Here is a 1,153,433-nt window from a genome sequence, read left to right as displayed (position 1 = left end):
GACTGTGGGGTGGTCCTGATGCTGTGTGACCTCCAGTGCTAGATCACAAAAGGCAGGCAACAAAGTTTTTGATTTGTTAGAATTCTAACTCTTATCTCTTTCAGGAGCCCTGTTTATATCTGACGGTCCTGAAGCCACCATGATGTAAGAAGCCCAAACTAACCTGTATGGGAAGACCACATGCACTGGCTCTGAGAATCCATGAAAAGAGGTACCCAGCCAACCCCCAACTGCTTTAACATCCCTCATCCATGCTCTGACAGCTCCAGCCAACATCTGCCTGAAATCACACGAGATATCCCCAAGCCAGAACCACCCAATCAAACGCTCCTCAAATTCCTGACCCACAGAAAGCATCAGAGACTGTAAATATATAGTATTGTTTTCAGCCACTAAATTTTGGAGTGATTTATTATAAAGCAATAGGAAATCAGAGCACCTACTGACCTGTTAATTTAATCAAGTAGCTTGTTAATTTGGTTAATGAGAAATATTGAACCAGTATGTAGAAAAAGATTATGAATAACGGGGATTTGATCAGAGACATCAGGTCACTTCTCTGACCTTTTATTAAAACCCTATCCTTCTTTACTTTTCTAATATTGCTATACTACTTCTCTGTGAGAAGAATAAGGATTCATTTTACAATTTTGTTTCCACAGTATTTTCTTCTCCCTCTTCAACCATATGAATTGTTTCATTCTTCAAGCCCCATCTCAAGTCCCTGGTCATCTTAGCCCTCTGGGACATTTCCAAACTTCTCTACCCTTCTGACAACAATTATTTGTTATTTAGAGTACACGTGTGTGTATGTGTTTCAATTCACATACCTTCATCAAATAGATTATAAATTCCTTAATGTCATAACATTTCAGTTTATAAACCTCTGCATCCCATTGAACTGTAGCATAGTGTTTTATAATATTCCATGATTAATTTATTGGATACACCATTTCGATAGCTGTGATATTGTGACATAATAAATGTATATTTGTCCTTTGTTCCCATTCCTGACACAGAGCTACTAAAACCCTTGGAATTTCCTGTGATGAGAGCCCTAAAGGTGTCTTTTGTTATGTTAATGAGATGACTTTCCCAAGGTTGAAAATACCCAAGGTTGGCGGATGGTTGCCAGTGGAGCCAACCATGTGTTTTGAGGGTTGACACATTCAGTCCTACTCACTGACTTCCTGAGACAAGAGAGAGAGGTCTGGAGGTTGAGTTCAGTCGCCACTAGCCAATGATTCAATCAAATCAATCAAGCCTCTGTATGGAAGTCTCCATAGAAAGCTAAAAGGACAGGGCCCAGAGAGCTTTGGGGTTGGTAAACACATGGAGGTACTAGGAGAGAAGGATAATCTGGAGAGTCGTCTCTTCCATCTGGCTGTTCTTGAGTTACGTCCTTTTATAACAAACCAGTAATCTAGCAGGTTAAAATGTTTCCCTAGGATCTGTGAGCCACTCCACCAAAATTAATTGAACCTCATGATGGGTTGTGAAAACCTCTGATCTACAGCTGGTAGGTCGGAAGCACAGGTGACAACCTGGACTCATGACTGGCATCTGAAGGGGGGAGGTTGCAGTCTTGTAGGACTGAACACTTAGCCTCTGAGATCTGACACTATCTCCAGGTAGTGTCAGAATTGAGTTGAGCTGTAGGACACCCAGATGGGGTTGGAGATTTGCTTGGTGGTACAGAAAAAAAACACACATCAGACTTGGTGTCAGAATCATAATCACCAATTGCTTTTTTCTAACATCATAATGGATGATCACCAGTCAACCTGATCCAGTCATTTGAAAAGACATATTTCTATGTATAAACCTATCGATTTATAAAGTCAGAGTAACACATTGAAAAGTCATAATTTAAGTGAGATTGTCATTTTGGTGAAAAGAAAATAATTGGTGTTTAAATAATTCCTGGGATTTTTTCCCTCATAAATATGCAAATCATTATAATGAAAGTAATCAGTAAAATTTACATGTATTGTCACAGTCTACTATACAACTGGTTAAGAAACTCAGTTTTGATATAATGAAAAAAAGATCCGATTAAGGATATAAACATATTTTCTCTTGTTAAAGGCTTCTATTACTAAAATAATTCTGATCATCAAAGATTTATCTCATTTGGGTTATGGATGACATGAAAATTAAAATTCAATGATAGATTCGGAGTTTGGGATTATACACACACTACTATATTTAAAATAGATAACCAACAAAGACCTACTGTATAGCACAGGGAACTCTGCTCAATATTCTGTAATAACCTAAGTGGGAAAAGAATTTGCAAAAGAATAGATACGTGTATATGTAAAACTGAATCACTTTGCTGTACAGCTGAAACTAACACAACATTTTTTATCAACTATGCTCCAATATAAAATAAAAATTTTTTTAAAAAGAAGAAAGAGGGACTTCCCTGGTGGCTCAGTGGTTAAGAATCCACCTGCTAATGCAAGGGACACGAGTTGGATCCCTGGTCTGGGAAGATCCCACATGCTGCAGAGCAACTAGGGCCGTGTGCCGCAACTACTGAGCCTGCGCTCTAGAGCCACGAGCCACAACTACTGAAGCCTGTGCACATAGAGCCTGTGCTCTGCAATAACAGAAGCCACCGCAACTAGAGAAAGCCCACGAGCAACAACGAAGACCCAATGCAGCCAAAAAATAAAATAAATAAACAAAATTGATAAAATAAAAAAGGCCTTTGTCAAAAAGAAAAAAAAAAGGAGAAAGAAGGAAAAAAAACCCAAAATTGTATTTGTAATATGTCCACAGGCTTATTTGCCATAAAATAAACTATCAAATTTCATCAAATAAATCTATCACAAAAAATTTAAGTTGGTTATTTTAATTTGAATCAATACACAAAATTCATACATTATTTTTTCATAATGACTTTCTTGACCAGTCAGGATAATCAAAGCAAGCATGCTGGATTTTACTGTTTAAGATATAGCTTCAAACCTGCATAATTAAATTTGAAAAAAAACAATCACGCAAACTGGTCATCTGCCAATCTGTAGACAAAAGCGGCCCGTGACTGCCTGAATTTTTTGCTTTTCAACCAGCTGATTTTGTATTGTTTGGTCCAATCTAAGACTGAGCCTCATAAAAGCAAGTTTGAAAAAGTCCTCAGCTGACATGCACAGACCTTGACTTGGTGACCAGGGAAGCAACAGCAGCCAGACAGGATGACCCACATTACTGGAGCCTCCTACACGGGACCCCTGACTGCATGGTGAGCTTGGAGTCATCCCAGAGGGTCAAAGACAACCCGAGCTCCAGATGGGGAGCCAAAGTCAGTGACCAGGGGTCTGAAAGGTTCTCAGGGCAAAGGCTTAGTCACCCTCAATGGCAACAGTTTAGGAGTCAAAAATAAAGCCTATGAGAAAAGAAAAATGAAGTTAGCAGTAATAGAAAGTTACAACAGTCCCACCAGTTTGGTCTTTTCTTCCACTGGAATCTATGTGATATTTCACTAGGTTGCTTATTATAGCTATTTATAGAGTCTGTTATAAAGAAATGCATGAGTTTACATGCATATAAATAAATACACAGCCATAATCACTTAAATAAATAAAAATTCAAACCAAGAACCAAAGAATTCATACTTTCGTCTCATGTTTGTATAGTCTTTCATTAACTGGGGTGTTGGCAATGATGTTGAAAAAGCCATATGACCACCCAGGACTAGAAATACAAATGCAAATTGGTCTTTTTCCTTTCAGTGAATTTGTCAAGTATCAGCTTGTAGTCACCAATCTCATCTTCTGCTCACCAAAGGTCTCTGAGTTGCACCCAGGGTCAAAACAGAGAAAAGTCATTATTCTTTATCAGTGCTCAGCAGATGGACCTAAGATGTGTAGATTGTCCTACAAGATCTGAAATGGTAGCTCATACTTTCCTAACACCTGTAAGTAGAAGTGTAACACTGCAAAGGTATCTGAATGGTTCACTGCTTACTTCCAGAAAAGGACGTCATCGAGCCCCTAGTCCAGATTAATTAAACTGGACCAAATTGAATTAAATTGAATTGCATCATATTGAGGACACCAACAAGAAATGGTGGACAACAGATCACTGTTGCCTATCAGCAAATAACTTCAGGTTGCGACATCAACATAGCATTATTACTCAAAACCAGCAGCAAAGCGACATTCCCAGGGTATAAGCAAAGCAACAGAAATATTGTCTAACCAAAACTATTTCACTTAAAAGTGTTTTAAATCCTACCATTAATGTATTAGTCAGAACCCTTTCACTTCCAAGTACCAAAAAACTTGATTCAGCCTAACCCAAGACCCAATCCCCATTTTCATCAAAAGCAGTGTAGACTATCAAATGTAAATTAGATAGCTAGTGGGAAGCAGCCGCATAGCACAGGGAGATCAGCTCTGTGCTTTGTGACCACCTAGAGGGGTGGGATAGGGAGGGTGGGAGAGAGGGTGATGCAAGAGGGAAGAGATATGGGAACATATGTATATGTATAACTGATTCACTTTGTTAAAAAGGAGAAACTAACACACTATTGTAAACCAGTTATACTCCAATAAAGATGTTTTAAAAAAATAAAAAAATTTAAAAAGCAGTGTAGAAATTGATGGGAAGCCCACTCATCTTGATTCATATACTCATCCCTGGCACTGAGGGGGAGAAGTGTGATTGCATATAAGGAAGGATTTTCTGAATAACGTATACATACAATGTGCACATACACACACACACACAATTTGAGCAGTCCAGATAAATCTAATTTCAGGTACAGCTAGATTGGCTTGACAGCACAGTGGCAGTGCTGTCTCTCCATCTCTTAGTACTTCTTGCTGTGTGCTGACTTTATTTTTCCCACTGCATAGATGCTTCTTACATGGGGCCAAAATGATTGCCTAGGTACTTCATTTTCACACTTACCTGTTTTAGCAACCCCAGCAGAAAGAACACTTCTCTCCCTCCGTCTCTACGTTGATTCCAAGAAAGAACTTTGAACTTAGTTGGCTCCATCACAGAAGCCTTGAGCTAATCTCTATTGCCAAGGAGATGATGCACAAATAATTAGCCCATTTGGCTCACATGCCTCTCCCTGGCATCAAGTGGCAGAAGTGTGCTTTCCCAAAAGGGGGGGGGGGTGAATATAAACACACACACACACACAGCATTTGTCTAGTACTATCAGTCCTTTATACCCTTGAAATAATTGTTGATCTTCTCCTTAGGTTTTTTAAGATAAAGCAAACAAACGCTACTGGTAAGGATATTATTCATTTGGGAATCCTTTGGTATGAATGAGTTTACTCAATATTTTAGCCTGGGTAGGGAATGAGGAAATATGACACCATTGGGCGCTAGTAATAGAAACCAATTAAAAGGCCAAGAATGGGGGCTGAGGGTGGGGCAGATTAGCAAAAGATGCCAAGGATGAACATTTTTGCAGTTTTGCCCATAGCAAAATTTTGCCGTTCAACTAGAGGAAGACAATTCAAAGAAGCAACTCTTAGCAATATAAACAATGAGTTGCAAACTTTTTCACCACCAAAATAAACAAAGAAGTGCTGAGACATGTAGATTAAGAATGCAAAGGAAAATGCTGAAACAGAAATGCTTAGAGGCTGTGTATGTGAGAACTTCTAAAATCCTATCCAGGTATTGAATCCTCCTGATTATTACAAAATTTCTTAGCTAATTTTTTTTTAACCTTTTCTCTCAAGTCTACCTGAAAATCACATTTAGAACCTAAGGGCAATTAATTTGTCCAATAAATGTAGCATGCAATAGTGACCAAGTAGTGACTACTTTTGAGTTCTCAAAACTCTTTCCTAGCAAGCAACTTACAAAGAAATAAATGTCAAGTCTACTGATGGTTCCTGGAATCATAGGCTCATGGAGTAGCTTCTGAGCAGGACTGCATTCAAACTATTTTTCCAAATTAGCTTTTATTTAACAACAAACTAAAAAATTCTCAAATGAAAGATTCTACAGCCTCTTCTAAATTCATAACTACAGAAGTAAATCAATGAGACGTAGTAAAGGAAAATAATAACTAACAATCACCGATACCACCTGGGTGGTTGATTGGGGCCAGCATGCACAGAATGTTCTGATGGAAAACTGGGGTTTTGAATGAGCCAGGCCTAATTTAAACCTCACTTCCACTGAATATTAGTTGTGCAATCTTAAGCAATATATTTAAATTATCTTTCAGTCCCAGCTGGTAAACGGGGTTAAAACCTTCCTCATAAGATTTGCATGAATAATAAATTTACTTTGATAACATGTAAAATAGTACCTGACATGTAATAGATGTTCATGAAAAGGAGTTGCACTATTGCCGATAAAATTGTCCCAAATGTCTCCCTGGGACTTCGGTGAGGTTTTGGTCAAGCCAGTAACAGTGGAGAAGCCATCATCATGTGTACCGACAAGACCAGGACCACAAAAGGGGGTATACAATTCCTTATCAGCAAATGTCAGGCCTAGATGGATAAGTTTTATCCTTAGGACTTGTAAAGAGTTTGGTTAAGTGAGTGATTCTTGTGAATTTCACTTACCACCAATGGCCTCCTGGTACAGAGTAGTTTTTTTAGACCACCCTCTGTGCTTTGAGAAAAATGGCTTCAGTGTGTGTGCTATGGAGCTCAACAAGCCTTAATCTCTTCCCCCCACAGCATTATCTAGACACCATAAATAACAAACTACTGCCAGAATATTTTAAGGACCCCTTAATATAATGCAGTTCTATTCAGCATAAAAGAGGGTGATTTAATGACAACTCAGATTAGGTAACACTTCTAATTACTTTACTGATCATGCAAAGCTTGGTTCCATTAACTAGCCCTACAACAATTATATCTCCCAGTCTAATAGCAGAGTGACAAGGAAGCATTTAAAACTAAAGACTTAGGATCTTATTTTTTAATGCATTCAGAATGGTGGACTCATGGCTCAGACAGCATTTCATTCCCTGTTACATAGCCCTGCCACTGAAGCCTAATATTTTTCAGGATCGTAAAACAAAACAAAACAAAGGGAGACCTTCAAGATGACGGAGGAGTAAGACGTGGAGATCACCTTCCTCCCCACAAATACATCAGAAATACATCTACATGTGGAACAACTCCTACAGAACACCTACTGAACGCCGGCAGAAGACCTCAGGCTTCCAAAAAGGCAAGAAACTCCCCACGTACCTGCATAGGGAAAAAAAAAAATGAAAAAAAGAGAGAGAAAAGAATAGGAATGGGACCTGCATCTCTGGAAGGGAGCTGTGAAGGAGGAAAGCTTCCACACACTCGAAGCCCATTCACTGGTGGAGATGGGGGGTGGACAGTGGGGGAAGCTTCAGATCCACGGAGGAGAGCACAGCAACAGGGGTGCAGAGGGCAAAGAGGAGAGATTCCTGCACAGAGGATCGGCGCCGACCAGCACTCACCAGTGCAAGAGGCTTGTCTGCTCACCTGCCAGGGTGGGTGGAGGCTGGGAGCTGAGGCTCGGGCTTTGTAGGTCAGATCCCAGGGAGAGGACTGGGATTGGTGGTGTGAACACAGCCTGAAGGGGGCTAGTGCACCATGGCTAGCCGAGAGGGAGTACGGGAAAAGTCTGGAGCTGCCGAAGAGGCAAGAGGCCATTGTTTCAGCGTGCGTGAGGAGAGGGTGCTCAGAGCACAGCCTAAACGAGCTCCAGAGACGGGCGGGAGCCGCGGCTATCAACACGGACACCAGAGACGGGCATGAAGTGCTAAGGATGCTTCTGCAGCTACCAAGGAGCCTGTGTGCGAGCACAGGTCACTATCCACACCTCCCCTCCTGGGAGCCTGTGCAGCCCGCCACTGCCAGTCCTGGGATCCAGGGACAACTTCCCCGGGAAAATGCACGGCACGCCTCAGGCTGGTGCAACATCACGCCAGCCTCTGCCATCACAGGCTTGCCCCGCATCCGTACCCCTCCCTCCTCCCAGCCTGAGTGAGCCAGAGCCCCCGAGTCAGCTGCTCCTTTAACCCCATCCTGTCTGGATGGGAACAGATGCCCTCAAGCGACCTACACGCAGAGGCAGGGCCAAATCCAAAGCTGAACCCCGGGAGCTGTGCGAACAAACAAGAGAAAGGGAAATCTCTCCCAGCAGCCTCAGAAGCAGCAGATTAAATCTCCACAGTCACCTTGATGTGCCTGCATCTGTGGAATAGCTGAATAGACAATGAATCATCCAAAATTGAGGCAGTGAACTTTAGGAGGGAGTGTAGACTTGGTGTTTGCTTTCTGCATCTAACTGGTTCTTGGCTTTAGGTTTATCTTACTTTAGTATTTAGAGTTTATTATCATTGGTAGATTTGTTTATTGATTTTGTTGCTCTCTTCCTCCTTTTTTTAAATATATATATATATTTTTTTCCTTTTTCTCTTTTTGTGTTTATGTGTATGCTTCTTTGTGTGATTTTGTCTGTATAGCTTTGCTTTTACCATTTGTCCTAGGGATCTGTCTTTTTTTTTTTTTTTTTTTTTTAGTATAGTTTTTAGCACTTGTTATCATTGGTGCATTTGTTTTTTGCTTTGGTTGCTCTCTTCTTTCCTTTTTTTCTTTTTTCTTTTACTTTTAAATTGTAAAAAATTATTTTTTAGTTTAATAATTTCATTTTATTTCAGTTTTTTCTTTCTTACGTTCTTTTTCTCTCCCTTTTCTTCTGAGCTGTGTGACTGACATGGTTCTGGTGCTCCAGCTGGGTGTCAGGCTGGTGCCTCTGAGGTGGGAGAGCTGAGTTCAGAACATTGGTCCACCAGAGACCTCCCGGCTCCATGTAATATCAAATGGCGAAAGCACTCGCACAGATCTCCATCTCAACACTAAGACCCAGCTCCACTCAATGACCAGCAAACTCCAGTGTTGGACACCTTATACCAAACAACTAGCAAGACAGGAACACAACCCCAACCATTAGCAGAGAGGCTGCCTAAAATCATAATAAAATCACAGACACCCCAAAACACACCACTGGATGCAGTCATACCCAACAGAAAGACAAGATCCAGCCTCGTCCACCACAACACAGGCACTAGTCGCCTCCACTAGGAAAACTACACAACCCACTGAACCAACTTTAGTCACTGTGGGCAGACACCGAAAACAATAGGAACTAGAAACCTGCAACCTGCAAAAAGGAGACCCCAGACACAGTAAGTGAAGCAAAATGAGAAGACAGAGAAACACAGCAGATGAAGGAGCAAGGTAAAAACCCACCAGACAAAACAAATGACGAGGAAATAAGCAGTCTACCTGAAAAAGTATGCAGAATAATGATAGTAAATATGATCCAAAATCTTGGAAATAGAATGGAGAAAATACAATAAACATTTAACAAAGACCTAGAAGAACTAAAGAGCAAACAAACAAAGATAAACAACACAATAAATGAAATTTAAAATTCTCTACAAGGAATTAATAGCAGAATAACTGAGGCAGAAGAATGGATAAGTGACCTGGAAAGTAAAATAGTGGAAATAACAACTTCAGAGCAAAATAAAGAAAAAAAAAAAAAATGAAAAGAACTTAGGACAGTCTCAGAGACCTCTGGGGCAACATTAAATGCACCAACATTCTAATTATAGGGGTCCCAGAAGAAGAAGAGAAAAAGAAAGGGTCTGAGAAATTTTTGAAGAGATTATAGATGAAAACTTCCCTAATATGGGGAAGGAAATAGTCAATCAAGTCCGGGAAACACAGAGAGTCCCATACAGGACAAATCCAAGGAGAAACAGGCCAAGAAACATATTAATCAACCTATCAAAAATTAAATACAAAGAAAAAATATTAAAAGCAGCAAGGGAAAAGCAACAAATAGCATACAAGGGAATCCCCATAAGGTTAACAGCTGATCTTTCAGCAAGGCAGAAGGGAGTGGCAGGACCTATTTAAAGTGATGAAGGAGAAAAACCTACAACCAAGATTACTCTACCCAGCAAGGATCTCATTCAGATTTGACGGAGAAATTAATACCTTACAGACAAGCTAAAGCTAATAGACTTCAGCACCACCAAACCAGCTTTACAACAAACACTAAAGGAACTTCTCTAGGCAAGAAACACAAGAGAAGGAAAAGACTACAATAATAAACCCAAAACAATCATGAAAATGGTAATAGGAGCATTCATATTGATAATTACCTTAAATGTAAATGGGTTAAATGCTCCAACCAAAAGACAGAGACTGGCTGAATGGATACAAAAACAATACCCATATATATGCTGTCTACAAGACACCCACTTCAGACCTAGGGACACATAGGGACTGAAAGTGAGGGGAGGGTAAAAGATATTCCATGCAAATGGAAATCAAAAGAAAGCTGGAGTAGCAATTCTCATATCAGACAAAGTAAACTTTAAAATAAAGACTATTACAAGAGACAAAGAAGGACACTACATAATGCTCAAGGGATTAATCCAAGAAAAAGATATAACAAGTGTAAATATTTATGCACCCAACATAGGAACACCTCAATACATAAGACAAATGCTAACAGCCATTAAAGGGAAAATCAACAGCAACACAATAATAGTAGGGGACTTTAACACCCACTTTCATCCATGGACAGATCATCCAAAATGAAAATAAATAAGGAAATACAAGCTTTAAATGATACATTAAACAAGATGGACTTAATTGATATTTATAGGACATTCCATCCAAAAACAACAGAATGCACTCTCTTCTCAAGAGCTCATGTAACATTCTCCAGGATAGATCATATCTTGGGTCACAAATCAAGCCTTGGTAAATTTAAGAAAATTGAAATTGTATCAGGTACCTTTTCCAACCACAACACTATGAGACTAGATATCAATTACAAGTAGAAATCTGTAAAAAATACAAACACGTGGAGGCTAAACAATACATTACTAAATGACCAAGAAGAAATCAAAGAGGAAATTTTAAAATACCTAGAAACAAATGACAATGAAAACACGATGACCCAAAACCTATGGGATGCAGCAAAAGAAGTTCTAAGAGGGAAGTTGATAGCAATATAATCCTACCTCAAGAAACAAGAAACAACTCAAATAAGCAACCTAACCTTACACCTAAAGCAATTAGAGGAAGAAGAACCAAAAAAAAAAAAAAAAAAAAAAAACCCAAAGTTAGCAGAAGGAAAGAAATAATAAAGGTCAGATCAGAAATAAATGATAAAGAAATGAAGGAAATGATAGCAAAGATCAATAAAACTAAAAGCTGGTTCTTGGGAAGGTAAACAAAATTGATAAGCCATTAGCCAGACTCATCAAGAAAAAAAGAGAGGACTCAAATCAATAGAATTAGAAACAAAAAAGGAGAAGTAACAATTGAGAGTGCAGAAATACAAAGGATCCTAGAGATTACTACAAGTAAGTATGTGCCAATAAATTGGACAACCTGGAAGAAATGGACAAATTCTTAGAAAAGCACAACCTTCTGAGACTGAACCAGGAAGAAATAGAAAATATAAATAGACCAGTCACAAGCACTGAAATTGAGACTGTGATTAAAAATCTTCCAAAAAACAAAAGCCCAGGACCACATGGCTTCACAGGCAAATTCTATCAAACATTCAGAGAAGAGCTAACAGCTATCCTTCTCAAACTCTTTCAAAATATAGCAGAGGGAGGAATACTCCCAAACTCATTCTATGAGGCCACGATCACCCTGATACCAAAACCAGATAAAGATGTCACAAAGAAATAAAACTACAGGCCAATAACACTGATGAACATAGATGCAAAAATCCTCAGTGAAATACTAGCAAAGAGAATCCAACAGCACATGAAAAGGATCACACACCATGATCAAGTGGGGTTTATCCCAGGAATGCAGGGAATCTTCAATATATGCAAATCAATCAATGTGATACACCATATTAACAAACTGAAGGAGACAAACCATATGATAATCTCAATAGATGCAGAAAAAACTTTTGACAAAATTCAACACCCATTTATGATAAAAACCCTCCAGAAAGTAGGCATAGAGGGAACTTATCTCAACATAATAAAGGCCATATATGACAAACCCAAAGCCAGCGTTGTTCGCAATGGTGAAAAAATGAAACCATTTCCACGAAGATCAGGAAAAAGACAAGGTTGTCCACCCTCACCACTATTATTCAACATAGCTTTGGAAGTTTTAGCCACAGCAATTAGAGAGAAAAAGGAATCCAACTGGGAAAAGAAGAAGTAAAGCTGTCACTGTTTGCAGATGACATGATACTATACATAGAGAATGCAAAAGATGCTACCAGAAAACTACTAGAGCTAATCAACGAATCTGATAAAGTAGCAGGATACAAAATTAATGCACAGAAATCTCTTGAATTCCTATACACTAATGATGAAAAATCTGAAAGAGAAATTAAGGAAACACTCCCATTTACCATTGCAACAAAAAGAATAAAATACCTAAGAATAAACCTACCTAAGGAGACAAAAGACCTGTATGCAGAAAACTTTAAGACACTGATGAAAGAAATTAAAGATGATACAAACAGATGGAGAGATAGACCATGTTCTTGGATTGGAAGAATCAACATTGTGAAAATGACTATACTGTCCAGAGAAATCTACAGGTTCAATGCAATCCCTATCAAACTACCCATGGCATATTTCACAGAACCAGAAGAAAAATTTCAAAATTTGTATGGAAACACAAAAGACCCTGAATAGCCAGAGCAATCCTGAGAAATAAAAACGGAGCTGGAGCTCCTGGAATTCAGACTATACTACAAAGCTACAGTAATCAAGACAATATGGTACTGGCACAAAAACAGAAATATAGATCAATGGAACAGGATAGAAAGCTCAGAGATAAACCCATGCACATATGGTCATCTTATCTTTGATAAAGGAGGCAAGAATATACAGTGGAGAAGAGACAGTCTTTCAATAAGTGGTGCTGGGAAAACTGGACAGATACATGTAAAAGAATGAAATTAGAACACTCCCTAACACCATACAAAAAAATAAACTCAAAATGGTTTAAAGACCTAAATATAAGGCCAGACACTATAAAACTCTTAGAGGAAGACATAGGCAGAACACTCTATGACATAAATCACAGTAAGATCCTTTTTGACCCACCTCCTAGAGAAATGGAAATAAAACCAAATGGGACCTAATGAAACTTAAAAGCATTTGCACAGCAAAAGCAACCATAAACAAGATGAAAAGACATGTCTCAGAATGGGAGAAAATATTTGCAAATGAAGCAACTGACCAAGGATTAATTTCCAAAATTTACAAGCAGCTCATGCAACTCAATATCAAAAAAACAAACAAACCAATCCAAAAATGGCCAGACAACCTAAGTAGACATTTCTCCAAAGAAGATATACCAATTGTCAACAAACACATGAAACAATGCTCAACATCACTAATAATTAGAGAAATGCAAATCAAAACCACAATGAGGTATCACCTCACACCAGTCACAATGGCCATCTTCAAAAAATCTACAAACAATAAATGCTGGAGAGGGTGTGGAGAAAAGGGAACCCTCTTGCACTGTTGGTGGGAATGTAAATTGATAAAGCCACTATGGAGAATAGTATGGGGGTTCCTTAAAAAACTAAAAATAGAACTACCATATGCCCCAGCAATCCCATTTCTCGGCATATACCCTAAGAAAACCATAATTCCAAAAGAGTCATGTACCACAATGTTCACTGCAGCTCTATTTACAATAGACAGGACATGGAAGCAACCTAGGTGTCCATCTGCAGATCAATGGATAAAGAAGATGTGGCACATATATACAATGGAATATTACTCAGCCATAAAAAGCAATGGAATTGAGTCATTTGTAGTGAGGTGGATGGACCTAGAGTCTGTCATACAGAGTGAAGTAAGTCAGAAAGAGAAAAACAAATACCGTAGGCTAACATGTATATATGGAATCTAAAACAAACAAACAAACAAAAGCTTCTGAATAACCTAGGGGCAGGACAGGAATAAAGACGCAGATGTAGAGGATGGACTTGAAGACACCGGGAGGGAGAAGGAGAAGCTGGGACGAAGTGAGAGAGTGGCATGGACATATATACACTGCCAAATGTAAAATAGATAGCTAGTGGGAAGCAGTCACATAGCACAGGGAGATGAGCTCGGTGCTTTGTGACCACCTAGAAGGATGGGAGAGGGAGAGTGGGAGGGAGAAGCAGGAGGGAGGAGATATGGTGATATATGTATATGTATAGCTGATTCACTTTGTTTTACAGCAGAAACTAACACACCATTGTAAAGCAATTATACCCTAATAACGATGTTAAAAACAAAAAGAAACAAATACACATAAGCAGACACCAACAAATAAAGTCTTCATTAATTTTGCCAACTCTTAGGGTCTAACCCATTTATCTCCTTTTCCTTCCATTGTCCCCTAAAACCCTTCTTTAAAGTATTTGTTTGATTTAATATGCAAAAGCAAAAGAGGCCTCCACACATACAGTTTCAATAGTGCAATTATGGAGAGTAGATTGTAACTACAGTGGTGAAGAAAGATCTTCAGCTTAAAGTTTCATGTCCTCAGTAATTTAGAATTCAAGAAAATAATGCTCAGGCAATTAGGCTTCTCTCCACTCCCATCCCCAAGTACAAGGTCAGTTTGACACTGAATGGTTAAATCATCCTTGGCAGAGTCTGAACTTGGCAGAAGCTCCATAATGAGAAATCCAGATGACTGGTATCATTTGTAATGTGAGTGCCCGGCACTTAATCTAGCACTGGTTTGTTTTTGTAAAGGAATAGCTATGGCTTAAAAGAAGTCATTAGGGATGTTTAAGATTTTAACTGCTTTGACATTAGATGTGGTCTTCACCTTTAATGGCACCTTTTAGCATTAAACTCTACACATAAATAAGCAGTGTAGCCTTCCTTTGTAAGTCAGTTCATTTCTGCTGCACAGAACTAAAAGGATTCCATCAGCTTCTTGCTCTGGCTATGAAAAATGTACAACTTTCTCTAAAGTATAGGCTGGATTTCACTGAGGAAAACAGAAAATCAAGCACTGAGGCTCACTCTATCCTACCTGGATTCTGGATTTTCAACAATTGCTTAAATGAAGCTGCAGAAAAAGTAGTTTTTCAAAAGGTTAAGATAAATATCAGATTGAGATTTCAGGACCCTCAAGCAATTTGTCTGCAGTGTCAATACACACACGAAAATAATATTGTCAAAGATCTCATAACCAGCCTTGATGTAATATATCATTGGGTTAACTCAGGCCCATATGATTAAAGATTGAGTTTTTATACACTCTCCTATACTCATTTGCATAAGCATTTGTCAGTTGAGGGAGGATAAGCAAACCAGCATTTTTTTTCCTGAGTTGATCATTATATGAAAATTCTCCAGTGAATTCAAAGAAAATATTACCTTAATCTTAATCCTCCAAACTTTCTCAAAAAGAAAGAGGGAAATAGAAGAAAAGATACAAGATGATATTTTGTAATGTATTAAGAATATTTCATAAATAGAATATAATTTTTGTAATGTATTAATGTATTTTGTAGTGTATTAAGAATATTTCATAAATATAATATATTTATATGTAATACATTAACAATATATCACAAATAGAATATAATTTTTGTTTTTCATTCTATTTTGGTCGCCAAAAAGTTTCTCAAAATATCAGGGAATCTTAGACTTAACTTTGCCACTTATAATGGAGGAAAAACTTCCTCCATCCTCTTGGACCCGGTCACTGAGGTCTGTAAATTAAACTCACAAGCAACAGATTAACAGGAGAAAATGTATGTTTCTTTACTGGTGTTAATATTTTTACATGCACATGACTTCACAGAAAAGAAGTGGAAACTCACAGAAGTAGTTAGACCTGGAAGTTTATATCCCATTTTAATAAAGTGTAATAAATTGTGGAGAAGTGACTAGACAAGTAGAAGAGGGTTTTGGGGGTTTCAGGAGCAGTAAATTGTGGAAAGGTAAATATATGGAGAAACTAATGGAAAATAAGAGTTATTTTAGTAAGGTTTATTTGTGTAGACTAATCTCAATGCTGATTTTCCATCTTCTCCTTGGCCATAAAACTCCTCTGGAGAGGGGATTTATGGCAGTCCTCATTTCCCAGAAGTTTCTGCTTTTAGTCATATAAGGGAAACTCCAATAAGCCTTCTTTATACATCAGCTGATTCTCAATTGCCTTCAGCTCAAAATAATCCATATGCCAAACTGACATATTTTGGGGTGGCATATTCCAATCCCCTTCACTACCAAATTCCTTGGGATATTTGTGAGTCAATTCATTTCTCCAGGATTCAGTTTCTACCACAGTGAGGTCAAGAAATTGGAGTAAATTTTCAAATTTTATTCTTTCTCTGATATTCTATGTTTTTTGTCTGTTTGTTTCTGTATACTCATTGTGGGTTTCATTTGCAAAGGCTGCATACTTAAGTTATAACCTATAAAACTATAATCACTCTTACCAGGAAAAAGAAATGCAAATCTGACACCAAACAGAGTGAATTGATAGTTTCCCTAAATTTACTTGTCTATTCAAAACTGTATTGAGTAGATGATATTGATAGAGACAGTAAGATGAATAAGAAAAATGCAGTCCATTTGGGAGATGAGACTACTTTACATGTTTTTTCATAGAAAAGATCTAGCAAAGGTAAATAGGATTCTGTTTGAAAGCAAGTTGAAAGATTAGAGGATTTCTCAGGATCCAATAGATTGATTCTAGTCACCCCGATATGCTGCTTTTCCCCACAGTTTACTGACATTTCTGGGGATGGTAACAAGTCAAACTGAGTCATACTTTTATCCATACCCAAGAACTGCATCCTATGATCAATTCCTACCCAATACCTCAGCTACTTTGACCTTGAACTACTTAATAATCCCAAATGGACCCAAGAGAGTCTCGCAAAAAGAATGTGTCTGTGGTGACTCTCCAGTTTCTTGTAGGCAGAATTATGGAAGAGAAAATGCCAGACTTAGCTTCAGGAGAGATAGGCAGATCCAAAGAAGCAGCTGAAGTGGGTACTTGGCAGGTTGCTTTGGCTTACTTTATCAAGAGCAATGAATTTGTAAAATGAGGACCAATGTGATTCTTCAACCAAAATATCAACTGAATCGAGGATGCTCTTTCATGAAAGAGCAAGGAAACTTATTTTCAAAGTACTGGCAACCCTTCAGAGAGGAAAAATTAGCTGTAATGTCCTGTTATACAGGCCTTCCCAGCTCTATTTATATTCCACAATGACAGAAAATGCATCTGTCTAGTGTTGGAAAGACACGACAGAACTTAATTATCTGAATCCCCTCTCCAGTGGTTGAATAAGAAGGGCGTATCCTCACATCACTACTCCCTGAACTCCAACCAAGACCTGGTCAGAAGGCAGTAGGTCTGTTTGGGGAGCCAACAGGAAGCTTTCCCCAACATGAGCCAGTTGGGCAGGGATGAAGCTTGCTTCAGCTGGAAGTCATTTGTACTTTTCCTCAGACTAATCAAAAGCAGTGGCTTGTGAGAGCACACCAAAGGTGATCTTGCTTACTCTGATCTGGAGTAGGTGGTGAAGTACAGCTGCTAAAATATTTAAGGGAAGTACCTGGAGTTGTCTGGCTTGCTTTGATGAAGATCAGGGTCAGAGAGAAAGAACTGCTCACAAAATGGAAAAATGAGAATTTGAGGTGTGGTACATTTACAAAAGGTCATCAGTGCTTTCCAAAATTCCACTAGGAAATTGGGTAAGGATGGGTTGGGACTCCACCAATCAGAAAATTTCCTTGCGTTACCTAGTCAAACAGGTTTCACCCAAATTGTGTCTACACAGCAAATAAATTGGGAGGAGGGGAAAAAAATGGAATCAGGCAACAGTTTTTCCAAGTACAAGCAGTAACATTGGATCATACAAAGTCTAAAAGTTACCAGATATTCAAAATAAGTAGCTGTTTGACAAAACACATTTCTCAAGGTATTTTGTGTGTGTTTGGAGTTGGGAGGGGAGTCCTTAATTTGCTGAATGTCTCTCAGGAAACAGTATCCTTCTTGAATGTGTTTGAGTTGTCACTTTGTAACTTGCTTTTTGCTCTTTCCCAGAGGTTGGTAGAAGTTGGCTTGTGATGACCCATCCCTAGAAATCCTATCTCTGGCGGTTCTAACAGCCCGACAACATGGAGATTTGCTCAGCCTTCTAAGGGAAGGTAACCTAATGCTGGTTTTTCCCATGAACAGAACGGGTGCTTTGGTCCGTAAAGTTTACCTGCAAAGTAGACATTTACATATGCTAGTAGGGCTTATCCCAGAGCAGACAGGTGACTAGTCTCAGCTATCAGCATCACCAGGAAGGGCAGAGGATTGCCCGTCAACAAAGATCACTAGCCTGGGAGGTAGAAGTGACTAAAAAAACACAGAATCATACATACAACCCCCACCACCACCACCTAGTCAAACATGTAGAATAGTAATCTTAAACTTATAGAAACCTTCACAAATTTTCAAGAAATTCTGCCGTCTATCATGCTGACTCAATACAATGTTCTCATTACTTTATATTTTTAAAAATTATAGGATATCATCTTTGTGCCAGATGTATGTGTTAGGGAAAATATACCTGCCATTGATGAGTTTGAGGAAGAAGAGTCAGATTCTCACTAAGTGTGAAGAATTCTGTAACTGAGAACAGTGAATAGAGGACGGTGGGATAAAAGAAGGTAGCCAGAGACATTATCGGAAAGAATCAAAGCTTTTACCTTTGTTCTTGCTCCAAATATCTCTTGCTCCAAATATCTCTGTGGTGCTTTCTAAAAAATATTGGTCTAATCCAGTGTTTGTGAGGCTAGGCTTTTGAGTATTATTCAGCCAGGCAGTGACAGGTGCCCTCTGAGCCCAGGCCCATGTCTCCTGGGTCCCTCCACTCTCCAATGTTCCAGGCCAAACTGTTCCTGGCAGAGAAGCCTGCGTCTGTCATGCATCACATTCTGAAACATGCAACATCCACCTGGGAATTTAGCAAGATGGGTTACCCTAGCCAAATTGCCAACATTGCTGCTGTGACTGGAAAAAGGAGGAGGAGGAAAGAGGAAGAGTAACAAGAAACAAGAGGCAGAGAAGGAGGAGGGGGAAGGGGAGGGGAGGGGGAGAAAGAGGAAGGAGGGCCAACGGGGGGAGGAAGAGGAAAAGGGAAAAGATGGAGGAGAAGAAAGAGGAGGGGAGGAGCAGAGAGAAAGAGGGAAATGTTGGAGGAGGAGGAGGAGGGAAACAAAACAAGACAACAGACCCTCGAATTAAAAAAAAAAAAAAAAAAAAAAAAAAAAGAGGCCCTGACTGACTTTCTGTGCTTGTTTGTTTCGCAAACAAGCACAGAAAGTAGGAAACTAAACAAGTAGGAAACTAAAAAACAAACCAACAAACAAAAAAGCAAAAAATAATGGAGGGGTGTATAATTCCAAGGGAAAAAAAGATAAACACAGTTTCTGCCTTCTGAAAGGTGACTGAATTACTTTCAGGATAGCTACTCAGGCTAGGGATGAAGCTTGCTTTTTCCACGGGAAAGCTACCTCCTATGCAATGAAAACACATAGACAACCTGAGGGCAAAACCCAAGGACCCCAAAGTGACCTGAATGCAGATTTTTTCAACCCAGAGAAATCCTGTTATCCTTTACCATGTAAATTGACCAATTTTTTGGTAGAGCAATCTTTTCAGACTTCATTTCCTCATGAAGAGAAATCTCCTCATCCCCCGGGAAACATATAAATCCAAGCTTGTGTTGCTAGCCACACAACAGGACAGCAAATTGAGAGACAAAGTGTTGGGGTAAGGAATAGCGACTTTATTCAGAAAACCAGAGGAACGAGAAGATGGTGGACTCGTGGCCCAAAGAACCATCTTCCCTGAGTTAGAATTCAGGCTTCTTTTATACTAAAAGGAGAGAGGGTGTGGTTAGCTGTTGCAAACTTCTTGGTGCCAGAATCCTTTGTTCTTGCAGCTGTCCACAAAGGTCAGGTCACAGTGTTCCTGTAAACCTCCACCAGGACAAATGTTATTCTCTGTTCTGCAACTTTTTATCTCTGTATGAATGGACTCTTAAAGGTCAGAGCCCTGAGAATAGGCTATCCTGTGTATTTCAGGCTATAGGTAGCATTCTTTTACAAAACATGCAGAGCCAGCATGACTAAGCACAGGCAACAGAGCAGGAAGGTAAGAGCTAAAGGAATAGATTCGATATGGAGCCAGCTTTGTTCTTCTCTGTTTCAGACTGTTTGCTGCCTATATTTTAAGACTAGTTTTTGTGCCATTGGATGTGTTTTTGTTATTGCATAAGAAATATTATTAAATAACACTATTTTACAGTCAGACATGTGTTTGTGATGCTAGAACATTAGGGTTATACTGCAAACAATTCTAGTAGCATTCCCTTGACTATAACTGAATGAGTGTTCATTTGGGCTTAAGTTTAGCTGACATGGTCTTTATTGAAGAGGAATTCACCTTCTACTGATCAGCTTCTGAGGTCTCTCATATACCCAGAAAACTGCTGAGTCTGGCCTTATGTGGTATCCTGCTTTTATTGGCCTACTCAGCTATGGGTACATAAAAGTTAAAGATGTCATGAAAATATAAGGGTTTTTTGTTTGTTTGTTTGTTTGTTTTTGGCTGCCCAATAACCATTATCAAGCCTGATTACCCTGATGTTTTGGTGAACACAGACAAAGACTTTTATGGGAAGCATGACACAAGTGAGGTCAGTGATCTTTTCACAAGATGGGTCTCTTTTGGCACATTTAAGCTCAAAACTATTTGGTTCAATTTTCAATATATTCGTTTGACTTGACTCTGTCCCACTAAAAATATATTAGGAATAGATCAGCTGATTTTTTGGCATCATAGTTCATATGTTCCCTCCAATCCTCCTGTAAAAAAAAAATTCTTTTGTTGAATGTCTCATTTTAAAAATCATTTGTGCAGTCTTCTGCGAGACATGGGCTTTGATTGGCATGCAATGCAAGCAAAAGCAGAAGTCTGGGTAAATGCTGTTGTGCAATAATACATATTTGTGTGTGTTTATGTATAAATGCCTGGTTACATACACATGAAATGTGTAAAACATTGAAGAACAAACTAACCCTTGGCACCTATGATTCAGAGCAAACTGAAAAATTTCCACTTCCCTAATTTCACTTGTCTATTCCTCTTAAGTCAAAATTTACTTTTATTCTCTGCAGGGGATCATAATTCATGGTCTGCAGTTTGTGTCTCAAGAATTTCTTGGGCACTTCAAGGGAATCATTTTGTTTGACCTTGATACCATGAAAGGGTTAATAATGAAAATAGAGTGGAATTTATTCATTTTCAATGAATGCACTGCTGGAGAGCACTTAGTTCTCTAGGCTAGAAATTATCTTTCCATGCATGGAAAGAAATGGGAATCCCCTCTACCAACCTCTCATCATCTGAGCATCTATATATCCTTGGGTAAAGGGAACAGAAGCTGGCTTCTTCAGTTAGCTACATCTCACCGTGGAGTAAGGGTCAGCAATAAGATTTATTATACAAGTACATGTTTTGCCAGGAAAACCCACTTTTAGTACTGTAGAAGTTAAGACCATTCTCAGAGGAATGTACGAGTTCCTACAACTCTGTGCCCTTTTCCTTTTCCATGGACCTACCATTGAAGGATAGATGATAGATAGATAGATAGATAGATAGATAGATAGATAGATAGATAGATAGATAGATACAAATGAAATCTAAAGATATGAATAGCTATATCACTAATGAACTTACATGCCACTGAAGGATATATACATACATATTTCTAGTTGGAAGTATGAAATAAGATCTGAAATATTTCAGAAACCTCCACCTACTCTTCCAGAATTCTCCTGTCTTGAGTGTGCCTTAAGGATTCTCCAAGATTTTTTTCCCTGGTCCTTTTTTCTTGTTGTTCTACATACTGTCCCTGGGCATTCTCATGGTCCAACCACCACCTATAGGCTAATGGATTATGAACATTTTTCTCTAGCTCTACCACATATTCTAATTATTTTCAATGTGTCCAGAAATGACCTCATTACCTCTTCTACCCTGGCAATTCCATTATCACCACTTTTCACCACTCCCTCAAGAGTTTTTTGGGCACTTCAAGGGAATAATTTTGTTTCACCTTGATACTATTAAAGCCTTCATAATGAAATACTATGAAATGAAATAGCCTATCATTAATCTTATCTACATTAGAAACCTCAGTGTCATCCTTGGTCTTTCCTCTATTAACCCCATTACATCAAATGTGTTTCCAAATCCTACTGACTAAGTCTCCCTCAAATGACTCTCAAATCTGGCTTCTCTTCATTCCCATTCTTACTGTCAGAATTCAACCTTAGTTTCCCACCTGGATAGTTATGCAGAGACTAGAGGAGTAAGACAGTGCTAGGGGTTGGGGGGAGGTGCCTAGGCATTGGAGTGAGGGTTTAAATCCTAACTTGGCTGTTACTAACTGGGTCATGTTGCTTGAGATATTTAATCTATCTACCCCTACACCTTCTCATGGAGTTCTATTTTTAAATTGAATTTAAGTTTTTATACTGCAGGTTCTTATTAGTTATCCATTTTATACATTTTAGTGTATACATGTCAATCCCAATCTCCCAATTCATCACACCACCACCAGCCCCGCAACTTTCCCCCCTTGGTGTACATACGTTTGTCCTCTGCATCTGTTGTAGTAGAGAAATATAATCTCATGGGGTTATTTTGAGCAATAAGTTCAATGTTTCTAACGCTCTTGGGGGTTTGCCTCTCATACAGCGAGCCTTCAATAAATGGCCACTCCTTACTAAAAGGTTGCTCTGTCATAAGTCCCTTCCTATTATAGCCCAAGGATGTATATTTTAAAAAATAAAGATATTGGTATCAGTCTCCTAATTTAAAACCCCTGCCCTTTCCCTACAGCAAGCTTTCTCAACCATGTCACCACTGACATTGTGGTCCAGATCATTCTTTGTTGTGGGGAGTGTCTGGTGCATGGAAGGATGTTTAGCAGCATCCCTGGCCTTACCCACTAGATGCCAGTAGGGCCTTCTCTGCTGTAACAACCTATGGTGTCTCCAGACATTGCCAAAGAGCTTCCGTCGGTGGGGGACAAAATCACCCCCAGATGAGAGCCACCAGCCTGAAGGACAAAGTCCAAATCATTTGCCTGACTTGTAAGACCCTTCACAAGCTGAACCAAGGCTCTCCTGCTACTTCATCCCATGCTCCTTTTCCTCCATTCACACCTCACCTGTCTCACAAGGCCAGGTCCTTTCACACGCCTTAGCCCTTCTTTGAGGATGTGTTCCCTCTCCTAAGATGCCCTCCCCCAACTTCTCCACCTAACACACTATTTTTCATTCCATACCAAACTTCGATTGTCACCTCTTCCCAGCGTCTCCTGGTCAGAGATACTTTGGCACCTGCTGATTTTATTTTATATGTTTTATCTTGCTCAGCACATGCTGTGTCTGTTCACCTGCCTATTTTACCTACCCTTAGTGTACCAGAAACTTCCAGAAAACAGAAATTATAATTTTTTTTGTCTCTCCACAGTTGATAATATGGCATCTAGCCCATCATAAGTGTTCAATAAGTACTTTAAAACAAATTTGAGGGCTTCCCTGGTGGCACAGTGGTTGAGAGTCTGCCTGCCGATGCAGGGGACGCGGGTTCGTGCCCCGGTCCGGGAAGATCCCACGTGCCGCGGAGCAGCTGGGCCCGTGAGCCATGGCCGCTGAGCCTGCGCGTCCGGAGCCTGTGCTCCGCAACGGGAGAGAACACAACAGTGAGAGGCCCGCGTACCGCAAAACAAAACAACCAAAAAAATTGACTCTTATATATCCTCCTAAGTACTGAGTCCTCTCTGGGTAGTAAGTACTTTATTCCACAAAGTGTTAAATTTCCCTTTACCCATTGAAATAATCTCATCTCAATTGTCATTTGGACAGAGCCCCTTGTGAAGCTAAACTAACAAACCAATCCACTCTTGAGCAGGAAATGTTAATGACAAAACAGATTCCCATCTCAGAAGCCCACTGCCAGGGCAGGAGACTGTGGTTACACACACAAACTCTACAGGCAGCTTTCCTGTGTCCAAATCTGTCTTTTGTCTTGGTGGGGATTTTTTAACTGGTAAAATGAGAATGTCGATGGCATTAACTTCAAAGTGTGATTTTGAGATTGAATGAGTTAATAAATCTAAAGCATATATAAGTATTTCATAAAAATTGGCTACGATTGTTAAATGTATACACTTATGTAAGATTCTGTTGAAATAATGCCTTTATTATCATGATAAGACACTTAGGGAAGTTTGGTGAAGGCAGGGTTATTAGGATCTATAAAATCATGCTGTAGAAACCACTCTTTGTGAGTCCTTGGGGCAGACTCACACCTATCATAGTACAAGTGCCAAGAAATAATGCCTCTGTTTCTTCCACACCCTCTTCATGTGTAGAAACAGATGTGAAATACATACGCCTATTTAAGTGCTGACTTGTCCTCACATTTTACACATTTGTCTATACATATAAAGAAAATACATATGTAAAGAAAATATGTATGAACCCACATGTGCATTTATAAGTATTGTTAAGTGCTAAATAGTTCTTTCCCTCCAGTGACATTTCAGGAAGAAATTGGCCTCTGGAAGTAGCTGCTGGGCAAGTTCAATGCCAGGCATCCCAGTGTTTAGAGGTGTTTTCTCTCTGAGCTCTGTAAGAGCAGCGGGTGTCTGCACTGGCCCAGGTTTACAAACAACTCCTTAGAATTAGCCTACAAAGCCTGAGGGTTTGTACAGGGTACATAAGTCAGACTGACTGATATGTGTCCTATTTCTACCATTTCTGTTCTGTTTCGGGGGGGGAAATCCTATTACCAAGGATATTTGGTATGCAACTTATTCCAACGCCCAGCTTATTCTAATTTTATTGTGTATTGTCACTGGAACTATCGCCCCCTACAATGTCTTTACTTCGTATATATCCTTTATTTTCTCCATCTTAGGAGAGTTTCAGTCTTTGTGTAGATACCTGAAAACTGTTGAGATGGACTTTAGTAGATCCAGAATTTTCAGTGGTCTCAGTGGCTGTGTTAGAAAGTCACGTGGTCAATGACATCAACTGCCATTCAATAAATTACATCATGTGACAGCTATAGGAAGCAGAATGCCCAACAGAACTGCTGAACTGGGAGTCAATACTTAGAGTCTGATTAGGCTCATACATATCTGTATCACCATATGCAAATGACTTTTCTTCCCTGGATCAGTTTTATCATTTTTCAAATGGGAATAATAATAATATCCACCCTCTCTTGGGGGGTTATTTTAAAAACCAAATAAGATAACATATGTAAAGCCTCTTGAGGTTTTAAAGTTTGAAATGTTAACGTGACTCTCAATTCTGAACAGCCTTGCAGCAGAAAAGTAAACCAGCTAAAATTTTATGTGATGTAATGTGCATCCTGCAGAAGTTCTCTCAACATATAAACATATTTACTATTTGCCTTGAGTGCTTCCACATGACAGACTCTATGCTAAGTCCTGGAGCCAGAAAGAAGGAAGACGTAAGCTGTCTTGAGGAGCTTAGAGTTTGGTAGGAAGAAGTACACACACAACAATGACCTTGAGCTGTGTTAGGAACTAAAATAGAGATAATGCAGAATATGTAACAGAAGCACAAAGAAAGGAGGGTCTGATATCCTGATTTGACCTGTCCTTAGCAGTACATGTTAACCCGTCTACAGATAACTCCACAAAGCTCAGTTTTACAGACTTTCTTGCATGAGAATATACACAAGTTTAGTTCAGTGTTCTGATGGACATTGTTTGCGAGCTATGCTTAACAGCCAATATGGATCACAGCAGAGTTCACATAACAGATTTTCAAAAACATTTACCCATTTAAAATCAATTTGGGTGACTCTACCTAGACTTCAGAGGTTTCAGATTTTAGATTTATTTACTGAACACTTACTATGTTCCAGGCACGGAACTGGATGTTTTCACTGCATTATCACGTTTAAAAGCTAAATAAAGATGGAGGTAGCTTTAATTTAATCCCATTATAAGCTTCTGTTCTCCATCATGAAACCATTTCTATATCCTGGCTCACAGCCCATACTCACACTACTTTGCTGGAATTCTGCTGAAGAAGAAATCTGTTCTAACCAAAATATTCCAAATAATTTAGCCGCAAGTCTGTGAATAAAAATACTATCTCTTTGAAAATGGATTTTTTAAAAGTAACTGGCTTTGAATACCCACAGGATATAGCTGTTCTTAATCATTTACATGCTAAAGTTTCCTCTTCATTTGTTCACCAAATTTGTAAATTGGAGGAGGGGATTTGTTGTTATATAAGTTTGCTAAGGCTGCCATAACAAAGTACCATAAATCAGTTCCATAAATAACGGAAATGTATTGACTCACAATTCTGGAAGCTAAAAGTTCAGGATCAAAGCGTCAGCAGGGTTGGTTCCTTCTGGAATCTGTGAGGAAGAATCTGTTCCATACCTCCCACCACAGCTTCTGGTGGTTTGCTGGCAACCATTGGGTTTCCTTAACTTATAGAATCATCACCTTGATCTCTGCCTTCATCTTCAAGTGTTCTCCCTATATATGTGTCTGCCTCCAAATTTCCTTTTTTTTTTTTTTTTAATAAGGGCACCAGTCACATTGGATTAGGACCCATCCTTATAACCTCATTTTAACTGATTACCTCTGTAAAGATGCTATCTCCAAATAAGGTCACATTCAGAGGTACTGGAGGTTAAGCCTTGAGCATACAAATTTTAAGCGAACACAATTCAATTTGTAAGAGTTAGTAAAGATGGTGCCTTCTAAATTGATCCTGGATAGGATTAAAGGTCTCTGGTCAACTCAAGATAGAGGTACATTAAAGACCTAAAAGGTGTTTCTTGGAAAGGTCTGATATTACTGAATTGCAAACTCCTGAAGAAAATGTAAATCACTGCCAATATCTTTTTGAGTTTCAATTTACTGATTTGATTAAAATTAGCTATGATCATTCAACTACCTTCACATCTAACAACTGTCTGATTAGTGATGGCAAATGGCAGCCAATCCCAAGGAACAATATCTACAGAGTCACAGAGAGTGTGTGTTTGTGTGTGTGTGTGTGTGTGTGTGTGACCTCACACACACACACATGCATGTGCATATGTAGATAACAAAACAAACTTTGAAAGTGCTTGTTAGCTTTTTAAAGAAAACCTATTACATTCAAATAAAGCTTTGCCAATGTGTCACCCAGTATTTATTTCTTCATTGACATCTTTTTTGTGTGATTTTAAGGAGGTCTTTTGCAAATGTAATGTGTGCCAAAAATTATATTTGGCTAACACTTAAAATAGATTCCACTGCAATTTCACATTTATTATCTTATTTTTTGCTAGCACTATGAGTTAGGGCCACAGGGTATTGTAATCTCCATTTAATAGGTGAAAAGGAAGGCCCAATAAAGATAAAAAGTGTGTCTACCATCACAGAATCTGTTGGGGGAGAAACCAGGACTCAAGCAAGGAATCTTGCCACTTGAAGCAAACAAAGCACAGCAGTAAACTTTCTGCGAGCTACAGATGTACACAAACACAAATGTTGTCACTGTGTTACATTACACAACTCTCACACTAAAATTGTTGCATTATCCATTTGGTTTCACTTTGGTTTTACTTCTTCCTTACTTCCTTCTTCCTTCTGATCTGGGTAATTAGGAGTGAGAAATAACCCAAACAGATATCGTGTTGAAGATTTTGATGAAAGAATTTCTCCCACATCAGAATGAATTAGTTTCACAACAATACAGCTCAGGGATGAGATTTAGTGGATTTTGCTTTCTTATGTAGAAAAAGACCTTTCTTAGTATATGAAGCTAATTTCCAGGGTAAGATAAGCTATGACAAATTAGGTTATAAATGTCCAAGGCCCATGTCAGTGGTTTTAACCACCCAAGAAGAAGAAACTCTGAATTGTGTTGCCTAGAAATCTGATGGCATTTGTGAAATGGAATTGATGTATAACAATTAAAAAAAAAGATCTGTGCCTTTATCATCTATTCACAACATGAGTGTGATTTCATTCACAGAGAGTCACAATCTCAATTTGTATCCAAAATTATTCACAAAGTTTATAATTACATATTTTACATACTCAATCCTAACTTCTCTCTTGTGTTCTCATCCACCAGGCAGACAAGGCACCAGTGTCCTGCCATTTGCTCACATGCTCCATCAAAATCCAAATTTAGCATCTTCTGTGTAAACCAACTTCCACTTATAACTGCATTTTTGAGAGATTTTCCATTGCTTTCTTGACACCCCCTGGCTTCGAAATGTTGTCATTTTTGACCTGTACTTCTTTCTTGACCCCTGCCTTCAAACAATGCCAGGCACCAGCAATTTGTTCTTTATGGTGGTTCTTCCTTTCCCCTGCACTGGGTAGGATCTTAGTTCAGGCTTGTGTCACCTGATTCCTCCAAGAGTATAATGGCCTCCTATCTGCTCCCCCTATGGGCTGGGCCTGTAGGAACAAGTCCTGACTTGTTCAAGATCCATCCAAAATCACACCTCCACCAACCTCTACGAGCTCTTCTCCCTGGACAGGAGGCCATATTCAGTTCTCCATTACTTATGAAGCCCATAGACTTGCTTTCTTTTCCATGATAAATAAGATGGGACAACCTTCTTATTAGGCACATTTTTTTTTATCAGCTTCCTCCAGCTCCATAAGAGATTATCAGTACAAACATGAGCATTTCTGAAGGTTAGAGCACTTGAGTCTATCTTAACTAACCTCACAGACCTGTTGCCTCCTGACTGCTTTCAAGTAACATCACCTCAAACTCATGGCGTTTCCATACACTTAGCAAAATCTCAGATCCCCCAAATGATATTTATAGCCTGGTTTGTTATTATAGCTTATTGTGGTTTAAAACAAAAGATTTTTCTGTTTACTTCTAGTTATGAAATTAATACCTTTTTTACAAATTTGGGAAACATAAAAGCAAAGCAAAAACATCTTTTAAAATCATTTATAACCACTGAAAATATTATGAATTTTTTTCTCTTCTCCCCCACAGAAGTGAGTCACTGCATTGTAAGTTTTTGGTTTTTTTTTTTCCTTGACTATATCTTAATCATTTTCCAATGCCATTAAGCTACCTTCATAGAATTCTGGTATATAAAATATATTATAATTTAATCGATTACTTCAATTAGTGGAAATGTAGTTTGTTTCTAAAATTCTGCCATTAGTAAAACACCTTTGATGAACATCCTCATAAATTTTGCACACAACTCTGAGAATAGCTGCTCACACAGCCTCACCAGCACTGAAAATAAAAAATAATTTTCAAATATCTTAACAGTTATTCAACAACCAAATAGAGTAAATGCTTTCATATTTATTGACAAATTGTATTTCTTTTCTGGATTATAAAATTATATAAGTTGCCCTTTCAATACAGCTATCACTTCTTACTTAGCTATAAAGAATGCTTACAGATTAAAGATATTATATTTTGACATGGAATGTTAAGATTCAAAATTCTCATGGGATTTAGCAATCAGGAGGTCATCTATGATTTTTTCACTGTTGTGGCCTCTCCCGTTGCGGAGCATAGGCTCCGGACGTGCAGGCTCAGAGGCCATGGCTCACGGGCCCAGCCACTCCGCGGCATGTGGGATCTTCCCGGAACAGGGCACGAACCCGTGTCCCCTGCATCAGCAGGCAGATTCTCAACCACTGCGCCACCAGGGAAGCCCCATCTATGATTTTTATAAAAATAATTTCAGTCGAGAGGTTGGTATGGGATCCAGGTTGCCAAATTTGAAGTATAAATGAAAGGTCAGGAATTAGACATCTGGTATTGAAATAAAGAGAGAAAAGAAAGAGAAGAATATTTGAGACAGAGACAGAATCTAGTGAAAGGAATTGGTCATGTGTTTGTTAGTTTGCATTTCAGAATATGGGAAGAAGATAAAAAATTAACTTATGGAATAGAATTCCAGAAGAATAGGGAGTATGTAAGATTGAGAATACAAGTAGAGAAAGAAAAATTTAGAAAGGATGAAAGTCTTTTAAAGATACCTGTAAATACAGATATTTGGAGATTATAGGGAGAAAATGAAGGACACAAATTTACCATTTTCTTCTCTAGGATATTGTCTGCTTTTCACTCACTGAGACAAGGATTAAAAAGAAAAGGGCCCTGATAAATGGCAAGATAATATCTGCCATTTGAGTAGCATAAGAAGCACTTTTCCTTTAGAGAGGTGGACAAAAGATTGTTTTTTATATCTTTTTCAAATACATAAGGGCTTTTGACTCTAAGGTAAAGATTTAAGATTAGTTGAAAGGGGCATTTTAAATATGTCTAAGAAGATTATCAGGGGAAAAGGCAGAAATGATTAAAATAATTAGAGATTTTAAAGATGAGTTTTTTCTTAAATTAGTATTTTAAAAGAGAATAATGAGTAGAAAGGCATGCCTATATCTCTTCATTAATATTTTCTACAGAAAAAGCACTTAAAACCACAAGATATAAAGTTTCATCTTTCAAAAGTAACAGCATTTCCTAAAAAATGCCTGCGAGAAAAAATTTTACCCTGAGTGCCAGACCAGAAAAAACTAGTCCTTAGGGTAACTATAGTAGCACAATTGTATTAGTTTTCTATTGCTGCTGTAACGAATTACCATGAACTTAGTGGCTTCAAATAACACACTCATTATCTTACCCTTCTGGAGGTCAGGAGTCCAAAATGGGTCTCACTGGACTAAAATCAGTGTCGGAAAAGTGGTGTTCTTTCTGGAGACTGTAGAGGGGGATCCATTTCATTGCCTTTTCCAGTTTCTAGTGACCATCTCCAAGGCCGGCTCTATAGTATCTTGAAATTTCTTCCTCATTCATTTTCCTGTCTCTTTCACTTATAAGGACTCTCATGACTATATTGGGTTCAATATATTCAGAAGACTGATACAAAAAGGTCCATGGGAAATGCTTTTACCACTGTTGTTTTTAGTTTATTATTCCCTCCCCCACTCACTTCATGAACTTTTATTATCGCCTATTGTATGTGTCACACTGTACCCAAAAGAATCTGTCTGTACCAAGCAGCAGGGTGGTAGGTAGAGAGATCCAAGTAATTTTTTTTTTTTTTTTTTTAGGTAGTGTGAGTAGGATGTATGTATGTTATCCATTTACATATGAAGGTTCCTGCTATTCTACCATTAGAAGTTCATTCTCTGAATCCTGAAGCTTTCCTATTCCGAGTGGACATAGAATAATATCACAGTGGGGGACTCAAAAGCTGAGGACAAGCCAGTCAGGAAAACCACCTAGATTAGGACAAAAGGAGCTATAAAACCATGTACAAAGAGAGCCAGAATCTAGAGAAAAAGCCTAAGCAAAGCTCAAAAGAAAAATCTACCAATTTGTTAGATATGATGGATGAATACAACATTGAAAACAGAATTCAGAACAACCATAATAATCATAACTAAAATTCATGGGTTCTTTCCTAGATAGTGGGCTAAATATTTTACAAGCATTATTTCAAGCAATTTTCATAAGGACATATGAGTTTGGCATACTATTATTATCCCCATTTTGCAGGTGAGGAAACCGAGGCTCAGATAGATTTAAGGCACAGAGTGTCAAAACCTGAATTTGAAATCAGAAATCAAAGTCAGTTCTGTCTGCCTCATGAGTCGGAGCTTGTAACCACCACGCCACGCTTCAGGAAGGTACAAGTGCAGAGAGGGTTAGGCAGTGTCGGGCAGGAGTGGGGGAATGGCTCCAGGATTGTGGCCAAAAGTGGGGCCTAACTGGTGAAGGTGACACATAATATGGATGAGGTGGCTCAAGATAAAGGCACAAGGTAGTGCTGGCTTCTTTGAAGACTCTTTGAACCTTCAAATTTTAGAATCATCTTTGAAGATTCTAAAATGCAAATACTCAGAGGATTCCCTAAGCTCTAACCAATTATTGGCTAACAGTTTAGCAGGAATGAGATAGTTAATTAGCAGAGTTTCGGTGGAAATAGTAATCATGGTAGATACCTAGCTATTTCTAGGAAGGTTCCTAGAAATGAAACCAGGACAAGAAGTGTCCAGTCACAAGGCCGAAGGACTCAGATTAGCAACCATGTTGCATTTGGTGTAAGTTGCCTCCCACAGGTAGGTGGTTATTAAATATGAAGAAAGGAAAGAGGAAAGCCAGAGGGGGAAAAGCTTGAGGATATGAGAGTACTCTTCTTCAACAAGTAAATTATTACAACTAGGGCTTCCCTGGTGGCGCAGTGGTTGAGAGTCCGGCTGCCGATGCAGGGGACGCGGGTTCGTGCCCCGGTCCGGGAGGATCCCACGTGCCGCGGAGCGGCTGGGCCCGTGAGCCATGGCTGCTGAGCCTGCGCGTCCGGAGCCTGTGCTCTGCAACGGGAGAGGCCGCAACAGTGAGGGGCCCGCGTGCCGCAAAAAAAATTATTACATTTAGATAGAATTAGGGATTCCATCTTTATGGAACTGGACACCATTATGGACCTTGAAGAAAGTGATGAATATGGCTCTGTGGGCAAAGAGTAGAAGACAGTGTCAGGTTGGAGAGCAAATGAGCAAAGGAACAAGGGCAAAGAGTAAAGAGTCACAAGTAGCTAGTTGTAACATCAGCTTCGCCAGGGTGAAGAAATAGTCGAGAGCTCCAGGAGGTGTCAACTATTGTGAAATGATGAATGCTGTGCTTCAGGGTTTAGACGGACCCACTGAAGGCTCTGATCTGGAGCCTGGTACCTCGAACACTGAAGGAGAAGGTGAGGCGGAGTGTAATTCATTCCAGGCTCATGAGTGTCAGCTGCCATTGTTTGTGTGTGTCAGGAAGAGGACATGGCTTGTTCTACCATGGACTTCTAGATGGGTTGTGGCATACGTCCTGATAGGGATCAGGGGCTGAGCGGCGTCCTCTTTACACAAAGGACTGCTCCCTTATCTGAGCTCCATCCCCACGACCACACGGTCTCTCCTGCCAGATGGAGTACATTTTTCACATAATGTACTTGGCAGTGGACGAAAATCTATTTTAAGCTGACTGTTCATTTTTCATAATGTGCAGTACAAAAGCATTGGTATAGCCCAATTTATTTATAAGTGGACTTAAGACACTTTAAAATACAATGAAACCTTTCGGCTGAATGCTGACTATTGGGAGTGGGGCTCCTGTATGGGGGAGCGAGGTTTGGTCTCTCTCTCTACCTATCTTCAAAATGTATAAAACAGGCAGGATTCAGATTGAAGTAGAACAGCCTTAGTGGGGTCCTAACCCACGGAATGGAGAGACCACACAGCAGAAGGATTGGAAGTTATTAGTGGGGATAGATGAGCCACTCTGTGGTTTAGGCTAAAACTGCTTTTCAAATGTTTTAAATTTGATAATATATATACATAGACAGACACATACACACATATATTTAAAAAGCCAATGTGTTTGCCAAAATGCTTCCCCTGCCTCCATTCTTCAACCCATATGGATTTTCAATATTTGTAACCCATACGTCTCTGATGTGTTCACACGAGGCCCTCTGAGGACTGGCTCATAAAAGATTGTCCTCCGAGGCAATTTCTATCCAAAACTTTTCTCTAAAAGTTGCCACTCGTTGCTCAAGCTCGCGCCCTAACCCTTTGCCCTGCTCTTCTCTGAGCAACGTGGAGTAAATGAAAAAACACGGATTTGGAAGTGAAACCTTCATGCACTCCTAATTCTCTCATTTAAGTAGTGTGACCCCGGCCAAGCCATATAACCTCTTTATGTTCTTTTTTTCTCACTCAGGGAGGCGGGAGGCGGGGAGTGAGGACACTCTAGTCTAGGGGTCCTTCTAGCTCTGAGTCTAAGACCCTGACGTCCCCAAACAACCAACTGGATTTCAGTGACTCCCAGGTTTGCTCCTAACGCAAAGCTGCCTTTTTACTAATGTAGGAAATTACTGAAGAAACCAAAACGGGTAAGGAGGCTTAGGTTCTAGTGAAGGGCAGCACTTAACTCTGGTTAATGAAGAACTTGTTTCTGGTTAATGAGAGGGACAGTAGAAGGAAAGAGCATTAACCAGTTGGCCAGTGAAAGGACAGGTGACTTAACCCTTCTCAGCTCAGCCTGTTTGAAATTGAAAGCAACAAGGAAGAAATGCCAGAGGAAGGAGGTCGGAAATAAACATGAACCCAATGATGTTTTTCACTTGGCTGCATTAGGGAAACCCTACACAGAGCAGGAGGTTTAGAAATGTGGAACTGAGAATTCCCGCTGCTGTGCAGCAGGCTGTCTAGTTAAGTGAGAGCAAGGGCAATGCCGGGGTTTAGACTCTGGACTATGATATCAGATAGGCTTAGGTTCAAATCCATTTACTTCTCTCCCTGCTAGCTAGAAGGACTTAGAATTTTAGCTAAGAATGCTTTGAAACCCAGAAAGTGGAGAAGGAAACAGGGAGGCCAGCTGCAATTCAGGAGATTTGTCTAAGGAATCCCCTGGGGAAGCCGGGGACTCTCTCTGCACTTCCTAAAGCTTCGGGGCTGGGGGACTGATCTCCCATGATTCCACCATGCTTCCCAGCATGCCTCGCGAAACCAGGCTGTAATGTGCATTTGGGTCAGACTTGAAGTCACAAAAAACAACATGCAAGAGAGGAGAAACGAAAAAGGAAGACCAGGTAATGCTGCTATTTCTCCTTGGTGACAGGGAAAGCAGAGGTTAAGGGCTCGTGTAATTAACATGAAATACACTTCTTTGTGAGCGCCCATAGCCAATCCTTTTCTGCTCTCTTCTCCAATCACTCTCCAACCACCAGCAGCCTGAGAGGTTGAGGACCCAGAAGAGGGAAAGGAGAATGGATAACTAGGTCCAGAGCAGATGTCTTGCTTCCCCGGGCTCTGTGAAGTCTGGAGATGCAGCAATTGTTTCATCTGCCATTTGTGGACTTCATGGACTGTGAAATGTCAAGAAGCCAAGTGCAAGGGTGTAGAGAATTGGTTTTGAATATGTGCCTGATAGTGGCTTGTATGCATTCCTCTATGAAGCTTCAGGAAAGAGGGATGAGGCGGGAGAGTGGCAAGAAGAAAATTTCTTGTGGGTCCTGGCTCCCCTTCCCTGCTGAAATCAAAAAAGTTCCGCTTTGATCGGCTTTAGGTGTTCTCCTAACATTGTATTTGGAGAAAAGATGCAGCTAATAATAATAATGTTCTCAGAAAACGCCCTGGGACTTGTGTCGGCTGACAGTCCTGAAGCAGTGCTCCGGAACGTCGGTTCCCCAGGCCGGGGCACGTAAAGAGAGCGCCTTCCACCAGTGCAGCTGAAGTGGAGTTGACTGTGGCAGAAGAGGCCCCAGCAGGCCGGGAGCTGCTGCAGGAGGCCGGTCCCAGCACAGTCCACAGGCCAGCCAAGGCTGAGAGGCAGAGTTACAAACGACAACTGCAGCGGAAAGATTTCTGTCAGTCTGCAAAGGGTTGAGGGTGAGCCTCCCAGAGGACGGGGAAAATAACTCAATTACTCACCACCGTCCACTGCTATGACTGATTTCTGCCTTCCTTTCTGATATTTAATTGATTATAAACTAACCAGAAATCCCAAAGGAGCCCTCAGCCTCTGCTGAGGTAGCCGTTTAGCTGGGACGTAGTCAAAATCTGAGGATTTTGTGGCTGAAATGTATAGCGAATGACCCGGGTCTGGCCAGCCGCGTGACGCACGACAGCATACATTGGGTGACTCATAGAAGTCAGGGATGGAAAAGACCTATTAGGTCATTTTTTCCATCTTCCAGCCATTGCAGGTTTCCTCTCTGCCAAGGTGGGATTATATTCAAATATTTGGTCCAGTCTAGTTTGAACTGATTCAAGTAATAGGGCTCCCACAACCTCTCCTGGGATCTTAATTCCACAGGATCATTGATCTCAATCTTCGGAAAATGTTCCTGAGGTTAGCTTTAAATTTTCCTTTGCTCAATTTCATCCCATTAATCCTGCTTATTACCCCGCAGGCCACCCTAAATAATATCCCTTCTTCTTTCTGTTGACATTCCTCCAATACTGGTAGGGAGACAGGGGAATACAAAAATGTCTTCTTGGCTTGGCTTCATGGGCCTAAGTATAAAATGAAGAATAGAAATGTTCTGAATAATAGCTTAAGATGTTGGGGAGACAATGTGTAGCTGATGAGAAAGCGTTTTCCAGATTGCCCGGGAATAGTTCAGACAATCAATGGCAGGTGTTTCTGAGTTTAACTTTACATTGTAAAAATTCTGAGTCAGAGAGTGGCAAGGGACACGGGCACGTGATCTGCCATACTGCCACCTAACATGGGTCATGGGCTATGTCCTCATAGCCTTTAGGGGAGATAATTCTTGATAATCCTCTGATTATTTTTCTCCAGAGGGCAGGGATCACTTCAAACAGCCAAAATCCACATGAGTTAAATTCTCACTGAGTCATGTCCCTTCCAGGGCACAGGGCTGAGCAAAGCTGATGAAGTCAGCCATTCTCAGTCTGTGGGGTCCCAGAATGGAGCCAGGGTTTTCAGGTGCTAGGGTGAGGCTTACTAAAAATAAAAATTGTTAGTTAGGGTTCATCTCAGACCAATTGTTAATCAGAATCTGAGGCCAAAGCTCAAACCTGTGCCCCCGGAGCGTTAACCACTGGACCACCAGGGAATTCCCTAGAAACCTACATTTTTAACGAGCTTAATAACATTTGAAGGGCACAGACCCTGGGGTAACTCTAATCCCATACGGTTTGAGAGCACCTAGGATGAAACTGAGAAAACTAAGCTGACGTCCAAAAAGCAAGAGTTTGGCTGGTGATGGGACAGAAATCAGGAGTCAGGGAGGAAGTTGGCTCAAGACTGAGAGCAGAGGAAGGAGGGTGAGCAGTTATTGTTAGAAACAAAAGTTCAGTGTCCACGGCCTGAATGTATCGGCTATCAGAGCATGGTGTGTGCACATGAAGTCAGACTAACTAGATCAAAGGTCTGGTTGGACCCAGTCTATCTGAACAACAGCTAGGTTAGAATTGCCAACTTTTTTAACTTGTCCTTTGCATGTTGTGCAAATTAATCGTACAGGAAACCTGTTTTATTGCACGTCACTTTATGGCGTTTCACAGACATTGAGTTTTTTACAAATTGAAGGTTTGTGGCGAGGCTATCAGCACCATTTTTCCAATAGCATTTGCTCACTTCATGGCTCTGTGTCACCTTTGGGTAATTCTTGCAATATTTCAAACTTTTTCATTATTATTATATTTGCTATGGTGAACTGTGATCAGTGATTTTTGATGTTACCTATTGTAATTGTTCTGGGAAGCCACAAACTGCACTTACATAAGGTAGCAAATTTAATCAATTGTTGAAATGACAACAATGGATTTGAAATATTACATTAACTCAGTTAGTAAGTTAGAGGCAGGGTTTGAGAAGATTGACTACTATTTACCCATAGTAGAAAGAAGTTCTACTATGGGTAAAACGCTATCAAACAGCATTGCCTGCTACAGAGAAATTGTTTGGGAATAAAGAGTCGATCTATGTGGCAAATGTCCTTGTTGTCTTGTTGTAAGAAATTTCCACAGCTACCCCTATCTTCATCAACCACAACCTTGATCAGTCAGCAGCCATCAACATCAAGGCAAGACCCTCTACCAGCAAAAAGATTACAACTTGCTAAAAGGTCAGAAGATTGTTAGCATTTTTTTAGCAATAAAGTATTTTTAAATTAAAATATATACTTGTTTTAGACATAATGCTATTGCACACTTAATAGATGACAGTATAGTACAAGCATAACTTTTATATGCACCGGAAAACCAAACTATTCATGTGACTCACTTTATTGTGATATTCACTTTATTGCAGTAGTCAGGAACCAAACTTGCTATATCTCCGACGTATGTCTGTATAAGGGAAACCCAGTGGTGAAAAGAAAAGGGAAGGAGAAAAATACTGGATTTCAAATTTCAAATTCACACACACATAATTTCATGGAGTTGGTCTGACTTTGGCTTTCAGTTATGATAAAGTAGTTTGCAGCACACCAATTTCAGCCCGGAAGAAGTGGAAAATCCAGATAAAATAGTTTTTATTTATTTATTTTTTGCTTGAGGTCCTTGGTGGGTTGCAAAGGCAAGCAAGATTTGGGGAATTAAGATCTTGGAGTCAAAGGAATCTGAGACAGATCAACTGATACTCTTTAAAGTGTTTTCCCCTACGGAGCATTTGCTGATTCTCAGTAGAGAAACAGAGGCAGAGAATTCAGGCAAAAGACTGCTGTTAGGAGACAGAGGAGCTGGCAATATCACTGGGCCAGAGAGACAAATATAGAGTTTGGGACTACCAAGGAAGCCAGCAATCGAGAAGCCAAAATCTAATGAGAAGGGAGACACAAAGGAATGGCATTCAGCGCTGTTTCCTCTTCAAGACATTTGCTGAATACTTATGCTGCTTTAAGCTATAGACTAAGTAGCTAAACAAATTAAAAACATAATAAAAAACAGAGTTTTCTAAAGTCACGTGGTAAAAATGAGACAAATATTGTACTCTAGGGCTTACCAAGAAAGAGAGACCTTAACAAGCACCCAGACTTTCAGTTGGGGACCCTGAAGGGCATTACTCTAGAAGCAGAGATAAAGTACAAATAACACTTTATGAAAACTGTAGCCCAGCCACAAACAGCTCACTCCCTGATTGGATCAAGGTCACCTACTGAATTTAACATGTCCACAATTAATCAAAAATAGCAGGGGCATATAGAATCAGTATTAAGAGAAAAGCATAAAATAAAAACAGATATACATATGATCCAATTTCTGGAGTTACCAAACATAGGTAAGATTGATAATTTCTTATGAGAACTGAAATCTAGATTTTTTAAAAAAAGAATGAAATGCAAATCTTAGCATCAAAAAATGCAATAATTGAAGTTAGTAGTGCAACATATGGGTTTAAAAGCAGTTGTGACACAGCAGAAGAGAGGATAAGTGACTGGAAGGTAGATCCACAGAAAATAAAATATCTAGATAGAAGCAGAAAACAAAAGGGATAAAAAATACAGAAAAGAAAATAAGAAACATACAGAAAACAGTAAATAGAGCTAAAAAACATAATATGAATCTGAGAAGGAAAGAAGAGAGAGGGTACATAAGAAGCCATAATAAAGGGAAAATGGTCACACAATTTCCAAAACTAAAGAAAGATATCAAATCACAGAATGAGGAAGTGCTATGAACACCATGCAAGACAAACACAAATAAAACCACATCTATGTACCATATAATAAAACTGATGGTAATGAACAAAAAAGAGGAAAATCTTTTTTGGGGAAGCAGTGTGAGGCCCAATTACAAACAAAAGGACAAGAATAAGACTGAGATGACTACAGCCTCTTTTGATTATGGGTCAAGTCTCACAATAGATCATTGCTAAGTTGGTTACCCTTTCTTTGGCCCTTCATTCCTTCCTGCATTTCTATGTAACCATCTGGACTCACTTTCTTCTACCTTAAGATGTCCCTTTAGTTTTTTTTATAGGGTGGGTCTACTAATGGGTAACTAATTCCCTCCATTTTTATTTTTCTGGAAATGTATTTTTTTACCTTTACTTTTGAAAAATAATTTCACAAGGTAAAGAATTTTGTTTCATTGTTACCTGGTTTCCATTATTTCTGTATTTCTGTCAGGAAGCCATCTGTCAGCTATACATACATGTATTTACAATAGTTGTATTAGAAATATAAAGACACAAAAGGATAAGGATAAGTGAATGGATAGAGAAAACATATCATGCCAACAGTAAACCAAAGAAGACTAAAATGACTAAACTAAGATTTTTGACATTAATATAAAAAGTATTAAGAAAGATAAAAGAAAAATTTTATAATGACATTCACAAGGATGATACAACAAATTTGTCAACTTAGATGAAATTTATCACAAATATATATAAAAGGCTATATACAAATATATATATATATTTGTGTGTGGGGGGGTGTGTGTCACAGCAAACAATTGGAAAATAAAATTAAAAAGCAATAGCATTTACAGTAATGCCCCCAAACATACTATTCTTAGACATAACTTTAACAAAAGACATGAAAACTCTCCTTACTGAAAATAACAGAACATTGCTAATAGAAATTAAAGACTTAAATAAATGGAGAGATATACCATGTTCATAGATTGGAACACTGAATATTGAAAAGGTATCACTTCTCCTCCAAATGTATTTATAGATGTAATGCAATCCTGTCAAAATTCTCATATTTTGTTTTGTAGAAATTGACAAAATTTTGCTAAAATTTGTATGAAAAGTGTTTTGCATAGCTAAAGCAATATTAAAAAAGAAGAAGAACAAATTTGAAGTAGTCATACTACTTGATTTCAGGGCTAACTATAAAGTTATAGTATACAAGAGAGCATGAGGGACTTCCCTGGTGGAGCAGTGGTTAAGAATCCACCTGCCAATGCAGGGGACACATGTTCGAGCCCTGGTCCGGGAATATCCCACATTCCGTGGATCCACTAAGCCTGTACACCACAACTACTGAGCCTGCATCCTGCAACTACTGAAGCCCACGAGCCTAGAGCCCATGCTCCACAACAAGAGAAGCCACTGCAGTGAGAAGCCCACACACCACAACGAAGAGTAACCCTGCTCGCCACAACCAGAGAAAGCCTGCGCATAGCAACAAAGACCCAAAGCAGCCAAAAATAAAATAAATAAATAAACTTATTTATTTTAAAAATAAAATAAAAGCCTTAAAAAAAACCCCAGCATGGTATTAACAAAAGCATAGGTATATACATCAAAGGCACAGAATGGATAATCCAGAAATATACCTATGCATACATGGTTAATTGATTTACAATGAAGGTATTAAAGTAATTCAATGGGGAGAGGAGCTAGGACAACTGGATATCCATATGCAGAAACACCCTACTTTGCACCATGCTCAAAATTGACTCAAAGTGAATCATAGCCCTAAAATAAAAGTTAAAACTATAAAACACTGGAATACATAGGAGAAAATCTTTGCAGACTTAGGGTAAACAAAGATTTCTTAGGACACAAACAATGGGCCAATCATAAGAGAAAAAAAAATTGATTATAAAGCTACAAGGAGGTACCACTATGTGCCCACTATAACAGCTAAAATCTTAAAGATTGACAATATCAAATTTGAGCAAAGATGTGAACCAAGTGGAAGTCTCATATCTTTCTGGGGGGCATAGAAAATGGTACAACCACTTTGAAAACAGTTTGACAGCTTCTTAAAGTTAAACACCATACACCTATAAATGACCCATCAATTCCACTTCTAGATGATTACCCAAGAGAAGTAAAACATATGTCCACCTGAATATGCACTATGTACATAAATTTTCCACATCAAAAATTTACATATGTTACTTAAAAACTGGAAACAAATGTCCAAAAAGAAAGTGGATACCACAAATTGTGGTATATTCATACAGTGAAATAATACCCAACAATAAAAAGAAATGAACCATTGACGTTTTCCAAAACATAGATGAGGTTCAAAAATATTAGGCTGTTAGAAAGTCAGACACAAAAGATTACACACTATATGATTCCATTTATTGGAAGTCCTGAAAGAGGAAAAATCTAATCTTAGATTAGAATCTAAATAGGATCAGTGGTTGCCTAGGGACAGCCACTAGTCAGTGTTACCTGAGAAGAGACAGAGGAAACTTTCTGAAGAAATGGAAATGCCTTATATCTTGATTGGGGTGGTGGTTACACTAGTGTAAAAGTGTCAAAACTCATAAAACTATGAACTTTAAAAGGCTGCATTTTACTGTATATAAATTATACCTGATTAAAGTTGATTAAAAATTAAAAAACTATTACACTTCAGTTTTTTTTTCTTATTCAAGCTGGTCTTCTCTTAAATCAGGTAAATATGTCTTTTTTTCCATTTTCCCTTGGCCTCCTGATTACCAAGGTCTTATTAATAATTCAACATTTACTCAGCACCCATATTTCAAGTACTCTTCTAGGCACTGGATCAACTTATTGAACAGAATGTACAAAACTCCCTACCTGGTGGAGCCTACAATTAACCACCAGGAAGGAGTTTCCTGCATATTATCCAGTCCTAGAAAATTATATTTCTTTTCATTACAAGCTCATGATTTCATTTTTGTAGGTGTCTTTATGTGGCTATACTTTACGAAGCTCCTCTGTGTTAAAGGTATAGATTCACCACGATAAGTTACTGATTAGGAGCAATTGTTATTGAAGCTCAAAATGAGTTTCTAATGCCTCAGTTTTCCCACTGTGAATGAGCAAGACATTAAAATGGAAACAATTCAAACTGGTTCTGCCAATCTTTCTCTGTAACCCTCTACAAACCACACAGCCTTCCTCAGAAGCTCATTCCAGACCAGTAGGTATTCATGTATGTCAACAAAAGATTAATCAGTCGATCTAAGAAGGAAATGGAAAATTTTATTTGAGCCAAATTTGACGATTGTAACCCGGGAAGAACATGTCAGAAAGCTCTGAGAACTGTTCTGCCCATATAGTCAAGACACAGTTTATATAGGTTTCTTGAGACAGAGAGCTGTACATCAAATGATGTGTTATTGATAGTTTACATAACCCAGATGGAAGTGCCATCTTGGTGGGTCATGTGACCCCTTAAAAGATCAAGAAGGAATGTTATCTTTTAACGAGTTAGCTTGATGTTAGGGGAATGTTTCTCTTTACGGTTGAGCAGGTATTTCTGCCAATGGGAGAGGCCTTGTCAATGCGTAATGCAGATACACAATGCACAGTGTGGAGAGAGAGGAGACCAAAGGGCAGAGAAGAATTTTTATGTTTAAATTTTTCTTGTCTTGCCATAAAATATGAATTTTATTTCACAGGTAGATGATATTATTCTATAGTAAATTGCCTTCTCCTCAAGTAGGTCATTACTGATGTCAAAAACTCGGCCTCTGTTCCCCAGTGCCAAATCAAGTCTCAGAGACAGAGTTTTGGGTGAAGTAGAAAAGAATAGCTTTTTTGCTTTGCCAGGCAAAGGGAGATACAGTGGGCTCATACCCCTCAAAAACTGTGTCCCTTGGGCTTCCCTGGTGGTGCAGTGGTTGAGAGTCCGCCTGCCCGATGCACGGGACACAGGTTCGTGCCCCGGTCCGGGAAGATCCCACGTGCCGTGGAGTGTCTGGGCCCGTGAGCCATGGCCGCTGAGCCTGCGCATCTGGAGCCCGTGCTCCGCAACGGGAGAGGCCACAACAGTGAGAGCAAAAAAAAAAAAACAACAACAAAAAAAGCCTTGTCCCAACCCGGGGGAATTTGGTGAGGAGTTTGATAACAATTGTTCAAGGGCAGGGTTGTTGATAAGGATCAGGGTGTGTGAAGGGCCTACAGTCCTTTAATCTGGCCTCAGGTGGTCTCCAAATGAGCTTCTCTGATTCCTTTAATCTGGTCTCAGGAGGTCTCTTGATAAGCTTCTCTTGTTCCTTGAATCTGGAATGAAGAATGCTAACATCTTCCATTTGTTGGGGGTTCTAGTTCTGTAAAGAGCTCAAAGATACTGTTATGTGTATCCCTTGAGGTGGAACCAGGACCTTGCCCCAAGGCTGCACTACTGTTTCTTGGCTGCTCCTCCTTTGTCTCTGCATCCCTTCCCTTCCCTGATTGGCAACTGTTTGAAAGGCTTCTGTGCCCAGGAACCCCACAGGGTCCTGCTGGGTTTCATTACAACAGGTGAGAAGGGGCTTTCTGATCCTTATGATGGCCTCTGCATTCTTGAGGTGTCCACAATTTGTATAGCATTAGTCTTGTTAGCTAATCCCAATCAAAACTCTGGTGTTCCTGGTACTGGAGGGACCCTCACACAGTCCTCACCCTTGTTCCCAATACCTGACTGTAGCTCCCATTTGCTTTTTGGCTTGGATGTTCCACCCATATTCCCTGCTCACAGAGGTTCTTCCAACTTACCTTGGGTCCTCCCTGGAGAACACACACTTTAGTTAATGCTCTCAGCCATTTTCTGTGCCCCTTGTTGGAAACTTCTGGATCTCTTTTACTCCTTGCCCAGTCCCTGGGGAACCTGGGTCAGGCCCAACCACCTAGTCATTTTTATCAAAAACTTCTATTCCAGTTGCCCCAAAACTGGGTTTTCCTCTTGGTGCGTGTCGAGCCAAGCACAACCAAGTCAAAGACTGGGAGAAGGATTTATCACTTGCAGCAAGTAAGGAAAACACCGGGATCTTTCCCAAAGCTGTGTCTCCCTGAATGGCAAAATTGGGGAAGTTTTAAGCTAAGGGTACATGCATATTCATGAAGGGGCTCGGGCAGTAGGCAGAGTCCAAGCTTTAGTTGATTGAAGTCAGGAAGGTCAGAAAAGGTCATGGCTCCAGTTGATCTGGTGGTTGAGCTCCTCAGGCTAATCTTTATATTGAAACAGAACTGGGAGCCTTTACAACTGATATGTTATCTTTGCTGTTGTTACTTCTCTTGCCTGATAACAATCATTTGTTCCTGCATTCTTTTGTTCCCTTAAGATAATTAATTACTGAGATTTGTTCAAGGGCAAGCATTGTGGCTAAGCTTAGATCACAAAATGGCTTAGGCCAAAACTGGCTTCTCTTATGTCAGGAAAGTCATACCTGGTTCTCTTTCTCTGGGGACCCCCTACCCTATGGGCTTACATTCCTGGAGCCATGCCAGCTGTGGGTGTCTCTCAGAGGGATACATCCTTTTAGGGTGAACTTGGGGATGGCCCTTGTCAAAGGAATTGTTCCTACCTCTCAGAGCCTCTCCGGTCCAAGTTTAGGTCACAAGATGGGATAAAAATAAAGACATGAATGCTTATAGGAAATAAACTAAATATCCAAGAAGGAAAAAAATATATCAACAGGTAATGTTGGATTTGCATCCTTTTTTCCCTCCCTTCCCCTCTCCTCCCCCCACACAGGCAAAGATGTAAAGCAGAGCTGAATATCTGAAAGTTAATGCAGCATATTGAATAGAACAAAAGAATCCATTCTAAAGAGCCATTTGGTAATACAATTTGTCAGACTCAGTATTTATTTGGAGGCAATATTATGTTCCAGGAATTAAACTAGGTGCTTTCCCACATATCATGTCTCAACAACCCATTGAGGTAGGAATGACCTTCCTCGCACCAAGGATAAGGAAACGGAGACTCATAGAGATTAAAAGCCTTGCTCGGAGCCACCAAATTCAATAAATGATCACATCGGACCTGAAACTCTGCCCTTCCTCCTGACTCTTAAGGATAATTGCCTCAACATTCTCTTTTGTCATGCTTCAAATAAGATGTTTATTATCGTTTAGGGGACAAAGACATTTTATAATTAATGGCATATTATTTTTCAGCCTCTGTTCATAGAATACTGTAACAATGTGTCTGTTTCTTGAAGAGGAAACGCCAAAAATAGCAAACTGAGGGTGCAGAACTCTTTAAGTAGGGGACTTATTTATCACATAAATGGAGCTGTCAAGGAGCTATCACACTACCCTTGTGAGTATCCCCGCAACCTTTGCTCCCTTCAACTTCCTGGCTCAAGCCCCACCCTCTGACAGGCAGCAGTGAGGAACCATTCCTGAATAGTCATCTAAAATAGTCATCCAAAAGGGCCAAAACCTCACTCTGGTCATGGCGGTGAGAAGTACCCAGCTTTTCCAGGAAGGAGATTGATGAAGGTAAAGTACAGCTCAGCTTGTAGTCTTGACGTTTGCAATGAGGGTGGGGTCTGTTAGTTGCTTGGATTGACTCTTCAGATGTAGGGGAAAGTTGACACCTGCTTGCAGAAGCTCCCTTCCACCTAAGAATGTTCTTGTCAACCTAGGGCCTGAGCCTAGGGAGGTATTGCTTGACCAAATCAGAGATTTCATAATGTTTTTATTTCTCTGGGAAAACAAGCCCCTTATAGCATGTAAGGCATTGTTTTCTTTGACATTTAAACTTCAATCACATACAAACAACTTGCTTAAAGGACTCTGTGGTGGCTGATTCCATAAAGGTTTACTAATGATTGATCCATCACAGATGTGTTTCTGAAGACTTTTTCCAGAAGTCAATTTCAGAGAAATCTGAATCATGGCAATTAAGTATTAAAGGAGCGTATTATTAAGGGAACTAGTGGTTATTTTATTAATAAAATAAAAACTATTTTCTTAAAGAAAGAAAGTTATATTGCACCTAATTCATCTTACTTGTAAATACAAATTTCTTGTATATACTGGACCATCTTAAAGTGAGGATAGCACAAATGATTGTCTGATACCAAAGTGAAAGCTCTACCGAAGTTCCTCTGGGGAGTCTTTGTCATGGCCCATTATGAATTTGACTTGGCCATTAACACAGAGATAGAAAATAGGGCTTCCCTGGTGGCGCAGTGGTTGAGAATCCGCCTGCGGATGCAGGAGACGCGGGTTCGTGCCCTGGTCCGGGAAGATCCCACATGCCGCGGAGCAACTAAGCCCGTGAGCCATGGCCGCGGAGCCTGCGCGTCCGGAGCCTGTGCTCCGCAACGGGAGAGGCCACAACAGTGAGAGGCCCGCATACCGCAAAAAAAAAAAAAAAAAAAAAAAAAGAGAGATAGAAAATAAACCCAAAAGCCAGAGCTGAACATTCATTCACACAGGACAAGAGAAGGCACAATGTTGAACACATATACTGAGACCTATCAATACCAACATTTTTCACTTACCAGTTTTTGAAAGGATGGGATTTCATCCTGGACTGGGTAAAGAGGAAGAGGCCAAGCCAAATTTTTTTCTCTGATGTAAATGTGTGGCTTCCAGGAATTCCAACAAGAGCCACCCTTATGACTCCAAAGTCAAAATCCACAACTCAGGGATTTCTGTGGACTCAAAGCCAGGTGAGAGCGGGCGTTTTCTAGGGAGGCAATTTCACTTTCCAGAAGTTGTTCAACTTTCGGAAGTCAAGACACCCACAGACACTGTTAGGGATATTGAGATTCTCCAGAAGACAAAGCAAGCTTCTCAAATTCAGGATTCATCCAATTACATCATTTGAAATGAATTCACCTTTTTCTTTTTTTTTTTTTTTTTTTTGCATTTTCCCACATCTTCTTTTGCTCAACCATCCAAGGATGCCAGAATGTTCAAGAATTTCTTCCAGGAAGGAAGATTCTTCCAGTCTCCCTCTTCTCTGGCCTGTAACCTGAAAGATAATTCTTTGTTCCGTGCCCCAACTGCCTACTTCTTACATTTCCCTGGAGGTGGTTGATTTCACCCTGGTGAGGTAAACAAATATGGCACTTAATTACATGGCCCATTCAGTGTGACATCATTTTCTGCAAATGGCTTACATTAAGATCCAAATCAGCCATCTGGAACATGCTCTCCTACAGGACCTCTCCTTCTATGCCAGATCTGGCCTGAACTTGAGAAACAAGATCAACTGTATGAGAACTATTTCAGCCCAGAGTTTCCTCTTCTCTGGAAAATTCAGGGAATTGGAGGCACCATTCCCCACTGACCCAATGCAGGAAATTATGATTGTCAATGATAGTGTAAACTCACAGACAGTGTCTGAACTGGGATTAACACACGCTAATGCATGATGGGCAAGTACAGCCTAAATTCCATAGCTGCAATTTATGCAAAGAAAGGGCCATTGAAGAGGGGAAAGACTGAGGGGTCTAGGCATCTGAGCAGTGTTTGAACTTTTCCTTTTAACTAGGATCTGTTTTTCTGAAAACCCAACTCTCTCAAATTAGTTGGGTCATTGTTCCTTGGGAGTTTTATTTCTCTATGGGCAGAATTTCTAACACACAGAATTACCTCTTTTCATCCCTAACTGTGATGCCTTCTGCTAATTGAAAGCTAGGCCTTGTGGTTTCCAGAACACTAATATGTGATGGTAAAACCTTTACCCATCATAAAGTATTTCATTGTTCAATGAAGATGTAAAATAATTAATTGGTTATTTGGCAGATAAGTTCAGCATTTGCAGGATCTGTTTTATAAGAAATTTTATTGATGAAAATGTGTCTAAAGCTCTAGCAATGCACTTGGCTTTAGCATCTGGCAGCAAGGAGACAAAATCTTAAAGCCAAAAACCTCCCCAGGGCACGAGGCAAAGTACAGCTTTGCATCTATATTCCTGCTGTAGGTCATTGGGGGTCTCCTTTTACAGACAATTGGCGAAAGTTTTCAGTGGCTGTTTTATGATCCATTTTGATTTTATATATGAGCAAATCTCACATTTCGGCTGTGAGACATACCCATGTTTTACCACGTTGCTCTTAAATGATTTTTCAAGAAGTTGTATTAACTCTTAAAATTGACAAGAATAAATACAGGCACCATGAATTTTTAAAGTTGACGTCATAGGCATCACAAGCTAACTTACTTATTGTTTGGGGCTGTTGGGTGTGTTGTTTTGGGACATAAAAAACATAAATGCTCAGATTCATCATCACGAATATACTTGGCTGTCCTGATGCTACCATTTTTAGGAAATTAAAGTGGGTCTGTATGACTCCAACCAAACCAGCAAAGTCCAATAATTGTCTCAAAAGAAAATCCTGGAAGCTGATCATTTACTGATGAGTGGACAGAAGACCCAAGCTGGTGTTTCAGCTGACACTAGATGGATGGCCAATGATGGCTTTCTTCATTTCTCACCCGCTCTGTACCATGTACAAAGCTGGCTCCCAGGGACACCACAGGAGCGCTCGTTTACTGAGTCCGTGCTTTCAATAAGCGCTGCGTTCTGTTTCAAACAGAACATCAAGAAAGGCCAAAAGGATATAGGCAAGCACTTGCTCCTTGAATGTTAGCCATTTGCTGTAACAATGCATGCTTATAATAAACCCTTCCAGATTAAAAATGTCTGTTGCCACCCTCAAATGTACTCCTCAAAATTAGCCTGATTCAGGGAAAGAGCAGCATTCTTTCAAAACTGCAAAGAAGGAGTTTACACATTTGTCTGACTAATGTCCCTTGTATTGTCACTGAGACCAGAAGAACAACAAAGAAACTAAGACAAATTTACTCTCAGGTGTAGTGTTGACATCTCTTTCTTGCTAACACAGCAGAGTTCTGAACATATCAATATTTCCATATAATTTATTCATTTCAAGAATTCATGGCTTGGCTTCAAGGAGTTGTCTTGAGACCAAAGCAATTTATTTAGAAATATTGAAAAATAATGACTGTCTTAGAAAATTCAAGAAAGTAAAAAAAATTCCAATTCCACTCCTGGGTGTTTATCCCCCCAAAATGAAAACACTAATTCAAAAATATATATGCATCCCAATGTTCACAGCAACATTATTTACAATAGCCAAGATATGGAAGCAATCTAAATGTCCATCCACAGATGAATGGTGAAAGAAGATGTGGAATAATTTATACAACGGAATACTACTTAGCCATAGGAAGAATGAAATAATGCCATTTGCAACAACATGGATGAACTTGGAGGGCATTATGCTAAGTGAAATAAGTCAGACAGACAAAGACCAAAACTGTGTGTTATCACTTATATGTGGAATCTAAAAAATACAACAAAGTAGTGAATATAACAACAAAAAAACAGACTCACAGATAGAGAACAAACTAGTGGCTCTCAGTAGGAAGAGAGAAGGGGGAGGGGCAAAATAGGAGTAGGGGGTTAAGAGGTGGAAACTATTATGTATAAAATAAATAAGCTACAAGGATATATTGTACAACAGAGAATATAGCCAGTATTTTATAACAACTATAAATGGAGTATAACCTTTAAAAATTGTGGGCTTCCCTGGTGGATCAGTGGTTGAGAGTCCGCCTGCCAATGCAGGGGACGCGGGTTCGTGCCTGGGTCCGGGAGGGTCCCACATGCTGCGGAGCGGCTAGGCCCGTGGGCCATGGCTGCTGAGCCTGTGCGTCCAGGCTCCACAACGGGAGAGGCCACAACAGTGAGAGGCCCGCGTACCGCCAAAAAAAAAAAAAAAATTGTGAATCACTATGTTGTACACCTATAATTTACATTATATTGTACATCAGCTATACCCCAATAAAATAAATAAATAAAAATGAAATGAAAAAATAAACTTAAAAGTCTCAGGAAAGTAAAAACTAATTAATAAGGAAAAATGTTACTATTTTTGTTCTTTTTCACAATATATAGTCTTTACATACTTACTGAGCACCTTATATAACACCAGAAGTAAGGATCTCTGCTCTTCCTGTTCTCACTGCTCAAATATTATCATCCTTCAGCTGCTCTCATACATGTAAATACACATAAGACTTACTGTCTTACACCTTGTAAAACTCTAGCATTGTTTGTGAACTTTGTACTCTCTTTATTAAGAATTTTATAAGCTTAAGATAATTGTCCTAAAGGATGAATCATACTGTATATTTAGGCTGATGGTGTGAAATAGTGAGATGGTGGGGCAAGGCTGTGGACCTGGGGAAGATCTATCAAATATGAGTGAATTTCCAGCCACACTCCAAAGAGTCTAAAGTATGTAACTAAATCTAAACATTGTACAAATGAATAAAGAAATTATTTGTTTTTAAGGTAGAATTTTGGTGGCAAAGGTAAAGGTCTTTTTTTTTTTTGGTTTTGGTTTTGGGCCAGATAAAGATAGATAGTTTTAACAAAGGAAAAGTTGGGGGGGGGACCTTTAATGAGTTGTATTAGTCAGGGTTCTCCATAGAAACAGAACCAACCAGATAAAGAGATATAATGAAGGAGATAGATGATAGAAAGATAGATGCTAGATAGATGACAGATAGATAGATAACAGACAATATCTCTATGTGTATGTGTATACACATACAAATATAAAATCGATCTGTCATCGATTTATCTATCTATGTATCTATCTACCTAAACTGATAGATATTTATCTCAAGGGAAGAGATTTATTTTAAGGAATTGACTCACACAATTATGGGGGCTGGCTAGTCTGCAATCCACATGAGCAGGCTGGGAAGCCGGAAACTCAAGCAGGATTTCCATGTTAGACTGTTGAAGCTGAATTTTTTCTCCAAAAGGCCTGTTTTTGCTTTTACAGCCTTCATCTGACTGGATGAGGCCAACCTACATTATGGGGGGTAGTCTCTTTACTTAGGGTCAACTAATTGTAAATGTTGACACATCTTAAAAATACCTTCACAACAACATCTAGACCAGTGTTTGACCAAACCCTTGGGCACCATAGCTTAAACAAATGGCACATAAAAATTAACCATCACAGGAGTATTAAGTGAGCTTTATAAATAAAGCTGAAGAAGAGGAAAGAAAGTGAAAGAAGTACAGAAAATCTCCTGGCCTTCTTCCACGATTAGAGTGACAAGATTCAAAGAAGTTAGTTAACGCTGCGGTAGCCAGTGACCCTGGTTTGGACCTTTGATGGGAATGGATCTGAGTTATAATTAAGGTTTTGCTCCAGGAAACACTTAGCCAAGAACTGGGGGTTCAGGAAATCACTCTTCTTATTTTCATCAATCTCAAAGACAGGTTCTCTTTCTGTAGTCCTTGCCCCTGAGAGAATTCTCCATGGTGTATTGATCGCCTCTGACCAAGGCGTTCCTCACTGCATCTGAGGGAGGCAGCAGCAGTGCTGTAGCTGTGCCCGGACCCACACACATTAATCATTTTAATGATGTGCATCCAGTCATCCTTGTCAAATCCGTGGTCAATCAACTTCAAAACTATCAGAACAAGGTATTGGATGGAGTCGATCTTACCGTGGTGAGTAAACAAACTTGATTTGTTCAGTTAGGAAAGCAGTTTGAAGTGTGCCCAGGCTTAGTCTTGGGCTAGTGAGGGTGTTTTCCTTTTAAACCACTCTTCATAGAGGACAACCTGTTTCCAAAAATTCAGGAGACGTGTGGGCAAAGTGACACCAGTTCCTGAACAAATTTCTGCACTGATTTTTCTATGAATAAAATATTGTAAGTTCAGATAACCTCTTTGGAGCATTTAAGGTACAGGAGGTGAGTCATAGAAAGAAACTCCTGAAGCCTCTGGATGTTGGCAAACATTTAAAAAAAAAAAAAACCCTCATTAATTAGTGGGAAAGTAAACTCGAAAAATCTGAGTTAGTATTATTTTGAAAAGAAATATCATTTATGACTTTCACGTTCTTTCCAGTACAATGACTTCAAAGTATTTTTTAATCCAGTTTTTTTGTGAATGTGTTATTTTTTTTAAATACATGAGAATATAATGAAGTCATGTGTGTGGAGAGTAAGCTGCTATAACAAAGCAAACTATTATAATGTAGTCACTTCATGTTTTGTTGGTGTTTGCTTATTAGCAAAAGAATGAATAGGAGAATTTCTACTAAAGCAATCTAAAGCAAATATTAACATCTTTAAAAGTGTGTGTGTTGTAGTACTCTCCTTTATGCATGTTGGATTGTACTACCTAATTAAAAATTAAATTAAAATTTTATATTAATTTTCCTCATGAGGAGGACAGCTTGGTGTTTTGAAGTTCTGGGATTTTATTCCTCAGGGAGCCCTTGATAGATGTTTTTTTAGTTGCATCAGGATAGAGCCCATCCTGTAAATATCTCCTACATTAGTCTGGGTTCTCCAGAGAAACAGAATGAATAGGATGTGTGTACATATATATAAAGTAAGAGATGTATTATAAGGAATTGGCTCACATAGATATGGAAGCTGAGAAGTCCCAAGTTCTGTAAATGACAAGTCTGAGATCCAGGAGAGCCAATGGTCTAAGTTCCAGCCCAAGTGCAGGAAAAGACTGACATCCCAGCTCAAAGAGAGTCAGGCAGAAAGAGTGCAATCTCCTCTATTCTGCTTTTCGTTCTATTCAGGTCTTCGATGGATTGAATGAAGTTCACCCGCCTTAGAGAGGGCAACCTGCTTTACTCCGTCCTACCCATTCAAATGGAGTCTCATCCAGAAACACGCTCAGAGACACATCCAGACTAGATTTAACGAAACATCTGGGCACCCAGCAGCCCAGTCAAGTTGACACATAAAATTAACCATCACATCTCCCTTACTACCACAAACAGACACGCACAAAACCTGGTAGTGGCTTACCGACTATTAGAGGATCTAGGCTTTAAACCAAAAGTTCGAATGTGATACGCTAAGTACTAAGATCGAAGCAGCATGAGATACACCTGATTCACACAGAAGGAACAACTACCTGGGGTGAGGTGAGAAAGGCGGGGTAAAGAGAAGCTTCTCAGAATAAATCCTGCCTAAGCTAAGGCTTGAGGAGGAAAATGGCTTCGTTTCAAAAAGATAGTAGTGGTGGGCTTCCGTGGTGGCGCAGTGGTTGAGAGTCCGCCTGCCGATGCAGGGGACACGGGTTCGTGCCCCGGTCCGGGAAGATCCCACATGCCGCGGAGCGGCTGGGCTCGTGAGCCATGGCCGCTGAGCCTGCGCGTCCGGAGCCTGTGCTCCTTAACAGGAGAGGCCACAAAAGTGAGAGGCCCGCATACCGCAAAAAAAAAAAAAAAAAAAAAAAAAAAAAAAAAAAAAAAAAGATAGTAGTGGGGTAGGAAGCGTAGAAAGAGAGAACACTCTAGACATGGATAAAAGCTTGCACAAATCAGAACATATCTCAACCTGAAAATTAAGGGAAGTGGCAAATCAAAAGAATACGGTGCTGGCGATGGTGCAGTATCTAGGGATACAGCTAGAGGACTAAGCAGGAACCAGATCAAGACAGGCTTTGTTAAACAGATTTAAAAGTCTGCATTTATTTTAATAGCCACCGAAAGCCACAGAAAAGCTTTTTAGCAGGGAAGTGACATGATCAGATTTATACTGTAGACAGATCACTCAGGCTAACCTGTGAAGCATGGATTCAAGGGGGGCACAGCCAGCAACTGTTTTAGCAATTAGGTGACATGGTGTAACTGAGAAAATGGAGAGAAGTGGTTGAATTCTAGCGATATTTAGATATTTAGGAGGTGAAATCAGCAGAACAGGATGATTGATTGAATGGGAGCGATGAGAAGGAAGCAGAATTCGCAGGAGATTAGAGTCTAATTGTGTCGTTGAATGTTCCTCAATTGCCTTTGTCGGGTTGTTTCCCACTAGTCGGTTTCGGGTTATGCATTTTCGGCAGGAAGATGACATAAGTGATCTGTGTGGTTCATCAAGAGACACGTGATCTCAGTTGGTCATTTTAGTGATGTTAACTTAAAGGCAGTGTTTGCCAAATTTCTCCAGTTTGAGGTACCTCTTTTAACCTTCTCATTAATACATAATCTGTGAAAAGTTGCTCTGAGACTAAGTATCTGACTACCCAACAAACTTAAATAGCCTTAGTATTGTTAGTATCCATTGATAATTCTTGCCCAAATCAATTATATTGATGATGGTTGCAAAATGCTAATTTTCTAATTCTGTCGTTCCTTCTAAATGTATTATCTGACAGACAATAGAATACAAACAAATGAACAAAAATATAAATAAAGCATCCTCTCCACTTTATTTACTTGTTTGAATTTTTCAATATCAACTCGGAGTTTTGATTATCTTATTCAATGGATTACATCTCATTACCGTGAGTAATCATTTTGATGCTCAGATTTTCCCCAAGTTAACTGGTGGATGCCCCTTTAAGCAGGTTTCAGTGACCTTTTCATATGGACCACTTTCTGATTTTCTCACATGAAAATGTGTTTCAGACTAATGTTTACTTTCCCTGCTTCAGACCTGGGACCAGCAATTTCCTTATTGAATCCTGTTTCCTTTATAAAGGAATAGCAGTATTTAGAAATCTGGATCTGAGTACTAGGTATGCTTAGCCATTTTTGACTGTGAGATGCTCAGCCTCTTTGAAAAAGTGTTTTTGAAAATGTATTGAGGGCTATGGAAAAGGTGCATGCTTCCAGTGAGAATCTGCATTGGCTTTTGTTTAAAAGTCTAGAGAGGTTAATCATAAACTCGGCAGGGGAATTCGCTTTTAGGGAAGACTCAGTTTCACTCTGTTTTAAATAAAATCAATTCTTGCAGGGAGAGCTTCAAAGCTCTCTGTGTACTACCTATGCCTCTTGGCAAAATTTCTGAGCCACTATTCTGGGCACTGGGTGGGATGGTAGCCAATTGTCTTGATAGCTTCCTCTCCTGTCATGTATCCTTGCAAATACAAGTAAACTGAGGTGAGGGCTTTTGGGACCCCAAGATTCTCCACTTGCCACCCCTGAGATAGAGCCTTCATCCTTTGAGTAGGGGCTGGGTGGAGGAAGAGAGCCCTCAACGCCACCAGAAATATAGTCTCCTCTTCTCAGTGTTGAGGGGAATGAGAAATGATAGCAACCTACTCTTCTTAGGAGGATATCATGCTTCTGGATTGGGAGCTGAGGGGAGAGAAAGCCCTGTATTTTTGGCCACATCTGCCCAGAGTGAAACTTCCATCAAGCTCAACTGGGAAAGGAAGAGAGAGACAGAGAGACATAGAGAGAGAGAGCAGGTCAGGATTCAAATGCCACAGACTCTTGCTGTTCTTCCTGAATTTAGCAGATTTTCTTGAATAAATGTTTCTTCATTTGCTGTATGTTTTTAGGACAATTGCCAGATACTTTTAAATGGTTGGGATATATATATATATATATATATATATATATATATATATATATATATATATTGGGCTTGCTGAAAAGTTCATTTGGTGTTTTCCATAAGATGGCTCTAGTAGAGCTTAGCTGTCTTTAACTTCATTCAAAACAATTTTGTTAGATTGTATTGTGACAGCTGTCATATCAGCGTGCATTTAAAAAAACTTATCAAAATTGGTGAATTTTTATGTAGTCATTTTAATATTGAAGATAGAAGAAAAAAAGCAACATTTTTGGCATATTACACTTTATTATTTCCAGAAAAGTAAACGCACAACTGAAATGCAAAAAAAGATTTGTGCAGTGTATGGAGAAGGTGCTGTGACCGATTGAACGTGTCAAAAGTGGTCTGCGAAGTTTTGTGCTAGAGATTTCTCGCTGGACGATGCTCCATGGTCGCGTAGACCAGTTGAAGTTGATAGCGATGAAATCAAGACATTAATTGAGAACAATCAATGTTATACCACATGGGAGATGGTCAACATACTCAAAATATCCATATCAAAAGCTGAAAATCATTTGTACCAGCTTGATTATGTGAATAGCTTTGATGTTTGGATTCCACATAAGTTAAGTGAAAAAAAACCTTCTTGGCTGTATTTCCGCATGTGATTCTCTACTTAACGTAATGAAAATGTTCCGTTTTTAAAACAAATTGTGATGGGCAATGAAAAGTGGATACTGTATAATAATGTGGAACGGAAGAGATCGTGGGGCAAGTGAAACGAACCACCACCAACCACACCAAAGGCCGGTCTTCATCCAAAGAAGGTAATACTGTGTATATGGTGGTGGGATTGGAAGGGAGTCCTCTATTATGAGTTCCTCCTGGAGAACCAAACGATTAATTCCAACAAGTACTGCTTCCGATTAGACCAACTGAAAGCAGCACTCAATGAAAAGCGTCCAGAATTAGTCAACAGAAAACGTATTAGCTTCCATCAGGATAACACAAGATCGCATGTTTCTTTGATGACCAGGCTAAAACTACTACAGCTTGGCTGGGAAGTTCTGATTCATCCATCATATTCACCAGACATTGCACCTTCGGATTGCTATTTATTTCAGTCTTTACAAAGTTCTCTTCATGGAAACAGTTTCAATTCCCTGGAAGACTGTAAAAGGCACCTGGAACAGTTCTTTGCTCAAAAAGATAAAAAGTTTTGGGAAAATGGAATTACGAAGTCACCTGAAAAATGGTAGAAGGTAGTGGAACAAAACGATGAATACATTTTTCAGTACAGATCTTGGTGAAAATGAAAAAGGTGTCTTTTATTTTTACTTAAAATCTGAAGGAACTTTTTGGCCAACCCAATATATATATATAGTTTTCACCAATTATGCTTGTTTCGTTGGAGAGTGGGTCCACAGATCTCCTTATGCTGCCATCCTTGAACTGGAGCTCCTATTTTCCTTTTAATTTTATTTTGTATGCTTGACATAGAAAGTCAAACATTTGTATAGAGCCAAATCTCATCTTTTCTTATTTCTTTTACTGCTTTTATGCTTGGAAATTCATCCCCAGCCAGAAATTTGACATATATTCACCTATTTTATGTTTTCCTAATATGACACCTAATTTTAGTACACCCAGAATTTATCTTAGTGTAAGATGCATGACTGCTATCCAAATTAACTTTTTTCCAAATCATAAATATCCTAACACAGTTTATTGAATAATCTATTACTCTCTCAATTTTTTATTACCTGTTTATGATTTTTTGAGTTATTACATATACTGTTGGTCTGTTATACTTTTGTATATACCATACTGTATGATAATATTTATTTTCATAATATATTTTAAAATCTAATGCCCTCATTATTCTGATTTTTTCAAAATTATCTTAGCAGCCAGATGAACTTTATTTGTTTTTATTAGAATATAGTTGATTTACAATGTTGTGTTAGTTTCAGGTGTACAGTAAAGTGAATCAGTTATACATAACATATATCCACTCTTTTTTTTAGATTCTCCCATATAGGCCATTACAGAGTATTGAGTAGAGTTCCCTGTGCTATACAGTAGGTTCTTATTAGTTACCTAATTTATATATAGTAGTGTGCTATTTTCCTAATTCATAAAATTCCAATACAGAAGGACATAACCCACAGATTAATTTGGAAAAGTCAACACTTTTGCAATATTATTGTTCCATAAAAGGATGTGATATATCTTTCCATTAACTTAAATCATCCTTTAAAGCTCCCAGAAAAGTTGAAATGTTCTTTCTAAAAAATTAGTATATTTATTGTTGAGGTTAGTCAAGTTTTTTTTTTTTAATTGCTGTGTTTTGTTTTGTTTTTTGTTCGCTAACATGAATAAAGTTTTTCCAACATGTTATACAATTATGTCTGTTATGCAGGAAACTGCCAATATTTGTAACTGTGTCCTATCTGTTCATTTTATGAACTCTTAATGAATTTAACAGCATTTCAATTAGTTCCCTTGGGACGTTGGGCAGTGAAGTCAAACTATCTACAAATAATAATTTTCTATCTTTCCTGCTGCCATCATCTTCAAGGACAAAATATAGTTGATTAGCATCTTATTTGCAATGTTGAGTATAGAACGGAGGTATTTTGCAGATACCTGAAATCCAAAATCCATTTATTTAAGAGTCAAAGAAATGTTAAGTGGTTTCATTGTTTGATTTATGGGGGCACTGGAATGTGGCCCCCAGCTTTCACGTGCAGATACAGACCCTCCTAACATGTCAAAGAGCAAGTCCTTTAAGCAGGGTTCCCTTCATACAGATGAAGAAGGCAGATGGAAATCATTGTTATGCAAATCTAATTTTTCAAAGCTTTGATGTGTGTTATCCAAATTGTCCAAGAATCTGCAACAAAAATGTAAGGTCAAACTGGCCTTCATGAGTCCCTTCCTTTTGCCAAAAACTGTGATGTTCTTGGGGTATAGAACTCAATTTAATATCAGCCAGAGTCAAACATAATTAGAAAGACAGATTCACTGGAAACAAAACATCAACTGTATTCCAGGATCAAGGATACCTATGTTAAATATCTGGTATTGAAGAATGAAGAGCCTTTCTTCATTCCTAGGGTTAGTATAACACCAGGCCAATGCACTTGTATCCTCTCTAGTCAGGCTTGAACCCCAGCTACCACTCACCCGCTGTGTGACCTTGAGCAATATACTCCTATTAGTTAACGTTGAGTTTAATTCTAACCCAAAGTATCAGTGGCATAAACTAGATAACTTTATTTCTCTCTCATCTCAAAGTCTGGACTTGGTACGGGAGTGATATGGCAGCTCAGCCTTACAATGACTCCAGGGACTACATTGCCATCCCTAGAATGTGGTCCTCCTCCTCATGGTTCAAGATGGCATCTAGGGCCTCAGACATCGTATCTGCCTTTACGACAGGATAGGGGGAAAAAAGCAAAGAAGAAAGAAGGCACAGGAAGAGTTTGATTGTCATTTAAGAAAGGTTCCCTGAACCTGCCACACAACACTTTCATTTATATCGTGGATGAAAAATGTCACCTGCCGTGTCAGTAAACAAAGGCTGTAGCCATCACGCCCACCGGCAGCCACTGCAGCCTCCCCCAGCTGTGCACCCTGAGGGGATCCAGGATGGAGAAAAGCAGGCTCCTGGCCCTTGATAGTCAAGGTGCAGATCAAAGGAATGATTTCAATAAGCCCAGACTCTTGCATCTTCCCATACACAGAAAAGCTCTAAATTCGTTAACTTGAGATGTCTGGTTTTCTTTAATTAACAGTAATCTTTTGATGGTCCTACTATCTGGTTTTTCTTGCAAAACTCTTATATATCCTGGCTCCTCCCTGACGTCCCTGGAGCAGTTCCTCAGAGCGATCTGAGAGGCTGTCTTCTGGGCTTAAGTCCTCAAAAATCCCGCCGAAGAAAACATAATTCTCACCTTCTAAGTTGCGCGTTTTTTCCAGTTGACAGTATCCCATTGACCAGAACATAGGCACGTGACAACACCTAAGTCCAAGGGAAGAAGCTGGAAGAACTGTCCTTATTTTAGGTGGCCAACTAAAGCTCCGAGATTCTATTCAGGAACGAGAATACCAATATCACCAATATTGGTAGACATCTACTTATTTTTACCATTATATTTTACTTCTGTTTTTCTCAATTTCCTTGTCTATAAAATGAGCATAAAAATAATAATTGCATAGTAGTATTATAAGGATTAATTTAGCTGAGGTCATATTTGTCTGATGCTTAACCTAATATCCTAGAAGGGAAGCATAAAATAAATTTTAGCTATAATTGCCAGGAAAAAAAAATCAGTAATAACCCTTATTGGTCTCTATTACAAATATAATGTTTCTTGTAATAGGTACAAAATATCTGAGGAACCATTGTGAATATGAGAACTTTACAGCTGAAGTGATGGCTGGTGTTGTTCAAACTCACAATTGCATACGGTGAGCAAACTAAAATCCAGAAAGGTAGAGCCATCTGCCTTTGGTCACAGGGATTTACCAAGTGAGAGGCAAACTGGATCCAGAACCCCAAGCCTCCTAACTTGCACCCCAAACCTCTTTATGCTTGATCCAGCTCCCTTTTCTTCCACTGGGTCAGATACTTGAGTGTAGCCCAAAACCCTGGAACCCCTTGAATATCAAATTTTCCCACTGAAATACTAAACACAACAAGGGGACTAGGAAATTCTGCATGTATAGCATACAATCAAACTGTTGATTAAGATATCTCTGTTGGGGGCAGGACAGGAATAAAGACACAGACGCAGAGAATGGACTTGAGGACACAGGGAGAGGGAAGGGTAAGCTGGGATGAAGTGAGAGAGTAGCACTGACATATATACACTACCAAATGTAAAATAGATAGCTAGTGGGAAGCAGCCACATAGCACAGGGAGATCAGCTTGGTGCTCAGTGACCACCTAGAGGGGTGAGATAGGGAGGGTGAGAGGGAGATGCAAGAGGGAGGAGATTTGGGGATGTAGTATATGTATAGCTGATTCACTTTGTTATACAGCAGAAACTAACACACCATTGTTAAGCAATTATACTCCAATAAAGATGTTTAAAAAAAAAGATTTTCCTGCTGTTTAATTACAACCTAAGAAGAGACAGTAATTAAATTTAACAGGTTTAAATGTTTTAATTTTTTTTAATTTTAAGATTTTTAAAAGCAGTATTAGGTTCACAACAAAATAGACAGGAAGGTACAGAAATTCCCTTTATACCACCTCCTCACACATGCATAGCCTTTATCAACATCATTCAGCAGAGTGGTACTTTATTTTTTTTTAACCAAGGATGAAACTACATTGGCACATCATAACCGCAACAGGTTTAAATCTTAAACTCCGTCCTATCTCCATAGGTTATGCATTCAGTCTCCACACTATTTCAGTAAAGAATAGAAGAAAAAAGCCAGTGTAATCAAGCTGAAACAGAGGGAAAGGGGCAGGGCACAACCTGTAAAAGAAGGACATAGCCCTTGGATATGACAAAAACTGGTCAGAATCAATTAGATCCAAGACTGCACATGATTCAACTTCCAGTAGACCTTGAGCCTCATTATATGTTTACTGTAATACATTAGCATATGCTAAATCACACACACACACACACACACACACACACACACACACACACACACACAGGTGCCATGACAGTTCAGAGGCTAACATAAAAGGTCCAAAAGTGGGCAGTGGCCCAATTCCTGGAAATCCCTGCCCCTGCCCCAAAATAGTTGGAATAATCCTCCTATCCATTAACCTATGAAATTACCCAGCCCATAAAAACGAACGACCCCTCCCCTCCATGTATTTCAGGGCCGCTCTTGCCTTTTGAGACAGACCTCACAGCATTCTGTCTAAGGAATGTGTATCTCTCTAAATAAATCTACTTCTTGCCTATCACTTTGTCTCTCACTGAATTCCTCCTGCGCTGAGACATAAACCTGAGCGTCATTAAGTCCTGAGACCAGGTATGTGATTTCAATTGAAAGACAGTGAGTTCAAGTCCCAAATCTGAGTTTTGTGGTTTCATCCCATCTGAGTTGCATGGTTTCAAAATCAAATGTATATTCGTTTGACTATTCATCTGTAGGAAAAAATGTTAGTTTTATTGTCCAAGAGACAGGGTTTTTAAATATAACAATTTTATTCAATCTAAAATATAATGATTAGAATTTAAGTTTTTATAAGAAATGTAATCCCTCTATAGACTCACAGGGCTAAATTCTCTCCTAAAAGAGGAATGAGCTTGCTGTGCCATTGAGGTCAGTTTGGATGAGAGACTCAAGTTTTCACTGGCTGCATCTCTCTGACAGAGAGGACGAAGGGCTCTTAGAATAGACAGACACACTCTGTCCTCGGGGACATTTAGGAATGATAGACATGAGGAAGAAGGCACTGGGGGAAGAAATCCTGCATCCTGATGACTTCATGACTGAGGATTTGCTTCTGGATCTTCTGTCTAGAGGAAACCACATTCTTCGTTTTACCATCCCATCCTTTTAACCCATCGATAGTTCTCTATTTCTTGCCAAATTGCATTTGAGATTTACCTTTTCCTGGAAGATTTCATTATTAAATGTAATAATAATAGTAGTAGTGGCAACAGCAGCTACCATTTACTGAAAGCTATTCTACTCCTGATATTCAGGCAGGTAAACGTACCTGCTTAATCCTCATAACATTCTATAAGTTTTATTATGATGCCCATTTAACAGATATGCAAATTGAGGCACAGGGAGAACAGATGACTCGTCCAATGTCAGCCAGCGGGTCATTGGCAGAATGGGAGTTCAAACCTGATTGATTCCAGATGCTCTTAATCACTATATTACATTATCTTCCATATACTCTTTCCTTTATTCTCCATTGTTCTTACCAATTGAGTGTACTTTCCTGGTATCATAATAATTTTCACTTGCTGATAATTTGCTCTATTTTAATGCATATTTTATTCCTCCTATTGATTATCTCTTCATGAATTTTTATCCAAGGGGAAAGACTTAATAGCACCTACTATAGTACATTGTTTTGCACACAGCAAATATTCAAAGTGCTTTGTTGAATGACCGACAAGCATCTGAAACATAATATTTCCCCTTTGAATTTTCTGCCTAAGGAGAACAGGAGAGAAATCTGTTTCCTTCATAAGAGGACATTTAGGAATTGTCTTTAGGTGACCTGCACTGCTTAGATTTCAGTGGTCCTAGAACCGGTCTTCACACTTAACAGCTAATGCTTTGATTCTTTCTCTTCCTTATACAGATATCCTCAATCGATGAAAGTACGTTTCTATCCAGGAAGTCAGTTCTTTGTTAATGTTGCTTCTCTGTAGCTCACACTGAAGAATTGCTGAACCTTTCAATCTTGCGTCCCATAATCACAAACATATAAACATATGTAATATACATATATATATACATATATACACACACATATGTATGTGTGTATGTGTATTTTAAAGAAATTTTATTTCTGAAAGATCAATAGCATTTTGTGGATAACAAGTCATTTGATAGTTTTGGAACATGAAAGAAAAAGTGAATTTAGAAATGTGTGTTCTATTGGGTTTTTTTTCTACAAGACTAAGAAGAGATTTCACAGAGGTATGTTATGCCAGAATGGTGCCCTTTTATCCATGGATACAGTGTCAAAAATACAATTCCAGGATTTTCATCAGCCCAGGCCCAGAGGAGATAGTACAAAGCGGTGTCCATTGGCTGTGAGGCAGCACATGACTGAAGCCTGTGAGCGCTCAGAGGGGATCCTGAGTCAGGGACCTGTGGGTGTCCCACTGGTTCCCTCACTGTGACCCTGTCCTGCCCTGTGATCATAGGTCAGCCTCTCGGCCTGTCCTCTGTGTTGTCAGCCTCCTCTTTCACAATGGTAACGTTCTTACTTCACCAATGGTAACGTTCTTACTTCACCATCCAGGACTGCTGTCCACAAACCCTTCTGTATATATAGTAAATGATCACAAGCAAAGGAATGGGTTCCAGTCCATAGAGAGCAGAACAGTGTTAACAAAACCTTAAAACTGCATTTCACAGAACAAACACACAAAAATATCTTTATCTACTACATCCTTGCAGCCTTACAGGTGCCAAGTACTAGACATCTGAAGACTTGCAGAGACTCCATAGGCAGCAAAGAAGAAAATCTAACTGTTCTAGAAACACAGGCCACAGCCTCCCTTGGCTGGAATCCTCCAAATCACAGAACTCCAGAGAAACTTGTGTTAGGACACAGAGAAAAAGTCTAAGACATAGCAGCACAGTGAATAAATTAACTCTGTTTTCAGTAGTATATCTTTCAGCTGTAAATCAGAACATACGATGGAAGCAGATGTTGCCTTAAAAAAAATAATCAGTCATGATTTGTAAATTTCTCAAAATTTTTTCAATGTCCACGGCACTCAATAAATGAAAATACTAAATAAATAAATGTTTAAAGATAATGATGATGATTGTCTAACAAACGTATTATTTGTCAGATATATATATTTAACATGCACATAAAGAGCTGTTCCATAAGGTATTTAAAAATCCTTAATATGTCTATGTGAACACAATTCCAAGCAACAGCTACTTTGTATCAACTAGGACTGGCCCAGAAAGCCATACTGGGACTGTTTTTCATGGACGAACTCCTGGATGGCTCTGGCCCAGAAAACCAGTTATTTTTCTCCAGATCAATGGTATTCTTGATGGAAAAATAAATATTTGCTCTCATTCTGTAGTTAGCCAGTTAATCTGAGCACTCTACAACTACCACTTATAACAGAATGCAGTGTTCAGTGAAGATTCTCATAGCTTTGTTAAAGAATGGAGGTCCACTAGGAAAGAGTAAAACATAAATTGAACCCAAAGATAGGGGAAAGCAGCAAAAATAAAGTGTGCAGAATACAAAAGCAAAGAAAGCAGAAAATCACAATGTTGTTAAATGCTTGGAATACATGTGAAATAAATGTAGTTTCCAGTTTATTCATATGGTGATGAAATACTTTTTAAAAAATCTCCCTATTATAAGTGAAAGGAGGAACAAGAAGGAACAACAGGCTAGATGACTCTCTGAAGAGGAGGATACAGGGAAACACAGAAGATAAATAAAATGGGACAGTAATTCTGTAGTTTATCAGAGTTGCAGTGAGGGCAGCAAAGCTCTATAAAAATATTCTTACAATGAAGGTGAGACACCCTGAAGGAACTGGAAAGCCCCATACCATACCCACAAACTGGTAACAGAAGGGGGCAAAGGGGGACAAAGAAAAAGAAAAAAATGTAGACTGTGGAGAGAATAAATTAATGAATAAATTAATGACTGAATTTAATAAATTAATGACTGAATCAGCTAATCAACCAGGTGGTCAGTTAGTGAGACACTGACCTAGCGAGTTCTAGCTGGAGAACCATCCTGTTTCTATATGATCAGTAACTGGCAGTCAAGGCTAAACCCATACTTGCAGAGAGTGCTCGTACCTGGTTATTGTGTTTGCTTTCACTGTTCCCATTTAGATAGTTGTTTATGCATTTTGTGTGACTGTGTTTTTTTTTTCTTTTTCATTTGCAGTCAATAAAAACATTACTGGTGGTTATGTAAAAACAAACAAAAAACTAAAACAAAACAGAAGCAGATCCAGATGTGCAGTAGGCACCAAAGTCCAACTGTAGTGGGTTTAAGAGAGGGTAGGGAAAGAGAAATTGGAAACCATAGCATAGAAAAATATTTTGAAGACTTTGCTTTGAGCTGAGCAGAGACTTAAGGTTAATGGGGAAAATGTTTTTATTTTTTTTAATGGAATAAAAAGTATGCTTTATTCTGTAAGGAAGATGCATTAGAGAGTGGGAAATAATGCAGGAAGGGAGGAGAATTGCTAAAACTATGACCTTGAGTTGGAAAGAGGGAGAGAGTTGTAGGGAGGGAGAGCTGGGTGCAGTTGAATATGGGAGCCCGTGAAAGGTCTGTTCTGATTGTTCCTGTTTTCTCCATGAAATAGTAAGTGAGGTCTGCAAGTGCAGAATAGGGAGGAGGTATTGCAGATTTGAAACAGAAGAAGGCACAAAATTGTTACCTAGAAGAGAGCAAGAGAGAATTTAGAATAGGGCAATATCGTATGATTGTCAAATGGCATTCCAGTTCCATGTAAGGTTCATGTTCTTGAATTTAACAGGCAACCAGTCAATAGGGATGTGCCATTTTCCTTGTCCTCATTTAATGGAGTAGGGGTGCAGGGTGTGCTTGGCAGAGTGTTATAATTAGCCAGGTTTGAGATTTTTGCCAAGTTGAGTACAATGAAGAAAGAGTAGGGCAAGGAAGTTGTTCGTGAACACAAGGGAGTGACTATAATCAACTGCCATGGAATCCAAGCTGGGGGAGGAGTAAAGTGTGAACATGAATGGAATGAAGGACAATGAAGAGGTAGCAGAAGCATGGTTTTAGGTGGATCAGTGGGGTTTGAGGATTGCTTGTGTTTGGGGACTGGAGGAAGTGAGCAGGAAAGATGAGAGGTGACAGTCTGAGAACTGGATACTAAAAATTGAAATTATGGAAGTGGTGCCAATTTTGGTAAGGAGAAGGTGTGGGGAGGAAGTGGCTGAGATAGGGGCAAGATTATTGATGGAGAGGATGCTAAAAATCTCAAGAAAAGGGTGTTGGAAAGATCATCTGTGTTGGTGGTTGAAATCCCCCCAAAGGAAGATGGTGGTATTGTTGGAGAGAGCAACAGTGATCTGGGACTTTACTATCCAAAGAGTGTTCCAGCAGCCACAGCATCACCTGGTTTCTTGTTGGTTATTTAGAATCTCACATCTGGAAATCTTACAGTTCAGTAAGATCCTCCTAGACAACCATGTGTTCATAGAAGTTGAGAAGCACTGAACTAAAAACTCAACATCTTTGTGAAATCAGGAGTAACCCAGGTGTTGAAAAAACTGAAACAAGGAGGGAGAGGTCTGCTGGGGGTAGAGTCTGATGACAGGGGATTCAAAGCTGGATGTTTTTAGGGAGGAGGGTTGGTGAATGGGCTGAAAACTTCAAGGAGGACAACCAGCCCACCTCCAAGATGAGAGAGAAGAACAGTCATTCCTTGAAAGAATGCCAGGGAGTTAGGGTCCTTGGAGGGACCTGGATTTCATTTAGAACAGGAAGATAAAATGAACATCTGGAGAAAAGGTTGAGTATCCTTGAAAATTCAAGAATAGGTTGAGTTTGCTGATTAGGGGCAGTGGGTTCCAGGGGGCACAGTGAAAGGGGTTCAGAAGTTGAGGAGATATTGGAGATGGTCTTATGGTGGTTACTGTATAGAATTAGAGGAGCACCTGCAGGTCTGGGGCTTACCATGGCGACTGACATAAACAGGGATAAAGGATGTAATGGCTTATTTCTGGTAGATTCCAGGCAGATAGTGATGGCACATGTGTCAGTGTTATAGGATAGAGAAATGTAGGTGTCCATGGGGACCCCTATTCACTTCTAATTATAAAGGTATGGAGGTAAAAAAAGGAAGCAATTCTACTTCTTTCAACCTTGAAATGGATAAATTAAGTTAAGTTTATGCAACAATGAAATATTACAGTGAAGTTAAATAAATGAGCCAGGGTAATGTGTTTTAACATAGCTAAAACTTGAACACATAATGTTGAGTGAAAGAAGTGCATTGTATAAAAGAATTTTGATATCAAACATTCAGTGTGATAACACTTTAAAAAATTTAAGTACAAAACACAAGAACGGATGTTGTTAATGAATGTATTTGTATATTTGTAAGGATATACTGAATATATACTTAAGAAACCCTGATGATGATCCACCAATTTTAGAAAACTGGTTACCTCTGGAACGTAAATAGGAATGGGTAAAGACAGAATTTTAGCAATATTTATAAGGCTTATTTAAAAATAAAACAGACCTGAAGCAAATATACAAAATATCGACATCTGTTCTATCTTAGTGCACACATGAATTTTGTTATAATTATTGGAAATGTTTTTCATTTTAAAATAATACACTAAAATGATAGATAATAGAAGAAGGATTATAATTCACCACTGAGCCTTGGAAGGTAGACACTAAGGTTCTTTAAAAATGATGACATGGCCATTTTAACAAGCCATCCCTTCTTTCTTTAAGTTGTAGCCCCAAAAACCCATCTCAACCCTGTCATGTCCTTCCCTTTTTCCCTCTTTCTGCAGAGGTGGAGGGCAGGATAAATGCATCCTATTTTCTAATGCTGAGCAATTTAGCTTTCACATCTGCTCTCTCTGTCTAGGGCTTTCCTGGGACATATTATTTTACAACGAAATGTTATCTTAATATGTAAATACAATTTTGTGTTACCTAGATAGTTTCTTCCCTGAGAAGGAATTTGATGCCTATTAAGTGGCAAAAAGAAGGAAATAAATATATTACCACAAAAATCACAAATTCACCTGCAAAAGCCAAAGTTTCCTTTCTTTGCAAACAAACATACTGATACAACTTCTTCCTTCTCACTCAATAGGGTATAAATTTTGAGCTTGTCTTCTGGTGGTGCTAATGATGATGAACTTGAGTTATATTTGAGAGACCCTGTGCTAGAATTAGTCATGACTGTGAGATTTGTTTCTTGCTCAATGCGGCACTCCATGGACTCATAAATCAGAAATCAAAAGTAACTGAATTCATCTGCCACTACGGGTATATATAGAGTATAGAGGATGAGCTGAGAGCCCTACATTTGCTGAGCAAACTCACCTATTTTGTCTTGCTCAAAGTGTCCTCAATTTATTAATCAACAGAAATCATGAAGATTGATCAACATGTCACAATGCAAAATTAACCACTTTAGGTAGAAAACATTTTTGTTTTCATCATAACCCAATGATCAAATTTCTTTTGTAAAACTGGTGAGCTTTATTTAAGCCCAGAATGCATGCAATATAACTGTTAAAACAACAAATGCAATTTTGAGCTATATGAATAGTGTCCAAATCAAGGGCAATATTATATGGAAGTATTTCCCAATCTTTCCATTATCATCCCCTAAGGAGCCTTTTTCAGACATATTTTCATGCCCCTTGTCACCTGCCCCTTGAAATTTTAATTCCATAGATATAGTGTATATCTCTTTTACATGTTGTGTGTATGTCTGGGCTTTATACATAAAAAGAGTAAGGTTTTTTGCCCTCCAAGAACAAGTTTTTGCCCCTTGGGGGTAGTATCTCTCCTGTTGAGAATGCCTGGATAGTAAGGCCTGCCACTATATTATTCTAAACTTACAAACATTTTAGAACCTGCCCTCTCTCCTTTCTTGTTTAATCCTCATTGCAACACAAATACATTAACATACACTAAGTAATACTACAAGTAAACGAGATCAATTAAGTATTTTCCACCCATCCTTCATTTACCGCTAGGAATTTGATCATTACTTTAAAAGCAGAATGTTTTTCATGCCCGGGCATCTGCATATCGACTTTCCTTTTGTTCCTTCTTTAGTCGACCACAGCGGTTCTCAAATTTTAATGAACAGTAGAATTTCTGTGCAAGATTGCACACACTGTATCATATGTACCCTCCATTATGAGTTAGTGAAGGGCTTTTTCAAGGGTAATTTTGGCTATACTCAATTTTCACCTTGCATGCAAATTTTATAACCCAACCATTATATAATTCCACACAATTCCATGCATTAGTCAGACCCTAGGCCAGTCTGAATTCAGTTCTGGGCACTGGTTTCAAGGAGAACAATGACAGACTAAATTATGCTTTTCTAGAAGATCACAACCATTGCATGAGAAAAATGGTTACGTTAACTGGGAACAGTTAGCCTGGGAAAAGAATGCTAAGGGAAGCCCTAATAACTGTCCTCAAATATTTGAATAACTATCAAGAAGGATTAAGCGTTAATATAAATGAGTTACAAGCTTAGATGCTGGTTTGAACCCTTTAACCTTGGGAAGAAGTGACCCATGACTTAATTTCCTTATCTAAAAAAAAAATATGGATATTAATAGCATTCACTTTATTATGTGGCCATGTTATGAGAAGATTAAATAAGTTAATATATTTATAAACTACTAAGAACAGTGGCTAGTAGTATTATGCACTATCCTAATGTGAGTTTGAGGAAACTGTTAACAGTTCTAAGATACAGATTCCTAGTTTTAGAAAGGTCTTCTTCACAATGTAATGAACACCCCTGGGCTGGAAATAATCAAGCAGAACCTGGCTGAGTATCTGTTGGTGATACTGGAAAGCAGAATAGATCAGAGGCTGGAGGGCTGGGCTAGATGATCTCTCAAGACCGTGTCAGGTCCAGGACTCGGGTGTCTGCAGAACCACCAAATTATTTCCAAGCTTAAGCTCCTTGACCATTTGGGCTGAAGGAAGTTGTTTGCAAAATTGACCCATAAACAAAATCCCACACAGCAGTAGCCTGAAAATCTTCCCTATGTGGTCGGTGATGTGTCTTCATTCCTGTTCAACCACAACGCCAAGCCCATTGGCTCCCTGAACTTTGGGGCCGAGTGAGCACGCCCCTTGGTCCTTACACTGAAAATTCTTTGTTAGTCACCCAGTGAGTGAATGATCGCCAGCTCCTGCTGAAAATATGTCCCAGCCTTAGATGGACTGTGTTTTCCTTGGTGCGAACAATGACTAGCCTTCATTGCTAAGAAAGGGACTGTATATCAAAATTCTTGTGATACAGCTACCCAAATCTCAATACAGCATGCTGAAAACTACAAACCCAACAGCTTTATTTTGAAATAGATACAGGGCTCCAAATAACTGGGGGCTGGCAATGAACTCTACTGAATTTGTAGAACTGATCTGTCCAGTCATCCATAAGTCACATATGTGCAGCCACAGACATAAATTTCATAAGTCCAGTTTGAGAAATATTAATCCAATGGTCTTTCGTAGTTTTTTTTGTTCTTTCACCTTTCTGTAGTACTTGACAATCCTTATTACCTCTTGCTTCAAAGTCTCTTTTCTCCGGACTCAGTGACTTGCAAATCTTCTTAGATGCTCAACTTTTTAAATGCATCCTGTTTGCTTTGTCTGTTTCCACCTCCCCTTACCCTTCTCTTGGTGTTGTCTTTAGGTCTCTGCTCTTTCCACTCTTCTCCTGGTGAACTTATCTCTTTTACTTAACCCCAAAATGTCCATCACTCTCAAGCTGTCTAAAAAACCTCCTTAGGGGACGATAACGACAAAAAGGTTGAGGAAAAACACAAAAGGCATCGCCTTTGATTTGGACACCATATTAATGCAGTTCAAAACTGCACTTGTTGTAGCAGCCGTATTGTATGCATTCTGGATTTAAATAAAATGCACCAGTTTTACAAAAGAAATTTGATTATTGGGTTAGGATGAAACAGATGTTTTCTTTTAACCGAACAGGGTTGATTTTGCATTGTAATATATCAATCTTCCTAAATGGTTGATGTGATTCTTCTGTTCATTGATCAATTGAGGGCACTCTTAGAACAGACCTCTGGCCCAGACATCAGTTGGAGAGTTTGACTCGCAGGCTGCCTCCGTGCTAAGGCTTCTCTCATGATCACAGTCAGATCTGTTTACAGATAATACTATTCCTGCTCAGTGCCCACAGCTTGACGACTCCTCTCTCCAGATTCAAATACCTATCTTTAACTCTTTTCTCCTCCTTCACGTGCATAGCTTCCCTACAACCAATGAGCCATAATGTACGAATGATTTTCCCCAAAACATCACTCCACTACCCTTTCCTTCATATTCACGTGTAAGCCTTCACAATCAAAGGTCTGGATTACAACAAAAGTTCATCTGTTCTCAATGCTTCTGGCCTTCCTCTCCACGCCAGCACATTAGCCTCCTAAAACACTAGTTTTCACCACTTCGTTAATTCTTCATCCAATAAGTATTTATTGAGCACCAACCCCCATGCCGGAAAGACACTCCAGAGTGGTAGCCGCACAAGAGGCACCCAATAAAGCTTTGTGGAAAATTTGTAAAACTCTCATATTTATTTAGATTTAGGGAATAACCTTTGAGCAACTTGACACTGCCGATTCTTCCTAGAGGGGCATTGAGTCAAATGATCTGGGTCCCAAACTTTCTTAGCACAATAGTGTAACATATTGAAAGACGTTCCTTCGGGGGGGACTGTGAGTGCCTCGCACAACCATATCAATGCTTCAATGGCCCTCTCCAGTTTGCCATGGCACAGAGGACAAAGTGCAGGGAATGTGAGAGGCATAAAGACGCTCTTATTCTTGTTATTGATTTGCCTAGCCCATACCTCCACGTGGGGCCAGACTTACAAATGAAAGAAGTATGGAGTTGTTTTTTCTTAAGGTTCATCAAAAAAGCCTTTGACGAAAAATCTCTCACCTTCTGGGCCAACCTCAGAGTGAAACTCCCAAGTTAGTCTTTGGAATTAAAACATCAAGAGCTCAGCGTAAAATGTCACTGGGGAAGTGACATATTAAAACCAGGGTTAACCTTTAATTCCTTACTACCAATTGAGCTGTGTTCAACAACATTTCAATTGTTTTATAGCCTTTCACACATCTTCTCTTCCTTTTCACTCCTGATGCTGTCACTCTCGGCCGGACCCCATCAAGGAGAGCATGCAGGTTTGGGCGGGTTGAACACTGCACATCTCCTGAGGCAACCATCGCCACAGACCACACAGAAGTCTGCCCTTCCCAACCAGCCTTTCCTCACTCCCATCCTATTAAAAAAAAAAAAAAAATTCACCTCTCTAGTACAATCTATATGGAGTAGAGTATAAACTATAAGGCCCTGCCTTTCCAAACAGAATTTCTATAACATAAAACATTGGTCCTCCCATGCCGTATAGTTCTATTTACTGTTCACCTACTGGCCTCACATTGAACATGGTGACACTTTATCACTCTGTTCTCCAACCAAAAACTGATCACTCTGTTCCTCCCATCAAAACGTTCTTTCCTTCTTCTCCTTTTCCAATTCATCACCATTCTCTAAGTGCTAGCCTAAATTCTGTCTTCCACGAACTCTTCCCAGACTATTCCACCTCAAATTTCTGAGCTCTTCCAACAAACATCTCTTCCTTTGTCATTTGTCCTTTGCAGAATTCATTTATGTACATATTTTCTTTTAAAGGGATTGTAAATTTCTCAATGACAGGGATAAGATCTAGTATTGTTTCTGTATCTTTCATTAAAAACCAGATAATGTTCATTTTTGAGAAAATACAGGAAGTTTATGCACTCATGAGCATCTTTCTCTGTGTATATGTATTATAATTTGATAAAAGATTTATTAAAACAGAACAATGCATACAATCAATGCATTGGCCAAGCCATTGGGAGAAATATGAAAGCACTGAACACAGAATAGGGAATATCCAATTGCAGGTGGGTGTGAGATGGATGAATTGACTATAGAAACTTCAAGAATATGAGTTGCTGTTGGGACAACAATATTACCTGAGCTGCTAAACTGGACAATTTAGATAGACCAGGGGAAGAATTTATTGGAAAAATATTTGTTGACTACCTAATAGGTACAGGTACTGGGCTAGGCCTTGAACAAGATGGCCATAATAAATTGCCCTCATGGAACTCACAAATGGGGCCTGTGACAATATATGTTCTAGAGTTTCATGGGCTCTTAATCAATGACCCTTTTTGAGGTTAGCCAAACCCTGCATTCAGACATTTGCGATCATCCCCAAGAAAGAAAGTTTAAGCCAGTTTCATAAATTTCTTAAGGGTTTAGACAAAAAATTGCAATCTCATGACATAAAGATCAAAAAGCAGCAACTTGATTGCAATTCAGAAAAGTTCAGAAAATTTATGAGCACCCAAAGAAACCATCAGTCTCCAAGGACAGCTTGAAGCGGCCAAGCATGGAAAAACCTGAGCTCTGATCTTAGTTCAGATTCAGACCAGCCATGAGACCATGGAAAAAGCACCCAATCTCTCTGAGCCACCTTTCTCTATATATAGAATGCAGAAACTGCACTAAACAATCTCAAAAACAACTTCTCCTTCTAATGTTCTGTGATTCTGTCATTGCTATGGGCTGGAATTTAATACAAGGCTTCTCTGTCTCAGATCCCAACTATTGGAAGTGAACGGGGAGCAAAAAGGTCCTCCTTGAAGATGAGATTTCCCAGGATGTCAGGGTTGAGTGCATCCACCAAGGGCAGAAGTCTGTTCTTTCTCCTCTATAATATGCATCACTCTATTGAGTTAGCAGCAAGAGCTTGAATAGCCAGAGGTAAGAATAAGTACACATCTTCTTTCTATAACCTCTTGCAGTGGTCCCAAGATGCCCCTCTGGCTAGAAGTCAATGAAGACCAAAAAGAGCTTATAGCACTCGTAGCATCCTTTAAGGTGTCTTCTTTGAGCCCTTAGCAGGAAAGACATACATGGCTTGGCACATCAACAAAGTTAAGAAGTACCAGTGTGTCTATCCTTGTGTCTGAGCCCTCACAAATGCCCATGTTTAGGGCTCTACAGGAACTCTGAGCCAAAGGAAAGCACATGGCCCAACAAGGCTCTAGGGAATGTCCCCATATAACTTTCCTGTATTTGAAAAACAGCAATGCAAAAATTGAAACTTCTCTTGAGTTGGCAGCAGAATTGTGGGAAAAGTTTTAGATGAAAGGAAAGTCAGTGAAGATTGGTCTTTTGGCTCTGCCTTTTCATAAAAGGCAAAAATGACTCTTCCCTTAATGAAGGATGGCTGGGGGAAGCTTAGAAGATTCACTGATTTGGTTTCATTCTAGTCGGCTTATCTAAACCAGAACCAAATGATCTAAGACTTCTGGGGTTATAAAATGGGACTGGAATTCTTGGGGCAGACATGTAAAATTTCCAAGGCTCCCTATTTCTTGTCATCCTTTCAGCAATGTGGTGCCAGCAAAAACCAGCTAATAGAATCTCATGATCCAAAATTAATTTGGAAAAAAAAATAACCAGCCAGAATTTTTTAACCTAAAAACAGGGTGGCAATTTAGGTTGGATTTACATTTTCGGCAAAGGTTCATGTCAGTCTTGCTTTTTTATTTGTGTATTCCCTCATGCCTAATTTTTTTGACAAGTACAATTTGTATATATTAAAGGCAATACAACACGATGTTTGGATATATGTATGTATTGTGAAATGACACATGCAATGAAACTAATTAATACATCCACCATCAAGTTGAATTTTACTGAGGACAGTTTTGGAGACCTGGGGCAGATCTTACCTGACTGATGGGCTCCAACAAAGCTGGGAGAGTCTTGGGGTCCCGTCAGTGCCCCTGGAGGGTCGCCCAGGTTTCAGTCTGAAAGTAGATAACTTCCTCCTTACATTCTTCTCTGGGAAGAGGGAGAAGAAACTTTAAAAAAAAGGGATATTTTTTAAAATAAAATTTAGTTTTTACTAATCTAGAGAGGGCTTAACTTCTACCATGGAGCCTTCCCTGATTCCAATCCACAATCTTCTCTAAACTATAACCTTTGTCAGAAATTTTACTTTTAAAATTGGTAATATAACTCGGTGTTCATGATAGACAGTCTAATAGAAACAAATCAATTTAAATTTGGGTTTAGTAGTATGAAGCTTAGATGGTTGAAATTCTTATGCAACTGACAAACAGTGCATGCATTACATTATGTTTACTATGATTTACATAACAGTGAAGTTCTTAACTTTAAAAGTATGTTATAATCATAATTTCTTAATTCAATTGTTAATGTTTTTAAATTACTAAAGAGAGGCATGGTTTTATTTTTGTATTTTGAAATAACAACAATTTAAAGCCAACAATTACAGTAATTTCCAATTTAGCTTTTTATAAAATATTTCAGCTCTAATAATATATGAAGGCATGAAAATTTGATAAAATTCTGATTTCTTATTTTGAAAAGCTTGCATGTGAAATAGTGTGATTTCTATTACCAAAAAAATACAGGTAAAAATGTAACTTTTTTTTTCTTGACACACATAGTAGATTTTTATCACATTAAAACAGCATTTAAGTTATATTTATTTAAATTAATCTTAAAGTAACCATCATGATTTACCTAATGACTGGTTCTTCTCTCATGCCGCAAAGGATGTTCTCATTATTTTTCTGTTTAGTCACTCTTGAGTAATGTAATGAATGTGCCCTGAAATGCTGGTTTAAAACCAATGTTTAATTCCCTTCTCATATATAGAAAGATACCCATGTCTGGTACTGGAAAATAGTAAGCTTAAAGGAATTATTCTCACCAGTGCCTAGATGCTGGCCATTTCCTCTATAATAATCCATAGCCGGGAAGTCAATTGTCCAACAGAATGTAAACAAATACCAGACCAGAGATCTTTACTTTTGTCTTTCAAGCAGTACAAATAGAATCTGTTCAGTAGACTCATCTTGAATCCCAAGAGTAAGGTGAAAAGGTAGGATAAGAAGAGCACCCATGACTGGAATGCCTGTTCCTATAGAAGGAGAGAGTGTTCTAGCCCTCACTGGTCCCTACACTTTACAGCAGAGATTCTTTTAAGCTTCTGAAGCTTAAACATCAAGACCTCCCACTTGCACGAGACTCTTTCAAGGCTGAGGAAGGTCTCTAACCCTGTGTTTCATATGGTCAAATATTTTTGTAAAATTTACAAAGCTAAGATATTTCATCTACTCTCTCTTCCCCTTATGTCAGGTGACTAGGAGGTAGTTATAGGCATTTTTGAGATCTTGAAAAGAAGAAATTGAGTTTGAGATCAATTTAGTTTGCTTCTAGTGAAATATATTTGTGAGGTTCCTGGACACTTCCATACCTAGTTAAATGATTGCTAGTCATGCTGGTATAGGAATAGCTTCCAAGAATATTCCTACTGGCCACATTAATAATTCACCCCCATGTTGTGACAAAAAGATGTAAGGCCACAATAGGAACACATTCTAATGCACTCAGCACAAAAAGTGTGTAGGCAGCAGAGAAGTAAGGTTTAAAATGTAAGGAATCCAAAACTCATCTATGGAAGCTTCTCCTAAATCTTACAAATCAAATAGGAAATAAACTTAATAAATATATTCCGAAATTTGGGAACAACTCTAAAAACTTACAACATTATGAATGAAAGGTGAATCGAAAAGAAACATCACTAAAATGTCATTATTAAAAATAATTTTGGATCAACCATGAAAGAGGAAAGAATGAATTACCTTTCTATGTCCAGCATAGAAAAAACATTACTAAACCATCATGTGAAAAGGCTATCAATGATTATGCAGCCAAAGATTAACTTAAATTAATGATTATTAGTTAATTTTAAAAATCGTGTTCTTTTAAAAAATTTTATTGTTATCTTTTCAAGTTTTAAAAAAATTTTTAATTTGCTGTAATTTTTCTCATTCTAAATAAACATTCGCATTCACACTAAAATTTTGTATTTCCGATTTTGCATTATTTTTCTTTAAGAGAATCCCTAGTATTTTATAACTTCCAGGTCCACAAAATCTGGATTCATGTCTGATTTCTGATCCATTGGAAAAGAGTTTGTGCAACTGTCTTCTGTTCCTTGACCCACTCTTATGGTCAGTGGCTTACTCAAGTTTCCTTCCCACTTCCTTAATATCTCAGTCCTATAGAACCTCACTCCCATCAGTCATAGCCAAAACTGAACTCATCATCTTTCTCCCCAAGCCTGCTCTTTCTTCTGTATTCTTTTAGGCGATGACATTACCATCCTTTGAGTCACCTTAAGTCATAAACATGAGAGGCATTCGCAATTCTTCATCTCATTGGCACTTATGTCTAATCAATGACCAAGCTCTGTTAATTTTCACTTCTGTGTTCTCTCCAGCCACTGCTTTTGCATGCATTTTCAATAACTATTACCTGAGATAACACATGTTTTCAACTGGTCAGCTGCAGTTCCTCCTCCACACTGGCTGCCAGGATAAACCAACGTAAGTAAATACGTTTTTACTCTTTCAAGGTGCCCTTTCAAATTCCAGATAAATTCCGAATTCCTCAGGATGGAATATAAGGTGTTCCATGTTATGAACCTGTCTACCCACAAGCCTCATCCTCAACCACTCCCTTATTCCCGCACTGGGACCCCTGCCTGTTGCCCTTTAGGCTGCTGCAACATTGAACTACACAAGCACACTCTTGTTTTGAACCTCCATGCCTTGATCATGCTTTGCCCTCTACCTGAAAGTTCTTCTACTCTCCCCCTAAGGTACTGTATCCATTCACCCCTCCTGATTCTACTGAGGCATCACTCCTCAGATCCTCCAAATGTGTGTAATCATTCCTTCTTCCACACTAACTTGAGACTTTCAGTCCAAAACTTTTGTATTTCATGCATTATTGTGATTATTTCTTCACATGCCTTCTTTCTCAGTAGACAACAAGATCTTTGAAGTCACTAAATATGTTTTATTCATCTTTATTTACCCAAATATCAGTTGATATTGACAGGAATCAATATACACCACCCCAAAATATGATACTTTGGCATAAGGATTTTTTTAAATATATATAAATTTATTTATTTTATTTATTTATTTTTGGCTACACTACGTCTTCGTAGCTGCGCAGTCTTTCTCAAGTTGCGGCGAGTGGGGGCTACTCTTCAATGCAGTGCACGGTCGTCTCACTGCAGTGGCTTCTTTTGTTGCAGAGCATGCGCTCTAGGCATGCAGGCTCAGTAGTTGTGGCACACAGGCTCAGTAGTTGTGGTGCACAGGCTTAGTTGCTCTGCGGCATGTGGGATCTTCTCGGACAAGGGCTCGAACCCGTGTCCCCTGCATTGGCAGGTGGATTCTTAGCCACCTTAACTGCGCCACCAGGGAAGCCAAAGGATTATTTTGAGCTAAAGATAATTAAGAAGCAGCAAATGTAGAAAGAGCTCTTCTGCCCTCCCTCTATCTGCGTAAAAGTAGGACAAAAATTTCCCTTTGTGAAGGTATTCCCCTTCCCCTCTCTGGAATAAGGAAGAGAAAAACTTTTCACTGGAGACAAAAAGGTCAGCACTGAGATGGGTCTGCACAAACAAACCTTACTAAAATAACACTTATCTTCCATTAGTTTCCCCTGTATATTTACCTTCCCACTATATACCACCTCTAGAAACTCAAAACCCTTTGTTAAAATGGTATATAAGCCCCCAGGTCTAACCTCCTCTGCAGGTATCCATTTGCTTTCTATGAAGGCCTTCATCACACAAAAATATTAAAATATTAGCATCAAACATGTATGCCTTTTCTCCTGTTAATCTTCCTTTTATAAGTTTAATTCACAAGCTCCAGTCACTGAAGATAAGAGGGTAGAGAAGAATTTTTTCCTCCCTAACAATATTAATTAAACTGCGGTGAGTTATGTAAGTAAGGTCAAGTGCATATTTCATTATGTGTAAATTATGGTTAAGCAGACCGTCTATGATCATGGATTAGAACAAATCTAATAGGCTCAAATCTGAGTGGAAACCTCATCCATAGCCCTGTTAACCTCACACTGAGCTAACCAAGCAAGGATCACTAATTATGAATGTAAATATGATTGGCTTCTGATCTAAAATCCAACACTGTACCACTCTGAACACAGATTACATAACCACATTACTTGCTGTAACACCTGAGTAACTTGCAAATAAACCTACAATTACTCCTAAAAAGGAGCCAGACTTCTATTAGCTCAGAAATTGCTATTATCACAGAAAAGGTGGAGGTCTTTTTCGTAACCTCAAGTTAGGAACTTCCTCAAACTCTTAGGGATTTAGAGGAGCTGACATTCATTTTGTAGATGGTTTTTCCTGAATATTAACAATCTCTGTTTACTTTAAAAGAAAATGTACTCCATATGTTCCAGAATCATTTGTACTAAAATCACCACATGGCAGTCATAAATAAATATCACATATACATATGTATAAACGTTTTTAGATGTGGAAGAGACTACTTTTGTCTTGAAAATGAGCAGTTCTCATTTTGATCTCTGAGAAGGAAAAAAGGAGCTGTGTGTTCTCTCCCTGTTTTGGCTACTCATTCTATATGTAATCTCAGCACTGGGAAGGTGTCCTCCCATTGAACTTGAGTCATTACAGCAAATCCTTCTGGGTACAGTCGAACCACAAGTTAATTTAGGAAAAAGGAGTTCAATCTTCTAGTCTCATGTCTTTAGCCCCTCTGACGACCAAGGGATCAAATCTTCTGTGCCCTAATTCAAGAGCAGGAACTATATATTTGGACCAAAAGTAATGAGTCTCTGATCTTCTGACTCTGCTGCTAGGTAATCATTTGACTTTGGAGAAGCAATCTGCTCTGAGATTCAGTTGGTTCAGTGATACAGGAATGACACAGCCTCTTCCACTTTGATCTTTTTAAAATGTAAGTTGAGAAAATAAATGTTCTTTTAAAATCACTGTTCCAATGAATTTCCATGTCCCTTGTATGGCTTCTACTACACTGTCATCATCACCATCTTCATCATCACCATCATCACCATCATCACCATCATCACTATCATCACCATCATCATCCTCAATGAGGCTTTGTGCATGGAATGCGAGCTCAAGGAAAGGCTAACAATTTAGCTTTCAGTAGGATGGTTTTGATACACAAGCAACAACATAAAGGCCCATATAGTTGTAGAAGAAAGACCCAGGAGACCCACCCCTCACACACAGGTACCACTGCCCCTGACCCGGACTAGTCTTCTTATCACTCAGTGCTGTAACCCTCAGCAGAGCATAAGTGGATCCAGCCTTCATGGAGTTTCATCTTTCTCCTACCTCATAGCATACCCTCATCCATTCATGCTAACCAAGCTGAAAGCTACTGGAGCCCTCTGTCTCTTTTGGTGCTGAGGGATAGAGCCAGACTGAGTTCTACATCAGTAAATTCTACTTGACATCTCCTAGGTTTTTCAAAGACACCAAAAATTCAACATCTCAAAAATGAACCCTTGATCGTCCCCCAAATTCTAGTCTTCCTCATGTTTTCCATGCCAGGAAATGTTACCACCATCCACCTCCTTAACAGCAAGACCCAACAGTTATATAGAGTTCCCTCCAAGTCAGCATCTATATCCAATCGCTAGATCCTGTTGTTTAATCCCCTTCATAACTCTTAAATATAGGATTTCCCCTGACATTTGCAGAGTCCAGAGAAATAGCTCCACATACCCTATGTCTAAATATTTAAAGGCTATGAATAAAATGAACAAGCCATTAGATGAGATAGCTCTATTTTCCTACCTTGACAAACATAGCTCCACAATGACCCAGAGAGAAGGGTTCAAATGAAAAATTCTTCATCTCCTTGGCTTTCCAATGTCCTTAATTAGTGACTCAGGAAGTGCTGGCCTGCATATCCCTTATCAACCCATCTCAGTTGCAAGGGATCTTGTGGACACATACGTGGGTACCCAGGTTTCATGTCTAAGCTCTATAAGCTTTTTTCACAACCTCAGCACATAGCTGTCCCTTGGCCACACTGGAGCCTAGGGCCATACACCCTGTATGTTCTGCACACCATTGGATAGGGGGAAACACTAGAAGGAGGTCAGAACAGTCCCTGGAAGCAGATGCAGGGTCTTTTGGGCCAAGGATTCCAGGACTCTATATAATAGAGTATGGTCTAGAAAGGGGTGGGCATGGCCTTTCGGTGGGTTGGCCCTGGAGGGAGAAGCATAGACAGAAACAGGCCAGAGCAAGGCCCTATAAAGTGAGAGGCCTTGGGCAGAACTCCCTTGCCCAAGCCTACGGATAATATTTCTCGATTCTCTCTTTCCCTCCCCTGCCACTATCTTAGGTTCTTGCCTAAACTACTTCAATAGCCTACTAGTTGATTACCTCTAAACATCAACTTTTGTCTCCCTTCAATCCATTCTCCATATTGTAGCCAAACTGATTTCATGTTTTAGTGATTCCAACATCTCTTGGCCTCAAGTCTTTTGTAAGTCTAATTAGTTACTCTTAAAGTTTAAATAAACTCTTTAACATGGTACCCCATGGTGTGGCATTGATCTCTTTCTCTACTCTGTTGGCCCTGGCGTCCTCTTAGTCCCTCATACTCATGTCCCTTCCACCACCCCTGTACAGAGAGAGACAAACATGTATACAGTTTTATTTTTTAGAGAATAGGGATCACTCGGCAAATAATCTTATAAAATCTATTTTTTCCCAATTAACACCACATCATTAAATATTCTTCTGAAATATCATTTTCCAATACCACAGTAGGCATTCTGTAACTTATTTAACCATTATAGGGTTGTTTTTGATTTTGTTATTTTGGACATTGTTGTCATGAACATTCTTATAACTAAGTGCTCACATCATTAATTCTTTAAGAAAATTCCTAAAATGTGATTGCTGATATATATATTGTTAACTTACCTTCCAGAAAAGCTGGATCGATTTACTTTCCCATCAGTGGTGTATAAGGGTCCCTATTTTCCTCCCTGGCCAAAATTCTTGGTTTCATTTTTTGTTAATTTTTGCCCTGTATAGGTTACAGATGGTATCTCAATTGTTTTAACTTTTCTGTATTACATGTGAGATTGAATTATTTCTCGTATTTTATCAGCTGTTTGTATTCTCTCTGACAAAATGAAATTTGAAAAATATAAAGTTCTACATTTGTTTCTGCAAAACTCAATAATATAATAGCAAAATGGGGAAACGGCTTGACAGCAGATTGCATGAAAAGGAAAATGAAAAAAATGCAAGGGGAATGTGATAGCTATCTTCAAATATTTGAACAGTTAGCATATAGAAAAGGAATCATGTTTAGTTTATATTTTTCCAAAAGGAAAAAGTAGGGCAGGCAGATGGAAAGTTCAGGTTGGCAGACTTGAGCTTATCTTAAGGAAGGACTTTTTAACTATCTCAGCTATCCAAAGATGGGGATGGATTGTTCCACATAGTAAGATCCTGCCACTAAAGGAGTTTAAGAGTATAAATAGTCAATTGTGGGAAAGTCATAGAAAGAAGGCCTTTCTGTACTGGGTTAAGTGGATGACTTTGAGTGTCTCTTCAAACACTATGAGTCTTTGCTTCTGTGAACATGGGCTCACAGTAATTTCTTTAAAATAAATGTATTACTATCCACTTATTTAATATCAACTACCATGTAAATAATAACAGAAATATCTTTTAAAAGACCATTTTTTTATATCATCTAGTGAAGAAATTGTGACAGTTTGGGTTTTGGGGTGGTTTGTTTTTTTTTTTTCTCATTTAAGTACAAAAACTTAAACTCAGATTTATGTAGATTTTCATCTACTTAACTTCGAATACATTTATAGTATATTATAAACAAGATTACTGGGGGTATTAAAATTTTAATCATTTTTTAAAACATGAACAGTTAATAATAGATGACCAGAAATTAAAAGAATTGTCTAGTTAGCAGACCTGCTAGAATTTGGGAGAACTTTGTTGGCATCTGATTTAAGTAACATATGCCATTAAAATTAATAAAACTATTTTTCATTAAACTAAACTATAGATTTTTTTCATTGAATTAGATGTGCCCCCAATAACGAGCTCAAAATTTCTAGTTATGGAGGGCTGGCTATATTTGAAATCTACAGGTAATAAGATCAAAATCATAAAACATTGTCATCTTTTATTTCATATGTTCCCTCCCCTTTCTTCTTTTGGTTCACCTGGTAAAGTAACACCTGTACTTCTTCCAATCTTTTTCAAGTTCTAAAGAAAGAGGGCATAGAACACATCTTATGCCATCCCAGAGGAGTATAATCATTCCACAAGGGCAGCCCTCTTGGCTGCATTCAGCTGTAGAAATCAGCCTTCAAAGTTGGTGTATAAGAGCAGGCATCACATTGCAGCGCACAGGGATTCCAAATCAATTAGATCTAAAGCTTTAATTCATCATAATACGGTAATAAGCTAGACATGCTGTGGTATGCATTAGCGCCCGACTCTTTCCAATATTCCACTATGGGTTTTTTGTATTTTTTTTTAAGCCCAGCTTGTTAAGTGATACCAGCCTACGGTGTGTTATATGATCTTGCTGATACTGCAGATAAAATATAACTGCTATTTATTTTGGTAATTTAATATGGTGGAAAGACTTTGAGAAAATCATGCTGTTCACATGCTATTTCAGGGTAACAGGGACCCACCCTGATCCAGAGAAATGAAGTTAAACTGGGCCTGGTGTTTTCCATTCTGTTTTGTAGCAACATGTTTCTGAGCTATGTTTAACCCCAAGAAAGCTGAAAATACTGACCAGGTCAGGGAAGAAAGCCCACAGATTGACTGTGATGTAAAAGTTAGTCCCACCTCTAGCATCAGTGAAGTCTATATTTTTGTCAAATCATTTATGGCTTTCCTACCCCCATTTCCAATTTAGGGAACTAACAGCTTCTTTTAGGAATGCCTTCTTTCTAAAATTATGTGGGGTGGGGGAAGGAGGAGTGGGAGAGACTGTATCTGACCTTCTTCATTTGGCTTATAGTGGAAGCACACCCAACCACTATCAAGAAATTTCAGGTGATAGAAAAATCTAGATGCACCCAGAAGACCTTTTCTATCTTGTCTGGCAGAGTCAATCTAGTGAATATAACTAAGAGTTCAGGAGTAAAAAGTGACAAAGAGCTAGACAAACAGGGCTATTTGAAGTTTTCCCCAAATGCTGTACTTTCCCACTTTCATGCCTTTGGATACATTATTCTCTTTGCCAGGAACGTCAGTCAAAATCTTTTGGGAGTGAGTTGGGGTGTTCCACTGGTTCTTATCTATGTAAAGAAAAGGGAGGTCATATCATAATCCCCAGGAGAAATTTCCAAATACACGTGCCTCTTTCCTCTATCCTACCTGCCCAGCCCCGTTGGAAACCCTGATTTATAAAGTACCAAGTAATTACTGACTGGGTTGATGTTTTTACACATTTGATGGAAAGAAAGGTAAGTGAAATACTGAATATTTTCAGTCATTCAAACTTACTTCTCGCTTCTTTCTTTTCCTCCGTCTACTTCTTTCCTGGTACCTTTAGAGGAATGCTGTATGTCAGGACCTCTACTGAAGACTGAAGATGGAGAAATAAATCAGACTTCATTTCTGTGGATCTCATGAAGATCTAATTAGGGAAACAAAAACACATATAAAGAGTTCATTCAGTGGGAAAAAAATATAGATACAGTGCTTGACTGGTATGGCCTAATTATGACTAGAGTGACATGTACTGGAAAAGCCAAAAGATCCAAACAGGAGGGGCTAGTGCAGGGATATGAACTTTTGTTAATATCTTTTGATGAGTGTATTGAACCCAAAACATGTAGGTCTTCTCAGAGTTCTTCCAGTGCTTTTTTTATTCTTTCTTAGTGTCCCAGCTGTGCCACGATGCCTCTCCCCTTCCTAATTTGGTTGGGATACCACCTCATGGAGCATGGGATCTGGCTTCCTGACAGGCTGCAAGGGGGTAGATGTCACAACCTAGAACTTCAGGAAAATTAACTCCCCAGAGGCTGAACCTTGACCAATGGGAAACAAGTGACCAGAGGAAACTCAGCACATAATTTCTCTCTTTGTTATCCTCTCCATGGATTTCTCTGAGGTGTGGTTCTCCTTGCAAACCTCCTGGGAAAGCAGAAATGTCTTTCCCAGGAGGTGAGTGAACACACTTGTTGAATAACCTACTATGTACCTTTGCTTCTTATAGTGAAGCAATGGCCAATGGAGTAACCCATCACATCACGTGGCTTCCCACCGTTCCTTGTCTTGGGTGCCTTTTCGCCACAATCTCACTGTCCTTGGTCCTCTGGACCACTGTTATCTGCCCTTTTCCTCAACTTCTTGACAATTTGTGCACAACCTAAATGACTTCTCAAATTATTCCCTTTGGAAATGCACAATAATCCAAACTTCTGTTTGAAGTTTTATTTATGCCTACTTAAACTTTATTCAATGTCTTTCTTAACGCCTTTCTACAATAGACACAAGCTAATTAGTTGGAAAGACATGTTTTCTCAACTTGAAGCAAATACCAGTAGTTCAAAGACAATAAATGTTTGAAGAAAATAAAGTGTTCAAATACAAACACCACCGCCTTCACCACCCCCATCCTGCCAGAATATCCACTCCAAAGGGGATATATGACTGGTTCACCACTCTATCCCCAAAACCTAGAAGACCTGCAGCACAATCAACATCTGTCAAATGAGTGAATGAGTGAATAAAGGTGCAGACATCTATTTAAAATTCAGGGTCAAGATCATGTCTCAAACCTAACCAAAACTTAGGGGTTCAGTGTAAACACTACCCTTCTAAGAAGACTTTCTTGAGCCCCATTCCATCCCTAAGCCACCCTCCATCCTTTGAATTCCCATAAAGTTTTATGTGCCCATCTATTACATTTATCACTTTCTACTTGGAAGCATATTTACGTTTGTACTTATATCTTTGAGCTCTACTTCATCTTCTAATTCTTTGGTGCACCTAGCCAAATTTTCATGTTGTTGAACAGGAAGTTTGTGTGTATAGATCATGGGTCATGAAACCAGTTCAAACTATTACCTTTGGAAATACCATAATTATCCCAATCAAAATAATGCACATAGACAATGGGAAATTAATCCTGGTAATACCGTCTAAGCAGCAGAACACATTTTTTCCTCATCCGCTCAGCAACAGCTTACTAAGTCATGTAATCTATCCCAGAGGTTTGAGGGGAGAAAAAATTACATCCATATCACATTTCCCCAGAGTAAGTGTCATAGGCATTCATCTGCTGATTTATCTTCCACCATGTACATACTTAAGACAAATTGCATTATTATTACTTATTAAAGGAAAACCCAGGATTTCCCCCTCATACATTTCTTCTGGTTGACCCCAAATTTGCTTTGAGTCCGTTGCCCTAACACTCACTTTGATTTTCCTCTAAATTTCTGGATCATAATTCAACCAAATCATTAGCAATTTTCTTTCCTTATTGCATGATTTCTGTCTGCCTCTGGGTGGCTTTATTTTAATTAGAAAAAAATAGAATGGAAAAGTTTCAATTGTAAATTGAACAGAGGCTCTGTTGGCAAATATGAGTTTGGCAGAAGAAAGGCCCATGGTCAGCTTAGCTGCACTTTATTGGCTCAAAAACAAGAACAATTTTGAAGGAAATTAGCATAGTTTTTTAAAGTGACAATTTTCTCCATCAGGTAGATTACACTATTTCCTGTTATTTTATGATACTGATATTTCACTTATACATTTTCTCCAGCTCCCATAAAATTTTCCATCTGGAGTATACTTTTCTAATCCCTTTGTAAGCCTCTGGATTCAGTTTCTCCTTGTCTTTCTTCATCTCTTTCTCTCTCTCTTTCTTGTCTTTTCTTTCTTTCTTTTCTTTTTCCTTTTTTTTTTTTTTTTTTTTTTTTTAAGTGTCAGTCTCCAGCAAACTTCATCAGATACCAGGGAACATAAGTTTGCATCTTAGCTAAGGAGCTTATCCACTCACAGAAATCTACCCATATAGCCCTGGAGGGCAGGGGGTGGGGGTAGAAATCAGAGTCAACTACTAAAGTTACCTTTGCCTGAAACCTTAGCTCATGTCTTGAACGGCTTACAACTAAAATCCTTGAAAATTAAGACTCCTAGGGATTCCGGCCGATAGACATTTTTCCACACAGGAGATGAAAGAGCAGGTACAGCTGGAGTTTCTTTCAAAGGGGAGGAACAGCAATTGGTTGTGGTAAAAAAGAAAAAGAAAGTAAATGTTCTTTAAAAGCTTAAATAGTACCAAGCAGATCTCTTTCTCCCCCTCTCTCCCAATGGAACAATAAAGTCTTCCCCGGCAAAGACCAGGCAGAGGAAAAGAAAGAGACAGAACAAAGGCTGAAGCATCGCGTGGATAAAGTTACAGACTGATAACCGCTCATGCAATGAGATTTTATTACTGATGGAACAAAATGGGAAATGTTTCTTTCTTTATGGACGTTGTTTCCTGTTTCTGGAAAACAGTGTGTTGTTTCTTTCATTCCCTCAACATGGCAGGTCAATTGGCTTCCCCTTGGTCATCTTTGTTTATTGGCCATGTGATGGTTTAACTTTTCCCCCACTGGACAGATCCTGGTCTGGGATCTGCGAGTTCAGTGCACACTCAGAGAGCACATGGAGAGGGCTCTTGAACCAGTGGGATAGAAATGTAAGTGATGCCCAAAAACCTCTCATGAGGAAGATACTGTGGTATTAAGGACCAGTAACATTGCTCTCTTCCTTCTCAGTGTTCTGGAGTCTAATTCCAGGGTGAGGATTCAGGCTGTCTGCTTCATTCTATAGGCAAAGATAATACAGAGAAGCTTAGACAATTATCTAGATAATTCATGCCAAAGAAAAACTATAGGGGAAACAAAACCTTCACTGTGTTTCCATTCAAAGCGTATCTTGATTGATCATCTATCAAAGTCAAAGTCAAAATACTGCCTGGCATCTTAAAGATGGGGTTCATATTTGCCGAGTGAATGAATGAATGAATGAGTGAATGAGAAAATTGCAGGTTCCCATTTCCCCCTCTACTTTGCCTAATCGATAGTACCTCAGCCCCTGAATTGAAATATTTTATATTGAACATATCTCCCCCAAATACTTTACGTAAAAGTCCCACAATTACCAGCCATTTAGTAACTCAGGGCCTAATTTTATGCCATTGCACTCTTGCAAAAGCAAAACCACATCTTGAAATTATGGTACTGGCCAAGGAATCATCCAGGCTTTGGTTGCAAAAACCATCAAAATTGAGTATTTTCTGGGGACTTAAATTATCTTTTGGAGAAAAATTTCAGATGGGAATTATCTGGAGAACGATTTACTACAAGGGGACCATAAGCACCATGTTAAAAACAGCTTTTAGGAAAACAGCATATTCATCTATGAAAATTCCAATAATGACATTCATTAATTGAAATTAACATTTTATCACTGCTCTGAACGGTGGTTATATTAGGAGTCTGATTTTTCCCATCTTTTCTTTCCCTATTTAGAAGTTAAATATTCTGGATTTTCAGTGCAAGAATAATGAATATAGGCAAAATCAGCAGATACACGAGGGAGGAACACGGGCCAGTTTTATTTCTTATGGCCCCTTCTAAGATGCTGCGTCACATCTGTTCTCCCTAATGCTTTCAGGAATTCTTATCCACACATCTCCCTTATTGCTCCAATTCGTCGACCTTTCACCTCCAAATGATGCATAAAGAGGGAAATGTTTTTTCCTCTCTTTGCATCCAAATTATCAAAGCAACACATCTGCTGACAGTGAGACGAGATAAATCCAACCATCAAGGAAAGGATAAGGTAAAAGCCAGGAGGAAAAAAATAGAAGAAAAATTCCCTTAGACTGCTTTTTCTCACTTAATTGAGTCATCTAAGGGATTTAGCTGGCCAAATAATTTTTAAGTGGAAGGGCTAATCATGCTTTTAGATAATGTCGGGGGGGAAAATCAAGAAGCTGGGTTTGTTTGTTTTCATTGTAGTAAAACATGCATAACATAAAATTGACTATCTTAACCATGTTTTAAGTGTGCAGCTCAATAGTGTTAAGTATAATCACATTGTTGTCCAACAGATGTCCAGAATTTTTTCATACTCATTAAACAACATCCCTCCTGCTAGCCCCCAGCAGCCCCCATTCTGCTTTCCGTTTCTATGAACTTGACCTCTCTACATACCTCATATAAGTGGAATCACACAGTATTTTCCAATGTGACTTGCTTATTTCACTGAGCGTAAGTGAACACTCAAGATTCATTCATGTTACGGCATATGTCAGAATCGTCTGCCTTCTCAGCCTAATATTCCATTGTATTTATATGTCCCATTTTGTTTGTTCATTTGTCCATCGGGAAGCTGTTTGTTTTCACTGACAGAGTTTTGCAAAGATGCTTTCTAATCTGTATTACCACATAGATTTATTGTCTCCTTCCCCTGAAATAAATGATATCTTTATATCAGAAAGGGAAAATGGGAAATGATGGCTTATGCTGTATTTCCCATAAGATGAACTTGCCTGACCCAATCAACACACAAATATTTTGACTTTTAAAAATTTAGATGTCCAGAGGATTATATTCTATCACCCATTTGATCTGAATAAAAAGTGGTTAGAATCTAAAGCTTTATTTGTAGGCCAAACTCAAGGTCCTTGCTTCTGGAAATTCAGGCTGTATGAGTACAGAGTTAGCTTTTGGATGTCAAGCCTTAAGGAAAATGTATCCTTTATAAGTATATTAACTCTGCCCTGGCCCACCTCAACATTGCTCAGAGTAAGTCCCTTATAAATGTACCCATTTATGGCAGCTAATATGCCTAAGAAAAGGCGCAATTTCTTTCTTTTTCATGAGTAATCTGTTACGCCAGTTACATCATAAGTGTGATAAGGGGCTTGGAGGTGGGAAGATCATGCATTTGGATTTAATACTTTTAGGGTTATCGGGTAAAATGTAGAATACCCAGTTAAATTTGAATGTTCAGGAATTGACGAAGAATGTTCTAGTGTAAGTGTGTTCTATGCAACATTCGGGACATACTCCTGCTAAAACGTTCTTTATTTGGTTATCTGAAATGCATATTTAACTGGGCATCTTCTATTTTCACTTGCTATATCTAACAGTCCTTGGCGATTCCCACCCTCATCTGTGGGAACCTGAACTTCGAGAGGCACGTATGGGAGACAATCAAATGAAGCGTAGTAACGCTAGGGGGCGCTGCAAGTAACTGAGAGCCAGGCCGCTGTCCCAGTTGGAGAAGATCTGTAACCCTTGGCTGGAAGCGGGCCTCCCCTCCCAGCCACCCTGCAAAGGACAAGGACAGTGAGGCAGTGAGGACCACGTGGGGACAAGCGTGACATGGGGGCGGTACAGCCATCAGAGCTACACCAGCTAACCCCAGCAGGGACAGGGCACAACACGCAGGCCAGGCCACTGGCAAGTGGGGGGCGCCCCCCAGCCCGCCCCCCAGGCCACCAGCCAGAGCTACAGAAGCAACAGCTATGGCTACGAGCACTTGATCAGACACTGGCCTCAACAACCATAATGAAAGAATTTCACTAGCGTCCAAGAAAGGACATCTGAGCCTCCCAGGTATCCTGCCAAAGAGGGGAGAGCAGATATTTGGGAACTAAGGTTCTAACAATTCCGGTCGTGGGGCCTTGTTTCAAAACCTCTGCTTAATCCCACTGTCTTGGCCCTTTTGTTGGCTACCTCACCTCCTGCACCACACACACACACACACACACACACACACACACACACACACACACACACATTCCCAGAATGAGGTTCTCAAAAGTCAAAGCTAACCAAGCTTCTCAAGAGCAGAAAATACATCCTCTGCCTCCACTAACTTCCCAAAGTAGCTGACCCCCTGTACTGCATTGCCCCCCTCATTCCCTTTCACTATGGAACCTCCACCAACTCAGACACTTCACCGCACTCCCCAGCCTTCCAGGTATAAAAGAGAAACCCTTCAAAGTTAAAGAGACATAAGTGATTCCAAAAAAGAATAAAACCCGTCAATGCCAAAACATACAATCCAGATAAGTCTTCATAAATGCTATAGTATCAGTCCTGAGCATGTTTTACCTTGAAGGCACTTCCCTTTCTGAATTCTTAAGAGAAATACGGGAATTGTAAGTAACGGTCTAAAAAGTCAATTGTCTCTTTGCAGCCTTTCTCGGGCTTCAAACTTCACTCACATTCTCTATTCAGGAAGCTTGAAAATCGGGTACTGAGAGTTTGAGAAGTCCTCCACCCACTACACGTGTCTTTCTTTAGAAAACACAAAATTCATTTGAAGTCAGAGTGAAACTTTTCTACAGGCTCTGAACATTCACCTGTTCTGAGTCTTTCTTATCAGAGAAAGAAAATATGAAAATAATCATCAGCTTGCCCAGTGACATGAGTCCCACGCTGGGTGTGAAAAAACTAGGGTTTGGTTTTATCCAACAGAGTAGAAATACTGGCTGGCTATTCTGAAGAGGATTGCTCGCAACACATTACTAAACTTTATTCTTCTTGGGAACAAAACCAGAAAGAGCGAATTAAATTGGGACTTAAAAAAATATTTTTGAAGCCTGATTCAAGTCTCCACTGAGAAGATCTAGCATGTAAGGTGGTTCGAGCAGAGCACAGTTGCCCTGGGATGATTTAAGTCCACGTCTATTTGAGATGACTGACCATATGATATGATTGAAAGGTTCTGGGAACTGTCTCTTAGGCTGGCTGGCGTTGTGTGCCCGGTGTTGCCAAATTTAATTAATAAAGACCTCTATGAAAATGCATAAGCAGATAGAAAACAAATTCACAAATATAGTACATCATTGGTAATTTGCAACTTTATTCAAAAAGACTACCAGAGCATAGATCTGTACAAAAGCAGGATACTCCTGGAAAAGTAAACCAAAGTCTACTGCCAGCATGCTAGGAATAGGTATTTTGTCTTTGCACGAGGCTTTATCGATTACAAAACAGTCTTGCATACATTTTCTCCGTTGATTCTCAGAATATGCGTGTGACGTGGATACTACTGTTCCTATTTTGTGTTTGAAGAAACCAAAGATCTTACCTTCCTCTCCGGGCTTGTTTCCCACCACATTTCTCTTAACCCTGCCTGTAATCTCCGCAAACCCCCAGCATCCTTCCTCACACTCTGTGTTCCCAGCAAACTGGAATTCTCTGAACGAGTGTCCTGCTAGCAGCTCTCCCGTTCCCCTGGCTAATAAGATACAATTCCTTATTGCGAAACACTCCTTCCTCAAACATTCATTTAACCTTTGAAATCTCAGCTTAAAGCATGAGAAAACTTTATCTAACCTCATAGGGCTACTTCTCTGCACTGCCACAGGCTCCTGCACGGCCCCTAAAACAGCACTTGATGCACTTGACTGTAACTACATGTTTAATTGTCTGTCTTCACTCAGTTTTCAATTCCGTGAACGCAGAACTCACGCCTAGCGCGAAAAAACAGTGCCCGGTGCAGGTGCTTAAAATATTTGTTACATGAACAAATGAAGTGACTTCCCCAGGATCAGGGAGAGGTGAAGGCCAGCCCTGCAACTAGCATCCAGTCTCTGAATCCAGTCAAGGGCCAGCTGTTCATGTGGTTGGACTGATTTATGTGTTTTCAAGATGAAAGAGAACAGTCACCAAGTCAGAGGATGTTCTGAATAACTAGGAGTATGAAGAGAACTCTCAGTAAATATTAATCAACCAAATGTTAAAATTTGCTCCACAGATCTTGGCTATATTGAGAAACTGTTCACAATCTACTGAAGTCAGACTCTTGACCTTATTTATACTAGTGGAAAATGGAGCTCCACCATGAGAAACACATCATGTTATTTATTTATTTTTTTAAAAGAAGTTTTTTAGCATCTCAAAGGAAGCCGCTTTACTGGTAAGGGAGAGAGAAGTTTGCACATCATGTAATTTAAATATTAACCATAATGTGCTTTAAAAAGCGTCAACCTGGAACTCTACCATCATCACCTACCTCAGTTAAGTAACTCTGGTTTAAACCCAAAGATGAGGCAGCTGACTCACACTCAACGTTCTCCACAATCTGAACATATGAGTTCATCCCTGAGCAAGGTGAAAAGTGTGTCTGATGTGGCCCCATCATTAAGGATTCAACCAAATGAGTCGGCATCCTTTACCAACAACAAACTCATCTTTCACTTGTGTATCTCTCTGTGATTTCTACATCATCTTTTAAAGTATTTATGTCTTTCTCGTTGGCTATCCCCTTGTGTTCAGCTACATTTGCATTCAAACCCTCATTCTCAACCGAATGTTCCTGACTGATTTCTTTTTTCCACCTTGGAACAGAAGCAAATTGACATATCAATACATCTGAAAGCTACTCCTCTCATTTCTTTTTTTGGGCAGTCCACTAAGTCATTGGCTTCACTGCTTTCCTTCACTGAAACAGCTGGTTGTTTCCCTTGATTACCCAAAGTGCAGAGCTATCTCACTCTGAGCAGATGAGCTAACATTCATTTTTGCAATTCAGAAACTAGGGCGTTGCTTATGATCACAAAATGTATAGGCTTGCAAATCAACTCAGCTCAACCGGAAGCAATCTTGAATGTTTCTTTCCAGTTCAAAACAGAAACTTCTAAAAAGATAATTTCATTACTTTTTTTCTCCGCGGCATGTGGGATCTTCCCGGACCGGGGCACGAACCTGTGTCCCCTGCATCGGCAGGCAGACTCTCGACCACTGCGCCACCAGGGAAGCCCAATTTCATTACTTTTAAGGGGACATTTAAGTCTTAGCTCTTCATATTTCCTTGGAAGGGAGGAAAATTCCATTTCGCTCCCAAAAAGGGAAAAATGAGGGAAATGGTTTTGTCCTTTCTATCTTTCATTCACTCCCTAAGAGCGAAAGGGTGAATTATCAGATTGGCAGGAAAGGACGGAGGAAGAGAATGTGCATCACCTAGCCCCTTCCAGCAGATTCAAGCATGCTTTCCATCTCTGCCCCTGCCAGGCACAGCCTGCCGTACTCTGTGCGGTCATAAATTGGTTCGACTTATGGAAAAGCAGTTAGGAAACCTGATTACAGCCTCTTCTTTAAGCCATGTTTTTCAATCTGCTATTTGCAATCCAAAAGCCAATATTCATTTATCTTATCTTATCCATTTGTCTATCTGGTTTAGAATATAGAGGAAGACAAGGGTAGGATTAATTACCAAGTCTCAGCAAGTATCTAATTCTCTATTTCCTCGCAGACCCCTTGACTGGTTACATTGCTTACATGTTGCTGCCACCAGGAAAAACGCAGGCATTTGTAATCTTACATACCATAGCATGAATCCTGCTGCTTACAAGATTTGTGACCTTGGGCTGAACCAATTAACTTCTCTTTGCCTCAATTCTCTCACGTCAAAACAGGACCAAAAATAGCCACTTCATTCTGTTTTTATCAGAATGTAATGAGTTAATTATATGCAGCTTATAGCACAGTGTCTGGCATGGAGAGGTCTTGGTTGGAATCCTAGCCTTGTCTCTTACAAATGTTAAGATGTTTCCTGAAAGTATCCATAAAGATAAAGCTAAGCAGATGATAGAGGATGTAATCTGTGTGAAGCCTGTAACGTTTATCTGAGAAGAGAGTGCATTATCTAAAATAAACAAGCGAATGTATATAGCAAAACAGAAACAAACTCACAGATATAGACAGCAAACCCGTAGGGAGAGGGAAGGGGAGGAGGGGCAAGATAGGGGTACAGGATTAAGAGATACAAACTACTATGTATAAAATAGATAAGCAACAAAGGTATATCATGTAACATGGGAAATTTTAGCCTTTATCTTGTAATAACCTTTAATGGAGTATAATCTGTAAAAATAGTTTCAGGTATACACTGTATACCTGAGACTGATATAACATTATAAATCAACTATACTTCAATTAAAAAAATAAGTAAATAGTAAATAGAAATAGAAATAGTAAATAGAAATAAGTAAAATAGAAAATAAGTAAATAAATAATAATATATTTATTTATAAATAAATAATAAAATAAGTAAATAGAAAATAATAATAAAATAAACATCTTAGGTGGTTTAGATTCACCAAATATCATTCACCTGTCCCCGTCTACGGGGAGCGGTGTGGTCTCTCCCCATAATACTGCTGAGAAAAGTGTGTGTAAGAAGCTCCTATTTACTGTAAGAAATAGCGCACAGTCACCCATTCCAGAGGTAACGGAGCAGAGAGCTGTGATCTGCCCTCCAAGCCAGCAGCAGAGTCTTCTGAAAACCTCACCAGGAAAGTCTCCGATTTTCAGCTCTCATGAGCAAATCCAAGTGGGTTAGATGCTGAGATAAAGAGCTCACGTTGGCTAAGTGGGGCCATTGTGTTTGAACAAACACCTTTGAAAAGTAGGGATAGTCTTTGAATTTTTTCTTCTCCTAGAAACTGAAACTAAGGGCTATTTCAGATTTCTTTATCCTGCCCTCTTGTGCAATTTCCTTTTCACTCTCAACTTCATTTTGCTCTACTTGTCATCACTTCATATTCTATGGATGGTATAAGCTCCCTTTTGTTCCTGCTATTTCAAGCTTCCTCCTTATCAGGGGGCTGATATGTGTTCCTTCCTTGCTCTATGGTCTCAGCATCAGGGTTGAAATCCCTAGACATGCTGGAGCCACACTGTTGAATCCCAGGAGAGCTGAAGGGGTTCCTTTACTTTCCTGAGGTGTTTGCAGTTTCTTCTCTGAGGTTCAAATGGTTAAATTTAAAAAAAATTTTTTTAAGATTTAGTTCATCTAACGGGGGCTCTCAGAACATTTTTATCCCGACAAAAAGTCTGGCTGAGGCTTGTTGCCCTGTTGCTTTCCATAACAAGAAAAATTGGCTTCAAAGGGAAGTTATGTGGAGTGTGTCTGTGCTGATTATTTTGATGCCACATGTCAAAGGGAAGTAATAACAGTTTTAGTATAAATTTGAACCCAGGGACAATCTTATCCACGTGTGGACGGGGTAGCTGCTTAAGGCACCTTAGTCTCCCTTACCTGCTTGTTGATGCCTGAAGTTACTTCTGTAGAGGAGAGAGCCTTTCAATCACCACATAGGGATGAGAATCAACGTGAGAATGCAACTGTTTAGTAAAGCGACATCTTGAATAAGAAGATGGTTCTCCACCTGGTCTGTTTCCACCTCAGGAACCTGAAGGACATGACACACACCCATATGGCTGTGGCTCTTGGTGGCGGTCATTCCCCCTAAGCTCAGGAGCAGAAGGTTTTAAGGATCACGGACACTAATTCCTTTTCAAAGCATAGGATTTGATAGAAAAGATAAGACACTGGGCGAAAGGAGCCTTAGGACGGAGAAGTCAAAAGTCAAGAGCACTGAAGAACAATTTGGAGGACTTCTTAACCTCGCCCATGGTTGGCCCTGTCAAGAGCCAAAAGCACAAACTCTTCTGCGCAGTGCTGCAGTGCTGCTAATGCAGAGTTGCTACACCATGGAGACTACCAGTTAGTACTTCCATATTGATTGTTCCAATCACCAATGTCCTGATATCTACTCTTAAGTGGGTCTGACAAAGCTTGACAGCTCCCCCTGCCTTCTCAGTTGCATAAGAAGCCCAGCAATCTCTGCAGGGCAGGTAGAGACCCATGGAAGCACGAGGCTTGATACAGAGTGGGTAGATACGAAGTTACGAAGATAGGAACCTAGTCACTGTTCATTAAGGAGTATTGTGTGTCCTATAACCAAGGGGGGATTTATGCCTGCTTAACTCTTATATCTTCTCTGTCAGGTATCAGTATTCTGTTTTTAAGAAGAAATTGAAACTTTGAGTCTTTAAATAACTTGATCACACAGCTGCTGACTCCAAAAGCCTTCAGTCTTTCTACAATATCATACTCTCTTCTTCCTTCATATCCTACAAAAATGTTCAAGACCCACAGGTAAATTTTCCAGCTAGTGGAAAGATGGACAATCCTAGCCCAGGTGCTTGGGTGGGTGCTTTTTCAGGGGTGACATATTTGGAAGCATTCCTGGGACTTCGAACTGGATGATAATCAAGTATATTAAGCATGACTCAGAGGTGAACTAATAAAAGTGCTCGCAAAACAGACCAAACAGCTTGCTCATTCCCACAGGCTTATGGAATGCAGATTGGGCCACCACTCTCTAGGCAAGAATTAGGGTCAGAATTTTGTAGATACACAAGATACCACTCCACCTGACAACCTCCCAAAGGAAAAGCTGGCTTTCCAGTATTGTCTTGGACAGTGATTCTTAAAGTGTGATCCTCAGAACAGCAGTAACAGCAGCCCCTGGGAACCTGTTAGAAATGCAAATCCTCCAGCCAAACCCAGACCTACTGAATCAAAAACTCTGAGGACAGAGCCGGGCAATCAGCGTTTTAACAAAAAGGCTTCCAGGTGATTCTAAGGCACGTAAAGTTTGAGAACCAATGACCTTTGCCTCCTGTATCTTGATAATTCTATCTTTCATTGGTCCAATTGCTCAGGTGAGTCACAAAGATTTCGTGATCCCCAGCTGTACCAGACTTGGTAGGACTGTAAAAGAATCTTCTCTACCCTCAAGGAGTTACATTCAGATATGGAGCAAATACCGAACAATTTGAGTTAGCACACAATACCATGATGCATCGTATAGTTCAGACTCCTGGAGAGAATCACGTGGCTTTTACATATGGCTAGCAGAGATCAGCCAATTATAATTCAGGTGAGCAGAGAAGAAGCATACTCAAACACCACTTCAAACAATGCAAGAGGTCTGCGGATTGCTAAACAACCACAGCAGCCAACGGCTGGTCTGATGTTAATCCCTTAGAAATGGGGTGGCTCTTGGAGAAAAGCATAAAGGACACGAAACTTAGAATCACAAACAGTTCCAGATTCTACCCATATTTGCCTTTGGCTAGAAACCAAAAGCTTGCGTGCTCAGCGTGGGAAGTACTTTTGGTCCTGCACCAAACCATACTTGTGCCTACAGATAGTGTTCTCCACATTAAAGGATTCCAATCTCAGGGTCCGGACAGATGACTATGCAAACCAGTCAGTGTAGTAGATAAGAGAGTTGTATTTTGGACTTGGCCAGCAGAAAGGATCAAGGTGTCACATTTGATCAACAGAGAACTGGCTGTCAAGTCACCGTTCATTGAGTGCCTTCTGTATAGAGAACACTTACTGGATTAGGAGGTATAAACAGTACCCACTTCTTAACTTTTGAGAAGTTAAAAAAATGTCATAGAAATGCCAAAAGACAACAAATAAACAATTAAAAAGCACAAAAGCAGAACCATGTAAATACAGACTGAGTGGTCTTCACTGAGCAGTTATGCAAGAAGTGACTAGACTCAGATACTGTTAGCAAAGGAAAATGCAACTCAAGTATGGAAAATTAACAGAGGATAAAGATCTAATTTTAAGAAAAGGAAAATAGGCTGGATGATGGTTAGAGACATGAGAGGAAGAGGATATAAAAAGATCAAGAGCCTCCTTTTGTTTGAGAGTGAAAACATAGACCATGTTGTAAGAAGGGATGGGAAAGGCCCTGGGAAGGTCAGTGGATAAGGGGCCTTGGGATCTGTTGCTAGTAAGTTAACTCTGATTCTTTAAAGTTTATGTTCAGAAGTCAACACTGAATTCTGGAAAGAATAATGCCATGATAGAAATCATACCTCAGGACATCTTCCTGTTTGTTGCATACTAGTGCTTAGAGCACGAGAGTTTCCATCTTGCTTTGTGGTTGTGAAGTCAGAGGCCAAGGAGAGAAGAAAAAAAGAAACATCATGGGGAACAATGGAAAGGGAGCCAGCACCCAGGGCTGGGTTATGTTTGCTCAACCCTGGTGCACAACAGAATCACAAATGTCTAACCCAAACCAATTCAGTTCCTATTTCTCCAAGCTGATGGACGAGACATTGGCACTTTTAAAAACCTCTTCCAGCCTTTCTAGTGTGCAGTCAGAGTTAAAAGTTACTAGTCTAGGAGTCTCGGATTTGAAATGTTTAGTTAGTTGGTTGCAAGTGCCTTCAAAATAGATTATCTGTAGGGAGGAAGAAACAAGGAAGTTTAGAGTACAAGACAGAAAGAAGGGGTTATTAACTTATGGGAATCCACAGAGAAAACAGACAAACCAACATGGAGATCTGGGGACCACTGCTTCCATGGTTTACAAGAATAAGGAGTGAGTCAAAGAAATGGGAGATCACGGGCTTCCCTGGTGGCGCAGTGGTTGAGAATCCGCCTGCCGATGCAGGAGACACGGGTTCGTGCCCTGGTCCGGGAAGATCCCACATGCCGCGGAGCAACTAAGCCCGTGAGCCATGGCCGCTAGGCCTGCGCGTCCGGAGCCTGTGCTCCGCAACGGGAGAGGCCACAACAGTGAGAGGCCCGCATACCGCAAAAAAAAAAAAAAAAAAAAAAAAAAAAAAAGAAATGGGAGATCAGGGAATGAAAATCAAAGGCAGAGGTGGACCCCCCAATCATGATATCCAATTACGTGACCTCTTATCACTACTGAAATTTGAATTTCTGCATCCCCTTCCTTCTCTCCCTTTCTATTGGACTTGATTTTCCCAAGTAGTATCTCAACTGTATCTGTAGACTTAGACTTTTCCCTGTAAAGTCTTCCCAAGAGAAAGAGTGATGCTTGCTTACCCTCTCGTCTCTGACCTCTAACTTGTAATGAGTATTCCCAGTGGTGCTTTCCTCAGTCTGTGCATTATTATATGCTGTCTCCTGCTTAAAATTAGTCTGTGCCTTACTGCATGGATAAATCAGGTACGGCTTACCTATAGTAACAAATCCAAGTATTGCAAACATCTAGGATAATTCATACCCACTAATGTTATTCGTTTTAATTGAACTAAGCAGAAAAAAACTGACTGGTCTGGATATCAATTAATATTACTGGTTTTTTTCTACCTCTCAGCATCAAAGTAAAATTTTCAAAATGTGAAAATCTCAAAAAGATAATCCCTAAAGTATTCATCTTTTAAATCCTGCCTAACTCAAATCATTCTTAGATAAATAAGTGGTAAGAGGAACAGATTACCATGATAGGTTTAGACTAATCATTTGCAGTGGGAAAAGTCAGCGAGTCAGCCACAATGATTCCTGTGACAGTCAGACTCTGGCAGGTCCTCACTGTCAAGGACCATGCTTGTTGCATTTCTCCAACATCACTTTCATTGACTTTATGAAACCCTTTGTATTTTGCAAAACTTGCAAAGTCATTCTGTGTGCACATGAAACTGTAAACAACTGATAATGAGAGAGAGACACTGTGAGATGGACAAGGATGGAACAGGAGTGACGGAGCCCAGGGTGGCTTCATGAGAGACTGGAGCATGGGTTTGCTACCTGGTCAGTGTGTTAGTGAATATTTGTATGTTGTGATTACTCTTGCTTCCCAGTCTTATGCTGTGACTTCTGAGACTCACACGATTCATCTTCTGAAGAAAATGTACTTACATTGCCCTATATGTTGTGGTGTTTGCATTTCTGAGTGTGTATTTCTTCGTTCTCTTGTTGATTTCATCAGACACATCTTTCTGTCATGACCTTTGTTTGTGTTTACTTCCTTGTTTGTTTTTAAAGTGAAACTTTGAAACACAGCTCTGCTCCAGTCACCTTCTGCCTTAAAACAGAAGATGACTTGAGCAGAGTCACCTTAAAACAGGGCTTTCCTGGTGGTGCAGTGGTTAGGAATCTGTCTGCCAAAGCAGTGGATACGGGTTCGAGCCCTGGTCTGGGAGATCTCAAATGTCGCGGAGCAACTAAGCCCATGCGCTACAACTACTGAGCCTGTGCTCTAGAGCCCGCGAGCCACAACTACTGAGCCCAACGTGCCACAAATACTAAAACCCATACACCAAGAGCCTGTGCTCCGCAACAAGAGAAGCCACCACAGTGAGAAGCCTGCACACTGCAACAAAGAGTAGCCCCCGCTCGCCGCAACTAGAGAGAAAAACCCGCGCGCAGCAATGAAGAGCCAATGCAGCCAAAAATTAATTAATTAATTAATTAATTAAAAAATAAAAGGTTTCCCACTGCTTTTCGGGTAAAGACCAAAATCCCTAATAAGGTCTTATGGAGACAGCTTAAGTGTCAACAGATGAATGGATAAAGAAATCATGGTATATACAGTTGTCCTTTGGTTTCCCTGGTGACTGGTTCCAGGACTCCTGGGGATACCAAATCCATGGTTGCTCAAATCTCTCATATAAAATGGTGTGCCACAATTGGCCCTCCGAATATACAGAAGAGAAATCCACAGATACAGAGAGCTGACTACATATACAATGGAATATTATTCAGCCATAAAAAAGAGGAAATCCTGCCATTTGCAACAAGGTGGATGGACCTTGAGGGAGTTATGCTAATAAGTCAGACAGAGAAAGACAGATACTGTATGATTTCACTTATATGTGGAGTCTAAACACAAAATAAGACCTCATAGGAAAAGAGATCAGATTTGTGGTTATAAGATGTGGGCAGTGGGGGGAATTAGAGGAAAATGGTCAAAAGGTACAAACTTCCAGCTGTAAGATAAATAAGTACTAGGGAGGTAATTTACAGCATGATAACTATAGTTAACACTGCTGTATGATATATATATATGTATATATATTATATATTCATATAAAATATCTTAGAAGAGTAAATTCTAAGATTTATCACAAAAAAAGAAAATTCTTTTTTTTCTTTTTATTGAATCTATATGATACGATGAATGCTAACTAAACTAACTGTGGTAATCATTTAACAATATATGTAAGTCAAGCCATTATGTTGTACACCTTAAACTTATACAGTGGTGTATGTCAATTCTATCTCAATAAAACTGGGGGGTGGGATCCCTAATAGGGTCTGTAAAACGTTGCAGAGTGGACCACCGTCTGCTTTGTTACATGCGCTACCTGGTTCTTTATATTCCAAAATTTTTTAAATGGTCCAGTAACAAGCTTGTTCACCTTATTGTATGATGTTTTCTTTTGTTCTCCCACATTTTCAAATGGAAGTTTCCTTATAGAGTAATAAAGCACCCTAAAGGAAAAAAATTAGTTCAATTCTTATATTTTTCCACATTTTAAAATAAAATTTTAAGAAAAAGTTCTCAAAAAGAAATTTTACATTAAAAAAGCATCCTCTAGGGCTTCCCTGGTGGCGCAGTGGTTGAGAATCCGCCTGCCGATGCAGGAGACACGGGTTCGTGCCCTGGTCCGGGAAGATCCCACATGCCGCGGAGCAACTAAGCCCGTGAGCCATGGCCGCGGAGCCTGTGCTCCGCAACGGGAGAGGCCACGACAGTGAGAGGCCCGCATACTGCAAAAAAAAAAAAAAAAAAAAAAAAAGCATCCTCTCAAAGAGTAGACTAGTTCTTGGGCAACCTATAAGTATTGCTATTTAAAATGTCACATTTTTCTTTGCTGAATATTTTTTAATGCCTCACCTCGTTTAACCTGTTATTCTCCCTTCCTTGCCATTTTTCCACTTTTCATTATCCCCTGCATTATTGAAACATGTTCTTAAAATTTTGTATAAGTGCTTGACCAAATCTACTAGGAATCACAAATAGATATTGTTAAATTTGAATTCTAAAGTCTGATCCTGAGTGACCTCTTTACTCTAAGCCAATTTTTTTCCAATTATGCCAGATTGGGAGAGGGGGCAATATTTGTTTCCTCTAATTACCGAGTAATGTATTCTTTATAGAAAATGGGCAAAGCCCGGAAATGTATTTTTAAAAACAAAAAACAGAAAAACAACCCAGAATCTTAACACTCAGAGATAATCACTGGTATCACTCTGACATCTGGGCCACCCTGTTTCACCGTGTCTTCCTGTCAGATCTTCTTCAAACAAACCAAGCAGCTCCTGTCTCTTTTGCCTTCCTTTATAGAAATGTCTTTTCCCAGAGAGACATATGTGTCCCTCCCTAAGTTCCTTCAGGTCTCTGTTTAAATATCCCCTTATCAGAGAGACCATCCCTAACTAGACCATCTTAAAACAGCACCCCGCTCTCACCACTACTCAGCACTCTCTGTCCTCTCTCCTGCTTTATTTGACTTCTGAGGACTTGGTACTCTCTGATGTGTGTGTATGTGTGTGTGCTTATTTATTAGTTAATGGTCTGGCTTCTCCAGAGAGTGGACGCTCTATGCGAGCAGGAACTTGGTTTTTGTCTACTGCCATTTTCATTGCATAGAACATAGTACCAGGCAAGTGGCCGGGTCTCCATAATATTTGTTAAATAAATAAGTAAGGGAATGAATAGATCTGTTGACATTTGTATCACAAGGACTTCTTTCAAAATGTGTTGATATTTCAGTTCTCCTTGACTGGTTTCAAACACACCTTGAAATTGGGGCTTGATTTGCTCAGCCTTCAGATTGAGGTGCTCCAATCTGCAAATGGGCCCACTTCCACACGGACTATTACAAATAGAGTTGACCTTTTGTACATATCTTAATGCAAAACATTCATTGTTCTATGCATCTCACTGTCAGAAGCAAGGTTCAGTAGCTTCACAACAGAAGGCATCAAAGTAATCAGCAATCAAACTGGCAGTACCCAAAGTCTGGAAGATTTGCCTCTGGGCCATCAAGGGTGATAGTTTCTTTTCTACTCTTTTCATTTCTTTTCCAGAACTCCGAGCGGCCCAGAGCTTTCATTCGTCCTGGTGCCCAATCCCAGCTCATAGCCACTTCATTTTAAAACTAATATTTAAAGCAAATATTCCCCACTAATAAAAATTATAATGATGATGATGTTGATGGTGATGATAGATGAAATTGCACTATTTATCTGACCATTTAAATCCCCTGATGGATGCAGCTTTTTCAGGCAGCAGCGCTGCAGAGCATCTCTTACAGCACAGTATGCCAGGTGCTAAGGGAAATAATAAAGGTCTGTGTTATAAAGTCATTACCTCGGCTGTGGCAAACACTCAATAAATATGTGTTGAGTGATTCATTATTGAGCTCTTTGGTTTCTGTATTCACACTCTGTTCAGTTCTTCTTCTGTTAATTTTTAGGCTAAATCCAAGGCATATTTTATAGTAACTTTTATTACAAACCAATGAACGTAACTATTGGCACAAATTAGGAATGAAAGAGAACCCAGATAATATAAGAAGTGTAGTAATATTTCATTTGAAAGCATAAAATAACTGGGAAACTGGTTCACTCTCACCAGAAAGAACCTTTTGGGGTGGCAGCCACCCAAGAGCGGTAAAAAGTTATCTGCTCCCCTTGTTCTGTCAAATTCTGTAATTCAGACTCAAATTATTTAGACCATGTGATAATTCAAACAAGCCTGAGTTGAATTGAATTCTTGCCCGACATATATTTTAATGAGTTTTGTGAAGAGACAAATGGTTTAAACAAGAGTTGAAGCGAATAGTTAACCTACTTAAGGGAACGTGGCAGACGGTGCTGGCTTCCTACCCAATGTGCATTCTTTTATTCCTCCTTACTAACAGAGCCCAGATTCTGTTTAGGGCAGCAGCTCAGCCCAGGAAAAGCACTCACTTTCCCAGAATCTTTGCAGCTCCATGTGGTGGTATTACCCGGCATGGGACAACAAAATAAAGTGGAAGGGGTTAAGGTTGATTTCCTACCAGAGTCAGCTGGCAGCTGTCTTGGTATCTTTTGCCCTCACCTCTTCTCCCTTTTTCTCAGTCTCGAAGGGAAATGCACTCCCTGGAGGTCAAAGGAGTCACCTTGCATCCATAAGGTTGAAAACCACATGCTCAGAATCGTGGGATAGGGAGCTAGAAAACGCCTGTGCTCTCGGTGGCTTCTTTGAGTGGCTACACCAGCCCTGAACTACCGCTTTAGCCCTAACTGAAGCCACCATACCTGGTTTCTGTTACATGCAGCCTAACGCAATCCTAACTGACGAAAAGAAACTTCCGAAAGCCCCATGAATGAGCAATTTGATACAGATACGACAGGTGCACCATCAACGATTTTTATTTTTTATCTGGTTGTATGTTTTAGCCTTTGCCACTCTATTAGCCTGGTTCCTATCACTACAATGCACTGTTCAATTTTGTGTCTTAAAAACAATGTATAATTTTGGGCTTCCCTGGTGGCGCAGTGGTTGAGAGTACACCTGCCGAAGCAGGGGACACGGGTTCGTGCCCCGGTCCAGGAAGATTTCACATGTCACGGAGCGGCTGGGCCCGTGAGCCATGGTCACTGAGCTTGCGCGTCCGGAGCCTGTGCTCCGCAATGGGAAAGGCCACAATAGTGAGAGGCCCGCATACCGAAAAAAATAAAATAAAATAAATAATGTATAATTTTAAAATGTTTCACTGACAAAGTCCACATTAGTATGATTGTAGAACTTTCATCTCGGAATTGAAGTATCCTTTTTTAGTTATCTGTTAAAATCTTTGATGCAGGCAACCGAAGAAAGAGGCATATATCTTAGTGTGTACGATTTCATAGTCAGAGAAACCAGGCTTGAGCCCTGCCTCCACCCCCTACAAGCTTTATGACCCTGGACACATTACTTAACCTCTCTTCTTTCTGTCTGCCATCCCATAAATCCTGTGCTACTACATTCATCCCAGGCTCTGCCACACCATGCTGAAATCACTAATTTACTTGCCTTTCTCCTTAACTGTACTGGGAACATTTTGAAATTAGGGACAGTGCTTTAATGACTCTCTTCTCCCAGTATCTAGCATTGTCCCTGCCACCTAGAAGGATATTCAATGAGGATTTGGTGAATGCATAAGTAAACTACTCTGAAACCATAACTGACCCAGCTTTCCAAATACATTTCCCTACAAAGGGAGTATAGAAAACATAGAGTTTGAAGATAGGAGAGGTAGCTGGCAAGTGGCTATCATAAGCAGTCAGAAGGAATATCCCACCAGAAAGTATTACACCAACCCAGTGTGGTAATGGCATCTCGAATGCAAAGGCAATGTGCCTTCTCGGTCTGTCTTTTACTGCTTCTTAGTGCAACACGTGGGAATTTCAGCAGCTACTCAATGGAATTCAAAGTCGGTTTGAAACAAAATTAGCCCCTGGACCTAGAGTCCATCACATTCCTTAGACTTGGCTCCCTTCCTCCCCATCTGTGGAGGACTCTCTGTACCCTGGACTGGATGGTGTGTAGGAGGATGGAAGCCCCTTCTGCACACATGTAACTGCACTGATAGCATAGTGGATCTGTGCTCTCTGTGCCCCTGGGTCTTCAGATGGGAGGTGGTGCAGGCGTCCTGGCCAAGTAAGCACATGGCTTCTCTGAAACAAGAATCCACGTGCCACCATGAGTCAGAGAATCCACAACACAGATGGAACACCCACTTTATTTAAAAACAAAACCCCAACCCCCTCCAGGAACTGTGCAGGGGAGAGCTCTCCGATCAATGATACCCAAGGTTGTGACTGAGAGCCTTTTATATCAGGCACTGTGCAAATCACGTCCCAGGTCCTATTTCATGGCACCCTTAGGAGATGGGTGCTGCTCGTATCTCCATTCACAGATGAGGAAACTGAGGCCGAGGAAGACGAAGCAATCTGTCGGAGATTGTTCAGCTAGAGAATGATGTAACCTTTGACCTGTGACTCCAAAGTTCGTGCCTTTAAAAGCATTCTGATAAACTACCTCAATGAGCTAATGTCGATTGGGAAACGTACTCCCCTATATGCATACACATATGCATATCCACTCATATATACACAGGTACTCACATACACTCACATATTCATGTACCCATGTTCATACACATGGACATACTCACACACTCACACACACACACACACACACACACACACACACACACACACACACACAGAGCAGTCAGCCTAGGGCTTCCCTTCACCTTCTTCCTTGCTCCACAGAAAGGCCCTCGGAATTCGTCATGGACTCTTCCTTACAGGAAATACAATCTGTTTAAAGTTTCTGCAAAGAGCCGAGGCCTAAAACCATGTTTCAGAACAGGGGGTCATGTTCCTATGTGGGGCTTTTGAAATGATCAGTTAGGATATCTTATTCTTGACCTCTTGAAAACACTTTTTGCTCCAAGGCAGTTACTTGTCTTTGGTTGGTTTTGTTAAAAGTCAAAAGAATGAATGCAGAGAACTGATCTTCTATTTCAGGCTTTAAGGAAAAAAATCCCATCTCATCTTGTGGGATTTTTTCCCCCATCTTTTTGATACAAAGAGAACTGACTCTTTTTGTTGCATGTGATGTCCCAAGAACGGTGAGAAGATCATCCTTAGAGAGCTTCTGTTTGAAGTGGTTCAATTATCAGATGAGTTGCATTCTCAATACAGTTTTCCAGGTTCTGAGATATTTTCCACTTTGTTTTCTTTCCCACAGCCAACACAAGGAAAATGGCCTGTGGGTCAGGTAATGTAAGCAACAGACCACGAGGTGATTGCCAAAAATGTAACTACCCCATTGGCTCCAAGGGAAAATATTCATTAAAGTGACACATGTTAATAGTATTGAATTCAAAACACTTGTTTGGACATCCAGATGTCGGAAAGTGCCATATCCTGATTAGCTGAAATACTCTCAGTTCTTTCAGATCTTCCTTCCTTATTTTGATTGCAAGTCGAGTTTCAGGGAAATTCTTTCCCACTACTGTCTACTGATCACACCGCTCAAGCATTTCAAAATCTCACTTGTTTCCTATAAGAAGAAATGGAAAGCACAACCACAAATATTTGTGTAAATGTCACCATGTATTATTGGAAGCTTTGTTCAGGCAGTTGGAGAATTATTGCGACAAGTTCCCCTAACTGGACTCCTCTCAAACACTTCCTACACGGAACACGCACACCCAGACACACCCACTAGCTCAGTCCATCTCTCTTTGGTTTTTCTAAAGTAATTATTTTCACTTCTTTTCCTTTCTATCTGCAGCCTTCTGATAGAAGGTATATGTTCATCACGAATACTTTCAAGCCAAGGGGAAGAGGTAAGGCCAGAGAGCTGATCTCTTCCACGAAGGCAGAAAACAAAATCCAGAGAAAGAGAGAAAAAAGCAGCCCTGGAAGATGGCCAGTTCAGCATCCCAGGCCATCATTCACCAAAAAGGCAGAGAAGAGTGAGGCAGCAAGATTCAGTTTTAACTCTTTCCTGGAATATGCTCTGAAGCGGCTGCCCAGAGTTTCATTTTTACTGAATTAGATCATAAATGGGACCCAGTTTGCTGTTCAGTCATTTGTCACCAAATAGCAAGAATGTGGTGTCCTAACATGGAAAGAATGTCATGCCCTAAACATTTATTTCTGGCCTCGTCTTTCCCAGCCTTGAGATCAAAACTTCAGCTGAAAGATAAGCATAGGTCATGGACCCCTTCCGCTCCCCACCCCTCACTTCCCCTGACGGATCGCACCCAGCTTGCCCAGCCTGGCACATCCGTCTCCTCCATATTTTCGCCTGGCTGGGGTTCCATGACCTTTAACCTGAGTTATGTTTATCCAAGAAGTCTCCCTCGCATTTTCTCACACCCATTCATCCCCCTGCTAGAATCAGGATGCCTCTTGCTGGTTTCCTTTGTCTTCCTGGTGTTTCTAGGAAAACGATTCTGTCTTTCATTAACTGAATAAATAGTGGTCATTTCTCCAAGTCTACCACTCATGCATAGCTCTTTCTATATGTGGTGTGTGTCTATTGGGAGTATATGTGGGAGTAAAGAGGGATCCAGTGGATTTTCCAAGCCTGCAGGTGCTGGACCGGATTGTCCTCGGGCAATGTTACAAAATGCTGGAATTGGCCTCACTTCCATAAGATCTGAGCAGGCAGGGTGATTCATCACATCAAAATTAACAGTTTCTGGTTCAATAGTCAAACGCTTTGGTCCCTGCAGAGTCCATTCTGTATCAAGGGGCGTGTACTTTCTTATAAAGAGAAAAATCTAGATTGGCAGTTTCTCCACATTCTTTTAATACTGTGTCTGTCTTTCCATGCCCAGTACTAGAATTTGCCACATGGTGATACAGAATTCAGTGAATTTATTTGATATAAGATTTTTTCCAAACTTAAAAAAAAAACAAACAAACCAGCGGGCAAAATCCTTAATGACAGAGAGGAAAATGTTGGCCAAGCATTTGGATCCAAAGCAAAGGGTTAATATTTTTATTTGCCTTCACATCTTAGTTGTGTGCATTGCTTTGCTCAAACTATTTGTGCAGATGTGTCACTTTATATAAGAGCCATGATACCCAAATATAGAAATGCCCTTAAAAGAGGTAGGTACAGGGCCTAGGATTCAACTGTCTAGGATCAAATCCCAGCTACACCTCTTAATAATAGTGTGCCTTTGGGCAAGTTATTGAACTTTCTAAACCTCAATTTCTGAAAAGCAGGGGATAATGATAGTACCTTACCTCCTAGGGTGACTGAAAGATTTCAATGAGATATTTCATATAAAGCTCTTAGCTTGGTACCTGGCACAAGAGAAAAGATTTATAAATGCTAATTACTATGAATGGTACTCTCTCTAGCAAATCCTATTTTAAGAAACCAATGGCAGCTTACTAGTCCATTCATTTATAACCTTCTAAGGAATCATTTTGTGAAGGAAAAACTGTTTTGCAACGTGAAAAATCATGCCCTCATTAATTGTGGCATACATATAGGTGGGGTCAGGGGGTAAAAGATACTTACATCAATTTCATTAACAAGTTTTTTTTTTACACACAAAGATATTTACACACAGAAACATATCTATGCCTATATTACATACATACATAAGTATGGTGTGTGTGTGTGTGTGTGTGTGTGTGTGTGTGTATATATATATTTCTTTTCCTTTCTCTGAATTAAATGTCAGCGCTCCACAAATTGGAGGAACTATTGAAGACACACACCAAGGTTTTCTTCTTCTCTAAGCATCTCAAGAGGAAAAAAATCACCGAATAACCAGCAGCTTCCTGTACTGCAGCACCCCAGACTCCTTTCCGAGAACAAGGTTTAATGACTTATATGTGTCATCAGCGTACTCTATCTACAATCTCAGTGTGTAACCGCCTCAGCAGACCTGGTCATCGCAAGCACAAGCCTCCTAAGGTTACCAGCAGGACTGGTGCAGAGTTCCAGCCTCCCCTGAATGCTCAGAACATCAGTGGTCACTTGTGTTGACTTGAACTGATTCACATAGACCGGGACTTACTTCCTTACTTCCTTATTCAATCCTTTGAGTAGCAGACCTTCAAAGGATTGAATGAGAGGCTCTCTCTCTCGTAGAGGCAGGAAAAACGAAACTAAGTGCTTTTACGCACTTTTAAGCTCCTGGGTCATGCAATGTCTCCACAAACATCTTAACACCCTCCATTTCTCGATTCCACTCTATTCTAATTAACTCCTATCAAACTGTGTTCTAGGTGGGAGATTTTCTCTTTTCAAAAAAGAAAAAAAAATGGAGAAACCAAAACAATAGAAAGAACAACATAATATTTCACCTGATATACCATTACCTCTTTGGCAAGATTATGGCTCAGCCATTCTGGATGATAAAGTTGCTATCCTGTTTGGGTCTTGCTTTTAATTTTTTTTAATCTTTATTTTATATTGGAGTAGAGTTGATTAACAATGTTGTGTTAGTTTCAGGTGTACAGCAAAGTGATTCAGATTTACATATACATGTATCTATTCTTTTTCAAATTGTTTTCCCATTTAGGTTATCACAGAATACTGAGCAGAGTTCCCTGTGCTATGTAGTAAGTCCCTGTTGGTTATCAATTTTAAATACATTAATGTGTATACGTCAGTCCCAAACTCCTAATTTATTGCTCTCTCCACCTTTAGTAACCATAAGTGTGTTTTTGAAGTCTGTGAGCCTGTTTCTGTTTTGTAAATAAGTTCATTTGTATCAGTTTGTAGATTCTGCACAGAAGTGATATCATATGGTATTTGTTTTTCTCTGTCTGACTTACTTCACTGAGTAATATTCCACTGAATATATGCACCACATCTTCTTTATCCATTCATCTGTCAATGGATATTTAGGTTGCTTCCATGACCTGGCTATTGTAAATAGTGCTGCTATGAACATAGGGGTGCATGTATATTTTTGAATTAGTGTTTTCTCTGGGTATATGCCCAGGAGTGGAATTGCTAGATTATATGGTAGCTCTATTTTTAATTTTTTAAGGAATGGGTCTTGCTTTTATTTTGTCATACTTTTAGCTTTTTGTTTGTTTGTTTAAACCTACAAAACTACAGCCACCATGTTGCTTCTCCTGTAACTTCCTCACACACCTAGTAATTCTCCTAACTTACCTGGGTCTAACTTTGACCACTCAGTTCACATTTTCTTATCAAAACATCTCCCCAAGAAACATTGCCCAAGATGAGATGGATAATAATTTTTAAAGTATTCATAAAGGACCTGTCATTGGGATTGAGGGGTGAAAATCAGTTTCAGTTGACATACATTATACATTCAAACTTGTGTAGATCCCGTCTCATCTGTGCGTGAGTATTTTGTCCAGGAACGACCCAAGTTGCCTTTAGGCAGGACTTGATGGGAGGATGATGAGAACGGTAGTAGTTATCCTCCACCCTCCAATTCAGCATCCACTTCAGCTTCAGGAGAAAGAGGAGAGGATGCAAGAGGAATGGAAAGGAAGGAGAAGGGAGAGGAAGATGGGAGGAGAAGTAGCTCTCTCATCTGTACTAACAAAGAAAATGAAAGATCCTGAAAGAACTGAAGCCCTGCCTACCTCCAATTTCAAATCCTATCCAAAGCAGTTCCCACCTGCACCCAAATCACCCACTTTGACTGAGTTACTGAGCACACTTACCCATTGCCTGATTTGGCCGACATTGGCTACGACAAAGAATGTTTCATTCCAAGCGTAAATTTGTTCATCCTTTGAATAAAATCGTTCTCATTCATTAAGTTCAGTAGGTTACAATCGCCTTCACGGTCTCTTTAGCTTTCCTTTCCATGGATGATGGCGGGGGGCGGGGTGGGGGGGGTTGTCTTTGAAATAACAATTAAAAGCCCTCAGGTCTTGTTATTTTGGCCCATAGCAACAGCAATCCCCTAGTTTGTTTAAGGGTGGGAAAGGCTTGAGAAAGAAGAAGAGAAAGTAGAAACCTGCTGGGCATTATTCTAATCTGGGTTCTCTGCTTGGCAGCAGGCACAGACCAGCTCCTGTTTTGAAGAGCAGTTCTCCCCAGGGTGCCAGGGAGAAGAATAGCAAGGCAGAGCAGGTGCTGGCCTTTCCCAGCTCACCATGCAGGAGAACTTTCATTTACTTTGGGGAGGAAAGTCAATGAGCCCGCAGTACCTCCAAACCAGGCTGAGGGTAGCAACCTGAGAAAAAGCTCTGAGAAACAGATTCATCTTGGTCTAGAGACTATAATGGCTGTTTAGACAGCGGGCTGGGCTGAGAAATGTCTTTCCCTCCCTCAGCCGACCTATACGTTTGGAGGCATGTCTACAAATGGATGACATCAAAGAGCAGAGATATGGACATGGAAATTGATATCCATCAATCACAATAGAGCAGACAATTAATGGCTCCACAGAGGGCCTGGTTCTCCTCCGTGCCACAAAGGAGCAACCTGCGGTGAAATCTTTCTCTAAGATGGGAGAAGAACCTCATTGCATGAAAAAGTAGTATGATGGTGTGGAATAATGTGGAAAGGGCACATGGAATGGGAATCAGGAGACTCGGAGCCTTGTCCTCACCTCAGAAGACACATGATCCAACTGTTGCAGGAAGGGGAACCCCTTCCAGGGCCCGGGAGTGGGCTCTTGTCTAACACTCGGAAATGAGTTGCATGAGGAGACACATGTGCTGACAAAGCAAAAGAATTTATTCCCCGGGTGGAGAGCAGCAGAGTAAGGGAACCCAGGAGGACTGCTCTGCCATGTGGCTCGCAGTCTCAGGGTTTATGGTGATGGGGTTAGTTTCCGGGTTGCCTCTGGTTAATCATCTTGCTTGGCCCATATTCGGTCTGACTTGGGGTCCTTCCTGGTGGTGTGTGCTTCTCTCAGCCAAGATGGATTCCAGCATGAAGGATTCTGGGAGGTTGGTAGGACATATTATGGGCTGACGTCTCCTCCTTCCTTTTGGCCTCTCCTAAATTCTTCCAGTTAGTTTTACAAGACATATTTTGGGCTGGCATCTCCTCCCCCCCCCCCTTTTTTTTTTAAATTATTTATTTATTTGTTTGCGCTGGGTCTTAGTTGCAGCAGCAGGTACCTTTAGTTGTGGCTTGAGAGTTCTGTAGTTGTGACATGCAAACTCTCGGTTGAGACATGCATGTGGGATCTAGTTCCATGGCCAGGGATCGAACCTGGGCCCCCTGCAATGGGAGTGCAGAGTCTTAACCACTGCGCCACCAGGGAAGCCCCTCCTCCTTCTTTTTGATTCCTCCCAAATTCTCTGGGTTAGTTTTTGGCCGTAGCACCGTGTTCCTTATCGGGACCTCCTGCTGCGAGAGAGCTCACACGAGTGGTTATTCGCCTGCCTGGCGAAGGCAGGCCGTTTTGGTCAACGGTTCCCTAAGACAACCTCAACAGGTCTCAGTTTTCTCATCAACAAAATATGAGGATTAGACTAAATTATCCCCAAGTCTCCTGCCATTGTGAAAGTCTGTGACTTATGAGATTTTATCAGATATTGGTCCCTTCCTGCAATGGGGCTGTGCTGTACTTCACACTTGTATGAACAGATGTGGGTCCAAATTCTCTGAAGTTTCTCTCCTTCATCGGTAGCAACAGTTAATGCAATAAAACAAGCTAACAAATGGAAAAGAAAATTTAATTAACTGCCATTAGTTAATACTGTTAGTCTGACTGAACTGTTCATGTTTTAACAAAATGATAGTCTGAGAGGAAAACATTAAGAATACCATATACATAAAATTGAACAGAATGCATTAAACAAATAAATCTCATATTTAATAGCATACAGAGGCAAAGAATTAGTAAAATGTAGAATAAGGGTGACAAGATTGCTAGTATTTGATATTAGACTTATGGGTAATGTGGAGAGAAGAAAGGTATAAATGAATTAGAAAACATCTAGAAAATCTTGCGTACAAAGAAGCTATTAATTAGCTGTAGTAACCATGAGGGGTACCTGGTATAAAACTCAGTTTTGTGGACTTAATACCTTCTTATTGATAACTATACCGTGGTTATACTATGATAGAGAATTAGAAAAAAAAAAATAGTCACTTTCCCTCCACCTGGGAAGCCAGGCCAAACTCATTGAGAGAGAAACCGTAGTGGTCTATTGGACTGCACAAAAATATAGGGTAGAAAGTTGCCCATTCGAAGCTCACCTCTTCTGACACCTGCCTTGTTCTCTGCTGCATCCCCAGAACTTATCACAATGCTGGCACACGGAGCAGACTCAGCAAAAATTATTGACTCCATTTGCACACTAAACAAGAATGCAATCACCCCTTAATTTTTTTCATCTTTATCAGTTATTCAAACACTATGAAGCAATCACTCCACTAGTTGCTGGCCACCAAATGTATTCTGAGCAGACGTGTTTCCTCTTTAGAGAGAGCTCACTCTAGCAAGGGAGATAGACATTAACCAGATAACCACATAAAAATGTAACATGTGGTTATCAATGACAATATATACCATAAAGGAAAAAGTAGAGCAATGAGAAGAGAGGCCCCAACTTGGTCCTGGTCAAGGGTGAGAAGGCCTGCTCCAGAAGCTTCCTAGGTCAATGACTTTGGACTAACATCTGAAAGAGGAGTAGCAGTCAATCAGGCAAAGATGGAGAAAGAGCCATTTAGACACAGGGAATAGCGTGAGGTAGAACAAAATTTCTTTTAGAAGAAATTATGAAAGAAAATCATGGTAGCCAGAGCACAGAAAGCGAGGAGAAGCAAGAGGAACTGGAGATGTTGTCAGCGACTGCATCCCGCAGATCCTTAGATGCCATATTAAGAATTACTATCTGAGGGGACTTCCCTGGTGGCGCAGTGGTTAAGAATTCGCCTGCCAATGCAGGGGACACAGGTTCGAGCTCTGGTCTGGGAACGTCCCACATGCCACAGAGCAACTGAGCCCGCACCTCACAACTACTGAAGCCCACGTGCCTAGAGCCCGTGCTCCACAACAAGAGAAGTCACCACAATGAGAAGCCCATGCACAGAAATGAAGAGTAGCCCCTGCTCGCCACAACTAGAGAAAGCTTCGCAGCAATGAAGACCCAATGCAGCCAAAAATAAATAAATAAAATAAATTTATAGGAAAAAAAAAAAAAGAATTACCATCTGGAAGAACCCATTACTGAGCAGATACTTGGTGTAGGGCACTCTTCTGTGAGCTGAGCATACCAAGAAGGTAAGGCTCAATCCTTCTCCTCAAACAAATAGAACTCTAGTTCATGAAAATAGGATTTGTTTTACATGATTTTTTTTTAAACAGAAGGTAACAAGTACTTTCTGCTAGGGACCAATAGGGTGGGTCCCAGACATTCAAAGAATGGAGCGTTCACTCGACTTGGGAAGTTGGGAGAGCTGGGAAGCCATCCCAGAAGAGGAAGACCTTGACCTGGCCAGTGAAAAGTGAGACCAATTCCATAGAGGTTCCAAGGATGAAGACCAGGGAGAGAAATGTGCAAAGATGCTTGGGGAGTCATCTGAAGATGCTTCTGACATGATCCACCTGATGGTGTAAAGTCAAATGAAGAGGAGCATCAGACAAATCATCATATAAACACCTACACAAAATGTCTGTGTGACTGATTTCAACTGACTTTTTCCTGAATTCCGTCAAAACAGAGAGTAGATGACACACACCAATATATTTGTTTTGAGTTCGTATCCCACAAAGATTAATTTAGCAACAACACAGTCTACATGTAAATTTTTCCATCTGCAACAGAAGGAAAATACATCTGCTCATAGCAACTTACCCAAGATTCAAGAGAATGAACCAGTGAAGGAAGGAAGTGTACTTAGTCACTTGTATCATATCCCTTGGGATAAAATCAATGCACATCCCTACACTTAACATATGTTGTTTGTCTTTGAAACCAGCTTTGGTAATTTTCTCACCACAATACCATGTTAATGAGTGTGTTTCTAGAAGATTTTAAGTACTTCACACACATTAACTTATTTTATCTTCACACCTACACTTTGTGGTTAGTTCTGGTGTTTTCTTCATTTCACAGTTGAGAAAACCACAGCGCAGAAACTTAACCCCGGCCACAGCTGATCAGGGCAGGAGTTGGGATCTGAACCCAGGACATCTGACTCTAGAGCTACACTCTTACCTTTACATTTTACTGCCTCCCTAATGTACATAAGCTGGGGTAGGCAACATTTTTCTAGAAAGGCAAGTAACATTTTCAGCTTTGCAGGCCATATACCACCTCTGTCTCTATTTTTCCACTATTGAAATGTGAAACCAGCCACAGATAATAGGTAAACAAGTGAGCACGGCTGGAGAGGGCTCATGGAAGGTTAGACCCAACCCTGACATAAGCCGTCATCTCAAATAAAAAGAGAATCATTTTTCGTATATGTACATAGTATGAAAGGGATTTTGCTTATTGGTGTTATTAGGCCTCATTTGTACTTATTCATTTATTTATTCAAAAAATCTGAGGCCATATTCTATGCTAGGCACTTTTTTAGATACTAAAGAGACATGAGTGAACCAGATAGCTTCTGTTCTCCTGGAGCTACATTCTGGTGGAAGAGACAGAAGACAATAAACAATAGAGGTATGCTAGATGTCTAATAGAATATCAGAAAAACAAAGCAGGACATGGGGATAAAGACAGACATTGCCTGGTACTGCAGAAAGCATGGTCAGGGAAAGTCTCCCTGATGGGGAGATGTGTGTAGAAGTGGTGCTTGAAATCTAGGGGTTGGGGGAGATCACCCAGAAAGTATGTACAGTTTGAGAAGATAAGAGGTCCAAGGACTGAGCCCTGCAGTATTCCAACATTTTGAAGGTAATAGGTGAAGTTTCCAGCAAATACTGAGAAGGGATGGCCAGTAGGGTCGGGAGAGCATGAGACAGTGATGTCAGGAAGCCAAGTTAGGGAGTGTTTCGAGAAAGAGAGTGAAACCAGCTGTGACAAATGCTGCTAACACTTACATGGAAGAGGTCTAAGAGGTGCCCGTCAGTTTGGGGGTGAGCATGTCCTTCGTGATTGACAAGAGCATTTTCAGAAGAGGGAAGAAAACCTGACTGGTGAAACTTCAAGAGCTAATGAAGGAAGGAAAGGAACATTGTGAATGGAAAAATTCCTGCTGGGAATTTTGCTCTAATGAAAAGAACTAGAACAGGGTGGATAACAGATGGTGTGGCACAGAGGAATGATGTTTATTTCTTAAGTAAGAAGACATAACACAATATGATTTCATATTAATAGAAATAATAGAGTAGAGAAAGAAAAATTGATGAAGTGAGACAAAGAATAAATATACCATGTTTGAAATTGACATCCATCTATAGAAGTGGCATTAGTACACTTTAGGTGCTATTTATAACGTTGATCTCCACCTGGACAAGGTACATTAGGTACAATTTAAGTATCATTCCCATGTAACAGCTCAGTGGATGAAACATAGAAGCAGGATTGATATCCAACCAATACCTCCCAGTACAAACATGGAGGTTGTCTGTGGTCACTATCTCTCCTGATTGTTGGATACAATTCCAGTTGTTAAATATTTTGATGATCATCCTTACTCAGAATTCTTCAGGAGAGTCATAACTTTTACACATAATCATTGTATACATAATCAAAATTTCCTAAGACTCTTTGCTATAGACTCTTTGTCTATACACATCAACAGCAAAACCATAAAAAACGCATTAGATTTAGAACACTAGGCATAGCTTAGTGATGTTCTGATTATTGGCTGCTTTTAGCTCAAACACGTCTCTCTCTCACTCTACTACATTTTGGGTAGTCATTCAGAGTGGCTGGGTGTGAGCATTTTTAGAAATCTTAGGTCACTCCAAGTGGGATGATATCTCATATGCAAACTGTGGTGTTTGTGGGTTTGCTTAACTAATCTCTGGGTGATGTAGGCGCAGAGCAAATAAGCTTTTGCCCATGAAAGGACTGACTGAGAGCCTGAACGTGCCTAGCCAGAGTGAGGATTTCTGCAGAGTTCATGATATTGGGCCTGCTGGAAGAGCAGCGTCACTCGCTGCATTCCTGAGATGCGCAAATGCCTTTGGAGGAAAGGTAACTTGTTTGAAGGAAATTCCAGAATCATTTTCAAATGCCCAGGTCTAGAGACAAAATCAAAAATTAATTAGACATGGGGCTTCCTTGGTGGCGCAGTGGTTGAGGGTCCGCCTGCCGATGCAGGGGACGCGGGTTCGTGCCCCGGTCCGGGAGGATCCCACGTGCCGCGGAGCGGCTGGGCCCGTGAGCCATGGCCGCTGAGCCTGCGCGTCCGGAGCCTGTGCTCCGCAACGGGAGAGGCCACGACAGTGAGAGGCCCGCGTACGGCATTAAAAAAAAAAAAAAAAAAATTAATTAGACAGCATCCTCATAATCCTGTGAAGAGCACATAAGGAATAATGCCAAACTTCCTTTAAGATGTCTTCCACTCAGCATTTTCTCATTTCATTTTATGCAACAGAACATAACAGATTGAGTGTAAGAAGTGGGGACATTGGAGTAGATTCCCGAGCTCTTTAAAGGCAGTCACCTTGACATTTGTGTATCCCACCAGATGGCACTAGGCAGGTGTTTGATGAATGGATGGATGGATGAATGAATGAATGAATGGATGGATTAGAAAACATACCTGAGGAATCATATGTGATCTCTCACACACTGATTCTGTGGTTTCTACCCCATGATTTACTCATCTTTCCCTTGTTTCTCAGACCTAAGTAATTGAAGTCCAATTTCTCAGGCCAGATTTAGTGAACAAAGCCTATAATTATATCCGAAATGTTTATAACCTACTACCAGAGATGTATTTGGGGTATTCTTATTGTGCTGCTGATTTTTTGTTTTGTTTCTTTTCCTTCTTTTTTAAAATAACAGATCTATACTTGCTTAGCCATCAGACCATTCATTCATTCAACACACTACTGTGATCTAGATCAGTGTCCTAAATGCAGGAGATACCAAGTGAAGGAAAGTGCCAGCCATCTCTGAACACATTGGCTGGAGAATGAGGCCATGACAAAGCATAGGGTTATTTTAGTAACAGCTCACTTCTTCCTCACCACCCTCTTTGATGTCGCTAACATTCGTCTTTGAATTATCCAGGTCAATTCATTGTCTGAATCCTGAATCCTACTTGTTCAACTTTGGAACTATCTCCTCTGTGCTCATCAGCAAAATAACTGACCAGGAGCTGTAGTATCATTATACAACTCTCATGAGGGCAAGACCCAAGGTTCCTTCATATTCTCCAGGCTTTACACTAAGGTGATAAATGCATGCTGTCTTGGAAAGATTTCTGGTCCGGGTTGCTCATAAAGTCAGGACCTCTCAAAATTTCAATTTCCTTGAATATAAAATAAAGTCATTGGAGCTAGTTGTCTTAAGAGCTTTTCTAAGATCCAGTGACTCTGATTATTTAATACTCAAGAAATGTTCATTACTCAGCTAGAAGGAATCTGGTACCTAAAAGTATATTCTGAAGGAAGTGTAGTTTAACAGTGAAATTTGACCTCTGAAGTACCCTGAAGAATCAGGGACAGGCTTTTAGATACAAATATCCACTTTAACACAATGACATAAATTTAGGAGCTCTTAAAGAGTAGCAACTAAATCAAAAGGAAACTTGCACCCAGTTTCCCAAGCCAGATACAAACAAGTACTTAAATCTGGTCAGAGACTTTTTGTTTTCATCTGATTTTCCTGTTCTGGGAAAGTCAAGGCAGAAAGTTGTAGCCAATGAGGCCTGGACTCAGAGCACAAAAACTTGCCCTTCTGGTCCTGCTCTAACAGAAAGGGCTGGTGACATCAGGTACCTCCCTGGCCCTCTTTTCTTCTCCATGAAATTAAACGGTCAAACCCAGTGACTGCAAAGATCCCACACAATTCTATCATAACCAGGTTTTATGAAGTCTGTCACATTAACATGTCTATGTACTTCAGAAAATATCCTAATATTTCAGGAGTCCTATACAACATCAGTTTAGCAACATCAGACACTCAATAACCCAGAAAACTGTCATTCTAATTTCAGCCTAAATTACAACAATCTCATATTTTCCTGTACTCAAGGAAAACAAGGAGGCGCAGATCAATTCATCTGGTAATTAAGCACCTATGTGTGCATGGAGGCCACTATATGGGACACAGATAAATATATCACAGACTCCTTGCGTGGGAAACATGAGAGGTATATACAAGATACACACGCTTCATTCATTTTTTTTACAATTCTTTGGGCCCAACAGTAACAGAGCCAGACACTTTCTGTTCCAGGCTAAAAAACTGAAATTGGTTTTGACAGACAGTGTTGTGGATATGCATCAGAGCAAGGCATGCCTTTGAGGAAAATAATTTGGCCGCTGCTATCAGTATGGTGTAAGTCGGAAAAGACAGATAAGAGGCAGAGATGAGAGGTTGTTGCCAGAGAATCCTTGAGGCATAAAGATGTTTATTACATAATTATTTATACTAAGTAGAAAGTAAAAAAATCACTGCAAGGACTAATCATAGAGGTAGGTCGGAATAGTCCATAATCATTCAAATACATTTGCCAGTGAAATTACCATGTTTGACACTCCAATGGTAGATATATATCATTATAAATTTGTCCTAACCCATAGAATGTACAATACTAACATTGAACCCCAATATAAACTATGGACTTCGTGTGATTATACTATGTCAAAGTAGGTGCATCAAATGTACCCAGTGTACCAGTCTGGTGGGAGATGTTGATAATAGGGGTGGCTGTGCATGTGTGGGTACAGGGGATCTACAGGAAACCTCTGTACCTTTGGCTCAGTTTTGCTATGAACCTAAAACTGCTCTAAAAATAATAAAGCCTATTAAAAAATACATTTGCCAGGAGTTTGTAATAACTTCAGGAAAATGCTTATTTTGTTAAGTTAAATGAAAAACGTTGTAAGGTAAAAAAAGATATAAGTATACATATATACCCATATATGTATGGATGGATATAAATATATGTATACCTCTAAAATACACATGGAACAATAGCTAAAATAAAGCACACATCTACTTCTAATTAGCGACGTTATAGGTGATATTTTTTCTGCTGTTCTCCTTATTTTCCATAATTTCTACAACGAGTATATAATGATATTATAATTAGCAAGAGATAATATTTTGCAAAGATGTTCAGGTAAGAGGTGATGATGACTTGTGCTCTAGTGTCAGCAATGGGAATGAAAAAGCAAGAACTCGGTGACATTATGTGGAAGATGCACTTTGGGCTCCAAAGACTCTTCAACTTCTTTCTCCATTTTGACCAATAACATCGATCGCCTCTGACACCAAACCTTTCCAGTTCCATGTGTGAGGAGCTATGTAGAGTCGTGTTCAAGAGTATCAGCCCTGGAGTCAGAGAGCTTGGGTTTGAGTTCTGTTCTGCCACGGACTAGCTTGGCGATCTTGGGCAAGCCGCTCTCTAAGCCTCAGTTTCCCCATCTTTAAAATGGAATTAATAATACCAAGTTCCTAAGACTGGTGAAAGGATTCAATGAGGTCATACATTTAACCATTTAGTAAACTACTTTACACTTAGCAAGGACTCAGTAGAGGCTAATTACTACTTTTATGACTATTGTTTGTCTTGTCCACCCTCTCAGTAAAGATCAAGAGGAAAGGGAGCTAAGAAGTGAGTTTCCTCAGCCTCTGGATCTTTGGAGATGCGGAGGCAGCAACAGGCACATGGAACCAGAAAAAAAACACTCCCCGGCAGAGTTGCATTTATGGGCACACACCACAACGGAAGCCTGTCCCCAACACGGATCCAATTACCCTCTTCTCTTCTTGGCCGGTGTCTTGACTGGACTTTGACTCTATCATGCCTCCTGAAACACGATGATCGTACCACTCCCCACCTCACCAAACCATCCTTCTCCATTATAAACGAACTGTGATTTCGGAGTCTATATACATAGTACTGGCCCGCAACCCTTGGACCCTGTTACCACTTAGCCTAGTTCCACAAGGTATTACTAGAATGTGTGATGCTTACCATGAAATGGCAGAGCCGCATCATTGCTTTAGAGAACTTCCGGAAGATGCCAAAAGGAAGCACAATGCCTTCCTCTTGGGACCATCTTGCGTGACAATGTGTGCTTCAGGAATTGAAATAGCAGCTTTGTTTACTGTAAACTAAAAACTCACCAAAAGGAAGTAGTGCCTTTGTACTGTGACTTTCTGTGACTTTTCTGGATCATGAAATATTCTTCATTACTCATGACTACAAAACAGAGGCATTTCTGTGGTGAGTGTTGAAGAATTATGCAGCTATCGTCCAAAATATATTATTAACCTTCATTTTCCCTAAGGGGCAAGTCCACTACTTTTCATCTGCTGTTTCCAATTCTTCTCTTTCACTATCTTATCTGTCCACCCTTGCTCCCCTCCACGTTAACATATATTGTAGAGACAGAAATACCACATATCCTATCAAATAAGATATCAAATAAGAACATAAATTCATGGAAAAGTGTTTAAACAAAGTCTCATATTTGTATATAAACCCAAGCAGGCAAATATTCAAACTTCATATAGCTTTATGGCTAAATGCTGATTCTCTAAGTCAATAGATAAAGAAACTTCTAGGTAGAGGAAACAGAAAACCTATTGCTACTGTATCAATGGTACAGCAGCAGAGAGACAGTTGTAGAGGCAAGAACAGAGTCCAGGAGCCCTCTCTGCTTATTCTATTTAATTATATCTCCACATTATCCCCTTCGGAGCAAAGACAACACCCAACCTTTCTTGGAAACCATCACATTTTTCAGGCTATGTTTCTTTTGAAGTTGTTCTGGAGACAATACATCATTAAAATTTGAGCCAAGGGACAGACACAATGTCTATCTGGTTGCTATTAGTGTATTGGAGATGCCAAATGAAGTGCTTCTTTCCAGTTAGCAATGAGAGGTGTTGATCAAACAATAGCCAGCCAACCTCAAAATTGGATGTACCCAGATGACCGCACTCAAGTATTAGAATTTGAGGGTCTGTGGGTAAAACTTGACTAAGTGTGGTATTGACCTTAAGATAGCCATAGAGGACTTACTGTGCTGAGTAGCCCTACATATGTATGACGGAAAATTCCTATATTGTGTTCATGGCATGCTAGAGACAGCACTCCACATGATGTTACCAAACTCAGGATCTAAAGCAACCTTGAGCCAATGCCCTAAACCATCAGAGTTCATGGTAATCTTTTTAGTTTTTATTTTTAAAAATTTTTATTGGAGTATAGTTGATTTACAATGTTGAGTTAGTTTCATGTATACATACATATATCCACTTTTTTTTAGATTCTTTTCCCATATAGGCCATTACAGAGTATTGAGTAGAGGTCCCTGTGCTATGCAGTAGGTCCTTATTAGTTATCAGAGTTCGTGGTAATCTATTGAATAATTCCTCTCACAGCCACTCTTGTGCTCCATTTCGTAAACTGGAGAATATACTCCAGGGATGAAAATATGGGAAAACATTCAGATATGAATTACTGAAATAACTACAAGGAAATCTCACTGCACACACACAAGTTATGTTGATATGGAAGAATATCTCCCCATCAGTCTGAGTAAACTATTACATAACAGCTAAGCTATAATAAAATCCTGATTCCAAATCAAATAAGTCTCCCAGACTTCTAAAATGAGTCACCAACAGCTTTATAAACATACAAAATACTTGACAAGGAAGTCTCTGATAATTTTTCAGTAATTATGTCTGCAAATTGTTCCTTGCTGACGTCACCATCAGAAATGGTTTCCCATAAGTTTGCATTGCCTCTTCACATCTGTTCATCAATCATTAATGCTTTGAATATTTCTATCATTATTAGGTAATTCACAGGGTTTACAGGATTCCACAGCACTCTTCTTGGTGGAATTTTTAATTAGTGGAATCAGTGTGATCAAAGCTGGTATAATCAGGGTCTCATGTTCCTTGCAGTGTTTTTTAGGGCAGCTTCACAATATTGACATACTTTTATCCTAAGATCAGATTTCACAAACAAAGATGACACAGCTTCTAAACATCTCAAAAGAATGCAAGGAAGAAAGAAAAGGGCAGGGTTGGAGGGGGGTCACTGAATTGACATATTTTGTGTTAAAAGACATTTCAAAACACTGGCGTCATCTCTCTTTGTGTTGGACGTGAGATTTAAAGTTCTGCTCTGACATGTGATTCACAAACCAGCCCTGAGCCAAATATGAGTGTCAGATACTGGGTTCCGCATACTGTATTGTCTGGCAGTGAAAACAGGAGAGAATCAGAGCTATGAAAAACAGCACTGCTGCTTTACAATAAAGAAAAAGCAGTCACAGCCTGGGCACATAGATTTATCCTGGGAAGGAGGGCAACGTGGCAGAAAATTTCAGTCTAAGACCCAGGAAAGTACTTGGGAACAAGAGGACTCCTTGGTCTAAACTAGGCCATTATAATGGATGTGACCCAGAATAAACTAAGTCCTTGATCTCTCTGTAACTGTACTCATCCAGTGATAAACACTGGCTCCCTGGAAGCCTGAGAAAGTACAATATTTAGAGGAGTTCAAAATGTGTCTAAATGGAATTTGGATTTCTCCCTAGATGACCTGTGTGGCTGGCATGCCAGAAACTTGCCACTGGAATGCCACTGGAATGAAGATAGTTGAACAAGCAAAGGAATAAGCACAGTACTTCCTGTTGAAAACAAAATTGCTCTCTTCATCAGGCCTCAAACCTTCAGTTTAATATTTAGAATAAATACATGGGAAAGATGTTTTCTATGGGAAAATGGAAGTTCTGAGGATAGGTTTTAGCTTAACACCAAAGAAAAGCTTTTTGTCATTAAAGTTATCCAACATAGTAATGGATTGACTAGCAAAGCAGTATTTCAGAACAAGAAGCACTCCAGGAGAAGTTGCACGTAAGTGTCATATAAGTGATTCATTCATTAACTAATTCATTTATGGCACAGTATTTATGGAGTGTCTCTGAAGCATAAAGTGCTGATAATGCAGAGATTAATAAGATGTAGCCCCTGACATCCAGGAGTTCACAGAAGAGTGGGCGAGCCACTCCCCAAAACAGAAAATTAAAACACAGTATAGTCAGTGATGAGCTGATAATATGACCCTGCTTTGGACCACACATAGGACCTAACTTTAGAAGGAGCTGGACAAATATATATCCTTCCACTGGGCCTCTGATGGGTTGCTTTTCTGTGCTTCTAAACAAACAAACATTTTGACCCATTGATCGTGTTACTGGAAAAACAACAACAACAAAAAAAGATGCCTAGCCCTTTAATTTAAAAAGAAGCAGCAAGTTGGAATAATAGGAGGAGATGAGTAGAACAAGCCGTGCTGCCAAAAAAAGTGAATCAGTAGGGGGAAAAGATAAAGGAAAAAGAAAGTAACATTAGCAAACCCTTGGAAATCAGGATTTCTACGCAAAAAGCTTGTTCTCTCTCTTCCTCTGATCCAAGAAGTAAATATTTTCTCCTCACTCTAATAACAAGACCCTTTGACTTCAGAAACTTGCACTGATAGGAAAATTCACACACAGACATACACACACACACACACTCACACATGCATACGGGCCTGTTTCAATAAGCTAACCGTAACAATGATTTAAAAGTTGAGTCTTATAACCTATGCCAGGAATGTTTGAAACTAATTTTCAGATCTAAAGAATAGAAAAAAATATTAACAGGAAAGAGAGAATGCTGAAAAAGAATGAAGACCAGCTACTTAATTTATACAAGATCCCTGGGATGAGGAAACCAAAAGATGAGAGCCATGAACTATTGCCAATTATTTTGAAGAGCTATGAGGGACATGAAAGGTGACAGAAGCCTGGAGAGAGAAAAACGTGGTTCTGGATCAGGCTCACCATGGGTTTGCTGAATTAAGCAAGAAGTATTAACTTATTTCCTGTTCTGACAGCTGAGAACTTGACTGTCTGGGAAGGACATTGGACAAGGTGAATCATGATGTCCTGGTGGGGATGATGAGGAAATGTGGACTGAAATGACCAGGTAGTTGGTGACTTTATAACTGTTCAAATGACTGTAACATATATGGGGTGACTATGGACAGCACTTAGCCTGGGAGGACGATTCTCACAGCAAGCCATAAATGCCCTGTCCAAGTTAACGCATTTATCACCAAATTAAATGACAATGCTGATAGTCAGCTGATTCCATAATTAGATAACATGAAACTGAGAGGGATACCTGATTAGTTAGTTGTGAGAATTCTGTTCCAAAAGAAGCTGGGTCGATCTGAAACGATGAGTCAAATAGCAAGGGGATAATAATTCTAAATAGAAAATTCTGTATCTGATCTAAAAAAATCCAATTTCAAAAATGGAGAAATGTGGTTTAAGAAGAGAAAACTTGAGAATAACCAGGGTTACATCATGATAATACTGTCACTACTGAAAGTCAATGTGAAATTTCAGTAGTATTCAAAGTAAGATTGAGATAGTCGAACAAGGACTAAGGGGAGAAATTGAAAATATGCAGGTAGGTGTCAGTGCAACACAGAGAAGAACTTTCTGATCCCTAGAGCTCTTAAAAAGTGTAATGGGTTTCTAGAGGAGGGTCAGAGGGTATTGAAGATAATTTTCCTTTGTGACTACGTACATCTGTGCTGTTCAATACAGTAGCCACGAACTACATGTGACTATTGAGTACTTGAAGTGTGGCTAGTCCAAATTAAGATGTGCTTTAATTGTAAAATATCCTGAATTTTCAAGACTTGGTATGAATGTAAAATATCTCATTAATAACTTTATAATGATTACATGTTGAAGGCATAATGTTTGGGACCTATTGAGTTAAAACAATATTAAAATTAATTTCACCTGTTTCTTTTTACTTTTTTAGTGTGATCATTAGGAAATTTAAAATTACATACATGGCTTTATTTTTAGCTCACAGTCTATTGCTAGTGGGCAGCACTGATGTATTAACAATGGCTGGACAACCATGTAGAGGGTGGAAGGAGTTTACACACTGCATAAGGACTGGGCCCCATCTCTAATCCCTTCAGACTCTGAATTTTATTCTGTAGGTTAAAGAACCACCAATAGAAACTGGAAAGTATTAAAACTTCACTGTTAAATTGCAAATGCTTTTTCTAGCAACAACCATCTGTTGACTTAAGAGTCCTGCTTAGGTTAAGACCATTTGTGGAAGAAGCTAAATAGCAGTGACTCATCACACAAGTGTCTTTGAATTCTTGGCATTTTCTAATGGGGCCATCACGTTGATCAACCGTCATGTTGATAACTGTAGTCATAGAATCTTAGACTAACAAATCATGATCTTTTAAAATGGGCCTTTATAATAATCATATTCAAGAATTTTCTCATTTTTATTTCCTACAACATCTTATAGATAGGATGCTTAGGAGTTTAAGTAAATAAATGAAATAAAGAACTTCAGAAAAGAGCAAAACAACTCAGGCTGGAGTCTTTACTCTGTGCGTTAAAGAAAATTGAGGGGAGTGAGTACAATCTATATTCATAAATTGCTGTATAACGGGTGCTCTTTGTGTTTCAAGACTGAACTGTTTATCTCCTTAACTAGACTATTATGACTTTGAAATCAGTATGCAAGTCCCTTCTATGAAGTGTGAGCTTTGTACAAGAGATCTGGGAGGCACCAGCTAGATGCTTGCTGCATGCAGAGATTACAGTAAGGCTCACTCTTTTGGAGAGACTAGTTCATTTTCAGACAGGAGTGGAATTTCCCGATAAGCCCAGGAAGCAATATAGAAATTGATTTGATTTCAGATCAGTATACATTCTAACCGCCAACTTCCTCCTCCCAGAATCAATAAGCCCTTCAAGGAGTTTTGAATCTAGCTAAGGAACTCATCGTCATGGATTACAGGATATTAGAGCTGGAAGAGCTGACCCTGAAACCTACAACTCCCGACTCCAGTCCTGACTTCTTAAAGTTCACCTGTTCTTACTACCTAAGCATCGTGTATGATTGTAAGGCCTTAGCATTTTAAGGTAGGAGAGTAGTGCTGGTTAGTTTCAGTGATAAACCTAGGCTTGAAATGCTCTGCTCTTCAGTGACCTTAATCACTGATGATCTAAAAATTCTGACAAAATTTTAGGATCCCAAAGCTCTGCAGAGACTGCTTATGTAATTGCTATTCATCTTGTTTTATAGGTACTTGGCTTAATAGGAAGCTAACGATGGGCATTTAAAAGTCAAATGACAAGAGTCATTAAGAATAACGAAGAAGGATGATGTAAAGGCATCTCCATTTCAGGCTGGAGAGAGCACAGGAATGTTCTACCTCCTGGATCATAGATAAAAATAGCTGCTGTCTACTGGTGCCAGGTACTTTACATGATTCTCTCATTGACTCCTCACGGCTACCATATGAGATGGGTGCCATGTTATTCCCTGTAATGCATGAGGAATCTAAGGCAAGGAGAGGTTTTGTTACTTGTCAGATATTACAGTCGGTCATGGGAGCTGGAACCGCATCCTACAGCTGACCTGATACCCAAGCCTGCTGTCTGCGCTGATTGGGGGTAGAGACTGCCCCTCCCACCAGGGAGCTGAGACCATCTCCGATGAGCCCCTGCTTGGGTCTTAGTAAACTGTGAAGAGTTGTTTCCTCTGAGAGAACAGGAGCGAGGGAAGGGGAGCTGTCAAGACACAGCTTGGACCCGCGGGGAACACTATGCCTAGAAAGTCCTCAATGATAAAGGATCTTTTGCTCCGAAGAAATGCAGAGACCTCATGGCTCTCCTCACTCAGTAAGGCAACTTAAAACAGACAGACAATCACCTAAAATTAGGGCTAAGATATATTAGCAGCACAATACCAGTAACAGTTTACACCCTAAACCCCAAAGGAAAGAGGTGAACCAATATCTCAGTTTTCCCATTGAAATTTTTCTATTCTGTACCCTTAATCATTACATTGTTCCAGTAGAAGTTTGTACGGACTAAAACCCCTTGTGGACTTGCTACCCTTGTTTATGACTGATCCAAATTCAGTCATAAAACGAAGGACTCTGGTCATAATCAGAGGGAAACAAAAATGCCTGTAAACTCATTACCAACAAACTATCGAGTCCTTATCCTGTAGCAATGTTGGGTCAGAAATGTTATCTTTGGATAAGAGAAACCAAGCAGAAAACGATGGAGGCATTGCTCTCAGAGACCAGCAGGAAGTGTTCCAGGAAGGTAGGATGACCCCTCGTGATATAAACAGGATGAAGGATGACAGAGGAAGAAGACAGGGCCAACACTGAGTCCTCTCAGAAGAAAGGTTGAGAAAGAATGTGACATAGCTAAAGGGACCAAAGAACAACAAGAACTGGGCTAAGGAAAGGTCAGGAGCAGAGAATCTCAGCCGTGCACTTCCCCTCACTTCAATATCTGACCACATGTAGAAGTAAACAACAGCTGGGAAAGAAGGGAAAGAAAAAGAAAGACACATTATTCAGGTGCTATGAAGTGTGAGGGCAAGTCGGATATGCAGGAAAGTGGCATCTGATGTCAACGAGAGGACAGCAGGTCAGTAGGAAGCCCTTCAAGCAAGAGGACAGCCAAGAGTCACGTTAGCAAACATCTGTAGACAGTTACAAAGCCAAAAGGATGTTGACTGTTTTGTGCGGAACCCAGTTGTAGGCACCACGAAGGGAAAAGTGCCAGAAAAAGAAGCAGAAGTGAAGGAAAGTCCAGGAGGATGAATGGCAAAAAGGCTGAAAGACCGGATGGTAGGAAGCAAAGAAAAATACACCCTGACTTTGAAGAGTTTATCTTTGCCCAGCCTTCACCACCTGGCTTATGGGCAACCAGCGGATAATTGGAGTCGTAAGAAATGCGAAGTTGTCTCCCGTGGCTAAATCAGCCAGTGGTTGAAAAGAGAGAAGGTGAGAGTGTGTGTTAGTCCACTCAAATTCATCTCCAGCAGCAAAATATTAACTCACATCACAGGGTCTAGAAGAGGACAATTTGGATATAGAATAGAAACTTTCTTGAAAAGCAGGGCAGTCAATGACAGGTACAATGCTAGTGACAGATATTAATTATCTAATTCAACTGAGTTAAAGGTTGTGTTTGCCCTCACCATTAAGGAAGAGCACTCGACCAATGAAGCCAGTTGGTAAAAGAAAAGTACACCTCGGAAAAAGGAAACAACTTCATATTTAATACTGTGTAAAGGGAATGGCCTCATTAAGTGTGCATCAAAATGATGCATAATCAGTACCATTATTATTTATTAATAACAGCGGTATGGAACCCAATTTCACAGTGGCTGAGGTCAGCCTCAAATGGGTGACTCACTCACATGGCTGATCTACATAAATAGCATGTGCTAAGATTACCATCTGGTATAACAATCTACATCACAAGACTCCACATTTCCTGTTACCCAGGGTAAGTAAATTTCAAGCATGAGGGAAAATTTTAGCAAGTTTCTCCAAGTACCTTTACTGAGAGACTAATGTGGCTTACACAGAGAGGAGGGGAAGGGAAATTATGAGGTAAAGGTTATTCTCTCTTTCATCTGTCCCCAACTTCCCCTTCCCAGGAGAAGAGAGACGCCACCTTTGCTCTTCTGGCTCCTATCATTTAGAAAATCAAATTTGCCTAATTAATCTCTAACAAAGGCACTCCAGACATACCTTGAGACAAATATTTGAAATGTTAAAAATGGGCAGTGCACATTTGAGAAATCTTTTTCCCTTCCTTTCTTTTCCTATTCTTTTTTCTTTTTTTTCTTTTTTCTGAAATGAAGATATTAACGTGTATCATGGACCTATGCAAGGGAAGCTGTAGCCCCCGAAGATGACTTTGGTATTTTGTATTTCCAATAAAGACATCCACATCTGAAATTGTGCTCAGACGAAACAAATTTTGATTCATTTTAAAGATTTTCCTAACCGTAAAGATGTTATTACTGCTATAGCTAGAACTGCATTGTTTTCTATCAGAGGCAAGTGAGGAAGCTCCTACTTTCACACCTACACACATGATGCCTCCTGGCGCATTATTATAATACCCATCTCTTTTTCTGAGAACCGCCTCCAGGGTCTACCAAGCACAGAAGCCCTCAGAGGGAGTTTTAGAGCTTGGGATAAGCCAACATCTCTCCTCCTGGTTTGATTCTTGAGATTCTCTTTTATTATTTAATTTTCTTTTTCTTTTTCTTCAGATTTTCACAAATTTGGAACTTCACAATTCAGATTATAAAATTCAGATTGTAATTCATCTAGGTAACAGAATTCTCTCCCTCTCTTTTTGCAATCTGTAAGAGGCATTGTGTTATACAAATTAAAAGTATAAACAGAGATTTAACATAACGAGGTGTAAAAGCAAACAAATAGTTTACAGCAACATTTGCTTGAGAGCAAGGACTGTGCTTGTTCTCAATAATAGAAATTCCTTTGCACAATACTTTATAGCAGGGATCAACAAGCTTTTTCTGTGCAAATCAGATAGTAAACATTTTAAGCCTTTGTGGGCCAAGAGGCAAAAGAGAGGATATTATGCTGGTGTTTATATAAAAAGAGAAGACAAATTTCCATAAAATCTTTATTGATGAAATTCAAAATGTAAAAATAATAATTGAGTGCAATACTATTGTAATTCAGACCTACTAACAGGAAAAAAGGAATTCTTGGGTGTGGAGAGTGGGAATATTTTTCATAGCTGGGGTCCAAAGTTAGCTAGCGGTCCCTATTAACAAATTGATACACACGTTCATTGGCACCATTCTTTGCTCACTGGCTCTGCAGAAGTAGGCCACAGACTGAATCTGACCTACAGTGTGCCAACCTCAGCTTAGATTCTTGGGTGCTTTTCTAGGAAAGTGCTCTCACATCTACTATTGTATTTGTGCTTCACAATAATTCTATGAGAAATCTAGTTTGATATGTTATCCCCATATTATGGATGAAGTTCCCAAAACTTCCACAAGTAAAGTGGCTTCCTGAGGGAATACATCTGGTAAATGCTGGAAGCAGGACTTAAACTTGTACCTCCTAACCTCTTACACATTCCAATTTAGGGCATATGCTAAGTCTTTGCTTCCTCTGATTTACCAAGGAAAATAGTCAAATTAAACTCTAATAATATCCCAAGATAACATTGATACTACCCAAAAGATTTTTGCAATCCCATTTTTGAGGCATCTATCAGAATATCTGCAATGGTGGTCCATCTCTTTCCTTAGACAATAGATTTGGCTTTTGCGAAGAGCCCCCAATCATTTGATGCCAAGTGTCATAACGTGAGCTCCATTCGAGACACAAAGTTTGGATATAATGTAATGAGACTTTTTCTCTGGATTGACCTCATAAAGCCAATTCTGAAGATAATGTCCAAGCAGAAACACCTACCTCTGCCTGAAAAAAGCAAAGGAATCTTCACTGGATAAATGAATAGCCTCCCAGTTGACCAATCTTCATACAATTTTAGAATTAGAAGGGACTTTTGTGATAGATTTTTTTCTAATTTTTCTTATTTACAGAAGATGAAGAAGGAAACTGACTCAGAAAGATTTATTTGAAGAATAGCATTTATTGGAATTGTAAAATCTGATATTTGGTTTTAAAACCCCTCTCTCAGAAGTAATGACAGTTGAATGAATTTCTCTCCAGTATACATCTTATAAATAAAACTAGATATTACAGTTTAGTGACATTAAACTAGCAAGAATAAGAGATCTGCCCTAAAATGACTGGGAGTTTTGGCCTTTTCAGGGCAAGTTACTGGTTCAGATAACTTCTCAAAATCTCTGCCAGTCCTCAAACCCCATAATACTATGGAAAATTATATTGAGTCAAAGTCAAGTTTTGTAGGTAGTAGTAACAATTAATTGAATACTTCCTGTATGCCTTGCAGAGTACTCAGCTCTTGGCTCATATAATCTTCACAACACTCCTGTATGGTAGTTAATATTATCCCCACGTTATAGATGAAGAAATTTGCTTAGAGAGATTTGCCTACTATTGTATTTATAGCTAGAGAAAGATATTGGATTCTAACCTAATCAGTTAGTTGGGGCTCAATCAGAGAAGCAAAATCACCGGGAGCCATATATACTTGACCTTACATGATTACAGGAACTGACTGAACCGTTTACATACAGCTGGGCCTGAAGTCAGAAGGGCAGGCTTTCAGGAAAGAAAAGATGGACATGGAGTAAGGGAGAGCAAGGACGAACTACATCCATGAGAATAAGCTGGAATCTATTCGGATGAACTGGAGCCAATGCTAGCCTCTCACTGCCTCCAAGACTCCCACTCCAATGATGCATATAACCTGCACAAGAGCCAGTGCATTTTGCCACAAAACTGCATGCAAACCTGTCAGGTTCTCACTTCCAGCTTAATGGAACCATTGCTATATCCACTCTCGTGGGGACTAAGACCTCTAGACCAGCAGAGCAGGGACAGGTAGCAAAAATTCCACTAGTTTATCACTAAGGATGATAATAAGAGAAGCCATTTGCATTTCCACCTCTTGATTCCTCGAATGTAAATCCTACCTATGGGAGAGAGTACCGTATATTACTCACTGGTTTAGAGAAGATAATGCATCTTGGAGGCTATTCCTTCAGTCTCCCATGCTGTGTACATGCGGTTGGCACTGTAACCAGTCTCAAAAGGTCATTCTACTCTTTTACTATCAGGCCACCTGCTTCAGAGTGGTAGGGAACCTAGTAAGACCAATGAGTTACATGAGTGTGAGCCCACTGCTGCACTTAATTTCTTGTGAAATGAGGTCCTCTGTCAAAAGCAATGTCGTATGGTGATCATGGCATCTGTAAGTCTGTAGAAGATAGTATTGGCAGAAGCACTGAAGGAAGTTAAGGCAAATCTACTTCCAGAGTAAATCCAATGAGAACAAAGTGCTGGTTCTGTCCCTTACATGATAGAATTGACCCAATGGAATCAACCTGCCACCAGGTGCCTGGTTAAGCCCATCAGGGAGTGGTGCCATATTGGGAGCTCATTGTCATTCTCTGCTGTTGGTAGGACATATCTTCAGCAGTGGCTGAAGCCAAAGCAGCCTTAGTGAAGAGGAGTTTGTGTTGTTGAGCCCATTCGTAACCTCCACCCATACTTCTCTGTCCACTTTGCTCATAGAGCCAACTGGGCAAGGATAGGGGTATCCACTGGTATCCATAAGACAGGCAATTTGTACACCTGATAATTGAGCCTTTTCTGTTTAGGTTGCCCTTTGATACATATTCTCAGAGGTCCACCCACAATCAGAGGATGCCTGATTGACACTCTTGTAGTTAATGACCTGTGACCAGTAACTTCCCAAGACCTCTTTGTCACTAATTTTCCAACTGAGCTCCTTCCAAGTTCCTGACCATCTAGGCAAACCAATAGCTATAGTCCATGAATTGTTGTATAACCATATCTCTTACCTTCTCTCTTTCTAAGCAAGTGTACTTGAACAACCAAGTACACTTCTAGAAGTTCTTTCCCTTACCACTGCCTTTAGGGCCACCCCAGAGTAGGGCTATAGGACTGTAACTGTCTACTTTGGGGTAGTGCCAGCATATTGCCGAAAACTATCCATAAACCAGACCTAAATGATTCCTTCCTCAGTCACCTGATAATAGGGAACCCCCATGGGGCCATATGTTTGTTCAAGAAGGAAAAAGGCATATAGCAGAAAGATGTCCCATGAGCATCAGTACATTTGCACATGCAACTTGCATTTGCCTTCAGGACCTGCTTTAAGCTAATCTCATTTATACTGCTTCCATCGAATAATGGAATGATTCTATGCACATACAACGTTATGACCCAAATATGTGTGTCTCCATAACCCATGACCTTAACTACTGTATGTACTGCTGTTAGAGTTCATAACAAACAAGAACCATTATATTTGGTACAGAAAGAAACGTCAGGTAACGATCGTTTATTTACAACATCACCGCAGACATTTATTATGTTAACGCTGATGATTTCCGATATAAAGCAGATATAATGGAAGAGCTAAACCCAAGCAACGCTGAGAAAATGATAATGGAGGATGCCTGATTTACACTCCTGGAGATAATGTTCTGTGACCAGTAACTATACAGGAGAAAAGATACCCGAAATTATATATAATTTAAATCCTAAATATCTTTTTAAGTAAATAGGTGCTTCTCAAACTTTTTCTGTTAATGATGCATTCCCATTGCAAAGGAACAAAGAATCCAACCTCTTCTTAACTCTTTAGTTTTCTTCTCAGGCTTTCTAAAATACAACATTATACAAACTAGGGTAATTACTAAAAAATATAACATTTTTCCACCACCAACCTTAAAATATTCTGCATCATATTTTGACAAATGTAATCAACCATACCTATCTGATATGCTTGATTGACCTTTTAAGAGGTTCTAATTTGATTCAGACCGATCTGATTCCTGAATCTCTGAAGAAGGAGAAAGTAAAAGCAAAGAGAAGCATTTCCTTTGTAGAGCATGAGGGAGAAAAAGAACTTATCTGAGGCAACAGAGTGCAGACAGGACATTGTAAAAGCACAGTTTTGATGTTAATGTTACTACTTCACCCATCATGGACCAAAGGAAGAGTCCATATAAGCTAAAACATGGTGCACCTATGAATAAAGGGATGTTAGGTATGTCGACATTTCACAAAGATGGAGTGATTTTCTTCCAAAGAGCTCTCCATGTATTGCCTTTACAGAGATTACAATATTAAAAGTAGAACGAGACACCCTTAGAAATTTGAGCAAGGATATTCCTTCTAGTCTTTGAGTGACTGACTCTCCCGGCTTCACAATGGTGGCTGAGGCCTGCAACTCTTTGCGTGACTACCTTGCTTTTGACACCCTGGGAATTCTCTAGTTTTTCCTGGGGTGATTGTCCCACCCTGTTACTCTTTGACATAAATGAGCAATGAAGTTGCAAATGCAGTCATTGTCAAGGCTTTAAAAAAATAAGGGAAGTGGTGACAAGGATAATCCAAGAACTACAGTTACTGTCAAATGCAAGGATAATCTAAGAATTGCAGTTAAGCCAAAGAGCATTAATTCTTGGCTTTGGAGTTGATCGTGAAATTTAGGAAGCCTTCTTGTTGAACTCTAACAAATACTAAAATGAGTCTATGCCCTGGGGATATCCACCAACTCCTAGTTCTGGGAGGCCAGCCTGCACTTCACATTTTTCTTCAGTTGAGGTCCAAAGTGGACAATCCACACAGATTAATGGAGGATTGATTTTAAATGCTGGGTTCTGAGAAATGCCAGTGATGTAAGGAAAGGGAAAAAGAGATGGGGCAAGAAGGAGACGTAAAGCACGTATCGGCAGGAGCACGGTGCCTCCAATCAGATCCGTACCTCTATCGCCTGTACTGAAGGAGATGCTTGCAACAGTCATGGGTCACAACACGAGCTCCTTTATTTCCACGGCAAATAGTATTTGAAAACGATGCTCCGTGCAATTAAGGTTTTTTGGGAGCTTCTTTTTTTCTTTTCACATATGGCAATATTTATCTTCAAAGTTTTCCTCTTTGGCTCACGGGCTCTTTTGTGAAGCAGCTGGTCTTGTGTAGCTTAATTGTGAGATGATATGTTGTGTGATTCAGTAGCATTGTTTATTTGTACAGTGGTTTGGTGGAATTTGTAAACTGCATAATATTGTTCTCGACTGTTTTCTTTTTATTAAGAAGCCACATTTTCTCCAGCATTCATGACCGGGTCTGTAATTAGGTGGAGGATTCAAGATATTTTCATCCCAACTTCCTCTGTTAATTAATGACATTAAACCAGAAACTCCTGCCTTTAACTGAAAAGATGGGAGCAGAACACGGAAAGAGAACTCGAGTGATGAATCAAGTTGAAATCCGTCTTTGTTTTGCATACAAGAGCTTGTTAACAATTACTCAGACGTAACTAATACAAGCTGCAAGTTGTGTCTAATTAGCCCTAGCTGTTCACAGGAAAATCAAGACAAATCGTGGAGTCTTTTAGAAAAGCTCCCTTTTGCTATTCTTCGTCTGTCCCTGAGAAACCCTCAATAAATTGTCCCAGTGACTTGTCACACGTTCTTTAATGATGAAATATTTCCAGTGCTGCCAGGCCTATAAAAAGTTCGAAGAGCAATTTTACTTTCCCATCTCGTTTGCTTCATTAAAAAGAAGCTGCATGTGGGGTTTGTTTGTTTGTTTGTTTTTCCAATAAGAATATTTCCAAATAAAGCATGAATGGAATTTTCAAGGGACTTTGGAAGTGAGAAAAGGATAATTCCCGGATCTGGGATGGGCTGTGAAACCTGACAGTGGTAAGATATGTTCAAGCCGAACAGAAAGGCTTGAGGCCGAATAGGGTGTCACAGGGGAAAACGGGTTAGAAGATCAGTCAAGCAGTTTCCAACATGGCGTTGCTTTGATAGATGAGTCACAGACCAGAGTCTGGCCCTTTGCCTTTTCAGTCCTATAACTGGACCTTATTGAGAATCTCAGATGTAGTCAGAATCTTGAGGAGAGATTCACACACTAAGTTCACAGGAGAGTAATGTATAAAGGCAAAGGTCAATTTACCAATTTTTTATGGGGGATATCCACGTCAGGGTGCTGAATGCTTGTCCCTCCCATCTAAGGCATCCTTTCCACGTACTGAGTAGCCAGGAAGATGGGTTATTCATCTGAATGTTGCTTGGTTGGAGTGGAACTGAAACCAATGGGTGGGGAATGCCTTGAGGATCATGTCATCTAAGCAAAGATTAAGGTTCAATGAAATTCCCATCATCTCACAGGGAGCAACACTCTACAGAGATCTCTGTGTCCCAAATGCAGTCACTTCAGTCCACTCAATAAGACTTAACATAAATCACTAATTCTTTTGCCCCTTTTCTTCTGTGCTGCATGTCTTTAAAGGTGTTAAGATTGTTAACCAATTATTGAATGGCTATTTCTGTGGATGCCAGAAGATACGTTGTCCACTTCCATTATATGCTTACTTAATGTCTTTGAATCTCTAAGAGCATCCATTTTTACCCCACCGCTAAGTTTCTTGGGGAACCCTTGCTTTCACTCCAATGTATCATCTTCAAACTTCAGGAGTCAATCGTTCACTGAAGATATATTTATTTATCAGGAGTGTATTGAATATAAGCTAAGTCCAGAGTGTTAAGTTGGGTACAGTTAAAGGCCCAAAAGGAAGAGGAGATAAACCCTGCCATCGGGAAACCTCAAATCCAATTAGGGAGATAAGCTATAGATCAATTCAGAAGAACAATGCCATGCAGAACACAGCCTAGTACCAAACACACAGTGGAGTTCAAAGAAGGGAGAAAATAGGGTGGTCCAGAGAAAGTTTAATGGAAGAAGTGGAATTTAGGAGGAAAATACGTAAATTCCATCTGATGGACTTTCTCAGTCTAGGCACTAATGACATTGCTATGAAGGCCTTTTCCATGCATTGTAGGATGCCTAGCAACATCCCTGTCCTCTATCCAACACACCAGTAATATCCCCTTCTGTGACAACCAAAAAAATCTCCAGACATTATCATATATCCCCTGCGGGGAGGGGGGGGGCAAAATCACCCCTGTTGGCACCCCTGGGGTGAAGTTAGCCAGTCATCTAAGTGAATTATTCAATTGACCCTTAGAGATGGGGGAACCAGTGCCCAGGAGAGAAGTTAGGGCTAAAGATTCAGAGTGGACAGCTAGGGCTTCCCTGATGGCGCAGTGGTTGAGAATCCGCCTGCCGATGCAGGGGACGCGGGTTCGTGCCCCGGCCTGGGAAGATCGCACATGCCGCGGAGCTGCTGGGCCCGTGAGCCATGGCCACTGAGCCTGCACGTCTGGAGCCTGTGCTCTGCAGCGGGAGAGGCCACAACAGTGAGAGGCCCGCCTACCACAAAAAAAAAAAAAAAAAACAGAGTGGACAGCTAGCATCACAACGGTGTGAATCTATAATATCGGGGAGGCAGGAAGAGCGGGGAGAAGCTAAAAGAAGAGGTAGGCCTGAGACTGGATAGAGCATAAAACATAACAAGAATTAGGAAATTTACTTTTTGCACTTAAACTGATATTTTGAAAACGCTTAAAACATTCCTGCCATTATTCTGAATTGGTGAGGGTTTTGTTGATATACGATTCTCCTTCGAAAAGACTCCAGCACTTTCCTGGTGGTGCAGTGGTTAAGAATCCGCCTGCTAATGCAGGGGACACGGGTTCGAGCCCTGATCCGGGAAGATCCCACGTGCTGCGGAGCAACTAAGCCCGTGCACCACAACTACTGACCCTGAGCTCTAGAGCCCCACGAGCCACAACTACTGAGCCCATGGGCCACAGCTACTGAAGCCTGCGCACCTAGAGCCCACGCTCTGCAACAAGAGAAGCCACCACAATGAGAAGCCCAGGCACCGCAGCAGAGTAGACCGCAACTAGAGAAAGCCCGCGCACAGCAACACAGACCAAACACGGCCAAAAATAAATATATTAAATAAATAAATTTATTTTTTAAATAAAGAAAAGACCCCATATAAAGGAGACGTTGGCTACGTACAACTAATTATCTCAGAAGACATCTAAATAACCTATAGGAACAAATATGATTATAGGCCTGACACCAGAACAAGATGTTTTTCAGGGCAGAGAGCTCCGTTTTCACTATATACAATTTTGCTTGAGAACTTGGCACCTAAACTGAGTGCCAGAATATATAATCATGACAGAACACATTTCAAAATGACACTCAGCATAAACAACGTCATCACAATCCATCATATAATCTCTTTCCAGGGCACTTTTTTCCAGGGCCGCACATGAACAGAAGTCTTCAGCATCATGAATAGCCACTAGTTTTCCCAAAATGCCTAATGTTCCAAGCCAGCTTGGAGTAAGAAATTGTTATCTCGGCCCAATTTGTGACTTTGCTGGGGACCGTGGAAGGGAATCAAGGAAAGATCTACTGGCAAAGGGGCACATGATACTATAGTAGACCTGCCAATATTCCATGTCGCTTTCAGTAGGCTCATTGTCTCCCAGATTCATTTTGTAATCATTCTAGCAGGAAGTAAGAAGGCCCAGTGAGTCATGTGGAAATACATCCTTAAAAAAAATAATTAAAAAAAATAAAAAAAAATAAAAAAAAAAAAAAAAAATATATATATATATATATATCCAACTTGTTCAGGTGTACACTGTTTTAAAATTGTGCTTGTTTTGAATTCACCAAAAAGCAGGTACTTTGGGGAAATACGGTTGGGCATTGGGCAGAAGGGATCCATTAGCCTAGAAGGTGGGGAACAGGAGCATAAAGGGACATGGGAGAGAGCAGTCCATTCAGAGAGGAACCTGGGATCTACCAGAAACCTTTACCAGCCTCGATGAGTTCATTTCAATTCTTTTTATCTCACTCTTCGCCTGGACTCCAGCGTGTCAGAAGCAGCAGTGCAGAAACAATGCTGATTCAGAAAGGCTGTTTGCCAGAAACAGAAAGACAGAAAGGATGCAGCGTGGAGTGGGCAATCTGGACATGGCAAAGCCTATTATCCTTGCACACAGGGGAAATCATCAGAATCTCTTGAATCCAAAAAATCAGAGTGGAAAGCAGCCTTAAAAAAATTTTTTTTTTTTTTTTTGAAGGGCTGACTTTCCTCTGATATCCCGAGTTTTCTGGTTAGGCTTCAACTGGAAATGCCACAGTGGGGTGACGGGGAGGAGGGCAGGGAAACTGTTCTCGCACAATTCCTCTTCCCCCTCCACTCTCAGATAAAAACGTTTCGAGGCAATGATTCTTTTAAGCTATACGCAAATGTTAAGGATAATTTTTATTTTGTCAAAACGCATTCATTCGTCTCTTCTTTTGAATCCTCTCCTTGCCCAGCCATTGCTATGAGCTTCCTTTAAAAAAAGAGGAAACCACTCATGTTATGACATACACTAGAATAGCTCCAAGTCCTATTCTTAGATTGATATATAAGGAATTTACTCACCACTCCCTTCAGGATTAAGGAGCATTAACCTTTGGAACACAGCCTCCATATGCATGTCAGGGTATTTTTAAGAATGGGAAAACCCAGGATACAGATAAACAACAAGGGTTCCAAAGGGGGCTATTTTTAGATCTGAGATTCTGAAGTATATAAAGCTACAGATACCAAAATGGTTCTCATCCTAGTGGACATGCCCCTCCCATCACCTCCACAGCCTGCTGTCCCCTTGCTCTGTTGCATTTGTGTGCACACACACATAAACACACACAAGCACACACACACACACACACACACACCCCTCAGACCCCTTCCTAAAATGCTACTGCCGCAATCCCTAATTTTGATCATAACCCAAACCATGATGGGGAGTAGAAATATTTAACTGTTTCCTGCAGATAAAAGACCATTCTTGCTGAGGCTTCCCCCTCAAAACTGTAATAAAAAAATGCCTGGGTTGTGGTAAGTGTGTCTATAAGCATTTGAATATTAGTGATTTCTCCAAACCACTCTTGAACTCTGTGGCTGTCATGGGAAAATGCTGTGGATGTTACCCTTCTTGCAGTTACTACCAAATACCAGTCTCTGAAAAATGGAAAAGGATGAAAAAAAGCCTCCTCACATGATACAGCATATCGAATCTGCAATGGAAAAGAACGTAATAACACTTGAAAGTTTACCACACTTGGGCTGATCTAGAGCAGTCTTTTGGGGTTCCACACAGGGCATGCAGAATTGCACACTTATTCCCGAGCTGTGAATCTTCTAAAATATGGAGTACCCTTTAACGGATCTTTGATTTTCCACTAATCTAGAACACATGGCATGCCCTAAAAGATGAATGGGATCTGAGGGTAATGGAACTGTTTGCTCTATCCTTTTGGAAAGAGCAGCAGCCGTATGGTTCTTGCACCTGGAGAGAATCAATTTCTCTAGCTGGTTTTACCCAAATTGTCTGAGTCTGTCTATGTTCCAGAGGAGTATCATTACGCTAATGATTCATAAAATCTTAGTCAACAGATACAGTATCTGAGATCTGTTTCAAAATAATCCAGTGACAGGAAGAGGAAAGTGAGAAGAGATGTAGACAAAACAGAGCTGAATAAAGGGTACAGGAGGGGGTTTATTCTACTATTCTTGCTACTTTTGTGCGTGTTTGAAATTTTCTACAATAAAAAGCTTTCTCAAGTTTTATGCAGTCATTCATTTATTTTCCATCTCAACTCTTTGAGTGACTCTTTCAAAAAAAGCACAGTTTCCCAGTTTAATTCACACAGTTAAAGCATACAGTCAGTAACCTACTTGCGGGGGGCATTATAAAACAATGTAAACAATAAGACAGTGAGGGCCCCAAATCCTGATTTCACTACTTACTAACAGAGAGCCTTCAGGGAAAATGTCTTAACCTCGCTGAACTCCGTAATTTTACTTTTAAAACTGAGGGCAATAATACCTACTTCATCAGAATTGTTGTGAAGTTCAAAAAAGTTAATATATCCAAAAGGGTCCTGACACTGTAGGTGATTACTACGTTAGTTTTATTTTTTCAGCAAAACCACTGATGGAATATCAAATGCTGAGTTTATTTCAAACTCCAAAGAAATAGGCCAAGTATTCGTTTAGGCATGTATTCGACTTACAAATATCAAGCAACTTTTGTGGGATTTGAACTGTGCTGGGCACAGCACAGAATAATATATGATCATTGCTTTAGAGGATTCTGTAGCCTAGTGGCAGGCAGAGGTATACATTTATATCACCAGTTGGGGAAAAGCCACAACAGGGGTAAATATGCAGAACTCTTGGAACCCTGGGCAGGACCTATGAACTCAGCCCAGAAGGGGTCATGGAGTGGTTAATCAAGCACTCAAATAGGGCATCCTACTGACCACTAAGCCCTGTTCCCCGGCCTCCCAGGGAATCCATCCAAGCTCTCAACCAATCCATTGCCTCTCCTGGCGATATCCTAGGTAACCAACCGACAGCCACGGAAACGGAGCATACACAGTGGAAGGAAACCAGAACAAATAACCTCTGGCATTTCCACTCGTTTCAGGACAGTGCATCTGAATTGTTAATAAACAGAGGACCGAACTGCTGGAAGGAATAGAGCAGATTGGAGGGTCCAGCTTGTGGGGCTGGGACGAGGCTTTGATAGGGGGAGATATAATGGGAACACGAGTATTTGAGAGGTTGTGAGGGGTCAGTGGCGGAGCCCCAAGGGCATCAGAAGGCAGTCTCACATGCAGGCTTTGCTTTTGGTCAGGGGACAAAGAAGACTTGAAAACTGAAAAGAGAGAAATAGCTGGGGTGGTGGTGCATAGAAAGAGGCAATGTCCAAATAACTCGCCCCCTCCTATTTTCTATTGGCACTATAAATACCACTCTAAAATGTTACCGTAACTTAATGTGTCTCTTTTAGGAAGCATTGGGTAGTGAGTCATTTTAAAACTATGCATGAGGCTGAACACACTGCTCAGATTCTGTGAAGCTTCTCAACTGGCTATTACTGGGTCTGGTTTGGAATCCCATTTCTGTGGTGAGGAAGGATATGAGCTATAGGTACAGACAAGGTCATCTTGGCTGCCAAGGTCTCAGCAACTACATTTATTCCCGTCTTGCCTGGGGGACTTCCAGGAGAAGGGGGGCTCATTAGAAACCTGGATGGCAGGGATCTGCTTTTAAAGGAGAATGTGGTGCTAATTTTAATGAATAAAATGTTTTCAGAACAAGACCCTTTGCAGATGACAGGAAATAGACAAAAGAGAAATAGACTGAAGGCTCAAAGCAAGGGACTCAGGGCGACTGGACCAAATCTCTTGGATCCCCTTTCCTCTGGGGTCGGTGCTGCCAGGCTGGCCAAGCCGCCATTTTGGCCACCTGCCTAAGGACACCCCACAGATATTCCTTTAGGCCTGGTCCCCTCCATCTCCTGGCTCTTCAGAAAGTCAGCAGCAAAAACCAAGGCCCACAACAGACAAGAATCCTAGCAAAATCATTGCATTACCTTATCAAGTGAGGGCCTGAGTTTGTATTTCATCCTCACCAAACTCTGTAAAGTAGGCAATGTTTACTAACATTGTTGTTAATATTATTTAATGATTTTGCCTTTTGAATAAAAATTATTTGTACCATAGTAATTCATGCTCACTACATGATGATTATAAGGCAAAAATAAAAAATAACTCAGAGAAAAGAGAACTATGATCCACCCCTTGGACATAAGAACTGCTAGCATTTGGATACATTTCTCTGCTGAATTACATGGAGCTTAAAGGAATAGACTTGGAGAGAGTTGTCTGCTTTTATATTAGTTCCTCCATTCGAGACCTATATGACTTTCTTTTTATTGAAGTATAGTTGCTGTATAATATTATATAAATTACAGGTGTACAATATAGTGATTCACAATTTTTAAAGGCTATACTCTAGTTATAGTTATTGTAAAATATTGGCTATATTCCCCATGTTGTACAATATGTCCTTGTAGCTTGTTTTATACCTAATAGTTTGTACCTCTTAACCCCCTACCCCTGTATTGCCCCTCCCCCCTTCCCTCTCCCCACTGGTAACAACTAGTTTGTTCTCTATATCTGTGAGTCTGATCTTTTTTGTTATATTCATTCATTTTTGAATTTTTAAAATCCCACATAAAAGTGATATCAAACAGTATTTGTCTTTCTCTGTCTGACTTATTTCACTTAGCATAATGCCCTCCAAGTCCATCCACATTGCTGCAAATGGCAAAATTTCATTCTTTTTTATGGCTGAGTAGTATTCCATTTTATACACATGCCATATCTTTTTTATCCGTTCACGTGTGGATGGACCCTTAGGTTGCTTCCATATTTGGCTGTTGTGAATAATGCTGCTATGAACATTGGGATGCGTGTATCTTCGAATTCGTGTTTTTGGTTTTTTTGAATATATACTCAGAAGTGGAATTGCTGGGCCACACAGTGACCTATGTGACTTTGGCCAATCTATTTAACCTCACATCAACCCACGTGCCTTATCTGGAAAATGGGGACTATAACAAAACCAATCTCATGACGTCATTGTAAAAACAAATCTCCAGAAAGATGTGTCACAGCAAAAAGAGAGAGAACAGACCAGAGCTCAGTAGCAGAGAGCAGGAGAGCAGAAGTGGGGGGAAATTATACCTGGCAACTTAAGCTAAGGAAGCTCCTATGATTGACTATAAAATTTAGCTCTGAGTTCACTGGCAGCCAGAATAAAAATAGGTAATTGATATTTTTGTATTTTGTATTTTGTATTTTGTATTCTCTCACAATCTCATGAAAGAAAGCTTCCTATTACATCCGGAAAGACATCTTCTATTAGCAGTTGACTCTAAGCGGAATTATCATATGGTCTTTTCTGTATGGGACTATAAAGAACATATTAGGGGCTATATTTTAAATATTTTCTAAAAACACAGATATTTCTCAGGCAACCACCTCTCATCTTCTCTTGAGGCTCTCCAAGTGGTTGATCATTTGCTTCTAGAACTGAATAATAATTGTAAAAACAAACATAAATCACCCACATACAACAGATTGCCCTTAATTTAATAGCTTCTACTTGCTGTATCTTAACTCCATGTGGCTTAATATAGTATTTCACTTTACAGCTAGAGATAATTCCTACTTACAGTCTTTCTTGATAGAGATGTGAAAGAACAAAATTCAACTGAGTAAATGTTACAGATCTTAATTGGCCTTATTCAGTGATTCATAAATCATACAGCATCCAACTGGGCAGCAGATAGAAAAGAGCTCCGAAGAGTTGTACAATTTGAGAGGGTTTTATAAACCAAAGTGAGCAGGAACAAGGACGTTATTTGGGGCAAAAGCAGACTGGTTACTGAAAGGTTACTTTCCTCATATGGAGTGAAGGGAAATCTTGGTGCCCTGTCAGGTAATTTGTGCCGACCAAGCAAACACTGATGGGTTGACCTACACCTTCCTTTACTGGGAGAGCTGAGTGTAGAAACTTAGCTAAGTTTTAGTTTGTTGACGTGGAGCTTCGCATGAGAGATTTCATCTTGAGCCCAGTAGAGAGAGTACATGAATTCATTCTCGTTGAGAAGAAAACATGAATTAAAAATAAGTGCCGACATAGTATGTTGATTATGGTATCAAAAACCAATAAGTTTTTACAAAGCTTGAGAAAATGAATGAGAAAGACAAGATGGCACCGAGTTTATTAAACATACTTGAGAATCATTGAAAGCTCCTCATAAGCTGTTTACATACCTCAAACTGACAACGGCTAAAAAGAGCTCTTCTGTGTCTTATCTATTCATCCTTAAGTCTCCCAAAGTCTCTATTACATAACGCTTTCTTTATCTTAGAGCCAGTGCTCTTCGACCCCTTGAAAACACGAATATTGCATTTTTAAGTGATTTCTCATATTTTGATTTTCTATTAACTCAAACAGCTCAATTAATACATTCCTACAATTTAAAGCAGCACGGATTGACGATAAAAATAGGTCAGTGATCAGAACCAGTCCTCTAGAGCTGTAGACATTTCCAAAACCAGCAGGCATCCTTTTTGAACAGCTAGTTTATTTTGCAAAAGATCGCAGAAACCTCAAGATAGCATTTTCTTTGTGTGAAAGAAAGATCTGAGTAAGAGTCGACAAGATTCGTATTTAGGAAATGACGTCACAACTTTACCAAGAGTGACGTTGGTTTACTTCGTCATTTGTGCACTTCCCAGCTTTTCTGATGGTGATCGGTGGTCCTGGGGTTGTCGGGGGGGAGCAGGGAGATACTTTTCATACCACCTGCAGTGTACCTCCATGGGGTGAGGGCCACTTTCAGGCTGACTGTGATGGCATTGGAGGTGACAAAGTGTAAAAACTACTCTACTCATCTGAAAGGGTCACAGAGCTTTGCATGTCTCAGGTGGGACATGTCCAAGCATTGCCTACCACTTTAGCAATATCCCCCTAAATGTCCCCAACACACCTAGCCTTGGGGATATTTAGGCAGGAGAAATGGTGAAATCGTAGAAAAACCCAGCATACAAACTGAGGAAGAAATTTCTGCTCTAAGGTTCCACGGCTGATTCCAACTGGTTTCCTTTATTGGTAAAGTTTTTCTTTGTGGGTTTTCTTTCTGGTCTACTGAGGGCTTGACCAATAGCCCATGGAATGTGTCAGCTCTAATTGCCTGTGTGGATTGGCACAAGTCATGCCTCAAAATTGGAATGTTGTCACATATAACATAGTCCTCCAAAGGGATAAATGTGGCCTGGAAAATGTTTTACCCAAACATTCATTAAAAGCAATTGTGTTCTGCTATGGTGAGGAGCACACGACCTTCCCAGAACCGCTGAGCCAATTCCCAGGATGCCGAAGGGGTTTAACACATGTCAGGGCACTGCTACCTCACCTGGCCCCTCAAAACAGATTTCCTCTTCCCTCCAAGGACAGGGACAATGACCCATTGCGCCCAGGGCGGGGGCGGGGGGATACCCTGGCACTGGAGTCAGGGCAGCTTTCCAAAAGAAGTGGGTAACTGGAGAGCTGTGAAGACAGGCAAGGGATCTACAGACCTGGGCTCGCTTTGGGGGTGAACCTCCTAATTGGTGAGCTCTTTACACAAGTGTTGCCTGATGGGCAGCTAATAGCTGTCAAGCGAGCCTCGTTGGAACAGGTCTGAAGAAAGCAAGGAAGTAGTCTTTGGGGGAGTTTTGCCATGAAGAAAGATGCCACGACGTAAGGACATAATGCAATTAGGGAGACAAAGAAAGGACACCAAAGTCTTGAGCACCTATTATGTGCCAGGCCACGTGCGTTGGCATTTTATCAATTTTCTCTCAGGACTCTTAAGGTCAAGCACTCACATTCTCCTGCAGGATGTGCTTTCTTTAGAAATAAATTGTGGCAACCTGGTTCCCGTGAACCAATTAAGTAGTAAATATTGGGTCACACAGACAAATCAGTTCTTTGCTTATCCACTCCATTTCCCTCTGCAACTGGCAGACAGGTGCTAGCAGAGGAAAACAGATGCTTGAACCAAATGCTATAATATAGTTGGGAAAGCATTCATTAATGCCAGAAGTCCAGATAATGTTCCTCTTGCCTCAGAAACAATCCTTATTAAAGGCACATAGACAGACACCAAAGCATTGCTGGAAAACAAAACAAAACACAAACCAAAAATTAGTTATGTTAGCTACCTATGATGAGTCAACTAGTTGACTGATTTAATTTTTGGAAAAATTAGCAAAATTGAGTTGCACTTTTTATCATGAGAGATTGAGTTGATTGGAGACCAATAGCAAAGCCAGAACTCTGTATTAGTTGGGGAGATCCAATAAAGAGCTGCCATCAAGGAGGGACTCTCGGGCTTCCCTGGTGGCACAGTGGTTGAGAGTCCGCCTGCCGATGCGGGGGACGCGGGTTCTTGCCCCGGTCCGGGAAGATCCCACATGCCCCGGAGTGGCTGGGCCCGTGAGCCATGGCCACTGAGCCTGCACGTCCAGAGCCTGTGCTCCGCAACAGGAGAGGCCACAACAGTGAGAGGCCAGCGTAACCTACCCCCCCACCAACAAAAAAAAAAAAAAAAAAGGAAGGACTCTACCAGAGACACTCTCAAGAAAGTTCCCATAGAAAACTCAGATCCACAGGAAATGTCTAGTTGAGATGGTGGATCACAGACCATCCCACTTGCCAAACTTCCATTTCAACCTCCTGCAGCCACCATCATGTGAAGAAACAATTCTCCTTTTTGTCCTGGGAAATGACAAACTGTGGTCTTCTAAACATTTCATGTTTGATATTTGACCTTTTCCCAAGAGACTCAACCCTATCATCACCACGCAATGGACTGGAGATAAAGATGCTTCTTTTTTTAGAGACAGGCAACGCTGCTTTTGGAGAGCTAGACAGAGCCACAAGCATCTCCTAACAGAGAATGGAGCTGAGACAATCAGATCCCTGGAGACGTGAGTGGGAATCAATTACCACATGACATTATCAATACTCACCTTCTCACTGATAGCTTTTCAAATATTTATAGTGTCTGGAAACTCTCTCATTGAACTGGTCCTATTTTTATGAACATTTTCTCATAAATTTATACCCAGTTGTTTAGACGGTACTGTTGATGATTGAACAATGCAGGAGTTAGGGGCATCAACCCTCCCCACAACCGAAAGTCCCCGTATAATATATATGGTTGATAGATAAAAAAAATAAATAACCAACCAGGACTGTATAGCACAGGGAACTATAGTCACTATTTTGTAATAACCTGTAAGGGAAAAGAATCTGAAAAAGAATAGATAGATATGTATGTGTAACTGAATCACTTGACTGTACACCTGAAACTAACAAAACATTGTAAATTAACTGCACTTCGATAAAACAAACAAAAAACTTTACATTTGGCCCTCCCCTATCAATGGATTCAGCCGACAGCAGATCAAATAGTACTGTAGTATTTACTAGTGAAAAAAAATCCACGCATAAACCCCTGTTGTTCAAGGGTCAACTGTAATTGACAAATGCTAGCTTGGGACTGCATCAGATTTCCTTAGAAGAGATTTTCTTTTTTTACTACAAAATCCCCTTTTCATCTCAAAAATGACCCGATTTAGTAGGCCTGGGATGCAGATAGGAATCTCTAATTTTTAAATCCCTCCAGATGACTCTGCTGTGTACCCTGGTTTGGGACCACTGAGGGTAGACATAGAGCCCATCCATAAGAGAATGTGAACTTTTCTCCACCCCGCAACTGTAGACTTTTTGAAATGTTTCACAAAGGAGACTGGGTAACAGAGTTTGGTCTAAATTGGCCCAAATCTTTCTCTATTATTGGCAGAAATATCTGGCCATTAGCTGGTGGGTGAAGCCCACTTTTTATACAGTTTATTATTCCCTTTAACTTCCCCAGGTATAATTATTCATTCTCCTTTGCACTTCTGATTTAAACTGTTAAGGGTTAAATTGGGTTCCTCCCAAAAGAAATATCGGAGTCCTAACTCCCAGAACCTCAGAATGTGACCTTATTTGGAGACAGGGTTTTTACAGCAGAAATTAAGTTGAAATGAAGTAATTAGGGTGGGCCCTAATCCAATATGACTGGTATCCTTGTTAAAAGGGGAAGTTGGGATGCAGAGATAGACATGTCTCTGAGGGAAGATGATGTGAGGAAACACAGGGAGAAGACAGCCATCCATAAACCAAAGAGAAAGGGCTGGAATAGATTCTTCCATCGCAATCTTCAGAAAGAACCAATCCTGCGGACACCTTGACTTTGAACTTCTAGCCTCCAGAGCTCTGAGACAATAAATTTACATTGTGACGCCACCCAGTTTGGAATGCTTTGCTTCAGCAGCCCTACTAAACTAATACATAAACATTAGTCAGTATTTAGTGGCCCAGCCTCTGTCTACCTTCCTAATAAACCTGCCTTTTGCCCTGTGTAACGATGTTTCCCCAGTGTAAGCAGCCTTGCAGGAAGGATAACTTCCTGTTGCTACACCCACCATGGAAGCCAAAGAAACCAGATTCTTCCTCTATAAACCCATGTTCTAAGCATAGGAGTTGGCACATGACCTCAGCTCAGACAACTGGATGCTTTCTTCTGGGACTTTCCATCTTGAGTTAGGGAGGCACAGACAGAGGAAGCATCAGGCCATTCTCATAGCCTCCACAGCAGCGGTGGTGGCTGGCTCAGCAGCGCCCCAATGGCAGTTCCTGCAATAGGAGGTTTGTTCCTCCTCCCTGTCTCTGGTCCCTCCAGGGTTTCCTTGATCCCTGCTAATCCTCAAGTCTGGTCTCCCTGAATCCTGTTGATTCTGTGAGCGTCATACAAATTTATCAATAGACAATCTTTTTTTTTAATTTTTAAAAAATTTTATTATTTATTTAGTTAGTTTTTTCTGTGTTGGGTCTTCGTGGCTGCGCACGGGCTTTCTCTAGCTGAGGTGAGCGGGGGCTACTCTTTGTTGTGGTGCATGGGCTTCTCACTGTCGTGGCTTCTCTTGTTGCAGAGCCCAGGCTCTAGGCACTCAGGCTTCAGTAGTTGTGACACGCGGGCTCAGTAGTTGTGGTATGCGGGCTCAGTAGTTGTGGCTCGTGGTCTCTAGAGCGCAGGCTCAGTAGTTGTGCGCACAGGCTGAGTTGCTCTGCAGCATGTGGGATGTTCCCAGACCAGGGCTCGAACCCGTGCCTCCTGCATTGGCAGGCGGATTCTTAACCACTGGGCCACCAGGGAAGTCCTAGACAATCTTTTTTGACCTACAATAAACCAATGTCATATGGTCTGACCTAATAATTTTACTAGACTTATTTTCTGTTGTTTGTTACTAAGAACCTTGGTACATTACCAATGTGCTTCACACATGTATTATTATAACCCACTAGTATCATTTCCATGTGTTTGTCTTCTCAAAACCACTATATTCCCAATACCTGTAGAGTGCCTATCACATCATGGGTGCTCAATAAATATTTGATAAATTAATTGCTTTTGACTTCTAGATTATATTTTACATATTTATATATCTGGCTCTATCAGAAGACTATGAAAACTTTGTGGCCAGAGACTGTGGATTTCTTCCCTCTGCATCTCCAGAAATTTATACAGATCCTTGTAATATTAAAAGTTGCTGAGTGACTGAACACACAAAGTTATTTTCTGAGAGAAAAGAGTCCATGCAGACCATCTAATTAAATTTTCTTATTTCACAAGGGCTCTTAGTTTAATTAGTAAAAGTCATGCAGCTAACTTCTTAATTACAAAGTCAAAAATAACCATGGTTTCAGTTATCATTGCTGTATAACCAATCACCGCAAATCAGTGGCTTAAAATAGCAATAATTATTTTTATTATTACCTTTTGTGGTTCTGGGCATTAATCGGACTTAGCTAAGAAATTCTTTTTTTTTTAAAGTTTATTTATTTACTTATTTTTGCTGTGCCAAGATGTGGAATCTAGTTCCCTGACCAGGGATCGAACCCGGTCGATCCCTTACCCACTGTACCATCAGGGAAGTCCCTTAGCTAAGCAACTCTTGCTTGAGGTTCTCTGTGAAGAATGTCAGTGGTTGCAACTGGAGCCCTTTGATGCCTTCTTAATCCACAAGTTGGACAGTTGATATATTGACTGTCAGCTGGGATCTTGGCTGAGGCTGTTGGCTGGAAACTTTTAATGTGGTCTCTCCATGTTGCTTGGGTTTCCTCACAGCATGGCAGCTGGTTTCCAAGAACAAGTAACCCAAGAGTACAAAGCAAAAGCTCTGCCTTTTATGACCTACCTTTGAATATAAAATAACAGCACTCCCACTGTAGTCCCAAGCCCAGGAAGATCCAAGGGGACAAGACGTAGACCCCACAAGTAATGGAAGGAGTATACGTTTCATGCTGTAAGATGGGCATGTGGGATGGGATAAACTGTGGCAGTCGCTTTTGAAAAATATTATATAATTTGCCAGAGTCTGCCCTCTGACTACAATAGATCATATCCTTCCCACATGCCCCATACACTTAACTCCTCCTTCCAAACCTCAATGTCCCATGCCATAAACTCGCAGTCCAGGATCTTGTTATCTAACTAAGATCTAGATATTGTGAGGCTTAGGTGAAATTCCTCAGGTGCATCACCCCAAGTACTGCTTCTCTTGATCTGGAGACAAATGAACTAAGTTTTTGCCCCTTCCATATGCCCAATATGGAGCAGAAAGAATATGTTTTATTTCCTCAAAGAAAATAAGAGTTTCACAAGTAAATAAGAAAGAGGAGGGCTTCCCTGGTGACACAGTGGTTGGGAGTCCGCCTGCCGACGCAGGGGACGTGGGTTCGTGCCCCGGTCCGGGAAGTTCCCACATGCCGCGGAGCAGCCGGGCCCGTGAGCCATGGCCGCTGAGCCTGTGCATCTGGAGCCTGTGCTCCACAATGGGAGAGGCCACAGCAGTGAGAGGCCCGCGTACAGAAAAAAAAAAAAAAAAAAAAAGAAAGAGGAGATTGGAGGCAACTTGATTAGGGTTTAGAAGATGAGAAGGAGACCAAAGTCCCGTAGCCTTGGTCATGTTTGAGGAGTATCCATGTCCCAGTTCCTTAGAGAGCAAGCCTCATAGGGCAGTCAAACATGGGACCTGAGCTGTGGAAAACAATGACTGAAGGAGGTGTTTGAAAGGATGAACCTAAGGCAGCATCAGAGAGTTTTATGAACTCAGCTAAAATCAAGAAAAACAGGCAAGAGTACCCAACCTCTCTGAGAAAGGCTCAGAAGTGAGAGGCTCAATCAACCAGAGGAGGCATGGGCATTAGAATGAGGAGAAGGCAAAGCACATCTTCCTGACAAGAGGGAGGCTACAGCAAGTCCTCTGACATTAGTGGCACATGAAGCAAGCACACATGGTGTGTTGGCCATGACATCAATCCTCACTGTTCCCCGCCCTGTCCTCCAACATAGGCTCCCATCTCACCTGGCTTCCCACTGGGTTTAGCCAGTGAAGACCTGAGTTGAACACTGAGGACAAGAGGAAGAAAGAAACTTGGGAACTTCTCTCTTTCTTTACCTCAGGCAACATTTCCAGCAAAGGTCATGTGTCCTTCAAGGCACCAGCCTCCTACAGACAGGGCCCCTCTGACACCAGCCCCTGGGCTCTGGAAACACCGCTTCTTCTCTCGTCCCTCTGGTTTGGGTGTGGTTACCAGCTCCTTATTGTTACTAATCTTAGGGTTGACTTGAAGTCCTCTATTTGGTTTCTCAGCCCTTCCATCACCTGGGTAACCAGCTCTATACATAAAATTCCTGCTTCAAACACTAGTGGTTTTTATTTTCCTGTTTAGACCCCATCTGATATGAAGCAGTGTCCAAGATCTGATGGGTTATGATATACCCCCAAGACCAGTGAAGAGAGAAAAGCATCACAGACCAAATATATACCTCCTTGACTACTGTATATAAAATAGATGACTAATAAAGACCTACTGTATTGCACAGGGAACTCTTCTCAACACTCTGTAATGACATATATGGGAAAAGAATTTTTAAAAGTGTGGATATATGTATACATACAACTGATTCACTTTTCTGTGCAGCAGAAACTAACACAACATTTTAAATCAACTATACTCCAATAAAAATCAATATATACATATACACATATAAATATATACATATACATCCCATAAGGTAAGGAAGACTCTCCTTGGGCCCACGTGCTACCCAAGCAACAGAGAAAAGAAAAAGGAGTGGGCAGAACAAATCCAAAACTGACTGAGTGGTGAGCCAAAAGAGACAGCTTTTAAACTGAAGTGACATAGTCATCTTGGCTTGGCAGGCTTAATTGTTCTGCTACCCTAATGAAACTAGAGGTTCAGAAGTCAAGTGGATTCAGTCATAGAAACATAAAAGTCCTTCTTGCATATCGAAATACCCAGTCTTAAAATGCCTATCCACCACGTGAAGGGTTTTAAATTTCTCTTCTATGCAATGGGAATGCACGGAAGGGATTCACACAGGGACTGACATATTTATCATTGCAGGAGAAAGATTCTCTTGCTAAACTGTGGAGATGTTATTGGAGGGAACAAGGTAAGAGGGAGAGAGATCTGTTAGTCTTTTCAGAACAGCATAAATTTAGAAGTCCAGAAGTGGCCTTCCTTAAATGTTTGAGCAATATCTGGTTGATATTGCTGGTTAAAGTTGAGGAGGACAACTTTATATACCCTCCGATAGAGTTTCCTATTGTCACCAAACTCAAGTTCAGCTGTTCCTCACTTGAAAACCAATACTTGAGAGACAGTGTTGATTGAAAAAGAAAGGATGCTTTATTCAGTAGGCTGGCAACCTGGGGAGAAGCCAGACTTGAGTCCTAAAGCCAGCTCTGAAGATTCTGCTTGACCATGAAAGATTTTGAAGGGAGAATCATTTGGGGAGGAGGTCAGAGTTATCTTCCACTGTGTGCAGATTTTCTCTTGATTGGCTGGTTGTGAGGTAATAGGGTGGTGTTCCAGGAATCAGGTGTTCAGCCTGAAGTTACCATCCTCCCCCCACTCCTCACCCCCGGGGGGAGGAGGGCCTTAGTTCCTGAAGAAGAACTCAAAGATATTGTTATGCATATCCCTTGAGGAGGAACCAGGACCTTGCTTTATGGCTGCACTATTGTTTCTTAACTGCTCCTCCTTTGTTTCTGCATCCCCTCCCTTCCCTGATTAGCAGCTGTTTTAATCTGCCCTTTGGAACCCAGGTAAGGTCAAGGAGGCTGAATGAAGCCCATTTCCTGTGAACAAGAAACGGGGGACACAGAAAAGATTTGTACCCAGGAGAGCCCCACAGGGTCCTTGCTCCATTTCACTAGAAGCCTACTCTCTCCAGAGACCTAAGACTCCTGAACACATTGAGGGTGAAATGACCTTCCAATATATGCAGTCGTGATTGGAGCCTTAGAATAGACACAAATTAATGCAGAACTTGCTTTAAGAGACTCTCAGGTTGAGGTGAGTGCTTTTGGAGATATTCTCACTTCTGTTACTGTGTTATTTCAGAAACCCGTTACAGTTACTCACACACTACATTTCTACAAATGTGTTCATCATGGTTTACTGTCTTGTGAAATACTTGATAACTACCAAATGTTGCAGAAGTTTTGATCTAGATCAGAGTATTTTAATCTCTGCAGCACTGACATTTTTTGGCTAGATAATTCTTTACAGAAGGAGACTGTCCTGTGTATTGTGGGATGTTTAGCTGCATCCCCTGCCTCTACCTCCTAGATGCCAACAGCACTTCCTGAGCTGTGACAACCAAACGTCTCCAGACTTTGTCAAATGTCCCACAGGGGAAGTGGGCTGAGGCAAAATAGCTCCTGGTTCAGAATCATTGGTTTAGATGGAACAAGTTAGCCATGGGAGATAAACCAAGATACACACACTTAGTAAGTTGTAGTGATGATTTTGTTGATGATGATATTGCCGGCAACAAAATGAATGATAAGTATAATTGGGTTCACTGTTTCTTTCACTCTAAACTGTGAGCCCCTGGGGTGCAGAACTAGTTACTGTTCACTGGTAAGAAGGATTATAGGTGGTGGAATAGACATCTGAAGCCCTCTTTGCTGAGCCTCCACCTGCAGAAGCAACATGGTTCCGGTCTTTCTTCGTCATGAAGAGCAGTTCAACAATTCCTTTGTGTGAACTGCAGCGTTGGTTTCTCTCTGGCACGGGGGTTATAGACCAGCCGCATCTCGGATTGGCAAACGAAAGGCTTTGCTCTAGTGGAGAAAGTATTGGGGGAAGCAGGGCTTCTTCCTTTTCCATTACCTCTAAAATCAGCCAAAGAAGTGGCTGCTGATTCTGCCTCCACCAGTGATGGTCAACCAAGTCTCAGTGCCCGCAGCAAGGAAGGTACAGTGAGAGAATGGGTTACAGCATCTTCTTTAGGGTTTCACTGGGGTGAAATCCCCCCCACACCCACCCAGAGCATCACTTCCTGAAGGCAGAGACTGAGACTGTTTTGTTCACTTTTGTGAACCTAGAACCTAAAACCTGAAACAAAATCTGTTACATAGGATATGTTCAGTAATTATTTGTTGAACGAATTATAGTGGAGAGATGTTTTATGCTCCCAGGTGCAATCAAAGAAAAACACACGAGGGCATCCGACCAATCAGAAAAAAGGAATTTACAAAGGACTTTGTAGATCACCTAATCTAACCCTTTTGTTTTATTGAAGGAGACACTGAAAATGATTTCTCTGCGTCCCAGATAGTGTCAGTGGCAGACTTGGGATAGTAATCCCATCTCATGCCTTTCTTTGATTTTTGCCATGAGCTGAGCTGTATAGTAGGGGCTGAGAATACAAGATAAAGGAGAACGGGTACAGAATAGGAAGTGTAGGATTGGGATGGCTCACGGTTCTGAGGGAGACCCCTGGGGGTCGATGTGACCATCCCAAACACCCAACACAGTGGGGGCAGGGACAGAGCACAAAGAACCACTTCTTCCAGTCACATCGTTTATGCAACCAGCTCCTTGGCTTTTCAAGACGCCTTTGAAAGACAATGGCACAGTGGGACTCTTCCTTTGAATCTTTTGCTTGAGCTTAAGCCGGTTGACCAGTTGTTTTATATTTCTCACTATATTTGCTTAGTTGCTTTGGTGTTTTATACAGACATCATGCTCTTGACTCAGTGGGCGACGCACGTAAAGTTAGTGCTCAGAATAACCCACTCCCTTTCCTGTCCCCCTCCTTGTGTCCCCTCCCCACTTCCCCTTCCATTGTGTCCTGAGTGTTCATTGGTCTCACTGCTCCAAATCCTGGAACAAGAGGAAATAAATAAAAATTGATCCTAGCACCCTTGGTTGGAATTGTTTCCTGCACTACACCCCTGAGGATATTAAAATAAAAAATTTAAAAATCTATCTATCTATCTACCTATTTATTTAATCTCTTCGGGTAAAATTCTACAGGAATAATTCCTCATGGTTGACTGTATTCAGGGGTTTGCCAGACGTCCCTGGCCCTCCTCTAGGTCTGCCACCTTCTCTCTGTGTTTCACCTTTGTAGGAATCTGAATGTAGCCAGTGGCTACACTGCTCACACCAGGATGTGAGCAAGGGGAAGACGTACACATGTGGTGATGTGAAATCTGATATTTCATGAAATGAAAAACGGCCACGTGATTGAAAGTTCTCCTCAGTTTTCTGTACTGTTTAACTTAATTTTGTTTCAAAGGAAGAAATTAGTGTTACACCCATGTTTGAGGACAAGCCAAGCTACATGACTTCACATTGCCTTCAGAGCTGGATGGGATTACATAAATTCTTTACTTGTTTGCTCCCAACATCCTGAGATTTGGGATTTTCTATATGAATCAGAATGGAGATTTGGGCCTGAGGAGAGGGTTTCCATCTCTAGAGCTGGCTAGACCTTTATGATGTCACCTGAGTCACACACCTGTGTTCTTTCAGTTGGGTTGGCATCTATGGGAGAGAAAATCCCACTTTGGGGGAAAAGCCTGAGAGATGGTACTGGGCCTTTTTGTGGACCACTAACTTCTTGCTTTGCTGTTTAATTATGTCTGTTCTCTTGGGCTGAATGATTTTCCTAGTTTTGATCACAGAGCACTGTCTCCTTCAGTACATTCTGTTCCTTTTACTAGGTCTCTGCCCAATTACAGGAACACACTCATCTCTTCTCCAAATAGCCATTACTCGCTGAAATAAAGAAACCACTACAAAGTGTTTCAGGGAAATAAAGACAAAATCACAATCATCACAACTGGGGAGGAGGGGCAGGGGACCAGAGAAATACTTTCCTTTAAAAAAAGTAATTGAAAAGCATTCTTTTTGCAACTTCAGGTGAAGTTATTCATATTTACTGACACAATTGCCTAATGTTTGTATTAGCAATGTCTCCAATCTCATAGGGTGTTTCAAAAGAGGTATAAAAATAACATCGCCTCTACTGCCTCTGACTCAGAATGTTAGAAAAACCAAGGTTATTTTTTCCTTTGTTCAGCACATAAGATGTGATTTAGTAGATTATCAATAAAGAGATGGGATACAGTTTTTGCTAGAATTACAAGCTGACCATCTGATAGTAACAAAGGCATGTGTTAGCTTAAGCCCAGAGGCCAGTTTGCAGTGAAGCTCTTAAAGCTCTGGAGGCCCAGATTCCCTAGGGCTCTGAATGTCATTTTGTATTTGTAATTTTGATTCTTTAAAACAAAAAACAAAACCTCCCTTATATAAGCTTCCGGAACACAAAGCCTGGATCCACCCTTCTAAGCCCTGTTAGTAAAGAGAGCACAGCTTATTTACAGATAGAAAAGCAGTGTCTTCTCAGGACCAGTGATTTGAAGGAGCACAGTGAATCTTCTGGCTTTTTTCCCCCCTTCAACACAGTAGAAAATGTTGTCACAGGTGCATAAACGAAGATGTCTATGGACTGAAAAGATTTGTAGGATAGTCCAGCTACCCTAGAAATAGGTTGTACGGTCTCAGTAGTGCTTTGCTGATAAGTAACCATAAATTTTATCAAGAGCTTTGCCAGTGGAGCTTGTAGAATGTTATGTATTTTCATTGCCACATCTGTCAATCAGCTCCAACTGTTAGGATGAACCCTAAAGAATTGGCAACTTTCCACAAATCATGACCTACAAGAACAATTTCGTAGAGTTTGACTCAGTATTGTTCAATCATAGGTTAATTACAAAAACAAAAGCTGGTAATACAAAAAAAACAAAACAAGAGCTGGAATCTAGGACTTCCTGCAGGGGGCGGGCTAAGGGAATGGTTTAGCCCTTAAACAGAACTGCTTTCGAATTCTACACCAGAGCTGTCTAACAGAAGTAGAAAGAACTTCTGGATCCACGTGTAAGGAGTTTAGGAGTCACCGCTCTGTCCTAACAACTAGTAACAAGCTGAAAAGACTGAAAAAAAATCAACAAATCTTCCTGGGTCTATAGAGAGGGGAGGACACAGGGCAAACCACTGTCCCCAAGGTTGAAGAGACGGATGGCAAAAGAGAGGTCATCACCACTTATCAGAGCAGAGACTTATAAGCAGAAACTGCTGTGGGTGATATGATTTACATAAAATTCAAGAACAAATTAATATTATATATTATTTGTGAATACATACATAGTAAAAATATAAGCAATACAGATATAAAGATAAAATCCAACTTCAAGATGGTCATCTGCACATGTACTTTTGTAACTTGCTTTTTTCATTCAACACCATATTTTTGAGATGTATGTATGTTGATACATTTAAATCTAATTCATTTTCTTTTAATTACTAGACAACATTTCATTGTATGAATGGACTACGCTTTATCCATCACATTACTGATAGACAGAAAAAAAAAAAAAAAAAGAAGAAAAAGAAAAAGAAAGAAACCACCGCAGGAACTAGTGCTGGGATAGGAAAACCTGAATGGTAATGTATGAATTGCTGTAGGCTCAGTGTGAACACCTCTGAGAGTTAAAAACTCTGGGGGGCCCACCCATAGCCTCCTCGAAACCCTACATACACACACAATATTGTCAGATTCACCTCCAGGAGATCCACCAGATTCCCACAGTAAATACCAGAGAAAAATCTAGGACTTCCTTCAGGGGATGGGGCAACAGAATCATTTTGCAATATACCAGAGCACTCTGTTCTTATCAAGCCCTCTGGGGAAACCAGTTAACCAGAGGCTAACCTGCTGGAGCATTATCAGACACTCATAAACTGCTGACCTTGAGGAAGGGAAATACCCAACTCTACAACGTACTAGCCATCCTGACCCAGCTAAGGAGGGAGAAGAAATCTGAGCACCTCTTGTGAATGTCACGGTCCAGAGGCCCAGGTTCACTGCAACACTGAGACCTTATCATAGACCTTATAGACTGCTTCCCCTCCCACTTCACCACCATATTTCTAAGGCCTATTTGTAGCAGTTCCTTTTACCCAGTACGTCATGTCCAGCTATAAGAAAAAATTACAAGGCATACCAAAAGGCAAAAAGCACAATTTGAAAGGACAGAGCAAGCATCAGAACCACACACGGCAGGGATGTTGGAATTACCAGACCTGGAATTGAAAACAACTGTGATTAATATGCTAAGGGTTCTAATAGACAAAGTAAACAGCATGCAAGAATAGATGGGCAATGCAAGCAGAGAGATGGGGAAACTCTAAGAAAGAACTGAAAAAACAATTCTGGAGCAATACAGTAGGGTAGGAAAACGAGCCCCATATGTACTTTAAAAATTTCTAGTAATTGTATTGAAAAAGTAAAAAAGAAACAGGTGAAGTAATTTCAATAATATACTTTAATCCCATATATTCAAAATAGTATTATTTAGACATGTAATCAATATAAAAAAGTAATGAGACATTAGATATTCTTTCTCTTTTATACTAAGTCTTCAAAATATGGTTTGGATATGACACCTTGGAATGTCTCAATTCAGATTCGCCATGTTTCAGTTGCTTGAAAGCCACACGTGGCAAGTAGCTAGTGTACTGAACAATGAAGTTCTTGACCTTCCTCTTATAAACCGGGTGACCTTGGCCATGTAATTTAACCATTCCGAATCTTCTCATTTCCCTGTAAAATGGAGTTCTATCAAAAAAGCCTACGACGTAGGGTGACATGTGAGGTTAAGTAGGATAACAGAGAACAGTAGCTGGTGGGTACTCAACAAACTGGGGTTCTCAGTATCATCTTAGAGAAAATGGGCCCGTCAACTAACCGCCTTGTCTCTGTTACCCTGAATTTCAGTCGATGGACTGGAAGCAAAGCTTCACCTGAACGTTTCCCCATGATTTTAAACAGTTTCTGGTCAGTCATGTAACCAAAGAGTTAAGGAATAGAGTGACAGAATATTCTCAGGAATAACTGATGGCCTGGTTCATTGATGAGATTAGGGTCTGGCGGTTACACATTCAATATCAAGAGGAAGGAGTGTGGCCCCTGGTTACAGTCTGAATAGACGTTAAAAAGCTGTTAAGACTACGATTTACTGACCATCATCTACAAGCCAAACACAAAAGTACTCTTCCCATGTCCATTTTTTTTTTCACATCTTTATTTGAGTATAACTGTTTTACAATAGTGTGTTAGTTTCTCCTTTACAACAAGGTGACTGAGTTATACATATACATATGTTCCCATATCTCTTCCCTCTTGCGTCTCCCTCCCTCCCACCCTCCCTATCCCACCCCTCTAGGTGGTCACAAAGCACAGAGGTGAACTCCCTGTGCTATGTGGCAGCTTCCCACTAGCCATCTAATTTACATTTGGTAGTGTGTATATGTCCCTGCCACTCTCTCACTTCGTCACCGCTTACCCTTCCCCCTCCCCATATCCTCAAGTCCATGCTCTAGTAGGTCTGTGTTTTATTCCCATCCTACCACTAATCTCTTCATGACATTATTTTTTCTTAGATTCCATATATATGTGTTAGCATACGGTATTTGTTTTTCTCCTTCTGACTTACTTCACTCTGTATGACAGACTCCAGGTCTATCCACCTAATTACAAATAACTCAATTTCGTTTCTTTTTATGGCTGAGTAATATTCCATTGTATATATGTGCCACATCTTCTTTATCCATTCATCTGTCGATGGACACTAACGTAGGTTGCTTCCATGTCCTGGCTATTGTAAATAGAGCTGCAATAAACATTTTGGTACATGACTCTTTTTGAATTATGGTTTTCTCATGTCCATTTACTTAACAACAGCAAGGGCACAAAAACAAACACACAAAGCCCCATAAAGCAGGTAAATCTCATCTTCATTTTAAAGATAAGGAATGGAGGCTCAGAGTGGCTGACAAATTTACCAAGTTGATAACAGCTCTTAGGTGACTCTTTTCATGACCCTATGATACCCTCTTATTCTCACACTTCAAATAAAGGTGGTGGGGGCTGGGGTGATAGGCCTGGTACTGGCCCTCTGCAGAGAAGCACGAACGAATTGTTTTTAAGTGAAACACTTAAGATGAAACACAGAGTGTAGAAAAGGGAACTGTCTTCTGTTCTACCTAGACGTTTGAATGGACGGTTTGTTTCTAGGTGATGTTTAGACAACAGGCACAAACTCGTTCTTTCATTAGATAAAGCAGGAAAGCCAGATGGAGCCACAACGACTTTTTTTATTACTCTGATTTATTGGAAGACTGGCAACTCACTTGCAAAGTCTGGTCTTGCAGGGAACAGCCAAGGAAGTTTGCGGGAATAGGGGTTTTTTGGTGCAGCGCTAGGGGAGAAATAGAGGAGTAGCTGGTCTCAAAGACCAACCCCCCAAAGCACATGGCTCTTGTTATATCTGGCTGGCTCAGCAAATATCCAAGTTAGGGGGCTACAGGGGATACTGTCTAGACCAGTTCTTTTGGCCCTGGGGTTGGCAGACCATAGGATTAGAAAGCCAAAGCATGGTCCAGACAACTCTCTGAATTTTTTTTCTGGTAGACAGTCAAGCTGGATGGAAACTAAATCTCCAACAATTACCAAATAGCAATAAACAAGGGAATAAAAAGACTGCACAGGACTTTCTTCAGGCCTTGATAGATATATCCTGGCTCTGGAACTCTAAAGCATGACATCTCTGGACTGAATCTCTCTGAGGAAAAAAAAAAAAAGCACGATCTTAAAGCTGGTATGACTTTTCTAGCTTGAGATCATGGTCCCTGAATCAGAAGTGTTCTCTAGTCTCCAGGATGATACCAGGACAGGAAAAACACATCGACATATAATTGAAATAATTTATTTACCACTAGAGCACCACAAAAACAGACATACATTGTGTTAAAATACAGCGTAATCAGTCATCAAAATACAAAACAGCTATTCTTATGTTCCATTAAAAAAAAATCATGCCAACCATAAAATCGTATTGCTGTTTATCACAGAAAAACTGCAGGCCAACCCCACCCACATACTAACATTTTCCCCACTCCCTCCCCTCTCATAGCAATATTTACTTATGGGAAATAAAGGCCTTATAAAATCCCCAAACTAAAAAAAAAAAAAAAAGATTCAAGAGATCTTAAAATAGAGCATTTAAAATATTATCAGTGCATTCATGAGGAAAGACAAAATAATACAAAACAAAATGTCATTCTATCTGAGAGGAAAATACCTGCAGAAATAAAAGTGATTTATGTAGAATGGATAGAAAAGTGGAAGAGAAAAAAAAAAATCAACACACTCAAATCTGGGATTGGGTTACTTCCAACCCAAGGGTTGTTTGGTATTGTGGCATCCTATCTCTTGCTTTTCCAGTTTTCAAACAAATCCAATTTGTCGTTTTAATAATGGTCAGGAAATTCCAAAAAAGAAGTACACTATATCAAACAACTAACTTCACTCTGGATTCACACCTCACTGTGCCGCTCTTTAGGTAAAACTGCAAATATTCCATTGACTTACTATTAATTGTTATCCTAAAGCTAAATAAGAGACAACTGACAAAGTGACATATCCTACAACCCCTGACATAAGGTTACCTCCTCTGCAAAAATGTGGCAAATCATGTATTGCTGCAAGGTAAATTCTAACCTCTGATTTGATAACTCTCATTCAGAGGAAAGAAAGGATTTTTTGATCATGGGAGAATTTGCCTAGTGCCTTTTCAACCTTCAAAGAACATCTATAAAAACCTTAACTTCAGTGAAATAAACTAAATGACTTATGCTGACCTGGGCTTTTTTCTTCCTTAAAAAAAAAAAAAAAAAAAATCAACTAAAATGTAAATCCTTCCATTTCTCCCTGAACACTAAAAACTCGATGAAAGAAAAAGGTGTTTCCTATGAGCTGTGTGCTCTTCTATAACAGTAGAATTCTGTGCAAATACTGATTAAACCAAGTTAGAGAAACCCTTCTTAACCCAGTCACCAAGATTCTGAGTTCCAGTCAGATCCTTACGCCCTTGCTAAAACTAAAACATTTCACCTCAATTATCTATGTATCTATAATCCCCAATTTCCCTAAAATAGAAGATTGTTAATGTCTGAACTGATTAGTAATGATGCTTAGAAAATGAAGGAAAACGATGTCTTTTTATAAAAGAAAAAAAAAGGACAAGTGGACTCAGGTAGCTTATGTCATAATAATGGACAATGCAAAAGCACAGGTGGAACAAATACTATCAAACATGTATTTGTAGTGCAAGTCAAAATACAGGGGGGCTTTACTCAAAAGTACTGGCCAGCTAAAGGAAACACACAATTCCGAACTATCATTAAAAAGCGCCCAAATTTAAGTAAGTCCAATCTAAATCAGAGTTGACATTATTACAGAACATTAAAAATATGGTAAAAATTTATACATTACACATAAAGTAGTTAATGTTTTGATTTCATCGTTTGCAAAAGAGATCTGCAGCTGTGTTTCCAATTATACTGGCTTCTATACCCATCTATTGTAGTAATATAGGTATGGTTACATACACCGAAATGAAGGAAAAATCTAGAGCATAGCTATACAGCAATACTTTAAGGTCTGAAGTTTGACCAGTACATATCAAAACATTTCAACATTTCACTGGTTGACTAAACTGACAAAGAACCATTTACAATTAAAAAGGAAAAAAAAAATTCTTACAGACTTATTCTGACCGAAAGTTTCCTTTATTAACAGGCTTTTCAGTTTTGAACCTTACAAGAAGCTTCCTCCGGCAGTTGGTAGAGAGCATGTGTTTGCAGGGTCTTTTCTTCATGCAGACTTGCTCGGTCATATAATATGTCACTTGCATTTTTCATCCCGTTAATATGACCTCTTTTTTTTTTGCTGGCTCGTTTGAGTTCAAGTTCCTTAAGCCATCCATGAGTTTCTGGCAAAGTATTTGGTCTCCACTTTATACACCTGTTATATTTTCCAAGGGCAATGAAATGTTCATTATATAGTAACACACAATAAATAACTCACTGTTAACTCTAAGAGTAAGAATGGGAAGGATGCCTATTGCATAGCAATACAGAAAAATCAAGTGAGGCGTGGGATAAAAACGTATGTACAGCAACTCCACTTAACGGGATTTTCCTGTTTTTTTTTTTTTTTTCTTTCACATAATTAACACTAACAAATTCTTCCAGTGTTTATTTTTTTTTCTCAAGAAAAAAGGTTTTGCTTCTTGTCTCTCTCACTTACAGAGTAGGTAAAATATAGAATAAAGCCTTCAACTTTTTTTTTTGTTTGTTTCAGATGCCAGTTTTAACAAACAGAACACAAACTTCCGAAGTGTTTGAACTAGTACCGCTTTTTCAAATTTTTTTTAAACACTGATGAAGCAAGGCTCTCTCGTGTTTTCTTGTTACAAACATTGCCTTTGTCACTATCATCATCATCATCATCATTATCATCATCACTGTGTGATTATCGTCTTGTCACTTTTCCAAGAATCTTAGCTGCATTTGCAAGACTTTACGATCATATTAGAAAGCTGTTCAATCTTGGGTGTTTTGCCGATGTAGTAGAGAATGGTGAGCGGTTCTAAATCCTGGGACACGCAGCAAGGGGAAGCAGATGCTTCTGGATTTATGGTATTATATAAGCTGAGAACCTGAAAGGACACAGGAGAAGAAAGAAAACATAGGAAAAGACCAAAAAAACCAGGCAATTATTTTTTAATAGAACCATCGCACATGGTTATCTTATCAGTCACAGCACTGAGTAGGCAATTTAGATTATTTGGGGCTTACACTTTCCTTTATTTATTCTCCAATTATAGTCAAATGGGTAGGTGTCCTGAGGAATCCCTGAATTCACCATTTTCCTACAGAATCCTTTTCTCATACATTGTAAACAAATACTTCTGTAAAAGTCAGATTAGACAAAATTGCTCATTCAACAGATTTTCCAGTTTTTCCAAGGAGTCTTTAGTTTTTTGTTTGTTTGTATTTATTTATTTATTATTTATTTATTTTTGCAGTACGTGGGCCTCTCACTGCTGTGGCCTCTCCCATTGCAGAGCACAGGCTCCGGACGCGCAGGCTCAGCGGCCATGGCTCACGGGCCCAGCCGTTTTGCGGCATGTGGGATCTTCCCGGACCGGGGCACGAACCCGTGTCCCCTGCGTCGGCAGGCGGACTCTCAACCACTGCGCCACCAGGGAAGCCCGACTCTTTAGTTTGATCACTACTTTGCTGTCCATACTTCCCAGGGCCTCAGAAAACTTGGTCCAAATACCAGACTTGGTATTCCGCCTTGTGTCTACACTTCTTTGTAACTGAAGTTGTTTCATGAGTAGTTTCAATCCCCACCTAGATGAAGAGTTCGCTTGAGGTCAGGGACTCTACACAACTCTTTTTTTTAACCTTATAGCCCTAGTGAGTCTTCTCTGGACAAAATCAAAACAAGACTCACATGCTAGGTGAAGAAATGAATACATGGATAAACAGGAGAATAGCATTTGTTATTAAAACTCTCATCAGAGCTTTAATCTACCCTTAGGTAGAGCAAAAGACACCTGTCTGCAGTGTGAAATCTTCCTAGGCTAAGTGTCTTCTCAGGCCAATTTAATGTCACCTAAATTTTCATTTAAAAAAAAAAGATCAAAGTCTTTTCATTTTTCATTGCTTCATAAATACAATCACGCTAAGAACGACCTCAGAAGTAATCTATATTCTTAATTATTCACTTTGTTACATTTTTCTTAAAATAATAATAATAATCAACCTTCCATTTAGCTTTCCATGTGGTAAATGGTAGTTGCTAAGTTGGAGGAGTGAATAGTCAGTCTTAGAATGAAAAGAAAGTTCTCTGGTTAGCGCTATACCTTTAACCCCATCCTATATCAAAGGGGTATGTGACTTCTACCAACGGAAGTATGGAGCTTCCCCAGTGATGATGAAGAGACATTTCCAAGGAGGCCATTAATGTGTTAATCAAACAGCGAGTGACCTTTTCCTCGAGATTCACTGCAATGTTTTCAGCCTAAGACAGAAGATCTGTTCAGCACAGCAACACTGACTACTTTATTTAGCTTCCTCTGGCTTTTGGGGTAACTGTCCAAACCACATATTTGTGACCATGACAGTGATTCTTCCTCTCTCCTTGAAAAACAAGCGTGGTCTCAGCCTTCACACACTCCCTCTGTGTATCAGGGAGGAGAATTATGTTTCTACTTGGCAACTGGGTCTTGCCCACATTACAGCTACTGTTGCCACAGCCCAGCTGAAGCAGCCTGGCCAAAGAGCTCAGACCAAGGGACAGGCATGAACAGGCTTCCCTCACGTGGCCAAGCACGTGGTCAGCCCAGAGAGCCAAAATCTCCAGGGTGTCAGGAAAACAGCTGAAGGAAGAGGGGCCGTATTTGTCAATTGAAAGTTTAGCATAGGTAAGCATTTATCAATAAACAGACTTCATGCTCCACCAACACAAGATTTTTTCAGCTGAATTCAAGAGGAATTTTACAATACAGATTATCTAAAATAATTGATATCCCCCAAACCCTTGAGTTCAGCTGAACGCATTAAGTGACCTTTTTGGCAGGAGATTCATTTTCCTATCCTGCAGTGAAGGCAATTTTTCTAGTGTTTCTTTAATAAGGAGATTTACAGAGGCATAACCCCAATGTGTAGCCACATTTCAGGAATTAAACTCTAAGACGAAGTGAACAAAGGCCTGGTTATAAAACAAGAAGGCCTGCGTTCCGAGCTCTGGTTTGTCACCAACTGTTTGCTCCTGGGCAACTCATCTACTTGATCCAGACTTTAATTTCTTTAAAAAAATGAAAGGTTTGAACAAGAGAGCCTATTATTTTTTTGTATTTTATTTTAATTATTTCATTTTATTCTATATTTTTATTGGAGTATAGTTGATTTACAATGTTGTGTTAGTTTCAGGTATACAGCAAGGTGATTCAGTTATGTGTGTGTGTGTGTGTGTGTGTGTGTGTGTGTGTGTGTGTGTGTGTATTCTTTTTCAGATTCTTTTCCCTTATACATTGTTACAAAATATTGAGTATAGTTCTCTGTGCTATACAGTAGGTCCTTGTTGTTTATTTATTTTACATATACTACTACAGGATGGGACAAGATAACTTATGAAGTCCTTTCCATCTCTAAAAATCCTACATGACTAGGCACCAGGAAGAAGCATTTGGACAAATATCATTACTACATAGAAAAAGTCTTTGCTAATCTGGACTGGGATCCCATGGCATCCAATCTAGGACCTGCCTTCTGAATTAGCCTTCATTCCTCATTAAAGTAACTTAATAAAATATTCAGATTCTCATTTACTTTGGGTTATATTCAAAAAGACTGGGAGATACTGATTTTCAAATCCCTGTTACATATATCATCTTTATGTTTTTCACGTCCACTCTCAAGTTGGACATTATTATTTCAAAAATAATTTTTATTACAGACATTCCTTTTTACTGATGAGAAAACTGAGGTTTAGAGAAGTTAAATGATTTTATAACTGTCATACACTAGTGAGTCACTCTGTCAAAGCAGCTACTGAAGTCCTCAATGCTCTTTCAAATATGACAGTCCCTGATGGAGGTGATAACGGATCCTTTTTGAGCTGGAGACCTGGGTCCCTGCACATCTTAACAGCACATGACACTAAGTGGTATATTGATCCTACCTATTTATGCTTACAGCTGTTAGAATATAAAACAAAGAAAAAATTAAACTGTCCTCAAGTTGCTTGTAATCTAATTGGGAAGGCCAGACCTACTGTCCTAACTCATCAGTGTCACTTTCTGAGTTCACCTACAGCTTACATTTTTTTCTCATCATTCAAAAGGGTGTCTCCAGCACCCATTTACGTGTGATGACAAAAGGGCACCAGGCTATTTAGAATTCATGTGGAAATATTATCAGCAGGTACATATTAGCAGCCCAAGAAAAGAAGAGACAAGTGAGGCCCGCACTTACCCTACTGTGCTGAGTGTCTGAGCTCCACAGATATGGGCACGCTCCAGCACAGAAGTTGGCATTGTACCCTTTAGGCTCATGTATCCATTTCCACCCAAGATCCCTCTTGAAATCAATGTAAAGTGGGCGTAGGCAACAATTATCCTGCACATTTCTGATAAAAGAAAGAGCAATGGAGATTTTAAAGCTGATTTCACCCCAGTCGCCCACCCCTCATCCCAAACCAGGAAAATGACTCGTTCATTTATTCAACAAATATGTATGAGCAAATACCACGGGCCAGGTTTTAATGGTTGAACTGCAATCTCAAGAGACTGTCATGATGAGGTGTGACGGTGATTCGCTGGACTCCCTTGCGAGTTCTATGCCCCGACCCGCTTATCTGTGACCTCAAAATTCAAACCCTTCCCTTGAATGATGAGATATAAGCAGAGACGTAGCAGACGGAGACCAAGCCCCTTCCAACCTACAGTGCACAGTTTTGCCCTCCAACCTCTACTGCCTTTTCAAATGCAAAATGGATGAAGTACAATAGGTATTTACAGAGAACAATCTAAGGCATTTTCCTTTGAGATGAAATCTTTTATTTCATTTCCTGTTCCTGGCTTAGGAATGAACCAGAGATCAAGAAACACGGAGTCTTGCTTAGAGCAACCACTGGCTCTGGCAACCAAAAAACACCCTTTTTCTTGTGAACTCAGACACTTTGAGCACTTTATCAGTGAGGACCCCTCACCACCCCGCAGCTCCTACCAGGCTTGCTAAGAAACCACAGAAAAGGGGAACTCCCTGGTGGTCCAGTGGTTAGGACTCCACGCCCCCAATGCAGGGGGCACGGGTTCAATCCCTGGTCAGGAAACTAAGATCCCCACAAGCCACTAAGGCCCCCGCAAGCTGCACCTGTGGCACGGCCAAAAGAAAAAAGAAAAAGAAAAAAAAATACAGAAGAACATTCACACTTTCCCTCCGTGAATTCATGTGGAAATGGGAGATAAATTTGTGTTACCCTCCTTTCTCATATTCTCTAGTAAAAGACACTACAAATAGCATCCTTCCTCTGTCTCTCTCATCACTGTTAACTGTGAAGCAGGTTTGACCATGGGTACCTTGTGGGGAGAGTGAAGGCTTCTACAGGTGGTGAGTCTCCCCAGTTAGGGACCCACCATCCTGCACCTCAAATAAACCTAACTTTGCTCTGGGGAGCAGACAGCTCCTTTTCTTCTTCAGCCCCAAAGTGCTTCGGAGGGATGGATCTGGGGAAAAAGTTCAGGGGGCTAGTTTTCTCCCTTCACAGTAGATTCATTGCTAAAGAACTGATGAATACAGCATAGAAATAACTGTTTAAACCTCTGGAAAGGATGATGTTACGAAATACGATGGCTCTACTTTTCTAGTCCTGGTTTTATGCAATAAGTTGCAGTTCAAGTCCATTTTTAGTAAAAAAAAAAAAAGGGGGGGGGGCAAAGGCAGTACAAAAGTTAAACAAACACAGTTACTTTTTGTTTTCTTTTTATTTCCTTTACCTAAAGCAATAGGCTGCATCCAAAGCACGCTTCTTCCGCCGGTTGGACTGTTGTGACTCAAGTCTGTAGGAGGGTAACAACATTAGCAGGAGATGTGGGGTCTTCCCACTGTTTTTTTTCCTAGTGGACTTTATTGTTTTCTGATCACCACTGGTATATGTGGAGGTGCCATCAATACCTTGAAAAAATGCATTCGGGTAATAAACATTTAGCTTCACCTTCATCAAATAGAATCAGCCATATTTTTTTTTTTCCTTTGTCTATTGTCACAAATAGCAGTGATGACCACACAGCGGCAGCTGGCTCACTCCCCAAGGCAATGGATAGGACTAGTGCAGGTGACAAGGAACACGGCTAAATGGGGCTCTTGTCAGAAGGCAGTTCAGTGTCCAAGGCAGGGCCTGTTGGTTATGAAAGTCACTACAGAAGAAGTCTTTGACCACTGATCCAAGGGCAATCTCCACTGTTTATTTTAGTCAGTCCTCAGTGTAGGCTGTGCTCAACCCCTCAACGACTGATGACACGGCCGTAGGACGTGTCACCCGCTGGGGTCCCCTCTCTTCCTAGGACTGCTCAAGTCAAAAGACTTCCCTGATGAACCTAAAACTGAGACTTACACTAAATTGCAGTGAATGAGGTTCAAGTGAAACAGAAGTCACCCACCCTTACCTAATGCTATTTGGGGAAGCTGTGAAGAAAGGGGTTTTGCATTGATTTTATGACGTCCTCAACACCTTCCTGATTCCATCGGAGATGGAGAAACCCGAGCTCCTCAGAGCGCACTCAGGAGACCGCCTGCTTAAGCATTTAATCTCCATACTCTAGAGAATGATGACTAGGTCCGAGACTGAAATAAATCTCTAGACCGCTGGGAGTATTCTTCCACGAGCAAGGCCCACTGGAGGCTTCTGCCAATGGATGGAGGTCCCAGGTGGGCTGAGTTAGGAAAGGGCCGTCAGCTCCCTCACCTGGTGGTGTGGAGCCCGTGCTGCACCCGCAATTGGTCCAGACTCCCCTCTCACCTCTCGTCCTCCAACGACTTGTTATCTAACATAAGACATGCCCTGAACCCTTGGCATCTCCTCATCCTCTTTTTTTTTTGTGTGTGTGTGTGATACGCGGGCCTCTCACTGCTGCGGCCTCTCCCGTTGCGGAGCACAGGCTCCGGCCGCGCAGGCCCAGCGGCCATGGCTCACGGGCCCAGCCGCTCCGCGGCACGTGGGATCTTCCCGGACCGGGGCACGAACCCGCGTCCCCCGCATCGGCAGGCGGACTCCCAACCGCTGCGCCACCAGGGAAGCCCTCCTCATCCTCTTTGACCTTTGGCTAATTCACTAAAAGGTGGGCAAGTCTAGGGGGGCAACTAAAGCCTTGTTATGTGTTTATAAACTATCATGAAAGTCTGATAAGGAAGCCACTTGGAATATTGGGCATCAGCTAGGAAAAGGGGTGTGTTCTGGTACAGGTCAGGTTAGTTACAGAGGCTGTGGTGGGAGAGGACGTCCTCTGTGAGAGACGGTGGTGGCTTCCCAACGCCGTTGGGTTTGGGGGGACGATCAATGGATGTCCTCGAATGCATGTGATCTTCTTCTATAATATTAGCATAGACGGAATGTAGGTTTGCTCAAGTGAAGAATAAAGGGCTGAAGAGGCTATTTAAGAGTCTGGAAGGTTGCTAAGTCTGTCCGTTAGTACTGCCAAGTCATCACGGGGCATCGAGCAGCGTAAACTGGGAAGGAATCCCTTTCTTCCAATCCTTTCTGCCGGTCGTATATCTTTCCCCAAACAAATGAAACTCCCCAGGCCTCACCCAGCAATCTCATTTTCACATGCAAACTGACCTCATCGCCCCCAGGAGATTATCAACAGAGGCCCTTCCCTCCCCCACCGTATACTCCCCAGTTTCAGTTTACCTGCAAATCGCGCTTCTAGTTCTTCACTTTTGTTGGGGATGATGTAATTATTCGACGGTACAAAGGTGCAGCAGGGACAGTGTAAACTTATCTTAAATCCCAGATTCCTGTCTGGAAAACATTAAGTCAAGGAGGTCATTTGTCTGTGCATCTAATACCCCTCAATCTGCAATCGACTTGCAATAACTTAGGATCACTGAACATCGAAGGAGGAGAACAGAGGGCGGTGGTCACCTTTATGGTGGAGCCATTCGTGCACAGCATCAGTGACATCGAAGGAGAGCCATTCGCCCTCTGCTCTGGTTTTCACGACTTTGCTGTCGATGTAGCGCTGGGTTGGAGATGTTAAATCTTTGGATTTGAGAATCTAGAGGAGGAGAGGGCAAGTGAAAAAAGCTCAGCTGGCATACTGACAGCGTGACTAAATCCAAACCGTTAACAGTATTCCAGTGCATTATCTAAATTTAGTCCCACTCCAGTCTATCCATGTATTGTCATCTCACTAGCATGTCCACATGCATAAAAACATAACACCAGGCCATCTGCCATGAAAAACAGAGCTACTAAATCAGCTGTGTGTTATGATAAAGGTGACAGGAACCATAAAGCCAAGTGTCTCAAAGAAAGTGACAGTAATTATTTTCCTCTGCTGACATAAGCTTTGCAAGATTTCAGCCATAAATTCTACGCTATTAAGTTAATGGTTTTGTTGTCCTGCTTCCCTGCTTATTTCATTTGGGGAGCTGGGATGTGGGCAGCGGCTGGAGGACGGGTCCAGGTCAGAGGATCCAGGCTCACCCTCACTCAGAAGGCTCTGAATTATAAATCTTCTTGTAATAGAGAGAGAAAGGTCCTAAGCTTGGTTCCTAGATCCACCGCCATTAACATATGTGGCACGTCTCAGCTTTTGAAGTAGGTCTCGAGCTGGGATTTTGACCCTCCCTGTGACTTGTCATGATTTATAAAGATATCCATATCCCGCAGACGAAGAACAAATTTGGCCAGGGGCAGTCTGGCACGGTGTGAAGGGGGAGTTTGAAAGGAAATCAGCCTGAACGCTGAGAATTTAGAAGGATGCATTTATTTCAGATAAGTTAAGAGTAACTGCAGTATGTTCTTAGGTTTCTATAGGAAGTGAACATTTTAGGTTGGATTTTTTTTTTAATTTTGTCTGTCTTTAAATGATACTGTTTTATGAACCCGTCAAACCACGACCCTAAGCCTCCAAGAACTATATTATCCCTACCCAAACCTGTATCCTGCCTTTCCTCAGTACTTACGGGCTCAAGCCCTGTTGTTTTATACTTCCTTTCCTGAGACGGAGTCTAACCGTTCTGTGGTCATTTCGTATATACATGTTTGGTCTCTCCAACAAGTTCATAAACCCTCCCAAGGCAAGGATCATGTCTTCAATTTGATATCATTTCAAAGCACAGCACTCGATTTAATCAATGTCTATTAAATGGCTACCTGCATATCTAGAAGACTGATTTATTCTCCTTTAAACCTTGTAAAAAAAAAAAAAAAGCATAATCTTCCTGCTGATTTTACAACGCACTTTCCTTCCATGTGTGCACATCATTTGTTTCAAGTAGTTTGACAACAAACGCTTCCTGGAACATCTGGCATTATAGTGGACTTTTTTTTTTTTTTTTTTTTTTTCCCTGTATTGAGTAAGTATAGAAAAGGGGAACAAAATCATACAATTGGACTTCGGGTGCCCTCATGAATTTTAGACCAACCCTACCCCACAAACCTGCCCCTAAGGTCCAGCAAAGCCCACGAGGGAAGAGAATCTAGAGGCAATCATGATGCTACCATAGGCAAGAGATGCCCTTTGTGAATCAATGACTTAAGGGCCGGGCACAGGAGCTCTGAGCTTGGAGCATACTATTGCATTTAATTTAGTCCTGAAAACATTCTTGTCAGGTAGATGAAGGAAAGTGAGACTCAGCGAGGTTAAGTAACTTGCCCAGAGCTTCACAGTGAATGAGTGAGTTCAAGCAACCCCAGGTCATTTTTCCTCCTTCAATGCTGGATTTTTGGAGACCAAAAGAGTTGCAGGAGTCAGGGCTGGATTACGGTCCACCCCACCCCTTCCCAGACACCAGAGAACACTCAACGACAAAGGCAAACATTTCTAATAAGCTTATAGTAAATGTTGGTACAAGATGAAAATATCCCACGTGGAATATCCCGTACACAGTTAATGCTGATAAAAACTTATAATTTTCCAGGTATAACCTAAGAGCAGTCAATCCTCTGGAAATGAAACCTTGCCTCGAAAACACTGCTAGTTGGGCAAATAAGACACCCCCTTATCCAATTCAGAATAAACAGTAAAATTCACCTAACACAGGATAACAATGGTGAAAGAACAGATGAGAAGTTGTTCCAGGCATTTCCATCTGCCTCGTTGACTGAAGACTAGTAACATTCCCCAAACTCACTTTTCTGTCTTTAAATTTCTTCCCCTACCTGCCTTTCTATAATGATGCATTATTTCATAATGCTTTGTGTATTTATTTGCTTTGCTCCTAAGTAGCATGGTGTATATCTTATTCATCTTCATATCCCTAACACACAGACACACTGTCTAGAATGGGACATTGCTTTCATTGTTGAATTAATTACATATGATAAATATATATCTATATCATACATCAAATATCTACAATAACTATGAGATACATGTGTATACATGTCATATCTTAAGACACCATATATACACACACATGCCTATATACATGTATGTATACACATGTACGTGTATACACAATCTCACTAAAAACACAGAACTTGGGGCTTCCCTGGTGGCGCAGTGTTTGAAAAAAAAACACAGAACTTTATTTATTTATTTATTTATTTTTTTGCGGTACGTGGGCCTCTCACTGTTGTGGCCTCTCCCTTTGCGGAGCACAGGCTCCGGACGCGCAGGCCAAGCGGCCATGGCTCACGGGCCCAGCCGCTCCGCGGCATGTGGGATCTTCCCGGACCGGGGCACGAACCCGTGTCTCCTGCATCGGCAGGCGGACTCTCAACCACTGCGCCACCAGGGAAGCCCCACAGAACTTTATTTTTAAAGTCGTGACCACATTGACCAAGTGGGCAGGAAAAAACACACACTGGCAAATCTATGGAAATTTTTCATCTCATACAGAAGAAGAAAATCTAGATTATCTGGCTTTAAAATCAGATGAAGGGGGAGCGAAGAGATTCTGAATTTTTTTTTTTTTCTTTTTAAATCTCCTTAGAAGATAAGTGCTTCCTCAGCCACAGAACACTGGTAGGTTCTGACACCGGACAGCTTCACACTCTCACACAGGTGAAAGGTCCTCCATATCTTTTTACTAGTTCAAGAACAGGCCAGTTGAAACCACCCAAGCAAGATAGCTAGTGAGCTACATAATTCTGAAACAGACAAGTGACTTTGGTCTTGTGGGTTTGTTGTCTTGAACTTTATGGCCAAGTAGTTCTTAAACCCACTTGTTGCAATTTAACTCTATTCTTTCTTATCCAGCCCTCAGTGGAAACAGGAAACAGCTGCTTTCCATCACTCATAGAATATCCCTCATATTCTTGGAGACTATTATTAAGTCCCCCTCAGCACGCTCAGTCTCCCTCTCTAAGCTAAATAAACCCAGTTCCTTTAGCCCATATTTAGAGGGGCAATTTCCCAAACCTTTAATCATTTGGGTCGCCAACAAGGATGGATGATGCTGTATAAAAGTACTCCTCCTACAGCTTGGTGATTTCATTTCAGAACTGCCTGGAAAACCTTCTAATCACATCCCAAAGTTGTTTCTCTCTCTTTTTTTTTAACATCTTTACTGGAGTATAATTGCTCTACAATGGTGTGTTAGTTTCTGCTTTACAACAAAGTGAATCAGTTATACATATACATATGTTCCCATATGTCTTCCCTCTTGCTCCTCCCTCCTTCCCACCCTCCCTATCCCACCCCTCTATCCCACTCACAAACCACCCAGCTGATCTCCCTGTGCCACGCGGCTGCTTCCCCACTAGCTATCCACCCTACGTTTGGTAGTGTATATATGTCCATGCCGCTCTCTCACTTCGTCCCAGCTTACCCTTCCCCCTCCCCATATCCTCAACTCTTGATCTTAACCTGAAAGGTATTTTCTTTCTAAGAATAGGCACGATCTCCCTATTCTTTGTTTATCTTCCGTTTATCACCCATGCTAAGTGAAGTTGTAAGGGAAGAAAATTAACCTACGGCTCTTATCGATTAGAACTTTCTTAAATTCAAGAGTTGATACAAACATGAGGACCTTGGTCAACTTCCCATGCTATTTTAGCCCTTGCTGTGTGCCCTTCTCCAGTCCCCCAACGACAAGTGTATTGAATGTTAACAGTCCTGAATGTGCGGCTGTTTTTTGTTTTTTTTTTCTAGAGCCACAGTCAGTCATTTCTAAATTCCTTTATATATCTTATCATGACAAAGGTAATGTAATTGAATGGTAAAAGCTCTCTTAACTGGCCTCCATTTGACTGGACAGATTAACCAATATTCTCCATTTGTTCTGTAATAGGAATTGGCTGATGCCCAGAGCACCCTGGGGCTTATTGCCCAAAAGCTACTCTCTAGTATGTTCCAAGGACTTCTGCTCTTAGCAGGTGAGTTGCATGCTTAGCAAGTATCAATTGTATATGTTTCTAAACCTGTTTATGATAGTTGGACTTGATATTGTATTTTGTTGACCACGCAGCATGCGGGATCTTAGCTCCCAGACCAGGGATCGAACCCGCGCCCCCCGCATTGGAAGTGTGGAGTCTTAACCACTGGACCACCGGGGAATCCACGACATTGTAATTATACAAGTTAATTAGATGGTCTAGGAACTGATGAAATATAGAACCAAACGTAAAGAGAGCTGTTGCTTCTGTGAGAAACAAGCTGTGAATGCCTTAGAAAGTCTTCATAAAGACAAGTTGCTTAAAAAAAAAATTGTTTTTGAAAAACAGTTTGGTGGGTCCTCAAAAAAGGTAAATATGAAATTACCATATGATCTAGCAATTCTACTGCTAGGTATATACCCAAAAGAATTGAAAATAGGGACTCAAACAGATACTTGTACACCAATGTTCATAGCAGCATTAATCACAATAGCTGAACGATGAAAACAACACAAGTGTCCATCAACAGATAAATGGATAAACAAAATGGAGTATATACACACAATAGAATATTATTCAGCCATGAAAAGTAATGAAATGCTGACATATTACAGCATGGATGAAGCTTGAAAACTTTATGCCAAGTAAAATAAGCCAGACACAAAAGGGCAAATATTGTACGATTTCACTTATAGGAGGTAACTAGAATAGGCAGATTCATGAAGGTATAAAGTAGAATTAGAGGTTACCAGGGGCTGGGGGTAGTGGTAATGGGGAGTTATTTTTTATGGGCACACAGTTTCCATTTAGGATAATGAAAAATTTCTGGAAATGGAGAGCAGTGATGATTGTACAACATCATAAATTTACTTGATGCTTCTGAATAGTATACTTTAAAAAATGGTTAAGGTAAATTTTATGTTATGTATATTTTACCACAATATATTTTTTTTCCTAATTTTAGATGTGGGAGTGATAACTATCAAAGAAGGAAATAATATGTTAAAAATCTAGAAGGATCCTGCACTCGGTTTGCTTAGCAATTGTCCTGAAACGTCTCTCTCTTCTTCAAAGAAACTAAAAACTAGAAAGTATTGATGATGCACTATGGATGTGGTTTAGGCGAAAAATAAGACATGGATTGACAATAGGCAGAGCCACCAGTCAATGAAAAGTCCTCGGTATTTTATTTTAAGAGTCAGCATTTAAATTGTGTTTGTGTGTTGTACACATATATACACATACATCTGTTTTAAATTAAAATGTAAAGTTTGCCCCCCAACTCACGTTTTTATAATTCCCTGCTTTAACTGACTTTTTTGGTCTTTAACAGAACCACAACTGTTACTGATTGAATTAGAAGAGAGCTTCTAATATATTAAAAATGAGATTTAGCTGTCTCTTGCTTAGCTACCACCCACAGCCATGCTTGAAGGGTACCTTCATTACGTTATAGATATATACACATTATCTGTAATATGTGTAAAATACCCACATATTGTCTGTAGCAAAGCTCTCAGTTCTTCCCTGAATTACAAAACTCCCTACACAAAAGGATCCATTCATCTGTCTGCCACTGGAAACCAGCCAATCAGGGAGTGGAGAGAGGCAAAAGTCTCTGCTGTTACCCAATAGTTCAGGGCCAAAAGAAAAAAAAAAAAAAAAAAAAAAAAGAAACAGAACTCTAGATGTAAAATTACAGCCAGAGGAGAGCTTAGTCTTAAAGGAATAATGCTATAAATCAACTCAGGATTTGGCTCAGACCTTGTGAAAGACACCTCTTCCATTCCTATGAGACATCGCAAAAAGCTACAAGAAAGCATTGGGGGTTCGATTTTACTTTCCATATTCAGACATCAGCAGATCTACAGAAGGACCCAGGGGCCCATTCAACCAGACTTCTAATGGAAAGAGAAATTTAACAATAGGGCTGTAGAGAAAAACTGACACCAGGTTAACAAGTGTGGGCCCATCTTGTTCCTTTTAAATGTTTTTAATGTACTTAATGTTTCAATATATTTCAGTGTTTAAAATGTTTGCAGTGGTGTGCACAGAGTGTCGAGGAAACGCTGAATTAAATGTTCACTCCGCTGGCTCTGAGCACCATTCCCTTAGATCTGCCTCATCTCACGCACTAACATCCGTGTCATGAAACACTGGTGTCAGAGAGGCACTTAGGGGCCGTCTGTCCAACCCAAAACAATTCATCCTCTAACAACTCTGGCTTTATCTGAAGACCTCTCATGACAGTGAACTTGCTACTTGTTGAGAAAGATCATCCCACTTTGGGCCAACTGGTAGGTTGAAATTTTTCTTTATCCTGGACTTAAACTTTCCATCAACTCATCTTAGTTAATAATAGTACCATTGCCTCATCTTCATTCAATGATGTTAGCTTTTCAAGAATGTGAAACATTTTCACATTTTTCAGTCTTCACAAAACCCTGTGAGGTAGACATCCTAGCCCTTATTATCTCAATACTACAGCAGGAGGAGAAGCCTGAAGGACTTACCTGGGTTACCAAAGCCCTGTAGGAAAAGCTTGGAAACATCTTGCCCCGTTCATACCAGTTGAGGGGGCTTTTTGAACATTGTACGTATTTTGCTCCCTGGAACAAGATGAAAAATTCTCTTTCTTCTCTATGTCAGCCCCCCCATCACAGGAGATGGCTTCCCCCACCTTCTTGCTTCAAGACAAGGTTTGTGGTGCTTTCCATCCTTGTCAAGTCCCTTTTCGATGTCCCTCTTAAAGTCAGGTCCTCAACAAATTCCAGGTACAATCTAGCAGAGTATGGCGAATACACAGAATACGCCAATTGGGGAGGGGGGAGCCTCATGCTTCCCTTGTTCTGCTCACTCTTTTCAATGCAAACTATTTATTTTTGGCAGGAGCCACATCACACCACTGATTCCAAACTTTTTGTAAAATAAAACCTTTGTTCTTACACAATTAAGTCAGATTTTCCGCCCCAAGTCCGTTCTTGGGAAGGACATGGAATAAAGACAAAGAAATGAAGGAAGGCAAAAAGAGAAGGAAGGTTGGTTTTTCTAACCAGTGGTTCTCCAACTTTAGTCTGCATTAGACACATCTGGAGGGCTTATTAAAACATCTATAGAGTTTCTGATTTAATAGGGATGAGGCTGGGGCACAAGAATTTACATTTCTAACTTGTTCCTAGGCGATGCACAAGCTGCTGGTCTAAGGGCCACTCAGAGAACTACTGTTCTAGTCTATATCGATGCAATTCATTTTTGAACCTAAATGGAAATTCCACATATATCTCCATTAACTTTGAACTTCTTATCTGAGCTGGGTTTTTAGCATTTTAGAATCTCTCTGAACCTTGTTTGCTCTTCAACATCTAAACTATCCTTGCCATAGTACCAACCACTGTGCATGCGATGTCTTTATCAGCTTGATGATAACAGTATTAAATTGTATAGAGCCAAAGCCATAACCTGGTGCTGTATCCAGTTACTTCTTTTCTGGTTGGCCTTGTTTTCTTTAATCAACACCCTGTCTTGTGTTGTATACAGCAGAACAAAGTAGAACTTCACTAGTGTACGTAAGGCGTGAGGCCCAGTTTAAGCCAGAGTCCTGCCCACCTCTGCCGATCCATTCCATACCCTCTGTGATTCCTTAGGTTTCTTTGAAGAACCCATGTTGCTTGCCAAGTGCCTTTGGAAATCATTAGTGTAGGGAAAAGTCTCATAGGCTTTGAAGTCAAGCAAACATAAACCATCACTTCCTTGGTATGATAATCTCTAGGTCCATCCATGTTGCTGCAAATGGCATTATTTCATTCTTTTTTTATGGCTGAGTAGTATTCCATTGTATATATGTACCACATCTTCTTTATCCATTCATCTGTCAGTGTTAACTTAGGTTGCTTCCGTGTCTTGGCTATTGTAAATAGTGCTGCTATGAATATTGAGGTGCATGTATCTTTTCCAATTAGAGTTTTCTCCATATATATGCCCAGGAGTGGGACTGCTGGGTCATATGGTAGCTCTATTTTTAGTTTTTTAAGGAACCTCCATACTATTCTCCATAGTGGCTGCACCAATTTACATTCCCACCAACAGTGTAAGAGGGTTCCCTTTTCTCCACACCCTCTCCAGCATTTGTTATTTGTAGACTTCTTGATGATGGCCATTCTGACTGCTGTGAGGTGATACCTCACTGTAGTTCTGATTTGCATTTCTCTAATAATTAGGGGGGTTGAGCATCTTTGCATGTGCACATGCCTGTCTTCTTAGGACACTGACCATATAGGATTAGAGGTCTACCCTACTCTGGTGTAACCTCATGTTAATTTAACTAATTACATCTGCAACGAGCCTGTTTCCAAATAAGGTCACGTTATGGGATGCTGAAGGTCAGGACATCCACATATCTTTTCTGAAGGGAAACAATTCAACCTAAAACAGTAGGTGTTCATGCATTACCGTGGGTTGTGTATGTTCTGATGCTTGATCTGACGGGGAAGTTCTTCAAAGCAAAAAACACTCCTTTCTTATTCTTCCAGAGTTTTTTCCACTGTAGTTTACACAGTCCATCCTTGGTAAATTCTCATTGACTAACAGACTTCATTAGAAAGACATATATGATCAAGTGACATACAAGCCCCTGAACAATCAGTCATTTACAGTGATAGAAACTACTTCTCAGAATTTTACAGACACACATGGACATACACCTCACAGAGACTTCATAGATAAACAGACGGACATCTATATCTATATATCCATATCTGTATCTATCTATCTATGATGACAAAGAATCACCTGACAATGTAAACAATTTTATACATATTTTACCCTTTCTACTTAACATATTTTGTTGTGGGAATGAAAATGATGAGAAAAAGCAAGAAAGTAGAATTTCCAAGTACTAGAAAGTGGGCTCTTAGAATCAGAACTGGGTAAACGGCTTCTCTTCCACTGAGGCATAGACATAGCCCTTTGTCCCTGTTTATTTGCAGCCTCCTTGAACAGCGCTGGGTCACCTCGGGCGTGTCTAACAAACTGACACACTGCATGATTATCCTTCGGAAAGTGGCCTAACAGACCCAGCTCTTATCCTACTTCTCCCATTACCACGTCCTGTAATTGCCGTGGCTCCTTTGCGACTGCCTCCCTCTAAGAGGTCGTAAGGAATGCATACTTCACAAGAGCTTCACAAGAGCCTGCATAGCACACACCTATGGAATACACATCAGCTTCAAAAGAAAGACTCACATTAAAAATACAGTCTCTTTGGAGCTGAGATATCTACATTATTATGTCCCGATATTAACTCTTTCTCGTTACAGTACAACGTAATGTACATTGGTATGTTTCTGTATGACACAGATCCACGTGCAGTAAAAGTATAGCATACAGAGGTCTTTAATGACCTTTATGGAAATGACACCAGCAAGCTACACGCACACACTCACACACACACACACACACACACACACACACACACAGGAAAGCCTCTCCTCTGTGATGAAAACTCCTCATAATTCCCTATTTTTTCCTTCACTTTTTTCATTCTCCACACACGGGCCTTTGTGCTGACTGCACATGTGCATAAACAAGCAAATGCATCTCTACAGGTCTGAGGGATGAAGGAGTCCTTTGTGCAAACGGAAGTCTCTGTGATGCTGCAGCTCCAACTCATTCACAAGAGCATCAGATATAAATCACACAGCAGAGAAAACGATTCAACCAGACACAAGTCACATCCGCACAGGCAAGGAAAGAGGCATGTGCCGTACAACAGTCAATGATGGAATCTGATGAGAAATGAAGTCAAGACCACAGGTCAGGTCAGTCCTTGGGACCAAACCACACAGCTCAGTCCTAAGGATGTTAATAATTACCCAGTTGTTTCCTACCTTTGGGGAAATGAAGAATGAGTATCCCCAACAAAACTTCAAGCTGCCGTATCTTCTGATTTTCTCATTTGATATTCCCTTCCAATTCTGCTCTGACTAAACACAGACACACACATACTTAGGGAACACACTCCCAAACCCCTTTTCCTTCTTCTGGCTCCCAACAACCCATATGACCCGTACTGTAATTCAAGTCCCTGCTTACCTTCAGCTGAGCCCTTTAATTTAGAGGGTGTGATTCTAAAGTAATGCATCTAAAAAAATAAAGAGCATGGTTTTTCTACCATGTTTATGGGTTATCCAAGAGTATCAGTTTCATTACTGTATTATATATATATGTATTTTTCCTACATAGTTATTATTCACTTAACCAGAAGTGGCTCTGAATAAGTAACAGAAAATGGGTAGCTATCAACATTTCTTTCTTCATTAATAGCTACAGAGGCATCTTTAAAACAAATGTAGCAGAATTTCCAAATCCAAATAACTGATGTTTCTCAAGAGTCCCCTGATGATGTTACATGCTTACTTCCACCATGTTCCCTGTACTTAACTCTTTTTTAAAAAAAAATTTTATTGGAGTGTAGTTGACTTATAATGTTGTGTTAGTTTCAGGTGTATAACAAAGTGACACAGTTATAAAGATATATAATCCTTGTACTTAAATCTTATTTTGAAATGCTTCTTCAGTGTATTCAAAGACACTTATTCAACGCCATCTATGCACCAGGTGCTGTTCTGGGAGATAATCTCTAGAGGTGGAGACAAGACCATAAATGAGATGAAGATGGAGAAGATCAAGTATAGCATGTGACAAGGGTCTGGAGGAGACATGTGGAGAACAGGGTCGGGAAGTGTTGGGAAGAAGGGACCTGAGATGTCGGACAGGTTGGCAAGGAAGGTCTCCGAGCAGGTGACATTCGAGGAAAGATCTGAAGGAATGAAGAGAGGGAGCCTTCTGGAAAATGGCAAAAAGCACCGCAGACAGCAGGAACAGCAGCCACAGGCTTTAGAAGGGGGTGAGCCCAGGGTGTCTGAGGAACAGCAAAGAGGCCAGGGATGGGGGAGCCCCCTGAGTGGGGCAAGTCACGGCTGGGGGGGCGAAGGAGCAATAGTCCAGGGAAAGTCTCAGAAGGCACAAGAAGGCCTGTAGCTCCTACGCGGAGTGAGGTAAGAAGCCACGACGGGGCTCTGACCAGGGCATCTGGCTCGGACCAACCTCTCGGCAGAGACCGCCCTCACTGCTGTGTTGCAAACGGCCTCGAAGGTGGCCAGGGTGCAGACAGCGAGACGGGGCCACTGCAAAAGCCCAAGCAAGAGGCAAGAACCCCTGGGACCAGGGCAGTAGCAGCAGAGATGGGAGAAGTGGTGGGATTTCGGTTCCATCTTTTAAAAATGGCCATTAAATAGGAAAATCAACTTAATTACTTTTTATGTTCCTCTTATTTAGAACTTTGGCAGTTTTAAAAAACCAATAGTACCTTTCAAAAAAAAATCCAGATTTGTCCCCGTTGAAGGAATTCTCAATTATGTATTTGTAGGCTGTGAACACAGTTCTAGAACCCCAAGTTCCCTCCTCCAAAATATTCTGATTACTGTTGCTATCAGGAAATAAACACATATCCTCCCTTGGAACAACTTTGGCCCTGGTGGAATTATCGAAAAGTTGACAGACGTTTACAAGATGGAAATAAAACTACTGAAATCAATCCAGGAAGCAGGTATCAAGCCTAATCGTGTGGTGGTGAGGCAGGGAGAGGTAGTTATGGGGCCGGGGATGAGGTAAAAAGACATCCCCACTGGGGTCCGTCACTCTGTGATGGTTTCTTCAAAAAGAAAAGCAGGGCACATCACAGCCCCCAACTCATCGCAGCTGCCCTTGGAGTTTTTATAAAGCAAACGCCCAGGATGCTAACATCGTGGCTGTTCCCATAATTCTGCTCTGCTCCACTGATCCCCGGAAATGGGTCAGTTGACACCTCATCCAATCAGAGATGAATGACCTCATCCAACAAGAGACCACGGACATCATCACGGAGTAGTTTCACAATCACAAACCCTCTCTAGGGGAAGTGTAAACCATGTTCTAGACGACCAGCAAAACGCTGGTGAAAATAATCCACTCCTGACGCGGCCAGCGTGCTGTGTTCTCCTCCCAGCAACTCATTAGACAAGAACTGTCAACCTCCAGTGCATGAAGAAAATCTGAGGCTCAGAGAGATGAGTGATTTGTAAGACCCGAAAGCTAGTAAATAAAAAAGGTGAAAGGTGAACGCAGGCCTGACTGGCTGCAATGTTTTTCTTCTTTCCTCCCCAGAGCTACTCACCAGCGATTGAATGAGACCACCACACACGGAGTGAGTTGAAAATATTATCTAAGGAAGGTCCTGAAGCTAACTTCTGGGGCAGCCACTGCAAACCCAGGACCCGCAGCACTAGGGGCTAAGGTGAGTTTTCATTACTAAGAGATTTGGAGCAGATCGTAAATTTAAGAGATTGTTTCTGATAAAAGTTCAAAGCCAATGCTTTGGAAACAATAATCATCATAATAATAGTAACCACTGAGTCGACTAATATTGTGCTAGGAGTTTCCATGCATGCTCTCCACGCCTTACAAAATCCTTGCCAAGTAGGTGCTTTTATCCACATTTTACTGATACAGAAATCATCTCGGTGATGTGACTTCCTCAGGCTCCCCAAGGGGGAAAGCCACACCTGGAACTCACACTAGCCCAACTCCAAACCCTGGACTCCTCCCACCAACGCAGGGCAACGCAGTCAACAGCATGGCCTTTGGGGCCGGACTGCCTGCGTTAGAATCCTGGCTCTGCCTCTTCCAAGATGTGTGGCCTGGGCAAGTTTCTCAACCTCTCTGTGCCTCAGTTTCCTCATTTGTAAAATGAAGATAATAATAGTAACCACCTCATAAGGTTATTATAACGATTAAATGAATCAATCTTTGTAACGCACTTAAAATAGTACCCAGCAGACAGTAAGCACTGCGTGGGTTAGCGATAATTCTCAACACGGTTACCGAGCCACGCTATGCAAAAGAACAGAGAATTATTAGTTACCACTGCACGATTATTAACATTTCTTTGAATACAGTGGGGAAGGACTACTGTTCACAGCATTTTGGGGGTCCTGTCTGCTCACAGCGTTCATAGGCTTTGGGTAATGTCATAACCTAATGCAAATGATAACTGTCCAATTTCCTTACGAGGCGAGCGTGTCATTCGATCAGTTTGCAAAAACCTGAGATTAACAGCCTTGTACAAACAAAGTGTTTATTATACCTCACGGCTTTTTTTAAAGTGGGTTACTATACCTCATGTGTCTCCAACGTGGCGCCAGGGTTAGTATTAAGGGGATCAGTATTAAGGGGATTGTACGTTGTAAAATTCTGGACAACAGGAGCTCAGTATACATTTTTTTTTTTTCAGTAGCACTTTTTGCAAGTCAAATTTAACAGACAGTCGGGTTTCTTGGCTGACCTCTTTATATTTTACACAGCCTTGGGCAATATGAGAAATGAAAGCTGAACTCTGTGTGTGTGCACGCGTGCACGTGTACAACGGCACATATATGCATGTGCGTGCACATGTGTCTGCGATTAGGAAAAGGTTAATTTTCATTAACCCCACTAGTGCTGTGGTCCCTGTAATGACAGGAACCTCACCCTTCATTTTGCAGCTTTAGAGTCCCTTAAAAAGCAGGCCAGGGCTCCCCTGGTGGCGCAGTGGTTAAGAATCCGCCTGCCAATGCAGGGGACACGGGTTCGAGCCCTGGTCCGGGAAGATCTCACATGCCGCGGAGCAACTAAGCCCGCGAGCCACAACTGCTGAGCCCGCGTGCCACAACTACTGAATCCCGTGTGCCTAGAGCCCGTGCTCTGCAACAAGAGAAGCCACCGCAATGAGAAGCCCACCTACCTCAACAAAGAGTGGCCCCTGCTCGCTGCAACTAGAGAAAGCCGCACACAGCAACAGAGACCCAGTGTAGTCAAAAATAAATAAATAAATAAATAATAAATAAAAAGCAGGCCAAGGCCATCTACCTTGAATTATCACTGTAAAGCCTTAGGGGTGTGCATCGCTTAAAATCTTTCACGGAGATGAGATACAATGTCCATTAAAAGTAGCTGGGGATTCGCTCCTCCCCACTAACATCTTTGTTTACTTATTTTGCTCTGTAAACATCAATCCACTCTTTCACCCTCAAATCTGAAAAATCATTTCATATGGACTATACAGCTTGAAGCCAAAGATAAATGGATATAAATGACTTAGGATTTAGCTGCTGTTTTGTATAGCCTTGCAAGGGATCTCTAAAGATGAGATTTCATCGCATTTGACAAACCCATTACTGTACAAATGCAAATCCAACTAGGCATTAAAATCCAAAGATTGGGAATTCCCTGGTGGTCCAGTGATTAGGACTCCACACTTCCATGGCAGGGGCACGGGTTTGATCCCTGGTCGAAGAACTAAGATCCACATGCTGCACAGCACGGCCAAAATAAATAAATACATCAACCAATCAATCCCAAGGATTAAAGAAAGAGGTCAGAAAAAGCAGGAGGACAGATTTTATTTTACTTTTGTTCATCACAGGTCTGATAGAGTATTCTGTAGAGGGGGGAGTTCCTTTGCTAAGGCAAAGGTGACTTCAACTGAAGCTGGATGTCCTACCTCTACAAAAATAAACACCACCATTGCCCCTCTTAAGGCCATGGTCGGGAAATCTAAGGTGCCTTGGAAATCCACCGAGCTTGTTTCATCCCAGCACTTTATCTTCTACTGATTAATAGGGAACTACCAGCAGACTGTATTCTACCAAGATCTGACACCAACATTTGTGGCCTCACACCAGCCCCATGTGAGAAGGTGACATTTTTCTCCTGATGTATGATGTACGAACCCAGTATATTTCATTGCCTCCCAGGGAGTTCTTTTGCATGGTTTTTTTTTAGTGGTCTCAAGCTAATAAATTCATCGAATGATAACCTGGCAACTGACTCTGGCAGGTAATTCTGTAGAGAGCTCTTCCTCTTGGAGGAATCAAAGACTTAGATGTCAAAATCTAAGAGATGATGAGGAAGGAAGGGAACTGCCCTAGGTTGACTGCTAACTCTCCTTCCGACAGTTATATACACTGTTTTATTTCAACCTTACAATAAACAGCAAGTGAACTGGAATTCTTAAAAAAAAACTTGGATCACAATGCCCATACCAGTGAACACTACATCATGCTGTCTCATTAAGGGTGACTAGTGAACGAGTGAATAAAAGAAAATGCTGTGCATAGCAATGAACCAGACCTGCTCCTATCTCAATCTGATGCATTCAGATATTCCTGCTATCAATATTGTTGGGCTCAAAGAAATCTCTTGAGTCAGGCACATGGTATATTGGAATTATCTGCCTGTCCACCCAAGGAGTCCAAACAAGATGGCAGACTGCCCCCAAATTCTCACAGCTCCCTTTCTGGAAGGAATGAGTTCTGAGGCATTCCTCTGGATTCTCCAAATTTGGTTCTACGAGTCCCTTGGGTATATCTCTATTAGTGGAAAGACGGTACTGTTGAGACACCGTTTACACGTCTGTTCCTCCACCCGACCCTGAGCAACTGGAAGGCAGAGTCTGAGCCTGATTTATCTCTAGATGGCTGGCACCAGTTCTGGTGCCAACGTTAGGAGGAGCTCACTTGGAATTTGCTAGCTACCACTCCATACAGTGGGTTAGTGTGGCAGATTAAAGACGGCTGCAACTTCTTTGACACTCCTCCCACCAAGAGTTGCGGTCTATTTCCTTTCCCTTTGAATCTGGGCTGGGCTGTAGGTCATTTGATCTATAGAATAAGGTGAAAATGATGCTCTGCTAGTTCTGGGCCTTGTTTTTAAGCCGACTGGCAGCTTCCGCCTTGGCCCCTTGGCCCCTTGAGCCTCATGTAAAAAGCCTGACTACTCTTCTGAGGAGACTGCGTGGATACGTCCTGAAACCATTTAGAGAGGAGGAGGGGCTCAGTCATCCCATCCAAGCTCCAAGCTTATGAGCAAACTCATCACAGATCCTCCAGACCAGACCAGCTGCTACCTGAACACCATCAAGTGGCCCCAGTCGAAGTCACATGGAGCAGAAGAACAGCCCAGCCAAGCCTTGCCCAAGCTTCTGACCCTTAAAAATCAATAAAATAATTGATATTTGAGGCGATGAAATTTGGGGGTAGTTTGTTATACAGTGACTAGGTCATCGAAACATTACAAAGGTACAAATCCTATTATCCTAGAGGTGGGAAAGTTTTCAATGAACAGTAAATAGACACACAGACAGAGAAAACAAACTTTTGGTTACCAAAGGGGAAAGGGGGTGGGGGAGGAATAAATCAGGAAGGGCACCCTTACGTAAGTTATTAATTTCTTGGTGCTTCATTTCATTGCTTGTGAAATTGGGGACTTAGCCCCCTCCAAGATGGCAGATACCCTTGCTCTTGTTGGTGATAGTCAGTTGAAGAAGATTCCCCTCTCCTATTTTTTTTCCCTCTCATAACTCCGGGCATGATTTTAATCATAAATACAAGCACAACTTAATCAGAGAAAGATGTATTCCATTTTCCAAATGGGCTGAGAGCTCTACTAAATATTAGTAGGTTCAAAAGCATTCCCAGAGCACTGCAGCTTTATCGGAGCATATTTCAATAAAGGCTGCCTTTGTCATAAATCTCTAAAAATATGGTAAGGGTCACCCCTATTTGGAAAAATTTTCCGTGTTCCTCTTTTTTGCCCTCTTTCCCTTCATATCGGAAGGCTTTATCCCTGTCGTATTTCCTCCGATACTGGTGTACATCTGAAGTCATACTATGATCACACCAGTATATGCTCTTTAGAACCTGTTCACACAACAGAAGTCAGAGGTAGCAGGAGGACAGTGAGGTTTTGTATTACCACCATTCATCACAGCTCTGACAGACCACTCTGCAGAGGGGAGAAGAGTGAGAATCGCCTTGCCAAACTAAACATGATTTCCACAGAAGCTCGGGTATCCTGACTCTCCCAGGCAGGGAGACATCAGCAGATGCACAGCCCTGGACAAAACTAACTCTGAACTCACTCCCGGAAATGCTAGCTTAGGTCTTTCTAGCCTGGGATTCGGACTCTAGAAAGGGGACCCATATACATTTTATGGGACAGAATGACCCCCAAAACTTGGGATATGCCTTACATCTGTGATTCCCAATGGAGACTGGAGAATGATCATATCTGAATCATGAGGGGAGCTTTTCGAAACCACGTCTGTCCAGAGGCAAATCTTTTCCTCTCCAGAGAAAATCAGAATCTCCAGGAAAGGGGCTGAGGACAGGCCTTGTAGAAGCTCCCCCAGGGCATTTAGAGGTGGGGAAGCACCTCCTTCACCCACATGTGAGCTCGCGCGCACGCGTACACACACACACACACACACACACACACACACACACACACACACTCCCCCTGCTTAAAATCGATGTCCCGAGGAATCCTAATAAATCATCCATACAATCATCTAAACACCCTGAAAACCTATTCCTAGTCATCCTATCTCACTTCCTCTAGGAAGCAGATTGTCAACCATGTGTCCAGTAATACAATAGTCAAAGGGAATCTAGAAACTTCAGAGGCTTTGTTCTTCTGAATAGTTGAGCTCTCCACATAGCTACAGATCTGCCCATTTAAGCACTGAGTATTTTATTTTTCAAAATAACATTTCAGCAATTTTGCATAGAAAACCCTCTAGTACTTTACGGCACGTGTTCAGTTACCTGAATATAATTTAGCCTCACCTGCCTAATGGAAAGCCGTTATTGTGAGCATCGATTTCTGTCCCGGGACTTGAAGAGGAAGTTTATCACTGAAGGCCACGAAGAGTTCCAAATGCATGGAAGGCAAGTGGCAAGTTGGAGAAGAACAAGCCAAAAATGGGACTCCAAATAAAAAGGCCACGAGCAGATGTCAGAATCCAGATAGGGTGCCACAGAGATAAAGATTGGGTTAGCTCCAAACAGGGTAAGATTTAGGAAAGCTGTCCATACAGGCACTGCATTCTGTGACTTGATCTTCTGGGCTGGCATTACCGCGGTGCACAGGCAAACTTCTCAAGCCTAAAGGGTCATCTCCTCCTGTCAGAGTGTCTTCCCCCAGCACTCCTTCTAATCCAGTGCTTCGAATTTCTTGTGGTCCCAGAGAGGACTAAAGGCTGCCTTTCCAGTGAGTCAGCTGTGTGTGTGTGCGCTGTGTCTTCTGTGAGGGCTGCTCAGGGATCTCTCTGACTTACTACCTGGACTTTGGCTGTGTTTCAGGAGGTTAGATTGCTGCATAGCTGAGCTCCAGATAGATAAGGAGATGTTATTCTTCCTTATTTTCCTCTAAAACTACCTCCTTCCTGGATCCCGTGTTCAGTGTCACTGAACAAGCCCAAGGTCATGTTCTCCATACGATGAGCTTCTGTTTTGGGCTGTATCTTTTCCAATTGGGGGGCTTTAATGGGAGCAGAGCCTGCTGCTTGTGTCATGGGGTGGCCAGTGCTGCAATAACCTCTGGGAAGGTACACATCCACTGAGGACTCACTGAGGTCCTGTAAATTACCAGCCTACAGGGACAGATCCCCTCCCGGAGATGACATGGCCTCTGGGAGGAAGACAAACTATCAGTAACCCGCTATCAGAGGCCACTCCTCGGACCAAGGTTAGGAGCCAAAGAATAATGGTGATTTAGCAGCTTCCGTTACAGGCAACAAAACCTAACAGAGCTTGCCTTCAATGAACTGAAGTCACGTCATTGAAACAGGGCCAGAGAGAACAATCTATCTGCACAGAGAGGCATGTACGAGAGACTTAATTGAAAAAGAAGAAAAAAAGAGGACAGGGCATCATGTTTTTGTTTTTATTTTTCAAATCACCTTGCAATATATCTCTGGCTACCTTTGATCAAGCTGCTTTTTCAGAGAACTCAGTCTTTGCTTTCCCTCCTAATACCGCTCCACCCTCTGGCCGGCCTAGTTTCTCTTATTTTTCTTCTATTCTGGCTGATATTGAGGCAAAGAGGTAGCGAAGGATTTGCTACAAACAGCAAATGTGGTGAGGAGTGAGTGCTTGAGAATCAGAGCTGGACCTGTATCCCTGCCCTGCCTCTTCCTAGCTGTGTGACCCTGGCCAAGTGACTTAATTTCTCTGTGACTCAGCATCTTTCTCTGTAAAAAGGAGAAAGAATCCAGTAGTAGAAAGAATATTTGGAATGAGTGAAGGTGGTCTAAAGCTACGAACTTCCAGTTGTAAGATGAATAAGTTCTGGGGATGTAACGTACAATATGGTGAAAATAGTTTGTAATAGTGTATTAAATATTTGAAATAAGAGAGTACATCTTAAAAGTTCTTACCACAAAGGGAAAAAAAATGTGACTATGTGAAGTGGTACATGATAACTAAACTTTTGTGGTGATCATTCTGCAATATATACATATATCAAAACCTCATTCAAGGATGTACACCTTGAACTAATACAATGTTATACATCTGTTATATGTCAATAAATGAAATAAAAAGATACCTCATCATGCAAACTTCACAGGAGAGCTGTGGATACAAATGTAGGCAATACTTATAAAGGGCTTAGCAGCGGGGCTGGTACACAGAAAGCCGACCCTGTCTGATACTCTTAGAATGCGCATTAAGATTTTAAGGTCTCCACGGAGAGGTCCCTGAGGATCTAAGCAAGAACTACTTCTCATGAACACACATGTAAACTGGTACTTGAAAACTGTTTTAACAACTTCAAACTCTTTCTCAGAGATTCCATGTACAATGCTTATTTGTGTGGGAATTTTTCCATTTTCCCAATAAATGCAAAGAAAAGTCTTATCCAGATTGCCAAAATTTCCAAATGTTTACAATCCAGGACAATTAGAGGTCTCCACATGCAGATGTCAATTCCTTTCTTTCCCTCAAGTAAGCACGCTTTCTAGTCATATTGTCTCACAGGCCTCCTCCTTAACATTGGGGTTCTCGGGTCTGTTCTTATTCAGTCTCCCTCTACATATCTTCCCTGGAGGGCAACACTCCGCCCTAGTCTCTCCTCACCTCCTGGCACTGAGTACCATCTCTTTGGTACCCTCAACAGGCCCCTTCAAAGGAGACCCTGTTTTGGTACAAGCGGCTCCTTCTGTCAAGAATGAGCATCCCTCATCCTGTTTTAACAGATACTTCTTGAGGCCCCATCCAAACGTCAAGTCCCTGGTGAAATCTTTCCAACTCTGCCCTCTACAGACACTGTTCGTATGACACTATGACATATTCACTATGACCTGATCTGCCTCCCCTGCCCAACTCAGGGCTTTCAGAGCAGTGCTTTCATGTGTATCAGATCCCCTAAAGATCTTGATAAAAATCTAGATTCTGATCTACATTCTGTGCATTCTGATTTGGTAGGTCTGGGCTGGGGCCTGAGATTCTGCATTTCTCCCAGCTCCTAGGTAATGCTGATGCTACTGCCCGATAACCCACGTGAGTAATAAGCTGTTAAGAACATCTTTCATATCTCAGTAACTTGGTATCATCATCATCACATCATCATCATCATATCATCACCATCACCATATCATCACCATCAGCAGCAGCACATCATAATCGTCATCATATCATCACCATATCATCATCATCATCATCATCATCATATCATCATCATATCATCACCATCAACATATCATCATCATCATCATCATCATCATATCATCATCACCACCATTATCATTATCATCATATCATCATCACCACCATATCATCATATCATCATCATCACCATCAACATATCATCATCATCATCATCATATAATCATCATCACCATCATCATCATCATCACCACCATCATCATCATCGCCGTATCACATCATCATCACCATATCATCATCATCATCATATCATCATCATCGCCATATCATCATCATCATCACCATATCATCACCATATCATCATCATATCATCATCATCGCCATATCATCATCATCACCACCATATCATCATCATCATGTCATCATCACCACCACCATCATCATCATCATCATCATATCATCATTACCACCATTGTCATCATGATCATCATATCATCATCATCATCATCATCACCACCATCATCATCTTTTGACACAGCTGCCTAGCAACTGTACTTAGGGAGATGAGATGTCAGGACTGCCTGAAATCATGGTGGACAGTGCTGAACAGAGGATGTGCATCTGGTGTGGGATGGACTAGAATGCGGGTAGAATCAGAGAGGAAAAGGAGGCAGGATGAGGTTAGTGAAGAGACAGCAGGTAGCAAAGAGAGGAAGAAAAGAGAGTGAAAAAGATGGAGAGAGAGACAACAGGAAGGAAGTGAGGAGGGAAGAAAAGGAGAAAGGGATGGCCATCGAATGAGAAAAGAAAGGTAGCTGACTTCCCTTCTTGGGCTGAGACTGGTCCTACATCATCTGACTTTACAGAGTAGGGGGTGGACTTCTCAACTTGAGCCCTGCCGAGGGTGGCCACTCTAGCCATTCATGCCCAGAGCTTCCCCCCTTCACTCTAAATGTTCTGCCTTCCTGAGAAAGTGAGGAATGAACTGTCACTGTGAGAGGAATAATAAATGAGGGTCTATGTCATGATTATGCATGTAGAAAAACGGTGTATCTCAGTTCAGAAAATCTCAGTCTGTAGGAAGTCCTTTATCCTAAGACTTCAAATTGATTGTCCATTCAAACAACCCAAACAAAAGTTACCTGATACAGTTCGATCCGTTGTTCAGGCACTCTGGCTTTCGGGTTCTGTAAACGAAAGACTCTGAACTCGGCCTTCACCAAATTGGAAGCATTCTTCTCCATGGCGGAGACGTCAAATCGGACAATTCTGAAGTAGGGTCTGTAGAAAGTGGGCGGGATGGCATCTGTAAAAAGTTAGGGCAATCATTCAAAATGATAAAAATCCATTGTTCTCTCACAAAAGAGCACGCAGCATGAGACAGTCTTAAGAAACCATACGGGAAATATCTACAGAATGATTTCATTTCCAATGGCCAATTTAATATCATTAACAATTGAACCAGAAAAAAAAATATAAACATCTGCATTTGGTTACAGGAGCAGCCGATTAATAGGGATTAACAAACCACTTCCAACTCCATTTGAGGCTATAAAAGTTAACCCTCTCCTTTGAAAGTTGACAGAGTGGTGGAAAACCCTAGACGGTTATAAATTGGAACAAGTTCATGACAGTGGATGCCTGGAGAGAGCCGTTGGACTTGCGTACACTTTCATCAGTTGTGCCAGGAAAAGAGCTCCTAATGGCAAGCAGTTTGCCCATGTATTCTTTTTCCTTGAAATTTTGGCACTCAAACACTCTGCTCTCTCCAGCTTCATGGACTGCATCTTTTTTGGCTTTGATAATTTGGTCTTTCACACACATAGGACCAAATACACCCTCTAGACAAGTTAGGGTGAGGACATTTGCATAAAAATACACAGATACTGGCTATACCAGTCCAGTCTTAAAATTCTTTATTCGGCATAAATGTCCATTGGTGGGAGGGAATCCTAGCTAATGAAGAGAAAAAAAAAGCAACCCAAATGCCTTCTGTTCTGAGCCATGAAAAATACAGAGATGCAGAAAGCCCACAGCAATTTCAAGTTCACGGGCTGCTAGAATTTTGCTGTTATTTTGTAGTAAACTGTCATTGCCTTTGAATATGCAACTTGAGGTTACCCCCAAACCAAAGCAAGTCCAAATTCTATCCCCAGACTTCATATACAACACCGATATATTAAGCACCTACACTGGGCAGACCACCTGTTACAGGTACGTTCCTACAGTAAAGGTAGAATAGGTATATTTCTACAATACTCTTCCAAAATCTCCTGCAAACTTACTTTCGTTATTCTGGAATGTTCCATCCAACTCTTGACGGCTCCATGATTTTCTACCCCCTCCTCAATTATGTCACTTCATTGCAACATAATCATTCATTTTTTTTATGGCTTCTTACAAACGTTTTTATTACTTCATTATTATGTTTGCTTATTTTGTTTCCCCATGAAATTTTAAGAATCTTGAGGACTAACCATATTTTCCAGGTCTTTATTTTTCCCCATCTACCTAGGACAGGGCTCTGCACACATGGAGCTCACCAAATACCCACTGTTTACGAAGCTGGTCATCAACAGGAGTCTTGAAAGACTCAGGCATCTGGCTATTGGCAAGACTAGCTTCTTATTAAATAAGTGAACCATCCTGCTGATCTTAAAATAGAAATAAATACCTTTTGTGATTTCCTGGGAAATCCACGCCCTGACAATTACACTGAAAAAAAAAAAAAATGCTAGGAACACACCAACATTTCCTCGTCTTAAGAGCTCTGAACTTTTTTCCCTCACAGAGGCTTTTCCCCATCCCTTTCCCATGTCCTGTGGCTGCTGGAAAGCAGCTCATGGAGAAGTGGTGAATTTCAAACCATGCTCTGCTCGATGACTGCTTCACAAAGGACTGTGTGAATTGAAGCTTTGTAGCTCAGAAGCCTCAGAAACAAAAACAAACAAGCAAGAAAACAAAACCCCCCAAATCTAAAGCACCCACGTTTCAGAGGAAAGAAGGTATTCATGCAGACACGGGGATGGTCCGCTGCATCACTACTGTGAAATACTTGGTGGACAGTATCAGGCAGACAAACATTCACCCAGCCAGAAAGGTTTGGGGAGCCCCTAGCTTAGCAATTTGCAAAGGTAGCTGCAGGAACAAACTGACCTTTCTCTCCGCTGGAACGTGCCCAGCCCAGGTGATTGGGCAGGCTTGCCCCATCCTGATCAGCTCGGCTGAAAACAGTCTGGGGGCCCAGGTAGAGAGGCCTGGGGAGGGCTGGGGCCAGGCCTCCTGGCTTCACACACTCTCTAGTTTGGCCAGAACCTTCCACAGGCCTAGTGGCTGCGTTCAAGTTCGCATGGCCTCCCCGTTAGACAGCAGAAGCGTCAAACATGCTTTGCAAGAGCATCCTGAAGGCGCAAAGCTACTTCAGTGCATTTCCTGCCATTAGCAAGAGTAAACATCTCACTGGTTTTCTCCCTCTTATTGGAACCCCCTTCAGGCCTGTGTTACTTCCACGGACACCCATCATTCACACCCGCCAGCGCCAACCGTATCCTTCCATCAAGTTTGTAAATAAGTGCTCTTGAGATTTATTTTTATTCTCTTTTGTGTTTATTAAACTTTGAACAATTTTTTTCCCTTTCTGGTCCTCTGCCCATAAACACACTTTCTTTTTATGGCCGCTTTGGACCAGGAGGTCAATTTTGTTTCTCCTTCTTCTAAGCAAATCATCCAATGATCCTGTCCTAGGCTTTTGAGCTTTGAAGGGGTGTTTGCAAATATTTACAGGAATCGCTTGATAGTTAAGTACGTTGTTCGGCTCTGCTCCCTATACCCTGGCAAACGGCCCTCCTCCCCTCTGGCCAGTATAACCATTTCGGCTGCTTCAACTGCCTGATCATACAAATTCACAGTTTTGGTTCTTTCTTTATAAGTCGAAGCATTTCACAGGAGGTGAAATGGCAGCTGAGCATTCCCCACCAGCACGTCAGCTTTGGTCTTGTGACCACAGTCAAGGGACCAGGCCAGCAGGACACAGCAGCTTTTCCCACACCCCTGCTCCAGCACCCGAGAGTGGGAGCTCACTGGATAAAGACTGCTAACTAAAGAACCCACTACCACTTCTAAGGGTCAGCCCCAGCTGTCCCTGGCTGCCCTCTGCTACGGGTCACCAGTCCCCTGCCTGGCTGAGGAACTTGAGCGACTTGCCAAATATCCTTACATTTGGGGGAAAAAATAAAAATCACAGCAAAGTGCTGGGGCCTAGCCTGTGACCCCGCCCTTACCTCATAAAGGCTTTTGGACGCCTGGTGCAAAGAGCTCAACGTGGCCCCCGCTACACGCAGCCTGGATGCTGAGGCTCGTTTCCTGGGCTCAGAGTGGCTGGGTAGGTAGTTCATGGCTTGGGCAGCCCTAATCCACCCATCCAGCCTTGGAGGGATGTAGCTTTTTTCTCCACCTTCTCCGAGAACTCATTTCCCCCTCTGGAATGGGACGTCTCTCTAAGGGCCTCTGGAATTCTGATCCAGCTCCTACCCCACTGCCAGGCCGCGGGGACTTGTGTTTGGCCTTTGCTAACTTGCCTCATCCTAGTTGGCACTCTCCTCTCGATGTCTGACCCACTTTTGTCGGTTCGATCAGATGCACCTTCCTCTAGCCCCGTGGACTGCAGGCCACCAGGCTTGCTCTGCTTCTCCCGTTCCCTGTGCCTTCCTCTCGTGGAAAAGCTTGCACATGGAAGATTCCAGAATGCCACCCAGTGAGTGGTATTCCCCTCCCCTCAACCCTGCCCACACATCCCTGCTAAATCCCACTTGGGGGGAACAGACAGAGGGAAAAAAAAAAGAAAAGGAGGAAATCTAGCTACTGATTTACAAAGTAATCATGTACAGGACACCTAAACCTGTGATAGCACAGGGTCCCGAGCTACTTTTATAAGCATTCTAGGTTGACTTGTCGTCTCTTTCAAATTACTGCTTAGCTCCTTTGTAAATCACCTTCTCCTTGTGTTAGCTAGCACCCTGCGGCCAGGAATCTTCACTTAGAGTTCTTGGGTTCCCCATGGCCCAGGGATGGCTTCATGGGCATGTGACCAGGGTGGTGGTACCGGGTCCCAAGGTCAGAAAAGCCTCACACTGGAGTTTGAGGCTCTGTGGTCACCATCTCGAGACCCTTAATCATTTCACCTTTGAATTTAGGCTTCGTACGTGAAGTCTGACGGGACGACGGAGCGCGTGCAGGGACATGGGGCCTCACTCGTGTGCTGGGCCACCCTCCCGCCACCTCCAGGCCTCCCCGGGACTGGAGCTCAGCCCCTTGGCCCTCGCGCCCAGAACAGTTGGCGTGAGGCACCCACACCTGAACATCTCCGGGCAGGGCACGGGGGCGGCTGTTTCAGCCGAGGCTGGCAGCATATTCAGAGGTAGCCCAGTGGGAGAAAGTAGCTAGTCCTTCCACAGTCACATACAGTTATAGGATCCGAACGCAGTGGGACCTTTAAGGCCACTTGAATTTTAACCCCAAATCAAAACGTCCTAGCTATGGGGCAGCAGGGACGTCAGTGGGCTTTTCTGAGCCTGTTTCTTCATCTATATGAGGAAGTAAATAATTCCCTGTCTCATATGTATTGACTCAGGTTGTCAGTTCACACAAGCCAGCAGACAGAGCATTCAAGCACTGGGTCTCGCACAAATTCCCCCTCAAAAAAGTCCCTTCCTATCCCCCTCTCCACCCTGCAACAAAGATGCTAAATGGTTCTTGGGCCTTCCTTGAATGTCCCACCGAGAGAGAACACTCTCCTACCACCTAACAATTAGAAGAGAAGGGGTAGAGAAGCAGCTAAGTGCCCTGGGACAGTTTATAAATGACTCTGAAACGCAAACCAGAGAAAGCTCTTACGACATCACCAACACGTGAGGAGCTCTTGCCAGAAGGTGCAGATGTGGAGCCTGAAAGAAACACCCCAAGGATGTCCAGAGCTCAGCCTTTAGGGAGGCAAGCCTTCGATCATCTATCCTGAATCTGGTAGCCTGTTGAGCCAGATGGCCGCCCAGCTCGCTTGCAGCTCTGCCATTTCATCGTTCTCATTTTGATATTCTCCATGGATGGAGCCTCCAAAATGGTATTTTTTCTCCCCTAAATTTTACATTAGATGACTGTCCCTCGCCACCTGCTTTAGAGTCACATGGGGGGCTTATGAATGGGCTTATTACCTGCCTCTATCCCAGACCTACTGTGTGAATCCCAGGTGATTCTGCTTTACGTCCAGATTTGATAACATCTGCCCTAGACAACGTCTAACCATAATGAACTTGGCCCGGCTTCCCTCCCCTTCAGTGTCACGAACTGGTTAGGGATGAACAAAATATGTCTATCCCACCATCCCCACCCTAAAAAAGAATGGCCTGGTCTCACTGCAGCCTCAGAATTTACTTCACAATCCCCTCCCATTTTCTAATAGTTTCATATGCTTCGTGTCTACCAAGAAGGTGTTTTTAATCCCCGTTTCCCAGATTCAGAAGTCAAGAGCAAGGAGAGTGAAATAACTCCTGGCTAAGGGCAAGGTGAAGCTGGCCTGTCAATCCAAAGCTCTGGCTTTTCACCACAATATCCTGCCTTCCGTGCAAAAGAGTCCCCCCCTGAGTCAGAGACGTGAATCCCACCCCAGGCAGAAAGACCGCAACACCCTCACTGGAGCATTGTTGCAAAAACGGGCACAAAGAAGTAGCTCCTGCATCACTAGCGATCTGTTTGACCTTGCAGTAAAGCTCCAGAAACGTGAACGCAAGGCCCAGTATTTTCACTGATACTCCTTAAAAGAATGGCTCTGGTTTGGAGAGATCTGGGGCTTGTTCATGCGGAAGTTCCCCCCGAGAGGTACTTTGCTAATACTAGGACTGCCCAGGATCCTTTGGACGCCCATACGAGATGTGCCTGGTGCCTCTATCCGCAGTAGCATCCGCTGGCTCTCAACCCCAAGCTCCTCAAGCAAACAGGACAAACTCTTCATTCCCCTTTCCAGAAATGACTGCACTCTCCCCACAGCTCTGCAGTGATTGGCGTGGACTTTTGACAGTGCTTAACGGGTGTAGTGGCCCCTCACTCCTGACATCCCCAGCTTTGAGGGAAGCAGTTTGGGGTTCATTCGACATTCCCCAGGGAGCAGCAAGACAAGCAACCCGCCACATGATTGGAGGGCAAGAAATGAACTGCTATTTGTATGTGCGCGGACACCGCCAGCAAGAAACCAAGACAATTGTGTTTGGGGGTTTTCTCAAATTTGTCTTGGCGCACGGGAGAGAGATTGGATTTCACTACCACATCCCAAACGCTGCTGACATTCAAGTCACAGCAATTTAACACAAAGTGACTGAGGAATAAACAGAGCATCACCAGTGGTTTCTGATGTTCTCCCCGGCCATCCCTCCTATTAAATGTAACCCAGCACCGGAGCCTCTGTGGTGGAAAGTGGGTGTCTCCGAGCAGGGGACAGACCTAATGTGCTGCTGGCAGTTGGGAGTCACTGTGTCAGCATCAGCTTATGTGACTTGGCCTTCATCTAACTGCTATCTGAGACTGTGCATGCTGTCAGCAGGACCGTTTTGGCCCCTGCTTACACAAAACCAAAAAAAAAAAAAAAGTAAAATCACAGAGATGCTGGCCCACAGTGGTTGGTTTTCTTAAACTATGACAGACACGGTGTTTCTAGTGTCTACTCCAAAGTTTCCATCACCTTCATAAAAACCTCACTTATGTGGAACACCTATTTTGTTTTGATTCTTCTATGTTTCTCATCGTGCTCGGGACTGTGTATGGAGAGGGCACCTGGACCCACTTTTGCAGGCAGGTGGACCACGAATTGGACATATTCCTTCGGAATGACGTCACAGTGGGAGGCTGTCCTCTTGGTCGGAGTAGGTGACTGAAGCCACTCTTCTCTGCCATTGTCTCACTCTTTAAAGCACATACAACTCTCTTGGTTTATTTATTTATTTTCCTCTCTCTCTCCTTATTTTCTCTCCTTCCTTTGCTCCATTTTCTTTCTCACTTTTCTTAATTCTCTTCAATCTGTGCTTCTTTTTCTCTAAAAAAAAAGTGGTGGGGGGGACTTCCCTGGTGGTGCAGTGGTAACGAATCCTCCTGTCAATGCAGGGGACATGGGTTCAAGCCCTGGTCTGGGAAGATCTCACATGCCACAGAGCAACTAAGCCTGTGCACCACAACTGCTTAGCCTGTGCTCTAGAGCCCATGAGCCACAACTACTGAGCCTTCGAGCCACAACTACTGAGCCCATGAGCCACAACTACTGAGGCCTGTGCACCTAGAGCTCCACAACAAGAGAAGCCACCACAATGAGAAGCCCGCGTACCACAAGGAAGAGTAGCCCCTGCTCGCCACAACTAGAGAAAGCCCACGCGCAGCAACAAAGACCCAACACAGCCAAAAATAAATAAATAAAACATTTTTACATGTTAAAAAAAAAGGGGGAAGGGGCAAAATCGCCATGATTTTGGTCCACTAATGGCCTTTAAAGAGGCCAATGACCTCATGACATATTTATCCACACAGCTATTCTAGAACCCAGCAATGGCTCTCAACAAGGTCAACAGAAAGAAGGCAATATGCATCGATTCCACTAACAACAAGTTAAACTTGGAAATGTAGGCTCTCGCCCTTAATCTCTTAATGGATGAGAAGCACCCTTTAGTTTTAATCTCTTTCTACAGATTGAGAAACGAGTAAAATCTTGCCAGATTTACACCAAACGTTGCCAGAATAAAGATGAAAATGTACCCCCTCGGACATTCTTGCTCACTGCTGCAGAGAGCCCTCTTAGCCCAGAACAGACCAATTTCAACATTCCCCTTTCCAGAAACTACTGCATGTTCCCTGCAGCTCCATGATGATTGGTGTGGACTGTTTGACATGCCTAATGGGTGTAGTGGCTCCTTATTAGCCTGAAAATCTTTCTCTAAGCTTTCTAAAATTATAGGAGTGGTGCACATATGCTTATTGCGTGTCTTGTACCGGGAGCTCGTCTCTGTGTTGTCTGTAAGCTTCTTGTTTGTGGCCTAACTTCTTTGTCAGGCAATCGCCTAATTACTTTGAGGCACTGTGCTGCTTTCCTGCTCTGCCCTGGAGCTCAACTAATAAGCAACAGGGCACACACCCTGCAAGGATTGCAAGCTATTTACCAACGTCACCAAGTGGGACAGGCTATTACTGCTAATGTATTAAATTCATGATGCGGGAGTGAGTAAATGTGAAGAGGAAGAGATGGTCTGGATTATCTAGTTTAAAAAGGAAAGCAAATACAGCTAACGTTCATTCTCTACGAAACTCTTCATTGCACTTAGAAATGAGAACACATAAAGGGTTTGCCTGGCACCCATTATGTGCTCTCTCAATGTTACTGGTATCGAATTCCTCTTACTGCAGTTTTCTCTACAAGACAAGACAAGACAGTCTCTCTCAGAACTCCTTCAGTGACGGAGAACTCAAACTTAGGCAGATGACCTACTGCAGTCTCTGACAGCCCCGACTGTACAGAGTTCTTCCCTATCTTGGGCTGAGATCTGCTTACCTACAAGGTCTGCCCGCTGGGTCTGGTTCTGCCACATAAGATGATTTACCCCCTTTCCACTTGACCCTACTCAGAAATTGTAAAGCTAAATCTCACATCTCCCTGCCCCCATCTCTTTTCTTTTCTAAGCTCCTATTTCCTTTTCTTATTTTTTGTGAGAGCCTTTTACCTTCGTGGATGGTCTCCTCTTTGCTCCAATTTTAAAATCAGACCCTTAAGTCTGAACATAATTCTCAAGGCAGAATAGAGTAGAACTATCACCTTCCTCATTGTAGAACTTATACTTTTATTGATACATCCCAACTGTGAATGATTCTCATTCATTCTCATTCTCTCTCTCCCTCCCGACTGCCCCACCCCCACATTCTCTCTCTTTTTAACCTTTGTACTCGTATCATATTTTCTATGTGTTTTGAATGCATAATAAATGAGAAGTCTTGGGTCTTTTCCACACAACCTGTTTTACAGATGTCATTATCTTATGTTTTATACCCTGAGGCTTTTTTGTGTGCAAATTTTACAATATACTTTGATCCAATATGTACTTATTTGATTTCACTCCTCATTTCAAATATGCTGAGATGGATTTGATGTCTGATTTGGTGAACCTGAGCATTCATTTGTTAAATAACATTGCAGAGGGTAGAGTCTTCAAATCAGAAATGTTCTTTATGCTGAATGTCAGTCCTGAACCTCAGCTAGAAAGATGGTAGGGAGTAAGAATTACTTGAAAGGAATTTTTAGTTATCAGATATCTTTATTAGCATTTCAGTAGATGGTCATTCAGTACCTTAAAAAGAATACTAGAGTTTCAAAAGATGGTGCTTTCTTAGGGTTAGTAGATGTATTCATTAAGGGTGTGGACTCTTCCTCCATCCTGTTTGTACTGGCAACACAGCTATGGGCAATTAAGATATGGGAATATACAGGAATTATAGGAATCCAGATGATCTGTGGCATGACTGAGTTCTGGAATGGAGCCACAGGTGTTACGCTTGTTTTAAGAATTCATGTTCATTTGGGTGCTAAGCAGCTTTCTGTTCAAGGTCGGGACACCACTTGTGAGAGGAGAAAAAACAGTCTTTAAAGTAAGAATCTCCACGGCAAAACTAGACCACAGCTAAGTACTTTGAAATGTTTGAGTGTATCTTATTTTTATTTAATTATCTGAGAGCACGCCCTACCCTTTAGTTTCAATCTCATGACTTTGGTGTATGACATGTACAAATTTTCCTCTGCTCTTAGGGCCACTGGGAGAGAAAACTGACTAAATATGAGCAGCCAGGACATCCAAAGAGTGAATCCAACTGGTCCCAAGTTACTTTACACCCCAGCAAAGGAAGAAGGCACTGTCATTTTTGAAAATGGAAGGAGAATTCTTAAGGAATAAAAAAAAAAAAAAAGAGTTTCTCCTCTTTGGGGAAGCTTCAGCTCAGTCTTACAGCTCTCTCTCTATTATCTTTTGAAGGCTTCAGAAGCCTTAGTGGCAGGGGTCAAAACTCAGGTGCTTTCTGAAGCTTTCCCCACTCTCTTTTCTCACTGGCGATTGTGTAGATGGCACAGGACAAATGCCTTTATTTAGTTACAAGCCAATGGCTCTCCTATGCTTCTTAAACAGCATTTACTAAGTCCCCTTTAAAGAAGAGATCTTTGAATAAGCCAGTACTTCTTAAATACGTTAGGGTGAAAGCAAATAGAACTCCCAGGGCACCATAGTGATATATATACACATGCATAATCAGAATAAAAAAAGCGGCAAACTACGATAGAGAGATGGAACCTTTCTACAACACCAGTGTGGGGTTTACCTTCATGTACTTGGGGAATACTGCAGGTATGCCCTAAAATCAGGGGAATAACTTTCACCAGGTTGGGGTGCGTCTGTTATGTCCTTGACACACCATATTCGGTTTCTTGTCATATTACATTGGTTTCATTAGACTGTTTTTAAAGCCTAGACAACACATCAGAAAGATTTCCCTATGTCAGAAAAGTGGGAAAATAGTCAGTTCCATAATCTCATCTGAATAAATTAATTGAGCTTTTGTGCGTTCAAGGGAAGGAAGGTTACCAATGAAGAACACTGTACAACAGAGCACCCATGAGACACGGTCCTGAGGACAGCTGCTGCCAGAGGAGGTTTGACAAGGGAAACGCGGTAACTCCTCTCAATTCCTTTCAAGGGCTCTTAGACACCCCAAGAATTCTCCTTAGCAGGGAGCAAGTCCTGTGGCTATCTGGCTATAGCACTGGGCTGGAGACCCCTGAGGGCCAGGAAGAGATCTGCGCACATCTATTTCACCCATCAGAGAGCTCCTTTTTAGACCCTCCTGACCGGGCCACCCATTGGACCGACACTTGTAGGAGCGACCCTGGGAATACTGGCTCTATGTTGGAGAGAGAAGCCTTTGTAAGTCTCACAAGTACAGGGGCTGAATCATTCATCGTCTCTCTCCCCAAGGCCTCCTAGTACATAGTAAGTGCTCAATAACTATCACAAAGGAAAAGAAGATTAATTCTTTTCTCAAACAGCTAAATCATACGATGAGGACCAGTGTAAACCACAAGTCCTGACATCTTCCTAGGATTTTAATGCCTCACAATGTACTTTCACATACATTACTTCATCTGAGCCTGGTAACTCCTAGGTAGTGTTATCTCCATTCTACTGTTGAGGAAACCATAGTTCAGAAGCCAAATGGTTTTATTTAAATGAGTCGGGGGACTTCTTAGTGCTAACCTCTGACACCAGGCTCGCGACCTGCCCTTCCTATAAGATATAAAGCAGCTGACACAGCAAGCAGCACAATCTCTTAGACTGTGCATTCTCAAGTGAAGCCTGGGAAGACCAATTCTGAGACCTTCGTGGTATTCCGACTTGAACAGATACAGCAACGCTAAAATAAACACTCTGTCTTTTCCACTGGCTCTGATGCTGTGGTGAGAGCGATTTTCATTGTTATTGTGAATAGCTATTCTAGTGCCAAGGGCAGAAGCATCTTCCTCTAAATGCCCAGCAGCCTGAGAGGGACGGCGCTTAGAAGGGACGGAGATGGAGAAGTGATTTATGCTCAGGCAGCTACCTTGGGGATCACGACATTCAGTGACCTTCCCTGGAACTGGTACTTTGGGAATGACGCCAAGAGAGATTCAAGAGAGAAGGAGGGAGCAGATTCCCCCATGTTTCAGCGGGAGACTAAGATGTCTTCAGGCCATCTCTTTCTTCCACGGTGGGTACGGGGGAGACTGGACCACAGGCAGCCACAGCAGTGGGCATAAGAAAGACTCAGAGGGACTTCCCGGGTGGTCAAGTGGTTAGGACTCCATGTTTCCACTGCAGGGGGCATGGGTTCGATCCCTGGTCGGGGAACTAAGATCCCACATGTTGCGTGGCTCAGCCAAAAATAAAAATTACAAAAGCAATTTAAAAAAAAAAAAAGAAGAAAGACTCAGAGTTGTTTTTTGATCATCAGCCTCAATGACAAAATCACTTTTTGGTGTATAAAGCGAGTCCACAATTGCCCAGAAGTTTACTGCACTTTAAAAATTTTCCCTCTGGATGTAGGGGATCAGCTGTGACCTCTCCTCCCTCAGGATGGCTTCACAGAAGTCATTCTGCCTTGAACAGGCAATCAGTGTAGCCCAAACACAGATGGACTTTTACAAACGCCAGCTGATCCTTTGCTTCCTTTTTTTTGAAACCAACTGATTATACATTAATTACTCCTTGTTCACAGTAAGAAGGAAGCTGAGGGAGGGGCTCTCAGAGGCAAATATGTGTTCTCCATAGCTCTACTATAATCATACACATGTCTAAGCTCATGTCCATGGCTCTGTGGGTGCCTGGGATCCTCTAACTACAGCTTCTAGTCTTGCGGAGGACAGAAACATGGTCTTGCTCTTGGTGGGCCTCCCAGGCTGCTTTGTTTCCATGAAGGGTAACACTGATGGGGTGAATGATGGGGGTTGGTGGTGCACACACAGACACACGAACTTCGCAGCATGTTCAGCAGCATAAGATATCTCAGAGAAGGATCCAAGAATCCAAAAAGCATTTTACAAGTCTAATATATAGACAGACAACACAGAGTCAGTCCTATTTCCCCAGCCTGCAATCAAACCAGCTTTTCTCAGAAGTCTAGTGTGAATGAAGGGAAGCGAAAAGTGCAAGTGGCAACAGGTCTTGGGTGGTGGCCATTTGGACTGTGGATGGATTTAAAATGTACATTTTAAATTTAAATTTCTGCTTTGCAAATAAGTTCATCTGTACCACTTTTCTAGATTCCATATATAAGTGATAATATACGATGTTTGTCTTTCTCTTTCTGACTTACTTCACTCTGTATGACAAGCTTTAGGTCCATCCACGTCTCTGCCAATGGCATTATTTCGTTTCTTTTTATGGCTGAGTAATATTCCATTGTATATATGTGTCACATCTTCTTTATCCATCCCTCTGTCGATGGACATTTAGGTTGCTTCCACGTCTTGGCTATCGTAAATAGCGCTGCTACTGTAAATAGTGCTGCAATGGACATCGGGGTGCATGCATCCTTTTGAATTATGGTTTTCTCCAGATATAGGCCCAGGAGTGGGATTGCTGGGTCATATGGTAGCTCTAGTTTTAGTTTTTTAAGGAACCTCCATACTGTTCTCCATAGTGGCTGTACCAAGTTACATTCCCACCAGCAGTGCAAGAGGGTTCCCTTTTCTCCACACTCTCTCCAGCATTTATTGTTTGTAGATTTTTTGATGATGGCCATTCCTACCAGCGTGAGGTGATACCTCACTGTCGTTTTGATTTGCAAAAGGAGTAGGTATATGTATCTGTATAACTGACTCACTTTGCTATACAGAACAAACTAATACAACATTGTAAAGCAACTATAATCAAAAAAAATTAGAAGATTAAAAAGGCAAAAAATAAAAAAATAAAATAAAATGCACAATATGGGAGGGGCTTGTCAGATGTGAGCCTGAAGAGGGCAGGGTGGTAAGATCTCTTGGTACATCTCACTATGGGGCATCAGTAACCTCTCCAGGACTCAGTTTCCCCGTGTCTAAAACGATGTTGGGCTTGGACTAGACTCTAAGGCTGGCAGAGTCACTGGCTACTCTTGAGGTTACGGGGATTCAAGATTAAGAAGCTTGGCCTGCCCTTTCTAGCAACACAGACACCGTGGTACAAAGCAAGCCCACTTCTATTCTCAGCCATCCTTTTCTCTCTCGTAAACTCTAACCTGTGAAAAGTCTTGACGATTTTCAAATAAAGAGACAACTTCAAGACGTATCTTGCTTCGCCCCCTGTGATCCCAACCTACATTTCTAACTTCACGGGCACGTCACCATCTCTGCTGCCGTGTCCCCTCCCCCCGACACCCACCACAGTGGACTCTGCCCGAAGCCCTAGAAGCACCATATGACTTCCAATCTCCAAACATGCCAAGTGCTGACATACCACCACGCCCATGCCACGTGAAGCCTTCACCTAGAAACCGCTTCTTTACATTTGGCAAATTCTACTCATTCTTGAAGGTCCAGCCCAGTTTCCCCGCTTATCAGAAGAATTTCCAGCTCTTGCAGGGCAGAAGCAATCTGTCCCTTCTTTGGGCCGGACAACACTTCACCTATTGTGTATGATAGCTCTCTCTTTAGATGTGTGCCTGACAGAGGACAGCCTGAGAGCAAAGACTCAGATTCATTTACCTTCAATGTGTGATACCAACTCTTGCCTCTAAGAATCGCTGTAAGGGTTAACTAAGGCAGTGACTATGAACACAGTGAGTGCTCAAGGAAGGTAAGCTTATATTATTAACAGACCACCGAGAGCAAAAGACGAAAGGCTGCACCTACTCTCAGAGTCCCGTGCCAGGAAGACTCTCCTAACCAGGAACAAAGAAAAGGTCACATATGTCCAAACAGCAGGGGTACCTGAAACCCTGTGGATGGCAGGAGTTTTCTCTGCCTTTAAGAGAATGCTATTTGTAGCAACATGAATAGACCTAGAGATTATCATACTAAGTGAAGGAAACCAGACAAAGACAAACATCACATGATATCCCTTATATGTGGAATCTAAAAAAAATGATACAAATGAACTTATTTACAAAACAGAAACAGACTCACAGACTTCGAACACAAACTTATGGTTATCAAAGGGGAAAGGTGGTCAGAGAGGGAGGGATAAATTAGGAGTTCGGGATGAACATATGCACACGAACTATATATAAAATAGATAATCAACAAGGACCTACTGTTTAGCACAGGGAACTCTACTCAATATTCTGCCATAACCTATATGGGAAAAGAATCTGAAAAAGAATGGATATATGTATATATAATATAAGCAAAAAATAATTTTGCTATATACCTGAAACTAACACAACATGGTAAATCAACTCTACTCCGATATAAAATAAAAATTAAATTACATTTTAAAAAATCAAATAAAATTGCAACACATTCCTGTCTCCCCCCCCCCCCAAAAAAAAAAAAAAAGCCTGCACCTACTCTCAGAGTCCTATGCCAGGAAGCCTCTCCAAACCAGGAACAAAAAGAAGGTCACATACGTCAAAATTGCAGGAGTATCTGAAACTCTGCGGATGGGAGACGTTTTCTCTGCCTTTATAGAGTCAAACAAACCAGCACAGTCTTTGGCTCTGCCTCTGTTCCTCAGTTTATATCTATCAACATCAGGAACCTATGGGCACACGTAAGCCCAATTCAACAGGACACGTCTGAGAAAACCACTCTGGGGTCACTAGATTTGTAGACCCACTGGCTCACTCACATAAAACCAGGTGTAAAAGGAGACTTCAAGGAATATTACTATTGAAAGTAGCCACACTTACAGGCAATTTACAACATGCTTTCTTGGATATAATCTCAGTTTTAACCTTAATGGCATCTCATGTATATGCGCTTGTACAATTGCTGTCTTATTGACAGTGTCTGCTATGAGCTAGATAATTTCCATCACCCACCACTTGTTGTACAAATGAACAGACTGAGATTAGAGCAGGCAAGCCACTCGTGCACACAGCCAGAACAGAGAAGTGGCTGGAAATCGCAAACCAGGTCTATCTGACCCCAAGTCCACAACCTTTCTACTGCTCCATGGCCCCTCTCTTCCCAACAAAGGCTCCTTCTGAAGTTCTTCAAAGACCAGTGGGTGGAAGGTTCCAGCCAAAGCTCAGTAAATGATGAGCCTTCGAAGTGTCAGAACCATACACAAAAGGAGTCAGGAACTTTCCTGGCAACAGCCAGAATCTTAGGACAAGATTCAAGGAGCGATAACAGAACCAGATGACCTTTGAAACGTGAACACCGGGACAACATGTGACACTGTGCTGAGGCTTATTAGACAAGTCTGGTTCTAGCCCTTTGAACCTTCAACTTTCCTCAAAGAGGAAAGATGGAGAAGGAACCAGATAGCACTGAGGGTTCAGAGGCTGAGCTTCTGAAAAGCCTCATTTAGGTTTTGAAGGCGAGATATGAGGTCTATGTTTCTGCCCCTCTCCTCGGCTCCTTATAAGTCAAGCATACGTTTTGTGTGTGATTTTCTAGCTCTTGATCCAATATTGTCTGTTGCAGCTAAGTGAGGAGGCTGGTCTTCGTCTTGACATGTGGTTGTGCTAGAACCCTTCTGTAAAAAACTCCCAAATCTCATGGTTAAAGGGATGAAGGGTTTACACACAGGACTATCACTTCTTGGTAAGAATTCCCATTTACCTCTGAAGCTGTGTTGTCTTGAACCTCTCTGTGCCTTGGGAGCTGGTGACCACTTTACAGGGCTCTGGTCAGGCTCAAATATGATGACGTATGCGAACGGGCTTTGTTAAATGCAAAGTGATTCATAAGGGCATAAGGTGGCATGACTGTATTTACACTTATTCTTTTTTAATATCTTTTAAAATTGAAGTATAATTGACCTACAATTTTATATTAGTCGCAGGTGTACAACATAGTGATTCAACATTTTTATACATTGCAAAATAATCACCATGATAAGTCTCATTACCACCTGTCACCATACAAAGTCATAATATAATTGACAATATTCCCTATGCTGTAAATTATATCCCATGACTTGTTTATTTTGTAGCTGGTAGTCTGTACCTCTTGGTCTTCCTCACCTATTTCACTCGTCTCCCCACCCTTCTCCCCTCTGGTGACCACCTGTTTCTTCTCTGAGTCAGTTTCTGATTTGTTGTTTGCTTATTTGTTTTGCTTTTTAGTGAAATCATATGGTATTTGTCTGTCTGACTTATTTCACTTAGCATAATACGCTATAGGTCCATCCATGTTGTGACAAATGGCAAAATTTCACTCTTTTGGTGGCCGAGTAACATTCCATTGTGTATATACCACATCATCTCTTCCTGTTCGTCTGTCAATAAACAACTAGGTTGCCCCCTTATCTTGGCTATTGTGAATAATGCTGCAATAAACACAGGGGTGCATATATTTTTTCAAATTAATGTTTTTGTTTTCCTCAGCTAAATACCCAGAAGTGAAGTTGCTGGATTATATAGTAGTTTTATTTTTAATTTTTTGAGGACTCTCCATACTGTTTTCTACACCGACTGCACCAATTTACATTCCCACCAACAGTGCACCAGGGTTCCCTTTTCTCCACATCCTCGTCTACACTTGTTATTTGCTGTCTTTTTGATGACAGCCATTCTGACGCTGTCACTGAAGAGGAATGTACTAGCCACACTTCCCCAGAGGTCACTCAAAGACAACAAGCATTGGCTGACACAAGCTCATCTCATCCCCCGGAAACAACTTTTGAGGTTGATCTCCGACTTTGCAGATAAGGACACTGAGGCTCAGAGTTAGTGATCAGAAAACACTGGTAAGTGGATCATCGAACCCAAATCCTGACTCCCAACAGGTGTTCTTTCCACTCATCACATAGCCTCAGACTTGGGAAGGGTCCATTCAGGTTACAGTGCACAAAATTTGAGCCACTCTCGGGGGGCTGTGAGATCACGGTGTCATCAGTCCAATGAGCCGTACCCGCCCGGGACCTCAAAGTGCACATGGGCAGCCTCCGAAGCACCTGTAGCCAACCCTCATCTGTTTCCCTGGCTTCCCTGAACCCCCTACAGGTCATCCTCCAAGCTGAGTTTTAACCAACAGATTTGAGTTTTGCCTTCTGTCCCTTTGTGGCCAGACCCTAGGCATATGAAGGACTGTCCACGGCCCCGAGCTTAAGGAAGAATGAGGTGAAGCAAATGCATGGTAAATCCAATGCCTGGAAAGTCTGCCTCTCAAAATGTAATATGCCAATAATAACAGCAGCAGCTCAGAGTCCTACCTGCATTATCTGATTTAAGCCTCACAAAGACTCGACAAGGTAGATACTCTTTTCATTCCCATTTTGCAGACGGGGAGACTGAGGCTTGGGAGGATTACATAATTTATCTAAGGTCACATAGCCAGTAAGTGGTGGCGCCAGAGTGAAAGTGACTTATCAATACAATGGACTACTTTTAGTACTTCACTTCATAAGGTAAGAGAAACCCATTTATACACAATCTTGTTTATAACACATAGTAGAGTATTTAACATACTTACTTTTCTCAGCTTGGCAAATAGACCACACACCTGCTAATGCCTTTTCCATGTCAAGTTATTCTGACTATTCCAACATACACAGCAAGTTAAACTATCTACGTGAAAAAGATGATAACTTCTAGCCCTATAAAATAATAAATGACAATACACTGTCACTAAAAATAAGACACATACCCAATGCATTCAAAACACTTATGCTACGTAATTCCTTTTCTTTTTATTTTTAATTTTTTAAAAATGAATCAAGATGTTCTGGAGGAGGAGGGGGGAAAAAACCCTGTGAATTACTTTATATTATTTAAATAAACCTTAAATAAACTTTCCCTATATCTCATCTCTACAGAACTGTCACCCCACCACAAAATCGCCATGCATGACAAATTGTGAGGCCAAAATGAAGGAAAGGGTGGAGGAAAGGCATTCTTGTGTCATTTCACAATTTTTGGGAGGCTCCAGAATGTGGTACATTTTGGTCAGTGTGTGTTTACGCTCTACCTTTTTAGGTTGGGAAATCCAAAGGCAACATTTCTTACTTGAAAATGTGTTTCATGGAAAGTTCTTCAGAGGTTTGTGGTTAATCTTGTTGCGATTTCTAACTCCTTGAAACCTTGAAACCTGACTCATAGGACATGTTACTAAATATGGCAAATCCTCTGACAGGTAGCTGTGTTAAAATTCTTTGGTAAAAAACTCCCAGACATCATGGTTAAAGGGATAAAGGGTTTATGCAGGGGCTGCCACTTCTTAGTAAGAATTCCTACCTCCTCTAAAGCCAATAGGAGCCTGTGTGACACTGAAAGCCTGTGACTCCCTCCCCACCCCCATGTCACCTGCTTTCCCATCAAACAGAAAAGGGACCTCTGAAGGTCCAAAGAGCAATCTTGTTACTGCATTTCAAAACATTCTTGTGTTTTTCTTAATGTAGATTCATATTTACAATAGATGATACACTTTTTTAAAAAGGCACATGCTTTCCCGCCTTGCAGCTTCAACTTTCCTAAAAGATCACTTACAAATCCTAGGAGGATTATACAGCCACAAAACAGCAGTTCGATACCCTGTCTAAATGTGGGTGCACCTGTGCTGCTAGGCTGCCCGTTGAACCCTCTGTTTAGATCATAAATCCAGCTCCACAGCTCTCCTGTAATATCCCAGGGCAGAATCCCCAAGTTTAAGGCTCTATCACATCGTTTTCTTTCCTCTTGATTGGGAATTGCCTTTCCTTTTGCATTTTATTTCTCCTTGAGACTTTTCCTAACCATGTAGTGTTTGATTAAAAAACCCAGTTAGGGGAGGGGGAAGGGTAAGCTGTGACAAAGTGAGAGAGTGTCATGAACATATATACACTACCAAACGTAAAATAGATAGCTAGTGGGAAGCAGCCGCATAGCACAGGGCGATCAGCTGGGTGCTTTGTGACCACCTAGAGGGGTGAGATAGGGAGGGTGGGAGGGAGGGAGACGCAAGAGGGAAGAGATATGGGAACATAGGTATATGTATAGCTGATTCACTTTGTTGTAAAGCAGAAACTAACACACCATTGTAAAGCAATTATACTCCAATAAAGATGTTAAAAAAAACCCACCCAGTTATTTCCAGGAAGACTCTAAAAACAATTTACAGTAGGCTTGTGTCATATGACAACCTCCTCGCCCCCCATAAATATTTATTTGCAAAAACTGAGATGAGGGATCAAAAGAGAAAGAGCACATCATAGCTCCATATACCACCAGAGCTTGGAAAGGAAAGCCCGTTAAAGACCTGTCTGTGCTCCTGAGGAAACTAGAGATGGTATTTGAAGATGATTGTAGCATTATATTGGGAGCAGGAGTTGGGAACTTTCATCCTCCTTTTTCTAACCCTGACTCCTTTCCCGATACACTGGCTGTTTCACTGCAGGCAAGTTACTCCCCTCTCTTCTGCTTCAAGATTGTGTCGAAGGTATATCTTTGTCAAAACTCATCAAGTTGCACACTTAAGATCTGTGCATTTTGCTGTATGTAAATAGTACATCCATTAAGAGTGGGGAGTGCTTGCCTCAGCAGAACATATACTAAAATTGGAATATGATACAGAGAAGATTAGCATGGTCCCTGTGCAAGGATGACACACAAATTCACAAAGCGTTCCGTATTTTTGGGTGCGAGAGGGTTGGATTAGGAGTTTGGGATTAGTAGATGCAAACTATTATACATGAAATGGATAAACAACAAGGTCCTACTGTACAGCACAGGGAACTATATTCAATATCCTGTAATAAACCATAATGGAAAAGAATATGAAAACGAATATATATGTATAACTGAATCACTTTGCTGTACACCAGAAACTAACACAACACTGTAAATCAACTATACTTCAATTAAAAAAACAAAAAAAAAATGAGGAAAATGAAAGAAATTAGAAGGATGAAAATGTATATAAATATTTAAAAAATAATATCATTATGTAAGGTCCTACAAAGAAATACTAGTCCCAGGCAGTTGTACAAAGGAATCTCACTAGACTTTTAGGAAACATATCATTCCAATCTATGCAAACTATCCCAGAGAAAGAAATGGGGAGATACCTCAACTCACTTACACAGGCAGTATAACCGAGATACCAAAACCGAATCAGAAAAGGGAATGTACAGACCCAATCCACTCATGGAACAAAACCCACTCAAGAAAATAACATAGCATAACCAAGGTCTGTTGTATTTATACCGCCCCCCCCCCCAAATAAAAAACCCAAGAAATTGAAATGATGGAAAATCATCCTTTGGATTCAGTTCCTGTGACCAAATGTCCAACACAGGACGCTGTGGCACTGTGAAGCCAGTGGAGAAAAACTCTGGACTTCCGCAGAGAAAAAAACCTGCCTACCTACTTCAATGTAGAAGTGAAACCAAGGGCTTAAAACTAGTCCCTTCATCGGTTTCGCGAGAGGCGGCGCCTCGGCGAATCAAGGGCCCGCCCCGAGTCTGGACGCGGATCTTGGAGCAACTTTCAATACGCTGGGGTGACCGTTCTTCCACTGACCACACTCACCAGAGAGCTTCATTTCACACCTTTGCTTTTATAATTTTCCACCTTTGGCTAAAAATACTGCTTTTGGGGGTGAGATTCAAGCAAAGCATCATCCCCCAAAGCAAAGGGGGCAGCAGCCAATAAGGGCTCTTGCAAGGTGCCCCCGGGCGAGCTGCCTCTTCCGTTTCTACCTCCAGCCTCATTGGAAGACAGCCCTGAGCACTTCGGGCGCGGCCAAGGGGCTGCTTCCAACGCTCTGGCTTCATTTTCACACGAACGCTCCACCAAAAAAAGAAAAATAACATTACAGCTGTGTCGAGGGTCCCGGTGGCAGCCGCCATCTGGGGAGGGCAGAAAGAACTAGAAGCAGTTTCCACCACCTCCTTTTCCTGACCTTGGGGATATTGTCACCATTTACTCGTCGGATGAAGTGATGATGAAAGTAAAGTATGGTTCATTACACATGTGCTGATCTGGCAACCGCTGATCTCTTCGACATGAAAATAATTCTCACCTGCTCCAGCCTACGACTGCCCCGCTGTGTGTGCATGGACACACACGCACACACACAGTAACAATATGTCATTTACTAGCTCTGTTTACTGACATACAGGGTTCAGTACAGACTGTCTGGAACTCGGCCTCCAGGCCCTTCTCGAAATTTAGGACCACAGAGAGCTGTTCTTGCCCAGAGTTTTAGGATGGGGTTTTGTTTGTAATCTTGGCGCTGTAACATGAGGAGATTTAAGGTTTGGGACTCAGCAGACCCAGATTCTGCTTTGGCTTTGCCACGTAAAAGCTGGCCCTGGGCACATCTCTTAACCTTTCTAGGCCTCAGTTTCCTCATCTGTAAAACGTGAGGGACACCTTCCTGGCAAGGAGGTTGGGAGGGTGAGCGGAAATGAGAATCAAGAGAGGCTACAGGGAACGATTCAGCCCCACTTGGCCACCGTCACCCTTTGATCTAAACCAGCTTTACTAAAGTAAAAGTAAAGATAGACCTTGGAACAGAGCTAGCTATGTGGCAATCCAGTTCATTCTCTAAACCGCACTTTGCCCCATCTCTAAAATGGGGACAAGACAGCATCTATCGCCTAGAGATGCGAGGATAAACTAGGACTGTGAAAGCAAAAGCTCTCAGCACTGTGAGTCCGATGGGTACCCCAACGTCGGAGCTTCTGTTATTTTTTCCTCGATTCCCAGTTGCCAGCAGAAGGGCTTGTTTCTGGCAGACCCCTGTTCGTCTTCCCAGCTCCCTGGTCATTCAGGGATACGTCTGCACACGGAGCTCCCTTCCCATCAGCCGCAGGCTCCCCAGCTCAGGGCAGCTCCGCTCTTCGTCTCCAGATCAAGCGAAAATCTGGTAAATATTACACTTACAAGGTAACAGGTCTGCAATGCTCGGTGTCCCAGGCGGAGCACAGTTGCTTCTTGGCACCCAGATACGCACAGGCTGCAGCACCGGGCCAGGCTACATTTGGCTGCTTTGTGGCATTCAAATAAAGATATCAAAAATCCTCCAGCTCTACAAACATTTGTACTGTTTGCTAATCAAAGGGGTTAGTTTAAGAAAGTCACCTGAAGAGAACTTGGCATGTTGACTGCTCTTCTCAGTTTAGACCCGAAGGAGCACTGCATAGTTTGTCATGTATAAATGGTTTCTATATTGTACGCCAGGTGGACTCTACTTTCGGAGTGCACTGCCTTTCCCCAAACAAACAGGCCTAAGCAGTTTTCATTCTGGACTTATGCCCCTAACCATTACACCACGTGGCTGCTTCTGTGTCACGTGATCAGCTCAAACTTCAATTCCCGGGAGCGGTAATAAGACTGTAGTAAATAGGGGGTGGGGTGGGGCGCCTGGGCTCTTCCACTTATCAGCTATTGATCTTGGGAGTGGTTTAATCTATCTCTGGGCCTTGGTTTCCTCCTACGTGAAATGGAAAAAAAATAATAATGCCTATCCATTATTGCCGGGATCAAATGAGCCAATGTCCCTAAATGCTTAGGAGGGTACCTGGGGGAGAAGAAGCACCACATCCGTGTAAGTGATAAATATTTTTATTGTAAATCTTATTCTTGTCATTGTTGCTATGGACCAAACACCAAGTGTGAATAAAAGAAACTAGAGGGGCTTCCCTGGTGGCGCAGTGGTTGAGAGTCCGCCTGCCGATGCAGGAGACACGGGTTCGTGCCCCGGTCCGGGAAGATCCCACATGCCGCGGAGCAACTAAGCCCGTGAGCCATGGCCACTGAGCCTGCGCGTCCGGAGCCTGCTGTGCTCCGCAACGGGAGAGGCCACAACAGTGAGAGGCCCGCGTACCGCAAAAAAAAAAAAAAAAAAAAAAGAAACTAGATACAGATCCTCAGCAAAGGGTAACTGGTTCCCCCATTAAGTAAAATAAGCGCAGTTAGACATATTGAGGCCCACCTTTCTATTAACTAGAAGCAAGTAGTGGAAAGTGGTAAAATTAGATTATATCACAAGCCAGTGACTTAAACTTTGGCCTTCACTGATTCGGAGGTCAGGACTGAACTTCCCTTGGTTAAGAACACAAAAAGGACACCGTTTTCAAGTGGCTTCATCCCACCCTCCAAACATCTAACCTCAGAACTTTTAAATAAAACCTCCTCCCAAATGGCAACTTGGAGAAAAAATATCAAAGCAGTCTTTGAGCGGGAACAAAGAAAGGGGCACCGTTTTCCTAAGAGTAAAGAAAACGGAGCACATTCTCTTGGTTTGCTTTGACAGTTAAAGGTGATCGGGAGGCCCGATTTCCCCTGTGGGCGATGGAAGGTCAAGGACTTGCGGGATGACAGCTCGAGTCTGCTGGCAGACACCCTTCTTGCTCCGCTGGCCCGGGAGCGCGCTGCTGCAGCAGGTAACGGCCAAGTCCAAACGGCAAGCAAGCGACAGCTGTCTCTGTCCTTTGCACACCTGTCTGGCTCCCACCCTCCTTTCCTCCCCTCCCCTCTGCCCTCCCTGTGCATTCACACCCCCTGCTGCTGCCTCAGGTCCCTTGTGCGTAAGAGCAAGAAGGGAAAAACACTGCGAGATACATAAGGAATTGAAACGAAGGAGGTTGATGGCCAGTGCGGACCTCAAAACTCACTTTACAGAGGATACAGGTGGAAGCCAGTGGCGTCAGGAAGAGAAAGGACAAGGTTTTTTACGCAGTAAGGCCTTCTGGGACCTCAGGCCACATCCTCTGGAGACATCTATTCCGTGGACCCATGACCCTGGGCAGAGTTCCTCTCTGGCCACAGTCACCCAAGGCACAGGACAGGACGGGGCTTCCCAGGGGTCAGGAGGGGGGCAAGCCAGACAACACGAGGGGCAGGTGACCCCGGCACAAGAGTGGGCCTTTCTGTTCTTTGTACTTGAAGAAGCGTAAGCCTCTCTCAAGACAGAGTCTGCGGGGGGCGGGGGAGGAAGCAGTAGACTGAATGAATCACAGTGCTGATGGGGGTGGGGGTGGTCGGGAGGGATGTCCTTGCGGTTAACCACATTTTACTGGGCTCTTTTATTGATTGCAGTTGTATTGAAAGAGACGTGACTCAGACATACCATTTCCGAAGCCACGTAAAGCACTGGGTTCTAATGGAAGCTCAATGTCTGAAAACGTCAAGAACTGTCCTCTGAAATGTGGAGAGCTTTGCTATCAACACAGACATCACTTGCTTCTGTCCTTTCACAGCTGAAGGAGATGCTGACTTTCCTATTTCCCTTTTCATACTGAGGCTCTGGCTCTTCGCTGCTCAGGTACACGTATCATTCTATGTACGATATGGATCGGATGTTTTAAAAAGTTGGTTTCGTCACCCAGTCACCTTGTCTCCGTGTTACCATTGGCCTTGGTTTGTAAATACCATTCAGCAACTTTTTTTTTTTTTTTTTTTTTTTTTTTGCGGTATGCGGGCCTCTCACTGTTGTGGCCTCTCCCGTTGCAGAGCACAGGCTCCGGACGCACAGGCTCAGCGGCCATGGCTCACGGGCTTAGTTGCTCCGCAGCACGTGGGATCCTCCCGGACCAGGGCACGAACCGGCGTCCCCTGCATCGGCAGGCGGATTCTCAACCACTGCGCCACCAGGGAAGCCCTCAGCAACTTTTTAATGGTTCTGCTTTGTGTAGGGCAGTGGGTGTTTCCATTTGTCTTCACAAATAGGCTATAAGCTACTTGAGGGCAGGGGTAATGGAAGAATAACAATAAAAAGAGGAAGAACAATGACAAAAGTAACACTACAAGTGTTGAGGGGCAAGCCATCTGCCACATAGCCGCCATGATTGTCCCGTTTTGGTGGAAGCTAAGAAACTGAGGCTTAAAGAGGGCCTGTAACCTATCCAATGTTACATAACTAGAAATAGGGCGCCTCCACTTACACCTACGTTATGTGATCCCAGTGCATTCCTCTGGGCTGTCTGTGCTGCCTCTTTTGGGGGCATCCACCCCTACTCTCCTCATTTTTATCCACCCCTGTGATTCAGGCAGCAAGCCCTTGAGGCAGTACATGCTCAGTGAATATTTATTGAATTAAATTGAATAAAACAGTATTTTCCACATCATTGTTTTCGGGGACAATCCAGGAAGGGATTAAAGTGAAATAACAACAAGCGAGAAAGATGTACCACTTAGTTGTAGAAATAGTTACTAACACACAGAGTTCTTTTAGGCAGGTTCTGAAAGTTTTGAGCCCTCCTGATAAGACAAAGCATATCATTCTGCCTTATTTACTTTTACCAATGTTTAAATGATATCTTCAGTATTATTTTCCTCTGAAAGAAGTTGGTACCACTTTTAATTTTTTCTTAGGCTTTAAAAAAATATATCACTTGCTTTTCTCAACGTATAACTTGATATTAAAAACATGGGTCGGAATTTCTGGTTTTCCTATAGTTCTCAGAATACAAAAGCAAGAAAAAGTCTTCACTGATCACCTTGAAATAAGTGAATGAATGAATGAGTGAATAAAAAATATATTCATTCCCTACCACATGCAAGGCATTTTTATGTGTTAATTTCTTTTTTTTTTTAAAGTACCATTAAGAAGCATTATTTTTAAAAATCAGTTCTCATTTTAGAGAAGAGAAAAATGAGGTTCAGAGATGGCAACTGACTTGCCCAATATTTCACAGTCAGGATTTTACCCAGGATTCTCCTTTATGCAAAAATCTGTATTTTCTGTCTATTATATCACAGACTAAGTGTCACCCTCAAGAGTCATCTTTGGCTCATGTATGAGTCACTTTCTTGGCTTATCAGTGGTAGGCTGGGATCAAAAAACCAAAGGTTGACATCCTCACAAAGTTGAAAGGAAGGGACCACCGTCTGTTATAACAAAGCAAAAGAAACAGAGAGGCCCATTATATGAACTCGTCTGTCTAGACAGATGACTAAACAGGGGTCCCCCCAGGGTTAGACTTAAATTTCCTCTGTTCAGCCTGTTGGATATTTAGCAAAAAAAAAAAAAAAAAAAAATGTTTAAAGGCTGTAGTACTAATCCAAGCCCTCCTACACTACCCAGAGAGTAGTTTAAAAGCTGTTTTGGTGCAGCCTGCATGTGTTAAAGTTTCAAGCAGAAATTGGATTGAAACAAGAACCCTAAAAATACTTGTGCTGTCTGGCTGAGGACCCAAGAACACAGGCCCAACTGCCCCACTATAACTCCAGGGACAGCAGTTCGAACTCACAGAGGGAGCAAGGGTTGATCCAGGTGTCCCCGTGGGACCACCCACAAGAAGAACGCATCAAATATAGGCTTGGCTTTCGTATGGGCTGGCAAGTAGCTTCACTCGTGTTCTTTCTGTGCCCCCGGGGACTCTGAATTTTTCCTAACTTATAACATGAAAAATGCTACTGACAGTAAAGAAGAAGTCAGTATCCCTTCATCCAGGCTGAGAGATATAAACAGAGGTTGGTGATAATACGATGTTTTAAATCCTATTAATATTGCTTTGCCTAGAGTACAAAAACTTTCCCCAGGTAGGAATTAGGAGTTGGTTAACAGACCAAGTGGCCCCGTGGAGAAACTGGGAGCAGACCAGTGGACTAAGACATCGCTCATTTCCCAAGAAGTCCTTAGCAATAATATGCAAGGTGCTATTTCTCTTATGGTCCATATTTGCAAAATTCACTCACTCCCACATTTAACAAATATTTATTGGCTGCCTTGATCTGCAACATTCCTTCATATGTATGAGGATACATACGAAGGCCTGGAACTGGAGATGGAATTTCTAGGGCCTTGGCCTGGAACCATTCTGATCTTTTAATAGGGATTAAAGGATTAATGCAGTAGTCTGAGCAAGAACTCAGATTTACTAGCCAAAAAAAAAAAAAAAAAGCCATAAAACAGTTGTTCCTATCTAGGGAGGAAAAAAAAAAAAGAAAAACACCAGGATTTTACACTGCACGGTCCAGTGATTATTCAGTGTGGACAAGAGAATCATAAAAGGATGCACCATATTTCATACACATTCATATAAGAAGCAACCATTTCCGTTCTTCAAACAGGGAACCCAGAGAATAAAGATGAGCTAAACTCAGAAGCCACTGCCTAATGCCAACACCTGTTTTCAAGCCCTTGGGTTCTGCTGCCTGCTTTGAATTTCCATAGGTTTTTAGGAGAAAAATACTGGATTTAAAAGGAAAAAAGAAAGCATCCAAACATATCTTTTTTCCTCTTTCAGAAAAGAATGATCTCTTTAAAATACAGATACATATTATTCTCATTCAGTGAATTCTCCTTTTCTGACACCTCATCCCATCACCCCAAATGTTCTTGTGTATACTTAAGTTTATCATCTTAGGGGAGCGATTAGTTGGAGCTTTGGAACCAGACAGACCAAGTTCAAGCTCTGGCTCTGCCACTTATTAGCTGTGTGACCATGGGGAAATTACATGATGTCTGTAAGTCTCGGTTTCCTTATCTGTAAAACTGAGACTAACAGTAGTGTTTATCTTATAGGGCTAATAGAGAAAGATTAGCGCGTTGCTGAACATTAAGTGTTCAATAACTAATGGCTATCGGTATCATTATTATTCATCTTATTATTACTAAAGCCAGAATCCACCCTTTTAATCTATCAACACCCCCAAGCAGGTATATGCCTTTTCTTCATGCAGAAGTTTGCTCATATTCGAACACGGATAGCTAGACAGAAAATCATAGTAGTAAAAGGTATGTAAACCCCCAAAACAGAGGTTCTCAAACCTGGCTGCACATTAGAATGCCCTGGGAAGCTTTTTAAAACTAAAGATGCCAGATCCCACCCCAGACCAACTGACTCAGAATTTCTGGAGGTGGACCTCGGCCTGAATGTATGTTAAATATCTCGCAGGTGATTCTCATGCACAGTGAGGTTGAGAATCCCAGCACTAGAACACCCAAGTAGAGACCACAGCCCTGAAGGTCAACGCTTCCAATAAAGGATCTGAGTGCTTTGATATCTGAAGCCCAAGTTCAAGTCTTTGCCATGGTCCCAGCATACCGGTGGGTGAGCTGGTCTCCGTGCTTCCCCTGTTTAGTTTCTGAAAGCCAGTCTGCTGTCTCCCTAGCAATAACACTTGAGTAAACCATCCCTGAAGCCACAGTGGCCGCAGTTCCCGCAGGGAGCTGCCCTCCCGCTCTCCTGCCTACACACAATGGACGAGGTAAGTAGCAGCCTTGAGAAAACAAGCAACGCAGACCAGGAAAACAGAGAAGCAACCCCTGCCGTGAAGGCGAACACATACGAATCAGCTCCGCTTCAGAGCAAAGATACAATCCAACCGAAGATTAGAAAAATGTGGTCTGACCGTTTGCATTTCACAAGGATCCAAAACCAATTTTAAAGTCCAGCCGGTGGACAAAGTTCACATTCAGCAAAACAGCTCCAGTGGTTGCATCATCCACACAACAGGGCGATTCAGAAATACAGATGTCCAGCCAGGGGCAAAACAATGCTTTCATTTTTTTCTGCTCTTTCCCACCGCTGACCCCAAGAGCAGGATGGAAAAGCTCAGCATCTGCTGCTACTAAGAATAGGCTGCGGAGATGACAATGAACTTGAAAGCACGGAGTTACCCAGCATGCTCGGGGGCTCTCGGAGGGGATGGATGGCTGCCCCTGGGCTGAGAGTGGTACAGAAGACGCCTCAAGCCAGGCGGGGTCATTCTCCGGTTTTCTCACTGGACACAGCAAGAAGGAGCCTGAATCTAAGGCATCGACCCGATAGGTCACTGTCAGGAGACTATGGTTCAGGTTAGACAGAATTCTAGGGAACCACATGGTACACGATGTTTAAATCAATTGGCATGGAACTCACACAAGAGAGATAAGAAACAGGAAAGTCATGGTCCCTCTAGCAAACAGTTATAGTCTCATGGAAACTTAGCCTGGATCCTTACTGTGAAGAACATTTACCAGATATTGCTGGGCATGTGAGGACCAGAGCGGCAACCTGAGACCCTAAGGCTAAGGGATCTGAGTACATGCTTCGGAGGTAAGCCTGAGCTTCCCTGACATACATAAATTTCACATAACACATCAGGACTTGCTTCCTAAACCTAGTACTACCACTGTGCCTCTGACACCAAATAAACGTGTCTCGGTTGGAGGAACAAGTCATACATAAAAATGGAGGAGAAGGACACTGATGTCTGTCTTACAAGGCCAACCTACTAATTATTCAGTAAATAGCCATTATAAGGCTCCTCATAATTCAACAGATAACGCGATGGTGTGGCTCCGGCCAAGCCATAGACAGTTTTTAACATGGGTGAAATCTTTGTCTTTGCCCAACTCCTCCACCTGCACTGTGGTACCATTTTGGTCAAAATGTCGTCTGTCCCTCTCGCCTGGGCCCATGGCCACATGGACCCTTTCTCGTGCCTCTCGTTGTCCTACTGAAATCAGGCTTGGCCAATGGCATGGGGTGGGGATAACTGTCAAATCTCCTGAGGTGCAGCCAGGAGGTGAGCATGCCCGGGTTCGATGCTGCCCCCTCAGCCTGTGTCCTGCAATGAAGATGTCATGGAGCAGAGCTACAGCCAACCCACAAATCCACAGTACATGAGTGAGGGATCAACCGTTGTGATATGCCTTTGAGATGAAGAAGAAAAGCTCTAGTGACTTTCAGCTTATAAAATAATGTTACAGTCCAGAGTCCCATTACCTAACAGCACATCATGGTGTAATGGATTTTATACACCATGGGTCCATTATGTCTCCTGAATGTAACCATTTTGAGTAACAAATACTTGATATAATGATCTTGCCCTGTTCTCCAGCCTCAGTATTTCAGAGCGGGTCTCCCGTAGGAATACATCCAATTTCTCAAAGACTACACTAAGTGCTTCTGCTGTCTCATGATTCATCAAGACGGTAGTCATGCGAGCTCACACAGGAAGAAAACGACATGAAATGGCAAATCTTCTCCTTTCAGAAAACTGAAGCAGCTTCCTAGGGCTACTGGATGACGGCCAAATGATCATCCGAAAGGCCATCTTTTCAAGCAGCCAATACCACCTTCCCCAAGAAGCCTTCCTTGACCTCTCTCAAGCAAGTTCAGCAATTCTTCTGACCTCTCAGACGCTTAGTAATAATCAGCCACAAGGTGCTAGCTTCTCGGTTTGGTTTGGTTGGTTTGGTCTGCCTGAGCTCCTCAGGAAGTTGTAGTTCTCCTGAAGTCAGGGACTATGCTCTATTCCTCCATCCAATGGCGACTTCACCCAGCACCTGCACGCACTATAGACTCGGTAGACATGTCTTATACAGATGAACGAAGGAGTCAAATCGACATCCCAGTGTAAAGTCTTGCTGTTCAAGACTTAACAATTAGAATTCAAAGTCTCATCCAAGAGAAATGCTTTTTGACTGATAAGGGACATAGTCTTACAAATCCCCTGGCTTATGACCTCATTTCAAAGTTTAGGCAAAGGCGCGAGGCACAGCTGGACAGGTCCAAAGACCCTTCCCAGCCCAACTTTTCACTTCGCACAGGGAGAGACAGTTTGTCATTCTCCGAGGCCAAGCGTGGTCACCTATGAGTTTGGTGCCTTGTGTCCCTGGTCACTGAGTCAAGGGTGGTCGTGCCTAGGCAGTACAGCAAGTACAGCCTCCAACAGTGGCCATTCTACACTTGTTAGCACAAGATGGGAGACCCAAGAGGTTATTTCCATACACAGAAGGGTGCAAAGATAGCTTCTTTCCCGAAAGGAAGGGGGTGGGTTCCAATAACTCAGGAGTATTCATTTAAAACAATAATAATTTTTAAAAAAACAACCAAAAACCATATTCTACATACAGAACCCACTTGTAGCCTGCTTATCCAATTATCTGCTAAAGAAAGAACTCAGCACAAGGGAAGTCTGGTTGAAGTTCGTGGTGCAGCTTCACCTAGAAATGCAGCTGTGAAGTGCCTTTCCCATGCATTGCCAAGTCCAACTCACTGGGCTGGGTATTCCTCCTTGGTCACATGTGCACTATTCTCAATTTAGCCACAGGAACCCCTTGGCTAGAACGACCCTTCTCCCCATTTTATGCAGAGGAAAAGCCACAGACTTTACAGTGGCCTCCAACGCCCTACCTGACCCATCATTAACTCTCTCATCTCATCTCCTAGGATATTTTTGATCATCCTTGAGTGTGGAAGGAACGGTATCCACTGCTTCCTCTGCCAGAAATGCTCTTCTCCACACTGTCTCAGGCTGTCCTATGCCCTCCTTCAAGTCTCTGCTTCCACGTCACCCTCTTAATGAGCCCTTCCACGCCCAGCCTACTTTAAATCTCAACTCACCTCCCCATTCCCCCAATGCTGCTCTATCGTATTGATCAAAGTCTATCATATTGATCAAATTCTACCATTCTTATCTCGTCTTTTGAACTAATTGTCTATCTTCTTTCTGCAAAGTGTGAAGCTCTCCGAGGGCAACGTTTTCTGCTGTTTTATTCACTGATGGCATCCCTAGTGCCTAGATGGAGGCCTATTACATAGCGGACAATGAACACTGTGGAGTGAAAGACAGTATCATAAGAATGTCTTGTCTTTACCTCTGTCTTCCCACGATCTCTGCATGCTTTTGACGTTTATCTTAAAACTCGATCTATATTTGTAGTGCATGTAGAGACCTTTTAATGGAAGGCTTGCTGGGAAGTAGAGTGAGTAGGACCAGTCATTCTCTTCCTACTTCAATAGAAAAATGCTTTTATCCCATTGTTTAAATCTGCAAAGTGATGAGTTCTTATAATATTAATATTTTAGACTTCATGTTTTCTAGTGGTTATTAAGCCTGACCAGTATAATCCCAGGGTGGCTACAAAGTAACCACTGTAGTTAATGCCTCTTCCTCTGGTGTTAGTTGACTGTTACATTTATCCTTCACCACACAACTAGCACACAACCTAGTTCTCAAACTGGTAGAAATAACAGAGAAATCATTTGGGGCACAAGGACACTTTCTGGGCATGTTTATAAAAAAAAAAAAAATTTTGTTTTTGGTTTAGTGATACAGACCACGTAGAAGAACTGGCTGCTTCTTTAGTTTGATGGTCAAAAACACTACATAATGTCCACACTGTATGGCTGGAATCAAAATACTGGATGGTTCCAAAACAACATCAAAATAACAGGAGGTCTAGGGTTGCACAAAGAAAATACCAAGTAATTTATCATTAACTTTTTCTTTTTAATATCTGGGTCAGATTTTCACCTGCTCGAATACCTCTGGTTTAAAAAAAAAAAAAAAACACTATTTGGAAAGAGAAAACTGAAGTTACTTGTGGCTGAGTTTGGCTGAGAGAGTAGAGTTTACATTCCATTGTTGGCGAGATCCTTACCCCATGGAATGTCTCAGAACAGGATTCAGGCCACGAAGAGGTCAGCAGTGCTTTGACCAAACACTACCTCAGCGAATTAAACATTATACATTGACTAAGACATTATCAATTATGCATCACTTACACATCACACATTAGTTTCGAAACTCCCCTTCCCAATCCACGCTTGAATGGAGGCATTCACTCCCGTACATAACATCCCCACTGGGCATCCACCCGCCGTGTGATCGCTTGCCTGCACATTCAGGGCCTCCTCTGTGGTGAATGGTGAGCAGGGCTTGTGTGTGAGAAGTGTAATTAACCACAGATCTACCTTGATAACCGTATGCATTTGGGGACATGGAGAGCACAGGGTGAAAACTCAGCCACGCTGTGGATTCAGGGTCTCACACTTGCAGGACCAGCTGATCAAACAGAGGCCCCACTGGATCTGCATCCTTCAAGCTGAAGGACTTCGAGTAAACACACCAGCAGAATGAGAGCATCCTCCCCTTAGTGAGGCCAGACCCACCTGTGCTGCCTCTTAAAGGTACAGACTCCTCAGGCCTGAGATAGGTCAGGTAATCTGCTTCTGATGACCCTTCGGGACATACAGATACAGGCCACACTTTGAGAAGCCCATCTTTAAATCCGAACCAAGCTAACAAAAAGCATCGCGCTCGGTAAATACTTGAAGAACGAAGCTGAATGTCCCTTCGTGACTTCGAACCCATTTATTCATAGAGAGACCATCTCGGCTGCTTATCTTCCGGATTCTTCTATCTCAGGAGACAAACCTTCAGGCAGGCTCACCTCATCCTAACCTACATTTTTGGGGAGAGTGAACTTAAAGGGAGAAAAATTACGCAGCAGCCACAGGGGCTGTGAGGGGCAAGGACCATTTCTTCCTCCAGGCGATTTGATGTAAAGCTAATGAAGCATCAGCGCTGCCAGCCCAAGCATGGGTGTCAGGACACATAGTGACAACTACACCCAGGTTAGAGACGGAGGGAGGAAAGCCAGAGGCGCCACCGGCCCCACTCTCCCTGCGGCCACTTCCAACATCTCCTTGGAATGGAGAGGCGGTTCACACAAGGTGACAGGGATGGCCCTCGAGCCGCTTGGCACGAGCCTGGCTCCACTTAACGAGTGTTCAGAATCACAGTCAGCATGGAGAAATTCACCCTGACCCTGGACGCCTGCCCCTTGGCATCCGCTCACTTACATTTTTACTCAATTACTATTTCTAAGAACAGAGACAAAAAAAAAAAAAAAAAAAAAAAAAAAATTGCGGAGCGCCACTGCTCAGCAGTCTTGAATGAAAGGTCTGGAAGGGTCCGCAGGGTTTCCTCCCAGGAGGGAAGCTGGGTGGGGAGGGAGAGGCTCCCACGTAGGGAATCTGTGCGTCTCTCTCCCCCATCGCAGCCACACCCTCCGACACACTCCTGATTTTCCCAGACTCAGGAGCGGCAGGGTGGGTTTCCAGTGTTTTTTCACCAAAGAAAGAGGGAAGCTTGTGGTCGATTAAATGACCGAAAATAACCCGGAGGGAGAAGGCGTGTCTGAGGCCAAGAACTAGGGGAGGCCTCTCCACTGGTTTCCTATGGGAAGAAAACATGAAAAGGAAATGAATCCAAAGTGGTAGGTATGAGAAATTATCAAATGAATGGGATGGGATTCCAAAGGGAAAGCAAAAAGAAGGGCAAAAAAATAAAAAAATCGAATCAAAGCAGTTTGGGGTCCGTGTGGTGGAGGGCACCAGGGCCAGACCTGAATTCAGATTTTGGCTCTGCCTCTTTGGCTAGCTCGATGACCAGAGACAAGGTATTCACCTCTCCAAGCCACAGTTTCCTGTGGGGAAAAATGGGGATGTAACACTGGCCCTCCCCACCTGCCCACACACGATGATGTGCCTTAAATACCAGGGACGTAGGGGGCAGTCAACAAATGTTTTCCTTCTCTCATCACTTTCCCTTGTCTTTTCCAAAAAGCTGGTGAGACCAAAAAAAAAAAAAAAAAAAAAAAATTCAGACAATTAACTCCTTGGTTTAGACAGTGAAATAAAATACACATTTAGAGATGGAAAACCAAATATAATCTGCCTCAAAAAAGGGAACTTTAAAAGCATGGATCAAGCCATTCACTCTTTTTATTCACATGGCAGCTTCTAGCCGCTCTGAGGCCTTCTGTACTAAAATAAATGTATATTCTCAATAGAATCAGTTTTTGTTTTTCTTTTTTTTTTTTTTTTAGGAAAGCCCAGCTTAGGCCACTGTAAATAAACTATTTCATTTCTTGATTCCTTGATTCCTAAGAAGCAAGGTTAGGCATGGTAAAGTTCATGGTAGGAAAACCCAGTGAGTCAGACATCTACTGGGGTAATAAAAACATTTCTCTTGTTCTCATTTGGGACCTCCACCTGCATTTAGAATCAACATAATCCATGCTTCCTCAGGGCCTCAAAAGTGCAGCGGGAACCAATGCCAGGGTGGCGAGTCCATTTCCTCCCTTCCTGAATGGATCAGGGTGCAACCTGGGCCAGAGTTCTTGAATGTCAGGATCATCTAAGACCTGTTCTTTGCTGTGGTCTCATGGCCCAGCATACAAGATGGCACTCAATCAAAGCTGGCTAAATTTATTAATTTTTCCAAATCAGAAAGGGGGGAGACCTCCGGCTTCGGTGGCCCCCAACCTAACACGTGGCCCTAGCTCCGAGGAGTCTGCACTTGTTCTGAGGGTCAGGGTGAAGTGGCAAGCTCCCAGGTTCAGTCAGCTGCAGCCTTGACCATGACCACGCATTCTCTCATGCAACCCACGGATGGCAACATAGAGGTCACAATGATCAGCATATGTTTCCCACAGGCCTCCCTCTAGAACTTCAAAGGAGAGAAAATCTCCTTCTTCCCTTTCAGTTCAGTACCAGAAACGTTAATTGAGCCATCGCTATGTGCCAGAAACAAGAACATAGATTCAAATAAGATACCAAAAAAAGGACCCTTGACATTCTGGCCATACCATTCAACCCTCTAGACAGTATCCTCCCAGGGTGTCAGGAGATCAATCGGTCAAATCACTCATTAACCCCTGGATCACACACATCTCGCAGACCCACAATCCATCCTTCCCCGTATTGCAATCAGGTGATCATATCACTTCAAAGCATTCATGAGTCTGTCTCGTAGAAACTCTGACTACAAAACTAGAGGCACCGTGTGACTATCCAGCTACAAGGCCGCACTTCAGAATTCTACTTTGCCTCTGACACGTTCCCCCCAGGAGACAAACGCTAAAGACGGGCCGGCTATCACTACGCCAAACGAGGTATATAAAGCAGACGAGTGTACTCACCAAGGTACCCACAAAGCACCTGGGACTGTCTGGAGCAGAAGCTGCCCACTGAGCCAGAGGGTGTTGTAACAACTGGGCAGACAGCTATAGGAGTTTTAAAAAGTACAGTCATTAGCTATTTTACTGAGCAGAAGCCTTGTACAGAGCTATACAAAGATTCAACACAGAAGAGGGACTCAATGAACGTACTTATCACTCCCCCAGAAATGGAAGGTCCCCCTACTCAGGGCCAGGGGACTAGGCAGGAGGGATCTTTGGGGGACCGTGGATTCTCGCCCCAGATCTTTCGGCACCCCTTAACCAGCAGTCAGGCTCCTGAATTCAGCGTTCCCTTTAAAACATTCTAGTGTTAAAATAGCGATGGACAATTTATATACGGAAATGGTAAGGTAAATACCTTGACTTACATTAAAGATGAATAAGAAAGGCCTAAGAATATACCTCTTTGACAAAAGACAGACTCCCTATTAAGAGTAAAACTCTGATTTTCATTTGGCTGGCCTCGATTTCAGTTTTCTTAAGACCCCCTGTCGTCATTTCTAACCCGCACGTGAAAACTCCTTCTCCAGTGATCAAAACTTCAAGTGTATATTGCTTTGGGGCTGCTTAGGTGCAGTTTAAAAATCTGGGGCTCCTTGGAATGCATTAAAATATCTTCCGTGATAGTTCTGACATCCTGAAATTCTGAACTTTGCCTTTTTTAAAGTAAAGGTAGCAACTAGATCTTGTACATTGCCCACCGTATTCTTATAAACGAAAATACCTCCACCGAAAAATACCCCCAGCTAAAAACATTGCTGAGTGTTCAAAGGCTAGCCTATCTGTGATAGAGTCAATAATAAATATCAGATTTTTGCATGAGAAGATGTAGATGGACACCCTGCTCTGTCATTAGTTTCCTGGGAGTCTCTGGACAAGTGCCTTGAGGCGCCCAAGCCTCTGCTGCTATAAAATGAAACTGACATCATGCTACCCCTGAGGGTTTTTGAAAGACTGAAATGAGATATTTAAAAGAAACTGAGAAATAAAAGGTGCTCAAGGGATGTAATAATATTAGTTATCTAACTTATTTGATAGATAAACCCCTGACGGCCTTCTAGGTCTGCATGAATATACCTCTTTCCCAGCTCCTTACACCAATTTAAAATCCATGCACCTTCCATTCACCTAGGGCATGTCTTCTAGAAGTAGCATGGCCACTATTTATACCTGACTTGAAAAGTTCTTTGGACAAAAGACAAAGGCCTTGTGGATTCCCTCCCACCCCATATGCACCCCACCCCACCCCACCCCCTTTTTTTTTTTTTGCCAGATTTGTACTTTTATCTCTCAATTTTAAAACAGACGAGGAAGACTTTTTCCATGCCCTGTAACTTAACCATCTCCAACATTCAGCCCACTAACAAGATCCCGGGGACCTATATTCACACTTGTGTGGATCGCACCTTCCAGTGAAAACCCTCTTTCATTGAGATGCTGCATCTGCATGGCCCGAATGGCCTGGAAGAGGAAGGCCCAACCCCCAGGTCTTGGTAACACGCTGCTATCACGTTGCCACCATATGCTGTTACCAGCTGACATCTGCTGACACATGTTCTCACCAATAAGCAACCATGTTGTTTAGTTTTAGAGCCCTCTCCACAGCCTCACAGAGAGAAAGTTCCCTCACATCGCCCGTCAGCAAAGCCAGGAAGCCACAGACTGGGTATGAACTGTTTGTCACAAGATCAGCAAGGCACGTCTATCTCTTTCAGATCTGACCTCTAAAAAGAGATGCTGAAAGTTATCCTCAATAAAAACCTCAGGGAAGGGAACCAGAGACAGGCAGGGTACGCAAAGCATCGCTTGGTTAGCAATGCTTTCTCTTCTGACTAGGGACCTGTGCATTTCTTGGGGGGGATTTCACTCCTTTTCCTGGGAAACAGCACCTTCTTCAGGCCAGTGGGTGTTGTGGTGCCAAAGAGGGATGCTTCTATTACCGGAATCCGGATCCCTGCAATCGCCCCAGGTCACCGGGGTCAAACGAAGTCTGTGGGGAAACAAGGCAAGCTAACTGTCCTCATTTGTCGTTTCCAACTTGCAGTCCTCAGCTATGCACCTTTGGTTTACTCTCTCCCCGCCATCAAGCTACAGTATTAAAATGCTTTCGTTCCTCCCCTTCCTTTTTCTGTTTGTTTGTTTTGTTGGCTTGTTTGTTTTTAAGCAGGGCCAAAGAACAGGCTGCTCTGGGGCTGATCCAGTGCCTCTGAAGTTAAGCCCATGAACTCGACGGAGAGATAAATGATGCGAATAGGGAGGATTGAGGCCAAAGAAAGTAACTGTTCGTTTTCGTAAAAATCAACTTTCAACATCTATGTGTTTGAAGTGGCACTGTGGTATGCATAAACTTTTTCAGATCAGTAAGGTTTGGCGTCCATGTGAAATGCTTTTTAAAAGATGAAACCCTATGAAAAATCTGAGACATGAATAGTCCTAGAGAAGAAAAATTTTTAGAATTACCTGGGCACTCAGTCATGAATAATGGGGTACTCGTATGGCTCACCTAAGTCATAAGAGAAAACCAGTCCTGGAGTTAAAATTTTGCATGGGTCATTTACAAAATAACTAAGAAACAATGGCGCTAACTATAAAAGTGCTGGGACTCATTCCTGCCTGTGATGACACAGCTAAGAAACAAAGCAACAAAACCCCGATACACAGTGTTTCTGGAGGGAGTTTCTGAACTACCTGCTTGGGAATCACCTGGCCTTCTCGTCCAGAGGCAGTTATCTGGAGCTCACCTTAAAACTACAGGATACTGGGCTCCCCTGGTGGCGCAGTGGTTGAGAGTCCGCCTGCCGACGCAGGGGACACGGGTTCGTGCCCTGGTCCGGGAGGATCCCACATGCCGCGGAGCGGCTGGGCCCGTGAGCCATGGCCGCTGAGCCTGCGCGTCCGGAGCCTGTGCTCCGCAACGGGAGAGGCCACAACAGTGAGAGGCCCGCGTACCGCAAAAAAAAAAAAAAAAAAAAAAAAAAAAAAAAAAAACTACAGGATACTAATCTTGGGAACTCCCTGGCGGTCCAGTGGTTAGGACTCCGCGCTCTCACCGCCGAGGGCCGGGGTTCAATCCCCCGGGTCGGGGAACTAAGATCCCGCAAGCAGCGCCAGCGGCCAAGAAACACAAAACAAACAAACAAAAACTACTGGATAAGAATCTGGATGGAGGGTGGCGGGCGAAGGTTTGGGAATCCGCACATAGCACTGCAGGTGATTCTTTTGCTTGGTAAAATTCAAGAAGCACTGGTATAGGCCTTTGTGACTTAGAGGTTAGAAAGGCCTTTTACAAAAAGCTCATCTGACCTCAAAACAACCCAACCAGGTGAATCACAGAGAAACCGTTCCCTCCTAAGTGCTGTCTGTTCTGAGTAACGGTTTTATGGAGCGTGAAAGCGTCTCTCAGTCAGAGAGAATGCCATTCTTAACGCACTGATAGCTTAAGCAGAATTAAATGTCATTAAAAATGCTGCGGTAAACTCCACATCAAATTAGTCCTGACCCTCAACCCGTCCCCAGCCCTCAACCCAAACATCCTCCAAGCAAGCATCTCTCTGATAACAGCAGTTCCGGAAGTGGGTACTGTCATTTCCTCCCAGCACTGGACGACAGTGAGTTTCTACTCCACTTAGAGAATTCCCAGCAAATGTTACTGAGAAAGGGCAAACCGTTGATCCTCGGTGTCTAATGATTCGGGGTCAGCTTGGCTCAAGACCCTCTTTCTAGAATCCTGATACAATTGCCGAAGAATAAATGAAATTAGACATGACCTTGTACACATAGTTCCATTACTGATGGTGGTGTTTTCTGACAGTGGAATTCTTCTGAAATATTTCTATCCACAAGACAAACCAGCACCTGCCACCTAACTCCATGGAGGAGAAAAGCAAAAGGTGAGTAGGTGAAACAGCCTTCGCTCAGGAGTGGGCTGGGTCACAGGTGTGCAGTGAACTCCACTAACACACTTCACGACCTAAGGTTTGATACTCCGGGGAGCTACACATGAATGGCTAAGTTGCTATTCAGATCAAAATGACTGTGTAAGAGGCGTATCTCAGGGTGAGAACTGCTGCCTTAGAACCTGAGGTGACAGCCATAATCCTCCTTTGGTTCTGCCCGGCTACTTCGGGGTAAAAGCTCCTACCTCTGTTTCTCTCTTCCTAACTTCCAGAGCCCCAGATGCTAATAAGGTGTGAACTTGGATGTAGAAACACTTCCCCAGCCAAAAACCCTGACAGACCTCCAAGTGGGTGGTTCCTTTACCAAATCATCCATCTTCTACAAAGAAATGTCCTCAGTCTGTGATTTTCCTTTTTTTTTTTTTCTCCTTCTAAAGCCGAATCAGAATAAGTCACCCACCTTCCCCCCTGCCTCCAGCCCCCATTTTGGCCTTTCTCAGCCAGCAACTGCGTTCTGAGTTTATTATAAAGCAAGAAGAAACAACTTCTGTGGCATGGTCATTAAGTTGTCAAAGCTGAGTGAAAATGAGATTAAGTCAATGGATAGGGAAATAAATGACCCTAGAAGAATAAAACCCCCCAGTGGAAGGAATGACAAAGTGACCGCTACATGTGGTCTAGAGAGGATAATCCCTGATGAACTTGGTCTAAGAAGTGTTGAATTCCCAAGACTGAAATGACTCCAAAACTTAAAAATTAAATTTCCCAGAAAATTCCCATTTATGGGCAATAATATATTTTAGCGCTCTTAAAATGCATGAAAAAATATGGTCTTCTCTTTTAGATAGTGCTTCCCGTGAGATCTGCAAAGACCGGTGGACTTCTTCTGATCGTTTCGATGTCTTTCTCAAAACCGAACTGTGCATTCTCGTTCACAAGCTGAAGTAACAAATAAGGATTCTTACAACAGCCTGAAGTTATGAATGAGCAGTTATTTGTGAACTAGCTTGTCAAGACAGATGTGGTATTTGTCAGTGTGGTGTGGGTTAGATGGCAAAAGCCAAACGAACGGAGCGCCAAGGTCAAAGTCACAACATTTTTCTTTTTCTTCCTTGAGACCCGAAAGATGCTACAGCACTTCCTGAAACAAACATCTCCAAAAAAGCAGCCTGACTCTCCAACAGCCGCCCCCTGACTCTCCTTTCAGAAACACCACGTCTCTCCCTCAGGAACTTCCTGCTTCCTAATTCCTGACATGGAGGCAGCGAGGAAGGCCCGAAGGGAGAGTGACAGTCTCTCTGTGGACAGAGATGTGTGCAACATGCCAGTGTGAGAGCAAACAGCTGCCTGGGGAGGTTGGAAATGCATTTGAACTATTTTCAGAAGGTCTGGGCTTTGTAACATCCAGAAAGCATTTTCCATTTGCTTTAAGTTCCTCAAGTTGTTGTGATTAAAGGAACATCTAAGCCCCACATTTTTGACTTATCAGGCAGAACCAAATCCAAGGGCTCAGTTTTGAGAATGAAGGGATGGGGGCTGGTCCACACAGAAGAGCTTTCTGGGCACCAGCAGGCTTTCCCTCCTTCTAACAGATGCTAAATCCAGTAAACTCGATTCCTCTTGGATGGCAACGTCTTCTCATACCAACGAAGTGGTTTTACTCGGTCGCCCCAGGAAAGCCAGGATGCTACCCCACGCAGAGAGCATTTTGCTCTGTTAACAGCTACCCTGGGCCTAGTACGGCCTCTCCTCTCTGACATCACCTCTTAAGTTTTCACTTCCTCCTCAAACCCTTTGTGGTGTATCGTCCACTACCCTCTCCCCTTCCTCCCGTCCATCCACCTCTGGGAGACTTCCACCCCCTAATGGCATTTTGCTGCTAAAGTCTGTTTTTAAATGAGTCGCCTGACAGCGAAGAAACTGCTGTGGCTGGTGTCTGGTCATGGAGATGCAGGGAGGTCCGAACGTCCTGGCTTCCTTCTCAACAGAGCCTCTCCCCAGGGGAGCGGGTGAGACAGGGGGCCCGGGAGGAGGGGCCGCGCCAGCCCAGAGGCACGTTGCCCACAAGGCCCTTCTGCACGTTAGTTTTTTCTGAGCAATACCCTCCCCCCATCCTTTGTTGGATTTCAGCCTTTAAGGCCCAGAAAGATAAAGAGGTGAGTGCTACGTGACTCACACGTGTACTCAGAGAGATCCGTTAAAATAACTTTATTTTTTCCCTAGAAATGTAAAGGCCCTTTTTAACAACTGGTAACAACTTGAGATGTCCAAAAAAAAAAAATCAAAACTGGATATTAATGCACTGAGTATGCACAGCAAGACACTCCAGCTGGGAGGAATCCATGATGCGGACCTCCTGCTTCGGGTGCCAGAGGTGCGATGACCAGTCAGAGGCTCTTAAAGTTCACTAAATGGAAACGTTTTCTTAGGGCAGATATCATGCTCCCACTTAATTTTTTTTTTTTTTTTTTTTTTTTTTTTTGCGGTACGCGGGCCTCTCACTGCTGTGGCCTCTCCCGTTGCGGAGCACAGGCTCCGGACGCGCAGGCTCAGCGGCCACGGCTCACGGGCCCAGCCGCTCCGCGGCACGTGGGATCTTCCCGGACCGGGGCACGAACCCGCGTCCCCCGCATCCGCAGGCGGACTCTCAACCACTGCGCCACCAGGGAATCCCGCTCCCACTTAATTTTATTTGCAATGTGCTTCTCGGACATAGCACTCTGCTACATGCACATGGACCGCTATTCTCCCAACCCACAAATATTTATGTGACTTCACTGATTTTACATATTTTCATACCCCTAAAATCCTGACGCCCTCTTAGAATCAATGGCACGTTACAATTAATTGGCAATGATATTTCTTTTTAAGTGGCAGATAAAAAAATGGTGCACTGTAAAATCGATAGCGTTTGAGATTCAGTGAATGATAGCTGCCGGGTAAAGCAAGTCTATGAAGTGCCAGAAGCAGCTGCACTTGGCCTTTCTTTGCACGTCATCATCCATCGTCTACAAGCCTAGGGAGCAGATATCGTCTTCTTCATCGTGACAAGTGAACAAACTGAGATCAGCTTAAGTGCAGGGGCTTGGACCTGGTCACCAAGCCAGTGATGGCAGAGTAAGATCTGAATTCAGCAGGAAGCAACTTAAATGTCAACGAGGCAGATTTTTTTTTTTTTTTTTTTTTTTTTTTAACGAGGCAGATTTAATAACTTGCACGGAGACAGCCAAGTTGCTAACCCAAACAAGACCACATTTTAACAACTGCCATTGGCCTGGAGTAGGACTTCTTGTCTTTGATGCTTCCCCTTCCCTTTCAGCCTCTGAGATTCCTCTGGTACAATTCCCTTTTATTTATTCTCTTTCTTTTACTTCTTGGCGCTGTCTGGCTCTCAAGTCTGTGCTCACTGTACAACACCATCCTGCCTTCCTCAATAAATTAATTTTCTGCGAGAGACAAGACGAATCACCTATCAATCAAATTGATAAAAATTTTGTGAAGAAAACGGTTGCAGTTCAAGATCAAGACCAGGAGACTTGAGAAATCACTATTTTTGTATCAGCCAAGTGCAGAGGTAAAAGTGGAAGAATGTGTTAGAGGCAAGAAGAGAGACCCGGGGTGGTAGGAAAGGCTTCAGAAGTATATTTCCTTCTGGAGGGAAAGAATGCAGAGCTTCTATGAATGTAATTCCTGCCAGGTGAGGACAGTCACCACCCTTTCATGCAGGGACTGCATCATTTTGCAAGAGGGCAGGAAAAGTCATGCTCTCCATTTCCTGGTCACTATTTGGGGCCTCTATTACTTGTGGTACCTAAAAGTCTGACTTCCAGTAAGACATCGCTGATAGAAATAGTTATAGCCATGTCCTCATACATCACAGGGAAAATACCAGTCTGGACCGTATAGGGTCACTTTTGAGTGTGAAATAAGTACACGCATGTAAAATGTTTAAAACTCGGTTTGGCACGTAGTATGTACCCGATGAGGGTTAGCTTTCATCATCATCATTATCGCCATCGTTTTCATTTTTATCTGCAAAACTGGAAACAGGAAATGAATGGTTCTGAGAAACCCGTGTTGCCTTCAGCACAGGGACAAGATCCATCAGGAACATTGTCCCCAGTAACGGAGGTGAGTAGATTTCTGTCTCTCCATATCTCCTGGTCCTCATGCTTTGAACTCTTGATCCTTCTGGTAACTCAATCTTAGCGTCTAAAGGGAAACGCTCAGTCCTTTATTAAGCATTGACTGAGCAAAAACAATGTACTGTACGAACATAGATAAGTCAGGGTGGGCTCCTGTTCTGAGGCAGTTTACAAACCGATGAAGAGGACAGGTCAGGACACAGCTAGATTTTACCTACAGCGAAAGAAAAGAGGCTGAGATAGAGATGAATGTCAGTATTGTGGGAGTGCAGAGGGAGAGCTACTTAAATCGGACAAAGAACATCAACAAAGGTTTCGGAAGGAGATGGTACTAACTAAACCTCGAAGGACATGTAGAGGTGTTAAAAGATGGATGTCTAAGTGGAAGAAATGACATAAGCAAAGGGCCGAAGGCACAGAAATAAAGGGCCCATTTGGGTAAAGGCAAAGAGGGTGATCTGGCTGGAGTGTAGTTTCCTTGGGGGGATTTAGTTGGGGGGCTGCTGAGCAAGGAGGAGGGGCCTGACCCTGAAAGGTCTTGGATATTATCTAAGACATCTGAGATCCTACCTATGAAGCCTAAATTCTCAAGGCCTCCCTATATGAGGATTAGATAGTGCTGCGCATGCTGGATTACCAGCCCTGCCAGTCTCTGTTCTCTTAGGTGGCAAAGGTCACCTAAGGACCAATCCGAATAAGCCAGGTAAACAGATCCACTGAGTGGAACTTACTAGGAAATGAATGAGATGTTGGTCCCGAGACATCCTGGGCTGGTGGGAGTGGTCCCCAGAGCATCACTTTTAATCATATTGGAATATCTCTAAAATATCTCCTTTTCATATCTCATAATCAATGGCACGTTATAGTCAATTGTCAGTGATATTTTTTTCTCTGTGGCACATAAAATAACAGTGTACCTTAAAATCAATGGTGTCTGAGAATCAATGGTTAATAGCTGGCTTGCAAAGAAGGTCTACTAAGTGCCAGAAGCAGAGCTCAGGACTTCTTTACACGGGTCATGTGGTCAGTCCTTTGCAACCCTAGGAAACCAGCATCTCCTTCACCTTTACAAGTGAAGGAACGGAGCCATGGTTGAATGAAGTTCACCACCCTACACACAGATATTCCAGAGGAGAGAAGAACAAGAAGGCAATTTAGAGCCTGTGGGGAAGTGGTCAAGGGGGCGTGCTGATGCAGAGTCAAGGCCACCAAGCCAATCCGGAAGCAAGGTGGTGGTCACAGAGCAGCGAAGTTCTAACCTATCAGAGGTTAGAAAAGAAACAAAACCAATGACAACCACCAAAACCCACTTGTGACTGCAGCATGAGGCGAATTTCTCCTAAACACAGGATGGAAACAAGCTTTTCAGTCTAAACAAACCCATCAGAGAATCCCTGGCATGTGATTAAATTGAAACTACCTGGAGAACATTGAATTCCTAGGTTAAAAAGTATCTTTGTTTAAAAAATATTAAAAATCCAAAGCACACCATATGGTTTCAAAATGACAATGGAAACGTTTGTTTATCTCAGCCTGAGGCACATTTCATCAAGCTGTTCAGAATCTGCAAAGTGGATCCACCCTTCAGCAGTCGGGCTGCCTAAGGAGATCGAGCACATCTGGCAAATCCACATCCTCTCTCCAGGATCCCTCAGGACCGGAAATGCTACATCAAGAGAGCTGACAGGGCTGTTTCCAGAGCTCTTCCCTGCAGGCTCTTTGCTCCCGGCTCACCTCAATACTGAACCTGTAAAGGGCTGGGGGTGGCGGCGGGGAGGGAGGAGTCCCCCCAGAATCTCCCCTCGGTGGTCAGCTTGTACATCTCTCCCAGGGCCAGGCTCTAACACTCTATTTTCACTAACCTTCTAAAAATGCAGCTTGAAGTGTGTTGTAATCGCTGGGCAAAGGCCTAGGAGTCAGTGACCTCCTTTGTTCTAACCCAGATTTGATATGGGATCAACAGTGAGTCATTAGCCCTTTTCTCACATCTCAGTTTTCTCTAGGAAACAGGATCTGTCATTCTTTCATATCTTTATATATGAAAGATGCTGGGACTGGGTTACATCAGCATCCCTTCACCAGGGAGAAGGCATCGTTCAAAAAGTGCAGCTCCTTGAGTAGACCCCAGGGGTCGCTGTGGAGACACAGAAGGCTCCCGGAGCCTCTGCCAGGTCAGCTGGTCCCCATCTACCCCTCCAGCTTCACAAAACCCAGCCTCCATCCAGTGGGGACTCCTCAGGAGAGGAGACCGGCCTCCCTTGGCAACAAAGACGGCCCAACTGCTTCAGTTACAACCAGTATATCTCTCTGAGGAGTCTTCCTAGACTTTGAATAGTAAAAGAAAGAAAAGAGAGAAAATCCTGGAAGAGAACGTAGCCTAAAGTTAAATGCGGCCACAAATAAGCACTAGAGTTAGTACAAGCAATGAGGCAATACAAGTGAGGGATTAAAGTTGGGTCTGCTGTGTATTAATAACTCAGTCATTGGGGAAGTCTAGGGAAGGGGTTCAAGTCTGTTTCTCTCTCTCTGTGTGTGTCCCTCTTTCTCACACATCCACAGAGAATCCCTCTCTCTCTCTCTCTCTCTCTCTCTCTCTCTCTCTGTGTGTGTGTGTGTGTGTGTGTGTGTGTGTCTCTCTCTCTCACACATCCACAGAGAATCTGAAAAATAAAATCCCTATCACTTTGCTGTATACCTGAAACTAACACAATATTGTAAATCAACTATAGTTCAATTTAAGAAACAGAAAAAAAATCCCTGAACATCAAGCGAAACTAGTACTATGTTCCAGCAACTGCTAATATTTTCCTTCATCGGACAATTGGCTGATACTCCAGCAATGTGTACACAGAAAGATATATCCATGAATAGAATGTTAAGTTGCATCCCCCCGAAACCATCGTGCTATTGGGTATTCTTTCTATCGTCCTCAATTTCACTTGGAAAATTACAGGGGAAATAGAAAAAGAGATTGCTTGGTATTAAATGTTTCGCATTTATGTGAAACAATTACAAAGGAAACCTCACCGTAATGTCTCAGGCTGTATATTTTAGTTTATCTAATTCAATACGATAGAATAAACCAACATGATTATTTGCTTCTTTCTGTTGCCGAGCTCGGAGATTCCGCTCTTCCTTAACATGAGCCGCTTATTTTCCTTGCAAGGAAAATCCACGATAATCCCTCACTTCTTTTTTCTCTGTCTTGACTAACATCACATTGCTGCTGACTGAAGTTACAGATGGGTGGAGTGACACCCTTACTTAAGCTAAATGAATGGGAACTTCTGATGCCTCTAATTTAGGCCCTTTAAGATCATAACAATAAAGTATACACCATACCAGAGAGTCAAATTCATAGTCCCACTTACTTAAGAAAACTTTCTGATTATCTTTCCATTCCATGTTAATGTCCTTTTGATGATAAAGATGTTTTACTTGCAGACGATTGCTTTGGAAATGGTACTACTAGCAGAATTCAGCAACTGCAGATAAATCCCAGGGTCACCGGGTTTCTCTACATGGGGATTACTGACATTTGGAGCTGGATAATTCTTTGATGTATGGGGGTGGCGGGTGGAAAAGGGACCTTTCCTGTGCATTCTAGAATGGTGAGCAACACCCCTGGCCCTTCCACTCCCAGTTATGACAACCCAAAATGTCTCCAGACATTGCCAAATATTCCCTGAGGGTGTGTGTGTGTGGGGGGGGAAGGGACAAAATCACCACAGTTAGAACCACAACACGTGCCTGATCTGTTACATGGAAAAGAGAGGGGAAAGAAAGAAAATAAAACTTTTTGTCACTTCCTTTTTTTTTTTGACTGTTGAAGGGTCTACATATTTTAATTGTTAATCATTTGGATTCTTAACTCTGTTATGCGGAATCACTCTTTCTAAATTTCTAAAGCCCTGTACAGTGTCTTTTGAATAGATGTGCTTGAAGTTCAAGTGGATTATCAAAAGTCCACTAATTCCCACTGGGTAAAGTATGGGTAAACCTTAGCATAACTCCACTTTGAGCCTTAAACTAACAGCATGTGAAAAGATCAATACAAATAAATTCAAAACTAATCAGATCCCTTCTTCAAATGTTGACACAGTATTATTTATATCCCATAAATACCTTCTTGACTAAAATTCATCCTAGGAGATTGGCACCTGGCCAGTTCTATTCATATTTACTGTATTTATATAGTACGCTGGGCCAAGGATAATATTTAAGACAAAATATGCCTGAAGGCATATATAACATCTCTTATATTTTTACGTTTAAAACTCCGCATTGCTAAAAACATTTCTTCTGAACTGTATAAAATGTCCTGCAAAGGGCTACCAACAATCTGTAATGATATATCGCTCACTGAGTAGAGCATATTTGTAATATTTGAGCTGAAGTCACTCCCTGAACGCTAATAAGTTGGTGGTAAAACATGAACCAGTGATCTTTCCCATGCCTTCATCTCTGGGGCTTGTGACCTGTTGCGGATTCCCTTCAAGAAATGACAGGCACACTTCCTCCCCACCATGGCTTCAGGGAGGACCGAGTTAAAAGTCAGGCGGAAAGGTCCTAAAGAGGTCCTTTTCCTAAAGGAAAGCTGGTATGAAAGCCAATGCTGTCCTCTCAGTTTGCCCTTTAAAAATATGGTGGAGTGATTTTATTTTTCTTTTCTTCCTTTTTTTTTTTTTTTGGAAGGGTTCACTATATTCCAGTATAACTAGAAAGTACTGGAAAATCAGTTAACCTACTTTCTATAAAATTATCCACAGTCCTAGCACAGTAGTATCAAATCTGCTATTAATAAGGCTTTCTGCTCCTAAGCTTCCTTTAAGGCTTTAAGAAGCCTGTACTCTTTGTAGGAAGACTGATCATTTACATTTTATCCTGCACTGATCAGAGGCTTTCATTTCTTTGGTAGCTGGGAGAGGAAACAGAAAGGAATCCACACACCCACCTGAAATGCCAACCTCTGAAATCCTAATAACTTGAGAATTTTTTCCAATTTGGTGATGATAATTTTGCATGAGATCACCTCAGTTCTTTAGACTGAAGAGTGCTTGAAAGACCAAAGAATGAACACCCTCTTGGGTAATCTGCTCTCTCCACGCCTATCTCCCAAAGGGATCAGACCTCCTCTCTCTGTTATGAAAGTGCCAGCAATTCATGAGAGCTGTTGCAGGTAAACATTGAAGGCTTGGCTTGTTCTGGTTCTACATAACATAACTGCTCGCCTGCCCAAATTCCAGTAGAATGGCTGCACGTGCTAGAGAAAGCAAACTGACTCAACTCCCTGTTGGGTCTCAGTGATTTTGGACTAATTACAATGAACTTTCTTTCCTAATTATCTCCTTGGCTCCACCCCAGGGAGAAAGCTTTCCTTCACTCCCCGGGGGGGAATCACCAGGGTGGAGTGTATTTATCACCATTGTTGTGGATGGTGACGTAATTACAATAATAAAATCATCCCGCTTGCCAGATCTCCTGCCTCAGCTCTGCTCTTAAACAAGAAGAGGTGATGCTGCAGCCAAACAGAGGTCTCCAGGAAGCCTGGGGTTGGATACTTCAGCTGACAATCTGAGCCCATCAAATACAAGTCATGGCAAGCCCCGGAACTACGACTTGTCAAACTAAATATAAATATTCAAAAAGAAAAGCACCACCCTGCAATTAGAACCTCTAGGATAAAATTACCAAGATGGCCATATTATCTCTGTAGGCAAGACACAGAGACGTTGTGAACGCAGCCAGGGAGTATATAGGGCATGGAAAGGGGAGGAGAGAGAGGGGCAACCAATGAAAAGTGTACGACTTGGGATTTGGAATAGGCAAATGTTGGAGCTCTTTTTTTTTTTTTTTCTTTTTCTTCTTCCTGGTATTTAACCCTCTCAGGTATCAATATATGCTTCTTCTTCTTTTCTTTTTTTAAAGAACTTGGAAATCATTCTAAGCTAACTGCCCTCTTCCCTTCCCCTCAAAGAACTCTTAACAATAAATCATTCACTCCCGTTGCTACTGTATGCCAGCTGGTTTTCAGGACACTGCCCTCAGAGAGGCCAGTTTAAAAAAAAAAAAAAAATCGGCTGTCTTCTACCCTGAGATTTAGGAATGCAACGAAGCGACTGCAGGAACCCAAGGAAAGGGCAAGGAACACCGGGCTCAAGAGTGAGAAAGATAAACGCATAAGAAAAAGGATCTGCTACACCGGCGATTTTAAGAAGGCGGGTTTGAGTGAATTGTGAAAAAAATAACGTGAAGGAAAAACCCTTTTAAACGTAGTCAGCAACGAAACTGTCCTTTCTACCATTCCAGGTGAAGTCAAAAGGGGACGTGGTTACAAGATCTCGCCTTGGGGGGCATGTAAACACCTCGTCGAGGCAGTAGATTCAAGAATTGTGGGGTTGGAGGTAGGTTTTTGGAGGGGTCTCCAGATCGGGTTTTGTCTTGGCGATGCTGACATTTTTCGGGGAGTTAGAGACAATAGGGAAGGCTTGGGGAATCAGCTGATAGGTCGGCACGGAAAGGGGCGCCTTCCGGAGAGGCTAGTTTTGAGCCACTTTTTTTTTTTTTTTTAACCCCTCGTGCACCAATTCGGCGGGCTTCAGGCCAATCGGAGCAAAGAAAACAAACCCACCAAGGTTTCCCGGTTTAACGCGGCCCCCGGGAGCGCCTCCAAGTTTGACAGAGGAGGGCTGACTCCTAGCCGGTGGCCGAGTCGAGAATTCCAGGGAAGAGAAAAAAAAAGAGAAAAACGCCTTATAAAAGACGGGGGCGTTGGGGGAAGGGAGAAATGGAGAAAATTAAAAGTCGCAGGTCCGCGTTTTAAAGCCTAACGTCCTCAAGCACACGACGGGTGGGTGGGACGGAGGACCGGAGCAGGGGAAGGAGCGAGCTGGGACCCGGAGAGGGCAGGGCGATCCCTGGAGTGGCTGCGGTTCTGGAAGCCTCGGGCAGCGCTACGCCCCGGGGAGTGGGAGCGGGGAGCGGTACTTACTTTCCGAGGGGAAGAAGGGCGGCATGTCTATTTTGTAAACCTCCTTGGCGTAGTACTCCTCGTCGCTCCGCTCGCGCTCGCAGGCGGCCGCCCTCCGGCTCGCCTTCTCCTGGAGCAAGTCCCTTGTGCTGTTGTAGATGGAAATCACCTCCGGGGGGACCTCCTCGGGTTCGGGGTAGTCTTCTGGGGGGCTGGTGAGTTTCAGCTTGCTCAGGATCTGTCCGCGGATCGCCTGGATCCTCTTGCGCATGAACTGGTCCATGTCGAGCGTGCTGCAGGTAGACAGGCTGAGCGCGACCGTGACCAGATGCAGGAGCAGAAAAGCGCTCAGCACACAGTAGTGCATTTTTTTTTTAAGGTGGAAAAAAATTTTTTTAAAAAAGTAAAAAAAAGTAAGAAAAAAAAGAAACCAACAACTCTGAAAGTACAGATCAGGTAGATTTTTTTTTTTTTAATGCGAAACTTTTGCAAACAATCGGGAGTCAATGTCCGAGAGAAAAAGCTATCTTGCTTGAATTCCTTTAAAAAGAAAAGGCAAGTCGTTCCCCAAGTGGAAATATTAATACACGACGGGCAAGGGGGAAGCTTCACTTGGGGGAGTCAGCAAAAGTTTTCTTGGAGCGACGAGATGGGGGGAAAAAAAAAAGAGACGAGTGGCTATTAGGCAGAAATAAATTTAGGAGGAGGAAACGGAGTTCAGTGTGTCAGTTTCGGGTGCGGAGTGGCGGATCCGAACTCGGCTCCTCCGGCCAGAAGGGAAGAGATGAAAAGGTCCCGGGGCTGGCAGCGGGCGCGCCGGCGGGAGGGCCGCGGGCAGCGCTGTCACGGGGGCGGCCGAGGCCGGCCGGCTCCAATTTATATATTTAAAGAAGGAGCGGCGCGGCCCTGCCTTCCACTGCGGCGCTGAGAGCAGGAGCCGCAGCAGCTCCGGAGCGGAGGGGCGCACACGTGTGTGAGTGTGTGTGTGAGTGTGTGCGCGCGCGCGCCCGTGTGCGCGCGCTGGGAGTGAGCCCGGCCCGCGGCGGGGAGGCGGGAGCGCTTCGCGCTGCGCCCGGGACTCGGCCGGCTCCGGCGGGGGCCGCGGAGGCCGCGGAGGGAGGCGGCGAGGATCCTGCTCCCGGAGGTGCGCGCGGGGGCCGACACCCCGGCCGGCGCGCCGACCCGCCCGGTCACTCCACGTTGCCGCCGCCGCCGCCGCTGGCGAACGCGTCCGGCCTCCAGCTCCCTCCTCTGCTCCTCCTTCTCCTCTCGCTCCAAACGCCAACCCGGCAACAGACGAGCGGCGGCCGCCGCCGTGGCTTTCGCCCCCCGCGGACCGCAGCGGCAGCGCCCGGACGCGCCGACAGGGGAGTTTTATTCCTAGGGGCTGCGAAGGGGTTCCCTTGGACTCCCACCCTTGCCCGCCCACTCCTGCTTTCTCTCCCGCTTGGGCTTTTTCGCTGAGGGCAGTAGGCACTTGGCAGCCTGCGGCAGATCCTCTCCTTTCTCTTTTCTGCAGCCAGGCAGCCCCTCGGTTTGCCCCCGAACGGCTCCCTAGACCGTTATCCTAGGTTCTCCATCCCTCTCGCCAGGCCTCCTTCACTCGCGCTCTCGCTCTTCCCTGTGTGTCTCTCTCTCTCTCTCTCTGCCTTCTCTCTCGGTCTCTCTGTATCTCTCCGGCTGCCTCTGCCTGCCTCTCTCTCTCTCCCTCTCTCTGGTCGGGAGCTTCTGGAGCTCCCCTCGGAGCGAACCTTCTGCTGCCAGCAGATAACATCACGATCCTGCCTGGGAGGAGAGATTTATAAGTTCTCTCTGAACCACGTGTTTGCCTTCAACAAAGTGACGTGCTAGGATTACAGTCAGAAGTCCTCTCGTTTACTTAGACCACGAGCTCTCCCTGAACCGTTGAGGGGGTGTGGAAATGAGGACGGCTGTGGCGAAGGGAGGGAGGAGGTGGAGTGTGCGCCCTGACAACAGTGATTTATGGTATTTACTTTATATAGTCATTTCGGACCCGTCTGGTGAAGGACATGCGATCAAGCCTCCCATTTTTACTTCGTGCGGCTCGCTCACAGCCTCCCAGTTGGGATCACTTGCTCTAGAATGGAAGTCTTCCCTCCTGTATTGTACACACACACACACACACACACACACACACACAAACACACACACTCTCTCTCTCTCTCTCTCTCTCTCTCTCTCTCTTATGCAAATGAGCATCAAACAGTTAGTTGACTCTGGGCCAGGCCAGCCCTGAGACAGGTCATCCAAGCTCCACCTCCTAGCTTTTTAGTGGCGTCATTTTCTGAGATTCCATAGCACCGTGCTGGTACCTCTATCCTAAAGCTTATTTCATTATGGTTTGTTGTTTACAGCCTAGTTCTGAATTTGACTGTGAACGGCTGAAAACAGAGCTCTCTCTTTTGCACCTGGAGAATGAATTATATTTATTTTACTGTTTGAATGAATGGCTATCTTCTTAATTTGCTGCCTAAGCCACTTCTTGCCATGGCTTTCTCTTCACCTTCCCCAGCTAGACTTTAGCAGTCAACTTCATTCTTTCCACAGCATATATCCAGGAAGCTGGGATTTTAAGTGTTTGATGTCGCTGTTATACACTACTCATAACTTGACATTTTCTATTTCAACCTAGTCCAAATTAGATAAATCCAAAAATAATTCTTGCCCCTGTTCACTTTTCCCTTTTTCTTTTCTTTTTACCTTTAGTTACTCAAAGTCAACATTTTCATTTCATCATGACGGTAGCGATACCGACTAGACGGTTGATTTAAACTGGAAACTGTTGAGTTTTCCCCCAAACTCAAAGCCACTATATCACTCCCTAGTTCAGATGTTCCTTTTAATATAGAAAGGTCACGAGGAACTTTCTCTAACTTTTGGAATTTACACTTTCCATGTGTATGGGGCCTATACCATTAGTAAACAGAGGGGTAAATAGTTACAATAACAGTAGCTAACACATATTACACTTAGTAATGTAAGGCAGATCGACAGATGTATATATGTGGTCATTTAATCTTCACAACAACTTTCTAAAGTAGGTATTATTATTATTATCCTCTCCATTTTGCAGATGAGGAGACTGGTACAGAGAGGTTAAGTACCTGGTTCAAGACCATAGCAAGAGGCAGAGCTGGATTTTGCAATCAGAATGTACTGTCTATGTGCTTATCCACTATGTATTTCTAAGAAGCACTGGTACCAGAATATGTCTGACACACAGGGATGGTGTGAAGTTAAGTTTGAGAGGTACTGTGTACTCTATTGCCTTCTTACAGATTCACAGTCTCCATCACGTTAAAGGCTCTGAGAATCTTACAGAAAATAAAACTGTTCAAGTCTTTTAACCCAGCGTATCCTGAACTCCCTTGAACATGGGATTTTCTTTTTCCTATGAAAACATATCAGAAAACTCTGGAATAAAGGAATTGTTCCCACCAACTGCTGAATAATTCTGAAAATTATGTGTAAATCAGCATTAGCACGTTCCTTTCCTGGGGGTCAATTTCAAATTGAAGCAACTTGAAAGCAGTTAGACAACCAGCTACAACTCCAATAGCCAAAGCAAAATATACTCAAGAGGTGCCGCTATGGCGCTAGTAGTTTCACCAAGATGTCATCCCTTTTGAGTTGAGTTTGAGAACTGCACTAATCTAGCTATACACAAAGGGGGAAAGTGACTGTTCCTACACGTGGGGCAATTATAGGACAAAAAGCAGGAGCTACTGAGTGAAGATGTGGCTTTGGAACGTGGCTGGTTACCTTAGGCACCGTGCCCCGCCAGGGACATAGGCTCAGCCTCCCCTCAAATTAAGGAGACTACCTTCTAGATATAAACACAAATGTACCTGAGGTTAAGTGGATTCAGATTAGAGTGTGGATAAGGCAGCAAAAGTCCATCTCCATCACTGCTAGGAAAGCAACCTAAGCCATAAATCCTTCTGACAACCCCCTTCCCAACATAAACACACACACTTTTGTCCACGGTATTTAGTTTGATGAACACGTACTGCTTTTACAACCCCTCAGACTTCTGGCCTGTTCATAAGAGGCTACTTTTAACTTCCCCCAAAGCCCAGGAAGCGAGGACGGGGAGGGGATGGTAAACTCTTCTGGTGTAGCTGAGGAGAGTGACCTGAGTGTAGCAGGAGAGGAGGCGCCCCTTTCTACCTCTCAGGTGAGCAATCCTTTGAAGATGCAACAGGTGAGACTTCAAGAGCCGTCCCTGTGGTTTACCAAAGCCATATGGTAAAAGGGGATTTCACCCATACAGACCATCCTGATTACCTCAAGGAGGCAGGTGAGCAGAGTGTAAAAGGGGCAGGTTCCAGACTCAAGGTTTCTTGGGTTCAAATATGCATCGCTTTCTGGCCTTGTGATCCTGGCTAAGTTACTCAGACACTTGTGTTAGTTTCTTCATCTATGAAATGGGCATAACACACAGTACCAACAAGTTAAGGTTACTGTGAGGATTAAATGACACAAGGTACCAAGAGAGTTTCTAACACAACCTGGCACTTAATATATGCCCATTAAATGTCAGCGACCATTCTTGTATCTTCTCACTTCTTCATTTCGGTCAGCTCTTTCTCCAACGTAAATAGAATGAAAAAGCCAGGATAGATGCTAATTAGAATTTGCTTCACGGTTATGCCTCCTAGCAGTTTCTGTAAGTTCATGCTCATTGTTATTTTAAACATTATGGTATTTTGCCCCTACTAATTGTAGGAAGAAAGGGCAAGAAGATACACCTTTGGTGAATAGAACTCTAAATGATTATCAAAATCCAGTTAAGTCCAAATTCCAGTTTAACACCCTAAAATGGAATTCTTTGTTTTCCAGATCAGTGGGAGAGGGTGCAGCTGTTTCCACCGCTAGCCCTTCTCTGCTCATTAATGGGTATATTCACTTAACTAATGTGCAAGTCCTACAAGAGCCTAAACAAATGCTTGATATCAAAACAACTTCTCATCCCTGTCCCGGAGTTTTACCCCTAAGGATCACAGACAAGAGTTTATAATGTAATAGGTCCTTCCTAAGTCTGGTGAAAGAAAAACTTCATTTGTAACAATTTTGAAAGCTTTCCACAATGGTTTCAAGCCTCAAAAACCAGGAGGTGGGGAAAAGAAATATACAGAGCTACTGTAATTGATTACACTTTACTCTCAATAGTTATACTTGATAAACGCAAAGTAACCCTTTAATGTGAAAATACACCAAAAGCCTTTTAAGTTCTTACTTGTAATTTTATCTTTGATACCACAATTCAAAAACAATGTTTGGTCCATAACACTTTTTGTCTCATGTTCTGTATGCATTTTAATGCAAGTTTCTGCTCTCAGAATAATGAAATGAAAACGTTTAGTGGTTTCCACAAGAAAAAATCATCCAAATATTGTTTCCATTCTGTATCTATAGGTTTATACAAGAAAGAAGTGATAAAGGACAAAGGACGGCACACTGGCAGGGAGGAAAAGGCTGAAAGAGAAGATCACAGGTGGTGAAAGATAAAGGGATGAACTCAGGAGACAGGGAACAGGGAAAAGCAGACGTATCAGTAGGTTGTGAGGTTTTAAAGTGATAAACTCCTCACACTTTGATGATACACTGTGGGAACACTGATCTTACCCTTTGGAATTGCGATTAGTTGATGGATTACTGCTGGTGGCTTTGGGGCCCTTCCACCTCTATATTTTCAGCTCCGTGAGATTTCCAACAGGGGGCAACCTCCAGAGGCCTGGATACTGTCACTGCCTACTGAAATCAGCCAGAGATTCTTCTGGTTTCTTACCCCCGGTGAAACTGAGCCACTAAAATAGCACTTGGTGACTGATATAAATAAAGAGCATTTAGTGACTGGTATAAATAAATGAACATTATGGGGACAGCTGTCCTACACTAAAATATGGAGACATGCTTGATACAATGCTAATGCTGATCAAAAGCAGCAGAACCTCTGCTCCTACTTCACTGACCCCACCAGCCCAGCAGTCCCCAGATACTTCACAAAGCAAGAGACTGGAATTAGGCTGCTGGGGAGAAAGGGAGATAGAGAAGTATGAACAAAGTAAAAATTCCAAGATGAGGAAGGAAAAGAAAAGGCAAACGATAAGAGAAAAACATAATGATGTTATAATTAAAATGAGCATGACAACATACAGTGGGGTTTTTATCTTTTTAAGATATATAGTCTTTAAATGAATTTGCCGTCATTTCAGTGGGCTTCATAGATTGTGGAAAATTCTGAATGTGTAAATTTCCATGAGCAAAGTTACCAACCTCTATTTCAGACAACCTTGCCTTTCTGCTGCCTCAATTATCCTGCAATTAAAAAATGAAAATAAAACAAAGACCAACAGGCAATAGCAATTGCCGATAAAGAGAAAACCTGGATGTAGTTTTTTTTTCATGTCAGAAGGAAAAACTAGTAAATCCATATTTTAAAAAGCAAAGCGTAAGTATACTTTTAATACGTATTTTAGAAAGAAAAGTTGTATCGGTAGTTATGATTTGTAGAAGTGGAGACTGAGGGCCACAAACTTTTCCTGATGTTTGTTTTAAGTCTCAGAAAAGAAAGTTAGTTCTTACATCTAGGGCGACCATACAATTTATCACACAAACCTGAGCCCTTCCAAGAGTGAAGAGGATGCTTTTCATCAATACACAGGACACCAGGGGTAAACCAGGACTGTCCCAGATTGTCACCCTAAAATGAAGCCACTTTCCAATCGGAATCTGTAACAATGCATCAATTAACCTTTTTCACCTTTTCTCAGTTCAGTATGATATATATTGCGTATTTCCAAGCCTTTTTTTTTCCTTGCCTATGCTACCGATTCTAATCATCACTATCAGAGCTATAATTGGAAAATACTTGTACGATTTTTAGCATTTATATAAACATGGACCACCCCCAAAATGAAGTTCCTGAGAGGTGCCTGGTCAAGATCCTTCTGAGCTCCGTGAAAGGCCATCCCCCACACAGACAGGAAGAAGAGGATGAAGATGCAGATGAGGATTAACAAGCATTTCATGCATTCTGGGTACAGCCAAATTCGTCTTTAAATTTTGGAAAGTGAACAATAGATCAAAGGATCTGAAAGGTAAAAATAAAGTGTCCTCTTCCCGTTTTAGTGTACAGAAAGAACAGAATGTTTCTGTCATTTGCTGCTTCCAGGTCACCTAATACTGACTTTTACATGTTGATCTTTCCTGTTTAGTAAACAGTGAAGGCTGCAACAAAACCAGGGACACCTGGGAAGTCAACGTCACCTACAGTTCTGGTTTCTTTTTAGATTATTTCAGTTATCTCTATGTGTCTTTTCAAGTACAAAGGCAGTATCTTTACAGTCAATATCAAATGGCAAGCTGTCTACCATAAACCAAAGAAACAAATCCATAAGTGGGCGTGTGCTATGACCCAAAAGAGACTTCAGCAATACAGAAAAATGATTTTGGCTACCTGGTTATTAGAGATAAGCTTTTGTTTTTTAAGAGGTCTTTGTTAATTAAGTTACTTCTGGTCACTAGACAACAGACTGTTGCAAGGTCAATCTGGTTATTTGACCAGTTATAACAGGTTAAATGGAATCGGTACCCCGGTTGTACTGATCGTTCAGAAACTAGTCCCTCGCCTGGTGTGAGGGCTGAAGGGGTATCGTTTAATTCAATGATAGCCTAAATCATGCCACCTAGAGGAGAAAAGTGGTATGTCCTACAGCTTCCTATTTGGAGGAAACTAACACACTCGATTTCCCTGGGTATTTTCATCACAGCCTATTAAAACAATGATACAATGTCATCTGGCTGTAAATTGTTTTAAACTGTAATTAACTTTTACCTCAAGAATATTTTCCATTGACTTTTTTTTCCCCCAGAGGAAAAATAAAGTGTTAGTTACTTGTTATCTCCTAGCCAATAACATTCTAAACTAAAATCTAGTCTTCATTTTTACAAAGCGTAATTTGAATATCTAAATTCTTAACAGCAAAAATGTCAGCACTTACACTTTTATGAGCCATCTAGTGTCATTAAGTACCGACCAGAGCTATGGGCAATATATTGTATCTTAGTATAAAAGGAGCTAGTCATGTTCCAATAGACAAAACCATTGGACACTACGCCAGTACTTAGTAGTAGTTCCATTTCTGCAGCATCAAGATAATTAAATAGCAAAGTTTTAATTATCAGATATACTCAAACAAGATCTATAATACATTCTCCAACAGTACACTGTATAATAAACTGACAGTGGCAGCCCAAATAAAGCCGGAGCTGACAAGCTACCTTTAAATTGCTAGTGCCAGGAAAATGTTCACCTTGTGATACGTGCCATCTTTCCCCACCTTCCACTGGCCGTAGGTTCGTGTCATGAGTAAATGAGACTAAAAAATGTAATATGCCTATTTATTTTTCCCAGAGCAAAGTGCAATTTCTAGAATCTCATTTTCTCGAAGACCTTAATAATTTCTAGAATGTCATTTTCTATACAACATTAGTATCATCTACAATGTGAGCAATCACTGTTGTGTTTAACAGCTCTATGACTGGAGCTTGGACTCAACTGTATTAATAACTGTGAACTTGGGCAAGTTATTGAAGCTATTGCCTGTTTCCTCAACTATACGTTGGGGACAATAACAGCACCTACTTCACAGGGTCATAGGAAGACTGACTGGATGAGTTAAGGGCATTATAAAATGTTAAATACTATCTGGCACACAATAATTACTGTATAAATGTTTGCTGTTCTTATGACTTGCTCTGGTCCAACTTATACTTGACTGGTTGATGGGCCGACCTTCATGCAGCCATCAATTGCACCTCTCCATGTCAACCCCTTGGAGTGTTCTATTAAGACAGTATTTAGTTTTGGTTCCGGAACAGCTGAAGTAGACAGTAAATATATTTTAATTTCTCATTAAAGGCCAGGATCTTGGTAATCAGTGTGAACTCGACTTTTCAGGCCGTCAAAAATTATTTTCTTAAAAAAAGAATGTATTATGTTCTTCTATTCATCTAATGAATTTTTGGCATTTGAAAATTTTACTTATGCTATCCATAATTTTTTAATCTTACATTTTCAGTCTACATGCAGTTCTTGACACGTGATTTCACCAGTCTTCACGCCATCATGTTAAATGGTAGAACAAAAGTGGAAGTACCACAGTTGACGTCTGTGTGTGTCCTCAAGTCACTGAACTTGCAGGTTGTCTAGAATTTGTTGTTATTAAAAATAATGCTATTATACTGTTCACACAGCATTTTCTGTAATTACGATCTTTTCCTGAGGAGGGTTTCTAGAAGTAGAATTACTGGGTGAACACAAATTTTACTATCTGCCAGACTTTAAACTTTTGTGGGAGGAACTCATTATCTAGAAGAGGAACGTTTATGATTACAGAGACCAGAAATGAATAACAAATCTACATGCACAGCATCTAAACCTCCAAATACATAATACTGTTTCCGGAGACCCTCCCTACTACATAGCAGGCACTGTGCTAGACAGACGCTGTGCACGCTTTGTTCCAATCCCTCCAAATACACACAAACATATCCCTGTGCATGAGGTACCTGCTAGCCTTAGAAAGTTTCAAGACGTTTTTGCAACGACACGTGGCTTACTGTGAGTCCAACTGAACTCTGAACTCAGTTCTGATTCCAAAATTTTGCCTTCTGTCATCTAACAACGAATACTGATATTTCTAAAAATATTCCATGTAAATATAACTTCATTTATCATTAAAAAGTGTACTTGGGAGTCCTCAAAAGGACCAAAATATGGCAGCTGTGTCATGCAACAGATATTCCTATCATTCCTACCATTTGTAGAGAGGGATAATGTCACCTTGAACCTTTTGGACTCTGAGCTTTTACTATTTATAATACGCTTAAGAGATCCCAGTGTTATGGTACAAAGACAAATATTATGCAGAAACAGCCCTGATGTTGCGCTTGGTACTACTCAGTATTTCAGGGTAACTGCTGTGCCTGGCTGCCTGGCTGATGTTTGGAGAGCTGATGTAAATCCCTTGTTTACGTCCATCCCACGGGAGGGGATCCATTTTTACCGAAGACTGAAGTCTGGCTCTGCGAGCACGCACAGGCAACTGTCTGGAAGCCTCAGGGTGAATCAACAGCTGCAAGGCCACCCACGCAAAGGCCACGGCTCTCAGCTGTCTCTCCATTCAGAGCCCCAGTTGGTCTCGACCCCGTACAAATTGGGTGTCGCTGCTTTGATGTTTATGAACCGATTGCATTAAAGATGCAGGGTGATGATTCTGGGGTTGGGGAAACTGTTCTTTATACAAATGTGGTCTCGCGCCTCATCATTTTAAACTGGCTCTAATAACGCTCACGGTGCTCTTCGCTTTCCGGGTTTTTTGGCCCAAATCTGCAACCTCCATTTGCTCTGGCAGGATGTCGAGTGTGTGCCGGGATAGATCGGAGCTGCTAGATACCTCGGGAGCCCTGCCACTCAAGGCGCTTCCTCAGGAAACCTCCAACAACGAGGCTCCCGACAGAAGTCCCCGGCGGCGCTGGAATTCACTGGCTTAGATGGCACCTGCTGTCTGCTGCTCTGACCGTTCTCAGCATGTCCCTTTCGTGCATCACAAACCCACTGTTTCACAGCACAGCACTGAGACTGAAAGTTTAGCGTGTTCATTCTGAAAGCTGCAGGTGATACTACTAAGAAAGCAAATGCTGTGTGTCATACACAGTGGCCTAACATGTTAAGGACAAGAGTTATACCTCAGGAAATAATTATAAAGCAACTTAATATCGCTTTTAAAAAATACAAATAATGAAAAAGACATCAACCATAATTTAGTCAATACAAATCACACCGGTATTTGTATATACTTAAATTGTATCAGTAAATGTCCACGGAACAATTCAAGATAGACTTATGATTCCAAAATTTACTGATATTTTATTAAGACTAAATATATGCTCTGTGACTTTATTCTCTTAGGGAGACAGACCACCACTAGCCACGTGCAGCTTTTAAAACTTGAAGTAATTAAGTAAAATGAAAAATCCAGCTTCTTTGTATCCCTAGCCACACTGGAGATGCTCCATAGCCACCTGTGCTACCATACTGGACAGTGGAGCTGTATTTCCATCATCAGAGAAAGTCCTACTGGACAGTAGTGGTGCAGAGACTACAATGATAAGGAATGAGGCCCACTTCTCTAACATACACCCTTGTTTAACTACTCGAATGAAAACCAACGAGCATTTGACAGAAAGCTAAATATATACTCTTGCTATGGTGGAGGGGTGGGTGAATGAGGTGAGAAGCGTTGGACCAGATGTTGCTAACAAAGCAAAATGAAACATATTTTGTAACTGTCTCTGAGGACAACTCTTCTGAGTACAGAAGTTTCATCACACACCTAGATAAATAGCCCTGAATCATAACTGCCTGAAAGTATGCTCAGTAGACCAGATGAAAACTATTAATGGGGTTCTAAGCTAGAAAACATCCTTTAGAGAAATCTAAAATTGTTCAAGAATTGTTGGACGACATCTCCAAACTACAAAATTCTGATTAGATTTATTACAACTCTTAGTATTTTGTTAACCATCCATCACTACTCTAAATGTCCTGTCACCTATCTCAGACACCATTTTACTTCCAAATCTGTTCACTGGTCCTCCTGATTGATATATTTAATCAAGTTCTGAAAAGCTCACACAGAGAAAAAATTTACCAGGAGGCCTACCTTTGCTGCAATAGTCAGTAAGATTCATCTATCCAGCTGGCCAAAATTCAGACTCCTGCTTTCTTGGGGAAGGAATGAGAGAGCTTTTCGTAGGCATGGAGGAGTTCTCTCTCCTTTTTCCAAAATTTGTTCTAACTGCCAATTCACCTCAAATAGTCTTCGTACTCATAATACCTGCAGGGCTCAACAGACTCACTACCTATCACAGATATACCGAGCGGAGACAAACATCAGTCATGTTGATCCTAATAGATAAATTTAAGGAAGGAGCAGTATGAACTCTGCTTCCTTCAACTGAAAACCGTTTCCAAATAAAAATGAACTTAACACTGACAGGGTACCGACAAATTAACCTCTTCCCACCCCTAGACAAGCTTCATTATTCTAGGACTCCTATTACTGTACAATTACTATACAATTCTGTTACAATAGTGTTTTAATGTACAACTTAGATTCCACTATAGTAGTTTTTTAAAAGGTTATCTTTTAACAAACATTCCAAATTGCCACACAATCCAAATCATACAGTGGGAACGTCCTGCAGGAAGTTGACTTTAAAAAGGAACAGGAGGGCTTCCCTGGTGGCGCAGTGGTTGAGAATCCGCCTGCCGATGCAGGGGACGCGGGTTCGGTGCCCCGGTCCGGGAAGATCCCACGTGCCGCGGAGCTGCTGGGCCCGTGAGCCATGGGCACTGAGCCTGCGCGTCCGGAGCCAGTGCTCCGCAATGGGAGAGGCCACAACACTGAGAGGCCCACGTACCGCAATAAATAAATAAATAGCATAAATAAATAAATAAATAAAAAGGAACAGATTTGACTTTCTGATTTCTTACAGGAGTAAAATGACCTCTTATTTTGCCATAAACAATTATCACTCAAATGATTCTAGTACAGTTCCTGGAACAGGTGCTCAATTAATGCCAGATAAATGCTTCACTAAACTTTCTAATTCTAGTAGGAAATCTAAAACAAAAATCAATGGTAGGGCTTCCCTGGCGGCGCAGTAGTTAAGAATCTGCCTGCCAATGCAGGGGACACGGGTTAGATCCCTGGTCCGGGGAAGATCCCACATGCCGCGGAGCAACTAAGCCCGTGGGTCACAACTACTGAGCCTGCGCTCTAGGGCCCACGTGCCAGAACTACTGAAGCCCGCGCACCGCACCAATGAGTAGCCCCCGCTCGCTGCAACTAGAGAGCCGGCGCACAGCAACGAAGACCCAACGCAGCCAAAAATAAAAAAACAAACAAAGAAATAATTTATCTTAAAAAGAGAATCAAATGGTAGCTAAAGTTATTTCACATCCAAGTTAAAAATGTACCATCTGTTATTTTATGCATTTGCTGTGGACTGGATTTTGGATCCCCGGCCTCCCACAATTCATATGTAGAAGCTCTGTTCCTAATATGATAATATTGGAGGCGGAGCCCTTTAGGAGGTGACCAGGTCATGAGGCCCTTATAAAAGAGACACTGAGAAAGATGACCTCTCTCTCCCTCAAGTAGACACAGCAAGCAGTCAGTTGTCTACAAACCAGGAGGAGGGTGATCATCAGACATCAAATCTGCCAGCACCTTGATCTTGGACTTCCCAGCCTCCAGAACCATGAAAATAAATGTTTGTTGTTTTTCCCACCTAGTCTATGGTATCTGGTATAATGTCCTGGACTAAGACACACACACACACACACACACACACGCGCGCGCACACGCACACTTCTTTAAGAAATTATAGATGTTAAAAAGTATCTGATTTTTCAAATGTATGTTTTAAAAGTGAAATTCACGTGGCACAAATATATCACTATACTAAGTGCAACAATGGTACTCTGTGCTCATTAAAAAAACAAAAAATAAAACTTCCATACCATTTCACTTATGACTCTTTTATATTATATAATTTTATATATTTATAAATATAATTAATATAATTTTATATTAATAAACATCTATAATAACATAAAATAAGTAAATCCATATAGGGAAGAAACACGTTATCCAAGAGATGTAATATCAACTTACTTATTTGACCTCCTCCTATCTCTTCTAAATACTTATGCTCTATGATGAGTCCTTTATCGGCATGCTCTCAGGCCTTACAATTCCTTACAAGATCCTCAGTTTGTCCATGTTTCTGTTCACACTTAAACCTTAGGATTTCTCTGCTGTTATAAGTTGACTGGGACATCTTTAGGTGTCTAGAAACTGCAATTAAATGGCTTTATGGTTAAGTTCTATATTTACACGTCCTAAAGACCAGCACAGGAGGAAAGATAAGTTTAGTTGGCAGCCACTGAATATTAAGTAAGTTCATATGTGCAAAACACAGTGACTGAAAAGCCTTAAGAGGTTCTCCAAAATTTAAACGTTCCCTTTCACCCACTTATTCATATTATAAAAGACAAAATATTTTAAAGGATTGGACTTACCCTCAAATAAATCTTCCAGAACTTCCTATGAAGTCATTTCAGGTTCTAAGTACTGAAAGCAAGCCTTTGAATTAGTCCATCCAAAGCATTTTCAAGATATATTTTTCAATGAGTAGAATAATACTTAATCTATGTAGAAGTCCAGGTAACTTGAAAATAAGTTCAGTATTCTAAGTTAAAGTACTAAACTACTGTAATGATTCTAAGTTATTGTCAGTCTATAACAGGTATTAATTTTGTGAGATTTCAATGCCTAAAAGCAAAAAATAAGCAATACTAAACTGTGCTAATCTAGACATCTGAATATCCAGACAGGGGAATAAGATAATACCTAGGTACTGGTTACCTGGTTACTATTTTCCATTGTTCTTTTTAAACAAACAAAAATAAAATCTTTTTATTACTCTATGACCCTAAATAGTTACCAAAAGTAAAATCCAAATATTGTTATATTTAGATAACTACGGGGGAGAGGGGCATAGTAACGCTGTTCTTTCTCTTTTCCCTCCTTAAAGAACTCAAAGGCAATATCAGAAGTTAGGTGCAGAATTATTTACCTGATTGATGTCAGAATTTAAATGCTGTGGCGCAGTGGTTAAGAATCCGCCTGCCAACAAAGGTTCAAGCCCTGGTCTGGGAAGATCCCACATGCCGCAGAACAACTAAGCCCGTGCGCCACAGCTACTGAGCCTGTGCTCTAGAGACCACGAGCCGCAACTACTGAAGCCTGCACGCCTAGAGCCCATGCTCCACAAAAGAGAAGCCACTGCAATGAGAAGCCCGCGCACCACAACAAAGAGTAGCCCCCGCTCGCCACAACTAGAGAAAGCCCAACGCAGCAACGAAGACCTAACGCAGCCAAAAATAAATAAATAAATAAATTTTTAAAATAAATAAATAAATAAATGTTGTAGGTAAAATATTTAGGGTAGAGATGACAGAGCTAGATTATTTAAAACATCCATCTAAAGATACAGAGTTTTTAAAATAATATGCTCATCCTTAGATTCATATATGGTGGTATTTTGCTTAAATATTTGATCGCCAATATGCAGAAATATTAATACATATAAAACATCCTATCTTTATGATAAAAATTATTTCATGTGATTTACATATGCTTTACACCTTCTAACATAAGTGATACATTTTTTTTTCTTATAGCAGCAACTCAATTTTATTTTGGAATAAAATGATTTCTGAAAGAAGAAAATCTGCCAATGTTCTCTTCCTTCCTTTCAGTTTGAAAATCTTGCTCAATTTTTCTAAATTTTCTAATTTCTAAATTTCTTGCTCTAAAACTAAGGACTATACGATGAGTTTATGTTAAAAAACAACTTTTTTTACTAAACAAGAAGTTATTTACCCATTTCTATCACCTGATGTCCTATTCAGAAGAATTTTTGCAAAGCTTTAGTATGATTCAGAAAGATTAATAGCAAAAAAAAAAAAGTAAAATCTTTAATTCTGAGAAGATAAAAGGTTTTAGGTGCTGCAAATTTGTTTTTCAAAATTATCTACGTGTGAGGTTGTACTGACATATTTATCTGTGTTAAGGTTTAATCATTTGATATCTTAGATGTATACCTTCCTTTAGGATAACAAATACCAGGCCATGGACTAATTTAACTTTGGTTACATAATACTTGTAACACTCAAATGGGTTTGCAAATATAAACATCTCTGCTCTAGCATAGTTTTGAGGGGAGGATTATCCTTCGATATATAACAGATGCAAGCATGTGCAATTTGGTAGTAGGAGGGAACTATTTTTACTATGGAAATATGGAGTAAGGGATGGACCCTTTTAAAAAAGAACAGATCACTTTTATTAAATAATTCCCCTACGAAGTTTGCATCTTAGGCCCAGTTCCACAGAAATTTTAGAATGATATTGAATAGCCCTGCTTTCTCTTCTCTTTTTGTTTAACACCTAGATTCTGAAAGTCATCCAATTTAATAATCTTTACGACAACTATAAGGAGTCAAGTCTCAAATCAGATGCAGTATCTGATGCAGACTATCTGTTGTCTAACTACCATTTCACTGGTCAGCCAGTCCATGAAAAAAGAATTTAAGCTAACTCAAATATTTAGGGAAAATAAGAGAAACTAGAACATGTCAAATATGCTTCCTAAGAAATTATGCCTCATTAAATAAGTTAAATATGAGAATTTCCACCTCAGTAAATCTCTCATACAAAAATAACCTAACACGTAAAATAAATCTAAGCCATTATTTATATGTATTACTTAGCATATAAAAGGAAATAATATAAAAGTAAAAATTTGATGTTTCTTATATCATAACTGCCAGTGTCTAAAAATAAAATCATCACCCCAAATCAGAAATGCTATAATTTAAAAATTTTGCTACATAGGTTTTTCTCAGTAGCTCACCAAAAAAAAAAAAAAAATACCAAGCCTTCCCCACAAAAAATATACATATATAGGTCTGTAAGTTAGAGGCTGAAAAATATTAACTTCAAGGAGTTCATTTTAATTATGAATTGATATTGCATTTCTACAACCCTTGGTGATACTTAAATAAAACACCAATATCCAAAAGCAATAGGTAAGCCTATAATGAACTTGGCAAAATGCATACCTCAAGTAGAAATATTTCTTTCTACAAACGTTCTAAAGAACAATGCTTAAAATTATACAAGGTTTGAAATATCATTTTAACCAAGTTTACATGAAAAAGAGAAACACCAAAGTTGATAATAGTGAAAGTCTTCTGGTTCTCTTACAAATGGTATCTTTATAATTCCCCAACTTTCAGATCATGAGTATTTTTCTAGGAAAAATAAAATGGAAACTGTGTTTCTTATATAGCTTTATATGTCAGAGTCACTTCCAGACCCCTGTCTGTTGTCATCTGGTCCATCACTTTCTTTGTCCCAGTCTTTCATGGATGCTCCCATCATGAAATTATCACGTAGGATAGACCATCCTGGGCCCTCTTCTGACTTTGCTTCAGTCTGTGGAAATTTATACAATCAAAATATTCAGAAGTCAATTTCATCATAAGGAAATTTTGAAATTCCAAGCTATAAAACAAACCTGTCAACACTTTTATAATACAAGTGAAATCAAGACAAATTATAGACTATGTATACACTATGATCATATGTGCACAAATATGTAGTACTATGTTAAAATATTTCAGCCTTATAAAAGAACCATGGAGCAGAATTAAACTTTTTTTTTTTTTTTTTTGCAGTGGGGGGTATAATAGAGTAAAATCTAGGTTTGGTATCAATTTTTAAAATCTTCTGACAATCAAAACAGACTTACAAAATATCATTTAACATTCAGTGATAACTTATTAGAAAATGTTTGGCAAATTATTTGAACACAAAGAGAAATTTCCCAAAGGTTTTTAACCCAAAATAAATTAAAGGCGAGAAAATGAAACTAACCTGATACTGTGCTAGGTTTTAATAGATGCTATCTCATTTAACATTTGATAAAAATTTGAAACAAATGTTATTTAGGTTATGATCTTACTGCCTGTCCAAATCATGGACTCAAAAGACTAATCACATGCTAAAACCATAAATATCTGAAACAGGCAATAAACATAATAGATAGTCAATTCATTTTGTTTATTCATAGGATTTATATAAAACTATGTAAGAGAGGCTAAGAATTACAGCCTCTTATTTCATGCTACAACAGTACCACCTTGTGGCATTAATTAAGTAATGCAGGATGCTGAACTCTAAACTGGTTTCTTTCCTTCATTCCACAAATATTTACTGAGAACTGCATATCAAATACCTTTCTTAGCGTTAGAAACAGAGTGATGAACAAAACAAAGTCCCTGTCTTCATGGAGCTAACACTCTGTGATTTTCTACTTATGCCATTCACAGAAATACACAATGTGGGAAAAATCTCTCCAAATATACAAGAACCCATTAGAAAATACTGTTACCTTATGGGAGCCATTAATCATATAAAAAGCAATTATTAAGGGAAAAGATGTTAAAGACATTTACTGGGTTAAGAGATTACTTATCTAATTCTGCTGAAGCTATCTTTTATTTTAAAAACTATAGTCCTGAAACAGTCATACCATTAAAAAAAAAAAAAAAAAAAAAAGGACACTTTTACAAACAGGAAAAATCTCCTATTGGCTTTCTCCTCAGGGGTTGTCCCTCAGTAGAACCCAAAGACTGGACAGCATATAAATGTGAGCAAAGATTTCAGAAATGACTTAGTGAATCAAACAGTGCACTTTGTACTATAATTTAACTGGCATAAAGAAACAAAAACATCTGTGCTAGGTTAAACCCAATAGTAAAACAGTTCCAATGCTTTTCACGGCGCACTGATAGAGAGTAATGAAGTAGAAAGGCAATTTATAACGCTGCTCACGGAGGATGCTAACACCTCCCCATCGCTCATCTCTACAGTGTCAAACCTACATTCCTAAAAATGATTTCTGCTCCTGTCAGATTAAATTACCTAACTGGATAAAAGGCCATTTTCCCTGATTCAGCTGAAGATTTCTTTGCCAATCTCCTCACCTTACTTAAGAGAGAGTTGCTCCCAATGAACAGAGATCCACTTAGAACCAATAACTGTAACACTTCTCCTGCCAAACTAATTATTCAAAGTTTTCAATTAAATTCTAAAAAGTGTATGCTTCCTGGTATAGGCATACACAAATTACTAACTAGTAAAGACAGCCTGACATTAATGTTTGTGTTTACACGTGAGTATGCACAACCTTAATGGTAAGGCTCCAGGTTTAAATAACTACACCCAACAGGCTATGAACACGTTACCGACCCAGAGCAGGCAGACCCCAGGTGACCGACCTCAATGCAGACTTGCTGCTACATGAGAGCTCACCCTGAGAGGCAGCTTCTGCCGCATCAGAGTTGCAGGCACCACAAGAAAGGAGGGAAGGAAGAAGGGGAGACGAGGACAAAACCTTAAACAGGCAGTTCAGAAAGAAAGACAGGAATGTAACAGTGGACCAAAGGAAGGATTCATTAATTAAAATGGTGAGACCTACTGTCTCGATCAAGATGATCAAGTAAACGTACGTTTTAGGCAAAGAGAGCAATCATAGCATAAATTCAAAGCTCTTCTCAATTGCCCAACTTGAAGAGAATGAAGTAAAGCTTTACTGGGGGTCTTGGTGGTGGCGCTCTGGTTTTCATGCGCTCATACAGTCTGCTTCAGTCAGGCTCCAAGCGTGGCCCTCACACCAGCATCGGCATCACTTGTTGGGAATTCACAATCTCAGGCCCGTAAATACAGAAACATTAAAACAAAACACCCCCAAACTTGGGCCCTGCTCTGGACCTACTGAATCAGGAACTCTGCTTTAATCTGTTTTAATAAGCCAACCTGCTTCTGGCGCTCATTAAAGCCTGAGGGCCACCAAATAAAAGGGCAGATACTTCTTAGTCTTCTTTCACTGTTCTAAGACTAAGTACACTTTACAGCTGACAGAAAAGATTTCAGATTTTGGAATCCAATGTCAGACACAGCACTGGATGCTTGACAGACCGCCATCATTCAAGCTACATTACAGTGGCATTTTTATACCACAAAGCAACAATATGGAGAAGAAAACTGACAACATAAAATTTAGTACTAACAAGTGTAGGTTAATATAGTTTAAAAACAGGTATTCTCTATAGTATCTCTCAAGATGGCAGCTCAAGAAAAAAACCATATCTCAAGATGACCCTTTACTCCACATGCTGAAGAAATATGCTGCAAGAAAAAAGGCAGGCGATCCGTGTTAAGGTGGCTGTTTAAACATAAACAACTAGTCCTGCTCAACTGCACAGCTTAAGCAACAACGGAAAAGTGACTGTTGTTTTAAAGACAATCCACAAGGACAAGATCCAAAGAGAAAAAACAGCAACAAAATTTTAGAAGGTAGAAGCAGACGGACTGGAAGAAACTGCCTTGGCAAAGCCAAGGAAGGTGAATCCTACAACTGCAACTGTCAGGCTGACAGCTAACCCAATTCACGCTGCAGAAGGTTCAGGGGAAAAAACCCAAACCTCGAAACGGGCAGTTTGGGGTACTTCTGGAAGTGAGGGTAGGAACAGAGGAACCAAAATAAAGAGAATTGGGTGAAAGTTATCTTAAGAAACAATCAGGTCTCTAGATCCGCTCCCCATTCCACACTCCCTTGGCAGAACACCTGAGGTTTAACCCCTGGAGAGGTTATGAGCTAGCACAGATGAAGGCATAGGTGCAGTAGCAAAACCAGGGGATTAAGTTACACACACACACACACACACACACACACACACACACACACACACACACACACACACACATATTCCACCTCCAACAATGAGTCCCAACCTTCTTCTCACCTTGGGTTCCCAAAATGCTGGTCAGCAGATCTTTCTTCTCCAGGCAGGAGATCAGGAATACTCTAGAAAATCTGCCCAGTTAATAATAAATAACCCACCGAGAGAAGCCTACATTAGAGCTCACATGTTAGGTGGACAATATCCACATACTCAGAGTTTCTAGTAACCTTTGTAGGATTATTTGTTCTAGTCATGAACAGACAACTAAGGTTTATCAGAAAGAAGACAGAGAATAACATAAACAAACACTTAAAAAGCAACTTGCTTGGGAGACTGGATTGACATATGTACACTAATATGTATAAAATAGATAACTAATAAGAACCTGCTGTATAAAAAATAAATAAAATAAAATTCAATAAATAAATGAAAAATAAAAAGCAACTTTTTATTTATTTATTATAAATAAATAAAATTTATTTATTATATTTAAAGGAAAAAGAAACTATTCAGGCAGACAGCAGAAGCAAGAAGAACTACAATCCTGCAGCCTGTGGAAAAAAATCCACATACACAGAAAGACAGACAAGATGAAAAGGCAGAGGGCTATGTACCAGATGAAGGAACAAGATAAAACCCCAGAAAAACAACTAAATGAATGAAGTGCAGATAGGCAACCTTCCAGAAAAAGAATTCAGGATAATGATAATGAAGATGATCCAGGACCTCAGAAAAAGAATGGAGGCAAAGAAAGATCAAGAAGATGCAAGAAATGTTTAACAAAGACCTAGAAGAATTAAAGAACAAACAAACAGAGATGAACAGTACAATAAATGAAATGAAAAATACACTAGAAGGAATCAACAGCAGAATAACTGAGGCAGAAGAACAGATAAGTGACCCAGAAGGCAGAATGGTGGAATTCACCGCTGCGGAACAGAATAAAGAAAAAGGAATGAAAAGAATTGAAGACAGCCTAAGAGACCTTGGGGACAACATTAAATGCAACAACATTCGCAATGCAGGGGTCCCAGAAGGAGAAGAGAGAGAGAAAGGACCAGAGAAAATATCTGAAGACATATTTCCCTAACATGGGAAAGGAAATAGCCACCCAAGTCCAGTAAGCGCAGAGAATCCCATACAAGATAAACCCAAGGAGAAACACACCGAGATACACAGTAATCAAACTGGCAAAAATTAAAGACAAAAGAAAAATTATTGAAAGCAGCAAGGGAAAAATGACAAATAACATACAAGGGAACTCCCATAAGGTTAACAGCTGATTTCTCAGCAGAAACTCTGCAAGCCAGAAGGGAGTGGCAGGACATATTTAAAGTGATGAAAGGGAAGAACCTACAACCAAGATTACTTTACCCGGCAAGCATCTCATTCAGATTTGATGGAGAAATCAAAAGCTTTACAGACAAGCAAAAGCTAAGAGAATTCAGCACCACCAAAACAGCTCTAAAACAAATGCTAAAGGAACTTCTGTAAGTGGGAAACACAAGAGAAGAAAAGGACCTACAAAAACAAACCCAAAACAACCGAGAAAACAGTAAAAGGAGCATACATATCGATAATTACCTTAAACATGAATGGCTTAAATGCTCCAACCAAAAGACACAGGCTCGCTGAATGGATACAGAAACAAGACCCATATATATGCTGTCTATGACAGACCCACTTCAGACCTAGGGACACATATAGACTGAAAGTGAGGGGATGGAAAAAGGTATTCCATGCAAACAGAAATCAAAAGAAAGCTGTAGTAGCAATACTCATACCAGATAAAACAGACTTTAAAATAAAGAATGTTATAAGAGACAAGGAAAGGACACTACATAATGATCAAGCGATCAATCCAAGAAGACATAACAATTATACATATGTATGCACCCAACATAGGAGCACCTCAATACATAAGGCAACTGCTAACAGCTATAAAAGAGGAAGTTGATAGTAACACAGTAATAGTGGGGGACTTCAACACCTCACTTACACCAATGGACAGATCATCCAAACAGAAAATTAATAAGGAAACACAAGCTTTAAATGACACAATAGACCAGATAGATTTAATTGATATTTATAGGATATTCCATCCAAAAACAGCAGACTACACTTTCTTCTCAAGTGCACATGGAACACTCTCCAGGACAGATCACATCTTGGGTCACAAATCAAGTCTCAGTAAATTTAAGAAAATTGAAATCATATCAAGCATCTTTTCTGACCACAATGCTATGAGATTAGAAATCAATTACAGGGAAAAAAAAATGTAAAAAACACAAACACATGGAGGCTAAACAATATGTTACTAAATAACCAAGAGATCACTGAAGAAATCAAAGAGGAAATCAAAAAATACCTAGAGACAAATGACAATGAAAACACGATGAACCAAAACCTATGGGATGCAGCAAAGGAAGTTCTAAGAGGGAAGTTTATAGCAATACAATCCTACCTCAAGAAACAACAAACATCTCAAATAAACAACTTAACCTTACACCTAAAGGAACTAGAGAAAGAAGAACAAACAAAACCCAAAGGTAGTAGAAGGAAAGAAATCGTAAAGATCAGAGCAGAAATAAATGAAACAGAAACAAAGAATAGCAAAAATCAATAAAACTAAAAGCTGGTTCTTTGAGAAGGTAAACAAAATCGACAAACCATTAGCCAGACTAATCAAGAAAAAGAGGGAGAGGACTCAAATCAATAAAATTAGAAATGAAAAAGGAGAAGTTGCAACAGATACCGTAGAAATGCAAAGCATCCTAAGAGACTACTACAAGCAACTCTATGCCAATAAAATGGACAACCTGGAAGAAATGGACAAACTTTTAGAAAGGTATAACCTTCCAAAACGGAACGAGGAAGAAACAGAAAATATGAACAGACCAATCACAAGTAGTGAAATTGAAACTGTGATTAAAAATCTTCCAAAAAACAAAAGTCCAGGACCAGATGGCTTCACAGGTAAATACTATCAAATATTTAGAGAAGAGCTAACACCATCCTTCTCAAACTCTTCCAAAAAACTGCAGAGAGGGCTCCCCTGGTGGCGCAGTGGTTGAGAGTCTGCCTGCCGATGCAGGGGACAAGGGTTCATGCCCCGGTCCGGGAAGATCCCACATGCCGCGTGGAGCGGCTGGGCCCGTGAGCCATGGCCGCTGAGCCTGCGCGTGCGGAGCCTGTGCTCCACAACGGGAGAGGCCACAACAGTGAGAGGCCCGCATACTGCAAAAAAAAAAAAAAGTTAAAATTGCAGAGGAAGGAACACTCCCAAACTCATTCTATGAGGCCACTATCACCCTGATTCCAAAACCAGACAAAGATACTACAAAAAGAGAAAATTACAGACCAATATCACTGATGAATATAGATACAAAACTCCTCAACAAAATAATAGCAAACAGAATCCAACAACACATTAAAAGGATCATACACCATGATCAAGTGGGATTTATCCCACGGATGCAAGGATTCTTCAATATACGCAAATCAATCAATGTGATAACCATATTAAGAAACTGAAGAAGAAAACCTGTATGATCATCTTAATAGATGCAGAAAAAGCTTCTGACGAAATTCAACACCCATTTATGATAAAAACTCTCCAGAAAGTGGGCATAGCGGGAACCTACCTCAACATAATGAAGGCCATATATGACAAACCCACAGCAAATCTCATTCTCAAAGGTGAAAAACTGAAAGCATTTCCTCTAGGATCAGGAACAAGACAAGGATGTCCACTCTCACCACTATTATTCAACATAGGTTTGGAAGTCCTAGCCATGGAAATCAGAGAAGAAAAAGAAATAAAAGGAATACAAATTGGAAAAGAAGAAGTAAAACTGTCACTGTTTGCAGATGACATGATACTATACATAGAGAATCCTAAAGAGGCCACCAGAAAACTACTAGTTAGTCAATGAATTTGGTAAAGTTGCAGGATACAAAATTAATGCACAGAAATCTCTTGCATTCCTATACACTAACAACAAAAGATCAGATACAGAAATTAAGGACACGATCCCATTTACCATTGCAACATAAAGAATAAAATACCTAGGAATAAACCTATCTAAGGAGGTAAAAGACCTGTACTCAAAAAACTATAAGACACTGCTGAAAGAAATTAAAGATGATATAAACAGATGGAGAGATACACCATGTTCTTGGATTGGAATAATCAATATTGTGAAAACGACTATACTACCCAAAGCAATCTACAGATTCAATGCAATCCCTATCAAATTACCAATGGCATTTTTTACAGAACTAGAACAAAAAATCTTAAAATTTGTATGGAGACACAAAAGACCCCGAATAGGCAAAGCAGTCTTGAGGGAAAAAAATGGAGCTGGGGGAATCAGATTCCCTGACTTCAGACTATACTACAAAGCTACAGTGATCAAGACAGTTATGGTACTGGCACAAAAACAGAAATATAGATCAATGGAACAGGATAGAAAGCCCAGAGATAAACCCACACACCTATGGTCAACTAATCTATGACAAAGGAGGCAAGGATATACAATGGAGAAAATACAGTCTCTTCAATAAGTGGTGCCGGGAAAACTGGACAGCTACATGTAAAAGAATGTAATTAGAACACTCCCTAACACCATACACAAAAATAAACTCGAAATGGATTAGAGACCTAAATGTAAGACCAGACACTATAAAACTCTCAGAGGAAAACATAAGAAGAACACTCTTGATATAAATCACAGCGTGATCTTTTTTGACCCACCTCCTACAGTAATGGAAATAAAAACAAAAATAAACAAATGGGACCTATTAAAAGCTTTTGCAAAGCAAAGGAAACTACAAACAAGACGAAAAGACAACCCTCAGAATGGGAGAAAATATTTGCAAATGAATCAACAGAGAAAGGATTAATCTCCAAAACATATAAACAGCTCATGCAGCTCAATATTAAAAAAAAACAAACAACCCAATACAAAAAGGGGCAGAATACCTAAATAGACATTTCTCCGAAGAAGACATACAGATGGCTAAGAAGCACGTGAAAACCTGCTCAACATCACTAATTATTAGAGAAATGCAAATCAAAACTACCATGAGGTACCACCTCACACCTGTTAGACTGGGCATCATCAGAAAATCTACAAACAACAAAATGATGGAGAAGGTGTGGAGAATAGGGAAGCCTCTTGCACTGTTGGTGGGAATGTAAATTGATACAACCGCTATGGAGAACTTTATGGAGGTTCCTTAAAAAACTAAAAATAGAACTACCATATGACCCAGTAACCCCACTACTGGGCATATACCCAGAGAAAACCATAATTCAAAAAGACACATGCACCCCAGTGTTCAGTGCAGCACTATTTACAATAGCCAAGTCATGGAAGCAAGCTAAATGCCCATCGACAGACAAATGGATAACAAAGATGTGGTACATATATACAATGGAATATTACTCAGCCATTAAAAGGAACAAAATTTAGTCATTTGTAGAGATGTGGATGGATCTAGAGTCTGTCATACAGAGTTAAGAAGTAAGTCAGAAAGAGAAAAACAAATATCGTATATTAACGCATATATGTGGAACCTAGAAAAATGGTACAGATGAACTGGTTTGTAGGGCAGAAATTGAGACACAGATGTAGAGAACAAACGTATGGACACCAAGGGGGGAAGTGGTGGTGGGGGAGGGGTGGTGGTGGGATGAATTGGGAGATTGCGATTGACATATACACACTAATATGTATAAAATAGATAACGAATAATCTGCTGTTTAAAAAAATAAATAAAATTAAATTTTAAAAAAGAATATACTGGATAAACTTTAGTCAGTTGCTTTTAGTGTCTTTTACAAAAACAAGAAGCTCTGGGGAAAACAAGATGATTCTGCTAAGACAAAATGCATGACAGGACAATACTGCCTGGGTGTGGTTTGGTTTTTAGTGCCTGGGGCATTGTCCATATTAATAGTATTTCTCATAATCCTCCTGATATGATCACGGGAGAAGAGTGGGAATTGAGCCTTTTCACTTATTTCTTAAAAAAAAAAAAGAAACTATTCAAATAAAGAAAATTTAGGGGAAAATACCATTAATATCCTTGAAGAGTTAGAAGATTATATTGTGTCCACAAAGCGAGAACGGTTACTATTTTAAAATAAACATTAAGAGAATAACGAAGAGTTTGAAATTTAAAACACGATGGCAGAAATAAAAAAATTATTATAAGGGTGAGAAGATAAAGTTAAGGAAATCACGCAGAAAAGAGTAAAAAGAAAAACGTAATGGAAAACAGAAGAAAAAGTAAGATAATCGGAGAACCAGTCCAAGAGGTTTAACATACAAATAACAGGTCTACAGACAGAGATATGCAAAAATGGAGAGGAGGAAAACTGATTAAATACATCAAGAAAATTTCCCGAAAGTGAAGGACACACATTTCCAGAGTGAAAGGAGCCCTCCTGAATGTCCAAAACACTAAAGAAAAAGTGAACCATAATCAAGGACACCATGTAAAATTTCAGAACAAAGGGGTGCTAAAAGAACGTGCTATAAGCTGCCAGAAAGCAAACAAGTAAATCACATACATACAGATGATCATGAATCAGAATAAGATTCAGATTTTCCTACAGCACCACTGGAAGCAAAAAAGCAATAGATGAATGCTTTCCAAATGCTAAAAGAAAAGAATTTCCAATTGAACATGTAATACCCAGATGCACTGTTATTCAAGTGTGAGGACAGAATAGAGGCACTTTCAGACACATGAGGTACCCAAAACTTTACTTCCAATTAAGTCTTTCTCGAGAAACTACTGAGAATGTCCTCCACAAAAAGGTGGAGTAAATCACGAAGAGAAGGACACAGGAAAGAAAAAAATAAGGACATCCAACGCAGGAAAGAGAAGGGCATGTCCAGGATGAGACTGAATGGAGACTCCAGCACGGTGACTACAGTCAGGCAGGGAGGAAAGCTTGCAGCAGTGACCTCAGGAAAGGCTGCTGAGAGCTGTCACCACCGGCCAACTGCCACAGTCCCATCATTTTAACTGGACAAAACCCCTAGAGGGGATGCTTTACCGAAACAGTGGGAGTAAACCAAGAAAGAAGACGACACAAGATCCAGGAAATAGGGAATCCAATACAGCAGACATTCCAAGTATCAGAAGAAATTTACATCCCAGGATGACAACTGTGAAGCGGCCCAAGAGAGCAATCAACCCAGAAAAAGGAAAATAGAGGATTCTAGGAGAGAATGTCTCCAAGAAAGTTTTTATAATAGATACATTACCTGAGGTAATTTGATTTTGAAAAGCTAAATAAATTGTGGAAGTTAAATATGAAAATCAAGGCAATTATTCATTTCAGGAAAAACAAATAGAAAGGAAACGTAAGTAAGGAATATTACAATCTTCAGCTGTAAATAATACTTGTACAGGCATAATAGTGTATGTTGAACGCTGAATTAGCAAAAAATTATAAACTAACTATATTGAAAGGACAGCCAGGAGGAAACAGACTGTGTAAGAGGAATGAAATATTTGCCTACAATAAGAGAAAGCCAATAGGTAACACCCCCAAATTGACAAATCAAAAGATCTGGCTCTGTGATAGCTGGGAATATGAGATGTGGAAGTGCCAGCAGAACTAGCCACAGGAGCCAGCTGTCCTGGTTCCCCAGGTTGCCCTGGGGTCAGAGCCGTGCAGCGTAGACAGAATGGGGCAGAAAACTGCTTCATTTGATAATGAACTTTTTGGCAAAATGTGGTCTTTTAAACTACATGCCTAAGTAAAAATTAATTTTAAAAGGGAAAAACAGGACAAGAAGGAGAAAACCAACTATTCTTCAATCATTTCCACAAATCCCAAGTTTTACAAGCCTCCTCCAACTCTTCCTAAAAAAAAAATCTCCCCCAAGAAACCTTTCTGGTTTTATTAACCATAATGATTCTGCTTTCCTTTCTAACTTATGTAATGAAAAAAGGAATTACACTATGAAGCTATTATGTGCCAGACACTTTACATAATATTCCCTTGCTTCTAATTCTCTTAAGTTTCCTAGACAGATGGCCATCGTCCTTCTCATCTTTAATAAGGAAACTAAGGGTCAAAGAAGTGAAGCAACTTATTTAAGTCAGAGTTAATAAACGGCTGAGTCAATACTTAAATTCAGATCCATTTGATTCCAAAGCCCAAGTTCTTTCCATAACACTACAACTGCTCTACAACTTAATCAATATGAACACAATATATTACTAAGTCATCTGTTATAACCTAAAAATTACACAGTAGAATGAGTACTAAAGTACACTGAAAACAACTGAATACACTTTCAGATCATTTCTATGAAAGTCAAAACTTGGGCAAATTACCTCACACAACAGATTTACATAATTTCAACTTACTGGATCTTTTCCATAAAGATGACTTAACCATTACGTAGAAAACGTCCTAAATGCTTGGAGCACCCACAAAGAAAAGGTGGATCAGAGATTAATATAAGAAGAGGAGAAAGCCTGAAGCAAACTCCAAATGGGTCATTTGTTGGTAAAATTTGCCTACGGTGATCCCTAGATAGATTTCATTAAATGTTAAGACATCATGAGAATTAAAGGCTTTTGTTTTATTTGTAAACTAGAAGTAGTGGCAATATGATGTATTATGTTTACAACAGGAATAAAAAACCAAGAGAGTTCTGGATTTGAATCACTGTTAACCACACAGACTACAACACTACAAATGAGAAAGTTAGATAGAGGTCCGAGACTTGAAAGAAATTAAATGTACTTCCCTGTCTTAACCTTGGTATAAATGTAATGTAAGAGACAACTTAACCATATTGCACATGTGAGGCACAGATATTTACCACCGTCAGATGGAAGTTGTTCTGACATCTAAGTCTGGATGTCTTGACATCTAAGACTGGATTGATAAAAATTTAGCAGCTTATGAAGTCTGTCAGGGTTACTGCAAGGCAGCAATGACTCAATGACCTAAAGCAACCTACAAGACAACTCTCTGTGCCTACATCAACTGAAAAATAAAACTGACTTAAATGCAAAAAACTTAATGAAAACCATATGACGCAAGGAAACAAAATAGTCCCCACCCTCACTGGCCTGGTTTTACACAAATATTTAATCAAGATCATACAGAAGCAGTCTGTGTTGATTTTGAAGATGAAGACAACCCTTAAAAATGTTAATCAGCTTCCATTTCAAGGTTCAAACATACACTGGCAGCTATTGAAAAGAAAACTGAAAACAGAGATTTGGAATTATTCATTAGTCTAATACCAAATAATTAAGAGCTTAACCTCATTTCAGTTTCGAAGGGGGAAAATTAAAGTCAAATCCTAAAAAAATAAACATTATAATCATATCTAAATTTAGCAATCAGCAATAGCTGATTTCATTGCTTTCCCTAAGAAGAACATTCTGTTTTCATTTTAATTTATTTTCACCTAAACTAAAAAAGGTTCATACCACTGGTTAAATTCATCTTAATACCTTTGTTGTTGCAAATTTTTGTAAGCTATTTACAACTGTAGTTAGTAATCTCCCCTACATTTGTGAAAGGAAAATCAAAATGGAGTCAGTATTGCTGAGAGAGCCCTCTAAAACACAGCCAAGGGGCCATTAAAGAAGTGTGACTTATGCACATCTCAGCCTGGATGGAATCTGACCCTTTGACCTGATGAAGCCATCCAGAACATCTACCAAAAATTCGTGACAGCATAGCCTATCTACTTATTGGACCCTACCCTAAAACAACTCATGATTTCTTAAGGACAGAAATATTTTCTGACTTCAGTCAGAGTCAATCACAATTCTCGTCGGGTGACTTTTAACAACCTCATGGCTCTTCATCTTTATGATGAAACTTTCTCTTCCCTGGAACACTCTTCTGGGATCACCCGAGTCTTCTGCATCTCCCAAACTGCAATTCTTTAGACCCCAAATAAACTCTTTTCTTATTTGCAGACTCCTGCTTCTTCTTTTTTTTTCTTTTTTTTTTTTTGGTTGACATATTAAATCCTATCTAAAAGTTCTGCCTGTGAAATGAAGAAGAGTATACTAGAAATCCCTTTATATAAAAAAATGTATTCTGGTAGAAATCAAAAGAAGTAAAATATAGCCCCAAATCTTTAGAATTTAAATAAGAGCACAAATGATTTTCTAATTGTGCAAGACACTGTAACATCCCTCTAAAGAACTGAAAATTCAGTCATACAGGACTGAAAATTTTCAATCTAGAATATACGAGAATTCCAATGAAGAACCTACTGATTCAAGTTTATATGAAAGATCCCATAACTAAACAAACTTTTCTCTGATTCTCAAAGAATTCTTAATAAGCAATTCCTACTTGTCTTTATCAATTTTTGCCTTCTCTATTCCTTCACAAGCTTGTTTAACTCTTTTACTAGGATGGTATTCCAGGCAACAAGCCCACTGGGCTTCATTTTTGTTAACGTTTTGTTTAGTTCCCAGATTCTTGTATAGTTTACAAATTCAAATGGGTAATTTCTAAGATCCAGGCAAACTAGAAAAGCATTTAATAAAGAGATCCCAGGAAAAAAGATCAAGATGCTGAAATCACGTCACCTTTAATTACAGCCCAAGCACGTATTAAATGTACAGAACTCTCTAAGAAAACCTAATTCTGCCTGGTTTTCCAATAATTCAGGCCTCATATTCCTGGAAAACAAGCTTTTTTGATGCATTTTTTTCCATCCACTATACTGTTTTTTGTTTTTATTTCATTTGCTGCCCTTCATTTTACTATGCACTTAACACTTATGTCCTTGTTCAAAGTGGTTCTATCTGGTTTCTTCTGTTCTAACTTGCTATCTACATACATCTAGCTCCACAAAATTAAGTCTTAGGAAACCTTCCTGCATACCTGATTTTCTTCATTGTTTATATTCTCTTAAGAATTGTTAAAAGTTGACTACACCGGGCTTCCCTGGTGGTGCAGTGGTTGAGAATCCGCCTGCCGATGCAGGGGACACGGGTTCGTGCCCCGGTCCGGGAAGATCCCACATGCCGCGGAGCGGCTGGGCCCGTGAGCCGTGGCTGCTGAGCCTGCGCGTCCGGCGCCTGCGCTCCGCAATGGGAGAGGCCACAACAGTGAGAGGCCCGCGTACCACAAAAAAAAAAAAAAAAAAAAAAAAAGTTGACTACACTGCCTAAAAAGACAAATAGAACATCTCAGGGAGCCTCTTGACCCAAGTGCTCTATACATTTTCATACTCAATTAGGATCATGAAATATTTAGAACACACTCTGCCAGTCAGTCTCTTAGAGCACATCCTTATTCTTATATCCACTAGATTACATAGTACATTAATGAGAATTCAGATGTATAAACAAATTAGCAGAGCTATGAATTTATCTAGAAAATAGACACCAATGTTTTAATATTACAACTCTGTTAAAAGCTTAAATGAATAAAAACATACATAAGCCCCTCCTCCACGTGAGGACGCAGCCAAGAAGACATGTCTACGAACCAGGAAGCGGGTCCTCACCAGACACCAAATCTGCCAGTGCCCTGATCTTGGACCCCCAGCCTCCAGAACTTTGAGAAATGAATGTCTGTTGTTTAGGCCACCTAGTCTGTGATAATCTATTATAGCAACTTGAATGGGCTAAGACAGCAAGTTACCCGACTATCTCCTCTTCTGAAATATGAGGGATGATAATAGTAAATACTCTCTCCCTCACATGTCAAATACACACACAGCCATAAAGGTCATTGATATAAATAAATGGCTGCTTTTGCCAACAAAAAACTCCTTGTCATTCTTTTAAATGTAATATGTGATTATTATCCCTCCATTCTTCTCCTTAATTTCTTGAAGTGCTCAACCACCAAGGCCCTTGCAGCAATGAAACGTACAGACTTCTTGCTAGTCCAACACTGCAGTTAAGTTTATGAGACGGGGTATCAACAAGGAAAAAATTTTTTAAAAAACATGGAAAAGTTCTTTGTAAAACCATGAAAAGCTATACAAACAAAACCAAGTTATATCTGGTAGATAATATGCATATACTATCAATCAATCTACTGAAGTCAGTCAACAAAAGATTTAAAAATAAATGGATTGTCTCACTAGAGTTCCTTGTACAATTGGGTGATTCCAAGTCTGGGACACAGGAAGTTCAGGGTTTGGTCTGGGACATCTTGTTATCCCAGAAAGCAAGAAGTACTCAAAGAAAAATGGGGTCATGTCAAAAGGGCACAAGAGCCAGTTTGCACTGGTTCCCATTACCTCATTTGTGAATTTAAGCATCAAAAAGCATAATGTTTGTAAAATATTGAATAAAAATTCTTATGTCCATGATACTAAACAAAAAGCAACAACAAAAGGCAGGAAGAGAGAAGGCTCTCTTGCCAGCACTGGAGATGACTGCTGACCCAACTCCTCACTCCAGAAAGCAGTAATTAAAGGGAAGGGAACATTAGCCCCCATCTTTAGGAAATGAAATTCATCCCTAGAAAAATAAATAAATAAATAATAAATGAGAAAATCACCATTCTGTAAACCCCAATGACATAACTGTTTTAGACAAGGATCATCACTTGATGCTAAAAGGCAAAGGAAAGATGGAGAAAGGTATACTTGCTCCTTCCAAAGTTATTCATCCCAGAAATGATAACTGTAGGGGGAAAATGCACTTTTAATAAGGGACTATTTATTACCACTTTAACCAAATAAAAAACTACCATCACTAACATGGATGTGATGCAATAATAAGTACAGAGCATCTAAGTATCACACCTATGAAATAGGCCAAAAGAGTTTAACCTAAATCCTAACCATTAGTACTAACTTCCAGCCTACTAAAAAAGGGGCATAGAGGAACAAGTTAAAAGATATCATGATAAAACCATCAGGCAAATTCAGAATCTGGATTCATTCTTCAAGACAACTGGTTTGTCTCTTTATATATTCTTCCTTAAAAAAAGTGGGATGGGGTGGGAGAGGACAAGGGACTGGTCAAGAAGAAAAGAGACCAGGATACAACCAAATGTACGGTGTGAACCTCGACTTGGATTCCAGTTCTCGAAGTTATAAAAGAATCCTTTGAATTCTGTGGTATGTGAATCACACGACAATAAACCTAATTTTTAAAAAAGAATCTCTGGGACAGTATAGGGACTACCTTCAAATAATCACCCCAAACAAACAAAAACTAGATGGAGAGAGGATAGGCAGACAGCTATAAAATAAACTCATGGACAAGTGCTAACAATTTTAGAAACTAGGTGACAGAAACACTGGTCTTTCACATGTTTTTCCTGTTTGAAAATTTTCTATAAAATAACTGAAAAAAAAAAAAGGATTCTAAAATTTCTACTAGGCAAACAATGATTAAATGATAACCAATAACTTTAAATTCCTTGATAAATGCATAGAAAGTCAATTCTAACAGTAAACCTATAAAGAATTTTCTTCTCTTTTCTTTCTTTCTTTTTCTTTTTGGCCACACTGCGTGGCTTCCGGGATCTTAGCTCCCCAATCAGGAATTGAACCCGGGCCCACAGCAGTGAAAGCACCGAGTCCTAACCACTGGACCACCAGAGAATTCCCCAAAGAATTTTCTAAATGAGTCTAATGAGTTTCATTAGACTGGTAGTGAAGTGTTTTACTATAATATTTTATCTTACTTCCTCCTTAACCAATTTTAAGGAATGAGATTTTAAAGTGGGTCATTCCCCAAGTGCCACTGCATAACCAGTGAAGGGGAGGTGAGACCCAGAACTCAGCAAGCTGCCTTGCTTACCACCTCTCTGTCTAGTCTGGGCAGGCAACACTGGGGCTCGCCAGGCAGCCCCCCTTCTTTCCAGCTCATCTAGGTGAGAGAATGGAGACAGTTTTCTGTTCTGCTTCTAAAAGAGTGCCTCACTATTTTAAGTACACAGGCACTAATGGCTGAAAGAGAGTGCAGAGCACAGCGCAGGGCAATACAGACTGGGTTTCCATCCAGAGTCTGCCGATTATTACCAGTGTGTCCTGAGGCAAGTCATTTAATCTGACTTTGGGTTTCTCATCTTTAAATGAGAGTTCTAGTATTTCTTAAAATGATAATTATATAAAAACACCTTCCATAGTACCTGGTGCAAAGCAAACAATAATAAGGCCCCTCCCAGCCCATTTACCCTGTCCCTACCACTAATGCCCTGAGTCACCATGTACACACAGAACCCCCGACTGAGGACATCTGTGATCTTCTCATGTTCTGCGCACTACTCACAACCTTGAGAGCGTTCAAATAGTAGGAAAGCACCCACTGAGAAACCAAGTCCCCCCTGCTAAGGAAAATCTTGTTAAGCTACACAGTTCAACCACAGCTTGAAGTGTGGGGTAAGAGAAAGTGGACACATTTCTAGGTCCTCAAAATCTAGTTTTATCATTTTGTGAGAAGTATGCATTAATAGGCCAGACACACCTAAAATGAGAGAGAACCTTCCAAATCTAAACACAATTTTTATTCAATTATTAGATAATTTTTGGACGATCCAGTAATTCAGCAGTAGTAACAACGGTTTCCTTTCAAACTAGCGTCCAACTTCAGATTCATCTTTAACTATTATCTGTTAGGAAAAAGTAAGAACTGACTATAAGAAACTCATTCTAATGACATGCTATTGCAAACATTTATATAGTGCTTAACTAGATGCCAAGCTTTCTAATTCTAAGCACTTTACATATACTAAATCACTTGACTCTCACAGTACCTCTGTGAGGTCCTTATAACTCCTAGAATGATTGTCTTGAACAGAGAAGTATCCTCGGTTTGGTGTGGGTAAGCAACCCATCTGCAGTAAGTGGCAGACCAAGTATTCTGAACCCAGGCGGTCTGGTTCTCTAGTCTGTGTGTAAAATAATTCTTTTGATTTTTAAAAATGCACCATAAGTGCAAACACATGGGTGTAAGACACACCTCGTGCAGGACAGTTTAAATTTAAAAAAAAAAAGAAAGAAAAAGAAAAAGAAAAGAAAGAAAGAAAAAGCCTCAACCTCACTGATGAAAATCCTATGCAGGCAGCCACTTCAGCCCCTTCAAACAGAACGTTTCTTCAAAGCAGGCCAGAAGATGTACAGCAGCACTATTCATTTTTATTTTCACAAACAGTAACTAAAGATTTCCACAGCAGCTCCGTAATTACATTTTTCACTTACACCCATATTTCCCCCACGTCCAATGCCGCATGCTGCCACGCTGCCAAACGTAAGTTCACTTTGATTAAAACTGCCGTTCAAATCAGAAACCACCCTATGTTAAATTAAACAGCATACTTTACAAGTGAGTACAAAGAGAAACTGGCTTTAGACTGTTCCCATCAACGGCAAAGTGTACAATCATGCTCATTCTTATTTCAAACGTGGAGTCTCTTTTGTCTAAACTCTAATCTATTTAGGCATTTTCAGTAAACAAACATTCAGCTGAATTATTTACAAAGTGAGCATTCCACACATTCCTGTTAGAGCCGCTTTTATGTGAGAATAAAACAGTGTTGCCCTGCAATGTCGGGGCAACTTAAGGACAGCATCTTTCTCCACCCCCTTGCCTGCCTTCCACACCCCCAACTCCTTTTAAAAGCTGAGGCCTGCAAATGGCCGGGGAACCACCTAGGAACCTGTGTGAGGAGTCCCTCCATTCCTACGCTTTCTCCCTTGGGAGGAGAATTCAGTAGGTCTGTGAATCAGCAGGAATGCACAATTTTAAAAGTACACAGCAATTCAGAGTCTAGGTCTAAGTTACCAAGATACCAAAGAAGCCAAGGTATTTCAAAAGAATTCCCACCACTAAACACCTAGCTGTGAAGAAATCACATGGTTGTCATTTATGAGAAATGTATGAGAAACAGAGGCCCCTAACTCATCTCTCTGTTTGACACTTAAAACACTCATGTCACAAAATCAGAAAAAAGTAAATACCTAGTCTCTTCCAGTAACTTTCCCCCTTGATTTTGATTGAAATTTGTTGTCCTGAAATCAGTAAGGAAATTACTTTCTAACAGAAACTAGCTAGCACTTTCTCTTACTACAAAATTATTATTGCGGTTTCGTTTTAACAAAAGCCCAAATTGATATACTGACAATTTCAAATAAATGAAAACATTGCAGAAAGTCTGTAATTCAAGAGTGTTAAGTAACATATAGTCAATGATCTCCTAACAGCAGCCAATATACTCTCCTTAGAGACTTAACAGATTTAAATTGCATCACCTTTGCTTCTGTGCCACCTTTAAGGTGCTTAAGTTCCAAGAAATCTGACTGAATTTTAGTCAACTTTTCAAGAAAAGAGCAAAAGGAATAATCACAACTTTGAAAGGTAAGGAAAAAAATTAGCAGCTCTAATTATTAAAATCTTGATTATTCAACATATTGGGAAAACATTACTCTAGATTGGTATGCGTTCTGAATGGGGGAAGGAAACAGTAAGTATCCCGTTGTGTGATATATACACACAACGGGATACTTACTACTCAGCAATAAAAGGAATACAGTATTCATGTAGTTCATATAAGTGAACCTCAAAACATTATGTGAAGTGAAAGAAGCTAGATGTAAAAGACGATATATTGTATTATTTCTTTTATATGAACTATCCATAAGTTTTAAGGATTAAAACTATTCTCTAATGAAAACTTTTCTTATCCAAAATATAAGTTTTTGTTGCTTCCTTAAACAGAGTGTCCAAAACACAATCTTATCTTTTTTTTTTTTTTTTTTTTTGCGGTACGCAGGCCTCTCACTGTCGTGGCCTCTCCCATTGCAGAGCACAGGCTCCGCACGCGCAGGCTCGGGGGCCCAGCCGCTCCGCGGCACGTGGGATCTTCCCGGACCGGGGCACGAACCGTGTCCCCCGCATCGGCAGGCGGACTCTCAACCACTGCGCCACCAGGGAAGCCCTACAATCTTATCTTAAAAAAAAAAAAAAAAAAAAATTCACTCAGGGTCAACATCAAGGAAGCAGCCAATGTGCCCTGCCACATGCTGGTACGTGGCTGGTACATTCAAGGCTGCATTTATTTGGTCCAAGGGAGGGATTTACAGATTCTGGATTAGAGAATTCCCTCCGAATAGGTGACAATTAATTCTTTAAACCTAGAAACGTTTACATCTCTAAAGTACACTATTCACCTTCCCCGACTGGGTGAACAGACTAACTGTCCCCCGCGTGTCCGGGACCCTGCAGAGACAGACAGACTCGTGAGCCCCTGCACTGAGCGGCCGCACACACACTGCTCTTCGGGCCACCCGTTCCCTTGGGTCAGGCTTCCCGCACTAACCCAGGGCCTCTGCCCCGCGCTTGACGTTTTTGACCTGATTTACTGTCATCTGTCTCATTTCTCACTACAACCTGGAGCAGACATTGCCTCCAAAAGTCTTTACCTCTCAGACACGTTCCACCTTGTACAGTCTTGCTTTGGTGAAAGCTGTCACCATTTCTGAATCTCCCAAGCTGTCGACCTCACGGTCACCCACAGCCCCCCCTCTTCTTTATCCCTCTGCATCAGGTGCGTCCCAGAGCCAGTCAGCCTCCGAGCTGCCTCTCCAATCTGGCTCCTCTTCTCTTCTCACCCCCACGCAACCTTAGCTCAGCCCCTTTGAGTTCTCCCCTCCTGCTCTGATGGCCACAATAGCCTCCCACTGGTTGGTCTTCTGACACTGGCTTTACATCCTCCAGCCTTCTTTTTCTTAAAAATAATCAAACCTGATCACATCACTTACCTGATGAAAAATTACAACTGGCCCCAAATGCCTAAAGGATAAAGTCCAAATTCCTTAACTGAAGGTAGGAGACTAAAAAATCTGATCCCAACTTACTCAGAATCCCCTTTTCTAGCTCCCCACCCATCAGCAAACACCCAATATTCCAAACCCTATGGAAGAAGAAAAGAGAAAAGAAAGAAAATTATAAAGAATGTGAAAAACTGGAAAACTTAGGCTTTTTTCCCTTACAGTAGTACAAAGATTGGCAGTTCTTTCCCTCCTAACCAACTAACTGCTTAAGTGTGCCTTGAAAAGAAGTAAAAATGAGATGCACTTTCTCTTTTTCCTTGAATTATTACTAGTGAAAATGTCTACTGATTATGGCTTCATTCTCTGATGCTTATTTCATTTAAGTGTTTTCAAAGACTGTCTCACTATAGGCTGGTTTCAGCAACACTGAACACTTGTTCCAATTTGTGACTTTCTTTATGAAATTCTTTAGCTTGAAGGTAAACACTTCAACCGAAGTATCACTCCCTGCTGCCTCCTTCCCTGTTATCATCTGAATTCACCATTATACAATGAAAAATGCTTCTTCAGTTACTCAGAGCACCTTTACCTACAGGCTAGGTCGGTTCAATGGATGAACTAGAGCCACCACTACATTTGCTTCCTGACATTTTAAAATCAAAGCTAAAGTTCTTATATTCTTCCAAAGTACATTCCTCTTGAGGGTCACATTTTCTATGAACCTTCTCACACCATAATTTTAATTTTTTTTTTAAATTTTAAATTTAAATTTTAAAACTTTCTAATTTCATGAGCTAACATCTGTACCACCTGGAACACATACTAAAACAATTTTTCAAATGGTTTCTCTTCTCGTTTCTATGTGAAATATTTGATGGACTGATTCATTCAAAGAACCAATCTCCACTGAATTTGGGGTAAAGACCCCAAATTTTTATTTTTTTGGCTAAGAATCACTCTTTTCTTAGGCTTTCTCACTTCCACTAACCATGTTCCCTTTCAGAGCCCTATCTCACAAAATATAAACAAAATAAAAAAATAAAAATAAACTAAGTCCCCTGTATTGATTTAACAAGATTTACTGTGACATGATATGATAGGGAATAGAGCAAACAATGGGCATAAAAGTGGATACTGGGTAGTGAACTCACCAGTAAGTGACATAACTTCTGCATATAAGCTTTACAATTAGAGGAACTTTTTAAAAAAGGAAAAAACAAAAAAACCCCAGAGTGTTAAATTTGTGAACGCCAAGGTGTAATGTGTTTACATTTATTAACGTGAGGTATATCCTCTGTACAAATGACCTGGCTTAACATGATGAAAGAGATACACAATTATTTATTAAGAAAAAAAAATTAAACCATACATATGTAACTGAAGAAACAGCTCAGTTTTTTGGAGATGAAAAATACTTAGAATAATAACTGCCCTAGGCACTAGAGTGGAGGCTTTTTCTGATTTACAAATATTAGCTGTTATTTCTTCTGAAACAAGTACCTTTTTGTCTTACTTCACAGTACCCAAGCTCAGCTCCAAGGAGTAAAGTACAGTAATTGGTGACTCAAATGTAATTTAATATATCAGTGTACATCTTTTAAAATACTTGTAAGTCATTTCAACATCTCTTTCCCTAAAAATGATCTTTAAAAAGCAATTACACCTTTTTTGCCCTAAGGAGGGCTTTCTAACATATGAGTTCCCAAGTACTTTGCTCTAGAAATAATGACTATCTACAACAAAATTAGGAAAGAAAAAGATTTTAAAATTCCTAAGGGCAACAGCATTATCCAAGTCAGCAGGATCAGAGGAGGAAAAATGTCTTGATAAAGAGCTAATGATATGAAAGGCAGTCTTTGGAATGTATCAAAAAGTACTCCAATCTAGGCACCAAAAGCCTTGAAGATCATGGTTTTAAATGAAATAAGCAGACTTTAAACAGCTGAAGTTGTAGCTCACAAAAACAGTAAATATAAAAACATAAAATGAAGTAAGTCAAATGTAGATGAATAGTGCACAAATACATATCACCCTTAACACAGACTTATAAATCACAGATATGACTTGTAAAGAAATGAATTAGTAGTTCTCGTTATCTATCAGATTACATAACAAAAATTGACTAGTCAGATTTTTTTAAAAGCATATACCCTCTTTTCTTATTTTCAAAGGAACAATGCTAAACACACATGTGCCAGAGCATGAATCTAAATATCTAAGGAATCTCAAAGGAAGAGAGATGATCACAACGACTGTTTCCAAAGAAGTTGCAAACCCACCGAAACAGAGGTGGATAGATCTGCTTCACGTGGACGTTTCCCTCTTTATATGGCTAGAATTTTAGGAAGTACGCCTATAATGTAGTTTTCAAACAATTCACTTCAAAACGTTAAAAATGTCAAAATTTAAAGGTTTACTGTTTGTGAAATACTTTATAATCAACTTAAGACTACCAGTAATTCCATTAAAGCAATAGGAAGCTACGATAGATGAACCTTTTTGCTTTTAAAATAAAAAGGAGGTCTTCCAATTAAACCCCAGACATGCATTTATCTGCAATTCTTACAGAAAGCCTACCAAAATTAAAATAAAGGTATAAAAGTTATAAACATACAAGGAAACAATACAGAAGGGAAAACAATAGGAGACACAATATGCCAACAAATTTTGGGGGGATGAAAACTAGATAGAGTAGCAGCAACCAATTAACAGAGAAAAATAAGCTGATGTTTAAGTGACAAACAGTGGATCCATGCTCAGGAGCTGGGGGCAGTGGGCGGAGGTAGGGGGAATGGGTGTGATAAAAACAGAAGAATGGCTGATAGTCCGTGTAAGAAGCAGTCATCAGACCGCTGGGTCCCCTCGCCAGTTGATGGAGGCAGGTCACTGACACTAACAGGGACAGTAGTTTACTCCCTGAAAATATGAAAACCAGAGAGGTCCTGGACTCTGGAACATGGGCTAACACAAAGAGCTTGGACTAGATACGTCTACATACTGAATGCTGGAGCCCCAAAGACTATTCCTACATTCTGCTCCAAGAATCCTGGCAGCAAGTTCTTACCCCATACATAGGCAGAGGATTATTAAGAGTCTTCTCTAGAAAAGATATATAAAGTTCCAGAAGAAAGTCCTATAGAGACTGACATTTGGACATTCCCCAAGAAAAGCACCAACCCTCTTGATTCTTCTACAGCTGAGCTCACCAACCAGTAACTCTGGGCTCACGCTGGGACGTTCAATCCATTCTCTAGTACTTTACTCTTAAATACGAACGGACGGTGAGGATCACCGTGTACTAAGGAAGGCCTCCAACTGGAAAGACTGAGGCCAGAACAAACAGCAAAAATGAGCTCAGAAGAGACTAAAACAACGCAGAGTAGAAGAAAAATTTAAGAGGCCTATAATTAATTCCCCAAAGAGAACAGACAGTGCATTCATGAAACAATAACAGGACCCCAAGAATAAAACAAAAGAACAGAAAGTGTTCTTCAAAATTAAAAAATATGAAGTCATATATTTTTAAAACTCAATTTAAGGGCTAGAAATCAAAGAACTTCCCCCAGAAAGGTGCCAGAGAGAGAAAATTAGAGGGAAAAAAGTTATGAAAATAAGAGGATCAATCCAGAAGATCTAACAACCAATTAACAGAAATTCCAGAAAGAGAACATAGAAAAAAAAAAGGCACAAAAACAATCAAAGATATTAAATCCAAGAAACCAAACAACGTGTCTAGAAGGGAGGAACGTGAACTTCTCACTGGGTTGAGAGAGCCACCACGGGTTCAGCACAAGGAGTGAACAAGCCGCCCAGGGCATTTCACTGCGAAGTTTCAGGAACAGCAGAGATAAAGAGACGACCCCAAAGGTTCCAAGGAGTAAAGAACCAGAAATCAAAACAGCACTGGGCCTCTCAATGGCAAAAAAAAGAAAAAGAAAATGAAACAGTAACTTCAAATTTCTGAGGGAAGATGATTTCTAACACACACACATCTATACTACATGAGTTTCCCATGTCCGCCATTATATCACTACCACCAACTGGGTGGCTTGAAACAACAGCCGTTTAGCGCGCCGCAGTTCGGGGTGTGGCCGGGCCCCCCTCCTGAGGGCCGTGAGAGAGAATCGCTCCCGTGGGCAGCCGGCACCCTGACCCGTGGCTGCCACTCCAGCCTCTGCCTCCGCTGTGACGCTGCCCCTTCTGCTTCTGCCTGGCAGATCTCCCACGTGTCTCTTACCAGGACACTGTCACCAGACTTAGGGCCCACGCAGATAATTCAGGATGATCTCTTCATCTCAGCATCCTTAACTTAATTACAACTGCAAAGACCCTTTTTCCAAATAAGGTACATCACAGCTTCCAGGTATCAGGACGTGGACTTATTTTGGGGGCCACCATTCAACCCACTACATATATCTAGCCAAAATACATCAATTAAAAATGAGGATACCCAAATCCGTTTCCAGAAAGCTACTGGTAAATGTAACCTCATCAAAATGAGGGAGAAAGCCAAGAGAAAATAAAACATTTAGTCCAAGAAACAGAGGCTACTGCACAGGGAAGAGGCAAAGGGAATTCCCAGGACAGTGATAAAGCAAAGTCGAAAATAGACAGTGCCCAGCAGGTACAAAACAGTCTGCATTGTAGCAGGGTGACCATGAAGAAAATAGTACTGAGAAGGGTTTTAAGAGTTCTTTTGAAGAGTGTAGCAAGCCTTTGGTGCATAAAATGAAGCAAATGTTAATTCCAGGAAAATAAAAACTGTAAGGAAATAAATAAAGAAAATAATATTATCATATATTACTTGGCTTAGCAGTGAACAATGTTTACATTGAATATTGATTTAGCCCAAAAGATGAATATACTATACTGGAAGGACCAAGTATGAGATGTATGAGGTCGAAGGAACGTTAAGAATGCCAATTCTTGGGCTTCCCTGGTGGCGCAGTGGTTGAGAGCCCGCCTGCCAATGCAGGGGACACGGGTTCGTGCCCCGGTCCGGGAAGATCCCACATGCCGCGTGGAGCGGCTGGGCCCGTGAGCCATGGCCGCTGAGCCTGTGCGTCCAGAGCCTGTGCTCCGCAACAGGAGAGGCCACAGCAGTGAGAGTCCCGCGTACCACAAAAAAAAAAAAAAAAAAAAAAAAAAAAAAAAAAAAAAAAAGAATGCTAATTCTTGACCTTCCATAAAAGATAATATCTAATATTGATAACGAAACAGTATAAATATTATTTAATATATGGAGGTAAACACTAGAAGAAAGATCTATTACCTTGGGGTGAAGGGACAAGACAAGGGGTAGAGGGGGATGGGGAAGGGTACTGGCTATTTTATATAGTCATAGCTCCTTTTTGGAGTGGTGTTCCTATTGCATTGAAAATAAAATTAAAAAAACAAAATTTAATGCAGCAAAAAAGAAAAGGTTCTGAGAAAAGTAACTTGTTCAGGGCCGTAACACAGCTAAGAAACGTTTGTCACAATGTCTCAAAGTTTCTAATATCTTGCAGGAGTATGGAAATTCTTGAAACAGGGTTCTTAAATTCCCAAGTCACGAGACTTCCTAAGGATTCAAAAACAGACAGACAAACAAATAAGCCAACCAACCACACACAATACCAAGAGCACCCCTGAGGTATACTGACAGTACTGGACCCGACCTCTATGTTGGATTGTTACCACTCTACCCAGCTTTGCTTAATATCACATGACTGGCTCTTGTTTGTTTTGAACTTCAATGTCACAACCGCCGGGTAAAGGGGCTGAAGATACGAAGGTCTTTCCAGATTGGTATCCTGACAGATAGCTGCCAGTGAAACCAGTTTATATGCGGCTGGACTCTAAAGATTTCACACTATTAGACATAAGAGATTAAAAGCCTGTGTTCTGAATACCATTATGCTCAGAAAAGAGACGACGATGAACAACCTCCCTAAGATCCCTTCTGTCAGATGCAGGAGAGAAGGAGCATTTATCAGGCAGATGTGCAGCAGCAGCGGTGCTACAGGACAAGGTGAAATACGAGAAAAGGGGGAGACCTTATTCTCTGCTTAATCAACGTCCTCCTTCATCCAGTCCATTAATATAGGACTCATTTCCGAATAGTGGTTTGGCACACCAAACCTATTCCCACCTTGGCCTTCCCTCCTCCTCTTCAACTGCCTTAAAAGTCCACCTATTTCAAGTAACCCACATAGACTTAACTGACCTATGTCCTAACTGAATAATATAGGTTACTTTGAAATTCTCCCCACAAATGGGAATAGCCACTTAATTTATAGTCTACTGTACCTGGTTTAATTGATGATAATAGTCTAGACATACTAGTTGAGAATGTGTATGTTGTCATGTTAATCTCGTTTACTTATTGACTTGAGATCATGTGTCTGTCTGAATTGTAAGCCTGTTAAAAGATACAAGGATAGCACCTGGTACAAATAGGTACTTTATGTTTTTCCATAAGTATAAAATCAAAATGAAAACAAACATTTTTAAAAGAAAAAAAAGTGTGCCAGGGTAGCACTGGTGTGGGATAGGTAGTTCTAGAAACAAATTACTTTTAAAGCAAAGCCACTTTGGTTTAAATCTCAAGGAATTTTTGACTTTGTCTCAGATTAATACCATGCCTGTGATCACTGAAGTAGAAAAAAAAGAAGGTTAAGGGCAAAAGAGCAAATGGTAACAAAGAAAATGCAATAATTCCACTGAAAGGAACCCTTCATGTATTTTCATAACTCATGAAAAAACTAATCCCAAAGCAAAAACATATGCTTCTATTAAAACTTACTTTGAAACCAACGAGGAAAAGGGAAAAAAAAGTCTTTCCTTTTCCATTGCCCCGTTAGCTCTTTCTCATCCAATGCTGCTGGATCTTTCTCCAGTTCTTACAGTAAAATATCATTACATCACAAGTGAGAACACAGTCTGTTAGACTTTTTAACTAAAAAGTACAAATCCCCAAACACAGTATTCATGTGTTCATAATTACTTCTGACAAACACTTTAAAAAGGCAGCACCAGTGAACACCACATTTACATAAATATACAAAATTTGAGTCCTTTGATATTCAAGAGATCAGCAGAGTATAAACAGCTTAGAAAACTTTTGTCAAAATTAGGTTAAATGGCCACTTAATCAAGGAACCTGAAAAATACTTCAACACAAGGCTCGCATGAAATTCCAAAATGCTCTTCTTGCCGGAGTTCCTATTATCTTCCCAAAATACAAACAAAAAACTTATGAAAGAAACTCTAGTTTCCTGATTGAAGTACTCTTTGTTGGCGATAGAAACCAAGCCATCAGATGCAACTATGTACTTTGCTGTAATTTAAAAACAAAACAAAACAAAACAAAACCCACAGCCCTTCCGAGAGTAAGCACATTTCAGAACCTTTCACCTGGTACAGTAAAAAGAAAGCTAGTGGGGTTCATAGGTCAAAGGGCTGGAGAAGCAGAGATTGATGCCAAAGATCATGAAAAGTATTTATGTTCTTCATCTCCCAAACAGCCAAGGATCATCAAAGCTGCCTCAGCACAAGGATGAATTCTCACCATATTTCCCCAAAGCTCCAATACTTCATTTTAGAAGTTACACCACCATCACAATTACCGCTGTGGGTAACAGTCTCAACTGAAGCTGTATCCCTCACTTAATCTTCTACAAAATGCACAAAACACAGGATTTCAGACAGGAGAGAGACTGCTTTGTCTCTGAAAAATTTACCTGAATCTACTGGTTCCTGAGTTCTAACAACATCTATAACTGGCAACTTCCATAATGAATAAGTCATCATGAAATTTAAGAATACAAACTTTTAAATTAGGCTGTGGGCATGTAGACATTTTTAAAAAATCTGAAAAAAACCCCCCAAAACCCTATAATTCTATAGTATGCTTTTTCACCTCAAAACTCTAAGGGCTGACATCTGATGCACTGAATCCTATCTAACGGTCTTACCTGTTTGGCTTTAGAGTTCTTCCCGGTCAAACTTTGCTCATTTGTGCTTCCATCCATCCCTCTGAGAACACTGATGAAATCTTTCTTGGAAACAGTTGATAGCAGCTTAGCACGCTTTCTAATAGAGCCTCCAGCTTCTTTAACCTTTTCATCAACGTTCTTTTGATGCTTTTGAACAGCATTAAATAACTGCACCACACCCCTATAGAACATAAATGACCAGAGCAATGTAGTTAAATAACAATTACACTAGAACACAAACTCTGAGGACAGAAACAATGTATTTTCACTGCCCAGAAAAGAGGCACTAATTTAACAGTCACTCAAGTGAAAAGCGTTGAATAAATCTGAAAAGTGAACATACATGTCAATGAATGAATATAAATTTCTGAATAGAGAATAAATATATGTGGATTGATTTGTGATTTTTTTTCAGCTTTAGTCTTTCTAAATCAACTTTTGTACAACTAGAAGAACTAAGAATCAGAACTAAGATGTTTTAACACAAACATCTACTTCTCAAAATATAAAGGCTTTACAGTGTAAATGGAAGGAGCACAGCCTTTACAGTTAGCTAGCTGTCTCATCATTTGATGCTAGGGAAGAATTTCTGGATCTAAATTTCATCTGTAAATGGGAAAAACAATACTCAAGAAGCTTAAAAAGTATTCAGCTATGTTATCTCCAACTCTTATAAGACTAATTTTAAAAAAATTTTTTGAAGTACTTTGTGCTACAGTTAAACTCACCGAAAGATAAACTCTGAAGATTAAGAACTGTTGTGTCCATTACAGTAGCCACGAGCCACAGGTAGCTAGTGAACACACAAAATATGGCCAGTATGAACTGCAATGTGCTCCAAGTTTAAAATACACGCTGGATTTTGAAGACTCAGTATGAAAGAGAGAATTTTACAATCTCTTTAATAATTGTTTTATATTGATTACATGCTGAAACAATAATTTGACTCTATCGAGTTAAATAAAATGTATTACTTAAATTAACTTCACCTCTTTCCTTTTAATTTTTTCAACGTGGCTATAAGAAAATTTTCAGTTACACACACGGATCACATTACATTTCTACTGGACAGCGTTGCTTTAGACCATCAACATCCCTTCCAGCTCTAAAATTCTATAACCTATTACTTTTCCTGCTCTACTCATCACTGAAAGAGGCAGTCCGCCACAGGCCCTGAGCACCCCTGCACGTTCTCGCTGGGTTCTCCAAGAACGCAAGGCCCTGGCTGCTCTTTACCCGGGCCATTTCTCAGGGTTCTGTTTGCAGCACGCAACCTTGAAAGATGAGGTAATGTCTCCCCCCGGACAAAGAGCAGGCTTGTTACCATTCACCATAAAAGCAACAGATTCCCAGGTACAGAGTCCCTCTCCTGTAACACAACCCACCACAGGCACAGGCATCCATCTAGGGCACCTGCGCTGCCCCCGTGGGACACAGGGAACCAGTGGGAATGTGAAGCTCTGGCTACTGCTTTTGCCGTGAGTAACAAAGTCCTTTGTCTCTGGCCCACGAGCCTCTTGTCTCCTGCCAGCATCGAAGAAACTTTACCAAGCTGGCTTATTTGTTTATAAGGAGGGTAAAATTCCATACCCTTCACAGCAGGGCTGGGACCAAAGTGAGGAGAGTGAGGTGCCCAGGGTATAAAATTTAAGGAGGCACTTATTCTCTGGCACTAATCCTGCACTCTTCTAAGCTCTGCATGGGTATTAATTATTTAATTCTCAGAGAAATCCTATAGGGTAGGTATAATATTCTCTCCTTTTTCTAAGGAAAAATAAACTGAGACAGAGAGAAAGTAAGTAAATGCCCAGGGACACCCAGCTGGCCAGTCAGTGTGCTGGGAGAGGTTAGCGGTCTGGCTCTGCTGCTTGCTCTCTTACCATCCAGCCTCGCTGTCTTGCTGTACAACACCCAGATGGATTGTTGTAGGCAAACAGGACATGCAAGGGAATTCCACGAACTGTAACTGCTATATTCTTTAAGGAGCAACCCCACTGTTACCTCCGCCGTGGAGCCTGCCGCAACTCCCCTACAGTCTCCCATCGTATGTTCCCAACACATCAGACGTACCTTTAGTTACAAAGAGACTAGAACTCCTATATATAAGTGGGCAAAGACCACGCAGCAGCCACCAGATTCTATTTATCTTTGAACACAGAGGGCAACAAATGAATGTTTCGTGGCAATGATAAAAAAAAATCCTGAGTGAAAGGACAGCACAAAGCTGCTATAATGTGTAATTTGTTATGTCATATAGTGCAAAATAACAAAAATAATCATCTAGTGCCATAATTTAAGACAAGCATCCTAAGGGAAATGCAGTAAGAGGTCTGATTATACTATTCTTGTGACTGTAAAGTACAAGATGATATGAAATAGGTTCATACCAAATATCCACTTAGCACGTTATATTCTTGCCTCATGAGACCTCCAAAATCTGTGGTTGAATCCAGCATTAAATAGGCAGGCTGAGATATAAATCACTTGGCTCTGAGAAGGCAGACCTTAAGAATCAAATCTAGTCAGAAATGGATCACTACACAGCTTTCGAGTACTTATTTTTGAAAGGGCAAGAACACAGTCTTACCTCGTTGCAATTCTCTGAAGATTTCTCTCTGTTTCTTTGTCTTTGACAACATCTGGCTTTACTCTGCACATCATTTCCCATTCCCGCTTCTTATCAAGCTGTGTTATAAATATTGTTATGTGAAAGAATATTAGGCATTTTTGAAAGTGCAGCATACTTTGATATGATACTCTGTGAAAGGACAAAGGTAATAAATCATTCTGGCTTCGTTTGTCATAGGGACTTTCAAAAACCCACACTTTCAGGGGTTCGGCTCAGGGAGCCTGTGGTTAGCACTCCGAGTGTCATGTGAGAGGCACCAAGTGAGCTGACGGCAGGCTCTCTGACAGCAGGGCCTGGAGAGCCGCCAGCGCAAAGAGCCAGGCAAGACAAGGCGGGCCGAGAGCCAGCCGCGCTCCCGCCCTCGCCAGATCCTCGCAGGGGAGCGTCACCGAGACCCCAAACTACCCTCTTCCGTAACCACAAGTTTAAATACCGCTCCTCTTTAGTTTTAGAAACTGGCTTCCTCAGCAGTCAGAACTATTAAGAATTTGTATCAGCTTTGAAAAGAACAGCGTCATATCCAGATATACCCTGTTTATACAGTGACTATTTTTCTTTTCTCTTATGGCACATCTGACCGATATCCTTGCCATATATGGCATATCGGTCACAAACTACAACAAATTGATTCTTTGCTATAATGCAGAAATAGAAAGGGATCAGGAGATAAGGAAATCCCCAGGACAACATAATCTAACTCAAAACTGTTTTCCGGCGGTATCCTGGTCTCAGGTACCTGATGTGACACATGGCTTCTCCAGGTCCCCTCCTTGGGCCAACCTATCATCAATATCAAATATACTGAATACGATGAACTAATCACCAAGAAGCTCATGAACATCAAATCCAGTAAGAGCCAGTGGAAAATAGTCTCCTTTTATCTTTTCCTTTTCTCCATTCATTTAATCTCTCATTTTGTATTAATAAAAACATCTGATCACGGTAAAACCAAATCTTTGCTCTTGCTGTCAAGATTACTCTGATTCCTTTTTAAAGGAGTAGATTCTTCCCCAAATCATGTAATTTATTTTAACTATCATGAAATTCATTATCAGACGATGCCCCAAATAAAAAAATCTTACTTTTAAAACAGTTGATTCTTAATTTCTATTGTACCCAGGGGATAACAGGCAGGCAGGATCCCAAAATATTTTTTTAACTTTGAAATGTACTTTTATACTTATGATTAGAAATAAGTAGCCAATATTCTGGAAACCAGTAATATTTTACATTAAAAAATGATGATAATTTACATAGACTCTACCCAGAAATATACACTGACTGTTTGTGGCTGCTGTGTTGTGTTTCTGGTATCCACACGCATGCTTTCATGCATTATGTGGACAGTACCATCTCTAGCACTCAAAGCTTTGGCCTAGAGCAGAGTTACAGACTTGTTTCTGTTGGCTTCAAAATGCTGTTCTCTCACTGGAACACTAGGACTACAGGTAATTAAGGATTAAAGCCTCTTCTAGCTTTTGCCAGATAAAAAACAAAGATTCAAATTTTCAGTTGAAAAGTTATCAGTACGATTTAGAGATAAAACTGATCTTAAATAAAGTACAATGAGAATATCGAATTAATAAAAGAGCACGTTGTTTCTAAGAGCAACACTTGAAAAGTTCCATCATTATATAGCCTCTTACAGAGAGCCAACCAGTATGAGGAACAAAGAAAACATTCATCTTGAAACAAGATAAGGGGATGGTGAACTTAAAAGGAAATAAATGCCATTGAAATCTATTTTTCTTTCATTTTTACCTATAACATAACTCTTGGAAATGAGTACTTTTATATTGTCAGTACTATTGTAGAAAGTTATTTTTCTCTCATTAAAAAATAATACCTATTTCAGTAACCAAATATTTTTAGACACAGTAATACCTCATCAGGGGATATAAAACCTTATTATTGTTTCTCTATCTCCTCTGTAATACACAACAGCAACCTTAAGTCCAACTTTTGGCCTTTCCCTTTCATTAGTAGGCGGCAATAGTCTAACTTCTTCCACCAGTGGTTTAACAAAAGGTACCAGGAACTCAAGTTTATCCAACAGTGAAATAGTTTGTTTTCAGAACTGCAACCAACCCCTGACAATGACATCATCAAAGATTTATACCACAAAACAGATTTTGAGCACAAAGTAACTAACATGATTCTATTAGTTCAGAATTAATAAAGTTAGTATCGGGATGGCTAAGTTGAATAAGATATTCAAACCCAGGAGTCATGGTCACATGTATAACTACTTGATTTTAAAAGGATACATTTTCTTGGCGTTTACATTTCTATTGCTTTGCTTAGATGAACAAAAAGTGAGCACGCTCAACGGAATGATTCAGACTACATTTCTGAACACAACCCTGGTTATGCGGCCTCACGTAAAACGCAAGTTACAAACTGTAATGTTAATTGGACAAACACTGCAGGGAACAATCTGGTGCAGATAAGAACTAGACAACCTAATCTACAGAACAACTGGTAGGACACACCTGTTTTCTTTTCTCTAGTCTCTCTTGCTTTAACTTCTCTTTTTCCTTTGCCAGCTCTTTGTTTTTGACCAGAATGGTGGGTTTACTTTTAGGAGTCTTCTTGTTAAGGACTTTAGCCATGGCATCTGCCCAGCCCACATTAGTTCCAACACTAGCTTCTATAGCATTTTCACTGCCATCGTCACAGGGCTCAGCTTCACCCTCACTGTCAGCTTCTACCGCTTCCTCACCAGAGGAAAAGCGATCCTTTTCCGATCCACAGCTTCCGATGGAACCTAAGAGTAGAAACAAATTAAACTTTAAAACCAGAGGCAGACTTTGGCAAGGCCATGGTAAGACCCCGGGGGCCCTTCCTAAGGCTAGCGGTTCTCCATCAGTCTCCATTCTTGCAAGAGGAGACTTTTCCGAGTCCCACAGCTGCAGTAATAGCGGAGAATGGCAGGACCCTCCATCCTACGGCCATCCTCCCCCAAAGACCTGGCCCAGCCATGTGGACGGGGAGGCCGCAGTGGCTTCAGCACCCAGGGCCCAGGAAATAGAAAAAAATCCAACAGCTCCACCACGTCTTGCCATCCGGGTGGTGACAGACGCTGACATGGTGCCAGGGCGGAGTGTGTTCAAACCGCCAGGCTTTGTGTCCTTAAACTACCTGAAGAGACTAATGAAGGTCACTTTAAAAACAAATAACTGGGCTTCCCTGGGGGCGCAGTGGTTGAGAGTCCGCCTGCCGATGCAGGGGACACGGGTTCGTGCCGCGGAGCGGCTGGGCCCGTGAGCCATGGCCGCTGAGCCTGCGCGTCCGGAGCCTGCGCTCCGCAACGGGAGAGGCCACAGCAGTGAGAGGCCCGCGTACCGCGATGAAGAGCGGCCCCCACTTGCCGCACTGGAGAAAGCCCTCGCACAGAAACGAAGACCCAGCACAGCCCAAATTAAATAAATAAATAATAATTAAAAATGCATATCTGCTTAAAAACAAACAAACAAATAACAACAAAAACTTTAATCTATCAAGAAAATGGTATAGTGCTCCCATGGCACAGAGGAGTCAGATTAAGTTCTCTGAGGGCTTTGGCCGAGATGTTTCAAATTCTGAATTTGTGTGCAGAAAAATCTAAAAACCAACTTCCTTTTATAGAATCTGCATATGACATTAACCAACTGGGGTGATTCAACATTTTTGAAAAATAATCTAATGAAGTGATACGTGCCCAGGGTTTGACTGCACTGCTGGGTGACTGAGTGAAAATATCAAGTTCTAGGTTGAGGATACAAATTCGTATACTGTTGAATCTTCTCATGCAGAACCACCAAAACAGGCGTATACAGGTTACCAGCAAACTATGTCATCATGTGAGAGTCAAATGGCTGGGATCAGGGGAGTGGCCTAAACAACAATCCAGCTGGTGACCTTTCTCAAAAATCATCTCGCCAAGAAGCTCTGGGTACTTTTACATTGTGCAGCCTATCTCAAATTCTGAAGCTCACTGTACTTTAACAACAAGAACACAAGCGCCGGCACAGTGTGTGGGTAACTATATGATCTAGAGCCTTCTGGAGAGCTTCTGTGTTGTTCTTCAGAAACCTATGGAACTATTTGGAAATACTTCAAAAGTAGTTTTCTATCAGCTCATGGCTACGATCAAAGTGAAAGGAACTGAACGCGTAGTCAGCTCTTCAATGCTGAGTGATCCTGACTTGAAGCCATGAATTAAGAGAACTGATGAAAAGACCTGACTTTTAGCTAGTCATCATTATGTTGGCTTTTTGGTATTACTTTTTTGCATAATACCTTTATTGTTTAATTGTTGAGAATTCATGAAATAAAAGGATAGAAAACTAAACATTTAACATATTGAAACTAAACTTGTAACATTAGAAAAAAGCAAATAAAAATATATAAAACAAAACATTTTATAAACATAAAAATGAGCCTAAAGCATAGTAAAAAATGAAGTATCTTCAAAAAATTAACAGAACAATACAAAACTAGAGTTGAACACAGAGAGCAAATACTTTATATTTTAAAATATAAAGTATGATCTTAAAAAGCATGATCTTAAAACAAAGTATGTTAATGGTATAAAAAAAAGCATGATCTTAAAACATAAAGTATGTTAATGGTATAAAAAAAAGCATGATCTTAAAACATAAAGTATGTTAATGGTATCAAAAAATATTAAAGGAAATGATAAAGAAGCAAGAATCACTAATAATTCTACTGCCCTAATGTGCTTCTTTTTCTTTTTTTTTTGGTACTCAGGCCTCTCACTGTTGTGGCCTCTCCCATTGTGGAGCACAGGCTCCGGACGCGCAGGCTCAGTGGCCATGGCTCACGGGCCCAGCCGCTCCGCGGCACGTGGGATCTTCCCGGACCGGGGCCCGAACCCGCGTCCCCTGCATCGGCAGGCGGACTCTCAACCACTGCGCCACCAGGGAAGCCCATGTGCTGCATATTTCTTAATAAAGAGAAAGAATTTTTTAAAGAGAAATTAATTTGCCACGTATTTAATTTGAAGCCTCCTCTGTATCCTATACGCTGGGCAAATTTAAGAAATCCGAGAACATAACAAGGATTTGATATGCAAATCTAAGGTGATATAAGAAATCTCACTGCCTGCAATATAAGAAAAAGTATCTAAATTTTGCCGAACAAAAGCTGAAAGCACTATCCTTCAATGAAAATCTGAGTTTCTGCTATATACCAGATTCCAGAGTCACATCATTTTTCCCCCAGAAGCATCTCCTAGGATCAGTGTTCCCTGGAAAGAAGGCTGAGAAACAAAGTTTGGAGAATGTAGTTAGCCGAAAAACATACATGTTAATATTGCATATGTTTATTCCTCAGCCAGAAGCACTAGACAGTCACTAATAACAAAATAAACAATTCTTTGAAAAGTACTTCTTCTAAGTAAGCATTTATCCGAATGTAAAGAGGCACAACAGCTTAAAAGTTTGTGTCAATGAAGAATCTCTGAGTGATTAAAAGCAGAAGTCTTTACTAGCTCCTGGTAAAATGTCAAAACTACAACACTGACATCTAGTGTTTTGTCCTGATGAATTCACACACAAATTGCAGCGAATTTCACAGTTTCACCTACTCTGTAAAGGCAGCCAAAGGCTTTATGGTTGTGTAAGCCACTCCAATTCTCCATTTCTAAACCCTGGCTATTTTTCTTTGGTGTGTTTCTTACGCAGCTTGAGTACCACAACACGCACGTTATGGACACAATAAATCCATGACGTTTTATGACACCATTTCATACAACCTGCACTTACCCCACCAATTAAAAAAAAAAATCCCAGAATAATTTACTGAAGTCATAGTTTTTATTTTATTATTTTTTTAAGAAGCTCTAGCTCAGAAGGTTTTAGTCATGCATTCACTGCCAATGGAAACGATGATATTTTACATATATTTAAAATGCCAATGTAATAAGGTCTTCCAGCATACTAAATAACAGGATTTACTTCTAGGATACCAAAGATAATCACTATGCAAATCAGAAAATAGAACTGGTCCTTAAAAATTTACTACAGCCTATGAGGATGAGATTTTTTGAATTGACCATGAACTGATATTTAAAAGAAGCTAAGTGGATGTAGATAAGCAAAACATTCCGTTGAAGTAGTGTGTGTTATTTTAAACATTAACTCTAATTCTGCATTCTATTTTAAAAATCTGGAAATTAAGGGAGGGCTACAAAGAATGCTTATTGGAAGTAATAACTCAAGGTTCCAACAGAACTTTCTGCATTCATGGAAATGTTCTATTATCAGAGCTGCCCACTAGCCACCAGCTACAAGAGCCTACTGAGTACTTCAAATGTGGCTAGTACAGCTGAGTCACTGAATTTTAACTTTATTTAATTTTAATTACTTTAAATTTAAAGTGACTAGTGGCTATCATATTGGACAGGGCAGGGTTAGACCTCTGAGATAATGAGGTAGACATAGGCATTTCTCCATCTCTTCCTGCCTTTTCCCCAAACTTCCACCAGCCTTTCAAACTTGCCATCTGTACCTGATCCCAGATATCTGGTTAGCTGCTGGCAGAAAAGTGAGCTATTTACCTTAGCCTTTGGAACTGGGATGAAGTTTTTAAAGAAGACTCGCAGTCCTTCAATATTTACCAAGTAATCGTGAATGAAGACGAAGGAAGGGGAATGTGAAAAATCAAATTCTCCTTGAAGAAGCCAAATGTTTAGTAGGATATATAAATCAGTTAAAACCAATTGTAAAATTTGGTTATACAATCTGTAAAATTTGTAAGTGTTCTTCTAAAAGAAAAACAACGAAGAAAAGGGTGATTGTTTAGGGGTATCTTTTACAAAGATGATTTCAAGTTGTTTCTTAAAAGTAAAGCAAGAGTTTGAATGACAAGAGAAGGAAAAAGGCCAAAGAAATAAGTTTCTACAATGAGGCCAACTGAAAGAGGCAGGGGGCAAGATCACTGAATCTAGAAACAAAAACATCCTAGATTTGAGTCAATGCTCTGTATTAAAATTAAAACGATTATTGTAATCATCATTATTATTGACATTCCAGGCAGAAGAAACCAACATGTCCAAAAGCATGGGAATGTTGAAGAAGATAAGATATTTATAAAATAACAAGAAGTTCACACTGGCTGAAACTGGAGATTTGGGGATTGGATGGTAAGAACTGGGTACAAAAAGCTGGTTGGTTTACATAAGTAAGCTGGTCTGATTTATCATCCAAGAAATAAAATATACACCAAGCCCCAAGTTCTGCACTATAGGTGTGTACTTCCAGTAAGTGGCCAAACTGCTAGTGCTTTTTTCTCTTACCACCTACCTCAAGTCCTTACTTTAAAAAAAGTTTCTCTATTGGATTAAGAAGGTGGTTCTATTTAAAATACAAACATCATCTGGGAGCATTAAGGCTATTGGTTAACCTTGATATTCCTTCACACCTTTAGAATTTACTCTAAATCAAACAGAAATCTCATAAAAATTTGACTGAGATCCGCTAGCAGTGGTTAAAGAGTAAAGACACAGAACTCAGGCTGCCTGATTCAATCTTAACTCCACACACAAATCTATGTGACTTTTCTGAAGGTTTTTGTGTTCTCAACCTTAATTTCCTTGTCTGTACAAACAGCAATAAAATAGTATCTACTTCGTCAGGTTTTGTGGTAATTAAATGAGTTAATATATACAAAATTCTTAATGAGTGCCTAGCCCACAGTAAATGTTTGCATGTCAATTACACACCACACACAGGACACAAACAATGTGCCTGTGGAGAAGAGAGGAACAAAGAAGAAATGACTCTGGTGGCTGGAATCTACAGGACATGTGAGGTGCTGAATGGGAAGCTTTAGATGATCGGTTACAGCACAGGGGTTAAGAGCTCAGATTATAAAATCAGGCAGACTTGGCAGCTATGTCCTGTTGCCATTACTTCCTACCAGCATAATCTTGGGCAGGTTCCCTAATCCCTGTGTCTCTGTAAAATGGGAATAAAAACAGTACCTACCTCACTGGGTTGTTATGATGATTAAATAACACAGGAAAAGCACTTAGCACAGCCCTGGCACATAGTAGGCACTAAACAGATGACAGTAACCAGAAGACAGACAAAGATACTAAGAACCTGGGCGCCAGAGGAGGGGGGAATCCCAGAAGCTTTAAAAAGGATGCCAAAAAACACGGGGGAAGGGGGAATAAATTTTCCTTCCGCTGTAAGTCTACCCACAGTCTTGGCTATCGTCTATAACCCATGCACCAGGCGTTCATGGTGAGAAGCCACCTTTGACTATTTCAGAAGTGGTCGATGCCTCCATCCTACAGCTCTCAGAGCCCTCTGAAACATGTGTTTAGGGCTAGGTGCTATTTAAAACACTTTTTATGCGTTCTCATTTAACCCTCACAATACTCTTTGAGTTGCTATTATTATTCTATTTACAAAGGGAATGGTTCTCAAGCTTAGAAAATTTTAAAAAAATGTCCAAAGTCACAAACTTAATAAGGTAGGATGATAGGGCTGTTGATTTCTAAGGCACTACAAAGCTTTGAATCAAAGATTCAGCTCAGACTAATGTATACTGAACTAATGCAGAAAGTATTCACAAAATAACTTAATAAAGCTGTAATTAAAAAGGAATTTCTCTCTAGGCCACAGTTAACAGAACAGCCATTGCCCGCACCCATTCTCATTTCACCCCTAGTTATGCAGAGCTCTGCAAAACCACTGCTCCCTACTCCAGGTGTAAATCATCTGGTCTGCTCATGTCACATGATCTTTCCTGCCCATTAGTACTTAATTTAGAATATTCAAAATTGATACGTGAAAACTTTTTTAAAAAGCATTTACCTCTAAATAAATAAATAAATAAATAAAGTTACCCCAGGTTTCCATAAAAATAACCAAAAATAAAATGAAAGTTCTACCACAGGACAAACTATCGGATATGATTACTGTGCGCTATCTGGGCAAGCCAGAGCAGACAGAGCCTGGAAGTAGCCTGTTTCCTGAGTCCGTCCTATAAATTGCTAAGCCACTCAAGTAGGACTATGATATACTTCACTTCTTAGGCATGTTCCTTTGCTATTTAAGTAACTTAAACGATGAAGGAGGCTATAAGCTACAGTTTGATGAAAAGCCCATTTATCTGCTAGGTTACTACTAGCAGATAACAGATACTGTTTTGTAGTTTATCAAAAATGAAGGGATAGCTCCTTGGACCTTCTAAACCGACTGTTATCAAGTCTTGTGTTAGAAGTATATGGCCATTTTCCAAGTATGTAACCAGATAATTCAGAAAATAATGAAATTACCATTCCTCCCTACTAGTTTACAGGCATATGGACACATTCTATGAGGGAGGGGTCAATCACTTCATGGCACTGGACCAAGGCTTTCTTCTCTTGGGTTGATTCACTGACTACAGAGCTTTTTTTTTTTTTTTTTTAAATAAAGACTATTAGTTTAAGAAGCAAGTAGGTGGGCTTCCCTGGTGGCGCAGTGGCTGAAAAATCTGCCTGCTAATGCAGGGGACGCGGGTTTGAGCCCTGGTCCGGGAGGATCCCACATGCCGCGGAGCAACTGGGCCCGTGAGCCACAACTACTGAGCCTGCGCGTCTGGAGCCTGTGCTCCTCAACAAGAGAGGCCGCGATAGTGAGAGGCCCGCGCACCGCGATGAAGAAGAGTGGCCCCCGCTTGCCGCAACTGGAGAAAGCCCTCGCACAGAAACGAAGACCCAACACAGCATAAATAAATAAATAAACTCCTACCCCCAATGTCTTAAAAAAAAAAAAAAAAAAAAAGCAGCAGCAAGTAGGTATTGTGTCTAAACCTCCAACAGTGCATAAATTCCACACATCTGAGTAGGTAAATGGTAACTCAGAGGCAGGCAGAGGTTATCATACTCCTCTTTATAATACTCGATATCATCACCAGTGTCCTCATTTTTTTCACCTGAATTGATTTACTGACTGGGAAGGCTGGGTGTGCCTGTGTTTTTTATTTAGACTACAAACTTAAGAGCCAAGTATACATTGTATCTAAACCTCCAACAAAGGTATCAATTCAATAAATCTGAGTAGTTCCAGTTTAACTCGCTTAGGGGTGTCATCCTCTCCTTTATAATGCTTGACATTTATGTGTTACTGGAACATCGACTATAGCATTTTACCTTTCACATACCTCTGATTCGTGATCATCCACAATTTTACTATGACCAGGTTGCAAACCCTACTGAAGAGTATTACAATTTACCAAAACTTCAGTCTGAATCGTTTTGCTATCATTCAAGTTTATATTACAAACAACTTCTGTTAAACGTACCTGGTACAAGAGAAAAGAGTGTAAAAATCACAATGAGAGGTTTCCAATTTACCATAAATGGATATTGAGTACTACACCATGTTTCAGGATTTATGCCAAGTTCTGAGACACAGCTGTAACCAAAGCTTTCAAGGTCTCTCCCCACAGATCTAGGAAACTTCTGCAAAGTCTGACAAATAATACTTAAGAGTTGTACACTCATAAAAGCACAATATTCTACCTTTCTTATACAATGTGTCAAAAGAAATTAAAGCCAGAAGATAAAAAGTAAAGTTAAAACAACACATGGGTTATACCTGTGTGTTTTCTATGGAATTTAAGTAGCATCTTGCTAAAGGAAGTTGCTTTCAAATGTTGATATAAGGCACATCCCTATCAATTTTTATGAACCAATTAAAATTCAAAAATAAGTCTCTAAGTCCATTTCCTGATGAGCTGGTATACTTTAATAATAAGCCTATAACTTGCTGACCCTCATGTGTCTGAAGCCGGCTTCCACCGTCTGCCTCTATCATCTCTCAGAGTCCATTCTCCATAAATGTTTGGTAACTTAATAGTTCTGCCAAGGCCACATGTACACAAATCTCTGAACTAGAAAAGCTGTTTCCAAAGGTCACTTCTTCCAGAAATATGTGATTTCACAAGAGGAAAAAAAATCAGTTTCTTATATTAAATAGCAAATTCTGAGTTAAACCAAAGGAAAACGTCCCATCCAAAGGACCTACATTACTGAATTTATTAAATAAAAGGCTCTTTATTATTTATGTCTATTGAAGAGACACATTCTAAATCCTGAAAGAAACAGCAGAGGGAGACAACTAAGTAGAAACCTAAAGGACACAGAGAAGCTGGTCACGAGAGTGAAGAGAACAGAGCAGCTAGTAGGAGAGCATAAGCACGGCTAGGAGGGAGGAGAGCAAATGTGTTCACGGAACAAGGAGTTCAGAAACTGTGACCCTAGTGAGCTGGGGGGCGACGAGGCGTGAGCACTGAGGAGTAAGCAGCCGTCAGAGAGTGGAGGCTGGGTATGCAGACTATCAGCGCCCCCAGTGATATACTCCATCCTCCTCATTCACTGGTTTCTGCATTTGGGAAAATGAAATTATGAATTCAGCCTTGCAAATATTAAGTGTGAGGTACCTATGGAACAACTAAGCATAGACAACCCACAGTTGTCAAAATCACTATTGTTAATCCTGAATTTTACCACAAATACATGACTAAATCATTAGATTATGGAGTAAGAAGGACAGAATTAAGAGACAACATCCTGCAACTATGGACTGAACAGTTTTCCACTGGGAGGCATAATGGAAACAGTATCTCCAAGCCTCTGTCTCCTCATCTGTAAAACAGAAACGCCATAAGCTACCTTGCAGGGTTACCAGAGGAAATTCTAACCTTTTTTCTGGAGAAAGCTCTAGCTTATAAACACCACGGTTATCAAGGGCTGGAAGGCTTATTGGGTGGTCAAGAAACGGGACTAGCAGTTTTATTAGATAAGAAAAAATGTCATGATCATTCATCCAAATGCTTGTGCCAAGCATTCAATGCTTTACATATATGAGCTCACTGAATCTTTGCAACAATCCTGAGGAGACACTTATCACCTCCATGTTAGGGATGAGGAAACTGAGGCAGGTCACAGTAAATAAGCAGTACAAACACAGGTGCCTCTTATACAACTGAGTAAAAGTGATCATTCATTTCCAGAGACAATACATGGATATTAGGAGAAGAGAAGGAAGGTTGGAAGAAGCGAGGAAGGAATGAAGACTGCACAGTTATCAACAGCGGAAAGAATGCTACAGCAATCTGACCACAAAAACACCCCTTAGTGATGGAACCTTCTTGAGTGGGAGAAAAATCTGTCACAACACCAAGGTTTCCTCATACCCAATCTTTCTTAAGATTCTATGCCCCTGCTCTTTTACTTTCCAAATAGCTTTTTTTTTTTTTTCATCATCTCTATCCTCCTGGTTCCTCAACCGTATCAGCGGAGTCAGGGGTCAGAGTAAAGGCTCTAGAGAAAACTTCAAGAATGGTTGTGTCATTTACCAACTTGTGCATCAGCTTATGCATTGGGGGAGCAAGATAAAACCTCTCTGTATCTCAGTTTCTTATAAGTAAAACGAGGATAATAATAACCCTGTCTCACAGGGCTGTTGTCAGAATTAAAGTGACATGTAGGGGGCTTAGAACAGTACCTAAGCTAATATTGTTGTTATTATTACCTAATTCCTCTAACAGTATAGTACACCCAAAATTTATGGTGCTACAAGTTTATTTGGAAGTTGGTTATCTGGAAAATTGAATGCTTTCCTTCTGAAACACATTTCAAGTGGGGACCTTGTCTCTGTCTTCCCTGTACTTTCCTAGTGCAATCCCTAAAAGAGTTTTGCAATTGCCTGATTGTTCTGGCTCTCTATGGCAGTCAGCATACAGTTAGCGGTGATGTTTATAAAGATGTGTCACCCTCTTGCTTAAAAGGTCTCAAGCGCTCCATACTGCCTACAAAGAGAGAATCCTATTTCCTTCATATGGCAAACAAGGTCCTTTACAATCTGGCTTTATCCTCTGTTTCTAGTCTCAGTGACTCCTCTGAAGAGCTAGAGCCATAGCCAACAATTCATCTCAACCTAACCAGCCACGCGTTTTAAGAAGCTGCATGCCACTGTATGTGCTTTTCCTATGTCTGAGAAAACTGTCCTCTCCACCCCCAGACTTAGAAAACTAAGGCTTCAATGAAATGACACCTTACTTATCAATATTTATTCAGCAAGAAAACGTACTTAGTACCAAAATGTGTAAGGAAGGCCCTATGAAAATAAAGATACATAAGATATCGTTCCAGCACTTGAACTTATATCCAAAAGGAGAGAGACACGTTAAAATAAAATAATAATACAGTATATTACGAGTAATATGTATAAGATCGGAGGAAGCAATGCCTAGGCTGGATTCTATATGGATTTCTCTGTCTCCATCCTTACCATTTTTAACTGGACCAGGATCATGGTAACTATAACCTTTATAATGAGCTCTTAATAATACTCAATACATTGTATTACAGTCCTGTGTTTAATATCGATCTTCCCTAAGACTGTAATTCTAGGGCAGGAATTTACACATCCTTTGTATCCTCAACACCCAGAGGGTGACCAGAATACAGAAGAACACAATTGTTCATTGAACTGAATTGAATAATCAGGTCTCTATGTTAGCCAAAAGCCTTCTTAACCCAAAATGTAATTGAACTATAATAGCAAGAGAACCCTAGAATCTAATCATATTTAGAATAATGCACTGAGAAGTCAGGACAGCTCTAACTTGAAATTATCCGGTACTTGAATAGAGAAATCTACTTTCCACCTAAATCTGTAAGCAATACTGATATCCTGCTCCAAATGTAGTAGTATTTCTTTCTCTGACAACCTCACAGGAACTAGTCTATTGAATTCAAAAAATATTGGGAAGTGTTCCAATCCCTGATCAACGAATAGTCTGCTTTCCTTAACTCCTTTGGCAGGAGATAAGGATTCCAATTACCTAGGGACTGCAGTAGTATATGACAGTGCCGCCAGCCGCGGTGGGTCCTCAAAGTGTAGCAACAATCGACGAGAGGGGGTAGGGAACTGAACGCACCAAGGTATGGGATCAGAGGGGCACAAGTAACTGATGGTTGCAAGGCAAGTTTAATAACAAAGCGTAGCCATCTATATACCCCTAAAGCAGGGAATTTGCTTAGTCACGCCTTATCGGCATCAGCTGGTTGATTGGCTTCTCGGCTTCTCCCTCAAAGGCACCAATTTCCCCTCCAGGGTTGCTTTTCCTAGCTTTAGGGGACAACCAGGGACTCCCAGTAACTGAGCAGGTCCCTGGAGCGATTTGGCCAAAGGCCATCTCCTTTTTTACATTCATACCATAAAGTCCAGGACGCATACCAAGGAGAGTACAATCGGGCCCTGAGGCTTATGAGGGTCTTAATGGCGCCTTCCTCAGAGGGCAATGCTCGCCACATTTCCCCCTCTTTTATTTTTTAAAGCTTGATAATGCAATTTCAACCCATACACCTCCTAACGAAGAGCAGCGAGATGGCCAACAATAAAGCGTAATAAACAAGGTAAGTCAATTAACATCAACAATACACATGACCCCACGGTAATCAATCCTGTGAGTCCATTTTGAAACCAATGCATTGGGTTTAACCATTGAAGATGATCCAAGAGTCCTTGAATTAATTGTCGGGGCCTGTCTTCTTGTAGATGAGCTTCTTGAATTGCTTGTATTTCCGCATTAAGTTTTTGTATGTCCAAACTAATGTGTCCATCAGTCCATACACTTAAAGTGCATTTTTACTTTGTTCCAATCCCAGTCAGTTTCATTATAAGCGTGTTGAGTCACACAAATCCAAGTATATTTAGCATGGCAAATCAAACGCATTTTCCATTTTAAAGCCATAATTTGGTCTCCTAAACCTATGAGAGCATTTTTTAACTCATCAACCTCAGTTTTTAGTTGAGTATCAATATGACTTTGTAATGCTAATGCAATACTGGTAGTTTTAGACAACTGATTAACATAATGTGCTTGTTGTACAGTTTTATTTAATGCTAAACCGGTGGTAGCGGCTGTGGCTGTTAAAGCGGGTAAGGCTGTGGCTGTTAAAGCGGCTAAGGCTAATATGCTACATATTAATATTCCAATGAATCGTTTAGGTCTTTTTAAAGCTTCAGATAATTCTAGCCAAGCTTGCATGCTAGTACTATGATACCATGGTTCAGAAATATTTACACGCAGCATTACATAGGAAGGTTGTTTTAACATCATAACAGAAAAAGTTCCTTTCATAGGCAGAATGCAAGTACTAAAAATACAATTCTGACAAGTTATATTATATCCTAAGGAACCAGAAGTAAACTCAATCTGTAAATCTCCTATTAGCAAGGCATGAGGGTGTAACACAAGTAATAACCGGTTGATAAGAATAAGACAATGCAAACATCCCCAAATCCCAATGCTTATAAAAAACCAAACTATTACTAGTAACAGAAACTGAAGAAATTAAAATGGTACCATTATTATAATTTTAAGGTGCACCAGATTTGAGAATTCAAAATCAGATTGGGGAAAATCAGAAGGAAAAAAGGAGGGAAACTTCAAACTTGTAACAGCTTTAACTACCTTTGAACTATGGCCGGCCTGTAAAGTCCCTTGTCCTCCTACATATACTTCAACACAAAAATAGTATCTTTGACTTTGCAGCTTCTATTAGAGCTCCACTTTCAGCTTTATGATTAGACCCACCTTTGTTGCTGTAATTACCAGTCTCATTCTTTCCATTTTTGTTATTGTTGCCCTGTGAAATCATTTTTTCTAGAACAGCAAGAAGATGTAAAGCTTTCTCAGCTTGGTAGGTTAACATATACAGGTCTACGAGCAAAAAAACACACTGCTTGGGCAAATTTTTCTTCAAAAGGTTCTATGAACTGATAAAGTTTTTCACCAACGGATATGGCTTCTGTATACTGTCGGACATGATACAGGATGACTGCTTGATTGTAATACAACATACTGTTTTCAAGATCATCTAATCCATCCATTTCTTCAACAGCCGAGTGCACCTGATTCTTCAATTGGTTAAGTGTCTGTCTTAAACTATCTGTTGTTGTCTGGTTACCTTTGAAAAACTCAGCTACTGCCGTATTCAAAATTATTTTATAATCGTCTTTGTTTATATCTTGTAGGCAGGCAAGATGTTGCAGACAGACATCATAATTTCCAGCTGTGAAAGCCTGGAAAGCACTGGTGGACAACTCCTTCTCTTGATCAGTGATCTCAGGTCGCTTCTTGGATACTTTTTGCCCCATATTTTTTTACTTCTGACTATTGCCCCGAGTTACTATCAACTTTACTATGTGGCCACACTTTCACTCCTCACTCCGGGGATTCACCTACCGAGATTCAGACGTCCCTCTTGTCAAGTCCCTGTTCGGGCGCCACTTGCCGCCAGCCGCGGTGGGTCCTCAAAGTGTAGCAACAATCGACGAGAGGGGGTAGGGAACTGAACGCACCAAGGTATGGGATCAGAAGGGCACAAGCAACTGATGGTTGCAAAGCAAGTTTAACAACAAAGCGTAGCCGTATATATACCCCTAAAGCAGGGAATTTGCTTAGTCACGCCTTATCGGCATCAGCTGGTTGATTGGCTTCTCGGCTTAGTCACGCCTTATCGGCATCAGCTGGTTGATTGGCTTCTCGGCTTAGTCACGCCTTATCGGCATCAGCTGGTTGATTGGCTTCTCGGCTTCTCCCTCAAAGGCACCAATTTCCCCTCCAGGGTTGCTTTTCCTAGCTTTAGGGAACAACCAGGGACTCCCAGTAACTGAGCAGGTCCCTGGAGCGATCTGGCCAAAGGCCATCTCCTTTTTTACCTTTGTACCATAAAGTCCAGGATGCATACCAAGGAGAGTACAGTCGGGCCCTGAGGCTTATGAAGGTCTTAATGGCGCCTTCCTCGGAGAGCAATGCTCGCCACATGACAGTTTCTTCTTCTTAGTCCTGGAAGTCGAGGTTTATTCACTCATTTACTTAAATATCTGCGAAGGGTGCACAACACAGCAGGCACTGTCTTAGGCACTGGGTACAGAGCAGTCTCTCCTCTTATGGAACTTACATTCCAGCTGGGAGAGACATACAGCAAATATACAATGTCAGAGGGCTTGAGAAACGCTGAGAAAAATAAAGCAGGGTAATAAGTCAAAAAGTGAAGGCAGGGAGACACGGAGAAGAGTAGTGGTGTACATTAGATAGGGTGGTCAGAGACAAGTCTCGCAGACAAGGCATTGAATCAGAGACTGAAGGAGTGAGAGAGAGAGAGAGCCATGGAAGCATCTGAAAAGTATACCATTCGTCTTCCTCTTTCGGCCTTTTGCTCCTTGCTCCATATGAGAACTAACTCATTCTTGTAATTTCAAATATCCCCCTTCCTTTCGTCCCTCGCTACTGTAAGCTTCTTTTTGCTGCTATAAGACGCAACAGTTTCATCTGTTTTAATTCATTACAGTAACGATAAAAATGTCTAATAAAAGAACTTGGAAGTTTTAACACGCAACAGGGACCCTTCCCTGAACACCACTTTCCCAAGCCTCCTCAAGGAGCCAAAGTCGCCCCTTCGCCGCCCTGAGGAGACGAAATTCGAGGGCTAGCGGCAAATGCATTCGCATCCCCTACTTCCCGCAAACTCATGCCGGCCTTTCCTCTGAGCAGCCAAACTCAGCCCTAGTACGTTACCTTCATTATCGGCAGCATCTTTGTCCTTATCTTCCAGCTCCGATGCTGCAGCCGGGGATACCATTTTCATCTTCCCCTTCTTCTTTACAGAATTTTTCAGCTTTTTCCCGGCACTCACACGTGACTCTCGAACGGCCGCGGCCATGATTCCTAACCGGAAGCGTCCCGTGAGCTTTGGGTCCGGCGGTAACACAAGCGGCTTCGGCATCTAGTTCCGGTGAAACAAGGTTCCGGGACGGAGCTGTTTGAGTTTTGGGGCTGGAGGCTCACAATATGGATTGGAAAGTGGACTGATTGGTTGTCTTTACGTGCTATCTGCTCCAGTAAAAAACAATAATAAAAATAAGTGAATATACGTTCTCAGCAGACTCCTCTACCAGCTCGCCCTTGTCCTGGTCCGCCGCCTTACTCCGACCCCAACCCGACCCGGTCCACTTTCATTTCCTCCCCACTGCTGTTTCCGTATCTGCTGCCTTATTTCATGTTGGTTTATGGTGTTGGGCTAACGTCCCAAACGTGCCTACTAAACGCACTAGAAGCGAGGAAGCGAGGACAGTTGCGTGAGGGGTCGATAGTTAGAATATGAGAATGTCCTCCCCTCTCCTCTGATCACCGCCAGCAACTCCAGATCTTTCTTAAAACTTTGACCCGATAATCTCCCTCTGATTAACCCCTGAGTGGCTTCCAATTGCAAACCGAATAGAATCTCGCTTTCTTCCCTTGGGTCGCGGGTGTGAACGGTTCCGGCCCTCACCCCTCCCTTCCACCTAGCTCCTCCCCGCCCGCTCAAGGCGCCCGACCGCGCGGTGTAGACCGAGAAAACGGAAGCTTTGCACTCCGCGAACTGCTCCTGCCTCCCTCCGGGGGCCAGCTTCTCCCTGAGGTCAGCCTTTGACACCAGCTTTCCCAGCCTCGCTTTCCCTAGAAGCTGCTCCCACAAGCTGCCCCTATTTCCTTTCCCTAACTTGTCGGCTCCTGGATAATAAGGGCCATATATCATTCACTATCCTACCCCGAGGCCAGCAACGGAGCCTGGCCCGTGGTAAGAACCCAAACATATTTTTGGAAGAAATGAATGAATGAATGACAGAATACAATCATTCACAAAGTTAATGAGTCAAACGGCTAATGTAGCAAACTCTTACATCGTGTTCCATCGGCCAGGCGTATTCTAAAGGCTTTCCCTAAGCTTCGCATTTTCCTGGAAGAGCATTTCTTGTTTTTCTTTAACACCCAGAATTTATAAAGGGGAAGGGGGCACACTTTTTCTTTGGGTGCTGTTATCTCTCTGCTCCTTTTATCTGCTATTACTATCTTCTTTAGAGTTCTCTTCACGTCTTACTAGCCAATCCCTTGTTATTCCAATCCAATGTTAAAGTTAACAATTCTGTATATTAAACTTTCCGAATCAAATTACTAAGTGGTTTCCATCTCCTGATTGGCCTTTACTGATACAAAGATCAGTGTTGTGATGGAAATATTATCAGTACCCAAATACTGTCCCTACCAGCCTGCAGCACCGTTAAACCGTTCCGTTAAGGTTTAGTCATTTTTAGAAGAGGGAGGGTATTCAGAGTAGAGTTCCTTGTTAACATGCAAACATTTATAGGACGATAACAGATAAAATAATTTCTTCTGGATGATTTGTTGCAGCTTGGCTGATGTGAGTGCACTGAAGAGCTTTGAACTACTGGACATGGAACAGATAAGAGGGAGAGGTAATTGCAGTGTATCCAGAGCAGGGGGTGCTGGGTCTGCAAGGTCTGCATGCTCTGGAAAGACATTCTGGGTTAAGTAAGAATTCTTGGGTTCTCTACAGAGAAAGGAATCTATAAAAGGAGAGTAAAGAGAAAGAAGATATCTCAGGATCATAGGGAATATCATCAGCATTGCTATGTGGGAAGGCACAAGAACAAGGGGTCAGGATAGAGAGTTACGAGAAGAGCAGTGCTAGGTCTCTAAACACTAGTGGGACACATTCCCCCAAAGAAGTGACTGTCATCAAATGTGGACTCACAGGAAAAGAAATCATAACTATTTAATTGATTTGTCACTTTAACAAGAGATGTAAAGGAAAACTTAAAAAAAGAAAAAAAAAAAAGAAATGATGTACTATATTCCTGAAAGACAGATCAAATTTTCTAAAGCTATTTATTTATTCCAACAAAAGTGCCATTGGAAGGTTTGGGGAGAAGAAAGGAAAAGAGCAAAGTCTTGATAAAATAATTCTAAGGTTCAAAATAAGTAAATGATAATAATATTTTTTAAAAAGAGGAGTCTTGAGACAAAGCTTGCCTGTTCAGATATTAGAATATACTATACATAAAGCTACAATAATTAAAATGTACAGATCAAAAGAAAAAATAAGTGATAATGAAACAAATTCTAGAATATGTAAAAACTTAAAATATTATGCAGGAACTATCATGAGGAAAAGAGAGAAGAGAAAAATTCTGCAAAACTTATTTTAGTAAAATTAACTGTTTAGTGAGAAAAGAAATTAGAGGCTCACATCTTACCCTAAAATTAATTCCAGAATTAAATACGAAATAAATATAAGGAAGAGAAAAGAAGTGAAAGTCTGATTTACTGGATTGTAGAAACAACTTTCCAAGTTTAAAATCAATGGAAGTAATTCTGAAAAAGAGAACAATAGATCTAATTATATAAAAACCAAAAACTGTGTATCTAAGAAAATGACCAAAATATAAAGGTAAATAGAATGTGAACAAGACAGAAAATCGATTTTGAGATGACTACATAAAGAATTCATATGACTTTCACATCTGGTCAAGGTGGAGTAACAGGGAGCAAATTTATCCTCCCACCTGAAACAAAAAATAGACAAAATAAACAGAGCAACAGTTTTCAAGAACCAGACATTAGATAATGAAGGATAATGACCAATGAGAGGTGGGAAACAAACTAGGTGATCCCATGATCTCCTCAGCATACTGCTTGGAGAAAGTTTCCAGACCTGGGCACAGAGAGAGGGGGTCGAAGCTGAGCCTGGAAGACTTTTCAAGTTGGAAAGATACAGCTGAGAGTCAGGGAAGACCAAGGTAACTACAGTTAGCAGGATAGAGTACCAGAGAGAAGAGAGACAACTCAGGAGATCTGTGAAGAGGGTCCCTCAGGGACTTAGGTCAGTACTGATCAACACATACATGTGAGAAACTACCCAAGAACCACCCAAAAGAATTAGAGTCAACAGCTACTTATGCACACGTGGGACTGGGAATGGTGCCTATTCCCACCAGACAGACTGGCAAAATCTCACAACTCACAGGGTATTGGTTAGAGTATCTGTCAAAAACTTAAGGGTATGAGATTATATCTTATTTGCAAGGTAACAAGAAGCCTGCCAAAATTTCATGAATGTTGGTAGAAGACACAAGACTCTTGGGTAAGAGAGGAAGGACAGTTTATTTATTATTCAGAGTAATAGCAGTACAGAGGCAAGAGTATCAGCAATTTTTTAGACAATTCTCCAAGCCCCAACACAGAGTGATGCACAAAGAGCTAGATAACATTTGCACATGCAATGAGTTGACTTACAGGAGAGGGGCTTGAGCTATTTACAATAGCATCAAAAACTACAAAATACTTAGGGTTACCCCTAAGTTACCCCTAAGATGTGAAAGACCTATATGCTGAAGACTACAAAACATTGCTGAGCCAAAATTAAAGAAGATCCAAATAAATGGAGAGATCTACCATGTTCATGGATCAGAAGATGCAACACTATTATCAATTCTTCCCAGATTGATCTATAGATTCAATGAAATCCCAATCAAACTTCCAACAGACTTTTTTGTAGAAATTGAAAATCCAATTCTAAAATTCATATGAAAATTCAAAAATCCTAGAATAGCAAAAAAATGAATGAAAAAGAAAGACAAAGTTGAAGAGTCAGCACTACATAATTTCAAGACATTATAAGCCTACAGTTATTAAAATGGTATAGTATGGCCATCAAGTAGACAAATAGATCAACTGAACAAAATAGAAAGTCAGGAAATAAAAACACACATATATATACATATTTATACACTGATTCTATATATATGTGTATATATTACTGATTTCTATATATATATACTGATTATATATATATATATATACTGATATATATATATATATACTGATATATATATAAAGAAGAAAGATCTAAAATCAGTAATCTAAGTTTCTACTTTAGGAAACTAGAAGGAAAAAAGCAAATTAAATCAAAGTAAGCAGAAGAAAAGAAACAATAAGCGTTAGAGCAGAAATCAGTAAAATTGAAAGGAGGATCTCAATAGAAAAAATCGATGAAACCAAAAGCTGCTTCTTTGAAAAGATCAATAACATGGATAAGCCTCTAGCCAGGCTAAGAATAAAAGAACTTCAAGTTCAAAAATTACAAATATTAGAAACAAAAGAGAGGACATCACTACAGATCCTATGGACGTAAAAAGTATAATAAAGGAGTACTATGAACAACTCTATGCCCACAAATTTGATAACCTAGATTAAATGGACCAATTTCTTAAAAGATACATTTTCCCCAGATTCACAGAAGAAGAAATAGACAATCTGAATAGGCCTGTATCTCTTAAATAAATGGCATAAATAATTAATAACCACCCCAAACAGAAAATACCAGGCCAACTGCATTCACTGTTAGGGACTGAATTGTGTCCCCAAAGTTCATAGGTTGAAAATCTAACTGCCAATGTGATTATAGTTGGAGATAGAGTCTTCAAAGAGATAACTGAAGTTAAATCAGGGCCGATGGGTGGGCCTCAATCCAATAGGACTGGTGTCATTAAAAGAAGAGGAAAAGATACCAATGATGCATATACACAGAAAAGGTGACCACTTATAAGCCAAGCCTCAGGAGAAACCACCCCTGCTGGCACCTTGAAGCCTCTAGAACTATGAGAAGATAAGCATATGTTATTTAAGCCACCCAGTCCATGGTATTTTGCTACAGCAGCCCTAGAAAACTAATACTCCCGCCCTATACGTGTCCTTCATTTTAGTAAGATAAATTTGATCATTGTTTAGGTCAGTTTATAATAAATCAGGTTTTCTGTTCTTTTCATCCAAAAAACGTTGCACTGGATACACTACATGACCTTGGTCAAGTTGCTTTACCTTCATAAAGGTAAAGGTGTTTCCGTTTCCTCATATTAAAAATAAGGGAGCTGCACTAAATAAACTCTAAAAATCTTTTCAGCTTACATTTCTATGCCATTATAGAATAAATTTTCAGGTAGACATTGTTTACCCAAACCATCCCCTCTTCATTCAAAATCTAAGATTCAAGACTGATATGCAAATTTGTCCTAAGTTATTTAATAGCAGTAATCTGAAATTAATAGTAACAATTATAATGATGATGATGATGATGATGGTGATAATGTTTGGCTCTGAACTCTGTGTTTTTTTAAAGTAGTAACAGCATGGAAAGAATATAAAGATGAACATAAATTCTCCTGTGTAGAAAGGCTCTGAACACAGCAAAGTAGAGAAACTTCCTCTGTGGGAAAAGAGGACTCGCAGAATTTAGATACCAATGAGTGTATGACTCTGTGTCTCCTCTGGAGATTGACTAGAAATTGCTAGGAATGATCTTTCATGTGAGTCACCTTAAGGCTTTTGAAATCCATTAAGGAGCAGCTAACCAGAACTCCATTCCCTCTCCAACCAGGTAACTTTGCCCTCTAAAGGAAAAGTGGAACTATTACCAAAACCCCAGCATTTCAGACTCCTGTTCATATGGCTGTTTCTGAATCTTATCATCTTTATTTTAAGGACACATGTTTCTGAATCCTTTGGAACATCCTTAAAAATAGGATAGCTTTCCTCTTTATCTTTACTCTCCTCTAGCACTGACTTCTGCCGGTGATATAATTAAGAGCCAGGCAGTGGCCTCATTATTCCTAACCAGACTGAGGCAGTGTTTGACTGCCTCTTTAGAAACATCCCTGTAAACAAGAAAGGGACAGATTACATCACCTGGTTGGTGTTAAGCAACGAAGCAGGAGAATACTGGCAAAAGTAACAGGCTTTATTTCATTTGAACAAATTATTCTTGGACTCCTGGTCTCAGAGCCTTCATTAGTGACACGGGTACTATCATGCATCATGAAGACATATTCCACCTTGCATAAAGCCTTTCCATTAAACACTCACCTCCCTATGGGAGCTAACCATCTCCTAGGCAGTATTCCTCAGCCGTGGCAAGATTTGCCCTGGATTTTTGAATGACCAAGCAACCAAAAGAGAAAAGTGGGCTACCTCGATCCTTCCAGACTTTCAGATTCTCATTTCTACGAGTAGAAAGTGCATCCCGAATTGTATGCAAGGAACTGCCACTTCCTTCCCATGGTGACAGTTGAACCCAATCTGTGTGTCCTTAATAAACCAGCGGTACAGATGGAAGAGGCCTTAAGAACTCAGCCTTCTTATTTCATCCTTCTGAAATTGAGTGGCTTCATCACCCAAGACAAGAGAGTATTTGTCCAGTGGTAAGGTTCCAGGGTCCAGCCTTCCTAGACATGCCATCCATTCATTCATTCACTCATTCATTCATTCATCAAATATTTAATGAGCCCTTACTATGTGCCAGGTTCTGTTTCAGGCACTAGGGATTCCTAACAAAGCAGACAAAGTCCTTGTTCTTATTGAGGCTTGCATTCTCTGTGAGTGAGACAACAATAAATAAGTAAATAAAAATAAAATGGATAGCTGCAGATAATAGTGTTAGAAAGGTAATAAAACAGGGTCACGTAATAGGGAATGATTTGGAATAGGGTGATGGCTGGAGTGGGGTACCTTACATAGAGGTCAGAGAAACTCTAAGGGGTGACATTTGAGCTGGGATATGAATGGTGCGACTGAGATGACCATGTGACAATAAGGGGGAAAGTTTTTCAGGAGAAGCCAGGTTCCTTTGAGCAACAAAAGCCAGCATGAATAAAGCATAGTGAGCAGGGGAGGTGTAGGACATGCTGAGATAAGAGGGTTAGGAAGGGCCAGGTTAAATATGTCCTTGTAGGTCATGGCAAGCACATTCAACTTTGTGCCAGCGAAATGGGGAGCCATGGTACTATTTTAAACAGAGTAATAACAGGATCAGAACTCATTTTTCAAAGACCCTTTTAGTTCTGTTGGAGAACATGTGAGTCAGAGTGTCAATGCACAGACCAGTTAGGGGGCTACAGTAAAATTCTATGTGAGAGATCATGGTGGCTCAGACTGCGGTGGAGAGAAATAAAAATTGACGTATTAAGGGTATATGTTAGACATGGAAAGGGTTGTTAATGGTTTGGATATAGGATGTGAGAGAAAAAGAATTAGAAATTATGCCTAGATTTTTGATTTAATGGCTAGGCGGATCATGGTGCCATTCGCTGATATGGGGAAGGCCGGGAAGAACAGCTTAGTGGGAAAAATCTATTGTTTCTACTTTGACTTATTAGGTTTAAGATCTTAACATCTAAATCAAGATGTTGAATAAGTACTTGGATCTCAAGAGAGAAGCCAGGGATAGAGATACAAGGTATAAAATTTGATAGCATATGACCTCATTTTGGTGGGTTTTAACACCCAGGTATTAAAACCTGGAGCAGGTTTTCCAGACAGAAGAGAAAAAGGAGGCTACAGTCCAGGTGGCAGGAACTCCCATATTTAGAGATGACTAGACCATGTATGAAAATGGATAGCCAGAAAGCAGAAAGAATTAGGAAATTAAGAAAGCAAGAGAGAGAAGTGTTTCAAAAAGGAGGCAAGCATCATCTTTGTTAAATACTAGTGTGAGGTCAAGATAGGCGCGGATAAGGTTGTATTCATAGGGTGTTTTCAAAGTAGACATCTCCACTCTGATCTCATCTATCTTGGAAGTTTGTGAGTGGTCACGGTGGGAACGCCACACAGGGGAACATTTTCATCATCTCATTCAGGCTGAGAGGGAGGGATGGTGACCCTTCCACAGAGGAGAGCCAATGCTGAGGTTCAGGGAGGCTCAGCCAACCACAAACCACTGTCCTCAAACCCCTCCCCCTGCCACACCTCCTCTTCCCTGGGATTCCCCAGCACTTACTAAAACCTGCTTACTCCCAGAGGACACTGGGTAGGGCACCTGTCCTGAGTCTGGTCAGCACTAGTGGTCTGTCATCCTTCCTGTTCGCAGCCTGAGGCTCCCCTACTGGTCCTATCTGGCAGACGTGACAGTCTTTGAAGTCTACACTGACGTGACCAGAGGCTTTGCCACCAAGGCCAGCGGCCAGCTGGGCACCCATATCTCCTTTGGCTTATAAAGAGCACTCTCTTTGCTCGGCTGTGCCAGGAACTTGAAACCCAGCTTTGCGGAGCCCCGTGCAGCCCTCGGCTCGAGCAGCCCTGAGCTCTCTGGTGAGCTGTAGCCTGAATCCTGAGCTGCTCTGTGGTGAGAGGAGAGACTTCCTCTGCGTAAAACAGATCAGGTGGCCTGGACCATTTGGTCAGGCTTCTCACATGGCCATGGGAGGCTAAGATTTCCAGTGCTCTATTTACTGAGCACTTGTTATGTACCAGGCAACGCAACAGGTGTTTAAGAGCCGCATTTTACAGAGGAGGACATTGTGGCTCAAAAGGATCATGTGAAATACCCAGAATCAAGATGTCAACTCTATCGGTTATTATGTATTTTGAGTCTCTGTTACTTGGTATGTACACATGCAGGATTGTTAATGTCTTCCTGGTGGATTAATCCTCTTACCATTATGTAATGTCTGTTTGCCTCTAGTGATTTTCTTTGCTCTGAAGTCCACTTTATCTGACATTAATACAGTCTTTCTTCTTCTTCTGTCATACCTTCCATCATATCCACTCTACTATTGAACCTATCCAGCCAGGTTTTTATTTGGGCGATTGTATTTTCCAGTTTTATAAATACCATTCTGTCCTTTTAAAATATAACTTACAGTTGTCTCCTGAGATTTTCTAGTTTTTCATTTGTTTTAAGAAATGCATAGTTACTGTTGAGGCATTTTAAGATGGCTTTTAAAAAAATCTTTGTCATAGTTTTAACACCTCATTCATCGTGGTCTCAGAGTCTGTTGATTGTCTTTTCGCATTTAAGGTGCAAATATTCCTGGTTGTCATTATAACAAGTGATTGTCCTTTAAAAAATATAGTAACAACCAAGAAAAGTAGAACTCACTCATGTTGCTTAGTAGTTTCCAAATGCAGGTGTCAGCTCAGCTCTCTGTTGGGCGCTGCTGATACCAGGGAAGGGAGGAGTGGAGATCTGGCATGAGCTTTGTGGCTGCGGGGCCCTACGGACACGAGGCTCTACCTCCTCCCCCCTCATTATGCCTTGTTCTGCCTCTTTGCTGCCGATGGGGGTGGAGGTGCAGCTGTCCGCTGGGCTCTGCTGACGCTACCCTGGTGAGGGAACCAGAGCGCCCCTTGGCAGAGTGGGAAAGAAAGGCAGTCCCTCACTCAGCCTCTGACACCGCGTGGCCGGCATCAAAGCCCTGCCTGCTTCCATCAGGCAGTGGGAAGAGCATCAGCTCCCCGTTCTTTGGACACCCCTGTACGCGAAGACTGGTGCACTATTGCCTCCTTCCGTGGGGCAGATGGGAGGGCACTGAGGTGGGAGATCCACTTCCTACTGAGAGGGAATTCCTATTCCAGAATAACCACATCCAAATCCCTGGGGATAGGACATCAGCCCTGGTATTTTCAACCAGCATTCCAGCTCATTCCGATACACAGTGAAGGTGAGAGCCGTAAGTCTATGTGGCTGCTGAGGTCACCAAGGATGGGAACGGTGCTCAAATCCATAGCGAATAAGGTGCTGAGACTGGAGGATGACAAAACAAGTTGAGTGGGAGCAGACATTTCAAGGAAGATGTGGTTTTAAAAAAGGAGAAGCAAGGTTGGCAAAGAGGCACGGGAAGAATACTTTGGCTACTTCATGTGCCACAGGAAAAAAAAAAAAAAAAAGCAGCCACCCTATGAGAGATTTCTAAGGTCAGTCAAGCTTCAGTTGAACAGGATGTGAAAGGAATCCTGAGGGAAGAGGTTGAAGATGTAGGGAGTCTGCTGATGACAGGTTTTGGTGGACGTAGGGCGGAGTAGAAGGGTTGAGAGGACGGGGAGTCGAGCGAGGGAGATTTTCCAGGCAGCAAAGGACGAGTGTCCGGGTGAAGATGGACGATCCAGAGGTTTCAGATGGTGATTTGGGGGAAGAAGGGAAATGCAGTAACGATGGAGTTCATCTGACCGCCAGCCAGTGTGAAAGGAGCACAGTTCAGGTGCAGCTCAGAGTCTGTCTTTGGTATCTGTCTGTGGGCTCGCTGAACAACTATGAAATCCTGTAGCAGTCTAGGCAAGGGGTGATCTCTCCTGGGAAAAGGGGTCCTCTGGCTTGAAGGTGACCCTTTCGCACAGTCATGGCATTCCTTTGTTGCTGGAGTAACTCCCCGTCTTCAGTCCACAGGATATTTCCCTTCTCCCCTTTGTTACTTAACGGTATTCCCTCCCTTCCCAACAACCCTGGGATATATAACCTCTTAGGTTGAATTCATGATTTTACAAAGACTTGAAGAGTAACACATTTCAAACAGCTTGTTTATCACCCTATAAGTCTCAGGTTCAATAAATTACAAAGGCCTGGTTATCTGCTTGCAACTAAAAAGGGAGGAGTCTAGAGAGAAAAACTTAAATGTCTCAAAATTATTATCCGGGGTCACCGTACAGAAAATATTTCGTTTGGACAAATTTAATTGGGAACCTTCCTTACTATAAGGCATCCTCATAGCACCTACTGGGATCTGAAATTTTCTTATGTATTTGTTTATTTTATTCAGTCAAAAATATTTATATGCCAGACACTATCGTAGGTGTTTAAGATACAGCTAAGAGCAAGAGAAAGTAGGACATTTCTTCTTATGGAGATTATATTCTTATGGGACTGAGCGAACAAAAATCCCATCAACCAGTCAAGAGATAAACAAGGAAAATGTCAGCTGAAGATCCTCCTGTGCGTCTTTGATGGAACTCTTACCATGTATGGTAAATGCTGCAATTTGTCCCCTTTCTACAACTTTAGGTGTTGCCTCAAATGAATAGGTCTAGGCAAATCTTGCCCATTTCCTCCTCTTTTATGCCTATTAAGTTATTATGTTATTATTATTAAGGTATTAAGGTATTATTATTAAGGTATTACATGCACTAAAATTGACCAATTTTAAAAGTGTAGTTTGATGAGCGCTTGTACAGAATCACGTCACCACAATAATTAAGATACAGCATCGTCTCCACCCTAAAGTGTTCTCGTGTCCCTTTGTATTAGACCCCTTCTGTCTACCCCCAGCCCCCTAACAACAATTGAGCCCCTTTCTGACACTCTAGTTTTGCCTTTTCTACAATTTTGTATAAATAGAATTGTACAGTACATAGTCTTTTGTATTTAAGTTCTGTCTATTTTTATCGATTCTCTAATTGTAATTTCATTAGCACCACCCCACTGATTCAGGAAAGTTGACCATATTCAACTTTATCTGTAAAGATACAATGTTTGTAAACTAGCTATTTTAAAGCCACCACACACACACCCTTTTTGTTATTGCACAATAAACCACTGCAGGCAAATATTCATATAATGCCAAGTACTATGAGATTGATGGTAGGAATTTTATGGTTGCTACTCCTCATCTTCCAACTTGCCCTACAGGGTCACACGCACAATAGAATAAGAGAGCATTTAAATGCTGTAATATAATATCCGCCTCTCCTGTGCTTAGCAAAAAGCATGTAAATTTTTGGCATAACAAGCCAAAGTCATCAATACGTGGATAAAATTTTGAGAAAAATACAAGTTAAAACTGGGGTGACTTCTCAACTCACGTAGATATGCTAAATATTTCTATAGTTTCAAAATGGAATTGGTTGTATTTTTTACAACAAAATTAATCAAATTTTACTGTAAGAATTTTGGAAAAGATGCATACAAAGAAAAACATTTACATTTATGTTTAAATATAATTTGGATCAGAGTTGTATATACTACTTTTCCACTAAATATTATGCCATAAGGAGTTTTCACCAGATTTTCTGCTGTTTCACTGCACTAACTACCACCAGCACTGAATAAGCTTTCCTCTCAGTACCTGGAAGGGATGCTAAGCACAGAGCACTGATGCTGTTACCCTACAGAGTTTTTCAGTGTTTATTTCTTTTTGAATTTAGGGGTATTGGTTACACTTGCTGGGTTCAAAAATATGGGCTCCACATGGGGCACAAGGCATCACTCAGACCTCAGGCTTCTTTGTCTTAGAAAGCAGGGATTCTGTTTTCTGAATCTCTGATTCACAGATGGGTGATAACAAGAATCTTGACATTTAGACAATGGAGAGATTTGTCTAGCCTTTCACTCGTGTTCTGAACACTTGCTGCCCAGCCGTGTAAGAAAAACATTTCTATTTTCAGAATGATCCTGGACCTGGACAGTAAAGGATCCCAATATGCAGTGAGTCTGGAGAGTGAGCTGTCAAGTTGAGAAAGAGATTAAGGATGAATCGCCAAAAGACAACCTCCCCTTTCTTAGCCAGGAAATTTGTTTTTCTGTTGCCTCTCATGGTCATATGAAGTCATGGAGGATTAAAAGAAAGCATGTGATCTTGTGGATTCTTTTTATTTTGTTTCTATTTTTTTATTGAAGTATAGTTGATTTACAATGTTGTGTTAATTACTGCTGTACAGCAGAGTGATTCTTTTTTTGTATTCTTTTCCATTATAGTTTATCATAGGATATTGAATGTAGTTCTCTGCGCTACACAGTAGGACCTTGTTTATCCGTTCTGTATATAAAAGCTTACATCTGCTGACCCCAATCTCCCACTCCATCCCTCGCCCAACCCCCTCCCCCTTGGCAACCACCAATCTGTTCTCTATGTCCGTGATTCTGTTTCTGTTCATGTTTCATTTGTGTCATATTTTAGATTCCACATACAAGTGATATCATATGGTATTTGTCTTTCTCTTTCTGACTTACTTCACTTGGTATGATAATCTCTAGTTGCATCCATGTTGCTGAAGATGGCATTATTTCATTCATTTTTATGGCTGAGTAATAGTCCATTGTATATACATACCACATCTTCTTTATCCATTCGTCTGTCGATGGACATTTAGGGTGTTTCCATGTCTTGGCTATTGTGAATAGTGCTGCTATGAACATAGCATGGATCTTTTTGAATTATAGTTTTCTCTGGATATATGCCCCTTTTTCTTTTAATCATAGAATTTTAATGCCTGACAAGGCATTAGATGTATGAGAGCAGGTGGGTTGAGACCGATATGCCCAAGGCCACACAGGAGGAGGAACTGTCCAACACTCACGGGCCTGACTCCTAGCTCTGTGTTCTTTCTTTGGCATCACGTTGCCTCTCCATGGAAAACGAGGTTGTCCTTTTCAGGCTCTGTTGAAATATTAACTTTCAAGCATTTTGGACTCCACCACCTTGGGGAGTTGTTGTGGTATTAAATACACAGAACTTTCCTTTTAAAAAAAATTGGGGATAGTCATGTGTTTGATGAAGCCTAATCTTAGCCACTATCACAACAAATGAAAAATGGCCATTATTACCACAAACACTTTCAAGGTAAGCTAGAGCACATTGCCTACTTGCTTTTCTCATTTTCTTTCAAGGTTTGTTCATTTTGTCATTTCCAATGGACTCATTCATATGAAAGTAGAAAACATGAAATTAATTTTCTTAAGATGGAAACTAGACAACATTTGGCAACAACAACAGCATCAAACTCAGCACACTAGGGCCTTGTCTTTGCACAGGAGACAAGAGAAATGGGTGGAGAATTGAGGGTTTGCAATAGAATTTGTAGCTAGCTTCACCTCCAGAGAAGGTGTCTCCATGAAGCTAGAGGTCCTCCAGTGACCTGAGACCAGATTTCGAGGTCCTAATCCAGATGTGTGCATACGGCTCTAGGTTGAAGTGCGTACCATGGCTTTGCCTCTATTTATATTTACCCACAGATCTTTTGGGGAGGAATTTTAATAAATTGCTCCTGGAATATTGTTGGCTTTAAGGAAACCTTGGTGTCTTTACTGAAGAAGAGATTTTTCCTCTGAGTGTCAATATTATTTCCTGAGCTTGCCATTGAATACAGCTCACAATGGTAAAACTAGGTATTTAGAATCGCTTTGGATCAGAAGCAGGTCCCAAATGGCTACATGTCCATTCAGGTTCTTTAATGTGAGGAATATTAATAGAATCCCTGGAGCTGGAATCTCACATTTAGAAAACCCGTCAGTAATATTCTTGTCACACTTTGACTATCCATTGATGATCTGTGTCTCACTCACAGGAAAACCAACAAAAATGAAATTGTATATTTTTTATTTTGTAATGGGATTAAGTAATGGCCCAATTATGTTCAGCCTCACCTAGTAAAGGGTCTCTCTAATTAGTGGATAGAAGTTGCAGGGAAGCTATGACCTTTGGTTCCTCCTTTTACTAAGGGAAAAGGCCTTATACTGTGTGAGGGGGATCATGACGAGATTGTTCCTGAAATCCACTAAGTAGGGTAATAAATATATTCTGACTACTGTTGATTTTTCTGTGAGATAACCAGAAGACCATTCTGCTGACTTCAGCAAGCTCAGATTGTGGTAGACTCATCAATGCTACTTTTTTGTTCCTTTATACTTGGGATTCCTCCCTGAGTTTCCTTGTAAAATGGGGATCAGTGGCAGGATGGGAACTGCTTTGACAAGCTTCTAGTAATTTCCTGCCTCCAGGAAAAACAGGTAGATAATCAAAATGGGCCTGTGTGGCCTGAGCTTCTCTTCAAAAGGAAATGCAAACAATGTCCTTCACGGACAGTTCCAATGTCAACCTTAATAAAAAGTAAAGAGTTAGAAATTATAGTGATAAGCAGTAAGTAATAAGCAAAGAGGTCTCCTGAAGCAGAAAAAAAAGATGTAACCAATTGAAATCAGATGGGTATTAACAAGAAAACCTGCTCTGCTCGTTCTTCCCCAGGCCTTGAGTAGGGTCAAATAGAACAGTGAAAAAGGTCAGAAAAAAGATGCCTGGCAAGATTATGAATACCACTCGCATTCTACTTCCTAATATCTCTTGAATCTACCAGGTTCTGTCCATCCTACTGCCACTATCTTGGTCGAAACCTCCATTTTCCCTCCAGCGGACTTCTTGCCATGTAATTGGTTGGTCTCCCTGCATGGATTCAGCAGGAAATGATTTCTTCAAACTGCAAGTCAGGTCACAGTGATCTCCTGTACTTCCTTATGTGACCTGCAAGGCCCTGCAATGGCCTAGCAGCCCAGTGGTTCTCAATCTCAGAAGTTTTTCCCCCAAGGGGCCTTTGGCCATATCTGGAGCCATTTTTAGTCATCCCACCCGGGCATACTGTTCGCATACAGCGATTGTGCTGCTAAGCATCCACAAGGCACAGGACAGAACTCCACATCAGAGAATTTTCTGGCCCCAAATGTCAATATTGCAGAGGTTGCCAACCCAGCCCTAGCCCCTGCCCACCCCTCATCTTGAACCACTCTCCTCCTGACGTATGCTTCAGGCATGGTGGATTTCTTTGTTTCACAAAATTTCCATCTTATCTCCCATTTTCAGTCCCTCGTGTATGTTATTTTCACTGAAGGATATACTCCCTCCCCTACAACTCTACCCTCTCATTACCTAAATGTTATTTTGAGTCCCTTCCACACGGAAACCTTGTCCAACATCCACCCAGTCTCTTCTACACTAACAAGCATATTTAGGGTCATTGCCAAACCTGGGTGGAGCTGATAATGAAATCCTCACTATTGGCAGCTGACCAGTGAGAGAGGACTGTGACGGACCCCAGTTCTGCAGGGCATGGAGCAGACATGGCTGAGCGCTGATCCTTCCCTGCTTAAGTTTTCTATTTGAAATGATTATGAACTGACAGACATTTTACTCAGATCAATTCCAAGCACCATCTATGCTCCAGCGATTGTGTCAGGTAAAGAAGGGCGAGAAGAATAACGAGATGAACATAACGTGCTCTCACATCGTGTATTGTTCAAAGTGCTGTACCAGTTGTGAAGAGCAGATGAGGAAGTGACTAATCTGATCTCTGCTGGTGTTCATAATCATACAATAAATGTTCACTGAGTATCTACTAAACGCCAAGCATCGTGCAAGCTGCAGGGCCTACTAAAGGCAAATAGCAAACCGTTTTTACTCTTAAGGTATTTCCTATCCAGTGGAAACAATAGCTAATTTTACTGGGCTTCACAATTCCTTCACATGTATTGTATTTCATTCCTTCCCTCACACTTTCCGCATGAATTTGATGTTATAATTATGCCAAATTAACAGAGGAGGAAGCTGAGCTTTGCAGAAGACAGTTAAATAGAACGAAATATTTTGAGTGAAGGGCCCACGTCTGCCTTATTTATTGTTGTAACTCCAGTGGCCAGCTCAGAGTGGGTGGTCATTATGTATTTGTTGAATGAATGAGTAAACTTCCTTGCCAAAGGTTACAGCTTAGTAAGTGATGCACTAGGATTCCCTGCCTTCCAAATTCATACTCATTCTTCCACATCAGATCCTTGAAATGGTTTCATGTCTGCCTCTACTTAATGTCCGTTTGTGTACTAGGTGTTTAATCCATGAGGTATAAGAAGGAGACATATAAGAGGAAAGGGGGAAGAGACATGCAGGCAAAGCAAAAGGGATGCTCGTGATTCATTGGTTCTCTCTCTCCCTTCAGCTAGTTAGAAGCCCATGAAATAACAAGCTATTGCTTTAATGAATCCTTTTGACCCCTCTGTTAATGGCAAAGAGTATTCAATTTTACCCAGAAGTTATAACAGAGGAAAACTTCCACAGCAGACAGAGTCCTTTAAAATTATGTTTCATTTTCACAACTATAGACATAAATTTAAGTAAATGAGATCTCTCCTGTTAGTTGTGAAGGTTTTGATAGTTTCATAAATCCCATGATATGCCTTGGGTGTTAACTATAGTTGACTTTTGGAAGTAGAGTCAGGAAAGTTAGTGAAGGGGAAATTATACAACAAGGTGGGTTTTTTCCCCTTAAATTGTTGAATACGTGTTCTTTTGGAAACAAAAACACTAATTCAAAAAGATATATGCACCCCAATGTTCATAGCAGCATTATTTACAATTACCAAGTTATGGAAGCAACCTAAGTGCCCATTATTAGATGAATGGATAAAGAAGATGTGGTACATACATACACACACACACACACACACACACACACACACACATATACACACACTGGAATATTACTCAGCCATAAAAAAGCACAACATTTTGCCACTTACAGCAACATGGATGGACTTGGAGGGCATTATACTAACTGAAATAAGTCAGACAGAGAAAGACAAATACTGTATGATATCACTTATATATGGAATCTGAAAAATACAACAAACTAGTGAATAAAACAAAAAAGAAGCAGTCTCGCAGATATAAAGAACAAACTAGTGGTTACCAGTTGGGGGGGGCAGTGGAGGGGGAAGTATAAACTACTGGGTATAAGATAGGCTGCAGGGTGTATTGTACAGCATGGGGAATATAGCCAATATTTTGTGATAACTGTAAATAGAAAGTAACTTTTAAAATTATGTAAAAAAACTTTTTAAAAATTTTTAAAGAGTTTTTTTGGGGAGAGATCTTATGGGAGCTTTGTATAGAGTATATGAGTAATCGTTAATGGTGTCAAGAAGATATACACACACACATACACACATATATGTGCTGTGTCATTAGTAACTCATTTTGAATAATTATCTACTGAGGGTGAAAATTAGTCCTGGCATTTGTGTCATATTAATCCAACCCTGGACAGGTCATGAGCATTGGAAACCTGATCCAAAATGGTCTGCCATTCATAACTCCAAACCTTTCTTTTTTGGAGTCACAGTTGTGAGTTGTGGATGTTACAGATGGTGGCGATTATCATAACGATTATTGTTATGATTATCTAACCTTAAACTGAGAACTACTGCCAGGCAGTCTTGTCTGAAAAGCTCCTAGGCATCAACACTGCAGGAAGACCATGACATATTATCTGAGGATAGGCCTGCAGAGGCTGCCAGAATTATTCTCCCTCCATCAAAGGAGTTTAAGCCCCAAACCTAAGCTCTAAATGCAATCTAGCAGTTACGTTTGCCTGTTCCTGCCTGCCATAAAGAGCATGACCATATAAGTGTGATACTTGGTAGATTTTAGAAGGTGAAAGGGAGCTAGGCCCAAGCCATGACAGTTTTTAGAGGAAAATATGGAAGAAGAGAGCTGAGGACCTTTTTTTTTTTTTTTTTTTTTTAAATTTGAGGATGTAAGGAGGAATTAATAGAAGTTCAAAAAATCAATTCTGAGGAACTAGAGTGTAATCAAGACTCACTGGCTACTGACATCATTGACCAAGAGGCAGGTCCAGTTTGAGACAGGACATCAAGACTTCTGCATGGCGACTCTCTGCATTTAGTGCAATCAGTGCCAGTCAGTCTGGAGTCTGGTCAGGAGAGTATGAACCATACCAAAGCGGATTCTGGTTCGGGGACTGTTAGGAGAAGATGGGAAGAAGGCAGTAGGTCAAGTTCCTGTTCACCTCTGCGTTAGTTTCCTAGGGCTGCCACAAAGTACCACATTCCAGTTGGCGTAAAATAGCAGAAATGTATTCTTTCATCATACTGGAGACTAGAAATTTGAAATCAAGGTTTTAGCAGGGTTGCTTCCTTCTGTATACTCTGAGGGAGACAGATGTTCCATGGCCCTCTCCTAGCTTCTGGTGGTTGCCCGCCATCCTTGGAGTTCCCTGGCTCGAATATACATCACTCCGGTCTCTGCCTGCATCACTATACGGCATTCTCTCTCTGTCTCTGAATCTCTCTCTCTCTTTATAAGGACACCAGTTATTAGATTTAGGGTGCAGTCTAATACAGTACAACCTCATCTTAACTCGATTGCACCTGCCAAATAAGCTCATATTACAGGGACCAAAGATCAGGACCTCAGCATGTCTTTCTGGGGGAGACAATTCAACTCATGGCAACCTCCTTCCCTCTCTTATGCTAGGGTGTCTTCCACTTGTCTTCCGCCAGCTGCCACTCATTCCTGGCATGTCACAACCCTATAGCTGTCACAAGACTTGAGCATCCCTTTGAGCCGTCTCTCACATAGTAGACACTGTCTGGATCGGTGTTCGTCCGCAGCAGGCTGGATTTGTGATTTGGACTGCTGGCCCTTTCTTTGCTCTGGAGGTGGGAGTGGGTGGGGTGAGGGGATGGGGGGAGCAGCGTCACACTTGTCTCATCGTTCCCAGCTCCCTCCCAGGTAGCATTGATTGCATCCGGGCACCTGGGCTGTGTCTGTCTTCAGCAATGAGGCCTCAGCTTGTCTCTGAGCAATGAGTTTGCCATTTATGAAGAGTTTTCAGTCATTCTGCATCCTCCTTTTCATGTCTTTCTTTGTTCTCTGTTACACTGAAATTCGGAGAAAAGAAAGGACAAAAATAGGGACTCACAACTAAACACTGATACAGTTATGTGTGAAATCTTGGTTGCAATTTCCCGTATAAAACATTTTTCTCTCTCAGTAATACTTTGCAGTACCATGAGATCCTGAAGGGAGAGAGACATGTTTTGCTGTTGATTGCTATATAACTTGCAAACTATCACTATTCTTTAGAGTACAGAGGTGACAATCTCTAACATTAATGCCCAGTTCCAAGGGGGACTGTATACTGGGATTCATATTTTCAGTATAATTGAAGGAGGGAATTATTATTATTATTATTATTATTATTCTACCATAATAGAAGCTGTAGATATGAGTAACTATACAAGTCCCACAAATCCAATGCTCTTTTGAATTAATTTAATTTAATAAAGCCATAATTTCCAGTTTCCTATGTAATCTGAACTTAATTTGTTTAGAATAATAAAGTCCAGAGTTTGAAGAAAAAAAATTTTTTTTTTGCTGAGATGGGAATAGTAAGAACTAAAAGAGAAGAAAATTATGCCTTCCAAATGCTATCTCAATAGCAAGAATCAGATAAAAGGCTTTCTGTTTTGCTAGCATCTTCTTATTGTTACTACAGCTAAAATATTTTTAAAGAGAGGGTTATTGATAAGAAAATTTTTGAATACAAAATAAATTTCTAGTCATCTCAAAGGCTTTTCTTCAACTGTCTTTACTAAAATAGAAATCTTTACAGGAAAAAACAACAACAACAACAGGAACATCACCTGAAAATGGACATGGAAAGCACCAGACTCCATGAAAATATCCCCATCTTGCCTGCTTCCTTATTAGTGTTGTGTTACATTTCCTGCAAAACGATTTTGTTATTGTTTCAATGTACGGAAATGCACATTTATTTGCCTGACCAAGTGCAAATACTAAGCCATTGAGTAGAAAGAAGTGGTCGTTTCCAAATTAAGGGCTTAACAATTTTCTGTCCCTGAAGACCCTCCCAGGACGCCATGAAATGCCCAGCCACGTCTGAAATCTGAAAAAGTGTTCTGTGTCTCCTGTGGTCAGTTCTGCTAGGGAAAGAGGTCTTTCCTCCCTCTCTTGGGGGAGGGCCGTTGCCGGCCTCGCTCTCGAATTCTTTATTTGCATGTGCTAGCCTTTTTATTGCAAATAGGGCTCTAAATCTTACTTTAGAAATGGATATTGCACTGTGTGCAGGTGCCCGCGCGGTAGAAGCTATCAATAATGTTCGTTATGAAAACCTGATCATAAGTGTTTTTAGTCCACTAGCCATTTCACTTTATTTATGTCCCCTTTTAGGCAGGATTTGAAGCCAATATTCAAAAGATGAAGTTTGGATGAAGAGCAACGCAAGAGGGTATAAAACACTGTCACGTCTCTTCATGCTAGAAAATATTTCTTCCTTATATTATTTTTTTTAAAACAGCTCCTAAAAATAAGTAACCTCTGGGGGAATGAGGAAGGCAGAAAGAGGAACTGGGCCAAGCATAGATATATTTAACACCTATTTATCCATCTATCTATCTATCTATCTATCTATCTATCTATCTATCTATCCATCTCTTCCTTTTCTATCGTTACATTTAATTACCTTTAACGCACATTACCAAATTTTAAAAATTACTTATCATACCCCCAATGTACCTACAGGCAAATTGGACCCATTTTGCTTCATTTCAGCTCCTAACAGAAATTCAGCTCATGATTTATTGATAAAGTCCTATTTGCTCTTATGTGCTGCTTTGTTTTTCCAAAGAACCTGCAGTCTAAACAATTAAACCTGCAAGGAGAGAAGGTTTCTGTGCCTTTTCCTGGTGGACAGTGGCCACCAACTGTTGAGATGGCTGGTGTGTGGTTACCCATTTAATGCATCCCCGCAGCCACTGCCTCATTCCTCCCGCAGAGAGAAGCACATGCAAACGTCAGCCCACGGACTTCGCTCCAAGCTTCACCCCAGCGTAAGTAACAGGGCCTTAGCGATCGCTTCCAGAGATTCGCTCCCATTTCACAAAAAATGCCCAAGGAGAGCAGGAGAAGAGACCAGACTGGCGAGGAAAAGGATGTCTTGAAGCATCTAACTTTCTGCTATATTAAAACGCATCATAATATAAAAGCGAAGGAGAATGCATTTTTTTTTCCAGGAGGGTAATAGGCATTTGGGGGTCTTTTAAGAAAAGAATCAAATGTTTAATCTAATGTCCCAAACCAGTAAAAGAGATGTTGTAACTCAGTGTTGGGCCCCATGCTTCATTTGAGCTCTGCACACTTAATGGTGAGTCCCTGACTTTCATGTTAATTTTCATGAATGACGATGCATAAATGATATTTTAAACCCCCGGGCAGACCCAAATGAAGGTGAACCCTAGCAACCTGAGTTACCTAGTCCTTCTCTGTGGACTCATTTCTAATTGAATGTTAAGATCAAAGTTTAAGTTTATAAGAAAGAAAAAACAAGTGCAGATAAATAGTTATTATCTGACATCCTTATGAAAATTCATGACCTGCTGTTTTATCAGAGACCTTCTAAGAATTCTAATTGTGAAGTCTGCGGAGCTATTAAATGGCTAGTACACTTCAGTCTCTTGATAAGAAGTGAGTTAAATAATTGTCCTGTTTAACTTGTGCTTGTTAACCTTTAAGGTCAACTAGTTTGAACATACGTTTAATGAAATCCTGGAGCCAGAATTTATGCTACCGCTGCTGAATGTTAAATTGGACAATTTACATAAGCAGGACATTAACCTTATGAGCACTAAATAGCATTTTAGCACTTAGCCACTGGGGACAATAAGGAACGTGTTCTCTATATTCGTGATAAGCTTGCCTGGAAACTCTCATGACCCCAAGTTTAGCAGCATAATTAAATGAATGGACTCAGCCTAAGTAAATGATCAGGGCTGTGTACAGTATATCATTAGAGTCTGAAGGAAGAAAAAAAGATATGAATAATTTAATAATACATTACTAATTTATCAATGCTAAGTGACTTCGAGGCGGCTCTTTGTAGTTCATTGTTTTCAATTCGATATTTGATTGACTGCTCATGTGATTAAAACTGAATGTATTTCACTTCTTACCAGAAATATATAGAAGCAGTAGATTTGATTTGATTTTTTGGGGCTGAGATGTGTGGGGTTTTCCGCTTTAGTGAGATTACAAAATACCTACTACTGTGCACTGATTAGCAGGGAAACTAGGCATTTGTCACAATCAGAGGTGTGGAGTCCCGACTCCTCCGTAGCCTTCCTGAGGGGAGGGCACTAACCCCTGCGTTGTGCATAAGCCCAGCTTGCAACACAGCAGCAATTATCGTTATGATTTGGAAGCGTCAAGCACCAGGGAAAGCAATTTGCGCTTCACCCAGGAATGTTCCTGCTGATTGTGGAAAATCGGTCCACTGGGCTGGCTGTCCAGGAGTTGCATTCTGTAAACTCGGTCTAATACTCGGGCGTACTGCTGGCCAAGCATGCATCTGGGGAAACAGTACATTACCCTGCGGTCAGCTTGGGCCCCTGCCCCTTGGACTTCTCGGGTAAACCTGGGTCCCAGTCCATGTCTGTGACAGTCCAAGACTCTTCCTCATATTTCTGAGGGGTGCTGGGTTTTTACTTCCTGTGCATCTCTCTCTTAACCGCACTCTCATTCTCCCTGTCTCTGTTGTCTTGAGAGACCCCGTGTGCGTTGTCCTCAGCTTTTTAAGTAGCTTCTTCTAAACGCTACTCATGTCCGCCCTTCTGTGATTCTAATGACAAGCGGTCTGGTGAGGTCACATTGCTGAGTGCCCTATCTTTCGCTGGTCTCAGCCTTTATCCATTCCTCTCTCCTCTTCACCTTCTTCTTTAAAGGAACAAGATTGTTTCTCTCCATCTTGCCGAGGTCCCTCTTACGTTTACCTTCTACCCCCAAGAAACAACCATTTCTGCAAACAAACATTTTCCTCTTTCTAAAGGAGAAATCACAAATATTTTCACATCTAGTTGCTAAAGAATGGGAATATGGTACAAAGTGAAGTGGATATTTGGCAAATATTTGGTTGATCTGCTTGACGTGGCGAGTCAGGCTAGACGTGGTAAGTCCCCCCTTTCTGAAGACATGGCTTCCTAATCGGAACCAGAGCCTGCTTCAGCAACAACAAACAATAATAATTCCTTGCATTTTTACACTTCAGAGAATGCTTTGCTGTATATTATCTCATCTCATCCTTGAGAATCTGAGATGCTGTTATACCAATTTCCCATACATGAAATTGTAGCTAAAAGATTTAAGTCCCTTACACAAACCCTGCCCTGCTAGTTGGTGACAGAGCCAAATTAAAATTTTTTGTGTGTGTTTCCAAGTCCAATGCTTCTAGGTTGGCATGACCTATGTGTTCCAGTCATTGGTCAGATCCACAAACATAGATTGCACACCTATTATTATTTATTAATGTTAAAATACTTTTAAGTAATTTATGTACATGATAAAAGATAGAACAATACAAATAATTATGTAGTAAAAAGTAGACTTTCTCTTTTCTCTGAATCACAGTTAACCCTCTCCAGAGACAATACCAGGATCTTGTAGATCTTTCCAGTGATATTCTATTTTGCATGAATTTGTATGTCTATCTTTTTTTTTTTTTTTTTTTGCGGTACGCGGGCCTCTCACTGTTGTGGCCTCTCCCGTTGCGGAGCACAGGCTCCAGACGCGCAGGCTCAGCGGCCTTGGCTCACGGGCCCAGCCGCTCCGCGGCACCTGGGATTTTCCCGGACCGGGGCACGAACCCATGTCACCTGCATCGGCAGGCGGACTCTCAACCACTGCGCCACCGGGGAAGCCCTGTATGTCTATCTTTTAAGATCTGTTTGGTAACTTACTGGTCATGCTAGTCAGAGCCTTGATTTTTCTTGTAACACTATATCTTGGTGACTGATCTGTATTCGCACACATTAATCTATTTAATTTCTTTTAAGGTTGCACAGTACTCTATCATATGTATTTGTCATAATTTATTTATTCTTCTGGTTCCATCTAAATTTTGTGTCTTTTCCTGTTACACACAATTTTAGAATGTTTGTAATATATTTTTATATTTAAATTCAAGTATATCTGGAAGATTAATTTCTTATTTGAAAAGAATTATTTCTGATACTATTCCTGGCCATGCACTGGTTACTCAGCTTGGCGCCAAACTACCCCATTACGGAAAGCAGGCTTTCCTATTAATGTGTGTTCTATTTTGCTCTCAGTTGATTTAACTTCATTCCATCTTCCTAAAGTCAGCTCTCTCTGGGTTTGATAACCAGAATCAGGGATATAGCAGAACATTAGGAAGTTAATTGAGACAGAGTATCTGGCCAAGGTAGAGTCAAGTGGGCATAGTAAAGGGTTTAGACTCTGAAATCATACAGACCTGGATTCAAGTGGTACTCGACTGATTACTAGCTGTGTAATGTGGGCAAGTTACCTAGGCTCTAAGTCTGTTTTTTGCATTCTTCTCTATGTGGCTAATAATAGCACCGACATTCATATAACTGTAGCAATATGAAATTACATAATGCTTGTAAGTGCACAGTTTCTGGCTCACAGTAAGCAGTCAAAAAAATCTTAACTATTGTGGGCTATTAATATTGTTTAAACTTTACAAAATAATTGACTAGATAGCTGAGTCAATCCCAGACAAAACTTCATTGTTCATTTTTAATTTAAAACCGTTTACATCAAGCTATTACTTGACAAGTTTTACTTGATCAGAATAACAGCCAGGCCATTCTTTTGACCTAACATTGTTTAGAACTGTCTTATAAGTAGATATGGTCCAAGCTTTAGCAACTACTATATACACACTGTTGGGTGAGAAAAGTATTACTGTTCAGATAAGTGTTTTCAACTGAGACCTTATACTAAAATATTTTATAGGCATGATGTCTTATTTTCCTTCTCTGTTCTAGTTTGCTTTTATTATTAATTTTATATTGTTCTGTAATGTGAAAGGACTCAAGTATGGGATTAACAGACACATACTAACATATATAAAATAGATTAACAACAAGGATTTACTGTATAGCAAAGGAACTATATTCAATATCTTGTAATAACCTGTCATGGAAAAGAATAGAAAAAAGGAGATATATATGTGTGTGTTTGTATATGTGTATACATATGTGTGTGTGTATAGAACCAAATCACTTTGCTGTACCCCGAAACTAACACAATATTGGAAAGCAACTATACTTCAACTAAAAAGAAGTAGAATTCAATGGAAAGCAGTTTAGCTACATAAATCAAATATTACATGTGCATATTTTTAAACCCAGTGATTCTACTTCTAGAAATTTATGTAACAGAGATATCTGGAAAAATCTACAAACACTGTTCCTCATATTTTTGTTCTATTGCTTCTATTAATAAAAAAGTAATAGAGTAAGAAAAAAAAAAAGTACTCAGAAAGAATGCTTGGCCTTCACTACTTTGGAAACTGCCAGGTCCGTGTTTTTTTATACAGTTAGAGAAAAGGAAAGGAAAGATAGAATCAAGTTGTTGGTCTTCCAGATGCCTAGCCTGACTGTGGAAAGATGGAATCCTTCCTCTTGAATTCTCTGTGAGGATCACTCTGATCAAAAACCTGCCAAGATATTTAATTCCCATTTGGATTGTACGAGCCCTGCTCAAAATCTGCAAGTTTGCCTCTAGACGTTCCATGACATTTCAGCACCGTGAAAATGAAGTCCTTGGATTTGAAGTCAGAGGACCTGCGTTCGTGTCTTATTTGGCTGCTTTTGCAGCCTGAGTGGGCAGTTGCTGAAGTCAGCTTCTTCGTCTGTCAAGTTTTATAAAAATACTTACCCTACCTACCTCACAGGAGCAAATGAGGTGATGGAAGTTTTTGTGAGTAACAGAACATGGGGAACATTTTAGCAATTATTGTTATTATGATTATCCTTGAGGCTGGAAGTAATGTTCAGAGAGTCAGAGACAGTGTCTGAGGCCACCAAAAAGAGTCATTTCTGGAATTAGCTGGCCCTTTTGTAATAGTTTCCATTCTGTTCAGCATACCCTTCATCAATATTTTCAGACCTCCTAGAGCTTTTCTATTGGCAGAACTTCTGTCTTACTCCAAGGTCCAGCTTGACATTTATATGTATGTGTGTGTGTTGACAATATTGCTGAATGGCTTTCTCACCTTTGTTACCCCTCAGGTAGTATACTTTGAGCTGACACAGCTGAAACTCTGAAAAGTCGGTTTCTTGTCTTTTAGATCTTTCCATCATCTCCCTCCTAGCCCGACTCCCAGGGGCCTCCAGCAAATCATCGTGTATTCTGGAAATACAAAACCGCTGGAATAATCACCGTATCAAGATGAAATGAGAAAGGTAAATTGCCGCAAAGAAACCCTATATACTTTATTCTCTCAAAGCGAAACAGATGTGGTTTATGGATTAGCTGATAGTTTGGGTTAGTTAAACCGACAATCCTCTTTTATGTGTTTGATACTCAAGAGTGAAAGGTGTCACTGATTCTTTTTTTTCTCCTAATTCTTCTAAAATGCTCAGTGGTTTCAAGTAATTTCTGGCCAACAGATGTAGTAAGGAAGTATTTCCATCTTTGCCTCTGCCTCTCCTTTGTGGCACACCTTCCCTTGAGAATATATCAATACATTAACATTTTTAGGTTGATTAGGTATGGAGAATAACTATGTTTTTACTATATTATATTTTGGTTTTAAAATTTTCATTGAAATATAGTTGATTTACAATGTTGTGTTAGTTTCAGGTGTACAGCAAAGTGATTCAGTTGTACATATACCTATATATCTATTCTTTCTTAGATTCTTTTCCATTATAGGTTATTACAAGATATTCAGTACGGTTCCCTGTGCTGTATAGTAAGTACATCCTTGTCGGTTATCAATGTTATGTACAGTAGTGTGTATATTTTAATCCCAAATTCCTAATTTATCCCCTCCACCCTTTCCCCTTTGGTAACCATAAGTTTGTGTTCTATGTCTGTGAGTCGAGTGAAACAGGTAGACTTTGGTATATAAATATCTTTTTTGGAATCTGTAGCGCCCCCTAATGGTTGCCATGTTTATCCACTTAGAGTCAGCTTTTTCTCTTGAAACATACTACTTGCCAGACACTAGAAGGACAGTAGTTTGGGGACATTTTTCAAAGGATGCAAATGATTTTATGGCCTTCTTATTGGCTAGTATAATCTTAGCTAGAGCATCTTTTCAGTAAGCATTTGATGCCTTCATAAGCATATCTCCTTGTCTCCTATTTACTGTTCTTCCATGTTTCCTATATTTTCTTTCTTTTCTTGGCTTGGAATAAATTATTTAGTTGAGCACCTTACACTATTCCCAATCAACATCTGGCTAGAAATCTATACAGACAGATTTTTTCATCTGTAAGGACAAACTCAAAGAATTTGCAAATGAAAATGTTGGTGTAGCCCTCTGAAAAGCTTTGAAACGTTCTTTCAAATATAGGGCAACCATCCCCCACTTGGCAAGGAACATGCTTCCTGTTAACTGGAAGGAAAAGAAATTTCTCTGACATATTTTCCACTCAGCCCTCTTCTAGGTAATTCCCTTCATTGCTTTGGTAAGTCAATCACACTAACAGGTACCAGTGATTCTGTGCCTGCCTTGGGCTAAATGGGACAGGTGAAAAAACCCTTTCAGGTTGTCAGGTATTAATGTAAAATACCCCTAGACCTCACTGCTTATTCATCTTCATCTAGTTGACTAATGCGTTTCCCATGTTGTTACATGTTGGTAAAATAAAGAAACCTTCCAGACAGTTCTGTCAACAGTTTACTGAAATGTACCTCGTTAGTGAAGTTGAGCTGTCACATGAGTGTAATTTAATCCTATTGAATTATCACTCAAAAATGCCTAAGTGCTCAGTTTTTGTACACCGGATAGAACACTTGCTACTAATACTGTCACGTTTCCAGTTGATGAGAGAGGAAACAAGCAAAAAATATGCAGCGTCTCCTCTCTCTCCCTGCTCCCCCTTCGCCAATATAGTGATACTAATGTCAACTCCTGAGCAGAATATTATGTTTCACTGTAGATCAGAAACATCTCCATGGATCATCTTCTTTTCAAATCTACAAAGGAAAGCTTGCATGCTGACTGCTACCTCCTTTATTTCCTTGTGCACTAACAAAAGGACTCATTGATACAGAGGCTAATCTGCAGGAGGGGTTCAGTTTTCAGAGTCTATGTACAGCATTTCTTTAACGTTAGTGGAGCTTTTTATTGTAAGATATTATTTGTGACCTGCTGGAGACGGTTATCATGTTTCATCGATGGCAAAACAGCACATGAAATTAATTACTTTGCTTTAGTTGTATCTTTATTGTGATTATTACATTATTCCGAGGTGAACTGTGTCAAGGGAAGGATAAAAACTGATTATAAGAGTTTGGAGTTTGGGGGAGTTTGGGGTTAGTAGGTGCAAACTATTACATTTAGAATGGATAAAAAACAAGGTCCTACTGTAGAGCACAGGGAACTATATCCGATCTGCTGGGATAAACCATAATGGAAAACAATGTAAAATCAGAATGTATATATGTGTATAATTGAGTCATTTTGCTGTACAGCAGAAATTAGCACAACATTGTAAATCAACTATACTTCAATAATAATAATAATAAAAAAGAACTGATTATAAGAAACCCATGCAGGCTTAACATTTTGTGAAGCTCTCCTTTGCAGAACACATTTGTAACTCTTTCCTTGGTTATTCAGGTAATTGTCACAATGTGTTCAAGGTGTGAGTTTTTCATTGTTGTGATTTGCCTAGATGATCAGCCTAACCTGTAGAAATTGAGGACAGTCTCTTTAATAGATAAAGACAAAGAGCCAAAAAATATATAAGCAGGTCTAAATAAATTAGCCTGACGTATCACACATATACTGATGAGGTATCTGTCATAATCAAAAATGCCTCCTATGGGACGTGTCCTGTGCTCTGCATCTTACATGGATTAGTTTTTTCATTTCTCCAAACATCCCTCAGTGTTCGGCTTTATTCTGACCACCATCTTATAGTTAAGGAAGATGCAACTTATTGAAGTAGAAGCTAAGGTTATCCAGCTCGCAAATGGTAGAACCACGTGAACTCCAGACCCACGCACTTAACCATCTAGGCAGCATTGCAGTAACAGCTATGAAAGCACAGAGTCAAAGCCTGATCAATAAGTTCTGGATGCTCTAACTTGTCACGATAGTTCTCCAAAAGAATGTAGTTCTGTCGCTTGCATTTGGCCTCCTGGTTCTGGGAAAGAGAAGCTGCAGAGTTCTGCAGTTGCTTTCCTATTCTGTCAGAGCAGATTAGCTATGGCCCTGGACTGGGACTTTTGTGCACTGTGATGCAAGTCACAGGACAATGAAATAAGACCCTGTAGCTTGTGGAGGCCTGGCTGGTGCCCCCGTGACAGCGCACTCAACCTTACCTGCTTGCTGTGCTTTTATGGTCATGAAGATTATAAATTATATGGCTGCTTTCTTAGCCCTCTTACCTTCCTCCAACCTCTCTCCACCAACCCTCCATGTACCTGTCAGGCTTCACCAAAGATGCACTAAATTCTAAATGGTGGAAAACTGACTCTGCATAACGGTGGGTGAAAAGAACCAGGGAGTCTTATATTCCTATTCAGACGGCAGCCAACTTTGCCTGAGAAATAAAAAGGGAAATCCTGGGAGAAAAATCGCAGAAAGAACACATATTCATTTTTTCCTCTAAAAGTAGAGCAAAGGGACTAAGATCAATCTAATGCATGGGAATTTCTCTGTTATTTCTACTGGTGGAATAAAACCCATAAGCAACCTCTGAGATTGCTATACACACAGAACTGTTATTGATTTCCACAGCCATTTTATATGGGAGACACAAATGCAGGATGGCTTTCAGGGATTTTACTAGATCTGGGAAACCTCATTTGGGAAGCAGAAAAGAAGGTGGAGAAAAGTTGGGTCAGGAATACGGACCCACCACTATTCACTCGTGTTACATAATATTTGGGAGATTAAATTAGAAGATCTCAGAATTCCCTTTCAAGTCTAAAATTTTAAGTCAGCCCCGCCATCTTTGGGAGTAAATATAATCTCACCTACCCACCACTGACACCATATTTTAGTCTTCTCAAAGTGTGGTCCGCAGACCAGCAGAATCAGTATCACTCATTAAAAATGCAAAGGCTTAGCATCACCCTGTTACCAAGTCCAGGCTTGTACTGCTCACCACATGACAGGCCAATCAATCAAGAGGAGAGTTTTTGGGGTAAGGCATAGTGACTTTACTTGGAAAACCAGCAGACTGAGAAGATGGAGGACTAGTGTCCCAAAGAATCATCCTCCCCGAGTTAGAATTCAGGCTTCTTTTATACTAAAAGGGGAGGGGGATGCAGTCCTCGTTTTAGCCAGATTCCGGAGATGTGTTCATTTCTTTTTTCCTGCAGCCATTCAGGGTGGGCCTGGGCAGGACGTTTCCTGTGAGCTAAACAAGGTATTTGAACTTAACGCTCATTACTTGGGAGGCAGGGTTCCTGGAGATGGGCCATTATGTATAATTTAAGCTTATAGGAAACGTGCCTTTAGTGCTTAACTTGAATACAAAAGTTAGCTTAACAGAATACAAAAGTTCTTCCCTTTTAAAACCTAACATCTACTGTATTAATGACTCTGGTCATGGGGTCCAGTAATATGTGGATTAACACACCTTCCAGGTGATTCTCATGCATGGCCAAGTTTGAGACCCACTGACATAATACTTGCATTATGGTTCATTTATACATATGTTCCTCCGTGTATCCTACGATAAACTTCTTGGAGCACGAACGTATTGATTTTGCTCTAACTTTAGCTCATCGATTATGAGTGAGGCACAGCCTTTGCTTTCCTGGAGATTATAATCAAGTAAGGAACATAAAACTAGCAACCCTCAATGTGTGAAAGAGATGGGTTTCTCTCTACTCATCATTTGGAGAATCGTGAGTGTGAGAGTGACAGACACGTATTTGATGCCCTGCTTTTCCCCATCCACAAAGGCACAAATGAGCTGCTCACTTTTGCTGGACAAGCTTTAATATATCTTTGTAGATTAAAAATCTAAGTGGTAATGTTTGATAACAGTACAAAATGCAACTTAAAGTTCGTGTCTAAAGATCAACTGGCATGGAAATATATTGGATTTTCTAGAAAATGATCAGCATGCTGACATCACCTTTTTGGACATATCAGCACACTTCTGAGACAGGAGAGAGGACTGAGTACAATGTACCAAGCCTTTTGATAGAGTTATCGTGAACTCCATAGGTGAGGAAGACGTTACTCACCTCCTCCAAGGAGGAACTCAGAGTGAAGAGTCCCCACTGAACGAAAGATGTTTCATTGTCACTCCTTGCTTCAAAACACATTGAGCCAAGCCACAGTTCATTTGAAAATGGTTGCAATTTTCAGACTTTGCCTTCTCCTCACGCTTTCAATAAAAGTGAGCCTGCCCTTTCTATGAACTTGTCAACAAAGAAGGAAGAACTAATGATAACATGCCTTTTAGATGACTTAAGAGTTAGTGCATCACAGTGGTTCCCTTCAGCAACTCTTCTTTGTCTTATTAGTTTTCTTAATAAACCAAACACACACACACAAATTACATTCACACAGCCATTCATTCATTCATTTATGAAGTGGTCGTGCCTATTTCCCATTCCAAACCTTTTTATCCTACCATGTCTGGTTGGTCAATCATAACAATCTTTTGCCTGTCTTCCTGCCTTCTGTTTCTCCATATTCAGAGTTCACCTCCTCTTTACCAATCGCATTTTTCTTATTTGCCCTCAGGGTCCCTCACATTTATCACATTAGAAAACGAAGGGCGCGTAGTAGCCCTATTCACATGGGTGAGAAGTGTTGGAGGAGATTAGAAGGTGGATAGAAAGGACTGTTTGGACTTAATGTATTTGAGGTGCCTGTGGGACAAACATGTGGAAATTATTTCCAATATGCCTGGGTCCGGGTCTCAGAAGGAAGGTGTGGTGTGGTGAATTAAGGATACACATGGTAGTTTAAAGTCCAGATGTAGATGAGATCACTGCAGAGATTAAGTAAAGGGAAATGAGCACAGAGTAGGTTCCCAGTAAATGTTTGCTGTTTGTGGCATTTTACTGGGAAATTTACTACTAGTATGTGTGTCATGATCCTTTTAGGTTGTCATGACCTGACTCTTTGAGGTTATGAAACTTGCTCATTCCTGGTGTTCATTACAGATTCTACCTCTCCACTTCAAAAGTTACTTTAAAGAGAGATATTCCTAGAAATTTTGGTTAATCAAATGGCAGCTCAGTGGATGGAACACTTCCAAAATAAATACTGAAAATAGGTTTTAACCCTCACCCCTCTTAAGGCTAAGAAAAGAAGTCTGCTTTTTGTAGAAGGAAAATCCAATAGGAGCTGTAGTCAGAGAAGAAATGCTAGCAGGGACTTCAGAGATCAAAGCTGAAGCGCTTATTTCCTATGAGAGGAGACTGAGGCAAAGAATGGTTAAGAAGCTAATGCAAGGCCTCCTGCTTAAAATTGGCAGAAATCTCAACCCATGTCATCTGAACAACAGATTTAGGGAAAGACTCTTTACTATAAGTTCTGATAATGCTGGGAATGCTCCCTGGAGCTTAAAGGGTCAAAATAATGACCTATTTCACAATTTCAAATTAAAACTTAAAAATTTCAATTACATTTTTACTTAATTGAAAAATGAAGGCAGGGTCTTGTATAAGGTAACTTCTTAAGTTTCTTTTTTTTTTTTTTTTCTTCAGCTGTTTTTTGGGTTTTTTGTTTGTTAGTTTTAAGAGGGGAATGTGGATTGGAACAGATGACATTAGGTCACTTTTAGCTTCAAAATGTGGCATTCTATAATTCTTAAAAATCATAATATACTTGTGTAAGGAAGGATGAAAATGCCAGTAAATCAAATAATAACATTCATGCTAACATTTCATAATTATAAACAGATTCGAAATTTTTGATCAATACAATCAATTGTAAAGTGAAGATTTTGCTTGCCTTGTTCTATTTTGTCTGAGAATCTGTATACGCAGCTCTTTTTTTTTAAAAAAAATTGAATTATCATAGATATGGGTGATTTCTACAGTCTAAGGAGCCATACTATAACATTCAAAGGAAAACTTTAGACTATTATTTTCAGAAGAACGGGCAAAAGTAATAGTTTCTTCTTTCTTCATACTCCACATTTTTTTCCTCCATGTTAATGAATGTTTTAAGTGTGAAAGCCCAAACTTTGCATAAATTGGTAGTGGTGGAGGAGAGGGGAGGAGTGAGTTTTAGAAATTAAAGAAATGATCATCTCTAATATTCTCTTCCAGTTCTGCAGGTGACTCACTGCAGCTAATAGCAATAAAACATCTTTTATGTGTAGCCGAATTCAAGAATCTGCCAATTATTTATGGATCTGACATTAGTTCGTTATTTATTATTCATTCAACAGATATTTTTCAACCTCGACTTCTGTGCTGGGTAATCAGGTAAAAAAATATATGTTGTAACACCAAACAGTTGCTTTTGTTGAACTGAGGGAGGAAACTCTTCCATTAGGCAGAACTTTTCAAAAGCAACTTGGAGCACGATCTGGAGTAATTATGGAAGTTGGTAGCAGGAAAAAGAGATAACGCAATTCCTTCATCATTGCCCGAATCAATTCAACTTGTAAAACCACTAGGAATCCTTAAATCTTTTGACAGATTCACAAATATGCAAACAGAGGCACAATGATAAGATGAGAGAGAAAGTTTTACTGTTCGGTATGAACATCAAACAATATTTTTATGAATTACAGAGATTTATTTAAGAGTTCCTTCTCTTTCCCCCATAAAACACATACAAAACATTTCTGAAAATCAGCAAACAATCAAAGTCACCCAAAGGTTTTGATTTCCTTGCTTGCCATCCAAAAATGTCCATGAGGCTGTAACAAGATAGAACAGTAGATTAGAGGTAGGCTTGGTAGATAAGACAAAGCAACCCTAAAAGAAAATCCTGAACCACATACTCAATGTGGTTGAGATGTTAAGGACAGTCAATTCTAGATGTGTATCACAAAGATGTTTCTGGGGTTAATGTTCAATCTTTTAGAAAATTCAGAGTAAAAAAATCTTTGAAGGTGGAGATAATACAGCATGGTGTGCAGAATAAAGATTGTGGTTAAAAGACCCAGGTTTAAATACTCCTATAAATCTTAGTTTTCTCATTTTTAAAATAGGCATAATAATTCCTACCATGCAGGATTGTTATAAAAAGAAATAGGCAACAAGTAAATGGTCATTTATAATAGTGGTTCTCAATAGGAGATGATTTTGTGCCCTCTTTCCCCTCTCCCACCCCAGGGGACATTTGGCAAAGTCTAGCGACATTTTTGGTTATCACAACTAGAGAAGGGGTATTACTGGTATCTAGTGTTCAGAGGCCAAGGATATTGCTGGGCACCGTATAAAGCACAAGACAGGCCCCACGACAAAGAATTATCTGGTCCAAGTATCCATAGTGTGAAGGTTGAAAAATCCTAGTAAGTACAGAGCATAGCAGGTGGGTAGGAAATCATGGTTATTACCATTACCTACAATACTTCAATACTAGATCTTACATAAAAGAGAAGCATTGTGTATGTGGGGTGAATAGACTAAATATTTTTCTAGCCCTTATGAATGAACTCCAAGATCTCCCTGGAGATGTACATAATACATTGTACAGCTTGAATACTATTCTCAATTAGCTCTAGTGACATCCAAAATGGATCTAGGTTGAGAAAGGCTTCTATGAATGTGTAAAGGAATTTCCTGTCAATGTTACTGTTTGTCAAATAACCAGCCTCTCGACAGGCAAAACAACTAAAACTTAAGGCAAGCATAGGCTGGAAATATAACTTAAAATTATTTGTCAAGGTTGATTTTCCAATATGTTCTGTCTTAGATCCATCTCTGTTATGATTACCTGGTTATTTCTTCCCACTCTTTCCTCCCTTACCATGAGCTGAATTTGGATGTTCTCCTCACAACTCCCTTACCAGGACAATTAGGCTTTGGGTCAGTGGGACACAGCATGCTATCTATAGAATACATTCTAAGGCCCATGGTCCATGAAAGTCTTAAATTTTTATTTCTGTGCTTTCCTGTAAATATAACAACATTCCTCTATCTTCTCTATTATGGAAATATCCTATGATGTTCCTCTGTAGGAATTTTTTCCATGGTAACTTTGAAAAAAATCACAAAGTACTTAGAGATTTTTTTTTGACATACCAATAAAACAACCTAAAAAATGCAATCCATTACATCAGATTCTGACATTTTCTAAGAAGGATCTGCATTCAATTAAATCTAGTTTCTCACACATGGTTTTTAGGATTTTGTTTTGGATTTGACATCCTCAGGTACAAGTTTCCATCTTCCTTTTGTCATGTAACGATTCTGAACACTCTTTTTTCTAACTTCTTTCCCAGCTTGCCTTCACCATCCACGAGACAGTTCATCACTTCCATCTCACTATGGCGATTGTACTTTTCCACCTTTCTAATTTGGCCCATGTACATTTTTGATTACTCTTTCATATTCAGTGTTGGTTATTTATTTACACAAGAGTTAAAACATCGGCTGTTTTATTACTCTTTGTATTTCTACGCAGTGTCAATGCAATGCAGGCACACCATAAGCCTCCCAATAAATGAGGATTCAACGAATAAAGACCTACTCACATGCAACCAAGTTATGATGTAAGCACTGTTGATTCCCAAAGAGTGATTTGTTTATACAGTCTTATCAATGCTGCCTTGGTTCTTTCTGCTTTATGTTTAAAACATCATGAACATGTCACAGGTGAAATTTATCTGTAAATAGTACCAGATGTTATAGTAGATCTAAGCTTTATAGCCACAAGAAGGATTCTAAGAAATATTGTTAAGAGTTTGTAACTATTTTGAACTCCTTAAAGTCCCTGAATAGGATACAACATTGTATCCTTGATAAGTATGAAATGAAATGAAGTTTGGTAAAATCTTAATTATAAATAGTCCCCTCACTGACGCAGTTCATTTTTTATTAGTTACCTATCAAATGGCACTGGACTAAAAATTCCTTGCTGAATATTTAGTTTTATAACATGCTGTCAAAACAAGGGATTTTGATATGTCGATATGACCTTTAAATAAATATTATTAATTGAAACTGAGAAAACATTTCAGCCTTGCCTTCAATCCAACAAATATTTATGGAATACCTATTATGTGTTAGATGCTATTCTAGGTACTAGGCATATAGCAGTGGCCATACCTTTTGTCCTTAAAACTTACACGTGCTATCTGTATTCATTTGCAACTGGAGGTATATGGAGAGAATAGTAGTTTGCTTCTTAAATAAGTTAATAAATATGCTGTTTGCATTTTCTGACATATTTAATTACTTGATCATCTGGATTTCATATGAAAGAATCAACATAGCAAGGAAAGAAGGCACGAATTCTTTCCAAACGTTCGAGACTGAATAGTTTAAAAGCTGTTACCTAGAATGCTTCAATAATGGTTCAGTGAATTCCCAATTAGGATGATTTTTTATTTTACTTTCTAATTTACTGTTTTACTTATACATAATCACTGTTCATTGTCTTACAGAAATATACTTACAAATAGCTATCTAGCTACACATTTAGGTGTGTTCAAATTTTAATATTTTATTTTAAAATAAACAGAGAATTTGAGGACAGGGAAAAATAAGCAGAAAAAAAAAAAACTTACCTCTGGTCATTAGTGTAAATCCAGTTGTCTGTACTTTACAGGGAATTAGTCGCTTTTTAGAAAGAGCTTTTAATTGCTTAATCTAAGTAATGTGGGCAGTGGCATACGTGTTTTATTTTAGAGTCTATCTAGCCCACTCAGAAAATGTAATGGACCTAATTTTCATTTAGTATAGGTCTGTGCACTTCCTAAAACATCTAAATGGCTATTAATTTAATCAGGTAATTTAACTGTAGCTCTAGAAAAGGCCACCAGCTAGTTGCCATGCAATGATTATGAGGATGACATTTCTATCCCATGATGCCAACGGCAGACTTTGATACATCATTTTCTTTTTGAAGGTTAAACTCAGATAACCTGCCTTTGGCATTTAATTAGCTACATATTAAACACTTTTTTAATAATAAAATGATTAAAAATTTTATTGCTTCTCAAATGAGGCCCTTTTCGATAGATTTAATGACTTGGTTAGAGCTCTATAGTTTGTGAACCAAACCTTACTTAGGCCAGTATGTAGTAATGATATGCTTTACAGCTTGCAAAATCTGTATTTTATTCAAATGATGGCCATAATCATTTTGGATAAAACTTATAATGCTTTTTTCTGTATTTTTAAGTCTAACTGTTAAGCGTCACTGGAAAGTAACCAGAAACCCCTTGATTCAAAATTTCCAGAAATTATCAAGTTCAAGATGAATAAAGAGAACATGAAATCTGTTTAATGTGCTGAATCTTATATACTAATTGTTTACATTTCGAAAAATCACTTGTCACCATTGAATATCTGCCAAAAAATAATACAACAATTGTAGAAATGATGGAGAAGTGTGAGGAGACTGCAAATCCCCATCCATATTTTCACTTAATATTAGCTCTCTCTTCAGTGAAAACGGTCATCAGGAGACTCTTCATTGTTCATTCTTAGTGTGAATTGGGAGGGAGAAGGCGGAGTTAAAATATCTGTAAAATAGGTTGAAGAGACCGAAAGCTATCACGCAAGAACATGGTGTAACTACGGTCTGAATAAAAGCGACCATTGTCCTTTTATTCACTTTTAAAGTTTTTTATTTAATTTCGAATTTATTTTATTATTTACATATGCATAGGTTTTAAGCGCTCAATCCAATGCCATTTGACAAAAGCATACAGCAATATGACCACCACCTCAATCAAGCTATGGAACAATTCAGTTATCACTTACACTTTCTCATGCCTCTTTCTAGTCAGCTGCCCAGTTGTTTTGAATTCTGTCACCATAACTTAGTTTTGCTTGTTTTAGAGCATCATGCACATGTAATTATATGGGGGACATACTTCTTTTGCTTGTCACATTATTTTTGAGCTATACAGTATTCAAGATTTTGCTCCTATCAGTAGCTTGTTCCTCTTTATGGCCGTGTTCACACTCCATTGTGTGAGTACCTCACAACTGTTTATCCATTCACCTGTTGATGAATGTTTGGGTTGTTTCTAGCTGTTTACTATTATTAAGTAAGCCATGAACATTTTAAAATATTTTTTGAAGACAGTTTTATTACTATTGACTAAATATCCAAGAGTAGCACTGCTGGGTCATTATAATACTTGTATCTTTAACTTGAGGAGAAACTGCCAATATATTCACTTCTGATGTAGTTGTCAACGGACCTGCATCTACTCCCTTCATCATAAAAAGATAAAAGGATATAATGGATACTATTCAATGCAAACTATAATGTGCGGTTGTTTAGAATTTTAATTGTGATTTTCTTCTGTCTGTAGATGTAGAAATTTTCTCTTTGGTGTTTTGACAGAAAGGTCCCCTTCTTATTCCATATCAACAGATTACCACTTTTATTTCGGGTTTAGGTAAATGTGGACTTGTTTTTTGGGATTTTGTTTGTTAGAGAAAATAAGGGAAAAAACATAAATACAAATTATCAAATTAAGATGAATAATATAGAAGAGGCTACCTGTTATTTTGTCAAATGTATATCTCTTTTTACATTAATGAAATTTCTATGTAATCAAGCTATGTAGATGGCAGTAATTTTGGTCATTAAGATCTGTAGTCAGCAGCAAATAAGCACATTTTACTATTAATCCTCGTTACTTCTAACTTTTTATGGAGCATTTCGTTAATTATAGTACAAAAATTTTGAGAACATCTGTGAACTATAGAAATATCCTTGACCTTTGATCTTGTGAAAAGAAATTTATTACAGTTTGACTCTATCAGCTGAGAATACATTCCTGTTTACATAGAACCTTTATCTTTAAGCTAATTGTATATAATTATGGTGTCTCGGAAGAAACTAACAATTTTGAGTCAAATAAAATGGTCTGGAGGCACTTTATTTTAACTTTACTTAATGATTTGCCACCTCTTTTTGATGATCTAGAGCTTCATTGCCCAGTAAGGTAGCCACTGACTACATGTGGTTACTGAGCACTTGAAGTGTGGCTAATCAGGATGGAGACTTAGTACCAAAGATAAAAAATCTCATTAATCATTGGTATATTGATTATGTATTGAAATGATAATACTTGGGATATGTGGGTTAAATAAAATATGATATTAAAATGAATTTCACCTGCTTCTTTTTCTTCTTTTCAACATGGCTATTGGAAAATTTTAAGTTACATATGTGGCTCTCATTTTATTTCTATCAGACAGAGTTCATCAAGATGTATATTCTCCTGCTATAGAAAATATAAAGCAAGTATCTCTACATGCTAAGTATCTGTTTTCATGGATATGAACTGAGAGTGGTTTCAATAGGTAACTGATCCACAAAGTCCCCTAAAATGGAGCTCTGATGAGTAAGAGAATGACTACAGGGAGAAATCTTAGCTCGCCCGAAGTACCGAAGCTCTGTAGATGGCAGAAGACCAATTCTCCCCAGCGACTTGATAGACCCTCCCCCTGCTGAAGTTCCAGATTGTTGAAAGGCATTTATACCAGTTTTTATGAGGATGGATTGAGGGTGAATGGATAAAATGAATGGCATTCCATCCTGGGTCCTCTATTTTCATTTCAAACCTTGATGATCACCATTCTGCCTATGCGTCATTTGCATCTATCCTCATGCAGTCTCAACACAGAAGACAAGGATGAACTCAAGTGAAGAACTAACCTACCCTGAGGCAACTAGAGACTTCAAGTTTGAAAGTAAAACTCCACTGAATTTTTGTTCATGTCCTGTGCATAACTTAAGAATGCAGTAGAGAATTGAAGCATAGGTCCATCCCTAAAAAAGAATAAACAAACAAAAAAAATAATTTGTAGACAAATGACTGAATGACCCAAATTAAGCATTTAATTTGAGGCATTCGTAGAATTCCCCCCTGTGTGTTTGGATGCTACCAAAAGGCAGGCTGTATGGGGTAATGGAAACATGAATGTTTGGGGAAAAGACCAAGGAAGGTTCTCTGGCTTCTGGGAAAATTCCTATCTACCTCAGGAGTACTTCGGGCATGGTCCTCATTGATAACTTCTAGAAGTGAGTCTATAGAGGGTATAATTGAAAGAGTTATAAAAGAGAAAGAAAACAATTTCACCCTATTGACAAAAGGACTACAACCTTAATTTGCTCACCTGCGTGTAGGATGCTACATCAAATGGAAATCTACCTGCCACCCCTCTAAGTTACTCTGTTTAGAAAGACCTCTGCTTGCTTAGACTTCCTTCTATAAATGTAATGCTTGCTGAAATGTCAAATTGAGACTTAGACTACCTATACACATTTTACCCACCAAATAGAAGCTATCTGTGCCTCCCCAAACAAGCTCTATCAATGCTTTTGAATCATGTTATGTTTTCGTAACAGCAAACGATTCACTGATGTGTGAAAAGACCAGCAAATCGGCAAGTTGCTTGTTCTGTGTAAGCCCAATGAGCTGATGTATTTGAGTAATTAGACTGGAGGTGCAGCTGTTTGGTGCCATGAAATTTCTAGTCCTTGGTGAGACAGAGATCCAGGAACTGTTATTTCTTATTGAAGAAATGTTCATGAACGTGACACCGAATTTCTGAACGATGCTCTCCAGAGCTCTTTGTATATCCTTATCAATCATAGTTTATATGAATAACCATTGAATTATCAGAGACGTAGGCAGTCTTCTTTAAGTATAAAAAGGCACTATGATACAGCATTCAAGAGCAAAGATGCTGGAGCCAACCTGGGCTCTGCTACCTACAAGCTGAACGTCCCTAGGTACCATCTGTGCCTATTTCTTCATCTTTAAAATGGAATAATAATAGCACTTAATTCATGGAGTTATTCTGAAAATTAATGAATTAATAATTTTAAAATGCCTTGAAAAGTGCTTGACATATCTAAGCTGTTAATTATTACATATTTTGTATTGCAGTTGAGGAAGTCTCACTAGTTCAATGGAAGTTACGGATGCATCAGTTTAGGAAGATGTCACCTAAGGTTCTATGGCCTTGGATGGACTTAGTCACAAAGAACTGAAGCTGATTTCCTATCGCCTTTCAACAAACTGCTAAAGATGAGTTCTATCTCTTCTCCATGGGAAAGCATTTTGAAGCAGGGACCTAGAGGCAATGGAGCCCCTTCTACTTACCAACTACACATTTTTCTTTTATGTGAGATAATTATGTAAAAAACTGTGCAAGCTAGCCATCCACTGGCATCCATTTCTGCAACCCAAGCTTTTAGCACAATCTTTCGCACAGAGCTAAGACACCCAATAAATAATCATAATCACATCCACAGTTGCTATGGACTGAATGTTTGTCTTCCCCCAAATTCATATATTGAAGCTCTAATCCCCAATTGATGGAATTTGGAGGTGGCGCCTTTGGGAGATAATTAGTTTTCGATGAGGTCATGAAGGTGGGAACCTCGTGATGGGAGTAGTGCACTTATAAGAAGAGGAAGAGAACAACGCCCTCTCCTCACCATGTGAGGATACAGCAAGAAGTCTGCAAACCAGGAAGAAAGCACTTACCAAACACCGAATCTGCCCTTGACCTTGGACTCCCCAGCCTCCAGAACTGTGAGAAATAAATGTTTGTTGTTTAAGCCACTCTGTCTATGGTATTTTGTTATAGTAGACCAAACTGACTATGACAAGAGCTAACATTTGTTAAGCATTTATTCTTGCCAGACACTATTCTAAACATTCTATATATATTAATTTTTAATCCTCATAATTCCATGAAATATATACTATCATTATCTTATTACCCATGTTGAAGATGGATGCCAAGGCACAAAGAGTTTCTATACCTAAGATCACCCAGCTAGAGAATGGTCACACTGATATTAAGACATGAGCATTCTGGTGTGGAGCCTGCACTTTCAATCCCTACATTATACTGCAATAAATATCTTCTAAATGAATGAATCAATGCACACTCAGGACACGATTTTTCATCACAATTTTATTGTTAATGTTTCCTTCAAATAAAGAGCAAAGGTTTCCCTGGAGGAAAAATTTGAAACAATACTGAGATATGATAGAACAAATATGCATAAAGTATGGGTTCAACACATACAGGCAGTTTTGAACAACATTCACCACGACTCCAGGAAAGGGTGAATATGAAGTATGTGGTAATTCAGTCCAGGGACCAAGGGGCAGGGAAATGGAAGCATTACCTTGGAGAATGGCTCATGATCTAGAGAGTTAGGATAGTAGACCTTACATGCATCAAATCAGGCTCCAGACTTCCAGGGACCTCTTACACCTAAGATACCTAAGGCACGTGACCTAACAGCTTTCAACTTCAGTTTCTTCCTCTGAAAAATGGGGATAATATTAATCCTACCTCTTGGGGTTGTTGTGAGAACTGAATGAATTGGATGTGTGTGCAAAGCAAGGAATACAGTGTCTGACCCACAGCGAGTCCTCAGTAAGTGTCTGGTGTGTTGTTAGAGCCGGGGCTCTAAATCTCATCTCTGTAAACTCCTGAGAGATTTGTTGAGTTGTTTTGGCCTCTTGTTTCTGGTTTTCTCTCTGGAGAACTGTTAGCGTTCCCTTGTGATTTACTCAGGCTTGCAGAAGAGGTTTACTAAAAACACAGATGCTCCTGATAAGGCAGACTTTGTCGGTCATGGGTTTCTTTCTCAGAGCAGGGAGACTTTTCTCCAGCTTTATCTTGGCTTGGATCAAGTTGCTTCAACAGACCAGCATCTCTCTTTCAATCCAAATCTACTTGCCTACAGGCTATAAATCAGCTTTGGAAAACATGTTTTTCTACAAGTCCAGACTAAAAAAATAGACCTGATTTCCTCAGAGTGCCTGCAGTGCCTCCCTCTGAGACAAAGCCAGGTTGATTTGTTTTTTCCAGAGCAACATGAGTGCCATTAGTGCAATTGTATCAATAAACTAATTTTGTCAACAAACATTCCCAGCCAGGGACTTGGGCACTGATAAGATACAAGCCAAATGTGTATTTAATCATTAGGTCTATATTTTAATTTTTATTTATTTAACATCTTTATTGGAGTATAATTGCTTTACAATGGTGTGTTAGTTTCTGCTTTATAACAAAGTAAATCAGCTATGCGTAAACATATATCCCCATATCTCCTCCCTCTTGTGTCTCCCTCCCACCCTCCCTATCCCACCCTCCCTATCCCACTCCTCTAGGTGGTCACAAGCACCAAGCTGATCCCCCTGTGCTATGCGGCTGCTTCCCACTAGCTATCTAGTTTACATTTGGTAGTGTATATATGTCCATGCCACTCTCTCACTTCGTCCCAGTTTACACTTCCCCCTCCCTGTGTCCTCAAGTCCATTCTCTATGTCTGTGTCTTTATTCGTCTCCTGCCCCTAGGTTCTTCAGAACCACTTTTTTTTTTTAGATTCCATATACATGTGTTAGCATACGATACTTGTTTTTCTCTTTCTGACTTACCTCATTCTGTATGACAGACTCTAGGTCCATCCACCTCACTAAAAATAGCTAAATTTTATTTCTTTTTATGGCTGAGTAATATTCCATTGCATTTATGTGCTACATCTTCTTTATCCATTCATCTGTTGATGGACACTTAGGTTGCTTCCATGTCCTGGCTATTGTAAGTAGAGCTGCAATGAACATTGTGGTACATGAATCTTTTTGAATTATGGTTTTCTCAGGGTATTTGCCCAGTAGTGGGATTGCTGGGTCATATGGTAATTCTATTTTTAGTTTTTTAAGGAACCTCCATACTGTTCTCCATAGCAGCTGTATCAATTTACATTCCCACCAACAGTGCAAGAGGGTTCCCTTTTCTCCACACCCTCTCCAGCATTTATTGCTTGTAGATTTTTTGATGATGGCCATTCTGACTGGTGTGAGATGATACCTCATGGTAGTTTTCATTTGGATTTCTCTAATAATTAGTGATGTTGAGCATCCTTTCATGTGTTTGTTGACAATCTGTCTATCTTCTTTGGAGAAATGTCTAATTAGGTCTTCTGCCCATTTTTGTATTGGGTTGTTTGTTTTTTTGATATTGAGCTGCATGAGCTGCTTGTATATTTTGGAGATTAATCCTTTGTCAGTTTCTTTGTTTGCAAATATTTTCTCCCATTCTGTGGTTGTCTTTTCATCCTGTTTATGATTTCCTTCGCTGTGCAAAAGCTTTTAAGTTTAATTAGGTACCATTTGTTTATTTTTGTTTTTATTTCCATTGCTCTAGGAGGTGGGTCAAAAAGGATCTTGCTGTGATTTATGTCACAGAGTGTTCTGCCTATGTTTTCCTCTAAGACTTTTATAGTGTCTGGCCTTACATTTAGGTCTTTAATCCATTTTGAGTTTATTTTTGTGTATGGTGTTAGGGAATGTTCTAATTTCATTCTTTAACATATAGCTATTCAGTTTTCCCAGCACCAGTTATTGAAGGGGCTGTCTTTTCTCCATTGTATATTCTTCCCTCCCTTATTAAAAGTAAGGTGACCATATGTGCATGGGTTTATCTCTGGGCTTTCTATCCTGTTCCATCGATCTATATCTCTGTTTTTGTGCCAGTACCGTACTGTCTTGATTACTCTAGCATTGTACTATAGTCTGAAGTCAGGGAGTCTGATTCCTCCAGCTCTGTTTTTCTTCCTCAAGATTGCTTTGGCTATTCAGGGTCTTCTGTGTTCCCATACAAATTGTGAAACCTTTGTTCTAGTTCTGTGAAAAATGCCATTGGTAATTTGATAGGGATTGCATTGAATCTGTAGAGTGCTTTGGGTAGTATTGTGATTTTCACAATGTTGATTCTTCTGATCCAAGAACATGGTATATCTCCCCATCGTTTTTATCAACTTTAATTTCTTTCAGCAGTGTCTTATAGTTTTCTGCATAGAGGTCTTTTGTCTCTTTAGGTAGGTTTATTCCTAGGTATTTTATTCTTTTTGTTGCAATGGTAAATGGGAGTGTTTCTTTAATTTCTCTTTCAGATTTTTCATCATTCGTGTATAGGAATGCAAGAGATTTCTGTGCATCAATTTTGTATGCTGCTCCTCTACCAGATTCATTGATTAGCTCTAGTAGCTTTCTGGTAGCATCTTTAGGATTCTCTATGTATAGTATTATGTCATCTGCAAACAGTGAGAGTTTTACTTCTTCTTTTCCTATTTGGATTCCTTTTATTTCTTTTTCTTCTGTGATTGCTGTGGCTAAAACTTCCAAAACTATGTTGAATAATAGTAGTGAGAGTCAGCAACCTTGTATTGTTCCTGATCTTAGAGGAAATGGTTTCAATTTTTCACCATTGAGGACAATGTTGGCTGTGAGTTTGTCATATATAGCCTTTATTATGTTGAGGTTGGTTCTCTCTATGCCTACTTTCTGGAGGGTTTTTATCATAAATAGGTGTTGAATTTTGTCAGAAGCTTTTTCTGCATCTATTGAGATGATCATATGGGGGTTTTTTGTTTATGTTTTTGTTTTTGTTTTTTGCGGTATGCGGGCCTCTCACTGTTGTGGCCTCTCCCGTTGTGGAGCACAGGCTCCGGACACACAGGCTCAGTGGCCATGGATCACAGGCCTAGCCACTCCGTGGCATGTGGGATCTTCTGGAACCGGGGCACGAACCTATGTCCCCTGCATCAACAGGCAGACTCTCAACCACTGCGGCACCAGGGAAGCCCGTTCATATGGTTTTTATGCTTCAATTTGTTAATATGGTGTATCACATTGATTGATTTGCATACTTTGAAGAATCCTTGCATTCCTGGGATAAACCCCACTTGATCATGGTATATGATCCTTTTCATGTGCTGTTGGATTATGTTTGCTAGTATTTTGTTGAGGATTTTTGCATCTATGTTCATCAGTGTTATTGCCCTGTAGTTTTCTTTTTCTGTGACATCTTTGTCTGGTTTTGGTATCAGGGTGATGGTGGCCTCATAGAATGTGTTTGGGAGTGCCCTCCCTCTGCAATATTTTGGAAGAGTTTGAGAGGGATAAGTGTTAGCTCTTCTCTAAATATTTAATAGAATTCGCCTGTGAAGCCATCTAGTCCTGGACTTTTGTTTGTTGGAAGATTTTTAATCACAGTTTCAATTTCAGTGCTTGTGATTGGTCTGTTTATATTTCCTATTTCTTCCTGGTTCAGTCTTGGAAGGTTGTGCTTTTCTAAGAATTTGTCCATTTCTTCTAGGTTGTCCATTTTATTGGCATATGGTTGCTTGTAGTAATCTCTCATGGTCCTTTCTATTTGTGCAGTGTCAATTGTTACCTCTCCTTTTACATTTCTAATTCTGTTGATTTGAGTCTTCTCCCTTTTTTTTTTTCTTGATGAATCTGGCTAATGGTTCATCAATTTTATCTTCTCAAAGAACCATCTTGTAGTTTTATTGATCTTTGCTATCATTTCCTTCATTTTTTTCATTTATTTCTGATCTGATCTTTATGATTTCTTCTGCTAACTTTGGGGTTCTTTTGTTCTTCTATCTCTAAGTGCTTTAGGTGTAAGTTTAGGTTGTTTATTTGAGATTTTTCTTGTTTCTTGAGGTAGGATGGTATTGCTATAAACTTCCCTCTGAGAGCTGCTTTTGTTGCATCCCATAGTTTTGGGGTCATTGTGTTTTCCTTGTCATTTGTCTCTAGGTATTTTTTTATTTCCTCTTTGATTTCTTCAGTGAGATCTCTTGCTTATTTAGTAGTGTATTGTTTAGCCTCTATGTGTTTGTATTTTTTACAGTTTTTTCCTATAATTGATATCTAGTCTCATAGCATTGTGGTCAGAAAAGATACTTGATACGATTTCAATTTTCTTAAGTTTACCAAGGCTTGATTTGTGACCCAAAATGTGATCTATCCTGGAGTATGTTCCATGAGCAATTGAGAAGAAAGTGTATTCTGTTGTTTTTGGATGGAATGTCCTATAAATATCAATTAAGTCCATCTTGTTTAATGTGTCATTTAAAGCTTGTGTTTCCTTATTTATTTTCATTTTGGATGATCTGTCCATTGGTGAAAGTGGGATGTTAAAGTCCCCTACTATGATTGTGTTACTGTTGATTTCCCCTTTTATGGCTCTTAGCATTTGCCTTATGTATCAAGGTGCTCCTATGTTGGGTGCATAAATATTTACAGTTGTTATATCTTCTTCTTGGATTGATCCCTTGATCATTTTGTAGTGTCCTTCTTTGTCTCTTGTAATCGTTTTTATTTTAAAATCTATTTTGTCTGATATGAGAATTGCTACCTCAGCTTTCTTTTGATTTCTATTTGCATGGAATATCTTTTTCCATCCCCTCACTTTCAGTTTGTATGTGTCCCTGGGTCTGAAGTGGGTCTCTTAGAGACAGCATATATACGAGTTGTGTTTTTGTATCCATTTAGCCAGTCTGTCTTTTGGTGGGAGAATTTAACCCATTTACATTTATGGTAATTATTGATATGTATGTTCCTATTACACTTTTCTTAATTGTTTTGGGTTTGTTTTTGTAGGTCTCTTCCTTCTCTTGTGTTTCCTGTGTAGAGAAGTTCCTTTAGCATTTGTTGTAAAGCTGGTTTGGTGGTGCTGAGTTCTCTTAGCTTTTCCTTGTCTGTAAAGTTTTTAATTTCTCCATTGAATCTGAATGAGATCCTTGCTGGGTAGAGTAATCTTGGTTGTAGGTTTTTCCCTTTCATCACTTTTAATATGTCCTGCCACTCCCTTCTGTCTTACAGAGTTTTTTGTGAAAGATCAGCTGTTAACCTTATGGAGATTCCCTTGTATGTTATTTGTTGCTTTTCCTTTCCTGCTTTAATATTTTTTCTTTGTATTTAATTTTTGATAGTTTAATTAATATGTGTCTTGGAGTGTTTCTCCTTGGATTTATCCTGTATGGGACTCTGTGTTTCCTGGACTTGATTGACTATTTCCTTTCCCATAATTAGGGAAGTTTTCAACTATAATCTCTTCAAATATTTTCTCAGTCCCTTTCTTTTTCTCTTCTTTTTCTAGGACCCCTATAATTAGAATGTTGGTGCATTTAATGTTGTCCCAGAGCTCTCTGAGACTGTCCTCAATTCTTTTCATTCTTTTTTCTTTATTCTGCTCTGTGGTAGTTATTTCCACTATTTTATCTTCCAGGTCACTTACCCATTCTTCTGCCTCAGTTATTCTGCTATTGATTCCTTCTAGAGAATTGTTAATTTTATTTATTGTGTTGTTCATCATTGTTTGTTTGCTCTTTAGTTGTTCTAGGTCCTTGTTAAACATTTCTTGTATTTTCTCCGTTATGTTTCCAAGATTTTGGATCATCTTTACTATCATTACTCTGAATTCCTTTTCAAGTAGACTGAGTATTTTCTCTTCATTTGTTAGGTCTGGTGGGTTTTTACTTTGTTCCTTCATCTGCTGTGTGTTTTTCTGTCTTCTCATTTTGCTTAACTTACTGTGTTTGGGGACTCCTTTTCACAGGCTGCATGTTCATAGTTCCCATTGTTTTTGTTGTCTGCCCCCAGTCGGTAAGGTTGGTTCAGTGGGTTGTGTAGGCTTCCTGGTGGAGGGGACTGGTGCCTGTGTTCTGGTGAATGAGGCTGGATCTAGTTTTTCTTGTAGGCAGGACCATGTCTGGTGGTGTGTTTTGGGGTGTCTATGAACTTATTTTGATTTTAGGCAGCCTCTCTGCTAATGGGTGGGGTTGTGTTCTTGTCTTGCTAGCTGTTTTGCATAGGATGTCCAGCACTGTAGCTTGCTGGTCATTGAGTGGAGCCGGATCTTAGCATTGAGATGGAGTTCTCTGGGAGAGCTCTTGTCAGTTGATATTATGTGAGGCCAGGAGGTCTCTGGTGGTCCAGTGTTGTGAACTCAGCTCTTCCACCTCCGAGGCTCAGGCCTGACACCCAGCCAGAGCACCAAGACCCTGTTAGCCACACAGCTCAGAAGAAAAGGGAGATGGGGCTTCCCTGGTGGCGCAGTGGTTGAGAATCCGCCTGCCGATGCAGGGGACACGAGTTCGTGTCCCGGTCCGGGAAGATCCCACATGCCACAGAGCGGCTGGGCCCGTGAGCCATGGCCACTGAGCCTGTGCGTCCGGAGCCTGCGCTCCGCAATGGGAGACGCCACAACAGTGAGAGGCCCGTGTACCAGAAAAAAAAAAAAAAAAAAAAAAAGAAGAAGAAGAAAAGGGAGGAAAAAAAGAAAGAAAAAATAAATTTTAAAAATTAAAAAAGAAGACAGCAACAAAACCAATAAACAAATCCACCAATGATAACAAGCGCTAAAAACTATACTAAGATAAACATAAAAATCAGAAACTAGTCATTTGCATACAGCAAACCCCAAGTCCACAGTTGCTCCCAAAGTCCACCACCTGAATTTTGGGATGTTCATTGACTATTCAGGTATTCCACAGATGCAGGGTACATCAAGGTGATTGTGGAGATTTAATCCGCTGTTCCTGAGGCTCCTGGGAGAGATTTCCCTTCCTCTTCTTTGTTCGCACAGCTCCCGGCGTTCAGCTTTGGATTTGGCCCCGCCTCTGCCTGTAGGTCACCTGAGGGCGTCTGTTCCCGCCCAGACAGGACAGGGTTAAAGGAGCTCTGATTCGGGGGCTCTGGATCACTCAGGCCGCGGGAGGGAGGGGTACGGAATGCAGGGCAAACCTGCAGCGGCAGAGGCCAGCATGATGTTGCAGCAGCCCGAGGCGCGCCATGCGTTCTCCTGGGGAAGCTGTCCCTGGATCACAGGACCCTGGCAGCAGCGGGCCGCACAGGCTCCCGGGAGGGGAGGTGTGCATAGTGACCTGTGCTCGCACACAGGCTTCTTGGTGGCGGCAGCAGCAGCCTTAGCATCTCATACCCGTCTCTGGTGTCCGCGCCCACAGCCGCGGCTCGTGCCCGTTTCTGGAGCTCATTTAGGCGGTGCTCTGAATCCCCTCTCCTCGTGCACCCCAAAACAATGGTCTCTTGCCTCTTCGGCAGCTCCAGACCTTTTCCCGGACTCCCTCCAGGCCAGCCATGGCGCACTAGCCCCCTTCAGGCTGTGTTCACACCACCAACCCCAGTCCTCTCTCTGGGATCCGACCTCCGAAGCCCGAGCCTCAGCTCCCAGCCCCCGCCCGCCCCGGCGGGTGAGCAGACAAGCCTCTCGGGCTGGTGAGCGCTGATCGGCACCGATCCTCCGTGCAGGAGTCTCTCCGCTTTGCCCTCCGCACCCCTGTTGCTGTGCTCTCCTCCGAGGCTCTGAAGCCCCCCGCGCAGCCACCCACAGTCTCTGCCCGCGAAGGGGCTTCTAGTGTGTGGGAACCTTTCCTCCTTCACGGCTCCCTCCCACTGGTGCAGGTCCCATCCCTATTCTTTTGTCTCTGTTTATTCTTTTCTCTTTTGCTCTACCCAGGTACGTGGGGAGTTTCTTGTCTTTTGGGGGGTCTGAGGTCTTCTGCCAGCGTTCAGTAGGTGTTCTGTAGGAGTTATTCCACATGTAGATGTATTTCTGATATATTTGTGTGAAGGAAAGTGATCTCCACATCTTAATCCTCTGCCATCTTGAAGGTCCTCCTAGGTCTCTATTTTTAGTTTTCAGTATGACATCTATAAATTGAAGATGTTTATTAAATTTAATATGACAGTTTTTCTGTTAAAGTCTGATGATTGATTTGATTTGTATATATGGTTTAGAGTTCCAAATAAAATTGCAGCTACTTTTTAATGTGAATATTGGGATTGATTAAATAAATTATAATACATCCATACAATGGAATATGCTACAGCCACTAATACAACAGTCTTGGAAATATGTTTATAGACATGTAAAGACGTTTACAGTATGTTCTTAAGTGAAAAAAAGGATAAATTGCAAAACTATTTACAGCATAGTCCCAGAATTTCAGAAATATATCAAAATGTCTAGGCACCAAAGTATTAATGATTATTAATTTTAAATGGTAGGAAAAGGGAAGTTTTATTTTTTTGTGTTTTTTTACATTTTTATTTTGGTGTGTTCATTTTATGCAATGAAAACATCATATATGAAAGATGTTCATATATGTGAATCAAGCTATAATACACAAATACAATGAATACTGTAGTTAGCCATTGATAATTTTAATTATTTATCAACATTTAGCTGATATATTTATTTGTGAACATTTTGTTCTATTTTAAAAGTATGAATTAATCATTCAACACGTATTGCAATTTCTTGGGTACCTAGTACTTGTGAGGTGCTAATTGTGTGATATTAAATCTTTCAGGGTAGATATTATTGCAACATTTTTTGATGTGGAACCTGAATTCATAGAAATTAAATAACTTGCACAAGTCCACATAGCTAGTAAATAACAGAGCAAGAATTCATGCCTAAATCTCATTCTACCATTGAAAGCTGCCTCTCAAAATGAGGGCCAGAGGAATCAAATGATTTCTCCACTCTCTTTTTGCTAACACATTTCAAATCTCTGATTTGAACATGGGTCTTGCTGACTCCAAAGCCCAAGCTTTCACTACCACACTGCTCAGTCTTCATGTTTGCTGATGTCTATTGGGAGGTGTGATTCATTGGGGGCAATTAATATACAATCTACAGAACTAAAGCGGCGTCAGAGAAAAGTAATTTAAACGATTGAGGAAATGAGATGGGACAAAATTATTGGTCATAAGAAAATTGTCCAAATTTCACCTCTGAAAAGGAACATGAAGGCAATAATATAGATAAATAAGTCTGAACATTTTCATCAAAGCCAGAAATTCTGTAGAGAAGCCACCATTTGAAACTAAATCTAAATACATTTCAAGAAACTTTTTTAAAATTATGATTTACAACTTCACTTATCTCATAATTAATGTTTGGGATTCAGTAGTTTATAAGGAAGTACTGGCATAAAATAAAAACTGAACAAGAAAGAATGTAAACAAATTTATTTATGTTAGAACCATAAATTATGGATTTGGGATAGGCAATGGTTTTCAAAAAAATCATCAAAATCACTTTGGGGAACTTTGAAGTATATATGTCTTAGGCTCCATACACAGGGATTTTACTAAGAAGGGAGAGTGCTTTTTCTCAAAAGATGGTCTTGTGCTAAAAACGCCCAAATTTCTTCCTCCTTTAATTTTCTAAAATGCTATAATTCTTCAGAAGAATACTAGACCCTCGATACTGTGTAAAAGCATAAAACTTTGTCATAAGAGGGACCTGGTTTCACGTCTTGGTTTATTTGCCTACTAGCTGTGTAAATTTGGACAAGTAATGCATTCTTTCCAAGCAACTCCCTGCAGTATCCCTGTTCTTCATCTGGAAAGCGGGGATAAAAATACCAATTCCATAAGAGGTTTTATAAGTTTTTATAAAGGATGAAAGGAAACAAACCATATAAATTCCTTATCATGGGCCTTATATATAGTAAGAGCTCAATAAATGGTAACAATTATCACTGTCACTGAAAATTTGTCTTTAGTGTTCCTGTTGGTGACATACTACTTGAATAGTTTTGGCTGAGTATGACACCTCCTGTTCCTATGATTTTGCAGATTTGAAATTGATAAGAAAAGCAAGATGATTTATTATGTATGTAATATAATCTATTGCCTTGTGCTTGAAACTTCACTGAAGTAGAGCTCTCTGTACATAATTGGAAGGTAGCTAACAACACACAAGAAAATAATGATGGTAAAGATAATTATTGTTATTGACTGAGCTCCCACTATGTTCCAAGGACTATTCCAGGTATTTTATGTACAACACTCTATTAGACATCTGTTCTTATTTTTAATTTACAGATGAAGAAACTGAAGCTTGAAGAGTTTGCTTGCCCATAACTGGCTTATAAGAAGAGCCAGTATTCTAACCTTCTGCTATCTGAGTCAGATATGGACTGGATAAATCTAAAGATAGGAATCCTATGTTAATTATTATTTTTGTCTCCTCAAGTTTTTATTGTGAGAATGAGAAAGTGAATGAAAAATAATGAAGATAATGGGGTAGAAAATGTTTAGGATATGAGCAACAAGATTTCTAACCTATTATTAAATTAAAACACACACACACACACAAAACCTTTCCAAGCAAAATTGGTGGTCTTCGGAAGAAACAGATGGAGTAATTTGGAATTGTTCAGTTTTGAAATTGCCATCACTAAGAGATTTTTTTATCTTTTTCTCTCAAATAGCCATACTTTTCTAAGGGCTTGCTTATTCTTTTTTATTTTTAATTTCAATTTTTTGATAAATTTTATTGGAGAAAAAAGGCAGATGAGGAAATAGAAAGTAACTGGGCGATAGACGGTGGGGTGCAAAGGCTACTTTAATTGTGTGGCCAGGGAAAGCTTTTCTGAGTTGATGACCTTAAGGCTGAGAAAGACAGTCATGAAAATACCCAGGGAAAAGGCTGGGGGCAGGGGAGTAGCAAACGCTAAGACAAATGAGCCAGGAGGCCTGTCTGACAGGGCTTGCTTATTCTTACAGCTCATTGGTCAGCATTACTAATGTCTTAATGGAGAAGTTTAGGAAATGACACAATAAAGGGGGTTATGGTGGTGAGGAAGAGATTGTAATTTTTGGTAATTTTCTATTTGTATTCCTTCTCCAGGCTTTTAGGTGAGCCATTAGCTTTGTCCAAGGAGATGACTGCTATTTGTAACCCTACTTTTTTTTTTAATGCTGTTTTGTATTTTTTATTCTATTTTATATACATATACATATATATATATTTTTTAACTAGGTCTTTCTTTCTTTCTTTCTTTTTCTTGGCCATGCAGCATGCAGGATCTTAATTCCCCAACCAGAGATCGAACCCATGCCCCCTGTATTGGGAGCATGGAATCTTAACCACTGGACTGCCAGGGAAGTCCCTGTAACCCTACTTTGTCAATGAACTTACCTTCAACTGAAAAAGTGAGCAGCATTTTCCTTCTTTAATACAGCTGTAGGAGGGTCTCCCTGGTTTACTTGCCTCTGGCTGTTTCTTTTGCTATATCCTCACCTAATAAGATTTATTTGAGTTGAATGTTCATATTACCCTTGCCTAAACCAACTTTCTTCCCTCCTTTCAGCTTTCCTGCTGTGGAGACGTCCTATTCATGCCAGTTTTATGATTTGGGGGAGGAGTTTTTCTTTTTAAGTCTCTTTTACCCTCTGAAGGTCTCCAGAGGGTAGAGCAAAGACTGCTGATACTGGCCGTGTATCTCAGTTGGAATGAAAAGCTAAGGATGGGCTGCAAAGGGGAGATATTCTACTTGTCTGTGATTTCACACGACCCATTTCTGTCCTTTGCTGAACAGGAAGGAAGCCTCCCAATGCTATCAGATCAACAGATACACATTTTTTTGTTTGTTTTTTTGTTTTTTTCCAGACCAAACGCTCACTGGAGGGGAGTGATATACTGACCAAAGACATCCCCAAACACGAAGCTGTCCTGCTGGGATTGTCCTGCCAGAGGTCGTTTTCCTTCCTGCCATCTCAAATACTCCCAACCTCAAAGCAAAGAGCCCCTCTGCACAAAGGTTGAGATTGCGTCCCAGCTGTGGCCGTAACAGGGACATCGATCCTCATCTGTTCCCCACCACTGAATTCTCTACTACGGGTGAGAAACAAGCGATGCAGCCTCCGCTACCAGCGAGACCGGCGGGACCTGGCTTTTAGAAGTAAGATTGAATGGCTATTAGAAGGGGTGACGGCTATAACCTAACACTGTACAGAGAGACCAAGGTAATGAAGTAACACAGGATCGTAGAATGTGGAGATCTGGAAGGCTCTTTAGACATCATTCCGGCCAACCCCTTTGCTTTACAGGTGAAGAAACCCAGAACCAAAGAGGTTAATTGACTTATCCAAGGTCATCGTGTGAATTATTGTCCTTTGGTTGTTCAGGTCACCCTTAAACAAAAATTTTTTTCCCCAAGGTTTCGAAGAGTTCAGAGTTCAGAGTCCATCAGCTTTAATAGTTTAAATGCTTCCCTTTAGAACTCGTTCATTGGCAGTGCATCATGGGAACCTATCATGAACATGCCCCACATGTTATAGGTGATTAAAAAAGGGGAAAGAGGTTTCTGCTCCTAACATCTTACAATTGAATTGGAAACTTAAGAAATATAAATAGCAAGAGGAAAAATGAAATTCTTATGTATGTAAAAAAAAAGTGAAATCCTTGATGTATGAGTATAAATGCTGTGCATAAAAGAGAATTCTATGGAGTAGGTGTCCTATGCTTTATCTTAAAGAAACTAAAGACCATGTGTTTGTATTAATATTTAGAGCCATTAATTTACTATTGGGATTATAAAGTAAAAGTGATAAATAACAATTTATATTTTGTGTTCTATAATGTCCACGTATAAAGTTTCCTGGGCATTTCAGCAGCCACCAACATCACTGAAAATATGTTTATGGCCCACGAAAAAATTCCATTTGAATCTTGGCTCTTTGAAACATAGCTTCCTCTCTTCATCCTTATTTCCTCATTTCTAGTGTAAAGTGGTCAGATTAGATGATCTTTAAGGTTCTTACAAATTTCTACTCTCCTTGATTAGTGAGTGACTAAAAACAAAAGGCAAAATAGTGCAGATGTTCTAGTAGGTTTACATTTGCATCTGAGAAAAGTCCTGAAGTACCTCAATAGTTTTAAATTATTTTTTGAGTGGTGAAATATCACTGAAAATTTTCTATGAAATTCTCCCAGTAAAATAACTGGTTTTAGATTTCTGCATTGTTGATCTTGTAGTTCCAGGACAGATTTGGGATAATTATTGTGATTTCCACTCGGTAGAGCAATATTTATGATCAGAACAATCAAACTCAAATTATACAGGTACAACAGTTTAACAAATGTGACACATATTTTATAATTCATATCAAACTGATGAGTCCCTTTGGTCTACCCATCAAAGTAATTGTCAGAGGTAAATAGGCACTCATTTTCCATGTGAACTTTTCCATGTTGCTGCTGGAAAACCGTTTCTAAGGGTATAATAGCAATAGCTGCCCCTGAAAGCCTCGAGCCCCAAATGATCCTTTCAATGGTTCTTGTAAATGGCACAACTCGAGTTTATGGGTGCCAGGTCCCAGTGTTTCAGATACATAGAAACAGCCTTTGCCAATGCAGCTTTAGCCAGTAAGAAGAGCTAATATTGATACTTACTGAGTGCTAACTATGACTATACTGACTGTTTTGCATATATTATCTTATTTAATACTCCCAATAATCTGAAGACGCAGGTACTGTTATTATCCCCATTATACAGATAAAGAAACTGAACATTAGAAGGTTAAATAGTTTGCCTAGAATACATCTAGAAAACAGTAAAGCTGAGATCTGAAGCCAGATGTACTGACCTCACGGACAATACGCTGATCACTATACAGTATTACCACATGGCTTGCAATAGTCTAGAAGACGAATGATTTTTAAGTTGCTCTGATAAATACCCTTTATGTGGAAAATGATGGGTGTGCAGCGTGCGTAGTGTGTATGATGGTGGTGGAGGTTAGAGGTGCAGGGATCATTAATTTTTATTGACTTTAGTTAATTGCATTTAATTCGAATCTTTCAAGGATTTTGGCCAACTGCACATTGTGCCTGTCCGGGTCTGCAGTATCGCTGACAGCAGAGATGTGGGTACCAGGCTACGTAGGCATCCTTCCTCCAGAACCTTCACCGGCAGACACGAGCATGCATCATCCAAGCCCGGTCTGAACAGCAAGTTCAGAAGCCATCTCATTATTTAAATTTCTGACCTGCAGTGTTCTACGACATACTGTGCAGAACCCCGCGCTTTAGGATCTGTGGAATATCAACACATTTCCCAGCCTAAATCTAAAGCAATGGTGCTTAATAATTTATATGAACGCATCTCCCCCTTCTCCATGTGGTTAAAGATAATGAAATAGAGAACCGCGCTCTCCGAGAATGTTACAGGCCAATTTACGATTCTAATTCTCCGTTTGGTCATCTAATATATACTCTTTTATTTTAGCAGCTTTCTGCCTTTAGCAGGTATTTCTTGAAAGCAATTCCTACTTGCTTTACTGTTCCGTAAATGTTTGGCTTGAAAGAAAAGAAAATGTGTCCTTCAAACAAGTGTGTTTCTTTCAGGGCTACTTCCGTATGTGAATTTCTCCGTGGCGACTACGCAGTGTTATCTGTTATCATCTTCTCAGCGTTCAATTCATTACCCCTGTTCATTATTCAATTTGTTGGGCTTTGAGCACCTGAATAATTGAAAGCTATGCAAGTATTATAAATTATAGTGTCCACGTTCATAATCCCCACTTTAGAGTTTATAGCTTCACTGTAAAAATTCACTGTGTTGGAACCTTACACACAAGGTCTTATACTGAAAACAAATTAACTTATAAATACATGTTTTTCTTCCCTAAACTCAATATTTATCAAATCTTACATTTTTCCAGTTACGATTTTTAGGGCTTTTACTGCCACAGCAAGACCAGTGAAAAAGAACGTTTTACATGTTCATTCATTCTTTTTTGTAACAAATATTTATGGCGTGACTGTACCTTTGACAGTGTGAGGCTGGCGCTAGGTCAGCCTATTCTCTTTGAGAAGAATGAGAGAGAAAGCAGGCTTTGCAGCCCTTTAAGTTATGGCCTCCACCTCCTGATGGCACTCCCAAATCAAAACAAACCAAAAAACCCCCAAACCAAATCCTCAGCAGCCCTTCCTCTGTAGTCTCTGGCCCTGGGTTCTTCCTGGTCCACCTAGGGCCCTGAGGACTGGAAGATTCTGTAGCCTCCTTGAGGCAGGTAGCCCAGTTCTTTGCTCTGCAAATAAATATGGGAATAAATTTTTTCAATGAGAGTAAGAAAGAAAGAAGAGAAGATGGGTGAAGTTTAAGAGACTGATGACCCAGCTAGTAAGTGCCTGAGCTGGAAGGCAGGCTGCAGACTCAAGTCTCGTGGATGCCAGTCTAGTGTGGCTTTTAATTTCATCAGCACTGCCTCTGCATTGCTAGATTGGTTGATTGATTGGCTTTACCATAATAAAAATAGCTTTACTGGTTTTTTTTTTTTCTCCATAATTATACCATCAATACCCACCCTTGTCTTTGTAAAAGCTGAAACAATGGATTAAGGTAGAAAGTTGAAAGTGAAAATCACCTGGAAACAAATTTGATTGGCATTAGTTCAACAAGTATTTCTGAAGCACTTATTCTGTACCACTTGGGCCTTGGTAAATAGGGATAACTATTACAGATGTGGTTCCTGCCCTTAGCATAAAATTGGTGAAAGATACAAAAAATAAGAAAGCAAATGAGTGTATATTATTTTTATGACGGCTGAGAGCAGAGAATCATGATGGCAAATCAACAGGGAAGATACTACTTACGTCAAGCTATTAGAAATGATCTCTCCTGGGAAGCGGTATTATAGAGTATGGCCTTCCAAACTATTCTGTGGCTCTGTTTACGCATTTTTATTTTTGACAAAAACAAGATCATATATGCATATTGTTTTGCAACTTGCCTTTTCAATATAACCGTGTTAATCTTCCATGTAAATAAGTATAGATTGAGTGTATTATATTGTGTGAATATATCATAATTTAAGAAAATCAATCTTCTATTGATGAATATTGATTTTTTTTTTTTGCTTTCATATGCATTGCAAGGATGGACTTCCTTTAAAATACCCCTTGGGGCATGTTTACCATTATTTCTTAGCATAAATATATGGGAACAGAATTCCTGAGTCAACGAGTATACACTCTAAAAGTTTTGATACATGTTGTCAAAATACTATATGAAAACTTGTACCAATGTATACTCCCTGGAGCATCATGTTCACATAGGAGACAGAAGAGAAGAATGATTTGAGAGGGCAGCTTTGGAGTTAGATTGCCTGGGTACAAGTCTCAGGTCCTGCACATGTGAACTGTGTCTGACTTTCGACAAGTTGTGACACCCACCCAATATCTCAGTTTTCTCATCTAGATGTGGGCATAATAACTTATGGGATTGTTGTGAAGATTAAATGAGATAACTCGTGTTCATCATTTAACAAAGTGCATGGCACATAATACATGCTCAATAAAAAATGTGAGGTATTACCATTATTTACCCTGTGCACTTGTGAGTACTGGCTATTACCATTTTTATAAATTTTTAACATATTTGAATTATAAAAATTATAATTATACCATGCTCATGGTAAAGAATGTCTCCAACCACATGGAAGGATATTGACGTAATCACTCCTCCTCCAACTGCTCTTCCACTTCCCAGAGAGAACCACTTACAACTTTTAAAATTGCCACTATGACTGAGTTAAATGCCTACATCTGACAGTCACAAATGTCGATTTTTAGACAAAATCTCCAGATAGAGCACTATAAAAGAAGAGGATTTCACTCCTCTCCTATGTCTACCTGATTTTTGTCAGTTTATTTTCCAGTTCTTTGATTTCCCAGTTCATCTAAAAATAGTATTTCAAATGGAGTGCAACATTTACACTTCTGTATTCATATTTGCCTCCATAAAATCCATTAAATTCGATAAACCTGTTACTGCAGTGGAGCATCCAGCAATTGTAGTCTATAGTCAGTCTGGTTTGGTGGGACAGTCCTGGTTTACATTTTTTGTTCCAGTATAGTTTTTAATAGTGCCTGTGTTTGCTTTTAAAACTATGTTACTTGGATGATAACTTAGGTGTTCGCCCAATTTATAGAAAGAACTTGAGCAGCCTTTTGAGATTGCTGGCAAATGGGGGGTGTTTGATGGCTTCCTGGCCACTGTGTCATCATATTTTACTGAGTGGCTAAAGAGAGTGTGTTGCCTTTGCTTTTTAAAGTTTCATATCGATTCTTGTGGGCTCTGGGGTTCATGCCCCTTTGCCATGTTTGATTGAAATGGTGCCCCTCATGTCAACATAACATTTCTATTCAGGGCACTGTTTTCCTTAACAATTTTGAGATGGCAAAGAGAAAAAGAATCTAATTAAGATATTTATCCCACGGTAGATTAACTACTATCTTGTTAATGTTATTTTCTTATTCCTTTAACAACTATGTCAGATTTACAGAAAGGTGAAGAGAATGATAACAATTTTTAAAAATCTCACGTTCTCAACATCCAGCTTAAAAAGTAAAACATCACCGATACCTTTGGCTTCCCCAGTGTTCCGTGTTCCTGTGTACTTTTCTTTTTTTTTTTTTTTAACATCTTTATTGGAGTATAACTGTTTTACAATAGTGTGTTAGTTTTTCCTTTACAACAAAGTGAATCAGTTATACATATACATATGTTCCCATATCTCTTCCCTCTTGCATCATACTCTTCTTGACTGCAATATCCTTTTCTTACCCCAAGGCAACCACTGCACTGAATGTAATGTTTCTCATTTCCATGCATTTAAAAACATAATTTCAATGTGTAGTGTATAATAAAATAGACAGTATTGCTTTCATGCTTTAAAACTTTATATAAATGATGTACAATTTAGTTTTTTTTTTTTTTCTCTCAACATCCTATTTGGGAGAGTCTCCTTAGTAACCTGTATAGGGATAGTTGATACGTTTTCACTAGTCTACAATATTGCCTCCTATGAATATACCACTATTTACCCATTCTACTTTTCTTTGTTCTTACAAACTGTGTTCTGCAGCTCGTCATTGAATATTCTTGACCCAAAGTGTAAAAAACAGATTGCCATCCAAACGGTTGTGACCATTCGTATTCCCACCAGCAGTGAAGAAAAGATTTAAGACCACTGTAAAACTATTTATCTAACTCAGGAAATCGGGCAACGAGCTAAGTATTATACATCGATTGCAAATAAGGTACTTGTCCTAGACGTTGAAGATAGATACGAAGATATACAAGAGAGTCTGAGTAGAATCTATATGCACAGTGAAATTCTTTGCAGACACATACCTACTACATGCCATGTACTGCCCTAGGCAGTAGGAATACCGAAGTGATGAGGAAGGTAAGAGTTGGTCAGAAAGGTTAAGAACAGAGGTGGAGAGGAATCAGACAACATCTCGGGAGAGACCTGAATACTCCCTTTCTGCTTCCTCCTTCTGCACCTTATGTACAGTGGAGATTATACACCACATTGCTGAATTTTCCAATTTGCTAAGGAAGACAACTCAGAAATGAAAATATTTCATAAATGTTAATAGATGGCTTGGTGATGCAAAGATTTTATTATTGTTGTTGGTAAATTCCAATACCTGAGGCAAAATATATACTTAAGTAAATAGGCTTTTCACAATTCTAAACGCACTTGAGAAAATTACAGCTTTCTGTGTATAGACTTTGGTTTGCTCGAGAACAAGCATTGTTATAAGAAGATATAAAAGCTACTTATTTTTTATGGGACTTCTGCATAAATCTTATATCTATAACATGATCTAGCGACATAAATTTTAGCAGCTCGTTTCTGTTTCACCTGCTGTGGAACCAGTGCTATCCTACAGCAATATCCAGGGGTGGAATTGAGCTATTTGCTGGGGTCATAAATAAGTAAGGATGTCATGGCTGTTTTCATTTGACTGAGCAGTAATGGAGTTAATTATACTATCTGTCTTTGTTTTTGATCTGTGTTTCCAAAGTCATCTAAGCTTTGGGAAGTTCTCCTATTTTAACTCTTCCCTTTTCTGATTGGATTTCATAGGCTTTGGGATTTCACAGCTATTGATTACTACTCCCTTTTAATTTCCACCTTTCATTCACAACTGTGCAGATGATGTTTCATATGGACTCTTCTTCAAGAAATAAGAGAACTGGCATTATTTGGTACTTGATATGTAACTTTTAATTTGAGCATTTTGTACAAGTTATCTCTGGAGAAGGACGGATTTTAGCCTAATTTTCTAGTTGAGACAGACTCAAGAGAAGTAAGTAACTTCTGAAGTGTGAGCTAGCAAGCCAGCGAGATAGCAATGGATTTAAAATTTTCTTGTGTATTTTTGCTGAGATTAGGAAAAATTGTTGAAATGAAAAAGGATTTCCATGATTTTTTCTGCCAGGCTATTACTTATCAAGTTGGGAGAGACAAAGCAGATAAATACACATATACATACAAATATGTAAGTAGTTGGAGACCTCAGATTAATTTTTCATCTTTATTGATATTATTTATCTTAACTACATAATCTGAAATACTTGGATTACTTAATCACTGTAGATACTTTAGCTTTAATTAATTATCCTTTTAATGTTTTGTTTATTTATATATTCTCTCATTTGATTGGCAACTAAGCTCCCAAAGAAGAAAACTGAGGGGAAAATTATTTTCACATTTTATTCAATACATATAACAATACATATTAAAATATTTTCAAATAAGGAGCTTTTTAATTTTTTGCTTTTATAAATTGCTGGACAGTTTAGATATCAGATACATAGGAAAGCAGCACATGCTATTCTCAAATATATACATACACGCATGTATACATACATAATATACATTGATATAATAAAATGAATTTCTACTCTTATGGTTTAATTTTATTTAAACTGTGATCTTGCTTTTTAATCGATCTAACTCTTCTTTGGTAAGGTTCCCTCGGTAATGAACAGCTTCATACAATAGCTTTCTGATCCATCTTACAAGTTTGAATTGTTTTCCAAATGATTTAAACAATCTCTAGCCGCTTATTTTTATTTAAATTAAAAGTAAAGAGATGCTGACATAAAATTATTTTATCTTGTCTTTCGTCTCCTGCACAAATGACTTTTACTATTAATCATGGTATTTCTATGATCGCCATCATTTTTTTTTTTTCCCTTTTTGGCCACGGGTCATGCAGGTTCTCAGTTCGATCCCTGACCAGAGATCAAACCCGTGCCCCCTGTAGCGGAAACACTCAGTCTTAACCACTGGACCGCCAGGGAGGTCCCTCACCATCATTTTTATGACGAACTTACGAGTCAGTTATTTTTAACATGAAAAGAAGTAGGTTAAATGCCAGAGAAATACACTAAAAATGGTGCTGAGAGTCATGGAGGGATTTTGTTGAAATGCAGGTGAGAAGTTGAGTAGGAATCAACTATGAGGCATAAAAAGATGTTTTCATTTTTGGCCTGAGATTTTCCGTAAGGAATTCATATAATTATTCTTGTTGACAGGAGTGTGGAGAGGCTGGGGTAGGATTAGTTGTCAAGGATTTTCAACAGACCTGCAGAGGGTAAATTTTCTATCTCTGGGTACTGAGGTATGACCCCAACAGAATTCTTTTATCTTTTAGGGTTTGGGTAGGAATTTTTGTTGGTGACCGTTAAGTTAACCCTGACCTCATCACACCTACCCAAGTACTGCTATGGCAAAATCGCTTTGCAAACTGATAGGCAAGTAACCTGGGAGAGATTCAAAGAAAACCTTCTGATATTAAAAAAAAAGAAAAAGGTGGGAGGGCAGGTGAAATCTGCATTTTGTGCTGATTGAATGGCTTGATTTTAACGCAATCACAATTAAATTGGACTTGCTGTTCAAAAGTAAAGAAAAAAAATTCCACTGACCCTGACACCTCCAAAAGAGTAGGATTGAAAAGAAAACACAAAGCAACACACTCAGGACCTTTAGTGGCTGCTAAGTTTCAGTCTCAGCTTTCTCTGTGCCCTAATGTGGAGAAGAGGTGTGTGTCCCTTGTCTTTAGCAATCATGGGATTCAACATAAGTCGCTGTGAAGTTTGACACGTCTTTGGAATTTAGAAAAAAAATGTACAAACTAGAATCCCAGCTTGCTAATTTTCTGAGTTGTTTAGGAAGCGACTTACAAGGGAAATAGATTTTCTTCGTGGGTTTTATGAATGCTACCAAAATTCCATACTGAAAAGTGAAAGTAACTGAGCAACATGCTCTTCCTAAGGAAGGTCAAATGTCCTTCCCTTTGAAATCTTTCAGGCTCCCAAACCAGTTTACGTATTGAATTTCCCAGAACTCTTTGCAACCACCTGGAGCAGTTGAGCCTGAAGAACACCATTCTCAATGTCTTTATCTACAAATTGGTCAGCAAATAGGTTCCAGAGGCCTGGTGGGGAGGGGCACGCCCCTTCCATCCAGTCTGTTTATTACTGAGGAAGTTCTGATCAAGTTTATGGTGTTAAAGACTCCAACATATCAACTCTATTGAAGAGCAGGACAAGCCATTGTAAATATGAACCATCAAAGCATTAGCCATTTCAACGAAATGAAGCAAATCAATTGTTTTTTAGAAAGGTGCCTTTCAGATCTCCTCTCTCAGGTTCTGAGTTGCTGTATCAAGTTCACATCAAAACAACTTGTGCTAATGGGATTTTAGCTCAGGATCTAGGAAGGTCAATGACTTGACCAATAAACCATGATTTCCTGAATCTGTGGCAAAACAATCACCTATAGCTGCTTTAAAACCATTGAAAACAATTCACGGACATATTGGCATTAGGACAAAAATGAAATAGCTAAAATAATTGCAGTTACTTGGGTTGTGAATTTGCTTCTATCGATCAGCTGCCTTTTATTTAATATGGCATTAATTGCTTTTTTTTCCCTTAAATGTGTTACGGTTTATTAAAATGGATATATGTATCAGATGCATGTAGCCAAAGAGATATTATTTTTTGAAATCAAAACATCTTTGGTTAATCTCTTGGAATTCTGTGTCCTGGAAAATAATCTCAGCTGCAAAGAGGATGCTGAATGTAATTTTTGTACAAACCAGTAAGGTAGTCAGTCCTGTATCATAGCCTGATTATTTCTTTTAACACATTAATTGAGCACCTTGTATGCAGCAAACCCTGAACTAGATATTCCCACATGCTCTCTCATTGACTGTGAATATCATCAGCCTTTGTACACTGTGGGCTGCTAATGATCAGGGATCTTGTTTCATAAATCTTTGCTTATCCTTAAGACCTAGCAACGCGCCTGGGATATGGTCCTCAAAATCTTTCTGTTAGATAGACATAAATATATGTACTTAGCTTTAAAAATATTCACTTCTGGCTGAGGATTTGAATTCAAAATTGTTAACCCTTTGGAGAAAGCAAAAACAGTTACATTATGGAATTTTTTTTCCCATGTGGTCATAGCAAACTTCTGTAGTATTTTAGAAGTAAATGCTATGTTTAAATTGAGAATGGACTGAAATGAAGGGAGCATGTTTTGCCAAAACATTCTGTTTGTACTTAAAAAGTTATTCAGTATTAAAAATTAACCAGCATTTAGGTAGAAGGTTGGGATATTTATTTGAAGTGAGCTATATATTAACTAAAACTAGATCATGAGAAACAGAACACTTTACCCGTAGTCGAAGAATTCATTCTCTTTAAATTGGTTAGATATTCGTTTTGTGTACAATCTACCGATAAAGATAGGTATGTAGGTAAGTAGGTAGATAGATGTAGAGACAGATAGATGCATACGTACATACACAGACAAATAGAATTTTTTTTTTTCATTAGGAGCCAAACACTAGGCTAGCTACTGCAAGGCATAGGGTAGAATTTGAAGAAGACAAACTTTCTGCCATCAGTGCATTCACAATCTTCTTTATTTGGAGATGGACAGTAAACATAATTTTTAAAAAATTTATCGGCCGCACCACGTGGCATGTGGGATGTGGGATCTTAGTTCCCTGGCCAGGGATGGAACCTGCAGCCCCTGCATTGGAAGTGCAGAGTCTTAACCACTAGACCACTAGGGAAGTCCCTGTAAACATAATTTTAATACAAGTCAGGTAGATGACTTGCGTTTTTTTTTTTTTTCTTTCCTTTTTTTCTTTTACAGTCCCGGTCTTTTATTTTCTTAACACCCATCATGCTATGAATTCATAGGGAATGGGCTCCATCCAACAGTTGAGGCTGCTTTCCATTGGTTCTCACGACGTGTGCTTCTCTGGGTGGAGCAGGCTGGAGCTTCAGCTGAACCCAAGTACCTTTCTCTTTGGCTTCCTTCTTTTTCTGACCATTTTCCTTCACACGTTTCAGAAGCTGTCTCAGCTCTTAGACTGCTTAACACGCTCGATACGCACATTAGTCTTGGCAAGAATTTTGCCAGGTATGTTCGTGGTGAAATGGTGGTAAAGATGGGAAGGATTTCCAGATTTCTGAGATGGGCAGTTAAGAGGGGACGGAGTTGTAGTCCACAGATATAGTAACACAGAGAAAGAAAGTTTTTAGTAGGGAGGAAAGTAGTACAAAAGTTGGGGTAGAAAAAAAAGAATGGATTAATTTAATTTTGGGTCTTTGACTTTAAAAAGTCTCTGAGACATTCAAGTAAAAATATTCAGTAGTTAGTAGATTAAAATAAAAATTTGGAATAGAGTGGGAGATTGGAAGTCACCTGGCATTCTCTAAATCCTGACTCTACTACTTCAGCTCCAGAACGTTTGGTGAAACTTAAGTCATCCAGGAAGTCTGTATTTTTTAAAATTGTTTTCCCCCCAATCTTTATCTATTTCGTGTCTATGTTTTAGAAAACAGCTTTCTTAGTGTAGTGTGATCTGCAATTTTTTAAGATATTGCTTTATTAAAAAGAAAAAAATTTATGGTGGCTCAGAGCAGGGAAGGTAATCAGTAACTTCTGAGTTGGTATTCTAGCTTTCCTACTTCCTAGCTGTGTGATCACGGGCAACCCATTTAACCTCTCTGAATCTTTCCTTACCTGTAAAGTGAAGATATCATTGCTGAATGCAAGCACTGTCATGAGGATTAGATGATATATAAAATGGCTGGCAGAAGGGGTGACGTTGCAATAACTTAAAAATGGCTATATTAATGTTAATAGGATAAATATTGTTGACTGGTAGTACATAGTAGACGGTATAATTGGCTCTTCTACTAAATTTCTCTCATTTATTGTTCACAAAAACCCTGGGAGGTAAATATTATAATTCTCATTTTATAGAAAGATAAAAACTCAGAGGTCAATAGTCAAAAAGCTGCAGAGTCAAGATTTGAAGCCAGATTTTTAAAATCTTATTTCTGGCATTTTACTTGCTCCCTTAGTGCTTCAGAGATTATGGATTAAAAATTCTTGTCTGTTTCCCAAGAGCCTTCAGCTTTGTACCATATAGAAGGATGCTCTGTAAGTACAGATGAGCAGATTCAGGACAAGGCAGAATATTTATTGAGCTTCTATTATGTGCCAGACACCGTAGCATGCAGTGAGAATACAAATAGTTCTTGCTTTGCTATTGATGTCTTGGCACAACAAGCATTTTTACAGATAACTGTAATGCAGTGTGTGGTCTGTGCTCAACTAGAGGTGGGCGGGGAAGGGAAAGAGCACAACAAGGAGGGAACAATTTAGTTTTGTCGTAAGTTTAGGATGAGAGTGAGATAAAGTCCCCCCAGAATCCTCAAAGGTGAAATCTGAACTGGGCCTATTTTGGAGAAGTTTATGCAGTACAAAAATAATTCTTGATCTGTGTCTCTATTAAATTTGGAAGGCCATAGTTGACGTGAGACATCTCCTCTTTCTCACAGTTTCTTATCTGACACTAGAAATAACACTATATCTGAGAGTTTATAGTAATTGGTGAATTGTATTTTAGTGGATTACTAAAATTGTATGTTAATAATTGTATTATAGAAAAATGATCTGACCACTTTAGAAGACCTAGATTTTTATAAATTCTGATTTAGTAAGTACAAAATATATACATGTTTTTAAATATTTTATTTGTTTATTTATTTTGGCCATGTTGTGCAGCATGTGGGATCTTAGCTCCTTACCAGGGATAGATCCCGCACCCCTTGCAGTGGAAGCGTGGAGTCTTAACCATGGGACCGCCAGGGAAGTCCTAATAAGTACAAGATATTTTGAAAAATTAAATAACTACCCTGATGGCCTGAATTCAAATTCCAGAACTGTTTCTGGAATACTTCAGATACATCATCTTAGGAGGTTACTTTAATTTTCTGTTGTTCAGTTTTCTTATTCGTAAAATCAGGTTGTTGGAAAAATCAAGTATTAGGAAGAGATGGTGTAATAGTAAAAGCTTGGGCTCCCGAATAAATCTGCCTGAGTTTGAGTCCTAAACTTAATGTATGCTAGCTGTGTGACTTTAAGCAACTTACCTAACTTCTCTGTGCTTCAGTTTCCTCATTTGTAAAATGAGGATAATGATAACCTCCTTCAATTGTGCTAGTACAATTTACTGAGTAGTTTTCCATTTCCTAATTTGAAATACCATCTTTATTATATATTAAATTCTTACATAAGGTAGATAAATAGGGGGTTTTCTAATGCATTCATTGTTCAGTCTCTATAACATCCAGCTAGTATATTTTGTTCATTGCTTTAGCTTTATAAGACATAATCTTGAATACATAAAAATCAATTCTCGCCCCCATCATTCTCTATCTCTACACACACACACACACACACACACACACACACACACACACACACACATGCACACATGAGCATGCACACACAGAAGTTTTGCTAGTTCATTCTTCCTCGTGGTAAACTTAAAATCATTTTGTAAAGACGCAAAAATAAAATCCTGTTGAAGTTTATAGAAATTGTATCAACCCACAAATTAATTCAAGAAATACTATTAGATCTCACTAGCTAGAAATAGGTCAACTATTTTCTAATCTTCTTTCATATCCCATAGGAAATTTTTGTGCTTTTCTTCACAAAAGCTTGTATCTTGCTTGTTGTATTAATTTCTGACTCTTTTATATATATTTGTTGTCAACGTGAATGGAAGAATAATTTTTGCATTGTTTTTCTGATTAGTGCTCTTCTCTGGAAATGTTACTGATTTTGATATTTATTTTGCAACTAGTCAACTTTCTGAATTATCTTGTTATATCTAATAGTCTTTTTTAGTGGAGCTTATCTGATGATCAACTGGATTTTTCATTACAACTTTAAAAAAAAAGATCTGAAATTATGTTTTCTCGTAGATTGTTGCCTTAAATGTTGTTAAATTCCTCCAATATATATAGGTTTAAAAAATAAAGGCAGGGCTTCCCTGGTGGCGCAGTGGTTGAGACTCTGCCTGCCGATGCAGGGGACATGGGTTCGTGCCCCGGTCCGGGAAGATCCCACGTGCCGCGGAGCGGCTGGGCCCGCGAGCCATGGCCGCTGAGCCTGCGCGTCCGGAGCCTGTGCTCCGCAATGGGAGAGGCCACAACAGTGAGAGGCCTGCATACCGCAAAATAATAATAATAATAATAAAAAATAAAGGCAAAGAAATATCTTACCCTAAAAAGCTTCAGAAATTTATATTGAAGTGTTGAATGAAACAATTTATAGTTAGCAAATTCAGTAGAAAATTTAATTCTACTCTTTCTTATAATTGAATATTTCACACTTAATAATGCATTTTTTCTAAATTATGGAATATTATACTTCTTTACCTTCCATGTTTTATTCCTTATAACTCCTTAAAATATAAGGAAATTAAAAGTCCATTGAATGGTGTCCATTATCACCTACTACTGTAAGATCAGCTATGGACAGCGGGTGGCTGCAATACTTGTCAAGTTTGATCGCTTTGAAGTCTGAACACAGGATTCATTTAATGGCACTCTCTTATTTGTACCAAGAAATAATGCTGACCTAGGAGACAATTTGTTTTGACACAGGTTAATGGCAGGAACGTTAAATTTGGTCCCTAAAAGTCTGAAAAAAAAAAAAAATCCATAACTAGAAAGGAAAATTCATTTAAACTGAAAATATAACATTTTTATTAGCTAAGAGAAAAAAGCGAACATCATTTTCCTATATTATTGATACAGACATTCTAAACATTACTTTGCCAGCAAACTAAATTGGAATTTCTGACATAGTTCTCTTTGGAAAACTTTCTTACTTGGGGATTTTATTAAGCCAAATTATGACTGAACATTAACAAAAATTACAAATAATGTTTATTTTTGTAGACTTTGACTATAAGGTATCATTGAAGCATCTACTGAATATCTAAGTCCTAAAATTTTAAAATTTTGGATTGTGTACACAGGTAGTTGAGTCAGACAATCTTTTATTTACATACATCGAAGGAGAAGGGCTATAGTATTTCTGCCGGTAGGTTCCAAAGAACTGAGTAAACTTTCATTATGTGAAAAAAGGAGAAGGCAGGAAAGATTTTGAATGTCTAAGCTGCTATGAAGAAAGGAAAGGCAGGCTAAAGGAATAGATAGAAAAAGTCATAGGAGGTATTAGAAAAGACTTCTGATTTTTTTAAATTTTTATTGAAATATAGTTGATTTATATGTTGTGAAGACTTCTGCTATTGATGTCATCAGAAAGTGACTTCGTCACTAAGGCACAAAAAAACACATAGGCGTTACATCAGCTGAAGTAACAGAATTTTATTTACAAAGGTACTTTCTTGGCTTTTATATTTTGCTAAACCTTCAAAATCATAGTATCATAAAATATCAACTTAGCAAATTCTTATATGAAGTGAACAGGTATTTTTTAGATTGTAAATATATTTGATAGTGGACTGCATAAGAAATTAATTGTAGGGCTTCCCTGGTGGCGCAGTGGTTGAGAATCCGCCTGCTAATGCAGGGGACACGGATTCGTGCCCCGGTCTGGGAAGATCCCACGTGCCGCGGAGCGGCTGGGCCCGTGAGCCATGGCCACTGAGCCTGTGCGTCCGGAGCCTGTGCTCCGCAATGGGAGAGGCCACAACAGTGAGAGGCCCGCATACCACAAAAAAAAAAAGAAATTAATTGTAAGACAACATAAAATTAAACAAATCTCACGCAATAAGCTCTGTTATTCCACCAGAGAAAAGCCTAGTTTATTTTTATATTTGGCCTGATATATCCTATTTGAATTGTGGTCTCCAACACTGGACAGTAAATAGTTTGAGGACACTTCTATATATTCAGTTACCTAGCATAGTATTTTATATATAATAGGCACTAAATAAATATTTTTGATTCAAAGAATGATACTTCCACTGGATATTTCCAAGATCTTAGACATTTTAAAATTAAAAATCTAGTTTGCAACTTAAATCACATGAGTTGAGGCCAATATTGTCTAAATTCTTTAATTAAAAATATTTTGTTACAAATGTTATCTCATTCTATGAAATTCTTTGCTAAATGATACATATGCTAGCTACTATTATTCCAAAGGCATATGCTACTTAATATTATTTCTAAGACATGAAGTTGTTTTAAAAATGTGTTTTTGAATGACAATATACTTTTGCACCTCATTATATTTAAATTATATTATATTTTAAATGAGTATCATTTTGTAATAAAATTTAAATAAACTGGTCTATAAATATAAAGAAAGCCCTAAGATAAAGGGCTTTGCAATCCTAAGATCCATTAAGTATTTTGGCTTTAGACAAATCCTCCAAAACGGCAGTAGAAGTTATAAAACAAATGTTTACGGAGTGTAAATGATCTCTCAGGCTTTCACAGTCATTCTTTTTTATATGGAATAAAAGGCTCTTTAAATTCTATAGTGCTTTACAATTTTCAAAAGTTTCACACACATGATTTCATATAATCCCACTATCACCCTTTCTTTTCTTGCCCCCCGCCCCGTGCCTATCTTGCGCCTCCCCCCTTACCTCTCCCCACCGGTAACCACTAGTTTATTCCCTATATTCTTCACACTCATTCTTGATCACTCACTCCTCCTCAACCTTTTTATCTATTCCAAACTCAAATTATTTTGATTTCAAGGGGAGTCACTCCGCCTATTTATAGAACACATCCATGTTGCAAAGGCAGCACTTCAGTGTTTGAGGCTGGTAGGGCTGGTGGAAGTCAACGAAACCTACAAAAATACTCATAGGCTCAGATACACGTGCAGCTATTGTCCACTAGGGATATAGGGCGATAATAGCACAGTATCTTGGATGAGTTATGAAAACTAACTCCCAGTTCTGATATTATTTGCTAATACGCCCTCAAGTCAGTAATTCAGCCCATCTTAAATTATTTCCTTATCTAGATGGTAGAGCTGGCAAATATAACAGGAGGAACACCTGAAAAAATGACTTTTAAAAATCAAGTTACTTCTGTATCTCCAGCAGGTACTTGGATCAGTACAAATGAAATTTTAGTGGCCAGTGTAAAATGCTGAAGGTCTTTAAATTTACATCTATTCTTTTTTAAAAAGTCCCTGACTTAAAAATGATCTCTTCTCTCCTTTTTTTCCTGAAAGAAATATGAAAAGATGTGTCTTAGTAGTTTCAGTCTACTTGACTGTAAAAAAATGACTTCGAGACTTGGCTCTTTGCCAATAAATCATTCCTGTCCGTTATTGGCTACTGTCTATTTTATGAGCTTTGACTAAGCCACAAATACTCTAACAACATAAAAGCCTAATTTAGTAGAAGACACTAATGAGAGAAATGTCTCCTACATTCTCCAGGTAATGAAGTACACTTTCAGGTAATGTTACGGTGTTTGCATTTTTTTATTTTCACGAATATCCAATCATCTTGAATGTATTAATTGAGATCTCAGAGTAGTAAATGTACAATTATCTGACATACATACCCAGCTAACAAGTATAAAATATTTGCACTAGGCGCCATCCATCAGATTTATGTTATTTTCCATGTTCATTATGATTGTAGGCTCAAATGGCAGTGGTCATTAACCTGGTGAAGATACTGGTATGCGAGCAGTTGTGTGGGAATGAAAGCTTTTAGATTCATCTGGTTGCAACATAGTATTAATAGAGAATTTAAACTATTATTTGTCCCTTGAAAAAATATATGAACAATTCTTATCACTTAGAATATAAGAAAAATGAATGTAACAGATGAATTACTCTTATCAACAGAAGAGGGTAAGAACACGCTGTTTTCAGTCCTAGCTGAATGGTCCTTTCTACCAGGAACACCTTCCTGAACATCCCTGATGGTCCCTCTTCTGTCTTTTATAACCTATTACCCTTTGTAAACCTTTTCAAGGCTCTGATTAATTTTATGAAAATTTTCTATTTTTCTAACCCACTGGCCTATATTTATCATCTTTGTATGCCCAGTGCCTAGAAAAATACTTGATGCGTAGGTACTCAACAAATATTTATTGGACTCACCAGAGGAGCAATTTTTATGTAAAATGTCTATTAAACCAAAAGTATTACTTGAAGATACATAAATTTAAATAGGCTTTTTGGAGTCTATAAAATATAAGCACCTCTAAACCATTTTCCACCCACTTTTTTTGGCACTATATGATGAAATTTTAAAAAATACTATATTGCAGGTGTCAGTAAGCTTTCTCTGTAAAGGGCCAGATAGTACATATTTTCAGATATCTGAATTTTCAGATGATCTGGCCAGACAGTCTCTATCACAACTAATAAACTCTTCATTCTTAGCTTGAAAGCAGTCACAGAAAATACATAAATGAATGAGCATGGCTGTGCTCCAATAAAACTTTATTTTGGCATACTGAATTTGAATTTCATGTAATATTCATGTGTCGTGAAAGACTTTTTTAACCACATAAAAATATAAAATTCATTCCCAGCTCATGGACTGTACAAAAAAACAAGCGGTTGACCCCTGCCATGTAGTATGGAATTATATATTGCTGCCATTCTCCCCTAGTCCAATTGATGAATATTGGACTCTGTTGTCTGTGTGGAAGTTGAATTTGAGAAATCAAGACTCAAAGCAGGAGGTTGTAGTAATCCTCATCAGACACAATAATTGCCTGAACTAGTATGAAGAACAAATAAGAATTTGAGCCCAGAAATATTCAGGAAGTTTATATCACTGGCCCTTTATAATCAACTCTTTGGCGAGAAAGCAAAGTTCTAACTTTGGTGTCTTTTGGATGGTGGTACCATGAAAATTGGGAACACAGAAGGCACAGTTCTGGGGAAGGATTAGGCCCATACTGGACATAATGAGTTTTAGGTGGCTGAGTGGTAGCTAGATGAAATACCCAAAAGGGGGCTTGAATAAACGATCTGGACCCTAAAGAGAGTTACGTCTAAAAGTGTGAATCTGTTAGTCATTTGCGTACAAATAGTCACTGAAACCGTGACAAGTGGGTAAATCTGATTGCTCAGGATAAAATATAACAAGTCAGTTACGCCTTGAGATAGATGTAGGAACACCAGTATTTAAAGGTAGGAGAAGGAAGAGGAGATCGTGAATATGAGGAAGAAATGGCCCGAGATGGGAGGATAGCCAACAGAATGAAGAGTTTGGACGCTGAGAAAATAGAAGTAGGTATCAAACGCCATAGAGAAATACAATACGATGGCAACTTGGTTTTGAGAATAAGAAGGTGACTGGCATTTTAGCAAGTGCAACCTGGGGATAGAAGTCATACAGGCAGTTGGTTGATGTGCATTGAGAATGTGAAATTAAAACTACACTGGAGAGGAATTTTGATGTGAAAGGAAGGCTGGACTGAAGATAGAGAGCTCTGAGGTAAAGGTCAGTTCTTTCTTTTTTGTCTGGGGGAAGCTTGACTATGCTTACGAGTTGAGGAAAATAAGCTGGAAGAGAGAGAGGAAGAGGAGAGGAAGATGCAAGAGAGAGTAAGAGAGGAGGTGACTGAGGGAGCAAAATCACGGTGTTGGTAGAAGGAGGAATTAAGGGCACAGATTGGGTTTGAATAGGGGGAGATCATCTTTTCTCCAAAACTGAAAGAGAGGAAGGTAGGCATGAGCGTGGGTGGAAAGAAACCAGTAAACAGGGAGTAACAGTTGAGAGATAATGCCTTAACTTGAAGTGTAAAATAGGAGGCATAATTATCTCTTGAAGACTGGAAGGAGGCAGGAGTTGAAAAGAGAGTTTGAGGGTGGTGTTGAAGGTTTGAAAATATGTTGAGGGGAATGGGAGTAGATTGACCATGGACAAGAAAAAATTAGACCCCAATGTTCACAGCAGCTCTATTCACAATAGCCAAGACATGGAAGCAACCTAAGTGTCCATCGACAGATGAATGGATAAAGATGTGGTATATATTATATATATATATATATATATGTATATATATATATATATATATATATATATATATATGATGGAATATAACTTCTGTGAGTCTGCTTCTTTTTTGTATAGAACTCTCTCTTAATTGGAAAAGAGCAGCTTCCTGTTGTGCACGACCTGACTCAAGTCCACCTCTCACTAGTCAGAAGAATGGACATTTCTTGGATAGCAACAGCAAGCTTCCTTTAATGCAGCAATCCCGGGTTCTAAATCTAATGCTCTTGTCTTTACCTTTAGAGTAAAAAGACGCTATCTTCTGGGTACATTGATGTCCTCGGTGGGCTTATTGTTCAGAATATAAACTGCAGGCTAGATAATAGAAGAAAGAGCAAATAAAGAAATTAGTGAAATGAGGGCTGAAATGTCACTGTTGGAGAAGAGTGAGGGGAAACAGAGACTCTGCAAAGAGGATGGGGCCAGTGAATGGGGTGTGAGAAGGAAGGAGAAGATTGGGAGATGGTCTTTGACAGGATGACCCCTCATCTTCAGCTGTAAATATAATCATCGTTGGAGTATAAATTGCCTTGCCTCACCCCACCCTGATTCTTCAAAGACTTTTAACTGTATGAGCCTTGATTCTTTTTTTTAATTTTATTTTTTATTTTTTGCAGTGGGTCCTTGTTGGTTACCTATTTTAAATATAGCAGTGTGTACATGTCAATCCCAAACTCCCAATCTATCCCTCTCCCCTACCCTTCCCCATGCTAACCATAAATTCATTCTCTAAGTCTGTGAGTCTGTTTCTGTTTTGTAAATTAGTTCATTTGTATCATTTTTTTTCTTAGATTTCACATATGAGTGATATCATATACCTGTCTTTCCATGTCTGGCTTACTTCACTTAGTATGATAATCTCCAGGTCCATTCATGTTGTTGCAAATGGCACTATTTCATTCTTTTTCATGACTGACTAATATTCCATTGTATATATGTATCACGTCTCCTTTATCCATTCATCTTTCAGTGGACTTCAGGTTGCTTTCATGCCTTGGCTATTGTAAACACTGCTGCAATGAACATTGGGGTGTATGTATTCTTCTGAACCATGGTTTTCTCCACATATATGACCAGGAGTGAGGTTGCTGGATCATATGGTAGCTCTATTTTTAGTTTTTTAAGGAACCTCCATACTGTTCTCCATAGTGGCTGTATCAATTTACATTCCCACCAACAGTGCAAGAGGGTTCCACTTTCTCCACACCCTCTCCAGCATTTATTGTTTGTAGATTTTTTGATGATGGCCAATCTGGCTGGTGTGAGGTGATATCTCATTGTAGTTTTGATTTGCATTTCTCTAATAATTAACAAATTTGAGCATCTTTTCATGTGTCTCTTGGTCATCTGTATGTCTTCTTGGAGAAATGTCTGTTTAGGTCTTCTGCCCATTATTTGATTGGGTTGTTTGTTTTTTGGACATTGAGCCACATGAGCTCTTTGTAAATTTTGGAGACTAATCTCTTGTCAGTTGCATTGTTTGTGAATATTTTCTCCCATTCTGTGGGTTGTCTTTTGGTTTTGTTTGTGGTTTCCTTTGCTGTGCAAAAGCTTTTAGTTTAATTAGGTCTCATTTGATTATTTTTGGTTTTATTTCCATTGCTCTGGGAGACAGATTGAAAAAGATACTGCTGCAGTTTATGTCAAAGAGTGTTCTGACTATGTTTTCCTCTAAGAGTTTTATAGTATCTAGTCTTGATTCTTGATTTAACAACTGGCAACAGCATCTTCTGATGCCCCATCCTGACAGATAAGAAATATAATTCCATAACTTTCATCTTTCCTCTCTTCTGATTTTAGACTATACTTTTTGGTACTTCTATCGGTTACTCTTTCTACTTTAAATAATAAACTCCTTTTTTTTTTATTCTGTCAGGTTTGGATAGTATTTTTTGACTTTTTATGAACGAAGATGAAGGAAACCCTGCTCCTGCACGATCCTTCACCTCACTTTCCCATCTCAACCTCTCCCAGCTTACCCTGACTTTTATATTGTCCAAGTTTATTTTATAAAAGTGTGCCTGCAAAATCTATTTCAGGTCTCTCAGGTGGTCCTTACCTTTGGTCAACTTTGGCTGAGAATAGAAGTCTAGACTGAAAAGCATTTTCCTTAGAATTTGAAGTATTTTTCCAGTGTTTTCTATCTAAATACAATATTGCTAATTAAAACTCTGTTGCTAATTCTTGTTTCTTTGTAGATAATCCACTTTTTGGTGGGTATTATGAAATTTCATATGTGTGTGTAAATATATGTATATAAAACAATAGATATGTACATACATATATATAGTTACCCCCGTTAGGTATTTGATGGACTTTTCAATGTGAAAATCATGTTTTTATTCAACTCCTGGAAAAATTTTACTTACTTATTCGTTTGTTATTTAGTTTTTCCTGTCCTATTTTTTTTATTTTTCAGTACGCGGGCCTCTCACTGTTGTGGCCTCTCCCGTTGCGGGGCACAGGCTCCGGACGCGCAGGCTCAGTGGCCATGGCTCACAGGCCCAGCCGCTCTGCGGCATGTGGGATCTTCCCGGACCGGGGCACGAACCCGTGTCCCCTGAATCAGCAGGCGGACTCTTAACCACTGCGCCACCAGGGAAGCCCCTGTTTTGTTTTCTGAACCTCCTTTTGAATGAGTCGGAGACTTCCTTGTTTGCTTTTGCACAGCTCTTAACTTTTTTTTTTAAGTCTTTATTGAATGTGTTACAATATTGCTTCTGTTTTATGTTTGTTTTTTTTTTTTTTTTTTTTTGGCCATGAGGCATGTGGGATCCCAGTTTCCTGTCCAGGGATGGAACCTGCACCACCACCCCCACCATCCCACCCACCCCACCCACCCCGCATTGGAAGGCAAAGTCCTAACCATTGGATCACCAGGGAAGTTCCATAGCTCTTAACTTTTATTTACATCATTTCCACCTCATCAGCTCCGAGAGCACAGATATTTTGTTGTGTTCACGGCAACATCCCCAGCCCTTGCTTGACTCCGAGCAGTTGTATGATAAATACTTGTTCCGTGCATGAGTGAATGAAAGAATTTTTCCCTCCCTTGTCTCTATGCTCTACATTCTGGAACTTTTTTAGCCTCAACCTCCAGTTTTCTAATTGTATTTTGATTTCAGTCATCATATTTTTAATTCACAAGAGCTCATTCATTTTCTTTCAGAGGTCTTTTCTCAAAGAAGCTTGTTCTTTTATAATGCATGGCATTGCCTCAGCTCTCTCTGAAGATGCTAATTGGAAATTTGTAAACATTCTCTTCTATTCCCTGAATTACATGTTTCCTTTAGCATCTATTTATACTGTTAGATTTCCTCAAATCATTGAGTTGCTTTGACTCTCAGTACTTTTGAATGAAGGCGTGGTTTTATAAATAGAGCGAGTTTGAGTGGATTTCCTCGGATTCTTTGTCGTTGTTTTCCCTCCAAATATGTTTTGAGAAAGATTTGGCTGAGTGCAAAGTTGCTTAGATGGTGAATGATGATAGAAATCTATAACCAGTTGTGTACGAGAACAGGGCTTTTTGAACTTTACTGTGTACACATATTACCTGGGCGATGCTGTTAAAATGCAGATTCTAATTCTGTAGGTCTGAGGGGAAGCCTCGAGATACTGCATCTCTAAAAAGCTCCCAGATGTCTATGCTGTTGCTCTGGAGACCACACTTGGAGTAGTATGGCCCTAGCATCCTCTAGCTTCTTTCCTACATTTGAGGATTTTCTTAAAACAATTAGGCCCAGGTATGTAGAGGAGGATCTACTTAGTTTTAATTCATTTTAAAATGTGGGGATTATTTTAGATTATACTTGGATATATTCCACAGGAATAACGTCATGATGGTCATGGCTGAAAATATCAGCACCAGTGGGAAAACAAGGTTGTTTTAGATCAGCAAGTATGTATTATGAAGACATTTGCTCCATGGACATCAAGTATGATCAGTCCTGTCAACAAATCCTTGTCTCTGGAAAACTGGTCAACAGAATCAAGCAAAGCAGCTTCTCTTATAGCAAAAATGAACAATGTCTACACTGATTTCGAAACTCACCATTTTACATAACAAGAAAACAAGTAAAGGCAGCAGCACACATTTATGGAAAAATCACAGGGCAAGTGACTATAGGGTTAAAGCTGAGTCTGTGGGCAGCTAAAGGACGTGCCACTTTTGAGAATAAAAATAGTGTGTACCTTATTAAAAGCTGCCTGACAGGGTCAGCAGCCTAGCCACAGAATACTTACCAAGAACAATTTCAATTTTAATAGCTTTTACTATGTATTTCATAAGCATGCCCATTGAAATTGAGTCATCAAAGCCTCCCAGTTCCTCCAAGACAGATTTTAGCCTGAGAGCTTGGAGTAATTATCCCACTGGATGTTAGCCTGTGTAGCTATTTCAGCCTCGTTCATCATTTCAAACAGCTACATACTCTGCTTGCTAATTTCTTCTGATGGATTAGCTGCTCTCACTTGTCTATCTTTTTTTATTTCTGGGGGGTGAAATATTGCCTTCTTCCCATGTTTTAATAAGCTGAGCAGGCATGCACCACTGCACGGCTCCTGACTCCTATTTCTTTCAGCTCAAAGAATGATCTTCTGGGGGAAGAGCTGGGTGTAAATGTGAAGGTGAAAACTTGGCCATTACTACCTGCAGCCTGAAACTGGTTGCTTCCAAAAGGACTGAAAACACAGTTTGGAGCTGAGCTGGTCTGCACTGACCTGTGTATAGTATATTCTAGGCTGCTCTCCCACCACTGAATGACTATATTACTTACCTTCTGCTTCTTTTGGGCCTGGTCATTATCCCCACCCCCAGGCCCTGTATCTCACCTCTGCTCTGCCTGTGTGCCTTCCATTAGAAAACCACAATGCACAGAACTGTTTATTGCAGGATATAACTTCCTCCGTTCTTCACAATTATGACCCTGTTGGAGCTTTTGAATTCTGGGGTTCAATGATTTCTTTATCTCTGACCTCCCAGGGAGAACACACAATTTCACATGCTGGGATATCACTCCTTCTTAGGGAGGTGGTTAGAAAAAAAAAAAAAAAAAGCAGGGGTCCTGGTAACAAATCAACCCAGGTTATAAACCTGTCTCTGCCACTCAGAGGCTTTGTGACCTGGAGTAAGATCATCAACCTCTCTGAGCTTCAGTTTTCTCATCTTCATAATAGGGATAAATGCATTTTTCATTCTAGGATATGCTAGCAGAAATTAACAAGTGAGGCCGTGTGTACCTACCCTACAGGAGGCATCTCAGCACATGGAACTTACTACACTTCCTTTTTCCTAGTAATTTAACAAACGGGCTTTTCCCCCTTGCACTTGGTGTTATTGTCAATTAGGGCTGTGACAGCTTTGCAGTGGATCCTAAAACACCAGACGGAATGAAGGCAGAAGCAGATGAGGCCTGCTTGTGAAATTCACAAGCCTCCTCAAGATCGCCCATCTTCACTGAGAAGGCATCTGAAGCTCTGTAGTGTGTATAGTCTAGGAGACTCCACTAAACACTCGCCCATTATCCCATTTGGGTACCTTGACACCAGTTTGAAAGACACATGTTTTCCCTGGATTGAAAACAGTTAACTGACCCTGTAACCCAAGGTAAAGAGGACACAGCAGATGGACTGCTTCTTCAGATAAAGTCTTCACACTGACAGAGGCCATGGTAATGAGGGCTCAATGTTCCAACCTTTAGGAAAGGCCAGTCTTCCGAGGGCTGCCAATTTAAGGAAAAGCTTCTTTGACTCTCGGCCCCAGAACTGTCCTGTATTTGCTGATAAATTTGAGATGGATACTTTTTATCCCGCTCAGGAGGAAGTGTGAAAGACAGTAATTGGTAATTCTTAGAGACAGTGGTGCAGCTCTCAAGTCCCTCTCAAGAGATTTTTTGGGAAATGTGATATCATTTGGAATTATATTAATAAGAGCACTGCCTGGGATCAGAAACTTAGAATTGGTAGAATTTTTTTTTTTCTTTCAGAAACATAAATTATCAGTATCATTTACACATAAATTATGTAAGTGAGTAAAATCCTCATCATTAGAGAATGACCTTGATGTTAGGACACATTGATATTATAGGTGATATTCTTCTTTGAAATTCTGCAAATTTTTGACATTAGTTATGGTTCAGTGCCAGAATCAAGATCATTAGTGTGGAGTCAAATACACTTGTATTCACGAGGCAGTAATTAAAATGACATTTCCTACTATTTATATATTTCATCCAATGAGATTACATATATGTGTATTTCTTTTTCAATTTGTCATTATCTCCTTTCCCCACTTTTTGACACTGGGTAAAGTGAAATGGAGAATGTGTATCAATACTGGTAAAGAAAGGGCACAGTCCAAAGACCATATGCTAGGGAAACTCACCCAACCCATGGAGCCTTTGTTCACTTCACTGAGGAAAATTCCCATAATATGTGTTCGCTCTTTACTTTTATTTTCTTTCTCAACCTAACCACCCACCCTCCATCGATGAAACAAACAATTTCAAAACAATTTTATTATCTTAAGTGAAGAAATAAAACTTAGTGTCAGACAAAATCTTTCCAAAAGGAAGTCACCTTACTTATTCTATAGAGCCTGAATTTCATAGCAGAGATAGATGGTTAGTACATATATTTACCTTTATTGTGAAGGCTGGTGGTTTAATAACTTAAATGAGAACCTATCAGTAGTAGAAAACTATCTCATAAAATATTGAAGCTGCGTCTCATCATGTTAACATATATGAGGTGTTGTTATAAAAGATTGAGATTTTTAAAGCAAATTTATCTGATCCTATATAACCCAATGTGTGTCATCCTTAAAAGTGGCAATTCCATCATCTCTGTCTCCTGTGACTCTTCCTCAGATGCTGCTTGACCAGCTAGCTTGAATAAGACCCCAGTCTGGTTTTTCTGTCCAGAGAAACTGTGATTAAGCACTGCTTCTCATTCCCTTTTCTCTGCCCTCATTGTTAACTTTATAAGAATATAAATATACATTTTTCTTTTTACAAATAAGCCAATGGAGGTAGTTTAGAATTACTAACATAATATTTATAGGCTTCAAACAAATGTACTCGTGGGTGATTAAATGTCATTACTGTTACAGACTTTACAAAACCATAGTGGTTCTCAGGCAATACAAAGTGGAGAGGGAATAGTTTGTTTGTTTGTTTAAACTGTCAAAAAGGAAACTGAGAGTCATCCTAGACTCAACTTGTGTCCTCAACTCCTGCTTTTTTTCCCACCCCACCTCTCATTTTTAGCCTACTTAATAAATGGCATTAAAAGAAAAGTGGTCTCCGATTCTGAGGATGCCTACAAAAGGCAGACATCACAGACGTGTGGGGTACCTGCACCCTTGACCCCAAAGGCCAAGTAAACATGAGAAGGATACTCTTCATGTATACATCCTGAAATGTGAAGTAAATGAGTCACGCTAACTCAATACCTTATAACCTCAGTATTAAAGTCCATAAAGCTTCACTGACAAACACTAATGCTTAATATGAGGCTGAAAGATGCAAGTTCATACAGATGGTTAGAAATTAAGAAAGAAAAAACAGAATTGGAATGAATGACTGTACTAGTTGTTCTTCTCTGATTCAGACATTATGGTTTGTGTTATAAATCGGTTTTATCATAAAGGAGGAAATAGGCATATTACAGAAAAGCTTGAAAGGAAAGGTAAATCAAATGTTCACTCACTGGGGAACCCAGGTATAGCATAACAACTATGAGAGTTTGCAAGTTTTCTTTCAGTGTTTTATGTGCATGTATATTTGTTTTTATTCGACAGTTTAAACAAAACGTTGCATGCCCTTCGATGACTTTGTTTTTTCATTTAAGCATTCTCCTTGTTTTTAACTCAATCACCCTAGTCATTGGTATAAATGAATGTCGTACACTCTTTGGAGACATGTTGCACAAGTTAGTTATCCTTTCTATTAATGGGCATTACAGGGTTATTTTCAGTTTTTAAGATTATGAATAATTCTGTGATAAATTCCTTCGTGTATAATTTTTCCCCCAAATTGAATATTATTTCTTAGAATAAATGTTGAGAAAGGGTGTTTCTTTCCTAAATGATAAAGCAGAGAGATTTTTAACCCTTTCTAGTTGTAGAAAATCTTGAAAATACAGAAAGGTATGAAGATGAAAATAATAATTATGTACAATCCTACAAACTAGAAACATAAACACTAGTAGCATTGTAGTATGTTTACTCCAATGGTCGTTTCCCTATGTGAGTCCCCTTCCCCCATACATACGAGGTTTGTAAAATTGGAACCTTATCGTGTATAAGAATCGAGTTCTGCTTTTCTTCATTTCACATTGAGTAATCATTTTTTCAGGTCATTAGTCTCCTAAATATGATTTTTAATGGATATACGATTATTCATTAGTCATTTCCTTATCATTGAATTTTTAGTTGTTTCCAAAAGTTTGCTGTTATGAATAATGTCTTTGTATCTTTGTATGTAAAATTTTGCTGTTATGAATAATATGTCTTTGTAGCTTTGTATGTATCTCTGATTTTTTCTTTTTTCCTTTAGGATAGGATACCAGAAGTCATACTGTTGGGTCAAAGGCTCTGCCCTTTTAGAAATTCATATTGCCCACTTGCTTTTCAGATAAGTCATATCAAAGTACACTCTTACTGGCAGTGTATGAAGATACATGTCTCATTGAACCTTCCTTAACATTTAATAATATTATCAGATTTTACTATTTTTAATTATAGAAGTATAGAATGACAGCTCACTTTAAAAGTTTTCACTCATTTTATTACTAGTGAAGCTTTCTTTTACCATATACTTATTTTCCCAAATTGTTTTGCAGAATAAGGATTTTTTCAAAAAAATATACAAGCCTAGTATAAGAAACCCAGTTACAAAGGTAAAAATAATTATTGCTAAAAAATGTCTCACCACTCAGATATAATAATCAGATTATATTAAGTGATCATCATCCCAGACAACCCAACGCAAGTATACATTTCTTTACAAAAAGCCATTTTGTAGAGTTATGATTGACATATAAAACACTGTATATATTCAATGTCTAAACTTGATGGTTAAACACAAGAATCCATTACCACCATCAAGGCCGCAGACGTATTCATCATCTCCCAAAGTTTCCTCCTGCCCTTTATGATTAGTGTGTGTGGTCTGGGGTGGTGTGTGTTGTAAGAACACTTAACATAAGATTTACCCCCTTGGATTTTATATATAGGATGCAGCATTGTTAGCTATATAGGCTCTATGCTGTATAGTACATCTCCAGAACCCATTTATTGTGTAACTGAAACTTCATACCCTTTGACCATCACCTCCCTATTTCGCCCTCCCTTTATCCCCTCGTAACCACCAACTTACTCTCTGCTCTTATGAGTTTGACTATATTCTCTTCCACATCTTAACTGACTAAATATCATTGTCCAAAAGTGTTTGTTTGTTTTAAAGTCACAAGGTGACTTTCTGGGTGGCCCCAGAAATTGGAGCAATGAGGCAGCAAACACTTGGGTAACAAACCGCCACCTCTCATTCATAAACATGACTTCCCTCGTTTCCAGGGTCCCCAGTTTCCTCTGTGGTTGGTCCTTCTATTCTCATTCTGGAGACCTTGCCTTGAAAACATGGGATATTCCTAAGCATGTACATTAAGCATGTAATTTACTAGGTCTAAAGCATCGTAATGTCACCCTATGAAAACGTGTCCACCTGAAACAGGGTTGTATCATTTCCCTATATCCCATCCTTTCAAAACATGGAGTATTTCAACATATGTGTTTTTCTCTGTGTTCATATTAATTTATATAGTTACAATAATATCTGCCATTTGTATAGGAGTTTAAAATGATCTCACTTCTGTTCTCATCTTTGATTCCTAATATACTATCATTTACATGATATCATTACATACATAATTTAAGATGACTGAATGAATTGTCCAAGGTCCCATAAACCTACCTCTTTTGCCCTAATTTTGATCTTGTGCTACACTACATCAACCTATTTGGATTCGAAGAGTATTTATTTTCCAAATAACTTTAAGATAGATTGCAAACTCCTCACAGATTTTGTCTGCTGTGTTAGTTTTATATTGCACCTTGGACAGTTTATAAAAATTTACCCATAAAATATTGTGTTGTATTAACAGTGGTGATAGAATTGCTTCGAGTCTGATAAGACAGGGAGTTAATCAGGCATTTATTGATTATGAAATATTTTCCATTTAATTCTTTAAGTTTCAGAATATGGAAGAAATTAAGGCAAATGTGTTGCCCAAGATTGGAAGATAATTCATTTTCAGAATCACCTCACAATTCATAGGTATTTGGGCTAGAAATAGAGAAGAAAGGGAAGAGGAGAGACTGAGATTATCATTGACCTTGAAATTAAGTGACTTTTTTCTTTTTTTCCTTTTAAAATATAACACATAATAGTGCCTAAAAAAAGCACACTAAGAATTCACGGATTTGCCCATTCTATTTACTTGCAAACTCATTCCTTTTTGTTTCAGGATTCCTGAGGTCCTTTCATTGCTACAGGTGTTAGGAATCAAACAGTTGTTTGATTCAAATGAATTCCATATAAAATATGTCATATTTGAGAACCTTAGTATTATAAGGTTTATTTTCATAGAATTTTAATAAGTACCATAATTCAATGGTAGTTTTTCCAAGAGCTTGGCTCTTCGGTTAAGAATATAAAATTGCTGCTTAATTATTGTGAAATAAGCTTCAGAAGGCTAAGAGGAATACTATTCTGAGTATTTCCAAAATATACTCAGTGATATGGGACTACCCTAAAAGAAAGTGATGTTCATTAGCAAAGTCAAAAGGCAGGTGACTTTACTTTATATTTGTTTACTTAACATCGAAGCTGCTTCAGATTATCTCATATAACCTGTAATATGAAAAACAAAGCATCATATTCCATTCCGAAGTCACATGGGAGCCAGTTAAAAGAATTTCATCATATTATTTTCACTCAAACTTTCCTATCTTTAGTGAACAAGCACATATGTTTTGGTATGTACTACAAACATTCGCATAAATACCATCTTTAGCCAAGAGATCTTGATAACAGCTGGTAGGTTTTAGCTCATGTCAAATTGTTTCAAGTTCAATGTTATTTACTGATGGGGAATAGAGTAAAAAAAGGAGACTAGTATTGAGGGCACTGTGAAGAATAAAAACATAATAATATTAGGTTTAGGATTTTCATATTTTTTGGTCTTCAAGATCTTTTGCCAATGCTAATTAATTAGTTTTCATAGTACCTAGGGAGCTAAATATTATCATCTCAATTTTAAATAAAATTGAAGAATAAAGGTTTAGTGGTTTCCCTCAGGCTACAGAGGGATTAGAATTTCTTTTTTACAAGGAAAATGAAAATGACTGTTTAATAACAATGTTAAATAAGATAGAGGACATGGAAGTGCTTATTTACAACACCAGACCCATAGCAATAAATGTGCGTTGAATTTTTTAATTGTTATACTACAGGAGAAAAAATGTTCAATATATCTGCTTCCCTTAACCTGAAATGTATATGATTTATATGATTTTTACATCTATATATGCTTAGTTACTGATTAGAAGAGCTAGAAAAATTCTTGAATGCATGAACTTGTTTATTCTTTTCTCTTTATTTTTAAATTTTCTGTATCTTTTTGGCCACGCAGCATGTGAGATCTTAGTTCCCCAACCAGGGATCGAACTGGTGCCCCCTGCATTGGCAGCATGGGGTCCTAACCACTGCACTGCCAGGGAAGTCCCCTTGTCTCTTTAGAAAGAGTTAGCCTCTTTCTTTGAGACAAGAAGGGAGTTATATTTTTCAACATCTCCATGAAATGAGATTATGGATTATCTTTAGTACCTAATGACACCCATGTTAGCGGCCATGGCTCATGGGCCCAGCCGCTCTGCGGCATGTGGGATCTTCCCGGACCGGGGCACGAACCCGTGTCCCCTGCATCGGCAGGCGTATTCTCAACCACTGCGCCACCAGGGAAGCCCTGACACCCATGTTGATAGCAAACTGTGTGGTAAATTTAATCAGGCCAATAAAGAATTCAGCCCATCCTTAATAGGCTTTATAGCTCTCATAATGCCACATATATGTCCTGGTTGGATTTTTTTCTTCTTAATCCAATTGGCTGAAATTTGATCTAAATTTATTAGGGATTTTAGTGTCATGGTCAAATACTCTCCATGTCAGATTGTTCTTCCTTATGTCTAACCTACATTCTTTATGATACACTACTTGATTATTAAAATATTGTTGTTTGTTCTGGTCTCTGTTGAGTACGCGCTCAGCATCAGGGCTCAGGGGATCCTGAGTGTTCCAGCGAAGAGCTGTCAATCTAACTCTGCAGAATTCAGGTACTTTTCATTCTTACTCCCTTGGAGTTTAATAGTGTAGTACCCTCCTGACTCTTTCCTGCCTTCTTTCACAGTCAGGAAGATTGCTTTCAGCTGTGTTACTGTATGAAAGAAATGAAAACATATCCATTCTTTGGATAGTTTCAAACCCAAACTCATCTCCCCTCCTTACATGTTCAGGTATGTTATTTGGTTGACATATTTATAGAACTTACAAATTCTCCTTAGGATGTTTGGATCCACTTTTGCATGAACATATGATAACAGCAGAATACAGCTAGAGTAATTCATGGTGGAGTTCCAGGGTTTAAGATAGGGTACCGGGATGAACTTGGATCCCTCCCTGGAGCAGTCAGCCAAGTATCAAAACGGAGTCATCAGGAAGTGAGGGAACCAAGCCCAGAGAAGCAGCTCCCTGGGGCCAGGAGGAAAGGAAACTGCAGAGCGGGCCACCCCACAATGGGGCAAAAAGGCGGCAGAGGAGGTGAGGCTGCAGTTAAGGCAAGGAGCGTAAGCCCTGACTTTCCCCCAAATTTCTCATTGTTATTATTGTTGACATTCTCAGAAAACTCAGATAGGGACTCCAGTTTGAAAATTTTCTAATATTTAGTAAATAATTCTGGCAAGCTACTTCGTCTTTCTGTGCCTCAAATTCCTCAACTGAAAATAATGAACAATAATACCAACCCCATGGTTGTTATGAAGGATAAATGAAGTTAAAACATCTAAGGAGCCAAGATTGGTGTCTGGCATGTTTATTCTCGCAATAAATGTTAACTAACGATAATTAAAACAGTGATGATGTATTTTATCCGCAGTTTATAAAAAGAGATGAATGACTTAAAAGAGATCTTTGGATGCTAAGGAGTAGTTTTTAAAAAGGGCATATAAATACTAACACTAAGAATAATATCATAAGCATAGTTATCAGACTCCAGTATGAATAGTGACTGAATATTCATTTGCTGGATCAAGTGAATCTGTGACCATAGCACCTTCACCTAAGCAGCTCGCCCAACAAAAATGTATAATGATAAATTTTATAAAATTGAATTTTATTGCATGAATGACCAACAGAAAACGCATTTAAATGTTGTCAAAGAGTAGCACGAAACCACCTTACTTTTTAATTCTCTTCCCAGCAGACACCCACTCCCCCTCAAAAACACCTTTCCCATATAAACATATGTGGGCTCTGAAGGAAAAGGTGTCCTCTATGAGATTTGGAAATATGGAATAATAGAAAAATTTTTCTTCATGATACCACTGATATCATTAAATCTTACTTATGATTTCAAATGGCCTACTCAAATAGTTTATCACCATGAAATGAAGAGTATCTTGAATTGTCTGAACTTATTACTTTAGGGCTGAACTATTACAGTTTCCATAGGGAGCCCAAACAGTGGGAAAAACAGGTTAGGTGCCAAAGATTTTAGCTTTTTCCCAACATTGCTTTTTGTCTCCTAGGAGAGAAAGAAATTAATGATATATTATTGAATTTATTTACCAACCTTTCATTACAAAAACAATTTGAATGTATTCAAACATACAGATAAGCTTAAAGAATTGCAGAGTGAAAAAAGTCATATATTTACCACCTAAATTTTACATTTAACATTTTACTATACCTGCATTTTCTTTTCTGGATGCATTGCAAAGTAAGCTGTAGATGTTTGTACCTGTTGCCATCTTGGGCTTATTTTAAATGTATATTGTAGGTGCTGGAGCAAACTATGAAAACATTTTTTCCAGACCTGAATGCAACCAAAAGAAGGTTTAAAGGTTTCCTTGGTGGCACAGTTGTTAAGAATCCACCTGCCAATGGAGGAGACATGGGTTTGAGCCCTCGTCTGGGAAGATCCCACACGCCACGGAGAAACTAAGCCCGCGTGCCACATAAGTACTGAAACCTGCACACCTAGAGCCCGTGCTCCGCAAGAAGAGAAGGCACCACAATGAGAAGCCTGTGCGCCGCAACGAAGAGTAGCCCCCGCTCGCCGCAACTAGAGAGAAAAGCCGGCACGCAGCAACAAAGACCCAACACAGCCAAAAATAAATAAATAAAATAAAATAAACTTATTTTTTAAAAAAATGAGGTTTAAAAGATTTTATGGGCTGATATCTCTCAAGTTGAAACACTACCTTTCCAGGTTTTTAACACAATATGCATGTTCACTTAGCATCTGACAGAGCATCAAAAATAATTTACATTGAGAATTCACTCCATAATTTGCTAGTTCACGTTTAATGGTAATATACAGATCTATCTGATAGAGTCATTCGTTTCAATTTACAATGGACTGTAATTTTTAGATAAGAATTTCTATTTTAGAAAGAAAAAATAGTAAAACAAGAATTTAAGCTAAGAAATGAAACCAGCCGGATGTGAATTCTGATCTATGGTACAAATCTCAATTGCATCCCAGGATACAGAACTTGTTAAAGACCATAAACAATATTATACTTCCAAGTGATGTGAAACTATTATTCAATTTTATTTATGCTTTTAGATTTTTAAATTTTAACACTTGTAATGAATTTGTAAATAAATTCTTTGCAAATAGTGAGGCGTGTGCCAAATGTCCTTAAGTCCTTAGGTGTAGCTTGTATTATATCTAAGGCCTTAAAGAATAAAACATTTGATATAATTGTGTTAGTAATTCATGAAAGTGATAGAAATGTAGTAGTGTTGATATATGGGCTCATATTCCATGTTTGCAATTGTACATATCAGGTATCTCATCATCACAAAACTAGATGTAAAGAATAATGGAGGTTTGCAAATGTGAACATTTGCTTCTTTATTTTACACTTGCAAAGAAGAATAGTTAAAGAAATAAAGGAGAAATAAAGTCTTTCTCTCTCTCTCTCTCTCTCTCTCTCTCTCTCTCTCTCTCTCTCTTTCCCACTAATTATAAAAAAATAGATCCCATGGACTTATCTAACATATTGGTTGAATGGAGTCATAGAACCAATTATCCAGATACTTAAGGACACAAAATGTCCACACTCAGTAAGAATATATATTTCTAAATTCTTAGTTAATAATCTGACCATCTTGACAAAATGGTCTATTAAATAATCTGGGTTAAAAATGAGAATATACTGTATACATATAAGTCATATACACATACAGAGATCATATTTAATCTATATATATAGATCTGTATGCATATATACAGAAATGTATCTTCCAAAGTCAATAATATATTCAAAATAATTGAGACACATTTTTAGTCATTTCAATAACATGAGTAGTTGTTTCAATTTATTGCTTCATTTTGCTAGAGAAGACTTGGTTATATGATCAAGTTACTAATATCTTAGTAGGTGAGCCTGGCAGATGCAATTACATGATTGTTTTTGCAATATGTTAAACATTTTTACCAAATGGAAGGCAGAGTAATGGAGCCAGAAGAAATAAAGTAAAAGGTAAGGGAAACCTTTAATTTGCTATGGGTAAAGCCTGTTTACATAAGCATTCATGTCCAAGAGCTATCTAAATTTCACCCTCACTGCCGTTTCTTATTCAATATGGATCACAGACAAACTGGGAAACACTATGGTCAAATCTTCCCTCTCTTAAAAATAACACATCTTTTGTCTTTTAGTGCAAGCACATGGATATCTTAACCATAAAATCACCAAATTCTGTCAATATTTAATTTTTTTTAAAAATGTGGTATATCAGTTCTGACATGAAAGAATAATGTTACATAGTATAAACTTATATTAATATGTATATAAAGAAAATTATTCAATGAGAACTATAGTTTTTGCATGCAAAGTATTTCAAGGGTTAAATCAATAGCATGGCGGCCTCAAATCCTTGATGAAAATATGCCCCTTCTTAGAGAAAAAAAAAAGAAAAAATGCTGGATGTTCACTTGATTGACAACCTTTCCAAATAGAAGTGTTGCTATAATTAAGTAATAATGTATGAGTGAGTGTACATTATGACAAATTGGAAGCCTTGTTGATTAGATTGAGCATATAAGCCATCAGTATAATTATCATATTTTAATCATTTTTCTCCATTTTTTATAACAGCATTGTCTTCAGCCTCATTTGGTGCTTATTAGATTGATATTCTAAGAGGAATTGTACAACATAAAACATGTCCTTATACAGGATGAACTTTAGATAAGGGCTTCACTTATGTCTATAAACATTTATAATGATTGCTGTTATGTTTCTACTTTCTTCTACTATTTCACTTTGTGTAACAATGAACAAAATAATTTCAAGATAAAATGGATAAACTTGAGCATATCTGTTTCTGTGAAACACCACTATATTTCAATAAAATATTTATTAAGACTGCCTTCAAAATGTAGGGATTTTTCCTTCCATTGCCTGTTCTGTCTGTAGACAGATCATTTAAATAGATAACTCAGCCCTTTAGGGTGAGCACTTTGCTCTGTTACATTGTGAATAATCACAAATGTTGAATCTGCGAGCCACACAGGAAAGGAATTTTGTATGGAAGGAGGGGAGTGGAAGTGATGGTCTAGCTTCTGCTTCCCAAGGGCTGCTCATGTAAACAATGAGGGAGGAATCCTAAGAAAAAGGCAGGACACCAATTCGTACCCAAGTTTTCAATACAAAGCCTGTAAACTGGTTATTCTGATGCTGTGATGTGGAAATTTAGGAAAGACATTAAGAGACTTGAATATTAATATTCATTTCTCATCTCCAAATCAGGATGCTAGCTCGACAGTCCCAGCAATTCATCCATCCTCCTAACATGGAAAGGAAGGACTCACCAGGCTCTCGGCTCTCTATTTTTGTCCTCAGGAACCTCAACAAGTTAAGGTAGTCTGAAATACAAGGTTTGGAGTGTATGCAAACATGCACACCTAGAACTTTATATGGTCTCTATTTCCTCCAGTTTTTTAGGGTGTGAAGAGAGATGCCAGAGCTTTGAGTATACCCCTCCAACTAGATATGCTTTTACCTCAAGAATGTTGTAGCTATAATATTTCACCATTTACTCATAAACTTTTACTGGTCATAAAAAGTGGACTTTGTTAAGGACATTTGTTTCATGGAAGTAAATGATGCAATGGTAATACCATCACTACCTTGCCGTAAGAGCAGTCCAAATCCTTAATCAGTTAGTCAGCATGCTAGGGAATCCAACAGTCTCAAGTAATAAATGGAGAATAGATCACTCTTCAACATGCCCAGAAATCTGTACTGCCAAGCTGTCTTTCTGTTGTACACAAGCACATTTTGAAAAAAAAGATTTGGAAATTATACAGAGAGATTTTTATATGTGTTGATCACAGATAAAAATTCTGGTATAGTTTTAGGCAAGTAGGTAACTATGGTATATTATCTGACACCTACAAGTTAGATTAATTATTAGTCATACTCAGGAGGGAATTACACATGGTACATAGGTTGCTATGTGAGATTGGTATTATTTTTACAAAGGCATGAATAAATTCACAAATCAGAACATTGGACTGTTAAGGAAAGATCAGAAATTTAACTCAGAACAAAGGCATGTAAAGAATAAAGAATGAACATAAAATTATTTATTAAGACTTGGTATTATTTTAATGTCTGTTATGGACTGAATATTTGTGTCCCCTCAAAATTCATATGTTGAAATCCTAACCCCCAATGTGATGGTATTAGCAGGTGGGGTCTTTGGGAGATAATTAAGTCATGAGGGTGGAGCCCTCATGAATGAGATTAGTGCCCTTGTAAGAAGAGACAAGAGAGAGAAAGCTCTCTCTTCTTTCTCTCCTTTCTGCCATGTGAGGATACAATGAGATGACTACCTGCAAACCAGGAAGAGAGCCCTAACCAGATGCTGGATCTTGGACTTCTTAGCTTCCAGAACTATGAGAAATAAATGTTGCTTAAGCCACCTAGTCTATGATATTCTGTTATTATAACCTGAACTAAGACAATGCCTTTATTTAAACTTTTGATTTGAGTATGAATAGTATTTTGTATTTTCTATAGATTTACCCAACAAGTAAATTCAGAAAATCACCAGAGGTAAGTTAACGTTGTGTATTTATGAGACCTCTTTTAAGGTATGTAATACAGAGACTTCTCCGGTGGTCCAGTGGTAAAGAATCCGCCTTCCAATGCAAGGGATGTGGATTCAATCCCTGGTCAGGGAACTAAGATCCCACATGCCACGGGACAACTAAGCCCATGTACCACAACTACTGAGCCCGAGCTCCTCAACTAGAGAGCCTGCATGCCACAAACTACAGAGCTCATGCACTAATACACATATGAGTTGCTTATAAGATCAAGATTCACTTAATTGAATGTTCAATAATAAATTAATTGATTAGCTAATGTAATCAAGAGATACTTATTGAGCACATACTATGTGCGAAGTACACTAGGTGTTTGGGCTACAAAGACGAGCAGGTTCTCAATGATCTTTCTATTTGTTTACATAGGAAGGCCTTCTTGAAAGGCAAATGGCTTCTCTATTAAATGAATTAACCTCAAATTCCAGTTAACACAACAGCTCTCATTCAAGACAGTTATCTGAGTCTGAAAAGAACTTAGTTTTGCAACTTAAAGGGCATTATTACCCAACATCTTGGATTGTTGTCAAACTGTTTTGTTTTTTTTTAATTTTATTTTATTGAAGTATAGTTGATTTACAATGTGTGTTAATTTTTGCTGTACAGCAAAGTGATTCAGTTATACATATATACATGTTCTTTTTCATATTCTCTTCCATTATGGTTTATCACAGGATATTGAATATAGTTCCTGTGCTATACAGGAGGACCTTGTTGTTTATCCATTCCATATATAATAGTTTGAAGGTATTTTCATAATGATGTTATAGGAATACCAGAATTTACTGAAGGAAGTACTCTGTGGTTTGTGGCTTAAATTGTTTCTACACAGGCTAGTACACTGAATAAGAGCTTGGGCTGTGGGTTTATATTCCAGCTCCAACATATACTTCATCCAACTTGCTTAGCTTCTCTGTATCTCAGTTTTCTAATCTGTCAAATGGGCCTAATAATATTATCTCACAGGATTTTTGAGAAGATTAAATGAGATGATGCTTATAAAGCATTTGTCTGACATATTTTATGAATTTAATAGATGTTTACTAATAAAGCACACCATTTACCCTGGGAGAATCTAAAAATAATCCTATCCAAAATTCAAATATTAAAGAATTATAAGATTTTTTTAACGTTTTACATAATCAAACATCACGAATATATATATATATATTTTTAGGCAAGGAATACGACTTTATTCAGAAATCTGGTAGACTGAGAAGATGGCAGACTAGTGCCTCTGAAAAACCGTCTTATCTGGGTCTGGATGCCAGTTTCTTTTATAGAGTCAGAGAGGGAGAGGCGGTGAGGAAGTAATAAGTAAAAAGGCCATCAGTCTTGCAAAACATCTTCAGGAATGACCAGCCTCTTTAAGGGAATGTGTTGGTTTCTTTTTTCTTGCAGCCATTCACAGGTGGGCAGTGTTCCCTGAGGCAGACCATTACGTATGATTATAATAACAAAAGTAAGGAAAAGCAAAGGTTAAAGTCAAAGAAACAGATCCCAGGTGGAGTCCGATTTAGCTCTTCCCGGTGACAATTCCCCACTGCCAATGTACGTTCCACAATCTTGTGGAAAAAGGGGCGACACCGTTCTAAGAGCTCCTTAGATGGATCTTTCTGGGAGTGTCCGCCACTGGCGTCAGTGTTCCAAAGGTTGAGATTTGTCTTTTGTTCCGCTTTGGAAGTGTCTGCTTTCTACCTGTAGACTTAAAAATATTCACAACCTAAAAGTTGAGAGTAATCAGGAATTTTGAGGGCTTCAAGCCCAGGAGGCCACATCTCAAGTTAAGGAATTTCGCATTTTTCTATGTATGGGAAGATGCAAGAGTCCGGGCTTACTGAAATCATTCCTTCGATGTGCACCTCAGAAACATCACGAATATTAACTTATTTTGAAGATGCTCCATGTTGATAACTCATGTTGTGCAGACACTAAATTGGGATAAACTTGAGGCAGTCCTTTTGGATGGATCTGCTTAAGAGCTGTCCTTGAAACAGCTTGAATTTTGAATTATCACAAAATATCATATTGCTCATAGGAGTCAACAGATTTCAAAGCACATATGCATTAACATGAATTGCAATTATTTTTCTTATAGGCCAACATGAGTAGTTTTTCATCTTATACATGTAAGCAAATTGTTTTACATTTTGTCCTGAATGAACGCGGACTTGGTCATTCATGTATATGTTCTATCTTTGTTGATTTCACTATTTGTTTTTTTATAAATTTTATTTATTTCATTTTATTTATTTCTTTTTGGCTGTGTTGGGTCTTAGTTTCTGTGCATGGGCTTTCTTCTAGCTGCGGTGAGTGGGGGCCACTCTTCATCACGGTGCACGGGCCTCTCACTGTCGCGGCCTCTCTTGTTGTGGAGCACAAGCTCCAGACACGCAGGCTCAGTAGTTGTGGCTCACGGGCCTAGTTGCTCATGTGGGATCTTCCCAGACCAGGGCTCGAAACCGTGTCCCCTGCATTAGCAGGCAGATTCTCAACTACTGCGCCAGCAGGGAAGCCTGATTTCACTATTTCTTAATTTTATATTTACATCTAACATTTTACTCCTAGTTGTGTAAAACAGTGGTATTGTACTAAAACAGAAAGGGTTATGTTGTGTAGTTACTTTGTAGCTCTAAGGTATAAAAGCAACATTCTAAATTTATAAACACGTCCAGGGTTCCACAGAAAAATGGATATTGCGACTAACTCCTGGCAAATTTTCATGTTAAGTGACCAGATTCTAGCCTCTTTTTACTATTAAAATGACATTTTAATTTTCTTGACTAAGGTATTCTGGTAAGGAGTCTCACATTGTCCTTACACACCTAAAAAGATCTTCTCTTTCCCACCTAGGTTTTCCCACTCAGATTTTCCAGAATTTGGACACAGGTTCTCTTTTCAAGCAATTTCCTATGTCCTCCTATAACATTAGTCTGCTAGTGAAATGAAATGCTGCAGTGACCTTTTTAATTTCCCTGACTTTTTACAATCTTGGAAATTTAGCACAACAGCAGGAGTTTAATCGTATTCACAGATGTAAAAGACAAAACAAGGTACCTTTAAATTCAGAGGGAGATGTGACCTCCAAGGTATCAGAGGCTTCAGAGATTCCCTGGCTGTCCCTGGGGAGAGCTGAAGCTGTGCTCCATGCAGTTCTCACGATGCATCCCTACATCCCAAGCTGACACATCTACCCACCGCTTATACTTGAACTTATAAGCTACGAACTCCTGCACGTGAAACTCATTTACCAGAACTATTATATCTGGTATTCATTTTTTTCTTTTCTAACAATGTTCTTTTTGATTTATTCAGAATAGTATTCATTCAAAGATTTCGACATCTGGTGATTTAATTTTTTTTCTACCAGTTTTACGGAGATATAACTGACATACAGCACTGTGTAAGTTTAAGGTGTACAGTGTAATGATGTGACTTACGTACACCATGAAATGATGACCACAGTAAGTTTAGTAAACATCCATCATCTCACGTACAGACAAAATTAAACAAATAGAAGAAAATATTTTTCCTTGTCATGAGAACTCTTAGAATTTACCCTCTTAACAACTTTCATAAAAAGTGTATCATAGTGTTAATTTCATTGATTATGTTGTACATTACATCGGTAGTACTAATTTATCTTACAACTGGAGGTTTGTACCTCTTAACTACCTTCACCCAATTCTCACTCCCTTCACCCCCTGCCTCTGGTAACCACAAATCTGATCTCTTTGATTTTATTTGGAAAGTGTATTCTATTACGTTGCATATTTAAAGTCTTTGCAATACCTGAGACTATTAGATACAGGATGCATAATGCCAAATACTCATTTGTTTGTGTGAGTACCTCACAACTGGTGGACTGATTCTTTACATCAAACTGAATGGTTACGGTTACTCTGATTCCCTGTGGGTTTAGCAGTGCCCAGTAAGTGTCATTATATGTGTTTTTAGTTTTAGGTCTCAATTGTTGTGCGGTTCAGTTGATGGATGAGATGGCCTAAAGAAAAGTAAGAAAGAAAAAAAGAACAATGTAGCCCAAAGTGACAGAGCAGATCAGCTCTCTTAAATTCCCTGTCCATACAGCCATTGTGATCAAGGTGATGGATGAAGAATCCTATCAGCTCTGAGCTGTTTAGATGTCAGACTGATAGGGAGAAGCAGTGCTCACCATGTTCTTGAAGTTTTGAGAGGTCAACAGTTAACACATCTCTACGACTAGAGACAGGCTTCTGTTCTTTAGATGCAGGCAAGAGGTTATCAATTTACATTAGCCATGAAGATTTGCTTTATAGGTAGTCACCTTTAAAAGGCAAATTATGGAATGTTTCATCTCCCAAAACTATCTTCTAAATCTTCAGCTGAGCCCTGCTGATGAGCATCGGCGTGTTACTGCAACTGAGAAATTATAATACTCATTTTTTTTAAGCTAGCAAACACTTCTTATTGAGTGTATTTTGTGGATTATGCTGATTGCAGTGGGAAAAAGAAGCCCTGCTGCTTTTCACCCTCATAGCTTTTCTTCCCAAGAGAATGTGTGTCTCCCAACAGCCTACAGGGTCATAATTAGCCCCTCAAACATGAGTCCCCATGAAAACTGAAACCAATGAGTAATGAGAAGGAGAGATGAGTGAACTATATATGATTTATTTGGGGGCTTGACCTTAGTAGGCTCCAGGCATCTGGATGCTTGGAGGAAAGGTTTCTATTTCTCTTTATACTATAAAGCAGATTTTCTGGTAAATCATTAATTAATTTAAACATAAGATATGTTAACATTAGCCAAAACCTAGTATAGCTGTAAGAGTATATAGTTAGTGAATTTATAATCATCTTAATCTTTGACAAATATTTAAACTCTAAAATATCATATATTCCTGATCATTGACCTGAAGATTCTTGGCAAGAGAGTTCTTTTTCTTTATTTAAAATTGCTTGTCTCTTGGTTGAGCTGGAAGTACTGGAAAAAAAAAAAAAAAAAGATGTCATTGCTATGATCTGAGACTAGGAAACTTCAGGCTCCATAAATTTGTTTTATTTGATTTAGATTAGGCAGTAGATAATGTAGCTGGACACAGTTGACAAGAAATTATTTTTCATTTAAAGAACTATTTAAAGAAGAAAAAGCTCATTAAAGAAAATTTAGTGGGAAAAGTAGAAACAGGATATACAAATACACAAATAGCTCTATCACAAGAAGTAAACAGGCAATATATTACTAGCATTTTAGTATTGCTATTTGGTCCTTTTGAATATGCCAAGATTTAAAGGTATATAGCTGTGATCATTTTATATGTACCTTTTAAAAATCCTGGTAACTTAACCTAACATTATGTAACAAGACATATCTATGTTATTAGATAATCTTCATAAACTGAATAACAATATATTCTTATAAATTCTGTTTACAGACACTGCTAAGTGATCTACTGAATATCCTTTTCCCCCACTGGATCCTTGCTAGAAAAGCCCCAATCTGCTCAAGTGATTATGCCTCTCCTACATGATTTAGGGAAGAGGAATCCTTTTTCCTGAAATATTTTGGATTGGGTTCCAGTCAATCATAGCAGTCTTATAACTCTTTCCATTGAATGGGTACAGGGTGCCATGTGACCCAGATATGTCCAGTGACATAGAAGTGGAGGTCTACTATTTTGCTTATAGCTGCATTTCAAGCACTTAGACTATTGGCGGGCATTTATCAAGTGTTGAATAAATAATTATTGAATGAATGGATTTTAAATGCTAAAGAGTTTTTCATTCAGAATAAGAATTCATCGGAACAGATTGTTCTTTCCAGGCCATTGCTGTGTCTGGATGTGTTGCACGGAACTGCTGCAGCCATCTTGTTACCAGTGTAAGGGTGAAGGCCACCCACAGGTGAGGCTGACCCAAAAGACTCAAAGAAGCCGAGCCCAAGCCATCATGGAAGATCCCTGACTTCTGGATTTCTTGAGATAATAAATTTCTTTCTTGCTTACATCAATTTAAGCTGAGGATTTCTATCATTCATTGATGAAATAATCTTAACTGATATATGCTGTTTTATGCCAAGAGTTGCCATATTTGTTGAGTAATACATATAAAAGAGTTTATAAGGTCTCCATTTGGCTACCTACCACTACAGGGCATAATAATAAAATATCTTGATATATTTAATAGAAAGGTGGATCCTGTTTTTTAAAGAAATTATACTAATGTGATACATATTTTAAGAAATTCAATAACATTTAACAAATCATGATAAAGCATAATTTTAGGTACCACCAAAGAACAAATATCAACAGCTGGGAGACCCTTCTAGAGGACCAAAGAATTCTGAATCTCAGCCTTCACTGCTTTTAAAGCTGTGCATAGAACAAGATTATTCTTCATTACCTTAATTTCAGCACCAAGTTTCTGAAAGCCATTGTAGTTATCTATTGCAACATAACAAATGACTCCCCAATTTAGTGTCTTATTACAATGACATTCATTTTATTATTCCTCGTGATTTCTGTGGGTCAGGAATCTGGGAAGGGCTGAGCTGGCTGATTCTGTGGCTGTGGGACTCTGATTGCAGTCAGATGGTGGCTGGAGCTGGAACAGTGGCAGGGGTGGGTCTGGAGCAGCAGTCAGCTAGGGGATCTCTTCATATGGTCATATGGTGACCTCTGCTCATGGATAGTTTGTGCTTCCTCACAACATGGCAGCCTCTGGCCTGAAGTTTTCTAGAGAGAAGCAAACTAAATGGGAGTTACATTGCCTTTTATGGTCTTGCCCAGAAGTCACACAGCTTAATTTTTGCTTCATTTTATTTTATTTTTGCAAGAGAGACACAAACCTTCCCAGAATCAAGAGGAAGAGAATTATATTCCATCTCTTGATGGGGGAGTGACAAGATTCTAGAATAGCATATGGGTCGAGAGAGATTTTGGTGGCCATCTTTGGAAAACACAACCTGCCATAACCATTAAAGACATTTCTGTGTGGCTTTTTTTTTTTCTTCTTCTTCTTTCTTTTGTGTTAATTTTGCTGTCTAAAATCTGTGGAATGACCAAAGATGTAAGTTCCTTGGAGTTAAGGAACTCATTCTTTCTTGCCATGCAATTCCAGCACCACTTGGATTCCATATCAAGGATCAAACTAAGTTCAGAAAGTGAGAGAATGGAAGAAAATAATGGTGTAAAAGAGCATGAGTTTGTGGCAAGAGAATATGAAGAGAGTGGTGTGTTTCAGTATGAGTGATAAGAAGTGGCAGACGCTTTGAGAATAACAATATTAAGATTGAAGGTAAGCAACAAACTTGGGGAAAAAAAGTTTTAAAAGCACACCCTTGTAAGAGCAGTTAATTTTCACCCTGCAAACTGATTAAATCTAGTTATACGTATATATCATAACATCTAAGCATCTCCATTCAAATTTTTTTGATCGACAACTTTGTGTGATATGGCTGATGACATGCATTATTTAGTTTAAGAAGCTACTCATTTGCTTAGTGATCTAAATGTTTATTAAAAAACCTTTTGCAATAGGAAATTAAAAGTGCATATTAGAAATAAGCAAGTTTTAGAAACAGATGATTTCTTTATGAGAATCACACATTATTTTATTAGGAAAAATATGAAACTGTATTTGGAAAGCCAATTTAATTTTTCAAGAGACAAAAAAAAATGAGAAGAAAATGAAATTCCAGCAGATGATGGTAATGTTCAGTCTTACATATAAGTAAACCAAATGTAGTGTGCTCTTTTTTGGTAGACTTTTCTCTTGTCTTGTGACTCTGTTTCAGCCATACTTACTATGTTATCATAGTTAGAAAAAACCCATTCATCCAGTTTCAGAAGTGTTTCTGTGTAATGTACATCTTGTGGAGGGATGCAGGAGGGTGTTACATTGTACATCTGTTTGAGACAGCAGAACCTGGGGCTGCCTCTCTTCTGAACCTGATTTTCCTTTGGTTCTTTTTGATCTTGCACTTCTTATTGAAGCATTATGCTTAACGTGTTGTACACATAATATGTTTAATTATCTGTCTCTCCATTTGACTATGTGGACGTGAAAACAGGAATTGTTCCTGTCTGGCTCACCTTACGGAGTGAATGAACAATGTCAGTAATATTTTATTCAAAGAGGACAATAACTCGGGGTGTGTGTGTGTGTGTGTGTGTGTGTGTGTGTGTGTGTGTGTGAGTGTGTGTGTGTGAGTGTGTGTGTACATGTTACAAGAGTAATTATGTAGAAACTGACCTGTTTTTGTAGTTCCATAGAACAAAACTGGACCTGGTGTGAATGTATCAGCAAGACAGGTTTCGAGTCATTACAAGAAAGTGCTTTTTAAAAACAAGAGCTTTCCAACAATGGCTCAGGTTGCCGCCATATATGATGAGCCTCCTGTCATGAAAATACAAGCAGAAGTCACATGGGTATCTCTCAGAGGTATTACAGAATGAGGTTAAATGAACTCTAAATTCCCTTCTAACACTATGAATCAAATCCTAGCAAGTTGTCAATTTCAAATGGAGTGTCTAGGGGAAAATTAACAATTACTAAGCACCTGCTATAGACAGAGGTGGTTCTAGCCATTGAGGATAGAGCTACGAATAAGGCAGAAAGGTCCCTGTCGTCATGGAGCTTAGATTCTAGTGAGGGAGATACATAATAAAAAAGTTAAAAAAAATAACCAAGTAAGTTAATTTTAGAAGGTGATTAACACCAGGGGGAAAAAAATAGGCTACCGTACAGAGTGAGGTTGGCTCCAGATAACATTAGCTGAACCAGCTAACCAGAAAACATTTTATGTTTCATAGAATCTGTTTATATTTTAGAAGCATTTCTATAAAAACAAATGTTCAGGACATATTTAGTACTGGCACTTCAAAAGTTAACATTGTCTCTGAAAACCCCGGTTCTGCGAAGTACGTGGATACCAAAGAGGGGAGACACACACCCTGATCTGGGGAACTTGCAACCATTTGGGAAAGACAATTCTGTCATTAGTGAATAGTTAAATAGGGTTGTTGATAGTAGATGAGAAGCATAGAGAGTATGTATTATAGGATATAATCAAATGGAAAAAAATAATGTGGTCAGCAGCAATCAGGAAAGATGTGGAAATTAAGAGGGCTCTAAAAATATAAAATTTTATACTAAAATCATCAGAAAACCAAATGTTCAGATTATGATTAGCATGATAATGGAATGCCTATTACGGGCCCACATATTTGATCTGTTACAAATTTCTGACATGCTTCTGCATGTAAAATATATCATTGAAAGCTCAGGGTCCATTAATGTGTGCAAATGTTCATATAACAGATGGCATCTCACTGTATAAACATTATCAATGCAGATATTAGCAGCTAAAACGTTGTCTATTTCATGTACCTACTTCTATAACACAGACCCCAAAGATTGCTTAATTGTAAAGGTTCTCATCTCTTTCTTTCTTTTTCTTTTTTTGGTCCAAAGAAAAGAATTTTCAAAGCCTTCACACATAATGTGACTGTGTGTGTTGTAATAATTTATCTTGCTGTTTTCTCTCAAGCATGGATAGATGCGTATTGGAATTTTATGTTCTCTTTTAGGCGAAAATTACTGATACTGGAGGGAAAAAAAGAGAAAAGCACTCTTGCATTCATTCATTACTTATTTATTCATTAAAAAATATCATTGAAATCCTACCATGTGTCAGGCACTGAGAAATCAAAAGCCAGAAAAAAAATTGATATCATCCTTTTTCTCAGAGCTATGAAAACAGCAGAGAGTTCATACCATGGGGAGACAGGGTGTGATGAGGGCAGAACACGGGCTTCCCATTCAAAGAGGCCTGAAAAAATTTGAGTATTTTTACCGGGGAAATGGACACCAACATTTATTAGTGGATACATAGAGTTGTTTTTATTCTAAAATACTTTGAAATTTCTTTGCCTTCCTTATTCACAAGTCTCTGCTAAGAAAGATATCCTATCTTCAAAGCACTTGGAGAGAGAGTTTTCATACGTAATGTAACTGCATCAATAACTATTTAAGGTAAGAATAAGAAGAATTATCTCCAAAGGGGAAAAAAACCACTATGGCTTCTATTATTTAGCATTCCTAAAATTACCTGGGCTTTACAGAGCAATATCTATGTAAATGGTAAAATTGATTCTTACTTTTAAAACATTCTTTCAAGATTCTCGTCAATTTGTGGGAATATCAACCTTTCACGGATAAATTAATAGAAATGTTTTTACGTCGATGTGTTCCTGAGTATTCGAAAAGTTCTCCTGAAAGTTTACTCAGCAGATTCACAATAAACGATGAATTCAATCTCCTGCATGATATAAAGGGCATCAATGAGACAGACCAATAACCAAGCCAGTACGACCATCCACCCTATACATTAACTCAATATAAAGCTGTGGAGAAATGAGGAGGAAACAGATGTTGATCTTAGGATACTATTGCTTATCTGCCACTACAGAAGGATTTATGAAATGCTACAACGACGGAACCTTTTTGGAGATCTGTGGCATTCTCTGTTCTGAGCGTCACACAGCCTCTTAGATGAAGACATCAAAGAGCCACACCAGAAACAGCCAATGTAGTCCTAATACTTTGCCTACGTACACTGAGCAAAATGGAGATAGGAGGCATTTAATTGGAGGCAATTACCAAGATAAGTTTGTTTCTTTTTAACTGTGAACATTTTTCACACTGTTTGGTTAAATCTTTTAGGAACATAAATCATGCAAAAGCTTTCCTTTCTGGCTACTTCATGTCACTTTGAGTACGCACCAGAAGATGTCAATTCTGTATTATTTTCTAGTTTTGTATTTTGATGTTTAAGGGGAAAAAAAAAGAGCTTGTTATTCGAGTTTAGCAATACATTAAAAAAGTTATCTGAAGGACATGTTAAATTATGAGACAAAATAACTTAGAAAAATCTACTTTATGAAACATTAATATTACTAGTTTTATTTTTAGCTATTATTGTAATTTACTTACTATAAAATTTAAGCAGGATTAGTTTTGTATAACAAACATATTACATTGTAATAGGTTGTTAGTCTTAGAACATAGTTTGCTGTACCAATTTTGTGATTCTTTTGGATAATTTTAATAAAACTAGTATTATGGGCTAGTAGTATATTATTATCAATAGTTTTGTTCTATGAATTATTATTTTTTCATAGCTCTTTATTGGAGTATAATTGCTTCACAATACTGTTAGTTTCTGTTGTACAACAAAGTGAATCAGCCTTATGTGTACGTATATCCCCATATCTCTTCCCTCTTGCGTCTCCCTCCCTCCCACCCTCCTTATCCCACCGCTCTAGGTGGTCACAAGCAACAAGCTGATCTCCCTGTGCTATGCAGCTGCTTCCCACTAGCTAGCTATTTTACATTTGATAGTGTATATATGTCCATGCCACTCTCTCACTTCATCACAGCTTACCCTTCCCCCTCCCCTTGTCCTCAGGTCCATTCTCTACATCTGCGTCTTTATTCCTGTCCTGCCCCTAGTTTCTTCAGAACCCTTTTTTTTTTTAGATTCCATCTATATGTGTTAGCCTACAGTGTTTGTTTTCCTCTTTCTGACTTACTCCACTCTGTATGACAGACTCTAGGTCCATCCACCTCACTACAAATAACTCAATTTTGTTTCTTCTTATGGTTAATATTCCATTGTATATATGTGCCACATCTTCTTTATCCATTCATCTGCCAATGGACATTAAGGTTGGTTCCGTGTCCTGGCTATTGTAAATGAAGATTACCTTTCAATTGAATGTTTAAAATCTTTTTGTTGCCATTCTTGCTCTTTGTTAAAAATAACTTTAAATTTCTTTGTGAATTTTTAATTTTTTATTTGTTTATTGGGAAGATTTAGGGAAGGTTCAATTTGATCCCAAAAATGTAATATAAAAGTAACTTTCTGTGAATTAATTTAATAAGTCAAACTATTTCTAAGCGCATATTTATCATTATTTTAAAAAATAACTGCTTACCAATATTTTCACTCTATTGAAAATACATCTTTAACACAAGCAATGATTAGGAAATGTAAATATAAGAGAGGACTCCTGGTAAATTCATTAGGAGGAGGCAAAAATGTTATGAAGATGTCTAAAATATAGAAAAAATAGAAGAATTTCTTATCATTTTTAATGGAGTTTTTATTGCAGAAAAGCCGGGAGGTGTTTTACAATAGCGCCCTTGTATTCTGATACTTCTCCTTATCACCACCAGATGTCAGACTCTCACTGTAAATTTAAATTCCTTCATTGCACAGTAGACAGCGTTATCTTTTTATCTGTAAATGTTCACTATTCCAAAATCATTTCTCTTTTCAAGTCCAGCACACGACTTAAAAAGTTGCCTTTGAAAATGAATTCGTAGACATTGATTTTAGCTGTTTCAGGCATACCTTTACAGTTTCTATGTAAGTATCCTCTTTCAGTTCACTCTTGTGAGTTTTGTATTCATTTTGAGATACAGTTTACGTTTATACATGTACATCAATAATAGATGTCTTAGTCTTAAAATAAAAAATGATACACATATATGCCAGAACAATAGGAATATATTTGAAACAAATATAGAAAAATGAAAAATTAAGATTATTAAAATAGCTTATTTTTGATAAAAAATGTGGTGGGAAAATACAAAGTATTATATTTTTACTATTACATAGGTGTTATTTTCTCAGAAATATCTACATCTATGCCGAAATTCCTCATTTTCTCATTAGAGAAATAAGCACAATTTGATTTAGCATATTTAATTTAATGTAATTTTAACTGGTAAGAATTAAGCAGAGTACTATATTTTTATTTGTATATACTATGGCCCAAATAAATAAAAGTTCTTAAAATATACACTTATCCTTTCACTGAGTTATAAAGTGTTGTGAATATTGAATTAATTTATTGTAAGACTTTATTCCATGTTTTTAAAGAATCATGCTTTTAATTTCTGTGTATAATGCCTGAAATGCTTAAATAGAAATATAAGGAACAATATGTAAATATAATCAAAGAACATTGACGTTACGGTTTTTATGTATATTAAGAATCACGTTTAATGTTTACTGGTTTAATTAATTTCTGATTCTATGTGATGCAGAACCTAACTAATTTCAAGAAGTAAGTGTGTAATTGGGACAGGAAAAAACATTTCTTGTTTTGATGATTCATAATTTTTTTTAAAAAAGCACATAAACCCTCTCATAAGCATAAGCATTCCAGTACGGTAGTAACTTGGTAAGCACACGTAAATATGCCGCTGTAGTTGATGCTTCTGACTTGCCATTTACAATAGTAAATTGGTGTAGTCACTAAACAGCTAGTCACAGGGAATTAACAGAAGACAGTTATCTGAAAGGAAAGGAAAAGAAAAAAAGGCAAAGAGAATCATCTAGGACATGTGCACGAGGAAACTATCTTATGTAAATCCAATCTCCCTACCCTGTTAGACTCTATGTATCAGAAAATAGGGTTTTTCTCTGTCTTCAATCCTTTTAAAACTTTACATTCTATTGTTCTTCCCAGTTGAAAAATACCAAATTCTAAGAATTACTAAAACTGACGGGCAGTCTTGATTTCTTTTAAGACAATCCCTTGATTTTTTTTTTTATTTTTAAAGTTTGATTAAAATAAAAATATAAAAGACTACCTTATTATTTTTCATTGCTAACATAGTTATATCTCAATCACAAATATATTGCTATTTCCTGAAATATGCTTTGGGGATTTTTTTTTAACATAAAATAGACATATATATCATGGAATTTTACGTTTAGTGGTGCTGCTAGATGCCTCCTCATTTTTATAAAGCCTCATTCATCTGACTTCTTTTAATGAATATGCATATATTCCTGAGTAAGTGAATAAAACTTTTGCTTTCACTTGTTAGTAAGAACTTAATCCTCATTATTGAGACTACGCTGAAACCTTGAATACTTGTCAAAGATTCATTTTATAATCCTGAGGTTGGTTTGGCATCCAGTGATTTACACAGGGGTTCTGCTTACAATAATTGATTCATTCCATACTTAAAACCCACTGATCTCATTACAATTATGGGAAGGCATTTTAGCTGTCGCAATTTAGACTTACATCAAAGAAAAAAGAAAAAGAAAAAAAGAAAGAGGCACCCTCTACCCCCTTCTGGATTTCTGCAACACATGAAAGAATTAGGTCATATCATGTATAGAAATAAAATCCCAGTACTGACCTTTCCAGACTCAAAAGGTTGTCCTGGAAATATAAAATAATGAAACATATTTCATTTAAGCAATATTTGCATAGTTGAGAATGAAAATATTATCAACTTTATTATCCTCATGTACCTATTTTTCCATTAAGAATTTGACAGTATTAAAGTGACTAAAACACAGTTTTAAACTGAATTTTAACATTCAAGTCAGTGTCTCTACAGAGAAGCTATCAGTTCTAAGAACCCAAAATATGAAATATAGCATTTTAAATGTATTTGGTGAATATTACGGACATGCTGGCTTTTCTTTAAAGGTATATACCATATTTCTTTATTCCAAATATCATTCTATTAAAAACAAATAAAGATATACTTTTAAACCAATCGATCAGGTTAACTATGCATCGAAACACTTTCCACTTTTTGGAGGCTTTGCTAAAAACGCAGTAGGTCTTAAAGAGCACATGGAGAGAGCTTCTTTTATATCCTAATATTTGGAATATTTAAGAAGATAGAGACTTATTGGTGAAGGAAGTACTAGTTATTAAAGGCAAACTGAAGCAGGATTTTTATTTCATAAATCATTTAAAGGCAGTTAAAGAAAAAAAGGGAGTGTTGTACATCTTTTCTAGCTTTGTTCATTTCATTGAACTTTCATTATTGTTGCAAAGAGAAGAAAACAATGGCTGTGGTTTATTAAGACTGTAATTTTATTCACAGCAGAAAACATGTTTCATACAGTGAGAGGGATATTTTACAAAAAGCATTTTCAAGCACTTATGAAGAGCTTCATGAAATAAATACAACAAAAATTCGGTTCAGTGTGCTTAAAGTTTATTGCTTATGAAACACACTCTTTAAGCTAATATAATCGTTTCTATGAATTACCACCTCTAGCGATGGGAGGGTATTTCTCTGGTGGGGGAAAAAAGAAACTTTGAGTTTTCCTGTCAACTGTGAACATTCTTGGTTTGGCTGATGGGAATCTTGATCTCCCAATCCTAATATCGTCAAGTGCAGGGGAAATCTAATTCATTAACTTTTCCAAACGTTTTTAAAAGTTTCCTTTCATCAGGGACCATTTTGACCTTCTTTATCCATACCACTCTAGAGATCAGAAATACAAATGACAATAATTGACATCCATTAGTTAGTAACTCAGAAGCCCACTCTGTATGACTGTACTCTCTAAAGGCAAATTATCTTTGTACAAAAAAATCCATATTTTAAATGAACTGTTAAACACATCATACCATGATTCTAAGATCAGTATAATATGATTTTAAGATGTTTTAATATTAAAAATGTGAGATATAAAATATTTCCTAAATTTTGTTCATAGCAAATGTATTTTTAAATATCCTGAGACAATTTACTTGTCTCTCTTCTCTCGTGTATGTGTTTAAGTCAGATATTGTCAAGTCCTAATAAATGGCCACTTTTCAGAACAAAGGATAATTGTTTTTCTTCCAGTTACTTTAAAATTATAGGAGAAATAAGTCTACTTACTTAAATCTGTATTTACATAAATAATAATGAATTAAATTTACCTATGTGCTTTTTTACTGAATGTCTTTAATAATTAGAATATAAGTATAAAATGCATTTAAAATAATTCAGTGGACAATATCAGATGCATTTATCAAGCATTTTTAGTCCTTATTCAAAACTCTCTTAAATGATTATTTTATTTCCAATATTAAATAAAAAGGTTTGCAGTTCATCTGTTACAAAATCATCATATTATAAGCCAAATAATGTGATACATAGAATTGATGGAAACAAAAGGGAATTTTTGTGGTTCATATTTAGAATGTATTGAAATTTAGAAGAGACAGTAAACAAATAATTTAAAGCTTTTTAAAGATTAAGACTGACAAAGATGATTTTCAAGGTTATCTATGCTTTTTGTGTTGTTATTGAATTTTCTAGACTTCAAATTTACATTTTTCTTCACAAAGCTATATTATATTCACCAAAGGGGAGGGATACATAAATTGGAATTTTTTGGACCTTTAAAAGAGAAATTAATATAAGTGATTACTGTTACTTTCCTTAGACAACTGTAAATAACTTCATTAAGGTGAGAGAAATTAATCTCAACACTTTAAGTTTTTAAAATACAAATGTTAGAATTATCTAGAAGATCAGTTTTGAATGACAGTATTAGTAAGAATAACTATAAAAATCTATCCATTATTTTAGAATTGAATCAGTAAAAGGTGACTATTATGGTGAGATAAATATTCTTAAACGTTATCGAATTTTCCATCAGCTATGCCTGTCCCTTTTGTCTCATATGTTTAGATTTCATATACTCTAATATATATTTCACTGAAATTATAAAACATACAACACTGTCCTTAAATATATAACGTACTAGTTAAGTAAACATTTCAAAGTGCACTTAAAATGCCTCTAGAAAACATAATAGAAGAGATTTTAAAATAAATCTTGAAAGACTGCATTACCATAAGCTTTTCATTGACTAAAATATTTACTCATTATACATGTCTATTTTCCATATTTGGTTGAAATAGAAGACATCTACACGTCGACTTTCCTTACTCTTGGAGAAAAGATTTCCCCCTTTTCAAGAATAACTACTATCTTGAAATCACTCTCTTCACTTCTATAACTGCAACCATTAATAAACATTTGTGTCGTAGTATCACCAAACAGCACCTAAGGTCAATTCGTACTGTACAAATGCTGGATTATGGTCTCAATTTGCACTACACCTCTTTCCACTCGGTTATATTTCTCCCGCTTCTCTTGTTAAATTTCTTAATCACACCAAGAGCCACAGTGCTTATGATGACAAACACTGGGTACAGAAACATTTTCTTCGGCCAATTTATAAGTATATTCATTTATTTGTGGTGCTTTTTCAGGTCACTCTACATTTGCTCCTTGTTTAGGGCACTTACATAACTCCCCTCCTCTCTCGGTTAGCTTTGGATTTCATCACAGACCCTCTCCCAGATCGAACATTAAGCCCCGTGTAGGAATACACCCAAATCTCATCCTGTAGATGGGTACATTAATTTTAATTGAAAAATTGGGTTGCTTCTGAGGGTTGGCTTTATGATTGGACGTCTTCAAAATTTCTTTGCATTGGGAACCTGAGTAGTCTTTCTTTTTCACTCCTCATCATAACGCCAAATAAAGTGGGACTGAATATTTTTGATAACTTAAGTCCAAACAAGGCTTCCTGTTCTAAAGCCCATTTCCTGAATAGAATCTTCAAGAAAAAAATAATATGCTGATAGTAACCCCTAAAGACGCTTAAAATTTTTTTCTCATTTGCATAGTAAGATTTAATTTCCATCCCTTAAATATGACGAATTGCTGAGATTTTCTCCAGTTAATGCTTTTAACAGCTCCCAATAAACTTCATTAATCAGGCAAGCTCGAGGCCCAATGTGTAGCCTGGAAGCAGCTAATTTGCTTGATGAGACCCCGACTTTAGTGAATAAACAGGTGGATAATCTGAGGGCTTTATGGCCTTAATTACAGTCTAATCAGTTCAGCGGTTGGCGGGCAAAAAAAGACAGAAAAAAAGGGGGGTAGCTCAAAGCCACTTGTCCTAAAATAGATTTGCACCCTTTTTAAAGACACCTCAATTACTGACTTCAATTTACCTCCCAGTCTGTTTCCTCTTTTCTCCTTCTCACTTCCCCCACCCTCCCACTTTTTCTTTCTTTCTACTCGGCTTCTTTCCTTCCCCGTGACTTCTGTTTGCGTCTTTTCCGTTGTCTTGTTGGAACCGCCCGTTTCCCCCGTCTCTGGCTCCGCACCTCCGCGGACGCTGCATTCTCCTTTCCCTCGGGCAGTGGGGTCACTTCGCTCCCCCCTCTCCTCGGCTTCTCCCTCTTTCCTCCCCTGCTTTCCCGCCCTCTCCTCTCCTCGACCCCCACCCCGCTCCACGCCGAACAGCCTCCCTGTCACCAGCGGGCCGCCTGACAAATCACTTCAAGGGCAGTCGAACTTTGAAGGACAAAACAAAGCTTCAGCATATGGTCCGATCCCCAGATGTTTGTCTTGCTTCCTCCCTCGCTCCCCACCTCCCCCTGCTCGGGCTTCGTTCGGAAGCCCGGCTCGCGGCCGCCTTCTCCGCGCGCCCCGCGCCGCTCCTCCACCTCCAAGTTCAGCGCCGACTGAGAAGTAGCTTAATCTTCCTTGACGTCTTTTGTTTCCCCGGCCTCCCTTTCTAGCTGATTCGTGGGAGGAAGGCGAGGTTTCTGGGAGCCTAGTGATGTCTGTTGAACCCTGCAATTAGCGTGAGGCTCCTGGTCGGTTACACTACAAGGGGTGCGGAGGAGGGACCCCGGGAGGCTGTCGGAGGTGGCGGATGCCACGCGGCGCGAGGATGCGGTGGGACAGTGGAGGGCCCCGGGCCGGGCGCCGTCCCCAGACGCCTTCGCCCTCCGTGTCCCGGCGGGGGCGCGGCCTGGGGGACCTCCCGGGGTCCCCGCTCCGCCGAGATCGGGGAGCCCCCGGAAGGAGGGGAGGGTGCGCGTCCGAGCGGCGGCCGCAAGACCTCTTTCCCGCCACTCCCCCATCCCGCGGCGCCCTGGCTTCTCCAGGCCCCAGTAGCGGGAGAAGCGATCCCTCCTCTCGCCGCAGACCAACTCCCGCAGCGAAGCTGGCGGGGGGGGTGGGGGTGGGGGTGTGTGTAATGGAGGAGACACCCCCCAGTTGGGCCGCACGGAAGCTGGCGCGCTTTGGGCAGCGGGGGAGGGGCCCCGGCCGGCGAGCGCGCGGAGGACCGGGGCTCGGCCCGGGCCCCCTGCCGGAGAAAGTGCGCGACGGGATGGGGAGGAAGGAGCCACCCGCCGCCGGAACCAGCGGGGCTCAAGGGGGGGCGCCCCCAAGACTCTAGGAGGTTCCCCGAGCCCCACCGGCTCGTTGATCAGCGCGCATTTCTTCCCCATTTCGTACCCGCCAGACCTCCCACCCCGTTTCATCGGTTTGGCGAGGACCCGTGGCCGACGAAAAAGGCTTCGGCTCTAGAGAGTCGCGCACATCTGGCCACTACAGCTCTGGGGCGAAGGAATTGGGTTTCACTGAGCCAAAGTGCCACGCAGTTTACTTTATTCCACCCCCCCCCCCCTCAACCACTACGCCCTTCGCAGTGATCCATCCGATCCGCAGACACCCAGAGAAAGTCAGGGCCCCCCAGCTTTCTTAATCCGCTGCCCCGATCTATTTATAGCCACACAACTTCGCTGGGTCAACAAAGGCGTGGAGAGCGGTGAAAAAAGATTCTTCGCAGTGGAAACAATGAAATAAACTGGACGCGTGTGTTTGCCTGTACATTATCCAGTAAAATCCGATTGTCCTAGAACAAGCCAGCCCCGTCAACGCTGCGGTCATTTCATTTCTCTGTAATTGTATTTGCGTCTATTTAAGGAAGGTGGAAGGTAATAATACTGAATAAGAAAAATAAAAGGGCACCCAGCAAACCCTCCACTCTCTGACATAATATTTTTAGAAGTCTTAGCTTGTGGCGAGGTCCCGTCGCACAGAGAATGGCGATTCAGGCAAAAATGTGAATTCTAACCTGAGAAACTGAGTTTACATATCCAGATTTGCTGTGTTTATTGTTACTGTTTCCCCTCCTCTTTGGTGGGGAGAGTTTTTAATGTGTAGTGAGTTTTTCACTGTTTATTCCCTGCCCTCCAGGATTTTAAAAAATAGGTAATAGTATTATTTTAACAAAAGTATTCATTTAGTCATCTCAGAAGCTCACACTCGAATTATGCGAGCAACGTACACAATAAAATATATTATCAATGTTTTATTCTTCTATAATAGAAAAACACATGTGGTTCTACACTGAAGGATCAACTCAAATAAAATATCGAATGCTGTCAAAGAGGCACTTTAACATTTGTTTTTTCCACATATATCTTCAATAAATGGCTGAATTAGCAGAAAATTATTCAAACTGTATATACTTTAATTTCAATTTCTTAACAGATGATGGCACTTAAACCATTTAAATAACCGGACTGTGACATTACATCGGAGGTTTCCAAAAAAGTGCAGGAAGAGTTTAAAAGACAAAAAAAGAATTTTTTTCCCTGCTATCCTGAACTAAGTTAGATTATACAGTCTTTTTTGGACAGTAGGTGAGGCTTGACTTTTTGTTCTTTTTCTTTTATGTGATCATAAAGGAACACATGTCTGTTTTGCAACTGGGTGAGTGAGACATCTCCAAAAGAATGGCTCTGATCAGCGTCCTCTACTTACCTAAACTAAATTACAGCTTAATAATATTGCATCCTGGGCTGCTCTGATGCTCTCCTACACCTGAGCGGACCAGGACATTTTGCTGCCTAATTTCTCTTTTGTGTTACATCTTCATAATCAAAGTGCATTATTCTTTTTTCAGAATACAATGGGAATCCCTCCTTCCCCACCCCCAAGTTCTGAAAATTCTCAGACTGGCCCTGGAGAAATACAAATGCACAAAGCGACGGGCGAAGCAGGCCCTGTATTCAGCACTCAGTCATTTCCTGTCACAGGTGCAACCACTATGCGTTATCCTGCCATGATTGATAGAGTGGGTTTGTGCAGACTGGGGGAGCTGGGGAGACTCAGATGGGGTCCTGTCATTTGGGCTCCATTTCATACTACCTGTAGGGAAAAGGAAATTCTTTGCAGAGATTGGCTGTTTAGGGAGTTTTAAATTTTAGTTTCTTATGTATAATAGAAAGGTCATATTTTCTAAAAGTTATAGCTTGAAGCTTTATTTTAGCATAAACTTTATGCTGGGGAAAAGTGAAACAAAACAAAGCAGCTAATCATAACACAATAGACTTCATTTAAAGTTGACATGTTATAGAATATAGCACCTAATTCCCCCCTAATTATGCTAAGTATGTAAAGTTATTTTTTTCAAATAGAAAAAAAATCAAAATATGTTTGTTTTATAACCCCAATGGCTTAAGTACACAACCACCTAATACTGAGCTTAATGTCTATTCAATAAGATTAAAAAGTGTACTTATCATGAATCACTTTACTAGATAATGAATTGTGTTATTGTATGCCATTCAATAATAAACTAAATATAGAGAATATAAGGTAAAGCAGAAATGTTTAGCATTATAGACTCTGGCTGTACTTCATTTTAGCTGGGGACCAGATTTCTGAGTTTGCTTTTGCTATGATCAGTCAAGATCTTAACTAATTAATGTAAGATAAACGCTGACAACCATCTCACCAGTGCTGTGTAAAACTGTAAAATCCTCTATCTAGGTCCTTCAATTCTTTTTGAAATGGCTAAAGGCAAAATGATTTGCGTAAGGAGGTCTCAGATTTTAAAATGGAAAACTTCTTTCATTGGGATTATTAAGTGGCTTTCAGTGATATCCACAGATGTTCATGTACCCACTGCAGTGCTTTAATATTTTTTCCTGTGCTTTTTACACACAGCCTGATAGACTGATTAAACTGAGAGAACAGGAGTGGGAAATAAAACAACCTTTAAAGTGTTTCCGCTTTTTGTGACACCAGAATATTCTTTTACATCAATACATCTGAATTTTATAATTGTAGCAAACAATATTAAATTTCTTCTAAAATTTGCCAACTAAATTATGTTACCAAGCATCAATTTATGCATTGTATATTTTTCTTAAACTGGCAAATGATATATATAAATCCATATTATATATATGGATTAAACATTTTAGCTGATAAATACCTTTCTAGAAAACATTTTTGTTTACTTCCTATTATAGCAACCATCTGGTATAATACAACAGTTTAAAAACCTGATGGCCCGAATGATCAATCCTTTGGGGAAAATGTTTATAGAAGAATATTTATGAAGCTAGATTGATAAAAGGTAATTTATTTTGCCATTTTCTCTTTTTTATAAGAACTGGGATGAAAAGGGGCATAAAATCTTAAATGTTTTCTAGTAAACTTACAACGACTAGAAAATTAATGGATATTATTAAATGAGCACAATGCTGTATTTGTGGATATATCACATGTAAATACAAACAACGTCAACCACTGTCTTTAAAAAAGGTTTCACATTAGTTTCATTTGGAGCAATGTTAAAAAACAGCTCCCCCAAGACTCTAAGTATTTTTGGATGGCCTTTAAATATTGTAGCTATTAGAACAGTCCATTTTAAGATGCTAAAATACAAAGAAACACGTTTAAAATGTACACTAATTTATTTTACAATTAGCATTAGGCTGTGTGATACATTCATAGTTGATTCTGCCCATTTTATTTTATGTTAACCATTATGCAAGACCAGTAGTTATAAAGTGTTCATGATACAGAATACCCCTTTATCATGTCATTTATTATTATAAGGTGAAAAGCGTCCTCTTCCTTATGTTACAATATCACTGGATTAAGGTTCTTATTCCAAAAGAAATAATTTTTATGCACACATGGAGAGAAACCGACCGTTTTCTTGAATACCAGTGAGTTTCGGTTTTGCATTGAATTACGTTTATGACTTACCAAAAAAATGGATGCAGATTGAAAGATGATTATGGTTAAATGAAACAGAAACTTTGTGAGAGGGTGAAAGAAACTTTGATTGGCATTGGGTCTGAGTAGGTGTCTGTCCTTTTTACACTGATTTTTGGACAATGTTATTTGAGGATAGACATAGACACCCAGATTGACTGCTAAACCAAAATGAGACACCACACAAGGGGCAAGTTAACCTCCTTTTGCCTTTTATGCTCAAAAACAGACCCGAAGCTGCCAATGGGGCCACTAGGTGAGTTAGCCAAAGAGCCTAATGGCTAGTAGCATGGGAATGTTTTTACGGTCTCTGCCGCTGTTTGGGGTGAGACCACCTCAGAAAGAAAAGATGTGGAGAGGGTTTACTTCTAAATGATAGAGGATATTGTTCAGTGAATAAAAACATCTATAGGTTTATTTCTCTCTAAACACATACACACACAGAGGCATTCTCCAAAGAATAACACTGTAGCATCACATTGGTGAAAGGGAAGGAGAAAAAAGAATACAAAAAAATACAAAAAGCTAGAGCTTAAAAGTGTTTTTGATTAGCATGAATAATATCATACCACTTTTGTTTGTTTGAATTTTTGCTTCTTGAGGGCTGCAGAACCCTGTCATCAATTTTTGGTTGAAAGCTAGGACACTGCCTTTAAAAATACATCACAAAGTGAGCTGAGTTAGGAAAGAAACCATACCACAAGTGAGATCTCAATTGGAAAGCCATAATTCTTACCTTTCTCCATCCTCCAAACCCCCAGTAGATCTCAGCGCAGCCATTTTATGGTTGAATATCTTGTAGCTTCTCATTCTTCATGGCTTCTAAGGCTAGCTTTCTTTTTCCTGTAAGGTATTGTGCACATAGCTTGTTAATGTAACTTTTTGAGGTAGAGTGGCATACTGTTTTATTAGTAGGAGTATTAATAATAATATACACAGAGTATTTCTCAAGTGACAGCAATATAATTCTATACTCTATAGGGAGTACAAAATAGATAGGACTCAAGTGCCTGTGTAAGAAGACAAACGTAACCAAATCAGCTTACAGGTATCAATTCAACTCAATGTATGAACTCAGACTATTAGTCTTGTAATTTACTTTTTAGCTAAAAAGTAACTTAGAAAAATTAATGGAGCTACAGTTCTAAATTGTGTAGAGAAACTGAAAAAAATCAAAGGCATGTAGGTGGAAATGTGATTTTCCAATTGCATAATTGCAACCTATTTGCCTCAATAATAACCGAGATTGGAAGAAAAACTGATAAAATGTAAACTTGCAGCTATTCTGAGGCAGATTGCTGTGCGGAGCAGCGCTACTCAAAGTGTGGACTGTCGACCAGCAGTACCAGCACCACCTCACATCTCTTCACCTGGAGTCCCACTCCAGCCCTACTGGATCCAGTTCTTCAAGGGCAGGGCCCAGGAATCTGTACTTTAACTGGCATACAGGTAATTTTTATGCATGATAAAGTTTGAGGACTCTATCTTGGAGCATAGCAAGATGGTTTAGTCTTTTTCAGAAATGTAATTTCCAGAAATAGTTTATACCTTAAATATGCTTATATCAGAAGATATTTCCTATACAGGAAATGAGAGTAATTAGAAAGTCTTAGACATTCGGAACTTCTGTCTAAATTAAGTTTATAGACACCCTATAGAATTTGCTTAAGTTGAAGTCTTTAAAGTTGAGATAATGTACAAACTTTCCTCTATGTATAACGTACAAACTTTCCTATATATCTAATGCATAAACTTTCCTATATTAGTTTTAATAGCATAAAGCACAAGTACGTTAAGTAGTTAGATCTAAATGGGGCAGCTGTTTGGTTGTTTTGTTTTTAATGATAATATAAGTAGCCCTAAAGGCTCTGACTGACCAGCTACATACAGTTTTTGAAGGTCTGTAACAAGCCTGGTTCTCCTGTGTGTATCACTTCCCACCCTGGATCACAAAGGAGGTGGGAGACCAGCAGACACAGTGGAGAAAAAATAAATCGTCTGGGCAGTGGTGGTTGTGTGCCACAAGTAACAAGTGACATTTTGGAGAAACACCTTAGCTAATCAACCAAGACTGAGATGCCCATGGGAGAATAGGTAATGTAACTTAGATTTGGCCAATAGATGTTTGCTGAATAGAACTACGGTGAAAATCTGCTTGGAGAGCTCTGAACCACTTCTTGTGTCTAAAAATCTCCTTCTTGGGGCTTCCCTGGTGGCGCAGTGGTTGAGAGTCCGCCTGCCGATGCAGGGGACATGGGTTCGTGCCCCAGTCCGGGAAGATCCCACATGCCGCGGAGCGGCTGGGCCCGTGAGCCATGGCCGCTGAGCCTGCGTGTCCGGAGCCTGTATTCCGCAACGGGAGAGGCCACAGCAATGAGAGGCCCGCGTACCAAAAAGAAAAAAAAAAAAAAAAAAAAAAACCACAGTAAAAATCTCCTTCTTAATACAGGGGGTGCCAGTGACTTCTGTGCTGCAGTCAGTGGAGCACCCCTGCCAATGGAGCCAACAAACTGTAAAACATGTGGCGCCATGGCCTAAAGAAAGGATGGGTTAGTCATTGAGGAATTAAACCATGAGCCAGCATTGAGCATCACCTCTGTACCAGCACAGTGCAAGCTGTCAAGAAGAGAAACAGAAGAATCAAAGCAGTCTGTTGGACCCTCAAGAAGCTTTCCACTTTGTGAAAGAGAGGTTGGTTGCTCATTCAAAAAACAGGAAAGTCAAAGCCAGCAGAGTGTCTATTTATCATGGGTGTAAACTGAGGTCAAAGAAGATGGCAGTGTTCTTAGTTGCAAGTAACAGAATCCTTGAGAAACTGGCTGACACTCAAAGAGAATGCTCAGTTTAAAAAACTGAGTAGTCTCTGGGCTGGCATCAGAAGGACCTGAGCATCTCAGTGATTCACCAGATGTCTTGTTTCTTTCTTCCTCTTCATTTGATCTTCAGCAGTATCAGCTTCATCCTAAGCATAGCTTTGCCCAGTCCCAAGATGTTTATCAGAAGCTCTTAGACCTACATGCTTGTTTGTGCAGTAAGAAAAGAGAACATCTTTGTCCCAGAATTTTAGCAAAACCTTAATAAATGTTGTATGCCAATTCCTGAACCAAACTTGCCACCAAGGCAATTCGATGCACTAATTAAATTCCCAGGTCTCCAGTCCCAATTTTAGACCTGAAGTTTGCATCCTTGGAACCATCCCTGGAACCACAGTCCTTGCCAAACATTATGTGGGACTTAAGAAGTAGGGAGTGGAAAATGCAGAGGCAGAAAACCAAGATCTAATATAAGAGGTAAATAAAGGCTGGAGTAATCAAAGAGTACTTCTTGTAAGAGGTGGCACAGGTTGGCTCTAGAAAAGCTGGTAAGTGGAGGAAAAAAAAGGGAAGACTCCAAGTAGGGGAAAAGTACAAGCAAGCATAATGTCAGGAATGAGTACAAATAATAAGAACAATGAATTGGCCCTGACTAAACCAAAGCAATCATGTTGGAGAGTACAGGAGTGAAGGTTGGTGTTTGGGGTCACCTCGTACAGGAGAGACCAGTTTAGGTTTAATGGGATAAGCAAAAGGGAATTATTATAGATCAGTTGAGTGAAGGAGTCACAGCATAGAAGTATTCATTTACACTACTTTGTTTTTTCTCACACCAACCACATACGTCTTTTGTTTTTTTAAGCAAACAATTACATGTGAGATACTGGGTATGAAAAGGTAAGAAAGATCCTGCACTTAGAGAGTTCCTAGCCTAACAACATAGGTCCAAGTAACACCATGCCAAATAACTTTAGTATAATTTTACTGCACTAATGCATTTATTAAAAATAGAAAAATATGATTTTATATTTTTGATTTATATTTAATTTTATATTTATGATTTGATTTTATATTTATATTTGATTTTATATTTTTGTATAAAATAATTACACTCCGTTTATACTAATTTATCTTTAGGGGAACATCTTTTCAGATTTATAGGCCTTGCTTGGTCTTCTGTTTGGCTGCATTAAAATAAACCCTTATGAACAATAAGGTCCTACTGTATAGCACAGGGAACTCTATTTAATATCCTGTGATAAACCATCATGGAAAAGAATATGAAAAAGAATGTATATATAAATACACGTATAACTGAATCACTTTGCTGTACAGAGGAAACTAACACAACATTGTAAATCAAATACACTTAAATAAAATAAATTTTAAAAAATAAAATAAAGTAAAATAAAATAAATCCTAATGAGCTGTGGATATGAGGGTGGGTATTCAGAAGCCTAAGCTGTAAGGGGGCTCAAATTTTGGAAAAAAAAAAATCACAAACCCAAACTTAAAAGACGTGCCCTACAAAGGAAGGTGGAGGGAGGCGAGAACCGTCCCTCCCTACTCCCCCCGCCCCGTGAGCTCGTCTGCTGGGCCCTGGTGTCTCCCAGTGGGCGGGGCAGCCCTGCCGCTACGTTCCGCGGAGACTTGGGGGGACCGGTGTCAGGCGGTGCGGTGGTGGTGGAGGCCGGTGAGTGATTGCACCATCAGCTTCCTGCCGCGATCCATCATGCGGCCCCAGCCGGTGAAGAATCACAGCCTCAGCAAGGTGCTGAGCCCAGCAACGTATCATTAAACAAGGTTACCACCGGCAGATTTGTTCCCATGATCAATCTGGTCAATAAGCGTTCCACCTCACTGGACAATTTCTTCCCCACCCCCTACCTTCAAACATAAACAAGGATTATGAGAGCACTTGCCGCACAATGTAAAGCTTGCCGAAGTCTTCATTTCTCCTGTGGCATTCCGCAAGCTTCTTTAAAAACCCTTATAAATCATGAAGAATACCCTTTACTACAGGATATATCCTCAGGCAAATGCTCTACGCTAATTCCATATTTTATTACCTGGTACTGACTGATTTTTTTTTTTTTTTTTCTCAATTGATTACTGAATAGCATTGGGACAATTTCTTTTTTTATTTCCCCTGAAGTCTGCAGAGCTCACTAGTTTCTTCCCTCAGGAAGTCCCAAATGTGATAGAAGTAAAACACTTACTGCTTTTACCGCTCAACTTTAATTCTGGTGCTTTGCATTTAACTCTTCACGCACTTCTGCAGATCAGTTACTCAGTGGGGTTGGATACTTGCTTCACAGAAAATAGCTTGACTTCTTCAGAGTGTAATTGAGACTGGTAAATGTTCTGACCATTAGAATTTGGAAAATTCAACGGGAATCTCTTGAGGAAAACCTATTCTGTACTCTCTGCTAGCTAGTGAGTTTGAGACAAAAGATCCTAGTTCCTATGGGAATTTTTAAAAATGAAAAAAATTCACAAATAGGAGTGCTTATTTCAGAGAAAAAAAACAAAAACAAAACAACCAAGGCTTTCCAAATATAATCCTTCCTTTCTGACTGAGTGCCCTTGATTATTTCACGAACTTACAGTTGTATGTTTATATCTATAGAATTAAATATATGGTTAAAAATAGAGATGCATTTGTGATCTTGGCCTTCTTAAAAACCATGAGAGTTTAATTATATAACCTAACTGATTAATTGATTGTGGAGAACATTAATCACAAATCTGAACTCAAACTCCGTTCCCACTTACAAAACTTTCATTATTACAAAAATAAAGTTTGTTCTCATCCTTACCTTAAGACAAGACCCCCTTGTTTTCGTCCCACAGAGACAGAACAGATCTTGTTGTTAAATTCTGCCAGAAAAGTGTTTCTTAAAAGTGCTTTTTAAGTAATTACACTAGATAGAATGATCCATCTAGAAGCTAAAGTTGCCTAACCTATTTTTATTTAATCTTTTATTGAAATCCATTTCCTCCCTTCCTTCTTTATCTTTTTAGCGGAGATGAACTGTAGCTGAGCATTTATTTCTGCACTTTTAAATTAAATAGTTAGGTCTAACTTAAGCTAAGCATTCATGGATGGAAGTTAATTCCCTTAGATGCTCATGGTACAAAACATACCACTGGTTTGATTAGTCCGAGACTCTTGCCAAGTAAAAATTTAGACATTTAGAGAAAGGGGAACTTATTGTTTAGACTTCAAAGTACATGATCGTTTCTCCTTTAAACATATGATATATTTTCTAAGCACTAATGGAATTCACTCTTTACCTTATTGTTTAAAAATGTTTATTCTTTAGCCTATTTGTGAATATTCTTGGAGAAATCCTTGCCAGTGAAGTCTGTTTTAAGAAGAATGTCTAACTTGTATTGATTATCACGAAGAAACTGATTACCCGCTGGTCTGGATTAAAAGCATGCATTGTTCTTACAGAAGATGTGTGTTAGTCTATCCTATTCTGTCTAATGTGAGTTCCAAATTCTCCTCAGGAATATCATTTCATACATCAAGGCGGAGGACATGAAAAGTGTTATAGATTGGTAGCTCTTAATTCATTTATAAGAGTAAAATAGGAGAGATTTGTCGTAGGTCCAGGTCATACCTTCAGTTCAACAAATATTTATTGAATGCCCATTGTGGATAAGGCACTGTGTTTTAGTTTTTTTTCTGATAATAATTCCGTGGTTGCAGATTACATTGCTATGTTCAGAAGATACTAAATCTGAGTCATGTAGTGGAGACTTAATTTGGTTAAAACCTAGATGACTTATAGTCTAGACACAATATTCATGGCAGCTTTGTAATGGGCTTAGGTGATTCTTATAGTACAATAATGCAAAAAAATTGAAGGAAGCTATTGCTTCCATAATACACTATAATTTGACTTAGGCTCTGTGTAGATACAGTCATCAATAACTCCGTAAAAACAATGTCACATCTATGCATCGGCTCTAATGACAAAAATGCCTAGGCTCTTGAAAGAAAGGTGATGGAAATACAAAGCATTCTTTCTATTATCCACTACCTTTTGTCTGGTATTGATTTAACTAATGACTTAAACTCAAATTTAGAGGGATAAGATGAAAAAAACATGTATTTGAATGAAAATATATTAGTTATAGGTGACTTTAGTATTTTCATAACATTTTTGATATTGCTTACAAAATGTATTTTCAAGCAATAGTAAATATCCAAAGTGTCAAATAATACCATTTTATTTTTAATTCAATAAGATCTTTCTTTTAACCACCCTGGACTAAAGATATTTGTCCCTATTTATGGATCTTGCAAAACTTCCTCATTTGTGTATCTGTATGTTTCCTTGGGTCCCCACGGTAAGCCCCAGTGTGTACCTCTCACAAATCAGATAATTTTCAAAACCCCTCCAACTCCATCTTACATAAATTTTATTTTCAGTGGAAGTATTGTAGGAGACTCAATCAAATGTCTACCCTGACGTTTACCACTATTTCTACATTTAGTTCTTAATTCACAAATGTTTCCTCGGACTTCCACTCCCCTCAAATTAAATGTGTCAGTGGGAACTCACTGTGGGTCCTGAGAGTCACTTAATGGCAGTGGCATCTTACTCTGCTTTCTTGTTTGTTTTTCTCTGGATCATTCCCTTTAGACACTATATGGTCAACACATTATACCAAGTAAGCCTTGAGCCTTTGCCTTAGCAGAGGTTGACCTCCTTTCTCATATCTGGTATGTTACCAAGTGGCGTCATGCAGTTGGCATGAGATTCAGTGCCAACTGTTATGTATTTTAGCTTATTCTGCCTATTCTGAGCTGCAATTTCTTCTCAATAATAAAATTTCGTGTATGTCCTTAGGTACCACAAAACCAGCTCCCTTTCTTCTGAGAGATAGAGAAATGGGTTTAGCTAAGCAAGAGTGAAATTCTGGGGTGGGGAGTAGAAGTGGTGTGTAAGGCAAGATTCTGGTTTTGGTTTGTTGGATTTTAAATTTCCTTCAGGGCTCGACGTGAACTTACAAGGCATCACAAATGGATAACTCAGCGCTATAGTGAACAGGATTTTCTAGGGTTTTTGATTGATGCTAATAAAGAGTTCAGCCTAGTTATTTCTGAAGGACTTTGTCTTGAGGTTTCCATTTTGGACCTTTAACTTCCATCCACCATAGCTGGGATACCCCTTCCTAGTTTCTACCTGCTGAAGCACAATTACAAGTAGTCAGCACTCAGAGACCTAGCCCCCTCTAACAGCAGCTAGGGGAGTATCCCCAACTGATATATATCAGGTTTAGAGTCCTTCAAATTGTAACATTCTTACATAGGTTGAGATTACAGGGTCAGATATGGTACTTCTCCCTCTACAATATCAGGCATCTGTGTGGTGTTTTTGTTATCATTTCTGGATAGAGCTGTGTGCACCGTGGCAAAACAAGACTAATTGAGAGTTTCTGTGTGTCCAATCAGCCATGATGCATGAAGATGGCTAAACAGGAACAGCAGGAACCTGTAAGTTCAGGCTCTGGCAATTCATCTCCCCGGAGTAGACAAGTTGCAGGAAATCGAGTCTACTAAAACACTAAATAAATACACTTGATTTTGTCACGTTCTTGATGTTTTGCTTGCTTGCTTCACTCAAACACGACTGTGACCTTCTGTGGGCTCTGTGATAACGGGGTTTAAAAACACGGCTCCAAAAGCTCAGTGTCTAAAGCAGTGACCAGAGAAGTAAAGAGACCATCCCAGGATTATGGGACAAGTGACACGAGTATGCACAGGGCATTCTGAAGGTAAAAGTCAGGGAGCTCTGCTCCATGAGCCTATCAGGAAGAGCTTGGTGAAGAGGTTAATTCAGTAAGTCCCCTACATGCAAATGGCTTCCCTTCCGAAAGCATGTTCCGAAGTCCAACAAGGATAGCCTAGGTTCCCAACTAACACAATCAGCTATATTGTACTGTACTGTAATAGCTTTATAATACTTTTCACACAAATAATATATAACAAACATACACACAAACACAAAAAAGTAAAGCAAACATTTTTAATCTTACAGAACAGTACCTTAAAAAGTACAGTATACTACTGGCTACATCACCCCTTTTATGCTTGCTTCGGACAACCTGGCCTTGAAATACTGTACTACTGTACTCTGTACAGTACTGTACAGTAAAGTACACAAAAGCACAATCACTTGGAGAGGATGCACGCACGTGACAATGTATGCCAGACACGTGAAGTAACTTACGTGATTGGACATGCGAACGCACGTTCGCATCTTTGAAAGTTTGTAACTTGAAAGTTCATATGTAGTGGACTTACTGTACTATAAAGTGGGAGACTGCTATCTGGAGAAGCAGAGGCAAAAGGGACAGCATGTGAAGAGGTAAGGATGTGGAAAAAGCCAGCCTCCCTGTCCCCAGCCCCAGGGGAGTGCAATAATGTGGGTATACTGTAGAGAGATGAGGCTCTATCAATGGACAGCACCCACCTCCTGAAGAGATATGCTGAGATATCTGGATATGATGCTGAAAAAGAGCAAAGTAACTCATCGCTGGCCTTGGAAAGGCATTTCCTCTCTTTTATGGAATATAAAAGATGCATAAAACCCAGGGTACCACCAATTTTTTTAAAATGTATTTCTCATTGTATCATAATTGTAAAAGCAATTAACTCTCACTTTCAGCACAAGGCACACAAATCTCTGCTTTACTGAGGTTTATAACCATTGAGCCCATTATAGAAGGCATCAACCCATTATGTCTGAAAGCCATCAACAGAAATAGAAGTAAAATCATTATAGAAACAGGCAATTATCGAAAGAAGCAAGAAGGTGAGTATCATGTGAAATGAAAATGGGCCCACATACCTGTTGAGTTTATACTAAGGGGGGAAATTGCATAATAAGTTTGCACATATTTCTTCTTCCTTCAAGAGACATGACTTTCAAAAGGATTTGAAAGGACATCCCGAAAAATGAGGAAGAAGTTTTTAAAGAGGGTATTATTAAGGACTGTTCTAGGCGGCGTGCTTGTTATGAAGAATTAGTATGATTTTCTCAGTTGGTCAGTTTTTCCTCCAGTAACCCCTGTGAGGGATGGGACTTCTCAAGTGTACTTTTGCTATGAAAGCAGAAGCAATTCTCCTTAGGGACTTTCAGTGAGTGGGTGGGCACAGGTGCTGTGCTCAGGGGTTAACATGATAGACATGGATTTGGTGGAAGCAATAGCAAAAATCTTTTACTCACTCTTTCATTGTAATTATTTGGGGCGTTCTTCTAAGGAGGAGATATTAGAATCATATATGAAAGATCAAGTATTTCCATAAAGAATATATTGGAATAAATAAAATTTTAACACTTTGGCCTTAGACACAAAATCCAAAGCAGAAACGCACATCATGCAAAAGGTTAAATGGAGGACATTGAAGAGCTGACTTCCTGTTTCTATTTCAATTTCATAGATAATATAATTTTAGGCCAATTTCTGTGTCTTTATCCACATGTAAACATTTGGACGAATCAAAATAGAATCTATTAATAATGAAGAGAATAAATTTATATTTTAAAGTTAACATTTTTATGTTTTTCACTGAGTAAAGATGGAGACTCACTCACATACAGTCTTCTTATGTTCACCCGTGCAACATAAGATGCAAAGCTGAGTTCTTATAGTGAATGCAGTTGAAGAAATGTAATGAATTTGTTACATTCAGCATACTTCAGGTCTACATTACTGTATATTTGCATTAATTATTTTCTTGTAGCTTAGACACACTCAGAAAAGGGGGGAGATCGAATAATAGGAATGATTAAGTCGAATTGGGTGAAATGATTCCAAAGCTCTTTGAATGCAGTGAAAATGTGACTACAGAAACTATGATAAGCAGAATAATGATTCCCAAGGATGTCCACATCCTAATCCCCAGAATCTGTGGATAGGTTTTCTTACACGGCAAAAGGGACATTGGAGATGCAATTAAGGATTGTGAGATGGGGAGATGATCCCTCATTATCATCATGGCTGCAATGTAACAACAAGTATCCTTACAAGGGGAAGAAGGAGGTAGGAGAATCAGAGGATGAGATGTAGAATGGAAGCAGAGATCAAAATGATGGGGTTACTAGTTTTGAAGATGAAAGAGGGCCACAAGCCAATGAATATGGGCCTCGAGAAGCCGGAAAGGTAAGAAAATGGATTTTCCCCTAGAGCCTCTGGAAGGAAAGCTGACCTGTTGACACTTTGATTCTAGCCCAATGAGACTTCTGAGCTCGATATAATAATAAAATTGTGTTGTTTTAGGTCATTACATTTGATGGAATTTGTTGTAACAGCAATAGGAAACGAATACAGAGACAGAACCAAACAGATCATTATGATAGATAGTCATCTCACTAAAATCTTTTTCCAATTTCAGGGAGCAGATGACTTCATGAAGTTTATAGATGACAAAAAAGTAACTAGATTTCTTCTTTGGTTGCTCTAACCTGGCTTAATGTATTTCCTTTTTTAATCAAAAAATAAAGGAAACATTTCTACAATGCTTTAGATTTCAAATCCATGACTCTACCCTGAAGATTTTTCAAAGTATCTTGGACACTTGGGACTGCTTCTTGGCAGTACTTATTTTTCCTCATTAAAAATGAGGTGGGCTTCCCTGGTGGCGCAGTGGTTGAGAATCCGCCTGCCGATGCAGGGGACACGGGTTCGTGCCCCGGTCTGGGAGGATCCCACATGCCGCGGAGCGGCTGGGCCCGTGAGCCATGGCCGCTGGGCCTGCGCGTCCGGAGCCTGTGCTCCACAACAGGAGAGGCCACGACGGTGAGGCCCACATACCACAAAAAAAAAAAAAAAAAAAAAAAAAAAAAAAAAAATGAGGTGACAATTATATTGAGCTAAAAGTTTAAAATTTCTCTTTAATATTTCCCCATTCTTCTGTCCCATTCCTCTTATTCTAATGAATTTGTGATACACTTTAAAATAATGTTATAATAAAAGGTAAAAAATTAATTAAAATATAAAATATGTTCAGAAAAGTGAATTCTTCCTAGGTGGCAGCTTAACAAATGTTTTGGAAAGTGAATATACTTGCCTATCACCTCAACAAGAAATAGAGTAACCAGCACGAGAAGCCCTCTTTGGACCTTTCGCAATCATTATCCACCCCAAAGATAGTCATAAATCTTACTTTTTCCTGATATTTTGCCTTAAATGGACTTCATACAAATGGAACCAAACAGTGTATAATTTTTGGTATCTTGCTTGTTTTGCTTGACATCATGTTTGTGAGATTCACCTGTTTTTTTTCTAATTCTATGTGAGATCAGCATGAACTTTAATCCTTAACATGGGTTCAAGAATCAGCCCCTTCGCATTAGTGTCCTTTTTTCAATCCATGTTTTATGTGTAGCAGTCTTTCATTTTCATTGGTGTGTAATATTCTATCTTATGAGTGTACCATAATTAATTTATTTGTACTGTTATTGGTGGACATTTGGGTAATTTCCATTTTGGTGCTATTATGGAAAGAGCTGCTATGAACATGTCTTTTGGTGAATGTATGTACATTTTTTACATTTTTCTGATGGGTGTGTAGCTAAAAGTGGAATCAGTCACTGGGTGTATGTATGTTCAGCTTTGGTGGATACAGCCAAACAGTTTTTCTATGTTATGGTGCCAATTTATATTCTCATTAGCGGTGTCTGAGAGCTTGTTTCTCTACTTTCTTGCTAACTCTTAGCACTGTTTTCTTTTGTTTGTTTGTTTTTAAAATTAATCACTCTGGAGTGTATGAGGTAGTAGTGTCTCACTGGGGTTTAATTTGCATTTCTCTGATGACTAATAATGTTGAACACCTTTTCATGTGTTTATTGGACATTGGATATACTCTGAAATGCCTCGTTTAAATCTTTTGTTATTGGGATGTTTATATTTTTCTTGCTGATTTGTAGGGATTCTTTTACATTCTGGATTTAAGTAATTTGTCAGATATAGGTATCACGTAAATAGAAGTTCTTCAAATCAATAAGGCTTATTTTTTTCAAGTTTTTCTTCATGGCTATTGCTTTTTGTATTCTGTTTAAGAGGTCTTTGCCTCTCCTCAGGTCCTGCAAACATTTTCTATGTTAAATTCTAGGAGCTTTATTGTTTTGCCTCTTACATTTAGGAAATCCATCTGGAGTTAATTTTGTGTTTTCTTTGAGGTGGAGGGTCAAGATTTTTTTCTATATGATTATCCATCTGACTATCCTCTCCCCACTGCACTGTTACCTGTCCTTCTATATGTAAATCTCTTCCTGGACTTTATCTTGTTCCTTTTTCCAGTTTGTTCTTATAGAAATAACACACTGTCTTAATTTTTTCAGATTTATAAACCTTTTAGTTATGTGAGTTCTCCAATTACATTCTCTTTTTTCAAGATTGTTATGACTAATATTGATCCTTTGCATTATCTTATGAATTTTAGAATCTGTTATTCATTACCACACTACTAGCTGGCTTTAAAAACCTAGTAATTTGTTCCCTTATACTTCTGGAGGCTAGAGGTCCAAAATCTAGATGTCAGCAGGGCCATGCTCCCTCTGAAGGCTCCAGGGAAAAATACATCCTTATTGTTGAATTGTTGCAAGACTTCTCATAAATTCTGGATACCAGTAATTTCTCAGATGGAGGACTAATATAAAATCTGGATTCAAGTCTTTTGTCAGAATATTTTCTTCCAGTTAGAGGCTTTCCTTTTTTTTTAATGGTGTAGTTGAACAGCAGATGTTTTTTTATTTTGATGAAATCTGTTTTATTATTTTTTTCTTTTGTTTATGTTTTTGTATCCTAGTGAAGAATTTGTCCTACTACAAGGTTAAAAAAAAAAAACCTTTTCTCCTATGTTTTCTTCTAGACATTTTATGTCTAGGTATATGATCCATTTCAAGTGAATTTCAATGTATGGTGTGAAGTAAGGATTGATGTCAATTTTTTTCACATGGATGGGCAGCACCATTTTTTGAAAAGACTATTCATTTCCCATCGAATTATCTTGGAACCTTTGTTACACATCAATTGCCTGTATATGTGTGGACCTATTTCTGGACTCTATTTTTTTTCATCCAACCTTACGTGAATACCACACTGTCATAATTATCTCAGCTTTATAGTAAGTCTTGAAATCAGAGTAGTGCTGTTCCTCCAGTTTTGCTCTTTTATTTTCAAAATTGCTATAGCTATTTTAGGTCCTTTTCATTTTCATCATAAACTTTAGACTTAGCTTGTCAATATCTATAAAGTCCTGCTGAGATTTTGATTGAGATTGCCTTAGATCTCTAGATTAATTTAGGGACTATTCTTCACACTATTGAATCTTCAAATCAATTCACATAGGAAGTCTCTCCAATTACTTAGATCTTTTTAAACTTAGCGCTAATTTGAGAGAATTTTCAGTGTATAAATCTTATACATAATTTATTAAATTCATCTGTATATATTTCATGTTTTGATGCCACTCTAAAACTGATTTTTATTTATTGATCTTACATTCTGCAACTTTGCGAAGTTTGCTCATTAGTTCTAGGATCTGTTTTGTATGTTTCTTATGACTTTCTATTTACATGATCATGTCATCAATGAATAAAGTCTGTTTTCACTTCCTTTTCCAGATCACATGCTTTAAAAAAAATCTTTCTCTTGCTTGATTGCACAGGCTAGGACTTCCAGTGCAATGTTAAATAGAAGTAGTAAAATGGGACATCCTTGCTTTCTTCCTAATACGGAAAAAGCATTCAGTCTTTCACCATTAAATATGATGTTAGCTATACAGTTTTCATAGATACTGTTTATCAAGTTGAGAGAGTTCCTTTTATAACTAGTGTGATGATAATTTTTATCATAAAGTGGTGTTAAATTTTATTGAAGTTCTTTCTATATTTATTGAGATAATTATGGCTTCACATTTATCTATTTATATGGTGAATTACATTGACAGATTTTTAAATATTGAACAAAGCTTGCATTCCTGGGATAAATTCCACTCAGTCATGATGTATTATTGTTATCAGCCAGGGTTTGATAAGAGGAAAAGAAGCCCTCTAAATCATCTACAATATGGGATTTATTATAGGAATTTGATTTTATGTCATTATGGGGGCCAGTTAAATATTTTATGTGTGAGAATATTACTCAGCCATAAAAAAGAATGAAATAATGCTATTTGCAGCAACATGGATGGACCTAGAGATTGTCATACTAAGTGAAGTAAGTCAAAGACAAATATATGAGATCACATATGTGGAATCTTAAAAAATGATACAAATGAGGTTATTTACAAAACAGAAACAGACTCACAGACTTTGAAAACAAACATATTACCAAAGGGGAAAGGTGAGGGAGAGGGATAAATTAGGAGTTGGGGATTACCCTAGATACACTACTATATATAAAATAAATAATCAACAAGGACCTACTGTATAGCACAGGGAACTCTACTCGGTATTCTGTAATGACCTATACGGGAAAAGAATCTGAAAAGAATGGATATAGGTACATGTATAACTGAATCACTTTGCTGTACACCCGAAACTAACACAAGATTGTAAATCAACTCTACTCCAACATAAAATAAAAATTAAATATAAAATAAGATAACATTTTAAAATATGTTATATATGGCTATTACTTCTATTTTTAAAGGTGCGGAAACTGACCCAAGTGTTGGAGAACCTGAAGAAAGAAATTCAGTACCAGTTGGAAGAGTCCTGGGTTTGTCCACCACCCCAGGAGTTGCGCGTGCAGACCAAAGTTTGAAAGAACCTGAAGAAAGAAATCTGGAGGGACCTGCGGAAGCTGCAGCCTCAGCTGCTGCTTCTGGAGCTGCATATTCTGGCCCTGGACTCAGAAATGTTATAAGAGGTGATCTAGCAGGGGCTAAGGGAGCTGAGGTCCCAGTAAGGTGAGCTAGCAGATCAGCTATAATACGTGTGCACTGCAATGGTGCCGAGTGTGTTCATATCAGCCTTTCACGCGTAAAAGCAAAAAGGTTGCAGCCCCACTTCCCTTCCAAATCTCATGGAAAATGTCTCTTCAAGGCAATGCTAACTTAAAATTATGGTAGGATAAGAATTCTGCAAAATGTAGTTCCAACTTAGCTAAGTTGACGTCATGCAGATCCACCACACCCATCCTTTTTACATATTGTTTGATTTGATTTAATAATATTTTGTTAAGAATTTTTAGATCTATACTCATGAGTGATTTGGTCTATAGGTTTTGCTTTTTTGTTTTTTTTCCTGGTAGTATCTTTATCTGGTTTTGGTTTCAAAATAAAGCTGTCTGAAAAAAATGACTTAAGAGTTCCTCCTCTATTTTTTGAATAGTGTATATATTGATGGATTTAAGACAACACTAGTTATTTATTTTGTTGCTCAAATCATGCTCCTCTGTCCCTTTGGCACACCCCCATCACTGTGAAATTGGTTTATTTGTTTCAAACACCACCTTATTTTCTGGTACTACAACATGCTCCAGGCTCATCCTGGTATATCTCTGCTCCAGTCCTAGAATCAGCCATTTCACCAAAGGAAACCTGGTTCCTTTCATTGGAGAGTGGTATTAGAAATCAAGATCTGGACACTAAGTATACCTTTTGCTATGGCAACATCATTGCTTCTAAGCCCTCTCAGCTGACAGAGCAAGCAAACTAGTGTGTGTATATTGACTTATGTATAAATACATACCTATGAGTATTTCTGTATGTAAAGATTTGTATCTATATTAAGCTAAAATAGTTCATGCTGATATCTCTAACTCTATCCCATTACCACATGGATTATTCTAGACTCCTCTTCGTACTGTTCTGTAAACTCCCACTCCAACAGTAAGGTATAACTTTAGCAACTAGAGTAGAGTCTTTCTGTACAATTTCTTTTTAGTTTTTTTTTTTTAATTAATTAATTTCTTTCTTTTTGTCTGTGTTGGGTCTTCGTTGCTTCAGGCAGGCTTTCTCTAGTTGTGACGAGCAGGGGCTACTCTTCGTTGCAGTGCGTGGGTTTCTCATTGCGGTGGCTTCTCTTGTTGTAGAGCACGGGCTCTAGGCACGGGGGCTTCAGTAGATGTGGCTCGCTGGCTTAGTTGCTCCACGGCATGTGGGATCTTCCCAGACCAGGGCTCGAATCTGTGTCCCCTGCATTGGCAGGCAGACTCTTAACCACTGTGCCACCAGGGAAGTCCCTGATTTTAGTTTTAAAGACTATGCTTATGTCTAAAGTTACTGAGGTCAGCACATTTCCTTCTATCCTTTTCAGTGAGATTGTTTCATACGTTTGTAATACAGCTGGCTTTGTTTTTCTCCATTCTATCCTGGTATTCTCCCAACCTCCTAAGTGGTTTAAAAATTTCTTTCTATGTTATGTTCACTCTTTGAGATGTAAAGTTCAATGGCTTTTGAAAATTGCATAACATCATGTATCCACAATTATAGTGTTATACAGAATAGTTTTACCATTCTAAAAAACTTCCTTATGCTTTATCTATCCCACCCTCCCTCCTCTACTGCCAAATCCTTGGCAACCTATGATCTTTTCATTGTTTCCATAGCTTTGACTTTTCAGAATATAATCAGAATCATAGTATGCAGACTTTTGAGATTGGCTTCTTTAACTGAGAAATATGCATTTAAAATTCATCCATGTCTTTTCATAACTTGATAGCTGGAAATCAGGTCATGTAACTCCTCCAAATTTGTTCTTCCTCAGTGTTGTACTGGCTATTCTAGGACTTCTGCCTTTATGTATAAACTTTATAATCATTTTTTTGGTATTTACAAAATAGCTTGCTGGATTTTGATGGGTGTTGCATTGGATCTAGAGGTCAAGTGGGGCAGAAATGACATCATGACAATATTAAGTCTACCAATCCATGAATCCACAGAATATCCCTTCATTTATTTATATTTTCTTTGATTTCTTTAATCAAAGTTTGTTATTTTCTCCATGTATATCCTGTAAACATTTTGTTAGACTTACCTAACAAAATACTTACCTAAGTATTAAGTACTTAATTTTTTTGGTGCTCTTGTAAATGGCATTTTTTTTAAATTTCATATTCCAATTGTTTATTGCTGGCATAAATTTTCTTTTTTTTTTTTTTTTTTTGTGGTACGCGGGCCTCTCACTGCCGTGGCCTCTCCCGCTGCGGAGCACAGGCTCCGGACGCGCAGGCTCAGCGGCCACGGCCCACGGGCCCAGCCGCTCCGCGGCACGTGGGATCCTCCCGGACCGGGGCACGAACCCGTGTCTCCTGCATCGGCAGGCGGACCCTCAACCACTGCGCCACCAGGGAAGCCCAATTTTCATTTTTGAGATACTTTCAGTGAATATAAAATTCTAGGTTGAGAGTTGTAGGGTTTTTATTTTTTCTTCAGAATATGGCTGCATAGTTTGAGACAAGAAGTTCACTGTCATTCCTATTTTATTTATTCTATATGTAATGGATGTTTTTTCTGAGTGTGTTAATATTTTCCCGTTATTGCGAATTTTTAGCGACTTGCTTATGATTTATCATGGAATAGTTTCTTTGTATTTAACCCGTTTGGGATTTATTGAGGTTCTTGAATCAGTAAGTTTATATAGTTCTCGTCAAATTTGGAAAGTTTTAACCATATGTCTTTACCTATTTTTCTACCCCATCCTTCTTTTCTGGGATTCTAATTATACATATATTAATCCATTTTATATTCTTCTATAAGCCACTGAAAAACTTTGCTCATTTTTTTCAGACTTTTTTTCGTTTGCACTTCAGTTTGGATAACTTCTATTGATATGTACACAAATTTACCAGTCTTTTCTTCTGCAGAATCTAATTGACTATAAATCCCATATAGTAAATTTCTCATTTAGAATATTGTATTTTTCATCTCTAGAAATTCTATTTTGTTCATTTATATATCCCTTAATTCTCTCCTCTTTATGTTAATGCTCTCTTTTATTTTTTATTTTTTTTTTTTTGCGGTATGCGGGCCTCTCACTGTTGTGGCCTCTCCCGTTGTGGAGCACAGGCCTAGCGGCCATGGCTCACGGGCCCAGCCGCTCCGCGGCATGTGGGATCCTCCCGGACCAGGGCACGAACCCGTGTCTCCTGCATCGGCAGGCGGACTCTCAACCACTGCGCCACCAGGGAAGCCCAAATGCTCTCTTTTAAATCCTTGAGCACATTTATAATAGATGCTTAAAATCCTTGTCTGTTCATTCCATCACCTCTGTCATTCCTGAGTCAGTTTCTGTTGAGTGATTTTTCTTCTGGTTATGGGTAGCATTTTCCTGCTTCTTTTGTGCATCTAATAATTTTTTTTATTGGATGCTGTTGTCTTAAATCCATCAATATATACACTATTCAAAAAATAGAGGAGGAACTCTTTCTAAGTCATTTTCTTCAGACAGCTTTATTTTGAAACCAAAACCAGATAAAGATACTACCAGGAAAAAAAAACAAAAAAACAAAACCTATAAACCAAATGTGAATTTTACACTGTTAAGTGCTGGATTTTATTGTATCTATTTAAGGAATGTTGGACTTTGTTCTGGCTAGAAGTTAAATTAACTGAGCATCAGTTTTATTGTTTCAAGGGTTACCTTTTAGACTTTTTAAGGTAGTTCTAGAGCAGGGTCTTTGAACTTTTCCTATGAAGACTAGGTGGTAAGTACTTTAACCTTTTCAGATCACATCCAATCGATGTTATGCATTCTATATCCTCCTCTCTTCCTCCTTCTCGTCCTCCTCCTTCTTCACCTTCTTTTTCTTAAAACCTTTTATGAACATAAAAAGCACTCTTAGCTGGGGACCCATACAATAAAAGGTTGTGGACTGGATTTGGCTCTTGGACCATTCTCTGTCAATCTCCAATCTAGAGTATCCTTCATTCTAGGACTGGTTTAGCATCACTACTAAAGTGTGACCTCTTTGGAGTCTCCAGTGAAGGTGTCTCTCAGCCCTGCATGAGCTCTAAGAACTTCAACATACAATTCTTGAATTGTTTTCCTGGCCTCATGGACTTTTACTTTATACATGTATAGTTTAGTATTCAACAACAGACTCACTACAGATATTTTCTGAAGCTGTTTCTCCACACAGCTCTCTCCTCTCTAACCACCTAAATCTTCTGAAACTCGGATCTGTGTCTTCTCAACCGAGTGAGTTGCCAAGCTCTCTCTGGGATCCTCACTGCTTCATGGTCTGGAAGTTCCTCCAGACAGAAAATCAGGGCAGTCATATGGCTGACCTCATTTGTTTCCCTTCTCTAACGAACCATAGTTCTGCACTCCCCCAATATATTGCTTTATATGTTCTCCCCCTTTCACTCACCCCACACACAGACTTTTCTTGTTGTTTCACTAGAAACAACTAGTTATGTTTGGTCCCAATTAGTCCAACACATCATGAAATGGAGCTTTTCCACAAGAAGTTTAAAGCATGTCTATTTTTCCTGAAAATTAAATTAAATTTCCTGAAAATGTATAGTTGTGATTATTGCTATTTAAGGGTCTCTGAGATTTTTCTTTCTTCTCTACTCTTTCTGCTGTCATACAAGAACAAGTCAGTACAACCTCATCATTAGATTACTGCAACAGCTAGATTATAAATCTCTGCATCCAATGATTGCATCCTATATTTGTAATCTTGAGCAGATCCTTGCTACCTCTTCTCTCAGGGAAGTCTAGACTTTTATTTTTGATATATACTTTTTTCCCATATATTGGGACAGCAAACACCTGAAATTTGAAAAGAAGAAATGAGGTGAAATTGAAACAAAGAAAAAAAACAACAGGTGAGGTACTATGACAACAATATTTATCATTAAAATGAGAAGGAATATTTGTTGAACCAGGCACTATGCTAAGTATGTTATATACCTTATCTCATTTAATCGCCACAATATTTTTATGGTATAAAATATATTTTCATTTCCACTTTATAGATGAGGAGATTATGAGGCTATTGTAGTCAGTCTCCCTTAAGTACCATGAGTTTGGTTGATTTCAACTCCACAACTTTTGATTTCATTAACCAAGGCACTAGAGTCCAACATAAGTCACCTATTATGATTCTGCAGACAGTATAGTTTGATGGGCAACAGCATTAGCTAAATCCTAGCTCCATCCTTTACTACACACATGACCCCCGTAACTTATCTTCCCAATACTCTAGTTTCCTAGGCAAGAGAAAAGATGTAAGTGTTCTTCTCAGTGCTTATGTGTTCATGTCAGCAAATTCATATTCTCACCTGGAACCATCAGTTCCAATGACAGGAATGGCAGTTCTGAGAGGATGTAGAATTATATAAAACTCTGGCAAAATGGCATGAAATCATTCTGGGAAACCAGCCTAGCTTGCCTAATGACTTATCCTCTTGGGCATCTAGCCTCCTGCTCTCGATGCCTTTCCAATTGAAAATAAAATAAATTTAGTAAATTCCACCTTGTTCCCTGTGGATTGTTTATCATGAAATACCTTCCAGTTCAGCCTGATTGCCAGTCTTGGAGGAGAGCTGTGCTCTGAAAATCAGAAGCTGTGTAAGGACTGAGGTCCTGCACTATGGGTGGAGAAAAGAAAAAGCCATTGACACGATGCCTATCTACCCTCCAGCTTGCTTAAAGTCACTGCCTTAAATGCTCAGCATCTGGGAATATAATAATGCTGCCTACTCTAGCTTTAAAGGTGAATTTTGTAATTTTTGAAAAGGTCCTTAGAATCACATTGCAGAATTAAAGGGTGTATTATAATTATCAATATCAATAGTAATAAAAGTTTATTAAAGGTCATTAAAATGAAAGGGGATGGCTCTAGATCCCATCAATCTGAATTGACTCCCTCCTCTTGTGTTAATTAGAAAACTCAGATAATGGTTCTACGGGGGAGTACAGGGAAAATTTAATTACGAAAGTTTAATGGGCCACTATCTACTTCCTGCCAGATTAAAAGCTGATGATTTACATAATTTTAGATACTACCACAGGCTTTTCTAACAAAACATGTTGCAGAGTAATGTAAAAGTTTACTGAGAGCTTTCTGTTCACTTTAAAACAATGCTAGCAAACACATTTGCATGCTCCTTAAAAAAAAAAAAGCCACCATTACACGTATATATTCTGCCTTTACCAATGCTTACAAACTTAAGTAACAATCAGAAAATGCAGATCTTCATGAATATCAATTAAAAATAAAATTATATCTGTTATCCTCATGGAGCAAAGAGTACACATTGGGAGTAGTAGATTGTAAGCCACCGAGGAAAGAAGAGGTCTTATTGTTTCTGACACGTTTGTCACTGAGAACTCTCTTCCTTGAGTCTTAGTCATTCATTCATTTCCCTTGATCCAGGGCTGCTTGTTACCAACACAAAGTGATAGGATGGTGGAAAGCATGGAATTTGAAGTATGTGGATTCAGAGGAAAGAAATCGATTGCATAGAAGAGGAGACGAGAAAAAGAAATAAGCAACCACTCATTCTTACTCTGACTTACTTTCTAAATGGTGTAGCATGGGTCTTTGAGGAGTGAGCTTTTCAATGTGGCTTGAAAACTATAGGCTATCCAGAACGCTTACATGAAACATACAGCTGCTGATGAGTTTCATGATGAATTTAGGATTGTTAGCAAGCCCTTTAGATCTGCATTGCTCAGCACAGTTGCCATTAGCCACATGCAGCTCTTGAGCCCTTGAAACCTTGCTAATCCAAATTGAGATGCGCTGCAAGTGTCATATAGACACCAGATTTTGAGGACTTAGTGATTTTGAAAGGTTGTAAAATATCTCATTAATTATTTTTATGTTGCTTACATGTTGAGATGATTGGGTTAAATAAGATATATTATTTAAATTAATTTTACATTTCTTTTTATTTAAAAAAAATGTGCCTAGTAGGAAATTTTAAATTGAATATGTGGCTTGCAAGGTATTTCCTCTGGACAGTGCTCCAGATACCTGACAGTGACACTTAGGGAGGTCATGGATTCCAGCATGGAACCTTATGGTTTGGAGTACAATTTTAAGGACCACTAGGGTTTACCTTTGAGAAAGGGGAGAGTGAGGTCCAACTCAGGAAAAGCAAAGAGGGTAGAGAAATGTGATACCATGAGGCTTAGGCTAGCTCACTGCTACAGGGATGGAAACAGGTTTCTGGGAAGATATAGTAGCAACACATCATACATAGCTTTAACTTACATTGGAGGGAGAGAAAGAGAGAAAGACATAGACTGAACTGGAGAGGGTGTACAATTTATGTAGAACAGGTGATTCTCCATGTGTCTTCCATTCCATTCTTTGACCACATGCTCTAGAGTGAGTGAGCGTGAAAGAGACAAAGGAATCTTGTGTTTCTTCAGTCTCAGGTCCTTTGAGCTTCCCATAGTAAGAGAATCTCTCACATTGCATGTTATTCTAGAGCTTAAAGAATTCTAACCTGAACTAGTATATTCAAATTGTGCCATACACTAAAAAATACCAATTGTTCCAACACTGGAGAAGATAGTTGCTGTGTGTTGAACTTATAGAGAGACTATCCATCTGCATATAATATTTTGGGTGCTATAGAAGGGATTTTTCAAGAGTAATTATGCTTATATATTAGTTCCACCATGTATGATGACTTCCCTGTATGAAACAAGGTTCTCAAACTAAAGAAAAACCTGGAAAGTTGGTTATTTGAAAAAAAAGTTACTATATTATGAAACAGTTTCTACATAAATTAAATAGTTCAGGGCTTCCCTGGTGGCGCAGTGGTTGAGAGTCCGCCTGCCGATGCAGCAGACACGGGTTCGTGCCCTGGTCCGGGAAGATCCCACATGCCGCGGAGCAACTAAGCCCGTGAGCCATGGCCGCTGGGCCTGCGCGTCCGGAGCCTGTGCTCCGCAACGGGAGAGGCCACAGCAGTGAGAGGCCCGCATACCACAAAATAAATAAATAAATAAATAAATAAATAGTTCAAAGTAAAATATAAAACTACTACCCCCCCTCGAATAGAAGAACACTGTTGAATATTTAACTGAGCTTGAATTGAAGACGACTTTTGAATGCATGAAAGCAATAAACAAAGGCTCAAATAAAAGTATGAATAGATTTGATCAAATAAAAATATAGAGCTTTTGCATGTCACATAAATACAAATAAAAGGCAAAAAACAAAAATGGGAAAATTACTTATTATACATCTAACTGAGTATAACTGAGAAGGAGGCAATATCTTTAACATGTAAAAAGCTGTTACAAATTAGTTTTAAAAAACCTATTAATTCCAGTTAGAAAATGAGGGAAGGGATATAAACTAATAATCCATAGAAGCAGAAGTACAGCAGCCAATAAGAATTTTGAAATTCAATTTTATTTGTAATCAAATAAATGCCAATTAAAAACAAGAAAATACTGTTATTTGTAATAAAAGTTCATAACTAGATGTTTAACAAAATGGTAATGCTTACGTAAATGATTATATACTGAAGTTATGTAATTCTTTAAAGTTACATTTTCAAATTATTTTTGAGACAGGAAAAATGCTGTAAATTAAAAACAGACTTCTAAATTATATATATTATATGATCCAGATATGCACAAAATATATATGCAAAAAATTCTCATTGGAATAAAATTTGAACAATAAAAAGCAATATTAATATGTATGAGCTCTTAGCTGTGTGATTACAAATGATTTTTATTTATACTCTTCTATTTTGCTATTTCCAATGCTGAATTTGTACTACTTTTGTTATACAAAATTCTTTAAGAAATATATACAAAACCTTTTCAATCTAACTGATGATTAAAGAAATATAAATTATAGTAGCATCAAGTTACCACTTTTTCCCTATCAAATTAGCATTATTTATTCAAAATCCATGAATATGCAGTTAATTAATGTGGGTGTGGTGAGACAGGACTCCTTTTGGAAACGTATACAGTGACTGTGGCTCAAGAGCTATCCGTACAGCATGGCTATTTTCAAGAATTCATCTTAAGGACTCAACCTGAAATTTGAACTTAAGATTGTTAGCAAAGATTCATTGTACCAGGATGTTCCTTAGATGCAATTAGGGTACAACATTGAATATGACACAAACATCCAACACAGGTGGGTTAATTAAATAAGATTCAACTCTGGAGTGATCTATTAAGTAGTTATTAAAAAGTTATTTTGAAAGTGCTTTTAATGGCATTGGAAATATTCATGGCATTTCACAGAGAGCTAAAATTAGTAGGCCAAACTGTATATGCTATATAATCCCATTATACAAAGTACTATATTTTATACTGAGAAAAGACTGGAAGGAATCATGATAAAATGTTAATAGCAATATTGCAGTATTATGATAAGTTAAATTTTTTTCCATTATGGTTACTTTTAATTTTTTCTTTACCATTTTCTGTGTTTTCCAAGTTTGCAAATCAGGAAAAATACTTTTAAATAGTTATGACTATAAAAAACTGCTTTTAGTGGTCCGTTCTCTAAGCTGTGCCTCAGAGGTTGCCCTTAGACATCTGGGACTTGAGGAATCCATAAGGTGTTCAAGGAAGAAACACTAGTTTCTGATACGAGCTGTGGTCAGGAGCTGCTGCCAGTGTAATAAGGAAGAACAAATCTGACTCCATATTGGATCTCTTTCTTTCTCCTTAACCTCTGTATTCTATTGCTTTTGCTACAGGATAAGAATGTTGCTTAAAGCCTGAAATATACCAGATAGCCCATTCTCAAGGCACTGACTTTTAAAGGTATAACACTTTTCCATTCATATAGAGATAAAAAGTTTCAGAACAGAGAATAATGTGTGCCTTGTTGGGGGTTTACAGAAACATCATGACTTACTTACTGGACAGCTGCGAGAACAAAGGATTCTGACACCAAGAAGTTTGCAACAACCAAGCACATGCCCTCCCCTTTTAGTATAAAAGATGCTTGAATTCTAACTAGGGTAAGTTGGTTCTTTGGGACAGTAGTCCACCATCTTCTCGGTCTGCTGGCTTTCCGAATGAAGTCTTTATTCCTGGCCCCAACAACTCATCTCTCAATTCATTGGCCCATCATGCAGTGAGCAGTATGAGCTTGGACTTGGTAACACCAGGAGAGGAAGCATTTGCTGCTGGGAAGGAAGCCCTGGCCAGAGACACAACCTCCAAGAGCAGCTGTTGGAAGACTTCTTTATCATTTCAGAGAAATGCCTGCTGTGGGATCAATGCATGAAGTCTTTATGCAGAAAGATCATCAAACCTCTCCATCCTCCTTGTGAGTAGAATCATTCAAATGAAGAGGGTCAGCTTTCTTTTTTTCTACTCTACTTGTAATCTTAGGGCAGAGTGAAGACTGTAGACTTTTCGTTATAATCCTCTCTGAAGAGAGAAAAAATATTTTTCTTCTGGAAATCTACAATACTTAAAGTGCACTCTGGATAGGGCCTTACAGATCATAAGTAATAGATTGGTGCTCAGATTCCCAGCCAGATTGTGTTGCCAGGGAAAAGAGGTTAAACAGGAAAATGTTACATGTTTTAAACGCTTGTTAATTTAAAGTTTTATTTATTTTATGAGTACCTGATTATATGGACCAGTCAGTGGTTTTTTAAATGTTTTTGTCCCAGGTCCCATCAGCAAAAAATGTATTGGGCAACCCTCTGATACAAAAGTTTTTACTCAAAAATTACACAATATTATGATATACTAATAGTATGTTTATTACAAATATACACACATATATGTGTGCATATATAACCTGCAAAAAGTAGAATTTTAGAAGGGTTAAGATAAATAAAAAATCAATAATATTAAAAATCGTTTTAATTTATTTATTGATGATATGAAAAGCACATGTAATATGAACTGTGGTTGAAAATGCTTCATTAGTTCTGAAAATTTTCAGTGAATGCTTTGTAATACAGTGATTTGAAAGTCTGGTTTTAAAGTCTTAATTTTAGCACAGAGTTTTAAGGAATGCCATTGCTTGGAATGAAATATTTTACAGAGAAAGATAGATCCAAATGGAAGACGTTTATTCTTGGCTCACCTTACTAGATCATGATACTCATTTTTCAATCCCAAGCTCCAATTATGCAAAGGTATTTACTGTTGGCAGGACTGTGGGGAAACAGACACTCTCATACATTGCTGGTGGGAGTGTAAATTAGTGCAACATTTATGAAGTTAATTTGGCAGTATCTTTCAAAATTACAAATGCACACACTTTTTGATTCATATATTCAACCTCTTAAAAATTCATCTGACAGCCATCCAAGCATGTGTTTAAAGTGACACACAAGAAAGGTTATCCAATGCAACATTGTTTGTCACAGCAAAGGACTGGAAATAGTGTAAATATCTATCACTTGGGAACTGGTACATCAATCATGGTATATCTATAAAAAGGAATAATGTGCAGCCATAAAAAGAACATGACAACTCTTTATGGACTGATATGGAAGTATTTCCATGATATAGCAAATGAAAAACTCTAAGGGGCAAAATGTGTATGGGTTACCACTATTAATATTGTAAAAGAGAGGGTATAGGAAAGGGAACATGGAAGTATGCCAGCTGGCTGTATATGCACAATGTGTCTCAGGATGGATTCTTGAGAACCTGGTACCTCTGATCCTATCCAAGATGAGTCATGATGATTAGAAATAGGAGTGGTTGGATGACTTTTCATACTTTATGCTCTCATGTGTTTTGGATTTTGTACAATATACAGGTATTATATGTTAAAATTTTTAAAAGTTATTAAAAGGACTCATTTTTATAAAATGAAGCACATTGATAACATCCTATAGCATGTAAACAGCAATATATTACAGCTTCAAAGTAAAGATGTAAGGGATATACTGTCAAACCCTCCACTTTATAGCTCTTACAGTCTTCTTTCATGATATATTAGGTTCTATACGTCACATGAGGACCAAGGTTGTAGGCAGTCTCCACCCGTATGTTAAACATCAATAAAGCTTCATTTCTCTTTTTACAATTTAGACAGAAAATAAATATAAATACAAGTTGTATTATTATTATTCACTCTTCCTACAGGATTTTCAACAACCCTTTGGATAGAGACACCCTGCTTTGGAGACTACTAGTCATAGAGCTGTCAAAAGTCATGCTACCAAGATAAAACAACCAATCATTAGAATAAACTAAGAGATAAGAATTTACAAATGTGTCCTACTTGTTTATAATAGCCAACTTTTTGTCCACAATGTAAATTCTATACAGCAAAAGCTATATACCAAGTCAGTGGGAGGGTAACTTATACTTCAGGAGTCTTTGCCCTCTCTATTTCTACAGCACAGACACTAACTATGGGCTACATTCAGGTCACTTCAGACAATACAACAGAATAACTACTTTTGATCAATCGTTTGAACATCAGAAATATTTTCCTTTAAAATAAAGAGACATTTATACTAAGGACAACAAAGGAGGTGCCCCGAAGCAAAACAAAGAAACAGAAAAATTCAGTTTGTGTTGTTGCCTTTTCTAGCTGGGTTCCGATGTTCCACACTGAAGAATCTTGTGTTATGAATACAGGCTGGTTGTCAGTTCTAATTGAGGTAGATGTGGACGGTTTCCTCCAGCAGCTCGCTGGCCTGAAGCTGTCTATCTGGCTTCTAGACAGCACTGTGTCATCAGCATGTCCTTGAATATTTCACGTGCAGATGGAGTTAGTGTTTCATAGCAGAAACAAGATGCTAGAGAAGCTATGTGATGGCATTAGATACTCTTCTTATAAAACAAGATGGAAATCTTGTTTTATAAGAAGGTCAGTGAGTCCAAGGACCCAGAAGGAGCACAGACAAATATTTATGCCCTGAACACCAAGCAAACATAATGTAAGGAGCTATTTCCAAAGCACTTTATCATTTTCCAGGAGGAAGGAATACCACAAATAGCAAGAGAGTAAAAACGAAGAAAAGTTGTCACGAATGCATCAAGATGCAGACGCTCTGTTTTCCATATTTTTATTTGCAAACTTTGACCTGAAAACCAGATTTGCACTCCCTTACTTGTCCATTTAACCAATGCTTAGTCATCCTCCAAGAGTCACCTGGAATATAGCCTTACCCAAATGTATCAATCCTCACACAAGTTCCTACAGATGCAGAATTCATTGTTTCCTCTCTGTTTCAATAACACATGAGGGGCAATGTCTATTCTTGCCCATCCCTCTTGTGTTCTGGGAACGTGTGTCCCAGAACAAGTGCTTTTGTCTACACATCTGGCTCCCCTACTGGAATGGGCTTCACAGGCAATGACAATGCCTTAAATCACATTTGAGGGACATTTGATTGTCTAGTGCTGAGTGTTGTGCCTGACACTTTTGGATCTGTCCTACAAGTTGATTTAAGATTGAATGAATAAATACAATTTGATTTGATTATCTGCCTATAGAATTTTTCCTCTCAAAATTTTTTTATTACTTTAATTTCTCTAGTCATCCCTTGAACAATATTTTCATGTTGGTCTGCTGCCTTTTGTAATCATTGCAGTTGTAAACTCTCCTTCATGCATCCATAAAGCTGTGGATATATTTTTGGCTTATACTTTAGTTAAGAAAATGGCTGGCACATAATAAGCAAAGTCAAGAAAAGAAGGAATTTTAATTTCAGAACCAGTTTCTCTAGGCTACTAAATAACTTTCATCAAAAGAATTCCCCCCACCCCCAGGGTCTGGTAAACAAAACTTACAGTAACCAAGAACAACCAGGACAAAAATTAAGTTGGCAGAATATTGTTCTTATAGTTTCCCAATTTCCCTTTATCCGCTTCTCATCATCTACATACAGACTGTATCTTTTAATTTCTTTTTTATTTTAATTGCCTATTATGTGTTCCATATCCAGAAGGTTTTTTGATTTTTGTTTCTGTTTTCTGTTGTTGTTGTCATTTGTTTGTTTTGGTCTGGAAATTATTTGAAGAAAAAAATAAATCTCTAGATGTGACCTAGTCAGAATTTAAAGTTTATCAGTATTTTCATTTGAATAGGAAAAATCTTTGCCTACATAACTTAAGGGAATGATTTTTGAAGATGAAGGTATCTTTGAGAATAAAAAATGTTTTTATTGAATGAATGAGATGGTGTGGTATAATTTTAAAAAGTGCACTGGACTAGGAATCAGGAGAACTTGATCTATCACTGATTAACTCTCTATTTTATAGGATCTAAGATATATATTTGGTCATCTTTTAATACCTGTGAAATCAGAATGCATCTGACTATGGCATATATAGTTTAATTGACTGGTTTTTTTAATCAGTGGTCCATAAAATAATGGTACATCTTACAATTTATAGCATTTTAGAGGCATTAAAACATGGTGAATGTGATGTTTGGCAATACATACATTCACACAGTCATTCATTCTGTTATTTAATAAGAGTTTATCCAACACATACTAGGATCCATTGCATTTGGCCTTGGGAACTCAGGAACATTCCTATGTTAAGGTTTCTGGTCATTTAAAGAGTGAATCTGGGACTTCCCTGATGGTGCAGTGGTTAAGAATCTGCCTGCCAATGCAGGGGACACAGGTTCGATCCCTGGTCCAGGAAGATCATACATGCCATGGAGCAACTAAAACCATGTGCCACAGCTACTGAGCCTGTGCTCTAGAGCCCATGAGCCACAACTACTGGACCCATGCTCTGCAACTACTGAAGCCCGCGCCTAGGGCCCGCGTGCCACAACTACTGAACCCATGTGCCACAACTACTGAAGCCTGTGGGCCTAGAGCCCCTGCTCCACAACAAGAGAAGCCACCACAGTGAGAAGCCTGTGTACTGCAATGAAGAGTAGCCCCCACTTGCTGCAACTAGAGAAAGCCTGTGCACAGCAACGAAGAAGCAACAAAGCCAAAAAAAATAAATAATAAATATTGAAAAAAAAAACAAGTAAGTTTGCTGTTTAAAACAAAATAACAACAATGTAGTGTAAGGTTTAAAACATGTACAGGTAAAATATATAGTACAATTATACAAAGGATGAGAAGGAATCTAAATAAAAATATAGTTATAAGATTCTTACATTATGTATCAAGTGGGTAATATTAATTCTAGGTAAATTATGATTAAGGATGCAAACTGGAATCCCTAGAGAAATCACTAAAAAAATAAACTACACGCACGAAGAGGTGCAAGTAAAAGCCAATGCAGTAGATAGAGTGTAATATTAAAATATTATTTGCTTAACCTAAGATAACTCAAAAAGGAGGACAAAAGGAAGAAATAACAGAGTGGATGAGTAAAAAGCAATGGCAAGATGATAAGTTAAAATCAAATTATATCAATTATACATTAAATATGAATGAAGTAAACATTCCAATTCAAAGACAGAAATTATCAGACTTAATAAAAAGGATACAACTATATACTACTTAAAACATCTACACTTCAAATATAGAGACACAAACAGATTGAAAAAGAAAAGGATAGAAAAAGCTATACCATACCAAACTAATCACAAGAAATTTGAGTGGCTATATTATTAGACAGAGTACATTTCAAGAAAAGAACTTGACAGAGAAGGTCATTTCATAATAATAAAAGAATCAATTGATCAAGAGGACATCATAATCTTAAATGTTTATGAATCTAATAACAGAGCTTTAAAATACTTAAAGCAAAGCTGACAGAACTAAACGGAAAAATAATAAAAGGTACATCATAATTGAAGATTTTTACACCCTCTTTCAGTAAGTGATAGAACAAATAAACCACATATCAGTAAATATATAAACATTTGAACAATATTCTTAATCTATTTGATCTAAGTGATCAAATACACTGTAACTAACCACTGCAGTGTACATTTTTTTTCAAGAGCTCATATAATATTCATCAAGAGAGATTGTACACTGGGCCATGAAATAAGTGTCAATTAAATTATATCAATTATGTGTTCAACTATACTAATTAAGCATCAATAATAAAAATTCTCCAAAATCTGAAATTAACTAACACATGCTTCTAAATAACGAACAGGTCACAGAAAAAAATAAAGAAAATTTAGAAAATGTTTTACCAAATGATAATAAAAACACTACATCTCAAAATTTATGGGAACAACTTAAGAAATACTTAGAAGAGGTTTATTACATTAAAATGCTTATATTAGATAAAAGAAAAGTCATAAAATTAACTATCTAAGCTGCCACCTTAAGAAGCTACAGAAAAATTCAATTTAAACCCAAAGTAAGTAGAAGAAAGAAAACAATAAAGATAAGAATGCAAATCAATGAAACAGGACAAAAAGAAAGTCAACAGCTCAAAATTGGTTATCTAAACAGATTAACAATCCTCTAGTCAGATTCTTCAAGGAAAGAGTCTTCATTCACTACTGGGAATGAAAGAGGGGATATCACTAAAATATTCCACAGACATAATTTTTTTAAGTTATTGTTTTAGTGACCCCTCTAGAATTTACAATATACAAAATATACAAATTATAAACTATCATAACAAAATTTACTTCAGGTTTATGTTAACTCCAGTAAGATCTAGAAACATTATTTCTATATAGCTCCCTGTCCTTTCTCCTTTTTAAGATATTTTTAAACATATTGTATAGATATGTGAGTGTAATATATACATTATTAATATATTAACATATGTTACACATATTACATATATGTGCTATACATGTTACAAACCCAAGAATAGTTATAATTATTGTTTTATATAATTTTATATGTTTAGAGATACTAGGAGAATAAAGGAGATCACAAATATATATGTATAATAAATGAAGAAGGAAAAATAAATAAGCATTTATACTTATCATCACCTATATAATTATCCTTATCAACACTGTTTTTTCACATGGATTTGAATTACTGTCTGATGTCACTTCCTTGAAGCCTGAAGTACTCCCTTCATCATGTATTTCTTTTAGGGCAGCTCTGCTAACAACAAATTCTCTTATTTTTTGTTTCCTGGGAATGTCTTTATTTCACTTTTGAAAGGTACTTGCTGGACAGAGGATTCTTGGTTGAGAGGGTTGTATTTGTTTGTCTGTTTTCAACATTTTGAATATGTTGTCTCACTTCCTTTTGGTTCCTATTGTTTCTGAAAAGAAGACAGCTGTTAATCTTATTGCCATTTCCTTGTATGCCATGAACCACTTTTCCTTTGTTGCTTTTACAATTTTCTCTTTGTTTTTAGTTTTCAACAATTTGGCTATGAGGTATCTATGTGTGTATTTCCTTGAGTTCATCTTTGCTGGAGCTTGTTAAGCTTGTTGAACATGTAGATTAGTTTTTTTTTTTAAATCAAATTCAGGAGGCTTTCAAAGATTATTTTTCTTTTTTCTTTTTTTTTTTTCCTGTAAGAAGGACCTTGAGGAGGGTGATTACGACAGCCTGTCTGACAAGCAGTAGCATCGGTTCACTATGCAGACTCTATTTACCTCTGTTATGAGACAGGTGCAGATGTTGTACAAAATGTTCCCCTAAACTCTGCAGCAGCCAAGATTTTAGATGGTAGGGCTTGTTTATATCCAGACCCTCACTTTAGGAACTGGTCAAGAAATAGTTACTGAGGATGCTTAGAAAGATGAGAACTGAAGTTACAGTTTCTTCTGCAGCTTAGAAGCAGAGATGATGGGCAGGAGCTTTATTAGTTTAACGGGTTTTTGTTTCTCCAGCCATGCACATATAAACAAAAAAGAAAGGTTAGACATTCATTTGGGATGCCTGTGTATGATTCAAAAAGAACTTGTTCCTTATAAAATTTATTGCTGAATGACTCATTACAGGATGATGATGAAAATAAGCCTTCATTTTTTTTTAATTTAATTTTTTTTCAGCAGGTTCTTATTAGTTATATATTTTATACATATTTGTGTATATATATCAATCCCAATCTCCCAGTTCATCCCACCACCACCAACACCACCCCCCCCTGCTTTACCCCTTGGTGTCCATATGTTTGTTCTCTACATCTGTGTCTCTATTTTTGCTTTGCAAACCAGTTCATCTGTACCATTTTTCTAGGTTCCACATATATTTGTTTTTCTCCTTCTGACTTACTTTACTCTGTATGACAGTCTCTAGGTCCATCCACATCTCTACAAATGATCCAATTTCGTTCCTTTTTATGGCTGAGTAATATTTCATTGTATATATGTACCACATCTTCTTTATCTATTTATCTGTCAATGGGCATTTAGGTTGCTTCCATGACCTGGCTATTGTAAATAGTGCTGCAATGAACATTGGGGTGCGTGTGTCTTTTTGAATTATGGTTTTCTCTGGGTATATGCCCAGGAATGGGATTTCTGGGTCATATGGTAATTATAGTTTTAGTTTTTTAAGGAACATCCATAAAGTTCTCCTTAGTGGCTGTATCAATTTACATTACCACCAGCAGCGCAAGAGGTTTCCCTTTTCTCCACACCCTTTCCAAGACTTGTTGTTTGTAGATTTTTTGATGATGCCCATTCTAACCAGTGTGAGGTGATACCTCATTGTAGTTTTGATTTGCATTCCTCTAATAGTGATGTTGAGCAGCTTTTCATGTGCCTCTTTGCCACCTGTATGTCTTCTTTGAAGAAATGTCTATTTAGGTCCTCTGTCCATTTTTTTTTTTTGCGGTATGCGGGCCTCTCACTGCTGTGGCCTCTCCCGTTGCGGAGCACAGGCTCCGGACGCGCAGGCCCGGCGGCCATGGCTCACGGGCTTAGTTGCTCCGCGGCATGTGGGATCCTCCCGGACCAGGGCACGAACCCGTGTCTCCTGTATCGGCAGGCGGATTCTCAACCACTGCGCCACCAGGGAAGCCCCTCTGTCCATTTTTTAATTGGGTTTTTTTTTAAATATTGAGCTGCACGAGCTGTTTATGTATTTGGGAGATTAATCTTTTGTCCTTTGATTCATTTGCAAATATTTTCTCCCATTCTGAGGGTTGTCTTTTCATCTTGTTTATGGTTTCCTTTGCTGTGCAAAAGCTTTTAAGTTTCATTAGGTCCCATTTGTTTATTTTTGTTTTTACTTCCATTACTCTAGAAGGTGGGTCAAAAAAGATCTTGCTGTGAATTATGTCAAAGAGTGTTCTTCCTATGTTTTCCTGTAAGAGTTTTATAGTGTCTGGTTTTACATTTAGGTCTTTAACCCATTTTGAGCTTATTTTTGTGTATGGTGTCAGGGGGTGTTCTAATTTCATTCTTTTACATGTAGCTGTCCAGTTTTCCCAGCACCACTTATTGAAGAGGCTGTCTTTTCTCCATTGTATATCTTTGCCTGCTTTGTCAAGATTAGTTGACCATAGGTGCGTGGGTTTATCTCTGGGCTTTCTATCCTGTCCTAGTGATCTATATTTCTGTTTTTGTGCCAGTACCATATTGTCTTGATTACTGTAGCTTTGTAGTATAGTCTGAAGTCAGGGAGTCTGATTCCTCCAGCTCCGTTTTTTCCCTCAAGATTGCTTTGGCTATTTGGGGTCTTTTGGGTCTCCACACAAATTTTCAGATTTTTTGTTCTAGTTCTGTAAAAAATGCCATTGGTAATTTGATAGGTATTGCATTGAATCTGTAGATTCCTTTGGGTAGAATAGTCGTGTTCACAGTATTGATTCTTCCAATCCAAGAACATGGTATATCTCTCCATCTGTCTGTGTCATCTTTGATTTCTTTCATCAGTGTCCTATAGTTTTCTGAGTACAGGTCTTTTACCTCCTTAGGTAGGTTTATTCCTAGGTATTTTATTGTTTTTCTTGCAATGGTAAATGGGATTGTTTCCTTAATTTCTCTTTCTGAGCTTTCATTGTTAGTGTATAGGAATGCAAGAGATTTCTGTGCATTAATTTTGTATCCCACAACTTTACCAAATTCATTGATTAGCTCTAGTAGTTTTATGGTGGCATCTTTAAGATTATCTATGTATAGTATCATGTAATCTGCAAACTGTGACAGTTTAACTTCTTCTTTTCCAATTTGTATTCCTTTTATTTCTTTTTCTTCTCTGATTGCCACGGCTAGGACTTCCAAAACTATGTTGAAAAATAGTGGTGAGAGTGGATATCCTTTTCTTGTTCCTGATCTTATAGGAAATGCTTTCAGTTTTTCACCATTGAGAATGATGTTTGCTGTGGGTTTGTCGTATATGGCCTTTATTATGTTGAGGTAGTTTCCCTCTATGCCCTCTTTCTGGAGAGTTTTTATCATAAATCGGTGTTGAATTTTGTCAAAAGCTTTTTCTGCATCTATTGAGATGATCATATGGTTTTTATTCTTCAGTTTGTTAATATGGTAATCACTTTGATTGATTTGCATATATTGAAGAATCCTTGCGTCCCTGGGATAAATTCCACTTGATCATAGTGTATGATCCTTTTAATGTGTTTTTGGATTCTGTTTTCTAGTATTTTGTTGAGGATTTTTGTATCTATATTCATCAGTGATATTGGTCTGTAATTTTCTTTTTGTGTAGTATCTTTGTCTGGTTTTATTATCAGCATGATGGTGGCCTCATAGAATGAGTTTGGGAGTGTTCCTTCCTCTGCAGTTTTTTGGAAGAGTTTGAGAAGGATGGGTGTTAGCTCTTCTCTAAATGTTTGATAGAATTCACCTGTGAAGCCATCTGGTCCTGGACTTTTGTTTGTTGGAAGAATTTAATCACAGTTTCAATTTCAGTGCTTGTGACTGGTCTGTTCATATTTTCTGTAGCAGTGAATTCCAGCATTCTGTCTTCCAGGTCACTCATCCATTCTTCTGCCTCATTTATTCTGCTATTGATTCATTCTAGTATATTTTTCATGTTAGTTACTGTATTGTTCATCTTTGTTTGTTCTGTAATTCTTCTTTATTTCTTCTAGGTCTTTATTAAACATTTCTTGCATCTTCTCAATCTTTGCCTCCATTCTTTTTCTGAGGTCCTGGATCATCTTCACTATCATTATTCTGAATTCTTTTTCTGGAAGGTTGTCTATCTCCACTTCATTTCATTGTTTTTCTGGGGTTTTATCTGGTACATAGTCTTCTACCATTTCATTTTGTCTGTCTTTCTGTGAATGTGGTTTTCGTTCCACAGTCTGCAGGATTGTAGTTCTTCTTGCTCTGCTGTCTGCCCTCTGGTGGATGAGGCTATCTAAGAGGCTTGCCAAGCATTATTTTTCTAAAATTTTTTATGTCTCCTTTTCTTTCTCTTCTGGTACTTCTTTGTGTATGTGTTTGTACACTTAATGGTGTACTATAATTCTGTGAGGCTCTGTTCATTTCTCTTCATTCTTTTTTGTTTTTGTTTTTCAGACTGTATAATCACTATTGATCTACAAGTTCATTGATTCTTCAACCAACTCAAATCTACTGTTGAACCCCTCTAGTGAATTTTTCATTTCGCTTATTGTACTTTTCAACTTTATAATTCCATTTTTTGTTTGTTTTTAGTTTCCTTTACTTTAGAACATTTTAAGATTTACAGAGAAATTGTAAAGACCGTGAGTTCCTACACTCTGTTTCCTCTCTATTAACACCAGACTTTAGTAAGTACATTTGTTACTATCAATAAACTAATGTTGATATGAATCACACTTTCCTGATTCTTTTTATGTCTCACGTTTTAATTTTTTTGCTGAAACTGAACATTTTATTTAATGTATGTAACAACTCCAGATACTGATCCTGTCCTTCTGGGGCTGGTTATTTTCCCTACAGTGTCTATTTTTCCTACAGTGTTCAGCCTATGATGTCCTTACTCAGACTTTTCCCCCTTATTTAATCTTTAACTATCTAGAGGTCACCTCAGGTCAACATAAGTCATTTATTGGTCAAAGTTTATGCTTAGGCTCCCTCAGCCAGTTATATTTTCACTCTTTACCATTGGATGCATGTGTCATGGACACTGCTGTCATAGTTCAGGGAGTTCATTGACTCTGCCTTTTGTTCATCCAGAAGCTAGTAGCTCAGAAGTGCCCTCTCTGGTCATTTCTGAGAGAGTACAGCCTTGAGCATGCATCCAATCTTCCAGGCTACCACGGATGAGTGCGATTTTATTTTTAAGCCTGAATTTCTAATGTCCCTGGGTCAGAGTAGCCTCTTTTTACCCCTGAGTTAAAGTAGCTCCTTGTTTACCCAGCAGTTGGTCAGTGGTTGCACTGAAGTCCCTTGATCCAGTTAGGCTTCTGCCCTTTGCAGATCTGTGTGTGGCTTGGGAAATACTTTCAAGTCCTTCAATGATTTGTCCTATAAGGGTGCAGCCTAGCATATGCACATAGGCTTCCTGACCAGAGTTAACTGGGATCCTAATAGAGCTCTTCTTGGCTATTTCTCTTCCATTTCTGGCTGCACTGTGTTTTTTCTTGTTTCACAGAGCTAGAAGACTCCTCTTAGTCACTCTTTACAACATTCTCCATTGTCTTTGACAACAACTGCCTCTAGACAAATGCCCCTAGTTAGTCCTCTCAGGTGGAGCTCTGGAGCTTGCCATCTTTATAGTCTATCTCTCCTCCCTGGGCAGAACCTCAGGGTCACTGCACCACAGCTAGGAGGGGACAGTAGCCTAATTCTCCTGGAGTGAAACCTCTACAGACACTGGAGAGGGTAATACTAGCTTCTGATCTTCTAGGCTTGCCCTCCCAGCACAGACTCTCTGGCCTACAAGCATGCTGTGATGGGGGATATGGGGCAGGGGGACATCAGGCCCCAATAACTGATTGACATGATGTAATTGGCATAGAGATTCTGCTCTAAGAGCTAGGTGAGGAAAGGGAGCCCCGTTCTCTGGGCTATGCCTACCCAGAATAGGACTTCTACAACACAGAGCTGGGAGGCGGGGGGGAGGGATGAGAAACACTGGTGCTCTGCTCCTCCCAGGGTAAAACCAAAGCCACAGGCTGAATGACTAAGAAGGCTTCCATAACATAGAGCTGGGGGAAGGGAGGTTAGGAGCAGCTCAGGGCTCAAATGCACTAGACTCTTGTTCTTACTGAGATATAGCAGATTTTCCTGAATATTTCTCTGTTTACTACATGTTCTTAGATCAATTTCCAGACATTTTAAACATTTTTTAAAAGTAATTTTCACCAGTTAAATAGTTACTTGACTGAGAAAAAGTTGGCCAAAGTCCTCACAGAGCCATTTTAGAAGTACTGTCTGTACAGATGTAAAATTTTAATATTGAAGTAGTATGAATAATTTTATGCCCATAAATTAGTCAACTTAGATGAAATGGATAAACTCCTTGAAAATCGTAACTTATGAAGAAAATTATGAGAAGAAACAAATAATCCTATGGGTATATTTATATCTGTAAATATATATCTGTATAAATACATATATATCCTTTAGATGTTATAGCTATTATATCTAAATTAAACATTATTTAGATATTATAACTGATATAGGGTGCTGCAGCTTACAACAGATATTAGAATCCCCTTTGATAAATTTGGGGAGTGGGTGAAAAGTGGACAATATCATCCATTTAGATGGATGTTTCATTTAGTCCTTAGTGAAGCAATTTTGCTATATGCCAGAGTTGGAAAGATTTTTTTAAAACATAGAGTATTATTTCTAAAATCATTTAAAGACTTAGTTAACCTTTTTATTCAGAAATATAGCAATAAATTATATTTATAAGAAATTATAGACATATTTTATAAATACTAAATCATTTGAAAACCAAAGCAACAATTTATCATTTTGTTCTATTCCTCCAAATAGATTTGAAGAGTGGTTCTAAGAGAACCATGTTCCATGTTTTGGCTATTTTACAACTGCTCTTGAGAACACCTTGAGACCACTACTTTCAGATCTGCCTAATGCCTAAATTTAGTTGTGAGGTATAAGTTTACTTCTGTGTTGTCGTAAGGTTTCTGGAGGCCTCACTAGATATGAAGGTGTGGAGGGATGTGTAAAAATGATCATATTCTAAGAAATGACTGAGATAACACGTGTGCAATTTATTATAAATTGCTTATTTTGTAGACATTTCTACTCAGGAAAAATGAAGTAGAGAATTGCTACAAATTTCTGTGCAAAATGTGCCTGAAGGTTCCAAATACTCCTGTCTAAATGATTTAAATGATGATGCTAAAGTGGTATTGAACTCAGATATCTGTAAATTGCCTTCCTTACCTAACACACTTTGAGTGAGAAGATACCACCTGAGAAGAATTAACTGAGGAGGGGATCCTATAGATACCTAACAGCTGCTCCTTCCAAGACTGGGAAACGGCATCATTAAGGATGATAAATGACAAAGTTGAAGGACAAGAGGTGAAATTGGCAGGTTATCCTGGAATATGGTAATGAAATGTTGTAATAGCACTTGGATTGGCTTCAGTAATTCCTTGTGCAGAAATGTCTGATGCATCTGGTGTCAAATTATTGAGTTCCATCTCCAAGAAGGAGTGATATTGGAAATTTACCTAACTCTTATTGGCAGGGGACTTAATAAGAGCCTAAATGAATTTACGAAAATTTTCCTAATACCACCATTATTTGGAATCTTTTGTAAACCTTTAATAAAAGCCCTTTTATTTTCCACAAACTTCTGTCAAAGACTCCCCATACCATAGTAATTGAATTTTTCATCCATTATTCCAGTCTACTGAGCTCTGTTGAAAGCCTGCTTTTATGATCCAATAGATAACTCCTTATTTCAGCTTTATGTCATCTCAAGATATGATCAGAATATCATTAGGCATACTGTGACCCAGTTTCCTTATCTATAAAATGGGGATTATAATAATATCTAATCCAAAGGGTTCTTCTGAGTCTTGAGTGAATTAATGTATGAAAAGTTTACAGTAAACTCTCAACATTTAAAATATTATTATTACTATTATTCAATACATTGATTAAAGATAATGACAAACTCAAAACCAAGACCAAACTCCATACACCACTACACGTGCTACTGTTGGGTTGGCCCAATTGTTTCTCAGAAACAATAATCTAATAATCAAAATTACTTGAGTTTACTTGCTTTGCCAGTGACAAATCCATTTGACTGGACCAGCCCCCACTACATCTCCTTCTTCTCACAGGAATAAAATGATAAGAGTTCTTGTCACATGTGTTGCTCAAGTCAAGGTACACCATGTAGTCTTCCGATATAAGTAAACAACTCCATTCCAAACATGAAACAAATGTCCATCGCACATGACTTTTCCTCTGTGAATATCTGCCATGCTAGGGACCATCACTGTCTTTCATAAATGTTTTGATGCTCTTTGTGAACTCATTCTTGCTTTCTTTTGGTTTGATGAGTACTTTCTATGAGCTGGGTAATGACCTGTATATTAGAGATAAAGAAATAGATGTAAATTGTTGTTTTGGATTTCTTAAAGTCTGAGGAAATATGGGTCATCATTACAATTTTATGGGGAAATTATGACAGGGGCCATGAAGGTCTAACTCTGGGATTTATACAACATTTCCTTTAGGATGTGACACCTGAGCTGTCTTGAAGATAAGTGAATGTGAGGGCATCCTAAGAAGAGGCCTGTGTGTGAAGGGATAAGAGGTGTGTGAAAGAGGAAACTGTCAAGATAAGGGAAATAGTGTGACCTGTAGGGTTGTCTGGGAAATTGTAGGAAATGATGTTGGAGAGGTAGGCAAGATTGATATAAATTAATGAGAGAACAATACCGCATAGTACATGATTTAGTGCTAGATTACTTTTTAAAGACTGTGGACTCCAGGGGGGGAAGGAGGGGTGTGATGAATTGGGAGATTGGGCTTGACGTATATACACTATTGATACTATGTATAAAATAGATAACTAATGAGAACCTACTGTATAGCACAGGGAACTCTACTCAGTGCTCTGTGGTGACCTAAATGGGAAGGAAATCCAAAAAAGAGGGGATATATGTATACATATAGCTGATTCACTTCACTGTAAAGCAGAAACTAACACAACATTGTAAAGCAACTATGCCCCAATTTTTAAAAATAAAAGGAAAAAAAAAAGTGGCAGGCAAGAGATGGCTCAAGGATGAGGAAAGGTTATGTCAGAGGCTGGCTGGGATATGACTGTACTCCAAAACTTGTGACTCTTAACCCTCTAAATATGCCTCCTCCCTGGAAAAAGGTCACAAAGAAGTCACCATGCTGCAACATCAGTGCAGGTCCCTTTAGTGAAGGCAGACTTGTGTGAAGACAGCTCACTCTTTTTCCTGCAAAGGAAAAGACTAGCTGTAGGCTCCATCTGAACTGCCTTTCTTGCACATGTGAGTTTTATTGTTCTCCACACAATGCGAAAGAGAAGAAACTTGTCTGAAGAATAACTGACACTAGAATTGTTATCCAATTTCAACCATATATTTTTGTTCCTGCCTCACTTCCGGCTCACAAACATTGCTGTTTGAACCTCAGAGTATTTTTAAGCTATCAGAATAGTGGAAATAAAATTTCTATGCTGTCCCCAGGAATTTTAATTCAATAAATTTCCTAGGAAAAAGCCAATACAGGATATGACATTTTCCTTGAGTTGGAACCTAAGACTTCAGTGAGTGAGAATATATTAAGGGTCAAATAGTGTCACCAACCACTCTGACCAATTCTTGCTGACTTAATCCCAAACTGATTAAAGAACCCCAGGAAGTGTCTTACTTCTTAAGATTGTTGTTGTCACGAAATCTTAATGGTCCTTTCAAATGAAAATGTACCTCGCAGGCCTAGTAACTGACCTATTTGATTCCAACATAGATCATAATAATTTGACAGTGTCACTTATTTTAGAGTCTGATTGCCTTCTTTGCCTCCGGGTGCTAGAGAAAAAGGGATTTTGTGACTGAAAGGGTTAAGTGGATTTTATTATAATGTGTTCCTATTACATTTCCCTCCCTTCAGCTCTTTCACAAAATGTTAATCTAATTGTGATACTATCACTTTGATGACAATATGACAAGACAGACAAATTTGATTTTATTCTCCACAGAGCAAAGCATATGCTGCTTGGGAGGCTTTGACAGAGAGAAGGACATAAAACAAATGGAGTTCATGAATATACAATTTTTATTGTACACAGTAGTGACATCCAAACTTCAGAGACTAGGTGGGTGAGACTGAGGCTTTCCTATTGAGATTAATGGGTACGTAAAAAGGTGCCAATGGAGAGTACTACAGTTTATGTTAAAAATTTCAATGTGGATAAGAATAATTTTCTTCTCAAGATGAATGATACTCTTAATGGCTGTGAGACATTCGTGCCCAGTAGCAGTTCCTACAAAGTAATTTTTGTTGTTATTGTAAATTATATAATCTTAACTGCAATTATAGTCCTGTTTAGGTAAAGGTCAAGTTAGTGCTGGAGATGGTTATAAAGCAAAAAGGAAATTGGTATATGGATTCCCTTGTTGATAGTTTATGAATGATTTCAAGTGAGATGATTTTTGGTAACTCTATTTCTCGTTTAATGTAATATAGCAAGTAGAGACAGCACACATTAACAAAACACAAATTAGATTTCTCTAAGTAAACATGTATCTTCTAAAGGAGTAGGGCTGTTGGAGAAAGGACAGTTTGAAGGTTAAAGACACCGTGCAAACAGGGGAGGCACATTTTCAAGAAAATCAGAATGAGAAGTATTGAGAAATTCTCATTGTTGGGTTTAAATCTCTATTTTTTAAATTTGGCTTACTGAAACATGAAATCCAGCATGGTTCCTGGTCTTTGCTTTGAAAATGTTACTAGGATATTAGATGAGATTTAACCCACCTTGTCTTAACCCAGGATGAAAATGATTGTCTTGAATATCCTGGTTGCTAAAGCAGTAGTTTGAATCTTCATAGGATAATGAGTTCAGAGTGATCAATACAGACCAAAATTGAATCTCAGAGTTTATTCTTTATTTTACAGAGAGGAATAAATGGCCAGATAATAATATGAAATGCAAAAGCAGTTTGTCAAACTTCAAGTTTTTTTTTTAAGACTATAATACATTTCCTAAAATTAAAGACTAGAAAAAAATGTACTTAGAACTGACTGAAGTAATATGTCTCAAGAAGTATAAACCTTTATGGTTCAACTGTATAGTTTCCTTCCACTTGAGCTTCTATATGATTCTGATGAACAGGAAAACTTTCACAGAATATAATGTTAGGTGAAAAGAGTTAGATCAACCTTGATATTGAAGGTCTTTTAAGATCGTGTAGTAAACAATAGTTTCCCTGTTAAGAGATATATCCTGTTGGCCAACCTAGCATCTTTTTGGGAAAATGTCTCTCCTTGAATCAAGTAGGGCTGCTTCTACTCCCAGGCTCTGAAAGTGGGTTTATGACTCAGGCCTGCCCCATCCATGCTCTCCTGAAATCTCCTGAAATCTGGAGCTCTCATGAAAGAAGTTCACTTTTTTCTTCCCTAGCAGTCGGTTTGAATGTGGCTAGTGGGGCTCTTTCCCACCATGTTAGGAAATCTGCCCGAGAGTAACCCCAAAACAGGAGATAGCAAATCCAGAGGAAGAAAGAGTGCTTGTGGTTGCGTATGTCCTAGACTCAGCCATAGCTACACAACCTTGAACATCTTCATGGCCTGAGCCATCACATTTGCTTCTTGGTTAAGCAAGATGGAGCTCCATTTTCTGTCCTTTATAAATGAAAGTATTCTAAGGAGTTCATTAAAGATCATTTTTGCTAACTCTCCTATAATATCCCTAATGTCTAAGTGGAAATAAATAAATAAATAACTAGGATAGAAATGAGAAGAGCAGAGTCCATGAATAGCTTTGTCATTAATGTGTTCTGTCCTTAGTAGGAAATTCATGTATCATTGCTGGCTACTTCTTTTCACAAATGAACCTTTTATTATTTCTTCTGTGTACTCAGTGTTGTGTAAGATTGTATCTACTGAACCAGCCAATAATAACTAAGTCATTTTTCTATTTTCAGATAATTGAATATGCTCACATTCGATAATCAGAGTTCTAGGTTAGTGGAGATGCTAGTTTTAATATTCTTCATTGTAAATTCCAGCCAAAAGAAAATTTCATCTGGGTTGACTCAGAATGAAACAGGTACTTATACAATTTACATTAGGATTTTAAAAATACTGAAAATGTCTCATGGGCCCCCTTTACTGTCTTCCAGGACACTTTTGGAAAACACAGTCTTAAACTGTGTCACTTCTGGATTTGATTACATTTTCAGAGTCCTTTTCAGGTTAGAACATGGAGTTCAGCTGTGTTGTTGGATTATCTTGGGTACACACCAAACAAAGAAAGGTAATTATAAATAAAGTTTTGTTTCTATTTTAATCTGACATATGTCAACATCAATAAAAGAATGTTTTTAGTGTTATGTAAAAATTGCCTTGGAGATATTCCAGGCCACTTAGAGGCAAGGTAGTCTAGACTAGTGATTGAGAGAGTAAATTCTGGACCAAGGCTAGGTTTAAATCTTGACTCTTGTCACTTACTAGATGTGTGATCTTGGGCAAGATACTTGATATGTTTGTTCTCAGTCTTCTTGTCTAAATTGGACAGCAGAATAGCATTACTGTGAGGAATCAATGACTGAATATATATAAAATGCTTAGAAAAGTACTTGACACTTACTATGCGTTTTCCACTTAACTTGTTATTATTATTACTTTCCCCATCTGTATTTCAAGTCTCTCCACTCTCCCGTCCACTGCCAAATCAATAACTTCTTTTTCTGTATGTCCTCCTGGATCCTGTTATAAGTTATGGCTACAACAAAAACACTCAAACCAGTTGTCCTCACCTTGGATGCCCCGAAGAATCACCTAGGGAACATTAAAACATTCCAATGCCCAGTCAGGACCCCAAAACTGTTATAATCAGATCTCTGGGGGGCGGGGGGTGAAGCTCAGGCATCAAGGTTTTGTAAAGTTCTTCAAAGTTTTAAGGAAACTGTCATCACCTGGGACAGTTTTTAAGTAATATTGTTACCGGGACTCTGCTTCTAGAAATCCTGACTCAATTCATCAGGATGAGACCAGAGACTGATAATCTTAAAAAGCTTCTAAATGAATAAAATCTGCAGTCAGGACTGAGGACCATTAGGGCATGATGTTAATTACTAGAGGGACAAAAGTCAATAAGAACAGTTCTCAGAAAGGGAGGAAATGAGGTTCCCAATTGATTTGCAAGGTACGACTCAGGCAAGGGGGCAGTGTATGAAACTGAGTTAAGTGGAACTAGGGCGCATGACCAGAGCAGGATTTGAAATAGAAAAAAAGATGCAAGTGGAAGACTAACCTTTACAGTAGTTGGAGACATCTGACTAGGAGAGGAAGACTAGGTGTGATCAGGGGGAGAGTAAGATGGATGGTATGGCTGGAGCAGAAGTAGAAAATGACTTGAGACAAGGCTGAAAAATAGGCAGAGTTAGGGCAGGTGAAAGCTTGTCAGCCATGTTATGGGTTTGAGATGCATCATCAGAATACAGAGATCCATTAATGATGAGAGAATTATAACCACCCTTTCTGCCAGGTACCCCCAAACCCCTTACCTGGCTTTAATAGTCTCCTCAGCCCTTCCCACCATCTTATCAACTATAAATTCAATATGTTGAGCCATATGAAATAACTGACATTAACCCATTTTTTGACTTACAAAAATAGCAATTTTTAATACTTGTTTAGTTTTATTTCTCTCCTGCTGGAATGTATGCTTCATAAAGACAGGATTTTTTGTTTCTTCCCTTCATTATTGTTCTTAGAGTTTGGAACAGTAGCTCGCACATAAAAAGTACTCAATAAATGTTTGTTGGATGAATAAATAAATTCTATTGAAAGTACTTACTAAGGATTAGAGAAAACCAATGAAAAAAGTCTCTCTCTATATATATTTTTTAAACTGGTGGAATGTTTGGATTTAAAAGATAAAGAAAAACATACCTGTACATATTCAGGCAAGAAAAAATAGAATAACACTTAAAACATGTTTCCTGCAAATTTCTCCTTGGTATCCGATTTGTCCTTGCACTAAATTAACCAAAAATGCTTGGAACACACTTCCCCAAATTTTGATGGAAGGAAATACTACTAAAGAATTCTACATCCTGTTCATTTTTCACTTACATGCAAAAGCAATAGAAAGATTCACAAACAGGAAAGGGACAAATAAAAATATACTGTTCTCAAATTTTTCTGATATCTCAAAGGAAACGATCTCTCAAAGGAAAACTGTAAGAGTCTGAGGAGTAAGTCATACAAAGGAACTTAAAAATGGGGAAGAGTTAGTTTAAAAAAAATAGTGCTGAGCAATAGAACTATAAAATGTGTAATAACCAGTGCCAATGCAGAGCATATCTACTTGGGGTTCCATTCATATCAGTCATAAAACAACGCAAATGTCAAAGTAATTCCTGAAGAATACATAGACTATAAAATTAATGATTAAGATCCACGTCTAAAATTCCAAATTAATGCAACAAAAACTTGAAGAGATAAAGAAGGAAGATTAAACAGCATTATTTATAATGGTAGAGAAATACAGATGTGTATCTTAATTTCTGCATCTAGGTCTACTGTTCTAAAACAATTTCAGCTTAAAAAGAACAATATTTGGGGATAGAGAGGTAAATTCATTGACTTAACTTACATTCTTAAAAACTTCTATTGTATTTTACCTCGCTTGAGATACACAAACATGGTTAATAAATGATATTACCCTCTCATGTCTCTACCAATATTGACGGGATACTAGTTATGTCATCCCTGACTACTTGTTTTATTTATTTTTTTGGAGGAAACTACAACCTGTCATGAATGCAAGCGTGTTCATGCTAATCCAACTCATCAGTAGATTTTTATGGAATAAAATTGTTAATTTTCTTTAAACTAGAGCCTGTGTGTCCTCCTCCAATTAGCTGGTGGGCAGTGTGTGGATCCCTACCCCACACTAAGTGGGGCACTGGCAGAAAACTCCTGTAACTGATCACAACTTCCAAAGCACAGCAGGGGGGGCGTGGCTTTCTTCTGAATGAATGCCAAGGCTGACCTCTCTCCTTTTTCCCTCTCTCTGGGACTCAAGTCATTCTCATTAACCAAAACTTCGTGAAAAATTATCTCTCTTACTTATTTGCATATTTTAGAGTATTCCTCAATATCTCCTGTGTGGTGACGGCTTTATAACGCAGTTGTGACAGAGCTTGAAAAATACCAGTTCAATCAATCAATATGTAGTAGAATTATAAGGCAATGCTTTCCCATGCTCTTTTCATCCCTTTGTTCCTTTAGTGTTCCCTTCTTTTGCAATAATCATTTTTCTATATGCATGTCCTTATTTGCCGAAAAAGTGCAGTATGTGCAGATTAAAAGTGAGAGCAATCCACTGTGAATGGACTTCACTAAAAGCTTCCAAAACATTATATTTGACAACACAGGATATCGACAACCTATTCCATTTCCTGTAGGTTGCTATTATATTTCAATTATAAGATAAATGTCTTACAGTTGCATATATCAGGATTATATGTTTCTGACTCATTTACTGGTTTTAAACTCCTTTAAGACCATATCTTTCTTCTTTTTTCTTTTTTTCCTGTATCCCTTCTCTTTTCTACATAGTGCCAGGTAGAGAAATTCAAGCAGTTGTAAGGCAGGAAAAAGTTTTCCTCGAATTTTATTTTTCTTCCTGAATATCTCTCCACAATGCACAAATGCACAAAAACTGCATTTGTCTGCACACTCGCCATATGTAATTGGCCATAAATCCCTGATTGTTTTGTCTTCTACATAGCTTTTTTAAAAAACTGAGGTCAAATATACATACAGAGAAATGCACAAATCTTAAGTGTATGACTTGATGAATTTTTTATTCTAACTCTACCATCTATCTATCTATCCATCTAGCTGTCATCTCTATACCTATATAACTTTATAATCATCACCTCAATCAAGATATAGAGTATTTCCAGCATCCCAGAAAGTACTCTTATGCCTCTTCCTGGCAAATCTCCAACTCTTTCCCCACCCCATAAGAAACCACTTTAGATTTCATTTTGCCTTTTCTTGAATTCTTTATGAAAAGGATTATAGAATATATATTTTTGTCTTGTCTCTTTCACTCAACATTATGTTTTTGAGCTTGATAGATTTGTAGATATCAGCAGTTCATTCTTTTTTGCATCTATATTCATGAGAGACATTGGTCTGTAATTTATTTTTCTTGAAATAACCTTATTAGGATTTGAGTATTAGGGTTATTTGACCTCATAAAATGAGCTGGGACATGTTCACTCCTTCTTTTTTATTTTCTAAAAGAATATGTGTAGAATTGATATAAATTCCTTCTCAGATATTTGATAGGATTCACCAATGAAGCCATCTGAACCTTGAAATTTCTTTGTGAAAATGTTTTCAATGATGAAATACAGTGTCATTAATAGACATAGGGCAATTTGAATTTTCTATTTCTTTTTGTGTCAGTTTTGATTAGTTGTATTTTTAAATGAATTTGTTCATTTAATCTAAGTTGTCAAATGTATTGATTATTCAAAATATTTAAGATTATTCTTCAAATGTCTATAATATATCCTTCATTCTCAATATTGGTTATTCATCAATTCACTGCTCTTTACAAAGAACCAGTTTCTTTCTCTGTTAATTTTCTCTTTGTTTATTTCTTATTTCATTGACATCTGCTGTCTTTATTTCCCTGTTCTGCATACTTTGAGTTTAATTATTGTTATTTTTCTAACATCTTAAGGTGTAAGCTTATATCATTTTTGTTATATTTTTTGTTTTTGGTGGTTTTTTTTTTTTTTAAGCCAAGCAAAATGCACTCTAATTTTATTTATTTATTTATTTATGGCTGTGTTGGGTCTTCATTTCTGTGCAAGGGCTTTCTCTAGTTGTGGCAAGCGGGGGCCACTCTTTATCGCAGTGCATAGGTCTCTCACTATCGTGGCCTCTCTTGTTGCAGAGCTCAGTCTCCAGACACACAGGCTCAGTAACTGTGGCTCATGGGCCCAGTTGCTCCACGGCATGTGGGATCTTCCCAGACCAGGGCTCGAACCCATGTCCCCTGCATTGGAAGGCAGATTCTCAACCACTGCACCACCAGGGAAGCCCTTTTTGGCAGTTTTATAATATAATATTATAATATGCCTAAGTATAATATGCCTAATCTCTTTGTATTATCCTAAAAATTCTGGAAAATTTCAGCTAATTTTCTTTAAAGTTTTTTTCCTGTCCCATCTCTCCTTTGCCTCTGGAATTCAAAATGCATATATGTTAGACTTCTACATATTGTCCCACAGGTAACTGAGTCTCTCTGTTTTTTATATTTTTTGATACTTCTTTCTCTGTGTTCTTCAGAACAGATAATATGTATTTATCGATCTTTAAATACACTGACTCTTTTGCTGTCTTCATATTGCTATTATGCCCTTTAGGTGTTTTGTTTTGTTTTGTTTTTTATTAAATTTCAGAAGTTATGTTTTTCAGCTCCATTTTTCCATTTGGTTCTCTTTTTATCATTTCCATGTCTATGTTAAGAATTCCTTTTTTCTTCACTCACTGTAACAATCTTTTCCTTTAAGTCTTGGAATATATTTATAACTCTTTTAATGTCTTTGCCTACTAATTCCAATACCTGATCTCAGGTATTGGATATCTCAGATTCTATTTCTTGATTGTGGGCCATGTTTTCCTGAGAACCTAGAATTTGTTTTATTTTATTCTATGTTAGACATTTTAGATAATATGCTGTAGGAATTCTGTATTATGTTAGCTTCTTTTAATTGGTGTTCAGGCTTCCTCTGGAAGACAAATTACTGGCAGCTTTTTGTGAACCTGTCAATCTTGGTTTTATTTTTTTGTTAAGGTGAATTTCTTTTGGTTTTGACTTTAGCCCTTGGGTGAGACAATATCCTCATTCCTAAAATGTGGCTCTTAGGGGTCTTCAACCAAAGGCATGAGAGGATCGTTAGGTGTCACTTCCCCAGCTGAACTGGACCTCAGATGTCTCCCGGCATTGTACAACCTTGATATCACCATTCAGCTCTCAATCCCACAGCTGTCACTCTTTGTTAGGCCTTGCAGAGTCTTTCCCCATTCATATACAGCTTAGCCTGGATCTCAGGGCTCAGAGTGAACTCCCAGTGCAGACTTTAATGACCTTTCCCCAACCTTTGCACAATTTTCTTTTTATTTCTTTCTTCCCTTCTGAAACATTTTTTTTTTTTTTGTGGTAAAATATGCCTAAGAGTTCAGTGACATTAAGTACATTCAATTTAGCACAACTCCCTTTACTCAGATACCCTGTCCTACAAATTCCAGCCACTTCAACAGCCTGAAATTCCAGTCTCTCTCTCAGTTCAGGGTGACTCCTGCCCTGTTTGAGCTCTGCCTCCCTTACTAGGAAAGTGTCCCCATTCAGAGAGCTGCATCTTTTACAAGGCTTGCTTCACCGCTTTCCCTTCTCTCCAGTTCTGTCTGCTATTTAATACCTGAAAACCGTTGCATCATATATTTTGTCCAACTTTATACTTGCTTACCTCAGAAAGACAGGTCTGATAGCAGTTACACTAACATGATCTAAAATAGAAACTTTTAGTTATTCTTTTTTTAGTATAACCACTTTTCTGTATCTACAATGAACATTACCTTTTTTTTTTTTTTATTGCATAGCCAACTAATTTGTCTACCAATATTTACTCTGGTCTCTCTCCACTTAACTTCCCATTTGGAAGTCAGAGTGATGTTTATCAAATGAATCTGATTTGCCATCCCATTACTTCAGTGCTTCAAGGTTCTTTTAGGGTAAAAGTAAAATTCCTCAATTGGACTGCATGGTCTTGTCCAAATGCATCTCTTTGACAACCTGTTAAACAAAGATCACCCTTGATCTCTCTGCCCCAGCTTTACTAGATCTGCATATCCAGGGCTTTTGCATATTGTATTTCTTCTCCCGAGAACTCTCTATTTTCTTCACAGGTCAATTCAAGGATCTTTTAGAAAAGACTTCCCTGATCTCCTTCCTTGACAAGGTCAGATCCTGCTAATCTAAGTTTCCGTAACACCACAAACCTTTTCATCGCACCATGTATCATTGTGGCAATATTACATGTATTTCTGTAATTATCTGACTAATGCTTCTCTCCTCCACTAGACTGCAAACTTTATTTGGGAAGGAAGCTCTGTTTTTCTTACTACTATATCCCAGTGCTTGGCCATAGCATACACAGAATAAATATTTGCTGGATGAAAGAACTCCTACAGTTAGGTGCTGGGACTCTTGGGAATATATTTACATGCAGTTAATATAATTTCTGCACATTTATAAAGATAGAATAAGGCAAAATCAATTCAATTCAGGGAATTTAGTAAACACTATATAAACACTTTGTGTATGAAGAAAAAACTCCTTGGCTATGTCTATGCAAAGTCACACTATATAATGAAAATATTTTAAAATCATTTAAATATTTACATATTTGGAAATAACCATATGCAGCCTGCTTTATTTTTCATTCCCCAGCTATCTATAGATTTACATTTCCAGTATAATTTCTGAACCTAAAAATCCAAACAGCTGAAATCCACTGGATAATTTTATTGATGAAATAGTTTTATGTTTTCTTTAAAAAATAGGAATAGCCCACTTTAAAGTCTCAAACTCCTAAATGAACACATCTAGCCTAGTTACAACACATAACTATTTATTTCTTGATATAAATAAGCAAATTTTATTGATATTATATTATAATTTAAGTTAGATTTAATAATATGAAAAATATATTAAGATGAAACTGACTAAAACACCACATTGATATGATAATACGATATTAAAAATAATATTGAATTAGAAGAAATTATAAGCTTCTTGAGACTGTACAGATTCTTTATTATGGTTATCATCTTTATTTTGCCTCAAATATTACTAGAAATGCAGTTAATCATGGCATAAAATTTTGTTATTTTAATTCTAATATTATTTATATCAAGATTTTCTTATCAGTAGTCACTTTTAGATTATTCCAACAAGACTGTAGCCATGGACCTACTATTCATATATGCACATATATAAGCATATGCATATGTGTGTGTGTGTGCACGTGCACTCTTGTGCATCCTTTATTTATTTATTTTTTTAACATCTTTATTGGAGGAAAATTGCTTTACAATGTTGTGTTAGTTTCTGCTTTATAACAAAGTGAATCAGCTCTACATATACATATATCCCCATATCTCTTCCCTCTTGTGTCTCCCTCCCTCCCACCCTCCCCATCCCACCCCTCTAGGTGGTCACAAAGCACCGAGCTGATCTCCCTGTGCTATGCGGCTGCTTCCCACTAGCTCTCTATTTTACATTTGGTAGTCTATATACATCCATACCAATCTCTCACTTGGTCCCAGCACCGTATGCTAACACATATATATGCAATCTAGAAAAAAAAAAAAAAAAAAGGTTGTGCATCCTTTATTAACGCGCATGGGCATACAGTAGAATTTACTGAGTGCGTATTGAGGAGATGCTTAGTCTTTATTAAGTGTGAGCCGCACATGAAGCAACCAAGACTTTCTTATAACTAAGATAAGATTGTCAGCCATGTCAAGTTCTCTGCTGTGGCTTTTGAAATGAATGTCCCTTTCAGATTTCTTCTTCACTGAACTAGTTGAAAGGCAAACAATTGGGTTTAGATACAGTTGAGAAAGCAATGAAGAAATTGGGCAGCATTTGAGAATTTTGACTACAGCTTTCTTACTTTTGCTTAGAATCATGCATTAATAAGGAGAGATCATCTGTTAAATGGAAAGTAAGAAAGGAGAGGGTCTGTGCACTGAAAAACAAATTCTGGGGAAAGTGAGATTCTGAGCATCTTGTGCCTTCAGCCCTTCGGGCTCTAGAAAATATCAGGGGTAATTTCCCTGCAGTGTCTGTGAGCAGGACAACCCCGTTTGCCCCGTGAGATTCACGCGGTGTGTGCACGTGTGCGCGGAGCCAGGTCCAGTTGATGTCTTTATTAAACAACTTAGAACTTAAGAGAAACAGGAGAAGCCCTGGTTTCTAACCTGTTTTTGCTACATCTAGCTGTGTTAGGTCTTCAAGGTCCAGCTTTCTCTTCTGCAAAACTGGGAGTAGAAGGATGGTGGGGTAGTTTGATACAGGCAATCTGTATTGAACATTTGATTTCAAAAAGTCACAATTTAGGGACTTCCCTGGTGGTTCGGTGGTTAAGACTCTGCCCTTTCACTTCAGGGGGCACAGGTTCACTCCCTGGTTGAGGAGCTAAGATCCCACATGCCACAGGGCATGGCCAAAAAAAAAGTCACAATTTAATGACTCATGGGCAGTCCCAAAATTGCCTTAGTAAGTCACCCAAAGTTTGTATTTTGCCTGTTTTCCCACCTATGTCCATCCAGGACCATAAAATGCACACAACAAATATGAGATGCTTCTTGGAAGGATATCACTACTTCAGCTCATGCAAAAAGTAACTAGTGAATTAAAGGAGTCTAAAGTACAATTTTTCTCACATAGTCATTGATCAAGAAATATTTTTGAATTGTGTGTGTGTGTGTGTGTGTGTATGTGTAGCAATAGCTCCCAGATTTTGAGATTATGTGGTTTATATTATATATAAATTATATAAAACAAAAATATTATTATAGATTATATAAAACAAAATTAAAAATTAGATTGACATAGATTTTCACATTTTTATTTTTCTTAATTAAGGGCATACCTTTCCCCTCCCATCTATACAATCTTAATTTCAGAAAGAAAAGGTGTTTAAATGAATTGATTTGAGATGAGTACTTATTGTCAGAAAAAATGAATAAATTTCTTTTTCTTATGTCATAGAAGAGCAGTGAAATATTTTCCCTGGTTGGAGTGTTGGAACCAGTATCATACAGAATAAAAATCAAGTCCCTGCCCACCTGGAGTTTCTATTCTAGTTTAGTATACATATTTAAAACATTACATAACAAAACTGTAGCATTGAGATAGGTCAGTAATACAGAAGTTGTACAGAGAGTATTTGATTAAGGATAAAATGACTAGTACAGATTTAATGACAGGAGATTTCCCTGTGAGTTGGAATAATAGGAAAACTAATTTACTACTAACTTTCCTTTTTGTTGGTGCTGAGGAAAGTAGATTAGACAGTTACATTATAAAAGGTCTTTCTTTTCAGAAATGAGCTGAGATGTACAGAGAAGGGCACTATTATTTCTAACATTTTGATTTTTGAAATACATAAAGCATTTTATAGTCCACAAACTGCTTTTTTCTTTTTCATTCATTCAACTATTCAGGCTTTCAGTAATGACTGAGTACATCTGCAGCCCAGACAGACAGTGGTCCATGCTCTCTACAGCTAACTATGGCTTGGGGCCAGATGATGAGGAGGGGTGTCAGACACTTTCCTGAAAACAAAATCTCAGGTTACCTGAATCCCAGTAGGGGTTTGGGAAAAGTCTACTAGGGGAAATAAAGTGTAGTCTGAGACTTAAAACTGATTATCAGTTAACTAGGTCAAGAGTAGAGAAAAGAGGGTCCCAGAGAGGAAACAGCGTGTGCAAAGGCTTTAAGATGGGTTAAAGCATAGGACACTTCTGAAAAAGGCTAAGTATGACTGCCGTGCAGAAAGAAAGAGCTTGAGTCAAATTATACAACGCCTTTAAGGCCATGGATGGAACTTTGTGGGGACAATGAGAAGCTATTCAAAGTTTCAAGTAGCTCTGATCAGATTTGCATTTTTTAGGGATCACTGGCTTCAGTGAGAGAAGTTAATTGGAGATGAAAGTTGATACTAAAAAAAGTTGAAGGGAATCAACTGAAAAACTATCAGAACTAATTGGAAAGGTTAGTAGATCAGAAAACTAAACTTTATGTTTTTCATAAGCGTTGCAAGAATCCGCAGGTAGGTTAAATGCATTTTTCAGGCTACTTAGCTTGTAAGTGGGAAGGCTGGAGACTGAAACTTCTGATTTCAAGCACAACCCTCATCCAGACTCAAAATTCCTTACCATGTATGTCTCTAAGGCTTGACTTATTTCAAGGAATATTTTATTTCTGGCCAGAAGTTACCTTCTTTAAACAAACTGACTATAAGGAAATCTACAAGCTAAAAAGCAGCTATTAATTTTAAATATATTTCTAATTTTTAAAAATGGTTTTTAAATCACCAGAGCCCAGGTGTACAGATAGTATTATATGCACTTGTAAAACAATGGATTAATTAATGATATTGTCCCAGTTATCTCTTCCTAAATAACAAATTGTCCCTAAAACCTAGTGGCTTAAAACAACTATTTTACCAAATCTCAAGACGCTGGGGTCAGGAATTTGAGAGGAGCTCAGCTGGGTGGTTCTTGGTTCCATGCAGCATTGACTGAGGCCATTCAGTGATATTCAGCTCATGGCTTGGCTGCTTTGTAGGGTCCAGAATCACTTGCGCACAGGTCTGACCCCTTGGTGAAGATGGCTGAAGGCTGGGCTCAGTTGAAACTATGACCTAAAGTACTTCTCTGTGGTCTCTCCAGCCACTTCTCACTCCCTGAGAAGTTCTCAGGTGAGTCAGACATCTTACGTGACAGTTTTAGGGCTCCTGTAGAGAATGTTCCCTGAGAGAGGAAGTAGAAGTTGCCAGTCTTTCAGTTGCTCTGAAGATGGCCCAGTGTCACTTCCACCCTGTGAAAGCAATCTGAGTCCACCCAGATTCAAGGTCAGGGGATATAGACCTCACCTTTCAATAGGAGAAGTCTCCAAGTGTTCATGATCTTCTTAAATCCAGCACAGATATGCTTCTTCTTATGTTCACATGTGATGCAAATATTAGCAATTTAATTTTGCTTTTAATTCTGTTTTCTTTGTAATTCCTATCTGTGTTTTTATGCCTAGATAATTCTTTTCCACTCTTACTAAGTTAAGAATTTATGTATATTTTGTTCTAGGTTTTCTCAATTTCCTTAAAGCTTTTAAAATCCAAATAAATTGTGTATTGGTGTATGGGACACGGTGAAGCTATAACTTGATTTTTACCTCCAAGTTACTCTCAGACTTCCCAGTACTATCTGTTGAATAACTAATCTCTTTCATACTAAAAAGTACGGAGAATTGGGAATTTTTTTGCAAATAACTGAACTTATTTTTAAGTGATAATACCAATGTTTGTGATAGCGTGATGAAATGGGAACCCTCATACATTGATGGTGAGAATATATTTAACAATATATCCGAAGGGTCTTAAAATGCGCACACATTTTGCCATGGTAGTTCTACCTCTAACAGTTTTCCCTAAGAAAATTATCGGAGAAGTGATCAAAGGCTTGATTTACATGAATGTTTTCCATAGTACTCTTTAGACTAGCAAGATATTAGAAACCAGCTAAAATTGCCCCGAAGATTAAATAAATTTTCATATACCCAAACAATAGAATAGTACTCAGCTGTGGAAAATAATGTTTTCAAAGAGTTAGTGGTGATATGGAAATTTTCTTATTGTATAATTTTAAGAAAGAAGGAAAAACATATAACATTATCCTAATTTGATGGAAGGAAGATATTTTTAAAAAGAATGTGGACAGATATATACCAAAATGCCAAGAATTAACATATTTAAGCAGTGGAACTGTAGGTATTTTACTTTTCTTTTTTTTTTTATACTATTGTTCTGGTTTCAAAATTGTTTACAGTGAGCATGTATTACTTCTATCACCCCAAAGACAATAACATAAAAGTGAATGGATATGTTATGGAATGATTTTTAAAGGTTTAAGGCTAAGCAGAAATACTTTAAAATAATATAGAACACTTATGAAACTTCCCCCCAAAATAGCAGGAGTTCAAAGTTAAATATAAAAGTCAAAATTATATAAAACTTCTGGAAGAAAATAAATGAGAAAATCTTTGCAACCCGTGGTAGGTAAATTTATTAGAATACAAGCACAAAAAATTTAAAAAATTGATAAATTGGATTTTATCAAAATTATAAACTTTTCTCTTAGAAAACCACCACTCAGAAAACAAAAGGCAAGCCAAAGACTGGAAGAAATATTCTCAATACATATGTTTGACAAAGGATTTGTATTAGTCATATAAAGAATTCTTCAAGAAATAAAACTGACCATATCAAGTGTTGGCAAGGATGTGGAACAACGGAATTCTCATACATTATTTGTGGGAAAATAAAATGGTGCAACTACTTTAGACATTGTTGGCAGTTTCCTATTAAGTTAAACACACATCTACCGTGCAAACCAGACATTCCATACCTAGGTATTTACTGAAGACAAATGAAAACATACGTCCACATAAAGACTTCTACACCAATACATATGTCAGCTTTATTCACAATAATCAAAACTGTGAACACCCAAATACCTACTATACTGGGTTGAATAGTGCCTTCTCCTCCCGAGCAAATTCATGTCAACCTGGAACCTATAAATGTGATCTTACTTAGAAATGTGGTCTCTGCAGATGTTATCAAATTTATATGAGGTCATACAGGATTAGGATGAACCCTAAATCCAATATGACTGGTGTCTTTATAAAAAGGTGGGAAATTTGGACACACAGACACAGACACACAGGGAAGAAAACCTTGTGAAAATGGAGGCAGAAATTGGAGGGATCAACTTACAATGCCAAGGATCGCTGGCAAAGTCCAGAAGCTAGGAGAAAGGCATGGAGCAGATTTTTCCAGGGAGTCTGTCAACAACTTGAATTTGAACTTCTAGCCTCTAGAACTGTGAGAGAATAAAATTCTGTTCAAGTCACCCAGTTGTTAGCAGTTTTTTAAGGCAGCCCTAGGAAACTCACACACCCATCCACGGATGAACAGAGAAACAAAATGTGGTTATCCATATAATGAAGTACGGCTCAACAATAAAAAGGAACAAATTGCTGATAGATGCAGCAGCATGGATGAATTTCAAAATCATTGAAGGAGCAAGACTCAACGGAGTCTATGCTGTATGATTCCATTTATATAAGATTCTTCAAAACTGCAAACTAATCTACAGTGACACTATTATATAGTGACACACGCCTAGGACTGAGAGTAGGAGGGAGGAGGAACTGTGAAGGAGTAGGGGGAATGTTGAGGGGATAAAGGAAATAATCTTTATTTATTGCCTTGGTTTCAGGGGGTATACATCAAATACCAAAATTCAGTGTACTGAATTGTACACTTTGTGTATACTTCAAGTGAATTGCACACATGAAGGCACTTTAAAACAATTTATAATACCTAAATTATACCTCAATAAAGTTGATAAAAATTTCTATGCTTTCATAATTAACCCAAACTATAGACAATTCAACAAAACCAAAACAAAGCAATTCACTTAGGTGTCCCTTACTCTCCAAAGTTAAGAAAAAAACTTGTCACTACTTTGTTCACCAATATTTTTTAAGTAAGAGGTCTTTGGCACATTGGCTGGTGTCAAGCATATTTTCAGTACCTTTAGCTGCCATCAAGTCATAACATGTTGAAGCCCATCTTTGACCCTTGCCAAGGTGATTCATGGCTCTGAAAGAATATGAGGGCTGAGAGGAGGTAGAATGATGGCCTGGCTGTGCTACTAGAGCACTCGTGCTCTCAGGAGATGTAGAAACACAATTATTTCAATATTTTCCACTATGATTGCAAAAATAGCTATTCATTTAAAAACTCTGAAGCATTTTCCACTAACACTTATGGCACACCGTGAGGAATTCCAGTGACCTCCAGAAGCTTGTTAATGAAGCCCCAGCATAAAAGAGCAATCAATGGCCTCAGTCTTTTCCTCAGTTTCCTGCCTGCCACATCTGCCTGTTTCTAAAACCACACTGTAATTTCGAGAAACACATGAGAATTCCATTTTACAGGAGGATACATTGTCCAGAAGGTCCCTGGTCAGCGTCCTACAGGTGGTGGAGGTCCATAAGACTGCTACAGTGGCAGATGGCAGCTTCTTTGAAATCTAGTGACATATGGTGTACATTCTCAGTGGTGAGGCGTGCTAGTCACCCTGTAGCCGGATTGCCACACCAGGCACATTTCTCCCTGTTTGGGTTCATCTTGCACAGACTGCTGTTCCTGAAGCATCAAGTTCATTATGTTTCATTCTCATTCAGGAATAACACCACTATCTGCTAACACAGATTATGCGTTACCTGCCAGGTATCACCATGCTAGTTGCTTTCCCATATGTTATCTCATTTAGTTGTTGCAATACACCCAGGAGGTGCTCAGGGATCTATGGTGGCTTCTTTGTACTACTCAGGTCATGTTCAAACTCTTAAGATGAGCATTTAAGGTATTCATGCAATATGTACCTTAGAAAACCAACCTGTTTCTTATTATTCCTTATAATGCTGTGTAATTGGGGTAGTTCCTCCATATTTTTGTTCCATGTTTTTTCCTTGACAGAACACCTTCCTTGCTCTTCTCTACCTATCCAGGTTTGTAACTTCTTCACGACCCACTCCCAGATCACCTGCTCCAGGAAGCCATTCTTCATCCAGGGCCTCTCCCTTTACAAAGTAGTCTTTTCCTCTCATAATTGTCCATCTGGAGAGTCTGTGCCTTGTTGGTACAGATGTATCTGTATATTACTTTGAAATAAATACTCATCTAGAGTTTTCATAATTGTCTAATTTTCCCTTTAAATAGATTGTAAGCACCTTTAAGACTTTATTTTCTATATATACTTTTAAAATTTCCTAGGATGAGCTTCATAGTCTTCTATATGGAAATGAATCATTTTATTGAGTTATAAGTCGTGAAAGAAAATTTGAGTGAATTTGCCTTCAAGTTGACATTTCCATGACTCTAAACATGATACCACCTGAACGTGGGTCACAAGTGCAATTCAATTAGGTCCTTGGTTTACTCAGTGGGCCTCCTGTGTGATGGTGTCTGATGCATGGGTGACCTCCAGAGGGTTGCTGTCATTGCCCCAGGATTCCTTCTCCACCCACAGTGAGAGGGGAGTCATCTCCATGAATGATGTCTTTCCTTCTCCATGAATGAGGCCATGGTGATACAGAGGTGCTTCAGACACCCAAGCCTGTCAATACATGACAGTACCAAGAGTGTCAAGCTATCATCCACAGAGGAATGGATAAAGAAGATGTGGTACATATATACAATGGAATATTACTCAGCCATAAAAAAAGAATGAAATAATGCCATTTGAAGCAACATGGATGGACCTAGAGATTATCATACTAAGTGAAGTAAGTCAGACAAAGACATATATCATATGATATCACTTGTATGTGGAATCTAATAAAAAATGACATGAATGAACTTGTTTACAAAAGAGAAACAGACTCACAGATCTAGAAATCAAACTTACGGTTACCAAAGGGGAAAGGTGGGGGCGAAGGGATAAATTAGGAGATTGGGATTGACACATACACACTACTATATATAAAGTAGACAACTAATAAGGACATACTGTATAGCACAGGGAACGCTACTCAATATTCTGTAATAACCAACATGGGAAAAGAATCTGAAAAAGGATGGAGATTTTATATATATATATATCCACTTTGCTGTACACCTGAAACTAACACGACATTGTAAATCAACTATACTCCAGTAAGGGGAAAGAAAAAGAATGTCAAGCTAATATTGTGAATGAATATTTATAGTCCCTTCTACAAAATGAACCAGAGCCTCATGTCCTTTTGGTCACAAGATCAGAGAAGACTTTCTTGGTTAATGGGACACAATCTCTTGAAATAAAATGTCCTATATCCACGAGGGAGAGTGACTTGGTACACAAGTAGGATACTCATCCAGAAAGAGTATCTTAAACTCCTACTCCCACAAACTCCCAATTGCTTTGAACTAATACCCACCAGTTATTTTCACCTTTCTTTTTATGGACTTTCAAATTATAGTTTCCCACTTTCAGTCCTACTAAATATGAATGAAGCAGGTGAAGTGTGGCCCCAGAGCTGTACAGTGTTTAGGACTGGTTACTATCTTTAGCAGAGATGCTGGAATTCATTCTCATCTCATTTGCTGAGCGCTCTATCATTAAAGTGTCATTGAGAACTGACACCACTTAATTTTAGCAGCTTTCAATTCTCGTTTGCAGCAAGAATAGCTTTAAATGGAGAGGAGTGCAAATTACAGAGAGAGGGATATTTTTACACCACACTCAGCATTTTATCAAACAAAGCAGCCTCCCGGGGAAAAGAGGACAATACATTATAAAACCAAACTCTCTTCTGATCCTGGTAAATGGGTATTTAATCTTCTGATTGCAGGCATCCACTCTGATGAGGCTGTAATGAATATACTGGCAGGGACATTATCTGAGCTGTTGTGCTTTCCTACTCCTTAAAATATCCTTGGTTTTTATTTCGGGTGTGGTCAAAATTTGAAAAAAAAAAAAAAAAAAAAAGAGAGAGAGAGAGAGAGAGAAAGAAAAAAAAAAAAAAAGCTTCAGAGCTCAGCTGTCCCCTGCAGGCCACAGCAGAACCTTTACTTCTTTGCAAATTACAGAGCTCTGGAGATTTTTCCCCTATTAATTGCATAATTGCTTTTCCTGCCAAAGTAATTTGAACCCTTGGGGGTTAAGAAAATCACTTACTGTGAAATAGTGGCAATTTTTAACCCATTCAGCTAGAGTTTCTTTGCCTAATTAAATGTAAAGCTGTTTGCTGCCCATGGTGGATGTGTTTCCAATAGCTTTGCACTAGAAGTATTTAAACCTTGATAGAATTGTTACATTTCGCGTTTGTGTGCTGGTGCATCCAGTTACTTGCATCTCTGTTTTATGCACGAGAAAACTTTATTTAATCATTGACTGATCTCTAATATTTGTATCTATCTGTGCATGAAAAAATAAAGCCATCATCTATTATAGAGAATATTTTGGCTGCTGGGAAAATATTTTTTCACATGCTGGCTTTGAGAACTGCTCAATGGGTTTTTACAGAAATCCAAGTTATTATTGCATGTTCTAAAATCGTGGGTCCAGAGGCTTTAATGCCTATTCCAAGGTCACATCTGATGTCAACTTTTGTATTCCTAAATTATCCCTGCCTCTTTGTTTCTCACGTTAGCATAAGTCACGTTCTTACATCATGAACCGTTTGTAAGAAGAAATTTAAGGTAGGGCTTTATAGTTCTAACCACTAAATGTATTTGGTGTTTTGAAAGCTATACATTTTTCCTGCAGCAGAGACTTCAAGCACTATTCTCTACTCAGCAGAACACGCCTCCTTGACTTGCAGTGTCTGGGCCTAAGCAACACAGGAAGAGGATACCTAGCTGGGCCGTGGGTGACAACGCTATACAAGAGAAACCTCAGTTTGCCTTTTTTTCCCCAAAGTATCCTTGATACACGATTTAAGCTCTAATTTCTACAATTCATTATTTCCTTCTACTTTGTTCCCTTTGTGTTTTGTCTTCATTTTTTCCCTTTTTCATTTCCAGCCCTATTGCTGCATCTATTAATCCATTAGAATACTTAGATGACATTCAATTGACAAAGTTAGAACGTTCTTACTAAAGTAGAACTAACCCCTTTGAAAGAGATACAGCTCAGATATCAACTGATATAAAAAAGCATTGTATAATCAGAATACAGATTTATTGCCTCAAAGGAAGGTTATTGGAAATAAATTTCCAGTGGGTGTCACTTGTGGCAGAGGGTGAAGTTGTGCAGCAGGAGAAATAGAGAAGGCTGGATTTGGGGTCAAGCTTCTTCTTGAGCTTGTTGGTTATCCCTGTGTAGAGAAAATGAGGCTCCAAGAGAAGACATGACATGCCAGGGAGTCCAGAAAAGCAGGGATGAAGCTAGAACGAGACACAGCTTAGGTATTCTATTTCTGTAATTTCGTCCATCCCAATAATATGATACTATCCATTTGACATAAAGTCCAAATATTCTTATATGTCTTTTATGTTACTTTAAATTACTAAGTCACAGCATTAGCAATTACAATAAGTGTTTTGTGTCGTGTGTGTGGGTATGTGAGCGTGGGTAAACTTTTCAGCTATCCACACACTATTACTGTTACTTTAGGCTATTAGAATGTTTCTGTTACAGATAAATTCTCAGGATCTATGGTCATTATGCATCCTTGCAATTTCTTGACCTTCTTCAGGGCACAGATCAAATCATTAATCTGGGCTGAGTGACCCTCTAGACCACCATGGTCTTGTCATCACGGAGATCTAAGAGAAATAGGTCTACCTTTCCTTCTACGATCGCCAAACAACCCTGGTCTATGGAGGAAAAACCTCTGGATTGGTTTCTAATTCCATTCAAGGTACCCACAATGAAAAACAAGTAGAACTTGAGAGTCATTGGGTAAACTGAGTTTTGGTAAAGTTTAGAGGGATGAAAACATGGAGGTAGGATACTTCGGTATGTGGACAGGGAATAGTGAGTCATTGGGATTGACTCCAGCTTGGGGTACTAGAGAGTAGGTTGAGACTAGATCATGGAAAATTTCAAATACTGGGCTAAGGAATGAATGCTTTATTTTTTAGGCAACAGGGAGCCTCTAGAGGTTTTTGGAATGTGATGTTTTCAGAGCACCATTCAGGATGAACCCAAGATGGGAAGTCCAGAGGTGGAGTCAAGGACATCGAAGTGTTCTGCTGAGAAGTGGTAAGGCCTTGCTCTAGGGTTTGGGCAGGGAAATGGAAATAAAAAAGTGAATGTCAAAAATGTTGTAGAGATGGAATTGATAAACTCCCATCTGGGCTGCAGGGAGAGAAAACTGGGGAAGGGGAAATCATGCTACTTAGCAGTGAAGTATCAAGTCTGTTTAACTAGCAGGAACATGATGCATTTAATAAAATAAGGAAACCCAGGAGGCTCAGAGAGGGAAGGAGATTATTTGAATTTTATTCATTATGAGTCTAAGATGTCTTTGTGATAGGGAGATGTCCAGTTGTCCTTGAAAATAGAGGTTGGGATGGAGAGAAAGAATTCCATTTCATCTACATAGAGAAATCAAGAGACTGAGTAAGGTTATCAAGAGGGAGAGAATAAAGGGAATAGATCAGAGCCCAACTCAGATCTTTAGGAAACATTGGAGAGAGGGCCAAAGAGAATGGATCAGCCAAGATGATGGAGCAGGACCAGAGAGGGAAGGAAGAAGCAGGGGTACACGGAGCATCATGGGAATCAAGGAAGGAGGGACTGTTTGATAAGAGGTGGTCAAAGTGTTAAATACTGCAAAGAGGAAGCATCAGCACTGAAGGGAATAAAACAGCTAAATCAAGTGACTTCTTGAGCAGAAGTGGTTGACTAATGAAGATACACTGATCTTTAAAAGGTCAAAGTATTTGAGTTTAGAAAAGTTGTTCAGGGAAAACTTTCAGGGAGAATACAGAAAGAAGTTGATGGAGAAAAGAAGGGAAGTGACAACTTGAGGAGCAGACAGAATAAAAGAAAGGCTTTATTTGAGAGAGGACTGAGCTCATTTAAACTGAGATTAGCAATCCAGTCACACAGAAGGGAGGGGGAGACAGATGCTGGAGCAAGGTCTTGGAACAGGCATCGGGTGATGGAAGCAAAGGCACGGGTGAGGGTAATTCACTTAAAAAACAAACAAACGAGGATATGTCTCCTTTAGGGATTGGCAGGAAGGAGGAAAAGAATGGATGCAATTAAAGAGAAATGTTTAAATGAAAGGCAGAGAAAACAAGACAGCTCATGTCAAATGTTTTCGATAAAAGATGAGACTAAAATGAAGAGAGGAAGGAAACTGAGAATAAGGATTACAGGGTACCCTGGCGTAGGTCCTGTAAAAGGTCTGATTTGTTATTATTATTTTAATAAACATTTAGATAGTGTGTACTGTGTACCAGGCACTGTTATAAAATTACCAATATTAGCTTATTTAATCATTTTACAATCTTAAGTGTTATCATCACCTTCATTTTACAGATGGGGAAACTGAGGTACGTGGTCACTAAGAAACTTGCCCAAGGTCACACAGCCAGTAAGCAGCAGAGTCAACATCACATGGGCCGTGCAATTCTAGAATCTATGTCCTTAACCTCTGGAGCCTGCAGACTTTCTTCCGATAGCCACAAGCATTGACTACAGGCAAAGGGGATGGCCAGCAACCCTGAAGACAAAAGTGCATCATATTACTTCATTAGGGGTAGAATAACTGGTCCATTGTGAAATTTTTCAACATTGTCCTGCATCCCAAAGGCAGAAGCAGAAGAAATGAACAGTGAATTTTCCAAGGATTAGGATTATCCTGGCCATAGGATTCTCCAGAGAAACTTAAACAAAATACTTTATTCTGGGACCTATCCCAGAGCAATAATATGAAAAGACTACGGGTGAGGACCAGGAATTTGTTTAAAAGGATCCCCCAGTGACTGTAATAAGCAGCCCCGTTTGAAAACCATCAAAGTTGTCAAATCCAAGAAGATGAAGGAGGAAGCCAATCAAAGGTCTATGTGAGTGTTTCCTAAAACACAAATGAGAACAGGTGAAGGTGGATGGGTAGTGAGAGAAAAGAAAGGGATGGAGGTTCTAGAAAGCCAGATTTAAGGGGAGGGGACAAGTTGAGGAGGAAAAGATGGCAGGAGAGGAAGATGTGATCAAATGGGGGACATTCTGGATTTTTATGGACAGTTCCTCCCAGAAGTAGCTGTGCAAAATATCAACCCCATGTCACTGTTTCTAGAAATGATAAGACATCTGTCCTGGAAATAATCATATCTCTGCAAAGACAGAATAATAGGTCTACAACAAAAAAATTTCATGGACAAAACATAGACAATCTGTAGCCAAGGATCAGTTCTTTCATCAGGGCTTTTCAAACTACCTGTGGGGAAAGGGCAGGTTTTGGTTGGTTTGTTTTCATTTCCAACGTGTTGTGATCTGATATATTTGTAAAACAGGAAAAAAATTACATTGCCAGAAAATCAATTAAAAAACCCAAAGGCATACAAAATACAAGCTCAAATATTTTTATTAGTAGATTCAACAGACATAAAATTACTGTCAAACTGCTATAGTCTTTGTAAACACTCTCAGTTGCTATATCTTAATATCTCATCATGGAACAAACACTTCAGAAACCAGCTCCAGTCCATGGACCACAGTTTTAATACCCACAGTTACTTCCTCTGCTTGAAAATGTTCACATGTGTTTTGTAGCATCTCTCTGAATCTCTCTGTGCACCTAGAGCCAAGGTCAGCTACATAATTTGCAGGACCCAGTGTAAAATGAAAATGCAGGGCCCTTTACTAAAAAAAAAAAAGCAAAAAAATTAAACAGGAAAAAAGTGACATTGAATGTACTAAAATATAACACTTTTTCTTTTCTTCCATGGTCTCTTGACTTGTCATGATGTTATTTGCTACTGAATATCCTCTAAGAAAATTAAAAATTTAAATTATTAACACAAATTTTACCATTCATCCTTATACTGTGCAATGCCAGTTTCAAGTTCAAATAAAAGAGCATTTAATCTTACAAAGAATCAGCAAAATTAGATACTGCATATTTTATAGCTCAAATATGCATATCTTTCAGTCTTACCAGAACAGTGGAAATGTTGCACAAAATGAACTCAACTATTTTTATTTCACTTCTTGACTGCACACATGCTATTAATACTCTCTATCATTTGCTTACTGATGACAAGAAAGAAAGGACTGAATTGAAAAGAAAAGGTACTTTTCTTTTTCTTTTCTTCTATGTCATCATCTTCAGCTTAAGTGGCTATAAGTATTGGGGGCTCAGGGCTACTCAAAATATGCCACAGTGGCATATGGATTATTTTGAATTAAAGTTACTTGAGAAACAGCTGTTGCAAGCAGAGAACTCTGACACCTCCCCCCCCTCGGTGTCCCCCCTGAAAGCAGGAAACAAATCTCTTTTGTGAAAGGTAACCTCTCTCTACTGGGAAAAAGAGGGACATCCCTATCATCAGACATAGGGAATTCAGGGCTGACAAGCCTGTATGAACAAACCTTCTTTACTAATTTACTGCCCCAAGCCCAAACTCTTCTTACATTCTTCACTAATTAAGCATCCAAGCCTATGTTTCTTTGTCCTGTCAATTCCTCAAAAATTTATTGTTTCTCTGTCTAAAAAGTATAAAAGCTGTCTGCTTTGGTCACTTCTTAAGTTCCATTTCTATGAGAGCTCTGTATGTAGGAATTAACTTTGTTTGTTTGTTTGTTTCTTTTGTTAATCTGTCTTGTGTCAATTTAATTATTAGACCAGCCAAAAGAACTCAAGAGGGTAGGGGGGAAATTTCTCCCTCCCTGGCTGTTGGCAGGATACTTGCTGGAACCTGCTTCCTCACGAGGCTGCTCCAGCCGAGAGATCCTGAGACATCTGACAAAGGCCAGGAGAAGATAAGATTTCTTACCACGTCAGCCAGCCACCCGGATCTCTGCATGCAGGATCCAGTGAAATGGAAGATGGTGAGAATCTTTCTCTCTTTCTACATTTATATTAGTGGGAGAAAATATTTGTGGAATTAGCACTCTGGGCATAATGACTCTGGTATTTGGTAAATGAATACTCTTGGTTTTTATTGCACCTTTTCCTACCAGAGATGGTCACCTTTTCTTTGTCTCTGTTTTGTTGTTTGTCTTAGGGAGGAAGAACCATAGGGCTTACAAACTGGTGAATTAATGATTCTCACTAGACTGGCATCTCTTTAGACAAACTTTGCTGTGGGTCCCCTATGTAAAAACTAGATGAGGGTTTTTTCTTCCATCTGTCTCTGTGTCCTGAGAGCTTGGCTTTTTCTCTATGGTCTGCACCATCCAGGAGATGCATTTACTGGGGTGCATCTTGGTGGCTAGTCAAATAGACTTTGGTTCTAAGACACAAGGCCACAAGCAAGTCATAAGTCACTTTGTCCAGTGGTGCCAATTCTCCTGGGATTTTGTCATAAGGAATCCCAGTCCATAAGGGGCATTTGTTATCTCAACCTTTGTTGCTTTGTTAGTGCTAGAAAAGTTCCATTCCAGAAGCGTCTGCTCAAGGTCACAGGTCAGCTGGGCTGTAATTAGAGTTGCCTCATGTTCCTGTAGGAGACCAGAGACACCTTTTCACTACACCATTCATTCTTACCACTGATGCAATGAAGACCTTTGCTCTCTTAGGCTATTTTGGGGGCTGAATTTTCTGGATCTTGTGAAGGCTGCATTTTTCTTTGTTGTTGTTGTTCTCTCGTGGGATGACTCTTCAGTGCATCCTTTGTTAAACCGTAATAAGGCTTATTGGTTTGGGTCACTATTGAGATTAATATAAGATCCTACTCGTCAATGGCAAGATGATGGATCCTTTAATTGACTATATTTGAAAGAAAAAAATGCAGCTCTATTCCTTTTTACCAATCCTAAAACCTCCCCTATACATCTCAAAAGACTTGTAAATTATTGCCTTATGAAACCAAAGTCTTTCTTGGAGGAGCTTACATTTTTTCTGTCTCTTGAAGTCATAAATCTTATGTCTTTGAAATGTAAACACAGCCCACACTAGCCTGAGACTAAAAGAAAAAAAAAGAGAGAAGAGGACTTCAAAAAAAATACAAACTGCCAAAAGGGCTCTCTTGCCCAAAGTCTAGATCACAGCCTCCTTAAGATTACTTCCTGGGAAAAATACAAATCTTAAAAGTCTTTTCCACAAGTTACAAAAGACTTTAGCCATCTGAGTGAGTTAACTTATTTATTCCAACTGTAATTTATAAACTAATAACTTTGTATTAGACCTGATTCATGGCTAAAGCTTTAGAATGGAAACTAAAATACGTTGGTTTAATTAAACTAAGTTTGTTGGTTAAATTAATATGACATGTCTGTACAGCTAACAACATTAAGTATAATACTTTTATTCTACCTAGGTTTACTAAAAGTCAAATAAGCTCAAGTAATCTCTGGTACAAAATTTGTCAATAAGAAAAATTAGCTTAAGATGGTGGCTGGGTCTTCCCTGGTGGTGCAGTGGTTAAGAATCCACCTGCCAATGCATGGGACATGGGTTCGAGCCCTGGTCCAGGAAGATCCCACATGCCGTAGAGCAACTAAGCCCGTGCAACACAATTACTGAGCCCACGTGCCACAACTACTGAAGCCCATGCGCCTAGAGCCCATGCTCTGCAACAAGAGAAACCACCATGATGAGAAGGCCACGCACCACAGCGAAGAGGATCCCCCTCTCGCCACAACCAGAGCAAAACCCACGCGCAGCAACAAAGACCCAACGCAGCCAAAAAAAAGATGGTGGCTGACTTTCTCTAATGTCTCATGAAGGTTTTATGATTAATCTAACCCTAACTGTTGGGAGCAAATGATTTAGGTAGATGTAAATAGGAAGAGAGTTTTAGGCATAATACTTATGTTTTATGGTATTGTACTTAAAAATAGTTTCCAAAATTTTTTAGTTACTGAAAACTTTAAAGTTTTGATAAATTAAGTCAAATTCATTGAATGTCTAGGTCACTTTTTTTTTTTTTTTTTTTTTTTTTGCGGTATGCGGGCCTCTCACTGTTGTGGCCTCTCCCGTTGCGGAGCACAGGCTCCGGACGCGTAGGCCTAGCGGCCATGGCTCACGGGCTTAGTTGCTCCGCGGCATGTGGGATCTTCCCAGACCAGGGCACGAACCCGTGTCTCCTGCATCGGCAGGCGGACTCTCAACCACTGCGCCACCAGGGAATCCCTCTAGGTCACTTTTAAATAAGATAATATACTAAAACACCAGTTGCTAAACAAGTCTAAGTTTATGTTGTCATATTATGGCAAAACTAAAAATATTTGGTTTTATTAGTAATCTTATGCCACATTGAAAAATTGAGCTATGGGAAAATGTATGCATCTAGAAATTATAAAATGTATTCATAATTTGCCAATCTAAAGAATGTTAGTATAAAGACAGTTCACAATCGTTTACTTCTTAGTTTTCACTATAAATTAAGATTTAATTCTAACTAATATATTTAATTAAAGCTACTGGAAATAATAAGAGAAAATTCTTTGGATGCAAGGAAAGTAAGATATGTGTTTTTGGTAAGAAAAGGTATGAAGAATGAGTATACATTTTTACTGCAGATAAAGAAAGTAACATTTTCCTAAAATAAGATTGGTCGTTTCTGAAAATTGATCATTTCTTGGGAAAAAGAACAAGAGACAAACTAAAATGGACACAGAAAGTTGTAGAAGGTTATGAAAAAGAAATCTTTGGAAAGAAAATTTAATGTATGATCAAGCTGAATAAGACTGAATGAATTTGTTATAAGGGTTTCAAAAATAAGTACACTATTGATATTGATTTAATATCAATAGTGTACATGTATAAAACAGGAACTTAATATTCTTTCATGTACTAAAAGAACAAGGTTTCTTGGACTATTGGTCTGCCCCTGATAAGATACTGTAAAAGGGTTTTCTTTACCTTTTAAAGTAATTTGCCTGAAAAACAAGCATTCTATGTTTTGTCAAAATAATTTCCTGAGTTGTGTTTATCACAAAATACTGAGTCTTTTTGACATTAGAAGAGCTAAGGCTTTTTACAATTATTTAACGTTCTGTATTTCCTGAGAAGTCTTTTACTGTCACTTTGGTTAAGTGGATAATTATTATTTCATAATGATTTGTGATCTTATTTAGTGAAATGTTTAAACCTTTTGATATTTTTGGCAAACTTCCCAAAATAAAATTCTAAATTAAGTCTTTTTGACCTCAAACTAACTGAAATTTCCCAAAGGGCCCCTGAAAAATCTCAAAGGTTTTGTCTCTCACCTTGTAGAAGAGAGATGATAAACAAACTAGGTCTATTGGATATGTTAAATTACATGGGAAATATTGTCAAATAAGGAGTGATACTAAACCTCATTAGTTTATATTTGCATATATATATGTTATTATTATAAGTATTCCAGAAATTGTACAAAATATCTGATATGTCCTAGTATAATGTCATCACTTGTAATTCTAATTACTATCTTAAAACATATGTCACAAAAGTAACCAAATTTCCTTATCAACTACATTATGATGAACTCTCATCTGATCTTTAGCCACAGCCATTTTTAAGTCTTTGAACAAACAGTTATTGTTTTACTCTAATGCTTTTGCAAAAGTGATTCACCTTCAACGAGACTCATGAAAAAAAACCAAAACTTCCGAACACAGGTTTCTGATACCTTTCAGATCAAAACGCTGAACTGGGTAAAAAATTTTACGGGACACTAATAGAGAAACTGATGGCTTCATAAAACTGCTAACAAAAGATCAAGATCAAGAATTAATTACGTAGGATTGAATGAACTGATAAGGATGATTATAAATTTCAATGACTTTTTTGTTTTTTGAAATACTGCTTATTTTTTTAATGTCTTCTTTTTCTAGATTTAAGGAAGCTTTCTCCTCTAAGGCTAACTTTGACTTACAGCAATTTGGTAAAGTGTACCTTTGTAAACAAAGATGACACATTTATCTTGTATCTGCTTTGAATCTTGCTGAACTCATACACATCATGAGTCCACTGGAATTCTGTGCTCATGGGGCACTGCAAACTCTATATGCAAATGGAATGTCAAGGAACAGCAGACACATGTGTGTGTATCTCCCCTGCTCCCACTTGTTCTCCATTGTCCCATGGGACTTGGCCTACAAGACGTAGATGTCAACAGCAGAGCATTAAACCAAGCTCAGGACACTTTCATTCACGGGGTGCTGTATGACCGTGTAGGTCACACATCTACAGCACTTTGTCAAACAACTTTCTTCATAGCACATGCCCTTCTTTGTGTTCTGTAGGGTCAACTCCGCACATCTCTCCTGAGGGTTTCAATTATGTCTCCTTGATCATTGTTGCACTTGTTCTAGTACTGTGTCTTATTTTAGCAGGTCCTTCACACCACTACCATGCTCAGCTTTCTGCACAAAAATCCCATGCTACTTTCCATTTTAAAATTCTTTCACAGCCCCAGTTGCCTTCAGAACAAAGTCAAATCTTTTTACCAAGACTCTGCAGACTTTCATGATCTGGGCCATTCTCTCCTCTCTGACCTCAGCTTCAACCATGGTCCTAAGTGCAAGCTATAATCCAAGCAGAGTCCCTTCCAGAGACTTTCCTGCCATTGTGAACATGTGGTTTCCCCAACCTGAGTAACCTCACATCCCTCTCTTTTTCCCTACTATCCCTTGGCCACATCCTCTGTATAACTTGTGCCAATTCCTGAAGGCTCAGTTTTTGCATTATACTTTCTTGAGAGTCTTTCCTAATATAAAAGTTGGATTAAAAATTCCTCCCCCATAGTGCTCTGCACCCTCCAGAATGTTACAATGTACAGAGTTGACTTCCTATGCTTGAGACTTCTCTACGGGCCGATGTTATGTATCCCCAGTGCCCCTCCTCAAACCTAATACCTAGTAGATGCTCAAGATAATGTTTGTTGAACCAAATAAATGTACAATTCATAATGTTTACTGTTTGGGGTTATATTTAAATCCCCTCCTGGGAAATATTTCAGTGTTAGAGGGAAAAATCCTTTCTTCTGAGGTGCTAACTAAAGAGGACTTCCACAGTTATGTGTGCCGTGTGTGTGTGTGTGTGTGTGTAATCACTGTGTTAAATTTTCACCTTTATTGCTCAGGATATGTTTTCATCTTCAACTTTTTCATCCCTGCAAAAATACCCCTGGCAGATTTTAAAAGGGAGCTCTTATTTGGGATCCTGGAGGAGAAGGCAGTGTAGTATGATGCAAGAAGTATAGATGTTAGAATTTTAAAAACCTGATTTTCAATCCCAGCTCAGCCTCTTAACAGCTAAGTGGCTTTGGGAAAGCTCCTTAATATCTTTGAAGGTTAGTTTTTCATCTGCAAAAAGAGATCGAGGATTGTTGGAAAGAGTACAAATATATATCTAAAACATTTTACCCCAGTGTTCATGCATAATAAGCACTCAATGAACAGTTTTTATAATTACGCTGTGAGATTTCCCATTCCTAAGTATGAGCTCAGTGTCTGAGACAAGAACTGAAATCAATTCAAAATAATGAATAGAATCCTAGGAATGTTCGATTTGGAAGGAATTTAGGGTTCAAATTTGATGATTTATAGGGCTTCCCTGGTGGCGCAGTGGTTGAGACTCCGCCTGCCGATGCAGGGGACAAGGGTTCGTGCCCCGGTCCGGGTGGACCCCACATGCCGCGGAGCGGCTGGGCCCGTGAGCCATGGCCGCTGAGCCTGTGCTTCCGGAACCTGTGCTCCGCAACGGGAGAGGGCACAACAGTGAGAGGCCCGTGTACCACCAAAAAAAAAAAAAAAACAACAAACTTGATTTGTTTGTGTTTTCTTGGATGCCTTCTGCTACCTTGCTACCCTCCACTGGCACAGTGGAACTCCTTCACTGGCATCTCAACATGAAATGATTTAGAATAAGCTGATGCTCATCAAGTCTGGACCACTCTTATACGTAAAAGTGACCATCTGACTCACTATTTATCATAGGCTGTTGAGAGAATATATAGCAATGAATCTAAAACTTAGAGCACTATAAAACGTGTCTTTGGAATATTGGATGCAAACACACAAATTTCATACTTAATTCTATTCTAGCTGTTGAGATCGATCAGTTACAACAGTATTTTCCAAGAATTTGTATAGACCTTTTATTTTTATTCCAATAATTTAACCAGAATTCTATTTGGACAATATAGATGTTTCCTAAATTTAATATTTTATTTTGCATCATAAGGGAGCATGTATTTGCCTTTTGTTTTTTCCTTTTGCCTTGTGTTTTTCCCCCAAAACACTTACCTGAAATCCTACAGTGTGTAATTTATGCTTATATGTCTATTACCATGTATGTCATAGATTAATCTGTTGATCTTCGAAGTTTATATAACAGTTACCTTTCACTCAAATGGACTTAGCATGCTTTGAATTACCCTTTGGAATTACTTTTACTCTAATGGACATGAAGTTGTACTGATCCATATCAGTACAACTCATACAACCTCCTTCTCAAAAGATGTTTATTTCCAAGGAGGTCATGTGGGGTTACAGGTAGAGTCTAGAGTCAAGGGAGAGAATGAGAGAACGTCTAACCATAACCTGAAGCCCACTTCTTTCAGCAACTAAAATATCCAGCCCCCAAAGGCTGCCAAGGTACTACTAAAATATGATTAGGCCACCCACCCTTATATTATTGGTGTCTTTCTTTTAGTGGATGGAACGACAGAATGTGTTCTTTCTACGCTTTTTCTTACATCTGGCATCTGTGACCCCTCCTTATGTACAATCCACTGCCACTATCTCTTCCTCTTCCTCTTCCTCCACCTCCACCTTCTCCTCCTTTTTATTTTTAGCACATTTTTGTTCAATTCATTATCCTTGAGAGATCTTGCTATTTACTTGACTGATCTTTGGCTCCTGGCATTCTTCAATGATTTCATTCCATTTTGTAAAGTCAATTCTTTATTCACAGTTGTACTTTTCTTGTCAGGTGCTTCAGGACTTTCTTTTTTCATCATAATTTAGGGACCAAATACCTACTGTATCATGTAAGAAGAACTAACAGTGTATTCTCTTAATACTTTTATTTGGGGATATTCCAAGGATGGATATGCACCTTTAAAGCTCTGGCAACTGTTAATTTTTTTGCTTTAAGGTGAAGAAGCAGCTGCTGAAGGGGCCTGTGACATTATTACATGCATGCCTCCACTGTCAGTCTATTAATATGACAAAAGGGAGCAGAGCTAACTCTATGCCAGTTTCTTTACCATCTAGAGCTCTGTGTGACTATCACATGCCATTTTAGCTAATAAGCTAGAACTAATTCACCCAAATGAATGGTGACCCTTCAAAGTTGTCACCTTGGGAATATACACATAAATTCTATTAATGCAGCAACACTTTCTAACTCCTATTTGAAACAACCTCAAGAGCCTGAGAATGTCCTGATTAAGAGCAAATTGATATATATATTTTTGGAAATAGCCAAATATCATGTAGGCATAAAATCAGATGGATAATTTGATCATCAGAGGTGTAATATCACCCATGGTCTAAAAAGAAACCCGACTCAAATTAAATGACACTAATGACTCGAGGCATTTCACACAGAGTGACAGAGTTTTTGAGCCATGGCAATGTCACTAGAACAAGTGGGTGGTCAACTAAGGTGACCACTTTGATGGACAGTTACTTATTTGATAGAGAGACTCTGGTACTTTTGTTAAGTTAAAAATATGATTTAGATTCATAAGTTATAACTTGTTTCACCTCTGCATAAAGCCCTATATTTTCTAGCATCGGGCCAAAGTGTTCTTCGTTTGGCAGAAACAGAGGCAGCTGCTCTGGCACATGTAGGTTTGTTTCTTGTATTTTTATTTCTCAGAGCAAGTAGAAAGGATTGAAATTGAAGACAGAGAGTGTAATTGGGATACTGAGACAAGGGCAATTGGAAGAAGGAGAACGAAAATGTTTCAGTAGAATCGTAGCTGCCACTTTTCAGTGTATGCAAAATATGTTGTGTTTTTCTTTGCACTTCGAAACTTTGTGGATCCGCTTAAATCTTTGGTAAAAATAAATTGTACCATCTTATCAATCTTTTCAGGTAACATAGGTAATTTTCCTAAATAGGTTACCATTACCCTTCCCTTCTGGGTGGCACCTCACTCATAGAACAAGCACTGTGTGACCTGCTGTGCAAATGCAGCACTGACACTGCCTGAATTATCACAAATTTTTACTTAAAGGTGTCTATACTTTGAGGATGTTACTGAGGCATACTTATTGAATACTGTTAATCTGAGACCTGATGTTCATTTAAAAACTTACCCATGTCTGGTATCAACCTCATTTCATCTTAATTTTAGGCAACCAGGTAATATTATAACCTGGTCCTTGAAATGATAAAAATGAATTAACATTTGCTTAAAGTTTGCCACCATTTTTCATTCATTTTCTTTTATTTTCTCAAAAACTTCTTAATTAGAATTTCGCTTAAAGTGGACAAGCAGAGACGCTGAATACCGGCTGGCGGATCTTCACCCACAATCCTTACTTCAGAAATGGTTACTTGGATTCAAGTGGTAAAAATATGGTTTTAGTCTCATTCTTTAACACAGGCATTTTTAGAATTGTATTTGTTAAACACCTCCTCTTAGTGTGGCCGAGTTTCAAGATGTGACATGTTCTAAAAAATATATACTCTAATGGGACACAGTTGCATGGGAAATGGTATTTGAATTATTGGAACCAGCTAGATTTCATTAATAAGACTCACACCTAAAACTAACATTACATAAATAGGAATAGAATTCGGTTTCTCATGCAAGCAAACTTTATTGTATAGCTGGTTCTCTTTTTCACATTTCCAAACTTTCATTTTCAATGTGTGCCTATTTCTGAACAAAATCATGAGTTCTACCCTTCCTCTGAAAGCATTTGCTTTCTTTCACTTTGAGTGGCTTATGATTTGGTGTAATTCACGCATGGTTTGAAATTCTAACTTTTTTGCTTCACTATAGCAAATAATTTTGGATATTTGGATCAGGATATCAAAACTTCCTCTGCTCTGTTCTCAGGTCCTAGTTTTAATTCCTTTATCACGCTGCAGTTCATGGTTATTAGATTTCCCTTGGACCTTTATTCAAAAGGTAATACATCAAATATACAATGTGCCAATCTTCTCTGCATACTGAAAAAAATATGTACTTTAGTGTTGGGAACAAGACATGATACCCACATACATAAATATATTTGAAATCTAAGTGTCTCCTTCAGACTTTCCTTTCAAAGAAGCCAGAAGGGAGAGCATGGTGGGAGCGGGGTGGAGAGAGGATCGGGGGGGGGGGGTGGAGGAGAAAATTGAACTTTCCAAGATCAGTACTTAACATAAAAATTTCATCACAATCTTTATCATCTTGCAGTGGTTGCAGAAAAGGCCTAGGCTCCCTCCACCTTTAACTTCCTAAAGTCGCCTATTTTACCTTCAAATCTGATGAAGTGTCAAAGTCATTTACCGGTAATGAGTTCTGCTGCAAATTTTATTTTGCTTGGAATTTAATTAATGGGCCAAAGACTTTCCATTGTGATTTGAGCAAATGAATAATAAATCAAGAAAGGAGATTTGTCAGGGAAGGAACATCTGTTTCTTACAAGCGTTACAACATGACTACAGCTTGGCTGGGCATTACCAGCACAAAGACAGTAGGAGTCCTCTCCGGTGAAGCTCTCTTCATTTATTGCTCCACTGAAGGTGAACAGAGAGCTGTCTAATGGGCCTCCGGTGTTAATAAAAGCTTTGCGCTTCTCCAGTTCGCCTGGAGCCTCTTCCTTTAGGGTGCTACTGTCCTTAGTACATGGTTTGTTGAGCCACGTCAGGATTCTGCAGTGTCAGTACTTTATTGGATGATTAATAAGGGAAAGACAAATCCATAAGCAGAAACAATATGAAATTACCATCATATTAGTGTTCACTGTCATGCTTTTTATTTTGGGGGGAGGGGTTGGCAAATGAGATCGTGATTGAAGTTAAGTACTTTGACTTGCACTGTCAAAAAGCAAAAGTAGGTCACCCGACCTGTTGGGTTTTGTCTAGTTAACCAATAACAGACTAAAGTAGTGTGACTTTTGTACTAGTGCCAAAGCACCCTGTCCATGGTTCAAGAGAGGGTTGAATTCGTCTGATCCACCAAGGTCTGCACTTGGTGGGGGGGGGGGGGGAAAGAAAAGAGCCCTAAGAGTGCTTTCTCTGCTATTTATTGCTGGGACACACTTGGCTCCTATACACAAAGGAGTTTTCAGTGCTCACCAGGTAAGAATAAATCACTTTATAAAAATTCGCTTTGCCGGGCTTCTGATGACCCCGTGGAATGTTTATAATGTACGTGCAACAGCAATGGGCGTCGATGTCATGCAGAAGTAACACCGGATCCTACATGTCACCCCTTTTTTAAAACCTCTTTGGAAGGCTGGAAAGATGATAAGAAGAATTTTGAATTTTATCAGTTTTTAAATATGTCTCTGGAATACACCTCAGAGGAGTGCTTCTCTGATGGACCGAGCATTTCCCATCACTGGAATAATGTGCAGCCTCCCAAACAATTGTTTGTAGCATGTTGCACAATGTTGCTTTGTTTGATATGGCTTCCTTTGTGCACTTTGTGTCTGAAATAGCTCTACAGAGTGAAAGTAAAATATATATATATATATATATATATATATATATATATATATATATATATATATCAGCTGTATGAAGGAAGACACCAGGAAGACACAGTAAGAGGTTATTTTGGACTGAATGTAGTAGGTACTGAGTCAGTCTGCAAGGCTGTGCACATTTGTCAGCGTTTGAGAATCAAGAAAATAAATCTACCCCTAATATTAACATACTGAAAACCACACTCACACTTTCCCCTACTCATTCCTTTTAATTATAACAAAAGTCAATTCTTAATTCACTCTAGGAAGGGATGCCAGATAAAACAGAGGACACTCGGTGAAACTTACATTTCAGATAGACAGCTGATTTTTTTTAGTATATATATGTCTCATATATTTCATGGGAGAAATTATACTAAAATGTTATTCATTGTTTATCTGACATTGAAATTTAACCAGGCATTTGTTTTATTTGCTAAATCTGGCCATGTTACACCAGGGAAAAGTTCATATTATAACCATTATTTCTGACTATAATGACTTAATATATACTTGCAAATGTTTAAGAGAAAAGAAAAAGAAAAAATAGATATAGCCTGCTATTACCATTAACATGAAATAACTATTAAATGATAAGTAATAATGTTTGGTCTTTAAATTGAACAACCGACTTATCTGAGTCAGGCACAGGTTAACATACTTAACTTTGAAATCTAAAGGTATGAACATAATACCATATACATCCACCTAATTGAACTCAAGTATAAGGCAGGACTCATTTATTCCATTGTTAAGATTTTTAAAAATAATTATTGAACTTGAAAATAAATAATTTTGAGATACATTTGCAATTCAAAATGTACTTATATAATTTCCTTTATATAGCATACCAATTTTAAAAACAAATGCTTTGTCTATTCTCACATCTCATGCTACAGTTTTATTCACACTCTTCTCTTGCATCTTTGACACCAGTGTCTTTATCACCACTGAGCCTCATTTGTCATCAAAGAGTTTTACAGTGGCTTTTCTTGCACTTTCTTCTAAGCAGCCTGAGATATAACACATTTAAATCTATATACGATAGTGTCACTAAAAAGATTATCTCATGCCATAGTGACCATTCATGTTACATTTGGATAGATTTTGCTTTCCTACTCATCTTGTAAATGTACATTTGTGTTCTTCACAGCATGGTATTGTTTTTTTTTTTTTTTTTTTTTTTGCGGTACGTGGGCCTCTCACTGTTGTGGCCTCTCCCGTTGCGGAGCACAGGCTCCGGACGCGCAGGCCTAGCGGCCATGGCTCACGGGCTTAGTTGCTCCGCGGCACGTGGGATCTTCCCGGACCAGGGCACGAACCCGTGTCTCCTGCATCGGCAGGCGGATTCTCAACCACTGCGCCACCAGGGAAGCCCCATGGTAATTTTTTAAAGTGATCTTAAAAGTCTTAAATCTCGGGCTTCCTTGGTGGCGCAGTGGTTGAGAGTCCGCCTGCCGATGCAGGGGACACGGGTTCGTGCCCCGGTCTGGGAGGATCCCACATGCCGCGGAGCGGCTGGGCCCGTGAGCCATGGCCGCTGAGCCTGCACGTCCGGAGCCTGTGCTCCGCAACGGGAGAGGCAACAACAGTGAGAGGCCCGTGTACCACAAAAAAAAAAAAAAAAGAGTCTTGAATCTATGTCAAAGCAACATGGATGGACCTGGAGATTATCATACTAAGTGAAGTACGTCAGACATGAGAAAGACCGATATCATATCATATTGCTTATATGCGGAATCTGAAAAAAAAGATAGAAATGAACTTATATACAAAACAGAAACAGACTGACAAACTTAGAGAACAAACTTGTGGTTACCAGGGGGGAAGTGTTGGGGGGAAAGGGATAAATTGAGAGCTTGGGATTGACTTATATACACTGCTATATTTAAAGTGGTAACCAACAAGGACCTATGGTACAGCACAGGGAACACTGCTCAATATTCTGTAATAACCTAAATGGGAAAAGAATTTGAAAAAAGAATTGATACAGGGCTTCCCTGGTGGCGCAGTGGTTGAGGATCCGCCTGCCGATGCAGGAGAGACGGGTTCGTGCCCTGGTCCGGGAGGATCCCACATGCCGCGGAGCAGCTGGGCCCGTGAGCCATGGCCGCTAGGCCTGCGCGTCCGGAGCCTGTGCTCCGCAACGGGAGAGGCCACAACAGTGAGAGGCCCGCATACCGCAAAAAAAATAAAAAATAAAAAAAAAGAATTGATACATGTATATGTATAACTGAATCATTTTGCTGTACACCTGAAACTAACACATTGTTAATCAACTATACTCCAATATAAAATAAAAAAATTTTTAAGGCTTGAATATAATGGTAGACAACACTTGTAATTGTGGTGTACACTCCCAGAATAATTACTATCCTGTTATATTTCTTAGACACTTTTTTCTTCTTAAGCTGTTTCCACCAGCAATATTAATTGAGGTTATTTAGAGCTGTTCATTTTTTTTCTTAAACTATATGTTATTTTTCAAAATGAAGTAATTTAGACATGAGAAAGCTCTTAAACTTTCAAATACAAGGTGAATCCCTTTTCTGAGAAATAATCTTTGGAAAATATCTTGTTTTGTAATTGGTTCCACAGCAGAACCATGCCTATCACAAAAGCTTGAAGGTAGATTTTGCAATTGGAAGGTGTCAAGGTGATTTCTGGAGCTAACTGACAGTCCTTTTAAACTTCATTGATATGGCTATGCTCATTTTTCTTGAGTCACAGGAAACAGGAAAGACCTTCACATTTGGATATATATACAGTGGGACCTCAGAAATTGGGAATCCACCCAGGCGTGGTCAGGAACAAAACAATTAATCAACGTAAAGGGAATAGAGCTATAAGCATATTATACTTCTGTGATTCCATCTTTCTTAATTGTCTAAGTAAATTATATGTTAAAGTGAGGGTAAAGAGTTCTTATATTTTATTTTATGCTTGAACATTTGATATTAATTAAATGGCCAAGCTCATGTGGTATATTAGTCACCTAATTCTGGACATTAATCTTTGGTTTAATATAGTTAAATTGCGTGTGTCTGCATACCACAGGCATGTAGATACATGTATATAATATGTAGTTACACAAATATACAGAACATGGAACTGGAAAACTACTTATGACATGGCTTTAAACAAAGCATAAGGAAAAGTCACGTTTTATATTTAAAACTGGCCTTTATTTAGTTTTACATTCCTAAAGCTGAAATGCATTTATTGGACTGATTTTTTTTTTTTTTTTTTTTTTTGCGGTACGTGGGCCTCTCACTGTTGTGGCCTCTCCTGTTGCGGAGCACAGGCTCCGGACGCGCAGGCCCAGCGGCCATGGCTCACGGGCCCAGCCTCTCCGCGGCACGTGGGATCTTCCCGGACCGGGGCACGAACCCGCGTCCCCTGCATCGGCAGGCGGACTCTCAACCACTGCGCCACAAGGGAAGACCCTATTGGACTGATTTTTGAAAGCAATTCAAGATTTTTTAATACCCAAGAAACTGGCAACTTACAGGGCTATCCAATATGAAATTCTAGAACCCAGTAGAATACTCTCTAGATGTGCCAGAATGCACCATGAATGAATGAACAGATAAGTAAAATACAGATGGAAATGATTTCTTTCTTAAATAAACACGACTCCCCTCCCCCACCCCAAAGTGATTATGTACAAAGAAGGAGAAGGGTAGCATTTTGATCTCAATAGTCTCACACAGTCGTCAAAGTTGATCAATTCCCCCTCAGTCGTTCTTAACTAGTTTTCTACCTCTGGTAGCTCCTGTAAGCTTAGCCTTAAAATCAGTCTAGGGTTTTTATCTTTGAAAACGGAAGACTTAAATACCCTAATTGATGATGTCATTTTCAGTGTGATGCCTCTGAAACAGCTCACTCATAATTTCTACTTAGTCTTTGCCACGTGATGGGCCCCTAGGGGCACATTTCACAGTCACCTGAGGGACCTTTCCCAACCCCCTCCCTCCGGTCTGAGCTGAACCTGCCCACTCTCCCCTTGAGAATTACTCTAACTGATGGGGTGTGTTGCAACCCTCAGGTGTGTTGGGGGAGAAAATAATTTGACGATAACCAATCAAATGAAAAGCCCAACATCTGGCCAATTATCGGCTCCTTTCCATTATGCTGATGTAGACGTTATATGATTCAACATTCAGATAACAGAATTTTCTTCTTAATCCAGCATTTGCCATCATGTAAATGCTGCTTTAGACTCAGTGGATTTCGTGTAAAAACAATTTGTTTCTAGAGATATACAGAAATGTTAACAGCCTAGCAGTATTTTTTCTTTTTTCTGGGAGAGTTCAAAACATGGGGCATAGTCAAATTACTACCTATGTTCTGATAAATTTTGTTTAACTTTTTATTTTTAAATTTTTTTAAACAACTTTATTGGAGTATAATTGCTTTACAATGGTGTTAATTTCTGCTTTATAACAAAGTGAATCAGTTATACATATACATATGTTCCCATATCTCTTCCCCCTTGTGTCTCCCTCCCTCCCACCCTCCCTATCCCACCCCTCTAGGTGGTCACAAAGCACCGAGCTGATCTCCCTGTGCTATGCGGCTGCTTCCCACTAGCTATCTGATAAATTTTTTAATGAAGCTCTAACAATTATGTAGAAATATCTATTGACAAACAGAGCTTTAACACAAGAGGAAATAATTTACACTGCAATTCACCAATCAAAATCACATTGCTGGACTTCCTTGGTGGCTCAGTGGTTAAGAATCCACCTGCCAATGCAGGGGACACATGTTCGAGCCCTGGTCCGGGAAGATCCCACACGCTGCAGAGCAACTTAGCCCGTGAGCCACAACTACTGAGCCACTATGCCTAGAGCCCGTGCTCCGCCACTGCAACGAGAAGCCCACGCACCACAACAGAGTAACCCCCACTCACCACAGCTAGAGAAAGCCTGCTTGCAGCAACGAAGACCCAACATAGACGCCCCCAAAAATTAATTAATTAAAAAAAATCACATTGCCTGACTCTGTCTAGTTATCTGGGCAGAATTACAGCCACCCCACACACCTAACATTGGGGAGAACTGACAATTTCCTGGGCCTTGACCCTAAGAGTTCTAAGATTTTATTCTAATTAGCAGATTCAAAATGCACCTGTTACTGAACTCTCATCCTTGTCCACACAGGAATTGCCAAGTGTTGGCCCTATTCTTTTTTTTTTTTTTTAATTTATTTATTTTTGGCTGTATTGGGTCTTCATCTCTATGTGAGGGCTTTCTCTAGTTGCAGCAAGCAGGGGTCACCCTTCATCACGGTGTGCGGGCCTCTCTTGTTGCAGAGCACAGGCTCCAGATGCGCAGGCTCAGTAGTTGTGGCTCACGGGCCTAGTTGCTCCGCGGCATGTGGGATCTTCCCAGACCAGGGCTCGAACCCGTGTCCCCTGCACTGGCAGGCAGATTCTCAACCACTGCACCACCAGGGAAGCCCCAGACCCTATTCTTAACAGGGTAAATACTGCTCTTGGCTGAAAGATAGTCTTCACAGTGTGGTGAAGTAGCATTCAGTGCCTCTCTGTAAAACAAACGTGGTTAAATTGGTTAGATTACTACTCTTGTTTGTTTCATTATGGACTCAGATCAATTTGTCTGAATTCAATACAAGGCCTATACAAAATTGTTCTGCTTGAATTCAACGAAATACCTTTATTTATGGAGAAAGGCTGAGAATGGGGACTGTGAAAGAAGTCCTCTAACTATGATGCCAAAATTTGTTCTAATGGCATCACACTTCACTATCTCAAAACTCAGCACAACAGTACAGTGATCAAGAGAGTGTGGAAAAGAATCCAAAAAAGAGCGGATACATGTATATGTATAACCGATTCACTTTGCTGTACAGCGGAAACTGACACAACATTGTACATCAATTATAGTCCAAAAAACTTTTTTTAAAAAAGACTGTGGTATTCACATAAGAATTGGCATATAGATCAATGGAAGAAAACTGAGAGACCAGAAGTAAATCCGTACATCGATGGTCAACTGTTTTTCAACAAAGGTGCCAAGACAGTTCAATGGGAAAAGAATAGCTTTGCAAAAAATAGTGATAGAACAACTGGATATCCTTTTGCAAAAGAATGGCCTTGGACCCCTACTTTATATAATATAAAAAATTAACTCAAAATGAATCAAAGATCTAAATGAAAGAGCTAAAATTATAAAACTCAGAAGAAACCATAAGCATACATCTTTGTGACCTTGGATCAGGCAACAGTTTCTTAGTTATGACACTAAAAGCATAAGCCAAGATTTATAAACCTGACATTACTAAAATTTAAAATGTTTGTGCACCAAAAAAGTGTCAAGAGGGTGAAAAGATAATCCACAAAATGGGAGAAAATATTTGTAAATCATATATCTGATAAAGTTCTGGTATCCAGAATGTATAGAGAATTCTTACAACTCAACAAAAAGACAAATATCCAGTTAAAAAATAAATTTGAATATAGATTTCTCCAAAGAAGATACAGAAATGACCAATAAGTACATGAAAAGATGCTCACATTATTAGTCATTAGGAAAATGCAAATCAAAACCACAGTGAGATAGCACTTCACACCCACCAGGATAGCTATAATAAAAAATAAAATAAAATATATATAAAAAAATAAATTAAATTAAATTAAGGAAACCAACAAGTGTTGGCAAGGAAGGAGAGAAACTGGAGCACACACGCATTACTGGTGAGAATGTCAGATATTGCAGCTGCTGTGGAAAACACCATGACAGTACTTCAAAAACATAAACATAGATTTACTATGTGATCCAGCGATTCCACTTCTAGGTATATGCCCACGAGAATGGAAAATAAAAGTTCGCACAAAAAATTGTCTACAAATGTTGATAACAGCATTATTCAAAATGGCTGCAAAGTGGAAACACCTGAAATGTTCCTCAAATGATGAATGTAGAAACCAAACATGGTGTACCCATATAATGGGATATTATTTGGCAATAAAAAGGAATAAAGTACTTGTACATGTTACAACATGAAAGAATCTTGAAAACATCATTTTAAGTAAAAGAAGCTAGACACAAAAGGCCAGTTGTATGATTCCATTTATATGAAATGTCCACAATGGGCAAATTCATAGAGACAAAGGTAAAATGGCGGTTTCCAGAAGCTGACTGGGACATGATGATGGGAAGTAACTGCTAGCAAACATGAAGTTTCTTTTACAGCTGATGAAAATATCTTGGAATTAGACTGAGATAGTGGTGATGGTTGCACAACCTTAAAAATCTACTAAAAAAACACCGAATTGTAAACTTTAAAATGGTGAATTGGGTGGTATATAAGTCATATCTCAATTTTTTTTCAAGTTAGGGGAAAATATTTCTGAAAATATTTCTCTATAATAAAAGAACTAGGAGCTTTATTTTGAACAGACTGGAAGGAAGAACGCGATAAGCGGGGAGATAAATGTAATAAGAAAAACATCTATGGAACACAAAGTGTGGGTACAATTAAATTTTTCATCGAAGGTGGTTAAGAGCACAAATGAAAGTTAAGAAAATTTTAAAAGTGATAAGGAAAAAGAACTCTAAAAGAATAATATAAAATGCAGAGCATAATGACAAAAATATGAAACAAAATAAGAAACAGGCACAGGGAATAAAGAGTGAATTCTCATGCTAAGTCTTATGAATATGCATTTTCTTAGGAGTTAGGATCCTGTACTTTTCCTTAATTGTTATGAATTATTTTGTTTATCTAGCTTGTAAAGTCAATGAAGGAAGCCTCAATTCTTTCTTGTTCACTGCTGCATTCACCCTACCCACCAATTCTCAAAGCAGAGTTTGGCACGTAGTAGGTAATCAATAAATATTTGTAAAATTAACTATATTAGTTGTATGCCAAAGGGACAAACCAGAACAAAAGGACAGAATTAATCACAGTTAGAATAGAAAAAAAATTCTGAGCTCAATAAATAGCAATCCAGAATTTGAAGGGATTTCTAAAATCTAGATAAATTTAATTAGAAACCCATATAATAAGAAAAAGTTGGGTTTTAAGAATAAATAAAATAACTATAAGTATTCAGACGTCTCTGAATGCCAAAGATGATGGGGGAGCAATGTTTTCAGACTTTTAAGGTAAACGGATTGCAACCTAAGAATTAAATACCAACTCAAGGTATCACTTACATGCTAAGCCAAAGTAAAGAGGCTCTCGGGTAAAAAGGGCTTGAAAATATATCAGTTCTGTACCCTGCCTGGGAAAAAATATCATAAACTCCAGCAAAATTAAAAGTGGATTTAGGCATAGGAAAGGTATAATATAAAGGAACAGTAATAAACGTGGAAATAAGTTAAATAGAGCTAATGCATAATTAGAATAAATAATAATTATAAGTAGAGTTAAATTTAATACAAATCCAAAAATATTTATTGGGAGAGAAGATAATAATCTATGGTGTTTCTGAATCTCTTTCATGGCCTAATAAACATAGAACACAGTATTTTTATAACAAACTAACATAAGTGGACGAGGCTTCTGTCAGCCTCAGGCCCTACTAGGCAGCCCTATTAGCTGAGGGAGCCAGCATCTGGGCACATCTGTAGCCCAGGGTACCCAATTGCACATAAATTTAGATTTTGCTGTCCTTGAGATGGAAAACCAATAGAGAGTTTTAATGACAAGCAAATGGTAGGAGAAAAAAAAAAACCATGGAACAAATCTCAGTATATACTGTATCTCAATTTGACTAAAATGTATTTTGCAAAATTAGCATACACACACATTCACACAAATGTTACTGTATTATCTGGAAGAAAATAGTAGGAGAGTTTGATTTATTTCTTTACACTTTTCCTTATTTTCTAAATATTCTACAATAAAATGTGGGTTTTTTGTAATCTCCAAACTACTGAAGATAGTATAAAGTTTTCTTAAAAATGTATATTTTGTCTTATTGCAAACCGTCAACAGTTTAATGAAACAGGACAGTTTTGCCTCAGGTTCATTTTATAATATATAATATATAGATTAGAAATAAAGAAAATAAGAATCCCAATATGTAATTATGTCGATGAACATAGTTTGCTGTGTAGTGTATCCATTCACTTAACGAGTGTTATAATGATATTTATTCAAAATATTCTTAGTCACTATAATTTCCAAAGATAGCTTAATTTCCTTTAAGCACTTCGACTCTTTTTGACATTCATTCTCCGTAACTTTGTCTGAAAGTCTCTCCACCCCCTCACCTCCTCCACTTCCCAGGCAGCTTGTCCAGAGGACTAAATTTTGTGTTCAATTCCTTAGCTGCTCATTTAATTTCTTTTCCTTAAAAGAGCCATCTCTTTCTGCTTCCCTTTGATCCCAGTGAATGTATCTTTGCCCTATTCTGTCCTAATTTACTATCTAATTCTTTAAACTTTGATTTTTGTTATTCTCCAGGCAACATGAGAAAGAACAGTTCCATAGTCCTGGGCATTCTACAAATCTAATCTTTGGCTGTCCCAATCAGAAAGAGAATTTTTTTTGATCACCCTACTTGTTTTCTCCATACTCTGTGTTATTTATGGTAATTGAACCAGCTGCCACATAGATAAGCCCGGAAATCTTGGTGGTTTAACATACTAAAAATCGTTGTTTCATTCATGTTACTGTTTAATACCACCCTTCTTCTTCTGGTAGCTACTCCATCTTAAACTTGTGGCCCCAAGATTACTGAGGAAAGGAAAGAACTGAGATAAGATGATTTTAGGGCTCATCCTGGAAGTGGCATATGCAATTTCTGCCCACATTTCATTAACCAGAATTTACCCAACCACAACCTAACTGCACAGGAGGCAGAGTTTTGCTGTGTGCCCTAGACAAGTAACTGGTGAGGCAAGACACAGCATTCTTTTGGCCGCATTCTCTGAGACATATTCTGTGTCTATTTACTAAAGCTGGGTTCTTAAGAAACTCTCTCAACACAGTTTTCCTTTTAGTTTAATAAAACATTGAACATGTGTCAAAATGTTTTCCATCACCAGTGTTATAGACAAATCAGAGGATGCTCAAATGTTTGCTGTAATTATGGATAATAATCTAGCTCTCTTGGTTTTTGTACTCCAATACAGTGGAGAGCAGTATATATGCTTTTGCAAACCAATATAATTATTGGTGCTTTGAGGCTTATTGTTGTATAGCCTGGTAAATATTTCTCACTTGTTCTGTTGAATTTTCTTACCGCAAATTTGAGGTAAGAAGGCCCCAGGCTTTCCATTCAGTGGCACACGGCAGGTTTTAATATATATTTGTAGATTAAATAAATTTATCATAATCTATTTGGGAAGGTGGCAGTTGAGATAGAAGGAAAGAAGCTTTGGGATTCCTTGTAACTTTGATTCTGTTCGTTCCCTCAGACATTGGGGCAGAACATGTGTCTGAACATGTTCCCTTTTCTCTCCTGGTTTTTTTCCCAGGGTCAAATATAGGTATAATGGGATAAGGGGTAGTACATAGTTTAGTGGGGGCCAGAAAGAGGAGAGAATAAAGGAGGGATCTGCACATTTACATATCTCAACTGATAACTTGTAAACTCAAAGCTAAAGGTTAAGCTATTGCTATTTTTTGACATCCTACAAGAAGTAGAAGCAATGGTCATTCAATATGTGGTTAATACCAGAGATGGTGGAGGCATTGCTCTTAATGGCTTTAGTCGACACCTGGTTGACTGTGCTCAAATTCCTGAGAAGTCGGGCAAAATTCTTTTCCTTTTTAAATGTCTGGTAGAAATAAGAGAATCATTTATCAAAAACAGCAATAAGGAACAATTGATTCAAATTTTCAGTGTCTTCTCCCTGGAACCTATGTAATTACAAGTAAACACTTCACACATATGCAAACTGGAAGCAGTTAATAGTGTTTCATTGGTAAACCCAAATCTTCCCAATGAAAGCTTTCATAAAAAAACATCAAGACCACCCTGTTCCCCTGGATTTCCAGCCAAAATTAATTAGGGTCTAATCAAGAGAAGCACTCACCTTGACTTTCAATGAGCCATAGATAAATAATGAACTAAGTTTCCCTTGATGATAAAAAGGGCTTAAAAAGGAAGAAGGCCTTAATAGTTGGTTTGGAGATAGTCACCTAGGGCCCACCTCTGTGTTTTTCCTCTTAATGTCTCTCTGTAAAGCCTCACCATAGCCCTCTGAAATGTCAAGAAAGACCATGGGCCAAAAATGTAAGTTTAGATAAAGGCAAATGGGATGCATTTCTGTCTTTAAGAACAATGTATACGACAACAAATCTCTTGTAAAAAACCATCTCCAGCGGCCACTGGGAGAAGTGAGTGCTGGGGAGGATGAGTTATAGGTCTGGATCTTTTTGCACAGAGATTTTGATCACAGAATTTTTTTTTTCCTTTGAACTCAGGAGGGCACCTTAATCACAAAAGTAACTCTTTATTTGTAACTCTTTATTATATGCGTTTCATTGTGCTTTGTATAATGGACTTTGATTTGAGCTCAATACAACTCTTGTTGATGCATCTTTAAAGGCAAAGCATTTATTTATCCAAAGAAGTCCATAGTGCAATTTTCATAATTCACAAAACTGAGTTACAAGTTACTTGTTTGGATGAGAACTTAACCAGTGGTGAAGAAACATCGATTCTACAGGTCAGGTTCACACGAGACAGACACCCTGGATCTGAGTGAGAAGTTTGTGGGTTGGAGTTATCATTTCTATTTCAACCATGTCCTATTTGGAAGAGGATAATAGTGCCCGACAGATCTTTTGTTTAGTGCTTCTTATATATAGTAAAATACTGTAATTTAACAGCTTGCTGGGGGAACAAGAGTTGGTTCCAGTTCCTGATTTAAATGTTTATGCTAATTGCTATTTATTGGCCCAGATGCAAATGATAGGTTGGCCAAAGTGAAATTTTATGACGAGCAAACTCCCCCCTTTTGTGCAAATTGAAAAAGTGAAACAAGAGGAGGATGAAATGAGCCGAAGATGGTCTTAATGGCTGCTTTTTAATGGGGAAGATAAAATTAAGACTGATTTACGTGGCCAACTCCCCTGTTTTCTCTTATCAGCTCATTTGGCAGGAAAAATGGAAAAGTAATTGTTCCTCTTTCAATGTGGGCCTCAAACCATTATTTATTGGCTGAAATTAATCGCTGTTTATCCTTCATTCACGTGGAAACCGCTCTATCAGCATTATGAATCCCAGCAGCTCAACTAGTCCCTTGCAGTTTAGTCGACAGCAAGCTTGGATGCTGATGAGGCGTGCCTTAATTTTCTGGGCTGTAGGAGTTAATGAAAACTCCTTTCCGAGGTGGACATATTTGTATTTCTACAACATTAATAACAAAGACCACACTTTCTCTTTGGCAGCAAATAAACTTTTTCCAAAAAAAAAAAAAGAGGAAAGATGATTGAAAGAGAGAATGGTACTTGGGGAAAAAAAAATGGAAATAGAATCGTGAAGCCCATTTGTTCTCCCTTCAAGTCCATCTAAAACACAAGGAGACGTGTAGGCACTCGGGGAGTTGTTTGTGGATGCAAGGGCTCCTGGGAATATCCTGCCAATTGGTAAAGGTGAAATGAAGATACTGTGGAAGCCATACAGCCAAGAAGAATGACTTCTTAGTTCTTTTTTTGCTTCTGCTTTGCCTCTCCTCAGCAGGGCTTGATGCGTGTAACTGACAGCCTGTGGTTTTTCTGGGGCAGAGATTCCTGCATCACCTCCTGTTCTTCCTCAGGGGACCATCTGGAACTGACAGTCTGTCCTCCAGACTCATAGCTGCCTCTTTCCAATCAACCCGTCAATCACCATGCATTCGTGCACATATTATGGGCCCAACAGGGCTCCTTTGCTGTGGGATAAGCAGACAGAGCCAGAGCGCCCTCCACATCAGCCCAATGATGTGTCAAGATCAGATAAAATCTCTAGGAAACACTTATGGGAGTGCAGGTTGAAACTGCGGGTTTTTCAGAGACACATAGTGTCTGTCTGTGGGTTCCTTTAGATCCCACCTCTGGCATTTTCCTGGCAAGACCAATCTCTGCTCTCTTGCCTGATTATATTCGAAGGTTTTAATCTAGGAGAATATGTGAGTAAACGTTTTTGTGAAACCCCAGCTTCCATAGTCAGAATTTAAATCACCTTGCCACAGAGTAGTGTTGTGTTTTTTTAATTTTTACTGGATTATAATTGATTTACAATGTTGTGTTAGTTTCTGCTGTACAGCGAAGTGAATTAGTTATAGATATACATATATCCACTTTTTTTAGATTCTTTTCCCAAATAGGCCATTACAGAGTATTGAGTAGAGTTCCCTGTGCTATACGGTAGGTCCTGATTAGTTATCTATTTTATATATAGTAGTGTGCATATGTCAATCCCAATCTCCCAGTGTACCCCTCTCCCCCTTAGCCCCAGTAACCATAAGTTTGTTTTCTACAACTGTAACTTTATTTCTGTTTTGTAGATAAGTTCATTTGTACCCTTCTTTTAGATTCCACGTGTAAGCGATATCATGCCACATAGTAGCTTAACAGATGCTGTGAGCAGAGGTTCTCACTTAAAATTTTTTGTTTGGCTTTTAATTTTTTTTCTGAGTGGAAAATAAATAGCATATTTCCTTCAACTTTGTAATGGCTTTTAAATATAATTTAGTTATTACTATATGTGCATTTTATCTTGTTTTTAAAGTTTTTTATTCATTCTTTAATTCAACAGTATTTAATGAACACATACTGTGTGTTTAACACTATTGAGGCAGGTGGACATAGAGCAGTGAACCAAGGAAACAAAAGTCCCTGCCTCCATGGAGCCTACATTCTAGAAAATTCTTAGTAGTATGAGACTATCTTATCTCTTTCAATTCTCCATCTTCATAATCATGAATAGCCACATATTAGTCCATTTATATAACACTTACTTAATTTCCTGTCATAACAAGTCACTAATTTGCTATTGTAAATAATTCAGTGATAGAAATCTTTATGCATATCTGTTTTCTTTATTTCTGATTATTTTCTTAGGAAGAAATCTTTATGCATATCTGTTTTCTTTATTTCTGATTATTTTCTTAGGATGTCCAGATTCCCTGGGGTCTGATTTTGGGCTCTCAGCCTGACTTTACACCAGAATCACACCATCCCATGCTTAACGTCCTTGGTAGGGTCCAAGCATATATATTTCTGATTGTCAGACAAAGTTTAGAACATTATCTAATTATGATCATGCAGTGTCACTTTGATTTTGTTTCTGATTGCATACTTATAGACTTACTAAGTTTATATATTACATAGAATTATGATATGTATAATCTCAAATTTCTCTAATTTTTAATATTACAGTACTGTAATAAAACCATTGTTGAACAGCTGTCCTCTTGGTAAGTTCCTGTAGACAGAAGCTGGATGCAGTCTTTCTTGTTCTACTAGAATTTGTATTTTAAATGAAATGCCCGAAGAATGATACATACTTTGCAAGTGAAAAGATAAGAGGAAAAAAAAGGTTTACATTTATCTCAACAGTTCCTCACCTTCCTTCAGAAGAATTTTCTCAAGTTATATTGCAAAATTGATTTTAGAATCCATATTATGGATTTCTATATACTGATGCTATCTTTCAACGATTTCTATTGACTCTCCATTCGCACTTAACTGTATGAAAAAATAAACAAAATTATGAATCTTACTAATTCACAGGATGTTAAAAAAATAAAATCCTATTTCTAAGTAAGCTTCCTTCTAATTGGTGAACAAGATAACCTTTTAGATTATTTGGTTTTTGATTGGGAGTGGTAGTAAGTATGTGTGGGTATGTGAGGTAGAGAAGTTATTGCCTGGTGAGAGGTTTGGAATCTAATACCTTGGAATTCTTTCCTTCAGAAAAATTGTACTCTAGCCTGATTTTTTTAAAGCTGAGATGTCTTACAATAAAAAAGCAGAGACAAAATAATCATTTTGTTTTAAAATTTTAAAGTATGAATACAGTTTAAAAAAAAACCTTGGAGATCCATACATCAATTGGTCACTAAACTCACTTAAAGCTACCTGGGAGCCAAGACAAAAAAAATGGGAAATCTATACTTCTTATTGGTCTAGTGAAATACAAGATCATTCAGAAAAGCAATCTTCCCTCTGACAGGTTTTATAAGATGCTACAGTCAAAACACCTTTGAAATTAAAATGGAAGGTATTTTCAGAGAGTCAGAAAGATTTCCCAAACCTCTCCAGACTTTCTATTCCATTCAGCTTCTCATTCTCATAATCATTTCTGTTCTCTTCTTTACAGTTTGGCATTTTTTGGTTGACTTTTAAGAGCTGCAGTCAAAGACAAGTATACTGACTTCTCAGGATGACTCCACCCCTGCCTTCCAGGCTCTTGAGCTATTTAATGCAAGTGCAGAGAACTCACCAGAAGGCAGATAGATTTGACTCAGTTCGACTTTATTAGCTTTTTTCTAATTATTTCATTAAATTCCATTAGACAAGGGACAGGAATGGACATTTTTACTATTTAAAGTTTTTAAAAATATTTTTATGATTTAAATGGTTAAAATTATGTAAGATTATTCTTAGCCATTTGAGATTATTCTCATGTGTTTTCACTGTTATGAAAGTCTACTTTGTTAATTATTCATCTTTATAGTTGACCCCCTTCATGAAGCTATACAAATTATTGACTACTCTTTGACATTGCTGATCAGTGTATTTTCCAGGAAAGTTTGTTGATAGAGAACATGTTTTGTATTGAAATAAATTCCTCGTCCCAAGATGGCACCTCTTCTGACCGCATGTAGTGTCAACAAACCTAAAGTTAGATAACTTTTGTGTTCCTATAAATGCCCCCTTGATCAGAAATGCAGTATATCTAATCAGCCAGTTCCCCAAATGCCAGGCCAAATCTGGGCTCCACACTTACTTCCCTGTTCCTTCTCACCCCAAACAAGGGGTGACCCCAGCCAATCAGATATTTTTTGTCTCTTCCTTGTTCTTTTTTTTTTAAATTAAAATAAGACTATTTTATTCAATGGCTGAATCAATTTTCTGGGAAATATTAAAATACCATTTCAGACATCTTTTCTGTGTCACGTTATATGCTCTTAGCCTCACCAGTCTTTGTTCTAGCTGCTGCAGACATGACCAGTTCTCTGATTAACTTCACGTAAGCACAGCCTGATAGTATCTCTGTTCAAATACCTCTCCCCTCCTACCTGGTCCAACTTGTCCTGGTTAGCCCAGGACTTTCCTGCTTTTTAGCACTGCAAGTCTCTCATTCTGGGAAACCCCTCCTTCTCCAGCACCAGATCCATTGGTCACTTTCTTCTTTATCCTGTAAAAGCTTCCTATCTCTGCCCCATTTTACAGTTCTCTGGATCCTTGAGAATAGAGACTGCTGTCTTCATGAAATGTTAAATAGGTTGTATCACCTAAATTGTCTTCTTTGATCATTTTTTAATACTTGGTATTGTAGTTCTCAGAAAATAGGAATATTTACCTTTTTAAAGGGCGTATTAGGGTCTTAGAAATAACAGCAACATTCACTTACAAGTAGCAATTTAAAATTTTAATTTATTTACCTCATATGTATGTGTCACTCATTTTGTCCTATGTTCTACACACTTACACTGTTCTAAGTGCTTTAAAAATACTATTGAACTGAGACACAGAGAGGTTCAATCATTTGCCTTAGGTCACACAGCTGGGAAATAGCAGAGTCAGAACTGAAATCCAGGCATCTCATCCTCTAAGTCTTTATCTACTAGGCTCCCTATTCCTTCAACATCCCTCACCAACAAAAGAAAAAAAAAGTCTGTCATTGGGATTCGTAAGACATGGTCAAAGTTCCGTAATTCAACACTTTATAAAGCCTCCCTTCATTTGTGCAGCTTTTGGAGTCATCATTTTATCCTCTTCCTCGTAGGGACTGCTAGATAAAATAGAGGCTACCTAGTTTAATTTGAATTTTTGATATACAATGAATACTTGTTTAATATAATCATGTTCCCAATATTGCAAATTTCACTGGTTGTTTTGTATTCTTATTTGCTGAATTTGACAACCCTCTCTCATTCCCTGCATCTTGAAATTTCTCAAAGTTTTACTCTGTATTTAATACCTCCCCTTCTGGCTACCATTCTCTCCTTACCCCAGGAATCCTACCCTGCCCTCCTCACTCTGCTGGACCTACACTCTCAAAAGGACCCATGATCAGTGGCCTGGTCTCGGTCCCCATCTTCTCAGAACTCTCAGCTACATTGTAGAATTTTGATAACATGACCATACAATTTAACATCAACATTAGACACTTCTGTGCTAGAGCAATAGGTGAAACTGAAATTATCTGAGGAAAATCAGGACTTATGGTCAAACTGAATGTTGATTACCCCATCATTCTTAAACTTGCTTTTTTTCTTGGTTTCTAGTATGTTACCCTATTTCTTACACATTTAACTCTGAACACTTCAACCTTCATCACTAGAATAGCTTTTTCTTTACCTCCTTCCTACTAAATGCAGAATTTAAAGTATCAATATATGACCTTATTCATTTTTTTTTCCATTTATAATCTTTTTTGACACTCTCAAGAAAGTCCATGAAGGCAGGAATTTTCATTTATTTTGGTATACTCATATATTGCCATCACCCAAAATAATGCCTGGAATATAGCAGGTGCTCAGTAAACAGTAGTTAAATAAATAAATAAATAAACCTGGGGGTAGTATAAATTATTTGTGATTCCCCCACCCCAGATTTAGATGACTAGATATGATTGCTTCCCGGAATATATTTCCAACTGTCTCTTACATATATTTGTCTGTCTCCCAGACATTATAAGATGAATATATATATATGAATCATAATAATATGTAACATTTACATAGTGTTTACCACTTCACATATACTAACTTATTCATTTTCACAACTGTATCATTATACCTGTTTTGCAGATGTGGAAACTGAGGCTCAAAGAGGTTTAAGTTATGTGTCTAAGGGCACAAGGATAGGTAAGTAAGAGCCAGGATTTGAACCTGTACAACCTCTGAAAACTGCATGTAGAAAGCTGAATATATCATCTCTACTTTCAGATCTCTGCCTCTTCCTGTGTTATGGCTTAGCTGGAGAACTTCCCAAGGGCCTTCCATTTGCTGGGGCCAGGAGCACTTCTCAGGGAGAGTCCAATTGTCCATAATTTGTGTTCTTTGCGGCAGCAAGTCACAGAACCTCAGACGCCTCCTCCTGTCTTCTTATGCCAGCTGCCACCATGCACAATACCTCTTGAGAGTCTGTTCACTCCCACACCCCCTATTCCTACAGCCTGATTGTCAGGGGAGGCCCAATTTCTCCAGCACTGCCTTTCCATGCTCTCCACTACAAACAAGCGCGTGATCCCAAATTGTGAGAAGGGATCATAAAAATAAATGCTTAGGGAAATATTACTGTTCAAGGTTCTAACAGTCGTCACCCTGCCCTATATAATTCCTATATCTCTGCTGACAGTAACTAATCAGAAGCCCAGTAGAAATTTGTACTTTTCTTTATCTTCGAAGTAGGCTTCACCAAACCTCTACCTTTCTTTTGACCCTACCTAAATGATGGGTCTTTGTCTAAATGAAGACTCATCGGTTATTCAACCTCACTGCACAGCAAAATGTCTGGCATATGACAGAGGTTCAAAAATATGTATTAAATGAATGGATAAGTAAATATCTAAACGTGGTGCACCAAGAGCACAGTCTTTTATAGAGATCAATGGAACGGAACTGAGGGTCTAGAAATAAACTCTTAAATTTACGGTCAATTGGGGTTCAACCAAATGGAAACAACTCAATATCCAACTACTGGTGAATGAATAAACAACATATGTGCTATCCAAACAATGGAATATTATTTAGCAATAGAAAGGAATGAACTACTGATACAGGCTACAACATGGATGAACCCCAAAAACATTATGCTAAGTAAAAGAAACCCAATACAAAGACCACTTAGTGTATGATTCTGTGTATATAAAATGTCCAAAAAAACCACAACTCTAGCAGAAAGTAGATTAGCAGTTGCATAGGATTCCGGGTGGGAGTGAGGGATGACTGAAAATGGACATGAACAATCTTTTGAGAATGATAGAAAAGTTCTAAAATTGCACTGTGGTGAAAGTTGCACAATTCTATAAATATACTAGAAGTCATTGAACTGTACATTTAGAATTGGTAATTTATACCTCAATAAACCTGTTCTAAAAAGGGGGGTGGAGAGAGAAGGATTGGAAGTTTGGGATTAACAGAGGCAAACTAGTATATATAGGATGGATAAGCAACAAGGTCCTACTGTATAGCACAGGGAACTATATTCAATATCCTGTGATACACCATCATGGAAAAGAATATGGAAAAGAATATATATATATATGTATAACTGAGGCATTTTGCTGTACAGCAGAAATGAACCCAACATTGTAAAGCAACTATACTACAATAAAATTTTTAAAACATTTAAAAAAACAAAGAAAAAAATACAATCTTCCGGACACTGGTTCCAGTTTTACACATTCTCCATCATTCAGACCCTGTCCTTTATTCCATGAACGCAGCTATTGTTGACATTCACCTATTTGATTGGAATATGTCACTATGTATTCATTTACTTAAGAAATAGTTATTGAGCATCTATGTGGAGAACAGATCCTAAATGAGCCAGCAGGAGCAGAGCAGCCTACCTTGAAAGGCAAGTTTCTGCCGTTCATTTGCAATGGTCCTCTAGGTGGCCCTTTCACCTTTTAGGAGTCATTTTCTTCACCTGTGAAATGCGAATTATAATCTCTGTGCTGCTTACCACATAGGCTGTTTGAAGAGAATCAAGTGAGATGAGTCTTGTGAAAAGTCCTGTAGTTGTAAGAAATATTACACATTTAAGGTGACAAGGTCTGTGCATAATTCAAAGCATAGCAAGCCTATAGTTCAATGGAAATGTAAACAAACACATGAAGTTTCCAGGAATCTGGAACCAGGGAGATTCATCCCCATTCCTCAAGTATGTGTAAATTTTTAGTAATGGTGCTGAAGACGGTGTAACTGAATATTTTATCAGAACAGTCAAGGTTACCCTTCAAAGCAGTTATAGAATTATCTTCTCCTATAACTAAATATAGTTACCTTAACAAACCGAAGGGCTTCCACATGAGTCCAGTGAAACGGCCTTTATATTTGAGACACTCACTTAAGAAAATAATAAAGGAAAAAATTTGCTAAATTTGCAGTTTTTATACCTTAGAACTTTGAGTTTAAATGGCTTGGAGGGAAAGATATTTTTACATGGGATATAGTTAGGAAAAAGAAACACATCCTTAAAAAATAAAAGGTAACAATTTTCATTGGAGAAAGGAGATTTGTATAGTTTTACAGTTTATCCCTTGGGTCTTTTTAATCTTCTGGAATTTAAAAATGATTGCCCTGGACACAACTTTTCTCTTTCTTGATTCTTTATTTAACCTTTGAATCGAGTAAAAAATAGTCTCAGTTTTATTACAGTTATAAAGATTAAAGCTGACCTTTACTTCTTCCTTTTTCACATTCAAAACTTTGGTCACTTCGCCTTTTTAATATGAGACGGTTATATAAAATTGATCCAGCTACAAATGATGTAGGAATTTAAGGGTCTCATTGAGGTTAGTCTCTATTAATTAATTATAAGGTGCATTAATTACACTGTAAATGATAATTAACCTTTTCTCTGACCTATTGCTGGTTTTCTCATTGGTTTCACACTTTCTGCAAATGAATATTTAAGCTTGAAACTTTGAAAAACTAACTTCATTAGTAAAATTTCCTACATTGCTCAGAAGTTTTGAAAGTGCTTGATAAGTTGTAAAATTATGATATGCCTGTAAGTTAATAACAGTATTATTATATATACTCAATTTTGTTGTTTGCAGATTTCTCTTCATACAGCTTCCTCAGTATTAAGTCATGAGCTTTGCATTGTTCCTCCTTTGTTTCGTAACTTCTTTTCATCAAAATTCTCGTCCACTTTCCTTTCCGATACCACCTTTGTCTTTGTCTCCTTTTCTCTGATTTGAAAACATGCATGGCCTCAATATTCTGTCTTCAGCTTATCTCCGGGTTTTGTTTTGGGTTTTTTTTTTCCATCTACACTTTTTCCTTTAATGATTCCTTTTATTTCCTAACAATGTCTCTTGAATTATTTTATTTTACATGTAATTCATTTTTCTTATTGATCAGTTCATGGAGCTTTAAAGCATCATTGATGTGTAGGTGGACCCCAAATCTATAATCTACAGTTCTGACATTTCTTCAAACCCTAATCTCACACTTCCACCTGTGCCCCAGATCATATTTTGGATATACCCTGATATGTTCGATCTCATTTCACAAACCTAACTCATAGTCTTTCTCCCCAAACTAGGTCTTTCTACTCATATTCCCACTTCTATTCTACACCCCAACCTTAGCACCCAGGAGTGATCTTTGCCTCTTTCATTTCCTTCACACTCTATATTCAATCAATCTCCAAATTCTCTATGGACTCAGCTGCTAAAACACCACTTTCTCTATACCCTAGAAAACCTTCCTGTACCTTAAAAACCCTCATTAATACTTGCCTGGACTCATTGCAACAGTCTGCCAACTGGCATCACCTTTGCAAAATCCAAATCTCTTAAGCTGGCATTCTAATCTCATTCGTGATCTAGCTTCAACTGACTTTCCAGACTTCTTTCCTATTAATTTTCTATGGTCCAGCCAAACATAATCATTCATCTTGTTTTAAAAATAGCCCCAAATTCGTGTACCTTAGTTTATCCACTGATCTTTGTCTTTTATGTGTTCCCTACTCCTTTAACCGGTTGAAATACCATTTTCTTCATGTTCCAACACAAATACCTCACTTCCATGAAGCCAATGTGATCTCCTCTCGCTCTGAATTCCCACAGAAACTTGTATGTGTTCAATGGCTCTCATTCCATATAGCTGATATGGTAGCTATAAATGCATAGCCTCTCCCTCATTGCCCTTTGAGGCTGAGTCTCCCTAGCTGGCTCAGTGCTTTGTCCCTGAAAGGCACACAGTACACAATTGTTGAATGATTAACTCTCTTGACCATGTCATTGGGTCTTGATGTTGTGATTATCTTAAGACATTAGTCACCAGGTTAACTTCAGTGAACCATCCCACTGGATTTCCTGAATCATGCCTTCTTAAAGATGAAGGGCCAAGTATTCAATAATAGTGCTTAATATTTTCCTGGATCACGTACATTGCAGAGATAAAAGGAAACGGCCCTCTAGGGAATTTTGAAATGTCCTTGAAGGGTGTTAAATGAATATAGGTATCTCCAGGCTTTTAAATATTGTCTTCTGATATATGAAAAATGTCCACGTGGATTAAAAATCCATCATTCACTGGGTACTAATGGGAGCAAGACCTGCGAAGGTAAAACACACAGTGTAAGGCTGCAAGAGCCTTCGTGGCAAAATGCAATGGCACCTTGAGACCTGAAGCAAATAAACTTCAGTGAAAACACTTACATAAAGACACACTCACCCATTATGTCTCCTCTCTAAGAGGACAGGACATGAACTTGCTGGGTCTCTCTTTGAGTCTGGTGACCACATTTATCCTGAAGTAGTCATACACTTACTTGTTAAATATGGCCCCATTTTAGAATATTGAAAAGAATATTATTTCTGGTTTTCAGAGGGATGCTCTCCCTTGCACCTATTATGGAGGAGATCAACTGTTATTGGAAAGCTGCAGAGAAAAGATAGGCAGAATACAAACCCTGAGACTTGGAAAATACCACATGAAACAAGAATTATATTAAAGTCCAACTTACAGGGGGGAAAGGGCAAAAGTGAGGCAGTAGTTGTTTTCAAATGATGATTTGGATAACTGGCCTTGCCATATTTTGAGTTTTTAGGATGGAATATTTCAAGTTCCTAGTCTTGCTTGTGTAAATCTAGATATGAGAACAGAGGTTAAACCAACTTAGACTTTTTGTACATGAAACCTCAAGTTGTCTATAACCTCAAAGATATGCTGCCAATAACTTTAACTCCCACCCCAATTTGATTCCTAAGGTATATTCCTGAGAATCACAAATTCTTTATCTTGCACGTTTATGGTTGAAAAATGATTTCCCACATCCAAAAGGAAATTAGATAGTTCTAGAGTACGTGACTTAGAATATATATTATAGGAGTTTCTTTTTTAGCAATTTTGTGATGTCTTTCACATACTATATAATTCACTCATTTGAAGTATACAATGCAATGGATTTTAGTATATTCACAGAAATGTGCAACCATCACCACAGTCAATTTTAAAATATTTTCATCATCTCCAAAAGAAACATATACCCTTCAGCTCTCTACCCACCTCATTCATGTCTCCCCCATCCCTAAACAAACAATCATTTACTCTCTGTCTCTATAGATTTCCCTTTTCTGGACTCTCCTATGAATAAATCATAGAAAATATGATCTTTTGTGGCTGGCTTGTTTCACTTAACATGCTTTCAAGGTTCTTCCATGTTGTAGCATATATCACTACATTCATCCCTTTTATGGCTGAATAATATTCCATTGTGTGGAGATATATATACTGTATTGATTTGTGTTGATGGACATTTGGGTTGTTTCCACTTTTGGCTATTATGCATAATACTGACCTAAATTATCATGTACAAGTTTTTGTATGGATATCTTTTCTTTTTTCTTGAGTACAGGCAGACCTTGGAGATACTTCAGGTTTGGTTCTAGAGCACTACAATAAAGTGAATATCACAGTAAAGCAAGTTACATGAATTTTTGGATCTCCCAGTGCATATAATGTTTACCCTATACTGTAGTCTATTAACTGTGTACTAGCATTATGTCTAAAAAGTACATAACTTAATTAAAAAATGCTTTTTGCTGGAAAATGCTAACAGTCATCTGACAATGCAGTGCAATAAAATGAGGTCTGCCTATATATATCTAGAAGATCTAGAAGTGGAATTGCTAGATCTTATGGTAAATCTATGTTTAATCATTTGAGGAATGACCAGACTGTTTTCCAAAGCAGCTGCACCATTTTGCTTTCCCATCAGCAGTGCAAGAGGATTATGGTGTCTACTTATTCTCAACAACCTTTGTTATCGTCTGAATTTTTTTATTCTAGCCATTCTAGTGGGTGTGAAGTGATATCTCATTGTGATTTTGATGTGTAGTTCCCTGACAACTAATGATGTTGAACTGTTTTCACTCACAACACTGCTGCAACCAAATGTGTGGGAGGGATTTTTTTCCCATATCAACCAATTTTCCAGCTCTCCAGGCACCAATTCAGTTCTGACACTAACTACCCTGGAGATAGCACAGACCCCACTGAGTTAAGGGTTCAGTCCCACAAGACTGCTGCCACTTCAGACACCTAGTTGCACGTTTCAGAATGCCACCTGTACTTCTGATCAACTGGCTATAAATCAGGGGTTCCCACAATCCACTCCCTCTTTTGAATAGTTTACTAGAACCTGGCTCATACAACTCAGGAAAGCACTTTAATTACTATTTCCAGTTTATTAAAAAGGATATCATAAAGGATACAAATGAACTGCCAGATAAGGAGGTAGATAGGATGAGATTCAGGCAAGTCCCAAGCCCAGGAGTTTCTATCTCAATGGAGTTGGGATGCACCATTCTTCTGTCCCATGGATGTGTTCGTCAACCCAGAAGCTCTCTAAAGCCTGTTGTTTAGGGCTTTTTATAGAGGTTTCATCATGTAGGCATGATTAATTATTAAATTAATCTCAGGTTCCTCTCCTCTTCTCTGAGGTTGGGGATGAGACTGAAAGTTCCAAGCTTCTAATCAAGGTTTGGTCTTCTTGGTGACCAGTCCCCTGCTGAAACTATCTAGGGATCCACCAAGAGTTGCCTCAGTAGAAACAAAAGACGCTCCTATCACTCCTATCACCGAGGAAATTCCAAGGGTTTTAGAAACTCTTGAGTCAGAAACCAGGGACAAAGACTAAAATATATATATTTTATTATATCACAATATTTCTGATATTGAGCATCTTTTCATCTGCTTATTGTCCTTTTGTATATATTCCTTGGAGAAATGTCCATTCAGATCCTATGCCCATGTTTAAATTGGATTCTTTTTCTTATTGAGTCATAAGTGTCCTACATAATATTCTGTATACCAGTCCATTAATGGATCTATGATTTGAGAATATGTTCTTCCATTCTGTTCTTTTAGTTTCCTGATGTTGCCATTTGAAAAACAAAGGCTTTTAATTTTGATGAAATCCAACGTATCTATTTTTTTCTTTTTTGCTCATGCTTTTGGTGTTGCATCTAAGAATCTTCCAACAAATTTAAGATAATGAAGATTTACTTCTGTGTTTTTGTTTAAGAGTTTTATAGGTTTAGTTCTAACATTTAGCTCTTTGATCCAATGGGTTAATGTTTTATGTGATGTGAAGTAAGGGTCCACCTTCATTCTTTTGCATATGGCTCACCTGTTGTCTCAGCACCATTTGTTGAAAAAAACTATTTTTTTCCCCATTGAATAGGGCACCCTCTTTGAAAATCTTGGCACCCTCATTGAAAAACAGTTAACCGTAGATGTATAACTTTATTTATGGGCTTTCAGTTCTATTCCATAGATATATATGTCTATTCTTGTGCCAGTACAACAGTGTCTTGATTACTATTGCTTTGTATTAGGTTTTGAAATCAGAGAGTGTAACTCTTTGTTCTTAACTTTGTTCTTCTTTTTCAGGATAATTTTGATAAGGATTGAGTTGAACCTGTAGATCAGTTTGTGGACTATTGCCATCTTAACAGTGTTAAGTCTTCCAATCTGTGAATATGGGATGTTTTTCCATTTATTTGGTCTTGTTAATTACTTTCAATAATTTTTTGTCATTTTCAGAGTATAAAACTGCTCTTTTATTAAATTTATTCATAAGTATTTCATTCTTTTGAAAGCTGCTGTTAATGAAATTGTTTTCTTAATTTTATTTTAAGATCATTCATTGCAAGTAAACTGAAATGCCATTGTCTGTTGTGTATTGATCTTGTATCCTACAACTTTGCTGAAATCATTTATTAGTTCTAATTGTTTTTTAGTGGATTACTTAGGAGTTTTTATGTACAATTGTATATATCTGTGGATAGAGATAATTTTACTTCTTCCTTTCCAATTGGAATTCCTATTATTTCTTTTTCTTGCTTTATTACCCTACCTGGAACCTCCAGCACAACAGTTGAATAGAAGTGGCAAGAGCAGATATCCATGTCTTGTTCCAGATCTGAGGGGAAAAGCATCCTGTCTTTTGCCATTAAGTATAATGTTAGCTATGGGGTTTTTGTAGACACCCTTAGTCTGTGGAGTGTTTTTATTATGAAAAAGTGTTGGACTTTGTTAAATGTTTTTCTCCATTTATTGAGATGATTGTGTAGCTTTGTTTTTTATTCTGTTGATGTGCTATTTTACTTTAATTGATTTTTGATGTTAAACCAACATCTCATCCCTGGGATAAATCCCACTTGGTCATGGTGCGTAATTCTTTCTATATGTTGCTGAATATACTGTAGACTTTACATTGGGTTTCACCCACTATATAGTGTGGTCATATTCTTGGCAGGATGGTGCTGCAAGAGAAATGCAGACATTGCCCTGAAGGTTTCTGCACTTTATTATAATATGTTAACATTATTTATTGACTTGAACCCTGATCATTATTAAAAAGAACTGGCATCCTTAAGGATTACAAGGGTGCTCACTTAGTCAATGATAGCTTACTGAATCCTTATCAATTCAAATCTCAAAACACATTTGAATAAAAAAGCCTAACTAACAACCTGCCAGTATATACTCTGTACATATTTGTAGACTAATTAATTGATTGGTTTGTGTTTTTGCAATTGGGTCAGGAAACAAGCAAGCAACTGACATGTCATATCTGATATCTTGAGCATGTCCATCAGCTTTCCATATAGAAATCTTTAGACTCGACATGGAGCGGTGGGCTGGGAAAGTCAACTCAGAAAGTTAGAACGGAAACAAAGTAAGCATGTCACGTTCAGGAAACATAGCTCCAAACCTCTTGGGTAGTAGTTTCATGGTGAGCTGAAGTCACAAGGGAAATACAGAAACATGAAAGACAACTTTAATTCAAGCATTAAGGAAGTGCATGATAGATGGCCTTCTTTGAGTTCCCACATTGCACAGGCCTCAAGCATAATCACACCTCAATCATAATCACTTATCACACCTCTCTGTTAATTTCCTTGCCAGCATGGAATGTCTGCATATCGGAAGTGCTTGGCATACAGAAAGTGTGCAATAATTGCTCTTTGAATGAGTCAATAGTAATCTGGTTGATCCATTTAGTGGGCTTCAGTCAGAGGCAGAGCAGCCCTGACCAAGTAAAACAAAGTACCTCCCAGGGAAAGAGACAAAGACTTTTACAAAAGGCTTTTTAAAAAAAATAATAGTAGCTATTGTGATCAAATAATAGATTCTGATGTATTTGGCTTTAGTAGAAGTATAATCTACCCTCTCTGTCAGATTTCCTAGATAACATAAGCAATACCATTTTGCACTTCAAAGACCTGCTGCTGTGCTACAATTTTTTCCTCTCATTTTTAGAAAACAATAACCAACTCCCATCTAATCCTCAAAAAGCAGTTTTCTAAGGTTGAAACTTACACATGCAGATCAAGATTAAAGAAAGGATTTTTATACCTTCAATTAGTTCACTATATTTTTCTAATTCTAAGATGCCTTCAATTATCATAGACTTTCCAGAATATAAAAAAAATGCAATTACTTCTGATATTTACATTTTTTTTAATTCTGGAAAAATCTAAGATAATTGGAGGTGTCTTAGAACTGGAAAAATATAGTGAACTAATTGAAGGTATAATGTAAATATAGGAAGTAATTGCAGGGCTTCCGTGGTGTCTCAGTGGTTAAGAATCTGCCTGCCAGTGCAGGGGACACGGGTTTGAGCCCTGGTCTGGGAAGATCCCACATGCCGCGGAGCAACTAAGCCCATGAGCCACAACTACTGAGCCCGTGTGCCACAACTACTGAAGCCTGCATGCCTAGAGCCCATGCTCAGCAAGAAAGCCGCTGCAATGAGAAGCCCGCGCACTGCAACGAAGAGTAGCCCCGGCTTGCCGCAATTAGAGAAAAACCCTGGCACAACAACGAAGACCCAACGCAACCAAAAGTAAACAAAATAAATAATTTTTTAAAAAAAGTAATTGCATATTGGATCCTCATCTTGGAAATATTCAGATATGCATTTTAAAAGCAAAGAAATGTAGTCTATCTGTTTTCACTTTTCAGTTCATGATATCCCACTAGAAAATCAAATAGCATTTAAAACATGTGCTTAATGTGGTGTGTGTTTTCTTTATTTTAAAGAGACAGAAGGAAGTTTGCTTTTTTTTTAAGAAGATGTTGGGGGTAGGAGTTTATTAATTAATCAATTTATTTTTGCTGTGTTGGGTCTTCGTTTCTGTGCGAGGGCTTTCTCTAATTGTGGCAAACGGGGAGCCACTCTTCATCGCGGTGCGCAGGCCTCTCACTATCGTGGCCTCTCTTGTTGCGGAGCATAGGCTCCAGTCGCGCAGGCTCAGTGGCTGCAGCTCACGGGCCTAGTTGCTCCGCGGCATGTGGGATCCTCCCAGACCAGGGCTCGAATCCGGGTCCCCTGCATTAGCAGGCAGATTCTCAACCACTGCACCACCAGGGAAGCCCCTAATGTGGTGTGTTTTTGTGTTGTGTCATATTAAGATGACAATGAGGTACTTTAATGATAATACTGATGACCTCAGTACTCTTTAAATCTTTCTTGGATACTTATCCAACAGGGCTTAACTTGTGGATAAATAGATGTCTGATTACATCTATGCAAACCAACAGCAATTATTCTTGTCCTTCAGATAATAAGGGCTTCCCAGCTTTGTGTGGTTTCAAAGGAAAGCATTTTGGTGTTTTAAACACAATACCAGCAGACAGAAATTAGAACGACAGCATTTACATTCCTGAGGAAAAGAGTTTCTCTGTTACACAGAGTCTGGGAAAGATAACATATGGCTTCCAGTGTGGGTTTCTCTGGCTTACGTTCTTGGTTCTCAGTTCTCTTGGTTTCATAGTCTCATTTAGAAAAATCAATAGACGGGGAAAATGTTTATCCTCTAAATATGCTGCTCAACTTAGGAAACGGGGAGAATCCATTTGGGCTTAGTAGTGTGTAAGAGATTTTCATTTCACCCAATGACTTCACAGCCTAAAACCTGAGATGGTGGACCCTTTGAGTTTAAGGTATCTGAAAGTCCTGTGAAATTTTCATAAGTATCCATCCCTACCCCCCACATATCTGATAAAAGAGATGTTCTAGTTAATCTTCTTTAAGCTCTTATTCACTTAGCGGAAACGCTTAGCTGCATAATTGCTTTGAGCCTATTGCTATTCGAAATGGAAAATATAATAATCTAATGGTATTGTCTCTATAGGCGGATGAGAATTTCAGGAGTGGCTGTTGGTGCCGCCCATGTGATCCAGAGAGGTTAATGCAGTTAAAGTTATTTCACAGTCCATTAAGGAGCTTACGGTGACCTCACGACCTTTGCGCCAACAACACGGAATCCATTATCATCACAATGGAGGAGCTGTGGGTTCGGCTGACTTGACAATGGGCCCGGGAAATCCCAAGTTAGTACTTAGTTTAAAAAAATGCACTTTTCTTTCTGCTTCTTGGGTATGGCTATTAATATGCTCTCCTATAATTTGTAACATTAACATTGCTGAAGGTACAGAAAAGGACATTGAGATGAAGATGTCAAAACTGCTGACTTAGTTCAGTGCATGATAATATTGGCTATGCATTGAAGTAGTAGATATCTAACAGGAAAATCAAGATGAAGAAAGTCAAGGAACTCAGTTAAATTAATGATAAATTATCACAGGTTGTGAGATTCGCTTAGGCAAATAAGAGCTTTCCTCCATTTTTAATGTTACATTCTGAGATTTAATATATGATTTGAAGAGAAACAAACACTTTTAATTTAAGAATATGAATCTTATGAATAGGATTAATTAAAACTACATTAGGATATTTACTTTATCAAAATCCAAATTTCAGAGACATAAGACACACCACATGTTCTCAAGAATGTCACCATGACAAATAATATCACTCTACAGACATCAGTCGTTTATCTTTCTTCTATATGTAATTTGGTGAAAGACACCCCTGTCATTCACATTTAAAAACAGATTTCAGGCATGGGATTAATAAAATAAAGATTTTATCAAAATACTGGTTGGTATGAAAGTGTTAATTAGCATTTTTGCTCTCCAAAATGAACTTGACTGCAGACTGTCTCCTTTGGAGAAATAATAAGCATGGAATTTTGAATCAGATTTTGCAGTACTTTGTATCAATAGAAAATAGAATCCCTATGCCAAAAGAATTAAGCAAGATTGTCTCTAGATATAAAAGTTAAATTGTAAACATAGGCCATAAAAATCCATTCATATTCCCAGAATCCAAAAAGGCAGCATTTTAAAATAATTTAAGGAGAGCATTTAAAGGTAATTAAAGAATCCAGAAGTACATTTCAAAGATAGTTATTGCAAACGGGGTAGCTCACACATCTTAGCTCATTTAAACACAATAAGGTTTCAACACTCATTATGGTTCCAAATGCCTGTAATATAATCACACTAAAAATGGAAGCCGATCCAGTTAATTTTCAGGAACACATTGTGATGATGTCTTTTTATGGTTTGCTATCTGAGAAAATAATTGAAAAAAAAAGTATCCCCTACTTCTGATGATTCAAAAGAAAATAACATGATCCAACAGTATTTCCCAAACATAGCTTTACTTGAGACCTATTTTAATTATTCAAAGAATATATTCAATTCAGTATTTGAAACTGGTGTTAAAAGTCTGTTTCAGAGTATTTGGAAGTAAAGTAAAAGTATCTCATCATAGGTTTATGTCAAGTTAGAATAAATATTACCGGTAAATAATGTCATAGTAAGTATTTAATCATTTATTATTAAAGAAGTTTTACAGAAACTGTAGTCATTAAACATTAAGTCTTCAGGGATGCTATTCCTAAAGCAGAATTTAACAGTATCAGCTTTTGCATTTATATGTGGTTTTTAAAATTCTTGAATATCAAAACCAATCAGGACCTTGTTTTTCAAAAGTTATTGAATTTAATTCTGTAACTCATTATCTAATTTACCAAGCAAAAGTGGCTAGATAATACACTTTAGTTAGCTGCTCTAGTTTATTAACCTGAAATGTTTAGCAAGATATGCATAGTTGTTGGAAAATATGTTTTTATTTATGAAGTTCTAAAATATATGTCTTAATTTTTTCCCCAGCAAATATTTGTTTCAGTGATTAATCTAATTTTCATTGCAATAAATCTCCTGGTAAACATTTTATTCCTTAAATGAAGCAGAATTCCAGACAAGAAGAGTAAAGGTACAGGATGAGAAACTGGCAAATAGAAAAGGCAACCACAATAAAAAAGAGCATTTATATATATATATATGTGTGTGTGTGTGTATATATATATATATATATATATATATATATATATATTTATTTATTTATTTATTTATTTATTTAAAAGTGAAGAGATAATACAAAGTAATCACAGGTCAGAATTTCCTGTGAGCAAACTATATTGAATTCTGATGGGGTCCTAAGATATGATATATAAATGATTCTCCACAATTTGCAAAGTACAATATTAAAAATCACTTTAAATAAATTAAGACATACAGTGTCTTAATACCAAAAATGGGCATAAAACCATTAGGGCCGACTTTCTCATATTGTGATTGATATTATTATTATTGTTGTCGTTGCTATCAGCCTGATCAGACACTGAAGATTCAAACAGTTAGTTAACTTTTCTTAGAATAATGCCAGTTCTGATGGTGCTCTTTTCCCAGCGCCTTTTTCTGCAAGGAGACTCCCTCCATCAAGAAATCTCTCTCCATGGAAGGAAGAATTAATAACGGAAAAGAAAAAAGCCTCAAAACTCTGTCAAAACATAAAACAAGGCTCTTCGGTAAGGAATGTGTAGCAGAGCTAATTTGCTGTTAAGATGCCTCTACTTGATTAAAGAGAAAGTTATCGCTGAGAGGCTGGCATAAAACATGAAAGTGTAAATGCAGCTCCAAAGTGAGTCTCAGACTTCAGTAGCCAAAAATAAACCGGTTCTTGGCTGAAAGACATAAGTGCAATTGTGAAATTGATATCCCTCCTTGGCCGAGTCCCAGACAATATGTTGCCTTTCGGGGGCTGATCAACGTGATTGATGTGATCTGTGAAATCCAGGGGGGCTCTCCCCTTTAATCAAACGTACCGCCCTCGACAGAAAGGCAGCTGTGGGCTAACAAGTTCTTCAGGCTTCCTCCCTCCAGGTCTCCTTAGAAATCTGACAGCCCAGAAGGGGAAAAAGGTGGCAAAACAGCCACAGGACAAACTCCACCTTGGAAAAGAAAAGGAGAGAAAAGAAAAAGAAAAGACAAGCTATTAAGACATAAGATGGCAGCAACTGAACAGTTTATTGCCTTTCAAAGAGAAATTCAGACTTCACTTTTCACGTCAAAGCCAACTCACTAAAGACGTGCAGCTAAGTTTTATTTTCTTCTAAGAATATAGATTTTGTTTATTTTTTTCTGTTTCTAACTAATCATCTAACAGGGATGATCAGTGTCTTAGAGTCCATATCCCCGTTTTATCATTTCCTTCTTCAGTTTTCTTGTTTGCATCATATATTTTAGAGTTGTGGTAATCGGTCCCCAAAATAACATGTGAAGATAAAGTCGCAGAGAGAAAAATAATCTAAAATCTTCCAGGGAGTGACATGAAGCTTGCAGACCCGCAGCGGGTATCAGTGTGGTGAATTCTAAACACAAGCTTCCTAATCTCATAATCATTATCACTTATTCAGACTCTCCTCAGCTGCCTTCAGTGAAGGAATAGGAATATCCAATTGGAGTTTTTGCATTTCCTATGGTAAATATTTCTAAACCTGTAACAAATTGGTACTGATCGTTTCTTCTAGAACCATCGTAATGACTCAAATTGATTTTAGCTTAAAAGATCAACACCAGGGTATAATTTACATTTTCAGGGTTTCCTTTCATGTTGAAAGTCTTCCAGATTGGTTAACCGTACCACCCTCTCCTGCACTGTTGTCCTATTTGTGCATAATATTCCGGTGCCAGATTGTCAGCTAATTATGTCACACGCGATCAACTAACAAAGCACAGCCCTTCTTGCCTGGAGAATGAACCATGTTTCAAAGCTTCTCCAAGAGAAAAAAATAGACCCCTTTCATTAAAGAAATCTGGAGTGAGGGTTTTATTTAACTGAACAATCCATGTCAGCACTGCTGTTTCCTTGCTGTTGTAGGGATGTTGATGGCTGGTTATTTCTTAAGCAGCTGCATGGGGGTGGAGCGCCACAGAGCCCATGGTTCATCTTTAGCAAGACTCACAACTATTTGGGAAAACTCTATGACGTCAATCTATAAAATGAAAACCAATAAGTTGTCTCCCTCCAAAAGAGCTTTTTGGCTTAATCTCTTTGAACAACAACCTGAGCTTTCTTCTGTAAAGACTAAATATGGAGCAAAAATACAGCACATTTCCCATTCTCTATTTTAATGGAGTTGAGAGTTAGCAAAGACGGGCAAAGCAAGAGAATAAGCAGAGATCAGTGATGGTAGAAAAGTGATTTTGTGGTAGAAGTACAGAGGCGTCTGGAAGTTTTAAATAGTAGATGATATCATGTCTGCCGAGTGCCTCGCAGAAAGCCTGACACAGTACTGACATTCATTAAATACTAGTTTCCCCTTTTATGAAGGCAAACTTTGACATTAGTTCTTAGTTTTGGGGTAAATGCACATTTGGAGGTAGAGAGAGCTAGGCAAGTGATATGGCAATAAAAGCCTGGTTGGATAAAACATTTGCTAAGAGTTCCATTGGTATGCTTCCTTCCATTCTTCTATTAAGGCTTTAATATTATTTATTACCTGCTTAATATAATAGTCATAATTGAATGATGACGATATCTTAAAATTCTACTGGGGAAATTTTATACCTTAAAACCTTGGTTATTAGCATACAGGAAAACCGTCTCTTGGAATGTTAATTATCCTAACACTTTGCTCAAACAATGAAAACTTAAAACTTTAAATCCTGATAAATTAAGATTGGGATCAAAACTAAATTTTAAGTGCTGTGATCACCAGGATCCCAGGAACTCAGTGTAGCTTTCCTATCCTCCAAAGGATACTACTTCCTAAAGGGGCTCTACTCATTATTCTAATGGATTTCTTTAATTATGTCAACTTCAATAGAAATACACTTAAGGTGAGTCCTTAAAAAATGCCACACTTCCAAGGGTATTAATGAGATCTTCACTGAAAATAGAGACGAAGAAAAAAAGTTATTTGGGATATACACAATGCATTTCCAGTAAGACATGATGTATTTTCATCTAGTGTAACCACAGTAAATACCTTCAACCAAAGGTTTTTTCTTTTTATTACAGATGATCCTGGGAACATAAAATCTTAGCTTGAAAAATGAGTAGATTTTGTAGGAATACTGCAGAAAAAGATGCAGTTTCACAGTGTTTCATAAGTGAATCTAACTCAGCTCAGCGGTGTCTTTACAAGTTCAAGATCTTGAAAGCACAAATAGAAGAAACCAAAAAAAATGATTCACTAACCCTCTCATTCTATTGATCATGATGAGAACTTAGTTTTAAGGTCTTTCGCTAAATGGGACAAACTAAAATTATCGACAATTCTTAGGAGAGTCACAGAAACATAAAGGGAGGTTCAAATTCGGCATATGGGAAAAACTTTAGACGTTTGGGTTTCCCAGCTTGGTGACATGAAAGCCAAGAACAGATTTGTGATTAATATTCTAGAATATAAGATGTCGTAAGAGATTAAGGAGAATGTGATCAAATAGCTATGATTTCCACCACGACGGAAAAAAGAGGAGGTAAATTTCAAGTGAAAGAATGGGATTGAGGTTAGAAATCCTGAAGATGGCGTAGACAGGGAAAAATCTTTACAATGCTGAAGTTTATGACTATAAAAAGTCTGAAACTATTTTTCCCTGGAGAGCTCTGAAAATAGAGAAATCATGCACTTTGGTTCAGAATGATTGCAATGTCATTCTGTCTAGAGCCAAAGGAAGACGTGACTAAAAATGTCCCCTCCTGGCTTTGTAGACAAGATTATTATGAAGTTAGCTTATATTCTTCCAGTGAAAGAATATCAACCGGGAAAGGATAATTTGATTTTTGCTGACTGAATAGTGGGTTAAGTGTAACTTTTCCATTTATAAGTTGCATACTCCATGGTAAATTTTCCTCAAAGGCCTCTCCCTCTCTCCTCTGACAGTTAAAACAGTCAACAGAAACAGAAGAGCTACGTACAGACCTTCAATTGCTTCTCAGACCTATGACTGGGGAGCTATAAGTAGGTCGTCATCTTCATGGGGCTCTTGAGGTTTGATGTTTGGGAGAAAATCTAGGACTTCTAAGACACTGAGGTGATGCAACTATTCCTACTTTAGCATTAGTTGGGTGACTTTCTAGGCATTATAGATCTTTGTTCTCTTTTGATAACAGGAAAGAGAGAAGCAAAGATGATCTAAAGTAGTAGTTCATAGTCCTATCCAGTTGGAGGCTGGAAATATTTAAAGAAACTATGATCAAATTTATACAACCTGCACACGATGGCAATTATATTTTATTGCCTCTTTATTTGAGAAGCACAAGAGGACAATACATGATCGCATATCTACAGCACATACACTTTTTTTTTTTTTTTTTTTTGCGGTACGCGGGCCTCTCACCGCTGTGGCCTCTCCCGTTGCGGAGCACAGGCTCCGGACGCGCAGGCTCAGCGGCCACGGCTCACGGGCCCAGCCGCTCCGCGGCACGTGGGATCCTCCCGGACCGGGGCACGAACCCGTGTCCCCTGCATCGGCAGGCGGGCTCTCAACCACTGCGCCACCAGAGAAGCCCGCCCATACACTTTGAAATGAAGTTATCATAATATTTACATACACATTTAAACAGGTGTTTATATCTTCACACTGCAGGCAATGCTCGTGTTCCTGGACTGGTAGAAACTCCTTAGGGTCCCTCAAGGACTCCCTGTCTTTGGCTTAGGAATCTCTGTTCTAAAGAAACTGACAGTTGTCCTTTTAGGTGTCTTCCCTTCTAGAATGCACCACTGTCTTCAGTGGAGAAGAAAATCTGTTTTTAGGGTAAGCTCGAATTTGAAATAAATAACTCAAGAGTGATCAGAGATGACTGGGAGCATAGAGAAAAGTAATATGTTATTTACAGTGACAAATTTCACAGTTGTTTAACTTCAATCCATTTTAACCATTTAGGGAATATGTATTTATGTAGCCACTAAAGTTAGAGATGAAAGAAATCGGCCTCTAGAATCACTGAATTTATGTTTTTTCAAGATGTCTTTTGAAAAACCAACACCTTATTTACTGTCTAGGTTTTACGTCAATATTTGAAAGGTCTTCCTTGAGTCTCTGTCAGGCAGGCCTATTAGGAAGTGAGTAAATTTAATAAACACACAACTGCACTAAGTATGTATCATCTAATTTGCATATCTGTGCGGGTACCAGTGCAGTCAGTGTGGGCAAACAGCTGTCTGCTCGGGGTTTGTGTGGTTATGTAAATGAGGCCCTCAGAAAACGTGTCTCTATCAAAAGAGCAAACCCCAGGCTGGAAGGGAGTTTCAGAAGCCATCCGGGGCATTCCCAGGCACAGCACATTTAAAGCAACCCAGAGGGAGGCATTAGTCTGTTTGTTAAGATCATTAGACAAGGATAAGCCTCTAAAGAGAGTGAGAAAAGAACTACATACGCATATAAGAAAAAACAAACAACAGCTTATGTTGTGGATTTTTAAATTTTTAAATTTTCAGTCTGATAGGAGATACAACGTTCATTCTGGAATACTCATTATTTTAAAAACTGGAACCAAAAGGGAAAGAGGAGGGAGGGATAAATTAGAAGGTTGGGATTAACATAAACACACTACTATATAAAACAGATAACCAACAAGGACCTACTATCTAGCACAGGGACCTACACTCAATATTTTGTAACAACCTGTAAGGGAAAAAGAATCTGAAAAGATTAGATAGATAGATAGATAGATAGATCGATATTGATAGATGATAGATAGATAAACTGAATCACTGTGCTCTACACCTGAAACTAACGTGATATTGTAAATCAACTATACTTCAATTAAAAAACAATCTGGATTCAAAGCTCATTTTGCAACAGAATGAAATATCTAAATCAATTAGCTGCTATCTTTGCTTTCAATGCTAACAGATATTTGCCACATACATCATGTGGAGTATAATGCCAAATAGAACCCCAATATTAGGAAGAATAAGCAGGTTGGGGGTCCTCTATATTATTTATACTTGATCTCCTGAGATTAAACCGGCTTTAAAAAAAAAAAAGTATAATCCTCTAGGAGATAAATGTATAATTGAGTCCTATAAACTTACCCTATTTCTGTAGTTTGTGATAAAGGGAAATTGAGCCAGAGAACGTTTTCTTTATGTAAAGAAATAAATAATAATGTGCAGATTTGTGTTTTGTTTTATGTCTTCAAGCCACACAGCCTTTCACAGAATAAAAAGAATTTAGCAATGGATCAGAGTCAGTGGCGGATGGTGGGAGCTGCCTTTAACCTGAATGAGCAGTTTCATAACATTGTTATACCATAAAAATATAAGATAAACATTTCTAATATGAATCAGTTCAGCAAACCACACACGTAAATTCATTTGCAATGATGGTACATTAATAAGAATGTTCACAGTTCTGCCAGCGTGCATTCATTGGAAATGCTTTCTCAGTGAATATCCCATTTAATAGAGTCTCAACAGAGCCACACTCTGAAAGATTTCCCATTCTGATATGCGGGGGATCCTTCAGTGGATGATACAGACACCGTCTGATGCACAGTGGCTGGATGGGGTGTATGTTGCCAAATTCCTGTTTGTCCTTCACATGAAGCCCATATTGACTGCTGCAAAAATTCTTCGTATGAGCTATTATTTTCAAATTGTTTTCCAACTTATACTGCAATTGAAAATTGGACAGCTTTTCGATTGCTCTCGCATTCCGATTGATTACCAATACAGTTTTTCAGAATTAAGAATATCACTCTCTCCTCGTCCCTGGAATCGTGTTGAGTCCGTGTGGCTTTCATTTAAATATTGCAGGAGAGTTTGTGCCTGACTCTGTGTTCAGATACCATACAGGGCTATCAGTTAGATTTATTATCTCTTCTCTCGACGCTACATTATGTATCTCTGTGAAAAATACCAACCTCCTGACATGATGTTGCCTTCTCTCCAAGGTCTCCTAGTATTAGTATCTGAGCTTAGTTTCTGCTGCATCACACAGGTCTCAAGGTTTGTGATGTGTTCTTTGGGATGGGGCAGTTGTAATGATCAAAATGACTAATATGTTTTCTGAATAAATGCATTCCAACAATGTTAGGTTATCAGAACAAATGAATAAATATTTATTGAGTGATTACTATGTATAAGGCACTCTGCTAGGCCCCGGAGGATGGGGCTGGGAAGGCATGTTGAAGCTTATCTGAAATTCTCAGAAAATACAAAGTGAAATCAATAGGAAAGAGGGAGTCATTTAATTTGTCTAAGCTGTTTCTGAGTGCTTTCAAAATCACTCTGGAATGTCCTCAGCAGTCCTGTGATCATTAATAGTCGTCACCATTTTCCGATGGAACAATTCAAGAAGGGAGAGGTTAAATATTTTTCTCAAGGTCACACAGCAATACAGATGCAAAGGGGAGACTGCTACTATAAGCAGCTACCTCCTGGCTTGGTGTTTAAACAACTCGGGAACAGTTGTTGGTGCTTGGGACTTGGGGAGGTCATGCTTTGGTTTGGCTGTGATTGCTAACGGGCATTTATGATATAATTAATTGATATAAAACTGCTGGCATTTAAATTTGTATAAAATAACTAGTCTTCCTCCATCAGCATAGGGTGCTCTCCGAGCAAATGAGTCTAACCCCTCTGCTTTTAGAGGACTAAAGGGAAACTGTATAATCCTCTTTTTAATGAGTACTCTCCACAATATTTTGTGACGATTTTAAACACACAGAAAAATTGAGAGAATTTTACAGCACATATCGGTATGCCCACGACCTCAATATGATCATTTGTGTTTACTATACTTAATTTGTAACATATCTATCCGTTCTTCTGTTCATGGGTCAATCCATCTTCATTTTGGAAGCATTTTAAAGTAAATTGCAAATATAGCCCCTTGGAAATTATTTTCACCATAGGGCAAAGAGGTTTATCATAGTGACAATAATGGTATGGGAGGAAATAATTATAATTGATGTCCAAACAAATTTGTTCAAGATTCTCCTAAGTATTGACTAGTCTTCTACTTGTGTGGTGCTGCACTCATTAGTTTATCTGATCCTGGTAATACACTCATAGGGTAGAAAGGCAGGTATAATAACTTCATTTTAAAAATTAAAAAACTGAGTCCTGGAGATGAAATATCAAGCTCATGGTCACCCAGGAGGTGGTATATTCAAGAATAGATGACTTCTACCACCTCCTGGACCAGTGGTCTCACTAGGTCATGCCATCCACCCTCTTGTCAAAAACCTCAAGGTAAGTTTTTAATGATTACTCTAGTAACTAGTTCTTAAAACAGGAGTATTTATATAGCTGAATATATGCCATAGTCACTGCATTAACACCGATAGTCTTGTTTCATTTGGCCATTTTGTTAAACATACCTCGAAACCTTTTACTTAGAAGTAGCTTGAGGGCTGAGAAGCTGTTATGTCAACTTCTGTGACACTGCTATGTATTAGCAGTCCATGCCTAAATGCTTCTAGATATCCAAATGCATTTCTATTAGCCCTATTTGTGGTTTTCCTATGAAAATATAACTCAGAAAAACTTCATTTATGATCCTGTACATTAATCTTCACTTATCTCCATTTTGTCAGTCCTATTGAAACTGAGTCCCCTAAAACCAAGTTCCTCTGCCGAGCTTATAATTAACCTCTCTATCCAAAACTTTATTCCTTTTCTTGTTCCACACCTGTGCCCCCTCACGAATGAGGAATATCAAAGAAAAGGGTGTTGTAATTGAGCAGACCCTATGGGGCCTTCCCAGGACAGATCCCCCTCCCCAACCATGTCCTCCACCTGCCTCTTATTTGTAGAAAAACTTTAACCTCCTAGGCTTTCCCCAAGTTCCAAAGAGTAAATTTAATCAGAGAAGTGAGAAAATGCAGAAACAAAGGAAAATAGGCAAGACAAAAAAATAATACTTTAGCCATTAAACAAAGCCAAAGACCTTTAGTTCCTCCTCAAGAGCTATAAAAAATATTCTGAGCTATATTCTTGAGCTGTTTTGCAGATAATGAAACCCTCACCAGGTGCAAGGAGTTAACTGCATGTTGTCCACAAGCATGGAGACCCCAGACCTGCTGAAACCAAAAGGTTGATGATATTAACTCCCAAAATACCACCCGGTTACCCTCACCACCAACCAATCAGAAGAATGTCCACAAGCTGATCATGCACCCTGAAACACTCTCTCTCACCCTGTCTTTAAAATCCTTTCCCTAAAAGTGATTGGGGAGTTCAGGGCTTCTGAGCACTAGCTGTCCATACTCCTTGCTTGGTGCCCTGCAATAAATGCTGCACTTTCCTTCACTGCAACCCATTGTCAGCAGATTGGCATTACTCCACATGGGAGAGCAGACCCAAATTTGGCTCAGTAACACTATTTTTTAAAGTTTTGCTTTTATATCATAGAAATGATAGTGCTTCTCATAAAAAAAAAAAAAAAAAAAAAAAAAAAAAAAGAACTCGAACAAAACAAAAATGTGCAAAGCACTTAACTTTGGAAACTTTCCTTCCAAGGAGAACTTTCCATTTCGCATTTTGATTTGTATTCTCTCCATCTGAGGTTATACTGCTTTCCAACTTTGCTTTTTTCGCTTAATAGTAAATCTATTTCATGGCTTGTAAAGGATTCATAGTCTCCCATTCAATGATTACATTATGATTTAATTAATCTCTTATGATGGATATTTAGTTTGTTTATATTTTCCAATTCAACTAGACATTCTTGTTTTTATATTTTGGCTCTCATTTGCTATGTTTACAGAGGACAAACTCCTAAAATTGTGTGTGATGGAGGGAGCAAGAAGGGGGCATAGAGTAGCTGGGGGAAGGGAGGCACCATTCATGGAGATGAGGAAGACCAAGGGGAAGCAGCCTTGCTAGTCAATATGTTTCAGACAGATTAAGTTTGAGATACATGCTAGATGTAAGTGGAAATATGTATACACCACATGTTAGAGGAGAAGGTAGGAGAGGAGATATAGATTTGGGATTCTGTGGTGTCTGGATGGTATTGAAAGCCTTGGGGTAGGATGAGATGATCTAGGGGAAAGCATGAGAGAGAATAGGGTCCAAACCCTTGAGATGCTCTAACATTCAGAGGTTTGGCCAAAGCAGAGCCAGCAAAGGAGCTCAAGCAAGGGAGGACAGAATGTGAGATGGAAATTCAGAGGCTTGTGATATCCAGAAAGTCAGCAGAAGCAAGTGTTTCAAAAAGAGGAAGTGATCCAAGTGTCAAATGTTGCTGAGGGACCAATTAAGATGAAATCAGAATTGATTATTGAATTTGGTATACAATTTTTTTAAAGCTACAAATGTCAAATACATATATGAAAGAGATAACTGTTCTTACTATTATTCAAATAAATTAAATTCAAAAGATGTAATCTTTTTGTTTATCATATCACCAAAGATGAAAAAGTAGTAATATCTAATATTTATAAGAATGAGGAGAAATAAGCACTCTTATACAGTTGTTGCTTCCATATTTTTCTTTGGAATGCAAGTTGACAATATCTTGCAAAATGTTTCATGTGTATAACTATCAATTCAGATATTCCTCTTTCAGGAATCTGTCCCATTACAGAAATGAGTCCAATTTAACCCCTTTTCCTACCCAACTACTACAACCACTTCCGAACTGAACTCTCAGCTTTTGCTCTTGACTCCCTGTTAAGAGCAAAATTCCTTATATTTCAGATGCACTGATCACTTGAAAATGAGTATCACCAATCATTTTCAATGATTTCCCAATGCAGATAGTGTAAAACTCAGGCCTTTCCCATAACCTATATTAACCAAAATTTTAGAAATGAAGACTTAATTGAAATAAAAAGGTGTTTATTTCAGATCTGTTAGGATTGCAGCCCAGGAGACAGATTCAAGAAGCACTACAAAATAGGGGAAGGTTATAAAGGCAAAACCTCAAGATAACAGTTAGTTACATGAGTTGTTTATCAAGAATTATAATTGGAGCTGGCAAGAAGTAAGGGTGCTTGTTAAGTAAGGATTGATTGGGGTCTGAAAAGTTTGCATAGTTACAAGGGGAGAACTTGAGACCATAAAGTTGTGGGCTGGTGGGTGTTCTGAATATGGCTGGTGGTGTTCTTGGGTCTGGTACAGTTCAAAGAAAGTTCAGGTTCTCAGTGGTGCAGAGACATGTCTGAAACCAGATCCTCAATGGCCACTTACCTCTATTTTTGTAAGCCTGAACTGCGAATACTCCATTATAATTCCAATTCATCAATGTTATCAAGTCCTATTTCCCAAGACTCACTTTGCTGTCTTTCTTCCTCCCCCTATCGACCTCCTTTCTCTATCTGCAGACTTCAAATTCTTTCATACAGTAGGGTCTTACATTTTTCTCCTCCCAGAATTTTCCTTCAGCTTTTCAATGGCTGACTCATTATTCAAGTCTCAGCTTATTTATTTATTTATTTTCTAATGTGTCTTTTGTCCATTTCTTCCCTCTTCAATGTAAGTGCCCTGTTCAGGGTTGGGAGGAGCTGTGTGCCCAATAACTGTCAATTGAAAGAATAAATGTTTATTTTTGCCCTTTGCTATTGACCTAGTCCTTTCTTTCTCTTTCTCTATTTCTTTTCTTTCTTTCTCTTTCTTTCTTTCTTTCTTTCTTTCTTTCTTTCTTTCTTTCTTTCTTTCTTTCTTTCTTTCTTTCTCTCTTTCTTTCTTTTTCTTTCTTTTTTTCCTCTCTGTACAATCACTAAATGATGTATCTCTTGTCCCATATGTTGAAAATACTTTTTTCAATTGTGATTTGTTTTTCAAATTTTTTTTCCATACAGAGCAATCTCTCAGTTATTTATCTCTTAGCTCCTTTCATTGGTATCATGATAAGAAAAATTTTCCTTAATTAAAGATTGTAAATTAGAAAAAAAATCCTGTATTTGCTTCATGTGTTACTATGGTTTAGGAGTTTACATTTCATTGGAAATTTTTTTATATGGTATGAGATAGGAAATTAAATTTATTTTTTCCTCAGGTTTATTAATTGATTTAATATTATCTTCTGAATAATCTCTCCTCTACACACTGATTTATAATGACCATTTCTCATATAGGAAAGTCCCATATATGCTCTGAGGTTCTATCAAGTTTTCATAAATCTGTTCCTATACAGTACCATGAGTATTTATTGGTTTGGCCAAAAAGTTCATTCGGTTAGTGAATACATTGTTCAATAAAGTTCTTTATGAATTTTAAAATGTGTGTTTCATTTTTACTTTAAACTGAATGAACTTTTTGGCCAGCCCAATATTTACCATAGCTTAAGATATATTTTGATATTTGATTGGGTGAGTACTTATTCTTGATATATGAAACTTTCTAGGCTATTTCTCTATGTATATTTTTCCAAATAATTTTTAATTTCAATTTGTTAAATATTAAAAGTAACACGTTGGGGGCTTCCCTGGTGGCTCAGTGGTTGAGAGTCCGCCTGCCGACACAGGGGACACGGGTTTGTGCCCTGGTCCAGGAAGATCCCACATGTCGCAGAGCAGCTAGGTCCGTGAGCCGTGGCCACTGAGCCTGCGTGTCCGGATCCTGTGCCCCGCAATGGGAGAGGCCACAACAGTGAGAGGTCCGCGTACCACAAAAAAAAAAAAAAAAAAAAAAAGTAACACGTTGGGATTTTTTTTTAGTTATATTAAATATATATGTCACTATAAAGTGAAATGGCATCTTTAGAATATTAATCCTGGAAGAAATCTATCTCGGCAATTTTTTTTTGGTCCATTTAATATTCTTCAGTACAACTTTATGGTCTCCACTTCATTTGGGGTACAATTTCCAAGCCCTTTATAAGCTGTGTCCCACCACCCCCTAGTGCTCTTTGGGAACCCCATCTCCTCACATCTTTCCCTCACTTACGACCACACTGCACTGCAACCACACTGGTCTCCTTAATGATCCAGGGCTGTGCCACCCTCATCTCAAGATCTCTGTGCCAGTTCTCTTTAAAGGGAAAGCTGTTACCTTTCCAGGTAAGACTCATGGCTCACTCCTCGCCTGTCTCCTGGCTCACTCAGGTCTCTACTCAAATGTCACCTTCTTGGTGAGGCTTTTTCTGACCATCCTATATAAAGTGCCTCTGTTCTTAGCTTCCCTCACATTTCCTATCCTCCTTGTTCAATTTTTGTCTTCAGTACTTATCCCACTTACCTCATATATTATATATTAGTTTTCCTATTTGTTTATTGTCTCTCATCTCCAAGTAGAATGTAAGCTCCAGGAAAAAGCATTTTGTACTGTAGTATTGCCAGAGCCTATGATAGTGCCTAGAACTTAATGTGCATTTATTTTTAAATTTTTTTTAATGAAGTATAGTTGATTTACAATATTGTGTTAGTTTCAGGTACACAGCAAAATGATTCAGTTATATACACATTTTTTTCGGATTATTTTCCATTGTAGCTTATTACAAGATATTGAATATAGTGTATATTATTGACTGTCCAGTGAATGATTTTCTTAATATAGCTATGTAAGTCTCACTCATTTGTTATTAAGTTAATTTCTAGTATTTTAATTATTTTATTGTTATTTTAATTGGAATTACTTTTGTTATGTTTTTTGACTGGTTATTTGTGATATAAAGAAAGGTTTGTTTCTTATTTCCCAATTCTATGAGTCCTAAGAGATTTTCAGCTGATTTTCTTGGAGTTTCACTAAATAGCAATATATCATTAGTAAATAATGACAATTACTTATTTTCCTTGCCCATATTTGTGTATAGTATATCTTTTGTTCAGCCTTATCACATTCTGAACCCCCAGAAAGAATGTAGAAGACTATTGGAGATAGTATGTGGTATTAGTCAAGCTAAGTTTTGTTCTAGCAAATATGACCCCCACTTTTCAGTGGTTTCCAACAGCAAAGGCTTGTTTCTCATTCACATTCATGTACAATTTGTGTCAGCCATAGCTCTGCCCTATGTTGTCTTGTCTCCTAGACTTAAATTTGGGACACTGTGGTCTCATGAGAGATGGAAAGAAAAGTGTGCCAGAATCATGAGATGCCTCTTAAAGCTTCTGTTTAGGAGTGTCACAATTATTTTCACTCACAATAAATTGTTCAAAGCAAGTCACTTGGCAACTACTGTTATCAGTGAAGTGGGATATGTAATTCTTCTATAAGGAGAGACATTGCAAGTCATGTGGCTAATCCTGCCATTGAAGGTGTAGGGACCTATTATCCTCCTAGAGAGAGGAGAAGACAGTATTTAGAATAATAATACAATCTTCAACATAGGCATTTTTTGTTCCTCACTATAAAAGGAATGTGTCCGGTATATTACTAGTACATAAAAAGTGCACACTATGACATATATTCTTTACTGTATTATGTCTGTTGATTTTATTCTCAAATTTACTAAAACTTTTTATTATGTCTAGCTGGAAGTTATCAAATGACTTTTGGGCATACCTGTATATGATCATACCTCTAATAAATAAAAGTTATATATTAAAATTAATAGATTTCCTGATATTGATCCATCTTTGCATTCCTGAAATAAACCTGCTTCTTTTCAGGTGATTGTGCTGTTGATATGTATTTTTGCATTCATGTATTCAGATTCAACACATATTTTTGAATGTCTGTTTTGTATGAGTCATTGCACGTGGAAAATATAGATAGCTATAAGTGAAGATTCATAGAGTTGGCCTTCCTAGGGTTTGCAGTCTGGTAGGGAACCAAATATTTTAAAACTAATCATTTAATTACAATTGAAAGAGGATGTAGAGTGCTAAAAGAGAATCTAATTGGGAGGACTGGCAGTTTAGTGCACGCTTCTAAAGAAAAGTGATATTTGAGTCAAAAAACAAATGTGAATAAGAGTTAAGTAGGCAGAAGCAGTATAGTTAAAATAGTGAAACATCCCAAACAGTGCACAGGCTCTGTAGTGGAAAGGATTATTAATTGATAATTGTTAATTTGATGCATTAGAAAAGAAGGCCAGTGTGGCTGAAATGCACAGAGCAAACCGGAGAGCATTCTGAGATGAAGATGGAGTTTGGTACGGGTTAACTATGTAAAACTTTGTTGGACAGGTTAAGGATTTGCTTCTTGTCTTTAGAGCCATAAAGGACTTTAAGCAGATCATTTTAGTTGTAAGGTCAAGAAAGAGTGGAGGAGGGAAATAGTATTTATGGTGACTGGTTAAGAGAACAATAGATTTATCTATGCAAGAGATGATGGCATGATTGGGGGATTCCGGCAGTGAAGATGAAGAGAAGTGAACAGATTCAAGAGACATTTAGGAAGTAAAACCGTTAGGCTTTGGTAACTGAATGTATATAGGGGTAAAGGAGAAGTTGTCAAGGTCATCAGATTTGTATAACTGGGTATTTAATGAGGTCATTACTTAAAAATAATAGAGGAAGAACAGATGTATGGAGAAGATCATGAGTTTAATTTTGGATTTGCCATCTAAGAAGTGCCTAAGACAGTCCTAAGACAGTGGAGATATCAAATAAATGACTGAATATGTGTCTGGAGCTCAGAGCAGGGTGAGTTACAGATAAACATTTGAGAGTCATCAGGGCTATCGAAACTGTGGGTAGGAGTAAGATTGCTCAGGTAGAGAAATTAAGCTGAGAGTAAAAGGGCCTAGGACTGAACTTTGATTGGGACACTCTAATATTTAATGTTAGGTACATGAGGAAGATCCAGCAAAGACAGAAGAAACAGAGAGCTAGGAGGAAAATGGAGTGGTGTTATAAAATTTAAGGGAAGAGAACGATTTAAAAGTGAGGTGTAGCCACTGGTGTTGAATGCTGCTTTAGTGGTCATGATGTAGGAAAAATATTTACCATCAAGAGAAGTCTTAGGTAGAGTGAACGGAAGCCATGTTAACATTCATTGTGAAGTTTGTGGGATGTATGGAATTGGAGGAAAAGTCTTAAGACCTCTCTTTTAGGAAGGTTGGCTGGAGGGCAGGACAGGGATAAGGGTAACCGGATGGGGAGATTAATCAAGTGAGGGTTTATTTTTCAGATGAAAGGAGACTTGAGCATGTTTAAATGCTGATGAGAAGGAATTAACAAGAAAAAAAGGTGAAGATACAGAAGTGAGAAGGGAATATTCCTAGTGACCGAGAGCTGAGAGGGTTCTGGTGGGTAGGATTCGGAGCCTTGGAGTGAACACCTCCTCTATTTCAACAGGAAGCAATCAGGTCAGGATGCAGGCAGATGCAAACAGTTTGTACTTTGGGTGGTCCAAAATTGAGGGAAAAGTTCCCACCTTAAAGACTGTGGCAGTGGGACTACATCAAACTAAGAAGCTTCTACACAGCAAAGGAAACCATTAACAAAACAAAAAGGTAGCCTACAGAATGGGAGAAAATATTTGCGAATCACTTATCTGATAAGGGGTTAAAATGAAAAATATATTTTAAAAACTCATACAACTCAATAGCAAAAACACAAACAATTTGATGAAAAAAATAGACCGAGCAACTGAATAGATGTTCTTTCCAAGAAGACATACAAATAGGCAACAGGTACATGAAAAGGTGCTCAAAATCACTAATTATCATGGAAGAACAAATCAAAACCACAATGAGTATCACCTCACAGCAGTTGGATTGGATATTATCAGAAAAACAAGAGGCAACAAGTGTCAGTGGGAATGTGGAGAAAAAGAAACTCCTAGGCACTGTTGATGGGAATGCAAACTGGTGTAGCCACTATGGAAACAGTATAGAGATTCCTCAAAAGATTAAATATAGAACTACCATATGGTCCAGCAATTCCAATTCTGCTCTGTGAATGAAAAAAACTCACTATCTCAAAAAAGTATCTGTACCCCCATGTTCATTGCAGTGTTATTTAAGTTGCAGACATGGAAACAACCTTTGTCTACTGATGGATGAATGGTGAAGAAAATGCAGTGTATATGCAATGGAATATTATTCAGCCATAATAAAGGAAATCCTGCCATTTGTGGCACAGATAGAGGGCATCATGCTAAGTGAAGTAAGTCAGACCGAGAAAGACAAATACTGTATGATCTCACTTATATGTGGAATCTAAAAATCTGAACTCACAGATACGGAGAATAGATTGGTCGTTGCCAGAGGTGGGGGGTGGAGAGTGTGTGAAATGGGTAAAGGTGGTCAAAAGGTACAAACTTCCAGTTATAAGTGAGTCATGGGCATGTAATGTACAGCATGGTGACTATAGTTAACAGTACTGTATTGGATTGGATTGGTCAAAACGTTCATTTGGGTTTTTCCGTAACATCTTATGGAAAAAGCTGAATTAATGTTTTGGCCGACCCAATATATTTGAAAGTTGTTAAGAGAACAAATCTTCAAAGCTTTTATCACAGGGAAAAAAAATTGTAACTCTGCAAAGCAATGGATGCTAACTAAACTTAGTGAGGTAATCATTTTATACTATACACGTATATCAAATCATTATTTTGCACACCTAAAATGAATACAGTGTTACATGTCAAATACATCTCAATAAAACTGGATAAAGAAAATTTAAAAGGCTTTGGCTTCTATGTTTCTCTCTGGAAAGGTCATATCTGAGAATGATGAAAGAAAATCAGGTGGTTGCTAAGAAATATGAAGAAGGTTTGGAACAAATTCTGCAGACAGTAGGAGAGCAAGATACAGTCATGACTGAGATTAGACCATGAGCTTCATTTTTGGTACAATCTTGGTCAGGTTTTGGTATCAGAATTATGTTTGACACAAAAAATAAATGGAAAGCTTCCTACCTTTTTCTGTGCTTGGGAATGAAGAAAGAAATATGGGAAATACTGTACTGTTGAAGTTTGATGTGAAGAGCCTGTAGAGTGACCTCAGCCTTCTCCTTTTTTGGTATTAGCTGCAGGACAACTCTTTATTTCCTTCTATAGTTATCTTTTTCTTGAGTAATTTTTGACATTTCCTTGAAAAATCACATATTTTATTCAAATTTATTATGTGAAACTGTATGGAGTAATTTCTCATGTTACAAAAATATTTTGGAAAATTTATTATAGCTTTTCTCATATTTAATGTCATTTATTATACTCTAGAATTTATTTGTTATATATACATATACATGTGTGTATATGTAGAGTCTCTTTTTTTCTATATAAGGGCTTATTAGAGCTTTAACTTACTGATCTTTTCAAAAATATTTTAACTTATTGATCAGTTTTCCTGATTTTTTCCTAAATAACCATCTCGGCATTTGTCAATTATTAATTCCTTCTTTCCACTTAATTTTAGTATATTTTATTGTGTTTTTTTTCAGATAAATGAATGCTACTTAACTCATTTTTAATGTTTAATAATAAAAATATCTAAGGCTAAGAATTTTCTTTAAAATACCTTGGTCACGTCAATATATATAGTGTTTCTATTTTCAATGATCTGAATGCAAATGTAAACTATAAATTAAGTTGTAACTTCCTTCTATAAAAAGATCATTCTTATTATTGTACAGAAAATAGATAGTAATAGGGCAAGAGGATGACAGCAAAGTGACCAGGTGAGGTCATTGCTAGAGTCCACACCAGGTAGGTAGCATTCATGGAGATGGGGGGTAGATAGGAAAAGAATTTTGAGAGAGATTTAGAAGGGTTACCAACTATCAAGTTTTAATGACAACAAATTTTTATCACTTAAAAGCAATCACCTTCTAGAACTTTTATTTACTATGCTATAAAATATACTTTAGCATATCTTTCTAATTGCCTACACAATATCCATTCTCCTTTTTTTCTTGCTAACAGAATCCTGACTTTACTTGGTAAGCAATATACCCAGAAAACACATTCCCATTTCCCCTTGCTGCTAGAAGTGACCAAGTCGATCAGCTCTGATCAATAAGACATAAATGGTAGTCTGCTGGGGATTTCTAGGGAAACTTTTGCTTTCCTAATATAAGATAGCAAACCCTTACCTCTTTTTCCTGTCTTGGAAATGAATGTAATGTCTGGAGATATAGCAGCCATCTTGTGACCAGGAGGTGAGAAGCATAAAGATGAACACCTCACCTTAACAATGTCAGAACAGAAAGAGGAGTTTGTCAAGCATCTGAACCTGCACAGCAAATGCCTACTAACAAACTTCTTGATGTGTGAGAAAATTAGATTCCTATTTTTGTAACCCATAATTGAGATTTATGTTACTTGCAGCTGAACACTTTTCAACAGATGCATATATTTATTGCCAAGTTTTTAACTTCCCAATGAGTACCTTCTATTCTATGAGACCTGGTTTTACCTGCTGCATTTTTGCAAAGACCCTCCATGCAAAGACTACAATCCCTCAAAATGTGTGAGATATTTCTATATGTCCTACCTATCAGTGCTAAAAGTACCACATTCTCATAACTTATTTCAATATTTTCTCTACCTCGTGTGTCATATCCATTTTGTCAACCAAGTCCCAAGATTCTTTCTTTTTTTGCTTTATTCATCATCTCATGCTCGGACCTGGGTAATAGTTTCCTCACTGTTTGCCCTGTCCCAGTCTTTCTGTTTTCTAGGCTAAGAGGTTTTCTATTCCTCTGCCATCCAAGGCTTTCCATGCTGTCGTTATTTAATTCCTCGGCACATAACACAGCAAAGATTCCTCAGTACATGAGAAATAGGCCAATTCTTCCACCTGGAATGCCCTGTCCTCTCCAACATCTTCTTGATCTCCTTTTACAGTCTTGATTTTCACATGAATGTTTCTTTCTAATCAAATGTTTTCCTGACCTAAATATATCTATCAAATATACTTTCTTCTATATGAGCTCACTCTTATCCTCTCATTTTCCTCTTCAAATCCTACTCATTTTCCAAGATCCAACTCAAATCCCACCTCCTCTGTTAGAGCTTTCTTGTGCACCATGACCTGATCTACTCTTTCCTTTCTCTCAAATACTAGTTCTTAGTATCAGTATTATTTTTGTCTTTCATTACATCTGCTCAACTATAATGCACCCCAGCTACCCTGGGCTAATCGACCATTCTCCAAACATACATTATCTTTTCTCAGTCTGTTCTTGCAGCCTGAAATGGCTTCTCTTCTCTTCCCTTATCAGAAGTGACCCAGTTTCTTCATTTTAACTTTCTTCATTCCTAGATTAAGATAACCTGCTCTTCCCAGTAATTTGTCCATTACACTATTTGTTTTTCCTTCTCTTATCAAAGTGCTATCTGTTTACATGATTTTTCCTTACAAAGACCTACAACTACTAAGACCCAATAGAGCAGAGCTACATCCTCAGTTCATAATTCATCCAACCATAGCTCTCTTTGTGAGAAGAAATTGTACTGGCTATCTCATCCACACCTCCACTTATAAAAGAGGTAATAAGCCTTCAGACAGGTAGTGACTTGTACAGTCACAGAGTTCATTTGCACAGGAAAGCTCAATCCTGTATCAGTGCTCCAGGTAAAACAGTGAAGGAGAGACAGCTCCATCCCTCAAGGAGCTAATAATTTGGTGAAGATGTCAGACATATTTAATTAATAAGTCAGCTTTATTTTTTTTGAAAAAAGAAATTCTGAACTTCACGCCATGATATATGTTTTCTAAAGCTTCCAGAATGCAATAGAAGATTAATTCTATTTGGAGGGACAATAGAGAATTTTTAAATGTTAGCAAATAATTTCCTCCTAATTTAAATTTTAAAAGAGATGACCCATGACAAATGAGCTACCAAGATCATCTGAATCAAATTATATTTGCAACATTATTTTCATTTTGAAAATTTCTCCATTGTTACATAAGTGGTACAAAATTAAACAGAATAAGCAAATGCATCATATCTTCATTTAAAATTAATGTGAATTTTGTTTTACTCATTGCTTGTTTGTTTTAAGAATAAGAAAATAATTCTCATTCATGCCTTTATATTCATGTTTCAGTCTATCTATTCTTTATTTTACAGGAGGGGCCATAATGGGAATGTGAAAATCCCTTAATTGTTTAGTTCTGCCTGTTGTTTATTTATTTATTTATTTATTTTTCAGAATGGATTGGTGCAGTGATAATTATGATTCCATGACATTTCTTTTTGGAGTCAGATTTAGATAATGGGCCATGTATGCCAAAATCAAATTTCTCTTTAAATAGTTTCCTGTTTTTGCATTGCTTACTTAAAGACTCACTATACTTATTTGTATAGTTGTATGTACTGTGTACACCTAGTACATTATTGTTAATAAAGTAAAAATTATTCTGATTTTCTTTCATAACCATCACCATAATTTTATATGTCTCAATTTAAATTATGTACAAACTATGGTCATTTGTAGATAAAAAGAATTACTATTAGGCAAATTCAGCATTCCACGATTGACTGATGATCGAATCCTGTTAGAGTTTAAAAAATAAAGTCTGATACAGTTAAATATGACCTTGCACTTTCTTAGCCTGCTTGCATTAGGTGCTGTTTCTTTGCTCTAGCTTAAATCTGGAACTACCCATATGTCATCGTCTCCATTCAACAGGACCCTAATTTAAGTGGCTGGCAAGAGCAGTAAGTTTGCCTATCATATTTTGGAAACAAGGTTACTTTAAAAGGTGAGCACCTGATTTCTTTTACTTTAAACTATTAGTGAAAAAACTTTTAAAAGATACTGAAAGCAGATGGGGGAGGCTGGTTTCTAAAATACTCAGTAATTAATTTCTGAGTTATCCTCGGTATTCAGGCATTTAAATTGGAAATAAAACTGATTGATCAATAGTAACTAAAGTTGTTGGCTTTGGGATAAGGTTTATTAGACCTGAAAACTCTGAACTGGGTTCAGATCTATTCTGACACTTGGTAAAAGGACTTGGGAATCATCCAAAGCAAATGCTAAAATTATTTGTAAGAGAACGTTCCCCAAGTTGCAACTAAATATCTCAGAGCTATAGATCTGGAGCAGTTTAGATGATAAATCAAAATACCTTTTTGGGCTCTGAATTAAGTGACAGGTGAGTAAATGGAATCTGAGGGGTAATGGAACTTGGATTTTATTTAACCCGCCCCAGTAATTTAGGACAGTTTTGTTGCATTCTCTCTGTTCATCGTTTTGTTTTGGCGTTGGTTTTCTTAAGTTTAGTTGTCATCGGATTAGGTGATTTAATACTTTGGCACAAAAGATAAAATGATCCTTATTTCACAAGCAGGGACTAGGACAGCATATGGTCAATAGTTTCACTGCCTACAGATCTTTAGTTGGACACAATCCTTCTACATACAACTGATTAAACAGCCAAAGAAATTGGAGCCCCCTTTCACCATAAAAAACTCAGCCACACCCTAACCCAGAAGCTAGATTTTGACCTTGAGTAAAGATTGAAACTCAAACTTCTCTATCCTTCTGGCCTTTTTAAAAACTTTGACTCACAAAATATCTGCCATTATTTCTTTTTTAATCTACTGTAAATGCTTATGAACTAGTACCCCCTAAGTGCTGATTGCTTGAATTCCTTTATTTAAGGATAAAGCAAACGTCTTTCTCTTTCCTGGGCAGGCAAAGTGGAGCTAAACTGGAAGATGGATTTAAAATGCCACCAGTACTTGAGTAAATCTCTGATAAGAAAGTTGTATTTCGTAGTTTTTGGTTTGTTTGTTTGTTTGACTCAGTGATCTCTCCTGCAATCTGTTTTGTCTGTAGCAGCTGACAGTATCTCAGGGAACCTGGCTTAGTTAGATTGACTGGAATCTCCAACTTAGCCATTTCCTTTGCAGGTTGGCTACTTCTCCTCCTCCCTCCCTCTTCCTCCTTTTTTTTTTTTTTTTTTTTTCTTCCTAATGATGTTACATTTGTCCTGCAGATGATGTAGAGCAGAGCGCACTGCGGAGGATGAACGGCTGGGCTCGATCGCTCCTTTCTTGACAAGCGCTCACACTTCACACCAGCCGTCCTCGGCACCATTAATATTATGTATAGATATCCTTGTCACAGATTTACTTTCGGCGATCCGCAATCTGGATGGGCGGGCGAAGGGTGTGTGAGGAGGGGGTGGAGGAAAGCCAGCTGATTTATTGTGAGGAATGTCAGAGAATAAAAAGGAGGTGTTATATTAATGTCCTGACCTATCTTCTTAAAACTGCTTTTTGCTCATCTCAGTGCTTAAGGATTTTGTTGCCTGAAGCTGGAACTCAAAGAGAAAGAAAAAGAGAAAGGAAAAAATTAAGCGTCATGTTGCCTTGTTATTTATTTACTCTCTTTATGTACTGGAAAATTGTTCAAGTTATCATCCATGTGTGAGCTTCAGTAGAGAATATGGAGATGGCTTGTTTCTATAGATTGATAAGCTGCTGGTCTCCCCTTCCTGGTGAAAGCTGGCAGTAGATGCAGGCGTGAGAGTTTGCAGCAGGAGTCTGAACCGACTGGTAAATTTCGCCTATCCTGGCTGATCTGGTTTAACACAACCCAGAAAGGCTTCATAGTAGACTAAAAGCATTTTATTAAATGTGGGTCCTATTCTGGAGGTCAAGATGAAGATTTACTGTCTCAAGTACAGCGATAACATTTGCATGATCCTCCAAATTTCAGGCATATTTTCTGTGGATGGGTTGCCAGTTTTTCAAACAAAATGAGAAATAATTCATCTTCAGCTTATTTCATTTTAAATTAAGGTAGTTAGCAAGGTTCTGAAATTCTTCTCCATGGTTCATATGGCTGTCTATAAATTTATACTGTTCATCCTGCAAAGTTTTGTCAACCTTACAACTCAGAACTGCTATTTTCCAGGGCAATACAGACCACTCCCCTTTGAGTCTGTTTGGGCGCTAATTGGAGGATGCCTTTAATTGCAGCCTCCCTGTCCCGTGCTAGGATTTCTGAATCCATCAATAAGTCTTTATGCAGGACTCGTTATTGAAAACAGTTGCTTAGTGCAAAGAACGTGATGAGAGTTCTTTTCTATTTTTTCAAAATATTCTAAAAAAAAATCTTATACGGCAGCTTTTTAAAGTACTTTTTGTATTTACCCCCTTTCCACAGAGACTTTCTACAGAATCAAAATCACTACACGATAAGTACACGTAATAGAACCACTGACTAAACAGAGACTTTGGTTGAGTGAAAAGTAGAGTGATGAGGTCAATACAAAGAGTTCAACCTATTTACAGCTCAAAATTATATTTACATTCAGAAAAGCTTGGTGCTTGTTAGCCTGAGGTCTAAGAAAGTTTTATTTGTTGTAGTTTTGCATTTATTGAAGATCGATTGTGTGCAGACCTCCAGTATGGATATTAGATTCATTCCTAATTTCAGTAGTTAGCTCTTCACTCATTTGTTCTAAGCTTTTTGTGGTACCTTAGCTAAATCCCTTTGTCCTAGCATCTATTCCCTCTTGTAAGTTAAACAAAGCACAAATTGTAAGCATTTATGAGATATGTATTGAAAGTGATATTTCTGTGAGTCCCTTCTATTTTTGTGTATGAGTATGATTAATAAAAATTGTAGATTACCACTAATCTTTCTGAGACTGGAATGATAATTTTCACTAGCCATTACTGTTTCAAAAGCTGTCTCATAGGCTGAGAGTTTACTCCAAAGCATGTGCTCCATTGTAATTACTCCATTTCTAAAAGCTACGTGTCAGATTCATCTGCTCATGGTTTGATTTTTGCAGTAGGTGATTCTGACCCATTATTTGAAGATGTGCTCTAGTGTTTTCTAACCCTGATTGCTTTATCCTTCCTTTACAAAGGGGACTGGTACTCCGCCAGGATTCTTGAGGTTGGTTGGGCATACCTGGGGCAGGTCGAGCACAGGCCACTATCAAGGAATGCCAGGTATATCAATTATATTCCTCTTGGTTTGTTATTGGCTTCTACATACCTTAAAATGATGGGATGCTTTCAGTTCTGCTCTTAGACAGAGGGTCCTGGGTTTGCATCTTAGAGGGTGTTACATATCCCACAAACTGAAATACAAGATCAATTTTATTTTTCCTAAGAAAGTTTTCTGAAGGATCTGTAGCTAACTGAGCAAATGGCCATTACAGATGCAGTACCTTCTAGAGGAACTGGTACTAGGTGCCCCAGGCCAGAGAGCGGAGCTAAGAGCGCGCAAGCGTACACGAGGGAGAAGAGCCAGCCCCTGTCCTGGCTCGCCAGAGGAAGAGAGGCTGATTTTGCTTAAACTCGGCTGCTCCAGTCTCCAAGGTGGGTGTCTAGACAGATCAGGTTCTCCAAATACTGTATTCTCTCCCTTCTTTGTACTCTGGGGTTTAGTTTGGGGAAGCATTTAGAACTGCCTGAGAATCTCGAGCAGGAAAAGTATGGGGCAGGGGTCCTGTCCCTCCCAGCCCCCCAAGGAGCTGAGCCTGGTCACTCTCCACTCTGGGTTTGGGCTGGTCCCTGCCCAGGGACCTCGGTTTAGGTCTTGCCCCAGCAGATCCTTGTTCCTACTCAGGCTAGCAGCCAGCAGGGCAGCGTCACAGGGGCATTCCCTAGGGGGGTGCTGAGGTCCCCAGGGTAGGAAGGTGGGCCAGGGCTTGGGTAGAGCTTGAGTTATCACTTTTAAAAATAAGACCTGGGATGTGAACCTTCATCTCTACTTTTCTTCTGGACCCCACAGATTTTAGAGGAGGTCTTGAGTACTTTCTCAGCCCAATCCAGATGCTGATTTTTCCATCTTTGATAATAACTTTGCAGTCTTTCTCTCTTCATGTTCTCGATTTCACTTCGCATTTGTATCCCTTCTCTTCTTCTCATGTATGACCTTCATATTTCTGACCCAAGCTTCCTTTGCTTAATGGTTTAATCTTGCTTATACTCTCCTTCTTGTCCCAGCCTAGGAATCACACTGGATGTACCCACTCTAAAATGTTTAGCTGGAGGAATCTACCATCACCTCACTGCAGTTACCGTTACATGAATATTTGTTTAGAATGAATGGGACAGTGGGTGTATTAGGCGAGAATGAAGCGCAAAAAGAAAAAAGGCGTCACTAGCAAGATGGTTTCTTCAACTTCAGCTACATGCTTTTGTTGTAATGGTCGATAACATTAATTGTGGTTCATGAATCACTATTCAGGCCCCAGAGTAGGACTTGGCTCGGGCCACCCTGACACTGAGAAGTTGAATGCTAAATGGTAGTGTAATATTAGGGGCGTTATTCAATCTACATTAAGCTGTCCTCATTTGGTGGCCGTTCAATGGGAGTTCCCAGGGTGATTGTAAACCCAGGCAGCTAGCGGTGCCTGCAACTTAGCCAACATTTTTGCTGTGGGAACAAAAGTTGCACATACAAACTGTTCACATTGACAGTAATCCACTTACTCCACAAAATCGTTGCAAATTAAGTCAATAGGTTTTCAGACAAAATGAGTTAAGGGTCAGTATGGGGAAACACCACCATTTTCCCCTGTTGTCACCTTTTTTTTCAATATGATGATCAAATCTGTCGTCTCCTTCTGAAAGCCTAGACAGTGTTGATCAAATTTCCTTAACTTTTTATTTTAACAAATACTCAAACAAGCTTAAGAACCTGCAAATAATGGTGGAGGCCTTCACTCACAGACTGAGCTTTCTTTGAAACATCATAACCTCAGAGCCTACCTTCAAGCTCACAGAAAGTGCAGCTTGCTAAGGAAAAACAGACTGTCTCCTGCTGTTGTTCACCAAGAAAGACCTTCTCTGAAGAAACTATTTTAGGACTAAAGAGAGCAGCTACTAGGTTGGTTGTTTGGGGGGGGGTAGGAGGGGACATCTACTTGCTTATCTATTTTAGGTGCTTTTTGCCTGTTTTCCATTTCCCAACGTTTATTTAGCACAAGGTAGTATCACTTCAGGGGAGGCCGGTATTACAGTCAGACCACGGTTTACTATAGACTCTACTCCTCAATTGATGTGTGAACTGGGCATTCTTTTTACATTCTCTAAATTATGTCTCCTTATTTCTAAACTAGAAATGATAGAACTTTCTTCATAAGGATGATGAGAAGAATAAATGAGATAATCTGGACTAAGCAGTGACAGAGAGCACAACATTTTATATTTGCCTGAAGGTAGGTAGTGATAAAGAAAGTAGTAAGAGTACAGGGCTTTCCTGGTGGTGCAGTAGTTAAGAATCTGCCAGCCAATGTAGGGGACACGGGTTCGAGCCCTGGTCCGGGAAGATCCCACATGCCGCGGAGCAACTAAGCCCGCGAGCCACAGCCACTGAGCCTGCGCTCTAGAGTCCGCAAGCCACAACTACTGAGCCCACATGCCACAGCTACTGAAGCCCACATGCCTAGAGCCTGTGCTCTACAACAAGAGAAGCCACCGCAACGAGAAGCCCACACACCACAACAAAGAGTAGCCCCTGCTCACTGCAACTAGAGAAAGCCTGCGTGCAGCAACAAAGACCCAATGCAGCCAAAAATAAAAATGAATAAAATAAATAATTTTTTTTTTTTTAAGTAGTAAGAGTACAGATAAACCTGAGCCATCTTCTGGGCTATGTTAGTATAAATCATGGTCTATATACTCCATTGCTGTGCTCTTTATCTTATTCAGTTCTCTTTACCATTGGGTCACAGTTCAATATTACATGTGTACCAAAACAGATCTTATGGGTTGGCTATCAAGAGTTTACCTTATGCTGATATGATTTCATCTAGGGAAATATTGCACATAAATACTGTCTTTACAGACAAGGGCAAAGACCTGGTCTGTCTTGCTCATTTCTGAATGTTCATCACACAGAGCAGTGCCTGGCATGTGCCCAACGAAAATTTGTTACAATAAGTGAAAAATACATAGCGAACTTTGAGATGGGAGTGTGGTTTAAATGGCAGAAGAAGCTACTGAAATTGGGAAATTTCCATCCTTGCATTATGACCTTCAGTTGGCACTGGTGAATTTTGCTAATTTGTTAGAAAATAAAAATAATAATTTATAACTTATAGGTCATTCTAAATGCATAGATCTCACCTTCAAAATAAGAAAGAGGGAAAAAAAGCCAACATTTCATAACAGGATATGAATTTAGTTGTGCTTGATATATCAAGTAATTATTGTCAATGCAATCAGAGATAAATTAATTTCCTTCAAGATTTGTTTATAATTTTTATAAATGCCTTTTAATGTTTTAAATGTTAATTTTGTTATGAAGTCAGTATATTTAGATTAGGGAATTAACCTGAATTAATTTCAATGCCCAAGGTTCTTAATTGCCAATCACAATAGAAATCGCCTCTTGCCCATATTATAATTAACCATAATTATAGGTCTATAATATGCTTATTTAGTTATTTAAAGCTTCTTATACTTTGAAGTATAAAACAATGCAAGGAATATTTAAACTTGTGGCAAAGAAAAAATAAAAACACATTGCAGGGGAGACCTTCAAGATGGCGGAGGAGTAAGACATGGAGATCACCTTCCACTTCACAAATACATCAGAAATACATCTACGTGTGGAACAACTCCTACAGAACACCTACTGAACGCTGGCAGAAGACCTCAGATTTCCCAAAAGGCAAGAAACCTCCCATGTACCTGGGTAGGGCAAAAGAAAAAAGGAAAAACAGAGACAGAAGAATAGGGACAGGACCTGCACCAGTGGGAGAGAGCTGGGAAGGAGGAAAGGTTTCCACACACTAGGAAGACCCTTCGTGGGCGGAGACTGCGGGTGGTGGAGGGGGGAAGCTTCGGAGCCACAGAGGAGAGCGCAGCAACAGGGTGCAGAGGGCAAAGGGGAGAGATTCCTGCACAGAGGATCGATGCCAACCAGCACTCACCAGCCTGAGAGGCTTGTCTGCTCCCCCGCTGGGGTGGGCGGGGGCTGGGAGCTGAGGCTCGGGCTTCGGAGGTCGGATCCCAGGGAGAGGACTGGGGTTGGAGGCGCAAACACAGCCTAAAGGGGCTAGTGCACCACAGCTAGCCAGGAGGGAGTCCGGGAAAAAGTCTGGAGCTGCCGAAGAGGCAAGAGAGCATTGCTTTGGGGTGTGTGAGGAGAGGGGATTCAGAGCACCACCTAAAAGAGCTCCAGAAATGGTCACGAGCTGCAGCTATCAGTGCGGACCCCAGAGATGGGCATGGGACGCTAAGACTCCTGCTGCCACCACCAAGAAGCCTGTGTGCAAGCACAGGTCACTCTCCACACCTCCCCTCCCAGGAGCTTGTGCAGCCTGCCACGGCCAGGGTCCTGTGATCCAGGGACAACTTCCCTGGGAGAACACATGGCGGCCTCAGGCTGTTGCAGTGTCACGCTGGCCTCTGCCGCCACAGGCTTGCCCCACATCCGTACCCCTCCGTCCCCCCCCGCCTGAGTGAGCCAGAGCCCTCGAATCAGATGCTCCTTTAACCCCGTCCTGTCTGAGCAAAGAGCAGATGCCCTCAGGCAACCTACACACAGAGGCAGGGCAAATCCAAAGCTGAACACCAGGAGCTGTGTGAAAAAGGAGAGAAAGGGCAATCTCTCCCAGCAGCCTAAGGAGCAGTGAATTAAATCTCCATAGTCAACTTGATGTACCCTGCACCTGTGGAATACCTGAATAGACAACAAATCATCCCAAATTGAGGAGGTGGACTTTGGGAGCAACTGTAGACTTGGGGTTTGCTTTCTGAGGCTAATTTGTTTCTGGTTTTATGTTTATCTTAGTTTAGTATTTAGAGTTTATTATCATTGGTAGATTTGTTTATTGATTTGATTGCTCTCTTTCTTTATATCTATATATAGATATATAGATATAGATATAGATTTTTTTTCCTTTTTCTCTTTTTCTGAATGTGTATGTGTATGCTTTGTGTGATTTTGTCTGTATAGCTTTGTTTTACCATTTGTCCTAGAGTTCTGTCTATCAGTTTTTTTAGTTTTTTTGTTTCTTTGTTTGCTTTTTTTAAGTATAGTTTTTAGTTTGGGGTTTGGTTGTTCTCTTGATTCTTTTTTAAATTATTTTTTAATTTTTTTACTTTTAATAATTTTTTTATTTTAATAACTTTATTTTATTTTATTTTTTTCTTTCTTTATTTATTTCTTTCTCCCTTTTCTTCTGAGCCATGTGGCTGATAGGGTCTTGGTGCTCCAGCTGAGTGTCAGGCCTGTGCCTCTGAGGTGGGAGAGCCAAGTTCAGGATATTGACCCACCAGAAACCTCCCAATTCCATAATATCAAATGGTGAAAGCTCTCCTAGAGATATCATCTCAATGCTAAGACCCAACTCTACTCAATGACCAGAAAGCTACTGTGCTGTACACCCTGTGCCAAACAACTAGCAAGACAGGAATACAACCCCACCCATTAGCAGAGAGGCTGCCTAAAGTCATAATAAAGTCACAGACACCCCAAAACACACCACTGGATGTGGTTCTGCCCACCAGAAACACAAGATCCAGCCTCATGCACCAGAACACACACACCAGTCCCCTCCACCAGGAAGCCTACACAACCCACTGAACCAACATTAGCCACTGGTGGCAGACACCAAAAACAACAGGAACTACAAACCTGCAGCCTATGAAAAGGAGACCCCAAACACAGTAAGTTGAGCAAAATGAGAAGACAGAATGCATAGCAGATGAAGAAGCAAGGTAAAAACCCACCAGACCAAAGAAATGAAGAGGAAATAGACAGTCTACATGAAAAAGCATTCAGAGTAATGATAGTAAAGATGATGCAAAACCTTGGAAATAGATTGGAGAACATACAAGAAACATTTAACATAGACACAGAAGAACTAAACAGCAAACAATGATGAACAACACAATAAATGAAATTAAAAATTTTCTAGAAGGAATCAATTGCAGAATAACTGAAGCAGAAGAATTGATTAGTGACCTGGAAGATAAAATAGTGGAAAAAACTCCCACAGAGCAGAATAAAGAAAAAAGAATGAAGAGCATTGAGGACAGTCTCAGAGAGCTCTGGGACAATATTAAATACATGAACATTCAAATAATAGGGGTCCCAGAAAAAGAAGAGAAAAAGAAAGGGACTGAGAAAATATTTGAAGAGATTACAGTTGAAAACTTCCCTAATATGGGAATGGAAATAGTCAATCAAGTCCAGGAAGCACAGAGAGTCCCATACAGGATAAATCGAAGGAGAAAAACACCAAGACACATATTAATCAAACTATCAAAAATTAAATACAAAGAAATAATATTAAAAGCAGCAAGGGAAAACCAACAAATAACATACAAGGGAATCCCCATAAGTTTAACAGCTGATCTTTCAGCAGAAACTCTTCAAGCCAGAAGGGAGTGGCAGGACATTTTTAAAGTGATGAAAGGGAAAAACCTACAACCAAGATTACTCTAGGGCTTCCCTGGTGGCGCAGTGGTTAAGAGTCTGCCTGCCGATGCAGGGGACACGGGTTTGTGCCCCAGTCCGGGAAGATCCCACATGCCACGGAGCGGCTGGGCCCGTGACCTGTGGCCACTGAGCCTGCGCGTTCGAGGCCAGCGCACAGCAAAAAAAAAAAAAAAAACAAGATTACTCTACCCAGCAAGGATCTCATTCATATTCAATGGAGAAATTAAAACCTTTACAGACAAGCAAAAGCTAAGAGAATTCAGCACCACCAAACCAGCTTTACAACAAATGCTAAAGGAACCTCTCTAGGGAGGAAACACAAGAGAAGGAAAAGACCTACAATAACAAACCCAAAACAATTAAGAAGATGGTAATAGGAACATACATATCGATAATTACCTTAAACGTAAATGGATTAAATAATCCAACCAAAAGACATAGACTTGCTGAATGGATACAAAACACCAGTAAATATTCTGTCTACAAGAGACCCACTTCAGACCTAGGGACACATACAGACTGAAAGTGAGTGGATGGGAAAAGATATTCCATGCAAATGGAAATCAAAAGAAAGCTGGAGTAGCAATTCTCATATCAGACCAAATAGACTTTAAAATAAAGACTATTACAAGAGACAAAGAAGGACACTACATAATGATCAAGGGATCAATCCAAGAAGAAGATATAACAATTATAAATATTTATGCACCCAACATAGGAGCACCTCAATACATAAGGCAAATGCTAACAGCCATAAAAGGGGAAATTGACAGTAACACAATCATAGTAGGGGACTTTAACACCCCACTGTCACCAATGGACAGATCATCCAAAATGAAAATAAATAAGGAAACACAAGCTTTAAATGATACATTAAACAAGATGGACTTATTTGATATTTATAGAACATTCCATCGAAAAACAACAAATACATGTTCTTCTCAAGTGCTCATGGAACATTCTCCAGGATAGATCATATCTTGCATCACAAATCAAGCCTTGGTAAATTTAAGAAAATTGAAATCGTAGCAAGTATCTTTTTCAACTACAATGCTATGAGACTAGATATCAATTACAGGAAAACATCTGTAAAAAATACAAACACATGGAGGCTAAACAATACACTACTAAATAACCAAGAGATCACTGAAGAAATCAAAGAAGAAATCAAAAATACCTAGAAACAAATGATGATGAAAACAGGGTGACCTAAACCATGTGGGATGCAGCAAAAGAAGCTTTAAGAGGGAAGTTTATAACAATACAGTCCTACCTCAAGAAACAATAAACAACTCAAATAAACAACCTAATCTTACACCTAAACCAAGTAGAGAAAGAAGAACAAAAAAACCCCCAAAGTTAGCAGAAGGAAAGAAATCATAAAGATCAGATCAGAAATAAATGAAAAAGAAATGAAGGAAACAATAGCAAAGATCAATAAAACAAAACACTGGTTCTTTGAGAAGATAAACAAAATTGATAAACCATTAGCCAGACTCATCAAGAAAAAAAGGGAGAAGACTCAAATCAATAGAATTCTAAATGCATAAGGAGAAGTAACAACTGACACTGCAGAAATACAAAGGATCATGAGAGATTACTACAAGAACTATATGCCAATAAAATGGACAACCTGGAAAAAAATGGACAAGTTCTTAGAAAAGCACTACCTTCCAAGACTGAACCAGGAAGAAATAGAAAATATAAAAGTCTGTTTTATACCACAAGCACTGAAATTGAGACTGTGATAAAAAAATCTTCCAAAAAACTATAGCCTAGGACTAGAGGACTTCACAGGGGAATCCTTTCAGACATTTAGAGAAGGGCTAACACCTATCCTTCTCAAATCTTCCAAAATATAGCAGAGGGAGGAACACTCCCAAACTCATTCCATGAGGCCACCATCACTCTGATACGAAAACCAGACAATGATGTCACAAAGAAAGAAAACTACAGGCCAATATCACTGATGAACACAGATGCAAAAATCCTCAACAAAATACTAGCAAACAGAATCCAACAGCACATTAAAAGAATCATACACCATGATCAAGTGGGGTTTCTCCCAGGAATGCAAGGATTCTTCAACATATGCAAATCAATTAATGTGATAAACAATATTAACAAATTGAAGGAGAAAAACCATATGATCATCTGAATAGAAGCAGAAAAAGCTTTCAACAAAATTCAACATCCATTTATGATAAAAAAAAAACCCTCTAGAAAGTAGACGTAGAGGGAACTTACCTCAACATAATAAAGGCCATATATGACAAACCTACAGCCAACATCGTTCTTAATGCTGAAAAACTGAAACCATTCCCTCTAAGATCAGGAACAAGACAAGGTTGTCCACTCTCACCACTCTTATTCAACATAGTTTTGGAAGTTTTAGCCACAGAAATCAGAGAAGAAAAGGAAATAAAGGGAATCCAAATCTGAAAAGAAGAAGTAAAGCTGTCACTGTGTGCAGATGACATGATACTATACATAGAGAATCCTAAAGATGCCACCAGAAAACTACTAGAGCCAATCAATACATTTGGTAAAGTAGCAGGATACAAAATTAATGCACAGAAATCTCTTGCATTCCTATACACTAATGATGAAAAATCCTAAAGAGAAATTAAGGAAACACTCCCACTTAACACTGCAACAAAAAGAATAAAATACTTAGGAATAAACCTACATAAGGAGACAAAAGACCTGTATGCAGAAAACTATAAGACACTGATGAAAGAAATTACAGATGATACAAACAGATGGGGAGATACACCATGTTTTTGGATTGGAACAATCAACATTGTGAAAATGACTATATTACGCAAAGCAATCTACAGATTCAATACAATCCCTATCAAACTACCAATGGCACTTTTCACAGAACTACAACAAAAAATTTAACAATTTGTATGGAAACACAAAAGACCCCGAATAGTCAAAGCAATCTTGAAGAAGAGAAGCACAGCTGGAGGAATCAGGCTCCTGGACTTCAGCCTATACTACAAAGCTACAGTAATCAAGACAGCATGGTACTGACACAGAAACAGAAGTATAGATCAATGGAACAGGATAGAAAGCCCAGAGATAAACCCACACCATATGGTCACCTTATTTTTGATAAAGGACACAAGAATATACAATGGAGAAAAGACAGTCTCTTCAATAAGTGGTGCTGGGAAAACTGGACAGCTACATGTAAAAGAATGAAATTAGAACACTCACTAACAACATACACAAAAATAAACTCAAAATGGATTAAAGACCTAAATGTAAGGCAAGACACTATAAAACTCTTAGAGGAAAACATAGGCAGAACACTCTATGACATACATCACAGCAAGATCCTTTTTGATCCACGTCCTAGAGAAATGGAAATAAAAACAAATGGGACCTAATGAAACTTAAAAGCTTTTGCACTGCAAAGGAAACCATAAACAAGATTAAAAGACAACCCTCAGAGTGGGAGAAAATATTTGCAAATGAAGCAACTGACAAAGGATTAATCTCCAAAATTTACAAGCAGCCCATGCAGCTCAATATTAAAACAACAAACAAACCAATCAAACAATGGGCAGAAGATCTAAATAGACATTTCTCCTAAGAAGATATACCGATTGCCAACAAACACATGAAAGGATGCTCAACATCACTAATCATTAGAGAAATGAAAATCAAAACTACAATGTGGGGCTTTCCTGGTGGCGCAGTGGTTGAGAATCCGCCTGCCGATGCAGGAGACACGGGTTCGTGCCCTGGTCCAGGAGGATCCCACATGCCGCGGAGCGGCTGAGCCCGTGAGCCATGGCCGCTGGGCCTGCGCGTCCGGAGCCTGTGCTCCGCAACGGGAGAGGCCACAACAGTGAGAGGCCCGCATACCTAAAAAAAAAAAAAAAAAAAAAAAACTACAATGTGGTATCACCTCACACTGCTCAGAATGGCCATCCTCAAAAAATCTACAAACAATAAATGCTGGAGAGGGTGTAGAGAAAAGGGAACCCTCTTGCACTGTTGGTGGGAATGTAAATTGATACAGCCACTGGAGAACAGTATGGAGGTTCCTTTAAAAACTAAAAATAAAACTGTCATATGACCCAGCAATCCCCACTACTAGGCATATACCCTGAGAAAACCATAATTCAAAAAGAGTCATGTACCACAATGTTCATTACAGCCCTATTTACAATAACCAGGACATGGACACAACCTAAGTGTCCATCGACAGATGAATGGATAAAAAAGATGTGGCACATAGAAATGATGGACTATTACTCAGCCATAAAAAGAAACAAAATTGAGTTATTTGTAGTGAGGTTGATGGACCTAGAGACTGTCATACAGAGTGAAGTAAGCCAGAAAGAGAAAAATAAATACCATATTCTAAAACATATATATGGAATCTAAAAAAAGGTTCTAAAGAATCTAGGGGCAGGACAGGAATAAAGACACAGACATAGGGGCTTCCCTGGTGGCGCAGTGGTTGAGAGTCCGCCTGCTGATGCAGGGGACACGGATTCGTGCCCCAGTCCGGGAGGATCCCACGTGCCGCGGAGCGGCTGGGCCCGTGAGCCACGGCCGCTGAGCCTGCGCGTCCCAAGCCTGTGCTCCGCGAAGGGAGAGGCCACAACAGTGAGAGGCCCACGTACCGCAAAAAAAAAAAAAAAAAAAAAAAAAGACACAGACGTAAAGAATGGACTTGAGGACATGGAGAGGGGGAAGTGTAAGCTGAGATGAAGTGAGAGAGTGGCATGGAGTTATATACTACCAAATGTAAAATAGATAGCTAGTGGGAAGCAGCCCCATAGCACAGGGAGACCAGATTGGTGATTTGTGACCACCTAGAGGGGTGGGATAGGGAGGATGGAGGGAGACGCAAGAGGGAGGAGATATGGGGATACATGTATATGTATAGTTGATTCACTTTGTTATAAAGCAGAAGCTAACACACCATTGTAAAACAATTATACTCCAATAAAGATGTTAAAAAAAACACACATTGTGGTCACAAAAGTTACTCTTGCATGTAAGTAGGACATTATCTAGCTACCTGCAGAAATGGATTCCTTAGGCTAAAAGTATCTATCGGTAAAGAAAGATAAGTGTTTAAGTTTCAATATTATAATGTTATATATAAAAGAAAATAAGGAAATGATTCGTCAACCTTCATTGATGGCCATAACTATTTATTTGTTGAGCTATCATGAAATTGGAGAGCAATTTTCTCATGGTTCCATTCCCAAAGGTGAATGGCCAAGGTCAGAAAAGGAAAAAGGGATCCTGAGAGATGAGAAATATGGGAAGGAGATAGAATAATTGGTGGAATTCATAAGAGAGGGAAAGAATCCTAATTGTATTAAGAACACAGCCAAATAGATTATCTCAAACAACAAATTAGGTAATTTTATCTTCTAACATAGAAAAAAGAATGGGAGGAGACATAGAGATATTTGTTAGGGAAGAGAGAAAATGGGAAAATTCTCAAATGACTTTGTTCTCTACAATTGGAAGTTTCAGTCAAGTTAATAAAGTTCATAGTAGCTTCTGTGGAGCATTGGGTGGGGGGCGGTGAGTGAGTGCAAGTGTTTAGGAATGAGTTGAAAATCTGAGAATTTTCTGTGTGGATCTAGCTTAGATTAATAAAGTTAGGTCACAGTGAACCCAGCCTGTGCAATTATATACTTTACCAGTAATATCTAATGGATCCAAATGAAAAGACAAGAAAATTTTTGATTTAGATGAACCCATGTTTAGGGATGGGATGTATACCCGAGCCTCATATATTTGGAGTAATCTAAAGCGCTGGTGGGAAAAGAGTTGAAATGGTGTTTAGTAGCCAAACTCGGGAAGAAAATAAAGGTAGGAAGGACTTGTAGAATCTGAGAACCAGGATAGTTAAATCACTGGAGAAAAAAGACTCTATTCAGTGAAAATATGGCAAGGTACCTGGTAAAAAAAACCTGCGTTTGGTGAAAGAGGTCAATTTCAGAATTTGTAATCATGGGAGTTGGCAGCTGACCTATGGTTGATACGATTGCTGGGGTGGAGATCTTACTATTTGTGCCCCCTCTCCACTGGAGAAAATGCCTGGGGGTGAGAGATTGGTGTTGGATGAGATGGTGATAGATATCCTCGGAACGCATTATTTTAGTTTTTATCTTGCCATAAATGTGTATTTCCATAGAATAAATAGAACTACACTTAAACATTCACAGTTTATGCTACTGAATGACCTACCATCATGTCCCATGTTTTCCTTCTCATATACCAGGACAAAATGTTGGGATGTTGAGGGTTATTTTATGCTGTGGGAAAAGTACAAGTTCACCAACACCCTAACTAAACCCCCTTCAAGTAATGTCACTGGGATGATTTCACTGTTTTAACCTCCTTGAAGGCAGAATCTGTGTCTTATTGTATCTCTATATTCCTGACACTTACAGAGTCTCTGGCAGTTAGGAAATATTTGATAAATATTTTAACAATTTTATTGAAGTAGAGTTGATTTACAATGTTGTGTTAACTTCTGCTGTACAGCAAAGTGACTCAGCCATACATATTCTTTTTCATATTCCCTTCCATCATGGTCTATCACAGTATATTGAATATAGTTGCCTGTGCTATACAGTAGGACCTTGTTGTTTATCCATCTTCTATGTAATAGTTTGCATCTGCTAATCCCAAACTCCCACTCATACCCTCCCCCAGCCCACCTCCCCCTTGGCAATCACAAGTCTATTCTCTATGTCTGAGTCTGTTTCTTTTTTGTAGATAAGTTCATTTGTGTCTTATTTTAGATTCCTGATAAATGTTTGATAAAGAAAGATTGAATGAATTAATTAACCAATGACAGCATGGATAGAACAGAAAAGAAAACTGTGAGGCAAGTTTGGAGAAAGTGGAGAAATGAAGATGGAACTCAATGAATGACGTGAGGATGGGAGAAAGCTGGTCTATTTAAGTGATATGAACTGCAAATGAGGGAGTGTTATTGAATTCTGTTTGTGGAAGGAGCAATAGGAAATGAGGAGAATTCAGGACTTTCCCATTAGTTCTGAGGATAGGGCATGAACAATAACTAGAAAAGGTGGTGAGCAAAGAGCCACCACTGGGAAAGCCATGAACATTGCGGAAATCCTTCAAGGAGAAATGATTAATAGTAACGCTGTGCACCTATTAAAAGAACGTGACACTTTCCATGGTACCTGGCAAGGCGTATATTTTAAAATTTGCTTGAGTGTGGCTTTGATCTTTCAAGAAGTCTGAAGGAAGATTAACGCTTATTTACTAAATATTTCTTATAGAATTAATTTTTCAATCTCATTCTTTATATTGCTACAGTCTGCATAACATGATTTAAAATTCTGGTCTCGTGTGGTTAGCTCCAAAGTACAGTTTTGATTAATCAGAGAATTGGTTTAATCATTTGTTGCAAGGAATAATAAATTACTGCAGCTGAAGACTTCTATGGCTGTCTCTTAAACCAGGTCTATTTCGGCCTGCTTCTAAATATTTGACATACTGTACCATGTTATCATGTTCAAATAGGATTGAATTATGCATAAGGTCTAAAATGAAAAATAGAACAATGGTATGGAGATTAGAAACAGGGAAACATATGAATTACATTAGGTTGTTATTGTCTTGCCTAATGAAAGAAGAATAAAATGCAAAATGGTGGAAGAATGCCCACAGACTGGTTCACGTATGGATGAAACTAAGAGATTTTAATAAAGTACAAAAGTGAGTTGTAGCAAGTTCACAAGTCATTGGTCTGTAGCTCTTCATATTCTGAGTTTTTTATCTGTAAATATCCACTATGAAAGTCAGAGGCCATTCTCCCATTCTTATCATGTTCTGTCCAACAAGGTAGGTTATTAGGTGTTTATTGTAGCTGTATACCAACCACCATAAATATGGGTAAAGTTTGTGTCACATAGCATCAAACCAGTTAAATAGCAGAACTGAAGTGTTACCTTATAAAAATATTCATGAAACAGGTTTCATTTGTTCTAGCTAATGAAACAGCCATGTAAAACTCATCACAGTTCATGACATGCCTCTCAAACTTCTGGGAATTCCAAAAGAGGTTCCGAATTCCTGAGAAAGTGGAATAAGCAATTTTTATCCTTGAAGGGAGGTTTTACTCAAGTAAATTTTAGATCCTGGTGTCATGCAGCAAAAATGAATACCAAACAGATGTTATATATCATGGACCTTTTTACGAAGAATTTTGTTTCCTGTGATGGGCCAAATTAGTAGACGGAAAGGACAGGAAATCAATGCCTGGAGGAAGAAATGCAATTAAAAGTAGGTTTCATCTTAAGCATGTTGTTTCCTTCCATTTTATCTTGGCATCAATAGATTTTGTTTCTTTCTATTTCATCACTGCAACAATACACTCCTCCCATTGCCTCTGGGCCCCAGAAATGCCCCAGCCTTGGAGGCTCTCACCAACATTCCAGAAGAATATCTGGTTCACTTCTTTCTATACTCACCCTGAGTATTGACTAAACCTATGGTTCAGATCTAGGATGGGGGTGGGGGCAATCTGCCCCCTTGGGAACATTTTGGATGTCACAGTGATGGGTTGGGATGCTACTAGTATGTAGTCACCCAGCTCAAGGAGGTTAGATGTAGTTTACATGGTCTGTTTACATGTTTGTTTTTTGCTTAAGTCCTTGAAATTAAGGACTCTATATTATTCATTTTTGTTCCTCCAGCACCTAGCTCAATGAACGTTCCTTGAATGAATGAGGAAACGAACGAATGAGAAAAACAAGAAGTGTGTGTGAATTATAGACGGTGTTTGATGGAACTAATTTTTTAAAAAATTTATTCTACTTTGTTAAATAAAAGATTAAAGGGACACTTTTGAATTTAAGATTTAGAGGGTTTACAAAAATGTGAAGGGATAAGGAACAATTTTTTTTTCCCAACAACCTCTCAGATTTATTTACTGCAAGAAACGTGGAAATTTTTGACACTTTTTGCGATAGATGAAAATGGCCAAGGAAATAATTACCTAACAAAAATCAAGAGGCTCTTCAAGCCCCTGTTTAAGAAAATCTGTTGTCTTAAGTGATGACTATCAGAATTTGCTTCCATGACCCGAGACATGAACATGTTCAGAATTATAAAAGCAACTTAAAAGAAAGCCTTTCTGGAAGCCTATTTCTGTCAGAATGTTGTAATTTTCTTTAGAAACTCCAGCTGTTCCACAGCACGCAGTTAAATTAAGTGTAAGCACTGTTAAATAGGAGGTAACCATTAGAATATTTAAAAAATATGACTAGCATCCAATGTTTTAATCAAATAATTTGCTAATCACTCAGTATGGTGTAGCCTCCCAATCAGCCCCTTGCTTAACTCCATCCTTCTGCAGCCAGAGACCTGCTTCGGCTTCCCTTCCTCCTCCTCCTCCCCCTCTGCAGCCCACTGGGCCCTTATTTCTCTTTGCAATGTTCCTAGGAGCCCATTAAGGAGTGCTTTAATCCAAGAGAACGTAGATGATCAAGAAAAATTAAGCTCCTAATAAAAGCAAAATCGGAAGAAATTTGGACAAAATGACTCACCGCATCACAGATTTTGTTTACTAGTGGCTAATTAATTCTCCACATATGTTGGGAACATCTGTCGCCATGACCTGCCATCGGATCTGCGAAATGACTGCTGTGCCGTTTCCCCGCAGGTCATTAGCAGAACTCTGAAAGGAACCTCCTTCCCCCTGCTCTCAGCCCGGGCACCTTTCTCTTGAGCTGGGAGGTTCTCCATGTAAGTTCCTCAGAGTGAGATGCCCTCCGCCACTTTTCCCTCTGTCACCCGGCGGGCATCTCTGGCCACCTCCCGTTTCCCCCCACTAGGTGGAAAGCAATAGGAAAGCAGCTACCTGGTGGTCATGGAGGAAAATAAACCAGTGGCCCAGGGGCTAGAGGAAGGCTTTGTGGGCTGTCAGGCTCCATAGAGGCAAACGTCTTCAAGAAGGGCTGAATGGCAGCCAGCAGAAATCTGGATGTTTCTGACTTGTAACTTCCCAGTCTAATTGGTGAGAAATTGGCCTCAGATTTCTAGGGTACCATTGCCAAGAGACCTTGTCTTAACAAAAACTAAAGATGGCAAAGAATGGCTGGGAAGAGGCTTTGGCAGCTGTTAAGAAATGCCATTCCTCGGTTGGCATTCAAGCAATTCAAAGCAAAGGGGAGGGGAGGTTAGTGGGAAATGGGGAACACTCGTCCCTCGCGGTGAGGTTCTGATAAAAGGCCAGCTCTCCTCCTGGCAGCTGTAGGAGCCACCAAGTATCCTGGAAAACCGGAGATGAAGAATCGCAGATAGACAGAAATTTCAAAGTAAAATGGTAACAGGAGAAGGGACTTTATTGACCATTGAACAACTATGGGTTATGAAATTTCCACACATTCTATGCGTCCTCAGTGCCCCAGCACAGACTGAGCGCACTTCCTTGTTGGTTTACTTGTCTGTCCTTCACCAGTACAGGAAACTTCTTAAATCCTGGAAACTGACCTTTCTTTTCTAGCATCTTACTACATTCCCTGTTACAGAATGGATATTCAAAAATGGGTGATAGATAAAAGGGTGGATGCTATAGTCGTTCCCCATTATAATCCTGCAAAGTAGATATTATTCTTTCCATTTTTCTAATAAACTGAGGCTCAAAGGGTTCAAGGCGAGCCAGTGTCCCAACTCAGCTATGTCTGCTCCCAGCATTATCCATGAATATAGCTGTTTCCTGGGAATGTTGGGTGATGTTCTCCCCGAAAAGAGAAAGATTTGCAACTTCTAGTTAAATTATTAAGTTAACCTTATTAAAATACTTTTTTAAAAAGGCACTTATAGTGGTGAAGAGCACAGATCTTGGAGCCACCCCTAGATTTCATTCTTGGTTCTGTTATCATCGTGAGAAAGAATGGCTGGGTTTTCAGTGAGGAGTATACATACAATGTATGAAAAGCCCTTAGCACAAGTGCTTAATTAATTGTGCAAAAAAGAAATCCACTGCTTTCTGTGTTGCTTTGTAAAATTACACTAAACATACATCTTACACAACTGGCATTTGTCACCTGCTTATGATGATGGTTCTTATTCATAACTAACCCCCTTCTAATTAGTAGAACTGTGCCTAGTACATTTATAATAATGTGAGTAGTTATTTCTAAGTGTTGTTCAACACCTGCTTTCTTTTTTAGAGTATGCGGTCCATGATGGCAGGGGTTATTTTATACGCTATGGTGCCTGCAGCGCCTGGCTGAATTATTATGCTTGTTGTTGAGTGAAATCAGAAATAAATAAATAAACTCAAATGGGATCTAACTGCCTCTTCAAATTACTGTTTCTTAGAGAGCCTCCTACAGAAGTTCTGCTCAGTACCTAGGCCAACTTTTTTCCTAGCCAGCTTTCCAGCTAGTTTTTTGTTTCCAAATGGATATTTTTGAGCAGGGGTAGAATATGAAGTTTGGGGTATAATTTTCACTTGCATGAGAACTAGACAAGAGAAATTTTGGACAGTAGAAGAATCATGAGCTCTGGAAATATAGAAAGTAACAGGGCCCTTCTCTCACACGGGGACCCCATGCTTTCTTTACCTCACTTTTAACAAAATCCAACTGAATTCCACTGCTGTCCATGGCGACTGCGGTCCATGTAGCCACTCTTTGTTAAGAAACATAAGAAAAATGGGTTAAGGTGGCCAATATGATACACTTGTGTCAATTTCAGATGAGGTGGAGGGAGCACTGGAGCAATTCTATTATTTAAGGAAGCACAAGTAGATATTTTGGAAAAGTGATAGGAGCAAAGACATCTTTCCTACACAAAAACAAATGAAAAACAAATGTAGAGTCTCTTTACTGAATAGTAAATGGAGAAGCATCTGAGTATAGGGTGCAAAGGACTTACTGGTCTCAATTCCACTCCCATAGGCCCATCACTTTCAGAGGGATAGACTGGCTAAACTCTTCTAATACATAGCACAGTCTGGGAACTTCTTTTTTTTCTTTTAACAACAAATTACATACTATTATACTCTGCACTCATACACAGCACACTATTTTTTTTTTTTAATTTCAAGGACATTTCGCCATCAAAAAATAAACAAAAATATATTTAAACTCATATAGACCCAAATAATCAAACTAACAAGGCAAACATTTATTAATGTGCACATCCTACACACTTAAAGTTCCACACCACTTGAATGTATTGTCATCTATCTTGTCTATTATTATAAATTAGAAAACTTAATATGCCTTAATTTTTTTTCAAATTTGAGAACTTTATGGAGGGAATATTATGAAACACTAAGTGTACAACAGAGTGTTTGATTTTTATTGCCAAAATAATCTGTTCACTTGCTTCAAAACTGCCAATTTTCAGCTAAAGGTCTTAAGGGAACTCAAGGTTGCTTTTTCTGTTATATTTTTTTTGGGGGGAAGCCTTCATTTTTGAAGATGCCTATGGTTACTCCCCCAATAGTTTGTCTATTGAATGGGTAATGATTTTGGAGACTGCAAGCTGATATTTGTTCATTTTTTAAATTTGGAGTTTGTTTGGTATTTCCTTTTACCACTGTTTTTGAGCCCTAACAACCTCTGATAAATCATTTCAATTTATTTGAATTTAACAAATGCTTATCGAGTAACCACTATGTGCCAGGCATTATACTTAGAGGAAGGGATACACAGACTCATAATACAGTCTCTGCCTTTGAAAAGTTTACCACAAATGTAGACAAAATTAAACTAAAAATTTTAATTTATTTTAAATTAAATAATTTAATTGAATGGTGCAGTAAGGGAGGTTCAGAGTGCTGTTAGATCACTGATGAGGGAATTGTAAGTCTAACTCTGATTGATGGAATTGAGATGCTCCATCAAAGAGATGACTTTTTTTTTTTTCCAGTATGCGGGCCTCTCACTGTTGTGGCCTCTCCCATTGCGGAGCGCAGGCTCCGGAAACACAGGCTCAGTGGCCATGGCTCACGGGCCCAGCCGCTCCGCGGCACGTGGGATCTTCCCGGACCGGGGCACGAACCCGTGTCCCCTGCATTGGCAGGCGGATTCTCAACCACTGCGCCACCAGGGAAGCCCCAAGAGATGACATTTGAATTGAGTCTTTGAAGGATGAATGGGAGTTCACTGAGGGGCGCCATGGTTAGGAGTATGGACTCTGGAGCTGCCTGGGTTCAAATTCCAGTTCTGCATGCTTAGAGCTCTCCTTAGCGCACTGTGGTGTTATCAAAGTGTTAACAAATAAGGAGAGAAAAGATAACCGATGTGAACCAAAGAGTGAAAAACTATGGAGTGTCCAGGAACCAACCACTAGTTCTATTGTGGGCAGAGTATACTTTATTTATTGGCTGATCCTTTCTGGACATCAGCTACGACATACCTAGAAAAATGACTCTACTGGCATTTTCTTTCCTGCATGATCTTTTGTTCCTCTCACACATTGCTGACTGAGTGTCCTTACGTAGCTGCTCCAGGCGACTCCCCACATGAAGTAGCTGCTACTTCCTATTCAGTTATACACCTGCCACTTAATCTCATTGTGTATCTTCACAGGCAGCTCAGTCATTTCTGGTGAAATTTTCATTTACTAATGGTCTCATGGGTATCTTTTTCATTCATTTTTACTCTTTCTGACACTCTTTTTTTTTTTTTTTTTAGAGGAAAGGAAAGTTTGCTTTATTTTGGATGCTGGCAACCTGGGGGGGTTGGCGGAGGAGGCAGACATCTATCTAAAGGCCAATACCCCCCACCCAATCAGTGGGCAAGAGCTTTCATAGGCGGAGGGAGGGGGTTACATTCAGAAACAGCGCAGGCAGCTCTGACAGTCATCTTGAAACTGGTCATCGGTGGTCCGATCAGCATCATCTTGATTGCTTCTTTTTTTTAACATCTTTATTGGAGCGTAATTGCTTTACAATGGTGTGTTAGTTTCTGCTTCATGACAAAGTGAATCAGTTTTACATATACATATATCCCCATATCCCCTCCCTCTTGCGTCTCCCTCCCACCCCTCTAGGTGGACACAAACCACCGAGCTGATCTCCCTGTGCCGTGAGGCTGCTTCCCACTAGCTATCCACCCTACGTTTGGTAATTGATTGGAGATGTTGGGGTCATCCATGCTTGTGGAGAAAGAAGTGACAGATGGGGTTTGGCAGGCTCAGAGCTCTTTGCTCTGGACCTCCCTAACTCCATGTTTTATGCCACCACAGCCAGGGCTCTATGTTCTTCCTTTTATGTAGGGACTTATTTTGTTCTTTCATATAGGGCAACATACACTGGCCAAAGCTCAAGTCTTCATGCTCTCTACCACCTAGACTCATCCCCTTGGGTTTCAAACTCCAGGGTCAAACTATGGAGAGCTTTGAATGACAAACTGAGGAATTTAAAGTTAATTCAACCAACTATGAAAAGCTGTTAAATATCTTTGTGTAAGAGAGTGATATAATAACCTCAGCGACATGTAAGGTTGGAAAAACAGGAGAACAAACTAAGAAAGAAAGGTTTAAAAGACAGGACAAGAATGAATACATCATGGAAGACAGATAAGGAGGAATTTTAAGTATGAAAATATAGAAACCAGTACCGACACTATTCTGCGGAGATTACACCTGAGATTTTAAATCATGTGATAAAAGATTCTTCTATGACCATCTTTTCAATAGAGTAGAAATGGAGGGTAGATTGTGAAGCGTTAAGAAGTTAGTGGATATTGAGGAAGATCAGACAACACTTACAGGTAATTTGGGGAAGCGTGGGGTGAAGATAATTCGACTTACTCGGTGATGGCTTAAAGACATCACCAGAGTCAGGGAAAGGGCTGTCTGTCTGAGAGATGTAGTAAGCATACTTATAGGCTGAGAGGAATGTTCTAGTAGAAAAGAATGATTTAACAAGGAGGTAAGAGAAGGTATAACAGAAGGGAGATGGTCCAAGAGAAGGAAGGGCTAGTTTTAGGTGTGCAGTGATGAACGTTTCTCATGCAAGAATATGTTTTGGTGACCAAAATATTAGGATATTTAGAGGAAAAAAAAAAAAAACTATTCAGTCTAGTACCCATTCCAATGTGTCTGTGTGGTGGGGGAATTTTCCCCACGCCCACAAGCAATTCTCTGACACGAGCTGGGTATCCTACAATTTAACCCATTTCTGGCACTATCTTCTCAGAGATAGTGTCAGATCCCACAGGGTAAGGGCTCAGTCCTACGAGACTGCCCCTTTCCCCCACCACATCCCCTACTTCAGTTTCCGCTGGCAAGCCCAAGTTGTCACCTGTGCTTCTGACCAAGTGACTTCAGATGGGGGGGTTCCAATGACCCCCTCCTTGGGTTTGATTAATTTTCTACAGCCACTCACAGAACTCAGAGGAACACTTTACTTACTAGATACAACTATTAAAGGATACAACTCAGGAGCAGCCAGATGGAAGAGATGCCTAGGGCAAGTATGGGGGAGGGGCACAGAGCTTCTGTGGCCTCACCAGGTGCGTCCCTGCCACTCTCTCCACATCTTCATGTGTTCACCAGTCCAGAGACTCTCCTGATCCTTTTGAGTTTTTATGGAAGCTTCATTACCTAGGCATGGTTGCTTAAATCATTAGCAACTGGGAATGATTCAACCTCCAGCTCCTCTCCCCTCTCTAGAGGTCAAGGGGTGGGATTGAAAGTTCTGGCCCTCTGTAAAAAAATTAATAGAAATGTCCGTTAAGTAGAGTGGGGAGACCAGAAAGGGGAGTTCTCATGCTTTACAATGATAGCCCAACAGGAAGAAGAAAGGCTCCTCTTCTTTCCTGATAAATCTCAGCCAACGAAAATCCATGGACTCCTTGTTTGTTACAGCCCTCCCAACTTCTTTTTCCCCTCTATAAAAGAGTTCTCCCCTTTCTGTGCCGGGACTTGCACATGGCTTGCAATGGTTGCAGACCCCAAATTGCAATCCTCAGCTTATCTCCAAATAAACCCATCTTTACTGTAGAAATATCTGGCAGTCTATTTGTTTCAGGTTAAATCACATGGTTGGCTCCCCTGGCAACCAGCCCCCATCCCTAAGTGGTTTCCAGAAGTCATCTCACTGACACAATAGAAGACACCTTTATCACTTTCATCATTTAGGAAATTCCAAGGGTTTTAGGAGCTCTGTGCCAGGAACAGGGATGAAAACTAAATATATATATTTCTTATTACAAATCACAATATCACAAAGATACTTTGTCGATTTAGCCACAGAGATTAGCATCTTGACTCTTCAAACTACATCTAGAATACAGGTTTAAATGGATTTTTACTTCTTATAATCCAGCCATTCTCTAGTGCCTATTTTATGCTAGTGTCTATAATTAATATCCAAATGTCTTGATGAATGTATAGAAATTGTTTAATTCATTCTTTTGTAATCATTCAGTCCGTTTTATTCTTATAATTATGAGGGGCAAGATTAAGTGGAAAATCCTCTCCTATCAGGATTCAGCCTAAAGAAAACAAAAACACAAACATCACAGGACTAACTAAGAAGAAGCTATTTTCAGCAACCGTGGTTACTTTCGTAATGCAAACCAAGCTCTGGAGTGAGACAAACAGTACCAGGAAAGCATTGTGTCAAACAGGGTGAGGGGGCAAGGCTTCCTAGTAGGAAGAACATTCTCTCTTTAATAAGAGATAAGTAAATTATGCTAATTCCTTAGAAGGAGTCACTGGTGGGAACACTGAAAAGGAATGAAACACCTGCTGTCTGCTGGTTCCAGGACAGGGAGACATCCTGACAGGATCCAGTGTCATCACTGCCGAGCAAAGCTAGAGGAGCTCCAATCTGTGGGATAAGGGAAGAGACTTATCCAGTGCTAATGTGGAGACGTGGAGTTCAAGGGGATGTGTGATTGTGAACAATGGAAAAGGAGAAGACTGAGGAATTGGGGAGAGGGGCTGGAAACATCTACTGTGAACCCTCTACTTTCACAAACCTGATGACCAAAGAGCCAGCTAAGTTCAACAGGGAGTCCCAACTTCTGCTTTGTGCAGATTGAGACTTGTCCTAACCACCTTCCATCAAAGAACTTCAGAAGCCTCTATTAAACAGATGCTTTCACGTAAAAGAATACAGTTATTATTAGAGCAACTTTATCAACATTAACCAAAACATAGGATTATGGCTAATCTTGTAGAAATAGCCACAAGCTGTCAGAGAAGGTAACTAGTTGTCAATATGATTTTCAAATGAATAAATATTCCAGATATGCCTCAAAAAAAAGCCAGGGGTTACACATATGACAGACTGAAGGGTATAATGGTTCATGGTGAACTTGCCATGTTTAAAACTAATTTTGCTTACCTTTGACAAAAAGTTTGCTCCACCAAAAATCTTATACCCTTTCTAATTAATGGCCATTCTTTTCTCCTAATTGCTCATCCTGACTCTGTTTTTCTCATATTCTTCTTCCAATCAGGGACTCCATCTAGCCCTCTTTGCAAAATATATCCAAACTCCTATCACCACTTTTATTATTTCCTTAGTACAAGCACAAAGTGATCTCTTGCTGGACCTTTGTAATATCCCCCCAACCGATCTTCCAGCTGTCGGCTTGCCCCCATACAATCCATGATCAAACCAGCCACCAGACTTAACCTTTTATTATGTCAATCCAAAGGTGCTTTCTGTGAAAACCCTCCAGTGGCCCCCAGTTCACCCAGCATGAAGCCAAAGTTCTTCAATGGCCTCCAAGATGTGTCCGCAGCTACCCAGCATCAACTCTCTAAGCTTGTCTCTGCCATTCTCTCACTCGCTCACCTCACACCTCACTGTTCTTTTGGCCCCTTTTGTCAAGTTTTTGGACAAATATAGACTTCTTAGTGAGGCCTCCTCTGCCACCCACCTGATTTAATATTGTAACACACAACCCGTAGCCCTAAACCTGGCCTTCACGGTTCTCTTTATCCTGCTCTAATCTTCTTTCCATATCACTTATCCATCGTCCTCCCTGCTAGAATGTAAACGAGTTGGAGAAGGAATGTTGTCTGTTTTGTTACTAATGTATCTCTAGGGTTTCAAAAAGCACATAGTCAATACTTAATAAGTGTTTGTTGAATAAATGAATGAACGGAGCTGGACTGACCTCTGTGTTTCAGTGACCTCATCTTGAGTCATGAAATAGCAGTAACCACTTCAAAGGGTTGTTGTAGGAATTAGATGAGTTAATACAGGTAAGGAGCTTAGAACTCACCTGGTGCATAGTAAATGTTCAAAAAATATTTTAGTTATTCTGAATATTTGGGTGTACGAATAGAATCAGCCTCTTTAAAATTTATTTTATGAGTGTTATTTATTTTCCACATGAAATACATTATTTACTCTTCACCTCAGTTCCTATGATGCAGTCCCACTTAATGGATGAAGAAACAGGCTCAGAGATATTAAATAACTTAACCATGGTTACAGAGTTGGAGCTGGGATTAGGAAGTGTTCCCAAGACTATCAGACTCTGAAGCTTAGTTTTGTGTTAAGACTTTGACCTCTCTTCTCCTTATTCAGGCATGGACACAGATATGTTTTGACTTCCTAAGATGCCTTTCTTAGCTTGGGACTCTTACAGAGTTTTCCATGTTATTAGGATCATCTCAGCTTTTAAACTATCGTTGGGTCCTCACGTTCATGTCCAGATTATTCTTCTCACTGTCTCCTCCCAGATCCTTTCCCACCTGACTGTGAAATATTAGCTGTATTGGGGGCTCTGTCCTTGAACGTCTCCTCTTTTCACTCTAGTCTTCTCTCCCATGTGCAGTGCCTGGCACATGGGAGAGACACATTAATCCATTTTCATGACTTCAAGTACCTTTGACCAACAATTACGCATTTATATCTCCAGTCTACACCTCCAGAGCAGTATATACCTCACCACTGAACTGCTTCCTCACACATCTATGGAATATACCTCAATGACTCCTCGTAGGCACCATGCCCAAAATGGAATTTATAATTTGCACTTCTAAATTCACTCCACCTCTATATGTTGGTAAATGACATAATTTCCTCTCTAGTCCCAGTAAGCGGTAAATGATCCCTGTTGCACATCAGAAACCCAGAGATCATTTTGATTCATCCGTCTTCTTCATATTTTGTCACTTACCATGTCCAGTCCTAACTGGCTTTCAAAGTTCTCCTCTTATTTTCATCTTTACTCCCACTATAGCCACTCAAATCTTTATCATCTCTCTCCTAGGTTACTGTAATACCTTCATACAAGATTTTTCTATTCTTCAAACTTATTCCACTTTCAATTCACCTTCCACATTTTAAACACAATGATTGCAAATCTGACATGTGACTTATCTGCTTAAAACTCAAAAGCTGCCCATTGACTTTGTGATAAAGTCCATGTGAGGACTTTTGATATTTAGAATTGGGCTATTATCTTGGCTGCTTGGATACTGCAATTGGATCAAAGATGGCTTTGTTAGAGCCCTGGAGAGATCTAAAGGGCAATCTAGTTGGCTAGCACAGTAATTAATCTCCCACATGTACCTTACCTTGGATCTATCTAGTCCTCCCATTTGCTGAATTAGTTTGTTTGCACAGGAAATTGTAGTAAGTCAGAGTTCTTTGTATCCTCAGGAAATTCAAAACATATTAATAAGATTTTATTCATTTATATAGCAAAATATCTGCAGCTACCATTTTATGTATTGAAAACCTGAGAAATATCTTTATCTGAAATTTTCCCGTAGATGCTAGATTCAGGTGAATAGAACTTAAACTCTACGAGAGCAGGACTCTTGTTGTTGATGGTGGTGGTGTGTTCGTGTGTGTTTGTCGCATTGCTATACTTAGAGCTCAAGCAGTGCCTGGCACATGGGAGGTACTAAATAAATATTTATGGAATAAATGATTATTGAGTTAAGAGATGGTATTGTGTTTATACCTGTCACTCTTATTCTATTTATATGATGAATTGCATTGATTGATTTTTTTAATGTAGACCAAACTTGCATACCTGGCACAAATCCCAGTTGGCAATTGAGCTAACACATTGCACTAACCAACTCATATAATCAAGCTTTCCTAATATTTTCAAGAACACAAACAACAAAGAGGCACAAACAAAGCAGGGAAAGGTCTGTGAAAATTCATGATTCCCTAGGCGCATTGACCACAAACTCTCTGGACCAGAAAGATAGCTGAGGTCCCTAGGTGAAGTCAGTGGTTCATCTTACACATTGGAAAGTCTTTATGTTATGGAATATCTCTATTTTATATCTCTGATGTTTTTATAGCCTAGGTGACATTCTCCAGGGAGCCATGTCTCAAATATTACTAAATTATATACCAGTTTGTTTACCATAAGCAGTTCTAAATCAGGGACATCTAGTAAAGAGCATTCCATAGATAAGAACTTTATTCATAACAAATATTATTAGTCTATTTACCAGGAGTTCCTGCTACACACACACACACACACACACACACACACACACACACACACACACACAGAGAGAGAGAGAGAGAGAGAGAGAGAGAGAAGGATTCAAGTCACTTATATTTTGTTAAAGAATTTTGCATTTATGTTCATGGTCTGAAATTTTCTTTCCTTTCAATGTCTTTGCATCAAGTTAATATTGGACTCATAAAATGAGTTGTGATGTGTTTCCTCCTCTTCTATATTCTGAATGAGTTTATGTAGCATTGGTGTCACATCTTCCTTAAATGCTTGTGAGAGATTACCAGAGAAGCCACCATGGCATTTTCTTTGTGGGAAGGCTTTTAATTACAAATTCAGTTTCTTTAATCGATATAGGACTAGGCAGGTTTTCTATTTCTTCTTGAATTACTTTTGGTAATTTGTGTCTTTCAAGGAATTTCTCCATATTATCTAAATTATCAGATTTATTGTATTAAACTTATTCTAATTCTCTCTTATTCTCCTTTTAATGCCTGAAGAATCTGTAGCTATATTCCTTCTTTTATTCTCCATATTAATAACTTGCTTCTCTTATTTTTCTTTGAGTCTAGCTAGAGGAATATTGCTTTTATTGATATTTGAAAGAACTGACTCCAATTCCATAAGAATATCACTATTGTTCATTTTCTATTTCACTGATATCCATTTTCATCTTTAGCTTCTTTCCTTCTTCTTACTTTGAGTTTAATTTATTCTTCTTTTTCTACTTTAAGATGAAAGCTCACATCATTGATTTTAGCTCAGTCTTCTTCTCTAATATTAGTATTTTAAACTGTAAATTTCTCTGTAAACCCTGCTTTAGCTACATCCAGTGTTAAACTGACTCTCTGGAGAAGAAAACAACCTCTAGTTTGTAACATTTGCCAATATCTGTGGTAAAAATATTTCCAACATGGCTAATTTCAAGTTACCAATGTGATGCCATTGAATGCAGAGACAAGAAGAGATGCATACAACTGGCTTTCATGAGCCAGTATAAGCCAGTTCCAGCATACCACTGGCTGCATCCACAATGTTGATATGTTGTCTGTTCACTTCCATTCAGTTCAAAATGTTTCTAATTTCTCTAGTGATTTCTTCTTTGAGTTATGTAGAAGCATAGATTATGTAGAAGTATATTGTTTACTTTCCAAATATTTGGGGATTCTAATTATCTACCTATCTTTCCAGTATTTATTTCTAATCTAATTCTGTTTGGACTAGAGAACATAATATATTTCAATCCCTTCATGTTTACTTAGACTTGTTTATTGAGATATGGCCTAGCATACAATCTATCTTAGCAAATGTTTTATGTGCACTTGAAAAGGGTGGGAATTCTCTTGTTGAGTGAAGTGCTTTGTAACTGCCAATTAGATCTAGTTAGTGATAGTGTTGTTGAAGTCTCCTATATATCTAATGGTATTCTATTTCAGGGGTCAGCAAATTATCTTTATATGACCTGCAAGCTAAAAAAATTGTATTTACAGGTTGAAGCATTATTTAAACTTTTACATACACACAGCCACTCACACACACACACACAGAGAAATATACAATAAAGACTGAATGTGGTCTGCAAAGACTAAAATATTTGGCTTTTTAGAGAAAGTCTGCCAACTCCTATAATCTTTCTTAATCAATTATCAAGAGAAGAATGTTGAAATTTTCAATTATAAATGAATACTTATCATTCTACTTTTCCCTTTCATTCATTCATTCATTCTTTCTTTCTTTCTTCTTCCTTTGTCATCTGTTCAGGTGCATACTCATTTAGGAATGCTACTGAATTAACACTTTAGGATTAAGAAATGTTCTTTATTAACCATGATAATATTCCTTTCTGGAAGATTACTTTATCTGATATTAATATCTCCACTCCAGCTACACTAATACTTTTTCTATTCTTTTACTTTTATCCTATCTGTGTCTTTATATTTAAAGTGGGTTTCTTATAGACAACATATATTTGAATCGTGTTTTTTTATCTGATTGAAAACAACTGCCTTTTGATTGGAGTGTTTTATATAGTGTTTTATATTTAATACAACATGATTGGGTTTAAGACTATAATTTGTTTTTTATTTGTCTCATATTTTCTTTGCTCTTTATTTTCTCTTTTCCTTGCCTTTTTGGGATTAAATAAGCACTGTATTTTTTTCACCATTTTTGTCTCATTAGCTGAACCTCTTTTTCTTTTTTTTAAATGGTTGCTCCAGGATTTACAGTGTGCATCTTTCTCTTATCAGATATTACCTTCAAATACTATTATCCCACTTAATATTTAATATAAGAACCTTAAAATAATATAATTCAAGTTCTCCTTTATGTCATTTATGCTATTGTCATACATTATATTTTTATGTATGTTACAAACTCCACAATATATTGTATGATTTTTGTTTTAAATTATCAATTATCTTTTAAAGAAATTTTAAAATGAGAAAATTTATTTTATTCTTTTCCACATATTTGCTTTTCTAGATATCTTCATTTCTTTGGTTGATAAGAGCTTTCATCTGGTATAATTTCCTTCCTCCTGAAGAACTTGCCTTAATATTTCAGTAGTGCAGGTCTGTTTGCAATACATTTTCTCTGCTTTTGTTTATCTTATAATGTCTTTATTTTGCCTTCATATTTGAAAGATATTTCACTGGATATAGAATTTCAAGTGGCCCATCTTTATATTTTAGTACTTAAAATGGATGTTCATTGTTTTCTGGCTGCAGAATAATGTGCTGTCATTTTTGTTATGTTCCCAATGTTCATTTTTCTCTGGCTGCTTTTATGATTATATCTTTATCACTGATTTTCAGCCATTGGCTATAACATATCTTGTTGTAGTTTTATTTGTATTTATCCTGCTTGGGGTTCATTGAGTTTTCTTTGACTGTGGATTGATATTTTTCATTAAATTTTATCCATAATTTTATTTTTTTTTTAAGTTTACCTCTTTATTATCTTTTTTTAAGCCTCATTCTGGCACTCTGATTTCACTCATTTTGTTTGTTTGTTTGTTTTTTTGTTTTGTTTTGTTTTTGGTGGTACGTGGGCCTCTCACTGTTGCGGCCTCTCCCTTTGCAGAGCACAGGCTCCGGACGCACAGGCTCAGGGGCCATGGCTCACGGGCCCAGCCGCTCCGCAGCATGTGGGATCTTCCCAGACCGGGACACAAACCCGTGTCCCCTGCATTGGCAGGCGGATTCTCAACCACTGCACCACCAGGGAAGCACTCACTCATGTTAAAAAACCACATATTGTCCCAAAGGTCACTAATGTTTGGGGATTTTGTTTTCACTTTTTCTCTCTTTGTTTCAGTTTGGCTAATTTTTATTACTATGTCTTCAAGGTAACTGAATTTATTTTTCTGCAATATCTAGTTTGCTGTTAATCTCAAAATCTTTTTGGATTTTTAAAATTTGTCCTTTCATTTGCTTTATTTTTTTATTTCTAGAAGTTCCTATTTTATCTTCCATTTCTCTCATATGTTCATGTTTTCCTTTAACTCTTTGAACATACTTATAATAGATGATTTATTTGTCTTGACTGCTAATTTCATTATTTCATTTCTGGTACATTACTATTGACTAATTTTTCTCCTTATTATGGATCACATAATATTCAATATAGTTTTATATACATATGTATTATACCTATTTTTTTTTTTTTTTTTTTTTTTTTTTTTTTTTTTTTTTTTTTTTTTTGCGGTATGCGGGCCTCTCACTGCTGTGGCCTCTCCCGTTGCGGAGCACAGGCTCCGGACGCGCAGGCCTAGCGGCCATGGCTCACGGGCTTAGTTGCTCCGCGGCATGTGGGATCTTCCCGGACCAGGGCACGAACCCGTGTCTCCTGCATCGGCAGGCGGATTCTCAACCACTGCGCCACCAGGGAAGCCCATACCTATTTTTTTATTCCCTGCATGCCCTTGCTATATTATAAGCTCCACGAAGCAGAAATCTTTGTCTATTTCATTCAGTGATGTATCCAAAGTACATAGAAAACAATCTAGCACATAGTAGTTACACGATAAATATTTGTGAATAATGAATGAATTTTCTCCATTTGTATTGCTCTTAAATTGCCTTCTATTTTCTTGATGTTTTCCTTTCTTTCCCTAATTCTGTCTTCCTTCCTCTCTTAGTAATCTCAGGGACATTATTGTTTTTGATGTCTTCTCAATGTTGGGCCTTCTTTTTTCTCTTTAATTTCCATCACCCAGTCTCATATTCATGCTTCCTTATCATAGGGAACTATTTTTTTTTGGTAGGAAACCTGGTGAACTTATTCTTTTCCTCTTAATTTTACAATCTTTGGGGATTTCCCCCAAGAAACACAGACATAGAAAGATAGTGAATTATTTTTTCACTATTATCAGAAACATATATGATGTTTCTCTGATAAATACTATGCAAGAAATTTATCCTTAAGTGGGCCTTGCCCTCTAAACTAATAATGCATCTCACCTTTTGTGCTTGCTGTCATTTAATGCTAGAAAAGCAAGTCACCACCTTTCTATGCTTTAGTGGAAGGAAACTTTGTCTTGATGTTTATAACATTTGGGCTTTCCTACAAGTTCTGCTGCTAATAAACTTTAGGATATTTAGAAAGTCATCAAGTTGTTTGCATTTCTGCTGCGACTGCAAAATAAAGGCAGTATAAAGGGGATACAAGAAACTATATACCAATCCCTATGTTATAGCTGTCATGTATTTCTCTTTATTTCTCTTGAACACCACCAATTGAAACAGCACTGACTTAAGATCTGAGGAAGCCCTATATCCTAAAAATATTGCAGTGCTCACCTTTCCTCCTCCACTATACCACTGTGTGTAAGGTTTTGAAAATTCTGAATAACAAAGTAAGTATAATATAGTTCAGTAAAGTTTTCATGTCCTCTGCATTGGTTACTCTGAAATTTAAATATATTTATATGTTATATAGTATAAGCAATTTGCAAGAAATGTTGGTATGTACCCTGCTTTGGTGGAGCCCTATGCCAAGCTTGTTTGCTTGAGAGGTTATCCAGAACACTGTGAAGTGGGCATTGCTATACCCAACTGAGATTTAGAGGGGGAAATAACTTTATCAAGGACATGCTTCTGGTGGGTGACAGAGCCTGGGTGGGGACTCAGTACTTTCTAATACCAAAATCCATGAATCTGTACTATCCGACAGCACTGAGGATAAAATGAGGTAGCAGGCAGCAGCATTAACTACCAACCCTATTTGAAATGGGTATTTATGAAAGTCCACAGCACTGGATATCTTGTCACTTTTTTTTTTTTTTTTTGCGGTACGCGGGCCTCTCACTGTTGTGGCCCCTCCCGTTGCGGAGCACAGGCTCCGGACGCGCAGGCTCAGCGGCCATGGCTCACGGGCCCAGCCGCTCCGCGGCACGTGGGATCCTCCCGGACCGGGGCACGAACCCGCGTCCCCTGCATCGGCAGGAGGACTCTCAACCACTGCGCCACCAGGGAAGCCCTCTTGTCACTTTTTGATGAGAGGTCATCCTTGTAAATAAATCAGCATTATCAACAGTAATTACCTGTGGTATTTCATCAAGTCCAACAGGTACTTTTTAAAAAATATGTTAACATATGTGAAATCAAGATGCCTCTTACAATAGTGTCTTATATGTAATGAATTCTAGTAATATGTGTATGGGTGGGTGTTTGTTATGTATCAGACACTATTCTAATTGTTTTGCTTAATACTGTCATTGTTTAATATTCCCATTAACCCTATATGGTGGTGATACTATTAATCCCATTTTGCAGGTGGAGAAGGTGAGGTATAAAAAGATTAAATAGTGGCTCAAGGTCACTAGAGCTTGTGTTCTTAACCAAAAAAGATGCACTACCACTCATCCCAGGAAAAAGGACAGACTGGGCCAAATCGTGGCTGGAAAAGAGCTGAACTCATAAAGGTTATCAAAGGTTGACTGCATTATGTGGGCATCACTTCCTTCCCTTGTTCTCACATCTTCCTTGCAAACTTCCTCCTAGCACTGGTTTTCCATCTTGGATGTTGGGTCAATTTCTGCAGTGTCAAACACTACGTGAAATAGGAAAAGAGTAGGGACAGGTGTGAGAAGAATGTAGTCCTGGAAAAGTTCTGTGTTCTGCTCCCTGAAGGCAACTTGGCAACTCACCAGTTGACTTGTGGGACCCGCTCAGGTCTGACTTCTATATAAAATAAGTAACTAATAAGGACCTACTGTACAGCACAGGGAACTCTACTCAGTACTCTGTAATGACCTATATGAGAAAAGAATCTAAAAAGAGTGGATATATGTATAACTCAATCACTTTGCTGTACAGCAGAAAGTAACACAGCATTGTAAATCAACTATACTCTGGTAAAAATTTAAAAAATAAAATAAAATTCTTTTCCCTCCCATGTTTCTCAGTCCTGAATTCAGGCGAAATTTTGTTTTTCATTTTGCACTGAAACCAGGGAAGGAGAACTGAATTAGAGGAGGAAAGAACTGTTCCAATCATCCAGCTATACCTTCCAAACTCTGTTTAAAGTGAACATTAAAAAAAAAAAAAACAAAGCCTACACAGATGTAGTTCTTATGATAAATCACTTTTTAATCAGTGATAATTTCACATTAAATGCTGAATAAATGCCCTTTGTTTCATACTTAAACTGTCAGTGAGTAACACAGGGAGGGCAGACTAGTGCCTGTCATTAGAACAGAGAAAAATCAATACCATTTTTAATTAAAGGCAGGCAGAGCCAAGCTTTGAGACAAGCAAATCTCCTTGTCAGTTCATCTCCCCTTTAAACACTTTCAGAAGTTCAGTTCAGAAGTTAAGAGACAGTCAGTTGCGGGGACGGAGTTACACAAATGCTTTGGCGGGGTGGGAGTTGGGGCGTGAGGCTGGGGGGAGGCAAGCAAATAAAGAAAACAGAGGGCAACACTGGGAAATGTATGCATTTCCCTCAGCCAGTCCCTAAGGGACAACTTTAAGGTGTGATGAAAAGGTGGATACTGACGTACACTACCAAGATGATATTTTTACTTGCAGACTAAAAGAGAAATAAAGGAGAGCCAGACTATTCTTGTCAGTCATATTTTATCCTGGTTTAGAAGCCAGCCCATGACATTTTATAAATGATCCCTTTTGTATCACATTTTAAACTTTGGACATTCTCCCTCTGTAGAACAGGAGTCTAGCAAGACAGAACCTTCAGTCTTGTATAATCCAAGACAGAAGTGACACTCCACCCCTTTTGCTGTACTCTGTGTGTTAGAAGTAAGTCACCAGGCTAGCCCACACTCAAGAGGGGATAACACAAGGTCATGAATAAAAGGAGGGGGGGGGGTGTCATTGAGGACTCTTCCCGAAAGCTGCCTACCACAGACCCTGATACAAGATGATTGTAATCTATTTGGCAAAAGAATGCACATAAATTGGAGCAATATGAGAAAAAGAAAAGGTAACATTTAATCAAATCCCCAAATATGATACAGTCAATGAGTTCTAGGGATAGTCAGGAAAGATAGAAATGACATGGAAAGAATTTAATTAATGAAGGCTGATGGCACGTTGCTAAAAGTACAACGACATCCAGAATCATGTTACCCGTTTCCTTCTGGATATGTCAGAATTATTCTATAAAGGACCCTCAGGAGCCTCTCCCTAGTTTCCAGAGTTTTTGTTGGCTGCATATCCACTTTCTGGTTATTGCTATTTTATTCTTAGCATGAGAACTCCAGCTTGGTGTTTTAGCAATCAAGTGCTTTTACCAATGAGGGTCTCTATGATTTTAAGTAATAAAACAAATCATCTCAAACTGGCTTAAGGATAAAAAAGGATCCAGTGGCAATGCACATAATTCAAAAGTCCAGAGGTAAGTTAAACCTCTGGTTCGGTGTGATCAAGAAACCAGCTCTTGTTTCTGGAATTTTCTGAGTTCTGCCCACCTTACTGTGCTGGTTTCGTGTTTCGACAGCTTCATCCAGGGTCAAGATGGCTGTTGACAGCAACCAGGGCAACACAGGTCCTCATTCACATCCAGAAATCCTTGTACGCCCTTCATCCTAACTCAATGTATTGTTTTCACATTTGCCACTAATTTCTGCCCGAATTCTAATGTTGCTGGGAAACCCAACAAAAATCGGCCCTATTTATGGGTTAAATTAACACCTTCCTACAGGGCAAAATCCATTATGATAACAATAAATCAATGGTGAGCTTTTTCATTGTTGCTGTTAAACCACTTTTTAAAAAGATGGTTGCGAATTTCAGGTTTCCTAACTTTAGATCAAGGCAGGGGAGTCCTTGCCCCCATCTAGCCTTCAACAGCAGCCCATCGCTTCCCCGCCTCCATTCTGGAGGTGCTTTCTTGGAAATTTCCAAGGTCCATCTCTCCTGTCTGGGACCAGGCAGGGTGCCCAGAGCCCAGGCAGGGACCCACGTGTTTCTTCTCTCTCTGGGGCGCTCTTTGATGCTCCGCCCGTGAAACTGGGCAGCCAGGATGGTGACAACATGCTGAGTGCAGTGAACCTCACTCACATAGGACAGAAGGAGGAGATAAGGGCTCTCCTCTCTGCTAAAGGACAAAGCGCCCTGTGCACCCTCTGCCCTCGGCAGTCAGGATGGTCACCCACCTCTTTACCAGCTCCGTGCCACATGCCAGGCAGTCCTGGGGTGGTCGCTGCCCAGCCAGTCCAACGGGCCCTCCCAACAGCATGCCTTCCCGAGGTGATCTTCTAGAGGAACAGGAAACATTCCTCGTGGGCACTGGATCGCTCTTCTCGCAGCGCCCACGGGGTGCAGCAAAGAAGGAGGGCTGTGGTCAACGCCGAGGGACCACATTCTAGGAAGGCAGAAATGACAGCCAAAGGTTCGAGGGCAGTCGTGATTAGATCTGCTTATGTGTAAAATTCTGACTGGTAAACTTCACATGACCAGAAAATGAAATGTTATTCACGTTTTCCTGCCCACTCTTAGGTCCTGCGACTGCGGTCATCCTCAGAGAAGCATGGTAACAAGCTTTGAGAGTCACTGTTAACCAGCATTCATGGGCGACCCCATGGACGCTGTGAAGAGCATTGAATAAATGGTATTAGGGAACCGCAGAAGCAAAAATCATCTATATAGTTTCAATACCAACAGCTTCTGAAGAACCATGGCACTGAGTAATAACAGCCTTGCTACTTCTTAGATATGAAATTAGCTTGGAATGGAGCATTTGACAATAAAAAACACAAAGCGATGGTTTCTGGGCTTGAACAGGAATTAATGATACCTGTACACTAAGGAGAATCTCCATGAGCCCTGACTGAACAGTAAGCAAATATGTAAGTGCTTCTTCCCTACCCATTATTCTAGATCTTCACTGATAAACCACTATATCTCTTGTGGGCTCATGAATTTTCTAATCAAATTATTTATATAGTCAGGAGCCCCATAAAAATATTTGTCCCAGGCTCTGCACACTCTAGGGACACCCTGTATATCAGATTGCTCACTCTGGAATGACTAGTTAAATGCCATGGAATATAATGTAATATATAGTATAATATAATATAATATAATACAATATAATATAATATAATATAAACTGTAGAACTTCTGAAGCTTCATCACCCAAGTTATTATGTTGCTTACTATATAAATACAGCAAAATATATATATATTCTTTTAAAATATATATATATATATCTGTATATATATTCATGAGACAGTTTGTCCTATGAGAAACAAATTTGTCCCAATATGGCTTATGCAGGGCCCAACCACAGAGTTCTTAATGGTAGAGTGCTGATATTTGATAGATCCACAAATTCTAATTCCAGTAACTATACAATCATCAAAACTTCTTGGTGGCCTCCGTCGTCTTCCCTCAATACCACCTTCAGCTGCCCGTTCTCACTCTCTTCAAGTCACAATATTCCCTCTTTCTTACGTTATCCCTTCCCCATACCTCTATGCCATACTTTTCCCGAGCTCCCATTTTCCTCCCTTATTCAAATCCTATACTCTTCCAGGGCCTGGCTCAAGTTCATTCTTTTTCTGTAAAACCTTGAATTGAGAAGTTGCAGTACCCCTGAAGAGTCTAGAAATGGTGATACTGGTTCTACAGTTCTCGGCAAATGAACCACAAAAGTGTGGCGATTCCTGTTTTGTTTTAGGATTTTCTTTAACTGTGTATGTTCTGTTCTCTTTTGTATTGCTCTTAGCAACTGCACAAAGTTGATTGTCAGTATGTGTCTATTGATCTGTAGATGAATGGATTGCCTGGAATTCCAGACGGGCCTTTGACCCAAGAGGTGATCAGATCAACTACAATTATCTTCAGAGTGGAGTGAACGGCTGGGGGATAAAGTGTGATATGTGCGTGTGAGAGTGAGAAGGGGAAGAGAGAGAAACACATGTGACCGCTGGATAATACCATATGCCATTTATTGGTTTGTGTGAAGAGTGTTCCATTAATAGTTACACGGTGAAATATGACCGAAAAACAAACACACAAACCAAAAAACCCTCACCAGTGGATTTTTTACAACCTTTCTTTTGCAATTAGAGAATAAAAAAACAAAGTAGTTTCAGCTGATGTCAGTGGTAGCTAGTCCCTAATTTTTTAAACCTAAAGGTTAATTTCCATAAGTTCAATTTGGCAATACTCTAGCGGGTTGATTTTTCTCATGAGCACAAACTTTCCTGGGAAAGGAATTTATTGCAGAGTCTCTGGAATGTTTCTCACTTGACGGAAAGTTCTTTGAGAGTACAGCCACCTTATTATCTTACTTGTTTCCAAGTCTTTTTGAAATAGACTTTATTTTTTAAAACAGTTTTAGATTTACAGAAAAGTTGAGAAGATAGTACAGAGCTTTCCTATATACCCAAGCACTGAGTTTCCCCTATTATTAATATCTTACATTAGGATGGTTCACTTGTGACAAATAATGGACCAATATTCATAAATTATTAATAACTACAGTCTGCAAACTAAAAATTGGCACTTGCCACCTGCCTCTGCAAGGATTAAGTCACTAGCCACTGACCTTCAACACAACCTGAAAGGAGTTCAGGGTGGAGATCAGGACAGAGGTACTCTGTGCTCTGGGAAAAACTGGCAGAACAGACCTTTAGATAGATATTTTCAGGAGAAGATCTTATAAGCCCAAATTCTTGCATCTTCTCACATCTAGAAAAGCACCAAAGTCATTAACTGAGACATCTATCTGCTCCTCCTGATTAGCAGGAACCTTCAGGAGACTAGCAACAACCTCCTGCCAAAATGTGTGCTGGATGGCATGTATCCCCTTTCTCCCAAATCACATATATGTTGACCCACCTCCGCCAACTACTAGGGAGCCGTTCCTCAGAGCTCTCTGAGATGCTGTCTCCCAGGCTATAGTCCTCATTTTGCCCCCAATAAAACTTAACTCACAACTCTCATGTTGTGCATTTCTTTTCACTTGATAAGTCTATAGCTTATCAGATTTCCTTAAGTTTACCTAATGTCTTTTTTCTCTTCCAGGATCCCATCCAGGACACCATGTTTCATTTGGTCATCATGGTTCTTTAGGCTCCTCTTGGCTGTGACACTTTCTCAGACTACCTTTGTTTCCATTGACCACGACAGTTCTGAGAAGTCGTGGTCAGGAATTTTGTAGGCTGCCCAATCATTGGAATGTATGTTTCTCTTATGATGAGTCTGGGGCTGTGGTTTTTAGGAGAATGATCACAGTGTTAACGTGCCGTTTTCATCACAATACATCAAGGATACGTACTGTCAACGTGACATCACTGTCAATGTTGCCCCAGATCGACTGGCTGAGGAAGTGTTTGTCAGATTTCTCCACAGTGAAATAGGTCTTTCCCCCCACTTTCCTACAGTCCTCTTTGGAAGGAAGTCACTTTAAGACCCACACTTCCCAGGTGGAGCCTATTCTCTACTTCCCTGAGGATGGAGTTTCTGCATAAATTATTTGGAATTCTGCTGCACAGGATATGTGTCTCTCCGCCCCCATTTATTAATTAATATCAGTATGGACTTGTGGATATTTCGATATTTATTTTATACCTTAGGTTATAATCCTAGAGTATTTTATTTTGTTGCTCAAAGTGTTCCAGCTTTGACCATTGGGAGCTCTTTCACTTGGCTCTTGCACCCTTTTTTACCAAAAGAAAAAGCCCTCGTTATTTTGTTGTTGCTATTGTTGTCTTGTTTTGTTTTGTTGTGAGCATTTCCTTAATTTCTGGTTCATGTCATTCGCTTTTGCCCACCTCCAACTCCTAGTACCTCAATTAACTACTTGTTAAATAAATATAATATATATTGAATTATGGTGCAGCTTACTTTGTTGTCATATTTATCTGCAGTTTTAATTCATAATACAAAAACAAGAATGTCTCCAGCTGTAGTTTCTCTCTTGTCAAGATACACATGCCACCTATTTTTTGGCCAAATATGTTTACATTTCCCTTCCTGAACATTTCTCCTCCATTTCAGCTATTGGCAAGAAGTCTAGAGACATTTTGGCAACATTTCTGTGTATTCACTTAAATAATTCTAAGGGCCTTTTGAAATGTCAGGAGTGTCAAAGCGAAACGCTCAAAGCTCAAATGACTCAAGGGCCAAATTAGAGGTAGGGACACTGATTTCACTCTTCTCACTTTAGGCCTCGCTGCCCCATCTCCCATGACCAACATAAAACAAGACATTGACCTGGGAGTTGGAAAAGCAAAGCAAAGGGCCCAGCACCAGTGTGGGTAGATGTACGAAATTTATGTCTTGGATCAACACAAGTCACCACTGCCTCCTCCTCCCAGTTCTCCTCTGCCCCCCTTGTCTTGCTTCAGACAATGAATTTCCAGGGAGTTATTTTGCCTTTTGAGCTCCTCGCTGATCTAATGCAATTGTCCACTGGCAGAAGCGCTGCGAGGTGCAGAATAAAGTAATGAAGCTAATTTGATTTGCACTCTACCCCACACCCTTAAGATCTGCATGTCTTTATTGTATTAGATTCCTAATGAGATTCTCGGTCTGCACTCCAGCAAGGGCCCCGGAGCACAGTGGCTGTGTGACGGGTTCCTCTCAGGAGATTTTTTTCCCCCATTTACATCCCATCTTTAATGGATATGGACCTGCCTGCCCTTGAGTCAGAAGGTGACCATATTTCCCTTGCTGAGGTCTCCTGGGCAGGAAGTGGGCAAGTGGCCACTGCTACAGAGAAGAGTGGGCTTTACCTTTTCAATGCCAGGAGGGAAAACATGGTAAAAGGTTAGTACTGGGCTGAACAGCTCATGGCAAGAGCTCCAAGCACATTTTCAGCCTCAAATCATGTTTCAGAAAGAGATTTGCTCCTGTGTGGGAAGGTCTCGCTCTTCTGTGTTACCACCAGCGCTATAAACAGTGACCAACCAAAACAACATCTCAAAGGGTCTTCCCCAGAGCACCAAATTCCCTGGACCACTTCAGTTGCCCTTGAGGTGGGTCTATTGATACCAGATGATGTCCTGGCCAAAGTCTGGCTGGCGAGGGACCAGTTGAGTGAGACATAAACATGAGGTTTATTCAGCAGAACCCTGTCCCTCCTTCTCCACCAGCCACGATGAGCTTTAAACCATTTCATGAATGTCTATTTCTCTAGCCTCTTTTTATATCCACCAGGATTTTTACAGTGTCATTGACGTTACTCTTTTCCTATTCTCCAGATCCAAAACATTGGAGTTACCTGTCCCAAGTTATAACCTAAGCCAAGAATACAGTGTGATGTAATTTTGCTTTATTTTTTAGTCCAAAGGCTGCTTTTGAACTGGCTGGCAACCTAGCTGGAAACTCTGATTTAATTAATAGAGTCCATTCAATGATACAGTTTAGTGAATTATTTTAAGAGCCAGGGTTGGGGGAAAAACATGGGTAATTCATAATTCACAAGTGTATTGTTGCAACATAAAAGGGGTTTTGACGGTGTCAGAAAAGTGGGGGAACAAAAAGACACTGCCGTGCTACCCAAAGAATCATTTTATAAAAGCAAACATTGTTCAGTTTGTTTTAGGCCTCTCTCAGATCCCTGATATCACGGGAGGAAAGAAAAAGCAAGGTGATTCACATCATGACGACTTTTCTTGGGGGGAAAAGGTAGTTTATACCTCATCTAAGGTCTTTAAGAGGAATCTATCAGCTTTGGTTTGGCTCTCAGTGGACAGGTGTCTGTATCATAGAAGCACCATACATAATTCACCACCAGAGAGCCCCAGAACTTAGCAAGAAGGCTAAATTACCTGTCACGTCCACAAAAGGTGTTCCCTTCAGGTCAAGGTTGAAAGCTCTGGTAAACCCGTATGAGGAAAAGCACATCAGTCCGTACTTAAATGCCAGCACCGTTTCTCAGTTGTTAGAAATGCAGGCTGGCTATTTACCCCTGAAATCTGCCTACCTTGTTTGCAGGGCCAATTAACATCTTATTCTGAAATCAGATGGGAAAGAAGGAAGTGAGGTTGCTTATTTTAATGATCGGAAACCACTTTGTTTATGTCACATCACTGGATGCGGGAGAACCCTATTCTTTGCACAGAGGGGGTGGGCGAGGGCCTCCTGTCGGACGTGTGAGCCTTTACAGCTTACACTGAATACAAAAACATCTCCTCATTACCTGGGGATAGGACACCGAGCCTAGTCCCAGGTAGACCCTGACTTCGGAACACAGTTCATGAAAGGCAGGTGTCATCTGGCTGTCATTAAGGGGCTGATTGTGCCTCTCTCCTTGAATGACTAGTGAATGGACTCCTTGATTGGCAGGTGATGTGGAGCCGGATGCAGCCTGCGTCAGGGAAGACAGGAGAGTGTGTGTTTCACCTCTGTAGTCTGGGGGAACCTGTTGGAGGTACCACACGTGGATTTCACTTCAGATTTATCACCTGTATTTCAGGAACTTTGTTTTTGTGACAATGTAATACAAATAAAAAGTAAATGAAACAGACCCATCAGACAAACTGGGGGCAGGGGGGAGGATGCTTATTTCCTTTAAGAAATATTTTCTAGGCTTTAATTCTGAGGGCGGCGAGAGGAGGCTACTTGTATAGTATTTTTAACTTTTCTGTTGCTTTAAAATTTCTTTATAAAATGAGGCAAACTTGTAGCTTCAATTAAAGAATTGAGTTTTTAAAGTTCATGTCTAATAAGATAAAAATAGTGAATGCTCGATTTTTGAGATTTTTTTTATATAGAAGAATGTTTTGTTATATTAAAACACCTTAACCAAATGAATAAAAATTGAAATTAAGCATCAACTCAGCAATACCTGAGAAATGTATTGTATTTGGTGATACAAAGGTATTGTGTTTGGTAATGCAGGAAGGAGAAAAATCACAGTCACAAAAATTTCTAAAAGCAAGAAGCAAAACGCAAGGCAACTGAATGTTAGAATTATCAGATGTTACTTGATAAATATTTGATTGATTAATTAATTGAGAACTATTTGTCCCAACTTGGAAGAACCTTTGGTGATTAAATTCAGATGATCTCTTAGCAGAGAAAACTTTCTCAGTAAAAGATAGTGCTTTCAAATTGTGTGGGTGGAAATAAGCGTCATTTTAACTTGGTAAGCTCAGGAGAGACAGAAATTAAAATCATTAATTAATAATTAATTCAACAAAGAGTATTTCCCATGTTTTTCAGATTAATACTGAAAATGTTAACACAGATTAATACTCTCTTCAGAATATTATTTTGTGATGATATACATAAAATTAATGATTTTTTTTTTTTTTTTGTAGTACGTGGGCCTCTCACTGTCGTGGCCTCTCCCGTTGCGGAGCACAGGCTCCGGACGCGCAGGCTCAGCGGCCATGGCTCACGGGCTTAGTTGCTCCGCGGCATGTGGGATCTTCCCGGACCAGGGCACGAACCCGTGTCCCCTGCATCGGCAGGCGGATTCTCAACCACTGCACCACCAGGGAAACCCAAAAATTAATGATTTTAAAAACTAGTTTTATAAACATACCTAATTTATAAAAATGAATTAAATATAAAAAGCTCTTGTCAACTACTGATTCGGAAGTAAACGCTCGTTTTTCTCATTTACATATACCATTTGTGTGAATGTACACTTTATACATAGTTACACAGTAAAAATTTTGTTTATATGCCTATTCCAAGCTCTTGCTACATTTTTACTTCTAAATAATCCTAATACCTAAGCAAATGAAAATGATTTTAATTAAAAACTGTCTGAAATCAAACATCCCATATATATATAGATATATATATATATCTCACATATAGAAGCTGCAAATTCCTAGGTGACTTCACAATATAGTCATTGCTGGGTATTTGCAACCCTTTGATGCTGTTAATATGGGATATTTGCATAACAGGGATATTACACAGGGAACATCTCAGGAAGCAGGATATGAAAGGAGAAGAAGAAGCTTCCAGTGCTATCATTTCAAGGCTGATTTCTCACTTTCAGGTTAAATGTTTGGAAAAGCTGACTTCACGCTTCTTGTTGAGATTTCTGGGGGATTGGGGGGAAGTATATGGAAGCTTAGACCTGCATTCTGTTTTGCAAGGGTGCCTGCCGCTCCTTTGTATGGGAAAATGATTTGAATGGGTCCCATGACTTAAAATACCATCTATATATACTGACAACATCCACATTTATATCTCCTCCTCCTTGGATATCTCCCCTGAACTCCAAACTCATATATCAAACGATTTACCAGACATCTCCTCTTGGAGGTCCACATTTCAAATGCAACAAATTCAAAAACAAACTCATGTTTTGAACTCTTAATTTTCTCTTCCAAACCTGTTCTTCCTCCAGACTTCCCCACTATAGTTAACAGCAAATCCATCGATAGTTAACACATAATATATAACATATAATGTATAGTTAATATCAGTCCAACCTTGAGTCATCCTTGATGTCTCTCTTTTTCTCACACTCCACATCCCTTGTGTGATGAAATTCTATTATCTTTAATTCCAGATGTATCTCGAATCCAATCACTCTTCATCAACTCTACCACTACCACCTCAGTCCAAAGCCACCCTGTCTCTTCATGCATTGTACTCATCTCCTGATTGGTTTCCCTCTTTTGTTCCACCCACCCATCCCCACCCAAACCATACATTTTATTTTCACAAGCAGCCAGACTGATCTCTTTTTTGTTACCGAGTCCCAGGCTCATACTGCTCACTGCACGATAGGCCAATAAATCAAGAGAGGAGTTGTTAAGGAACTCAGCGGGAATAACGACTTTATTCCGAAAGCCAGCAGACTGAGAAGAAGGTGGACTAGTGTCCCAAAGAATCATCCTCCCCTTGTTAGAATTCAGGCTTCTTTTATACTAAAAGGGGAGGGGGTGTGGTTAGTTGTTGCAAACTTCTCCGTGTCAGAATCCTTTGTTCTTGCAGCTGTCCATGTAGGTCTGGTCATGATGTTCTTGTAAACCTTGTAAACAAGACATGTTATTCTCTGTTCTGCAACTTTTTATCTCTATGTGAATGGAAGACTGTTATACCTTTACAGGTCAGAGCCTTGAGAATGGGCTCTTGTGTATATTTTAGGCTAAAGGCAACATATTATTGTTTTAAATTTTTTTGTCTTTATTGAATTTGTTACAATATTGCTTCTGTTTTCTTATGTTTTGGTTTTTTGGCCGGGAGGCATGTGGGATCTTAGCTCCCAACCAGGGGTCAAACCTTCACCCCCTGCATTAGAAGATGAAGTCTTAACCACTGGACCACCGGGAGGCAACATTCTTAACTTGTAGCAAAAACAATAGAATACAAAGTTTAAAGTAAAAGAAACAGAGCCAACGTGGAGTCAGATTTGTTCTTCCTTATTACATATTTCAGTGCCAGTTAAGATCACACTGCTCCTCTACTTGAAAACCTCCAATAGCACTCTGCATGCAGAGTAAAGCCAAATCTTTACATTTGTCTAGAATCCTCACTAGCTCCGCCTTTACGCCTCTGACCTCATCTCCCAATGCTCTCCCTCCCAGCCCTTCAAGCCAGCCATCCCGTCTCTCCTTGGATTGCACCAAGCACAACTCCTTCTCGGGACCTTGGGGCCCTTCATTGGCTTTCTCCCACATAGCCACACGGTCATTCTCTCATCTCCGCCAAGACTCTGTTCAAATGTTACCTTCTCAGAGACGGCCTCTTCTTGCTTCCTCTTCTCTGCTTCACTTTTCTCTGAAGCACTCACCATGATCCAATATAAGTTATTTCGCTTACTGTCCTTCCCCACTAGGATACAAGCTCCCTGGATGAAGGTGTTTTGTCTATTCACTGCTCTGCCTTCAGGACCTACCAGAGACTGCAATATGGTACTCAATGAATCATCATTGAATGAATAAATCCATTTTCTTAAGCAAGTGTAAAGCTGAGACCTGATGACTTCTATGGTGTATACTCCTCTGAGTAATATTTTGAACATTTCTTTTTTAATTCACAAAAAGCCAAATCTATTCTTTTTGGTGTGCAGTTTTATGCATCTGCCAAATGCATACAGTCGTGTAACCCCTACCTCAATCAAAATACAGAACAATTCTACCATCCCTCAAAAACATCCCTCATGCTTTCCCTTTCTAGTCAAATCCTTTCCTCATCTTTAATGCCTGGCAACCACTGATCTGTTCTTCATTCTTCAGTTTTGCCTTTTCCAGAATGTCATATAAATGCCACTGCACTGCACGTAGCCTTTTTGGTCTGGCTTTTTTTTTAGTTAGCGTAACGTATTTGAGCTTCATTCATGTCATTGTGTATATTATTAGTTTGTTCCATTTTATTGTGAGTAGTATTCTATTATGTGAATAAACCAGTTTGAATGTTATGTATTTTCATGAGACCATGAATAAAGAGAATATGCTGTTAAGTCCTGTATCACAAAACCAGGTGTCTGGGAGAAGACACATACTTTGGAAGGATTATGGAACTAAATTTAGATGTTTGTTTTCAAATTAAGTACGGAAAAAGAGCTGAAGAAAATACACCAAAAGTATTAATAGTGATTGTCTTTGATAAATGTCTTCTTTTTTCTATTTTTATTTGTCTAGTTTTTTAAATAAAAGGTACATATTTTTATAATAGAAATTTTGGAAAAGATGATACATTTACATAGATATTAAAATATCTAGTGGTTGTGATTTGTAGAAATGAAAACATACTTTGTTTCCTTTTAAGGGGTATCAAATAATCTCAGTCAGCTATACTTTTAATGAGGAATGAGAAAAAATTGGGTTCAGCAAAAAGTTGACTTAACCTAAAGGAGGAAAATGGATGTTAATTTTAAGACTATAATTTATGACTTTTTCAGTAACAATTTTATACCTTGCAATCAAGAAGGCTGCTGCTTCTTTAAGAAGGGAGGGTCTCCAAACAGTTTATGAAGTAATAGATCATATAGAAATAGGTTGTTTGCTCTCGGTACAGATGCCATCATTACTAACTAGTCTCAGGATCTTTGAGAGCGAAATAATTCTGTAATGCATCATTGAACATTTAGTTGCTTCATAGCAGATGGTTTCAGGGGCCCATCTGCTCACAGCAATGTTTTCAACAAGCCCCCTTCACCTTCACCAAAAGGTTCGGAAGCATTAGAATATTCATTCTCCACTACAGGTGCATTTCCTCGCTCCCCTGTATTAAAGAGAGGAGCCAATGTCTCTTTTTTTCCCCCGAAAGGAGATGCTGGTCGGTGTGAGTGTCAGGGAAACAAGTGAAAGCATATCTTGATTTAAAGAATTTGTAAACTCACCTAAGTTATCGTGTGTGTGTGTGTGTGTGTGTGTGTGTGTGTGTGTGAAGTGATTGCTTTCCTGGACTGTGTTAAAAATGGATATTAAGCTGTCAACTTTGTTCCATTATTTCTGCCCCTTAATAAGTTCGGGAGAAGAATCAGCTTCTTTAGAGTTTTCTGGGGGGGAAAGTGCCTTCTTTCTGCCTTTGAGGCCGTGGGGGAGTCCCTCAGGCAAGGTCAGGGTGAACCCAGGAAACACATGAAGGAACTACAGCTAAAACCATCTGGATTAGAGCAAACCGAATATAATACCAGAATGCTGAGGAGATCTGGGGATATGGGTTATGGGGACATGCTAGTTTTATTCCAGGAATCCCAAATGCCCCATTACCTATGTGATCACTGAAATTTACAGTCAGACTGCTTGAGAAACAGAATGGTGGCATGTGAATGAATAAAACGTGTTGCAGCTGCTCCTTAAATATGTAGAATTTTCTTTCCCAAATTGGAAAGTAATAAGGAAAGACAAAGTTGGTGACGAGGAAACACAGTACATTAAGTAGAGGACTTTTAAAAGACCACTAGAAACTAACAGTCAACTTATGCCAATTGGGTCAATGGACACCCCCCGACCCAAATACACAGAACACATGGATTCAACACCGTGAACTACATAAACATCTTTCAGGTATAGAATCATTAGAGAGATGTCACTTTATCACCCATTTGTCAGTGAAGGGGACAGTGAAGAGCCTGTTATTTCAGAGAAGAGTGTAAATGCAGAGAAGCATTCCGAGACAAGAGTACTCTGTGTTGTCTGTTCAAGTGGTTGTATTTTAATGTCTCTTTCGAAAAGGGACAAATGGATTCAGCTTAGAATATTAAAGAAAATTGCTGAAGCTCTCCAAGTCATATCAGAGAGCTGTTTGAAGACAATTTAATAATCTATCTTCTTTTTTCAAGAATACAAAAATACTAGAAAAAAATAAGAATCTTTGGCTTACTGAAAAATGAATGGTACTTGGTCTGTGCAATTGTCATCGGTGGAGGTTCTAGCCTTATATTTGTCCATGTATTGTTAGCATTTATTAAGTACCTACTAGGTGCCCATAATTAGACAAGGTTTACAGTAGAGACTCTATTTTCAACACTTTGGATCTTCCTAGTTTCTAAGCTGAAGCTCCTTTGCTAAATGCTTTGTGTCAAAGGCAAAGTATTGCACTTCCCTGGTGGCACGGTGGTTGAGAGTCTGCCTGACGATGCAGGGGACATGGGTTCGTGCCCTGGTCCGGGAAGATCCCACATGCCGCAGAGCGGCTGGGCCCGTGAGCCATGGCCGCTGGGCCTGCACGTCCGGAGCCTGTGCTCCGCAACGGAAGAGGCCACAACGGTGAGAGGCCCGCCTGCCGCCAAAAAAAAAAAAAAAAAAGCTACCACCAAAGTGACTTTACCATCACTCCTAATTTTGCCGTGGAAGCAGAAATACTATAGACATGCTTTTTGTGTTGGTGAAAACTTTAGAATTCAGTTAATTTAATCCAATATTCTTTTTCAGGCATTCATTGAATACTGAAGCATGGGCAGCTCTATTAACTCTTCTCAAATGAAGAGAAGGATATTTGAGTTCCATGCCCTCTAGTGATGTATAATCTGATTGGGGAAAGAAGGTAGACCTCCCTGAAACTGGAAGAAACAGTTGTAGGAAACATTAAGGACTGAGAGCATTCTAGCCAGGGAAAAGAAGAACAAGAGTTGGGTAAATCAGAGAAGCATCCTTTTCTCATGCTGTCATGGACCCTGTCAAACATTTGACATCTCTAGAGAAGAAAGGGGGAGACAAAGAGGCTTGGGTTCACCTTAAGGAATTTTGGATTGATTTTTATAAAATATGGAAGGAGTTTTTGATCTGTGCATTTGGACAAAGGCACAGCCCTAAGTCAATATACAAAGATAGGAATAAATGGAGTGAAATCAGTGAGTACCTGCGGGTGGGGAGAGGAATTTAGCTGAGGCCGAAGGGCCATGTTTTAAAGTATCGAGAAAGAAGAGTGGCTTGATATATTGGAAACTGAGGGTGGTTGTCCTTATAACAACCGAACATGGCACAACTGAACACAGCACAACAGTTTGGTACAATCAGGACTGCCTGAGACCCAGATCTGTCCAGGTAGCAACCAGAGCACCAGACGCCCTGGTTATAATGAGTGTTTATTACATAGTTTTATAGCTTAAATAAAGAGCACCGACCAGTAAGGATCTGACTTTACACTTCAGAAAACAGACTTGGTTTCAAAATATATAAACATTACTTCAAGCTTGGAAGGAGGGAAATTACCTATCAGAAAGCATTTTTAAGAAAAGGACCATCAAAATGAGCAGCGGGTTCTCAGAGCCAGGAGGTCCTTTTATTTTTCAAATCAGTGAATAAATATCCCAGCAAATGAATTTAATTCATTCAAAAGGTCTGAAGGCAGTAATAGCAGTGATATGATTAGAAGAGGCATTAATTCCTAAGTGTGGGCTTAGATATGTCCAGACTTTCATCCAGTGACTTTAAGGGATATTAGGAGATAGTGTGATTACAAAAAACTATATTTTAATTAACTTTTAGATTGGTCTCTCAGTCTCCATGGCCTCCCCTTAGTTCCCTGCCCTCCACATCTTTCCAGAAACCCTAATGCCACCCAGCAAGCACACTTGTATTTTCTTTTTATTCTCCTGTGCAATAAAGGATTATATTTTGAATCATCTCTAATAAAATAGTCAGTCCTGTACTATTGCTAGCATACAGTTTATTTGCATAGTACTCAAAAGATACGACAAAAATGACTTTTTCTTAAGCACTCTGAAATTAATATGTTTTCTTTATAACATTTGTGTAAAATGACCCAGACATACGTATCTTTGGGTCAAAGAGAAAAACAAACATGAAAGGCATCATTTCATTTTTGTTTCTCGAACGCTTTTCATTTTAAGTAGAGACAGAAACCGTTTAATTAAAGGCCATTGTCTAGAAATCTTAGTGGAAGGCAAGTGTATTCGTTTCCTAAGGCTGCTATAATAACAAAGAACCCACAAACTGGGTGGCTTAAACATCAGAAATTTATTATCTCCCAGTTCCGGAGGCTAAAAGTTTGAGATCAAGATGTAAGCAGGGGGACTTCCCTGGTGGCGCAGTGGTTGAGAGTCCGCCCGCCGATGCAGGGGACGCGGGTTCGTGCCCCGGTCCGGGAAGATCCCACGTGCCACGGAGCGACTGGGCCCGTGAGCCATGGCCGCTGAGCCTGCGCATCCGGAGCCTGTGCTCCGCAGCGGGAAAGGCCACGACAGTGAGAGGCCCGCATACCGGAAAAAAAAAAAAAAAAAAAAAAAAAAAAGATGTAAGCAGGGCTGGTTCCTTCTGTGGGCTTTTGAAGAGGACTCTGTCCATGCCTCTCCCTTAGCTTCTGGTGGCAATCTTTGGCGTTTCCTTAGCTTGTGGAGGCATCACCCTAATCTCTGCCTTCATCTTCACGTGGCATTCTACTATATGTGTTTGTCTCTCTCTTCAAATTCCACCCCCCCCCTTTTTTTTTTTTTTGCGGTACACGGGCCTCTTACTGTTGTGGCCTCTCCCATTGTGGAGCACAGGCTCCGGACGCGCAGGCTCAGCGGCCATGGCTCACGGGCCCAGCCACTCCGCGGCATGTGGGATCTTCCCGGACCGAGGCACGAACCCGTGTCCCTTGCACCGGCAGGCGGACTTTCGACCACTGCGCCACCAGGGAAGCCCAAATTCCCTCCTTTTTAAGGATACCAATCATATGGGATTAGGGCGCACCCTAATGACCTCATCTTTTATTTAGGATAATATTATATAAGTTTATTATAGAATTAACTCCAAATTAGCCTAAACATATAAAAATGTTTTTTCTTGTAATTCTATAGTATCTTAAGATACTATATATATATATATAATATATATTATATATATAAAAGTTTTTGCTACATTTTTATTTTTATTGAAGTATGGTTGTTTTACGATGTTGTGTTAGTTTTAGGTACACAGCAAAGTGATTCAGATGTCTGTGCACATATATATACACACACACACATATACATAACCTTCTTTTTTAGATTCTTTTCCATTATAAGTTATTCCAAGATGCTGAATATAGTGCCCTGTGCTATACGGTAGGTCCTTGTTGTTGATCTATTTTATATACAGTAGCGTGTATCTGTTGATCCCAAATTCCTAATTTCCACCCCCCACCACCCCTTTTCCCTTTGGTAACCATACGTTTGTTTTCTATGTCATCTTAACTTGACTACATCTGCAGTGACCCAATTTCCAAATGAGATCAGATTCACAGAGACTGAGGATTTTGACCTCAACATATTTGGCGGGGGGGACACAATTCAATCCATAAGAACACGTTCTGTCTGTCTTACTGCTGCTCTGTACATGGATCACTATATATCCATATGCAAAGGGAAAGGCAGGTACATAGTCACATCTGGTGGGACTTCCAGTGCCTGATTCAACAGCAAATAGAACGTACGTGTGTTGCTAAACTGGAAAGCAGCCTCCAAAAAAATCTTTAAGGAGAGATATAATTGACCACAAAGCAGGCTAATCTTAGTGGTTCAGTAAAAACAAACAGACAAAAGTACTCTTAGGGACTTTTTGGATGTCTGCATAGAGTCTACCTGATCTTATGACCATTTACATCTACAAGTATGGTCTAGCACAAGGGTTATTTTTTTTATTTTTTTGCGTTACGCGGGCCTCTCACTGTTGTGGCCTCTCCCACTGCGGAGCACAGGCTCCGGACGCGCAGGCTCAGCGGCCACGGCTCACGGGCCCAGCCGCTCCACGGCATGTGGGATCCTCCCGGACCGGGGCACGAACCCGCGTCCCCTGCATCGGCAGGCGGGCTCCCAACCACTGCGCCACCAGGGAAGCCCACAAAGGTTATTTTTTACAAGTCTCTACGTCTTAAGTGGAAAACTTAACAATAATGTCAGGAGTTTTCTACCAGCTTTCATCTTTCCAAATACCATGGAGAGGGCTTATCCTCTCTCCTGTTGGCTACATTTGCCCTCCTCTCTGGGTACCACCACTATCTTCCATCCCTTGATTACTGAGAGAAAACAGTGTGTCAGACACGGGGGGTGTGAACAAGAGGAAGATAAGAGGAAGCCTCATGCAGAAGAAGTGGTTGGGTTTTGCATAGACTCGTCGTCTACCTGAAGAATGCCAGGGAATTATGGAATCACAGGGTATTTAGTGGGTACTTCCCATGAATGTGGCACCATGCCATGTTCACTCTGAGGTGCTAGAGGAATCATTTATTGTGTTGGATTCAAGACACGTACTTGGGCTTGTGAGGCAGAAGTATAATGCGATATGAAATTTAAAAGCCCTGACTTCAAATCCTGATTTCGTCACTGAATGATTAGGTCACCATAAGCAAGTTATTCCACGTCTCTGAGCGTCAGTTCATTCTTTATTTGTAAAATGGGTACCATCTTGCTTTCCTCATGCTTGTGAAGGTCCTATGGAGTAGTCACCTCGGTGCCTATCCGGGAGCCTGCTACATTGCAGGGACTGGAAGGTGTTTTAGAAAGCTTGACTGGGGAACTGAGACAAGTCCACACTGAGAGATACTAACCTAGCAGGAGGAAGTGTCTGTTTGAATATACAGTGCGTGAACCTTACTTGTTACGGAATCAGGGCAGGGAAGTCATTAGGGCTTCACTGACAAGTGGTGACCTCACAGGACCTAGATAACGAGCTCACGAGAGAAGATATGGGGACAGCAGTGCTTATTTATCTAGAACATTCAATTAACAAAGATACCCCATGGCACTTACTGGGTTGGCTAACAGATATTGAGCTGGGAAACACTTATAAAAATGAGAAATTTATAGAAACGAGCCCTAGAAAAGTAGGTACAAACTATCACGTATAAAATAAGCTATAAGGACATGTTGTGCAACACGGGGAACATAGCCAATATTTTATAACTATAAATGGAGCATAAACTTTAAAAATTGTGAATCGCTACACCGTACACCTGTAACTTATACAATATTGTACAGCAACTACACTTCCATTTTTTAAAACTTGTGGTGGTGGTGGTAGTATCAGAGGTAATTTTTATGACATAGTCTGGTGACAACATAAGAAAAAGAAAATCTTGGAATGAAGATAACAGATTTCCACAGTTGCTGCAAACACCTAAGTCATTTGTGTTATAACGACCACTTCATTCTCAAGTACTAATGCGGGCACAGAGTGGGAGGACCTGATCTTAAAATCAGGCTCAGAGAACTCTTTGTAGATGGTCTTCCTTCTGCTGCATATAAGGAGACCTAATTATATTTATGTTTCTTGATAATTTTGCACTTCTTTGGAATAAACTGACTGCAAATTTGAAGGTTATCAGTGAAAAAAATGCCCTTTAAATAAAAAAACATCTCTGCCAACAAATGGCTGACCTACATTCACAAAATGACTAAATTACAGTGATTAAATCTGAGGCAATTTAAACATTTTGTTACAATAGGAAATTGAGCTTCTTCCCATGTTTATTTGGTGGTACTAGTTGCTCATTTTAGCTTTTGGCTAGGTCTCTTCTCTCTAAAATTAACAGCGCTTTGTTGTCTTTGAATAAGAAACGAAAAGGATGCACACAGCTGAATTAAAACATTTTCTTCGTTCAAAATAAAGTTTGATCCGATTGGATGTGAAATTCCCAAATTAGGAAAGCCGATTGCCTGGCAAACCCACATTGACATCAGGTGGTCATGTTTACCATTTGGAATATTTGATTTGGGTAAGTGGAGTCACTTGTTTTCTATAATTAAGCTTTGGGTCATTCTATAACTTCTTGCAGAGCCACAGTCAATTGAACCTGCCTCTGGACCCTAAAGTAGTGTTTAATCTCAGAAAACCTTCTCCCTTCTCCCTGTTGCCTTTCATTTATATATTGTGAATATCCAATAGACTCTGACTGATGCCGCTTTCCTTAACATTTCCAGTCTCCCAGTATTAGTGCAGACAGAATCAGAGTCATTTCCTTTTCAGTCTGCAGTGCCCCTGGTGCCAGACCAGCTGGAGAGGGTGACACGGCCGAGGTGCCTGCTAATCTCAATGGCCCTTGGGTTTTTCCTCTAAAAGACACGGCAAGCAAACACGCCAAGTACTATCTAGAAAAAGGTGCAGTGTCATTGTGGCAGAAAAACACTCATGGTGTCGCATGTCCACCACCATGGTTTTTGAGATCATGTACAAGTTGGAAAAGCACCAGTGGCAAGAACGTTTGCCACTCTGAATCACAGGTCCCCGTTTTACAATACTATGGGGGGAAGGGCTGAAAAAGCTTTTAACTCTTGTCTGCAAATACGTGCAGACAGAGGTCTAAGTCGGAACCATACAAAATAGATCATCTTAATTATTGTCTAACTAGAGAGACAGGCAAGTTCAGGAACAGGAGAAGGTCACTTTGGGGACGAGTGAGGACAAGCTCTCTTTCCAAAAACTGACAAAAATGAATTGTCTTCTTTATGATAAATACAATCCTTAGCTAGGTGAAGTAAATAGAAATCCTATAATTGATATGATAAAACCAAATGTGCTCTGAAAACGTCTGAACGCCATTGGTCTTCAGAAGGGTTATCTCTATTTCTGTTTGTTTTTGTTTTCATGATTGTTTCTATGAAATTAGGCTATTTTCGTTATGAAAAGTATGAAAAAGAATAGCTATGTTTTAAATATTAATCAAATAGCTGTTGTAGTTGTTTATTCTAGGAGCTGTGCCAAATCTTGTTTCAAATAAGATAAAAATAGGTGAATTCTGATGTCTCTATCAAACGAAGCATGCAAATATTTTCATGAATAACACTGTCACTCTCTTATCAAAGAATCGCTCATAAAATTGAAAGATTTTCATCTAAATGGCACCTATTGTACTAAAAGATGGTATGAGTTTCTTTTTGCCTTCCTAGTATATTCACAAATTATTAAAAATGAAACATCATAAGTGAATTTAAAATAAAAAATTATATAAATTATAAATTAAAATTTATAGTTTGGAACTATAAACTTTAAAGGGGTAATATTAGTTTTACAAATGTTTTTTAAATCTCATATAAAAAATTAACGTAAGAGAAATTGAAAAGATAAAAACTGGTCTGTATTATTATTATTATTATTTATTATTACTATTATTTTTTGCTGTACGCGGTCCTCTCACTGCTGTGGCCTCTCCCGTTGCAGAGCGCAGGCTCCGGACGCGCAGGCTCAGCAGCCGTGGCTCACGGGCCCAGCCGCTCCGCGGCATGTGGGATCCTCCCGGACCGGGGCATGAACCCGCGTCCCCTGCATCGGCAGGCGGACTCTCAACCACTGCGCCACCAGGGAAGCCCTGGTCTGTATTTTTAATGATTCAAATTATTTTTTAAATATAAAGTATTTGTTTCTTGGATCACATGATCACTTCTAGAATTCCTGACCGTACTCACAAGAAAAGCATATTAAATTTTACCCTAACTATAGCTAATTGAAATTTTGTAGGATTATTTTGTGATAAATTATTATTTTGTGATCATTCAATGTGATATTACAGAACAGAATTACCAACTTCATAAAACAATTTCCTTTTCAACTGGAAATAATGTAATTTTGATTTGAATAAAATTTGAAAAAGATTTTACAATTAACTTTTATTATTACTGTGCCTTATTTATACAGAGTAGAATTTCTAAAAGAGGAGATGGTAATCCTAAACTACAGTACTATTTCAGTTACTTGAAATATTCAGGACGTTAGCTTTAAAAACGAGTTAAGATTACCGATGGTTTCAAACCCTAAAATGATGTAAATGTTCTTTTTTTCCCTGAATGCATGCATTTTAAAGTTTAGAATCTTTATAGTAAAGAAAGGATTTATTGCCGAGATACAGATGCCGGCAGCCATTGTGGGGTGGCGGGGAAATGCGCTGGTGGTGAGGACTGAGGGAGCTCTGTTTTCATTTCCTTTTATTGCTTGTGAAATGCTGGTCACCTTTAGTAGCCGTCACTTTAGGTCTTAAATAGTTTGACCCAGTAACATCTGAAACCCCATAACCTCAATTTTGAAATGGTGTGCTTCTCTGGCCTAGCTGGGCTGTGACATTATTTTCTCTGCCTTCCAAGTTAAGAAAACTACTTTGAGCAGGTCAGAGTCAAGGCAGGATTATTACATAATTGGAAGAAGCATGTGCCATTTTTCAGGAACCAGACGGTATTATCGGGGTGCCCATGTATGTGTTTTCCTTCCTCTTCCCCCATTTATACAAGTGCCCTGTGTTCCTTCTGGATAAAGACAAGACTTCTCAGCACCCAGTTCGCCTCCCATTTAATGAAGTTGTTAAAGTAGCAAGACTGACAGGTTAATTATCCTTTATAAAAGGGGGACAAATTGAACTGTGTCTTTCCATCATTTTTTGATATATCAAGAAGCTCGGTGGTGCCCAGATGCGGCTCCGGTGAATAGAACAGCTAATCCACTCGGCAATTCTTCGTTGACCCCGCTCTCCCCACCGGGGCCTCCCTATATTGCACTTGGTTTTTGTTTCACATTCAACAGATTCCACTTTATTATAAATTCAGAAGGATTTTTTTTTTCCTCCTCTGTCCATATGTTGGCTGACAGCTCCCCTGAAATAACTGATGGCTAAATTTAAACTCTGATGAAAATTAACCCAAGTGTTAAATGCAAACAGGAGCTGCTTGGAAGAGAAAAGAGTTATAATGGTAGATGCCAAACAGTGGAAAATGTGTGTAAATTAATCGAGCCTTGCTGGTGACAAGCCGTCAGGCAGTTTGATGGCTCTTGCTAGCGCTTTAGTCCCACTGAAGTTGGCCAGAGGGCAGCACGGACAAGTCCTGCTTTTCAAAAAGACCGCGGGAAGCTTGACAGTAACGCTAACTAGATCATCGAAAGTTCATGGTCAAATAAGAGATTTTTTTTTTTTTTTTTTTCTGCAGAGCTTTGCACTAAACATAGTTTGCAGACAGGAGAGCCAGAAGTGAGATATCAAATTGCAAGTGCAGCAAAATGATCAAAAGAGGAAAAGGAAACCAGGGAGGAATGATTTTTAAAACCAACTGACAAATCTGCTGCTGATTTCCAAGTTAATATGGAAAAATTGGTTTCTTTAACAATAATAAGCATTTGACATGAAACAGTTTCTGCTTAGAGAGTAATGCTTCGCTTACTTTAGGCGTTTTCACAGAAATTACATCTGTATGTCTCAATTCTTCAGATTAAGATATGTAATTTTACTGAAGCTCATTGAAAGGAAAGGGGAATCTAATCAAATAGAACTCTGTTTTGTATTATGATGTATCTGTGACACTTATAAAAATCTAAGGAAAAAAGTTCAACTAGTCATTCATTTTTTTCCCCCATGAAGAAGGCAGTATTTTGCTTCTCTAAAAATATAACATTAATAATGTGCTATTTACTACAGCTTAATATTAGCAGGATACAATGGCTAGGTCACCGAATCATGAAGCAGCAAAACTGCTTTCAGCCCAGGCTCAATATCTTAACAGCCAGTGACCCTGATCTGAGTGAACCTCAGTTTGCTCATTTGTAAAATGGGAGCAATGGTCCTAAGATCAAATGGGATTCGGAAGGTGAAAGCTAACCTTTCACCAAATGGGCCAAAGGACACTTGCGTCAACCAAAGGCAACCTTCGGACACCAAAGAAGAATCCTGAGCACAGGAGAATGGAAAGAATGTGAGATTTAAAGTCAGAAAAGTAGTGGCACGGCTAGGCTCTGTAGCTGATAGGCTGCTTGTACTTGGTCAATAGCAGACAGGGATGTCTAGCTCCCTCCCAGATTATTGTGAGAGTTGAGTGTGATAAAAATGCCTTCTTTGTAAACTATAACTTTCCATACAGCTATTAGTTCTATTTTACTGCCCCTCTTTCTAAATCTGCTTATCAAAGGAAGGCAGATCTCAAAGCCCACTTTTCTCACCTCCCAGCTCTCCAAATTCCTTCATTGCATGTGCTTTTCTTTCCCAGGGCTCAGCAGCCTGGGACTAGAAGGAGAGAATTTAGAAGATTGAAGTTTTGAAGGGTCAGCACATCAGAAAGACAATGAAGCGTGGTAAGTACAAATTCGGGTCCCCACAGCTGCTATGGGACAAGATATATATTTTTTCTATAACTGAATTCAACTGGGGTCTTGAACTCCCTATTCCGCTTTCATGGCAGGAAACTTGATATGATAATTCCAGGTAAACTCAGTCAAATTTGCTCATGTATAGATCATGGTCATTTTTGTATTGAGTATGTGCTACACTTATAGCCAATAATACATACATACAGAAACTATTCTAAAGGGTACATCAAATATTACTTACTGAGGGTTTTACGTACCAGACAATGGACACATCTGACCCTCACAACAATCCTTGGAAGTAAATATTATTAGCGCCATTTTATAGATAAGGAAACTGAGACTCAGAGAAGTTAAATAATCCAGTCAAAATCCTAAATGGTAAAACTCATATGCAAAATCAGATAGGCATGATCCTAAAGCCTTTAACTGCCTTTAGTTAATTGAAAAAAAAAAAAAAAAAAAAAAAAAGCCTAAATCTCATGTGGCAGAGCCAGCATTGTGTTTCCGTGACAGTCGTCTGTGTGTGTACATGTATCTATTCAGCTATCTCCCTACATATACATGTAAATGAATGTGTTTGTGTTATATGTGAGTGTGTGTATTTAGGAGTTGACAATGTCTCCAAACCTACCCTGCTGTGTCTCCTTAGAAAACTCCTGTCGATCTTATATCAATATATGCTCCGCAAACACTCCAATTCCATTGGCTTTCACCCTGTGACTATTTAATCTGATTTCTTTGCTTCGTCATATATTGACCCTCCATTCCAGTTTTGAGGGTCGTCCTGCTGTATGTATGTCCTATCCTTTTACTCTCGATAGCATCTCAGGACAACAAACTGTAGCCATTGAAGTTACCTTTCATATTTATAAGTCTAGGCAGGTATCTGATGTCCCCGGTACCTCCATGAGGATCCCGTGTAGCTCATTGTGGACGGTGCCCAGCAGGTCGCGGTGTGTTAGCACACAGTCTGGCTCAGAGCTCCCCTGAACACCCCCATGCCCCCATTCCCCGCCTGGGGTCATGCGACTGCCGACACCCAGCTATGCCAAAGCGTCCCCCCCCGATTAGAATGTCCACTCTCCTCCACTCCACGCATCCCAATGATTCCCCTTTTTTTCAGATTCTCTTTCTCCCTGAACCATGTCTGAATGTTCCCAAGATAACTCTAGCACTTTATCTGAGCGTCTGTGTCCTGTTCGCTCTCTGCATAGGCCTTTCCGGATCTGTGCCTGTCTCCACCGTCCCGTGCTTTCAGGATCCACGTGTGTTCTCACTGCCTGCTCCCCGCTCAGAGCTTCTGTCAGGCACACCAAACTCTCTGCAGGGCTGTGAACACACCATGTGCTTCTGAACACACCCTTCCTGCCCCGGAGAAAAATGTTTTCTCCTCTCCTTCATCTGACTGAAACCTCTCCTCCTTCAAGTTCAGCTCAAGCATCATTTCTCCAGGAAGCCATTTCTGGTCCTCATTTTAAGGTGCCCCTTTCCCACACCCCCCGCAGCATCCGGCACCCCCCCCACACACACACTATGGTGTACGTGGTTCTGGAATTGCCTAGTGCCTCTCTGTCTCACTTTAGACTGTGTGTCCAGTGAGAACCAGGATTATGGGTTCAGATTTTTAATTTTTCAGTTGCCATCCCTTAGGCCCAGCGCAGTGCTTCACACATAACTGTGTTGCTTACTCACTCCCTTGCCTGCTCGCTGCACTGTGAATTCACAATCAGCTCTACGGATAAGGATGCTCTTTTTTTTTTTTTTTTTTTTTGCGGTACGCGGGCCTCTCACTGTCGTGGCCTCTCCCGTTGCGGAGCACAGGCTCCGGACGCGCAGGCTCAGAGGCCATGGCTCACGGGCCCAGCCGCTCCGCGGCACGTGGGATCCTCCCGGACCGGGGCACGAACCCGCGTCCCCTGCATCGGCAGGCGGACTCTCAACCACTGCGCCACCAGGGAAGCCCAGGATGCTCTTTTAAGCCATCGTATCCCAGTGCCTGGCATGGTTCCTGCAAATAGCAGATTCTCAATGCTGAATATGCTGAATATGTCATGAAAGGATGAGATTGTATAATAAAAAAATTTGTGTTACGTTCAGGGAATATGCATGTACTTTCTCCTTTACTGTAAGCTTTTTGAGGAAGAGCTTGACTTCTGCGTCTAAAATAGTTCTGTAGACTCGCAGCGCCCAGCATGGTGTCTTGCACAGTAAGAAGTCAACCCATAATGGTTGGAAAAAATGATCTGAGTTCAAGTGTGTGTTCTGTTAGTTTCTAGTTGCCTGACTGATGGGAAAGGAACTCACTTGCAAGTGGTCTTTTGATCCCTTCATTGTTGCATAAGAATGTGCTTTGGACACAGAACATTTCCTTACAAAGAGATAAAGAGCCCATAGGTCCTGGGCTGGCCACATCTCTTTGTTTGGGGAATATCTTTCCCTGTTCCAGACTCCATGCTCACTTCTTTGTTCTGCTTACTCATGGGTGTCATTTGGCATCTGGTCAACCTCCCTGCTCTATCTGTTCCTGGTGGGGAAGGAACGGGGTCCTCCACCTGCAGCACAAGAGGGATGTATGCAGACCACTGCCCATGTCGGCTGCAGGGTGAGACCCAATGGCCATGGGGGGACCAGTGCTCACTGTTGAAGCTGATCTTGCTCTGTCTCTTCTGTGAAGTGTTGTTCCATCCAGAACCTGTGCGAGTCATGTCTTTCTTGGGGACCCCAAGCCCTGCAACCCAGGTGGTGGGTTGATATCCTCGGGCTGCTGTTCCTGGTGGCAGGCATTTCTACCTTCTTTGCTGTCCACGCAGTGGGACACCTCCTCTGGAGGAGGTAACAGGTGTCACTTGCCCTAGTAAGTTGCTTCACTTTCCCTAGCCTCAGTTTCTTCATCTTTAGAGCGGGAAAATCATGCCTATCTCATATATGATGATGATAATAATAATAATAACTCAGTCATAAAAAGGAATGAAATAATGCCATTTGCAGCAACATGGATGCAACTAGAGATGATCATACTAAGTGAGTTAAGTCAGAAAGAGGAAGACACATACCATATGATATCACTTACATGTGGAATCTAAACTATGACACAAATGAACTTATCTACGAAACAGAAACAGACTCACGGACATAGAGAACAGACGTGCAGTTGCCGAGGGGGAGGGGGTGGGTGTGGAGGGATGGCCTTGGGATTGGGGGTGAGCAAACTCTGCAGGAAGAAGAGCAGAGCCTCCTTGTCTAAGTGTGCGGGGGCTCCGGGACACAGGGGGCATGGCCGTGGTATACCTTCAAGTCCCTCACTGCCTTAAGAGTTTATACTGGCCAGTGTAGGCCAGTGAAGATACAATTTGGCTAAAACCATGCCACTCCAAGACCCCCTTCCCTAGATCTCCACCAAGGAACTTTGGGATCTTCCCTCTTTCAAGTCTCCAGCACCGGGCCCTGGCCAAGAGGGCAGAAAGCCCACTTTGAAGTCATCACTTGATCCCAGAGCTCCAGGGATTCCCTGGCTGGTAGGGCTCTTTCAGAGGCTCCTTTGAGTGGGAGAAATGGGGAAAGTGTGGGTCCAATCACAGTGTCTGTAATTTCCTAGGGCCACCATAAACTGAGTTGCTTAGACAACAGAAACGTATTGTCTTACAGTTCTGGAGGCTAGAAGTGTGAGATCAGGGTCACGCTCCCTCTGAAGGCTCTAGGGAAGGATCTGTTCTAGGCTTTTCTCTTCGTTCTGGGAGTTCCTTAGCTTGTGGTAGTGTAACTCCAATCTTTACTCGGTGTTCTCCCCGTGTGAGTGTTTCTGGGTCCAAGTTTCCCCCTTTTCTGATGCTAACAGTCTTATTGGATTAAGAGTCCAGCCTACTCCAGGATGAACTCATCTTCACTAGTGACATCTGTACTGATCCTATTTCCAAATAAGGTCGCTAAGAGAGGTACTGGGGGTTCAGATTTGAACATATGAATGGGGGGGCGCGGCTGGGGGAACACAGTCCAACTTGTAACAGTATCAGTATCTGCCTGTGCTCCAAGCTCTGGGTACGGTCACAGCAGCAGACAAGGGAGGCGGCAGGACCCTTGGGTGTTCAGGCCAGAGAGGGGTCAACTACAGCGGCCAGAACATGCGGATCTGACTGCTCCTTAAACCAACTGCTCCATTCTCCCAGGGACAGGGACGGCAGCATGAAAGAGAGCACGGCGATAACTAAACTTCACAAACCACCCAGGGATGCAGCAGGGGAGAAGCTGGCGGGTAGTTCACGGAACGTGGTCGTCCTTGCGGGAATCATGGTAACGTCAGAATTGGGAAAGTGAATTAAATGAGGACTAGAACCGCTAACACGTTGTTAGCTCACTGTTGCAATGCGGGCTGACATTTACTTTAAAACTCATGTGGAAGTGCTTAACAAATTCTATTACAGCATTTACAGAACTTCACGCAGCTGCTTTTCCCTGAAAGGGAGGCGCAGAGCCATTGAGCGGAGACTGGGCCCTGACGTGAAGCGCTGGCGGCCGGGGACAGTGGCTGAGAGTCCAAGTGACTTAACCTTTCAGCGTTTCACTGTCCCCACCTGCAAAAAGAGGATGATGGTAATTCAGTAACTCACGGCAACGCGCATTCCAGCCTACAGGGCAAAGAGCTGTGCCGAAAAAGGGGAAAGTATTTAAAATCAAAACGGTATCTAAAGCAAGATTGTTGAATTTGCAAGCTCTGGCTTTTTTTTCCCCGAGCCCAGACATCTGTTGTGCCTTGGTTTCTCCTTCCCCCCCGAATATTCTGACGATTAATAGAGACCAAAGGCCTTTCGTTTGGGGGTGGGAGATCATTTTGCAGAAACTGCGGTGTGCATATAAAGACACCAGCCAGCATTTATACTTTACGTATGCTCCGAAAGGATTAAAGTAATGGGGTAATTTCTACATAGTTCTTACAAAAGACAGACTGGAGCTGATGCCTAGCAGCCTGGTCAGTTTCTCAAAGACCAGAGCCATTCAAGCCATGTTTAGCAGACGGAAAGAACTAAAGCCACCTTAGGACTCAGCGTGGGTGCAGTACATTCGTGTCCATGGCTCAGGGATTGGGGACCAGGAAGGACTTTTTCACTAGTTAAATGCTGGAAAGGGTGTGGAGAAAAGGGAACCCTCCTACACAGTTGATAGGAATGTAAATTGATACAGCCACCATGGAGAACAGTATGGAGGTTCCTTAAAAAACTAAAAATAGAACTACCATATGACCCAGCAATCCCACTACTGGGCATATATCTGGAGAAAAACATGTTTTGAAAGGGTACATGCACCCCAATGTTCATTGCAGCACTGTTCACAATAGCCAAGACATGAAAGCAACCTAAATGTCTATCAGCAGAGGAATGGATAGAGAAGATGTGGTACATATATACAGTGGAATATTACTCAGCCATTAAAAAGAATGCAATAATGCCATTTGCAGCTACATGGCTGGACCTAGAGATTATCATACGAAGTGAAGTAAGTCAGACAGAGAAACACAAATATCACATGATACCACTTATATGTGGAATCTAAAAAAGATGATACAACTGAACTTACAAAACAGAAACTGACTCACAGACTTAGAGAATGAACTTATGGGGAGGGGTGGGGTGAAGGGATAGATTGGGAGTTTGAGATTAACCTGTGCGCTCTGCTATATTTAAAATAGATAACCAACAAGGCCCTACTGTATAGTGGCAGGGAACCCTGTTCTGTATTCTGTAATAACCTAAATGGGAAAAGAATTTGAAAAAGAATAGAGACATGTACATGTTTAACTGAATCACTTTGCTGTACACCTGAAACTAACACAATATTGTTAATCAACTATACTCCAACATAAGATAAAAATTTTAAAAAAAGATCATGCCAACACAATGAGGTCGGTACACACTAATATAATAGGAAGACAGGAAAATTTGCTGGGCCTCATGGTTTGGGCTGGGAGGGAGGAGACCAGAGAGAGACCAGCCCAGGAATGAGGAGACCCAGGAAGCCCAGCTGAGCCACCAAGGACTGGCCCTGGGCCTTTTCCATTTTACTACACTTTTGTTTTGCTCCTGGCCTTTAAAACAACCCCATTTTACAGAGGTATTGTGCGTACAAAGCAAAGTTGTTACTTTGCTTTGGGAAAGGCTCAGTGCAATGGACAGGAATGTGTCCCTGCCAATCCCTCTCCGGGCTTTCTTTAATCAGCAGGATGATTTGAAGGCCATGATTAAATCTATGCATCAAGCCCCTCCCCCCTTCCCCTCTCCCTACTTCCCAACCACGTTGTGCCTGCAGTTTGGGCTGCATTCAATATTTTCAGGATTTTAGGCACCCATCCTGGTATAAGTTGGAGCCCAGGAATCCCATTTTGCTCCCCGGACCAGAACGTCATTAAAATCCCCCATGAGACTGTGAGTGAGTAAGGTAGCCTCACCCAACCTAAAACACCCCATTAGCTAACCGTGTAGGTCAAGGAGACCTGAATTAGGCTTGGCTGGTGGCCCCCATCCTCCATGCCCATCTTTTCTTCTTTTTTTGTATGATAAGTCAATATCTTTGAAATACCAACCACTCTATTGCAGGGATTTTTTTTTTCTTTCTTTGTTTATTTTTTTTTTTTGCAGTACGCGGGCCTCTCACTGTTGTGGCCTCTCCCGTTGCGGAGCACAGGCTCCAGACGCGCAGGCTCAGCGGCCATGGCTCACGGGCCCAGTCGCTCCGCGGCACGTGGGATCTTCCCGGACCGGGGCACGAACCCGCGTCCCCTGCATCGGCAGGCGGACTCTCAACCACTGCGCCACCAGGGAAGCCCTCTTGTTTTCTCTTTTGAGTGCAGGTCTTGCCTGAAAATTTGAGCAACTACAGAACGAGCACAAATTGGGTTTCTGGCCCAGAGTAGATGAAGATGCACTAAGGAGACTGGGCAGGAAAGTGAAGCGTGTGTACATATTGGTGGAACCTGCCCCCTGACTTGTGCCCTTGAGGAAAAAAGTCAGGAACAGAATGATTCCGATGAACATGAGTGTCAAAAGCCAGAGACAGCCCATGGAGTTTCCCCAGCCTGCCACAGCCCTGGCACACTAGACCGATGGCTGTGTGTGCCAGCAGGTCCTGGGAGAAAGAAGAAGAAATGGAGCAGCCAATGGAGGCCTCCTCAGCAGCAATCTGTATGGACCTGCAACCAGGGGCTTAAGGGTATGATGGATGTCTCAACGGAGAGCAATGCGGACACATGACACAAGGACGAATGCCCCTCCCTTGGGACATTCTAAGTCACCCCCTACTTCAGCGAATTCCAGAGAAAGGGAGAATATTGAATGAAATAAAGTTTCCATCATTCCATAAGGGCAGGACTGGAAAACAAAACTAAGTCCAGTTATAGAAAAATAAAATGTGGGCATCTTGCAAACTTGGGTTTGACGACTGAGATTCATTCAGGGTGAAAGAAATGGGCTTTCACTCCCCTTCCTTCCTCTTTATCTTTATCTCTATCACATTGTTGGGAAAAGGCCGATGTTGAGATCACAGACACAGAAAATGAAACCTAGGCCAAGCCCTGTAGACCAGAGCAGAGGAGTACTGGTTGCCATTGGCACGGGATGCTGTTAGCCTGCATCCTGGGCTCCGTCTGCCCTTACGGAGGTGGCAGTGTGTAAGGACCGTCCTGTGTGCTCCATCTGACCGCCCAGGCAACTGACAAGCCACCTCTTCCCAGCCTCTCCAGCAAGTTGGGCCTCTCCATCCTGTTCCCCTCCTGGCCATCTGTCCCTGCTGCTCTAGCAGCCTCTCTGCTCTCCCCCCGCCGGGGCCTGTCTGAGTAGGGGGGTGTGAGGGCCTCTGACGAGGTGGGCCTCGGCCTCTCCATCACTCTCAGCTGCGACGAAAGCACCAGCTGTCTGGCTTCATCTGCATTTTTCTCTCCCAAATAATGAAATTAGCCATGAGTTTCCTGAGGTGATGCAAGACGCAAATTTAGGCAAGATGTGTCAGTGCGTGATGGAGAGGGAAAGAGAAGGTCAGGGAAGCATTTTGATAACAAATTTGCAGCCCGAAAACAGAAGGGAAAAACGATAACAAATTTCACTGGAGACGTAACTTTAGCACCTAGGAAAATGGACCTTTTTAGCTCCGAGGAAAGTTTGATGAGGCCTTTAAAAGGTAATTTTCCCCCCTCAGGAAGAAAGGCACAAACATTTTAGGAACAAACAGCAAAAGATGTCAGCCAAGGCTGAAGCCATTCTCAGTTACTGAACATTTCTTTGGCCACATAGAGCATCGTCTTACGATGATAACATTTGCTGAGCTGCACAGGCCCCGAAGCCAGACAGGGCTGCCAAATACTGGTGAAGTGCAGAGGCTAATTGCTCCTTTCCCTAAACTACCATCTGCACCTTCTGATTACAAATAAAGCAAGAGTCTCTTCATTGGTCACGAGGGCTTGTTTACCAATCTTCTGAATGATTGCTAAATGTGTCATCTTCTTTTCATATTTTTAAACTAATTAACTAGTTATCATCCCTGAGGAAAAATACACTAATTCTTGGAGATATGTAGATACACAGGTAGATAGATAGAGAGATAGATAGAATAGGTAGATATATAGCTAGATGGGTAGATAGATGGTTGGATAGATAGGTGATAAATAGAGGTAGATAGATAGATGAGAGATAGATAGAGAGATAAATAGATAGATAGATAGATAGATAGATAGATAGATAGATAGATAGATAGATAGATAGATATAGATAGGTAGATAGATAAAGCAAGTTCACATATGAGGATCTTTTAAGATGCTATCAATAAATTCGCAGAGTTCTTCAAAGGACCCTGTTCAGAGGCTGGGAAAACTGGATCACATTAACTCCACAGCTAGGTGGAGAAAGAATGAAATTCTTCACCATGATTAGATGCCTTCACTCCTCTCACTTGAAATGAAATTTAAATTCTCTCCAGAGTTTAAAAGCCTCTAGATAATCGGCCCCTGACATCTCTCTAACATTGTTCTCTACTAGTTCTCTTTCCCTCCTTCCTTCATTCATTTATTCATTCAACAAATATTTTTGAGTGCCTTCTATGTTCTGGGCACCCTACTAAGTACATGGGGTGTATCAATGCACAAAATAAAGATGTCGGCACTGATGGAGTTCCCGTTCTAGTGTGCAGAGGGTGGAGAGCGGGGACAGACAGACACTAGACATTATCCACAATCAGTAATTCCATTTTAGAGTACCTTAGAAGATGATGATTGCTTCTGAAGGAAGGTGGGGGGTAGAGATAAAGCAGAGTAAGAGAGAAAGGAAGTTTGAAATGTGTGTGTGTGCGAGGGGGCATGGGGTGTTACTGACAACAGTTGAGGAGGTGACCTCTGAGCAAAGGCTTAAGAGAAATGAAGGAGGGAGCCATGAGGATATCAGATGGGAGAGTCATCTGGGCAAAGGATGCAGCCAATGCAAGAGGCTGGATGAGGCTGGAAGCGGCTAGAAGCAGAAATGGGCCTGACATATCAGAGGAGGAGTACGGAGGCCAGTGTGGCCAAAGCAGAGCCAGAAAGGGGAAGCGTAGGAGGAGAGGAAACCAAAGAGGCCCTGGGGCCAGAGTTCATAGGCTTTGTGGGCTCCTATAAGGACTCTGGCAACAGAGCTCCAATCTCTGCCTCCATCTCCACGTCATCTTCTTCTGTGTCTCTGTGTCCCCTCTTCTCATAAGGTGACCAGTCATTGGATTCAGGGTCCACCCTAATGCCACGTGCTCTCATCTCTATCCTCAACAAACTATATCTACAGAGACCCTATTTCCAGATAAGGTCACATTCTGTGGTTCCCAATGGACATGAATTCAGGGGGAAACACTATTCAATCCACCATGGGCAGCCAACAGGGTTTCCAGACAGCACGAGTGAGCAACGTGAGAGAAGTAGAGGGGTCAAAGATGATTCCCAGGTCTCTAGCCCAAACAACTGGAAGCAGGGCGTTTCCATTTACCGAGGGGGGAGGATTGTGGGAGGAACAGTTTGCAGTGGAGGTGGTGTAGGGTTTCCCTCAGGTCACAATGAGGTTAGACCCTCTAAGGGTCTAATCCTCATCCCAAGTGGAAATGTCAAGTCAGCAAATAGATGTAACAGCTAGTCTCGATGCCATCATGGACTTCACATTTCACGTAGAATAGATGTTGTACATTTTAAAGCTCTTATATTCTGGAAAACCAAAAATACAAGATGTCTTTGGAATGCCCTGTAAATCATGCCAGCCTCCCAAATTCACAGACTGCCCAGTTTACCTGGGCACTTCAGGTCTATCACCCCTGGTCACTTTCAACTTCTGCCATTAACTGTGCGAGTTCAGGCAAGTTTTTAACCTTTGTCTCAGTTTCCATATCCATAAAATGGGATGAAAAGAATACCTATCTTAGAAGAGTGTTGTAAGAATTGTAACAGATTAAATTACATCAATATATTTAAAGTGCCAGTGGGCACTACAGAAAAGGTTGCCTAGGGTTCCACTCTCAGACAGTAGGAAAACCTGGGCTTTTGCTGATGCCTGCAGTACTGGGGGAAGCATGTGGACATTTTTACCTCTAGAACTTACTCCGTGTTGTAGACCTGTCTGTGGAAATGGAGTAAATCTGAGGGAGCTACAGGGAGGAGATGTAAACATTGGAGCCCTGAGTAGGCAAGGGACAGATGGCATGCCCACCAAAGTCAGGATATTTACAAGGAGACTAACCACAGAAGTTTGGGGGGTAGTGAGACCACTAGAGCTACTGGGTTAGCTGGAGTAGCACTGTCAGCACCTCTATTCTCAAGAGGATGAGGGGAGAGAGAAGTTACTGGAAGAGTCGTATAGTGATGGCCTCCTTGAGAGGAACGGTGACCTTTAGTAGAGGTGACTCCTGGGGAACCAGGAAAATTCTTATGGTAGCCTCATTCTCCTCCTTCCCTGGCTTCGTTCTAGGACTCTCTGTTGAGGGACACCGACTGGACGCCAAGGGCAATGGAGCCCATCGCTGAGTGCCGAGAGGTCAGAATTGTGGGGCAGGAAGCAGGGTGGGGGAGCGGCCATGACTCAGTCCCCTTCTAGTGACCCCTAAGCCCCTGTCCCGGGGATCCCGCACCCCCTCTCCCCTCCAGGCCTGCAGATTGTCTGGCCTAGTCGTTGTGTTCCTCCTGTACACTGTGATGTTGATCTTTCCTTCCTAGAATATTAATTTTAGAAACAGAGAGCCAAGGACTGAGGATTTGCACAGGTGGAAGCCCCCTCCCTCCTAGCCTGTCTGTCGGCAGGTTGCTCACAATACGAAGGACCCCTGGGGGCCACGCCAGCTTTGCTTTTTTATATGTCTCTTCTTGAAGGTTCTCCTTCCGGTGAATTTTACAAATAATTTCACGTGTGTGTTCCCAACGTGCACCTATCACCAAAGGCTTGAAATAAAGGGAGAAAGGTGCAATGAGTCCTCCTCGGCTCCCTCCCCACCATCATCTCCCTGCTCACATACATGCGTGCACGCGCTCACACACGCGCACACACGTACGCAATGAATCCCTGGTTGACTCTGCTTCTGTCATTTCCGGGTTGTTTTCATGAGAATCTGCCTCCATGGACCCTCAGAGTCTGAGTGCCTTGGTGGTTGTTTACACTCTAGTTTCTTAGTCTTTTCACACTCAAGAGAAAAAACAGGGCAGGGCAAGTAGAAAATTCCTTGCTAATAACAATTTCCAGAACCCTCCTTTCCAAACCCCAGGCCTCACCTCCATCACTCAAGCTCCTAACTAGTCTTTCTCCCTCCAGGATTATCTTCTGGCAGCCTCCACACTGCCACTGGAAGAATCTCTCTGAAGTAAAAACTTGATCATGTCATTCTCCCAATTTATATATTTGAATGGCCCCCTCTTGCCATACGGCAGAAGCTAAACTCAAGTCCTCCCCCATGACCCCCAACCTAAAAAACAAATAGTATCAATATATTAAAAAGCAAGTACACAGGTGTCATTGGGCCAATTACAGCACCCTTCCAAGCCACAGTCTCCTCATCTGTAAGGTAGCGGTAACAATGCTGATCTCGTAGGATTGTGATGAGGACTGAAAGTCAGTGAGAAGGACGGTGAGCACAGGGTCTGGCTGCGGAAGAGACATCTCTGTGGAGAAGCAGTGGCCACAAGTCACTAAGCAAGTGACAGTCTGGGTTCGGGTAGCATCATGACTTAACAATTGAAACCTGCTGTCCATCAGGACACACGACATCACAACGCAAAAGTGAAAGAAGCTGAGCAATAAAATTACCGTTTGTGGACATGTGAAGGCACCTAAAACTTTGCCAATATTAGTTGAATTAAAATACAGAATAAATGATATTTCAAAAGTAGGGTCCGCTGAACAACTTCCTTCTTGGAGAAGTGATACGTCCAAATGCTAAAACCGGAGAAGCACAGATTCTGGTGCTTCTGAACCAGTCTTACATCCCAGTGCATGTTTCTGTTCAAGGCTGCACATTTTCCTACATGATCACATGGGAAAATTTTGCTTTAAAGTTAACATTGTTTTCTTAGAGTTATTTTGAAATAGGGATGTAAAATAATATTATGAGGGTATTCTATTTGACCGAGACAAACCTTAATTTCTTCCAAGTTGCATTCATGGGACACAGATTTAACTGGATTCGTCCAATCCTTCATCCGGCACAGGTGCTGAACGTAATCATCAGACACGCAGTTACCTGGGATGCACCCGGCAGGATGCAAATATGTCGACCAGGGAGTGAGGTCCCTCTCTGGGTTTCCCTTTCTCCCCTCTCCTCTCCTCCTGCCTCACCATCATTGCTGGCAAAGATGATTTCTTCTTGACAGCTCTTCATGACAGTCAAAAGTCTAGGTCAGACACTTATCAATTGACCCGGTGTTAAAGGTAGACACTCATTTCAGCATCTGTCAATAGCCTCTTTTGATTCATTTAGACCAGAGCCTGCATCACTGTAGTGATTTATACTGAGGCGTGCATGGACTTTTAAAGACAGGGAAACATTTCTAGAACTCTAGGAATCTGCTGGCGTGTGTACCACTGCTTCTGTTGCTTTCAGACCAAGAACCCTAGAGAGAAGATTAGACCTGGGGAGTAATCATACCTAAGACCCGTGTCTGCCTCTGAAGCCGGGCTCTCTCCAAGCCCAACATTCATTTTTCAAATCTTGTGTGGCCTGTGCTCTCACACTCATCAGGCTGGGAAGGCCTCTACCAAGTTAGCTGAGCTAATTCCTGAGTGACCAGGCTACAGTCGCACTTCCAAGGGGCAGGGGCCACAGTGAACCTATACACTCCCTTGGAAAGGTGCCCAAAAATAAAGGACAAAGGGCCGGTGGGTCATGTCCTGCTGGGCTAGTCCAGCTTCCTCTTCCCTCCAATCTGACAAAATATCAGGAGATCCTTCCCACTTGAGCTCAGGTGTCTTTTCCCCTCATCACCCGCCACCCCGCCCCACCACCGGTTCCTAACAGGGATAAGGCACATTTCTCTTTCCCGGGTGTTTGTCACAAAGCTGCCCATCCCTCCCTACTTGGGAGACAGGGAAAGAAATGTGAACATGTAAGAAATTCAGAGGGGCCGCGGAAATTTTCCTGACGTGCTCCTGCTGTGACACCACGGCAGTTGAAGAAGGCCTGTCATTGGGCTGTCAACCTTTAACCTCCCCCAGACGTATTTTGAAATGATGTGAGAAGTATTGCTGTGCTGCAGCACTGGCTCCTTCCAGCTCTACGTGTCTGTCCTTGATGTCAGTCAAAAGTAGTTAACTGGTACCCCCGGTGCCTTAAAAAAATCCCTCCATGAAATATCAGTGATGACTTTAGTTAGGAAGACTAGCGCTTGTCAAGTAATGGCTTTCTGACAGAAGGTATTGTTTACCTAGGCAACGTTCTCTTACTTGCATTTTAATGAGCCTAATTAATAAGTTAGGAGTCCTCAGCTATTTCTTCACAGCTGGACCATATGCACTAATTACACTGCACATACCAACCTAAAATAATCCATTTGGTCAGAAGAGATAGTTTAAATTTGGAGAAAAGCTTGGTTTATCTCTATTTTTGCTTCAACTCCTTAAGGATGTCGGCTGTGATATCAAAGCAATTTGCAAATAATGAAGGCACACATCACCTTGAAAAATGTAGGTTTTGTTTGTGTTGTGTCGGTGGAAGTTTTCATTGGTAGAAGTTTTGGGAGTTTGCGTGAATTGAGACACTTGCTTGGTGTCTCCTATGTACACATTCTATGTGGAACAAAGCAGAATAATTCTCAAGGGGAAGAATAAACATCAGCGGTAGTGAATGGTAATCTATGAGTGGAAATATTTCACTTATAGAAAATAAATAACCTCCAAGGGCCATTTTGGAGCTTAGGAAAGTCTTTCATGTATTACATAAAGCATGTTTTTTATTGGCTTCCCTTAAATTAAGTTCCTATTTAGCTTTTGCACTTTCCTCCATAGAATCTTAGGAACTAAAATAAGTATTTGGAATCAAGGCAAGATGACAGCTCCAAAGAAGGCAAAATGCCAGGTCACCTAGATTTTTCTGAGAATGCCAGGACACCTCTGCTCCCCACCTCCACCTGGCTTGCAAAAAAGCAAGGTACCCCGAAGACAGCTCTCCTTGGGAACATGCAAGAAAATCTATTGTCTCAGGGAGACTTCAGTCCCGTTAGCAACCACACACAGAGCTGTTGAAAGTCCTGTGTGATTATCTGGCTCTTTGGGGCACGGTTATTGGGACTGTCACAGGGATACGATGAGCCGGGGTTCAGCTGTTAAAGGAAAGATAAGCTGTGATATATCAGTGCTCACTTGAGCTCAGAGTCAGTTATTATTTTGTCCCCCCAAATAAATCACGCCTTTTAGCTCTTAGGTTGCAGAAAGATCTTGCAGGAAATGTCACGAGGAACGCTTCAGTGAAGGCGTTGCTCCGAATCCCTACAGAGATTCTTCCAGAAGTCCAACCGACAACCTAAGCACAAAGACCTCTAACTGCGTTAAGTGGAAGAGAGAGATTCCAGCACCAGGGCTGTATGAGGAAGCTTGGTTCTCTTAGAGTGACTTTTGGACTTCACCAGGTCCCCATCCACCCTTGTTTTAACAAGACGTAGTTCAAAGCAGTCAGAGACGGTTTGAGCTAATTGGTTGATTCAGCAAGAAACCCGGGAAAAGCTGACGCTGAGGTTGGAAGGCATCAGGCTGGCAGGGTTAGCAGAAAGGGCCTCGGAGTGGAGGTGCACCCTGCCAGGCACCATATGTGTGACGGACGTGACGGCGAGTGCGGATGCCTGAGCGGAGGTGACAGACCGGCTCTCATTTGCACCGAAAGAAACTTCCCTTGGAGTAGACACAAGCGAAATAATGTCCACAAATTGGGGACATTTTTAGGCTGCTGGCCACTTGGCAGAATTTTCCCTGATGAAACCTCCTCCTTCAAGGAGGAAAAAAGCCTATGCTCTTCACTATGACAGGGCACCTGTCCCAATCATCCCCTGGGGCTCTCAAAGACACAGAGGAGGAATGACACTAAGTCCCCTACATACGAACGAGTTCCATTCTGAGCGCATGTTCGTAAGTCCAATTTGTTTGTAAGTTCAGCAAAGATAGCCTAGGTACCCATTTAACACGATTGGCTATAGAGTACTGCACTGGAATAGGTTTATGATACTTTTCACCCAAATAATACATAAAAAACAAAGAAACACACACAAAAGCATTTCTAATCTTACCGTACAGTCCCTTGAAAAGTACAGTAGTACAGTACAGCAGCTGGCACACAGGGGCTGGCATCGAGTGAACAGACAAGAAGAGTTACTGACGGGAGTGGGGAGAGGAGGTGGGGGCTGGTAGCGCTGAAGCATCGTCAGCGACAGGAGACGGAGGGCGAGCTGCGGTTTCACTCACGCCTGGCATCGATGGAATGCACATCTGCATCTTTGAAAGGTCGCAACTTGCGGGTTCGTATGTAGGAGAGTTACTGTACAGAATGCGGAGACACAACCACCAGGCACGTTTGCAGAGCACCTGGCAAGCACGCTCACACGCGTTCTCTCCTTGAATCCTCACAGCTTCCCAGTGGAGGTAGAGATGCCTTAGTGGGCAGAACCCAAACTCACATCTTACTGAGTCCACAGCCAGTGCTGGTTTCACTCTGCCTTCTGGAGTTTAAGCCAGAGAAACTCGCGAGAACATCATCACGAAGTGTTATGTTGAAAACTGCTCTTCCTTTCTAATGGGACAGGGGCCATTCTCTGAGGACCTTTGCTGGGTCCCAGGTACCCTCCAGCAAGCTGTCCTTCCCCTGACTCGGCTGGAACTTCTTTCCATCCCCACTCCTCTTGCCCAGTCTTCTCTTTGAAAATCTACTCTTTGAGACCCTACACACACACACACACACACACACACACACACACACACACACACACACACACACACACACTTAGTTTTATCGCTTATACAAAAGAGAAAACGCTTTAAAATCTGTCCTCGTGTTAGAAAGAAACATGTTATTTGAATGCAGGCAGGTGGATTGTGGGAAGCCATGTGGTTTTGAAGTCTGAACTCAGCAAAGCACCTCCAGCAATTTGCTGGATGTGGCTTCCAAGTAGAAACGATTGCTGTCTTATTTATTCTCACCACAATCAGAATACAGTTTTCAAGCTCCTGTGTGACCGTAGAGGCAGCAGGTGGCAGAGAAGTCTCAGGAGCCTAGGAGATCTCTGACTTCACGTGGGCTGAAACAGGCTCGCGTGGGTAGTCAGCTCAACGAGGATGCTGCCACTGCGTCGCTGTAGGTGACAGGCATCGGAAGCACCCACTGAACAATCATCTCACTGCTCGGCACTGACCTGTGTCCTCTACGCCGTCCATCTCATTTAGGCTCACAAATCGCCATCCGTTCACAGATCCAAGGCCACCAACTGATTCCGAGCAAGCAGAAAATGATCATTTTATTCGTTTGATTCCCCACTGTACTTTGCAGGATAACAGAACAGTGAGAAGTGAATGGGGACTGAATATTATTTACTGAGATGAAAGTCTGGAAGTCAGAGCCCAGTTGGTACAAGTTTTGGTTAACATATTTACCAAGCGACAGCAGTGCAAATCCTTTGACTTCATTTATTCATTCACTACAACATTTATTGAGCATCGATTATATGCTACGCTATCAGTCACAGTCAATTGTCACTCCTAGACCCTCGCTGGACTAACTCTTAAAACATACAGTTGATTCTCATTACTTGTGATTATTACGTTCCGACAAGTCACCAGGAGCACTGAATTAGCAAATATGGACTCTTTGCTTCTCGGGGAAATACAGGGTTAGGCTCCTGAGAGCTTCTGGCCACAACTTTTTCATCAACTGATCAATATATAACCTTGTTTTATGTGTGTTTTGTTTAATATTGTTTAATATTATTAGTTCCTGAATATTGAACTCACAGCCAACAGCACTATAGCTCATGGCTGAATGGAGCTTATCCAACACATGTATTCTCTCCATAAGACACATCACAGCTTTCTTGTACTTAGGACACTAGGCATCAGGTCAGCACTACAATCGGAATCCATTTTAAACAGCAAAATCATCAACAAAAAGCACAAGAATGGGAAAAAGGTGGCACCAAATAGACCATGAAAAGAACACTTGGTTATATTATATGGAACAAGAAGGCGAGCTGGCACTTTGTGCAGCTTTGGGTGACCCAAATTTTTCACCACTCTGTGTGTGTCCTTAAATGATCACAAAACACCACAAGAATTGATTGGGGGGTCACAAATAAATTTTAGGGGGCAGGTGAATTCACAAATACAGAATCCACAATGAGGATTGATTGTACTTTATATGAAAAAGTACACTGAAAAAAAATCAATTGAGAGGCACTGTCATTACAGGTCCTCAGAATGTTAACACTTTTTTCGGAACCGGTGGTAGAAAGTATCATTTGTGTTTATTCAAAAGGAAACTTTTTCAGAGACAGAATTAAATATGCTGGAGATTTGGGTTCAGCAATATTCACTTGGAGATCTGAGGATATTGATTTTCTTTTTCTTTTTTAAATTTTTGGCTGCGTTGGGTCTTCGTTGGTGCCCACGGGTCTTTTCTCTCTAGTTGTGGCGAGCGGGGGCTACTCTTCATTGCGGTGCGTGGGCCTCTCACCGTGGCGGCCTCTCTAGTTGTGGAGCACAGGCTCTAGGCCCGCGGGCCTCAGCAGTTGCGGCGCACAGGCTCAGCAGCTGTGGCTTGCGGGCTCGCTCTAGAGCACAGGCTCAGTAGTCGTGGTGCACGGGCTTAGTTGCTCCGCAGCATGTGGGATCCTCCCGGACCGGGGCATGAACCCGTGTCCCCTGCATTGGCAGGCGGGCTCCCAACCACTGCGCCACCAGGGAAGCCCTGAGGCTATTGATTACTTGTCTAATTCGTATCATTTCTCCTGGTTCCTTAGAAAAATTGAGCTGTTTTGCCATCTGACCTGCTCTCAATGATGCATTTTACATTCTCATTCTTTTAACCTTTCCCGATGGACGGAAGTCCCTAAGCTCACTGCAACCTGCCCTAGCTTTCTCGGAGTGGGACTGCTGGAGGAACTTGAACCCTCTGTCTGCCTCCTGCACTGCACCTTGTGGTCCTCGCCTGCCTGGAACTCAGTGCTTTCCCAGCATCCGCCATGGCAGACTCATCTCCAGAGGGTGACAAGCTAGAGGAGGGGGATGCATTAACCCAGTCGGTCCTGGGTTGGGCTTTTAAAGCACAACATTAAATGATTCTATTTCTGCATCTATGAAATGAGAGTAATGGTGACATTCTGCCCTCCTCGTGGGGCTGCTCTTATTAGGCTGGGAGAGGATAGAGCATATTGGGGGAACTTATAAACTGTAAACAAATATTAAGATTATTATAACTTATCTGGACCCTTTCTTTTCTTCTTCTTTTTGGTCTGTGAAGCTTTTCACCATTAGAAAAATAGCTACAGCTCTAATAACCCCAGGACATTTTTTGTGAATGGTTCTAGCAAGATTGAAGTGAATATAAATCTTCTGACTAACCCAGAGTTTTGGGGATCTTTCCCTTTCTTGTGTCCATAAGTAATGTATATTGTCTGAGTCTTGACTTCGCTTTCCTTATTTGTCGAACAAGCTTTTAGGTCTCGTAAGTTAAAAGCAGTGCTCTTTTGGCAGCCACCTCTCATACAGCAACAATTCAAATAAAACATTTGTCACCAATAAGCACTTACTAAACACTGGCAGTGTGTAAGGCCTATGCCTTGTGCTGCATCAGATAGAACAGAAATGTTGTCATGATCCTTAACTTTGAAGACAACATGCCAACAAAATATCTTGAGAAGAGTTGGACACACTTCTTAACGGCCAACTAATTTTATTTTTTCAAAAATGACTTAGGCAAAGGCAGATCGTTTAAGCAAAGTTTTTGGTGCCTCAGAGAACTCTTGATAACTTTTCATAGTGCATGTTCGTCAACCAGTGACCCAACCAGCACACCTCCCTCACACATGATGTCTAAGGACAGCGGCGGGTGGGGAGGAGATGAAGGAGCACAGTATTGGAGTCAGACAGACACGGGTGGAACCCCAAATCTCCCACTTACTTAAGTCTGAGCTCATATTAGTTACTCAACTTCTTTGAGTAACTTCCTCACATGTAAGAGTGGGAATAATTATAGCTCCTTGAGTAGGTTTTGTGAGAATTAGACATAATTTTGTATGCAAGCACCCTGAGCCGAGTGACCAGCATGTAGGAGATGACCCAATAAATACAGACTCCCTTCCCTCCACGAGCCCCAAATGGAACTAATTAGAGTGACTTTGCTTTCATGGCCCCAATCACTAATCATAAATTTTTAGGTAACAGGCCCTCTACTAAGTATTGGGGATAAAGATAAAATAGTCTATACTTTCTGGCCTAAAGGAGTTTGCAACCTAGTGAATTTAATCAAAGGACAAGTTACGCTCATTGCAAATTGAATAAAGTTTTATTCAGAGAGGAAAATGCTTCAAAACGTCAATTTCAGAATCCCTTATTTCAGTCTCTTCTCCATGGAGACAAATGGTGATGGTGGAAGTTGTGCCGTAGATTTGTTTTCCCACAGAGATCTTTTTTTAAAAAAATCTACTGAGTTCTGCCAGAAGAAACTCATAACATGCTGGAAGTTTAATTATGTTCAATTCATTAACACAATTAGATCTGTGAACAAATTTATTGACACAGCCAGAATCATTTTGTAACAGGCAGGAAGTCATAGATTAAAAAGCTCATTTTTATAGGCCTCTAAACTCTGAGAATGAGAAAAGGGAAATTCATCTTTAGTTCCCAGGAACAGTTCTAAGAGATCTGACCAGAGGTTGCCACTAATAATTCATGCCAAGAATCGTTCCTTTTTTAAGAATGGTTCTTGGGTCCCTTGGAACATAAATTGAATCTCCTTGAAATGCTACTTTTCATTTTAACATAATAAGTGATCCAAACGGGGGAGATTTGATGAATATGGATTTGATGTTAGCTTAACTGAGCTGGCCTCCCTTACAATCAGGAGACGAAGGCTTGCTCTTGCTTTGCTAGTGAAGGCCAAAGGTATACTGGGGGTTGAGAAGTACCTAATGATCCACCTCCTTTCCTTCTGAATTAATCCTTTCCAGCTAAATTTTTGTCTTTCCGCTGCAGTTGATTTGCACATACAAGTGGTGTAGGAGCTTGATGTACACACACGAAGCAAAATTCACAAAGAAGGATTTTACGACCGAGGATAGTTTTAAGAATTTCCTTCTGGATGAGAGTCAATGTGTCCATTTCCAGGCCAAGAATTTTTAAAGAGGCCTCAGTAAAATACTAAATTGTTATTGTTGTTTATTGATGAGTTAATCAAGGAAAAATTTTTCTTAAAGATCACATATAATCAGAAGTGTTTTCCAACCAGAACCATCTAATTTCTGAACAATCTTCAGTTGGCATAACACTGCAGGCAACTTGATGTCAAAGAAAGTTCCACACATATTATTTTTGATAGCCAAGTTTAGGGTAGATACCTTACATATACTCTACCTGGATCTACATGTACTTCCCAACCGTGGGCTTATCTGTGACAATAAAAAATAAATAGATCTACAGGTCGTTTAGCTGAGTGCCTGGGTTTGAATGCCAGGCTCTGCCAACCTAGTAACTAACTAGGTGGACTTGAGAATGTTTTTAAGTGTTTCTGTGCTTCAGTTCCTGCATCTGTAAAAATGGCCATAATAATTGTGTCTCTCACCAATATTTGTTTTCAGTTTAAATGAACTATGTGGAAAAACCTTAGAATAGCAGTTGATACCTTGTACTCACAAAATGGGAGCAATTATCATCATATGCAGCCTCTCATCGACCCCACCCCCGATGGTGGAGCTTACAATTTCAGTTGCCCCTTCCCCGGATCCTGGAACCCAGTGACCTAACAATGAACCTGGGATTCTTGTGTTACTGCCCAGGTATTCTTTGCTACTTATCAGATAAATTCTTTGCATGTACAACTAGCTTATCATCTTTGAAAAATAGGAAAATTTTAATTGGAGAAAAATATGCGTTTTATTCCCCTATTAATGCAGTTTTAAAAATTTCAGCTGACATACTGTGCATTTTCAAAAAGAGGTGGAAAGTAAGACTATGGCTGGAAAGTTAGACATGTGGCCTTAGACACTCAGAGAGTCATGACCTGGAAAATGCACTAAATACTCGGCAATGGGAAACCACATTCATAGCAGAATGTGATTTAGAAAAAAAACCACAGGAGACACCATACATGGGCAAGCAACAAGTTGTTATGTTTCAATTATAACGTAGGTTTGAGTCTCACGCAATGGTGGGAAGTGGATGTTCTGTGAGACAAAAATCATCTGGCATGCTCCACATCTATACTATGTGGTACCCAGGCGAAGCTGAATGTGGAATGGGAAAGATGAGTAAAATAGTTCAGGAGCAGATAGCCACCATCATATTAGAGAAAATTCTACCGAGATCAATAAAAATGATTAAGGGACTCAGAGAATTGATTTTTGAGAAAAGATTAAGAAAAATAAATGCGCAGTTTGACACATAGCCAGGGAGGAATATGATAACAGAGTCGGCAAATGAAGTGTATAAGATGCTGCCGAGAAGACATTCTCTAGGAATTCCCTGTGGGCTCCAAGGATACAGCCTTCTCCAAGAAGTGGGGGGAAGCGGCGCCACTGGAAGTATGGATCACTCAAGTAGCCAGAAACTTTTTGAAGTTTCCGAATGAAACTTCAGAATAAAGTCTTTTTATTTCAGTGTGATTTTAGTACTTTCTGGGAATAAGAGTACATATGGTGGCAGAATTATAGTTTCAACCAAGCTTCTATTTTCAGGTTGGTGCCATTCAAACAATCTCAGACCATATAGTAGAATTAAGAAATGGGGAATTAACGGTTGTCTACAGCTTGCTGTATCTCTGCCTGTAAGAGGGATGAACAAATCTGACTCCATATTAGATCTGTTCATTCTCCTGTGCTTAGTCACGCTGGCTCTGCACCTTTTGTAAAAGAATGTTGCCTGTAGCCTGAAATATACAGGAGAGTTTATTCTCAGGGCTCAGACCTTTAAGAGTCCATCCATATAGAGATAAAGAGTTGCAGAACAGAGAATAAGATTTGTTTTATTGGAGGTTTATAGGAACATCGTGACCTGACCTATGTGAACAGCTGCAAGAACAAAGGATTCCAGCACCGAGAAGTTTGCAACAGCAAACTACACCCCTCCCTCACCTTGTCTTTAAAAGTGCTCTGCTGAAACCCTTAGAGGAGTTTGGGGCTTGGGGGGCTTTTTTTGGCCGTCTCCTTGCATGGCCCTACAATAGACTTTTCTCTGCCCCAAACTCTGATGTTTTGGTTTGTTTCGCCTCATTGTGTGTTGGACACACAAACTTGCTTTCGGTAACATGCCCTTAAAACAAATACATACATACTATATGTCTAGATATAAACACATCTGTAGTATAAATACATACATACAAAACAGGCCCATGGCACACACACGTGTATAGTTGTAAATATATCAATTGGAATGTTTGTATGTAGTGATGTACCATCATTTCCAAATGATGATGGAGCCCCTTAGTGAATTACCGCTGTTCTTTGTTCTGGCAGTTTCCAGAAATGGCTCCCATGCCAAGTATGAATCATCTTTTTCTGGCACTGGAAAAGCTACTTTCAGCAGAGCCACATTGCAGGGTCATTATTCTTAAGGCTGCATTGTAGGCCATCAAAGGAAATGACATAATCCAACTCAATTTGGAAAGAGTTAGCAAGTGGAGGCCGCTTAAGGCTACATCATACCACCTACCCTGCAAACTTCTTAATTTTGTCAATGAGAGAGAAAAATCTCTCTAACGATAAATGGGGAAATGGCCTGAAAAATGCCCTACTGGTATAAAACTTCCTTCATGGATTTATTATAATTATAAATGTAGGGACTTCCCTGGTGGTCCAGTGGTTAAGACTTTGCCTTCCAGTGCAAGGGGTGCGGGCTCGATCCCTGGTCCGGGAGCTAAGATCCCACGTGCCTTGGGGCCAAAAAGCCAAAAAACATACAACAGAAGCAACATTGTAACAAATTCAATAAAGACTTTAAAAACATGGTCCACATCAAAAAAATCGTTTAAAAATGCACATAATAATATGCGCAAAACAGTGTAATGTCTTATTTCTATTCTAAAAAATATTTACTCCATGTTTGGCTGCTATTTTTTACACTTTCCACATAGTTCATGAGACCTTTAAATAACCAGCATCATAATACGATGGGTAGAGGATAAAATGACTGAAAAAGCACCAAGGAAAAACATTGACCTATGTAATTATGACGATGGAGCCTCCCATTCACTGTAAGGCATTTCTTAGATTTACTTTCCTCATTATTGAAAGAATGCAGGGGGTTAACGTGTCACCTTTTCACTGCTCAAAGACTGAAAGTGAATTTGGTTTGCCTCTCCAGGGAACCGTGTGTCAGCGGCCACCAAAGAGTTCTGCCAGCAGGCCTTTTAGTGTTGTAATGCCCTGAAGAGGGCTTAGGACCACTCAGCCTGGATGAAGAGGGGGCTACGTGGCCGTGTTGTTAGGATGCTTGTGCCCAATGTCTTAAAGCCAAACTTTAACTCTGGACACACTTGTGTCATTTTTTGCAGAGTTTTCTATCACATGGTTTTTGCTGTTTCTTCAAGTGATGTTGTCACTGACTTGTTCTGCCCTGAAACGATCTGAACACTACGCTGTGTAATTAAACAGTAACAAAACAAAAATAGCCATTCCGCTCTGAAGTGTCTCGTGGGAGATAAGCATGGCAATTATTCTGTGAATAAACAGAGCTTGGGAGGCACGTCAATGAGATCCAAAGCTCGACTGTCAAGTTTAGAGTTCCAGAATTCGAATTTCCAGACAGCTTCTGAGCCACTCATGGGTTTTCTGACTTTCATTATGTCGATTTTTCTGAATCATATTGACATTTGAGCTATTAGGAAGAACTACCCATGGCTTGCACAGTTCTGAAAGTTTCAATTATATTTACATTCTTAATTCTTCTCTTTCTCCTCTGTTCTTCACCTTTCTTTATATCTGCTCCTCTCCTCCCTCTATAAAATCTAAAGTGGAGAACAAGTGAATATAATTCGAATAGAATCTGTAGGTTAGGGAAAACCATCTTGATTCCTTTTCCCTCTGCCTTTAACCCCTTCTGTTGTGTTTGGAAAATGAACTGTTTGTAAGATCATATTACATGATTTATCTATGTATGTGTGTACGCATTCATTTTAACTATTTATTTTGGAAGAATTTTTAGATTTACAGAAAAGCTGCCAAGCTAGTGCAGAAAGTTCCCATACTACCCAGCTTTCTCGAATGTTAACATCTTACATAATTGTGTACGTTGGTCAAAACTAAGAAATTAGCACTGAAATAACACCACTGACTAAGAGGCAGACTATCTGGATTTTACCCATTTTCCCGCTAATGTCCTTCTTCTGTTCCAGTTCAAGATACCACAGCAGTGCATTCATTTGTCACGTCTCCTTTGCCTCCCCCAGTCTGAGATAGCTTCTTAGTCTTTCTTCCTTCTTTATAACCTTGACAGTTTCAAAGGGTTCTAGTCAGGAATTTTATAGAATGTTCCTCAATTTTATTTTATAATGGGGTTAAAGGCTTGGGGAAAACCTACCAGTGATGTAAAGCACACATCACAACAGGGAGTGCATGCAATCCATATAATTATCACAAGTGATGTTAATCTTGATTATTTGGTTCAGGTGGTGCCTGCCACCTTAACACCTAGTGTTCTCCACTGTAAAGTCACTTCTTCTTCCCCTTTCCATACTCTATTCTTTGGAAGTGAGTTATTAAGTCCAGCCAACACAGGGAAGGGGAAAGGGGAATTAAGCTTCATCTCCTAGATGGGCGAATATCTACCCATATTGTTTCAGATGCTTCTATAAGGAAGATGTGTTTGTTCTTCCCCATTTACATATTAATATCAGTATGCACTCCTGTGTAAGTATTATATCCCTTAGGTTATAGTCCAATACCATGAACTGGATGATTTTTTCCTCAAATCATTCTAGTTTTGGCACCTAGGAGCTCTTTCAGGTTGACTCAAGTTCTTTTGACATAGTCCAATTTTTTTTTTCCTCAAGCCTAGAGTCAGCTAGTTCTCCAAGGATAACTGGCTCCTTTTGTTTGAGAGTGGTGTTTAGAAACCAAGATCTGGACACTGGGTGTGCTCATTGCTACTGAGCTATCATTGCTTCTAGGCAGTCTCAGGAGATAGAGCTAGGATATACGCATTCATATTAATCCATGTATAAACACAGATTTCTATTTCTCTATTTGTCTATTTGTATAACTGCTAAATAAATCATACTGATATTTCCAACTCTAAGCCAACACCACAGGCACTATTCTAGTCTTTCCTCCGCCTGTTTATTTGTAACTTGTTTCTCTAACATTGAGAAGGTTGGCTTCCATCATTTCCAATTCATTTACTTATTTGTTCAGCCCTCCTATGCATATAGATTAGTTTCATAATTAATAACCCATATCCCTATGAGAAAAGAAAAACTTATCAACCAGAGTATCTTTTTTGTACATAGGATTTTTTCTTTAGCTTTATAGTGTCCAGTCAAGACACCATTTTCCCAGAGTTACTTAGATTGGTTCCCCCTCCCCTTTTATTGTGCCATACACTTATAATAAAATTAGGTACAATCTTTAGTCCATACTGGGAGTCTCAACATGTTGGTTGATTTTTTAAAATAATTTGCACACAGAAAGACTTACTCTTTGTTATGTAGAGTTTTACAGGTTTAAACAAATCCATAAAGTAATATATCACCAACACAGTACTATACAAAAGAGTTCCATAACCCTAAAAATTCCCCTGTGTGGCTGTATTATATTTAACCCTTCTTCTTCTCCTGGTCCCTGGAAACCATCCCTATATTTCCCCTTTTTTATAATGTCATATAAATGGAATTTGCATTTGGTTCTGCCTTCTTTCACTTAGCAAAATACATTTAAGATTTGTCCATGTTGTTGCACAAATCAATTACCTTATCTTTTTTCATTGCTGACTAGTATTCCATTTAATGGATGTGCCATTTATGCACCTGTTGAAAGATATCATGGCTATTTTCAACTCACTTGGGTGAATGTACTTACTTTAAAATAAATTCAGTTGACTTGGGAATGGGATTGTTGGGTCATATGTTAAGTGTATGTTTAATTATATAAGAAACAGCTAAACTGACTCCAAGAGCTGCTGGCTATACCATTTTTGCATTCCCACCAGCAATGAATGAGAGTTCCTGTTGCTCTGCATCCTTGTCAGCATTTGCCACTGTCATTTTTGATGGTTTTAATACTTCTAATAGGTGTATAGTGGTATCTCAATGTGGTTTTAATTTGCATTTACCTAATGACAAATGATGTTGGGCATCCTTTCACATACTTATTTGCCATCACTGAGTCTTCTTTGGGGAAGTGTCTGACCATATATTTTTGCCAATTTTTAAATTATGTTGTTTTCTTATAAAATTAATTGTAATTAATATTTTCAATATGGTGTTTTATGTAAACATTATAAACTTTTGCATATCTCATTCACCAATGGAAGTTATTACAGTCAATTCTTATTTATAGTGGTTACATTCCATAAAGTCATTATGGACAGAGAATTAGCTAATATTGAACCATTGCTCCTAGGGAAAATAATTACATATCTATATTAAAGTGACTTGCTTGAAGCCCTCCACTGACAGTTGCCAGAGTTGGGATTCAAACCCGGCCAAGTGGCCCCAGAGCCAGAACTTCTTCGACTGCACACTCCCTCTAGTCTTCTGCCCAGCAGTCAACTCTCAGCATGAGAGATGAACCAAGGCAGAGCTTCACCCGGCTCTACCTCAGCTGGGAAGGTGCATGTCAAGCGACCCAAAGTTTTCACCCTCTGAGCACGTCTGCAAATCAGAGTGAGACGGTCAGAAGTAGAAATCAATACTCAAGTCAAAATCATGGGGTTACAAATAAATTTTAGTGAGTAGGTGAATTCACAAATACAGAATTGGTGAATAATGTGGATAGACTGTACTTGGAAGGTTTTTTGGAAAAGATGCTATAAAAGAGCAGTTTGGACTTAGAGCCTTATCTTGAATAAGGCATCTAAATGAGGGCAAAAGGGTTAAAAATATATAACAATCCTTTGCCACATGGGATTCTATGTATCTTACATTATGAACTTTTTCTACATAATGAAAAACTCCAGTTCACTACAATTGAGTATTTAAGATGAACATGTTAAAGCACTGTTTATCTAACAGGCATCTGATCCAATAAATCAAAGTTCATATCTTTGAAGAGTAAAGACACTCAAAGCATCCCCCGTTCCCTGCCTCTGTAATCACAGTCTTATTTTTAAAGGAATTTCCACAGCAGTGCTGCAGCTGCCAGACATAGCCCCTTGGCTTTTGGAGCCAGGATGTCCCAGATCTTTTCTTTTTCCTTAAGCACCAGAACTACTAGTAGTGGAGTGACGGGGGGATGACTCGAATGCAACAGAAGTTGACTGATGGAGCATGGTGCCTCTCTTAATTAAGCAGAAGCTCCTAATAAAAATGAACTTCCTGGATGATTTGTGGGGTCCGAGCCACACAGCCATATGTGCCTCGCAGCAATAGGAAACAGGAGTGGCACCCAGCTAGTACCAGCTGATAATGGAGGTCGACATGTTGTAGTAAAAGGGGGAAACTTTTGCGGCCCCTTTTGGCTTTGCAGAAGGAAAATTGAGAGCATTTGACATAACAAGTTGTTTATATTATTCATTATCCTCTAGCCTAAGAGTCGCTCAGTTTCCCCAAAGTCTGGAGAGGGGAGGAGAGAGTAAGGGACCAGAGGGTACCCCTGGTATGCACTTGATTAGCTAGCTGCTTTTTAAAGTCTCAGCTAATGTAGTCCACGGAAAGGGCACTTTGTTTGTCCCGAGAAAATTATTATTCCAGAGAAACTCTCCAATGTGGTTAGATTGCATTAGTCTTCTCTTCTCCAAGGAGCTCCTCCAATCTTTCGTCCTCTCGGACACCATCCTAATTAAGCACCTGCCTGACACAGACACTTGCTCCTTCGACTGATGCCCCGGCTGACACCAGCACACAGTGGCCAACGTCTGATGCACAGCCCTGCCCTCCACTCCTGATTGTTCTGACTTTCTCCATTGTCACATTTGTGTGCCCATCCATTCCTAAAGCAGAGGTCTCAGGCAGTAGACTCTGGGCATCCACATTTTCAGGCACACCTTCTCTGACTCCCCGTGTCACATTCCAGCCCTTCCCTTCCGCGCCTTCTTACCACCTAGCACCTTCTCACCACTTAGCATCTTCTCACACGCTCTACATTTTATTTATTCTCTGTGGTCTCCCTCCCACTAAAATGTAAGCTCTGTGAGATCAGGAATTGGGGCTTACTTTTATCTCTACTCATTCCCCAGCTTATAGAACAGTGTAGTAGGCCCTCAATACATACTTACTGAATGTAATACATAAATGATCTTTCCAAAGGTAGAGGATAGCTCTCTTTAGCTCACCCTACTCAAGCCTTTGCAATAAATGGTCCTTTCATAAATGTCTCAATCCTAAACAAGAGGACTTGACTTTCATGTGTAGAGTGGTTGCTAAATATTTCGAAGAGTAGGTCTGCTGCCCCTGAGGATGTCAGACATTTTGTTTCGTTTTTCCTCTCCAGATCTTTTCTTTGCAGTGAAGTCTTCTGCAAAGTCCTCTATTGACTGTCGGGCAAAAAGGTACATGGACATCAAAGCCCATCAATTTTTTTTCCAGTCTTGGGATCAGGTTACCATCTGACCGCCCAGAACATTTGGTGTCTGGGAGGAGCCATGAGCCCGTGTTAATGTCAACATTGTTTGGAATAAAACTTTCTTTTCTTTTTTTTTGTATACTGGTGGCTAACAAACAATACATATTCATAAATGCTGATGAGATGGTAGATCTGAGCTGACATGGTCTCCAAAGGACAGCAGGACCAGCGTGGGTTGGAGAATGAATGGAAGGACAGACATGAATACCTGTGTACCTCAGGCCCTGCTCTATGGGCCATTATTATTATTATTATTATTTTTTTTACAAAGGCCACCTATAGTGAAGTGTACCTGTAGTGACGTTTCAGAGATTTCTGGCTTTTGGTGGACTATTTTTACTGTTATTATTTATTTATTTATTTTTGCAAAGGGATTATACATCAAATGTTTCTTCAGTGTTTATTCTATAAAGGGCACTGTGTTAGGGGCCAGAAATACAGTCACGCATGTGTCTGCCCTCTCAACCAAGAATCAAGTATTGAATTTTATTTGGGGCCCAGCAAGGATTAAAGAGGGATGCTGCAAGAATACCAGCAAAATATTTAGCTTTGAGGGGCTTGTAGTCTTGGTAGGAAGCTGAGAGTTGCATTCAGAACAAGAGAACAACACAAGAAAAATCCAAATTGACTACTGCAATTGGTAGTGCTATTATATAAAGTTCAGGTTTTGGAAAAGGAAAAGGAAGCATATACACGACACTACATAAGCAGGGCACTTCAGGAGCTTTTAAAAAGTGTACTGTATGGTCTAAGGTATTCAATACCTTATACTCTAATCTAGAAAATAAGGCGACCTAAATAGTCAAAATACTTTTGCATTATTTACTCTATAATGCAAAAATTATCAAATTACTTTTAATCCTTTTGTTCCCACTTATCTTGAAATCTTAAAAGAAGTAAAAGAAGATAGAGAAGAAAAGGGAAAATGAGTAGTGCTTCTAGACCTGAAAGGTGAGTGTATTTAGATTACCTGGGTTAATGAGGCTACGTAAAAAGAGAGAGAGAATAAACTACCATGAGGGAAAGATAATTGGATCAAAGTATTAAGTCAAAGCTTTTTATAGCCAGGCATGCACTTCTAGTCATCCAGACTGACTCAGGCTCTAGTTTCAAAGATGGTGTTTTCCATTTTAAACACCACTCTTTCTTATTTTCAACTCATCGCCCTGTCAGTTTCCGGAGAGCAGGGTCCAGAATTGACTAATCTACCCCTAGTACTCTGAATAAGCGATTCTGCTCATAACAATCGGGTACCTACCCTTAAACACAAAGTTGATATCATTCAACTAAATCACTGGAATTTGAAATTAGGGAAGTTAGAAGTGGAACGGTCTCTAATCTCCAGGAACTGGGAAAGTGAGGCCCTGGCCACTGCAGAGGCCCAGAGGAGCCTTATCTGAGCAGAGGCCCACTGCGCACTGATTCCAGAAACCCTCCGAGTCTCCTTCTGTCCTTAATCTGTTTGCTCAAGTACATCTGCCATCTCTCCGTCTGCAGAGCAGAGAGATTTCTCAGTATAGATTAGGAATTTGGCTTTTGGGAATAATTCTATCAAGCATGAATCTGGGAAACATTAGCTCTGTTTGCCAAGGCGAGATAAGCCCTAGATAAGCAGAGCATTGAAACTCCTAGCTCTCTATGGGGCAACTCATGGTGCGGGTGAAAAGGTCCTGGTCCTTGGAGTCAGTCTGACCTGGCTTGAGGTCTGGTTCCACCACTAACTAGATATGGGATCTTGAACGAATTGTTCACTCTTATCTGCAAAAATGAGTATCATGAAAATTAGAACTAAGAAAGGTAGAAAAAGCCTAATCTAAAAGCCCCTATGTTATCACAGATAATAAAGGATAGTTTCCTTCCTATCTCAACCAAGCTAGGAAATCATATTCTGGACTTACAGGGATCAGCAAATTTTTTCTGTAAAGGGCCAGATAGTAAATGTTTTAGGCTTCGTGGGCAATACAGTCTTTGTCACAAGTACTCATCTCTGCCATGGTCCTGCAAACGCAGCCATGGACAAGACATAATCAAAAAAGCGTGACTCATACTACTTGACTTATAAAAACAGGCAGCTGGCCAGATCTGCAAGCAGTGCTTCTCAAACCTGAATGGGCATGTGAATCCCCCAAGGACCTTGTGAAAATGCAGAATCTGATTCTGTGGGTCTCCATGGGGACCTGGTTTTGTTTCCCTAACAGTCTTCCAGGGGCATTGCTGATAATTGGACTCAAGGGAGCACAAGGTAAGGACAACCTGGGAAAGTCTTCTCATCCTCAAACCATAATGTTTATTTCATTCGACTGGTCAGGTGTTGTGCTGTTTTAGTCCCTCCTGGCGCTGCTATAACAGAAATAACATATACTGGTGACTTAAATAGCAAATATTTATTTCTCACGGTTCTGGAGGTCAAGAAGTCCAAGATCAAGGCACTGGCAGATTTAGTGTCTGCTGAGAGCGTGCTTTCTGGTTCATAGATGTCTGTCTTCCTGTTGTGTCCTCACATGGTGGAAAGAGTAAGGGAGCTCTCTGGGGTCTCTTTTATAAAGGCACTAATCCCATTCATGAGGGCTTTTCCTTCGTGGCCTAATCACCTCCCCCAAAGGCCCCATCTCCAAATACCATCGCACTGAGGAATAGCTTTCAACATATGAATTGGGGGCTGGGGGACACAAGCATTCAGTCTGTAGCAGTTGCCAACTTCTCAAACTTGGTCAATTAGCTCATATTACGAATACATTTACCACTTCTTACTCCATGCGTCTTCAACGATCTGTTTGAATCTGGAACTTTAATCTTAGTGAATTTAATGCTAATTTTACTTAGACCAAAAGCAATTCTTCCCCGGTTAGATTCCGTGTCATTCTCTCTCTTTCTCATTTTCGTAATAAATGAGCTCTTAACATATTGGGATTGTACTAGAATTACGCAAACTGTGAATTGGCCATTGGCTCTCACTTTCCAGGATGATGTTTAGTGATACACTGTCCTAGTCTACTCCCAGAGTAATGATTTCCTGTGATGGCCTCCTACACCATCCATAAAGATGCCACTCTATAAAACCAGCGAAGGAGGTACCAGTGAACAGGAAGATGAGGGCACATAGTGGATGTTAACTGGCCTTGCCCAATGCGGAATCAAACTTACCTACTCAACCAGGCACTGATGGCCTTGCTCTTTGAGCAGAAAATCTCCTCTGAAGGCATGGCAATCATGGCTTTCAAATTCATTTTGGCTTCCTTGGAACAGAAGCTTGGTCCTGCAGAGAGCTGGAACACCAGCTCAAAACATACTGTACCTCTATGTTTTAGCATTTCTCATCCCAAATAACCTCAATTCAATACTCCAGAATTAACCCACCTTCAACCTCAGCTTAAGCTGAAATGGGAAATGCCATAAATATGCTCTGTCTACTAAAACATTCTAGTCTGCTTTTGCAGCCTGATCTGCTGAGTTTATTTCGGATGTGGTTTAGCTTCTGAGCTTAGGAGTGTTACAAAAACCCACCCCTGCTCTGCCCCGGCATCTTTGTAAGGTCAGATCTAAACTTAAACTACCCAGAAAATAAAGGAATTCACTTTCTGATTTTTTTTCTGGATGAGGAGACCCCATAAACCTTGTTAATTATTTTAGTTTTTCATGTTCTTCTTAGTTAGCAAATTGTCCTTAAATTGAACCTAAATTCTTCTTGCTGCAAAATAAACCCATCTCCCTTTCTCTTCTTATTTTAAACAGCTGCTAAACACTACTTATCCAGCAGCAATTAGCCTGAACTAATCTTCAAAGTCTCCTGAGAGGCACTCATTTTCCAGAGATTTGGGTGGGGATTTTAGGCAGGGTGGAAAGGCCAGGAGGGAGTGTGGTTTGAAAAATAACGCCACTGGTCTTTACAAGCCGAATGCAAAGATAAAGAGAATTATTACCTAATTGTAAGAAACATACCCCCCCAAATGTGTCTTTGCTTTGTACACTGGTGTTTCTTCAACTGTTTATTGAATGAGAATAGTCTTCAAAAGCTTACTGCACTGCTGTGTTGCTTAACTAAAAACTTAAATCCATGTAGCCCTTTAGAGCTAGGGATTATCTTGGTCCATCTTGCCTTAGTTCATAAATGAGGGCAACTAGGTGAAGACTGAGGTCAAATGATGAACAGTAAAGGGTTAACTCATGATTGGCCACCCTTTGCACATCTCAAGAAAAGTTCTAGGTCTTTCCAGACTCCAGACTCCTATGAGCCCATGGAATGTCCTGCCCGATGAGGCTGTCCTTGGGTACTTGGGGGCTTTGGGCCGTGACGGATGTGCTATGTGCTAGCACAGCATCACTAGGTGAACAATGTGATTTATGTTGGAGACCCTGGACCATGTGGTATCAGGTTGACCTCCGGAGGGGCTGGAAGTCAGCCACGTCTATGAGACTGAAGCCCAGTAAAGATCCTGGACACCAAGGCTCCGGTGAGCTTCCCTGGTTGCCAATGCTTCATGTGTGTTCCCACACATCGTTACCGGGAAAAATAATTGTGGTCACCATGACCCACCAGCTCCCTGGTGTCACCTGGACCCTGACCTGGGATCGCTTAGAGACAATTTCAAACCGGGAGCGCGGGGTTATATCTGTGTTAAGAGATAAGAACGTGAAGAGTTGGGCAGATTCGCCAGCATGTTATAAATACAAAAGTTATCACATATATTGGGGATAAAAACGTGAACATTCGCAAATGGTTGGAGGTGGTAACAGAGAGTAGAATTCCCAAACAGTCAGTCAGGTACAAGCATCAGAGAGAACCCCTTCACAGATGAAAAAAACCCCACTATCCCAAGTATAGGGATTGCATTAAAGGTTGTGTTCGGCCAGTTAGCAGTTTGTTACCTTTCAGTCTCACCTTCCTTGCCCAACCTGTGTGTTCTTAACGTAAACATTCTGCCTTGGTCAGCTGGCAGGATGTTAAGTGTTGTCAGTAGAGGGCACTAGAGAGACATCAGGAGGAAGGGTCTTCCTTCCTGGTACTAGGATCCTGCAGTGCGAGCTGATTTCTCCAGCGTGGTGGTTTCTCCAGCAGCTGGCTTCTGTGACCCTCCACCCTCAGGCTTCCACAGCACATGTGACTTCTTCAGTGCCAGACTCCTGTAGTGTAGGTGACATCTTGAGCATCTGGTTCGTGCAGGATGGGCAGCTTGGCTTCAGCAGTGTGTGTGGCTTTCCTAATGCCCAGCTCTTGCACCACAGTTTTTCCAGCGCCTGACTCTTGCCCTGTGTGGCCCAGAGCAGCCCCAGGACCGCCTCCCCCATCCTCCCCTCCAGGGCAGTTTTGTAGGCAGAGGAGCTCCAGAGAGACGTCTCCTGTGAAGAGCTTTTCCCAGCACCCTAAAGGGTAGATTTACAGCGAGTTCTGCTGCTGCAGCACCACAGGAGCCAGTCAAGTCCTCCCAAAGTCCCGCAGGCAGGAGCTCTTCCTTAGATGCAGTTTATCAGCCGGAGGGTTAGTGGCTGCTTTTTCTGTTACTCCTATATTCTTTTATTTTTTTTAACAACATCTGTATTGGAGTATAATTGCTTTACAATGGTGTGTTAGTTTCTGCTGTATAACAAAGTGAATCAGCTCTACGTATACATATATCTCCATATCCCCTCCCTCTTGCGTCTCCCTCCCACCCTCCCTATCCCACCCCTCTAGGTGGACACAAAGCACCGAGCTGATCTCCCTGTGCTATGCGGCTGCTTCCCACTAGCTATCTGTTTTACATTTGGTAGTGTATATATGTCAGTGCCATTCTCTCACTTCGTGCCAGCTTACCTTTCCCCCTCCCTGTGTCCTCAAGTCCATGCTCTACGCCTGAGTCTTTATTCCTGTCCTGCCCCTAGGTTCTTCAGAACATTTTTTTTGTTTGTAGGTTCCATATATGTGTTAGCATACGGTATTTGTTTTTCTTTTTCTGACTTACTTCACTCTGTATGACAGACTGTTACTCCTATATTCTTTAGAGTTCCCTGTACTAGCCCTCCCTTGGCACTCCAATCTTATGTTAGAGTTTCTAATTCTCTATGTTAAACTCTCCACGTTCAAATTACAACGTGGTTTTGTATCTTGATTGGACCCTGACTGATACATTCTGGTTTCTATGAGTCATTGCAAAGTAATTTATATCAGAGGGATTATTGCTTGCATAATTGCTTTTATTTTTTTTCTTTCCTATGAAATAAAGTAGCCATGTAATCTGTAAATTTTGTTTCCCTCTCCAAGCCTGTTATAAAAAATGCTACTCTGAATAATAGGTCAGATTTATTGATGTATTACTACAGAGCTCTATTCAGAAAGCTCCTTCAAATCCATGGCTTTCACCAAAGCCAAAATGACTTCACTGTACAAGCCTTTTTGGAGAGCATTATATCAGAGAGCATATAAAGCTTTGGGAAAGTGATCTCATTCCCTCTCCTTTCTCCTTTTAATCACTCTCATCTCATCAAAGTCTAAAAGAACTTTCAATGCCCTTTTCCATCTTCTGCCTCTGTGAGGCTGTCATCCTGGGCTTTTTAAAGCAAATATAGGGTGAAATAAAGGTGTTTAAATTCAATCTCTCAAAACATGACAGGGAGATTAGACACTTGAAAAATCTTCAAATTTCCTTGACATCTGTAATAAGGTTTGAAGAAGTAGAAATAGCAGGAATGATGTGGTCACATCCCCCAAAACATCCTATTAGTGAGCTTATAAGACCTCATGCCTTCAAGACTTACAGAGGCTGAAATGTAGTTACATCCCAAGGAGGGAAAAACAGATGATCTCTTTCAGACCTTGGGTTAATTGGAAATCTTCTTAAAGGGGTTTAAATATTGTTCACTTATAAACTGCTATGTGAATAGTTAGCTTGTTTGATCAGATGCTTTCAACTACCTAAGGCCTTTTTCAGTGACATTTAATGAGGAAAAATTAATGCCACGTTTTGGATATATTCCATAATTTACTACTGTCAATTACTTTGAGGTCAATTTCTTTATTGCTAGAGAGCCCAGTGTGATAGCTAGTTTCCTCTCTTTCAGTAAGCTGCATCCACGTTAGCTTAGGCTGATAGTATTTCTGGTACCTAACCACGATTTGGCTGCATCTGTAATATGCAATACAGACTTGGTCAGTGCACCTCAAGGGAAACGCATGATATTAACGTCCTATTGCCGCGTAACAAATTATCACAAATTTAGGGGCTTAAAACAACACCTATTAATTAGTTTGAAGTTCTGTAGATTAAAAATCTGGTACGGCATGTCTGGGTTCTCTGCTCAGGGAATCACAGGCGGAGATCAGGCATTGGCCGGGCTGAATTTTATTCTGGAGTCTCTGGAGAGGAATTTGCTTCCAAGATCATTCTTTTTGCTGGCAGGACTTAAGTTGCTTGCAGTTGTAGGACGGGGACCCTAATTTCCTTGCTGGCTGTAAATCTTGGGTCTCTCTCTGTTCCTAGAGGCCATTCACATTCCTCACCACACGGTTCCCTCCATCTTCAAGCCAGCTACAGTGCATCAAGTTCTTCTCTGAATCTGATTTAGCTCTGTGACTAGCCAGAGAAAGCTCTGTTTGAAGGGCACATGTGATTAGGTGAGGCCAACCTGTATAATCTCCATGCGGTGCCATAGACATTACCTGAGTCACCTAATTCACACTCCTGGAGATTATGCAAGGTGTAGACACCAGGGGAGCAGGACAGTCTGCAGGCTGTCTTAGAATTCTGTCTACCACACACATCTCAGATAGAAAACAGTTAGGCAAAGTAAGAGATTTAGAGTTGCTTCTATGGGAATTGAGGTTTTAAAAAGATGGTGGTGGAGAGATGTATCTGAATTAAGAAGAAATAAAAGCACGGATGTCTAATCTTATTCTAAATAAGATTAGAATTGTCCCCCAAATGCTAGAACAATAGAACCAGATGACACATCCTGGAATTTAGGAAGAAAACTAAGTATAGAATACATTTATCGAAGGAAAACAATTGAAAATTCATCAAAGCAAAAAGTGGTAGAACTTGGACACAATAGGGTCAGATAAAGTAAATCAACTATTTGAATTTCTACTATATGTCAGAGCAGAAATCAACAGAAGATAAAGTAATCATAATAGTTAGCATTTATTGAGTACTTACTATGTGTTAGAGCAGCTAGATCCTATTGCAGCTGATTTACACATGAGGTATTTACATTCAATTGTCAAAACATACCTAGGGACTTTGCTCATCCTTTCTTTGTATTTGTGGAAAGCGAAGCAGAGAGAGGTTGAGTAACTTGCCCAAGATCACCTTTTAAGTGGAAGAGTCAAGACTGAACCCACGGGCTTCCCTTCTCTGGTGGTGCAGTGGTTGCGAGTCCGCCTGCCGATGCGGGGGACGCGGGTTCGTGCCCCGGTCCGGGAGGATCCCACGTGCCACGGAGCGGCTGGGCCCGTGAGCCGTGGCCGCTGGGCCTGCACGTCCGGAGCCTGTGGCCCGCAATGGGAGAGGCCACAGCAGAGAGACGCCCACATACCACAAAAAAAAAAAAAAAAAAAAAAAAAAAAGATTGAACCCAGGAAATTAGGCTCTAGTATATGTTTATATTTCCTGTAAGGAAGGGAAAGTTGCATGGAGGAAAGATGGAGAAAGAGATGTCTAAGGGCAAAAGCAAAGGCTACATCGTTCCTATCATTCATAGGAAGCGTAGTAGCAGTGTGATGACCAGGTCGTCTCTTCTGGATAGTTTCTAGATAAGCACCATAAGCCTTTGCCTCTGTGTCTCCATGTTGGAACTAATCTGTTATATGAAGGTTAGATACATGAATACATTAAATTCATTATAGGGCAGACTTCCTGGACTAGGAATCATCTACCACCTCTGTATTCATTCACTTATTTATTCATTTACTCAACAAGTATTTATGAGGGCCTAGTATGTGTCAGACAGTGTTTGAGGTGCTGAGACTCCATTAGTGGTGAGAGACACATCTCAGTTCTTAGGAAGCACACGTTCTGAGGAAAAGCATTCCATAAACAAAGGAACGTCAGGTAGTAACAAGAACTATGAAGGAAAAGCAGTGCTGAAGTAATCATGGCTGGAGGGATAGAGACATTTGGTGATGGGGAAGGTTTATCTGATAAAAACGATATTATTATTATTTTGGGGAAGGGACTACAGGATATTTATTCAAGCCCATGCAATAACAGTGGTATATTCGTAAACTTCACGTCTTTGGAGAGTCATTTTCCCATTCATTCATTCTTGTATGCATTCATTCAGTGATTCATTTGGGGTTTGTTTTTTAATATATACATTTTAAATATTTGAAATATTTACATAATGGAGCCATGTCATGGTCCAGTGTTAAGACCGGTGTTTTCAAATGTCCTCTTAAGATGTAAAAAAAAAAAAAGCATAACTGAGCTTGAATTACTAAACATGATATTTAAATTGTGACTTGAATGACTAAGATGAAGCCAGCCGGTAGCTTTGGATATTTCTGTTCTGCTCTGCGTTGGTTTTACAGTTTGTGCTACAGGGACAACATATTTCCTTTCTAATTCTTGTAGGTGAAGCACCTCTCTAAGCTCCTTGTAACACTAAGCATATCATTAGGTTTGTCTTTTAAAGTGAATTTTGGATGACGAACCATCAGTGGACTTAAGGGAAGTTTGAGTGTGCTCCAACTTTTATCTCCCAAAGTAAAAAACGCTCCTGAGACCTAATATATTACATACTATTTTTGCTGGATTTATCTGCAGACAGTTTTAGACGGCTGAGGAGAAATGCAAGTCACGAGCAAGCAATGATCATTGGCCAACCACTTGAAAATGTATTAATTATTGGTTCAGTTTTGTTACTCAAAGGCTATGGGATATAAATATGCTCCTTCTTTTCAGAATGAACTCACTGCTTCACTTCTTCCACATTGCTGCCTTTAATTAGAGTTTCTAATCAATCATCTCTGTGTATTGTTCCACGTCCAGAAGTCCAGGTTAATAACACGTCTGCTTACTTATAAGAATTTGGTGAAAAGTTTAATTTCAGGATGTGGATCCATCTGGCCTTGCCAACTGTAGAACTACAGAGGGGAAGTTGGTGGTAAAGGGAACACCATCTGTTTCTGAGAATTTAGTTGATCTCTGCATGATGAACAGGAACTCAATTGCAAGACTGAAGAGCCAAGATAGAAACTGAAAAAGTAAAGAGTTTATTGGGTCTTCTGTCTTATCATGAGCACAATTTTCACAAGATGGATCGACATGATAGCCAATGAGCAAAAGGTTTACATTATTCACCTAGACACTTGGAAGAAATCACGTTCCACACATTTGCCTTTTCTTTCTTCCTCTTTTCTAACAACCTGTTGTTAAATGGAACTGTATTCTTTCTGCCTCAACATATATTTCTTCAAAAGTAATAACCTGTGGATCCATTAGTGTTGAATCCACAATTTACCAGCATTCTCTAAGTCAACAGGACTCTTTATCAAGAGTTCTTACCCATTTCACCACCAAAGCCTTCTTTTAGGCCCACCACCTCCCTGGAGTTTATGTTTAAATATTTTCACTGGAAGAGTCACTTCAGTAATAGTTTTTCCATTCTTACTAAGCAAAGGCATTTGGGCCATCATTCTAAGTAAACAAATAAACTGTTATTACAGTGAATTCTAGCCACAAGCAGAGATATTTGATGTTTATTTAGTCTGTACCACCAGCATGCATGGAATAACTAGGTCAAGTGGGGAGAAATTAAGTGCTTTGTTGTTGTTTGAAGGCAGCTTGACTATTTTTTTAAAATAATCGAACCTAACAAGTTTAATACTGATTTGTCACAGATAGGCACTATATTTGCACACCCTAACTTCATCCCCAAAACTTGTACCCAGAGAAAGAGCCACAGACTCGTCTTAATAATTATTCATCCATAAATTGCAATGGTTTCCTGGTGCTGACAGATGGAGAAATATGTGCTCTGGGTGGCCTCTCTGAAGTTTGGCAGTAGATGAGCATGATCTCATGCAACAAGGATAGAATATTCTCCAGTTCTCTTGGCAGAAGGTGACGATGACTGTAAAGGAGATTAAGCTTCTAAGCAATATTTCCTTCTGAAACCTTCTTTAGGTATTTTTATAAAGCAATAGCACTCCTAAATGAAACCTGCTGTAAACTGAGAGCATATATTGCTGTCAAACAAGGATATTCTAGATTCTAGGTGTTAGACCCAAGCTGTGAAATATATGGACTTGAATTAAAATGAATAGAAAATAATTAATCCTTTCTCAAACTAAGCCAAACAAAAGTTCTGACATAATGTTTACAGATACCACTCAGTCATTCACTTTTATTGCCTTGTTCTCTTAATAATCTAGCACTGAGGACCTTGCCAAATATGGGTATTTTGGTTCCAATGATCTGCTTAGAAACAATTCTTTTTAATGGAATCTGCCTCATCAAGGGCACAGTTGACATCCTATGTAACTCCTTAATTTAATTTGAAGGAAACACTGACATCAACCCTGGACCAGTACCCAAACTAGAGCATGTTCGAATTATTAAAGAGCTTTACTCCAACCCTACCTCCGTCTTCACTGGACTTTTTCATATTGAAATCAAACTCCCAAGGATGGCAAGTGGGTTTCAAGTCACATTTCAATTCAAATGGAACAGTGGCTGCCTGGAGAGCCATGTGAAGGAGGATTCTGAGCTCAGGTCAGTAGAAATGAAGATTGTAATCAGCAACACCTGCCTTGGAGAGGGAGTGGTAGAAACAACTAGAGGATGACGTTCTGGAGCCTAAGGATGTTTAACAGAGAAAAGAAATCTCAGGTGAGTCATGGTCTCTTTTCCAAATGCTTGAAGGTCAGCCATGTGAAAAAGAGACTCAATTCATTCTAAAGCACCAAATTAGTAGCAATAAGTGAAATCACAAACTCCATATAACAAAGAAATCTTAAATAATTTTAAAAGCCCCCAATGGAACATACTCTCTTGAGAGGGAGTTATTCCCAAGACTTAGGAATGCTCAAGCAGGGGTATGGATAGCTTAGAAAGAATTCCAGCAGATGTGAGAAGTTAGAATAAATAATTTTTCAGGGAGTCCTTGCCAAAATGAAACATATCAAGGGCATTGGTGCCATATAGTGGAAACAAGTTGGTTGCCCTGAAAGGTTAGTTATATGCTCAGTTAGTGTCCCATCAGCAGTCAGGATCTTTGCCACAGAGTGAAGGAGATGGGGAGAAAATCACATAAGACAGAGATGAAAGTGTGTAGTCAGAAGAAAACAGCCTTCTTGATTATGCTGTGGACTTTCTGAAGTCTTTAATTCTCCCTCTAGCCCATCTTCAAACTGGCATGTGGGACGTACTGTAGATGGATGGCAATGCTCATCAGGAGAAGCACACACATATATCTTGTGGGTTGATTTTTTTATTTGCCAGCTCAAGAGGAGCAGGGAGATTTATTTGGAAGGATGGTAAATGAAGGTGGGGAAGCTCTCGTTAGACTGAAGTTTCTGTTGCCAACATGTTATTCTCACTTTTTTCTCTTCTTAATGTTGAGTTGCTCTCTTTATTTCTGCTTAATTTTCTTTCAAGAGAGGATATTTGGGTATAATAGGCCAGTGACTTGAGAAAGGATGGTAGTAAAGATGTGGGACCATAGAATTTCTATGTGTAATTTTTGCTGAGATATTTCAAATGTTTTAATTACACTCCACTTTTTAAAATTATACATGCACACATTTATCTATACACAATTATACACCATTTGAAAATAAATTGATTTTTTTATCCCCAAATGAGATTTCATGCTCCTTTTCTTGCTGTCTTGTTTTTGCTCTGCCCTATAAGAACGAAATCATTCACTAACGATGGGGGAAAAAAAAAAAACTTTCTTCCTTCCTAACAGTGGCACAAGGAAATGGGCTTACTTGGCTAGACCCTAAGAAATACAGCAAAAGAGATCACTATCACCATCCTGATCTGAGCCAAGGAAAGGAATTGGTCACTCAAAGGAAGAAGTAGATTGATAAACTCTTGGCTTCCAGAATGCTGTTTCCTGACAAGGAGACAAAGTCATGGCCTTTGGAGGACTGTTAGCAGCCAGCACCAGGACCGTCATTCTAATGCAGCAACTACGAGCCTGAGCTGAAGACTCATACTAGACCTGAGTCCAATCCCAACTTAGAAAATGCTGTTTTCTATATGACATTCATTTATTTACTTATCCTGTCTTAATTTCCTCATCTGAAAATGGAGATAATAAATCCTAGCCTCACATGACTCTGGAGATATTAATTAGAATAATTATGAGCACACCAGGCAAATAATGTTTAATTATAGAATATAACTGATTTTCAATGTAAATATTGCATCAAAGGGCCATATGGATAAGTACATCCAAATGCATTTTGAATGCCGAAAATCAGTTGTAGCTGGTTGAAATTGTGTAGAACAAATTTTTGATTATATAGGTGATAGTTATTCACTTTCTGATTCACCCTTAAGTTTGACATCTCTCTGCCAAGGCTTGTCTTTTATTTTTCTTATTTCTGCAGTAGAATATTATCAAAATACATGATCTGGAATTTTGGATTGTTACTCGTGTTTGTAAAGTTTCAGTTGTGAAAGCTAAAATGAAAATGTAATTACCTATAGGTTTTCACTTTATGAGATTACCTTGAACGTTTTGTTTATGTATGAAATTTAAACCTTACTATTGTGGCACAAGAAGTCATATGTCAAAAGACAGGTATGTACCAAATTTTCTTTTACAGGCAGTTTGAAATCACGAATGCATATACCACTGAAAATAACTCTATATTATTTATTGTGGTTTGGTGTCCAGGGCGGTCCACAAAAAGCTATCCAACTCGTATCCTACTTTCTCTAAAACAGGAATAACATTTTAGAAATAAAGGACCATATTTCATAGTATTTCTGTGAGAAAAAAAAGAGTTTGGAGACTCAAAGTGGGGCAATAGAAATAGATCTTCCAGCTGCCTTACTCCCATTTTCATTCTAAACAAGTGGTGGTGACTTCTGAGGCCTTTAGTAGGGTGATAGCAGGAGAAGATTTAAGACAGGAAGCCAGTTAGTGGAGAGGAGGAAGATAGGGGTGACAGGAAAATATGGGCGTGGAAAGCCGTAGCTGTATGTCTTTGTTTCAAGCTGTCACCCTTTTGTCTTCTTAGTTATCCTCAGAGAGTTCTCTGGCAATAAAAATAATAATAATAACAATGATCATTTATTGAGAGCTTGCTGAATTAGAGGCATAGTCTTAAGTAATTTTTAACAAGCAGTCGGTCCTGCTAATAACCCGGAGAGGAAAGTATTATTATTATAATTCTTATAGATGAGAAAACTGAGGCTTGGGGAGGTTAAGAAATGTTGCAAAGATCATGCACAGAGTTAAGTGACAGAGCCACCTGAAACTGCCTTTAGCTATCCAAACTGCCAGCCAAAGGTAGAAGCCAGCTCTGGTTGTGCTTTGGATGGTTTTCACAATGTTTTGACAATTGAAATCTTGGCCAACACCTAAAAATAGAGAATTTCAGGGAAATATTTCCAGCTTCTCTTAAAAAGTAGATAGTTTGAAGTCACCGGGTCGGCATTCTCACAGGCAACGTCAGGTGGAGTCGAGGGGTAGCCACCATCCTCAGAGGGAATGCGTGCTCTCCAGGGTTTTGGGTTTGGTTTGCCCCCCACCCCCTTTCACCCTCACTGGGCTAATTGTAAACAGAGCAAAATGTACATACAGGAAGGTGCACAGTTCATGAAAAATAAAGTTCATTGAAATTCTCACAAATGAAACATGAATGTATTCATAACCTAAGTCAAGAAATAGAACATTACCAGCACCCGCCTCTCCAGAAGACTCCTGCATTCCCTCACAGTTACTATGATTTCATCCCAAATCACCAGAGATTCACTTTGTCTATGTTTTTACCTTAAATAAATGGACAGATTTATTTATATGTATGTTGTATGTCTGGTGGGTTTTACTCAACATTATATTTATGAGATTCTTCTATGTTGTTGAGAGTAGCTGTAGTGTTAATTTTTATTATATTTTATTTTATGATTATAACTCAATTTATTTGTACTGTTCGTAGCCCTTTGGTTGTTTCCAATTGTTTGGGCTGTTCATTGGTATATTCTATCTATCTTTTAGTAAATATATATATATATATGCACATCTCTCTCAGACGTACATAGGAGAGGAATTACCAGGTCACAGGATAGACATACATTAAGCTTTTGTAGCCACAGCCCAATAGTTTTTCAAAGATATTGTAACAATTTATATTCCTACCAACTTACTGGCTGAGAGTTACAGTAGTGTCATCTTTTTTTAGAGTCATATTTTTTGATTACCATTCTTTTAAAATTTCACTATTATAATGAGTATGTACTGGCATTTCTTTGTATTCTTTTAAAGCAGTTTCATTGGGCTATAAATAATGTCCCATAAAATTCACTCAGTTAACATGTACAATTCAATGGTTTGGTATATTTACAGAGCTGTTCAACCATCACCATAATGTAATTTTAGAATATTTAAAATTTATAAAGAAAGTTTCTCCCAAAAGAAACTCACACTCATTAGCAGTCAATCTCCATCTCCCTTCCCACCCCTAGGCAACCACTAATATTTCTGTCTCTATACATTTGCCTATTCTGAACCTTTCATATAAACAGAACCATACAACGTGTGGTCTTTCGTGAATAGCTTATTTCACTTAGTATAATGTTTTTGAGGTTCATCCAAATTGTCACGTGTATCAGTACATTATTCCTTTTTACTGCCAAACAATATTCCATTATAAGGACATACCACAATTCGTTTCTCCATTCATCAGTAGATGGACATTTGACTTGTTTCTAAACTTCAAAGCTGTACTGTGAACATTTTGTATATATCTGTTGGTGAACATGTGTACACGTTTCTTTTAGATACATGTAGGAGAGGAATTGCTGGGTCACAAAATACTCATGTGGTAAGTTTCTAGTGGCTGTATACAAGCAGTTTAACAAAGATATGGTATAAACTTATATTTCTACCAATTTACCAGATAAGAGTTACAGTTATGTGATATTTTGGTATTGTCATTCTTTTATTTTTATTTTTTTTATAAAATTATTTTTTTAAGAGAGCTGTTTTAGCGAAATTGAAAGAAAGGTACAGAGATTTCCTGTATGCTCCTTGACCTCACACATGCACAGTCTCTCGTATTATCAACTTCCCCCACCAAAGTGGTACATTTGTTATAATTGGTGAACCTACATTGACATATTATAATCAACCAAAGTCCACAGTTTACATTAGGGCTCACTCTTTGTTTTGTACATTGTATGGGTTCGAACAAATTTATGACATGTATTCATTATTATAATGTCACAGAGTATTTTCACTGCCCTAAACATTTTCTGTGCTCTGCCTTTTCATCCCTCCCTCTCAGCCCTATTCTTGGCAATCACTGATTTTTTTTACTGTCTCCATAATTTTGCATTTTCCAAAATGTCAAATAGTTGGAGTCATATAGTACATATCCTTTTGGCTTCCTTCATTGATAATGTGTTTAAGATTCTTCACTGTGTTTTCACAGCTTGATAGCTCATTTCTTTTTTTTAGCACCAAATAATTTTCCATTGTCTGGATGTACCACAGTTTATCTCTCCAATCACCTACTGAAGGGCAACTTGGTTGCTTCCAAGTTTTGGCAATTATGAATAAAGCTGTTATAAATATCTGTGTGTAAGGTTTTGTCTAGACGTAAGTTTTCAGTTCCTCTGAGTAAATACTAAGGAGCACAGTTGCCGTATTATATGGTGAGAGTATGCTTTGTAAGAAACTGCAAAACTGTCTTTCAAAGTGACTGTACCGCTTTGTATTCCCACCACCAATAAACGAGAATCCTTCTTGCTCAACAACTTCACCAGCATTTGGTGTTGTCAGAGTTTTGAATTTGGGGCAGTCTAATAGGTGTGTCATGGTACCTCATAGTTTTAATTTTTATTTCCCTGATGACATATGTGGTACATTTTTATATGCTTATTTCACATGCTTCATATGTTTATTTGCCACTTGGTGAGGTGTTTGTGAAGGTCTTTGACCCATTTTTATAATTAGTTTGTTGTCTTCCTGTTGAGTTTAAAAGAGTTCTTTTTAACAGTTCTTTATCAGAAGTGTCTTTTGCAAATATTTCTCCCAGTCTGTGGCTTGTCTTCTCATTCTCTTGACATTGTCTTTCACAGGGCAGAAGTTTTAAATTTTAATGAAGTCCATCTTATCATTTTTTTCATGAATAGTGTCCTTGATAATGTATTTTCAAAGTCATCAACATACAGAAGGTAATCTAGGTTTTCTCCAATGTTATCTTCTAGGAATTTTATAGTTTTACATTTAGGTCTGTGATCTGTTTTGTTAATTTTTATGAAGGGTGTAGGTTTGTGTCTAGATTCTTTTTTTTTTTTGCTTGTGGATGTCTAGTTGTTCCAACACCATTTGTTGAAAACACTATCTTTGTTCCATTGTGCTGCCTTTGTTCCTTTGTCAAAGATCAATTGATTATATTTATCTTGGTCTATTTCTGAGCTGTTTATTCTGTTACATTAATCTATTAATCTATTTTTTCACCAATACTGCACTGACTTGATTATTATAGCTTTACAGTAAGTCTTGAAGTTGGGTAATATCAGTTCTCCAACTTTGTTTTTCTCCTTCAATATTGAGTTAGCTATTCTGAGTCTTCTGACTCTGCATATAAACTTTAGAATATGTTGATATCTACCAAATAACTTCCTGGGATTTTTTTGGTATTGAATTGAATCATAGCTCAAGTTGGGAACAATTGACATTTGGACAATATTTTCTTCATACATATGAACACAGAATATTGCTCTGCTTACTTTGATCTTTGATTTTATTCATCAGTTTTGTAATTTTCCTCACATAGATCATGTATACATTTTGTTAAATTTATACCTAAGTATTTCATTTTGGGGGGTGCTGAATGGAATTGTTTTTTTAATTTCAAATTCCAGTTGGTCATCGGTGGTTTATAGGAAAATGATCGACTTTTGAATATTAAGCTTGTATACTACAACCTTGCTGTAATTGCTTATTAGTTCCAGTATGTTTTGTGTTGCTGTTGATTGTTTGCATTTTCAACATAGATAACCATATCATCTATGAATAAATACAGCTCTATATCTTCCTTCCCAGTCTGTCTACTTTTTATTTCTTTTTTCTTTTCTTATTTCATTAACTAGGACTTCCAGTACTATGATGAAAAGGAGTAACCAGGGACATCCTTGTCTTGCTCTTGACTTTAATGGGAAATCTTCTAGCTTCTGATCATTAAGTATGTTACATGAGAGTTTTTTGTAGATTATGCATTACATTAATTTGTTTTCAAATGTTGAACCAGCCTGGTATAACTGGGATAAATCCTACTTGGTGTGATGTATAATTCTTTCTATACATTTTTGGATTTGATTAGTTAATATTTTGTTGAGGATTTTGCATCTATGTTCATGAGAGATATTGGTTTCTAATTTTCTTTTCTTGAAATTTCTTTATTTGATTTTGCTGTTAGTGTAATGCTGGATTCAGAATAAATTAGGAAGTATACCCTCTGCTTCTATCCCCTGGAAGAGGTTGTAGAGAATTGGTATAATTTCTCTCTTAAATATTTGATAGAATTCACCAGTGAACCCAAGTGGACCTTGTGTTTTCTCTTTTGGAAGGTTATTTATTATTGATTCTATTTCTTTAAGGGATAGAGTTCTATTCAGATTATCTGTTTCTTCTCGTGTTAGTTTTGGCAAACTGTGTCATTTGAGGAATTGGTCTATTTCACCTAGGTTATCAAATGTGCAGGCACAGAGTTATTTATAATATTTTGTGATTCTTTTCAAATTGCAGAAATTATAGTATGTACTGCTGCCTTATTGCATTTTTAATTTGCATTCTAATTGAAGTATAATTGACTTATAATATTACATTAGTTTCAGGTGTACAACACAGTGATTTGATATTTTAATACATTATGAAATGATCACTACTGTAAGTCTAGTTACCATCTGTCACCCTACAAAGTTATTACAGTATTATTGACTATATTCCCTATGCTGTGTATATTCCCCCATGACATTTATTTTATAACTGAAAGTTTGTACCTCTTAATCCCCTTCATCTGTTTCACCATGCCCCACTCTCTTCTCCTCTGGCAATCACTAGTTTGTTCTCTGTACCTATGAGTCTGTTTCTGTTTTGTTTCATTTATTCATTTTGTTTTTTAGATTTCACATATAAGTGTTGTCTTTTTGATGATAGCAATTCTGACAGGTATGAGGTGATATCTCATTGTGGTTTTGATTTGCATTTCTCTGATGATTAGTGATGTTGAGCATCTTTTCATGTACCTGTTGGCCATCTGTATGTCTTCTTGGGAAAAAAGTCTATTCAGATCCTTTGCCCATTTTTTAATCAGATTGTTTTTTGCTATTGAGTTGTGTGAGTTCTTCATATATCTTGGATATAAACTCTTTTTTCTGATATATGATTTGCAAATATTTTCTCCCATTATCTTTTCATTTTGTTGATGGTTTTCTTTGCTGTGCAGAAACTTTTTTGCTGTAGTTCACCTGTTTATTTTTGCTTTTGTTGCCTTTGCTTTCAGAGACAGATCCAAAACTCATCATCACACTGATGAAAAGAAGCTTACTACCTATGTTTTCTTCTAGAAGTTTTATGGCTTCTGGTCTTACATTCAAGTCATTAATCCATTTGAATTAATTTTTGTGTACAATGTAAGACAGTAGTCTAGTTTCATTCTTTTGCATATGGTTGTCCGTGGTCTCAACACAATTTATTGAAGAGATTATCCTTTCTTCATTGTATATTCTTGCCTTTTTTTCATAAATTAATTGTTGAGCTTGGTTTGCAATTTTGGGAAGGATTTTGCATCTATGTTCATCAGTGATTTGACCTCTAATTTTCTTTCTTTGTTCTGTGTTTGTCTGGTTTTGGTATCAGGATAATACTGGCTTCATAAAGTGAATTTGAAAGCATTCCTTCTTCCAATTATTTGGAAGAGTTTGAGAAGGACAGGTATTAAATCTTCTTTGAATGGTTGGTAGAATTCATCAGTGAAGCTATCTGTTCTTGGACTTTTGTTTAAGGGGACATTTTTTGTTACTGATTCACTCTCCTAACTAGTGTTCAGTCTATTCAGATTGTGTATTTCTTCATGGTTCAGTCTTGGAAGATTGTACATTACTAGGAATTTATTCATTTCTTCTAGGTTTTCCAATTTGTTGTCATTTTCATAGTAGTCTCTTATGATCTTTAGTATTTCTGTAGTATCAGCAATAACTTCTCTTTAATTTCTGATTTTATTTTTTGAGCTCTCTCTCTCTTTTTTATTACATATATATATGTTTAAGTTGATAGCAAGTTCACTTTGAAAACATTCTAAAACTCTACATTTTTCCTCACCCCCAACATTTTTTCTTCGGTGTGACATTTTGTACCGTTTTTGTGTCTGTATCTCTTTAGTAATTGTTATAGTTATTTTTACTACTTTTGTCTCTTAACCTTCATATTAGCTTTATAATTGATTAGTCCATTACCTTTACTATATATTTACCTTTACCAGTGAGATTTTTACTTTCTTATGTTTTCCTGCTACTAATAAGTGCCCCTTTTTTTCAGCTTAATGAAGTCCTTTTAACACTTCTTGTAAGGCTGGTTTAGTGGTGGTGAACTCCTTTAACTTTTACTTGTCTGGAAAACTTTTAAAATCTCTCCTTCAATTCTGAATCATAGCCTTGGAAGTTTCTTGCTTTCAGCACTTTGAATATATCATGTCACTCTCTTCTGTCCTGCAAAGTTTCTGCAGAAAAATCTGTTGATGATCTTATGGGGGTTCCCTTGTACATAACAAGTTATTTTTCTCTTGCTGTTTTTAAGATTCTCTATTCTTAACTTCTGATATTTTGATTATAATGTGTCTTGCTGTGGATCTCTTTGGGTTCATCTTATTTGAACCCTCTGGGCCTCCTGGATATGGAGGTCTTTTGCTTGCAGGAAGGCTAGGGAAATTTTCAGCTCTTATCTCTTCAAATAAGTTTTCTGCCTCATTTTCTCTCTCTTCTCCTTCTAGGACCCCTATAATGTGAAAGTTGTTCCATTTGATGTTGTCCCATAGGTCTCTTAAGTTGTCTTCACTTTTTAAAATTCTTTTTTTCTTTTTGCCGCTTTATGTTAGTTCCATTGCCCTGCTTTCTAGGTCACTGATTCTTTTTCTGTTTCATCTAGTCTGTTGTTGAATTTGTCTAGTATTTTTCAATTCAGTTATTGTGTTCTTTAGTCCTGTGACTTCCGCTTGGTATTTTCTTATCTTTTCTATCCCCTTGTTGAAGTTCTCTCTGTGTTCATTCACTCTTTCCCTGAGATTGGTTAGCATCTTTATGACCATTACTTTGAACTCTCTATCAAGTAGATAACTCATCTCCATTTCATTAAGGTTTTTCCTCCTTCCTTAGGTTTTATCTTGTTCCTTTGTTTTTCATTGCATATATTCATTGTTTATGAAACATGTAATGGCTCAAGATGCTCTTTCAAAAAATTTACTTTGGCTTCTGGACAACAGTTAATGGAAGTGCCAATCACCTTAACCTATTGTGTGATTAAGTTGAAGATAGGTTTCCATCTTTGTGATAATGTTATGGACTAAATGTGCTTCCCACCCCCTTCAATTCATATGCTGAAGCCCTATCCCCCATCCCAAATGTGACTGTATTTAAAGAAATAACCTTTAAGGAGGTAATTAAGTTTAAATGAGGTCTTAAAGATGTGACCCTAAACCAATAGGACTGGTGTTCTTATAAGAAGAGGAAGAGATCAGGAAGTGCATGCACAAAGGAAAGGCCATGTAAGGAAACAGCAAGAAAGCAGTCATCTGCAAGCCAGGAAAAGATGCCTTACCAGAAACCAACCATGCTGGCACTTTGATCTTGAACTTCCTGCCTCCAGTACTGTGAGAAGTTAAATTTCTGTTGTTGAAGCCATGCAATCTGTGGAATTCTCTTATGGCTACCTGAGCAAACTAATACAGATGATAATGTATTTTTTGCCTACTCTTGCACTAGGATAGCACTTCCAAGTTCCATCTGAAAATATGTTTACCAAGACTCCTCATCCTTGGAAGACCTTGGATGTTGTTTTCTCACATAATATAGAGATTATCAAAAGCTCTGCTTAGTGTCTCAGCTTTTAGACTGCTTTTCACAAATCACAAATGCCTCAAGAAAAAAAGGTCTTGAATGTTGGGTTCATTTCTTTTCACTCTTAATTCTCTTGGATCTTGATCATTCTCAAGCCCTGGCTTCCTACATAGCCCTGAACTCCAATTTATATCTTTCTAGCCCCAGGAGACTGTACAAGGTCAACTTCACCTCTCAGTCTTTTAACTGCCATTTTATGCTTGGATTCTTGGTTTCTTGGTCCTGCGGTGTTTAAAAAATCAGATCTGCTCAAATAGGAGAAAGCCAAATAGTATATGACATCACTTATAAGTGGGATCTAAGAAAATACTACAAACTAGTGAATATAACAAAAAGGGAGACAGATTCACAGATCTAGAAAACAAACTAATGGTTACCAATGGGGAGAGGGAAGAGGGGAGGAGCAATATAGGGGCAGAGGATTAAGAGGTACAAACTACTATATATGAAATAAATACGCTACAAGGATATACTGTACAGCACAGGGAATATAGTCAATATTTTATAATAACTATAAATGGAGTAGAATCTTTCAAAGTTGTGAATTGCTAGGCTGTACACCTGTAACTTATGTAATATTGTATATCAACCATACTTCAATAAAAAAATTGTTAACTCCCTTCTTTAAGTTCAATTCAAATCAAACTATTTTAATCTTCTTTTTCTATTTGTCCAGTTACAATTTAAAAAAATTTCCTTTTGAATACGTCTTGATCATTTCTTTTTCTATGCTTTTGCTTATGTAATTTTCTTTGCCTGATAACCCTCTTGTTCATATTTTCAATTCAGTCAATTCAAGATCCTTATTACTATTAGGTCTTAACACTTGTCCCCTCCAAGAAAGTTTTCTTAACTATTCTCATCTCACTTTAATCCTATTTGCTTACCTTTTAGGCATGCAACAAACTTAAAAAAAAAATTCTTATATTAAATAACTTTGTTTTGCTTTTAATTACTCTTCCGATTCTTCATGTCAACTGGACTTAACTCTTTAAGGGAAGTAATTTCATCTTCCATTTACTAAAATATTTCTCTGGTCACATTACTTTTAATACAGGAATGCTCAAAGATGAAAGATTCTGTATTGAATCCTTGTTGAGCAAAGAAAGAGGAAACTATCCAGGTTCCAAAAATCACAAAATGATCTTGTTGTACATATTCCTTTCTCCTAGTCAGTGATGTTATTAATTTACAATATTAGTATGAATGAAGGACTACTTTTTAGAAACTATTTTTTATGTTTCATTCAATTGGATTATTTTCACATGAAAAGAGGTATGAAAACTAAGTTCTATTAGGTTGTTTGGAATTAAGTATGAATGCCTTGAAAATACACTAAATAGCACAGACTAATTTCCAGCTGGAAAACACGTTGACTATGGAACACTTCAAGCCCACTAAATAATCATTATTAGATATCCTCATAGGAGCTTGGGCTTTACTTGCAATTCGTATGGTCTTACAATTCCTGCTACAAGGCAGCAAAGTAACTGTTCAGCTTAGCGTTAAACACACAGTGTATGCTTCCTCTCCATTTGAATCAGTGATTTATCCCTACCAATATGTGCAATTTTGTCATTTCCTAAAATCAGGATTCTTTAATGTATTGATGTCACTTTGTGGCAAGGATTGTTTAATGCCACAGTGTGCAAATGAACTACATCCCACATCATGAATAAGAAGCTGAGAACTATACATTGAACTCAATGTACTGATAAGTGGTTGTATCTGTTCGCACCGGCCGCAAGGTCATTTCCTCATTAAGGAGTTGAAGTATTTACAAGTGGAAGAGTGCTTAGCACTATCCTACTGCGCTCTGTGAGGGAGCCTGCTGGGGACACTGAACCCCAAAAGGAGCAAGAAAAGTACAAACCACAGACCAAGTTGGGATTTCACTCCATTCTCACAGGAAAAAGTTTGAGATTATAAAATGGGAGAACAAGTGTTTCGGCATTGTGGGCTCTTTCGCATCAAAAGTCAGTCACGTTCTCAGTCCAAATTAATGTCATTGCTCTCATTTAGAGACTTTCATTCAGAGCGTTAAGTGAGGGAAGAGTTCATTTACTACAGAAGAGCTAGAAAGCTCACTGTTGAAGACGTAACACAAAGATGTGATGAGTTGTGGTTTTAGATGAACTTAAAGACAGGAGCTAACAGAGTTTAACTCATGGAATACAGACCAACCTAAACATGTTTTTTTTTTTTTTTTTTTTTTTTTTTTTTCCGGTACGCGGGCCTCTCACTGTTGTGGCCTCTCCCTTTGCGGAGCACAGGCTCCGGACGTGCAAGCTCACCGGTCATGGCTCATGGGCCCAGCCGCCCCGCGGCATGTGGGATCTTTCCAGACCAGGGCACGAACCCGTGTCCCCTGCATCGGCAGGCGGACTCTCAACCACTGCGCCACCAGGGAAGCCCTCACCCATTTTGCAATACAATTTTATTCTGATTCTTTATGTAGTGGTTTATTATAAACTGGAACTTGGACCAAGTGACTTCTATTGATCCAGCAGTGCTACTGCTTTTCAGGCATCACTATGATCTTACACAAGTTCTACAAAAAATTTTGTGATTTATTTTTTACTGTGCTTTCACTTTGTTCCTAAAAGGTTTTGAGCCACTTTACACCGGAAAAGAAAATAAAATGGAAGAGAAAATCAGGGCAAAATTAAAAGAAGAGTTGGAGGGAAAAAAGAATGAGACTGATGACAAGATTAGCACATAAAATGGACACCATATAGCTGTGAGAGGCGGGCCATGAATGTGAGGGACCAGACTAAAAAGGGGATACAATTGGTAACAAAATTCACAATTTCCCTGAGATAAGGATGCAATATTGACTTCACAGCCACAACAATATATTACCACAAATAAGCATAACCACTAAAAAATTTACAGATAAAAAAGATTACTTGCCAGAAGAAACACTTTACCCAAGCAGCGATCATAACTTGATCTCAGGGTCAGCCAACTTAGTGTATATCTAAACTTATATCCAAAAATCATCTATATCATAACTATAAAATAATGGGACTAGTTAAAAAATAATACTCCATAATGTGTGCATTCAAATGAGTGATGGTGTCTTTATAGGCACTTTCTTAGGAAGCTATCTATTATTTTATAGCTTCTATTTCTTGAAACATTTTTGGAACTTTCTTAACAACATTTATCTAACAGGTATTTTATTCAGTGTTCGGTGTTCTGCCTGATGTTGGATAGAGGGCATGTATCAAGAGAGACAGTATTTGCCCTCAAAGAAATTAGAGACCAGCAGGAAAGAAAGGCATTACCTGATTAACTACACAAAAGTTGATGCGTATTTTGATTTCAGAAGTACTGGAGGGTCCAGTTCTGAATACTCTCAAGGTATATGCCTTTAAACATCCACAGTGCTGTTGATGTTTTAATGGTCAATATTCATACAGAATTAGCTCATATTGGGAATGCAGGAAAGAAATTGTATATAAGTTGATGTAGTTAAGTAGTTTTCAAGAAGCAACAGACTGCTTTCCCCATTATATTCTCTACCAAGAGTCCATATTTCATTCTTCTTTCTCCTCAATGCAAAGGCATTTTTGGCTCATCTGGATACCCTCAATAGTTATCAGGAACTTATGTGTGTGCCGGGGTGGGGGGAGGAGCAGGGAGTGCGGTGGTGAAAAACAAATACATTACACGGATTGGCTACAGAGCACCTGAGTCATGCACGGGTTTGGGTAACAGTGAGAAAGATAAAACTGGCATTCTGAATCATGAAATACTTTGCAGTTCTCAAGAATATATCAAGAGCAGGGATTAGTTTTCTTGGGTGTAGTGATATAACATGAGAGAGAGAGAAAGGGAGGAGAGAGAGGAAGGTAGGTCACTACATCTGAACCTTGCAGACTGGGGCAGGCCAATTCACAATTTTCTGTCACTCACAGTTTTGTTTCTGAATTTCCAGGACAGGTAACTTTGGAGCACTAAGAATATGCAATAGCTCATAATCTTATGCTGAACGTTATTTTAAAAGAATGAATTCCCAAAATATTGTGAGTCCTAGCAGCAGCATTAGAATAAGATTCCAGTCTCCTAAGATTATTATTAGAGAACAGGAATTATCGATTCCCTTACTATAAAGTAATACATCCTATAAAAAAAGAAAAAAAATAATCGGGGAAGAGCGAAACTAGGCTTAGTAGAGTTAGAACCCGTTACAACAAGAGGCCAAGCTATATACTCCCTCCCCACTCAGCAAAAACATCATCTTGGGTTTTTGTTTTTGTTTTTCATCAGTTGTTTCCAGAGTAAATGAAGTTTGAGAGTTGAATTGGCCATTCTGACATCTGGTATGGACGCAACGCATAACGTTTCAAAGGACCCTGATCTGCTCTAAATCTAGCTACTTCCACTCACCTCCTTCCACTTTACAAGATAAAGTAATTCATAACTTTCTTCTGTTATTTTGTATAACACCCAATAATATTTTCCCATTCTATTTCCATTCTCCTATCCCCAAATGGCGGCAAATTCCTCCTTGCAATAAATGTTGTCTTATTTTTTTTAAAAGTCTTTATTACTTATTTGAATTTTCTACAAACCTATACTTAACTATAATTCCCAACATATTCACCGATTTGAATGCATGTTATTGAATGAATGTTCTAAATGAAAGTTAACTGTTTTTTAAAGAATAGCATTAAAGATGTTTTTAAGAAATGAATCTTTTCATATAAAGTTTCACAAATCATAATAACCTCTCACATAATACCTCATTATACCAAAGAGTTTAAAAAAATCTAGCTCAGACTATCCTAATGAGAAGGGCAAGGTTACAGACTGAATCACCAACTTGTCATGTAGCTTTGAAGTGGGCAATGTTCAGACTCTTTCTAATTCCAGTAATTGTCTTACAAGTTCATGCTAAGGTCAGAATTAACAAATACTCACCCAGCATCTTCAAAACACCTAATAGATTGTGAATTGTTATTAAAGATTCAAAGGGCTAGGAGGCATACTCTAAAATTTCATACTCTAATCAGTCAGGTACTTGTTTTTCAATCAGAGACCACTTACTAAGTGAATACAATGAGCTGGATAGACCCTGCAAGCGGATGACCTCTTTGCAGTAGAGACCTGCAAATGTCTTCTCCGTCTGAGGGTGTCCATGTTTCTGCTGCCACACTCAATGGGGTCTGTGTCTCTGCGTCTCAAGTTCAACATCCCAAGGGGGTTCGAACTGATCTGACGAGTCACTGTTTCCCTCAGAGCAGAGCTTTCATACCACACCGCTCTAGCCCATTCATTCTTCAAACCGTTTATCACTCATTCTTCATGCTAGCGGCCCTTCACTTGGGCTCCCAACACTGGTGTGACTAGGATGACGGGGTCAGAGTATGGCCACTTCAGTGGAACCATCTGTGGCACTTTTGGTCACCAGTGGCCGTGGCTGTGGCAGACATTCTCAGAGGTAAAAGACCCACTGTTCATACACACACACACCATATATATATATATATATATATATATATATATATATATATATATATATATATATTTTGTTCACACTGTAATTAATTCATGAGTAGTCAGCTGTAAAATATTAGTTTATTGAATCATAATAAGTATGGTTTAAGTATATTTTCTCTAGGATCCTCATTTGTATTTTCCTTTTTAGAACTGTAGAGTTTTTAATGAACCAGGGATGGTTCCAGTTTCTTCTTTGGACAGATGGGGGGAGGGGGAGGAGAGAGAGAGAGGAGGGAGGAGGGAGAGAGAGAGAGAGAGAATAGGAAATACTTCAAATGTTAGAGAAACTTGTGGCAAGGTTGTTCAGCAGCTATCAAAGTAGAATCCAGGATTTCAGGCAGTGGGGGTTTTCTATTCAACACACTTCACACCATAACCTCATTCTTACATTTTGTCTCGTTTTCTAAAATCAAAGCAGTAAAATGAAAGGAGAAAAAGAATCCGATAACATGAGTTCTCAAATTCTCTAAATATTCCTCACTTAGAGTTAAGCTCAGTTAAGGGTCTAGGATGGAACACCTCTGACTTGACTCATTTCTATCCCTGCTGGAGTTACACTTTTCTCTGATCTCTGTCTACACTGCTGCAGGTCCTGATCAATAACATTGCTGGTGTGTGTCACCAGACACAGTGTTCAGCCAGCCTGCCTCAGTCATAAGGGAACACAGCAAAATGTCTTCCTAGAGGCAAGTGGGTTGTTATATCATCTTTAGTCAAAGGATAAAGATACTAAAGATATTTTGCTTTCTGTTTTGTTTCTTGCCAATTCACTATGACTAAACTGAAAGGGGTTATAAATTCACAGAGTGCCAAACTGAATAACAAGGTGTAGTAATTTTTCTTGCTGAATTAAAAATGTAACCCTAACAGGCACATATGTAGCTTCTATGTCTGCTTATTATCTCTCCTCATGTATCTTCCTTTTCCTTACACAGCGGCTGAGACCATATTTCCTCTGGAAAAAGACAATGGAATTTCACCCCCAGGTACTAACCCAACTTATTTTTCATTTTAATTTTTTTTCTCGGCTACTTGAGTCATACCTATGCCAAATTCCTATGAAAAAGGGAAGCAAGTACATTACTTTTCACGCATAACAAATAATTCCATTAAAACCAATCATATATGGCCTCAAAACGGAACCACTTTTTAGCAGAATGATAGCTTGGGCCAAAGCCCATCGCAAAGAAGAATGTGAAAAAAGTGAGAAGCACATAATGCAAGAAAACTCACACTGATGTTGGACTAACCAATGATTTCATCTTATGGTGCTAATTTTTCTCCATTCTAATCTTTAAAGAGACTCTTCTGTCTGGAAAGATGAATGGAGATGAAAAGATGGCGGTGCAAGCTAACGGGATATAGCATCTTCTGATTTAAACAAACGTGCCTTTGGGAAACTATCAGAGGTTACAAAAGTGAGTAGTTATACAGAAAAATTAAAGAAATTAAAAGGAATCATATTATCCTAGTCAGGGAGTAGATTTTAAAATATGTGTGTGTTTAAAATCTAATTCACTCTGTACAATTTCAGTGGCTGAAGTCTTAGTGCATTAATCAAAATGGGTAGGTGTGGGCTCTGCTTATCCTAAACTCAGACATGCTAAAGGAAAGAAAGATTAATCTGATAAAGGTATCACTATTTCTAATCGGACTGACGGGCAAGTGTAGTGTGGGTGTACGAGGCAATGTCGGGTGAATTACAGCGAAGTGATGAACTACCTTGAAGACGAAGCAATCAAATAGATAGCTCTAAAAATTACCACGGCATCTTTATTAAACACTTTGGTGCAAGTGTTGCTGTCTCAGCCTTCTTTACAAAAAGCAGAAGCACTGTGTTGTATTTGGTGAAATTAAATCTTAAGAGGAGAGCATCAGCTAAGGCTGCTACCCTTCACTTACCAAAATTAAATGCTAGATATTAATTTCCTTTCTAAGAGGAGGAGATGACATTTTGATAATATTTTCAATTCACAAAATAGTTAAACATCCAAGAGAAGAGTTTAGCAAACAGTTTTTTTAAATGTCTCTCACATATTTGTATCTGTGCATTGTGCACTCTTTTTAATTAAAAGTAACGTGAAACGTTTGTTACTCATCCTTGTCTTTCTTATAAATAATTTAGCAAGTCATTATTTTGTCTTCAGAAAAAAAAGATAATTGTCTCAGAATTATTGATTGAATTGAATAAAGTCAAGATGTTTTTAGAAAAAAAGATAATTGTCTCTGAATTATTATGATTGAATTGAATAAAGTCAAGATGTTTTTGTAATTGGTAGAGAAGAGCAAGTAGTTCCTATTGTTTAACAATTTGCTTTTGTCTGGTTAGATAAAAATTTCAAAAAGTGAGACCATAAAGAAATATCTCCCCAAAATGTACCGCTAATCTCACTATCAAGAGATAACTACCAGTAACATTTTTGCCTTATATGAATGTATACATACATATGTAATACATAAATAAGCACATACAAGTGTGTTTTTTATACATACATACACATTATATATATGTGTGTGTACACACACACACACACATACACACACGCACATATATACATGTTTTTTAATGGAATCAGACTACATAGTTTCCTTTGAATCCAGCTTTCTTTTCTTAGAAATATATTGGAGGCATTTTTTCAAATTAATAGGTAAAGATCTATGTTAACTTTTTTTTTTTTTTTTGCGTTACGCGGGCTTCTCACTGTTGTGGCCTCTCCCGTTGCGAAGTGCAGGCTCCGGATGCGCAGGCTCAGCAGCCATGGCTCACGGGCCCAGCCGCTCTGCAGCATGTGGGATCCTCCCGGACCGGGGCTCGAACCCGTGTCCCCTGCATCAGCAGGCGGACTCTCAACCACTGCGCCACCAGGGAAGCCCAACATTTTTAATGTTTTCATAGTATTGCATTTCACATGTCTTAGCATTTATTTAACAACATATACTAATGAGTATTCAAATTGTTTTCAACCTTTGGCCATTATGAACAGGATGTATCTTTGAATTAAAATATGAAATCATACACAAATATGAAAAATTTTATTTAGACTACTTCATGCTGTGAGTCACAAATACTAGATGAATGCTCCAATGGGTAATGGTACTTATTTTATAAACCTTTGAAACTGTAATTCCACTCAGCATTATATGTATGTTTCTCCATTAACTCAGAGTATTTCATATTTCCCCTCATATATTCCTTTGGAGGAGTTAAAAGGTGGTCATTTCTATCTACATTTAACATACTGACTTCCAGTTGGAGCACCCAAAGTTATAAACGTGGGAGAGGCAATACTAACTAAATCTAAGGAACACAGTTGCTTGCATCTACTTTGTGTTCTTTCCAATGGACCAGAGCTTTCCCCTGGTTCTTGGTGTGGGAGGATCCCTGGGGAATTAACTAGCCTGATTTCTCATTCCTGCCTCTTTTCCTTCAACTGTACTGATCTTTTCTGTCTTCATTCAATATCTCCTTTAAATTTGGCTGATGTCAGAATACCTCCTATTAGTCTCCCTTTGATTGTAATCACTTCTCTGCTCTAAAACACCTTAGCAATTAAATACAGCATTCACTGAGAGTTTATTTTGTGATCTTGAATTTTATGTGGGTATCTCTTTCTTCTCTAGTCTGTAAACTTTGGTCATCAGAGACCCAAGATGCTATTTATTTGGAATCCACTAAAGGCACCTTGCACTTTAAGTAACACACATATTGAATATAGTATTTTAACCTATACTGTATCTATACAGTAGTGAGAAATATTTTAGCTTTTGGACACCATTAAACTTTCTCATTATATTATGTAAAACTATTTATTTACTGTATTAATTAATTTAAAGAGAAAGGGTACTTCAGGTAGTTTTCAGTTCAACTTTGAGTTCATTTTGGAGAAGAGATTTGAAATACAAAATCCGAGCTTCCCTGGTGGCGCAGTGGTTGAGAATCCGCCTGCCGATGTGGGAGACATGGGTTCGTGCCCTGGTCCGGGAAGATCCCACATGCCGCGGAGCAACTAAGCCCGTGAGCCATGGCCGCTAGGCCTGCGCGTCCGGAGCCTGTGCTCCGCAACGGGAGAGGCCACAACAGTGAGAGGCCCGCATACCGCAAAAAAAAAAAAAAAAAAAAAAAAAAAAGAAATACAAAATCCATGATTTTTGAACGTTGAAAACCATTAGACTAGAATGAAAGAAATATATGGAGTTGTATTACATATAAATATTATTATAGCATGTTTTTTTAAATGCTTGATAATCAAATCAATCTCATTTGATTTTTAATGTTATTTACTATAGCATTTTTTGAAGTACCTTTTAGTAAAAATGCATACCTTTATACAATTTGTCCAGCTTTTGAATACAATTTTCCATACTTCGAGAAGAGATCAAATGAAGGCAATACAGTTTGGAAATCCTAGGAGGAAAAAGATCAACAATTACCAAAGAGGTCATGCTGATTTCTTATGTTATTTTTGTTATAATTTAAATTATATTAAATTGCTAGATAGATATCATTTAACTGTACTTCAAATTTCCCATCATGCCCTCAAATAAAACAAAATTAGCAGGTAAGCTTTATCAGTTGAAAGCCAGATATATGGACACTTTCTTAAACACAGTTTTCATGAGCTGTGGATGGCCACCTGGAGAAGCTCTAAGCAACACAATGACATAGCCACCTGTCTTCACAGAGTTCGCAATCTACATGTTTCTCCGTGATCTCAATAATGGTGCACTGGCTCCTTTTCCGACATGATTTTTCTTCTACATTTCCCCTCATTGAATTGTCTCTAGCAACACCTGCTTACTGAAAACTCTGCCTCTCAGTCTTTATACTTAGAGATGCCTCCATCTAGCCAGCTTTGTCTCCAGTTATTCCCATGGTTCATTCCTTCCCTTCATCACATCCCTGTTCAAAGAGACCTCTCTCACTACCTGCACATAAAATAGTACCCCTGAAACTTTCTATCATTTTAAATGGCTCTATTTTCTTCATAGCAATTACCATTCTTTGATACTATATATTTATTTTGTGTCCTACATGAGATGGTAAGCTTCATACAGGTAGGTACCTTGTTTTGTGAAAAATAATATTTGTTGACTAAATGAATGTAAAAGGAAAGGTGTTATACCCAAATAATTATAATAGAAGGCCACCTGCGGTAAGTATCACAGGAGTGATTCAAAAAAATGCTGAAGAAGATCAGAAGGAAGAGAGGACAAATCATTTATTGTTGAGTAACCAAAGAAGCAGCATTTGATTGAGGATAGAAACGAATGCTTTTCATGCATGTGAAACAGGCAAAGTCGTTAAAGAGGTAAAGTACTAAATCGACAGTGGATACTATAAATAAATGGTCAGACTATATAAAGGTATATGTTTCTCCTTTGTAAAGCAGGCTTATCCTCAATGGAAATGATTTTGGACAATTTTATTTTTAAGAAAACCTTGGAAGAAAGGACCTCTGCCCAGGGTCAACCTCTTTAGAGGGTTCCTACCTTACAAACACACAGAAAATAAATGTATTAAAGAACATGCAGAAACCTCTGTCACTAGGGATCTGGCTCTCCACTCCAGTAAAACAGAGCCCCAACCCTAAATATCTGCTTTTATGAATAAGCCCAGGGTTTAATAATAAGCCTATTCAGGCCCCAGGGAAAAGCCCCACATCTGTTGCTTTGTGTTTATGAAACAAAAGTGACAAAGCCTAAGTGACATGAAGGACAAGAGGTTGTAACAGACACTGCTTTCGAGTACACAAAGAATTTGTGTGACAAAAATGCGTAAAGGACAAATTAATTAATTCGAATAAAATCCTTCCTTTTGGATAGCATGAATGCAATAGAACTTTATATAATGAAGTATTATTTTCTTGTGGTGCTGAAATCCATATTCTGGCTTTCTTTTTATTTGAAATTGTGATTCTAGGGGTACTCAGGAATCAACATAGTGTTTGCAAGAGTGGTGCATGACATATAGGGAATATTTTGCAATAGTAAGTAATTCATATTACTCTTAAACTTGAATGTATGAAGTTAGGCATATGTGAGAAGCATGATAGTGATTTTTAATGTCGGCACTTGATGAACGCTGAAGACTAGAACTATGGATGGTTTAAGTTTTATAAATATATATGTAAACAATAATCTAGGTTTCAAAAAAGTAAATGAAAAGGTTTGTTTTGTGCAAATGATCTTAAGTTTTTGATATTTTAAACTACTTTAAAAAAAATTTTTACTATAATAAATCATTTTGGATATTTAAAAATTTTATTTCTAATTTTTTCCTCTTTAAAAAAAATGAAGTATAGTTGATTTGCAATATTATATTAGTTTCAGGTGTACAGCATAGTGATTCAGTATATTTTTACAGACTATACTCCATTAAAAATTATTATAAGATAATGGCTATAATTCCCTGTGCTATACAATATATCCTTGTTGTTTACCTATTTTATACATAGTGGTTAGTAACTCTTAGTCCCATACCCCTAATTTGCCCCTCCCTTCTTTCCTCTCTCCTTTGGTAACCAGTAGTTTGTTTTCTATATCTGTAAGTCTGTTTCTGTTTTGCATATACATTTGCTTGTTATTATTTTTAGATTCTGCATATAAATGATACAATGTAGCATTTGTCTTTCTCTGATACACATTAGAATTTCAACTCTACATGAAATAAGGAACATTAGAGAAGAAATAAATGAAGGTAAAGATCTTAATTGATCTTACAGATAACAGTCTTGTTCAAAATTATAATAACAACAATATAATCAGTGATTATAGCTTATGGATAAGGTAAATAAATGACAGCAATATTATAAGGGATTGAAGGGAGGAGTTGGGAATAATCTGTTATAAGGTAGTTGAACTACCCATGAAACAATACAGTGTTATTTGAAAGTGGACTTGGATTAGTCAAAAAACACAAACAGATTAAAAGTAAAGGCATGAAAAAAAAAAAGTAAAGGCATGGAAAAAGATATACTATCTAACATTAAGCAAAAGAAAGTTGGAGTAGCTACATTAATTTCAGATAAAACAGACTTCAGAGTAAGGAAAATAATCTGGAATAAAGATGGGCATTACATGATAAAGGGGTCAATTCTCAAAGAAGACATAACTGTCCTTAATGTGTATGTACCTAACAACAGAGCACCAAAACACATGAAGTAAAAACTAATAGAACTGCAAGGAGAGGTAGACAAATTCACTATTGTAATTGGAGGCTTCAATACCCATTTGTAAGTAACTGATAGATCTGGCAGGAAGAATGTGAGTAAGGATACAATTGAACTGAACAGCACTATCACTCAACTGGATCTAATTGACATTTATAGATTACTTCATCCAACAATAACCACACAATCTTCTCAAGCTCACATGGGATATTCACCAAGACAGACTACATTCTGAGCCATAAAGTATACTTAACAACTTCAAAAGAGTAGACAACATACAAAGTATGTATTTAGACCACAATGGAATTAAACTAAAAAGTAATAACAAAAAAATAGTTTAAAATTCCTGAAATATTTGGAGATTAAACGATGCCCTACTAAATAATACATAGTCAAAGAAGAAGCATCAAGAAAAAAAATTTGAACTAAATGAAAACTAAAACACAACTTGGCAAAATTTGTGGGATGCAGCAAAAGCAGTGCCTACAGGGAAATTTATAGCATTGAATGCATATAGTAGAAAAGAAGAAAGATCTACAATCACTAATCTAAGCTTCCACTTTAGGTAACTAGAAAAAGAGCAGATTAAATCCAAAATATGCCAAAGAAAATAAAATCAGAGTAGAAATTGAAAACAGGAAATCAATAGGAAAAAAAAATCAACAAAACCAAAAGCTGTTTCTTTGAAAAGATGAATAAAATTGATAAACACCTAACCAGACTAAGAAAAAAGAAAGAAGATACACATTACAAATATCAGAAATGAAAGATGGACCATCACTACTGACCCCATGTACATTAAAAGGATAATAAAGGAATTTTTTGAACTCTGTTCATAAACTTGATAACTTAGGTGAAATGGACTAATTTCTTAGAAGTCACAATCTATCAAAACTCAAACAAGGAGAAATAATCTAAATATACCTATAACTATTTTAAAAATCGAATAAATAATTAGCAACCTTCCAAAACAGGCCCAGATGACTTCACTGGTGAATTATACCAAAAAAGGAAGAAATGATACCAATTCTGTATAATTTATTCCAGAAAACAGATGTACAGGAAGCACTTCCTGACTCATTTTGTTTCATAGTCTATAAAATGGAGAAATCTTACAGGGTTGGTGTGAGGATTAAATTGGATAAAACATCTTAGCACTAGCTTTTTCCTCCATCTTTCCTTCAAGGGTAAAAATCTATTCATAGTTTATCCAACATGTGCTTTTAAAAGTTAAATTAAATTCCATTGACACATATGAGAGACTGATTATGGTGCAATAATGTAGTGAAACAGGACTGAAAGGATCTTGATTGTATCCTCCATCAGTAAAAATATTTTAAGCATCCTCAATATATTTTTAGTTATCTGCTTGAAATTCTATATGTGTAACACTGTGATAGTAAAATATAATGTTCAATGATATACAAATGAGGTAAAAATAAATAGAAATTATATTTTCTTCCCTCATTCCTTTGTATCTTCTTGTGTACTTAGTTTTGGGCTCCTCTAATACAATGAATGAAGCAACAATTAATTCTGTGTTATACTTTAACCTGTGCATTCCACTAACATTTGAGCATCTATAGCGTGTCAGCACTATGCTAGATAGCTTCCAACTATCTAGGTAACCAAAACTTAGCTGTGTCTTTCCAGGATCCCTCACAGGCTAGTGGAAGAGTCAGAAAATAGGCATTTATAGTTGTGTAGATAAGCAAGGATTGACTCTTCAAGTACCTATACTCTACATCCCCTGATAGAAAATCTTTCACAAATCCTTTATCACTCTTATTTTATTTAAAAGCCCACTTTCTTACTTGGCCCTAGCCAAGCAATAACTGTTACCTCTGGTACAGGAAGAGGTGAACACACCATTAAGACAGCTTTGGTTTTGGAAAAAATCTGGTGCTGGTTCTCATTTGTTTATAATATTCCTTGGCCAACATGTTATAGGAAAAAACAGGTCATCGTGTTATGGGAAGCTATTTATGAGCTCAAGAAAACCACCTGCACGACACTTGTACATTGTCACTTTTGAAATGGGGGTGTGGGGGACAGCTTTCCTGAAAAATAACCTCATCAAGACAAAACACTGGGGATGTAATTCTAAATGCTGCCATAGCCCTTGTGTGCCAGAGCAGACAGCTTTTGCTATTAGCTTTTGACCAGCCAAACACAAATAATCCAGTGCCAAAATGAGCTCCTTGGGACAATTTAGGACTCTTTGGAAGTGAATGGCTCTTTGAGCTGGAATGCAGCCCAGGTCCATTTTCAAACCCAAGTCAAAATGACAAAGAGCAAATTTCCTGGGCCACTCACCCCCTACGTGTAGGATTACTTTAGCTTGGCAGCTGCACTGTTTATCTAGTTATTTAAGGCTTTTCATCAGATACTCATGACCAGCTTCAATGTTGGTAAGCAGGATGGAGCTGATACACTATGGTGGACAAATCCTCCAAGAGTAGAAGGACAAGATGGAAATGAAAGGTTATGCACATATTGTTCAGCTTAAGATATTTTTTATATATTCGACTCTAAGCTGATTAAATACAGGAGAATATTTCCTGAATGAGACCATAGTTAAGTCTGGCTAGGACTTGGGATTTTCCATAATCTATAAACAACAGTTCATAGGCAGTTTTAAAAGATCACCTGGCATTATTCCTGCATGATCCAACTTTGCTTTCATTGCATGTAGAAAATTCTGTGATGGCAAGATCATCTCCACTGTTTCGACAAAAGAACATACATGCAATGGCTAAGAGCTGTAGGAGTTTCTCTTCTTTCTGTTCACTATGAGTTTTCAGGAAAACATTCTAAAACATTCTCTATTACTTGTGTTCTTCTCAATTCCCTAGACTTAGGATTTACTATGTATTCTTTCAATTAAACTATTTGTATATGTTTCCAAAGAAACAACTTTTAGCTGACATTGAGTTGACAATGCAGAGTCAGTCTGAACCTAGAAAGGAAACCAAGTTCATTTGTATATTAAATTATGTCAGAGTCTCACTGAGGGTATTTGCAAGGGTGGTTTGAAAACTTTATGACTTCTATTCTGAGGTAGGATTGCTTTGGAGCCAAGCTGACTGGGTGCTTGTTTCCTCATTTGAAAGACAGAGATGAGAGAGACCTTCAAGATGGCGGAGGAGTAAGAAGTGGAGATCACCTTACTCCCCACAAATACATCAAAAATACATCTACACATGGAACAACTCCTACAGAACACCTACTGAAGGCTGGCAGAAGACCTCAGACATCCCAAAAGGCAAGAAACTCCCCACGTACCTGGGTAGGGCAAAAGAAAAAAGAAAAAACAGAGACAAAAGAATAGGGACAGGATCTGCACCTCTGGGAGGGAGCCGTGGAGGAGGCAAAGTTTCCATCCACTAGGAAGCCCCTTCACTGGTAGAGATAGGGGGTGGGTGCGGGGGAAGCTTCGGAGACACAGAGGAGAGCACAGCAACAGGGGTGCAGAGGGCAAAGCGGAGAGATTCCCGCACAGAGGATCGGTGCCGCCAGCACTCACCAGCCTGAGAGGCTTGTCTGCTCACCTGCCGGGGTGGGCGGGGGCTGGAAGCTGAGGCTCGGGTTTTGGAGGTCAGATCCCAGGGAGAGGACAGTGGTTGGCGGCGCGAACACAGCCTGAAGGGGGCTAGTGCACCACAGCTAGCCGGGAGGGAGTCCAGGAAAGAGTCTGGACCTGCTGAAGAGGCAAGAGACCATGGTTTCTAGGGCGCGAGACCATTGTTTCTGGGACGCGACCATTTTTTCTGAACAGCACCACCTAAATGAGTTCCAGAGACGGGCACGAGCCATGGCTCTCAGCACAGACACCAGAGATGGGCATGAAGTGCTAAGGCTGCTGCTGCAGCCACCAAGAAGCCTGTGTGCGAGCACAGGTCACTATCCACACCTCCCCTCCTGGGAGTCTGTGCAGCCTGCCACTGCCAGGGTCCCAGGATCCAGGGACAACTCCCCTCAGAGAACACAGGGTGGCCTCAGGCTGTTGCAACATCATGCTGGCCTCCAGCGCTACAGGCTCGCCCTGCATTCCATACCCCTCCCTCCCCCTGGCCTGAGTGAGCCAGAACCCCCTAATCAGCTGCTACTTTAACCCTGTCCTGTCTGACAGAAGAACAGACGCCCTCAGAAGACCTACACGCAGAGGCGGGGCCAAATCCGAAGCTGAACCCCAGGAGCTGTGCGAACAAAGAAGAGAAAGGGAAATCTCTCCCAGCAGCCTCAGGAGCAGTGGATTAAATCTCCACAATCAACTTGATGTACCTGCATCTGTGGAATACCTGAATAGACAACAAATCATCCCAAATTGAGGTGGTGGACTTTGGGAGCAATGGTAGCCTTGGGGTTTGCTGTCTGCAACTGACTAGTTTCTGATTTTTATGTTTATCTTAGTATAGTTTTTAGTGCTTGTTATAATTGGTGGATTTGTTTATTGTTTTGGTTGCTCTCTTCTCTTTTTTTATTACTTTTTAAATTTTTTTATTTTAATAATTAAGAACATTTTTTGCTTTAATGACTTTATTTATTTTATTATTATTTTTTCTTTCTTTCTTTCTTTTCTCCCTTTTCTTCTGAACCATGTGGCTGACAGGGTCTTGGTGCTCCAGCTGGGTGTCAGGCCTGAGCCTCTGAGGTGGGAGAGCGGAGTTCAGGACAATGGACCACCAGAGACCTCCTGGCCTCACGTAATAGCAATCAGTGAGAGCCCTACCAGAGATGCCCATCTCAATGCTAAGACCCAGCTCCACTCAATGACCAGCAAGCTCCAGGGCTAGACACCCCATGCCAAACAACTACCATGACAGGAACACAACCCCACCCATTAGCAGAGAGGCTGCTTAAAATCATAGTAAATTCACAGATACCCCAAAACACACTACAGGATGCAGTCCTGCACACCAGAAAGACGAGATCCAGCTTCATCCACCAGAACACAGGCACCAGTCCCCTCTACCAGAAAGCCTACAAAACCCACTGAGCCAACCTTAGCCATTGGGGGCAGACACCAAAAACAATGGGAACTATGAACCCGCAGCCTGCGAAAATGAGACCCCAAACACAGTAAGTACAGCAAAATGAGAAAAAAGAGAAATACACAGCAGATGAAGGAGCAAAGTAACAACCCAGCAGACCAAAGAAATGAAGAGGAAATAGGCAGTCTACCTGAAAAAGAATTCAGAGTAATGATAGTAAACATGATCCAAAATCTTGGAAATAGAATGAAGAACATACAAGAAACGTTTAACAAGGACCTAGAAGAACTAAAGAGCAAACAAACAATGATGAACAACACAGTAAATGAAATTAAAAATTCTCTAGAAGGAATCAATAGAAGAATAACTGAGGCAGAAGAACGGATAAGTGACCTGGGAGATAAAATACTGGAAATAACTACCACAGAGAATAAAGAAAAAAGGATGAAAAGAATTGAGGACAGTCTCAGAGACCTCTGGGACAACATTAAGCACACCAACATTCGAATTATAGGGGTCCCAGAAAAGAAGCGAAAAAGAAAGGGACTGCAAAAATATTTGAAGAGATTATAGTTGAAAACTTCCCTAATATGGGAAAGGAAATAGTCAATCAAGTCCAGGAAGTGCAGTGAGTCCCATACATAATAAATCCAAGGAGAAACACACCAAGACACATAATAATCAAACTATCAAAAATTAAATACAAAGAAAAAATATTAAAAGCAGCAAGGGAAAAGCAAAGAATAACATACAAGGGAATCCCCATAAGGTTAACAGCTGATCTGTCAGCAGAAACTCTGCAAGTGAGAAGACACGGCAGGACATAATTAAAGTGATGAAAGGGAAGAATCTACAACCAAGATTACTCTACCTAGCAAGGACCTCATTCAGATGTGACGGAGAAATTAAAACCTTTACAGACAAGCAAAAACTAGGAGAATTCAGCACCACCAAAACCAGCTCTACAACAAATGCTAAAGGAACTTCTCTAGGCAGGAAACACAAGAGAAGGAAAAGACCTACAACAACAAACCCAAAACAATTAAGAAAATGGTAATAGGAACATACGTATCAATAACTACCTTAAATGTAAATGGATTAAATGCTCCAAGCAAAAGACATAGACTGACTGAATGGATATGAAAACAAAACCTGTAAATATGCTGTCTACAAGAGACCCACTTCAGACCTAGGGACACATACACACTGAAAGTGAGATGAGGGAAAAAGATATTGCATGCTAGCAACTGTCATATCAGACCAAATAGACTCTAAAATAAAGAAAATTACAAGAGACAAAGAAGGACACTACATAATGATCAAGGGATCAACCAAGAAGATGTAACAACTGTAAATATTTATGCACCCAATATAGGAGCACCTAAAAACATAAGGCAAATGCTAACAGCCATAAAAGGGGAAATCGACAGTAACACAATAATAGTAGGGGATTTTAACACCCCACTTTCACCAATGGACAGGTCATCCAAAATGAAAATAAAAAAGGAAACACATGCTTTAAATGACACATTAAACAACTGATATTTATAGGACATTCCATCCAAAAGCAACAGAATACACTCTCTTCTCAAGTACTCATGGAACATTCTCCAGGATAGATCATATATTGGGTCACAAATCAAGCCTTGGTAAATATAAGAAAATTGAAATCATATCAAGTATGTTTTCCAACCACAACGCTATGAGACTAGACATCAATTACAGGGAAAAAACTGTAAAAAATACAAACACATGGAGGCTAAACAATATGCTAGTAAATAACCAAGAGATCACTGAAAAAATCAAAGAGGAAATCCAAAAGTACCTCGAAATAAATGACAATGAAAACGCAATGACCCAAAACCTATGGGAGACAGCAAAAGCAGTTCTAAGAGGGAAGTTCATAGCAATACAATCCTACCTCAAGAAAAAAGAAACATCTCAAATAAACAACCTAAACTTACACATAAATCAAATAGAGAAAGAAGAAGAAAAAAACCCCAAAGTTAGCAAAAGGAAAGAAATCATAAAGATCAAATCAGAAATAAATGAAAAAGAAAAGAAGGAAATGATAGCAAAGATCAATAAAACTAAAAGCTGGTTCTTTGAGAAGATAAGTCAAATTGATAAAACATTAGCCAGACTCATAAAAAAAAAGAGAGAAGACTCAAATCAACATAATTAGAAATGAAAAAGGAAAAGTAATAACTGACACTGCAAAAATTCAAAGGATCATGAGAGATTACTACCAGCAACTATATGCCAATAAAATGGACAACCTGGAAGAAATGGACAAATTCTTAGAAAAGCACACCTTCTGAGGTTGACCAAGGAAGAAATAGAAAATACGAACAGACCAATCACAAGCACTGAAATTGAAACTGTGATTAAAAATCTTCCAACAAACAAAAGCCCAGGACCAGATGGCTTCACAGGTAAATTCTATCAAACATTTAGAGAAGAGCTAACACCCATCCTTCTCAAACTCTTCCAAAATATAGCAGAGGGAGGAAAACTCCCAAATGCAGTCTACGAGACCACCATCAGCCTGATAACAAAACCTGACAAAGATGTCACAAGAAAAGAAAACTACAGGCCAATGTCACCGATGAACATAGATACAAAAATCCTCAATAAAAGACTAGAAATCAGAATCCAACAGCACATTAAAAGGATCATACACCATGATCAAGTGGGGTTTATCCCAGGAATGCAAGGATTCTTCAATATATGCAAATCAATCAGTGTGATAAACCATATAAACAAATTGAAGGATAAAAACCATATGATAATCTCTATAGATGCAGAAAAAGATTTTCACAAATTCAACACTCATTTATGATAAATGCTCTCCAGAAAGTAGCATAGAGGGAACTTACCTCAACATAATAAAGGCCATATATGATAAATCCACAGCCAATATCTTTCTCAGTGGTGAAAAAGTGAAATCATTTCCTCTAAGATCAGAAACAAGACTAAGTTGCCCACTCTCACTGCTATTATTCAACATAGTTTTGGAAGTTTTAGCTACAGCAGTCAGAGAAGAAAAAGAAATAAAAGGAATCCAAATTGGAAAAGAAGAAGTAAAGCTGTAACTGTTTGCAGATGACATGATACTATATATAGAGAATCCTAAAGATGCTACCAGAAAACTACTAGAGCTAATCAATGAATTTAGTAAAGTAGCAGGATACAAAATTAATGTACAGAATTCTCTTGCATTCCTATACAGTAATGGTGAAAAATCTGAAAGAGAAATTAAGGAAACACTCTCATTTACCACTGCAACAAAAAGAACAAAATACCTAGGAATAAACCTACCTAAGGAGACAAAAGACCTGTATGCAGGAAACTATAAGACACTGATGAGAGAAATTAAAGATGATACAAAAAGATGGAGAGATATACCACGTTCTTGGATTGGAAGAATCAATATTGTGAAAATGACTATAGTACCCACAGCCATCTACAGATTCAGTGCAGTCCCTATCAAACTACCAATGGCATTTTCCACAGAACTAGAACAAAAAATTTCACAGTTTACATGGAAACACAAAAGACCCCGAATAGCCAAAGCAATCTGGAGAAAGAAAAATGGAGCTGGAGGAATTAGGCTCCTGGACTTCAGCCTATACTACAAAGCTATAGTAATCAAGACAGTATGGTACTGGCACAAAAACAGAAATATAGAGCAATGGAACAGGATAGAAAGCCCAGAGATAAACCCATGCACCTATGGTCAACTAATCTATGACAAAGGAGGCAAGGATATACAATGGAGAGAAGACAGTCTCTTCAATAAGTGGTGCTGGGAGAACTGGATAGCTACATGTAAAATAATGAAATTAGAAAACTGCCTAACAACATACACAAAAATAAACTCAAAATGGATTAAAGACCTAAATGTAAGGCCAGACACTATAAAACTCTTAGAGGAAAACATAGGCAGAACACTCTATGACATAAATCACAGCAAGATCCTTTTGACCCACCTCCTAGAGAAATGGAAATAAAAACAAAAATGAACAAATGGGACCTAATGAAACTTAAAAGCTTTTGCACAGCAAAGGGAACCATAAACAAGACAAAAAGACAACCCTCATAATGGGAGAAAATATTTGCAAATGAAGCAACTGACAAAGGATTAATCTCCAAAATATACAAGCAGCTCATGCAGCTCAAAATCAAAAAAACAAATAACCCAATCCAAAAATGAGCAGAAGACCTAAGTAGACATTTCTGCAAAGAAGATATACAGATGGCCAACAAACACTTGAAAGGATGCTCAACATCACTAATCATTAGAGAAATGCAAATCAAAACTACAATGAGATATCACCTCACACCAGTCAGAATGCCATCATCAAAAAATCTATAAACAATAAATGCTGGGGAGGGTGTGTAGAAAAGGGAACCCTCTAGCACTGTTGGTGGGAATGTAAATTGATACAGTGTGGCGAGCATTGCCCTCTGAGGAAGGCGCCATTAAGACCCTCATAAGCCTCAGGGCCCGGTTGTACTCTCCTTGGTATGCATCCTGGACTTTATGGTATGAACGTAAAAAAGGAGATGGCCTTTGGCCAGATCGCTCCAGGGACCTGCTCAGTTACTGGGAGTCCCTGGTTGTTCCCTAAAGCTAGGAAAAGCAACCCTGGAGGGGAAATTGGTGCCTTTGAGGGAGAAGCTGAGAAGCCAATCAACCAGCTGACTCCGATAAGGCATGACTAAGCAAAATCCCTGCTTTAGGGGGATATAGATGGCTATGCTTTGTTATTAAACTTGCCTTGCAACCATCAGTTGCTTGTGCCCTTCTGATCCCATACCTTGGTGCGTTCACTTCCCTACCCCCTCTTGTCGATCGTTGCTACACTTTGAGGACCCGCCGCGGCTGGTGGCAAGTGGCGCCCGAACAGGGACCTGACAAGAGGGACATCTGAGTCTCAGTAGGTGAATCCCCGGAGTGAAGAGTGAAAGTGTGGCCACATAGTAAAGTTGATAGTAACTCGGGGCAATAGTCAGAAGTAAAAAAATATGAGACAAGAAGTATCCAAGAAGCGACCACTGATCAAGAGAAGGAGTTGTCCACCAGTGCTTTCCAGGCTTTTACAGCTGGAAATTATGATGTCTGTCTGCAACATCTTGCCTGCCTACAAGATATAAACAAAGACGATTATAAAATAATTTTGAATACGGCAGTAGCTGAGTTTTTCAAAAGTAACCAGACAACAACAGATAGTTTAAGACAGACACTTAACCAATTGAAGAATCAGGTGCACTCGGCTGTTGAAGAAATGGATGGACTAGATGATCTTGAAAACAGTATGTTGTATTGCAATCAAGCAGTCATCCTGTATCATGTCCGACAGTATACAGAAGCCATATCCGTTGGTGAAAAACTTTATCAGTTCATAGAACCTTTTGAAGAAAAATTTGCCCAAGCAGTGTGTTTTTTGATCGTAGACCTGTATATATTAACCTACCAAGCTGAGAAAGCTTTACATCTTCTTGCTGTTCTAGAAAAAATGATTTCACAGGGCAACAATAACAAAAATGGAAAGAATGAGACTGGTAATTACAGCAACAAAGATGGGTCTAATCATAAAGCTGAAAGTGGAGCTCTAATAGAAGCTGCAAAGTCAAAGATACTATTTTTGTGTTGAAGTATATGTAGGAGGACAAGGGACTTTACTGGCCGGCCATAGTTTAAAGCTAGTTAAAGCTGTTACAAGTTTGAAGTTTCCCTCCTTTTTTCCTTCTGATTTTCCCCAATCTGATTTTGAATTCTCAAATCTAGTGCACCTTAAATTATAATAGTGGTACCATTTTAATTTCTTCAGTTTCTGTTACTAATAATAGTTTGGTTTTTTATAAGCATTGGGATTTTGGGAAGTTTGCATTGTCTTATTCTTATCAACCGGTTATTACTTGTGTTACACCTTCATATGCCTTGCTAATAGGAGATTTACAGATTGAGTTTACTTCTGGTTCCTTAGGATATAATATAACTTGTCAGAATTGTATTTTTAGTACTTGCATTCTGCCTATGAAAGGAACTTTTTCTGTTATGATGTTAAAAAAACCTTCCTATGTAATGCTGCCTGTAAATATTTCTGAACCATGGTATCATAGTACTAGCATGCAAGCTTGGCTAGAATTATCTGAAGTTTTAAAAAGACCTAAATGATTCATTGGAGTATTAATATGTAGCATATTAGCCTTAGCTGCTTTAACAGCCACAGCCGCTACCGCCGGTTTAGCATTAAGTAAAACTTTACAACAAGCACATTATGTTAATCAATTGTCTAAAAATACCAGTATTGCATTAGCATTACAAAGTCATATTGATACTCAACTAAAAACTGAGGTTGATGAGTTAAAAAATGCTCTCATAGGTTTAGGAGACCAAATTATGGCTTTAAAATTGAAAATGCGTTTGATTTGCCATGCTAAATATACTTGGATTTGTGTGACTCAACACCCTTATAATGAAACTGACTGGGATTGGAACAAAGTAAAAATGCAATTTTTAAGTGTATGGACTGATGGACACATTAGTTTGGACATACAAAAACGTAATGTGGAAATACAAGCAATTCAAGAAGCTCATCTACAAGAAGATGGGCCCCAACAATTAATTCAAGGACTCTTGGATCAGCTTCAATCGTTAAACTCAATGCGTTGGTTTCAAAATGGACTCACAGGATTGATTACCGTGGGGTCATGTGTATTGTTGATGTTAATTGCCTTACCTTGTTTATTACGCTTTATTGTTGGCCGTCTCGCTGCTCTTCGTCAGGAGGTGTATGGGTTGAAATTGCATTATCAAGCTTTAAAAAATAAAAGAGGGGGAAATGTGGCGAGCATTGCCCTCTGAGGAAGGCGCCATTAAGACCCTCATAAGCCTCAGGGCCCGATTGTACTCTCCTTGGTATGCATCCTGGACTTTATGGTATGAACATAAAAAAGGAGATGGCCTTTGGCCAAATCGCTCCAGGGACCTGCTCAGTTACTGGGAGTCCCTGGTTGTTCCCTAAAGCTAGGAAAAGCAACACTGGAGGGGAAATTGGTGCCTTTGAGGGAGAAGCCGAGAAGCCAATCAACCAGCTGATGCCGATAAGGCGTGACTAAGCCGAGAAGCCAATCAACCAGCTGATGCCGATAAGGCGTGACTAAGCCGAGAAGCCAATCAACCAGCTGATGCCGATAAGGCATGACTAAGCAAATTCCCTGCTTTAGGGGGATATAGATGGCTATGCTTTGTTATTAAACTTGCCTTACAACCATCAGTTGCTTGTGCCCTTCTGATCCCATACCTTGGTGCGTTCACTTCCCTACCCCCTCTCGTTGATCATTGCTACACTTTGAGGATCCGCCGCGGCTGGCGGCAATACAGCCAGTACAGAGAACAGTATGGAGGTTCTTTAAAAAACTAAAAATAGAATTACCATATGACCCAGCAATTCCACTACTGGGCATATACCCTGAGCAAACCATAGTTCAAAAATAGTCATGTACCACAGTGTTCATTGAAGCTCTATTTACAATAGCCAGGACATGGAAGCAACCTAAGTGTTCACTGACAGATGAATGGATAAAGAAGATGTGGCACATGTATACAATGGAATATTACTCAGCCATAAAAAGAAACGAAATTGAGTTATCTGTAGTGAGGTAGATGGACCTAGAGTCTGTCATACAAAGTGAAGTAAGTCAGAAAGACAAAAACAAATACCGTATGCTAACACATATATATGGAATCTAAACAAACAAACAAAAATGGTTCTGAAGAACCTAGGGGCAGGACATAAAGACACAGACATAGAGAATGGACATGAGGACACGGGGAGGGGGAAGTGTAAGCTGGGACGAAGTGAGAGTGGCATGGACATATATACACTACCAAATATAAAATAGATAGCTCGTGGGAAGCAGCTGCATAGTACAGGGAGATCAGCTTAGATCTCTGTGACTACCTAGTGGAGTGGGATAAGGAGGGTGGGAGGGAGATGCAAGAGGGAAGGGTTATGGGGATATTTGTATACGTACAGCTGATTCACTTTGTTATACAGAAGAAACTAACACAGCATTGTAAAGCAATTATACTCCAATAAATATGTTTAAAAAAGTACCAAGAGGAAATAAAAAAGAGATAAAATGATATAAAAATAATGACACACTACTCACAGGTTTGTTAAAAGGATTACCTGAGTTTATACCTATAAAGCAATTAAAACAGTGTCTGGTATATAGCAAGTACTTAGTGTTAGCTATTTTCAAATAAGAAACTTCAAAAACCCTTTACTTAAAAAAAAAAGTTGTGGATAAATAATCCTATCCTAAATAGTTGCTTATTGAAAGGTCATTTATATTTGAGTTTGGTATACATATTCCTATTTTTAGGTAGGTACATCTAAATTCAAAAGTTTTATATTTCAGTTATTATTAATTCTTTTACCATTTTTATCTTTTTCTTAATAGTTTTATCTTTTTCTTAGTTTATGCTCCTCTTCCACTTTTATAGTCTTGATTATAAATGCCCAAGTGGGAAATAGCAGGCCAACATGTAAACTGAAGGATGAATAATGGGGTTTCTTGTTTGACCATTCCATTGTGTTATGGTGTATATGGATTATGGCCATAGTAGAAGAAATACAAAGATATATAAGAAGTAATAAACCTAGATGCAGAAATATAGATGTACATATAAAATGTGGCCTTAACTGTTTAATTTCAACTAAAAACAATAAGAATGTTATCTAAATAAAAGTCACTGAAATGGAACATCCAACAAGAGACAAATGCTGTAGTTAGAATCATCTGTAGACTGTGAGTTGGTTTGATAACAAAGCTAATGATACCAGGGTAAGAGGTCCCAGTAACATGACTTTCACATACAACGGCAACCCATTTTAAGTAGAGGGAACACTATATGGCACTGGCACTAAAGGGGAAGTTTGGTCTAGTACTTGGTTAGTGCACTGGAGAATATGCTGCAAAAATGTTCCAAGATAACATCAGAATGGCTGAAGGAGAACCACTTAAGTGGGGAATACAACTGAAGCCAGAATTGTGACATTCTTAAACACTAAGAGTTTCTTGTAGGAAAGAAACTGAGTGCCTCTAAGTAAATAAGTATTCTAAGGAAACTCTCAAGAGGGGGGATAACTGCTAAAAGACAGGACGCATTGTATCCTGAGTTTAGCCCGGTAAAAGTAAGCGCTTCAAAAGCATTATTTGTCTGAAGGAATGTCTGAAGAATGAATCAATAGACTTGGCCCTGGGGAAACCATAAACCTGTTCAAATTTTGAGCCTTCTGGAATAGCACATCCTCACTCTCTCCTTCAACCCCATCACTCTAGAAACCAAAAGAAGGACATGGCAGCTCTATGGCATGGACCTCATCATCAAGAGGGTCCTCTCAAAGTCCACTCCACACTCTGAGAACTTTCCTTTTCCAACTGGTAGACGTTATGCCCAGGTCCCTCTGTAAATTAAATAACTTGAGTCTAAGTGTATTTGGAGGAGAAATGGAGAAATCAGGAGAGGGGGGAGAGAATATAGTAGAGAAAAAGTAAGTAACATATTTATGTATGAGGTCTATGAGGAATGGAGGGGCTCAATAAATCTTGATTGAATAGAAATATGTCTTCTTGTTGCGACCCCATTTTTCAAGGATGGTAATACCTAGACTCATCAGTAAATAGGCTGGCTATAAAGGATGTGTTCAATGATGTCTTCTTTATAAGAACACTGTTACCATGTATCTACATTATTCAGATTCCTTATTTGCAAATTCACTTACTCACTAAAATTTATTTGTAACTTCAAAATGCATACTCACTGTGCTTTCAGTCATTCACAGATACGAGCAGAGAGGTGAAGATTTGAGTCACCCAGCACCCACACTCCCAGCCAAAGCCTGTCTTCTCATTTCAGCTCTCACACTATAAACAAGTTTCCTTTCATGTTTATTTAGTGTCACCTTTTTCACATTTTTGCTGGTGATTTCTCTTTTTAAAGTAGATCCCAAGCATACTGCTGAAGTTCCACCTAGTGTTCCTAAGCACAGGAAGGTTACCGTGTGCCTTAAGGAGAAAATATGTTTATTAGATAAGCTTCATTTAAGCATAAGTTATAGTGTTATTGGCCAGGAGTTCAATGTTAATGAATCAACAATATATATTAAATAAGGAGTCTTTCAACAGAAATACACATGAAACAATGTTATGGATGGATTGGGTGATAAAAATGTTGACCAGAGGCTCAGAGGAACCTAACCCTGCACTTCCCTTAGGAGCAATGGCTCAGTATTTGTTGATTCCGTGTTTGCAGTGACTTCATAGAACATAACTATGGCAAGTACAAGAACAGACTGTAACTCTTCAGTACAGCCAAGCTCCATCATGACATACTTACTGCTGCATGTACTTACATATTCTACTAGAATATTACAGATAGCATGCCTCGTAGAACACAAGTAACACTGAACAAATGAATGAATGAAAACATGGATAAAAATATGACCTAATGGATTCAAAATATTGTTTACTATCCTTATGGGGTGGGCTGTAAATAACTCTCCATGAACATTAACCATGAATAGATTATAATCTGAAATTTTAGTTTCATAAGAAATGGTTTTCACTTCAGTATAATTTCTCTGAGATTAAATATAAGATAAAATTATAAATGAAGCTTTAGGGGAGGGTGGGACGAACTGGGAGATTAGGATAGACATATATACACTACCGTGCATGAAATAGATAGCTAGTGGGAACATGCTATAAAGCACAGGAAGCTCAGCTTGATGCTCTGTGACAACCTAGATGGGTAGGATGGGGGGATGGGGTGGGAGGGAGGTCCAGGAGGGAGAGGATATATGTATACATATAGCTGCTTCACTTCATTGTACAGCAGAAACTAACACAACATTGTAAAGCAATTATACTCCAATTAAAAAAAATTGTCAACTGAAAAAAATATCATATGATATTCAAATTTCAATGTCCATAAATATTTACCATAGCATAAATATATATATACACACACACACACACATAAATGAAGCTTTAATAAACAGAATTCACATAGCCCTCTACTAAACTTAGATTTTCATAGTATCACCAGGAATTATCATGTTTCCTTAAATTCTTTCAAAAAGAATTGGTTTTTAAACATTCATTTATTCACTCACTCACTCATCTCCTCTCTTTTTCCCTTTCTTCCTTCCTTTCTCTCTCTTCCTTCCTGCCTTCCTTTCTTTCTTTTTCTTTCTTTCCCTCCTCCCTCCCTCCCTCCTTTCTCTCTTTCTTCCTTCCTTCCTTTTTCTCTTTCTCTCCTCCCTCCCTCCCTTTTCTTTCTTCCTTTCTTTTTCCCTCCTTCCTTCCTCTCTTCCTCAAAAAGTACTAATCCAGTGCCTACTTAATGCCAAGTGCTGTTCCAAGCAGTGAGGATACAGCAATGCATAAGCCAGGCAAAAACTGTCTCCATGAAACTTAGAGTTCTAGCGGGTGGAGACAGACAACAAGCAAGTAAGTCAGGTAATAATAAGTGCTGTGAAGAAAAATAAGGCGGGGTAGGAGAGAAGGGTGCGGGCGTTAGGGACGGTGCCTGCAATTCAAATCAGGTGGTCAGAAAGGCTACTCTGTGGTGACACTTGAGCACTCACTCAAAGGAGGGGCGAATGTAACCACGCAAACGAAGAGCACAACTACAGCCACCAATTTTTCACTACACTAGTGTCACTTCAAGCACCCAAACTTGCTAAGCTACCTTAAAAAGATAGTTTTACCTGCTCTAAGACTTTTGGAGGAGCTTTTCCAGGGTCTGAACCCTGTTAGTGCAGAATGTAAGAAGCATCAAGCAGTAAAATAGTACTGCCTTTTCTCTGCAGACAGCACGAAAGGGGCGCCGTGGCCTTGTATATGAACAGAGCTCCACTAATTCACTTCACCAAGCACGTCACATCCTAATATTGTCATCATACAACGTGAATGGACACCAGCCCAGCCCCCAAGGATCAGGTGTGGGGCCTAGCCCATACTTTCTAATTCCCATTCGTGCATTTATAGCCCTTGAGCAGCACTGCCCAAGAGAGACATTTGGAGAGATAAAGAAGACTATTAATAATGATTACCTATTTCTTTCACTGATACCACAAATGGGGTCTAATGTCAAAAAGTAATTAGCCAGGAAAAAGGCACATAGAGATAATACTTGATAACACTGTCTGGGTAAATGACAGCTGGAGAATTTTTTTTTTTTCAGATAGGAATAACTAATGTTTGTCAAGGTGGGGTGCTTTTTTCTTTAATGGTGGGCCCCTGTAAGAAAAAAGTGATCCTCCTCCAGGAGAAGTACTAACAGAATATACTTTTCCTCCACTTTTCTTGAAATTGCTCACAACTAAGTTTTCGTGATGGAATTTATTACTATTTTCTGGTTAGCTGGAGGCGGAGACCTCTGCATAACATGTGCTGTTCATTTCCTAATTACCTCCGGAAAAAGCAAACATCCTGAAACAATACGATGGATAATTGAAAAGGCATAGCTAACTAAAATGCAGGGCAATTTTCTACGTATTTTAATGGCTTTGAAAGTACAAATCTTATCCTTGAAATCAACTAGGAATCAGATCCTAAAATAAAAAAGTAATATTGCCTTGCCTTCATAAAAGCCAGTTTATCTCCTGTATACCATTTTCATCAAACAATGTTTTCTACTTATTGGTTTACTCTTTTACTGTGAGGATCTGTATGATAATGTGGGGTATAAAAATCAAGAAATTAGTCTCACAGCAGGGAGTCTGCTAACCACAGCATTTTCATCTTATCCTGCAAGCAGTGGCAGAAAACATATTAATTGCAATTTAATTATGCAACAAATATTTCATTTTAATTATACTTAATTTTTTGTCAAGCTATACAAATGTCAAGAGTTCTGATGCAGTTTTTTTCTTACAAGTTTTTTTAAATGAAAGAATTAAAATCAAGTGCTGTTTCTGAAAGAAATTATGAAAGATTTCTAATTACTGCTTATGTTCTTGAAAAACTGCTAATCTACTAGCCCCAAAATAACATCTGGGAATATGTGAACTTGAAGCTTTATTACTTAATATTTATGAGTCTTAATAATATACATGTATCACTAATATGATGAAATTCTCACAGGAAGAATTTTTTTTGTAATTATAGGATATATCAATAACTGTCATTGAATGGTAAATTTTCTATGTAGAAATGTTTTTGTTAATACCTCTCAGGAAAACTAAGACGAGAATAAGTGATATTGATTGCTGCTGATACACTGCATTGAAGTAAAGAATATTTACCATTAACAGAAGTGGAAAGAAAAATGTCAGACCACCAGTATTAAAAATGTCAGTATTAATTATATTCAGCAAATATTTATTAAGCTCTTACTAGGTGCAAATCCTACCCAAACATTAAGTCTCATATAAAATTGCTACCTTCTCCTGGAAATCCTTCTCTCTCAAGATGCAAATTACATCTCCCGGCACTGAATGCTTCTGGTGCATAATTATACCTTTCTCAAGGCCCTTTTATAGTCTCTGTTCTGTGACAGTAATTCCCCTCCATGTTTCATCTCCCCACTAGATGATAAGGCTCCTGCGTGTAGGATCCAGGTCTTCTGTGTTTATATCCTCCACCTATCACGTTCAAAAATACTTGAAAATGAAAACCTACTAGTATGAATAAAATGTTCTGGGTGTTATGTTTTGGGAAGTAAAACTATTATTTCAAAAGCCTCTCTATAAAACTTGCATAAACCTGTGTTTTGAAATTATTCATTTAGACGACTTCTAGTTTTAAGATGGCAGAGTACTGAATTTCTTGCCCTATTTTATATTCTCAGAAATGGCACCCCCAAACATGGAGAATTATAAAAATCTACAAAACTACATCTTCCGTGAAACCAGGAGACAACAATGACCTCAAATTGTAACTTGTGTTGAGAAAGAGATAAAGGGTGGCAGCAGACTTAAAAGAACAGAGACACTTCCTGTCTGGAGAGGGAGATATCATTGAAATTCCATCCTATTCTTCCTCCTTAAACCCAGAACCCTCAGGCACTGAAATCTTCAGACATCTCAGAAGGCAAAGGTGAAGCACAGGGCTTGGCTGAAAGTCTCCATATGGAACACTTCACTTTTAAGATACCTCCCTCCCTTTCTCCCCACAGCCCGGTTCGGATTTGTTTTCTGAGGGGAAAAAAAATTTAAAAACAAAAACTGGAGCATCTAGGCTTAGTAGAAGACAAGGGTCAGGCACTATACTGAGATGTAAGTGAAAGTCTTCACACTAAATGGTGAGAATACCATTCTACTCCCTGCCCTGTTCCCAACTCCCAGGATACTAGAGCACTTGGCAGGGGATTAGGGAACTTTTCGTTGGAAAAATTAAATGTTCATATGGAGTGGCCGTTCCACAGGAGGTCACCACTACAGTGAAAGCCACTTCACTGCCTCATTTTAAAAATATGAATGAACAGCCAAAGATGAGATACAGATGTTTGAAATACACCTCCAACCTAAAAGACAGTGACATATCAACAACAACAAAAGCAAACAATTTAGATGAACTTGAGACAATGCAAGAAGCAGAACAAAAGTATTGTTAAAATCTAAAACAAATATCCTAAAAGACATTAGCAAGGATATTGCATCCACTAAGCAAGTATAGGATGCTGTTTTAACATTTTTTTAAATTAAAAAGTCTGTAGTGAATTAATAATGTGAAAGCAGAAAAAACTTGATAGAAATATTTTCAAATTTAACACCAAGAAACTCTCCCAAAAAGTAAAACAAAGTAAAACAAAAGGACAATAAAATGGAAATAGGAGATACAAGATTTTTTTTAAAAAGTTGAGGATCAATGTAGAGAATCTGCTCTCTGACTATAGGACCTACAATAAAAAGAATCTGAGAAAACTACGAGAAAATAATTGGAAAAGAATGCAGGAAAAATTCCCCAAAGCAGAATGACAGATAACGATCGCTTAAAATAAAGACACCTTTCAACTTAAAATTCTACATCTAATCAATATCAAGTATGTGTGAGATGGAATTTTCAGAAATAAAAGTTATATTGAGAGGCTGTTACAGGGTATGGGTAAACTTGACAAGAGGTATGAAGAAAATTAAGCAGATGGGGGGGAAAGGCAATTATTAAAGGCAATTATTAACTCCAGGAAATACAGAAACTTGTACAAGAAGCAAACATCATCTTAGAACTTCTCAGTTTAATAGGAAACAATCTTTCCATAGTCAAAAAAAAGGTAAAGTTTGAATATTTGCTGACTCAAAACTTACAACTGTATTCCAAGAAAACATGGAGATGATAGTATGAAAGAGCTAAATTCTCATCTTCCATAGTTGAAGGTCGGTGGCTATCATCTAAAACTGACAAATCAAGAGATAGTATATTATTTAGCTAGAAGATAAAAGAATGGAAAGTGGTGATCTCTAGAAAGGAGGACTGGACATGAAGAATGGTAGGAGAGGGTCAGGAGTATGCCAGTTTACATTACAAATCTTTGAACATATTTTTATTGAATATTTAAACTATGTACATGTTTTACTTTGATATAAGCAAAATTAAAAATAATTAGTGCATCAAAGTGTTTTCTCTTAGAATTAAGTTTCTTTTCTACTTGGACAATTATTTATCAACTACATTCTTCTCAGTAACTGATGCCCTATTTTTTATCATTTATATAAAATGCCTAGTTACATTTATCTTAAAAATTTAAATATATGATTTCTCATTGATTTTTTTTGCCATATTACCCTTTCTGAGCATTTTTAACAAAGCTTCCCATAAGCAAGTCTATATAATAAAACATATTAAAATGCAGATGAGATAGTCAAAGGAAATTAATGTATTTTATAATGCCAACTCCCTTTACAAGCTTTGGGAAAATTATATACACATTTACTAGTCTATGTACAATACTTAATGTCTATATTTGAACCAAAATTATTAAAGACGGTGATCTATTTAGCATCCTTTTCCCCAACCTAATCAAATTAAGAAAGCAATGTGAATTTCTTCACAAGCTATTTCATACTTGGATGCCCTTGAACTTTACTGAGTCTGAACTAAAATAACATGTGTAGGTAACATACTTTGGTATTCAAAATACTAAGAAATGTTTATTTGCTTTGCCATACAAAGTACAGTTTATTACAGAACATTTACATATAACTCCTAATTTAAAGTTTATAAGTGAAAGACTTTCATTTATAAAATTATATATGATACATATAAGAATTTAATCTCAATATTTAACATATTATTTCATTATTTTTAGACAATATACATTATTTAAAGATTGAGAAGATATAAAAATGGAACAATTTAAATAACTATGGCCTCTGAAACCTACTGTTGGCCTAATCACACGATATAAGGGGAAAAAATCTCTTGAATAAAGTTAAATTCAACTGTGTATTATTGTCTTGACTTATAGCACTTCTGCAAATAAGAATTTAACAGAAACAAAGTAAAAATTAAGCATTTCTCCCCATGGCCAATATATAATAACTGCTAATTAGTTGATATCTCTTTTGAAATTGTACTTTTAAAACTAAACCATTAATATAAGTTCTATTCTCAGTAAACGAATTATATGAAGTTGATACTTACAAACACTTGAGAAACTTAGACCTGTTAAGTAGGTAACTACTCTTAAAATGTTCGTTAAATTATTCTATTTAACAAACCTTTTTTATAAGAAATATAAAATAGATTCAGTATAAGAAAGAATAAAACAAGTATAAAAGTAGTAAGCATACATAGCATTAAGTTTTAAGTAGTGCAGATTTGGCTGTGATGTGAACAGGCTAAGATAGTTTACTGGGGTATTAACATGTTTTGTATCCATTAGCAACTTGAAGGTTAATAGGAATTATTAACAGAAAACATCTCTGAATTAAGTTTGAGAGATTAAAAGAGTTCCAAACAAATCAAAATTTTCCACAGGTAATTCATACTGTTTTTTTAACAAATAATAGCCAGAATGCTCTTGACTTTATTCAATGTTACTAAGGAAAATTTTGACAAGTATATATTCACTTTACTTAGGAAAACAAAGGAACGACATGTAAGAATTGTTTCATATTGAAAAGCCACATTAAAATCTACCATGAATGTAATATTAATATGTTAGACTAAAATAATTATGAGTTGTAGATTTCTTTATGCAAATAGTCTTTATTTAGCAATGCAATTTAGGATATTAATGTATGATACTTTATATATCTTATGTTGATATATGTTTTGCTAATATAGATTATGATATAAATATTAGTCATCATTAATAATATTTCTAGAAACCTATTAGCTTCCAAGAGCTTGAAAATTAATGGTAAAGTATCTTAATTAGTTTTTTCTGCTCTCCAACCATATGGTTCAGGTCTATCCAAGTTTTCAAAACTGTTAATATGATTTAGTAGGTGTTAACCTCACAACGTGCCATTAAGTTCTTATCCATCATGGGGGCTAGTTATTTAGCCTAGACAAAAAATTTCCTCTCCCAAGAAATATTATGTTTAGAGCCCTAAGAAAAACCCCTTTCCATCTCTACCATCAATAGCACGTGGAAGAATTGGCTTAGCAAGAAAATTGCAAACAAAAACTACGGTACCAATGTCTATGTTCATGCTTGGAACTGAAAGTCATCACAAAATGATCTGAGGTTCAGACAGATATACCAGCATGTCTGTTGAAGCTTTCAAATATCAGATAAATTCTCAGTCCCAGTAAATTGCTCTTGAGCTCCTCCTTACTTACTTTTGACTTTACAGAAACATTAAAGCTTGATTTCTTTGGGGGTCATTGTTTCATCAAGAGAAATGTTTATCTCTTCAAGAGAGTTCACGATAATGAATGGAGGACACAAAACTGTTGAGCTACAGAAACCAACCTGTAGGCTAGGCTTTATATGGGTTCTGCAAAGACTCACTGCATACAGGGCCTCTATGCTATGTGTAAACAATTAATAAACAGAAACCTAAGTTAAAAAAAAAATTTGAAGACCAGAAACGGGAGCTCTCATGTCCTGCAACCACAGCAGAGCCCACCAGGAAGAAGAAAGACTCCTCCTCTTTTCTGGCAAGGACTCAGCTAATGAAAGTCATGGACTCTTTGTTTACTACAGCCCTCCCAACTTCCTTTCCCCTCTATAAAAGCGTTCTCCTTCCTGTGCCATGGGCGGACTTGCATGTGGCCCTTCATGGCTGTAGACCCCAATCTGCAATTCTCTGCTGATCTCAAGTAAACCCATCTTTGCTGGAAAATATCTGGCAGTCTATTTGTTTCAGGTCAACACATGCAAAGCAGAGTGTAAGAGGCAGTACCAGCTTATAACTACAAATTTTCATCTCTTACATCAATTATTAGTGTTGGAAATCTAGGAAATTGGGACAAGTGAATTGGGCTGCCTTCTAACTGAAGCCTGGAAAGAGACCTTGATTCAAAGAGATAGAAGAACCAAATCCACCGGTTCTTTATGTCGGTAAACAATGAATGTCTCTAGTGTTCTTCATCTAGGAGAAGGATAGGAGGGAAAAAATTACACAGGCCTATGGAAGAAAAACAAACTCACATGTTAAAGACTTGTATGAAGACCAGGCATCTTAAAGACATCAATTACAGAAACCTGAAGAAAATTTAAGTGTTGGAAAATATTTGCCAACTTCAACCAACTCCTAAAAATACAGATTCTATAAAACAGAGTCAAAGGCCAAAAGGATAAAAGAGGCTAAAATAAGAGGACTAGATACCCATAAAAACAACAAGGTCAGAGATGTTGGTGACTAGAGAAAATAAACTAAGATTACAGTAGCAGAAATAAAATTCACTTTAGAGATAACAATTGGCTATTCAAAGGTGAAGGGGTGATAAAGGTTATATTTTAGAATAAAGAAAATAATTCAAAAAAAGCACTCCCTCATGCAGCACACTTGCGCGCGCGCGCGCGCACACACACACACACACACACACACGCAATCAGTCTTATCTCAGATACTTCTTTTGTAACAGTAATTGATAGATCACAAACTAACATCTATAGAGTTAAGAGAAAAAGGTTGTGAACCCAGTACTTTATATACACCTTAATTGTCACTTTATAAATGAAAGCAATAGAAAGGTATTCTTAGATATTGTATTAATTGGGGTTAGATTCAGCTGCAACTGTTAGAAAGCCCCAATTAACAATGACTTAAACAAGAGAGAGAATTTTCTTTCTCATTTACACAAAAGTCCAGGGTTGGTGTGATACTCCACAGTGAAAGGGACCCAGGATTCCTTAATGTTATTGCTCTATCTTTCTTGGTCCACATTGATCCAAGGATTAAAATATGACTGAAGATGTCAATCAATTTCTAGCTGTCAAACCCTCCATACCAGACATCCAGAAGGAAGAAATGAGAAGAATGACACTTTTCTTTAAAAACACGATGGGAGGCAGTCTGCCATGGGGCTCTTGAGTTGTACAAATCTTGCTGAATGTGTCAAAATCACAAAGTCTTGATAATTCTTTTACCCAGTGTGAGGGTCACTTCTCAGTATTGAGAATATACAACTGCCAACCCTGAGAAGTGATGTAACACCTCACAGTATGTACCGCATAGCTTGGTAAAGCACCTGCTCCCTCCAGACACAGCAGGCTTGTTAACTGCTTCCCATGAAAGTGGTGGATTTCACACATCCAGGGTTTTCCTCCTATGACACGCTAGCACGTGCAAGCACCGTGGGGCTCTCTGTATCATCTTGGGACCCGGGGCTCAGGGAACTAGCACAACTATGTTGAAACTCCTTTTCCTGCGTTTGCTGTGAGCAATAGTCTCTGACCTAGGAAGCTTGTGCCTTTTACCAGCATCTGTGGAACTTTATCAGACTAATTTACCAGCTTGCACAGTTCTTCTGATGAGAGTTCTTCTTTTAGCTATCTTCCATACCATCAGACTTATTTATGTACGGAAAGTCCTGAAAAATAATTCCTAGAGGCGGAGCCCACACTTTTGCTTACTTTCCATTTTCTAGCATCTAGTGACAGGACTATAATTAGCTTTAAAAGGTGGCTGATAAATGCAGTTTTAACTTAGGGCAGTCATGTACCCAGCTACAAATCAGAGGTTCTACTAGTATAGAACAGGGGTCAGCAAACTACAGCCCACAGGCTCAAGCCAGCCTACTTCCTAATTTTTAAATAAAGTTTTATTGGAACACAGTTATGCCCATCCTTTTATGTATTGTCTATGGTTGCTTTTGTGCCTTCAAAGCCTAAAATATTTATCATCTAGCTCTTAAAGAACGTTTGTTGACCCAAGTACAGAAGAAGAGAAAACTGATATTCAGAGACAATAAACTCTCTGCCATAGATATTCAAGGTCCAGAAAATGTACTGCTTTGGCCTCTTTTAAATAAAACCTTTGTTGTATATCCCATGCATCAAAGAAATGACTCGTTTTAATATCTCAGGGAGAAGAATCAGTAATACTGATATCAGTAGTATCAATATGATCTCAAACAAAAAACATAAGTAAGGACATAGAAGACTTGAACAATATTTAGAAACTTCAAGAGACTGGTAAATATGTAACATTGTACCCAACAATTGCAGAAAATGTATCTCTTTTAATGTACTTGGAACATTTACCAAAACTGACAAGATCTTGGGCCATATAGGAACTCTCAACAAATTTCAGAAGATTAAATTCACAGAAGATGTTCTTTGACCACAGAAAAATTAAACTAGTAAAAAAAAAAAAAAAAAAACAAACAACTAGGAAATCTCCAAACGTTAGATAATTCAAGTATATATTAATAAATAAAACATGAGTCAAAATAGAAAACATTTTGAAATTTATGATGAAAACTTGTGAGACGTCACAAAATCCATGTTTTGAAACACATAGCCTTATATGAATATATTATATATATATATATATTTTCCTCGTATCATTTCAAAGGACATAACCTATGAGAGTAGAACTTAATATCTCTGTTTTATTGAATTGTCTTATAAATCGAGGCAATACTCTGCCCATCGTGGGTGCTCAATAGATGCTTTGATGAACTCTCAACATTAAAAATGAGATTTAATTATTTAGAAATTGCAGTCATGCCTGCAAAATAACAGATTCCCTTTTGTAGATAGGGTAAAAACCTTTAAACGAGGTTTTCTGAGTTGAAATTCAGATTTACACACAGCGATTTAACTGGGAATATAGAGATCTTTGGTTTAATTCTTCAAAATGCTTGGCCCAGTGCAAAATGTAGTCATCTTATAAAACAATGTTGGATGATAAATGGAGAGCGACCCTCCCCAACAATAAACTAACATATACGTATTAATTTCATAGAAACTCTTGGTGGAATTTTAGTCACCTAACCACCAGCTATGATTTTTCTGTGTTATATTATACATACATTTGGGAAAATGATATACATAGATATGATTTATTGCTACCTTTAGCAGGATTGAAACAGTACATCAAATTTTATTTTGGTGGTCCTTTTATTAGCTTCCTACCACTTGATCAGCTGATATCACTAATAATAAATTTTTTTTTTATAAACTAGAGTTTGCAAGTCCTGTCCTGAGACTATAATATTTCAAAAAACAGTCTAAGCTTTAGGGAAAAAACCAATTACAGAAACAGCATTAAAAATGCCAAGCACTGGGCAGAAGCAATTCTGGATCAGTTTAAAAAAGTGATTGATGAAACCCTAATCCAAGTTGAAGGAACAGTTTCACGACAAGCTGTGACCATTCCACACACTTCATTAGCTGCCATAATTAGCCTGGTGTTTCAATTTGTTAGAACTGGTGGGGACAATTTTCCTCAGAATGAAACATCAAAATACAGGGTCCCTCAGACTTCAGAAGAGGCTGATGAGAGGCTTTTCTAGTCTCTGTTAACTAAAAGATTAATTATTGCTGATGGGAGGCTGTGCTGTGATTGTCACTCTGTCTATGTGCATTACTTTTAGCATTAGAAGAAAGATACGGTTGACACCGCACCACTCAATCAAGTAGCTTCACATTAGAGCACAAAGTCGGTTTTAATATACAGGGTACTTTTGATTGATTTTTTTTCTTCCTGTTTTCTGGGTCCAAGACTCACACCTATTTATTTATATCAGAATTTGAAAACAGCCTCTAAAATATTGAGAATTTTGGTTAAAGTACTTTGTCTCAAGTCATGGCTTCCTTCTCTAACCATAGATCAGCTCAAGAGTGGCTTCATGTATTTGTACAATTGTATAGTGACATCTTTTAAATATGTTTATAAATCTTCTAAAACTACTCTCTTTTTTTTTGCTGTACGCGGGCCCCTCACTGTTGTGGCCTCTCCCGTTGCGGAGCACAAGCTCCGGATGCGCAGACCCAGCAGCCACGGCTCACGGGCCCAGCCGCTCCACAACACGCAGGATCCTCCCAGACCGGGGCACGAACCCGCATCCCCTGCATCGGCAGGCGGACTCTCAACCGCTGTGCCACCAGGGAAGCCCTACACATGTTTTAAGCAACCAATAAAGCCACATTAATTTTACCTATATTTATAAATATAGCTCTATAATCTTATCCCTGGATTACGGAAATACACTCTGATTTCCCACAATATAAATTCATGAAATCTAATTAAGAGGATAGTAGGAAAGGGACTCCTACTTCATTTCCATAGAACAAAAATGATTTCTTTTGGTTTTCTGGCCATAGGCAAAGCTGATTCGAAGTCAAGAGTATATACCTACAGACAGTGCCATTAAAAATTTCACCAAAGCCTTAGTTTCTAATGCCTTGGCTTTATTATTATTTAATTATTTGTATTACGATAACTATTTGTAAGCCAAAAGTTTCCACTTAATGTACCTTTTCTAAAAAACTCACTTCTTTAACTGACCTATAATGAGTGAACTGGGAGGAGTAATTTAGTAATTTAGTGAAGTGTGGAGGAAGCAACCATAGCCAAAGAAACTGGTGGTATTTTCAAATCCACTACACTGTAGTGAAAAAGTTTTAAAGTGGAAAAGCACAATGACATCAGATAAAAATGCTTGCTTGAGTTTCCAGAACAAAATTCTCCACAGGTTCCACTAAAATCAAGTCCTTGTTACCCCAAACATTTGGTTAGCTATGTCATTTAGAGCAGCACAGTTCAATAGAAATACAGTGTGGGCCACATATGTAATTTTAATCTTCTAGTAGCCATATTACAAATAGTAACAAGAAATAGGTAAAATTATTTGTATGGCAATAAAATATTTAAGCTAATATGTCTAAAGTATTATTGGTATAACTATGTCATTAATATAAAAATATGAATGTTACCTTTCTTTTGTACTATATCTTTGAAAGCCAGGGTCTTTTACACTTACAGCACATCTTGAATTAGAGAAGCTATATTTCAAGTGCTCAGTAGCTGCATGGCTATCAAATGGAACAACACAAATTTAGAGAATGTGGAGCTTGCTTTCTCAGGGGGTAGTTTTTCTGCTCTTTAGTGAACAGAGCAGTTCTGGAGTCCTGAGGAGTTACATACACAACAAGTAGATCTATATGAACAGATGCGATAGCAGCTGAATCAACTCTTTACAGTCAAGAGTAAAAGTCCTTCTAACTTAATAAATGAGCACTACTGAAATACATATAGATTATAAGGTTCCTAACAATCAGTGAAGATAATGCAAGACTTCAGAAATCAACAGGCCATGCACACCATGGAGACTCAGAATAGCCACACACCAGGCCAGAAAGATAATGCCCATTCCTAGAGCAGTAATGTAGGATTAGAACAAGATTCGCACTGTAATAAGAGCTGAAATTCAGCCAGCATGCATCAGTATGGGCATATTGGTTATTAACATATTTTAGAAATGCTTTCATTATTTTCATATCTGTTAGTAAATGGCTACTAACCCAAGTACTACCTCAAACATCCTTCACAATCCAGCAGTTAAATAGTTACTGTGTATTCCAGCAGGGAGTCTCAGGATTATTGTCCATTCTGATTGTTGAGTATCTGTGAAGTATAGCTAGCAAAGAATTTTATTATAATTTTATTATATTATTATGCCTATAATACATACATAATCAGCTAGGCATATTGAACACAATTATTTATACAGTAAATCTGTGGTTAATTTAGCTGTATTGTTGTTTTTGATCTTCTCGTCAAATTGCTTCCTTTTAAAATCTCAGAAAACATGCTCAGAAACAAAATATCTAAATTTAGTAGCTCTAAACAGTCACAAAAGCCATAAGGAAACTAATCTCAATAGAGTCTGCCAAGCCATTTGCTATTCAAAAGCTATTACAGAGATTATTTCTGTTTGGGTATTGCAGTGTGGGGAAGGTTTTAATTCCCTAATTCCACATCTCTACTATTTATCCTTGGTTTTTAAACACTGGAGGATATACCCCAAATAACTCTTGTAGTTCTACATAATATTCAAAATTGTGTTGAATCATTCATCTTAATATGGTAACATAAAGAGAGAGAATCTTGAGGTTTTAGATTATAAAATAGCACAGCAAATAAACAACCTCTAGAGTAGTGAAGATGTCATCATTAAAAACATGAAGTAAATACAGCTGGAGCACTTCTGCCATTTGCAAAAGTACTTCAGAGAATGGGGCTCTTTGTCACGAAAAGTGGCATATTTGAGAAGGCTGGAAATCAACCAAACTATGATTTGCTCCATCCAAAGACCTTCACCTAGAATCATCTCATAATGCAAACATGAAGCCACATACCACAGGGGAGAAACCATGTGGCAAGAAAATAAATGTTGTTGATTTGTGACTTAGAACATAAGGATAAAATAAAAGAAATACTGCATTCTCTCCCAAATAGCTGATATTTTCTAACATGTCATAGAGTAAACAACAGAGGCAACATTTCCTTTAGCATGACCCAGGATGTATCTGAGAGCAACCAACTGATGAATTTGGTCTGGTATGTTCCCACTGACATCATGACAGAAAAATTTCTATTTTGTGAGCCCCTTTAGTAAAGAATGTAGACTGTTTTCCTGTCTTCAAAATGACTAACATTTCTTTTGTTGAGCATAACTTCATATGGAAGAAAAATCTGGAAACTTCATGACTAGGTATAGTATCTGCAATCTTTGGAAACATGTCTGGTTTTACTGTTTGATAAAAAAAGTTTCATGTGCCACCTTGATCACTTTCTAAATTAGCATGAGTTACGCCCAAAGATGCTGCCCCAAATCCTTAATAGAGGCATTCATACTCCTTTTCAGTAGTCAACCTCAGAATTTTCATGAGAAAATGTGAGCAGGATATGAAATACAGTGTCTGAAAGATAAGGAGTCAACTTTAAGCAGAAGTTTCAAAATATCTGAGAGAAATAGGAAGCCATGGTTAGAGCAATAAGATAAGGAGTTCATTCAGATTGGATTACCTAGATAATTTTATTATTATTCAATGCACTACTGTCATAGTATGCATGGTGCTGAAAAGTCATGACTTCTATTGAACAAGCTCTTACTCTGGAAAATAAGATTAGAGGAAGATAATTACGCCAACTCTCTAATTCTGAATGAAGTACTTTTGTAGGCTGAAGTGGAAAATGACAATTTGTTTATTTCTGTATAGGGAGAAGTCTCTGAACACCCAGGAACAATACAAATCTCTGTTGAAGTTCACTTCTGCTTCAATGTCCCTAAAATAATACATGGATTCATAACTTTCAGCTGTCACAGAGTATATCAATAAAGCAGACTCCAAAACACATAACCCTCAATGGTTTAAGGACAAAGGAAATGAAATGATATGAGTTCAATCTATTTTAGAGATTCTCAGAAAACTTTTATATTTCTTTACTCCAACCTTTGTTCTCTGACAGAGCAAGTTATTAGCGTTTGGATACCATTTGACACTACGTACCTAAGTAACTTATTTTTAACATTTGTTGGCATTAGAACAAAGAATTGAAATCAAATTAATGTCAAAGATAAGTGCATTGCCATATTAAAAGTCTTCCCTAACATTTCAACTTTTAACTCAAGTGAAAACATAGTAGTGTTTTTATTGAAATTTACTTTTATACAATTACATTTCTTAACTTGCAAAATTTATATTCATTTCCACATTTTTATAAAATAGACATTTGAGAACAACAATTGTAAACAAAACTTTTGTTTTACTTGTTTTGTGAAGGAAATTAGTTTTCAATAAAACAAAATGATGGCATGCAAGTGTTGTGTGCATTGTATATTTGTACTTTTTTCTGGAGAGAAAGTCCATAGCTTCAATTAGATTCTCTAGAGTCAGAGGCCAAAAAAGGTATCACATTATTAATTTGAAGTCTTCACGTTATTTCTGAAGAAAGCAGCAGTCTCCAGAATTAAACTGAAAACTTACTTTGACACTCTATATTTTCTCTATTTAATTTTTACTGAAATACAGTTGACGTGCAGTATTATGTTAATTTCAGGTGTAGTACATAGTGATTTGACATTTGCACACACTATTAAATAATCACCATGATAAGTCTACTAACCATCTGTCCCCATAATACAAAGTTATTATGATATTATTGACTATATTCCTTATGCTGTATATTACATCCTTGTGGCTCATTTATTTTATGACTGGAAGTTTTTATCTCTTAATCCCTGTCACCTATTTCATCCTGGATCATATGGTAGTTCTATTTTTAATTTTTTGCATTAAAAAATTTGTACACAGTGGCTGCACAATCTACAGTCCCACCAACAAAGGATGAGGGTTCTCTTTTCTCCACATCCTTGCCAACACTTGTTATTTGTTATCTTTTTGATGACAGCCATTCTGCCAGGTGTGAGGTAGTATCTCATTGGGATATTAATTTGTATTTCCCTGATGACTGGCGAGCATCCTTTCCTGTGCCTGTTGGCCATCTGTACACCCTCTTTGGAAAAATGTCTATTCAGGTCCTCTGCTCATTTTAAAATCAGATTATTTGTTTTTCTGATGTTGAGTTGTATGAGTTCTTTGTATATTTTGGATATCAACTCCTTGTTGTATATATCATTTGCAAATATCTTCTCCCATTCAGTAGGCTGCCTTTTTATTTGGCTGATAGTTTTCTTCACTGTGCAAAAGCTTTTTTAGTTTTATGTAGTCCCATTTGTTTATCTTTTCATTTGTTTCCTTTGTCTGAGGAAACAGATCCAAAAAATGTTGCTAAGACCATACAAAAAGCATACATTAAAAGGACCATATGCCATGCTCAAGTAGGATTTATCCCAGGGATATAAGGATGATTCAATATCCACAAATCAATCAATGTGATGCACCACATCAACAAAGGGAATAAAAATAATATGATTATATTGACTGAAGCACTTTTATTCAACATAGTATTCAAAGTCCTAGCCACAGCAACCAGAGAAGGAAAAGAAATAAAGGAAACCCAAATTGGAAAGGAAGAAGTAAAACTTTCACTGTTTACAGATGACATGATACTGTATATAGAAAATTCTGAAAATTCTACCAAAATACTATTGCAATTAATAAATGAATTCAGTAAGGTTGCAGGACACAAAATTAATAAACAGAAATCTGCTGCAATTCTATACACTAATAACAAACTATCAGAAAGAGAAATTAAAACAATCACATTTACATTTGCATCAAGAAGAATAAAATACTGAGAATAAATCTATCCAAAATGGTAAAAGACTGTACTCTGAAAACTATAGGCATTGATGAAAGAAACTGAAGACAACACAAACAAGTGGAAAAATATACTGTGTTCATAGATTGGAAGAAGTAATATTGTTAAAATGGCCATACTACCCAAGGCAATCTACAGATTCAGTGCAATCTCTATCAAAATACCAAAGGCATTTTTTACAAAACTAAAATAATTCTAAATTTGTATGGAAACACAAAAGACCCTGAATAGCCAAAGCGATCTTAAGAACAAAGCTGGAGATATCACACTCCCTGATTTCAAGCTATACTAAAAGCTACAGTAATCAAAACAGTATGTTATTGGCACAAAAGCAGACACACAAATAAATGGAACAGGATAAAGAGCTCAGAAATAAACCCATGCTTGTATGGCTAATTAATCTATGAAAAAGAAGGAAAGAATATGCAATGGGGAAAAGACAGCCTCCTCAATAAATGGTGTTGGCAAAATTGGACAGCTACATGCAAAAGAATGAAACTTGTATTTCACACCATATGCAAAAATAAACACAAAATGTATTAAAGATTTAAATGTAAGACCAAAAACCATAAAATGCCACTCTATATTTTAAATCAAACTTCCCACATTAAAAAAAGTACAAGAAATGAGATAGGCAAAATGATTTCCAACAAAGGAAAATAAAACCACATGGTTAAGTGGATAAAAGATAGTGACTTGATTAATCATCTGATGAGTATAGGTGGACAGGTCTTGAGCACAAATGGCCAAGCCAACAATCATGTAACATGCACTTGTAATGGATTCTTTGCCTTGCATCACTCTTGTTAACTATACTTCCATAGAGAAAACCTTCATAACTAGAACCTCACTTCTACATGTAAGATTCAATGTGAGAGAGATGGTTCTTCAGTTATTCCCCCTTTCCACCCCATCTAATGATGCCTTTCCTGAATGTGGCTGTGTGTTCATAGCTGTGTAGAAAAGGACTAGTGAGATCAATAGGGCAAATACAAACCTTGAGTACATGCCACAGACATACTTTAGTTAATGTGTTCTTAAGGTAACTAACTTTTTGACCATAACTTTAAAAATAAATAAATAAATAAAACAAGTATACTGTCAGCCCATATATATATATATATATATATATATATCCCATATATATATATATATATATATATATATATATATATATATATATATATATATATATATATATATAGGAAAGACAGGAAATATATGAAACGGAGCATCTTTCTTTGCTTTGGAATAATAGACTTTACTGGGGCAGTATTTTAAGCTACACTGTACATTACAGTAGAAAGAAGCTTTCCAGAAAGTGCACTTTATTTTTAGGTTAGCATGTCATCAAAAATCAGTCCTTCAATCTACCACTGATTATTTTATTGCTACTAAGATATAACTTTATATGAATACAGTAGCTACATTCAGAGGTGATTTTTCTTCATAGAATATCAAATACTTAACATTTGATATCTGGAAATCTCCCAATCTGACAAATTCATGCAACTTCAGATCCTTTATTATTGTTGGCATTTATATATATTATAGACCAGTAATATGAGAGTTAGAAAGTTGAAGCAAGGGAGCTTTTATCAGTAGTGTTTTGGGGTAAAAGGAGAAAGTACATGTGTTAGCTACCAATATATCTAATATATTTTATTAACCTTTTTCTGGGATACTTTTAGAATTTTTACTTTGAAATTTAAGTAACACTAGCCATGAATATGGAAACTTACTTTCAAAACTAAGTATGATAAAATCTTAGGTAGAGTATTTTGTGCACCCTTAATTATGCTATTAGAACTAGAAAGTATATTCATACTTTCAGATTAGATTGCTTCTACCCTTTGGACATTATTTATGTATATTAAATATCAAAACATAAATGACAGATGTTTCTGAATTCATTTAGAAAAACAATATGTAGTATCTTGAAAATCAAAGCAAAGCTTCAGATTCAACAAGCATAGTTTGAATTTAAATAGTTTCTTTTATTTCTTTTAAAAATTATAATTCTGAAAAAAAAATTTTTAATGGTTTATAGGCTTTAGCAATATAAATGAGTTTCTATGGAAAATGTTGATAAAATACAAGTCATTTTCTTAAAATAGTACATACATGACATAAAGTGAAGGAAAAAGGTATATGGTTAACGCTATGTGCTCTTCATTATTTCTATAATAAATGCCATCCTGATATATGGCATTAGGTTGGTGAGCTACAAGGAAACTTGGACAGACATGCCTGCAGCCCAGTCTGCTCATGACGAATAATTAGATTCATAACAAAAATATATTCAGAAAGAATATATAATAAAAATAATAAAACACTGAATACATACAGAGAAATTATATTTTATTTACCATAAGAAAACTTAATTTTGGACTAGGATGTAAGTTTTATATCTCAGTTTGTTTTTTTGTTTGTTTGTTTTTGGCCATGCCATGTGGCATGTGGAATCTTAGTTCCCCGACCAGGGCTCAAACCCATGCCCCCTGCAGTGGAAGCATGCAGTCTTAACCACTGGACCTCCAGGAGAGTCCCATATCATGGTTTAATTTTTAAAATACTAAACTTGCCATAATTTCACTTGGGAGAGGGGATGCAGTTAGGAAAAGCTCTCCTAAGGAAGAGAGGGAGAAAACTAGTATGTCTCCTCAGTATTTGACATAAGTGAGTGATTGCCTGGATGGAAGGAATTTAAAAGAGACCAGGTGTAAGGGAGGAGATGGAGAGTTCTGCATTGGGCATAATGAGTGTGAGCTCTGTTTGGATAAGCAAAGAAAACTGAAAGAGTAATACAGCAATATTATCTTTTCTCTAATGCTGCTTACAGGCAAGTTACATGATTAAATGAAGAAGGGAGGGAAAGCAAGACATTTATAATACAACAGACAAATGACAATGCATTGCTAGTTAGACAGAATAATAAGTACCATCTAATTTTCTCTTTAAAATCCATTTATTCTTCAAAGCCCTAGATCATCATCAAGGGACCACATTTTCCAACTGAGGAATTACAGAGGAGGAAAATTAGGTTTTTAAAAATATTCCAATTGTTGTGAGGAAACTCTTTGCAAATAGCTCTGGAATCTATTTAGTAAGAAAGTTAAGGTCAACATTTGTATCCTTACAACCTCTGTGCAAAATATTTTTACTACTTTTGTACCTTTAGAGTCTTTCATTTATATTCTTAAATTCACTTGCTGCCCAGATCATGAAGTTATCACTTTTCAGTCATCTGATATTTCACAGTTGTTAAACTTTTAACATGTTAGCAGATTTAAATTTTCCCCTAATAGCTTATAACCTTACAATAGCCACCTAAAAATTAACTTGTAAATTAATCCAGAGGTAATAATGCAATTATTAATCTGGTACTTATATATGTAACAGAAATCACAAACTGTAGCCTTCTCAAAATCAGTCTGGTAGTATGGCTTTCAGCATGTTTTTAGGATGAATATGAATGTTTAAATAACTCCATGAAGAGAGCCTTTAGGAGAAAATATATTGCACTTAGGCATAATTTGGAAAATATGCAGTTAAGTATGTTAAACTAAATTAAATACAAAACAATAATTTTTGCAATGGAACAACTGCTTCAAGTGAACTCTCAGGCAGGAAATCTAGTCTGTGAAACCCAGGAGTAGAGTTCTGAGCACTCCTTAGAGCACATTATATAAAGTGATAAGGAAACACACAATTACGAGAAGTATTTGACTTGTCCCTTTTTTTTATGGTATGTGTTGCTGTTGGTTCCCTTTGCCTTTTTGTAAGACTTTAAAAATATTTTAAGCACCAACTTGGAAATTTACCAAAAATTTTTTCAAAATACAATTTTTATACTGATATAAAATCAACTAGAAGATACAAAAGGATATAAAATGTGATCTATAAATTAAAATCCAACTTGATAGCAAGCTTTTGACTTCTTTTGCCTTAGAAGTAACACAAGTTAGATGTTTGACACATTTAAATTTCATTATTCAATTTTTATAATATTAAAACTTGAACTATACAGTATGGGACATAAATTTAAATTAATAAAAAGCAAATTAATCTTTTAATCATCTAGGACTCAGTCAATTTATTGATGTGATTTTACTATTACTTTCTAAATACAAGAGTAACTCAGAGCTATCACAGGTTGGGTTCCAGACCACCACAATAAAATGAATATTGTAATTGAGTCACACATATTTTTTTGCTCTTCCAGTGCATCTGAAAGATATGTTTACACTATACTGTAGTCAATTAAGTGTGCAATAGCATTCTGTCTAAAAACAGAATGTAAATAGGAATGATTTCTCTGTAGCATGCAATGCTGCTTGACAGTATTTTACCCACAGTAGCAGAACTTCTTTCAAAATTGGAGTCAATCCCTTCAAACCCTGCCACTGCTTTACCAACTAAGTTTATGACATGTTCTACATCCTTTGTCATTTCAACAATCTGTATAACATCTTCACCAGGAGTAGTTCCCATCTCAAGAAACCACTTTCTTTGCAAATCCATTAGAAGCAACTCCTTATTCATTCAAGTTGTATCATGAGATGGTGGCAATTCAGTCACATCTTCAGGCTCCACTTCTAATTCTAGTTCTCTTGCTTTCTGAAGTGACTTCCTCCACTTAAGTCTTGAAGCCTTCAAAGGCATCCACAATGGTTGGAATCAATTTCTTCCTGATAATGCTGATTTCTGTTTTGTTTTGTTTTTTGCGGTACGCGGGCCTCTCACCGCTGTGGCCTCTCCCTTTGCAGAGCACAGGCTCCGGAAGCACAGGCTCAGCGGCCATGGCTCACGGGCCCAGCCGCTCCGCGGCATGTGGGATCTTCCCGGACCGGGGCACGAACACACATCCCCTGCATTGGCAGGTGGACTCTCAACCACTGCGCCACCAGGGAAGCCCAATGCTGATATTTTAACCACTTCCTATGAATTACGAATGTTCCTAATGGCTTCTAGAACGATAAATCTTTTCCAGAAAGTTTTCAATTTACATTGTCTAGATCCATCAGAGGAATCACTATCTCTGGCAGCCAGGTAGAGAGTTCATTTTATTATTATTTTCATAAATAATATTATGGTGTTCTGTATCATCTTGACACATAATCAAGATAAATTTTTAAAATGTACAAACCATTATGTATAAAGTAAGCTACAAGGCTATATTGTACAACAGAGAGAATATAGCCAATATTCTATAATAACTAAATGGAATATAATCTTTAAAAATTGTGAATCACTATGTTGTGTAACTTTAACTTATACTGTACAGAAATTATACTTCAATTTTTTAAAAAAGGCTTAAAAGCAAAACAATATATATTTAACAGAAAACATATATATATATATACAATATACAAAGGTTTGGTGCATGAAAGCACAGAGTTAATATAAAACAATAAAGACTATGCAAAAATCCCAAAGCAGATAAAAAGGTAACTAAATGAAGTGAATAATAATAGAACCATTCCCCTTTAAAATAATCCCACAAAATTAACAATTTGTTAACTTGCAAAAATATTTCCAATATTTGAGATAAAGTATCAGTACTTTAATTTCAGCAAACTAGAGGTTTCAAGAAGCCTATCACCTAAAAATTCTAGATCAAAGATGTTAAGATCTTTTTAATGCATAAATGACCTGGGGAAAGATTAAGAGGATTCTTTGGAAGAAAGAATTGACAAGAAAGTGCAACCCAGTGAGGGCTGTAGTCAACACATGTCCCATGGTATATACACATCCACAGTGTCCTAACGTTTAGGTGTAACATGGCACATGGTTAAGAAAGAGACGTCTGGCCCTGGGGTACAGTGGGAGGTTAGACCAGAGAACACAGTCTAAAACCAGCACTCCTGAAAAGTAACATTTTCAGTGGGTGAACTAGAAAAAGAAAAAGACCCTATTAGGGAGTCTTTGAGCATACATAACCATCTCATCCTTGGATCTGAGTTGACTGGAGAAAAGGAAAAAATTAAGTTCAGGAATCACACTGGGACTAAAAACTTTCAGAAAGAAAATTATAGAAGCAAGCTATAAAACCTCTAGCTGTCAAACAAAGATTCTGTCCTACACCACAGTGTACAGCTGCACATCTAGGGCAAACATCTTACCTGGGGTAATGTAAATTTTACAGACCTCAGAAGGAAACAGTTGCCACAGTCTCTCTAGAGCTGTACCGTGATTAATAATCTGATGGAGAGATCTCTGATTGAGATCTGATTGAGAGATCTCTCAATCTCAGACTTTGTTAGAAAGTCTGAGTTAGAAAATAAAGGTTTTTTTAAAAAGTAGGTTACCATGCTTCTTATAAAACTGTGTTCCATTATGTTTGCTCCTCACTCAAATGTAATGCTTTAGACTCAAATGCAAATTGAGCCCTTAGGTTAATAATTATATACTAATACGGTCAGTTCTGATCTATTGAAAATCTTGGATACATCACTGCATATATTATTTTTATTCACAAGTTAAAATTCAAATCAGAAACTCTTGTGAACTCATTTTTAAAACTATAATTGAAAATTACCACACAATGTAACAAACCTATCTGAAACAAAACATTGATTAAAAGGCTAAGGTAATGTAAATTTATACATCTTAACATTACACATCCAAACTATTCTATAGATTAAACATTATTTTTTAATAAATTGTATAACACAATATTTGGCTCTGTCCTATTTTCTTAAATGCATAATAAACTAGAGTATATGCATAAATGTATACACATACAAATGCAAAATACTTTATAATAAAACACTATATAAAAATATACTTTTCCTGAAGGCTACTGACCTTCAGAAGACCCATACAAGGGTAATCAGAGGGGAAAACTGAAAAACTTAAGTCCCAGATATATAGTGAGAGAGACAGAAAAAGCACTTAAACTGAATATTTGATTATTGAAGGCCATCCTCATAAGCAAAATATTTTCCCTCAATTACACCTAATTATTTAATTGTTTACATTTACTAATGAAATGAAACAACACAAAACAAACAACTGTTGGGGGCTCTTTTCAGCCGGCACATAATCATCCATCAACATGTACAGAAAGATTCTTAAAATTATATGAAGCTGGTCTGTTTAAAGTGAAAGGCACATTTTATCCCAATCAATGCATAAAAGTAAAATTATCCATAACTGAGGCATGTTTCTCTGCTATACAGTTCAGCTGTAATGATCCCCACACACTGCTCTTGCACATCAATTATGATAATCATAATCACGGTCATTAAGCTGGATGTTCATTATTATCAGGATGCTGGTGACAGCAGATTCAATCACCGGGTGCCATGGGCAAGCAGTCACAGTCCCACCCAAGTTTCTGCAGACAGCGATGTGCCACATTAAATCTATGATGTGTTCCACATCCCACTCCATTCCAAAAGCCATAGACGGTAAAGGTCAACTTTATGTTCTGTGCAATATGCTTAGGTTTTCTAAATTAATTCTATGGAGTACTAGATATTTTTATGCTTTGTAGCTTATAAAATCCTGTTTAGGACCAAAATGCACGTGAAAATAACAAAAAAGGGCTGCTCTACTGTTGTAATTCACCTATAATAAGGCGGATGAGGAGAAGCTCTGTCAACACGGACCATTTTAAAACTCTCTGCTTGAATTTTGCAAGTAAGGAAAAACATGAAATGGTTCTATTACAATCAGTTGTCTAAAATGCATATGAAACTCACTCTAATTCAGATAAAGCCCTCAGACTATTATTTCTGCTTCAGTAAATATGAACATATGTGAATGTTTTGACAATCAAAAGAATGTTTTTAGTATATGGAATTTTTTCTTGTCCAACTTAGACCTAGCGAGATAGAAGAAATTAATGGTGACTGATAGAGTCTCTTTATTTAATTTCATTTCTATTTTAAACACTGAGATCAGCACAACAAAGAATTTATAAATCCAAACTATTTACCTGAACTTATCAAGTTTGACCATTTAAGACACAGACCTACATTCTAACAATTTAACTTGGGGCATTTTACAATTAAATAAAAGAAATATGAGGAAGTTATATGATACATACATTAGTGCATCATTGATTTCCATACTTTCACAAAATGATATATAATTACAAGAGACAAAGAAGGACACTACATAATGATCAAGGGATCAACCCAAGAAGATATAACAATTGTAAATATTTATGCACCCAACATAGGAGCACCTCAATACATAAGGCAAATGCTAACAGCCATAAAAGGGGAAATCGACAAAAACACAATCATAGTAGGGGACTTTAAAACCCCACTTTCACCAATGGACAGATCATCCAAAATGAAAATCAATAAGGATACACAAGCCTTAAAAGATACATTGAACAAGATGGACTTAATTGATATTTATAGGATATTCCATCCCCAAACAACAGAATACACTTTCTTCTCAAGTGCTCATGGAACATTCTCCAGGATAGATCACATCTTGGGTCACAAATCAAGCCTTGGTAAATTTAAGAAAATTGAAATTGTATCAAGTATCTTTTCCAACAACAATGCTATGAGACTAGATATCAATTACAGGAAAAAATCTGTAAAAAATACAAACACATGGAGGCTAAACAATACACTACTTAATAACCAAGAGATCACTGAAGAAATCAAAGAGGAAATCAAAAAATACCTAGAGATAAATGACAATGAAAACACGACGACCCAAAACCTATGGAATGCAGCAAAAGCAGTTCTAAGAGGGAAGTTTATAGCAATACAATCATACCTCAAGAAACAAGAAACATCTCACATAAACAACCTACCCTTATACCTAAAGCAATTAGAGAAAGGACAAAAAAATCCCAAAGTTAGCAGAAGGAAAGAAATCATAAAGATCAGATCAGAAATAAATGAAATAGAAACGAAGGAAACGACAGCAAACATCAATAAAACTAAAGGCTGGTTCTTTAGAAGATAAACAAAATTGATAAACCATTAGCCAGACTCATCAAGAAAAAAAGGGAGAAGACTCAAATCAATAGAATTCGAAATGCAAAAGGAGAACTAACAACTGTCACTGCAGAAATACAAAGGATCATGAGAGATTACTACAAGCAACTATATGCAAATAAAATGGACAATGTGGAAGAAATGGACAAATTCTTAGAAAAGCACAACCTACTGAGACTGAACCAGGAAGAAATAGAACATATAAACAGACCAATCACAAGCACTGAAATTGAGACTATGATTAAATATCTTCTAACAAAAAAAGCCCAGGACCAGATGGTTTCACAGATGAATTCTATCAAACATTTAGAGAAGAGCTAACACCTATCCTTCTCAAATTCCTCCAAAATATAACAGAGGGAGGAACACTCCCAAACTCATTCTACAAGGCCACCATCACCCTGGTAGCAAAACCAGACAAAGATGTCACAAATAAATAAAACTACAGACCAATATCACTGATGAACATAGACATAAAAATCCTCACCAAAAGACTAGCAAACAGAATCCAACAGCACATTAAAAGAATCATACACCATGATCAAGCGGGGTTTATCCCAGGAATGCAAGGATTCTTCAATATATGCAAATCAATCAACGTGATACACCATATTAAAGAATTGAAGGAGAAAAACCATATGATCATCTCAATAGATGCAGAGAAAGCTTCTGACAAAATTCAACACCCATTTATGATAAAAACCCTCCAGAAACTAGGCATAGGGGTAACTTAACTCAACATAATAAAGGCCATATATGACAAACCCACAGCCAACATCATTCTCAATGGTGAAAAACTGAAACCATTTCCTCTAAGATCAGAAACAAGACAAGGCTGTCCACTCTCACACTATTATTCAAAATAGTTTTGGAAGTTTTAGCCACAGCAATCACAGAAGAAAAAGAAATAAAAGGAATCCAAATTGGAAAAGAAGAAGTAAAGCTGTCACTGTTTGCAGATGACATGATACTATACATAGAGAATCCTAATGATGTCACCAGAAAACTACTAAAGCTAATCAATGAATTTGGTAAAGTAGTAGGATACAAAATTAATGCACAGAAATCTCTTGCTTTCCTATACACTAAGGATGAAAAATCTGAAAGAGAAATTAAGGAAACAGTCCCACTTACCATTGCAACAAAAAGAATAAAATACCTAGGAATAAACCTACCTAAGGAGACAAAAGACCTGTACGCAGAAAAGTATAAGACACTGATGAAAGCAATTAAAGATGATACAAACACATGTTCTTGGATTGGAAGAATCAACATTGTGAAAATGACTATAGTACCCAAAGCAATCTACAGATTCAATGCAACCCCTATCAAACTACCAATGGCATTTTTCACAGAAGTAGAACAAAAAATTTTACAATTTGTATGGAAACATAAAAGACCCCAAATAGCCAAAGCAATCTGGAGAAAGAAAAATGGAGCTGGAAGAATCAGGCTCCCAGACTTCAGCCTATACTACAAAGCTACATTAATCAAGACAGTATGGTACTGGCACAAAAACAGAAATATAGATAAATGGAACAGGATAGAAAGCCCAGAGATAAACCCACTCACCTATGATCAACTAATCTATGACAAAGGAGGCAAGGATATACAATGGAGTAAAGAGAAAAAACAGTCTCTTCAATAAGTGGTGCTGGGAAAACTGGACAGCTACATGTAAAGGAATGAAATTAGAACACTCCCTAACAACATACACAAAAATAAACTCAAAATGGATTAAAAACCTACATGTAAGGCCAGACACTATCAAACTCTTAGAGGAAAACATAGGCAGACACTCTATGACATAAATCACAGCAAGATCCTTTTTGATCTACCTCCTAGAGAAATGGAAATAAAAACAAAAATGAACAAATGGGACCTAATGAAACTTAAAAGCTTTTGCACAGCAAAGGGAACCATAAACAAAACAAAAAGACAACCCTCATAATGGGAGAAAATATTTGTAAATGAAGCAACTGACAAAGGATTAATCTCCAAAATTTACAAGCAGCTCATGTGGCTCAATTTCAAAATAACAAACAACCCAATACAAAAATGGCAGAAGACCTAACTAGACATTTCCCCAAAGAAGATATACAGATTGTCAACAAACATATGAAAGGATCCTCAACATCACTAATCATTAGAGAAATGCAAATCAAAACTACAGTGAGGTATCACCTCACACCAGTCAGAATGGCCATCATCAAAAAATCTACAAACAATAAATGCTGGAGAGGGTGTGGAGAAAAGGGAACCCTCTTGCACTGTTTGTAGGAATGTAAATTGATACAGCCACTATGGAGAACAGTATGGAGGTTCCTTAAAAAACTAAAAATAGAACTACCATACGACCCAGCAATCCCACTACTGGGCAAATACCCTGAGAAAACCATAATTCAGAAAAAGTCATGTACCACAGTGTTCAATGCAGCTCTATTTACAATAGCTAGGATGTGGAAGCAACCTAAGTATCCATCGACAGAGAATGGATAAAGAAGATGTGGCACACATATACAATGGAATATTACTCAGCCTTAAGAAGAAACAAAATTGAGTTATTTGTAGTGAGGTGGATGGACCTAGAGACTGTCATACAGAGTGAAGTAAGCCAGAAAGAGAAAAATAAATACCATATGCTAACACATACATATGGAATCTAAAAAAAAAAAAAAAAAAAAGGTTCTGAAGAACCTAGGGGCAGGACAGGAATAAAGACGAAGACATAGAGAATGGACTTGAGGACACGGGGAGGGAGAAGGGTAAGCTGGGACAAAGTGAGAGAGTGGCATGGACATATATACATTACCAATTGTAAAACCGATAGCTAGGGGGAAGCAGCCGCATAGCACAGGGAGATCAGCTTGGTGCTTTGTGACCACCTAGGGGGGTGGGATAGGGAGTGTGGGAGGGAGACACAAGAGGGAAGAGATATGTGGATATATGTATATGTATAGCTGATTCACTCTGTCATATGGCAGAAACTAACACACCATTGTAAAGCAATTATACTCCAATAAAGATGTTTAAAAAACTGAAATATATATATTATTTTTCATTATTATTTTCATAGTTTTGGGAAAAAGTAATATTATTTGCTTGCAATCTGCTGACTTTGTGATCTTTGTATAGTGTTCTTCATATTAATAGCATTAAAAATAATACAAAAATATTAAATATTACTTGATTATTAATTGATGTGATGTGAATATGATTAGAGAAAGAAAACATACGATTTTTCTCTCAACTGATACCCTTTATCCCAGTTGTGTAGCAACTCGTCTGGAAATTATAACCTCCATGCTTAAAGATGACAGAAGAGAAAGAAAATTCTTCAGGAAGACAATCTTAAAACGTGATGGAAACGGTGGAGATCAGGAACCAAATGTATTTAATTGAGCTGTTTCTTGGCTGAAGTGAATCTACTGCATTGAACTAAATCTTATGTGCATTTAAATATTTGTAAATAGTCCATCTTCCAATAGAAGCATAAAACTACACCAGTTTTTCCTCCTTCAATATTTTGAGCTCAACAACTCACTAAAACTATTCTTTATCTACTAATACGAATAAGTTATGGTCTCACATCTCCAAGGTCAAGGAACAAAGTTTTATATAGAATAAAGAAAAATAAGCCTGCTTTTAGTAATTTATTGGGCAGAAGTCTCACCCAAATCGCTTTCAGCAAATCAAAACATAAAATATTTTCATGTAAACAATAGAATGACTACCCTTATACTTTGTAGAATCTATTGGCAACACAGGAATAATTTGTTCATCTAATATGGTTATTCTAAGAGATCAGAAGGGGGAAGAAGGAAATGAGGAGGGGAGGGAGAAATTTAAATTTGTGTTTAATATTTTTCTATGTGGTTTTGTGCAAGTAGATTAATGATTTATTAAGACATAAAGAATCCCTACACTTTCTCTCTTGGTTTTCAGGGTCTGCAAGAACAATTATTTGTCATTAACTTTTCAAGTATGTGTACCTTCTAAACGTATACAGAGGCACACAATGATTCCTCCAAAAGAACAAAATAAACATGTTTTTTAGTGAGTTTCCGAGAACTTCTGCAAGTTGCTTACTTCAGTTAGATAAATGCATAGTCTTGGAATATGTCAAAATATATGAATGAACCTGTTGCATAAAACCAAAAAGCACCATATTATTTTAGGAAAGAAACATTGGCACAAGGATTTTTCTTACTCTGAAGTAGCTTAATGTCCTAGGGTAGGTAAGTCATTTAAATTTTAAAGAAATGAGAATCTCCTTGAATTAAATAGGATGGTGAGGGCATGACAGAAAAAACAAAAACCACAAAGCTTTACGTCAAATAGAAAAATGAGAGGTAGATCACATTATGTACATTCAAAATACAAAATTAAATAGTTGAAAAATCATATTAAACCTATATTCTGAATGGTTGCATATTACGTAAAAACAAATGCCTAGAATAGTCTTACCATGGATTTTTATGAAATAATATTGTTATCAACTTTTAGGTTTGTCAATCAGTGGACCAGATTGAAATACTCCTTGTATTTCTTATGCCATGGAAATACTATTTAGTGTTTTAGAAGACCATTAAAAAAAAAATAAAAATAGTAGCTGTAAAAGAAAAAGGCACTTTTCAAAGAATTCAAGTTACTCCCCAGCACGAGTTCCCTTTGACATTCCTATATTTTAAATGTCCTTAAAAAAAGAAATTTTCTGGGCTTCCCTGGTGGCGCAGTGGTTGAGAATCCGCCTGCGGATGCAGGAGACACGGGTTCGTGCCCTGGTCCGGGAGGATCCCACATGCCGCGGAGCAACTAGGCCCGTGAGCCATGGCCGCGGAGCCTGTGCGTCCGGAGCCTGTGCTCCGCAACGGGAGAGGCCACAACAGTGAGAGGCCCGCATACCGCAAAAAAAAAAAAAAAAAAAAAAAAAAAAAGAAATTTTCTTAGAATTTGGTAGAGAAAGATCTTGTTTCCCTTAAGGGTCTAATGTGTCTTTTCCTCTTGAACAGTGAGGAGGCTTCTGCAACTTGTGTTCTCTCCATCTTTGCCACCCACAGGCTGCAATTCCTAAGTCACTTCCCACCATACTCACAGTCCCCCTTTATTTTGTGTGCACAGCCATTCTTCTCATCTAAGATCGTTTCCCCTTATTTAAATTTCTAGAATATGATCTGTGCTGTATTTGCCATTTGATAAGGTGCCTTAAATCCTTTTGGTAGGAGACTGTGTGTAAATGAATAAATCCTCATTGACAGACGGTTAATAGAAATAGGCCTGGTAGTATATGGAACTCAAGAGCCCTAACCCCCTTCCAGAAAATCACTGCCTACTTCATTTTATCTGTATAATTTTAGTATGAATAAGTTTGAGTTTCTAACTGCTAGACAATAAGTTAAACACATAGTAGGAACTTTCCTCTTTACCTCCTATAGTGTAAGACATGTGAGTGTTTTCGCAATCTAGAAATTTTTATTTAAGTGCTAGCAACTATAATTCTGGAATCAGAAAATAAATATTTATTTGCTCTTTTCTTTTGTATATCATATATATAGATAGGATATCACACATAACTCCCTCCCTCCCTCCCTTCCTTCCTCCTTTCTTTCTTTCTTTCCTCCTTCCCTCCCTTCCTTCCTTCCCTCCTTCCTACCTACCTACCTATCTACCTACCTATCTACATACACACAGAGATTGAGAGAAAGCAGGAAAGCACTGATCTCCATGCCTGAGAGTTAGCTTAACTCTATTCCACAGATTCAGACTCTGACCCTAATTGGCTTTGCCAAAGCTAATGATCCATGCCATTTGATCACAGGGTAGCTGAACCATAAAACACAAGAACACAACATCAAAAAAAAAAAAACCCACAAAAAACTTAAATCTCTTACTGACATAGTAAGCAGCACTATCTTCACATAAAATAGCCATAAATAATTCTGTAACCATGAAGGTGTTAGTCGTAATGAGAATATTTATATTTGCTATAATCAGTGTATATTTTTAGCCTTTTAAAAGAAACACTATTTTCTTTTTAATGCTGCATCAACTCACCTTGTCACAGATCCATTTCTGAGGATTTTCATCTCGGAAATGTTGACTTCCATAAGCATCAGGACCATACTTGCTTGATAAATGCATCGTCGGGATGTACTTCTTATTTTTATGGTAGGAAGAAAATGGCAAAAACCTGAAAGAACATTTAGGTAATAGTCAATTTTATTTCTAGAGACATTTGATTAAAAATATAAGAAGTAGTAAATTACAGTGAAAATAATACATGGCTTGGAATCATAATACCAGGTTTTCACTTCAATCTCTGCCACTGACTATCTGTTACTAACGTCTATGAATCTTCATTTCTTATTCTGCAAGTGGAGGTACTAAAACTTCACAGAATTTTTGTGAGCCTCAAATATTTTCTAAATATAGAAAATGTTAAATAATAAATATATTAATTAATTATGCCAAATAATTCAAAACATCACGTAAGTAAAAATGCCCTTAACTTTAAGATGGTAGTCCCCAGATGAAAAGGATGGCCAGCACAGGCAACTCTTATTGAAATGGGCTTCTTCAAATCTTAATTTACCCAAAAAATAGAGTTTGTGGTACAGGTTATAGATAATGACCCTTTTGAGTTAGTCAGACCTATACTCACATCTTAGCTTTGCCTTGCTACCTGTGTTCCCTCATGAAAGTTGCTTGACCTGTACAAGATTTTAATTATAGGAAAATTGGAAAGAATGAACAGCTTAATATATACAAAATTTTACATGGAGGTTGAAAACAGTTAAGTGTTCAATAAATAACAGGGGTGCTAAAGTAGAAGGAGCTTATTGTTATACCTCTCATTATCATCATCACCACCATCATCATCACCATCATAATCATCATCATCACCACCACCACCACCACCATTACCATCACCACCACCATCATCATCATCATCATCACCACCACCACCACCATTACCATTATCATCATCATCATCGTCACCATCATCACCACCACCACCATTACCATCACCACCATCATCGTCATCATCACCACCATCATCATCATCGTCACCACCACCATCACCACCACCATTGCCATTATCATCATATCATCATCACCACCATCATCATCATCACCACCACCACCACCATTACCATTATCATCATCATCATTGTCACCATCATCACCACCACCACCACCACCACCATTACCATCACCACCATCATCGTCATCATCACCACCACCATCACCACCACCATTGCCATTATCATATCATTATCACCACCATCATCATCATCACCACCACCATCACCATCATCATCATCACCACCACCATCATCATCATCACCATCACCACCATCATCATCACCATCACTACCACCATCATCACCACCATCATCATCATCACCATCATCATCATCACCATCATCATCACCATCACCACCATCATCATCACCATCACCATCACCACCACCACCACCACTATCATCATTATTACTTTTAATGTTATTTTGCTCAACATAAAAAATGAAAATTTTATTTAAACTCTCACAGGACAACTAAGATCATGATGTGTCTTTAGTGTAACCTGATGAATTGTTTAACCCCTCACCAAAACTTTCTGAAATAAAAGTAAAGGAATAAAAAAATTTGTAAACTCACAAGAAAGAGGACAAAAGAGAAGAAATAGTAGATGAAAATGCTAACATTTTGGCAGGTGGAAAGCAGAGAGAAAATTTAAAAACTGAAATCTAAGTTCCAGAAGAGGGAGAGGCCAAAGAAAATTAAGCCATTAGTCCTGCAGAATCCTGGAAGATTCTAGAAGTTACTGCAGCGGGTGACAGTGAAGAATAAGGCTGAAGACAGGTGAAAAACCTATGCCATGAATAATTAAATACCCAGGTTCCTCTCTCAGTCCATGTAGCCAAAAAATAGTGTATTCTCAGAAAACTTTATACCAGAGATCTCTGGTCTCAGGGAAAGCAGGAACCACGGAAGGCCAGAGTGAGGCACCAAATGGAATATATGAATTTTAATTCAGACTACTCATTGAAATCTTCGCTTGCTCATCTCGAAGTAACCTGGGAGCTGGACTAACAGATTTCAGAAGAGTAATTGTATCATCTCAAAAGATACTGAGAGCGCCCTGAGAAACAACTTTAAATATCAACATCTGGAGATCTTAAGTAAAAGGTCATATCATAGCGCAACAAAGTCTATCAGTCAAAGAGCCATTCTCACACACAAGTAAACTTTTTAAACCGATTTTTAGGGTCTCCTTTTTAATATGAATTTAAGAATAGATTACCAATTGGGGAAACTACCAACATGAAAGAAAGACATATATCTAAACATAAAAGATATCCTAGGGGAAACATATAGGAAACAGGAGCAAACATCAGAAAATTCTAATTAATATAATCAACGGAGACATGGTGTCAATGAAATTAGAGCTAGATCCTGTTTTAAATACAAGAAATATTTAGAGGGAAACAGCAAGCTCTGGGAAATAAATATATACAGCTAAATTAAATATTCCACCAAGAAAAATATTTTGAAATTCAGACTTTGAAACAATAAAGTTGAGGTTCAACAAATTTATTGAGCATATGCCGATATTTTCACATATATTATCTCATTTAATTAAGACAAAGAAGGGGCCTTTTCAAAAATCTCAGTTCAATTGAAAAAAATTTTGCCATTATATTCATAAATTTGTTTAAAAAATAATAAGCTTAGGAAATGTGGTGTTATTTCATCAATTTTCACACCTCTCTACAATTTCTTTTTAATGTTCATTAAGGAACTCCTTTTAAATATTTTTCCTAAGAAAATATTCTCTAAGTCTATTTAAGATAAAAAATAAACACAGAGCTTTGAGTTATACAAAATTACACAGGCATGTATTATATATGCTCTTGAGAAAAGAGCTCTCATGTAAGACAGATTATGGTCCTTCCAGTGCTAATCTGAACATGGGATGGACATCACACATACAAAAAATTAATGTGGTCGCAATGTCCCTGAGTATACAGAGGAGGTGCTGTGAGCTGGCTGCTGTACTTACACTTTTTATCACTTCTGAATGCATTTTAATAGTACATTTTTCTTTTGTGTTTGAACAAAATTTGCTTTCTCAAGGGACTGGATGGCTGAGAAGACAAGGCCGAAAGACTAGGTATTTCCCTGCACATGAATTAATACTAATTTCATTGAGCCATAATGTTTCATTAAGGTAACATGTAATGCATATTCTTAAGTGCACACATGTATGTGTATATATGTATATACACTGAAAAATATTTAGATGTTTTATAAATAATATTTTAAAGTTTGTCTTCAAATTCAGAAGAAATTATTTAATTCTCAAATAGAATTTGCTCTATAAAAGTATAAACAGCTATGAAAACCCTAAAAATCAATTGAGTTTACAATCAAAAGTTTAGATAATGGTCAATTTTACTTTTAAAATGGTATCTTTCCCAGTTTTAAATATATATTCAGATGTACTTTATGCTTGCAGTGCATACTTTTCAATTAACTGAACATCACATTAAAGAAGAAGATGATATGGGTTTGCCTGTTAATTTTTAAAATCTCATCAGAGATACAGATCTGGCAGAAATTCTTAAATTCAATGTGGAGATACAGTGATATATACAAACAAGTCAGTACTTGAATGTCTGCAGAGTTAGAGAAGAATTGGTAGGGGTCTCAGGAAGCAAAAATTAAAATTAACCAATTAGCTTCAGGGAAAATAAGTCCACTGCAAATATAAAGTCTTTATTCTTTGAGTATTAATATACTTAATATTATTTTCCAAATAAGAAGACTAACAAATTACACTTATCTATGTTTTCTTTATTAACTTTCATCCCCCCTCCCTTTTTGTTAATAGTCCTACTACTGTCACTCATAATTCTAGGTTTTCCTCCAACCTATTTATTTCACTGCCAGATAATTCAAATCTCCAGTTATGGAACCCTATTACCTATTGATTCAAACCTGTATTCTTCAGCCCAGCAGCCAGGCTTCTTAGAATGCACTTGGTCTGTTCAATCTCCTACCACTCCTTACCTGACGTCTTTTGATGCCATTCTCCTTCCTCCCTCCCTCCCTCCCTCCTTCTCTTCCTTCATTCTTTCTCTGTTTCCTTCATTCCTATCTTTCTATCCCAGCTCTGCCTTTGTCCATCTTCCTCTTCCTGAAATACTGATCCAAGCAAGTACTACTTATCTTTCAAAATCTGGCTTAACACCCAGCTTCCTAATAGTCCTACTCCAACCCACACTGATTTCTCTACTGTCTTAATATTTATTCATTAAACAAACATTAAATGAAATGCTTTAAAATACTAAACACTTTGAAAAACACTGGGATTTAATGCTGGAAGATGCAGTATACTTAAAAGGAATTCACCTTACAACAGGGGGTGGAGAATGTGACAACACAGTAGAATGTGTTGGTTTTGTGATAAATACATGCACAAGAGGCAATTAGGACACAGAGGAAGGTTTATTTATATACGCATATGTGCTTGTAACATGCACATGAATACGCATATGGGGGTGGTTATTGGCAGGGAGTTGGGGGGTGGGGCATGGAAAAGCTGTCTTCCCAGACCATGTATGTCAGAGCTGCATACTAAGACATGTAGAGTCAGTCAAGTTAAGAAGCTGGTGAAGACTATTTTAGACAGAAGAAACAACATATACTAAGATATGGAGGTGAGTTAGAGCATAAAAAGGGATGCTGAAGAAACGGAAAGGGGTTCAACGTAACTAGAAAATTGAGTTCTTTATGAAGGAAGCAAAGGAGATTGTGAACAGCTTTATAGTGAAGATGAGATTGCCCATGGAAACTACGCATAGAAATATATTACCGATCTTCATAAATTGCTAAATATTTTTCTGCATATATATTATATATTGATTGCCCAATAGGTAGTTATCCAAGCTACAATAAATTCTGACTTAGGTAAATCATTTCAAACTGGACATGGAGATAACGATTCATAGATATCGAGACAAACAGCTATGGAGCAAGTCTCAAATACCTGTTCAGGTTTCAAACATGTCCTAGAACAGCCCTCTCTCTGTTAAAGGGCTTCTAGTGAAATATAGGTATTAAGCACAAAGCAGGATAAAGGGTACCTTATTACAAGTTAGGAATTTTACTCCAGATCACAATAAATTCTCTAATGAGTTATGCAAAGCATGTAAATAAGTCTTTTCACCTAGGCTAGAGGCAGGAAAAAGAGCATGAGTACCATTCCCTGAGCTGAAGAGGGAGTGGATGGGGGAGAAGAAGAGAGCAGGGGAGCCCAAGGGAGATGTCAGCTTCCCCTAGAGGCAGCTCCTTACGATAAGGAAATGGATACTCAGTTCTGGGCCTGTATCAGATAAGCAAACAGTAGGTATATAATAATCACTAGGGAACTTAATTCATGGTTAATTCAATCCACCACATATGTCTTAAATAACTCTGCTCAGTAACATTGTGTTTAGACACTGCGGGTATACAAAAGGCGAATAAGCAGAAGCCTCACCCGAAGACCCTTAAAATCTAATGAGGGAAAAAGACAAATAACTACGCCAATATAAAGCAGGGGGTGTAGCAGGGTGGGGAAGCAAAGCTTTCTGATAAAGAAAAACAAAAGAGTATGGGAACAGAAAGCACTGGGGACAATATCTAACCTGAGTTTTAACAAATGGGTCAGACTTCATTAGGCCGAAATGAAAATTGAGAAGGAAGATGCCAAAGTAGGGGACCGGTATGAGTACAGGCTGAGAGGTAAAAGCTTGGAACCCACATGTGGGGTGTTAGAAGTATAGAGCTCATTGGCCTTGAAAATGGGAAGAATGCTCTTCATAGGGTGCTTATATTCACTCCTATCAGAACAGGTAAAGCTTCAGCAGTCTTAGCTTTCTTTTTTTTTTTTTTTTTTATTTTTATTTTTTTTTTTTGCGATATGCGGGCCTCTCACTGTTGTGGCCTCTCCCGTTGCGGAGCACAGGCTCCGGACGCGCAGGCCTCGCGGCCATGGCTCACGGGCTTAGTTGCTCCGCGGCATGTGGGATCTTCCCGGACCAGGGCATGAACCCGTGTCTCCTGCATCGGCAGGCGGATTCTCAACCACTGCGCCACCAGGGAAGCCCAGTCTTAGCTTTCTTAACATCTCTGTGGAATATTACCCTCAGTTACTTTATCCTTTCCTCACAGATGCTACTGCCAAACTGTAACATCACTGGGGCCCTGTGTGGCCCCCTCCCTGAGGGTGGACTTGATCATAGCACGACCAAGGCTAATAAGCACTAGGGATGGAGGAAGGAGAGCCCATTACCACATTCCTCTCTCTAAAACTATGTTGCTAGATTGGATGCCTTGTGATCCTTTGATACCAAACATGTCTGACAATTTTCCATCTTTTTATTGGAAGAGGTTTCTTTTCTTACTTATGAACTCGAAAATAAATACAGGACTCTTCAACACATTCACTCTTTCCATTTGGGGGGAAAAAGAAACAAAAATAAATACTTTTCCATCATCTCAGACTGCATGTAAAATGATTTCGTCTTCAAGTTTGGAAACCTCCTACACTTCATGCACAATAAAATGTAATGAGATGATAGCAGAACAAATAAAGTCATATGAATTTTACCGTCTTCGTATTTGAGTAATTGAATTTCATATGTTCAAATTGTAGTTTACTTCTATCTTAAGAGTGACTCAAAGATGCTCTTGTTTCTTTCTTTTTTTTAAAAAAATAAACTTATTTATTTATTTATTTATTTATTTATTTATGGCTGTGTTGGGTCTTCGTTGCTGCGCACGGGCTTTCTCTAGTTGCGGTGAGCGGGGGCTACTCATCCTGGTGCGTGGGCCTCATACCACGGTGGCTTCTCCTGTTGCAGAGCACGGGCTCTAGGCCCTCAGGCCTCAGTAGTTGTGGCACGTGGGCTCAGTAGTTGTGGCTCAGAGGCTCTAGAGCACAGGCTCAGTAGTTGTGGCGCATGGGCTTAGTTGCTCCGCAGCATGTGGGATCTTCCCAGACCAGGACTCAAACCTGTGTCCCCTGCATTGGTAGGCGGACTTCCAACCACTGCGCCACCAGGGAAGCCCCAGAAGATGCTATTGTTTCTTAACTACTGAAGTAATAAATGACCAAAGAATCTCTCCAAAACATCAATTATCTGTTTTATCGTATATGGTACACAGAATGCGAAACATGACAATTATTTTTTGTTGTTCTTACAGCAGAACTGTAGAACATGCTGAAGAAATCACAAGCTGCATTAATGAAGATCTTGGGCTATGAGCAGCCTGTCTCGTTCCAATTGTTAACAACACTGGGAGGGCAGACACGCCTAAAAGGGATACAGGAGTCGGTACTGGGATTCACTCCAGGATCTCTGCTGAAAAGGTCTACCTAAAATACTTGCGGGCTTCGCTGGTGGCGCAGTGGTTAAGAATCCGCCTGCCAATGAGGGTGACACGGGTTCGAGCCCTGGTCCGGGAAGATCCCACATGCCGTGGAGCAACTAAGCCCACAAGCCACAACTACTGAAGCCCACACGCCTAGAGCCCGTGCTCCGCAACAAGAGAAGCCACCACAATGAGAAGCCCGCGCACCGCAACAAAGAGTAGCCCCTGCTCGCCGCAACTAGAGAAAGCCCCGCAGCAACGAACACCCAATGCAGCCAAAAATAAAAATAAATAAATAAATTTATTTAAAAATAAAATAAAATACTTGCAAAAGGAGAAGCAAGGATTAAGAGCTTTGTAATGCTCAAAATAGAGCAGTTATTTAAGTGGGGTATAAAAAAGGAGAATAGGAGGGGGAAAAAATCCACTATGGGCTAATTAAGGAAAAGGAATTCTCTTAATTCTAGAGGCAATTCCCTCTGGTCTACAAAATTTAATTCGACAAGCAAGGACACCTAGGTATAAAAGTTTGAAAAGAGTTGATGAAAGAATTAGAAGAGAAAATATGAACAAAGGAAGTTGATTTAATCTACTAAACTAATCAACAAATGAAAAACTTTCATGTTATCATAAAAGTACACCTGCTCAAAAATTACATATTCTATTAGATTCTAATATTTTAATCATTATTATAATATCGAAAATAGTAAATTTAATGGTTTGAGGGCTGAATTAAAACCAGTTCATTCCTAGTCTCATTGTCAGATGACTTAGTTCTCATTAAGCAGTTGTAGCATTTCTTTTAAGACAAAGCATTTTGAAAAACCACACAACTGGAAATATACAAATTATTTGTGTTAATTATATTTGAAATAGGATGAGATATATTTTAAATTTGTAGTATAATTAATAATGAATACTGACTTAAAAAATGAATTAATAATAAATATATACACAGTTCATGATATATGTAAGTGAAATCATTGTGCTGGACACCTTAAACTTATAAAGTGCAATATGTCAATTATATCTCAATAAAACTGGAAAAAATAAATATTAAATAATTTTAGCCCTTCTAAAAAAAATCAGGTCAACTGTGCAATTCATTAAAAAGGGCCATAAAATGCTGAATTTTCTTCCCTTTTTAATACAGAATAATATGTTTTAGAATAAATTTGGCAAATAAAAAGTCTCTTTTTATTACCTTCAATATGAGAAATAAAAGGTGTTTTCGCTATATGTAGTAACAATCCAAATTTCCAGATAAATCTAATATACAGCTCATTAATGCCAATAGAGGGATTTCAAAACATAGTCGACTCATCTATCAAGATGTTTTATTCGAGTAGAATTTTGGTTGAAGAGATGTTCATAAAATGATAACAACTTGAAATAGGAATTAGACTTCATTTATGGATGAAAATAGGTTTCACTGAGATTTTCATATAAACTTTGCTATAACTATTCAATACATAAAGTATTTAATACTTAGAGTAGAATTCACAGCAGAAATTTAAAACTCATAAACTTTTTAAGCAGCAGTATCAATAACACAAATCTCTCCCCTAGGGTGGTGATATAAATATAGTATTTAAATATAAAGAATACCTATGGCAACATAATATTTAAATATTAAGAATGCAAATGGCAAGACTATCTGTTCAGCTAGACAGTGAGCTTATATTACAAGCTTCTAAATTTAAATGGAAAGACATAGTTTGCCCTCCTTACATTTTTTTTAGCTTAAGAGGACTAGTATTCCCTGGATATATTATTATTATTATTAACAATCTCCAGGCACACTGATTCAGTAATTTCATTACAGCTGTGCAACAACTTTCCGACACATATCAGAGTTGACCTTACTTTCCTCCAGTTGACTCTGGAAAACTTACCAAAAAAAAATTTCTGCTGAAACATACTGCATTTAAATGCCCCAGCTAAGTAGCATTCATTCAGGCTCTTCTTTTAGCAGCCCATTTACAACTTTAAACGTTTTAAGCTCAGATATTTTAAGGGCTTGTGTAATTGACATAAAGAACAAAATTAAGGAGAAAAATAAGGCTGTGGGAAACACTTGCACAAATTATTCTTAAGCAGAACGAAATAAGCTGAAACTAAAAAAAAAATTGCTAAGAAAAATCAAATGTAGAGGAGCATATTCCAAACCATGGTCTGTGGAAAAGGGAATTCCATGGCCAACCATGCCATTAGCTCTACGATGCCAGGAAACCTCTGCAATGTTGTTCATTGATTTGTCCTTGGTACCTAATACAGTGCCTGGCACATATTAGGCTGTAATAATTGTTGAATAAATAAGCTTGCAAAATGCTATACCTTATATGTCCCCTTTTTGAAGGGCACACTAAATAAAAATATATTTAAGACGGAAAAGCCCTGTAAATGACAAAAAAAAAAAAAGTTTAAACGTTTCACGTTTCAAATATAATTTTTCCCAAGTTTATTTGACAGAAAACTCATTAACATCTTCCAGACTAGAGTTCAAGAGACTCAGTTTGGAAAATGCTGTTCTAAGAAAAATAAAAGAGGAAGTAAAGGCTGCCCTATTACTGGAACTGTTAGTGCGGTGTTAATAAAGATCAAAGATGGGACAAAGCGAGAGAGTGGCATGGACATATATATACTACCAAAGGTAAAATAGATAGCTAGTGGGAAGTAGCCGCATAGCACAGGGAGATCAGCTCGGTGGTTTGCGACCACCTAGAGGGGTGGGATAGGGAGGGTGGGAGGCAGATGCAACAGGGAGATATGGGGATATACGTATATGTATAACTGATTCACTTTGTTATAAAGCAGAAACTAACACACCATTGTAAAGCAATTATACTCCAGTAAAGATGTTAAAAAAAAAGATCAAAGAGAAATCACACTTGAATTCATTTCCTCTTGCTTGACTTATCTTGCAACACGAATGATTTTGGTGATCAGATAGATTAAAACAAAACAAACAAAACTAGTTCAAGCTCAAGCTCAATATGTAAAAAGAGTTGTTGACCGCTTACTGCTTGTGGAAGCTGTATGCAACTCAGAAGCCACTAGTTTGTAACCTCTGGTTTAGAATTTATAAATGAGCATTTACCCAATGATTTCAAGGTCTCTATAAGATATACTGTATCTCAAATTAGATCTTTGGATGAGATCACCAAATCATCATTAGTTATTCTTAAGACCTTATGAATGTACCAAATATATACCAAAATGAGTCTAAAAGCAGAAGAATATAGATTCTATAACATATAGGTGGCTTAATCTGATGTTAATTTCAGCAAGATTCTAAAATGGAATATTAAAATAAAATTAAAATTAAATTCTAGAAAAGAAGGCCAATATATGTGTGTATATGATACTGGTACTATTTTATTTTAATATGTCTATATTTTGATATTTTAAATTTTAAAATTAAATATACATTAAAAAATATAAATTAAATATTTTATATATAAATAAATACATATAGAGAAAAATATATAAACATATATCACCACAGGTAAAGTAAAATTTTAAACATCATATATCTGAAGTTTGGCAAAGAATTTGACAAGCTCTCTTATGATATCCTCAAGAATGTGGGAGAAATAAGAGCTAGGTGATAAAGGAGAAAGCAAAAGCTATGAATGAATGACTTCCCAACAGCCAAATCTGATGCATTCTTTTCAGTCCTCATTCAGCTTGAACGTCCAGTCCTTGTAGTGAATTCTCTTCTCCCTTGATTTGCAAAATACCTCCTGGTACTCTTCCTTGCTTTCTCAGTTTCCTGACTGACTCATCATTTTCTGCCAATACCTTGAATTAATGACTCTTACCTTAGCCAGAACTGGGCATTAGAATCACTTAGGCATACATGTCAAAGCCATATGCCTACTGAGTCAAAACGTCTGTGGTTGAGACTAAGGAGTGCGTATGTATATAATTTTAAACCTCAAGGTGATATAGATAAGCGACCTAATTAAGAACCACTGCCCTGACATTAAAGCAACTCCCAGGAATCTGTGCTTAATCTTTTCTCTCTCTAGTTTCTCCCTGGGAGACTTTTTCCCCCACCAAGCTTTTAACTATCACCTCTGATGATTTCTAAATTTTTATCTCTATATACAGTGTTCTTCTTTAACTCAAGACCAGTATTTTCAAATGCTCACTAGGAATATCTACCTGGATATACAATAGGTACCTCAAATAGAGCTGTCCCCATATTAAACTCATATCCCAAACCTGCACCCTATCAAGACAATAGTTCTTTTTACATTTTTTTTTTTTTAATTAAGTAAGGGCATCACTATCTGGCCAGTCACCTCACTCCTCACAAGTCAAGTCACCTCACTTGACTTGAAGCTATCAAGTCAAGGCACTGGAGGAACCACTGCCTCTGCACTTCTCAATCGGAGGAAATCCTTGCTCCCTCATGGCTATACTTTCATAAGACACTGTATTTGATACAATGTGACATACCGGCCCCTGACCACAGCTGTGATCCATTCATATGTTAACAGCACATGTCTATTAACTTAACACATATTTGTTAAGTATCAATTGTGTTTCAAGCCTACAGCTTGTGTGGGCCAGTTTGCTAATATAAATTGAGCAGAACAGATTCTCCTGAACTGAAAAGCAGAATTAGCTGTGGGTTCTAGAGCTGGAAGGTTACACTGAATCAGGCCTGGGGTGGCCATGATCTCTAAGGGCAAGCTGAAGATGTGTCGGCAAGAAACTGTGAGGCAGTAGACAGAGCCAGTCAGTAGAAAGAAAACAGAAAGCAGAAATACAGAGAAAAGTGGAGATGCCACTGGAGGGAGAAAACCACGCCTTTTCAGCCCCCAAGAGTCACCTTAGTCCAGTTTTTCTTTGGTTCCTTAGATTTCTATAAGATTCTTCAATGGATCTTTCAAACACACCCTTTACTTGAGTTACCGTGAATGGATCTTTGTTCTTAGCAATTAAGAAAGCCCTAAGATAGTGATCCTAAATGCATCTATGCCCCTGACCACCCACCCACACCATATCATGTTGGCCCCTATTTCTGGTTTAGGGTTTATAGCATTCTACCTATAAAGCAGTTTGTCAACCTTTCTCTTTCCTCCACTACCACTATCCTTGTTCTATTGCAAGTCCTCTTTATCGCTGAACTGACTATGGCAGCAGTACCCTAACTGCTGTGACTCCCATTTCTTTACCATGGACATAGCTAGTAGAGTGATATTTCGAAGAGAACTGACCCTTTCACTCCAGTGATTAAAACACAGTGATGGGTTTACACTGTGTTTTATATGGTAAAGTCCAAACACCTTATCATGGTATACATGGCCCTTTACACTCTTGGGTCCACCTATACTTTCCCTCTCATCTCTGCCATTTTGCGTGAGGTAGCAAAGCTCTGAACTCAGCTTCACTGGATACCTCAGAAGGCAAACTGAAACCCACGTGAGCTATGCACTCGTTGACAGAGAGATGGCTTTGTCCAGGCAACAACCTTGGTGTCACCCTCCTTGCTTTGCCTGGCAAACTTCTGTTCAGCCTCCAAGTCTCTTCTGACCCCCAACATACTTTTGAAGTCTAAACTGAAACAGGGAAGTCTGGGATGTATAAATGCCATAGCAATATAAGAATATGAGTATGGCACGGAATGACCATCTTTCTTTTACAAAGGAAATTCCACAGGCGTCGTAAATTGAACAAAAGTTAATTGGCAAAACTTTACTTAGAATATGTTAGCCATGGTATTGGGAAGAATTATTAGAAAATGATAAAAATCTAACTAAAAAGACTAACAGTGTGTTTTTATGATTGTCTGATTGCATACCCAAAAGTGTGCATAATATATTCACAAAATCAGTAAAAGTATTCCAAATTATCACCATTATGTCAATGTTATAAGTCTTAAACTTCTTCAGACTTAGATGTCTATAAGAACAGAATTCTAGGATTCTGTGTTCAGTTATTTAAAAAGCCATCTTTTTCAAGGAAACAGTGGACAAAAAGCACAGTTCTCACTGTAGAGCCAAAGTAATAAAGGGCTTTTTTGTAGACAAATTCTAGAAATTCTTAATTACACACAGGCTTATTATCTGTATCCCCAGTGTTATAAAGTACCAGAACTTCATTAGAAAAATTAAGCTGGAAAAATGAAGGCAGTACTTTGTAAATTTCCACTGGAAATTAGCTGGGAGAGACAGAGGAATACTGGATCAAAAGAGGGTAATCACACTTAACTGTGCCCTAGAGCACCCGCATGTATAATACGATTTGCACAGCAACTACCTCTCCTATTACTGTTTGTTTGGAGTATTCTGTGTTAATGGGGTTAGCTAATTTAGTATTTTAACTTAAAAAGGCTCTGCTGATTAATAAATGTTGCACACTGTGCTAGTAATTAAAATAAATGGAAGAGTTACAAATAAAAGTTGAATTGTTAAGAAAACATTATCTGAAAATGTATGATAATCCCTACTTATCATAATACAATAACGGTTCAGAAAATATGCAAATTGTAAAGGTCTAAAGTGTTGCAAAATCACACAAGTCCAAAAAGTTTTGAGATGTGTTAAATTTCCTTATCACTGTTCTTAGTGATAAATAATATAACCAGATCTCATCTACATATACCACTGTTTTTAAATGTCCTTTTAAAAAACAGTTTAGTTCAACTACTGTTCACCTACTCTTAATAATGAAGGTGACAAAATATGCCATCCCAAAATAGGTCACTTTGGCCAAGGGTTATTTTGAGTTAAAGGCACTTATAAACAACAGGTAGAAGAAAAGCTATCTTAGTTCCCCCCTTTTTTCCCCTAAAATCAGGAGATAACACTCCCATATGAAAGATGCCTTTCCTATACCAGGAAGAAAGAAACATTCCTATCACCAGAGATGGGAAGTCACGGCATAGAGTATTCTGTACAAACAGACCTTGTTAAATAACTTTTATCTTCCTTTGGACTCCGCATATATTTTTGTTATTTTCCACAATTGTTTCTCTTTGCTCAACCCAATATATAAACACTTAGGGTTTGCCACTTGTTTCGGTTTTCGTTTCTTTACAAGGACTATTGTGTGTTGCAAAACTTATACTAAATAAATCTGTATGCTTTTAATCTGTCTTATGCCAATTTAATTCTCAGTCCCAGCTGAAGTCCCTAAGTGGGGAGAAGTAAAGTTTTGCCTCTTCTACAAGAACTATTAGAAAATTAATACCTTTTATTTTTCAAAAAGATGCAGGGATGGCTATTGCGCTGTCTGTACTCAGGTTCTTATGAAAGGCTGTACAAGTTTCAAATATAATATCCTTACAATATGATTAAATTATGAACTTAATTTCATAGGAAAGTTCAAGCCCTGGTTGTATTTTTTTTAATACTCTAAATGTCCACACCCCAAACCTGGAGAAGAATTTTGAATCCTTAGGGATCTAAGGATATCCCTCAACTTTAGCTCAGGTTTATAATTAATCTAAACACCAAAGTCTGATCTAGCAAGCCAGCTCCTTGATTTGAAGGACACCTGGATTCGTTTTCTATTTCTACTGTAACAAGTCATCACAGACTTAGTGGCTTCAGGAATATGAATTTATTATCTTAGAGTTCTGAAGGTCAGAAGTTTGAAGTGGGTCTCACTAGGCTAAAATCAAGGCACTGGGAGGGCTGCATCCCTTCTGGAGGCTCTAGGGGAGAGTCCATTTCTTTACCTTTACCTTTCCCAGCTTCTAGAGACTGCCAGCATTTCTTGATTGTGGCCTTTCTTCCATCTTCAAAACTAGCAAAGATGAGTTTTCCTTCTCACATTGCGTCACTCTGACCTTTTATGGAGTCAAATCTCTTTCTACATCCCTCTTCCACTTTTAAGGGCTCTTGTGATTACATTGGGCCCATCCGGAATCCAGGAGAATCTACCCATCTTTAAATCCTTAATCACATCTGCAAAGTTCTCCTTATCATATGTCACAAGGTGACATATGCACAGGTTCCTGGGATTAGGATGTGGCTTCTCTGCGGGGCTATTATTCTGCCTACCAGAGCAGAGATTAGCACCGACTTCCACTGCAATGTCTTAAACCACTCCATTTTGGATACAGTTACAGTCTGCATAATTACAGTCTCCTGTATTAAGCCAGGATGTTTACAATTAATAGACGGTATTAACATATAGGACCGTAGCCCCTCTCATAAGACTTTGGTGAAGCCAATATCAGCCTATATCAGCGGATTTATGATCACTCCACTCCACCTCTGCCATCTTAGTGGGTAAATTAAACATTTGCTCTGATAGCTCTGGTGCCGTGGCCTTCTGCTTCTTCCACCTCTTAATAATAATGACTTCTTTCCCCACTTCATCTAGGCAACTTGCATGGTCCCATTTGACATCTGAAAATAATTCTCAATATGTTCTCTGAAAAACCCTAAAACAAATATGTGTTGCTCTTTCCATTTTTTAAAATGTAAAGAAACAATCCTTTTTATTTTTTTAAGTGGATTTGTGCAGACTGAGAAAACCAAGGGAGGTAGAAAACTTATTAATGGAAGCAGAAGAGGGCATGGATATAAACAGAAATGATAACAACCCAGGAGCTCTAGACACAGAGTTTCTTAGGGAACGTGGCAGCCTATTGGCTGGAGAAATAAGCCTGGATCAGATCCTGAAGGGCCTTGAGTCTTACAATAAAGAATTAAGATTTATCCTGTAGTTGATAAAAAGCCATGAAAAAGCATTTGGGCTGAATAACTGCTCGCTGAAATTTCTCTAGTGTGGTCATTGTAAATGCACTGAATGGGCAGACTGGATGGTATTTACAGCAATTAAAAGAAGAAATTATAAGTCCTAAACTAAATCAATAGTAGAAAGGGAAGGGGGTGGCTGAATTTGAGAGATACATGAAAGGTAGGATAGACAGGATATGGGGACCAATAGAATTCCAGAGAAGGATAACAGGGTAATTCACAAGTCCCTACTTGGGCAGACAGTTGGTGCTGCAATTCACACTCAAGACAAGAAGAAGCAGGCCAAAGTAGGGTCTACTGAGTTTGGGGCATCTGGCGGAGATGCAAACAAAGATGGCAGCTGAAAATATAAATTGGGAACGTAGGAGAAAGATCTCAGAGACTTAGAGTGGAAATCATTGTCACAGAGTTGAAGTCTCTCAAACAGAAGCAATCACTCAGAGAGATTACATATAGAAAGGAGAAGGAAGTAAAGAAAAAGTTGAATATTGAATCTTGCCCTCACCTTAGTTCTATCCTGTAACCTCTCACCAAAAGTACTGCAATATTCTCTTAATGTGTTTGCTTCCCTCCAGCATATTTCTTCTCAAATACAATCAACAAATTCATATTCTGCTTCTAACATCCTCTTACTCAGAAGCCTTAAATAGTTCTCCATTATCTACAGATGAACCCTCAAATCCTTGGCCTTGAAGCCTCCTACCACTTTTCTTTCTACTGCCTCTCACATAAAAATGAGTTTCTGTCAACTTGGTCTTCTCATTTTTCTACCATCATTTTTCCCCATACTATCAACCTATTTTTTTTTTATCTACTTTCTCTTCTTTTCTCTGTCAAAATCTTAAACATCTCTTTCCACAGAACTCAATTCAGTTCCTCTTCTGTGAAGCACACCTGCCTAGGTCATCAGAGAACAGAGCAAACTCTACATTTAAAAAAAAAAAAAATTCATGGCACTTACTGTCTTTAACACACGCTTGACTATTTTCAAGTGCTTATCTGCAAATGATACTTATTCTGAATTTCATTAGGTTTTCCGGTTCAGTTTAAAGCTAGAAGCACAGAAATTTCATGAGGCCAGAGACTTGTCTATTTTATTCAGTGCTACATTCCGAGAGCGTAGAACTCTTCCTGACGTGCAAACATTTGTTGAATCAATAAATACTCCTTTATATTTCTTATAATATCTAGCTGAGAGCTCCTCACATAAAGGTTACTGGACAATTATTCACTAATTGCTTATTTAATTTCTTGGCTTCGTAAAGATAGACATGTGAATAATGAAAATAATTTTCTTCGAGAAGGCATGAGAAAATAGAGTTTCTTTAGGAATAAGAACAGTTTTTAAACGATTTCCAAAAAGCCCTCCATACTCTATATGTAAAATGTTACTGTCCCACTTCCTATACTTGTTTTAAAGAATATATTAAAGAATGTGACCTTATTTGGAAATACAGTCATTGTGGGTATTATAAGATGCAGTCATACTGGAGTAGGCTGGGCCCTTAAACTGGTATGACTGGTGTCCTTATAAAAAGGGGAAATTTGGACAGACACACACATAGGAAGAGTATCTCCGTGAAGATGAAGGCAGAGATAGGGGTGATGCTTCTACAAGCCAAGGACCACCAAAGATTCAGCCATCATCAAAAGCTAAGGGAGACACTGGAACAGAAGAAATCACCCCAGCTGAGGCCTTGATCCAGGACTCTAGCCTCCAGAACCACAAGACAGTAAATTTCTGTTGTTTAAGCCATCTAGTTTATAGTACTTTGTTACGGCAGCCCTAGCAAACTAACACATTCAGAAAATCTGTCTTTCAGAACCTTAATAAGAAATCTTCCATGAGTGGCCTATGAAGAGCTCTGCCTGTGTTCCTCCTTAACTTTTGGTTCCCAGGGCTACTAGATAAAATCCAGCCCATCTGTGGAATCTGTGGTTTACTACCCACAGTTTGATGTCTTAGATGCAGAATTATTATGCTTGTAGCAGATACTAAACATGATGATAATTATCTTCTATTAAAACTCTGCTATGCTCTTGGTATGTTATACTCATTATCTCATTCAATCCTCATTATAGCCTTTAAGATAACATTTCTATCCTCATTTTACAGACAGGGAAACAGAGGTTCAGGCTGGCTAAGTTACCTACCCAAGATTATACTGCTGTTGTGTAATGCAGTCAAGATTTGAGCTTGCACAGATCTAGTCCAAAGCCCAACCTTCTACTATCACCACAGTGCAATTTTCATAAAGGTTTGAAAACAAAATAGCTAAATGTGTCATATCCTCAGATATAAGGCCACCTTTTGAATCCTTAAGGTTAGAAATAAAAAGCTCTACCTTCCTGGCTTTAGATAGAGGGTTCCTAGTTAAGGCCCTTGGATGGCAAAGGCACTGCCCTCAATTCCTTACAGATGAAATTGGTAACATGGCCAATAACGATCCTTCTCATTAATAAACCATGCATCTCTGTGATAAAAGTAGACTTTTGGCCTAATTTCTATCACAAAATTATTATCTGAAAGATATAAAACCTAAATTTCTAACATTTCTTTTGCCTCACAAGATACATTTACTTTACCCAGTATATGGAAACCAAAATGGATTCAGAAGAAGCTACAAAATAATAGTTTCAGTTCTCTGAAAAAGTGGATTATCCATAGGCTGGCTGTTAAAACCCATTGCTTAGCCTCTTCACTAAAAACATGATAGCTTCAAATCTATAAGTAATTTCTTTAGCATTTCCAACTTGGTTTGCTCCTAAAAGCGCTTTTCAATCTGAAAGTTTCAAGGTGAAAGGTCATTATCAACACTGTAGAGGTTGAAGATATTTACAAGTATTCCACAGAAAGTAAAAGTTGCGCACCTTTCTTTGGGGCTAACGTTGATATCTGCTCTTTCTAGGTTTATCAAGGAAAATACTAAGAAGGGCTACTTCTGTATCTTTTATGCACAGTGATTGCTGTAGAAATATTAATGTGGTCAATTATTTGAGAAGTTAATTTTGTTATTTCATAAACTTTGGCATCACTGAAAATAGAAAAATAATTCTGCATGATATAACTCTTTTGATATTCATCACTAAATTGCACATTTTGTTTGACTAAGTCGAGCAGCACTAATCTTCTATAATCTCTTTACTAAAAGAAATCTACCTCCCCAAAATAATTGGAAAAAAATGTTTCTTATTTTCTTATTCATTATGTGTTGGGTAACTCATTCAATTATTGAAAGAATATGCTGAACACTCTATAGCTAATATCTCACTTCAAGTAATTGCTATAAAATGAAAAACTTTATGAAAATTACTTGAGGTACTTGCCAATTTTATCTTTCATATGAGTTTGTTCAAAAATTTTTATTTTTCAGGAGTCCCTTCAGAAATGTATGATTAAAATAAAGCATATTACATATCCCTGCTGACTGATAAAACTATCCAAAATCCACCATGCTGGATAAGAGGTAATTCTAGTTTCTTTATATAACAAAACATACTTTGTAATGTATTTTGTAATTATTATTATATAACATATGTAATATGATGATTAGTGCATAGTATATATTATATAAATAAGTAACTGTGGTTTATATGTTGTAGTTGACATATAATTATTTATAATACATAATATTATATTAAATTATAATAATAATTTAGATTAGAATAATATAATTGCCTTTTTATTATTTAATATATATAATAGTAAATAATTATTATGACATTACAAAGATAATTGCAAGATATCTTATAGAATAATAATAATTTTTTAAAGCTTTTCTAGATTTTAAATGGTCTGTTTATAAATTACATATAACTATTGATGACAAATGCCTAAAGAGAGAGGAAGTGCCTTGGAGAAAGATGTATGAATTGAGACCCAAATCAGTGATGCTAATATAATAATTTAAAATTGCATATGTTCTTAGATTGCCCTTTATCTTTCTCTATCATCTTCCTCAGTGGTGAAGAAACTAAACTCTTTCATTGTACCTGATTTATTAAAACTACAATGCCATATCAATGTATCCAAATAAAATTTAGTTCATGTTAAGAGAAATGTTTTTGTTCTGTTGGATCTTATTATAGAAGCATCAGAAATATGAATACTTTCACTGAATAATTAAGGAAATTATCTTCACAGATGCATGGATAGTAGTCACTTATCCCCATGAAATGCCATTCATTCTTTCCTTTTTCCCTTTGAGTAATATGTATGTATGTGTGTGTGTGTGTGTGTGTGTGTGTGTGTGTGTGTGTGTGTGTATAAAATCAATATCATCATCAATATCGACCTTATCTAAAACACTTACAAATCAAAACTACAATGAGATATCATCTCACACCGGTCAGAATGGCCATCATCAAAAAATCTAGAAACAATAAATGCTGGAGAGGGTGTGGAGAAAAGGGAACACTCCTGCACTGTTGCTGGGAATGTAAATTGATACAGCCACTATGGAGAACAGTATGGAGGCTCCTTAAAAAACTACAAATAGAACTATCATATGACCCAGCAATCCCACTACTGGGCATACACCCTGAGAAAACCATAATTCAAAAAGAGTCATGTACCAAAATCTTCATTGCAGCTCTATTTACAATAGCCAGGACATGGAAGCAACCTAAGTGTCCATCAACAGATGAATAGATAAAGAAGATGTGGCACATATATACAATGGAATATTACTCAGCCATAAAAAGAAACGAAATTGAGTTATTTGTAGTGAAGTGGATGGACCTGGAGTCTGTCATACAGAGTGAAGTAAGTCAGAAGGAGAAAAACAAATACCGTATGCTAACACATATATATGGAATCTAAGAAAAAAAAAATGTCATGAAGAGCCTAGGGGTAGGACGGGAATAAAACACAGACCTACTAGAGCATAGACTTGAGGATATGGGGAGGGGGAAGGGTAAGCTGTGACGAAGTGAGAGAGTGGCATGGACATATATACACTACCAAACGTAGGGTGGATAGCTAGTGGGAAGCAGCCACATGGCACAGGGATATCAGCTAGGTGGTTTGTGACCACCTAGAGGGGTGGGATAGGGAGGGTGGGAGGGAGGGAGATGCAAGAGGGAAGAGATATGGGGACATATGTATATGTATAACTGATTCACTTTGTTGTAAAGCAGAAACTAACACACCATTGTAAAGCAATTATACTCCAATAAAGATGTTAAAAAATATAATAATAATTTAAAAACACTTGCATATAGAAAAGTGGTTGCTTCTGAATAGGTTAGGGGTGGTTCTTCCTTTTCTCACAAATAAAAGATTCTCTACAATACTAGGAAACAGAAAATATTAAAAATACTTCAGGCACCAAACATGGTACAGCTACTTTTTTAAGCTAAGAACTCACATATTGTCATTCACGTTCCGCATCCATTCCTGTCTCTGGAGCTGTGCTCTGGCCTCATTTAGCCCATCTATCGGTTCGGCCACTCGCAACGTCGGTTCCAGAGGCTTGTAGCGCTGTTCCCACACTTCAGAGACATCGCGGAAGGGTCCCTGACAAGAAAGCGTGAGGTAGATAGTTTGTGATTTATGACCAAGGCTACTGAATATCTACAAAGAATAACAAGTAGTATTTACTAAGTTATTTTTAAAGAACAACTTATTCTTCTCTGAATTAAAAACACATGAAGAGCATCACATCTTCAAGAAACGTTCACACAAGTGCAAGTGATTATACTAAAAATGTTTTAAATTAGGCAGAATTTTCCCCACTTACATCAAAAGAGTTTTCATGCTAGAACTAGTGAACTTGTAGTTATAAAAGTTGCTTTGTTTTCTAATTTTAAAAAGCATGTTTCTTATAATTTAAATAGAATTTGCTCCCATTTTGAGAAAGCAAAAATATTAGAAAAGACCCTGGGCACAGTTTTCAAATAGATAGAAATCAGACGGCAAGTTTTTATTTTTCATTAAAATAAAGTTTTTAGGCGAATGCCAAATCTTACATTTAACTGGTGGCCTCCTCCAAAATATAGAAGGACCATATTTTAAATTATTTTAAGTGTTTTAATTTAAATTCTAAATTCTATTGCTTAATAACTCTGATATAACAGCGACCATTTAATGACACAAATATATAGCAGAGTCCATAAGCTGCAATGGTGTGAAGGGGTTTACAACATATTCCACCTTTAAATTAGTAGTTACTTATAATAGTTACTAGAACCCACTTGTTATCTAGTTAGTATCGTATGAAACACAATACAAATCGGAGGTGGCTCGAGATTTTGCTGTGCCATCAATTACATTTTGTTTTCGGCCACCTTTGTTGTGCAGGAGAGAAGTGATATAAAATAGACAAAGATTTCTAATCATATCCCTTATCCTTAAGGATCTCTTCTTTAAATAGGTTATCACTAACAAGGCACAGCTGGAGTTACTGCAAGCACTGAGTGAAGACTGGGTGGCTAATAAAAAGAAATGATTCACGCCTCATTTATGTTCACTTATGTTTTACATTAATAGAAACCAATAATAGGAACCAGTTACCATAAAAGTCATGGACCGTAAATAACACAAATGGCAAATAAGTATCATCTAGTACTTTTCACAGCTGGACAGGAGGATTGCTATATTTGAAAGTAGTTAATGGATTTTTATTGGAACTTTACTTTTTAAAGATACAGTAACATGATTCCAAGTTCAGGATTAAGAAATCAAAAGGGGATATTTTCTATAGATTTTTAATCTTTCACTTTGACAAATTCTGTGGTTTGAAAAATAATATTTGGTTGTGTTATTAGGGGCAAATTACTTCTCTAGACCTCTTCTGCTCGTATGTAAGATGGAATAATAACTATCTCACAAAATTGCCCTTAAGATACATAAGACAATATAAGTAACACTCTTAGCATTGTACTTAGAACCTAGTAAATACACAAAAATTGTACTCCTAGCTTTATTATTATCTTACTACTCTTACTTTTTAGTTTCTAGAGTAGTTTGAAAAAGATTTTGAACAATAGTAGATTCAAGTATATAAACAAAAGACCAAGGCTATGACTTTGAAGGGGCCTGCATTCACAAGGAATAAAGTCTTCTTGGTGGCCAGTCTCTGCCGTCTGACCTTTGTTGATGTATCAATATAACACATACCCATTTGAGGCTTACTCCACTACTCTTCTGGAACTTGCTATTTCCAGCAAGATTAGGAAATGAAAGAGGAAGCCCTACTTAAGCAGCAAAATTTAGAATAAAATAGACCCACTCTTCTTTTTTCATTAACTATAATCTTCATGCCCACAATCCGCCTTAAAAATGTCCATTTTTCTATGTGTTTCAGTGCCTGATCCATACATTTATATCTTAGACAATTAATGTCTTGCCTTTGAGCTTAACAGACCACCTTCCTAGTCAGCAAACTTGGCCTCTACTGTCAAGGTTCTCTCATGCCAAAGCTTCTGTTGAGACTCTTTTAGATCTCAAATGATCACTTATACCCATCATACCTGGAATGAGATAGCATCCCAAATTTCAGACAAAGCTTCAAACGTCAGCTCTGCTCATTGTACCCATTTCCAAATATGAATCCCTAGAATGTGTAGACCACTCAGGATTCAACCTGAACCTACGAGACTTCTTGGGCTCAGCTATAGTTCTCCAATATTTGACTTTCTTTGCCTTCAGTCAAGTCCAGTTATGAGTCAAATATATTTATATTCTTCTATATTTTTAATAACCCACATTATAGTCATCTTGTATTTATAAACTTTTCTCAAAGCTTAAATAATAGTGAAAATTGTTTTAAACTTGCTATTATTGTCTCACACATTTAAGAAATTCACCTCACAAGTGCAGATAGACTGTCAGAGTATAAATAGTTATCATTTGGACTGTAGTATATATAATCTCAAATGTCTCCAGTGATGTGGGTACCTTTTTATTATAGATAAGTACAGGAAATGGGGTTCAGTCAAAGAGCACCACATTAAGAATCCCATTCTGTGAAAACAGGAAAGGAAAGAAGAAAAAAAGAAAGCAGGGAAGGGAGGGAGAAAGGAAGGGGTCAAAGATGATAAGAGAGAAGGTGGGAAGAGAACACGGGAAAGAAGGAAAAATAAGAGAAAGAAGGAAAAGAAGGATGAGAGGATATGATGGGGGTGGGGGAGGAGGACCGGGGGTAAGTAGGAAGGAGATAGGGAAAGAAGGAAAGGGAAAGGAAATAATTAGCAGGGAAAATTATTTTGTGGTATGTTAGATAAAAGTACATTACGAGTATGCATGTGGGTGTGTGTACCTGTATATGTATATGTGTATGTATACACACATATATAAAATCTTCCATACAGATGTGTATTCCACATACATATGAATGTATACCTTTATATAAATGTATATGTATTTTCCATGTGTCTTTATATTTACACCATTGTGGGTATAATAAGAAATATATTTGGTCTTTGTCCGTGGTTCCTGGCACAGAGCTCCTAAAACCTTTGCAATTTCCCGATGATAGGAGTATCTTTTGTTACTCATAACAAGAATACACCTGAGTTTAAGCTAATAAGGTGACTTAGGCTGGAGTCCCTAGCTAGCCTCTGGGTGAGACTGGTCACCAGAAAGACCAGGTGATTAGAAGCCTGGCACTTCCCTCCTGCAGGGAGGGGAGCGCTATAGAGACTGAGGGAGGAGAGACAGAGACAGGAAAACAACCAACCATGTGAGTGACCCTGGTCGAGGATCTCCCTACCCTCCTCTCCTTCCTCCACAGCTGAGCTTTTATATGAAACCACGGTCCTGGCTGACACCTTGACTGCAGCTTCATGAGAGATCTTGAGTCAGAGGCACTCACCTAAGCTGTACCCCTAACGCTGACCCACGGAAACTGTGAGAAAAGAAACGTGTGTTGGTTTAAGCCATCAGGCTTTATACATTAATATGATATAATTTATTATACAGCAATAGATACACGGAGGCAAGGCTGTGTAAGAAGCTACCAGGCAGCAGTTCTGGGGGTGACAGAGGTGTTGCTCTCTGGAACTTTTAGGACAGTAACAATCATCACAACCCATCCCACTCCACCCTTTAGCCCTAGGAAGTCATTTGCCAATCACGCTGTATTCTAATCCATAGTGAAGAGTTTGTCTTTGCTTGAGTTTTGCATTGTTTTGGGCCCTCTCTAATTCTCCAACTTACACTTTTTAAATGACTCCCATGCAAATTATGTTTATAATTGTATAGAATCATGTGAACCATCAGATGAGAGGCTAAATTAAACAAATTTGATAATACATAGGATTTTTCTAGCAATAACAGGTTATAAACAAGTACAGTTATTACAGTATTGTTATATAAAAAGGCTACATCCTAGCCAAAAATCCTACGTGTTAATTTTACACCCAGAACAATAAAATTCAATACCAAGGAAATATTTATTTCTTTGATACATATTTTAAATGTACTTCATTTTTATTATTTAAAATTAGATTCTGGGGAAGTCCCTGGCAGTCCAGTGGTTAGGACTCGGCACTGTCACTGCCATGGACCAGATTCAATCCCTGGTCAGGGAACTAAGATCCCACAAGCTGCACAGCACAGCCAAAAGGAAAAAAAATTAGATTCTGTAAAAAAATAATTTTCTTTTCTTTTCACAAAGATAAAACAATAACTTTTTATAAAAAAAACAGAAAGAACACGATCACTGACACAATTCTTATGTATGTATACGTATAGCTGATTCACTTCATTGTACAGCAGAAACTAACACAACATTGTAAAGCAACTATACTCCAATAAAAAAGAAGAAAGTGAATAATAAAAGTTCAAAGACAGAAACGTTAAACTGAAAAAAAAAAAAAAAGACTAATGAGTACCTGACATCGTTTCCTATCAAGGGGTGGCAGGATTCCGGACCGAGGAAAGGACCGGGTACTTGTGCAAGCCAGCCAGCTGCTAAGGCTGACGCAGTGCTTCGGCTTCGCTTTAGGTCTTCGGTGTGTTAAAGGCTTTGCCTGCTGTAACCGCAACTCCCATGGATCAGGATCTTTTCTGAAAGGTGAGTTGTATATACCTGGAATCTAAAGAAGAACAACATCATTTTTTTTTAAAAAAATAATTAATTTATTTATTTGTGCTGTGTTGGGTCTTCGTTTCTGTGCGAGGGCTTTCTTCAGTTGTAGCAAGCGGGGGCCACTCTTCATCGCGGTGCGCGGGCCTCTCACCGTCGTGGCCTCTCTTGTTGTGGAGCACAGGCTCCAGACGCGCAGGCTCAGTAGTTGTGGCTCACGGGCCTAGTTGCTCCGCGGCACGTGGGATCCTCCCAGACCAGGGCTCGAACCCGTGTCCCCTGCATCGGCAGGTGGATTCTCAACCACTGCGCCACCAGGGAAGCCCCAAACAACATCATTTTGATTTTTATCCTTCATTTTCACATGGAATGAAGGGAAGATAAAGTTGTACCATATAAATTTTCATATGTTTAAGGACTCTGTTAAACTACAACTCTAGCTCTTAACTAGAGGTGGACTTTAGATTAGTCTAAGGACATTACAAACTACGCTTTGTTTCCAGACCAACAATTTCAGAATGATTCATGGTTGAAGGCTAAACACGTTAAAAACAACTAATAGAAATTATAGTTTCTATCTGCTACACATGGCATATTTGATATAATTGTATTTGAGAAAAAAAATAACAGGACCTTAAGGCATTCATTTTGTATTCCAACCATTAACTACATATATGTATACTTAACCAGCTCTGTAAGTCATACATTCCTCACACAAACTCACATATATAACGCTTGAACCAGTTTCAGGTACAAAGTATGAACTTAATAAATATTTGATTATTTGAAAGATTATTCACTATACAACCTAATTAATGGCTACCACTTTAAGTTCTTTACTTTAAAATAATGAACTGGTATATGTATATATATATTATATATAAACATACATGTGTGTATATATATGTATACAATCATTCAAAATAACATCCTGTATTTAATGGTTAGGGGCATTATTTCTATATCATCACATTACCCTTGCTGTCTATCACTGACCTTGTCACACACTGCATCAAAATAGTCCAGACTTATTTAACACAGTGCCTGCTATGCAATGGAGGTTCAGTAGATGTATGCAGGACAAATGTTAAATTCACGTTTAGCTATCGCACTTTCTGAAAATTCAATGACGTTTGACTATACAAACTGCTTAGAACTATATTTTTACTCCTTTTCTATATACAAATGCGTATTCATGAAGAAAAGTTATATTTTAAACGATAGGATGACTTGTTTAGTTGCTCTGTAGACATTCTAGACTAATGTAAAGAATGTATCCATTAAACCTATCTGGTTTTCCCTAAAAATGTGCTTTTCTCTCATGCCACCATCATATCCATAAATATTTCTGGTTGTTATATTTACCTCTTGGAATCAGCGAGTCCAAAGTATTATGACTACCTACAGTAGTTGTCTTTGAAAAAACTATCCTAGGAAATTTTATTTATTTTATTTTATTTATTTTTTAACATCTTTATTGGAATATAATTGCTTTACAACGGTGTGTGAGTTTCTGCTTTACAACAAAGTGAATCAGTTATACATATACATATGTTCCCATATCTCTTCCCTCTTGCGTCTCCCTCCCTCTCTAGCCTAACTCCTCAGTAAGTATAAACCTCTCTCTAATACCAACTCAGACTGGATTCCGTGTCCTATCCCCAATGCTTCCTTAACAACCTGGGGACAACTCTGTCACAGTACTTATTACGTTGGTTCAAAATTATCTTTGTGTGTGTGTCCATCTCGCTGGGTCACAGGGACTCTACGTTAGGTATTTGCATTTCCAGGGCCTAGCAAAGTGCTTAACACGTAGTAGACACTCAAAAAATGAATGCTAAATGCTTATGTAGAAAAACAATGCGCTGCTGAGAAAGGCCCATAAAGTCTCTATTTTACTCTTACTTTCTCAAGCCACATAAATATTTTAGTAAAATGTTTGAGTTCATTCAAAATCTGATTGACTTCCTTCAAAGTTATAGATTATATCCTTTTCATCTTTCTTAACAAACACTTCAGGTTTAATTTGCTTTTGAATACATTGTGATCTAGAACTAAATTACCACAGTCCCACTAGGTCATCTCCAACTCAAATTTTTCCTACGCTAAGGAAAAAGTTAATGTAAATATATTTACCTATTTAAATTTTTTCTTGAATTGGCTCTTCTTTGAGACTTTTTTCCCTATACAATTTACATAAGATAAAAGTATTGGAAACATTATAGGCATTGTATAAGCCATTTTTAATGTCATGTTAACATTCTCTTACTATAATACTAAATACAGAACAAGGTGGACACATAAACAGATATTTTTAATGATGTTAATATAAGAAAATTAATACACATATGGATTCAAAATAGCTTTTGGTGGACAGTAATTTTTAAGTGGATGGTAATTTTTAAGATGATTTTTAGGGTGATTTTCTAAGATGAGACTTTATCAATTGTAATGAGAAAAAAAACAATAAATATTATACTGAAAAGACCATTCTGACATAAAATAGAACTAAATCTACATAGTCTATGAAAGAGATATAAGAGAATATCATTCTGTTTAGTGATGACCTAATTAACTGAAGTCTGTTAGTTTATCATTTCCATAATCTTACAGATTAAAATGGCAAAATGCATACAATATAACTAGATTATAATTTACCATTTAAAAATATCTATCTACCTGAATAACTGCTACCAGCTATTAACTTTACCCCCATTAGAAATCTTCCTTGATCTCCTTCACATTTGCATGCACTTGTATACATAGGCTAGATGGGAAATGCAAATAGATCAGTAGACATGATAGCTTTCTTAAATTATATTTTGCAACCTATATGGAGACCTCCTCATGTGTATTCTCTTTGCAATTTAAATCATATATAGATAGAAAATATATTTTAATTGAATGGAAAATGTATCATTTAAAATCTTCAAGGTGTCAGTATTTTAGAAATTAATTTAATACATTTGGCTAACTTTTGTCAATGAAAACGGTCCAGCCCCCCTCAATCCCTACAGCAAGCAGAGACCCTACCTACTTATATTAATAGGGTATCCATTTAATTATTATTTCTTTAAGTTAACAAAACAACCCGAACTATTGTCTCAATTGCTACATTTCATTAATTTGTAAGCCACTTTGTGAATAATGGTTTGCTATGGATTTTTTTTAAAAGTATTACTATGAGTCACAGAAGACGAAGTTAATCCTCGGGGACTATGACATATTTTTCCGTTTTCACATTTTTCACAACTTAGAAGGGCTAATGCCAAGCTAGCTTTGGGGACTTCATTTTCAGCAATAATTTTCTAGAGTGACCAACACTATGGGGAAATCTGTGCTAACTGTTTAAAAAAAAAAAAAAAAAAAGAAGCCTACAACTGAGTTATTTGCAGTACTGTCATGCTAACATTCAACTCAATAAGACCCAAGAAATCTCAGGAGAGGACTCTGCTAATAGCTTCTTACTGACCTCCCTGTATCAGGCCCGGCTGCTGACTGGTGGCCCAGTGGTGAATACAGCAAATGAGGTGTGAAAGCACTGATTTTTTTTAAAGGCTATGATTCTGACTCGTCAAAATGAAAGGAAAAAAAAAAAAGGCAATGAGTTATATAATAGATATATATTTTTCTTGAATTTCCCCCCTTCAGACCTTCCATCATGGGAACTTAAGCATGACCTAGAATATTAATTATGCCAGGTTGAACAGCGAGCAAATGTACCATTTGTTACCCGGTCACCCTTAGCATTACATTAATATTTTGAACCATTCCATATTTCTAACAATCTATCATATCAGTTGGCTCTTTTCTTCTCAGTTTTTATTCTTCTACTGAAGTATTCTAAGGGAAAGTACTTTAAAAAATGCAGTTGACTTGAAAACAAATGGATTTATTTGTTATATTTGGAGCATCTACTGCTGTATTTCATGAAGAATGTTTTTATGGTCATTTTCCACTCATCACTGACCTTTATTTTGTAATTGCCTGTAGGAAGCCATAGTCTAATTTTTTCTCTTCTCTTTGTTATTGAGGTTTACTTTTAAAACAAGTTTCTGTAAAATAAAAAGAATTTGAAACAGGACTGGGTACACCTATAATTCCCATAGCACGATTACTACTGCTTCCATTTCAGATTTTATCAGATTAGAAACAGTAATTTCTCATGATTTCAAAGTAACTGCTTATTCCAGGAATGAAGAACTCTACAGGGTAGGTGGGAGCATTCAAGTTTTACTTTTGCAAATGACAATTATACAGCAAACAGGAGTCACTGATTGCCACAAAAAGAAACAAAGTTTAAAAGTATTTTCTTCATATACACATGACTATATATAAAATAGGTGAACAACGAGGAACTACTGTATAGCACAGGGAACTATACTCAATTTTTAAAAAAATTTTTTTATTGAAGTATAGTTGATTTACAATGTTGTGTTAGTTTCAGGTGTACAGCAAAGTGATTCAGTTAAATATATATATATATTCTTTTTCAGATTATTTTCCCATATAAGTTATTATAAAATATTGAGTATCTTTCCCTTCAATATCCTATAATAACCTATAATGGAAAACAATATGTATAACTGAATCACTTTGTTGTACACTTGAAACTAACACAACATTGTAAATTTTACTATACTTCAATTAAAAAAAAGATTTTCTAAAAGTATTTTCTTGCCCCATGAACCAGATTTTGTGAATATCATGAGAGATGAACAATTCTAAATGGAGGGCTGTCTAAAATATGTTTGAGTTCTACGTTTTAGTAAAAAAGCCTTTTAAAATATAAGACACTAGGCAAGCACAGAAGAGTAGTAATGGTCTCTAATAACTAGAAAAGCAGAAGTGGACCAGGGAACAGTGAATGAAATATTTACCGGGGTGCGGACTGCTGAATCAACACTGACCAATGCTCTTCATCATAATTATCGGGACATACTAGTGCCAGGGGATTTATAAAAATCCCACTCAGCAAATAATTGCCCTGCCGTTAGGAGACAGAGTGTTAACACACTGTCACAGGCCAGTGTTTAGTAAGATAGTCTACATTCAATTACTGTTGCTGAGAACTAAAAGGAAACATGGTCATTTCTCAGATACAGACAACAGTCATGTTAACCCTCAGATACAGCACCCCAGAAGGAATAACAATTTCATGGAAACATTAGGGATTCACAAAGGATATATTTGGTATGTTTCTTATCTATCTAAGGCAAGAGTTTTTGGTTTTTTTTTCAACTACAAATGCTTTTTCTCGTCTTTCACTCCATGAAGAAATAAAATGTTTAAATGTCTTCAGTCAAATTATAGAGGGGGTACGTTAAATGCAGACCCTCAGATACAGCCAGCTTTATTAGGTTAACAAATGATTTTTATAAATCATTCAGATATCCTAATCATTATTATCTGTTAAAATACTCTCATGAAATGTTGATTAAAATGAAGAAATTTAAATAAGATACCATTCTCCATATACTAAGTTAATTCAATAAATATTGAGCATCTTCTAACTTAGAAACACTTTGCTGGATCTAAGGTGGGTACAGAGATAAATAAAAAGTGATCACTCCCTTCAAGCCGTTCTCGGAGGGGACGTGGGGAGAATGATTTTATGACTGACAATAACACAACAAGCCTGTAGTAAGTGTCCTCTAATAACTGTTTAAAAGAAGTATACACTAAAGGTTATGGTAAAGGTATATACCCTTTAGAAAACCCCGTGGAAAAAGTATCTGAATTTGTCCTAAAGATGGGTAGAATTTTGGCAACACTAAAAGGAAGAAAGGTAGTCCAGCCTAAGGGAAGGGTAAAATCAAAGACATATTTGTGGGAAAACATAGGCCACTGTTCAGTGAACATCACTTTGGCCAGTTTAAGCATACAGCTATAGTCAGAAATGAGCTTGTGAAGATTAATTGAAGCCAAATTCTAGAAGGTTGCAAGATCGTACTTAATTCTACATACGATGTGGATCTGTTGATTTTCACATTCTCCTTTAGAAGGTTAAAAGTCTAAAGCAGGCCCTACTGGTGCACAAAGCATGTAGAAACAGACCCAGTGGAAACCTAGGCAAAAAACACCGTTGAAACGGACGGAGCAAGCATCAGAACCAGACTCTGATATGGCAGGGGTATTGGAATTATCAGACCAGGAATTTAAAATAACAATGATTAATAAGTTAAGGCATCTAACAGATAAAGTAGACAGCATGCAAGAATGGATGGGCAATGACAGCAGAGATATGGAAATCCTAATTAGGAATCAAAAAGAAATGTCAGAGATCAAAAACATTGTAACAGAAATGAAGAATGCCCTTGATGAATTTATTTGTAGACCTGACATGGCTGAGGAAAGGATATATCAACAGAAACTTCCAAAATGGAAAAGGAAAGCAAAGCAAAAGAAGTCTGACAAAAATGTAACAGAATGTCCTAGAATATGGTGGGACAACTACAGAAGGTCTACCATAAACATAATGGGAAAATCAGAAGAAGAAGGAAGAAAGAAAGGAATAGGAGAATTATTTGAAGTAACAATGACTGAGGATTTTCCCCAAATTAATGTCAGGCACCAAATAACAGATCCAAGAAGCTCAGAGAACACCAAGCAGGATAAATGCCCGAAAACAATACAAAGCAAAACAAAACGAAAAAAACCCTACACCTAGGTATATCATATTCAAACTTCAAGAAATCAAAGACAAAAAAATCTTGTAAGAAGCAGAGGGGATAAACACCTCACTTATAAAGAAGCAAAGATAAGAATTACATCCAACTTTTCCTCAGAAACCATACAAGCAAGAGGAGAGTAGGGTGTAATACTCCACCCAGAGTGAACCCTAATATAAACTATGGACTTTGGGTGGTAATGATGTGGGAGGGGTGTAGACAGTGCAGTCGTCCCTTGGCATCCTCAGGGGAATTCGTTCCAAGATCCGCCCCACCAAACCCGCAGATACCAGAATCCGAGGACGCTCGAATCCCTTATAGAAAATGGCGTAGTATTTGCATATAATCTTCACACACACCCCAATATTTTAAATCATCTCTAGATTACTTATAATACCTAAGGCAATGTAAATGTTGTGTAAACAGTTGCCTATGCACAGCAAATTCAAGTTTTGCTTTTTTGAACTTTCTGGGTTTTTTTTCTTTGAATATTTGAATCCATGGTTGGTTGAATCCACGGATGCAGAATCTGAGGATACGGAAGACTGACTTTATATGGCAACTTCCCGCTCAAGTTTGCTGTGAACCTAACATTACTCAGAAAAAAAGCCTATCTTAAAAAAGTCAAACACATGTTTAACATATAACACAACAATCCCCTTCCTGGGAATTGATACAAGAGAGATGAAAATATATGTCCACACAAAGACTTGCACGCAAATGTTTATAGTGGCATTATTCACAGATGCCAAAAATTCGATGTAATCCAAATGTTTATCAACAGGTTAATAATTAACAGAATGTAGCTACCCATAGAGTGGAACACTATTCAACAATAAAAAGAAATGAAATACTTACATATACTATAACACGGAAGAATCTCAAAAACATTATGCTAAAGAAGTTAAATGCAATACCACATATCGCATAATTCCATTTTATAAACTGTCCAGAAAAGGCAAATCTAGATAAAGAAATGTACAGAGGCATGAGGTACATGGAAATCTCTAGACCTCCCACTCCATTTTGCTGCGAACCTAAAACTCCCCTAAAACAAGCTTCAAACTTATATTTAGTCCCCCTCCATCTGCTCTGCTTTGAACCCCTCTTACCCTCTACAGGGAAGCCAGAGTAATAACTACAAATAAAACAATTGTTTTGGTCCCTAAAAGACGATAAATGGGGACTTCCCTGGCCGGCCGGTGGTTAAGACTTTGCCTTCCAATGCAGACCCCTGGTCCGGGGAGATCCCACATGCCTAATGGCCAAAAAACCAAAACATAAAATAGAAGCAATATTGTATCAAATTCAATAAACGCTTAAAAAATGGTCCACATCAAAACAAACCTTAAAAAGAAAAAGACTAAAATCGCTTTTCAATGCACCTAAGAAAACCTAACAAGTTCTTAACAAAGTCCTTTGTTCTGTTCCAATCTCATTTAAGCCACTCTAACCATCCGTCACTACACACCATCCACATTGGCTTTCTTTCATTTCCTCAAAACATGCCAGGCTCTTCCATGACTCAAATTCATCAAAAATGTTTTTTCCATCTGCTTACTTGCCTGGCCAAATTATACGCATGCTTAAAACTTCACATTAAATATCACTCCTTTAGAAAGACCTTTTGTGACCCCATACACATTGTCCTAGTATACTATTTCTCCCACAGTTCCCTGTTCATTTTCTTCATGGCACTTATCACGTTAAGTTATTCACATATACGACTATTTGTTCTTTAATGTCTATCTCCCCACCTAGAATTTAAGCTCCATCAGGTTAAGAATAACGCCCATTTTCCTGACGTTTACATACTTAAGTTTGTAGTTCTCAACCCTGGCTACACAGTAAGTTCATTTGGGCAACGTGAAAACTACTATGTCCAAGCTCCACCCTAGATCAACTCAGGTGGAATCTTTGAAGCACGTGTCTAGGCATTAGCTTAGTTTTGTTTTTAAAGAAGAGCTGAGAACACGGACTTATTACCCATCTCAATACCTGGCTCAGAGTAGACAATCAATCCATGTTTATCTGAATAAGTGATATAAGACCAGAAGGCGGGCTTCCCTGGTGGCGCAGTGGTTGAGAGTCCGCCTGCCGATGCAGGAGACACGGGTTCGTGCCCCGGTCCGGGAGGATCCCACGTGCCGCGGAGCGGCTGGGCCCGTGAGCCACAACTGCTGAGCCTGCGCGTCCGGAGCCTGTGCTCCGCAACGGGAGAGGCCACGACAGGGAGAGGCCCGCGTACCGCAAAAAAAAAAAAAAAAAAAAAGACCAGAAGGCTGTAAAAGGAAGCAAAGCCTGTTTATTCAGAAGTAAGAAGGAAGACCAGTGGAAATAGAAGAATGACATGGACAGCGAGTATTTTATAGAAACAGAATCAAAAGACATGGATAATAGGTTAATCAAGATATAAGGTACACTACCAAAGGTAAAACAGATAGCTAGTGGGAAGCAGCTGCAAAGCACAGGGAGATCAGCTCGGTGCTTTGTGACCACCTAGAGGGGTGGGATAGGGAGGGTGGGAGGGAGGGAGATGCAAAAGGAAGGAGATAGGGGATATATGTATATGTAGAGCTGATTCACTTTGTTGTACAGCAGAAACTAACACACAATTGTAAAGCAACTATACTCCAATAAAGATGTTAAAAAAAAAAAAAAGAAGAATATAAGGGAGTGTAGAGTTAAGAAAATCTTGCCTTTAGAAGCCCAGCAAGAGTTCGCAAGAAGAGCAGTTATGTGAGAATATTCATCTCTGTTTGGGGGATGTTAGGACGGAGCTTCCCACAAAGCATTCAGGTTGAAAGGTCCAGTGTGGCGTTGTCGGAGCAGTCTGGAACTTAAGAAAGAGGTCATAGCTAGCAACCGGAGCGTTTTCTGAATAAAAATGGCTGAAGGTGTGAAAATGGATGGAGTCACGGAAGGGGAGAATAGGGACTGAGGGACTTTTTTCCAAGAAGTCTTAGTGACGTGTATATAGGAAGTAAGTGGGAGAAGGGAAGCTCCTGAAGTGAAGGGCAATGGAAAGAGCGAACAGCGGGTGGTGGGGGCAGGACATCAGGGAGAAGGTGGTTTCATGGAGGAGGTCAGCGGGGTCAGATGTCAGGGAGGGTGGGACAGCATGAGGACAGACACTGTACCCCTGGAATGGTAATCAGAGGGTGACAGGTGACCTCTGCAGAAGCAGATTCTGTTCTTGTGGCAGAAATCATATTGCAATCCACTGAATGTGAGGAAGAAAAAAGAAGTGGAGGCTGGTTTGAGGCTTCCAAAATATAGCAATATCATGATGACTCAAAAAATCTCGGGACTGAAAGAATATCTTGTTGTTTTTTTTTTTTCCCCCAGTCAGGATTTCCCTTTAACCATACTGCTCTTTGAAAGAATTTCTGAGAAAGATTTCGTGTAAAAGATTTTCTGGGAAATCTTCCCCATTAAACAATTCCTTTCTCTCTTTATCTGTAAATGTCAGGTCAGTCTTTTACTGATCCCTGCAAGACCTGGATGCAAGTGGCTGGCTTTCCCACTTAGGTAATTTCTCTAGACCTTCTCCTTTCCCCAACCTGCAGCAAACCCCATCTACCCACCACCAGTGTGGCTTTCTTTACCTTCTCGTTTGTCTGCTACCTTAGCAGTCTCTCCAGCTTTGGCTTTGCTTTCTGTCTTTGCATTTGAGTCACAGCCTTGATAGTTTATAAATAATTATAAAATACTGAAATTAGTGTTGACATGAAGAGATAGCCATCCTGGGAGTAGACCATTCTGTGGGCATAAGATGTCTGGTGTTTGAGCCGGATCATGAAAGAGGAGAAGGGGTTTGTTTGGTGTGCGAAGTGAGGAAAGACATTCCCAGAAAGCAACAAGACGATGTACAAAGGAACAGAAACTTAAATAACTTTGATATTTTAAAAAAACGATAAATACCCTCATATGATAGAGTAAACAAGATACACAAGAATTATTGAAGAAAAGTGGGAAGAAATGACCAAAGAGTGGGCGTGCCACTAAGGCCAAAGAAGGTTACAAGATCACTGGTGTTATGAGCAGTGTGCAAACCTCTGAGAGGTCACATGAATTTATAATTCGGAGATTCCTGGGCGACCCGATCAAGAGTTATTCTCAGTAGAGCAATGGAAGTGGAAACTCCGTTCACAGTGATCTGAAAACTCCCTAGTGTGATTCCTCTGATAGACAAATTTCCATACATTCTGAACTGGCTCATTATACACACAAAGGAAGCCTGCACCCCCTAAGGAAAATAGAAGAAACATAGTGAAGGATGTTTTTATGACCACCATCCCCCTAGAAACCTCCCATTATACACTTTTTTCTACTCCCCCTGGAAACCTAGTGTTTTCCCTTGCTTGGTTCTTCTACAGATGATTTGATTTGAAAATGATTCCATAGTTTGGGTTTAAAAGATGACTTCTAAGACAATTAGTTGCTAAAAGAAAAATACTTGGCATTACAGACACAGGCAAGTCAATGAAAATTTTCTTTTGTTAAAGAAAATGTACCAGTGGCATGGAGCATTTGTCACACTTTATTCCCAGCGTTCTATGAGGCTCTGCAAAAAACTGCTATCCCGCGAGTCTTTGAAGAAGGATTTTTTTAAGCAAACCAGAGAAAGTCATTTTAAATTGTATCAAAGTATAGGACTGACTGCCTCGTGGGCATGAATGCTATGTTGCCTTAATCTGGTTGGCTACAGTCTTGTGTCCATATCTTAAAGACCACCGCATTTTCAGATCACTGTGCTCTCATGTAGTTTTGTTCTGAAGACCTATGGCTTCTCGTACGGAAACTATTAATTAGTACCTATTAGGTACAGGTTATACCTGCCGCTTTGTGACAATTGAACTGGGTGATTAGGGTTTTTTTACTTTTCTGTATGTTATCTCCAATAAAAATTTTATTTTAACTTTTTCAGGTTATCTTTTTTGCTTTCCTATTTTGCTCTGGTCTCCTCGATGGTAGGGAGCCTGGAAAATCCCATCCCATATGCTTTACAACCCTACTACCTTTTATTACTACTTAAACTGTAAGCCCCTCCAGTACTAACATAATTTGGCCACAAAATAATTAGCAGAAAAGTAATTTTTTCCAAAGAAGTTGGCCAATTAATATTTTTGATGAAAAAAACTGACCTGGTCTAAAACAAATAATAGTCTAGTCTCTGCTTTTTTGGGTGTACTACTGGGTTGTTTTACAAGTTTGTATGTGATTTTTTTTTTTTTCAAATTTGAGGAAATAGTACTGCCCTTGTACTTTTTAATCTATAATTCACTTCCAGTCTATAATGTCACTGTGCTAACTGAAATAAAAACATAAGCACAGCAACCTAAATTTCCCCATAATAGGAGATAGCTGGATCAAGCAACTATTTGTCTATTTGTTTTTTGGTCAAATTGATTATGCCCAAATAAATTTCTGCTAAATTAATCACAGCTCTCCTTTACATTTTCTGGTATATTCATCCTCAAAACCCTGTTACTTGTCCCAACCCTCCTGATTCCCTTGCCTATAATTCTTTCTGCCTCGCCCTGTGGATCCCGTCTCTGGTCTATGCTAACCCACTTCCCTATGCCCTCAAGCTTTGCGATACATACATTCTCTCCCTTTTTTATTACAATTGAAGCTGCCTTCTCCTCGAGAGCGCCACTTCCTTTGCTGCCTTACTGAGCAAAACATTTCAGTATTTCCCTGTATCACAGTGACCAGGAAGAGATTTGCATCGTCTCATTTCTCCAACGTCACTTTCAAACCACTGTCAAATCTACCTTCTTGCAGTCTGAATATCTCTGTTTTGTCCCTCCTTATGTCCCAGACTTGCTGGTCCTTCCTCCCATATTCATGATAGCCTTTGGCACGTGGTTCAGGCTTCCCTTCGACTATGTGTTCTGGCATAATTTTAGGTGATTTCATATACAGATGGGCAGCCACCCCAATAGTTTATCTTCACGGTTCTTTGACTCCTTCATCTTCGCTGACCTTCACCCTTACACAATGTTAGCCACACCCTACAAAAACCTGTCATCCAGACCTGCCCTGTGTTAATAATTCAGTAAGCTTAGACACCAGTATCTCACATTCTTAGTTTTACTGACCATAAGATTGATTCCCTAAAGATCTCAAGTCCAGGGATCCCTCAAGTTTTTCCTAATCTACTGTCTCCTTTTTGCCCTCACTTTTTCTTCTACTAATATGAGTCACGTGGTTGATTATTTTAATGACTCAAGTCCCTAACATCCACCATCCTGTCATGTCTACATGGCCATGCCCCAAGCCAGAATCCATTCAACTGCACAATATAACTTAGTGGTTAGTTAGTTAAATCTGAATTCCCAACTCTACCTCTTATTTCCTCTGTGATCTTAGCCTCTATTACTTAACCTCACAGCAACATGGGTATGTCCTCTGAAATAACAGAACTATCTCATCAGGTCATATATAAGTTTAAATACATTAATACAGCTAAAGCACTTTGAACAGCGCCTGATACAAAGAAAGCACTCAATAAATGCTAATTTTTTTTTAAAGAGGTGGTATCATGTACTCATTGTGACTATGAGTTCTGGTCTAGACCATCACATACTAACACTGACCTTGGGTCCTTACGGAATCTCTTTGTGCAGCATCAATGAATTGGGTATAACTGTCTGCCTTATAGGGTGGTACATGAGAATTAAGAGAGGTAATTCATGTAAGGGAATCAGAGGGACACTTGGCTCACAGTAAGCCTCCAATGAATGTTAGCTCTTGTTACCATTATTCTGCATGCTTACAAGCTCAGGCTACTGCTAACTGCTGGAATAAGTCATATAACCAGGCAGGCTGGAGATGCTACATCTTAGTGGACTTCAAATCTACCTAATCCCTCCGAGCCCCTAAACAGCCCTCTGCCTACGCCTCTTCTCAGGTTTATTTTAGAAAATCAATCAGGATACCGAAGTCCTCAAACAGTAATTACTTCAACCTCCAACCATCGCTATACAAGTATCCATATACAATCCTACCCTTGTTTTATTCCTTCCTGACTTATGAGGCAAAACTCTCCTTCCGTCTCTTTCAGGTTCCAACTTTATGCTCATCATCGCATCCTCTCCCACCTTTTCCAGGTCCACACGCTTGTTTAGTTATTTCATTCTCTCCTGTCTTTTCAAGCTTTCTGCTGCAAGTCGTTCTTCTGTGAACAGGTACGAGTTTCTACTTTTACGAAAACCTTCCTCTAACCCTGCTTCCTCATCAAGCCTGTAAATCTAATCAGTGGGAGTACATATTTCCTATTCCTCATGTTTGCATTGGTCTCTCTCTGCTCTTCACTGTATCAGGGAACAAGGAGTGAGTTCTCAGTCTGGCACATCAGGAAAGGAGCTGGTCCAGCCTAGTTTAGCCCCTTCCTCCCATTTCTTGAAAGTCAGCCTGTTTATGGGAAAGAAATATACTTTACTTCCACTTGCTTTAAGATTCACAAGGATGGACTCAGTTTTCCTGCTTTGCTTATGACGGGGAAGAAGATTTCATTATAAAATTAAGTAGAAGCAAGTTTATTAGTGCTTCAGATGCAAACTTCCAATACAGCTCTCATTGCTAATCAAACTAATACCGCTGATCTCCATCTATCTTTCTCTCAACTTGTTCTGAACTCGGGCAGGAAAAAGTCGGTTTAGGTATTGGGCTCTTTATCACCTCTCCCTTCTCAACCAAGTTTCCGCCCTGGCTATTCCGTAACGGTGCTTTGGCAAACATCGTGCCTCACTTTTGCCATTAACTATATTGACATCTCAGATAGTGCTGAACATACCAATAAATAAAGCTTCAGTCTTATCATTTGGGACATAACAAGCCCACTTCTTTCATTGACGTGAGCATTCATTAATTGAAAGAAACATTACTAGTTAGATCAAGAGTGAGATGTCAAAGACATTTGTGTTCTTATAGCTATCTCTTGATCTCAGATAATATGATCACAAAACAATGTGTAACTCTGTGTTGAACAGGATTCTGTTGTTTCAAAATTTCAGCTGATGCCTCAAAGGTGAAAATACGTAATCATTGACAAGTACCCAGCCTTACTCCTGTCTTTTCCTAACAAGGCGAACACATTGCCTAAAAGCTGCCCAGAAGTGCCCATGAAGGCTTGTTTGCCTTCCTGTGAGAGGCTCTTGCATATTAGACTTATGCCTTCTACCTCCTGATGTTTAAAGGAACTGATCAGCTAATTCACACAGGGATTAAAGGCTAATCATGCTGATTATGTTATCTACTAGATACCTTCAAATAAACAGAACTTAAAAGATATGATTTCAGCCATCATCCAGGAAAATATTTTTGAGATAGGACCTTTCGCAGCCCCCTTCAAACCATACCGTAAAGAGAAAGCATGGTTTCGAAGACAGCCAGATCTGAGTTTGAATTTCAGCTCCACCCTATCTACCTGTATAACCTGGTTTGATTTGGGACATAAGGAGCCTTTAAAATTGTTAGCTTCCCCTATGCTTTTTCATTGTATATAAGATTTGCCCTTTTAAAAACAGCATCAAATATATTTTAGCAATATAGAGATCAGTTACTAAAAATTATTATAGCTTTAAAAATTGTTTTTTAATAGTTTTTTTTTAATGCAAAGAAGAACTAGTGAATAATTGACATTGGAATAAAAGCTTCCTTTCTTATTTTGAATCTAAAATTACTACAAATCAGAATTAGGACATGTATATATACCATTGATTTATTAGTCAATTGATATTACTTATGAGCCTACTTTGGTATTAGGGATATTAAAACGACATGATTGCTTTCTTTTATGAATTCACCTACATTAGGCTGAAGTAGATGTAACCATAATACCAATGGTAAATGTTATATTAAAACATGGAGGGAGAAAAAAAGGATCAACTCTGCCTTGGAAGGTCAGGGAAAGCTCAACAATAATTTTAGCATTCTAATAATAGTTGACAGAGAAGTTGATTTCAGTATGGCTACATAATTAAGAATACAGGTAAGATAAGTTGAATCATTTTAATGGTGTAAGTTCAAGAGTAATACAGATGATCATAAATTAACCTATGTACATAAAGCATAAATATAAATAATTAATAGGAGTACAACAAAATTATATTATCCTAATGATTACAGTTTATTTCAATGAGATATTAGAACTGAAATTATATGCATATGTATATATACATGGTTTAATTTAAAAGTAAATGGAAGGGCTTCCCTGGTGGCGCAGTGGTTGAGAGTCCACCTGCCGATGCAGGGAACACGGGTTTGTGCCCTGGTCTGGGAAGATCCCACACGGCTGGATCCGTGAGCCATGCTCGCTGAGCCTGTGTGTCCGGAGGCTGTGCTCCGCAACGGGAGAGGCCACAACAGTGAGAGGCCCTCATACCACAAAAAAAAAAAAAAAAAAAAAGTAAAAGTAAATGGAAAATAAAGCCAAATAAATTTAAGAAAAAAAATTTGAAATTCAACTCATTAAGTATGCTAACAAACTAAGCATCTTGAAAACATAATTTTTCTCTAAACTAAGGAAGGTTATATCCTTTTGGTAAATCTTTCCTTTCAGTACAATAATAGCTGTTAAGACATGCAGCTTATTTACTTTAGGTCCAAGAGATATTCACAGATTAAGATTTAAACATAAATTCTTTCCCTTTCCTCTCTTCTCCATACCTTCCTTCCATTTTCTCATCCTTTATTTTACTGTCTGTTGTGATACTGTGTGGATAACATAACTCAATTTTGACTGAAATACTTCCAACTGTCAAAAGATACAGTAGATAGAAATGGCAACTGACAAGACTATTAGTTACATAGAAAATTTGCCACTTCATACTAAAATACTTAAAATCATGCTTGTCACACCAAAATGAAACTAATTTTATACATATTTTTAAAATTAACAATTGTAATTTAATTCCTCCTTGGTTGTTTCTTTTGTGACTATAATAAATACATAAAATACATAAAAATATTGAGGACAATTTCTATGTCATTTAAAATATTTATCTAATTTATACTGCATAAAATCTTAAGGTCATAGATGATTTCTTGTGTTGGGACTATACCTTAAATTAAACTCAAAAGTTAGGAAATACTCATGCTCTTAATAGTGGTCTTAATGACCAAATCAGCCACATTAGACAATGATTCAGTATCTTAACCACTGACTTAGTTAAGAGTTCATTTTAAGGAAACATTTGAAAGTATAATTGCTCTCCCTATGTCCTTAGTTTTAATACTAAGTGTGTTTGATTATAGGATGCAAGGGTTGGGAAAAGAGGTATAGAGGAAGATTAAAGGAGGAAAGAGAAGGGAAGAAAGGAGATGGATTATACCAAAGCCTGAGATTTTAAAATTTGGCCACCAGTTACTCAGTTGAAAGATTTCTGAAGTTTTCCAATCCAGGAGAGTGAATTAAATATCGAGGATATAGAGAGAGCAGGGCTTATCTATATAAAGTTACTCTTCTCAACTCACAGAAGAGCTAAGACGGACCATGAACTCTCACACTCCACCTCTTCATCGTGCATCAGTTACAGTAGCATCTAACTTAGAACTGGCCTCAATCTAAAGTATTTCTGAAATGTCCTGAAAATAGAAAAGTAATCATAATACTAGGAATAAATCCTTAAATCTACAAAGTATTACAGACACAATTATTTCATCAGATCTAGTTACAGCAATGGTATAACTTCCTTGTATTTCAAGGCTTTGGATTTCATTATATTATTAATAAAATTAGTGATATCAAAAGGAACCCCTCAAAACTCTGTCTTCTCTAATCAATGAAGAAATTGATAGGATTAATTGCAATGAACTTCCCAGCAACACTAATATATACAAAACCAATAGAAATAAGTGTGTAGTAGTTAGCTGTCAATTATTTTTGTGTAAAATGTTTATATACAATGCAATGTAAAATATTTAAATGGAGGAACATTTTACATTGAGGTAGGAAATGGGAACTACTTTTGTTACACATTTTATTCTAATTCTTTTCTGACTTGAGTTTTTTCTATTAAAACTGTACTGAATACCATTTTTAAGTAAAAAACATACATATATATGTTTATGTTGTATATATAGTTACCTATAATATATATATCTATATATGCATATAAAATTACTGGAGGAGAACATATACCAAATTTTTAACAGTGGTTATCTTTTGGATGGTTCAATATGAACAAATATTTTCTTCTGTGTTTATCTCTATATTACCAGTTTTTGGTACTAAATACATTTTATGTTTGTAATTAGAGGGTAGTCCCAATAAACATTACTTAAATGTTATTTTTAAAAAACTGTATTGGAAATTTTACACAAGGCTGCATTTGTGTGTTTATATACATACATATAAACACATACATGTACATATGTGTATGTATATATAGGTTATTTTTTAATACCTAATGAGAACAAACTACTCCATACCCTAATACATTAAAAATTTACCCAGTCTACTGTATGGAAGTAAACTGACCCTGAGTTTATAAAATAAACTATAAAAGAAATAAGAGAGAGAGAACTAAAGAAAACCAGGTGCTTCAATTTTAAAGATAGGACTAAAATAGTAAGGTTTATTTAAATGTCTGAATGCTGGATTTGGTATCTGATAAGCAGATGATTATTTAGAGCACATTAAAATAAAAGTTAAAACTTATCTGAGCAAATTTAACCAGAGCAGCAGGGTTTGCACATAGTACAAAAATGTAGTCCAATCAGAGGTGAAATAACAGTGAAATTGATGAACCGTAACGTTTGGGCCCCTCATTTTGGTAGGCCCGTTCCAAGACACAGGGAGGGACCCTGGCAATGTGCTCACGTGGTTATGTATTTTTTGTAGAATTTGCAAAAGTAAGATATCATTTAATTCCACTGTTTCTCTATACTCTGCCTTATCCTCTGTCACACCTGGGTTGGGTGGTATGAGAGTGGCTGTGGACATGTTGCGGATCAAGCTAGGAAGAAGCAGAGGTGGTTATATATTTAATTTTAGTTGGATATATTTACGTATAGATTTATGTATACATTTATGGATTTTTTCTGGTACTTCCAAGTATAGTTAAACTTTGTTAGCAATCCCAATGTAGGAATAACTTCCAGGAATGTTCCTGCACCCACTGTGCAGACTCACCAGGAGTTACAAATAAAGGTGCAGATCTAGAGCCTGCATTGCAATACAAACATCCTAAGGGGTGTGGCTCTGGAAGTATGTGGGTAGTGGAAGAGAAACAGAGTTTGAGAGAGGGTGCAAACTGCCAGAATCTGGACTATGGAAAATCATTCCAAACTTCACATGTGTAAATTATAAATGGAGAATTTGATTCTCATCATTTCCATTATAAAATGGAAGCTCTCTCCTCTCAAAAATGAACCCAATAATGCAGCATAAGCAAATAGAAATACATCATTTAACTTCTTATAGTAATGGGAAATTTAGATCAACATTCCTAGAGACAAGAGTGAATAAAATTTCCCTTATCACTCTAGAAAATATAACAAAATTGTCATCAAATAAAGAAGCAATCAGAGAGTATGAAGCCAAAATATGGAGAACACATATTATAGAGCAGTCGGGCAGTCAATAAAACTACTGTTGTATTTTTCTATTTTGAGTTCTGGTATTTTCAAAATTAACATTTGAAATGTGTTTGAAATAATTTTTTTTTATACAGCAGGTTCTTATTAGTTATCTATTTTATACATATTAGTGTATATATGTCAATCCCAATCTCCCAATTCGTCCCACCACCACCACTTTCCCCCCTTGGTGTCCACAGGTTTGGTCTCTATTTCTGCCCTGCAAACTGGTTCATCTGTACCATTTTTCTAGGTTCCACCTGTATTCGTTAATGTACTATATTTGTTTTTCTCTTTCTGGCTTACTTCACTCTGTATGACAGTCTCCAGATCCATCCACGTCTCTACAAATGACCCAATTTCATTCCTTTTTATGGCTGAGTAATATTCCATTGTATATATGTACCACATCTTCTTTATCCATTCATCTGTCGATGCACCTTTAGGTTGCTTCCATGACCAGGCTATTGTAAATAGTGCTGCAATGAACATTGAGGTGCATGTGTCTTTTTGAACTATGGTTTTCTCTGGGTATATGCCCAGTAATGGGATTGCTGGGTCATATGGTAATTCTGTTTTTAATTGTTTAAGGAACCTCCATACTGTTCTCCATAGTGGCTGTATCAATTTACATTCCCACCAACAGTGCAAGAGGGTTCCTTTTCTCCACACCCTCTCCAGCATTTGTTGTTTGTAGATTTTCTGATGATGCCCAGTCTAACTGGTGTGAGATGATACTTTATTGTAGTTTTGATTTGCATTTCTCTAATAATTAGTGATGTTGAGCAGCTTTTCACATGCTTCTTGGCCATCTGTATGTCTTCTTTGGAGAAATGTCTATTTAGGTCTTCTGCCCATTTTCAGATTGGGTTGTTTATTTTTCTAATATTGAGCTGCATAAGCTGTTTGTATATTTTGGAGAGTAATCCTTTGTCTGTTGATTGGTTTGCAAATATTTTCTCCCATTTTGAGGGTTGTCTTTTCATCTTGTTTGTAGTTTCTTTGCTTTGCAAAAGCTTTGAAGTTTCATTAGGTCCATTTGTTTATTTTTATTTTTATTTCCATTATCGAGGAGGTGGGTCAAAAAGGATCTTGCTGTGATTTATGTCAAAGAGTGTTCTTCCTATGTTTTCCGCTAAGAGTTTTATAATGTCTGGTCTTACATTTAGGTTTCTAATCCATTTTGAGTTTATTTTTGTGTATGGTGTTAGGGAGTATTCTAATTTCATTCCTTTACATGTAGCTGTCCAGCTTTCACAGCACCACTTATTGAAGAGACTGTCTTTTCTCCATTGTATATCCTTGCCTCCTTTGTCATAGATGAGTGGACCAAAGGTGCATGGACTTATCTCTGGGCATTCTATCCAGTTCCATTGATCTATATTTCTTTTTTTGTGCCAGTACCATATTGTCTTGATTACTGTAGCTTTGTAGTATAGTCTGAAGTCAGGGAGTCTGATTCCCCCAGCTCCATTTATTTCCCTCAAGACTGCTTTGGCTATTGGGGGTCTTTTGTGTCTCCATACAAATTTTAAGATTTTTTTGTTCTAGTTATGTAAAAACTGCCACTGGTAATCTGATAGGGATTGCATTGAATCTGTAGATTCCTTTGGGTAGTATAGTCATTTTCACAATATTGATTCTTCCCATCCAAGAATATGGTGTATCTCTCCATTTGTTTATGTCATCTTTGATTTCTTTCATCAGTGTCTTATAGTTTTCTGAGTACAGGTCTTTTACCTCCTTAGGTAGGTTTATTTCTAGGTATTTTATTGTTTTTGTTGCAATAGTAAATGGGATTGTTTCCTTAATTTCTGTTTCTGATCTTTCGTTGTTAGTGTATAGGAATGCAAGAGATTTCTGTGCATTAATTTTGTATCCTGCTACTTTACCAGATTCATTGATTAGCTCTACTAGTTTTCTGGTGGCATCTTTAGGATTCTCTATGTATAGTATCATGTCATCTGCAGTGACAGTTTTACTTCTTCTCTTCCAATCTGTATTCCTTTTATTTCTTTTTCTTCTCCAATTGCCGTGGCTAGGACTTCCAAAACTATGTTGAATAATAGTGGTGAGAGTGGACATCCTTGTCTTGTTCCTGATCTTAGAGGAAATGCTTTCAGTTTTTCACCATTGAGAATGATGTTTGCTGTGGGTTTGTCATATATGGTCTTTATTATGTTGAGGTAGTTTCCCTCTATGTCCACTTTCTGGAGAGTTTTTATCATAAATGGTGTTGAATTTTGTCAAAAGCGTTTTCTGCATCTATTGAGATGATCATATGGCTTTTATTCTTCAATTTGTTAATATGGTGTACCACATTGATTGATTTGCTTATATTGAAGAATCCTTGCACCCCTGGGATAAATCCCACTTGATCATGGTGTATGATCCTTTTAATGTGTTGTTGGATTTTGTTTGCTAGTATTTTGTTGAGGATTTTTGCATCTATATTCACCAGTGATACTGGTCTGTAATTTTCTTTTGTTTGTACTATCTTTGTCCAGTTTTGGCATTAGGGTGATGGTGGCATCATACAATGAGTTTGGCAGTGTTCCTTCCTCTGCAATTTTTTGGAAGAGTTTAAGAAGGATGGGTGTTAGCTCTTCTCTAAATGTTTGATAGAATTCACCTGTGAAGCCATCTGGTCCTGGACTTTTGTTTGTTGCAAGATTTTTAATCACAGTTTCAATTTCAGTATTTGTGATTGGTCTGTTCATATTTTCTATTTCTTCCTGATTCAGTCTTGGAAGGTTGTGCTTTTCTAGGAATTTGTCCATTTATTCCAGGTTGTCCATTTTATTTTTTTGGCATAGAATTGTTTGTAGTAGTCTTTTATAATGCTTTGTATTTCTGCGGTGTCTGTTGTCACTTCTCCTTTTTCATTTCTAATTTTATTCATTTGAGTCCTCTCCCTCTTTTTCCTGATGAATCTGGCTAAAGGTTTATCAATTTGTTTATCTTCTCAAACAGCCAGCTTTTAGTTTTACTTATCTTTGCTACTGTTTTATTTGTTTCTATTTCCTTTATTTCTGCTCTGATCTTTATGATTTCTTTCCTTCTACTAACTTTGGGTGTTGTTTGTTCTTCCTCTAATTCCTTTAGGTATAAGGTTAGATGGTTTACTTGAGATTTTTCTTGTTTCTTGAGGTAGGCCTGTATTGCTAGAAACTTCCCTCTTAGAACTGCTTTTGCTGCATCCCATAGGTTTTGAATCATTGTATTTTCGTTGTCATTTGTCTCTAGGTATGGTTTGATTTCCTCTTTGATTTCTTCAGTGATCTGTTGGTTATTTAGTAACGTATTGTTTAGCCTCCATGTGTTTGTGTTTTTTACATTTTTTCCCTGTAATTGATTTCTAATCTCATAGCATTGCCGTCAGAAAAGATACTTGATATAATTTCAATTTTGTTAAATTTACCAAGGTTTGATTTGTGACCCAGGATGTGATCTATCCTGGAGAATATTCTGTGTGCACATGAAAAAGAAAGTGTAATCTGCTGTTTTGGGGTGGAGTGTCCTATAAGTATCTATTAAATCTGTCTGGTCTATTGTGTCATTTAAAGCTTGTGTTTCCTTATTAATTTTCTGTCTGGATGATCTGTCCACTGGTGTAAGTGAGGTGGTATAGTCCTCCACTATTACTGTTACTGTTGATTTCCTCTTTTATTTCTGTTATCAGCTGCCTTATGTATTGAGGTGCTCTTATGTTGGGTGCATATATATTTATAATTGCTGTATCTTCTTCTTGGATTGATCCTTTGATCATTATGTAGTGTTCTTCCTTGTCTCTTGTAACATTCTTATTTTAAAGTCTATTTTATCTGATATGAGTACTGCTACTTCAGCTTTCTTTTGTTTTCCATTTGCATGATATATGTTTTTCCATCCCCTTACTTTCAGTCTATATGTGTCCCTAGGTCTGAAGTGGGTCTCCTGTAGACAGCATATATATGGGTCTTGTTTTTGTATCCATTCAGCGAGCCTGTGTCTTTTGGTTGGAGCATTTAATCTATTCACATTTAAGGTAATTATCGATATGTATGTTTCTATGACCATTTTCTTAATTGTTTTGGGTTTGTTTTTGTGGGTCCTTTTCTTATCTTGTGTTTCCCACTTAGAGAAGTTCCTTTAGCGTTTGTTGTAGAGCTGGTTTGGTGGTGCTGAAGTCTCTTAGCTTTTGCTTGTCTGTAAAGCTTCTGATTTCTCCATCCAATCTGAATGAGATCCTTGCTGGGTAGAGTAATCTTGGTTGTAGGTTTTTCCCTTTCATCACTTTAAATATGTCATGCCACTCGCTTCTGGCTTGTAGAGTCTCTGCTGGGAAATCAGCTGTTAACCTTATGGGAGTTCCCTTGTATGTTATTTGTCATTTTTCCCTTGTTGTTTTCAATAATTTTTCTTTGTCTTTAATTTTGTCAGTTTGATGACTATGTGTCTTGGCATGTTTCTCCTTGGGTTTATCCTGCCTGGGACTCTCTGCACTTCCTGGACTTGGGTGGCCATTTCCTTTCCCGTGTTAGGGAAGTTTTCAACTATAATCTCTGCAAATATTTTCTCAGGTACTTTCTCTCTCTCTTCTCCTTCTGGGACCCCTATAATGTGAATGTTGTTGCATTTAATGTTGTCCCAGAGGTCTCTTTGGCTGTCTTCATTTCTTTTCATTCTTTTTTCTTTATTCTGTTTGTGGCAGAGAATTCCACCATTCTTTCTTCCAGGTCACTTATCCGTTCTTCTGCCTCAGTTTTTCTGCTATTGATTCCTTCTAGTGTAGTTTTCATTTCAGTTATTGTATTGTTCATCTCTGTTTGTTTGTTCTTTAATTCTTCTAGGTGTTTGTTCTGTAATTCTTCTACGTCTTTGTTAAACATTTCTTGCATCTTCTTGATCTTTGCCTCCATTCTTTTTCCGAGGTCCTGGATCATCTTCACTATCATTATTCAGAATTTTTTTTCTGGAAGGTTGCCTATCTCCACTTCATTTAGTTGTTTTTCTGGGGTTTTATCTTGTTCCTTCATCTGGTACATAGTCCTCTGCCTTCTCATTTTGTCTATCTTTCTGTGAATGTGGTTTTCCTTCCACAGCCTGCAGAATTGTAGTTCTTCTTGCTTCTGCTGTCTGCCCTCTCTGAAATGATTTTTGCTCATTATAAAAAAAATTCCTTTTCTTGTATTTGTAACTTTGTATACTATCTTCTTAAAGGTGGATCCCCAGATTGTATAAGCTTCAAGCCCCACAACATATGAATCGGCCCCAGGTCACATGTACAGGAGAGATTTACAGAGTGCTGGCTAAAGAAAAAAATTTTAATAACATGTAACTTTAGTATATTGAAAAGAAAAACATAAATAAGAAAAGTAGCTAGGCACTTTTCTACTTAAGTGGTCTCTCTTTTAATTAATTTTGATTTTATTTTTGCCTCTGTCTGCATTTTTCCCTCTATTTCTTTGATGCATGATTGTTAAATGATGGCAATGAGAGAAGTGTGGAAAAGTGATTTATTTGGGGGACACAACAAGATGTTTTCTTTAACCACTTCATCTGTCTCTTCAAAGAATACTGATAATGGATAATTTTATCCCTTTCATATATTACAGGATAATAAAAACTATAATCTTAAAGAGGAAAGAAATAAAATGTAGAAGTTAATAGCTAATTCATTCTCCATGGTAGTTCAGTCCTTGGCCTTTTCTGAACAGAGACTGCCAATAGTAACAAATTATGTGATGATTATGTGATATGGATAGTTCACTTGGAACCAAGAACAAATAACCAGACTTCAGGACCTGCCTCTTGAAACTACAGATCCAAACATCATAGGTCAGAACTTTATTCACTACATAATCTTCCTGAAAGAATAAATCTTCCAAGTGTCCAGAGGAAAAATGAGTATCAAACAATAGCATTTTAGTCACCAGAAAGATAACTGCTACTTTATAGAATATTGTGGGGATAAATAAAATAAAAGTGCTTTGTGCTATTCACAGGAAAGCACCATAGAAATCTACATTATGTTCTGGCTTGTTTCACTCATTTATATGCAGGCCCTAGTTTTTCTCCATCTTTGTACATGAACTCACTTAGAATCAGTTTCTTATAACACTAAACCATTTCAGAGAAAGCGTAAAAAGAGAGTTCAATGAATTGCAGGTAACTCAAGGAGCAGTACATAATCAGAATGCTGGTGTTTTCAAGAAGGATAACTGGATGGTGATAAACCTAGAGAAAGATAGATTTAGATAGATAGAGAGACAGAGAGAGAGAGAGATCATCCTAGAAACTAGGAAGGAACAAAATTAATGTTTTGAAGTGAAAGAAGTGGTTTTATAATGATCACAAGGTCTAAAATGAACCCAAGAGAGTCCTTATAGGGGTATGTTTTAATATCACACTTGAGTCTCCCAACCATTGCTGTGGTATACCATTGCCTAAGACAATGCCTTATGAGAAGACTCCCCAAAGATACTTTCCAAATACCCATATATACAAAGACACATCATACACACAGACAGACAGACACACACACACACACACACACACACACACAGGCAGGTGCACCCTGAAAGTCTGCAGTTCTGTTACTGCAGCACCTCAAATTAAAAGTGAGCAATCACATATTAAGTACTTAATATATGTAAGGCATAGGAACTTCCCACTTATGATACTAGAAAGATAGAGCTGAAAGCAATAAATGATTTAGAGGACTTACTATACTTCTTAATTTTTGCATTTTTTCATCTTATAAGACTTATCTTGTAAAGATGTTGTCCATACCAACAGACTACCACTTAATTTTTGGTATATGAAATTTACTTTTTAAAATGAAGGGATTTTCCTGCTGTATACAAATGGGATTTCATATAATTTTCAAAACAAAGTAGCTGAAGCCATTTGTTTCTCTAAAAAATAAAGTAATTAAATATAAAGTTTTGGGGCTTCCCTGGGGGCACAGTTGTTGAGTCCGCCTGCCGATGCGGGGGACGCAGGTTCGTGCCCCGGTCCGGGAAGATCCCACATGCCACGGAGCGGCTGGGCCCGTGAGCCATGGTTGCTGAGCCTGCGCGTCCAGAGCCTGTGCTCCGCAACGGGAAAGGCCACAATAGTGAGAGGCCCACATATCGCAAAAAAATAAAAAAATAATAATAATAAAGTTTTGTCCATATTAATCAGAGTATGGAGGCTTTTTAAAGAATCATAAATAACTGAAAGTTGTTATCTCAGAGTTGATAAGAAAATTTTAACTACCCACTAAAGGAAAAACATTAAAAATCTATTATATAAAGATGACAGGAAAAATATTTCCACAAAATATGTATTTTAATTAACTATATAATTTTTCATTTTAGTTTTAATTTGAATATGTATAAACTATTAAATTCCATAACTAAAATAAAATGTACATAGTTTTAATATACTGAGTTATAAGTATAACATATTTATTTATCCTTTTTATTGACATATTAAAATTTTAAAAAACAGGATAACATTTTCACTAATCAGGAAACTATTAATGTGTGTAATTTTATATAATAACCTATATTTCTAAATATTAATTTTTCTGAATAGATCTTGAGTTTTACATTTGTATCTGCAACTTTGCTGATCTCCAGGAAGATACTTAAAAATTCTGGCAACACTTCAGAGGCAGTATCTTTTAATGAATCCAACAATAGGCCTTTGCATATATCTGCCAGTAGGTGGAGCAGACAGCATAATTTACTACCCAAGAACAAGGACAAGGGAATGAAAGTCTGTTTACTTGGAATAAAACAAATCTGCAAATGAGATTTTCTTCAAAGGGAATATGTCCTATATGTGTTAGATTTAGTTTGACTGGTTACTGAATCAAAATAAATAACTATTAAATAATCTTTGCAGAAAGATAAATTTACGAATGGAAGCAGAGTTTGAATTTTACTTATTTCAAATCAACTAAAATTAGCTTTGTTTTCACAAAACTTTTACAGGGACAGAGATTTTTTGATGTGTTCATTTAATAAGGGCGCTAAGCTAAACCAATCCTGTTTTACAGGTGATGGGGTGCATAACAAATAGTATTTTCTGGGAAATATAATTGACTAATCCTATTATGTCTGTAGCAACAAATTAACCTTATTACTACTAGTTAATGGTGATTGATTATTTATGCAAATAAGTTACCATGTTCAGCTTTCTGACTGAAATAAACATATACAAAAGGTGCTTTAATATGACTTGAACTTTTTAATTAATAAAACCCTGAGGGGTCTATTAATTCACTCATTGCAATATTAGTTATTTACTTGTGTAATTCCTATTAATGCTAATATATTTGCTTGCATAAAAATGAGATAATTATTATCACTAAAACTTAGTAATAGATTTTAAGATGTACATTAGATTTATACTAAAAAAGGCTTAAAACTGAGTTTAAAACTATGCTGTCAGTATGTCAGTATATCAGCATAATCATCCTAAAATTAATACATGAAAAAGCACATGACTTCATTTATTATCTGTATATGAATTCACATATTCACAATTTTAGCTTACAAAATTCTTCACCTTTTCTTATGCATTTATTTGTCTGAATTAATGTTTTATTTCAACTCATCTAAATTAAGCTATATTAGAACTCTGAAAATTTAATATGAAAATTAGTATTCTAGAAACTACATTAACATCATTCCTAAATTATTGAGATCACCAATAAAATAGTGTTTTTATCCTGTCTAACAATGCTGTTAGAATTATTCCGTTTAAGCAGCTCAAGAAAACTTTTCTCATCCTCATATACTTCTTATAAAAATTATTTAGATTTGAATATTTTTTCAGCAAATTTTCAAATATCTGCACAAATTGAGAGTTAAAACTTACACAAGCCTTTCAATATAAATAAATTCATATTTTGCATTTATTTTGTACTTAAATGTATATTTAATATAATTTGAAAACAAAACTCTAAAAACAAGCAATGCAATTAATCTATAAACATATGACTTAAGAATATTTTTAAAACTGCAGCTTCATTTCTTCTCATAGCCAAGTCATTCTGAAAAAATCATTAACAATACTTGACATGAAATGTGTATCTTTCATTCTCTGACTCTTGCTTAGGTTTGGAAAAGTATTTAAAGATTTTTCTTAAAATAAAATAGTAAATGGAATCAGCAAAGTCATAAATATAGGTTGTTAATCTCAGTGAGACTGCCTATATAAGCTGTAACAGAAAGTTGGCAATTTCCTTCCAGTCCCCCCCAAAACTGTCTGGCATTAGACTGAAATTAGATGGAATGCCCCTTGTGGTTAAGGAGCATAATATACATTTGTATGACCTGACCCTAGTCCTAGCACAGAAGCAGAAAGATTGTAGGTACTCAAAAATATGTTATTTGGAGTAATTAACTGATGAATTTTAAAGTTAAGATTTATATTCACTCTATTTAGTAAATATCAGTGTTGCATATTTTTGTGTAGGTGAAGTTGATTTATAATTGTACCTATAATATCAGTTTTAAAATTCGACTTTTTAATTTCATGATGAAAAGCACTAATTTAAAGCTAAGCAAAGCAAATCTGGTGGATATAAGGAACAAAACATTTAAAATTTCCAGTACCATCCTGTTAGTACAAGCAATCCCCTGACCAAAGTAAACAGATGAGACCAGGATGATGCCACTATTCTATTTTATCATGAAAGAAAGAAAAGGAAGGAAGGAAAGAAGGAAGGAAGGAAGGGAGCGAGGGAGGGAGGGAGGGAGGGAGAAAAGAAAGAATGGAAAAAGAAAGCCTCCCTCAGGAACAAAAGTGTGTCCATAGTTTCAAAGGGCTGTCCCTTTTATCTCTAGTTAATTGTGATCAAATATTAAAGACCACTGTGACAAAATACACCAACTTGCAAGATTCAAATGAAAACCCCTGACATTTTAATAATATTCCTCTTCAAGGGAGGTGATTTAAAAACATCATTTCCCCTGTATTGCCCTCAGGTCTGTGAAGCCACGTGTGAAATGTAGGGTGGGCAACACCATTATGAAGATCTCTAACTAATTTTCTTTAATAACTAAAGAAAAGCAAAGAAAGGAAATGAGAAAATGACTGCTTCCAACAGCTGAGACAAATTGAAGAACATGAAAGTGTGGAATCTTAGTTTATCCCTGACAGGTTAAATTCTAATAATATGATTGTTATCATTTACTGAATGTTCTCTAACGGCCTGGCAATATTTTAAATACATTACATTTAGTCCTCAAAATGTTCTCCCAAGGTGCAGAGTGAAACAGAGGCTCAGACAATTCTAGGTAACCTCCTAATACCTTACCCTAAGTGAGAGAGCTTGCATGCCAACTTAGCTCTGACTGATGTAAACGTCCACACTCTTTCTACTGTACCATGGCGCCTCCAAAAAGAAACATTTTATTGGATGCCAGGAAGTTCTGGGGACAAGTGATCACTAAGCTAAAATTTATATACACTGATATTACTAGCAGCCAACATGGGATAAACGGGAGAAAAATGAGATACTGCACTGACAGCTTGCATTGTTAATACAAACATACCTAAAACATAATGGTAATATTGCTTGAAAATTCGTTAAGGCCCGTGAGCCAAGTCACATGGTCAGGTTTGTGAAATGATTTGTTAAACCAGGCACTTAAATGAAAAACCAAAACGAAATCAAAATACTTTAAAAAATAATGTATATAAAATATCTATCGGGCTTCCCTGGTGGCGCAGTGGTTGAGAATCCGCCTGCCGATGCAGGGGACACGGGTTCGTGCCCTGGTCCGGGAAGATCCCACATGCCGCGGAGCAACTAAGCCCGTGAGCCATGGCTGCTAGGCCTGCGCGTCCGGAGCCTGTGCTCCGCAACGGGAGAGGCCACAGCAGTGAGAGGCCCGCATACCGCAAAAAAAAAAAAAAAAAAAAATATCTATCATACTCTCTGACACATGGTAAGCACTCCACGGATATGTGCTATTATATTATTTTTATTAGTAAAACATCCAAGTTTTTATGGCCTTTCTAAATTATTCCACCATACAGCCAATAACTAAATAATCCTGGATAAAACAGCATTAACAGATGTTTCAGTTAAATCTGATTTCACCATTTTTAAGATTGCTTTCTCTATCACACTACCAATCATAAGTATAAACCACACAATGAGAACTCAGATTCAGTTTCAAAGTATAATGAGAGTTCAAAGTTATCATAGAAAAAACTGTCCCCAAGAATTATTACCAGGTTTAAAGAATTACAGGATATATTTATAGCCCCCCTTAGTTTCATCAAAATTGAAATTACTAGTAACTAAAGTTTGAAAGAAATGTTTTGCTACCTTGATCTGTAATTCTATACCTATAAAATGTAGCCCACTAATCAAACGACTAAAACATTTACATTGTTACGGATTTTATAATAAAAAGTGAAAATACTTTTACCTTTTATTTTTAAAACTCTCTTTAAATTCTTACCGAAGCATATTTAGACTTGAAAGAACTCAGTCTGAATACCAGAGCTATTACTAGTAGTTTTGTGCCTACGATCAGTCACATCATTATCTGAGCTTCAGTTTCCTTGCCTGTTAAATAAAGACAATTCAGCTACCCAAATCCAAGTAAATATAACGACAGTCATCATTATCGTCGTTTCAACTACCAAACAGAAGCTAGAGGTACAGGAGGCCTGTTTTCCAAACTTACATGGCCAGCCCAGTACTGAATATGGTTTCAACTTTGGGTGCCTCTGAGGAAGACATTCAGTCTCAGCTCTCACCCTCTCCCACTGGGACGTCACCTGCCCCTCCCTGGCGGAAGACATCTGCATATGCGACTCACCTAGAACTCTAAGACTGGACTTGAAGTCTAGGAGAAAGAATAAAAACCAAGAAATTGCTAGTTTCCAGCCTCAAGCTCAAGTAACAGAACACATCTCATCCCACAAATTCAAGCTTTTTTTTTTAACCGTATTTCTTTGTGAGCAGAATATTCGACATGCAATTTTTTTTTTTTCTTAGAAACCATGACGAGATCTGAAGCAGTAAAATCTTCCCACGTATCAGAAAAAGAAATTTCTAAGTATTCCAAATCCCACATTTATATTTCTATACGAAGATGCAACTGCTCAAGCAGTATGTTTAAAAGCTATACATGAAAACTTGCCTCAGAATTTATTAGATTAATAGAATAGAAAGGATGCAAGAATGGTTTTAATCTCAACATTCGCTCAATTAACAGGGAAAACATGAAAGTGACCTCAGCTTAATAACTTCTTAGTTCTTGATCAATTCACAACACAACAATAAGCCACTCAGGCGGGATTTGGAAAGGAAGGTTATGCCCTTCGTGGCGGATTGCAGTGCTGACTTGGACTTTTCTGCCAGCCTCGCCCGGCTGCCTCTATGAAGCTGCTGTCAGACCGGCCGGGGTGCCTGCGTGCACCTACACAGCAGCAAGGAATTGAACTCGAAGTAGTGTCTTTGTGATATCTTTTCAACAAGTCATGTCCCATTCAGCCTGCTAGTTTATCTCTGTCAGGCTGGGTGCCCAAGTGGCTTCCGCGAGCTGTCAGGGACAGGTAGACCAACCTGCTTTGTGCTGAGGAGGTAATGCATCTTTCGGGCTTGGTAATCTCTTTTCTTCTCCTCCCTTTCCAGGTCGGCCTTCTTCTCTTCCCTTTCTGTCATCTCTGCAAACTCCTCCAGAGCCTCCCTGCAGGGAATCAGTTTGCGGTTATTCATGATACGAAACATCTGCTAACCTTTTCATTCTTTCACTGATGAGAATCAAGTACGTTTTTGAGGGGTAACCATTGTCCACATCCATCAAAATCAGGGGTGGAATCGAACTTACCGGCACATTCTAGGGGAATCTTTGCAATCTTTGAAAAGCATTTAAGTGATTTTTCAGTGGTGAAATTTTGAAAATCAAGTATCTACATATTATAATCAGTTCAATAGCTGAGGAACTGTACCAAATGCAAAGTAAGTTAATTACTATGCTATCATTTTCTTTGGCTATTTTGGACTTAGTTAAATATCCTAAGAAAACATCTGGGCTATTGATTTCCTTTAAATTTGGTATTTACCAAGTTCTCATTGTTTATTTTATACACTAACAGGCTAATTTAAAAAGTGTGATGGGTTTTTACACATATACTTAATTTATTCTAAGTTTACTTCAGTTAAACAGTTTAAATAATATCAACAAGATTACATATATTATCCTGTACTTGAAAGGTTGACATTTTGTTCAATTATATCAATAATTAGAATAAAAGCCAAATTGGGTGCATAAGTTCACAACTTTCTAAGTGTAATAAATTCCATTAAAATAATGAAATTTTCATCATTTATGTATATGTATTTTAAAAATTTAAACAAAAAAAATCACCTCTTAAAATATACTCTGTGACAAATACCTGCTAAATAGAATATTATCAAATAATGGAAAAATAAATCCTTTATTTTCATAGAACAAGTTTAACCACTCATGTTAAAATAATGTTTTGAAATTGTACTTTATGCTTTTAAAAAACAGATATGTAACTTAGTGTCTAGTTCTATAAGTAAAATTTTAAGTAAAGCATCTGGGCACATACCTCTAAGACAGCAGGGGAAAGTAGAGGGGAGAATTCCAAAAATTAAAAAAAAAAAAAAAAAAAAAAAGATTCTCATTTCTACTTCAATGACTGGAAATATTTTTGTCGCAATTTTCTGTTAAAGGCTACTAATACAAATACTTCATACACGGTTACTTATGAAACACACTGACATTTAAAAATCACCATGCTCTGCTATTGCAGCAGAGCTCTTTTCTCCAACATAAGATTAAATTGCAAAATAAATGAATTACTTGGAGTGGCATGGCCCTCATTTTGCCACCCTTCTCTTGAAAATTGCTTATTAATATGAAAAAAGGAGTCAGAAAATAGCCTGTTTTACTTTATGCATAGTATTTTGGGGGATTCTGCACCCACGGAGGTGGGCTGGCTGCACATTTAGATTGTGCTGGCAGGCTGGTACAATGACCTTTGTGACCTGCATCTCGAGGCTATTATTAATCGCTAAGTAACCTGGTAAAGCCAAACAAATTTGTTTCCATTGAAAGGATCTCTATCTGTGTCTGAGAATTTGTTCTGTACCAAACAAACCTCATTAACTGTGTCCATTTTTGACAAAGAACCAGGAGTTAGAGGGATTGGTGACCTTTCTTTGTCCTTAGGTACAAATTTCAAGGCAGTTACATATGAATAAACGAGAATTTTTACCAGGAAAAGTGACAATCGTATGTTACATAAAAAAGTGAATACGTCATTAATTTTCACCTTTACTTTTGATATTATGTAAAAAATAAATATCTCTTCTATAATTCCTCTTATAAGTCTTTAAGATAATTTAAAATAACCAATGAACTGCCACTATAAGGATAATTACTCAGATACGCATGTATCCAATTTTATGTTACTCCAAAGATAAGGACAGTAATTTTCTGAGTAATCACAAAAATTAAAAAACACGTCTACGAAGAAGTTTGTGTTCTATAAATAATTTAATGAATATGAAGAAATCTTACCTAAGAAAGAAAAAAGGCCCAGTAAAATTGAACACATACATGAACAGGCAAGGTACAAAGAAGTAAATAGGACTTGGATACAAAATGAGGGTGGAAATTACTTGAAGTAGTAAAAACCGTCCATCTTCAGGATATGGAATATAAAATTAAAACAATGTGTACTTGGGGGGGCTTGACAAGGAGAGTTAAAACTGAGAGAGATGTAAAACAATGTCAGTTTCCAGTATATAAAGAAAACACAGAGTAAATCTAGAAGGAGCTGGGAAGCCCTACAAGTAAATCCAAGAAATTTGACAAAACCCTAGAAAAACTAATCTGCGGTAATCTCAAACCACGAAAATAATTAGTCAACTCATACAATTATTGAAAAAAAATCAATCTGAAGTTCCTAGCTGATTTATTGCCCTACTTGACAGTGTACAGTTGTATTTAACACCACAATTATATTTATGTTAAATATTCTTTGTTAAATAACCAAGTAGGGAGAGCTGAATAAATTATTTATCCTTGATATACAGGTTTTTGTTACAGCAATCTAGATGAAGACATGGCTCAATGTAAAGGATGCAGTAAACAATTATGATCCCATTAAAGATTAAAAGCTGGAAACCATTGTAACTAGGGTTCCCTGCAAAAATATAAAATTTACCTATTTTTTAATCCAGCAATTTTTAAAATGCTTTTTCAACAATTAAACATTTCTCCAAATAGCTTCAGGTAGTTATGAATATACATATTTTTAAATTTCAGGTGTATTGACTTATTTCTATCTTCAAAAAAAATCCTGTGATATATATGGGATAGGTATAACTAATTACCCTATTGTACAAATATGAAAACACATAAAGAGATGAAATGACCCATTCTGAATAACAAATCAGTTCATGGCAGAAATGGAATTAGAATCCCTAGATTTGCAGATTCTCTAATGACAGACCTGGCTATAGTCATCCTGATACAAGAAATACTATGTAGAAGCTACTTTTATTGAAGGAACCATGCATATTTTCTTTTATCTTATGATCCTGTTTCCTATTATATAGTTAGAGAAACCTGGATAAGTCCCCAGACTTTCTGTACCAGTTTTTATATATACAAAACATTTTGTGATATTAGTTTTACAATAAAGGCAAAAATTACTGAAACTCTGTAAAGCTTTACACATCTGAAAAATATATTTTACTAATGATATCTATAATGATAATAAAATATTTACATATTCTAATCGTGATAACAATAATAAAAATAATAATAGCCACTTGGAGGCAATATAGTAGAGCAGTTAAACAACATAGACTCTGAAATTACACCTGCTTATAAAATCTCTGCTGGGCTACTTACTAGCTGTTTAATCTCTGAGCCTCAATATCCTCATCTGTAAAATGCAAATATATTACCAGTATTTGTATCTTCTTCATCAAGCTATTGTGAGGATCGAATAGATTAATCTATGTAAAGTGCTCAGAGTAGTGGCTGGTACATAGTAAGGTGCTACATTAGAGAATGTTTCCTGTGAGCTGCGTACTAGGCTACTTGCATTATCTATATAACTGAATAGGAATCTTTTATGCTTTCTTAAATCCTGTCAATGATCTCCTCCTTTCTCTCTCCACACTAGTGTGCACTTTACGGATGAGATTTCCCACAAGGCAGAGGAAGGAATCTGGCTTCCTAGGAGGCAGGAAGCATGGGGTAAACCTTGACCAGTGGGAAATAGTAGACAGAAGAGATTCGTGCAAATGAATTTCCCTTTTTTGCTGTCTTTCACATACTGCTTTGAGAGGTCTCCTTGCAGACTGGGAGAAAACCTATGTGGCTAACAAAAGAACGCACACCTGCTCCGCTAGGTTGAGTCACTCCGGAACGTGATGTGAAGCAGTGGTCCAGGGCTGCAGGGGGTCATCCTATCACATCCTCCCTATAGGACCAAAGCACCCAGTAACAGCTGCCCTGACTGTTGGAGGCTGACAGCTCAAGGTACATCCCACTGGAGAAAATCAGCTGCCCCGCCCCAGGTTTTGTCACCCTCTCCCCCAGTCTGCGTCCAATGACTGGTGGTTGAAGGAATACACAGGCCCAGAGCCTCTGTGTCAATCCAGCACCGAGTCTCAAGGCCCATCCAAATCCCAGAGCTTCCCGAGATTAGCTGCGACTTCTGATGCAGCTCATCTCCTTCCTCTGCTTTCCTCTTCCCCTCCCTTAGAGACGTTATTCCCCAAATGCTTCCCAGTAACACTCACGAACCAAATCACTGTCTCAGGGTCTGTTTCCATCTCTGACACTTCACTCCCCCTTTTCCCTCACCCTGTCCTGAGCTAGAGCCACCCACATAAAGGATTGGCAGTTTAATCCTTGACTTACACTTTGTTTCCAAGAGCTTCCTGGCTAAGACATCTACAATACCTCATTTAATCCTTTCATAGTCCTGTGATGCAGATATTACCCACTCCCATTTCACAGAGGTGAGATCTCTGCCCAAACTCTCAAACTAGAAAGTGGCAGGGCTAGAATTTGAATCTAGGTCTGACACCAAAATCCATGCCTTTAAGCACAATACTATACTCATACCACACATTTTGCCCAATCCAATATTTTATTTAGATATCGATAGACCTTTCTTTTTTCTGTAACTTTGAATATCGTAGTATCCATATGATTTTCCCGAAGTCCGCGAAAGGGAAAAGCTGCTTTGTTTTGGAACAGTTTAAATGAACTATCGCTACTCTTCTTCATCATCAGATCGTTAACATTATAATTGGGGAGCAACACGTGACCTTGGAATGGACAAACTTTTGCATTTGCAGCCACACATGTCATCTCTTCTTAGCATATGTTTTCCACTTGCTATTTTTGAGTATATAAAGAATGCTAATGAACATCATAATGTATAAAAAGAGACAGAAACTGCCTTAAAAGCTAACTAGCACAATGCAACTAACAATAAAAACGCACAGGCCTTTCGGGATCGGCCCTGTTTATCTCTCCATCTCACTTCATACCACGCCTCCTGTGACTACAGTGCTTTGGTCAGCATGGCTTGCTTTATCTCCTAGCAAACAATTTACCCAATGACCCTATTTCCTTTCCTAGAAACGGTTTACCTCAGGACTTTCACTTACACTGTATTTTCTGCCTGGAACTCCCTTCACAGCAAGCTGAATTTTCTCCCGCTGTTATTTTCACTCATCATACCATGATTCTATTTTTTCCTCTATAGAACTTAACATTTATAATTATGTCTCTATGGCCGTATTTGCTTATTTAATGTACGTCTCACCCACTAGACTGCAAACTCTGTAACGACTATGTCTGTTTTATCCACGTTTATTTAAATGAATAAATAAATAGATTTTACAAAGATAGTCCTGGACAGTAGGACCATTACATTGGATATGATTACTGAGGTAAAGAATTCAGTCTATTGTCTCCATATAAATCTAGAAGTTTGCCTATATGAATGACGACAGGAACCTGAGAGAAGTGACTACAAAAACAAGTCCATGGTTCTGCTCAGTTCCGAGCCCAGATGAAAGCTAATGATTACTTGCTATCATGCAATAATTCATGCTTCCTTGCATTGCACATTTTCTTTCTCTCGTCACAATGACTCGTCCTTTTAAATTGTTTCTTGATTTTTGTCCAAGGTCTGAGCCAAAGAAGAAAAATAATGCACCTTCAAAAACTATTTCTTGAAGAAAATAGAGCACTCCACTCAAAATTATTTTCAGAAACAAATCATATTTATAAGATAAAAAACATCCAAATTCATAATTACAATATGGGAATTATTCTCTTCTATATATTACTGACTAAATTATTCACAGTTCAGTATTTGTTCAGCAGACTCACGTAATACTTTATTTACCATAATAAAAATTATTAAGATGGCCACCTATGCCATTCAGAAGGGAGCTATAAATTTTGCCATTTTGTTTGATTTTCTTATTCATTTCAAAATATAGTACTAAAAAAATTGTGTATAATTTTTTTTTTTTTTTTTTTTTTTTTGCAGTACGCGGGCTTCCCACTGTTGTGGCCTCTCCCGTTGCGGAGCACAGGCTCCGGACGCGCAGGCTCAGCGGCCATGGCTCACGGGCCCAGCCGCTCCGCGGCACGTGGGATCTTCCCGGACCGGGGCACGAACCCGTGTCCCCTGCATCGGCAGGCGGATTCTCAACCACTGCGCCACCAGGGAAGCCCTGTGTGTAATTTTTATCTTCTGGTGCAGCAGAACGACAGTAACAACAATAAAGACCAGAAATGTCTACCCTTTCCTCTAAAAAGGCTTCTAGATCCCTTTAAAAAGAATTACTCTCTAGCTGTTCCTACTCTAACAATCCTTTACTCCTTTTTATATGTCTCCTACTTTCTCTACCAAATGATCCCTGTAAACATGCACCACTTCAGCACTCCTCCTACTATGGGCTAAGGTCCTGAAGGTCAGGGTTAAGGTGTGCCCCTCTCAAAATATTTGGCCTAATATCTGGTATAAACTAGGTGCGAGCCTCCTTTTTAACTATTTCTCAGCCGACTAGCAGTGCATTTCATCACTTCTGGTGGTTTAATTAGAAGAGGGAAGAAGCCACATTGAGAAGGCCTCCCTTGGGAAGGGGACGTAGAACCCAGGCTCTGGCTCTTTGCCAGGGACAGTGGTTCTCAGAGTGTGGTCCCTCAACAGCAGCAGCAGCTTCACTGGGGAACCGCTAGAAGTGCACACTCTCAGGCTCTGGCCCAGACCGACTCAATCAGAAATTCTGGGGGGTGCGACCCTGAGTCAATCCCCTGCCTGCTAAAGTTTCAGAAGCACTCGCTACGGCAACGAGACTGTCAGCTCTGTTGATGAAGTGAGGTGATTCGATTCTACTCACCAGTATGACATCATGAAGTGATGCAATTGTATTCAGTTAATGATCTAATTATGAATATCACCACATTAGCTAAAGCGCAATGAAGTACTACACTGGAGACAGGATATGTACATCCCAATACTTCCACAGAAATCATAATTTCGACAGAGAAATTTAAAAATTATATGGAGATTGTTTTAAAAGCACAGATGCCCCAAATTCCATACTTTCTCAAATAAAAACAAAAGGCTATCATCTGTACCATCCTTAAGAAAAATATATAGCTCTAAGAAAATGGATTTAAACAATTCTCTAGAGTCCTCACTGTGTCTGATGGCAAAGTCAGTGATATCTTCTGCTGTAAGAAGCCTTCAAAATAAAAATAGCTGAATAGCATGAGTTTCTGCTGTGGTATGTTATGACATAGAAGTATTTTAGTTAAATTTATTGAACGGACTTACGCTGTATCTCTAACAATTGTCTACTCTCAATCTGTCCATATTAATGTAACCAAATAAGAAGCTAATAAAAGGAAAAAGGGAAGGCTAAGCCTAAAACATAAGTAAAATGACTAACTGCAAATAAAGCAATTACATGCTTGGAGTTGGTACGTGACATCCAAAAATATTTTGAGACTGATAAAACCTTAGAACAGATGATCTGGAAGTCATTAAGATACTCAAAATATTTGCATTTGAAACAAAAGCTTCATGTTAAGTCAGTCAAATCAATTAAACCACTAATTTTATCTACCTGGTTACCTAGGCCCTGGAATTGTTGGACAGGTGTTGTAAATTTCATTAGGGCAGTGCTTTCAAAAGGGAAAATATGGTTTTAATGTAATCACATCTTACTCTGAAATCTGGAGTTAAGACTTTCACATTTTGAAAACATTTAGAAAAGGGCTCTCATAAAACACTTTTCAGTAACTCATGAAAATCCTTTGTTTGTAGTATAGATCAATTTCCCTTCAAAATGTCTAAGCTAGTTTTACAGTTAATATCATGAAGAAAATTAACACACATTTGTTTATTCACTCAGGCAGTCATAAGTATGTTTAAAATATTAAAAGAAATAAAGTTGTGTAAAGTCCAGTCCCTGCCTTCAAGTAGCTTGCAAATAAAATAGCTGATAACTAACTAGCTTATAGACAGAATAAGTCTATGAAGAAACACATAAACAGTGCTTAAGTTCAGAGAGCTCCACTCTGATTAGAGGGGTCAGAAAAGGTACTGGAGTTGGGAACAGGACAATGAACAGGCTTTCACTAAAGCGAGCAAGCTGGGATGGAGGGGAGAGGTAATGAAACGGGGAGGCATTATTCACAAAAAACTCCAGCTTTCTTTGGTAGACTTGATCTATCAACAGCAAGTTGGGGGCAATGCACTTTACAGCAGAAGAAAGGTTTCCTGACCAAGGGTGACTAGTCTCTCGAAGGGTAATGCTAGCAAAGTTGTAAGCTATAGACTAGATATTTTGACAATGAAAAAAGTGAAAAAAGAAGATAATGGTCAATGTCATAAAATTACAGTACCATGACTTCACTCTGATCGTAAAAAGGGAGCATCCAATTGCTCCATTATTTCATTTGCATACTTTTCATGATTTTAAAAAGCAATAAGACTCCATTGAAAGATCATTCATGAAAATCAATTTTTTTCTTCTTCTGGCTCTTTTGAATAGACTCAGTTGAAAAGAATTTTTTGCATAGCATTCTTTCTAAACATATGCACATATATCACTGTAAAATTATTTTCTTTTTACTATTCTGGACAACTTCTATAAAAGGAAGTAAAATTTTATGTAATATATATGATGTCCAATAATTGAGAGTAACATTGAGCCAAATACAATAATAGGCATAATAATAAAATATATTGACTCAGTGCATTATTTTCAGGAGCTCCAAATGCTTCACAGACATTAGTTCATCCTCACAACATCCCCCTGAGGTTGGTAAGGGGCAGGTATCATTAACAAGGTTCCTGTTCTTCTTTGTGAAATGAAATGACTTTATAGACGGTGACTTTGAGACACAGCATGGGGCCTTTCTTGCAAAAAGGTAGCTCAAGGCACATCACATTATCTTTCCCTTGGGAGTGTATCTTCACAGTAATTCATTCAGCAGTGGAGAAGGAGGATCAAGCTACTTAAGTTTTGTTTTGGGTAGAGTTCAGGGTTGAGTAAGTTGAAAAGAACTGTAAGCTCTTATTTACTTTGCGTTTACTCCAAAATCAAACATCGTCTCTTATTTTAAATGTGTTAACTTCACTTTAAAGCAAAAATAAGTGTGGTTGCTTTTTCATGCAATCCACTCAACACGGATCAGGGACCTCTCTAAACTAATCCTGATGCTATCATAAAGCACTGACCTACCATAGGATGATGGCAACTATTTTAAAGCAGTCTATCACATGTAACTTCAATAAATGAGTTTGGGAAAACTATTTATTGACCAATTATTTTATAATTGATCTTAGATATCTCTATCACATGAATGCTAAACAGAATCTTATCCTATGTATTCTTAGCCAGGATAAGAAAATACTTCAGTATAGTAGTAGAAAGAACAGAGAGAGATAGAAACTGGGGTGATTTTCTCTCAGTTCTCTTCAATGTCACTCCTGAGAGAGGAAATAGAGAGATGAGAAGGTAAACAAGATGGAAAAAGCTTAAAGGCTTACAAAGGGGGAACGGAAAAAGTATTTTTTTTAAAGTGATGCTTTTTAAATTCACTGCTTTTGTAGTATGACACCACTGCATACATTTCCTCATCGTCACAAAATTTCTATTTTATATATATATATATATATATATATATACACACACACACACACACACACACACACACACACACCTGTTAGTTGTATCTCTCTCTATATACACACACACACACTCTTTAGGAATTCCCCTTCTACAATAATATTTTAACTAAGATACCTGTTAACAATTTCTTCTCAATGATCCAAGCTTTTAAGCATTATAACTATTTAAGACTGTGATGCATTTACTTTGGGTATGCTTAATTCTTATGCCAAGAAGATGCTCTCAAGTATAATCCTCGTGTTTATAGTTTACATATTTCTAGGACCTCTAAGTCACCTTTTACTGGGGAAACCTTAAAAGGAAGGAAATACAGCAGATTCCGTTAATCGGATCTGTATTTCAGAGTCATTCAGGTGGCAGAGGAAGGACAGCTTGATGAGGAATGAGAACAGAGGGCTAGTAAAAGAAGTGAGAGAGCTCGGTCACCAACAGCATGGAGAACAGCATCTTTAGTATGAATCCCATGTTTCTGGCTTGGGCACTGAAATGAAAAATGGTCCAGTTCACCATAAGAAGAAGAGATTTGGGGAAAAAATTATTATTTCACATATAAAGATGCTTAATTTGAGGTGTCCAAGTGGCAGTGTTAGCAGACATTTGAATAAATGTTTATAATAATCAGAACATTCTTGGCTGGAGAATATTCAGATTTATAAATCATCAAAACGTAAGTGGTAACAGAAGTCACTGAAGTGGAGGAGACTGTCCAGAGGATAAAGAATGAAGCGGCAAGTGCATCAAAGAGACAATACTAAGATTCAAGATCAGGCAAATAAAGGCGAGTACACAAAAGAAAGGGAGAGGAAACGAGCAGAAAAGTAGAAAGGAAGCCAGGAGAGAGTGCCTTCAGAGAATCTAAGTTACAAGAGAGAGTAGAGAAGAAAGTAATCAACACTGTCATGTGCTTCAAAGAGGTCAAATAAGGTGAAGGGCAAATAGCCGGTTGGATGGTATTTTAAATAATTTTTTAGCCATAGTTACATTTTCTCAATACACTTTCACAGTAACTTAAAATGTAACTTCAAGTATGACTGTAAATGTGTATTATTAAGATATCAGGTACCCAAATCTGATTTCCACTATATAAATTTACTCTCAATCAGCAATATTAAAAACAGCATTACCAATCCTTAACACAGAATTAAACAAGGGAAAAAAACCACAAAAAACAACTCTCTTCCATCCACCTCCTATCAGAGGATCAGCTCGGATAAGTGAGAGATAAGAACTTCTAATCCATCCATTCCTCCAAGTTGGACAACCACCAGGCTAAGTCCACAAACCAACATATTTCAGTCCCTTGCTTTCAAATGAGTAACAGTTTATTGCTACGTTCTGGCTCTCCCCCCCCCCCCCCCCAAATATCACCACAAAAAAGAGAGACTTGAAATTCAGAGAGCTCTTTTCTGTTTAAAAAAAAAAAAAAAAGTTACAGAAGTCATTGTTCACTACATTACTGTGTCTCCTATTGAGGATTCATATGTGAAATTTCCAGAAATTTCTAGAAAAGCTCTTTCTTGCATATGCAGTAATGTTTTCTCCATTTTGACAATGGGACATGCTTAACTAATCACATCCCCTGATCAATCACACCATCAGAGTTATCATTCTGTATTTTCCTTTACCATGATCCTTGTTTCTTTTACTCATAAATGTCTTTTGTAAACTTCTTGAAATTCATTGTATAAAGAGTTAAATTTGAAAAACGTTAAATATATACACAGATACATATATAACAAAATTATACCCGATGCAATAAGCTTTTTCCTTTTATTAATTCTATCTCAGGAATGAAGGTTTCTTTTTCCTTTTTATATACTTGGCTTTAAAAATGTTTTGAAATAGCAAATTGTTAAAGGTAGTGCATTCTTGGTAAAAATAAAAATAACATAAAAAGGCTGTGATCAAATAGTTGATATCATTCCATATTTTAAAGTGATTATATGGATTATGTCATCAATTACTAATGATGGATAAATAATAGACTGTTTTTAAAAGAAAGATTACATGCTATACTTTAAGTTAGACACTCTAGTATATTATTATCTAAATTCTACCAGATTAATTGCTATAATTATTGTCTCTTCATATATAAAGTGATTCTACAGAAAGAAAGTCATGCGGATAGTTAACACTACAGACTAATTTGGTCCTTGAAAACTAAAATGTTATTTTCTTTATGTCTTAGGCTAGCCCTTACGAAAAGAGCCTGTCACCTAGATACAATTCGATAAAGCCAACCTGCTATCATTTAGTTGGCTGAGATCGGAACATTTTATTTTTTAAATGTGGTTTATTGAAACATTATCTTTAGGTAATCATATTTATTCTCCTTATTTACACAATATCTATGGTGCTCCACTTATGTCCTTGAAACAGGGAACAGGGACAACGTAGTATGAAAAAGTGGCCTCGCTGCTGGAGTTATAAATTTTGTTCAGCTTTGGATGAGTTCAAAGAATTGCCATGTAAGAAAAGCCTTACAGAGGGAATTTATCTGATTATGGCAGTAATAATTACCCAGCTGTTTATTGCAGATAGAGAAATAATTCATGTAGGCAATAGGCCGTGGTGGCAATGACACTCTGCATTTAGTAAATATGCAAACTGTTCACTTCTAATTAACCAAGCTAGAGGATGCCCTTATTAAATGTATAAACTAAAAGTGCCTTCCTGACAAGTGATGAATTGTTACATTGCACAAACTCTTGCCACAGAATTATTGGAGTGAACTTGGGGCTTAACTTCATTAAGAGATCTTGTGGGATAGTTAAATGAGGATGGACAGCCTAACAAGGCTTACCTGACAGCCAATGATATGTTAGAGCCGAATGGAACTGCACCTTTTCTTCTGTCCTACTTAACTGCTCAGATTCATGAGATAAATTGTGAAACTGTGGAGTTAATTTCAGTTCAAATAATAAAAATAAATGAAATAACACGACAGCCCATTTATGGAGGCTACCTGACAGTTTACCCAGCAAATGAATCTACGAAACAGCCACTTTTTATGGGTCAAATCTCTTTCATGTATCAACAACGGAAAATCTACCACTCTTCCTGTTAACCGAAAATAATACGTTTAATAAAAATAAATAGTTCTATTGACTAGCTTTAAAATAAAATATGTTTCAAAAAGGAAATCGATGGGTTTTATTAAAGAAAAGTAATACAGGATGGAAATTACTCTTAATATTGCTTTGCTCTGAATGGGTTTTATTTAACTTTACCAAATAATTAATTATGAGATAGTTCAGTGTCTATATTCTATGCTTACCCTTACTTTAAGGTAACCATTCTTTACCAAACATCTGTACAGATATCTCCATCCTAATTAAGAATCTTATGAAAAATAATACTTAGAGGGAAGTCCTAGACATAATGAAGCAAAACTAAAATATTTCTAGCTGAAGTGTAGAATAGGTGATAATATCTACTTTACAGGTTTGTTGTGAAAATGGAAGGAGATAATGAGAATCAAGGGTTTAACACAGCACTTAGTATACCATAAGTGCTCAATATATGTTAGTAATTTATAATGTGCTTGAGTGGCAATAGCTCTATTTGATTGAAAGATTAATCCCTAGTGGTTTCAATGGGAGGTTCATGCTGAGGTCTGTTAAGACTCTACACTTGCTCTTTCATCTGCATCATATAGCCTCTGAGGATGTAAGATGTGCGAACTGGCATTTCAGACAATATCAGAATATTATTGTAAATGTTTGCTTAATTATATATTTATTGTAAAACATGAAACAATATATAAAAGAAGCATTACATATTTTAAGAGAATCAGACTTTGCCACCATTGAAAGTCTAATGTGGCTCCTCCAGATTTATAATATATAAGTTAACAAATTTTCATATACTGAGGAAGAATATATGACCCCATCTTCGAAATATATATGCATTCATACAGACATTTTTTTTAATGAACACTCTAAGAACTGGAAAGAACAGGAAATAGAAAAAGGGTCATTATTACAAAGATAAAACTTTCATATCTTAATGCAAGAATACTAGTATCGAGGGTTAAAATAAAACTGCTCTAATTAAGAAAGAACCATATATATGAATAATAAAAACAAAGGTTCTATAAATGCATCTATAAATGCAAAACGATTTAGTTTCCACACCTTGAAGAAAGAGTAAGATTGAAAAAAGTAAAGAAATGACACTCAAAGGAAGCATAACAATAAAAGCTAATATTGAGTGCTTGTTAAAATAAGTATGTGTGGCTTTGTAGGAAAACAGTAAATGTACGCTCTTTTTTTTTTGCCTTTCTTAAATCAGCCAAATGAACAAACATAAACAAAAATATATGAAAAAAAACAAGGAACAGTCACAACCCCCATCATAAACTCAAGAGAATAACTAGGAATTGAAGAAATGGAGAATATCTGTCATATTCAATTAAATGTAAAGTACAAGTTCAGGGTATTTTCCTCAATCACAAAGTCAGTGTAGTATGTGGGAAGTATCAATGTGTGAACAAGGTTGAAGAACCTAGTAAGTACCCTCACCAAGACAGATAAAGACAGGGACTGACTAGGATGCAGAACTGAGGGAGAGAACTGGAGGCCAAGCAATTCCTCTTTTCATTGATCAGAACTGCTGACTGAGTTGAGACGTGATGGCAAAGCTGGGCTGGAGAAGAACGGGGAAAAGTAGCCTGAGAGCCGCTGATTAAAGTGAACTGGAGAAAGAAAAGGCAGCCCATAAGCTGTGGAGCTTCACACTGATCATGCTTCATGAAATCAATGTCCACAGTGACAGGAGGTCATCAGACTTAGGAGGACATCAGCAAGAGCACAGCTGCCCACGGCCCCAGCTCACTCTCTACCCCTCGTTACATAGTTGAATGAATGAATGAGAAAACAAACCATTGATATCTCGCTTCAGTACTAAAAAAAAGTACAAGAATTTGAGATCCAATTAGAAATTTTAGTAAGGTATAAAATTACTCTGCCAAAAGATATATTGCTTTCCTATATGTAAAAAAGAAATACTTAGAAAATGAAAGAAAATATACCATTAGCAAATATAATAGAAAAATATGAAATTCTTAGAAATAAAATTAGCAAGAAATAGGTAGACCCTGTATAAAAAACTTTTATTAATGTACATTTTTTTTAAATCCACACAAATGAAGATATATGCCTCACTGTCTGGCAGGAAAACTCAAATTATCAAAATATAATTTTTCCCTAGACTATTTACAAATTTAATTTAAACCCATTTAAAAATCCCAATTTGCTATTTTTTTGAAACATGCCAAAATGACTCACTATTTAGTTGGATAAAAATTAAGCAAAGGGCTTCCCTGGTGGCGCAGTGGTTGGGAATCTGACTGCCAATGCAGGGGACACGGGTTCGAGCCCTGGTCTGGGAAGATCCCACATGCCGCGGAGCAACTAAGCCCGTGAGCCACAACTACTGAGCCTGCGCGTCTGGAGCCTGTGCTCCACAACAAGAGAGGCCACGATAGTGAGAGGCCCGCGCACCACGATGAAGAGTGGTCCCTGCTCGCCGCAACTGGAGGAAGCCCTCGCACAGCAACGGACACCCAACACAGCCAAAAAATAAATAAATAAAATTATTTTTTTTTAAAAATTAAGCAAAAAGAGCCACAGCTGAAAAATAAAAAGTAATTTATAGCTACTTAAGCCATGCAATAAATACTATACAGGATTACAAAGAGAGAGAGAAATCATCAATAGTCAAGAACTAGGCCCAAGTACATGTGAAGACTCTTAATATGTGGTAAGATGGCACTTAACAGGGAGAGATAAGTGAATTATTGAATAAATGCTATTGGAATAACTTGTTAGCCATTTTTAAAAATCTTAAGCTGGATTTCAAATTTACTGCTTATATCAAATAGATTCCGGATGGTTTCAATATTAAAAGTTATAAAAGAAACCCTAAAATATCAAAAGAAAATATGGATGACTATTTTTAAAGTCATGTAAAGAAGAAATCAAAAAAGAAGTTACTGAAAAATATAACCAGAAAAAATTGAAAGGTCAGCATATTTCAAAATCTCCGTAAATATGTTGGAAAGACAATAGCAAACAAGGGCAGATAACTGCATCACTGATGCCAAAGGGTTTGTTTCCCTAGCATACACAAGGATTTTTTTACAAATCCATATGAATAATAATTAAAATAAAATGAAATAGGCAAATTGAACTAGGCAAGTCGTTAAAGAATACAAATGGCCAATTTAAGATATTCAAATTCCTAAAAATAAAATTAGATACAATTTAGATGGAATTGTTCACTTTATTAAATTGGCAGTGATAAAAGTCAAAATCCAGTATTGGCAAAGGAAACAGAAACTCCTATGCGTTGAAGGTAGAAGTATAAATTGACTTTTTTAATGGAGAATAAGCTAATATGCATCGAACTATAAAATATGTTTAAACTTTTATGTAAAAGCCTTATAGAACTATGCAGAAAAAAGAAAACAGTACAAATGCAAAAAGAAATAAGCAGAGGAATGTTCTAGTAAATGTCCATCAACAAGGAAAAGATTTTCCTAAAGAAATTATGGTATAAATATCATATACATACACACAATAGTCATTGGACATTTTGACACAAATTTATACCTATTGACATAGATGTTACTTGTCGTGACAGAATACTTCCCCCTCTCTTGTTTCCTTCATGAGGAGGGATGTTTAATCTGATTGGAGGATAACCCAGCCCACCGGGAGAGCAGGTCCCACCGTAGAATGAGGAAAAAATGAGCTGCGGGGAAGGCTGCAAGAAGGGAGAGTGGCACGTCTGTCCCTTCCAACCCCAGGGGACTGTGGAAGGAAGAAGGGCCTGAAGGAGAGAGGTCACTATGTAGTGACCTATGCCCTGACCACTGAACTCCAGGCCAAAGTCTTGGAGGCAGAGAGGAAGGTTTGGTAGATTGAGAGGGATGACAAAAAAACAAATATTGTTTTCCTACCTCCTGCTTGGGATGCCGGGAGGATCCCGCTTGTGCAAGGCAGCCCAAGACAATATGGGATGGCTCCAGGCCAGCAAAGAGGATCAAATAGTGTGGTCAGGTAGGAAGGGTTTGCTTAGCACTGGTAAGTCTTCCTTGGCTCCTATATTGCATACGAGGACCAGGAAGTTCATGATATCATTTTAGGGACAAGCAAGATCTACGTTGAGAGCTAGGGGTCAAGTCATGAGGACTACAATGGCAAAAATACAGACGACCTTGAATCAGAGTCTGCAGGGTAGCTAGCCTTGGCCAAGGCATCATTTGAAGCATGTGGAAGATCTCAGAGAGACTGACAGAGGCAGAAAGAGATGATGCAGGGTCTGGTCAGCTAAGCAAAACCACCAGACCTAAATCAAGCTGCAACTGGTTACATCACATGGCGGGTTTTAGCTGCAGATGCCAGCAGAACTCCTAGTGACAAGACCGATAACCACAGAGATGCAGACAACCAGCCACTTTTTTTTAACCTAAATATAAGTCAGGACTCCCTCTTAACCCCTAGGGCCACAAGGTAACGCAAGCCCCTTATACATCCATAAAACATGTTGGAGAAGACAAGGGGGAACTCAAGGAATTATGAAAAACGGACATATTAAAAGATTCTTTAAATTACTCTATTGGGCCAAATTGGACAAATATTTAGTGTCTTGCCCTGGGCCATCCAAATGCGGGAAGGACGGAATGGAGTCAAAGAATTCATAGAGAATATTAAAGTTACAGGAATAAAAAGCTGTTATATATCATGATACATCTGAGTATGATTCCATGTAAAATAAACAGTGGTAAACTCACAGTTCAAAGCATATTCGTTTATATAAATGAATTTTGTAAGTCTAGATATAAATGTCTTTTTAGTAACACTTATACTCTTACATAGACTCCGTGACTCTCACCCAGAGCGTTCTTTTATAATATACACATTTTAAAGCTATCTATAAATATATATACATTTAATTATGTTGATGTGTGATCATCGTAGCCGTTTCCTATCACTGGTAAGATGGGTGTTGCAGCCTCAGTCATTTTGTGCACATTCCAGGGAAAAGGGAAAAAAAAAATGGAAGGAGAACTAGCCTATCTCATCACCCAGAACTAAGTCATCTTTGCACTCTTAGCTGAAAGACGTTTAGAAAAGCCTAAACAATAACAGAAGTTAAGTTGCCAATGTTGGAGTGCAAATGTTGGAGTGATCAAATCTATGGAATTTTCCACAGGCCACCTCACTGCAAAGTCAACATTTGTCAGTTATCGATTTTTTGCCTCTCAGCTTGAAGTCGACAATTCTGTGCTTGTTTTGTAAAATTGGCTCTGGACCCATAAACATTTTCCCTTTGCTGGCTAGCACAGCATTAGTCTGAAAATAGAGGGTACTGGAGGGCTATTTCAAGGAAAAGCAGAGGCAGGAGTTTCTCTTCCTGGTTCCAATACGCCTCCTTCATTGTCTCCATGGCATGGCTGTCAGCTATATGCAGGGGATCCAGTGGTTGCCAACCTCTAGTGAGCTTTGCTGTCACCCCAACAGGTAAGTTATCTGTCCCTGTCCACCAGCACCCCGGTGGGCAGCTTCCTGCTCATCTCGGCTGGCACCCTGGCTGCAAAACAGCTCTGGTCCGTGACATCTCAGAAAACTCCACAATCCAGTAGGCTGCTGCCACATCCTCGCCAATGAGGTCTGAGTCTCATCATTAATGGGTGCGGAGAGGCTCTTCCAAAAACTCTCCTTCGGGGACTTCCCTGACAGTCCAGTGGTTAAGACTCTGTGCTTCCACTGCGGGGGGTGAAGGTTCGATCCCTGGTCAGGGAATTAAGATCCCGCAAGCCACGTGGTGCAGACATACAAAAAAACAAAAACTTTCCTCCTTTCAGTACTCTTCTTTAGGCCTAGAGGTGGTAACTTCTCTCGATATTTACTATTTCCAAATTCCCTAGAGTGCTATTTTACCTCTGTTAAAGTTACTCATCTTTTATTAGTTAATAAGTCTTCAGATTAAAATTATCTACTTACAACACAGCCAGCACTCAGTGGTGGAGGAGGAATGAAATAAACCCAATAGAAACTCCCCATTAGGGAAAAAATGGGAAAGAAACAGCAGTGGCTGGTCCATAGCGAATATCAAATATGCTACACAGCTCCTGTTCGAGGTGGTTTCTTGGGGAGACAAACAGAGTATTCCTGGTCTGTCCTCTTCCACGACCACATATGAGATGGACCTTGGACGGGATGATCTTTCTGTGCAAATTCAGGAGCCTTATGATTGCCCGAGGGTAGCTACATTGCAGCTGGCCAGGTTGGAATTTCTTTCACAACAGATACCCTTGTCAGTATAGTAGGGGTTTGGGTTTTTCACTCCGGGTCAGTTCCACGAGCAAGTAACCACAATCACGGATCTTATGTAGACATAGTTTTCAAGCCTAGGGACGTACGGTCTTAGATACCAGCTTCTGTGCTCTGCTACTCAATCTTTCAACACCCAGGGCTTCCAGTCAGCCAAAACAATAGATTTGTGTGGGAAGATGGCAGTTCGCCAAACAGCCAAATTTTTCTAGCTTGGATTTTATTCTTTAAACATTTAGTTTGGCTGGTTTATAGTCTAGTCCTGGTAATTCTGATAAATTAAGGCTTTGTGATTCTGTTTCCACTATCTTTTGTTTGTTTGTTTTGCTGCTTCTCACTCATGGTGGTGTCTTGCTTTCCTAAATCCCTGGTACTTTCACTGTGCATGATGTTGCATTTGAAAAATGATTTGTATGAATAATTTTAGGCCTAGAATTAGGGCATCTTCTCTCTGAGAGGCTCTTCATATGCTTCTGTCAGGTTCCTGGGACACTGTTAGTCTAGGAGCGCCTAAGTTCAAGTGCAAGACTTGAGGTTCCCTGAATCACTCAGATAAATGACAGTCTGAGGGTTATAGCTTTTGGGGATTCTGGACGAAAGAACAGGGGCAAGTTAAGCAGAATTCCTACTCTTGGCGGCTCTGACTTAGAATTTGGTTTCCTCCTGATCCTGCAAGACTGCCAAAAGCACAGCTCTTTTGCAGTCAGGTAGATGTTCTTTCAAATAGGCAGATGCCTTTAGGGCAAGAGCAGCTTTGAGTGTAGACTTACATCTCTGAGTTCTCAGCTTCTACTATATTTTGGCCAGTAAATTGTTTACCATGTTGATAGTTCTTTGATGCTTAGATGTCGTCATGAGGATGGTTGGTCTGAATTCGTTAGCCATTATCAGGCAAGATGACATCCCCAGTCTGATCTCTGTCTTGGGCTCACATACTTGCCAAGGCCTGGGTTTGTCTCCAGCTAAGGCCCGAAACTTCATAGCCACTGCTTATAAACACTTCAGTTTGAGGTATAGAAGCAATTGGGTTTTTCAATACCACAAGTTTCCAAATTATAAAATTCTCATCAAATACAGACTGTACACAGAGAGCACTTGCCTTAGCAAAGTACTATTACCTTCCACCTCTGCTTGTAGGTTGGCTACTATTAGTCCAAGTTTCCCTATTTTTTTCATAGGAATTTGCTGAAAGAGGCACAGAGGGGGCACATACACCAATATTCTGAAATGTACCTACTATTTCAATTAATGTCAAAGACGCGATTGCTAATGATTTGTATCACATGGTAGAGTAGATGGGATCTGAAAAAATCTTCTACACTACATTCTAATGGTTTCTAATCTGACATCAAATGCCTCCAATAGTCAAATTCCCATTTTAAATGGTTATTTTTAAATACTTTACTTCATTGGCCCTGACCAAGTCACATGGTACCTCCACTGCAAGGAAAGTCTAATAAAGGGAGTGTTTAGTTTTCTAGGCCCAACAGCAAAGAAGGCGATTTATGAGAAATTCAGAATGGGTTTTAAGTGAGCCTCGATATGCTATATGTCACAGTTGAAATATAACTGATACAGCTTGCAATAATTCAAAAGCACAAAGAGGCAGTGCATTTTGATTTAAAAAAAGGAAGACTGAGTTCAAATCTCCAGATCCACCACTACTTAGGTGTGTGAACTTACCCAAGTTACTGAAACCCTGATTTTAGTTTTTCATGTTTAATATACAATAACGTATATCTCCAAAGGGGATCTGTGTGATAGATAACATATAAAACCTCACATGAACAACAGGTGCTTAGTAAACATGATTTACTGTGACTGCAATCTATTTACTGAGCTGGTCATTGTTTACAATGTGTAAATTTGTCCATATCAAATTTTAGCTTTTTAATTAATTATTAGTTTTCTGATTACTACATACTGATCTTTCTCTTATTGTTATTTACTAAAAACACATAGATATGATATACGAACAGCCAGAAATCTTTGATAAATCTGTATAAAGTATTTCTTTTGTTTATGTTTGTACCATGTAAGCAACTACTCAGTTATGATTTTTGTCCACGCTGTACCTGTGTCTAAAGAGGAAGCTATTATTATCAAGCATGTGTTGAACAGTGATGGAGTAGATATACTCCAGATTCTTAGTGTTTCCATTAGTATTTTCCCACTTAATATTAATTCTGACTTTAAAATAAAGTTGATGAAAGTTCTGGAGAACCTACATGTGACCAAAAAAGGGGGGCAAATACCAACACTACTTACTGATTTTTTCACTCTAGTAGCTCCAGCTTTGCTTTTGCAGGGCTGAGCATGCTACCAGTCTGAAAGGACATGCTGATTTCCTTCTTGTTTCTATTTCTTTGTTAATTAAAGCACAATCGGAAATGTGCTGCCTAGCAAGCTTTTTGTATTCAAAAGTCTTCAACTCCAAGGAAGTAGAAATCTAGTGCTGTGCTTCCCTGATGCAGAATGTTAAGCGATCTCAATGTTCTTCAGTTTTGTCATTAGCCTGATGCATTTGTTGACTCTGCACGATTTCCTGCCAGAGCAAGATTACCTAAAGACAATAAGGGTGGCCATACTGAGTCTCCCAGATAACCATTATAAGGATGAGAGACTATGCTCAAATCTTTTGAATTCAGTTTCCTAAAAACTAGATGCATATTTATAAAAATGACTCAAGGTTTTGTTTCTTTGGCTTTATCCTTGAAAACAAATGCAAATTAGCAGATTACAAAGACAGCATTTAACACAAATATTGAAATAAATATTTGGAAACAGCAGGCTGTTAGTTCTGGATTGTAACTATCGTCGCTGGGAATAAACACTGACAGTTTAACAGGAAATATTGAGAGAGGAACTGTAAATTTTAAGACCTAAGAGAATTTCTCATAGTTGAACAGGAAGTTGTTCACACAAAAATAATAGCAAAGGACAAAGGACAGAAAGTCAGAGTTTAATATGCTCAGTTAAGCACACGGGTATATGGATTCCAGAATAACCAAGGAGACCAAGCATGCAGCCCAGCTCATGCCAATATGGGAGAGCTGCCTAGGGCTCTTAGAAGGACTGGCGGTTGGTTTCATAAATGTGTTGCTTCATCAGCCCTATCCAGATCAGAAAGAGCTGAAAATGCAGTTAACAGACTTTGACTTCTCCAATCTGGCATTCTGGTAAGCATGTCGATGAATACAAGGCCTCTTAAATATAACATTAAAATTGTAATAATGGTCCTATTAATGAGAAATACATGAGTCCTCCTTCTCCAATACTAGTGATTTGTTGGGGTGTTGTCACTCTGAGATAACCTTTTCTAACTATGGGAATATAAAACCACCTCTATGCATCAGGAGTATATACAAGGGATTTCAAAAACATCTTTTAGTATTACAAATTTTTTTTTATAATAGTTAAATTTAGAGCACTTTTAACTTTAGATTTTGAAATACATAGTTACAATGTGTATATATAAAATATTTACATGTATTATCATATCTGTCTTGGTCATGGTAAATGATACTTTTAATACCATATACTTATGGAATATGTATAAGGAATGTAAGATTAGTCTTCTTTAAATTTTCCTAGCACCTTTATGGAATTCAAAGTGCTTTGAGTTTTGTGGCAAATAAATATAGAGATTTGTTTTCTTTTAAATATATTTCTTACCATATGAAGCAAATGAGCTCTGATTTAAAGAGAACTGGGAATCTCCTAGCTTGTCATCAAATGCAGAAATTCTTTCTACACAAAGGTCTACCTGACACTTGAGATGAATCCTTCTGTTGGAATATTTTGTAGCTCACAAGTCAACCTATCACTGAGTGGTACTGAATTATTGGAAATATATTTTGCATGTTGAATGCAAATCTACCCATTTGCCTTAATTTTTTCCCTTTTGATAAACGTAGTGCATGACAGTTCTTTAAAATTTGAAGACTGACATCATGCCTTCATTTAGGCTGCTGTTTTCCAGTCTCAGAATTCCAACTCTTTATGATTTCTAAGTCCCTTAAATTCCTGGTCGTCTTCTGTTGGATGCAGATTTTTTGAGTCAATATTCATCATAAATAGTGACATGCAGAATTTAACACTATGCGTCAAACATAGTCCAATTGAGAAACTTTTATTTCCTATGATCTTTCTACCATTTCATTCATTTTGAAATGAATTAAAATAGTATTAAAATAGTATAATATACTGGAAAGAGCACCATTTATGAGGTCATAAGATGTAGAATCCCATCTCAGTTCTGCCACAATTTAGCAATTGGACCTTGGGCTACACAACTACAATGGCCACACACTTTTGTGTGTTTCTTTAACACGTACGTGCAGAGAATGGCGGCATCCAGGTTTTGATCACTTAGGTGAGGGATCAAAGGTGTGTCCTCTGAAGGAACTGAGAGAAAAGGAATAGGACTCACAGGGGAAATTTGTTGGTGTGAAGCACAAGTCCCTTCTTTCACCATTCACCCAAATGCAGCTACAGCATCTTCTCCCTCAACAGAGTATCAGAAATTTCTTCTTTGGAGAAACGAAATAGCCTATAAGAAAGACTTCCACGTACTGGCATTTGGGCATCTACCCAGTGAAAGGGGTCAACTCCCTTGTCCAACCACTTTAAAAGCAACCAAAGCCTGCCAATCAACAAAACCTGCTTATGTACGTACACACCCAAACTGGCACTTCAGTTCCTCATGTGCACGTGTAAACAAACAGCTGAAGCTCGCCAGCTGCGTGAGGGAAGGCTCCAACTTAAAAGGGAAGGTGATAATAACCAATTGAAAAAAAAAAAAAGAACACAAAAAACCCACCCTGGAGGAAATCGGTATCACAGAGACTAAATAAAAGTTATCCTCTGAACTTGAATTATTATCAGTGCTGATTATTTTTCATTTGCCACACCTCCAATCCATTCTACACACCTGCACTGGGATCAAGCCGTACAAATGGTTTTACAGATGGGTTTAGCCTAACAGAACACTAGCATTCAGGAGGAAGAAGTTGGGGGTATGTCCTCCTCATTCCTCTCTCTTCTTTGATGCCACACACCTCTGGCAATAACTGAATGCCTCTACAAGTATAGGTCACGGCCAGGGGTCGGGGGCTCTCACTTCTCCTTGGTTCTCACTATAGCCATTAATGTTATTCCTTTGCCTTAACTCTTCCACCCTAGTAGTAGCAACATCGCACTGTTGCTGGTCTCTGGATGCCAAAACCTCTCTTGCTGAGCCCTTAACCCTGTGCACATCTCTGCAATTACCCTTTCATTTAACTCTCTTTATTTGAGGAATAAACCCTGAGGTGGATTCTGCTTCCTGCCAAGACCCTTTCTGCTCCAGTATTTTAGAGAAATATGACATATTTTATTAATAAGAACAGAAGGCTACAAAAAAGAAATGATCATAACAGTAGAAATATTTCATGAAAGTTAAAAATTATTGCTAAAATAAAAATTTCAGTAGAAGGGTAGGAAGGAAGTCTCTCACAGAAGTAGAATGGGAGGATAAAGTCCCAGGGCAAAGAAAGGGGCAGAAAAGTATAAGAGACTCCCCACATAACTTCTGGAGGTCCATCATCCAGCCAATAAAAGAAAAAAGAATAAAAGAAAATAGAAACAAGGAAATTATCAGAGAAATAATATAAGAAAATACTGGAGAACTAAAGTATCCACTGATGCTCAGAACAATGGAAGCAAATAAAAGTCACAGAAGTCATAAAATTGAGAAATTTCAAAAATGTCAGGGAAAAAATTCAAAACATCCTTTAATGACCTATAAATGCACTACTGGATCCTCCAACATGTTCACACCAAGGTCACACCTTCTCCAGGTCACTTCCAGCCAATGATTGAGAATGATGGGGTACTAAGGCAGGATCATTCTGGCAAGACAGCAAGACTCCTCCAAAGGGTAACTTTGGCTTGAGGACAAGCCATCAGCCTTTCTTGAAAACGTGCTGCAATCCCAGTCTTTCCCCAATTTTTCTTCCTTCTCTCTCTTCATAGGCGTCAGACTTGTGCTACAGACTGAAGGTTTTCCCCACCTCGTCCTGCTTCCTCCCCCCAAGAAACTTTTTGCACATCTAATTCCATCTTAGCATCTGTTTCTTGGTGAACTTGAACTAACACACATTGAAAAAGGAAAAAAAAATAGATCACTTTCAAAGAGAGGAGAAACAGAATAGTGAGTATTTAGCAATTTTGAATGTTAAAAATAAGGGAGCAACTCCTTCAAAATTCTAAGGAAAAATAATTTGCAACCTAGAATGTTCTATGCAGCCAAGCTACTAATCAAATTTCAGGATAGAATAAGACACATTTAAAACAAGCAAAGACTCCAAAAATTGCCTTCCATGATCATTATTATAGCAGTTGCTCCAGGAAAAACAAGGAAATAAAGCGTGAAAAGGTAACACAGATCCACAGAATAGTGACTCCAGTCCAGGAGAAAGGAAGTTAAGAAATGTCTTCTCAAGAAGAAATCTTTATTGTGTCTAGAGAAAATGTAGTCTGTTTGGAGCAGGACGAAGAGGAGGCCAAAGAGGGCATGCTCCAGAGGAAAGGGGGACTTAACTGGATTTCCTATTAAGATAGAATAACTGGAAAATAATTAATGGCATATATAATTTTCATATAAGACAAGAGGAAAAAATAGGAAGATAGAAATTTACCAAAAAAGGAATAAAGTAAGTATACTCATCCTACATTAATTACTTTTGTAAAGAACCCTACTTCCACAATCACAAAATTGTAAATACTGATATAGATTCATCTAAAAAGAGATACAAGTGGAAGTGAGCAGTATGAGAGTTAAATCCTCCTCTACCATATTACATACAACTAATTTAAAAGATCTGAGGTGTAAAATCAGGCAATATCAGATCAGCATATTGTTTAGAAACATTCAGTGAGTACAAGAAGAAATAGCGGGGCTTCCCTGGTGGCGCAGTGGTTGAGAATCCGCCTGCCAATGCAGAGGACACAGGTTCGAGCCCCGGTCCGGGAAGATCCCACATGCTGCAAAGCAACTAAGCCCGTGCATCACAACTACTGAGCCTGCTCTCTACAGCCCGTGAGCCACAACTACTGAGCTCACATGCCTCAACTACTGAAGCCCACATGCCTAGAGCTCATGCTCCGCAACAAGAGAATAAGTAACCGCAATGAGAAGCCCGCGCACCACAACGAAGAGTAGCGCTGCTCGCCGCAACTAGAGAAAGCGCACACACAGCAACGAAGGCCCAACGCAGCCAAAAATAAATAAATAAATACATTTATAAAAAAATAAAAGAAGAAGAAGAAATAGCTAAGAGAAGAAAGTGGTAACCATTAGGGACTGGGTAAAATAATGTGGTAAGGCGATTCTTTTATCTAACATAAAACATTTGTTAATAGATGATATATTTAACAATATGCATGTGTTATGTTGATATATATTCTTCTTTACCATAGAATGGTAAAAGAATTCTAAATTAAAAAAGAAAACACTAAGTTTGTGTTTTCATTGATTGTCTCTTTCCCAACTTTGTACTATGTTCTATTCTTTGCTTTTCCTTCGAGCTCTCTGAAAGACAGTTTTTAGACATGGTTTAATGTTACAAAATACTGACGACTTATATTGTACTTGGCAATTAATGCTTCTATAAACTAAAAACATATATATATATATAACCTAATTCATGAAATTTTATATCTGTTTGCTTACTTTGAATTAAAAATAGCCTCATATAAAACTGAATGCTAATTCTGTAATATCATAGGGAGGTATATATTTACAAATATTGGCTCCCTTTTTCTCTATCTTGTCCTTGATAATAATAGCTGCTATTTGAAGAATGTCAATTATATGCTCAACGTCTCCTATACTGCATGCCTCACAAAAATTCTGCAAAGTAAATATTGCTGCTCCAAAGTGTACAGATGAAGAACCCTATTTTCTATAAGTAACTAGTTCAAGGTTACAGAACTAGAGAGTGGCAGAACCATAATTTTAATCCACTTTAATCTGAGTCCAAAGTTAGTGTTCTTGACCACTCATTCTTGAATTTGTTAGCGTAAAGCTTTCCTGATGTAACCAAGAGAAATAAAAACATATGGCCACACAAAAACTTGTCCATGAGTGTTCATAGCACCATCATTCATAATAGTCAAAAAGCAGAAACAACTCAAATGTTCATCAACTGGTAAATGGATAAATAACATGTGGCTTATCCATAAAATGGAATATTAATTGGTAGGAAAAAGGAATACAGTACTAATATATGCTACAAAATGGATAAAGCTTGAAAACGTCGGGCTAGGGGAAAGAAATCGGTCTCAAAAGATCACATATTATAAGATTCAATTTATTTGCAACGTCCAGAATAGGCAGATCTACAGAGACAGAAAGTAGATTAGGGGTTGTCTAGGACTGGGCAGGAATGGGAAGAATGGTAGGGGTGGGGGAGTGACGGGAAAGGGTATAGGATTTCTTTTTATGATGATGAAAATGTTTTAAATTGATTGTGGCGATGGTTGTACAACTTTGTGAATCTATCGATGCTAACCTCCACAGAATTGTACATTTTAAATGGATAAACTGTATGGTATGTGAATTATATCTCAATAAAGCTGTTACAGAAAAAACAAAATAAACAAATATATCCTTTAAAAAAAACTTTGCTGATGTATGTAAAGATAGGTAAAGAATTATACCCATAAAAATCTTCCTAGCCAGACCAGGGCTACACGAAATTAACATGCTGAAAAACTAATTTGCTTTGATGAATGACAAATTTACACTCAAAACAGACCTACCGTTACGTACTATTAACAACCAACAACTACACTGAAGCATTAAACTTGGGGGAATATATTACTTTTAGCTTGAATTTCTGTCCAAAAAAAAGTCAGTTTTCTGCACTTCAAGCTAATAATGTTTTATTAAAGCTACTAATCTGTAACTCTGTAGCTAATTTTTAATTTCCTTATATAATTTTCTCATTCATAACCTGGGGCAATTTTTGCATATCAAGCTAGATATTACAAAGAAACTTGTCTACCAAATGCAAACTCAGCCTTAAATTAATCAATTCCATTTATCTTTGTGATAAGTCCACTCTTGGTTAAAGAATATATTCTTGTGTGTGTGTGTGTGTGTGTATATATATATATATATATATATATATATATATATATATATGTATATATATATAGTTTTTTACTATTAACTATAGAATAGACAAACTATTTCTATTAATGAAAGAGCAGATAAGCTAAAGTTAAGCCAGTGTTGTCTGGCCTTGAATTGTGCAACACAATTCAAGTGCAAAACGTATTCTGATATAAAATATATTTTACTAATTTATTTTCTGTAAATGATTTTATCCTGTCCAAAGACAGTGGAATGCACTAGATCTTTCATATGTTCTTTGAAATACAGAAACTATACATTTTAATGCTTGTTGGTAGAAGTAATTAGGATACATCATAATTGCTTTGACACGGTATTAAAGTTTGAAACATAATCTAGAAAAGACATCACAGAAAAATGTGATGCCTTTCTCTAATCTGCGTCTTTATGCCTGTCCTGCCCCTAGGTTATTCAGAACCATTTTTTTGTTGTTGGTTTTTGAGGACACGGGGAAGGGGGAAGGGTAAGCTGGGACGAAGTAAGAGAGTGGCATGGGCTTATAAATACTACCAAATGTAAAACAGATAGCTAGTGGGAAGCAGCCGCATAGCACAGGAAGATCAGTTCGGTGCTTTGTGACCACCTAGAGGGGTGGGATACGGACGGTGGGAGGGAGACGCAAGAGGGAGGAGATATGGGGATATATGTATATGTATAGCTGATTCACTTTGTTATAAAGCAATGATACTCCAATAAAGATGTTTAAAAAAATTGCCTTAAGTTAATGCAAAGTAACTTTTGTCCTAGGCAAATGCTGAAAATCTACATGCTTATTGAACACATACTATATGCAAGTCACTGTACATGGAAAGTATCCTCTAAGGTGGCCCCCAATGCTCCCCACTCCAGAAGACATCCCCTGTGTGATCCTGCCCCTTTGAGTGTGGGATGAACCTAGTCTCTTGCTTTAAATGAACAGGATACAGCAAAAGTGGTAAGATGTCACTTCTGATATTAGGACGTGGATATGGCTTCCATCTTGGATGTTTTCTCCTGTTCTCTGGTTCAGTTGCTCTGAGGGAAGCCAATTTCCACGTTATAAGCTGTCCTATGGAGAGGTCCGCGTGGCAAGAAACTGAGGTATGCCAGTGGCCAACGGCCGGAGGAATTGAGGCTGATGTGAGTGAGCTTAGAAGTGGATCTTCCCCGACTCGAGTCTCCATATGAGACGGCAGCTCTGGCTGAGAGTCAGAGGGCAACCTCATGAGAGACCTCGGCCCAGGCACAGAGCAAAGCCTTCCCAGATATTCCTGACAGATAAAATGATGAGATAATAAGTGTGTACTGTTTTAAGCTGCTTTGGGTGGAATTTGTTATGAAGGAAAAGGTAACTAGAGTCCTGATTCCAATGATTTTCAATGGAAAATAGGATAAAGAAACATGAAGAAACAATCCAAACAAATCTGTTGCATATTCTTCCATGAGAAAGAAGAAAACACTTTATTTCAGCAAAATTAATACCCTAATAGATATTTTTAAAATGTACCAGACTATTTAAATATAACTATTATGAAAAATGCAATTGAACACGCATGCCAAAACATAGGTGTAACCATGGCGCTGCTCTCCTTCAAAAGGAAGTCCACTCCTGGCTTTAATATGGTCTAAGATGCTCAGGTATGTTATGGTCCCCGCTGGATTTATCCCTAGCCAATCCTTCCATCATGTTCCATGCGCCATGTTCCTACCACCCCCAGAGCATAGCCCTAGCCCTTCCCAACACTCTCTTTTTACAACACCCCATTCCAAGACAAAAATAACAACAGTGACAACAGCAAAGGAACTACAAACAGTCTAGGAATAAATACAAGAACAAAGAGGGGGTAAACAATGAGGAAATTAATCACTGATGGAGAACATACACCTGAAAAAAGTATGACCTCTAAGAGAGGTAGAAGTGAAAAGAATAAGTCCGTAATATGATAAGGAATACCAGGCTAAACCAAATTGTCAGTACAGATGCACCCCACTCTCTAGTGGCTAGACATATTCCCAGTAAAATCAGGAACAAAACAAGGATAAATGGAAATATCTGTTGAACAGAAGAAACAGGCCTTTCTAAAACCACCTTCCACATGTTTGTCTCTCTGAGGACCTTCTCCTATTCAGGCATAGGACTTGGATGAAGCAAGTGAAGCCTCTTAAGTGTAAAACTGAAGGATACACTCTCAAGGCTGGGAAAGTGCAGGGTCCGCACCTGCACGCCCCCGACGGTGAGTGCCTCCTTACCTTCTGTGCCTTAAGAGTCTCCCTTGCCTCACCCTAGGCCCGGTCCTGCTCAAATTCTCCCCCTTGCGTCTTCCACTAGCTCTTTCCTCCTGACAAGCTCAAGTCTGACATTTACAGAGAGCCAGCCCATCAAGAGAACTTTGGAGTTCTTAGGAAGAAATTAAATAGCAGCCCCTGTGGCCCACGTGTCTCTGAGTTTTCCAACTTTCCTCATTGACTAAATCCTATTCCAGCTTCCCCAAATCTTCACTGCTATTTCCAAAGCAATCAACTTGACAAATTCCCCATACTCAATCTCCAAAGACCAGACTCTTTTATACACACAACATATGCGAGAAAGTTAAAAGTGGGGAAGTTAGTTTTTAGACATTTCTTATGATATATGTATAATTTCAGGGTCTCAGACAACACCTTTGTCTTAAAAACTTAATATCGATTGTTCTCTCTAGTTCAAAAAACGTGAAGAGTAAAATGAGGTAATGTATGTGAAAACTGAAAGTAAAACTATTATGTGAATGTCAACTATGATGCGTCACTATTTCCTTTTTATTGAAATCTCTTATAATCACACGTCGCTTATATGTTATTGGAATGGAGCAATATTACAAGAGGAGAAGACTAGCTATTTTTGAAGTAATATGAAAACTTAGTACATAGAGCTTTGGTAACGCTGCATGAATAGTGCTGCAATAACTTTAAATCTACAGAAGACATCGCCCTAAGGCCTAAATCCCGGTGTTATCTTTCTATGTGTTTACAGAAATAAAAACCGACAGTAAAGCAGTCCATTTTAATGTGTTCCATAATGTTTCCTTCTTTGAGAGGCAAGTTCTTGCCGATGAACATGTTCTGAGGAGTGTCATACTTAAGCCTTCATCTATGTAATCCTTTTACAGATAAATCCATCTCAAAATGAGGCAATTGTACTGAAACTAAGCTATTTGCATAGTGTCAAGGAAGGCCTACTACACACATGAATAATCTAATTTACAGTCAAGAGTACAAGATATTTAAAAATACAACAGCCTCAAATTGTTAAAGAGAATCAGATATCTCTCTTATCAATAAATTTCTGAGTAAAGTATCACTTAGTTTTTGAAAATATTCCTAAGTCTGATAATGATCAACATCTATGGAGTATCCTTTCTAAAATTGTGACCAGCAGGCTAGTGATTCTACTACTCACCTGACTGCATCATTGGTCTCAGAAACAGCTTTCAGGTACTTCTTCAAATAAAAATAATTAAAGCAGTATTTCCGAGTCTTATAGCCTCGCCATCGCCTCTGAATCTATTGAATTAAATAAAAAGATGAAATATGCCAGTGAACATTTTTAGTGAAAACATTAATAATTCTTCAAAATCAAGGTAATGATGGATGATGACTCCTATCGAATAAAGTCTTAGGCTTTTCTGCTAATATAACAGTTGCAAATATAGGTTGTACTCATAGATTTCTTATAAAATATTATAAAGACAAAAACATACTCTAGGTTACTATAATTTTTTATAACATTTATCATTGTTTTACAAATACTAAATGTGAAATTAACTACTGAAAGATCAAAAATTTGCTTTACCAATTCCTACCTCTTCCACTTCCTGACCAAACAGATTTTTTGTTTTTCATAACCAACAGGCACAGGATCTTAGTTCCCTGACCAGGGATTGAACCCGGGGCCATGGCAGAGAAACCACCGAGTCCTAACCACTGGACTGCTAAGGAACTCCCTTTAATGGGCTTTTAAAAATCAGTGCTATCAAAATCTTTAAACAAAATGTTGTCTTGTTCCTTCATCATGACCTTTTAATACTTCTTTAATAATAACAGTAGGTAACATTTATTGAGCTCTTTTTATGAGTGAGGCACTATTCTAAGGGTTTTGTTTGTATGTACGCATTTAATCATTAGAACATTTCTATGAGATATTTACAGATGAGAAAACTGCTGAAAAGAGAAGTTATTCAATTTTCCCGTAATTATTCAGCTATTAGTGATGGATTCAGGAATCAGATTAGGACTCAGGGGGCCCATTCTCTAAACGATTGCAATATAGAATTACAAACAAAGTGAACTGCAATGTTCAATGAACAAATATTTCTGTTGAAAGTATCTTTTTTTTTTTTGAGATGAGAGGAGTGTTGGTGTCTAAGAAAACATACTTAAAAGCCCCAGTAATCATAAGAAGAATCAATCTCTTTAAGCTCTATTTTTTAAAAAATTTTATTTATTTATTTATTTAGGGGTGTATTGGGTCTTCGTTTCTCTGCGAGGGCTTTCTCTAGTCACGGCGAGTGGGGGCTACTCTTCATCGCGGTGCACGGGGCCTCTCGCTGTCGCGGGCTCTCTTGTTGCGGAGCACAGGCTCCAGACGTGCAGGCTCAGTAGTTGCGGCTCACGGGCCTAGTTGCTCCGCAGCATGTGGGATCTTCCCAGACCAGGGCTCGAACCCGTGTCCCCTGCATTGGCAGGCAGACTCTCAACCACTGCGCCACCAGGGAAGCCCTAAGCTCTATTTTTGCTAATACAACCTCTATTAGAAAAACTCAAAACAAAAATTATAATGTATAGATCCTAATTTTGTGGAAAACCAACAAAACCTCAACTTCTTTAAAGGACTAGAAGAAGAAGAAATAGAAAAAATTGACAAAAAATGTTAACTTAGCCTTGCATAAAGACTTAACTTCATTCTCTAAAATTTTCCAGCAGTTTCCATATATTTATGAATTATTCACATACTATGAACGATTCTTTTTTTGGATATGAAGTCCTTCCAATGTTTTGTAAAGTTAGCTAGGCTAGGAACACACATCTTCAAAATTTATTTTTTCATAGGAAAAAGTTAATTAATAAGAGAATGAGCCTCAGTCCTTGGGTTTTATCCCAAAAGCCTACGATTTTTTAACTAAATATGCTGAGTTTAAAATTTTTATAACCTTCAATGCTGGATCTATAAGAATAAACAGGAAAAATATTTTACTTGAATTATGAGCCCTTATTTTTCTCTGTTGTAAAATACGGCCATTTAAAAGGTATTTTACAATCTGAAATATTAAATGTGAAGACTTTGAAGAAATGTTTCAGTCAACCTCCCAGTATAAGAATGACTAAAATAATTGAAGTTATGCAAAACCACTTATCTTACTGTTCTTATTATAAGAAAAATTAAATCAGAGAAATTAATTCTGCAAAGTAAAACTAAGTAGAATAACAAGCTGGTTTAACGATGCTATAGAATGTGCCTTTCTAAATATTTTTCGAATGATCTTAATTTAGAGCTTAATTATTTAAATAAAGAAAAATTAATTTTTCTAAAGTTCTATACTCAGTTTAGAAACTACCTCCTTCTAATTTGACCAAAACCGTATTATGGCTGGCAAAGAAAGAGGAGGAATTGATACAAAAACCATTTTCCTGATGAAAAAGAATAACCAATTGTAATATGTATATATATATAAATTATACATGTGAATAATGACTATTTTCCTGACTTATTTAATCATTACAGTATCATTCTGAGGTAGAGATTATTATTAGCCTTCTTTGATAAAAGAGGAAATTGACACTTAGAGAGCTCAAATAAATGCCTTGGGTCACAGAGCTGGTTGGATGGCTTCACATGAATTTCAGCTTACTTTTATTCCATATACAGTATTAATTGTACTAAAGACGGGAACAGTTGTAAACAAAACTACTGATAGAAAATCCATCATCGGCAATAGAAGTGACTCAGGAAGCATGGGAAAATATTAGGATATCAAATACTGTTAAGGGATGGACTACTTATTACGTGAAAACACCACTGAATTTTAAATAAAATACGATGAAATGTGTCAGAAAACATAAAAGCTGCATGCTGAAGTACTGAGAAGGAAAGACGGAGGATGGTGGTTTATGATTAGGTCACGGCAGAGTACTGGCGATGCCCACTTGGGGAAAAGAAGTTGAAAGGGCAAACTCTGAAACTGGCTGAAAAATCTGTGCCCGTAGGAAGGGAACTAACAGAGGCCAATGGCATGGGCTCCTTCCCACTCCACACTGAGCAACTAAAGAAACAGCACTAACCACGCCCTCAGAGTCCACCATTAAGCTCTCAAGACAGCCTTCTAATGCATCAACTCCTTAAACATCTACCCCAAAGCATGCTACGATTCCTTTCCAAGACAAATCCTGGTATTCACAACTGGGTAGTAAAGCTCCTAACAGGTGAAGGGATGGCTAAGATAACAAATTAAAACTCATCCACACTGAAGTATAATCATCCACCTTTCAATGCCTTTGTTAGAGGTGAGTGAGTGAAAACAGCTGAAAGAAGCTGGGCATGTGAGTGGGTGAAGATGCCGCCATCCAGTGAAGTAAAGAATCTAAAATTTACTGAACTCCATGAATGTGCCAGGTATTAGGCTAACTGCTTTAATCCTCATGGCAACCTTGTGAAGAGGGCATGATCTCCACGTTAACAATGAAGAAACTGAGGTTAATAACTCGATTATGGTCACAACAGTACCGGTAAAAGAGTAAATGACAGAGCCGGGACACAAACCCAGCTCTGTCTTATTCCGAAGCCCAGGCTTTTTCCACTAAAACATCTGAGGGATGTACTGTATGAAGAGAAAGAGTGTGTGCAATGCTCTTTAATGTAAAAGACACCATTTTCTTACATTATAGGGAGCCCAGTTTAACCAATATCTAATTGATATAAGATACAAATAGCTGAGATTCTACCATACTTCCTGTTATGGGAACAAACGACATCTTAAATTTTGCCTATGTTTCCTGTTGATATCCCAGTACTAGTGAATAAACTTAATTTTTTTAAAACAAAGTACTTTCAAGAGGCAAAATGACTTCTGATAACAGGATGACTTTTGATCATTTCAAGGTGAGTGGGTTACGACTTCCAGAAACGGACTAGTATTCATGTCCTTCAAAGTAATTAGCAACTTTCAGAAGTGATTGGTATAAAACAATTATTGTCATTGATCAGCTCTGAATAGATAATTTTAAACAAAGTCATTGCGTGCTCAGCAGATTACAGCTTGTTAACGGGCAAGTTCTAAATGACCTCTTAAGCTAGTCAAATCAATGATGCATATTCCTCATTAAGTAACATCAAAATGTAAGTGGTCTTATAAATAATGTTTATTTTAAGCACTGAAATAAATGACAAAACCTTGATATATCAAAAGCCATCTGTTCATAGAAAAGATTTTCCCTCCATTGGGTTTATTATTATTCCTCAAAATTCATAGTAATCTTAATGTTATCAAAAGAGAGAAAAAATCTTTTGGCACCTAAAATTAAAATTAAAACATGAAAGACAAATTCACTGATGATACCCTTCCCAGGACGAATGCTCTAAATGTATATGAGAGCATATAAATAGGACACATCATAATTATACTTTTACTTATTAGAATGTTCAACATTCTTGAAGACTATACAGTGAGCACAGAAAAGTGGGTTTACTAAATTTTCAAAGATAGGGTGCTTAAATCTAGTAATATCAAAGTTTTCACTCTCAATGTCACTACATTATCACGTCAAAAACATACCTATATATATGTTATATATATGTGTGTATATATATTTATATGTTACTCTAGTGGTCCTCTTGTTATTATACTCCTTCTTTTCCTTTAAGTGAGGATTTCTATCTGAACTAAAATGTCTTGGGGCACTAATTTCAAGTTAACTCATTTAAAATAACTGCAACAATAAAGGATCGGTTGAGACACCCATGAATAACCATTGAGAAAGTATATGTGATTGATCAATAACATGGACAAGGTTTCCAGGGTAAAAGAAATTCTACTTTAAACAATTAATTACATCTGCAGTTCTTTAAAACTCTCTAAGTTTTAGATTATTACCATTTTTCAATCCTCATAGATCTCTGAAAATGAAAGGAAATAGTCTGATGGAACATATTTTTCAAGAGAGATCTCCAAGATACTACATGTTAGCACTTCTTGAAATCTGCATTCATATGACATTGCTCCAGTTAGGATTCAAGAAGTGTGAGATGACCCAAAGGAGGCTTTTCAAAGGAATTGCAAGGAATCAGTAATGCTGAGAGAGTTTACCTTTGTTAACTTCCAAAGTCTGTGCCAGATTATATATCCTCATTAAGTTGAGTTTATTGAAGATCCGTATATTCTAAGAGTTAATTTATAAAACAGCAATTGAAAAACAGCAGTCCTAGTAACTATTTGGTGGGGCTTCTAAAGTTTTAACAAAGTTAGAGTCCTCTTTTCTTTCCACTAATTTTTCAGGGTCCAAAACAGGTATGGCAGAGGTTCAAATACAACCAAATTCAAATTTTGGGATCACGAAAATCTATGTGATCTGCACCTTGTACTCCATACAGGAAAGAAATGACAGATTCTCTTTCATCGTTTGCTACATCCTATACAAAAATCCATTTAAAATTGTAGCAAGAATGGTGTTTTACCTGAGGTTATGAGAGATGACAAATCCAGATGCTAACAATAGCAATATGTGAAGACCACAGCTCAAACATTCATTTATAAGGTGACGTTTTTCATCCTAAGCCATCCAATTCTGCCTACAAGGGGAAGCACGTGACACTGAATTGGGATGTCTCAATTTGGTTTTCAACGAATTATTACTAAATTTAGAATTCCCTGAGTGAAATGTACTACCAGTAAGAAGGCTCATGAATTACTAGGGTCATGGGGTCAGGCAACCAAGACAACCAGAGTGTAAGCAAAAGAATGTCCCTAACAGCTCAGTTAAGGGTTCATATAGTTGCTCTCATCCAGATTTTTGAAGAAAGGAGAAGAAGACTAGAAGTAAAGGCAAGTCTATACGTGACCAGAAATAACAGGAATGTGGGTACCAGACCTCTTGGGTTCAATTCCTAACACTGTCACTTACTAGCTATGTGACCTCGGGCAAAATACCTTTCTGCGATTCCATTTTCTCATCTTTCAAATTGGAATCATAATGATACCTACCTCAGAGAGTCGCTCATGTCAGACAGTAGTTAAAATATTTAAAATACTTAGAATGGTGCCTGGGGAGTGGTAACTGCTATGCAATTGCTAACTGGTTTCATTATTATTTACCAATGTTTCTGACTTACCAAGATTTGGAGTTACGTGGTATTGCAATCTTGTTCTTGCATATATGCCTCAGAGACATATAGCTCTCACTGGCAGTTGGTCTGACTAAGGTATACTCAGGTATCTACCAGCTATATCCATTCACGCTTGGGTAGTAAATATGAGAATCTGGAACCATTCTACTGGGGAAATGGGGGCCTCAAAGACACAGTTGAGGCTGAATGGACATATCCCTAGAAATGGAAGAATTAGATATAAGACATGTGCCACTCCATACAGTAGGCTTCATCCTGGATGGGGTCAGCCAGTAAACAAAAGCCATAAAGAAAAGAAAATCCTAAATGTTGAGAACTATGAATCAAAGTACTGGAGAAGAGGAACAAGTAAAAGATCTTAGGATGGATGAAATAATTCCACTAAACTGCACTTTTTTTTGCTACCTGTGGATATTTATAAATGGGCTTTCTACACATAAAGTAATTTTGCCTTTCGTCTTTATATTATTAGAAAACTGATTCTCCAAGCCCTGTGTTTGGAGGGTCTGAAGTGGCACCCAAGTGCTTAAGTAGATGTTCACTAGCATCAGAAATGCAGGGTCAGTTCTGCGTCAGGCTGTAAAAAGATACACAATCGTACATCTAGATGGAACAGGGAGAGAAAGAAGTTGAGTAGATGAATCAACTCATGACATTTGTATAAGATACTAAAAGCTGTTCAAAGAGTGAGAACTGAAAAAAAATTTGGAGGCCAAATTTAAATGAGATCCACAGAGCAGCAGCCAAGATGCTGGAGGAAAAGCAGAACCCTAATCTGGAGTAAATTCAAATTAAAGACCAAAAAGGCAATAATGTGTCGCACGGAGAAACGGGAGGAATAGGGCCCCAGGAGCCAAGATAAAAATTTACTGAGCAATTTATTGCTGTATTAATTGACTGTCACTGGCCTAGCTGCAAATCAGTCGCAGGGGTTTTGTACAGGCACACTGGGGGTTCTGACAGCAGCTGATATCATAGCAAGCCTCCATCAAGCCTGTACCTGTTATAACACTTTGGCAACGTCACAAAGCTCATGAGGTCTTCCATTCACATATGAACTGCACTGACCAAATATTACCTTCCCAAGTCCAGTTTATCCACACCACCTAGCCTAGTCGAGCACTCAAAAAAGCCTTAAAGATCTACCAGCAAAGGCTTAAATAATTTCCATCAAGGCCGCCAAGGGACCTAAACAAAGAATATTTAAAACAAACAAGTTTTTTACTCCTTGTTTAAAAAAGCATGAGCCAACGTTCATTGATTTATTCAGGGACATTTATTTAACAACGTAGTATAAGCCAGGAACTGTAGATACAAAGACTAAGAAGATAGGATCCGGGCCCCAAGAGACTTACAGTGTTTTGGCGTGGGGGGTGGACACAGGCATGTAAATTAGTAAGGATAATAAATTGTTACCGGTTCTACAACAGAAGTATGTTGATGGTAAAATAGGGACATTAAAAAAAGGAGAGTGATCAATTCTACACGGGTAGGGGGATGGTAAAATCTTTAGAGAAAAGGTGACCTTTCTAAAAACAAAGGCAGCAAATCAAGATATGAATATCTATGACATTAATCACATACATATAATTTATTCTTCATTATAAAAAAGTGACATCTATTTAGGAATGGATTAGCTACAAATGAAAATTTTAAATCCCTTCTCTTTTCAGAAATGATTCACTAGCCTCTTTGACAATTGAATATAAGTTGTCATGCTAGGAGTCAATAGTCAAATACATAATTTGCGGTTGACTCAGTATATGAGGCAGAGTAAGACAGAAGTTTTTTTATTTTCTACTGTATGATTTAGGTGCATATATAAAAATATATCTGTCTGAATATTACTGGCCATACAGATTTCTGGTAGTTATCTGTTACTCCTAGAAATTCTTCCACCCGCACACTCACTGCCACCTGCATTTTAATCACTTAAAGGGTAGCTCTTTCGAGCAAAGTTACTTCAGAGATTAAAAACTGAAAAGGCAGAGTTGTGGCTAGTAGAAGTAAAACTTCAGCTGCTGGTATCAAGCTAGGGTTGTAATCTTCAGATGTGTATGCCATGAAGGTATGTGGACCACACATTGGTCTCTTCAGCCTCTCATTCCCGCAGAGACAAATCTTCAGGGCACCATCTTGCAAAAAATCCACTTACAAATAGATCTGTCCAAGTCCATTACAAATAAGTTCAGTTCCAGTCATGCGATCACTCAATGCTAAAAATTAATCTTTGTTAGGTAATCACATAAACCTCTGTGCCAGCAAGCCTCGTTCCTGATTCCTCATTACCAAGTTACCAAATTAACTCATCCAAACCTCTGAAGGAAGTCTTTGAACATCTTTGTAGAGAAGGGTTTCTATTATAAATTTCCCGCAGTATTATTTACATACTCCACAGAGCCTCGCAAAAATTCCTGAGTGTATTTAGTGGATCATTTCAACCTCGAGATAATGCTCAAGTCTTCCTTCCCTTTGCTTTAATGACCACTGCATTCCCACCTCTACTGTTCTCTCTTGGAATGTGTCAAATAAAAAACAAATAGGGGGCTTCCCTGGTGGCACAGTGGTTACGAATCCGCCTGCCAATGCAGGGAACACAGGTTCCAGCCCTGGTCCAGGAAGATCCCACATGCCGTGGAGCAACTAAGCCTGTGCGCCACAACTAGTGAGCCTGCGCTCTAGAGCCCGCAAGCCACAACTAGTGAGCCTGCGCTCTAGAGCCCGCAAGCCACAACTACTGAGCCCGCGTGCCACAGCTACTGAAGCCCGTGCTCTGCTACAAGAGAAGCCACTGCAATGAGAAGCTCGTGCACCGCAACAGAGTAGCCCCCGCTCGCCGCAACTACAGAAAGCCCGCACGCAGCAACGAAGACCCAATACAGCCATAAATAAATAAATAAAATTATTATTTAAAAAAAAAAAGAAAGAAAACAAATCTGGACCTAGCAAGGATAGACTTGATTTGAAAGAATTACTGCAAGAAAGAGGGCGTGAGTGACTCCTGCAGGGATGGAGGTGGACTATTGTGATACGCAGAATCTTTGACCGTAAGATTTGCAAACATGGCGACACTTAGGCAAAGAGTTTTCCTTTAATAGGAAGGTGTGAACAAGGCTGGAAAGAACCTGATGTGGGGAAGTGGGGTAAAAGGGTGGCATAATCATATAGGAGATCTGAGAATGCTTTACCCTGAAGCCCATTCTCGGGAGGAGGTACTAAGGCGAAGCCATATGCCGGCTAAAGTTCAGGGACCTAGGGGAAGGAGAGAAGCTTAAGCACAGTTCGGTTAATAAACGTGTTTTTTCCAGTTGATCAATGGAGAAAAGCAGTTCAGCTAATCATTTGTGAGGTTAAAAAAATGGGAATTGGGGGGACTGTGTCTGGCCTTACATAGGTAAACAGGGGACCATCCACAGCTAAGTCATATGGGGAAGGGTGGATTTCTTTGCAGTAAGCTGTTTCCAAAACACAAAAGAGTTGGGGGGGAGGGGTTTAAACTTTGCTGTTTTCCAGGATCACAGGACTTAGGGAGAGTTCAACATTGTCCGCTGATGTTAAGCAAAGATGAGGTAACCCTGGGCGATACTATTAGGTGTGACCGAGCAGGACCCTATGGGGCCTTCCCAGAACTCACCCACACCCGGCCTCCTCCATCTGCCTCTTGCCTGTGGAGAAGCTTTAGCCTCCTAGGCCTTCCCCAAGTTCCAAAGAGTAAATTTAATCAGAGAAATGAGAAAATGCAGAAAGAAAGGAAAACAGTCAAGCAAGACAAAATAATAATAGTTTAGCCATTAAACAAAGTTAAGGACCTTTAGTTCCTCCTCAAGGACTACAGATAATACTCTGAGCCGTCTGCTTTGAGCTGTTTTGCAGATACTGAAACCACCACCAAGCAGAAGAAGTTAACTGTATGTTGCCCGCAAGCACGGAGACCCCAGGCTGGTTGGAACCAGAAGGTTGATGATGTTGACTCCCACTTACCTCACCACCAACCAGTCGGAAGAATGTTTACTAGCTGATCACACACCCCACAATGCCCCTCCCTCACCCTGTCTTTAAAAACCTTTCCCTGAAAGCCTTCAGGGAGTTTGGGCCTTTTAAGCACTAGCTCCCGGGAACCCTTGCCTGGTGCCTGCAGTAAATGCTCCACTTTCCTTCACCACAACCCGGTGTCAGTAGATTGGCTTTACTGTGTATAGGCAAGAGGACCCAAGTTTGGTTCAGTGACGTTAGGAAATGTAGCTCTTAGTATGATGTTAGAATAAGTCAAAAACACTGCCTTCTGAATGGCTTGGTTTGATATGAGTTTCTTAGATATGCCCAGTCAAGGTAAAAGGAATCTTAATGATTCAAGCCAGATCAGAATTCAATACAAAATTTGGGGCTAAATAATAAACAAGAAAATGCATTTTTCTAACCCTGACTCCTGTGCCTCTGTCTCCCTCGGTGACCTATGGTGATCTATGGGGACGTCTAAGCCTCCCGCCATCAAATGCTTTAGGTCCTCTGTCATCTAGTTTTCTACTTTGCAGACGTATCTGACAAAGGGCATGCAGAAAAGAAAAAAATCTAACACTGTTTTAGGCTCAGAGGTTAAGTCTTTGGCAGAGCTGTACAGAGAATCAGAATCTCCTAAATTCCCAGACTCAAGCATTCCCGTTAAAAGAGGAAAGCCACATTATTTTCTTGTATTACTGGATTTCTAAGAAAGGTAAATATAGACCAGTGCATCTGGAGTATCTGCCTCTGGAAAAGAAGCAAAAAAGATCTACTTCTTCCTCTTCTTTTTTTCCCTTACACTACAGAACCACCGAGAGGTGGACAGATACTAGAGATCTGCCCTGGGCTGGGCTCCAACACACTCACATCTGCATAGGAAAGTCCCTTCCCAAAGCAGTGTAAGTCAGCAAAATAATGTTAATTCAACTTGCCTTAGTTCAACACAGGACTTTCAGAAGGTATTTTACTATCTTTCTTCATCCAAAATAAAATCCATTATTAGCAGAAGCAAGAATTAATAGATTAATGAGAGAGAATATAATAGGGTACCATTAAAATGTAGGTTTTAAGGACTAATGAAGTTAACTTCAGTAATTTCCCCATTTATAATAGCTTCACAATTAAGCTAAAATCATATTGTCTGATACAAAAGAAATTATACTTTTGTCATGGCTCTTCCCCAAATCTCAGCAGAAACCAAGGAAGCCTCATAATCGCTAAATTCAGCTTCCTATTAGGCAAATAACACATAAAAGTGAACACAGAAATGATAGAAATAAAACTTCTAAGCTGGAAACTGACTTTATTACTGTGAAATCATATGAATAATTTCTAATTGATTTGTATTGGGCAGGAATCTTATATTCCAGAACCATGCTCATCTATTTATCACAATATTTTATATGACATATGGAAACTAATACACTGCTTCATTAATATTTACAGTCTTTCGCTAGTCATGGCTCAGAGATATTTAACATTCTAAAACATAAGCATTGATAATTACATGTTTTACATTTTACTCTAATTTTTAACACTGCCAAGACTATTTAGTAGACTAACTTTTAATCTATGTACTCTTTTCTCTCTTTACCATTAGCATATCAATCAAATTTGCATTATTCTGGTTTGCTCATTTTATTAAAAGCAAATTCAGGGCACAATTGACTTTTCATTTGTTTAACAAGTGAAGAAATATTTACCCTGACAGCCATTGCATTGTAGAGATTCATCTTCATAGTGTAATATGCTAACTGTGAATCGAGAAAAAAAAAGATGGCATATATTTTAGTTTTACACAAAGACAGTGCAGCCTATTTTTACATATAAAAGATAAGAATCTTTATACATAATACATAATAAGAGTTCTATGCTTAGAAAAATGAAATCAAACTTTGTATTGAAGAGATAGGCTTCCTAATACATAATGCAGGCTTAACCAGAAAAATCTATGGTAGTCAAACTAGGAGCTAATGGAGATATATGATCATAAAATGCTCTCCGCTGAGTTTGATAATCAATGGTGCTCTACTGAGAATAGAATAACAAAGCAGAAATATTCACAAGTGCTGGTGACACGTAGTATTGTATGATTTATTCACTGGGGTTCTTTTAGCCAAAACTCACAGAAACATAAAAGGAATTCATATTTCAAGACGTCTGATTTAATGAAAAATTCAAAGAAATGCTGTCTTCAGTCGAAATCGTTCAAGGATATGGATGCAGTGATGGAGCAAAATTGTGCCTTCCAACCATCTGTACAAAATGTTATGTACTTAGCTGCCTCCTGAGTAATCCTTGGGAATTTTGTTTCATTTAATATTCATTTTAACACCATAAAATCATAAATACAATGATATCATGTTACAGCAAATCCCCTGACATAATGAAGACTTCCTAAAGACTTGGTTTCCTTCTAGTAGAGACACATTTGTCTTTTAATGCACGAATCTCTGGGACAGTAAATAATCATTTAGCAACATAGCTTATTTCAATGAAAATATTGTTTTAAATAAAACTTCCACATCTGCTCTTTCAATTAAAACATACAATTAACATAATTCATGACGGTACAATAAACATTGAAATACATATTTTTTCCACTTTCTTCAGTGAAAACTCATCAGACTAATATAAACTTGAACTTAGGTAATAGGTGTTATGTTTCAGCAAAAATCAGAGATAAGTGCCTCAGCCTTTTATATAGGGGTTTTCTTCCCTGCAACAAACAGGAATTCATATAAAAGCGTATCACTGTAATTAGTATTGTTTGAATTGCCTGATCTGATCCAAAGCAAATTGTCTGTGGAGAGCAGCAGGGCTGGATTACTTATCAACAGTCTGAGCAGTTTGTAAACAGTTGGCTGCAATATGTTATTTACAAATGAACAGAATGATGTTACTTCATTTTAAATTCTCTTTCTTCGTTATGGCAAGCAAGGCATAATTCTTGGTGTTTGAGGTCAACTTAAAATATTTACTTAGAGTATTTCTTCAAGGCAAATATAACCATTAAATATTTTTACACAGAAGAAACACTGGAAATTATATATTTGAGAAAGTTGGGTTCAGAAAAAGATACTGTTTCTTATCTTTTGTCACATTGCTGTTCAGTCAGCAGCAGTGAGCATTAGCGAGCTTGCAAGCCACAGACCTGAGTTCAGGTCCTGACGTTGCTCTTACCAGCTGTGCGGCTTGAACAAGCTACTTGAAGTCTCCCAGTCTTGACTACTAGACTTACAAAATGGGACATCACGTACTCCATGGAGTTCTTGTGAAGAATAAAATGAGATAAGGTATTTAAGGTGCTTGGGACATAGCTGATGGTCATTAGGAAAGGGATTATCACTGTTACACATTTTGCGGCTAACAGTATGTAATTTAACTATAAGTAAAATTCCAAAAGGTATAAGAGGTTAAATTTTATGCTGAACAAAGAAGAGATATAGGTTTAAGCCTAAGAATTGTGAATTGTATAGTGAAAAGGTGGGAAAGCACTCTGATTCCAGGTTATCATTCTCACGTGAAGCACAGATGGATATTACATTGACTCTCAATTCTACAGCCCAGATCTGAAAGTACCACAAAAACATCTGAGAAAACATTGTACGATCCACTTATATGAGGTACCTGGATTAGTCGAATTCACAGAGACAGAAAGTAGAAGAGTAGTTACCAGGCACCGGGGGAAGAGGAGGAGCTAGTGTTTAGTGGGTACAGTTTCCCTTTAAGATGATGGAAAAGTTTTGGAGATTGTTAGTGGTAATGCTTGCATAACAATGTGAATGTACTTAATGTCACTGAACAGTACAGTTAAAAAGAGTCAAAATGATCAATTTTATGCTATATATATTTTACCACAATTTTTAAAAACACTAAAAAATCATTTGTGAATGTGAATCATGCATTTCCATAAGCTATCTATGAGACAGTAGACACTTTGAAATTTTGTAAAATACTGTCTAAGTCTCTATATTTCTATTCTGAGCAATGACGATTATTTGTTATACTAATATTTGTTCTTTTGGTTACATCAGGAGTTAAATTATAATTCATACAAAAACCCTTGTTCTTAACATTATTTTCCAGGATTCTGTCCTAAACGTTTTTTTTTTCCATTCCATGGAGCTGGATAAGCAAATATATCACAGCTACTAAATACTGATAACATATCCAGGAATGACAGACTATAGTAATTCATCAGCAGAGAAAAATCCCCAAATTTTCCTTACTATATATTAATTTCCTATTTTATCATTAAGGTACCAAGCTTATTTTAAAGAGGAAGACTAAAGATCTGGGGTGAAAATCAAGCATAAAAGATGATAGTTTCAATGTAATGAAAATATGATGCTCAATTATAGATGTTTCCCAACTATTTGTTGACTAAATGAAGGAAGGGGAAAAGAGAGGGAGGGGGAGAAAGAAAAGAGGGAAAGAAAGATGAACAGAATTGATGTATTACATTTACAACAGATAGCGCAGGAAGAATTCCTGGGATGAAAAACAGCAGTTGAACAGTAAACAAACCACTTGTTCGTCATATGGCCCTTATCGCGTCACCTAGCTCAACTGTATTCCTTTTAAAAACGATTTTCTGAGTGGTCAGTATCCATGTGGACCTTTTGGACAGGGCTGCTATTCAATGGGATTGGACCATGATATCGATGGGAGCATGTCTCACGTTTGAGTTTCCGTTTTTTCTACCAGGTGAATTACAGTGCAGGGGCGGGGGTGGGGATAGGTTAGAACCACTCTCTTAGAGGTCAAGTGATATTCAAAGCTCAGGGCACCAGGTCCCAATGTTGTTCTCCAATTATCTCCCACCACGCCACTCCTTTAAACCTCAATCTGATCAAATTATCTTTTCTTCTTCACGTCCGTGTTCCTACTACTCCGCTTGCCTAAAATGTCTTATCATCCTTTTCTAGCTGTCCAAATCCTCTGTCTCCTGCTATTCTCACAAACATTTATAGGAGAAACCACCTTTTCTCCCCCAGCCTAAGCACCAGCAACTGGAAGAAGCTGCTGGCATTCTCTCGGCTCCAGTGGATATTTTCAAACCATCTCAAACCAGTACTAAGTACTCCTTTAGAAGCAACAACAACTACCACGACAAAAACCCAAAGAACAAAAAACCTCACTGTTTACTCTCACGCTTTGCACATTTATCACTCTCTCTCCCTTTTTGGTGTTGTCACCCATCCTCAGGTCTCTAGGTACACTCTCCTCCTTTCCCCTCCTCGCCTCCCCTGACCTACTCCAATAATATGCTCTAAACGTTCTGACACCAAGCTAAAGGTCATATTCTTCACCGCAACTCCTGCCGTATCTTGAGGCTTTTCAAATTCACATATACAACACACTCAATTACCTGCTCTCACTATTGCCTGCCTTTCCCAGTCGCAATGACATCCACTTCCCATAGCCATGTTCCAGACCCTGTGAACTAGAAATGTTTCTCCTCTTAAGTCTTAAACTCAGATTGCAAATTCTTCTCCTTAAATCCTTGATGGCTTAATTTCTATTAAAAGCCTTTAGACAGATCTGTCCACCTAGTAGACATATCTAGTACAGGTATGTCCTTCTCCTCAGTTTCAACTTCCTTCTTCACATATGTTTATATACAATGGCTACATTGATAGTTTGCTAATGAACATACCATAAATTAACTAATCTTTCCACTACTGTTGAGCATTTAGGTTGGAAAACAAGAAAACCTGAGTTTCAAATGGTCAATCATTTTCAAAAACGGAACGTTTAAAGTAATACATATTTATAATAAATTTGAGTAATACATCTATATGAACTTGACCAGATGAACTGGCTTTATTTGCTAGACTGGGCAATACAGAGGAAAAATTTGCATTAAAGTGATGACTCTGGAAACTCTAGAAGCCAGGCACATATGGATAACAGATCTGGGGAGCCTGTGCCTCTGTTATTTTCCACATCAGTGCCATCTTCATTCCATAATTTTGAGTATGATCATTAAAATGATTTATTATCAAATAATCATGAGTATTTTGTGCATATGCTTTGCCTTGTTCGCTGGCAACTGATACCAATCTGGTCATTATCAACAGCTGATTGTTAAAATAACCTTCCGTCTTCCACACACAAAAAAAATTAAAAGCCAATTATATTATTTTTCACCGTTATTATTAATGTAATCTTTAAAAGCAAGTAAACTAAATCTAAATCATATTATTATAATGAAAATATGTTAGTAAAGTTTTAAATTTGTATTAGAAAAGTCAGAGTCTTAAGTTATCCAGCCTTTGGTATTTATTTAAAATGCCAGATCCTGAGGGGAAAAAATAGATTATGTTTCAGTTTTCTGCTCTAACACTAAAGAGTGATAAATGTTGCCTCATTAACATATAACTGATTTGGAAGCCTTATAAAGAGATTTATAAAAAGAGTTGGGCTATAGAAGGAACATTCATTTATCTAATGAAGAGAAATAAAAATGTCCGTACAAGCAACCACGTCAATCTCATCAGTTTTAAAATTAATGACTGAAATTTTATCTATTTTTACTATCCATTCAAAATAAACCTGCTGGTATTTATCATGACAACGCATTTGTTCCATTTAAAGTTAATACAATTTCTTTCCATTGTTACTCTTTCAAATACTAATCAAATATGAAAACTTTGTGAGAAGAGCAGTAAAACGATAAGCAGTATATAAGTATTGTGAGCCTTTTCAGCAATGAATTAAATTAATTTTATAATTTGAAGAATAATCTATTTTTAATGAGAATTATCTTTATAAGTTAATCAGTTCTACCAGAGGCTATTAATATACTTTAACAAAAAGTTTTAACCACGTTCTGTTAATGTGGTGCCATATATACGTTATTCACCGAATGATCTCAATTTAAAAACATAACATTGAGCTGTTTAGAAGTACAGTTATATATATTTTTCACAATAATGCATATAGAATTAATCACATATATTAGGGTAGCTGCCCTCAGAGTGTGGTGACTAAAAATAGTGTACTTGATATTAAACATCAAATAAACTATATAATGGGGAAATTGACAAGGATAACAAGATACATACAGCTGTCCTATTAGGCTATATTGATGAATTCACTCAGGTAACGCTCAACATGTTAGTTTTCCGAAAGAGGCAGATGAAATATTTGAACGTTTTCCTGGTACTATCGCCTACAGAAGTAACTATTTTCACTTCACCATTTATGAAATAAAGCAAAAAGTGGTAAGGACAAGCTATATAGAACATTATACAGTTGAAAACAAGAAGGGGACCAGAACAGTAGGACCATTTGAGTATCCAATGGGAAGCGCAGGTTGCAGTAAAATCATAGCAGGAATTCAGCAGGTCTGGGATGCACGTGTACTGAACACAAACACCAGGTGACTAGAAATCCACTGTTAATAAAAAAGAAGAATCAGAGCACATCCTCACTAACAGGGAAAGGTTTCTGAGGTTGGGAATCAACAGTCCTCGGTCCCTACGACAGACACATTTGAGTTACGTTGCCAGATACGGCAGCATGAAAGTCAGCAGGAAGACCTGAATGGACGTTGAAAATTAAAATAAACAAAAACAATAGTCATCCAGGAAGCAAAAAAGAATCAAATGAGAAAAGAAAACTGGAATGGCTCTGTTATCGTGGGTTAGTGAGGGCACCATGGTGGAGAACGCATAACACTATAGGACTGGATAAGTTGACTGGTGTTGCTGTGAGAATTATTTAAAAGCTGGATAGAAATGTTCTTGTATAGTAGAATTTTGAGGGAGGCTGTCTAAAAATACAGAACTTATCTAAAGAGATCCTAGGACTTCTGACTTTCCACAGTTCACTTTGTTTGACCTTTGCCACATGTGAGGCTGTTGATAACTCCTAGTTTTCTAACAGTTTTCTCCTCTGCTTCCTGTGATATTGTGTCTCTGTTTTTCTGTTTATTATCTACCTATAACTCCCTTCCTCTGCCTAAATCCTACTAATGCATTCCACAAGCCTCAACCCTTGGCCCTCTGCTCTACTGTTCAGATACTTTTCCATCAGGTAGAAAATCCTGCCATCGTATAATGATGGCTCTAAAACCTTTATCTCCAGCTCTGACTCTTCACCTAAAAGTCCTCTTCAATAAGCTTTTGTTCAGCGCTAATTATAATGTGCCAGGCACTCTTCCGAAAGATAGCAAAATCGCTGTACAAGATACCACCACATGGAGGTGTCCTAACGTCATCACAAACTCAAAATCTCACAACATCTTTTTGTAAAAGCTTCACTGAGTGTCCCATTCAGAATGTTTTCTTATCAACATCCATGCTTTTGTTGTCATTACAACCATTAATCAGCTTTGCTGAGATAAAAATGCAGCTATCTTACTAGCTTATAAAACAAAAAGTTTATGTCTTACTCACATTACACGTGGGCTAAGTTTCCCTGTGGCTATGGCCCACAGCACATGGCTTAGCCCAAAATCAATGAGATGTGGAGGAATCATTCTTTTATGAGGAGGCGGATAGGGAAGAATTTTTGGCACACATGGATACCAATCACCAGCTAGGTTGACCATAGCGAAGTCTTCCAACTTATATCCCGGTGAGTTATTAACTTATCCAGTTAGCAAAAAATTCTACAGGCTTTCTATGGGACATTTACTGTGATCGTTTGAGATATAATAAATAGAACAGTCATTGCATCTCAGGAGCTCCCAGTCAAATAAGAGATGGAAATGAACAAATGGGTCACAGTGACACAAACACCTACAGGAGTAAAGCATGAGGAAGGCACACCTAATATCTGCAGTCTCCTACCATTCTATACTCAGCCTCAGGAGATCCGGAAGGTGAATCCGTAAGTAAAGTCTTGAAGGATGAATAGGGACTCAGACCTATGGGAGGCAGGTCAGAGTGAGCAATGGCATTCCAGGCAGAGTAAGCAGCGTTTGCAGAAAATCTGTAGGGCGTGGCGTATCTTGGTATATCATGGAAAGTGGTTTAAGGTGTCCAGAGTATGTTTAGACAGGTTTAGCAAGAAGTGACGTTAGATAGGCAATCATGAGACTATGAAGACGTGACATGGCACGTTGGAGAGTAGGAATTCTGTGCTGCATGCCGCTGTGAGGACTGCGGGCATGGGAGCGAAATTATCAAGTTTAGGTTGGAGTCAAGAGATTTTCTGAGGCAACAGTGCGAAGTATTGGATGACTGATAAGAGAGAGAGGGTGGGGAAAAGAAGGTGGATTTCCAGCTGAATGGTTGTACCATTTACCGGAATAAAGGAATATAGAAGGAGCAGCAGATTGGGGGAAGCTGAGGGACCTCCAGAGAAGACTTTTAGTAGGTACTTAGCATATGGATCTGCAGGGATCAGGAACTGAGAACCTTAGGCCCATCATCTAATCACCCTGAGCCTCCATGTCTCCACCTATAAAATGAAGACATAACACCTGCACGTTCTACGTGACAGACTGTTACTGGAAAATATGAAGACAATGAATGTAAAACATGTGTTTAAACAAGAAAGTCCTTTAAAAATGTAGGAAGTTATTGTCTTAAAGTCACATTCAGCTCCTTACCAACCTGCCGCTGCTCCTGAAATACTCTGGGCCATCTAGATCAACATCCTCGCCATTTCCTGTTACACCATGCGCTCATTCCCAGTTTCAGACCTTCATTCACGCTGTTCCTAACCGAAATGGCCTTCCCTCTCCCCGGGCTACAGTCTCCTGATGCCCCGAGGTTCAGTGCAAGTCGCACCTCTTAGACGTTTGGAGATAACATTAATTTCTCACCGGAGCGCTTATTTCTTGCCTGTGTGTGTTTGGTGGGGGGAGTACCTTTTAAATTGACTTTCCTTTTTAATTAATTTATTTTACAGATACTATATTCACAGTGTTTAAAATTCAAAAGCTACCAAAGGGTTTACAGTAAAAAGTCTACTTCCTACGCTTATTCCTCAAGTTCTCTTCCCCCCAGGCAGTTAATAACATCAGTTTTTTGTGATCCTTCCCCAGACAAGCAAATTAAAATCAGTGGCTTTCAGATTATGCTCTGGTGGCTCAGATGACAACAGAGGCCACAGGGTAAGAGAGCAAGCAGTTCTGTTTCTTCAGCTTCCAAAATAGCTGCACTGTTTGTACTTACTTTACATACAGGGCTAAAAATTTTGCTAAATTTTAGTAAGAGCAACTGTTACTAAAGTTTTTAAATTGCTAACTATACCATTCATTTTGTAGCCTAATATATACTATATGGCATTATTATTATGATGTTAATAAAATACAGGGACTGGGCTTCCCTGGTGGCGCAGTGGTTGAGAGTCCGCCTACCAATTCGTGCCCCGGCCTGGGAGGATCCCACGTGCCGGGGAGCGGCTGGGCCCGTGAGCCATGGCCGCTGAGCCTGCGCGTCCGGAGCCTGTGCTCCACGACAGGAAAGGCCACAACAGTGAGAGGCCCGCGTACCGCAAAAAATAAATAAATAAATAAATGAAGAACAAATTTAAACTATTATAGAAAATAGTAACAAATCAGAAAACTTGTGAAGTGGGCAAATGATTATTAACCTCCTCATTTTGTATCAAAAAATTATTTTTTTCTTAATTTCTGAAATCATTAAACTGAAGTATAAGTTGGCACGTTATCTCATACTTCTGCAAGTCTATTGAGTGGATATAGATGATTGTGTTATGCTATGTTTATTAAGTCAATCTTCAAAAAATCCCAAGAGTCAATTATAGGAAATGATAAGTAGCACAGAGAGAAATTATCTTACATTTTTATTTTGTAGAATTAATTTGGGGCACTTCAACCAATGTTTATTGACAGTGCAATGGGCCAGGGATTGGTCTAAATGTTGGTGGACCAAAGATGAACAAGCTACAGTGCTTACTCTGAAAGAGCTCACCGTCTAGAAAATAGAGACTCTTCAACAAATAACACATACAAATGCATATGCTGTGAACGGTACTTTAACAAAAATAAAATATCTAGTATAGTTTGGGTATAAAGAAATGAGTCATCAGTTCTCCATGGAAAAATCAGCAAAGGCTTCTGAGAAGAATTCTCGCTCTAAACATTAAACTCAATTTTGTTCTCCTGTAAATATTATCAATAACTTCAAAACTACATGTAAATGTGACTAAAGTGAATTAGTTACAACAAATTGAATAATTCAAGTGCTAACATATATAAATTTTATATTTACCTTCACAATTAGTTGATAATGTTGTCTGCCTAAGTAACCTCTCCATTGTTTCTGAATAATTGTTGCTACTCTGTGCAAGTACCTGGGTGAAAAATATGCTTATTAGTATGCTTTCATTGAAACAATGATATATCTTCAATTGTTGCTTAGAATATTTCTTTTCGCAATTCAAGAAATCAAATTCAAAGCCGAGTTTATGTGTACTTTTAAAGACAGTATGAAGGTTCCCCAAAAACCTAAAAATATGACCTAACTAAAAAAACTAAAAACTACTATATGATCCAGCAATCCATTCCTAGGTACATATATCCAAAGAAAACAAAAACATTAATTTGAAAAGATACATGTACCCCAATATTCAATGCAGAATTATTTATAATTACCAAGATATGGGAGCAGCCTATATGTCCGTCAACAGATGAATGGATAAAGAAGATATTTTTATATATACATATACACACACACATATGTATATATGTATGTATACACACACACACACACACACACACAAAATGGAATACTGCTCAGCTACAAAAAAGAATGAAATTTTGCCATTTTCAACGACATGAGGTATTATGCCTAGGGAAACTAGTCATACAGAGAAAGCCAAATACTATATGTTATCACTTATATGTGGAATCTAAAAAATAAAACAAACTAGTGAATATAACAAAAAAGAAACAGACGTGCAGATATAGAGAATGAACTAGTAGTTACCAGTGGGGTGACGGAAGAGGGAGGGAATAGATAGGGATAGGGTATTAAGAGATACTACTCTGTAAAAAATAAATAAGCTACAAGGATATATTGTACACCACAGGGAATATAGCCAATGTTTTGTAACTCTAAATGGAATATAATCTATAAAAATTTTGAATCGCTTTTAAATTAATATGAAACTAATATTGTAAATTACTTCAATAAAAATAAATAAGTCAAAAGAAAATTAAAAAGAAAGAAGAATGCAATGAAATATTGAAATATATTTTTTAAAAGACTATGTAAAACAGGCCATAGTGACATGTTAAGAAATAAGCCAGGCACTATTGATATGAATCGCTATATAAGTACTTTGAAATAATTTGTGAGGTCAAGAAACACTTCCCTTTTTCATACTTATATTACTCAGTCTATCTTAAAGTCATTTTAGTCTGCTGAATTAAAAAATATTCTCTGCTCCCATGTTCCTATTTGGTATAGTGGCCAAAAGAGAACCGTCATCTTCATGCTTTTATTTGCATGTCTGGCTCCTACTAGTAAATATAAGGAAGTATACAGTATAGCCCCTAGCTGACCATCTGAGTTAATTATGGATTAGTCATATTCTTCCAGGGCAATATTTTTCAGAATTGATGAGAAACTAAGGGAAATTTGAGCACTGAAGAAAAAGTGTAAACAGTTAAGACAGGGATCAACTGCAGTCTCTGTAATCAGAATGACATCATTTTGGTGTCATTTGTCTTTATTTACCAACATGTTGGAGAGGATTGGAATAGCTTCTTTTTGTTTTGTTTTGTTTTTCTTTCTTACCAGTCAATAAATTCATTGCTATAAAAATACAAGTCCAATCATTTGTCACATCCTATGGAACTTGAAGAAAATAATCTGATCAAGTATATTTATGACATTGAGAATTTTTAAAAGAGATATGGTCAACATCATTTAGTTTCTTTATATGTGAGAAAATATGACCAAAAAGAGTTATGTCTTTAAAGGACATCATATAATTTATTAACTTCATTACAAGTAAAATAAAAAATTGTTTGCAGTAAGAACCACATGAATAAATTACATTTTCTAAGGAGTATATTTTTATGATATATCTGAGGTTCCATGACAAAATCAATATACCTGATATATGCTCGAACTTGACATCCTCGAAACCAGCTCTGGATTTTAACTGCTGCATCATTCTCCTTTTTTCGAAATACATCCACAACGCTAAAAAGAAATTTTTTACAGCATTTCATTAGTGACTAATATAATTCTAAAGCAAATCAACCTGTTAAACTTAATTTTTAATTTCTTTGAAAATGATAATTATAATTCAAATGTCATTTTAAATAAAATTAAAATACTAAAGAAAGTATTCCAGAAATTATAAGCTATGTTTCAAAAATTAACCTTTCTCTAAGAGGCCATGTGCTTTCAACAGCTTTACTTTTTTTTACTTTTATAATCACCTATTTGCAACTAATTAATTCACCAGCGGTTTTTAGAAGGAAATTTAAAAAGCAATGTGCTATTTTGTCATTATTTTTAAAACATAATTATTTGAATTTACTGTTTAAATGCCACTACACATATTATGCAAAATTAAAATCCTTGCACATTTCACTTACTACATCAGTTAAATGAATTGCCTCGAAGTAAAATGAATCCGTCATTTTACCTATTCTAGATAGAGTTCTTAGAACATGTATTTCAGTTAAAGGAGGCAGGGGCCAGGGCCATAGGCCTTATAAAGAGATAAGAAATTCAGTCTTTAGATTTTACTGACTTATAGGAAAAAAAGGTTTAGTCAGGACAGATCTCCATCTTAATTTTTTCAGTCATTACAATTCTTCCTCTCCATCCCCATCAAAGTCATGTTGCTTAGGGCAATTACTGTAGACCACAGAGTAATTTCTCTCCTAGAAGGCTGGCTGGCACTTAGCACCTTACATTTGCTGAATGAATAAAGAATTGCTAGTCACTTATTTTTTACTTTTTAAAAAATTCTCCCAAGAATTGTGTTTTCTTAGGCTATTTTTTGTTTTCGTTGTATGTTAAATATATAGATTTCATTAAATTTATATAATTAGAACGCAAACAGAATGGGAAAATATTTCAAACAATACTATGAAGTTGGCTGAGAAAGCAAATAGGATTAGCAATTAAACTGTCAGTGACAAATAGTTAAAGAAGCAAATAGACAGATTATCTACTAGATAAGCAGGAAAGAGAGTTACCTAGAAAGCCTGACTGAAAAGAACCTACAAAAGCAGAGAGAGGAACAAAAATTATGCATCAAGTCAGTGACCCAGATGTGAAAAAGAGTAGTGGTGAGAAGTCGCACAGATCAGTAAGGTTGCATAAAGGGTAGCAGAAGTGAAGAACAAACTGTAAAAACTACACAAGAGAATAGTCACTCACTTTACCAGATAATGGAAGGCACCATAAGATTATCGTATGATGCAATAAAATTAGCTGGAAATAACTGTGTGAGGACACACTAGACAATTAGAAGAAAAGAAAGTTGCGTTATTGCTGTATGTTTGACCTTCAGGTACAAAATAATAGCAGAGACATGTATAAACTATATTCTTGGCTCAAATTATTAGAGTGCACGTGGGAGAGACAACAGCTTAAAGTCCTTTCCTCCATGGAGCCTTCCCTGAATCCCCAGAATCCATGAGGCCTTTCCATTATACACCCTCATAGCTCTTCATAACACTTAACACAATCATATGTAACTGTTTTATGAGGGTCTTTCCACTAAACTTTAAGATGCAAAAGGCAGCCATCTTGGGCTTCCCTGGTGGCGCAGTGGTTGAGAGTCCGCCTGCCTATGCAGGGGACACGGGTTCGTGCCCCGGTCCGGGAAGATCCCGCGTGCCGCGGAGTGGCTGGGCCTGTGAGCCATGCTGGGCCCGTGAGCCATGGCCGCTGGGCCTGCGCGTCCGGAGCCTGTGCTCCGCGCAACGGGTGAGGCCGCAACAGTGAGAGGCCCGCGTACCACAAAAAAAAAAAAAAAAGGCAGTCATCTTGTCTATTTTGTCCCACATGACTCTCTCAGTGGGTGCAGAGAGATAATGGATGTTACTCCTAACACTCAACCTTTGTCTTCCCAGAGCTGCTTCCTCTGAGAAGCATGCTTCCTCTGGGGGACAGCATGTCACCTGCCACATTTAATCTCTGTGAAGAAGGCCATTTGCAAGCTCCCTCACTACACCTTTCACTGCATGGACATCTCTCCCCATTTTAGGATGACAGAGTTGTTGAGAACCCAACAGGAACCCCCATGCTCTTAGTAACTTGAGTCCTGGGGTGATTATGGGTAATAGACAGGCAGATCTCTGAATGAACCTGCTGAAAGAAGTAGAGAAAAGAATCATAATATCTTAAACAAATTAATACTTTATGTGCTAGCACTGTTCCTAGCATTTACATACCACTGAGTTAACTCACATATAATCCTTTCACATCTCGATGAAATAAATAAATATGCCCATTTGACAGCAGAAGATACTGAGGCAGGGGGAACTGTAGCGATATGCACAAGGTCACACATTGGTGGGTGTCAGAGCGGAGATTTGATTCTAGGTAGTCTAGCTCTCAAGGCTGCATTCCTAACCATCACTTCCCTCGAAGGGGAAGAGGAAGGATGAGAACAGAAGGGAGAGAAGTAAAAGGGAAGAAAAAGCAAGGAAAAAAGGGCAAGAGGAAAAATGCACGTAAGCCATTTCCAAATATAATATTGAAATTGTGTGGCATAAAATAGCACCAATCTCCTAATGACAATAAATAAAGATGAAGATGTGGAAAAACATCAACATCTATAGCAAAAACCAAAAATTTCTCACTATACCGAGTACTGTGAGAATGCAGTACAATAGGCACTCGTGTATATGGCCGGAAGGAAACAATTTGGTCTTTGAACACATACAGAAAACTTTCATTTATAAGAGTTTCAAAAGTCACACGACTTCAGGAATGTTCATTAGAAGTGCATACACATACACATGGTAGTAAAACTATAATGGGAATGATAAAACACAAATTTCAGGACAGACGTGCAGTAAATTTCTAAGATCTGTCATGTCTTCATAAACGAGGAATGCCATAAACAGGAAAACCAAAGACTTTGTGCTGTTGTCACTATATTTGAGGGACAGAAAAGAAACTTTGAAAAAATTAAACAACCCAACTGAAAAGCAGCAGAACACAGGCAATTTACAGAAAAGAAAATTTACACTTCTAAAAGCCCTTGACCTGGGTTCTGGGTATATTTGCGCTTTTGAGATCTGTAGCAAACCATCTTGTGAGTGCCTATGTGTATTTCAGGAAAAATTACATTGAAACAAACAAGGTCCTTAAAATTTCAGAAAACAAGGCCCTTTAGTCAAGAAGCTGAAGTTAGGGATTGATGATACCTATGTTAAATTTTACTGTCAAATGTCATCACTGTTCCAAAAAAGGTAAGCACCTTTAGAAATTCGTTCTGAACAGTTAACTGATTGATGTTACTTCCACAAAATATGTGAATTTGCTGCTTCTGCAAGGCAATGTGAAAGAGAAAGTATTACCTTTATGTATTCAATACAAACATTTATTTATGGAATTTTGATACAATGTACATTGAAAAACATGTAAAATACTGAAGAAATTAACAAATGGAATTAAAGTATCTTTAATAAAAGATCTTTTATAAAATGTTGTTTTAAAAAGCACCAAAAGACACTCAAGATGAGTCAGGAATTTTTTAATGATGTATCATTATACTATTAAAATAACAGAAACAACCTAAATAAGCAAGAGATGGACTATAGTACTTCCATAAAATGGAACACTATTTTGTCCTTACAAAAAATTAAGTGGATCAATGTCATCACATGGACAAAACATGTTGTAATGGGACAAAAAAGGAAGATACAGTACAGTACAATATGATCGCATATTTATAAAAAACAATTTTAACTACATGAATATGTGAATGTAGGCACAGAAAAAGTCTTGCTTTGTACAAATAAGGTTATTAAAAGTGGTTGCCTTTAGGGAATACAATTTGAAAGGAGAAATTTACTTTATTAACTTCTGAATTTGGCAAATTATTTTATAAGAGCTGTGTAATACTTCATAATTAAATTTCTTTTTAATTTGTAATGAATAAACTAACAATCCCTTAGAAAAATAGAAACACATTTTCAAGTTTAAGGGAAATATTAGACTTATCTAGGCATTAAACCCTAAGGAATTTGACCATTTAATATAACATGAACTATGGCCAAACCTAGTCAAAATATTAGGATAGTGGCCAGCACTTTTGCTTTGCAGAAAGACCTTAGCTAAAATTCTAACTGTGCCACTTACTGGTTGGGTGACCTTAAGCAAGTCTTTTAATCCAAAATTCAGTTTCTTCTGTAAAATTTCAATAATAGTGTATCATGGGTATGTTTGTTGGCATATCACAAAGAAACTGGAAGACTGGTAAATAATATGTTTTCAATAAATGATAATGATAATTACTACATTATTACATAATGATGGGCATCTATGTAGATTGCAGGAAGAAAAAAATACTAGTCTGTCAATATCTTATTCATTAATTCAAAAATATTTATTATATGTAAACTATGTGTTAGGATGGCATTTATTTATTATTGAATAAATCTGACATGTAACATTTTGTTAAGCGTAAGGTATATAGCTTATTACATAGATACATTTACATATTATAATATGATTGACAATATAGTGATATTTATATTACATAATTATAATACAATATTATTGTCTGTATTTATTATATGAATTAGATCTGTATGGCTTATTTACTACTCATTACACATTTGTACCCTTAAACACCATCATTCCTAGCCATCCCCCTCCTCTGGTAACCTCCATTTGCTCTCTGTTTTTTATGGGTTTAATTTTTTTAGATTCCACATATAAATGATCTAATATAGCACTTGTCTTTCTGTCTGACTTACCTCGCTTAGCATAATGTGCTCAAGGTCCATCCATGTTGTCACAAATGGGAAGATATCTTCCTTTCTTACGGCCGAATAATATTCCATTGTGCATATGTACCACATCTTTTTTACCCATTCATCCATTTATGGGCATTTGGGTTGTTTCCAAATCTTGGCTATTATAAATAATGCTGCAATAAATGTGGACTGCACATATCTCGTCAAAATCCTGTAGTCATTTCTTTTCAGTATATACCCAGAAGTGGAATAGCTGGATCATACGGTAGATCTATTTTTAATTTTTTGAGGAATCTTCAAATTGTTTGCCATACTGGTTGGCCCAATTTACATTCCCACCAACAACATACAGAGGTTCTCTTTTCACTACACCCTTGACAGCAACTGTTGTCTCTTGTCTTCTTGATGACAGCTATTTTACCAGATGGGAGATGATATCTCAGGGTGGTTTTTGTTTGCATTTCCCTTATGATTAGTCATGTTGAGCATCTTTTTATTTGTCTGTTGGCTATCTCAATGTCTTCTTTAGAGAAATGACTATTTAGTTCTTCTGCCCATTTTTTAATTGGACTGTTTGCTTTTCTGTTATTGAGTTGACTGAGCTCTTTATATATTTTGGATATTAAGCCCCTATCTGATACGTGGTTTGCAAAATTTTTCCCCCATTCTTTAGGTTGTCCTTTCATTTTGTTGATTGTTTCTTTTGCTGAACAGAAGCTTTTGAGTTTGATGTAGTTGCATTTGTGAATTTTTTTTGTTGTTGCTTGTGCTTTGGGCATCATGCTCAAAAAATTATTGCCAAGAGCAACATTGGTGGGCTTTTTCCCTATGTTTCCTTCTAGTTTTATAGTATCAGGTCTTATATTTAACTCTTTAATCCATTTTAGGTTAATTTTTGTAAGTGTTGTGAGACAGGGGTCCAATTTCATTTTTCTACATGAATTTCTTCAGTTTTCCCATTTGTTGAGAGACTATCCTGTCCCTGTTGAGTATTCTTGGCTCCCTTGTTGAATACTAGATGACCATATATGCTGGGATTTAATTTTAGGCTTTCTATTCTGTTCCATTGGTCGATGTGTCTATTTCTGTGCCAGTATCATACTGTTTTTATTACTATGGTTTTGTAGTATAGTTTGAAATCCAGAGGTGTGATACCTCCAGCTTTGTTCTTTTGTCTCAGCATTGCTTTAGCTATTCAGGGTCTTTTGTGGGTCCCCATGAATTTTAGGATTGTTTCTTCTACTTCTGTAAAGAATGTCTTTGGTATTTTGGTGGGGATTGCATTGAATCTGTAGATGGTCTTGGGTAATATGGATATTTTAACAATATTAATTCTTCCAATCCATGAACACAGGATGCCTTTCCATTTTTTGTGTGTTCCTCATTTTCTTTTAACGAAGTTTTGTAGTTTTCATTGTACATATCTTTTACTTTCTTGATTAAATTTATTCCTAAATATTTTATTGGTTTTAATTCTATTGTGAATGGGATGGTTTACTTTCTTTTTTCTGATGTTTCATCATTAGTGCAAAGGAATCCAATTGGTTTCTCTCTGATTTCAAATCCTGCCACTTTACTGATATTGTTGATTACTCCAAGAGTTTTGGACTAATTCTTTGGGATTTTTCTATATATAGGATCATATCATCAGCAAATAATGGCAGTTTTACATCTTCCTTTCCAGTCTGGATGTCTTTTATTTCTTTGTCTTGCCTAATTACTCTAGCTAGAACTTCCAGTACTATACTGAGTAGGAGTGGTGAGATCATTTCCTTGATCCTGATCATAGAGGAAACACTTTCGGTTTCTCTACATTAAGAATAATGTTAGGGCTTCCCTGGTGGTGCAGTGGTTGAGAGTCCGCCTGCTGATGCAGGGCACATGGGTTCGTGCCCTGGTCTGGGAAGATCCCACATGCCGCGGAGTGGCTAGGCCCATGAGCTATGGCTGCTGAGTCTGCACATCCGGAGCCTGTGCTCTGCAATGGGAGAGGCCACAACAGTGAGAGGCCCGCATACCGAAAAAAAAAAAAAAAAAAAAATGAATAATATTAGCTGGGTTTGTCATATATGGCCTATATTATGTTGAGGTGTGTTCTTTCTATACCCAGTCTGTTAAGGGTTTTTATCATGAAAAGATGTTGTATTCTGTCAAATGCTTTTTCTGGATCTATTGAGATGATCATATGATTTTTATCTTTCATTTTATTGATGTGATGATATATTACATTTATTGACTTGCATATATTGAATAGCCCTTGCATCCCAGGGATAAATCCCACTTGGACATAGTGTCTAATCCTTTCAATGTGTTCTTGAATTCAGTTTACTAATATTTTGTTGAGAATTTTTCCATCTATATTCATGAGGGATATTGGTCTACAGTTTGCCTTTTTTCTTGTATCCTTATCTAGTCTTGGTATCAAAAAAACGCTGCCTTTGTAGAATGAGTTTGGAAGTGTTCCTCAACATTTTGGAAAAATTTCAGGAGGACTGGTGTTCATACTTCTTTAAATGTTAGGTAGAATTCTCAAGTGAAACCATCTGGTCCTGGAATTTTCTGTGTTAGAAGTTTTAAAATTACCAACTCAACCTCTTTACTTGTCATTGTCTGTTCAGATTTGCTATTTTTTTCTGATTTAATCTTAGCAAGTTGTTAGCTTCTAGAAATGTATCCATTTCTTCTACATTATATAATTTTTTGGCATAGAACTGTTCAAGAGTAGTCTCTTGATTCTATGTACTTCTGTAGCATCAGTTGTAATATCTCCTCTTTCATTTCTAATTTTATTTATTTGAGTCATCTTTTTGTCTTAGGCTAGCCAAAGGTTTTTCAATTTTGCTTATCTTTTCGAAGAACTAGCTCTTAGTTTTGTTGATCCTTTCTATGCTTTTGTGGTCTCTATTTCTTTTATTTCCATTCTGATCCTTGTTATTTCCTTCTTTCTGCTAACTTTGAGCTTAATTTGTTCTTCTTCTAGATCCTTGAGAAGTAAAGTTAGGTTGTTCGTTTGAGATGCAATTTCTTAATAAATATATTTATTGCTGTAAATTTTCCTCTCAGAACTGCTTTTGCTGCATCCTGCAATATTTGATATGTTTTATTTTCATTTTCATTTGTTGAGGCAACTTTTTATTTCCCTTTGATTTCTCTTTTGATCCAATGGTTGTCTAGAAATGTGTTGTTTTCACATATCTGTAGACCTTCTCACTTTTCCCTTATTGATTTCTAGCTTCATACGATTGTTGTCAGAGAAAATAGATGATATGATTTCAATCTTTTAAATTTGCTAAGATCTTTTTTTGTGGCCTATCATACGATCTGTTCTGGAGAATGTTCCATGTGTACTTGAGAAGAATGTGCACTCTACTGCTGTTGGATGGAATGTTCTGTATATATCTCATTAATTCATTCCTTATAAAGTGTTGTTCAATTCCAACGTTGCCTTGTTGATTTTCTGTCTGGACAATCTATCCATTACTAATAGTGGGGTATTTAATGCTCTTACATTTTTAGTGTTATTGTCTATTGTATTGCCTTTCTGAGTTTTCTTGTAGCTCACTGAATTCCTTCATAACACCTGTTTTATATTCTTTATTATTTAGATTGCAATATTCCATGTCTTTGGGTTCGACTGCTGGAAAATTGTCATTTTCTTTTTCTACTACCATATTACCACGACTGTTCATGGTGTCTGATGAAAAGTACCTCTGTTGCTGCTTTTTTTTGGCTGCATTTGAAGTAGCAAATGCCTTTCTTATTTGGTAAGGCTTAGTTTACTTTGATTCTAACAATTCAACCGATTGATAATTTGGAGGCTTCCTTTTGTTTTCCAGAAGGTGGCGCTACAAATACAGGTTTTGTGTTCCTCTTCCTGGAGCTGACTTGCCCCTAAGGTTGGGAGCACACACACAAAAATAAAGCAAAGCTAGTGGCAAAGCCTGGAGAGATGTGTACTTACTGCTTGGGACTTTGAGTGTGTCCACAGCTCGGTAGAAAGGTTCTTAATTGGGGTGGAGGTGAGGGGCGGGGGTGTCCCAGATGTCCATGGGCAGTCCTGTTGCCTCCTGGGGCAGACAGAAGATGACTTCCTTTAGTTCTTGTGGTCTGCCTACTTCCCTGTCCTTCATCTCCCTCAGTCACTGAGTGTCCTCAGAGAGAGCAACTGGTCCCTCAAGTTGCAACACGTGTGGCTGGGCAGACCCTCACTCACCGCCTTAATCCTCCACCTCCTCTTCCGGAAAGGTTGTGCCAGCTCACTGACAGGTTGACCTCTGCCTTCCCTGCCATCACTCTTCTGCTGCCACCAGATCCAACACCACCTCCCTTGTTCTGCTGCCTCCTCTGCAATCTAATCCATCCACTTTCGGGTGCACAAATGGATGGATATCCCAGGTGTCCTTGTATGCTGTGCAGAGGTGCTTTCTTTCTCTCTTTCTTTCTTCCTTTCTTTCTTCCTTTCTTTCTTTCTTCCTTTCTTTCTTTTTTTTTCTGGTTATGGATGTCTGATTAGTTTTAAATCAAAGTGGAGAGAAAAAAGGAACAATTTATGCTGCCATGATGTTACCATCACTTTTAGTATGCCATTTAAGCCAAAGATGTATATATGACATATTCTGTGCTCTCAAGCTTACAAACTATTGGGTGGGCCAAAAAGTGCCCTCAGTTTTTTAAGTAAAAATAAAAGACATTTTTAATTTTCACCAAGAACTTTACTGAACAACATATTCACCCTTTTGTTCCACTACCTTCTGCCATTTTTCAGGCAACTTCATAATTCCATCTTCCCAAAACTTTTTATCTTTTTGAGCAAAGAACTGTTCCAGGTGCCTTTTAGAGTCTTCCAGGGAATTGAAATTTTTTTCCAGTAAGAGAATTTTGTAAAGACCGAAATAAATGGAAATCCGAAGGTGCAATGTCTGGTGAATACGGCGGATGAGTCAGAACTTCCCAGCCAAGCTGTAACAGTTTTTGCCTGGTCATCAAAGAAATATGTGGTCTTACGTTATCCTAATGGAAGATTATGTGTTTTCTGTTGACTCATTCTGGAAGCTTTTTGTCAAGTGCCACTTTCAGTTGGTCTAATTGGGAGCAGTACTTGTTGGAATTAATCGTTTGGTTTTCTGGAAGGAGCTCATAATAGAGGACTCACTTCCAATCCCACCATATACACAACATCCCCATCTTTGGATGAAGACCAGCCTTTGGTGTGGTTGGTGGTGGTTCATTTTGCTTGCCCCACGATCTTTTCCATTCCACGGTATTGTGTCCACTTTTCATCACCCGTCACAAATTGTTTTAAAGACAGAACGTTTTCATTACACTTCAGTAAAGAATCACGTGCGGAAATATGGTCAAGAAGGTTTTTTCACTTAACTTATGTGGAACCCAAACATCAAAGCGATTCACATAACCAAGCTGGTGCAAAAGATTTTCAACGCTTGATTTGGATATTTTGAGTATGTTGGCTGTCTCCTGTGTGACCTAACATTGATTGTTCTCAATTATTGTTTCAATTTGATCATTATCAACTTCAACTGTTCTACCTGACTGTGGAGCATCGTCCAGAGAGAAATCTCTAGCACGAAACTTTGCAAACCACTTTTGACACATTCGATCAATCACAGCACCTTCTCCATACACTGCACAGATCTTTTTTTGCATTTCAGTTGCATTTTACCTCTCTTGAAATAATATACTGAAAATGTTGCATTTTTTCTTCCATCTTCAATTTTTAAATGGCTACACAAAAATTCACCAATTTTGATGTCTTTTTTTTAAATGCACGCTGATATGACAGCTGCACATACAATCTAACAGAATTGTTTCGAATGAAGTTAAACACAACTAAGTGCTACTACAGCCATCTTATGGAAAAAACGAAAGAACCTTTTGGCCCACCCAATAACAGAACTGAAAAATAATAGCAACAGTAAATAAAATTATGCAAAAAGTGAAATACCTTATGAGGAAAGTAAAATACCATGTCAGAAGGAAAGATCTGGAAAATTCAGAAGTAGAAATGTTTTTGTTTGTTTGTTTTTCTAGGAAATAATGAGTAGGGAAAAATGGGAGTCAAAGGAAGCATTTTGAGTAAGTTCTCAGAGGATGGACAACTCTCCTGATCTGTATATCTAAAACATCTTAACGTCTGTGCTGGGATATTCCTCAGGCACTTCAAATTCAACATATCTAAAATAACTCCTCTCATCCCTCCTCCACACACACCCATCCTCTATTCTTCTCTCTTAGAACAGCTCTTTTCTGCAAGCCATTTCTCATGAAAGACAATATGATTCACCCAACTATTCAAATCAAAAACTGCAAAACCGATTCTTTGCATTAGTTCATGTCTTCATATTTTTAAGATTAGTTACTTGCAAAAGCATTGTTTCCTAGACACTAGTCTTTTATTCCACTCTATCCTTCAAGCTATTGTTTGAATGGTCTTTCTAAAACATGAATCTAATCAAGTCCATTTTTTCCTAAAATCCTTTCATGGCAACACCACAAAACACCACAAGTCTTCTGAATGAAGTCTAAAGCCCTTGAGATTTCAAAGTCCTCCCAGCTCTGGCTCAGACTTAATCTCCCATGTCTTCTTTTACCACTTCAATCCTATGATACAGCCGTTCTACTCCTATAGTTCACAGAACAGGCCCTGTGCTCTCTTGCCCTCAAACTATCACAAAACTATGCCCTCTTCTTGAACTGACTTTTGCAACTTCCAGAGAGATGTATCTTTATATACCCTGAAATTTCTTCTATATACTAATTATAACATTTATCTTCTTGAGAGGCTCGCCTTTTATTCATATCTGTATCCCAACATGTACTAAAGTATCTGATACATAGGAGGAGCTAAACTAATGTTCCTGGAAGGATAGAAGAAAGAAAGGAAAGAAGAAGGAAGAAAGGGAGAAAAGAAGGAAGATATGATAAGTAATAGCTGAAGCCAAGGCAGAAGGCAAAGTTCTTAATGGTTCTCGGAATTTTGTGTATAATATTAAGGGATATTAGACTCCCTGAATATCATCATTGTGACACTGGCACCACACATCTCCAAAGTTTAACAGACTCTGGTTCAAAAAAATTTACAGTGAAAGGTGTTAAACAAGGGGGAAAAAAAAAAACAAGGCCCAAGTATGAGACAAGTATTTTGCAGTTCATTAGAAGTTAATGGAAAGGCATCAGGAAAGGGAGATCGTGATTAAACAGTGTCAAATGCCATGAAAAAGTCATGAAAACAAGGCCACTGTTTCAAGGGGTTACAGGGTTAGAAGGAATCTTTCATTTTTCTTTTAACATTTTATCCTAGCCAATAATAAGATACTCTAGTGCAGGATATAAAATGTCATTTAGGGCAAAAATAGAAAAGATAAAGCAATACAATGTCTAGTAGAGCAGGCAATTCAAAGAAGATAGAGTGTAAAGAAGATAAGGAAAGAAACATTTATTGAAAGAGGTTGATGTAAAGTCAAATTCATGATAATGGGATAAAACGGTTTCTCATGGTTATTTTACCCTTTTATCATTAACATTTAATATAACTACAGTAGATCTGTTTTTCAGTTTTAAATATACAGTTGACCCTTGAATAATGTGGGTGTTATGGGATTTTTACAGTCAAAAATCCATGTATAATTTTATAGTCAACCCCCCATAGCTGCAGTTCCACATCCACCGATTCAACCAACTGGGGATTGTGTAGCACTGCAGAATGTATTTGTTGAAAACAATCTGAGTATAAGTGGACTCAGCCAGTTCAAACCCATGTTGTTCAAGGGTCAACTATGCTCTATTTAAATTATTGAAAACATTCTTCTGTCCTTCACCAGGAGCAATCAACAACTGACTTATCTTTGCTAAGGAGGGAGAAAAAATATAGAGTATACAGATATGCCTACAACTTCTTTTTTATTAGTTTGAACTTACACTTTACTTATAATTGTCATAAGAAATACAGAAGATAAGCAATCAAGTTATCTGTCCTGAGTTTATGTTTTTTTAACTCTCCTGGTAATAATGCTAACATATAATACCTAGTCAAATGGAAGATTAAATAATTTCTTTTGGGAGTTATTAAAAATCTCTGGGTTTTTTTTAACAGTTATATAAATAAAAGCATACTATGACACTAATAAGAACCATACATTAAAGGGACATGCTTTAAAATAACTAGTAGTTAACTTATTTCTAAGTTTTAAGTTATGTGCTGACATTTGACATCTATAAACACGTTTATGTTGCCATTTTTTTAACTGCTTAAAAATGAAATTTACAGATACTTGAGTTGCCATTGGGATGCTGCATACTCATACAATATGTTATGAACTGCTAGACATTTTATGTTTAAAGTGAAAAATGTGGGTAACACTTTATTTTAATGGTATATTAATTAGTTCCAAATTACAATGAAAATCCTATAGCAGTGAATAAAACATGACATCTACATGAATTTGAAATAAATTTATTACGATCAGCATTAACACAATGAATACTAAGTGAATTAATAATGATGAAAGACCAAAAGTATTACCAGGAATGTAATAAAACATAGAGAGAAAGCTGGAAGTTTCCAGTCACTTCATCATCAGCTAGAAGTATTATAACTCTGGATAACACTATGTGCACATATGTAATTAGTGGCCAGAAAATAACTGACAATAAATAAAAATGAAAAAATATGTGGTTAAGTACTTTTCCAGTAATATACAAAAAATATGCATTTTACACATCAAAATTCTATGCTTAGTCTGACCTTAGCTACTAAATAAATACTAGATTAGAAACCCAATATGCTTTCCTTTTCATTATCATATAACTTGTAGCTATTTTAGAAATTAGGAATAAAATTCTCATAGTAGCTGTCCTGTGTTATAAGACATATTGATGTGTAAAATGATTACTTTTTTCCATATCATTTCACTATTAGGTCTTAAAGGATTTCAAGCTCCTTAAAGGCAGGAATTATGCTTATTTTCTACTTTAGGTTCTGATTATCACCCATGTTACTAATAAGAGGTCAATAACTACTTGATGATGAGAAATACAACATTTTAGAAGGTAGAAGCCATGCTTTGTTTTTTATTAATAGCTCTCGTTATTATTACTTCACAGTTCAATAAATCATGGGTTGCAAAAATATAAGCATTAGATCATAAAGTAGGAATTATCATAGTTTGTCATGTAGATTTATACTGTTAGTGTACTTTTAAAATATTTCATATTTGCTTTTCTTCATTTTCCTTCTCACTTCTCTTCACTTCATTTCCTGAACAAGTAAGTCCTAAAGAAATCAGCAGTGGGCAAGAAAAGCAAAGATCTGTGCTGGGGGGTGGGAGGATGGGGAGGACCCCATGGCTCAGCATGGGGTATAACAGCCTATGTGGGGTAAGGTGGGCATCCACTTTGTGGGGGGGGCAACCCCTGGGGTAGGTTGTCCCAGTCTGAGTAAGGAGAGTATTCCCATGGAGAGGCCTGGCTTTAGGGTGTTGAGGAAAGGTAAAGAAAAGGTACACATGGGAGGGCAGCCAGACAGGCAACCAGAGCCTAAGAGTGATGAAAAGAGTACCCAAGTTGGCTGGGAGGTGATAGTTCAGCACAGAGAGGAATACCCCACACAGGGTGGAAAGTGGTATACCTAAAAGAAAAAGCAGCTGTGGTGATAGGAGTTTGATTACATACAGAGGGATTGGTCAAATAAGTGAATATATTAAAAATAAAAGAAGGGAAAAAAATTAGAATGAACTCTGTAGTGCTGGATTTGAAATAGAGTTGTCAACATAAACTCATGGATTTCAACATCTACATGGACGGATGAATGGATAGACACATAGATAAAGTATAGATGTAAACTCTGTGCAAATGCATATATACACATATTTTCTAGCTCTGTCCACTTGAGAGGGCTTGAGAACAACAACACCCAATGGCATAGGCATCTACTAAAAGAAACAAAAGGTCTTTGAAGAAATGGATAACTCCAGGGCTGGGGCAGAAAAAGTAAAAGCTTAGTCTCAACTTTTTTGTGTCAGAAAGCAGGAGAGTATTACCATGATCAGGACACAGAAGGAAGCTTTTAGTGGCTTCCATTAGACAAACCTGGGACAATGCTAGCATGAAGATAAATAAGAGCAATGGATTTTAACCCATTGACTAAAATAGGAACGTATGAGTCCATAACGATATAAATAAGAAAATATTTAAATAAACTGAAAGTTAGAAGAGGGACAGCTTCAAACTACTTGCTTTTAAAAAACACCTGTTAGTTACAAAGGAGAAAAGAACATCATAGTGAAGAAGCCGAGCAGACATAACCTTAATGACATTATCCAAATGAACCCCACCAGTAATTGGACAAATCAAAAACATGCAGTACCTGGTAGATGTATTGAAAAGATCAGAACATTACTTCTGTGATATTTCTGCCATAGATACATATCTTGAAACTAACAGAGGAAAAATCAGGCAAACTTAAACTGAGGGAAATTCCACAAAATAACTGATCTGTGTTCTTCAAAGGGGTCAAGGTCATGAAAATTGAAAAAAATTTGAGAAAATGCTCTATATTAAAAATAACTAAAGAGACAAAACAAAAACAACATTTTTTGCTATAAATAACATTATTGGGACAATTGGCAAAGGTTGGAGTCTGAAGATTAGATGGTGGAAATGTACAAATATTAATTTCTTGATTTTGATGGTTGAATTGTGGTTATGTAGAAAATGTTCTCATATGGAAAAAGAATTTGAAAGGCATCAGATTGCAACCCATCCCCATTTGGTTTTTGAAAGAAGTCTCTCTGTACTGTATTGCAACTTTTATGAAAATTTGAGATTGCATACACACACACACACACACACACACACACACACACACACACACACACACGAAAGAATGGCATCTCAATATTGTTTTAAATTCTTCAAACACTTTTCATAGCTTAAAATATATTATTTAAAGTAGACTTAAGAGTAAGGGAAATTATCATGCACAAAGAAAACCATCTTCCAATGATTAAAATGTTAATTTATCATATCTGTTAAACAGATATGATCATTTTAAAGGCATATGCACCTAATAATAAAGCTTCAAAATACATGAAGCAAAACCTGACAAAACTAAAAGGAGAAATAGACAAGTCCACAATTATAGTTAGGAATTGCAACGTCTCCCCGAATAATTGATAGGACAACTGTACAGGAAATCCATAACAATATAGAAAATGTGAATATTTATCAACCAACATGATCAAATTGATATTTATAGAACACTCTACCCAATAATATATATTTGGTATGTCTTCAAATTAATTGATCTTTTATTTGCAATATTTTAGTCTGATGTTTAGTCCACCTAGTGAATTATTTCTTTCAGATGCTGTGTTTTTTTTAATCTCTGAAAGTTTCATTTGCTTCTTCTTTATATTCCAGTTAACTTCTCATTATGCTCATATTTTCCTTTAAGTCTTTAAATTCTGAATCGCTATTTAAAAATCCTTGTCTGATAATTTTATTATCTTTGTATTTCTGGTCTGTTTCTATTAACTGATTTTTCTCCTCCTTGTTATAGGTCTTAGTTTGCTACATTTTTGTCCTACTAATAATTTATGAATAGATGCTGGATACTATGAAGGTTATGCTGTTGAGAATTTGGATTTTGTTCAGAAGTTACCTCCAGGAATAAAGAGGGGTAATTGTCTGGATAATGTAATTTGTTTCCTTTCTTTCAGAGATCCTAATCCTACACTGTCTGTTGCATCAATGTCTAGAAATAAGTTTTCATATATTTTGTTCAGTCTTCTAATTTTTCATGGTAGGAGGGCAAGTTTTGTATCAGTTACATCTTCATGGACACTTATTTTATATATTTAATTTTACCTTTTCAAAACAAAATTTGGGGGAATTCCCTGGCAGTCCAGTGGTTAAGACTCAGTGCTTTCACTGTTGAGGGCCTGGGTTCAATCCCTGGTCGGGGAACTAAGATCCTGCAAGCTGTGTGGTGCAGCCAAAAGAATTAAAATTAAAATTTAAAAAAAAACAAAGCAAATTTTTTGTCTTAGAAAAAATTTTACCTATTTATTTACTGTTTATTTCACAAATAATACATGAACATCCAAAGCTTAATCTAAAAATTTAAACCATATAGAAAAATAGAGAAAAAAATTGATTCCATTTCAACCTACCTTATCCTCCAATTTTCAAAATCTAATCATTATTAACAGCTTGTTATGTGATTCCAGATCCATATTTTTGTGTCTCTATGTATTTATACATAAAAATTTCATGCTAAATGTATTACATGCTTTCTATGACCTTTTTTTTACTTTGTCTCAGAGATTTTTATGTCATTATGTATAAAATTTTTCACTCTTTTAAACTGCTACTTAATATTCCATCATGTGAATATGCCTTCATTATTTAGCCGGATTAGTTACAAATACATACAAGTCTCTTCTGTGTTTTTCCTATTAGAAATAATGCTTTAATGAATGCCTTTATACATAACCCCATATATAAAATACTCTGAGCACAAATTGTGTACATATTTCTATAGGGTAAGTAGATAGTCATATGCATTTTGATGCTATTGTAAATTACATTATTTTTGTAGTTTCAAATTATAATTGCCCACTGCTATTATATTTTAAAAACTGATTTTTGTGTATTATGTATTGTATCCTGCAATCTTGCTAAATTCACTTTTTATTTCTAAATCATTTTGTTTGTAGGTGGTTTAGAGTTTTATATGCATAAAATTGTGTTTTCAGTGAATAAAGACAATTTTATGGAGGTTCCTCAGAAAACTAAACATAAAATTACCATATGATCCAGCAATCCCACTTCTGGGAATATACCTGGACAAAACTATAATTCAAAAAGATACATGCACCCCTATGTTCATAGCTGCACTGTTCACAATAGCCAAAAAATGGAAACAACCTAAATGTTCATCAACAGATGAATGGATAAAGAAGATGTGGTACATATATACAATGGAATACTACTTAGCCATAAAAAAGAATGAAATAATGCCATTTGCAGCAACAAGGATGGACCTAGAGATTATCATACTAGGTGAAGTAAGTCAAAAAGAGAAAGACAAATACCATATAATATCACTTATATGTGGAATCTAAAATATGACACAAATGAACATATCTACAAAACAGAAACAGACTCATAGACATAGAGAACAGACTTATAGTTGCCAAGGGGGGGGGGGAGGGATGGACTGGGCGTTTGGGATTGGTAGATGCAAACTATTACATTTTGAATGGATAAACAACAAGGTCCTAATGTACAGCACAGGGAACTAAATTCAATATCCTGTGATAAAACAAAATAGAAAAGAATATTAAAAAAAGAATGTCTATATGTGTGTAATTTGAGTCACTTTGCTGTACAGCAGATTAGCACAACATTGTAAACCTACTCTACTTCAATTTTAAAAAAGACGATTGTAGTTCTTCCTGTGCAATTTTAACTCCTTTTATTTATTTATCATGCAAAATTTAAAATTACTAAGGAAAGTGTGGATAGTTCAATAAATGGTGTTGAGACAACTGTATGTCTATAGAAAAAAATTAAGTTATTAACTCATATAATACATGCATAGAAATATAACTGCATAAAGAGTGAAGGAAAAATGTAATAAAACTTGAAAATATTATCATTAAATACAGATAATTTTCTTATAATCATGGGCTGGAAAAGACTCTTCAAAAACAGGCTAAAATTCCAAAAAGCCAGAGAAATAGATTGACGAATTTGACTACATAGAAAACTGAAAGATAGTATGGTAGACATTACCATAAACCTAAAATATATGTATTGGCTTTGGGAGTAGGTGATGGGGGAGCCAGTGGAGGAGGTCTTACGGCCACTAAAGAGACAATTTAGGCTAGAAGAGTGGCGAGGTAACAGATTAGAAGCTAGATAAAGAAGTATCTGCATTATGTATTAGTGACACAATTAGCAGGACTGTTGCCTGTAAATGCTTGTACTAATGACTTTTTGAACCTGCACCAAAATGTCTAGGAAGAATACTGAAAGTGCCACTTGTATTCTTTTAACTGCATAGAATAAGAGGTATCTCATAAATCTCAGTATCACAATGCTTATCTAAATTTAACCACAAATACTACATACAAGTATAATTGCTCATCATTGTGTGTTACTTCTTTTGTTCTTCCCCTATCCTCAAATCCTTGTTATGATTTAATTTTAATTTGATTACACAGAGTACTTTCTAGAGAACACTTCCTCAGGTTGGGTACATGGATAATGTAACTCTGAGTCTTTACATGTCTAAAAATATCTCATTAAAAGAATGAATAAGATCTTTGCTAGGTTTAGGATTTTTAGTTGTTACCTTGAATAATCGATAATTATTGTCCTTTTCTAGGTCTCTGTGTTGCATATGAGCCATCCAATGCTGGACTCTTTCCTTAGCAAATCGCTTTTCTCTTTTCTATCTATATTAGAAGCTTGTAAAATTTTTTCTGTATCCTTGGATAGATAATATCTAAGAAGTATGTCTTCCAAAAGAAAATCCTGTCTAGGACTCTGACTGTCCTTTCAATTCAAAGCCATACTCATTCTTCAGTTTAGGAACATTTTCTTCTAGTATTTCTTTATTATTAATCTATCTCCTTCCCATCCCTACTCCATATTCTGCAGTGACTATTATTCATATAATAAGTCCCATAGATATGTCTACCACATTGCTTTCCTGAAACATTTATATTTCAGTTATGACTCTCCTATTTTTTAATTGATTTCTTACATTTTTAAGCTGAAAAGAATTTTAATTGGTTCCAGTAATTTTTTTTCTCTAATTTTATTTCTGTAAAAGTTCTCATTATATTTTTACTAAAGTTTACATCTGTGTCCTGCATTAGTTCTAACTCCACAGTAGCCACATATTCTGACTTCTTAGCTTAATCTCATTCTTCCAAACTAAAGTTCCCTTAAATGGCTTATGAATTTTCTCTGCCTATTTATGTTGATAGATATTCAATTGCTTGATATCTAAGCAGGGCTGCCTGCTCAGGTCACTAGGGCAGTAGCGTACTGACAGGCAGTAAAAATTACTGTAAAAACGTTTTCTGTTCAATGAGCCAGCAGTGAACATGTTGGGGAACTGAGATCTCTCTTTTGGTGCCTGAGGCATAGGTATTTGTTAGACCAATTCCGGGTCAGGAGGATTCCAGAGCTTCCATGGTCAAAGAAAAGAAGCCATTCATTCTCAGAAGTGATTCTTCAAGCTTTTGGTAGCTGATTTTGGAAACTACCAGAGGTCCTACTAGTATCTGCATCATCTGTGGACTCTACCAGATGCAGGCTTCTTTCTAAGCAGTGGGGTTCTTGGTCCTTATAGTTGTGTTTCCCTTATTTTGAAAACTGAGTTGGCTAAACACAGATGTGCAAGGGAGAAAAGAATAAGAGCTGCTGGCTTAGACTCCCATCTCTCCTTCTTCCTACTGAATTTTTGTTTTCTAGAAATTCTTCAAAATTACTGGTCTACTAATTGCATGCTTTTTTGTTCTTAAAGTTTTGTAGATTTAGTCTTTAAAAATTTTGTTACACTTAACTATATTTTGAATGGAATCAAAGGAGAAGTATACATACATGCTTAGTATGTCTTCTGATCTAATTCCTCATCTAGTTATTGCTGGTACCAAGAAGAGTTACTGATTTTTCTAAATTTACCTTGTAATCAGACACTTTATCAAATTCATTTTATTTCTAAGAGTTTTTTAAGTAGATTATCTTGCATTTTCTCGGCTTTATAATTTCATGATCTGTAACCAACCTTTACTTCTAATATTTACTAATAAATATTTCTTTTTTTTTCTTTTATTACAGTATTGGCTACACTTTCCAGAAAAAGATTCCAAATAGTAGAATTAATGTGTATTTTTCTCTTGTTTTTGAATTAAATGGAACTATCGATATTGTATTTCATCAATACACATGATATTGGCTATTGGTTTCAGAAACATATTCTTTATTATAAGCACATTTCCCTTTATTTCTCATTTATAAAGATCTTTTAACTTGAGAATTTTATCTGAATGATGGTTACACGGGTATACACATACGTAAAAATTATTAAGCCGTACACTTATAGTTTATATACTTCATTAAATGTGCATAATATATCAAAATTTTTAAAACTTTTATAAAGAAAGAAAAATACTCATAAATAAATAAATTTATCAGCTGCCTTTCTTATATCCAATGAGTTGGTCATATGCATTTTATTCTTTGCCCTCCTGTTGTGATTTCCTTTAATATTATGATTTTACTGGGTGCTAACTAATGTGACAAAAAAATCATTTAATTTTCTTAGTTGACATCTCAATAGGCATTATTGCCTCGTTTACAGATGAGAAAACTGATACTTAAAGTGTTTAAGTAAGGTAAGAGTATAAATTTAAGAGCTTAAGTTTAAGCCTAAAGTAACACAGAATTAGAATTTCAACTGTTCCTGCACTCTGGCATAAATCATCCTTGTATGCTTGGCAGAAGCTTGCTAAATTTTACTGGTCAGAATTGAGTCCCACTGAACAGAAAAATCAGCAACTAATTAGAATCAGAGGAAGAGACTCATGTCTATCCGACTAAGTGCTATTTACAATCTTTAGGTTACTAGGACCAAGATGATTGTCCAAAGTCAAGGACATCAAACCAACTAATTAGACTAAGAATACAGTCAGGAACCTTTGACTATGTTGGAGTTAGAAACAAATTGATTATGTTTATGGGAATAATGGATTCCAGACTCAGGCCAACTTAAGGAACATTATACTTTAGGTTGACACAAGGTAATGAAGTCCAGGTAAATCGCTGCTCTTGTACTGGAGAGTACTTGCCATACCAGGTGTTTCCCTTTCCTCAACTTGACCTTAGAAAGGCAGGTTAGACCTTATGTATTTTATGTACCTAATTCCATGCAGGGACTTGATTTAAAGTTCCCATACTCCAAGCATAAGGTTTGGACTGAGATGAATCAAACTTCATTAGATCTTTGATCTTTTTGAACAAGTAACTTACACTTTTAGGATCTCATTTTCCTCCGTTGTAAAGTAGGAATAATAAAAATCACTTCATATGATTACTGTGAAAGTCAAAATAAAATAATATTTGTGAAAGCACCTAACAGAGTTCTCAGCACATACCAGATATTCAATTGCATTTATTTCTCTTTCTACTCCCTTCTCCCTATCCTCACGCACTCCCCGTGCCCCGTTTCAGAGGGTAAGGGATCTGGAAATTTGAGTTAGCCACTTGGTCTCTACAGTGTCTCTGTAGAACTTCTAGCCCTCTTCCTGAGCACCTGCTTTCTCAATATTCCCCTACACATACCCTTCAGCTAAGTTAATTAAAAGAGATTTTGACATATATTAGGTTAATTTCTGCTTATATACCTTTAGAAAACTATATATGGTTTAAAATGATTGCAAATCTTATTTATTCTTCTCATAAAGGCAAATTTGACTTAAATTTTCTTAACAAGCAAAACAGGCCACAAAGAGTTAAACTAATAAACAATGGAATTGGGGGAGGAAAGCAGAAAAAAGAAAACAAAATCAAAATGCTCTACCAATTTGAAAATAAGTTCGGAGTTTTCTTCATTATTTATTTTTAAAGACAAGTCAGATCAAGTCACTCCTCTATGACTTCCTATCTTAATCAGAGTAGAATCCAATATCCTTACTATGGCTTAAAAGCCCCAAATGATCTGGCTTCCAACCCTGTCCTGCAACACATTCATGCAGGCTTCTGACAACAGGGCCATAGCACTTGATGTTTCAGCTCCTGAAGGCTCATCGCTGAGATCCCTGTCTAGTAGGCCTACTCATCCACTTTTATTAGGACTCTGCTCAAATATTACCTGATCAGAGGAGCATCCTCAGATCACTCTATTTAAAACAGGATGTTTGTTCATGCTTTGCTCATCCTACCTTGCTTTATTCTTTTTAGTTACAATCACCCCAAGACAAAATATTATATGTAAGTTTATTTATGTTCTGTCTCCCTCATGACTCTTTTGTTCACTGCCGTATCCTCAATATCTAGAACACTCCTTAGCACGTAATAGGTGTTCCATCCATATTTAATTAATCTGTGAATATTTAAGTCATAAATATAGTATTGAGAATCTAAGTAGAGTGCATTAAGTTCTCATAAGAAATGTTAGAAATAAGTTCCCTTCTGAATAATATTAAAATCTAAAAAAAAACCTAAAACACAGCTTCTACATGAGAAGTCATGACAGAGAGGGACAAGAATTAAAAAGTAGCTTAACATAGGGTGAACATGTAAAATGCCTATATATCAATATGTGCCTGTAGAAATGAATCACTTTGCTGTACACCTGAAACTACACAACATTGTAAATCAACTATACTCCAATACAAAATAAAAAATTAAATTTAAAAAGAAGAAACAAACTTAACCCATCACAAATTTCCTGGGTTCTAATTATTTAAAACCTTAAAATGTGCTGTTTGTGATGAGAAATATACAAAAACGATATGATTAACTCAGATCAGATAAAAGAGGATCAATATTAATATTACAATTTGTATGTTACTGCATTAAATCTGTTTAAAGAAATAATAAAAATAATTTTTAAAAATTGCAAGTAGGATTCAAAGATGAAACATTTTACACATTCAAAAAAGACCAATATATAGCCAATAATGAAGAGACACACACCAGTACACATACACAAGCTAAATAACATGACATAAAAGGATACCACACCGTGGAAACTCCGTGGAATTCAGTGGAAGAGGGACATTTTGAACTCAGTCCTATTAGCATTTGACAGATCAATTAGATGAAATTTAAATAAGGATATGGGGAAAATGAACAATATGATTAATGAACATATACCAAATTTTTCTGTCCACAAATAGGATAGTATAAATGACCAATAAGTCACAAAGAATTCAGTAATTCAGAAGAATAGAAATGAAACTAGGAAGTAATAGTGAAAGTTTTTTTTTTAAAAAAGGCCGATACTTAGTCAAATAACAACTGTGTATTATCTTTGTGCCACCCTGTAACATCCTAGACACAATATTCAGTCTCTTTGATGAGGAGACCACCAAACATGAGTGCCCACCAAACATTTCCTGTGGGAGCAACTTCCCAAAGAGCTTGGACAGGTTTGATAATGCACAGCTCTACCCATGCCCTTAGCTTTCTTATCACATCAGCTACCACCATATTTGCTTTTCACTTCTTGGAATTCCAAATCTTTCCCCTATGTTAGGCAGAGAAGCTTCTCTCTTCCTGGGTGGACACCCAGGCCCTGGAGGATTCAGGTGCTAATCTAAGCACTTAGTCATAGTATATTTTTCCCAGCAAAGTCACGTTTCAACTTCAGAGGCAATCTGGTGCCAGCTGTTAGGTAGAAACATTTTTGCCACTGCCTTGTTACCAACATAGAAGACATTAAAACAAACCAAGAAGAATTAACATTGTTTCTTCCAACTCTGGTGCCTACATATTAATGGTATGCTCATGCCATTGGGATTTCTGGATCTTGGTGCTTCCTGTCAGTTAATTCATCAAAACCAGTGTAGTGGGAAGAAAATCTTGTCTAGTATGGTAGTGAAGAGCATAGGCCGTAGAGTTGGGTTTTTGGTTTTGAGACTTAGTAGTTGTATGACCTCATACCAATTACCAATCCATCTGGACCTCATTTTCTTTGCCTCATGTAAAGAAGGAATAAATATATAACTTGTACAGATGTTTACAAATTAAACGATAGGCCCATACACCATTTTTTTTTTCTTACAAAGTCACCCTTTTTAGGCAAAATGGGGCCTGACAGGAACTCTTGTGAGAAATGCAGATTTGCTGGCTATAACTGAGACCTACTGAATCAGAATCTGCATTTTACCAAGACCCTCAGGTGATTCTGATGTACACTGAAGTTTGCAAAAAAACTAATCTAGTCAATAACAGATGAGAAATGACAACAATTTCTTAGGGAAATTGCCCGTTTCTATTTTCATATACTAACATTTTATATGGATTTTGCTCTTATGCTAATCAATACCCTTTTTTTTTTAAACTAGGCAAACGGGAAATTTTGAGTCCTTCGTGATCTTTAGAGATTTTCCTTCATACTGAAAATATTAATAATAATAACAAATGAAATGGAAGGAATGCCAGCCTATTCTCATCATGGCCTTTGTACAGCCCTAGTTTTTTCTCCAAACCACCTCCAGCTTTGGGAAAATGTGCCCATTGTCAAAAGTCAGGAGATGGGGACAAAGATTAACACTGAAATCTTCAGAAAAAAATTATGTCTGTTTGTAGTTGCATGACACTTCACCAAGCTTTTCTAGAACACTGTTCTCAAGCTCTAAAAATAGAGATTAATACATTAACCTGTAAAGTTGTGAAAACCAAATGAATATTGTATGGAGAAGTTCCTAATGCAATGCCCAGCATATAATCAGTGCTCAAGAAATGTTAGTCATTTCCCTTCCTGTTCATGCTTACTCGGGTGTAATTATCTTTTAAATGCCTATATTCCATATCAGGCTGTGAACATCGAAGGGATGGAATTTATTTCTTTTAGCTATCTATGTCATAAATACAGGACCTTCCACATAATTTATCTATAATTATAGATAATACATAATTTCTGTCTTTAGCTACTTTTCATCCATTTATGTAAACCAGGACCAATGATTGATTGAAAGATTCATTTATGGAATTATTAGACAAGTAATTATTGTGCAGCTAAGAGGGATGATACTTATATATCTCATATATTATCTCACAACAGAATGTAAAATTAAATTGTGTTCAAGTGCTGGAAAAGGTACATGGTGCTCTAAGAATGTAGTAGGTGAGAAAACTGTTAGAGTAAGAACAGGTCAGCAAGATTCTGTCTTCTTGGCATATTTTCCATTGGTCTAGCATGTCACTATCTTCTACTATGGTCTGATTTACTTTTTTAGGATTTTTTTATTAAGTTGGAAAATCTCCTGAAGCACTGCTTCCACAAGTCCAGTGTTCAAATGAACCACTAGTGAGAAGATTAGGTGTAGAGAGATGTATAAGGCTGCTAGTGTCTTCCTTAGCCCTCTTCTATTAATTAACATATTGGTACTGATTATCCTGTCAGAATAGTTTAGATACTGTCACTTCGGGAAGAAAATCGAGTCACAGAACAGTTGAGTTCAATGATATTTGTGACATAATGGAGGTTCAAATCCCCAGGTAGATGGGGGATACTCTGAGCTCACCCAGCTAAGGAGCCTGGGCGACCCCAGTCAGGCCATTAATCCTTCTACAAAGAGGACACGGGTTTCATCACATTGCGGAGTGATGATGTCAAAGGAAAACACTTCACTTTACAATTTTATTTATACTGGAATTTTTAAAGTCATCTCCAGCTGATAACCATGGCTCCCCGTATCTATAATCCCCCTGTATGCTAACACTACTTTTAAATTTGCGATTCTGTTTGCAGCCCACAAATGACGAAGAGAAGTGGGTGGTACTCAGCGAGTTAGGGAATTTGCTCATAGGAAGCTCCTGTTGAGGAAAAACGGGCTGGGGATGAAGCCAGGCCTTTTCGCGCTCCCCTAGTTGATGTCCTACCTGTTCCTGTAGTAGTATTGATGTGCTACAGTCGTCGACCGAGCTTGTAGCCGGGCTAACGTGGCCATAGCCTCAGCGCGCCAGCTGCACCACTGGAGTTACTCTCGGTCTCCTAGGCAACCGGGCTAAACCATTCCGCTGGTCCCGGGGGTTCAACTTTCGTTGACTTTACATTTTCTCCCTCACACTGTTTCAGCTTCCGGAAGAGTAGAAAGAAAAAATTAAGAAATTTTGCTTATGAAAAATGTCAAATTATTGGCTTCTATATCTTCTGCGAGCAAAAGGAGGAGAGTCTCGGAGAAGGAAGCTGCGGTGCGGGCGGGGAGGAGAGCTAATGGTTCCTCCTGGCTTCCGGTTTCCGCCTCCAGTCGGCTTCCGGAAGCTCAGCTCAAAATGCTGAACTGCTGCTGGGAAGTCGTTGGTGCTGTGGTAGTTGGAGACTGTTCTCGGGCCTGAGCCTCGAGGCCAGGCTCCTGGGTGTCGTTAATGTTCGGGGCCGCCGGGCGCCAACCGATCGGAGCTCCAGCCGCCGGGAACAGCTGGTGAGGCTGGCGGCCCAGGGGATGGGAGATCTCTGGAAAGGGTGTGATGGCCGGAGGCCGCTGGACCTGGAAAGGAAGGGGGAGGGAGTTGTGATGGATGATCTGAAGACCTTTAGGCCTTGCTCTCACTCGTGCCTGGGATGGAAGGCGTTGAGGTGTGTGCTAAAGATTTGCGAAGGGATACAGTTAATGCTTGCTGATGGCTTGTCTACCACGCCACGATAATTTAGGCGTAAACCTTTCTGTACTCCAGGAGCAATTCATTTCCTCATTGATGGTTGACAAGACGAGTACAGAAGAATGTATCTTAATATAGGTCTTATTTCCTCATTTGCCTTTTTAAATTTACTAGATTATCCCAGGTGTTTTGGAAGATCAAATCCCAGAAATCTAGACTCCTGGAAGTTTAGTAGTGGAGGAGAACTTCGCCCTCCTACCCCGGGTTTTTGGAGTAGGAGTAACCTACCAGTTTCTGCTTCTTGAACGTTCCATTCTAGTTAAAATAAGATGTGCATGGGGTGTCCCCTGAGAACATGTAAATGTCAGGATTAAATTTGGAGTTCGACTACAGTATCATACCACCAACGCCACTTTAGATTAATAAACTGCTTTGACTTGTCAGAGTGCTTTCACAAATACACACACTTTATCTTTATGACAGTCCTATGCTAGGAGATTATCAGACGCACAGAACAGTTAAGTGACTTGTCCAGTGTTGCTATGCATCCTTTAGTCCTAGAGCTAGAAGCTGGGTTTTGGATTTCTAGTTGAAAGCTCTGTAATTCTGGTCTTGTTTTTCTCCCAAACCCTTTTCCTCCAAGTCTACCTAAGACTAACAGTGAAAGAAGCAAAATTTCCACTGACTGTTCTCAAACATAAAGTGTTGAACAACAGGTGAAATGCAGCTGTATTATGTCTGTCCATTCCTAGATCTGCAGCCAGTGAGAATATGGGGGATTCTAGTAGCCTGTGGTCTGAAGAATTTCTCTTGCATCACCTATCACTGAAAAGTTAAAAGAATATCTTGCCTAAAATGTTTTGAATGAGATCATATCATTCTGTAGTTCATTTTATAATGAATATAGACTTGTTTATGCTCCTTTTTAAAAAATTGTTTTAGTTGAAATATAGTTGATATACAATATTGTATTAGTTTCAGGTGGCCAGCATTGTGATTCAGTATTTTTACAGATTATACTCCATTGAAAGTTATTACAAGATAAAGCGAGGGGCAAATTAGGGGCATGGGCTGAAGACATACAAACAACTATGTATGAAATAGATGAGCAACAAGGATATACTGTATAGCACAGGGAACTATAACCATTATCTTGGTCATGCTCCTTTTAAATGCTCACATTTTCCTGTGAGAAAAATAGCACTTTTTTTTAAATGAGCCTTTTTTTTAAATGGTGAAGCAATTAGCATAAACTAAAACACATAGTTCTTAAATGTTTAGTATTTTTAGTTTTGACAGTTGTATAACTGTCAAAACTGTGTAACCACAACACAAAACAAGATATGGGACATTTCCATCACCTCAGGGTTCCCTCTCCAGGGTACCTTTCTTAATGTTTCACCATTAAGCATCTCTTTAAGAGGGGGAGGAAGACAAAATGTGCTCTGTAGACTGGTCTGCTCTTGTTATAGTGATACTGATTTGTGCGATAAATGACTATTTAATTTAAAAGTATGACTCTTTCAACTCCTTTCTCACCCTTCCACCCAATTCATGGTTAGGTACCTCTTTATTATATAGAGAAACCCTCTTTTAGTCCTCTATTTTACTTGACATGGAATTCATCCTTTCTTATAGCACCAGAATATAACATAGTGCCTGGCATGTTATCAGGGTTTTTGAATGGAATTCTTAAGTCATGCCTGATTTGCCAGAATGAGTGTGTTCCAGAAATGTGGATCCCATTTTTCTAGTTCATCTGTGCAGCCATCACTTTATTCAAAATTTCGTAACGGAATTGTCTTTTTCATTCATTGATCAGACATTTGCTGTACTCTGCCTGTGTGTTTTATGCCAGTGATGAAATAGCAGTGCCACTAGGGATGCTACTACTAAGCAGTTATTTGGGGCCGGGTTTTAAGCACATGTATCATCTCTTGTAAGTTTTTTGAGGTAGGTGCTGTTATTTTTTGCATTTTAGAGGTGGTGAGACAGGAGCAAATGTAGTTTAAATATACACCCAACTATCATATTTGCAGTATGATTCCAGTATATCTAAAAAGAAAAATTCTTAACTCTCCTAGCATACTGCCTATGTGTCCCAGTGAGATACCATATCACAAGGAGTATATAAACCGGAAAGTATATGCCCAGATTCATTAACCAGGCTAGAATTCCTGATGTATCTAACTCCCATCTTGAGTTCAACTTTTTCTCCAACGTCCAGGCTGGTTTTTCAATTTTCAGGTACCACATGGGTAAATGTAGGTGATTCCTCTCTTTCTTAATAGTTTGTTAAAAGGTAGAACTGATATATTATTTTATAATTGAAAAGCCTAAGGAAGAAAAGTTTTATACAATTAAATAATAAAAGTTTGTTTTTTGGTGTGTCAGGAAATATATGTTTTCTGTGCAGGTTATTATAAGTAGTTCATATTATATTTTTATAAAATCTCTATAGCTGGCAATGTCTATCTTCTCTTCCTGCCACCTCATTCACATACAATTTTGAAAGTAGGGTCCAAAAAGTATCTATTTTGGTACTTAAAATGTTAACCTGCCTTTTAAAATTTGATTCATTTAATGGACAAATCACATTTAGAATTTTGACATACTTTATTACTTTTTACTTTATTAGTGATTTATATTTAAAGTCAATTTCTGAGGGTTTTTTTTGAAAGATTTTGAAGGTTGAACTAAACAGATTTTTAAAATTAGTTCTTGATAATGAAACTATTGAATCATTATTGATCTACTGAGCTATAGTATCTATTTATTTCACTTTATGTGGCTTTGCTTTTAAAAGAAGCCCATTACAAATAAACTATTGATTCTGGACCTTTTCTTCTATCATTTCATTTCTATTTGCTATTTTGATTTTCTTTAGGTCTGGAAAACTGCATAGTGAAAATGTGCTTTTTAAATAACTGCATTTTTTTTTTTACCTTTTGTCTTGAACTCAGTTTCATACTGTCAGGTTTGTCTGAGTCAGGTTTCTGTAATTTGAAATCTGGATTGTTCAAATTTTCAGTCAAGTCATATATTTCCTTTGTTGTTTGTTCATTCATTGTCATTGATTGGTTTGTTCATCCAGCAGACTTTTTTAAAACATCTGTTATGTGTCAAGCATTATGTAGGTACTTGTAGTTAATATTCAGTTGTCTTCATTCTCATTCCTATTCTAGGAATTCAGAATATATTCAAAAATATTGAGTAGTCACCATGTATGAGCAATGCATGAGACTCATTTCCTAAATATTAGAAGGTGGCCTAGATGCACTTTAATATATGCTTGTTAACAAGAATTGTTGTGAATTATTTTTTAGGCTTTACATTGTTTGTTTTAGACTGACTTTATTTCCTTAGGCAGTTTTTTATTCAATAGTTTACTTTTTGAAAGTGTTTACAGTATAAGGAAAGAAGTTTGAATGACTCTTGAAGTCGTTAAATGAAAAAAAAATCAAAAGATTTTTCAAATTTAAATAATGAATGAGCTGCCTTATTAGATCACTATTTGGAAAATCGAATTAGAAAATCACTGTTTGGAAAGTAGAATTAGATTTTTTTTGGGTAAAGCCATGTATGAACTGCTTTTTGTCACGTTGCTAGGGTAAGGAGGAAAGAAAGCTTTCTGGGGGTTCCCGTGGTGACAGAAGTGACAAAGTAGTGGCTGCCAACAACACCTCCAGTTGAGTGCAAGTCAGTAGAACTTTTGCTCCCATCATGGGAAATGAGTTTTTCCGTTTGGTGGCGAACCTTGTGGCTCTTAACTTGGAAGGATGATATCCTTTCATCTTTTTTTTTTTCTTATGTCTGTATATTATTAGGATAGGAGTAGGTCATATACACAGCATTAATTTTTTTTTACCCTGAGATTTTTGGTTTTGTTTTTTTTTTTAATCGATAAAAGTCTTTAAGGAAGTGCTTAAATTTCTTGAAATTCTATGCAAGATTTTTACAAATGTCTGTTAACTCCTCTCTCACCGTCATTCAGAGAGGTTCAAGAACTCAGAAAAGTTGATGGTCTTAGCTTTTATTATGACATACTCAGGATTCATAGTATATACTTGGTACCTTAAAAGAAGAATGATTTGATATTTCAATTAACAGTTTCCTCTTATTTGTGTGTAGAGGTTGTTGAAAGATGAAATAACTGCTCTCACACGTTAAGTACCCATTCTTATGCTCAGAGAATCCCTACAAGATAGTCGTGCACATTTTTATTATGAAGAAACAGAATCAAAAGATAAGTAATTTGTCCAAGGTCCTCTGGCTGATGACTATAGTATAATTTAGCTTCCACATTCTTGCTTTGACTCTTAAAGCTCGTGTTCTCTACAGTTTCCTCCCAGCCTTTTTCCCCCTAGTGAATTCTATTCCATATTTATTGCCTAGTGTCAATGTAAAGTTATAATTAATCATTTGCATGTTTCAGAATAAGATAGATTCCCCCACCCCCCATGCTACTTTTTTAAAAAAGAGAGAAAAGATTACTTAGGATTAATGGTTTATATAGATATGTCAAGGAATTTCTAAACTAGCCCAAGTGTTACCATTTAATGTTAGAGTTATTCTTAATTTCCTATGATCTCTCCCAAACTACATAAATAGAGAAAATTGAAGATGTAATCTCTTAATAGGTTCTAGACTGAGATAAAGACTTGTTTGAACAAATAATATTACCATTAAGGAAGGAAATCTGTAAATTCCTATGAACAGCAGAAATCTTAATCAAACTTTAGAACATATTTGGTTAAATTAGTCATAAAATTTAGCCCTTGATGTGGCATCTTTAAGGCTCATCATTTGCCTGTTTAGTCTCCCACGGTCATGGTCTACACTATTATGTGTTCATTTTAATCTGTTTGGCTATCTGCTATATACTTTTAGGACCAACAAACCTTTCCTATCTTAAGTAAAAGCTAACATGAATATCAAGGCATGCTAATTCCAAAACTATTTTCTTCTTAAGCTTGTGGTAGTAATAGTATATATTCATCAGCGTAGTTCTTGACTATGTACTGTTGGTTCAGTGTTTTTGTACTCACTGAATTTTTATTCATACAGACTCTAACACATAAATCGTTATTCCCTGAAATTTTTGAAGCCAGTTGAACAGTTGTATTTAGCAAGAGGTACCTTTTAGCACTCCACTCCTAAAATTATTTAACTTTGTAGAAGATCTAATCTTTTACAGAGATGAAGATGAGAATTTTACCATGTACGAGGTAGTAAAGAGTATTTAATTTTTTTTTCCTTAACTAGATATGTGAAAGCTGTAGTCAATTACCCTTTAGGTATATCTGGAAGATTTTTGTTTTATAATGAACTTGGTGGGTTTATTCAGTAGACACACATGTCCATCCTTTTGTTATAGTTATTTTATCAGTATCCAGAAAAGGAAATTATTCCCTAATTTTCCTATATATGCTATATTTTTCCCTTCTAGTCTAGGAATAGTAGTTATTGCCAATACAGGCTTCAAAAAAGTAATAATCATTGACAAAATGGTTAGTTGTTGGTTACTGGGGGGAATTTGTTTTCTGGGCTTTCTTGGACTTCAACTCCTGCTGTGCCTGCCTCTACACTGTTGACTCCCTTTGAGGCCCTTGGTTCTTCGGTCAACTTGTCAGTTCTTTAAGAACATAGGAGCAGTAACTTAGGACTAGGGCAGCTTCCTGATTATTCTTCCTTGAACCAAAAACATCCGAAAAAACCCTTAAACTCAGTGCAGTGTTTTCTACATTAACTGATCTTCCTCACTCTAGAGCATACATTGTTTAGGAAGGCCTTTTCTGAATGAATTAGAACTTGGTGTTAAAGAAAGAGAAATTCACTCATTTTACTGGATTCACTCATTAAAGGAGAGAAATTCACTCATTTTACTGGATGTTTAATGTTGCCTGGAGGAGGACAAACAAACTTGGCCTTTGGCCAAATATTCTTACCTGAAACTGTCATATCAATTTCTGAGTTAATCATACATTTTATAGTTTGCTTAGCACAATATAATACCACCTGAAAAAACAAAATGCTTATCTATTCAAGTCATTTCCTTTTACAAAATCCAACTTTATATAAATAGTGGGACTGTAATTTTATTCTATTCATTTGGACTAGCTTAAGAAAACGATTAGTGAAGTGTTCTCTTAGACATTATACTCAGTGCAAACTATTTCCAAAAGATTTCATTTCCATTGGGTTCCAAATGAAAAGAAATTGTTTTATAAATGTGAATATAAAACTTACAAATTAGCTAAGTGGTAATTCACTGGATTTTACTATAATTCAGTCTTTAAAACTATGGTTGCTTAATAAACATAGATTTTTGTACAGAAAAGTTCTGTATTTCCAGTTTTCGCCTCCAGTAAGAAAGGGCTTATTTAGGAAAATGTCTTTAGGATACAATGTTTCCAGGCAATGGTCTTCAGTAACTGCCAAGGCAGAGGAAATAAATGAGCTATTCATCATGTGATGATCTCTTATAATGACTATTTCTGTGAAGCTTGTTGATGCCAGTTTTACCTGAGAGGTGTAAGTGAAGCAGCTTGACTAACTGTAAGAGTACTGGCTCATTTACAGGAGTTTTGGTTGAGACTGACTTGCAGGACTCTGGTGAGTTAAAACTAAAGGGGAAAAAGTGATTTGAACTCTGAATGTCACTTAAATGTATTTTTTCTGTGTTTTTATAGGGGTTTTTTTGAAAAGCCTTTTAAAGTAGTTTTTTCATTGATTCATGTTTGAATCACATCATGGAATAAATTAGATTCTTATAGTTAAAATATTTTTTATTTTCTCTTAAGAAAATCAATATAAAATCAGATAAGGCTGGCACAATTTTAATAATGTAAAGAAATTTTGCTTTCATTTTTAGTAATATTATTGGTTATATTTGGTTAAACTGCATTAGGCACAGCAGTATAATGAATTAATTTAAATGAAATTAGTGAATAGTATCAAATTTCAGTAGATTAAATCTGATGTGCTAAGCTTTTTCTAATGTTAGGACCATTACAGTTTCTCTTCTAAAGTAAAGCACGAAAGTTTAACTTCCAAAATAACCTGCAGTTTTAGTTGGAGATTATATTCATGCATTGAGTTAATTAATTTCATATTACTATTTAGAACCAGTCATTCACCCATTGATAAGAAAACTATTTCTTCAAAAAGTAAATTCCTCCAGAACCAGGTGATACTGAGTCTTCCTTTAGACAAAGGATCTTTATTGTAGTACATGTTAAACTGGCTTCCAGTGAATTTTTTTAAAGGTACAATATTGTTTTCAGAGATAATAATTCTCAGACTACGTTTCCTCCAAAGAAATCATGTTAAAGGAAAAAAACAAAATATTCACTGCAATAAACGGAAAATAAAAAAGGCAATCATTAACATTTAGGTATTGAAATAAGATCCATTTGGCTTATCAGTGTAGTTGGAATTGTAGCCCTTGTATTGGCTTAATGCTAATTCCTATGTGATACATATTTCCCTTCATCAAATTCAGTGTTCTGAAACCCGAGTAACCTTTTAAAGGCAAAAAACAATTTTTAGCGGCCCTCCAGAGTTCATTTAAAATATATATATTTGAATCGCCATGTTTTTGAAAAATGTTTGTCTATGTAGACTTCTTGTTTATTCATTCAGAATGTCTAAGGAGATAGATCTGGAAAATACAAACCCACATTAACTGAAAGACAATGTCCTATTACTTAATTGCTCACAGTGTGCATTTTACTGAGGACCGCATCACTGGTTCTTTGCATTCGACTCACTTTCACCACCCAACTGCCCAGTGCCTTATGTTGACTCGGGTCTCCCATCCCTTTTTTCTGTTCAGAAGAATATAATGCTTAACTGTGAGTCATCAGCTTTCCATAGATGCGTATTAAATCTGTCCCCACAATAAATAGTATCCCCTGCTGCTAACTCAAGCATAAATAAAACTGCAAGCCAGACACTGGACTTGTGTCGCTGTTCTTGGCTGTAGTTGGGTGAGCATTCAGGCTCTGGGACCAGATTGCCACAGTTTGGATCCTGCTTCTCCCACTTCCTACAAGCGTCACTTTGGACAAGCCTACCTTACCCTGTTTCTCTGTATTTCTGCTACCACCTTATAGGGTTATTATGTGAAAATGAAATAAGGTAATGCATATGAAACACTTAGAAATGAGCCTGGCACATAATAAATACTCAAGTGTTGGAAGCCTTATGTGTGCTTTGTATTGTAAGTGTTAAATCCAGTTGAATCACGCGTGTTTGTTTTCAAGTTATCATTAAAATGAAAAGAGCAAGTTGAAAGTCGTTAAAGGGAACTTGTGAACACCTGAAATTATAGACTGTGAAGATTGTATGTAGACCAGGGGTCAGCAAACTATGGCTGGCCATCACTTGTAAATAAAATTTTATTAGAACATAGCCATATCCATTCATTTCCATATTTCTTATGATTGTCTTGGCCTTACCATGGGAAGAGTTGAGTAGTTGTGACAGAGACCTAATGGCCTGTGGAGCCTACAATATTTTCTCCTTGGTCCTTTATAGAAAATTTGCCTACCCCTGCTATAGACTCTAGAAACTATACAGTCCTTTATAATTGAGAATATTTTGATCCTAGGTGCTTCTAGAACTCAGTTCATGATCTTCATAAGAACGGTGCATATTTGAATTACCTGTAATGTTTAAAAAGTAAAATCATGTGTCTGGGCCCCCTGTTGGGTTTGGAGAGGACCCATATAATTTACAAAGGTTCCCAAAGAACACTAGTGTTTATCCTTGCTGACTAGTGGATGATTTCTCACATAGTTCAGTTTTTTGTTTTTGGTTTTTGTAAGACCTAAGAGACTGCTTCAGAGTAATGGTAAGAAAAATGATGGGCCATTTTAGATCAGTGGGGCTCCAGGTTGAATACGAACAGAGTTTCTGCTGCACTCGGTTGCGAGATCAGTGTGGTCTCAATATGTGCCTAGCGTTTGGTTAAATTTCCTTTTCACATATATTACAAACCTTGAACGTAGCTGCCTATCTTTCTGTCTGCCTCGCATGTCATGGCAGTGACTGGGTAGAGCATGTGGTGAGAAGAGGGTTGTATGTTTCCTTGTTTCCTTAGAAGTGTGTGTGTGTGTGTGTGTGTGTGTGTGTGTGTGTGTGTGTGTGTGTGTGTGTGTGTGTGTGAGATGGAGCAGCAGGGGGACGGAGAAAGTTCTCTTTACTCTGTACATCTGCTCTGAAAACTGGCTTTAGGAAAAGGACAGGAGTAGACTAAGGTATGGTGATTTAAGCAGAAATAACTTTTCCATAATTAGACAGTAAAAATATAAAATCACTGGGCTCTTTCATTGCTGATATTATGCTTACTCTATCTTGAAGTAATTCCTGTGTTTAATAAAAGCACTTATACAAGAAAAAACTTAAAAATGAGTCAGAATATTTGGAACTGTAATATCTTAGGAAAATTAAGCAGGTTTTACACACTTCTTTATAATAACTATTAATTCTAGTCAGATTTAGAATGAATTGTCTGCTGCAATAAACCAGGTTAATATGGTTGACGCTGACTATTTAAATTTTTTTTTCCTTTCTTTAAAAAAATGTAGGCATTTCAGTCGAACCATGGAAGAACTGGTTCACGATCTTGTCTCAGCCCTGGAGGAGAGCTCGGAGCAAGCTCGAGGTGGATTTGCCGAAACTGGAGACCATTCTCGAAGTATCTCTTGCCCTCTGAAACGCCAGGCCAGGAAACGGAGAGGGAGAAAGCGGAGGTCATATAATGTTCATCACCCGTGGGAGACCGGTCACTGCTTAAGTGAAGGCTCTGATTCTAGTTTAGAAGAACCAAGCAAGGACTATAGAGAGAATCACAATAATAATAAAAAAGATCACAGTGACTCTGACGACCAAATGTTAGTGGCAAAGCGCAGGCCATCATCGAACTTAAATAATAACGTGCGAGGGAAGAGACCCCTCTGGCACGAGTCTGATTTTGCCGCGGACAGCCTTGGGAACAGAACGCTGCGCAGGAGGAGAAAGGTCAAGCGCATGGCAGTGGACCCCCCGCAGGACAGCGCTAACAAGCGGGCGCTGAGCCAGCCCCTCGGAGGTTGTAGGGATCAGGACATGGACAATGACAACAGCGCTTACCAATATCAAGAGTTTACCAAGAACAAAGTCAAGAAAAGGAAATTGAAAATAGTTAGACAAGGACCAAAAATCCAAGATGAAGGAGTAGTCTTAGAAAGTGAGGAAACAAGCCAGACCCATAAGGACAAAATGGAATACGAAGAGCAAAAAGTCTCAGATGAGCTCATGAGTGAAAGGTGACTTTTCTATTCTCTAAATATAAAAATACGTCTCCAGTGTTTGCCGTTGAATGTGTTTCGGATTTTAATTCTATTTTAAAATAATTATAAATTATAATACTAGTGGTGATAGTACTGTTTCACCGTGGTTATATTTACTTATAATTTATGATGTTTGGCACAAAGCAAGATAGCTTGTCTGATCCATGAACAGTCTTTCGATTGTGTTATAATGACTTAATTTTCAGCCACAGAGAGAAAAGGAAGTGGATTTTCAATGGGAAAGCATGCTTTTGAATAACAGCACAATTTATAACTGTTAGAATTGCATTTATAATTATTCACTTGTTTAATTATAGAGCTTTAGCCGTTGGTGCTTTTTAGTGTCACGGTTCATCAGTTTATTCTGATTCCTGAGAAGCAAAGTTGATAGCACTTCACCGTGAGTGGCTAGATATTTTAAGAAGTCTATAGATTGCTAGGAATTCTGATCACTTATGAATTGTGAAACCCAATTTATAGTCTAGAAACTCCTGATCTTGTCATTAGACAAATGGGAGAAGCAGTAATCCTTTGCCAGTTAGTCTAATCTGTCCATTCTAGAAAAGAGATACACCGCAACGATAGCTGTTAAGGACTGTTTTGACACCTTCAAAAGGTAAGTGATCACTTTTCTTTTACACAGAACTAATGTTACCTGCAGGCATGAGAAAACATTGACACTGTTCATCCTTTTAAGCATGTCCTTGAAATCAAATGCACAGTTATGGTCAAGAAAAAAATATTCTTTAAAAATGGCTTGGGAAAGAGTATTTGATTTTTAATTGGTAAGATTGGCATCATTTTCGTCACGTGGATTGTGAGCTATGGATCTCATAAGCGCATATATATATATTTTTTTTCTTTCCCCTTGTAAATGTGGTTACAGATATGTGTAGGACCTGGTATAAGTTTATAGAATGGACCTTTTATTAGAGGTGGTTTGCTATTTATGTAATTTTTCTAAAGAACTAAAAATTACATAAATGTTTCTGGAAGGTTTTGAGAAGTTTATGGTACCTGCTTTTCTTCCAAGAAAGTTGTCATTTTTATACCCGAGTGAGAATTATTTGTATGCAAGTATTGGGCCATTGTGACTGAAGACCATCCAGCTTGACTTGAAAGTAATTATCTTGCTTAGTTGCTGGGAGGGAGGGTGTGTGGCAGTGGAGATAAATCCTCAGTTCTGGATTATTCACAGATTACCTGCTTTCTGGATTGATTGTGTAAGCCCCTCCTTTTATTGATGTCTTCTTTTTACTGATAGACATGTACCCTGGACTAGAAATGAGATAAAACTCTCTTCATTTCTTTTCGTTGTAAAAAATACTTGAGTATTAGGTGCCATCAGGCTACCCAGCAGTCAACAGCCTAAGTACAAATTTTCAAAAAAGATGTTTTCACTCTTGAATTTTTTTCCTCTTATTTTAAACTTACCTATACAGCTATTCTTTGTGGTCACTTAAAGTTAGGTACATTTTCCTTCTGTGGGAAAATTGCTAAATATTTAAAGTATCTTCCCAACAAGAATAAGCATTTTCTGAGACCACTTCCAAAGCTTTCCTACTATAAAAAGCTATATATTGCCTTGGAAATAGATAAGAACGGAACTACTTCACTCTGTGTGTGTGATTTAACACACATTTGAATAACTACTGTTTACTGTTCACCACTTATGGTCCCAAGACAAATGAGACAGCCCCAGTTCTCTTCAGCCTCATAACCTGGAATAGCCAAACAAACAAGTGATGAAAAAGAAATGTGCTGAGTGGAAGGTACTGGTGAGGGAAAACTTCCTAAAGAACTGTGACTGAAAGCCTTGTTCAGATATCGAGGAGTTAAGGCGGATCATCCCAGGTAGAGGGAAAAACTTAGGCAGAGACATGGTTTTGAAGCAAGTGCTATGTATGTGGGAAAGTATAGGTAATGTAACTTCATTACATAAAGTGGGAGCGGAGGCTACAGCAGTAATTGTGTTTTGAAGGCCTGTGTGCTATGGTAGTTTGGATTTCATCATATAGTAATGGGAAGTCAGTGAAGAATTTTTAGTCCATTAGATTTATAGTTTGTCAAGATACCTGACCTTGACAACAGTGGCTCGTTTAGTTTTGGCTGACCTCCAGTCCATCCTTAAGGGGGAGGTGAATTATGGCAGCAGTAGTAGAGGACAAGAAAAATATGGGAGCAGTTTTAAGAGTTGGAATCAGTGGAAGGTTGGCTGCCTATATTTTGGGGAGGATGAACGAGAAAGAAGACTCTCAGATGAAGCACAGGCATCAAGAATCGAAAATATAGGAAATGAACAGATTGGGGCAGGGGATTGGGGTTGGTATCCATTCATTAATTCAACGAGCATTCATGGAATATATTCTCCTCTCAATACTGTGCTATAAAAGTCATACTAAAAAAAAAGGGGGTAGAGGTGTCCTTGAATAGAAGCCATAATGACCCTCAGCTCCTGAAAATGCAAAGACTTGCTTCTGTTTAAGTTCTTGTTCCGATTTATTGTACCCACTATCAACTACATGATATACTTGGAGCAACTAGCTAGATGTCAATTAGATGAAATGTAAATAAGGAAGCATGTCGTTTAAAACACGTGTAAAAACATCTCAAAGTAAGCCAAGGATCGTTAAGGGCTAAGAACTGATCTTAGAGAGGGAATTCTGATTTTCCTGTATCTTTTAAGAACAGCAGGCAGAGAGGAGAGAGGAGAGAGGGATACCTCTTGGAGAAAGGACATAAACAAAAGGACCAGAGATGGGGATGGGAAGAATTTAGGTGGGAGCCCATCCATGGAAAGCCTTGATAACTAAATTTAAGCCAATAAATCTGAGGAAGTAATTTAAGAATTTATTTTTGAATTGAATTTAATTTTTTTATACAGCAGGTTCTTATTAGTTATCTATTTTACACATAAGAATTTTAATAGACTTTTTTCACACACACATATGTACACACACACATATATGCACCTGTGTGTTTTATAAGCTTTCTTTTAGAATAGTCTTAGATTTATGGAAAGCTTGCAAAGATAGCACAGAGAGTTTCTGTATACTCTGTTCCCATACATCCTACGCCCAGCTTCTCCTATTGGTAATATCATCCGTTTACTATGGTACCTTTGTCAGAACTAATGGGCCAATGTTGACACATTAACGGAAGTCAATACTTTATTAGAATTTCTTTTGTTTTTATTTACTGTCCTTTTTCTGGTCCAGGATCCCATCCAGGATGCCATAATATTTTTAGTCAACCAGTTATGTTTTGAAAAGATGAACCTGGCTATGTGTAGAATAGATTATAAAGGGGGTAAATCGGAACTCAGAGAGACTGTAAGGCCATTGTACCCCCAAATAAATAAATAAATAAAGGCACATAGATTCACAGCCCTTTATCTGCCAATCTGAATCCTGAAAGCTGTGAAAAACTAATTAATTTGTGGCCAGACCTAACTTAACCTGTATTTAACATGGATATTCCTTCATTTAATTGAAAAAAATATATCAATATGTTTGATTATGAAGTGCTACCCCAGACTCCTCTTAGGCATTTTAGAATGGACCTTTCTAAAGTGTAAAAATGTATGAATTTTAAGTAATTTTGCCTCGAGGGGCTCCAAAAAAGAATTTAACCCCAGGTATGTATGTTAAGGCCCTTTATTAAAGTTGTGTTGATGAGGGCGGACAAGAAAGCACGACTCAGTCACAGAGAAAAAAGAAAATCGATAGTAGTTTGGGCAGCTAAATAGACGAAAGATAAACTTTCTGAAGTGTTTTTAATACTAGAACAGCACTATGTATAGAAGAGCATACTTTTTTGTAAATAAGAAAATATGTATTGATATGATGCTTTTAAAAAGTATTGTTTTCTTTCCTTAACATATGTGCAGGATAGTTTCATCCATTCACTTAATTTAAAGAAAGTTCAAGAAAAAGGTACTAATTCAGTTCCTTGGGAGCATGTGCCACTTAAATTTTCATACTTTTTGTTTATATTTATTTCTTAAAAATCAAAAACTGAAATGATATTTTATATTCAGATAAAGTATGTGGATTTAGAATTTCATCTATAATTTTAATGCTGAACTCCCAATTGAAATATTTTAAAACAGATTAGGATGCTTTTTTTTTTTAAACTAAGATTACAGAATTCTCCCTGTTGATGGAAAAGTATTGTAATTTAAAAATCACCTCGGGTGATTTCCTGATTGGTTAGAATTAAGAATTACAGTAAAAAGAGAGTATATGAGAATTTTTAAGAACATCACTCAATATTCTTTAAAAACGAAACCCCTTGTTATCTGACCTTGTCCTTGTGGTTTTTTTAACTAACTAGACCCTCATATAAGCATCGCTTCTGGTAAAACTAAGTGACAGTTTAATTCATGTCAGTTGAATATTTACTATTTATTTTCATTTATATGTTAAGTTTGACTCTGTATCATACTCTCCAACTTCTGTGGAAATAATAAGAACCTGTTATTTTTGTATACTTCCTCCTTAATAATTGGCAATATTCATTTTCTGCTCAGAGAGACCGTAGGTTTGATTTAACGGCTTGTTACCATTGTGAACTTTTTTCCTCCTTGCCAAATAATAAGAGTTGTTGGGAATTCTTAAGTAATGTCTTTTCTGGAATATTTGAAAATATGTTTATGAAAAGTAATTCTGTCCCAGGCCCTTGTATTTATTTCATGTGCTGAAGAAAGGCTGAGCCTGCTTTTGATTGAGACTTTCCCCATTTTATTGAGCAGTGGTGTTCAGGGCTCAAGCTGAATTGTCTGGAATAAGAAAGGAGCAGTAAGCATTCGATGAAAGCAGATAATAAAGTGCATCAATTGTGTCAGCACCTCGTTGCAGTCACATCTGGCCTGCTGTCAGAGTCCCATTAGATTCCTGTGGTTTTATGTGCCCAAAATAATATGCTCTGTAGTTAATGGAACCGGGATATTTGCAGTTTGATTAAAAAAAATCATCTTATTTTCTTTCAGATCTTTGTCAGGCTTAAGTTCCATCTCTGAGCTGCCATGTCTCTTTAAAATTTGACAACTGAGAGATCAATTGTTCTTTTGATCTGTTTTTTTGTTTTTTCTTTTCCCTTATTTTAGTGAATCCAGCAGTCTCAGCAGCACTGATGCTGGTTTGTTTACCAATGATGAGGGAAGACAAGGTACTGAGATGCTATTTTTTTATCTCTTTGCGAAAAACGCCTTCATCTTCAAGTTGTGCTTATTATTAGTTATTTCATAAATTGATGACTGCAATCCATTTGCCTTAGTGCAATCCACACACTACTTAGTGGACTGGGGTTTAGTTCCTTTCCATGCTATGTCTTCATAACCTAAAGTAGTTAATTATCTCCAAAAAGCTAGTCTGTGGAGCTAATAATGTTAAGGAAGGATTATCTTCCTTGAGAAAGCTTTACATACCTCAAGTCTTTTCAATTTTGTCTCTTTTAGCAAGTTCACAAAACCCTGGTTCTCATTCTCCACCTGGTTCCAAATGTATTTAATTCTGTTTAGGCATTAATAAAGGTGGATTTGCAAGTCATTTGTCATTTTTATTCAGCTGTGACATTTATTCATCCTATCCAGTTTGTAAGTAATTAGACCATTTTCCTGAATTCAGTATTGTACACTGTTAAACAGTAATGTCTTGCAACTTACATCTTTCCCATCTTTGAAGTTTCCTGAAGCTTTTCACACTTTAACGTGCCATTATTTTGAAACTACCTGTCCCAGTAGAAAATATGAAAACCTTACTTAGGGGGTAGGATACATACATACGAATACTTATCATAAGTGTTTTCTTCTTTTCTTGAGATCTTCAGAGGAAAGCAGTAATTTCTAAGGGAAAAAAAAACCCACAAAATTATTTTTTTTAAATTATAAATAGTTTAATGATGTTATAAAAAAAGGATAAAATAATAGCTGCCCCACAGTTTTTTTCTTAGTCTTTTCCTCCTCTTGGCAGTAAAAATTAAGTAAATTAAATTATTATTCCTTTTTGCTTACTTGTAAACCATTTGTCCCTGATAAATAGATACATAATTGTTTTGAAGACCATAGACTTCACTGAAATATGTTAGAACCTTAGGGCTAAGAGTAAGCTTGACTACCTTGATAATATACCTAAATTCCTGTTAAAACACCTATGTCTACCCAAAGTTATGTTATAAGCATTGCCTTTGGTAATGAAATGAAATAAATACACTTTTTAAAAAAATAACGTTTTGACAAGCCTATCCATCTTTGAGAAGCACTGAATGGCTTAGAATAATCTGCTAGCATTTATTGTGAGCCTATTATGTTTCATATTGCTAAGTGCTTTTTTACATTTAACTTACTTTAAGCTCTTGTTTGATTCTTAATACAACCCTATGAGATCTCCCCCTCTTTTTTTTTCTAGATGATGAAACCCAGACTAATTAAGTTGAAGTAACTTCCCCAGTGTTACAAGACAGTAGAAATCTAATTGTTCTGTCTGACTTTAGAACCCAAGTTCTTAATCTGTAGCTATTTGATTTCTGTATTAAGAATAAAGTTGTGTATCACATCAAAAATAAAATAACCCAATTTTTCTATTATAATGTTGTCTAATTGGAATTAAGATCTAGGGTAGTCAGTTTCAAGTGACTCCCTTTCTTTTCTTATGCTTATACCTGACCTGTGAACTTCTACTATAACTCTCAATGAAAGTACTAATATATGTGTGCTTTGAATTCTGCTTGTTTTTTTAAAGAAATAATTTTTATTAAATCCTCAATTGAAATAAACAGGTGACTTTGGTTTTCCAAATGCTTTAAATTTTTAACTCTCTCTGAATTCTAAATACAGCCATTTCCCATAAAATCATTTTCAATGGAAGTTTAAGGATTTTTTTAGTTTGTGTTTAAAAACATTTGTAGTAAGAGATTTTGGAAACCAGAAATCTTCTGTAAAGGGAAAAAGTTTACAGCAGTTGTGACGACCCTCTTAGAAGCTAGTAGTTTTTCTAAGAATTGTGAAGAAGACTAATGAATCTCAGATCATATTCAAAATGTTATTTGTCTTTTATTTTTAAAACCATGTGCTTTTCTGTTTTTGCTTTTTTTTTGTTTTGTTTGTTTTTTTTGTCTCCATATACATCTCTTTATTATTCCTTTTTCAAAAAAATACAAAATACTGTTGATTCACACCAAGTGCACATTTCAAACTGAATTTTAAGTTGATTGTTACTTCATGGTTATACTCAAGGATGTTCCTAGAAGTCAGACTTACTATGAATAATATTCTGTTTTAAAAACACCTTGCTTGTAGAGGTTCAGTGTAGTTTCTCTGTAAACTGTAGTGTTGTCACTTTTCATTTAAAATCAACTTTTTCACAACTATTTCTTAATGAACTTAATCAGATTAATTTCATTTAGTCACATCTGTTCATGATTGTTTCCCCTTTTGCACTCCATAGAAATCATGAAATTAAGCTAATTATATACCATTATCAGCTGCAAAGAACGAGTTCTATAATTTTATACCTTTTAATTCCTGGCAGGAGATTAAGGTTTATTTTTCCTTAATATGGAAAGGGTAGTAACTTAACTGGATTTCCCTAAAGTTTTTGCCAAAGGATTAACCAGTATATTGTTGTTTTTCACATTTTTAAATTGGTTCTGAGACATAACATTTTATGTTACTGTTGATGGAAGTTCTTGTTACAGTATTCAAAAAAAAAACATTTCTTAAGTGAAACCGTGGTGTAGAATTAAGAAGTTTTCTGTATAGATTATATAGATGATTGCCAGATAAAATACAGGATCCCCAATTAAATTTGAAGTTTAGATAAAAGAATTATTTTTTAGCATAAGTAGGACCCATTTCGTATTTGGACGTATACTAAAAATTGTGTACAAGCACTATACATTTATATTGAAAAGGAATCATCTGAAATTCAGATTGAATTGCCATCTTGTATTTTTAAAATCTGAATCTGACAACTCGGTTTACTCGGGTGATACAACTGAATCTCTGGGGGATTTCTTGTATTTGCACAGGTGATGATGAGCAGAGCGACTGGTTTTATGAAAAGGAATCGGGGGGAGCCTGTGGCATCACTGGAGTCATTCCCTGGTGGGAGAAGGAAGACCCCACTGATCTGGACAAAAATTTACCAGATCCTGTCTTTGAAAGTATCCTAACTGGTTCTTTCCCCCTTATGTCACATCCGGGAAGAAGAGGTCAGTAGCACTGCCTGACTGGGGGATACAGGGGTCTTAGAGTCAGTCTAGGCATAGTCGTTGAAAGAGGAGGTGCTAAATGGAAATGAAAGACTCTAGACACAAGATGCTGTGAGGAAACATGGCGACCAGCAATGCAGCTCCCACTGAATTCTCATGCTCTCAGTTTATTGGGAAGGTTGACTTGCTTTCTTGCCAGGCCCATGGTGAAAACGTTGAAATGAGAGAAAGATAAGTTGGGAGGAAAGAAAAACCCTGGATGATACTCTAGTGCTTAAACAATTGGTTGTGGTGTGCTGGCTGCATTAAAACCCTGCTAGGCGTTGGTTCGGATCTTTTAAGTGTGAATTTTGCCTCTTCCCCACTACTGTTCAATATATTCCCCCCCCCCCAACTGACTTTGAATTTTGAATTGATAGGATCTTATTCCATGCTCCAATGATCACAGACCCTCCTTCAACTGAGGACTTTGATTTTCCAGGTTTCCAAGCCAGACTCAGTCGCCTTCATGGAATGCCTTCCAAGAATATTAAAAAATCGGGAGGGACCCCAACTTCAATGGTAGGCATGCTTTCTTGTTTACTTCTCATGTTTGGAAATGTATCCATTTCTATGGAATAAAAAGCCACATCCTCATCCTTTATTCATATTCTAATGTTATACTTAAAAATAATCCATTTTTTTGTAGGCTACAAACTGGACCAGTGAGATTCCCCTATAAACCAAATCTTCTAATGCTAATAAATTAGTTACGTTTTGAACATCTGGGGAATGACACTCGAGGGAACCTGACTCCTGTCCTCTTCCCCTGGAGGAATATCATTGAAGTGAGAGCCTCTTTGATGAAAAGATGGGGCTGTTTTTGCTGGAGGACTGGTATTCTTCCTTTAGTCAGAAGTGAACCTGATGGGGGAGGCTTTTAGGGATCTAGGTTGGCCCAGGGTGGGTAGAAACTACTGTAAATTTTATATATTTTTCTCTTTTATGATTTTTTTTTTTTAACATTGAAACCATTTATGTATCACTTGCTTTGCCAAAATGCTAACAAAAGCTAGAGAATTAAAAACTTCCAGATCTCACATCAGTATTCCTTAATGTTTATATAGTGACTGGATAAGAACTCAGTTTTACATATCTGACTGTTGTAAATTTAAAAACATGATGCATTGACATTTATGGTTCATTTTTAGAGAAATCTTATGTAGCCAACTTTATTTAAAATATTTGCATTTTACTCAGGGTATTTTAACAAGGGCTAAGATGAATAATCAGTAAGGTTGATAATCTGCTAGAGTTTGTATTTTGTTCAAGTTTGCTTTCTACTTGGATAATCTGCTCTGTATTGCAAACCCATTGTATTTTATAGTTCAGTTTTTATTGTACTTGGAAAAATCTTAGTTTTAAACTAGTCACGGTGATAACTAGTCTGTGCTAGTGGAATCATTTACTCTTACCTTTTAAATTATCTTCTCTGTCTGATACCTGAAACCATCAAAATGATCATTCTTGCTTAGAGTGTATTGAAATCATGTGGAAGCTGGTATTTCAACAAATACTGTATGACTGAATCATATTGTCATGTTTAAAAGTAAGAGCTGCTTACACATCCTTAGAATGGCAAATGTGTGTGTCACTGTGAGTGTCAAAAATACTTGCATGAGCTCATTTTCACCAAGCAGAAGGGAAAATGTAACATTTCTATTGATGGTATAATTTAGACACTACACTACGTTCAGCCCAGTTCTTCAAAATAGTTATATTAAAATGATTAATATTTTTATTAAGTTCCAATAATCGATGAAAATTGTGATTTAATACATGTATTTTTATATTATTGTATGGATTAATTGTTAATTCAACATTTAATGGCTAATTTAAATATGATGATTGGAAAAGAAACTTAAAGTTGACATCTTCTTTACCTAAAGTTACAATATGAAAGATTCCAGCAAATGTATTAAGTAGGAATGTGTGACATCTTTTAGAATGCTTGTCTAAACTGGAGAGATTAAAAGTGATAAAGTGCAACTTTGAGTCTCTTTACCTTTGCATATTTAAAGTGATATTTTAGAGGGACAATAATATGGTATTCGATCATTGTAAGTAAGCTTTTTTGTGCTATGTCCTTTGGAGTGAAACTTCGTGATTTTTTTTCTGAATTTACATAAATGTTTTTATTTTATTTTGTATAACGACTGTCTTTTAGATCTGAATAAGTCACTTTAAAACCTTGGCCTATGAACTTTGCCTTACCAATCATGAAGCTAGATGAATGCTATCTAGCTCTTGGTTCAGTTTTACCTATTTTTATTTTTGGTTCACTGCTTGCTTGAGCATAGCTGGGATTTGTAGCCCATTTTCTAGGCTTATTGCAATCTCACTGTGGTATTTTATAGAAGCTATTACAACTGATAGGCTAGCTTCATGGTATTGATGATACATGGCTTAACCATAGTAAAAGCTGCCTTCCCTCTCTCAATTGTAAAAGTGATTAAGTTTCACTTGATGGAGATATACTGTATATGGTGTTTATCGTGGAACTAGTGCATTAGGCCACAAACTGTTTTCCTGGTCCACGTTTTTTGTATTCAAAATTTTGCTGAAGACAACGGGCTCCTTCAGGTTTTCTTTCTTTCAATTCTGGATTGTCCTTGTTGGGAGTTTTAAGTAGTGTAATTTTTTTTTTTTTCAATAAAATATCTGACTTGGGCAAGAAAGGTAAGAGTTCCGATTTGTGCTTGTATTTTTAAATTCCTATGCTAAGTTTTTTGTTGTTACTGTTGCTTGCACTGTCTCTATTACATGTAACCATCTAGTCTTAAAAATCGTAATCTCATGAAACAGTCGCCTTTAAATGGTAGCTCTGACATCCAGTAGTAAGAAATGAAACTTAGTTCCTTAGACTTTCACATTGGAAAGCCAAGATTGCTTTTAAGAGAGACGAGTTTCCTGAGCAAAGTCAGACACGTGTAGCTGCAACCCATTAAAATTGGAATGACAGCATAGGGTTTCTTTTTCTTAAACAGATGGGTGCTGACTACAAAAAATAATGATGCTCTTTGAAGGAAGTGACAGAAGGAGAATCTTTTACTGAAATATTAATGTAAACATTTCTGGAGAAAAACTTTCAATCAGAGTTTTCATTATTCACCATAGTAATGTTCTATAAAGTTGCTGGCAACACTGAATTAGCGAATGCGGAACCATTGCTCCTAAGAGAAACGCAGGGTTATGTTCCTGTGAGCCTTCGGTCGTGACATTTTCATCATTCGATCCATGCGTAGCCTTGTTTTATGTATGTTTGCGTTTAAAAACACCTTACTTAACATATATTGTGGGTCCATTCACATTGAAGTCATGACCAACAGCCGTCTAGCTCGTGCCTGAACAAAGCTTATCTAATACGTGTGTTTTCTCCGTAAGGCACAGCACAGCCTTCTTTGTGCTTTAGCAGCAGCAAACAACACTGCAGCCTTATGCCTGGGGACCCTTTAACACAATGAATCACCAAAGAAAGCGCGAAAAGGTGGAAAACATGGCACTAAATAAACCACAGAAAGGACACTTGTTTACGGTATTAGAGCTGAAGGCAGAACAGCAGCGTTGCCTTGTTTGACTTCAGTAGGGCACGCACCTGTGCCTCGGGTGACTCGGGTTTTTCATTGCTTTTCTCACGTCTGTGAGTGACCGTGAAAGCGCTCTGAGTATTGACTTGGGGGTTACAAATAAATTTTAGTGGATATGCCCGTTTGCATACGTAGGACCTACAAGTCGGAGTGAGGATCGACACCAGTTAGTTTTGTAGAAGAGCAAAGTGGTATTGGAGAAAATTTACAGATTTTGAAGTCAGACGTTGGTGAATCACCCACTCTGATTCTTCTCTCTACTTGTAATTACAATTTGAGCCTCATTTTCTCTTTCCGGTAAACAGAGACAGTGATTACTTTGCAGAAGTGTTGTCAGGATTAAATGAGATTGTGTTTCCATCATGGGTCCAGCACCATCTTTGTCGCATAGCATATATTAAATAAATGACAGTCACACATATTGTTAGATATATTAAACACAGAAGCTCATGATGTAAAGAACAGTTTTATCATGGGTCAAAGGGCAGAATTTTAGACTTTGAAACGTATCTGTTCGTATTTTATATATCATATCCCTTCATGTTTAATATTTAAAGTGCTTTTGATTGCAGCCTTTTATGTTTCTTTTGTACCCCATTCATATTTGAGCCGGCCCTTGTGTTCAATATGGTCTGTGAAGAATGATTTTGAATGAATTTTAGATTGACAGACACTGCATTGAATCTCAAAACTTAACTGCAAACTAAAAAACCTGTTCTAAATTTCTCCTCTCCACCCCGCCTACCCCAGCCGCCGCAATTATTAAGCTGTTTATTTGTAGAAAGACTGGCACTGTTTAGGAGGTTTTGGTCCAGAGTTACCTGATTCTTTAAAAGTAATTTCGTCCATGTACATGAAGGGAGAATCCAGATAAGTTCCTGTGAATTTGATGTTAAGAGGAATTAACTATTGCTGTCCTTCTGTTAGAATAAGGCACTAGGTTATTGGGGCCCAACTAATCAGCCTCTTATATTCACCTTTTAGGAGAATTAAGGAAATAATAATTACGGGGCCGTCATCCAGGAGATTCAGCCCGGATCTCTTGTATTTCCAGAATTTGTGCATCAGGTACAATTCAGAATGATTATCTTCAGAATAATGAACCGTCCCAGAATCACTTTGGGGATACTGTACTGGCAAAGTGAATCCGATTAACCTGACTTAAGCGTAGCATTTAAGTTAGCTGAGATGTGCTACCCCTAAGCATCCTAATTAATCAGTGTGTTCTGTGGATGAGAGATCTTGATCTTCTTTTTTTGAAATGGATGGTCTTTCCACAGTGTTACATTTATCTAAATTAGCATTCAAATTGAGTCGTCTCTTGAAAGATCAGGAAATAAATGGCTCCATTTAAAGTATAGTACCTGAAATCCAACATAAATATTACATAAAGAATTGTACATAAGGGTTATAGGGTTCTATCTTGAGATTTTATAATTGTTTCAGTCCAGTTTTTTTGTATGGTTGGAATGAGAAAAAGTATAATGGTGATGGTGGTGGTGGTTATTCTAGCAAAGAAAATGAATCTGATTTTATTGACTTTTTATTTAATACATGTTTATCAAGTTTAAATATTCGAAAAAAAAATGTGGACATCAATCCTCAATCTAAATTGTCATGCTATACAATAAGCATATTGTTTGTATTCAACAATGCAGTAACTTATATCTGTTCAGACTCTTGAGTCAGTTCGTTCTATAAGAGAAAAGGAATATTATCATTTTTTTCCCTTTTATGAAGTCATAGAAGACAGGATTTCATGAGTGGCATATTGATAACGCTACTTTAATGATTTACTCTGTATGTCTTGCTCAACTGTTGTTTTATTGTTTCTTAGGATACTAGAGTAGAAATATTTAGTCCGATTTATAGCCTTTTACAACAGGAGGCCCATTTTAAGTGGATTTGGTGTAAATAAGGGAACTACATAAGCTTTTCTTTTAGCCTAGTCTAAGATAAAGGAGAAATTTTATAACAGAAAACAGACCTAAAATGATTTTTTAATATATTCCCAGCATATGTCCTCAACTGTAATTTGACCATGTGCTAACTAGTTATCTAATATTTTTCAATGGAATTCAATAACTAAATGCTTAATTATAATCTCTGTGAATTGATATTCATTTGTATCCTTTAAGCATTTTTGGATACTTTGCAGAGTACAAAAAGAATGCGTATTTAGAATTTTTTATATTCTAAATACACATTGTGTCATGTATATTCTAATCTATTACTATATGTATGTTAATCATTTACTTCTTAATCTTATCTCAAAGTCAACATGAGCTCCAGGTTTCACACTAGAAACTGCTATTTTTTTCTTAGAATTTATTTTGAGATAAAGTAGATTTTATATCATTGAAAAGTAGTGCTTAATAGATTTATAATAAATATTTCTTTTACAGAAGACATTTTAACAGTGTCTCTTCTTTGAGTTAAAATTCTCTATTTCAATGTGATTATTCACAACTTTATATTTCATGTCATATAAATTTAATATCCATAATTGATATTTGAAAATATGAATCTAACAATTTTTTATTCTGTCCCATTTAAAACAGTATCTGTATTAATAATGATATTTCATCTTATTACATTACATTTTACTAAAAGTGGAACATAACACACACAAATTCAAATAGTACAGATATATAATAATACATTCATTCATTCAGCAGGTATTTGAATGCTCATTCTGTTCTCCATATTTAGTCTTAAAAATCCTTTAGGAAAAATTATATACACATATGTTCAATCTTGGTATTTTAATACTGTCAAATTTGGCCACATGTACTTTTTTCTCCATCTATTTAAACTACTTATGCTTGCTTCTCTGATAACTTAGTACTAGAATTGCTTTGGCTTCATATGTTGTTTTCCGGTTTGTGGTGTTTCAGAAATCTGGAACCTGGCAAAGCGAATGTCAGCAATGAATGCAGGCACTTACTACGATGCTTACTATACGTCAGATACTTTTCTAAGTGCTATTTATATATTCTGATTCATTTAATCCTAAGAACATCCCTGTAATGTAGGTTCATGTTTACAACTTGCACATTTAACTTTTCTTTTTCCATCAGTAAACCAGAATTAATGCAGTCTGGAAGTTTATTCTTCTGTCATGCTACTGATAAATAAAAAATAAATTCTCTTCATAAAAATATCTTCCTTCCTACAAAATGCTGTTGGAAGTATGAGTTATTTGGAAATCCTTGCAGCATTCCTTGCTGTCTTGAGTAGTGACCACAGTCAAGGTGTGTACCATAATAAAAAGAATAATTAAAATGTTTTACTGCTTCCATCAGATTAATCGCTGTGGACCCACATCCAACTTTCTGATCCTTTTCTTTGTTTCTCAGGTAGTTTTTGATACCTTCTTCTTGATCTCTAGCATTAGCCAATTCAGGTCTGCTTCCTTGCTCTCTGTTTCAGCTTGTTCTCCCTGCTTGCCTTCCATGTTTCCTCATCATGCCTCCAATCTTGTCTAACGTGCCTGGCCTCTGTCACGTTTCTACTTCAGTTCAACTGTGATGATATCCTCTGTATTTCTCTTATTCCTTTCCTCCCCTTGCTAATGGAACTTGGCAAAATTCTGGGTAGACTTCACCCAGGAGGAAGATCTTTTAGCTGGGACTGCAGGTATGAGTTGGAGCTCACTAACTCATTGGGAATGGAGTTGGCAGACAGAAAAATAGGAACGGGCAAGGCTTAAGTTTGAAACCGTGGAATATTCGGGAAACTGAATCCAGTGTTGCTGAAATATAAGGTATGCTTGTGTTGAGTATACGGTAGACACGGTTTGGTTGGCAAGGTAGGCAGGAGTTATATCATTTCAGACTTTTGTGGTCCGCGGGAATGCATGCGAACTGATGTAATATCCGGGGGGTTAAGTGGATCAGATTTGTCTTCTGAAAGATCACATGGACAGTGGTATAGAGCATACATTGGGTGGTTACAAGTTAAGACTATATCAGGAGTCTAAAGCTCTCTAGCTGTTCCCCTAGGAGGTGGGATCCACAGTCGACTGAACCCTTTATTTTACCAGATCTGATTTTCTGATCAACCTTTGGGTAGCATCCATTCATTCAATAAGTATTTATTGAGCCTCTACTATGTGCTAGATACTGTTCTAGGTCTCGGGGATTACCATGGTGAATAAAGCAGACAAGGTTCCCTGGAGCTTATATTTTAGTAAGTAAAAATAAACTTGGTTGGGGAGGAGGGTGAGTACGTAAAAATGGCCATGGAGAAAATTAAACAGGGTAATGTAATAGTGAACTACAGGATATGAAGGTGATTGGCGAGAATGTGATTTGCAGGCTGGAATAACGTTCAGCCTTGGTTGATCTAGTGCCTTTCTTCTCATTGCTTTTATTAGCAGTGTGGGGAAAGAAACAAGAGTGTGCATTACTCACACCTGTTCATTCAGGAAGTTGGGTTATGTCCTAGACATCTCTCCTGATTCCAGACCAGGCTGACCACAGCTTTTAAATGTCCACAAAACGTGGGCCTGCAAGTGGCAAAAGGACACTTTTATTTGTAAAGTACAGTATTACTTCTGGTGCTTTTGAATGTTTTGTTTGGTTTTTTATTTAAAGAAAGTTTGCAGGTGCCAAATATTTATGTACTATTCTGATTTTCCCCTTTAGATTAAATCATAATGTATGTTCAGAAATGTAATATTTTAATATTCTAATAGTTTTTCTCATGCTTTAATGGCTACTTAAATATTATGCAGGGCAACCAGTCTTTTTATTACATTTTTAAAGATCATGAAATGCCATGCTTTCTTTTCATTTTTTTCACATTGGTACTTGCATACAAATTCTTAGGTCATTCACTTCATTAGTAAAGAAATGGCTTGTTTTAAGATTGATTTTTTTTTTTTGAAGAAATGATCTATGGACTTTTTAATGAATCTCCTTAAAAACATTGGATTGCAAACATTTGCGGTTTTAAAAAATACTTCTTATAAAGATTATGATGCTTATCATTTAAATATTTTTCTTCTCTGTTGTATCCTAAGAAACATTTGCAGGGAACGTGCGGCTTCTGTCCCTGGTCTGGGAACTAAGATCCTGCAAGCCACACAGCGCTATCAAAAAAGAAAAAAGAAAAAAGAAACCTTTGCAATATGCTCTAAAATGCTCTTTTTAGAAATTAAGACTGCTGGTTGGTAACTATTTGATTCCATAAATGTAGACTGAAGACCCATTTCCTCATTGCCTTTTTTTTTTTTTTTTAATGTATGACATGATTTTTATTGAGAAATTTCTTATACAAAGATAGGTGCATAGGTGATATAAACGTATAGTTTACAGAATAACAGAAAAACAAATGCCCGTATTCTCATCACCCACCTTCAGAAACAGAAGATTCTAATTCCTCTGTGTATCTCAACCCTCTGACATTAAAAATTTCCACATGCATATGTATTCCTAAATCCTGTTTTGGTTCTTTATGTAAGTAGAATCACATTGATTGTCCTTTTCTGAGATATATTTTTTTTATTGAAGTATAGTTGATTTATAATATTGTGTTAGTTTCAGATGTATAGCAAAGTGATTCAGTTATGAATGTTCATTTTTTCAGATTATTTTCCATTATAGGTTATTACAAGATATTGAATATAGTTCCCTGTGCAACAGTAAATCTTTGTTGCTTATCTATTTTATGTATAGTAGTTTATATCTGTTAATTCCATACTCCTAATTTATCCTTTCCCCCTCCTTTTCCCCTTGGTAACCATAAGTTTGTTTTCTATGTCTCCGAGTCTGTTTTTGTTTTGTATGTAGATTCATTTGTTTTACTTTTAAGATTCCATTCCTTGTTGCTCTTTAAAATCATGGTGACATTGCCAGAGTTCCCAGTATTTTTCTTGGTTTCTTTTTTTTTAATCAAAATCAGGGAAACAGAAATGCTGCAAACACTTCACTTTCTTCAAAGCTTCCACTCTGGTTTTCTGTCTTTTATGTTGCTGATAGAACTATTCTGATGGTCTATAAAACTCAGTTTTCTAATTTGCCTTCAGATATGTCAGGTATCTCATATCAGAAAAGTTCAAAATCAATGATGGGTAGAACACTTCCAAATAATATTTAACAGGTGCTTTTTCTACATCCAAGTCACCTGCAAATCCTTCAACTGAAGGTCAGTTTGAACAACCGAGAATTCACAAAGAAGTCGTATAAATAAAAGGGGTTTCCTGTACTATAGTCTAGAAATGCTTCTTTCAAAACTACATGATCCTGAAAATAAAGTTATTACTTAGATTTCATCTCATTCCATTTCATTTACATATATCTTTGATAGATTCTTTTAATGTTCTGATCCACAAATAGGCTTTAAAGAAGTATTTTATATCATTTGTCGGATGAATAAATAAGTATATGTGACCTCTGACTCAGAAACTTGATGTCTTGCTTAATTGTGTTTTCAGCCATAGATTTCTTGGTTCAGCTGTATGCACATGTAATGGTGGCTTGTGATCTCTTCATTGTGGGAAGTGAGATACGTCTTTGTCCCCCAGCACCTTGCAGTTTGGCTAGTAAAAATCAATTGGGAAAGGGAGAGAGAGAGAGAAGAGACCTAATGTTTGCTAAGGGACGCACTGATCCTAACTAGTTTTTCACTCCTCATTTAAAGTTTTAGTTTTATGTGTTATCTGTGTCTTCCTCCACTCTTTCCACACCTAGACACGTCTGAACCTCGTTTCTTTCCTTGTTTGTCATATTAACCCTTTCTTTCCAAATTTCATCTATCGCTGCCCTAGTGTAGTTACTCCTAACCTTAACATTTTGATAGTACATTAGTCTCCTCCCTGGTCTCTCTTCCTTCCGGTTTTCCTCCCTCTAATCCGCATCACCGGTAACTCCAAGGAAACATTTTTAAAACATGCTTATACCCTAGTCAAAAAATAGTTTTCACAAAAAATAGTTTTCACGCCTTTATCATCAAATTCAGGTTTCCCTCTTCTGACCTTCACTGCTTACCTGTGATCTATAGATAACAGCTTTCCAGATGGTCTTAGGTTCACAGCGTCCCCACCCCTCCACCAACCTTCCCTTACTCGGTCATATTCGTTCCTTCTCTACATTTGCTCACAACAGTGCGCCCCTCTTCTTACTCGTAGATACATATCCTTCAAGGAACAGTTCAGGCTCCATCCAAAGCTTCCCCAACTCCTCACACTTCAGAGATCACTGCATCATCTGAAATGCCAATGCATCTGCTGTCTCTGCCGTTCTTTCATTCATTAATGGGTGACCTTTCTATTTTGTACTCTTACTCATCTTCTTATGTTTGCATTGTGTCCCCAAGTACATGTAGCACCCGAGTAACAGGGGTCCGGCTTCTAGCCCATAGTATGTGTTTAATAATTTTTAAAATGTTGATAGGGATTTACTGGGTATTACCTTATGCTTTTTAGGGAGTTTTCCACCACTAGTTACATGGCCAGTACAACCTGAAGTGACATCCTTTCCTACCAATATTAGTATCTAAGTTCTTCATTGTTTTTATTTTTTAATTTTTATTTTTTTTTAATTTTTTGGCCATGCCACATGGCTTGTGGGATCTTAGTTCTCTGACCAGGGATTGAACCCAGGCCCTCGGCAGTGAAAGCACGGAGTTCTAACCTCTGGACCACCACAGAATTCCCTCTTCATTGTTTTTAATTTGTCCTTTTATGTACTTAGTGATGTGATGCAGGTAAGGTCCCATCTGAGAGAGCACTAAAAAGCTACTTGGATGCCCAGTGTACAGATGCTCACGTTTTGGTTGGGGAATTCTTAAATGTTGCTATCCATAGGGATTTTCCTTTGAAATAACCCCCTAATAAGTAATCTCCTGCCTCAAGGCGTGTAGAGTGGGGAGTGGACTAGCGTTTTGACTCCACTCGCCAACATTCTGATTGCAAAGCAGAGGACGGAGCACTCAGTCTGCAGACTTTCACTGAATTCTCTTAATTTTAGTAAAGGTATATCATGTGGTCCATAGGTATGGCCACTTTCTAGTTTAACAGTGTCTTATACACTGTTTGTGCTTCTGCTAGGATATAGGGAAGGGGTGGTAACGTTGTATGACGGTGTGACCAAGGATTGGTATTAGGGATCAATTTTAAAAAATAAATTCTCCAGCAATTCCCTGTTGAAGAGGTGTGTGGCGCCTCCAATTTCTAAACCTTTCTGGAGTCTACTGCTTCAGTCAACTTACTTTTTATCTCCCCCTCTCCCCACTCCTTTGCTATAGAAAGCTGAGCTGCCAGCCACACATGCATTTCGTTTTCTTCTGTGATTTTGTTGACTTTGCTTGTCTGGTGGTATCTTCTTTCATATCTGCTTTGTTCTTGTGGAGTTATACCTTTTTATTCTTTACTGTCATTTTAGTTGGGTTTTGAGAGGGAGCTGCATTGTGTGATGAGTGGGTTACATTTACCAGGAAGTGCTAGCTGGTGTTCTTTTCTTTTGATTTTCTTTTTTTTTTTTTAAAGTAATAGATTCACAGGTTTTAAGAGATAAATAGGACAAAAGGTATCCAGTGGGAAGTCTTTGTCCCACATCCAGTTCTTCCCATACCCATCTGTGCACATACAGCATCGATTAACCTGAACCTTGGTTTTTAAACTTTTTAAAAAAGTCTGAGAGGTTATAAATTATACCTATTTTTTATTCATTTGTTTGGCTGCATAATATTTCATTTTAGTATGTTATTAAATAATTCAGCTTTTATTTTATGTAACTAATATTAAAGGACAGAAATATTTGGTTACTAATAATTATATTAGCTAACATTTATTGAGTTATTATTTGCCAGGTGGTGTTCTAATCTCTCTATGTATGTTAAATCATTTAATGTTCAAAAACAGCCTACCGAGGTAAATGTTATTCTCCTCTCCATTTTATAAACCAGGAACAGTAGCAAATGGCTTAAATGACTTATTCAAGGTCACAGCTTGTAATCAGCAGTGTAAGGATTTAAACTCTGGCCCTATGACCCACACCCCAAAGACTTAGCCTTCAAGCTATACTACTTCCCCTTCAAGGGTAAAAATATTTCCAATGAATTTTTAACTTGTAAAAAATTGATAGGCCTAGTGTTCCACTGAAATAAAATACATCTTAGTTATATAGTTTGGTCGATTTAATGAATATATTGGGTAAATAATTACTCTGTGTTTGATCAAGTTAAATCTACTGAATTCGATATACGTTTTATTTTTCAGTGTAATAGTTTTCATCATTACATTACATTGTAAATAAGCTGTCCATCCCTCCTGTCAGCTCTTCTGTTTTTACCTCACATATGTTTTCTCTCCTTTCCTGTATTATCTGTTGATTTAACTTATTAGGTCCTCGCTGATATTTAAATATTTTCTTTCTCAAATTTATTAAAAGGTAAATATTTTTGTTACCTATCAGTTAGGTTTCTCCATATCCAAAAAGGTTAGTGACAGCAATAAATATTAAAATAGCATTAAATATTTTGTAAAGGACAACTTTATAGACTCCACCATCCTGTGGTATAAGTATTACTGTAATTTCCATGGTGTGGACTCAGTGATTTTCAAAGAATTAGCTTCATTATGAATGATCAGAGCCAGGTCTTCTGAACTCCAATCCTTTTGCATACGAAATTTTTCAGAAGTTTTTCTCTTTTCTGTATTTTTGCTGGAGCTATAGCAATTTAGCTTTTTAGAATGTTAGCTTTTGAAAATACCATGAGACTTGACATTTAAATTTCTTGTCAACTTGTGAAAGTGGTCCATTTCAAAATTTGATTGGGTTCTCATTTTGAGGAAAGATTTATGAATTTTTATTGTTGAATTCTTAAGTTGTTGCAAATTGTATTGAAGTAAATAATTCATGCTATGAATTTGGCATTAGCTTTCTTCATATTTATTAACATCACAACTTTTCCCTAATCCTACTTCCTCATTTAGCCTCTTAAAACACTAGTACAGGCCCAATCTTTGGAATTGTCTGTTTATAGGAAAAAGCAATTAAACTAACTCTTTCCTTGATTGAACATAATCTCAGAGTCATCCTGTTTCTTCAGCAAATTGTTACATGTGTTGTATATATTACTAGCACATTTTTAACACATTATTGTATATGTTGATCATATGATTGTTCTTGAAATGCCTTTACTTTCCATGGTGATATTACTTAGAGGTGCTGGCTGTCTAGCTGACTGGATGAATCTTCTTTCCTCCTATTTTTCCCAATGTATAACTCCCAGCTCTGCAGTGTAGCACTATGAAGCCAAGAAGGGCAAGGCAGACACTTTATATATGAAAAAGGGGCCTTTACAAATACACACATACACATAATTTCTTTTTACATTATCTTATTTCTGGTAGGTGGTTTCATTTAGACACTTTGATTTCATTTAGACACTTTGAGGACATACACTTATTTTCATAACAATCATAATCATGAACTGTTAAAAGTGAATTAAGACATGAATATGCATAAAGAAATTAGATGTTCCTACTATGAATATATGGCATCAATGTGTCTTGAGTGAATTACAGACTTTACTCATTTCTGGACCATTTGTTTTATATATATAGATTAAATATAGATAATTACTCATTTGACAAGTTACTTTATTACTTTGATGTATCTCAGAGTACCACATGCAGTTAATAGTGTGATTATTGTAATAATTTGGATTCATTAATAAGCAAAATTAACATTGCATATAAATTAAAATTTAAAAATTGGAATTTGATTTTGTTTAAAGTCAGTGTTACTTCCAGTGATTATTTTGATTTCATAACAGAATTGTACTTTTTAACTGAAATTTTTAATTCTTTTTAAGCTCACATGTTAAATGTAAAGGTGTTTTGTTACTATTCTAAATTATAGTTAGAAATATTAACTTCTGTAGGTTAACCATTTCATTTTTGTCTTGTGCCTCACTTGCATGAAAAAATTATGGATTCAGTTTTATTTGTTGGGGGCAAATGTGCACAATATGATGTACTAAACTTAAAATTTATTTTTACATTTATAGAGCACTTAGCCAAATACCTAGCACAGCTCGATGTTTAATAACTTTTCCTGTATATCTCTAATACTTTGTCTTTCAATAGTATGTGGTTTCGATGGATATTAAATGGTTAAACTGCCTAGAAATTATTTGTACGCTCATTAAGATTCATTACCCAAGGGAATAAAATTAAAACATTCTAATCAAGTATCATGTTTTAATCCATATTTTTTAATTTTACTTTGTTTTGTTTTTTAAATAGGGATTCATGTTGCTGGTTCAAAGTGATCTTTACCTGCTCTTTTGGGTTAACACAGTTCTTTAAAAAAGCAGATCTATTCTGGCTATGTAATGCATTTTATTTAATTTTATAATTTTTATGATATCATATATTAGAGGTTGCCAAAAATATAGAAAAATTTTAGAGAACATTTTTGGATTTGATGGATTACCACTCCTGAAAGGGAAACAAAACACTAAATATTTCTAATCCCGCATTATTTACCGCATGGGTGGTTAAATGCTACTTTAAGCCTCATAAAATTAAAAGGGAGAAATCTGCCAACTGTAGCAGGAATTGGATTTAGGAAGAGTTGTACAGAGCCAAAATATTGCTACAGAATTAAATGTCAAAAATCTTCTTTAATAGTAGATATATAGTTCACAGTGCCTGGTTATGATTAATACATTTAATCTAAATCACTGAAAGTTGCAGTCTCCTTTTCCATAAAATACAGTAGGACACAAATCAGTTTTACTGTAGATGGATAACAATTGGAAAATAATGCATCTTCCCGCCCAATAAATTGTCAGTTATACCTTTTAACTAAAATCAATTCATCTTTCCAAAATTTATTGCAATTTCTAATAATAAATCTCCTCAAATGTTTATTCATTTGGTTTTTGATACATTTGTGTCACTTTTGCTATGGTCTATTGTTTTCTCTTTTGATTCATTGTAAATTAGAAAATCTATTTTGAGTCAGTTTTCTAGTTAAGAAGTTAAAATCTATAACCGAGCACCTTTTTCACTCTCCACTGTACATTTTAATACCCTTGAACTTGAACTTAACTGCAATCCAGTAAATTCTTTTCAGAAGGCGATTAAAAGACTTTTCAGTCTAACTTCTTGAGTAAGGGCCAAATTCATAAAACAAGCACTTAGGAGGTCATTAGATGATTGTTGTCGTAGATCCGTTTTTGAATCAAAAAGTGGAGAGAAAGACATACACAGAGTAGCGCCATGATTTCATGTAAGTATTTGGTACAAAGAAGAGTAGGATCATACTGGGAGCCTGCTTTTTTTTTTTTCCGTTGATAGCAGTAACCCAAAAGGAAACACAATACTCAGCTATGTTCTATCTATGTCTGACACAGAGGTTTTCCCCTTATTAATCTGCAGATACACTTTTTGAATCTCCATGTGCACATTTTCAGATTGGTCTTTTTTTAATGTATCCTAAGTGTGAAAAGTATGAAATCAGATTGGTTTTTCACACACTATGTTTTAAAATGTAGTCATCATTGTTTTTTAATTCAATACATGATGCATGGGCATTTCCCATTCTTTATACTCTTAATATTATCATTAGACTTAAATTAGATGTTTCAGATGATGGTGAACACTGACTTTGTCATTTTAATTTTATACCTTTCTTTACGTATTTCACAGTGAGGTCAGATTGGGATATGGGTTGTTGTTGTTTTTTTCCACCTACACCTCTACTGTACTATTACATAAAATTTAAAAATGAAAGTGAGAATCAGTTTTCTTCCCCACAAATTTAACAAAAATGTGTTTGCAATCAACATGTTCTGAGGCTTGGTATTAAGTCAATACTTTTTACATCAACTAAAATTCTACAATACATTTTCGGAAGGGATACTATTAGAGATGAAAGTGACATTAATTTGAATCAAACCTATAACTCATTGACAAACTTGTGTCATCGCTAATATATAAGATGCGATATGATTAATTTAGCAGTTAAAAAAGGTAATTTGTATAGCCAGAATAGCTGAAATAAAATTCATTAATTGAGCTAACCATACAGTGACGAAAGCATGTTTTCTAAGGCAAAGATCTGACATGAATTACAGGTCTTACTTGTTCATCTAAAAATAGCGCTGCTTTTTTTAAAGCTGTGAACTTACTGATTTTTTTTGATATATGGACTCTTTAATATAAAGTGGTACTTACTCATTGGTACTTACCAGATTAATTTCTGTATTAACAAATTAGAGGTTTTAATAAATTTAGCAAGCTATGAAAACCTTAAAAGTAGTCTCTGACTTATGTGTACCTCCTAATTTGATTTTCATATCACATTAGATATGAAAGTAAATCAAATCATGCTCTTTTAAATAAAAATGATCAACTGACATGCTTATGCCTTTCTTTTAAAATACCAATAATAGATTTTAGTGGTATTCCTCCGGTGGTTTTATACACATTGGTTAATGATGCAGAGTCAATTTATTACTTAAGTCTTAATAGTTTTTCTCTATTACTGTCAGTAGTGAAGATGATAAGGACACCTACAAGATCACAGTTGTTGCCTTTGCATGGTGGCGTTCAGTTTTGCAAGGGATAACAGGGCTGTCCTTTCAAAAGAGGAAGTTAAGGTTCTGAGAAGATAAGTAAGTAACTGACATAATCAATAAGGTGTAGAGCAGGGTCAGTCGTCTGATTCTTGCTCCAGCATCCTTTTCTGTTTTACCCCACCTGCCTCTCGCTAACCTTTTCAGTTGAATGTGAATTCGTCCTAGAGACTGCAATTTTGTTAACATTTTTAACCGTAGTTTTAGGAATTGCCAGGTGAACTTGACCATTTTCAAGCAAAGTGAATGTTTTTAAGGAGGTCAATTAGTAATCTATTTATTTTTCTCCAATTCTCTAGTTCAGTGTCTTGGCCATTGACATAGCCTAACTAGTCTCCTTGGTTAGTCTTTCCTTCTCTACTTTCTTTCCTGCTGTTATCAACTCTCTTCAAATTCTAACATGATCTTTGTGACCCATTTGACTTCTAACTTTAACCTATCAGTGTCCTCCCTTGGTTTAACCAACATAATGTAAATTCTTTCCACCATCTTCACATCCTAATTCCCCCCAGTTGATGCATTCTAAATGAGTCTTGCACTTTCCAGTGTCTGTCATTTAGCTCTTACCATTGTTACCTTTGAAACATCAGTTTTCATATCAGTCTGGAGAAATCTTGCCCATTCATCAAAACACATTTCAGTTAAAACCTTATCTGAAAACTTCCATGCCAGAAGGCATCTCTCCTATCATTCAGAGTCTCCACTGCCATCACTTTATCACGTAGGGAACCACGTTTTAACCACTACTGGTGTAGTGCAAGCAAAAAGCATGGAACCAGAAGTCAGAATAACTTCTCTCAGATCCATGATTTACTGGCTATGTGACCTAGGAGAAATCACTTTTTGAGCTTCACTTTCCTCACCCTTAAAATAGGGATAATAAAAGGTAAGCTGAAATAAGGTATGTAGTAGGACTTTGTGAACTGTAAAGACACTATTATCACTTATTAACTTCAGGAGTCCAAAGCTCAAATACCTTCAGGGGCCAGGCAGATAATATGGGAAGTAGCTTAGGGAGGTAGCCACACAATAGTAAGGGCATTCCCTAGCTCAAGGTATTCAAATTCAAAATATTTTAAGATCTGATAGCCAACAAGTGAAAAAAGCACTGCATGTGGTACTGGCCATGGGAGTACCACAAAGAACAAAACGCTTAGTATTTATTCTTGCCTCTTTTAAAGCATGCCCAAATCTCTCCTCGAAGAAGATATAGTTTATATAAATGAATAGTACTTATTGTGACCATATTTAAAATTAAAATCATTACTGAGTTGAAGAGCAAAAGGGTATTGAGATTTACTATGTACCAGGTCCCAGAAATCGAAAGTAATGACTGACACACATCCCTACTCTCAAGGGTCCTGTGGGCATTTGGTATGTACAGACTAATGCACAGCAGAGAAAAGTGTAAGTGCCACAGCAGAGACTTAAACCAGCTGCACTACTGAGATGAGAAAAAAGAGAATAATCACTTCCACTAGTGGCTGTTGAAAGGGTATTTGAGCTGTGCCTTTGACTGATTAGGTCTTTCCACAAAAAAATAGGAAGGGTAGCGTTATATAGTAAAAAGATCAGGAGATTTGGAGTTAGAAGGAGCTCTATTTGATTCACCACTGTTACACAGTCTTAGGCAAAGTTACTTTGATTTCTTATTTCCCTCTATCTTTTAATTACCTTCCTTCACATGATCTTCTCTCTTTCCTTTATAGCACCTACCATAATCTGAAGTTATTTTTTTTCTTGTCTAGTGTCTCCAACCGCTGGAATGTACTCTTCTTCAAGGTCCGTCTTGTTGGCCTCTCTCTTTAGTGTCTAGGACCGTGCTTGACACATCTAGGAACTCAGTATATTAGTGAGGCTGTTGAATGAATGAATGTGGAGTTCCTGTGAAGGTCAACATAGATTTATTTGTAGGTATCCCTTTTGCAAGCAAACATAGGTCATCCAATTCTAAGTCTCGTGCTTCAGTTGAGCATAACTGAAGATAAAGACCTGTAAAAATGCCTGGCTGGTTTAAGAAATATTAAGTTCTCAGCTGTGTGTTAAATTTAAGGTATGTGGATAATAATGTCAGGACTTCTGACAATACAGGACCTTAGAACATTAATTAGATCATACTTCTTCAAACTTAAACATTCTCTTGCTATACAATTTTTTAGTTTTATAAACCTATGGATTAGACATTAGTATTAATATGTAGTTTATTTAGCTTTGAAAGATATAGCAGATTCTTACCATTTCTTTTTTTTTTTTTTTTTTTTTTTGATAAATTTATTTATTTTTGGCTGCGTTGGGTCTTCGTTGCTGCCCGCAGGCTTTCTCTAGGTGCGGCGAGCGGGGGCTACTCTTCATTGTGGTGAGCGGGCTTCTCATTGCAGTGGCTTCTCTCATTGCGGAGCACGGGCTCCAGGCGCACATGCTACAGTAGTTGTGGCACACGGGCTCAGTAGTTGTGGCTCGCAGGCTCTAAATCACAGGCTCAGTAGTTGTAGTGCACGGGCTTGGTTGTTCCGCGACATGTGGGATTTTCCCGGACCAGGGCTTGAACCCGTGTCCCCTGCATTGGCAGGCGGATTCTTAACCACTGCACCACTAGGGAAGCCCTTACCATTTCATCTTAAATGTCATATTTTCCTTGCAATATCCTTTTCTTCAAGTATGTTCTTAGAAGGTATTTTAGTGAAGTTCTAAAACTGATAAATTTGCTGTTTTGAATCTGGAACTGGATTCATTTCACTCCTGTTCACAAAAAATAGCTTTTCTGCATATATAATTCCGGGTTAAATCATTTTTCTCAGCTTTTGGAAGATATTCTATTACTCTCCAGCATTCATTGTTGCTGTTGAGAAATCTGTTGTCAGACTGATAATAGATATCGTGGGTTATTCCCCCCCCCCTTGCTGATTTTCTTTTTTGGTCTTTGATATTCATAGTTTCACAGCATTATGTATAGATGTGAATTTATTTACTCTGCTTTATGTTGTCTTTCCTATGTCTGGTAATTCCTATCTTTAACCAGTTCAAAAAAATGTCAGCCCTTATCTAAATATGGCTTTTGGTTCATTATTAATCTTCTATCACTTTAGGATTCCAGACAGAGATATGTTGCACTTTCTCATTTTATTCTCAGTATCTCTTAACCCTTTTCTCCTAGACCCCATACTGTAGGTGATTTCTTCAGCCTTGTCTTCCAGTTAACTGTGTCTATTCTGCTGTTTAATTCATGTAATCTGTTAATGGGAGCAGTCTAAATACTTGCCGTAATTATTTATGAGATGTTAGTAATCTTTAATTTATTCATGTTTTACTGCATTCTACCCAAAAAGGAGTTTATAGACTCAAAAATTCTAATTTTTAATGCTTTTATAATAAAGTTATCCATATACGTTATTCTTAACAATGAATGGTATATTTCAGGAGTTTTATTTCTGTTTTAGTATAAATTCTGTAACCTCTAGGTGCTCCTATTAATTACAGTTAAGTATATTCTATACTCAAGTGTTAGTTGAGAGTAAAGCTGAATAAGTAACCAAGCCAGTTATTTAAATCATTAAAGTTCTCTCTGTTTAATGTCTTGTTGGCTGGTTATACTGTGAATTGCTTACATACCTGTCACCTTCTTCTGGTCTTTGATAAGACATGATATAATCCGTTGTTTTTAACTCCACAATATTTCCATGTGAAGCATTCATGCTTTACAATATTTTTTTTTATCAATTTTAATACTGGGTATTTTGCTTTTTTGAAAGTAAATTGTGGTGTTGCCTTTTCTATTATTTTGGGGGTTTATTGCCCAAATATTTTTTTTCTTTTTATAACTGTTCATAAGATGTTATTAACTGAGAAAATGTAAACAGATTTACCATGTCCAGAGAATACTCATATGGAGTCAATCTTCATATTCACTGTCACTTTCAAAAGCATTTTGACATTATGGTATTATGAGAGCTTTAGGAAAATTTTTATGAAAATGCTTTATAAAAATACTTAGTACAAAGTTTAAAATACTATAGAATTGTAAGTTATGATATGTAATACTTTGCATAGTGCTTTTCTCCCCAAGAGTGTCAAGTTTCGTATAAATAACTTTTCAACTTTGTCTTTTCTGTGGCGCTAACAGGAAAAGGAGCAAAAGGGCAATGGAATAGGAAGAGGGTGACAAAGAGAAAGAGGGATATAAAAGACAAAAGAAGTAGGGGAAAATGAATAGCGGCCAACTCAAGTAATAATGCCCAAGCCAGTTAAGGCTGTTTACGTCTATATTTTCGACGTACCTCATGTAACCTTTACTCATTACCTCCTGATTCCCACCTCTATTTTGACAGAAGTGAAGATGATCAAAGACTGTAGAAAAGGAAATTTGGCCTTAACCTGAACAAATATATGCTATATTTATAAAACTTGAATTTTTGAGCTTTCAGTGGTTAAAACTGTTGCTCTGCAAGGCACTCCAGAGCTAGGCAAGCGTGTGTGTTCACTCGTGTGCACACACACCCAGTCACAAGAGGCATACTCTCCCACACATCCCAGTAAGGAATGAGGAAGGCTGGAATCTCTCCAAAACTCTGGCCCTGTCTTGCTAGTAGCCTCATGTGCTGGACGGAGCCTTGGACGTTGGAATCAGCATGAGACATAGAGTGTTGTTTTAGGCCTGCAACTAATTACCCATGTGAACTTCTGTAAGACCTGTATCCCTTTTAGCTTCAATTTCTCCTCTTGCCTTTGTCTTAGAACTTGACATTTATCAGGGCCTTTTTATGCAAGGTTCTTGTGCTAGGTATTAATACATATTTCTAGTGTGCCTATCTGTATTGTGAAAGTTTGAAATCAGTGGTTTCTAAGATGCTTTCTAACCTTGTTAACCTAAAGACCAGTAAAGAGATGTACAGGATAAAGACAAAAGAAACAGACTGTGAAGGTGGAAATCCTTTCCAGCAAGCCTAAAGCGATGCTTCTTAAATTTAGTCTCTGGACAAATCTTGGCGGATGGTGGGGGGTGGGTCTTGTTAAAATGTAGATTCTGATTCAGTAAGTCTTGGGTGGGGCTTGAGATTTTGCATTTCTAAGGAGCTCCTAGATAATGCTGCTGCTTCCTAGATAATGCTTCTGCTTCGGTCTGAGGACTACTCTTTTAAGTAAGGAAGCTTGAGAGGATAATTGGGGAAGGGAAAGATATTGAAGGAGAAGGATGATAAGAGTAAAAGAATGATTACTAAAGGCAAAGTTATATACTAACTATAAAGAGAAATTACAGGCAAGATGTGAGAAGCAGATCTCTTTGCTGTGATTTTGAGATAGTTGGGAAATTTTGGCTATCATCATATATACTTTAGTAAATATGAACACTTAACTCTTTGTTTGAAACAGACTGTTTTTAGAATATAACATTTCCCTACTAACTTTCAAATTTGTGAGTTGAAAGGTCATTTTACCAGTGATCAGAATTATGATTATTAGTTTTCATTTTTTATAATATCTGATAGGCAGTATATGAAAGATAGGAAATCCCAATCTAAAGATCATTTAGATTTATAATGCGATTGACCAAATTAAACTTGTGCACATATAATAAATTTATTTAAGGAGATGGAGAAACTATATTTCGGGGCTTGTCTAGGTCTGGCTTTCTTAGGTAAAACATTCCTAAGGAAACCCATGATTATTTCTGGTTTTGTACTCTGAAAATGTGTGTATGGACTAGTAAAATTATTTTAGCAAAAATGAGAATGACATATTTTACATTTTTTGTACTCAAAATCTGTTGTGTATATCATATTTTAACACATCTTAATTTAATAGCCACATATTATGTCTGATGGCTACCGTATTGAATAGCAGTTAAAGCTTTTGACTGCATAGAAAATCACTGAGATTAGGGGGTACTTTCATTTCTTTTATTTGTCTCATTTCATTTGGAAAATTCACAATAGCTTGCTAGTTATATATAAAAATAGGACTTTTTATAAATAGCAGATAGGTGGTGCCCTGGTTGCAGGCTTTGATGGATTCTCAATGAAATTCTTTCTGTTGCTTATAAATATATTTCAGTAAATTTTGTGAAGATTGCCTTACCTGTGCCATAAAAAGTAAAAATTTTAATGGTAAAAATGTAGTATTTGGCCTCCACCTTTAGGTGTTGGTTAACCCCGATACTATACCTCAACATTTAAACTCTTGATGATTTTTATGTGCTAAGTGCATAGATTTACTGCTGCAGTCTGAGCATTTTTAAATTAAAATATATCTTTCATTCTGAATGTATTGATTTACACATCTCTGTGTCAATATTAAGTCAAGCGAATTTTCCAATAAGTTGAAAAGATCTGGCAGGGCAAGTTAAATTTATTAGATTTGCTAGAGGTTTTTTTCTTGTCTGTGTTTAGGCATCTCCCTGCATTTTTATTCTTGATTAGAATTTTATTTTTAAACTAGAAACTAAAATTTTAGTAACACATTTTCATGCCTCTTAGCATTTTTTGTGATTTTTCTCTTGAGTGAATTGCCATTGGAAACCTTGATGTTCCTTGCTACGTTCTTGGCATTCTTTGCTGCTGTTTCTTTAAACAATATATTTTTAGTTTTTTAATATTATTGTAAAATTATTATTGTTTGAATTTTATTTGAATTACAAAACTAAGTCATATTCCTTTATATACTGTTTTGTGAACTTTAAGTTTAGGAGAACTTACACCTTTTAAAAAATCAGACTGTGAAATGAAGCTACCTCTCAGTTCATTAAAAACAAGAAAAGTTTCACGAGGGTTTAAAACTTATAGGCATAATCCACCCTAATTTCTAAGAGTGGGTATGAATAAAGTTACTTTTTGATATTATAAGTGAAAAATTTGTTTACATATTTTGACTAACTCAGAATATCAGTCATTGTAGACTTAGAATGGATGAGAGGATCACTCGTCTATATTCGCACATTAAGAAAACAGAAAGTGGTAGCATCAAGTGATGATAAATCCAAGTTCATTGATAAATTCATCTGATTATAGTTTGCATAGATATTTTGGACTGGCATAAATATACTCACCTCTGTTAGATACCATCTAAAGTTGACTTTAAAGAATAAATTCTATAATGAATATATTTAATATCAAAATATGTGAATTGTGTAGTAAGGGGAAGGTGGCAGTGTTCTTCAATCAGTAGAATCAATATAAATGGATAAAAACTTAGACACAAGAAGAAAATGGCAAAAAATGGTACCCGAAACTTTAACCAGAATTTAGTGAACTAATCAAACTGTGGAGGAAATAATTCTGTTTATAGCACCCAAACTATTTTTTGTGTCTTGATGGTATTATTCGCAATTTAGGCTGGTAATTCTTCTCCCACCGTTAAATCAAATCTGCCCAATGCTTTGTGATTTTTTTTTTTTTTTTTCTGGGCAGAGTAGGGGTAGTGGTACAAAGTAAAACCAGTCTCTATTATAGTACCTTGGCATTGATAACCAATACTTTTATGATTTCCTTGACTTTGACCACTTAGCCACTGAGGAATTCCAAATAATCATATAACAAAACTGAATTTTTCTGTAGACAAAGTAACTGGCTGAGTTCAATAGAACTATAGCTCTCACTTTTTATGATAGCAGAAGTTAACAATAATTGAATGCTACGCCAAGTTTTTTAGACAAGCACAGTCATTTAATCCTCACAAGCCGCATGACGCAAGTGTTATACCTCACTTTTACAGGTCGGAAAAGTAAGCCAGACGTTAAGTAATCTCCTCAAGGTCATATAGCAAATGGCAGAGCCCAGACTTGAAGCTAGGTCTCCCCAAAGTCTAAGATCACACTCCTAAGGATTATACTATACTGCCTCCTCATGCAATAGAAGTGTTTTGTTTTTATAATCAGTTGATTTGTATTATCCTTACTTTTTAAAAGAAGATACAATTTTCAAAATGCAATTGGGGAATTTTCTACCTTAAATTATTAGCAAATTTTAAAAAATCTTTTATTTAATCTTTCCACGGGTCCTTTATTTATAGACAGGTACAGATTTCTAGTAAATCTGTGCTAAGCTGTTGAATATATACTTGTATAAAATAATACCTTATGTCAAAATATTTGGGCATTATCCAGTTAGCAAATATGATTTGTATTTTGTCAGGCATGATATTAGCAGTAGTTAATCTACTTTGCACATTCCTATTTTAGAATTTTTGTTTTAAAACTTTGTGCAGCAAAAACAAAACGGTGCTAAAAATCCAAACTGTGATCACCTCTGCTTGCTATATATTCAGTCATCTGCTTAATCCTTATCCCCTTCGCATTGTCAATACCCATCTAATTCCACTTTAACAACAGTAATTGGCTGATGGAGTAGAAGATATAGATTTGTTTTCTTGATGACTCCTTGACTTTTTTCCTCTGGTAATACTAATAGAATTCCAAATCCGTACTGGTGTGATCATGTCATGAGTAGGTCACCAGTCATGTCAAGGTCCTATTGGAAACCTCATAGCCAACATCTTAATTTAGACTTAGCTATCTTTTTCACTTGTATGTGCAATTGTAAGCAATTTTTTTCAAGTCTCAACTCTCCATTATAACAGAATTCATTTAGTTCAAAGGGGGATAGTTCTGCATGTGAATTACGTGGCCGGCCACAATATATAAAAATCTGGGAACCTCATTAGCATGGATGTGTACATGTGATTCTTTTTTGAAGTTACATAGGTTGAACAAAGGTAGGAAAAGTCTCACCCATTTTCTTTTTGCAATCAGTTTTATAATATTATATAATTTGCAGTAATGAAACAAATGATTTAGCAATATTAAATGCTAGGAACGTATAGCTTTACTTTAAATAGATTATTGAATTATTACCAGCCAGTTTGTCCTCACTGTTCTAATTATTTCATTTCACGTGACAGGAACAATATGTATTTATAACAAGAAAATGCATTTTTAAATTATTATCCTACTTTGATTTCGGGGGGCGATAGAAGGTATATAATCCAAGCAAAAGCATTCCAAATATTGATGTATATATATGTGTGTATGTGTACATACGTGTGTGTATATTCATCTGTGTGAAGGTGTATGCCTTTCATATATTTCTGTTCTCTCTGCTCATAACATTGATTATTAAACATATTCCTATCAGCTATACTATTTTCTGTATGTAAAAGGACCCACTGTATTTACTGTGTTTTGGATAGTAATAGAGAATAATAACCTGAAGCTAGGTTTGGATTTTTAAAAATTGGAATTCTGAAAAAAACATGAACTAAAATAGGAACAATAGGTTAAAAGATGAGAAACCATTAGCTTTTAAGGCATATAGAAATGGACTTCTGTAAGGACTTAAAGAGAAGGCAACCTGATTATTCTAAAATTGAAGGAAATCTGATTATTCTAAAATTTTACATTTTAGAATTATTTCAAATATTCTTCCACTGAAATTTAGAGCAGATCTTTACACTGATTTTTGTTTGTGTGTTTGCTATCCTCCAAGCATAGAGATTGTACACATCCAGGAGCGAGGTTTTATTATCATACTAATAGGTTTCTGGTACTTCCATGTATTTGTTTGGAAGGCCAAAGCAATCAAATTGGAAGCACATAAAGAATCAGTAACAGTTTTCTCATGTCATGATGCATTGATTTTTTTACATCAATTGTATTTTAAATCTCAGCCACCTGGAATTTTGACCTATGAATCCAAACTTTATTTTGGTGAAGTAAGCTTACCTAGTTTTGTCCTTCTTAATACCATTTGATTATTTTTTAAAACAAAACAGACATAAACCCAGGTGATTGGCTTCCTTTTTAAGGCGATGACTGAATATGCTCATTTTTTTTTTACATCTTTATTGGAGTATAATTGTTTTACAATGTTGTGCTAGTTTCTGCCACAGTGAACCAGCCACATGTGAATATGCTAATTTTTGAGAGGATTTTTATGACATTTTCATGGTTGTATCATATACTTATGATAACTAACAGTTACAGCCTTTCCCAGGGCTGGGGGAAAAAACAAAACAAAACACAACAAACAAAAAAAAGCAAAAACAAAAAAAAATCCCAGTACTTTGTAACTGAAAGAAGCGTAGACCATGGGTCAGATCTGAGGTCTAATCCCAGCTTTGCAAAAATCAAGTGTTGTGACTTTGAGCAAGACATTTAAGCATTTTATGTCTTTGTTTCCTCTTGTATAAGAATCAGGAAGCCTTAAGACTTTCCTTTTTTTTTTTTTTATCTGTAAATGTTATGATTCTAAGTGCAGACATCACCGTAGGCCCAGTCACTCCTCAGACCTCTAAAAAAAGGTAAGTATCAGACTCACAAACCTGTGTGTAAATTAATGAGGAATTAAAGGGGAAAAAATGATCTTTTACATTTCAAGTATGTGTATATGAGATTGAATTTTATGTTTGCCTTATCTCTGAATTTGATCTTGAGTTTTGCTTTTCTTTGTAATTACTAGATAAAAGCATGCTCTTTGCAGCCAGAGAGACCCGGACTCAAATTCTGGTTGGACCTGCCACATCTTGACTAAATGATTGGGGACAATTTACTTAACCTTTCTGCTTTTGCAAATGGGAATAATAATGTATACCTTATAGTGTTTATGGGAGAAGAGAGGTTGAATGAATATATCATATGTACAGTACCTAGCAGCATGACTGACCCATCATAGGTGCTCAGAAATGTTCATTTTTTTCCCCCTTTTCTCTTTTAAGGTCTGTGACTATTCCATTTATTTTGTTTCACTCTCATAAGTTAAATGCTAGCCCTCCACAGGCAAATACACCATCCAGAAACTAAATGCAGTCACTGAATGTCATTGTACAACTCAGGCATCAGTAGAAGAGCACTTCCTGGACTTAGACTAGTCTTGGAGCTCTGGGGAATTCCAAGTCAACTCTTTCAGCTCCAGGATCTCCCTCGGGCAGTTAATGAGTTTCTTGGTTTCAGTCTAAATTTCCCTGGCAGCTTCTTTTTCTTTTTTTTTTTCTTTTTTTTTTTAAATTTATTATTCATTTATAAATTTATTTTATTTATTTATTTATTTTTGGCTGCACTGGGTCTGTTGCTGCGCACAGGCTTTCTCTAGTTGCAGCGAGCGGGGGCTACTCTTCGTTGCAGTGCACGGGCTTCTCATTGTGGTGGCTTCTCTTGTTGCGGAGCATGGGCTCTAGGCGCGTGGGCTTCAGTAGTTGTGGCACGTGGGCTCAGTAGTTGTGACTCACGGGCTCTAGAGCCGCAGGCTCAGCAGCTGTGGTGCAGGGGCTTAGTTGCTCCGCGGCATGTGGGATCTTCCCGGACCAGGGCTCGAACCCATGTCCCCTGCATTGGTAGGCAGATCCTTAACCACTGCGCCACCAGGGAACCCCTCCCTGGCAGCTTCTAGGGCACTGTCTGGGATGGGGCTTATGGAAATATGGACCATTGAGAAAATAAGACCATTGTAATTGAATATATAAAAATGTTTAAAAGGTACACTTTGTATCACTACCCTTCAAAAGATTTTTTCCTTCGTCACTGTATTTCTCTTATTTGTCTATTTCTCAATATTTGAGAAACCCTCTAATCTAAGAAATAATATTTCAGTGATGCACATACTTCTAAAAATAATCAGGATTTGTCTTACTATCCAAGCAGTGGTTCCTATCATGTATCTACTTCCAGCCTGCACATATTTCTTATCTTTTTAAAAATCATCTCCAGGTATCATTTTGGCAAAAAGCAAATCATTCTCATGTTCTCTGCAAAATAATTAAGTAAACATATTTAGCTAAATCATTAATTGAGCTTTACCTGTAGCTTGTTCTGTGAGCATTAGAATCAGGCCATTAACATTATTTGAACATATTTCTGTAATATAATTAACAGCCAGGATAGGTTGATTCTGAAAAGGACATCTAACAGTTTTGACACTGAGAATTAATTATAAGAGAGAAGATAAGATTTGTGCTGCAGCTGGAATTAACTAGCAGTACAAAACATAAGCAGTCACCTTGGGCTCTTAAAACAAAAAACCGACACTCCTTTCCTTAATATCTAGCTTGTAAAGTTTGTTTAGACAACTCATCTGCGTGTCAGCTTTGTCTTCTTCTGTTTAATTAAATTTAGAAAATAGTTCTTGCTTTGCTTTGCTTTGCCACGCCAAACTTCATGTTTGTTGAATTTTAAAAAATACACTTTATGTGTGTTTGTGTTTAAATGGTTCAGATACTTATCAGAGGTCATTCATTCTAGGAGGAAGGGGATGACATTCAACTTAACATTTCTTCCCAATTTTAAAGAATATCTCTTTAATTAAAGAGCTCGAAAACTGTATTAGTTGTTTGCAAGGAATGGCTCACATAAAACGCTGGCACTGTATTTTGCTGATTTTTTTTTTTTCTCCAAGTGTCCACAATTATTTTAATGCTTTTAATGCAACTTTTCTCATTTTACAACAACAAAGACCCTCTTCAAATATCTTACATTGGTTAATCCAAGAAACACTGTGATAGTGGGGTTAATTTTGAGTGCACAAAGAGCTACTGGAGGGTACAGAGAGGGCATCTATTGGATAAGCTTTCAATATGATGAGAATGATAACAGATCTGCCACTTGTGCAAAAGACAAGTAATCTTTTACAGTATTTGACTTTAAAATGTGTCATTTTATGTGTTTAAAAAGCATATTTCAGATGAGTGGGTCCTGCACTGTAGTGTAGGACTGCCCTTCTTCTTGCACTTCTAATATTTTGGATCTCAGGATATCTGGATCTCGTTTGAATATATCTTAAGTGGGTACAAAATTGCACTGGAATTTTATTTTTGCAAAGATGCTTGAACACTCTATTTGCCCTTTTCTTCTCACTTTTCATGGTTACCCCTCCTCTCCCCCTCAGAAAAGTAGCTTTTTTCTCCTATATGTGTGGCCATGTCTGTACCCAGTTGTTGGGAAACCATATTCCACATCTCGACAACTGACTTCCTCTGAGACCAATTAAATCAGAACTTCTGGTATTTTTTCAAAAAGCGTTAGGTGATTTTAATGTGTGGCCAGGGTAAGAGAACTATAGGAGAAAGAATGAGGAAGACCTGTGGTTTTCATTTGTTCACTTTTTATTTATTCACTTTTAATGTGTTCACCTTGAGACCTTGGGCACGTTATTTTAGTGTTTAGTAGGATTCTGTTGTTTCCTTGGGGCTGTTGGACAGATTAAGGGATTATGGAACACTTTGCATGATGGCTGTTCAGCTTCCACCAGGTGCCCATGAGGTCTGCAAACATCTATGTGACATGTTTCTACAGATTGAAGTTGTTCTTGGTAACATTATGTGGATTTGCCTTCGTGTCCAGACTTCATGGAAACCCTGTACATGATGAGACTGGTTTTGTTTTTATTTCTAACTTAGAGTGACCCAAAATCTGGCTTCATAATATAATTGGTTCTACTTTCATCTTCTGCGACTACACAGCATAAGGTCATAAAACCTAAATTTAAGTTCCAGTCCTTCTACTGGCTTATCTGTATAACCTCTCTAGGCCTCAGTGTTTGCACCTGTAAGATGGGTGTAAAGAACTTAGAGTTGCCACCTGGTAGTCCCACAAATACTTGGGACAATTTTAGGTCTTATCTTTTTCATTCTAGATCACCAGTTATTTTCTGCTCTTTCCCAAACCCTTTCACCTTTCTGATTGTTGTCTTTTACATGTGCCTGTGTGTTAATGTACTTCAAATATGGTACCCGGAATTAAAATACCATTGGATCCATGGGATATTTCTTTTGCTCTGGGAACCGGAACACAAGTTACTTTAAAACAGCCTAAAAATGCTTCATTTGGGGGCGCAGCTGGACAAGAGGTTTCTTTCCCACATCACATTTAGGCTAACATTTTATTGAGCATATCTCTGAATTTGCAACTAAAACCTCTAATTTATACAAACTTCTATCAAGGTAGAAGTCTTACATTTTCTCTAGAGCAAGGTGTGTGTGTGTGTTCGTGTGTGTGTGTGTTCGTGTGTGTGTTCGTGTTCGTGTGTGTGTGTGTGTGTGTGTGTGTGTTAAGGTGAATGCACATCGTAATGTCCCTTTTGCTTTTCTTCTGTCACCTAATGTGGTCTTGTACCATTAGGTTTAAGAAACAAGCTTTCTGAGTTTTCAGTTACTGTTCTTTACGTAACTTAGCTATACTTGCATCACATTGCCCTATCTTGTCCTACATTGTAGACACTTTGTCTAAAGTTATACTGACATTAAATTACTTCTAAAGTAAAACTTCTATTCACTGGCCAGGTAACCCTATAAACAAATAGAAAATAGGAAAGAATGTAAAAATGGAATGTGCTTAGTAAACCTTGCTTAATTCTTTATTTTTATTTATTTTTTTGTTTGTTTGTGAAGTATAGGTGATTTACACAGTTGTGTTAATTCCTGGTGTACAGCAAAGTGATTCAGTTATACATATATATACATATTCTTTTTCACATTCTTTTCCATTATGGTTTATTAAAGGGTATTGAATATAGTTCCCTGTGCTATACAGTAGGAACTCGTTCATCTATTTTACATAGAGTAGTTTGTATCTGCTAATCCCAGATTCCTAATGTATCTCTCCCCCTGCCCCTTCCCCTTTGTTAACCATATGTTTGTTCTCTGTGTCTCTGAGTCTGTTTCTGTTTCATAAATAAGTTCATTTGTGTCATATTTTAGATTCCACATATAGGTGATTGTCATATGATGTTTGTCTTTCTTTCTGACTTACTTCACTTAGTATGATAATCTCTAGGTCCATCCGTGTGGCTGCAAATGGCATTATTTCATTCTTTTTTATGGCTGAGTAGTATTCCATTGTGTATATATATATCACATCTTCTTTATCCATTCATTTGTCAGCAGACATTTAGGTTGCTTCCATGTCTTGGCTATTGTAAGCAGTGCTGCGTGAACATTGGGGGGCATGTATCTTTTTGACTCTTTTGTTGATTTGTATTGATTGCCTTTCTCTGTCAGCCATACAGAGAAGGAAAGCAGGAGGAGAATATTTCCTAACCTCACAAATAATCATTTTATTCTAGACTTTGATTTGACACTAACTCTTTCTGTCTATTATGTGCCAACTGTATTTTTTTACTCCCCACTTTTGTTTTTTTTTGTTGTTTTTTTGTGTGTTTTTGCAGTACGTGGGCCTCTCACTGCTGTGGCCTCTCCCGTTGTGGAGCACAGGCTCAGGACGCACAGGCTCAGCGGCCACGGCTCACGGTACCAGCCGCTCTGCGGCATGTGGGATCTTCCCGGACCGGGGCACGAACCCGTGTCCCCTGCATCGGCAGTCGGATTCCCAACCACTGCGCCACCAGAGAAGCCTTACTCCCCACTTTTGAAACTCAACCTAGTTAGACAATTCTACTTCTCTAACATCTTTTTTCCTCTTCCTGATTTGGAAAAGATTTTCTCAGTTTATTTCTGAAATTATATCGAAAAATGTGTTTAATACTGTACAGTTTAATTTCTGCAAGCCTAGAATTTTGACTTATTAAAAAAATTAGGTGCTCCCTTTTCATATCTTTTGTCTGTCAGACTTTAGTTCTCTCTTAGCAGTAGGTCTCCTAACCTTCTTAATTTGAAGACCATTTTTCCTTTGGAGAAGATAAAAAGGATTCGAAGTAAAATTCTACCTTCTTTTTGTCATCCGTACCAACTCTCCAAGCAGTGATTCTCTTTTCTGTTTCTTTTTCTTGCTTCAAACATTGCCCAAAATAAATTAGACTCCTATTCTTTTTTGCCTTCAGCATTTTTCACCAGCCCCCATTTATTCCGCGCTCCTGTTGTCCTTGTGGTATTGTAATGAGTTTGTGCTAGCGTTTTATGTTCATCTTTGGTTTCATTCCATATAGTGCACATATGTTTTTAAAGTCTGAGCTCATTTGATCCATTATCTTAAATATTGGCTTTATAAAATTCACTCCCCCACCTTGCTTACATATTGAAGTCATTCATCTTTTTTTTTTTTTTTTTTTTTTTTTTGTGCTGTACACGGGCCTCTCACTGTTGTGGCCTCTCCCGTTACGGAGCACAGGCTCCGGACGCGCAGGCTCAGTGGCCATGGCTCACGGGCCCAGCCGCTCCGCGGCATGTGGGATCTTCCCGGACCGGGGCACCAACCTGTGTCCCCCGCATCGGCAGGCGGACTCTCAACCACTGCGCCACCAGGGAAGCCCCATTCATCATTTTTTTATTCAGAACTTTGATTACGGTAATGTATTATTTTTTTCAGATATAGTTTCATCTAGGATTTTTATCAGAACCAAACCTGTTACTTAACTAATTATAAACATCTGTTTTAAATTTTCTGACTAGCCTTCTATTAAATTTTGACCACTGTTCTTCCTGTAGTTTTTTTTTCTTAAAATAGTGCACGCCAGTGCTCTCTTTTTAGTTATTCATACCACAAACCTTGGTGTCATCCTTGAGTCCTCTTTTTCTCTCATAATATTCTCAATCTGTTAGTAAATCTAATTGGATACATCTTCAAATGTCTTCAGAATCGGATCCCTTCTTATCACCTTATTTTTCCTCCTTATTCTAACACCACTTCATCTCATTTCTTTTTTTGTAACAATTAGACATTGGATTTGATTGACTGATTTTGGCTGCACCACACAGCATGCTGAATCCTAGTTCCCCGACCAGGGATCGAACCCATCCCCCGCCAGTGGAAGCACGGAGTCTTCCACCAGGGAACTCCCTCTTTTCTTTTTTTTTTTTTTAATTGAAGTATAGTTAATTTGCAATGTTGTGGTAGTTTCAAATGTACAGCAAAGTGAGTCAGTTATGCATATATATGTATTATATATATATTCTTTATCAGATTCTTTTCCATTATAGGTTGTTGTAAGATGTTGAGTATTGTTCCCTGTGCTGTACAGTAGGTCCTTGTTTATCTATTTTATATATAGGAGTTTATATATGTTCATCCCAAACACCCACTTTATCCCCACCCGCACCCTGCTATCCCCTTGGATAACCGTAAGTTTGTTCTCTATGTCTGTGAGTCTATTTCTGTTTTGTAATTAAGTTCATTTGTATCATATTTTTAGATTCCACATATAAGTGATATCATATGATATTTGTCTTTTCCTGTCTGACTTTCCTCCCATTTCCGAAATGAAAGCTGCTGTCCTTTGCCTTTGCTCTCCCACAGTCTGTCCTCAAAGCAGCAGCTGGTGACAGTTTGATGGAAGTCCCATCACGTCATGCCTCTTCTCAGAAGCCTCTACTGGGCTTCTCTCTCACTAGAATAGAAGCAGAAGTCCCATGGTAGCTTACAAGACAAGACCCTACATCAGCACAATCCCCTCCCTGCCCGCACCTTCCCCCAAAACCTCTCTGACCTCCTCCTACTTATCTCTTTGCTCACTTCTTTCCAGCAACACTGGCCTTCTTGCCTTCATGCTCCCAACCTAGGTGTTCCCGCTTTCTGTAATGTCCTTCCATTGGGTACAGCCCTGGCACACCCCCTCACCTGTTTGAGGGATGCTCCATTTAAAAACAACCACCCTCCTGTCCCAGCACTCTATCTCACTTATCCGAACTACCATCTGTATTTGTTTATTGTATGTCTCCTCTTGTGAGAATATACACTGCATGAGGGTAGAGATTCTTGTCTGTTTTTTTCATTGCTATGTGCCCATGGCCTGAATCAGTGCCTGACATGTAGCAGACATGCAGTGAATGTTTGAATGAACTAGGAAATGAACGAATGAATGCACATGTGGTTTTCAATCATGCGTTTTGACTTAACATATAAGCATGCACTCATAACCATAGGTTTTAATGGTTGCATAATATTCCATCCTGTAGATATAAAGTATTTCCTATGTTTAAGTTCTCATTTTAAACTGTTACAGATAATACCTTGATGAACATCTTTGTACCTGAAGGATTCTCCCTTCCAAGACTCACACCCATAGGCATACAGACACACATGATTACTTCCTTAGAATAAGTTACTTCGATAGAATTACTTTGTTGAAGACTGTAGATATTCCAAAATATTTAAAGCCAACAGGCTTATACCAATTTATCCATAGTGTCCAAATAAATCCGTTTCATCAGTTAGTCCTCAACATTGCCCATGGGCATTTCTCCTGCACTATGTTTGCATAAAACACAAAGCAAATTGGTTATAACAGAATATTACTTGAATTGAACCAACTAAGGTAAGGTGCTTGCACCCCATACATCACAATTGCTTTGTTTTAGCATCTTTGTGCTTCATCAGAGATGATTTTTTTTTTAATGTGTAAATCACCACGCTAATGACAGTGCTGATCATGAATTGGTAAAGAAAAGCCAATACTCTGATGCACAAGCTAGATATAATAATTAAGAGCTGTATTTGCTGAGTGATGGTTAAATGTTATAGCTCTATACTCATAGCCATAAAAAAACCTTTTAACCTATTTAACTATTTGCCTGAAAATAACTATGTTATTGTGTCTCAAAGTAATCCTCCAACCACATTTCCCAGTGAAACAATTGTTTTAATTACTTTTTAAAAATTGTGAAGTTTCTTAGGAGCAAAACTCCTACACTAGCAAAACAGTCTATTTCATATTTTAACTATCTACTTTGTGTTAAATGCAATTATAGTATATCAGTGTTTTTATTGCATATTTTAATTGCATACTTTAAAGATAATTCATATTCATCCTTTAAGTACTAATTTAAATATCACTTTTGGAAAAATGCCTGCCTGGATCTTTTACAAAGTGATCAAACTAGTTAAATGAGTAATGAAACAGAAGAATGAGTATTTCCTCATATCTTTCATTAATAATTGGATTGGTGAATTAATTTTCCATATACTGGATGTGATATCCATTCATATTCTTTGCCCAAGTATTGACTTGTGTTCACCGTATATAACAAATATAAAATTCCTTGTCTTTCACATATGTGTGGAATTTATTATTTCAGTACACAAAATAGAGTCCTGTAGTGGTAATACACACCCAGTTTTAGAGCTAATGATTGGAGAACATCTGCAGATTAAGCATTTTACCCTCCTCAGCAATTGGATGACTGTGTGATTGGCAAGGCCAAGAGAGTGCAAAAAGAAAATTTAACTTTCCATTGTCTTTATTTCGTATCTTTTTCTCTGTATTTGAATTGTTGGAGCCAAGGCTGGATGACTGTTAGTCAAGTATATAAAAAATTTTTTCTGTATTGAGAAGAAATCTTCACTCCTAGAATGCTTTCATAAGAACTAGCAAAATATTGGCTCTTTTATCTTCTTTCACTTACCATCACTTTGACTAGAGATGAGAGACTGGTTAGACCATACAGTAAGGCAGAGAACTTTGTTTTTGCTACATCTTGCCTATATGTTAACTTTCAAGTCTTAAATCTATTCCTTAGAACAGTTAGTTACTTGAGAGTGTGGAGATATTGGTGAATTGTTTTAATTAAAGATAATTAAAAGAAAAAAAAGGGCTTCCCTGGTGGCGCAGTGGTTGGGAGTCCGCCTGCCGATGCAGGGGACACGGGTTCGTGCCCCGGTCCGGGAAGATCCCACATGCCGCGGAGCGGCTGGGCCCGTGAGCCATGGCCGCTGAGCCTGCGCGTCCAGAGCCTGTGCTCCGCAATGGGAGAGGCCACAACAGTGAGAGGCCTGCCTAGCACACACACACACAAAAATAAATAAATAAATGAAATTTAAAAAAAAAGAAAAAAAAGAAAACTAATATATCATGGACACTTACTTGCTAGTTTATGTTAAAGTAACCATTTAGCAATGAAACTTTGTGTGAAGTGTACTTATATGTATCTTTTTGTTCCTAATTCTTGAGAGTATAAAATAATGTAGTTTTCCACAGATATTTTTGCTAATCACTGTTGTGATAAATGAAATAAAACTCTTGAAAGTATTGTTTTTCTCCTCAGGAATTTCCTTAAATTTCATGCAGAATAGTGACTATTTATTCTTAAAAATTGAAATTCCTGATTTCAAAATATTTATATATTCACTTATAACACAGAGGTAAATTTTCTTCTTTTTCCTACTAATATAACATTAGTTATAAATAAATGCACTTGACTTTATATATTTGAATGTTTGAAGCTCAACATTTCATTGTATAGGTTTATCTTCTTGAAAAAAAAGCAATTCTAGGGGACTTGAGGGTTCTTAGGACTTTTAGGGCCTCTTGTGTGGTCAACAGTGAATTATTCAGTGTGTAAAATCTCAAATAATAAATCAGTAGTCAAATTAGCATTACCGCTTAGAATTGAACATAAAATGTAATGACAGGCCCTTTCATGACAGTACTGTTCTTGTTTTCTGTGCTCATGACCCTTTAAACATTACCCTCCTCCTTTTTAAAAATTTTCCTCAATTGTGCCTAGTTTTAGGGGTGCAGAATAGCTTTTAAATTCAAGCTCAGGAAAACTTTTAATGTAAAATGTGGAAAGGAAAATAAAAGAGATGACAGAGTTATCTGTTTAGGCTGTTATATATAAAGACTTAACATGTACAGCCAGCACATTTTTTAAAAAGGTTTCTTTCCTAAAATGTCTCCTGAAAATATATTAAAAACTTAATATAGAGGGTACCTAGGTTAGAGCTTGGCTGTATTTGTCTTTTTCTTGATTTTTCTTTCTGAAAAGAGAAAAATGCCTCTGAAACTGATTGTAGGCATAGGGAATTTCATGTCCCTGATGGTTGAATACAGATACACCTACTGTATTATTTGGCCAGAAACCGGAGAAAAGTGGTAGCTGAAAAGGAATCTCGGGACATCCTCTCGCATTTTGAATGTGCCTCCAAAGAGTTGCTGGAAGGTAAGCATTGACGCAATGATGTAATGTGTGGAGTCAAACTGAGTATTTGCTGTGCTAGAGGAAAGTAATGGAAACATTCACTTGGGGTAAGACAAATGGTATTAAATGAGAAAACACACCATGAATTGCAAATGGGGCTGAGTTAATTTGTTGCTACAGCAGTGTTGCCCTACTGTTAAATGAAGTCTGGGTAATTATCTTGCTGGCAGAGATAATGTCAAAACCTCATTTCTCCTTACATGCCTCGTTTTTACATGAGGGCTAATTGAGCTGCAAGGTGACAACCGATTATATATGGCTATCATCGGGTCCTCTGGCTCCATTTGCAGATACTATTACCCTTTTTTGAAGTGAGGATGTTTATCAGACTTCAAGGAAGGTATTAAAGAAACCTTTTGAACGGTGTGAGTCATTTGCAGCGTGCTTTTCTATCTGTAAATTATTCTGGAATAAATTATCCTTTTTACATATCCTCCTTTAAAACTTCACTCTTCTGATGTGTATACACTGTAGTTAAAGAAGATAGCAATACTAATTGACTTTTCATTTTGGAGAACATTATAGTTAGGTTCAGTCAAAATGTATTTGTTTTCTATTTCTATAATTTCTGGAAATTTAGGCTTTTTTAGGTATTGAAAATTGAATGTCAGGCGTTCAAATAATAGGGAAAAAGTACTTTCTTCCGTCAATTGAATTAAAGTTTTGTGGGTTGTTTTGCATAGTAAGACTGTACTCATTAGCCTGTATTTTCTGTCTCACTACCACAGTAGGACTTAGTAGAAAGACAGACGTTTGTTCACCTTAGATCCAGTCTTATTAACTGTGACTCAGTCCACGAGGCAGCATTTTATACAGTAAAATTTTCTATTTGTTAAAAATCTGTAGGGTTGAACAATGTCACTGGTTTTCATGGTTGTTGATGTTCCTGAATATATTCCAGACACAATTCATTATCTCAAGGAAAAGGCTAAGTGGCCATATAGCTGTAGTTCAGATAAATGGACAAACTGTTGCTCCATTAGAGAATCTCCCGGCTTAGTGTGAAATTCTACAAAAGAATTCCAGCTGAGATTATTAAGCAAAAGGCGTAGGAAGAGGAATATCCCTGACTTGTGGGATAGCTTACATTCGACAGTAAAGATCAGAAATATGGGTACTCTTTGGAATCTAAGCATAGACTGGATCTCAGTGGAAATCCCATAATGACTTAGCAACTGGACCAGCGTCATTTTCAATAACAGCAATTAAAAACAAAAGGTCAATAATATAACAAAAATAGTATGTTGCAAAATATTTTATAGTACTTTCATAGGCTTCAAAGTTTACTGCTAGAGAACAGTAGGAGGCATATCTGATCTTTACTGTTTCCTTCTATGCCCAGTATCTCAGTTAATCTTTACAATAATCATGTGAGGTAGGTAATGTCATCCATTTTTTACAGATGAAGAAGCTGGAGTACAGAGAGGTTAAGTAGCTGACTCAGGCTCACACTGCTAGTAGGGGACTCAGTTGATACTAATCAGACCCTGTGGTTTGGGCAGATATGTCTGTGTAGTTCATTAATGAGGAAATGGAAGGTCAGTGGGTTGAATGACTCAGTGCAGACTAGACAGCTAGTAAATGAAGAACTGTGGTTCACATACCAGTCATTTGGCTCTAAGTCTGTGGTTGTTGCTCTTGACCTTGTTATTTTCCATTCATGGTCTGAAGACCAGGCCTTATGTTTTCTTGATCAGTGTTTTCCTGTCCTAGTAGTTTTCCAACTGTGTTCCATGTAGCCCTTGAGTCCCCTATGTTGCCTCAGGCCTGGCGAAGGTGCCAGGAAGTGGTTAAGAGGGTAAGAATCCAGCTTGCCATCAGTCATTGTAATTCATTCAGCCTGAGGGTTCTGAGCAAGCATTTATTAGGAAAATTTCCACTGCCTGAAAATTTATAAAATAAGCTCTACTCCATGTAGCATTATTGCTGGAATTCTGTTTGCACCTGCTGATGAGGTATAAAATGCATATATATATATATATAGATATATACATATATATATATATATATATATTTTTTTTTTTTTTTAAAGAGGCATCCTTGGGTGCCACTTTGTAGTGTTATTTCCAAACCTTTTGTCCCCTCTCTCAACACTGGAGCGTTCTTCAGTCCTGCGAATCGCTAGAGTTGAGCTTGACTCCCAGGGCACTAGTGTGGCTGTCGTTTTCCTGTGCCCTGGTGCCTGGTGGTAAAGAGGGGAGTAGGTATATGCACAGGGTGGGTCAAAACTCAGCAAGCCCGAGAGAAGAGGTATATTCTTTTTTGAAATTCCAGTATACCTGCTTGGAGAAACCCAAACCAGAGAAATATTCTGTCCTTAAGGGCTTGGCACTGCCCAGAAAAGATCCTCTGGGTCAGTTCAAAAACAAAGCAAAGATGTAGCCATACCCTGCAGAGGAGTGGGTATCTCTGAGCTGGGCACCCCATGTCGCCCTGCTTTATCTCCTGCCCTTGTCAGGGACTGGGAATAAAGATCCAGTTGATGGGTGCTTAATCTGTAGATGAGGCATTTAGTCTTTCAGTGAGGCTTCTAGATCACTACAGTCATCTCAGAAGAAAGTGGGGGGAAAGGCCATTGGCAGAAGAGGAAATAAGTACCAATCTGTGAAGATCCAGTTTTGAAAATGAACTTGGAACAGATCAAAATGTGAAAAGAGTAATGGGATTATCTTATGCAATTAAAAAAAAAGAGAGAGAGAAGGAGCTTCAGCTTAATATGGTGGGCTTGCAAGAAATACATTCAGGGCTTCCCTGGTGGCGCAGTGGTTGAGAATCCGCCTGCCGATGCAGGGGACACGGGTTCGTGCCCCGGTCCGGGAGGATCCCACGTGCCGCGGAGCGGCTGGGCCCGTGAGCCATGGCCGCTGGGCCTGTGCGTCCGGAGCCTGTGCTCCGCGACGGGAGAGGCCACAACAGTGAGAGGCCCGCGTACCACAAAAACCAAAAAAAAAAAAAAAAAAAAAAGAAATACATTCAATACACACACATCAGTGACAAATGTCATCATAAATCTTCCCGCTGCTTGAAGTGCCACAGATTTTTCAGTTTTTTACTCTCCAAATTTAATTTTATCACGGTGACTGCTCTGCATATGTTTTTAGATAAAACCTTTTCTTCGGTTCTAATGGCATCAGAGCTCGTCCTGTCAGCAAAGCAGTGGTGTTTGTGATTATTTTATTAAGTTTGGTAGCAGATGCAGTTATTTACCCCCATGTTGAGTTGTAATTTTAAATGTCTGGTTTGATTCTTACTACAAGGAAAAAAATCAAGTGTATTGCAGAAATGACTTTGAAAACTACAGCTATCCCAAAAGGTGTCAATAATGCACACATGGTATCTTTTTCCTTTTTTTCCAAAAGTGAATGGAATTACTCAAGTTATCAAAACTTCTTTTTTTCGTTTTTCTCTTTTTTTTCTTGAGACAAAATGGACATATAACATTGCATTAGTCGTAGGTATATATTATAAAATGATTACCACGATAAATTTAGTTAACATCCATCAACACACATAGTTAGACATTTAAAACTTTCCTTTCAGACTTCTGGGATTCCCTCAGCTTTTGAAATGAAATTGGGCTAATTGAGCTTTTATCCCCCCTACGCTGTCAAATAACCCATACCACAGTCCATGTCAAGTTTAAGTTTAAAATCTTAAAATGGAACTGTCCTGTATAGAGAGAAAGTATAAAGTGATACTTTAACTCATTAGTACCTGAAGAAAATGAAAATGACTTTAAGTCGGTGGTTCTTAAGCATAAGCAATTTTGATCCCCGTAAGAGGCCAGTTGCGGTCGTCTAAACAAGGAGGGGGTGGGTGCCGCAGGCATCCAGCGGGGGGAGGCCAGGGGATGCTGCTGAACACCCACCCTGCAAGGCGCAGGACCGCCTCCACAGCAAAGAGGCGTCCGTTCCCCAAGCGACATACGGCAGGTAGCACAGGGGTTGAAAACCTCCGCTGTAAATGAAACACGTGCAGAAGCCATGGTTCATAATTGCTGGGCCACTATAGTTAGAATGTCTGGGTTATAGAATCATTTATTTATTTATTTATTTGGCCGTGCACCGCGGCACGCGGGATCTTAAGGTTCCCAACCAGAGATCGTGCCCACGCCCCCTGCAGTGGAAGTGCAGAGTCCTGATCACTGAACCGCCAGGGAATTCCCTCATTTCGTGTTTTATTTGCTAACATTCGATCGTTTTTAAATTAATTCATTCATTTGTATTGGAGTGCAGTTGATTTACAATGTTGTGTTAGTTTCAGGTGTACAGCAAAGTGATTCAGGTGCACATACATACATCACTTTTTTCAGATTCTTTTCCCTTATTATAGGTTATTACAGAATATTGAGTAGAGTTCCCTGTGCTGTAGATAACATTCAATCACATTCAATCTTGATTAAAGAAAAAATACATTTGAGAAAGTGTGTGTGTGTGTGTGTGTGTGTGTGTGTGTGTGTGTGTGTGGTGTGTGTGTTATAGCTGAGATTAAGACAGTGTGTTTCTACATTATATTGGGAAAACGTTCGTTGGAGAAATTGAAATCCTGGAGTTTTTCACTCATTCAGCATTTATGGAACCCCCCACTATTTGCAAGACGCTGATGATTAAAAATGGGGACAAAACATTCTCCTAAGGGTTTGAATTTGAACGATGAAGAAAGTCATAGGGGGACTTCCGGAGCCCCGTGCTAGGTGCCGTGCTAGCAGTAAGGACAGGCTCTTGCGGGGTGCAGAGCAGCAGGGCGGGGGTCTACCCTCTGGGGTCGGGCTGGGGGAGACTCGGCGGCAGAAGGTGTCTGAGCTGAGCCCCGAAAGACAAGTCGGTCGTAACGAGGAACAGGAGGTAGGGAGGAAGAAGAGAAGGCAAGCCAGGCACAGAAGAGCCCGGTGAGGGAGCAGGGGCAGGTGTGCAGCCCCCCCTGTCTCTGGATTTTTGTGTCTGTCCATCTGTGCCTCTTGGGTGTGCTCACAGCTTCATAACTCTCTGGCTCTCGGGGCTCCTGCTCGCTGTCTGGTTTCTCTCTCTGGCCAAGCGTGATCTCTGGTTTGTCCTTGACCCTCTGGATGGTGTTCGCTTGCCGTCGTCTCACCCTTTCACTGTCATGCAAGCTTGGGCTCTCTTGGGCCCACACTCCCTCCTGTTTTCATCCTGCCTGGTTGTCAGATTTTTTTTTTTTTTAACCTCCCTTTTTTCCATTTCCTTAATCCAGTTTATATGTTTATCATGTGTTAAGATAAAGGTAAGGAGAGTCCTTTGTTGAGGACAGGGAGAAGAGTATAAAGTGGGTGATAATGAGAAAGAAGACTCCAGGAAGGCAGTGGCCAGTTTTCAATCAAGCATTGGAAAAGGGAGTTTGATTTTTCATGTCATAGGTAGAGGGGAGCCATTGAAGGCTCTGTATTTAAAATATACCTAGACGGGCTTCCCTGGTGGCGCAGTGGTTGAGAATCCGCCTGCCGATGCAGGGGACACGGGCTCGTGCCCCGGTCCGGGGGGATCCCACATGCCGCAGAGCGGCTGGGTCCGTGAGACATGGCCGCTGAGCCTGCACGTCCGGAGCCTGTGCTCCGCAACGGGAGAGGCCACAGCAGTGAGAGGCCCGCGTACCACAAATAAATAAATAAATAAATAAATTTAAAAAATAAAATATACCTAGAAGCGATCAGTTCTCTCCACTTTGCAGAGGGCTTGTAGCAGGGAGGTAATGGAAGCTTACAGTTTAGAATAATAGCTCGTGGCATAGTGGTGGTGTTTGCGGGCTGTGTTTTGGCATTAGCTGGTCTGATTAGCATTCTAGGGCTCGAATATACCTAAAGCTGTGTGATCCGTCACGGCATTTAACCTCTTCCTGCCTCTGTGTTCTCAGCTCTAAAGTAATTGTATTGTTTTCCTAGGATTTTGTTGTAACTTTCAAGATTTGGAGCAGTTTTTAATTCATTGTTTAATGATGTCTTTAAGTGAGTATGATTATACATATAACTGTGACAGCATGGGGCCAGCTGGAGGAGAGGTGGGGAGACATTTGCTTGAGAGAGATTTAGTGGGTTTGATGAACAAGATTTGACTCCCAGCAAGTATAGTTGGATGAAGTGAAAGGAAGCGAGGCTTTTGCAAATCGTGTTGATTAATTGTGGCCCTTTGCTTTGTTTTCTTTTAATGTTAACCCAGAACTTCTTTGGGGTTGATTAACTGTGGTCTTTTGTTTTCTTTTAATGTTAACCCAGAACTTCTTTGGAGTTTGATGGGGTGGTATATGTGAACTCTAAACAGGCAGATATCAGAGTTTAATTTTTTTAAAAAGAGATGGTGAAGAACATGAATTATACAGCATGATGGATGGCGGAGTTCTTAGGTTGGTTCTTGACTTTTTAATGGTCAGTTGGGATGCATTTATTCAGCGCAAGGGCTCTTACAGTGCATGTAAGTACAACAGCAGATCATTAAATTTGTACATTTGATGTCCGATTTTATTGTTATTTAATGTTACTGTAGATGAAACCCTATTAGTAAAAGATACCTGATTCACGTGTATTCAATGTTAACACTATAATTTATTTAGAGCTTACTGTATGTCAAGCACAGTGCTACATGTTTAAATATATTACCTCCTACATTCAGAAGCCCTTTAAAGAGAGTAGTGATTTACAGTGTACAGATCAAGTGAGTTTCCGCCTCAGAAAGGTAGATGACTTGCCCAAGATTTTACACCCAGTCTTCATAGAGCCCTGTTTCTAATCGTTTTTTTGGTGTGACTCTAAGCCTGTGCCTTTTCCACAATAATCTTGAGACATTATATATAATCAGTATCATTTTTAAGTTTGAGATGGTGAGATAACATGAGAATGCTTTGAAAAAGTCAGTGGATTAGAAAATCACCAGTTGGAGAATCATAAGATGTGGATCGTGATTCAGAAGCATTTTACAGATTAACTTGTGTCTTCAGCTTATTAACTTGTTAAATGGTAATAAAGTTTGACTTCTGCTTATTTTACTGCATGAACAGCATGTACGGAAAATTTTTAGAATTCAAAATAATGTCTTCGGTACAGGAATGGCCAGTTTGGTATTGGGGCAGGAATAGAAAAATCAACAAATGAAAGACAAAAGGGAACAACAAATGAAACAAAACAAATCACACAAACAGTGTCATTGGACATATGACAAAGGTGATGTTATGGATCAGTAGGGAAAGGATGGACTTATTATTCAGTGCTGAGGGACATGAGTTATTCTATGGGGGAAATGGAATTGGAGTTCCCTACCTCATGTACAAAAATCAATTCCAAGTGGATTAAACACACAAATGGCAAGGCAGAGCTGTAACACTTTTAGAACAAATATTGGCAAACAACCTCCTCAAAGCAGAAGAATTTTTAAAGCAAGACCAGAAATAAAATGTAAACCATAAAGGAAAAGATGGATGCAACCTTATTAAAATTATGAACTCAACATATGTAAAAGAGAATGAAAACATACACACACGCACATGTGCGCCCCAGGGCTCAGACTGAGAGGAGCTCTTAGGGACGCAATTAAGCTTTTAGGGACGCATCAAAGTGTAGAATCTAAAGTATATAAAGAATATAAATTAGTAAGTGAAAAATAGACACCTGAGAGAAAGATGGGCAAACAAGAAGAATAGATATTTCACAGAAGAGGAAGCATAAATGGCCTATCAACATGAAATATGTTCAGCTTCATTAGAAATTAGGGGAATGTCTTTGAAATCACAGTGAAATATGAGTTCTTGGTCATCAGATTGGCAGAACTTGAAAACAGACAATATAAGTTGTTAGCAAGGTAAGGATTAATGAGGTCACAGAAACATTGCCTCTGAGTATACACTGTTATAACTATTTTGGAAAAAGGCAATAGCCCGTAAAGAGTGCATATCTCATAAATTTGCAATTGCCCACAAGGTGGATACCCTAGAGAAACTTTTGCATTTTGTGTTAGAAGTGATGTCCAAAAATATCCATAGTAACAGTCTTTTGAAATGAAAACTGGACCCAGAAACCCATAAATGTGTATTAGCAGGAGAGTGAATGAATTTGTGGTAAGTTCATTGAGTGGAATACTATATCAATAGTAAAAATGAGTGAACTACAGCTATATGCATCAACGTCAATAAATCTCAAAATAGAATACAGGAAGAAAAAAGTAAGTTGCAGAGTAACACATACAGTATAATTCCATTTATATGAACTTCAAAGATTGGCAAAACTAAACCATATTGTTTAGGAAATACATAAACTGGTAGTAAAACTAATGAATAGGGTCTTCCCTGGTGGCACAGTGGTTAAGAATCCGCCTGCCGATGCAGGGGACACGGGTTCGAGCCCTGGCCCGGGAAGATCCCACATGCCGCGGAGCGGCTAAGCCCGTGCGCCACAACTACTGAGCCTGAGCTCTAGAGCCCGCGAGTCACAACTGTTGAAACCCACGCGCCTAGAGCTCGTGCTCCGCCACAAGAGAAGCCACCACAGTGAGAAGCCCGCGCACCGCAACGAAGAGTAGCCCCCGCTCGCCGCAACTAGAGAAAGCCCGCGGCCCAGCAACGAAGACCCAACGCAGCCAAAAATTAATTAATCAATTAATTTGAAAACTAATGAATAAAAAAGAATGATTATATCAGAATTCAGGGTAGAGGTTACCCCAGGAGAAGAGGGGAAGATGTAAATGTTAACATTGTGGACCAGGGCATCTGGAATTTGTTAACATTCTAGTTCTTGGCCTGGATTATTGTTCCTTAAACTGATCATGTGTTTTTATACAGTGTTAACTATGTAGGGCATATTTCACAGCTCTTGTAAAAGGAGCAAAACATTTTATGTTATTCTATATTTTGGTTTCTGTTGCATTAGTTGTTTAGATTTGTGTTCTAGTACGCTTTGTTGGAGAAAATGCAAAGTTATAAATTTATTCACTGCATAGGCTCAAAAATCTCTTCAGTTTTAGGAAGGGAAGAGCAGTTGAGAGGTTTTTCAGGTTGAATGACTTTTGTTCTGTCTGTGGTTTAGTATAAAGTAAAGGATTTTGGGAGTAAGATCTGTGATCAAGAAGATCTAGCTCTACGACTTAGCCAGTTGTGTAGCTTTGGAAAAATGCCCACGCTGAGCCTCAGTCTCTCCGTCTGTAAAATGGGTATCATATTAATTCCTACCTTATTACAAGGCTGTTATGGGCTAATATAGGTAAAAGGAGTTCGTAAACGTTAAGGTGAAGGGCAGATGTTAGTCAAAAACGTGTGTGTGTGTGAGATCAGAATTCCAGTCACGCTTCTTTGTTGCTGAGCACCCAGCTAACACCCAACCAAAATGTAAGCTTTACTTTGCTGGATCTGATTTGAAGATCAGGAGCGTCTCTTTTTTGAACCATAAAGATGCCCTGAATGGGGTGGGTAGCAATGGACTCGCTTAATCTGTTGTTCTGTTAGTCATCACTCTTGTAGAAATATCTTAGCCTGTGAACTTCTTCTCGATCGGCTGGCTTTTTCTCCATCAGCTGTTACTGCAGGTAGTGAGTGGCCCCTGTACTCCTTCTGAGCTGGTCAACAGAGCGGAAAACTGAAGGGGAGAAGGGCTTTCAGCATCCAGTTCTCTGCAGCCTCCCAGCCAGTGACAACCCAGGACAGCTAAATGAGGAGCTCATTTACGTTGGTTATGTTATGGTTACGGTTTTAGAGAAAACAGTTGAAGAAGGTATCACGAGCATTTTCACTTCTTGCCTTACAGTGTTCCTGAGGCAAGTCTAGGTGAGACTCAAAATGGGACCAAACCTCTGATAGTGAAAAGTAGCATCGTAACATCCAAACCTTCATACCCTCGTATAGAATCAGGAACCAAGTGGGAAATACGTCCTCTCAAGCAGGCCTTATAGTCAGTATGGCAGTAAGCTACAGTATATGTGAAAAGATATATGGAAGCACTTATAAAAGAATTTGCAGACAGAAAGTCATTGAATATCACTAGACTCTGGGGAAATGACATAAGATATAAACAATCTTTATAAATAGTTGGGGTTTTATTTTAAATTATGAAGCTAGCTTACCTTTTTTTCTGCATTACTTGCCACGTTGGCTTTTAAAAGAGGACCTGAAACGAAAAAATACCTATCTCAGTAAATCTTGGTCTTAGAAATCCATTAACATTGCGGATGTAGAAACCGAGCAATGGCATAATACCAAGTAGGAAAAGATTCAGGCATCATAAATTTTCAAGCCATCTGTACACTGATGAGTGAATCATACGTTTTAGAAGAATGGAAATCATATAAGTTCCTACTGTTTGTAGCACTGACTGTAAAACCTTGAATGCTCAGTACTACAGGCAAAACCTCTCAGAAAGTTTTCCAACCACTTTGGAGGGAAATTTTTAAAAAGTTTATATCTTAGGGGCTTCCCTGGTGGCGCAGTGGTTGAGAGTCCGCCTGCCGGTGCAGGGGACGCGGGTTCGTGCCCCAGTCCGGGAAGATCCCACATGCCGCGGAGCGGCTGAGCCCGTGAGCCATGGCCGCTGAGCCTGCGCGTCTGGAGCCTGTGCTCCGCAACGGGAGAGGCCACAACAGTGAGAGGCCCGCATACCACCAAAAAAAAAAAAAAAAAGTTTATATCTTAAAATAAAAATAAAACTAATAAATATAGGGAAAAAGCTTTAATTTAAAAATAAAAATGGTTACTTTTATTATTGCCTCATTTTTCTGAGTCAAACTCATTTAACATATTGGTATAGCAACATTCAAATCCCAAGTGTATGAAGATTTTTAAAAATATCTTGAATAGAAGCAATATGATGTCTTTATGTGTGATTTTAGCTATGCTACCAATTCTACAAAAGTGCTGGGTTTTTTAAAAAGTTACGTAGGATTTATATTCCACCTGCTTCCAAAACAGATTTGCAGTTAGACTAGTTTGATTTCTGAAGATGAGAAGACTATGTCAGATTAAATAAAAGAAATGTGCCTTGTTGATGGGTTTGTATATTCCTGAATCAAACACATGGTAACTGCAGCATTTACAATAATAACAATAATGCTCAGATTGCAGCATCTCTAATAGTTTCATGATTTCTTTCCTGTAGCTGTAACCTTTTAGTGTTTGCCACAGAGTAGGCTGTGCTACAGAGACGATTTAATCAATTGCCAGGCAATGTAGCGTTATTAATGTGATCTCAGGCGATGCTCAAGTGAAGACAGGGCCTGAGTAGTTTATCCCACAGGCTGCTGTGACTTTTGGGGCTCGGTGAAGACTGGGCTGCCCTAGCTAGTGACCTCGTAATTTCCAGAAGCAGGTGGAGGTGGCAATTATAGCTTCGGCCACTGTCGTGAACTTTCTGTAGTAGGTGATGAATTGCAAATGGCTAGACCCTGTGCACAACAATAAACTCAAATAAATCTTCAATGTGTAATAATGACAAGACCGAAAGACTGGCAGCTATAACAAGGCTTCTGTTGTCACCCACTTTACTATAGCCTTGACATTCGTCATTATCAGCTGGAGCTAGTTCAGGAGCCGGACAAGAAGGTCCGAAGAAGGATGAGTTGTTTGCGCTGAAGCGTCCAGTTGGTCCCATCTGGATGAGAGTAAATGGGTTTTTTTTTGCCTGTTCACTAGGCCAGAGCTGTCCATCATTTTAGGCAGGTATCCGATCACTTCATGCTGTGGGACAATATGGCTTTACACTGCTTGGTTCTCTCTTGGTAGCGCAATATAACATTTTTACTGTGTTTGAAAGCTTTTGGTTACTTTTCGGTTACGTTAAAAATGCCATTCTGTTTCACAAAACTGAGCTACTCTTCTCCATTGTGAACAAATGGCTTCTCAAATGAGAACACAATTTTAATACAACCTGTATCACAATTGAAATCTGCGTCCTGAATCCGATGAGGTTATGTTGAATAATGTATTTATATTTCCTTCAGCATTTTATAACTTAATACTTCTAATTTCGAAAACAATAATATGGAAAATACCAAAAATTTGTTGGAATTTTAAAATGGTTTTTTAAAGTATTACTTAATATTCCCTAAACACTTTACTATTGTCGATATATGTAGTATGCCTATTCTTAATAATGTGCCCGGGGCATTTCTGTCAGAATTGACCACTGAATACTGTTTGATTTCAAATGAAGCCATATTCACTTTGATCCTTCAACATTTTAGCTCTGTGATAAGATTAATCAATATAATATTATTCTCAGATTGATTGTTCTACCCCTTAGAGGCATATCTGTGTTTTTAGAAATGTAATCTGTTCAGCATTCATTTATGGAGACCATATAATTACGTGTTTTGTATGTTGTCTTTCTTGTGATTATGATGTTCTTAAAATGAAAATTTGCAAATTTAGGTGACTGATTTCCCTCTTTCTTAACCACAGCCATCTTTAATAAAGACTATGAGCATCCTCTTAGTGTGTGTTTTTACCTTTTTATTTTTTCTGTTTATTTTCCACCTTTTAAGGGAAAAGATCATATAACTAATTCTTAACATTTTAGATTTGGTGTTGGCCTTTAAGAAAAATGAACTCCTTAGTAATAAATAGTGGAATACTTTGAGCTTCTTTGCTTTTGATTTATGAAATTCCTGCTCCTATCACTTAAATGTATATTTTTAGAGAAACCAATAATTACATAATTCAAATTCACTTTAACTCCCGAGATGAGGCAAAGGTAAGACTTCTGAGGTTTCCATTTCTCTACAATGCAGGTTCACTCCCTGGGTTCAGGCCAACTGACATGCCATCGTTCATTTTGTCTTGCCTTCCTAATAAATCTGTAAGCCTTGAGGCGCCAGACTCATGCAGATTTCTTTGCATTTGAATGTCTTGATGGAATAACGCCTTCCAATTTCAAAACCAAAGCATATTGTATTTCATCTCTGTAGACCTCGCTTCACCCAGTCGTGGCCACATGAAAATATATGTCAAGAACCCTGTTTTCTCACATTGGAATTTAGGCAATTTGTTTTCGGACTGTGACCAGCTTCAACCTATTTTTGGAACCCCTTTGTGGCCTGACCATTCGTTCTAACATAATTTATGGTGGCACTGTAACATATGGACTTTTCATCACTGTCCAGCTGAAATTCTCTGTTGAACGTAGACGCTTCTCCTTGTGCCCTCTGGTGACTCCTTTCCCTACCTTGGCTGCCTCTGGAACGGGTCCACCATTAAGGAATTTGTACTGAGCCGCATATGCCTTCCGCTAGATACGTTAAGACATTAAAAGATAAGAATGCACTTTGAATAGCTTAAGTATGGATATGGATATGTCATATGAACCGGCTTAAGACTCTCACAGATAGCAGTATACTTAAGTGTCTCCCATCTGTGTAAAGGGGGTACTTGAGTTCAGGTTGTTTCAGTCACTAGGAAAAGTATATGAGGTTTCATTCATATACATCAGGGTGGGCTGTGGGTGTGGCGGTCAGTATTTTCTCTAGGTGTTTCCCATCTAGATGTATGCTTGTAGTTAGGTTCGAATGAGATATTATTTAAGAATTGATCTTAATTTCTTAAGAAAGCTCTTGGCATTTGATGCTGAGAAATATTACCAATGTCATTTAAGACTGTGGTAACTGAAGACTAAATAATTTAAGCGAAAGTGGATGATATTCAATGACTGTAGTTATTTTGTGATCTTCCAGCACGCTATTTTATTTGCTAGCCATTTGACCGTATATGGGATGCATAGCTTCTCCAACTAAACGCAGGTTCTCCCCTTGTAAACTGGGTTACTAATCATACTTCTCTCCTAGCATTTTACTGTGTTAAATGGATATGAGCTGTCTCACGTGATTTCTGGCGTAACATTTTCAAAAATTATCGGACATGATTGTTCAGTATACAGCATAGAATTACATTTCTGTGCGCCCGTTTCTCAGTGTACAGCTCAGATGGCTAAAACTCCTTGGCAGAGGGCGCTCTGGGGACGCTGCTCTCAAGGTTAAAACAGAAAGGAAGAGCAGTCTTGACTCTTCGACTGCGTTACCCGGGAGCCCTGTACTCACTTGTCTGTACGTCAGAATCCCCTGGAGGGCTGGTTAAACCAGAGGGTGCTGGGCCCCAACCCCCCGGGGTTTCTCATTCAGCGGGTCTGGGTTAGGGTCTGAGAACATGCATTTCTAGCAAGTTCCCAAGTGATGCTAATGCTGCCAGGAACACCGATCCGGAGAGACCCTTTCCTTCACTGACACTGAGACGGAAACGGACTAATTTATGAGACCCTGTATTTGCTGTTTGGTAACGCTGACACCAAGTAGGACACCCGTGCAGCCTACAGGAGAGCAGACTTTGTTTCCTGACCAAACATCTTTTTCTGTACTTTGTACTTCTGACTGGTCCAGGCTTCTCTCTCTCTGTTCTGTTAATGATTAATGAAAAATTCTTGTTTTATTTTCTTAAGAAGTTGGGGATTCTAGAATGATGTAAATTGAAATACAATATTATTTCAAATTATGAATCTTTTTAGAGATTTATAATATAACATAGAAGTATGTGAAAAATTATCTGTCCATGTAAGCAAAAATTCTCCATAGCATCTCTGATTGTGTGCTATGTAATTGCACTTACTAATCATGTAATTGCATATTTTAATTAACACGTCTTACTTGCCTTCCTACATGTATTTAAATAATTATATTAGTATACTATATAATTATAAAATTACAGCTCAGTATCACATTTTATTTCTCATAGTGAAAATATTTGTTCATTGAGATTACATAAAGCAGACAGTCATTTCTGACTGGCCAATAGAAGTAAAAAAATGGTTTTAAAATCACATTTTTAAAATTAGTTTATTTCCAGTGCAAAGTAAGCTCTGCTTTTTTTTTTTTTTTTTTTTTTTTTTGTGGTACGCGGGCCTCTCACTGTTGTGGCCTCTCCCGTTGCGGAGCACAGGCTCCGGACGCGCAAGCTCAGCGGCCATGGCTCACGGGCCCAGCCGCTCCGCGGCATGTGGGATCTTCCCGGACCGGGGCACGAACCCGCGTCCCCTGCATCGGCAGGCGGATTCTCAACCACTGCGCCACCAGGGAAGCCCTCTGCTTTATTTTTGAAAGTAAATTTTACTTTGTGGGTTTCTGTTTCTGAAGCAAGTATTAAACACATTTTATTTATCGATAGATTTTTGTTAGGTCATTTTTTAAACCAAGAAGATAACAAGAAAGTTTGACTTTCAGTTGTAGAGGAATATGCTTCACTGAAAAGAATTTAAATTAATGATGGTAGCATAATCAGCTTGTATTTAACACTGTCTTAGATGGTTTTATTTTTTTCCTGTGATTATAGTTGATCTCCCTTCATGGGAATCACAACTTTGAAGACAGTGACTATCTACTTTGATGACCACTGTGTCCCTGCAATCAGATCACTACCCAGCGCTGAGCAGGTATCCATAAATATTTGGTGTATAAATGAAACAGTGGGAATTATTATTATTATTATTGCCTTTTACTGAGCATCAACTATATGGGAAGTCTTTTGCTAGGTAATTACATATGCCTTCAATCGTAATCACAGCCTATAAAAATAGATATTAATCATTGAGGAACCCTAGGCTTGGAGAGATTAAAAACCTACCCCGTGTCACCGCTAACAAATGGTGGGTCCTTCCTTGTCTTTCTGCTACAGAACCTAGGTTTTTGCCACTAAACTGTGCTGCCTCGAAGTCTCATATTCTGGAGGGTAAAATAGGAACATGTCGAGTATTCAGGGAGAGAAGAAAGGGGCACTTTTGAGATGAGCATTTAGGAGCTAGGAAACTGACTGGGAATAGACAGTTATTCCTTGCAGAGCTTTCCCATTAAAGAACTAATCAGAAGCAAATGAGGTTTGATTTTGTTTGCACATAATTTAAAGCAATTGGCATTCAACTACAGCATGATTGTTTTGCACCCAACTAACCTGTGAACCTAAAGGCAGTGAAAGTTTTCAGTCATTAAACTTTTCCTTTTTTCTAACTCCTCTAAATCTGCATAGGACTAGTTAGTTTTTAGATTCTCTTGCTGATGAAGAAATTCTCCCGTATTTTGTATATATTCCTTACCTCGGTGACTTATCTAAATTGACTCTTTCCTTGTTTATTCTCATACATAGCTGTGAGTGGATTTATCTTACCAAGGGATATAAGTGACCAGTAAATGCTTGTTGAATGATGAATGAATAAACAAATTAGTGAATGAATGACAAGAGGCCATAAGCATTTCATTCTTTCTCTTGGAACTGTCTTGTATGAGCTGTAATTCGGATGGGATGGAGCCACTCATTTGTATCATAAGGTCAAAGATGGAAAAGGAAGATATCAAATCAAGTAAATTTTTCTCAGGGGATCCTGATCTTTCTATACACGGTAGCAGGAATATCTTAAATGCTTCTGGAGCATTTTCATCCCAGAGCAGCATTTACCATCTTCATTTCCCAAATGTTAGATATGACTGACAGTCCTGAAATACATATTCTAATATTTGAAGAAAGATATCTAGGGGAAGAAAGTCTCTACCCTGAAGGGAAACATAAATTTATAATTAAATTGAAAAAAAAAAAAACTGAGCATATTTATCTGAGTTATCAGTTACTATTTGGTCATTAATTGAGATTAATTAATATCTCACATGTTGCCTAGCCCATAATAGGTGCTCAGTAAATGGTTCTGTCATTGAACATCTAAGACTGTGGCCTTAGATCAGAGCTGTTTGAAGAGACCTGGAGAGATTAAACCAAAATTTTAATATTTTGAAAGAAGGTCATTTAGATACTATTAGACAAAGCTTGGGTAGAAGGAGAAAAAGAACAGGCAGTGGTATAAAAGATAAATGCTTATTTGTGCCTGGCAGTTAAAGCTCCTCAGGTGTTAACTCTTAGAGTGATTTTGTTGTTGTTGTTTTTTAAAAAGAATGGAGCAACATCTCCAAACTGCGATCTCTCCTAATCTAGGCAAAAAAAAAAAAAAAAGTTTCATAAAAAAATTGAATTAAATGAATAAGTTCTTGAATCCATTTTATAAAGCCTGTAAATATTCAAAGTATTCTTCTTACGACTGTTATTTTTTATTTTGCCTAGATACAGACAAGCAGGTGTCTCTTAGTGTTTCTGCGGCACGTGTAATCATTCACTGTCCTTTGTCATGTAAAACCTCCCTGGTAAGAGAATCTTTATTTCACAAGTAAGACCATAAGAGTTGGCATGTATTCAGACCCACCATTCATTTCACCCATTCGTCTAGCTCTTTAACCAGGGAAAGTTATTGAAACGGCATCGTTGGCTTCGTAAGTTAACAAATGTCTGTTAACGTTTATCCATGAACTCGGAAATTATATATTACAATCTAGTGTAAAGTAGTTTTATATTTTTCTGATGCGTCACAGTTTATAAAGCTTTCTGTGTACTTTACATAGTTTAGGTATACATCAGGGCCCCTCAGAATTCTAGTTTGGCCTCGTGGTTCTCTGGCTTCTTCTTATAGCTAATTGTGCCTGGTGCTATAGGCTACACAGAGAAAAATGGTAAACAGCCTGCTTCCAAGAAGCCGAAAATCAAGAGGGAGGTCTTAGACAACTAACTATTAAATCAAATTACTGTTTGTTAAGTGTTTAGCTATTCAGTGAAGGACAGATCATTTCTGATCGGGAAAATCTGATTTTCTTAGGAAAATCCTTTTCCTTTGCTTTGCCCTTCTGCAGGAAGAACATAGAGACGCATGTTTATGCTGCTGGACTCTGGGTGCTGCCCCAGGGCCCTGTATGACCAGGAGTGCAGAGGCCAGGACCTCGCCCTAAACTCTCAGCAGCCAGTCCTCTTCCCAAGGTCTCGCGCGTGCTCCTGCCGCTGTCGCCATCGGTGGCACTGCTGCTGTGACTAAACAACGCCTCCGTGTTGCTCTCCAGTCACATTTCTGAATTGGAGGGTTCCCCCCAGAATCCCTGACTGCTGGGCCATCTCAGCCAGATTTAAGGTTTTTAGTCCCCTGTGAAGACGTGGAGACATGAGTTGACGACTGTTTCAGGAAGTTGGGCTTGGAAGGGGAAGAAAGAGAAGGAAAGTTGCACCGTCCTGAGTTAGGGTTGTTTTTCATAAAGGAGTGCCGGGGGTACGCCTAAATGCCGGTTGGGAAGGCTCCAGTCGAGGAGGAAAGTTCGAGAAAACCCAACAGAGAGGGGCTGTTGAGCTGAGTGAGGCTCCCAATTCTGTGAAAGTTGACAGGAGCCCGAGCCCAGGTGAGCAATTGGCCTTACGGAGGAGGAAAGACATTTCTTCCATTTGACTGGGAGGGACAGAGGGGGGTGGGTAGATGAAAGTTTACAGTTTCAGGGCAGGAAGTGAGAAAGTGTTCAAATTTCTATTTTATTGTAAAATAGAAGGCAAGTGTGTTCGCTCAGATGGAGTAGAGGGCAGGGAAGTGGTTGAAGAGACTTGCCAACGTTTGGAATGCCTTCTGTGAAGAATTGAAGGGAGAGCTAATTCGAGACCGTTGGGCTTGCCCACCTGAGCAAACATTTCTAGTTGCACGGCTTTCTCCAAGAGCAGTGACCAGCCTGGATGTGGTTGGTTGAGAGATAATGTACAGGTGTGTGGAGAAGTCTTGATTTGCTCACCGCTAGAGCTTAGCTAGGTGGGTGTGTGGAAAGGAGAGGTGAGAAAGGGAATTGAACTTTTTTTCAAAAGAATTTTGACCTCTGATTTAGACAGGAAAGAAAGGGGAGCGAGGGAAGCCTAATAATTTGGAAAAAGTAGAAGGGGCAGTACACCAATTGTTCTTATCTGGTGAAAGAATAAGAACTGAGTGGAAAGGAATAGCGTTTTGGTCAGAGTGAAATGTTATGTAACTTTAAACACAATTGCATTTTCATCATATGAAGCATGCGCAGAGGCCACGAAAGCCTAGACATTAGGGCGCTCTTAGCCCCTCTGTTGCTCGTAGGCAAGTGAGTTCGGTTTTTTTTTTTTTAGAAGATGTTGGGGGTAGGAGTTTATTAATTTATTTATTTATTTTTGCTGTGTTGGGTCTTCGTTTCTGTGCAAGGGCCTTCTCTAGTTATGGCAAGCGGGGGCCACTCTTCATCGCGGTGCGTGGGCCTCTGTCGCGGCCTCTCCTGTTGCAGAGCGCAGGCTCCAGATGCGCAGGCTCAGTAGTTGTGGCGCACGGGCTTAGTTGCTCCGTGGCATGTGGGATCCTCCCAGACCAGGGCTCGAACCCGTGTTCCCTGCATTAGCAGGCAGATTGTCAACCACTGCACCACCAGGGAAGCCCGGCAAGTGAGTTTTGATTTGCAGTCTCATATCTCAGTTCAAATGTCTAATATCAGAATACCTGGAGTTCGTTTTTTCATAACTTCATAAAGATGGTTACTCAAGTGTAACTATACATACACAACACCAAATATTAACATCCTAAGTATTAACTTCAGCCTGTTTACATTACAGAACCAATGCAGTCTTAGCCACATGAAGGTAGGAGAATCATCCTTGATCTGGTTTCTTGCCTTTAGTTATAATTGTGGCCCTTCTTGACTTCTCTGTCCTGTTCTTATCCCATGAAACTGTGCGCTGAACTGGTCATTTCCTCGTATCAGTTCATTTAATAAATATACTTTTGTAGAATGTTTTCATTTCTGTTTACCTTGGCTCAGTTTCCGGCTTTGCTATTAGCAGCACACAATAGAAAACATGTGATGTTACACTATTCCTATAAGTCAAAGTATCTTTTCCATCACAAATGAGGAAACTGAGCCATGGAGGGGATTGAAAACACTCACACAATCACGCTTTGCAGCGATGTTGCCTCTGATGGCTCAGAGTGGACACGCTCAGCCATCGCTCTGTCCTGAATTTTGATCAGTTGTATTCTCTGACCAGCTATTTCTTAGTCTCTAAGAAATGTGTCTGTCTCCTTCACAAAACTACACAGATATAAAAAGAGGTTACGGAACTGAGGTAAATAAGGCAAGCAGAACGGTGTTGGGGCCCGTGGCAGGCACTCGGCCATGTTAATTCCCTTTCCTGTCCCCAAATGCCACCTGCAGCAGCGTTTTAAGCTCGGGAATGGCATTACGCTTTTAGTGAGGTGTGCACATGGCTGCTTCTCTCAAACGTCACTACACTCTTTTGCCCTGTGATGCCAGTGAGAAAGTAGAGACAAAACTTGAAGATTAGAGAAAAGTGGAAAAGCCTTTAGAAGAAAAGAACATGTTGGCAAGTCTCGGGGCAGATACTAAACCATAGGCACCATCAGAAGTTTCCACTTCAGGAAGTTAGTATTGATCCTTAGGGCTTTTTGTTGCAAGAAACCGAAACCCAATTCAGCCTGCCTTATGCAATTGAAAAAAAAGAAACTTACTGGCTCAGAGAACTACAGTGTTGGATGCACAAGCTTACCATGGCATTGGGACCAAATCTTACTCCTTCCATCTCTGGCTCTGCTTCATACACTGCCCCCCTCCAACCCCCCACCCCAGGTTGACTCCATTCTCGGGCAGGCCCTCGTGGAGGCAAAATGGCTGCAGGCACTGGAAGCTTGTAGCTTACATCTGTTATCCCACCCTTTCTCCTCGAAAAGAGGAATCTTCTCTTTCCAATAGTTCCCAAAGTATCCTAGAATTGATTCTTAATGACTTTGACTAGGTCGGGTTCACATCTTTGAACCAAATACAGTGGACGTGGGCTGGAAGTTGTGAATGTCCAGGCGTGGGCTTGGAAAATGGACACAGCTTCACTACACCTCATACTCTAAGGATGGGAGAAGGGTATTCTCATGAGAAAAAAAAAACAAAAACAAAGACAGAGTACTATTAAAAGAAGGAATAAATGGTTTTACCCAACCAGTAGGCTTAAAACCAGCAAGTATTCCTTAAGAAACAAAGCTTATATGTATAATCAAAACCCTCTTGACCTCATAATATACAGCCCACCTTAGAATTTTTTACCAAAAAGAAAGTTTTTACATCATTTTTGAGCGTGAAAGATGTAGTTGGACCATAGGACATATTAAATAAGAAAATCAGAAGGTTTGGTCTTCATAGGGGAAACTGCTTCTCTCTGCCCAGATGGAAATACCTAAAATACTACTTACGAAAGGTTTTAACATGTTATTCAAATGAAACTTGGATCTTCTTAGCTTCCACTGCATCGTTTTACCTGAAAGTTTTGTGTAGTGAGCTTGCAGATCAGATTATTATGTGATGTAATGAGTTATTCAGCCCGTGGTCCTGCACGTTGTAGTGATAAGTAAACATCGGCATGGATTAAGAAGAGAATTGCAGTTTCTCCATATGTGTGTATCTAACTATTACCAGTTTTTCAGGGACTTATGAGGTTGAACAAAATTTGGAAGCTTAAATTTTCTGCTTTTGTGTGCTTGTTTTCTGAATATAGGCTACCTTGTGGAAACTTGCCGAAACAGTGGAATGATCCCTTTTCTCAGATCAAGGACTTTTGGTTCTGTCAGGCTTTGAGAGGCTCAACTTGTCAGACCCCTAGTGACTCACAAGACTGTACTTTTTAACTGCTATGACAGGACATCTGTACACTGTAAATTTGAAACTGCAGGGGTAAAAAAACAAGAGCCTTGCTGATTTGTCTTAGGAAGTACAGAAACCCAATCATTTCTTATCGCTGGATTGTCTTGAGTTCAGTGGAATCAGAGTTTTATGAAGCAGTGTAAGGTTTATTGGGGAAATAAAGTCACAATTTAGAAGAAATTGACAGGATTTTCCTAAGTCATGTTTTTCTTCTCTGTCTTAAAATAGCAAACCTTAGAATGATAGAAAGTTATGTCAGTATAGTAGTGTTGCAAAAGTTGCTAATGGATCTAAATCAAATTTGCTTATGAAGGAAAGAACTTATTGCAAAAGCTACAGAGGAATGTATTTGTCCCAGATTTCTATAGGTTCTGGCTGTGTAGCCAAACCCCGTGCAGTGTTTAGATCAGTTGGAATCATAACTGTCGTGCCCCAAGGACACAAAACAATTTTGTATCTTAAGTACTGGTATTTTCATTGAGTCTCCAGAAAACCAAATTACAATAAATCTTTGTGGGAGGCCCCTATTTTAACCTCATTGTCAGAATCTCCAACAAGAGTAGATTTGGGGGTAATTACCTCTGAGGTAGACCCGAAGAGAGAGATTGTGGAAGCACAGCTAGAAGATGACACTTGGAGGCTATTTTTTTTTTTTTTTTTAATTTTCACCTTCAGCTCCATAGTCCTTGAGGACACCTGCTTCAAATTTTGTAGACAGTGGGTCCCTCTCTGCTAGAAATCAGAATGCTTTTTCATATTATTCATTTCATTAAAGGCTTATCTTGAATGTTAAGTCAAATAAAATATCAATACTTTTTACCACCAGAATGTTTCAAAGTATTCTCATGAACTAGAATCAGAATTGATCAAAGACTAGCTCTATTGAGCAAGCACTGAGAGCTTTGGTGTAATAACGTTGACAGAATAGGTTTACTGTTTAGAGAGGAGAAATTACTGCTATATGACCCCCCCCCAAAATTTTTTTATTAATTAAAAAAAACTTAACAGGCTATTATTTATCATTGCTATCAATATAAAACTTCATGTTATTCCACCCATAATTATATAGTGCTTTGTTGAAAAACCAAGGACTCTAATGCTTTAGGATAAATTGTTATCAGAAGGTTCTAGGACACTTAAAGGGAAGCAGGCAGCCTGAAGCCATATGCCCAGTGACACCCAGTAGCTTAGCTACAGAGGTGGCACTTAGCTTCAGGTCTTTCTGCTTGCTTTCTATTTAGCTGTTTTTCCTCTGCTTTTCTTTCCCTTCCCCTCTTCCTTCCATGCTCCTTCCTTACTTCCTTCAATTTCCATTTAAAAAGCACCCGAACCCCTTTCTAGCTGTACTCTCCTTTTCACTCATAAAATTGAAGTATACTATTTACTTTTAAATAGCTTAACCTCCCCCCAAATTTTAATGTGAAAAAACAAACCCAAAGAAATGTAATTCTAATTTAAATATTGAAAGTGTTTAGGTTGAATCTGATATGCTAATTTTTCTCCTAAGCAATTTCTATGTCCAACATTTTAACTCAAAACTAGGTGCTTGTAATAAAAGTGGTGACTATTTCAAAAATACATTAAACATAGATGTGCGTTCATTAAGTTTTTATATAAATACATATATAAATATATTGTAGAAACAATCAAGAAATCAAGGCTTTCAGGGTTATCTCTTGCCATTGTTTCTTATGCATTGAAGCTCTCACCATAGCCATTACTATAAAACGTTCCCTAAGTACATAAAGGCTCTGATCGTTAAGATTTTTATTGCCAGCCACACATACAGAGCTGCAAATTGCCTTGTTTCAGATTTATTATGTATTACTCCAGAAATTCTATAAAGATCAAAAGAACTGATTACAATGTTGACCTTTGCATTAACTCATCTGAATTTAAATTCAAGTGTTTGATTTGGGAAAATAAGTCCATTTATCATAGGTCTGCTACTGAGGGGATTGTGCAGCCCTGATTGGGAGTGCTGAGACCAATTTTATTTATTGAGCGTGGGCTTGAAAATTGTTTGTAGGACAAGAGGAACAAAAGTTTGACCTGCCATTGTTACAGTACGAAGGGAACAATGTGGACATTGCCCTTTTCAAATTTCAAATAGTCAGTCTGTTTCAATCTCGTTGATAGAATCTCCATGTATTAAATTGAGGAAATATATACTGTTTTAAAAATATAAACCATTCTCTGATTTAAAATTAATGATCATTCTTTTACTGAGAGAAATAACCATTTCTTCAACATAGAGGTTACATTTTGGAGGAATATTGAGATGCTTCTCATTCTGAAATTGGCCTTTATATTATACTTGAACTCTCACTTGTCAATTTTTTTTTCTGAATTTCTAAGAAAAAAACTGTTTGTAGTAATGTCTTCCTATGTAGAATTATGGATTTAATTAACTTTCACCTATTGAACTATTCAATTTTCACCACACAAAAATTCTAAATTTTAACCCATTCACTCACTACACCCACATTCACTGCCCAAACAGCCTATGTTGTCCGCACTGATAAACCCTCTGATCTGCCTTTAGATGGGCAGAGAGTTCTAGAAAGTGATGTGATAAGGGAAGGGGTGATGGCATTCAGCACAAGGCATGGGCTTGAATCTGCCCCTATACCCATGCTTTTTGATAGCATAGCTTCATAACAATGTGAAAAATAAGGGTCCAGCACTGTTCAGTGTAGTGACGATGGACCTGGCTTGGCCCATAGTGACCTGAAGAGCCAATTGTTAAAAATGCATACGATGTGGGTTAGGATTTATGCCCAGCTTAACACTTAAGGTTCAGCTCTTCAGCTCTTCGTGGTGATTAACCCTCCAACCCAAGTCACTGTCAGAACGGAGAGGCCAGGGTATTATTTACCCATTTGCTAAGTTTCAGTGGGCAGACTGGAAACAATTACAGTAGACCCTTGATATCTGCAGGAGATTTGTCCTGAGACATTCGTGTACTGCAGATGGAAAAATGTAACATAGCATATTATGTTCCCTATAAAATCCATTCCAGTAAAGTAAAACTAAAAATATTAAGTATCTCTTAGGCCATTAATGATTCTGTAAACACAAAACCAAAGTATAAAACTATTAAAGTAAAATTTGCCACCAAAATAAATTTCATGCCACATAAAAATAGTATTTTAGTAACATTAACCCCAAATGTATAGAATCTGCAAGTCGTAAAGGGTATTGGTGTGACGACGTTTAGAGATAACATTGCAACACGAATTCTCAGCTTTCTTGTTGTGAACTCGCTCCATGCATGTGATTCACGTTAGAACTGCAACAGAATCATGAATGACTATCACATGCCTTTTGGGACTCTTGAATAAATTATCTTGCAAAACTTCTTTAGTTCAATTTTTTTTTTAAAGGATGTAGACTTTTCAGTTATTGATACCTACACGAATCCATCTAAGGCAGAATCAATCTGTTTTATGATGAAAAGGTAGGGCTAAGATAATGCTTTTATACTTATTTCATCTTCATACAGTCTGAAATTCGAGGGTCCTGGTAAGGGAGAGGTAAAGTCTTTGTGAGTATAATCCAGTGTTTGTCTGAAAGAAACAAATCTGTAAAGTATTTAGGTATTATAATCTGATTATTGGGGTTTTTTTAAGTTTTCAAATTTTTTTAAATTTTTGAAATTAAAAAAATAAATTTCAAGGTGAAATTTTTTTTTTTTGAAGACAAGTTTTATTTGGGAAGACTTTCTAATTAGGGTGAAATTCTTGAAGGATGAAATTCTTATGTCATTGTCAACTTGAAATTATTGAAATTATACAAATTATTAAATTAATAGGAAAGTTGTATTTACCAAATTAAGCATTTCCTTTTTTTCTTGTTTAATTTAAGTGGACGTTTAAGTCCTAAATGATTTAATTGTACTTTGCTGAATTTGTCTGTTCTGTTTGAAGTAGTTTCATGTATGGTGGTGATGATTATTTTATTTCCTATATTTTAGTATTTTGAGTAATGTCAAGATATTATAGCAGTGAGAAGGTAGTGTGGTGGCAATGAACAGGGTTTTTTAGAGAGAGTACTTGTGTTCCGTACAAAGGAAATAGCCTTATACATTCTTTGCCCATCTCAAACCTCTTAAGTTAATTAATTTCAAGTTAGCAAATATATATTGAATGCCTACTATGTGACAGATACTGTCTTCAGTAACCCCAGGTACAAAGATTAATTGAAACAAGCCCTACTGTCAAGGTATTTGCTATCTATCAGGGTAGGCATGTACTTAATCTAATGTGGCCAGGTAAGCGCTTTATTAATGGAATGAACAAAGGGCTGAGGAAATTCAGAGAGAAAGGAAACCCCAAAAAGGACTCCTTTTTTCTTTCTAATCTCTATGAAAATGATCTAAGAACTCAACTTAGCATGACAGAATGCTTTTGATGTAAAGGATTTTAGAGAAAATACTACATTTTTTTTTTAACAGATTAGAACATTGAGGGCCAGGGACATAAAGTGACCTATCAAAGGTCATACATCTGGGGTTTTTTTTGTTTGTTTTTGTTTTTTTTAAGAGTAGTCATTGATTAAGGATTTACTGTACTCATAGAGGCTACCACTTAGGCTAATAAACCTTCCTGATGACTAGAGAGCAAATAAGTTCAAAATTGTATAATTTTGTATACTTGCAAAATTGCAATATGATTTCAAAGAAAGAAGAGAAAAAAGTCGGCTGATATAAATGAAGAATACACTAATTGAGCCTTCTGTGTAGGTAAGGTTTGGATAGGTGGAGAGTATAAGAGGCACAGTGCAAATAAAAGAAAATTGAAGTAAGAGGCTGGGATGAATTTGAAGTATGAGTGACAATTCCTGGCACGAAGTCTTAAATATTCTCTGTGTGTGTGTGTGTGTGTGTGCGTGTGTGTGTGTGCGTGTGCGTGTGCGCACGCAGGCATGCACGCACGCACGCACACACGCACATGCTCTGTGCCAGAGTGTTGTGCTTCCTGTTTCCCTGTGTTTTCTGTCTCCTTAATCCTTACAGATAACCTGTGAGGTCAGCATTAGGCCCAATTTATGGATGAGACTAATTGAGGCACAGAGGAATTAACTTACTTAGCTAGGTTACATAGTTAACACGCGGCAGAGCCAAGATTACTTTATCTTGCTGCCAAGTACTCATTCTTTCTTTCTTCCATACCATGATGTTAGTTAGATGACTCCCAGATGGTCTCATGTGTGAGACTAGAAAAATGCTGTTACCGCCCAGTAGCCAAAAACAAATAAGTAAACAATAAAAAATAAATAAAAATTGAACTTCATGAAGATAAGCTGACCTAAGAGGGATGATAATGAATTTTTTTGGATATGATGAGTCTAAGGTGATTCTGACATTTCCAAAAAGAGGCATCTAAAGGGTTCCCGGAAGAAGGGGATTCGTTGCTGGAAGTATGGAACATTAGATGAGGAAAGGCTGTATATGTGTGATCCGTCAATAAAAAGATGATGATAGGGCTTCCCTGGTGGCGCAGTGGTTGGGAGTCCGCCTGCCGATGCAGGAGACGCGGGTTCGTGCCCTGGTCCGGGAGGATCCCACGTGCCGCGGAGCAGCTGGGCCCGTGAGCCGTGGCCGCTGGGCCTGCGCGTCCGGAGCGCTCCGCAGCGGGAGAGGCCACGGCGGTGAGAGGCCCGCATACCGCAAAAAAAAAAAAAAAAAAAGATGATGATAGAAGCTAGGAGAGTTGATGCACTTTTCCAGAAAGAAAGTATGTAGAGAAAAGAAAGGCAAAAGATATGACTCTGGAAAATTGGAAGAGAGTTTCACTTGGAAGAGATAAGTGTGTAGGGTATGATGGTTTTGTCTTAATGTTTGGCAGGGTTTTCTTTGCTTTTTGGTTTTTGTTTAATACTGATGCATCATTGTTATGAACTACTAAATTTTATTATACTTTAATTATGTCTACCTTCCTCTGTAGTCCAGAAAGTTTTTCATGCCTGATGATACACAGGTGGGTTTGAAATTCAGCTAATTGTATAAGGAGTCATAGTGATTAACCGTACAAACAGAAGGTTCTGCAGGGTTTGCACTAAACCATGCAAAGAAAGAAGAAAGGGGGTAAACAGTAAAAAGTAAGTAATTTGGGGAAGGAAAAGAGGTGGGTAAAGGGGTAAGGAATAAAAATTTTGTAAATATTTTTGAAATCTGAAATCAAAGGAGGCAATGAAGTGAATCAACCCTAGAGTTTATGGCAGGCTGCTTATTCTTTTCTTGCTTTTAGTTCCGACTCCGAGTATACTGAACATCCACCTAACACCTGACTCAGCTGTGCGTCCATTCATTCAATAAATATTAGAGGTACTATCATGATGTATTCTAGATACACAAGTAGCATTTTGAACAATCTTTTCTTTTTAGCTTTGACTTAATTTTGCACATTAACCTAAAAAGAAAGTAACAACTTCCTCCCTGTTAGACCGTTAACCCAATGTGAAGTACCCATCCACTCAAGTTGAGTAGGTAGACAACTTGACATTGAGCTAACAGTCTAAAAGGAAGTTGTTTTTTCATTTGGAGTAAGTCAGTTGATTAGAACAAAAAAACAGCAACAAAGAAGTGACTAGCCCTAACAGCGAAGGCTGATGTGAGATGTCAAGCCTGTTGGTAAAACAGATTAGGGCTGTAAAATCTAGATGTACTACTACTAATAATAGCCACAATTTATTGAGTCCTTACTATGTGCTAAGCATTTTTCCAAGCATTTGACGTGCATTAACCAATATAATTCTCATAAGAGACCTGTGAGGCTGTTATTACTGTTGCCCTTTTACACAGAAGTAAAAAGAAGTGAAGTGACTTGCATAGCTAGAAAGTGACAAAGCATGCGTTTGAACAAGAGTATGACTTTCAAATCCACACTAACTTCCAATTATTGAATGCCAAGTTGAGCTAGTAACTGAGGCAGGTGTCTGTAATATCCTAAGCTGAGTGTAGTTAGTACCTTTACAGCTGGTGTTATAATAAATACTGTGCCCCAACCAACTGTGTGGTCATGTGACATCTGTCACCCTGTAAGAATTGTGAGAGAACCAATATGGTGCAGATTTAAAGAGGACAATTAATCGTTGCCTAGTCCAGGTGGTGGCCGGCACAGAGGGTACCAGTTGTGAGCTTTTATTAACTTTAGATACCCTGAATTTTTTTCACAGATTATAAATAGTTTAATAAGCAGAAGAAGCAGTTTAAAGCAGAATTTCATTTTGAATATGAAATGTGGCCTTGTTTCACATGGACCCTTGAGGTCCTGATCACTAGAAAGAACATGAGTAGTTTTTAGTTATAAAGCTAATAATTTACCCAGGTAATAATCTTTTTAAATTGCAGTCTAAGGTTTCTGATTTGAGAGTTGAATAATGTTTGCTCATGTTTTTACGGCTGCTCCTACATTTTCCAAATGCAAGTGGTGTAGAATTTTATTTTTTAATATGGCGAGAGGACAATCAACCGTAAGATCTGTAAGAATCTTTTTGATTGATAGATCTTGCTTTGTATTCATTGAAATATTTCCATATGTAGTTAAAAGAGCACGCTGAGTTTTCCCACTAATTATGTTTTATTTCCATTGTCGTCTACAGAAGATATATATCTGTATTCAATAAGCAAGAGCTTACTGAAAACATGTGTACAAAGGATTCTGTTATATGTGATTCAAAGCAACTAAAATATCAGCCATGGCCTTTGTTTGAGATCTTCATGTAGGTGTCCAGGTAAAACATAAATACTTAAATCGATAAGTTAATACTGTTTCACTTTATATCTACCATGTACCAGACATTATGCAGTGTGTGGGAGAAACACAGCGGAATAAGACATGATTCCTAGTCCCTAGATGCTTATAGTCTGTGGGAGGGTTAGATAAGTAAGCAGCTAATGAAAACACAACGTAGTAAATGATGTAAGTACAGTGCTTAGGATATAGAGAGGCTGCTGGGATCCCAAAGGGTGATCCTTAGGTCATTAGGGACCCAAGTAAATAATAATATTATCGGACTTATGGAAGATACAATGAAAGGAACCAAGGTACATAGTGTCAGTTTTTAAATGAATTAATTAAGATATTAATATGCGTCACCAAACTCATTCGTTTGTTCCTTTGTACTGCTAAACAAGGCTTGACAAGTTATGTGACGTTATTCTCGTTTAAGAAGAATTATTTGTGAGAACTGAGATATGAGTCAATACAAAGTAGCTTTTTCTCTTCATAAATATATTACCTTGGTTAGCACCTTTGATACCGTTTATTATCTGTGGGCATCCGTATGCCCAAGGCCGACTTTTCCACGCTAGCCCTTTTGGCGTTATCCACCCACGAAGACTGACATTTGGATTTGCTGCCATACATGTTTGCAGAATCAGTCAGGGTTTCCAGTTTTCCCTTTTCAGTTTTCACGCAGTCTGACGCCTTTACTCAGAAAGAAACTACCCTTCTATTGATTCTCTGTCTTGCTGCGGGGTTTTTAATTTTTCTTTTCCTGCATTTGGTTTCAAGCTTTTCATTTATGCTTATGACAACCACATTTTGCATGCTGTAAAAGCATTTCTTATGACCTCCCCGCTGGTGTTTTTTTTCCCCTGTTGTCCTGCCTTCTTCACTAAGGTATAGCACAGTGGTCCTCAGACCTCAGCAAGCATCAGAATCACTAGCAGGGCTTGATAAAACCCAGATGGTGGGGCTCCATCTCCCACACGTTCTCAGGCCATAAGTTTGAGGCTTGACGCCTGAGAATTTGCATTTCGGACAGGTTCCCAGGTGATGCTGATACTGTGGGCCTTGGGACCACACTTGCACAACCATGGCAGACAGCATTGCTTTTCAAAGTGTGGTCTGGGCACCCATGGGAATCCCCGGGACTCCTTCAAGGGGTCCACAAGGGCAAAACTGTTTTCATAATGCTACTAAGATATTATTTGACTTTTTTCACCTCAGTTTCTCAGGGGTGTATTGTGGTATTTTCCACAGTCTCCAAGTAGTGCATTATATATTCTTGGATTTAGAAATTAAGGCAGTTTTCATTCCAGTACAGCAGATATCCATAAAACAAAGGCTCTGTGGAGTCCTCAGTCATTTTTAAGAATATAGAGGCTGAGAACTGCTGGCCTAAAGAAATGAGCACAACGTCTTAGAATTAAGGTCACTAAGACACAGTGTGTTCTGGCTCCTTTCTGCTCTCCCGTCTCCACCAGACCATCTGTCCTTGGACACACCGACCTCTGTTCTACTCCTTGAACATCTCTTCCCTGCTTCCGGGCCTCCATACGTGCTATTTCCTTTGGGGATGTTCCCACCTCTCCTCCCCTTGGCTTGACTGCTGCATCTTGTCCCTCAGGACTCAGCTCAGCGGGGGTTCCACTTCCCTACCACCTTCTCCTTCTTTATTTCCTTCTTAGAATTTACCAGCAATCTATCGTATTCTTGTATATTTGTTTGTTTTTAATTCAGTGTATCTCTCCATGTCATCAATGCCCGGTCCTCCTCATCTTTGTTCACCAGTATATCTCCTCCTCTTCCTTAACCCAAGGCACATTGAAATGGCTCAATATTTTCTTTCTTTCTCTTTCACATTTTAATTTTATTGGAGTATAGTTGATTTACAACGTTGTGTTTGTTTCGGGTGTACAGCAAAATGATTTAGTCATACGTGTATCCATTCTTTTTTAGATTGATTCTTCTCTCATATAGGTTATCACAGGATATTGCTTAGAGTTCCCTGTGCTATATAGTAGGTCCTTGTTCGTTAGTTGTTAGTTATATATAAATATCTGGTTCCTTTACTCAGCAAGAAAATAATGTGAAGGCTCAGTATTTTCTTACTGAGTAAAGGAACCAGACATTTTTGGACTAAAATACTGGCTCTGCTATGCATGTGTGAAGCAGGTGGTCGTAGGTGGTTTCTTTTCATCTCTCTAAGCCTCATTCATGAGCTTGAGGTAATAATTAGAATCCTGCAGCATTGTGAGCATTAGAAACACTGTCTGGGCAACTTCTGAGAGTTCGGGCCACCTAGAAAGTGCTCGATCAATGTTTGGTGATATCAATAATAATGGATACTATTTACATAGTACATACCGGGTTCATCACAGAGAAAGAAAAAACAGCAATAAACGAAAAGAATAATACAAGTGCAAGTATCCCTGCATTTGGACGTGTTCACAGTCCAATGGAGTGTGCTACTCAGCAGGCATTCTAATTGTGTAGGCAGTTCCGCAGAGTTGGATTGTAGTGACATTATGTCGGTGTTTCACAAACTGCCCATGTGAGAAGATATTGTTTCAGATTCCATGGTGTGGTTTAATGTCTGTAGAGCTCATAGTTAATACCATGGGGCAACTCAAGAAGTTAGCTGTATCTAGTCTCTTAGTTATATTGATGCTTAGATGCTACCGTTACTTTATGGATAGCTTCCTTCTCGAGTGAGTTTAAGAGCATATCCTGCCATACTCTTGGAATATATGCTAATACTTGACAGCCTCCTTTCTGTCTATGAATTCTTTTAATAGTGTGCTACCCCAGGAAGGTAATTGAAGATAACTTCTTTTTTCTGGAATTCTTTTTTCTTTGTTACTTTTGACCAACTTGAGTAAAAAAGTGTTCTAGGAATGCATTAAAGATAGTAATAGCATCTCTTTCATTTTCTGTGTTTTAAAACTTGTGAACTATTCTTTATGCAAAACACCTAGTAAATTATATTCATTTTTCAGTTGATTCTCTGTATACCTCCTACCAAGTTTTGGTTTTTGTACTATTTAATTTTATGAAATGGTATTAGAATGGTTTTAGTTGTACAGATGGCAACATGGCTTCTAAGACAAACTATTCAGGTGTTTGAAAGACTATAGTATTTAACCAGTTTGTGAATTCTTCCGAATATATACCAGGTTGTTTTATAACTATCATAAAATGCTAATCAGCTGTAGTGAACAATACTTACGCTTTTGACTAATTCAACACATGCATCAGTAGAGACAAATATACCAAGTTCTGTTGGTGACTGACACAGTGGTAAATTAGACAGTAGCCACTGCTTTGCAGAAATGTATTTTCTTGTAGAGGAGATAAACATATAAATTTTAACATGATGCAATCTCTTAGTGATATAAGAAAGATGCAAAGAAACACAGGAATTCCAAGTAGAGAGAGAAATTACTTCTGTTGTCTGTGGATCAAAGATTCCTAGTGTGTGTGTGTGTGTGTGTGTGTGTCTGTGTCTGTGTGTCTGTGTGTGTCTGTGTGTCTGTGTGTTTGAATTGGATCATGGGAAGAGGTGCATTCCCTTTATTACTTTAATAGCATGAGTTCGAATGGTTTGCCGGTTGCCAGTTCAGGTTTCCTTCAGGCCCTTAGGATCGGCCAAAAACAGCAAATCAGCTATAGAACATTCAATTTATGGACCATTATTATAGATAAGATATTTAACTCTATTTAAACTCATGACCTTTCCACTAGTTGAAAAGCGTCAGAAAAGCAGCAGCTTATGTAGTCACTAAGAATGTCTTTGTGGAAATTACTGAATTAAATTTTGTGATCTAGACTGTCTGCCTTGCGGTTTTCACTTAATTTGTAAAGTAACTCTTCTTTATAATTTGATGTGTTTTGTGTATTATATGTATCGGCATCTCCTATATGCTCGTGAGAAACAATTGCTCTGTTATTTCAAGTAATTCACTGAGAAGAGTGAGTGATGCTCCCAATAATAAACATCTTCAATCGCACCGTTCCCCCGCATGCACAGCCTCCTTGCTCCCGGCTCCCAGCAATCCTGCAAAATCTCCTTATTCTAGCTTACGTCTATTGTAATATTTATGGTGTCATCTGATTATTGAGATTGTATCTTGCACTAGACCTTGAGACAATTAATACAAATGATAGTTACGAGATACCGATCTATGTGTTTTACAGATTATCTCATTTCATTCTCGTAATAGCTCTATAAAATGGGTACTACTTTCATCCCCATTTTATAGATGAGGAAGCTAAAGCAGTCATAGAGCTGAAACATGGAGGAATCAGGCTTTAGACCCAGGCCATCTGGCTTCATACCCCATACTTTTAATCATGATGATGTTCTGCTCCTAAGAACTACTCTGTACTGGAGAAAAAGAGAAAATTGATGAAATCCATAAGTTCTAATTTATTATTTTAAAACCTTGTGGATGATATATCCCATTGTGACCAGTGCATTGGACAGCAAGAATTACTGATAAGACTTCATATTGCTTTGCTTTCTAATCTTATTATAAAAGTGATGTTGGGGCTTCCCTGGTGGCGCAGTGGTTGAGAGTCCGCCTGCCGATGCAGGGAATACGAGTTCGTGCCCCGGTCCGGGAAGATCCCACGTGCCGCGGAGCGGCTGGGCCCGTGAGCCATGGCCGCTGAGCCTGCGCGTCCGGAGCCTGTGCTCCGCAACGGGAGAGGCCACAGCAGTGAGAGGCCTGCGTACCGCAAAAAAAAAAAAAAAAAAAAGTGATGTTTTGGTCACAATTGATTTTGTAACCTGCAGATTGAAAAATATAATACATTACATGGAATTTTGCTGTAAAATAGTGAGAAAGCTTAAACTAGTAAAGTACTTAATGCTTTATTACTTGCTTATGGATCACACAGAAAGATTTTCGTCTATTCTAGTGTAAGGATAATTCTTCTACTCATGAGTATATTTAAAGGGTTGATGTCAGTTTGTAAGTGTAGTGGGGCAAAAGTTTAATACTTGGGCCAAAGAAAATGGAGCATCTTTTTATTCCATTTGATATTTCTCGTGAGTTTCCACTTATCAGTACTGGGTGTGGGGAAGGAGCGAGTGGGTGGGGATGCAGGAGCCGGGAAGTGAAAGGATTTGCCAATTACCGTATCTCAGTATCAAGTCAGTTTCTAACAAATGCTTGGTCTTGCATTTCTTTTCCCCCTCCCATCTGCTTCTCTCCAAGAGGCAGTAGGGAGTTTATGTGCCCTTGGGGTCATGGAGAAGATTACCTTTGGTCCATTGCTTTGGTCCTACTGTCCATGCAGTACTCTTTGGTCCTTGCTGATGTCTGTCTAGCTGTTGTGATCTGAACTCAGGCACCTCATTCACTTGTGTAAGTCTGGTCCTGTTTGGCGTTTGGAGGTACCATGCTGGTACCCATTACCAAAGCCCATGCATTCCAGCCATTTGTCTCTGATCTCCAAGTCTCTGTGCTTCTTTAGGTCCCAAGACTGTGCTCATCCCCTGGTCCCGCCCCCCCACCGCATTACTTTACCAAAACTCCTGGACCACCTGTCTAGCACACTCAGTCCACGGGGAACCAGTAGCCTTCTCTCAGGCTATCCATCTAGGTCCCTCCTTCCACTAATGCAGCTTTCTACTTCTGTGCCAATTTGGGCAGAGTGCCAACTCAAATGTGGGACTCTGCTGGAGACTTGCCTCCTTACCAGCTGTGCCGGAGCTAAGCAGATGTTCCTCGGTTCCCCCATGCTTGTCTGGTCTTACCCCTCACTTTACCCTACATGAGTGGGGGCAGTTCGAACCGTGGTTTCCGTCTTACCCCCTACTTCAGCCTGAGTTCTCCTTTCCATGCCCTGCAAGAGTGAGAAGGCAGGAGCCTCAAGGCCCGGCCGTCCCTGGCAGAAGGGCTTGGCTCTTCATGCTGCAGGCAGAGGAAACGGTTCTTGCAGCTCACAGGCTCTTGGTCCTAGGAACCCAGAAGCAACAGGGATTGGGATTTACTGAAAGGTGAAAATACAGCAACCTAAAATATGAAAATACCTCCTCTTTTGTTTCTTTTTATTATTTTGATTTGAGGCACCCTTTTCTTTTCTTGTTTGGTTGTACCATTTGTTTATTTATTTATTTTATTGCAGTATAGTTGATTTACAATGTTGTATTAATTTCCACTGTATGGCAAAGTGATTCAGTTATACGGATATATACATTCTTTGTTTTATATTCTTTTCCATTATGGTTTATCATAGGATATTGAATATAGTTCTCAGTGCTGTATAGTAGGAGCTTGTTGTGTATCCATCCTATATATACTAGCTTACATCTGCTCACCCCACGAGGCACCCTTTTCTTACCGGAGTCTGACGATATCAACTAGTCAGGATGTTCTAGCTCAATCTGGGGAGACTCGAACATAGACTATTTTACGGAATGAGCCAAATTCTTAGATTTCTGAAACTTTATTACCTATCCAGTTTTTATTTTGGTCAGACTTCTGCTCTAGCTGGGCTTACTTCTTCATTCTCCGTCTAAATACTCTTTTGATCCACACCTGGTGTCTGTGTTTAGCATATAACTTCCCTCGTTCCATCAGCTTAAATTCTTCCCATTTCTAGCACTCACCTTAAGTCTCTCTGCCAAAAACCACATGTGCTACGTCGGGCTTCAACAATTTCTTTTTTTCGAACTGCTATTGCAGGTGTAACTAAACGCACACAGTTTAGTGGTTGTTTCGTCTTTCTTGGTTTATATATTTTGAGGTTGTAACATATTAGCTAGCAGGGTTTGTATTATGCAATTCTTCAGTATCTTCTATAGCACTTAGCCGAGTACTGGGCATGTAGAATAGATATTCAATAACTCTTCTCTTTTTGTGGATTCCTGACCCACTGAACGGCATGTATTTTTTTGTTTGATTTGTTTTGTTTTGTTTTAAGAATAAAGGTAGCATTTAATGAATACAATCAGCATTATTACTTTTATTATTATTAATTAGGGATTGGGCTTGGTGCATGTAACAAAATGCCCAAATAATGGTGTCTTGAACGAAAGAGTGTTTTGCTTTGTTTCTTCTTCATGTCATGAGAAGACATTTGATGGCTCTGTTATCCAGATAAAGGATGGCAGGGTGGAAACCTTTCATTCTTTTGATCTTTCACTCCTAGTCAAAAAAATGGGTGTTGTTGCCTGCATCCCGGGCAACCTGAAGTACAAAGAAGGGCACAAAGTACATGCCAGCGAGTAAATCCCATTGAAAGAATTTTCCTTAGAAGCTCCACCCAGTGACTGACATACTTCTTATTGGCCAGACCTTACCTCACATGACCATCTCTGGCTGTCTGATTGATTTTATGATGCAACCCGAGTTAAGCTACATATTTACTGCTTTCAATTTAAAGCTAATTCTACTAACAAATGTCCCCCAGATATGAGGGTCTGACTATGTGATTTTTTTACTCGAAATGTATATTGGCCAAAGGATATTAAAGGTTACGGGTTATTATTTGTGATTTGTGTAGCCATTCATTGAGAAAGATAGTATGTAAGATACTAAGGTATTCTGTTATCTTTAATATTTGATTCGTTTTTAATTAATTATTCACTCGTTTATACATACTTTAAAGAATAGTTTGCATATGCTTGTAGTTGTGATCTTTTTCCTTCTCCTCTCAAGTCACAGTTACACGGTTTTGTTTTTTTAAGTTATAGACATGTTTTAGTGCAATTAGCAGTATAATAATCAGAACTGCATTACACGAGACTGGGTGGTTGCCTGCATCCTTGCTTAAGGAGAACAGCTTGTAGAATATAATATCTTACGTGTTTTATTTGATAAATATAAACCATATTAAGGTAATCCATCTTTAAATGTGGAGACTATCAGCGTTTTTCTTATAAATAACTATCAGTGTATCCTTGCTATTCTTAGAGACAATCTTTTAAATATCAAAAACAGCTGTAATTTTTCTCTTTTGATGTAAATTAAAATTCCATACAACACCACTGTCAGCTTAAGGTAGGAAGAAATAAGCTAGTTTATAAAAACAATTTGAAAAATTTAAAAAAACACGCAATTCAAAAGGGCATATGCACCACTGATAATGTTGTGATAAATTATCAAATAATTAATGTGGGAAGAAAGTAATTTTAGCCCCTGAAATGTTGGCCATGTCTTCCAAGTATCAGAATAATTTAAGTAATTTATAACTAAGCACTGAAAAGTTGTCCTAGTCTGCTTATATTCCTGAAATAAATTTTTTAATGTATGTGGTAGGATTTTTGTTCAAAAAGCTGTCTTAATGATTTTTTACTTTATCAGTCGCGTTTGCTGATTATCAGAATCAGCTTCACTGCCATGTTACCCCTGACCTCTTCTACTACCAAAAAAAAAAATTATTTTTACATGTACCAAGCTTTTCAGTGTGTTATAATTCTCATTAGGAATGGGAATTATTAAGCATCCTTTTTGTTTTTTAAGTCTCTTCTTTATATAATAGACTCTGTATACGTAAGCTCCAAGAAGGAAACACTTTCTAGATTCTATTTTCTGTATACGTGACTCCCTTTTTTTTCCTTCTTTTTTAAGCTTCTGCAGAATTGCAAGAGATGGGAGGATAGGCTTCAAAACATCCATTAGAATTTTTATTTGTTGTTTGAAATTTCTTTTAATAGTTGAACATTATTTTTAAAAGCTTTATGAATGTCCAGGGAGATAAAGGGATTTTTATAAACAAATTCCCTGGCAGGAGCTGCATTACGCGCTATATATTTCAGGCTAATAATAAGGGCTTACAGTGGGGTCAGTGTGTCATATCCCAGCGGTGTCTGGTGAGATAGAGGGTTATCTAATATGTCAGCTAGCTAACCCTGTGAACAATTTTTTGAGCAGGCAAGATAATGGGACTGAATTCTGAAATGAGGGTTGAAATATACTGGAGTATTGTCACATGTGAGAACCATAACTTTTTAAAGTAAATGTAGTCACCTTTTGACAGCATTAGGCATATTTGCTAATGGGGTATATTTTAAGTGGATAGATTGCGTAGAGTATGAAGCGAATCATATATAATGGTATGTCTAAATAGAGAAATTTAAAAATCACAAATTCTATAATGCACAGGAGGTTTTTATTAATAGAAAACTGCTGAGAAAAATAAATGGAAACTCTTTTTCTTCTCTATTATGATTCCTAAATTAACATAACCTAATACTAGTAAAGTTTCAACTTCTTAATTGCAATTTTAAGTTTTGACTATGAAGTTACTTCTACCCAAACAGGGGTACAATAAACTAGAAATCTTTAAAATTGTTTTGCTTTACTGTGTTTCCTGGCTGGTATCTTCATAAACCATCATATAAAATGTTAATGCCTTTTTTAATCACTAATTTGTTTAAAAGGTTTTTATTTCAGTCTTTCTTTGCATTTCCCTGCATTGTACACTTAATTTTGAGAAAATGTTTGTGTGTATGTGTGTAAAATGAACCTCAAGAAAATGCTGATTTTAAAATGTAGATGTGAATTGCTTGATGTGAATTGAATAAGATCATCCACATTCATACTCTTATGGCTTATAAAATCAAATTTTAGAAGATGTATAGATTTGGAGTATAATCTAAGTATGTTGCAGTGGGATGAGATGATAAAGTTTTTTACACTATCTTGTGCACGTTTTGTTTATTACTTTGGCATTTACTCTTATAAAAGGCAGATCTTTATGCACAATGGATTTTGTATAAACACGTGTGGACCTATCCTTATTTTTTTGAAGCCTGTGGTATTGCAACCATCATGAATGAGTGATTTAAGAAGGCTTTGGTCAGCCAGCAGAGGCCACTCACAGCTTGCTACTAAAACTGGATGGCAAAGTGAAACTCTTTCTTTAATCATTATTGGCTATCATTCCGAGCTGGTTATTTTTAGTTCCTTACTCAAAAAAAAGAAAAAAACATTAACGTGGAGTCGTGAGAAAAAAAAAAAAAAATTGTTGCTGTATTTGTTTTTTAAATTATATAGTGATTACTCTTTCTTTTAAAACATTTAGATCATTCATTATTTTGTAGGCCAGAAATGAGAATTTATGCACTTAATAATTAGAAGTATTGTTATTCTAATAGGCCAATAATTCTAAATTCTTAATTATTAATGCTGACTTACTTTAACTAGGAAAAAACTGTTTGAAGTGAAGATTTAAAACAATTACATTGTTTAGCTTTAGAATGAAAATAGGAGAATTGCTAATGTTGTCATATATATACACGTATGTATGTGTGTATATTTCCACACCTTTATCAGCTTAGTGTAATTCGCCTTTTGAGAATTCTTTTGAAGAGACATACGTGCTGCTATTACTTGAAAATGTACTGAGATTGCTTCCAGATTACCTGAAGTCTGTCTTCAGTCACTACTTCATGTGATACTGGCAGCCAGAAGGTTTAGCATCTTCCCTTTGACACATACGCTTCCTGCCAGAAAGGGTAATCCTCAATTGAAAGGACAGCCTTGAGCTTCTCTGTGCTTTATTTCCTGTGATTTTTTTGATTCTTTATAAAACCTTTCTGGTTTGAAGGTGTAATCTCACATTTACACTGTTATCTGCTTTGGAAGGAAAAAAAATAGTCTACGTTCTCAAATTTTCCAAGTTTCTTCACATAGTCTCATCATGAAATGTTTACTCCTCGCTAGTGCGATTTTTAAATTTTTTTTTACTACTTAGCCTGTAATGACTAGTGGTGGAGCCATTTGTTATTCTTCTTAGTCTCTCCATAACATGGGCTGACAACGCTGTGAGCTGCCATGCTCACTCTTGCCTGTATTTAAAGTAGCCCCGTAGGTGACCCTGAAGTTACAAGTAAAGACCAGAATGTCCTTGAATGTATATTTCTAGGCTGAAGATTTTCCAAGAGTGTATTCTAGATTCAAGCCAGCATCTCCTGTGGCAAGTCCCCAAATACAAAAAAAAAAAAAAAAAAAAACACTTGTTTTGATGTATTGTCTCCTTTGAGTGGTCCCCTGTAGGGGAAACTTAGTAAATTGTGGATAGAACAAGGTAGGGTCAAGTCTAGCTCTGATTTTAGTCTTTGTAATCTGGGTGTTATCTGCCCCCACCTCAGTGGGTGTTAGTTTCTTCATCTACTGTTTGAGGATAATGATTTCTATTCACTTTAGCCATCTTGCCTGTGAAAACTTACCTTATAATCAGGAAAGACTGATAAAGAATAGGAGTGTCATCATTAATCACAAAAATATTTCTACAAATTGTATTAATTCTTGATGTGTCAGGGGTAGTCATTATCACACTTTTATTGTTGGGTTGTTCATGCTTACGTCCTTCCAAGAAGGGTTAAAAATTGCATAGTAAAAGTATAATGGAACAATTTGGAACCTTTAACCTTGACACCCAGGTAAAAGTCATCAGATTCACTCACTGTGTTACATCTACTACAATATAATTTAGATAACATGTATGAATTGTAGATGCTGCATAGATCCTAAAAAGAGGGTTTTTCCCCTAAAATCTTACCAGGGTGAGCTCTGCTGATAAGAGCAAGATTGTTTATGAATATTGGTATACTTAAAGATATGAATAATGAAGAGAACCTAGTACATCTTTCTGTAATGTTATTAGATTTTATAAGATCCCAAACTCTGAGGCATTTCCTTAGTTAGAAAACCAAGGTCTAGTGTACAAATTTATTAATTTAGTACAACAACTTTTGAAACCTCAGGTAATTCAGTTGTCCTCAGAAATGGATCATCTTCCTTCCTGAATATTCCTTCCGGGAGGACGTTGTCCAAAGCTACAACTCCTCATAGGTAAGGACTTACACTGACCTCTCCCTCGGATCCAACACCTTACCTGGCACGCATCAGGCATTCTGCATGCACCTATTATTTTTTAGTTTTTTACAGCCAGTGAAGAGGATTCTTCATAGTCACCTGTATAATTTCACATTGACTTTAATAGCCTTCTAGACAAATGAAGGTAAAATATGGATTAGCACATGAATTATTTACTGATCTTTCTTTCTTTAAAAAAAACAAAAATCCACCTTGGAATTAGAGGGGTCCCTTAACACAGAACTTTATCATTATATTAAAAAGATTAGTAATATTTGTAACAATATAACTAAATCAATGTAACAATCAGTGTAACGATATAACTAAAGTCACCCAACTGAATGGGAACCATATACTACTCATTATATAGTAAATTTAAGCATGATTTTATATACACGGTAGGTAACTAGTAAATATTTGTTGAATTGTATCAAGTAGAGCAGTTTGGGGTTTAGAACAAGCAACAATCCACTACTGCATCAGGAGCTGGAGAGAAGGATCACAGTGGAAAGCAGGGATGAGATTAGAGAGGGCTTCAAATGCATTTCTCATTAGTTTTAATTTTGCTTTCAGTGTGGGGCTATGGATGGCTCTGGAATGAGAAAATCGACATGTTGAAAAGCATGAAAAGTAATTTCTACTTTTTTGTATGTTGTTTTAGAAGTAATTCTAATGTTATTTTCTTGAATGCTTTCCATCCCCAAATAAATTGTGCCTTTTGTGAATCGTGACCATTCTGTAATATTATATATGAGAATAGGTGACACAATGAAATATTTTATTCATTCTCCCAACTATCTTGTACCAAATTTTTAGAACACTTATGTAAACTCAGGTGCCCTCATTTGAAATACTTTTGGAGAATCTTTCTACATTCTCCTGTATGTGATTAAAAGATAGACATTATACACATTCATTTAACAACTATTAATTAAAATCAACTATTGCAAAACATTTAGAATATGGTTTTCTTGGGCTTGTTTTTAAATGAAGATAATGTATAGACTAGCAACTATAGTAAGTTTCCTTCCACCTCTTTGCTTTCCTTTCCTTACTTCTAACCCCCAGGATTTAAAGTCCTATTTTTAAGCCTCTTGCTGTTGGGTTGTTTTCCTTAATATCTGTCACATATATTTGACTGACACATTTATTGAATGTACCGGGGGGGGTGGGGGCCTTCATGTGGAGCCTGCTAAACTTTAAAGGCCTGTCTCTTTCTTCAGAGAAGTTGAGTCAAATTAATAATGGTCCTTAGAGAAGCAGGAAGCTTCTGGGTCTTGACAAACTGGCAGGGAGGCTCAGACAATGTCTCGCTGTAGCCTGGAGGCCGGGCGGATTTGATTGACCGGTTCCCACAAAACTGAAAGACCTTCTTTTGAATGGCAGTCTGCCACCCTAAGTGTTTGTCAGTGTAGGCACTGAAGCAGAATAGCATTTGGAAAGCAAAATATAATTGTAAGTGAGAGAAAAGTTGGAGGACAATGGCTCTACTAGAGGCAGAGAAGAAAGCATGATGGTTTCTTGTGCTTCTATGGAGACATAACATCTCCTGAATTTATAGAAGGAATCTTATTCATTGAGAACATAAGTAGGATATCATTCATGTTGAACAAACTCATCATTAATCTCATAAGACCGTTGTGTCTCAGATAAGTTTACCTGATATGGGAAGTAGTTCCTTCAACCATCTAATTATAGAAGAATGGGATAAGATGCAGTGGGTTTGGTAATAATAACAAAGTGAGAATGAGGTATAAAACCAACTGTTCTATCTTTGAAGGAAAGTCATAAAATCGGTGTTGATAAATCAGTGATAGAAAAAATAAGAAATTTCTTTTAATGTATCTAATAAAACAGAGAAATATATTTTGTCATTGAAATCATTTGGTTAAATTTCCCTTATATTGGTACTTATTGACCTTATGAATTTTGCTAGTGGTACTTGTAGAGCTGTTATTGAGTTTTCGTCTAGTAACTACTACATTTCTGATTTTCTAAGGTTGATAACTTGATTGTAAATAACAATAGTAAAAACTGAGATCCATGTGATCTTTCAGCATTATAGTTTATTTCACAATCTAGTAAGGCCAAGAAGTTGACATAAACGCTATTCTATCCAGAGACCATTCATTCCTATCTAACTCTGAGTTTATTTTTTTAATTTAATAAGTTGCATAATAAACATAGATACTGAAAAGAAATATGCCTACTTTATTTAGGATTGTAGTCACTGTTGATGTAGTAATATTTAACAAATGAATCATAAAAATTCAGGGCATATAGTGTGATGTTTAAGATTCTTATCAGTAAATATTGGCTAATTATATAAAAGATTGTTTCCAGAGTTTTACCAAATAACAAGAATTGGATTGTGGAGATCCTATTTCTCATGAAGAACAGAATACCTTTTTCCTATCTGACCTTGTGGAATAAAATCTACATTTTCTAACAAATAACTTTTACAACATGAATATCTTATGGGATATTTAAAGAGTTATGATTTTTTTTTTAATTTGTGATTTCTTTCTAAGACATTTCTGGAATACCTGGAAGGCATATTTTTTGGAGAATAAAATAATCACCATACTTAATGATTTACTAGAAATTAATACTTTGACCTGATGTTTTAAGTTGCTTCATTTTATTTTTAGAAAGATTAACCCCAAATTATAAATTTTTAGGAAGAATTCTGTAAGACTGTTTCTTCACATTTTATAATTCTTTGAAGTGTCTACTAATAATCAGTCATATTAAATACATGTTTTCAAGTTTAAAAAACACTGAAACTCCAGTATAGCCCTGATTTCCATAAGCTGAATTCTATACTAAGATCTTAGCCTCAGATTTTTGGTAAGCATGTCTAGTCACTAAAGTAGCAAAAGATTCCTGTTAGAATAGTTTACTCCTGAGGCAGACCAATGTCATTGACCCTAAGAAGATCATCATGGAGGGATCTCAGTGTTTCTTTATTTCATTAAAAAAATTCTAAATTATGGCTCTTTACATATCTTTAAAAGTAAAACTAAAATTGACTTGAAATAACAGTCAACGACATTCACCTCTTTTTTTAAAAAAAGGGCCATGTACTAGGTAAATATGTGGAGTCATTTAAATATCTACATTTGATATTGTAAATCTTTTGTGAGTTATTTACAGCAGTTGAATTGAGCTTATAGTTTCTATATATGATTTCTGAGAAATACATAGTATGATTATTTCTGACTAGATTGAAAGCTTACGTTTGTATTGTGCTATAAATTAGTTATAAATTCTGTTTTGTTGTATTCAGTTGCATTGTTTTCATCAGGCAATTTATCACATGGGTATATGTGAAATTTCTTCATTTATTAAATTTCAGATTACGTATTTCAAGCCAGAGCAAGACTTAAAACATTTTTTCATAAGTATAGCTGCAGGTAAACAAGCAATTTTAGCCCTGAAAATAGCTTCTGCTTCTGTCAACACTTTGTTTATTCTTTCTCTGAGATAAAAAGTTCAGTTTTCTGATATTTGTACCAAGATAAAGTCAGTAAACAAGATTAATATAGTGTGGAAAAGGTTGTCAGCAGCCCTGGCAAAGGAAATAAGTTGCCTGTACATAGAACATACTGTAAACTGAATAAAAGTGTCAGGTCCACCATGAGATAATGTGATCATGAACCTCTAACAAAGCATGACATAGGCGCAGTCGGCTTTTCTCATAGCCACTGTGTAGAAAATGGATTACTATATTCCAGGGTTACCCACTGGAATAGCATGAAAACCTCATTTTGAGATGAATGCAGGCTGTAGTCCTGGAGTTGAGCCACATGTTTGCCTGTGGTGCCCAAACCATAGGGTTATTAATGTCATCATCTGTGCACATTTGCAATATTTGCATTTCTTAGAGTTTCAGTGTGTGCTGGCATCCACGTTACCCAATTGATACAAGACGAAATAACATTTCTGAAAATGTTCATTTCTTCTGAGGGGCATTTGTTGCCTCATCCTGCCTTTTTGGATTCTATACGTTAAGTGGCACTTCTGTAATTACAGAGGGATTTTTTTTTAATATGGCGGACCATAATGTAAAGCCTTTTGCTGTCAGTTTATGTCTCATCAGTTGTAATGGTAGATTCATGCTGTGTTTATGGTCCCGTTGAGAACCCTCTATTGGATAGGAAAGTTGCGACATTTTCTTTAAAAATGGGAATAGCTTGCAATATCAAAAAAGTTGAACCTTGAATTCTTGCTCAGCTTTTTAATTTGATTTAGAAATAAAGGAATAAAATTTTTTCTCTTAAGCGAAATTACATTTTGTTCTATGTAAATACACAAATAATTCCTAATTTGGGGGAAAACTATAAAAAGGACTACTCACTACTTCCTTGACTTAAATCTTTGTATGCATTTTTTTGAAGAACAGTTGATTTACAGTGTTGTGTTAGTTTCAGATATACAGCAAGGTGATTCAGGTATACATATATATATGTATATATTCTTTTTCACATTCTTTTTCATTCTAGGTTATTACAAGATAATGAATATAGTTCCCTGTGCTATACAGCAGGTCCTTGTTGTTTATCTATTTTCTATATAGTAGTGAGTATAGTTTAATCCCAAACTCCTAATTTGTATGCATTTAAAATGTGTGCATTATAATACATGTTATTTACATTTAGGAGTTAACTACAAACATGTTGGTCCTAGGAAATATCATCTTCTCAACACTAATCTAATTTAAGTAAACCTTTTTTTTATATACAGTTAAATATATTTGCAGTTGTACAGTATTTGAAAATGAGAGTCAGTGGTCTAGTTCTTAGAAAGATTTTTTTTTTTCTGTTACGAAGGTACTTTTTAAATAGTCTTAAAATTCTAGCCGAGGAACTATGCTAGACTAAAACAAATAGCACATTGTTACCAGGAATTAAAGTATCTTTTGGTCCATGCAGTTGTGCGTTAGATTTCGAGAATCGTTACATTCTCCATTTCAGAGTGGATGTCCTCAAATGAAAACATCCTTATTATTCACTGCCTTTTTACACACTCAACTGTGACCTGGTTTTGGTTTTAAATCTCCTTTCAGGTGACCACTCCTGGCCCAGTCAGTAACAAAAGAATGGTTCACTTTTCCCCAGATTCTCATCACCATGAGTGAGTATGCATGGTATTTGTATAATCTTGTTGGGCTATTCTATATCTTTCTTTTGGGAAATTGGTAGCTATTGCTAGTAAAGGTGGTTCAATTTAAATCTGTCTTATAAAAGAGTAAACATCATATACCAAGGACAGTAGTCCAAGAACAATTTAAATGAAACCCATGACAGAAATTTAAAGAAAAGTTTTTAAGTAATCATTCTTTTATTTTACTTGCAATAGAATTTGAAATTCACGTGTTACTGAAAGTCATATATAAGATTATCTCAAAGCATTTAAATTTTCATTACATTAAGTACCATCAAGCTCTCCTTCGACTCATCCATCCTTCCTTCCTTCCTTCTACAACCCTTTCTAAGGTACTGAAATGAAGAGGGAGTCTTTTCCTCATTAATTCTCTACCCTCTGCTCCTGTCCAGCATGAGCTGTGATGGGACCAGAAAGTATTTGCATTTAGCAACAAAAGGAAGAGACTAATTTACTAGATAACTCCAAAAAAGTAAAACTGTGGCTTGGTGAGTTATGGGGTGAATTTCTAGGTGCTAATTCTATTTCTAAATACATCTTTGATGGAAAACCTGAAATAAGTTGTGTATTTTGGCTCAATACCATGTGTCTCCTATGAAACTGGTTGAACTTGAGAAAGACCATTAAAGTATGGAGCAATATGAATTAATTATTGAATGAATTTTTTCTGGAAAACAATTATATTAGGACCCATTAGGTCCTACTTTTTAAATCTACTTTTTAACAAATATAAAGCATAAATTATTATTCAGATGTAGCTTAATTTATAAATATTAATATGAGTATAATTTATATGGTATAAACTATTATTATCTATATAGATTATTTTTATATATTTACTTTTATAGGTTATGATATCACAGTCTTCCCTCTTAATAGCTTATCTTACTCATTGTTTCATTATCCCATAAAAGACCTTCTCTCTTTTTTCACTCAAACAGAAAAAAAAAAAAAAAATGGATAAAGCATTTTTTATCTCATAAGGACCACCAGAAGATTTGTATGCTTTCGTCTCGATTTTCTGTTCTGATAGAAAACAAATACTCAGGAAAGTAGATTTAGAGCTATATTTAAGCCAAAACTCACATTTGGCAAAGATTGTAAATGCTCTGAGGGCAGACAATCTCTATCACCATCGTAATCCAGTGCCAGTTGTTGAGTGAGTGAAGACGTAAAAGTTTGTATTGAAAATAGGACAAATGCAATAATGTCAGTTGAGTATTGCTTCTGAAATTAGCCGGTATGACCCTCATTGTAATATCCCAACAACCCTTCCACACCCATCTCCCCATAAATAAGAGTTTCTGGGAATGGAACTTAGATGCCACCATTTTTAGAGTTTCCCAAGTCATCCCAATGTGTTTGATTACAATTCTCTCAACACTCGGGACTAAAACTGTCATTTTACTACCTCGCGCCCTACCCTGCTACTAGTCCACTTTTTTTAGTATCTCATTCTGACCTCCTCTTTTCCACATCCTCCTCCATTATTTTAATTACAGCCCTGTTATCTTTTATATGGATCTTTCTGTCTCTACTCTCTCACTATTTCAGTATATACTACTTACTTCTACTATTCAAGTTCAGTTCTGATCCTTTTATTTTCCTATTAAAGCTTCCAGTATTGATTGCCTCTTGACAGTAGACAAACCTTAGCATATTGTTAAACACCTTCCACAATCTGGCTCGAGTTACGTTTCCACTTTGTTATCCGTTATCTCTTCCTCCTAACACCAGTGGTCCAGCTGTCTACCTCTGTGCCCCGTATAGAACCTCTGCTGCACTGGCCCCTTTAGCGAGTGACTTTGCTCATTCATCTCCTCCTTTCCACATCTGTCAAAACCCTATTTATTATTCAAGACTGAAAAGTCATCTATTATATTTTTCAGGATGTACTAGGTGCAAGTAACAGAGTATGAAACTAATGCTAGCTCAGACCAAAAGGTTTGGTTTTTCCTCACATGAGAAGTTAGAAGGAAGGTGGCTCTAGGGCTTGTTACTAAGCTTAAGGATATTATCAAGGGCCAGACTATTTCTCTTTTTCTGCTTCATCACCTGTATTCATGTCCTAGAGCTACAGTAACAAAGTATCACAAACTGAGTGACTTAAACAACAAATGCATTATCTCATAGATCTTTTCTTTTTCCATACTTTTTCTTTTATTTCATTGCACAATAAAATTCCTCTTGCATTCTTGCACTCTTCCTTTAATTTTCTATATTCTTAAAATACTTTTTATTGAAGTATAGGTAACATACAATATTATATTAGTTTTCATTTATTGAAGAAGCTGTCTTTTCCCCATTGTATGTTCTTGCCTCCTTTGTCATAGATTAATCGCCCATATAAGTGTGGGTTTGTTTCTGGGCTCTCTATTCTGTTCCCTTGGTCTGTGTATCTTTTTTTGTGCCAGTACTATACTGTTTTGATTACTATAGCTTTGTAGTACAGCTTGAAATCAGGGAGCATGACACCTCCAAGCTTTGCTCTTCTTCCTTAAGAGTGCTTTGGCTGTCTTACATTTCTGAAGCCTGGAAGTCCAATATCAGGGTATCAGCAGGGTTGGTTCCTTCTGACGGCCCTGAGGGAGAATCTGTTCCTTGCCCCCCTCCTCACTTGTGGTTTGCTGGCAATCTTTGCTGTTCCTTGACTTCTGCTGCATCACCCCGGTCTCTGCCTTCATCTTCCCATTGCCTTTGCCCTGTGTCTGTATCTGTGTCCAACTTTCTGCTTTTTATAATGACACAGATACAGATATATAATAACATTTTATAAGGTCAAATTGAATTAGGGCCCACCCTAGTGACCTCATTTTAACTTGATTACCTCTGTAAAGATCCTATTTCAAAATAAGGTCACATTTTATAGTACTAGGGGTTAGGACTCCAACATGTCTTGTGTGGGGGGGACACATTTCAACACATAGTATCTTCCTGGCCTTTTTTTCTTATATGTCTTCAGATTTACTGCCTCGTAGCCTCAAGATGGCGCCTATGATTCCACATATCATGTCTGCATTCAAGTCAGGAAGAAGAGGGAAGGACAGTACAAGCAGCTTTCCTCAAGAAACAAAATTATTTTCAAAAATCACTCACCCACCTTCCCTTAATTCTCATTGACCAGAACTGGGTTGCTTGGTCATCCATAGTTGCAAACGAGTTTAGGAATGTAGGTGTCTAGCAAAGGTTTAGATCAGTCATGACAGGTTACTTGAGTCTGGCACATAGTGGCCCCTAACAAAATAAGGATAAGAAGAGGATACTATCCATTGAGTCACTGCTAACAAAATTTATCGTACTCAGCTCACTGACTTTTCAACATCCATACACACTCTTCACTCCATACATACATACTGTGTGAAATACCTTTCCTGCCTTTCCCAAAGAAGACCACTTCAAAGTCTCATCCAATTACATCATCTGTCTCAAAATCTCATCCGGGATCTCTGAGTGACATGAAGCTTTAATCAGATCTGGCTATGGCTCTTTGTAGTATGTTGTATGTAGCATAAATTAAAGGTGACTGCATATAAAATATAGAATTGTGGAGAATGCAGGCTATTTCAACAAAAGCTCCTATTGTGTAAAGGAAGCACTTAATATACGTCCAATTTGGCAAGCAGTCCTTTTCTGCTTTCTTGGAGGACCTTTCTTGTTGTTTATATGTAAGATCACAGATGATATGTTCATTACCTCAGATGCCCTTCCAGGGTGCTGCACAGTTTTTGCAACTCATTTCTTTTTTTTTTTCCGCTTCAGCTTTATTGAGGTATAATTGACAAATAAAAACTTGTAGGGCTTCCCTGGTGGCGCAGTGGTTGAGAGTCCACCTGCCGATTCAGGGCACATGGGTTCATGCCCTGGTCCGGGAAGATCCCACGTGCTGCAGAGCGGCTGGGCCCGTGCTCCATGGCCGCTGAGCCTGAGCGTCCGGAGCCTGTGCTCCGCAATGGGAGAGGCCACAACAGTGAGAGGCCCGCGTACCACACACACAAAAAAAATTTGTAGAATATTTAAAGTGTGCAACATGATAATTTTATGTATATTTATATACATATACATACACATGTTGTAAAAAGATTCCCACCATCGAATTAACACATTCATCAGCTCACATATTTACTTTTTTTTTTGGTGAGAACATTTAAGATCTACTCTCTTAACTTTCAAGCATACAGTACAATATTGTTAATTATAGTTGTCATTAATGTGCATTAGATCCTCAGGCTTTATTCATCTTATAACTGAAAGTTTGTGCCCTTTTATCAGCCTCTCCTTAGCTCCTCCACCCGACTCCCCACCTCAGCCCCTGTCAACCACGATTCTACTCTGTTTCTAAAAGTTCAACTTTTTTTTTTTTTTAAGATTCCACATATAAATGATATCAGCACTGTTTATCTTTGTCTGTCTGGCTTATTTCACGTAGCATAATGCCCTCCAGGTTCATCCATGTTGTCACAAATGGCAGGATTTCCTTCCTTTTAAGGCTGAATAATACTGCATTGTGTGTGTGTATATCAATTGACCATATATGCATGGGTTTATTTCTGGGCTCTCTATTTTGTTCCATTGATCTATGTGTCTGTTTTTAACCAATACCATACTTTTTTGATTGCTATAATATAATATATATATTTAGTATGTGTTTTTTGAAGATAGTTTGAAATCAGGAAGTGTGATAGCTCCAGGTTTGATCCTCTTTATCAAGGTTGATTTGGCTGTTTAGGGTTTTTTATGGATCCATACAAATTTTAGGATTTGTTTTCTGTTTCTGTGAAAAATGACATTGGAATTTTTTTGATTCCCTTCACACTGTGGATTGTATGGATATTTGTGCATAGTATAGATATTTTAGCAATATTAATTGTTCCTATTCATGAATACAAAATCTCTTTCCATTTATTTATATCTTCTTCCATCAGTGTTTTATAGTTTTCGGTGCGTAGATGTTTCACCTCTTTGGTTAAATTTATTCCTAAATATTTTATTATTTTTGATGCTATTGTATGTGGGATTTTCATAACTTCTCTTTGTGGTATTTTGTTGTTAGTGTATCCAAATTATGTGTATTGATTTTGTGTCCTAAAGATTTACTGAACTTGTTCATTTGTTCTAGTAGCTTTTTGGTGGAGTCTTTAGGATTTCCTATGTGTACTATCAGGTCATCTGCAAATAGAGACAATTTTACTTCTTCCTTTCTGGTATGGATGTTTTTACTTTCTTTTTCTTGCCTAATTTCTCTAGCTAGGACCTCCAATATCTGTTGAATAGAAGTGGCAAGAGTAGTAGCCATCCTCGTCCTTTTCCTAATCTAAGAGGAAAAGCTTTCAGCTTTTTACCATTGACTATCATGTTAGCTGTGGGCTTGTCATATATGGCCTTTACCATGTTGAGGTACATTCATTCCTTCTATTTGTTGAGAGTTTTTATCATGAAAAGATGTTGAATTTTATCATTTGCTTTTTATGCATCTATTAAGATGATCATATGACTTTTATCGTTCATTTGGTTAATTTGATGTATCACATTTATTAATTAGCAGTTGTTGAACTATCCTTGCATCCCTGGAATAAATCCCACTTGATCATTGTTTATGACCCTGTTGAATTTGTTTTGCTAATACTTTGTTGAAGATTTTTCTGTGTTCATCGGGAATATTGGCCTGTAATTTTCTTTTCTTGTAGAATCCTTCTCTGGCTTTGGTATCAGGATATAATGCTGGCCTCGTAAAATGAGTTTGAAAGTGTTCCCTCCTCTTTGATTTTTTGGAAGACTTTGAGAAGGATTGGTATTAATTTTTCTTTAAATATTTCATGGAATTCACAAGTGAAGTGATCTGGTCCTGGACTTTTTTTTTTTTTGGATAGTTTTTGATTACTGGTTCAATCTGCTTCCCAGTAATTGGTCTTTTTAAATTTTCTGTTTCTTCATGGTTTCAGTTTTGGTAAATTTTATGTTTCTAGGAAATTACTCATTTCCTCTAGGTTATCTGATTTGTTGGAAAATAATTAGTAGTTTCTTGTGATCCTTAGTACTTTTATGTGATCATTTGTAACAGCTGCGAAAGTATGTAGTTAAGACCCTTGCAGGGAGATCAAAGATGGGTGTTTTGCCTGCTCCCTCTCCACTGAGATTAGGCGTATTGCCATGAGGGGACACTGTTCCTGTGTCTGTTTAAAAACTGCTTCTTTGGGCTTCCCTGGTGGCGCAGTGGTTGAGAGTCCGCCTGCCGATTCAGGGGACACGTGTTCGTACCCCGGTCCGGGAGGATCCCACATGCCACTGAGCACTGGGCCCGTGAGCCATGGCCGCTGAGCCTGAGCGTCTGGAGCCTGTGCTCCGCAACGCGAGAGGCCACAACAGTGAGCGGCCTGCATACCGAAAAAAAATATATATATATATATATATCAAGTGTTGGTTCTAACCAAATTCCTTTTATTTCCATTCGTCAATTTGTGTGAACAAGGTTTCTGAGCACTCAAATTGTTAAAAATAACAGAATTGATGCTAATGGTAATATTCATCAATGGATATATGAACTAATTTGGGGGGAAAATTTGTTAATGATAGCTTTCTAATAAAATTTTATTTTTATGTTTAGTATTATCAAAATGTATTTATGTTGGTTTAGTTGAGTACTAATGAAAACTTTCAGATCTTAAGTAACAGATGGTTATCAACTAACAATTATTATTAGCATTGACTAACATAAACTTTTCAAAATAATTTTTACTCTAGTTTTATAGTCACAGATCCTTAAGGAAATGTTACATGTGTATTTATATACATATGTATGTATGTTATATAGATATACACACACATTTTTGTTGCAGAAGACTATAATAGGATAACTAATAAAAGGCTTTCAAGTATAAAATTATATTACATTAGGATAAACTTCTGTGAACGAGTGAATTGTAAATTGAAAGGATTCAAGGAGAAAAATAAGCCATGTAAAATTTTCAACTTTTAAAGACGTGCCTGTCCTGGTATCTTTTTTTAATGGATCGATGGCTAATATAAAAGCACAGTGATATTTAGGTTCCAGTGTATATAGTCAAAAGAGTGGTGCAGTTTATTTTACTTTGAAATATCAATATAGAAAATTAATAGAAAATGAATCCTTTGCAAATATTTACATTATGATGAAAATTTTAGATGTCTACATAAAAATATGCAAAGGGAAGATATTTTCATAACTGTTTCAGGCAATATGTGCTCAAAAATGGTTGAAGACCACTCTTGTGTAGACTCCGGTCAGGAAAAAAGAAACGGAATATCCTACAAATAATGGTTTAAACAGAGAGCTGTTTAGTGTACTCATATAACTGGAAGTCTGGAAGTAGACAGTTAGTTGCACAGCTATTGAGGAGACAATAACAGTATCTGCTACAACCTCCTTTAAGGAATCTTTGGTTTTTTTCCCCCAAATTTCAACCAGCAATTCTCTATACCTTCTGTATTCTCCCTTTGGGTCTTTATTTCTACTTGATTATAGTATTTGTCACGTTATTCTCTAGACTATTGTTATTATATGCCTACCTTATTTTCCTCTAATGAACCATGAATTTGCCGAGGATGGAAACTTTTTCTTGTTCTTAAATTTCTCATAGTATACAATACAATGCACACATCAAAAATCACTGGCTCTGGGGTCAAGGTTATCAAGTTCCACTACTGGCTAGTGATGAGGAGAAGACCCCCCCTTCCTGATACTTGCACAAGAGTATAGGGAAAGCGTAGATGAACTGTGGTTTTGTGTAATCCTTGCTGCACTTACCTCAGAATACAGAACTGTAAGAATGGCTAAAATAGTCATTCAATTACTAAATATTGAGGAACTTCTAATTGGATAGTAGGCAACAACTACTACAAATAATGGTTTAAACAGAGAGCTGTTTAGTGTACTCATATAACTGGAAGTCTGGAAGTAGACAGTTAGTTGCACAGCTATTGAGGAGACAATAACAATTTCAGTGAATGATTCCTCTAAGTCAATATTTGTTTTGCTTTGGGAGATCAACTACAAAAAATAATCTGTTATAGGAATACTTAAAATAATTTTACTTCATAGAATTTGAAGAATTTTATTTTTAATAAATAAGGAAATATTTTACAGGTTCTAATGCAATAACATTTAGGAATTTTCAGTTCCTATGGGCGCATGGTTAGTAAAGTTTAGTGTAGGGCAGCTTGGAAATGTCTAATAGAAGAAACAGAACTGCTGAGCTGAGGGATGGAAAAGGGCGGTTTTAGAGTCATTAGAGCAATACCCAGCTTGGTGCTCAGTGTGCAAAAACTCACCTCACTGAAAGTGCGCAGTGCGCAGTATATGAGAAAGCGGAAGTAGGTCATTAAAATGTGAAGAGTTTCTCTAAAGAAGATATTTTACAATAATTTCAATTAGAAAATAAAATTACTTGTAGACATTTGGTGACCAGCCAACTTTGCTGAGCACAAGTTAGATTATGGAGTCTTGGTTTTAAAGGTAGACTGACACGTGCTCTGTACAGATATTGAGAAGCCTTATAGAGTGTCATAATTATGAAAATGTGATTGTTTTCACTCTACTAATTGTTTTTTATTCCATCTGATAATTATTTCCTTGGAACACGTCCTTCTCTTCTTAAAGTCCAATTGTTAATCTATGATAGGTGTCTTTTAATGGGAAATATAACGCAAATAAATGAAATATTCATTAAAATAACCATAGAGAGGTACACAAAATGTGACAAGAACCTCAACCCAACTAAAGCCGAGAAATCAGTGTCTAATTTCTGAGTAAAAGTAACATGTTAAGGTTTGAAACTCACATTTAATTATTCTGTTGACTTTTTGAAAATACAAATATTAAAATCTGCAAAATAAAATTAATATATGACTACCTAGTTTTAAAAAATGTTGGGGCTTCCCTGGTGGCACAGTGGTTAAGAATCCGCCTGCCAATGCAGGGGACACGGGTTCCAGCCCTGGTCCGGGAAGATCCCACATGCCTCAGAGCAACTAAGCCCATGCGCCACAACTACTAAGCCTGTGCTCTAGAGCCCGTGAGCCACAGCCACTGAGCCCGTGAGCCACAACTACTGAAGCCCGCACACCTAGAGCCCGTGCTCCGCAACAAGAGAAGCCACTGCAATGAGAAGCCCGCGCACCGCAATGAAGAGTAGCCCCCGCTTGCTGCAACTAGAGAAAGCCCGCTCGCTGCAACTAGAGAAAGCCCGCGTGCAGCAATGAAGACCCAACGCAGCCAAAAATAAATAAATTTATTAAAAAATAGAAATATTAAAGGCATCAAATGGGGTTACTTTTTATTCACTCCACCTCCTTTTATGTATTGACCTTAAATGGTCCAGAATTTTTTCCTTTCCAACATTTCTCCAATCATTTATGACATACTTTTTTTTAAATTGAGCAAATATGATTTATTAATTGATTTTTACATTGATATTTATATTTTGCATTTATTTCATTTGAAAGTCTTGGAAATTGACCTGAGGAATTGTATGTAGATCAAAACTTATTTTAAATGCACATGGGTAATTACTTATACACCTATGAAGAATTCCTTTATAAAGCAAATATTCACCCTTTATTTTATCTTTTGTGTAAATATAAAGTTTGCTTAAAGCAAGATTTGCCCGGATGAAAGGTTATGGTCATTGGGAATACTTTTACACTTTGAAATTTAGCATCTGTTTCTTTATGGTGAAAGTAACTTCAACTTTAGGTTGAGATAAATAAGATAGCCTGGATCAATTCCTCCTCTGATTTACTGTGATTCCCTTGGGTAAGTCATTGAGCTTACATATTTCTTAATTTTAATTATAGAGTAAGGATAATAACAGTCCTTTCTTATATATGACATTTTTACAAAGTACTTATGTGAAATACAGAAAGATTGTTACACTGGGCAGAAAACATTTCAAGATGATGTTGATGATGCTTTATATTGTGGAGTATATTTTACTCTTCAGAGTATTGCCATATGCACCACTCTCTTCGTTGTTTTTATTAGCTCTCTGAAGCATACATAGATGGTGTTATACCCCCATTTTATAGAGAACTTGACTTTTCTGAAGTCACACACTCTATTCCACTCAACCAAAAGTCAATTAAAGAAACCAATGTATTAAGCATTTATTACATATTTGATAACATTAAACCTGTTGGGGGATCCTATAGACATTACCCATGAGTATTGGTGTCTCTACTAACATTTAGGAATAAATAGGTAGTTATTGCAAAAATTCATAGAATAAAAGCTCACATATTACTTTATTCACTGTGTACTATGGGGGAGAAAATTAATACTTATTTTAAACACCCACTATGTGGTGGGTTCTCCGTCTTGTATAAGCCACCCCAGCAGAGGTAGTTATTTTATTTTATAGATGAGGAAGAACCCAGGACTCTCAACGACTTCACCTAGCCGGTAAGTGCCAGAACGTGTGTCCAAACCTAGATCTTTCTGATGCTAAAACCCATGATTCAGCAGCCATGCCAACCTGAACTTCCTTGATTTACACTTGTAGTTTAATGAAATAAATGCCAAGTTTTAGAAGGGCTTCTTGAGATAGTTTTAGAATTGACTTTTTGTTTCATAGAAAAGGTAGTGAATGAGGAATATCTTTACATCCTGGTCATCTGCTCCACAGAATATCAGAACCCGAAAGAATCTTAAAGACCGCATAGCTCAGTGCTCTTATTCTTCTGTTTTCATAGAGAACAACATGGTGGCTTTCGTTAAGAAAACTCTGCCCTGAATCTCAAGTCATTCATTTATCCATTCATTCTGAAAATATTTATGAGGACCTACTGTGTGTTAGACACCAGGTATACAGTAGTGAATAAGATAGACATCCTCGCTGTTCTCATGGTACAACCTAATAGAGATAATAGATGTTAATCAGTAAGCACACCCATAAATGTATAATTATATACTGACCCATAAATTATTTATGATTATTATTTATAAATGCTAAAGAGACGTTACTGTATATTGTGCTATAAGTACCCTAAAGGAGAACTTTAAAAAGAAGTTGAAGTAGACATGGAGATGCAGAAGACTTTTTAGGACAACAAACCTGAGATGAAATCTCTAGGAACTAAGGGATGACAAGAAGAGCATTTCAAGCAGAGAGAATACCACTTTCAGTAATCAAGGTACTAAACAAAGGTTAAAACAAGTGACAGAATGTGAGGGAAGAGATGAGAGGAAAGTGATGAGACTGGGGAGATGTGGGCAGGGACCAGATGATGCTGAACCTTGCAGGATGCATTAGGGTTCCTTCTCCTAAGGGTAGTGGAAAGCCACTTAAGACTTTGGTTTGCTTCTGTTTGTGTGTTTTCTTGAGGGCAATGGTATGATTAACTAAAAATTCAGAATTGAACTTTGAAATGATCACTCTAGGCCTGCAGTATGATAAATGGATTAAAGTTAGTAGGTACAAGGAAAGTTGCAACTTTCCAGGTAAAACTTGGTAGCTTGGACTCAGGTGGTGCCGGAGATGTTGAGCAGTGGGTGGATTTAAGAGATGCTTATGAACTTGCTGATGGTTTGAATATGAGAGAGAAAGGTGCCCAAGTTGAGTTTCCGTTGTCCATTAGAAGGTCGATGCTGCCACTAGATGAAGATTTGGTTTGTAGCAAAAAGAAGAATATATGAGGTGGTTGTGTATTCATTAAGAAATATAGTAAGCCCATTACATGTTAACACCGATAGCATATTTTTTGAAAAATGACTACCTTTTCCTCTATAAATTAGTGAAGACATGTCATCGTTTTAGCAAATCACTTTAATGTCTGGCCTAACCGAAGCTAGATTCTCGTAGCTGCTTCTGCTTTCAATTTGAAGCATATGAAGAAAATCCAGCCTCACACAGATGTGTAGTTGGAAAAGGAAGAAGTATTTTAATAGCCTTTTCAAATCATGGTGGATATTCTTTGATACTGCACCAAAACGCAGAGGTTTTTTTCTTTTTTTTTTTTTTTCCTCAAAGGTTAATTATAATCTGAAAACATAATCAATGAGCTTTTTTTCCTCAATGACATTAAAATCTATTGGTCTTGAATTCTGAATGGATCACTTGCACATCATGATTTAGTAAATCATATGTTGATCATTTGGAAGAACTCACATGCATTAGTATCACCACAGCAGACTTTAAGTGTTTGGAAACTGTCAAGTTCATGGTGGTAGTTACGAGTTTTCTAAAAGTCTGACTCTGGATTTTGCTAGAAAGCTTGAAGTTTATCATGAGTCACAAGTAGTTTTCCTTAACTTTAGAGCCTCAAGTTGTTTCATTTTCAAGAAAATGTCTTCCAAATAGTCAAGTATATATAACCGTAGTTTATTAGTCATTCTTTCAAGTTAAAAATAGTGCTCCATGAAAACAGTGGCTTTGTTCTGTTTGCATCTCACGCAATCTCACAAGTGCTTTTCTTGAGACAACTGTTGTACTTCACTGTGCATCTGAAATACTTTATGTGTACTGCGCATTTCACCACGAATAATTCTCTTAAGTATACTCCAGAGTTGAGATTTAATAAAAAATGTTTACTGCTATGTCAAGAATATTCTTAAGGGAAACTGGCTTTTTTGTTTTCCCCTTGCAAGTCCATGGCAGTGAGGAATACAGTGACTGCTAGTTCAGTATTCCAGGGACGTCCTCACTCCTGCCCAGGGCTGCATAGAGTACACTTTGAAGACACGCTTTGAGAACCACAGGCAAAGATAGAACCAAGAATACCAAAATTCACGTATCATCCTAGGTACTGAAGGTCATGTGCAACTCCCTGTCAACGTCTTCTACATTGACACATGTGCCTTAGTCTTTTGGCATCCTCAGTTGTAGTTGCTACCAAGATCTAGTTCTTACCTAGCATATGGCTTCTTCTTAATACTCTATCCTCTCACCTTAATTTTTATTCCCATGTCTTGAGCCATGAAACCCTATTATAGAATATTGAGTTAGGAGTTTAACAGACATTTCTACTTCCCCGTTCCTCAACGCCCCCCCCCTTTCTGTTATATACGTCTTCATACTTACAAGTCTCTTCAATAAAACAGCCATGGTTCACAAGGAAGATGTTCAGTGTAGAAGATTATATTCCATTTCCAAAGCTAATTCGAATTTGCAGCAATAATCTGTCAACTAGTGGTGTCCAATAGAACTTTTCACAGTACTGGAAATGTTCTATATCTGCACTGCTGATTATGGTAGCTGCTAACCATGTATGTCTAGGGCACCTGAAATGTGGCTAATGCAACTGAGGAACTTAATTTTTAATATTCATTTAAATAGCCATATGTGACTAGTAGCTACCATATTAGAGGGCACAAGTTGAGACCACTATGTGTACAGGACACACTAAGTTAATATAAAATTATGCTTCTGAGTCAAAAAATAGAGACTCTATAAAAAATAGAAACTCTGAAAACCAAAACCTGTATTATAAACTGCTGTAGCTCTTTCCTTTTGAAAAGTACTTCTTTAGGAGACCTCAGTTAAGAATTTTGAGGTTGGTTTTGTCCTTTTGCATAGCTGCCATATCATTTGACTTCTCATGAAATCCTGTACATTTCTGCTACTTGTAGTTCAGCACTGTGGGTGAGGGCAAGGGATTAAGGAACAGTGAGAAGGAATCAGTGTGGAACTCTGCGTCTGCAGAGATTTTAATTCAAAAAACCTTGTTCCCTAAAGATTTATTATCTACTTCTTACTTAAAAGGAAAACAGAAAACTTCCTTCTACACCACAGTTACCGACCACATTGCTCCGCTAAAAAGAACGCTCTAGCGAGGGCTCCATAGGTAATAGCTAGTCCCATTATCAACAGGGCAGGTGAGGATTAAATGAAATAATGCTCAGTTCTTAGACATCCCCAAACTGCATCTGTATCCTAGAGGGAGAAGTGAGCCCAGAAACCACATGCAGCCCCTCGGAATCTTGAGAACAGACAGGCCATCCAGCTCTGTCTCTAGGTCCAGCCATCCCTGGCAATTGATCAATTTCAGACTCTTCTGTGTCCCCTCCTCCCAGCTGTGCGTTTCACTGTTAGCCCCCTCCCTCGTAAGTCCCCTTGGGAATCTTGGCTCCGGTGTAAATAAATGCCTCTACAACTTCATCCTCTTTCACGGCCTTTTTTCCTCTGCTGTCTTTACTAAATTTGACTCTATGGCTTTCAAGGGCACTACTTCCTCTAGATTTCCTGATTTGTTCATATTTTCACTAAAAAGTTATTAAGTAACCTTTACATTCCATGAGTGCATTAAAGAAGAGAAAAAAAGAAAACGCAGCAAAAGAGAAAAACTCCCCTCCCCCAAATTACGATAACCGAAGGCAATGAAAGAGAATGGTGGTTAAGAATCCAGGCTGTGGGATCAAACAGCCTCGGTCCCAATCTTGACTCCAGTGCCTGTTGGCTTTGTGACCTTGAATAGCAATAGCACTGTTCCGTAAGGTGTGAGGTTTGAATGAGATAATCTACATATGACCGTTACCATGGTTCCCAGTAGGTATCTAACATTTACTGAGAAACCGAGTTGTGGGAGTGTTTTTACTGCTACTTCTATTATTACTACCACTACATTTTCTTCCAACTACTATTACTGTTCTGTTACTACAGTTCTGATCAGTATCCCTTTCTTCAGGACCTCCAATTTTTTTTATCAGGATAAATAAACAATTACAGTATGTGACTATAACTGCTTTAATGGAGACATGTGCAAAGATATTGAAAGTTTAGACAAGGAAACATCTAAACCTAACAGGGTGAGTTAGACAGGCACCTGTGCCAGTCTTTTTTTCTGCCTCAACTTCTGCTACCCTAACTGGTGACAATACGTATAAGAGTTAAAAGGAACATGAGCTTTGGAATTGAACTCCAGCTCTGCTACTTTGTTATGAAATCTCTGGCAAATCACTCAACCTCTCTGAGCCTGTTTCTTCACTTGCAAAATGGGGGTAGTACCTATCTCGCGGGATTCTTTAAAGGTTAAACGAGAACACTGCCTGTCTTTCAGTAAAGCTCAATAAATGTTGGATTCTCCAGTTGATACCCTCATACTTTGAATCTCTTTCACCAGGAAGAGTTCAGTCCCTTCAAAGAATCACCTGCTTAGCTTAAGCCCACCGAGAATAATCTCCCCTTCTTAAAGCCAGTTGTGCCATAAAACACAACCTAATTGTAGGGGTGACTATCCCATCATATTCACAGGTCGTTCCTACATTCAAAGAGAGCAAGTTGTACAGGGGTGTGGATCACTGGGGCTCCTTTAGAATTCTGCCTACCGTCCTGCTCCATAAACTCCTAACCTTGGATCAGTCTGTCCAGCTACCCACATCCACCGCTCCTCTGCCGAGCACTGCTGAATAAGATCATGCAGAGCGAAGTAAGTCAGAAAGAGAAAAACAAATACTGTATGCTAACACATATATATAGAATCTAAAAAAAAAAAAAAAAATGGTTCTGAAGAACCTAGGGGCAGGACAGGAATAAAGATGCAGATGTAGAGAATGGACTTGAGGACACGGGGAGGGGGAAGGGGAAGCTGGGACGAAGTGAGAGAGTGGCATGGACTTATATCCACTACCAAATGTAGAATAGCTAGCTAGTGGGAAACAGCCGCATAGCACAGGGAGATCAGCTCGGTGCTTTGTGTCCACCTAGAGGGGTGGGATAGGGAGGGTGGGCCGGAGACACAAGAGGGAGGGGATATGGAGATATATGTATACGTATACCTGATTCACTTTGTTATACAGCAGAAACTAACACAACATTGTAAAGCAATCATACTCCAATAAAGATGTTAAAAAAATTTTAAATAAAATTTTAAAAAAGATTATATGATTTGTTGCTACACAGACATATAATCTTGAACTTCAGTAGATCTTTCAGCAATGCTTTAGCATGACCTTCCATAATATTTTATGTGTCCCCCAAAGCTATTCTATGTCTTGTCACCAAGCCCCTGTTATAAGCTGCCCACCTCCCCACTACCCTCAAGAATTTGACCTTTTCTTCAACTTTCCAAAGTAAGACTGTTAGTCACAAATTTGGATGAACTTATCCAAATGTACCTTCTTTCACTTTCCTTTGTCTTAGTATTAGAGGAAAAGATTGTTTTTCTGTCCAAGGCTGATTCCAGCACCTGTGTCTTTGATTGGAAGGAACATTTTTTTCCTTCCAAAAACTTCTTTCATTATATACTACATTTTTAAACCTCTTCTTTCCATTTTTTTTCTGCTCTCTCTCCCTCTCATACTCTGAAAGCCTAACTTGTAGAAAGAGTGGATAATACTAAGCCCACTTTACTTCCTCACATCCCACTTCTTCTGTAGCCACCTATCACACTATAATCCAGATTCTTCCCACACCACTTCCTGGACACTTCTCTGGAAAAGGTCACCAGTACATAGAAATAATAGCAAAGGAAGAAAAACAAATTAACTGTCAACTTTAGGAGAAACAAAAAGAAAAATTCAGCAGCACAAAGTATTCATGTAGTCATAATATCTGTATTCACAACTGATTAATTAAAAATGGTGTTATAACTGGAAATAGGGGTTTGGGAGTTATAAAAGAGCTAAATTTACAATAATAGCAAGTCAATTATTAATGTCTAAAATCAATCACAAAAATCAGTATAACCATATTCTGTAGAAATACATCATTAAATATCAAAAGAAAAGGCAGACAGAGTTGACAGTGGTTTCTCTGAACAGAGCTTAGGGGTCAGGATAGATGAAACAAACACTTTTTGTTTATTTGTTTTGTTTTAACTGAGTGATGCATTTGATTTTCTAAAAAATATTTTTCTTTAAAGAAAAAAGGTACAATCCATAGCAGAGGGGAAATTGATCAGTCCAGTTGTCAGGGAACTGCAGTAAATAGTTGCTAGTTGGTGATTAATCCACATGTCATTTACAAATAGCAGTAAGTGTCCATTCCCACAGCAAAAAATGGAATCTGACCTGCCAAAGAGCATCACTGTCTATGAGCTTGAGAAATGTTCCAGGAAGAGCAAAATAGACAAAATAAGAGCATATTAATATAGAGGCTGTTTATTCCCGGGTTTTAGTACCACAGAGGAGAATACATAGAAGTGTTGGAGGGAACCAGGAACTGTGCCCTTTGCACGTGAGCCCTTTGTCCTTTGCGGTGTGGTGTGCTGAGCACCGTGGGAAAATCACCTAGCATCTGAGCCTCGATCCTTCCTGCAGCTGGAACATGAGAATAACCTTCTAAGGTTTTTGTGAGGATGGGAAACAATACATACGTGTCACGTGTCTAAAGAGTGCTTGGCACATACCTGTACTCAATATGATGATTCATGAAAAGATAGATAGCATTAATAATAATATTACTATCATTCCCTATGATTGTAGGCTTTTACTGGCTTATTTCTCGCAATGTCCCTCTCGATCTCCTTGATGTTTACAGTCAGTTTTTAAGCAGAATACTGGCCGGCCAGATGACTGGGCGCGCAGCTAATGATAACTCCTGTTGAGAAGGTATCACCAGGTAGACTATTAAAAGTCCAAGTGGCAGCTGGAACGGTATATGGGGTGGGCCAGGCAGGGCGAGGCACAGTGCAAGAATGGAACGCTTCAACTGTGCCACGACTTATAACTCTCCAGTGTTGTTGTTGAATTTGTTCTCAGCCAGAATCCAGAACCCCATGGAAGGAATGGCATCGAGGTACCTTCAGCTGATGCTTTAGAATTCACATCAAGGGCTTGGTGTGATTGTTGCTCGGGACATAGCCCGAGGATATAATATTCTTGTATTTTTAATGTTTTTTAAAACTCCAACAGTCAAAAGGTCATCATTTGTTGTAATGACGCTGTAATTAAGTTGTGGCAAATGATAGCATTTGTAGATTTTATAACCAGAACTGATTCATAAAACGAAAATACAGTCCCAGCAGTTTATGTTAACATAATTAAATGGAAATGTAATTCTAACTGAGTTTGCTTATTAAACTGAAAATTACTGGGTTATGAGCACTCTTACATTTCTGTCAAAATTGGTGTAAGTCTAGAATTACATGAAATGTCCATTGAAATACAGCATATTTTAAGGCTCTGTTGCTGGTGGCAGATACATTTCTTACAGCACATGCAGACTCATCACAGGAGAGCATGTGCTTATAGTGAGTTTCCTGCTAACTCCTTTTCTCTTTCCTCTGCAGCCATTGGTTTAGCCCTGGGGCTAGGACAGAGCATGGCCAGGTAAGGAACATTCTAATCCAAAAGGAAGTTTCTCAGTCTTTCAAATACTTAACTATCTCCCTGCAAGGTAGTAGATCAGTTTTATGAGAAAGGATAAAATCCCAGGTTATTTTAGAAGGAGTTCATTGTGCCGGTGCTAATACACTGACCAAGTGACTGATCCCCAGTAAGCATCAGAGCTCTCCCTTACTGCCCCCTTCCTCAGTCACACGTGTCCCCTCCACGGAAAGGCTCTAGAATTCACCAGTTGGTAGAACTTCACCATTTACATATGTTTTCCACAATGTTAAGGTCCCAAAATAGTACATACGCTTGAAAAAATTGCTTTGTATTAAACAAGATCAGCCAGCAAGAGAATATTTTTATTTTTGAAGTTTAGAAGGTGATAATGGTTTCTTACAAGTTTATGTTATATTTCTAAGTGAAATTTTTTTTTTAATTTTCTATTAGTTTCATGGCAGCACAATGATTAGTTGACTTAGCAAGAACTTGACATTCATTTTGGTTAACTTTACCTATAAAATAAGTAGTCTATCGTCTTTGTCTGTTGAATGTGTTCTCTCTCTGCACTGTGATAAGGTAATTTAGGGCTTAAAATTTTGATAAGTTTTAAAGCATATATGTTTTAGACTTTGCATCCTTGTTAAGCCTTTTTTTTTTTTCATTGTGGATTATAGGAGTTATTTTTTAAGTGGGTCAATAGTATGATATGTAAGAAATACCTTTAAATATATGCGAATGAAAAGCCTCAAATCCACAGGGGTCATTTCTTCTGAGGGGTAGGTAGGTCGGTAAAGAGACAATTGTTCTTAGTAATGGTAATTGGTAACATTATTTTATGTATTGGTGATGTCTTATTTCTTAAGCTGGGCAGCAGGTCCAGAGTTGGTTGCACATACCATAGTTCCCTTTTCTTATAACAGGGAAGTGCCAAATACTTCATTATAAGCTATACTCTATTTCTTAACACACATGGATCTAATTAAAGAAAAATATGTGAATTCAGTTTAATGATTTTTTGTAAACTTGGCCTTTTTCCATGAGAGCAATTTGCACCTTTCAATATATTTCTCACATTAATTATAGAATATATACCATTTTTTCTAAAGTTTTGGAAATTAACTAGGCTACGTTGCATCTTCAGTGTGTTTGTTCAGAATGTAAAACTTAGACTTCATGCTTTCCCAAATGGCTCATACCCTCTATGTAAAATGATTACAGTAAGATTCTGCTTCTAGTACTAAGTCGCATCAGGATATAGTTTACCCCCAAATACGATTTCCTAAAAATCACTTTCCACCTTCTAGAATTTGAGAAATACTAAAGTAATGGTATAAATCTGTGCTTTAGATTATAGTGTAACTGGTTGCTTCCAGCCAAACTTTTTTTCTGTAATTAAAAATTAACAAATAGCTAAGAAGATACAGAGAAGAAAGTTGACCAATCTTTTTTTTTTAATTTTAAAATATTTTAGACAAATTTTTGAATCACCTTTTGGCTTAAACTCTGATATACCATTTCAGATTTTTATCTTGGCTAGATAGGTTATTAGTTAATGAACACAGCTGATTCTTGTTATTTGTAATAGCTATGTTCTATGAGGTTGATAAGAATACTAACGTAGCAAATACTGAAAAATCGCTCCCAGGAAAAATACAAGGTTAGGTTCCTGAGAATCTCTGGTCACAACATTTTCATTAACTAATCAATACATATCCTTATTTGATGTGTGTTTCTGTTTAAAGGCACCTTATTTAATACATGCTATTGATTCATTAACACTGAACTCATGGCCAGCAGCCCTATAACATTCCTGAAGGGAGCTTGTCTAATGCACATATTTTCTCTATAAAGCCCATCACAACCCGTGTGCACTGGGGAACACTAGACAGCAGTTCAGCACGATACTAGGAGGCTATTTTAAACAATGAAGATAAAAACAAGAAAAAACGTGCAAAAAAACATAGCACTGAGTGGACCTCGAAAAAGACACTTGTTTACAGTATGAAAGCTGAAACGAGAAGACAGACATCACCTTGTCAGACCTCAGCTGAGAACATGCGCTACAGGAGACTCAAATTACGTCACTCTGTGCATGTCTGCCAATGACTGCTAAAGCACCAGAAGTATTGATTTTGGCGTTACAAATAAATTTTAGCAAATAGGTGAATTTGCAAGTACAGAATCCATGAATAATGAGTAACAGTTGCACCTATACGGTGTATACAAATACACATACAAACTACTCATGTTTTGAGGGATAAAAATTTCTTATTCAACTTAGACCTAACTTTAGCACAGTCAACTATTGGCTAAACCTAGGTCCAAGTGATAAAATGCGAGACCATGAAAAAGTATAAAATCCTTCAATATATTGTTGAATGAATGACTATTAGCATGCATGAACACCTTTTATTTTTCCCATACCAACTTACCAACATAAAGAAATGATAATATTAGCCCCACTTTTGAAATCCCACCCCTCACTGCTTTCCGCACCTTATGATTTCCCTTTCCGTTCTTTAGTGCAAAGTCCCGTTTCCATTTACATCATGCATACTCAGCGTTTCTTTATCACACATCAGCCGTTATCTCTCAGGTACTCTTTATTTTTACAAAAAGAGGTATTTATATAGACAACATAGCTTTTCCTCTGAGGTGGGTGAAATCTGGGGCAGGAAAGCAGTAACTACAGGATGTTGGTAAATGTTTGAGAAAACCACAGAGAGGGCACCACAGGGGCCACAACAGAGAAAAGTGAAAGGTGGTTCAGTAGTAGAGGTAAGGAGACAGAAGCAGCTTCAGGAAGCCTCATTGTGTGTGTGTGTGTGTGTCTTTTTTAATTCTGAGGGTTTTTCTCCTTGAATATCTAATGGTGTGATATTTTTGACTGAGTTTACCAGTATTTTAAGGAGCCATAGGTCATTGTTTAGAGATTACTTAGTTCTCCTTTTAAGGTGAGGACCCTGTGAAAGGCCAGGTGTGGAGAGACTTGAAGTTCTTTTGTAGACATTTGAGGAATTACCTGAAAAGTGGCTGCTAATTAGAAACAGTCTTGAGCTTGAATGCCTTCTGAATAAAAGGTGGTAAAGAAAGGATTGCCGTGGAATAAGAATTCTGCTCTTTACTTTTTCCTCTTGTGCTAGGAACGTGACACGTTTAATAATCTTTTTAAAATACGATGAATAGCCACAGAAATTCTCAGCTCCCTTTCTGTCACAGGAGCAACCATGATCCACTTGGAACATTTCTCTTCCGGGTTTCATTCAGCAGATTTTAAAATGGCGTACCTTTTGTAAACCTCACATTGTACTAGCTTGTGTGTTTATGAATGTTCATGTCATTCTTATGTGAGTCATTTTTTAATATACGTCTGCAGGTCACTCACTAATAAGGGAATTGTCTCTCCGTTTGGCCTAAGTCCAGCAATCTGAGAGTCAGAAGGTAAGAAGCACTTCGCACCATATTCAGAAGTTCTGTTTTTAATCGAAGTTGATGGTGTTGAGTCAGAGCCCTGAAAACTGACCTCACTTGTGACACTGATAGGAGTCCAAGGAAACAGGAAACGTTAGCAGTAAGAGGAGTGAAGACTCTTTCAAAACCTGATGAGCTACTCTTGCTTATCAGAGCAGAGCTCCAGGACTCTTGTGTCTTTTATCATGAATTCCTGATCTGATGCCCCTCCTACCCCCTGCCACCCTTTTTTATGTTCTTTGGGGCAGAGCAGACAGGAGTTGGGAATCTTTCAAATACAAATGTATGTTTTCTATTCAAATAACACTCTGGATTAATTTTTTCCTCTTCGCCCCTTAAAAGATCTAGGTTCCCATATTAACCTGTTAAATTCATGACCCAGAGATCTGAATCTGTATTTTTCTCTCTGAGCTTGATTTTAAATTTGCAGAGATACACCCAGACTTATAACTTTATTGATAAAATGAGATAATTTTGTGATGACTTTTTAATATAGATGCATTATATTAAATAATTCCAATATTTGTCTCTTTTTGTATACAAAGCCCATCAAAACTATAAATTTGAGGAAGAAAAGAAATTCTCATGTGAATCTAATAGAAGGAGCTCTAACCTCAGAGTTCAGAGAAGTTGCTATCTCATTTTAGTTCATCCAGGTGGTGGCCTCTCTGAGAACTATCCAGACCTAGTAGGTATAGCCTAATATTTATTTTGGTTATTATAGTTGCATTTTTTAAAAACTAAACTGTAGAATTCTTTTCTTATTTCAGAACATATGTTTGGGATTTTTTGAGTTCTTTGTTTAAACTGTTTTAACACAAATATCAGGAATAGTGTTCACATATCCGTCTTACCTAACAATTAGAAAAGTTAGTTAACTACTACTATTAATTGAAGGTGGAGGTAGAGACTTTATCATGTCACCTCTAGCTATCTGTGTCACAAATGTTGGTTTGTATATGTTTTTTTACAAAGGCACTAGAATTAGAAATGCCAAAGTAATTAATTTTTTTTTTCAGAAGCAATTTAGCTTTCATGGTACGAAGTGTTTCTACATTGAAACACTTTCAGATTAATGGACTTAAAGATAAATTGTTGCTATTTTCTATAAGTAGTAATAATTAGGTATGGCTTCATCTACATATCAGATACTAGATCTCATTCCCTATTTCTTTATCTCATTCATTCATTCACTCATTCATTCAATAAATATTTACTGAACACTAAAAATGTTCCAGACACTGTGCTGGACCTTGGAGATGCAGGCAGATTGAATAACTAAAACAAAGGGCCAAAGGTGAGCAAGAATATGGTACATGCTCCAAACTGAAAAGTTCAGAATGGCTGGGATATGTCGTTTAGAAATAAGGAGCTTATGTTAGGGGGTAGGAGGAAGCATAATAAATTATGAGTTTAGAAATATAATCAAATTATGAAGGGCCATGAGAGCCTTGTACAAGATTTGGGGGTTTATCTGAAGAGAATAATGTAATCAGATCTAGTTTTAGAATTATTGGCTGCAGTGTGGAGAATGGGTTAATGGAAGTGAGGCTGGAGGCAGGGAGGCCTTTGGAGAGGCTGTTGTAGGTGAGGGAAAATGATGGCCTGGACTGGGATGTTGGTAGTGGGGAAGGAAAGAAGCAAATATTTAAGAGAAATATAAAGTAGTCTTATTTAGTTAAGACTTTCCTGAAATACTGATCTAACAATGTTCTTTGTGATCTAATTAAGTTATTTTCCTTCTCAAGGATGGCCAAATGTGGCTAGTAATTGACTCTAAATGATGTCATTAAATAGTTCAAAGCAGTTATTTCGGGCTTCCCTGGTGGCCCAGTGGTTGAGAATCCGCCTGCCGATGCAGGGGACACGGGTTCGTGCCCCGGTCCGGGAGGATCCCACATCACGGAGCGGCTTGGCCCGTGAGCCATGGCCGCTGAGCCTGCGCGTCCGGAGCCTGTGCTCCGCAACGGGAGAGGCCGCGACAGTGAGAGGCCTGCGTACAGCAAAAAAAAAAAGAAAAGAAAAACAAAGCAGTTATTTCATTAGAAGTTACTGATATTGGTCAGACAATAACCACTGACAACCAGGCTCATTAATTATAATTGTAGCATTTGAACCATTTACTCGGCACTTTTTATACTCTGGTCATAGTGCTAAGTGTTTGACATGATTTATCTTATTTAACACTCACAGCACCCTTACAGGTAGACATTATTGTTATCTCAATTTTCCAGGTGGAAACTGAGACTTAGAGAAGTTACACAGCTTATAAATGGTAGACCTGTTTTTAAAACCTAGTGACTTGTTAGTTACTGGTATAGCTGAGATTCGAACCCAGATCTTTCCTGCACTATTACTTCTAAGATTTCTATTTTTATTAAGGTTAATTTCTAATATGCTGTACAACTTCTTATTAGCGCAGTCTTGCATATAATCACATTTCTGCGTAAATAAGATAAGCTACAGTTTGAGTGTACACACAGCAAAAAGTATTGACTACTTGGGTTTTTTTCTTTCCAATTAGTTAGGGTAAAGCAAGTGTGAAGGGAAGTGTATGGTGAGGCATTTTGAGGAGACAGTCAAATCTGTATTTTTTTCTAATTATATATTTCCAAGCCAATAATTTCTTTGAAAAAGAATGATTTAAATGTTTCTTTACCATGTTAGGCCAGTAAATACAGAGAAAGTAAGATTAGATCTATTAGATCTTTTATGTCATCGTAGGTGACAAAGCCTCGAAAAATTCGTAGCTGAATGCACTGGTAGAAGCATTGGTAAGAGAGGTTGCATTACTTTAACCAGGACCACTCCAGAGAACCAGAATTAGAAATGAGTCCTAGACCTCCAGCTCTAGGCTGTATATTAAGTGACTATAAGAGCAGTGTAAGCTGTCAGGCAAGCACTGGCAACTCTTAGCAACATTTGTATAAGTGTGTCAGTGGCATCTCTAGCAAAAGTAGTTGTCTTCGTTTTAAGAAAAACCAGTAAAAAAACAAAAAGGAAAAAAAAAGTAATGCAAGTGAACAAATAGTGTCCCTCTGAATGAGAAGAGTACTTTTCTACTTACAAAATAATATAATGGAAATATTTTTGTTTCTACAACTTTGTTTTAACACTTTGGACAGCATCAGCTTCTGAGAGATAACCGAGCTGAAAGAGGACACAAGAAAAACTGTTCTGTGAAAACAGCCAGCAGGTAAGCAATTTAAAATCACTTTTTATTCTGATCATTAAATCATGTGATTTTTTTTTCCATACCAATATGAATATGGTGAGTTATAGTTGGGATGCCTTTGGCTCTAAAGTGCCAGCTTAAAATATTTTATGTATTGTTTATTAGAATCGATTTCAGGATTACTAGTAATGAATAGAAAGATACCATTCTATTTGTATTTTTTAAAGCTGATGAAAAATAAAGAGTGCATTTTTTTTAAACATCTTTTTTGGAGTATAATTGCTTTACAATGGTATGTTAGTTTCTGCTGTATAACAAAGTGAATCAGCTATACATATACATACATCCCCATATCCCCTCCCTCTTGTGTCTCCCTCCCACCCTCCCTATCCCACCCCTCTAGGTGGTCACAGAGCACCAAGCTGATCTCCCTGTGCTATGCAGCTGCTTCCCACTAGCTGTCTATTTTACACTTGGTAGTGTATATACGTCCATGCCACTCTGTCACTTCGTCCCAGCTTCCCCTTCCCCCTCCCTGTGTCCTCAAGTCCTTCTCTATGTAAGAGTGCATTTTTAGAAGATAAGAAAATCTCTGCCACCCATAACTAATGAATTTTAGATCAAGATTTAGAATAATTATTTTATTTTTTAATTATAAGAAAAGAGAATTAATCTTTTCCCCAAAACGTAAATGGTACTTAGGCTTTATGAGAGAGCAACATGTATATTTGTCTCTAATAATGTATAAATAAGTATATAGAAAATATACTCTTTTTTAAAAGTGCTTCTATGTTCTTACTCATCTTATATTGCTGAGTCGATGTTATATTTTTTCTTTAATAAAAAATATTTGCCCCAGTTTATTGTTTTAGACAGCATATTTCCAAATTTTGCATGTGGTGTTTCTGAAGACTTCATTTTTACTTAGGTGAAAATGGCTATCAGAATATTGATCAGAACTACTGCCCTGTGATTTACACTTGCTCAATTTTTAACAAGATAACCGACCTCGGCAGCTACCTTTGCATCTCCTGGCCTCCCGTAGTTAGTGTGCTAGCCACTGTGTTTAACACTCCCAAGCAAGCAATGTAGCTTCCAAGTACCATGTTGTACAGACTAACCCCAACTGAGAACCCACTAGGTATCTGCAGAAGCTAACATAAATCCTATCTAGCGTGTCTAATTTAGACAATCAAAAATTGTCAAACATAATAAGTTGACCATCAGTGATAGTCAACATAAAACTAATATAGTTACCCCTAAGGATGTCGGATCCTGAAATTATAAAGTATGGATTATATAAATTTTATACAGGTTATAAATAATTATGAATGACACTTTTATACATATAAAATAAGCAGGCAACAGATCGCTATTAGAATTGTTCAAGCAGAATTGAATCAAAAGCATATAATTGTTAAAAATGAGAAGTGTGATTGTGAAATGGAGGTACAGCTGAAGAAGTAAGCCAGAATACAGCATAAAAATACAAGGAGATGGAAAAATGAAAGAGTGGTTAAGAGACCCAGGAAAGATCTAAGATATATTTTAAGTTTAGAGACATTGATGGAGGGTATAGAAAGGCTGAAAAAAACATGATGCTGAAGAGATGTTGGCTAAGGATTCCCTAAATGGGTGAAAGTTATAAACCTATAGATACAGGTACAGAAAGCACAGTGAATACCAACTAGAATAAATAGAAAGAAATCCATACCTAGTAGTACATTGTAGTACACCAAAAACAAAGAGAAGATCTTAAAAGAATCCAGAGATAAAGGATGAATTACTACAAAGGAATGACAGCTGTACATCATCAGATTTCTGAGTACTGACAGTGAAACCAGAAAACAGTGGACAAGTCTTCAGAGTACTGGGTGAAAATGCATTGTCAGCATAGAACTATGTGCCTAGAAAAACATCTTTCATGTATGAAGATGAAGTAAAAACAGTTTAAGATTTTCAAAAACTAAGAAAGTTTACTACCAACAGACCTTTGCTAGAAGACTTTTTAAAGGATGTATTTCAAGAAAAGGATCTCCCCAGGAAAGTCTAAGATGAAAAAATGAATACTAAGCCAATAAACTGTTGAAGATTTCAGTAAGTTTTAACAACCATTGTTTATATAAGTTGATAGTTATAATATGTAATTCATAGGACTTTTCAAAAGACAATCTAAGATAGTGGAAAATAACAGCATGTTAAATTGGCAGTGTTGATGATTACAGTTCAAGTCCAATCAAAGGTCCTTGAATTGTTTGGGGTGTTTACTTCATTGGTCAGTTAAGAGATTGATACTTGATAAGACTATATTAAGTATTCATGGTAAAATATCAAAAATAACTACCAAGTCAAAAGAAATAGAGTATGTAAATTCCAAACCAGTTGGCGGGCGTGGGGTTAATGGAATAAATATTGGAATATTTATATAATGGAATACAATGGAATAAAATATTACCTCAAAAAATCCATTTAAAAAGTCAATAAAGAGGGATAAAAAGCATAGACAAAATAGGACACAGAAAAAAAAAGTTAGATAATTGAATCAAGTCCATGTATCAGTAATTACAATACATATTTATGGATTAAATTTGTCAGTTCAAAGCAAAACTAAGCAGATTTAGTTTTTCTTTTAAAATCCAACTGTATGTTCTTTATAAGAGACATACCTGAAATAATGACAAAGAAAGGTGGAAAACTAAAGGATGGAACAACATATACCAGATATAATATAAAAGAGACTCTCATACCAAACAAACTGACTTAAGAACAAAAGCCTTAACAAGCTTAAGAAACGCATAATTTAATGATAAAAGATTCAACTTAGGGCTTCCCTGATGGTGCAGTGGTTGAGAGTCTGCCTGCCGATGCAGGGGACACGGGTTCGTGCCCCGGTCCGGGAAGATCCCACATGCCGCGGAGCGGCTGGGCCCCGTGAGCCATGGCCGCTGAGCCTGTGCGTCCGGAGCCTGTGCTCCGCAGCGGGAGAGGCCACAACAGTGAGAGGCTGCGTACCGCAAAAAAAAAAAGATTCAACTTACCACAAAGTTAATAATTTTATTATTGTGTACATTCATTAAAATAGCCTCAGAAAAATATATAAAGCAAATGTTAATAGCAGTGAATGGAGAAATTCATTAACCCACTATCATGGTGCTCCCACTTCAATGCAGCATTCATATTATTGATAGTTTAAGCCATCAGAAAATTTGCATAACAGAAAATTAACAAACTTGATGATATTATATAAATGTTTTCACCCAAACTATTAACAAAAACACATTCTTCTTAAAGACACATGTAATATTTACAAAAATTGACCATTTACCAGGCCAAAGCTACTATCAACAAATTTTAATGAATATGTATCATAAAGATCATATCCTTTAACTTGAATGTGATTAAGAGAAATCATTGACAAAAATAATTTTTTTTAAGTTTGGAGTTAAATATACATTTTAAAATAACTCGTGTCCAAAAAATCATAGTGATAATATCTAAACTTGTGGGTTGCAGTTAGGTGGTAATTAAGAAAACTTTACTACTTGAAAGTTATATATTAGAAATGTGGTCCCAGTTGCTGTTGCAGTCAAGATTCTGAACTGTAAGGTGACGGCTTCTCTCCTCCAGGATCAACCCCGGAGGAATTTAGAAAGAGAAAATAAGCAGAAAACTACAAAAAGTCCCCAGTATTAAGGGAAAGGTCATGCTGTTTTGAACTTGTGCTTGTGAGATGGGGGCACACAGGTGTGCTTGTGTGCTTTGACCTGAAGCAAGGGGCAATTCAGCCTGGGTAAGGGAGAATGAGATGTGAGGAGAACCCTTGAAGTTCTTTTCTATACTAGCTTGTCATTGGCCATGGCCTTGGGACAAATGACATCTGCCCCTTACAAAAAGACTCAGATCTCTGGTCCAAGTGTTTTTTAAGGATTAAAGTCAGGGCAGCTCACAGTGCTGTATTTGTGAGGAGCTGGGAAAGCTTGATGGGACTGCATGACAAATTATCTGGTCTTCACTCTGCCCCCTACCAACCACAGAGCTGGAGGATTACAGTTCTCATTTTCCTGAGAGTGAGGAAAGGGAGCGTTTTTCTGACAGAGGAGTTATTTTATAGAGAGGGGTGTGATGATTGTGGTTTTCTGGTGCCCAGGCCTCTATACACTTAAGTCAGGTTCATTCATCTCCAATTGCTGAACTGCTTTGGGCGGACAGAGAAGACTGGCCTTTCCCCATAGCATTGCCTGGTAGAATCAGATAATAAGACATTTGAGGAGAACAGCCTTTTCAAAAAAATAAAAATAAATAAATATATATATATATATATATATATATATATATATATATATATATATATATATATAGGACTTCCATGATGGCGTAGTGGTTAAGAATCCTACCAATACAGGGGACACGGGTTCAATCCCTGGTCCAGGAAGATCCCACATGCGGGGAGCAACTACCCACATGCCACAATTACTGAAGCCCACACGCCTAGAGCCCGTGCTCCACAACAAGAGAAGCCACCGCAGTGAGAAGCCCCCTCTCGCCGCAACCAGAGAAAGCCTGCGTGCAGCAGTGAAGACCCAACACAGCCATAAATAAATAAATAAATAAATAAATAAATAAATAAATAAATTACTTTAAAAAATATATGATTACAGACTCCAACAGAAGCAGAAATGTTAGAACAAACAAGTCAAAGGAAATTGATTAGCATAATAAGTATTAACTAAAAGAAGTACAGGAAGATAATAACAATATAAGGCAAGAAATACAACACATAATTAAGAACCAAATATTTAAGTCTTTTTCAATTTTTCTCAGCGGTGTTTTTTTCATTGTATAGGTCTTACACATATTTTATCAGATTTATCCCTAAGCATTTCACCATATTTTCTGGTGTATGAAAATGTTGCTGAGAGAAATTAAAGATCTATGTAACTGGAGAGATATACCTTGTTCATGGATCAGGAGACTGAATATTCTTAAGATGTCAGTTCTCCCAAAATTTAGCTCCAGATTCAGTACAATCCAAACAAAAACCCCATGAGACTATTTTGTAGAAGTTGACCAGCAAGTGCTAAAATTCATATGAAAATGCAAAGAACTTAAATAGCCAACTTTAACACTTCCTGATTTCAGGCCTTAATTTCAAAGCTGTAGTAATCAAGAAAGTGTAGTATTGATGCAAAGATAGAAACATAGATGAAAGAAATATACCCACATATATACAGACAATTGATTTTTGACAAAGTACAAAGGTACCTCAGTGGGAAAAAACTAGTATTTTCAACAAATGGTAGTGGAACAACTGAATATCCATTTGCAAAAAAAGAAAGAAATTAACTCATCTATACTTCATACCATACAGCAAAGTAATTTATAGTGACCGGAAGCAGATCAGCTGTTGCATGGGCATGGGATGAGGGCCAGGGAGGTACTGGAGGGAAGGATTACAAAGAGGCATTAAGAAACTGTTGGCATGATGGATATCTGCATTATCTTGATTATGGTGATGGTTTCACACGTGTATACATATGTGAAAACTTATGAAATTGTACACTTTAAAAGTGGTGAGGGAATTCCCTGGCCGTCCAGTGGTTAGGACTCCAAGCTTCCACTGCAGGGGGCATGGGTTCAATCCCTGGTCAGGGAACTAAGATCCCGCATGCCACGTGGTGCAACCAAAAAAAAAAAAAAAAAAAAACCAAGGCGGTGCATTTTGCTTATGCCAACTACACCTCAATAAAGATATAGATATAGATATATATTTTTAAGTAAACTCTTAAGTGGCTTTCTACTTCATTCCAAGTAAAAACCAAAGTCTTTATCTTGCCAACAACAAAGCCATATGTATTCTGACCCTGCCCTTCTTTGTTTCCTCCTTGACCTCATCTTCTCCCACTTGAACTATGTTATTCACCTACTCCAGGTACAGTGGTTTCTTTCCCGTTTCTCCAACATACCAACCCCACTCGTGTCTGAAGTCTGTGCTCAATGTAAGAAAGGCCCGCTCTCCACCAGCTCTGCTTTCTGTGTCTTCCTCCTTGTCTCTATTACCCCTTACTGTCTCTATTACTTGTAAGCTTCATGAGGGCAAAATCTTTGCTTTACTCACTGGTGTATCCCCAGTACCAAAAGCAATGCGTGATACATAGGAAGTATTTTCTGCATAAAATATTTGTCAAACGAATTTGACATTGATTCTGTGGCAGTAGAGTACACCGACTGAGTCCTTATCTTGGCCTCTGTGTACACAGCCTCTGCGGTTAGAGTACCTGACTTCTGGTCCCAGTTTCACCACTCACTAGCTGGGTGACCCTGCGCAAAATATGTAACCTCTCTGTCCCTCAGTTTACTTATCTGTGAAATAAAGAAAATAGTAGTACTTATCTAATGACATTGTTATAAGGAATGTATGAGTTCATGCCTATAAACCACTTAAAATGTAAGAGTTCTGATGGTAGCTGTTATGAAAAGTCTGGTATTGTTATTTCCATCTGTGTGCTTCCTAAGGACTTGTTAAGTTTTATTTTTTGTCCTATTTTTCTTGTACATAACTTAGAGTGTCAAATCATTCTATAAGACATAACAAAGTACGGCAGGCCCCAGCCTTATTTTTCCCCATTCTCTAATTTCACACTCCAAAAAAATCCACTTTCAACTCTTAGGTATTTCTTCCAGTATTGACCTAAATTACATGTTTATATTACTATTTCTTGAAGTTTTTAGTTTAGTATTACCTGTTGACTTCCTGCTGTGTGCCCTACACACACACACACACACACACACACACACACACACACACACACACACACACCACCCATATCTGCCACACACACACACACACACACACACACACACACACACACACACACACACACACACCACCCATATCTGCTTTTCTTCCCTTCTTCCTAATGGTTATATCATAATATTCAGACCAAGTAAATATTTATTGTGTGCATTAGTATGATCATATATGTAGATATTATTTATAGATGTATAACTTTTGTGTTGTTGTAGAGATAATTGTCTTGTTTTTCATTTGCTTTGTTTTCTATGCGCCTAGCCCAGTTCATCAGCCACCTCTACACAGAAGTGTAACTCCCCTCAATTCTCTGTCCTGGTGGCATCCTTCTTGGAGCCCTCCATTTTTCAGGTCTATTCTGGACTGTTTGCTGTCTGGACCAGTTGCATCTCTGCTGTCCTAGGATCTCTCTTCACTTCTCATCCTGGGGGTTTCCTCATCTCTCTCCTATGTGGAATTTCCTTTTCCCTGGATCCCATGCCATTATTTTTCCTGAGCTTTCTGAGAAAGAGAAAAGGTGTGGTTACATTTGCGAGACTCTGCATCTCTGAAAATGTCTTTATTCTAGTCTCACATTGATTGATTTAGCTGGGAGTTGAATTCTACTTTGGAAACCATTTTGCCTCAGGATTTTGAAGACCTTTCTCCAATAATTTCCAGTGGTTGCCATTTTCTCTGTTCTCCTATTATTTGGATGTTGGAGAACCCTCAAATGATCCTCCAGTTTTTTTTTTTAACTTTCCTATATTGTTGTCTTCAAAGATTTCTGGGCAGTTTTATTAATGGTTATGTCCCAAATGTTTTGTGGATTTAAAAAATTCTCTAATACATCGCATTTCCAAGAGCTCACCTTGTTTCTTTGAACATTCCTTTCCTACATCCTCTTTGTCCTGTTTGGTGGATGTGGTGTATTTTCTTGTCTCTCTGAGGGAATCAGTTGCGTTAGGCATGAGGCAACCTGTAAAGGTGAAATAAACACAAAGAAAGACTCAAACTTAAATTTCGTTACAACATTCCGTGCAGGATGAAAATTCTTCATCTTCTTCATTTGTGTGCATTTTTCTGTGTTCCGCCCTTGAAGCCATTTTCTTCCTTAGTATTTTCATATTGCCTTGACTTTCCTTACCCCTTTTGGATGAGTGACTGCACTTCCCTTTTTCAACTTGTAGAAAAACATAAAGGCTAGAGAAAAGAACTATATTTCATTGAATCTATCAATTTTAGGACCATTTACTCCCAAAATATACCAGGCAGATAAGAAAAGATAAGTGCACAAGCGGTCTGCTGTTAATGACTCAAAGCTGAGATTTTGAAGTGCATGAGTACAGCACACTCTTAAGGTGGGCATTCCTCACTGAAGCTCTGAATGAATAAAGGGCACTGCAGTTATGGCTTTAACCTCTGGAATGTAGTACTTCTTACCCTCGGCTCCCTGGGGGAATTTTCAAGGTCTCCATAGAGGGGTTTTAGGGACGTACTTACCAATGCCACTTACTGTAGTGCAGATTGGCAATTTTCTGGGTGTCCAATTTATGGCATTTCTCCTTTTTTTTGCCACATCTACTTTAATGTTCGTGTAGGCTCTTTAAATCAATGATGAGAATTGTCTCTTTTCCAACTCTTAGACTGATTTATGTGTAACAGTACCAAGGAGGTAACAACCTGAAGTTCTCCTTTAAACACATAACCCACTTTAATAATTTCAGTCAATTCCCTCAGGAAGTTCTCATCAGTAACGGACTTTGTTTTTCAAGGTTTCCTATACTTCCGCCTCCGGAAAGGGCATCGTCCCTTTGGATTTCCTACCGCGCTTCTCATTCTGCAAACATCTCCTCCCAAGCTTCATTCACCATCAGCAGTGCTGGTCGTCACATGCCGTCCCATCATATGCAGATAGTTATTCCTGAAATATTAATGCATTGTATTTGTTCATATGTTTATTCTAAACATAATTTAACATTCTCATACTTTTGTGATATGATACTTCATGGGTCCTATAATCAAACTTCTGACTGATTCAACAAGGTAAAAAAAGGTAAAAAAGAAAGCCTTAAAAAAAAGGTTAAAAAATGATAGGCATAATGTAAACTAATTTAAACAAATACTGATTATTAACAGAGGTATAATTTCATCTAATTGGTTCTAGCGATACTGGTCTTATGCATCTTTCTTTTGGTTTGTTGCTTCATTTTTATTCTCTGTGCGGTGCCCATATCATAGACTAGGTGTGTCAGATATTGAGTGGTGTGAACATTTTTCATCAAGACACTATCCTCACATATTCATCTGATGTGTTCTCCCAAGATTTGACATTGGGTTGGTGCTTGAAGTTACATGTCTCCTGTCTTACATTCCTGTGTTGTTTATATCTTATTGGTTATTCCCATCTGATAATCCTTTTTGATAAGTCTGTGGGGTTTTATTTTCCAGTCATTCTTCCATTTCTTCAGTGTTCTCTGTCCATTTTCCTATTACGAAGTTTCATCTTAGTTTTACTGTGTACTATCCCCTAATTTGAAATGCATGTCTAGAGTTTGTTCATGCCATTCTCTCATTTTTACATACCTTTAAACCTTTGAAAGCATAAATAAACTCAGGAAAACACAAAGGTCTTTCAAGATATAAATGCATGAAAGCATGTACATTTGTTATTTTTAAAAACCACTGCGTATTACCTGTCACTGTCAATATTTAATAATTAACAGGCACGGTTTTTGAGTGATCGTTGCATGCAATAGATTATTAGCCAAAGTGGAACATACATACACACACACACACACACACACACACACATACAGCTAAACATTGAGACAATGCACCTAAGTGTTTTATAGAAATACTAGTGACATCTAGAGTTATTCTTTAACCTGTATCTTTCTCTTAAATTCCAGACTTGCTATTCAAACCCTTTAGTTTTTATTTCAGTATTCCGATTTTATACTTCTCAAAACTAGAAAAATCTTTTTTTCTCCCTTCACCTCATTTAAAATTACAATTAAATACTTTCACATTGTTTCTCATATCATAGCCTTTGATTAGGACCAGAAAGTTCAATATAGCCTTCCCCACTGAAAGTAAGTAAAACATGCATGAAGCAATGCCTGACACTGAGTGATGTACCGTTCTTGAAAAGATCTTGCTTTTTTAAACACATTTTTATGTTAACGATTAGTCTTTATCATTCTAAGAATCCATACAAAAAGATTGATAGTAGATCATGTCAGATCTGGCATCTTCTTTTTTTTTTAATTTCCCCTGCTTCCTTACTTCCATGATTTTTGCCATTTACATTTATTCTTGTGAAGCAGCAAGGCTAAATTATCTGGCAATCTGATATGTAATTTGCAATCGAGTAAAAACATTTTATTGCCGATATTATTAAATTTGACTTACTATTTTAAAATACCTTTCAGAAACATATGTTTATTAATTCACTTTTACTTAGTTCTTACAAGCATTACATTTTTCATCTACTAGTGTCAAATGACTTGAAAATCCCTTGATGCTGTGTGCTCTAATTTCTTGTGTGATCAATTAATAATTAATAAGGAGGGAAAAATAAACTTTTTTTTTCCTTTGCTGTCACTTTCTTGCCTAATTAGTAATAAAAAGAATCTTCTAAAATGAAAAAAAAAATGGCAATAGATTTAATCAGAGAATCAAAACAAATCCCATCACATTCACATACACACACACACACACACACGTTCATGTCAACCTTCTTCCGTCAGGTTAGAAAGAACGTGCCTATTTACATTAATACAGGGCATATTTGTTTTCACGTGACGATACAAGTCACTGTGTTTTGTTGCAGATGTAACAAATAGAATTACAGCTGTTCTTTATTTGATCTTCTAAGGATCCAAATATGTTCAAGGATTCAGTTTGCTCAGTCTCCCCCACAGTGTCATCTGTTATTTGGGAAGGAGACCTAATTTGCAACAGATACAAAACTATTTGTCATTTTGCGAGTTTGCCAAAAATAAATGAAACTATTAATTACTACATTTTTGAGCAGCTGTTAATAAATTGGGATAACTGTTCATTAGAGTACTGGTTAATGACATGGACTATATTTGGCTAGTGTTGCTTTTCACAGAAATGTATCAACAAAATTAAGTGTATCAGCAAAAATAAGTGATGCTTTATTTTCATTATTTAAAATGGGACTTACTTATCCTACATTGGGAAAGATTTAATTTAAAACAAATTCTCTTTAGTCATATTAAAACTAATGATTCAGCACCATATTTTAAAGCAAGTTATATCACTCAGCATTTTATATTCTGCATACTTTATATTCCAAAATAATGGCTTGAAACTGCTTTTAAAATACTAATTTTCAAAATAAAATTTCTAGTCCTTTATTCTTTTTCTTTTTCCAAATCTAAAATTAGCATTAAATTTTATTGTTCTAAAAACATTTACTCAATCCTCCAGATAGAAAAGTATCTTTTAGATTATTTTAATTCATTCTTCTGTATGTGTGAATGAACAATTAGGAAGTATTCACACATTCCCTTCAATTAGAATGTGTGCATTCCATATGTATTTAACTGGAATACATTTAATTGCACCTGTGTTCTAATTTTTTAAAAATTTGAATAGCTTCTAGGTATAGAAGTATTTAGAGTAGAATAATTGGAAACATACCACATATGCAACATAAGTGCTTTCCAAGGAATTTAATTAATCTGTTGTACTCTATATAACCAAATTATTGTGTTTAAAAAAGGCACACTGTTCTCAGAAAGTCAATTCTGCCTCCTGTCCTTTTGGCATCCTGAAATTCTAAGCTTCCTTGCCAAAATTTTAAACTAATGATTATAGAGAGTTATTTTAAATTGTGATTACACTAAATAAAAGTCATTATCAGCCAATTAGAATTTTGAGAGATTGCTTTTCAGTTTAATGTGAATAACCCACACAGAAAAGAAAAAGGGGGGATTTGCCATTTGAACTATATATGTCCAGTGTGTGGTAAGTAAAAAAGCAATCAAGTACTCCGTGGTGAAACATTCATTACTGTTTCCCCTTTTTCTTGAAATCTGAGAGATGAACTAGATATTTTCAAATGACTAAAAGTATGCACAGCCTCTCACCTCTGGAACAGCAGTTGAATTTGGCCATGGTCACTAATAATAAAGAATAGTTAGCATATGAAAGCTGTTCCAGTGACCTATAGCTGAAATAAATTTGTCTTCTGAAGTCCACTTCCTTAACAGACGGGTGTCTGTTTCACAGTTGGCACTCCCCAAATTGGTCCTGTGATTAAATGGGCATGGACACGGAACTAACCTTTAACTCCCAGAGATGGTTCCCCTAGGAAATGGTGACGGCACAGCCGCAGGGCCACATCACAACAGCTTGTCTCGCTACTGCTGCCTGCATTCGAATTTCATTACAGGGGCATTCAGGGATCTGTTCATGCAACGTGTATCTGCGCCAGAATACTTCCCCAAACAACAAGCATCCCTAACTTATTAGTAAAAGAATTGATATAATAATTAATATTTAAAATCAGCAATACAGTAAACAAGGCCACTACTTGATCATTTGTACCTTCCAGTCTCCAGGATAAACCTAATTAATCCATCTGCCACATGGAAAACACTTTCGGTTTAAAATACTATTTTATGTCTATAGAACAGAAGTTACATCAGCTCTTAAATTTTGAGTTGTGTAGCTGTTTATAACATAACAGGAATCATCTGCAATCTAAAAAATTTAATGAGTATATAAGTAATTAGAATGTTTTAATGTTTCACTTAATAATTTATAAATATATTCAAATATTAAACTATTAACGATCACTTGTTTTAGCTAATTTTAACTATCTTTCACTTCTGAGCCAATCTAAAAATAAGTTCAAATATCACAAAATAATGTCACATACAGTTAGAGCTATGTATTTAAAAGAATCAGTTTCTTCATAATCAGTATTTTTCCTTGCTCTTTCTCTTTAGAAATATTTTTTCATCACCCCATAGTGACTTGTCTGTATACTAAGATATTGTTGGGAATTTACCTTTTGTTTATTTCATATACTTCTGATCAATTCCAACTCATGCCCAATTATATTACACTAAATTAACATAATTCAACAGATGTTGATATTTAAATGTTTTCTGGCATTCGAATCTTGGACAGCTGTCTTCGAGCTTGGGGAAAAGGCAAACATTTAGAATTAAATGCTGAACATATGCTTAAATTACTAATTAGAAAGATGGAATAAAAACTATGCATTATCCCTTCTAAGGACAATAAACCTCAGATAGGGATTTCTGTAATCTTTTTAGATCAAGTTATAGTCCAGGGATGTATACAGACTAGATGACATGGGCTTCATGGATAACTTCATTTAATTTCAGATTTGATCACTTTAAAATTATGGAGAGTCTCACTAAGATATGAAAAACCTATAATGGCTTCATACTGGCAGTCTTAAGAGTTGAAAAGATACCTTTTCACTTGCAATGTCAGGATGGTAAAAGCAGTTTTTAACAATATTTTATTATGGAAAATGTCATCATAAGCAGAAATACAGAGAAAAATGTAAGCTCAAAACTGCAGCTGTCAAAACTGTCTTAGGTAATTACATGTGGCCAAACTTGTTTCATCTATATCTATTTTCGATTGAAATATATCAGTATATTTCTCTAAAAAACACCATACCATTATCACATCTATTAAAAAAGCAATAATTCTTTAATATATATGAATGTATATGTATATGTGTGTTTAATTACAGCTGATACTCAGGTGTCTCCAATTATTTCATAATCTTTTAGTCAAAAGATTATTTGGGATCCAAATGAGATCTATCTGTTAAAATTGGTTGACATATATATATCTCAAGTTGCCATTGATTTATAGGCCCTCCTCCCCTTCTGTTTTTTCCTTGAAATTTTTTGTTTGAAGAAGTTAGATTAGCAGGTTTGATTCCTGGTCAGGAAACTAAGATACCACACACCATGTGGTGTGGCAAAAAACAAAAAAAAGAAGAAGAAAAAGAAGTCAGATTGTTTGTCCTATAAAGTTTCCCACATCTGAGGACTGTTGCTGATTTTATCCACACGGTGTCATTTAACCTATTCCTCTGTCCCTTGAGTTTTCTGCAGTGGGTATTTGGAGCTAGAGAATTGATTTGATTCAGGTTCAGTTTTGTTGTTTTGTTTTGGCAAAACTGTGCCAGAGGTGGTGGCCTAGACTTCTCTCCCTTCCACATCTCTTTGTGTGATTTATTAGCCATAAAGACGGTTACCCCAATTCATTCACTAAGGGTCACGGAACGGTGATATGTTAATTCTGTCCTCTCACTTTGGTTCATTAATTGGATTACTTCTGTTTCAAACTTAGCCCCTTCAGATACTTGATTACTCTGAGCTACAGATCATGTAGGTAAAGCAGGATAAATACTTGCTCCTTTTCCTTTAGCCATCAGTTTTCAAAATTAATTGATTCCTTACACTTTCCGGAGGTGACTGGTGAAATTTTATTCTATTTTTTTTTAACTCATTGATTTAAACAGATCCCATGTGTTTCAGTCCATTTGTTATCATCCTAATTGATGTAATTGTCCCATCTTATTGCAATAGGAGATTATTTAAATGGGTTCCTGAGTCTGTTTCCTTCCTACAAGACTTTGCTTTCTTCCTTGCTTTCTGGTATGTTTATATTTCCAAGGCTACCTTGGACCTTTTCTGGCCTAGACCAAGAATCAGCCATTTCTTTAAGAAGTGCTGATTCGTTTACTGGGAAATAATTTTAGAACCCACAATCCGCATACTAGGGGTGTCATTATTTCGAGGCCTTTTTAGTGAAATACTTAGACTTTTTTTTTTTTTTAACAAATTAGCTCATACTGATAGTTCTAGTTCAAATTCAAGACTTCATTGTTTTTGTATTTTCCATCATTGGCTTTAATCTGTCTTTTTTCAACATAAAAAATATTACCTCTGGTGACAGCATAATAATTGTTCATTTTATTGATCCCACCATATATACACAATAGTCTCAGAATCACCACACCATCATGACACTGATAATATAATTACTGATAATAGTTTAAGTTTTTCCCTTTTTCTAGTCTTTTTGTACTCCATCTATATTTCACTAGGAATGCACAAATTCCTGTGTTTTCAAGTCACTTGACATAGTTTCTAAGTATAGATATACTAATCCATAGTTAGGTTCATTAGTTTCATTGTAGTTTTCAGAGACTGCTTTTTAAAATTTTATTTGCTTTATAATAATATAAAAATAGTTACAGTTTCCACAATCAAACCTCCTCAAGAAGTTACTTTCAAAGAAGTCTAACTTCTATTCAGTCCTCACCACTTGTTCCCCTCTCCCCGTCATATAGGTAGCTATTGCTTTGTTTTGTTTTGTTTATGGTTTACCCTTCCATTGGCCTTTTTTTTTTCTATTTTTAAGATAAGCAGGCATATCTTTCTCTCCCTATTTTTTCATTTCCTTTTCTCTCACTCTACTATACCGTTTGATTTTTAGGAAGGCTTATTTTTTGTCATAATTATCTTTATTTTAATACTTTTATATAACAGCCTTAGTCCCCTTCCCCTTTTGAGGATGGGGGGCTACTTGCAGTTGGTTCTCAGCTCTGAGCAGTATTGAAATAAGCTAGGGGGCTTCCCTGGTGGCGCAGTGGGTAAGACCCCGTGCTCCCAATGCAGGGGGCCCAGGTTCGATCCCTGGTCAGAGAACTAGATCCCACATGCATGCCACAACTAAGAGTTCACATGCTGCAACTAAGAAGGCTGCATGCCGCAACTAAAAGATCGCACGTGCCACAACTAAGACCTGGCGCAGCCAAAATAAATAATAAATAAATAAATATTAAGAAAAAAATGATGTTCGTGCACAGCTTCCACACACCTTTAAGGATTTTTTATGCCAAGTGAATAAAAGGCACTGGGCCAGGTGATAACGTGTGGAACCAGGATTTGATATCCTGGTCAGGAAACCCTAGGCACTATCCTTTACTACTTTCAGTCTCTCACTCGTGTCCCCTTCATTCATTCCCCACAGCCCAGCCAGAATGGCATGTGGAAATCCCATATGTATTTGAGTGTTCTTAAAAATTCTTAATGGCTTCCCATTGCCCCTAGGATCAAGTCCTAACGTGGTTTGCAAGGCCTTTCTTGGTCTTACTGCTCTTACTATTCCAGCATCATCTCCAATTACTCTTTGCCTTGAACACTATATACCAGTTCATATAATAGTTAGTACCATAAAATTCACTGTGTTAATGTTGTATAGTAGTACCTCAATATCCACAGGGGATTGGTCCTAAGATCCCCCTACCCCATGAATACCAAAATCCACAAATGCTCAATTCCCATATGTAAAATGGTATATTCCCATATATAAAATGGTATAGTATTTGTATATAACCTACACATATCCTCCCTTATACTTTAAATCATCTGTAGATTACTTATAATACCCAATACAATGTAAGTGCTATGTAAATAGTTGTAAATACAATGTAAATGCTATATAAATAGTTGCTGGCACACAGAAAATTCAAGTTTTGCTTTTGGGGACTTTCTAGAATTTTGTTTTTCCAAATATTTTTGATCCGAGATTGGTTGAATGCGCAGATGCAGAACTTGTGGATACTGAGGGAAAACTGTATTTTATTTTAACTCATTTAATTTCCAAAATTACCCTATGAGGTAGAGATTCTTATTAGCCTCATTTTACGTATGAGGAAACAGAGAGAGGAGTTAAATAACTTTCCCAGATCAAGTGGTAGATAATATATACAGCAGTGTCCTTTTTATTTTCCAAGTCTTACTTCTAAGGCATATAAAAATTAACTTGACCGTTTTCTCAAATCTAGTAAAGAAAAACCATTAACTCTTCTGAAATAGTCATTTTTAAACATTATTTAGATCACGTATACATTACTTAGCAAAAATAAAGTGACATTTTGACTGATCACAGCTAATATGCTTTTTACTTGATCATTTGGCATTTGTTTTCTGAAAATTAAAAAATGTAGAGGCTTCCATGGTTTTCCAAAGAAATTCATTATGTAAATGAAAAAAGAAGAAAGAGTTTATATTTGACATTTAATTTCTGTATACTGTTTCTTCATGGACGTTTAAAGGCAATAGACCTCCCAGATACAGAGAGTAATAGACCTGGTTTACCAAAAGTACAAAGGATGTTTGGTTCTAAGATCTTGATGGCAAAACTAATCTTGAATATAAGCTAAAGCACTCCAACTTTGCAAGTGTTTCAATTGAATTGAATGAGGAGAATCCGGAAGTACTCTTTCTCCTTATCATTGAACGTTAGTGTTCCTGTAGACATCCCAAGCTTCCTGTTACCTTACCTAGCTATTACAGTATATATTTCACAGTCTAGCAAACATTGGCTAACAATTCTACAGAAATTTTATGTACGTAATGTTCATTCATCTGCCAAAAGCTATCATGGAAGAGGAGTAACTGAAGGCATTCCTTTCACAGAGTTACACTTAGTGAAATGCAAAATTATGTAGAAAGGGAAACACTTTACCATCTAGGTACCTGCATATACTTTAAAAGCTGGTTTACATGTAAAAGCTTGATTTTGCAGATATTTGTATCCCGAAGCCCAAGATAGGAACCAATTAAGTTGTGTGGTTTTCTATTTCCATAAGTAAACATTTCTTTATTATAGAAATTGGAACCTCAGTAAAAATACTGATTATCATAAAGACAAGTTGCTCTAAAAACTCTGGCATGCCTTGTGAAATTTCATTCAACAACTATTTAATAAGTACCTGAACTGGCAAGGCTTGTAAGAGCCAAAGGAAATTTACTTTAAAAAAGAACAGATATGGACCCCACTGCCTTCAAGGAATATACAGTCTGGTTAGAGGATTAGTTCATGTACATGTATAGCTTTAGTTTAAGGTAGAAAACATTGTTTTCTCCAAGGAGTGAGCAATTATTCTGGCAATGGCAGTCAAAGAGGCTGCATAAAGGAGGTGGCATTTTAACTGGGTCATAGCATCCCAATTGAATTCCATCAATAAGCAATAATTTAACCTAAATTCAAGTACGTTTATATTAAATGGTAATGCTGTCTGACATATTCTAAAGTAGAAATAACTCCTTACATCTTTCAGAAGTTTAAGACATTCTGGTCCGTTATCAACATAACCAGTTTTTATTACCTCCTCATTAAAAGTAGCAACCATGTTTTCCTTTGCTTTTCAGTATTCTTACTCAGCAGGTGCCCATTACAGCGTATAGAATTATGACATCACTTTAAGTCCCCTCTCAACAAGCAAAGTCATGGACACTTGACAGAAGTCAAAGCTGAGCTCAGTCTTAAGCCTGTATCTGCCAACTCAATCACGCAAGTGAATTGTAGACTCTGTTGAATGAGCAAAACCTCTCAACTTCAAGAGCTGCCTTGGAAATGGATCTACATTTGATTCCATCTCTTCATTAGAGCAGTAAATTTCTGACTACAGCTGCAGTAAAATCCAGAAGTATATCTACAAAAAATTATGGTCAGGCATTTTTCCACTGAACTTATTCATCAATGTAGTTGAAAAACTGGTTAACTCAGTCAAACAGGCAGCTTCATTCTTTTTTTTCTAGAGAATTTAAAATAATTGTGAATGGACAGATTTGTTGAGTTTCTTAACACTTGCTGCTACAAGGGGATGTCCTCTCCTCCCAGTCCTTTATAGGGTCCAGCTCCCACCATATTGAATTGCTTACGGAGCCCCAGATACAGCATGTCATGTGTGCACCTCAGGGCATTTGCGCCTCTTCAGATGTGTTCTCGCTCAGCTAAGGGCCTAGAGTGCCTTACATGCCTGCTTGGAATTCTCTTTGAATATTGAATTGAAATCATTTTCCCACATGACTTTAACCCCTAGCAGATGAAAGCCATATCTTTTTTATTTCTCGATCCTGTTTTATGGCATAGGGCATGGCACGCATTACATTTTCAGTAGATGTTTATTAAATGGAGTATAATAACTAAGTTGAATGAGGTACTGTGCTATAGGGGAAAAAATGATTCTTTCGAGGCAAGTGTTCCTTGGTTCAAATATGAGAACTCTATATTCTGTTGATGTGATCTTGCACAAGTATCAGTTTCTCTGGACCTCACGTTCCTCAGACCTGGGTTTTTGTGAGGACTAAACAAGACAGTATGTGAAAATGTTTAGCATAATACCCCCTATATAGCTGACAGTCAATAAGCTTGGATGTTCCTGGTAATTTAGATAATAAATTCTAAGACTTAAGCAACCAACATGTATTCAAAATAATTTTTTAAGATAATAAAATATATTCTCTGTCCTGCCCTTTTAACCCCATTATTCCCTGAAGCTGGTAAAGGAAAGAAAGTCAGCACTTTTGTTCCAAAATGCTACTGAACTTAAAGCTGGGTTTAGCATCAGAAATTATCAGATAGGACAGTAAGTATAAAGTCAATTTGACAAATATATTCAAATATTATATACTGCACTGAATGGAGTGGATATGAAAATGAATAATGCATGGACTTCACTTTAAAAAGTTAAGAATATTAGGAATACCATAATTTTATTAATAGTTATAAAATGGCAACAACACCAAATACCATCTTGGGAAACATTTCATAGTGTCTGATCAGAGAGAGAATGTGGGATTATATCTGCATCTGTAGTCTGGTCTGATGGTTCTTTTATGTAAGATGCAAGATGTTATCAGGAACAACATCCCAATTTTTTAAATATAGACACATATCTTCTTGCATTTAATGGAGATATCCAAAAGAATCATATTTATTTTGAGTAATTTTTTCTCTCTCCTAAGTGTCAATACGAGCTTTATCATTTTTTAAGGAAATTAGAATAAAATTATTGTTGAAACTCTATGCTGAATATCAATGATAATCAGATTCCAGAAATGTATAGTTATAGCTAGGAATCAAGTAAATTAAGTCAATATCAGTTTACTAAGTGCCTATTTTTCCTAGGTACTATGGTGTGAAGAATAAAAGAATACTCCAAGATGCCTCAAATATCTTAGATTCTGCCTGGAGAGACAAAATCAAAATTTGAACTCAGGCGAAACGAATTTTGCTCCATTTCCACAAAGTGGTGGCCTGCTGCTCTAAATGTGTGGATTTATTACATCATCTAGTAATTTCTTATTCATGTGTGTCTCCTGCATTAGGCCATGAGCCCCTCAATGGTAGGAGCTCTTATTCTTCTTTGTGTTTCGTTTAGCGTCTAGTTAAATACATGATTCATAGTCAAGTTCTGTTCATTGTTAAATGAGTATTTTTGAGTGAATTTAATTAAATAGCAGTTCAAGAAAGCGTTATCCTAAAAAATGCATGATCGATTGCCAAGTGGAATGTGGAGGCAACAGTTGTTGCTGTAGTTTGATTTGTTTTAGTTCAATAAATATTTCCTGTTTTGCTCATAGATGAGAGGCGCAACTAGCTTCTGTGAATTAGACATGGTGCTTGGCCTCAAATTGTTTCCAGCATATATTTAACTGACAATCCACTCTAATCCGAAAGCAACTTGAGGACATACAGTAGGACAAGTTTAATGACAGAGATATGCACAGATAGGTAAGAAATATAAAGAAAAGGCACTTGGAACGATAAAGAGCGCAGTACAGTTTGAAGAAGAGGAAGAACATTTAGATTTAAATGCCCTGGGAGAACTTTGAAGGGAGAAAGGGCAGGCTGTCAAAGATGGCAGAATTAGGAAACATGGCAAGGAAGTTTTTTCTAGTGGGTAGAACACCCTGCTCGTGTGTTAGCATGTATGCGTGGACTTGGTGACTGACAATTCCTTAAAACAAAATCAGAAGGAATTAAACAAATATGGGAAGCAAGATGGCGGTACCTGAGAAGCTAAAATGTAACAGCAGTTCTCCCATATAGATTTTTTGAAACCTCCCTGAATAATTTGCTCTCTGAAAAGATAAACTTTCCTCCCGATGTGAGAATGTCCTCATTCACATACACTCAGAACGTTCCAGTATCTACCCAAATTGTATAAAACAACCTCCACCACTTTCAGGTACCATTTGTTTAGAATAATGAAGAGCTACAAAAAGAAGAAGCATTTAAATGAGCTGCTTAGGGATATAGAAGTGTGTGTTTATTAACCCACCCAAGGAATGATATCACCAGAATCACAGACCCTCAGGGCTTTAGATAAAGCATGGAACACACCAGTGGAGAAGCAAGTCAGCTTTGAAGTGGGAAGTACTGAGTGGTGGCCAAGAGAAAAATCTGTGGCAGTGGGCTGACCTGAGAAAGTCAGTGGGTTTCAGACCCACAGGAGGCTTGTGGGTTTTTAATGAGTTTTTGAAATGAAAGTGAGTGCTTCTTACGTGCTATGACACCTTTAAAGCTAGCAGAATCAAACATTAAGGAAGAATTTAATTCTCCTATTAACTACCAAAAAAATTCCTACTTGTTATTTAGAAATGACCCTAATTTATATACTTATTATAGCATATTGATAGTGTTGAGATGTGATGAGTTTACACCATCATGTGTTTATTTCGTGGCTGTTTCCTGACACTCTACACTAGGCATTCTTCTGGTTGTCTTATACCATTGTGTCCCCTGTACTGTGTTTTCCTGGGTAAATTATTTCGCTTCTCTGTGCCCTGGGCTTCTTATCTGTAAAGTGGAGATGGTAATAATAGTAAAGTTATTAGCTAACAGTTACCAGTTGCACAGTGTGGCCAGGCCCTGTACCAAATGTTTTACACCAGTGATCTTTAAATAAAATCTTCAAAAAACCTTTGAGGTAAATACTAATCTAATCCCAATTCTTGAAGGTAAGGAAATTGAGGCAAAGGGAGTTTAAGTAACATGCCGAAGATTGGTTAAAATCCTTCTCAAACATTGACAAATATGGTGTAAGTTGGCCTTTTCGGAGAACTCGTTGGGAAAACAGAAATGGCAGCGTCAGAGGAAAGGTGTTCTGTCGGAGACTCATGCAGATCAGGCCAACAGAACCTAAAGCTTCATCTAACAGACACCTCAGTTTCCACAGTGGGAAAAGTTCCACCATGCCTTTGACAAAGAAATACCCCCAGCCGCAAAAAACACTTACATTTATTAATCCTCTTGTTTGCTGTTTTCTAATTCATCTCGTTATAATTTGGTTTTTTTGTTGTTGTTATTTGTTTTTTATTGTCCCATGCTCATGGTAAAAATAAAGTCCAATATTAAGGAGAGGCATAAAGAAGAAAATTCCCACCAAATGCCATCACACTGGAGATCATTGTCACCAGTCTTTTGTTGCATAGTTTCCATACCTTTCAGCAAATACATATGCATGGTCTATACTTTGGAAATGTTAGTTTAGTTACTATGAAGAAAAGTAGAGCAGGGTGAGGAGACAGAGAAATGAAGGGGGTCACTTTTTAGGTAGAACATGGGATAAGTGTAGATATTTGGATGAGGCTTTTTTTTAAAACTTACATTATTAAATTCTATTGTTTGCGATACTGTAAACAGAAAAGGTGGTCTATGTGTATAGCATATTTTAAATAATCCATAGAAATTTTAAGATAGGTATTTTAGATTATGAATACTAGTTTGGTATCAATCTATAATGTTTGGTGTTAATGTCTCTGTTAATGGTTCAGAATCAGGAAGGAATCATGGACCTTCTTGCTAAAGAAGTATGCATACGCACATTTTGCACACGATTTCATAAGGTTCCCGGACCAGCTGAAGCCTCCCACCATCTCCCCCCATGTCACCCCCTTGCTTACTACAGTTCAGCCAAGGGGCTCTGCTCTGAGGACCCTGGAGAGTCATTGGCTGCGGGGGGGGGGGGGGGGGGCGGGCAGTGACTCTGGCCCCTGAGCTCCCCGAGAGCCTCCTGACACACCGCTGTCCCTCACATTCGCTGGGAGCTCCGTAGGGGACGTGCTTATAGGCATATAACCCTGCACAGAGGAAACACACGGGAAACATTAGTTCTGGCAGCAGCCACCAGACACCTGTAAGTAGCAGGATAAAGCAGATGGGGAAGAAGTAGGTCTGAACTTGAACTCTCAGACGAGGTGGAGGTAGCACTAGCAAGACAGACCCTTCTGAAGCTGTCGAGGGAACTGCACCCTGGCAGGCAGGTCACGGTATCCAAGGGGTGGAGCCTCGGACAACAGGTAATCGGAGGTTATTGAACCGCAGAGTAAAGACCCGCCCCAGCAGGTAGGCGGTGAAAGGAGTAAGGACCAGGAGCAGCTGATGCTTGGAGAAGGTCAGCCTGCAGCGTTAGAGACAGATCCAGCCACCAGACGCATTTTAGCATCTGGGGAAGTCCAGGCAATGACCTAAATCTAAAAGAACTAAGATATCAGGTTTATAACGAGATAGGATATGTCCAAAGTAAAGCAAGGGTCCAAATCCTGGGACACAAGTACTGCGTTCAGCGCACTGAGTTACAACTGAAACTACCCCTTGCTGATGTCAGGATTGTTCCCAAGCGAGGGGAAGTGGGCTTGAGACAGAACGTGACGCCACATGACCAAAGCCACAAGAGAAAGAAGGCGCCAGAACCAACAACTGATCAGGGTGTGACCAATACCAGATGCAAAAGGTTTCTCGTGCACAAGAAGGGGCTTTGGAAGAAAACATCATTAAAAACAAGGATTTAGGGCTTCCCTGGTGGCACAGTGGATAAGAATCCGCCTGCCGATGCAGGGGACACGGGTTCGAGCCCTGGTCCGGGAAGATCCCACATGCCGCGGAGCAACTAAGCCCGTGCGCCACAGCTACTGAGCCTGCGCTCTAGAGCCCGCGAGCCACAACTACTGAGCCCGTGTGCCACAACTACTGAAGCCCACGCACCTAGAGCCCGTGCTCCGCAACAAGAGAAGCCACCGCAGTGAGAAGCCCGCGCACCGCAGCGAAGAGTAGCCCCCGCTCGCCGCAACTAGAGAAAGCCTGCGTGCAGCAACGGAGACCCAACGCGGCCAAAAACAAGTAAATAAAATAAATAAATGTTTAGAAAGAAAGCAAGGATTTAATGCGATCCTGGTAGTTAAGAAATATTTATGCTCAACAGTACTTGATATGTGCATATTGGCACAGAAGGAAAAGTGCTAGATACTGATGTTTACTTGTTCAGTTAATATGTTGAGACATATTGACACTGAATAAAGCGGAAGTGAGGGTGATTTGGATCTAGAAGCGAAAGTTCACATAGGGCTGGATTTGCACCGATTGCTCCTCCAGTGACACCACAGACCCACTTCATTTCTGTGCAGCTGATACCCTGTCCAGGCTTATATTTTTCTAACTGACAGTGAGTGTTCTTGCCAAGTGCCAGGGCCCACAGTCACCTCTGTTTGTCTCTTCTCTGCAGCTTGTCCGAGGCAGCTCGGGAACACATCTTATCCAGGGGGCAGCTTTCACTAGGCCTAATTCTCTGAAAAGCCAAGTGCGCGTACAATGAAGAGACAAGTTCCTCTTGTCTTCTCTTTAATATTATTGTGTTTGACACCGCCTGCCTGCTTCAGACCTTGTCAGCCCTCGTCAAAAGACGGGTTCTCAGGCAAGGTGGTCCTCCCTAGTATTTTTTGTCTCTGCTTTGTGGGGTTTTTTTGGATTTTTTATATTTTTGTTTTTTCCTCTGGATGAAATGCCCACTTTCCCACCGCCACCCCATTTAAAAGGATGACGGGAGAACCAAGTGAAGTCTGGCTCAAAAGCACAAGAAAACGAAGATGTCCCTTTGAGCTCTGCTTTCTAATATTTAATAGGAAAATTTTCAGAATGAGTACAATGGGGAACAGTATTTCAAATCATAGCTGACACTGCTTATTAAATCCATAACAAAAAAGCATTATTTCTTTATCCTTTCCATTTAAAGATATGTGTGTGTTTACCCCTAGTATTGTAAGGTGTTGGTAGTTACAAAGTTACCAGGTTCTGACTTTTCTGCCCTCTTTGCACCCAAGCAAAGGCTCTCGCTGACACAGATATACTGATAGGGCTGATGGGTAATTTCCTAACAGTGCCTTACAAAAGGACCTTAACATTTTTTAACAACTTTGGGTCTGTTCATAGGACAACGTATGGTCATTCTTCAAAACACCACAGCAAAAAACAACAACAACAAAAAAAACCAAAACCAAAAATTGCCAACCATCACCTTGAATAATAATCCACGTGTTCTGCTTTGCAAACACAAATGACTCGTTTAGGCTGAAGCAACTAGGCTGCCTTTGAGATGTTCATTGATTTTAAATTTTAAAAAATAACTGCTCTGTTTTGCATTAAGAGTGACAACTAAATAGCGGGGTAGACCTTGCTTAGTGTTATTTGTCGCAACTCCGTTGCACCTGTCTGAAGGAAAGTGGGGAGGACAGGCTTAAATGAGTCATCTTACTGATCAATAATCCCGATCTCTCAATGTGCTGCAGCAGGTAGTCAATTCTTGATAGAATTACTGAAATACAGCTCACTGTTTTTCTTACGGCTCAGGTCTTTGGGTTCAGTGTACTGACTTTATTAACTTTAACTTTATTCTCCTTGAATGTTTGCCTCTTTTCCTTTATGTAGCTACATTGGGGGTGGGGGAGGGGAGCTGAAGGAAAATGTGCTGTTCCACTTGTTCTGTACAGATACCCAAAAGGGAATTTGGGGTCCAGCAGATGAGAAGAAGGCTTAGAAGAGAGAGTTGTTCTTGGAATTTGCTTTTCACCCTCTTTGTAAACAGGCCTTCCCAATAAATTTGAACATTGTAAAAAAAATAATAGAGTTTTAAAGGCGATATGGACTTGGGAGAATGGTTTTTCAAGCAATTAGAAGACTCTGGTTACATACAACTAGTGCAAGAACAATGTAAGTAGAAGCTAGCCATCTTAATAGTCACAATGAACAGCTACTGTGTATTCTTCTAATGATTTCTAAAAAGGTATTTCTTCAGAAGAAGTTTCATTGTGTGGCATGATATTATTCTTAATTATAACAGAGACTGATAACCTGGGAGGAACTTTGTGTCTGGACTAGTCACAAACCTGGTTACCCTCCCGACCCCAGCTCATCAGCATCCCATGAATCTGGCCAGCTTGCTTCTGCTAAATGATCTTTAGTGACCCCACAGCAGCTATAAAATCCAAACACCTTCACGGGGCAAATGTGGCACATATGGCCCGTGGTCGAGCCCCAGCATTCTTCTTCCGTCACATTATATAGTTCCTTCTGTAAACACTGCTATCCACACATCCTGAACTACTCAAAATCCTCTGAACAGAACAAACTCTTTATCATTTAGAAATACGTTCAGCAACAGGTATAGAAAACCTGACCAGCAGTGGCTTAATCTAAGAATATTTATTAGGTTTTAACAAGAGGATAAGAAGTAGATAGTCCATGGGTTGGTTTTCACAGCTCCATAACAGAAGGGCCACACTCCAGAATTCGGGTTCCCACTTTATTCCCATTTCCAGAATGTTACTTTCCCCTCCTCCTCGGCTAGTCCTGATAGCTGCGCCTGTCTGGTACATGCTCTGTGGAAGGTAAACTACTCCAGTCTTTTTTCTAGGGGGGGAGGTTTCAAGAGGGATCGGAGATGTGTGAGGATAATGTTGTACAAGTAGGTAAAATCATGTCTCTTTTACAGGTATAAAATGAATATGCATTTGAGATTTTAATTCATTGCTCAATGAGGGAACCAGGCAGATGTTATAATGGGTTCAAAGGAGAAATGAAAGAAGCACAATTGTATATGGAGTAAGGAAGGTTGAATGAATGTACCGATGGGTGCAAGCTGGCTTTTCCACAGCGGGGAGGATTGTCCTTCCTCAGGACAGAACTCATTTGCGTTACTGCAGACAAGAGTTATTTTCCATTGCTCTCAGTTATCTATAACTTAGAGTTGTAAAACAGCTCCCATAGAATCAGAATCAGGTGAGTAGAAAGGTATACTCTATAGTTTTCCATTGAAGCACCGATTTTTCCCTACAAAGATAAAAGGTATATTCAGTAAACGCTTAGAATTGTTTTAAGGACTAGATATCATAATCTCTAGTCATATTAAGAAAGTTCATTGTGCCTGCCACTAATTATTTCATATATTTTAACTTAATCTCCCCACTCAGACTTAAAACTCTTCCAATAATAAGAACTGAACTTTTCCATTTTGTTGGTATCTTCCACTTCCTTTTTCCTCATTTTCACCATCACTATGGAGTCTCATGCTAAGTCAACAGTAGATACTAATAATTGCTTGCTGAATAAGTGAATCCCTTAATTTTTTATAAAAAGGATGTGACTTTTTAATTTTTTTAATTTCGATATAGCTTTAAAAATAGATAAATCTAAATATATGTATAAATATAAAATAAATATAAATATGTTTATAAAATTAATATATATAATATATAAAATAAAATATAAATATAGCCATTTATTTTTTCTTGGTATTATGAGCCAAAACCACACTTCAAAATCCAATAAAAATGTTATAGTTATACTTACTAGTAAACATTTTGACATGTGTGTATGTATTTCTGCAAAGTTAATACTTAATTGAATGAACTAATTTTTTTAAATATTTTAATAATTATAAATATTTATTAAAGAGAATCATTATGCACTCGATACAAAGGGAAGAGAAAACTGGATAAATACCCGTTTACTTCTACCTATATTGCTAGATTTTCACAGTATGCTGCTTTGGTTGTATACACCCCTTGGATTAGCCAGCTCATTGATTGTACATTACTTTGTACATTATAGATAGAATCTGTAATTAAAGTAATTTTACTCCCCAACTCCAATTTTTCATTATATTTAAACACCTGGGGATAAGTGTGGAAGTGTATATTTTGAGTTTCACCTGAATTAGTTTCTTAAGTATCTTAATATTGATAAGGTTAAGTATTCTAAAAATCTGGTTGTTTTCTAATTGGGCCCTATAAAACTTCAGTATACTACCACATATCTCTCCGAATTACTAAAAAGTCATGTTTTCTAGTAAACATGCTTTATTTATTTCTGCTTCATGATCCCCAGATACTATCCCAACCCCATGTCGGGGATTATAATCCAGGACATGAACATAAGAGTCCTCTATAGCTTGAAAATCTTGAAGACTTTTACGTCTTTTCCATCTTATTAGTTTGCCTTGATTTCCAATTGAGCCATTTCTAATTTTTCCAAAACTCTTAAATTTAGGACTCCATGTTAGACAGAACAGTCTAATTCTGACTAGTTCCAAGTGTAGCAGAAGGTCTGCTTCTTAGTTCTTATACATCATGTCTTTACAAAGGTAATCCAATATCATGTTAGCTTGTCTAGTATCAATATCAGCATTAATGCATTCAAATTGTTTCCTCACCTAGCTAATAAATAATTAACTAAATAATTCTAATCCTGTGAATTATAAGGAATAACATCACTATTTCCTTCTATTTAAAATGTTTTAAGAGAATTCACTGCCACATAATATCCTAAAAGAAATTGATCATACTTTTCCTGTAATAAATGTTGTTCTGACAGTAAAGCATTAGTAACCAATTGATAACCTAGCAACAATATTGTGATCTCTTTAGATAATTAATCTTAGCTATTTTCCTGTCAGAAGCAACAGTGCTTGATTTTATGTTGAGCCAGAAAGATTGCCAGTTTTGAAAATTAAAAAGCATTCCTTTTATATTATTCATTCCAGTAACAATTTATGATGGCGCATTTAGCTGCTGAACGCTTGTCAACAAACGTAATTATGTTTCGATATAAACAAGATTGGTGGTTTTACTAGGCTGCTCCATCTTTGTTGAGAATGTTTTGATTTAGGTTCAGATTATACAAGCTGTGTATTTATGTGTCATTTTTTTCCCTCCTTTGTTAATAGTTTTTTCTGATAATTACTTGTAGGCAAACAAGCATGCATTTAGGATCCTTATGCACTGGAGACATCAAACGGAGAAGAAAAGCTGCACCTTTGCCTGGACCTACTTCAGCAGGTAAAAGAAAAAGGGCTTGGGACAAAGCACACATATAAAGTTCATAAATCATCAGGAGTAAAATACAGATAACCCTTAATCACTTGCACTGAGGAAGAAGCACAGTTACAAGAAACCAGTAAAGCAAATCATTTGCCTTTGGTGTCAGGATGTATTGTTTGTTCCTTGTTTAGGTTTTTCAGCCCGCCAATCACTAAAGTATTTCCTACACAGCTGCAAAACTGTGTGAGGTATTACAGGATACGGATACTGCAAAGGCTGTGTCTTTGGCCTCAAGAAAGTTACAGACTTGTTGGAAAAACAAGGCATAAATTGATGAAAAAGTAAATAACCCAAGAGGAAATTAATAGTAATGAATTCACAAGTATTGAAGCAGCCTCAAAGCACAAGGCCTATGGGGTAGTAGATGCCAGCCTGGTCATGAATGTGGCAGTCTGGTTTCTACACCCAGCTCTGCAGAGATCTTTGGTTTCATCTTTCCTTACTTAGACAAGTTAGCATTAGAATAAAAAAATCTCTCATTATTTCCATGAAATTCTAATGAGTTGTGGTATAGGGAGAACCACAAGTTTTGAGCTGAGAGAAGTCACTAGACCAAAGGGGACAGGAAGCCTTCCTGGAAAGGCAAAGACCTGAGCTTGGTAGGGAAGGATAAGAATAAGATTAATATGTATTGCAAGATCTCATGCAATATACCCTGAGAAAACCATAATTCAAAAAGAGTCATGGGCTTCCCTGGTGGCGCAGTGGTTGAGAGTCCACCTGCCGATGCAGGGGACACGGGTTCGTGCCCCAGTCCGGGAAGATCCCACATGCCGCGGAGTGGCTGGGCCCGTGAGCCATGGCCGCTGAGCCTGCGCATCCGGAGCCTGTGCTCCGCAGTGGGAGAGGCCACAGCAGTGAGAGGCCCGCATGCCGCAAGAAAAAAAAAAAAAGTCATGTACCACAATGTTCATTGCAGCACTATTTACAATAGCCAGGACATGGAAGCAACCTAAGTGTCCATCGACAGATGAATGGATAAAGATATGGCTCATAGATGCAATGGAATATTACTCAGCCATAAAAACAAACGAAATTGAGTTATTTCTAGTGAGGTGGATGGACATAGAGTCTTTCATACAGAGTGAAGTAAGTCAGAAAGAGAAAAACAAATACTGTATGCTAACACATACATATGGAATCTAAAAAACAAAAATGGTTCTGAAGAACCTAGGGGCAGGACAAGAATAAAGACGTAGACATAGAGAATGGACTTGAGGACATGGGGAGGGGGAAGGGTAAGCTGGGACGAAGTGAGAGAGTGGTATGAACATATATACACTACCAAACATAAAACAGATAGCTAGTGAGAAGCAGCCACATAGCACAGGGAGATCAACTCAGTGCTTTATGACCACCTAGAGGGGTGGGTTAGGGAGGGTAAGAGGAAGGGAGACGCAGGAGGGAGGGGATATGGGGATATATGTATACGTATAGCTGATTCACTTTGTTATACAGCAGAAACTAACATACCATTGTAAAGCAATTATACTCCAGTAAAGATGTTAAATAGAAAGAAAAAGATCTCGTGCAAGAGCAGTGGTGCAGGAAGCAGAGATAAAAACCTGTGATAAGGGAGCCGACTAGGCCTTAAATGTGGACACACGCACAGGAACAAACAACAATTAACTGTATGGGTTTGTAATTCAGCAAACTGACTATGAGAAAATGCTTTCCATGTAGATCCTTGATCAATTACAAAGTTATTATTATAGTAGTGGCCTATTGCTTGGGGTCCTTAACCATTCATATTTATAAACTGTCTCTCTCAGCTTCATTTAGGATTTCTTTTATAGGAAGAGTTATTTTTTCCAAGATTAATTATAGAATATGAAAATAAGATTCAGATTCAACAGGAGAGTAAGCAGTGAGAAGGGAAAAATACAGATATAGATAACAGATATGAATAGACAGATACCTTGACATGATGATTTCAAAGGAAGTAAAAGAGGTGAGGTTTAAATTCTGTATTCAGTAGACCTATCCCATAGTTCAGCACTAAAATATTAAAGAATAACTTAAAATTGGAGCACCCACATACAGTTGTTCCATCCACATAAAGGGCTAAATTATGAACTGTAGTTATAAGTATAGTTACAAGTGTGATACCTGATCTTCATCCTCTAACTTTGTTGAATTTTCAGAATTTGGACATAGGAAATACCTGTGTGCAGAATGTGCTTGTGTTCATGTAGAATAATATTTACCACTGCCTACTATGTACCAAAACCTTATTTTATCTTTGCAACAACTTGATGACTTAGGTGTTATTATCATTCACTTTACACCATAAAATGAAGATTCAGACATGTGTTAGGGTCTTCTTAGCTACCTAAGAAGGCAGAATGATTGAAGGGGAAAGGGAGGATTCAAGCCAATGTCTGCATGACTCCTAAACTCATGATCTTTTCATAACATACATATGGCCTTTCTGAATATATATGTAGAGACCGTCTTATTCCATGTGTCTTATGCAATTATATATATATATATTTATATATAAATAGACTATTATATAATTTATTTATATTTATATAGACTATCATGTATCTTAAGTGCCATAAAAGATTTATCTAAATTTTCTGTGTAGAAATACAGAACTTTCATTACAACACTTCTAATATATCTCTTTATACAGGAACATATAGCCACTTTTAGATCAAATACATGTCATAAGTTCCTCAAATCTTTCATAAGGCAGGTATAGGATTCTTTAATATTCCCATTCCAGTTGAATGGTCCCCTGATCTTTCAATGATTCAAACACTGGTGGCAGAAATAGTACAAGAACAATCTTAGGAATGTGACTAAATCACCTCAGAGCCAGCAACAAGGAAGAGAGAATATCAGTGTCAGGTCCTAACACTCTGAACATATGTGAAGTGAGAAGGAAAATGCATAATGGTTGGGGAGAGCATGATGTGATTATTTCTACAGGGTGATTTTGATGTTACAACTCAGTAGCATCAGAGGAAATCATTTTTACAGCGTGTGGGTATAATAAACATTAAACTTTAGCCTAAAACATTCATAAGCTTACACCAGCATATTCCAAGTATTGTATTTCAAAACTTTAGTGATTCTTTTAAGACTCAAGATTTTGATTCTATTACTAGATTATTTACCTAAAAGAACATAACTCATAGAAATTTACTGCATTTTTTGTAATTAATCAAATAGTATTGGAATAGGAGAATTAGGTTATGCATTTTTGATGCATTTTTATAACCATTCCTCTCAAAGAGGAAGAGAATGAGGTTACTTTAAAATCCTTAGTTTTAAAAAGAATATCTTCCAATACAAATGAATCAACTCTAAGGTGAAGATTATTCTCCAAATTCAAGTAAGAAATGCTTTTGCATAAATACATACACTTTGATAATAAGGTTATGAATCCTAGATCATCTTGTCTCCAAAAATTATAGTTTTCAAATTCTGGAGTATAGTTAATCACATAACAAAGAATCTTATCTTTATAATCTTCCAAAGTGGAGTTAGCATGGAGAATTATTTTCAAGAAACTATTCTTGCCATTTTATAGGCCCTTATAGACCACCCAGAAAACACATTTAATTGAGATGTGTTTTCACAGTTCCTTCTACCTTTAGTCAACATTCAATCTAAGCTGGAAAAAGACAGGTGAAGGTAACACTTTTCTGATTTGAAATCAGGAATGAGAGTTAAAAGGCTGACAGTCTGAATATTGTTTGATGATTCCCCTCTGAATTATATATGAAATATTATGTCATCAAATAGGAGATTTAGAAAAGATTTAGCAAAAGTTTATCAGAAAACTATAATTAGGCACTTTATAATTCCAAACTGTGTTTATACAGCAATTTAAGCTGCTAAACAGTTATAGACAGTATCCATAATAAATAACATTTTTAAAGATTTAAAGTTCCCTATGAAATTAATAACCCAAAATCTGATCATCTTTCCCTGCTAGTGTATTGAAAATGTTACTCAACCTGTTGTAACAATAACACTGAAGCATAATTTAAGTAACGCTATAGACTAGCCTGCAGTGTTATTGGTTGAACGTTTATTAATTGTGACAGGAACACCGAATTTATTTCAGTGCTTTAGCTTATTTACTGCTCTTTCACCTTCGTATTTTGTATTGACAAAGTAAAATGAATATTGATAAGGTTAGGTATTGATTTTTAAATGTATGGCTTGTTCTCTGCCTCATTCAAAGTCACATACCAAAAGATAGTGGATGTCTCAGTAGCAGAGAATGTAGATTTACTATTATAAAACTGAGAACTGTTGAAGCAAGAAGGTTTGCCAGCAGAATGCATTCTATAGTTTGAAAAACGTCATCTGTAAAGGTGAAGAAAAGCAGTGAGCAAAATAGGAATATATTAACACGTTTTTAAAAGGCCGTCAGAAATGTTGGTTATGGTCTTGTGTTTTTGGTAGAAGTCATAGCTTACTGAGGATTTGATACTGAAAAGATTTAAGTATGTTTATTGAGATATTGTGGCTACCACATTTTTTTTTTAATGTTTTGTCCACTATGTATTACTAAGTTCATTGTTATCCACAATTAGTATTTGCTGTTACTATTTTGCTTTCTATTGAAATATTATCGTAGGGAAAGTATTCATCATACATAGTAGACTTTCTTCTCTACATTTTAAATTAGAAGTTCGATATCTCAGTGTAGATATTGCTCCAGCATAACTGTGTCTTTGTGGACATGCAAGTTCTTAGCAAGGAGTTACATCAAAGCTTTTTGTGACTTCTCTGCATCCTACTGATATTTCAATAATAAAATAATCTTTATGAAGATTGAAGGCAATAAAGGCAGATTGTAAATCGTAATGGGTGAAGGTTTTTAAAAGGTGTGCTTTTAAGTCATACTGAACATAATTAGGAAATGTTTGATGTACCCAAGCTCCTTTTCAAGGTGCTATGTCTCTTCAGTTGTCCAAATTTATCTTATCAATAATTATATATTTTAAATTTACCACGTTAACCTCTTTTTTTTTTTTTTTTTTCCGGCCGTGCTGGCTCTTCATTGCTGCACGCGGGCTTTCTCTAGTTGGGGTGAGGGGAGCTACTCTTTGTTGCAGTGCGCGGGCTTCTCATTGTGGTGGCTTCTCTTGTTGCGGAGCACAGGCTCTAGGGACACGGGCTTCAGTAGTTGTGGCTCGCGGGCTCTAGAGCACAGGCTCTGTAGTGGTGGCGCATGGGCTTAGTTGCTCCACGGCCTGTGGAATCTTCCCAGACCAGGGATCGAACCCATGTCCCCTGCATTGGCAGGCAGATTCTTAACCACTCTGCCACCAGGGAAGTCCCCTATATTTTTTATTTTTATTTTCTTTTATCACTGGATCTGTATGACCACTGTAGATTATCTTATCTCTTCCAGGATTTTAAAACAGGCAGACTTTAGTTGGGGTGGGGGGGGGAGGAATGTTGTTACTCATTTTGAAACCAAACTATATCTAAACATATTGCAAAAGCTTAGGAAGTATGTAACTCTCTCCCTCTTGGATATATGAACCACCTTTCAGTCATGTGTCTCAGTAGAGTCTTAAACAGCTCTCCATTGTCATATGATACAAGAAACACTTAAGAAGGTAAGCACCCATGTTAGATAGAAAATAATTGCTGTTCCTGACAATATGAAAGACTAAATAATGAGAACGTGCTCAAACCACAGAATACCTGGACATGCTGAATAATATGTGAAACCATCTCCTTTAGATGCATAGCTGAGACTGCAGGAAAGAAAGAGAGAAATGGTCCCAAGCACCCCCATGCCTATGCCAGTCTTGGAAGCCCTGAGGCTTGTTGGTTAGTGCCCTCGTGGAAAGAGAGGCAAGCCGGGGAGCTGGTGTAAGCCTCCTTATCAAGCCAGAACGTCTGACAAGCTCTATCCTCAGGGCAGGGCAGACTAGAAACAAAACTAACCCACAAGCACAGGAAAATTAAGAATCTGGTTTTCACCTAGGCTCCAAGTAGAAAACCCTCTGAAGATTTGTAACCAAGAGACTACCTTCACATATGAGTTTCTAGTTTAAAATGACACCAAGCCAAAAATTAGCATAAAAACTGGTCTTTGAAGCAAGTGCAAAACCACTCTAGAGGTACACACCTTCAACTCCAAGTCTCAAGAACCACCACAAATGAAAACCTACTGAAGATGACCTCACAAACCAAAACTAAAAGAATTCGTTATTAAAACAGATTCAAAACGAAGGGTAATAACTGAAAAAAAGAAAAGACGTGATAAAGAACCAAGTAGAAATTTGAGATTATTTTATTTATTATGAAAATATCTTGAGAATTATAAACTCACTGGATGGGTTGAACAGCACATTAGATACAGCTGAAGAAAACAACAGTGAGTTTTAAGAGCGATTTGAAGAAACTACCTAAAAGAAGCACAGAGGGATAAAAATATGGAAAATATAAAAGAATAGCCAGAGTGCTTGAAGGAGCATGCAGTTCAATATATGTCTAATACAATAGAACTTCCAGGAAAAGTAGAAAGAATAGGGAAGTGCACTATTCCAGGAGAATGTTGAAAGAATTCAATGAAAATGGCAGAATTTTTTAAAATGAAGAAAACTTGAATCTTCATGTTCGAAAAGTACAAGTCTATCGAGAAGTTGTAAATATAAATAAAGTCATACCTAGACACACTGTAATAAAACTCTAGAACACCAAAGACAAAGAGAAGAACTTAAGGGCAACCGAGGAGAAAAGATATAACCTACGTAGGAATGAAATTACACTGGCAACACACTTAAAAAGAACGGTGCAATCCAGAAAATTAGAGAATATTTTCAAAGTGTGAGATGAAATAACCGAATCATCATAGAGTTTTCTGTCCAGTTAAATTATTTCCCAAGAGTGAGGATGAAATTAAGAGATTTTCAGGTAAAGACCCATCATTACTAAATTTAATAACTCATGTAGAAGAAAATGGAATCCATGAAAAAAGAAAAAGAATAAAAATCAAGAAGGAGTTGGGAGCAAAGAAATTGTTAAACGTGCATAAAGCTAAACTTACATTGAATGTATAAAAGTAATAATGATGATGGTGACAATGAGCATAAAGAGGATTCATCTGGGTGTATAAAAGTAAGACGGAGCTACAACTCTGGACAACAATAATATGTAAAATGGGAGGGAATAGTAAGTCAGGTATGCATGTTAACATTTAAAAGTAATCATTAAAAGAACAGAAGTATAATATGTAATTTTCAAGCTGTATAAGCAAGCAATGGATGCCAGAAAGGAGTAAACAAAAATGTATAGAAGGGCTTCCCTGGTGGCGCAGTGGTTGAGAGTCCGCCTGCCGATGCAGGGGACACTGGTTCGTGCCCCGGTCCGGGAAGATCCCACAATGCCGCGGAGCGGCTGGGCCCGTGAGCCATGGCCGCTGAGCCTGCGCGTCCGGAGCCTGTGCTCCGCAACGGGAGAGAGGCCACAGCAGTGAGAGGCCCGCGTACTGCAAAAAAAAAAAAAAAAAAAAAAGTATAGAAAAAGCAAGGTAAATAGCATTAAGTAATAGTGTAAAAATAATCCAAATATATCAGTAATCACAATAAATGTAAGTGGAGTAAATGCATCAATTAAATTCAAGGATTATCATAATGAATAAAAGAACAAAATTCAGTATATGCTGTTTACAATAAATACAACTAAAACATAAATTGTCGTTTAAATATCAGCCAAAGAAAGCTACAGTAGCTGGGTTAATAACAAACAAAGGGAATTTTGAGGTATTTCAAGAAAGTTGAAACACTCTTCAAACAGACTTGCTATGCTAGTTTAGCAGTTTTTTCCCAGGAGTTTGAAATTGATGGATATATTAAAATCTCAGTCATTTGGGGAAATGTGGCAGAAGAAATGACACAATAGAAACTAATGGTGATAGAATATTTTAAGATCAATATTCAGTGAAAGGGTAACATTAAGACTCAGATGTCCTAAATTCAAGTTCTAACTGGGGCACCTTCTGACTAGTCGACTTTGGGCAGGTGCATTTCCTCTTTAAACCTCAGTTTCTTCTGTAAGTGGAGTCAATAATAACCTTTCAGGTTGCTACAGAAGATCAAAAGAAATGATGGCTACAGAAGCACTGGTAATCTCTAAGAGCTGTACCATTATATTTTAAGTTATCCAAGTATGTCAGTGTGTGTACTATGCTGAATACTGTCCAAATGCAAATTGAGAGAAGTTAATATTGCAATTAACATGTAACTCAATTAATTTTTTTTTTAATGGTTTGGAGCATCATCTCCACTAAAATTGTTTATTTGCCATTAATTCTCATAGGGAGGCAGTGCAGGTAATGGCAAGTGTGTAGGCTTTTTTTTGCGTTATGCGGGCCTCTCACTGTTGTGGCCTCTCCCGTTGCGGAGCACAGGCTCCGGACGCGCAGGCCTAGCGGCCATGGCTCACGGGCTTAGTTGCTCCGCGGCACGTGGGATCTTCCCGGACCAGGGCACGAACCCGTGTTTCCTGCATCGGCAGGCGGATTCTCAACCACTGCGCCACCAGGGAAGCCCGTGTAGGCTTTAAGAGTAAGCTTAACCGAAGTTTGACTCTTAGCTTAGGATGTGGTAATGGTCAAGTACTTCATCTCTCTGAGGCCCATTATAATTCCCCCCTGCACAACTGTTACGAGGAATGGAGATAACGAATGTCACATGCCTAGCAATTAAACCACATGCCAGGTACGTAGTAGGTAGACCATAAATGGTCCTGATCATATTATAGCAACAAACATCTCTGTGTGCCTTCAGAACAATACAGTTTTATTTTAAGATTTCTTTAGTTCTCTGAAAACACTATTCTTTGATATACAATCATTCCATAAAAAAGGTTTCTGTATAACCAAAACATCTATTAATAAAAACACTCCCTTCTCCAGACATGTCAATACTGACCATGTTTTTCACTCCCTACTATGCAAAGTTTTCATCATTTAAGAAAAAAAAAACAAAAACCGGCTTCCCTGGTGGTGCAGTGGTTAAGAATCTGCCTGCCAACGCAGGGGACACGGGTTCGAGCCCTGGTCCAGAAAGATCCCACATGCCGCAGAGCAACTAAGCCCGTGCGCCACAGCTACTGAGCCTGTGCTCTAGAGTCCGCGAGCCACAACTACAGAGCCCGCGTGCCACAGCTACTGAAGCCCACTCTCCTAGAGCCCATGTTCCGCCACAAGAGAAGCCACTGCAATGAGAAGCCCACGCACCACAACGAAGAGTAACCCCCGCTCGCTGCAACTAGAGAAAGCCCGCCTGCAGCAAGGAAGACCCAATGCAGCCAATTTATTTATTTATTTATTTATTTCAAAACAAGAAACCAGTTTTACATTTCATTTTCTAAAAAGTGGCTTGTATTTTTAAGCGATTATCTATTTGAACTGATTTTATTTAACAAAATTCCCATGAAAAATGTCTGAAGAAATATTGCAGATAAAATGTAGAATGGTCTGAAGTAGGCTTTTCTATATTAAGAAATAATTAAAACATTTGACAAAAAATAGTAACACCTACCACTTTCTCACATCCCAAACTGTGCTCAATGCTGTTTCTTTTCTTAACAGCAATCAAAAACCCATGTCCCTAAATTAGTTACTGAGAGCAGAGGACAGTATTATAAATTGCAATTCTAATAACGTCACATATAATAATAACAATAATCCTGCCCTTCAGCTGGTTAGCAGAGTAATGGGGAAAGAGGATGGATGGGAAGAAAGAATGAGCATAAACCATTAAAAGCCTTCTGAATACAGGGTCGGGACTGAAGCAATGCACTAGCTGTTATGTGGGAAGCAGCATGTGTCACCTCCCCTTCCACTGGCTGTTTATCCAACATCAATACAACACTTTAGGAGCCAAATTACTAAACAAGGTGCCAATTAGGCTTGCAGTCAGCTGGATAGATTAGCAGCTAAGAGAGACCGATACAAGATTTTCATCTCTTGAGCCAATTACACCAGTGAACTACCATCCACAATACACTTTGGAAGATTTGAGGGGAAAGGACCGACTCAGCCGTAATAGATATAAGATCCAGCATAAAGGGGGCTGGGAGTAGGAGGTTGCGGAAGGGTTAGGAGGCTCTGTATTGCTAAAATTGCCCGAGCAGGAGGAGAGCCTCCCAGGAAAGGACTTAAAGGCTTTAGCACTGCTAGGAACAAAAGAAAAGGAAATTATGGTTGTCGGATGCTGTGCTGAGACTGAGCTGTTCCAATCCCATGTCTTAATCTCATGAAAGAGGATGAGTGACCAATAGTAGATCTCACTCGAGAATCATTTCCCATGAAAAGTGAAGTATCTGTTGTCTTTTTTTTTTTTAAGTTGTATAGAAAAGCCATTGTTTTTTGTCTGTTTCTGGGATCTTTGTTTCAATGTGGAAAGATTTAACATTTGAGAAATTAAATATTCTTTTTTTTTACTATAAATATAATGCTTTATTTTATTTTTTGTTATGAAGAGAAATGAAACCAGCATTAAAAAGAGAGAGAAGGGATTCTTTTCTGCCTGTATAAAAACCAGGCATGAATTTATGGTTACCAAAGGGGAAAGAGGAGGGGGGGAGGGATAAAATAGGAATTTGGGATTAGCAGATACACACAACTATTTATAAAATAGATAAACAAGGTCCTACTGTATAGTGCAGGGAACTATATTCAATATCCTGTAATAAACCATAATGGAAAAGAATGTTTTAAAAATATATATCTGTGTATACATATATGTATGTATTACTGCATCACTTTGCTGTACACCGGAAACTAACACAACCTTGTAAATCAACTATACTTCAACTAAAAATATAGACAAAAAAGCATGGGAGGAATAGGGTGGCCACTGCTAGGCCACCATGCTTGAAACGCCAACATTTTAAAATTACAAGAGTAAATCAGTTATTTACTATTCACTTCAGAACTGAGAATTGACCACAGTTTAGCAATCTGTGCAGAGATGTTTTAAATTGACCTCATATTTTTTCTTAAATATTAAATTTTAAACCTGAACCTTTGAAAGCTCTTGTATTGAAAATATGATGAAATAGATGTGTAACCTAAAGCAGCATTAGCCCTCTGATCTGATCTTAGCTTATAGATGGAATTAAATTAATTCATGGTGATCACTAAAAAATTAGGGATATAAGACAAAATGCTAGAACACCATTTAACCTGACACACAGCAGCAGCTGTTCAGAAGGCAGTTCGATGCCTTGGTGGTCTGTCTTTGTTGTAACCGTTATCATTATTTCAAAGTAAAAACTTTAAGAAAAACTTTATTGCCTTTTTGTTATTATATTAAACAAGAGTTCTGACAAAACGCTTCTCTTTGTTTTGTTTGGTAATTAAGAGTTCCATTTTTTATATTTTATACGTATATTTTTATGTAGTTTAAATATATACGTAAAATCTCTGTGTATGTATATTTTGCCTTTGTCAAGCAGTAAATAACTTTAATCCAGAATTTTTCTTCGGCCATTCAAAGTTGAAGGTTTTTTCTTTTCAGAAATTTATTTATTTACTTGTTTGTTTTTTGGCTGCGTTGGGTCTTCGTTGCTGCAGGCGGGGCTTTCTCTAGTTCCGGCGAGCGGGGGCTACTCTTCGTTGCGGTGCGTGGGCTTCTCACTGTCGTGGCTTCTCTTGTTGCAGAGCATGGGCTCTAGGTGCGCGGGCTTCAGTAGTTGTGGCACACGGGCTCAGTAGTTGTGGCTCGCGGGGTCTAGAGCGCAGGCTCAGTAGTTGTGGAGCACGGGCTTAGTCGCTCCGCGGCACGTGGGATCTTCCCGGACCGGGGCTCGAACCCGTGCCCCTTGCATTGGCAGGCGGACTCTCAACCACTGCGCCACCAGGGAAGCCCGGTTTTTTCTGTTACATGTTAAGATACTTGTTTCAATGAGCTAAGAACCAATTTGACAAATCCAAAACCAACTCATTCTTGTGGTAACCCAGTTCTCACTCCCTGTAATGAAGTCAGCAAACGGCAACAGTGTATTCTACTCTCGGTCAGAAAATGTACTGAAGATTGAGAATATCAAAATGTTCGGTAAAGGTCTTGCAAAAATCAACTGATGGTTACTCTATAGTTTCAGTTATAAAACTCATCAGTTTCGGTTATAAAATTATAAAACTCATCTCTATTTGCAATTTCCTTCTGTGAGTTAGAATCACGAAGAACAACCCACTCACTATTCCCCAGAAAGCCTGATACAAATTACCAGATTGAATATACTGTTAGTTCAACCCTGACATTTCTTTTCTTTATTATTATTTTATTTTTTTACTGTGAGATACATATAACCAGAGAATACGTCGAAATGTGTGGATGCAGTTTTAAAATACAATAATAAATTGGCCATTAGTGTAACCACCACCCAGGTCAAGAAATAGAACTCTATATACTGCGGTCCCATAGATAATATTTTTTTGTTATCGTTACTGGTGCTTAAGGAGCCTTCTGTGCCTTGTATCACCATCCTAAACACAATCTTAGAGAAACAGGACAGAGAATCCCAATTTTGGGGGAGTGAGGTGAGTTAGAAGGTGCTGTCACAATCCCACATCTCGGAGGAAAGATGGATGATCAAGGGAAAGGGGTGCAGGGAGCACGTGGGTTGGTACCAAAGAGACATCTGACTCACAAGCCTTGGAGAGTAGTGAGTGATTTTTGTCAACAACTGCTCATTTCAAGCCTCAGACTGTCTAGGAAAACGTAGCCCACATTGCAGAGCAGAAACATGCTGGACCCAGGACTGAGACGGTGTGCCACAGGCATCCTGCAGACCTCTGGAAAGGTCTGTATCCCTGGAGCCCTCAGGACGGAATGGAGGGCAAATACTGTATCCTTCAAAGTTCTACAACAGACTTTTGGGGAAGCCCCGTTACAGGAGATCGTACTGAACATGTTCTCACTAAAACAAAGGTGGTTTTAAAATACTTTCACCCCTTTTCTTCCTACACAGTCTCTAATGTTAGTTGCCTGATGATCACTTCTTTAATTGTTAAGGAAGAGTAACCACGAGGTATGACCTGGTAGTTGAGTTTTGATGGCTTTGTGTTATGCCTGTTTTACAGATGAGAAGTCAGAAGCCCAAAGAGGTTAAATAACTTAATCAGCTACTAAGTGGTAGAGCTGAAACTAACCAAGGCCCTTTTTTCATTGATCCCTCTACTACAGCAAGCTCCTTATCCAAAGGTGAATCAACAACCCTCCCGGGTACCTGGTTGAAAGAAAAACTTAGGAAAATGCGGTTTTCTTAGCCTAAGAGGCTCTTCACTTGTGTTCATAAGTAACAGTGGTTTGGGGGTTTGTTTGTCTGTTTTGTCATTTTCTAATTTCAGGATTTGTAGGAGAAAACGCCCAGCCAATCCTAGAAAACAACATTGGAAATCGAATGCTCCAGAATATGGGCTGGACACCTGGGTCAGGTCTCGGACGAGATGGGAAGGGGATCGCTGAGCCGATTCAAGCCATGCAGAGGCCAAAAGGATTAGGACTTGGATTTCCTCTACCAAAAAGCATCCCCACAACCGCTGCCTCCAATTCAGGAAAATCCGCCTAAGAAGAAAAGCAAAGAAGAGATGTTTTGCCAGTTGTATTTGCTCTATGTATCCCATTGTTCTAAAATTGCAACATAGCTTCTATTTTTGAAGCCTAAATCTAACATCAAAGCCTCAAACTTGTCACTCTAGTTTCCTAGCTGCGTACAGTTCTGCCACAGTGATAGAAATGGGATTTCATCACAATTCATGGTGCTAAAGTAAAAACCTTTACCTTTTAAAAATATTCAGCGATTTACATTCTAGGTGTAAAGAACAGCTCAATTTCTCTTATTTATTTTGATCTTGTATGTCAATAATTTCTAATGCTTTAGCTTGATTCATTCATGTGGGTGCTCGATGCCCTGGCAACTGAGCACGCCCACATGTTTCTAAAATGGGATTAGCCGGAAAGGATTGTGTTTCACATCAGCCCTGTCTGCTGTAACCGAAAACACCTATCGTCACATCAGTGAAGTCCTAAGCACATCTTTGTTTGAAAGGCTGGCCAATTTCATATTCCTTGAATATGGCTTTTTTGTTAGGATTCTCTAACAGGGTGACACCCGTTGTCTATCCTTGGACAGTGTAGTATGAAGTCCACAGTTGAGAAACAGCAATTAATGTTTCCCTCTGACATGTCGACAAAAATAAACCTCATCGTTGTGATCACCAGAGTGCCCTCAACATGACTTTAATGCAGATTTTATAAATTTTACCTCATTTAGAACATAAAATAATTATGGAAAGGAAAATATTTTTTAAATTCACCATGACTGAACTGTAAATTCCATGAATCTAGACTTCCTTCTACCTCTTTCTTCCCAAAGGTTGATATTTTTTTAAGATCAACTCAACTGTAGTAAACTGATTTTAAATTTTAACCATCAGAGTAAGTTAGAATATCGACTCAATTTATTCGAAGATTTAAGTGGCTCTCCCAAGAATTCAGATTTCTGGCAATGGTCCAGCCCATATACAAGGTGAATAAAAAATGAACGGTACTGATTTGCCCTTTCTAACATCTAAGCAGTTACCTTCAAACCAAGCAAAACAAGTCATTTTCACTTTGTGCCTCGTATTGTTATAGCTGAATCATCTGCTATGAGATTCTAAATTGCCCTTAGTTTAGATGTTGATTAGTTATCTTCATTATTAAGGACTAATAATAGTATTCTCTTTATAATGGCCTTTGCTGGTTGAGTGAAGGCCAAGATAACGCACGTGAATCACTCTGCTAATGTTTTTATTGTTTTAAACCTTTGCTTTTCTAGAGTAGTTTTAGGTTCACAGCAAAATCATGGGGAAGGTACAGAGATTTCTCATCAGTCCCCTGCCCCCAGGCACGCACAGCCTCCCCTGTTATCAACTTCCCTCACCAGAGTGGGACGTTGTTACAATTGATGAACCTACGTTGACACATCAAAATCACCCAAAGTCCACAGTTAGTCTTTCAGTTCACTCTTGGTATTGAACATTCTGTGGGCTTGGACAAACATATAATGACATGTCTGCACCATTATGGAATCATACAGAGTAGTCTTACTGTGATAAAATTCCTCTGGGCTCCTGTCTAATAGGCTTTTGGAAATTTGTCAATCCCCAAGAGTTTTTTAAAGGGGGGAAGAGGAGGTTTGTGCATGTAATAGACCTGTCCCAGGTGGTCCCCTAAAGAAAATACTGCCAGTTAAGGAGAGGAAGTTCAGCCTATTTGAAAGGCCTAATGGTTTGCCAGATTTCCTTTCAAGGACGCGTTCCTTTTAAGAATTCTCTTCCTTCCTAGGAGAACTGTGGTAAAAGGACAAGTTGGTTAGGGACTATAGACTACCTACCAGGTGAGTTGCTATTATGCTCTTCTTAGGCCAGCAGGTGAGCATTCTTACTGGATAAAGTAACCTCGTTGTATGATTCTTTTCTACAAGTTTGTTACCTGGAAATTCGCCGTTCTTAAAAAATGGTTTTGGTTGACTACTCTTTCTATCTTTGTAAGGGGTAAAATTGTCTATATTCCAGTTTAAAACTCCTTTATGGTAGTATACAGTGCTCTAGGATCTGTTCAGAAGTTTCTTTTTGTTTGTTTGTTTGTTTAATTCCATTGCCTGAAGATCTTCTAAAATCCTAGAATTTTGAAAAGCCAAATGTGCAGCCACCGATAACACACAATGAGATTATTGTGAGACTGACTGATCCGAAATTCCTAAGGACTTGACCGTTCTTTTTCCCTTTACCATGTTCTAACCCTCACAATGAAGAAGAACAGACCATATATACCAGCTGGCACGGAGGAACTCCTTAACTAAATATTGCAGCTGTATGAATACTTCTTCTCGTCCTCCTGGACAGGCGCCAACCTTCTGAAGCAAAGCTTCTCTAAGTTATCAGTGAGCTTGGGTGCTCTCGAACTCAGCCCCCCAAAACAATTCTTCCTTATATTTTCCCCTGATATAAGAAAGGTCTCCATCTTGACATCTAGTGCCCTCTCTGTGACTCATAGGATTTCAAACATCTCTTATCCTATGGAAGTGTTTATCTCTACAGAATCCGTGAATCAGTACTCAAAGCAGAGAGGTGGCAACATCCCAAGCATCCCCCTGCTCTCACACAGACATGCACCAGGAGCACATACATCCCTTCACCTTTCAGTGAAATTTAAGAAAAATCAATGCACACCTGAAGTTCTGCTTGGACCTGAACTGAATCGGAGAAATAAACCCAATTGAAAAATGCAATTTGTAATGCAAGTCGAATGTCTTTTAAGATATGAAGTTTACTAATTTATGTTTTATAGAGAGTTATAGTTAATTTTTACCGGTTCCTATGCCCACAGAACCCAAAGCATCCAAAGGAATTCATCCTTTAGAATGTATCAATCATATCTCCTTAAAAAGGTGGTTAGATTTTTCTCTTCTTCATAAAGCCAACTCTTCTACAGTATCTAAAGCTTCATATCAAACTAATTGCTTATACTAAAAATTTTACAGAGTACAGTGGTCTCTTCCACTACTATCCAAATTATCCAGTCCCAGCAGTAGCCGAGAGAGGGTGAGTGTGGCTACATCAGCACTTCAACTTTTTGCCTTTATATACGTGTTATACTTGATATTAACCAGATTGTGTGTTGGGGTCATTTCCTTCTTTCCTTCCTTCCTTCCTTCCCTCCTTCCTCCTTTTTTCCTTCTTTCTCCCCAAATACAATTTTTAAGGCTATGTTCCCCCCTCAAATTTATTTGCTTTTATTTTTTAATTATATGGTACCCCTTTAAAAGAAAATCCATTGCTAACTAAAATTTACCAATTAATTGGTCTCAGCATTTTAAAACATAGATTTTATAACACACTGTTGCTATCAAACAGAAGTTAAGACAAGTAGGGTTAAAGATATGCCTAATATATACATATAGGTATGCTTACAGGGCACATATGTGCGCTATATACAGACATGATGGCAAAATAATTGCATTTTATTAATATTCTTATTTTAGCATTGTGAATTGATATTCTTGCAATTAATCGAACTGACAATTGCTTCTCTTCAATATATTTTCATTTTGAGCAGATATTTCATGAAAGAGAAAAATCACTGTTGACATGCCTTTTAAAACCATTTCCTCCTGTACTGTCTTTCTAAAAAAAAAAAAAAAAAAGTGACCTAAATTGGTATTGTAAAATGAAGTTGTTTAGCAAAGAATATTTTGGATTTTTTTTCTTTTAGTAGAAAGGTATATTAATAGTACAACAAAGAATGAAAGAATAAACACAATGTTTGAGAATGTTATTTATAAGCAGTCATTGTCTTTGCGCTTTAAATGTTTCCTTCTAAAAGTAATAAAAAATAGAGTTGAGAGGACTTTAATTTTTTTTTTAATTACTACCCATTGACAACGTCAAACAGTGCAGTTAAATTGTTAATTTAATTTGTTAATTTAATTTGTTAATTTAAATCGTTAATTGTTAATCTTTAAGCCCTGGAAAATGTCAACATTTTCCAAAAAATTTTAGAGAAAAAAAAAATGGTAAATATATTTGATTTCATTTATTCACAGCTGATTGTGACCTGTTCTACTACATTTTCCTGGTTTTGTTTGTTTTCTCTGAAACTGGACTAGACTAACCGGCTTAGGGTCTCTTTCCACTCAGAGTTTCTGATTCTAAAGTAGCGAGTGCAAATTCTCTTTGACACTTGAAATATCCATCAGGACCATATGTGCTACAGTCCCTTCATTTCCTTCTGGGAAATTGTACCTCTCAGAAACCTGCCTGGATTTTTAAAATATTTTACAATACTCATTACAACGTTGGGCTCCGTTGGCTGTAGGAAAGCATCTCACTATGTTGATAAAATTTTCTTTTCTCCCAAAAAACTGAGTTGTGAGTTGCTAGAGTATGTGGATTTTTTTTTTAATCCAATAGGTATTAAATACTCATTTATTTCACAGGCTTGCAGTAATATATACTCAACTGACAAGTGCACCATGAAGGTTCCTTCTGCTGGGTTCCTACTAGGCAAAGACTCATTACTTTACACACCTGACATTTTAAGTAGATCCAGATTTGTCTCTAGCGAGTCAGTGCAGGCGTACGATCTACTATTGCCACTTTTGGTTTTATCTGTACATTAGAGTCATGTTCCTTCTTTGAATTGTCAGAGGGTTTAAATCATTCTCAGATTCACCGACCTCATTCCTGTTGCAGTATCAGAATGTCCCGTGTTTACTCTTTAATCTTTCGAGGATGAAGTTAGGTAACAGTTGAAGGCAATTTTTGTGTTTCTTTAGTTGTTTTTTTTTTTTTTCCTTAGTTTGAATCCTCAAAATAAATTACTAGCATTTTAAATCTGTGTATAATTCTTGATGTTTCAGCTCTAAGATGGTAAAGACAAGACTGTATTATGATAGCATCCCAAGCAAAAAGAACCATCAAACCTATTTTCTACCTGTTTTCATCTTCCTATTAAATTTCAAGGAAATGTTTATTTCTTCCTAAAGGCAGCATTCTCTAATCAAAGCAGAAAGGATGAGAAATAGTATACGAGCTCATTATATACTTAAAGTAGTATGTGAGTTCATTATATACTTAATACATATATATTTTATATATATAAGTATGTATATATATACTTATATATACAAATTCTTATATCGCTTATTGAAGTGAATTTCTTCAAACCCCAGAATTTCAGTGTTTTGATGAGCAAATGAGTTGGGGAGGTGGGCGTGGAATTAAGGTTCCATTAGAAACCTGTGTGGCTAATCTGATTCTAAAGTGCTTTTGATGATGGCTATAATTGATTATGGAAACTATAGATAATCCACGTTGCAGGTAGGAGGTACAGAGTTTACAAAACAATTAAGTACATGTGAAGCACTTTACTGCGCACATTAAAATTGTGAAATTTCAAGTACAAAACCACAATATTTGTAAAACAACGACCATCGTGTCTGTAGGGCTCTCAACAGTCAGCAGTGTGGTCCGGAATCTGTAAGGCTTGGTTCTTGCCCCTCCCACATCTTTATACTCCTCACCTTTAATTGCATCACTCCTGATTTCTTTCCACACATGTTCCTCTACTTCCCCTATTTTAATATCACGGGACAGCCTTCCAAAACGAGGCAACAATCGCGAGCACACAGGAAACCCGCGTGATTTGACTCCTGTCCCGTTGTGTTTTTCCATTATGTCCCTTAACAACTCAGCTAGAAACAAGCAGCAGATTCCTTTTCCCCCGCTCACTGAGTAATTGTGTGCGCGCCGCAGTGACAGATGTGCAATATAGCAGCTTCTTCAGGAAAAAATTAACAGTTTGTCCAGCATGTCAGCTCGCTCTTTTTAGTGCTTGGGAGGTCTTGGCCCCATTATGGATGATTTAGAAATTGAGGCAAGCAAAAACCAGCTGCCTGCGCTGAAAGCCTTGGTTAGTCTCCCTCATCTGCATTCCAGGACTCGCTTACATCTAGAAATTGGTGGAGCCCCTCCGGCCACGCGAAGAGGATGGGCTGACATTGCCTTGATTTGTTGAGAGAGAGAATAAATGGGTTTTTCAGAAGATGAGGAAATATCACCATTACTGGACAATTTACAGCATTTTATCTGTTCTTCAAACATGTCACTTTTGTTATTGTTGCATGGTAATTACATAGTGAAACGGAAAGAAAACAAATTCAGGTTACGTATTCAGATGGATTGCAAAATCAAATAATCCTGATAAATGCCCATTTATGATACACATGGATGAAAGGTTCATTTTAATTTTGAATGGCTGGCTCAGCCATAAATAGGATATAGGATTAAATTCCAGAGAATCTGATTACATAAAAGCAAATAGTCTTTCTCTTCACTTTTTTCAGATCCAGGAAATTCAGGGTGATACCGTGAGGCATATTCACAAACAGGATTGTCCTGAGACGATACAAAAAGTAAATTCAGAATTGCATTCTGAAAAGGATGAGAACTGGAGAGTTACGTTGTTCTAGAGATTTGTCAGTCCTTGAAGTCTTCTCAAAAAGCAGGTGGGCGGGGCTTCCCTGGTGGCGCAGTGGTTGAGAATCCGCCTGCCGATGCAGGAGACACGGGTTCGTGCCCTGGTCCGGGAAGATCCCACGTGCCGCAGAGCAACCAAGCCCGTGAGCCATGGCCGCTAGGCCTGCGCGTCCGGAGCCTGTGCTCCGCAACGGGAGAGGCCACAAAAGCAAGTGGGCCTAGGCTGAAAATATTTCCAGTTTGGAGGAAGAGCCTTACATTTTGAACTTTACTTTAGATACTAGAAATCCAGTGCTTTTTCCTGTGTTCCTCTTTCTAAGGTTATTTCTCCCCCCATCTCCAGACCCTTTTATTGTAAAGGAATATTGCCTGTAGAAGTTTAGCTGAGCGCACCCATAATGAAGTTCGTGGAGAGGAAAAGGAACAAGGGGGCCGCACCCCAGGGCTGCTACTTAAACTGTCAGGTATATAAAGCAGAAGGCGGCTTCATGGTCCACTTGTCACGTGAGTATACATTACCGTAAATCTGTTAAATAAGTGTTTAATATCTACTGGCTCCTAAGTTTGCTGTGGCGGGGACAGAGAGATAGAAGCAGCACACCAGCACTTAACTGCCTTGACCTGGGGTGAGACGCGTCACTGTTCAGGATCCATTGGCCAGATTTGGTCACACGGGCCCCACGGGATTTCAGGGAAGCTGCTGGAAGTAGGGAAGCATGCGGACGTTTGCGAGCACTAGCTCTGCCATAGTTATTTACTCTGTGGTTATACTATTTTTACATAATCTCAATACGACACGTCCAGACCGTTACATATCAAAGCAACATCTACCATATTTCATTGAGTCTAAGATGCCACCAAGTTTAAGAGGCACCTTAATTTTATGTATCATTGAGAAAGAAGAAAAAAGCACTGGCGAACTATGATCCTCTACCCCTGGCCAGATGCCTCCATCCCAATTTCAGAAATATTAAAATGTGAAAAAAATGATAAAAATATGTTTATAAGTATTAAATGACTTGTGCCAAGAAAAAACTTCTAAGGAATGCCAGGAAAGGGCTACATGAAGTGGTAGGATTGGAGCTGCTCCTTGAAGAATGACAGGGTTTGACTAGAAACAAGGAGGGTTCATTTTTACCCATAGCTGCTTCCGTTATGTTGCCATTATATGACATAAAAGGCTCAGGCATTGGAATTATTCCAAACTAGATTCAGTGCCCAGCCCTAATGCCTTCTGTATTTTTTGAGGCTAATCTCACAAGTGTCACCCTTTTTTGCTGAAGTAAGAAATAATAATAGCTACCTCATTGAGTTATGAGGGTTGAATGTAATAATGCACACAAAACACCCTAGCAGTGTCTGGCAAATAGTAGGTGCTCTAACTTAGGTACCGTTTCTTTTCTAGTTTCTAATAAAGTGATAAATTGTCCTTGTTTGTTTGCTCTTCGGGTTGAGGGGAGAAGGTCAGAAGTGTTACTGTATTTTTACTTTGCTAACAGTTCCCAATAGAGACAAGTGATATTAAACAATCTTCCTAATTTCATAACCATTGATGGGCATACCCTTAATAATAAACTTCTGCTGTGACTCCAAATAATATGTTTTTTAAAAATCCATTCGACTAGAACCTATAAACAATAAAAATACAGAATTTAACCACCACCTGCACTCAATTTCTTACCAGCTGACTAAAGCTTTTCCAGGAACCACTGGCTATGCCCATCAAGGCCTTTGGAGCCTACCATGGCTCTAGTATGTGCTACTGATCTCACAGAACTGGGAGACCCAGAACCCAGTGAGAGGGCCGTTGGTCCAGGGCTAATACTGACGCTACGACAAATGCCTCAGACCTCTTGCTGGAGATGCTTAGTTTGAAATTCTGTCTTTTCACAGAATCCCTTCAAGACTATATTCTAAAACAGTGCCAAACTTCAGAGTGCATCGGAATCACCAGGAAAGGACTTTAAAAAGTTGAGAAAACTCCACTCTCAGAAAGATACCTGAGGATGAGTATGCAGTTGAGAAAGATTGTCCTAAAAGAACCAGGTTAGGTAATCTCCAAACCTTTGCCCACATCCAAGCCCAGCCTTCTATGGTGGACCCTGCTGGGTCATCTGCCCCAGCTCTCTCCTCCTGGTAAATGTTCTCAACAGCACCACCCTCCCACCCTCTCCCTAAGTCAATTCCCAGGAATTTGGAATTAGAACTAATAGATTTCATTCTGGACTTGGTATAACTGGTCTCTTGAATGAAGAAGCCATTGGCTGGGCAGCAGAGGAAGTCAGTATATAAATGAGGTAAAGAATGAGGCGAAGAAAAATGTCTAGGTTTCCCACAGCCCTGGATCCTGGTTTAAGCTTGCTAGATGTTCTCTCCAAAAAAAGACCAGAGGAGCATTACTGGGGAGGTGGAGAAAGCAACACTTTTCTGTAGGAGAATGTGACATCTCTTTGCGTGGAACAAGCCTCTTGACGTTATTGGGCAGGATGCTTACCACATGGATCTAAACATCTTATGAGCAAACATATATATCAGAGGGCGAATCATTCACATTACACAAAGCTTTGTCATGTTGTAAAAGAGCACAGGGTCCCGTTAGGTAGTGCTTATTTCCAGGTCATTAAATACTTAACAGAGGGAAAAAGTAAAAGCTGAAGTGCTTAAGCCAGTGTTTATTAAATAGCCATCATAGATTCAGATAAAGCAAATCTAAAATCATAATGACAGTTAATTGTCCAGTTTTTAGAATTTTGTATTAGGAGACAGGAGCTAAAATAACAGCCTGTCCAGGTTAATACAGGACCCCCGTGCATCGGACCATGGTTGTAATTCTTTTCTGTGGGCTTATCCCCAGTCCCATAAGACACTCCTTTATCTTATAATAAATGTTCTCTTTTTGTACAAGTTAAGCTTTCTGTTATTTCCAAATAATACTAATTTTCTGCAGGATATTGGCTAAAATGTAAATGTATTATAAAACACTGAAAAGTACTACCATAACTTGACCAACTGAATTTTCTCTGATTGTACAATTATCTACAAATTTATAGTTTTAGGGGAACTATTACACCTTATAATGCTTTAATAAAGTTCCATCTTGTGGCAGTGGAGTGTTCTAAATGACTTGGCCTCATTTTTCTTTTTTCTTTTTTTTTAATTGAGCCCAACTCTACCAAATTCTAAGCCAGAATTCCTATCAATAAAGGAGGCTCATTACTTCAAGGCACTCTCATAAGACTGGAGAAGAATTCTTAATATTACTTTACTTTTCAAATATGTTAATGAATATATAAATATGATATTTCTCTCCGAGCTGTTTTACAATTTCTGTGTGCCACAGAGTAGAGGAGAGCATGGCGAATCTGTAAATTATTATGTCACTTCCTTCAGTCTTTGTATCCCATCTATAGCTGCTCACTTATCACACTCTCAGGCTACCAAGTTCTGCTGTTGGTTCTTGGGAGGCCGTGGCTGTCACTGCTAAGATGGTTCCCTTGGAATCAGCAGCTGCCCTGTTCTAGGCTATCAGACAGGAGTTCCAGACCCTCCTCTATAGGAAGGAAGCAACTAAAAAATTTAACAAAAAAAAAACAGGAAAAAGGCAGAGAACAGAGAGCAACCCTTTAGTCCTGGTGGTTTGCTTGCCTTTTATATCTGGGACACAGAAGCAGGCAATACAGCAGAAGCAGTGCTGGACCAGGAGTTAGAAGACTTGGATTCAAATTTGGTCCATCCATTACTGGTTCAAGACACTCACCTAACACTGCTCTGGATTTTGTATCCAGATTTATAAAAAGAAGTGGTTATTCGGGAAAAGGAGTTGATGTTTGAGTGCCTACTCTGTGCTGGGGATTTCTCACGAAGTTTTCCTGAGAACTTCACAGAAAGGTATCAGTACCTCTGTTGGTCCTTCTCAGTTATAAAGATTAGATGACAATCAACTTCGAGAATGCATACTAATGGGGGAAAAAAACCACCCCTAAACCAGCAGCAAGTCCAAATTAGCTAATACTTAAGGACATGCAATGTTATTGCTTATAGGTAAATTACAATTTAAGTTAACATTGAATGAAATTTTACTTAACAGAATTAATATTCAAACCAGCATTTAAATGCAAACAGCATTTGTATTGTATCAAGTTTTGAAATCTTCTATTTTCCTTAAGTACTTTATTTTCCCTTTAACTTCTTTCTGCTGTTAATGTACTTGATAAAAGTATCATAATAATGCACAGGCATACTTGCCCACCCTAAGCCTCAATAATCACAAAGTCAAAGTCTGCGTGGTCCGTATAAGTAACATTTGACAACATCTCCTGGTTCATGTCTCGTGACCTGTCAGGCTCCTAATCATAGATACAGGATAACACTAACTTGACAACATGACCTTGGACAACAGATTATGCATGATTTCCCAGAACAATGAAGAAGAAAGTGATTTTTTTTTTTCTTTTAAAGAACTGGGGTTCAGTGTAGTGACCTTAACTACATATACAGTTTGAAGAATTGGAACAGGTTCAGAAAAATTCGAGACAAATGATTAAAGGCTGAAGGGACTGACTTTAAGAAAAATATAGGCAGGGAATAATGGAGAGTTTGCTAAATAATGACCACAGAGGGGGGTCTCATCATCTCAAAAATATTCTGAAGACACAAACATCCAGAAGAAATAGAATGATTTCAAGAATTACCCTGTAGTTCTAGAATGGGAAAATTATGGTTTGGTTGGTTTTGAATTTTTTTTAAAAAGGAAAATGGTACTTGAGTAAAAGGAAACGGAAAGGCATCTGTTTTAATGCAAAACAGTAAACTAATCAAAGGAAGAACTCTTAGGAAATCTCAGTCTGAATTAATTGAAGCCCTTTGTGAATCTGTCAAAGACTATAACTCAGTCCAGCTTGTGGGTGGTGGGCAGTAATAGTCTAACACACCTGAAAATCTAATCTCTCTCCACTTTCAAACCACGCTGGCAGCGGGTGGGACCAGGACAGGGGGTTGGTGCCTCTTCACACTGGGCACTGGCCTGCGTCCACTCTTTTGTTGATGAATTGCACAGGGTTGGGCTGTGACCGTTTCCGGGTCTCTTCTTTAATCTGACTTTTGCAGCTGTGAAAATAACCAAAGTACCTCACAGGTCATTAGGCTAGGAAAACTACTCGTTACAGAGCGAAATGAGACCAATGACAGTCATATTCTGCCAAGGCAGACTCTGTCTACTTCCTACCGTCTAATTATATGCCACTTGCTAAGTATTTATGGAGCATCTACCATATGCTTATCACTGAGCTGGGTACTGTGAAGATTCATAAGAATTTCCTGGTGTACTCACCAGCCACAGGGGACTTGTAATCTTTTTGGAGAAATCCAACAAATATTCAGAAATTATATTTAAATATTTCATAATAAGACTGGCACAGGCACTGGACAAGGAGAGTGGATACCCATCTGATCTGAATGGATGCCAGCTATAAATATTGTTATAGTGTAATAGTGCATGTTGGTAAGTACCAGGCCTACTTACATATGTTTGGTTTTTTTTAAGTTGGAGGGAAAAAACCCACTATGTCTGAAACGCTGTATTGGGATGTGGAGAAAAGGAAACCCTCCTACATTGTTGGTAGGAACGTAAATTGGTGCAGCCACTATGGAGAACAGTATGAAGGTTCCTTCAAAACTAAAAATAGGACTTCCCTGGTGGCACAGTGGTTGAGAGTCCACCTGCCGATGCAGGGGACACGGGTTTGTGCCCTGGTCCGGGAAGATCCCACATGCCATGGAGCAGTTAGGCCCGTGAGCCGTGGCCGCTGAGCCTGCCCGTCCGCAACGGGAGAGGACACGGCAGTGAGAGGCGCACGTACCACAAAAAAAAAAAAAAAAAAAAAAAAAAAACCTAAAAACAGAACTCCCATATGACCCAGCAATCCCACTCCTGGACATATATCAGAGAAAACTCTAATTGGAAAAGACACATGCACCCCAATGTTCACAGCAGCACTATTTACAATAGCCAAGACATGGAAGCAACCTAAATATCCATCAATAGACAAATGGATAAAGAAGATATTATATATATTATATATATGTATATATATTATATAGAGAGGCACACAATGGAATATTACTCAGTCATAAAAAAGAATGAAATGCCACTTGCAGCAACATGGATGCAACTAGAGATTATCATACTAAGTGAAGTAAGTCAAAGACAAATATATGATACCACTTACATGTGGAACCTAAAAAAAACGGTACAAATGAACTTATTTACAAAACAGAAAAAGACTCACAGACATAGAGAACAAAATTATGGTTACAAAAGGAGAAAGGAGAGGAGAGATAAATTGGGACTATGGGACTAACAGATACACATTACTGTATATAAAATGTAAACAACAAGGACCTACTGTATAGCACAGGGAACTATACTCAATATCTTATAAAACTATAAGGGAAAAGAATAGATGTGTGTATGTGTGTAAAACTGAATCACTTTGCTGTACACCAGAATCATTATAAATCAACTATACTTCAAATGAAAAACAAGTTATATTGAATACTATCCAATGCCAATGTATATAATGGAACATAAGTGCTGTATGTGCTGCCTTTCCCTGTCCATGGCAGACATCATCAATCCATAACTGTGCTCTTTCATGATGAAACCAGGTGCAGAGTCCTTGGCAGTGAAAGGCCATGAAAGTTAACTCTTGTACTGAAATCCATTTACAGTTCCTTATAGACACCATATGTGTTGGTCACAGAAGGGGGATAATATCAAGACACCCAATTACAAGATCTCTCCAATGATACTTTCTTAATTCTTTTCAGGAATCTCTTCTTGCTTATCTCTCTCTTTTTAAAAAATTTATTTATTTCATGTATTTTATTTTTGGCTGCATTGGGTGTTTGTTGCAATGCGCGGGCTTCTCATTGCAGTGGCTTCTCTTGCTGTGGAGAACAGGCTGTAGGTGTGCGGGCTTCAGTAGTTGTGGCACGTGGGCTCAACAGTTGTGGTTCATGGGGTCTAGAGTGCAGGCTCAGTAGTTGCGGCACATGGGATCAGTAGTTGTGGCTCACAGGGTCTAGAGCGCAGGCTCAGTAGTTGTGGCGCACAGGCTTAATTGCTCCACGACATGTGGGATCCTCCTCCCAGACCAGGGCTCGAACCCGTGTCCCCTGCATTGGCAGGCAGATTCTTAACCACTGCACCACCAGGGAAGCCCTCTTCTTGCTTATCTCTTAATCAAATGAATCTTCCTTCTTTCAAATGTTCACATACCGGTTTTTCCCACTCCTGTTCCTTTGCTTATGGCCTTCCTTTTGTCTGGCTAAAAAGATTCCCCAGTAATCTATGTCCATTTGGAATCAGGTTAAATTTCATCTCTTTCCACTAGTCTTACCCTTATAACATTTTTATGCACCTGTTCTGAGCACTCGATACCTATCCTGGCAGAGGATATTCTTAACTAATATTTTTAACTAATATTTTAACTTTCTTTAGGTAGGGATCACTTTTTAATCATTCTCCCATCATTTTCTCTGTATCTATCTTAGCTCCCTATTTTTATTTTAAGCTCCTCAGTACAAAACTATATATCCACTGCTAGTTACACCACATACAATGATAACTGATCCATATTTGAAATTTGACTGAATAAATAGATGAATAAATGAAAAAAAGAAAGTCTACAGGCCCAAAGGCTATATGCAAAAGTTAGGGATGTTTAAAATTGCTTCAAATGTTTGAGGATGCCAAAATCAGAATAGCTGTTTGCCCAGTTTTACTTAAAGGAAGATACTTTTTCAAGCAAATGCAGGAGAAATGACTGTCCATATTTCACACAGGACTGCCTCCGGCCAATTTTCTTAACTACGAGGAAAAGTTCACGGAAATCTTTAAGGAAAATGTCTGCCAGAGGTGACAAGAAAGCATTAACTCACATTCCCTCCAGTGAGTGTAATCTTTTAGGCCAGCTGGCATTTTACAAACGTTTACCTGGTGTCAAGCCTGCTGGTAACTGTGTTATTCTGATTTAGAAAGAAAGGATTGACTCAGAGGTGTCTATGAAATCATTCTGCAGGATGGTAAATCCCAAGTTTAACACGGGAATAAGAGGTGAACCGTTAGCTCCGCTGCTGTTCGGACCTGTGCTTAACTAGATCTTTGTGCTGTCGGTGTGGCCTCTGGAAGAGGTTACCCAGCAGCAAACTCTCTGCTTGATGCCTGCGGAGGATGCCCCGATCAGGGGCCCTGTGTGAATCAATGGTCCTTAAGTCCACAAAGTGGTTTTTGAAATCTGAATAAGAGCTCAGCTATCATCTACAAAATTGTGGCTCGATGAGCAGAAATTATGAAGAGATCCTGTTTTCCACTTTGTTTTATTGGCAAGCATCCTTAGTGAAACTGACTGTTTCCATAATAAGCTGTCATCAGGTACAATTGTTTTGGAATACAGTCTCCGTGTTTGATTGCAGGGTCTGCTGGCTTCAGACAGTAGGAATGCAATGCTTAAGCTTCTTCACTTATTGCCTACTGGTGTACAAATATAGGATTTGGCAATTTCACCTAAAGCCTTAGTCTCTCCCGCTATGTACAACCGCTCTGGGAGGTACTGAGGATCCAACTTTCCCCAGGCGCTGAGACAAGAAGAGGCTCATAAAGCTGAAATCAGAGCCAAGGTGCAGGTCTGCCTCATGCATAATCAACCCACAAAATACAGTCTGATGGACCCCTTGCTACTGTTGAACTTTGGACTCTCCACCACTGAAATAAAAATAAATAAAAACAGCCAAATCCTTATAAATGCTGAAAAGAAGCAGCTGGTAGCCGAAATACCACTTTAATAATAGGAATAAAAATAAAACAAAGCTGAGTACAAAAAGGCTTATATCGGTTTGGGGAAAAAAAAAAGAATTAATGTAAGGAAGAGGATCAAAACCACTTCTGTATCACTCTTCCTGTAGCAGAGGAAGGCAGGAGAAAGGAGGAAATTTCAGAATCAGAAACCCTTCTGACACTCCCCAGATATTAGCACACAATGTATTTTTAAAATCCCTCTGTTGACATACTCTGCCGGGATAGGTATCGAGTTATTTCAATTTCCTCTGGCAGTAGAAGAATCTCTATATAACAAAAATGTTGATGGAACAGAGTTCTTTGTATGGGGCATCTGTACTGACCCTACTTAGCAGCTGAATCCTCATTGAATTTTGTTACCAAAAAAGCTTTGCTTTGCTAATAACTGCATTCCCAGGCCCTTTATAATTTAGCAACCTGTCTATTTAGTGAGGCTAGGGTCACTTTATGCAATTTTGATTAACTATGACAGGATTTGAACACATGCGTCATGTAAACAATGATTGATAAAATTTGTTATTCTTATAAAACTGTGTGTGCAACATTTGGGGCCATATGCATCAGTGTAAAACCTGCCAATGTTTGGAAATTTTGAGAGAAGTCAGATAACTTTGTTTTCTTTCTGCCCTCACATGACGTCCAACCTTATAAGAAAAGATAAGAGCAAGATTTTGAGATGCAGCATGATATACTAGGAAAAGCAGCCATTCATGGTCAGAGTCCCGGCCTCAGCACACACTGGGTTGTCTTGGGAAGCCTGAATCTTTTGAAGCTTCGATTTTCTTTTTTCTGGTCCCACTTTCCCAGTGGATTGTAAGGAAGATCAAATGAAACAACATCACCTAAAAACATAATGCTGTGTAACTCTACAGAAGAGTTTACGCCAAGTACCCCAAAATTTTATATAAAGCTATAGAGTTCAAAAATTAAAGATACATGCTTACCAAGGTGTTGAAAGCAGGTTAGTATTTCTGCCAAACCTGAAAGAAAATTAAGCCTTCCATACACAGAGATGGCAGTAGATAGTGTAGGTGGAGGGAACAGAGGGTAAATAGAGATGGGAAACTGTGTGTATGACTTGTTCAAAATCCAGAAAGTGATCTCACTTACAGAGAGCATGGGATATACAGTATGAAGAAAATTGCTGTTTTGTGTGTCTATATTTTAAATGGCAAAATGTCCTATCCTTTCATTTCAACTGTTAGTTACAGCAATACCAACAATTCCTATACCACGTGACACATCTAAATGGGTAAATATTTACAGGTCGATTGGTATTTTGGCTTTTTTACACCATAGTCCCCTCTGTAAATTGTGTTAACGTCAACCATAAAAAATTCAAAATATTTCCCCAATTTCCTTTGCTGTTCTTTGCTATAATGGCTGATTTTTTAATGTTAATGTTTCTATTGTTTTAATATTCTTGCTTTTCTCATTCATATTCTAAGAGATTATTGTTAGTGTCAACTCATTTGATTTATCATTTAGAGAAAGCACTTGTTCAAAAAGTCAGCACTATGGATATTAAATGATGATTGCCTGCAATGAATTCCTTCTCAACATCTGCAAAAACAATCTCGCCTTTTCTTCTTCCACTTAACTCTAAATGAGAGATCTTAAATATACATAAACAGGCTGCATATCAGCTTCTTAAAATCGAGGATGTTAAAGATAAAGTTTCTAGTGCTTATTTTTCTGGTTAATGTAAAATACACACATGTGTACCAAGATAACGTTGAAGTATTCAATATGATATGTATAATCTTTCCCTGAAATGATAGCTGATACTGTACAATTAAAATGTTTCTCTTCCTTTTCATATTATTTTTATTTTATAATTATTGAGACTTTATAGTTTATCCACTGCTGTTAATTTCAGAGACTATTTATTTCTTCTTGAACACTGAATCATGAAAATACAGCAGGAAAGAGTGAAGTTGTTATTTTTTTTTAACTTTTTATTTTAAATAGGACCATAGTTGATTAACAATGTTGTGATAGTTTCAGGTGTACAGCTAAGTTGTACATGTACATGTATCTGTTTTTTTCCAATTCTTTTCACATTTAGGTTGTTACATAATAGCGAGCAGAGTTCTCGGACCTCCCTGGTGTTACAGTGGTTAAGAAGCTGCCTGCCAATGCAGGGGACATAGGTTCAAACCCTGGTCCAGGAAAATCCCACATGCCGCGGAGCAACTAAGGCTGTGCACCACAACAGAGCCCGAATACCACAACTACTGAAGCCCACTCACCTAGACCCTATGCTCCACAACAAGAGAAGCCACCACAATGAGAAGCCCGCGCACCACAAGGAAGAGTAGCCCCCGCTTGCCGCAACTAGAGAAAGCCTGTGCACAGCAATGAAGACCCAACACAGCCAATAATAAATAAATAAACTTACTTTTAAAAATATGTATATATACTGAGCAGAGTTCCCTGTGCTATACAGTAGGTCTTGTGGGTTATCCGTTTTAAATACAGCAGTGTGTATCTGTCAGTCCCAAACTCCATAACTATCACTTCCCTCCTGGTAACCATAAGTTCTTTCTCTAAGTCTGTGAGTGTGTTTCTGTTTTGTAGATAAGTTCATCTGTGAAGTTGCTATTTTAAAATAAACTTTTAAGTTTGGTAAGCCCTCCACCAAGTGGAAATGATTACATTAGATATACTATGTAAGGGGGAGACCTTCAAGATGGCAGAGGAGTAAGATGTGGAGATCACCTTCCTCCCCACAAATACATCAGAAATACTTCTACATGTGGAACAACTCCTACTGAACACTGGCAGAAGACCTCAGATTTCCCAAAAGGCAAGAAACTACCCAGGTACCTGGCCATGTGGCTGACAAGGTCTTGGTGCTCTGGCCGGTTATCAAGCTTGAGCCTCTGAGGTGGGAGAGCTGAGTTCAGGACATTGGTCCACCAGAGATGTCCCAGCTCCAAGTAATAGCAAACGACAAAAGCTCTCCCAGAGATCTCCATCTCAACGCTAAGACCCAGCTCCACTCAACGACCAACAAGCTACAGTGCTGGACACCTATGCCAAACAACTAGCAAGACAGGAACACAACCCCACCCATTAGCAGAGAGGCTGCCTAAAATCATAAGGTCACAGGCAACCCCAGACACACCACCGGATGCGGTCCTGCACAAAAGAAAGACAAGATCCAGCCTCATCCACCAGACACAGGCACCAGTCCCCTCCCCCAAGAACCTACACAAACCTCTGAACCAACCGTAGCCACTGGGGGCAGACACCAAAAACAACGAGAACTACAAACCCACAGCATGCGAAACGGAGACCCCAAACGCAGTAAGTTAAGCAAAATGAGAAGACAGAAACACACAGCAGATGAAGGAGCAAGGCAAAAACCCACCAGACCTAACAAATGAAGAGGAAATAGGCAGTCTACCTGAAAAAGAATTCAGAGTAATGATAGTAAAGGTGATCCAAAATCTTGGAAATAGAATGGAGAAAATACAAGAAACGTTTAACAAGGGCCTAGAACAACTGAAGAGCAAACAAACAATGATGAACAACACAATAAATGAAATTAAAAATTCTCTAGAAGGAATCAATAGCAGAATAACTGAGGCAGAAGAACAGATAACTGACCTGGAAGATAAAATAGTGGAAATAACTACCACAGAGCAGAATAAAGAAAAAAGAATGAAAAGAATTGAGGACAGTCTTACAGAACTCTGGGACAACATTAAACGCACCAACATTTGAATTATAGGGGTCCCAGAAGAACAAGAGAAAAAGAAATGGACTGAGAAAATATTTGAAGAGATTATAGATGAAAACTCCCCTAATATGGGAAAGGAAATATTCACTCAAGTCCAAGAAGTGCAGAGAGTCCCATACAGGATAAATCCAAGTAGAAACACACCAAGACACATATTAACCAAACTATCAAAAATTAAATACAAAGAAAAAATATTAAAAGCAGGAAGGGAAAAAGACAAATAACACACAACGGAATACCCATAAGGTTAACAGCTGATCTTTCAGCAGAAACTGCAAACCAGAAGGGAGTAGCAGGACATATTTAAAGTGATGAAAGGGAAAAACCTACAACCAAGATTACTCAACCCAGCAAGGATCACATTCAGATTCGACAGAGAAATTAAAACCTTTATAGACAAGCAAAAACTAACAGAATTCAGCACCACCAAACCGGCTCTACAACAAATGCTAAAGGAACTTCTCTGAGTGGGAAACACAAGAGAAGAAAAAGAAAAAGAAAAAAGAAAAACAAATCCATAACAATTAAGAAAATGGTAATAGGACATACATATAGATAATTACCTTAAAAATGAATGGATTGAATGCACCAAGCAAAAGACATAGATTGGCTGAAAGAATACAAACACAAGACCCATATATATGCTGTCTACCAGAGACCCACTTCAGACCTAGGGACACATACAGACTGAAAGTGAGTGGATGGGAAAAGATATTCCATGCAAATGGAAATCAAAAGAAAGCTGGAGTAGCAATTCTCATATCAGACCAAATAGACTTTAAAATAAAGACTATTACGAGAGACAAAGAAGGACACTACATAATGATCAAGGGTTCAAACTAAGAAGAAGAAGAAACAATTGTAAATATTTATGCACCCAACAGAGGAACACCTCAATACATAAGGCAAATGCTAACAGCCATACAAGGGGAAATCAACAGTAATACAACCATAGTAGGAGAATTAAACACCCCACTTTCACCAGTGGACAGAAGATCCAAAATGAGAATAAATAAGGAAACACATGTTTTTAATGATACATTAAACAAGATGGATTTAATTGATATTTACAGGACATTCCATCCAAAAGAAACAGAATACACTTTCTTCTCAAGTGCTCATGGAACATTCTCCAGGATAGATCATATCATGGGTCACAAATCAAGCCTTGGTAAATTTAAGAAAATTGGAATTGTATCAAGCATCTTTTCTGACCAAAACGTTATGAGACTATATATCAATTACAGGAAAAAAATCTATAAAAAATACAAACACATGGAGGCTAAACAATACACTACTAAATAACCAAGACATCCCTGAAGAAATAAAAGAGGAAATCAAAAAATTTCTAGAAACAAATGACAATGAAAACATGATGACCCAAAACCTACAGCAAAAGCAGTTTTAAGAGGGAACTTTATAGCAATACAAATCTACCTCAAGAAACAAGAAACATCTCAAATAAACAACTAAACTTACACTGAAAGCAATTAGAGAAAGAAGAACAAAAAAAGCCCAAAGTTAGTGGAAGGAAAGAAAACATAAAGATCAGAGCAGAAATAAATGAAAAAGAAATGAAGTAAACAATAGCAAAAATCAATAAAACTAAAAGCTGGTTCTTTGAGAAGATAAACAAAATTGATAAACCATTAGCCAGACTCATCAAGAAAAAAAGGAGAAGACTCAAATCAATAGAATTAGAAAGGAAAAAGGAGAAGTAACAACGGATACTGTAGAAATACAAAGGATCATGAGAGGTTACTACAAGCAACTATACGCCAATAAAATGGACAACCTGGAAGAAATGGGCAAATTCTTAGAAAAGCACAACCTTGTGAAACTGAACCAGGAAGAAACATAAAATATAAACAGACCAATCACAAGCACTGAAATTGAGAATGTGATTAAAAATCTTCCAACAAACAAAAGCCCACGACCAGATGGCTTCACAGGTTGGGAAGCCTGACATGGAGCTCAGAACCTTCACTCCAGTGGGTGGACTTCTGTGGTCTAAGTGTTCTCCAGTTTGTGAGTCACCCACCCAGCAGTTATGGGATTTGATTTTATTGTGAATGTGCCCCTCCCACCATCTCACTGTGGCTTCTCCTTTGTCTTTGGATGTGGGGTATCTTTTTGGTGGGTTCCAGTGTCTTCCTATTGATGATAGTTCAGCAGTTAGCTTTGATTCCAGTCCTTTCGCAAGAGGGAGTGAGCACACGTCCTTCTACTCCACCATCTTGAACCAGTCTCTATAGTTTTAAAATTACAATTAATTTGATGGTTTAAAGGAAAAAACTTGGAGGAATGAAATGGGATCCAAAAAAACCTGTCCTAACAGAATTATCAAAATTGATCTTTAGTAATGTATCTGGAGTCCTTATGAAAATATTTATATATTATACAATAAATAACAAAAATAAAAGACAATTTTAGGCTTTTAATTTGTGATGTTTCATGTTATAAAGTTTAATAGCATTACATTATGCCTATCACAAATATCTAACAGGAAATAAAAAAGAGTAGCAATTCCATCATTTAAATGTGAATCTCTACTGTTGACAGCTTTTTATTTTAATAGCATGTTCCCCCTAATAGAAAAGGCACCACATTGTCACAGAGAAAAATTTCAGAAATACAGAAAAGCACAAAGAAAACCCCCCAAATCTCCTACATCTTACTTTCTACATCCATTTTTTGGAGTGTAGTATGTATCCTTCTAGGTACCCATCCATCCACATCTATATATCTGTATCTGTCTATCTATCTATCTATCTATCTATCTATCTATCTATCTATCTATCTATCTAATTAATAGTTCATAGTTTTTTAAACCATCGCAACTTCCCTTATAGCTTTGTAAGCTGCTTTTTTTCACTTGAGAATATCAGGAACATCATCTTATGTCTCCTAAAATGCCATTTTTAGAGGCCACAGAGCATTCCTTTGCAAAGATGTACAATAATTTATTCAACTAGCCACATATAACTAAATATTTGGGCTAAGTTTTAGCAGAAAATAAAATGTACAGCACTTCTACCTGAATGTTTATTATGAATGCTTTCTAACATAGCTTTTATTACTACTTTTTTTTTGTCAACATAAATAAATTTTCTTAGTCAAATTAAAGATTGTTCGGTAAGGGTGCCTCAAACTTAAAAGGATGTTGGCATCTCCTGAGTCTTACACATGGCAAAACAAATGAATATGATGGGAGGTAAGACCTGGGCCTCCAGGGATTCTGAAGAGCAAAGCCATTGGAAACTTACCAAGACCTACACCACCATATGGTGACCCAAGGAAAGGATGCCAGAAGACCCCATAGCCAGTTCTTCACTTCGCAGTGGACTTGAGTAAAATGATGATAATTATTGATCCAACAGGCTATAATAGCCTTCCCTAAGACCTTGGGGACTGTTGCACAAATGTGTCTTTAGGGACTCTTAAATACTGCTTATTAATGGCTTGACAGTCCTAACAGCTCCGAAGGAGCCATTCAAGACTATGGCATAAGTCCTGTTGGGTTCTCACTTTTTAGACACAAAGTATTGGAGACAGCCCCACCAGTACTGTGGCACTTCATCAAAGCAGTTAAGTGGTACTCTAATTTCTGAACAATGCATCCATAGTATCCAGAGCAAATTGGCAATTTTCTCTGAAATTCATTGCTTCTCCTACTTTTTTCCCTTCAACATGATGTATTTCATTCCTTCTCTTAGACATAAAAATAGCATGCACAATTCCTTAGTAACTTTCTTTCTAATTTTTCTGATCCATTTCTATAGATTTTAGAACTATAGTAAACATTTTTGTATACTTAATAGTCTTTACAATGACTAATAGAAAGTCTAGTAAATATATTTCTAGAATTTTTACAGTGTTAAATATTTCATTACTGATTGTCCATCGTATCAACATAGTTTGACTAGTCGGTGAGAACTCTTAATCCTCATCACTAACTTTGGGGGCTTTATGGGCTATAAGGTCGGTTTTCACTGACACACTTTCAACTACCCCCCAAATAACATTGCATAAGCAGGAACCAGAGGAGACTTTCAATTCAGCCTCACTCAGTGCCCGGCGTTTTCTCTTTCACGACCAAGCGTCCGCTGAGACACTTACGGAGGCTAAATTACGATGTTTTGCCAGCATGGGTCTCATTTCGAGTTCTCTTCTTTGTTTTACAAACCTCATCTGGAGGATTTCGCTTCCCAGGCCTGTGCTGTGTTGCCTGAGAGGCACACGGGGGTTTAGATTGCGTATTTTCAATGCGTTCCGGCACTGCTGCCTGAAGCCAATACTGGTTTTTTAACTGGCAACCTGCCTCCCACGCCGGGAGGAAGCAGATTGCCTCTTTGCCGAATACTTAGACAAGGTACTGATATAACAGCAGTGGACAAGCAGCTGGGAGCGGGGCTGTCAGCCTGTCACACACTGACAAATCTGTTGTTCATATTCAGGCAGGATGCGTGTGTTCAGTTGCCGTCAGTATCATCCATCTCGCGCGGGCAGTGCGAGGTGGCCTCTCCCCCGCGCGCCCATGGACCCACGCTGTCATTACATCCTTCTGAAGAAGCTCAGCTACACAGCTCCTTTGCTTCTCTGTGACGGGGCCTGGCAAAGGAGACACGTTAAAAAGCCTGCTCAATTTTTGTTCCTCTTTCTTCCTTCAACGCACCAAGACAGACACATACAGAAAATCAGAACTCTAAATGGCTCCCAACTGCTTTTCTGAAAATCAACAATGTGGAAGGAAATGCAAATATGAGAAATATGAAATTAAAGTGTGGTGTCTGAGAGGAAGAAAAATCATTTGAACTCAACGTGGGTTGAGGTCGTGCTTTTGTTTTTGTTTTGGCAGCGGGGGGGGGGGGGGGGAGTCTTTTCTCTTTCAGGCAGGGCTGACTTTCAGAATGATCTCTAACAAATTTCCCCTAGAGCCACTGCATTTGCAGCACTCAGACTCTCTCTCTCTCTGCAGATTCATTTCAGGCTGAATGTGGAGCCCACCTGAGACTAAATTTACAATTCCCAGACCAAACTATATCTAAATTTATAGGGGCCCTAGTAGATCAGTGAAATAAATATATTTTCTTTTTAAAATGTAGGCATTTGGAGGAATTTAAAGGTGATTGAGGCTATATCCCAGACTTTCTGATGTGATGCCATTTACCGTTTGTTGGTCCTTACCTGGAAAATTTTAAAACACAATTTGGGCTGTGAATTATTGGTTTGCATTAGTTAAACATTGTATATATATATATATATATATATATATATATATTTTATATATATATATATTTTTATATATATTTATATATATATATTTATATATATATTATATATATATTTATATATATATATTTATATATATATATATATTTATATATATATCCCGTTGTCTTTTTCCTTTTCTAACCACAGCTCACTGTGTTGCACTGGAAAAAAGAGACTAACCCCGTCAGTATGAAGATTGCAGTGTAGTGTTTGGTGGACTGTTTTGTGTTTTTGATTCTCAAATTTGATTATTGATTTTTTTTTTTTTCTATTCCCACGGTCAGCCTAAGAGCTCTTTCTTCTGAGGAGATACTTTTGCAACATTTCAGGTCGTCTGTTCCATAAAGACCCACTGACGTGAGCGCTAACTCAAAGAGGCAAAATGACATTGTAAAGACTAGTCAGATGATGCTGAAATGCCTTGTGACATTTTAGCATTAAAAAATTTCATCTTCCAGGGCTTCCCTGGTGGCGCAGTGGTTGAGGGTCCGCCTGACGATGCAGGGGATACGGGTTCGTGCCCCGGTCCGGGAGGATCCCACGTGCCGCGGAGCGGCTGGGCCCGTGAGCCATGGCCGCTGAGCCTGCGCGTCCGGAGCCTGAGCTCCGCAATGGGAGAGGCCACAACGGTGAGAGGCCCGCGTACCGCAAAAAAAAAAAAAAAAAAAAAAAAAAAAAGCCCCCAAAGAATAGTTTTCATCTTCTGTTCACTATCTACACTGCATGTTACACTGATATAATTATTCTTGTATAAACAGATAAATTAAGTAATGATATTTACTACCAATTTTCCTAAAATTCCTTAAATGACTTTCAAGTATTGTCAAGGAAGCAGTATCAAGTATCATTGTAGTAAAACTTTTAAAAGTAATAAAATTAATTATATATACACAAGATGAAAACAAAAATATATATATAATGGTCTGTCATTTAGAAAATCAGCTTCTGGGTCTGTAGCATAATGTGAATGTACTTTTAACTGGGGTAATATCTTTGATTCCTAGAAATATTATTATCCCCTCTATTTACCTTGGTTTAACGTATCAATATAACATAGCTTTAAGCAAGGATTTTACTCTATTACAATATGTTTCTCACATTTTTATGGGTCTAAATGAGAAGAAAAGTGAAAATACTCTATGTTTCAGTCAGTAGTGCAGAAAAAATATGAAGGATTGATTCACACTTTGGAAATAAATTTGTCCTAATAGAAAAGGAGGCATAAATATTCAAGAGAGCCAGATGACTCTTGTCAACTTTAGAAATAGCCACATTAATTCCTCCATAGACTCTCACATTTTAAGATTGTGCTTCTGTTTTAATACAATAATGAGGTAAATTCTCCATTCTTATAAAATTTCTGGGTGCTCTTTATTCTGCCCTGAGACTCTAGTGATTTTTGATTGACAGAAAGATTACCTAATAAACCTTCACTACAAACTAATTAATCACTTTGAATACAACACTAAATCGGCAGGCACAAAAAAGCAAATGAGATGGGTGTTGAACACCATTTTCAAATGACCTTAGTTAAAAGCCAAGTACAGACTTCATTCTTCTTTCCCAGCGCCTTCTTCATGTCACAGAACAGGTTCAAGTGTACCTTTGCATCGCCATCCCCGCAAACCTGCCTGCCATTTCCTAACAAACATTTAGCTTCTGTGAATCCAACGGTCCCAAGAGTCAACCAGTACTTGCCTAGCTCTGGAATAAGAATACAACAGTGTCACCAGTTGCAGTGTGAAATGTCAAGGTCTCAAGTAGCATCCCAGACCTCCCACCTACCCCAGCTTCTACAGCACTCTTTGCCCGTATTACTGTAACAGTGTGATAACTTTCTCTAGGTCTGCGGGTTCCTGGCAGAAACATGTTTTATTCATTTCTGTAGCCTCTGCACGTGGCATGATATTTGGACACTCAATAGTTGTGTAATAAATGCATGCCTTCTAGAACAAAAGCTGGTGCTTTTCAGTCATTCTTTTGACTTGAAATAACCATTTCAAGTTGAAAGGTGTACTGTCAATTTGGGCTAGAAAGACAATATTCCTTAACGGAATCAAGATCCCTTGTCCATGGTTTTAAAAAAGGAAAAAGAAAGAATTAAGCAAGAAAGAAATATCTTGGTTAGCCCTGACTATGAAGTCCCTTTACTGTTGTTACACACATGATCCAGCCAGGTGACTGGAGTTTGACAGAGTTCATTACACATGTCAATTTCATTTGTGTGCTGATTTGGTGACACAGGATCGTCTCAGTTTTTTTCCCCTACTGTATATGCATCACCACAAACGTATTGCATCACTTTGGTCCCACCAATCTCTGGGATTAGCAGCTCTCTTAAAGGGGGAAAGATTTTTGTGAATAAAACAGAGTTTTCTTAAATCCATTCAAGGAACCTATTTTGCCAAGTCCCTGGTCGTCTTTCCTTTGCTGTTTATCTCGAAAGGACCAGACACAGTCCTCCAGAAATCTGCCGTATTTTCCACCATCCTCCACTCCAATACACGAAGAATGCCTGCATGTTCTCTGCTATATGTGTTCTGTGATAGAAATACTAAAGGTGGTGGTATAAGGCCCTTTAGGAACAACAAGAAGAAAACCCACTTTATAGCTTCTCTCTGTTCCCACTTGCAACAAGTAGCCTCTCCAGGTTTATCTGATATTCATCTTCTAACCGCAAGCCTAAAAATAAATGAGGACAAAAAATAAACACAGGATAAGCTGAAGAAACACAGCACTGGTAATTTATGACTTCTGAAGGGCTCTACCCAGCCTGGCTCTAGCCTGAGCTGGCCCCTCTCTGACTCCCAGGATTGCCCGGGGTAGCTTTTGTCTGCTGTCCTCGTTCATGGCTGGCTGCCTGTGCTGGATGAGTGGGTCCCAGGATCTGTCTGTTGAACTCCAAACACAGATATCCCTCCTACCAGACACGCTGTGGCTTCCTGGGATGCTAATGAGCCCCCAGCTATTTACTGGGTCGCTCGTCCCCCGTCCCCCCTTCTCCGCCTCTTGTCTCTCTTCTTGCCCCCGCCCCCGAGCCCAGCCCTGATCTCCCTGCTTCTATCCAAGCCTCTCAGAGACAGAGAGGGAGAGAGGAATTATTTATTGTGCGTCTGTTTAAAATGAAAGGCTTTTACATTTTAATGAGCACTAAATAGGTGCGGGGAAATATTGTTCATTAGCTGTAATCTGCGGAATTGCTTGAGTGAACTTCCTTTGGAGGCTGCTTTAAACAGTTCACTCAAGTAGAGCAGTTTGTATGGTAATTAAGGGAGCATTTTTCTGTCAACATCTGTGCTGCTATTTATAACAGGGGAGAGAGCTGGCAGCTCCACCGGAAGAGCAGGAAGGGGTAGGTGCTGAAAGATGCAGGTGGGGAGGGTCCATACTTTGGTTGATGATGGCACAACTATTTCTTCTTGGCACTTATAGAACCACAACAAGCTCCTTTTTCTTGCTTTCCTTCCACTCAACCTCTAATAATTCTAAAAAAAAAAAAAAAAAAAAAATCCTTTCCCACTCTTCCTGGCGAGGAAGAGTTATCTCCTTGACATCTCTTCATTAATCACATCCTTCACTTGGCAGCCCAGGCAGGAAGATTCAAGCTGCTTTGGAGAAGCAAGTGGTCTTTAGCTTTGTCACCTGGTTTCTTTCTGTCTTCCATCCATTTTTCCCTAGATCGCTCTTCTACACGCTTACAGGTAGCAACAAGATACCAGGATCAGAACCAGGGAATTGGGGGCATGCAGTGATCACTGGAAACTAAACTGGATACTTCAAATTCCTGCTCTTGTAGGGAACTAGTCGTCTCTCCATAACACATGAGGTACAGAGCGGTACCGCCAACAAGCCTGATCTGATGTTTCCCTCGACTGATCTGTAGGACTATTTGCATGTTCTCCAACTAAAGGAAGGCCTGGCCCCTGCACACACTCAGAGCAGGGACACTCAGGACAGGGTGCTGATCTGGAAAGCTTCAGCGACAGGCGATGAGGGCAAAGGCAGTTCATTAGAAAGGTGGCCTGGCTATGCTGCAGCCACGACTAGGAAAAAGAAGAGCAGACAATCAAAAGAGGCCAACTTCCTGTAGGAGGGCTGGCCATGAGATCTGGTGATCCTGTAGTCAGCACTGGGGTTGGGCAATGTTCCAACACTTGGAGGGTCTACAGAGAGGCAAGTGGGAACCATAACTCTGGGTGAAATGGGAATTAGTGAACATAGGGATGAAAGCAGGAATTTTTTTGTATGGAGAATAAGACAAGGACTGAGTTCCTGGGTCCAGCGAGTATAAGATTTCAGCAAAACCAGCAGCCATCTCAACTGGATATGTTACCCTTGCACAACTGGTGGGTCTTATAAAATTTTCTCCAATTAAAGGCGGAACCAGTCCAAAATTCTTGAAAGGAGCAGTTATTTTCCCTAGCTGTGAAGCTTATAGCTACACGGGGACAAGGAGCAGATAGTAACTACTGAAGGAAGACTAAAGATCATTTGCCAAGTAGACTGGAACACTTCAATGCAAAGAGAATATTCTATTCATTTTTCTGTGTTCTTTCTTTTCTTTGAGTAGGTACTCAGTACATGTATCTTCTGAGTGAAAGAATATAAGATTGAGGAGTCTGTCAATAATGGGAATGATGTAATATGGAATCATTGAATTAAAGTGAGAGTGATAATTGCCAACTTTCCTTCTCCTGGGGAATTTTTATTTAATCGGTGAATTAGTAAAGAATCATCAGTCTTAAAACTGAATACATTTGTTCATTCAAAATCTTGATTTGGAAAATACACTAAGAAACTCACATCATGTACCCACTGAAAGGGATTGTATAGTACACACAGAAGCTCTACTTACTTCTGACAAATTTCATCGTAACTCTGAGTTTCACGAACTCTATTAAATATTATCTTCACTGACAGAACTTACTATTAAGCATAGTATTTTATCTCCATGCTATTTTGTCTTGGCTGTATTTGTATTTGATTATTAATTGATGCTTGGATTCTGTATCTTGTCCCAAGGCAATTTCACTAAGTGACTAATTTTAAAGAGTCAAATAGAGACATAAACAAATGTAGTCAACTTCCAATGACTAAAGAGGATTCACACTTGGAATGTGAATAACCCAAATCTACAAGTAACCCCCAAATTACTGTCAGTTTAAAATAACTGCCTTGCCACACTCCGTCAGTATAAGCAGGCTGGGAAACCCTCTCATCTGAATGTTGTTCTTTTCCTACACGGTACAGTTTCTTCTCTAAGGGAAGGAGTGTAGTAAAATCCTGAAGAGGAAGCAACAGAGGAGGAGAAGAAGGAAAGGAATTTGCATTGACTCATTTTTTTAAGTGTTACTGAAGTAGCGTTAAAGTATTTTTTAAGTGTTACTAAACCATTATATATGATACTGTATACTTTTGTAGAGTACAATGCAAGAGCTAAACTGCTGAGCTAGTGAAATCAGAGTGCCATCTCTAAGAATTTTGATTTTTCCACAAGACACACTACCAGCCTGCAGATTTTATGTTAAGCCTGATTCCAGACCTCAATGGGGCTTTAGGTGTAGCCATGGGGACAGATTTTATATAAGTAAAGTATGGTGGTGTCTTCCGGATCCCATCACAGGTGTGTGTATTGGATGGAGTGAGAGCATAACGTGATAACTGTCAATACTATCTGGGAGCAAGGGGCACCAGGAAAGTTTATAGAGTGAAGATGGGCGGATGAGTTGTCAGGATCAAGGCCAAGAGTCATGTAGGTGTTCTGAGGAATTTCACTCTCATTATAATTTGTAGACAATGGAGAATCACTGAAAACTTTAAACAGGAACAAACACGATCTCATTTGAATTTTAGACCCCTCGGGATGCAGCAGAGATGGGATTAGAAGAGTAGAAGTCTTGAGCTAAGGGAAACCAACTGGGAGTCTAATTTTAATGAAATTATTTTTAGTTTCATAATATTACAAATTTGGAGAAAAGTACACAGAGAAAATTAGGATAGTAATCCAGGAAGAGAGGACAAGATCCAGATAGCACAATGAGGATGAAGAGAAAAAGTCAGATTTTCTGCAGATAGGGTGTCTGTAGAGCTTGGTGACTGACTAAATGGGGAGGGTGAAGAAAAGAGAGTCAGTGTGGCATGAATTTTAAGCTTTATTCATTCAAAAAGAGTTACTGATTGTCCATTATTACTATTTGGACTGTATTATTATTATTGTTATTGTCATTAGTCATAGAACTAGGCCCTAGGAACACAATGAAACAACAGAGTTGGTGCCCACCCTAAGATTTCAGCACTAGTATTTAATGGTGTATTATATCATTTCCCATTATTGACAGAAATCTCAATCTTTTCTTTCATTCAGAAGATACTTATTTTGAGTACCTACTCAAAGAAAAGAAAGAAAGAACACAGAAAAATTAATAGGATATTTTCTTTGCATTGAAGCATCCCAGTCTAGTTACTAAATGATCTTTAGTCTTCCTTCAGTAGTTATGATCTGCTTGAATCCTTGTCCCTATTTAGCTATAACCTTCACAGCTGGGGAAAATAACTGCTCCTTTCAAGAACATAACAGGGAATTTTGACATAGAAGCAGATTGGGTTATATTTTTTCTTTTTTATGACTGAGATGTATTTCATATACCATAAAATCCATTTTTTAAACTATGCAGTTCAGTGCCTTTCGATATTCACAAAGTTGCACAACCGTCACTACTAATTCCAGAATATTTACATCACCCCCCAAAGAAACCCTTTACCCATTAGTAGTCACTCCTCTTTCTTCTGTCCTGGTGAACCTAATATCTTAAGCTGAACTTGTTTTAGGAATATTAATTAGAGATATCTGTGGGGTATCCAAGTGGAGCCATCTATGAGGTGTTTGGATCTGGAGCTCAGTTGAGAAGTCTGTTTTGAAAATGGAGATTTGAGAATCATCAGCAAACAGAGGCTAGTGGAAACCCTGGGAGCAAAGGAGATTTCTTGAAAGGATAGACAAGGATGAGCACTGAATAATACTAACATCCAAGGTTTGAGCAGACCAATGGCAGTGTGGTTTGAGTGGTCCTAACTCTTTCCACCGGTACAAAATTCATCTGGCCATTGACGCACATGTGGAACTTGCCATCTATAGAAAGCTAGATGTCTGTGGTCATTGTTTTTCCAGACTGACAAAATGAACCCATCCAGAGGGCAGTCACTATTCATGCTCTTCAGGGAATTGATTTCTGCAAATTATCTGCTATACTCACTTGAGGAAATTCTAAAAATATAAAATCTTTACATTTTTCCTACAAATGAGATTCTAAGTTCCTTGAGGAGACAGACCAGGTCCCACATTTCATTCTGTTCTCAACGACACGGTGCTTATGTAGAGAGAGTAAAAAATAAATGCCTATTAATGAGAAAAAAAATGATCCTATGGGCACTTATGACTAATAAGACATTTAGTCTTCATGGTCTTTCATCTAATCATTTATTCATTCAACAGATATTTACTGAGTGCCTACTATGTACTGCTTTAATATATGGATTAGGTTAAAATGTAAAAAATTTCTTGGATATTTTCTTATTTTACATTTATATTTTATATTCACATTTCCATTCTGGTTATTAATAAAGCAAAGATAGTTGTTGAATTAATTATAAGAATCAATTTTTAAAGACAAGTATGTTGATGTTTAATGAATCCAGTCAGATATCATCTTTTAAAATGAGTTTTCATCACTGTTGGCTTATGTGGTTTGGGGGGTTTTTTTGTATATTTTTAGCCCACTTGGGTAAGATTGAGTCAAATATTTTAAGGTAATCTCTTCAAAATGAAGAGATGGAACTTTCTTTCACAGGCTTTGTGTTCAATTGGGTTATTTAGTATTTAGTAGGGAGGCATTATATGATGGGTGCTATCAGACCATTTTAAGCTTGAGCCAGTTTTTGTTACTATATATGACAAAACAGATTTTCACAATGGAATTTGACATATGTAATCAACAAATTGCAACGTTTTGCAAACTTTGGCTTCTAACCTAATTTACGTGTCATTTCACACATCATCACTCTAAAATTCAGCATCAGGAACCAACAGGGCATATTCTGGTGCTCCATTAACATTTATCTTGGAATGAAAACTTGTTGCATACAACCATGTGCTGCAGATATTAATAGACTCCTAAAACCTGCCCCAGAGTGACTTTTAATAACACGCAGAGAATGGTTCTTTAACTTTCCAGTTAATTTTAATCCTTCCCCCAAATACTTTTTAAAAAATGCTTTTCTCAGCCTAAAACACACTTTAAAAAAAATTCACAACTGGCGTGTAACAGATAATTAGAATACATTCATTAGGCTGATTTTCTCTACTGTTTGTAAAACATTTAAATGAATATGTAACTGGAGAAATAAAAAACCACCACCAAATAGAAATCGAGAAGTTAACTTTTAATCCTGAGTTAGAAAAGGTGACTTGCAAACAAATATATTTTCAAAGCTTCATCCAACACCTACTCTGTGAAATGTTGAGTAGAATCGGGAATAGGAGCTGAAAAGAGCTAAATCACTTTGCATAAGTGGCAAATAGGGTGATTTTTAAAATATGGGCTTCCCTGGTGGCGCAGTGGTTGAGAGTCCGCCTGCCGATGCAGGGGACACGGGTTCGTGCCCCGGTCCGGGAAGATCCCACGTGCCGCGGAGCGGCTGGGCCCGTGAGCCATGGCCGCTGAGCCTGCGCGTCTGGAGCCTGTGCTCCGCAACGGGAGAGGCCACAACAGTGAGAGGCCCGCGTACCGCAAAAAAAAAAAATAGAGGGAAGGTCTGAGAAAGGAGGAAAAGGAGAATATATGAGAAAATGCCAAGCATTGCAACAAGATCACTAAGAGACTATTCATAGTAGGGATTTGTGATATTCAAGTTCTAGTTGGTTGTTTTGCTGGGAGAGAAATCCCTTCATGTCTTCAAACTTCTGTGGAGTCTGAATGCCCTGTGGTACTACTGTGCTAAATTGAGGATACTTTCTTTAATTTCTTTAATTTTATATTGGAGCTGATGTGATCTGGGAGAGGAACATCCATGTGGGATTGCAACTCGGTACACACAGCTGTGCTTGGAGTCAGTGGTGATCAGGGAAAGAAAGAGAAGTTCCTAAGAGAACTCTACGAAGCACAGCGCCCTCAGATGCTAACCTGCTAATCTTCAGGGAACCGCTTCCCTATTTTATTTATACCCTGTCTCGATCCACAAAAGATTTTTTTTTTTTTTTTTGGATGTTGGGGGTAGGAGTTTATTAATTAATTAATTTATTTTTGCTGTGTTGGGTCTTCGTTTCTGTGAGAGGGTTTTCTCTAGTTGTGGCAAGCGGGGGCCACTCTTCAACGCGGTGCGCGGGCCTCTTGGTATCGCGGCCTCTCTGGTGGCGGAGCACAGGCTCCAGACGCGCAGGCTCAGTAGTTGTGGCTCACGGGCCCAGTTGCTCCGCGGCATGTGGGATCTTCCCAGACCAGGGCTCGAACCCGTGTCCCCTGCATCAGCAGGCAGACTCTCAACCACTGCGCCACCAGGGAAGCCCGATCCACAAAAGATTTTAGCCAAGGTGAATTGTTGTATCTCTCGTAACCTCAGTTTTCTCATTGGTAAAATGGCAATAAGAATACCCAGACCAAAGTATTGTTTTGAGAAGTGGTTTTCAAAACTCATTACCCTTTTCATTTGATCTCCCAAAATAGAGGGGATCTGAATCCACCAATTTTAGGTATGTTATTTAGAAATACTCCAATAATTGATTTTGAATTAGGCTGGGCTGTTGGGAATTATCAGATTTCTGAACCCTTGGATATAGCTTTGTGGCTGTAACTCAGTTATTCCTAATATAACCATTGCTTCTGTTATTTAATATCTTTATGCATTGTTCCCTGGAAGTGTTCTTTAATTCATAAGCCGCTTAGTATACTATTTTTAATTCAGGCTCTATTATTTACTGTGTGTTTGCTGTGTGAGGTTATCCAAGCAGTCTGTGCTTTCGTTTCCTCATAAGGTTGATATAAGGGTTAAATAAATCACCAGATCTATAAAGTCTGTAAAATAGTAAATATTCTGTTCATATTAGCTTTGGGGGGATCCTTTCTAAAAAATATTAGTAGGCTTTATTTTTTTAGAGCAGTTTTCGGTTCTCGGCAAAATTGAGTTGAAAATGGAGAGTTCCTACCCCTTCTCCTCAACCCGCCACTCCCCTGCCACGGCCTTCCCTAATGATCCTGTGTCCGTGCAACACATCTGGAACAATGGACAAACCAACATCAGTATATCACTGTCAGCCAAAGTACACAGCTTACGCTAGGGTTCACTCTCAGTGTTGTACATTCTATGGGTTTTGACAAATGTATAGTGACATATCTACCACGATACTATCATACAGAATAGTTTCCCTGCCCTAAAAACCTTCTATTCTCCACCATTTATTCTTCCCTTCTCCCAGGCCGCTAGCACTCGCTGAGCTTCTCACTGTCTCCATAATTTTGCCAACATATTAGCTTTTACTGATAATAATAACAAGTCAGCATTGCACCCTAATAGGAAGTAGGCATTTTGTATAAATTACTGTATTTAATCCTAATCACCGGTTTGCAGTGTAGGGATTATTATTCTCATTTTACAGAAGACAAAGTAAGCCTCAGAATTTAAATTCCTATATCTTCCACGTTTTTGTTTATTTATTTATTTAAATTTACTTATTTTATTTAATTTATTTTTGGCTGTGTTGGGTCTTCATTGCTGCGCCCGGGCTTTCTCTAGTTGTGGCGAGCGGGGGCTACTCTTCATTGCAGTGCGTGGGCTTCTCATTGCGGTGGCTTCTCTTGTTGTGGAGCACTGGCTCTGGGAGTGCGGGCTTCAATAACTGTGGCACGTAGGCTCAGTAGCTGTGGCTCGCGGGCTCTAGAGCGCAGGCTCAGTAGTTGTGGCACACGGGCTTAGTTGCTCTGAAGCACGTGGGATCTTCCTGGGCCAGGGCTCAAACGCGTGTCCCCTGCATTGGCAGGCAGACTCTTAACCTCTGTGCCACCAGGGAGGCCCCTTCCATGTGTTTTTAATGCATTAAAATTGTTGAATTAAAAATTGTTTGGATTTTGATTTATAAAATTATTTGAGATATTGCATTAGCTACTCCAGAATATTTTATATATCCTGCTTTCAATTTTAAAAATCTGTGTACTAAAAGAGCATTCACTATCATTATTATATTGAATTAAAGTGTCATTATAAACCAGTAGCTATTGATAACATATAGGTATTAGTTCAAGATTTTAGGGTATGCTTACCTGTAGTATTCATGTTAATGTATAAAGGGAAGTAATTCTTTGCAGATAGTTTGTCAAGTATGTTCTAAGATACTGTATTGATAGAAACAAATGAATAAAACCCCTCTTGTATTTATAACTTTGTCTGAATTTTTTGATCAAAAGTTTTCATGGTATATTTAGGTATTAAAGTATATAATGGTAATCCTATATCAAATTCCTGGATGAATTTACTTCTTTGCCTTATTCAAATTGTTTTATTAGTTCTAATTTTTGATATATTAGCAGGATCACATACTTTGTTTTGTACTTTGGTCACTAATCCCATCATTACTACCTGTTTGAAGCTATCATAAACTACGAATGGATTACAAGTAGAAATACTTTGAGATAGTCTCAATGCAGCCCTGTACTTGACATCCAAACTGCATTATGAGTAAGCAAACTCACTTCTAGGGTCTGCTAAAGAGATACATCAAAAAAATGTATCCATGAACCTAGTGAGTAAGTGAAAATATCTGAGTACACGTACTCTACCAACACGCTTCTAAAAGGGGTCACAGCAACTGCTTTTGGGGAAAATGAGCAAGCATCAGATGCTGTGCTTTCAGAATTTTCTAGATGTTTGGACTTTTGGTATACAGAAAACAGGGTCAAGCATTTCTAATTCCTATCTCTGACTCATAAAGCACAAAAATCAAACATTGAGGAAAATTTTTTATAACATTCTTGTGCACAGCAAAGCATTAGATATTACGGAAGATGTATAGGAAGAGCATATAACTGCAGCTTGCAGAGAACCTACAATATACTTGAGAAGAAATATATACACACAGAGCCCACATGGGAAAGATTATGGAGCAATATGGGTGTCCTTCTGTCCTTTTTCTCCACCAGTTCAATTTCTGCTCATCCTTCAACTCTTTTCTCAACGCTGAAGGTCATAGAATCCTCACAATAATCTCTTTATTCAGAATTCCTTACACACTTAAAGAGAAAGTCCACAACACACTACATTTTAGCTGCTTACGTTACTTTCCAAATATTGCATTTAAATTCCTTTAAGAAACAGAACAAATTGCAAGTCCTAAGAGAATACACATGATTCCTTCTCTCTGGAATGCCCTTCCATGTCTCTTTCTCAGGCTATTCCATACCCTTCCTTTTGCTCTAGCCTTCTTGCCTTCCCACGCTCCGATGCGGAACAGTTGGGGTAGATGCTTCTCTGTGCAACACACTTTTCCCTCACTGAAATGTAATGGATTGTTTGTCTCTTCCGGTAAGACTTAACAGTTAATGAGGGCTGGGACTTTGGTTTATTTTCTGATTTATACCCAAGGGTTAGTAGACTACTGAATACAAAGTTGGTGCTCCATAAATATTTGTTAAATTAACAAATAGAATTTGTGGCAGCATTTTATTAAAGGTTGGATTGAGATGGTTGGTAAAGAAATGATGGTCAACTATTTTTTAAGAAGTCTTCATTCAATTCCTTTCTTTTTCTCACACCCCATATTTGATCTTTTCTAAATCCTATTTACCCTGCCTTGTATCAAGAATCTTTTTCTCTAGAGTTGCATGGTTTATTTTCTCTGCTTCTTTTTGTTTATCTGTATCGTTATTTTCTCCGCTAATTTCTCCTGCAGGTCTTCGGTTTCTGCTTACTTGACCTGCCATGCTCTCATTTGCTGTGGCTTCACTGGCAGACTCAACTCTAAATGACATTTTCTTTCCAGTTTCTATGTATCTTACTGGGAGAGAGGGAAAGAGAAGGGAGTGAAAAAGAAAACAAACAGCAAAATCCTATTGGCTCAAATTCAGCTAGATCTTGGTTATCCTCAGGGTCATGTATCTACTTCTAGTCCAATCAGCTGAGGCCAGAGAAAAGCATCATCAGGGCCGCCTAAGCCCACCCATAAAGGCTATAGGTTGGGAAGGAATTTCAAAGAAGGCAGCTGAAGGCAATGTTAATCGTTTCTACTATGACTCTTTAGGTCACTTGATAGAGTCCCCTTAATGCATTGTGGATGACGAGTCTTAAAGAAGATGAAACAGGGAAATTTCTCTCTGTCTCTCTTTCATGCATGCACATACATACCAAGGCAATGGTTTTAAACAACCTTCTGTCTTCTTTTTCTGTTTTCCATAGATTTCACCTTGCCTTAATAATATCATCCCATATGCTTCTTGTTTTATGGTAATGATGAGGAAAAAGAAGGAGAAAAAGGAGATATGAATTCAGATTATTATTACAGTCGAATGTTGGAAAACCAGCTGGCAACTTACAATTTACTGCTGTTCATTAATCAGGTATTGCTTAGATCTCAAATGTAAGATTTCCTGCATGCATGTCGTTGTACGAGGTTAGGAGATGAGCATAATGAAGGTAGACATTCAATGATGATATAACGTTTTGCATTGTCTGGTAAATTAATTTGTGAATATGTTTTAAAACCTCAGAGCTTTTTTTGTTTCTTTCTGTGTAGAGCTTTTATTATAAATTTGTGTGTATACCATGAAAGGCAACCAAATACCATGAAAGAAATAATGTTTTGATCTCATTAACCTTGGAGAGTGGATGCAGGGAAAGAGGTTTGGATGTGAGGAGCCAGAAGTAAGAAATAGAGTGATTGAATAAAAGCTGGCACAGGAATATTTTAGGCTCAGGGAGGGAAGCCAGTGATCAGAGGAGAATCAGCATCTAGAATCTGGTTACAGAGCACAGCTGGGCGAGTAGCGATGCTGAGGGTTAGTACCTGCAAGCGGGAGCTTGGCGAGCAGTTTCTGCTTGAAGATGGGACACCTACTCAGATCACATGCAAGTCATGGGTCTGGATGACAGGCAGAGTGTAGCAGAGACCCTAAAATCTAGTCAAAGTGAGACTGAATAGCGAGGGATTAGGGGACCCAAGCGAAGAGTCTAGCCAGCAAGTAGAGGGCACTAGTGCAAAGGAAAGAATTTCTGGAAAGAGGATTTCTGAACAATGGCTGTAACTGCTCTTGGCATGGGGAAGAAGAAACCCAGGGAGGATGAGGATTCCTGGGATGGGGTTGTGGGGGGAGACATAAATCCAACACCTGTTTATTAGAAAAGACTTAATCTTGTTTATATCCTGGCATAGATGCTGTAGAAATAGCTAGGAATATAACTGCCCTTTGATCCCAACAGACTGTTACACATGATACAAGAAATATTCAAGAGAACCTATATAGTAATACTTTTATAGAATTATTATCTTTGACTGTAATATATTTTATGGCATCAACTTTGGCAAACATCTTGTTCATCTGGGGAAAGTTATGTAAAAGCTTGTTAAAGTTGGTGTGAACATTCTTGAGCACGGACTTTCTTCCTTCGTATATTCAGAAGTTCGATTAACTTGTGTTAAAATATTGCTCTCTACTTTGTTAGTAAGACGTATTTCCTGCCCTCAAAATGATTAGAACTTAATAAGTTCATCTGATTTTGCTTAATATTAAATTATTAATATATTTTTACTTAATGGTGAAATTCAATTAAAAATTTCATATTTTAATTTGAGGAAGAATATGCTCTGGGGAGAGAAATCTTTAGCATTTACCAAGCCATATACTATGGCTCTTACTAGATCAGATAAATGCCTACAGTTTAAACAGGGTTAAACATCATGTTCTATTATACTAAATATAAATAAATAATTATACTAATATAAAATATGTTATAAATATATGGGTATATTAATTTTAAAGTAATGTCAATGCAATGTTTATATTCTTGGAGTTATAACAAAGATAGTTTTTCAAGGCAAAGTTTTTTTTTAAATGTTAACAACTTTATGATAATAGAATGAATGCATCCCCATCAACAAGCGCCATAAGCAACCTATTTATTTTGCTTATGTGTAGGACCATTTGGATTTAAAACATTCAAAACACCTTAACAGGGTGATAAAATATCTTCATTTTACAGAAGGTTGATTGAGTTCCCTCCTCAAACCGCTAAATGCTTATAATCATATCTTGCAAAGGAATTTCATTTTGTTAAAAAAGCACTAGAACAAGTGAGTATAGGCTATGGAATTAAAAAAAAAAATTGGATTGTAATATGGTGTTTACTGAACAATATATATACAATATGCTCCTTCTCAATTGGCACGCTCGAAGCCAATGAGATTGTGATACAAAACAGAAATGAAAGAAATGAAACCTAAAGGAAGTGCAGTCATTGCGCCAATTCTAAAGCTCTTTACAAACATGGTTGCAGCGAGACTTCTACTGTTAGCATTAACTACTCTGCTAAATGTAATTTCAGAGCAGCTTGGCTATGCTGGGACCAATAATGTTTCAGCAGATGTTAACAGTGAGGGAATTTAAAGATTACAGAGTTTCATGGGTGTAGTAAAGCTGCAGTGGGAAAAGAAATATTACCGGAGCTGTTATGTTCTGAGTGCATCGCATTTACTGACAAGTAATACATGAAGGATAGTGAGGACCAAGGGAATGGAACTTTATACTTACTGGTCAGCAGCATATAAATTCCATAAATTCAACAAAGTTTTATGTATTCTTCATTTCTTCTCAGACTGATCTTCCTCAAAGGGCCTTTGTTTCATGTTAATTCCATCATCAAAGCTTTGTTCAACCGTACTGTTCTTTTTAGGAATGTATATCCTCATCCAGGGTTTGCCTCCACACATGCACTATTTTTAAATCTTGGAGTGATGTCCAAGGGAACTTCAGGTAACCTCAATATTTTTTATCATGGGCTCTATCAGCCTACCTCTCCTTATATAAATCTCATCCTTGTTCATTTAAAAGGGATAATGTTCAACTTACTTCTCCTCTTAATGGTCTAAAAGGAACAATACTGTGATCTCTGAATGGGAGAAAACTTGGTTAAGGGCGTTATCTTTCCTTACTTATAATCTGGGGCTGGGGCAGTAAAAGAGGAAGGAAGTTTCACTCTATTTACCTGGGAACAAGTAGAGAATGGGCACAATAGTTCATACATTCCTTGGTGTGACCCCCAGCCTCTTTAACGGAGCCAGATCATCAGCCAGCAGACAACAAAAAGTTCTTGATGGGCTGAACTTATTGGATCCCTGTAACCCCCTTGGATGGCAGGACAAAGGCAAAGTTAGATTATAAGATGGCGAGAAGCAAGAGTGAAATTAGACTTTTATAATACAACCAAGTCAGCAATAGTTTTCAAAAATTTAGATTGTATTAATGTCAGAAGTTATAAGAGTTGAACTCATAGTGCTTGTTGACTTCCAAAAGACATAAAATTAGCCATGGCCAAATCCATTTTTTCTAGACACAAAGAAATAACGTCATATATCTTAGCTTTCACCTTGCCTCACTAACCAGACGCTAGAGTGGAGTTTTCAGGTAATATGCTCCATATGGACTTTTCCACTTACAATCCTGAGGCCAGCCATGCCCATGTTAAACCCTCACCTGGCACTTCTACCCTCTGTTATCTCCTTCACTCATTTGACTCATGTGTGTGTATGTCTTTCTTGACACCAGTCAGCTAGATTGAGAGCATGGATTGTTTTATTTCTTGCTCTTAAACAGTGCTTTGCAATACTTACTATTGCAAACAAATAATAGAAAGAAAGAGAAAAGAAGACATTGCCAAAAATCTTAGCCTTAGCTAACTAGAAAGTACATACATTTCAGGAAATTGTGTTAAAAGTATTCTTGAGTTATATGTTGCTGTGTCAACTTGTATTTCTAAATGTTTCTGTAGTCTGTTGGTGTTTCTGTTGACCATAAATATTTCTTAATATTTAAGTAAACCTGTGAGCTGAAGAGCTGGAAGAGATATTAATTGGTCACCTGATCATTTAGTTCATCTCGGGGTTTTTTTTGTCATAAGGCTGAAAATTTTTTCTTAGCGATTCAAGAAAAGTTTCCTCCATAACCCTCCCTAACAATGATCATTATACTTTCTCATTGGTTATGGCCAAAGGAAAATCATACTTTCTTACCTATGGAAATGTAGGGAATAGTGATGTATTATTGTAGGTGCTAGTCTCCTTTTTATTTGAAAGATTAGACAAATGGCTTTTCTAAGTCCACATTACTGGTGACTTTTACAAACTGTGAAGGGTCTGAGATTTTCTCTATTTGAAAGCTGAGAAGTTAGCCTGCTCCTGGATGCTAGCGGAAGATACAGGCTCCTAGATCAGAGGCAAAGGGTTGTATTACGTATTGCAAAAGCAATAATCAGAGTATCAGCATCCACTCTAGTTTCCCAAGTCCCAGTTTTCACATGGCAATATGAAGAGGGCGTGTGGCCCCAGTACACACAGTGGGTTACGTTATGGGAGAAGAATCCTGAGCTGCAAACCTGCCTTTTGCTTTTGAGGGAGACCCCACCTCTCTCTACCAAAGCTGGTTGCTGTACAGACAATGTGAAAAGACAGTCTGGAGCAAAAGCAGAGAGTGCCTCTGCTTTCAAGATGTATAGACATGTGACGACTCATGGAGCAGTGTCTCCTAACAGTGATCATCTAGAAGTGTCAAGTTGTTAACCTAGGAAGCAGTTTCATTGAAACATCACTTTCAGACTCACATGGGTAGGTCCCTTGTAGCACTGGGCTGCGTGCAAGGTAAGATGGCAGCCCAGTTCTCTGGGGCTTCATCACTCTTGCATGGACACTAAGACAGATCTTCTTTCAAACAAATTCTTAGTCCATCGCGGGATGTATAAAGGGTAGAAGTTATGCGCTATTGAAATCTAAGTGGTGAAAGCAGTTTTAATTTTCTTGCTGGCGCTATTATCTTTTAAGCCCTAATAATCTCTCTCATGCACAGGCCTTGAGCTTATAAATCTGTACAAGTTCAATTAGCAATGCAGTAGAACTTCTCCTCAACAGTGCAAGGCGCTGATAAAAGCAAACAATACAATTCTAGCATGCCGCTTATTAAGAAGGAAGACACCCACACAACCGACGACAGACTGAAAGCCTTTTTATTTTGATGGTACTATTTCACTGTCTATCATAAACTTAGCGAAGCAGGCTTTCTCTATCCTGCTCTCCTTTTATTGGATATAAATCACCCCTGACAGGAAGTTTTATGCCTAAATCCGTTTACTGTCCTTGTTGGTAGTCTTTAAATTAATATTTATAAGCTGAAAGAGGCCTAAAAGGATGTAGCAGGAAAATAGCTAAATGCTTCAGTTGGGCTTGAACTGATTTCCATCCTTGACCATTGACATTTTTTAATTACTCCTGACCCAGGCAGCCATTGTCAATGCCGTCCCTATATACCTACAAATCACTGGCTTTGGTGGAATTGTGGTGGACAAACTAGGAGTTCAGAAGGGTTTCGCCTCTGGGCTCCCTGTGACTTTTGAAAAGCTTTAGGAGGCAAGGATAGAGAGAGAAGAAAAGAAAAAGAAGAGTACAGATGAGTTAAGCAGTGGCTAAAAAACCATGGCTTAGTAAGAATTGTTCAAATTGAAATTGTGTAATGATGGATCTTTTAAAATCTCATAAAAATGCATAGCTTATCCTAAAGTTACCTCCAGATCAAACATCAAGCTCAAATAATTATGGAATTTTAATGTACAGCACTAGCTTCACATCATGGAGCAGGCAACGTTGATTCTACGACTCTTCTTCATGGTTGCTTTGTGTCAGCTGCTCCTATTATACTATCTCATGGTGTTCACCACTGTTTTGTTCAAGGGTCTACACTACTCTTCCTCTGCCTTGCTGTGTGCTGCAGGCAGGCTGGCCCCAGCCCCATGGGGTGACTCTTAAATTGTTTGAGTCAAGCATGGTGCAGGCGTGGCAATGTGACACAATTCTGGTCAATGTGACAAGAAGGAAAGTTGAGTACGACCTTCTGGAAAATGTATCTTCACTTTCAAGAAACAGAATGAAGAACAGCCCTTTTTTATTCTTGTCACGTCTGGAACTAATATGGCCTTCCTATGACTCTGAAGAGAACCAACTGGATGTCAGATCCAACACATAGAGGAGGACAGATCCAATGGATCCAAAGCAGAGCTGAAGCCCTGACTCACCACTTCTGAATATTGCCCTATCTATGGACTTCTTTTTCCTAAGGTAATATAATCTGATATTCTTTAAGCCAATTAAGGTCAACTGTTTCTGGCACTTGCATCCAAAGTTATCCCCTTTCTTTACATCAAGATATATGGTATTACCTAGGATATTGAAATCTTTAGGAAGTTTAAAAACAAAGCATTAGGGACTTCCCTGGTGGCACAGTGGTTAAGAATCCACCTGCCAGTGCTGGGGACACAGGTTCAAGCCTGGGTCCGGGAGGATCCCAATGCCATGGAGCAACTAAGTCCGTGCGCCACAACTACTGAGCCCACGTGCTGCAACTACTGAAGGCTGCGCGCCTAGAGCCTGTGCTCCGCAACAAGAGAAGCCACTGCAATGAGAAGCCCACGCACCGCATCAAAGAGTAGCCCCCGCTTGCCACAACTAGAGAAAGCCCACGTGCAGCAACGAAGACCCACTGCAGCCAAAAGAAAAACACCAACCAACAAACAAAAAAACACAAAGGATTAAAACAAGATAAGCATATTCAGTTCTCCGTGAGTCGTTACTTTTTCTTCCCTAAAATAATTTTCTATGAGTTGCAGCTCTCTAGGAGGGCTTATATCTTAGAATTCTGCTCTTCCTCCTCTATAATTCCCTTTGCAGGATTACATCTATCCTTGTGAATGTTGTTACATATGCACATTTCTTCCAAGTGTCCCCGTTCAGCTCTGTGTCTTGCTACTCTGCAGTCCTCTTTTCCCAGCTGCTCAAAGGGCATTGAACTCAGGGCTCAAACATACCAAGGTATTATCTTTTTCCAAAAATATCTTGTGTCTTTATTTTTCCCATCTCTGCCAATGGCACTAATCATCCATTTCATACTTCCCCTAGGAGCTGTCCTTGCTGTCTCCCATCCAGTTAACCTAATGCAACCTATTCCTCCTTTATGGTACCTCCCTTGTATCAGTCAGGAATTTGGGCTGCAAGCAAGAGAAAAGAAATCTGGCAATATCTTTCAAAGTGGGAATCAGTTGAAAGGATATTGGTGGCTCCAAGAACCAATAGATGGTTTACAGAGTAAGCAAGAGGCAAGGGGGCTGGGACCCCAAGCACAGGAAGGGCCAGGTCTCTTCTCCTTCACTCTACTTCCATGGCAATGCTCTCGCCTTCAACTCGCTCCCCATTCAAGATTCAGAGTCCCAGGACAGAATGTCACATTTGTCAAACTGAAGTCTCATGCCCCTCCTGCCTTCCCACTCCTCCCATCCAGTGGAAAAAGGGAGAACCTGGCCCCTTTTGATTCCACCGTGGGAGATGGAGAGATGGACATTGACTCACCAAAACCTCATAAAATATGTGATTCCCTCAAAAGGGGGAATCAAAAACCCATAGAAGGGAGTGAGCACAAAGGGATAAATTCTCAACTGCCAAAGCCCAACTAATGTCTACTAACCATAAATGTTATCTTTCTCTCAATTTTCCCAACTCAGCTCTAATCCAGATCCCTGCCGCTTGTGTTTTTGTTGCTGAGTTAGACACGTATCTGGTCTTTCCATTGAATAGAACCGTCCACTCTCCATGCCCACTTTAATCATGTTCAGCTTCTAGAATTAGTGGCCTCAAATACGGTCCCTGTTTGGAGCTTTTCCTGCTCAAGCACCTCTCTTTCTGAGTCTGAGTAGTGCATCACCACTTCTCAAGTCCTCCTTGTTTTATCTTCCACGTGACACTTCAAAATTTTCCCATTTTTTCTTATTGCTTCCATGTCTGTATTATTTACTCTCAGTCCATTTTGCTTATGTCTTCTTTTGCTCCTGCACTTTCTTTTTCTCTTAAACACATGCAAAAGTATCCCTTAATCCATTTGCAGCAACATGGATGGACCTAGAGATTGTCATACTGAGTGAAGTAAGTCAGACAGAGAGAGAGAAATATCATATGATATCCCTTATATGTGGACTCTAAAAAGAAATGATACAAATGAACTCATTTACAAAACAGAAACACACTCATAGACTTACAGAACGAACTTATGGTTACCAAGGGCAAAGGGTGGGGGAAAGGGAGCGTTAGGGAGTTTGGGATCGACATGTACACACTGCTATACTAAAGATGGATAACCAACAAGGAGCTACTGTGTAGCACAGGGAACTCTGCTCAATGTTATGTGGCAGCCTGGATGGGAGGGCAGTTTTCGGGGAGAGTGGATACATGTATATGTATGGCTGAGTCACTTTGCTGTGCACCTGAAACTATCACAATATTGTTTTTTGTTTGTTTGTTTTTAAAAGCTTTTTTAAATTATTTAATTAATTAATTTATTTAGTTTTGGCTGCGTTGGTCTTTGTTGCTGCGCACGGGCTTTCTCTAGTTGCGGCAAGCGATGGCTGCTCTTCGTTGCAGTGCGCGGGCTTCTCATTGCGGTGGCTTCTCTTGTTGCAGAGCACGGGCTCTAGGCATGTGGGCTTCGGTAGTTATCGCAACATTGTTAATCGGCTCTACCCCAATATAAAGTAGAAAGTTTAACAAAAGTATTCTGTAATCAATCAATCAATCACTGCTTTCAGGCTTGTTTCTTACCATCTATATGGGAATTTCTCATACCCAATATCCCTTAATGCTTATGTATGAAGTTGACTGGTGAGCAGATCAGTGAACTATGCAACGTGATTTAGACAGAAAACTGTGCAAGAGCAAGAATTGTGCTGGACTTCCTGTTGAGGGCTAAGCATATGGCAGGATGTGGCAGACAGAAGACGTTCAATAAATCTTCGCTATCCTATTTATCTCCACTCCTAGTGCCTGCCTCTTTTGAGGCAACCATCTTCATTTTGGTCATCAAGCAAAAGGGAGCTGGGGTCTCCATGTTCAGCATATTTTCAATGAATGACCCATTTTTAGCAAGGACCTCCATCCTTGCCTTGTGGAATGGTGTTCCAAGATGTAGAGTCTCTCTGGGTGCGGCTTTTAGAGAATGGCCTTTATGTCTTCTTCTTGGGTTGGGGAAGGATCATTGCCTGTCTGCGGGAAGGGATCTGCAGGTCGAATTGCTCCTTAGGGAAATTTTCAACAAATTCTCTTTTTATTTCCCCCATCTAGCACTCCTGACTCTGAGTTACTTGTTGCCTCTAATTCTTGAGGGAGGGTTTTCAGGTAAAATCAGACATTGTCTTAGCTGTCCTTATAACAGGCTCAGGCTTCAGCTTTCTGGGGTCTGACAAGTCAACGGCCACTTCTCCATCCACTTTCCAGTTTCCAAATATTGATTCCCATTTCCTCCTCAACCTTCTCTCTCATTTTCTTTGTCTGTGCAGATTTATGCCTTTTTTCTTTCTTCATTGTCACTTTGGTGTAGTTTCAGAAGGAAGCTAAAATAAACAGGTGTGTTTATATAATAGATCTTCTTTTATTTCATATTTGACTTGGAAAACATAGGAACTAAATCTGCTAAGTAATATGCATCATCCTTCCGGGTAATGTTGTTTTTTGTCAAATGCAAACTGTGATGTGAAATAATGAGATTGGCTTTCTGATGTGGTTCATAATCCACCTCCAAAGGGAATTTTTAAAAAATCAGTGTCAAAATATTTTGAGCAATGGCTGCCTGCTTAGGATAAGCGTCTAACCTCCAAGGGGACTGCTTTGTAGGGGACAACACTCCTCTAGATATTTTAATTCTGGTTTTGTCTAAAAGTCAAGTTTTTCCCTTGCTCAGGAGCCCAGGGATGAGTTCCTCGGTGGTACGGTTCACCCGTCGGACATCAGACCCTAGGAGGAAGCTCTTGCAGGTCCTGAAAGTTGACTCAAGACAATTAGGCTGGACAATTCTGGGGTCTTCAGTATCTGGAGCATGGTCTAGAGGGAGGGGCGTGGATACATCACCTGGAGCAGAGGGTGGCCAAAGCAGGAAGGAAGGAGCCGTTCACCTAAATCCTTGGGTGATTCTGTTCCGCCATGCCTGGAGCAGTGTGTGACAGTGCTAAGCATTTCACTGGATGCGATAAAAATGAGATGCAATCTGATTTCTCTTGCAACATGATTTCAAAGCCTTGCAGTATGATCCTTAGTGAGGCATGTATTGTTTTAATCTTTACAGAGAGAGAAACACAGAAAGACAGAAAGACCAGGGGCTGGCTTCAGCTCATACAGGCATGTCACTAGGCAAACTCCCTGGCTCTTTGGACCTTTATTTAGCATGCCGAGGCAGCCAGATAGCTCAGGATGTGCTCTGAAAAACAGTTTAGGGCTTCCCTGGTGGCGCAGTGGTTAAGAATCTGCCTGCCAGTAAAGGGGACACGGGTTCAAGCCCTGGTCCGAGAGGATACCACATGCCGCGGAGCAACTAAGCCTGTGCGCCACAACTACCGAGCCTGCGCTCTAGAGCCCGCGAGCCACAACTACTGAGCCCGTGAGCCACAACTACTGAAGCCTGCGCACCTGGAGCCCATGCTCTGCAACAAGAGAAGCCACCGCAGTGAGAAGCCCACGCACCACAACCAAGAGTAGCCCCCGCTTGCTGCAACTAGAGAAAGCCCACGCGCAGCAACGAAGACCCAATGCAGCCAAAAATAAATAAATAGATAAATAAATTTACAAAAACCAAAAAACAGAAACACTGTAGACTCAGATTCCTGAGAAAGGCCCTGCATGACTTGAACCTGTGTGGAAAAATTCTGACAGTAAGCACACCTATAAGTACGGATGAATGTGGATTGGTTTCAGAACACCCAGCCTCTGTAAGTACTTGGAAGCTTTTTCAGACTCGATTCAGCTTATTTTACATTCCTGCAGCATATAAATTCCAGCCAGAGGCAGCATTAAGCAAGTCTTGCCTCCTGAGGTAGGAAGGATTAGAAGAGTCTGCTGAGTCCAGGGCTCTAGCTGAAGGACTGTATTACCCGGCTTCGGAGTGAGTATAGATAAACTTCTGCCTGGTGGTGGCCCGCCGGCTACTCAGTCAACAGCCATAAGACTGTCTCTGGGGGCCCTGGGTGGTGGCACGCTCAAGGGAAATGAAAGGCTTTTTGTTATTCTCTAACTCAACTCCTGGAGAGGGTCCCCCTCATTGATGTCAGCTCACTCCACATCGAAGTTTTATTCTCAGCTGCAATCTTTCCCCACACATTTCTCTAGGTATTAGTCTAGGCAAAGCTGAGGGGAGGAGGATCCAAAACAGCAACAATGAAATGCCTCTCCAGAGCAACAAAGAGACAAGACAGCATGGGCACAGGGTCACTGCCCCGGAGAAAGTGTACCGTATTCTAAGACTGGATACTTCCTCTGAGACCAGGCATTACATGTCGGGCTTCCTGATGGAAGCAACTTGGGTGCATTATTTGGGGCTTTGGCATTGCTTGCATCGACTCCGATTCCATCCTGAGTCTTCCCCTCACTAGCTGATGCCTTTGGGAAAAATGCCTAAATTCCCAAAGCTTCTATCTTCTCTTCTGTAAAATGCCAAGTATAGATACCTTCATAGCAGCGTTCTCTTTTTTTTTTTTTCAATTTCTTAAAATTTATTATTATTAGTATTTTTTGGCCATGCTGCATGGCTCACGGGATCTTAGTTCCCTGACCAGAGATCGAACTGGCGCCCTCAGCAGTGAAACTGTGGAGTCCTAACCACTAGACGGTTGAGTACACAAGATAACGAATTCCCTAAGAGGAGGGCATTTCTCCTGTTTGTTTACTGCTTATAATCTCAACACTTAGAACAGTGACTGGTACTTAGCAAGTGCTCAATAAGTATATACTCAATAAATGAACACGGAAGAGTAACTAGCAGTCATCGGTAAATAATTTAAAAGTTCTTTATCTGACTTTTATTTGAAGTTTATGATGCCACTATTGTGTGTGTTGATATAACCCTCATAGATCAGTACCTTGACTATTTTCAGAATTCAGTCATTCCTCTTTCCTGCAAAAGATGACATCAAGGTTCAATATAGTTGAAAGTCCAGTTGAATTTTAATATAGCACAATTTTCATTTGCACTGTGATTTTTAGGTCTGTCGCAGATATCACGGAGAGCTTTTTGAGCACTTTCATCAGTATTGCCTGTGACTTGTATACTGCAGTAAATGAAAGACGGTGAATTACATTACAGTCTGCTTCGTGGTGCGATGGAAAGAGCATGGGCTTTGGTCTCTGATGACTGGATCCCACTGGCTGTGTCACTTAGCCTCTCTCTGAGTCTCACTTTTAAAACGTGGAAAATGAGAATAGCAGTACTCATCTTGCATAGCTCCCAGAATCACTGGGAAGAAAGAATGACATATGTGGAACGTAAGCTAATATTCTTATCATCTCTCCTACTGGGTAGGAGTGGTGTGAAGTGTAGATGAAGGTCAGTGCGGTCTACAGTTGGGGAAGGAAGAACACTGAAGACCCTTTTGATAAGGAAGCCTGGTGACCGGTGTTGAGAGGTGGCTTTAGTGCAAGGACCTTTTAAGCAGTTGTCAAAAAAGGAGGCAAGGTCTGAGGCTGTCCGGAAGGCAGAAAAGCAAATTATTGATGACACGCTATGGAAACAACTGCAAATACGGCCTTTGCCATGTGGGGTGACCAGGACTCCCTGGTCTTGTTCCCCCAGTCCTCATGCTAGTGACTTCACGTCATCAGCTCTGGACAGCCTCCTCTCTGTGTTGTCATTACAAGGCTTAACATTGATTTAGTACCTACTGGTAGCAGGTGCTGTATTAGATTGCTGGGGCTGCAGTAGCAAAGGGCCACAGGCATGGGGGCTGAAGCAACAGAAATTTATTATCTCACAAGTCTGGACCCTAGAAGGCGAGGTCAAGGATTTGGCAGGTCTCGCTCTTTGTCTTTTAGATGACTGTGTTCTCCTCTTCTGTCTCACATGGTCTTTCCTTTGCAAGTGTCTGTACCCTAACTTCCTCTGCTTATAAGGACACTATTTGTCTTGGATGAGGGCCCACCCAAATGAACTTGGTTCAACTTAACTACCTCTTTAAAAAACCTTATGTCCAATACAGTCACATTCTGAGGTGTCAGGGGTTAGAACTTCAACATATGAGTTTGGTCAGTGGGGAACAATTCAGCCTGTAATATTGTGATTTAGATAAGAAATATGTATTTGGTCTTTACCCCTGTTTCTGGGACAGAGCTCCTAAAACACTGGGAATTTCCTAAAAGATGAGAACAATTAAAATATCTTTTGTCATGTTAATGAGGTGACTAGTGCAATGCCCCTAGGTCACCTAAGGATAGGGGCTGGTCTCCAGAGGAACCAACCATGTGATTAGAAGGTTGGAACTTTCAGTCCTCCCTCAGCCTTCCCTCCCACTCCCAGGGAAGGGAAAGGCTCTAGAGATTGAGTTCAATCCCCTTTGGCTGATGATTTAATCAGTCATGTCTATGTAATGAAGCCTCCCTAAAACCCCGAAAGAACGGGGTTCAGAGAGCCTCCCGGTTGGTGAATACTTGGAGATGTGGGGAAGAGTGCTGTGCTCAGAGACGGCGTGGAAACTCCCCACCCTTTCCCATACCTTGCCCTATGCATCTATCTCTTCCATCTGGCTGTTCCCAAGTTATATCCTTTTAAAATAAACTGGCGATCTAGTAAGTAAAATGTTTCTCTGAGTTCTGTGAGGCACTCCGGCAAATTAATCAAACCCCAAGGAGGGGGTAGTTGGAACCTCTTGTCTCTAACATATGGGTCAGAAGCACAGGTGATAACATGCGTGGGCTTTGTAACTGGCCTCTAAAGAAGGGGCAGTGGGGAAGGGCTCTGAGCCTTTACCCCGTGGAATCTGATGCCATCTCTGGGTAAAAAGTGTTAGAATTGAGTTGAATTGTTGGATACCCAGCTGGTGTCCAAGATTTGCTTGGTGGCACGGGGCGGGGGGAACACCCCCAAACACCACCTTCCCACAGGCAGGAACTGGTGACCAGAACTTTTACAGCCCATATCGAGTGCTTTACCCAATGTTCCAAGATCAACTTTCTTTATCTCAATTTAAAAATTTGGGAACGGGAGGATGAATCAGTTGCCCAAAGTTGCACACAGTTTCTAAATGCTGAATTTAAATTCAAGTTGCATGGACTCCACTGCTTCACACTGGTAACCAACTAAGAGAGTCTCCATTGCATTCAAGGCACTGACTGTATAGATTGAAGACCACTAGATATGAATAATGACTCCTTAGACTTCCTATTTGCATTTTCAAGCAACTGCTCTGATTTCTGAGCTAGGCAGGATTAGAATCTTGTCACCAATATCTTTTCCTGCAAATCTCTGCCCTGCTCATGGATATGGTCACTCTATCTTAACCTCTTCTTCTGGCCCCCGTCCTTTACCCCAAATTTCCCATTATCTTAGCAAAGACAACTTGGAATCTTTTTTACGGTAAGTGCTTTTAAGGAACGTATTCCATTTCTCTCTTGTTTGAATCCATTTCTCTCTTGTATGAACCCATTTCTATTCCTGTTCTTCCTTTATTTTAAGGGACATGGAAACTGTATTGCTCACAATGTCCTCTCTTCCGGTGCAAGTTTGATAATTTTCTTTCATTACCATTTATATACTGTACTTAGCAGAGCCAAAAATACACAAAGACCAAGGCCAGACTTGTAACACCCATTAACATGAATACTAACATTGGACAAATAAGAGGCAGTAAATGAATGTCAGCGAGCTATAAAATGCATGATAGTGAAACAGTCCTTTCAGACACCTTTTATAGACAGAAGCTGGCCACCAGAAGATGTATAGGCCTAATAAATCAATGGGAAGGAATTTCAAATGGATAAATCAATACTTAAGCAGTCAGAGAATCCTACAGGTGTATGACAATGACCCATTGGGATCTTTAAACCTCAGCCAGAAGGTTTAGTCAAGATAGTCTATAATGATAGATTAACTGAAATGATAAATACCTCTGTGGAGGAAGCTTGTATTGTTTGCATTTTTCTCCAAACCACTCTTTACATAATGGCAATATAAACTGAGTTTTTAAAATATGAAAGAATGGTTTCCTAAGAGAGTACAGTTGTAAATCCATACACCTGGGGTGGGTCGCCAAGGAATAAGGTCATTTGCATAAATACTTTCAGGTGTGACTAGTTCGCTACAAAATTAGGCCAGTTAGCATTCGCATTTTACAGATGTGCAATCACGTACTGGCCGTGGCTGAGAACGTACACTAATTCCTTCTTTCTGGAATATACCACGGCAACATATGTAAAAATACTAATAGCATTTCACTGGCTATTTTATCTCCAGGAAGCTAACCTAAGAAAGCAATGTGATGTTGATAAAAATGTTCACTTCACTGGTATTTATAATGTAAAGAATCAGTATATCTTCCTAAATGTCCATCGGTAAGAGAGTACTTAACAATGCTACATCCATAAAAAATATTAATATGCATATAGTAAAGAGATATTGTCAAGTAAATTTAATAATATGAGAAAATGCTTACAACTTAAAGAAAGATTTAAAAACAGGCTATGAAACTATATTTTATACATATGATCATAATTATGTTTTTAAATTATTAGAAGATACATCAATTAAAATATAATCCTTGAGTTGTCTGTCTTCATATTTTCCTATATTTTTCCAGGTTTTCTGTAAGAATCTGAATTATTTTTATAGTCAGAAAAAACCATTATTTTAGTTCTTTTCCATTGATCTCTTAATTCTACTTCAGAGACTCTATCTTAAAGATATACTCCAAAATATTTTTTTAAAACCATTAAATCAAAAAACATGATTGTCAATGTGAAAAAATAAAAACTTCCTAAATGTCTGACATTAGGTTGAGTAAAAAGATTATGATAAGATAGATGATAAGATATTAGAAAGCCACTAAAATTACAATTTTGTGAGCTTTTGACAATACAAACCATATATATTAATGTTAAGTAAACAATTACTATATAACATTATATATATGGTATAGTCATAATTGTAATAACAAATGTTCCAAAATGCTAACTGTGGTTTAATCTTTGAATGGTAAAACTATCAAGGTATATTTATTTTTATTACTTTATTTTTCAAATGTTCAAACACAAACGTATCTAACATTTATAACTGGATACTAATAAATGAACTTTTATCATTTAAAAACCTTTCTTTGGTTATTAGTCCACTGTTTGGCATTGTCTTTCCTGCATAAATCACACCCGTAATGTACTCTCCAAGACTTACATTTCATTGAAAATGATAAAAACTTAAAGACAATTGTGATGCAGTCTGATTGTAGAAAACGTCTAGATTTTTATAATTTTCCCCACTCTTTTAATGTTATCTTTCTTCCCTTTTAATCTACATTTTTTGTGACTTGCCTTCATTAAGTCTTCTAAAGAATTAATTTAGTTTTTTTTAAGAAAGAACTCTTTCGGGCTTCCCCGGTGGCACAGTGGTTGAGAGTCCGCCTGCCGATGCAGGAGACACGGGTTCGTGCCCCGGTCCGGGAAGATCCCACGTGCCGCGGAGCGGCTGGGCCCGTGAGCCATGGCCGCTGAGCCTGTGCTCCGCAACGGGAGAGGCCACAAATGGTGAGAGGCCCACGTACCGCAAAAAAAAGAAAGAACTCTTTTTGTCACTAATATTTAATCCATTTTCATAATACTTAATTACTTTCTGTTGATAACGTCAAGTTCACCTTGTATAACACAGGTTTGGGAACAGACACAACTAACTCTTGGTAAGCATCCGACTGAGCTGGGAAGTGAAGATGCTGTGGCATATCAGAGAGTAGCTCAAGCCTTTATGGAGATCAGGTGCAGTGGGCAACAGCATGTTTACAGGGAAGCAGCGAGCATGAATGAAATTGGCCACTGAAGTGGAATGCTCATTGAATGTTTAGTCCCAGTGCTAGATACTATACGATAGGATACTGTATGATATTATACTATGTATTAATACTATAGATACTGTAAAGCTGGCTAAGACTCATGCAGTGTTTAGTTAGCGTCCCCCATTGACACCTGAGGTCAGGCTGAAGCCCCTTCATTTGCTCACTCCTATGATTGAGCAACATATGTGAGCCTCCTCTGAGACTATTTTAAATTTAAGAATGAAATTGGAAATAAATGAAGAGATGCTCACCTAATTAGTCATTAGAGAAATACAAATTAAAACCCAGTGAGATACCACTACCCACCTGTTAAGATAATTACCTTTTTTAAAAACCTGACAATATCAAATGCTGGTGAGGATGTGTAACTACTGGAATTTTCATACATTGCTAGTGGGAATGCAAAATGGTACAGCTGCTTTGGAAAACAGTTGGCAGTTTTATACAAAATTAAACATACACTTACTATATGACTCAGCAAGTCCACTCCTAGGTATTTTATGAAGAGAAATAGAAATGTAAGTCTATATGAAAATATGTATTTAAATGTTTGTAGTGACTTTATTCATAGCAGTCCCAAATCAACACAATTATCCATCATCTGTGAGTGGATAAACAAGCTGTGGTATATCCATACGACAGAATACTACTCTGATCTTAAAAGGAAAGAATTACTGATACATGAATATCAAATGAATTATACTAAGTGAAGAAAGCCAGACTCAAGTAAGGGCCGGCTTATGTGACATCCTAGAAGAGGTGAACCATCAGAACATTGATCTGGTTTCCTGGGGTTTCAACAGGAGATGGAAGAAGAGACAGACAGAGACAGAGACAGAGAGACAGAGAGACAGAGAAGGAGAGGGAGAGAGAGGAGGGGGAGAGAGATCTGAATTGGTATCCCATTAATTGCAGCAATTTTTCTACTTCAGGTTCATCTATCAATAAAATGATGCTTAAGACTAAACTCTACATTCCTTTTAGAGTTCTAAATGAGCCTCAAGAGAATATGGGAAGCATACTTGTTTTATAACCAGGGAGGCTGAGTTACACTTCATCCAAGAAGCTACGTAGGATGTAGCTTTAATCTCTTTTTTAGGGGAGAAATTAATGGCCTAGTCTTTTAGAGCGTAAATAATTAAGAAGGTTTCTAATTTCTAGGCTCTTTGGAGGGTTGGGTCTGATAGGTTAAATACTGACTAAATAAAGGGTAAAAGTTACAGAGTTATTAATAGGTTGATTAAAGACTCCACAGTTACTAAATAAATTTAATTTTGCCAGGTGAATTTTAGACATATATTTTATTACTAGACAAGTAACTAATACTAGTATTTTAACTTTTTAAAAAAACTTAAAAAGTGTAATGACTAAAGTCATCCTGAATGTATTCTCATTGTAAAAAATAATCTAAAGATGTAGAGATCATCTTCTCGACCTCACCCCACCAACTGAGTCTGGTTTGCAGAGGCTACCACTGTTAGCAGGTGATCGTGTATCGTTCTAGGTTGCCCTTTGCATTTTTAAATACATGTTTGTATTTGTGAGTGCATTATTTAATATTTATGTACCCTTTAACTTCTTTTTATGTAAATGTACACATTTATACAAATGCATATGTAAGTCTGTTTTATGTCGCTTAATATTGATAATATTGAGCAGGATGCATTGTTACCTAACACACGTGTAACGTTTGACAATGTGCTGTGGATGTATTTCTGTCACTGTACATAGATTTCTCCCATTCTTTTAAACTATGTATAGTTTTTTATAGTGTGGTTATATTATAATTTTTATTTGTAAGTTACTAGTTTTATCTGAAAAATTAGTATGTGAACATGATAAAACAAATTTCAAACAGTACAAAATGTAAGTGATGGAAAGGGAGTCTTCCTCTCACTCCAGACCCTGATAGATTTATAGTCTTCTTATAAGATCCCTGTGTAAACATGCAAAGGCATCCCATGAATATATAATAATATATATATATACACACACACAAACATATACATATATACACACATATATGGATGTGATATGCATTATATATAGCATTGTATCCACGGTATACTTCCTTTTCTGTGAAAAATACTTGTGTGTGTATATGTATGTGTAGTGTGTAGGGTATCACATATATTATATAAATATATAGTTTATTGTATAAATATAACAAAGATTATATATAATCCTTTTGAAAACTAGAGTATACACTATACCCTCTGAACTTTGCTTGCATTAATCATGTATCTTGCAACTTGTTCAATATTAGCACACATAGATACACTCATTCTTTCATACAACTACATAATATTTTCATACAGATATATCAACATTTATTCTATTCTCTTCCAATGAATGGACATATGTGGTGTTCCCCATTTTCTTCTATAACATGTAAGATTCCAGTGATTTTTTTGAAATTACAATGTTGCATATGTGAATAAAAATTCCTAGAGGGGCCATAATGTATGCACCCCTTCTCCTACTGACATTTGGTTAATTCCAATATTTTATTATAAAAGTGCTCCAGCATACATCCCTCCATATAGTTCTTAGTGTACATGTCTGACTATTGCTTTAGGGAAAATATCAGAGTTGGAATTGTGGAAACTTCATTAAAATTTAATTTAAATAGATGCTTTCAATTTGTCTTCCAGAAAAACTCTATTGCTCCCACCAACAGGAAATGAACAAGTTTTACCCATACACTTGCCATCACATAAAATATTTTTTGATAACTTGATGAATGGAAAAAAATGATCTTTAATGATAGCTTTCATTTTAATCTTCCTAACTTCTGATGCATTTGAACATGTTTTCATGTGTTTATGTGTTTATTTGGAATTTTATTTTCTGTAAGTCATTTGTTCCTGTACTTAGACTAAGTTTTAGTGAGTTGTTTGCTTTTTGTTGCTACATAGGAATTCTTCACATATTTTGGATATTGTTACTCTGTATTCTATGTACATTGTAAATATGTTTTCCCAGCTTTGCTATGATTTCTTTTAACACAGAGGTTTTAAAATTTTGATTTAGTCAAATTCACCCACTTTCTCCTTTATAGATTTTTATTTTATGTCTTGTTTAAGAATGTCTTTTGTACATTCTCATCCTTTATTTACTTCTAACACTTTTCTTTTTAACTGTTACTGCTTTAATCCATCTGTAACTTATTTTTGTAGGTCATGTGAGGTAGTGATCTAACATTTTTTAAATGGACAGCTAATCTTCCAACACAATTTGTTGATATACACTTTCCACATTGACCTAAAATTCTACCACTAGTATATATTTCCACGCATACATGTGTCTGTTTCTGAATTCCCTCTGCTGTTTCATCGATCTATATTTTCCTGAACCAATACCAATGGTGTTGTAATTACTAAGCTTTTAAAAAATATTCTGAAATCGGCTGCATTTCTTTACACTAACAATAAAATATCAGAAAAGGAATGTAAAAAAAATACCTTTTAAAATTGCACCCCCAAGAAGAAAATATTTAGGAATAAACCTGACCAAGGAGGTGAAAAACCTGTACACTGAGAACTAGAAAACGTTAATAAAGGAAACTGAAGATGATTCAAAGAAATCGGAAGATATACCATGCTCTTGGATTGGAAGAATTAATATTGTTAAAATGGCCATACTACCCAAAGCAATCTACAGATTCAGTGCGACTCCTATCAAATTACCCATGGCATTTTCCACAGAACTAGAACAAATAATCCTAAAATTTATATGGAACCATAAAAGACCCAGACTTGCTAAAGCAATCCTGAAGAAAAAGAACAAAGCAGTAGGCATAACAATCCCAGACTTCAGACAATACCACAAAGTTACAGTAATCATAACAGCATGGTATTGGCACAAAAGCAGACATATGGATGAATGGAACAGAATAGAGAGCCCAGAAATAAAGCCATACACCTACAGTCAATTAATCTTTGACAAAGGAGGCAAGAATATACAATGGAAAAAAGACAGTCTCTTCAGCCAGTGGTGTTGGGAAAGTTGGACAGCTGCATGTAAATCAATGAAGTTAGGACACACCCTCACACCATACACAAAAATAAACTCAAAATGGCTTAAAGACTTAAACATAAGACATGACACCATAAAACTCCTGGAAGAGATCACAGGCAAAACATTCTCCAACCTAAATCGTACCAGTTTTCTTAGGTCAGTCTCCCAAGGCAATAGAAATAAACACAAAAATAAACAAATGGAACCTAATCAAACTTACAAGCTTTTATACAGAAAAGGAAACCATAAACAAAACGAAAAGACAACCTACAGACTGGGAGAAAATATTTGCAAGTGATGTGACCAACAAGGGCTTAATTTCCAAAATATACAAATAGCTCATACAACTCAACAACAACAAAATGAACAACCCAATTGAAAAATGGGCAGAAGACCTAAATAGACATTTCTCCAGAGAAGAAATACAAATGGTCAATAGGCACATGAAAAGATGCTTAACATTGCTAATTATTAGAGAAATACAAAACAAAACTACAATGAGGTACCACCTCATACTGGTCAGAATGGCCATCATTAAAATGTCTACAAATAATAAATGCTGGAGAAGGTCTGGAGAAAAAAGGAATCCTCCTACACTGTTGGTGGGAATGTAAATTGATACAGCCATTATGGAGAACAGTATGGAGGTTCCTCAGAAAACTAAAAATAGAATTACCATATGATCCAGCAATTCCACTTCTGGGCATATATCCAGAGAAAACTATAATTCAAAAGGACACATGTACCCCAATGTTCATTGCAGCACTCTTTACAATATCCAAGACATGGAAGCAATCTAAATGTCCATCGACAGATGAATGGATAAAGAAGATGTGGTACATATATACAATGGAATACTATTCAGCCATAAAAAAGAAGGAAATAATGCCATTTGCAGCAACATGGATGCAACTCGAGATTATCATACTAAGAGAAGTAAGTCAGACAGAGAAAGACAAATACCATATGATGTCACTTATATGTGGATTGTAAAATATAACACAAATGAACCTATCTATGAAACAGAAACAGACTCAGGGAGACAGAGAAAAGACTAGTGGTTGCCAATGGGGAGGGAGTTGGGGTTGGATGAAGTGGGAGGTTGGGGTCAGCAGATGGAAGCTATTATATACAGAATGAATAAACGAGGTCCTACTGTATAGCCCAGGGAACTATATTCAATATCCTATGATAAACCATAATGGAAAAGAATATTAAAAAAAAGAATCTATCACTTTGCTGTACAGCAGACATTAACACAACATTGTAAATCAACTATACTTCAATAAAAAATTTAATAAAAAGTATTCTGAGATCAGGTAAAAGAAGTTGCTGCCCTTTCCCTCTAAAATATTCTACTTAAAAAATTCTTGGTTTTTCTTTTGCATTTTCTCTCTTTCATATGAATTACAGAGTTAACCTATCAAATATCATTTAACAAACCCTATTGATATATTAATTGGAGTAGCCTTGGATTTAAGGAATAATTACAGAGAGTACTGTCAGCATTTAAACAGCTAATTATTCCACATAAACATAATTTTTAAGAATGTGGGTAAAGAATTTCCATATTAGTTGAGGAAAAATATATGATCAGGTTTATACTTGTATTCTTTCATTTTGTACTCCATCTTTCAGTAAACTTTTCAACACAGTTCTACGTGCTTCTCACCCATAATATCCACTGAGTAGGAATCAATTATAATGCAACTTTATTTTTCAACTAGAAATGAGTCTGGGAAAAGAGACATTTGTAACTACCAGTTCAAAACTGGCCTACTTTTCCTTGTTGCTCCAGTGCTTAACAAAATATATGTATTATCAGTTTACCGGGAGTTGAACTCAAAGACATATGTTTTCCCAGCCTTGTACCGGAAAAACATATTAATCTAGACTTCACTATTTTAGGATTTGGTGGTAATTCAGCTTTAGCTGGACAGATGATTCACTTTTGCCCTACTTAAAAAGAAAGGTTTACTTAGCAAATTAATAGTGTAAATAGACAGTGAGCATGTTTAAGCTACTTGGAACACTGTTTTTAAGGGCTTTAGCAAATTAATTTTATGCAAATAGTGTTGTTAATGCTATTGCTGCTAATCTGTTCATTAAAGCCAGAGGGAGCCAACTTTATTTTGGCAATTAGTTGAAGTTTATCTATGTATTAAAAAGCACTAAACCGCATTTCTCTTAAAATGTACTATAAATTTAGACTTTTCATGAATTTAGACTTTCCCCCATGACGTAGTATGAAATGATGAGCTCGGAATTTTGCCTTTGGCGGTTGGGGGCAGCTGGCACTGCTGGGAACTATTAACATAAAGTATCACAAGTCCTTTGACTTCAGGAAGAATGTATTTGGTCAGCTCATACCTGTAATTCAAAGACTCACCTGGTGGGAAGAGTATTGTTGTCCTTCTGACCGAAAGAAGCAAGGAGACTGCATTGGTCTGTCTTTCAAAGACAGAGAAGAATCGCCGTGACTTAATCAGACAATGATGCGCCCTGATCCATTATCAAATGTCAGGCTGCTGTTGCAGTCAACTTCTTTCCCTGCTCCAGAAACGCCATGTTGTCTGATAGTGTTTGGAATGAGAGACATAGCAGGTGGCAACTATCGATGTGACCTTTTGGGTTATCTACAGGACACTGAGTGCATTTAAAGCGATAAAGTTGACATTTGTGGTTATGATCATTCATAGTCTTGTCATCTGTCCATTGATCTAAGACACTGGTCACATCAATGTCTAGAAGCCCAGTGATAAATGTGACATCTGACTGATCGGCCAAAGCTCCAGTGAATTTTGCCATTTATTATTATAATTATTGTTGAGCCAATTTTTCTTTCCCCATTTATGGGGGTGTAGGGTAGTGAGCTGTCAAAAAGAAAGACACAGCTGCCTAATGTCATGGCAAGCTATAGGCAATATTTTTATGTAGAAAAAGGTTGTCTTTCAGCACCCATACCTGCTTCCTTTTCTGTCTCCTCCATAACACAACTTTTCAAACTTATGTTATTTTTTTGGTGGGGAGGTCACATTGTACCAGATGCTTTATATACTTTATTTTCTTTTTATTCCCAGGTGTATTTGTTACCTATTGCTGTGTAACAAAGTATCCCCAGTTTAGTGGCTTTAAACAACAAACATTTATTATTAACCAGTGTCTGTGGTCAGGAATCCTGATGCAGCTGACTGGACACCTCTGCCCAGGATTCCTCAAGAGACTGCAATCAAGATGTCAGCCCAGAAGCTCTGACAAGGCTGTACTCCAGGGGACAGTTTGGGGCAGATCTGCTTCCAAACTCACTCACATGGCTGTTGGCAGCCTCTGCTCCTTCCTGACTGTTGGCTGGAGACATTGGTTCCTCACCACATGGGCCTCTCCGCAGGGTGACTCACAACAAGACAGCTGGCTTCCCTTACAACAGTGAGCTAGCAAGAGAATGAGAGTTCAAGTTGGAGATGGAAGCCACAGTCTCTGTAACCTAAACTCAGGAGTGCCAACCCCTAACTTTGTGAGAAGTGAATCACTAGGTCCAGCCCACACTCAAGAGAAGGGATCATGTAAAATGGAATACCATGAGGTAAGGCTCATTCAGGACCATTTTAGAGGCTGCCTTCAATGCTAGGGTAAATGGATAAGGTAGGTATCACGTAGGTGTTTTAGAGATAAGGCATCTGAGATTTCCAGCTACTCGTGTAAGAACACATAGCTAATATTCTGGAACAGAGATTTGAATCAGACCATTCTGATGCTCTCCATGCCTTTAGTCACTTCGTAACACTGCCTCTCCAGATTAGGGACATACTACTCATCCTCAGGTGTGCCAGAAAACAAGTCCTGCTTGTCTCAGGAAAAAGGTAAAATAAACACATTCTGGCTGCTAAGACTTACTCCTAGGACCAAAGTCCTAAAGTTTTAAAATCAAACCTTCAGGAGTTTGGAGTTAACATATATACACTACTATATGTAAAATCGATAATCAACAAAGAACTACTGTAGAGCACAGGGAACTCTACTCAATATTCTTTCATAACCTAAATGGGAAAAGAATCTGAAAAAGAATGGATATATGTATACGTAATATAACTGAAACGCTTTTCTGTACACCTGAAACTAACACAACATTGTACATCAACGATACCCCAATAGAAAATAAAAATTAAATTTAAAAAAATTTAAAAATTAAATCAAATCAAACCTTCAGAGTTTAACATAACTGACTTTGCTCCACCACTGGCTTTATCACTCACTAGCTCTGTGATTTTTATTCCTGATTCTTAATATCTCTGATCTTCATTTTTTTCTAATATACCAAACTAAAATAAAAATCACCTATTTCATAGAACTCTTTAAGATCAAAGGAGATAATATGTGTAAAGGATAACTAACCTATACCTAATATAGATACATTAATATATATATATGCCTAGTGTATAATTGGTGCTCAAATAGTTTCCTTGTTCCCCATCCCCCACCCTACTGAGATCATTCAACGGACGGAAACATTCGTATTTTCTTTAAACAAAGGAGCTTTTCTTGAGCTATAAAAATCACTTAGATGGCTACTATTGCCTGTGCATACCATCAAACCTTTAAAGACATTCCATTCCATTGGTGAGAATTTTAAACTTCTTTACCGAAATCTTTCACTCACAGTTGGAGACACGTGCTAAGGCACCAGGATGGGAGAGAGTTGGAGACTGTACTAGGATCAGCTGGGTCATACAAGGGTTGGTGCCTATGGAGGAGAAAGGTGTTCTAGATGAGAAATTAATCTTAATTTTAGTGTTGTTTTTGTCTCCCTCTCTCCCATGTATCTCTGAATTGAATCCCATGAATTGAATACCCCTGCAGTTAAGACAGAAACACATGTCCTACCCCATCCCATACGTTTCTCATGTCTACCCCAGTCTACTGTTATACTGAATTCTTCTGATTCTTACTGAACCCATCAAATCCAGTTCTTTGTGATACGACTCTGCTGTTGCCAATGTCACACATCATTCCAAAGGCCAGACTCACAAAACACCAAAGATGTGGAAGTGAATGAATATAGAGGAGCAATTTCTGTTTCCTCTCTGTATATACTTTTTGTGAGCACAGACATTTCTTGCAGATATTTTGTTACCAAGCATTTGATAAAGTGTATTTCATTCTGCAGCTTATCGAAAAATGAGGATGTTGTTGGTGCTGGATGGTTTCACACACCTAAGTGTTAGGAGATTAGCTGCAATGTAACCTTGGGCAGCTTATGATCATTGATTTTCTTCTTAAGCTGGTTTTTCAGGAGAAATGGTGGTCGGCTCCATTGTCCCCATCAACTTATGGACAACAGACACCCTGTGCGTTTTCAAACGGGACTTGAGCACTAACTTATGTCTTCTTCAAACTGTCATGAACGCAACACTAATTAAATCGGATTACCTGACATTTATAAAGCAACTACTATGTGAAAAGCTCTGGGCTAAATATTTTCATCTGTATTATTTAATACATCAACTCTATGAATTCTTATTATCATTATCATTTTTTAAATTCAGGGGATAAGCTTAAGGAGATTAAATAATTTTCCCAAGGTTATGTGGATAGTAATTTACAGAGCCAAGATTAGAACTTGTATCTTCTGACTCCAAGTAAAATGCTCTTTCTATTCTATGTCAAACTTGGAAAGTGTAGCCCTATTTTTTAATGTTTCTCGTTAATTACATAGGAAAAGTATATTTCAGATGACATCGATTCTTCATTCATATTCCAAGGAAGTCCTTTTAAAAGTCTTATTGTTTTGCAGGAGAGCAATAGGAACTTCTATTTTATTTTATTATTATTATTTTTTTGTGGTACGCGGGCCTCTCACTGTCGTGGCCTCTCCCGTTGCGGAGCACAGGCTCCGGACGCGCAGGCTCAGCGGCCACGGCTCATGGGCCCAGCCGCTCCGCGGCACGTGGGATCTTCCCGGACCGGGGCACGAACCCGCGTCCCCTGCATCAGCAGGCGGACTCTTAACCACTGGGCCACCAGGGAAGCCCAGGAACTTCTATTTTAAATGTCAAGTACTCTGCCAATTTCCTTACCCAAATTGCCTGCCATTAGAACCACAAGATTAGCATTCAAGGGTAAGGTGTTCTCTAGGATTGGAACCAGTTATGGCTGGGAAAAAGAAAACATAGCCAACTCTTGACTAAGGAGATAGAGACTGTGTGCATAAGTGAAGTCTGTAATGAATCCTAATTTTAAAAAAAATTTTAACTACTAGCTTCAAGCGTTTTCTTAAAAAATGCCCTCATTCTCCCCAAACCAATTCTTCTTACTTTCTTCATCAGTGTTTCTTTCCTGCTCCAACCGCTTTTTTTCCCTCACTGACAATACCCTGACCACCACAGAAACTAGCAGTAATAGAATATCTGATTGAATATAAACATTCAAGACTTAACACTTACTAGTTTTTCTTGTCTTGGCTCAGCAGTACCTATGTGACATTTTATCTCCCTGGGCTTCGGTTAACTCAACTGTAAAATGAACGAGCTTGGGCTACATCGTTCCTACGATCCCTTCCAGTCCAGGAAAAGTCAAGGATCCTGTGGCTCTATTGGCATAGGATCTGATAAAAATGTTGTCAGGAAATCCCATTCTTCTAACCTCAAAGTAGCGAACAGATATGTCTATTCCTAAAAGTGACATAGAGGCTCCACCTGCCCTCTGCTAACTGCTAATGGAAACACAATTGTCTAGCCACCTTGCAGCCCTAAAGGGTGAAAAGAAATTGCTCCATGGTTGGACTTACACATAATCAATTCTCAATTAGCTAAACCAGGAAGGTATAATGGCGTGGATAAATACGGAATGCAATTAATTAAAACTCACTCATATTTAGTTTCGGTAGTGTTACATATTTTGTGGAGCACCGATTTCTGCATAATTTCATATTCTTCTGTCAAAAAATTACACATCTGTATACTCTGATGCATCCTGAAAAGAACTCAAGCTGGAAGAAACTAGCCAAGAAATGGTGGTAATTAATCCTCATGCAGATAACTGAGAATGTAACTTTATCTACCATAGTCTATCAAAAAGGACTTGGAGCGGTTGACCAAACTATATATGACACCATGTATTTAAGAATTTATCTTAGTCTGTCTAAACAAAACCTTGTGCCAGGGCAACTGACACATTCAGTGAGGTTTATTTGTCTTTGGGAAGTTTGCAACTAGTCAAGATGGACTCTTAGTATGTGCAAAACTTTTACAAATAAGGATAATAACAGCTCCCCTGCTGTATCAATAAATCACCCCAGTTCCTATGTGAGGGACTGACAGCAGCTGTCAGTTCAGAGTTTCTTTGAAATGCCTTATAAATACCATCTAAAGAGCCAGATTGTTCTTTAACTGCCTTGTTATCCTAATGAAATCACTCTGCTTGCTAATCTTTGCTCCAGACACCGCCAAGGTTGGGCCAAGGAAGCCCCATCTCCCCAAATGACTCTAAACACCAAGTTTGGATGACAGATTCATGATTGGATCTGCCTCCCCATTAATTTATCTGCAGGAGACACCTGTGCCAGTAACCTCGTTAGGGCTTGGAGCTTGTCCCTAGAAAGGCATGCCTTTCCTCTCACTGAACCCGCTTCCCATAATTCTTAATTACTCTCTATTGCCTGGTGGGGAAAAGGCACATGACATGGAAAATTTTATAGGGTCTAATCATTAACCAGCTCTGTTCTTGTGTGGAGTTCGAGTATTAGAGGAAAATGGCCTGTCTCAATCCCCCTAGCTACTTTCAAAATCATTGGCCAAAGGAATTTTCCACGTGCATTTTCTGCTTGAGAGCAGCTCCCTCAAAGATAACAGCAAATGCTTTCAGAGCCCTTAACTTTGTGTCAGGTGCTGCTCAAAGCACTTTACGTAGAATTCATTTGATTCGCCAGCATCTCCGTGAGGGAAAATATTGTTATTATTCTAATTTCACGGATAAGAAAACTGAGTCACGGGGAAGTATCACTTGGCCAGGTGGTAGAGCCGGGATTCACGGCCAAGGTGCCTGGCTCTTACACTCACGCCCTTCCTCCTTTAGTAAAGAGACTTCATGAAAGAGAAAAACAACTCGTGAACGTAGCCTTCTTGGCTTTTGAACATTTACCCCAGCCATATTGGGGACAAAGGGAGCGCTGAGATACCCCTCCAGCATCACAAAACCAAACTGATCAGCAGTAAATATTCCAACTTAATTTCAGCAGCTGAAAGTCTGTTTTATGTATTAGCTCTTGCCCTCCAGTCTTGTGGTTCCCAAACTTGGTTGCACAGTGGAATCACCTGGAAAGCTTTAAAGAATCCTGAATCCCAGCCCCCCACCACCCACTCTTCTGTCTACCTCTAGCTCTATTTATGTGTCTCCATCACCTACCTCTAGCTCTGTCTGTCTCTGTTTTCTATCTCCATGAATTACTCATCTATCTGTCTACCTGTCTATTATGTATCATGATACACCGTCAGACCATAGTAATGCTATGGACCAAACTGAAAACAGGAAGAAGAATAGGGCTTGATGGAGGGAGGTGTCATTTTAAAGAGGGTGTCGCTTCTGAGGGGGTGACGTTTGAGCAGAACCTTAATTGAAGTGAGGCAGCGAGCCTTGCCGGTATCTGGCAGAGTTAATGTTCCAGGCAGAAGAACAAGTGCAAAGGCCCTGAGATGGGATGATACAAGCTTACTTTGAAGAAGAGCAAGGAGCTCAGGGAGGTTTGAGTGCACTTGAGTGAGGTGGAGACTGGGAGGGAGGATGAGATTGAAGGGGTGGCCAGACACCAGATCATGGGAGGCCTTGCAGATATGGTGAGGAGCCTGGATCTTATTCTGAGTGTATAGGAGCCCTTGGACTTTATCGAGCAGGAGAGTAGCATGACCTTACTTACATTATAGAAAGATCACTCTGGCCATGTGTGTGGGAGATGAACTGCGAGGGGCAAATGTAGAAGATGGGGACCAATGAGGATGTGTATGTAGCGGTTCATGAGAAAGAGGCTATTGACTTAGGTGGGGCGGGGTGAGAGGTGAAGGAGGGAGAGAGGATACTGGACTTGTTGACAGATTGGACGGGGTGAGAGGGAAAATGGGGGGTTCAAGGTGGCTCCTAGGGCATATGCCTGGAAAACTGGATACTATTTACAGAGGTTTTAAAAAAAAAATAAAGAGGACCGAAGAGAGGATGCTGATGGAATGGGACCTGAAATCAAGAGTTCTGTTTAAGACACAGTAAGTGTGGTTTTCCTTTTAGACATCCAAGTGGGACTGTCAAGTGGAGAGTTTACTAATCAAGTCTGGAGCTCACAAAAGAAGTCAAGCATGGAGATAGAAATCTGGAATTCATCAGCATACAAATAGGTGATTTCTGAATGCTTTACAAGCCTCCTAAATCACATTTTAAAAAATATATTCACTGCTGAACTATTTTGCTAATGTATATTTCTAAGTGCTTTAATCAAACTTAAACGTGACCCAAAACATTATGAATCATTTGCAGGCACCTAGATTCTCCTAGTTCCATCCCAACTTTGAAGTAAATATATTTCCCATTCAAGTTCCAACCCATTTGTTTCCATGTCAACTTCAAATTCTTTCCTTATCTCCTCTTATCTTTACTAGACTATTCCCGCTCCTTCCAAGTGGAATGATTTCAGAAGGGGATTTTCTTTTACAAAGCCACTAAAATCCTTCTGTGTGAGTTGAGCTATGAATGCCTGGGGATCGGGGTGGTTCAGTGAACTAATAACCGCCTCCTCACCTCTGGGATCCACGTTCTAATATAGCCTTTGATTAAAGTGGCTCTAAATCATCCTTATTATCATTGCCCTTATTATAAAGTGTGCACCACTCTAATTTGTGTCAAGATACTTTAAGAAGTTTTTTATCATTCATGCAACTGCCTGCCCATGAAATGCTCATTATTAGATTTGCTCTCTTACATCTTCGACATCTGAGTGCATATGTGTGAATGGCCCGATGAGAGAGAGGGATTTGGCCACCCTTTGTTTAATGTACACAGCCTGTAAGTGGAAATGCACCTACTCCTCAAAATAGTCAAGGAGTATCTCTGCTTGACTATTTCCTCCTTCTCTTCCTCCTTTTCCTCCTCCTCTTCTCTTTTTCTTTTTTTTTTCTGCATGATGTATATTAAGTTGCTCCATGTTTTATTGCTAAAAAGGAAGCTCAAGAAACAGAAACTGACAACTATCTATACCATTCCAATTTATTTCTAGACTATTTTCAAATTTGACCCAGTCTTTGAGAGGAAGCAAAGATATTGATGACAGAGGAAAGACTGAAATTAATTCTAACTGAAATGAAAAGTTATAGATACGGAGGTAAAGTCTTACACTGAGATTCAAAGATCAATGACATGAATGGAGCAAATAGGTGGAGTGTTGCTTGATAACTGAAAATATTTGGTGGGGGACATTCATTGGCCCAAGCTCTAAATGGGCCAATAGCATTGGAGAGCAGCTAGATAGCACCAAGAAACAAGCTTCATTAAGGAAAGCACAGTGTTCAGATCAAGGGATGCAAATGTCCATTTGGCCAAACTACGTCTGGATTTTATTGGTACCACAAAACACTGACAAAATAGAATCACTGAATGAAAAATGATGATAGTACTGAAAATCACATCATGTAAAAGTGGATGTCTTCAGCCTGTGGATGACGTAGCAGTAGGAGTGGGGGACTTTGGGGAAGTTAGAGTGTGACAGTGGTCTTTAAATATTTGAAGGACTATGAACAAAAGATGGATTTGCCTCTGTTTAATCTAATTGTAGAGGACAGACCTAGACACAATAAGAAGAAGATGTACCACTGTGGTTCTGTAGAGTTTTTAAGATTAAGATTCCTGGGCCTGGTTCTGATGAACCTAAGGGCAGGACAGGAATAAAGACGCAGATGTAGAGAATGGGCTTGAGGACATGGGGAGGGAGAAGGGTAAGCTGGGACAAAGTGAGAGAGTGGCAGGGACATATACACACTACCAAATGTAAAATAGCTAGCTAGTGGGAAGCTGCAGCATAGCACAGGGCGATCAGCTGGGTGCTTTGTGACCACCTAGAGGGGTGGGATAGGGAGGGTGGGAGGGAGGTAGACGCAAGAGGGAGGGGATATGGGGATATATGTATACATATAGCTGATTCGCTTTGTTATACAGCAGAAACTAACACACCATTGTAAAGCAATTATACTCCAATAAAGATGTTAAAAAAAAATTCCTGGGCCTGGGACTTCCCTGGTGGTCCCGTAGTTAAGAATTTGCCTTCCAGTGCAGGGGGTGAGGGTGCTATCCCTGGTCTGGGAGCTAAGATCCCACATGCCTTGTGGCCAAAAAACCAAAACATAAAACAGAAGCACTATTGTAACAAATTCCGTAAAGACTTTGAAAACGGTCCACATCAAAAAAAAAAAATCTTCAAAAAAAAAAAAAGATTCCTGGGCCTGATCCTTATTGATTCTGATTCCATGGCTCTTGGGTGGTGCCTGGTAATCTGTAGTTTTGAAAGCATTTTATGGAGAATGGTGCTCAGCATGGCTGGAGAACAATTCTAAGGAGGCAAATGTCACTTTAATATAAGAACTAATTTTCTAATAATTTCTGCTATTCCAACGCATTCACTGAAGTCAGTTTGCCCTGTGGAGGAAGTAAGCCCCTTATTATTAGAAATGTCCAAGTAGTCACTAAATAGTGAAGGGAAGATTTATCCTTTAAGAGCAGGTTGGGTTCAGTGACCTCAGAAGCCACCAGACACTTTAAGGCCCTGTAAGCTCTGTGAGGGCAGGAATGGTACGCGGATGCATTTCTCCCCAGGGTTTGGGACATTGTAGGTGCTCAAATACCTGCTAAGTATTAAATGAATGAATGCATGCAGTACCCTTCAGCCAGCAAGTTACAGGGAAAACTTTTTTTTGATACTTATCATGTGGTTTGTTTGTATGTATTTATGTATTTATTTATCTATTTTGGCTGCGTTGGGTCTTCATTGCTGCGCACGGGCTTTCTCTAGTTGCGGCGAGCAGGGGCTACTCTTCATTATGGTGCGCAGTCTTCTCATTGCGGTGGCTTCTCTTGTTGTGGAGCACGGGCACTAGGCGCGCGGGCTCCGGTTGTGGCTTGGGGGCTCTAGAGAGCAGGCTTAGTAGTTGTGGCGCACGGGCTTAGTTGCTCCGCGGCATGTGGGATCTTCCCAGACCAGGGCTCAAACCCGTGTCCCCTGCATTGGCAGGCGGATTCCTAACCACTGCGCCACCAGGGAAGTGGCCGGAATCTGATTAATGGAATCTGATAATCGAAAGTTCCGACATATAGACCCAATGTCAAAATCAGCTAAAACTTAAATTATGACGTTATGACATGACAATACAACATGAAAATGGTTTTCCAAGACAGAAAATAAAACACAAAGTAATACAGACAACTGATGCCATTTTGTAGCAGTATCTATGCCTATCACATCTCCCAGGCTCACAGCTAGCTTCAACTTTCACCCTCCAAGCATCTGGTCTAAGCCAGACTCCAGCTTTAATTTCTCTATTTGCCTGCTCTTTTGAGTTTCCAAGATTCTTAGTATCTGTTCCCTTCAGAAAAGGACTATACACGGTTTAAAATTTTTTTAAGCTCAAGATTCCTTGATTCTAGCTGGAAGAAACCACAACACTTTTTAGAACCAGAAAGATTTTCTCACTGTCCACTATACCCACCATGTTTATTTCCACTTCTGTGATTTGTAACTGTTCTTTCTCCTTTCTACAAATCCAAATGTCACCCATCGTTTAAGATTCAACTGAAACTACACCTTCCTCAGGGAATTTTCCTGGACAACTCCAGAATTTGCTAATCTCTCCTGTCTCTGAACTCCTATAATATTTGTATTCTAATTTCACCATTTGTAGCTTAACCAACTCCTTTCTTGAAATGTTGCCTAATAGCGTTGGAGAACCTTGCCTATAGTATATTTATTGTTATTTTCTGGTGTTTGACCAGGACTGCACACAGCATATTTCCTCAGAAAATGCATGCTTGTTGATTTCATGTAAGATTAAGTGCATCAATCTGGTTATGTTGAAAAGCATCAAACATTGGATTTTTTTGGTAATTTCTACTTGAAGAGAACAAAAATCCAACTTTCTGAATTATACAGTCTCAGAGAGCTCTGTATGTGTGTGTGCGTGTGTGGGGGGGTATGTGTTTACATGTGCTATGGTTATGCCCAGACTCCCCTGCCTTCCAGAAAGTTCCATGTCTAATTCTGACTCATCTCCATTCTCACCACAGGGCTCACTCTCACCCAGGGCTGCAGAAGATGATGAAGTCCAGCTTGTCAGGATTTGTTATTTGCTAGCGAAATATTCACACCTTTGACAGAGCTGTCAGATTTTTGTCTCCAAACCAAATGAGCTGATTCTCCTCCCTCTAGACTGGAGGGAAGTTCTTTAAATCAACTCAGAAGTAGTTCAGGTAAGTGACTATGTACCAACAAAAGCAAAAGGAGGGTAACTCTTCATCCATACTTTATCAGACTCCTAACAAAAGTGTCAGCACATTAAAAAAAATAATTTCATGTCTTTCCCTAAAGGGGAGCAACGGAGATGGTAAAGGGAAGCCGGAGGTCAGACCTAATATGCTAAAGAAATACCCTCAGAGACTTACAGAGTCCAATTTATGAAAGAACAAATAAGAAAATATTAGTAGTAGTTAATATTTATAAAATTAAAATATACCATAAATAAGACAATATGATGTGAAAATAATAAACAGTACAAGATATACGAAAGTAAGTGGTAAAGAGGTAGAGGAAAGTGGATTCCCAAGTAAATACAGGCTCAGATCAAGGCTTCTAATCTTTCAAACATCATATAAAACATTACTTGCAATGATTTTTATTACTATTAGCTACAAGGTAGGCAGTAACTGGAAAATCTCATCTCATTTATGAAAGATTTTATATAACGCTGCTCCTCAGGAATCTACTGTAGCTTGCTATCTGGATTGATGGTAGAGTATTTGTTGTAACACCTTCAGGGGCTAGGACAAGAAGTCAAGGGGGGGCAACATATCATAGTCTATTATATATAAATGTTAAAGTCAAAAGTCAAGCTGACATGTTGCTAGGGGAGCGGTAGCCTCTCTCTCTCTCTCTCTCTCTCTCTGAATTGAAGTGCATAAATATTTGAGTTTAAATATTTCACACGTCTTGTAATTTTGCCTCCACTCAGAGTATTTTTTCTAATAAATAATTTTATAAAATAAAAATATCAAGTAAGGGAACTCTTTTTAAAAAAAGAAAAAGATTTGATGTGGGTAATTCTGGGAATAGAATCCTCCACATGTCCACCCTCCGTGGCCATCTTTAAGCCAAAAAAACACTACTCTTGAGCTGGTAGCTCTCTGTGTTCCTAAACCAGCAGGGCCTGGAAGGTGGAGAGAGCTGGTGCAAGATTTTTTTCCTAGGTAATATTTGGCCTGTAGAACATGAACCAGAGAGAAAGGCAATGCTGGGTTGCATAAGCATTCTTGTAAGAGACACTGAGGAGTTCTGAACAAGTAGATTGATTCCTACCAACCCCCAAAACCGGAAGACCACACACTTTTGAAATGGAAGAAATTTGGAACCATTTCTCAAGAAGGAATCGGCCACTTGCCCTCTAGTATATCACTGACTCACAGAGCAGTGGCAGCTGTTTCTCCAACCTATATGGAATTTCTAATGCTTAAACTACCCCAGAAGCAAGAGCTAAGACTCAAGATGAATTCAACCATGACAATTCATTTGAGGGGATCAAGAAGCAGAGGGGAAAAATAAGCAGAATACCCAGAACACGAACTAGAACTTTCAGGGGAGACAGAGGGCAACAAGACTAGCTACGAAAGTGTATAAATAAAAACATATAAAAAGACTTAATTATGGCATAAAATTCTTTCTGGAAAAAATACTTACCAGAATTGTAAAAGTCAGTAGATCCAGGAGCTCTAATATACAAATAACAGGAGTTCCAAAAGGAATAGGTGAACGAGAAGGAAAAATTAAGCACCTAGAAAGAAAAAAGACTTTGGTCTGAATACTGAAAGTGTTCGTGAAGCTCTAGGCAGGCTTGATGATAAAGGCACATATTTAGTGTATGGTAAAATTCCTGAACCCCAAGAGGAACTTCTAAATATTTTAGGCTGAATAAGACAAGTTGCTTACAAAGAAGAAGAAGGAGGAGGAGGAAAAGAAGAAGAAGAAAGAGGAGGAGGAGGAGGAGGAGGAGAAGGAGGAGGAGGAGGGGGAGGAGGAGGAGGAGGAGGAGGAGGAAGAGAAGTAGAGGAGGAAGAAGAAGGAGAAGAAGCGGAAGAAGAAGAAGAAGAAGAAGAAGAAGAAGAAGAAGAAGAAGAAGAAGAAGAAGAAGAAGAAGAAGAAGAAGAAGAACAAGAAGAAGAAGAAGAAGAAGAAGAAGAAGAAGAAGAAGAAGAAGAAGAAGAAGAAGAAGAAGAAGAAGAAGAAGAAGAAGAAGAAGAAAGAAGAAAAAGAAGGAGAAGAAGGAGAAGGAGAAGAAGGAGAAGGAGGGGGAGGAGAAGAAGACGGGAAGCAAAAGACTGCTCAGCTGCAGCACTAAAAACTAGAAGATGTTTGGAATAATAGCTATGGACTACTGGGTGTAAAGACTGTGACCCAAGAAAGTTATTCCCAGATAAGATAATATTACTTATAAGTATAAAACAATTAATTAGGGGCTTCCCTGGTGGCGCAGTGGTTGAGAGTCCGCCTGCCGATGCAGGGCACACGGGTTCGTGACCCGGTTCGTGACCCGCTCCACGTGCCGCGGAGCAGCTGGGTCCATGAGCCATGGCCGCTGAGCTTGCACATCTGGAGCCTGTGCTCCGCAACGGGAGAGGCCACAGCAGTGAGAGGCCTGCATACCACAAAAAATAGTAATAATAAATAAATAAATTTGTAGATATGCAAGAGCTCAGAGAACTTTTCTTCCATGCACTCTATCTGAAGAAAGTACTCACAAAAAGGCTCTAGTGAAATAGCAAATGAGATAGACCAGACATTTTATTTTACTTTATTTTATTTATTTATTTTTTTTGCGGTATGCGGGCCTCTCACTGTTGTGGCCTCTCCCGTTGCGGAGCACAGGCTCCGGAAGCGCAGGCCTAGCGGCCATGGCTCACGGGCTTAGTTGCTCCGCGGCATGTGGGATCTTCCCGGACCAGGGCACGAACCCGTGTCTCCTGCATCGGCAGGCGGATTCTCAACCACTGCGCCACCAGGGAAGCCCCCCAGGCCAGACATTTTAAGATGGAAGATAAAGAAAAGATGCAAGTGATGAACAATAAACACTGCAATATATACAGTTAAATCTAAACGATTAATGATAGAGTAACTAGCAACGTGTGATACAAATGCTAAATAATAATTTTTTAAATAGAAATGATACTGTATAAAGGAAACCCCAATAATTATCTAAAACAAAAAGAATTAAACTAGTAAAACAAAACAGGAGTTGGTGGGTATAGGAGAAATGGGGAAAAAAAGCATCCCCATTATTGTATTTATGGGAGATGGTATGCGTGCTGTGGACCAGGTAAGTAAAAACCTTCTGAAATTCTCATCTTATTGGGATGGGCAGGAGTAGTGAAAGAAGAAATAAAGGGTATAATAATAGGTATCTTGTTTCCGCAAAAAAATACAGAAATATGTATTTGATTATGCCTGTTAGGAATGGAGAGTGGAATTATAAAACCTGAAAATAATAGAACTTGTAAATTTAAAATGGTGGAAAGAGGAATGAATAGCAATTTGATCAAACCAGAAAAAAAAAGAAGGATAAAGGGGAAAAAGAAACAGCAAAGTAAAAAAATATAAAACAGAGATATGATAGTAAGAAAAATATCAAAACTATCAGTTGTAAAACTAAAGATGAATGAGCTGAATTCTTCTAGTGAAAGAACATCATGTCTTTCATGATGGGGGAGAAAGTGGAAGTGATATGAATGTCAGACAAGGAGAAAAATAACATTCAAAGAACTAGCAGAATAAAGAGGGACAGTATGTAATAATAAAAGGTAACTTGCAAAGAAGATATAAGAGTAATAAACCTCTGGGTATCGAACAACAGAGCAGCGAAAAACATAAAGCTAAATATCTAAAGAAATAATAGCTTAACAAATACTCATTGTGGGTAATTTAAATATGCATCTTTTAGAACCGGATAACTATAGCAGACAAAAAATAACTAAGGACACACATTAAGGGATTAAAAATTACAGTCAACCAACTTAATATACTATGAATAGAGAACATATATTACTTTTATATTTCCATGAAATATTAACAAAAACTGGTCATGTATTTGAGCAAAACGTTACTTTAAAGTCCATATCTTCTAATTATAACCCAACACAATTATAAATAAATAATAAAAAGAAGACCCCCCAAATCCTCCCTTAACTATTTGGAAATTACAAAATACTCTCCTGTTTGGAAGAAGAGTATTTAGAAAGCAATGAAAAGGCATATTTCACAGAACACAACTGTAAATCTAGGGTAGTTTATGGCTTTAACAACATTTATTATTAAAATCCATGGAACAGAAATTAATTGACTTAGTCATTTTAAGAGATTAAAAAAAATCTGTCAAAATAAAACATCAACAACAAACAGAGAGGAAAGTAATAAAGATAAAAGCTATAATAAGTGAAATAGAAAATAATTAGTAGAATTTTAAAAATGAAAGTCCTGATTTTCTTAGAAAATAGAAAGAACTGATCAAATAGATAAATGCCTTGGAGCCTAATTAAGGAAAAAGCAAAAATAATCCAAATTAGTACAATAAAGGAGTCACAACCACAGAAACAGAAGAGATTACTCATAAAAATAACACTAGATTTAAATTTATTGAGAATAAAGAAAATAGAAAAATAAATGGTTTCTTAACAAAAAAATAAATAAATTATGAAAATTAGTCCAAGGAGTAGAAAATTTGAAGTAGCATAGAAAATATTTTAAAAGATTATTATTAAAGATCTACCATTAAGAAGGCACTGTGGATATTTTTTAAAAGATGCAAATATAAAGCCATCTCATATTCTTAGATGAATTTAAAAGTTTCAATTATCCCAAAATTAATCCATAAATTATCAGAATCTTAATTAAAATTAAAGTGCAAAGGAAGTTATATTTCTGAGGAACTCAAAAATATATTCTAAGTTTTAGTCAATAATTTATTTTTAAAATTGTAGATGGAAAAATAAACTTCTACTAAAAGTTAACCAACCTCTGAAAAAGAAGAGGGAAAAGAGGAGACAGCTTACAGGATATGAAGATTTGCTTTAAAGCTAAAAAAAAAAAAAAAAAGTAGTTCATCATGGTACAACTCAATAATGGACAATAGTCCAATGGGCAGAATAGAATTCTTAGGTCCAAACCCACATGAGCTTAATTTTTGATAAAAGTGTATCACAAATTCATGATGAAAGAACAGACAGTATAGAGATGGTGTTGATTCACTCTACAGAGAAAAATAAAATATGATCTCTATTTAACCTCAAATACAATGATAGACTAAGGATGAATCAAAGAACTAAATGTGGAAGATAAGACTACCAAATTAATAGAAGACAATGTTAGAGAAAAGTTTTGATACTTACAGGTAAACCCATTTTAATTAAAATCAGGAACAAGAGAGGGTGTATGCCATTGCCATTATCATTCACCATCGTTTTTATGGTTTCACCATATACAAAAAGATAAGAAATAAAATAGTTGAAATTTTTGAAAAGAAAAAATGTTTTTATTTTGCTGCTCTGGTTCTTTAAAAAATTAACGTATAATAACACCTGTTGCTCATAGGGATGCGAGGAAATGCTCTATCATACAATTAAGGCACCACAAGCTGCTGCAGAGATAAACTTGGAGATTTCAGAGGCTTAATACAATAGACATTTAATTGTCACTCGTGTAATGTCCAAATGGGGCCAGAGGGGTGCTCCAAATGGGCAGATAGATCTCTTATAGGCAATGATTCAGGACGCCCTTTTCCATTCATTATTTTTATTCTGTTATCTTCAACACAGACATCCAAGACACTGTACTCTCCTGCATCAAATCCAGAAGGGAAAGAACAAGGAGGATCAACCACAGGAAAAATTTCCGGGCTAGACCTTCAGTCTTCAAGTCAGTCCTGACTAATTTCAGAGCGTGTACCATTTACCATTAAGCTCGATCACTAAGTTTACAGAAATAAATAGGTACAAATCCTTGTCCTTAGGTGCCTGCAGTTTGTCTATTTATCGGCAGAGGAAGCTCATAAGTAGACATCAGCTCATTTAATCCTCAGAGCATCCCCATGAGGTAGAAATGTCTATTTTTAGAGATGAGGCAATTAAAACCCAGCGAGAAGTTAAGCTCTCCCCAACACTTCATGGGGTGTAGACCAGTGGCCGGCCTTCTGTGGAAAGTTGTTCCTAATCTCAGCTGCACCATTTTGTTCTGCCTGGAACTTCTGTATTTTGAGCTTTCTCACAGATTCATGCCTAATGCAGTCTCTCTAGGGGTCTTCAACTCCAGAGAAGTTCTCGACTCATCCCACGCTAAAAATGAACAACTAGGCAGCACAAGGATTGATGAACTCCTTCCAAATTATCGATGCCACAACAGACTTCATAAACCATCATTTCCCCCAAGAGCTTGGGGGTTTTTCTTGGAATCATTGGAATCAATAGAAGCATGATGTTGCCTCTTATGCAGACAGAAAGAAGTTTAAGAGTACTGAGTTGACAAAAAGCCATAATACCCTTTGCTATTCAAGTACAATTTACATTTCTCCATCCAGCATCAAGCATGTGCTGAAATAGAATCGATCAAACAGGAGATTCACAATTGGCCAACTGACATACCTCAGGTCACAGATGTCCTACCCATCTGCACAGGGTGTCCTAGATTTGTTTTCCTTGAGAGAAAACAAATCTACCAGATACTTGAGGAAAGGAAGTAAGGCTGGAAGCTGGTTACAATGTTTCTTTTTCTAAAGATCTCTGTTTAGCTGTGGGTTATTTGCATCCAAGGTGCTTTGTGTCTATGAGGGGTTTCTCCAGCCTCCCCCACCCCCAGCTCTGGCCCAGACCCCCCTCTCGCAGGGTCTGAGGACCATGTTCATCATCTGGAGTGAAGGCTGACAGCAATGAGCACAGGCAGGGAGCAGCCAGACCCGCACACATCGTCATGCATGACCGGCCAGCAGCCATCAACGGCAATTAAACACGGAGAGCCCGGGATCTTTTTGGACAGGTTCAAGTTCCCTGGCACTGCTGTGATTACATGTTTTGCACTCTTTCCCTGTAGTCAGGATGTGACATATTCCCTTCCTCTTGCTCTTTTCTCATCTCTTTTGTGCTGTCCTGGTGCTGCCTGATCGCCCAGCACAGACATGTCTTTCGATAACTTCGTTTCAACAAGTTTGGTTGAAGCAGATGCAAGAGAAACCAAAACAGAAGTGGTTCTAATTCAAGGGAAATCAGTTTTGGTTTTTATTTTTTTAATGTGATATTATTTTCCAGATGCATGAATTTTAGCTTAGTGGGTATAACCTGACAATGGAGAACTTCTGCCGCTATTTCCTTTTCTTTTGTGGTAATTTAGATCCTGAATTGGATTCTGCAATTTGGCTTCTATAGAATGCTGCTGTTTTTAAGGGAACTAAAAGAATTGCTAAGATGTGCTTTTTAAGTGGCTTTGGTCACTTAATTCTCACAAAGATTGAGATCGTCTGCTATGGTTCTTAAAATGGCTGTGTTATCGACCAGGGTTCTTGGAGCCCTTAATCAAAAGAAATTGATAAGAGGCCAGATGAGAAATTCAGACAAGACTTTATTGGGACTCAGGCTGCAGCATGAGGGAGCAAAAACAATAACGGGTTCCCTTTCTTGTTCCCTGCGCGGGTGGGGCGGGGGGGCGAGCTGGTCCCTTAAATGGGGTGAGGGTAGGAGCGGGTCCAGGGGTCCGGCCCGAGGGGCGGGGCCGTGTGCAGGGATCGGGCACGGTGGCCTGCTTTTTGCTCGCAGCTCCTCAGAAGTGGCAGTTGCGATTTGGTCTTTTTGTATCTTGTTCATAATTCGCCCCAACTCTGCATGCACGCAGTTATTTTTTTGGTCCCTTATAGTTTCTTTGTTGCCCAAGGAGATTTTGTCCAGGTGCAAGTGCTGCGGCAAAGGGGGGCCCGGGTCCCAGATCCCAGCCTGTTTCAGCTGGTATGTAAGTTAGCAGAATTATATTTATGAAATTGGCCTTGAAGGGGAAAGAAACTGGCTTATTTTAACAAGGTTAGATATCGAGTTTGGAGTATTGGGGGAAAGGAATTGATGAAGGAGAGGAAACCTGTCTTTTTAAAAATAAATAAAAATGGAGGAAGGGAATTGTCATTGATCTCCTGCCCCTAAGAGCTGCTTATAATCACGATGAACTTCCCTTCCTTTGATCATTCCCATTGTCCCTCCATTAATTAATCCACAATATTTAGAGAATTCCCTCTAGGTGCAAAGTAGGAAGTGTGTAGAGTTGGGATACAAAAAGGTATAATGCAATGTGACACTATAAGCCCCTACATGTGTCAGGAACTGTCTTAGCACTGGGATACAATGGAAACTAAAGTCAGGTGCCAGCTGTCAAGGAGTGGACATGGACAGGTCTACGCGTAAGTGCACACGGAAGGCTCCGGGAAGTGAGATGCTAAAATCACAAAATTGGGCTTCCCTGGTGGCGCAGTGGTTGAGAATCCGCCTGCCGATGCAGGAGACACGGGTTCGTGCCCTGGTCCGGGAAGATCCCACATGCCGCGGAGCAACTAAGCCCGTGAGCCATGGCCGCTGAGCCTGCGCGTCCGGAGCCTGTGCTCTGCAGCTGGAGAGGCCACAACAGTGAGAGGCCCGCATACCGCAAAAAAAAAAAAATCACAAAATTATAAAGGCCTGTGGATGTGGAGCAGATAAAAACAAATACCTGTTAGATGCAACGAAGTAAACTGATTTTATAAGCCTGTATCTGAGGGGGAAGGGAGATACTATAATGGAGCCAGCCAGTAAGAGATGATCCATTGCATAAAATGAAAAGCACAGGGCCCATTGTCACTGCTTTAAGAAGTGTAAAATGTCACTAACAGAGATGAGTGTGCTGTGCATTGGTCTCTTACTGGGAACATAAAAGGTATTTATAAAGGCTGTTCATTGCTTCAAGGCTGACCTCTCTTACGTTTTTAAATATTGAGGTCTCCTTTGAGGATTTTTTAAAGAATTTGACTCAGAAGTTTGGGAAGGTCTTATTTTACTTTCTCTGGCTCTGAGTTAGAAAAAAATGCGTCTAGTTCGTGACTTAACGTATTCCCTTCTGCCTCCTCAAAACTTGAGTTGAAAAGTAAGTGCTGTGGACAAATAGGAGGCTTTTCTAGGGGTAGTCCAAGGATAACTAACAGACTTAAGCTGTTTGAAAGTGAAATCACTTACATTTTGATATATAACAGAGACTCTGCTTTCTTTTTTTTTTTTTTTTTTTTTTTTTTTTTGCGGTACGCGAGCCTCTCGCAGTTGTGGCCTCTCCCGTTGCGGAGCACAGGCTCCGGACGCGCAGGCTCAGCGGCCGTGGCTCACGGGCCCAGCTGCTCCGCGGCACGTGGGATCCTCCCGGACCGGGGCACGAACCCGTGTCCCCTGCATCGGCAGGCGGACTCCCAACCACTGCGCCACCAGGGAAGCCTGAGACTCTGCTTTCTTGCTAAGGAACAGTCCCTGCAGGTATCCTTGGATGTGGGGCTCATGATCTGTATCCTTAATATGTGAAAGGAAACAGGAATTGCATTGCAGTCAATCCAAGGGAGGAAAAGACTAGATGAGAAAGGTCATAGGCTAACCCTGGCTTGGATTTCAGTTCTCTGCCTTTCTAGCTGTGTGGTTTGGGGCTAGTTTCTTAACTTTTCCAGGCCTTAGTTCCTTATTCTGTAGAAGGTAAATATAACTATTAGTTGGGTTATTGTGGCATCAGAGATATGGATGTGAAAAGTGCCTAACATTTAAAGATGATCAATAAATACTATTGATAATTATTGTGCTGATTATTGTGTGGGTTCTAGTGACTGTGGCCTTGGAACAGCCTAGATTTTTTGTACATGGTTGATAGCTGCTGTTTGGAAAATAAGAGGTAAACAAACAAAATTGGATATGGCTTTATTAACTTTATAAGCCCTATTTAAGCTCAGGCTTATAGTTTTGGAGTCCAGCTTTCAGGCACTGTCTGCACATCCTTAACTTTCTAATTCCTTTCTGAACATTTTTAGTGGCTGTTCCCTTGAAAAATGTCTAAGGAGGATTTATCTCTAATGCATGGGATCTAAAGAAGTAAGCCTGTCAGGGCATCAATACTAGAAAAGCCTCTTGGCATTGACTTTTCCTCTCTGTGTGAAATGGGGATAAATGGATCATCCACTAATGAAGTACACCTGTGAAGCAGCAAATAAAGATGAGTAGAAAGCAATGTGGGAAGCATAGTGACCATATCGGTCAGCTTTTGCTGTGTAACAAAACATCCCAGAACTGTTTAAAACAACAGTCATTTGTTAGCTCACAATTCTGTGGATTGGCAATTTGTGCTGGGTTCGTTTGGGCAAGTCCTTTGATATTCTCACCTGGGCTCACTCATAGGTCTGCAGTCAGTTGGCAGATAGACTGAGAGCTAGGGGGTCTAGGACAGCCCCACTCACACATCTAGCAGTTGGAAGGTAGCCATTCAAGGAGCTCAGGTTTTTCTTTATGTGGCCTTTCCAGAAGGCTAGTGTGTGCTTTTTCATATGGTGCCCTCAGGATTCCAAGTGCAGCAAGAGAAGGCAAGCCCTAATGTCACAAGCATTTTTTTAGACTCTGTTTGAAACATGTTTGTCAATATCCCATTGGCCAAAGCAAGTCAAATGGCTAAGCCCAGATTCCTACCTCTTAATGGGAGGAGCTGCAAAATAGTGTGGCCCTGTTTTTCAATCTACCTCAGTGAGGAAATTTCATTGAAAAACGAGTCCCAGATCTACCATCTAGGCAGGAGGGCAGGGATAGAAAGAGCTAAACAGGGACTTCCCTGGCAGTCCAGTGGTTAAGACTCTGTGCTTCCACTGCAGGGGTCACGGGTTCCATCTCTGGTCAGGGAACTAAGATGGAGCATGCCAAGTGGCACAGCCAAAAAGAAAAAAAAAAAAGATAAAAGAAAGAAAAGGAAAAAGAAAGAGCTAAACAATTTACAGAGCACCTGAGAAGACTAGAGTTGATTGGGCTTACTCAAGTAAAACTTGAAAAAGATAAGATCTTTTGAGCAGAACTTCAGTGAATAGAGGTGAATGGGAGGAGACTCTGCTTCATACAGTAGAGACAGCTGGGATTTGCTATTGCTGCTGTCAATAAACAAGCTATGCATTATTGGTTTCGTTGGCTGGAGTGGAGAGTTTGGGGAAGTTGGGCAACCTAGTCTATAAGTGCCAGTGGGAAGAGGATCTTTAATTGATGCTTATTCCTCTGGACATCAAAAGACTTAGCTTCTACTCCTGGCTTTTTCACTAAAGAATACAACCTTGCACAAATTATTTCACTTCTTTGAACACTTACCTACAAAATGAAAATTATGGAATAAATAATCTCAATTTTACTTGTGCTCTAAAAATTGATTTTACCTTTAATAACAATTTCACTCAGTTAATATATTTAGACCCTGCCTGCTTAGAGCTTACAGAATAATGTAGAAATAGACCATTCATTCCTCCAACGCATATTTATTGGATGGACCCTGTGCCAGGAACTGGGAAATATCAGTGAAGAAGACGGACAAGATCCAAGGCATAGTGGGTAGATAGAGTGTGGGTGGGAGAGAGAGAGAACACATGGGGAAGTAAATCAGTCAACACGACAGTTACCAATCATGTTAAATGTCATGAGAGTAATAAATAGGGTGATGAGAACAAGTAAGTGTGTGGGTAGGTGGATGGGTGTGTATATATCAAAGGCTACTTTAATTATTATAACCATGAAGTTCCTTTCTGAGGGTATAACATTAAAATGAAGACCTAACGATGAGAAAGAGCCTGATATGCAAAGAACAGATATGAAAGACTGTTCCAGGCAGAGAGAACAGAAAGTTTAAAAGTCTTAAGGCATAAACAGGTAGCGAAAATGGAATTATGGTGGAAAGTTCAGAGTGCTACTATGAAATTTTGTAATATCAAAGAAGAGACAGGGATAGACAGGGATTTTCCATGAGCCAACCTCTTAAGCACCTAATAGTCCTATGAACAAAAACTAAAAGGAATCCTAAAAGACACTCAAGGCACTTGAGAGACACTATGAAATTAAATTCTACTTTAATTACATGCAATACCAATTACCAAAAAAAGTGTTGGGAGATTAGTCTACAGAAACCAATATAACCAACTAGATAAAGAACACTCTGATGGACTCAAATATAAAACTGCAGGGCTTCCCTGGTGGCACAGTGGTTGAGAGTCCGCCTGCAGATGCGGGGAACGCGAGTTCGTGCCCCGGTCCGGGAGGATCCCACATGCCACGGAGCGGCTGGGCCCGTGAGCCACAACTACTGAGCCTGCACGTCTGGAGCCTGTGCTCCGCAACGGGAGAGGCCACAACAGTGAGAGGCCTCCATACCGCAAAAAAAAACAAACTGCAAAAAGATAGGCCTAGGAAGACTGAGCCAACAACGCGTCAAGCTCATGAAGCTGGAGAGAACAATAAAAGAAAAATCTAACTATATTTGGAAACAGCAGGACAAAGACAGAAGATGCGTATTTTGGGATGTTTGGTATAACATTTAGCAGGTAGGTTATAGAAAGCAAGCCAAGTTATTCAACTCCCATTTGGCCGCCATCATTTTCATCAAGTAGAATGATACTCAGAAACGAAATATGTAGAACAGGAGTGTTGAAAAAGCCATTGAAATCTAGGATAGGGAACAGTGATGGAGATGCTGGTGCAGATGAAGCACACATGGGAAAAGAATTAGCCTAAGTGCTGGGAGAGACCTGGTTTGACATCACAGTGACAGCTCTTTTCTGGCAATAGATCCTTGTTTGTGTTATGAGGCACACATATTAGTCTGGTTTGGGTTTTGTCTGAAAATCAAGGGCAAATAAATATATTCTGTTTTACAGAATGTTTAATGGCACTATGAAATCACTTCTATTATGATAACTGTTTACATCCTCATGGAACTTCTTTCTCAAAAACTGTCTTTCCATTTCTCCCACCATTTATCACAAAGCTTAGTCATTGCCTTTAAGACAGACTAGGGGCTTCCCTGGCTTCCCTGGTGGCGCAGTGGTTGAGAGTCCGCCTGCTGATGCAGGGGACACGGGTTCGTGCCCCGGTCCGCGAAGATCCCACGTGCCGCGGAGCGGCTGGGCCCGTGAGCCATGGCCGCTGAGCCTGCGCGTCCGGAGCCTGTGCTCCGCAACGGGAGAGGCCGCAACAGTGAGAGGCCCGCGTACCGCAAAAAAAAATAAATAAATAAATAAAAAGACAGACTAGGGTAATTGCTTTGAGCTAATAATTCATCATCATCATCATAACCACCACCACTCTCTTAAACCTTTATAGACGGTATAGTGCTCTGGCACATTTTCTCTTATATGATCTTTACATCTACTCTTTGAGGCAGGTGGAGCAAGTGTGATTTTACCCCCTTTTGCAGATGAGAAAAAGAAGGCTCAGGAAGGCTGAGCAATACGTCTTGCTAAGAGAGCTAGGGAGTTGCTCATACATACTCAAAATCAAATGTTCACATTCCATGTCCAGTGATCTTTCTACTTAATCATCTTATGTTCATTAACGTAAATGCATCTCACTACTCCCCCCCCCAAATGTGGAATAAATAGTTCACAAGTTTTCACTTCTGAATATATTATTTGTGTACAGAGGATTGGTCTAGGTTATGTCTGAACTGCAACATAAACAAGCTGAAGTCCCTGATTTTTCTCATTCCTGTGCTCTTAACATATACGCTGTTCCTCTGATGAAGATATTTCTCAGGTCTGGTTTTGCCTCAAAGCCGAAAGGCTCACTGGGGTCCAGCACACTGAGTTATTAGGATCCTGTGACCATGTGCTTTGTGATGCTGTGTGGTTGGGAGGCTTGATTCGGCCAGTGCCTATGGGTGCCGGCGCCCAGGGCTGGAGCGAGGAGGTCCTTCAGAAGATAAGCATCTTAATAGAACAGGTATGGCAGACCTCTGTTATCACTCCAGAGGACCCAACTCTGGGCAGTCCTCTGCATTTGGTGAGATTCGCCAAATCCCTCTCTAAAACACAACACTGTTCTCATACCACCAGATAATCTGTAGGGGGAAAACTTACAATTAAAAAAGGGAAACAGAGGAGAGCCTGGCATTTCTTGTTAATTTGAGTTATGTCTTAAACAACAAACTCACAGGCACTTGAAATGAGTTATTTATTTTGTCTCCGAATGCCCTCCGTCTCAGAACAATAGCAAATGTACTGTTCATTCTCATGTGCAACACTAGCTTGATTCTGATTTCCATCTCAATTTACTTTCATGCTTTGTGGTGGTGTGGGTGTGTGTTTAGGATCTAGAGATGTTACAATAGAAAGACTGGATTGTATTAGAACAAATGCTTCTAGCCAGCCAGTTTGGGGCTGTTTGTTGATATCTTACAATACAAAATATTTGTGCCATAAAACAAAACAAAACAAAATTTAGAACCACACACAAAAAAAATGCTTCTGAGGCTTTTTGTTTTGTTTTCAGAATTTACCTGTCTTTTGGTAAGTTTCCCACAATCTGTAATATATCATTAATTTGGTGATACCTATTCTTTTGAAAAGTGACCCCCTCTCTCACTCTCTTTTTTTTAAAGAACCTCTGAATATTCCATTAACTGCTAGATTGGTTCCACAGTGTCTTTGTAATGGCTTTTTGCCCCTTGGGAGATTTCTCTGTCTCATAGCCTTAATTAATAACTTCTTTACCAATTGCCATGCAACAATAGAGTATTCTTTTAAGTTTAGCAAATGTGTTGGTGCTTGTTAACTCATTCTAGGTCTCTGTCCTGGAAAGTCTGTGTTGATACCATGGATGGAATTTCTGTGCGCATAACTGTTGGTGTTCCCAGGCCTAAGAGAAAAGGATGACACAACTGATTCCCCAGCCTTCAAATGAGCTTAGGCAGGTAACCACTTGTGGATGGGAAAGGCTCAGGAGCAAATAACAGCAACAGCTTTAGGAGAACAAAAGTTTAGAAAATCATTTAGATTCTTAAGAGTTCTCAAGGAAAGAAAAGAAAAAAAACCAAAAGATGATGTTACCAGTCTCCTGTCACGATGCATCTGACCAGAACTTTCCGGTGGCCAGAACGATATAACCCAAGGGGTATCTCTCCGTCATCAACTCATTTACTCATTCATTCATTCATCCCTCCTATTTCTGAGCAGCTATTCTATGTCAGGCTTGGATTGGCAAACGGGAATAAGACACAATTCTTACTCATAAGAAAAAGGTCTATGTCAGGGGTCTCCCTAGAAGACCCAACGAATAAGAGAAAAGTAGAGGGAAGAAATTGCCAGTTGAGTATCTTCAGATGGAGTAGGGCACACTACTCCACCCTGTGCCCTAATATATGCTATACTTGAATGAAATGTTAGCCTGAAATTTTTCAGAGGACTAAGGGAGTCCAAAGTAGGAAGGTGAAATGCCCCCATGAACTGAGGCGGAGGAGGGGTGGGGGGCGGTGAGGAAGAGAGACCTTTCTAATTCATTGAAAGGTTGATAAAATTCGAGAATTCTAAAATACTAGAAATTAATGGGACTGAGGAATAGTTCAGGTCTCTCACTCTGTAGATGAGGAAACAGGCAGAGGGGCTAAGTACACTGTCTAAGGTGAAATCGCCCACTGGTGGTAATATGACTCTTGCCTTGCCCTTTCCCATTCATTCCAGTGAGGTCCTACAACTATTTCTCAAGTCAAGTGTCAAATTCACGTCCTTCCTTCACATTCCCCTTCCTATTTCAGTCCCTCATTTTCTGCCATCCAGACACTACAAATAGCCGCCTTCTTGATTTTCTTCTCCCAGGGTTTTTTCACTCTATCCTTTACATAGCCCCCACCCAGGACTGTCTTTCTTATTAAGAGCTCCCAATCCAAAATCTTTAATGGATCCCATGCCCTAGTGAACATAGACAATTTGGTACAGCATTCAAAGTCATCCTAGATCGGCCTCTAAACTTTCTTGGCTCTTTCTACATTTTCCTATGAATCCCGCACCCCAGTGCCCCCCGTCATGCCTTTTACAGACCAACTCTAAGCGTTTGCGCATGCTTTCCCCTTTGCTCCTATTCAACTAATATCTGCTAAGTACCATCCTAGGTATTGGGGATACAAAGTTGACCAGGATGGCCACCGTCTGTGTTCTCTTGGGGATCATGTCTTTCTGTAGAGCCTTTGACCAGTGTCCTGTATAAATATTATTATTTTCTTCATGTGCTATGATCTAAAAAAGACTGCGAAACACTGTTCCAGTAAGTGATTTTGAGGGCCTTTCACTTCCTTCACCATCTTTCAAAATCATATCTACTCTTCAAAGATTGAATTCAATCAAAGAATCCAATCAAAGATCAAACGCAAACTTCTCTATGAAGCTGTCCTCAATTCCCCTCATTGGGAATTTCCCTTCTGTAATGTTTGTGTTTAAGTCCTTTATACATTCATCCTATTAACAAACATTTCTTGGCCTCCCACTATAAATGCCAGGCATGGATCTAGGTATTAGGATGACAACAGTGAAGAAGAATATATGACTCCTTCCTTAGGTTATAAACGTACTGAGGCAGGACCATTGCTAGTCATCGTGGCAACCTCATTCTATTTAAGAGATTTTTTGAGTAGTTCATTATCTTCTAGATCAGCGATCCCCAAACTTTTTGGCACCAGGGACAGGTTTCGTGGAAGACAATTTTTCCACGGAAGTGGGGGTGGGGTGGGGGGCAGGGGGGCATGGTTCAGACAGTAATATGAGCGATGGGGAGGGGCAGAGGCAGCTTCGCTCGCTCTCCCGCCTCTCACCTCCTGCGGTGCGGCCCAGGGTTCCTAACACGCCTGGGGGTTTGGGACCCCTGTTCTAGATCGGTTCCACAATATGTTTGCTTAATACAATGTCTTATAATAATACGAACACTAGTAATACAATTACTAATAGTATAATAACAATGGTCTTTCCTGCACTCCCATTTAATCATCACAACCATCTTATGAAGTCGTTTTTCTTATCACCCTCAATTTACAAGTAAGGAAACCAAAGCACGAAACTGTTAGCTAACTTCCTTAAGGCGACTCAGGTGGAAGGGGAGGGGACACAGTTATTCAATAAACGCTTCATGAGTCAAAGTGTATCATGTAATTGAGCACAGCTTGAGGACCAGGTGATATTTGAAACTGAGAAATTGCCGCCATGTTTTAGTGACTTGGGGATCCAAATAACCCCAAATGTCTACCACCCCTGCAGCCCAAAGTAAAATCAAGATCATAACCCCAGGGAACTGTACCATAGACCATTCGTCGATCAAACATGAGAAACAGAGGGCGGATTGGCTACACCCAGGTGGTAGGGGTCCCATTTAGGGATAAGTTCGAACCACTTGCCAAAAGAGTGATGAAACTGGCTGTCTCACTACAGAGGTTATGGAGGCTTTGTACTGAGAAGTCAATGAATGACATCAGAGGTTTCATCACATACTTACCTGAGGGAGGAGTCTCATCAGGGCATCTCCTGAGGCCTCTCAGTCTCCAGGGTTCTGCTCTGCTCAGCGTGGCTCCACCACTTTCCTTAGCCCTACAATTCTTCTGAAGATAAGGCACAGGGCCAATGGGCCCACCCTCTCTGCCCTCTCACGGAAAGGCAAAATGTCTTCAGTAAAATGCTGCATGTCAAGAGCAAAACACAAAAACTAAAAAAATCACAGGAAGACACACGAAAGGACTAAATTTGCCAGGGGGGTTTGGGTAAGGGAGAATGTAGTTACCTGAGTTGGAACTTACCCAGCGTGACAAGGATTAATGCAGAAACAGGAACGCTTCCGTTCAGCGAGAAGTTCCAAGCAAGCCTTTGGGACCAGACGTGGTCAGGGCCTGCATTTTAAGTTTCACTTGATTTCTGTCATCCCTGGGAACACAGTGGTCCTTTGCCGAAACCTGTGTTCCATGCTGACTGGAATAACAGCATTGCTTACTAAAGCATCAGCATTATCAATTACTTGGGACAGTCTAGGAAGCAAAAAGGGGTTAAGTGTTGGCAGCCCAGGGGACAGAGGAAGGGAGGCCGTGCTGTTTCAGAAGCATGGACAGGTTGTACTTAGAAACTCCCTAGTGGCTCTCAGATCTTGTCCTTCCCTTCCGTTCCCAAATCCACCAACAGTTCGAGCTTTCTGCCTGCTATTTTTGCCTGTATTGTTGCAATGCAGGCGCGAAGCTCTAGGGGAAGCTCACGCTTCCCTGGTGGGCTCTGTGCTCTACACTGAGAGGAGAAACTCTTGACGCACCTTCAAAATGCAGTTAATGAGCCTTGTGGCAAAACCCCCAAAAACTGATGGCTGCCCCTCTGTCAGGGGTCCCTCTGTCCAGAGCTGTCTATTGGATAGTTCCATCTATTGCATGATGTGGCAAAGCAGCCTGGGACTTCTCCATGAAAGGCAAAGAGTTCAACAATTGAAAACAAAGGTCAGGTTACCAGGGACCGGAGGGGTTACTGTTTCATGGGCTCAGAGTTTCAGGTTGGGGTGATGACCAGGTTCTGGAGATGGATAGTGGTGATGGTCGCACAACAATGTAACTGTACTTAATGCCACCCACTTGTACACTTAGAGATGGTTAAAATGGTAAGTTTTAGGTTACGTGTATTTTACCACAATTTAAAAAATACGTTATCATGAATTTGGTTGGATTCAAAGATTTCAACTTCTGGTGTACTTTAAACAAAGCTCTGAGATCACTCTTTAACACAAGCAAACAAATGGCCCTGGAGGCATATAGAGCCTTTCAGGTAAATCACCCTCCAAATTCATCCTCTTCATGGGAGATGTGCTCAGAAAAAGCCAGTTTTGGAGTCTTTCCTCTCGTCTTGCAGAGGCAGAAACCAGGACCGATGCAATGGCTCTAAATCTCAGTTTACTTGTCCCATAGTCCTGAAATCTTTATCTGCACCTGGATGCTGTTCTCCATTTTCACACTTTGTTCAGGCTCTGACCTCTTAGTGCTCTGTGTGGCTTGCTTACCCCCTCAAGATTCAACTCAGGTGTCACCCAACCTGATGGAATGGATTAGATACCTCTTCTCTGTGCTTACCTGTGTTTATTGCCTTTCTCACTAAATTAGACAGTAAACACCTAGAGTGTAAGGGCTGTCCTTACATCCTCAATACATACGGCAGTATTTGGCACATAGCAGCTGCTCCACAAATTTGTGGAACTGAATTTCACATCAATCAAATGAATCCTCTAAACACACCCCATTCCCCAATCCCCGCAAAGACACCAGAATGAGCTTAGAAGGTGACCCATCCTGTGCAAGGAGAACTCAGATCCCTATGCAAGGTGGTCCCTGGAGAAATACACAGGCGAGAGAACGAGGGTGTGGAGCGGAACCGAACGCCGAGCCCTAAATATAATTGTGAACAGGAAGCCTGCTCCACAGAACCACAGTCCTCTACCACAGGACTGAGTTCACATGGCTGTTTCATTCACTCCTCCGTCCGCTTGATGTCACTGTCACTGCCCTGCAGAACTCTGTGTCAAAGGCCTTCAGTCACAGAGCTCTTAGATCAACAGGCTTTGCCAAAGCGCGGCTGAACCAGGTTTGGGAAGAGGCGAGATTCCCTGATGACAGAGAAGTGCCCGCAATGTGTTGTCCTGCCTGGGCTCTCTCCTCCTTCCCCGAGACACCCTCACCCTGTTTCATTTTCAAGTTTTTGTCCTGAAGACAACCCAGACAGAGATCTATTACTCGTGGTGCTTGGCACTGAGCCAGGCATGCCAGGGCAAATGCCGCTTGTCTGAGCCGGGAATGTGGGCCGGGGATTGAATTCAGGAGCTTTGCTTCCGGTTTTCTATAGGGACTTTTTGTTGTTGTTGTTACTGCAAATTCTTCCGTTTATGAATTGACCAAGTCAATCTTTCCCCACGAGAGAAGTTTACTGTAAGCTAATTTGTAATTCCTGAGAATGCAAAAAATAAAATAAAAAAACCTAGCCTGGTCCATTACGAAGGGTAAAAGAGTTGGATAATCTGGGTTCTCTTCTCGGCCCTGGTATTCACTTGCTAGGTGACCTTGAATGCGTCAGTTAAGCAGCCTGTGCTTTTTTTTAAAAAAACAGATCTTTATTGGCATATAATCGCTTCACAATACTGTGTTAGTTTCTGTTGCACAACACAGCGAATCAGCCATATGCATACACATGTCCCCATATCCCCTCCCTTCCACCCTCCGTATTCCTCCCCTCTAGGTCATGGCAAAGCTCTCTCCCTGTGCTATGCGGTTGCTTCCCACTAGCTATTTTACATTCGGTAGTGTATATATGTCGATGCTACTCTCACTTTGCCCCAGCTTCCCCCTCCCACCCCGTGTCCTCCAGTCCGTTCTCTTTGTCTACCTCTTTATTCCTGCCCTGCAACTAGAGTTATCAGTACCTTTCTTTTTTTTTTTAGATTCCGTATATATACCTTAGCATACAGTACTTTTTTTTCTCTTTCTCACTTCCTTCACTCTGTATGACAGATTCTAGGTCCATCCACCTCACTACAAATAACTCAATTTCGTTTCTTTTTATGGCTGAGTAACAGCCTGTGTTTTTTAAATGTTTTTTAAACCAGATACGCTATGTGGATCGTTCTAGGGTCATGGTGAGAAAAACGTGGCAGTCTTTCTAAACACGCACAATAGAAAGCCTGGCTGGCATTAGTCTCCATTCTGAACCTGATCAGTAACCTACAACTCTGAAAATTCACAACCATACATAGGTGGGAGCTGAAATCACCATGAAATTGCCACTCTTGTCTCTTTCACCCTGTAGCAGTCTCATCAAAGCCACCTGAGGGAGGATGAAGAACTTAGCTTCTTTAAGCCTGGATGTAAACAACTGCGCACAGCGAAACCCCGCTCTCCCTGGTGAGCCGTTCATTGCCAAGCGCACAGGCCGGGATGCAGTACTTCAGGGAGAGCTGTCCGCTGCTCTGAGCCGTGATCTCCCACTGCTGTCTGCTTGCAGCCAGGGCAGCCAACGCTTGCCGGGTTCACAGTTCTCTCTTGGTGTCAGGGTCCAGTCAGATCTGACGCTGCTGCAGAATCGTGGTCCTTGTTCCCCTCCAGCCTAGGAGTGACTGCTTTCTTTTTCTTTGCTGCTCCTTCCTGATCATCAGGGGTCTTGGGCTCTCAGATGGCTCTGAAGGGGGTCTAAGAAGCCCTATGACAAAACAGTGCTGCACGACTCAGCAATGCCTCCTGTTTTCTTGGGCGTGTGGCCCTCGGGGATACCCAGACAAATGTCATCCGGAACGTACTCAATCAAAAAGATGCAGTTTTCAGGGAATTATATTCAATATCCGGTGATAAACCATAATGGAAAAGAATATGAAAAGGAATGTATCCATATGTATAACTGAATTGCTTTGCTGTACAGCAGAAATTAACAGCATTGTAAATCAACTATACTTCAATAAAATTAACTCTAAAAAGATGCAATTTTGTTAACCACAAATGTAAATGATCAAGAGATAGACAAGTTCAAACTACTTAAGTAAATGAAACGTTTTTCAAAAATTTTCCTTCAAAGCAGTTACCCTCAGTAACATATAATTATGCATTTTGTTTGTTTAAAACTGTTTCCCACTAGCCGGTGAATTCCACAAGAGCAGGAACCATGCATATTTTGTCCTCCTTGAACTCCAGAGTGGAGGATGTTCATGGCTGTTGTCACCAAAATAACGTTTGGTGAAAAAAAAAAAAAAAAAACAAGAAATCTTCAGAAACTTTTTTATTCCATAAGGAGTTAAAGCTGGCAGGAGAGCTTTAGTGATTCTCTTCTTCACCTTCCCTCTTTTACAGATCAAGAAATTGAGTCCAAACGAGAGAAGTAACTTACCTAAGGTTACGTAATATATTGACAGCAGAGGAGTTCGCTTCAAGAAGTTCATTCTCATCAATTTTATTTTATTCCCTCTGCTTTCCCAGACTCAGATAGTCCCTGGTACGCGGTAGGTGTCAAGATGTGGTTCCAGGGAATGCAGTTTGAGATCCACGGGTCTCACAACACCGCACTTCTTGTGTTTAGCTGAGACATCATATATTCAACCAGAACAACATTAGGTACTTGCTCTGCCTTCATCCGTCCACGGCTTTCAGTGTCACCCGCTGTACACACATATGCGGCAGCTCTTCCCATGTTAGAATCAGACCCGTTCTGCCTGCTGGCGTCCCCCAGCTGACCCCTCTCTGCAAGCTCCTTGAGGAAAGGCATCCTAGTCCTAATCTCACGATCAGCCTAGCTCCGTGCCTGGCATGGAACAGCAGCTCGATTGATGTGTATAAGAGGGAGAAGAATTGGAGACAGTTGTGAATAGTCACTGCACACATTCCTTCTGACACGTGCGCCAAAGGTGTAGTTTCCTCACACGCTGGTCTTCCAAACTCCTCAGACACCAGAGAACAGTTAAGGATAATTAACCTGGAGAGGAATGTTCGCCAGAGTGCTTGTATCACGATACTCGAAACACACATCCTGTGTGTTCAATGATGGAAGGAACAAGGCGTGAAAGTGCCGGACGAACAGGAGATGCGTGTTCAGAGGAGGAAGGATTAAGATAAATGAGCTGATTTTTTGGCCTGGAGCACCTACTCTCCGCGTGCTCCTGTTGTTGACTGTGAATAGTGAATGCGTCAGGCCCATTATCCAACTTTCAAAATGAATAATTTACAGTGGTGTTTCTGCGCAGGCTTAAAATGCAGCAGCGGAATCCTGGAAAATAGGCGGAAGAATCATACCCTAGCCTCTGATGTGGGGCTGGTCAGTGCAGAACCTCTAGGCAAGACTGCGAATATTTCAGAGATCAGGAGTCCAGGCCAGGGCACAGACTTTGAAGGCAGAGCCCACTTCAAATCCTACCTCCGCTACTTTCGGACTATGGGACCAGAGCAAGTTGCTTACCCTTTGAGTTTTAGTTCCTTTACCAGTGAAACAGAGCTAAAATCGTGGCCTGTCTGAGGATCAGGCAAGGTAATGGATGCAAAGTGCACAGCACAGGGTAAGGCATGTGGTAGATGGTGAATAAATGACAGCTACTATTATTCCACAGGCAACTCCATAATCCTCCATAAAATCACAGGGATTTTTTTTTTTTATGTACATCAAATTTTTAACAAAAAAATTAGAGGGACCTCAATCAAATGATCAAAACACAATGCCACCTTCCCACGGCAGGAATAATGCCACCAGTCCTTGAGGAAAGCTCCAGTACATATATGTAGATGTCATTATTTTGTCAATACGAGAGTGACAACTGTCCCTCAAGATAGAGCCAAAGTTAAAGTCGAAATTGAAAAAGACCATGTTATTATTATTACTAATAGGTCTCATTTAATCAGGGCCTAATATGTGGCAACAACTGTGCTAAGATCTGTAGAACTATAATTTCCATGAACTCTCCCCAAGAATTATGAGGGACTCTTACTATGAGGTTGGTTCTTTGAAGTCGGTACTGTTATGATTCTATGCAGTAGGGATTATGATCACCCCCATTTTAGAGATGAGAAAGCTGAGGCTTGGAGACAAGAAGTTCAGGGATTAGCCCAGAGATGAACACATGTGACAAAAGCAACTCACCAAGGTCACACGGCAAAGAGTGCTTGGGGCCAGGACTCAATCCCAGGTCAGCCTGACTCATAAACTCATGGCCTTCCCCACAACCCTGGACGCCTTCCCATATATACAATGTGGAATAATTCCATCACACCTAAAGTCCTGAGTCCTAGTTTCTTAAATCGCTAAGCTTTGTTGATTTCACTGACCAGTTTAAGAAACATTGAATGGGAATGATACTGTGTTCAAAGCTCTGTGCTAGCTGCGGTGGAGACTGTAATTATGGCAGGTCCTCATGTTGTCTTCAAAGCAATTGACAAATAACAAAAGGTATAAAAAGAAATCAAAACTGGGTACAAAGTGAGATGTGGGCAAGAAACAGAAGCGCTGAGGAAGAATGCAGCAGCCTCTAGCTTCCAAATTGGAACTTTTTTGCTCTAGCCTGGGCCTCTTTTAACTCCCGTCAGAGTGGTAGAGTTCAAGACAGGCTTTTACCAAGGTCTGGGGCAGACAGGCTGGAGGGACTGCTTTTAAATCCACAAACTCCCCGGAGTCTTGTCCATCAAAATCCAGAATGCTGTTTCTTCCCAAGATGACTCAGACACAGCTATCTTGGCAACGACGGTGCATATCTGAGTTGAAATCATAGGTTCAACCCTGTCGCTATCTTCCTGGTAGGCTGGCTTCTCACCTTTTCCCCTCTCTGTCTTTTAAAAATGTCAGCCTCTCATCTTGGCTGTTAACAGAGTGTCTTAGGAAACTCTTCTCACACTACATACACTTCTTCGGGGTTTCTGACTTTAGGGTGCCCTGGGCTAAGGTTGGCTGGTTAGAAGTGAGCCTGGATCAGACTGATTTGCAAAGTTCCTTCAATGCATTTTTAACACACCTGCTGTGTATGTAAGAATTGAACTCGGTAATTTTGTGTCGTTGCTCTCAGAAACTAGTATATGATTGACTTTTTTGTGTCTGACTTTATTTTTACTCAGACACTGGTTTCAGTTAGAAATGAAGGCAAAAATTTCATTTCAATGAAATGAACGAAGGTCGTGATATAAATATCACAAGGCCTGGATATAAATATGCATAGAATATCAATAGCACATCTTTTGCCCAGTAGCTGTGGTCCACGAGCGTGGAACAGTGTGAAATACAGGAAGCAAACCCATAGGATAAGAAACATGCAAGGGAAGTTTCAATGTTCTTGGGGGGATCTGGACAATATCAAGTCAAGATGGTAATGAGTAGTTCTGGGACTGCTTGTGGGGGCCAGTAAAAAATCGATGGAAGCAAGGGAATGAAAAAGAAACAGACCCACCTGGACAGGAGGAGAAGGGAGTAATGCTTGGGAGCAGGAGGATACCAGAGACAAATTGCTGTTTAACCACTTTCCTTAGGTCAAGAAATGGTAGAGTTGTAACAACCACACACCATCACCATCATCATCGTCATCGTCATCATTATCATCACCATCATCATCACCATCATCATCACCACCATCATCACCATCACCATCATCATCGTCATCGTCGTCATTATCACCATCATCATCACAATCGTCATTATCACTGTCATCGTCATCATCGTCGTCGTCATCATCACCGTCGTCATCATCATTGTCATCACCATCATCACCATCACCATCATCATCACCATCATCATCATCACCATCGTCACCATCATCATCGTCACCATCGTCACCATCATGATCATCATCACCATCATCATCGTCACCATCGTCACCATCACCGTCGTCATCATCATCGTCGTCGTCATCATCACCGTCATCATCATCACCATCATCATCACCATCACCATCATCACCATCATCATCATCATCACTGCAATAATACAAGTAATAAAGTAGTTGTTGTTTATTAAATGTTGTTTATGCTGTGCCAAGAACTGCACTAGATGCCATCCCAGCACTTTCTTGATTCCTTATAACCGCCCTGTAAGATAAGGATAAACTATTCTCTCCTGCAGAAACTGAGGCCCAGAGCCAAAATTCAAACCCAATTCTCTGAACTCAGAATGCCCACGAGACACCTTGAGAGCCAGGGGAGGGACCCAGCAGCACCCACTGTGCATCTGGTGGTGAGCACAGGGCTGCTGCCCCTTCCAGACCCCAGTCATGATGCAGTACACAGAGTCTGGAGCAAAGGACCATCAGGCTGGAATGGGCTTTGAGTCTTGTGGTCCTCTAGTTTCAGTCTTGTAGACTCAGAGAGATGAAGGACTCAGGTTTCCAGACTGCTGGTCCTAAGCTTTTTATACTTCTCTAGAATTATTTTTATCCACAATAGCTACAGTTTATTGAGCATTTATTAATCCTGGTTCTGCACTAAGTTACACAGTTTATTTCATCAAATCCTCACAATGTTTTATTATTATCCATATTTTATCAATGAAGAAACTGAGGCTTTGGGAAAATCCCCTTTTGTTTGATGTTAAAAAATAACCAGGGCTTCCCTGGTGGTGCAGCGGCTGAGAGTCTGACTGCCGATGCAGGGGACACGGGTTCGTGCCCCGGTCCAGGAAGATCCCACGTGCCGCGGAGCGGCTGGGCCCGTGAGCCATGGCCGCTGAGCCTGCGTGTCCGGAGCCTGTGCTCCGCAACGGGAGAGGCCACAACAGTGAGAGGCCCGTGTACCGCAAAAAAATAAAATAAAAAAAAAATTAAAAAATAAAAACCTTAATAAGTTTTATAGAAATTTTATAAATCTTCAGAACCGTCTTGCCTCCTACCAAGATCAGTCCTTGTTTATGATCTTCTTTGGTGTGTAGGCCTTCACTGTTTTCTGTCATGTGGGTGCTGTTGCCATTTATGAATTTATTGCCTTTGTTTTATTGCCTTTCATGAACGTAAGCCCTTACCACTGACTATATGCTTCTTTAGCCTTCACCACATTACAGGGTACATAAGGTTAGGTATGTAGTAAGTGTTCAATAAGTATTTTAATTAAGCATTTATTATGAACCTACTATATACTAGGCACAAAGTTTGGTACCTTATGTATGTTTCACTTACTTCTCAAAGCAATATTATGAGACAGGTAGTATATCCCCCATTTCATAAATGAGGAAGCACAGGTTCAGGATGGTGAAGTAGCCAGCCAAAGCTTGTTTGATGCCAGTCAGGTCTGAAAAAAGAGAGGACTGGTAAATGACACCTCCAGTAAAACCAAGTGCACCAAAAAAGAAATCTACTTGACTCAAGTTAGACAAGAACCTTCTGTCATCTTAATGTTTACTTTAATTCAATCAGAAATTTTCATGGGCTAAGAACATATACACTTTTTAAAATGTAAAACAATGGCTAAAATATGATAAAACAGTGATCAAAAGGAGTACATCCAGAGTAGCGATTACAATATATGCTTAAATATGCTCTCAGGCCAAGCTGTTCCACCCTGGTATCCCTTGTAGGGACATTCATTAACGCTATTCTATTCTCATTGTGTGATTACTGTTCCTTTTGCACTGGTCAACCAAAATGAAAGAAAAACTTCATTTATTGTATCTAAAATGAGATCAGTGGATATTCCATGCATGTTTAAGGTAAGAGAACAAGAACTAGATATCCTAGGTGTCAATGAACCAAGGTTGCAGATCTATCGAAACTGGGGAACTGACTTTCAGAGGTGAAAAAGCTCCTGTTTGTGACTCTACTGAGCATATATAACTTTAAACAGTTTTTAAACGAATGAGTGTGTTGATCCCAGAGGGAGTCTTGAGGGCCTAATTTGGTCAGCTCACCACCACAACTGAGAAAAAGCTCTTGCCAGGGCTTCCGCGGTGGCGCAGTGGTTGGGAATCCGCCTGCCGACGCAGGGGACACGGGTTCGTGCCCCGGTGCGGGAAGATCCCACGTGCCGCAGAGCGGCTGGGCCCGTGAGCCATGGCCGCTGAGCCTGCGCGTCCGGAGCCTGTGCTCCGCAACGGGAGAGGCCGCAACAGTGAGAGGCCCGCGTACCGCACAAAAAAAAAAAAAAAAAAAAAGCTCTTGCCAGTAATTCATCAGTTGCCACTGCTGCTTTGTAGATGAAGGACAGAACAGATGCAAAGGAGTTATATACAGTCAAGCCTCATTCATTTGGATTTCATTTGAGCATCAGACATTGCTGAGAAACTACAAGGTCTTAGACAATGGACCAGGCAGGTTCTGAGTGGACGAAGATGATTAGGCAAGGTTCTAGACTTCACACAGCTCAGTGTCTAGTCTGGGAGAACTATTTTGCATTGGTGAAAAGAATGAGTTACAAATTAGTTTTAAAGACGTGATTTCTTTTTTTAAAAAAGGCAGCCAATTTGAAAAAATCAGTTAGAGGTGTATGTTCTTGAGTCCCACCTAATGAATCAGAAACTCTGTAGGGCCCAGCAATCTGCACTGTAACCAGCTCTCTGGATAATCTGTTGCAGCTAAAGTTTGAGAACTGTTGTCTTAGAGCACGTGACAAAGGGATTGCAGACGATAAGCAGGCGTTGGCAGGTGGCAAAGCCTGGAGACACTTGCATGACATGTAAGGAGATTTGGCAAAAGGATGGCACTGAAAAGTCTTCAAGCCAGGAAGTAGCATGGTCCTATTTGCGTTTTAAAATTTTCCTACTTTAACAATACCAACTTATGGATGTTCCCTTTTCCTTCAGCCCTGCAGAAGCTCAGAAGGAACCCAAGCAAAGCTGAAAGGCAATATTTAGGACTACTTTTGGCTGTAGGGTAATCCCCCAGGAGTAATTTGGAAATTTAGCCATTTAGTGACTTAGAAGATTGTTGTTATTTCACTAATGCAATAAGCTTCTCAGAGTTTAAATCAAGTGATAGCCTAATCACTTCTAATGTATATGCAAGATATTCCTCTGCAAATGTCACCCCTGGAAGCCCTTTATATATATTGACTCATTTATTTCTTCCAACAACTTTATGAAGTGCTGTTATTATTTCCATTTAAAGATAGGGAAACCAAGGCACAGAGAGATCAAGTAACTTGCTCAGAGTCACAGAGCACAGAAAGATGAAACAACTTGCACAGAGGTCACACAGCTACTTTATGACAGAGTCGGGGCTTGAACCCACAACAGAGCCTAGCTTTTCACATTTGCACCAACCATACTGTTCTTGTTTGTACTCTCTGGGCATGAAAATCAGTATGACTGTTTGTGTTGCGTCTGGGGGCAGGGCGTGGTGCAGGAATCCAGGAGGCATTTAGGCATTTCCTAGAGCTGAGTGTGATTCATTTACACTATGTTTGTAGTTTTCCTGAGGCCCACAGGGAGCAGGTGAAGTTAACATCTCTAAGAAATTTTGACAATTGGTTCATCATCGCAGCTTACCCACCTGTACTAGGAATCCCTACCTACCTGTGGCAGGTGCCTCACCGAAGATGCCAGTGAGAACTGAACTCTTTCTCTTTTGAGTAATTTCTAACATGCCCCAGGTAAGAGCCAGGGGCTCTTTTGCTCAGAGGCTCCTCTGTAAAAATAAAACATGGGTCGGAGTTGTAAGGGACCAATATCCCTAAGGACTTATTATTACTCACCCATCATGCTAAGCATTTTGAACAAACAGAATCTTATGTAATAATCACAACAACCAGAGATAAAAATCACTATCTTGGGCTTCCCTGGTGGCGCAGTGGTTGCGAGTCCGCCTGCCGATGCAGGGGACATGGGTTCGTGCCCTGGTCCGGGAGGATCCCACATGCCGTGGAGCAGCTAGGCCTGTGAGCTACGGCCACTGAGCCTGTGCTTCCAGAGCCTGTGCTCTGCAACGGGAGATGCCACAACAGTGAGAGGCCTGCGTACCACAAAAAAAAAAAAAAAAAAAAAAAATCACTATCTCTATTTTACCTGAGAACCTTAGACTAACTGACTTGCCCAAGGTAATAAATAATAGAGCTGGGACTTGGAACTCAGTCCCATGTAAAATAAAGCACTTGATCTTTCCAAGTTATGAAATTTGGTGGACACTTTTACTTGCCTACCCAGAACACTCCCATCCTGCATCCCTGCTGACAGAATCCAGTTTTGTTCAGGGTAGCAAAGCTCCAGGTAATTCAGTATTCATAGCCAATCATGGCAATACTGATCCTGGATTTCTCAGCCTCCCTTGCAGCTAGAGGTGGTCATGTGATTCAGCCAGAAGTCTGCTGGGAAATATTTCTGGGAAAGTTTCTGTTTCATTCATAAAAAGAGACAGACATGACTAGCTTGGATCCTTCCTCCTAGTTGCCTTTATCCTACCTTGGATGCTGACACATGGTTGGGTCCAAAGAAGCCATCTTGGAACACAGAGAAAAGCCGAGGGAATTGCAGAGATATGAGCCCCAATATGATTGAGCTGCTGAACCAATACCAGAAACCACTTACTTCTTGACTTTCTTTCATTTATGTATGTATGTATGTATTTATTTATTTATATTTCTGATTTGTAGTCTTTACTTTTTATTTATTTTAGTTTTTAAATTAATTTTTTATTGGAGTATAGTTGCTTTACAATGTTGTGTTAGCTTCTACTGCACAGCAAAATGAATCAGCGGTACATATACATATATCCCCTCCCTTTTGGATTTCCCTCCCATTTAGGACACCACAGGGCATTAAGTAGAGTTACCTGTGCTATACAGTATGCTCCCCTCAGTTGTCTATTTTATACATAGTTATCACTCTGTTTTAGATTTCTTTGTTTTAATCGAAGTATAGTTGATTTACAATTTTGTGTTAGTTTCAGGTATACAGCAAAGTGATTTTATATATATATATATATATTTATTTATTTATATATATAGTCTTTTCCATTATGGTTTATCATAGGATACTGAATACAGTTCTCTGCGCTATACAGTAGGACCTTGTTGTTTATATATATAATAACTTACATCTCTGTTTTTTGTTTTTTGTTTTTTGTTTTTTTTGGCAGTATGCGGGCCTTTCACTCTTGTGGCCTCTCCTGTTGCAGAGCACAGGCTCCAGACGCACAGGCTCAGCAGCCATGGCTCACGGGCCCAGCCGCTCCGCAGCATGTGGGATCCTCCCGGACCAGGGCACAAACCCGCGTCCCCTGCATCGTCAGGCGGACTGTCAACCACTGCGCCACCAGGGAAGCCCTAGCTTACATCTCTTAACCCCAACCACCCACTCCATCTTTCTTCCAACCCCCCCCTCCTTGGCAACCACCAGTCGGTTCTCTGTGTCCATGAGTCTGTGTTTCGTAGAGAGGTTCATTTGTGTTGTACTTTAGATTCCACATATAAGTGATATCATATGGTATTTGTCTTTCTCTTTCTGACTTACTTCACTTAGTATGATAATCTCTAATTGCATCCATGTTGCTGCAAATGGCATTATTTTGTTCTTTCTTATGGCTAAGTAGTATTCCACTGTATATATGTATCACGTCTTCTTTATCCATTCCTATGTTCTTTACTCATTACTATGATGGACATTTAGGTTGTTTCCATGCCTTGGCTATTATGAATAGTGCTGCTATGAACACAGGGGTGCATGTATCTTTTTGGATTAGAGTTTTGTCTGGATACACATTACATTCTCTTTTTTATCTTAATCCCAGATAGAATGTGCTTCAGTCCAACCAAGAAATTCAAATTTTTGGAAGCAGAAGCAATTGAATGACATTCAGAGGCATTTTAGTTTGCAGCTCTGTTCTCCTGCTGCTGCATGTAGGGAATGGTAGGACATTCCATTCTGTTCTAACTTGATCTGTGCTCTATGGTCCTAAACTCAGTGAAGGCTGGGAATGCAACTGACTTCCCCAGTTTTCACATCGAGGTCTGTGCCTTCACAGAAGAAAACAAACAAACAAAAAAACAACCTCCTCCTTTTCAGTTTCTGGAATTCTTTACAAAGGACATTTTCTTTCTTAAAAATTAAAAAATGTGGATTTTAGAACAGCCTTGGGAGTCATTCGGTTCAATCCCTGATATCAAATAAATCAAAATGAAAGTCAGATTACCTTTATAAAAACATTTCTTGAGGAGACAGATAGTACAGTCATCTTTGGCAGTATTTGAACTGTCAAATACTTTGGCCTAATTGAATCTCCTTTCTTCAACTAAAAATTTTTAAAAAAGAAAAAAAGAGAAAAAAGCCAGAATATGACTTATTCTCAAAATAATATTTTATAGATTGCAAATTAGTACTAACTTGCCTATCTATCTTCTGTTTCCAGGATGGATCAAGTCCAAATAAGAATCTTGTTAGAATCTTTCCATTTCTTCTACCATGAAATAGAATGAAATAACGCCATCTGCAGCAACATGAATGGACCAAGAGATTATCAAGTAAGTCAGAAAGAGAAAGACAAATACCATATGATATCACTTATATGTGGAATCTAAACTACGACACAAATGAACTTATCTATGAAACAAACAGACTCACAGACATAGAGAACAGACTTGTGGTTGCCAAGAGGGGTGTAGTGGAGGAGGGATGGACCAGGAGTTTGGGGTTAACAGAGGCAAACTATTATGTATAGGATGATAAACAACAAGGTCCTGCTGTATAGCACAGGGAACTATGTTCAATATTCTGTGATAAACCATCATGGAAAAAGAATATGAAGAAGAATATATATGTATAACTGAGTCACTCTGCTGTATAGCAGACATCACCACAACATGGTAAATCAACTCTACTTCAACCACAACAACAGCAAAAAGAACCTTTTCATTTCCATCTTTCCATTTGCATCTTTCAGAATAAGGTTCAGGTTATGCTGTGATATTGGCATGTGAAGGCCACACAGCCATATGCCCACCTCCCAATTCCTTTTCCATGCCGATGTCTCCTGCTCTGCAGCCCTCATCCTTCCTTCCTCCCAAACACACCCACACACACATCTCCCATGGTCTTGGGGATCCCCCAGCTCCCCCTGCACCTGAATGGAGAGGGAACGTACTTCTCCGAGACTCTCCAAATATTCCCCACGGGCCTCCACACACTGAGCCTTCAACCAGTTTGACTGTTTTCCTCTGATGCTTTCCTTTGCTCTTTTGCTCACCACCTCCAGAATAACCAGAAAAATTGCTATTTTTTTAACATAGCAATTCAAACCAGACATGGGGCTGAGCCCTCAAAAGGATGCAAGCCCAGTGATTTCCTGCCTTTCCCTGTTTTTAGATAATTGGTTTCCATTCCCTTTTTCTGTGTAAGAAAATGCATTCGACCACCGCCCAAGTGGCCCCATCCATCAGGCTCAGTCTAGTCCGGGCAGGAGAAAGAGAGTCTAAAAGTAGGGCTCATTTCGAACTAAGTGCAGGGTGAGCCAGTGTTATCGACAGAAACTCTCTCCCTCATAGTTGGTCTGCAGATACACTCAGAGACTTGGAAGTCCTCAGGCTTTGAAGAGGAGCCACGAGGTAAAGTCATGTCCAGGCCCATCAAGCTGTCGCTCTCTGAGTGATGGGTTGACATGACCGTCCTGTGTCAGCACTATTGTTGCTGTCATCCCCAGGGACCAAAGCAAGCACAAAAGCTAAGAAAACCATGGACTCCAAAGTAAATGGACGAGATCAGGCACGTTCAAGGTGGAATGGCCATAGACAAATATCATATATCACTCATTTGTGTAATCTAATTTTTTTAACAAAATGAAACAAATGAACTTATTTACAAGACAGAAACAGACTTACAGATATTGAAAGCAAACCTATGGTTACCAAAGGGGAACTGTGGGAGGGAGGGATAAGTCAAGAGCTTGGAATGAATACACACATACTACTATATGTAAGACAACCAACAAGAACCTACTGTAGAGCACTGGAAACTCTACTCAGTGTTCTGGGATAACTTATATGAGAAAATAATCTGAAAAAGAATGAATATATGTATATGTATAACTGAATCACTTTGCTGTACACCAAAAACTAACAACATTGTAAATCAACTCTACTCCAATAAAATTAAAATTAAAAAATAAAAAACCAAATGGATTCACACTCAAGGTGGCATAGTGGATTCCTCCTCGGAATGTGGCTGATTTTCCTTTGTATCGCAGCCCACAAGAGGAGATCCCAACTGCCTGTCTCTAAAGAATATTATCTATTTTCTAATGTTATACACTCCCAAACCTGTCTTTTTCCTGGAGAAAAACATTTCTCTTCTCTTTATTTACTTTTTCCCCAAATAGAAAACATACACTGAATTGCAGCAAAGACCACGACATAGATCTCTGGTTTTTATTGTCTCTGTCTTTTCCCCTTTTCTGGTGCTACTTTATCACAGTATCCATGAGGATTTCCACAATCTTATTAATATTTAACATTTACTGTTAGTCTCTTGAGCCACCACAGAGACATATATTATCTCTTTGCAAGACTCAATGTCACCCTTAGTGATTCATATTCTCCGTGGTATGCTTTCTACTTAGAAAAAATAATTTTCTTCATCTCCAAATTAAGGCATTCTGTGCCCAGCTGAAGTTCCAATGCTTGGGCAGAGGAATGGGTGGTAGACAATGAGGTTATTTATACTTTGTCTACCAGGGATCAGAAGTTTTTTACAGAAACTTTTGGAGTTATTCAGCTCACATCCTGTACTTATATTTCTTTTGAAGCGCCTTAAAATACAGACTTTAAATTAAATCTTAGGTCAGACTTATTTAACTTTGCATTATCTTACAAGCAAAGTTTGCTCAGCAAGAAAATGCCTACTGTAAACTCAATATCATGGGATTGATTTACTTATCAATGGGAACAAATTATTTTTTAATATCTTAGCAGAAGAATGTACCATAAGTATATAATTAGAAAAACAATGACAATACATTCATGGGCAGTTTTGGAGAATAAATTTATATTGGCATTTTTCTACCTTCTGAATTTGGTTCTTAATAAGCAACATATGAGAAAATTAATGGACAGTATCTCCTAGTTATGAGCCCTGCGTGAGAACTGAAAAGTACATGTAAGCAAAATAGGTGAAATATCAGTATGTTCTCTGTGTTTTTAAATGTCAGAGTTTATGTCAGGGTTAATTTGGTTACAACACAGTTACCAGAAATGATGAAATTTAATGAATATTTTATCTAACATGAAAAAACCCCCATATATCAACAATTAATGTGCTAAATGAAAATGATTCTTCTCTATTCTATCGGCAGATCTCACTTGGAAATAGGTTGTTGGCTTACTTTGAGTAATGAGAATTCCCAAGACATAAGCCTGATTTATTTTTTAAAAATATTCTCCAGTGCTGATTCCTATATTCCAAATTAGTCATTTGCCTAACTAGTATTTTTGACTCCAACCTCACAATAAGAATTTGAATTTGCTGTATAGTATATGTATGCAGTTCAAAACCTCTAGGCTTAGACGACAGGCAGACCTTGTTCTAATATTGACCCTATATTTTACTTGCTGTGTGACCTATAGAACAAGCATTTAATCTTCTAAAAAATATTAATTAGCATAATACCAAGAATAACTACTGTACTTATTGAACTATAAGTAAGTTTTAGTAACTCTCAGTGAGGCGTCAGTCAGTCATTTCTGATGGATGGGAAAGTTCACCTATAAAATGAGTCAGGTGACCTTGGCCACATCCTTGAGCTCTTCACAAAGCCACATTCTGTTACAGTGTTGCAGCAGTCTCTCCCATCTCCTAGAGACCAGATGCAAAGCTTGGTGTGTTTAATAAAGGATCAGGACTTGAGGACAGGGGGAGGGAGAAGGGTAAGCTGGGACGAAGTGAGAGAGTGGCATTGACATACGTACACTACCAAATGTGAAATAGATAGCTAGTGGGAAGCAGCTGCATAGCACAGGGAGATCAGCTCGGTGCTCTGTGTCCACCTAGGGGGGTGGGATAGGGAGCGTGGGAGGGAGGGAGACGCAAGAGGGAGGGGATATGGGGATATATGTATATATATAGCTGATTCACTTTGTTATAAAGCAGAAGCACACCATTGTAAAGCAATTATACTCCAATAAAGATGTAAAAAAAAAGCATCAGTGAGTTCCTTGTGGTCCAAGGTAAGTGTTTTATTACTTTAGGTAGGGGTATCATTATCGTTGGTTTTCAAGAAAACTACAATGAGGTACCACCTCACACAGTCAGGAAGGCCATCCTTAAAAGTCTACAAATAAGAAATGCTGGAGAGGGTGTGGAAAAAAAAAGGAACGCTCCTACATTGTTGGTGGTAATGTAAATTGCTGCAGCTACTATGGAAAACTGTATGGAGGTTCCTTAAAAACTAAAAATACAGTTACCCTATGATCCTGCAATCCCACTCCTGGGCATATATCTGGAGAAAACTCTAATTAGAAAAGATACATGCACCCCAATATTTATAGCAGCACTATTTACAATGGCAAATACATGGAAGCAACCTAAATGGCCATCAACAGGTGAATGAATAATGAAGATATAGTTTATATATACAATGGAATATTGTATATATTCCATAAAAACGAATGAAATAATGCCATTTGCAGCAACATGGGTGGACTTAGAGATTATCATACTAAGTGAAGTAAGCCAGACAGAGAAAGACAACTCTCATATGATAGCACTTATTTGTGGAATCTAAAAAAAGATAAGGTACAAATGAACTTATCTGCAAAACAGCAATAGACTCGTGGACATAGAAAACAAACTTATGGTTACCAAAAGGGAGAGTGGGGGGAAGGGATGGAGAGATAAATTAGGAGTTTGGGATTAACATATACATACTATTATATAAAAAATAGGTAAACAACAAGGACCTACTGTACAGCACGGGGATCTACACTCAATAGCTTGTAATAACCTATAATGGAAAAGAATCCGAAAAAGAATCTTCAGATATATATATGTCTGAATCACTTTGCTGTACACTTGAAACTTAAAAATTAACTATACTTCAATTAAAATAAAAGAAGCATCTTCTCTTTTTGCAGATGATCCTAAACAGGGAGGGCATTTCACCTCCAAATATTCAGCCTGTGATTTAGGAGTATCTCTATAATGTCTTCCTTTCCATTTACTTAGTGCTCTGCTTTCACCTGTTTGAATTGGCTGTGGCATTTGCTCCTCCTCTTGAAGATCTTTAAGATAAACTGCCCCAACCCCAAGAATGAGCCAGACAGCTCTCCTCTGCCGTTTGAACAGTAAGGTAGGGAGCATAAGAGAAAAATCTACTTTTCTGGATATTTTCTTTGTTTTCATAACTGATGCTTATAAAGTGCTTACTAATATTATTATTCCCATTTTACAGATGAAGAAACTGAAGCCCCCAGAGGTTGAATTATTTGTTCAAGCTCATGCAGCTTGTAAGGGACAGAGCCAAGATTCACCCAGGACACATTGCCTCTTGAGCTGGAATTTGTAAACTTTGGCCCATCTTGTCACCTGCTCCAATTAAAAAATACCTCACTTTATGCCCTTTTGGTTTATTTTCTCACTTGAGATTCTGTCTCTCCCTCTTTAATATACCCCATTAGAGCAAATTAATAT

At 38.5% G+C, this 1,153,433-nt stretch overlaps 4 protein-coding genes, 2 long non-coding RNA genes and 1 other non-coding gene across 16 annotated transcripts; 3 read left to right on the top strand and 4 right to left on the bottom strand.

Moving 5' to 3' along the window:
- Positions 1-163,381: 163,381 nt before the first annotated feature.
- On the bottom strand, positions 163,382-247,484 carry TGFB2 (transforming growth factor beta 2). 4 transcript variants are annotated; one of them, XM_059055992.2, is made up of 8 exons: positions 246,505-247,433; positions 231,434-231,517; positions 195,258-195,421; positions 173,192-173,324; positions 172,958-173,068; positions 171,045-171,222; positions 169,522-169,675; positions 163,383-166,193 (listed from the first exon to the last, which is right to left on the bottom strand). In XM_059055992.2, the coding sequence occupies exons 1-8, from the start codon at positions 246,848-246,850 to the stop codon at positions 166,035-166,037; spliced, it is 1,329 nt and encodes a 442-aa protein (XP_058911975.1). In that variant the 5' UTR covers positions 246,851-247,433; the 3' UTR covers positions 163,383-166,034. The 4 variants fall into 4 exon arrangements, with proteins under 4 accessions (XP_058911983.1, XP_058911975.1, XP_058911995.1 ...); XM_059056012.2 differs by having other exon boundaries at positions 171,045-171,107; positions 246,505-247,355; XM_059056000.2 differs by lacking the exon at positions 231,434-231,517 and having other exon boundaries at positions 163,382-166,193; positions 246,505-247,484.
- LOC131746729 (U6 spliceosomal RNA) lies at positions 215,307-215,415 on the top strand. The gene has a single exon (XR_009332631.1). It is a non-coding gene; the product is annotated as a U6 spliceosomal RNA (small nuclear RNA).
- Positions 247,485-261,549: 14,065 nt separating the features above from the next.
- Positions 261,550-313,654, bottom strand: RRP15 (ribosomal RNA processing 15 homolog). Of its 2 annotated transcripts, XM_067027743.1 has the most exons (6): positions 313,612-313,650; positions 312,916-313,230; positions 297,813-298,087; positions 295,279-295,376; positions 292,671-292,872; positions 261,550-263,645 (listed from the first exon to the last, which is right to left on the bottom strand). In XM_067027743.1, exons 2-6 carry the CDS (start codon positions 313,121-313,123, stop codon positions 263,502-263,504), a joined length of 927 nt encoding a protein of 308 aa, XP_066883844.1. In that variant the 5' UTR covers positions 313,124-313,230; positions 313,612-313,650; the 3' UTR covers positions 261,550-263,501. The 2 variants fall into 2 exon arrangements, with proteins under 2 accessions (XP_066883844.1, XP_058917934.1); XM_059061951.2 differs by having other exon boundaries at positions 312,916-313,654.
- A 62-nt stretch (positions 313,655-313,716) lies between these two features.
- LOC131755439 (uncharacterized) lies at positions 313,717-367,992 on the top strand. The gene is made up of 4 exons (XR_010839398.1): positions 313,717-313,798; positions 314,569-314,633; positions 339,688-339,802; positions 367,957-367,992. It is a non-coding gene; the product is annotated as an uncharacterized lncRNA (long non-coding RNA).
- A 172,986-nt stretch (positions 367,993-540,978) lies between these two features.
- On the bottom strand, positions 540,979-873,994 carry SPATA17 (spermatogenesis associated 17). Of its 4 annotated transcripts, none has more exons than XM_067020824.1 (11): positions 873,736-873,994; positions 847,250-847,339; positions 845,399-845,480; positions 835,904-835,954; positions 824,265-824,368; positions 792,668-792,791; positions 760,644-760,847; positions 756,176-756,324; positions 734,710-734,845; positions 684,124-684,206; positions 540,979-541,050 (listed from the first exon to the last, which is right to left on the bottom strand). In XM_067020824.1, the coding sequence occupies exons 1-10, from the start codon at positions 873,801-873,803 to the stop codon at positions 684,126-684,128; spliced, it is 1,089 nt and encodes a 362-aa protein (XP_066876925.1). In that variant the 5' UTR covers positions 873,804-873,994; the 3' UTR covers positions 540,979-541,050; positions 684,124-684,125. The 4 variants fall into 4 exon arrangements, with proteins under 4 accessions (XP_066876925.1, XP_066876924.1, XP_066876930.1 ...); XM_067020823.1 differs by lacking the exon at positions 540,979-541,050 and adding an exon at positions 639,503-639,527; XM_067020829.1 differs by lacking the exons at positions 540,979-541,050; positions 835,904-835,954 and adding an exon at positions 639,503-639,527.
- Positions 873,995-874,101: 107 nt separating this feature from the next.
- On the top strand, positions 874,102-1,045,243 carry GPATCH2 (G-patch domain containing 2). Of its 3 annotated transcripts, XM_059039047.2 has the most exons (10): positions 874,102-874,277; positions 884,049-884,768; positions 889,900-889,961; positions 892,821-893,003; positions 893,485-893,564; positions 977,220-977,287; positions 995,513-995,552; positions 1,002,152-1,002,222; positions 1,030,901-1,030,989; positions 1,044,374-1,045,243. In XM_059039047.2, the coding sequence occupies exons 1-10, from the start codon at positions 874,222-874,224 to the stop codon at positions 1,044,592-1,044,594; spliced, it is 1,590 nt and encodes a 529-aa protein (XP_058895030.1). In that variant the 5' UTR covers positions 874,102-874,221; the 3' UTR covers positions 1,044,595-1,045,243. The 3 variants fall into 3 exon arrangements, with proteins under 3 accessions (XP_058895030.1, XP_066883826.1, XP_058895062.1); XM_067027725.1 differs by lacking the exons at positions 1,030,901-1,030,989; positions 1,044,374-1,045,243 and adding an exon at positions 1,022,006-1,023,795; XM_059039079.2 differs by lacking the exons at positions 977,220-977,287; positions 995,513-995,552; positions 1,002,152-1,002,222; positions 1,030,901-1,030,989; positions 1,044,374-1,045,243 and adding an exon at positions 893,692-895,723.
- A 61,143-nt stretch (positions 1,045,244-1,106,386) lies between these two features.
- Positions 1,106,387-1,133,954, bottom strand: LOC136793755 (uncharacterized). Its single transcript, XR_010839378.1, has 3 exons — positions 1,133,875-1,133,954; positions 1,107,662-1,107,817; positions 1,106,387-1,106,507 (listed from the first exon to the last, which is right to left on the bottom strand). It is a non-coding gene; the product is annotated as an uncharacterized lncRNA (long non-coding RNA).
- Between the last annotated feature and the right edge of the window lie 19,479 nt (positions 1,133,955-1,153,433).

Source organism: Kogia breviceps, chromosome 1, assembly GCF_026419965.1.
Source record: "Kogia breviceps isolate mKogBre1 chromosome 1, mKogBre1 haplotype 1, whole genome shotgun sequence".
In the NCBI taxonomy this organism is placed as follows: Eukaryota; Metazoa; Chordata; class Mammalia; order Artiodactyla; family Physeteridae; genus Kogia; species Kogia breviceps.
The sequence above is the reverse complement of the archived record's forward strand: the minus strand, read 5'-3'. Positions and strand labels throughout refer to the sequence as shown.

What these genes read in the sequence shown, in the direction of transcription:
- SPATA17 (XM_067020824.1), bottom strand. Translation starts at nt 873,803, where the DNA reads ATGGCCACGTTAGCCCGGCTACAAGCTCGGTCGACGACTGTAGCACAT. An exon ending in ACAATGCAATGGCTGTCAGG is followed by an intron (nt 824,369 to 835,903) that starts GTAAATATTTCT and finishes TTAATTCAATAG; the next exon opens with ATTCAGAGGCGATGGCGAGG. An exon ending in ACCTCCTCAGCACAAAGCAG is followed by an intron (nt 760,848 to 792,667) that starts GTTGGTCTACCT and finishes GTTCTTCTTTAG; the next exon opens with ATTCCAGGTATATACAACTC.
- TGFB2 (XM_059055992.2), bottom strand. Translation starts at nt 246,850, where the DNA reads ATGCACTACTGTGTGCTGAGCGCTTTTCTGCTCCTGCATCTGGTCACG. An exon ending in GCCCTTCTTCCCCTCGGAAA is followed by an intron (nt 231,518 to 246,504) that starts GTAAGTACCGCT and finishes AAACTCCTATAG; the next exon opens with CTGTCTGCCCAGTTGTTACA. An exon ending in CAGACACTCAGCACAGTAGG is followed by an intron (nt 166,194 to 169,521) that starts GTAAGTGCGGGC and finishes GTGTCCTTTCAG; the next exon opens with GTTCTCAGCTTATATAATAC.
- RRP15 (XM_059061951.2), bottom strand. Translation starts at nt 313,123, where the DNA reads ATGCCGAAGCCGCTTGTGTTACCGCCGGACCCAAAGCTCACGGGACGC. An exon ending in CTTCAGAGAATTGCAACGAG is followed by an intron (nt 292,873 to 295,278) that starts GTAAGACTGTGT and finishes TATGTTCTATAG; the next exon opens with GGGTGTGGTGCAGTTATTTA. An exon ending in AGAACTCTAAAGCCAAACAG is followed by an intron (nt 263,646 to 292,670) that starts GTAAGACCGTTA and finishes AAATTTCCACAG; the next exon opens with ACTGAAGCAAAGTCAGAAGA.
- GPATCH2 (XM_059039047.2), top strand. Translation starts at nt 874,222, where the DNA reads ATGTTCGGGGCCGCCGGGCGCCAACCGATCGGAGCTCCAGCCGCCGGG. An exon ending in GTCACATCCGGGAAGAAGAG is followed by an intron (nt 893,004 to 893,484) that starts GTCAGTAGCACT and finishes TTGATTTTCCAG; the next exon opens with GTTTCCAAGCCAGACTCAGT. An exon ending in GAGGGACCCCAACTTCAATG is followed by an intron (nt 893,565 to 977,219) that starts GTAGGCATGCTT and finishes ATCTCCTTTCAG; the next exon opens with GTGACCACTCCTGGCCCAGT.